The sequence below is a fragment of the Cetorhinus maximus genome, chromosome 4 (assembly GCF_964194155.1).
Source record: "Cetorhinus maximus chromosome 4, sCetMax3.hap1.1, whole genome shotgun sequence".
NCBI classification, from domain to species: Eukaryota; Metazoa; Chordata; class Chondrichthyes; order Lamniformes; family Cetorhinidae; genus Cetorhinus; species Cetorhinus maximus.
The window spans coordinates 97,996,823-99,150,255 of record NC_135882.1 but is presented as its reverse complement, the minus strand read 5'-3'; the positions used below and the strand labels follow the sequence as shown (position 1 = coordinate 99,150,255).

The following is a 1,153,433-nucleotide window of genomic DNA, read 5'->3' as shown; positions in this document are numbered from 1 at the left end:
TGATCTTACCATGTGGCGGTGGAAGGCCAGATCATCCATAAACATGTGGACCATTTAAGGAAGAGAGAGGCAAATCACCAAGGTTTTGTTCCACCAGTGATCATGATCAGGTCTGCGTTTCCTGTTGAGGATACTGAACCCAGGACTGACATGTCTGATGTTCCTGTAAGAGTTGAGGATACAGAACTGCAGGAGCCCACTGAAGCACCTGATGTTCAGGCAACTCCAGAAAAGGAGACTCCTGACAAAGAATCTGAAGTTGTGGAGTTGTGAAATTCCACACATACCAGGAAACCACCTGAAAGACTGAACTTGTAAATTCCTTACCCAGTGTAAATCTTAAGTTGTCTTAAAAAAACGTACTTGTAAATATATGTATGGCCGAGTTTAAGGAGGAGGAATGTAGTAATAATTATGGATTTTGTTTAGTGTGTAATGTACCTTTAAGAATAATACTTGTACGGAAGATCACATGATCAGTAGTAACCAATAGGAGAGTAGCGCAGGCAACCTCAGCAGTCAGTGTAGAGATAGAGTTGGAGTTGAAAGCTCACGTGTAGTGGCTGCTGAGTATATTGTAAATAAACTTAATGGTTCCACCCAAGAAATGTCTGCTGATCAACTCTATCAACAATAGTAGCAACTCGACCACCCTTACAACATATGTCTTGCAAAGAAGGATGGATGCAACTGCAGAGTTTGTTGTTTGGAAGAGTGGTGTTCAGGAAAAAACCGGAGAAGGCAGAGTGAGGGGGTTTGTGCTTGATTGTGCATAATACTCAACGTTCCTGCCCTGATCAGATCATTCATCCTCTTGCAGTAATTTATCCAGGAGCAAGGCACCACAGTCCTGCTTCTGAACTTGTCAGCCACTTCCATAATTACCTGTTTGTTCTGAGGCTGCCTTCTTTTTCCCAAATGGGTCAGTGAATACTGTGTTGCTATTTTCATCATATGAACAAGGTGCAGGAGTAGGCCACTCAGCCCCATGAGCCTGCTCCGCTATTCAATGCGATCATGGCTGCTCTGATTGTAACCTCAACTCCACATTCCTGCCTACCCCCCAACAACCTTTGACCCCCTTGCTTATCAAGAATCTATCTACCTCTGCCTTAAAAATATTCAAAGACTTGTGTTTCCACTGTTTTTTGAGGAAGAGAGTTCCAAAGAGTCACACAGTTCTCTGAGAAAAAAAAATCTCCTCATCTCTATCTTAAATCAGCGACTCCTTATTTTTAAACAGAGGCCCCTAGTACTAGTTTCTCCCACAAGAGGAAACATCCTCTCCACATCAATCCTGTCAAGACCCCTCAGGATCTTACTTGTTTCAATCAAGTCACCTCTTACTCTCCTATACTCCAGTGGATACAAGCACAGCCTGTCCAACCTTTCCTTGTAAGACAGCCAGCCCAATCCAGGTATTAGTGTAGTAAATCTTCTCTGAACTGCTTCCAACACATTTACATCCTTTCTTAAATAAGGAGACCAATACTGTACACAGTACTCCAGATGTGGCCTCACAGATGCCCTGTATAACTGAAGCATAATCTCCCTACTTTTGTATTCAATACTCTCGCAATAAATACATTCTATTAGCTTTCCTAATTACTTGCTGTACCTGCATACCAGTATTTAGGATTCATGCACTAGGACACCCAGATTCCTCTCCATCTCAGAGCTCTGTAATCTCTCACCATTTAGATAACATGCTTGTTTTTTACTTTTCCTAACAAAATAGGCAATTTCAAACTTTCCCACATTATACCCCATTTGCCCATTCATTTGACCTATCTATATCCCTTTGTAGCCTCCCTATGTCCTCTTCACATCTTACTATCCTACTTCTCTTTGTGTCATCAGCAAATTTAACAACCACACCTTTGGTCCCATTCATCATTCGACCATCCTGAATGGGTTGGTGGGGTTGCGGGGGATGCGGGTGGTGTGGAAAATTTGTTAGTTGTCTTCAATAGCTAGGAAAATTAAGAGACATGTATAACAAGTAGCTGACTGACTGCAACAAGTTTGTTGCCTAGTGAGGGCGTTATTTTATCAGCCATGTTGCAGCTGGTATTATTGTATATCATACGACCAACTCAACTTTATCATCTCAAGGTTTCTAGTTAATTCCAGCATAAATAATGAAAGGGTTTAAACTCACTGGAGACTGGTCAAATTATTCATGAAGAATAAGTTTGTGGTCATTACCTATGGAAAAGATCATGACATTTCCACAATAAAATGAGCTAATTAAGGGAAATGACCATTCCTTGTTTCTAAACGCCACTTCTATTCTTGTGAACTGTGTCACAGTTAAAAACATCCTGAGCAGTATTTGAAGTGATTGCATATGATTTCAGTGTAGATTATTTTCTGAGGAAGGAAGTCTCCTTGAGGATATAATCAAAGAGCTGACCTTTAGGACAGCTTAACATCCATAACAATGACAGTCGCTGCGCTGGGTCCTAAAATGAAGCACCATGGCAACGTTTGGTTCTGTTCCACCTAATTTCTTCACAGACAGTATAAACTATAACTCTGTGGGTTACTATGTCAGAAATCCTAGGTACTCAGGCTGTAAAACCTGTTGAAGGTGGTATTTGTTGTTGGATATTCAGTATGTATTGACTAAAATGTCACATGCACATTATTACATTAATCTTTGCTTGCACTACAGTGTGCAATGCTACATTTCTACCCATTTGGCTTTAAAAAATGTGTATCTGATTTTGTTAGTAATACCCAAGGAAGCCTTCATGACCACATTTATGATGTTGCTAAGCTCATTGACCAGATAAATTCTAAGCTCTCAGGAGTGGCAGAGGCACCAGAATTACGATTCTATTAAATACTTGGATGCAATTACATATTGACCTTGCAATAGACAAGATTTATTTGTTTGTTGCAATCTGTACAGTTAATTAGTTCCAAGATGGCAACCAATGTCAAGGACGGCACTCCAAAATAGCGATCACAAAAGTCAGATTCCCACCATCATTAGAAAGCAAAAATTATTTCCCTATGTCTCAAAATATTAAGTTACAGTTTGAGTGAAGTACAGTGGCTGTTTCTCAAGCAAATTGCAATGGAATGCTTCCACCTACAGGTCTGCACCTCCTGTGAATCAAACTATCACACTGGGATAAATGCTCATCTTCGCTTTCCTGTGTGGTAATCTGGCAGAGCAAATCACTCACCCGTTTTAGAACCTGCCCAATTTTCATCCTACTGAAATGAAAATCAGGTGGTTCTACAATTCGCAGCCAATGCACTGTGTCAGATTACTGCCCAAACATTGAAGGCTTCAGTTCACTCTATGGGTGGAATTTTCCTCGATTTGCACTAAGTGCAGTAGCAGTGATGGGGGGTTTTCACGCCGTAACGTCCCAAACCCGCCTCAATATTTATGCATTCCCGGGAAACATGCTGTTTCTATGGTGGGTAGGCTCTCATTCGCCCTCCCGCCATCACCCCGCTGTTGCATCACGCTGGCCGCCATCTTTAAAAGGCAGCCGCCAGCGCATCGGTCATCGCTACCAGCTGAGCACCGCTGCTCGGGAGACATAGTCAGCAAAGGAAAAAAGACCGCAGCCCCCTGCTTTAATCACAGGTCTCTCGAGTGACTGCTGGATGCCCTGGAAGCCCGCCGGGATGTCCTGTAACCCCGCCCTGGCTGCAGGATGGGTAGCAACATGACCAATCCAGCTTGGGAGGAGGTGGCAGGGGTGGTCAGCCCAACGCCCTTCAGAAGAAGACAGCCACCCAGTGCCGCAAGAGGATGAATGATCTCCTCCGTTCCACCAGGATAAGTCACACTTTTCATCACTCTCAACTCACACACACAAACCCAACACGCATCCACAGGGCCCTCACTCACTGCCGGTTCAAGGACATCACCATTCACTCTCTCAAACACAGCTTCATTGTCCTCAGCCCACCCATGGGACTGCTCACCACCCACACAGGCCAGGCGCATTTATCATCTGGCATTTACCAGCAGGCATCCTGCTTACACTTTCTCCATTTCTATCCATGCCTGACAAGCTGGCACACTACAGGAGAGAGAGATCACAGACCAGTGGCGGAATTCCCAAAATCAAGGTCCTCACGGACTTTGAAAACAAAGCCATCCAGCTGGCCGGTGAGGATCTGGACCGTTCCTGTGCTGATGGTGATGTCGTGCTGCTCTGCCAAGTGAGGATCCAGCAGTGCAACATCCATCAGACAAACATGCTGTGAGTGATGTGTCCTATTTCACAGGCTACTGCCTTGCACTAATTATCTCCCCTTGCTTTCACAGACACGTCTGCCAAACAGCCGACAGAGTCCATGACCCAGGGCCTCCAATCAAGCCCCGAAGAAACCTCTGAAGGGGAATCTGAAGGCACCCTCCTTGAAGTCCCGTCACAGTGCTCACCCACACCCTCCACCAGCGCAGGGACACACACCTTGGTGGGACTTAGCTTTACAGTAGCCTCGGGATCACAATCTGGTGAGCACATCGCACTGTCTGATCCACAGCAGGCGGAGGCAGGTACTTCCCAGGTCCCCGGCACTCAAAGGATTGCTGGAGGCAAGAATGTTGCTGAGCCCGAGTCAGATCATGAGTGTCTGGACTCGGTCATGTCACAGTTGCTGGAGCTGCAAAGGAAAACTAGGGAACAACAGGAAGGGATGTCAGCTGCACTCCTCAGATTGCAAGGCACGATGGAGGAGTCCATCCACCTTCAGGCTGAGGTGCTAGTGCCGGCAACACACTGACGCCAACACTGGTAGGAGGGCAGCCATGGAGTCCTTGGTCCAGGACGTCGATCCTGCATATCTGCGTGAGCTCAACTCCATCGCTGAAACCGTTGTTGGCCTACAACAGTGTATACGCGAAAGGGGTACGGGGCAGCTCGGTCTCACTCCAGCTACCCCTTCCCTTCAAGGAGTCAGCCAGGGGCTTGCGGGCAGGAGGATCAGTAGGTGCACACTCCAAGCCCATCTGAATCCCCTCTTCCTGTGACCTCAGCAGCTCCAGCTTCACAGACCAAGGACCCCAAAAGCAGTCCGGGGCCCTCCAAGTCTCGACCCTCCAGAGGACACACACTAAAGTCTTCACAGATAGGGTGTCGCAGTCAGCAGTCTGCCTCCACCTCCGCTGTGGATGTGTGGGCAGATCAAGACATAGCGGCTGGGTTAGGAAAGTTAAGGAGAATTAACTCTTTCGGAGTCCACGAAATAAACTAAATTAACAAAATCAGGGACAAAATAAAAAGTTTAGGAGAATTAGTTGCACAGCCTGTGCACAGGTGTTAATCATTTGTACATACTGTTCACTATTACTAATAAACTCTCAATAATGTCTCCCTGCCTATGGCTCCTTGTTCTGATGAACAGTGTTTATGTCACTCAGATGTGAAACCTTTCTGCACAAGATAAAGGCAGGTGTCTCAGTCTAGGGCCTCTTCCCTTTGCTCTGTGCGGCTTTCGGACCACAGTGATGGTCCGGCCTCACACTCCCTGGAAACATTACGGATGCCCGCACCTCGACAGTGCTTGTCATTACTGCCAGAATGTCGATATTCTCTCAATGTGCTCCCAGCATCTTTAAGGAGGGGCTGGCCCCCATCTCTTCAGCACCTGTGACCACTGATGCTGTGCCCCAGCTCCTGAAGGGCTCAGGTGCTGAAGGCAGACAAAGCATCAGAACTTCTAAAGTTTCTTGCCTGCATCTCTATGATATGACCCTGATCACGGAGAGCAAGCCAGCCACCTTCGTCCAGACAGGAGTCAGACATTTTCAGAGGCTATGTGAAGATTTATGGAGTATCCTCACTGCATGTCATCATCATTCTCCTGCAATCGAGCGACTATTAGGGCCTCCACCACTTCTCCTTGACAGGAGCATTCTTACAGGGGGTACCTGCGCTGCCATAAGCCAGACTGGAGTCAAACGTTCACAAATGTGATGTGAGGATCTATGGGGACATCTCACTGCATGTCGTCATCATCCTCCACAAATCTAACAGCTATGAGGGCCTCCTGAGTACGCCTGCCTCATCTAGCCATGAGAGGGCCTCCTCCCCCTCATCATCGCCTCCGATGAACTGCTCACCCTCATCCCCGTCAGTGTCCTCCTCATCGGAGGAGATGTGCAGCTCCTCCATCTCCTCCTCAGACAGCTCGTCTCCCCATTGAAGTGCAAGGTTGTAAAGGGCGCAGCAGACAACGATGATGTGTGAAACCCTCTGCTGACTATATTGCAGGGCTCCACCAGATGGGTCCAGGCACTGGAATCTCAGCTTCAGCTTCTCGATGGTCTGCTCCACCAAGTTGCGAGTTGCAGCATGAGCCTCATTATACCATCGCTCTGCTGCAGTCTGAGGCCACCGCATGGTTGTCATCAGCCATGGCCTCTGTCCCCAAGAAGCCATCCCTGCAGCCTCTGTGGGCCCTGGAAGACTGCAGGGATTTGTGAATGACTGAGGATATCGGCAACGTGTACACTCCCTGGAAACTGCGCACACACCTGCAGGATGTGTTTCTAGTGGTTGCATACCATCAGTGGAACCCCTTGCGGTTGATGTAGTCCACTGAGTGTAGCAATGGAGACCTGAGCGCCACATAAGTGCAGTCAATTGCATCTTGCACCTGTGGGAATCCCGAGGTCTGGGCGAATCCAATGGCCTTTGCATCCTGACTGTCCCGGTCCTGGGCAAAATGCACAAAGTTGTGTGCCATGGAGAAGATGGCATCCGTGACCTCATGGATGCATTTGTGGGTGACAGATTGTGATATCCCACAGAGGCCACCTGTGGAGCCCTGAAAGGAGCCACTGGGACCAAAATTGAGCGCCACGGTTACTTTCACAGCCACTGGCAGTGGATGCCCTCCAATGTCCCCGTGGCGCCAAATCCTGCAGTAAGTGGCAGATGTGAGCCGCCAGGTCCCTTGACATGCACAGTGATTGGCAACACTGGTTCTCAGTCATCTGTAGGAATGGCAGGCGGCATCTTTAGACCCTGGGTGGCGCCGACCAGCAATGGCTCACTGTCACTCATAAGCAGCGTGTGCGGGAGCCCCTGGTGGCCCTTCTCCATGAGGTTGCTGCTCCTGCCTTTGTGCTGACAGGCATCTCAGCCGCTCTCTCCTCCATCTTCTTCACTCTCTGTAGGCCACCAGGTGTACAGCTAGGTCACCAGTCTCCATGCTCCTGGTGTGGTCCTCCTGCACATGAAAGAGGGAGAGATGTGGTTAGCATAGGTGAACTTATCACCTTTCCTGGCCCAGTGTGATGGCTTCGCAGAGAGGGCTGGTCACCCCCTCTGATGGCCAGAGATGAGTGCGCTGCATGGCTGCCCTGTCAACCTGCGGCATGGGGGACACTGCTGCTAACCAGGTTGCTGAGATTTCAAGGGGCTGTGTGCGCCTCCAGCAGTGACTGCTACATGGCCAGCGTTGTTGAGGAGACTGTACAACGTGTGCAGTCCAACTGCTGTGTGGTCCAGTAAAGAGGTCGAGGACTCGCAGTCTGTGCCAGGGGTAGGGGGGGGTGGGTGCGAGGGGGAGGGCCTAGAGCACTTGGTGGCACTTTGATGCCTCTACATTGCTCGTGTGGGTGGGCAGGCTAGGAGCCTGACCCCAAGCAAATCACTGTGGCTACGCCTTTACTGCCTCAGCGGGCATGCAAAAGTCTGCTCTATATGTGTAAAATTATCAGGACAGTGGACCCCAGGGTGAACATTAAATCTTTTTACTAATGAGGCTCACATTGGAAACTATACAGGTTGCTATGGTAAAACTTGAATCTTCACAAAGGACAGTAAAACAGATGTATTCCAATCAAGTTCCCAACCTAATGGACCTGCTGGTTCTTACAAAAAATTGCAGCCATTTCGCCCCCAGCTTCACAGTGGGCTCTTGGAAAGAAAATATTAAACTTATCGGGTTCCAGTAGACTGTAGGTCCCTTCATCCATTGTGTCCATTTCCTTTAGTTGGTTTTCTTGGTTGGCAGGTGCCCCATAAAACCACAGGAAAATTCCACAGATGGCATTGTAACATCATTCTTGTGCCATTCACATAAAATTTAAGTGAGCCCGTCTGCTTCAACTACACGCTTCCCAGTGAATGTGCATCAAAGCCTGGCATAGCATGTCTCCACAACATTTTGTTCTGCCTAGTGTCCTAGAAACAGATAGACACAGAATGTTAGGCTGAGAAATATCATGTTCTTGAGAGAATTGTTTCCTGATGCTAATAGAAGCATTAACACATTTATTTTGTTTCCACTGGAATAGTGGGCAGAAAACTGAATAAATTGTTTAACTAAAAACTTCGTTGTCAGTAAATGAAGGCATGATGAAAACTGATTAGTGTCAAAAGTTCAGTTAAAACTGAAAAATATGAAATATTCTGAAATAATCTGACTAATTCCATGATTTGTGTAGCCTTCTACTTCTAAGGAAGGACTTGTGAGTCACCGGCAGAAGAAATAACTCTCAAAGATTTTGGTTAAAAATGAATTAATTTGCAATGCATAATGGCAAGCATAAGAAATTATTTATTACTAAATTCAATGATGCAAAAATATGGAATGATCTGATTGGAATTTGAAGGATATGCATGAACGATCAGGCAAAATACAGAAACCAGAAATCCTTAAATCAGATCACAAGCTATTCTTCACACAATCTGAAATTTATAACATTTATAAGGGGCAGAAGGTTTACCTCAGTGGGTGGACACCACATGGTCAGGCGAGCATCCCAACGTAAATGTGCAGTCGCGCTACTTTTCGGTCGGTGGGTGCATGCGGGAATCAGCAGCGCGCCCGCCGACAATTATAAGGCCTATTAAGGCCATTAAAAAGATAATTACCTTACATTTTTTGCTGCCTGTCCAACTTTACAGTTGGCGGGCAAGCAAAAAGGCCAAGCGGCCTTTGCACTTTTTAGGAAACCTCATCCACGGGTGGGATGAGGTTTCTAACAGCAAATATAAATTAAATAAAACATTTTAAATTTAATTTATAACATGTCCCTGCTCATGTGACAGAGTCACGTGACGGGACTTGTTTTATTACATTTGTAAAATCTTATATATGTTTTTTGAAAACTGTTCATCTCCCTGAGGCAACTCTGTGCCTCAGGGAGATTTTCAAGTGCACACTCGCGTGCATGCATGAAGTTCACAATCACCCTCCTCTCCCGCCCGCACAGGCAGCGCTGAGTGCTGCCGTTCGCGTTTCACACTGGGCAGGCCTTAATTGGTCCGCCAGCATGAAATCGCGATCCGGCCCTGATCGCGGGCGGCGGTTGGCTTCCCGACTGCCCCCACCCGCCCCCCCGCCAAGCCCACCCGACAAGGGCAAAATTCTGCCCAAGGTTTTCTTTAAGCTACAAGTGAACTATACGATTGTTTGAAACTTAATGCATTCCTTGCAATCAATGATACCTTAAAAATTTCCAATTTGCAACTGGAAAACAAATCTTCGGAAAGATTGATTTGGTATTTGAATTTATGAGACAATAGCAGTGGAAAAATAGGTTCCTGTTAGGGAAAGGTTATATCTATGTGTGTACGACTGAGAGTTAAACGAGTAAATTCAAGGCAATTAAATAAGGAGCTAATAGGATAGAGAGAATTAAAAAAAAACTATAAGGGAATAGAGTTACTGGAATAAATTCAGAAGGAAAATGAAGAGTCGCTAAAAAGCAAATTAAAAATAAATTTGAATAGAGAAAATGGCTCACATGCAATCTCAAATGATTTGTCAGTTCTACATGTGGGAGGTAGGTCACAGGAGAACAAGTACATATGTTAATATGTGAAAAAGGACCATGAATGAGAATTCAAATCATTTAATTTTATTAATGTTAACACCAGAGATATTATAGAAATATTTCAAACCTTGCTGGCATTTTTTCTGGATGTTAGAAGAATATATAATTAATCTGCTAAAAATGAGGAAAAAATGAAGAAAATTAAGAAAAAACAGGCTGAAAGTAGATGAGCTGAAGGTGTTTTGTATTCAATTTTAAAACTATTTAAAGGAATAGCAGAGAATGTTTGGCTGAGATCTTCAGCGGCTCATCAGAAACCATGGAAGGCAACAGTTGTGAATGTAATTTGGCAGTTGAAGGCCAACATGAAAGATGACCCTAGGAAACACAGGCTGGAATTTCAAAGCAGTGTCAGGAACCTGACACCAAGATGAATTCCAGGTCTCAACCCTATGCCTGAACTCTTACGACGCAATTTTTAAATGGGCAGCGAGATTGGTGCTTAATTAGATGTGGTGAGCCTCTCCAGGAGGTGGGAGCTGCCGGCCTGGCGCTAGCAGCAAAGGCAGGTGGCAACCATGTTGGGGGCTGCCGAAGACAGCAGACAGCTCATACAAAGGCCAGGAGGATAAAGATGGCACAAAGAGGACATGGACTCCAAGTCGAGGTACAATGCTCAATTTTGCACCAGTTGACCCCTCAAATTTCACAAAAAAGCACAGATGGAAATGAACTTTCTTTTGCATACTGGTGGCCCCAACAACTGTGCACTAGTGCACCAGACTGTTTGACTTTGTCTGGAAAAAAGACAGGCAGGCCCCTTTCCAAACTCCTTAAGGCGCTATTGATTGGGATTGAGCAGCTTACCCATTCCTTCTGCCCTGCAGGCCCTTTGAAAATTGCAAACTAAGCCAGAGGTGGCAGGATCCAATGCTGCCCTTTGGGAATGCAATTTTACAATTGCGCCTGCACCCATTCCTGCCTCCACTGGCAATTGAAAATCCAGCCCATCCACATGTCAGTTATTTGTGAAACTCTGCAAACCATCATGTAAGACTAATTGAAAAACACTTGAGGTGCCAAAGAGCTTGGGCCATTCCTCTACCACACCCTAATGCGGCAGAACTTCTCCTGCCTGTGAAATATGTTGCTGACCATGTTGTATTTCACGGCGTTAGCTCATCACCATTTTGATTGGAGGAGTAGAGACATAACTTTCATATGTTATAGGAGTAAATAGCTGGGGCAGGCGGAAGAACATTGTTGTTGCAAGGTTTAAAGGCCTGCAATGACTTAATGTAGAAGCATATTCCTGGAGACACAGTGGGTAAGTGGTATGCTTGCTTCTCCAGCTTTTGACAAGAATGTCATTACCAAAGAATTCCTTGTTCTTTCTGAAGTTGTCATGTCATCTAAATAAGGTACTGGAGGTTCACGAGGAAGGCCTCAGGCAAGTGGTGCCAGAACAAACAGGCATGCCACTTCTCTCAACTTCAGTACAGTAGTCCAGTGCCAGGAGAAGTCTAATGATCTGATAAGGGTAGCCAAGAGATGAGAAACATAATCTTTCGCATTTCACTTTGACGCTAGGAGAATCCCTCCACTAATCATCTCCACTACATTCTTCGTTGTTCATATTGCATCATGGTTCAATGACTTTCTAAGTCTCCCAATTGGAAATAACGTTTGGAACTCTTCTCATAAGTTGTTCTTGCATGCAAGTCCCTTGCAACTCCAACCTCTTATAGTACAGAATCGTACATAGAACTTGCTTTTTCTCAGCTATTACCTCAGCAGTCTGCTATCATCTTGGATTTATCCCTCATCTGGCTGCTTTCACTAAAGTTGTTCATGTTGTTCCAGAAGAAACTGGCTCACAATTCCCTTCTTTAGTGCGATGGGAACCTTTGCATTTACTTGAGGGGAGATCGGACTTTAGTTCCATGTTTCACCTGAAAGGCAATACATCCGGCAGTGTTACATTCCCTCAGTGCAATCCTGAAGCATCATCTTAGAATATGGACTCAAGTAGAGCTTGAACCCATTCTAACATTCTAACCCATAGGGCAGAATTTTACGCCACGCGGGTGGGCGCGTGCCCGACTCGAAAGGATGTGAAATAGCACGAGATGACGTCGAGTGAGCATCCCGATGTCATCCCATGTGCGGATAATCTTCAGGTCGGTGGGCCCACGAGGATGTCAGAGTCGTGCCCGCCAACAATGAAAAGGCAACTTAAGGCCATTAAAAAGGCAATTGATCCAGATTTTATGTTGCCCGCGCGATTTCTCGCTCGGCGCACGGGCAAAACGGGCAGGCAGACTGCCCACTTTTAACTAAACCTCATCCAAGGGTAGGATAAAAAGGGTCAGCAGCATTACCAGTGTGAGAAATGAGGAGTTTAGGAGATAGTTTGCTGCTGGTTGCTTATTTGAACTTGACAGCTTGATCTCTGTTCTGAGCTTCATTCTTAGCATTTCTAGGCTTCATTTCAGGACTCATTGGTGTCTCCAAGGCCCCTGGAGATTTTGACCATGTGGACCCTTACAGGTATCAGACAGCCTCTGTTACCCTGGTAATAGGGATTGTGCTGTCTGCTGGTGGCACCTGCTCTGAGGAGAAAGAGAGGGGCAGAAGGGAGAGGATCCACGTGTCCCTGTGCAGCTTCCAGGAGAGGGACCTGCGGGAGGAGAGGCGCAGGTACGAGGGGCGCAGGGCCAACAAGTAATCCAAGGTGTAAGGGGCCGCAGACGATGCCACTAGTTTAGAGCGACTCACATCCAGCATTAGATACTGGCATGCCCTGCAACTACAAAACAAGTGAAGCATATTCAGGCCGTTAAGACAAAAGCAATATTTATATCATTTTGACACTCACAACAAATGAACAGAATTATATCTGGTGTTAATGGCCACACCAGTAAACATATCGCCTGTGAACAGTCCCTCATGTGCTTATAGTGCGTTAAACTTACGTTTGTGAGTGCTGCATCTTGTTGCCCCCCCCACCCCCACCCACCACCCTCCCGCCCTCCCAAACCGGCACCGGCATTGGAGACAGTTTGATGACTCTGCTGTCCCGCTGACCTTGATGATGTTGGCAGTTGTCCTCTGGTCAGTGGAGCCTGTGCTGGCCCCACCTGGGAGGGTGCGGCCAGTGCCACGGCTGGCATCTACCCAGTCATTGCAGCCTCATCAGATGCCACAATCACTAGCAAATGGGCAGAGGAGCTGCCCTGAGAGGAGCCCTCAGAGACGACAAGCAGCTCATGCGCCAATATAGGGTCATGCTGGACCTCCCAATTCGCCATTGATGGACATGCACATAGCTGGGATACTAGGTGCCTTATCCATCTCCCATACTGGCACTGACCACCTGAGATCAGTGCCTGTGTGAGGGCTTGCAGGTCTGAGCACAACCCCAGGAAACCCTCATCCTGTTCCTCGAGCTGCCTCTCCATGAGAGTCGCCACCCTCTCAATGGAGGAGGCAGTGAGCTTGGCCATGAGGGCCAAAGCATTGCTTATGCTTCACGTGGACTCCTTCGCAACAGAGACCATGGCACACACAACCTCATGGATCTCCGCCAGATCCTCCGACACATCCCGCTGGACATCCAGCATCTGCCGCCTAATGGACGACTCCAGAGGCTTATCATCTGCCTTTGGTTCAGCGTGGCCCTGGTCTTCAGCAGTCCTCCAAATGCTGGTGCACTGGGCACTTTCTGCCTCCACCTGCTCCTCAAATAAGTGTGAAGTGCCTTCACCACTGAGCACCAACATTCTAGTCAATGATTTAATTCCCACCGAGGTGCTGGCATCTACGCTGGTGCCTGGTTCAGAGAGCGGGTGTGACGCAGGTGCATCTGAAGACCTGCGGTCCTCTGGTGTCAAGGGTTGTTCTTCGGGGTCCTTCGTTTGAGTGCGTGCTGGCAAATCGAAGGGAGAACAAGGACATGTCATTGGTTTAAGTCATCACACTGTCATTGTGCATGCCAGGCACCCTGGTGAGACAATGGAGATCTGCTTCATGGTGCCATTGTCTTTCAATGATCAATGTGGACTCCAGGTTTGAGGCTCCCATTAATAATGAGACTACACAAGAGTGTTTGCAAAATCCGACACTCTCACCTCTGTGCACTGCACTGTTACCTTCGTCAGAGACCCCTGCCTGTCCATGGCCAGCTGACTAAGGTGGGTGGCGGCTTTCCAGCTCCAAAGCATCCATTTCAAACCTGATCATGATTAGAAGGTTTGGGGAGCCTCTGCCTTTCCTTGACCTCTTGATGATGTTATGGCTCTTCTTCTCCTGAAGGGACAGAGGAGCTTTGATTAGTCCACTCTCTACCTGCAGCGCCATTGCAGTCTGGCCAACCCCACTTGAGGAACATCTTGCAGGGCACATCTGAGTCATGGCCCTTGACCCACAAGGCACTCAGGACAAGCAGCCAGGGCTCAACCCCTTGGCCAGCTCTGGCGTCATTGACAGTTGGCACTCACACTCTAATACCCCTGAGCTCCATGGGGGTACGGCCAGACGTTAACACTTCACCACACTGATCCATGTCAACACAGTACTCACCCTTGCCGAACACAGCAGGTTGTTTAACCTTTTGTGGCACTGCACCCATATGACCTCGGCTGCTACCTCCTCCTAGGCTTTTTATGTTTGGTGCGGTGGCCTCCTCCTGCCATCGCTGGGTGCGGTAGTGTCCCGCCTGACACCGACCTCCTCCACGTGGACCACGAGGCACTCTTCCAAGAAACGGGGGGTGCCGAGTGCCCACCGGACTTACTATCCCACCAGCTGCTGGTGAGGCCATTGTTCCAGTCTCTGGACCGACTCCAAAGATCCTCCCCTGGCAGCCTTCAGGGAGCTGCCTTTGTCGGTTTTAAAGCGCCCGCCAGGTCGCTATTGGACCTGGCACCCGACTGACCCCGCCCCCGCCTGGCCTTTCCCGACCATACAGAAGACGAGTTTCACGCTGGGTGGACATTAATTGGCCATCTGGCGTGAAATCGGGTTTGCAACGCGACCGCGGCCAGGAGCGGATTCCACATCTTCTTTCGCTCCCGCCGACTTGGCGCATATGCCAAGCGTGAAATTCAGGCTATAGGCAAGAATGCTATCAGTGAGCTGAAGCTGACATGAATTGGTCACTGGGGGATGGGTTTTGGTGGCGGGATGCAGGCAGATGAACTGATGCTTTTGTTGGAAATAATTGGAGTTGACTATGTCATGACAAAAATGTTCATGGGTGCTATTTTAATCAGAGGAGAATGCATTATTAATTATTTCACTATGAAGTCCCTGACAGCTGGCACAGAAGAATCCTTTGAGTACTGATCTTTAGGAAGCTGAGTCCCAAGCTCGTTTGCCTCCTTTACTGGAATTTGGTTTCCATTTGTAATCCTTTCTGACACTGCAGCCCTGTGGGGAGTCAAGACCCTGATTCAAAACCATTCAAGAGCTCTGTCACTGATGCTAGGGTGGAAGAATTAGCACAACAGACTGTATGTAAAATGTAGGCTGGAGTTAAAAAAAACCTTTTAATGCCTTGGAAACAAACTGAAAACAGCCACAAGAGAGTAAATGGTGCCATCTCACACTTATAAAAATGGTGATCACTGTGAAAATTGAAAATCCATGCTCAATAAAGTCCTCTGTCTGAATAAAAGCATTTCATATAAAAGTACATCTTGCTCAGGGTTTATAGTATTATCAGATTTCTTAGGTGGCATTAAATCTTTGATAATTATTGACATTGGGGTAAATTTTCATCTTCACCACTTGCATGGTAATCTACTGGAGTGGACTGCTTGCCTTTTGTAGAAATCTCTCCATTTGCATTCTACTGATTTCAAATGAGTGTAAATCTGGTGGCCTCTCCAAAGAACAGACAATCTGCTCCAGATTACTGCCCAGAAGGTGTAGATGAAACGTTGCTTTATTGTATGTTATTTTCAAAGTGATTTCCCTTAATATTATCTGATGTAGGACATTCCCCTGAGATTTTGTCACATTTTGGCATTTTTAAAACCACCCTTCCACAAAGAGGATTTGAAGAGAAATTACCCTTAAATGTTGTGTTTTTGAACCAGAGTTTGTACATACTCATTAAAAATAGGCACTGAGAAAACAGGTAATGGAAATACCAATGAGCTAAGCTTTGTTGTTGTTTTCCCATAGGCTAAATAACAAGCAATTTGTGAGCCTGTCTTGGCAATTGATAAAAAACTCACATCTTCTGTTGGAAATTCGGCTTCTGAGCTCTTGGCAGAGGTAGTCTGCCAGGCTTTCCCTTCCGCCCGTGAACAGAGGGAAATAAAAATAGAGGCAGAGACTCTGTCAGGTCTAACAAAGGCTTCAAAATCGGTCAAATTTTCAATAGAAATCTGTGAAGGCAGGTTTCAACAATGTTCAAAAGAAGAATGCAGGAGGGTGGCCAGGAGTCATTGTACTTAAGTTATGCAAGGTGACCTATTGTGGTGGGGAAGCATAACATGTCCATTATTACCTGAACACAAACTGTGCATACTAACAAAGTGGATCTGATCATAATTGTAGCTTGTATATTCACTCACTGCTAAATAAAACAGCATAATGATCTTGTACTAGATATTCCCTTGGGCCCTGCTCAAAGTGATTGAACAAATGCAAGTGTGAAGTCTATATTAACACTCTCATAGAATCCTAAAATCATAGAATGATTACAGCACAGGAGCATGCCATTTGACCCATCATTTCTGTGTTGGCTTGAGCAAATCACCTAGTGCCACTCCACTGCCTTTTCCCTACAATCCTGCAATATTTTTTTCACTTCAGATAATTACCCAATTCTCTTTTGAATGCCTCAATTGAATTTGCCTCGGCTATAATCTCAGGCAGAGCATTCCAGATCCTAACCACATGCTGCATAAAAAACGTTTTCCTCCTGTCATTGTTGCTTCTTTTTGCCAATCACCTCAAGTCAGCATCCTCTGGTTTTTGACCCTTCCACCAATGGGAACAGTTTCTCCCTTTGTAATCTGCCCGGACTCCTCATGATTTTGAAAACCTCTATCAAATCTCCTCTTAATCTTTGCTTCTCCAAGGAGAATGGCCCCAGCTTCTCAAATCTATCCACATAGTTCAAGTTCCACATCCTTGAACCATTCTCATGAATCTTTACCGCAACCTCTCTAATGCTTTCATATCCTTTCTAAAGTGTGATACCCAGAATTGGATACAATTTCATCATAACTTGCTTGCTTTTGTACTCTATGACCCTATTTATAAAGCCCAGGATCATGCATGCTTTATTGGGCTCTCCTGGGTTATGCTATCATATAGTCAGATACTGGGCAGTAAAGAGACACCCTAAAATATAAGATGTTCAGACCACTTATGTGAATTACTTTCACCATGGTGCCCAACAGGATTTTTAAGTCACAACCACAAAAATTTCATAAATAATATTTTTCTCTGGTGATTTGCTTTGAGTTTACTTCTTTTAACACGCACTTTGTATCATTTTTTTTCTCTGCTGTTTGTAGACCAGAATGGGTTGGGTAATAGACTTTAAGCAAACTGCCATTATTATATAAAAATAGCTGGAAAAACTCAGCAGGTCTGACAGCATCTGTGGAGAGGAATACAGTTAACGTTTTGAGTCCGTATGACTCTTCATCAGAACTGAACTGTTCTGATGAAGAGTCATACGGACTCGAAACGTTAACTGTATTCCTCTCTGCAGATGCTGTCAGACCTACTGAGTTTTTCCAGCTATTTTTATTTTTATTTTTGTTTCAGATTTCCAGCATCTGCAGTATTTTGCTTTTGCCATTATTACATCTTGGTTAACTGGCAGGAGGTACAATTGGATAGTGTGGAAATGTTAATAAACAGCCTTAGGAAGTGATCATACAAATTACTTCAGAAGCTTGGGTTGGATTCAAAGTTAATTTAAGTTTAAATTAGAGCTAAGAGAATCTCCCTGAGGATTTTATTTTACTAATTTGCTATAAATTCATTCATTAGATTCCTGGTAAACATTTCAATCTCATGGTGCAGACAGGTAATGGTAGGAGTAGTATCAAAGTCTGACATGAAGGGGTAGACTTTCCTTCTGTGTAGTTCTCAGGTGGCCAGATGGTGGAGCATTCCAACTAACTGTCCAATATTGCCCACTGTCAGCAGGCTACAGGCATCAACAAAAGCCCTGGAGCAGTCCACCAACTCTAAACCATCTCAATAACAGGTGGGCTGGCCAACCTTCATGCACAGAGAAATATAGGCTGGTGGGGACCTATTCTGAGAAGGGAGAACCTAGTGTGGAAATGAGCGAGGTTGTTTCTGTGGAGCTCAGAATAACTTCCTTTGGGCTCCTTTATGCTTCTCTTTATCTGGACTGCCAGTTGATACTGGACGAAACATGCACAGCGCAAGATCCACTGAGTTGAGTTCTCAAATAGCAGGGGGTCGTAGACTCATTTTAATTTCGCTAGGTGGCTGCCTGGGCTACTAATTGCTACTAGCTGTGCTTCTTCCTCAGCTGTCAGACCCCATTTACTACCTCCTTGGGCTTGCTACTTAAGGGACCAATACTTAAGACTTGGAAAAAAAAATTGGCTCTCTTTCTAACTCAACATGCATCCCTGGCCTGGACCACTGTAGCTGGGGCCCACTTGTACCTTTCCAGAGGTTGGTATGCCTTACCTGACTTTGCCTAACGGTTTACATCAAGTTCCTTTATGGGATCAGAAAGTAGAACTCCAACGTGTTTGATTTTACGAGGGCTGGATAGAGGTCCAAGTCAAGTAAGGCCAAGGGGGAATTCCCAAATCAGGTCAGGAACCGATGAATCTGCATCTCAGCCCACATTCCATTAGACTCTTGTCAATGGTTTGATGAAAATTTGGTCACCATGCATTAAGCCATAACAGCAGTACAAAAGAGTGCATAACTTTTACTTAACGTGACGGAAATTATGTTTTTCATTCTATATGCAACATGGCACAAAAAATAAATTTGCTTAATGGCTCCAAATATCTAACCTTGCTAAATTTAGGTTGACAATGAAACACAAAGCTGACTTCCATTTAACAGTAAGGCTCTCTTGTATGAAAGAGGTCAAGAACAGGCCTAAATTGCTAAAACTTTTCTTTGGTACAAAGACACAGGTGAATACTTTATTCCCCGAGATGGAAAATACAGTCATTAGATTTACTAGTTTCCTGCATATTTTTAAAAATAATAATTAATTGAGGTTAAATGGATTTAATGTGTTTGCCAATGTTTATGGTTCAAGGAAGAGACTACTCTTTCTCCTATTAATTGTGGGCCTGAATTTTACATTCCGAGGTCAGGCATGTGCCTGACCCGAACGCACATAAAATTGCGCGAAAAGATGTCGGACATGCATCCTGACATCACTGTGCACACATGCAATATTGAGGTCGGCGGATGCGCGCAGGAGTCAGAGCCACGCCCGCTGGCAGCTAAAGGGCCAATTAAGGCCATTAAAAAGCCTATTGACCGAGATTTTACATTGCCTGCCTGATTTTGCACTCGTCGCATGGGCAAAACTGGCAGGCGGGCAGCACGTTCTTATCAAATTGTCACCCAAGTGCAGGATAAAAGCTCCCTGGAGCACAAGCACTTTCATTTTATTGGTGATTTTGCTGCTGTCATGTTTCTGAGTTTTGGCCGATTTCATTTTGATTGCACTGGCTTTCTAAACTGGTTCACCTACAAATCTGTGCCAAAGTTCTAACAAAATAGATCAGTCTGTACAAACCATGGGGAACGCTGATGTTTAGAAAAGATATCGGCCTTGAAAATCCATGGCCGTTTGGCACATTGCCACTATAATTATATGGAGAAGTTGTGGGGGGTGGTGGTGGTGTTGAGCTGGGGGTAGGGGCTCTCTGAATGTCAGACTCCCCATGAGCCAGGCCTTCAATATGGCCCAGCATACAGATACTGCAGGTTTGTCATTGGAGGGATCCCGACTGACCCAGCTGTGGATGTGGAATATGACCAGATCCCTACATAATTAAAAACAGTTTTTTAAAAAAGGATTTCCCTACATAAGAGAACAACTACACTTCGTTTGCAGCCCCCAGCACCCCCTCTCTCACTTCACCCCAACCACAGCCACTAGCCCTAGCTGCGCCACCTCAGCCAGGCAGTCCAGAGCTGCTGCAATAGCAGGTAGACCAGATGCACCCTTGATGGTATGGGTGTCTACCCTGTTGGCACATTCTGCTCTCTGGAGTTCAGTAGGTTATGGGTTCAAGTCCCACTGCAGAGAGTTGAGCACAGCAAAGTCCTGAGAGAGTGCTGCATTGTCTATGGTGCTAGTGTTCAGGTAAGATTTCAATCTGAGACCACGTCTATCTTATCTTCTCAGGTGGATGTAAGAGATCCAACATTGCTGTTTATGGGAGCTTGCTGTGCGAAAATTGGCTGATCGGCATATTCTCCACGTTAAAGCAGTGACGACACTTCAAAAGCAGTGAGGCACTCTGGGACGCCCTGAAGTCATGAAAGATGCTGGGGAAATGTTATTCATTATTTTTTATTTCTTCACTGGTGTAAATAGATGAAGGGAACCCCCTCTCCAACTCTTTCCCCCCTCCCTCCCACAGTTTCCTCACTGCTGCCACTATGTTTAGTTGGATCAGTGGCAGATGCTGGGCATGACCTGTAGATTTACAGGGTATATTTCAGAAATACTATATACAAATATATTGGCCGGGATTTCCCGTGCCCGCCAGCGTTGGGTGTGTTCAGTGGGGTGAACGGACAATATGGCGTGATCAGTTTCACAACAACGTGAAATCAGTTCCCATTCGTCTGCTCAGCTCGCCGATGGTGGGCCACGTTTTCCACCATCGGACATCAGGAATCTCACTGTAATACATCAGCACATCGTTATTAGGCCTGGCCACCAAAATTGTCCCCACCCCCCACACCCCACTGGATCGTCTGCCCACATCGGCGGGAAAACACGGCAAACATGTTTCACAAAGAGTGAAACATGTGCGACGTGCACATGTTGGGCTGCACTTCGCTTGGGATTTCAAAGCTTGTTTGCCTACCTCGATTCGGTCAACACTCGCAGTCATCAGCGCCAGGCTTCACAGGCAGCACCACATCACTTTTAGGGGGCTCACGGGCAAGTCTCTGCCTACCAGATCAGCCATATGTGGGTGGCTTTTCAATGGCTGCAGGGCTAGGGCTTGCTTGGCGAAGGGAGAGAAGTGGCCTCAGGTAAGGGAAGAGGCTGCAGAATGAGGGCTGTACTGGGGAAGGAGGGTAACTCAGGGTGTGTGGGGTGGGGGATGGGGGGCACATGTTGATCTGTGCAAGTGGCCTCAAGTGGCCTGAGGGTTGAGGCCCAGATCGAGCCAGTCTGAGCAGCAGCTAACCTCAACAGGAACCCCACCAAAATTCGAAAAGGCTTACGAAAGTGACGCCAGCGCAAAGCAGAGGGCTGATTGGTAGGTTGTGGCTAATGTCAGGGAGATATATTAATTTTCATAATGTTATTGGAATTTATTGTAAAGTAGAGTAACAGTGGGGTCTGTGTCTATGGGCAGAATTTTTCATTTGACGTGCAGGTGGAAGGGCCCTGCACACCGTTGCATAAAATGACGCGCGGTGACATTGGGCGAGCATCCCGACGTCACCACGTGCCATCGCGGTATTTTACTGGGCGGGCGCGTGATGAAGTCTGACGCGCGCCTGCCATTAATTAATGGGCTACTTAAGGCCCTTTAGTCTTCAATTGGTGCCGATTTTTCAGTGCCCGTGCGATCTTCGGGTCGGCGCATGGGCGCAATGTGCAGGCGGGTAGGAGACATTTCTATTAACCAAATCCACGGGAGGGATAAGAGGGCTCAATGGGGTCGTGAAGCTGTTCTGTGAAATATTTATTTTTGAAAGTTTTTCAAACTTGCCTGTGCGATCTGCAACACTTCATAACGCATCCCAGCTGCTTTTTCTGGACTCTTAACCTTCAGGTCAGCACTCTGCAATGAGGAATCTTTTCCAGGCCTTTAGCTTTCAGGAAGCCTTCCCTTAGCCTGGTTTTGGGATCTGATCTGTCCACTGAAGGTAGCTCTTCTGAGAAGGAAGGGACAGCTAGAAGGATGAGGAGGCCAGGTGAGCATATTCAGCCTCCTGGGGAGCCATCTTTGAAAGGACATGCACAGTCACAAGGGACACAGGACCAAGAGGTTGTCCAAGGTGGAAGGAGCCACAGAAGGTGCCACTATCCTGCTGCCAGGGTATACAGGCGGCGAAGCAATTACCTCAATATGACTGAGGTGCAGTGCCGAAGGAGGCTCCGACTGTCAATGGAGACAGTCAACTATATCTGTCAGATGATTGGACCTGAGATCTCCGCTAACTGTGTAGGTGGACACCCCATGCCAGTGGCTCTGAAGATCACAGCTGCCCTCAACTTCTATGCCTCTAACTCCTTTCAGGGCTCGGTGGGTGATCTTTGGCGGTGTCTTCCAGTCAGCTGTCCACGCTTGTGTCAAGCAGGTTACAGACGCTCTGTTCAGGTGTGCATTGACCTTCATCCACTTCCGTTGGGACCAGGCCAGCCAGGCACAGCGAGCTAGAAGCTTCACGGCCATTGCTGGCTTCTCCTGCGTCCAGGGCGCGAATGACTGTACACATGTGGCCATCAAGGTGCCAGCAGGTGAGCCCGGTGCCTTTGTCAACAGGAAGGACTTCCACTCCATGAACGTGCAGATAGTGTGTGACCAATAATTTGGCAGGGGGGTGGGATACAGAGTGGAGGTATAGTGGGGGTGATGCACTGACAAGTATAGGAGAAAAATCAAGTCATTCTGGAAGACATAGTGTATATAGTCAAGTTAAGGTACAAGGGAGCATGGCAAGGCTGGATGGCATTTATTTTAATGTAAGGAGTCTTGCGAGTTGAGGGTGTTCGTTAACACATGGGGATATGATATCATTGCTATCATGGAGACAAGGTTGAGGGAGGGACGGGACTGGCAGCTCAATAACCCAGGGTGTAGAATGTTCAGGCGAGACGAGGAACAGTGGGGGATGGGGTGGGGGGGGTGTATAAAAGAGGAGATGGTGTTGCAATATTGATCAAGGAGTCAATTACTACAATAAGGTGAGATGATATCTTTGAAGGCTCCTAAAATGAGACCATATGGGTGGAGCATAGAAACAAAAGGGGGCAATCACATTGCTGGGACTGTACTATAGACCCCCAAACAGTCAGGGAAAGATAGAAGGGCAACTATATAGGCAAATCTCAGAGAAGTCAGAGAGACATGGAGCGAGATTTTCTGCACCCGCCCGCCGTCGTGATCTTCCGGTCCCATCTCAAGTGAATGGTCTTCAGCTGGGGTGCCACCTCGCCCGTGGTGGGTCCCTCACAGGATGGGGCCGGAAAATCCCGGAATTAGAGTTTTACAGCATGGAAAGAGGTCCTTCGGCCCATCATGTCCACACTGGTCATCAAGCTCCTATCTACTCTATTCCCATTTTCCAGCACTTGGCCCATATCTTTGTATGCTATGGCATTTCAAGTATTCATCTAAATACTTTTAAATGTTGTTAGGGTTCCCACCTCTACCAAGTTTCCGGCAGTGAGTTCCAGATACCCCCCACCCTCTTGGTGAAAAAATGTTTCCTCAAATCCCCTCTAAACCTCCTGCCCCTTACTTTAAATCTATGCCCCCCTGATTATTGACCCCTCCACTAAGGAGAAAAGTTTCTTCCTATCTACCCTATCTATGCCCCTCATAATTTTGTACACCTCAATCAGGTCCCCCCTCAGCCTTCTCTGCTCCAAGGAAAACAACCCCAGTTGTGGAGATGAGGCCAGATAGACATTTGAGGGTATATGTGTAAGAATGGGCGGTGATTTCCCTTGAGCTGTGAGTGAGTGTGTGATGGGCTTGAGCATGTGAGCTTAGAGATGGTTGCCATACCCTGGCTGCACGGGTGAGATCATTCATCTTCTATCTGCATTGGATGACCAACCTATTCTGTGCAGCATTTGCACTGATCACCACTACCATCACCTCCCAAGCCTGGTTGATCGCGCCGCTGCCCATCCTGCAGCCACAGTGGGGACTCAGGACATCGCAGAAGGTTTCCATGGGCATCCAAAAGGCGTTCCAGTGACGTGTCACTAAACCTGGGAGCTGCAGTCTTATTGCCTTTCGTGAATATCTTCCCTGCAGCAGTCGTGGACTGGAAACATTGTGATGTGTGCGCACTTCTGAACTTTAAATATGGCGCCCAGCGTGATGAAGTGGTGAGGCGATGGCGTGGTGGGCAAATGAGAGCCCACCTGTCTTGGAAATGGCGTGTTTCCCGAGAGTGCTTAACTAATGCGGCTGGTTTGGGAAGATATGGCATGAAAACCTGCCATTGTGGCCGACGGGTAAAAGATTGTTTTACCTGCCTGCTACCGCACTTAGTGCAAATCTGGGATGGTTCCGCCCACTGAGTCAGTGAAGGCTTTAGTCAGAATCAGTTCATAGCCAAGAAGCTCCAGAATTAACACCAAATTTGTTTCCATGTTGTAGGACCTCTCTGTTTTTCCACTGGAAGTTTAACTGAGGTTACCAAAGTCCTGGGGGACGCCATTAGACCTGGTGCCCAACTCGTTTCTACCTCCGCCGGCACTGTCAGGCCAACCGGAAGACACGTTTCACGCTGGACGGGCCTTAATTGGGCACCCAGCATTAAATCACATTGAAAATGCGATCTCGCCAGGGAGTGGATTCTACATCCGCCATCGGGCCTGCTGACTTTGTGCGCCAAGCGTGAAATTCAGGCCATGGAAATTACTGTGAGTGGATAAATAAATTTCATTTTCAAATGCAAATTGTGCTTTCTGAATGCAGTTAATGGATTTACTCTATGCTGAACATATGAAAAACACAGGGGGGAATTGTCCCAGATTTGAACTAAGTGCGGTAGCGGGCGGGGAATACGACGTTTCATCCGTCAGCCGCAATGGCGGGTTTTCACACCGTAACGTCCCAAACGTTAATTATGAATTCCCACAAAACACACCGTTTCGATGGTGGGCGGGCTCTCATTCACCCACCATGCCATCACCTCGCTGCGTCAGCACGGTGAGCTCCACATTTAAAGTGCAGCTGCGCACACACCTCTCAGTGCTCCCAGCCCAGGACTGCTGCAAGGACGACAGGATGGCCCCAAAGGGCAAAGACATTGCAGCCCTCCGGTTTAGTGATGCGTCCCTTGAGCATCTTTTGGACGCCGTAGAGAACCGCCGTGATGTACTCTACCTCTACTCTGGCCACAGGAGGGGCAGTGGCATCACCATTCCGGCTTGGGAGGTGGTGGCAGTAGTGGTCTGCACCAACACCCTGCAAAAGAGGACAGCCACCCAGTGCCACAAGAGAATGAATGATCTCCTCTGTTCCGCCAATGTAAGTAACTCTTCTCATCACTCTCAACTCACAACTCACAAACCCATCACACATCCACAGGGCCCTCACTCACTGCCAGTAAAAGGGACCTCACCATTCACTCTCTCACACTCACCTCCATTGTCCTCATCCCATTCATGGGACCACTCACCGGACACACATGCCAGGCTTACTTATCATCTGGCCTGGCAGGCATCCCGCTTATACTTTCTCCATTCCTATTCATGCAGGAAAGCTGGCTCACAACAATAGGGAGAGGTTGCTTATTGGTGGAGGAATGCCTGACATCAAGTTCCTCATGGGCTTCAAAAACAGAGCCATACAGCTGGCCAGCGATGATCTGGACCGTTCCTGAACTGACGGTAAGGTCGGCAGTCCTCCACCAAGTGAGGATCCAGCAGTAGAACTTTTCCCCTTGGTGGAGGGATCAATAACCACGGGGCATAGATTTAAGGTAAGGAAGGGCAAGAGGTTTAGAGGGGATGTGAGGAAGAATTTTTTTACCCAGAGGGTGGTGAGAATCTGGAACTCACTGCCTGAAAGGGTGGTAGAGGCAGAAACCCTCATAACATTTAAGAAGTATTTGGATGTGCACTTGCAATGCCATGACACACAAGCCTATGGGCCTAGTACTGGAAAATGGGATTAAACGAGTTAGGTATTTGTTTGACTGGCGCAGACTCGATGGGCCGAAGGACCTTTTTCTGTGCTGTAGATTTCTATGACTCTATGAGGGCAACATCCATCAGACAACCATACTGTGAGTGATGTGTCCTGTTTCACAGGCCACTGCCATACACTAATTATCTCCCATTACTTTCACAGGCACATCTGCCAAACAGCCAAGAGAGTCCATGGCCCAGGGCCTCCAATCAAGCCCCGAGGGAAGCTCAGAAGAGGAATCCACTGATACTCTCCCTGAAGACCTGTCACAGTGCTCACCACACTCTCTACCAGCACAGAGACACACACCTCGGTGGGACCTAGTTCTAAAGTAGCCTCAGGATCACAATCTGTTGAGCACGTCGCACTTTCTGATCCACAGCAGGTAGCGGCAGGAACTTTCCAGGTCCCCAGCACTCAGAGGACTGCTGGAAGCCAGAAATTTGCTGTGAAAAGTCAGATGAGAAGCCTCTGGACTCGGTCATGCCTTAGTTGCTGGAATTACAAAGGCAAGTTCGGGAACATCAGGAAGGGATGTCCGCTGCACTCCTCAGATCGCAAGGAGGAGTCCGTCCATCTTCAGGCTGAGTTGATAGCGCCGGCATGCCAACGCACCGAGGTCAACACTGGTTGGATGGTGGCCGCCAAGGAGACCTTGGTCCAGGACGTTGCTCCTGCACTGTTGCACTAGCTGAACTCCCTCGCCGACTCCATAGTTGGCCTCCAACAGTGTAGGCAAGAGGGGTGCGGAGCAGCCCAATCTCACTCCAGCTATCCTTTCTCCTCAAAGAGTCAGCCAGGGACCCTTGGGCATTCATAGGAAGGAGGATCAGGAGGTGTACCCCCCCCGGGGCCATTGTAAGGAACATATCATTTTATTTCTGTTGGACTGTTGTAAAGAACATATCTTTTTATTTTCTGTTGGACTGTGGATTATTATTACAATGGCTGCATGTTGAAAGACATGTCCTCTGGAACAGGATGAGAGATATATACAACGTTGCAGTCCTGGAACAGAAAGTGCCATGACAGACAGGACAGTGCCAGAAAGGAGTCCTGACCAAGGGAGCTGCCTGACAACAGCATTTCAATTGGCTCCTGACCGAGTGACCAAGGTTTTGTGTGAAGAGCAGGGCAGCAGAAAGCTCCTGGCCTGCAAAGAGAAAACATCTAAAACTTCTCTTCCTCATATCTCTATAACCTGCTCTCTCTCTTTGAGGAAACTCCTGTAAAAAGGAAAAAGGGAAAACCACTGTTGGAGACTTTGAAAGGCAAGTGCTCAACCAGTGAACTAAATATTGAAAGTGCTGGAAGTTCACCTTGTGTCATCAACAAGGACTGAAAGGAATTTGGAAGACATGGATCAAAATCAACCCATCAAATCCTGTACTCTAGATTGGTGCTATTGAACTGTTTTATCCCACCCTTAAAATCCGTGGTGTGTGTGTGTGTGTGTGTTTGTGTGCATGCGTGCGTGGGTGTGTATGTGTTAGAGTTTAAGTTATATCTTAGAAGTTAGCAGTTCATATTTATTTTCTTTGCCACCAGTTAAAAACAATCCATTCAATAAACAGTTATTTACTGATTAAGTTTACAAACCTGGTGCTTGTATTCTGTTAACCTAAATTAAACAGTTAGATAGAATTGGGGTAACCTGGTAGTTTGGTCATGGCTCGGGGAACAGTGGGGCTTGATATTAAAGGGCACTATCCCCAGTGAGTCGTGACACTATTCATCGCGGTGACTCCAGGAGTGTCTGACCCATCTGAATCCCCTCTTCCTGTCACTTCAGCAGCTCCAGCTCCTTTAAGGTGGGGATGGCCCCCATCTCTTCAACAACTGTTAGCAGTGACTCTGCGCTCCTGAAGGGGTCAAGTGCTGAAGGTGGACAAAGGATCAGATGCTTTTAAAGTTTCACAGCTGAGTCTCCATGATATGACCCTAATCACAGAGTGCACATGAGCTGTCCTCGGCCAGACAGGAGTCAGACATTCCTCACTGCATTTCATCCTCCTCCTCCTGCAATCGAGTGATTGTGAGAGCCTCCACTGCATCTCCATGACAGGAGCCTTATCACAGAGGGTATTGGATTGCCATAAGCCAGACTGGAGTCAATCGTTCACAGATGCAATGTGAGGATCTATAGTGTCTTCTCACTGCATGTTGTAAACTTCCTCCACAAATCTAGCAGCTATGAAGGCCTCCAGAGCACATCTGCCTCGTCTGGCCAGTATGAGGGCCTCATTGTCACCTTCGAGGACCTCCTCACCCTCATCACCAATGATGCCCTCCTCATCGGAGGAGACCTCCAGATCCTGCACTTCCTCCTTAGCCTGTTCCTCTCCCCATTGCAGCGCCAGGTTATAAAGCGTGCAGCAGGTGGCAATGATGCGTGACACCCTCTGTGGACTGTATTGCAGGGCTCCACCAGACTGGTCCAGGCACCAGAACCTCATAGTCAGCATCCAGATGGTTTGCTCCACCAGGTTGTGAGTTGCAGCATGAGCCTCATTATACTGTCGCTCTGCTGCAGTCTGAGGCCGCTACACTGGTATCATCAGCCACATCCTCTGTGGGTAGCCCTTGTCCCTGAGGAGCCATCCCTGCAGCTTCTGTGGACCCTGGAAGACACCAGGGATCTGAGACTGACTGAGAATGTAGGAATCATGGACATTCCCTTGAAACCGTGCGCAGACCTGCAGGAAGCGTTTCTGGTGGTCGTACACCAGCTGTACATTCAGCAAGTGGAAGCCCTCGCAGTTGACATAGTTGACCCCTTGTTGTGACGGAGATCTGAGTGCAACATGAGTGCAGTTGATCACACCCTGTACCTGTGGGATACCCGAGACCTGGACAAATCCATTCTCTCTTGAATCCTGGCTGTCCTGGCCCTGGGCGAAATGCACAATGTTGTGTGCCCTCACAAAGGTGGCATCCATGACTTCATGGATGCATTTGTGGGTGGAGGCTTGTGATATCCCACAGAGGTCACCTGTGGAGCGCTGAAAGGAGCCACGAGTGTAGAAATTGAGTAGCCACTAACAGTGGATGCCCTCCATGTCCCGTGGTGCCAAATCTTGCATTAGCTGGCAGATGTGACTGACCAGTTCCCTCGTCATGTGCAGTCTTCGATGACACTGGTCCTTGGTCATCTGCAGGAATGAAAGGCGGCGTTTATAGACTCTGGGTCTATCTAGGCACTGACCAGCAACGTCTCGCTGTGGCTCTTCAGCAGCGTGTGTGGGAGCCCCAGCCACCCTTCTTTCCTGAGGGTACTGCTCCTCGCTCTGTGCAGCCTGATGCCTCTGTCACTCTCTTTTCTGTCGTCTTCAATCTCTTTAAGCCACAAGGCATTCAGCAAGTTCAACAGGCTCCATGCCCCTGATATACTTGTCATGAAGAAATATTAATGTTTATAATGTTATTGGAAATTATTTTTCAAAATAGAGTTCTGGTGCGGTCTGTGTGTGTGTGTGTGTGTGTGTGTGTGTCTTAAGTGGATTAAAGCCAGCTCATCTGGGTGCTTTGATATATGGTAGTTTTGAGATGTTAATTAGATAAACATAAGGAGGGTAGCAGGTACAGTGTAAATTTGCATCTGTTAAAAGAAACCATTCAAGACTGCAGGTGAAATCTAGCTAGGAGATGTCAAGCAATGTGTTTATTCTTTTCCAGCTTACCTATCTTGTAGGTGGTACGCATTGCTGCTACTGTGCGTCAGTGATTGTTTGTGGATGTGGTCCAATTAAATGTGTTGCTTTGACCTGGACGATGTCAAGCTTCTTGAGTGTTGTGGGAGCTGCACTCATCCAGGCAAGTGGGGAGTATTCCATCATACTTGTGCCTTGTAGGCAGTGGACAGACTTTGGGGAGTCAGGAGGTGATTTGCTCGTTGCAGGATTCCTAGCCTCTGACCTGCTCTTGTAGCCACAGTATTTATATGGCTAGTCCAGTCAGTTTCTGGTCAATGGTAGCCCCCAGGATATTGATAGTGGGGGATTCAGTGATGGTAATGCCATTGAACGTCAAGGGGGCGATGGTTAGATTCTCTTTTGTTGGAGATGGTCATTGCCTGGCACTTGTGTAGCACAAATGTTACTTGCCACTTGTCAGCCCAAGCCTGGATATTGTCCAGGTCATGCTGAATTTGGACATGGATTGCTTTAATATCTGATGAGTCATGAATGGTGCTGAACATCATGCAATCATCAGCGAACATCCTTACTTCTGACCTTATGAAGGAAGGACAGTCACTGATGAAGCAGCTGAAGATGGTTGGGCTGAGGACATTAACCTGAGGAACTCCTGCAGTGATGTCCTGGAGCTGAGGTGAATGACCTCCTACACCCACAACCACCTTCCTTTGACTCCAACCAGTGGAGATTTTACCCCTGATTCCCATTGATTCCAGTTTTGCTAGGGCACCTTGATGCCACACTCAGTCAAATGTGTCCTTGATGTCAAGGGCAGTCACTCTCACCTCACCTCAGGAGTTCAGCTCTTTTGTCCATGTTTGAACCAAGGCTGTAATGTGGTCTGGGGCTGAATGGCCCTGGCAGAACCCAAACTAAGTGTCAGTGAGCAGGTTATTGTTAAGCAATTGCCACTTGGTAGCACTGTCAATGACCTCTTCCATTACTTTACCGATGATCGAGAGTAGACTGATGGGGCAGTAATTGGCCGGGTTGGATTTGTCCTTCTTTTTGTGTACAGGACATATCTGGGCAATTTTCCACATAGCCAGGCAGATACCAGTGTTGTAGCTTTGTTGACTCTTGTATAGTAAAAATAATGTTTTAAACCTTGGCATTTTGCAGCTTTGTTCTTTTAGCAAATAACTGAGATTTTGAATTTCGTCTATTTAAAAAAAGTTACTGGTCTCTACTGAGACCATATCAATATTTTGTGGGCAGGGAGCAATATTTGGTGCGCTGCACCCTCTTTAAATGTTGCCTGACTCCCCATTGCTCCATTATGCACTGCTTCTCCTTCTCCATCATGACATTGGTATATAAGGATTTGTCCACAGAGATTAACATACCTAATCCTGAGAGGTCCTCACTGCATGGAAAGGGTGGGAGATTCAAAGTCTGCTGGTGGTCCGTTTGACCTTGTCTGGAATCTGTAGACAGCCTGTTTAAAAAAAACACCACTCTTACCCATATCTTTTTTTTAATTCACTCATGGGATGTGGGACTTACTGGCCAGGCCAGCATTTATTACCCACTAGTTGTCCTAGTTCAGAGGGCATTTAAGAGTCACCCACATTGCTGTGGGTCTGGAGTTACATGTAGGCCAGACAAGTTAAGGTCAGCAGATTCCTTCCCTAAAGGACATTAGTGAACGAGATGGGTTTTTATAACAATCAACAATGGTTTCATGGTCATCATTAGACTTTTAGGGGAGAATTTTCTCCCCATCGGGGGGGCTGAGCGGGAGCAGGCGCGGGTGGGCGCACAGCCAATTGCCGCCCGCAATCGGCTGCGCACTACCATTTTACGTGGGCGGGCCAATTAAGGTCTGCCCAGCGTGACGAGCACCCAGAAGTGCTAAGCCATCCCTGTGCGAGCGGGGGGAGGAGGGAGAGTCAGGGCCTGCGCTCTCGCATGCGTGCGAAAGAGCACAGAAATCTCCCTGAGGCACAGAGCTGCCTCAGGGAGATTAGTTTGATTATCAAAAATTTAAATAAAGGGAAAATAAAAATTTTAAGACATGTCCCCTCATGTGACAGTGTCACATGAGCTGCAACATATAAATGAACTTTAATAAAAAATTTTATTCAATTTATAAACGCTTCATGAAACCTCATCCCGTCCGTGGATGAGGTTTCATGAAAAGTGCGAAGGCCGCCTGGGCTCCTCGCCTGCCCGCCAGCCTTAAGGTTGGATGGGCAGCTCCGTTAATTATTTTGATTAATTTTTAAATGGCCTTAATAGGCCTCTGACAGTTTGGCGGGCGTGCAGCCAACTCCACTGTGCGCCCGCTGAACTGAAAATCAGAATGACGCGCGATGACATCGGGACGCTGGCTGAATGTCACCGCGCGTCGGTGAGTGGTGCCCGACCCTGCATGCCGGCCTGAAGATCCTGGCCTTAATTTCAAATTTTTATTGAATTCAAATTCCACCACCTATCATGACAGGATTTGAATGTGTGTCCCCAGAGCATTACCCTGGGTCTCTGGAATACTAGTCCAGTGACAATACCATGATGCCCCCTCCCCATCTCTTCCAAAATTATTTTTATCAAAGTCCCTGAGAATCTCGGGGCTTTAATTATAACAAAACATCCTCTCAACTGGTCTACCTTCTACAATGCTGAAGGCCCATATTGTCTTTTAAGGGAACAGTTTTTTTTTTGGATAAGTATACTTTATTCATAAAATATCTGAAAGAACATTGCAAAACATTTCTAAATGGCCATCACAACAAGTGCAATCAGATTCAACTTTTACACATGGATCACGAGGTTCTTCATTTCAATATGGTCATTACAGACAGTCAGACAGTGCAATGGTATTGGAGTTATTGACATACATCATGTTGCACTCTGAGGTGCTTCAATTCAATTATAATACAATTAGTATTCAATGCATACATTTATTGTGAGTTGTACAGCCCAAGGGGTCTATACCTTTCCCAGCCCCTCGGTGCACTATGACAGAAAGGTCTTAGACAGCGACCTTTCCCCATTGTGCCTTTGCGGCGGCTGCCCCAAGCTTTAGTGCGTCCCTCAGCACGTAGTCCTGGACCTTGGAATGTGCCAGACTGCAACACTTGGTCGAGGGCAATTCTTTTCACTGGAAAACCAACAAGTTTCAGGCAGGCCAAAGAGCATCTTTCACCGAGTTGATGATCCTCCAGCTGCAGTTGATGTTTGTCTCGGTGTGTGTCCCTGGGAACAGCCCGTAGAGCACAGAGTCCTGTGTCACAGAACTGCTCGGGGTGAACCTCGACAAAAACCACTGCATCTCTCTCTGGACCTTCTTTGCAAAGGCATCTGTGACCAGTTCAAACTGGCCTCGGGAGCCAAAGTAAATCATGGCAAGAGTGAGTGATGTTCTTTGGGAACTGGGCTGACCGATCATTTGACCCCTTCACCATCACGTCAGATGGCCTGATGTTGCTGGGGATATGGTTCGGAGGGACCGGGGCATGCATTGGAAACTGGAAGGAGTGATTGGCTAAGGTGGAAAGGAAACTAGGCATGTGGGAGCGACGCTTCCTCTCCATTGTGGGTAAGAACCTGGTCATCAGGTGTGAGGCACTCTCGCTGTTGCTGTACCCATCCCTCACTCCTGGGTGATGGCAATCACCCGAGCCATCTTCCGCTTAACCTGGAAGTCAAAAATGGATCGTGTTCGCAGGGATGTGATGTACAAGCCTCTAGATAAAGGGGGAAAAAACGTGCCCAACATCGTCCTCATCATGATGGCCATCTTTGTGTGCAGCTGCATCAAGCTGTGCATAGACCCTCGGTATGCAAACACCAAGTGTCACTACGTGCTGAGGTTCTACCTGTCCCCGGTGTTATGAAGGATGGGTCTGGCCACGCTGCCGCGGAACGCTCCAAGTAGTTGGACTGTGCTGTACCACCTGTCCCTCGTGGAAAAATTTATGCAGAGAAACACTTTTGACCACAAGTCCATCAGGCAGTGGTCGACACTTAACATCCTAGAGGCCCTGCGGGAAAAGGAAATGGTGGATCCTGTCGGATGGTTCCCTGAGCAGACTGTCAAAGTCATTTGGCAGAATGCACCATCACCAGAGCTTTCCAACAAGCACCAAGATGTTGCCTGGCTGGTGGTGAGAAAGACCTCCCCGTCAGATCCTTCCTACACGCCAGGACTCTCAACCCCTCTGCACATTGCCCTCGAGGTGGCAGTGGTGGGGAAGAGACCGTTTAAGGGATCAGTTGGCTAGAAATATCATGGGTAATCAGAGAATGGTAGAATTCCAATGTCAAACTTGGGTTAAATTACAAAACTGAGGTCACTTGCGGATTATCCTGACTGCATTTTGAACAAAATATAGCTTCCAAAATATTGCTGCCTAGTTTATTACATTACTTAATTGGAGTTATGGATTTAATGTAAATTTATGGGTTACATGCAAGTGAGTGATTACAATGTAAATGAAAGAGGAAGTTGATGCATTGTACAATTTCACTGCATTGGCATTTGATTCTTAACCAGATCACTTTCAAGATGCTCATTCATTGACTAAGTGCAATGAAATCATTAGCATGGAAAATAGTGCTGCAATACTATATTCATTCTCACTTGACTAGTTTATTTTTAATTGGTGATACCTTGATCATGTAATTTGACGGATAAATAATGGACAAGACTTGAAGGGAAACAAATGAATTGAGCGACATGGTGAACAACTGTACAGTTTTATAATGCTCTATAAAGTTGCGTATATTTTAAGATCCATTCATGCTAATCAATGATAAGCTCCAAACCTTTTAAATTGCTATTGTGGTTCATTCAGCCTTCCTTGTGATTTTTTTTCCAAAAATATATTCCTTTAATACTTATTCATAAAATTTATAAAAGTACATTGCATGACAGTTCAAAGTTGATATTACATAAGGTGCAAACCAAATTAGTTTCTTCCACTACCCTATGCTACTCACTACATTTACAATTACAGTTAATATTTACAAGATTCATCACATGTTGAACGTACAGAAGAAAGGGCTTTACCCAGTTTCCAGCCCCTCGGTATACAATGGCTGAAAGGCCTTGGGGGGGTGGGTGGCCTTATCTCATTACACCTTTGTAAAAGCTACCCTTGCCCTAGAATGAAATAAACAATGTAACAGGTTTGAATCTGGTGTTGCTGACATGATGTGGGGAAATTTCCCAGTCCTTTGGAGGCGAATTTGGAGGTGGGTGGGCACTGGGCTGGTTTGCCAGCATAGACCAGTCAGCCTGATGTCAGTAGTGGGGAAAATTCTAGAGTCCACTATAAAAGATTTAATAGCTGAGCACTTGGAAAACAGTGGCAAAAGCAGACAGAGTCAGCATGGATTTACAAAAGGGGATTCATACTTGACAAATCTACTGGAATTTTTCGAGAATGTAACTAGTAGAGTTAATGAGGGGGAGCCAGTGGATGTGGTTTATTTGGACTTTCAGAAGGCTTTCGACAAAGCCCCACATAAGAGATTAGCGTGTAAAATTAAAGCGCATCGGATTGGGGGTAGCGTATTGAGATGGATAGAAAACTGGTTGGCAGACAGGAAACAAAGAGTATGAATAAACGGGTCTTTTTCCGAATGGTAGGCAGTGACTAGTGGGGTACCGCAGGGATCAGTGCTGGGACCCCAGCTATTCACAATATATATTAATGATTTAGATGAGGGAGCTAAATGTAATATCTCCAAATTTGCAGATGACACAAAGCTCGTTGGGAGGGTGAGCTGTGAGGAGGATGTAGAGATGCTTCATGTGATTTGGACAAGCTGAGTGAGTGGACAAATGCATGGCAGATGCTGTATAATGTGGATAAATGTGAGGTTATCCACTTTGGTAGCAAAAACAGGAATGGCTATAAATTGAGAGAGGAAAATGTGCAACGGGATCTGGGTGTCCTCGTACACCAGTCACTGAAGGTAAGCATGCAGGTGCAGCAGGCGGTAAAGAAGGCAATTGGTATGTTGGCCTTCATAGCGAGAGGATTTGAGTACAGGAGCAGGGATGTCTTGCTGCAATTATACAGGGTCTTGGTGACACCACACCTGGAATATTGTGTGCAGTTTTGTTCTCCTTATCTGAGGAAGGATGTTCTTGCTATAGAGGGAGAGCAGCGAAAGTTTACCAGTCTGATTCCTGGGATGGCGAGACTGACATACGAGGAGAGAGTGAGTCGGTTAGGATTATATTCGCTGAAGTTCAGAAGAATGAGGGGGGATCTCATAGAAACCTATAAAATTCTAACAGGACTAGACAGGGTAGATGCAAGAAGGATGTTCCCGATGGTGGGGGAGTCCAGAACCAGGGGTCACAGTCTGAGGATACGGGGTAGGCCATTTAGGACTGCAATGAGGAGAAATTTCTTCACTCAGAGAGTGGTGAGCCTGTGGAATTCATTACCACAGAAAATAGTTGAGGCCAAAACACTCTATGTTTTCAAGAAGAAGTTAGATATAGCTCTTGGGGCAAAAGGGATCAAAGGATATGGGGAGAAAGCAGGAGCAGGCTGTTGAGTTGGATGATCAGTCATGATAATTATGAATGGTGGAGCAGGCTCGAAGGGCCGAATGGCCTACTCCTGCTCCTATTTTCTATGTTTCTATGTTCCCACCTCCAGACATTTTTCCTAGGAGCTGTTCAAAATTCCATTGACTTTACCAGGACCGTAAAATTCCACCAGTGCAAAATTCCGCCAGCATAAAATTCTTGGGGCAAGATTTTGACCTCATTGGGCGGGTGCGGCGGGCTGGCCCAGGAGCAGCCGTGAAACCAACCGCTGCCCATGATCGGGGCCTGGACTGCGATTGACGGCCAGCCAGCGTGAACCGTGCACTGAAACACTCAATGCTGCCTGGGCGGGGGGGTGGGGGGTGGGTGGGGGGGCAGGGGGGAGGAGGGCGAGCGCGGAAGTCAGCGCATGCGCACGGGTACACTCAGTGAAAGCTCCCTGAAGGTACAGAGCTGCCTCAGGGAGCTGAAGATTTCTAACATTAACAATAACGATTTTAAAATTAAGGTAAACATGTCCCCTCAGTGTGACTTCGTCACATGAGCAGGGACATGTTAGAAATGAGATTTCAAAATTTCTATTTTATTTTTAATTAACATCGGAAACCTCATCCCGCCGGTGGATGAGGTTTTCTCAAAAATCCAAAGGTCATTTGGCCTTTTTGCTTGCCCAGCAACCCTAAGGTTGGACAGGCAGGGGAAAATTCACTTTAATTAATTTATTAAGGGGCTTAACAGCCCTCTTAATTGTCAGAGGATGCGCTGCTGACTCCTGCGTGCGCCCGCCGACCAAAATATCACACGCTATTTCACGCTCGTGTGTGCCGGGCGTGTGCCCGCAGGCTGAGTTGAAACTCTAGCCCTTAGAGAGATTGACAGGGTAGGTGCTGAGAGATTGGGCCGGCTTTTTCTGAAATCGTCAGGACCCCAAAATCAGGCTCAATTCTGGATCACAAACCTGGAAGCGGCCATGGTGGGACATCAGTTGTGATCTTCCCGGAGACAGCCTATTAAGAAGCTTCCTCCAGAAGCCACATAGAATTAAGGACAGTGGATAGGCTAGGGAGCCTACAGGCCCAATCAGGGCCCACAGCAATGTCCATCTGGCATGCCCACTGGGAAAGGTGGGTGCTGCCAATCTAAGTAGAAGAACATGAGAGCATCTCAAGATGGAGGTGCCCTCTGAAGAATTACAAAACTGTAAAAAGTAAGTGTGGTCACAGCTTTCAGCCGGCTGTGGCGCTCTGGAACCCGCAGCTCCACGATCGGGGTGGGTGTAGGGAGCATTTAATGTGTCCTTGCGGGACCCTGCCTAACACTTGGAGGCCACTTCCAGGCATTGGCTAGACTTTGGCTTTAGTAGGGGACCCATTTGCCACCAGGAAGATCCTGGCAGTGTCATAAATTTGCCGCTAAATGGGCACTTAATTATAATTAGCTGGCCATCACTGTGATGCGGGTTAATGGTGTCGGGGAGACCCTGCCTCCGACAAGATTGCTTGGAGGCAGATTTACATCTGGGAACCTGACACAAGAGTCTCTCATTTTGCTCCCAGTCCTGCCTCCAAACCCAACTCTGCAGGACCAAGAAAATTCAGCTGGAGTCTAGACCAGGGCATTTACAATTTCACTACTGACATTATAGTAAAAAATTCATCTTGTGGATGTTTAACAAAATTGACATAGATGGTGGCTGTGAAGGGAAAAGGAGTTCATGCTGAGCTAAAACAGAGCATTCCTTTAGGCTCGTATACACTCTATTAATTGAATTTATACAACTTCTAGTTAATTGCATTCAAACTTTTGCATGTAAAAGACAAAGTAATTGCCCATGTCTGAGAGAGGGCTTTGCAAGCAGTAGAAATGGTAATGTAACTTTCAGGCTTAATGTTAGGCTGCTAAATTAGGATTGTGGGAGCATTTAAAGAAACACAACCACTTACAGGTAATATGGGGTAAAATTGTGTTAGTCTTTTAAAGGGAGCTATAAATATTAATGAGGCATATAATTAGAACAGGTTAAAGGGCTGGCTAATTAAGACTGAGAAATTTCTTCACCCAGTGGTTGTGAATCTTAGGTGATCTCTACTTCAGAGGGCTGTGGATGCTCAGTTAATGAGTATATTGGAGACAGGGATTGATAGAGTTTTGGGCACTAATGGAGTAAAGGGTTATGGGCATACAGGACAGGAAAGGGAGTTGATTTAGAAGTTCAGTCTTGGCCTTATTGAAAATGGTGGAGCAGGCTTAATGAGCAATTTGGTTTACTGCTCCTCTTTCTTAGGTGAAAATCAGAGCTAAGCTGTTCACATGCCTTCATAAAAAGGTAGTGGAAATCTGGAACACTCTCCCTCCAAATTTCGGTTGAGGCAAGTCAACTGAAAATTTTAAATATAAAGTTAATGTGTTTTTGTTAGTTAAGGATATTAAATCACTCACCAAAGACTCCATTTCCTGCCTCCATATTGCCTGAATCAGAATCTTGTACGCCAAACTTTGTTATCCAAACAGTCTTATAAAAAGGTATAAATATGCCTCATTAATATTTATAGCTTCCTTTAAAAGACTAACACAATTTTACCCCATATTACCTGTAAGTGATTGTGTTTCTTTAAATGCTCCCACAATCCTAATTTAGCAGCCTAACATTAAGCCTGGAAAGTTACATTACCATTTCTGCAGCTTGCGAAGCCCTTTCTCAGACATGGGCAATTACCTGGAGGTCTGTCTTTTATATGCAAAAATTTGAATGCAATTAACTAGTAGTTGTTTAAATTCAATTAATAGAGTGTATACTAGGCTAAGGGAAGGCTTTGTTGTAGCTCAGCTCATGCTCCTTTTACCTTCACAGCTGCCATTTATGTCAATTTTGTTAAACGTCCACAAGATGAATTCCTTATTGCAATATCAACAGTGAAATTCTAAATGTGCCCTTATAGTAGTTGTCTCTTGATTTATGGAGTTTAATACAAAAAGAGATGCATCTCACTGTTGTTATAAATATTTATTCATGGTCCAGACTCCCAACTAATATATTTAATTGCATTTGAGGAATCACGTTAAAGCTATGAATGCTAACTACAGTAATCTGAATTGGGACCTGTCGGAAATCTGATCTGTCAATGTTTCCCATTAGTTTGACAAGGATTTTTTATAAATTGATAAACCTAGATGAAGGGCCAATTATAATCCCTGGGGCGGAATTTTATAGCCTCCTTGTGGCAGGGGTGGGTGGGGGGGTTCAAGGCCATAAAATGTGGCGAGCCACTCAGAAGTCCATTGACTTCGGCAGGACCATAAAATTCCGCCAGCTTAAAATCCCGTCATAAGACCATGGGCAGAATTTTTTGGCTGATGTGCGGGTGGCGGAGCCCACGCGTCAGCGCTTAAAATGTCGCACTCTGATGTCGGCACGCGGCATCGCGATATTTAGGTTGGCCGGCGCGCTCAGCAGCGGGACACGCGCCCGCGATTAACTAAAGGCCTCGTTAAGGCCCTTAACTTGCTGATCGACGAGGATTTTGAGGGGCCAATGTCAACTTCGGCTCGGTGCACGGGCCCAACGGGCAGGCGGGTAGGTGATTTTTTATCAAAACTCATGCACTGGCGGGATATGTGGACTCAGAGGAGTTGTTCATGTTTTTCATGAAGTATTTAATGCGGAAAGTGTTTTAAACTTGCTTGTGTGATTGTTACCAGTTCACATCGATTTCCAAGAGCTTTTTGTGTATTTTGAAGCTTCAGCTCAGCACTCTGCAGACAGTAATCTTTATCGGGCCTGCAGCTTTCCGGAGGCCTCCTTTTAGCCTGGGTATGGGTTTTGACATCTCCACTGGAGGCAGCTCCTCTGAGGAGGAAGGGAGGGATAGAATAAGGAGGATGCCAGGAGTGGCAAACAGCCTCCAGGGGAGCCACCTTTGGGAGGCCAGGTGCAGGCACAAGGGGCGCAGGGCCAAGATGTTGTCCAAGGTGGAAGGGGCCACAGAAAATGCCACTATCCTGCTGCCAGGGTATACAGGCAGCGAAGCAGCTACCTCAATATGACTGATGTGCAGTGCCGAAGGAGGCTCTGACTCTCAAGGGAGACAGTCAACTATATCTGTCAGATGATTGGCCCTGAGATCTCCCCTAACTGTGTGGGTGGGCACCCCATGCCAGCAGCTCTGAAGCCCACAGTTGCCCTCAACTTCTATGCCTCTGGCTCCTTCCAGGGCTCGGTGGGTGATCTTTGCGGTGTCTCCCAATCAGCTGTCCACACGTGTGTCAAGCAGGTTACAGACGCTCTGTTCAGACGGGCATTGACCTTCATCCACTTCCGCTGTGACCAGGCAATTCAGGCACAGTGAGCCAGAGGCTTCGCGACCATTGCTGGCTTCCCCCGTGTCCAGGGTGCTATAGACTGCACACATGTGGCCATCAAGGTGCCAGCAGGTGAGCCCGGTGCCTTCGTCAACAGGAAGGGCTTCCACTCCATGAACGTTCAGATAGTGTGTGATCACAGGATGCTGATTCTACAAGTCTGTGCCAGGTAGCCAGGCAGCTCCCACGACGCCTACATCCTCAGACGCACCCAGGTGCCGGGGCTCTTCAGTGCTTCAGCCCGGCTGGATGGGTGGCTGCTGGGTGACAAGGGCTATCCCCTCAGAAGGTGGCTTATGATGCCTCTCCACTGTCCAAGAACAGAAGCTGAGGAGCGCCAAGATAGGAGCCACACCTCCATAAGGGCTGTGGTGGAGAGAGCCATTGGTCTTCTCAAGATGCGCTTCCGTTGCCTGGACCGCTCAGGGGGCGCACTCCAGTACCCCCCAGATCGCGTCTCTCTGATAGTGGTAGCATGCTGTGCTCTGCACAATCCTGCGCTGGAAAGGGGGGATGCAGTTGACGATGAAGACCTTGACGCAGTGGATGAGGCTGATGTATCCAGCAGTAGATGAGGCATGATGTATCCAGCAGTGGCTCAGAGGATGAGGAAGCACAGGGCGATGATGAGGGGCAGCACACCGACCCGCTACTGCACCAAGGAGGCAGGGACACCCGGGACAATTTAATCCAGCGAACCTTCAGCTAGCTCCACACACATGGATCAGCAGGACCAGCATTGCCTGACGCTTTCACATGTGGCGCTTCGGTGCTACATCTTCCACCTCATCAGCTGCAACTAAGGGCTTAGTACAGAAACATTAATGTCCACTCAAACACTCATGATATGTCTGTGAAACATACAAATGCAGCACAAAGGAAACACGCTCAGCCATGGTCAGAAAACTGGATTTTATTCCGTCCAACATCAAAGAGAAATGTCTCTATTACAAACATAACTATTTGTTCCCTAATCTAAGGCCAACACAAAATTGCCAGTGACAAACCCGTGGAGTGCCTAACGTGCCTTATGCTTACGTTTGTGGGTGCTAGGTCTTGGTGCCGCCCCATCACTTGGAGTGGCTTGTGAGACAGCCTGCTGACTCTGCTGTCCTATTGGCCTCGATGACCTTGGCGGGCGTCCTCTGGCCCATGGAGCCTGTGCTGGACCCGCCTGGGAGGGAGTAGCCAATTCCAGAACTGGCACCTCCCCAGTTGTCGCAGCCTTAATGGATGCAACGGTCACTGGCAGAGGGGTGGAGGAGCTGCTGCCCTCATCCGGAGCACCCTGAGAGGAGCTCATAGCGACGACAGGCAGCTGCTGCGCCGACGTGAGGTCACATTGAACCCCCTGCTCACCACAGATGGATGGGCACCAAGCGGCGACACTTGGTGCCCACAACATTTTCCACATTGGGAATGACCACCTGTGGCCATTACCGCTGTGAGGGCTTGCAGGTCAGATCGTAACCCAATCAGAAGAGTCTCAATCCGATTGAAGCCCCTCTCCATGAGAGTCGCCAATCTCTCAGTGGAGGAAGCGTGAAGCTGTGCCCTGAGGTTCATGCCATCACTGACACTCTGCCTGGACTCCTCCACCGCAGAGACCAACTGAAGCACACCCTCATGCAACCCTGCCAGATGCTCCTGTGAATCCTGCTGCTTGTCCTGCAGCTGCTGCATGGCTGACATCTCCAGATACACATCATCACTGCCGGACTCAGCATGTGTCTGGTCCCCTGCAGTCCTCCGGCTGCTGGCGCCATCGGCATTCTCTGTCGTGCCATCTCCTCCAGCGATTGTGAAGTGCCCTCTCCACTGTGCCCAGGGACACTAGCTGACGTTATATTCCCCACCGAAGTGATGTGGTTGCGCTGGTGCCTGGCTAGCTGAAACGATGTGATGCAAGTTGCACTTCTTGGCCCTCAGGTGTGGAGGTGGGGGCTCCAGTGTTGTTGGCCGCGGCCATGCGGTGGTGATGCTGAAATTAACAACAAGGACAGTGCATCAGTTAGCATTCAGTCAGTAACACCTTTCATCCCTTTCCCCCCCCAGCCTCATAAGTCGCTCACCCTTCAAGACCCTAAGGGTACGAACATTGGTGGGGTGGAAAAGAGTCAAGAGGAAGCCCAAACATTAGACGCGCATACAGACAGGCTGGTCGGATGGCCCAAAGAATGCCACATGGAATGTTATGTGGCATTGGAGTGGGGAGAGTGCAGCGGTTCCTGACCAGGATGCATGCTGGCCTGGAGAGTTGGAGTGATGAGGAAACATTGCAGACACTTGTGACATTTGCCGTGGAGCACAGGAGATTGACAGGTCACATTATTGACCTTCATACCGTTATGAGGGGCATAGAACGGGCGGACAGAAGGCAACATTTCCCCTTGGCACAGGGATGACTAACGTGGTGGCTTTTATTTAAGTTGAGTGCCATGAGGTTGACGGGTGAGGTGCTGAGGACCTTTTGGACAGGGTGATGTTGGACACACTGCCTGATAGGGTGGTGGAGATACCAACCCTCCTAAGATGCAATAAGTCTTTGGATGTGCAGCAGCGATGCCATGGCATGTTAGGCCATGGGGATAGTGATCACATATGGGATAAGGCAACTTTGGAAGGTGCTGGAGACGCGCATCCTCAAGGGGCCGAGAGACCTTTGTATATGACCCACATGTCTGAGTGTCTCAGTCTGTGAATGAGCAATGTTATAGTATTAATGATTGCAGCAACCATCAGTACTTTGGATGGTGGGGAGACAGAGTGGATGGGACTGTGGACATCAAATACCTGGCCGCTGCACCCCAGCCTCACCGCCACCGGCTGCCCTGGCCGTCTGCCTCCTCCCCAGCTCCATGGCCTGCTCCTCGTAGGTGATGAGGCGCTGGAGGAGGGCGTGCCCACCTCCAGTCCTCTGGCACTTCCTGAGATTGTGTTGACTTTTTGCCTGCAGAACAGAGAAGAGGATTTATTGGGGCTGATCACTCATGTACTCTGCACGTGCACGCCGCACCCCAACCACAGTGGCCCATCTGAGGCCTCCAGCGGCTCCTGTCCCCACTACTGGTGACCAGTCCCCAGAAGATAGTACGGCTGGTCCCAACCCCTTCCCCCAACGGACACCTTGGACACATTCGGTGTCCATCACTTTGAATAACACACGGGTCTTAGCGCCCATAGCAAGGAGGCGCAACTAGGTGCGGCGCCGAGGCCAGCAGATGGCTATTGGCCACGACATCTTGAGGCTCCCCTTCCACCATCTCATCACCATCAATAAGACATGTGTTGGAGTTATGAGTATGTGTCTAGCTGCCTCCCCTGCAGGTTGCCCCCAGGCTACTCAAATGCAATAAACACCAACATATGCTGCGGGGAGAACCCATCTTCTCCTCAACCACTAAGGCTGATGTAAGCATGGTCACTATCTGTTTGCCCATCCAGCGTGCGTAAATTGCCCAATGCAGTAATGACAGTAAGACTTGGGAGGGGATGGGGGGCTCAAAGGCTAAGGCTACCTGCTGGGTCAAATGGCCAAGGCTGACATGGTACTCACCCTTCCAGAGCACAACAAATCATTGAATTGCTTGCGGCACTGTGTTCAGGTGCACTGCACATCGTCATGGCCGTTTACAGCTTCCCCCACCTCCTGCCACACCTGCCTGGTGACGTGGGGGGCCCTCCTCCTTCCATCCTCTGGATACAAAATATCCTGATGGTTGGACACCTCTTTGAGGAGGACAGAAAGGCAGGCACCTGAGAACCAAGGGGCACAGTGGCCCCCCGCTGGCCTATCCTGCAGCCTGCCCCCCTCCTCCTCCTCCTGCTCCTGCTCCTGCTCCTGTGCCCTGAGAGCAGCCTGTCTCTCTCTGTCAGTGGCCATGGTGCACTGCCTCAACGAGGCTGCCTGGCCACTCTTTATACAGACTGCTGGTTCCCCATTGGAACCGGAGGTCTGAACACGCCCGCCTCCGCAACAATTTTCCCGCTCTACATGGGAGTCACTAACCCGCTGGGCGGGCCTTAATTGGCCTGCCCGCACAAAATGGCGACGCGGCCGGTTACAGCGGCGGCAATCGGCTGCCCACCCGCTGTCGAGTTGATTGGGCCCGCCCGCCCATCAAGGGCAAAATTCTGCCCCATAAGACATAGAAACAGAAGTAGGCCATTTCGAACATGGAGTCTGCTCCGCCATTCAATGAGATCATGGCAGATCTGATAATCCTCAATTCCACTTTCCTGCCTTTTCCCCATAACCTTTGATTCCCTTACTGATTAAAAATCTGTCTATCTCAGCCTTGAATATACTTAACAGCCATCCTCCATGGTAAAGAATTCCACAGATTAACAACCCTCTGAGAGAAGAAATTCCTCCTCATCTCTGTTTTAAATGGACAACCCCTCACTCTGAGATTATGCCCTCTGGTCCTCGACTCATCCACAAGGGAAAACAACCTCGCAGCATCTACCTTGTCAAGTCCCCTAAGAATCTTATAGGCTGAATTATCTGGCTGGCAGGGGGCCAGAGCGGGAGAAGGTGCGGGCAGGCATCGACCCGATCGCCACTCATGATCGGGTCCGTGCCGCCATTTTACGTGGACAGGCCAATTAAGGTCTGCCCAGCATTCTTCACAACTCCCGTGCATAGCGTGTGTGGGCGGGCAGCACCAGGCACGCTCAGCCCGCAGGGTCCAATGGCGACCCAACGGCCTGTATAAAAGGAAGGCCTGGCAGCCTTAGAAAGGCTGCTCGCAATGGCTGGGAGAAGGGCTCTGCCGAGGGGCAATGGAGGTGATGCAAATCCAGAGGGTAGGCCACTGGGGCAGGCCAGGCCGGAGGGTAGGCCATCGGGGCAGGCCAGGCCGGAGGGTAGGCCATCGGGGCAGGCCAGGCCGGAGGGTAGGCCATTGGGGCAGGCCAGGCCGGAGGGTAGGCCATCGGGGCAGGCCAGTCCGGAGGGTAGGCCATCGGGGCAGGCCAGGCCGGAGGGTAGGCCATCGGGGCAGGCCAGGCCGGAGGGTAGGCCATCGGGGCAGGCCAGTCCGGAGGGTAGGCCATCGGGGCAGGCCAGTCCGGAGGGTAGGCCATCGGGGCAGGCCAGTCCGGAGGGTAGGGCGGGGGGCCAGTGTGCCCCTCGTTTTTCCAATGACTGCCTCGCTGCCCTCCTCGAGGAGGGCAGGAGGTGCTGGCTCCCCAGGACAGGAGGAGGCCCCCCCCTCCCACATGACGAAATGTGCCTGGGAGGAGGTGGCGGAGGTGGTGAACTCTGGCGACGTGGTGCGGCGCACCTGGATCCAGTGTCACAAGCGCTTCAACTACTTGTTGTGCTCTGGCAGAGTGAGTACCATATTGGCATTGGGCATTTAACCCAGCAGGTCGGCTTTCCCCACTGCTGCTCCCCCACCCCACCCCCCGCCCCACCACCAAGTCTGAGTGTAGTGACTGCATTGAATCATTGATGGCATTTGTCCTTTGCTGGGTGGGCCAGCAGATATTGCCCATGCTGAGGTCAGCCTGAGACGGTGGTGAAGAGATGGATTCTGTGCCCGCAGCATGTGTTACACTGAGACCCTTATGATGTTTTGGGGGCAACCTGGAGGAGCTGCACCTAGGCGCTGTGTTTGAACTGCAGGACATGTCCAATTCAGGGTGATGACATGCTGGGAGGGGAGTTTCAAGGTGGCGTGGCAATGAACCATCTGCTGCCCTCTGCGCTCCACATGATTGCACCTCCTTGTTATGGAAGGATATACCGTGTGGTGCCTAATGTGATGTAGGCAGCATGTGTCCAAGGGGGTGTGGGGGGTGGGGAGCAGGCCTAGCATCTTTGTGTGAGTGTTCGGCAGCAGCGGGGTGAGGAGGCACTGGAGCCCTGATATGTCCCGCTCTGGTGTGGGCCGTGCGCGAAGAGAATCCAGATACAATTTGCACAAATCAATGCTCTTCTCTCATTTTCAGGAGAAGAATGCTCATAATGCAGCAGAGCCTGTGAGGACTGGCAGTGGCCAGGCGCAGTTAGCCATTCCCAGCCGGTTTGAGCAGGAGGCCCTGGATCTGGAGAGGCGCCATGCGCCCAGGTCCACTGGTGTCCGTGAGGCTGGGGTGCCACGGGCAGGTCACGGCCAGGTATGTATGCATAGCATTGAGGTCAGCATTGTTCTCCCAACAGGCATAGCACTGCTGAATGTTAAGTGATTTAATTTTGCTACATGGCTTGACCATTGGTTATGGAATAATGAGCACATAATGATCCGGGGGACAGGGATGCACATTGACACTGTCTCCATGTTAACTGATTCACTGTCCTTCTTCTTCCTTTCAGCATCATCAGAGCAGGGCCGGGAGGCGGAGCAGCAGAGGCCCCCTCTCACACCTGAGGGGCCTGAAGTCTCACTGGCGTCAGACCATCTCTACCAGGCAGGCACCAGCACAGATACTAGCACCTCGTTGGGAATTCAAACATCGGATAGTGTCCCGGGGCATAGCGGTGAGGGCACTTCACAGTCACTGGAGGAGCTGGCAGAGACAGAGAGTGCCCATGGCGCCAGCAGTTGGAGGACTGCAGGGGCCCAGGCACATGCTCAGTTGGTGCCTGATGATGTGCCTCTGGAGTCGTCCGAGACGCAGCAGGTGCAGGAAATGCGGCCGGGTGTGCGGGAGCATCTGGAGGAGATACATGAGGCAATGCTTGGCTTGGTCTCTGTGGTGGAGGAGTCTATGCGGACGATCGCCGAAGCAATGAGCCACGTATCCAAGCGCCAAGCAACCTCTATGAAGAGTGTGGCGACTCTCATGGAGAAGCTCCTCCAGGAGACCCATCAGGGCTTCCTGGGGATGCGCTCTGACCAGCAAGCCCTCACATCGGCATTGATCTCAGCTGGTCAGTGCCAGTGTGGGAGATGGTCTGGGCACCAATTTTCCCAGCTTGGTGCCCATCCATCCACGTTGAGCAGGGAAGTCCGAAGTGACCTCGCATTGGCGCAGCAGCTGCCTGTCATCTCTGTGGGCTCCTCTCAGGGCGCTCCAGATGAGGGCGGCACCTCCTCTGCCCCTCTCCCAGTGACCGTAGCATCCGGTGAGGCTGCGACGACTGGGGAGATGCCAGCTGTGGAACTGGCAGTACCCTCCCAGGCGGGGCCAGCACAGGCTCCACGGGCCAGAGGACAACCGCCAAAGTCATAGAGGCCAACAGGACAGCAGAGTGAGCAGGCTGTCTCAGATGCCACTCTGAGCGATGGGGCAGCGCCAAGACGTAGCACCCAGAAACGTAAACATAAGGCACCTTGGGCACACAACAGGCTTTTCACTGGTGCTTTTGTGTTGGCTCAAGATGGAGGTCTTTATTATTTGCTTTGAATTGGAACACCCTTGTCATTTGTTTTGCTTAAGTTTCTTTGTCCGTGATATTAACTTCAGGCATGTCACCATGGCCGGGGGTGCCTCTTTTCTTCTGCAAGTGTATGGTTTCCAAAACTGTAATGAGTGCATTGTGGGACATTCAGCTTTATCAACAAGGCCCTTAGTTAATGTTCCTAACCTGGCAGATTTTGCATTTAGGTGTCAAGTATAGAGCCTACAGCCCAGGCTTGTGCTGGAGGTCCACATGTGGTGTGCTAGCTGAAGGTTCATTAGATTAAAGCCTCCCAGGTGTCCCTGCCTCCCTGGAGTATGCCCGGGTCAGCGTCTACCCCCTCAGTATTTCCCTGCTGGACTCATCGTGTGTAGCCGCAGCCACTGCATCGACATCTTCATCATCCACAGCGTCGCCCCTTTCCAGCGCAAGGTTGTGGAGAGCGCAGCATGCAACCACTATCAGCGACACACGATCTGGGGGGTACTGGATTGCACCTGCTGAGCAGTCCAGGCATTGGAATCGCATCTTGAGAAGACCGATGGCTCTCTGCACCACAGCCCTTGTGGAGGTGTGGCTCCTATTGTACCGCTGCTCAGCTTCTGTTCTTGGATGGCGGAGAGGCGTCATGAGCCACCTTCTGAGCGGGTAGCCCTTGTAGGATCAGCATCCTGTGATCACACACTATCTGAACGTTCATGGAGTGGAAGCCCTTCCTGTTGAAAAAGGCACCGGGCTCACCTGCTGGCGCTTTGATGGCCACATGTGTGCAGTCTATAGCACCCTGGACACGGGGGAAGCCAGCAATCGCCCCGAAGCCTCTGGCTCACTGTGTATGGCTTGCCTGGTCCTAACGGTTGGGATGAAGGTCAATGCACACCTGAACAGAGTGTCTGTAACCTGCTTGACACAAGTGTGGACAGCTGATTGGGAGACAATGCAAAGATCACCCACCGAGACCTGGAAAGATCCAGAGGCATAGAAGTTGAGGGCAACTGTGACCTTCAGAGTCACTGGCATGGGGTGTCCACCCACACAGTTAGCGGACATCTCAGGCCCAATCATCTGACAGATATAGTTGACTGTCTCCCTTGAGAGACAGAGACTCATTCGGCACTGCGCCTCAGGCATATTGAGGTAGCTGCTTCACCGCCTGTAAACCCTGGTCTTCTGCGGCCCTTTCTGCCTTGGACTACCTCTTGGCCCTGCACCCTTTGTGCCTGCGCCTGACCTCCCAAAGGTGGCTCCCCTGGAGGCTGAATGTGCACTCCTGGCCTCCTCCCCCTTCTAGCCCTCCCTTGCTTCTCAGAGGGGGTGTCTCCAGTGGGCAGTTCAGCTCCCATTCCCAGGCTAAGGGAAGGCTTCCTGAAACCTGCAGGCCCAAAAAGATTCCTCACTGCAGAGTGCTGACCTGAAGATTGTGAGTCCAGACCAAGCAACTGGTATGGGTTTTGAAGTATTGCAGCTCGCAAGTTTCAATAACTTTGAACAATCAATACCTGAGAGTGCACACTCGCCACCCCAGCGAGCCCTCCTATCCCACCCGTGGACGAGATTTATACAAATATTTCCTACCTGCCTGCCCGTTGTGCCCGTGCGCCGACCCGAAGATTGCACGGGCGCCGAAAAATCACGGTCGATTGGAGTGTCAAGGGCCTTAAGTGGCCCGTTAATTAATGCCGGGTGCGCATCGGATATCATTGCGTGCCCGCCCAACAAAATATCGTGATGGTGCGCAGTGACGTCGGGACGCTCGCCTGACATCACTGCGTGTCATTTTACACGTGTGTATGCGGGTCCCGCCCCCGCACGCCAACCGGAAAATTTTGCCTTATATGTTTCAATAAGGTCGCCTCTCATTCTTCTAAACTCCAATGAGTACAGGCCCAAACAACTCAACCTCTCCTCATGGGAAAGTCCCTCCATACCCAGGATCAACCGAATGAACCTTCTCTGGACTGCCTCCAATGCCAGTATATCTTTCCTGATATAAGGGGGCCAAAATTGTTCACAGTATTCTAGGTGTGGTCTAACTAGTGCCTTGTATAGTTTTAGCAAGACTTCCCTATTTTTACACTCCATTCCCTTTGAAATAAAGGCCAACATTCCATTAGCCTTACCTATTACCTATTGAATTTATATGTTAACTTTTTGGGATTAATGCACGATGACCCCCAAATCCCTCCGTACTGCAGTGTTCTTCAGCCTTTCTCCATTTAAATAATATTCAACTCCACTATTCATCCTGCCAAAGTGCAAAACCTCACATTTTCCCACATAATATTCCATCTGCCAAGTTTTTGTCCACTCAATTAACCTGTCTATGTCCCTCTGTAGACTCTTTGTGTCATCCTTACCGCTTGCCTTCCCACCTATTTTTGTGTCATCTGCAAAATTGGTGACAGTACATTCATTTCCCTCATCCAAGTCATTAATATATATTGTAAACAATTATTGCTCCAGCACTGATCCCTGTGGCATTCCACTAGTTACAGGTTGCCAGCCTGAAAATGCCCCCCTTATCTCAGCTCTCTGTCTTCTATTATTTAGCCAATCCTCTATCCATGCTAATATGCTACCCACAACATCATGAGCTCTTATCTCATTAAGTAGCTTTATGTGTGGTACCTTATCGAATGCCTTTTGGAAATTCAAATATAATCCATCTATTGGTTCCCCTTTATCTATCCTGCTTGTTACCTCCTCAAAGAATTCTAATAAATTTGTTAGGCATGATTTCCCCTTCATGAAGCCATTCTGACTCTGCTTGTTTATATTATGCATTTCTAAATGCTCTGCTATTACACCCTTTATAATAGACTCTAAAGGCAGAATTTTTCCCTTGGCATGCGGGCTCGGTGGGGGCAGGCGGGGGCAGTTGGGAAGCTGACCGCCACCTACGATCAGGCCCGGAAGGCAATTTCACGCTGGCAGGCCTAATTGGCCTTAATTAGGCCCGCCCAGTGTGAAACGTGAGCGGCAGAGCTGAACGCTGCCTGTGCAGGCAGCAGGGAGGAGTGTAAGGGAGAGAGCTGCCTCAGGGAGATGAAGGTATGTGAAAAAAAAATTTAAAAATGAAAATATAATGAAGCATGCCCCCTCGTGTGACTCTGCCACATGAGCAGGGACATGTTATGAATGAAAAATCATAGGTTTTTTAAAATTTGCTTTTGGAAACCTCATCCCACCTGTGGATGAGGTTTCCAAAAAAGTGCAAAGGCCACTTGGCCTTTTTGCCTGCTTGCCAACCGTAAAGTTGGATGGGCAGTGAAAAATTTATGTTAATTACCCTTTTAATGGCCTTAATAGGCCTGCCGACCGAAATATCGCACGAGTGCGCGATGACATTGGGATGCACGTCATTTTACGCTTTTCTTAAACGTTTGCCATTGTTCATTAGCTGTCTTTTCTGATAAACTCCTTTCCCAGTCCACTCCAGCCAACTCTGCCCTTATTCCTTTGTAATTACTCTTATTTAAGTTTAGCAGTTGTTTCCGAACTAAGTTTCTCACTCTCAAACTGAATGCTAAATTCCACATGTTATTGACATTTTTTCCTGGGGAATCTTTTACTATGAGATCATTTATTAAACCTGCCTCATTACACATTACCAGATCCAAAATAGTCTGACCCTGGTTGTATCTACAACATATTGTTCCAGGAAACTGTCCAGAATGCACTCTACGAATTTTTGCTCATGTCTACCTCTGCCAATTTGATTTTCCCAATCTACATGAAGATTAAAGTTACCCTTGATTAATATACTGCCTTTGATACACACCCTCATTACTTCCTAATTTATTCTCTGTCCTACAGCATAGCTACTGTTAGGGGGCCTATAGACCACTCCCACCAGTGTCTTCTCCCCCTTGTTATTTCTTACCTCCACCCACATGGATTTCACAATTTCCAATCCAAGATTATTTCTTGCTATCGTTCTTATTCCATCTCGTAATAACAAAGCTACCCCACCACCCTTCCCTTCCAGCCTGTCCTTTCAAAAAGTCACATATTCCGGAATATTTAGTTCCCAGCTTTGATCTCCTTGTAACCACATCTCTGTAATGGCTATAAGATCATGCCCATTAACCTCTATTCATGTTGTTAATTCATTTATATTGTTCTGAATACGTATGCAATTACGTAAAGAGTAATTAATTTTGCTTCTTTACTATATTTTCCCTCTTTGACCCTATTTGCTGTTGTTTTTTTATGTTTGTACACTCTGTCCCTTCCTGTCACACTCTGGGTATCATTACCTAAGTAGCTGCCCTGCCATGCTGCCATATCCTTTTGCTTTGTAAGCCTACTTATCCCCTCTCCAGACCCCTCCTCCCCTCTATTTAGTTTAAAGCCCTCTCTATAGCCCTAGTTATTCGGTTCAACAGGACACTTGTTCCAGTACAGTTCAAGTGAAGCCCATCCCACCAGAACAGTTCCCTTCTATCCCAATTCTGATGCCAGTGCCCCATGAACTGAAACCCATTTGTCTCACACCAATCTTTGAGCTGCACATTTAACTTCTTGACTTTATTTACCTGAGGCCAATTTGCCCATGGCTCAGGTAATAATGCCGATATTATTACCTTGGAAGTCCTGCTTTTTAGTTTAGCTCCTAACTGTTCAAATTCTTTCAGCAGAACCTCCTTGCTAGTCCTATCAATGTCATCGGTACCAACATGGATGATGACAATTGGATCCCTCCCCTCCCACTCCAAGTTCCTCTCCAGCCCTGAGGAGATATAGGGCAGCCAACACAGCCTTCGGGACTCACGCTTACAGCTGCAGAGAACAGTATCTATCCCCCTAATTATACTGTCCCCTACCACTACTACATTCCTATCTCCTCCCCCCACTTGACTAGCTCCCCATACCACGGTGCCGTGGTCAGTTTGCTCATCTTCCCTGCAGTTCCTGCTCTTGTCTACACAGTTGGCAAGAACCTCGTAACTGTTGGACAATTTCAGGGGTTGAGGTTCCTTGAACGCCACCCCCTGGCTCCCCATACCTGTCTCACCTGCAGTCACACCCTCCTGTCCCTGATCACAGAGCAAATTCGAATTATCTAACCTGTGTGACCACCTCCTGAAGCAAAGTGCCCAGGTAACTTTCCCCCTCCCTGATGTGGCACAATGTCTGCAGCTCCGACTCCAGCTCCTTAACTCAGATCCGAAGTTCCTCAAGCTGCAAACACTTACGACAGATATGTTTGCTCCGGATCACATTGGTGTCCAGCAGGACCCACATGCCGCAGCAGCAACACATCACCCATCCTGCAATCTCTATCTTATTTTATCTAATTTATTAATTTATTATTCTAGTATCCCTGCTCTTTACTCTTAAGAATCCCCACTCTTTACACTTTATTGGAATTAATGTTTTACAACAGTATCGACCTTATACTTAACAAGTTATTTTTAAGAAAGAAAAAACAAAGGCTAGAGGCCTAAACATAAACTATAGACCTTAATTTTAACCTAAAGACTAGGGGCAGCATTTTCCCCCTGTCGGGGGCGTTGTGCGGGAACGGGCGCAAGTGGGCAGTGGCCCCGGTTGGGGGCGCGCAGCCATTTTACATGGGCGGGCCAATTAAGGCCCGACTAGTGTGACATCTGCCCAGAGCGCTGTGCAGGTGGGGGGGTGGGGGCAGTTTTCCCTGAGCCGCGAGTGCACGAAAGAGCGCACAGATCTCCCTGAGGCAAAGTGCCGCCTCAGGGAGATCAGTGTTACTTTTAAAAATCTAATGAAAGACGGAAAAAAATTTAAGGAAATGTCCCCTCATGTGAATCTGTCACATGAGATGGGACATGTCCATTACTCATATTAAAAAATTTTCGTGAAATTTTAAATCTTACATGAAACCTCATCCCGCCCATGGCAAGGTTTCATGCATTATCCAAAGGTCGCCTGGCCTCCTCGCCTGCCCGCCAACCTTAAGGTTGGACGAGCAGGCCCATTAAGTTCATTAATTAGTTTTTTAATAGCCAAGTCAGCTGCGTGCCCACCGAACTGAAAATCTAAATGACGTGCGGTGACATCGGGACGCAAAACCGACGTCACCCTGCATCATTTTGCGCGTCGGCAAGCGGGCCCCACCTCCGCTTGCCGACTGGAAAATGCTGCCCTAGAAATAGTCACCAATCCAACTTACCAATCAGCTGCTCTCCACACTCTTTTTAAATGAAGTTTCCTCGCTCTTTATTTTAAATGAAGTCCACATGTTCACCTGCTCTCCGCCCTTGATTTCAATGAATTGAGAATAATGGGAGAAGGAAGAGTGTGTGAGATGGCATTCTTGAAGTTTACCAGAAATAAGAGGGAAAGGTTCAGAGAGGACATTACCACTCTACTATCAACAAAGAATGTAGAGACAATATAGAATCACAAAGTCACATAGTGCAGAAGGAGGCCACAGTATTCAGCCCTTCATACCTGTGCCGGTTCTCTGAAAGACATACCAATGAATTCCACTTGCCAGCTCTTTCCCCTTAGCCACGTAAATATTTTGCTTTTTTAGTTTATATCCAATCCCCTTTTTAAAGTTACTACTGAATCAGCTTCGATCACCCATTCAGGCAGTGCATTTCAGATCATAAGGACTCACTGAGTTAAAAAGAAATCTGTTCATCTCCTGGCATTTTCTGCCAATTATCTTAAATCTGTGTTCTCTGGCTATTGACCTTGTATCTGCTCCTTCAAAACCACTCAGGATTTGAGCACCTTTATTAAATCTCCCCTGAACCTCCTGGAGGCAATAAAAGACAAGAAAGGGTCCCAAGTAACTTCTTGGTTACACTTACAGTGTTGCATTTGCTTGCCTTTTGAGAAAGCCATGTATTCCTGTTTGATGGGTTGCTGATTCCATTGGGAAGTCTAATTATTCCAGTTGGGTAATTATTGTGAATGCTCTTGTGCTCCGGGGCTTTCTATGTTCCCATAGCGCTATTTGAAGCTGACAAATTAAGCCGCTGGATGGGTTTCTCTGAATTTCACAGTAATAGATGACAGCTATCACTATTCCCTAGTGAAATAGTCTTTCCACAGCTTCTATAAGGTTGGTGAAAAATTGTTTGGTTAATCGCATTGCAAAGCCTTAAATGGGGCTTCTGAGCAGCAGAACTGTAATAGTTGTCATTTGGATTAAAAATTACTGCAGTATTCTGGCCAAATATATAGCCATAGGCTTTCATACAGTATATTATCATCTGAAAGTTATATTTTTAATGTTGCATTTTAATGATTTTGTGTTTTCACTGATGGTCCATGTGTGGATCATCTATGGTTTAAAAAAAGCTAATAGTTGGAATAAATCTTTTTACTAATTAGTGAGAGTAATGTTGACTTTACTTTAGGATTAATACGCTTCTTAAATATTTAACTGCTATGTTCTACATTGCACCTGGTAGTGTATCATTTAACGTATCCACTAATGTAGATTCGATAACTGTTTTTAGACTATAATTTTTTTTCATAGCTGCTTGTTAATCAATTTAATGTATTTATTTTATTCTGAAAGCAATTTATTCCTACTTAGGACCCAAGTTATCTTATGATGTTTGAATCATAAAATGGTTACAGCACAGAAGGAGGCCATTCGGACTGTCAGTGGCGGATCTCTGCAAGAGGAAATCGGCAAGCTCCACTTCCCGGCCTGAACTTTCCCGTCGGCGATTTGGGGGCGGGGCCCGCTTGCCAACAGGAAAATGATGCGGGATGACGTTGGGAGGAACCCCCGATGTCATCCCAGTCCCTTTAAATTTTTAGGAAGGCGGGCGGACAGCGAAATCAGCTGTCCGCCCGCCGACCTGTCAATGGCCAATTGAGGCCATTGACAGGCTCATTAAGATAATTAAAGACCCCACCCATCCAACCTTAAGGCTGACGGGCAGGCCAGGAGCCCCAGCGGGGTCCAGGTTATTCATGAAACTTCATCCACTGGCAGGATGAGGTTTCATGTCCGTTTTTAAAAAGTGTAATAAAGTTTATGTCCTTTTTATTAACATGTCCCATCTTGTGTGACATTGTCACAGGAGGGGGACATGTTAATAATTTTTTAATTTTTCTGTTTTTAAAGTTTTATGGACTGTCAATAATCTCCCTGAGACAACACTTTGCCTCAGGGAGCAGTGCGCTCTTTCGTGCGCATTCGCGAAAGAGCACACTTTGACAGTTGGGGATTCCGTCCCTCCACCCCCGCACAGGAAGCGCTTCCCGTCGGGGATGCCGCTGGGCGGCCCCTAATTGGCCCGCCCTCAAAATGGCGGCGGGCCCCGTTTCGGTGGCGGGGGTCGACTGTCCACCTGCTGCCGAGCCGGTGGGGCCCGCATGCCCACCAAAGGCAAAATTCTGCCCCCCGTGTCTTTTCCACACGGCCCTGTACTTCTTTTCTCTTCAGATAATTATCCAGTTCTCTGTCGAAGGGCTGAATTGAATGTGCCTCCATCACACTCTCAGGCACATCCTAACCATTTGCTGTGTAAAAAGATTTTCCCCCAAATCACAGTTGGTTCTTTTGCCAATCGCCTAAAATCTGTGTCCTCTGTTTCTTGACCCTTCCACCAATGGAAACAGTTTCCCTCTATCTATTCTATCATGATTTTGAACATCTCTATCAAATCTCCTCTCAATATTCTCTTCAATAAGGAGAACAGCACTAACTTCTCCAACCTATCCACGTAACTAAAGCCGTTTTTCCCTAGAATCATTCTCATATATCTTTTCTGCACCTTCTCCAATGTCTTCACATTCTTCCTGGTGCCAGAGTTGGATGCAATACTCTTGTTCAGGCTGAAGCAATGGGTGGGATTTTCTGGCCCCACCCACCACAGGGATTGTCCCGCTGAAAGTCAATGGACTTTTGCCTGGCCCACTGCATCACCTACAACCAATGGGCAGAATTTTGCCCTTGGTGGGCGTGCGGGCCCCACCGGCTTGGCGGCGGGCCGACACCGAAACGGGGCCCGCCGCCATTTTGAGTGAACAAGGTAATTAAGGCCCGCCCAGCGGCCTGCCTGACAGGAAGTGCTATGCGCTTCCTGTGCAGGGTGGGAGGGATTCCCCATCTGTCAAAGTGCGTTCTTTCGCTCATGCGCTCGAAAGAGCGCACTGCTCCCTAAAACCAAGTGCTGTCTCAAGGAGATTAGTGACAGTGCACAAAACTTTAAAAATAGAAAAATTAAAAAATTATTAACATGTCCCCCTCATGTGACAATGTCACCTGAGATGGGACATGTTAATAAACATCACATAAAATGTATTAAAGTTTTTACAAACGGACATGAAACCTCATCCCGCCAGTGGATGAGGTTTCATGTATAATCAGAAGCCCGCTGGGGCACCCGGCCTGCCCGCCAGCCTTAAGGTTGGACAGGCAGGTCTTTAATTATCTTAATTATCCTGTCAATGGCCAATTAAGTCTGTCCGCCTGCCTTCCTAAAAATTTAAAGGGACCAGGATGACGTCGGGGGTTCCTCCCAACGTCATCCCACGTCAATTTGCCATCGGCGAGCGGGCCCCGCAACCAAATCGCCGATGGGAAAATTCTAGCCAATGTTTCAGAAATGTTCACTGTAACCTTCTTGCTTTTGTATTCTATGGGCAGGATTTTCCCTTTGGCAGGTGGGCAGGCATGGCGGACAGGCCCGGGTGTGGCCACCAGACTGCCACCCACGATTGGGCCCTGGCCACGATTTCACACTGGTTGGCCAATCAACAGCCAGCCAGTGTGAAACACACGCTGGTAACCTCAGTGCTGCCGGATGGGGGCAGGAGGAGTGCGAGCGCTAATGTCTGCGCATGCATGGGGGAGCGCGCACTGAGAGAGATGCCTCAGTGAGTTAAAAAATTTTATAATCAAAAATAAAGATTTTAAAAGTAAGGGAAGCATGTCCCCACATATGACTCAATCACATGAACAGGGACACATTAAAAATGATGTTTAAAATTTGTTATTTTAAAAAAAATTACTATTGAAAACCTCCTCTTGCCCATGGATGAGATTTCCAATAAAATCCAAAGGTCGCTCGGCCAATTCGCCCGCCTGCCAACTGTAAGGTTGGACAGGCAGTGAAAAATACTACTTAATTAATTGATTAATGGGCTTAATAGCCTTCTTAATTGTCCGTGGGCGCGCTGACAACTCTCACGCACACCTGCCAACAGAAATATCGTGCGAGTGCGCGATGACGTTTGGATGCTTGCTCAACGCCATCGCACACTATTTTACGCCCGATGGGTCAGGCATGCATCCACCCCCGGGTTGTAAAATTCTGTCCTATAGTTCTGCTTATAAAGTTCAAGATCCTGTGTGCCTTATTAACAGATTTCTTGGCCGTCCTGCCACCTTCAGTGATTTGTGCACACATACCCCAGGTCCCTCTGGCCCTGCAGATCCTTTGGAATTGCACTTTTTATTTTATGTTGCCTCTCTTTCTTCTTCTTCCCAAAATATACCCCTTCACACATATCCACATCTTTCACAATTCTGCTCATTCAATAGACTGTTTATGTTCTCTCCAGGACTATCTCTATTCACAATACGCGAAAGTTTGTGTCATCTACAAATTCTAAAACTGTACCCTAAGTCTAGGTCATTATGGGCAGAATTTTCCCTTTGGTGTGAGGGGGCAGGGCCCACACGTCTGCGCGTAAATGGACATGCGGTGACATTGGGCGAGCATCAGGACGCACGCCTGCCATTAATTAACGGGCCACTTTAGGCCCTTCAGACGCCAATTGAAGTCAATGCTGATGTGAGGGTTTACTGGTCAGAGCACATCCCCAGGAAGCCCTGATGGGTTTCCTGGAAGAGGCTCTCCACGAGAGTTGCCACTCACTCCATGGAGGACGCATGGCACTCAGACATGTGGCTCATTGCCTCGGCGATCATCTGCGTAGACTCCTCCACCATGGAGACCAAGCCAAGCATAGCCTCATGTATCTCCCCCAGATGCTCCCGCACACCCGGCCGCATTTCCTGCACCTGCTGCGTCTCGGACGACTCCAGAGGCACATCATCAGGCACCGACTGAGCATGTGCCTGGTCCCCTGCAGTCTTCCGACTGCTGGCGCCATGGGCATTCTCTGTCTCTGCCAACTCCTCCAGCGATTGTGAAGTGCCATCACCGCTGTTCCCCGGGAGACTAGCCGATGTTTGAATTCCCACCGAGGTGCTAGTATCTGCGCTGGTGCCTGCCTCGCAGAAACGGTGTGACGCTGGTGAGACTTCAGGCCCCTCAGGTGTGAGAGGGGGCCTCTGCTGCTCCGCCTCCCGGCCCTGCTCCACTGATGCTGAAAGGAAGTGCAAGGACAGTGGATCAGTTAACGTTGAGACAATGTCAAAGTGCATTCCTGTCCCCTGGATCATTATGCGCCCAACCTTCCATAACCAATGGTCAAGCCATGTTGCAAAATTAAATCAGTTAACATTCAGCAGTGCTATGGCTGTTGGGAGAACAATGCTGACCTCACTATTGGGTACAATTATCTGGCCATGGCACCATAGCCTCACCGACATCAGTGGACCTTGGTGCATGGCGCCTCTCCAAATCCAGAGCTTCCTGTTCGAACCGGCTAAGATTAGCGATCGGCGCCTGGCCACCGCCAGTCCGCGCACGCTCTGCCGCATTATGAGCATTCTTCACCTGAAAATGAGAGACGAGCATTGATTAGTGCAAATTGCACATGGATTCTCTTCACACACGGCCCACACCAACCAGAGTGGGACATATCTGGACTCCAGTGCCTCCACACCCCACTGCTGCTGAACACTCACACAAAGATGCTAGGTCTGCTCCACACACCCCCACCCCCTCCCCCTTGGACAGATGCTGCCTACATCACATTAGGGACCACATGGTATATCCTTCCGTAGCAAGGAGGCGCAAGCACATGGAGCGCAGAGTGCAGCAGATGGTTTGTTGCCACGCCACCTTGAAGTTCCACTCCCAACATGTCACCACCCTGACTTGGGCATGTCCTGGAGTTCAAACAAGCTCCTCCAGGTTGCCCCCAAACCAGTCATGCGGGACTCAGTGTAACAAATGCTGTGGGGGCAATACACATCTCTTCATCACCCTCTCAGGCTGACCTCAGCATGGGCAATACCTGCTGGCCCACCCAGCAAAGGACATATGCCGTCAATGATTCAATGCAGTCACGACACTCACACTTGGGGGTGAGGGGGGCGGTGCAGGCAGCAGGGGGATAAGCTGACCTGCTGGGTTACAAGACCAATGCCAGCATGGTACTCACCCTGACAGAGTGCAACAAGTCATTGAAGCGCTTGCGACACTGGGCCCAGGTGCGCCGCACCACGTCGCGGGAGCCCACCACCTCCTCCCAGGCCCATTTGGTCAAGTGGGGGGAGCCTCCTCCTCCTGCCCTGGGGAACCAGCACCTCCTGCCATGCTGCCACCTCCTCGAGGAGGGCAGCAAGGCAGTCATCCGAGAAATGAGGGGCACACTGGCCCCCCCGCCCTACCCTCCGGCCTGGCCTGTCACGCTGCCCTACCCTCCAGCCACGCCTGCTCCCATGGCATAACCTCCGGCCTAGCCTGCCCGCCAAACAGAAAATTCAGCCCAATGTTACGTTCTGATTTCCTGGAGATCTTGATTTTTAAATCAATAAATATTCATTTCTTTAAATGCTGCACTGGCTGACCCTTATTTTCACCACAGACATGACACAAGAATGATTCTGTCCACATTTGCAGCAAATTAACAATGGCTAAAAATTATTTGGTTAACAACATTGCATAGTCTTAAATGAGGCCACTGGACCTGTGGTGTTTGGAATATTATTGTGGATGTGAGATTATTCACTTTGGTAATAAGAATAAAATATTTCTCAAAGGCTTGAAACTTTAAACATTGATGCTCAGAGAGATTTGGGTGTATTTGTACAAGGAACACAAAGATATCATGCAGGTGCAGCAAGTCATTAAGAAGAGATATGATATATTGTCCATTATTGCAAGGGAATTGGAATGCATAAGGATGAGGAAATCTTGCTATAAGGATATAGAGCGTTAATGAAACCACATTTGACATACAATGTGCAGTTTTGATATCCATATCTAAGGAAGAATATACTTGCTTTGGGGGCAGCACAGCAAAGGTTCACCAGACTGCTTCCTGGGATGGGAGGGTATTCCTACAATGAGAGGCTGTGTAAATTGGGTCTATACTCTCTGGAGTTTAGAAGGATGACAGGAGATCTCTTTGAAACATTCTGAAGAGGTTTGACAGGATGAACGCAAAGAAGTTGTTTCCCTGCCTGCAAAATCTAAAAATTGATGGCATAGCCTCAGGATAAGCAGCCAATCATTTAAGACTGAGATGGGGAGGAATTTCTTCACTCAAAGGGTTGTGAATGTTTGGAATTGTCTACCCCAAGGGCTGTGGCGCTTCACCCTTGAATATACTCAAGACTGAGATTGATAGACATTTGGTCTCTGAGGGAATCAAGAGAGATGGGGAGTAGGGTGGTGTGCAGGGGGGGTGGTAGCGAAGTGGACTTGAAGTAAAAGATCAGCCATCTCCATACTGAATGGTGCAGCAGAGCTTGAGGGGCCGAGTGGTCTACTCCTTCTCCTATTTTTTATGTCCATATGTTCCTATGATAATAGCTCTCACAAAACTATTCATTAAAATGGATGTTTAATAGTATTCTATTAATATCTTATATTGTAAATAAATTGGAAGCATGAAATAACATTGCAAGAAGTGCTTGGTATTGTGAAGGGATGTTCCTTTCATGCTGAAAATACATGAGCGTCACAACAGCTTCGACACGTTATCTGAAATAGAAATGTATGGCCTTTACTCCGAGTGCTGAGAATGTGCACCTTGCTGCCGCATTAAGTTAAGCGAATAACATAGATGTATTTAAGGGGAGAAAGAAAGGCCTGCATTTGTATATCACCTTTCACAACTACCAGATGTCTACGTCCTTTACAGACAATGAAGTACTTTTATAAATGATGGGCCAGAAAGCCAGGTACAAAGCTGCCTCAGCTATTTGTGGGACCCATGATCAGATTTTATGGAGTGGCAGGCAAGAAATTGGTTGACTTTGGTGCTGCAATCCCTTTAAATGATGCCTGCCCACCCCAGGAGTTGCCATCCAGAGAACTGGTAGTTCAGCAGTCTCAGCAGCGCCACCAGGAGTGGTGACCGCTGCTGGGACTACACCTGGAAGAGGAGGATGCCATGGAAGGATGTTGCCCTGCCAATCAGGTTAGTGCTGTCTGGGGATGTCGGGCCAAGTCAGGGAAACACCAATGAGAGGGGGTAGTTGGCAAGGGTTGGGAGGGGAGTTTGCCATTGGTGCAATCATTGCCCCCTTGGGCCAAAAAGCGCCCGAACCTGCAGGGAGGCCGCCAGGATTCACCACGTGATCTTCCTACATGGCGGCGGGCCCACCCAGCATGGTACAATGTCAGCAGCCACGAGAAGAGGCCATTATTTAGCCAATTAAGTATCTCAATTGACCTCTGGGCAGGAGACTGTCCTCTCCTTCCTCACCCCTGGCAAAATAGCATAGCGGCAGGAAGACAACGGGTATTCCACCCTTAAGGCCATCCCTTGCTATGTTACTCCCCCACTGTCTCCACCCCATACCCAAAGAGGTGGTAAAATCCTGCCCATAGTCACTGCTGTAATGTAGGAAATGCAGCCGACAATTTGCATACAGCAACTCCACAAACAGGAATGAGATGACAACCAGTTTATCTGTTTCTTTGATGTTGATTGAGGAGTAAATATTGACCAGGACACTGAATCACAGAATCACAGAATCACAGTGCAGAGGAGGCCCTTCGGCCCATCGAGTCTGCACCGGCACGTGAGAAACACCTGACCTACTTACGTAATCCCATTTACCAGCACTTGGCCCATAGCCTTGAATGTTGTGACATGCCACTTTTTAAAGGATGTGAGGCAACCCGCCTCCACCACCCTCCCAGGCAGTGCATTTCAGACCGTCACCACCCTCTGGGTAAAAAAGATTTTCCTCATATTCCCCCTAAACCTCCTGCCCCTCACCTTGAACTTATGCCCCCTTGTGACTGACCCTTCAACTAAAGGGAACAGCTGCTCCCTATCCACCCTGTCCATGCCCCTCATAATCTTGCACACCTCGATCAGGTCGCCCCTCAGTCTTCTCTGCTCCAACAAAAACAACCAAAGTCTATCCTACCTCTCTTCATAGCTTAAATGTTTCATCCCAGGCAACATCCTGGTGAATCTCCTCTGCACCCCCTCCAGTGCAATCACATCCTTCCTATAATGTGGCGACCAGAACTGCACACAGTACTCCAGCTGTGGCCTCACCAAGGTTCTACACAACTCCAACATGACCTCCCTACTTTTGTAATCTATGCCTTGATTGATAAAGGCAAGTGTCCCATACGCCTTTTTCACCACCCCACTAACATGCCCCTCAACTGGGGATAACTCTCCTGCTCTTTTTCAGAATAGTGCCATGGGATCTTTTACATCCACCTACGAGTGTGGAGAGGGCCTCTGTCTAATATCTCATCCAAACCACAGCGCCTCTAACTGTGCAAAACCCCATCAGTTCTGCACTGGAGTGACAGCTTAGAATGTTATTGGAACCCAGAACCATCTGATTCAGAGGTGTGAGCGCTATCAACTGGGCCATGTCTGACATACAAGTGTAGCTGGCCCTTCAGCAAGAATGTATTCAACTTAACAGAAGCCAACTTTTAAAAGCCAAAAAACAGCACTGCAAAAAATGGCTATTTGTAGTGGATAATTTTCAGAAATAGGTCAAACTCTGCCTCCTAGCATTCCACCGGACCTTGAAAACTTCTCATTAAACACAATGAGGGACTTTGTCGATATGGTGAGGACATGGACCGTGCCTGCGGTGACAGTGAGGTCGGGGCAAACACCCTCGTGAGGATCCTGCACCACATCATCCCACTCTCACCACATCTGTGAGTGCTCTCTCCCCTGATTTTGACTCTGTTCCCATACATCAATCATCTCCACTTTGGTTCACAGTGAGTTCAGCCAAGCGACTGACACCCTCAGCCAGCCGGCCCCTCAGCTCCATCCAGATCCTCACCTCCAGCCAAGAGGACACCTCCTCCATTGAAGAGCTGGAAATAAGCAGCCTGGAAGACCCACCACAGCGCTTACCCACACCCTCCACCAGCGCAGAGACACACACCTCGGTGGGACCTAAATCTAGAGCAGGCTCAGGTTCACAATCTGGTGGTCATCGCATAGATACTTTTCCACAGCAGGAGGAGGGAGGTTCAGCTGAGCTCACCTGCACTGGGAGGACTGCTGAGGAAGAGACATCTAGGAGGTCCGAATCAGATGACGAGCCTCTGCATTTGGCCTTCCAGCTCATCCTGGAGAGTTAGCAGAAGGCGGGGGAAACATCATACAGAGCTGTTGGAAGCCCTCAACAGAGTGGCATGCGAGTTGGAGGAGAGTGTCCACTTGCTATCTGATGAAGTGGTGCCCACATGTGCACATATGGAAGTCTACCTGAGAAAGATGACCCTTGTCCAGCAGACCGGCAGTCCATCGCTGTATTCATGGGTGAGCAATGCGAGAGGGAAATGTGGCACCTCGATGTCCATCCAGGTGCTCCTTCTCCTCAAGGAGTCAGGCCAGGGCCCTCGGTCACCCAAAGAGAGGAGGAGCGGCAGCTGGACGCCCTTGGGTCATCCACTCAGGAATCTCAGAGGTTGTCCCCTCCCTCCGAGTCCCCTTTGCCTGTGACCCCCTCAACCTCGTCCTCTGTCACCGCAGGGGGAGCAGCTGGCCCACAGGAGGACAGCCAAAGCAAGCCGGAGCTCTCAAGGCCTCAGTTCACCAGAAGACACATGCCAAAGTCATCATAGGCAACAAGGCCAATTGCACAGGCTGTCTCCATCCCTGCTGCAGATGCCAGGGCAGCACCTAGAAGAAGTGGTAGGCTCTGAAAAGTTAAGAATCTCTGATCACAAGTGGTTGAATGGGTGAATATTTTTTGTCACGTTATAATCTGAAAATATATTCACTTTCATTGAATAATGTGCAATAGTGTCTTTCAGCTTCATCGATAGGCTTTGCGAGTCCTCCCCCTGCATTTCCTCCACTAACATTTCAGCTGCATGCAGCCGGACTGCGAGTAATTCTGGAGGGAGAAGTGTGTGTGGTGTGTGTGTGTGTGTGTGTGGGTGGGTGGGGGGGGGCGGGGGGGTGGGGGGGTGGAGGGTGGGGAGTGGGGTGTGGGGGTGCTTTTAGGAGACTCGTGCAAGCACTCTCCTACACACATGGAGCCTTCCTCCATCTCACTTATCTCAGTGTCCTGAGCATTTTCAACACTGCCTGTTCTCTGTCAGTTGTCCATCTGAGCCGACCTGCATCTCCGCCCACCCACTGATCACACTCCCATGCAGCACCTGTGCCCATCCAACACAAGGCTCCGCTCACTTTTGATTTTAGAAGCATGGTGATAGTTAAGAATGTTTTCAGCTCCTCCATCCTTTCCCCTCCCCAAGTCACCCATCACTGTTGACCCTCCCTGACACCACTTTCCACCTCCCCACTGTCATTTACCAGCCAGAGCACTTTTCGTTCTGGGGTGTCCAGGTGAACATGCACGTTTGTTACCTTCCCGAGAATCCCACCTCATGCACATTGACCTTCCTGACCTCCTCCTTTCCACCCCCAGGATCGTATCCACCTCCGAGGCCCCATCAACCACCTTGGCCGTCCCTTCTATCGATAACGTTGCACCCTCACACTACCATCTCCCTCTGCCTTCTCTCATTCTCACCATTCTCACCCACCATGTCTACCCTCATTTCTCTCCCAGGAGGCAGTCATTGACTCCACAAACCCCTCCCTTGAATATTCACCTGAACACGCCCCCCCCTTACTCCATCCTCCACCCTTACTTCTTCCTCCCCCCAAATCCTTCCCCCTCCTGAACTAAAACCCCCCTCTGAACTCCTCCCTCCCCCTGGATTTCTTCGGTCAGGTGGAGTGGGACAGAGGTGGATGGGGTTTCGAGCAGCCATGCAGTGCACTAAACTCTGGCCATCCAAGTGGTGGCCAGCACTTTCAGGGATGTGTTAAGTGGCCTTCATACTTAACCAAGAGAGGTTCTTAGCACACCCATGCTAACCTATGCATCTCTCTCTTTCATCCTGCAGGGAGAGTACCTCAGGATCATGAAGCCTGGTGAGCTAGCTGTATGCCTCGTAGCGTACAGAGAGCGAAGGCAACTGAGAAGAGAGCGACTGAGGTACCTGGCTGTGCAGAGGGAGGAGTAGCACCCTCAGGAAGAAGAGGCAGCTGGGGCTCCCGCACACGCTGCCAAAAAGTCACAACAAGCCGTCGCTGGTCGGTGCCAAGCTAGAACCAGGATCTTTAGAAGCCGCCTTTCATTCCTGCCAGTGGCTGTGAAAGTGACCGTGGCACTCAATTTCTATGCCAGTGGCTCCTTTCAGGGCTCCACAGGTGACCGCCACCCACAAATGCATCCATGAGGTCACGGGTGCCATCTTCGCGAAGGCACACAACTTTGTGCATTTTGCCTGGGACCAGGACAGACAGGATGCAAGAGCGATTGGATTCTCCCAGATCTCGGGATTCCCACAGGTGCAGGTTGCTATCGACTGCACTCATGTGGCACTCAGATCTCTGTCGCAACACGTGCTCAAATATATCAACTGCAAGGGATTCCATTCTCTGCATGTTCAGCTGGTATGCGACCACCACAAACGCATCCTGCAGGTCTGTGCACAGTTTCCAGGGAGTGTCCACGAATCCTACATTCTCAGTTGGTCACAGATCCCCAAAGTCTTCCAGGGTCCACAGAGGCTGCAGGGTTGGCTTCTCGGGGACAATAGCTAATCACAGAGGCCATAGCTGATGACACCCATGCAGCGGCCTCAGACTGCAGCAGAGTGACGGTATAACTAGGCTCACGCTGCAACCATCCCTGATGCTGAAAATGAGGTTCCGGCGCCTGGACCGGTCTGGTGGAGCCCTGCAATATGGTCCACAGAGGGTGTCACACATCGTCGTCACCTGCTGCGCACTTTACAACCTGGCACTGCAACGGGGAGAGGAGCTGGCTGAGGAGGAGATGTAGGAGCTGGAGGTCTCCTCAGGTGAGGAGGACATCGACAGGTCCTCGAAGGCAACGAAGACAGGGATGAGGCCCTCGCACTGGCAAGACGAGACAGGTGCACTCGGGAGGCCCTCATACTTGCTAGATTTGCGAAGGATGATGACAACCTACAGCGAAGTGACACCATTGATCCTCACGTTGCATCTATAAATGTTTGACTCCAGTCTGGCCTATGGCGGCACACATACCCTCTGTGATAATGCTCCTGTCATGAAGATGCAGTGGAGGCCCTAATCGTCACTCGATTGCAGGAAGATGATGATGACATGCAGTGAGGACACTCCATAGATCTTCACATAGCCTCTGAAAATGTCTGACTCCTGTCTGGCCGAGGGCAGTTCACTTGCGCTCTGTGATCAGGGTCATATCATAGAGACGCAGCCATGAAACTTTAAATGCACCTGATCCTCTGTCAGCCTTCAGCACCTGACCCCTTCAGGAGCACAGCATCACTGGTCACAGATGCTGAAGAGATGGGGGCCAGCCCCACTTTAAAGGTGCTGAGAGCACACAGAGAGAATGTGAGAACTCTGTGACACCTGCCCACAACATCCTGGCAGCAATAACAGCACATCACTAATGTGTCCAGGGAGTGTGAGGCCGGACCATCACTTTGGTCTGAAGGTCGCACAAAGCACAGGGAAGAGGCCCTGGACTGAGACACCTGCCTTTATCTTGTGCAGAAAGGTTTCACATCTGAGTGACACAAACACTGCTCATCAGAACAAGGAGCCATAGGCAGGGAGACATTCTTGGGGCTTTATCGGCAATAGTTAACATTATGTACAAGTGTTTAACTCCCATGCCCAGATTGTGCGACTACATTTTCTTAACATTCGTAATTCTGCCGCTACGCCTTGGGGCTCCCCCAACATCCACAGCAGAGGTGGAGGTGGAGGCAGCCTGCTGACTGCTACGCCCTGTCTGTGATGACCTTGGTGGAGGCCTCTGGAGGGCTGAGACCTGGAGGGCCCCGGCTTGCTTTTAGGGTCCTGCCGTGTAGCATTGGCACCCTCCTTGACAGGTGGACCTGGAGCTGCTGGGGTCACAGGAAGAGGGGATTTGGATGGGCTGGACACTTCCAGAGTCACCTGGATGATTGGCCCTGGGGAGGGGGGGTTGCACCTGCTGACCCTCCTCCCTGTGGGTGCCCAAGGGCCCCTGGCTGACTCCTTGAGGAGAAGGGGTAGCTGGAGTGAGATCGGCTGCCCCGCACCCCTCTCACATACACACCGTTGTAGGCCAACTATGGCGTCAACAATGGAGTTGAGCCTGCGCAGCAGTGCAGGAGCGACATCCTGGACCAAGGCCTCCATGGCAGTCATCATCCTACCAGTGCTGACTTCGGTGCATTGGCATGCTGGTGCTATCACCTCAGACTGAATGTGGAAAGACTCCTCCAACTTGCCTTGCAACCTGAGGAGTGCAGCAGACATCCCTTCCTGATGTTCCCGAGCTTGCCTTTGCAGCTCCAGCAACTGAGACATGACCGAGTTCAGAGACTTGTCATCTGACTCGGACTCAGCAATGTTCTGGCCTCCAGCAATCCTCCGAGTGCTGGACACCTGGGAAGTCCTTGCCTCTGCCTGCTGTGGATCAGAAAGTGCGATGTGCTCACCAGATTGTGTCCCGAGGATATCCTAAAGCTAGGTCCCATCGAGCTGTGTGTCTCTGCGCTGGTGGAGGGTGTGGGTAAGGGCTGTGATGGGACATCGAGGAGGGTGCCTTCAGATTCCTCTTCAGAGATTTCTTTGGGGCTTGATTGGAGGCCCTGGGTCGTGGACTCTGTCAGCTGTTTGGCAGATGTGCCTGTGAAAGCAAGGGAAGATAATTAGTGCATGACAGTGGCCTGTGAAACAGGACACATCACTCACAGCATGGCTGTCTGATGCATGTTGCACTGCTGGATCCTCACTTGGTAGAGCACCGCTGACCTCGCCGTCAGCACAGCAACAGTCCAGATACTCGCCGGCCAGCTAGATGGCTCTGTTTTCAATGTCTATGAGGACCTTGATTTCGGGCATTCCTCCATGGTCTTTGACTGCTCCGTCTTGTGTGCCAGCTTGTCCTGCATGAATAGAGATGGAGAGAGTGTAAACAGAACACCTGTCAAGCCAGATGATAAGTATGCCTGGCATGTGTGGGTGGTGAGTGGTCCCATGGACAGGATGAGGACAATGAAGGTGTGTGTGAGAGCGAATGGTGGTGCCTGTTGAACCGGCAGTGAGTGAGGGCCCTTTGGATGTGTGATGGGTTTGTGGGTGTGTGAATTGAGAGCGATAAGAAGAGTGACTTACACTGGCAGAATGGAAGAGATCATTCATCCTCTTGCGGAACTAGGTGGCTGTCCTCTTTTGCAGGGTGTTGGCGCTGACCACCGCTGCCACTGCTTCCCGAGCCGGATTGCTGCCCATCCTGCAGTCAGAGCAGGGTTAGAGGACATCATAGCGAGCCTCCACTGCACCCAAAAGGTGCTTGAGGGATGCATCATTGAACCTGGGGGCTGCAGTATTTTTGCCTTTCAGGGCCATGTCTTATTTGCAGCAATCACGCTCTGGAAGCACTGAGAGGTGCGCATGTGGCTGTACTTTAAAAGTGGGGCCGGGCGTGATGAAGCTGTGAGATGATGGCAATGCGGGCAAATGAGAGCCTGCACGCCATGGAAACAGCATGTTTCCTGGGAATGCATAATTAATACGGTGGGTTTGGGATGATACAGCATGAAAAGCTGCCATTGCGGCCAGCTGATAAAATGTCGTTTTACCCACCCGCTATTGAACTTAGTGCTAATCTTGGATGATGCCGCTCAAAAGCTTGGAGCGGTAACCCTCCATGCACCAAAAGAGTTATGCGGAATTTTGCACTACAGCAAGGCATTGACTGCAGAGCAAATCCTAAAAAATTACAAAGATGTTTTCACGAGTCTTGAATGCCTTCCTAGATGAGAGTGTGAGGCCGACTCAGCATCTTCCTAGGAGAGGTCCAGCTGCCCTCAAGTCCAACCTGAAAGACAAGATAGAGGAGCTTGAAAAGATGGGAGTAATCAAGGATGTAACAACTCCTGCAGACTGCAGTAGCAGCATGGCAACAGTGAAACAACCTGGAAAGCTGGGAGTGTGCATAGATCCAAAGGACCTCACTAACGGTTGAAGAAATCTCACTACCCCATGCCAACCATTGAAGAAATTTAGCCACAACTCGCCAAGGCATAAGTCTCTACCACCCTAGGTGCGAAGGATTGATAATGGCACGTGATGATGGATGAAAGGTACACATGGGTTACACATGCGGTTCGATATTTCTGTTGTTTCGAAAAAGTATCCATGCTGACAGCATGAGATAGTCAATGGTCTTCTTGTAGTGGAAGAGATCGTGGGTGATCTGCTAGTCCATGGATGTGGAGATACAATGGAAGAAATCATTGCAGATCATGATCAGAATCTAGTGAGATTGCTAGGGACAGCTCGCCAGATGTACTTGAAGTTGAGTAAGATAAAACTGCAACTGAAGATGACTGAAGCCAGATACGTAGGTCATGTATTGACAGTGAAAGGCGTTCACCCTGATCCTTATAAGGTGAGAGCTGTAGCAGAGATGCAGCAACCAGCAGATGTGAAACTAGCTCAATAATTTGTTGGATGTGTTCACCACCTAGCAAAGTTCTTGCCCAATTTGTCATCAGAATGTGAACCTCTACGTCCACTCACTGCAAAGGATGTCCAGTGATATTCAGGCACAGACCAAGCAACTTTCACTTGCATCAAACAATTAATGACAATGCCAGTGCTGAGGTACTACAATATTAACAGTAAGGTCACCTTGCAATTTGATGCCAGTGAGACAGGACTTGGAGTGTCCCTCATGCAGCAAGGACAACCAGTTGCACTTGTATCCAGAGTGTTAATGTAAACTGATCTGAGCCATGTACAGGTCGGGAAAGAGTGCCTGGCTATTGTCTTTGCTTGTGAGCATTTTAATCAGCACTTGTTTTGGGAGAGATGAAGTGACAGTAGAGCCTGATCATTAACCACTTCAAAGCATCTTTCTCAAACCACTTCTATTTGCTCTGAAGCATCTGCAAAGGATGCGTCTTCATTTGCAGAGATATCATTTGGAAGCGAAGTGCAAGCAGGGCAAATGGATATACATCTCCGACATGCTGTCAAGAGTTGCTTTCCCTTTGAAGGAAGTTGATGATGCTAATACAGTGTGTGAGATCTTCCAGATTCAATGAGAAGCAACAGCATGACATGCTCTGGAAGTCATCAACCCAGCAGGGATATTGGGCGGAATTTTTCGTGCCCAATGGCGGCAGGCATGATACGTGGCATGAGTGGATAATATGGTGCGATTGGTTTCATGATGGCAAGAAGGCAGGTCGCGATTGTCCACTCAGCTCGCCAACGGCGGGCTGTGTTTCCTACCATCGGTCATCGGGAACCTCATTGTAATACATCAGCATATCATTATCAGGCCATCCCGCCAGGCGCTTGCACCCCCACTGGATCATCCATCCACGGTGGCAGGAAAGCACTCCGACGTGTTTCCCAACAGCACAGAGGCGACGTGCACTTTGCGGCCTGCACTTTGGGTAAACTGGAGGTGAGTGCACAGCAATGTTCTGTAGGGCTTGCCAGGGTCGCCTGTTGCTTTGCAGGCTTCAGGCGCATCAGGGGATCGGGGTTAAGTGCCGCCCTGCCTGACTGGTTGGGAGGGGAGGATCGGGGGCAGGTGCAGCCCTGCCTCTGAGGCGACTTTTGAAGGTGAGGGGAAGCGCTGTGACGGGACTTCAGGGAGGGTGCCTCCAGATTCCTCTTCAGAGGTTTCTTCAGGGCTTGGTTGGAGGCCCTGGGTCATGGACTCTATTGGCTGTTTGGCAGATGTACCTGTGAAAGCAAGGAGAGATAATTAGTGCATGACAGTGGCCTGTGAAACAGGACACATCACTCACAGCATGGCTGTCTGAAGGATGTTGCACTGCTGGATTCTCACTTGGTAAAGCAGTGCTGATCTCACTGTCAGTACAGGACTGGTCCAGATCCTCACTGGCCAACTGGATGGCTCTGTTTTCAAAGCACATGAGGACCTTGATTTTGGGCATTCCGCCACCAGTCTGCGACCTCTCACTCTTGTTGTGTGCCAGCTTGTGCTGCATGGATAAAGATGGAGAAAGTGTAAGCAGGACACCTGCCAGACCAGATGATATGTATGCCTGGCATGTGTGGTTGTTGAGTGGCCCCATGGACAAGATGAGGACAATGACGGTGAGTGTGAGAGAGTGAATGGTGTTGTCCCTTGAACCGGCAGTGAGTGTGGATGTGTGATGGGTTTGTGAGTGTGTGAGTTGAGAGTGATGAGATGAGTGACTTACCCTGGCGGAATAAAGGAGATCATTCAACCTCTTGCGGCACTGAGTGGCTGTCCTCTTTTTCAGGGCATTGGCACTGACCACCGCTGCCACCACCTCCCAAGATGGGTTGCTGCTGTTGTTGCCATCCTACAGCCAGAGTGAAGGTGGGGGATAACCTGGCGGGCTTCCATGGCATCCAAAAGTCGCCCAAAAGGGGGCTGCAGTCTTCTTCAGTTTCAGGGCCATATCACCCGTGCAGCAGTGGCGAGCTGGAGCACTAAGATGTGTGCTTGCAGCTGGACTTTAAACATGGCGCCCGGCGTGATGCCGTGGCGAGGTGATGGCGGGTGGGAGACTGTTTCAATCGCTAAAAATCTATTGAAGCCAGAAGTAGGAACAGTAGTGAGTGACCAAATCAAGATGAAAAAACAGAAAGCCAAATGCCACTTTGATAAAGTTGCCAAATCCTTGCCAGAGCTGAGAGTTGGAGAGCCAGTCAGAGTGCAAACATTCAATGCTCTCAATAAAAGTCAGCCCATGTGTATTTAAGACCGAGATAGATAGGTTCTTGATTGGTAAGGGGATCAAAGGTTACGGGGAGAAGGCGGGAGAATGGGGTTGAGAAACTTATCAGCCATGATTGAATGGCGGAGCAGACTCGATGGGCCGAATGGCCTAATTTCTGCTCCTATGTCTTATGGTCTTATGGTCACTTGGCAACTTGGAACCTGTGCAGAGAAGTTGCCACCTCAATCGTACATGTTGAAAATGAATGGCCAGTTTGATCATCTTAACCGCATAAATATATATGCAATTGGAGAAGCTGCTCCTTCACAGCAGACAGCTGATGAGGAAGATGTGATTTCGCCAACCGCACAAGAAACTGAACAACTATTACTCCCAGAGGTCACCGTTTCCCAACAAATGCAATGATCGGCAGCAATAATTACCACAGCAGCAATAGTTACCACAGCAGCTACAATCACCACAGCAACAACATTCGCCAGAGAGGCAACATAACCCCAGTAAGGAGCAGACACCAGACAAACAACCAATAACAGCCCACACACATACCATTAGAAGACCTAATAACTTTAAAGATTATGTGTGCAATGCATGTGTAGGGACAGATGAAACTGAGACAGACTAGAATAAACAAATAGCTTTCTATACATATGTGACGATTTTCCTTGTAGACCATTTATGTGCCTGACTTGCAACTGAAAATGATAGTGTATGCAGGTGGTTTTTCTCTTTTTTTCTGTGAAAATAGGGATGCTTGGAGAAGTGGCTTTGTGCACTATGGCTTGCCTTTGGTTGCCATAGTCATTTGAGCTTTAATGTCATCCTTTGTGTCGAAAGGCTTGAGAGCAGAAACCATTTTACCCACCACTAGGAACAAGTACAGACCATTTGGGCTGAATATCCTGTTCTTATGTTGCAAATTAGAAGTACTCCTACAGACTGTGCCTAATAGTTGTGATGAAATATCTTGGGTATAGTATACAATGCTGTGTAATGTATATACCAATTGAACAGGCCTAAACCCGGATGCTAAAGCTCTTGCTCAGTTAAAGGCACAGGACAAAGCCTGGCCTGGCAGCAATTGCTCCCAACCTGCTACAGGTCTTGTTGCTTTACCAAGTATGATTATTTAAAATTCCACCCAATAATTCTGGGCTTAAATTCTGCAGGAGTTCCCACTGTAACTCAGGTGAAAGCCCAGTGGAATTCTAGTACGAGACTTGTGGAATTCACAGGAAGGTGGTGGAAACCCAGATGCACTTGTTTCTCTCTTTGCCTCATAAGGTGCAAAATTTTGTACATCCCTCATAAAGGAAAAGGCAACTAGAGTGGATCCAGGGGAGAGAATTTCCTACTGCAGGGTATGTCACTCCTCAATCTGGGAGGGGGCCCAGTTTCACAGTGGTGATCAGCATGCCAAGTAAGTGGACAAGTAATGGTTTCTAAAACAACATTTGTGGGGCCCATAGGTGGATTGTAGGCCAGAAAATGACCCTAAATAACTTCAATTTTAAGGAAGTGCTGCCGATAGTCTCCCTTGTTCAGGTGTTTAGCTGGGTGAGTGGGGGGAAATGGTGAGCAGAGATAAAAGCCGAAAGAGGGTCTCTGTAACTAAAATGTTACAGTCTTTCAGAACAGACATCTATATAACACATAGTAGTGAACAGCATTTTACTGAGGGAATAAACATCAGCAACTTCCTCTTATACAGAGGAAGCAGTTGAAAATCTCACAGAGCTTCACAAAGTGGGAGTGGGAGTAAAGAGAACAGGAAGAAAGGTGGCTTAAGGCAAAATGAAAAATAATGTCAGGTCCATCTGTCAGTTTAACCTCTGAGATGATACATTCCTTACAGTTTCTGTTATGCATCATATTTAAACTACTAAAACTGAGTCAGTCATTAGCAGACAAAGCCAACCTAAAACTTTTAGCTTGCCTTGATATTAACAAAACTGATGAGCCATGAATAGGGCACAGCTCTGTTTTGGTCTGAACTGCCATCTATTTTCATGCTTCACTGGAGAATTGCAGCAAGTTATAAATTGGATTAAAATCTTAACTTTATCGATCCTTTACTTTAATAAAAGAAATTGACAATCCAAGCAACAATTTATCACTGACTTTATAAAATGCACTTAAATTCTCATATATAATAATGTTGATAAGTTTCAGATATCTTTTCCATTTTCCTGAGCTACTACCCGTCTAATGACCTAGAACAAATTGCAACTTTAAAATATGTAATAATCCAAAATTTATCTTTTGCTAAAGCACACTTTTCCCTTGTTAATCTATGAATTTCCTTTTCGTTCTGTGACTACATAGGATTACATAAGATACATGGCACAGAAACAGGCCATTTGGCCTAACCAGTCCAACCAGTAAGTGGCGCGTAAGGAGACAGGCGACTACACCGGAGTGAGACGGAGACTGAGTGAGTAGCGAATTAGTTTCACATGGGAATTCAGTGCACAGGGGAAAGAGCTATAGTATATGTAAGAATTATTCTAAGTTAATTAAGTGAGTAACTAAATTAAGTTAACTAAATAACATAAGAAACAATGGCAGGACAGGTGTTATGTTGCGGCTGTGGAATGTGGGTTCTTTTGATGCCAAGGTGATCTATGACAAACACGTCTGCAGAAAGTGTAAGCAGCTAGAGGAATTCTGGATGAGGATTATTGATCTGGAAGCTGACCTACAGATACTGTGCAACATAAGGGAGAGGGAGAAATACCTGGACAATTCCAGAAGATGGTCACGCCTCTTAGAATAGGGTCATCTGTTTTGGTCAGCAGTGAAGGAAAGGAGGATGTGACCATCAGTGAAGCAGGTAATGGGACCAAGCAGGTAGTAGTGGAGGAGCCTCAGATTTTACAATTGTCAAACAGATTTGAGGTGCTCACAACCTGTGTGGATGAAAGCGAGGACTGCAATGTAGATGAGCAAGCTGGCCAAAGCACCATGGTACAGGAAACTGTTCAAGCAAGGGGAGCAAACATGAATGTAGTGGTAGCAGGGGACAGTATAGTGAGGGAGATTGACACTGTTCTCTGCAGTGAAGAACGAGAGTCCAGAAAGTTGTGTTGTGTGCCCATTGCTAGGGTTCAGGGCATCTGCTCAGGACCGGAGAGGAACCTGCAGTGGGAGGGGGAGGATCCAGTTGTCGTGGTCCATGTAGGTACCAACGACGTAGGCAAGACAAGGAAGGATGTTCTGCAGAGTCAGTATGAGAAGCTAGGTACCAAATAAAGCAATACAGCTATTCAGCCATCTCTAGCTCTCTCTCCAGCTTAACAGTCTCCTGCTCACTAGCTAAAAACCAGCTATCCACAGTAACTCTCATATACCTTTTCCCCCTTTCATCTCAGCCCCATTGTTCTCACACCCCTTTAAATGCAAACCCTTCCAAATATAAGATCTTTCATGTTTCCATCTTGTCTTTGCTTTTGGGCCAATAAAAATATAGTACCCCCACTACTACTTACCCATGGGCTCCTGAAAAACCCAAACATTTTCCTTGACTCCTCTGACTCCCCTTTCAAATTCAAACAACTTCTCAACTTATCTAAAAAATGCAAATGTTAGATCTAACCTATTTACTTGGGCCTCAACTTAACACCTCTTATCCTTTTCATGTTTCCCAAACCCCCAGACAACCTGACTCCTATCAAACTCTTGTCTAGCTTAATTAAATCTCACACACACACACACACACACACACAGACACACACACACACACACCCCCCGCCTGCCCCTCACCCCCCCAGCCTTCTTTGCATGATAGCACAATATTCCCCAAAATATTTAGAAAAACGTCCATTCTCACAGCATGAGTCAAAAAAGTTAGTATGCAGGTACAGCAAGTAATTAAGAAGGCTAATGAAATGCTATCCTTTATTATGAGAGGAATTGAACATAAAAGTAAGGATGTTATGCTTCAGTTATACAGGGCAATGGTGAGACCACAGCTCGAATACTGTGTGCAGTTTTGGTCTCCATATTTAAGGAAGGATGTAAATGCGTTGGAGGCAATACAGAGGAGGTTTGCTAGATTAATACCTGGAATGAGGGGGTGATCTCATGAGGAAAGGTTAGACAGACTGGGCTTGTTTCCACTGGAGCTTAGAAGAGTGAGGGGTGGCTTGATTGAAGTATACAAGACCCTGAATGGTATTGACAAGGTGGACGTCGAAAGGATGTTTCCTCTGGTGGATGAATCTAGAACTAGAGTGCATTCTTCTAAAATTAGGGGTTGCCCCTTTAGTACCTCGTGATCCATGTGTAAAAGTTGAATCTGATTGTACTTTTTGTGATGGCGATTTAGAAATGTTTTGTAATGTTCTTCCAGATATTTTATGAATAAAGTATATTTTTCAAAAAAAAAGGGGTTGCCCCTTTAGGACAGAAATTAGGAGAATTTTCTTCTCTCAGAGGGTTGTGCGACTTTGGAATTCTCTGCCAGAAGATGGTGGAAATGGCGTCATTGAGTATTTCTAAGACAGAGGTAGATAGATCCTTGTTAGGCAAGGGAATCAAAGGTTATCGGGGGTAGATGGGAATGTGGAATTCAAAACACAAACAGATCAGCCATGATCTTATTGAATGGTGGAGCAACCTCAAGGGGCTGAATAGCCTATTTTGTATGTCCATATGCCGGTGTTTATGCTCTACACAAGCATCCGTCCATCTCTCCTCATTGAAATCTACTATTGTAACCATCTATTTATTCCTCCCTTCTCTGCTTGCCTAGTTTCCCTTTAAATATATTTATATTATTCACTTCAGCCAATCTTTCTTCTGAAGTTTCTTCTGAATTCCATCTTGGATTTCTTGGTAACTATTTGAGGTTGATGGCCTCCAGTTATGCTCTTCCTCTATCAAAGACTGGAAGTGATTCTCCGATGCTCTGAAATCTGTCTATGGGCTATAAGAATTTTCACAGGTTTGGACTCAACAAAGTTTTGGCTTTGTGTGAATCAAATTTATTGAGTTAGAAAAAGACAAGTTTAAAAAGTTTTTACAACCTGGAATATTAAACTTGTGCAGCGATTTACAGAATAACACGGGTAATAAAATCCGTTTCTTCTGGACAATAGGGTGACACTTCTCTCAGTTCGGATTCGGTCTCTCGATCTGCTAGGCATCTTCTTGCTTTTCTTATTGAGCTGTTTTAACTGCAACTTATTCTTCTCTGCCTCTGCCATGGTTGCAAAGGCAGGTTCTCGTATTGTATTTGCAACATTAATTTAGACTGTGAGTTCTGCTCTTTCTCCTGCTGGGTTGCTTTAAATTGTTCAATATCTTCCTGCTGTTCTTCTATAACCCCACCTCGATAGACACACAAATGAGCACTGTAACTTAAATTTCTAACACTTTCTCTTTCAATTCTTCTTCATTCATCTCTTTCTGTCTGTATTCTATTACTACATGATAGGGCTTTCTTTCACCCTCTATTAGACATTCTGCCATTAAATTCTGTAGATTGTTTTTGTCAACCTTCTCACTACCTTAAGTAACCAAAACTCAAATACACTGTGCCTCTTATTACCTGTGGGTCCTACAATTTGAGGTCCTCACAGTCCTATCAGTTCCCCTCTCAAGACTTGTGTTGGCCAGTCACAAGAACTCAAGATCCGTGTCTTCTCTCAAAGATTCGTTCACAACATGTTAAGTCCTGCAACATGTCAACAATTATTTGTCAGAATTTCACAGGTTTGGACTCAAGAAACATTTGGCTTTATTATGAACACAATTTATTGAGTTAATAACAAGACAAGTTTAAAGAGTTTATACAAACTGGGTCATTAAATTCGGGTGGCAATTTACAGAATAACACAAGTAATACTAATTGGTTTTTCTGGATGATAGGGTGCACATTACTATTTGGTTGGCCAGCCGCTCTCAGAGGTGGGGCTTCCTCCCTGATGGTGGTGGTGACCGTTAAATGGCTGCTGAGTGAGTGCCCAAGCAAAGAAGGCTCCCCCCGAGCGGAGAAGAGCAAAGTTGATGTTTCGAGTCCTCATGACCCTTCAACAGAACTAAGTAGAAATAGGAAAGGGGTGAAATATAAGCTGGTTTAAGGGGGGGGGGGGGAAGAAGTGGGGGGGAGGGGGTTGTTGGGGGGTTGGGGGGGTTGTTGGCTGCCGGACCTGCTGAGTTTTTCCAGGTATTTCTGTTTTTGTTTTGGATTTCCAGCATCCGCAGTTTTTTGTTTTTATCTCAATGTTCTCCCTTACTTTGCTCTTTTTTATGCTCCCCTGCTATGTTTTGTTTATATGTAGACTGCTTATGTTTCTTGTAGGTTCCTCCCTATACCTTCTACTTTAAATCATTTGTCATCTCACTTGTTTACCCTTTCTGCTAAAACATGGGTGCCATCCCAATTCTAGTGGAGCCCATCCCATTAGTATAGCTCCAACCTGTCCCTGAACTGGTGACAGCTTTTAGCCATGGGTTAATTCTCTTGATCTGTCTGCTCCTATGCCACTTTGCATGTAGCTCAGGCAATAATCCAAAGACTATTACCCTTGAGGTCCCCTGCTTTTTAATTTAGGGCCTAACTCCTGATACTCTTTTGGTCGAACCTCCTCCCTCAATGTGTTTGTTCTGACATGGACTACAGCAACTGAATTTACTCCCAATCTTTCCAAGTTCCTCTCCAGCTGCTGTGAGGTATCCCTTACCCTGGCACTGGGTAGGCAACACACCCTTTAGGATTCTCGCTCTTGGCTGCAGAGGACAGTATCTACCCTCCTAATTATAGAATCTCCAATCTCTGCTATGGGCGGGATTTTCCGAATCCGTCCGCCGCCCGGATCATCCGTTCCTGCCGAAAGTCAATGGGCTTTTGGCTGGGCTGCCGAATCTCCCGCGGCAGACCCTGCCACAATGGGGATGGAAAGAGGCGGCCCATATTTCTGCCCTGCTTTCCCAAACCCCCTCTGGTCAGCTTTCTGAGCCATGGTGCCTTGATTTGCAATGTGGCTGTCCTCCCTGCAGTCTTTCTCCTTGTCCTGTCAGGTAGCGAGTACCTATTGGACAGGACCAGTACTGACAGGACCTCCTTCTCAGCCTCTCCTAAATCACCAGTACCCAGATTCCCATTAGTCACACTCAGAAACCTGTGTTTTGCCCTTGGGCATGTTTATATTCTGGATAAAACTGTCCAGACATTCTTGCCCCTCCCTTATGTGTCGGAGTCTCTCCAACTCACAGCCTGACTCAATGAATCAGAGTTGGAGAGATTTGAGATGGAGACATCTCCTGCAGATGTGTTTGCTTAGGACAGTCTCGCCATTCACAAACTCCCGCATTCAGCAGTCCAGACACACAAACTGCTCTGCCATATCTTAGGCTAGCCTTAAATTATTTATTTAATTAATTAAAGTCTTTATTCAATTATTATTTGTCATTATACAAAGAAGTTTAATGAGTTAAGCTATACATTTAATACTAATCCTAATTTAAACTACTGCCCTAGTTTAGAGGAAAAAAAGAAACCTTAAGCTAATCACCAGCCTACTTACATAATTAATGCCTTTGGACCTTCAGCTCTCAGGTCTCCTGCTCCCTCTCTCTTGACCCCCACCCCCCACACCCCCAACCCCTTGTGTTATAAGAGACCACAGCAACATCCCTTCCCTCTGCACCAAATTCCCTCAATCACCTAATTCCACAAGTCAAGTAAATACTCCGTCAAAGCAGGCACTCCATTCGAGCTGGACTTTATGCTCCTCTCTTTGTGTGTAAGCAAAAACCTCCTGTCTTTATACCAGCAGAAATTCCAGCAGACTGCAAGAGTTGTGCATATTTTATTAAGGGTAAAAACACATAAGATAGTCTTGTGATGTTAAGGGCAGTCTAGCATTTCATTTAACATGTAGCTTTGGTGATAAGGCAGTTCTGGATTGAGGATGCAACCAGAATGTTTTATGGTTGTTTAACTGATAGAAGATTATAGCCAGGAACTTCACTGGAACTTTACTGAAAGTGTGATGGAAATCTTGCTTATGTGTATAAATGGGATTTATGCAGTGCTTCCAGCAAAGTTACAGTGGCAGAATGGAAGCAGCAGCAAGTGAATTCCTGGCAATAACAGTACAAATAAAATCAGTCCAAGTTTCTTTGATAACACTCACGTGAAGCTCTTTGGGATGTTTTCCAATGTTAAAGGCACTATCTAAATGCAAGTTGTTGTTTTACTAACCAGTAAGGGATGGAGTTTCACAAGGGATGGAAAATATACCCAAAATACACTGGACACTGCACCAGTTTTCCTAAGCTGAAGTTACATACCTCAACCGTGTCCGGCCCATCTCCCGCGCACCGCCCTCGCACCTTACTCTCCCTCCCAGAACCATGATAGGGTCCCCCTTGTCCTCACTTATCACCTCACCAGCCTCCGCATTCAAAGGATCATCCTCCGCCATTTCTGCCTACTCCAGCATGATGCCACCACCAAACACATCTTCCCTTCACCCCCCCGGCGGCCTTCCGCAGGGATCGTTCCCTCCGGGACACCCCGGTCCACTCCTCCATCACCCCCTACACCTCAACCCCCTCCCACAGCACCTTTCCATGCAACCGCAGAAGGTGCAACACCTGCCCCTTTATTTCCCCTCTCCTCACCGTCCAAGGGCCCAAACGCTCCTTTCCATCGAAGCAGCATTTCACTTGCACTTCCCTCAATTTAGTCTACTGCATTCGTTGCTCCCAATGCGGTTTCCTCTACATTGGAGAGACCAAACGCAGACTGGGTGACCGCTTTGCAGAACACCTTCGGTCTATCCGCAAACATGTCCCAGACCTCTGTCGCTTGCCATTTCAACACTCCACCCTGCTCTCATGCCCACATGTCCGTCCTTGGCTTGCTGCATTGTTCCAGTGAAGCTCAACACAAACTGGAGGAACAGCGTCTCATCTTCCGACTAGGCACTTTACAGCCTTCCGGACTGACTATTGAGTTCAACAATTTTAGATCATGAACTCTCACCTCCATCCCCACCCCCTTTCCGATCCCCACCCCCTTTTTTTCCAATAATTTATATAGATTTTTCTTTTCTCACCTATTTCCATTATTTTTAAATGTATTTCCATCCATTGTTTTATCTCTATCTTTAAGTCTATTTCGATCCCTTCCCTTCACCCCACCCCACCCCCACTAGGGCTATCTGTACCTTGCTTGTTCTGCTTTCTACCCTTAATTATCACATTCCTTAGATAATATCACCACCTTCAACACCTCTTTGCCCTTTTGTCTATGACATATTTTGGCTATCTCCACCTATCACTGGCCCTCTATCCAGCTCCACCTGTCCCACCCCTCCCTTAAACCAGCTTATATTTCACCTCTTTTCTATTTTTACTTAGTTCTTTTGAAGAGTCATACGGACTCAAAACGTTAACTGTGTTCCTCTCCGCAGATGCTGCCAGACCTGCTGAGTTTTTCCAGGTATTTTTATTTTTGTTTTGGATTTTCAGCATCCGCAGTTTTTTGCTTTTACATACCTTGTGTACCAAGAACAGATTAGTGGACCAGATCAATTAACTAGATCATTTGACCAGGATTTCTAACTAATTTAAACCGAATTTATTTTGAATAACAATTGATTAATTTGACCATGGGTGCCTGTATACCTTAGTATCTGGACACCGGGTGATGACAACCCCAGAATGGGCATCATCAACAGAAATCAACCATTCTGGCCTCTGAATATGGCCACTATCTCTGCAACCACAGGAGATTACAGTTCAGTTAGCATTGTATCTTTACCTTTGAAGTGCCTCTGTCTGAAGTAGGCTGTGTCACATCTTTTAGGTGCGACATTCCATTCTCTCTGAACTAGTTGATCAAGTAATCCACATAGAAATTTTCCAATAAGCGGTTATCTTACAGCCTCAGCTAACTTTTGCTTGTATGTCCGTTTTTTAAAAAAAAACACGTCTTACTTAAAAGTTCAATACGTCTATTAATAATTCTGGGATAGGATCCGTGGTCATGACAGACTGCCTTTCTGTCACTGAAATGACATCTGCTGTGGATGCCTTTTTGGTTCCAACTGCAGTATCAGTTGGTTCCTTAAGCAGGCTGAGTGCCTTACCTTTATTGGAGTTGATTTACACTGATCTCTATCTATTTCTGCAATAACATATTCCAAAGATGCAAAGATGTAACAGTAAAATCACGTTGTGATCTGGATTGGATACTAATATGTTTTGCACATTATTTTGTCCAATCTCTCCAAAGGTTGACCGAGCAAAAACTTGATGAGATAAAACTTGAAATGAATACTCTCCATCAGCCAAACTTACAGAAGAACATTAATGGTTTAGATTCATTTAATTCCATTAATACTACTTGTCTTCACATAACAAAAAATAATGAAAAAGCTGCACTATTCCATTTCAGTAGGCCATCGCACTTGGCAAAGTTAATTTTCTCACCCACCCATCCCATCCTTCTTGCAGCCATTTGCTATATGACTATCCCTTGCTTTAGCAGTTCTCTTTAATTTAAAAATCTGAATCCAGCATTAGCATTTAATCATAGCCATATCTTTTTTCTCAGTAATTATCTCCAGCTCATTTCACATGGGTTCCAGCTCAAATTTTGGCCTAATATGCAATCTCTCTTAACCACTTCTGTCACCACTTCATGAGATCCATCCTCTCTACACATGCCCTTCCTTGCATGCTCTCAATCTTCCTTTTCAAAAGCACCAGCTCATTTCATTTTAGAGCCAACCAGGTCCTCAGTTCCACATCATCCAGCACTTTAACAAAAATAATTTGGTGATGAAAGTGGTCTTTGACAGTAGCATGAAACACACATGGAGTGAATTGGCAGCTTGTTTTGTGTTGTGCCTGATTTTCTTCACTGAGAAAGAATTGGGCATGGCTGCACTGATGATTCCCTTTGAGTACAATTCATGTTACTGGCGAAAACTATTTTCACCTCTTCCTTTTCTTCTGTTCATCTTGCAAGGACCACAAGCTTTAACACCTTTTAAATTCCAACTACCTAATTTCTCTTCCCCTTCTCCTTCTTCTGACCTAATTCCTCCTCCTATCTCAACCCTTCTTGAATTTTCACTATTTCCTCTTCTCTCCCTGACTCTGAAGCACTTATTCTCAGCATTGTTCTCAACTTCATTTCCTCACCCCGATGATTCCCAGCTCAATATAATGCTGGATTCTTCTTTCACTGCTGGTTGAGCTATGTGACATCACGATAACATTCATTCAAGGCCTTTGAGCTGGGGCCACTCCTTCATGCACCCTTTTCCTCACAGAATGGCATGAGCCTGCACAAGAAGCAACTGGCAGCACAAGGCACCCAAAAAAAAACATGCTAGCCCTCCGCGGTTGTACCTTAATTGTAGGAATACAAATGTTCTTTATGTTCCTCTGTTGTGCTTGTGCACTAGTCATGTGTATCACACACAAAGGATGTTCCTCACCTGACTTAAACCAGGACTTCATTTCTATTGTTAAAATCAATTGCAAGGCTCCAACAAATACCTAGCGCAAATCCAACCCTGCATTTTTACTGCTTACTTGTTAAGCACTGTTTTGGTGACAGCATTATGCAAAATCACCTGCAAGTTCCATCAGAAAAGCAAACATTCTTATTTATGTGGACTTTTTTTGATCATAGAACCTTTTCATGCCAGTTTCCCCAGGTATATTAGGCACTGTGCACAGGTTGTGCAGCCCGATGTTACAAGTATGATGTGGTCTGATTGCTATCGTCAGACTCTGACTATTGTGACTCAGTGAGGCTTTTGCCTATTCGGGGCAAGGGCCTTACACATTGGCAAAACACACCAGTACAAGTAGTCTGTGGTTGGACGTGGACAAGGGCTTGGTGAATAAGGCACTATTCTAATTTAAACATAACCCGATCTCATTGGGCACCAGGTGGGGTTAAAATCAGACCTGTTAAGTTTTCTATTCTGCGTGGCCGGTAGAACTGTTGAGGAATGAGTAAATGGGAGCTAGGGAATAAAGCAGAGACCCTTATAACCAGACCCCTGACCATTTTGTGCAGATTACAACCTTTTGTTTGGAATCTGAGACTGGCCTGAAGTTTTCTTACTTGAAATATGCAGAAGCTTCATTTAAATATTTAAATTAATATTAATGACAGTTTGTTGAACAATTGCAATTTCCCAATTCTTTCCGGGGAGGGGCTGTGCGCTCACTGCGAAAAGGCCAATGAAGGTCAGGTTAGTTCTGGGAAATTATTCAGGGTGGAGTGGTGGTAAACTTGGGCCAGGATTTTCCATGCGTCGGGCGGAATCAGCTCAGCACTGCGATTTGACCCGGGCGGGCCAATTAAGGCCCGCCCAACGTAGATCGCGAGTGGTAGCGCGCTACCTGTGCAGGCTGGGGGAGGAGGGAGAGTCGAGTCCAGCGCTCTTTCTCGCATGTGCGCGAAAGAGCGCTTCAATCTCCCTAAGGCATGGAGCTGCCTCCAGGAGATTGAAGCGCTTTTTAAAGACATTATTAAAAACATTAAACATTTAATGAAACATCTCCCCTCATGTGGCTGTGTCATATGAGATGGAACATGTTTTTACTTTCAAAATAAAGTTTTTATGTAACCAGTATTAGCTTTAGGAAATCTCCTCCCGCTCGTGGATGAGGTTTCCTAAAAAATGTAAAGGCCGCTTGGCCTTTTCACCTGCCCACCAACTGTTAGGTTGGACGCAGCATAAATTTGGAGTTAGCTAGTACGTTAATGGCCTTAATAGGCCTTTCATTTATCAGGGTGCGCCCGCCGAACGAAATATTGTACGTCACATTATGTTCTGTCGTGTCGGGCTCGACACTGCACGTTGAATGTAAAATTCTGCCCTTGATGTTTCACATGATCATTTCTGAAAATGGACTTTAACATTGGATTGCTGAGAGATGGATTTCTGAATGGTTGATTTTTGACTTTTTCTTGTCCATATTTTTGGTAGAAACAATTTTGATACAATTTGATGCATTTACGATTATAAATTAGAATTAGGGGACATTTTCTTCCTAATTCTGTTATTCCGGGGAAGAACAATGAGCTGAAGGAAGGGGGAGCAGACCAGCTTGCAACAAAATCTGTATAGATTCGGAAACATCTTACCTAGAAATATCCTAAGAGAATAACTTCCCCACTGCATGGGGAAGCAGTGACAGAATTATGTTATCAATTGAAATATGATGTGCAGACAAGCTCCACCGCAGGAAGGGCATTGCCAATAACTGGCAGGGTTACCAAAGCCGTGCACTTTTCTTCCTCCTGCTCATTCCACAAGGAAACATCAGTAACATTAATATATCTGCAGTGCGTAGGTCGCTGATGTATTGCTTACCAGCACAAACACCCGATCATCACTTTCACCTTAGAAAACCAGCAGCAGAATGAGGACGCTACAATTTTTGCACATTGCACAATTCCCCTAGGCCTCATTTGTGTGGCTACCTCTGCCCCTCCATTCAATGTTATGACCTTTGTGAGCCACTAGTGCTTGCCCTCCACCTGCATTGGTCAGTGACTGAGAACACCGGATCACTCAGAAGAATACCTATTTTCAGACACCACCATTTTAAAAGAAGGGTGAGTTGAAGGACAAGTCAGATTTCAAGTATGATGGCCAGGAAATCAAAGTTACCTTCTGGAGGCTCTGGATAGAATTAGAATCAAATGCTATCAAATTTAACTTCCTAAAAATTAGTGTATGATGCTAGCATTTTTCATCTTGCAGTATTGGTACCATGATCCAGATTTGGGCAAGCAGGTCCTCAGAAACGGGTGGCAAATGTTTGCACCCAGTGCCCACAGCCGTTTGCTCATGGGATGTTAAACCACATTTTTCACTTCAGCTCATTCTGAAAAGGAGCCTGTTTATGCACGCACCTGGAATGTATATATGATGCATTTTAACAGGCCATGTCACATTTTTTATATTTGCAGGGAAGTCCTTCATTATAAAAAGGCATTAAAGAGAAATCAGTTAAAATCCCAAATTCAGGCGGAAGAAATAAAATCGCGAATATCTGTTTGAAATGTTTCATTTAATTTATTTTTCTTTCATGTTTCTGATCAGACAATAGAAGAAATATCTGTGAAATGAAGGAAACAGCGAAGAAAGCTTTTTATCTTTCGAAACCCTTCACAATACTCCTTTATGAAAATAGCTTTAATTCTTGATTATAGTGCCTCTCCTTTCATCTTTTTTTCCAGGTATATAGGTGTTGAAGAAAGGTAATGTTCTTTAGGCACTAGATGTTGCACTGAGTCAAACTGGCCATTTTCAGAACCAGCCTAAGCACAAATTTTACTCTTCTGTGAGGGCTCTACATGAAATTATTATGGGCAGTTACAAAAGCACCCATTTTAATCATAGAGCATCCGCATAAAACATGAGATAAATGTTACCCAGGCCATGGTGACAGACGAGGAAACTCTGTCACTAGAAGGGTTCAAAATTGATAAGGAGGATGTGTTGAATAGACTGTTGGTACTTAAAGTTGACAAGGCACCGGGACCAGACAAGATGTATCCAAGGATATTGAAGGGAGAGTAGAAATTGCAGGGGCACTAGCCATAACCTTTCAATCTTCCCTAGACTCAGGGGAGGTGCCAGAAGACTGGAGAATTGAAAACATTACGCCCTTGTTCAAAAAAGGTTGTAAGGATAAGCCCAGCAATTACAGACCAGTCAGTTTAACTTCAGTGGTGGGCAAGATTCTAGAAACACTTATTCGGGATGGAATTAGTAGTCGCATAGAAAAATATAGGTTGATAAGGAAGAGCCAGCATGGATTTCTAAAGGGGAAATCATGTTTAACTAACTTGCTGGAGTTTTTTGAAGAGGTAACAGAAAAGGTCAATGAGGGTAATGCTGTTGATGTGGTGTACATGGACTTTGAAAAGGCATTTGTTACAGTGCCACACAATAGACTTGTGAGAAAAGTTGTTGCTCATGGTAAAAAAGGGACAGTAACAACATGGATACAAAATTGGCTGAAAAATGGGAAGCAGAGAGTAATGGTCAATGGATATTTTTTGGGCTGGAGGAAGGTTTGTAGTGGAGTTCCCCAGGGTTCGGTACTTACTTTTCCTGATATATATTAATGATCTAGATCTTGGTGTGCAGGGGACAATTTCAAAGTTTGTGGATGATATGAAGCTTGGGAGTGTTGCGAATTGCAAGGAGGACAGTGTAGAACTTCAAAAAGACATAGACAAGTTGGTGGAGTGGGCAGATAGGTGGCAGGTGAAGTTCAATGCAGAGAAGTGTGAGGTGATGTATTTTGGTAGGAAGAACGTGGACAGACAATATAAAATAAGAGGTGAAATTTTGAAGGGGGTGCAGGAGCAGAAAGACCTGGGTGTCTATGTGCATAGATCATTGAAGATGGCAGGACAGGTGGAGAGAGCAGTTAATAAAGCATATAGTATCCCGGACTTTATTAATAGGGGCTTAGAGTACAAGAGCAAGGAAGTTATGCTGAATTTATATAAGACACTCGTTAGACCTCAGCTGGAGTATTGTGTACTTTTCTGAGACCACATTATAGGAAGGATGTGAACACATTGGCGAGAGTGCCGAAGAGGTTTACAAGAATGGTTCCAGGGATAAGAAACTGCAGCTACAAAGATAGATTGGAGAGGTTGGGACTGTTCTGCTTGGAGAGAAGAAGGCTAAGAGGAGATTTGGTAAAGATGTTCAAAATCATGAGAGGGCTGGACAAAGTAGAAAAGGGGGAAGCTGTTCCTGCTCATAAAAGGATCAAGAACGAGAGGGCACAGATTTAAAGTAATTTGCAAAAGAAGCAAATGTGACGTGAGAAAAGACTTTTTCACATGAGTGTTTTGGGTCTGGACTGCACTACCTGGAAGTGTGGTGGAGGCAGGTTCAATCGAGGCATTCAAGAGGGCATTAGATGATTATTTGAATAGAAATAATTTGCAGGGGTATGGGGAAAAGCCAGGGCAATGGCACAAGGTCATAATGCTCATTTGGAGAGCCAGTGAAGACATGATGGGCCAAATGACCTCCTTCTGTGCCATTAAAATTCTGTGATTCTGTGATTACCCACCTCACCCAGGATGACCACAAAATTGGCTTGTGTAGGAGAGGGAAAACATCAGACTGGTGCAGCAAATGGAAATCTTTTGAGGAGCTTGAGCCAAGGCACAGTAATGATGCTGTGTAGAGAGAACTTAATTCTTCATCTGTAAATGTAAAACCTGACCTGGAAATGGTTGATGCTAACATTGGGAGGTGGGTGGGTTGGGGGGGTGAGGGTGGGGGGGGGGGGGGGGGGGGGGGGGGGGTGGTGGGGGCAGGGGGGATTATGACGGTGCAGCAGTGTAAAGTATGTGATAGCAAATTGACGACTCAGTTCACATTTTTCCCAGGCTGCTGATCACCCAGCACCGATGTTCACATTTACATCGGTACAAAATTCACAAAGTATTTGTGAGTGTGGGCTGAATGAGGGTAAACCCTCAACCGAGGTTACAGTGTCATGTTGCACAAGGAGTTAAAGAATGTTAGTGCTGTAATTTTCCCCAGTGTCATCCTGTCAGGCATCCCAGTTCATGTGAAGACTAGTGGGAGATCTGTGGAAATTCTGGTGAATCGTATAGACATTATTTATGCCACTTCTCCGTGATTTGATCACCAGCCAAAGTTACAATGGATAATCAAGAGAACTTCTGTGGAAACTCAATGCCTTCCTACCTGACTGAGAAGAATTTAAAAAATCAGAAAAACACTCACTCACCAGCTCTCAGTGCAGACCAATTTCATCCATGTCTGTGAATTTGCACGTGCTGGTCAGCTGCAACAGCCTTCACAGTATTTGACTACATTTTCCCCAGCTTGTTGCTGTGTCTGTCTGAATTTACAGATTTTGCAGTGAGGATTTTCAGCTGTGAAAATTGATTTGTAAGCGTTGCTTTCATCTAACTATAGCTCTTCTCCACCCTTATTCCTGGCAAAGCATCAGAAGTTTTGCACACTGGCACAGCAAAGTATCATGACACATTTCATCATTGTACCTTCAATGCCTTTAGGTCTGGTAAGGACTTCAAGCCTTTCTTTACTTTAATTTCCAGAACATAGAGTTATATTTGAGTATGAGTTAAATGGTCAGGAAGGAAGCAATTGCTGATTGTCACTGCACATTATTTTCTTTCCTACTGGCTGTGTTCTCAGCAAGGTCTAAAACAATGGGATATAATTTGCAATTAAAACAGCAGTGGGGCTAATGGCACTCACCCGTAATTATGTAGAAATGCTTTGACAGTTTCAGGCAAAGGCAGATGTGAGGGTAAATGTGCGAATCCAAACGTTGAGGCCCAAGCTGCACCACTCCACTATTAGTTTCATGAGAATGGCAGCTCACCGTCTGCCTCACCATTGAAATGCATTAAACAGCATGACATTGTTGTATTTGTACAATAGATACGAACTAAGTCACTGTAGAAATGTAAGTCTTGTCCATTTCAGTCAAAGTATACTTTTAATGATCTGATAAAAAATTTTTGCCAGTCAACCTTTGTGGTATTGAAAAATAACTATTACAAGTGGGGAGTCCCATTCCTTCATGTTTTAATTGTTGTTGGAGATATTAAAATTGTGGCCAGGATCTTTAGGTCGGCAAGCAGGGGGCGGGGCCCACTTGCCGATGCGTAAAATGATGCAGATGATGTCGGGCGGAACACCCGACGTCACCCCGCGGCATTTCAATTTTCAGGTCGGCGGGGGCGCAGCTGAATCAGCTGTGCACCCGCTGACCTGTCAACAGCCAATTGAGGCCATTTAAAAAGTAATTGAGATACTTAATGGACCTGCCTGTCCAACCTTAAGGTTGGCGGGCAGGCCGGAAGCCCTGGCGGGCTTCAGAAAAAGCATGAAACCTCATCCACGGGTGGGATGAGGTTTCATGGGGGTTTCTAAAATTTTAATAAATGTATGCTTTAAAGTGATGGACATGTCCCCACCCATGTGACAGCGTCACATGAGGGGACATGTCAGGGAAATTTTATTTTTGCCCCTTCACCATTTTAAAATTTGGCACCGATCTCCCTGAGGCAGCACTTAGCCTCAGGGAGATGAGTGCGCTCTTTCTCATTCATGCATGAAAAAGTACACTCCCAGCTCAGGAAATCCCCCCCCTTCACCCGCACAGGGAGCACAGAGCCTTAAATGGCCCACCCACGTAAAATGGCGGTGTGCCCCTGATCAGGGGCACCGATCGGAGGCGTGCCAGCCCACGCCCGCTCCTGCACACCCCCCCCCAACAGGGGGAAAATTCTTCCCTGTAGCGTTTAATATCTTCTTTACTTCTTTCTTCATTTCTTATTCTTACTTGATCTGTTTTTCCTTTTCACTCTTTATTCCTCTTTTTCTATCAGATTTATCATGTCACCATTGACCAGAAACTGAACTGGACTAGCCATATAAATACTGTGGCTTACAAGAGTAAGTCAGAGGAATCCTGCAATGAGTAACTCACCTCCTGACTCCCCAAAGCCTGTCCACCATCTACAAGGAACAAGTCAGGAGTGTGATGGAATACTCCCCACTTGCCTGGATGAGTGCAGCTCCCACTCAAGAAGCTTGACACCATCCAATTCAAAGCAGCCCGCTTGATTGGTCCCACATCCACAATCATTTACTCCCTCCACCACCGATGCACAGTAGCAGCAGTGTATACTACCTACAAGATGCACTTCAGAAATTCACCAAGGCTCCTTAGACAGCACCTTCCAAACCCACGACCACTACCATCTGAAAGGACAAGAGCAGCAGACATATGGGAACACCACCACCTGGAAGTTCCCCTCCAAGTCTTGACTTGGAAAATATTGCCGTTCTTTCACTGTCACTGGGTCAAAGTCCTGGAGCTCCCTTCCTAACAGCACTGTGGGTGTACCTACACCACATGGACTGCAGCGGTTCAAGAAGGCAGCTCACCACCACCTTCTCAAGGGCACCCAGGGATGGGCAATAAATGCTGGCCCAGCCAGCGAAGCCCACATCCCGTAATTGAATAATAAAAAAAATTGACATTGAGTTAATCCACTTTCAATTGCACTTCTTGTTTATTTCTCAATCCTTCAATCAGATTAAGGAAATGTCCAGTTGCTTGTCCTGTTAATTCACATCCTTTGTTTCTCTCATTGTGCTGTTATCAACAACTTGCCCCCAAAAAATTTAAAAACCTAAACATGCAAAGGGGAAGTCTAACTAACAGCAGACATCATTAGATTTACTCCTACAACAAATTCTGGCCCAATGTGTTTTGTTTTAATATGCTATCAGTGGATATGCTGCATGCTCATCATCATGGTAATTTCTGCTTATTTGTTTTTATTCGTTCATGAGATGTGGGCATCACTAGCTAGGCCATCATTATTGCCCATCCCTAATTTCCCTTGAGAAGGTGGTGGGGGCTGCCTTCTTGAACCATTGCAGTCCATGTGGTGTAGGTACATGCACAGTGCTGTTAGGGAGAGAGTTCCAGGATTTTGACCCAGTGACAGTAAAGAAATGGCGCTATAGTTCTAAGTCAGGATCGTGTGTGGTTTGGAGGTGAACTTGGGTGGTGACATTCCCATGCATCTGCTACCTTTGTCCTTCTAGGTGGTAGAGGTAATGGGTTTGGAAGGTGGTGACGAAGGAACCCTGGTGAGTCACTGTCCAATCATCAGCCAACATCCCCACTTCTGGCCTTATGATGGAGGGGAGGTCATTAATGAAGCAGCTGAAGATGGTTGGGCTAGGACACTACCCTGAGGAACTCTTGCAATGATGTCCTGGAACTGAGATGATTGACCTCCAACATATTTTCATCAAGAAACTTCATTAAGGCTGCAAGTTATGGACGTTTTCCATGACACTGTCTGATTTTCTCCAGTCACTGTACACCAGGGTTGAATCTGCTATCACAGCTTTTATTTTTAGCCAAAGTGGAAATGAAAATCAAGAAAGGTGCTAAGTAATGGCCAAGCCATTATTGCATATTTAGCACTATTAGCTAAACTCAAAATTACAAACCTCACTTTGCTTAAATGTATTGGGTAAGAATTTCAGTTCCACAGTGCTTCTGGCAATGCTACAGACTCCTACCTCAGAGGAATGCTGCCGTTTACTTCAAGCATGGCCTAGATGACATTCTCTGAGGTTATGAATACAAGGTTTGGAAGATGTTGATTTGGCGCTATCATGACTTTACACAGCCCAAACAGCTGATGTGATGCCAGGATTCAAAATTTGGACAATGAATGAACAGATAATGTCTGAGTTGTGTACTCATAAAAAAAAGAAGGCATGAAATTGCAAGATGGACTCTGTAGTGCCAGTATGTAAAGGGCCAGGCAATGTGATTGAAGGTAAGTTACATTTTTGGAACGTTCCCTATTAAAACATGTCTGAAGTATGCTGGAGTATTTTTGGAGGTGTTTTGATGATTTCTTACATTTGCCAGAGAATGTTGCCTAATCCTCACTCTGTGATGGCAGAAGAGCAGGTAACCTGTGTACACAAAGGCAGCAACATGTATGGGGGCAGCAGTGGAAATGCCTCTGGATCTGCAGCACAGAGAGTTGGAGCAGAGGGTGCAGAGAGGGAAAATTCTGCACCATGCCCTTTGCCAGGTTGGACCTGGAACCCTCCATGCTAACAGTGAAAGAAGGCTCTCTGACAGGCCAGGCTAGGTTTTCGACATCTTGGTGTGCAAATCTATTTAGCAGTCTCCTGTATGCCACTCATGGAGGTCCTTTTCTGGCTCCTCTACAGCACTACTCACCTGTTACCTTGTCCTTCAGCGAGATGGGAAAGATGAATAGCCACACCATCAGCACCTTTTCATCATGCCAGGTACAGGATGGTGTGCACAGAGTTGAGAAAAGGTATAAGGTATGAACATGTTGTCATCTTCAATGTTCTCAGTGATGCCAGATACCATGGGGCCATCACAGTAGGCCCCATGCTGCTGAGAACCATCTCGTCTGTGGGACTTAGGAGATGCAGGTCTCCTTGTCCCCCACCCGTTCTGCTCTGCTTCCTTCTACTGTGTGCCGCTTTGTCCTACAAAAGAGAGTTCAGAATATCAGTGGCTGTATAGCACTGTGTTTGGGTGATGTACCTTCCATAACTGGAAATTGGAAGGTATTCCAGGCTCTAAGAGGTGAGTGTGAGGCTAAAAACATTGGTAGATGTGTGAGGGTGCAAATTTTGTATCTGGATGAGTCTAGAGCGCCAGTAAGTGCTGATGGGTGAATGATGAGGCTGTGATATATTGAGCAGTGTGAGAGGCTGGTGGAATGGTGGGTAGGAGATGTCCCATGAAGATTCATTCACTGGTGTTGACCAACTACGTGAGGTTATTAAACCTTGTGGCACTGTTGCCAAGTCTTTGGATCCAGGCTCTTGAAGCTGCTATTCCTAGCCACCTGTTCACACTCCTTTCTGAGAATGATCTGAGGGTCACCTGGCCTCCTTGTGGGACCGTGGCATTTCTCCTCATGCCCACCAGCGCCACTAATGCCTGCAGTTGTGCAGCTATCACGATGGATCCCTCTGTGTTCAGTTTTCAAGAATTTACATTGCAGTAATCTTCATGTGCAGCTTCCCTTTAGGAGACAGCCTTCCTTTAAGAAGACTAGTCTGCCTGTACCGCATGACCATAAAACAAGGCTGTAGGTGCCTCCTGCTGTGTTCAGAGCTCACTGGCGGCATTCAAAAGCACCAGCTAATCCCTCAATTATTCAGATGAGTCAGTATATGAATTTTGCATGTTGCTCACCTAGATTTAATGGAATTGCAATGCCCGCACCCGAAAATTGGAGCTACCCAATTTGCAGAAAGCTGGTTCAAGCTTGTTGCACAGTGACTGCAGGAAACATGTTGAAGTTGTGGCAATTATGTAGTCAAAATGACCCCCAGTATGTGGATTACTCATGTAGCAGATCTTAAAATAACATCAACAATATATCAGGCATTAAAACTTCAAGCTTTTACACACTGTGGGATTAAGGGTGGATTTAAGGGGAATAAATCTGGCAGGAAACTAACTAAAATGACAGCAATTCTGAGAGAAGAATTATTTCTAGATGCAGAATTTCAGTAAATTTGAATTTAGGCCTAATTGGAAAGCTTTCTTGCCTTTTGAGGTAGGAAAATCATTCAGGTTTGCAAAACTGATTCTTCTAAAATGCGTAACAATAAATGTGCATGTTTCATACTCTGATTTGACAGAACTTAGATTCTCTGCCTGAAATCCCGCACCGTCAAAGAACAGCAACAAATTTTAGGTTCCGAGATTTACATGAATGAGTTGGTAGAGATGATCTTATTGAATTAGCTCTGTAGACAGCTTCCTTTAAGTGTTTGCATTAATCATGGCTTTGTGGCCATGCATACTAAATACCAGCTAAGAACCCACAGAGAAAGGTCCTGAACTGATCTAATTAAATCCATTTGGATCTATCCTGAAAATTGAATTTAAGAAAAAAATAATCAGCAGCCTCACCAGCGCCACTGGATGCATTGGCCACTGCTGAGGAGAGTGCAGTACTGGTCTTGTGCCCTTGCAACCAGGTAAGGAGGGTCTGGGGGCATTGGGGCCAGCCAGGTGGGTCTGGCAGGAACGGGGTGGGGGTGGGTAGTGTGGGGGTGCTGGTTGGTCAGAACATGTAGCATATTGCTTCGGGGGTGGCCTTTGCCACTGGGACACCCTACTGTGGGTCAAAGAGTGCCCGACTAGGTGGGCCTACCTACCAGGACCCACTGGGAAGCCACCAGGGCTCACCTCATCGTCTCCCCATGTGGCTGAGGGCCCACATGCCGCTGTTAGAATGCAAGCGAAGGCAGGAAGAGGCCCTTAATTGGTCATTTAAGTGGCTCTGTTGGCCTCTGGGATGGGAGGGCCGTCTGCTACCTTCCCTGCCACTGGCAAGATGGCATGGCGGTGGAAGGGCGACAGGCGCACCACCCCCCACCTCCCCTCACCACTTTATGGGCATTTCTCAGCCCAGCCCCAGCGGACTGGTAAAATTCAGCTCATGATGTCTACTTCATAAAATTGAAAGCAACATATGCACTGGAATTATTCTGAAGGCATTTTTAAAAGGTGTTCACATATCTTCATGGAAAGGGAAAGTCACATCCGTTCTCCGAACCCATTCTACTTGTCCCTGGCAGAGAGCTACAAATAACTGTCAATCATTTCAACACAGATTGAAGCTTTCAAACTAGGTAACTGCATTCTTTTGTACAAAACAATGCGTTGATTGGACCACAACCATTCTCCTGGTGCAAGGAGATTCAAAACTACAAATTTCTTTGAAGCAAATAAAACTTAATGGAATTAAATGTAAAAAAGTAGATTTTCAACTTCTCTCGATGTAAAGCTAATGTTGTGGATTGTCCGCATTGTCGGAGTAAAAATAATATTTGGACCATTTCTAGGATTATCAGCCAACTGCAATGCCAGTTTTACTTCTAGGTAGCAAGCTGAAAATTTACATGAAATTGTTCCTGGCGTAAGAAAACGCTCAATTCCAGGCACTGCCAGGCTACTGGAGGAGATTATCCCAGTGAGCAGAATTTAACACTTGCCATTCGTATGGCTGTCCCTGGCACTTCTCCGTAAAATTAGACATTGTGACGTTGGGTCCAATTCCCAATGTCATCACACCCGACTGCAATAATACAGAAGGCAAGCAGGACACAAAGCCGACAGCTCACCTGCCTTCCAATAAAGGCAATTTAAGATATAGTGGAGGTAATTAAATAGGCAGTTGTCTGTAATTTTCTGTTGCTAGTACAATTTTACACTGGTTGTAAAAGCTCCATGGGGGCTGGGGGGCACAAAGGGGGAACATAAGGGCTGATGAGAAGAGGACAGCGTGGAGTTAGAGGCTGCAGCTGAAATTGCATGAGAGGTGAGGGTATTGTTCTCAGTCACTTTGTACACACTTCTGACGGGGAGTCACTAAAGAGTTCATCTTGAAGGGAGTAATTTGGAAGAGGGGCTGCAGCCACAGAGGCACCCTTAGGACAGGCTGATCGGAAGGAGTCATAGGGAGTAGGGACCATGGGAATACTGCACTTCGGTGGAGGTTCCTCAAGCAAGTAGGAGAGAAGGAGGGAGAGGAGGGCAACTGGCCAGGGACAGCAGCAACCTGCTGGCTAGCCACTTGCATGGCATGGTGATGCAGAAAAGCCAGAAGGGCACAGAGAGCACTGTGGACAGCTCTGCCAAGGGGAAGAGTTTATGCTGAAGGAAGGGCATACAGGTAGCTCTCAAATTACCCCCAGATGTCTGAGCGCCGGTGTCTTGGGCATCTCTCCAGGGAGGCACTCACATCTACCTGTGACATGTTTGAAAGGGAAATAAGCTCCAATTGTGTGAGTGGCCATCCGATGCCAGCGGCACTGAAGGTCACGGGTGCACTGAATTTCTTTGCCTCGGGATCCTTTCAAGGATCAGTATGAGATCTCTGCAGTGTATCACAATCAGCGGCCCATCATTGTATCAGGCTTGTCACTGACACATTGTTCAGGAGAGTGGATAACTTCATGAAGTTCAGCACTGATGAGGACAGCCAGGCTGAGAAAACAAAAGACTTTGGGATTATCGTGGGATTCTCTGAAGTACAAGGGGCCATCAACTGCACTCGTGGCCAAAAAAGCATCCCCAGACCAGCTAGGAATGTTTATCAACCAAAAGGGATTTAATTCCCTGTATGCATACCCTGCAGGTCTGTGCGCGTTAACCTTGGAGTAATCATGATGTTTATATCCTCAGGCACTATCAGCTCTTTGCACCACCAGTGCAGCTAGACAGATGACTGTTTGGAGAAATGCCATCTGTTAAAGAGGTGGCTGATGGCACCAATCAAGAATCCCTATTCTGATGCAGAAAAATGATACAACGCAAGCCAGGCTTCCACCAGGACAACTACGGGGAGGACCATTGATCATATGAAAATGAGATTATGATGCCTGGACTGAAGGTTTGGCATGCCCTGCCAAATCTCAGTTCTCCCTGGTTATTTTCATTTGCTGTGCATGAGCTGCACAACCTGGCTCTGCAGTTGGGGAAAGAACTGTCAGATGAAGACATCTTTCATTGTCAAGCCTCCTCAGATGAAGAATCAAGTGGTGAGTCGGATGAGAAATATTAGGCTCCAGACCAGTATGCCGCACCACATGAGGGGCAGCAGAGAATTGGTGCCAGGGAGACATGGGAATTCGTGGTAATGAGGTGATTCACTTAAACATCTGGAGGCCTTTGTCCACCAGCAGTAGTGAAATGTCATCTTTCGTCAATCAGCTTCGATTGTCAAGACACTGACATCATTCCAAAGGCCCACATCATCACATCTCTATTTAAGGGAAGATCTGAGGTCCAACAGAAGAGGCCCTGGACTTGCTGCCCTTATCACTATCATGTAACCTTGAGATTCCTCACAAAGACGACGCAATTACAACAGGTGACAATCACTTAATAAAGAGGATCACGACCACATAACACTCAGTTTAACAGATTAAATGAGCGCTCGTGATGACCCTTCTGTGTCTACAGTGATTTCTTTGTTTGTCTACTGTGCCATGGTGCTCTCCTATCACTGCCAGCAGCACTGGAGGCAGCCTGCTAGCCTTTCTGCCCCATTGGCCTGGGTGACCTTGGCAGGCATTCTCTGGTCATCTGAGACAGTGAGGGCCCTGGCATTTTGAGAGAATCCTACCCAATGGCAGGAGTCTCTTCTGTTGCCATGGCACCCTGAAACTCTGTTCTCACTGGCAGAGGGGTGGAGGGAAGGTGTCACCATCAGGAGTGCTCTTGTAGGAAACCCCAGATTCAGACAGCTGTTGCTCATCTGCCGTCATAAGGTCCAATTGGTGCTCTCTACTTACCTGAGAGGAATGAGGAGCTGGTGGAGACCCCAGGTGCCTCGCACCCCTCTTGCATTTGCACCGCCTTATTAAGTTCAGTGTCAATGTAATGGCTTGCAAGCCTGCACGTATATCATCCCCTGATTATGCTGCTTGGTCTGGCTGTCCATGAGAGTTACCAGTCTCCCAAAAGCAGAAGCCATGCGAGCAGACCAGAGGGAGATAGCAATGCTCATGGCCTTGATGGACCCCTCTGCTGTCCTTGCCAGGACAAACATACCCTCTGGAACCTCCGTCAGATTTTCACACACTTCCTGTTGGCTATCCAACATTTGACACCTCAAAGATGACTCCAAAGGCTTATCAACTCACCTGCCTGGGAGCTCAGCATCTTCCTGGTCTGTCACACTCCTCTGAGTGTTAGAGGCCTGGACTGTCACAGCCCCTGACAATTGCTCCAGGGCTTGTGTGGTGCTCAAACCAGTTGGTGCAACTGCATCAGTTGACATGCACAAACCAAACGAGACACAAGTGTCTGAGCTGATGGAAGGTGCAGAGCACGGATGGGACCTGCACTATTTCAGGTCCCCTCCTCACCCTCAGAGGTGAAGTCCTGTTCCATGGACTTGTTGAAGAAAATGCAAGAACAAGTAATACTCAACACTGCAGGTAAACATTTTGCAAATGTCGCTGCATCTTGGACAAAGAAGTTCCACAAATGATGTTTGGCACAGAAATGTACATCTCCAGCCATTCACGCACAATCATTCCTTCCCCTATCCCAGATACTGTCCCTTGGCCCTCCCAGGGCTGATAAATGGTCCCTTGGATACTCACCACCCCTGGCAACTAATTCCAGCCTCTCCTCATCCAATTGATTTCCCCCCTTCTTGAGTGACCAGATCCAGGATGCCCTCCTCCACCTTTGTTAGGATGGCCAGGTTTGGTACTCCCCTATTGGTCCTCATCCTCTTGCGTGCAATGTGGGCCTTTGACTGTAATGTGGGCCTTTGACAGCACTGGGAACACACACCCATGTTATCCGTCATCCTCTCCCTTGCACATTGCAGCTTGAGACACACAGTTGAAGGGGTACAAATGTTATGGTGATGAGGAAAGCTGTAAGTGTGGAAGTGGAACCTGTGGTGGTTGAGCGTAGACTTAAGACAACTTAGCTACACTGGAAATAGATTTGGGCTGAAATTTCCATGGGGTAGCAATCACTGTCAGATTTTCAATCTTCTCCTAATTCTTACCTTAGTCTGGAGTTCCACATTTCTTGACTGGACTTCTGACCTGGGCCTGTTGAGAAACATGGGGAATAGCTGCTCTTGGAGTCCTTCAGTGTAGTGTAGGAGTGTCAGAGGAAGTGAAGCCATGCCCCCTTTTTATGGCACATGCTGCTGTATTCCAGTAGGTTTAAATGTCCCAGACACTTTGACAAGTTAGGAGAAAAGGTAACTGTTTAAGGTAAATGGTTGAGGCAGTAGAATGGGTCGGGGGGCGGGATTGGGTGGTCAGTAGGGTGGACGCTTGGGGAGAGTTTGGGTGGTTTGTGGGCAGGGGCCAGGGGTTTGGGTGGTCAGGGGGGATCAGGTGATCATGGGGTGGTTGGCTGGGCGTCAGAGGAGGATGAGGAGGTCAGTTAGTTGGGGAATGGGTGGGTGGGCTAGGTGGTTGGGCAATGTCAAGGTTTGAGGGGGTTGGGTGGTAAGGCGATAGTTGGAGGTGGATGAATCGGTGGTCGGGGATTGTAGGGGTGGAGGGAGTAGTCAGGGAGGTCAGGAGGATAGTCAGGGGATGGGGAGTCGGAAGGGTGGTTGGGTGGTGGGGCTGGGTGCTTGGGTCGGGTGGTCTGTGACGGAGGGGCTCAGGGTTCAGGTGGCTGGGAGGGGTCGGGTGGTCAGGGATGAGGGCGGGTGGTTGGGTGGATAGAAGGGGTGGTGGTTCGGTCATCGGAGGTGGAGCAGCTCATGTGGTTGGGGAGTGGGTGGGTGGTTTATTTGCTAGGGGGCGGTTGAGTTTCGGTGGTTGGGGGGGTCAGAGTGTCGGGGTGGCAGTCAGGGGATGAGGGTAGTTGGGGGTCAAGGAGGGTAGTTGGGTGATGGGGATAGTCGGGTGGTCAGGGAATGTTGCGGTAGTCCAGGACGTAGTTGTGGGGTGCGCGGGTAGTCAGGTGAAGAGGAGTGATCAATAGGTCAGAGCGTGTTGTGGGGTAATCGAGAGGGCAATTGGGAGTCATGAGGTTAGTCAGGGAGTGGGGGTTGTTGGGGGTCATACAGGGGTCAGGGGGTGGTTGGGGGTTAGTCCAGGGGCCAGGGTTGTAGTGAGGTAGTGGAGGGGTTGGCGGGGATCAGGAAAATAGTGGGGGTGGTGCATTGGGGGGTCGGGAGGGTTCTCAGGGAGTGGAGGGTGTTGGGGACGTAGTCGGGGATGGGGCATAGTCACGGGATCGGGGATAGTCAGAGGGCGGTGTGGTTAGTCACGTAGTCAGGGAGGGGTAGTCGGGGGATTGGAGGGGCGGGATGTGTCAGTAGTATAGTTACCAGGAGTCAGGACCAGTTTTCATCCTTCTTATTTCTGTATTGCTGAAAAAAGAGACTTGCCTAAACCTTTTGTCTTGCACTCACAAGGACGCTTTTCAAGAATATCAATGTAAGGGGGAAAATAACAATTTATACTGTATATAACGAGAGTGCTGACTGGTCAGCAAGTGGACTCTGATTGGTTGAGGCATTGCCATGGCGAATGCACCAGTGATGGTGACTGACAGTTCACTGCCAAGCATTGTTTGAAATTTAAACCAGGCAGTTTGACCCTGATTGTATAAGGCATTGCCCTGAGGAATGAATCAGCGAATGGCTGTCATTTATTTTGTTTAGCTAAAACAAGCACAATGTGTGTACATATTCTTTCTGTCTGCAAAGTACAGGGCCCCGTGTGTTAATATATGTATCTTCCAGTACATGCAAATGCGCCATACGCAAATGTGAACTTGACTGACAACCTTAAATTGGTTGTCAGCGTAATTCTTAGCACACTGAGGATTATTTAGCAAACGCTGTCCAATCATGGGATCACATCTAATGTTGGACACTGTGTTTTGAATTTTGAAAGCACGGGCTGGTTGGGTACAGTCTGTACCTTGCCCATTGCGAACAGTGGCTGGGACATGCTGTTTGATATGATCCGTCAACCTTTGGAACATACGGCCTACATACCTAGCATCACACTGGCACTGACATCCATATACCATATTACCATATTTATCATTTCTGTGATAGGCAGAACGTCTTTATGGCTTGACAGCAGCATCCTGTTAGTGGCAAATACCACTACTTGCCTTTATTAGCCGATGTATAGAATATAAGAGCAGGGAGGTTATTTTGGAACTGTATAAAAAGCTGGTTAGGCCACAGCTAGAGTATTGCCTGCAGTTTTGGAATCCGCATTATAGGAAGGATGTGATTGCACTGGAGTGAGTGCAGAGGAGATTTACAGGATGTTGCCTGGGCTCGAGAGTTTTAGTTATGAGGAGAGATTGGATAGACTGGAGTCATTTTCCCTGGAGCAGAGGAGGTTGAGGGGGGACATGACTGAGGTGTATAAAATTATGAGGAGCATAAATAGGGTAGACAGGAAGGAACTTTTCCCCTTAATAGAGGGATCAATAACCAGGGGGCATAGATTTAAGGTAAGAGGCAGGAGGTTTAGAGAGGATGTGAGGAAGAATTTTTTCACCCAGAGGATGGTGGGAATCTGGAACTCCTGCTTGAAAGGGCGATAGAGGCAGAAACCCTCATAACATTGAAGAAGTATTTGGATGTGCACTTGTGATGCCATGGCATACAAGGCTATGGGCCTAGAGCTGGAAAATGGGATTAGAATGGTTAGGTACTTGTTTGACTGGCACAGACTCGATGGGCTGAAGGGTTTTTTTCTGTGCTGTAGACCTCTATGAGTCTATGACGCTATGAATCATGTTGCTACTGCATAGCAGCAGAGTGAAACAGCTAAGTACACCCGCTGCTTAAATCTTTGAGATGCCTTGCCCTTCCAGGGTGATCTGAGGTAAACTGGGTACTTTTCAGGGCCAAAAGGGACAGCCTTAGGCCCATTCATGAGGTTGTGCGATATACAGCACGAAATGATCTGACCAGGGTAGCCATTATACTGCAGGATGTTTTTGATGCGCTTTATTTCAGCATCGAGCTTGCAAGGTGAGCAAACGGCTCAGGCCCAGCTATTTGCAAGGTTGCCGATTAGACCAGTCTTATAGCGTGTGGAACTGTAAGAATCCCAATGCGTATATTAACCAGTGAAGGTAGGCTTCCAGTAGACTGTGGTAGAGGATCCCCTGGCAGATTCCTCAACTAGTATGTCAAGCAAGGGACTTTCATTTGACTGCTCCATTTCAAAGGTGAATTTGAGTGCAGGATGGAGCCCATTAGGATACGTAAGGAAATTATTACATGCAGCTGTGGATTTAAATATAGCAAACGTATCATCCGCATACCAGAAATATGCAATGGGGAGGAAGATACGTTTCTCATGAAACCCAACAAAGATGTTTGCAAGAGCTGGGTCTAGAGGGTTCTCATGGCAACACCACCTATTTGGGCACACATGATGTCATTAAAACTGAACTCAATTGTGCAAGTTGCTGAGTTCATAAGTTCAATTAATACTGATTCACACAATTGCAGCGGGTCTAGATCGCCATGATATCTATGGCTTCCTTAAGTGGAACATTGGTGAATAGGCTAGCAATGTCAAATGAGCACATGGACACAGTGTTGCTATTGATATGCAAGTTCTGTATGGTCTTCGCAAATGTGAAGGAGTCCTTCACTGTGTATGTGGAAAATTTGGTCAAAACTGTTTGTAAGAATTTGCCCAGCCATTTGACCAATTCATGTTGTGCAGAACCGGTCATAGGTAAGACGGGGAGTAGAGGGACATCACTTTTATGTGTCTTGGGCAGCCCATACATACGCGAACGTAGCGAACTGTGAGGATGAACTCTGTCATATATATCACGTGGTAGCTCATCGCACTTACACAAATCCAGCAAGCATGTTTTAGTTTACTTTCAAGCAAGGCTGTCCGGTCATGTTGAGCGGCAAGTCCAATGGATATGAATTTGGACTTGTCATCAAGAATGACGTGCATTTTGTTGATAAAGCCACACTTGTTAGGGATGACTATTCCCTTTCCTTTGACAGGTTTACTGATGTGTATGTCCTAGTTAGTCTTAAGTTTTGACCAAGTTTACCACATGCACAGTGAAGGACTCTTTCATGTTTGTGAAGGCCATACAGAACTTGCATATCGATAGCAATGCTGTATCCATGTGCTCATTTAACATTGCTATCCTATTAACCAATGTTCCACTTAAGGAAGCCATAGATATTTGCACTGCAGCACTATATCATGGCAACCTAGACTCACCACCATTGCATGAATCAGTATTCATTGAACTTACGAACTCGGCAACTCACACAGTTGAGTTCAGTTTTAATGACATCATGTATGCCCAAATGTTTGGTGTTGCCATGGGGTCCCCGCTAAGCCCAGCTCTTGCAAACATCTTTGTTGGTTTCCATGAGAAACGTATCTACGATGAAATGGTGCCAAACTTCCTACTCCTCGCAAATTTCTGAAAAGTGAATGAAATGTTTGCTATATTTAAATCCGCACTGAAACATAGCAATTTCCATACATGTCTTATTAGCTCAATCCTGTGCTCAAATTCACCTTTGAAATGGAGCAGTCAAATGAACTCACCTCCCTTGACGTACTAGTTAAGAGATCTGCCAGGGCATTCTCTACCACGCTCTACCACAAGCCTACCTTCATTGGTCTATATATGCACTGGGATACTTACAGCTCCACACACTATAAGATTAGTCTTATCGGCAACCTTTTAAATATGGCCCAAGCCATTTGCTCACCATGCAAGCTTGATGTTGAAATAGGATGCATCAAAGGCATCCTGCAAGATAATGTCTATCCTGATCAGATCATTTTGCACTGTATAGTGCGCAAACTCATGAACGGGCCGAAGACTCTCATTTTTGGCCTTAAAAGCACCCAGTCTGCCTCAGATTTAACCCTGGGAGGGCAAGTTATGTCAAAAATTTCAGCAATCCGAGGTGAGGTGAGAGTGACTGCCCTTGACCCCATAGTAAAACATAACAGCTAGGTATCACTCCAACCAGTGGAGAGTTTCCCCCCTGATTCCCAGTTACTCCAGTTTTGCTAGGGCTCCTTGATGCCACACTCAGTTAAATGTGGCCTTGATGTCAAGGGCAGTCACTCTCACCTCAGATTGCTGAAATTTTTGACATAACTTGCCCTATGAAATGAAGCACATGCTATTTATTTACACAAACAACAGAGCACTAACATGATGCATGCTTCTCCAGCCAGATCCCGCTCAAGACTAACATTAACATGGTAGCATGCGCTACACAGCTACTGGGTCTTACAGTCATGTGGTCAATCTGCTCACACTCTCTTAAAGGTGTATTACGCCTCAGATTACCACATCCCTCCTGTTTTAATTGAAAGTACATTTTACAATATATAACTATTTACAGAAATGAACTATTTATAAATTTATTCTCTCGGGAGGCTTTTTCAAACATGTCAACCATCGTAGTTTGACGACTTCTCAGGAGTTATCTGTCCACTAAGCTCCCCAGTAGGAACCTGCAAGTTTGCCTCTTCAACTCTCTCAGGCCCAATGGATTCTACAGGTACTTCCAAAGCAAGAGGAGTTCCTTCTACCTGTGGTGTCGACTCCAACGGAAATGCTTGACAGGTCTGTTCTTGTTGATCTGTATCCTGTTTCCTGAAGTGACCTATGTGCCTCCTGATTATCCGACCTTCAATCGATATATGATAGGACAGGGGTCCTGCCACTGCACTGACTTCACCTGATAGCTATTTGGGCCCATTTCCAAAGTTCTTCACGAAAACAGCTTCCCCTACAGTGAAGTTTCTTTCACGACTATGGTAATTGTATTCATTTTTTCTGGGCCTCCTGGCTTCTCTCTACCCTCCCCCATAAATTTGGTCTTATGAGACTTAACCATGTCCTAAGACGTCGCTTCATTAATAGCTCTGCGGGGGCATATGTAGCGTGGTTCTGTAGCTGAGCAGGAAGCATGATAACTTCATTGCTATAGAGTCCCCCTCTAGTTTTTCATTCCGGCCTTGAAGATCTGGACTGCCCTCTCGGCCAACCCATTGGATGCAGGGTGGCATGGTGAGGTCTTGACATGTGTTATGCCGTTGAGAGTCGTAGATCTTTGGAACTCCTCACTAGTGAATGCCGATCCATTGTCAGACACTACTACCTCCGGTAAACCATGTATCACAAAACTCTGACGCAATCTGTCTATGGTGGCGGCAGGTGTAAGTGTTTGCACCTCATATACATCCATGCATTTGGAGCGGGAGTCGATAAGTAAGAGGAACATTGTGCCCAAAAAAGGTCCCATGTAGTCAACATGGAGACAGACTCATGGCCTTCCTGGCCATTCCCAAGGATGCAGTGGAGCCGAAGGAGGCAATTTCTGCACCTGTTGGCACTTCATGCAGCTCTTGACCATGTTTTCGATTTTAGTGTCCATCCCTGGCCACCATAAGTAGCTGCACGCCAGCATTTTCATTCTGGAAACGCCAGGGTGAGCACTATGCAATTCTATCAATTATGGTTGTCTTCCTATGGGAGGCACAAGGACTCTCGCTCCCCACAGTAAGATGCCATCCTGGCAGGTGAGCTTGTATCTACTGTTAAAATAGGGCTTCATTTCATCTGACTTGGGCTCATTAGACCATCCTTGCAAGACTTGTTCCCTGACGTGAGACAAAACTGGATCGCGGTCTGCCCATTCTCTGTTCTGTTTGGCATTCACTGGTGATGAATCCAGAAAGTTTAATAACAAGACAAATTCTTGAGGGATGGGGACGTTCACATTGCTGTCCCTCAGGGGTAATCGGCTCAGCGCGCCGGCATTGGCAATCTGGCTTCCCAGCCTATGGATAAAAGTGTATTCGTAAGCAGCTGGAATCAGCACCCACTTTTGGATGCGTGCTGAGGTGATTGGGGGTATTGTCTTATCTTCCCCAAACAAGCCTAATAATGGCTTGTGGTCAGATACTATGGTGAAGTGGCGACCATGGATGTATTGGTGGAATTTCTTATCGCCAAATACGATGGTTAAGCCTTCTTTATGTATTTGTAAGTGTCTTCATTCTGCCTCACTAAGTGTTCTTGAAACATAGCCAATGGGCCGTTCGGAGCCATCTGCCATCTGGTGGGAGATACTGCCCCTAATCCATAAGGGGATGCATCGCAGGTTAAAATCAGTTCTTTCTTTGGGTCAAAATATACTAACAGGGCAGATGAATGTAGTAACTGCTTTACTGCCGTAAAAGCCTGTCATTGTGGGGCTTGCAAAGTCCACCTTTGGTTTTTCTTGAGCAAATCGTATGATGGAGCCAGCACTGTCGACAAATTTGGGAGAAAACAACCATAGTAGTTAACCATTCCCAAAAAGGTCTTGGGCTCTCCGGCATTTTTCGGTGCTGGCGCCTCATGAATAGCTCTCAACTTGTCTTCTGCTGATCGGAGGGCCTGCAAGTCGACCCTATGACCCAGGTAAGTCACTTCTTTTGCTTGGAAGATACATTTTTCCCTTTTCAAGCGTACTCCGGCTTGTGAGAAACACTTCAACACTTCTTCCAAGTTAGCCAGGTGTTCTTCATCAGTTAGTCCTGTTACTAGGACATCATCAAGATAAACCACCACATGGATTAGACCTTGCAGTAAATTATCCATAGTCCATTGGAAAATGTCATAAGCCGATGAGGCTCCGAAGGGTAACCTGGTATACTGGCTTAACCACCTATGTGTGTTGATAGTCACAAAATCCCGAGAGACCTTTTCTAGCTAGACTTGCTGGTAAGTGTAGCTCATGTTAAATTTTATGTATGCGTTCCCCCAGCCAGTTTGGAGTTCAATTCATCAATTTTTGGTATAGGGTGCTTATCAAATCTGGCCACTTTATGAATGGTCAACTTGTAGTCCCCACATATTCGCACACACTGGTCAGGCTTTAGAACTGGAAATATGGGCACTGCCCATTCGGAAAATTGTACAGGTTGTAAGACTCCCACTTTTCCAGCCTGTCTAATTCAATATCCTCCTTTGCTCGTAACTCATAGGGGACTGGCCTTGCCTTCAAATATCTGGGGGTTGCTCTGGGATCCACGTGGATTTTAGTTTGCAGTCCCTGAATCTTTCCGAGCTCTTCCCTGAAAACAGGGGCATATTTCTATAATAATTCTTGCAGGTCTTTCATTCTGAGTTGAAAAATCTCAGTCCACACCAATTTTATTTCCTTAAGCCAGTTCCGACCAAGTACAGTTCAACCCTCCCCTGCTACCACTATCAGGGGTAAGTTAGCAGACTGGGTTCCATATTGTACTGGAACCTTGCATATGCCTTTCACTCGTATGTTTTTGCCAATATATGTCTTTAGTCTGGCATCTGAGTTTTCCACTTTAGTGAGTAGCCTCCTCCATTCAGATAATTAAATGTGTGTTCCCCTATGACTGTCGTGGATGCATCTGTATCCACCTCCATTCAAAGGGATTTTCTGTTGACTTCTATTGTCACATAGATTGTTTTACCCATTTTTAATTTGTGTAGGGAGTAAATATCTGACTCTGTTTCTTCTTGCTCTTCCATTATATAAATTTCACGACTTCTGTCTTTGTGTTTAAACTTTGGCCTCAATCTTTCTTTACAATATTGCAAAATGTGCCCATTGCAATGTCAGTAGAAGCACTCAGTTCTTTTAAATTGCTGGTCATTTGTAGGCTGTCTGGTTCCAATTCTGCTATTATGAATGTGGTTTTTATCCATTAAGCCATTGCTTTTTGCTGGTCTGTTAATGAGCTGTTTCCCGCCTTTCTGCGGAGCCCTGCACTTTCACGCCATTTCTAGCCGGTGCCTTTCTCCCGACGTGAAGAACGGCGCCATTTTGTGCTCCTTTGATTTCTTCTGAGTCCCTGACTGTGCTTTGCATTGTGAACGCCAACTCCAGTGCCTTGCTGAAATCCAAATTTGTCTCAGACAACAACCTTTTTTGAACGGCGTCTTTGTTAATCCCACACACTAATCAGTCTCTTAACATGTCATTAATCGATAGCCCAAACTCACAGTGCTCTGTCAGTTGTTTTAAGGCTGCTACATAGCAAGCGACTGTCTCTCCAGGGGTGCGACACCTCGAATTGAATTTAAAACGCTGTGTTGTTACCAAGGGTTTTGGTTGGGAATAGCCTTTCACTAGGTTCACCAACTCATTAAAGCTCTTGAAACCTGGGGTGTTGGGTGCGAATAGACCACAAATTAGGCCATACATTTTACTGCCACATGTCGATAAGAGGATTACCCACCTCTTTCCTCCCCCAATATGTCATTTGTTAAAAAAAAAAGAGAAGCATTCAATATAACGTGACCAGTCATCAGTGGTCTGATCAAACGATTCAATGCAGCCAAATTGTGGCATACTGGAGGGCAATAATTTCGAAGACTACAATGAGGGTTTACAATTTTAATGTACTTACAATCGGCCTGCAGGGCACGGCTAATTTAATACAGTTGAGTTTTCAAGGCTTTCCTTGGTGTCGTCGACTGGTTGAGCTTTGCCTCATCGCCAGTTGTTATGGTTTACCATGAGGTTGCTTTGCTTGCAAACAGGTTGCACGCTTATCTGTCAGCAGGCGAGTCGATTACAGTATACTGCAGATGCAAGACCAATATGAAATGAAGCACACACTATTTATTTACACAAACAACAGCACTAACATGATTTGTGCTTCTTCAGCCAGACCCTACCCTAGAGTAACATTAACATGGTAGCACGCGCTACACAGCTACTGGGTCTTACAGTCATATGCTCACAATCTCTTAAAGGTGTATTATATCTCAGATTACCACACTAGCACAAAGGAAGATGGCTGTGGTTGTTGGAGGTCAGTTATATCAGCTCCAGGACATCACTGCAGGAGTTCCTAAGGGTAGTGTCCTCGGTCCAAATGTCTTCAGCTGCTTCTTCAATGATCTTCCTTCCATTATAAGGTCAGAAGTGGGGATGTTCACTGATGACTGCACAATGTTTCAGCACCATTCACAACTCCTCAGATACTGAAACAGTCCATGTCCAAATGCAGCAAGACCTGGACAATATCCAGGCTTGGGCTGACAAGTGGCAAGTAACATTCACGCCACATAAGTGCCAGGCAATGACCATCTCCAACAAGATTGAATCCAACCATCACCCTTTGATATTCTAATGCATTACCATCACTGAATCCTCCACTATCAACATCCTGAAGGTTACCATTGACCAGAAACTGAACTGGACTAGCCATTAGATTACTGTGGCTACAAGAGCAGGTCAGAGGCTTGGAATCCTGTGACAAGTAACTCACCTCCTGACTCTGCAAAGCCTGTCCACCATCTACAAGGCACAAGTCAGGAGTATGATGGAATACTCTCCACTTGCCTGGATGAGTGCAGCTCCCACAACGCTCAAGAAGCTTGACATCATCCAGGACAAAGCAGCCCGCTTGATTAGCACTGCCTCCACAAACATTCACTCCCTCCACCACCAATGCACAGTGGCAGCAGTGTGTACCATCTACAAGATGCATTGCAGGAATTCACCAAGGTTCCTTAGACAGCACCTTCCAAACCCATGACCACTATCATCCAGAAGGACAAGGGCAGCAGATAGATGGGAACACCACCACCTGGAAGTTCCCCTCCAAGTCACTCACCATCCTGATTTGGAAATATATCGCCGCTCCTTCACTGCCGCTGGGTCAAAATCCTGGAACTCCCTCCCTAACAGCACTGTGGGTGTACCTATAACACATGGACTGTGGCAGTTTGAGAAGGCAGCTCACCGTTACGTTCTCGAGGGCAAAAATGGATGGACAATAAATGCTGGCCCAGCCAGTGAATCCCACATCCCATAAATGAATTTAAAAAAATGTAAAGCTAGCTGTTTCATGTTGCTCTGATGTGAATCTGCAATTGGCCAACGTTTGCTAAAAAAAATCCTCAGTGTGCTGAGAATTACATTGTCAACCAATTTAAGATTGTCAGTCAGACTTGCATTTGCATGTGGCGTATTTGCGTCTAATGGAAGCTACATATATTAATATGCAGAACCCTACTGTTTGCAGACAGAAGGAACAAGTACACACATTGCGCCTGTTTCAGTTAAACAAAATAAGTGTCAGACATTCGCTGACTTATTCCTCAGGGCCGTGCCTTGACCAATCAGGATTAAGGTGCCTGGTTTAACTTTCAAACAATTCTTGGCAGTTAAATGCCATTCATCATCTTTTGTGAATTCTCCAGGGCAACACCTCTACCAATCAGAGTCCACTTGCTATTCAATCAGCACTCTCTTCACATACAATATAAACTGTGTTTTCCCCTTATATTGATATTCTTGTAAAGTATCCTGATGAGTGCAAGATGAAAAACTTAGACACGTCTCTTTTTTCAGTGACACTGAAGTTCTGCACTACCCAACAACTACTTCTAACTCTCGCTGAGTAACTATTCTGCTCAGTGAGTAGGAACCATCCAAGTCTCTGAATATAATTCACGGGGCAATTGCCCATCAGAAATTGAAACTTCCTGGACAATTCCCATGCAGTCCGTTCATGGGGACTTCTGAGGGATTCCCCATCACATCTTCCAGGGTACCTCCGAATTATGGCCCACCAGGGAACGGAAAATATGGGCCTTGATGTCCTGCTGTGTTTAGTAGCTGTTTTTAATATACTTACACTATAACAAAAGCTGCTGATTAATTGTATGCCACAAAAAACTTAGTACAAGTTCCTTTGAAAGGTCATCTACTGAAAGGAGAGTCATGTTAGCTAACACTTCATTCTACCCCAAGAATTTTGTCAGGTTGGTCATTTGAAGACACAAAGAATATCTGCCTGGTAACATCTCAAACTGCATACTGGCAACTGGTAGCTGCCAGGATAGTGCTTAGCGGATTGATGAGACGCCCCATTATCCAGATAATGCTCGTAGTAAGTTGAATTTTATTTGGATGGTACAGGATGTGATGATGGCACCAGAAGTGTGTGCTGCTTCACATGAGTGACATGCCTCTGACCGACCGTGATCACACAGCGGCCGGACATTTAGTGCACTGGAGGCATGGGGCCTGTCCAACTGATGAGCGGGGGCAGGAGGCACCAGTCCGGCATCATCTGATTAAAGGCAGATGGTGGTGCCATCATTAAAGAGCTGCCGGTGCTGAATGCAGTGCTGCCTTGGTGCTAAGGATTGCTGCAGTAGCAGTGCTTTGGCTCAACTGAGGACAGGAGGCTGCTGCCAACATGCCAGAGGGAAGACACGGGATGGCCCCACGGTTTAGCAATGTCTCTCTGCATGTTCTCCTCTAGGCTGCAAAGGAATGTTGGGAGGTCCCTTTCCGAAGGGATGGGAAATGACCAAACAAACCGGTACGGAGATTACAGCACAGTTTAGCAGCCATGGGGTCACCCCCTGATCCTATATGCAGTGCTACGTCAGGTCAATTACCTCCTTTGTTCTGTCAGGGTGAGTCCACCATACTGCTCACCACTTTGGGGTTTGCATGTGAGATGGCCTGCCAGATAGGGAGCGAGTGACCACCGATGCGGTGGCAAGCAGTTGTGGCTGCATCTTGGCGACAGACAGCTGTCTGTCTTTGCTGACTCTCATCATGTCTCTTGAAAGTGGATGTATGTAAAAAGCATTTGTGAGCACCCATCCTGGGTCAAAGGGCTGCCACCTGCATGAAAGTTTTGTGCTAGTCTTCATGGGGAAACTAAGAGTGTTCCGCCTTTTGCTTGCAGGAGAAACAGGCCCACAGTAACATGGAATGGGCCAAGACTAGTGGAGGCATGCCAGATATTTGTACTCTGACACTGGCAGAGCATGGGGCCCTGAAACTGGTTGGGTCTCAGTGCAGCAGCACAATTGTAGATGGCAAGACAGGAGTGTCATCACTGGAGAGTGAATGAATGAGTGCAGAGGCACAAGGATGCAACTGGGTGACATGTGAGGCATAGTACGCATGTGTCCACCACAGGACAGATGGAGCTCCACATTAAGCATGGTTGGGATGAAAAGTGCGAAACTCCTAACCCCTGAATGTTTGCATTTCTCCTGCACATCTAAAGGATGTTCAGCTGCTAAGACCTGGGAGGAGGAGGAGGAATCCTCCATTGGTGTATATAACTTACGTGAGTCCCCGTGATTGGCTGTTAACACACACACAAAGTTTTATATGAAATCCTTTTCATTAAGTTTGGTTAAACCATTGTTGGGATGGTAGGAATGTACCAGAGAATGGGTCATTCATGGAGAATAGTTCATTAACAGAGAAACTCCCCAGATTTCACCATGTTCGTGATTTATTATTTGTTCACACATTTATCAAACTGAGAAATTTGGTGACAGTGGGCTGGATTTAATGTTGGCGATGGGGTTCTTGCATACTGTTTGGAGAGCTGGTGGGAACTCCATGTCACCCGATCAAAATTCAGGCACTTAACTGACCAGCTTTCACCGGGATTTAGGACGAATGGGGTGGAAATCCTGTCCACCAAGAGCTGCTGGCCAATCAGAGGTCCACAGGTCTCCACTGCCAGGAGCACCACTGGGAGTGGTGGCTGCTGGTGGTAATGTTCTAAGGGCTTCACGAGGGATCGTCATTGGATCCCCAGACACAGGTTAATGAGGGTGGGGTCAGGTTGTGAGATGGAGATCACAGGGCGGTTGGAGGCAAGGGCAGGGTTTGGATTAGAGCAGCCATCACCTTTCCCAATGTTGGGCACTGAGTGTCTGACAACGAGGGACTCCAGCCAATAGGCTGCTGGCAATAGGGTTTATTGAGTGGCCTTTGGGAGGCACAGAAGAGCCCTGAACCACTACTAAATTCCAGGGGGCATGTTAATGGCATACAGGAGAACTGAGATTCAACAGCTAGAAATGACCCAAGTCAGAGGGTCACACTAAGGAAAGACGTCAACTGCATAATAATTGCATCATGAACAAATAGTCCTGCTATCCTGGAGTTGAGCAGTAATGAAGATCCACAATTGATCTCAGTAAACCATGAGATGAAGATGTCACTGAGCGTTGAAGGTCGTACACCCATTGAAAAGCTGATGAAAAGAAGAAAGAGAGTTGGGATCAAAGATATCTAATTACTACTTCTACCTGGATGCATGGTAAACGTGTTTCATGTTGCCATGGGAAAGAGGGAAGAGGAAGCCATATTAGGAATCAGATTACAGGCTTTCCTATAGGCCAATGAATATCACAGGCAGACAGACAGAAGTTCTGAGTGGTCAGCAGGAAGAAAAGGCTGCTTGACTTTGTGAGCTACCACAGTCGGATGCAGGTGGAAGACGGTCTCTAGTCGAAGAGATGTATCCTGCAGCCATCTCAACATTTCAGGGTAACTGAAAATGCTGGAAAAGCACTGAAGTAGAAGATGAAATTCTGTTCCTCCAGTTTGCGTTGGGCTTCACTGGAACATTGTAGCAGTCCAAGGACAGAAATGTGAGCACGAGAGCAAGATGGTGAATTGAAAAGGCAATTTCAGAATGCCGGGGTCATGCTTTCGGACTGAGCAAAGGTGTTCCGCAAAGTGGCCACCCAGTCAGTGTTTGGTCTCCCCAGTGTAAAGGAGACCGCATTGTGAGCAGCGATTGCAGTAGACTAAATTGAAGGAAGTACAAGTAAATCACTGCTTCACCTGAAAGGAGTGGTTTGGGCCTTGGACGGTGATGAGGGAGGCAGTAAAGGGGCGGGTGTTATACCCCCTGCGATTGCATGGGAAGGTGCTGTGGAAAGGGAATGAGGTGTTGGGGGTGATAGAAGAGTGGACCCAGGAAGTCATGGAGGGAACAGCCCCTTCAGAACGCTGATAGAGGAGGTGAGGGGCAGATTTATTTGTTGGTGGCATCATGCTGGAGTTGGCGGAAATGGAGGAGGATGATCCTTTGAATAGGGAGGCTGGTGGGGTGGAAATTGAGGACAAGGGGCCTGAAGGGAGGGGAAGGGTTAAGGGCAGAAGTGCGGGAAAAGTGTCAGACACGGTTGAGGGCCGTCAACCATGGTGCAGTGGGAAGTCCTTGGCTGAGAAAAAATCCTCAACAAAGTGTAACAGTCCTCATTGCTTTTAAGTAGCATGCTCCATATCGTTAATTTGTATTTCACAAGCCAGGAAGAGGACTCCTTTGTTGCTGAAACTACAGCACTTAGCAGAGATTTGGGGTGGAAAAGAGAATGGATTCGGCCTCACAAGGTGCTGCCATGATTTACAGATGTCGACCACAGCAAACAACACATTATGTTACATTCACATAGAGCAAGTAGATAAGATATCTGAAAGTCCTCCTGAAATTATGGAGTCTTTAACCAAAATGTAAGGCATCCTAAAGGATAAGCAGATGCTACTGTTAACACACAAGTGCCTGGAGTAGTGCAAGCAGTACATGCTACATGCTATCACAATGTTATTTTGCTGTGTATGCAATGTATTCTGTGGTGTCCTATGGCATATAGTTTGTACACTGCAAATCAGTAGTGGTAAGAAGCTTTATGCTACTTGTAGGAGGTCTGGGATGGAGGTTAAAATTGGTCTTCACTGATAGCACAAACCAGATGATAGTGAATTGAAACTTCATTTTACAGTCCCTCCAATTTAAATCAAGTCAGGTGTAAAGCTGACTGCTGATTTGCTATCACAAATTTTGCTCTACAAAATCAAGGGGCATTTCACCCTCAGGAGATTTGAATGTGCTACTGATTTGAAGTCAATCGTCGCGCTTCAAGCAAATTCTCAACATCACTGCATTTATAGTTCCCATGTTTGCCTTCTTGGGACAAGAAGTGACAGAAATACTCTTTATTTTATTTGCAGACAGCTGTATTTGTAACAGTCATGCTTCTAAAAACTCCACTGGAGGTAGTTACAGCATCTCCTTAGATATACATGGAAACAAAGGCAGGCAAAAACAAATATTGTGCACTCTGACCAACCAAACTTGAAATAGAAAGCCGTGGAAATGCATAACAGGCTGATCAACCAGGTCGAGAGAAAGATAGGCTAATATATTGGATATGGGTCTTATTAGAACTCATGACAAAGGGTCTTGGCAGAAATTTGCATTTTTCTTCCTATTTCAGAAACCAAATGAACTGAATTTCTATCATTTTCTGTTCTTTATGTAAATCAGATAGTGTTGGAGTTAGAATTCAGCTTTTGTGAGAATATTCTTAATATAGGCTGGGATTTTCCATGCCCACCAGAATCGGGCGCGTTTGGTGGTGCGAGCGGACAATATGGCGCGATTGGTTTCACGACAGTGTGAAGCCAGTTTGCAATCGTCCGCTCAGCTCACTGATGATAAGCCACGTTTCCCGCCATCAGATGTTGGGAACCTCATTGTAATACATCTGCATATCATTATTAGGCCACCCTGCCGGAATCATGCCCCCACCCGCCGGATCATCTACCCACCTCTGTGGGAAAACACGCCAACGTGTTTCACAACAGCACATAAGCGATGTGCACCTGACGGGTTGCACGTCGCTCGGGACTTTAAGGTTTGTTTGCTATCTTGCTTCGGGCAGCACTCGCAGTCATCAGCGCCAGGCTTCACAGACAGCACCACGTCACTTTTAGGGAGGATCATGGGTAGGCCCCTACCTATCAGATCAGCCATAAATGGGTGGCTTTTCAATAGCTGCAGGGCTAGGGCTTGCTTGGCGAAGAGGGAGAAGTGGCCTCAGGCCAGGGAAGAGGCTGCAGGACAAGAGCTGCACTGGGGAAGGAGGGTATCCCAGGGTCTGTGTGGGGGCACATGTTAATCTGTGCAAGTGGCCTTAAGACGGTGAGGGCTGAGGAGGCAGTGTCCAGAGGAGCTGAGGCCAGATGGACATGTGAGGGTATGTGCGTGAGAGAGTGAGTGGTGATTTCCCTTGAGCTGGCAGTGAATGAGATGCCAGTGAATGTGTGATGGGTTTGGGTGTGAGTTTAGTTGATGATATGGTTGCCATACCCTGTATACATGGATGCGATCATTCATCCTTTATCTGCATTGGATGGCCAACCTCTTCTGTGCAACATTGGCACTGATCACCACTACTGCCACCTCCAAACCCTGGCTGGCCATGCTGTTGCCCATCCTGCAGCCAGAACAAGGGGAGAGGACATCACAGCAGGCCCCCACGGCATCCAAACGGTGTTCCAGTGACGCGACACTAAACCTGGGAGCTGCAGTCTTTTTGCCTTTCGTGGACATCTTTCCTGCAGTAGTCCTGGTCTAGAAGCACTGAGATGTGTGCACACACCTGGACATTAAACATGGCACCCAGTGAGGTGGTGAGGTGATGGCGTGACGGGCAGATGAGAGCCCACCCGCCATTGAAACGGTGTGTTTCCCGGGAATGTATAACTAATGCGGCGGGTTTGGGACAATACGGCAAGAAAACCCGCCATTGTGGCCGGCGGGTAAAACGTCGTTTTACTCACCCACTACTGCACTTAGTGCAAATCTGGGACGATTCCAACCATAATGTTGCACACAATACATATTGTTAAAAGGGAACATAAATATTGCAAGGTTGAATGTTTGGATGATTTGCTGCTAATAATTACTTTGAAGTGACACATGAAGAAAAATGTGTTTTGGAATGAGGAACTCTTATGAGTTCTTGAAAAAAAATGCAGTCTTTTATCCTCACTGGGAACCTTGATAAAGGTTTGATCTCCCGTGATCCTGTTTATGGGAAATGTGCCAAGCTGCAAAACCATAATTGAGTCTTAAGGGAACAAAAGCCCAGAAACTGTCAATGTTTTTTAAGGTAGGAAATTAGTCTTCCGCTTAGTTAGACATTAGGCAAAGACCCATATCTGTAAGTTAGAGACTAAAACTAATAAATCCCCTGGACCTGATAGCCTACAGCCGAGGATGGCTACAGAGATAGTGGATGCATTGGTTTTGATCTTCCAGCATTTCTTAGATTGTAGAACACTTCCTACAGGGTTGGAACGTCATAAGCTTGATCCCACTATTCAAGAAAGGAGGGAGAGAGAAAACCAAACTATAGACCAATTCGTGTGACATCAATAGTGGGCAAAATGCTAGCAGGGGACTTAGAAAGTCAAAGCATGATCAGGTAGAGTTAACACAGAAGTATGAAAGGGAAATCATTTTTGACAAATCTGTTGAGGATGTAACTAGTAGGGTAGATAAGCAGAACCAGTGGATGTAGTGTAATTGGATTTTCAAAAGTATTCAATAAAGTGCCACACAAGAGGTTCTTACATAAAGTAAGAGCTCATGGACTTGGGGTAATATCTGGATTAAGGACTGGTTAATAACAGAAAACAGAGAGTAGGAATAAATGGGCCATTTTTGGGTTCAAAGCTTGTAACTAGTGGGGTACTACAAGGATCCGTATTTAGGCTTCTCAGTGACTTCAATGAGGCAACCAAGTGTAATGCATATAGATTTTCTGATGAGACAAATTTATGGAGGAAAGAAAACTGTGAGGAAGATTTAAAGAAATGGAAAGGAATATTGACAAGTTAAGTGACTGGGCGAGAAGGTGAAAAATGGAGCGTAATGTGTGAAAATGTGAAATTATCAGAGAAGATCATGGAATCATTTACATCCATCTGAGGGGGCAGACGAAATGTTGGTTTAATGTTCCATCCAAATGGCACTGCTGACAGTGCAGCCCTCTCTCAAGTGGCACATCAGCCTAAATTGCTTTGTTCAAGCACTTGACTGGGGCTTAAACCCATAATATTCTTATGGGCAAGAGAACTACCAAGACATCAACAGCTAACACTCAAACCATGCATTCTGTTGCGTCTTGTGGCTCCCAGAAGTTTGACAAGGTCTCACAAGGCAGATTGGTCAGGAAAGTAAAAGCCCATGGGATTCAGGGTAATGTGACAAACTGGATAAAAGGTTGGCTTTGTAACAGGAAACAAAGGGTAATGGTCGATGGATGCCCTTGCGAATGGAAAGTTGTCTCAAGTGGTGTTCCACAGGGCTCGGTGTTGGGACCCTTGCTATTTGTGTTATATATTAACGATTTGGACGTGAACGTGGGGGGCACGATTGGGAAATTTGCAGATGACACAAAGATTGGCTGAGTAGTGGATAGTGCAGAGGATAGCCATAATCTACAAAATGATATAGATGGGTTGGTGGAGTGGGCGGTAAAGTGGCAGATGGATTTTAACTTAGAGAAGTGTGAGGTCTTACATTTAGGGAGGTCAAACAGTTACAGGGATTACACAATAAATGGGAATATACTAAGAGGGGTAGATGAAGTGAGAGATCTTGGCGTACAAGCACACAGGTCCCTGAAGGCAGCAGTTCAAGTAGACAAGGTTGTAAAGAAGGCATATGGAATGCTCTCCTTCATTGGCAGAGGTATAGAATATATAAGTAAGGATATAATGTTGGAATTGTATAAAACACTGATGAGGCCACAACTGGAGTATTGTGTGCAGTTCTGGTCACCACATTACAGGAAGGATGTAATAGCTCTGGAGAGAGTGCAGAGGAGGTTTACAAGAATGTTGCCAGAGTTAGAAAAGTGTAGCTATGAGGAGAGATTGGGTAGGTTGGGGTTATTTTCCTTAAAACAAAGAAGGCTGAGAGGTGACTTGATTGAGGTGTACAAAATTATGAGGGGAATAGAGAGAGTGGACAGGATAAAATTGTTTCCCTTGGTGGAGAATTCTAGAACCAGGGGACATAGACTCAAGATAAGTGGCAGAAGGTGTCGGGGGGACATGAGGAAGAACTTTTTTACGCAGAGAGTAGTGGGTGTCTGGAATTCACTGCCCAAGTTGGTGGTTGAGGCAGAAACTCTAAATTCTTTTAAAAAGTACCTGGATCTGCACCTTAAGTGCTGTTAGCTGCAGGGCTATGGGCCGGGTGCAGGTAGGTGGGATTAGAAAGGGCACCTGGTTGTCCTCGGGCTGGCATGGACAAGATGGGCCGAATGGCCTCCTTCTGTGCTGTAACTTTTCTATGGTTCTACGTTGGAAATAATCACACTTGTCGACTCAAATGCTGGAGCTTCATCACATGTATTTCTCAGATCACACCATGTGCTGCAGACTGATACATTGTTACTCAGTATCCTGATATAGCACAGTAGTGTGTGTTGTGGCATTCTGGATATATATGTATATATGCACATAACAACATGGTTTCTAACTCTTTTTGAATAATATAGAAATATAACACATGCAAACCTGAACTTTTCATCCTCGTGCATTCCATTTGGTTTTCTCTTGCAGGTATCTCTGCTTGACCTAGTGCTGCTCCTATACAGTGCCACACCAGTGATTGCTGGAAGCTTGCTGACTTTCAGTGGGGGAGACTGTTGCCTTGCAAGCCAACATTGAGCAGCTCTAAGTCTTTTGGGTCTGGCTTCACAATACACCAGCTCAACATGTCTGAGAGACATCAGCAAGGACACTACAGTCAGACTGGCAGTGTTGGATTCACAAATGCTGTCATCCTGAGAGAGGGCAGCAGGTTTGTGCACCATGGAGCCCTGGGCGTGCCTCAGCAATCTTAGTATTCTGTTGGAGAACAGATCGCTTGACTGCTGTGAGAGCTTGCATTCCACTGTAAATACCAGTATCTGTAACCATGATGGTAGCAGGCTGAGCCTCCATGACAACAAGCATGGACCTCATAAACTCAGTGTGATTACACTGCAGCACAGAGACATCGACTTGCTTCTGCCTGTGATATAATGTCAGCGAATATATTGTCACCACGATGGTGGGGGTTTCAGTGATGGTAATTTTTTAAAAATTCGTTCATGGGATGAGCGCTTCACTGGCTGGGCCAGCATTTATTGCCCATCCCTAGTTGCCCTTGAGAAGGTGGTGGTGAGCTGCCTTCTTGAGCCACTGCAGTCCATGTGGTGTAGGTACACCCACAGTGCTGTTAGGAAGTAAGTTCCAAGATTTTGGCCCAGTGACAGTGAAAGAACGGCGATATATTTCCAAGTCAGGATGGTGAGTGACTCGGAGGGGAACTTCCAGGTGGTGATGTTCCCATCTATATGGTACCCTTGTCCATCTAGGTGGTAGTGGTCGTGGGTTTGGAAGGTGCTGTCTAAGGAACCTTGGTGAATTCCTACAGCGCATCTTGTATATGGTGCACACTGCTGCTATTGTGCGTCAGTGGTGGAGGGAGTGAATGTTTGTGGATGTGGTGCCAATCAAGAGGACTGCTTTGTCCTGGATGGTGCCCAGCTTCTTGAGTTGTGGGAGCTGCACTCATCCAGGCAAGTGGGGAGTATTCCATCACACCCCTGACTTGTGCCTGGTAGATGGTGGACAGGCTTTGGGGAGTCAGGAGGTGAGTTTCTCATCGCAGGATTCCTAGCCTCTGACCTGCTCTTGTAGCCACAGTATTTATATAGCTAGTCCAGTTCAGCTTCTGGTCAATGGTAACGCCCAGGATGTTGATAGGGGGCATTCAGTGATGGTAATGCCATTGAACATCAAGGGGCGATGGTTGGATTTTCTCTTGTTGGAGATGGTCATTGCCTGATACTTGTGTGGCACGAATGTTACTTGCCACTTGTTAGCCCAAGACTAGATATTGTCCGGGTCTTGCTGCATTTGGACATGGACTGCTTCAGTATCTGAGGAGTCGTGAATGGTGCTGAGCATAGTGCAATCAGCGCATCAGCGAACATCCCCACTTCTGACCTTATGACGGAAGGAAGGTCATTGATGAAGCAGCTGAAGATGATTGGGCCTGAGGAATTCCTGCAATGATGTCCTGGAGCTGAGATGACTGACCTCCAACAGCCACAACCATCTTCCTTTGTGTTAGGTATGACTCCAACCAGCGGAGGGTTTTCCCCCTGATTCTCATCGACCCCAGTTTTGCTAGGGCTCCCTATGCCGCACTCGGTCAAATGCTGCCATTTATCAGCCAAAGCCTGCATGTTGTCCAGGTCTTGCTGCATATGGCCATGGACTGTTTCAATATCTGAGGAATTGTGAATGGTGCTGAACATTGTGCAATCATCAGAGAACATCCCTACTTCTGGCCTTTTGATGGAGGGAAGGTCATTGATGAAGCAGCTGAACATGGGAGGGCCTAGGACCCTATCCTGCAGTGATGTCCTGGAACAGAGATGATTGACCTCCAACAAACACAACCATCTCCTTTGAGCTAGGTATGATTGCAACTAGCAGAGAATTCTCCCCTGATTCCCATTGACTCTAGTTTTGATAGGGTTTTTGATGCCATACTTGATCAAATGCTAGTTCAATTTCAAGGTCTGTCACTCTCACCTTGAATCGAATTGGCTGAAGACTGGCATCAGTGATGCTGGGGACCTCCGGAGGAGGCTGAGATGGATCATCCACTCAGCACTTTTGGCTGAAGATTGTTGTGAATGCTTCGGCCTTATCTTTTGCACTGATGTTCTGGGCTCCTCCATCATTGAGGATGGGGATATTTGTGGAGCCACCTCCTCCAGTAAGTTGTTTAATTGTCCACCATCATTCAGGACTGGATGTGGCAGGACTGCAAAGCTTAGATCTGATCCGTTGGGATCGCTTATCTATGTCTACCACTTGCTGCTTTTGCTGTTTGGCACTCAGGTAGTCCTGTTTTATTGCTTCACCAGGTTGACACCTCATTTTTAGGTATGGCTGGTGCTGCTCCTGGCATGCCCTTCTGCACTATTCATTGAATTAGGGTTGATCCCCTGGCTTGATGGTAATGGTAGAATGGGGGATATGCCGGGCCATGAGGTTATAGATTGTGTTCAAGCACAATTCCGCTGCTGCTGATGGCCCACAACGCGTCATGGATGCCCAGTCTTGAGTTGCTAGATCTGTTCGAAATCTATCCCATTTAACACAGTGGTAAAGCCACACAACACAATGGAGGGTATCCTCAATGTGAAGGCGGAGCTTCGTCTCCACAATGACTCTGCAGTGGTAATGCCAATGAATGTCAAGGCAAGATGTTTAGATTCTCTCTTGCTGAAGATGGCCATGGCCTGGCAATTGTGTGGCATGATTGTAACTTATCACTTATCAACCTAAGGCTGATGGCTGTCCAGGTTTTGCTGCATGCGGATACAGATTGCTTCTGTAACTGTGTTGTGAATGGTATTGAACACCTACAAGCATTAGCAAGCATCCCCATTTCTGACCTTGTGATGGAGGGAAGGTGATTGATAATGCAGTTGAAGATGGCTGAGCCTACGACACTAACCTGAGGAACTTCTGCAGTGATGTCCTAAGACTGAAATCATAGGCATTCAACCATCACAATCATCTTTCTTTGTGCTAGGTATGAATCTAGCTAGTGGAGAGTTTTTCCCTGAAACTCACTGAACTCCATTTTCCTTGATGCTGCATTTGTTCAAATGCTGCCTTGATGGCACATTGAGCAGCATGAGAGGTTGATGATGTAATGTGCAGGCTATGTCATGTGAAGATAAATTCACTGACCTTGACCACTTCTGTGAAGTCATTGAACTTCTTGCAGGGACTTCTTTGAGAGGCAATGGCATAGTGGTATTGTCGCTGGACTAGTAATCTAGAGACCCAGGGTAATGCTCTGGGGACCTGGATTTGAATTCAGCCACAGCAGATGGTGGTATTTGAATTCAATAAAAATCTGGAATTAAAAGCCTAACAAAGATGATGAAACCATTGCCGATTGTTGTAAAAACCCATCTGGCTCATTAATGTCCTTTAGGGAAGGAAATCTGCTGTCCTTACTTGGTCTGGCCGACATGTGATTCCAGACTCAGTGCAATGTGGTTGACTCTTAAATGCCCTCTGAACAAGTTAGGGATGGGCAATAAATGCTGGCCTAGCCAACAATGGCCACATCCCATGAATGAATTTTTAAAAAAGTACTGCCAGGTCTTTGGGTCCAGACTCTGGGGATTGAGTCTGGCTACTTGTTCCTATTCCCTTCTCAGTGTGTGCATTGTGGGCTGGCTTGCTCCCTGTGGAAACAATGCTTCTCTCTTCTCCCCTTCTTTCCACTTCCTGGATGGATTTTTCCAGTGACATTTTAGAAAACCTGGGAGCCCCCCACTCTCTATCTCGCGTCTTTTGCTCGATTTTCTGTGCATTTGCTTCTGTCCATGTCTTTCACAGACAGTCTAGAGCTACTTCTGTATAATGAATGCAGATTCCCTTTAAGAGGGACTGGCTGCCTTTAAGAAGTATATATTGTGTTAGCCATGCACATTGCTCGACCCCCTAAAGCGCATGCAATCTGTCAACAGCTGTCATGGTTGTATGCCAAAATCATTTTGATGAGGAGGCAGCAAGAAGTATGTGCACTGTCTTTCTCAATGGGACTGGGCTTGAGGTGATCATGCACTGTGAACCACATGCCTGAAAACAGGCCTGGACAATTTTTTCCCCAAGAAGTATTACTGGTAATTATATAGAGCCTTGGTGAGACTATGCCTGGAGTACTGTATAGCTTTGGCCTCCTTACCTAAGGAAGGGCAGAGTTTTCTTGGACAGTGGGCACTGAAGGTTCACTAGAATGATTCCTAGGATGAGGGGATTCTCCTCTGAGGAGAAATTGAGTAGAGTAGGCCTATATTCCCTGGAGTTTAGAAGAATGAAAGATGATCTCATTTAAACATAAAATTTTCAGGTGCTTGCTAGGGCACATGCTGGAGATGCATCCCCTGGCTGGGGAGTCTAAACCCAGGGGCCACACTCTCAGAATAAGGGATCAGCCATTTAGGACTGAGATTAGGAGAAATTTCTTCACTCAGATGGCTGTGAATCCTTGGAATTCTCTATCCCAAACAGCTGTGATTGCTCAGTCATTGAGTACAAAATCGACAGAGGTCGATCGATGTTTAGATATTCTGGGTTCAAGTCCTGCTCTTGGACTTGAGTACAAAAATTAAGGCTAACACTACAGTACATTTTGAGGGAGCACTGCACTGTTGGAAGTATCATCTTTCAGATAAGACATTAAACTAAGACCCCATCTGTCTGTTTGAGTGGATGTAAAAGATCCCATGGCACTGGGCCTCCTCCTCCTGCCACTGGTAAAATACCATGGCAGATTGGCACTTCACCACCTGGGGAGGCTGTTTAAAATGTAGTGACCTCCCTACAGACTCAGTGAGGATTTGCTCCCCCTGATCAAGTACCCCATGGTGCAAGGAGAGCCCCCAGCGGCAGGAGCAGCCCTCGTTGGAAGGTGGCACGGCCCTCCCAACTGAAAACTCCCCACCCCGCCCCCTCACTGGGGCCTGCTTGAATGGTCCTGGCAATTCCCCACCCCATTTACTTGCACTCTGGTCCTCCTTTATCATGGCTGATCTAGGGGCTGCTGCCGTCCCAGCAGTGACCACCAATCCCGGTGACACCTGCTGGGGCTAGAGAGCTACCGGTCTCCTGACTGGCCAGCAGCTCTTGGAGGCAGAAACTGTAACTGCTGGCAATGAATTAACTGAGCAACGTAAAAGTGAGTCATGGCTTCCAGGGCCAGGGGAGGTGGGCTTGCCACCGACTTTCTGGCCAGTGGGTGGGGCAATTGCCTCCACATAAAATCCTGGTCAATATCGATGCAAGCTGCTGTGACTAAATAAAAATAGGGAAGCACTGGAAAGTTTTGATGCAAAATTCTTAAATGTTCATGCAATAATATATGTAGTGGAGGCAGGATTGTGGACTGAGACCAGAGTTTTTTTTTTTCCAAACACTGGTGTGTAAACAACACTCAAAATTTTAATATAAAAGCAAAATACTGTGGATACTGGAAATCTGAAACAAAAACAGAAAATGCTGGAAAAACTCAGCAGGTCTGACAGCATCTTTGGATAGAGGAACAGAGTTGACGTTTCGAGACTGTATGACCCTTCTTCAGAGCTAAAGAGAAGTAGAAATGTAATAAAATTCATACTGTTTAAGTGGGTAGAGCAGGTGAAGCTGGATAGAAGGTCAGTGATAGGTGGGGGCTAACGAGAGATTGACAAAGATGTCATGAACAAAAGGACAAAGGAAGTGTTAGTGGTAGTGGTAAGGTGTTGATAGTGGCAAAGGTAAGAAAGCAGAATGTGATAATAGCAGGACAAGGGTAAGCACACATGAAAAGAACAACATGAACAAGTAATAGATGGCCCTTGTGGGGGTGGGGCAGGGCGAGGGGGAGGTTGTGGGGAAAAAAGGATAGAAAATGGGGTAAAAGTGGGGTATAAAAAAGGGGATAAAACAATGAATAAATGAATAAAAATAATTTAAAATTTTTTTTTAAAAATAAAAATAAATGGATAAAAAATAAAAATGAATTTTGAAAAAGGGGGTAAAAAAGGGGTGAAAATAGAGGAGAGAGTTCATGGTCTGAGGTTGTTGAACTCAATATTCAGTCTGGAAGGCTGTAAAGTGCCTAATCGAAAGATGAGGTACTGTTCCTCCAGTTTGTGTTGGGCTTCACCGGAACATTGCAGCAGGCCAAGGACGGACATGTGGGCATGAGAGCAGGATGGGGTGTTAAAATGGCAAGCGACAGGGAGGTCTGGGCCATGCTTGTGGACAGACCGAAGGTGTTCCATAAAGTGGTCACCCAGTCTGTGTTTGGTCTCTCCAATCTAGAGGAGACCACATTGGGAGCAGAGAATGCAGTAGACCAAATTGAAGGAGGTGTAAGTGAAACACTGCTTCACTTGAAAGGAGTGTTTGGGCCCTTGGACAGTGAGAAGGGAGGAGGTAAAGGGGTAGGTGTTGCACCTTCTGTGAATGCATGGGAAGGTGCCGTGGGAAGGGGCTGAGGTCTTGGGGGTGATGGAGGTGTGGACCAGAGTGTCCTGGAGGGAATGGTCCCCATGAAATGCTGACAGGGGGGTGAGGAGAAGATGAGTTTGGTGGTGGCGTCATGCTGGAGTTGGCTGAAATGGCGGGGAATGATCTTTTGAATGTGGAGGCTGGTGGAGTGAAAAGTGGTTCTGGGAGGGAGAGGAAGGTGTGAGGGCAGAGGTGCGGGAGATGGGTTGGACATGGTTGAGGGCCCTGTCAACCACCGTGGGTGGGAAACATCAGTTAAGGAAGAAGGAAGACATGTCAGAAGCGCCGTTATGGAAAGTGACATCATCGGAACAGATGCAATGGAATCGAAGGAACTGAGAGAAAGGAATGGAGTCCTTACAGGAAGCGGGGTGTGAGGAGCTGTAGTCGAGGTAGCTGTGGGAGTCGGTGGGCTTGTAGTGAATACTGGTGGACAGTCTATCACCAGAAATTGAGACTGAGAGGTCAAGGAAGGGAAGGGAGGTGTTGGAGATGGACCATGTGAAGGTGAGAGAGGGGTGGAAATTAGAAGCAAAATTGATAAATTTTTCCAGGTCCAGAAGAGAGCATGAAGCGGCACCAAAACAGTCATTGATGTACCGAAAAAGAGTTGTGGGAGGGGGCCTGAGTAGGACTGGAACAAGGAATGTTCCACATACCCCATAAAGAGACAGGATAACTTGACATGCAAAATTTTAATCTGTGAGCCAGATTAGAAATTATTGATAATGTTCTGCTGGAGAATTCAACATGAAGGAGATGCTTGCTGCATTCTTTATACAGTCAGTTCCATTGCTGAATGAAAAGTTGTCACTGGGACAGAGTTATGATTGACTTGAGGAGGCACAAATTATTCTTACAGTCACTAAATCTATGTGGATTAATTGGTAAAATGCTCCTCACTATGGCAATAGATTTAAATTCATTGAAATTGGCACTTAGATTTCATGAGGAAAAATTGCTAGAAAAATTACGACTATATATGGAGTATGGTGAATTCTCAGCTGGCACATGAGTCAGGTCATTTTGGCACAAAAGAGGCTGGCAGTTTGTCAAAGTCAAACATTGGAGATAGCATCTACTGTTAGATCCATGGCTCCATGGATGAATCTGCCTATTTACTTGCAGCTAGAGCAAAGTGCATGCAAGTAAGTATCCAGGAAGAGGGCAAAAGGAGGAAAAGAATAATACATTTTAATATGATGATTCCTGCATCAGTGCAGTTCAAAAACTTTCCTGGTTTCAGTCCCGGCAGTGAGAAATATGCTCATTAAACCATGCATGCAACCAGTTTCTCCTATTCTCCTTGGGATCTTCTGGGATTTGATTAATTCCTAATTGTAACACAATTAAAGTTAGGCTAACCTGAAGTATTTCAGATCTGAACCACTTTGGGTATCAATATATATGTGAAGGCACAGGCACAAGGAATACAGGAAGATAGAGATTCCAAGACTTATGGGTGAGAAGGTGGGTGGAATCGGGACGTGATTCCTATGGTAGGGATGTAACCAGAACATAAATGTGTCAGAGTTCTGCCCAAATGAAAGTAAGTAGAATAAGCATACTTAGAGGGAGCATTCTGTCTGGGGTATGTTCTGGATTTACCAGGGAATCCCATCCTATTCACGCCTGATAGAAAAGGATAATAATAATAATAACTTTTATTATTCAGGACCAATACATGCTAGAGATAGCCGAGGTTCCATTGTGGACTGACTGAGGATCTCATCAAAGCAAAAGGTAACTAGAGGAAATAGCTGCTTTAAGCAAGTTATCCCTCAAACCCCTAAGGACAACTAAGAATATTTCTGATCAACTTTCTTCAGCCCAGGCCTTGAATGCCTCCGTGTTCTGCCTCTTCAATGTCTATTAAATATCTACAAGCGTGAGTGCCAGATTTGAATATTCAAACGATGCCATATCTGGAATTTTGGATGGGGTCAATGGGGGGCCGCAACCGTGGACAGAGGTCAACCATGCTACAATTCGGCCGCCACTGCTATTTCCATGGAATCTGACCCCAATATCCCACTGTGCAAATGCAGAACCAGTTTCCTGCAGTAATGATGGTTGCTTTAATGGTTGCCAACTTCTGAATTGCACTCTTGAGTAAAACTACTGATTTGTCTCCATAGAAGTGCTCACTGACAGCAGATTAGCATGTGCAAAGGTTTCAATGTTGGGATAAAAGCAAAACATTGTGGATGCTGAAAATCTGAAATAAAAACAGAAAATGCTGGAAAAACTGAGCAGGTCTGGCAGCTTCTGTAGGGAGAGAAACAGAGTTAACGTTTCGAGTCCGTATGAATCTTCTTCAGAAAACACTCAAGCGAGTGCCTAATCTGAGTCTTTACGCAGCTCATCCACATTTTGTAAACTTTTGGCATTTCCACAGCTGGGGAGCCATGGGCTGCACTGGTGTTATGTTGAGGACTGGGGCTTTGGTACCACACTGATTTAAGGGCCGACCCTTCCGAGTTACCAACTGTGTTGTTCTGAAGGAGAGTCATACAGACTCGAAATGTTAACTCTGTTTCTCTCTCCACAAATGCTACCAGACCTGCTGAATTTTTCCAGCATTTTCTGTTTTTATCTCATTGTTGGGTCTCTTCAAATGTGTCGTAGAATACATGTAAGGAATATTTCCCAGAACAGCATGAGACGTTGGTGGTATGATGGTTAGGAGATGCCATGTGAAGTTACATTCACTGAACTTGACCATCTGTGTGAGATCATTACACTTTTTCTGGCACTGGTGTCAGGGTCTCAGATCCAGACTCGAGGAACTGAGCACCCTGACCGTCTGCTCCCTCTCCATTCTGAAGATGATCCTTGAGGGCCTGATGGCCCCACCTATGGAACCATGGCTTCTCTTCTCCTGTCCACCTCTACCATTAATGCCACCAGTTCTGCGCTGTCACCTTGCAATCCCCCTCTCTGCCCTGATCTTTCATTTTCATGTTTTAAATTTCATTTATATTATTCAGTGCATCTTCCCTTTAAGAGGGACGGCCTGCCTTTAAGAATAGAGTGCTGGCTGCACCATTTGCTCTTAGCACAACACTGCTTGACCCCCTGCTGAGTGCAGGGAAGGTCAGCAATGGATAGTCAGCAGTGAGCAACCCACTCAGCCCACATTACAATCAGGTAAATATGGTGGAAGTACTAAGACTGTGATCTGCCCACTTGCAAGGGAATCAGTATGGCAGGTCCCAAATTGTGACCCCTACACAAAAAATGAAACAGGAGAATTTTTAGCCCTTTGACTCCTCAATTTGGAGCAACGTGTTTAGTTTTGGGTGCCTCACCTTAGGAAGGATGCATTAACTTTGGATGAGTCCAGTGGCAACAATTCACTAGTATGGTGAAGGTAAAGGGAATTAGCCATGGAGATGAGGAAGTTGATGAGTGAGCTTATTAGGTGTTTAAATTCATGAAGAGAATTGACGGGGTAAATAGGAAATGACTCACCCCTTTTCTGAATTGGGGAACTCGATCTTAGTGCTTGAGAAAAAAATGGTTATAAATGAATCGAGGAAAACAATGGGATTGTGAGAATGTGGAATACTGGATTACTTTGAATGTTATGAAAATGCATACACAAGAAAAATGGTTCCTGAGAAGGTCATAGTTGCAGAATCAATTGAAGTATTTAATAGGGAGATAAATAATTACTTGTGAAGTAATGGTGGGAGATGAAGTGTCATCATAGAATGTTACAGCACAGAAATAGACCACTTGACCCACCATGTTTGCGCTGGTGTGTTTGGCCAAATGCACTATCTTATCTATTCCCACTCTCCTGTACGCTCCCTATCCTTTTTCATATTCCATCTTGACAAGAAATTTAAAAAAAAGAATTGATGGGAGCATAATTCTAATCCGACTAGCCTGCAGAAACTGGACAAGTGGAAACCTAAAATAGCCGATTTCACTTACCTCCCAGGAGCCACAGGAAGCCTAAAAATTGCCATTTTAACCTCACAACTGAGCTGGCAGTGTCCATGTACCTGTTAGGCCCTGTTGTCATCATCGGGACTGGATTGAAGGTTTTACTAAGCACCCTGAGCGGGAAACAACAGTGAGCTTCCTGTCAGGCAAACCCAACAAGGAAGCAGCTCGGGGACACAAATGGCCCACAAATATGTTTTAAACTTTTTCACAGAATCACAGTGCAGAAGAGGCCCTTTGGCCCAACGAGTCTGCACCGACACCGTGAGAAACACCTGACCTACCTACCTAACCCCATTTATCAGCACTTGGCCCATAGCCTTCAATGTTATGATGTGCCAAGTGTTCATCCAGGTACTTTTTAAAGGATGTGAGGCAACCCGCCTCCACCACCCTCCCAGGCAGTGCATTCCAGACCGTCACCACACTCTGGGTAAAAAAGATTTTCCTCACATCCCCCCTAAACCTCCTGCCCCTCACCTTGAACTTATGCCCCCTTGTGACTGACTCTTCAACTAAGGGGAATAGCTGCTCCCTATCCACCCTGTCCATGCCCCTCATAATCTTGTACACCTCGATCAGGTCACCCCTCAGTCTTCTCTGATCCAACGAAAACAACCCAAGTCTATCCAACCTCTCTTCATAACTTAAATGTTTCATCCCAGGCAACATCCTGGTGAATCTCCTCTGCACCCCTTCCAGTGCAATCACATCCTTCCTATAATGTGGTGACCAGAACTGCACACAGTACTCCAGCTGTGGCATCACCAAGGTTCTATACAACTCCAACATGACCTCCCTACTTTTGTAATCTATGCCTCAATTGATAAAGAAAAGTGTCCCATATGCCTTTTTCACCACTCCACTAACATGCCCCTCTGCCTTCAGAGATCTATGGACACACACGCCAAGGTCCCTTTGTTCCTCAGAACTTCCTAATGCCATGCCATTCATTGAATACTTCCTCGTCAAATTATTCCTTCCAAAGTGTATCACCTCACACTTTTCAGGGTTAAATTCCATCTGCCACTTATCTGCCCATTCGACCATCCCGTCTATATCTTCTTGTAGCCCAAGACACTCAACCTCACTGTTAACCACCCGGCCAATCTTTGTGTCATCCGCAAACTTACTAATCCTACCCCCCACATAGTCATCTATGTCGTTTATATAAATGACAAATAATAGGGGACCGAGAACAGATCCCTGTGGTACGTCATTGGACATTGGCTTCCAGTCATTAAAGCATCCATCTGTCATCACTCTCTGCCTCCTACAACTAAGCCAATTTTGAATCCACCTTATCAAATTGCCCTGTATCCCATGTGCCTTTGCCTTCTTTATAAGTCTCCCATGTGGGACTGTGTCAAAGGCTTTGCTGAAATCCATATAAACTATATCAACTACACTACCCTCATCTACCTGGTTACCTCCTCAAAAAATTCAATCAATTTTTGGTTTCTTTCTTCACTAAGCAGACCAGAGCTTGGACCCCATGGGTGGTCCCACAGTTGATCCACCTACTTATTTGCTGTCAATAACCTGCAACTAGGCCACAGGTTGGCACTGACTTGTTACTTGAGCCGCTGTAAAGTTGGCTGGTGGGATTTAAACAAAACTTGTCTCTGAAAATCAGCTGGCTCTCATTCTGTTGTGGGCGGGTGGGCAGAAAATTAATTCAACATGTGGAGGAAGAGTTTCAACATGGAGAAGCAATTGGATTTAGGGTGGGATGTTGCAGTCAGCAAAAATGCAAGTGGAGCCAGACACTGGCTTCGACTTGCTGACCTCTGCTCATGCAAGTTTCAAGATAAAGCAGAAAAGGCACCATCCACCCGGATCTAATTCAAAAAACCTCCACAGTGTAAAAAGTAAGCTCTCAGCAGGAGCACTGTGAGCACTTTCCCACTGGTAGGTAAAAAAGCAGCTCCAAGTACTGAGTATTTATTGGAGTATTGGCTTGATTTTTAACATACCCGATTCGTTCTAACCTTGGTTTCACTGGTGAGTTTCAGGAAGATTGGGAAACCCATGCCTGCTGTGTTAAATGTATAAGTGTGTTGAAATATCACTCCAGTTGAGAGTTTGACATAGGTTAATAGGTAACTGGCCTCTCCCAAGACGGTTGTACAAACTGGCCTAACAGTCCCAATTAAAACAATATGAACATCACCTAATGGTGATGAACGGCCTAATGTTGACAGACTTGCAGTTGGACAGCAGGAAGGAGAGAGGTAGAGGGGTTCAGCTTGCAGGGGGCACTACCCATGACACAGGGTCTAAAGGCAGATGCTGAGTTTCCATGATCTGTTGGAACAGCAGTGCTTCAGGAGGCTCAGGTTGTCACGTCCAGTGTTGGGAGACATCTGCAGCCTCCTGGATGAAGACCTGATCCCTGCTCAAACTGGTAGTCACATTTTACCATTGGGTGCCAAAGCCACCACTGATCTCAAGATCTTTTGCCTCCAGGTTCTTCTAGGGCTCAGCAAGAGACATATCCAGAAACATTCAGTCAGTGGCCCACAATACATAAGACAGAAGACTGATGGGCTGTTTGTTTGGGTCAGCAATTATGTGAACTTTGCCTGTAATGATGTCAGCCAGAATGAGTAGGCGCTCATGTTTGTCACTTTGTCTGTAGCCCTTCAGTTGCAAGTCATAGTTGACTGCACACGTGGCAATTCATCCACCCAGTAATATTCAGCAACCACATGGATCCATCAATGTACAATTGATGTACAACCACAAAAGGATATTTCTGCATGTATGTGCAAGATTCCCAGGCAGCTGCCATGATGCTTTCACCCTGCAGCAGTCCAAGCTTCCTGAAGTCTTTGGACCAGGAATCAGACTTAAGGTGTTGCTGTTAGGAGAAAGCAATATTCACTTCAAACTTCACTGATGTCTGGCTTAGAAACCCGACCAGTGAGGTTCAGGAGTGCTACAATGAATGTCAAATGACCACCAGATGTGTAATTCAGCATGAATTCAGCACGCTGAAGATGCGTTTGATTTGGAAACACCCTTCAGTACTCACCAGCCAGGCTGCCCATAGTGATTGAGGTGTGCTGCGCTTTGCACAGATGGTGCAGCATGAGAAAGAAAATGTCACAATTGTCACTATTCTGAGTGATTGGTTCTGCCAGTCAATAATGTCAATGCATCCGCGCTTTAAGGAGAGTTTATAGTGTCTTTGTAGAATCTTTTTAGCTCTTCCCTGGAAAATTGCCCATTTGAGAGTCCTGGTCTCGCTGCAGTGCAGAAATGTGGTGATGACAACTGCTCTGTACGCTAAGACTTTTGATGAATTGCAGTGGTGTTTGTTGTCACTCATTGCTATAGGTTGTAGGAGGATGAACTGGTATAGCTGACCCTGTCTCGTATCTCCTTCTCAATGGTGGCCTTTAGAGACAGGTGACTATCGAGGTATGGGAAACGGTCAACATATTCCAGAGTCTCTTCTTCAAGAGGTGGAATATTTGGCAGACCAGGTGTGCTGATATGAGTTTTATTTTAGCAAAATTCAAGGACAGGTTGAGTTTGCCTTTATTTTGCAAGGGGATTGGAGTACAGGAATAAAGAAGGTTTGCTATAATTGTACAGGGCTTTGGTGAGACCACACTTGGAATACTGTGTGCAGTTTTAGTCTCCACATTAAAGGAAGAATATATTTACATTCAAGGCAAGACAGCAAAGGTTCATTCAATTGGTCACTGGGATGAAAGTGTCATCCTATGATGATAGGCTGAATGAATTGGGCTTATATTCTCTGGAGTTTAGAAGAATGATCTCTTTGAAACATATATAGGGGCTTGATAGGGTAAATGCTGGCTGGGGAATCTAAAACACAGTCTCAGGATAAGGGGACGATCCTTTAGGACTGACATAAGGGTAAATTTCTTCAGTCAAAGAGTTGTGAATCTTCGGAATTTTCTAACCTAGAGAGTTGTGGTTGCTCCATTATTGACTATATTTAAGGCTTGGATATACAGATTTTTTGGTTTCTCAGGGAATCAAGGGATATGGGTAGCGAGTGGGAAAGTGGAGTTGAAACCCAAGATCAGCCATGATTGTAATGAATGGCGAAGCAGGCTCAGTGGGCCGTAAGGTCTATTCCTGCTCCTATCTTTTGTGTCCTTGTGTTTCTTGTATGCAGAACTGAAACGATCAAGAGAGATGGGGAATCTGGTGGATGGGGGCAACGACACTGCAACCATCTGCAAACTGTAGATCATATATATCTATGGTGGTTAGTTTTGTTTCAGTACAAAGGCGACTGAGGTTAAATAGTTTTCCATCTAGATAGTATTTAATACGGACACAAGAGGGCAGTTGATCTTTGCTGAGGTCAATAGAAATGTAGGGTAGGTTATGAAATATGGGTGCTCTCACACAGCCTTGCTTAATCCTAATCCTGATTTTGAAGGCATCTGTTTCAGATCTCAGACAGTTGCAAACAATTCATCATGAAGCAATTGCAGGATTATGATGAAGTTTCTTGACCATCCAAATCATTGGAGCACAATCCACAAAGCCTTGTGATTTACTGAGTCAAATATCACAGGATACTGCAGCTGTGTCCAGCTGTGTCCTCTGACACAGACTCTCCATGCTGTCTCTGCCACTACCGTTAGCTTTTATTCACTGTGAAGTATGAAAATCCAACTATCTGCCTCACCAAAGTGCAAGAATCTGAGCTGGTGCAAGGTAAGCATAAGTCCTGTGATGGTGCACCCTCAGAAGAAATCAATTCTTCAGAGGATTCATCATCCACGAGGTCCACGGACTTCTGCTGCACAGGTGGAGATGCTGTCAAAGAGAAAATATGAATTAGTACTGACAAGGTAAGAATGTTGCAATTTATCATTATGAAGATGATCACATTTCGCTTTCTGTGGAAATAAAGTCAGCATAACTCAATATTGTTTGACACGTGAGTGCATTATATTTGCTTCAGACACCAGGTAGTTGTGAGATTCCCACCTCTGATAACCAGGGACAGTAAGATGCCATTGATCTCCAGCATTGCCTCCTGTGCAGTTGTGAGTTTTGAGACCTGTGGAGGCCCATCTCCATTTCTCTCTCTCCCTTGTTTTGCACTTTCCCTGCCTTGGGGTAAAGAACCGACCTATGTATGATTGTAATGGTAGGTGTTCACCTGATGGATCAAATGCATTTGATGAGGGTGAGGATGGATAGAGTGCATTTGGAGAGGCGTGAAATTGCATAAGAATGAGGGTGAGTGGCATTAGTGAGTGGCATTAGTGGATGGATAGATGGGGATATAAGGAAGTACAAAGTAAGAGAAGGATGAGTGCATCTGCAGTGTAAGTGGGTGTGAGGAGTGATGTGTTGGAGCATGCTTGACAAGGAGGTAGCCTGATGTGCATGGTAGGATTCCTCTTCCTCCTTCAGGTACCATGCCCTAAGAGGGCATTGGCAACAATGGACTTCCACTGGATTGGTCCATGCTTATGCTGGGTACTGCAGTGGTTTGCCATTGTTTTCTGCAATATGGCTGACCACTCTTCTCCTCTTTACCACCTGCCATCAGGCATATAGGAAGGACTTACAGGCTGATTATCAACCTGTTTGTCCACATTATCAATGCACCTTCCATGGTCATCCTTCCAACTTGAGAATTGAACCCTGGGATCTGGCCCGTAGGTAGGGACACTAACGCTGTGCTACAAGACCTCACCATAGAATTGCAGTAAGTAATTTCGGGTCTGGTTAGGTCGTAAAAGTGCTTCCTGCACTAAAGGCAGGAAAGTAAGCGTGGGCCCTGTTGAGCCATTTTCCGAATAATTCCCACTGCTCCATGTTTTTTTCCCAGGGGTGAGCAGGAACCTGGCACAATGGAGGCAGGCAGCCAATTTACATAGCTAAGTCCCAAATTAGGCATGATTTTGGGATGTCACCAGCATTTTGCCAGTGTCAGAGTGGCCCCCACCATGATTGGAGGTCACCAGCTAAATAGTTGTGGCCTCCCTGCAACAGTCCAAAGTGCAATTGGATCCAGGGATACCATTCAGTGAGGAAGGTGCTAATAAATGCTCACAACTGTGGCAGTACCTGTTACAATAGGGGAGTTTCTTCTCCTGTCTGATGGCCCTAATCCTTTTGACGCTTATATCCCCCATTTGTGGCCAGCGATTGATTGAATAGCCCTCGCGCCTCCCTACATAATTCATACTTCTGCAAGTGGAGTTGAAATTTAATAGAGGTCTGGACAGAGTATATAGACACACTGTTGCCTTGGTGGAAGGATTGAGAACCAAAAGATATACATTTAAAGTAACTGGCAAAAGAATCAAAGACAATTGAGAAAGAACTTTGTTTATGCAGTGAGTGGTTATGTTCAGGAATGCACTTCCTGAAAGATGGATTTCAATAGGGAATTGGATTAGCAGCTGAAGGGGAAAAAAAATTGCAGAGCGAGGCAGAAAGAGAGGAAAGTGGGATTAGTTAAATTGCTCTTGCAGAGGTTGGCACAGGCTCAATGGGCAAATTAGCTTCCTTCTGTGCTGTAGCCATTCTATGGTACTATGATTCAAGGTTGCATACACTCTGCTGGTATTCCATTAAATAAAGATAAAGAGGTTATTAATTAAAATATTTAGGATGAGTGAAGGATTTTATAGAGTAGATCAAGAGAAGTTAATTCTTCATGTTGGAGAGTTCAGAATGAGGCATAGTTTAGATGAACCTGTCACTGGTAAAGAAATGAAAGGACTTGCCTGACATCATAAAATTTGCCAAAGTCAGCATTGGAAGTCTGAGACAGATGCATCTCAGCACTTACACTAAGATACACTGCCTTATTATATGGGCCATTATTTCTTATTGAATGGAACCACACAGGGTAATTTACTAATCCAGTGCTCCCAGCCGGAAAGCCACACTCAAAGGGAATGCAGGTCAGAGTCAGAGAACTATAGCCATCTCTAAGACCTGCTTCTTTCGACTTCAACTCCACGTTGGAAGCACAAAATAATAAAATAAGCCTGGGGGTGAAATTGGGCTCTGTAGCACCTATTTTTTGGACCTTATGAAGCCTCTTAAACTATGAAAATGATGTGCAAATAGATTTCAAAGGGGAAGTGCACCTGATGGCATCTATGTAAAGGAGCTTGTGTGTATAAACTGAACCCTGGAAAGTATGCAGAGCAGGTAGATACTGATGTATATGCTGATTTGATGGCAGTGCTGCCATTTTGGAGTTCCACGCTCCAGCCTTTGCCATCTATTAACCTTGCACAAATAAACACACATTCACCTTCCCCCATCACACCACTCCTCCACCCAGCAGTACTATTTAAAGGGATCAAGAACTACTTACAAGTTTGTTGCTGAATTATTTCTTGAGGAATTAAAGCCCTGTGCACAAGCCAGTTGCTTTCAAACATGGGTGGCCTTGTAGCTTCCTGTTGGCATGCCTGGGAGAATTCGAGGGGCTGAATGGCCTACTCTTGCTCCTAATTCATATGCTCCCCTGTCTGTATGGAAGAGCAAACAGAGCCTGCACAGAGCAAGACAAGCTGCTGTAATAGGCTAGCACCTGTGTTATCCTTTCCCTCAGTCCTGCTTCCAGTACACCTGATCCTGGTGTCTCACCCTGTTCTGGTCCTCCCTCTGTGTTATCCTTTATCTTACAACAGGCCTGGATGTTCATCCTGCAGGCAGGTAGTAGGAGTCTGGAAAATTCCTGGCTCAGCTCACCCGCCTCAGGATGAAGTGCCCACAAGAATGGGATTTTCATTGTGGGAGGGCAGATGCAGGCTGGAGTCGGGCCAGCCGACCCAGGATAAAAGGCCGGAGTCACCCACAGGGGCTACCGGGTGTGGAGGCGGGCTGTTTAAAAGGTCCACCTCGGTGATGTAGGACCTTGTCTCATTTAAAATGACAATAGAAAGGCCCTCCTGCCCTCACCCCTCACACCCCTCATCACCCCCCCACCACACTCCCCGTGCCTATCCATGCCACATCATGTCCCCACCTGACCTTATGGTCCTTCATGACCCCTAGCCCAATCTATGCCTCTCCACCCACCTCCATGGCCCCTGTTTCGCCCATACCAAGCTGTAGCACTTCTGTGCCCATTGACCCACTATACGGAATATAAAACCCCAATGAACCCTACAGTGAAAATAGGTTTTAAAAAGCTTCAAAAAGAGAGTAATTCATCCATAACTTCCCATTAAAAAAAATCTACTTTTTACTACAGAGCAATAAAAGTGTCAATCACCCAGATCATTTAAAGTTTCAATAGCTGAAACTGCAAGCACTTGAAACCTCTTATCTTTGTGTTCATAAACATTGTGCAATTGACAGCAGAGATTATATAGCCAGAACTTACAATTAAGCAATGTTTTCTCTGGGGCTTAGGTGTTTCAACAGGCTAATAGATTTCTGGGCTCTCAGCCAAACCTCATTATGTATTAAGCAAAAGCAGAAAATGCTGGAAAAACTCAACAGGTCTAACAGTATCTGTGGAGAGAAAAACAAAGTTAACATTTCTAGTCCATATGACTCTTCCCCAGCTCTGGATCTTTTGATCCAAACCAGCCCGCACTCTTAAAAGGCACACATTAAAATCGTAAACCACAGGAATGGGGTCAGGAATCCCAGAATCAGATCACGGTCTCCTGAGTCATCCTGACTGGCTAAAAATCCAGTCCACAGTGAGAGTATCTGAGCTGTTAGATGCAACTGTAAAATTGAGTGATGGTGCTATATTTTCCCCTTGAAAACGGGAAACAGGAGTAGTATCTGTTTTTGTATCAAAAACTCTGATGGGAACCCGACTGAGATGCAGATTTTCCCAGGGGTGAGCCCTTAAGTGGGATGGAGTTGAGTTTCCTGTCCAATTAAAGTTAGTGGGGGCAGCCATCACTGAAGTTGCTGCTTGTCCTAAGGGGGAGTTTGTGCCAAACCTGTCACGGCACCACAGGACGCGACATGATACAGGCAAGCCAGAGGCCTGACAGCCATGAGGGAGAGGATGGAGGTCCCCTTCCCAGAGGGTGGCAGGAGGAGGTCACCTCGTCGTGCAGCAGGGGCACCTCTCTTCAGCACCATCTTTGTCTGCCTAAGGGTATTGCAGGTTACTATCTGACTGCTCCAGGCACTGGGCACAGTGCCATCTGAAGCTGTGATGCCTGATCTTTTTTGATTCTGATGAAGAGGGCATCTATCATCTGGGTGATGTACTGTTGTGCAGTTGCCTGTGAGATGCCTCAGACATCCACAGCTGGCAAGGGCACAGATGTCTGTGACCATCTGCCTCGAGAGCCGCAGTCTCCTTTGCCACTGGTCCACAATAACCTACAGATATCTTTGCTACTGCCTGTAGGTCCTGTGCACAGGGTCGAGTCTCCTTCTCCTTCGTAGCCTTCGTTCCTCTCATCTGACCTCCTAATGCCCGTGCTCTGCCCTTCTTTGTAGGCTGCTGCTCCTGATCTCCAATGGTCTTGATTTGTGAGGGTGCAGCCCCTATTTCCAGCTGCACCCTTCCTGGTGCTCAGATAGAGTCCATAAATCCATGTCCATTGCTCTAATGCCCAATGCAATGCCAGTTGATGTCAGGACATTGAAGACTCCCTGAATTTGCAAAGTTCTTAATTCTGGCTCCTCCCCGACCTGTAATAGAATGTTAACTACAAAGGAGTGAGCACTTTAAACTTTAAGAAACATTCTTACCCACCTTTTAAAACCCATGGCCCTATTTCTCTCGTTCCACCTCTGTTCCTGTCCGATCAGGGCCTGGAAAATTTGGGCCCTGGTGTCCTTTCATCTTCACTGACTTCTTGCTCTTTCTCCACTGCTTGGGCAGATTCCAGTCCTTGACTATCTGAAATGGAAAAAACACAAGGTTGCGCTGGGTTGTGGGGGAGAGGAGGAACTAGGAAGTGAAAGCAACATCTGCAGCTTGTAAGACAGAAGAGATTGTGGGATGAGGGAGAAATGGAATAAGAGAAGGAAAATTAGGTATGCGGCTATAGTTCATTTTTGATTACTTCAGTCAATGGCCACAGCCTCACCAATGACCTTTTCCTTAATGGCTGGCACTATCTCCTCCATGGGAGTTTAAACACACAGATGCATCTCTTGACTCCTGTTAATTCCTGGCGCCTCCTCCTGTGTGCCACTTTCTGCAAGGAAATGGAAAATGTGCCAGTGAGTGTCATGCAATATGTTTGTAAGCTTTAAGCAAGGCCTGCGTCATTGGGCGGGATTTTCTGGTCCCACCCACCGCCAGGATCATCCGGTCCCATTGAAAGCCAATGGATTTTTGGCTGGGCCATCAAATCTCCCGCAGTGGGAAAATCCCGGTCACTGCTAAGTGAGTGGGGCTCCGGTGAAGCAGATGAAGGTAAGCCATGACTCCTGGTTGACAGACACTGCTGGTAGGTGAATGGTAGGAGTGTAATGAATTGAACAGTGTGTGAGGCTAGTGGTGCCGTTGGTAGGATTTGACATTTGAGAATGCACTCACTGAACTTGGCAACTGATGTGAAATCATTAAAATTCTACCGTGTCCTTAGGCTACATTTTTGCCATTAACCTCCACCACTTTCTCTTGCCACTGCCTTCTAAGCATGAGTCTGGACAGGCTCCAACCCCCATGAGGATACACAACATCTCTCCTTCTTTCCATATCCTCCACAAAGACCTACAGGGAAAACCTGAAAACTTTGGTTCAGGCTCTCTCTTTCTCTCATAGCCAGCCATTGTTGATTCATTCAGAATGATCTCGGTGGCATCAGCAGCCGCAATACACCTCCCCTTTAAGAGGTACAGGCTAGCTTTAAGTGATAGTAGGTACTCACATTATAGGACTTGCGTGTGATGTGTGGGCACTGCTCGCTGGACACAAAATCATGGAACTGTGCAGGCAGCATGAAAGTGGCACCCTGGATGCAACAAAAGTGGGTTAATCACTCATCTTGATCCCTGCACTGGTTTTCCAGGGTTTTCCATTTGAACCAGCCTATTTTTATTGGTTAAGTGGAGAGGAGCTACACCTTCATCACATCACAACTTGTACTTATGTAATTTCTTTAGCATGGAAACCATCCCAAGGTCAGTGATGGGAGCGAAAAAAAAATCATAAAGAAAGAAAGGAACTGAAAATTGAGCCATGATGTGAGTTAGAAGAGGTGACTGAAAGATTGGTCAGAATGATAGTCTTTGCATGGCCTTTGTAGAGTGTAAGAGCAAAGCAAAGAGGTGGAAGGGTTTCAGTTAGAAAGTTCAGAGTGTAAGGCTGAGATCGTCAAAGAGAGCAGATATGCATAATCACAAATCTCTGCTCTTTTTTCCTCTGCTGAGGGTTTCCAAGCACAAAGGAAAGGACTACTGGGGCCCTCATGATAAAACTGTTCCTTCAGTATTGTGTACGCCTGCTTACACAAAGGTTTTTCTGAACCAAACAGAAACAGAAAATGGTAAAGATGTGAAAGGCAAATAGAGTTAACCGTTGGGTGGAACCTTCTAATGGAGTGCACTAGCTGAAACATTAATCTCTCTCACACTTTCAGGCACCGGTCAGCTGTCTATTTCCACCACTGATTTGAGACTTACAATGTTCATGATTTTCTTTTTATCTCTGCTGGTACTAAACTATAAAAGAAGAAAGTAAATCCACAACAATGCTTTGAGGTATGTCACCAACGTAGAACTATGAGGCCCATCTTCACACTAGTGGAGGGCAATTAAGGACTCAATTTTACACTCAGTGGCCAACACTTAGAACTGATTTCTGGATAGTAGCAGAAAATAATTTGGAATTTTAAGGGATTTTCAGGTGCTGCACTTGTTGGGGAGATGACTATAATTTTGTTCTGGATGTGTGAGGTAAAATGGGCTAAACCTCTATCCGTATCTATTTTTGACCCTGAAAGTATAAAATATTCACCATTTTTAATTTCTTGTTACACAAATCAAATCACTTCTTTCCACAGTTGCTATTCATTGCAGGTATCCAAGAAATGGATATTTTTTTATTATTTGGCAAATGGCTCATCGCAGATGGCAGGATAGCTGCTTTTATTCTACCTTAGATAATATTTTATTTAATCCTGTCAAGGTGACAGTAAAAGGAATTCTGCTAAAGAATTTGAAAAATAAAATGACATAATCACAGAAAACAGAAAACAAAAGGCTTGTTTTTACTCTGATTCCTGACTTAATACAAAACAAAGCTGTCAAAAGCGTTGCTCGAACATAATTCAAGAGATCCCATATGCTGTTCCATTATTAAAGATCCAGTCTTGAGAGCAACTGAGGCCATGTGATACACTAAATCACAGGCTTATTAATTTCAGGCAGAACAAACCTGCTGGAGGTGTGATCTCTTTGCACTTGAGCCTGTAGGGTAAGGTGACAGTGCATGCAGTTTGCATACTCTGCACCTCAGAGCTTTCACTCTCTGAATTAGTTACCACATATGGTGCACTCAATACTGAACAGCTACAGATGTCAAACCTGGAAGAAACAGACAGTTAATCACCCCACCTATAAAGTCCAGGCAAGAGGAAATACACAATGCAGTTGATTATTGGGTTTGACAATGACAAAGTAAAATGGACTGATACAAAAACAGAATTACCTGGAAAAACTCAGCAGATCTGGCAGCATCGGTGGAGAAGAAATCAGTTAACGTTTCGAGTCTTCATGACCCTTCGGCAGAACTGAGTATAGTTAGGAGAAAGGTGAAATATAAGCTGGTCTAATGTGGGGGGGCGGGGGGAGAGAGAAGTTGAGGGTGGGATGATTGTGGAGATAAGCAAGCAGTGATAGGAGCAGATAATCAAAAGATGTCACAGACAAAAGGATCAAAGAGGTGTTGAAGGTGGTGATATTATCTAAGAAAAGTGCTAATTAAGAATGGAAGGCAGGATATTCAAGGTACAGCTCTAGTGGGGGTGGGGTGGAAAGACTAACAAAGTTTTAGTTTTAGATTTAAAAATAATGGAAATAGGTGGGAAAAGAAGAATCTATATAAATTATTGAAAAAAAAGGGAGGGGGGAGAAACGGGGTGGGGATGGGGGGAGGGGGAGTTTAACATCTAAAGTTGTTGAATTCAATATTCAGCCCGGAAGGCTGTAAAGTGCCTAGTCGAAAGATGAGGTGCTGTTCCTCCAGTTTGCGTTGGGCTTCACTGGAACAATGCAGCAAGCCAAGGACAGACATGTGGGCAAGAGAACAGGGTGGAGTGTTAAAATGGCAAGCGACAGGGAGGTTTGGGTCTTTCTTGCGGACAGACCGCAGGTGTTCTGCAAAGCGGTCGCCCAGTTTGCGTTTGGTCTCTCCAATGTAGAGGAGACCGCATTGGGAGCAACGAATGCAGTAGACTAAGTTAGGGGAAATGCAAGTGAAATGCTGCTTCACTTGAAAGGAGTGTTTGGGCCCTTGGACGGTGAGGAGAGAGGAAGTGAAGGGGCAGGTGTTGCATCTTCTGCGTGGGCATGGGGAGGTGCCATAGGTGGGGATTGAGGAGTAGGGGGTGATGGAGGAGTGGACCAGGGTGTCCCGGAGGGAATGATCCCTACGGAATGCCGCCAGGGGGGGTGAAGGGAAGATGTGTTTGGTGGTGGCATCATGCTGGAGTTGGCGGAAATGGCGGAGGATGATCCTTTGAATGCGAAGGCTGGTGGGGTGATAAGTGAGGACAAGGGGGACCCTATCATGTTTCTGGGAAGGAGGAGAAGGCGTGAGGGCGGATGCGTGGGATATGGGCCGGACTGATGATCATTTACTGAGAAAATTACCCATTTCTCAAGTGGCTATTTCAAGTAATGAAAAAAAATATACAAGTTACTATGCACTGGAGAAGGTGTAACAATATTGTAGCTAGATTGTACAGCCTCTAAAAACAGGCATGGGGATCATGATGCGTGATTAACCTGCACCTCAATGCAGGCAGCATACCAACGTACTACTCCATACTCATTTCAATGATCTCTGCACCCAGCCAGCGCTAATTGTGCTGCCCAGCAGGGTACCAACATTGTGAGTGGCTAGCACCACTTAAAGCCACCCTGCACTGTATAAATCACCTTTTAAAGGGGATGGCAATTGAGTCTGGAGCAGGTGCTCTAGTCATAGTTGAATAGGATCTAACCTGAGAAACAATGAGGAATGAAACAACAGGGCAGAGTGTGGGCTGCAGTGTTTTCAGGGGTCATGGTGGAGGAAGTGGAAAGGAGGTGAGATGTCCTGTGTCCATGGGGACATGGGGATGTGAATGGAGGGAGGAGAAGGATGCCCTCCAGGGGCATAGTCAAAATGTACTGGGAGGGCAATGCCAGTTTAGCCCTTAGGACCTGGGCACAGCTAGTGCATGAAGTAGTTCAAATGATCTCACATTAGTGGTCAAGGTCAGTGAGGCAACTTCAAATGCCATAACCTTACAACTGCAGCAGCAGCCTCAGCCACTGCTCAATCCACCACCCTCAACACCCACCCCACCCCCCCCAAACAATCTCTATCTATAAATCTTCATATCTGACATTCATATCTTCACTTTGCTCTCACACTTAGCATTTCTGAAAGCCTCACACCCACATCTCACAGGTTGCACACACAGCCAGCTATTCAACCAGAACAGGCACATCAAGCAAATACATTGCACAACACTCACTGACACATTTTCCCCTAATCTTGCAGGATAATGCACTCCAAAAATTGAGGCAGCAGGAGCTAGCCAGAAGGGGACAGGAACACTTGCATGTCCTAACCCCCATGTAGGAGATGGTGCTGGTTATTATTGGGACAACCATGAAGCCATGACCAGTGACAGGTCTGAGGCCTTTGAAGATGTTGGTTTCCTGATACCCAATGCTCCTCCCACATCCCACTTCCCCCTCATCCCGCACGTTGTTCTGATTTATAAGTTGCAGATGACGTCAGCATGCACCTCTTGCTCTCTCGCCTCCCCACACCACACACCACACACCCTTGTGCCCTTTTCCTTTAGGTACCCAAGAGGTGTAACCTGACCAGGCAGTGGGTGGACAACAGAAAGACAGTGATGATTTCACATTTACAGTCACCAACTCAGATATTGAGACTGTGTGTATCTTTGAGGATAGATTAGAGGAAGGATCAGCGACTGGTGAGATGCTGGGCGCAAGTGTGCTGCAACCAAGGCAGCGGGCAAGAATGGCACAGGTACAGCTTGCCAGAGACCAAGGTTGCACACAGGTTCTGCTGCAGAGCACTCAGATGAGGGAGTTCATGGGGCTGCCTAGAGAAAAACACTAATGGATGTGCACAATGAAATACTTGGTACATTGGTAAGCCTGCCAGGAAGCCTGTGTTCAATGCCAAGGAGCATGGAGAGATCCAGCACCAACTTGGCACAGGGCTTTGTGCAGAGATTGGAGCCCATCCTTCCCAGAATAATGCAAAGCCTGATGACCAATGCCTCAGCTTCCATTGCAACATAAACAGCAGCCACCAGGGTCTGAATGCTGCAGTGGCAATTCAGACTAAAGTCATGCATGGTCAGCTTGTTGCCATGCAAACTCAGACTACTTCATTATGGTTGTGGCTTTATGTTCAAAGGGGCTTGCAGGGTCTCACAGCGTTTCAGCAATCTGTCCTCCAACAGTTTACTAGGATTGCTGACACACCAACCCAAGCAAGTGGCAGTGGCCCCATGAAGCTTTAACCTGCTGTTCTTTCTCAGGATGACAGCATTTGTCAGCTCACCCTTGCCACTCCACCAGAGTCCTTGCTGTTGCCTGTTAGCCAGCCAGACCAGACTTTTGCTTCCCATGCTAGAGATGCTCAGGCCTCTAAGGCCACCTACAGTCATTTCCTCCAAAAGTCAGCAGCCTTCTGCCAGAGCTCACTCCACCTGCTGATCTCTGGCAAGAGGGAATGAAATGAAGTTAGCTCTGACTGAATAGAGAGCATTAGTGATTTTTCTTAAGCAACAGTTGATGACAAACTTCAAAATGCTGTAAATGTCTTGAGTTCCAACTTGGAAGGAACCAGATGGATAAAAATTCATCACCACAATCACCTTCATAGCCATTGGCAATGTGGTCCTTGTCCTCCTCTGACCTTGCATTTGTGGCTGGAGCAGGTGGCAGATTTCAGTGAGGACATAATTACTGGAGCACAGACGTCTCACACAATGTTCCCTGCTGAGTTTCGGAAATGAGAATTGCACTGTGCACACCTGGGTGGATATGGTATCCTTTCGAGAGTCCAATACCCCCTCTACCTCCTCCGTCTTCCTGCAGCTTGTGCTACTCTGCATGACCTCTGTTCATTTGCCAAGTCATGCTGTATTTACAGGGGAATACCTGTTAGTGCACCTATTTCTGAGAACAAGTGGTTTATGCAGAGGCCATGAAGTCAGCAAAAAATCCTTCAGCACCTGGCACATCAATTCGTATAGTCTTTTACAACTTGAAGCAACTATACATAGCACTAATTGCATGCAAAATTATGACAAGAGCCAGAAGAAATCAACCAGCAACTAACCTGTAAATCTTTGATGATCCATTTATATAATGCTAGTGAAGGGCGGATAAATGTGTTTTTAAATGCTTGAGTTTAGGAGAGGGCATTGGCTGAAGAATTGTGCACCAAAATGCCACCACTGGCATCAAGTCATCATGATTTGTGACCATAACATGGTAGAATTTAGCATTCAGTTTGAGAGTGAGAAGCTTGGGTCTGAAACAACTGTGCTCAACTGAAATAAGGGTAATTATCAAAGGATGAGGGCAGAGTTGGCTGGAGTGGATTGGGAGAGAAGTTTAAGAAAAGATGGTTGATGAACAAATGCAGGCATTTAAGAAAATAGTTCATGACTCACAACAAAGATATATCCCAGTGAGGAAGAAGGATTCTTGGAAGGGGATAAACCAACCATGGTTAACCAAGGAAGTCAAGGAGCATGTCAAATTGAAAGAAAAAACATACAATGTGGCAGATTAGTGGTAAGCCAGAGGATTGGGAAAGCTTTAAAACCAACAAAAGATGGTTAAAAACCAACAAAAAAGAGGGAGAAAATAAACTTTGAGGAGAAACTTGCAAGTAATATAAAAACGGACAGTAAGAGCTTCTTTAAATATATAAAAGGAAGAGAGAGGCTAAAGTAAACATAGGCCCCTTAGAGAATGAGGCTGGGGAAATAATGATGGGCAACCAGGAAATGGCAGAGGAGTTGATTACATACTTCGTATCAGTCTTCACGGTATAAGACACTAATAGCATTCCAAAAAATACTAATTAATCAAGGGGCAAAAGGGGGGAGGAAATAAATACAATAAATATCACTAGAGAAAAACTATTAGGGAAATAATGGGGCTAAAGGCCGATAAGTCCCTGGACCTGATGGGTTGCATCCTAGGATGTTAAAGGCAGTAGCTACACAAATAGTGGATGCAATGGCAGTAATCTTCCAAGAATCCTTAGATTCTGGAAAAGCCTCAGAGGACTGGAAAACTGCCAATGTAACACCCTTATTCAAAAAGGGAGGGAGACAAAAAAACAGGTAACTATAGGCCAGTTAGCTTAACATCTGTCATGTGGAAAATACTGGAGTCTATTATAAAGGATGTAATAGCAGAGCATTTAGAAATGCATAATATAAACAAGCAGAGTCAGCATGACTTCATGAAGGGGAAATCATGCCTAACAAATTTATTAGAATTCTTTGAGGAGGTAACAGGCAGGATAGTTAAAGAGGAACCAGTAGATGTAATATATTTGGATTTCCAAAAGGCGTTCGATAAGGTACTGCACATAAGGTTACTTAAGATAAGAGCCCATGGTAGTATATTAGCTTGGATAGAGGATTGGCTAACTAATAGAAGACAGGGAGCTGGGATAAGGGGGGCATTTTCAGGATGGCAACCTGTAACCAGTGGAATGCCACAGGGACCAGTGCTGGAGCAATAATTGTTTACAATATATATTAATGACTTAAATGAGGGGAGTGAATGTACTATCACCAATTTTGTGGATGACACAAAAATCGGTGGGAAGGCAAGTGGTGAGGATGACACAAAGAGTCTATAGAGAGAAACAGGCAGGTTAAGTGAATGGGCAAAAACTTGGCAGATGCAATATAACATGGGAAAATGTGAGGTTATGCACTTTGGCAGGAAGAGTAGAAGAGCTGAATATTTTTTAAATAGAGAAAGCTGCAGGACATAGGGAATCGGGAGCCCTCATGCATGAATCCAGCCAGCATACAAGTTGAGCAGGTAATAGGTAAGGCAAATGGAATGTTGGCCTTTATTTCAAAGGGAATGGAGTATAAAAATAGGGAAGTCTTGCTAAAACTATACAAGGCACTAGTTAGACCACACCTAGAATACTGTGAACAGTTTTGGCCCCCTTACCTAAGGAAAGATAGACTGGCTTTGACGGCAGTCCAGAGAAGGTTCACTAGGTTGATCCTGGGGATGGAGGGATTTTCTTGTGAGGAGAGGTTGAGTAGGTTGGGCCTGTACTCATTGCAGCTTAGAAGAATGAGAGGTGACCTTATTGAAACATGTAAGATTCTTAGGGAGCTTGACAGGGTAGATGCTGAGAGGTTGTTTCCCCTTGTGGGAGAGCCTAGGACCAGAGGGCATAATCTCAGAGTAAAGGGTCACCCATTTTAGACAGAGATGAGGAGCGATTTCTTCTTTCAGAGGGTAGTGAATCTCTGGAATTCTTTACCACAGAGGGCTGTAGAGTCTGGGTTGTTAAGCATACTCAAGGCTGAGATAGACAGATTTTTAATCAGTAAGGGAATCAAGGGTTATGGGGAAAAGACAGGAAAGTGGAGTTGAAGATTATCAGATCAGCCATGATCTCGTTGAATGGCGGAGCAAACTTGATGGACCAAATGGCCTACTTCTGCTCCTAGGTCTTATGGTCTTATGATGTGCCTGCTCTGGATACTGCTGATGAATATTCACTGCAGTTACACTAACACCTTCACCAATATGAACTCAGCATGATTTGCCCCACGTCTGTATTTGTGTGTGTGCAGGAGACACCATTTTGGAACTCTAGTGGCACTCATAGCTTCCAAAAAACGAATGGTAATAAGCCTAATTTCTTGTCTATCATCATTTCAAGTCTCATGCCTCAGGGTGTGTTCAGCCAGTCTTGTATAAAAAGTACTTCCTTCCTCTACTTTTCGTGAGGCCCAAAGAAGAATAAGTTTGAGCAATCTCTACTCAGTTTCTAACTGAAGTGAGTTTACAGTTGTCCCTAATTTAATAGTTAATCGATTCAGTGGTCACAGGGACAACTAGTTGTAAAAATGTCGGTAGGTTGGAGTTGAGATATTAATTAGCCTGACTAATAGGAGCTACATTCAACCTGTAGGGGAGAATTTTCTCCTGTCAGACGGACTGTTCGGGAGCGGGAATGGGCAGGCACGGAGCGAATCGCTGCCTTCGTTTGGCTCCGCGCTGGCACTTTACTTGGGCAGGCCAATTAAGGTCCGCCCACTGTGAAGTGCGGCTCCCAAGGACAGCAGGAGTGGATGGGAGTGCAATGACCACCGGGTCCAATGGCAACCCGGCGGCCTGTTCAAATAGCGCACAGGCAGCCTTGCAAAGGCTGTTCAATATGGCCAACAGAACGGCTTCCGAGAGCGCTGCTGGTGAGCAGGCCTGACTGGAGGGTAGGTCAGCAGGGCAGTGTATCCTTCAGTTTTCTAATGGATGCCTAGCTGCCCTCCTGGAGGAGGTGGCAGCATGCCAGGAGGTCCTCGTTCTGAGGGACGGGAGGAGGAGGCCCTCCCACCTGACCAAACGTGCCTGGGAAGAGGTGGCAGACATAGTCAGCTCCTATGACATGGTGCGATGCATATGGGTTCAGTGCCGCAAGTGATTCAATGACCTCTTGCACTTGGGAAGGGTGAGTACCGTGCTGGCAGAGGTCACTTAACACAGCAGGTAGGCTTTCCCCCAGCCGCACACCCGCCAACTCTGAGTGTAGTTACAGCAGTGAATCATTCATGGCATGTTTCTCTCACTGGGTGGGCCAGCAGATATTGCCCATGCTTCGTTCACCCTGAGAGGGTAATGCTGAGATGTGTTCTGCACCCACAGCATGTTTTAGACTGACACCCACATTACTGTTTTGGAGGCTACCTCAAGGATCTGCCCCTAGGCGCAGTGCTGGAACTGTGAAATATGTCAAAGTCAGGCTGCTGACATACTGGGAGGGGAGCTTCCAGGTGGCGGGGCACCAATCCATCTGCTGCCCTTGGCGTTCCACATGCTTGTGCCTCCTTGCTTTGCAAGGCTAGACCGTATAGTGCCAAATGTGATGGAGGCAGCATGTGGGCAAGGTGGGGTCAGTCCTGGTTTCTTGATGTGAGTGTGCAGCAGATGCGGGGTGATGAAGCACTGGAGCCCTGCAATGTCCCACTCAGGTGAGGGTGGCAGGGATGCGTTGAGAATCCAGGTACAGGGTGGACTAATCAATGCTTCGCTGTCCTTTTCAGGAGAAGACAGCACACAACACCGCCAAGCGGATGCGGACGGGCGGAGGCCAAGCCCAGTTGGCGATTATAACCAGATACGAGCAGGAGGCGATGGAGCTGAAGAGGTGACATGTGCCCATGTCCATCGGTGGCGGTGAGGCTGGGGTGCCCATGGGGAGGTATGATTGCCGTGCACTGAGGTCACCATGTGCGTCCCAGCAGCCATCCCACTGTTGAATGTTCAGTGAGTGAAGCTTCCAACATGGGTTGACCATTGATTATGGAAGGATGAGTGCATACTGATCCGGGGGCCAGGCATGCACATTGACATTGTCTGCACTGTAACTAATCAAATGTCCTTGTTCTTCCTTTCAGCATCACCGGAGCAGGGCCGGGAGGAGGAAGCAGAGGGGCCACCACTAACACCTGAGGGCCCAGAACAAATGGAATCACCCGCGTCACACCATCTCTGCCAGGCAGGCACCAGCGCAGATACTAGCACCTCAGTGGGAATTAGATCATCAGCTAGTGTCCCGGGGCACAGCGGTGAGGGCACTTCACACTTGCTTGAGGTGCGGGCAGAGACAGAGAGTGCCCATGGCACCGGCAGTCGGAGGACTGTTGGGGACCAGCCACATGCTCAGCTGGTGGCTGATGATGTGCCTCTGGAGTCGTCCGTGAGGCAGCAGATGCTGGAAATGCAGCAGGGTATTGGGGAGGATCTGGCGGAGATACATGAGGCTATGCGTGGCATGGTGCCCGTGCTGGAGGAGTCCATGCAGAGCATCACAGATGTAATGAGCCTCATGGCCGAGCACCAAGCTTGCTCCATGGAGAGAGTGGCGACTCTCATGGAGAGGCTCCTCCAGGAGAACAATCAGGGCCGCTTGAGGTTGCGCTCGGACCTGCAAGCTCTCACAGTGGCATTGACCTCAGCTAGTCAGTGCCAGTGTGGGAGATGGACTGGGCACCATGTATCCCAGCTCGGTGCCCATCCATCAATGGTGAGCAGAGAGGTCCGAAGCGACCTCGCATCGGTGCATGAGCTGCCTGTCGTCTCTGTGGGCTCCTCTCAGGGCGCTCCAGATGAGGGCAGCAGGTCCTCCGCACCTCTGCCAGTGACCGTGGAGATCCGATGAGGCTCCGGCGACTGGGGAGATGCCAGCCATGGAACGAGCCGCTCCCTCTGAGGTGGCGCCATCAAAGGCTCCACAGGCCAGAGGACACCCGCCAAGGTCATCGAGGCCCACAGGACAGCAGAGTGAGCAGGCTGTCTTAGATGCCAGTAACAGCGAGGGGGGAGCACCTAGACATAGCGCCCGGAAACGTAAACTTAAGGCACCTTAGGCACACCACGGGCTTTTCGCTAGTGGTTTTATGTTGGCCCACTATGAGTTGATGACAAAAGTGCATAACACCTTTGCATTCAGTTTCTTTTCTGCTTTATTTTGTTAATTCATTACATTTTGATTTATGAGCATGGCTCAGGATGATTCCTTACTTCTGCAGGTGGACAGGAACCCATGATGTTATGAGTGAGTTGTTTGTCATTGAGATTTATTGACAAGGCACATAGTTAATGTTCCTAACCAGGCAGATGTTGCTCTCAGGTATCGAGTATGGAGCCTGCAGCCCTGGCTTGTCCTGGAGTTCCATCTGTGGTGTGCTAGCTGAAGGTTCATTAGATTAAAGCCTCACGGGTGACTCTGCCTCCCTGGAATATGCCTGGGTCAGCGTCTACCCCCTCAGCATTTCCCTGTGCGTGCTCATCCTCAGGATCACTACTGGACTCATTATGTGCCGGAGCAACTGCGTCTACATCTTCCTCGTCCACTGTGTCCCCCCTTTCCAGCGCCAGATTGTGGAGAGTGCAGCATGCAACCACTATCAGCGACACACGATCTGGGGGGTACAGGAGTGCGTCCCCTGAATGGTCCAAGCATCGGAAGCACATCTTGAGAAGACCGATTGTTCTCTCTACCACAGCCCTTGTGGAGGTGTGGCTCCTATTATACCGCTGCTCAGCCTCTATTCTTGGATGGTGGAGAGGCATCATGAGCTGCCTGCTGAGGGGATAGCCCTTGTCACCCAGCAGCCATCCATCCAGCCGGGCTGGGAAACTGAAGAGCCTCAGCACCTGGGAGTGTCTGAGGATGTAGGTGTCGTGGGAGCTGCCTGGGTACCTTGCACAGACTTGTAGAATCAGCATCCTGTGATCACACACTATCTGCACGTTCATGGAGTGGAAGCCCTTCCTGTTGACGAAGGCACTGGGCTCACCTGCTGGCACCTTGATGGCTACATGTGTGCAGTCTATTGCACCCTGGACACGGGAGAAGCCAGCAATCACTGCAAAGTCTCTGGCTCGCTCTGTCCGGCTGGCCTCATCCCAGCGGTAGTGGATGAAAGTCAATGCACGCCTGAACAGACAGTCTGTCACCTGCTTGACAGTGTGGACAGCTGATTGGGAGACCCCGCAAAGATCACCCACTAACCCCTGGAAAGAGCCAGAGGCATAGAAGCTGAGTGCAGCCGTGACCTTCAGTGTCACTGGCATGGGGTGCCCACCCACACAGTTGGCGCAGATTTCAGGGCCTATCATCTGACAAATGGAGGCCACTGTCTCCCTTGAGAGACAGAACCCCCTACGTCACTCAGATATATTGAGGTAGCTGCTTCGCTGCCTGTAAACCCTGACAGCAGGATAGTGGCGTCTTCTGTGACCCCTTCTGCCTTGGACTTCCTGTTGACCCTGTGCCCCTTGTGCCTGCGCCTCTCCTCCCAAAGGTGGCTCCCCTGGAGGCTGAATGTGGATCCTGGCCTCCTCCCCCTCTGGCTCTCCCTTCCTTCTCAGAGGAGGTCCCTCCATTGGAAAGCACAACTCCCATTACCAAGCTAAGGGAAGGCTTCCTGTAACCAGCAAGGCCCAAAAAATGATGATTATTCCAGAGTCCTGACCTGAAGCCTCTTACTCCTGTCCAAGCAGCTGGCATGAGCTTTGAAGTATTCCTGCTCACACAGGCAAGTAGCAGTAAATTTAAGCATTAAATATCTGACAAATAACACTCGCGACCCCGCTCACGCTTCATATCCCGCCCGTGGATGAGGTTTATAAAAATGTGTCCTACCCGCCTGCCCATTGCACCTGTGCGACGACCTGAAGATTGCACGGGCCCCGAAAAATTGACATCAATTACTGGCTCAAGGGACTTAAGTGATCTGTTAATTAATTGCGGGTGCGCATTGGAGATCTTCGCTTGCCCGCCCACCGAAATATTGCGATGGTGCGTGGTGACATCGGGACGTTCGCCTGATGTCACCGTGCATCATTTTACGCATCAGTGTGCGGGGCCCGCTCTCGCACGCCGATGAGAAAATTCTGCCGTAATATACTTGAGCTGGAAGAACCTTGTGGTGACATTGGGTGCAAAATTGTGAGAAACTTTTCCATGCCACTGGCCAAAGGTCTTTCACATTGATACGTACAAAAATTGTAATTTACCGTTGCACAGTAGTTATATTATTTAGTAATTCAGAAGCCTAGGCTATTGCAAAAGCAAAATACTGCAGATGATGGAAGTCTGAAATGAAAACAAAAACTGCTGGAAATACCCAGCATTGCTGGAGAGAAACAGAATTAACATTTCAGATCTGAGGGGTGGAAGTACCACTCTCTGCTTGTTGAGGTTACCCACAGCGTAATATCGCTGCGAGGCAGTCTTTTTCACAGTCGGTCGGTTTGTGACCGACTTTTCTAATGGGGGCAAGCAATATGCCTCCCCTGTAAAGTTCAGCCCAATAAGTCAACCGGAACATTTTGTTTGTGGTTCTTGGGAAGGAGGTACAAATAGGCTGAGCAGGGTTGGGGGCCTATGTACTTGGAGACATGGATGGAAGATCTCCAGAAGAGATGAGGCTAGTGACAGTCTGGGAAACATTAGCTTGTTCGGGGGTGTGGGTCGTGATTCAGGGGAAGTAGGAGGAGATGTTAGAATATTGGTAATCAGCTTCTGCAAGATGGTGTTGGTTTGCTGAACAACAACAGCATCACCTTTGTCAATAGGTTTAACGAAAATATTAAGGTTGGACAAGAGATAACAGAGTATGTTCAAAGAGACCGAATGAGTGGAAAAATTGAGATGGCCATTGCACTGGCAGTTTGCAATGAAAAGACCTAGAGAGGGTAAGAGGCCAGAGAGAGATGAAAGCAAAATACTGCAGATGCTGAAAAGCTGAAACAAAAACAGAAAATGCTGGAAAAACTCAGCAGGTCTGGCAGCATTTGTGAAGAGAGAAACAGAGTCATACGGACTCGAAACGTTAACTCTGTCTCTCTCCACAGATGTTGCCAGACCTGCTGAGTTTTTCCAGCATTTTCTGTTTTTGTGCCAGAGGTATTCATGTGAAATGAGAATTCAGAAGACAAGAGAGAAGGTTTTGCTGTGTGGAAGAAGGTAAATGCAATGGAAGAATAGCTTAGCGTCATCCTGAGTTCAAAACTCATTGAGGTACTGGTGTTGGGGTAAGGGGATAATGTTGATGCCTTTGGTGTACAGTGATCTTTCAGGATCAGAGAGGGGAAGGTCAGAGTGGGATAGTGAAAACATGGCAAAGGGTGAGATTGGAGGAAGGTTGGGTTCAGAGGAAGTTGAAGGGGAAGGAGGATTTGGAGGAACATTGGTTTCCAAGGGTTGTTGAAACTTGCGATTCTTAACACCCGAAAAGAAAAGGAAAAAAAGAATTGGATGTGGGGGAGGACAAACTGAAACTGCACACCACTGCTTTGAGACAGAGTGAATGGTTGCTGCTGAAGAGAGAGGTTGAGAGCGTGCAGATAACACCGCATGATGATCAACATGGATCTCCGGAAGCAGCAAGTGCAGATGTTCGCTATACACTGAATATAATGCAGATGTCTGTAATCATGGTGAATCCAAAACATGAAGAATGAATCTCAGCTGGAATCCACGTAGAATAAGTGAGAGGTGGAGGAGTTACTGAGGAAAGAAATGTGGCTGTGAAAGCAATTTTTGGTAGATACCTGATCAAACATGAGAAGTTACATAGAAAGCTATGAAGGTGAAATGGGTGAGTTTAAATTTTCATCACAACAAGTGACAGCGGGTTGAGTTAAAAATGTAAACATGGGGGAATGTAACTTCACTTTACTGCCGCGGGGTCTGCCCATGACAGTATTGTCAGGAAGCTGATTTAAATTAAATGCTGGCCAGATGGGAAACTGTAGTAATTATGGTTTTATTAAGTGTGTAATGTACCTTTAAGAATATTACTTGTTAGGAAAGATCACATGATCTGTAGTAATCAATAGGAGAGTAGTGCGGGCTACCTCAGCAGTCAGTGTAGAGATAGCGATTGTGTTGAAAGGACATGTGTAGTTGCTTCTGAGTATATTGTAAATAAACTTAATGTTTCCACTTAAGAAGGGTATGCAGTCCAACTCGATTACTAATAGTACAACACAGCTGGTGATGAGGATAAAACAGGATTAAACAGAATAAATCAAGTTAAGAAGAAATCGGCACTGTACCTTGCTCAGTGGCTGTAAGTAGCAGGTTCCGTTAGAATTGTAGAAGTTATCCTCTCTCAAAATGCTACAATTTGGGAGAATTGATCCTTTTGAACCAGCCTGAGATGATTGGTCTCAATACATAGAGCACCTCACGTTCTTTTCTCAAGTGAATGATATTATGGGGGAAGAGAAGAGGCGAGCAATCCTCATGTGTGCTTGTGGGAGCAAAGCATACTGTTCAATTCAAAGTTTGATGGCACTCTGTGCCCCAGATTCGAAGAATTTTGATGAATTGATGGACCTCATGAAACGTCACTTTCAACCCAAGCCCTCAGTCACGATGCAGAGGTTCAAGTTTAATTCACGAATTAGAGCCCCAGGTAAGACAATTGCATGCTACGTGGCAAATTTGAAACAGCTAATGGAACATTAGTTCGGTACAACTCTGAACGACATGCTCAGAGATTGTTTAATGTGTAGTGTGAAAGAGGACACTATTCAGAAAAGTTTAATGTCTGAAGTGAATCTGGGTTTCAAGAAAGCACTAGAGATAGCATTGGCCATGGAAAGCACAGTAAACGATTCACAAGCAATGCAGGGTGCGCAAAATGGCACCGCCCTCCACATTGGGTGGGAAACCTTAAGTGAAGGTGGCGCGTAAAAGTGCGACTCTGCGAAAAGCGGGAAACAGCCCCCGCTAGCTGAAGAATAAAGAAATGCAACTTAGCAGCAAAATCGAAGAATACTTTAAATAGAGGTGGAAACAATTAGTCTTTTAGCGATTGGCAGTTTAAACAAATCAAATGCTACTATTGTCAGAGAAATGGACATATATTGAGACAGTACAAGGAAAGATTCAAGCAGGCTTGTAAACAAAAGAAGAAGCCTGATGAAATCCACAACGTAGAAGAGCCTGAAACAACAAATTCATACATTTACTCGCTGTATAATCTGAAAGTTGGAAAGACAGAACCAATATTTGTCACAGTGAAAGTAAATGGCAAACCTGTAAGAATGGAAGTGGACACAAGAGCTTCCACTACAGTAACTGGGGAACATACCTTCAGATATTTGAAAAATGGTGAACATCAATTAAGCTTAGAACAAACAGCTGCGAAGCTAAAAACATATACGGGTGAAGACATTCAACTAAAAGGCATAAGCAGAGTGACTGTCCATTATGGAAACCAATTGGCAAAGCTACCAGTGTTGGTATTGAGAGGCAGAGGACCAAGCCTTCGAGGGCGAAATTGGCTAAAGAGAATCAACACTGATTGGCCAATGAGATTCCGAAAAGAAGCTGGAGGCATTCCTGTTTTGAAAGAGGAGTGTGTAAGGACTCAACAACCTGAAGAAATGCAGAGGGCTGTCTTAAGTCAAAACCTGGAAGAACAGCAGAAGGAACTCGAAGAGACCCCGCTGGATGATAGAGTTCGAGACGAGGTGAGCAACCTTTGAAGGGAAAAAGAAAACCTGTTGAAAGACCTTCACACGCTGCAAGGTTCCTTCAAGTCAAAGTCTGTATCTCTGGAAATGAATGAAGAGGAACAGAAAGAATTCAGCACTTCTCTGAATAAACTGAAGAATGAGTTGGTAGAGAAGACACAACAATGCTCCGTTTTCCAGCAAGCAACAAACAAATACAAAAAAGAGACGAAAGAGCTGAAGAATCAGCTAAATAAAGCCAAAGAGACTTTGAAAGCAAAAGTCACAGAATTTTCCAAGAAGCAGACAGATAATGAAATTTTGGGAGACTCAACCACTGAGCTCAGACAAGCTGAGATGGCATCTGAGAGAATCCTGGCCAATAGTGAAGTCAAAAAGAAGGCCGAGGTTAAAGTCTGTGCTAAAAAGAAGAAGGCACGTAGATAGAAGATACAGAAATACTAAAGGGCTTTAATACTGGCAGCATACGCATACACTTTTGTACACAGGCCCGGCAATCAAATCGCAAACGCTGATGCCTTAGTCGTTTGTCTTTACGAGAAAATGATGAGCACATCCCCGTTCCACAGGAACTTGTTTTACTGTTAAATTTCTTAGATTCCCCGCCAGTATGTACTCAGCAGATCAGCGAATGGACAAGTCAGGATCCAGTTCTATCTCAAGTACGAGAACAAGTGCTACATGGTTGCTCATAGGAGCCCATATCTGACGAAATGAAACTGTACTTCAACAGAAGACATGAAATAACCAGCCAGATGGCATCTTATTGTGGGGAGCATGCCTGATAGTTCCTCCAAAGGGAAGGGAGCCACTTTTAGTTGAATTACACAGTTCCCATCCAGGAATTTCCCAAATGAAGACCATAGCACGCAGCTGTTTATGGTGGCCAGACATGGATGGCAGAATAGAGAGTATGGTAAAGCACTGTGGGCAATGTCAGCAACTGCAAAAGTTGCCAGTGACAGCTCCATTACATCAGGTGGCCAGGTAGACCCTGGGCATGGTTACACATCGACTATGTTGGACTATGTTGGACCTTTCTTGGGAACAATATTTCTGCTCATTGTCGATGCTCATTCAAAATGGTTGGATATATATGAGGTGAAGCCACCAACGTCGGCACTACAATTGAGAAACTACGTCAGAGTTTTGTCATTCACGGACTACCAGAAGTAGTCATTTTCGATAATGGCACAGCATTTACGAGTGCTGAGTTTCAACGGTTTATCAGCCTCAGTGGTATCACTCATGTAAAAACTGCATCCTCAAATGGACTGGCTGAAAGGGCAGTTCAAACGTTCAACGTAGGCATGAAAAAGCTAACTGGCATCTCCTTAGCAACCAAGCTAGCACGCTTTCTTTTTCACTACAGGACTACCCCTCACACAACTACAGGTGTCACACCTGTGGAGTTATTGTTGAAATGCTGTCTCAGGGTGAGATTGAGCTTAATAATGCCGAATTTCGAGAGGAAGGTGAAAAGGGGTCAGGGAAGCCAGAAAACTAGACACGACTGGCAAAGTCGCAAGAGGAAATTTACCGTGGGAGAGCTGATATAGGTGAAGAACTTCGGGGAAGGACCAAAGTGGTTAACGGGTACAATAAGTGAGGTGACTGGACCTCTACCTTACCACGTGGAGGTGGAAAACTGGATTATCTGAAAACATGGGGACAATTTAAGGAAGAGAGAGACAAATCATCAAGAGATGGTTCCACCAGTGACCATGACCAGGACTGCGTTTCCTGCTGAGGATACTCAAACCAGGACTGACATGTCTGATGTTCAGGCAACTCTGGAATAGGAGGCTCCTGACAAAGAATCAGAAGTTGTGGAGCTGTGATTTTCCATGTGTACCAGGAAACCACCTGAAAGACTAAACTTGTAAATTCCTTATCCAGTGTAAATATTGTGTTGTCTTGAAGAATATGTACTTGTGAATATAATATGTATAGCCAAGTTAAAAGGGGAGGAATGTAGTAATTATGGCTTTATTAAGTATGTAATGTACCTTTAAGATTAATACTTATTAGGAAAGATCACATGATTTGTAGTAACCAATAGGAGAGTAGCACGGGCTACCTGAGCAGTCAGTGTAGTGATAGAGTTTGGGTTGGAAGTACACGTGTAGTTGCTGCTGAGTATGTTGTAAATAAAGTTAATTAAGGGTCTGCGGTTCAACTCTATTACTAATAGTACAACTTGGCAACCCTACAACAGAAACTTTGCATTAAAATGGATATAGGAACAAAGGGGGATTTTTTAGTGTCTTTTTAATTGCAGTTTAGCCATCAGGAGCTGGAATACTCCCCTCGCCCTTCATGCATATCTTATGCCACACCAGCAAACCACCCAGCCCTTAAAATCTGTGATTCCAAGCCTTCTTTCCCAAGATCTATCTTGATTTCCTCTCCTTCCTGATTGCCAGTCTGACTGGCTCCACCCACTCTTTCCTGATTTCTGGGGACTCTCCCCAACATCGCCTGGCTGCACTGTTCGACCACTGTCTTTCCTGCCTGGCAGCTGGTCAGCCTGTCAATGTGGCTGGCTGCTGAGCAGACAAGGAGTAAAAAATTGAAATTGAGGGTATGTCATTAAATTCTGCATGACATCCGCGACTCCAGGATTTCTGCCTCTTGCCCTCACTACCGAGCTCCCCCAAATCCTCTCTGCTTCCTTCCAAACCTGGGACCATAGTAAACAGCAAATATATAATACATAGCAACTCAAACTGCAGGCAGTCAATTGGGTGCACCTGAGAATGGAAAATTCTGCTAAACATTGCCTGTTCTTGCAATCCATTACAAGAAAATAAACCATTTTGACAAGTTCAAAAGAGCAGCATAAACCAGGAATTACCTTTGAGATTAATAGCACGTGATTGCTTAATGCATTCATTTGACATTTCCCTGTTCACTATTTTAATGGAGGGCATGAATTTACCTTGTAAGGTTTTATTGAAATCCCTGTAACAAGCTACATTTTCAAAATACCGGCAACCTTCACAGAATGAAGATTTTCACCTTGAAAAGGATAATTACTGTGGGCCCCAAAAAGCTGGAAAATGCAACAAAATTAAAGATCAACATTAAAGCTTTTGGGTTGGAGACTGTCTCCAGATCTCCCAAATAATAAATTTGACCTCCTAAGTGCTAACTCCAACCTTAGTGAATTGTATGTTCACCATACCCTAAAAACTGCTCTTATGTACCTGAAATGCTTCCCCCTGCAAAGAAGATTTCGGATTACTGCTTATATGTGCAACTTGAGTTATAACAAGCTGTCCAACTGTCCTTTTAGCCAAATTCCTCATTGTAATGTGTTACAATGCCTATTATAATAAAGGTAAAGGGCAGTTAATGGGCCACACACATTGTGTTATTTGAAAAAGCAAACTGGTCCATTCAGATTTGTGAAGATTATTAGCTAATGGTAAATAAGGTGATCAAGAATGCTATTTACCCACTGCCTACCAGAGAAGATTTGTTTTCTAATTTAACCAATGGAAAGATGTTCAGTAAGATAGCAAGGAACTCCTTACCATTCATACACACAAGGGGTTGTATAAGTACGAAAGATTACAACTTCGGGTGTCTACTGTTCACATAGTGTTCCAGAGCATTATGGATCAGGTTCTAAGTGGGATGAAAGGAGTGTGCTATTTCTTAGATGACATTTTAATCAGCTGTAAGACAGAGAAAGAACACTTTGTTAAATGGTTTAATTGATCTGTGTTTGATTGTTTTAGCCTGTTCACTGATCTACATTCACTGTGCTTAATTACTTAAGCCTGAGTGGAGCTAGAGAACTGAAGTAACTGACGTCAGACAGAAGGTTCCAGAACCTTGGCTGAGAACATGTATGTAGAAATCCTGTGATAGCTGAGATATTTTAAAGAACTGTAAATAAACCTGTTGTAGACTTAGAACTAGCATCATTTCTGCATTGCTCTGAGATAAATAAAATCTATAACATATACTGCAAACCAGCAAATACATTAGAAAGAAAATGGCAATAAGGACGGTTGAGGAAGTTTAACATTACCAGCTCAAGAACCATTTTTTTCATCACTGGGGATCCTCCCATGTTGTGGGAGTGATGGATTTTGGGATTCAAGACCTACTTGCTTACTAGAGGGATGGACAGTCCAGATATAGCAGTGATCTGCTATCTTGGAGCAGAAACCCAGCAAATACTCAAGCATCTCACAGAAGACACATCTACATTTGATGTGGTGGTAAGTGCTCTCAAAAAATACTTCAGGCCAAAGGAAACCATAATGATTGAGCAATATGCATTCCATTAGAGATGCCATTAAACAATTGTGGTAATTTACTTCTACAAGTAAATTTGGCACACTGACCAATGAACTAATTTGTGACCAATTAATTGAAAAGGCTTCAATTCCATGAATTAGGAAATGTCTCCTCCTGGAGGATGATGATTTAACCTTGGAAAAAGCCACAACCTTAGCAGTCCAAATTGAATATGCCACGTTGGGCTCAAGGAGGTTATACAGCAATGCGCCCTTAGACTCAGAGTTGTAGACATAAATTGCCCAACCAGCTCCAGTGGAAGGGTTACAGACAAGGAGACCTCAGCAATCTCATCAACACATGCCCCATCATGGTCAGATATCTTCAAAACTGTGAGCAAATTGTGGAAATGCTGATCAATTCACAACACCATGTCCTGCTTGAGGGAAAAAGTGCAACTCATCCTTTTGCAAAGATGTGCAGGTCATCGAAGAAGAAAACTTCATTGGTTTGACATGTAGAGGAGTCTCTTCCTGAGAGTGAGGTACAGCATGTGTATACCATCAAAGCACCAGGTCATTTTGAAAAGTGCTCAGTCGAGGTCATGGGTATCTCAGTGTCTTTTCTTATTGATGTTGGCGCGAAAGTATCTATGTTGAGTGACAAACTCTACCATTGTATTTTCACAATTCCACAAGTGCCAAATCTATTGAAGTTTTGAGAAGTTGGTTTGCAATTTATAGGTTGCCAGAGGTGATGGTGTCAGATATTGGTCCACAGTTTATGTCAGAAGAGTTTAAAATATCTCTGAGTAAGAATGGAGTCAAACACACCCTAATACCACCACATCACCCAGCATCAAATGGTACTGCAGAAAGTACTGTACAGATTGTGAAGAGGTCTTTGTAGAAGTATTTGTTTGGTGATGTGCTGGGCAGTAATTTCCATGTTTCTCTTTGACACAGGCTAGACAATTTTCTGTTCTCTTATAGAATATCTTCACAATCTATAACAGTTGATCACTGTAGAAACATGCTCTGGGAGGCTTCTTAGTCAAACAACACAAATTTTATTTATGAGAACTTCTGTAGCTGCTTGTATCTGGCCAGCCCCTCATACAACCATCTCCTAGGAAACTCCTCCCTCAGAATTTATTCTCCCACGCTAGCTAGACATTGGTTGAGCAAATCACCGTGACCCCTACTCCGTCGAACTGATCTTAAAGTGACAGTCGTCACAATCACCTTATGAGTTAGTGCTTATACATTCTCCTAGGACACGGTTTAGTTTTCTAAGCCTAGCATTAATAGAAAAGTAAGATAAATGCAAAACAAAGTGAAGATGTGTCATGATAAATGAGGCATGAGTTCAGTGCTGGTCAGAAGGTCTGTTGATAATGAATCTTTTAACCCTGTTTACACCACCTCTATACCCACCTGTTGTTTCTTTACTTGTCCCATTCTTATTGACTTTTGCCTTGCACCATCATCCCTTTTGTCATTTAAGCTTTCCTGTTATTTAGCCCAATGAGACCTTCCCCTTTGTTCTTTCCTCCCTCCCCACCCCCCACCTTTCCCTGCCTCTTTACTTGGTGAAACTTTTTACATCTCAATTTTTCCAGTTTTGATGGAAGGTTATTAAACATTAGTTATGTTTCTCCCTCCACAGATGCTACCTGACCTGCTGAATATTTCTAGCATTTACAATATTTTGATTCTGTATTGTCATTACCCAACAACCTGTGACCTCCTTCCATCTTCTCATCACCACTATCACCCTCATTATTACCCTCATTATCATTTCCTTTTATTCCACAGGCACCTGCAGAAAAAGACACTATTGGGTTCCTGTGGGAATGCAGCAATGAAAGGGGTCACATGGTGCCCTTCCTGCCCTGATCTTGTCATTGGCTTTTTGCAGCACTTTTCCACTCTCCTGTGAGTCACAAAGCTGGAAGCGAGTGCTGTTGCCGGCTCCCTCCAGGTGACTGGTTTGGCATGTCTCCTTTTTTCCTGTGGCAAACCTTGTCCAGGAGGATCTGTGTATCAGTAGATTTTTTAGAAAAGATTTCTGGTTGGTTGGGTGGTCCCTATCAATGTCTTATGAGGCCCTTTACTATTTGCCCTTTATACAAAGCATCTTCAATCCCCAGGGGCAAGATGATAAACAAGCAGGATAATAATTTGGATGTTGATATGCTAAAATATACAAGTATAATGCATCTAAGGATACTTAACTTATCACTTGGTTACCAGGTCCCAAATGGTTTGTTCGTTGTAATTCAGTCCCATCCCTTCAGCCCCTACTTTATTCGCTCTAATGGAGGCGTGTTTTTGGAGTGACATCGAAATCTGAAGGACTTGATGTTTAATGTTTTCTTGAAATGTGTGACACTTTGGTTAGTTTCATTTAATGACCCCTCTCAAGTATTTCAATATCTTTCTGCCCTTGGAAAAAGACTATTATTCATTCAGATGCAGTAGGAAGGGTGGTTTTGGCATCTCCCATGTTTTAAAACAACCTAATTTGTTTCTTTCCTCAGTTTTGGATTATTCCATTGTTTCTTTGCAGTTTAATCAACACACTTGGAGCAGTGAAAGCTGAATATATCATTTCTCAGCTTTTTGAAAACAAATTTAGCTGGATTTACATGAACAGTAACACCCATCATTTGTATTTCATTCTAAAGCTCTTTGCATGATGTTTGGATTCTTCACAATTACATCATATTTATATGTACATACAGTTTGAGATCTTGCACTTGACAATAGTATGGTACATTGATGTACACAAAATCAAAGTGAAGTACAATTACTAACATCTGTTACTATACAGCCACAAAAAGCAAAAGGAATTAAATCTCTATTGTATTATGTTGTGTACACTTTAGTGATTACGCAGGTAGGTAAAATTCTCCCCATTCTTTATGTTTTGAATTGTACGTAGTATTCTTTGTGACAACTGATTATAAAAGACATCTGTTTTATTCATGTCACTATGGCCTGCAATATGTGGGAGGAACATAAATCAATATTTCACTCATACTCTTATTTCTGAAAGCAACTCAGTCTGGAAATTAATGATCTGGTAAGGAAGTGCATTTTATCAAAGTGCTTTGAAATGGCATGTAAGGCTATACATTAGAAGGTATTGGTCTAGCTAACATTGCAAATAATGCTGTATTGTTATCTCTAGTGTCTCAAATGCACATCAAGCATTTTCTCTCATTTTGTAACCACGTTCAGGTCAAGTCAAATTTAGTGATGATTTAAATAAAAATAATGTATTGCGATAAGGAAAGAGTTGTTTCAGATACACCATAATTCTGCAGCCTGAAAAATGGAAGCAACAATTTCTGCCCCATTTTATGTACCTTATGACCTGATACTCCCATAGATGACAATGTAATATTATTTCCAATATTAAATGTGTCACTCAGTAATCACACAATAGCTGTCAAGGTTAATACAATCTAGAAACTTCATTCCCATAAATCGGTCAAACTGCTTTCTGGTATTTTTCAGCTGCTACTTTTACTCAGAAAGTAAAATTTCTAGTGTCCATTATCAGGGTTTAAATTAAATAAAATACTTTGAAGTTACATAAGACAAGATACGATTTAATTTGTCCAGTGGATTATCTTTTGTGTCTTTTAGTTTTTAGTTGAAGACCCTGTGACTCTGAGGTAAATTTAGATTTCTCAGGCTAAGCGTTTGAAGTGTATCTAATATACCAGGGGCAGAATTTTGAGGTTGCTGGGCCAGCCTGGCAGGCCTCTCGCTCGCGCCCGCCAACTGAAATATCGCACGAGTGCCTGATGACATCGGCACGCTCACTTGACATCATCGCACAATATTGTACGCCTGATCGGGTCAGGTGCTCGCCCGCCCGTGGGACATAAAATTCAGCCACAGGATTCATCAGTATCATTCAATCTGTTGCATCGATCAGATATTTTAATTTACTTCCTAGCACCTTCTGCCCAGTAGATTTTCTTTCACATCATTTTGATCTCTGATTACCTCCTTCTCAAATCAGCCATTTATATCTTCCACTGCCTGGCTTTTGTAACATCTTTTGCTCCTTCTGTCCAGCCCAGCCTTCCCCTTCACAGAACTTCAACTTCAACACTACCTCCTAGTGTTACCTAATCTAACACCATCCCACTGCTACACATCCAATGCCAGAACTCCAGTTCTGTCAAACCCAGTGCGTTCCACTCCCAGAACATCTAAACCCAGCAAAATTTCCATCACTGCTAGGTTGCATGAGCTCCACCCACCACTACTTCCCATTATTTCCTAGAAGCTTGGCTCAGTGGTAGCAATCTTGCCACTGTCTCAGAAGACTGTGGGTTCAGGTCATACTCCAGAGTCCTGAGTGAAGAATTCTGCTCTGGAAACCATGAAGTAGGCTCCACATTCTTGTGTATATTAACAGCAAGTATTTATTTTTTTTAAATTCATTTACAGGATGTAGGCATCAATGGTTAAGCCAGCATTTATTACCAATACCTAATTGCCCTTGAGAAAGTGGTGTTGAGCTGCCTTCTTGACCGCTGCAGTCCTGTGGTGTAGGTCCACCCACAGTGCTGTTAGGAAGGGAGTTCCAGAATTTTAACCCAGTGACAGTGAAGGAACGGTGATATATTAATAATGCATTACGGTATGTACATATATACAGTAGATGGTACAGGTATGAAGCAGACTCCATGCCAGGTCTTTACTCATCTCTGTCCATCTCTAGACTGACCCTGGCTTTGGGTCATGTGCCTTCTTACATCACTGTGCGGGCGTCACTGTGCGGGCGTCACTGTGCGGGCGTCACTGTGCGGGCGTCACTGTGCGGGCGTCACTGTGCGGGCGTCACTGTGCGGGCGTCACTGTGCGGGCGTCACTGTGCGGGTGTCACTGTGTGGACGTCATTGTACTCAGTCCCACATTAACCCTGTATGTACCAGACACTACTACTACACCTCCTCCCAAGTCTTTATCCCATGGATAATGAGTTACTTCTGTTTATTTCAAGTGTACCATTGTTATAAGTCTTGTGCATTTACCTTATTGTTAAAACCCTAATGCTATTCCAACATTATTGCTATACATTAACAATATTCTCATTACCCCATCCCCCCCACCCTGCCTCCTCCCACAAGCCCTTGAAGTTAGAGGTTCAGGCAGTCTGGAGGGCTTTCACATCTCGTTTGCCATTCTGTTTGGAAAGTGGTAGGCTCTGATAGTTTTGGTTCTTGTTGTTGGCTTGGAGATTTGACTGGCATCTGGGCATCTTTATCAATAGTCCTCCATTGCGCAGTGGAGGGAGCCTGTCCAGGGAGGTGGTGACTCCTTCTGTTGCATCTGACTGTGCCCTCTGGCATGCCAGCCTGGTAGGAGCGGGGTTGGCCCTCGTTCTGGCAGAGGACTATCCCTTGTTCTCTGAGGTCCGGGATCCAGACATTATCACCCTTCTACAGCTGTGACAAGTGTTTGGTGCAGTGCAGTCTGTTGTAAGGAGAAGCTTGCCCCTGTCTGTAGGACTGTTCTCTTGCTTGTATGGGTCTGGTAGTTCATGGCTACCAAGCCTGGCAGGAGTTTCTTGAGCAGGATCAGGCATTGTGCACAAAGTTTCCTACCCAGCAGGAGCTCAGAGGGACACAGACCACACTGTAAGGGGAGGGATAGGGAAGCAATACAGTGAGGAAGTCCTCATTTTTCTTCAGAAGTTCTTTCACCATACGGACTCCTCGTTCCACTTTGTTGTTTGAGTGTGGGTATCTTGGGGGACTGGTGCGGTGACGGAAGCTGGCTACAGCTGCAAAATGTGCAAAACATTTGTTAGAGAACTGAGGGCTGTTAACTGATATGAGCTCATCCGAGATGCCATGGCTTACAAATATCTCCTTGAGTGCTTTGATGACCATCTCCATGGTGGTTGTATGAAATTGATTTACCTTCACCCATCTGGAGAAGCAGTGTACAACAATGAGGAAGGACCTGCCAGTGTAGACAAACAGGTCCACAGCCAGCCTTTCCCGTGGCCTATTGGATAATTGTATGGGGATGAGTGGCTCCCTTGGTCTTGGTGGTGCAATGCACAAACTTGGCAATTTGTGATGTTTTCTTCTATTGCTTTGAAGATATCCAGCCACCATATGGCTGATTGGGTCCTTGGCCTGCAATTAGAGATTTCCAGATGACCCTGGTGTATCTTCTGAAGGACATCTGCCCACAGAGAGGCCGAATGACCAGCCGTTCATCATAGACCAGGAGGTCATCTATGACCGTGAAGTGGCTCTGCTGTGGTTGAAGCACCACTTGGTTCTGACGAGGCCATTCCTGTTGGCAGTAGGTGCGGATGCTGGCATGTTCTTCATCACAGAGCTGTTCTTGGCAGATCTCTTGGAGCCTGGTCATGCCTGCAGTAGGTGTTTGGTGGTTGTCTGAGAGTTGGCCTCCAGCCCAGCAATGAAGGCAGTATTGTGTTTCGTTGGTAGTCCCACAGTGGCCCTTGAAAGTGCACCTGCCAACGTCTGATTCTTTCTCTGGACATAGACAGTCTCTTAGGCAAATCTCATGAGGCATAGACGGAAACTCTGGATCTGAGGAGGCATCTTTGTGAGCACCTTTTTCGTTCAACAAGGAGACCAGTGGTTTATGGTCTGTCTCAATTCTGATTTTGTGGTCGATGATGTAATTAGAGAACTCCTCACAGACCATGTGACCGCTAGAGCTTCCTTCTCGATGATGGAACATCAGGATTCCGTGTCTGATCATCCTCTAGAAGCGTAGTAGATGGGTCACTGTGTGTTGTCGATTTGCTCCTGAAAGAGAATTGCCCTGATGCCTGTGGATGAAGCATCAGCTGCTATGGTGGTGGGCAGGGTCAGATCGTAGTGGGCCAGAATGTCAGTAGAAAGCAATGTCTCCTTGATACGAGCAAACGCCTGCTCTTTTTGAGTGTCCCAATCCCATGCTTGGTCTTTCTTGAGCAGCTGTCTCAACAGTCTGTGACTTTTGCCGAGTGAGGCAAAAACTTCGCCAGCTGGTTCACTATCCCTAGGAGATGCTCAGGGATGGAGGAGGGTGTGGGGAAGTCAGTGAGTGCCTTGGCTTTGTGTGGGTCTGCTGTGATACCTTTGCTGATGACATGGCCAGTAACTGGATAGAAGTTTTGTTAAACTCACATTATCGTTTGTCATCAGCCCTGCCTCTTGCTGTCACTCCCAGACTGCAGTGAGCCTTCGCCATGCTCTTCCACTGTGGCCCCATGAACCAGGACATCAGAAGAACTCCTTGAAGGGTCGTGAGGACTCGAAACGTCAACTCTTTTCTTCTCTGCCGATGCTGCCAGACCTGCTGAGTTTTTCCAGGTAATTCTGTTTTTGTTTTGGATTTCCAGCATCCGCAGTAGTTTTTTGTATTTATCACTACTCTCTGTTTCCTGCCACTCAGCCAATTTCTTATCCAAGTGCCTACTTTCCGTTTTATCCATGGCCTAGAATTTTGCTCACAAGTCTGTTGTGTGGCACTGTATCAAATGTCTTTTGAAAATCCATATGTACCACATAAATAGTATTCCCCTTATCAAACTCCTCAAAAAATTCCAGCAGGTTAGTTAAACACGATTTTCCAATAATGAATCCGTGCTGGCTTTCCTTAATTATTCTGCATTTGTCTAAGTGACTATTGATTTTATCCCATGCTATTGTTTCCAGAGGTTTCCCTACCACTGAGGTCAAACTGACTGGTCTGCAGTCGCCAACCTTATCCTTGCAGCCTTTTTTGAACAAGGGTGTAATATTCACAGTTCTCCAGTTCTCTGGCACCTCCCCTGTGTCTAAGGAAGACTGAAAGATTATTACAAGTGCCTCTGCAATTTCCACTCACTTCCCTCAGTACCCTTGGATGCATCTCACCCAGTCCTGGTACCTTACCTACTTTAACTAAAGATAGCCTTTCCAACACCTCCTTCCTCTCAGTTGTAAGTTCTTCTCATTTACCAGTAACCTCCTCTCTCACCTCGGCCTGGGTAGGATCCTATCCCTTTGTAAAGACAGATGCAAAATATTTGTTCAACACCTCTGCTATTTCTCCAGCCTCCACATGCAAGTCCCCTTCTTTGTCCCTAATTGGCCTTACTCTTTCTTTTACCATCATTTTATTATTTACATGCTCACTGAAGACCTTGGTATTCCCTTTTATGTTCGCTGCCAGCCTCTTTTCATGCTCTCTCCTTGCTTTTCTTATTAGTTTTTTCACTTCCTTTCTGTTCCTTCTATATTCAGCCTGATCCTCCATTGCATTTTCTACCTGACATCTGACACACGCACATTTCTTCTTTTTTATCTTTCTCTATCTCTCTCGTCATCCAGAGGTTGCTCTGGATTCACTTGCCCTACTTTTCCCCTTCAAGGGAATATACCTTGACATTGCCTGCAATACTTTTTCTTTCAAGGTGGCCCATTATTCAGCCACCATCTTTTCTGCCAACATTTGATAATCTGGACTGAGGGTTGGCTTCTGTCCCATGTTGCATTCTCTCCCCTTAGGATGGTCCTATATTGCTCACGTAACTCAGACAGTTGAACTAGCTGGATTGCCTTGTCTAGGGTAAGATAGCCTTTAGCTTGCAGATCTGCAGAATTTTTGCTGAAGTCTGGAGCATCGCTGTCCCATAAAAATATTTCACTCTGAGGACTTCAATTCCATGACTGGCCTGGGCTATGGGTGAATACCAATGGAGCTGGAAGCGTGGAATTGTGATCCATTTTGAAGATGTTTTAAAAGTGTGAGTACAGCTTTATGAGATTACAGGTTTCCAAAATGGCGTCGCTGTTCACTGCCGAACGATGGATCTTTCAGCGTTTGCTGGCTTTGGGTGGGTTTTCCAAAACGGCAGTGGCATGCTTCTGCCTGAAGAAGAAGGGTCTGCAATGGCTGCATGGGTCGGCTGGCTGCCAACTTAATTTAATCAGCGGTACAGCGTTGCGAGTCGGGGCAAGTAGAAAAGAACCGTAGGTTTGCTGTTAGGAAATCGGACGGTCGCGAGGTACCCAAAGTAGACAAAATTAATTATTATTTTTTTATTTTCTTTGCCTAACATGGGAGCCGCATGTTGAGACTTGGAGTCAGGGATCGGGATTAGCAACAGGTTTCTTTCAAACAACACTTCTGGCTGAATGACTTAAAAAGGGTTTCTCAGGACTGGCTCGCCTGGAATTTTAAAATACTTATCTCACCCTTGCAGGCTGAGCTCTGCTCACTGAAGCTGGACTTCCAAGGGAGATTCACTGGAGTCTTACGCTGGAGTTAAACTTCTACCTTTTTGCTTCCAGCCTCATTTCTCTCTGGAGCTTTTTCTTTCTGGTGAATTTTGTCCACATCTGTACATTCAGTTTGTTTGTTTCACTTCAGAATCTGTTGAAGATGTCTTTTTTTTTTAGTTTTTCTACATTCTTGTGAGGATAGGGGTTTTTGATTGGGCCGCTGCCACCACGAAGAACCCTGCTTCGGACACCATGAAGTTGGCTTCATGGTCTTGAGTATATCAACAGCAAGTCTTTATGAGCAACTCATAACTATATACATATATACAGTGGAGGGTACATGTATGGAGCTGACTCCATCCTAGGTCTTTATGCATCTCTGTCCATCTCTAGACTGACCCAGGCTCTGGGTCATGTGCCTTCTTACATCGCTGTGTGGGAGGTACTGTACTCAGTCCCGCATTAACCCTTTATGTACCAGACCCTACTACTACATTGAGCACATAATCAGGCTGACATTCCTGCACTCTAATGAGGGATTGCTGAACCCCAGAGGTGTTGTCTTTTGAATGAAATGTCAAATAGAGACCACTTCTCGCCTGTTAGATAGGTGTACAAGATTCCATGGTACTATACTGAAGAACAGCAAGCAAATTTTCCCAGCGTCTGAGCCAATATTTCTCCTTCAACCAAGATCACTTAAAAAAAAATTGTCATTATCTCATTGCGATTTGCTGTGTAAAAATTGGTTGCCACATTTCTCTATATTACAACAGCAACAGTGTTTCAAAAGTTATTAATTGTTTGTAACATTTAAATCTTCCAAAACTCTGCTGCCCATATCCTTACTCTCCCCAATTCACCCCTGTGCTTAGTGACCAACATTAGCTCCTAGTCAAGCAATGCTTTATTTTAAAATTCTCATCCTTATTTTCAAATCCATCCATGGCCTCACCTTTCCCTAACTCTGTATTCTCCTCCAGCTGCCTGTGGTATCTGTACTCATCAAATTCTGGCCTCTTGAGCATCCCTGATTTTATTTGATCTACCAATGGTGGCTATGTCTTCAGTGGTCAAGGCGCTAAATCTAAAATTCCCTCCTTGAACCTTTCCATTTATCTACCTCTCTTTTCTCTTTTAAGACATTCCTTAAAACCTACCTCTTTGGCTAAGTTTTTGCGCATCTGCCCTAACATTGCCTTATGTGGCTCAGTGTCACATTTTCCTTGATAATGCTCTTTTGAAGTACCATGGAGCATTTTATTCCATTAAAGGTGCTATAAAAATGCTTTGGGATATCCTGAGCTTGTGAAAGTTTCTGTATAAATGCAAATTCTTACTTTACACCTCCTGCCTACCAAGAACAATGTATTCCCACAACCTTTAGGCATACCCAGGAGTAATTTCATGCAGAGTTCATATTAAGCAGGCAGTGTGCAGCTATGTACTGCACTGACCAAAGGCCTAATTTATATTAATTTTCCAAGTAATTATTTAATTGTATATTAATGAGGCTTACACCTATTTCTGTTGGATGCTCTGGTTGCCCAAATCGTAGTCTGTCCCTCCTCAGATTGTGCAAAAACACAGCAATAAGTCAAAGTTTTTGTTATTCCTCCAAATTTAAGTGCAAAAGAGGTGGCGGTGGGTGTCACAAAAATAATCCCCTAGGTTTTAACAAAGGTAACAACTAGACATTGAATACACAGGTAGGGAACATAGCCTTAAGCAAGGCCATTCATTTAGTGTTTTCATCAAAAAATGATTAGAGTTTGACTGCTGTATGTCTCACAATACCTCACAATAAAGCCAGCATTTCATAGATTATATCATCTTAAATCATTAGCTCTGATTATATACTGTTCATTAAATGGCACAGCCCCCCTATTATGATGTAACAATACTATGAGAGACCTGCTGTTTTGTTTTTTTAACAATGAGGCCTTGACAGTGACCTGAATAGAGTACAAATTACAATGAATGTAGTTTATTTAGCTTTTTACATAGATTTGGGTATGAACTGTTTCATGACATCAGGCATATAGACCCTGAAGAGATACTGATAGAATGCATTAATCGTTTTAGTAAATCCCAAGTCATTTATCTTGCCTGCCATCCCCCACTGCCCCACCCTACTTTAGAAGAATCAGTACATCATTGTGGAAATGGCCCAGGGCAGGAGTAATGCTCACCTGAGCCCAACACCTGTGTAGTGTAGTCAGCCATTTATATCAGCAAAGAGATCAGCTTTGCCATACATCTAAACAGCTTCAACAGCCTGGAACTGCAGAATTGATACAGGAAGTCTTACACAAGACCTGTGATTTATATTGACTGAATTGGTCACAGCTAAATTCTGTTTTATTACTTGCTATTCCTGGTACTTTAAGGAGGTTGGTGTGAGGGCATGGGCAGGGGAAATTTGAAAATTAATCCATAATTCTGTCCAATTTTAGTTCCCTGTGGAAGTAACAATCGACCACTTAAGAAACAAATGTTTTGCATCAGACTAAATACTCATAACAAAATATCTGCTAAAATTCGCAGCATGATAAATTTCATCCATGGTGGTTCTCTTGATTGGCCAGCGTAACTTTAGGGGAAGCCTCCTTTATGCATGCAGCTTTGACCTTCCGCCAGTTTTTGACACCCATTCAGTTATTTGAATTCGCCAAAGTCGCCTTTCTAATTTGTGAAACCATTATCTTGGGACACTTTACTTCATTAAAGGCACTTAGATAAATGCAAGTTGTTGTTGGCCTTACAATATGGGACTCCAGGTTCCACAATCAGGTGCAGGGTCCTGCATGCTTTTTTTTTTTCAAGTTGGGGTGTTTGTTTGACACTGAATCACACAATTTGGGCAAAACCACACTGTTGCCTTGTGTACGCGCTGCCACAACTCAAGCTCATTAACTGCATCCATTGCCATATAGGTGTTGGTTGGCTTTAGTAAAGGGACAAATGATGCTGTGTGAGGTTGCCTTGCTCTAGGAAACTGTCAGTGCTGATAGCATATTCTTCCAGGCTACAATGATTAAAAAAAGGGACAAATGTTAGACTGCCAGCTTCCTGACATGTCTTCAAACAGTTTAGATTACGAGATATTACATGTAATAGTTGTGTGTTGTGCATAAGCCTGTGTGGGAGTGAATGATAAGGTGATAAAATGTAAGAGGAGAATAATATCAAGTCTGAGCTTGGGAGAGCCCTGCTGCCTCACCTTTCTCCTTTCCTTACAGCTTCCATATTCTGAGATGCTGGGATGTTCACAGTTTGTAATTTGTGACCTTTTCTCCTTTTAGGGTTTGATGGATTGGTTTCTCCTCCCATTGTACAATAACAGCAGAGCCTGAGTAAAAACCTACCCTCGTGAGTCTGCCTCTAATCTATCCAGTTTCCCCTGGGGCCTTCATCATGCGAGTGGGGTAGGTTTGGAGAGGTAATTCTTCCATTGGGGGAGGGGGAGGGGAGAGAATCTCATAGCTGGAGGATTTAAAACTGCAGCCATTTAAAGGGAAACAGGTGTCTCTACACAACAGCAGACAGCAAAGGCTAAAATTTCCAATTGTACAGGAATCCTGAAGGTGTCAGTATTTGAAAGGGCTTCCAGATTCTCAGATATATTTGTAGGAGGTTCTCTTGGTTAAAATAAGAACGAGAAGATTAAGTGTTGGGCACTGAGAGACGGAAGTATCACAAGAAATAGGGTTCAGAATGCATGGATGAAGGTGTCAGTAAGTGATAATATGGATTAAGAACGACAAAGATATGAGTGTGGTAAACATTTCAATGTGGTGCTGCACCTTGTCCTTCTGAGGTATGGATATCCAATAGCTGCAAGGATTGATCTGTAAGGTGTATTCAAATTAGACATGGATGAGAATAAACATGGAACATTTTGACAATTAACAGTTTAAGCATGGAATATCACAAAAAATATAAATGACATCTCAGTACTTAGCCTACTGATAGATTTTTTATATTCGTATGACTGGAGAAGCAGTTATAGTTCGATGTTGAGGTTAACAATCCATTCAACGGCTTCAAGTGAAGTATTGTGAATGGTTGTGATGCCACCAGGAATGGATTTCTTGGGGCAGATGTTCAGTTTATGGGCAATGGTCTGACTTGGATGGCCACAGTCACAATTTCAGCTTTTCCTCATGTTCTACTTGTGGCCACATCTTCCCTGGCCAGCCCTCAAGTGGCTAAGCATTGTCCAAATTTTCTATGGAAGGTTGAAACTTGGGACTTCACCACTTGGGTCAGTTACCAGGTTTCAGTTAACCAGGAGGTACGCCATCAAGAGGTGAGGCTGTTGTTAGTTTGTAGGACATGGAGCATGTTCCAGTAGGGGCTATGGCATTTCAGACCAGTGCATGGTTTGTTTTTGAGGTCCTGTGTCAAAGGGAGTTCTTTATTAGCTGTCAGCCAGTGGTCTTCTTTGAGGAGGATGTTTGCCCCGTGGACATCAGGAGGTTCAATATGTGCTAGCACAGGAAGCCACTTGAGCTGTGTTGCTTTCAACATCCCAGAAATGATCTTCATGAGTTCCTGGAGATGGATATCTGCCACGTTTGTGTGGCAGCTCCTGAGCCAGGTTGAGCAGCAGTACTTTGTTGTTGTGTAAAACAGGGCGAGTGAAGCAATGTGTAATGTTTTGGCTCTGCTGCCACAGGTGGCACCTGCCAATTTCCACAAGAGATTCACTCTCATCTTGACCTTGGCTCCAATGTTCTGGAGGTTTTGTCAGTAGATTAATGTATGGTCAAGAGTGATACCAACATATTTTTGCGTAGGGTCATGAGTGGGTGGTCAGTCTAGCCTGGAAAGCCAGGGCCAAGTTGGCAGAATATGCGGAGAGCCCTGACTTTGTTGGAGGGGGGTGCCACTGATATATCTGTTGTAGAGTACTGGCATGAGGACTGATCCTGGTGGGTGCTGTTTGTTGGTTATGTGTGGGCAACTGATTTGATCTCCAAGATGCACATGGAACTGTTGGTTGCTGATCATGGAGTTGATTAGTTGTAGGGATTTTACACAACAGATGATTTTGGAGAGTTTCAGCCGCATGTTGATGCATTACACTGTGTCATAGGCCCAGGATAAATCAACTAAGATGGTTGCTGTCTTCTGGCCTTTCTGGAAATCGGCCTCAATGTATGAGGTCAATGTCAGATCCTGCTGGGAGCAGTTGCAACCTGTGGGAAAACCTGCTTGTTGTCCATCCCTGTGATCCGATGTTCCTCAGGAATTCTGGCTAAATCCCATCAATTCCTGCTGCTTTGCCTGACCTGGTCACTGTCAGGCTGCTGTCTACTTCCTCTTGTGTGTAAGAGCTTGAGATGTTTGTCTGCTCTATAACAGTCTTGAGAGGCTGCACCAGGGCTGTTTCTACTGTCCGCTTATCTTCCCTGCTGACCGGTATACTTTTGAGTTTAGTAGGTGCTGTGAAGTGACAGCATCAGCATTGATTTTGAGCCACTGATGTGGTTGTTACCTATCTGCTCCCAGGTGGCTTTTTAATGTCATTCAATTTGAGTGCCTGAAGTCCATATTCTCTGCTGTTCCCTGCCTTCTTGTTTCCTTCATCAAGGGACTTGAGGAGTGCTGTTGCCACATCAGGGTCTTCATTTTCTCTGAATTCTTCCAGGAGTCGTTCACTTTGTAGGGTCCAGGAGGGACTGAAAGTTTTTCTGAAGTCATGGGGAACAAATTTGGTGGCTGCCAGTTTGAAAAGTCGAGTAAAGCAGTTGGAGTTTTTTGGGGAGGGTTGGGATCTGGTTAATGGTGGTTTCAAAGTGTTTGCTAGGCATCTCGGGTTACCCTTCCACAGATTATACCTGGTTTTGGCTTTGGGTTTATGGGTGGTAGTTTGAGACAGATTTGAATGAAGCTTGGCTGATGTTGAGACTGGGGAAAGATGGGCTGCACTTGTTGGGAGCACATCAGTAGATGGCCATTGCTGTCGTGGGTTGTGAAGCAAAGATTAGGTGGATAGTCCTTCTTCCACCTGGTGGAATGCAATATGCCAGGTTTCTTCACATCGTATACAAGTTTTAGGTAATGCCCAGATGCCCAACCTGACAGCTGTTCTCCTGAAGTGTTGTTATTGAGGTGCCCCCACATGTAGTCGCCAACATAGATGGTTGTGTGTGGTGCAGGCTGTATTATGATGTTGGGCCACAGGTCACTTGGTGGCTTGTTGACATTTGTGATGATCAGCTTGCCTACTTTGATGGAGATGGAAATTCTGAGAGATAGAGCTATTACATAGAGCCGTACTGTTGAATAATATTTTGGTGCTTTTTAGTGTTGTGTTATTATAATGATATAATACCTTGGGATTATTTACTGTACAAGATACAAAGCACTAACCACTCACAGGGGATTAGGTAAATATGTTGTCAGTTCATTTATTAAAACTAGGCACACAACAACAGTTATACATATGTATAAAGCTTGAAGGCATCAGAAGTGTGCGTGTCTGTACGTGTGTGTGTTCCACTCAAAGGCCAGAACTTTGCCCTCGTCGGGCATGTCAGCAGGGGCAAGCAGGAGCAGTTGGGAAGCCGATGCCACCTGAGGTCGGGGCTCGACCGCACTTTCACACTGGCAGGGCAATTAAGGCCTGCCCAGCGTGAAATGCGCACTGCAGCATGCAGCGCTGCATGTGTTGGGTGGCTGGGGGGAGGGCAAGCGTGCAAGTTCGTGCATGCATGCAGGTGCACATAGGAAAAGCTCCCTGAGGCACAGAGTTGCCTCAGGGAGATGAAGTTTTTTGAAAATTAAAAATAAAGCATTTTATGGTGTTAAATTTGTGAGTGATGAAGTTGTTGAAGAATATCAGATCACAAAGATTCCGGTATGATGACCTGCCTGCCTTTAAATATGACTCCCTGGGAGATGCCTAGCATATGACATGTTTGACACATTTCCCTTCTAGTGATGTCAAGCTGATATCCCTTAAAGGCATATTACAGCAATTAGTTGCAATTATTTCTTCACCTTTTCTTGTGCTTGTTCCAATGTCATGAAACTTTATAGTCATTGAACTAGGTTGCAAAACTTTGCCTGACTTGGTGTACTGTCATGTTTTGGAGTAGTACCAGTAACGTGTTCACTTCATCATACATCCATTCACCAGCCATCAAACAAGATTTCAAGTCACTTAGCCACTTGTCTACAGACTCCATTTGATGTCTCCATATTGATTTTTCCTTCCTTTCAGCTTTTTTTGTGATTTCCCCTTTACATTCCCCCCTTCCCCCATCCAGCCTTTATAAGGACCAACAACATTTTGAATTCAGTTTTGAGCCTTTAATGTGGCTTTATCTTCAATTAAGATCCAGGAAGTGGTCATTTTTATGTTAGATAGGAATTGCAATTTCTAAGGATTGAAAGCTTACTTGATTACCTCTCTCTCCCCTCCCCCTTTGTGTAGTCATGTCCCCTTGCACAAGCCAACTATGACAGATGGAATTTATTATGTATGTGTTCAGTTCGTAATGTGAGGCCAGTTCACCACTCTGTCAATGGTGGAGCGTCCAGTCTCAAAATATACTGGGTAGCCTAGGAAGCAGTTATGCCAGGATCACAATATCGGCCCTTGTATGCCAGAAGACCAATTCAAAAGTAATTTCAATACCTTACATGGTCTTAATCTGGTACATTCTTCATTTTAAAACTGAGCAGCTTACCAATATAAAATTGCTGTTTAAATTTTAATAATGTATTTTATTTGATGCAGCTTGCATTATGCTTACAATTTAGTATATAATGTAATACAGTTCTTCTAATTTTTGAAAGGTTTCTAAATGCTAAACTTTGGTTACAAATATATTCCAGCTGGCACACATCACAACATGAATATATTCATGAGAAGAAGGACCTAGAGGAGAAAGGGAAATCATATTTGACAGAAAATTCTTAGAACTGTGAGCTACACAAAGGAAGAACTGGAACTCAGGCTGCTTCAGACACCAGATTGTAAAAATTTGTTTGCATCATTGTCAATTTAAATGCAATTACTTTGAGTTTTTCTTTCCTATTTCTACAATGATTCTTTTACATCTTTGTTTTAGAAGTCTGCTTTTGAAGTAACCATCAACATTTCATAGGATTAGAAAGGAGCTGCCTTGGTGATTGCAATGTCCAACATTATGTTAGTGCAACCTGGAGGAACTGCAAGGGTTATTACATCCTGTTACATCATCACGTGTTACATAAGTAAGTTGCATGATTTGGTTTAGTATATGACCAGATGAAAGGTTCAAACTGTTGCTAAGTGAATGTAGAATGGAGAGTTTAACTGATACAAGCTTCACAACTTAAAGCCGCAATAGTCATTTTAAGCTAATAGAAAACAGTTTGCAAAACAGAGCACCCAGCAAACCTCCAAGAGAAGGAGGATGTTGTGCTGTCAGGAAGTGCATCTTTAGAAGCTATATACTCCGAATGAGCCAAACTTTGAATTATATCTATGAGGTTGAAAGGCATGTTTAAAAAAAAACTACATCATATTCGTCAAAGTGGATTGGTTTGCCACCCAGCCATAAAATATATCGGGTGGTTTTTTTTCTCCATAGCTCCGGGAGTTCAAAATGTAGCACAATGCTTCCATGGCCTGAATTTTCAGCTCGGCAGGCAGGCGCAATCAGCGGACCCAGGAGCGTTCGGGAAAGGGACCGCCAACCGCGATTGACCCCCAACCGTGATTTAATGGCCAGCCAGCGTGAAGCGCGCGACGATCAGCGCTGCCTGGGTTGGAGGTGGGTGGAGAGCATGTGCTGAAGTCAGCACAGGCACAGGGGAATGCGGAATGAAAGCTCCCTGAAGGTAGAGAGCTGCCTCAGGTTGCTGAAGAATTTAAATACAGAAAATAAAGATTTTAAAAACCGAACAAAATGCATACGCATCGGAAACAGTCACTTGAATATATATAACATGAAAATTCTGTCCAAACATTTTTAAAAATTATTTAATGACGGAAACCTCATCCCGCCGTTGGATGAGGTTTCCTGAAAAATGCAAAGGCCACTTGGCCGATTCACCTGCCCACCAGCTGTAAGGTTGGAGGGGCAGCGAAAAATCCCAGTTAATTGGTCCGTTAATGGGCTTAATAGCTGTTTTAATTGCTGGCAGGCGCGCTTCTGAGTTTAGCATGTGCCCACCAACCAAAAATTGCATGAGTGCATGATGAGAACAGGACATTTGCCCAACGTCATCGCACACTATTATACGCTCGAGCATGTTGGGCACGCGCTGGCATGCTGAGCGAAAAGCTCTGCCCCATGTCTTAGAAAATATGCAGACTAGTTTTATCAACACATCACACACTAACAGGGCAATATTAGATTGCATAACCCAATTTGGCTGGACACAGTTGCTGAGCAGGCTGACTGTATGATTTATCTTCTGAGGCTGCTGGTCAGAAATGATCAGTCCTTCTCCTTGGAGCTCTATGTTGCTTCTCAGAGCTCAATATTTAAGGTAATTGAAAACAAATCAAAGTGCAGATCACACTTGAGAGTCTGAATAACATTATACAAAAAGAACATATAAGAAAAGAAAATGTGAATTTAATGTAGGAGAGCTATTGACAGACTCTATTGGTGGTGCTCTGCGTCACATATATATTTTCATATTTGTTTAAATTCATGGGTTATACTCACCCAGGCACCTTTTGGCAGTTTGAAACAAGTATTTTTGTGGCGTATAAAAAAATGATTGTTTCCATATGTTCTGTAACTGGAAAGTAAATTTCATAAAAATGCTGTCTGCATGTAGGCTTGCTTGGAGTCACGATTTTGCATTATAGCTGCTGGATTGGTATAACTGAGGCTGACTTAAATATATCAAGAGGCTTATTTCTAGCTTCTAATGTGGGAAACTTGAATCATTTCATTAATTTGACATTGGATGGCTTAAGCTCTGCCAAAGGTAAATTAAGGTCATGTGCTAGATTGGAAAATTGCTCTCCTGTAGTTCAAGACCAAACTGAGAGGGGCTGTTACTTTATTATTGTCCAAACTATTTGAACACCAGCTGATTCAAATATAGAGCCTGAAGTCACCTCCTTTGCTATTATTTCCACCATTCTAATGCTGGCAGTCTTATGCATTAACTAGCAAAATAAGAATGTTAGCGACAAATATCAGGAACTGCTGCCTGCTTTGAGGCACCCTGTGTAAAACATTTTCAGCAAGACATTTGAACAGATTTTGTTATCCGTCTTTAATACATTGTATATCCTGATCTACGTGTAAAATTGCACAAATTACTATGGATCAAACAATTTTCTTTCCCTTTCCAGTTTTCAGTTCAGGTATCACAGTATGTCATGTCATATTCACTTCCATTTCAAATCTGTAAATTACATTTCATGGCTATTAAAAATAGATCCTGCTCAGAATATGAACCATTGATTTATTAAAAGCTATTTACTGCAAATGCTTTATGCAGCTGAACAAGGCTCCTTCGACAACACCTTCCAAACCTGTGACCTCTATCACCTAGAAGGGCAAGGCAGCAGATACATGGGAACACCACCACCTGCAAGTGACCTCCAAGCCACACACCATCCTAACTTGGAAATATATCACCATTCCTTCACTGTCGCTGGGCCAAAATCCTGGAACCTCTTTCCTAACAGCGCTGTGGGTGTACCTGCACCACAGGGACTGCAGCAGTTCAAGAAGGCGGCTCACCATCACCTTCTCAAGGGTAACTAGGGATGGCCAATAAATACTGGCCTAGCCAGTGACGCCCACAACCTGTGAAAGAATAACAAGCAGCCAGAGTTGTTTGGAGTTCCATTTTGTAACAAGTGAGTTACAAGTACAAATTTATTTTGGTTAATAAATCAAAAGAGTTTGGATGCAATATACCCACCCACCGCAAGCTCATTTTATCCTCTTTTTAGTGACATTGGGTACAGAATGCCCAATCAGGAGTTCCACGTATCCCCCGAGCCCACAATGAAGCCGCCAACTTTTACTGGGTGACCTTCACACATGGTATAGCAACTGCAACTGTCAGAACACCAGTGGCACAGGAATGAGGCCCATAAGAGGTCCTTATTTAGCTACTTGAGGGCCTGAATTGACCCCTGGGGGGGAAGGACGTCCTCAACCTCATTTTTTATTGTTGGCTGAGAGCCCAGAAATCCATTAGACTGTTGAAACACCTGAGCCCCAGAGAAAACATTTCTTGATTATCAGCTCTGTCTCTCTGATCTATGCTGTCAATTTCACAATATTTATTTACACAAGATGAAAAGGTTTCAAGTGCTTGCAGTTTTTGTTATTGATATTGTTGTTATTAATATTTTATTATTGTGACTTCAAAGAGTATTGGTGATTGGCACTTTTATTGTAGTAAAATGCTGTTTTTTTTAAAAAAAGATGGAAAGTGATCAATGGTTGTTTCTCTTAAAGCCTTTTATTACACATCCTACTGTCACTATATGGTTCATTGATTCTATACAGTGTATAGTGGGTGAATGGGCATGGCAGTGTTATAGCTTGGCATGTGGGGCATGAGGGCATAAGGATTGTTTGGGGGCATAGCTTGCAAGGGGCATAGAGGGCCATTGGGGATGGCTGGGAGGATATAATGTGATATGGATGGGGCATGGGGAGTGTGTCGGGGTGAGGGCTGAAGGGCCTTTCTGTTTTTATTATAACCGGGATGAACTCCCACAGCACCGAAGTGGGCCTTTTAAACATGCCACCTCCGCACGGGGCTGCCTCTGAACATTTTCTCGGGTCGGCTGGCCCGACTGCAGCCTGCGCCCACCCCTTCACAATGAAAATCCTGTCCTTGTGGGCACATTTCCCTGAGGGTGGGTGGGCCAAGCCGAGATTTTTCCTGATTCCCGCTACCTGTCCCAAGGATGAAAATCTAGCCTGATTACATTGAAATTGAAACATATAAAATTTATAGAAGATCTGGCAAGGGAAATGCTGACAGGCTGGAGAGTAGAGAGCTAGTGAGCCATAGTCTCGGGATAAGGAGTTGGGTATTTAGGGATGAGATGATGAGAAATTGCTTTCACTCAGTGGGTTTCAAATCTTTGGAATTCTGTTCCCCAGAGATGCTCAGTTGAGTATATTCAAGCCTGAGATCGATAGATTTTTGGGCACCAAGGGAATCAAGAAAAGGGTGGGAAAGGGAAGTTGATGTAGAAATTCAACCATGAACTTATTAAATGGTGGAACAAGCTTGAGGGACTGTGTGAACTACTCCAGCTCCTATTTTTAATCTTAACTGGCATACAGTTCTCTTGCAAGTAAGTAATGATTCATTACTTCAGCTGCTCAGTTGGTTTGGTATCATTAGCTTGATTATTCTAACTCGTACAACGATGATTTAGAGTAACAGCCAATTAATAATTTCACCTAGCTCACAAGAAATAAGGACAGTTACAGGGAAGGTTGAAAGACTATATTGATCTTTGGGAAGACACATTATTACAGTTGAAATTTATCATGTCTCTGACAGCATAAATCTATATTACCTTTATTTATATTACTGTCAAATATTTCTGGTTAGCATTGCATTAAGACTTCCATACAGTAAGGTACAGGTGTTTTTTTTAAATTGAGGGATTGATGAAAATAATGTACTAATGAAGCCTATCATGTTGTACTTTACTTGCAGTGGATTTATGTAATGTCATCAGAAACCAATATGCTCGGCATAAGGTGGTATATTGTGGTAATGTCAAATCATGCTGACATATGAGTGAATCTGAAAAATATTGAGGTAGGATCTATTAATCATTAATATTTTATTGATGCTGTGATTCAATAAATACACTGAAATGGCCAATTGTGTACCTATACCTCTAGTACCCAGAAGAAATGAGACTCTGACCAGGCTTCTTTTAACAAGTCACAAATACAGGTTAACACACAATTGTAATTGGGAAGTCTAACTATCTACCGCTTCCCAAAGAATTCCCCCAGCACACACGCAGACACACACATGCGCAGACACACAAACACAGATAAACAAAGGACAAACAGATAGTCTCTCTCTGCAGAGATGGGCTTTGGAGGATGGACATTATAAAATAAAAGATAAAGTCCACAGGGTATTGATGCTGTCAACTGGAGTCCTCTCATGTAAAGACAGGCTGCTGGTCCCAGTGCCTGGAAGCTCTCACCCACTCTCAGCTTTGCAGGTCCAAATGCAGACTGGTTACATTAAGATGAGGGCTCTCTGGCTACAGGTTAGTATCCACACACAATTTTAGGCAAGATAGAGAGAGGGAGCCAGTCAAGGTAGCCTTCTTTCCTCAGCTTATTCTCCAACAAGACTGCCTTCCAAACAATCAGGTTCACAGCTTAAGTTTTTGTTTCCTCTGCCATGTGATTGCCTTTTTGTCTCTGAGCTTTTCATTAATAAAAGAGCTTTGTAGACCAACAAAAACAAACAACTCCTTCTCAACTACCATATAGGTCAGGTGATTTCTTGGAAGAGGCCTGCTTGTTTACAGTTCCAAGGTGAATTTATGACCTTTTTAAAAAATCCCAGGTTAGCATCTAGATGTCCAGATCGTGCCAAATGCTTCCGTTTTGTAAAAGAAAACTTCAGTCTTGAGAGGTATGATTCCAACATTTTGCCCAGAATAATGCGACCTTACTGATAATGTGAATTACTCCTCACCCTTGCCGAATATTACTGTATATCAGAGAGCATCTAGTGGTCAACATTGGATACAAAAATGGATATCCTACAAATATTTCCAGAATGGAAAGTCAGAGCACAGTCATAATTGCATTCCCTAGTGGGTGAAGCTACGAATTAGAATGTATATTCATAAAATGCACCTGAAGGAGTCTTTTCTTTCTACTTTGTATTGACTTTGAGAGAAAAGTAAATGAGTGTAAAACGTATACAGGATTGGTAAAAAAAGTAAATAATCATTTGTCTCTTGGCCTTGTTAATCTGAGTCTTTCTCTCGTCCTATTGTGTTTGCAGAAATTCTCATATTGGAATGGTTTTGTTTATTAACGCTTTGGCAAACGATAACCCAGAGCAAATCATATCAGATTATTTGGGGAATGACTGACTCCAGCTCAAAACTGGCATAATCTGAATAAAGCAGTATAGCTATACCGACAGAATTTATTAGTGCAGAGGAGGATTCAGCCCTACAGAATGCATGTGATGTCCAACCCCAGCTTTGTCCTAATGCACCAGAGGCAGGAGTAATGGGTAGTCTATAGTGCAGAGGTGATAAGTACAAAACAAACTAGTTCATGCAGTATACTAACTGGAAAGAAGGAGGAAGGTTATGCAGAGCAGAGTGGCTGTGATAGAGGTTGACCACATTTGTAGGGATCAGGCCCAGCATCCAAACTGCACTATCAATGAAGGTCACCATTGTCCTCAAATTTCATCACACAAAAATCATTTCAAACTTCAACAGTGGTTATCACAGAAAACAGCAGCTTTGCAAAACATCACTCCATTTAGGTTTTGCTATGCATCCACCCACACACTCTTTAGCACAGCACAGCAGAGGCAGTTAAAATTTTATCCAGGTGGCTACTTCCTTTAAGTTTGGATGTACATATGCAGCCATTAATGTTTTTACAGTATAAGATGAAGGCAAAGCCTGCAGGATGGATGAGAAAACTGACCACGGCACCATGAGGCCATTCATGTGGGAAGAGTAAAAAGGAATGTGGTAATGGTAGGGGGATAGGTACTGTTCTTTCCAGCTGTAACCAGGAGTTCCGAAGGTTGTTTTACCTGCCTGGTGCCTGGGTGAAAGAGATCCCTTGTCTGGGAAAAATAAACTTGAAGCACGATGGAGAGGATGCAGTTGTTGGGTCCACATGTGAACTAAACACATAGATGGAACAAGGGATGGGGTTCTGCTGACAGACTTTGAGGTGATAGAACTCATATTGAAAAATAGAACCTCAAAGGTAACAATATCTGGATTATTACCTGTGCGTCCAATGGGTCAGTGTAATGTATGTGTGGGTGAAGAAAGTTAACATGTAGTCTTTTAGTGGTACAGAATTAGAGTATGGCTGAATAAAAATGTTGTCAAAGCTTTTCATCTTGCACTCATCAAAATAATTTGCAAGAATGTCCAATGTAAAAGGAATAATAATTTATACTGCATGAGTGCACTCCTCTTATGCAGTGTAAATTGTTGTTCCCTTTACATTTGGAATTCTTCTGAATTGTCTTGATGAGTACAATACAAAAAGCTTTGACAACATGTGTCTTTTTTCAGCAAGTGTTAGCATATTTTCCACTTTTGTGCGCTAGTTTGAATCTCATTTTTAGCCTACACCACTGGCTAGCAGCAAATCAAAAGGAGAGTCAAATGTATAAGTCACTCGCTCTCAGTACACAGCCCCTCCATCAGCAAGTCCTTGGCTGTGCCTCCTTGTGACGACACATGGAAAATGGGTCCCTCACAGCTCCAGGCTAAAACTTCAGAGTGATTTGGAGGAGGTTTGGCCCCCAGACTTGCAGTGTGCAGGCCCACTGGCATGTGGACATGTCCTGACACTCATGAACCAAATTCCCATCAATGGGTAAATAGCTCCACTGCTTTGTGGATAGCTCGAAAGAGTGGAAGGCTAAGGCGGACTGAACGCTAAATATGTTATCCTTCCGGCAACCAAGCTGGTGCCAAATGTAGTGTTTTGCATTCCTTTGGACTCAACCAGGGAGGTTGAGAGGGGGGACCTTGATGTTTGGGCAGCCCAAGGCCACCATAAATTTTGTTCAGGCTTGAGCCTGGGAGAGGACACTTCAGTTTTCTGCAGAGCTTTAATACAACATGGTTGTCAAATAGCAATTATGATTGATAACCCTAAATAGACTGGCTTAGAGAATGGGTGCTATGGGCTGCCTTTGATGATTGGAGGGTCTATCATGTCCCATTGGTCAGCCACTGCCCACCACCATGATTGACTGAACACTGACATAACTTTCCTACAAGAGACCAGGCTTGCCAAGAGCGAATCACTGAAAGAAAAATATCACATGTTCATCTAGTAGGAGAAGAGGAGCAACATGTAGACTTTGCTGCTCTTGATGATAGAACCCCTTACAAATAGTTCAGAACATGTTCTCTCCATCCCCCTCTCAACTCAAACAGGGCCAGTTAACCTGTTGAGTATCTATACCCCAATGCTGTGCTCCACTACAGAGGCAAAAGACCAGTTCTATGAGGACCTTGACCCTGCTATCATCAGAACTCCTAAGTCAGAACATCTTTACCTACTGGGGGATATCAACACAAGAGTGGGCATGGACCATGAGGCATGGGCCTCCTGCCTCAGACATCACGGTCTGGGAAAGATGAATTAGAACAGGCAAGGACCACTCGATCTTCGTTGCCAGCATGAACTTTGGGTAACTAATATCTTCTTTCAGAACAACCCATGCCACAAGGTGTCCTGGAGATGTCCAAGATTAGGGCATTAGCACCAGCTGGATCTGATCATCACCAGACATGACTCTCTCAACAGCATTTTCAACATACGCATCTACCTCAGGGCTGACTGTGATACAGACCATCTGTCTGTTGTCCTTGTCCTTCCAGGTGGTAGGGGGCATTTGGAAGGTGCTGCCGAAGGATTCTTTGTGAGTTACTGCAGTGCATCTTGTAGATCGTACACACTGCAGCCACTGTGCATCAATGGTGCAGGGACTGGACATTGGCGGTGGTGGATGTGGTGCTAATCAAGCAGGCTGCTTTGTCCTGGATGATGTCGCGCTTCTTGAGTGTTGATAGAGCTCCACTCATCCAGGAAAGCATAGCGTATTCCATCACACTCCTGAATTATGACTTGTAGATGGTGGACAGGCTTTGGGGAGTCAGGAGGTGAGTTACTCGCTGTAGGATTCCTAGCCTCTGACCTGCTCTTGTAGCCACAGTATTTATATGGCTAGCCCAGTTCAGTTTCTGTTCAATAGTAACCCCCAGGATGTTGATAGTGGGGTGATGGTAATGCCATTGAACATCAAGGGGCGGTGGTTGGATTCTCTCTTGTTGGAGATGGTCATTGCCTGATACTTGTGTGGCATGAATGTTACTTGCCACTTGTCAGCCCAAGCCAGGTCCCGCTGCATTTGGACATTGACTGCTTCAGTATCTGAGCAGCCGCGAATGGTGCTGAACATCGTGCAATCATCAGCAAACATCCCCACTTCTGACCTTATGATGGAAGGAAGGTCATTGATGAAGCAGCTGAAGATGGCTGGGCCGAGGACACTACCCTGAGGAACTCCTGCAGCAATGTCCTTGGATTGAGATGATTGACCTCCAACAACCACAACCATCTTCTTTTCTGCTAAGTATGACTCCAACCAGTGGAGGCTTTCCCCCTGATTCCCATTGACTCCAGTTTTGTTAGGGCTCCTTGATTCCACACTCGGCCAAATGTGGCGGACTTTATTATTCATGTAGATTGGGAAAATTAAAATAGCAAAAGTAGTTTGGGGGAGAGTTGATGAAGTGTACTCAAAACAGTTTTCTGGAACAAAATATCATGAAACCATCCAGGGAAGAGGCTATTTTGGCTTTGTAGCATTAGGAGACTGGAAACCCTGAAAATGGCATCTGATCTGATTCTGGTCATTTTTGGTGTTGTACCCATGGCAACCGTGCTTGAAAGGGTACTAGCACGAACGTAGTCAATGTGCACCAAAAACATGCAGTGTGGCCACAACGTGACATTTGTTGCTAACACTGAATTGGTGCCTGATCTGACATTGTGCGCCTCACAGATCCTGTGAATACCCTGTTTTTAAACACTCACAGCTGAACTTACATTTATACCCATCAGCCCCATCTTCACCACACTAGCACAATTTAAAGACATCAGCATGGCAATTTCAGGTGAGGCACTTCCGACTTCTTTTTGCTGCTGCAGAGTTAGTAGAAGTACAGTGCACTAGGTTGGGAGTGGAGTTCACAAAAATCTTCTTCTTAGGCAAACCCTCAGGACTGAGGATGATTTTCTTTCACTCTGGGGTTGTGGGTCCTAAGGTGACTAAAAAGTCCAATACTGGATTTGCACACTCTGCCACAGGTGGGGCAGGTAGTGTTTGATGAGGCGGGTGGCTGGGATGCTCGGATTTTGGTACACTCCTGCTGTTTGTGCTTAGTCTTCGCCTGGGCCTGTCAGAGATGTTTGAAATGGTCGGAACCTTTGTGGATGCTTCTTCTCCAGTTTGGACAGTCTCGAGCAAGAGATTCCCACAAATCAGTGGGGAGATTACATTTTTCAGGGAGACTCTGAGGATACCCCTGAAACGTTTCCTCTACCCTTCTGCTTGCTGTGACGAAGCTCAAAAGTACCTAGAGTCAAAAAGGAGTGGTGCTGGGCTTTTCAATGGGCTCAATGGTGTTTAAAGGCCTCTCAATAGAAAGCCTGCTATCACTGATGGGGACTATAGTTGCTGATCATCTTGGGTGGCAGTATGACAGAGAGATGGGGCAGAGGGAGCAGTGAGGGAAAGTTGTGTGCAGTTGAAGAGGAGTAGGCCTGTCAACTTGAAGTACCTTCTAACACCATCTCAGCCAGGAGCAATGTCTGGGATGAGTACCATTCACTGAACTGTACCACCTCCTCTAATCAGACCTGCAGTCACAGAGCTAGCAAGAACGGTGCTGCCAGTGACCATTAAGGTCACTATGGCCATTACTTTTTGCAGCTCAGGATATTATCAGTTTGGAGCCAGTGACATCAGCATCTCACATTTTGCTGTGCATTGCTGCATCAGTCTAGCAATGTTAATCCTTCAGTCAGGATCGACTGCAATATAATGGGTAGGTTCAGTTTAATCAGAGTTAAAATGGGATATAACATACTCGTTGCAAAGCAATAACATGCAACCGCGACAAGCAGCGAGTACCGATCCAGGTCGGGAAGGATGGCTGGCAAGCACAAACTGCTCTTTCTTTCTTCTTTTTTCCTTTTATTTTTGTTGTCTCATGTCAAATTACCCAAGAGTGTCAGCATGGATCTACTCTGAGGAGTTTCTCTCCAATACCTACTGCACTGAAGCCTCCCAAAGTCTCTTGCTTTATGTCCTTTCTCAGGGGTGGACCTGGATAGATTATTAACAAGATGTTTTCACCCTATAAATATTTATTTTATTCTGAACTACCCAATAAAACTCAAGTTCTTTGTCTAAATCAGAGTTGAAATGAAGCATTTAATATTATCTACCTGCTATTAATTTCTTGAGCATTCTCATGTACCTTCTATACTTGATCAATCAGGTCTTCCATCATCCTTTCCTTTTCTCATCTGATCAGTTGTATTGTCCCTAGAAACATACCATTTCCAGCCTTCAAACTAAATCGTAGAAGTTTCATTATGTGTATCTGTTCAACTCAGTTATTTATACCTAAGGTCGTTGTGTGGGCGTATACAATAGACAACACCTGTCTAAGTGGTCTAATTCCTTATCAGACAAATGAATCATAGTGTTGTCCACTGAAGTAACTTCTATTCTATTTCCATACACAAATTAACTTACAAATTTCAGCAAACATCTTAATTAGCAAGGTGAACTGGAAACACAGTTTTGTGGTAAGTTTATTTGTTTTAAGTATCTATGCAGTTGCTCTCCCACACTTACAGAGACCTCATCTGGCCAGCAGGCAAAAGAGGGCAGGGCATGATTCATACATGAGGGATTCCCAAATTTAGCATGGTCATCTGATCTGAGTTCAAGCATACCTCATTTTGACTGTTGCAATGGCCTTAGCCCGTAGCGTGAGAGTCACAAATTTATGAAGTAGACATAAACACTCTTGAAGTGCAGCTAAGGTCTGTATAACTGTGAAAATGTGAAGTTATTTAAATCACCAGCCCTTCACAAAGGGAAAAAAAAAACAGGCTGCAGGTCAGTGAGAGTTTAAAAAAAAAATCTGTCCTTGCAGTTTTAATAGCTGTTTTTTGAGATTTCCCTGAGTGCTCTTTATAAATGCTTGGCTGATTTCCAAAAGTTACAATCATCTCAGCTGGGGTTCCAAGTTCACAGTTTGATTGACAGCTTAAGGAGGTTCTTAAAGGATTAGCTGGCTTTGATTTGCGGTATAAATAGAATTTTGTTTGTTTTTATATGAGATGAAGCTTTTGAGATTTAAGAGGTTTGAATCGTCTTTCTTGGATGTGAGCTTTTTATATATAGTGAAGGCTGTACTGGATTTTTAAAACTTTATTTAATTGCATCTCAATAGGACTCTGAAGTTTTCCCCATCGTGGATACTGGGTGAATTGGTACGGAGGATATAAAGGACATGGGGATGGATAGGGGAGTGAAGGGGACTGTCTGGGGAAAATGTTGCCTCATGAGCTCACTTGCAATTAGAGAAAATTGTGATGCACTGCAACGGTTCAAAGGACAGCTCGCCATCACCGTCTCAAGGGCAATTAGGGATAGACAGCAAATACTCGCCTAGCCAGTGACACCCAAATCTCATGAATAGGACCGCTGCCCAAGGTGGGCATTTATTCAAAATAATCATTTCTATTAATTTTGTAAAAGATATTCTTGGCATGTGGGTGCCACAGGCAAAGATGCTTTTAGCACCTTTTGGTGAGAGCTAAAGCACCTAAAATGTCACTGTGCAACCAAGGCAAACTCCCAGAGTACTGAGGCCAACCTTTTAACCGGCCGGCTTCAGCATTCAGCCACTCCCATGGCTGCCTGCAGCCCACTTTTGGAGGGGCGATGGGCCCGACTCCATTCCACACGTGCCCTGCCGGAGCGAGGTGAATTCGGCAAGGTGGGAATTTTATACTCAGTAGTGAAAATCTGGGGTGTAGTCAAGGTTAAGCGTAAGGGCTTCCTGCTCTACATGTTCATGATTCTGCTCTGCCACCTGATCACACATAGACAGCAGATTAAAACTACAGTCATGCTGCTACCAGGAATATTGTGGAGAAAACTACTGTGTTCTTAAACAACTGTTCCACTACCTGGACCACTCGCTGGGAGACATACAATACTCATTGGAGTGAGCCTCCAAATTACTGGTGGTCTGCTGCACTCTACGCAAACTGGCTCTTATAAGAGTGCAGCTTTGTCACCAGACCTTTGGCGAGCATCTTAGGAGAAGGAAAAGGAGGAGGGAGAGGCATCTAGGAGGCCATCACTCTGGATGGATTATCTGTAAATGGCTAATCAGACTCCGGTTCCCCTGAAAACCTCTCAAATTACTATTACTGGACAATTCCCCATCTTTCCATCTTTGTTATTTCTGAGCCATAATCCTGAAAAAGACACCACAAAAAAATTCCAACATAACAACTTTATCCAACAACATTTCCAATAATACATAATAACTGAACTATGCATTCTTGTGCTTTCTCTTATTGCCTACCCCAATGGCTGCAGCATGACAAGTGGAAGCCTGCTGGCTTTCAGTTTGGGAGCCCACAGATGATCTTTCAAGAAGGCCTCATGCAGTTCTGCACCTCTCAGACTGCTCCATTTTAGCATGAGCGGCAGCAGCCTGGGGGGCTGGCTGAGAATCAGGGAACAGGCAGAGTGGAAGTGGTGAGAAGATGAAATGCTTTCCCCTTGAGAGAGATCAGCAGGTTCTTAGATTGCAGAGTCATTTGCCTGGGCATTGTCTCAGCAATCCTAGTAACCTGCTGCAAAACAGTTTGCTGGACTGCTGCAGGATTCTGTCCCTTTTGAGCACTAGTATCCACAGCTATGATGGCAGCAGTCTGAGTCAGCATGGGACCAAGCTGGATTTGCATGTCAACAAGCATGGATCTACAAGAGAGAGGGAAGTGTGACAGTGAGTGTTTTTCAATATCTTTGGTTGATGTGCTTGCCATAGTTAAACATCTGGCTGTATGTGGAAGCTGTGAGATGTGAGTGTGAGGCTTGATGCAGTGGCAAGTGTGTGAGGGTGAGGTGGATAATATGAATGATGAACGTGACTCCTGATTGCTGATTGGTGAGTGGTGGAGGTGTGGAGCAGGTTAGTGGTGTGGTTGGTAGGAGATGGCATTTGGAGATGCATTCACTGACCTTGACCACTTGTATGAGTTCACTGAACTTTTCAGGCACTGCAACCAGGTCCTTGGGGCTGTTACAATCCCTGCAGAGACTGATAACTTTCAAAGGAAAGGAATCCCCACAAATCCAATGGAGAGAAAACCAATGGACAAGACTTCATTTTAAAAAATGTTTACTGTAACAAACTAACAGAAATTAACTTAATTCAAACATTAATTCACAGACAAAGAATATTTCCAACATGGATAGGTTTTACTTTAAATCATCAATGCAACAAAGATATGCCCTGCGTTGTTGCAAGCACTCGCATTACTTCCTGCGCAAATGTGGCATCACATGCAATAATGCCAAAGCCTTGTCATAGATTTTGATGAGGATCAGCCTTGGAAGGATAATGCTGAGGAAGCTATTCCTACGAGTACATAAACACATGTATTTGGTATTGCTCTTCCATTACATGAATTATTAAGTATTGGTGTTTAATGGATTCATTGAAGTAACGTCTATTAATCATCTACAAATGTTAGCCCAGAGTATATGACTGATGTTGTCCATATCAGTTGTTCCACACAACCATCTAACTTTATTCAGCCTTGGAAGCCTCTTTTGTTATAAATTCTGCAATTCTCATTTTACAATTAATGAAAGTCCCTTCCTGCTAGGATCCATTGCAGTTCCACTCTCTGAACTCCTACTATGTGAAAACTCAAAAATACAAGAGCAATGTATATATATTTATTTATTTTTATTCCTTTACAGTATGTGGGCTTCGCTGGCTGGGCCAGCATTTCTTGCCCATCCCTAGTTGCCCTTGAGTAGGTGGTGGTGAGCTGCCATCTTGAACTGCTGCAGTCCATGTGGTGTAGGTACACCCACAATGCTGTCAGGAAGGGAGTTCTGGGACTTTGAACCAGTGACAATGAAGGAACGGCGATATATTTCCAAAGAGGATGGTGAGTGACTTGGGGGGGAACTTCCAGGTGGTGGTGCTCCCAGCTATCTGCTGTCCTTGTCCTTCCAGATGGTAGTGGTCATGGGTTTGGAAGGTGCTGTCGAAGGAGCCTTGGTGAATTCCTGCAGTGCATCTTGTAGATGGTACACACTGCTGCTACTGTGTGCCGGTGGTGGAGGGAGTGAATGTTTGTGAATGTGGTGCCAATCAAGTGGGCTGCTTTATCTTGGACAGTGTCAAGCTTCTTGAGTGTTGTGGGAGCTGCACTCATCCAGGTAAGTGGAGAGTATTCCATCACACGCCTGGTTTGTGCCTGGAAGATGGAGGACAGGCTTTGGGGAGTCAGGAGATGAGTTATTCGCCACAGGATTCTTAGCCTCTGACCTGCTCTTGTAGCCACAGTATTTATATGGCTAGTCCAGTTCAGTTTCTGGTCAATGGTAATCCCCAGGATCTTTGTAGTGGGGGATTCAGCAATGGTAATGCCATTGAATGTCAAGGGACGATGGTTAGATTCTCTCTTGATGGAGATGGTCATTGCCTGACACTTGTGTGGCATGAATGTTACTTGCCACTTGTCAGCACAAGCCTGGATATTATCCAGGCCTTGTCGCATTTGAACATGGACTGCTTCAGTGCTTGAGGAGCTGCAAATGGTGCTGAACATGTGCAATCATCAGCAAACATCCACACTTCTAGCCTTATGATGAGGGAAGGTCATTGATGAAGCAGCTGAAGATGGTTGGGCCGAGGACACTACTCTGAGGAACTCCTGCAGTGATGTCCTAGAGCTGAGATGACTGACCTCCAACAACCACGACTATCTTCCTTTATTCTAGGTATGACTCTAACCAGCGGAGAGTTTTACCCCTGATTCCCAGTTTTCCTAGGGCTCCTTAATGTCACACTGAGTCAAATGCGGCCTTGATATCAAGAGCAGTCACTCTCACCTCACCTCGGGAGTTCAGCTCTTTTGTCCAATTTTGAACCAAAGCTGTAATGAGGTCAGGAGCTGACTGGCCCTGGCGGAACCCGAACCGGGCGCCAGTGAGCAGGTTATTGCACTGTTGATGACCCCTTCCATTACTTTACTGATGATCAAGAGTAGACTGATGGGGCGGTAATTAGCCGGGTTTGATTTGTCCTGCTTTTTATATATGGGACATACCTGGACAATTTTCCACATAGCTGGGTAGATGCCAGTGTTGTAGCTGTACTGAAACAGCTTGGCTAGGGGCGCAGCAAGTTCTGGAGCACAAGTCTTCAGTATTATTGCCAGAATATTGTCAGGGCCCATAGCCTTTGCAGTTTCCAGTGCCTTCAGCCATTTCTTGATATCACGAGGAGTGAATCAAATTGGCTGAAGACTGGCATCTGTGATGCTGGGGACCTCCAGAGGAGGCCAAGATGGATCATCCACTCGGCACTTCTGGCTAAAGATTGTAGCAAATGCTTCAGCCTTATCTTTTGCACTGCTGTGCTTGGCTCCTCCATCATTGAGGATGGGGATATTTGTGGAGCCTCCTCCAGTGAGTTGTTTAATTGTCCACCACCATTCACGACTGGATGTGGCAGGACTGCAGAGCTTAGATCTGATCCGTTGGTTTTGGTATCACTTAGCTCTGTCTACCTCTTTCTGCTTATTATGTTTGGCACTCAAGTAGTCCTGTGTTATAGCTTCACCAGGTTGACTCTTCATTTTTAGGTATGCCTGGAGCTGCTCCTGGCATGCCCTCTTGCACTCGAAGCAGGGCTGATCCCCTGGCTTGATAGTAATGGTAGAGTGGGGGATATGCCGGGTCATGAGGTTACAGATTGTGTTCGAGTGCAATTCTGCTACTGCTAATGGCCCACAGCGCCTCATGGATGCCCAGTCTTGAGTTGCTAGATCTGTTTGAAATCTATCCCATTTAGCATGGTGTTAGTGCCACACAGCACGATAGAGGGTATCCTCAATGTGAAGGCGGGACTTTGTCTTCACAAAGACCATGTGGTGGTCACTCCTACCGATACTGTCATGGATGGATGCATCTGCGACAGGCAGGTTGGTGATGATGAGATGAGTATGTTTTTCCCTCTTGTTGGTTCCCTCACCACCTGCTGCAGACCCAGCCTAGCAGCTATGTCCTTTAGGATTCAGCCAGCTCAGTCAATAATGGTGCTACCAAGCCACTCTTGGTGATGGACATTGAAGTCCCCCACCCAGAATACATTCTACACCCTTGCCACCCTCTGTGCTTCCTCTAAGTGCTGTTGAATATGGAGGAGGACTGATTCATCAGCTGAGGGAGGGTGGTATGTGGTAATCTGCTGGAGGTTTCCTTGCCCATGATTGACCTGATGCCAAGAGACTTCATGGGGTCTGGAGTCGACATTGGGGACTCCCAGGGCAAATCCCTCCCAACTGTATACCATTGTGCCGCCACCTCTGTTGGGTGTGTCCTGTTGGAGGGACAGGACATATCCAGTGATGGTGATGGTGGTGTCTGGGTCATTTTCTGCAAGATATGATTCCATGAGGATGACTATACCAGGCTATTGCTTGACTAGTCTGTGAGACAGCTCTCCCAATTTTGGCACTAGCCCCCAGATGTTAGTAAGGGAGACTTTACAGGGTCGACAGGGCTGAATTTGCTGTTGTTGTTTCCGGTGCCTCAGTCGATGCTGGGTGGTCAGTCCGGTTTCATTCCTTATTTGAGGCTTTGTAGTGGCCTGATATAACTGAGTGACGTGCTAGGCCATTTCAGAGGCCATATAAGAGTCAACCACATTGCTGTGGATCTAGAGTTACATGTAGGCCAGACCAGGTAAGGATGACAGATTTCCTTCCCTAAAGGGCATTAGTAAACCTGATGGGTTTTTCCAACAATCGACAATGGTTTCCTGGTCATCATTAGACTTCGCATTCCAGATTTTTTCAAATTCCACCATCTGAACCCAGGATTCAAACACGGGTCCCCAGAGCATTACCCTGGGTCTCTGGATTACTAGTCCAACGGAAATACCACTACGCCATCGCCTCCCCCAAATAATATAAAGACAGAGGTACAGAACTTCTGGTCTCTAGACAGTCTGACCCTCCAAGTTGCGCTATGGGACCCACCGGACGTCCCGGCACATTGACTTCATGGGAATTGCCCCTGGTCCACAGGACCCACCCAAAAAGGCTCCAACTTCCTCCTTGACACTCTGACCCTCCCTTTGACTCCTTAACTTCTCCCCAACACTTCCACAGACCTCCTGACTATCCCCCGACATGACCTGACTAGCCCCACCACCTGACCCTTTTCAGAAAGAAGTGTTGTGGAAATATGGAATTCTTTTCCTCTAAAGGTTTTGGATGCTGGATAATGTTTGAAAATTTCAAGCCTGAGATTGACACATCATTGTTTGGTAAGGCTATCAAGGGATATTGATCAAATGTGGGTAAAAGAAGTTATGTATAGATCAGACATGTCTAATTAAATAGTGGAATAGCCTCGTCCTGAAAGAGATAACCATAACTTGGTTGGGGAAATTGGCTTTACAAATTGAAGACATTTTTGAAAGGCTTTGCTCACTCCATTAAAGAATGGATGGAAAAACTTGTCAACAGTGATACAGGCCGGAAATTTCCGTCCCTGTTGGCATCGGGCATCATGGCGAGTGTGAGTGGACAATATGGTGGGAAGGCCAAAAATCTCACGATGTCCTGAAGCCAGTTTGTGATCATCCGCTCCACCCGTCAATGGCGGGCCATGTTTCCCACCACCGGACATCGGGAATGTCATTTTAATACATCTGCGTATAATTATAATCCCTGCCTGCCAGAATCATCCCCCCCCTGGATCATCTAGGCACATGCTGACGTGTTTCACAACAGAATTGAAAAGACGTGCGCCTAGCGAGCTGAACTTCGAAGGGGACTCTGAGGTGAGTGCATACTAATGTTACGCAGTGCTTGCAAGTCGCCCATTTGACTTCAAAGTTGAGGCATCACGCATTCAGACGAGGGCACAGTCAAGTTGCTATTTCCCGGCTGGCTGACAGTCCGGTGAGTTGTGGAGGGGGCAAGGCAACTCTGTCTGATGGTAGTGCACAATCACAAGCAGGGGGTGGGGTGAGGGGCTGAGGGAGGGAAGCGGCCACACATTAGGGAAACCTTGTATAAAGTGACCATTCCACCGCAGCTGAAGACAGTTGAGGTGCAGCCACATTGACATGCTTGGAGTTAGGCCTCTAGCTTACATGCCCACTCAAGCAACGCAGAGGCATGAAAATGCTCCAGAGCTTTTCATCCCTCGGGCATAGACTGAAAACAAATGAGCGTTTTAGTGGACTGCAGAATAATTGGATGACTGGGCACATTATACAATCTTCATGTGAAAGCTGGCCATGGAGCAGTCACTGGTGGAGGTGCTCACAGCCCATTGCAATATCATCATCCCAGTTTGGACCAGTCTCCCCCATGGTTCAAGCTAACAGTGCAGCCTTCCAGTGCAGGTTAGGAGAATGCCTGCACCTGAGCTGAAAGCACAGTATGCAATCCAATGGGTGAAGCTGCCATTAATCGGTCAGGTTGGGTGGGGCAGAGGTTGTTAGGGTTTTGGGCAGCAATGCAGCACACTAATCTCTGGCCATCTACGTGGTGGCCAGCACTCTCACAAATGCATTAAGAGGCCTTCAGGCTTAACCTAGACAGGTTCTTAGTACACCCATGTTAACCCACATGTTTCACTCTTTCATCCTGCAGGAGGCATACATCAGGAGCATGGAGGCTGGTGACCTAGCTGTATGCCTCATGGCTTACAGGGAGCAGAGACGAAAGAGAAGAGAGCGACGAAGGCACCTGGCTGGACAGAGAGGGTGGAACAGCACCTTCAGAAAGAAGGGGCAGCTGGGGCTCCATCACACACTGCTGAAGAGCCACAGCGAGCAGTCACTGGTCGGTACCTAGCTAGACCCAGCATCTATCATCGGCACTTGTCAGTCATGCAGATGACCGAAAACCAGTGTCGCCAAAGACTACACATGTCCAGGGAACTGGTCGGTCACAGCTGCCAGCTGCTGCAGGATTAGGCATCATGGGAACATGGAGGGCATCCACTGCCAATGGCCATGAAAGTGACCGCGGCATACAATTTTTACACCAGGGTGCCATCGACTGCACTCAGACCTCTGCGGTAACAAGCTGTTGACTGCGTCAACCACAAGGGCTTCCACTTGCTGAATGTTCAGCTGGTGTGCAACCACCACAAATGCATCCTGCAGGTTCTGGCACGATTCCCAGGGAGTGTCCATGACTCCTACATTCTCCGTAGGTCTCAGATCCCTGACGTCTTCCACAGTCCACAGAGGCTGCAGGGTTGGCTCCCAGCTGCCCCTTCTTCCTGAAGGTGCTGCTCCTCCCTCTGTCCGGCAAGGTGCCTTTGTTGCTTACTTCTCCTTTGTCTCCGCTCCCTGTAAGCCATGAGGCATACAGCTAAGTCACCAGGCTCCATGCTCCTGATGTACTCCTCCTGCAGGATGAAAGAGTGAGACATGTGGGTTCGCATGGGTGTACTAATAACAGGGAACAGGGGCTACCTACGTACAGCGTGGCTGAAGGTACAATGAGGCTCATGCCGCAACTCACACTTTGATGGAGCAAACCATCAGGATGCTAAAAGTGAGGTTCCAGTGCCTGGAACGGTCTGGTGGAGCCCTGCAATACAGTCCACAGAGGGTGTCATGCATTGGCATCGCCTGCTGCGCCTTTTAAAACCTGGCGCTGCAATGGGGAGAGGAGCTGTCTGAGGAAGAGATGCAGGAGCTGCACATCTCCTTCGATGAGGAGGACATCAAAGGGGAAGAGGTGAGGAGGTCCTCAAATGGTGACAGCGATCGCACTGGCCAGACAAGGCAGGAGTGCTTGGTAGGCCCTTCTAGCTGCTAGATTCATGGAGAATGATGACGACATGCAGTGAGGAGAAGACACCATAGATCCTCACATTGTATCTGTGAACATTTGACTCCAGTCTGGCTGATAGCAGCGCACATATCCTCTGTGATAAGGCTCCTGTCATGGAGATGCAGTGGATGCCCATAGTCCCTACATTCCAGGAGGATGATGACAACGTGCAGTGGGGACACTCCATAGATCCTCACATAGCTTATGTGAATGTCTGACTCCTGTCTGTCTGATGGCAGATCGCTTGTGCTCTGTGAACAGGGTCATATCATGGAATTGCAGCGGGGAAACTTTAACTTCCTCTGATCCTATGGCATCCTTCATGAGCTGAACTCTTCAGGACCACACTGTCACCGGACACAGATGCTGAAGAGATGGGTGTGGCAGCCGCACCTCAAAGGCGTTGGGAGTACACAGGGAAAATGATGGAACTCTGTGCCGCCGGCCCAGGACATTCTGGCAGCATTGACAAGACCCATCGAAGTGCAGGCATGACTGATGTGACCAGTGACAATTAAAGCGCACCATCAGTGTGCTGGGAAGGTTACACAGAGCACAGGGAAGAGGCTCTGGACTGAGACACCTGCCTTTATGTTGTGCAGGAACCAAAGTTTCACATCTGAGTGACACGGACAGTGCTCATCATAACATTGAGCCATAGACAAGGAGACAATCTTGGGAGTTTATTTACAATAGTGAACATTATGTACTAGTGATTAACACCCATGTGCAACTACATCTTCTTAACCTTCCTAACCCTGCCACTATGTCTTGGTTGTCCCCCGACATCAACAGCAGAGGTGGAGGCAGCCTGCTGACTGCCATGCTCTGTCTGTAATCACCTTGGTGGGCATCCTCTGGAGGGCTGAGACCTGGAGGGCCCCAACCTGCTTTTGGAATCCTGCTGTGTGGCAGTGGCACCCTCCTCAGCCTGTGGAGCTGGATTTGCTGGGGTCACAGGAAGAGGGAATTCGGATGGGCCAGACACACCCGGAGTCACCAGTGTGGATGGCCCCAGGATATGAACCTGCTGATCCTCCTCCTTGTGGGTGCCCGACAGCCCCTGGCTGATTCCTTGAGGAAAAGTGGAAGCTGGAGTGAGATTGAGCTGCTCCGCACCCCCCTCGCATTGACACTATCGGAGGCCAACTATGGGGTCAGCAATGGAGTTCAGGCCAGGCAGTAGTGCAGGAGCGAAGTCCTGGACCAAGGTTTCCATGGCAGCTGCCATACTACCAGGATTGACCTTGGTGCATTGGCATGCCGGCGCTATCACCCCAGACTGAAGACTGATGGACTCCTCCATCATGCCTTGCAATCTGAGGAGTGCAGCGGACATCTCTTCCTGATGTTCCCGAGCTTACCTTTGCAGCTCCAGCAGCTGTAACATGACCAAGTCCAGAGGCTCCTCATCTGACTCAGACTCAGCAGATTTCTGGTCTCCAACAGTCCTCCGAATGCTGGACACCTGGGAAGTCCCTGCTGCCGCCTGCTGTGGATCAGACAGTGCAATATAATCACCAGGTTGTGACCCCGAGGCTACTCTAGAACTAGGTCCCACCGAAGTGTGTGTCTCTGCGCTGGTGGAGGGTGTGGGTGAGCGCTGTGATGGGACTTCAGTTAGGGTGTCATCAGATTCTTCTTCCGATGTTTCTTTGGGGCTTGAGTTGAGGACCTGGGTCATGGACTCCCTCAGCTGCTTCCCAGATGTGCTTGCGAAAGCAAGGAGAGATAATTAGGGCACATCAGAGGACTGCGGAACAGGGGATCTGACTCACAGCATGGTTGTCTGATGGATGTTGCACTGCTGGATCATCACTTGGTTGAGAGCTGTCGACCTCACGGTCAGCACAGGAACGGTCCAGATCATTGCTGGCCAGCTGGATGACTCTATTTTCAAGGTCTATGAGGACCTTGATTTCAGGCATTCCTCCACCAGCCTGCGACCTCTCCCTTTTGTTGTGTGCCAGCTTTTCCTGCATGATACAGATTGGGAGAGTGTAAAGAGAACGCCTACCAGGCCAGATAGCAAGGATGCCTATCATGTGTGTGGGTGGTGAGCGGTGCTATGGACAGGATGAGGACATGATCCGCACAGCAGATGAAGGTGTCTGTAAGAGTCTGAGTGGTGATGTCCCTTGAACAGGCAGTGAGTGAGATCCCTCTGGATGTATGATGGGTTTGCGTAAGTTGAGAGTAATGAGAAGAATGACTTACCCTGGCAGAGCAGAGGAGAATGATCTCTTGTGGCACTGGGTGGCTGTCCCTTTTGCAGGCCGTTGGCACTGACCAATGCTGCCACTTACCATGCTGGATTGATGAGCTTGCTTGTTGGTCTTCTCCCAGAGCGGGGGCACAGGACATTGCGGCGGGCCTCCACTGTGTCAAGTAGGCACTGGAGGGAGGTGTTGTTAAATCTGGGGGCAGCATGTTTCCTCCCTTTGATAGCCATCAGTTCCCAGCAACTTCCTATCCCTTGAAGAGTGCTAGCCCTGTACAGAGGCGAACTTTAAGAGTGCCGTTTTACTGAAGGCCTGAGGAGACGGCGGGGTGGGTGAATCAGAGACCACCCCACCAGCGATCTGGCATGTTTCCTGGGAATGCATTATTAATGAGGCAAGAATGGGATGATATGACATGAAAAGCCCCCAGTTGTGGCCGGTGAGTAAAACATCCTTTTTTCCACCCGCTACCGCACTTAATGCAAATCTGGGACGATTCCACCCACAGACTAAGTGGCTTGAATTAAGAAATGTTCAACATCATTATTATAGCTGCCTTGTGATTAACCAATTGTCAGTCATTTCCACTAGTGTATCATGATGCACAAATCACCATTAATAAAATCAAGTATCTTTGTCTTTTGATTGCTGATCATTATTTTTCTTTGAAAGAAGTGCCCCTTACTGAGCAACATTTAACTGAATTAATAACAAAATACCTAACATTTTCCATAGTCTAAGGGATAACTGACTTCATATTTATCCAAGTTATAGACTTTGGAAATTTGTGGATTTATATAACATTCATTTTTCAAGTGAAATATTGGCCCAGATCTTTTAATCTCCAGATAGCCGGAGACCAGCATACCCTCCAAGACGCACTACAGAACCCCTTGAACATTCCAAGGCAATGCATCCATGGGAATTGCTTGAAAGCTTGAACTTCCAATGGCCAATTTCCCTGCTCCCTGGAACCCTCCGAAAATGTCTCCATCTTGGAGTTGGAGCCGGAGAGTTCGGCAGTTCCAACTTACCTGAATAGTTACCCAGGAAATGTTGGACAGAGAAATCCTAGTCTAACTCCTGGTAGCTATGCAACTGACCCTGCCCCCTCACAATCCAACTTCCCCATTGTTCTCTTGACTCCCCCTGACCTCTCAACTTCTCCCCGACCCCCTAATTCCCCTCGACCTGACCTGACTGGGCACCACCATCTGACTCTCCCCCTGACCCAACCTAACCTAACCTCACTACCTGATTCCTCCTCGGTGCCCCGAGTCCACCCAATTCCCTGTCTCCCTCCTGAAGCCTTGACTGCCCCCAGACCCGACATGACTAGCCCCCACCACCCGACTTCCCCCTGATGCCTCAACTCCCTGCTGACCCAACCTGAGTAGGTCCCCTACCCGACTCCCCAACGATGCCCCGACTCCACCCAACCCGATCTGATCTGACGTCACCACCCGATTATCCCTGCAACCTCCTGACTTCCCCTCACCTAACCTGACCCGATCTCAACACCCTACCATCTGCCATCTGAGCCCCTTACCAACCATGCCACCATAACCATCCTACCCCCTTATCCACTTATTTTACCTACCCTACTCCCTTACTCCTTATCAAAATCCTGGAACTCCCGCCCTAACAAAACCGTGGGTGTGCCTACACCGCATGGACTGCAGCAGTTCAAGAAGACAGCTCATCACCACCTTCTCAAGGGCGACTAGGAATGTGCAATAAATGCTGGCCCGGCCAGTGAAGCCCATGTCATCCCGTGAATGAATAATAATAATTTTTAATAATCACCCACCCTACCCTCTTACTTACTCTCCCATCTTTTCTAAGAAGCTTTGGGCCATTTAAACTCTTTACTTACCAGAAGATGGCAGTTAGTGCCGTTAAAAAGGAGCAAGGCTTATCTCCCCTTGACAATCCAGCACTACAAAGCAGCAGTTCTAATTCAGGTATGCTCTGCATCCTGGAGAAACCGGGATCGGAAGTCCCAACCAGAAATGCAGCGCTCCGGTGTGGTGCAGAAAGGTAGGAGCAGAGTGTCAATCCAACGATGATTGCTCAGAAGATTCGGGCCATTTTATAATAATTTATACAATATTCATTCCGCTATGTTTGTAGGAATCATTTCACAAAATTGGACCTGTTCTGGATATTTAACTTTCCACTGAATAACTAAATATTGAAACGAAGGTACCTATTCGCCCCCTTCCCAACTACCACCACTTATAGTAGAAACAGGAGCAGGGATAACTTGTAAGACATGGTCAGCACTTTCTAAAAGTTGTTTATTAATTACATTACCTAGTTTTGCTAAATGCCCAAGTATTTTACTCGCCTTTACTGGAGTTAAGTGATACCTAAGAAACATAGAACCCTTACACATTCTCATTACCTGAGGTTATTTTGGTAAATTGAATTACAGCCTAATTTTCCAATTATTGTCAAAAAAGACCAGGGTGAGTAGTCAAGAGTGGTCAATGACGCTTCCATGCTCATGTAAAAATCAAACACCAAATTGGGGCCGAACTTTAATTGATAAAGACTGCAAACCCAGCACAAATAGGACTAATGATGGAATGATTCAACACAGAAGGAGGCTATTTGCTGCATTTTGCCTGCACTGGTTATTTGAAAGTCTCACTCCCCTGCTCTTTCAGTCTGCAAATATTCCCTCTTCCAATACTTATTCAATTCTCTTTGAAAGTTATTTATTTAGTCTGCTTCCACCATCCTTTCAAGCAGTGCATTGCTGATCATAACAACTCAAGTGTGTATATTTATTTTTCCTCATATCACTTCTGGTTCTTTTGCCAATTACCTTAAATCTGAGTCTTCTGATTATCAACCTTTTGCCACTGGACATAATTTCTTCTTATTTACTTTGCTCAAAATCATGAAGGGTTTTGATAGCTTTACTAAATCTCCCCTTAATCTTCCCTGCTCTTAAAGGAAAATAACTCACGTTTCTATATCCACATAAATCAAGTCTTTCATCCCTGGTACCATTCTAGTAAATCTCTACATCCTCTCCAAGGACTTAATATCCTGCTTAAAACGTAGTGCCCAGAATTGGCCACAATGCTCCAAATGGAGCACTAACAAGTGTTTCATAAAGATTTAACATAAAGCTAAGGATTCCTATCCCTTTTAAACAGCTTCAAAGATTCATATACATACACCCAAGGTCTCTCTGTTCCTGCACTCAATCTAAAATTATACCATTTTGTTTATATAGCCTCTCCGAATTCTTTCTACCAAAATGAATCACTTCATATACTTCTCTGCATAGAGTTTCATTTGCCGTGAGTCTGCTCATTTCACCCGTTTGCCTATGTTCTCATGTGGTCTGTTTTTATCCTACTCAGTATACACTATATCTGGAAGTTTTGTCTTTGAATTTACCCTGTACACCCAAGTATTAGTCATCATTGTATCTATTATATCCAAAAGAACAGTGGCCCCAACATGAATCTTTGGAGGGTGGGCACCTCTGTACTTCCCTTAAGCCTGAAAATCAACCAAACACCACTACTCTCTCACTGTCCTTCTAATCCCAAGGGAGTTAATTTTGCTTACAAACCTATTATGTGAACTTCGTCAAATGTCTTTGGAAGTTCATTTACACATTAACCGTACTATCCCTATCAACCCTCTATGACTTTAAGGACTCAAGCAAGTTAGTTAAGCATGATTTCTTTTTAACAAATACATGCTTTCTTTCATTCATTAATGCATATTTTTCCAAGTGCCTGTTAATTTTGTCCTGGATTAGTGTCCCTTAAAGTTTCCAGATCATCAGTAAGCTAATTGGCCTGTAGTTTTTGGATTTATCTCCCTCCGTGGGATGTAACATTTACAATCCTCTAGTCCTCTTGTGCCACTCCCATATTTTAGGAGGACTGGAAGATTGTGGCCCGGGCCTCTACCAGGTGGCTTTTCGACTTCAGTGGGAAGAAGTCTCGCCCTCAAGAGCTGCCAGGCAATTTAATTGTCTCGCAACTCTCGCAGTCCCAGCAGCAAGTAGTGCTCAGTAGTGGGCACTGCTGGGACTGTAAGAAGGTTAGGGGAAGAAGAGCAATGGATCCCAAACTAAGGTAAGTCCTGGACTTTTAGGACAGGAAGGGATCAAGCACCTGGGCTGGGGTGGGGGTGGGGGCGTTTGGGTTTTGGAGGCCAGATGGGAAGGCACAAAGGGGGAGTATAATCTTGGAGGAGAGGTGTGCCTAAAAGGTGCTTTCCCTTCCTTCCAACCTTTATCACCTCAGATGGTGAAAAAACAGATTCCCTATTCTTGCCTGCCTGACTACAGTAACTGCATTATGGCGTAGGCCACATAATATTCGGGTCAATTGGCTTGTTTACAAGCTCAATTGCTTATTAATGACTTTTTTCAAAATACCAGGTGGGCTTCCGATTTCAGCTTCCGTCTGCCTAATGTAACTGGGACTGGGTCAGGGGTGGATCAGATCGGAAGGTGGTGGGTTCGCCAACTCTCATATTTTACACGCCTTCCCCCCTGCCAAAAACATGCCCAGAGAGGGAGTGGGGGGGATCTAATATTCAAACCTATGAAAATCCTATTTAGGTAGGGCTCAGTGAAAAGTGGAACAGCATCACAGTCAACAGAGCACCACATTTCAGAAATATCAGATGTTTCAATGACCATATCACAGAATCACAGAATCACACAGTGCAGAACAGGCCCTTCGGCCCATCGACTCTGCACCGACACCTGAGAAACACCTGACCTACCTACCTAATCCCATTTACCAGCACTTGGCCCATAGCCTTGAATGTTATAACATGCCAAGTGCTCATCCAGGTACTTTTTAAAGGATGTGAGGCAACCCGCCTTCACCACCCTCCCAGGCCGTGCATTTCAGACCGTCACCACCCTCTGGGTAAAAAAGATTTTCCTCACACCCCCCTCTAAACCTCTTGCCCTTCACCTTGAACTTATGCCCCCTTGTGACTGACCCTTCAACTAAGGGGAACAGCTGCTCCCTATCCACCCTGTCCATGTCCCTCATAATCTTGTACACCTCGATCAGGTCACTCCTTAGTCTTCTCTGCTCCAAAGAAAACAACCCAAGTCTATCCAACCTCTCTTCATAACTTAAATGTTTCAGAACAGGCAACATCCTGGTGAATCACCTCTGCACCCCCTCCAGTGCAATCACATCCTTCCTATAATGTGGCGACCAAAACTGCACACAGTACTCCAGCTGTGGTCTCACCAAGGTTCTATACAACTCCAACATGACCTCCCTACCTTTGTAATCTATGCCTCGATTGATAAAGGCAAGTGTCCCATATGCCTTTTTCACAACCCCACTAACTTCAGAGATCTATGGACACACATCTATGGACACACACGCCAAGGTCCCTTTGTTCCTCAGAACTTCCTAGTGCCATGCCGTTCATTGAATACTTCCTTGTCAAATTACTCCTTCCAAAGTGTATCACCTCACACTTTTCAGGGTTAAATTCCATCTGCCACTTATCTGCCCATTCGACCATCCCGTCTATATCTTCCTGTAGTCCAAGACACTCAACCTCACTGTTAACCACCCGGCCAATCTTTGTGTCATCCGCAAACTTACTAATCCTACCCCCCACATAGTCATCTATGTCATTTATATAAATGACAAATAATAGGGTAATATAGATAATATATAAATAACATAGGTTGGAGAGTTCAGTATATGAAGCACAGATGTCGAAGAAAGTCTCCATTTCAGTCAGTCAACAGAACCCAGGGCTGCACATCCACATGCTTGTTGTTTCCACCCATGAGTTTCTAGCATATATCTTACTTGATGTTTTTTTTTCATTGTTCCCTTCTATTTGTAGAATTGAGTCATCAAGAGCTTTGCAGCATGCTACTGTTGTAAAGCCGTTACTCTAACGAAGCTTTTGGCAATTACGCACTAAGGGAATTAAAATATTGTAATAATCAATGGACAATTTAAATTTAGATTTTGTACAGCTCACACAAACAAACTACTTTATAATTGGTTACATGAAACCAATCGCAAAACTCGAGATATATTCCTGTCGGGCACTTGAAGAAATTAGATACAAGAGGGTAAGAAAATGTTTCAGCCTATCCATTATTAATTTTGCTTAAAGGCTTGGAATATGTTAAGCTGTTAAAGCCAAACAATTCATCGTGTTCACTATTTTATTTGAAGTATTTCTTCCCAACCATTAAGTGTTCCCATTACTACTTTGTGTGATATATTCTTCCCTATAAATTTTTATAATTTAAAATAAAAAACTTTGCAGCTCAAATGAAACATCAGGCACTGTCTTTTTATAGTAGCAATTTCTCCACAGTAGAATTAATATATTAATAATAAATAAAACTTTTTTATTCTGGTGCAATCTTCTGGAACTAAACTAGGAATTATTTTGGTGAAAGGGGTAGAAAGGGCATTAACTAGATATTGTGCTAATAAGATATGTGTTATGATCTTGGCCGAGAACTGTAACTTTAAAAAAAATCTGAAATCCCAGTTATTTAATGAAAGAATTAAGCCACAAGATTCCATAGTTTAAAACAAAAGAATTTTTACAATACAAGAGTCAAACAAAGCAAACACTAAATACTACCCTGGGTAACCATCTATACTTTAAAACCCATAATTAATATGTTAATCATGACTTAACAGACAAATTGTGGTTGATTATAAACACTAAATTATATGTTAAATGGTAGGTACAACGAAGACAGATCTTGCAAATTGGCTCGGCAGCCCACTCAGTATATCTGTCATCATTCTCAGTAAAAGTGTTTCACAACTCTTTCTTCCACACTAAGGATTTCATTGCCTCTTCTTTGAGAACTTGTCCTGATCTCCAGCCAACAGCAGGGCACAACTAGCCCAAGTTCCTCAGGCTTCTTCTGTTTCTGCTTTAGTTGTGTTGGCATCACAAACTAACATCCATATTCCGCTAACATTACAGGCACAGTCCTTACCAAAAATAGTACACATCTGCAGAACCTCCTCAGTTTTGCTTGTGACAGTCTGGATGACATAGATTCACCAATGTTATCTTCAAATAACAGAAACAGTTGCAGGAACTGTATATTTGTCTATTCTCAGCTTCTGGATCTAGCCTCTATCTTCTTCAGCCTGCCTCTACTGCACCACTGGGATCAACATCTGAGCTTTGATCGCTCTGTCATGAAGAGATTAATGCCTATAATGTTGTTGGAAATTATTTTTTTAAATAAAGTTCTAGTGGGGTCTGTGTTTACGTGTGTGTCTGTGTGTCTTCATTGGATTAAAGCTTTGATGTATAGAAAGAAGTAGGTTTGAAAAGGTAATTAGATAAACATGAGCAAGTTTAGAAACATAGTTCTCAAGGGGGCAATTTGCATTTTTAAATAAGGCATTCAAAAGAATGGGTGAAATATTGCACCAAGCGAGAAGGCGCCAAGCAATGCATTTATTTTTTTCAGCTTACTAATAAAATTGCTGGAACCAAAGGATGTTATTGTTAGAAGAGGTAAAATTAAAAACCTAGTAATACAATGGAAAATTTACATTCAAAGAGGAAGATTTGTATAGAGGAGAAAGGGGATTGTGTGTAAGGCAGAGGCATTTTAAGACCCATCAAGTGCGAGAAGCCACTAGCCTGTAAACCTCAAGTCTCTCTGCAAGGACCCAGGGCTGAAAGAAACTCATTTTGAATGTGACTGTCCAGGTGTCTCTTTAAATCAATGAGTTTTACTGTTGTCTTAATGGGGGTGTAATTGAAAGTCAGATTAATTTGGGGATTTTTGTAGTTATTATAGTAGTAATTTTGTAGACATATGTATGCGTTTACAATTTTCCTTGTATTAATAAATGTTTAATTTAGTTTTATGTAAAAAAAACCTCTTGAGACTCTGTGGTCTTATTACTACTGAATTCAAAGCCTGCATCTCCAAACATACAAATTTCAAAAATGGGTTATGACAGTTATTTCAAGATTCCCTCTGGGATTTGAGCAACTCAGCCTTTACCGTTGACAGTGTCATAATAGGCTCTGTGTCCTTTTATATGCTTTCAACCAGTTTCAGTCTCCCTAGAAGCTTTGGTTGCCAATCTTAGTTTCAGTTTTAGTTTCCTTAGGAACTTGTTATGACTGAGTGAGGAGCAGAGAACTGGCTCACCTTTATTCAGCCTCCACGGTTGGTCACAAAGGTGTTTTTAAAATTTATTTCCCCCCATAGATGCCTTTCCCAAATCCAAGTGCATTTATTTTTATTAGGGAGGCAATAGCATAGTGGTATTGTCACTGGACTGGTAATCCAAACACCCAGGGTAATGCCCAGGGGTACCTGGGTTTGAATCTCACCACAGAATTTGAATTTAATAATAATCTGGAATTAAAATTCCATTGTTACTGGCTTACTAATGTCCTTTAGGGAAGGAAATCTGCTGTCCTTACCTGGCCTGGCCTACATGTGACAGCAATGTGGTTGATTCTTAAATGCCCTCTGAACAAGGGCAATAGGGATGTTGGCCTAGCCAGTAATACCCACATCCCATTAATGAAGAAAAAAAACCAAACCAGGTCTTCTTGTGTCAAAGAAAGAGTATGTTTATGAGCTACTAAACTAGAGATGGGATGACACACACAGATCCCAGAAGTAAGAAAAGTTAAAGTTCAAATAAAAGTTAAAGGGATGTATGTCCTTGAGGCATAGATTGCTGGACATTGCGTCCATTAAAGTTAGCAGGTTTCCTTTAAAATCCTGAAGTTGAATTGAAGTTCAGGTAACCGCACTTTGCTGGAGACAACCTCAGAAAGAAAGAGAGAGAGGTTCCTTACTGTTTCCCTCAGCAATGTTGCCAAATAACTTCCTGGCTTATTTCTGGCTTGGCAAAACCAGTTCTTAAAACTCCTGTCTGTATATCCCTAGAATAATTTGATTAACATGTCTTGCAGTCATTATTGTAGAACAAGTAATCTCATTTTTGATCTTACATCTCAGAAACTTTTCACACATTTCAAGCTAGTAGAAGCCATCAGGAGATGGGGTTATTTCATTCTCCACAGGGAGTTTTGAGTGTCTGTGGGTGTATCTGGCTGGTTCACAGTTTCCAATATCTTGATAGAATTACCCTTGATTAAAGTCCAGTGCTTTGCATTTTTAGTGCTTCCCTTTCAAGAGTTCCTTTCGGAAGTGGACCTTGACACCCCCTGGTGCGAAATACCATGCAACATATCAGGGCAGGTCTGCAGTGCAATCCATATAGGAACTTTCCAGAAAAGTGGCTAACTTACAATACTAGACATCAGGGGGTGAATTTTTTCTCCATCATGGGGGTTGGGTGGAAGCAGAGGGGCACGCAGCCGATTGCCACCCACGACCGGCTGCACGCCACCATTTTACGTGGGCGGGCCAATTAAGCCCCACCCAGCGTGATGCGCACCCGGAAACACTGAGCACTCCCTGTGCGGGAGTCGGGGCCTGTGCTCTTTCACGCATACATGCGAAAGAGCGCAGAAATCTCCCTGAGGCAAAGAGCTGCCTCACGGAGATCAGTTAATTTGTAAAAATTTTAATAAAGACAAAAAAAACTTTTTAAAACATGTCCCCTCACAGTGTCACGTGAGCTGGGACATGTCAATTGATTTTATTTAAAAATTTTACTAAACTTTAAAAGCCTTCATAAAACCTCATCCCGCCCGTAGATGAGGTTTCATGAAAAATGCGAAGGCCGCCTGGGCTCTTCGCCTGCCCGCCAACCTTAAGGTTGGACGGGCAGCTCAGTTAATTATTTTAATTGATATTTAAATGGCCTTAATAGGCCTTTGACAGTTTGGCGGGTGCGCAGCCGACTCTGGTGTGCACCCGCTGAAATGAATATCTGAATGACGCGCAGTGACATTGGGACGCACGCCCAATGTCACCACGCGTCATTTTACATGTCAGCAAGCAGGGCCTGCCCGCGCTCGTCGACCCGAAGATTCTGCCCCAGGTGGCTGGTGTTAGCCATCTTTGGCCAATGCTTTTTCTTGTATTGTTTTTAAAAAGATACACAGGTCCTCTTTAAACTGTTCAGTATGTTGTTGGTTAGCTGGTGAAGTTATAGGTAGATCTTAGTCACAATTTCCTGCTGTCATGACAAACTGGAAGAGTCAATTTCCTTTCTCAATTTCCCTTTTCAATCAGGGCCTGTCTCAAAAATTACAAGCCTTGGATCCATGGGGCAGAATTTTACGAGTCGGCGAGCGGGGGCAGGGCCCACTGGCTGACGCATAAAATGATGTGCGGTGATGTCGGGGGGAACTCCCGACGTCACCACACCCCATTTAAATTTTCAGGAAGGCGGGAGCGCAGCAAAATCAGCTGCGGGCCCACCAACATGTCAATGGCCAATTGGGGCCGTTGACAGGGTCAATTAAGTCATTAAAGGACCTGCCCTTCCAACCTTAAGGTTGGTGGGCAGGCCAGGAGCCTCGGCGGGGAATAGAAAAAACATGAAACCTCATCCACCGGCGGGATGAGGATTCATGTAGGCTTTAAAAAATTTTAATAAAGATTTTGTAAAAATTATGGACACATGAGGGGACATGTAAGGGAAATTTTTTTTTTCTATTTTCACTATTTTTGAAAGTGGAGACAATCTCCCTGAGGCGGCACTTAGCTTCAGGGAGATGAGTGCGTTCTTTCGTGCGCATGCACGAAAGAGCGCACTCTCGATTTTGGGAATCCCCTCCACTCGCACAGAGAGCGCATAGCGCTTCCCTGCGGGCGTCACTCTGGGCGGGCCTTAATTGGCTCGCCCACGTAAAATGGCGCCACGCCTCCGAAAGGGGGTTGCTGATGAGAAGCACGCCCATGTACGCTCGCTGATCAACATCCCCCATCAACATGGAAGTGTTAAAGCAGGTTTAACACTCAAGCATTTGTTACATAGAAACATCGGAAGAAAGAAACATAGCAAAATAGGAGCAGGAGTAGGTCATTCGGCCCTTTGAGCCTGCTCTACCATTCAATATGTTCATGACTGATCTTCTATCTCAACGCCATACCCCTGCTCTCTCCCCATACCCCTTTATGTCTTTAGAGTCAAGAAATCTATCCACTTTCTCCTTAAATATATTCAGCGACTTGGCCTCCACAGCCATCTGTGGTAGAGAATTCCACAGGTTCACCATCCTCTGAGTGAAGAAGTTTCGCCTCATCTCAGTCCTAAATGGCTGACCCCATATCCTGAGACTGTGGCCCTTTGTTCTATACCCCCAGCCAGAGGAAACATCATCCTTGCATCCAGTCTGTCCAGCCCTGTCAGAATTTTATATGTTTCAGTAAGATCCTCTCTCATTCTTCTAAGCTCCAGCGAATACAGGCCTAGTCGGCCCAATCTCTCCTCATACGACAATCTTGCCATCCCAGGAATCGGCCTGATGAACCTTTGCTGCACTCCCTGTATGTCAAGTATATCCTTTCTTAGGTAAGGAGGCCAAAACTGCACACAATACTCCAGGCATGGCCTCACCAAGGCCCTGTACAGCTGCAGTAAGACATCCTTGCTCCTGTGCTCAAGACCTCTCGCAATGAAGGCCAACATACCATTTGCCTTCTTAACTGCTTGCTGCACCTGCATGCTTACTTTCAGTGACTGGTGTACAAGGACATCCAGGTCCCTTTGTACATCAACATTTCCCAATCTATCACCATTTGAGTAATACCCTGCCATTCTGTTTTTCCATGCAGCATACATGTGGGCTTCACACACCCACTTGCACAAAAGGTTTGGGGCTGCATTTTACGGGACCAGGACGTACGGCTTGACCCCCAGAAGGAAAGTTGACTTGAAGCTGACTCGTTCCATGCAAGCCCATCCCATAGCCATACTACGCTGTGGGCAGGCTAAATTAGCTCACAGTGAGACTTCTCCCCTTCTCTGAGGAGGAAGACCTGCCTTCGGCAACTGCCAACCAACCCGACTGGTCAGCTGCTCCAGCAGTCCCAGCAGTGCCAACAGCTCACTAGTGGGTGCTGCCAGGACTGCAACCACTCCCAAGAAGAAGGTCCAATGGAACCAGGAGTGAAGCAAGTCTGGGCTATTGGTGAGCAGGATTTGGCCAGCTTAGAGAGGGGAGGTGGGGGGATGGGTTTTGGAGAACAGGCAAGAAGGAAGGGGGTGTGAGCAAAGTTCTAGGTCATGGAATAAAAGGGAAAGTAGAGACTTGCATAAGAAATTGGTGGAGTGGCAGAAATCAGAGAGTAGTGATAAATGGTTGTTTTTCAGATTATAGTGGAGTTCCCCTGGGGTCAATGTTGGGACCCTTGCACTTCCTGATATAAATTAATGACTTAGACTGTGGTGTGCAGGGCATGATTTCAAAATTTGCAGATGATATGAAGATTGGAATGTTGTCGACTGTGATGGGGATAGTCTTGAACTTCAAAAGGACGTAGACATGTTGGTGGGTTGGGCAGACAAGTGGCAGATGAAGTTCAATGCAGAGAAGTGTGAGGTGATTCATTGTGGTAGGAAAAATATGGTGAGACAGTTTAAAGTAAAGGGAGAGCCTCTAAAGGAGGTGCAGGAACAGAGGGACCTCAGTGTATACGTACATAAGTCATTGAAGATGGCAGGGCATGTTGAGAGAGCAGTTAATAAAGCATATAGTATATTAGGCTTTATTAATAGGGGCATTGAGTGCAAGTGTATGGACGTCATTTTGAACTTGTAAAAGACACCAGTTAGACCTCATCTGGAGTACTGCGTCCAGTTCTGGGCACCATACTTGAAAAAGGATGTGAAGGCTTTGGAGAGAATACAGAGGAGATTCACAAGAATTATTCCAGTGATAAAGAGCTGTAGCTATGAGGATAGATTGGAGAGGTTGGGATGTTTTCTTTGGAGAAAAGAAGGCTGAGGGGAGACTTTATAGAGGTATTCAAGATCCTGAGGCGTATGGATAGAGAAACTATTACCACTCAAGAGTACATCAAGAATGAGAGGACACAATTAAAATAATTGGCAAAGGGAATAAATGTGATAAGAGGAGAATTTTTTTTTTCACCAGAGGGTGGTTGGAGTCTGGAACAAACTACCTGAAAGGGTGGTGGAGGCAGGTTCGATCAAGGTGCCAATGATTAAGCACTCCCTTTCTCCTGGTCAGTCCTAGTGAGTGACGAATAAGGTACAGTAGCACAGCACTTACTTCTTTTAGGTAATGACCTTGGAGAATTTCTGAATAAATGCTGATAATGTGCTGGTGAAATATTGACAAACTGTACTAGGAAGTGCCCCTATGTATTTCAAAAGTTGGGTTAACAAGAAAAATATGGTCAATAACAGTGCTTATATGGCTTGTCACGATGACAGAGAATGAAATTGAAAATGGCATATTAAGCATAATTTACATATGTAACACTATACTTTGACTGCATTTGTAACATAGTACCATAGATCACAGCATATATGATGACCCAGCGTATAAGACAACTCCATTTTTTGGTGCAAAAATCATGCTTTTTCATATATACGACGTACAAGTCAACCTCCTTTTCAGCTACGAAATGCTATACTAGCATTAATAGTTAGCCTCAATTTTTCACCCCAGAAATGCATGCATTACTTACCTTATAATGTAAGTCTGCGCATGCGATCAAGCAAGTGATACGGGCTGTGTTGTGAAGATGTGTGGGAGTTTAAGAAGGGTCCACACAGAGCAGACCGCACATGTTGGCCAGGATTTTACGGTCCTGGCGCAGTGTGTCACCCCCCTGACAGATGCAGTGAGCCACTTAAATCACCATTCAGTTTGGCATACCATAATGTCCAGGCAGGCAGGACAAATCCGGGCTGTTGAATGATGAACAGAAATAAGTCCTTGAGTTGCTCTCAAACTAAAAGTCGTAACATAGGAATGTAGGAGTAGGCTATTCAGTCCTTCGAGCCTGCCCTATCATTTGAGAAGATCATGGCTGATCTGATCAAGATCTTAACTCCACTTCCCTGTCGGTCACCATTAGCCTTGACTCCATAGTCTATCAAAAACCTATCTAACTCAGCCTTGAATAAATTCAATGACCTGGCCTCCAATGCTTTCTAGGGAAGAGAATTGCACAGACTAACGACCTTCTGAGAGAAAAAGTTTCTCCTCATCTCCATTTTAAAAGGTAGACCTCCTATCCTTAAATGGTGTCTCCTAATTCTAGTCTGTCCCACAAGAGGAAACATCCTTTCGGTAGTCACCCTATCAAGTTCCCTCAGGATCTTATATATTTCAATAAGATCATCTCTTATTCTTCTAAACTCCAATGGGTATAGGCACAATCTGTTCAACCTTTCTTCATAAGATAAGTCCTTCATCCCAGGAATGAGTCAAGTGAATCTTCAGTGAACTGCTTCTAATGCAATTATATCCTTTTTCAAATAAGGAGACCAAAACTGTACACAGTGCTCTAGATGTGGCCTCATCAAGGCACTTACATCTACAGTAAAACTTTCCTACTTTTATATTCAATTCCTCTCGCAATAAATGCCAACATTCCATTTGCCTTCCTAATCACTTGCTGCACCTGCAAACTGTGATTCATGTACCAGGACACCCAGATCCCTCTGTACCACTAAGTGCTGCAATCTCTCTGAATTTAAATTATATGCTGTTTTTCTATTCTTCCTGACAAAATGAACAAGTTCACATTTTCCTGCATTTTACTCCATCTGCCAATTTTTTGCCCACTCACTTAACCTGTCCACATCCCTTTGTAAATTCTTTAACTCATCTTAACAACTTATTTTCCTCCCTATCTATGATGCTACCATACATTTGGACCCTTGGTCCAAGTTATTAACATAGATTGTAAATAGTTGAGCTTCTGGCACTGATCCCTGTGACTCTCCACTAGTTACAGCTTGCCAACCCGAGAAAGACCCTTCTATCCCTACTCCCTGTTTCCTGTTAGCTAACCATGCTACTATATTACCTTCTACAACATGAGCAGTAATCTTGTGCAGTAATCCTTGATGTTGCACCTTTGTCAAATGCCTTCTGGAAATCCAAGTACAGCATATCTCCAGGTTTCCCTTTATCCATCTTGCTTGTTACTTCCTCAATAAACTCTAATAAATTTGTTAAACATGACTTTACTTTCACAAAACCATATTAACTCTGTTTGTTCCCATTATGATTTTCTAATTATCCTGCTATAACCTCTTTAATAAAGAATTCTAACAATTTCCCAAGACAGATGTTAAGTTAGCTGGCCTATAGCCTCCTGCTTTCTATCTCACTTCTTTCTTGAATGAAGGTGTTACATTTGCTATTTTCCGTTTGCTAACTCATTAAATAACTGCTGCAGCGAGGGAATTCAGTATTAGCGAAGAACTGGTGCAAGAATGGAAGAAGATCAAATCTACCCTGATGAAGATGCCCAAGACCAAATGCGCCATGAGAACAGGGACCAGCCACTGGCCTGATCTCAAGAAGCATGTATTGGAACGGGTCCTTGAAAATCATCAAAATCACAGAATCACAGAATCACAGTTGAGAAGAGGCCTTCAGCCCATCGAGTCTGCACCGACACGTGAGAAACACCTGACCTACCTACCTAATCCCATTTACCAGCACTTGGCCCATAGTCTTGAATGTTATGACGTGCCAAGTGCTTATCCAGGTACTTTTTAAATGTTTTCATCTTGATTAGAAATGCAAGACATTTATGCATCTTATGTAGGCTAAATCAAATCCTGAGTCCAGCAAAGATTTCAGACAAACAGCTAGTTGGTGTAAAAACAGAAAATTCTGGAAAAACTCAGCAGGCCTGGCAGTATCTGTGAAGAGAGAAACAGGGTTAACATTTCACAGCCGTATGACTCTTCTTCAGACCTGAAGAGAGGTAGAAATGTAATAGGTTTTATATTGTTGAAGAGAGGGTGTAGAGCGGGTGGAGTAAAATAGAAGATCAGTAGTAGGTGAGAGCTCAGGAGAAATTTGACAAAGATATCACAAAGATGGGCACAAGAGAAAGGGAGTGGTAATGATAGCGTTAAAAACCAAGGCAGGTGCTAATAGTGGCATTAAGGTCAGATTGCAGAATGTGTTAATAACAGAACAAGAGTCAGCACTCTCTGAGAGCAAAATATAAGAACAAGTTTATGACTGGCCCTGTGGGTGAAGGGGGTTGGGAAAAATATATTTCAAAATGGAGGACAGAGTTCATGGTCTGAAGCTGTTGAACTCAATGTTAAGTCCAGAAGGCTGTAAAGCGCCTAATCGTAAGATGAGGTACCGTTCCTCCAGTTTGCGTTGGGCTTCACTGGAACATTGCAGCAGGCTAAGGACAGACATGTGAGAATGAGAGCAAACTGGTTTGTTGAAATGGCAAGTGACAGGAAGGTCTGGCTCATGCTTGCAGACTGAGAGAAGGTGTTCTGCAAAGCGATCGCTCAATCTGTGTTTAGTCTCCCCATGAGGAGACCGCTATGGGAGCAGCGAATGCATAAGACTAAATTGAAAGAAGTTCAAGTGATTCACTGCTTCACCTGGAAGGAGTTTTTGGGACCTTGGTCAGTGAGGAGAGAGGAGGTAAAGGGCCAGGTGTTACACCTCCTGCGATTGCATGGGAAGGTGCCATGGGAAGGGGATGAGGTTTGGGGGTGAGGTTCCCTTCCCATGACACCTTTCCATGCAGTCACAGAAGGTGTAACACCTGCCCCTGGCAAAAATACCCATTAAGTCACATCAGCAATATGACTGAAATTCCCACAGATTTCAATGTGCCCAACAGCCAAACTGTGGGATGGAAAAGTTCAAAAATCATTCCAGTGAAAAATGACAGAGCATGAGAAGACGAGTTTCCCAATGGTACTAGCCTGTGTGGCTGACAGAACTAAATTAAAGCCTATGGTAATTTTCAAACGTAAAACCATACCGAACATCAAGTTCCCTGCAGGAGGTTTTGTGCATGTCCATGACATGGTTGGATGGATGAGGATGGAGTGAAGTTATGGGTTGATCATGTGTGAAATAGACAATAGAAATGTGTGACATACATAAAGAATGCAGCTTATTAGTGTCGGGCATGTTCAGACCCCATATAACCAATGAGATCAAGAGGCGTCTGCAAAGAAGTAACACCCACATTGCAGTTATATCAGGGGGTGTAACATCTGTAGTTCAACCTCTGGGAGCATGCTTCAACAAGCCATTCAAGGATCGAGTTCATGCTGAATGGAATAGATGGAATGTCAATGGAGGAAAAACTTCCACAAAGAGTGGAACACACAAATAGGTGTGTTGCCTTGCTTGATGTTTTATGTGGTTTCATTATCAAATCATGGGATGCTACTGGTGCACCACGTGTCATTGGATCATTCAAAAAATGCAGAGTATCCAATTCAATGGATGGAGAAGGAGATGATTTGTTGAGAAGGGGTGATTCTGAAAGCGAAAGAACCACATCTGATCCAGAGTGTTATCCTTACAATGATGCCATGGCCAAAGTGACTCAGAATGATTTTTATGAACTCTTTGTGTTAGATGCTGAAGACAATGAATTTAATGATTTTAAAATACTTTGATGGTGGTTAAAGGTATCTTCATAATTCATTCAATAAAACATGCCACAATAATTTAAACTGAAAGAATTACCAAGGTTATGTTTCGTTTTACATTTCAAAATGGCAATCATTTAGACCCACACATTTTATACTCCGGTGTATAAGTCAACCCCATTTTGGAAGGATTTTTGGATGCTTCAAAGGTCAACTTATATGCTGTGATCTACGATAGCTATCGATCATACCAATGGATTTCCTGTGCTGTTGCTCATGCATAATCTGGGTCTGAAGCACTGAGCAAGACTTTTGGCCTCTGATGGGGGAGAGCATGGAGGTGGGAGGGCATGAAAATTCACGCTCCTGACTGGCATGCTGATTTGCCTGCACCATCCTGCCTTGGGTCATTTCCTCAGAGGCGGGAGGAGGGAGGCACTGTTATCTGCCTGTAAGCAACGATAAGGTTAAAAAAACCTAAAAATTCATGTTTGGACAAGACACGGGAGCTATAAGATTCCATGAAAACAGCGGTGGGTAGCTGCTTAACAATGGTCGAAGGTTAACTTTCCAACCAGCCGCCAAGCCCCCTGAGGTATTGGGCAACAGGCCAGCTGCCTGGAGGCAACATTCACGTGGAAGGCCAAGGGGCCAGCATTCCAGGAAGGTCGAAGGGATATTATCAGAATGTCCACAAAATTCCCCAGTTTGAATTGAGTTGCAGCTGACACATCAACTGAATTCAACATTTTTAAACAGCATACAGAGCTATAGTTTCTTGAATCAGATGTGTCTGTACCAGAGAGGCAAGCCATAAAAATTCACCTAGCAATTGGGAATGAAGGTCTACATAAGTTGAATGTATCAGGAATAACAGCAGAAGAGCTAAAGGATCCCCAAAAGATATGGACTACGTTGGAAGACTGGTTCAGTATCAAGTTGAAGTGCCATATTCATCGACCAGTGTTCATGTCATTTTGACAACAACCTACAGAATTGATGGACCACTTCATCAGCAGATTCAGAGAAAAGGGTGTGTACTGTGATTTTCAAACACAGAGCTAACAGACAGAATTGTTGAGTTGGTGATCACATCAACTCCCATGGTAGCATTCCAGAAAGATCTGCTAGACAAGGCCAAAACATATATCAGTAAATAGCCATTCAAGGATGGATGTAAGCCTGAAGCAATCCTTACAGTTCAAAAAGCTTACAGGTCCCAAGTACAACCCCAATTGTTGACGCACTTACTAGAACACTCAAACCTAGCAAGACATGTAGAAAGTGTGGGCTTCTGTAACCACCAAGGAAATGACCAGGTTTCCATCAATTCTACAAAGCATGTGTCAGAAAGGGCCATTGGCAGCAGCAGTGCACTAGAGCAAAGACTGATGCAGCTACAAAGAGCCATGCACTGATCCAAACAAACTGTAAACAACAGGTGCCTTCAAGCAATAAGAATGACCATCCAGTATTCCATCAAAAACATGTAAATGAGGTGACTTACAGACCGAAAATGACAATGATGTGTCCGAAGTGTTTGCCAAGATTCAAATTATTTGTCCTAAGAAAATTGGTAGCTATTTATTATTGGCCAAGAATGACACAAGGACAAGTGAAATCATACTAACTCTGCAGATTCTGAAAGGCATGTATCCACAGGCATGGAAGGCTGTGGCGAAACCTACTACTGAGCAACTTTTGGCGTATGACAGTTCACTAATTCCATGTGCAGGATCTTTATTCCTGGAGTGCAAGTCCAATCAATACTCCTTGGTGCCACAGATGGACGCCAAAGGCCCGGTGATTGCAGGTGTACTGGCATGCCATGACCTCTCACTAGTGACAATCCATGGAATCAGTCAAACCTCATACGGTAGATCAGCCTCGGAAACTACTCCTATCGCCTCAGTTCGTGACCTAGTATCGAAACACCCAGAATGCTTCAACAAAATTGGCAGTTTCAAGGGAGCTGCAGAGTTACAAGAGAATACAAGTCCGTCAACTGACCTTGTACATTTTGCGCAATACAAATGCCAGCAGCTAAAAGAAGAAGCATTGAAAAATTCTACACTACAGAAGCTATGGAAAAGCATTTTCAAAGGATGGCCTGGTTCAATTCAGCATGTCCACGAACACTTGAGACCATTTTGGCCTTATCAGTATGAGCTCGGCATCTCCTAGGGAGTCATTTTAAATGGCAAGCTGGTCATCACACCAGAATCTTTGTGGCCTGATGTTCTTCGACAAGTTCATCATCACATGTGGGCATTGATCGGACAAGAAGACTCGCAAGAGAGACAGTGTATTAGTTGGATATGAACAATGACATTGAAGTCATCGTCAAGAAGTGTGAGGCATGTCAAAAGCATATGCCAAGTCAGCACAAAGTACCACTAATCCAAAGCACCACTGATCCCGCATGAAGTTCCTACCCATCCTTGGTCCAAAATCACACCAGACCTCTTTCATATCCATGGCACTGACTTCACTGTCATTGTCAACTACTTCTTCAAGTGCCCCATTATTCATCAATTGCACTAAACCTCAAGCACAACTCTTGTACATACTCTGAGTGCTATTTTCAGTTTAATTGTTGTGCATGGAGAGATCATTACAAATAACAGGCCACAAATTATTGGTAAGCTATTTCAGGATATGTGTGAGAAGTGGAACATTGATCACACTGCTTCTTCTCCTCCTTGCCTTAGATCTAACAGCCTAGCTGAACAAATGATTTGCATGGTAAAACCCCTAATTCACAAATATAGACAGAACTAGCAAGATCTACACATTGCAATGTTACGTCTGAGAGCAACACCTTTAAGTAGAACTATTCTATCACCGGCAGAGCTCATGTTTGACAGACCAGCGGGTACAAATTTACTGACTCTTCTATCCATTCTACTCTCTAAGAAACTAGACAGCAACTTTGAAAACTACAAGAGAAGATGCCCAAAGTGCACAATAAAAATGCAGGTACAGAATTGCCAAGTTTACAATTGGGAAAAGTTCACATCCAGAAGGTACATGGCAACCAGCCAAGGTGACATGGATTTGTTCGGAACCAAGGTCCTATGAAGTCATTATACACAAAGGCGCAACTGTGAGATGTAGCTGAGGGCAAATCAGGTCCATTCCAGCTCCTCAGCCACTGTACAGTCTTATTGCATCTAGGACAAGATCCCAAATGCAACCAGGAACAAATCCAAGAAAGACAATCCCACAGATCACTGTCAGCAATTAAAGACACCTCCTGACAGGGTTACCATTACAAGATCTGGGAGTACCAGCAGATTACCTCCAAACTTTAGAGACTCAGATTCATCAGTTCTATAAACTTATATAATGGTAACTAAATATGAACATGTATTGTAAATAGTTATACTTCTTTAGAAGAGGGAAAGTATTTCTTTAAAAAGAAAGGGGTATGTTGTGATATGCCTTTAAGTATGACATCACTACAAAGGAAGTATGTATGCGATCCATTCTTAGTTTAACTTTTGCCTTTGAACAGAACATACACATACACACACACAGCTCTGCTGCTGATGTCTTCAAGCTTTCTACCTTTCTCCTGTGCCTGTTCTAAATAAATGAGCCCACAGTGTGTTTACAGAATCCCTTATAAGCAACTGGTGTTTATATCAGTATAACAACATGACAGGTACATGCACCATTTCTGGCATTGAATACAGCATTGCAAGAATAATTAGCAATAAATGTTGTTGCTTTCTCGGCTGGCCGCTTTTCCAGTAGGAAGTTGATCGCCTTATATTTGATTGCTTTTGGAATACTGGCCTTTTCAAGTTTCAATCCCTTCTAAGCTCTTGACAATTCTCAATACAACAATTACCAGGATACAGACACTTGATATGATGCATTTCCCTTATTTCATGGTAACCTAGAGGCAGGCATGTTAAGCATCTGTCCCTATATCCACTAGAATTTCTGCCAGGGACAAAAAGGGACAAGTTCTCAGCACAACTGAATAATTCCTCCTTAAAGATAGTTCATTTACATGATTATTGTCTTTCACCCCAAGATATTTTATAGAAAGATATATTTTTTGGCCAACATAGGAATACATCTACTATATTGCAATCTATAGGGATTAATAATATAACAGTAGTAAATCAATTACTAGATACAGTAAAGTATGTAAAAGCCCTGTTATACATAATTTATTAATCATGTCATTAATATATGAATGAACATTTATACAATTTTTACATCAGTTTTAAAGAGGCAGTCCTGGATATTTTTTATAAATTAAAACATCTCCTCAGTAATATTACCCTGAAAGTTTTCTTTTAATAACAGAATAAGATAAAATAATAATGGTTCCTCACTGTAGTTGGACATTCTAGAGTATTGTCTAAATTATATTCTTAAATAATCTCGAAGTCTTTAGATGAATCAGATATTTTTATTAGATGTTTACAGGGCTCACAGTTGGAATTCTTATCAGGATTAAATTGCATTCTTTAAAGAAATCCTTAAGTAATATTTTTGTAACCTGCAGGGTCGTATACTGATAAATGTGAATTGATTGTACAATGTGAGGGCAAAAAAGTGCTATTTTTAAAAGCATGTGATATACAATTTAGAATTTGAATGAAAAGCTGCTTTTATTAGAACATTTTCATCATGTTGAGAGCAATTATTGAATAATATATTATTTCTTTCAATAATGGATAGTGAAATGATAATGAATCCATATTGCAAAATATATATTCCAAAAATATTTCCCTGAATAAAATCAAAGCCACTTTGGTCCTGACAATGCTAGTTCTATTCTCATCATATTTCCTCCTGCAGGCAATTAATTCCAGGTGTTAACCTTCACAATTAAACACAAAATCTGGTGCAAATACAAGTCACATTGATTGATTGAATCTTCATGTATGCCATTTAACCACAACAGATGAATGAAAATCAATTTTGCTGGTTAAAAGAATGTCCTAACCTTTCCATTATTAAACAACACATTTTACTTTTAAAAAATACAATGTTTGATTCAAATTTTTAATAAAAAGGCTGATTACTCACATCAATGCTCATCAACATTTGAAAGAAAAAGGTTAATGTTTCAGGCATAACATTCAGCAGAACTTATCTGATGAAAGGTTCATTCTGAAATTGCAACTGGTGATTGTTTTATTTATATGCAGCATTTGCAGCTGTTCTTTTTGTCCAAACATCTAATTATTGCGTTGCTGCTTCTGTTTTTGAAGGCAGTGCAAAATAATCAAGTATTTACCTTTAAACCTCTCTTTGACTGAACCTCCAGCTGATACTAGATGGAGAGTGCCCAGTGCAGGCTGCATTAAGTTGAGTTCTAAAATGGCTCTAGGATCCTCAGATTGCATAGGATTCCAATTTAAATACCTAATTTAGGTGGGCACTTGCTTCAGATGTCAAAATGGTGATGACCATGCCAATGACAGGAACATGTAATTAGTTCTACTGCAGAACTTTCTGTGAGCTACCTTTCTGCCAAAAATTTCCCCCTTTGTTTCTTGTCCATTAATCAACTTTCTACCCATGGAGCTATATTTCCTTTTAGACCATACCCTTGAATTTTTCTAACAAATGTCTGTAAAACATTTTATCGCATGCCTTCTGAAAATCAATACATGTTACTACTGCATCCCTTTCATCTATCTAATCAGTCAGCTCCTCAGAAGTCTATTCATCTTGTCTCAAATTACGTATTTTACAGAGTCGATTTTAACATGTCACAAACAGCATTAACAGGAGCAGTAACAGGTTCAACATGATGTTGTTAGGCTTACTGCCCTATTGTTACTAATAAGTGGCCCAGGACGTAAGACCCTGATAATATTCAAATCAGGAGCCTCTGGCTCTGTGTGCTGACTTGACTACTTCGGAATGCTGCATTACTGTATCATATTTCTCCACAGTTATTAATGTTTCTAACACATCAATTTTGTTTTCAATGCTGTGTGTATTTATATGTTGTTGTAGGGTGGCTGAATTGTGCTGTGAATGATAGAGTTGATCTGCAGACACTTCTTGGGTGGAAACATTAAGTTTATTTACAATATACTCAGCAGCAACTACTCCTGTGCTTTCAGCTCCAACTCTATCTCTACACTGACTCCAGAGGTAGCCTGTGCCGCTCTCCTATTGGTTACTACAGATCATGTGATCTTCCTTAACAAGTATTATTCTTAAAGGTACATTACACACTAAATAAAACCATAATTACTACACATACAAACCACTCATCATTCTTTCAGTGTTTTGAAGCCTTGACCATTTTTATTTTCTTTTTCTGGTTTTCTCATTTTGTGCTTGGATTTCTCTTTCTTCTCCTATAAACTGTTTTTATTTCATTGCATTTCAAAAGCTCTTTTATTTCCCTTTCTCCTTCGATGATGTTTTTTTCACCATGACTCTGAAATCCCCGAAACTTACTGTTGCTGCATAGTTGTACTTTCAGCAGAAGTGCAGGGGAAACCTTCTCTAAGCCGTAAACCAAGCTTCCGACATATTTCTGGTGTGATTTTATCAGTGCAGTGGGCGGGAAGTGTGAGGAAATTCAGGGTCTGCTTATTTTGGATAAAGCTTCTGCTTCTATTTCAACACCTTTACCATGTAGGGGGTGGTGGTGTGTGTCAGCTTCACCTCTGACTTCTGAGCGGTTCGAATCGTTCCCACTCCCTGGGTTCTAGACCTTGGACTTATTTGGGGGTTGTGACAAAGTGCAGTAGACAACTGGTTTTGGTGCAAGAAAAAACTGGGTTTATTGAAGTCACAAATGAACTTATAACATTAGGATTACACTGAGATTATACAGACTTACAAAGTACACTTAGTTAAGAATGGGGAACACACAGCATAATGAGGGAAAATCACGCTACTAATCCCCTTACCCTTGTCCCACCCCCAAAACCTAACTAAATTGAACTAGGAGAGGTCAGGGATCATACTCATCAACCAGGGTTCCTTGACAGTTCGAAATCCAGCCAGGTAAGCCGGTTGCAGTTTTGGGGTACGCTCTTTGTGTCCTCTGGGGCCTGCCATCCCCACGTGGTCCTGGTCTGTGGAATCTACGAAGGTTCTTCAGTTGGGTGGAGGGCGCGGTTGTGGGTGGTCGATCTTCGTGGAGGGCTGCGGTTGCGGCCTTGTTGTCTTCGGTTGAGCCTGCAACCCTGTGTCCCTCACCATGATGTTGCCTGTGGGCCTGCAAAACCTCCAAATCTTCATGCTTACACTCTGTTTCAATCGTTTCAAAACTGGCCACCCTCCTGCTAGCTGGTTTCTCTCTCTCTCCTTCATAACTGACTGGGCCAGTTATACTGTCTTTGAAATTCTTATCAGAATCCAAATCAAGGTTAGTCCTTCGTTTGATTTTGGTGGGCTTCAGTTTCGTGTAACATGAAGTCTTTCTCTGGTTTGATTGTTTTAAAGGGAAGAATGCATATTCTGTCTCCTCTCGTTGTCTGGTTTCAGGCAAAAAAAAACACACTGCACTCAACAAGCCCAGGCATGTCCAGTTACAGGCCTTCATGGGCCTAGCCTCCTTGTCTGCAGGGTTTTACACTTAACTCAGCAGTTTAAAAGTCCAAAAGTCTTATCCTTGTTGATGATATGAAAAATGTGGGAATTTTGAGAACCCTTCAACCAATAGTGCTGGTCTCAAATGTTGATTTTCCCCACCTACCCCTTGTATTAGTTTACATTCTCACCTTTGCTTTTTTTACCCTCACCAGAAGCAGGTTGTTACCACTTCAGTCAAAATGAAAACCACCACTCTGGTAAAGCCTTTGATTGTCCCAGAAATCCTCCAATGCTGCAAGAATGTCAACATTTCATTCCAACCTTGCATCCATGCTTTGATCTTCCTTATTTTCTTTCCCTTAATATTTTGTTTTAAAATTCACAGATAGAAGTTGGGTTCTGCCTCTCTTTTGGGCTCAATGCCAGAGTCCTGAGGCTCACTCAAAATTGGACATTAGCCTTCATTTTAAGAAAATACGCAAGCAGCCTGTGCCTGTCATTGTCTCCAGGGATAGCTCACCTGAAGTCAGAGCTGAAATTTGGGCCTTTCCAGCAGCGTCCCTCAAATAAAGGAGGGGGAGAAAATGAAAACGAGGGGGGAATCGCTCTTCAGGCTCCTTATGAAGGTAAGGATTTTAAAAACTTTTTGTTTGCAATTGTTTCACAGCATCAAAACTGTGGTGGAACAGGCCCAGGGACTGCTCTGCGCAGCCTCTGACCAAAGTTACACCTTGAACATGGCATGCCTCAAAATAGGCCAAGATATCAAATTGGTCTATTTCTTCCCCCATCTTCCAGAATATGGGTACAACAAAGGACAATTTCTAACCTCTGACCCTGATGTTTGTATGTGGTGCAAATCTGGCAGAAGACAATGGGCAATCCTTTCAGTTTACCCAATCATGTTGGTGGGAGACCTTCATTCAAATGGGCTTAATTTAAATCATGAATATTAAAGCCTAGCCGCCAGGACAAATTGTGCTACTAAAGTCAGCTCACTGTTTGGAAGGACAGGAAATCCAGTGGGTTTGGCAATTTTTAAAGCTAGCATGCTGTCCTTAAAGGGGAGGCAGGGTTTTCAGGGATCGTGTGTCAACAGCATATTACTGAGGTAATTTGTAGATTGAGGGCATCTTAACTTTCAGATACTGATATGGAGGTTCTAATGAAACAACTCAGAATCAAGGAGGGGGTTCTGATGAAAGGTCACAGACCTGAAATGTTGGGTGGAATTTAATACCCCCCTGACAGTGAGTTTGGAGGCAGGAGGAACATTTAATTGGGAGGGTGCAGGTTGGGGGCAGGTCCTCCTCCCAATTAAGTCTGGAGCAGCAAGACATATGGATGGCCTTCCCGCCCAAATGCTAATTGAGGCCCTTAAGTAAGCAATTAATGCCCACTTCATTCCTCATTCAAAGGCACTTAGTGCCTGATCAAGGGACCCAGTGGTGGAAAGAGTGTGCCCACTAACAACTACTCCCTGTCCATTCCTATGAGCCTCCTCCCCTCACCCCAGCAAGTGACCCCCTCCATATGAGCCCCATCCACCCCTCCTCACTCTCCTGTGGCCTGGGCACCTCATCGATCCTAAGCCTCTAGTCTGATGGCGTTGACAGGCAATGGAGAGCTGCCGACCTCTGATTGATTATCCAGCAGCTCTCAGTGGGTGGGATTACTGCCCCTGGTGTCCTAAATTCCTGGAAAGGCCTGACACTGTCCAATTAAGTGCCTGATGTGCACTTAACTCCAGTGGGCCTTCTCTAACGGAGTCGATGTGGGGTTTCCATCGGTTCTCTTGTCAGCCAACATTAAATTCCACCTGTTAACTCTCTTTCTCCACAGATGCTGCCAGACATGCTGAGTGTTTCCAGCACTTTCTGTTTTTATTTAGGACCAAGATTCCTTCAGATGGGTGGTGGGCACCCCATCAAATGAATGAACAACAGTGGAGAATTGGACTGGGCATGTCAATATTAGCAGCATAGTTGATAGAATCTGGCCATAGTGGAGGAAGAAATTTAATAACATTATTAGGATTACCAAGGTAAAACTTTTCTTCACATCTCTCCTATTCTCTACACTGCCCTGAATTAGCGGACTTTAGATCCAGCAGTAGCATTCCTCTCCCTCACTTCAAAAGCGTCTCTTTCTAGAGACAGAACTACAGCTCCTCTTGCATTCCCAAACTTGATTGCTGTACCTTGCCCTCATAATGATTTCTTGCTCCTTCCCCCATCTGATACTTCCAACTCTTCTTGCAGCAGAAACTGGCACATGGGAGATGTCAAGAACAGAAGGAGCTCCCATCAGATAAACTTTTATTCTAATTAACTTTATTAGCAAATGGAGGATTCAGAGCATTGAGGAATGATGAAGCTGGAGATCATGCACAGTAAGGTGTTCAGACATTCCTTTTCTCTGTGGCTTAGGTAGAAGCTCTTTTGCCTCTCAGTCAGAAGGCTCTAGGTTCAAATCCCACTCCAGGACTTGAGCACAAGTCCAAAGCTGAAACCCTTTCGAGGGAGAGCTGCTCTGTCAGAGGTGCTAACTCTCAGCCGAGATGTTAAGCTGAACTGTCGGCCCTTTCAGATGAATATAAAAGATCCCATGGCACTATGCTGAAGAAGAGTAGGTGCCCTAGCAAATATCTATCCATTGATCAACATCACAAAAACAGATTGTCTGGTCATTAACACATTGCTGTTTGTGAGAGTTTGCCATAAACAAATTGGCTGCTACATTTCCTACATTAAAACAGTGATTACACTTCAAAAGTACTTCATTGGATGTAAGTCCTTTAGAACATTTGGTGGTTCGGAAAAGCAATTATATCAATACAAGACTTTCTTTTCCTTTTTATCTTTCCACTTAACTCCACTAACTCTCTAGTTTATACACAGCATGTCAACCTGCAGCTGCTACTTCTCTGCTTATTTTTGCCATTACCTGTTAACCCTTGTTCCACAGTCCTTTCTCTAGGTCATTCAGATGACTTAAGCCCTGCAACCACAGATTGAAGGGGACAAAGAGTAGAAGAGATGGAGGTTTGGCACAATGTAATTGCGTTATGGCAGCCATCTGAAAGCAGACGTGCATGATGCATTGCTCAGGTTCGATAACATACCAATTATCAATGGAGTGGGAGATATTGTCATTTTTGAAAGCAGTCAGCTCATCTGAAGAAGCTTGCAGAACAACATGGATGTAGTCAATGAGACTCCAAACCTGGGTGAAACCTACAATCTCTGTGAACCTAAAGTCCTATCCAGCTGTTTCCAGTTGGCTGCAGGGGCCATGATTAGTGCATAAAGGGCTGGGCAGAGCCAGGGCTTGAAGAAGTTGAAGGATTCCATACTGGGCCTGGGGAAAGCATGCTTGTTCCTCCTGGTCCACAGGGATTTCACATAAAAGCAATTTTTCAAACTTATGTTACCCTCTTCTGGTCAGTTCTCGCATCCCTCTGTGGATTGATTGGAGGTGTTGACTTTGCATGGACATCTTAAAACCGTCCTCTGTGCTTTAAAATTTAAATGACACCTTTTATTACACCCTTCCTTACCTGCAGCAGGAACCTTGGCTGGCTTCAAAATTGGTGAGGATAAAATGTTGCTGCGTGGGAATGGCAGGTCTTCAGGCTAGTAAATGGACTACACTCGCACTGGAAGCAGGGGTTAAAATCAAGACCATTGTCCATGGATATTGGGCGCATTCAAGAAATAGTGGAGATGGAATTTAGGGTGGTACTTAAATATATCTGTCTCCACCCTGTTAGGTGACATGTTGAAGTTTCCTGTAGTCTGGTCTGGAAATGCCCTTATACAAAACCCGAAGTGGCAGATAAACATAGCACCTACTCCTTCATATTGCATAATTTGCAGGGTAGGTTTGAAGAGGTGTATCATAAGTTGGTTGAGTGTCCCCCCAAAATGGGGGGGGGTTGGGACAAAATTAAGGGCAGCACAAAACTGAGGGGTGGGCAAAATTATGGGGGCCCTCAAAACTGAGGAGGGATGGTGTCAAGGTTCTACCAAAAAATTACAATGACACTCCCCGCCAGCCATTGCTATTGAGAATTGTGCTCATGTTTATCGACAGAGGGCAGAATTTGCAGGCCGTTTTCAACAAATAACTTGCATCCATCCATTATTTATGTTTCAGAAGACTGAAAATGAAATTGAGTTCAAAGTCCTTTCTAAATGATGGTTTGCTGCTCCTGCCAAGGAAGAGGAGGCCACAACTTTCTTTGCAAAACTCTCTTCCAAAAGTAATATCAACATAAAATAATAATAGTTCACTTGTTAATCTCAGACTTGAAATTAGAAATGGACTCTCAGTAGTTACATCTTTATACAGTTAAATGATAAATACTGGCCCAGAAGCAGTAGAGATGCCGAGGCGGACCATGGGCAGAACTTTGCCACTGGCGAGCAGGGGATGGAGCCCACTCGCCGACATGTAAGATGACGCGGGATGACGTCGGGAGGAACCCCCGATGTCATCCTGCCACATTTAAATCAGCTGTGCGCCTACTGACCTGTCAATGGCCAATTGAGGCCATTGACAGGATCAATTATACAATTGCAGGGTAGGTTTGAAGAGATGTGGTGGGCAGGCCAGGAGCCCCGGCGGGCAATAGAAAAAACATGAAACCTCATCCACCGGCGGGATGAGGTTTCATGTAGAGATTTAAAAAGTTTAATAAGCTTATTATGTAAATTACGAACATGTCCCATCTCATGTGACATTGTCACATGAGGGGGACATGTTAAGGAATTTTTTTTTTCTATCTTTAATATTTTTAAAAGCGTAAGCAATCTCCCTGAGGCAGCACTTAGCCTCAGGGAGATGTGCGCTCTTTCGTGCGCATGCGCAAAAGAACGCACTCTCACTTTTGGGGAATCCCTCCCCATCCGCGCAGGAAGCGCATAGCGCTTCCCGCCGGATGTCACGCGTCCACCCATGTAAAATGTCGGCGGGGCCCACTTCTCCGGCGGGGATCGACTCCCCGCCCGCCGGAGATTGGGTTGGGCCCGCCCGCCCGACAGGCAGAAAATTCTGCCCCATGTGTGGGTAACACATCTCAGGTGCGGTATAACCTCCTTTAAGGAGCTCCTGCTGTGAGGCAGGAAGTGGATGGAAGTGCTACTGTTGCTGGGAGGAGACGTCAATCAAGAGTCAGGTGAGCACAACCTGTAATAATTGCCCAACCGGTTGCTGACACTGTAACAGATGGCACTTCATGAGCCTTCCATAGGAAAATATAGAGATCACTGCATGAGATCACATCATTCAGAAGGAGCATACTCGACAAAGTTAAGCCTGGGAAAGCTTCACGATAAACAGCCATGGAGATGGCAGCATCTTGGCACCACCAGCTGCTCAAGGCATTTTGTATTTGCTCAGATTACCATAATGCCTCAGGAGAAGACTAATACACAATACACACAGAACCTTTGACCTTCCACCAACCCTCTTTCCCCTTATCTCTCAGGATGCAGCCATGAAATTGAGCCATGCACAGGACCCTCACAGCTGCACTCTGTCATGGCAGAATGGTGTGACTCAGAAAGAGCAGTCCAGTTTGTGTTTGGGAGTGCAACATGCCATTTGAGAGCGGCAGGAACAGGTGCCAGGCTACCCTGCATTCATGCAGTCCCATTTTCCTACTCCCCTCCCCAAACATCAGGAATTGCTGAGCTAGAGGGCGTGGTTTGTGTATTTAAGAAAACTTATGTTTGATGTTGAAAGCACTGGATACTGCAAAGGCAATGGGCCCTGACAATATTCCGGCAATAGTACTGAAGAATTGTGCTCCAGAACTTGCCGCACCCCTAGCCAAAATGTTGCAGTACAGCTACAACACTGGCATCTACCTGGCTATGTGGAAAATTGCCCTGTCCACAAAAAGCAGGACAAATCCAACCTGGCCAATTACTGCCATATCAGTCTACTCTCGATCATCATTAAAGTAATGGAAGGGGTCATCAACAGTGCTATCAAGCGGCACTTGCTTAGCAATAACCTGCTCACTGACTCCCAGTTTGGGTTCCGCCAGGGCCACTCAGCTCCTGACCTTGTTACAGTTTTGATTCAAACATGGACAAAAGAACTGAACTCCCAAGGTGAGGTGAGAGCAACTGCCCTTGACATCAAGGTTATATTTGACTGAGTGTGGCATCAAGGAGCCCTAGCAAAACTGGGGTCAATGGGAATCAGGGGGAAAACTCTCCGCTGGTTGGAGTCACACCTAGTACAAAGGAAGATGGCTCTGGTTGTTGGAGGTCAGTCATCTCAGCTCCAGGACATCACTGCAGGAGTTCCTCAGGGTAGTGGCCAAGGTCCAACCATCTCCAGCTGCCTCATCAATGACCTTCCTTCCATCATAAGATCAGAAGTGGGGATGTTTGCTGATGATTGCACAATGTTCAGCACCATTCGCAACTCCTCATTTACTGGAGCAGTCCCTGTCCAAATGCAGAAAGACCTGGACAATATCCAGGCTTGGGCTGACAAAAGGCAAGTAACATTCGCACCACACAAGTGTCAGGCAATTACTATCTCCAACAAGAGAGAATCCAATCATCACCCCTTGATGTTCAATGGCATTACCATCACTGAATCCCCCACTATCAACATCCTGGGGGTTACTATTGATCAGAAACTGAACTGGACTAGCCATACAAATACTGTGGCTACAAGAGCAGGTCAGAGGCTAGGGATAGTGTGACAAGTAACTCACCCCCTGACTCCCCAAAGCCTGTCCACCATCTACAAGGTGCAAGTCAGAAGTGTGATGGAATGCTCTCCACTTGCCTGGGTGAGTGCAGCTCCCACAACACTCAAGAAGCTTGCCACTGTCCAGGACAAAGCAGCCCGCTTGATTGGGCCACATCTGCAAACGTTCACTCCTTCCACCACCGATGCACAGTAGCAGCAGTGTGTACTATCTAAAAGATGCACGCAGGAATTCACCAAGGCTCCTTAGACAGCACCTTCCAAACCCATGACCACTACCATCTAGAAGGACAAGAGCAGCAGATAGATGGGAACACCACCACCTGGAAGTTCCCCTCAAAGTCACTCACCATCCTGACTTGGAAATATATCGCTGTTCCTTCACTGTCGCTGGGCCAAAATCCCTTCCTAACAGCACTGTGGGTGTGCCTACATATGGACTGCAGCGGTTCAAGAAGGCAGCACACCACCACCTTCTCAAGGGCACCTAGGGATGGGCAATAAATGCTGGCCCAGCCAGCGAAGCCCACATCCCATGAATGAATGAAAAAGGAAATGTGAGACCAATAGAAGCTTTTTTCTTTTTATTTGTTACATCACTTTGTTTGTTTTTATTTGTCATGCCAGAATGTCTCAAAGAAAGCCAAGTGTGGTAGGAGTAGGTGGGGCAGCACCCTGCTTCAGTGACCAGGATCTCCACAACCCATTGTACCAAAATAGGTTGTGGAACCTACCCACAGTGACCTAGAGGAAATGGCAGAAGATAGTCGCCACTGTGAGTTAAGCAGGGGACCATGTCAGACCTTGGATTCAGTACAGGAAGAAGTTTCATAATCTGTTACATCTGCTGCATAATCGGCAAGGTAAACTTTTTTGTCAGAAGCCACAGATGTCCAAGCAATTGTTCATATCTTAATGCTACACATATGGTGGGAGACTAGATACATATCTGTCCTATAGCATGGAGGTTTGTATGTCTAAGCTACTCCTATAGGTGCACACAGTGGTAAAGCTAATGTCCACTGTGATGCACTGACATATTTAAGAGCTTTATCTCTGGTGGCAGTACATAATAAGCTATACATCACTCTGTATGTAGTATTTGCAGGGCAAGAGGGCCCACAATGGCAGGGAGATGGCCCAGACTGGAGGGCGGGTCCACGAGGCTACGGGTAATTAGAAACATTGAGGAATCAGCAATGGAGGTAACCAGAGTGCCAGCCCGGCTCATTGTCGGGGATGGAGAATCACCTGCAGCAGGTGCTAAAGGCGGCAAGAGAGGCACTTGGCACATGATGGTCATGGCAAAAGTGATGCTTATTGTAGAATGTGCTAAGTCTGGATTCTAACAAGGAAGAGCTATAGGGCATATCAGGGTGTTTCTTTAAAAAGTAGTTTATTTATACTATTTACAGCATGTACATAATGGGTCACAGGGAAGGCACATCTCCCCTCAGGGCTGCCTATCTGCTGCCTACAGAAACTAGAACATGACTGCCTGATGTCAGTGCTACATCGTCATGTACATCATAGATTAGCATAGCCATTCTGTTAACCCTTTATACTACACCTCCCCACTATTTTCAATAACAGTATGAAACCATACCTTTAACTATTTGCATTACATTTGTTTTTGAACTATTCGTATTACTACCTCCTCTTCTCCCCACCATAGGGTCTCACAGTTATAGGTTGAGTCTCTAAGGAGCCTTCACCATTCTCCCTGAGCATGTCCTGCTAACTGCTACACTGGGTTGGGGATCTGGGAGTGGGTTCTGGGGCGGGTCAACACCTCTCAAAGCACCTGGAGTATTTTGAGGGTCTTCAGTCTGCACCTCATAGTAGCCGAAACCTTGTGATCTGGTGGATGTAAGGGCAATGAGAGCTTGTCTGGTTTATTAAACAGTACTAGATGGCGTCTGGACCAAATGCAAGCATGGGTGCTCTGTCGTGCTGAGAATGATGCCTTCAGCTTTTTGGTGCCGAATCCAAACTCACTGGTCTGCTGTTAAAGGTGGCAGAGCTTTCGTTCTGTGTCTGGTATTGTACCATTGGTGTTGTTCTTCCCAAAGGTTCAGCTCCTTAGCTCTCACTGTGTTACGGTCAGCAGGGGTGATGTGAAGCTGAAAGTCCGCAGGCACAAGGGGAACCTGCGTTCTTAAATGGCGGCCCATGAGGAGTTTAGCCAGAGAATCCATTGGCTAGGGATGTAGCCCGGTAATGCATGAAAGGTGAAGCCTAATCTGAATTCTTGGACATCAGAACCTTACTGGTCCACACTGCTCGCTCAGCCTCCCCGTTGTCTTGTGGATAAAAAGGAGAGATCATAATATGGGAGATCCCATTATCAACCGTGAACTTTCGAAAATGGTTGTTGGCAAACCAGGATCCATTATCTGAAATAATTTTGTCTGTGAACCTGTGGGTGTAAAAGATGGCCTGTGGCACCCTGATGACGGACTCTGATGTGGTTGTATAAAGCCTGATTATCTCTAAACATCAAGGATAATAATCAATAACCATGAGGTACATCTTGCCATGGAAGTCAAAGAGGTCAAGCCCTAACTTCTGCCATGGGCGGTGTGGAAAGACCAATGTCACCAGGAGTTCTGTATGTGTCAGAGCGTGAATGTGGCAGTTGTGGTTGGATAGGACAACATCCTGGATGACATGTGTGATGCCCAGCCACCACATCAATTGCAGGACTCTCACTTTGCATTTAGTGGTGACGAGGTGACCTCCACGGAGGCTGTGAATAATATCTTGTCATATGGGGTGTGGAATGACTGAGCGATGGTCGTAAACCAGGAGGTTATCCACAATAGTGCAATGGGCTCGCGCTCATAGTATTTGCATTAAGATGGTCGGTGGGGCTGTATTTAGTCCACACTTGGTTGCAGATCTGCCGGACTTGAACGTATTCAGCGCGTTGAACATCCTGGAGCTTCATAGTGGATATGGGTAGTAGGCTCATGACAGTCGAGGAAAATGCTTTCACTTCTGACACCAATGTAGAATCGAGGGCATCAGCATGGTTGATCGTGGCTCTGGTTTGTGACTTCTATGGAGCATAGACAGTTGTACATTGGTACCACATCAACTGGAGGCAAAAATCATTGAATGCGGATAGGCATTTTAACAATCTTCCTGGAATTGGGAGTGTTATGAGGGGCTTGTGGTTTGTTTCCACTTGGAAGGGCAGCCCCATCAGGTAATCAAAAAAGCACTCTACCATCCATTTAACCACCTGTTCCTCTTTTTCAATAGTGGCATACCTTCTTTCGGTTTCTGTGAGGGTTCTAGAAGCAAAATAGACAGGTTTTCTATCATCACTCTGTCGTAGCTGGGTGAGACCAGCACCAAGACCAGTGGAGGAGGCATCAGCAGCGACAACATTAAGCAAAGTGGGGTCATAGTGTGCCAGGGCATCTGAGGAGACTAGTCGCTCTTTAATGGATTGAAAAGGCTTGATTTGTTCAGTGCTCCAGAACCAGTGTTGGCCTTTCTGCGGTAGGTCTCTTAAGGATTCGGCGAGTGTGGTCAAGTTAGGGATAAATGTTCCCACCTGGTTTACTACCTCAAGGGAACGTTGAATGTCAGTGGTGCACGTCGATTGGGGAAACTCAATAACGGCCTTTGTTTTCAATGGGTCGACCATAATGCCATGCCATTGGATGATGTGTCCTAAAAATTTTATGTTGGTCCTGGTGAACTTGCACTTGTTGTTCATCATGAGGCCTGCTTCCTGGAGAGCCTTGAGGACCTTTCTTACCCTATGGTCGTGTTCCACTCTTCTAGAGCCATCTATGAGGGTGTTGTTCTTGTGGCAGATAACAGCTTGTTTGCCTTCAAGAATTGTTGACATGGACATCGGAATATCTCAGGGGAAAACAAAATGCCGAAAGGGAGGCAGTTAGAGCAAGATTGACTGAAGGGCATGATAAAGGTTGTCAGCAGCCTAGAATCCTTGTCAAGGTTATTAGCCAAAACCTGCTGTTCACATCATTTAGTAAAAAGGATGCTATTGGTGAGCTTGCATGGCTTTATTAAGCTGCGTAAGATCCACACTAAACTAGAGATGGCCATTGGGTTTAGGAACAGTGACCAGGCCGGAACACCAGGAAACTAATTCTCCCGTGTAACATGAGGTCAAGCTCTTCCTTAACCTTCAGCAATAAGGGGTGTGGCACCTCCTAGGGTTGAACAGACAAACTAGCATGGTGACTGGGAGCAGAGAAATATGATATTCATTTTTCAGCTTCCCCAGCCCTTGAAAAAGTTGTGGAAATTCCTGGCGGAATGTGGCCCTGCTGTCCAACGGAAGAATCTCATTGACTTTCTGTAAGATGCCTACATGCACTCCTACTAAGTAAGGAAATGTTTTGGTTGTGAATTATATAAAGGGTCTCTGTGATCTGTTGGCCCTTGTGGCATAGTGTGGCTGTAATCTGACCTTAACGTGTGGGCTTGTTCCTTCCGGCCCTGGAGTTTTATATTGGAAGACTGATCAAGAGTTATGTGGAGCCATACAAGTTGATCAGCCAGTATAAATACTCCTGTGCCTGTGTTAACTTTGAAGTATGTTGGTAATACTCTGGCCTCTAAAGTGACAGACCAGAAGTCCTGGGAATGCTGACAACCTTCACCTAGATAGTGTGAGATAGGCATTATCATCTCATGGTGTCATTGTTTGCCCCATTTTTTGGAGACTCTAATTGAGCAGATGTACTGGAAATTTCTTGCCCTGCCACATCTGAAACACATAGCATCCCTTCTGGGTAATCATAACATTTGTGCTGTTGTTTCACATCACAGTGCAGACATTTCAAAATGCCAGCAGACCAGTTTCCCACCTTTCGTACCATTTTGGTGGGCTTCGGCATGGGCAGAGTTACTGAATTTGGGCCTGAAAGGCAAGTGGGCCTTATCGGCACCTGGTTATATAGTGAGGTGGTGGACCGAATTGGCTTGGTTGGGACAAGATAACCAAGACAATGCTGTGTGGAGGACTATTGTTGGTAAAGGCTAGTTATTGGGCCTGGAGTGGTCAGAGACAAATAATTGACCTCATTTGAGGCATGGGAGACATGATCACAGCATTGTTGTCCTGTGGCTGTGCCCCTTGGCTGAACTAAAAACGTGTCAAAGGCTTTCAAAACTGAGTTAAAATCCACAGTGAGGTAGTCAAGCCTCTGCGTGTGAATGATTTGATTCTGATGCATGCCTGGTCCCATGGAAAAAAGGAAAGAGTCAACCTGAATTGGTTGTGGGTGGGTGAAGAGTCCTGAGGCCACTCAGAACTGAAGAAAATGTTTGTGCCACGTCTTCCAGCGGTAATATTTATGTGGATCTTCAAGGCTTGGAAGTGGGCAGGGTAGGGGCAGTGCCTGTCCTTGCAGTGCTACCTTTGCTGCCTGCCTTTGGTGAGGGTCGTCTAGATGCCTAACGAGGTATCCTGCCAACTGGGAATCATGGTCATCTTGGGCCATGGTATTCATCGTATGGCATCAAAAATCAACTAAATTGGTGCTGCCACCACTGACACCATGTTGTAGAATGTCCTAAGTCTGGATTCTCACAAGGAAGCAGAGGGAGTGCAAAGGTTAGGTTTCATGACAAGGTCACCGTGATTATGGTTAAAGGCAGTGGTGTGTATCCGAGTGTGCTCTCACAATGTAAAGGGCTAAATCTCATTCCCTCCTTTTGTGTCTCACACAGGTCCAGCACTGTTCATTCACCCCCTTGAGCCACCTCATCCCTTCATCATCAGGAGAAAAAAGGGATGTCCGAGGAGGCAGCATCACATTAGACCAGGCCACACTCTGCCAACACAGATACAAGCACATCAGAGGGATGTAGCAGGAGAATATTGTAGAGATCCTCCAGAATGGTCAAGACACCTAAAGCACATCTTTAAGATACCAATAGCCTGCTCTATTGTGTTGTGGGTCAGCACATGGCTGTTGTTGTAGTACCTTTCAGTCTCCATATATGGCCACCTAAAGGGAGTCATCAGCCACCTCCTTAAGGAGGCCAACTACCCAGAAGCTAACCGTGGACCTGTGATGGTGTCTGAAAAAGCTGAGGCAGTTGGGAATACCTCAGGATAAAAGAGTCATGGCTACTTCCAGGGTACCGTGCACCGACATGCAGGAAAACCTTGATGTGGTCGCACACCACCTGCGCATTCAGGGAGTGGAAGGATTCCCTGTTTATGAAGGTGCCAGATTGATGGCTTGGTGTCCTTGTGGCGATGTGGGTGCAGTCGATCGCCGTTGTACTTGAGGGAAGCCTGCTAATTCAGCAACCCCCCTGTCCCTCTGTGTCTGGCGAGCTGGATTGTGGAAAGGCCAATGATGAAAATCACTTCTGCTGGCAGTCAGCCGGACTTTGAAGTCTGCTGCCACTTCCACGTATAAAACCTGCTTCCCTCCAGCCCTGCCCCCACCGCCTCCCCCCAGTAAATGATACATGATAGGGGGAGGGGTTTCCAGATTTGGGGCCCTGGCGCCATTTTCAATAAGGCGTCGAGTCATAGCAACTCTGCAAAAACCTGGGCCACTGTATTTTATTTCATTTGTAGCTACCTAGAATGATTGCTACATGAAGAAATTTGGCTTATCTTGGGGGAGGTAGCAAGAAGTCTAGAAGACAGATCTATGCAAATCCAAAAATAAGATATGATTCATCTCAATGCATTTTCCAACAGCCTTTAAATAACTAAAGGCATGAATCCTGAAAATGAACCAAATGCTCATGATGGAAAATAAATTTCTTGTTGTAATATGTGAAGTCAGCGGACCTGGATATTTTTCACTTTTGTACCTGAACCCAAATGCTATTTGAGAATGATTGATACAGACAAGATTTTTACCCCAAAAACAAACAAGATACAATGAACAGATTTTTTCCACACACTCTGGGGCCCTGACGTCAGGACCAAGTGTGGGTCCCGAGGCCGCACTTGCTGGCAGTGAGACAGGCAAAGCAATCATCCAGGAGGCGGCATCCTGATCGGCTGCCTCTATGTTTGCTATTCTGAAAGGACGCTGGGTGAGCCCAAGCCGAGAGCCGGCACCTTTGTCACCTCGTCAGTGCCAGATGAGAAGCGGGTGCTCCTGAGGCTGGGCAGAGACTTTTGGGGAACCGCAAAATGGAGGTGCTGTCGGAGGTGTAAAATTAAAGGAACAAATCAAGGGGGTGAGGTGGTTGGGGGGGAATCACAGAGGAATCCCTTCAGTTGGACCATTAGGGCTGTACGGGCTGTCTTTCATGCTCGCAGCCCTGCCAATGGGTAATGAAGCCTCTGGCTCCAATGACTCCCCAGACTACTCCAGATGGGCTGCCTCCCTTGAGCTGGTGTCCTTCGCATTTGGTGGGGAGAAGTGGGAGGAAGGGGGGTGGGGTGTGTTGCTCCACCTTCAGCAAAATGCCAGCGAGATCATAAAATTGCCCCTGGAAATTGTCTGAGCGTCTCTGTGGCGCAGGCAGCTGATCCAGGTCCCTTCCTGCCCTGGGAAAGTTCCCTAGCAACAAGAAAGCATCAGGAGCCATCCTGACATGACCCTCCACTATTTCCCTAGCAAACCCACCTTCAGGCCACCACCATGGGACAGGTAAAGTACAGCCCAATGTCTCTAATGTTAGGTACTTCCAAGAATGTCTTTATAATTATATTTTTAAAACTCTTTGATGGGATGTGGGCATCACTGCAAAGACCAGCATTTGTTGCCCATCCCTGAGTGCCTTAGGCTACTTCAATATAGGGACATATGAACAAAGAGCAGGAATAGACCATTCATCCCCTCGAGCCTGCTCCACCGTTTAATAAAATCATGGCTGATCTGATAGTAACCTCAAATGTGCACCCTGCCTACCCCCCAATAACCTATCACCACCTTGCTTACCAAGAACCTATCCACTTCTGCCTTAAAATCTCCATTTTAAATGAGCGACTCCTTATTTTTAAACAGTGACCCCTAGTTCTAGATTCTCCCACAAAAGGAAACATCGTCTCCATGTCCACCCTGTCAAGACCCATCAGGGTCTTATATGTTTCAATCAAGTCACCCCTTACTCTTCTAAACTCCAGTGGATACAAGCCTAGCCTATCCAACCTTTCCTCATAAGACAACCATCGCATTCCAGGTATTAGTCTGATAAACCTTCTCTGAACTGCTTCTAATGTATTTACATCCTTCCTTAAATAAGGTGACCAATAATGTACACAGTCCAGATGTGGTTTCACTAGTGCTCTGTATAACTGAAGCATAAATTCCTTACTTTTGTATTCAATTCCCCTCACAATAAATGATAATATTCTATTAGCTTTCCTAATTACTTGCTGTACCTGCATACTAGCCTTTTGCGATTCATGCACTAAGACACCCAGATCCCTCAGCATTTTAGAGCTCTGCAATCTCTCACTATTTAAATAATAAGCTTCTCTTTTATTCTTCCTGCTTAAAAGGACAATTTCACATTTTCCCACTTTTTTAAAATGTCTACATCTTTCTGTAACCTCCATTTGTCCTCTTCACAACTTATTTTCCTACCTATCTTTGTCATCAGCAAATTTGGCAACCAACCTATCCATCCCTTCATCCAAGTCATTTATATAAATTGTAAACAGTGGATGTTCCAGCACTGATCCCTGTGGCACATCACTTGTTACATCTTGCAAACCTGAAAAAGACCCATTTATGCCTACTCTCTGCTTCCTGTTAGCCAGCTAATCTCCTATACATGCCAATATGTTACCCCCTTTACACCATGAGCTTTTATTTTACACAATAACTTTTGATGCAGCACTTTATCAAATGCCTTCTGGAAATCTAAGTACAGTGCATCCACCGGTTCCCCTTTATCCATAGCACATGTTACTTCCTCAAAGAATTCCAATAAATTGGTTAAACATGATTTCCCTTTCACAAAACCAAGTTGACTCTGCCTGATTATCTTGAATTTATCCAAGTGCCCTTCTATCGCTTCTTTAATAATAGCTTCTAACAGATGTTAAGCCTGTACTTTCCCGCTTCCTGTCTCCCTCCCCTTTTGAATAATGGAGTTACATTTGGTATCTTCCAACCTGATGGGACCTTCCCCAAATCTAGTGAGTTTCAGAAAATTAAAACCAATGCATCAGCTATCTCTGTTAAGACCCTAGGATGAAGTCCATCAGGACCTGGGCATTTGTCAGCCCGAAGCTCTAACAATTTACTCAGTTCCGCATCTCTGGCGATTGTAATTTTCCTGAGTTCTTCCCTCCCTTTCATTTCCTGATTTATAGCTGCTTCTGGGCTGTTACTTGTATCCTCTATAGTGAAGACTGATGCAAAATACCTGTTCAATTTATCTGCCATTTCCTTGTTTTCCATTACCAATTCTCCAGACTCACTCTTCAGAAGGCAGTTACGAGTCAATCACGTTGCTGTGTGAGACTGGAGTCACATGTCAGCCAGACCAGATAAAGACAGTAGGTTTGCTTCCCTAAAGGGAGCCAGATGGGTTTTTATGGCAAATCAATGATAGTTTCATGGTTACCATTAGTGAGACTAGCTTTCAATTAATTGAATTTAAATTACACCAGCTACCATGTCCATAGAGCATTTGCCTGGGCCTATGGCATTAGTCCAATGACATTACCACTAGGTCACTGTCTCCCCCACACATCTAATATTTCACTCCTGGTGATCACAATGGGATTGAACTTCCCACCTTGGAAATTTGCCTGATATAGTAACGTTGAGAAATAACTCTGCTGAATGAATGAACACATTGAACCATTAGGGAGCATAAAGTAAATCCTACAAAAGCAAAATACTGTGGATGCTGGAAGTCTGAAATAAAACCAGAAAATCTGGCATTATCTGTGGTGAGAGATGAGGTCAAAGCTTCTGAGCTTTTCCAGCATTTTCTGTTTTTATTATAAAGTAAATTCTATTTTCTTATTTTTGTGCCCAGATTTGAAAAGTTTTCAGAGATGACGGCTGTGCAAAGACTTCACGAATACCCAGATAGTCTTTTACTCTGGAAATTCTCTGGGGACTTCAGCTAAAAATAATGACTGCTGTGCTACTCTACCTTATTGGATACTTCATTGGAGTGCCGAGGAGAAGGGGACTGGTTGGTCATTGGCATCTTGCTTAGATGGAAGAAGAATGTCTGGATAAAGAATGGGGAGGAGGACTTTGGGTCAATCAAAGCAGTACAAGCTGCTGCTAGAGGGAGGGACAGGAGGATGAATTGGACTCCTTTCCTTCTGGCAGGTGTGTGACTTTAAGGGGAACTTGCAGGTGGTAATATTCTCTGGCACCTGCTATCCTACTGCTTCTAGATAGTGAAGGTTGCAGGTTTAAGAGAAGGACACAAGTTTTGGTGGCCGAGGTATCGGCACTGTGGTTGCAGTGCCTTTTCATCAGCAACATGACTATCAAATGAAGCAAAGGCAATACAGAGGGGAAACTCTGCAAAGAGGAGGGAGGAGGAGGAGGAAGAGGACAATGACTCTCCACAGAAGACCCTATCCAGCAAGAGCTTATCGGGAGTACTTCTCCTATGTTCCCCTGACCAAGGAGCAATGCCTGAGGCAACTCACATTCATCCAGGAGGTAGTCACTAATCTGCACCACCTCCTACACCTGACCTGAAGCATCATACCAGGGCAAGGTCAAGCCTGCCTGTCGACTTCAAAGTCAGAGTAGCATTGAACTTTTATGCATCTGGACTTTTACAGGCAGAAGCAGGCGACATCTCAAACACATCCCAGGATGCTGTGCGTTGGAGGACCTGGGAGGTTACAGAGGCCATCTATTCCAGAATTCAAGAGTACATCATCTTCTCCCTCAGCAAGGGCAAGCAGGATGAGAGGGCTTTGCCAGTAAAGAAGAATTCCCAATGCTGCAGAGAGTCATCACCTGCAGGCCGCTCCATGACAACGGGAAGTGGTACAAGAACTGCAAGGGCTATAATTCTATAAAAATGCAGTTGGTCTGTAACCACTCTCTATATATAATGTTAACGAATGCCCACTATCCAGACAGCAGCCATGATAAATTCATCCTGTCTCAATCAAATCTACTCACCATCTTTGAGCCTCCATTGTGCACCAGAGGCTGGTTGCTTGGGGATAAAGGTTATTTCCTGTAGAGGTGGCTGATGGTCCTCCTCTGCCATCCAGTAGGCATATAATGAGAACCACAGAACCACAAAAAATGTTGTAGAACAGACAATCAACCTGCTGAAGCAATGGTTGCACTGCCTTGACTGTGCACAGTGAGCCTTTCAGTACACGCTGGAGCAGGTTTAGAGGTCCATGGTGATGTGATCTGCTGAATCCTCTATAACAGTGCCACTGAGATGGTACAGCTATTGTCTCTAGGAATCTGGAAGCCATCTCAGGAGGGTTTTTTATTCTTTCACAAAGTGTGGGCATTGCTGGCTGGGCCAGTATTTATTTCCCATCCCTAATTGCCCTTGAGAAGATGGTGGTCAGCCGCATTCTTGAACCGCTGCAGCCCATATGGTGTAGGTATACCAGTGCTGTTTAGGAAGGAGTTCCAGGATTTTGACCCAGCGGCAGTGAAGGACTGGCGATGCAGTTCCAAGTCAGGATGGTGAATGACTTGGAGAGGAACTTGCAGGTGATGGTGTTCCCATGTATTTGCTGCCCTTGTTCTTCTAGATGATAGAGGTTGTGGGTTTGGAAGGTGCTGTGGAAGGAACCTCGGTGAGTTTCTGCAATGCATATTTTAGATGACACACACTGCTGCCACTGGACATTGGTGGTGGAGGAATTGAATGTTTAAGATGATGAATGGGATGCCAATCAAGCGATCTGCCTTGTCCTGGATAGTGTCGAGCTGGAGCTTTTTGAGTGTTGTTGGGGCTGTATTCATCCAGTCAAGTGGAAACTATTCCATCACATTCCTGACTTGTGCCCTGCAGATGGTGGATAGGATTTGGGGAGTCAGGAGGTGAGTTACCCACCACAGAATTCCCGGCCTCTGACCTGCTCTTGTAGCCACTGTATTTATATGGCTAGCCCAGTTCAGTTTCTGGTCAATGGTAACCCCCAGGATGTTGATAATGGGGGATTCAGCAATGGTAATGCCATTGAACATCAAGGGGAGATGGTTAAATTCTCTCTTCTTGAAGATGGTCATTGCCTGGCACTTGTGTGGTGTAAATGTTACTTGCTGCTTATCAGCTCAAGCCTGAATGTTGTCCAGGTCTTCTTGCACATGGACATGGACTGTTTCAGTGTCTGAGGAGTCGTGAATGGTGCTGAACATTGTACAATCATCAGCGAACATCCCCATTTCTGACCTTATGATGCAATGAAGATCATTGATGAAGCAGCTGAAGATGTTTGGGTCTAGCAAATTACCCTGAGGAACTCTTGCAGCGATATCCTGGGACTGAAATGATTTACCTTCCACAACCACAACCATCTTCCTTTGTGTTAGGGATGACACCAACTAGTGGAGACTTTTCCCCCTGATTCCCATTGACCACAGTTTTACGAGGGCTTCTTGCAGCCACACTCAGTGAAATGCTGCCCCGATGTCAAGGATAGTTACTCTCACCTCATCCCTTGAGTTCAACTCTTTTGTCCATGTTTGGGCCAAGGCCCAAATGGTCAGGAGCTGAGTGGCCTAAACTGAGCATAGTGAGCAGGTTATTGCTGAGTAAATGTCAATTGATAGCACTGTCAGTTGAAGGAAGGGGACGCAGGGAAGAGGCATTTTGGACATCTTTGCTCTGAATCAGTCTCCAAGAGCAGCTTCAGGGTCTCCACTCTTAATAACAACTACTTCCATGGATCCACCATTTTCCCTAGTTACACCCATCTCAGACGCCCAATTGCAGTGACCCTTGTCCAAAATGCCTCTTCCCTGCGTCCCCTTCCTTCAACTGACAGTGCTATCAATTGACATTTACTCAGCAATAACCTGCTCACTATGCTCAGTTTAGGCCACTCAGCTCCTGACCATTTGGGCCTTGGCCCAAACATGGACAAAAGAGTTGAACTCAAGGGATGAGGTGAGAGTAACTATCCTTGACATCGGGGCAGCATTCAATAGTAAAGGCCACCCACAAAAATCTTCCCATTATCCCTTTATCTGACAACATCCAATTATACAGACAGGAATGAACTACCCACTCTTGTGCATTCACCCTGATGCCTGTCTTGCCAGGTGTCTGTCCTAGTGCTTCTACACAGTGCTAGCCCAGTGGCTGCATGGCTGGTGGAAGGCTGCTGACTTTCAGTGGGGGATACTGTAGATGGCCTTGCAGGGCAACGTTGAGTAGCCCTGATGGAACTGTACAACCTTGGCATGGGTGGCAGCATACTGAGCTGGTTCGCTGAGAAACAACATCAAGCCACTGGGAGCAAGGCAGGAGCAGGAGCGTGAATGCTGTCATCTTGAGGGAGGGCAGCAGGTTAATACATCACAGGGCCCCTGCAATTCTCAAAGGGTAGCACCTTACCAATCCTAATACTGTGTTGGAGGACTGATTGCTGGGCTGCTGTGAGAGCCCACATGCCTCTTTGAATACTATTATCAATACCTATGATGGCAGCAGTCTGAGCCTGCATGCCAGCAGCCACAGATTTCATGACTTCAGTTTGAGCTTCCACTGCAGCTCTCGCATATTGGATGCATGGCCTTTGCTTGTGTTGCAATGGAAGCTGGGACATCAGTCATCAGACGCTGCATCATGGTTGGACCTGCTAGTGCTGCCATGGAATTGGCCACCACTTCCACACTGGAAAGGATGGACTCAGCATTTTGTGTGATGCCCTGTGCCACATTGGAGCTTGACTCCTCCACGTTCCTTGACAGTGACAGATTACTGTCTACAGACCTGCCAGTGCTCCAAGCATCTCAATGTGCATGTTCATCAGCGTTCTCTTGTATTTCATCCTATTGAAATCCTCATCTGAATCCCCTGCAGCAGAATGCAGCTCCAACCTCACCCTTTGGTGAGCTGGCACACGGACTGTGTTATCCTCTTGCCTTGGCTGCAGCCCATTCACACCTGGTGACTCATCACGTGCAGATCCCTCTAAGGTGTGTGCAGTGCCAGTATCTGAGCCAACGGCTTTGAGTGTCATCATATCAAGCGAAGGTGCTTCCTCATCATTGGGATAAGTTTACTGTCTCTTTTCCTCTTGGGGTTGCAGCAGCTACCTAGATAGCAGTTCTTGAGTATCTGAAGGCATAGCCCAGGATTTTTTGGATGGCGGGGTTTCCCATCCCACCATCCGAAGGGTTGGTGGGGAACACCTCCCTGCTGACACTGCTTGTCCTGCAGCCATTTCATGCTCAAATGAGTGTTAATCCACCCCTCAATCTGGAGGAAGTCCAATCTGACTGGCCGGCAGCTCTTTAGTCCTTGCAGCACCAGAAGCTGCAGTGGACACGATTGGGATTGCAAGCAGTCCCCAGAGCCGGGAATGCAGGAAAAGGTCATTTTTACGGGTCTCAGAGTAGGAGGGTAGGGGAGACCTGGGGGTGGGGTGGGGGGGGGAGGATAGTGGGGGATTGGGGTGCCCGGGGAAAGGCCAGTGGGGAAGGAGGTGGTGAGAGGGACATCCAGCAACGACTGGACCTTAAGGGGGGGGCCGAAGGTTAAAAGGGGGTGCCCCCCTTCCCACCTGAGGTCTAAACCCGTTCATTTTCGATCTTCCCCCATACCCGGGAAATCCTCCCGCCTGCCTAAAAATTGAGGCTGGGCAGGAAGCAACCCTTAAATGGCCAATAATTGGGGCATCAAATGGGGGCAAGGGCAGGCAACTCGTCTGAGGCCTCGCCCGCCCCAGCATAAAAGTGCTCAGAGGTCGGAGTGGGCAGGAACCCAGTGGGAAGCCAATTCATGCTATTTCGCACTCACCTCCCACCAGCAAGAAAGTGTGAAATTCGGCCACAAAATCAGAAGGGGAGGTATGGGGTGAGGGAAAGGGATCAGTGAGGATGAATGCACAAGGTCCTTAGTCACACCATCTGAAGCTTGTTCATCATGCCAGGAGCAGGATGAGAGTGAGGAGTGAGTTGAAAAAGCAGAAAGCATCAGCCTGAATGGTGCTGCAGCCACTCCATTACATTTGTTGGGCTCAGTCAATGCAGGTATGCCTGCCCTAGCCAATTCTCTGCTGCTTCCTCCTGTTATTGGCCACCTTATCCTCCATGAGAGATGGCAAAATATCAGGATTTTGTTGCACTGTGTTTGCTTAATGTGCGTGCCACAGCTGAAAAATTGGAAGTATGTGGAGGCTGCGAGAGGTGGGTGTAAGGCTGGCAGCATTGGAAAGTGTATGAGGTGGAGAAAATTAATACTAAAATGGGTCTTGCGTCCTGGAAATTGCTGATGATTGAGTGATCGAGGTGCATTGAGCAGTGTGCGCAGTTGGTGGTGAGTGACTAGGAGATACGTGAAAATGTGTTCACTGACCTTGATCATGTGAGGTCATTAATCCTCATACTCCATTACTGACAGGTCCTCAGGGCCAGATCCTGGGAGTTGAACTCCTTTGCAAGTTCCCAGTCCCTTGAAGGGTCTGCCTTGAGGGCCTCCTGGCCCTCTGTGACATCATGGCTTCTCTGTCCACCTCCATGACTAAAGCCTCCAGTGCTACATTGGTAAACCTGGTAGCCTTCTCTCTCTCTCTGACCTTGTGCTTTATTTCCCTTGTGTAGAATTGCAGCAACAGCATTCAGCAGCAGCCTCATGGAATGAAAGGCAACTTCCCTTGAAGAGGGCCTGATGAGCTGGAGTCTAGCTACAATATGTAATAGCCTTGCATACTGTTCAGCCGCCTGTTGTGTTGGCAGCCAGCCAGAAGTGCAGGTTTGCTGGGCAGTTTGCTGAAAGCATTGTAATGAGGAGTCAGCACAAAGTTTGCATGTGATCTGACTCAACAGGGGTGGGGGTGGGCAAATTGCAAAGTACAACTCCCACACCCAAAAACAGGAGCAGTCAAATTTTTAGCCCATTATGTCCACCACGTTATCTCTTCCAACCAAATATATTACTTTGTCAGAGTTCCAATTAACTTGACAAGCATAAATCTGTTGCGTTAAAATTATTTCCTTTGTCTCATTAGCTGCGCTTGAGTTATTGCCTTTATAATAAACTGCACTGTTTACCACATTTATAGATGTCAAGCTTAGAGGCTTATAACTCTCATGATAATGCTTCTGATCTTTCTGGTAAAATAGAAATCATTTTATCAATTTTGTAATCTTTAGGACTACCTTGAACCAAATATTTTGTAAAAGAAACATTCTGCCATCTTTGCTTTTATCATATTTTCTGAACTACTCATGCAAACTGCTTGAAAACGAAATGAAAAAATGAGCAAGTATTAAAAATTACAATGGGATAATAAATTACATGTAAATGCAAAATAACTTCTTATAAGTAGCCTGGATATAAAGCTTTCCAACCTATCATTATTACTGTGAGATGTTAAACAATAGTTTAATTTCAGGTTTTGCTAGTTTTAAATATATATCATTTGAATAATATTTAGCTTTGGATATGATGTACGGAGGTAATGTCAAGTTTTTTTCCCAATCACTCTGCTCCAGAATAAAGACACACAAAATCAGGGATCACATAAATTTATTCATCACTCTTCAGTGATTACACATCTTCCTAAATCTTGATGAATAATAATTTTACTGACTTTCTAGCTGCAGGAGATTACTTGACAGAAAGTGTGTGACAAGAAATTTTCTATTCAGCTACAGATTTTTATGGATTTACTTTGATTCTTCTGTTACCATAGAAATTATTCATAGCCAGAGAAAATATTTTGTCAATCCACATAATCACACAATGTTTGTTCCAATGCACACAACAGAATCTCAAATAAATATGAAAGCTACAGACATTTTATTTGATTGGTTATACGAAAAAAGTTACCTTCAAGGCCAGGCCTTCATCAATTTATTACTTGTGAAATCAACTTTTAGTTTAAACTCAACACAGATGTATTCTGACTGCTCTGCACTTCCCTTTGGGATCCACATTAATACCATTCAGGATTTAGTTGATCACAGTTCAATGACAATTCTAAAATATTTATGCTTGCAAAAACGAATTTTAAGCAGATTAAAATTCAAACTTTTGTCAGGTTTCTTGACTAACCAGAACTGGCTTGCCAAACAATCAACACCCCTTTTCTAATGCAGTATTAATTGTTGCTCCCATTGAAATTTTGTATTCTTGTGTCTATCCTGATGAGTGCAAGACAAAAAGCCTCGACAGTATATCTCTTTTTTCAGCAATACTCAATTTCTGAAGCTGATTATTTGAATGGAAATAAATATTAGCTGGTTCTGATCAAGTTGACCTAAGTTCAGTGAGCATCTATCAAGGTAGAAAGGAATGACTATGTACATTTATATAGCAACTTATTCTCCTGGCTCTACAGTACTCCTGAGGACTGCTGCCAGCTGTGATCACTCCCTCCTCTTGTTCCTCCCCCTCCCAGTTTGCCATATTAGGGCCTTGTTTTACAGGAAGTATTGGGAGTTAAAACAAAAACAGAATTACCTGGAAAAACTTAGCAGGTCTGGCAGCATCGGCGGAGAAGAAAAGAGTTGACGTTTCGAGTCCTCATAACCCTTCTATTGAAGGGTCATGAGGACTCGAAACGTCAACTCTTTTCTTCTCCGGCGATGCTGCCAGACCTGCTGAGTTTTTCCAGGTAATTCTGTTTTTGTTTTGGATTTCCAGCATCCGCAGTAGTTTTTTGTTTTTATCTATAGTAATGGGAGTTACTTTGGCGAAAGGGTGAAAACAGATGTTAAATGGGTACTCCTACTAAGAGATCCTGTTTGAAAATCTGGATTTAATGCACAATTTTGATCCTAATTACTGATTACCATAATTTAAATCAGGTAGGAAGTGCTGAAACAGAGAAAATTGCAGGTTTAACACTCACTGAGCTGTATATGTGGGCTTCATGAACTCAATGAAAGTATGGAGTGTGCTGCATGTTTTAGAATGGCTCAGGGACTGAGAAAGACAGTGGTAGATTCTCAGACATGGTATTGGAGGTCCTAGTGGAGGAGGAATATTGTGTGCTACAAGGGAAGGAGTCCAGCTCAGCCTTCTGTCCCTCTCGCTCGCAGAAGCTGGTGCTACTCTGCCTGTTTTCATGCCCTCCTCCCAATTCTCCTTCCTGCAAACTAAGGAGAACCCCAGGCAAGATACTGATAGAACCATAGAACCATAGAACTATAGAAAGGTCACAGCACAGAAAGAGGCCATTCAGCCCATCATGTCTGCACTGGCCAAAACAAGCGAAAAGAAAGAAACTAGCCACTCATTTATAATTCCACTTTCCAGCACCTGGTCCATAGCCTCACAGGTCACAGCACTTCAGGTGCAGCTCCAGGTACCTTTTAAGTGAGTTAAGTGTTTCAGCCTCAACTAACAATTTAGGCAGTGAATTCCAAACGCCCACCACCTTCTGGGTGAAAACGTTTTTCCTTATGTCCCTTCTAATCCTTCTACCAATCACCCTAAATCTTTGCCCCCTGGTAATTGACCTCTCAGCTAGAGGAAACAGGTTTTTCCTGTCTACTTTATCTAGACCCCTCATAATTTTGTTCACCTCAATTAGGTGATCCCTCAGCTTCCTCTGTTCTAAGGAAACCAACCCTAGCATGTCCAATCTTTCCTCATAGCTGCAATTTTCAAGCCCTGGCAACATTCTTGTAAATCTCCTCTGTAGTCTCTCCAGAACAATCATGTCCTTCCTTTAAGACCAGAACTGTACACAAAATTCCAGCTGTGGCCTGACCAGCATTTTATTTTCAATACCTCGTCCAAAAAAGGAAAGCATTCCTTAGCCACCTGTCCTGCCACCTTCTGGGACCTGTGGACATGCACTCCAAGGTCTCCCACTTCTTCAACATCTCTCAATATCTTTCTGTTTATTGAATATGCTCTTGCTTTGCTTGCCCTCCCCTTTTTACCTCACACTTTTCCAGATTGAATTCCATTTGCCACTTTTCCGCCCGCTCAACCAAATCATTGCTATCATTCTGGACACAACAGCTATCCTCTTCACTATCAACTACACGGCCAATTTTTGTGTCATCTGTAAATTTCCCAATCATGCCTCCCACATTTAAGTCCAAATCATTAATATATACACCAAACAGCAAAGGCCCCAATTGTCGCTGAGCCAATTTTGAATTCAACGAAAATTGGTAGGGTGGTAAATAGTGAGGAGGGCAGCAGTAAACTGCAGGAGGATATCAATGGACTGGTCAGGTGGGCAGAGCAGTGACAAATGGAATTCAACTCGGAAAAGTGTGAGGTAATGCACTTGGGGATGGCTAACAAGGCAAGGGATTACATTATGAATGGTAGAACCCTAGAAAGTACTGAAGATCAGAGGGAACTTGGTGTGTATATCCACAGGTCCCTGAAAGTAGCAGGGCAAGTAGATAAGGTGGTTAAGAAGTCATATGGTATACTTGCCTTTATTAGCCGAGGCATAGAATACAAGAGCAGGGAGGTTATGCTGGAACTGTATAAAACGCTGGTTAGGCCACAGCTGGAGTACTGCATGTAGTTCTGGTCACCATATTATAGGAACGATGTGATTGCACTGGAGATGGTACAGAGGAGATTTACCAGGATGCTGCCTGGGCTGGAGGGTCTGAGCTATAAGGAAAGATTGGATAGGCTGGGGTTGTTTTCCTTGGAGCAGCGAAGGTTGAGAGGGGACCTGATAGGGGTATATAAGATTATGAGGGACATAGATAGGGTGGATAGGAAGGCACTTTTTCCATTAGTAGAGGGGCCAATAACCAGGGGGCATAGATTTAAGGTATGAGGTAGAAGGCTAAGAGGTGAGTTGAGGAGAAATCTTTTCACTCAGTGGGTGGTGGGAGTCTGTAACTCATTGCCTGAAAAGGTGGTTGAGTCAGAAATTCTCATAACATTTTAGAAGTATCTAGACATTCACTTGCATTGCCATAACTTCCAGGGCTATGGGCCAAGCTCTGGAAAATGGGATTAGTGTAGTCTGATCTTTGTTGAGCAGCATGGACACAATGGGCCGAATGACCCCTGTCTGTGCTGTAGGCGTTTATGAGTTTATGAGTCTATAACCCCTGTATCCCATGATCTCATCTTTTGACCTGTCTGCCGTGTGGGACCTTGTCAAGTGCCTTACTAAAATTCATGTAGACAACATCCACTGCACTGCCCTCATCAATGCTTCTTGTTACCTCTGCAAAATTTATATTAAGTTAGTAAGACACAATGATCCATGCTGACTATCCCTGATCAATCCATGTCTTTCTAAGTGACAGTTTATCCAGTCTCTCAGAATTGATTCCAATAATTTGCCCACCACTGAAGTCAGACTGACCAGTCTATAATTTTCTGCTCTATCCCTTGTACCCTTTTTAAATAATGGTACAATGTTCACATGCCTCCAATCCTCCAGTACCTCATCTAGTGATGATTGGGAAATGATCCTCAGAGCATCTGTTATTTCTTCCCTGGTTTCCTTTAACAACCGGGGATACAATCCATCCGGCCCTGGTGATTTATCCACCTTCAAGGATGTCAGTCCCTCCAGTACTTCCTCCCTCACTATGCTTATTGTATCTAATATTTCACATTCCTCCTCTTTAACTAGAATATCTGTATCATCCCTCTCCTTATTGAAGACAGGGACAAAATATTCATTGAGAACCCTTCCCACATCTTCTGCACCAACACACAAGTTACCTTGTACATCTCTGATAGACCCTACCCTTTCCTTAGTTATTCTTTTGCTCTTAATGTACTGGTAAAACATCTTTGGGTTTTCTTTGATCTTACCTGCCAATATTTTTTTGTGTTCTGTCTTTGTTTTCCTAATTTCCTTTTTTACTTTACCCCTGTACTTTCTATACTCCTCTGGGCTTTCTCCAGTAATAAGCCTTTTGTGACTATCATAAGCTTTCCTTTTCTGCTTCATCTTACCCTGTATGCTTCTGGATAATCAGGGGGCTCTAGATTTGGCAGTGCCACCTTTTTACTTTGTGTTGACATGCCTACACTCTGCCCTTGGAATCTCACTTTTGAATGCCTCCCACTGATTTTAAACCATTTTCCCTTCTAGTATCTGTATCCAGTCCAATTTCGCTAGTTCACGTCTCAGCTTTGTCTTCCCCCAATTTAGAAATTTTACTCCTGTTCTATCTTTGTCTTTTTCCATAATAATGATAAATCTAACTGTATTATAGTCACTATGTCCAAAATGGCCCCCCAGTACTACCTCATCCATTTGTCCAGCTTCATTTCCTAAGACTAAATCTGGAATTGCACCCCCTCTCATTGGGCTTGCTGTCCACTGGCTGAAAAAAGTTCTCTTGAAAGAAGTTCAAGAATTTTGTGCCTTCTGTGCCTTTCACACTGTTAAGCATCCCAATTAATCTTAGGGTAGTTGAGGTCCCCAACGATTACTGCCCTATTGTTTTTGCACTTAGGAATTTGCCTAAGTATTTGCTCTTCTATCTCCCTTCCACTATTTGGGATCTATAGTACACCCCTAGCAGTGTGTCTGCCCGTTGTTTATATCTGAGCTCAACCCATATGGCCACATTTGCTGCTTCATTGAGTAAATCATCCCTCCTCACAGCTGTAATTGATTCTTTAACCAATAATGCTACACCCGCCTCCTTTTTATCCCCCTCTCTATCCTACCTGAAATCTCTATATCCAGTGACGTTGAGCTGCCATTTTTGCTCCTCCTTAAGTCAAGTTTCCATTATGGCAATGATATCATGCTGCCATGTGTTTATCTCTGCCCTCAACTCATCGGCTTTGTTATACTCCTTGTATTTACATATATACCTTTTAACACTGCCAAATTCCTGTGCTGCACACATTTTAATGTGTGCTTCTCCTGTCTTTCAGAGTCACTCACTAATTCTCCATTTCCCGTTCCCTGCTCTGAATTTGCCCTCAAGTTCACAGCCTCCTGCCAAATCTGTTTTAACACCCGCCCCTGCCATCACAACAGCACTAGTAAATCTCCCTGCGAGGATATTTGCCCCGTCCAGCTTGTACAGGTCCCACCTTCCCCAGACCTTGTCCCAGTGCCTCAGAAACCTGATGCACTCCCTCCCACACCAGCTTTCCAGCCACATGTTCAATCACTCAATTCTCCTATTTCTATACGCATTTGCACATGGGACTGGGAGTGATCCTGAGGTTACTGCTTTAAAGGTCCTGCCTTGCAATCTCCTTCCCAGCTCCCTAAAATTTGCTTTTAGGACCTCATACCTTTCCTACCTAAGTCATTGGTACCAACGTGGACCGCGGCCTGTGGCTAATCATTCCTCCCTACCACCTACCCCACCCCCCAGCCCCCCTGTACCCCCTCCAGAAGAATATCCTGCAGGGAGGCTGTGGCATATTGGTATTGTCATTGACTGATATTCCAGAGACCCAAGATAATGCTTTGGGGACACAGGTTTCAATCCCACAGCAGATGGTGAAATTTAAATTCAATAAAAATCTGTAATTAGAAGTCTGGTGATGACCATGAAACCATTGCCAATTGTTGTAAAAACCCATCTGGTTCACTAATGTCCATATGACTCCAGGCCCACAGCAATGTGATTGACTCCTAAATGCACTCTGAACCGAGGCAACTAGGGATAGGCAACAAATATTGGCCTAGCCAGTGAGACCCACATCCGATGAATAAGAAAAAAAGCCTATCCTTGACCCTGGCACCAGGGAGGCATTGTACCATCCTAAAGTCATGTCTTTGGCCACAGAAATACCTGGCAGTTCCTCTTACTAAAAAATCCCCTATTATTACTGCCCTTCCCCTCTGCTTCTTCCCCTCCTGTACAGCAAAGCCACCTGTGGTGCTACAAACCTGGCTCTGACTGCACTCCTCTGAGGAACAAACACCCTCACCAGTATCTAAAATGGAAAACTGATTAGTGAGTGGGACCCCAAGTGACTCCTGCATTATGTGGCTAGTTTTCTTGGGCTGCCTGGTGGTCACCATTCCCTTTCTGCCTTCAGGCGCCTAAGCTGCAGTGTGAGCACCTCTCTGAACATGCTATCCACGTAGCTCTCAGCCTCGCAGATGTGCCACAGCGACTCCAGCCACCGCTTGACCTCTGAAACTCGGAGCTCAAAGTTCTGCAGCTGGTGGCTGTGGTCATCTAGGACACTGATAACGTCCACAACTTCCCACACATTACAAGGCACACATTCCACATGACCAAGCTGTCCTGCCATGGCTTCAATTTATTTTCCATATGTTAACTTTATTTTACTGTGGTTTACTTAGACTATTTTATTTTACCTGACCTTTACTTAACTTTACTTCTCTATTGCTTGTGTTTCTTACTGAAATCTAAATAGCTCCTTCTTTTAAAAAGAATGTGTTTTTCTAATTTTCAACCACTTGAAGAAAAAGAAAAGAGCCCTTCCCTCCCCTCCTCACTCAACTCCCTTCTCACCAAACTCACAACAATTCCACTCTGTACCAGGAGCACTCTTGATGACCAAGCATTCCCATTCCCCTGGTCACTCCTATGAGGCAGAATAGCACAGTACTTACTCTTTTAACATGCAACCCTCAGACAATTTCCAAAATAAGTTTTGATGTAGTTTTGGTGAAGCACTTACAAAGTGCCTCAGAAAGTCTCCCAATGTGTTTCAAAAGTCCTCTTCAAACCTTCAGGAGCAAGTGAACAGTAAAACAACATCCTGCATTTATATCACACCTTTAATGGAGCCAAACATCCCAGGACTCTTAACAAGAGATGCAAACAAAAACATCATTGACATTAAGCCACAAAAGAAGATATTAAGGGAGATAACCAAATGTTTGGTGAAGGTGGTATGTTTTAAGCAGCATCTTAAAGAAAAAAAAGAGGTTTACAGTGGGGATTCCAGAGCTTAGGGCTGGGGCAGTTAAAAGCATGGCTGCCAATGGTGGAGCAATTAAAATCAGAGATGTGGGAGGAAAGGAGCAGAGGCAGCGGAGTGGATGGTCTCAGTCTTAGTGACAAAGAAATCCATGAGTTCCTCACAATTATTAGTGGAGGTGGGCTTTGAGAAGATGCTTTGTGTTGAAGAGAACTGGGTGGTTATCTTTGCATTCTTGGATGATATTTGAATGGCAAATAATTTTAGGGGACAGAATAATGTGTTAAGAGATCCAGCCAATTCTGGTGATGGATGGTTAAAACAGTTGTCTGTAAATGCATTCAGAGTTGTTTCCCTTCGACTTAAGTGAGTGGAGCTGAGAGGAAAACAAGGGGAATAATTAGGTTGGGAAAGGGGAAAGGTTTTAATGGGTCAACAGCATCAAATGTGGTGAAAAGGATGTGAATAGCAGATAGGTAGCTGCGAAATCGTTGAATCATAAAATTTATGCACAGAGGAGGCTATTCATCCACTGTCTCTGTGCTAGGCAAAAAGAGCCTTTGGCCAGAATTTTCCACCCCCATTGGTGTGGGGTATCATGGTGCATGTGAGTGGACAATGTGGCGGGAAGGTCAAAAATCGGTTTCACGGCGTCGTGAAACCAGCTTGCGATCGTCTGCTCTACCCGTCAATGGCGGGCCGTGTTTCCCACTGCCATACATCTGATATATCATTTTAATACATCTGCATATCATTATAAGCCCTGCTTGTCGGAATCATGCCCCCACATTGGATCATCAGGACACAATCACACCGACGTGTTTCACAATCGTACATAAGCAACATGCACCTGGCAAGCTGCACTTCACTTGGGACTTTGAGATTTGTTTGCCTACCTTGCTTCAGGCAGCACTCACGGTCATCAGTGTCAGGCTTTGCAGGCAGCACCACATCACTTTTATGGGGGGCTCATGGGTAGGTCTCTACCTACCAGACCAGCCATAAGGCGGGGGTGGCTTTTCAACAGCTGCAGAGCAAGGGGGAGAAATGGCCTCAGGCAAGGGAAGAGGCTGCAGGGCGAGGGCTGTACTGGGGAAGGGGGGTATCCCAGGGTGTCTGTGGGGGCACATGTTGATCTGTGCAAGTGCCCTCCAGATGGTGAGGGCTGAGGAGGCAGTTTCCAGAGGAAAGGAAGCTAGATGGAGGTGTGAGGGGGTGTGTGAGAGAACGAATGGTGATGTCCCTTGAGCTGGTAGTGAGTGAAATGCTAGAAAATGTGTGATGGCCTTGTAAGTGTGTGAGCTTAGAGTGGTGAGATGGTTCAGAGGCCGCCCGCCAGCGAGACGGCGTGTTTCCTGTAGCTGCATAATTAATGAGGCAGGAAGCAGGCGATACGGTGTGAAAAGCACCATTGCGGCTGGCAGGTAAAACGTCCCTTCTCCTGCCCGCTAACACACTTTCAAGATTTTACTATGCAAGAGTCAAACAAAGCAAACACTAAATACTATTTTAGATAACTTCTATACTCCAACACCTAGGATCAACTTAAGTTAAACATGAATTATCAGACAAATTGTGGTTTATTATAAACTATAAATTAAACATTACATTAAATGGCAGATACAACTACAACAGAACTTACGAATCAGCTTGTCAGCCCACAAGGCATATAGGTCATCAATCTCGGCAGCAAAGTTCTTCAAAACTCTGTCTCTCTCATGAAGAATTTCAGCTCCTCTCCTTCTAGAAGCTAGGCTGAGCCCCAGCCGACAGCAGTGCACAACCAACCCTAGTTCCATGGTGAAGATCGTCACCAAAAATGGCATGTGTCTGCAGAACCTCTTCAACTTGGTCTGGATGGAGAAGATCCACTAATGTTATATTCAAGTTACAGAAACAGCTGCAGCAACTGTATCTTTGCTTATTCTCAGCTTCTGGACCTAGCCTCAATCTTCTTCAAACTGCCTGTACTGCCCCACTGGAATCAACATCAGTTACAACTACTAAGCTTTGGATGGCTCTGTGCCCCTTTATATAGCCTCACCCAGTTTCAGTCTGTCCAGAAATGTTGGTTTCCAAATCTTAGTTTCAGTTTTTGTTTCTTTAGAAACTTGGTGTATCAGTTCCCTTTCTCTGTTTCCTTTTTCAATTTCCCCTTTCAGTGTCTGTTTTCAGTTAGGGTCTGCCTCAAAAAAACACATGATTGTTAACCACGGACTCCATGACACTATTTTCTAGCTCCTGGTATGTAGCCTGGTGCGTTATGACACTTCAAGTGCTCTTCCAAGTATTTTTTAAAAGCAATGAAGATTTCTACCTCTATCACCCTTTCAGGCAGTGAGTTCTAGACCTCAACAACCCTCTGGTGGAAAAAGGCTCCCCTCAACTCCCAGAAATTACTTTAACTCCATACCCACTGGTTGTTGACCTCTCTGCTATGGGAAACTCTGTCCAGATCCTTCATAATGTTATACACCTTAATTAAATCTTCCCTCGACCTCCTCAGTTCCAAAGAAAGCAACACCAACCTATCCAATCTTTCCTCGTAACTAAAATTCTCCAGTCTTGGCAACATCCTTATAAATCACATATGTACCCTTTCCTAGTGCGATCATGTCTTTCCTATAATATGGTGGCTAGAACTGTATGTTGCATTCTAACTGTTTTATACAGTTTTAGCATAATTTCCCTGCTGTTACACTCTTATGGCCAGGATTTTCTGGTCTCATCCACCATGGGACTGGAAACTCCTGCCCAAAGTCAGCAGGCGGGTCGGTCAAATTTTTCTGTCCCACCCATGGCAACTCCCGCTGCGGGCGGGACTGGAAAATTCCAGCTTATGCCTCAGTTAAAACCTGAAAGCATTCCGTCCGCCTTCTTAAATATTGTATCTATTTATCCTTTACTTTCAGGGATCTGTGAATATGTGCACCAATGGCCCTCTGTTCCTTGGCAGGTCTAGTTGTTAAAGGCATTATATAAATGGAAGAATTTCTTTTTCTCAGCATTCCACTTCGTTCCCTTGCCTTGTTTGCCCTCTCCAAAAGCATTCCCCTAATTGAATTCCATTCACGTTTTTCTGCCCACCTGGCCAATCCATGTAGCCTTCTTCCTCAATATCAACCACACTGCCAATTTTTCTCTCATCTGCAAATTTCTTTATTATGTCTCCTACCTTTAAGTTTAAGTCATTGATATATACCACAAAAAGCAAGGGATCCAGTACAGAAGCCCACTGGAAACTGTCTTCTAGTCACAAAAACATTCAATAGCCATTACCCTTTGCTTCCTGCTACTTTATCAATTTTGGATCCGACTTGCCATTTTCCCTTGGATCCCATGGGCTTTACTTTTTTGACCCATCTGCCATGTGGGGCCTTGCTAAAATCTATCTCAATTACATCAAATGTGCTATTCTCATCAAACCTCGTTAAGCCCTCAAAAAATTCAATCCAGTTAGTCAGACATGATCATTCCTAACAAATGCAAGCTGACTGTTCTTGATCAATCCATGCCTTTCTAAATGATGACTAATTGTGTCACTCAGAATTTTTTTCCAATAATTTGCCCCCCACTAAGGTTAGGCAGACGGGCCTCGTTTTAGTCATTCTCAGGATACTTGCATTGCTTGCAAGGCCAGCATTCATTGCCCAATCTTCAATGACCCTTTGATAAGGAGGTGGTAGCCATCCTCTAGACAACTGAGTGGCTTACTAGGCCATTTTAGGGAGAGGTTAAGAGCAGAATTTTACCATCTGTCGTTGGCATGTATGCAGGTGAGGGGTGCCCATTATATTCCCCAGGTGACCATCCACCACCCTCCCACCTGTCCAAAGTGTCTGCAATTTTAGGTGGGGTAGGCAAGGCCTAGAATGGCCTGCCTGTCCTCGCTCCAATTGAGAACCTCAATTTTGAGGCTTGTGGGAAGAGTTCAGGGGCAGGCCAGAAGGCCAGCAGGTCACCTGCTCGGGCCTCAGGCAGGAAGGGCCGGAATCTCCCTTTCCACTTCGGGCATTCCACCCCAAGGTCTGCTCTCCCTGACCACACCCTGCATCCCCCCCCTCAACGGCCTCTGAATCAAGACTCCCAGCCCCCACAGGTCTCACCACCTCGCCCCACTATGAGACACCCCCGGCAACTACCTGGCCGTTGGCTCCAGGACTTTGAATCTGGGGACTGCTTGTAGTTCCAGTCCTAGCTACTGCACTACTAGCACTAATGGGACTACAGAGCTGTTGACCAATAAGATTGACCTCTTCGCTGTCTGAAATGGGACTTCCACCTGAGTGAAGGTCAGAAATCCTGTCTCCAGCCAATTAACACACCTTGGAGCATTTAAAGCTGCGGGGCTGCTGTGATTGGTGCAGATGCATTTCCTGCCGGCGGAAGTGGGGCGGGAAACCCTGCCATCCGAAAAGTCCTGCCCTAAGAATCAACCACATTGCAGTGGGTCTGAAGTCACAAGTAGGCCAGAATGGGTAAGGATGGCAGATTTCTTCCCTAAAGGACATTAGTGAGCAAGATGGGTTTTTAAAACAATCCAATCGTTACATGGCCACCATTACTAGAGCTAAAATTTTATTCCAGACTTACTTAATTAACTGAATTTAAATTCTCTAGCTGCTCCCTGGATCATTAGCTCAGACCTTTAACTACTTAATCTATTCCTTTCTCCCTTTTTAATCAACATTATAAGGTTAGCAGTCCTTCAGTCATCTGGCACTTCGCCTGGAGCCAGAGGATTGGTAAATGATGGTCAGCATCCCATCATTTCCTCTCTTGCTTCTTTTTACTTCCTGAGATATGTTTCATCAAGGCCTGGTGGCATATCCACTTTCAAAGGTGCTAAGCTCCTCAATATTTCCTCACTCACTGGCCGGGATTTCATATGGGCAATGGGGTCTTGCTCGCCAGTTAGAGAATCGGTTAGAGCCCCATCTAGCTTTTCTCCAAGAGGCACAATGCTATTAGATTCTAATCAGGAACTTATCTGGGCACCAAAGGGGCTCCCCTTCTATTAAGCCCCCAGTAGGATGGGCAGCCTGCCCTTGAGAGCCTCCTGCCAATCAGAGGCCAGCAGCTCTCCAGTACCAGTAGTGCCACCGGGAGTGGCAGCTACCGCCAGTACTACAGTGGGGCCTCAGGAGGGACCAGCCATGGATCACTAGACAGAGGTGAGTATGAGTGGGATGGGGGTTGTGGGGAAAGGGTCGCTGATGAAGGGGGAGGTAGGGGAGTTGGAAGCAAGGGCAGGGGATGGCTTCCTGTGGGGCACCCTTTCCCAATGCCAGGGCCCTCGATTGGGCACAGAGTGCCCAAGACCAATAGGATTTGCTGGGCTGACTCCCTAGATGGCAAGTCTCCTGCCTACTGCTGGTTAAATACTAGCGGCAATGGAATGAGGCCCTTAAGCGGTGCTTAAGCAGAGGTTGGCCAGATTATCCCTTGACAGGTGCACAGGGTGGGAAGGGTGGGGCAGGAGTAGGATGGGACACATGGAGTTGCAACTAGTTAGGTGGCAGTGATGAGTGCCCTGGTGGGTTTTTTGGAGGATGTCAAGACAGGCACTGAGGGAATCTGTATGATAATTTAGCAGGGAGTCAATCCTGGAATGGCGGCAGGAGAACAGGATGAATGCTGAATGATTGGGCCTTGTAAGGGTAAAGTAGCTAAGACTGGAGAAATGAAAAGAGGGATGATGGTAGGATGGGTAAAGAGAAAAGTGGGAAATGTAGAGATAAGAGGAACTAGAACTGATGGGCTTGAGTCTGGAGAGGCAGGTAAAACGTGTATGTGAATGGACGTGGGGTAACTAAGCTACCTGGTGCATGATTAGATGCTAGACCAAGATAGCTATGTTTTGAAATGCACAGGGAGTAGTGAGGAGACAACATGTGGGAAAAACTCGATTTAAAGTCAGAAATCTGATAAAATTGATATAGGGTCGGTGAAATCAGTGATGCGCTGATGTCCAGGTGCCAAGACAGGAGAGTGTGTCCAAAGCATGGGGATATGAATTTAGAAAAATGTAAATAGTTCCTGCAACTTATTAAAACAGATGTTGCTAGTGCCTAGACCTTCACATGAAGACAAGACAGCGACTAATCCCCTGGGAATCACTGCCGTTAAATCTAAAAGTCTTAATAACGAAGCACTGTTTCTCTCACTGTTAAACTGAGAATCAAGAATCATTTAAGTAAAATAGGCTTGATAGTTTCCTATTAATTTTAAATTAATTTTAAAGGCCAGAAACTCATGATTAAAAGCCGCATTGAGAAATCAGCATTTCAACCATGGGTGTCCCAGCTCCCGGTGAAATGAGATCCTCAGGGTGATTAAATAGTGAAGCAGCCAGGGACCATGAAGCACACTCTTCAGTGATAATCTGTAACACTACCTAACCTTCACAAGAATAAAGCTGAAATTGTCCAGAGCCGTGGGATAGGTTGATTTTGGAATTTTCTTTTAAAGTGAAACCAATAATCAAAAATAAAATAACGAGAGAGGGTGATAGCCCCTGGTGGGGAACTATTACAAAAAATCAAAATTTCGAAAGAAACCTTACTGAATCAAGTCTAAATATCATTTTCGGGGGTGAAGATGCACCCCAGCCCCAACAGTGCCCATCGTCCGCGGAAGACCTCAAGCGTACCAGTGGATATCGTGTGCTCCCTCTCCAGGGCCACCCAGCTGTGAAAATAGTCATGGCAGAGGGGAAGATGACCCCCTCAGCCACTCATTGCATGGACCTGTTGATGGCCACCTTGGCCAGGCCCAGGAACAGGCTTACGAGGAAGGCCTCCTCCCTCCTCGCCTCCATCCGCACCAGGTGACCAAAGATCAGGAGCGAGGGGCTGAGGTGCAACCAAAGGTTGAGGAGCAGCCCCTACAAATGACTAAAAAAGGGGCTGCAGCCTCGGGCACACTGCATAAGAATGGAACACGGACTCCCCTTGGCTGCAGAAAACACGTGCTGTCTGGGAGTCTGTGAACCACCTTAATCTCCTATTGCATGTCACTGCTGCATGCAGCACCCTCCATGCCAGGTCCCCGATGGAAAGAGGAGGACTCCCATGTAGACAGCCCTCCACTGGGACCCCCCACCCACTGGCAAATGGCAGGACAGAACTCCATGGCATGTCCTGACAGTGGGGGAAGGCAAGGAAATGGAGGGTGTACAGCAGCAAGTCATACAGGGAATCTCTCCATGCAGAATGGAAAGGAACAGAGGGAATTTCCACGAGTTGGCTCAAATTAAGGCCATAAGATGTCGGAGTAGAAGTAGGCCATTCGGCCCATCGAGTCTGCTTCGCCATTCAACGAGATCATGGCTGATCTGATAATCCTCAACTCCACTTTCCTGCCTTTTCCACATAACCCTTGATTCCCTTACTGATTAAAAATCTGTCTATCTCAGCCTTGAATATACTTAACGACCCAGCCTCTACAATCCTCTGCGGTAAAGAATTCCACAGATTGACTACCCTCTGAGAGAAGAAATTCCTCCTCAATTCTGTCTTAAATGGGCAACCCATTACTCTGAGATTATGCCCTCTGGTCCTAGACTCTCCCACAAGGGGAAACAACCTCTCAGCATCTACCCTGTCAAGCTCCCTAAGAATGTTATATGTTTCAATAAGGTCGCCTCTCATTCTTCTAAACTCCAGTGAGTACAGGCTCAACCTACTCAACCTCTCCTCATAAGAAAATCTCTCCATATCCGGGAACAACCTAGTGAACCTTCTCTAGACTGCCTCCAATACCAGTATATCTTTCCTTAGATAAGGGGACCAAAACTGTTCACTGTATTCTAGGTGTGGTCTAACTAGTGTATTGGATAGTTTTAGCAAGATTTCCCTATTTTTATGCTCCATTCCCTTTGAAATAAAGGCCAACATTCCATTTGCCTTCTCTATTATCTGCTGAACTTGTATACTAGCTTTTTGTGATTCATGCATGAAGACCCCCAAATCCCACTGTGCTGCACCTTTCTGCAGTCTTTCTCCATTTAAATACTATTCAGCTCCTCTATTCTTCCTTGTGGGGTTGTGGTTCCTGAGGGAGGTGTCTGGACTCAGGACCAATGTGAAATTCCATCAGAACAAGGGTCAGTTCTGATGGGAGTCTACCACACACTTGAGCCGCCTAGATACCATGAGTGCTGTCATGTCCAATTACCACCAATTTAAGGCTGTGGATGACTTTGGCCACCAGCTGGACATTAACAGATGCATGACTTATGAGTTCTTGCAGTTAGTGCCTAAAGTACCCAGTGAATATTGCCCCCTAATAAACTTGCAGGATTGGCATGTAATTGGCCAATTAACTTCTGTGTTGATAAGTAGCACATTTTTGTAAGCGGGATAAGGAGGTCACACTACACATTCCTTGGAAAATAAGTGGAACAGAGGAACCTGGGAATACAGACGCACAGATGATTAAAAGTAGTGACAACGGTTAATATGGTTATAAAAAAGCAAGCATAACTCTGGGGTTCATTCCTAGAGGGATTGACTTGAAAAGCAGAGAATTTATGTTAAACTTGTCTCGAACCTGGAGCACTATGCACAGTTCTGGTCTCTATATTACAAAAAGGATATAGAGACATTGGAGAAAGTGAAAACAGATTTACTGGAATTAGACTAGAACTAAGAGGTTATACTAAGGATTGAACAGACTGGGGCTCCTATCTCTAGAAAAGTGAAAACTGAGGGGTGACCTAATAGAGGCCTTTAAGATTAATACTCGCAGACAAGATAGAAACTAGAGGCTGTAAGTATAAGATCGTCACTAATAAATCTGATAGAAAATTCAGGGGAAACTGCTTTACCCAATGAGTGGTTAGAATATGAAACTCACTATAACAAGGAATAGTTGAGGTGATTAGTGTAGATACACTTAAGGGGAAGCTAGCTAAGCCCAAGAGGGAGAAAAGAAAAGAACCTAGCTGAAGATGCATGGGAAAAGGCTTGTGTGTAGAATAAACAGCAAAATGGACCTGTTGTGTAGAATAGCCTGTTTCTGTGGTGTAAATATGTACTTTGTATTTCCTGCAGTCTCACCTTTAAAGAAATGAATGCCTACATTGGTGAATCCCTTTTTCTTACACTCTAAGGGCGGGATTTCCCCCTCTGCACTCTAAGTGCAGTGTGGGTGACAAAAGCGGTGCTTTTCCCGTCAGCCGTAATGGCTGGGTTTCCACGCCAGATCTTCCAGGTCATTAGATATACGTCAGCAGGAAGGATGTTCGATCTCGTGGCAGAGCAGGCTGTGATTTGCCCGCCCTGCCACGACGTAATTGGCTCATCTTTCTGGGTGCCATATTTAAGCTGCACCCGTGCACAATCTTCACTGTCTGGAGCCCAGGACTGCTGGAAGAGAGAGAGAGATGGCCCCTAAAGTGAAGAAGAGTAGTGCACCCAAATTTAGTGACAGAGCACTGGGGTTACTTCTGGACTTGGTGGAGGAATGCTGGGATGTACTCTACCCCCGTGATGGGAGAAGGCGGTCCACAAACCTCACCACTCCAGCTTGGGAGCAGGTGGCCAGCGTGGTAAGGGCCAACTCAGCCCAGGAGAGATCAGCCATCTACTGCAGGGAGCGGATGAATGATCTCATCCTCTCCACTAGAGTAAGTCAACCTTCTCATAACTCACAACTCTCACTTTCACAAGCCCATCAGGCATTCGCAGTCTGACAGTCCACAGGGATCTCACACACTACCAGCACAAGGGACATCACCACTGACTCCCTCACACAACTTGACATTTCCATCTGGTCTCATGTCATGTTCAGCTCGCCTTCTCAGCCCTTACACATGTCCACTCAGCACCCACACAAGGCAGAAATCCTCATCATCTGCCTTGGCATCCTCCCAGCTCACAGTCTCTCCATCTGCCTTTATGCAGGACAAGCTCACCCACAACAAAGGGTGTGATCCCAGGTCGGTGGGAGGATACCAGAACTCACGGCCCTCACTCCGTATGAGGAGCATGCTGTTTTTTTAAATTCAGTCACGGGATGTGGGCTTCGCTGGCCGGGCCAGCATTTATTGCCCATCCCTAGTTGCCCTTGAGAAGGTGGTGGTGAGCTGCCTTCTTGAACCGCTTCAGTCCATGTGGTGTAGGTACACCCACAGTGCTGTTAAGGAGGGCGTTCCAGGATTTTGACCCAGTGACAGTTAAGGAACGGTGATATATTTCGAAGTCAGGATGGCGAATGACTTGCAGGGGAACTTCCAGGTGGTGGTGTTCCCAACCATCTGCTGCCCTTGTCCTTCTAGATGGTAGTTTTCGTGGGCTTGTGTTTGTTGGGCTGACTGGAGAGGACCAGAGACGTGCATGTGCCGATGGTGAGACTGGCGTTTCCCAACCAAGTGAGGACCCTGCAACAGCACATTGTTCAGCCAACGATACTGTGAGTGCATTGTAATGTTGTTAACTATATAGCCATTCACTAATTATCTCATCTCTTTGACAGGCATCAGCACGAAACGCAGAAGGGACAATGGGAGTCAATCCCTCAGCTTCAGCCCCCACACAACCTCAGATGAGGATCCTGAGGACATACCAGTTGAAGATCTGTCACAGCACTCACCTACACCGTACACCAGCGCAGAGAGACACACCTCGGTGGGACCTAGTTTTGGAACAGACTCAGGGTCACAATCTAGTGAGCAAAGCGCAGATTCTGGTCCACGGCAGGCGGAAGCAGGGAAATCCAAAGCCACCGGTGCTTGGAGAACTGCTGGAGGCAAGGATTCTGCTGAGTCCTGGTCAGATGACGAGCCCCTGGACTCATCCCTAACACAGATGTTAGGGCTGAAATGACAGACATGGGAATATCAGGCAGGGTTGTCAGATGAGTCAACAGATTGCAACAGCTGATGGAGGAGTCCATCTACCTTCAGCCTGAGGTCAACACACAGAGGTCAACACTGGTAGGATGGCAGCCGCAATGAAGACTTTGGTGCAGGACATAGAGCCTGCTGTACTCCAGGAGTTGCACTGCATCATTGTAGGCATTGGTAGCATTCATCAGTGGCTAAGCAAAAGGAGGACAGGGCACCTTGATCTCACTCCAGGTGCCCCTTCTCCTCAAGAAGTAAACCAGGGGCCCTTGGGCACCCGTAGTGATGAGGACCAGCAGCAACCCCAGGGCTATCCACCCAGATTACTCAGGAAATGTCCAGCTGATCCCAATCCTCCTTGCCTGTTACCCCATCATCTCCAGCTACACAGTCTGAGGAGTGTGCACCTGCCCCACAGCAAGACGCCAAAGCAGGCCGGGGCCCTCCATCGCTCAGCCCTCCGGAGGACACCCATCAAAGCTATCAAAGGCAACAGTGGGTGGCAGCCAGCAGGCTGGCTCCACATCAGCTGTGGGTGTTGGGGTTGCACCAAAACGTAGCCCTCAGGATGATCAAGAAGTACCAGGAGCACAGAGGTTGCACAGCTGTTCACAAGGCGTACATCATTTCCACTAATGTATTTAGATTTACACCCATTCCACTTCCTCTGCTGTGTATGCATCTCCCGTCTGATGAACTGTTTTGTGGTAATAAAGTGTCACACAATGTTTCCGCCCCCCACCCAATCTCCCCGCCTTTTACAGAAGTCTCGATGTTGCGTGCAACCATCTCATACCAGTGAGTGTCCACTCTCTGCTCTGTACCGACATCAGTGGTGCAGCGGGAAAAGTGTGGTTGCACAAGGCATCTCTGAGACATGCCTTGCAGGTTTCAGTAATGTTCAGTCTTGACTGTATAACTGGAGGCTCATGTAATCCCCCAACATGTATACATTGTGGAATGATCAATGTGTGGTATAGATGATGAAATGGAGATGCGCTTGGAGATGGGGCATTTTTCTGGTCTATCTATCAGCCCTAACTCAGAGCTCATTTACGCTCCTGCCTCCCTTCAGCATTCTCTAATCTCCGAGTGGAAATCAGCACAGCACCCCAGTAGTAGTACCCACCTTCCTACCTCTATGGTTTTGAGCTCTGGACCTCACTGACACATGTTTGTCCTGGTGTTTCCTCCTAGAGGCTGGGAAGTTAGCGACCTTGGAGTTGTGTGCATTCTACCTACAAGGCTATCATGCTTATGGGCCTTAAGTTCCAGTTAGAGTCCCCTGACTTAAACCTTCTCCAAGCTCGAGATGCTAATTCCAAATGGTTGTGTGGAACAGACAATGGCATCTTTATGCTTGTTTTCAGTGTTCATGTGTCAGGCAGAGGGGATGAAAATATATTGTCCTGAAATGGGCTAAGAGTGAGGATGCAATGCAGCTGATGTGTGCTCTTTATTATCAATGATTAGTAACATTGAGGTCCACATAGTGTTTCTGCATTTTCAGGATCAGAAAGGCCAGGGCTGGGCATTAGGGGAAATTGACAGATTCCAAACAGTGGCATGTTCATGACTGGCAGACTGCCATCAGAATATTGTGCTCGTAAAATGTTTGATGTCCATTGAAAGTTTAGGGTAGCTGCAGCCTCACATCCCTGAAAGTTTCGGATGATGATGTCTTGAGGATTTTTGTGACATTGAGGACTGGGTATTATAAAGAGTCATCAACACTTCTATTGCTTTATTGGCTGATTTTCCCAAATATCACCATCAAACTCACACATGTCCCCTAAGTGGACATTGATCTCCTTGAGGCGCCTTGTCTGAATACAGACATACTGCCACAACTGAACTGAGGAATACAGTGGTGCTCCTGCCTCTTGTCAGCTGCCATAGTGAGTGGATTGTTGGAGAAATGCTTGAAGAGGCTGCACCATCTGAGGTATGCTGACAAAAGGCCCTTCTGCAGTTATGAACACCTTTCAGAAAAGCCACATGCTCCCAAGGCTGCCTGACCTTCATAGGATGAGGACATGGTGAAGCTAGAGTGGAACTACTCATTCAAAGATTGAAGTGGATTGTTCAAATGAGAAGGATAGGAATGCAGGTAATAAGCTGGGCCCAGCATGGAGGGCACTGGTCAGAGAGGATTATTGTAGCTAGTCATCATCATCCTCCTGGAATCTGGTGGTGATTAGTGTGCACGCCTGCTGCTCCTGGCCAGCGCAATGGCCTCTTCCACTGCTCCCTCAACTTCTTCATCACCATCATTGTGCAGCTTCTTCATCTCATCATCTGGCAAGACATCCCCTCTTTGGAGCACCAGGTTGTATAGGGCGCTGCAAGCCAGAACGATGTGTGAGATTCTCTGAGGAGTGTACCGCAGAGCGCCGCTTGACCTGTCTGGACATCAGAATTGCCTCTTCAAGATGGCAATGGTCTGTTCTAATGATGATCATGTTGTGGCATGAACAGCATTATACCTTTCCTCAGAGGCAGTTTCTGGATGCCCGACAGAGGTCATCCACCATGTCTTTTCCATGTAGTCTTTGTCCCCGAGTAGCCAACCCTGGATGTGCTGAGGTCCCTCAACGATTTGCGAGATCTGCAATTGCCTCAAGATGTACGCATCATGGCAGCTTCCTGAGTATCTGGCACAGTCCTGCTTGATGACCAGCTGCACATTGAGAGAGTGCAACCCTTTCCTGCTGATGAATTGTAGTAGCTGCTGCAGGGAGCTCTTAAAGTCATATGAGTACAGTCGATGGCACCCTGTACCTGTTGGAATCTGGAAATAGCAGCAAAGCCCAGTTTTCTGGAATCCTGGCTGGCTTCATCTCGAGAAAACTGCATGTAGTTGTGGGCCTTGGTTAATAGGGCGCTGGTGACCTCCTGTATGCACTTGTGACTGGAAGCTTGAGAGATCCCATAGAGGCCCCCAGTCAAGCCCTGAAAGGAGTCACTCGTGTGGAAGTTCTGAGCGGCGGTGACTTTGATAGCCACTGGCAGTGGATGTCCTCACAGTTCCTGCGGCTTCAATCACCTCCTGGAGAATGTGGCAGATGTGAACCACCAGATCCCCAGACATGTGGCGGCGTCGATGGCACTGTCTCTCACTTATCTGGAGGTAAGGCAAGCATATTCTGTACCCCCTTCGTTCTTGCGAGGTGCCTATGCTCAGCAGCTCTGTGGGCCTCAACTTTTTGGAATGGAGGGACCCTGCTGTTCCTTGCGCATCAGGGTGAGGCGAGCCTGGTGCCGAAATGCCAATCTTCTCCGTCTTTGGTGTTCCCTGTGTGCCAGGATTACCATAACTTTAGGTCCACCAACCATCTTTCTCTCAACCTCCTCTCTGTAGAAACTTTGAACAAAAACATGGGTGAGCATTGGCCTTTGAAGGTCGTCTTCCTGTTGCCGACTAGGGATTGACTGGGGCGCCAATGGGCTACTTTCAGTGCAGGCACTAGATCCCCACTTAGTCCATTGGCAGTGTGATTACAACCTTCAGGATCATGTGAAGTGCAAATACCCCCATTCCCCAGCTGACCCTACTGCAATGAGAGGGCTTCGAACAGGCACTTGGATCTGCAAGAGTTCTGGCAGGTGCTGGAAGCCTCAGGCAGTGTACTCTGAGACTGCATCTTTTGGTTTACACAGCAGGTTGAACATCCAGTGAGGGAATGAGATTTTTTTTAAGGGGTCGGGTGGGGATTCCCAGCTCTGACCCTGCCAGCTGTAAGTTTCAGATGTTCTGCCGACAATAGGCACCTGAAATTTGTCCCGTTGCCTCCTTATCTTCAAATGTGGATCTCCCACAAATGGGACAAATGGGTTATTGCAAGAAAATGTGGATTCATGTGACTAATCATGATTAGCGTTGCATGAATGCGCTATAACAGTTAAGGTTCCTGATCCTCTCTATTGTCATTGAAATGCTCCCAACATGTCTCAGCTGTGCCTTCCTCTTTATTAGGGAATATAGATTTCAGTTGGGTGCCCCTTCAGTCAGTCCACAAGTGCATTGCTCAACTCCTCCCACAAGCCCACAGAGACAAGCCTTCAGAGTTTTTGATACTTTCTTTTTCAGCTGCAACATGGCTTCAGGTTGGGAAATGGTGGTGCCTAGGTTCTACTACCATACCAGCTTCAACCCTCGCCCTGTGGCTGTGGAAATCCATCCCTCCAATCACTCTCAGTCCTCCCCCTCTAATCCTTGATCCCATTGTCATAGTGGTGGATATCCCTGTCTTGCCCCTTGAACCCTTTGATGTTGATGTGCCGATGCCCCATGTAGGCCTGACCCCTTCCTATCTTGAGGCCTTTGCACAGTCACATATAGAAACCCCACCTCCATGAGACCATCGAGGGTCCACCCCTACATTATCTGTTCGCGATCTACAGGCTGCAGATGCCTCCCCTGACTGTGACTGTGCCATCTGCAGCCCAGTGCTCTGCCAGAAACCCACCCGACTGACGTTTGTGAGATGGTTACCATGCCATGCAGGGCACAGCTGACACAGGACTGATTGCCCCTCCCCCTCACTGTTCTGGCTCAAGGACAGTCTTTCCACAGTCAGCAATCTAATTTGTGGCACTTCTGCACTGGACTGTTTTTCCATTCTGACCCCGAGGACATTACCCACCCACCTCGCAAAATCATGTGCCAGTGTGCACCTTTCCACAGTCTTCCCCTTAGACATGTGTCTGTGTGCACCCTTCACAGTCTCCCCCCCACCCAAGACAAGCCTTTATCCTCTAGTCCCTCCCCTTGCCTCTGTTCTGTGTCACACCTCTTCCCCTCTCAAACGAGCATTTGCCCTCCAGCACCTTCTCTTGCATCTGTCCTGTGTCACACAACCCCTCAGACAAGCATTTTCCCTCCAGCCCCTTTAACCTCCCCCCACCCTGGCCTTACTACTGGCCTGGTGTGTAGAACCTCGACTCTGAACCCGTACCTCCGCCCCCCCGCCTCCACTGCCACCAAACTCCTTCTGCTGTTGCCTGCACAGCCTGGCATGAGTCGGAGCCACTGCGAGCACAGTGCATTGAAAGGTAAGCAAGCATTCCTCAAAGTTATGAGGGAAGTGCAGTTCACCAGGCGCACGTCAATATATCTGATTGTGAATGATACCGGTCCGTTTAAACGCTGGTGTTGCCTTTTGATCAGAAATGAGGGCGTGATTCTGGTGAGCTGCCTTCATAATGAGCATTCATGATATTTAAATGTATTCAAATACCATTCCCGACATGGTGCGCCAGGAGACGAGTGCCGCCATTAATGTCAGGAGCGGACAATCGCAACATCTTCTTATGCTGGTGTGAAACAGATTTTGGAGCTTCCTCCACATTTTCCGGTCCCATGAGCCATTATGCCCACTGTTGACGGGACCGGAAAATCCCGCTCCAAGAATCTTACTATTCTGAGTATGCCTCCTTCCACTTGTTCTTCAACTCTGATGAAGACAAAATACTGCAGGTGCTGGAAGTTTGAAATAAAATCAGAAGAGGCTGGAAAAACTCAGCTGATCTGGCAGCATCTGTGGAGAGAGAAACAGGATTATAGTTTTGAGTCCATATGACTCTTCTTCAGAGCTAAAGAGAAGTAGAAATGTGATGGGTTTTATACTGTTTCTTCAACTTCTCCTTCTTCTTCAACTCTCCCAGTTCATCCTGATATTCACCTTCTTCAACCTGGTACTTTTCGCCCTCTCCAATACAGTTAATCTGATATTACCTTTCACTCCGCTAGTTCAAGGTGTCTGTGGTAATTATGGTTTTATCTAATGTGTAATATACCTTTAAGAAGAATGCTGTTAAGGAAGATCACATGATCTTAGTACCCAATAGGAGAGTGGTGCAGGCTACCTCTGTAATTAGTAGCTAGTAATCAGCAGTTAGTAGTTGGTAGTGCAGAGATAGAGTTCGAAGAGAAAACACATGTTCAGTTGTTGCTGATTACCTTTGTAAATAACCTACAGGTTTCCACCTAAGGAGTGTCTGCTGATCAACTCTATCAATAGTACTAACTCAGCCACCACTCACAACAAACTGGCGATGTGGATAAGACAAGTTTAACAAAAGAAATTAAGTGAAATGAAATCGTCACTGTACCTCACATGGCAATTGTGAGTAGAAGTTCCGTTCAAATCAATGAAGTTGTTCCCTCAGAAGGCCGCAATTCAGAAGAATTGATCCTTTCGATCCAGCAACGGACGATTGGTCTCATTATATTGAACATCTCACGTCCTTTTTCCAAGCGAACGAGATTATGGGGTAAGAAAAGAGGCGGGCGATCCTCTTAAGTACATGTAGGAATAAAACCTATGGCTTGAGTCGAAGTTTGATGGCACCAAGAGCCCCAGATTCAAAAATTCTTGATGAATTGGTGGACCTTGTAAAGGGTCATTATCAACCAAAACCCTCAGTAGTGATGCAAAGGTTCAAGTTTAACTAGAAAATAGAGTCCCGGGGGAGACAATTACATACTATGTGGCACGTTTGAAGCAGTTAACGGAACATTGTGAGTTTAATACATCTCTAAATGGCATGCTCAGGTGTCATTTAGCGTGCGGTTTGAAGAGGACACGATTCAGAAGAGATTAACGTCCGAAGCAAATTTGGATTTCAAGAAAGCGCTAGAGATAGCGTTGGCCGTGAAAAGCACAGTAAGAGATTCAAAAGACATACAGGGCACGCAAAATGGCGCCGTCCCCCACATTGGGTGGGAAGCCCCAGCCAAAAAGGGCGCAAAAATGAAAGACTCTGCCAAGAGGCGGCAAACAGCCCCCACTGGCTGGAAAATAAGAAAAAATGACTTAGCAGCGAAAACAAGGAATAATTTCAGGAGAAGTGGAAACAAGCAGTCTTTTAATGATTGCCAGTTTAAAAAAATAGAATGTTTTTATTGTCATAGAAATGGACACGTAATGAGACAGTACAAGGAAGAGTCAAGCAGACTTTTAAACAAAATAAAAAATCCAGTGAGATCAATAATGTAGAAGAGCCTGAAGTAACACATTCAGATATTTACTCATTGTTTAATTTGAAGGTTAGAAAGACAGAACCAATATATGTAACAGTGAAAGTGAATGGTAGACCTGTTAGAATGGAAGTGGACACAGGAGCTTCCACTACAGTAATCGGGGAACATACCTTCAGGTATCTGAATAATGGTGAAGATCAACTAAATTTAGAAGAAACAACTGCCCAATTAAAAGCATACAAGGGTGAAGACACCCAAGTAAAAGGCATAAGCAGAGTAATTGTCCATTGTGGAAGCCAATCGGTAAAGCTACCAGTGTTGGTATTGAGAGGCAGAGGACCAAGCCTTCTAGGGTGAAACTAGCTAAGGGAAATCAACCTTGAGTGGCCACTGAGATTCCAAAAGGAAGCTGGAAGCATTCCTGTTTTGAAAGAGGAGTGTGTAAAGACTCAACAACCTGAAGAAATGCAGGCTGTCTTAAACCAAAACCTGGTAGAACAGCAGAAGGAACTCGAAGAGACCATGCTTAAGGACAAGGTTCAAGACGAGGTGAGCAACCTTCGAAAGGAAAAAGAAAACCTACTGAAGGACCTTCACAAACTATAAGATTCCCTCAGGTCTAAGTGTGTACCTCTGGAAAAATATGAAGAGAAACAGAAAAAATTCAGCACTTCTCTGAATAAACTGAAGAATGAGTTGGCAGAGAAGACACAACAATGTTCAATTTTCCAGAAGGCAGCAAACAAAAACAAAAAAGAGACAGAAGAGTTGAAGCCAAAGAGGCTTTGGAGGCAAAAGTCACAGAATTCTCTAAGAAGCAGGCAGATGATGAAATTTTGGGAGACAGCCACTGAGTTCACTCAAGTCGGACTTGCGTCTGAGAGTAGTCTGGCCAATATTGAAGGTGAAAAGAAAGGCGAGATTAAAGTCCGCACTAGAAAGAAGAAGGCATGTAGAAAGAGGACACAGAACCACAAGTAAGGCTCTAATCATGGCAGCATATGAATTTACTTTTGTACATAGGCCTGGTAATCAAATCACGAATGCCGATGCACTTAGTCATTTGCCTTTACAAGAAAATGATGAGGATGTTCCAGTTCCACAGGAACTTGTTTTATTGTTAAATTTCTTAGCTTCCTTGCCGGCATGCGCTCACCAGATCAGAGGCTGGACCAATCGGGACCTAGTCCTATCTCAAGTACTAGAACAAGTGCTTCATGGTTGGTCACAGAAGCCCGTATCTGACGAAATTAAACTGTACTTCAACAGAAGACATGAAATTACGAGCCAGGATGGCATCTTATTGTGGGGAGCATGAGTGACATTTCCTCCAGAGGGAAGAAAGCCACTGTTAATTGAACTACACAGCACACATCCAGGAATATCCCGAACGAAGGCCATTGCTCACAGCTACCTATGGTGGCATGGGATGGATGGTGAAATAATGAGTTTAGTGAAGAATTGTGTGCAATGTCAGCAACTGCAAAAGTTGTCTTCAACAACTCCATTACACCCATGGGAGTGGCCAGGAAGACCATGGGTACGATTACACATTGACTATGTGGGACCTTTCATGGGAACATTGTTTCTGCTCATTGTTGATGCCCACTCAAAATGGATGGACGTATATGAGGTGAAGCCACCAATGTCTTCTGGTACACTTGAGAAGCTACGTCAAAGTTTTGCCATAAACGGACAACCAGAAGTAGCCATTTCTGATAACAGCATGGCATTTACAAGTACTGAGCTTCAGCGGTTTATCAGCCTCAACAGTATCACTCACATAAAATCTTCACCGTACCACCCTTCCTCAAATGGACTGGCTGAGAGGGCGGTTCAAAAATTCAAGGCAGGCATGAGAAAGCTAACTGAAGTTTCCTTAACAACCAAGCTTTATTTTCCATTATAAGACCATCCCTCACACAACAACAGGTGTCACAGCTGCGAAGTTATTGATGAAACGCCGTCTCATGACGAGATTGAGCTTAATAATGCTGAATTTAGGGGGGATGGTGGAAAGGAGTCAGGGAAGTCAGAAAACTAGACAAGACTGGCATAATCCTGAGAGGAAATTTACTGTGGGAGAGACAGTGTACATGAAGAACTTTGGAGAAGGACCAAATTGGTTACCGAGTGAAATAAGTGACTGGACCTCTATCTTACCATGTGGAGGTGGAAGGCTAAGTCATATGGAGACATGTGGATCATCTAAGGAAGAAAGAAATAAATCACCAAGAATTGATTCCACCAGTGTTCACGAACGGGTCAGCGTTTCCTGTTGAGAGAACACAACCCAGTACAGACATGTCTGATGTTCCTGTAAAAGTTGAGGATCTGCAGGTACCCACCTAAAAAGGAGGTTCCTGACAAGGCATCTGAAGTTGTAGAGCTGAGATGCTCTACACGCATTAGAAAACACCCAGAAAGACAGAATTTGTAAATTACTTACCAGTGTAAATATTTTGCTGTTTCGAGAAAGTTGTACTTGTAAATACAAAATGTTTATCCGAGGAAAGGGGGAGGGATGTGATGATTATGGTTTTATCTAACGTGTAATATACCTTTAAGAAGAAAGCTGTTAAGGAAGACATGATCTCAGTACCCAATAGGAGAATAGCGCAGGCTACTTCTGTAGTTAGTAGTTAGTAGTCAGTAGTTAGTAGTTGGCAATGTAGATATAAAGTTTGAAGTGAAAGCTCATGTTAGGTTGCTGCTGAGTACTTTTGTAAACAGACTAAAAGTTTCCACCTAAGGAGTGCCTGCTGATCAACTCTAGCAATTGTACAAAATCAGCCACCACTCACAACAGTGTCACACTCCTCTGTCACCACCCCTTACCCACTTGCATTTGAAGCTAACTCTCTGCCTCCCCAATCCCTGTTAATGTTGATACCTTCCTTTCTTTCTCAACCAAACTCTCATCTCTTCCCTCATTTTTCAATATCCACTTCCTCTTTCCCTCACTTGGAGTCATTTCCCTTTGTTACCATTCATTTCTTTCATTTCCCCCCAACATTTCCTTCTCTTCATTTCCATTAATTTTGTCTTTCCTTTTGCCCTTTCTTTGACGCTAAATGCTGGCCCCCAACTTTCGCAGTCCGGTTCCTACTTTATGCCAACTGTTGATGCACCCATTCCTCTCTCCTTTCAACCTTTCTTCCAGCACTACTCACAGAAATTGTCATTATTTAATCCATAGGTAGGAACTCCTGTTCTCATTGAAGCTTCCAGTCTAGAATTCATTCCCAGCCATGAGTGTTGGCTGTAGCACTGAGAGGATAGCAGACAGGACTCGGGAAGGACTGGGATTTCTGGGAAAATGATCCAGCACGTATATTATTGCCAAGTGCTCAAAATGCTGACAGCATTACATTGTGATTAAGGGCTGGTAAGAACCAGTCTATGGGTGGCATTGCCCCAGATCTGCACTAAGTGCAGTAGCAGGCGTGAAAAAGTACATTTTACCCATTGGCAGTAGTGGATTTTCTCGCTGCATCATACCCTTCCCGCCTCATAAATTATACAGCCATGGGAAACACAACGGATCACTGGCTGCCGGCCTCTGATTTGCCCATCATGCCATTACCTCACCACTTCCTCCCGCAGAGCACCATATTTAAACTGCAGCCGCATGCACAGTTCTCAATGCTTGCAGCCCAGGACTGCTCCAGTGAAGACATGGCCCCAAAAACCAAGAAGAGTGCAACCCCCTGATTCAGTGACGCATCCCTGGGATGCCTTTTGGGCACTGTGGAGGCCCGCCACATTTTCCTCTTACCCCGCTCTGGCTGCAGGAGGCCCATCAGTCTCACCATTCTGGCTTGGGAGGGAGTGGCAGAGGTGGTCAGTGCCAATGCTGCACACAAAAGGTTGGCCATCCAGTGCAGAAAGAGGATGAATGATCTCATCCGTGTCGCCAGGGTGTGGCAACTATCTCATCACTCTAAACTCACATACTCACAAGGCTATCACACATTCACTGGCATCTCACTCACTGCCAGCTCAAGGGATGTCACCTCTCACTCTCCCACACACATCCTCACATCTCCATCTGGCTTCATCTACTTTGGAGATCACCTCCTCATCCCATCCATGGCTGCATTCAGCACACATGCACGTCTGGCATCCTTCTCATTTGGCCTGGCATGCTCCTTGCTCACACTCTCTCCATCTGTCTTTATGCAGGACAAGATCGCACACAATCAACGGTAGAGGTCCCAGACCAGGAGGGGACTGCCAGGCATCACGCCGTTCAAGAGTCGCGTTTTGGAGCTGGCTGGAGAGGATGTGGACTGCACCTGAGGTGACAGTGAGGTCAGCGGAAAGCATCCATGTGAGGATCCTGCACCACATGATCCCTCTGGCAATGCTACTCTGAGTAAACTGTTCTGTGTGTGACACAGCTGCCAAGCGCTAATAATCTCCACTTTCTCTCCTGGGCATATCTGATGCATCGCCCTCAGGCAACCTTGACCCTGATCCCAGCGATGAGAGCACCTTGAATGAGGTCCCCAAGGGCCTGTCACAGCACTCACCCACACCCTCCACCAGCGCAGCGACACACACCTCAGTGGGATCTAGACGTAGAGCAGCCTTGGGATCACAATCTGGTGAACACAACACACAATCTGTTCCACGGCAGCAGAGGCAGGGATATCCGAGGTCACCGACACTCGGAGGACTGCTGGAGGCAAGGAATCTGCTGAGTCCAAGTCGGATGAGAAGCCTCTGGACTTGGCTCTCAATCATTTGGTGGGGCTGCAAAGACAATTAAGGGAACATCAGGAAGGGATGTTTGGTGCACTCCTCAGATTGCAAGAGACGATGGAGGAGTCTGTCTGCCTTCAGTCTGAGGTGATAGCACTGGCATGCCAATACACCGAGATCAACACTGGCAGGATGGCAGCTACCTTGGAGGCCTTGGTCCAGGACATCAGTCCTGCACTGCTGTGCAGGCTCAACTCCATCGCTGACACCATAGTTGGCCTCCAACAGTGCCAATGTGAGATGGGTGCAGGACAGCTCAATCTCACTCCAGCTCCCCCTTCTCATCAAGGAGTCAGCCAGGGGCTATCAGGCACCCATAGGGAGGAGGATAAGCAACTTGGCACCCCAGGGCCATCCACCCAGGTGGCTCCAGGAACATTTGGCTGATTCAAATCCCCTCTTCCTGTGACCCCCACAGCTCCAGCTCCACAGGCCGAGGAGGGTGCACATGGCCCACAGCAGGATACCCAAAGCAGGCCGGGGACCTCCACATTTTGGCCCTCCAGAGGATCCCCACCAAGGTCATCACAGACAGGGCGTCACAGTCAGCAGGCTGCCTCCACCTCCACGATGGGTGTCGGGGGAGCACCAAGATGTAGCGGCAGGGTTAGGAAGGTTAAGAAGATTTAATTGCACAGCCTGGACATTGGTCTTAATTACTTACACATAATGTTCACTATTGTAAATAAATTTCCAGGAATGTCTCTCTGCCTATGGCTCCTTGTTATGATGAGCAGTGTTCGTGTCACTCAGATGTGAAACCTTGGTTCCCACATAAGATAAAGCAGGTGTCTCAGTCCAGGGCCTCCTCCCAGTGCAGTGTGCAACATTCAGAGCAAAGTGATTGTCTGGCTTCACATTCCCTGGACACATTAGTGATACCTGCACCTCGATGGTGCTTGTCATTGCTGCCAGAATGTCGTGGGCAGGTGTCACAGAGTTCCGTCATTCTCTCTGTGTGCTCTCAGCATCTTTGACGTGGGGCTGGCCCTCCATCTCTTCAGTATCTGTGTCCAGTGATGCTGTGCTCCTGAAGGGGACAGGTGCTGAAGGCTGACAAAGGATCAGGTGCATTTAAAGTTTCATGGCTGCATATCCATGATCACAGCATGCAAGCAAGCTGCCCTCAGCCATAAAGGAGTCAGACATTCACAGAGGCTATGTGAAGATCTATGGAGTGTCCTCACTGCATGTTGGCATCATCCTCCTTGTACCTTGCGACTATTAGGGCCTCCACTGCATCTTCATGACATGAGCCTGAGCACTGAGGGTATGTGCGCTGCCATCAGCCACACAGAAATCAAACTTTCACAGATGCAAGGTGAGGATGTCAGGACAGTCTTCACTGCATCTCAACATCATCCTCCAGTTATGAGGGCCTCCCAAGTGTGCCTCCTTGGCTGGCCAATGCTATGGCCTTATTGCGACATCCTCACCTTCGAGGACCTCATCACCCTCATCCCCTTCGACATTCTCCTCATTGGAGGAGACATGCAGCTCTTCCATCTCCTCCTCAGCCAGATCCTCTCCCTGTTGCAGCAGCAGGTTGTGGAGCACGCAGCAAGCTACGATAATGCGCAACACCCTCGGTTGACTGTATTGCAGTGCTCTACCAGACCTGTCAAGGCACCGGACCTTCATTTTAAAGACACCTATCATTTGCTCCACCAAAGTCTGGGTTGCGGCATGAGCCGCATTACACCATCACCCTGCTGCAGTCTGAGGCCACCGTACGGGCATCATTAGCCACACCCTCTGTAGGTAGCCCTTGTACCCAAGGAACCAACCCTGCAGCTTCTGTGGCCTTGGAAGATGTCAGGGAAGTGAAACCTGCCAAGGATGTAGGAGTCATGCACGCTGCCTGGGAATCATGCACAGACCTGAAGGATGCATTTATGGTGGTCGAACACCAACTGAACATTCAGTGAATGGAAGCCCTTGTGGTTGATGTGGTTGACTGCTTGTTGCCACAGCTAACTGAGCGCCATGTGAGAGCAATCGATGGCACCCTGCAGCTGTGGAAAACCAGAGTTCAGCGCAAATCCCAGCACTCTTGCATCCTGGCTTTCCTGATCCCAGTCGAAATATACAAAGTTCTGTGCCTTTGTGAAGAAACATAGAAACATAAAAAATAGGAGCAGGAGCAGGTCATTCAGCCCCTCAAGCCTGCTCCGCCATTCAATATGATCATGGCTGATCCTCAACCTCAACACCATACTCCCATTCCCTCCCCATACCCCTTGATGCTTTAGTGTCTAGGAATCTATCTATTTCTTTCTTAAATATATTCAGTAATTTGGCCTCCACAGCCTTCTGTGGTAGAGAATTCCATAGGTTCAACACCTTCTGAGTGAAGAAATTTCTCCTTATCTCAGTCCTAAATGGCCAACCCCGTATCCTGAGACTGTGACCCCTTGTTCTAGTGCCCCCAGCCAGGGGGAACATCGTCCCTGCATCCAGTCTGTCCAGCCCTGTCAGAATTTTATACGTTTCAATGAGATCCCATCCCATTCCTTTAAACTCCAGTGAATACAGGCCTAATCAGCCCAATCTCTCCTCAAACGACAATCTTGCCATCTCAGGATTCAGCCTGGTGAAGCGTCGCTGCACTCCCTCTATAGCAATTATATCCTTTCTTAGGTAAGGGGACTAAAACTGCACACAATACTTCAGATGTTGTTTCACCAAGGCTCTGTACAGCTGCAGTAAGACATCCTTGCTCCTGCGCTCAAATCCCTTTGTAAAGCCCAGTATACCATTTGCCTTCCTAACTGCTTGCTGCACCTGCATGCTTGCTTTCAATGACTGGTGTACGAGGACACCCAGGTCCCTCTTTACATCAATATTTCCCAATCTTTCACCATTTAAATAATATCTGCCATTCTGTTTTTCCTACCGAAGTGGATAACTTCACACTTATCCATGTTATACTACATCTGCCATGTATTTGCCAGCTCACTCAACTCGTCTAAATTGCCTTGAAGCCTCTTAACATCCTCCTTACCACTCACATTCCCACCTGGTTTTGTGACATCAGCAAACTTGGAAATATTACTTTGGTTCCCTCATCCAAATCATTGATATATATATTTTGAATAATTGGGGCCTGAGCACTGATCCCTACGGTAACCCACTAGTCACCGTCAGCCACTCCTAAAAAGACCCATTTATTCCTACTTTCTGTTTCCTGTCTGCTAACCAATTCTCAGTCCATGTCAATATATTACCCACAATCTCATGTGCTTTAATTTTGCACACTAACCTCTTATGTGGGACTTTATCAAAAGCTTTCTGAAAATCCAAATACACCGTGTCGACTGGTTCCTCCTTACCTATTCTGCTGGCTACATCCTCAAAAAACTCCAGCAGGTTTGTCAACTATGATTTCCCTTTCATAAATCCATGTTGACACTGATATTTTCTAAGGCCAGAATTTTGAGGTCGGCGGGTGGGCGTGGTTGGCAGGCCTGGGAGCAGCCAGGAAATGACCTGCTGCCGGCGATCGGCCCCCAACCACAATTTCACGCTGGCGCGTCAATTAAGGCCCACCCAGCGTGAAACACGGCTCCTCACTGGTTGGGAAGGGGCGAGCGAGGATGGGTCCAATGGCAGCCCGGAGGCCGGTTTAAAAACGTCCCAGGCAGCCCCTGGAAGACTGCCATGGAAGAGCATCTCCGCTGTGTTTTCAACATCCAAGTTGTGGAGTCGAGTGCTGGACACGGCAGGCGGGAGGGCAGGTCAAGTGGGCACTCGGCCCCCCCCACTTTTCAGATGAGTGCCTCATGGTCCTCCTGGAGGGGGTGACTGCCAGGAGGGACACACTTGTCCCCAGAGATGGGAAGAAGAGGCCACCGCACCTCACAAAAAGGGCATGGAAGGCGGTTGCAGTGCTGGCTAGCAGCCATGACGTGGTGTGGTGCACGTGGGTGCAGTGCCAGAAGAGGTTCAATGACTTGCTGCATTCAGGAAGGGTGAGTACCGTGTTGGCATGGGTCAGTGTGCAGAAGTGTTAAAGTGTGGCCGTCCCCTCATGGACCTCAGGGGCGCTAGAGCCTGAGTGCCAATTGTCAATGATGCCGGAGCTGGCCAAGAGGGTGAGCCCTGGTTGCTTGGACTGAGTGTCTTGTGGCTCTAGGGCCACGACTTGGATGTGTTCTGCGAGGTGCTCCTCAGCTGGGGTTGGCCAGGCTGCAATGACGCTGCAGGTAGAGAGTGGACTTATCAATGCTCCCCTGTTCTTTCAGGAGAAGACGTGCCATAACCAATCGGAGAGGTCACGGACAGATGGATGCCCGCCCAACATATTGCTGTTCACCAGGTTCGAGCAAGATGCCCTTGAGCTGGAGAGCCGGCACGCTCCACGTGCAACTAGGCGTGGAAAGGTGGGGGTGCCAGACGAAGGTAAGAGTGCAGTGCACAGAGGTGAGAGTTTCAGATTGTGCACCCATTCTAGTGTAGTCTCTTCATTGATGGAAGCCTCAAACCTGGAGTCCCCATCGATCATTGGAAGACAATGGCACCGTGATGCAGATCTCCATTGTCTCACAGGGTGCCTGGCATGCACAGTGACAGTGTGATGACTATGACTAATGACATGTCCTTGTTCTCCCTTTTAGATTTGCCAGCACGCAGTTGCTCTCTGGACCCTGAAAAGCCACCCAGGCACCAGAGGACCACTGGGCTTCATTTGCACCTGCATCACATCCGCCCTCTGAACCAGGCACCAGTACAGATACCAGCACCTCGTGGGCGTTAGATTGGTGGCTAGAATGTCGGTGCACATTGGTGAGGGCACTTCACACTCGCTTGAGGTGCAGGCGGAGGCAGAGTGTGCTTAGGATGCTGGCAGTTGGAGGACTGCTGGGGGCTGGGATGATGCTGGGTTGAAGGCAGATGATGAGCCTGTGGAGTCGTCCATTAGGCGGTAGATGCTAGATGTCCAGCGGGATGTGCGGGAGGATCTGGTGGAGATCCATGAAGGTCTGTGTGTCGTGGTCTCCATTGTGGAGGAGTCCATGCGGAGCATGAGCACTGCATTCACCCTCATGGCCAAGCGCAGTTCCTCCTCTATTGAGAGAGTGGTGACTCTCATGGGATGGCAGCTCCAGGAACAGAATCAGGGTCTCCTGGGGTTGTGCTCAGACTTGCAAGCCCTCACACAGGCACGGAGCTTAGGTGGTCAATGTCAGTATGGGAGATGGATGAGACACCCAGTATTCCAGCTAGGTCCCATCCATCAATGGTATGCAGGGAGGTCCAGAGTGACCTCGCATTGGCACATAAGCTATTTGTCATCTCTGTGGGTTCCTCTCAGGGTGCTCTGGATGATAGCAGCAGCTCCTCCCCCCTCCGCCAGCATCTGATGAGGCTGCGATGACTGGGGAGATTACAGCCATGGCACTGGCTGCACCCTCCCAGGCGGGGCCAGCAAAGGCTCCACTGGCCAATGGAGAACTGCCAAGGTCATCAAGGCCAATAAGACAGCAGAGTCAGCAGGCTGTCTCCAATGCCGGTGCCAGAGAGGTGGGGGAGGAGCACCAAGATGTAGCACTCAGAAACGCAAGCTAATGGCACCATGTGCACAAGAGGGACAGTTCACGGGCGATTTTCTGTTCATTTATGTTTGGTTTATATGTCTGCTGGTGTGCACATCAACATCAGTAATGTTAATGTCATTATGCATTCAATGTGACAATAACATTAAATTTGTTTTGGTTCTGATGGCCTGAGTATGCTTCACCTTTTTTCTTTCTGGCGCAGGATACACCAGTATGCAATGCCGGATGTGAGTGGCTCGATACTTTATTACACAGGCATTGAGTGGACCTTAGGTGCAAATAAAAGGGTCATTTCAGACATCTGGGATGGAGGTGGCAGTGGGTCCCTCCTTGCCGGTGCCAGATTGTGGAGAGCACAGCATGCAACCACTATCAGTGACACCCGCCCTGGGGGGTATTGTAGTGCACCCCCTGAATGGTCCAGGCATCGGAAGCGCATCTTGAGAAGACCTATGGTCCTCTCTACCACCGCCCTTGCGGAGGCATGATTCCTATTAAAACACTACTCTCCCTCTGTTCTTGGATGGTGGAGAGGCGTCAAGAGCCACCTCTTTAATGGATATCCCTTGTCATCCAGCAGCCATCCATCCAGTCGGGCTGGAGCACTGAAAATCCTCGGCACCTGGGGGTGTCTCAGGATGTAAGCATCATGGGAGCTTGACAGACTTGTAGAATCAGCATCCTGTGATCTCACACTATCTGCACATTCATGGAGTGGAAGCCCTTCCTGTTGACGAAGGCACCGGGCTCACCTGCTGGCGCCTTGATGGCCACATGTGTGCAGTCTATTGCACCCTGGACGCGGGGGAACCTAGCAATTGCTGCAATACCTTTGGCTCGGTCAGCCTGGCTGGCCTCGTCCGTACTGTAAGAATAAATGTCAGTACCTGCCTGAACAGAGCTTCTGTCACTAGCTTAATGCCACTGTCAACGAGTGATTGGAAGAACAAAGAACAAAGAGCAAAGAAAAGTACAGCACAGGAACAGGTCCTTCGGCCCTCCAAGCCTGCGCCGATCATATTGCCCGTCAACTAAAACATTTTGCACTTCAGGGGTCAGTATCCCTCTATTCCCATCCTATTCATGTATTTGTCAAGCTGCCTCTTAAACATCACTATCGTACCTGCTTCCACCACCTCCTCTGGCAGCAAATTCCAGACACTCACTACCCTCTGCGTAAAAAACTTTCCCCGCACATCTCTTCTATAGTTTTCTCCTCTCACCTTAAATCTATGTCCCCTAGTAATTGACTCTGCCACCCTGGGTAAAAGCTTCTGACTGTCTGCTCTGTCCATGCCACTCATAATTTTGTAAACTTCTATCAAGTCGCCCCTCAATCTCCGTCGCTCTAGTGAGAACAATCCGAGTTTCTCCAACCTCTCCTCATAGCTAATAACCTCCAGACTAGGCAGCATCCTGGTAAACCTCCTCTGCACCCTCTCTAATGCCTCCATATCCTTCTGGTAATGTGGTGACCAGAATTGCACACAATATTCCAAGTGTGGCCTAACCAAGGTTCTATACAGCTGCAGCATGACTTCCCAGCTTTTATACTCAATACTCCTGCCAATGAAGGAAAGCATGCCATATGCCTTCCTGACTACCTTATCCACCTGCGTTGCCACTTTCAGTGACCTGTGGACCTGTACACCCAGATCCCTCTGCCCGTCGATGCACTTAAGGGTTCTGCCATTTACTGTATAATTCCTGCCTGTATCAGACCTTCCAAAATGCATTACCTCACATTTGTCCAGGTTAAACTCCATCTGCCATTTCTCCGCCCAAGTCTCCAACCGATCTATATCCCGTTGTATCCTTTGACAATCCTCTTCACCATCTGCAACTTCTCCAACCTTAGTGCCATCTGCAAACTTACTAATTAGCCCAGTTACATTCTCCTCCAAATCATTTATGTATACTACAAACAGTAAAGGTCCTAGCACTGATCCCTGCGGAACACCACTAGTCACAGCTCTCCATTCAGAAAAGCACCCTTCCACTGCTACCCTCTGTCTTCTATGACCAAGCCAATTCTGTATCCATCTTGTCAGCTCACCTCCGATCCCATGCGACTTTACCTTCTGTACCAGTCTGCCATGAGGGACCTTGTCAAAGGCCTTACTGAAATCCATGTATATAACATCCACTGCCCTTCCATCGTCGATCATCTTTGTCACTTCCTCAAAAAACTCGATCAAGTTAGTGAGACACGACCCCCCCTTCACAAAACCATGCTGCCTCTCACTAATACGCCCATTTGCTTCCAAATGGTAGTAAATCCTGTCACGAAGAATCTTCTCCAATAATTTCCCTACCACTGACGTAAGGCTCACTGGCCTGTAATTTCCTGGATTATCCCTGCTACCCTTCTTAAACAATGGAACAACATTGGCCATTCTCCAGTCCTCTGGGACCTCACCCGTAGCCAATGAGGATACAAAGATTTCTGTCAAGGCCCCAGCAATCTCCTCCCTTGCCTCCCTCAGTACTCTGGGGTAGATCCCATCTGGCCCTGGGGACTTATCCACCTTAATATTCTTCAAGACGCCTAACACCTCCTCTTTTTTGATCTAAACATGATCCAAGCTATCTACACACTCTTCTCTAGACAAATCGACCGCTAAGTCCTTCTCTCTGGTGAATACTGATGAGAAGTATTCACTTAGTATCTCTCCCATTTCTTCTGGCTCCACATACAGATTCCCACCTCTGTCCCTGAGTGGGCCTACCCTTTCCCTGGCTACCCTCTTGCTTTTTACATATGTATAAAAGGCCTTGAGATTTTCCTTAATCCTGGTCGCCAGTGATTTTTCATGACCCCTTTTAGCCCTCCTGGCTCCTTGCTTAAGTTTCTTCCTACTTTCTTTGTATTCTCCATGGGCTTCATCTGTTCCCAGCCTTCTAGCCCTTATGAATGCTTCCCTTTTCTTTTTGACTAATCTCACAATATCCTTCGTTATCCAAGATTCCTGAAACTTGCCATGCTTATCCTTCATCCTAGCAGGAACATGCCAGTCCTGAATTCTTATCAACTGACATTTGAAAACCCCCACATGTCAGTTGTTGATTTGCCCTCAAACATTCGCCTCCAGTCTAGATTCCTCAGTTCCTGCCGGGACACCTGACCTCCTCCATCTTCTACTCCCCTCTTCATCCTGAGAGGATGTGCCTCCAGTGGAGACCACAATCCTCATTACCAGGGTAACGGAAGGCTGTCTGACACCTGGAATGGTCCACATGGTCTGAATCCTCCAGGGGCCTTGCACACACCAATAAGTCCTGAAACAAAACCTGAAAATGCTAAGAATGCAGCCCTGAACAGAGATGAAGCTGCCAAGTACCAATAAGAAGCCAGCAGCAAACTATCTCCAAACTCCTTACTACACACTGGCAATACTGCTGATCCTTTTCATCCGGCCCTTGGATGAGGTTTAGCAAATTATCGGCTGCCCGCCTGCCTGTTTTTCCCATGAGATGAGTGTGAAATTGCACAGGCAATGTAAAATCTAGCTTAATAGCCTTTTTAATGGCCTTATCTGGCCTCATAATTGATGGTGGGGCGGCACCGACACCCGCGCGTGCCTGCTGACCGAAATATAACGCGATGACGTCGGGATGCTCTTCCGACATCATCACGTGCCATTTTATACTCGAGCGGGTCAGGCGTGCGCCTGCCTGCTCAGTGAAAAATTCTGCCTCTAATTTTTTTATAAAAGCAAAATACTGCGGATCCTGGAAATCTGAAATAAAAACAGAAAATGCTGGAAAAACGCACCAGGTCTGAGAGCATCTGTGGAGAGAGAAACAGAGTTAAAGTTTCGAGTCCGTATGACCCTTCTTCACACCTAAGTTTTTTACTTTCCCGACCCCATTCCCACCTCAATGAGGAGATAAAAATCTGGCCTTATATCCCAAAAAGTAATGAGCAGATTTCAACAAAACTTGGTACACAGATAGGGTGTGTTCAAAGGAAGAAGTGATTAGTTTTTCATAAAGATGTGAATCTGCATCCAAATCCTGAAATTTTTTAAAGGATCTGTTAACAATGGGAGACAGGGTGAATTTACTTGTTTATAATGTTGTGGATTGTTCTATTTAGAATGTTGATTAATTGCTATGGAATGTTGTAGATTGTCTCAGCTGCTGTGATGCAATATGTCACAACTATCAAAATGTGAACAGAGTTTTCAGGGCAGGTTGTTGAATGTGGATTGGCATGAACCCTCCTCACTGACATGGATGCTCTTAATAGAAAGATTTCCTTTTTCAGCTTTATAGCTACAGAGCATCAACCAAGCAGTATAATTGTAATAATGCTGACTTAAAAAAGCATGATAGAAATATGCACTCTAATGGGTGCCCTGTTCACTTATTCCTCTTGTGTCTTTGTCCTAATCATTTCTGTAAGCACAAAGCTAAAGATGTTCTTGCACAAGGCCCTGGGGAACACCACTTCCAATCTACACAATGTCCGCAGCATTTTTCTTTTGTTTATACATTGCTATTTTGTTATAAAAGTCGATAAAGTTAGTTCAACACGACGTTTACAAACCCACTCTGACTGTCTCTGATAAATCCATACTATTCTAGAATATATATTTTAAAATTTCATTGCATGTGAAGGATTCCCAAGGGTCAGTATTGAAGATTCACACTTATCTGCAAAAGCCTTCAGTCATCATGTTTTGCAGTGCACTCCCATTTCCTAATATGTGTAGTGTTAATAGTGTAAACTTAGAAAATTATCCCGAGAAGTTTATCATAATTTTACCCTAGTTCTACCCTCCATTCCTCCAACCCATCCTTGACTTGCTACTTCAAATACAAGAAGAGTTTAATTGGTTGTTATTTTTTCATTAGAACATAAGAACATATGAAATAGGAGCACGAATAGTCTGAATGGCCCATTGAGCCTCCTCCACCATTCAACACGATCACACCTGATCTTGATCTTCAACTCCACTTTCCCACTCGCTTCTTACAAATCTCTATTTATGGGAAGAGACCATGCACTCCGTATCAGGCAAATGGAGGCTCCAATAATATGGATTTCTCAGTCATTTGGTTGAAAACTCTTAAGCATGGTGATAGGTTTCCACACATTGTTAGACATTCAGGTGATCAAAAATAACCATGCCAATATGTCACAAACTAGCCTGAATGATGTAATTCAGCCCAGTTGCATTATGGAATAAAAATGAGATACAAATTAGGAACATATATTTAGAACAACTAATGGACCACAACCAAGAATACCCAATTGTACGTTCAGATTTGTTTTTAAAATTGTGGCAAATATTCTTTAAAAATGAATGCAAGTACTATGTGACTGGGTGGTGCAGTTTAGTTTGTTTCACGCTAGAATGATAAAGATCCAGGAGGCATTAGAAAAGGGTTCTGCACCATTAAATATTCCTACTTTTAGTATTCCAATTAGTTCCTTTGTGACAAAATTGTACCATTTCAAGCACGACTTATTGAAGCAGTGCTGATTAATGCGTAGGTGGCTCACGGATTGAAATAAATATATATCTGCCAATTGCATAAGGGAGTAACAAGAAGAATATGGTTTTAGGTCAAAATGATCCTACATACTGTAAGTTAAAATTAATATTGGCTATTAGATAAATTCTTATATAAGAAAAGGTGATATAAAAAGCAATGCAAAAATAACATTCAGATTCTCTGGTATATCATGTTTGTGAACAAAGTGACTGTCATGCTGCCAGGTCAAGTGTAGGAGTAAATATTAAGTTCCTACCAGATGTAGAACAAATTGTTTAGAATTTGCCTTGAGTTGTTTTGTGATACCTAATTCCAGCTCCAGAATCATCCTACATAATACAACACTGCCATGTTATTGAATGGAATAACATTCAACATAGACCATCCTGGAGACATCAAGGACATCAAGGACTGGACTGGACACTTTTCAGAAGCATTTAACTACAAGGCTAATTCCCTAATTAGCCGGTGAGAAAGGATCTCACAGGGAGCAGTTATTGGGAATTTGAAGCCTGCGGTGCCAGATTTTCTAACATTAATGGATGGAAAATCAGAGACTTTGCAAGTTTTGATTTGTGATTGGTGTACCCTGAGAGTGGCACTCATCAATGGGAGAATCTGATGAGGAAATCAACGCTACAATCTACATATTTACTAAGGCAATTTTCAATATAATCATCACAGTTGTAACAAAAAGCATCTCAAATGAGACTCAATTATGAAAATTGTTTGAGCCTTTCTCTAGTGCCATCAGGTGGGCAGTGTTATTTTCCTTTAATTTTTCATTCTCAAGACTTGGGACATTGCTGGCCATCATTCATTGCCCGTCCCTAATTGCGTAAGAAAATGAGAAATAGGAGCAGGAATAGACCACATGGCCCCTGAAGTTTGTTCTGCATTCAATACATTTGTGGCTATTCATCAGCCTCAATTTCACTTTCCCGCCCACTCCCAATATCTCTTGATTCCCTGAGAGACTGAAAGCCTGTCTATCCCAGCCTTAAGCATATTCAACCATGAAGCATCCACAACCCTCTGGGGTAGAATCCAAAGATTCACAATACTTTGACTGAAGAAATTTCTCCTCATCTCAGTCTGAAATGATTGCTTCTGAGACTGTGCCCCTGTGTTCTAGATACACCAGCCAGTGGAAACAACCTCTCAGAGTTTACCCTGTCAAGTCCCTTGAGAATCTTCTAAGTTTCAATGAGGTAATTTCTCATCCTTCTAAACTCTAGAGATTTTTGGTCCAATTTACTCAGCCTCTTATCAAATGACAACCATCTCATCCCAGAAACCAATCTTGTCAACCTTCATTGTACCGCCTCCATTATGGAGACCAAAACTGCACACAGTACTCCATGTGATCCTGTACAATTGTAGCAGGTCTTCCTTATTATTGTACTCTAATCCCCTGCAATAAAGGTGAACATGTTATTTGCCTTCCTAAATGCTTGTGCACCCTGCATGCTAACTTTCTGTGTTCCTTATGAGCACACCCAAGTCCCTGTGAACATTAACATTCACAAGTTTCACACCTTTTAAAAAATATTCAACTTTTCTACTCTTCCTGAGAAAGTGAATAAATGCACACTTCCCCAAACTATACGCCATCTGCCACCTTCTTTCCTACTGACTTAACCTGTCTATATCTTTTTGAATCCCCCTTGTGCCTTCTTCACAGCTTACCATTCTCACCTAACTTTGTATCATCAGAAAAGTTGGATACATTACTCTGTTTATTCATCTAAGTGATTAATGTAGATTGTAAATAGCTGAAGCGCTGAAGCCCCAACCTTGTAACACTCCACTAGTCACAGCCTGCCAACTTGAAAATGGCTTATTTATCGCTAATTTTTTGCTTCCTTTCTGTTAACCAATCCTCTATCCATGTGAATATATTGTCCACAAACTCTATGAGTCCTGATCTTGTATATTAACCTTTTGTGTGAAATTTTATCAAATGCCTTTTGGAAATCCAGGTGTACTGCACCCATGATTCACAGCTAAAATTAGAAGAGAGAGCAAGTGACTCTGGAAGGCATAGAAATTATAGGCCAGTTAAGGCAAAAGGAAAACAAAAATAAAAATAAAAATACCTGGAAAAACTCAGGTCTGACAGCATCTGCGGAGAGGAATACAATTAACGTTTCAAGTCCGTATGACTCATCAATAGAACTAAGGAAAAATAGAAGAGAGGTGAAATATAAGCTGGTTTAAGGGGGGGTGGGACAGGTAGAGCTGGATAGAGGGTCAGTGATAGGTGGAGATTGCCAAAAGATGTCATAGACAAAAGGACAAAGAGGTGTTGACGGTGGTGATATTTGCTAAGAAATGTGTTAATAGGTGACATTAAGGGTAGAAAGCAGGACGAGCAAGGTACAGATAGCCCTAGTGGGAGTGAGGTGGGGGGAAGGGATCGAAATAGGCTAAAAGATAAGAGATAAAGCAATGGATGGAAATACATTTAAAAATGATGGAAATGGGTGGGAAAAGAAAAATCTATATAAATTATTGGAAAAAAGGAGGATCGGAAAGGGGGTGGGGATGGAGGAGAGAGTTCATGATCTAAAGTTGTTGAACTCAATATTCAGTCCGGAAGGCTGTAAAGGGCCTAGTCGGAAGATGAGGTGCTGTTCCTCCAGTTTGAACTGAGCTTCACTGGAACATTGCAGCAGGCCAAGGATGGACATGTGGGCATGAGAACAGGGTGGTGTGTTGAAATGGCAAGCGACAGAGAGGTCTGAGTCATGCTTACGGACAGACCGAAGGTGTTCCGCAAAGCGGTCACCCAGTCTGCGTTTGGTCACTCCAATGTAGAGGAAACCTCATTGGGAGCAGCGAATGCAGTAGACTAAATTGAGGGAAGTGCAAGTGGAATGCTGCTTCACTTGAAAGGAGCGTTTGGGCCCTTGGACGGTGAGGAGGGGGGAAGTAAAGGGGCAGGTGTTGCACCTTCTGTGGTGCAGTGGGAGGGGGTTGAGGTGTAGGGGGTGATGGAGGAGTGGACCAGGGGACCCTATCATGGTTCTGGGAGGGAGAAGAAGGTGTGAGGGCAGATGCGCGGGAGATGGGTCGGGCACGGTTGAGGGCCCTGTCAACCACCGTGGGTGGAAAACCTTGGTTAAGGAAGAAGGAGGACATGTCAGAGGAACTGTTTTTGAAAGTGGCATCATCAGAACAGATGCGACGGAGGCAAAGGAACTGAGAGAATAGAATGGAGGCCTTACAGGAAGCGGGGTGTGAGGAGCTGTAGTCGAGGTAGCTGTGGGAGTCGGTAGGCTTGTAATGAATATTGGTGGACAGTCTATCACCAGAAATTGAGACAGAGAGGTCAAGGAGGGGAAGGAAAGTGTCAGTGATGGACCACGTGAAATTGATGGAGGGGTGAAAATTGGAAGCAAAATTAATCAATTTTTCCAGGTCCAGACGAGAGCATGAAGCAGCAATGAAGCAGTCATCGATGTACCGGAGAAAGACTTGTGGGAGGGGGCCGGAGTGGGGCTGGAGCAAGGAATGTTCCACATACCCCATAAAGAGACAGGCATAACTGGGACCCATGCATGTACTCATAGCCACGCCTTTTATTTGGGGGAAGTGAGAGGAGTTTAAGGAGAAATTGTTCAGTGAGAGAACAAGTTCAGCCAGACGGAGGAGAGTAGTGGTGGATGGGGATTGTTCGGGCCTCTGTTCGAGGAAGAAGCGGAGAGCCCTCAGACCATCCCGGTGGGGGATGGAGGTGTAGAGGGGTTGGTGAAGAGGAGGCGGTTGGGGCCAGGGAACTGGAAATTGTTGATATGATGTAGGGTGTCAGAGGAATCACAGATGTAGGTGGGAAGGGACTGGACAAGGGGAGAGAGAATGGAACCAAGATAGCAAGAAATGAGTTCCGTGGGGCAGGAACAGGCTGACATGATTGGTCTGTCGGAACAGTCCTGTTTGTGGATTTTGGGCAGGAGGTAGAAGCGGGCCGTCCGAGGTTGGGAGACTATGAGGTTGGAAGCTGTGGAAGGAAAATCTCCAGAGGAGATGAGGTCAGTAACAGTCCTGGAAACAATGGCTTGATGTTCAGTGGTGGGGTCATGGTCCAGAGGGAGGTAGGAGGAAGTGTCTGCGAGTTGACGCTCAGCCTCTGCGAGGTAGAGGTCAGTGCGCCAGACAACAACAGCACCACCCTTGTCAGCAGGTTTGATGACAATGTCAGGGTTGGACCTGAGAGAACAGAGTGCAGCAAGTTCAGAGAGAGACAGGTCAGAGTGGGTGAGAGGAGCAAAGAAATTAAGACGACTGATGTCACGCCGACAGTTCTCAATGAAAAGATCAAGAGAAGGTAAGAATCCAGAGGGAGGCGTCCAGGTGGAGGGAGAATATTGGAGGTGGGTAAAAGGATCCATTGAACGGGGAGAGGGCTCCTGCCCAAAGAAGTGAACACGGAGACGAAGGCGGCGGAAGAAGAGTTCAGCATCGTGCCGAGCCCGAAATTCATTGAGATGAGGACGTAAGGGTATGAAACTGATTCATATGCTGAGCACTGAACGTTCAGCATCAGAGAGGGGAAGGGCAGGGGGTATAGTGAATACACGGCCGGGGCTGGGATTGGAAGACGGGATGGGGACATGTTTTGCTTTCTTATCTTCTTCTCAAACAACATTTTATTGTCTCAAAAGTAACCCACTAAATTGTGTCTGACCCATTTCTTTTAGAATTATCCCAGATTCATTAACTCGGCCAAAAATTGGATTTCTGCCAAACTTTGTCAAGGTCTTGGGTTTAGCTTCATATTTTGGGAACAGACTTACAAATACAAAAGCTTGCAGCATTTGAATTAGTGCCAATTGTTGTCAAACCTTTTAAAATGAAAATTCCCTTTTGAGAACTTTATCATGAACCAAACCTCAAATTTTAAACTTTGTAAGAAATGTAATTTACGCTATCAAAATTAAAGCTACCTCTTTCTTATATGTATTGATTTGTATCCAAGTTATAATTACCGTATGTTTATCGACACATACATTATCTTAGACAGCATCCTAGTGATTCAAAAATAATCTTCTAAACTACACTGCACTTTACACCTCAAGCCTTGTCCCAAATTTAAACTACAGTGCTGTTGGGATGCAGATTTCCTTTCATATTTAATTTATCTCTTCAAAAGAAGCCCCCTTTTATCCATTGGAACCACTTAGACCGTGTGTTTATGCCTTTTGGTTTTCATAGAATCCCTTTGAATTTCAGATAATTTCTTTTTCCTTCAGAACTTTAGAATACTAACTCGTATGAGTTAATGTAACTCGTATGTATCAATCCCAATCAGCTTGGGAGCTGGTGATGCTAGTCTGCAAGAGGGTGGTACAAAGGTTGGTTCATCTAACCCTGTTTAAAACTCTCATATTCTAAATGAAACTTCAAATAGCAGTGGGGGAAATAAAGGGATCTTGAAGGCTCCACCTATAGGGACAATCAAACTGACGAAAGCTCACATTTCCCCAGCTCCTGCCTGTTAGTGTTTATTAACTCCCTAGGGTTACCCTCTTTTCTCTCTTTCTCTCTCTCTCTCTCTCTTCAGCACAAGCAGCTCTTGTAACTTAGATCAATTCATTTTTTAAGTTACAGAAAATTCAGTAGCGGACCTTTCGGGTCCCAATCATCCTTCCACATTTTCAGGAAAATCTCGTCATCCCGCACGGGACATTATACACCCCCAATTCGTCTCTCCCTCCCCCAAGGCTTCCTTAACTGCCTCCTCAAAGTCCCTGTGCAGGATTGTCGCCTTCTCCTGACCTGGGACGTCCCCAGGTTTCGCCCAGTCACCACTTCTAAACTGTAGGGGTAATCTTCCCCAGATATCCCCTGGGCATTTTGCCTTCACCAGTATATGGGTATCAAGGGGGTGCATTGCATGGAAATCTTGCATTACCCGTAGTTTGGTCCAAAAATCTGGGTTGTTATGCCGAGTTTTAAGTCTCAGCAGTTCTTTAAGCAAAGCCTGCTTCTCCCCTGGGCTGAACGGTACGTGCTTAACTTTCTCCGTAACTCTCTCAATCTCCTCATCCTCCCCCTATTCCTCAGCCCCCTTTCTCCCTTCGGTTTTTAATTCGCCTTTCCTGACTTTACTTTTCCTAACAGTTACTGCCATAGGGGCCATGGGATTCAACAGGCACAGTGGGGCGGTTGGTTCATATGAGGGCAGTTTTGTCCCAACTCCATCATAGGTTTCTCCTTCGGAGCTCTCCTCCTCTCGATCAGTATTACTACAAGCTGCCGCCACTGATCTAATCTGTCCTGAATCTGACTCTAATCGACTGGAATTTAGTATTAACCTGTCTGCACAACTGTAGGTACAGTGTGATAATAACCATCATCCCTTTCTTTTCCTTATCCTTTTAGTTCTACCCACCACTGTTTTTGTTCTCCGGGGGTTCCCTGTTTGTTCCACCCCTCCTTCCGTATTTTAGTGATAAGTTCTGACTGCTGTTCCACTATGAACCTCGTAATGGAGTCTGCGGTTCCCCAGTCGAGTTCCATAGCACTATTCTGTTTCCCTGGCGGCATTCTGTTCCTATTTTCCGTCTATCTCTGCGCAGTACGTTCGCACGGTCCTAACAACTTAATTATCTGAGGTATGTGCGGTTTCACTGGGACCTGACCTCCCTGCGCAGCTTCGGCTAAGGTTATATTTCAAACCATAACCCGCCAGCATGGCTCCCCCCTCCTCTTACTGGGTCCTGGTTTCCCTGCACAGCTTTGGCTAAGGCTATATCTCAAACCGTAGCCTGCCAGCACGGCTCCGCCCTCCTCTTAACTGGGGTCTGGCCTGCGTGGCTTCGGCTAAGGTTATATTTCTAACCGTAACCCCCAGCACGGCTCTGCCTCCTATATCTGGCCCTCCCTGCATGGCTTTGGACCCGCTAGCCCACCTGCACGATTCCGCCTCTTACCCCTGGCACCTCCTATCTCCTGTCCTGAGGCCTCCTCCTGATTTTTTGATACTTGACCGGACCGTTCTCGGGTAGGCTTACTGCACTAACTACAGGGGTAAATAAATATACTCACCCACTTTGCAGAGCTGTCCTGAGGATCTGATCCAAGTATCCTGCCGACTATGCCAAATTGATGTGATGACTTTGATGAACGGACCACAGGGGTCTCAGGTACAGGTTACGATCGCTTATTCGAGCAATTGCAAGGAGAACACCATCTCAATACAGATTGAGACAGTACTCTGCTAAATTACAAATGTTCAACATATTTATACATTATTGGTCACGTACAAGAACAGTTTCCAGATTCCAATCTCGTCAACATATAGGTTTACTTTAAACAGACATCTCGTAACAGGTACATGCACCATATATCCCTATTTTTCATCCAGGCAGGGACCTTCCCTCCTATCTAAGCTGGGACCATCTGTTCTTACCCTATCTGTTGAAGAGCTCACTTAATCTTAGTCGTTTTTGCCAAATCTCTGACTGCAGTCCGGCTCCCAAGGCCTTTCTGTTGTTTGCAGGCCCTAAGGCTGTGCAAGGGTCATCTGGTAACCTTTAACTGCCAATGTGCTTGGTAGCCCTGGTTGCCCGGAGATTTTAAGTAATTCATTCCTTTTCAATAAATTCTCCCTTATCATAAATTCTTACTTACTTTCTTCCCCCTAACAAAGCCATATGGGTAGTACTGAAAAACAAAAAAAGGAGCAATTACATTGCTGGGAGTGTACTATAGGCCCCCAAACAGTCAGAGAGAAATAGAAGAGCAGTAAAAATAATAGGGTAGTAATAGTGGGGGATTTCAATTTCCCCAACATTAACTGGGTTAGTCATAGTGTGATAAGTTTAGAGGGAGCAGAATTCTTAAAATGCATCCAGGAGAGCTTTTTAACCAAGTACATAGAAGGTCCTACAAGAGAGGGGGGCAACCCTGGGCTTTATTTTAGGGAATGAAGCCGGGCAAGTGGTGGAGTTATCAGCGGGGGAGCATTTTGCAGATAGTGATCATAAATCCATTAGATTCAAAACAAAAACAGAATTACCTGGAAAAACTCAGCAGGTCTGGCAGCATCGGCGGAGAAGAAATCAGTTAACGTTTCGAGCCAAGGTTGTTATGGAAAAGGACAAGGGTGGGCCAGAAATTAGAGTTCTATATTGGGGGAAGGCTGATTTTAATAAGATCAGATATGATTTGGCCAGAGTACACTAGGAGCAGCTACTTTTAGATAAATCTGCGTCAGAGCAGAGGGACTCATTCATGAAGGAAACAGGGAGAATACAGGGCCAACATATTCCAGTAAAGATATAGGGTGGGACCAACAAATCTAGGGAACCCAAAGTGTCGAGGGATATACAGGATTGGATAAAGAGAAAAAGGGAGACTTATGGCAGATGCCAAGGGCTCAAAAAAGGAGTATAGAATGTGTAGGGGGGAACTTAAAAAGGAAATTAGGAGAACAAAAAGGGGGCATGAAGAAACATTGGCAGGTAAAATCAAGGAAAATCCAAAGTTATTTCATAAGTACATTAAGAGTAAGAGGATAACTAGGGAGAGAGTAGGGCCCATTAAGGACCATAGCAGTAATTTGTGTGTGGAGCCGGAAGACGTAGGTAGGGTTCTAAATGAATACTTTGTGTCGGTGCTCACAAGTGAGAGGGACGACGTGGGTATGGAAATCAGGCAGAAGGATTGTGATATAATTAAAGAAATTAGTATAGAAAGGGAGGAGGTTCTAAATGGCCTAGCAGGCTTAAAAGTAGATAAATTTCCAGGCCCAAATGATGTGTCACAGGCTGTTGAGTGAGGCAAGGGAGGAGATAGCAGGGATGCTGGCAATAATTTTCAATACCTCTCTGGCCACAGGAGAGGTGCCAGAGGACTGGAGGACAACCAATGTGGTACCATTATTCAAGAAGGGAGGAAGGGATAAACCAGGGAACTATAGTCCAGTCCGTCTAACTTCAGTGGTGGGGAAACTATTGGAAGCAATTTTGAGGAACAAAATTAATCTACACTTGGAGAGGCAGGGATTAATCAAGGACAGTCAGCATGGTTTTGTTAAGGGGAGGTCATGTCTGACCAATTTGATTTAAATTTTCGAGGAGGTGACCAGGTGTGTAGATGAGGGCAATGCATTTGACGTAGTCTACTTGGACTTCAGCAAGGCTTTTGATTAGGTCCTGCATGGGAGACTGATAACGAAGGTAAGAGCCCATGGTATCCAAGGCAATTTGGCAAATTGGATCCTGAATTGGCTGAGTGGCAGGAAGCAGAGGGTGATGGTCGAGTGATGTTTTTGTGACTGGATGCCTGTGCCCAGTGGGGTTCCACAGGGATCGGTGTTGGGTCCCTTGCTGTTTGTGGTATATATAAACAATTTAGACTTGAATATAGGAGGGCTGATCAGTAAGTTCGCGGATGACACAAAAATTGGTGGGGTGGTAAATAGTGAGAAGGATAGCCTTATATTACAGGAGGATATAGACGAGCTGGTCAGATGGGTTGATCAGTGGCAAATGGAATTTAATCCGGACAAGTGTGAGGTGATGCACTTGGGCAGGACAAACAAGGCACAGGAATACATGATGAATGGTAGGACCCTGGGAATTACCGAGGATCAGGAGGACCTTGGTGTACATGTCCACCGGTCCCTTAAGGTAGAGGGACAGGTAGATAAGGTGGTTAAGAAGGCATATGGGATACTTGCCTTTATTAGCCGAGGCATAGAATTTAAGAGCAGGGAGGTTATTCTGGAACTGTATAAAATGCTGGTTAGGCCACAGCTAGAATATTGCGTGCAGTTCTGGAATCCACATTATAGGAAGGATGTGATTGCACTAGAGAGAGTGCTGAGGAGATTTACCAGGATGTTGCCTGGGCTGGAGAGGTTTAGTTATGAGGAGATATTGGATAGGTGGGGTTATTTTCCCTGGAGCAGAGGAGATTGAGGGGGGACATATTTGAGGTGTATAAAAGTATGAGGGGCATAGATAGGGTAGACAGGAAGGAACTTTTCCCCTTGGTGGAGGGACCAATAACCAGGGGGCATAGATTTAAGGTAAGGGGCAGAAGGTTTAGAGGGGATATGAGGAAGAATTTTTTCACCCAGAGGGTGGTGGGAATCTGGAACTCACTGCCTGAAATGGTGGTAGAGGCAGAAATCCTCATAATGTTTAAGAAGTATTTGGATTTGCACTTGCGATGCCATGGCATACAAGGCTATGGGCCTAGTGCTGGAAAATGGGATTAGAATAGTTAGGTACTTGTTTGACCGGCACAGACTTGATGGGCCAAAGGGCCTTTTTCTGTGCTGTCGGCCTCTGTGACTCTATGACTCTTTGATTCCCCTTTATCTTCCCTACTCATTCCATCCTCAAAAAACTAGGATACATTTTTCAAACACAATTTCTCTTTCATGAAACCATGTTGATTTTGATCATACTATGGTTTTCTAAGCACATTGTTAAGACTTCTTTAGTAATAGATTCCAGCATTTTTCCAATGTCAGGCTAACTGACCTGTAGTGCCATGTTTTCTCTCTTCCTCCCTTCCTTCTTGAATAACGGTATTGCATTTGCTAACTTCCAATCTACTGGGGCTATTCTAGAATCAAGGGAATTTTGGAAAATCATAACCAACGTACCATTATCTCTGCAGCTATCTCTTTTAGAACCCCAGGGTGTAGGTTATCAAGCCCTGGGGATTTGTTGAATTCAATCCCTTAAGTTTCTTCAATGCTGATATTAATTAAGTACCGCAATTGTCCTTGAGGGTGGTGAACTGCCTTCTTGAATACCGCTGAGTGACTTGTGTCACAAATTATTATATTTTTCATAGTATTATTGGGGAATATTGTAAAGTAGGCTTATGTTTGTGAATTAAATTAGAGATGGGTAGACTGCAAGGTTGAAATTGTCAAAAGAGTTAGGTGTAACAGAGCATGTGAAATGCTAATGAGTGACCTAGGGTAAAGTCTCAGCAGATAGGGTGTAAATGAAATTTGCATTTCAAGATAGGTGGAGAGGTATTGCTTTTCAAAGAGACATGATAGGGTGTTTACAACTAACAAGATAAATAAGGCAGGTTATTGTGTTGATTTTTCCCAAAAGTGCTGGCCATAATGACAACATAAAAGATTTTTATATTATGGGAAAAGTAAATTCCAAAGACATGAGGAAATAATGGGATTTACAGGTTAAAGGGAAGAAATATATTTAAAGAAGGATGGAAGGCTGTGTGTGGTGTGGCCATGTAAGGTCTGAAAGATGTGAAACAGACTTGGGGAAAAGCCCTGAGCCACTTTGCAGAAGTCTGCTGTTCCAGTAACTAAAGTGGGAATTCCACTGTTGAGTGTGTGCTTATGGTAGCCTTGCTGGATTGTCTATATAAATTTAAAATCTATTTTGGACTGTTGCCTTAAAGGGGGTGTGTAGTTGGGAGTCTGGTTAACTAGGAAATTTGGGAATTGTTATAATATTAAGAAACCGTGCAATTGTAAACTTGTGTCTGTGTTTTATTCTTTTCTGATGTTGATACATATTTTAATTTAATTTTTAACATCTCTAAAGGTGTTAGTGAACTCATTACATCTGAATTCAGTGCACAAATCTTCTCGTAATAAATACAAATTGTAAAAGCGTTGTGATAGCGTGGTCAAGTTTCCCTTGTGGATTTGGTCAGCCTGGCAAATACCAACTGCCGTATCATAACACTTGCCAGGCCATCTCAGAGGGCAGTTAAGAGTCAACCACATTGCTGTGGTCTGGCTTATATATAGGCCAGACTGGGTAAAGATAGCAGCTTTTCTTCTCTAAAGGAAATTAGTGAGCCAGATGGGTTTTAGAACAATCTCGTAGTTGCATGGTCACCGTTAGTAATACAGTTCTAGCTTTTTATTTCAGATTTATTTAATTGACTGAATTTAAATTTCACAATTGCCTTGGCTGAATTTGAACTCATTCCACTTATTGTATGCCTTTTGTGTGCTCTAAATGAAAATTGGCAAATGTCTATAAAGATAAGTTTTTTTTGTTTGAAACCATAGTAAGCCTTTTTGTTTTAAAGCACTCACTCAGGCTTATTGTTCATTTTAACCTGTGAATTATAAGAGAACAAATTGATAACTCACTCAAAAGGGATTATAGTTTATTTGTACTCATTATGACAGATTTAAAATGGGCACAGATTTAAAATAATTACAGAAAATGATTACAGATTTAACAGGTTGAGAAAGAAGAAAACATTAAAACTAAACAGCTTCGTTACTGTACTCCCAGCAAATGCTTCAACAATATCTGGCACCTGAAAGCTCAAATATGTTTCCAGTAAATTTAATCATGCGGGGCAGAATTTTCTGGGTGACATGCAGGGGGGGGGAGGCGGGGCCCACATGTCAGCGCGTAAAATGACGCGCAGTGACATCGGGCGAGTGTCCCGACGTCACCGCGCACCATTGCGATATTTTGTTGGGTGGGCATGCGATGACGTGCAACGCGCGCCCGCCATTAATTAACGAGCTAGTTAAAGCCCTTAACTTGGCAATCGACGCCGATTTTCAGGCGCCTGTGCGATCTTCGGCATGGCGCACGGGTGCAACGGGCAGGCGGGTAAGTGGCTTTTTAACAAAACTCATCCACGGGAGGGATAAGAGGGCTCAGTGGGGTTGTCAATCTGGCCTGTGAAGTATTTATTGCAGAAAGTTTTTTAAACTTGCCTGTGTGATCTGTAGCAATTCAGACCGAATTCCAGCAGCTTTCTGTGTACTTTGAACATTCAGGTCAGCGCTCTTTAGTCAGGAATCTTTATCAGGCCTGCAGCTTTCTGGAGGCCTCCCTTTAACCTGGATATGGGTTCTGACATGTCCACTGGAGGCAGCTCCTCTGAGGAGGAAGAGAGGGCTAGAATAAGGAGGAGGCCAGGAGTGCACAATCAGTCTCCAGGGGAACCATCTTTGGAGTACAGGTGCAGACACAAGGGCTGCTGGGCCAAGAGGTTGTCCAAGGTGGAAGGGGCTGCGGAAGATGCCATTATCCTGTAGCCAGGGTATACAGGTGGAGAAGCAGCTACCTCAATATGACTGAGGTGCAGTGCCGAAGGAGGCTCTGACTGACAAGGGAGACAGTCAACTACATCTGTCAGATGATAGGGCCTGAGATCTCTCCTGTGTGGGTGGACACCCCATGCCAGCGAATCTGAAGGTCACAGTTGCCCTCAACTTCTATGCCTCTGGCTCCTTCCAGGGCTCGGTGGGTGATCTTTGCGGTGTCTCCCAATCAGCTGCCCACACTTGTGTCAAGCAGGTCACAGACGCTCTGTTCAGGCGTGCATTGACCTTCATCCACTTCCGTTGGGACCAGGCAAGTCAGGCACAGCAAGCCAGAGGCTTCGCAGCCATTGCTGGCTTCCCCCATGTCCAGGGTGCTATAGACTGCACACATGTGGCCATCAAGGTGGCAGCAGGTGAGCCCGGTGCCTTCGTCAACAGGAAGGGCTTCCACTCCATGAACATGCAGATAGTGTGTGATCACAGGATGCAGATTCTACAAGTCTGTGCAAGGTACCCAGGCAGCTCCCACGACGCCTACATCCTCAGACACTCCCGGGTGCCGAGGCTCTTCAGTGCTCCAGCCCGGCTGGATGGATGGCTGCTGGGTGACAAGGGCTATCCCCTCAGAAGGTGGCTCATGACGCCTCTCCGCCATCCAATATCAGAAGCTGAGCAGCGGTACAATAGGAGCCACGCCTCCACAAGGGCTGTGGTGGAGAGAGCCATCAGTCTTCTCAAGATGCGCTTCCGGTGCCTGGACCGCTCAGGCAGTACCCCCCAGGTCGTGTCTCGGTGATAGTGTTTGCATGCTGCGCTCTGCACAATCGTGCGCTGGGAAGGGGGGACGCAGTGGACGATGAAGATGTTGACGCAGTGGATGCGGCTGCACATGATGAATCCAGCACTGATTCTGAGGATGAGGAAGCACACGGGAATGATGAGGGGCTGAACGCTGTCCCGGGACTACACCAAGGAGACTCTAATCCAACAAACCTTCAGCTAGCTCCACACAAATGGATCAGGAGGACCAGCCTTGCCTGGCACTTCCATATGCGGCACTTAAGTGTTACATCTGCCACTTCATCAGCTGCAACTAAGGGCTTTGGACATAAACCTCAATGTCCACTCAAACACTCATGACATGTATGTAAAACATACAAAAGCAGCAAAAAGAAGCCACCCTCAGCCAAGGTAACATATCTGGATTTTATTTTGATCCATCATATGGTCCAACAAAATGAAAGCAAAACGTTTTTACAACAGCAAAAAATAATAATTCCCTAATCTCAGGCCAACACAAAAGCACCATTAAGAAACCTGCGGTGTGCCTAAGGTGCCTTATGTTTACGTTTGCGGGTGCTACGTCTTGGTGCCGCCCCATCGCTCGAAGTGGCTTGTGAGACAGCCTACTGACTCTGCTGTCCTGTTGGCCTCGATGACCTTGGCGGGCATCCTCTGGCCCGTGGAGCCTGTGCTGGCCCTGCCTGGGACGGAATGGCCAGTTCCAGAACTGGCATCTCCCCAGTCATCGCAGCCTCAACGGATGCAACAGCCAGTGGCAGAGGGGCAGAGGAGCTGCTGCCCTCATCTGGAGCATCCTGAGAGGAGCCTGAAGAGATGACAGGCAGCTGCTGCGCCGATGTGAGGTCGCTTCGGACCACCCTGCTCACCATAGATGGATGGACACCGTGCTGGGAAACTTGGTGCCCACACCATCTCCCACATTGGCAATGACCAGCTGTGGCCACTGGCGCTATGAGGGCTTGCAGGTCCGAACATATCCCCAGGAGAAGCTGCTTGTTCTTCTGGAAGCCCCTCTCCGGGAGAGTCACCAATCTCCCCATGGAGGAAGCATGATGCTCTGACATGAGGTTCATGGCATCACTCATGCTCTGCGTGGACTCCTCCACCACAGACACCAAGCCAAGCATAGTCTCATGTATCTCCCCCAGATGCTCCCACACACCCAGCCGCATTTCCTGCAGCTGCTGCGTCGCGGACGACTCCAGAGGCACAATATCAGGCACCGACTCAGCATGTGCCTGGTCTCCTGCAGTCCTCTGACAGCTGGTGCCATCGGCACTCCCTGTTTCTGCCATCTCCTCTAGCAATTGTGAAGTGCCCTCCCCACTGTGCCCCGGGGCACTAGCCGATGTTACAATTCCCACCGAGGTGCTAGTATCTGCGCTGGTGCCTGCCTGGCAGAAATGGTGTGATGCAGGTGACAGTTCTGGGCCCACAGGTGTGAGAGGGGGCATCTGGAATCAAGCCTGGTCACCAGCCTCTGATGATGCTGAAATTAACAACAAGGACAGTGGATCAGTTAGCGTGCACACAGTGACACACTTCATCCCTTTCCCCCAGGCTCATAATGTGCTCTACCTTCCAGAACCTAAGGAGACTAACAGTGGTGGGGTGGCAAATAGTCAGGAGGAGACCCAAACATTACAGGCGGATACAGATAGGCTGGTCAGATGGCCTAAGGAATGCCAAATTGAATGTTATGTGGATAAGTGTGAGGTGATGCACTTGGGCAGGACAAACAAGGTACGGGAATACACGAGGAATGGTAGGACCGTGGAAAGTAAGGACGATTCGAGGACTTTGTTGAGCATGTCGACAGGCCCGTTAAGGTAGTGGGACAGGTACATAAGGCGTTTAAGCAGGTAAAAGCCATACTTGCCTTTATTAGCCGAGGAATAGAATGTAGAAACAGGGAGGTCATGTTGCAAGTACAGAAAACGCTGCCTAGGTTACAGCTATAGTTTTGCGCTCAGTTGTGATCGGGGTTTTATGGGAGGGATGTGATTGGGGTGGAGAGAGTGCAGAGGTCATTGACCAGGATGCAAGCTGGCCTGGAGAGTTAGAGTTATAAGGACACATAGCATACGCTGGTGAAATTTGCCATGGAGCACAGGAGATTGAAGGGTGACATTATTGAACTTCATAACATTACGAGGGGCATAGATAGGGTGGACAGAAAGCAATTTCTCCTGTTGGCGGAGCGATGAGTAACCTGGTGGCATTTATTTAAGGTAAGGGGCATGAGATTGACAGGTGAGGTGATGAGGAACTTTTGCACACGGTAATGTGGAATGCACTGGCTGAAAGGGTGGTGGATGCAGGAACCCTCCTAACATGTAATAAGTATTTAGATGTGCAGTAGCAATGCCATGGCATACAAGGCCATGGGGATAGTGGTCAGAAATGGGATAAGGCGACTTTGGAAGGTGCTTGACGTGCGCATCTTCGAAGGGCCAAGGGACCTTTGTCTATGACCCACACGTCTGACTCTATCAGTCTGTGAATGAGCAATGTTGCTACATTAATGATTCCAGCAATCATCAGTGCTTTGAATAGTGGGAAGACAGAGCGGATGTCACTGTAGACCTCAAATACCTAGCTGCTCCACCCCAGCCTCATCGACACCTGTGGACCTGGGCGCATAGAGCCTCTCAAGCTCCAAGGCCTCCTGCTCAAAATGGCTCAGAATCAACAACTGGGACTGGCTGCCTCCAGTCCGCAAACGCTCAGAGGCATTGTGCGCATTTTTCTCCTGCAAAACAGAGAAGAACATTCATTGGGGCTAATCACACATGGACTCTGCACACGCACGCCATGCCTCAACCACAGTGGCCCATCTGAGGCCTCCAGTGCCTCCTCTCCACGCTACTGCTGATCAGTCACAAAAATATAGTACAACTGCTCCCAACCCCGCCCCCCGACGGCCACCTTGGACTCATTTTGCTTCCATCACTTTAAGAAACACACGGTCTTAGCTCCCATGGCAAGGAGGCGCAACTAGGTACAGCGTCGAGGGCAGCAGATGGCTCTTGGCCATGAGGCCTTAAGGTTCCCCTTCCACAATCTCATCACCGTGAATATGGCATGTGTTGGAGTTCTGAGTATGCGCCTAGCTGCATCTCCTGTAGGTTGCCCCCAGACGAGTCATGTATGACTAAGGCCAACACATGGTGCGGGGGAGAACCTATCTTCTCATGAACCACTGAGGCTGATGTAAGCATGGTCACTATCTGCTTGCCCACCCAGCGTACGACAAATGCCCAACATGATTCAATGTAGTCACAACAGTAAGACTTGGGGGGGGCCCTCAAAGGCTAACGCTACCTGCTGGGTTAAATGCCCAACACCAACATGGTACTCACCCTTCCAGAGCGCAACAAATCGTTGAAGCGCTTACGGCACTGGATCCAGGTGCGCCGCACCATGTCATGGGAGCTCACCACCTCCGTCACCTCCTCCCAGGCACGCTTCATCATGTCGGGGGGGGCCTCCTCCTCCCATCCTGGGGAACCAGCACCTCCCGCCATGCTGCCACCTCCTCTACAAGGGCAGCAAGGCAATCATCAGAGAAGCACATTGGCCCCCCGCTGGCCTACCCTGCAGCCTGCCCTCCTCCTCTGGCCTTCCCTCAACATTGATCTGCTGTACAGACTCCCTGCGGTACCACTTGCAGCTGGCAATAGCAAACCGCCTACAGGAGGCTGCCAGGCCTTTTTTTAAACAGACTGCCTGGTCGCCATTGGACACGGCAGCCTGTACACGTCCGCTGCCAGCTTCACACACCCACTCTCCACGGGAGTCGGAAATGCGCTGGGCAGGCCTTAATTGGCTCACCCGCGCAAAATGGCGACGCGGCCCCTATCGCGGGCAGCGATCAGGTCCACGGCCGCCCGCGTCCGCACCTACTCCGCCTGCCCACCTAACGGAAAATTTTGGCCCCAAAGTTGTGAGCTCCTGTTGATTGTAGATTCGGTTTCCGATCCATGTTGGAACACCTCCAGTAAAGGTCTCGGATGTTTTCAATCTTTTATAATCCTTTTCTGGGGATGGACCTGCTTTACTATATTGACACATAATACAGTCCTCTGGGGCTTCTCTTAAAAACACAATGCCCAAACATATTCTGGGCTTTTCGTTTAAAACATAGGGTTTGTAGCTGCCCAGAATGTTGTCCATCTTTCTTTAGCTTACTTTCAGTAATTTTCCATCACATGAAGACCCTTGCAGTCAACCTGCCAGATTAAGATAATTGTATAATTTGTTAAAACACTAGGCCCCATCATATCTAAGTTGTACAGTCTCCAATGTCTATTACTCAAAATCCAAACAGCAATGTCTCCCTTCACGTACACTGGGCTGAATAATACAGTTGCTAGCCAACTGTGGGTTCCACACCCGAATGTCTGCAGCATTCCGACTTCTGGGCCCGCCATCGGTGCACACCCAATGATGCACTAATTGCCACAAATTAGCGGCAAAGGTGGCTTACGGACAGTCGCCCCGCCCAAAGAGTGCTGGAGGGCAGGGCATCCAGTCTCAAAAGCTGCAGGTACCCGGAACAAGGCAATGTCCAGTATTTTAAAGGGCCCCGTGGCAGTTGACAGTGTCAAGTGACTCATCAGACGATCAATCGAGTGCATCTATTTTATCTGAGCCTGAATTTTTCAGGCGGCAGGTGAGCTTGGCGGGAGCGGCGGTGGCGGCCGTGGAGCCGATCGCCGCCTGTGATTGGCTCCGCACTGCCATTTTACGCGGTCGGACCAATTAAGGTCCGCCCAGCGTAATACGTGAGCCGTAGCACTCAGTGCTACCTTTGCGGGTGGGGGAAGGAGGGAGAGTCGGGGTCAGTGCTCTTTCATGCATGCACGGAGCAGCCTCAGGGAGATCAAATTGATATCGAAATAATTAAATAAATGGTTTAAAAATTTATTTAAACATGTCCCCTCATATGAGATGGGACATGTTTTGATATTTCGGGAAAAAAAATATTTATTTAATAAAAGCTTTAGGAAACCTCATCCTGCTCATGGGTGAGGTTTTCGAAAAAACATGAAGGCCACTTGGCCTTTTCGCCTGCCCCCAACCATAAGGTTGGACAGGAAGCATTAACAATTACTTCAATTATTTTCTTAATGGCCTTAATAGGTCGTATACATATCGACGGCGTGCAGCCGACTCCGGCGCGCGCCCGCCAAACGAAATATCGCGGGACTGCACGATGATGTCAGGACGCACGCCTGGCGTCATCGGGCGTCATTTTGCACGTTGGCGTGTCAGGCCCACGCCTGCACACCGACTGAAAAATCCTGCCCATAGTGAAGATTTGTACATCTTCCAGTCTGGCCATGTAAGTCAATTTAAATTTTAGCGAAAATGAAAGGAAAATACTGCGGATGCTGCAAATCCGAAAAAACCCCAGAAAATGCTGGGAAAACTCAGCAGGTCTGGCAGCATCTGTGGAGAGACAAATAGAGTTAACGTTTCGAGTCTGTGTGACTCTTCTTCAGAGCTGAAGAGAGGTAAAATGTGATAGTTTTATACTGTTGAAGAGAGGGAGTGAAGCAAGTAGGGCAAAATAGAAGGTCAGGGATAGGTGGAGCTCAGGAGAGATTTGACAAAGGTGTCATGGATACAAGACAAAGGGTGTGGTAATGATAGTGTTAAAGACTAAGGCAGGTGCTAATAGTTGCATAAATGTCAGATAGCAGAATGTGTTAATAACAGAACAAAGGTCTTGGCTCCTTGAAAGTAAAACATAAGAATGAGTTACAGGCTGGCCCTGTTGAAGGAGGGCATTGGGAAAAGAATTTTAAAATGTTGAGGGCAGAGTTCATGGCCTGAAGCTGTCGAACTCAATGAGAAGTGCAGAAGGCTGCAAAGTGCCTAATCACAAGATGAGGTACTGTTCCTCCTGTTCCCCCAAACAACTTTGCCCCAGAAAACAATTGATTTAGTGATTGCTTAAATCACCAGAGACTCACTTATGTTGCTGCTTTGATTTTGCTTCTGGCTGCCTGCCACCCACACACAACACTAAATACTAAGAAATGCAGCACAGGGAATGGAGTCTGAGAACTTGCATGTGTGGGCATGAGAGTGGCAGACGTAGTGTGACAGGGATATGGCATGCTCTATAATTCGAGTGCTATGCTGGATTGAGCCATGCCTTTGTCCATGGCTTTCTGCTGGACAACTTCCACAGTTCTGCAATTACATAGGTGAATTTATCTTGCAAACTAGGCTATGGTATGGTAGCAAAAGTTGAAAAACTTATTCTTAACTCAGAGTACTAAAAAGCCTTTAGTGATACCTGCAGAATAGCGGGACATTGCATTCCTTATGTGAAGAACATGTCACATTAGAATCATTTTAACTTCCAAAAATGGGTGGGTTTGGTGGGATGTTAAAATGTAAAGGAAATCTCAAATCTGAACCCGATCCAACTGGAGCCCCCCACTTCCGGTTTTAATGGAAGCAGAACAGGGGCGGGACAGAGGTGGGAGACAAAGCCAATTCAGGAGGTGAGTTGCTTATTTAAATTTTAGTGAGGCTGTATGCCTCAGATTTTTCCTCCAATTTATATTTAACATAGGCTCCAGAAATCTGGTCAACCAAAGAAATTCCAGCAGTTGAAGGAAGGTGAGCACTGCTGGATCCAGCAGCTAACTAACTTTCTAGCAATGTTTGTGGGCCAGAAGAAGCAAGGGTGGTTTTCTTTGCCCCTTATAAGCTAACCTGCTCCCACCCCCGCAACAACGCAATTGGGTTGCTCTCACCCAACAATTTGATCTGTCTTCCTAAGACATACTGTCACCCCGACACCCCCCGCCCCCACCCCCCAAGGCAATCTCCACCATCTTGACCTTTCCCATCTCCCTCCAATCACACTCTAGTCTGTCCGATTCCTCCCTTCCCACTCTGCAGTCCCCAAGTGTAGCCTACAGTCTTCCCTAACCCTTCTGATCTTCCCCTATTGCTTCCAACCCCACTCTATTTATCTCACCCTTGAAACTCCCAATCACCCTATAACCCTTCCCATCTACCCCACAATCCATTCCGATTAGCTCCAATAATTCCCAAGTCCCCCTGACCCTTCCCAACTCCCCTAACCCTTATGATCTGCTTTCTGTCACTTCCAATCCCTCCCTCCCTCCCCTCTGTCTCCAGTTGTGGCCTGGTGAGGAAGACCTACCCACCCAACAGCTAGCCAGCCTCTGGACAGGGGTTGTGAGGGAGCAGGGTGGGATGGGCAGCAAGGGCAGTGGGGGTGGCTCTCAGTGGGACCCACCCTTCCAGATGTCAGGTCCCTCGATCAGACATTGAGTGCCTTTGAACAAGGGACTCCCACCCATGAGCCCGCAAGGAAACACACCTGGGTTTGCTTGCCATGCTCTCTGTGTGGTGAGTCCCTTGCCCACCGCTGGGTTAAAACCAGCAGCAGCGGGATGAGGCCCTTAAGTGGTCATTAATTATTTGTCCTACCTTTCCCCTTCAGGGGAATATATCTTGATATTGCTTGCAATACTATCTCTTTGAAAGTAGCCCATTGTTCAGACACTGTCTTTTCTACCGACATTTGATTCCAACTCACCCAATTCAGAGACATTCTCATCCCATCAAAGTTGGCTTTCCCCCAATTAATTATCCCTGCTCTGGATTACTCCTTGTCCTTCTCCACGGCCAACCTAAACCTTATGATACAATGGTCACTGTCCTCTAAATGGTCCCCCACTGTTATGTGATCTACTTATGCTAACTCATTTCCCAGAACCAGGTCCAACAGTGCCTGCCCTCTCATTGGACTAAAAACATATTGCTGCAGAAAATTATCTTGAATACACTCCAGGAACTCTCACCCCTTTTTTCCCTTTGTACTATTCCTATCCCAGTCTATATTTGGATAATTGAAGTTCCCCATTATAATTATTCTTTAATTCTTGCACCTCCCTGTAATTTCTTAGTAAATTTGTTTCTCTAAATTCCTTCTGCTATTTGGTTATCTATATACTACACCGATCAATGTTATTGCATTTTTATTCCTTACCTCTAGCCAGAGGGATTCCGTCGTTGACCCCTCTGGAACATCCTCTCTCTCCAGAACTGTAATACCATCTTTAATCAATGCTGCCCCCACCCACCCCTTTTCTTCCTTTCCTTTCTTTCATAAACACATTGCACCCAGGAATATTTAACACCCAGTCCTGCCCTTCTTTGACCCAGGCCTCTGTTATAGCAATAATATCATAGTTCCATTTGTCAACCTGTGCCTGTAGTTCACCAATCTTATTAACCACATTCCGCGCATTCACATGCTTGCATTCACTTTAATTCTGATTTAGGCTTTTTAACTTTCCCTCTTGCTCTGACCCCATCTAATGACTTACTACAGCCCACTCTAGTTCTATCAAACTCTCCAAGTATTCTATTTACCTTGATACTACTCCCTGATAGCTCCTCCTTATAAGTTAATAATTTTCTACTCCCCACTGCCAGTTTTTCTCCTGACCTCTCTGAATTTCCCTTCAAGCTCCCATCCCCCTGCCAATCTAGTTTAAACCCTCCCCAACAGCACAAGCAAACCACCCCATGAGAACATTAGTCCCGGTCCTGTTAAGCTGTAATCAGTCCTTCTTGTACAGGTCCCACCTGACGCAGAACCAGTCCCAATGCTTCAGAAATTTAAAACCCCCTTCTTACTCCATTTCTCCAGCCACATATTGAACTGCTCAATCTTCCTATTTTTATGCTCACTAGCACATGGTACTGGGGGTAATCCTGAGATTACTGCTCTTGAGGTCCTGCTTTTTAATTCCCTTCCTAACTCTCTAAAATCTGCTTTCAGGAACCTCGTTCCTTTTCCTACCCATGTCATTGGTCCCAATGTGGACCACGACCTCTGGCTGCTCGCCCTCCCCCATAAAAATGTCCTGCAGCCGCTCTGTGACATCCATGACCCTGGCACCAGGGAGGTAACATACCATCCTGGAGTCAAGTCTACAGCCACAGGAATGCCTGTCTGCCCCCCTAGCTATGGAATCCCCTACTACTATAGCACTTTCACTCTTCCAGATGATCATCCTCTTAAATGATTTACTGTTTCTCATCCTTCTACCCAGGCTATATTAGGGCTAAGGATAAAATTATTATTGTACAGATTTTTTTCCCACATGACTGTGCTTGGTACTTGGCTTTCATTCAATCTCTATCTCCCTTTATCAAAGAAAGATAGCCATTTAAGGAGCCAATATAATCTTCCTTGAAGAGTTACTGAGAGAAGAATGTCTAAGGTGTTCATTTTTTCCATGTCAGACACCATGACTTATTAGTCCCTGCCAGATCTCATCTAGTTTATACCAATGTACCAATCTCAGCCAAGGATTTCCCACTGGACTAATTTGTTGGGATTAACTTTCCTCTAGTTTCTTTCGGAATACTTTGGCTGGAACATTAAATCAAAATTTCCTTTCTTAATTTGGATAAATGTTCCAAAATCACATTTCTCCACCTGTCTTTTATTGACTCTTTTGAAAACACATTCGATCCCAACTTTCAGAGGTTTTCTTCGTATGACATTTCCTTTTTTAAGAGGTGAAGTCATCATGAGATGTGTTGCTCATTTATTCTGCAAGGCCTAATAATGCTGACCATATATGCCCTTATACAAAATATATATAAATAGCTTCAGTGCAATTACTTAATATACTAAGCATAAATGAGAAAATAATGAAACTAATAGAAATTAAAACAGCAGTCATGGTCCTGCTTCTGAACTGTTAGGATACTTGAGTATGTACCGAGTCAGGTCAAAATCATTTCTGTCAATTTTTGTGAGCAAGTAAGAATGCACTTGTATTTATATAATACCATTTGCATCCTCAGGATGTCATGAAGCACTTGAAGGCAATTCAATATTTTTGCGAAGCAGGCATTTTTGTCCAGCCCAGTCCAACAACCCTCCGCGATCTCAGCATTCATCCATTATGAGCTCATGTGCATTGCCAATTCTCATCACCCGACCATTGGAGCTGTGCCTAGCTACCTCTGCCCTAAGCTTTGGAATTCCAGGCTGCATTTTCATCCAGGAGTTGAGAAAGTTCCTGGCTCAGCCTTCCCGCCTTGGTGGCGGTGGGGGGTGGGGGGGGAGCAGGGGGTAGATGGTATGGGTCCAGACTGCCGTTGGGCCAGCTGACCTGGGAGAAAGTTTGGAGGAAGCTGTTGGGGCTGCTGGGTGCCGGGGCAGGCTGTTCAAAGGGCCCGCCTCGGTGCTGCGGGAATTTGCCCCAGTTATAATGAGAAATGTAAGGTCCTCTAGCCCTCACCCCTCATACCCTCTCACCCCCCACACACTCCCCAGGAAGGGGTGGGGTATCACGGAATAGGGTTCAACCACTATTTTCACCCTCCATGAAGTTTACCCCACTCCAGTCCTCCATCCCAAAGCCTCTCCACCTCAGCACATCCCTCCCCTCCTTTAAAACACTCCTTGCTCTTTGACCAAGATTTTGGACACCTGTTCTAATATCCTCTTATGCGCCTCAGTATAATATAAAACTCATAAATAGTATGTAAATGATTAAGAATTTAATGAACTCAACTTGATAGCATATGATCAATCGACTTTAATACAAAATGCGAAGTACAGTCAATCTTTCATTTCTATTCTGTAAATTAATGAGACCTGCATTTCGCAATGTATTGTAATTATTTTTCAATGCTGAAATGATCAGAATTGCACAGTCCTTTTATTATTTTATACTTTATTATTATTTTTAATGTTTGTCTATAACAATGTCATGAATTATGATTACTTGTTCATTTGAATCATCATCATAATTCAGCACCTGTTGCCATGATGATTGTTCAATGAATCTATCAAATGCCATATTTTGTTTGATAGCAGTTCTGTGAAGCACCTTAGGATGTTTTATTGTGCTTAAAGGTGCTAAATAAATGTACACTGTTGTTCTCATTGCTGTATGGTTTGACCTATACCTGAACATTTAAAAATTACTTGGATGTTCACTTGAAGTGCCTTAGCCTACACTATGGACCAAGGGGTGAAAACTGAGATAGAGTGGGTGGCTGTTTGTCAGCCACAACAGACAGGATGGGCTCAATAGCCTCCTTCCATGCTTTGAATTTCTATCATTCTATGATACTCTAAATTGAGTTCTCTGAGCTATGGGCTCCTTTGCCTTTCAGCCTTACATTGGGATAGTTCTCTCTCATCTTTCAGTCTTCTAGGCTGCGCTGGCACTCTTCTTTGTGATTGAATTGTCATAAGTTTGAGTCTTGAATTAAGGGCGGAATCGTCCATGCCCGCTGGCGTCTGGCGTGCTTGGCGGCATGAGCAGACAATATGACGAGAGGGCCAAAAATCGTGAAACCAGTTTGTAATCGTCCACTCAGCCTGTCAATAGTGGGCCGAGTTCCCCACCATCGGACTTCGGGCACTTCATTGTAATACATCTACATATCATTATAAGATCCACCGGAATCACCCCTCCCACCCCCCACCCCCCCCACCCCCGCCGCCGGTGACCACCAGATTATGAACCCAAGCCTGCTCCAGATCTAGGTCCCACCAAGGTGTGTGTCTCTGCACTGATGCAAGGTGTGGGTAAGCACTGTGATGGGTCTTACATGCTGCTTGTTTCCAGCTCCTCAATGAAGAAGGTATCCTCTTGACTGGAAGTGAGGATGTGGATGGACCTGAGGGACTCGCTGGCTGAGGGCGTCAGTCACTTGGCAGAGCTCCCTGTGAACCAAAGTAGAGATAATTAGTGCATGGCAGCAGAGTCAGAAGCAGGAGAGAGAGCACTCACAGTTGCATTGAGAGAAGGATGATGTGGTGCAGGATCCTCACTGCTGACCTCACAGTCACCACAGTCCATGTCCTTGATGGCACGCTCCTCAACGTGAGTCAGTGGCCTAAGTTGGGCCACTCCACCCCTAGTCTGGGACCTCTCCCTGCTGATGTGAGCAGGCTTCTCCTGTATGAAAACAGATGGAGTGTGAGCAGAATATATGGCACTGCGTGGAATGTTTGTGTGGTGAGTGGAACCATGGACAGGATGAGGACATGAGCTCGAGAGGGTATGAGCCTGATGGAGATGTGAGGGTGTTTGTGAGAATTAGTGGTGTTGTCCCTTGAGGTGTGAGATCCCTGTGGATGTGTGATGGGTTTGTGAATGTGTGAGTTGAGAGCGATGAGAAGAGTGAGTTATCCTGGCGGAACAGAGGAGGCCATTCAGCATCTAGCGGCTCTGGATGGCTGTCCTCTTTTGGAGTGCACTGGCATTGACCACCACTGCCACCATCTTCCATGCTGGATTAGTGATGCAGCTGCTCATCCTGCAGCCAGTGGCAGGGTAGAGGACATCAAAATGGGCCTCCACAGCATTCAAAAGGTGCTCAAGGGACATGTCACTGAAGCAGGGGGCTGCAGTCTTTTTGCCTTTTGGGGCCATCTTGTCTTCTGTGCAGCAGTCCTGGGCTGGAAGCACTGAGAGGTGTACGCATGGCTGCACTTTAAATGTGGCGCGCAGAGTGATGAAACAGCTAACTGATGATATGGCAGACGAATGAGAGCCTGCCCACCATGGAAATAGTGTGTTTCCCAGGAATGCATAACTAATGCACCGGGTTTGTGACAATATGGCATGAAAAGCCACCATTGCAGCCGGCGGGCAAAACATCAATCTACCCGTCCGCTACCGCACTTAGTGTAAATCTGGGACAATTCTGCCCTAAGTCCTCAAGTCTTTATCCTTCAACGTTTTCTGAAGCAATAAGCTTTTTTCTAGTATCTGAACAGCAGCGTGATCAAAGAAATGTATTTTATCTTGCATTCCTATTTTAGAATTTGATCCTTGCTTTTAACCTAAAAGTATAAAAACTTTCCCGTCTTTGATATATTACTATATTAAGATTTAATCTCAAAAGGTATATCTCCTTGTTTTGACCACCCCTTATTAAGATTTTCTCATGAACTGTTTTTAAGCATGGATGCTCAAGAGATGTAAAATAGTGATAAACACAAGAAAGGTCTACCATTTGGCCTTAATTATTATTCTGGCTACTTAAACAGGTAATGCTTTAAACCACAAAAATAATTACAATACATTGCAAATGTATTGTCTTGAATTCTAAATATCTATTGTCTTGAATTCTAAATATCAACCTTATCCCATCTGATCAATTTTGGTGCTTCTTTTGCTATAATTTGTATAATTTTTATGAATGGCTGTTTTCCCAAGCGTTGTAAATATGCTATGGGGACTGAAGACTTTTACTTACAAAGATAGACTGAAGAAAGATTAATCATTTTAAGATTAAATGTAATGCACCAGTTGTGTAGAAAATTCTGAGTCCTTATATGGATGTCTTCAATATGTGCCATTATTTCTAATTCAAAATAGGTAACTGATTCCACAATTCAGGTAAACCAAATTTTAGAAGTAAAAGCATAACTGTGCATTTACACTAAATCAGTAGAATGTGTTTTGGAAAAGGCTAAATTTGCAGCAAAAAATCTGCAAACTAGTGTTCTGATGCAGCATTATTTTGATCATGTAACATTTTCACTTTGGTTTAATAGAAACAGTGATACCTATTTATATCCCTCATGCAAAGAATGTTTTTAATATGCCAAATCACATGCCCATAATACAAAGATCATTAAAAAAACTCAGTAAGACAATCCTTTAACAACCATGAGACAATGGCACGAGGAATAGCAAAATCGTTGCATGCAGAGTAAAGCTAGATTTAGATGATAAAAACTGACCCTTTGATGAATTACATTTTGCATAAAACGGTCTAGCAATTACTGCTGCAGCATTAACTGGTCAATTGATCATTGTTTAATGTTTTAGACAATTATTAAGCGTGCTGGTTAATTCCTCATTTTACTGTTTTCTGGAGCTGCTCTAAAACATATTCTTTAACACCCACACAGCAGCCATTCAATGATGCAGCAGAATCAATAATACAAACTGTCAGCTATGAACGTCAAAAATGAGCCATTTAAGCAGGTGAAGTAGTGTTGGGAAACCCATGGCAGTTGTTTACAGTGATTCTTTTCTGAAGAATGGAGCACAACCAGTGTCTTTGAGCAAACCCACATTTCACCCATACAATTATGATCTCCTCAGCCATACAGCAGCATAGATACACACCCCAGAAGATGCAACAAGTGGGGATGTGGAGGAAGCTCAGGGAGTCACACTGCACAGGTAATCAGGAGCAAGCTGTATAGACTTTTCAGAGCAACCATCAGCTGGCCACAGATCTAGAATACTTCCTGCTTTGGGATTCGGTGCTCAGCAGAGCTTGCTTTTAAGCTGCAACTTTTGCCTGACCAGCGCCTCAGTAAGCCACATTTGTGCCAATGTGAAAAATGCTGCAAGATCTGGGGAGGAATATGAAAGGGGTTTAACACTACCTGGATCTCTGCAGTCAAAAAAGAATAACTGCCCACACTGAATTCTTCTGAGAAGTGCATAGCGTTAATGAAGCACAGATCCTAGAACAAAAAAGTATCTTTCCTGATTGTTTACATGGTTGCTACAGTTGGCAGTTTTAGCATATGAGGGGCGTAAGTCCTAGTGTCAGCCAATTTAGCCTACCCACAATGGGTTATGGCTGCGGGGCAGGTTGCCTTGGAGCGAGTCAGCTTTCACCTGACTTGGCTTCCGGGGGTGTGGGAGGTGGTGGGGGGAGGGGGGTGGGGTGGTGGTGGCAGGCCATCCGCAACCCCCCACCCCCACCCCATAATATGCAGCCCCTGGAGTGGAACTTGCACCCAGAACCTTGTGACTCAGAAGCGAGAGTGTTACCAACTGAACCACGGCTGACTGCTATTTTAAGAGTTTGTGAAGTGCTTTTGGAGATGTTGTGAGTTTCTGGATTTGGCAGAGAGTGTTAATGCATCCTCACAGGGAAGGCAGAGGGTTTGGTGAGCAGGCCACAATAGGCTGCAATAGTGTGGATGCTGCAGTTGTGGCACTTCAAAGGCTGTAACACGACAGGATGATGGAGCAGAGGCTGTGGAGAGGGTAAGCTCAGTACACAGAGAGGAGAAAGTATCCTGAATGTCTTCGCACTGGGCGGGCTATCCTTCAGCACCTACTCAGGCTCTGGTTCCCTTACGTCAACAACCATTCACCACCATTGCTCCACTATACACCACTTCCCATTCCCCTGCAAAGTTCCATCGCAGTGCCCTTTTGGCCAGAATCCTACAAAAAAACCCACCAAGAAAGCAGTTGGTATAACATATTTATCAAAAGAAAATCTAATAAGACAAGCCAAATGAACTATTCACCCACGTACATCCCTACAGTGCCTCCCTTCCTGCCCTTGGTCTGCCCTAGTGCTCCTACACAGTGCAAACCTCAGTGACTGCAGCATGGCTGGTGGAAGACTGCTGACTTTCTGTCAGAGGACTGCAGGTGGTCATGCTTTTCACAACCTCGGGATATACCAACGCATCTTACAGCCAATGAAGTACTTTATGAAGTAGTCACTGCGTCACTGTTGTGATGCAGGAAATGTGGCAGCCAATTTCCACACAGCAAGTTCCCACAAACAGCAATGTGATAATGACCAGATATCTGGTTTAGGGGTAATGAGGGGTATATATTGGCCAAGACACCATAGAGAACACCATGCACTTCTTCAAAAACAGCCAAGGGATCTTTCAACTCCATTTTAGAGAACAGCAGGGTCCCTCTTCAACGTCTCATCCGAAAGACAGCTCCTCCAACAATGGAGAATTCCCTCAGCACCGCACTGGAATGTCAGCCTTCTGCCTAAGGGTCAGAGTGCTACAACTGAGCCACAACTGACACATGAATACCAAATGTAGCTGCAATAATAAGCTTTTTTCACAAAAAATATGTAGTAACTAAATAATTGCTGATATAAAATGAAAACAGAAATACTTGAAATACTCAACAGATCATGCAACAACTGTGGAGAGAGAAACGGCTCCCAGATTTTTGTCTCCGGGTCAGGTTCACCGAGTCAGGAGATTTCCCAGCTCCACGAATCTGACCTTTAAAAATGACCACCCACGGGTCAGATTTTCATTTGGGGGTGTGGTCACTGGGGCTCAAATAGGAGTTGGAGCAGGCGACCCTAGAACAAGTGGGGAGGCTGCCGGGCCAGCTGCAAGGCCTGCCTCTGTGCTCCGGTACTGAGTTTAAATAAATAAAAATTAACGATGAAACAAAAATGTCCCTCCAGCTCTCACCCCTCAACCCTCACCCCCCCATCCACCTTTATTGCCCCCATAGCTCCATAACAAATTAGTTCCAACCCATGCTAATCCATGCCTCCCACGTACCAGCCTTTGCCCTTACCCCCTCCATTCCAACTCACCTAGTATCCTTGGACAGTTACGAACATACATATTAGGAGCAGGAGTGGCCAACTTGACCCCTGAAGTTTGCTCCACCATTCAATAAGATCATGGCTGATCTGATTGTAACCTCAACTCCATATTCCTGCCCACCCCCGATAACCGTTCACCACCTTGTTTATCAAGAATCTATCTAGCTCTGCCTTAAAAATATTCAATGACTCTGCTTCCACTGCCATTTGAGGAAGAGTTGCAAAGACTCACAGCCCTCTTAGAGAAAAATTCTCCTAATCTCTGTCTTAAATGGGCAACCCTTAGTACTAGACACTACCACAAGAGGAAACATCCTTTCCACATCCACCCTGTCAAGTCCCCTCAGGATCTTAAATGCTTCAATCAAGTCACCTTTTATATTTCTAAACTTGAGCAGATAGAATCTTAGCCTGTCCAGCCTTTTCTTACAAGACAACTTGCCCATTCCAGGTTTTAGTCCAATAAACCTTCGCTGAGCTGCTTCCTTATACCCTTCCTTAAATAAGGAGGTCAATACTGTACTCAGTATTCCAGATGTGGTCCCATCAGTGTCCTGTATAACTGAAGCATAACCACTCTACATTTCTATTAATTCCAATAAACAATACCATTCTATCAGCTTTCCTAATTACTTGCTGTACCTGTGTACTAACCTTTTGTGATTCATGCACTCGGATACCCAGTGCATCCCTCTGCATCTCAGAGCTCTGTAACCTCTCCCAATTAAATAATATGCTTCCTTTTTATTCTTCCTGCCAAAATGTACAATTTCACATTTTCCCACATTATACTCTGTTTGCCAGGTCTTTGCCCACTCACTTAACCTATTTGTATTGCTTTGTAGCCTCTTTCTGTCCTTTTCACAACTTACTTTCATTACTATATTTGTGTCATCAGCAAATTTAGCTACCATACCTTCATCCAAGTCACTTATATAAATTGTGAAACTTTCAGGTCCCAGCACTGATCTCTGTGGCTTACCACTCGTTACATCTTGCCAACTAGAAAAGGGTCCCTCTATGCCTATTCTCTGTTTCCTGTTAGCCAGCCAATCTTTTATCCATGCCAATATGTTACCCCCTACACCATGAGCTTTAATTTTCCACACCTGATGTGGCACCTTATCAAATGCTTTTTGGAAATCAAAGTACAGTACATTAACTGGTTCCCCTTTATCCACAGCATATGTTACTTTTTCAAACAACTCCAATAAATTGGTTAAACAAGATTTCCCTCTTACAAAATTATGTTGAATCTGCCCAATTACCTTGCATTTATCTAAGTGCCCTGCTATAACACCTTTAACAAGGTTTTTAATTTTCCCTGAGACAGATGTTAAGCTTACTGGCCTGTAGTTTCCCCGCTTTCTGTCTTCCTCCCTTTTTGAATAAAGGAGTTCTATTCATTATTTTCCAATCTAATGGAATCTTCCCTAAATCTAGAAACTTTTGGAAAATTAAAGCCAATGCATCAATTATCTCCCTATCCACTTCTTTCAAGACCCAAGAATAAAGTCCATCAGGACTTGGGGAAGTTTCAACCCGCAGCTCCAACAATTTGCTCAGTACCACCTCCCTGGTGATTGTAATTTTCCTGAGGCTCTCCCTCCTTCCCATTTCCTGATTTACAGCCATTTCTGGGATGTTGCTTGTATCCTCTATAGTGAATGCCAGTGCAAAATACCTGTTCAATTCATCTGCCATCTTCTTATTTTCCCTTAATTCCCCAGACTCATTTTCCATAGGGCCAGACACTCACTGTGTGAACCCTTTTCTTTAATAAATATCTACAGAAACCCTTACTATCTACTTTTATATTTCCAGCTAGCTTTATCTCGTACTCTAATTTTTCATTCTTTATTAATCTCTTAATCATTCTTTGATTCTTTTCTATTCTGTCCAATCTCCTGACCTGCCACCCATCTTTACCCAATTATATGCTTTTTCTTTAAGTTTGATACTATCTGTAACTTTTTCGTTAACCACAGATGGTGGGTCCTCCCTTTGGAATTTTTCTTTCTTGTTGGGGTACATCTATTGAGTATTTGAAATATCATTTTAAATGCCTGCCACTGCATCTCTAGTGACCTATCCCTTAACCTAATTTGCCAATTCACTTTGTTTAGCTCTGCATTCATGCCCTTTTAATTGCCCTTATTTAAGTTTAAAATACTGGTCTTGGACCTACTCTTTTCTCCCTCAAACTGAATGCAAAATTCAATCATATTATGATTGCTGTTACCTAGGTGCACCTTCACTATGAGGTCATTAATTAATTCTATCTCATTGCACAATACCTGGTTTAGTATAGGTTGGCTCCGGAACATGCTGTTCCATGAAACATTCCATGAACTCTTCATCTCGGCTACCTTTGCCCATCTGATGTTTTCAGCTTGTATGTAGATTAAAATCCCCCATGATTATCGCCGTACCTTTCTGACAAGCTTCCATTATTTCTTCCATTATACTCTGTCCTACTGTGTGGTTACTGTTGGGGGGCCTGGACACCAATCACACAAGTGACTTCTTGCCTTTATCGTTTCTCATCTTTACCCAAACCGCCTATACATCCTGGTTTCTTGAACTTAGGTTATCCCTCTATATTGTGCTAATACCATCATCACTTAACAGAGCCACCCTACACCTTTCCTCAGCTTCCTGTCCTTCCTCAATGTCAACTGCCCTTCAATATGCCGATGCATAAAATGATGCACGATGATGTTGGGTGTGCGTCCTGACGTCATTGTGCGTTATCTCGATATTTCTTTAGGCGGGCACGTGCCAGAAGCGGCTGCGCACCCACCGAACTGTCAACGGCCTATTAAGGCCATTAAAAAGTAATTAAACTTGTTAAGAACGCTGCTCATCCAACCTTAAGGTTGGCGGGCAGATGAAGGACCCAGGCGGCCTTCACGTTTTTCAGGAAGCCTCATACATGGGCGGATGAGATTTCCTAAAGCTTTTATGAAGTAAATAAATAAATTATCCTAACTTCATAAACATGTCCTAGCTCATGTGACACAGTCACATGAGGGGTCATGTTTAAATACATTTTTACTTTATTTATTAAAAAGTTTTCTAATCCATTCAATCTCCCTGAGGCAGCTGCACACCTCAGGGAGATTGCTGAGCTCTTCCGCAAGCATGTGGGACAGAGTGCAGGCCCTGGCTCTCCCTCCTCCCCCCGCCCGCACAGGTGGTGCTGAGCACTATTGGCCACGTGTTACGCTGGGCGGGCCTTAATTGGCCCACCTGCGTAAAATGGCAGCGCGCAGGCGGCAATCAGCTATGCGCCTGCCCCTGCCCAGCCTGCCCGCCATCGGAGAAATTCTCCCCCATGTCTCTGTAATGGCTATCAGATCATACTTATTTATTTCTATTGGTGCTATCAGTTCACTTGTTTTGTTTTGAATGCTATGTGCTTTTAGATACAGAGCCTTTAATTTTATCCTTTATTATTTTTGCAACTTCTAACCTTAACTGCTGATTTGCTCTTAGAATTGTACTCTCTATCTCTTCCTGCCACAGTCTATCATTTCCCACATTAATACCTTTCTCTCTTACCTTGTGTTTACTCTTTGATTTACCACAACTTCCCTTTGATCCCTTGACCCCACTATTCAGTTTAAAATCCTCTCTGCTTCCCAGTTATGCTAGAACACCGGTTCCAGCATGGTTCAGGCGCAGACTGTTCCAATGGCACAGTGCCCCCCCACTCCCCCTCACTTTCCCCATTACTGGCGCAAGTGCCCCATGAACTGGAATCTACTTCTACCACAGCAGTCTTTGAGTCACACATTTATTTTTCTAATCTTATTTTCCCTATGTCAATTTTCACATGGTTCAGGTAATAATCTCTGGATTATTTGAGGTTTTGCTTCTTAATTTAGTGTCTAGCCCCTCATACTGGCTATTGTTATGAATTCAATTCATTGTATCCCTGGTTGCTAAATAGGCAGCCTGTGGAGATTGCAACATTTAAGGTACAGGATGTTCCAATGCTTGTTACGTTGGTTCCTGCCTAGTAACAAGGATGGGACCCTCTTGGAATGTTTTGATAGACCCCAGATCAGTTTAAGGGTCAGTAAACAACAGTTGGCAGTCGATCATTTTCACGAGAGTCAGTGCAGGGGAAGAAGCACCATGTGGCCAAAGTACTGCTGTTAGCTCTGAGGGGCTGAGAAAAGCACTCATGGGAAGCCCTGGTAATTGAAGAGGGTTCTGGGAAAGCCCTGGTAATTGAAGGGGGTCCAGGGGAAGCCCTGGTAATTGAAGAGGGTTCTGGGAAAGCCCTGGGAGTCATTTATGGAGGGATGCAGCCGGGAGACAGGTGTTTGGAGAAACTCAGGGACAGTGCCAACTCAGTGAAGCTAGCTGTCTAGCTAAGAGCTAAAATTATATCAGTAAGCAGAGGCTGAAGCACAGACTCAGGAATCCAGGGAGGAGGAATCTCGGAAGGTGAGATTGAAACCCTGTGAGGTAGGCCATTCTTAAAGTCATCGGAGTGGGAGCAACTTTTGGAGAGAATTCCAAGGAGAGATCTTCAAAGGTGAAGATTGGAAAACGTTGTGAGAAAGATGACATTTCAGTGAGATTGCTTGTCTCACAGTGGAACTAATGTCTGGGTGAATTGTTGAGAAATCTATGGAATCTGGTTTGGTTACATCTGTCATTTATTCTGTAATGTGGTGTACCTGACCACAATTCATCTATTAATTCAATTGTACCTCATACTTAACCCGAATGTTAGAGTATAAGATACATATTGTAAATTGTCTTATCTTTCTGAACTTGTATAGTAAAATTTGTTTTAGATTGTTCAAAGTTCATGGGGTCTTGTGACTTTATTCCAAAAGCAAGTGTCTTGAATCTCAACCTTCATTCACTTTAAACAAAACATTACTGGTCCCTAACTGGATCTCCGGATCTGCCATTGATCATAACACTGTAGAGAACCTCTTCCCTTGTCCTGCCTATGTCATTCATACCTACATGCTCCTAGACAGATTTGACAGCTTTGCTACTTCCTGCAGAGCGTTGACAGTTCCTGGACAGTTTGACATCTTTGACACTTTCCTGGATAGCTTTGATACTGTCTGGATGGCTTTGACAGCATTGACATTTCCTTAACAGCTTTGACAGCTTTGACAACTGGACAGCTCTTTAGCAGTTCCTCGACAATTGGACAATTCTTTGACAGCTGGATATCTCTTTAACAGTTCCTTCACAGCTGGATAATTCTTTGACAGCTGGACAGCTCTTTAACAGTTCTGTGCCAGCTGGACAGTTCCTTGACAGCTAGACATCTCTTTAATAGTTCTTTGACAGCTGGTCAGTTCTTTGACAGTTTGATTGAAACATAGAAAATAGGAGTAGGCCATTCGGCCCTTTGAGCCTGCTCCGCCATTCATTATGATCATGGCTGATCATCCAACTCAATAGCCTGCTCTCACTTTCTCCCCATATCCTTTGATCCCTTTCGCCCCAAGAGCTACATTTAACTCCTTCTTGAAAACATACAATGCTTTGGCCTCAACTACTTTCTGTGGTAATGAATTCCACAGGCTCACCACTCTCTGGGTAAAGAAATTTCTCGTCATCTCAGTCCTAAATGGTCTACCCCATATCTTTAGACTGTGACCCCTGGTTCTGGACTTCCCCACCATCGGGAACATCCTTCCTGCATCTACCCTGTCTAGTCCTGTTAGAATTTTATAAGTTTCTATGAGATCCTCCCTCATTCTTCTGAACTCCAGAGAATATAATCCTAACCGACTCAATCTCTCCTCATATGTCAGTCCCGCCATCCCAGGAATCAGTCTGGTAAACCTTTGCTGCACTCCTTCTATAGCACCAATGAGTTCTAAGGAGTTTGTGTGTAAAAAGTGCATAATCATGTTCACTTTTAAAAATCCTGAAGGATGCATTATCTCTCCCAAAGGGTGCCTTACCTCTCATAAAGGTGTCCCTGGACCCTACCCAAAGGGGTACCTTATCTCTCCAAAGGGCTGGCTATCCAAATAAATCCATCAAGTTCAGACCTGCTCTTACCCATTCTAATCTGCACACTCCGGGTTTCACACTCCTGGTTTCACACTCCTGACCTACCAAAATCCCACTTCAATGGGGGCAGCTGATGATTTAAATGGCTAGCTGCCTCTGCAAATTGTGTGTGCTTGGACACTGGCCTGACTCCAGTCCCACCCCAATGAAGGTGGGAGATGCTGGATTCGGGAGCAGGAATTAGAAATTTCAGCCTTTTCCAGGATTTTCACCACAACGGAGAGGCTGTCTATCGTGGTGAAAATCCGGGCCAGAATTAACGTTTCAGGTCAATGAATAGTTCTGATGAAAGGTCATTGGCCTGAAAGGTTAACTCTATTCTCTCTTCACAGATGATGCCAGATCTGCTGAGTATGTCCAATATTTTCTGTTTTTATTTCAGATCTCGAGCATCTGCAGTTTTCTGCTTTTTGATAAACAATTCCTTACCTGTTTAAATGTGAGTGGCTTGCCCTGTTTTCTTTTGTTCCTTTCTCAGTGAATACATACAATCGAGTGGCTACATCAAGGGGGTAGTTATGAGTCAAGCACATTGGTGTGGGACTGAAATCACATGCAGGCCAGACAAAGTAAGGATGGCAGATTTCCTTCCCTGAAGGACACCTGAGAACAATTGGGTTTCTATGGCAATCTAACAGCTTTCACCTTTTGTGGTTTTAGATTTTTATTTCCAGTCTTTTAAAAAAAATACTTAAATTCTTAAGCTGCCATGACAAAATTTGAATTATATTCTCTAGTGTCACTGACAGAATTTATATGTTTTCTTATTGTCTGTGATCAAAGTGTTTTGTTATTTAAGGTGTACATATTTTTCTTATCCCCAGAGTGATTTGTCCCAATTTAAATATCTTCAGCAGCAAGCTTTTTGTGAATTTAAAAATAAAGGAAGTTATTTATTATCACATACTTTCCTCGGAGGTTTAAAAACGTGGTGTCTCACTCACTTGACCGACACACACACTATCACTCACACAAAAATTAGATGCAGATGAAAAGAAAAGCAATACAACTACAATTTGGCATTATTTCAGTCTCTTTTCTAGCAGGCCTTTAGTTTCTAAGATGAGATGATGCTTTGGCTGGAGTGAAGTTCTTGAAAAGCAAGGGATTCTTAGTAAGCTGTGAGCTCCTTGTAGTTGAATTTCCAGGTGGTTGGTTCTCAGGGGAACTTTAAGTTGCAACAGGTTGGAGAGAGTCCTACTTCCACTTTCAATGTATTGCTGTTTATTACATTGGCTGCTTAGCTGACTGCAGCTGGTTTGATGACATTTTGCTGGTCTCTCTGACCCACAACAGCTTCTGCTGTTCTTTTAAAGCAGGCAACAAACATGACTGACTTACCCATGTGACTTGTTAGGAGTCCAAAATCCTTTTCCAAATAAGATAGTGTGTTAGGCTGATAAACATCCTGTGTTGTGGCTTTTCATGCCTTGAGAGCTTGAGACAGCCAAGGTCTTTGTATTTGCATGAGGAGCCATGACAATATAATGAAAGGTCAATGGGATCCATTTCACATTTATCTAACACCCATTGAGTTTCGATGCCTCATTTGGCCCTGGTGAAACATAGGTCAGAATTTTTACGTCGGCGTGTGGGGGTGGGCCTGGCATGCCGACACGTAAAATGGCATGCGGCGACATCGGGCGTGCTTCCCGACGTCACTGCGCATCATTCAGATCTTTCGTTCAGCGGGTGTGCGGCGGAGGAGGTTGCGCACCCACTGAACTGTCAAAGGCCTGTTCAGGCCATTGATAAACCAATTAAAGTAATTATCAATGCTGCCAGTCCAACCTTAAGGTTGGCAGACAGGTGAAGAGCCCCAACAGCATTCGCATTTTTCAGGAAACTTCATCCATGGGCAGGATGAGGTTTCCTGAAGCTTTTATTAAATGAATCAATACTTTTGTCACAATACATAAATATGTCCCGGCTCATGTGATACTGTCACATGAAGGGACATGTCTAAGTAATTTTCACCTTTCTTTATTTAAACCTTTCAATGTGAGCTTAATCTCCCTGAGGCATCTCAGTGCCTTAGGGAGATTTCTGCGCTCTCCCTTCTCCCCCCCGCCCACACAGGTAACGCTGAGCGCTACTAGCTGTGCATCACGTTGGGCGGGCCTTAATTGGCCTGACCACGTAAAATGGCGGCGTGCCCCCAATCGGGGGCGCCGATCGGGAACCCACCCACCCAAGCCCGCTCCTGCACATCCCCTCCAACGGGGGGATAATATTGCTCCATATTTAATCAGGTACTGGCCGCAGAATCTACCGTCTACAGTTCAAATGCCAAATATCACTTGGCATTCTGCAACCACCTTAAAAGCTTTTGTGTTCATTTTTTAAATTATAGCTTTAAAATTTGTAACATATTCATGCCTGTGCTGGGCATGACACCAGATTAGCAATCTGACATAACCATTACACTATCACGCCATCTACATAATAACATAAGAACATAACAGTATAAAAGTATAAGAAATAAGAGCAGAAATAGACCATTTGACCATTCAAATCTGCTCTGCCAGTCAACAAGATCATGGCTGATATTCTACCTCAACTCCACCTTCCCGCACTATTGATCCCTTAATTCCCTTAGTACCCAAATGCCGATCGACCTCTGTCCTGAATGGGCTGAATGACTAATATCCATGGATCTCCAAGGTAGAGAATTTCAAAGATGCATAATCCTTTGAGTGAAAAAATTCTCCTTATCTCAGCCTTAAATGGCTGACCCCTTATTCTGAAACTGTAAACCCATGTTCTACATTCCCCAGCTGGGGAAACATTTTCTCATCAATCTACCCTGTCAAACTCCTTAACCATTTTAATGAGATCACATCTCATTTTTCTAAACTCCAGGGAATGTAGGCCTATTCTACTCAATCTTTCCTCATAACACAATTCCCTCATCCTAGAAACCAGTCTAGTGAACCCTTATTGCAATATACCTTTCCTTAGATGCGGAGACCAACACACTTCTCTAGATGCAGCCTCACCAATGCCCTGTTAACTTGTAGTGAGACTTCTCTACTCTTACACTCCAATCCTTCAATCTACTGGTTGCCCTTCTCTTCTTTTCTCCTTTCCACGAAACCAAATCAAAGTAGCAAGCACACTGTAAACAGAAAGGTGCAGAAAATACATTTTTGAGAAGGAACACTTCTTTGGAAATCCAATCTATATAATGGGAAACATATGCTCATTGTTTGAGGGCTTACAAATGAGGACTACTTTAAATATTGCATCCAACGACACTTAGAAACCAATCTCTTTAGATATTACTGTTCCAGCAATGAGTGGAACTTTCATTTGCATGTGTTAAAATCGCATGAGGCCCTAATGACATCAGTTTGTGTGTAGCTTCAGAAACTTCTGAAAATCAGATGGCAAGACAAAATACTGGGCACTGAAGGCTCACCCGAGCTGCCATGCCAAACATCCACACCATATTGAGACAGTCACAATTGAGTTGGGCTGGTCATGTAGCCAGGATGCCTGACACTCATGTATCAAAGTCAATCATCTATGTACAATTTGAGTCAGGGATGCGCTCTCATTCGGTCAAAGGAAGCACTACAAGGAAGTTCTGAAGGTTTCACTTAGGAGTTTTGATATTGATTTTGAATCTGAGTGATCCTCACCCAGCTGCACCTGGCTTAACCAAATAAAAAAAGGTGTGGCCTCCTTTGGAAGCAAATACATCTCAAAGGCTGAGAGAAAGTGCAAGGAAATCCCGAGCCAGCAACTCATCCAAAACTTAATCGTCTACGGTATCATGCCCTAGTTGTAGCGGAACCTTCTGGGTGCAGATCAGCCTTAGCAGTCATCTACATTCCCACTGAAACCCTGGTAAACACCCCAGATGATGAATATGGTCATCTTTGCCTCGAAGGGTCTACGAAAAGAACTTTTCATGTGCTCATGAGGCACCTGCTTGCTTCCAGCTGATGCAGATAATATGGAGACAAACAAGGCAGTATGTTGGGACATGGAGTTAAAATTCCCTCTAGTGCTTCTAATATTCTAACTCCCTCAGAACGTGTCAACTTTGATTTTAGGCTCAGGTCTAAGATGGGCCTTGACCGATGACTTGTTGGTTCACAGGCAAGAGGGGAAACATTTTACACAAAGGGGAATATTTTAATTTTTATTGCAGGCTGAGAAATGAGTGATGGTAAATTAATAGCCCGTTTTCCACTTCACCCGAATTTCTTGCAAAACAGGCTGCTAATTCCTTATTATTCATTTTCTATCCTATGGTAAAAGTTAAAATGTGAAATGTTCCTATGCTAATATTTACACAAGACAATTTCAAGGTCAAGCGTTATTTTATTTCCATTTATCACAAATTATACTTCAGCATTTAAGAACTTGAAGAAATGTAATCCAGAGTGCTACAAGTGCTGGCTTCCATCAATTTATCTGTCATGTTCCAATTCCTCTGTACTTAATGCATATTTAATGATTCCCAACACATTGCACTCAGTTTACAGTATTGTTTGGTGTCCACATTTTTTGTTCAACAAAGTGAGAGGTTTCGATGCTGGGAAAAGTGCTCTCAATCCTTTGTGATCAACCAAGGCACAGAAATGATCTTGAACAATGCTGGGGTGAATTTCCAATTTCCCGCCTCTGCTACCATTGTATTATTTTGAAGTGGCTTTGATATTTTAGTTTCAATTTGAGTGAAATATATGTGGTGTTGCGTAGTGGAGTTGTACCCCATAGGAGCTGTAAAAAGTATTGATTGCTCAAAGATATTTCACTTAAGACACATGTGGGGTGAAATTTGGTTCGGTGACACAAAGCACACAAAATGCAATACCAGTAAAGCAGTTAGTAAGTGCACATGAAATGTCTACCAGAAGTATGCAGAGCAGTCAAATCATGATGTCAAATAGTGTGCAACAGAGCTGCCAGTTTGGAGCTTCAAGCTCTAGATTCACTTTGGTAAGCAAGTGTCAGGCATTCTGGCTACAAGACCAGTCCCAACTCAGTTGTGACTATCTCAATTTAGTGTGGATGCCCTCTTTTAACCATGCATAGCTAAACATGGCATTATATAATATGAAGGACTGCCTCCAGTACTATTTACAATTTAAAAAGGATCATCAGCTACTTGCAGGCTAGTTGCTGATTTATTTCTTCTGACTGTTGCTATAATTCTACATATTTTTGATCCTTTCCATTATTGCTTAAGTTGTAAAAGTCGACAGGTATGACAGGTGCTGAGGACTTCTGCTGACTTAAAGACTTCTGCAGAAACCAGTTGTTCCAAGACATATTGGTGTAATAATTCTTAGAATCAAGCATGACTGGGTGACTGAGCAGAGGTGACAGAGAGCAGGACAAGCTTCTAAAAGAAGGAGGAGGCAAAGAGGGAGAAGGGTTCTCACCAGGATTCCATATCCTCCGAGGATTTTCAGGGAGCAATTCTCCTCCCTGAACTGCAGCAAAGATGAATGTGTGAGATGTCCGCGCTTCACTAAGAGGATCATCATTGAAATCTGCCATCTGATGCTGCCACAACTCCAACCTCAGAACAGAGCAAGGACCATATTATTAGTAACTGTCACATTCACAGCCATAGTGAACTTGTATGCACCTGGCTGCTGCTGGAGATTTTTTGCAACATTTCGCAGTTCGCAGTGCTCTGTTGCACTACAGAGGTCACTGGAGCTCTGAATGCAAAGTGAGATAGCTTCGTTTCATTCTCTCTTGCCAGAAAGAAGCAAGTGGAATGAGCACAAGGATTTGTAAGGATTGCAGGCTTCCCCATGGTTCAGAGTGCCATTGACAGCATGCACAAAGTATTGTAGATTATTATTATTAATAATATTACTATATTAAGGGGAAAAGCGAGTGAAATATAGCTGAGCTAAAAGAAGAAATCTACAATAATCCTCAGTAAAAGGCAGTTAACTTTGTAGCAGCTGGAGTTCCTGAAGTCATCAGCTCGGTTGCAGTTTGAAACCAAAGCAGTGGGCTACTGGAAAGCAAGGGTGCTTTTGGGGATGAGTTTTACATGCCCTGGAAGGAGTGTTTCCCATGGCGGGGGCAGGTAAAATGGGGTGGGCGCCCTTCGCACCACCTTCCCACCCACCCCGAAGCTCACCCCCATAATTCAGGGGAAGGGCAGGTGCCGAAATCGGCAAAATAAGTGAAATCACTTATTTAAGTGAACAATTAAGGATCGATTAGGCTTGTTATCAAGCCTATTGACCCTGATTATATGCTGTCCACGCTATAATACGTTTGGCATAGGCAGTAGGGCGGGACCAGGAAGCCCAATTTTTTGCATGAAATGCTTAAAGGGTGGGAAGGGAGAGGCGGTTGCTCTCAGGAGCTGCCCTTTGAAAATCGCGGGACAGCTCCTGTTAGACTGAAACCTCCTCCTTTCCTACCCGCTCCCTCCCTTAAAGCCACCCAACTGCCCCTCTCCCGGATCTCTCAGTCCTTACAGTTACTGGAGTCACTAACCTGATTTGAGACTTGGTCAGTTGTTTTGTTCACCGTGTTTCACAGGAATATTTTACCAGATAGGTTACTGCATAGTTAAATTTATCACTTGTTCAGTCCCCACACCCTCCTGACCCAAGACTTAACTGCTCTGACCATCCATGGGAAAAAAGAGTAAAAACTGGGAAATAAGAGCAGAGGTCCGAACTGGCGTTCCATTTTAAGGTACACAGGACTAGTTTGGACCAGTGCTCTTCTTCGCCAGTTTTTACTGTTTTTTGCCGACAGCCGTGCCGACAGCTGCCAGTGATGCCTTCCTGGCTCTGCCAAAACTGATGCCCGGCATCTCCAGAAGGCTGGGGCAGAAGTCCCACTCCAACCCCATTAGTTTGCCCCACAATGTTTTATGGCTGCAGGCCAGCTTAGCGTAGAGTGTATCAGCTCAACGCTGAAGTGGCTTCCGGGTTGTGGGGGGGGATGCCATCTGCTCCCTGTATTATTCCACCCTAATCTTTTAAGCCACTGAGTAGGGGTCGCAGGGAGGCCCGAACTGGAGCTGTGGAATCCCAAAGTTATGAGGTTGGTAAAGAAATTGGAGGGTTGCTTAACCAAAAGCTAATGGAAGGACCCCATGAAACCTTGTACCTTGACAAATAGCTGGAACACTGAAGAGAAGCCAGGGTGAGTTCTGATGAGCGTTAATTTGCCTTTTGAGTTGGCCCCAGGAAACGTGAATGAAACTTAAAGTATTCGTAATATAAAGGAATTCCTGGGGTTGGGGGGGGTGGGGGGGGGGGGGGGGGGGGGGTGGGGGGTGATATAGAAAGTTGAACTGAGTTAAAATGTAAGTCTTTATAGGTTATAATGTAAAGCTAATAGTGTTACTTTATTTAATTCTTTTTGATTTACAATAAAGTTTGTTTCTGTTAAAAAGTACGAAATCATGTGGCATAGTTCTTTAAACGTTTACAGCCCCTAATGGGATCGTAACACCGCCTCTGAGAGATGTTACTGGAATCAGGCTGAAACTGGCACCAGCTACCCATCTGGCAGTGACGAGTAGCTAATTATCCAGCAATTAGGTGCCAACCTAGGGGAAAATTGGTGAAGAGGTTGAGATCTTCCTGATAGGGTAAAGGGCCCCTACTGAGACTGAAGCTCTGCAGGTGACTGGGAGCAGCCTCCTGATGGCAGACCTGATGGTTGGTGGGTGAGGGGAGGTGGGGGGCGCAGTGGGGACTCCTGTAATTCGCCCCTACCGGGCCTTGGGTTCCAGAGGGCCAAATCTGCAGCCACAGTGATGGCCTGGCAGCTGTGGCCATTGTTTATTTTAAGTTTTTATTGCAATCTTCGGAGGGCGTCTCAAGATAGTCCCCACCTACAGTGGTAGTGCCCACTTTTCCCAATTAGGCTACCAGTCACCAAGAGCCTCGGGCATTCTCATTGGCCTTGCAAAGCCCACCCATCATTTCTAATTGGATGGGGCTACCTGAATCATCCAATTAAAAGGCCATGCCCGGGAACATCATGTAGGCGGGTGGGAGTCACAGACCAGTGAGGTAGGGATTTGCATTTGTCTCCAATGGAAGGACATTTTCAAAGACGGTAGGATTTCACTCAATGAGAGCCATGTTGCCACAAGGTATCTGATAGAACAGACTCTTGGCTTCAATTCCAAACATCAAATCCACTTTTGAGACTGCTATGCAGACACACTGCAATACTCGACTGAATGGACCCAGGGTTTGTGCTGGTCAGCTGTAACCTGCACCACCTTGCCAAAGTGATAGAATAGCCCTTATCGCCAGCTATCAGACAAGAAGCTGAGGAGCTGGAACTTAAAAAGAAGCTGGAGAGGGAAGAGGAGGAATAGGAAGGGAGGCTGCAACCGTTCGACCCAGGCTGTTATGTGCAGAACTAATTCAAGTATGATACCAATAACCACAACCCCAATTTCTGATTCCACAACAGCTTCAGAATCCTTACCTTCCATGTGTCACTGACCATCACATCATTCTCTTGGGCACAATGCAAAAACAAAAACTAATACAAATTACAAATTCCAATCCAAATTTATAAATTAAATCATGCCAATTTGCATTCTAAATTAAACTAATCATCCTTGTGCACTCCTTAGTGCCTGCTTTCTCTGTGCCTTGCCTATCCAATGCCCTGATGAGGTGCTATCCCACTGGCTGCCACATGGTTGGCGGAAGGCTGATGACTTCCAGTGGAGGAGGCTACAAACGGCCTTGGAGAAATGATCCATGTTCTTATGCTCTTATGACCTCAGGTAGCTCTGGGCCTAAAAGGCCAGACTTCAGGCTGCAACATCTCAGCATGAGTTTGTTGGCTGGCTGGCAACACTAAGTGCATGAGTGGAGTGACAAGAGCAGAAGCAACTCATTCTGAGAGAGGGGACCAGGTTTGTCTTCTGTGGAGCCAATGCTACTCCCTTGGAGCATCTACCAGCTCATAGTAATCTGTTGGAGGACAGGTTGCTGCCCTGGTGTGACACATTGAGAACTCCTTTGAACACTGGTACCCAGAGCCATAGTGGTAGGAGTTTGAGCCTGCATAGCAGCACTCAGATGTTGGGTGGAATTTATTTGCACTGCAATGGAAACTGAAACATTAGGCATCTGGTGCTACATCATGGTTAGTTCCATCATGTGCTGATGGAGTTGCACACCAAACCCATGCAGGAAAGGATGGGCTCCAAGCTCTGTGCAACACCTCCATGCATCTAGACATGGAACACAGGCTTTGTGTCAGGCTTCCCAATACACCAAACATTTTGGTGTTCACACCTATCAATCTTTATCAGTAGCCAGGTCCACTGAAGTCCTCATCTCAGCCTTCTGCAGCAGAATACATTTGTGACTGCAGCATCTGCAAGCTGACACCTGCTTTACCCTTGCCCCTGCCCTGGCTGCATCGCTCTTGTGCCTGGTGTCTCAGCACATGCAGGTCCCACACCTATGTTATCCTCTAAGATATGCACAGTATCAATTTCTGAGCATGAGGCTGCGAGTATGAAACTGAGGCATGATGTATTTTCATCATCACTGTCTTCTACTGCTGCCTGGGCATATTGCACTCCTGGGGTATCTGTAATGAGGGTTGTCTTGTGGTGAGGAGAGAGGAAAAACTAAGAAGTTCATTCTTACAACAACAAGAACAATATATTGGGTCTTTAACTTAATAAAACATCCCAAAGCATGTCACAGGAATGCTGTAAAAAAAAATTGACATTGACCCAAATAAGGAGTTATTCAGGCAGATGGCTTGTTCAAAGAAGTAGTGCTTCTGGAGCATATTAAAGGAGGAAAGAGAGAAGAGAGGTGGAGAGGTGTAGGAAGGGAATTCTAGAGCTCCAGGTCTTGGCAGCTGAAGGCACGACCACCAATGGTGGAGCAATTAAAGGCAAGGATGCTCAAGATGCTAGAATTGGAGGAGCAAAGATATCAGGGAATTTTAAATTCAATGTGTTGCTTAACCAGAGGCAATGTAGGTCAGTGAGCACAGGGGTGAAAGATAAACTGAATTTTGTGCTAGTTAGGACATGTGTAACAAAGTTTTGAATGATCTTAAGTTTACAGAGGGTAAAACATGGAACGCCAGCCAGGGATACATTGGAACAATCAAGTCTAGAGATAACAAAGGCATCAGTGTGGTTCCAGATTATATGATATGCAGCTTGTGAGTCAGAAGAGTGCAGGAGATGAGGGGAAAGTGGGATTTGAGAAGAAGGATTTAAGTATTAGGATACCATCACCTTCACTAGGTTCCCTCCTACCTCTGTCCATGGTCTCAGCAATGGCCCTACCCATAGTGGCCAGTACCATCTCCTCCATAGGGGTTAGAACATATAGATGCATGTCTCTACTTCCAGTTAGTTTTTGCGATTTCCAGTTGTGCTCCACCTTCTCCTGCAAAAGAGAGGAATGTGCGTAAGTGTCATGCAATGTGTAGGTGAAGTAAATGTTAGGTATGTGTCCTGATTGATAGAAGTTGTTGGTTAGTGAGTGCTGAGCATGTGATAAGTTGAGCACTGATAAATTTGCTGGAATATGGCATTTGAAGATGCTTTTTCTGACTTTGGCAACTTCTGTGAGATCATTAAACTTCTTGCAGCACTGCATCCAGGCCCTTGGCATTGACCTCCACGATTGTCTGCTTGGAGGGCTTCTTTCTCCACTGAGGATACAGGATCTATTCCCTCCTTTACAATTCCTCCACCAAGGCATCCAGTGCAGCACGCAAAAACCTGTGTGCCTGGTTTTTCCCAGATCAGTCATTTTGCACTCTTTCCCAGGTCAGATTGATTATCGAACAATTCCTTTTAAGAGGTGCAGGTTAGCTTCAGATAGCGCAGGCTAGCTTTAAGTAATGCAAGTTACTAATGATATTGGGCCCCCTGTTGATGCATGCAACCAATGTACAGTTAGCACACAGAAATCATTATGAGTGAGCAGCACAAAATTAGCATGCTACCTGTGTTACATTGGTTGGATGTGAGTTATACATGCATTACAGAGTCATCCAATTTAACCTAATTTCTTACTGAAAGTGTGGAATTGACCAGTCTTCTAAAATTGTCCTCATCAGGCATTAAAAAGATATTTATACCATTACTTCCTTTTCTTCCTTCTTTGAAATTGGGATTGAATGTTCACTTTGTGTCTTAAACTATGATTGGAAAGATTACTTGAAGCAAGGTGAAATGTAGGGAGCCTAAAATTCATACTGTGCCTGAAGCAAAATAGTCCTTAGTCTGTACATAACCATCTCCAACCAAGAAATAATAGTTTCAGCATATTCTCCTCTGACACATGCCCCTCATAAATAAATCATGCTTCATACATTAAAGCACATTAGATAATTACAACAGGGAGAAAGGAATAAAACGAGATGCTGATAGAGTGGGAGGAGTCTCTTGTGGAGCATTAGCACAGACATTGGTCAGGTGACCGAGTGGCCTGTTTCTGTGCTGTAAATTCTATGTAAAAGGAACATTGCCATTACATGATCACACCAATGAACTAATGCTGAAATAGTTTAAACAATTGCACTTTCATGGGGTTGTACTGAAGTGGATATGCTGTTTCACATATTTCATAGATTGAAACATTATACACAAAATGTATGCAGTTGCTTGCAGTGAGATAATCAGACTATACTCAATGCAAATTAACTATTCTACACTTCACTGACAGCCAACTAGCCTTCATAATGACTTGATCTTTCTCTGACTTTGAGTATGTAACATTTTTACATTTCTTTTGTCTGCCTCCCTGACTTGATTTGAATGCCTTGCAACAGAAACTGCTGGCTGTCTTCAGCAGTCTATGGCTCATTTGCCCCATGTACTGTCTCAAAGTCACAATAATGTCCATACTTTCTCCAACGTATCATCATTGGCAGGAAAAAATGTAACAGACTACTTTTAAGCATTTTATACAATTTTATTTCAGTAAAGTTACTATACCCTGTCCTGTGTAATTTATACTACACATCCCATTTGACAACTCAGGCCGTTTTTCATTTCTTTTCTCATTAAAAGTAATGAAAATTTAGCAGGAAAATGTACAACCTGTTACATCAGGAATTTAAGCTGAATTCAAACTGCATAAAGCTAAGCTGCAAATTATCCAACCACACTGGAGAAATGTGTGTAGATCACAGCAGGATCGCGGTGACACATTTATCACTGCAAGAGATAAGGCTGGGAGTGTTGACATAGTTGTTGTTCTGAACTGTGCAGTTGGATAGATTAAGAAATAAAGTTATTGATTTTTACTCAACCTGACCTTAAAGGAAGATCATTACCATTTTGTGTATAGAGTATGAATGTAACGGTAATAATTGCTCTAATGAGTGTGGTGCACATTTAATTTATACACAAGTGAAATCAAAGAAGTAGAGGAGTGAGGAAAGCAGATGGCTCAGAACTGAAGGAGGAGGGGATTAGAGGAGTTGAGTGCCTTAGTAAGGGGGTGGGGAATTAGAGGGGGTGGGTGCCTTAGTGAATAGGGATATAAACTGTAATTATGAAATTAGCATGCCATTAAAAATCCAGTTGCAACTCATTTAACAAGGTGCAACTTTTTCAACGGTTTTTACAATGAGGCTAACAGTGCAAATATGGAAGTTTTCATCACCTCACTGATTGCTTAGGGATTGAACTCTGGGTGAACTTCAACAGCAGGCCACCTGAAGCAGTGTTGAATCACTAACATCGACTTCTGGATTTCCATGTTATTCATCAGATAGATAGAGCCCCAATGTTGCTGTCAATTTCAATGGCTTAGTGATGTGATTGCTGACAGTTTTGTTGCCATTGTCACCAAAAAATCAGAGCCATTATTATAAACGCACAAATGTGAGAGAATGGACCTTTTATATGCAATCTAATCAGGTTATTAGAATATGTGTGTCAAAACGTCCTGCACTCCAATTGGTCACTGTGCCTAAAAAATGCACCGGTGAAGCACGTTATACATATATGTACAGGGTCCAGCTTGAAGTCAATTTTAAATGTGAATCATTACCATGTGCTTTTTCCTCTGCACACTATAAAAGTTAGAGAAGAGAAACTGGTTGCGAGACAAGCAAAAGTTGCCTTTGTGGAGTTGTTCAAACTCCATGAGAGAGCAACTCCATTGCAACTGGGTCAGTTCCTCTCCACCAGCTTACATATTCACAGTGCTGCACCCAGATTGAGGTGTCAGAGTTTTGGATGAAGTGAGCCTTCCCAACAATATTTTTACATTCTAAAACTAGCCTGTGACAATAAAATAGTTCTTAGGAACCTATACAAAGTTCCTGAAATAGATAGGCAGCTTGCCATAGATTTTCTCCTTGACCACTTAAATTCTGGCATGCATAATAAATGCCTACATAAGATGATTCTAAAACATTTCTTCAAAAAGTCTATCCAATATGCTAAGCATGGGAGATTCCTGTTTGCTGAGTAGAAGTGGAGAATTCCAGTTTAGGTCAACGAGGTAGCAGTGTTCATTTTTAAACTGTAATATAGGCAAAGGTTCTAAATGTTGATCAGCAGCATAAAATGGTGATAGCTGGCAGTGTGGAAATCATATTCTCAGAGGAGCCTAAAATGGAATTAGAAGAATCCAATGACTCCCAATCTGCTTATCAATCAATTGATTTTTTTTAAATAGCCCTTGCCAATTCTCTTTATTATTGCAAGTTGTTATCAGTCACTTGGTTCACTTGCTGTCTGCTGCCCTATTCTTCGCTCCTTCACCTCCTATCAGCAAAGGAATCAAATGATTCTAGTTTACTGCCCCATGTGAGAAACACTATATGTGCATTGAAACAGAATCATGGTGCATGATGGGCAGTTCCGCAGAGTGCAAGAACCCATTAATGGTGTAATTGTCTGCAATTTTTCATGGCCCATCCATCCTTACGGTTGGCAGATGGGCCAATTGGCCAGACGGCCTTTACATTTTTCATGAAACCTCATCCAAGGGCGGGGTGAAATCTCCGTTAGGAAATAAAATAAAAATAAATATCTGGGGACGGCCTTTTTATGAGGTATGCTTTCAGGTACTTGATTGTGTTGCATGGACATTTTTCCAGCTTTTTTATGCTTTATTTTATTATTTGTAGGTCTACAGATCCCTGAGACAGCTGTCTGCCTTCAGGGAGCTCTCTCACAGCACTGACTCACACCCGCGGTGACGTCGCCAGCCCTCTTCCCGCCCCCACCCCAGCAGCGCTGAGCTTTTCAGCATTCGCTTCACACCAATTAATGGCCATCCAGTGCGAAATCATGGTTGGGGCTCGATTGCAGTCAGGGGCTCTTTCTTCCCCAACCATTCGCGGGCCCGCCGACTGCGCGCGCCCAACAAGGGGAAAATTCAGGCCATAGCTTCAATGGGGGCAGTGTGACTTGGCTTTGTGCTGAATTTGAAGTGCAAAAGTAGATGGCACGGACAATAAATTCAAACACTTTATGAACCACACAAAACAAATAATGGAGGCATGTATGACTTTCTCTCACAAACTTCCTCACTCCCTCATTCACACCCACACATAACTCCAAGATAATGCAGTCACCTCCACTATCTCATCTCATGCTACATGCAGCCACTTTAACACATCAACTGTATGCTAATTGTAAAATTGTAGGGAAAGCAGCGAGCACGTTCAGCCTTCACACCTTAAATCATAAAAGACAAGTTCCCTTTGTAGGTAAGATCTGAAGTCCTTGTCCTTCCACTCACATCACAGTGAATCTTATGAGTATCCTATTAAAAATATGTCACAGAGAACACTTTGGGCAGGTTTTTCCGGTCGGTGAGCGGGGAGCCTGCTCACCGACGCATAAAATGACGCGGGGATACGTCGGGCGTGCATCCAGAAGTCACCCCACGTCATTTAGATTGTCAGTTCAGTGGGCACGCAGCCGATTCAGTTGCGTGCCCGCCAAACTGTCAACGGCCTGTTAAGACCATTAAAAAACTAATTAACTACATTGATGGACCTGCCCGTCCAACCTTAAGTTTGGCAGGCAGGCTGGGGGCCCGGACGGGCTTCGGAAAAAACATGAAACCTCATCCATGGGTGGGATGAGGTTTCATGAGGGTAATTAAATTTTTAAGAAAGGTTTCAATAAAACTTATGGACATGTCACAACTCATGTGACAGTGTCACATGAGTGGGCATGGCAGGAGAAAATTTTAAATATGTTTATTAAAAGTTTTAAATCAGAGCTGATCTCCCTGAGGCAGCACTTTGCCTCAAGGAGACCTGTGTGCTCTTTAACGCGCATGTGCGAAAGAGCGCACTGCCAGCTGAGGGAAAACCCCTCCACCTGCACAGGGAGCGCATAGAACTTCCTGGTGGACGTCATGCTGGGCGGGCCTTAATTGGCCTGCCTACTTAAAATGGCTGCGCCCCCCTGACCAGGGGCGCCGATCGGAAGGCCGCCTGCCCACACCCGCTCCTGCACTTCCCCCCCGATGGGGGAAAATGTTGCCCTTTGTATCTGAGTCTCAATGAGTGCCAAGACAGCTCTGGAGAGTGAAAATTTGGTAGTTTCAAAGAAAGTAGCTGTTTCTTGGCTCCACACTGATTTGAAATCCAACTCAATAGCCTGCTCGCGCTTTCTCCCCATATCCTTTGATCCCTTTTGCCCCAAGAGCTGTATCTAACTCCTTCTTGAAAACATATAATGTTTTGGCCTCAACTACTTTCTGTGATAGCGAATTCCACTCTCACCACTCTCTGGGTAAAGAAATTTCTCCTAATCTCAGTCCTAAATGGTCTACCCAGTATCCTCAGACTGTGACCCCTGGTTCTGGACTCCCCCACCATCGGGAACATCCTTCCTGCATCTACCCTGTCTAGTCCAGTTAGAATTTTATAGGTTTCTATGAGATCCCCCCTCATTCTTCTGAACTCCAGTGAATATAATCCTAACCGACTCAACCTCTCCTCATGTGTCAGTCCCACCGTCCCAGGAATCAGTCTGGTAAACCTTCACTGCACTCCCTCTATAGCAAGAACGTCCTTCCTCAGATAAAGAGACCAAAACTGCACACAATGTTCCAAGTGTGGTCTCACCAAGGCCCTGTTGAATTGCAGTGAGACATTCCTGCCCTTGTACTCGAATCCTCTCACTATGAAGGCCAACATACCATTTGCCTTCTTTACCGGACAAAATTGTACATTCACTTTCCAAATGGATTAAGGGGTCACCCATTAAAAATTGGACTTATACATTTTAAATTATGCATCTTTAAAAGTTTAAAATCAGGAAAATCAATGGACTTACTATACTGTACCTATCCAATCCTCCCTCTCCCATTTTCATTGAGGTACTCACCTCTTTTAACTATACATTCACTGAGGCATGAATGCCATCTCATCCCCTTTCACTGAGATACTCACCTACTCTAATCCCCCTTCCACTGAGCCATTCACCCCCTATAATTTTCCTATCACTGAGGTACTCACCTCTTATAATTTCCTCAACTACTATTATCCCATTCACTGAGGCACCATCTACTCAAAGGCACTCGCCTCTTTTTTCTTTTTCCTTCAGGGGATGTGGGCATCATTGGCAAGGCCAGCATTTTTTGCCCATTCCTAATTGCCCTTGAGAAGATGGTGGGGAGCTGCCTTCTGGAATGTTGAAATCCATGTGGCATAGGTACACCCATGACTCTAGAGTTCTAAGATTTTGAACCAGCAACAGTAAAGGAACAGTGATTTAGTTCCTTTATCATAAGATGATACATGACTTGAAGGGGAGCTTGCAGGTGGTGATATTTCTATGCACCTGCTGTACTTATTCTTCTGCTGATAGAAATTGTGGGATTAGAAGTTGCTGTTAAGAATCCCTTGTTGAGCAAGTTTTTGGTGAGTAAATACCACTTGATAGCATAGTTGAAAATACCTTCCATCACTTTGCTAATGACTGAGAGTAGACGGATGGGTCAGATTGGATTTTCTCTTCTTTTTGTGAACAGGACATAGTTGAGCAAGTTTCCATATTGTCAGATAGATTCCCATGTTGTAACCATTCCAGAACAGCTTGGCTATGGAGTAGCTAGTTCTAGAGCACAAGTCTTCATTTCTACAGCCAGATATTGTTGGGGCCCATAGCCTTTGCTATATTCCAGTGGACTCAATGCCAGAGTTGAAATAGCCAAAGAAAAAAATATCCCTCATCAACCCTCCCTGTTACCTCATCAAAAAAAAACTCAATAAAGCTAGTAAAACACAAATTGTTTTTAACAAATCCTTGCTGGCTTTCTTTAATTAATCCACACTTGTCCAAGCTACTGTTCATTTTGTCCTGGATTATCATTTGTAAAAGTATTCCCAGCATCGAGTTTAAGCTGACTGGCCTGTAGTTACTGGGCTTATCCTTACACTCTTTTCACCCTTTTTTGAAGAAGTGCAATTCTCCAGTCCTCCACCACTGTCCCCTTACCCCACCCCACCCCACCCCCATTCACCACCCCTCCTCACCCCCCAAGTATCTAAGGAAGATTAAAAGATTATGGTCAGTGCCTCCTAATTTCCATTCTTACTTCCCTCAGTATCCTCGGATGAATCTTATCTGGTCCTAGTGACTTATGAACTTTAAATACAGCCACTCTTTTCAATGTCACATTTAAAAAAATCAATTTTTAGCCTATCCAGTATCTCAACTACCTTCTCTTTCATTATGACTTTGGCAGCATCTTCTTCCCTGGTAAAGACAGATGCACAGTACTCATTCACTACCTCAGCCACGCCCTCTGCCTCCATGTGTCGATCCCCTTTTTGGTCCCTAATTGGTCCCAATCCCCCTATTACCACCTTTTTACTATTTATATGTCTATCAACGGCTTTTGGATTCCCTTTTATGTTAGCTGGCAGTCTCTTCTCATACTCTCTCTTTGCCTCTCTTATTTCCGTATTCATCTCCGCTCTGTATTTTCTATACGCAGCCTGGTTCTCAATTGGGTCATCAACCTTACATCGTTCATGCTTGTTCCACCTACTTTCTACCTCTTTTGACATGCAGGGAGCTCTGGCTTTGTTTGTCTTCCCTTTCCTCCTTGTGGGAAGGTACCTCAACTGTACCCAAACTATCTCATCTTTAATGACAGATGGTTATTATTTTAATCCAGTTATTTGCCTGCCAATCTTTAATTCCAATTCAGTGCATTAGATCCACTCTCACACTATTGAAATTGACCCTCCTCTAATGACATATTTAACTGTGAATTGCACCTTGTCCTTTTCCTTAGCTAATTTAAATCTAATCCCTCAATACTCCCCTACTGAAATCTGCTGCACTTGACCCAGCTCATTCCCCAGATCCAGCAATACCTCCTTTCTCATTGTACCAGAAACATACTGAAAATTCTCCTGAACATACATCAAAAACTTTTCCCTCCGCCTATCCTTTATGTTATCAGTATCTCAATTTATATTGGGATAATTAACATCTCCCATTATCCATGCTTTATGGATTTTGCACCCCTCTGTAATTTCCTTTCAAAGTTGTTCCTCTATATCTTTCCACTAGTTTGTGGCCTATAGAATATAGCCATTATAGTAATGGCGCCTTCATTGTTTCTTAAAGAAGATCGCTGCACTTTTGCGCGCAGTTTTCTTCCAGGTCAGATGCTGGCACTGTTGCTTCATAACCAACCCAGCCGATTTTGCTTACCAGGTGCTGGCTGCACTTGGTTGGACAATTGAAAGTCTTACTCGGTTAGCCTTGGAATTTCCTTGTGGCTGTGGACTGACTTTGCTGCCGTAACTTCTCCAAGTGCGCTACGCGGGGCTTGCTACGATGAAAAGTGCAGGCAGGTTCTGGAAATGGGAAGCAGGGATAACCTGTCAATAGAACTGCTGAGCCCCGAGCACTAGGCAGGACGCTCGAAGCAGGACTGGACGAGTTTTGCTCCAATGGCTGTCACGGGAGCAGTAAATGTCCATAAGCAGCCTAGAATTTCCTAGTTCCATTGCCCTTTCGAGCACAATAGATCGAGGAATTTCAGGCGTGACTAACGATTCTTACATTACGTAAGAATTTCCTCGATTGTTTGCTCTGGTTTTCCAAAACGTTCGCCCAAAACCTGCACCCCTCATTAGTGCAGCTTCAATCCTCTATCTGAAATGACCGAACGCGAATTTCTTGAATTTGCACGGATTTAAAAGGATACAAATGTGCCCTCAAATTTTCACCGCACAAACCTCCTTTGGATTGATAAATGGAATGACAAGGTTGTTTCCACAGACTGTTTAGTTTCCTGAAAATGTTTTACAGCACATTCCCTTAATCATTCTGAGAAATAAATTCACCGGGAATATGTTCAAAATTAATTCTAGGGGTAAATGTGCGTATTCATGTCTAAGACATCAATGTATCCCATTTAGCGTGCATTTGGTTGGGATGTAAATATTGATTTTATACCTCACCAGGGCCACTGGGATCTTTCTTTTAATCCCTTTGAAGTTGAGTTAAAATATATTATCCTATAGAACAAGGGAGGTGACGGGGTATGGTGTTTTTCTTCATTCAGACTCAACGATTTGAGCAGGGATTCCGGACAACCCAAGGGTTTTTTTTTACAGAGGAAGTGGCCGTTGCTGGCAAAGCCAGCATTTGTTGCCCAACCTTATGCTGGTTCACATCCGAAAACAACAAATCTGCCCAGACCTTTACTTAGAACCTGTAAGAAATGAAACATTTGTCTCATCGGATTCATCTATCTCACAACTACAGCTCAGGGTGCATTTTCGACTGTTTTGAAACGCTAAACAAAAAGCTCATGATTGACAAATGGCTGTTGTTACTTTCCAATAATTTAAAATTCATGCACATTACTGCAGTGAAGTGAGCGATACTTTCACGTTGTACCCTCTTCGGGATCACCGCATTCATGTTCTTGGAATTGGGAAGCTTTTCAAAACCATCCCATCTGGTTTCACCATCGCCTAGTTACTGTGCAGGCTTAGCTATAATGCTTTCCCAGTATGAAGTCGTTACTCAGTGCAATCCGAGTTTCCAGGATTTGCCAGCCTACCTTCAGTTTGTCCTATGCTGGGGAAATTAACTTTGAAATGAACAGGCATCATAATAATTTATACAACATTTTTTTTATAGAGATGGCATTATTAAAGTCAGATAACTGGCCTCGTCAATAATGGTGCAATGTCATCTCAATAGAACAGTTAAAAAGCGCTTAAATGGGGTTAGGAAATTCGAACAGGTCTCAAATTGTTGAACAAACAACATTGATTAAAGGGGAACTCAACTTTAAGCATATCTAGTTTTTAATGTATTAATTTGGGGTGAATGTTACAATGGGATTTCAACCGCTCTGGCACGCGTTAGAGGAATAAATGGACAGTTAATTAAACATTTATTACATACAAGTGAAGCGCCCTCATTATCCAATTCAAAGAAAGGTTGAATTAATGTATTGTTAAGTAGGCATGCCTCAGAAATAGTTTTATGCCTTCCAATTATTTGTATACTGCAATACCTAATAATGATGCGGAATGTCAGCGTAACATTCCCATGTTGTTGATGAAGGCAACATTGAGATTTGAGAAAGCAACTTTTCTGAACTCTGCGTACAAAAGGGCCAATTATTGTTGCGTCTAAATAACAGTATAAATCGGTTCTATTCAAGTGCCTGTTGTAATAGAAAATGAAAGTATTTTTGTAACAAGATAAGGCGGGCATGGTTTAGTGAAATCTTAAAATGAGAGCTTTTCCCAAAGCGGGAACAAATATTTTACTCCAACGCAGCCACGAGTTAGTCACACGAAAATCCCATGGTGATTTTGCAAATCCGTGCGGATAGCTCCAACATTACTGCTGCCTAACACAGGAAGAGAGGGGCGCTGTTTAGGGTTGGCCGGATGCAGAAACTGCAACTTTCCACCTGATCATAGCACATTGGCAAGGTAGTGGTGGAAAGTGGCACTTTAAGGAGAGTGGCAGTGTTTTCAGCGAGCTATGTGTGCGATCTCCCCGGGCACATAACAACCTGGTACATTAATACCCGGCGTCAGTGTGTGCCCCTCAGACAGGTTGCCTCACATCAGAGTCAATCTGTTTTCCAGTATTTACAACGCTGCAACATTCATTATCCCCCCCCCCCCCCAAACTGGAGGAACATGTCAATGTCAGTTATCTTGTATGGTTTGCATTGCATTCTAATTACTTGGCATTTTATATTTTGCACGAAATTATCACACTTTTAGTTCCGATACACTGAATGTCACCTAACATATCATTCGGATTAAGTCTTTCAGAGTTGCTAGTTTTCTTTTTAATTTGGTGTTAAAAATCCCCGTTATAACCAGCCCGGAGCTACGCGGCCATACGGCGCGATTGCAATATCGCACAACAGCACTAGAACACGCTGCCACAATGATACAGCTTCAGTTCAGGTTTGAGCTGCTGTGTACTGAGTCCCAGCGCTGAGTGGCGGTGTCACATCACTCAGATTCTGCTCCCTGCAGCCTCAGCCAGCCATCTCATTCACAGAAGTCTTGCTGATTCACTGCTTCGTGCAGTCACACAAGGGAGGGGGGGGGGGGGACACGGAGGCAAACACGTACAAAAACGAAACAACCGCTACAAAGCAGCTCCAATCGCAGCCGTCAGGTGGTCCCCAGACTATGGAGAGAGACAAGTTGTAAGACTCTCCCATCTTGGCAAATTTAGCCATCTGCCGCTGCTCCGCAAGTAAAACTAATCCGGCTGAAGCAAGGTCTATCTCGCCGCTGGCTTGGCATTGGGAATTACGCTGAAGAAATGTAACAGAGCTTTTCATTCAGAGAACATTGTCCTGGGTTAAGCTGGAGCCCACGGCTGGACAGAGGAACCTAAGGTTCGCTGTTAGTATGATTTAACCACAGCTGCGAGAGGCTATCCGCCCGAGCTACTGTACCCTAAGTTACCACTGAGTGTTGGCGGACGGAGATGGACCTCGGGAGCTCTATTTGGGCCGTGGTGTAGACGTGGAAAGCTCTCTATCTGATCCAGGTACCGGCTGGAGGTCTCTGTGGGACCCGGTGCATCAGTCACTGGCGTCAGAGCAACACCTGTTACCAGCACATCAGGTAAGATGTTTCTCCTGACACCCACTGCTATAGTTTATCCGCCTTTTAAGTGCTTGTGCCCTGTGGTAAATCATGTGCGAGCGGCATTTCTCGTTGAAACTGAATCGTTCACCCTCAGCCTTTAAAACTCACTGCCACTTGAGAGAGTGACGGTGTGCGGTAGCGGGGGGACTCCAAGAAGAAAGACCATTTCGCTGTTGTACCAGCGATTTCAAGAGGATCTCGATACGCAATGCTTGTCTTGTGAATGTCAAACTTTTCACTGGGGAGAGGACAAATGTGTGCGCAACACATTCCGATTTAAATACACTTCGCCTTGAGATTTCCACTCTCGGGGTGTTAAACAGGAATGTTGAGGGTGACAGGGCGGCTGTAGTGGACAAGTCGTTAGTTTTCAGATGGCCCGCGGTTATAACCTGGTTGGAAAGCGGGCAGTGGATGGGAAACAGCCACTTTTCTCATGATGAGAGTTCACACGTGTGTGTGGAGTGAGTGCGTACATTGATGATGTTCACTGTGTATGTTTTGTTTTAAATACACGAGTAATGATTTATAGGTTCCGAAACACGGAGATGCTGCAGAAACCAGCGGACCTGGAGAAACATCCAGGCTGCAGCGCTGAGTTTACCCGACCGCCGGCCGCCGCAATGTTCCTGCTGGTTGGCCGTTTTCCCCATTATTTAGATTAGCCCCGAGTCCCAGTGGGAAACACGGTACAGAGCGGTGTGTACCTGTGACAGCGGCTCACTAACACACTTGCACCATGTAACAGGCATTCACCTTATTCCTCCGACTGGACACGTTGAATACTACACGCGGGCGCTAGGCGTGAAAAAGTAAAAGTGTTAAGAATAACAAAGTGCAAAGGGCATTGTACCAGGATCTTCGCGCATTTGCTTTCGATTGTAATAGATTGCGGACTCGCTGCTGTCCGAGTTGCTGCTTGTTTATTGGGATCTGTTAACAATAGGTCAAATAATAGATCATTCCGCTATGCAGCTCACACCAGAAACAGTTGTCGATAAAGGGGGTGGTAAAACATTGGCATCTTTCTCTTGCCTCTAGTTTTTTTTTTAACAAAGGGTTGGTGTTCTCCACCGTAGAGTTTAAAAAGGGAGATGGTCATAAGACAGAATGAGGTACTTCGACATTAATAAATGTGAAGATTTCTAGCATTGCATATGGCCAGCAGGAAGCTGGTAGATAGTTTGAAGGCTCGAAGAGACTTTCCATTATGAAGCTGCATCACCCTCGGAAACTTCACTGTACCTTTCAGTTTCCTCGCAGTATATACGCCAGACCTTCCGCTAACCTCGGCTAGGAGGCGACAAGGAGCCGCTTACACCGTGTCTCAGTGGCAAATGGGCTTTCAACTCACAATGTTACATTGGTTAAATTTAGAGCAAATTCAGGTAAATTCAGAAAATATGGCTATAAATTGTGCTGACATAGCAATTTGTCATATCCCCAGGATCACCTAAAATACTTTACATGCAATCAGCTACTTTTGAATTATATTCAGTCCTTGGAATCAGTTCAATCGGTCAGATGATGGCGGATCTACCCACCTTTGGCCTGGATCCCTTGCCTTAATTTCCTTACCTAACAACAGTCTATCAACCTCAGTCTTGTAAATTTCAATTACCTCACATCTACAATTTTTTGGAGGTGGGAATTCCATGTTTTCACTACGTGTTTCATGCTTTCACTCCTCAAGGGCATTTACTCTAATTTTTAAGATTATATCCCTTTGACCTAGATTGCCTCAGCAGTGGAAATAGTTTCTCTGTATCAACACTATCTGAGTCTCATTATCATTTTATGCATCTCTATTAGATCATTCTTCAGCCTTCTAAACTCAAGTGAAAGGCCAAATTTACCCAACTGCCCTCATAATTTAGCTTGTTAAGCTTCAGTATTATTCTAGTAAATTTGTGTTGTCCAAGGGCAATATACCAGCCATCAGGCTTACTGACCAAAACTGAGATTAGTACTTCAGATGGAGTCTTATTAAGTCTTCGGACAACTGAAGTCTCGCTTCTTCACTTTTGAATTCCAATCGATTTGAGATAAATGCCAATATTCCTTAGCTTTTTTGGTTATTTTTTGGACCTGTACTACCTTTTAGTGTTTTTTTACATTGATAACTTTTGCTTTTCCACAAATAGTAGTCACTCACCTTTTAAGGAAATATTCTGATTTGTCTTTCTTGTATCCAAATTGGAAGACCTCAGACTTCCGCACATTGAACTCCATTCGTCACAATTTTATCCAGTTACTTAAACTGTCTATGTCATTTTGTGACTTTCTGCTCTGACTTACACAAGTTATTGTGCTGTTAAAGTAGAACATCAATAGGATTGAAGAATAGGCAGATGCAATTCAATGTAGAAAAATGAGAAGCAATATATTTTGGAAGTAAAAACAAGGCTCCTAACTTGTTAATATCGGCAAACACATAGCTTAATCCTGCAAGGAGCCAACAAAATATAGTGGTACTATAGTCCACATATATATATAGTCCACTATATATAGTCCACTATAGTCCATGTATATATAGTCCACTCCTCCATCACCCCCTACTCCTCAACGCCCACCTATGGCACCTCCCCATGCCCATGCAGAAGATGCAACACCTGCCCCTTCACTTCCTCTCTCCTCACCGTCCAAGGGCCCAAACACTCCTTTCAAGTGAAGAAATTTCACTTGCATTTCCCCTAACTTGGTCTACTGCATTCGTTGCTCCCAATGCGGTCTCCTCTACATTGGAGAGACCAAACGCAAACTGGGCAACCGCTTTGCAGAACACTTGTGGTCTGTCCGCAAGAAAGACCCAAACCTCCCTGTTGCTTGCCATTTTAACACTCCACCCTGCTCTCTTGCCCACATGTCTGTCCTTGGCTTGCTGCATTGTTCCAGTGAAGCCCAACGCAAACTGGGGGAGCAGAACCTCATCTTCCGACTAGGCACTTAACAGCCTTCCGGGCTGAGTATTGAATTCAACAACTTTAGATCTTAAACCCCCTCCCCCATCCCCACCCCCATTTCCGTTTCTTCCCCCTCCCTTTTGTTTTTTCCAATAATTTATGTGGATTTTTCTTTTCCCACCTATTTCCATTATTTTTAAATCTATAACTATAATACCCTGTCAGTCTTTCCACCCCACCCCCACTAGAGCTGTACTTTGAGTGTCCTCCCATCCATTCTTAATTAACACATTCTCTTAGATAATATCACCACCTTTAACACCTCTCTGTTCCTTTGTCTGTAACATCTTTTGATTATCTGCTCCTATCACTGCTTGCTTGTCCCTACAACCACCACCACCCCCCCAACTTCTCTTCCCCCCCCCACCCCCCAACACCTTAAACCAGCTTATATTTCACCCCTCTCCTAACTTCACTCAGTTCTGCTGAAGGGTCATGATGACTCGAAACATCAACTCTTTTCTTCTCCGCCGATGCTGCCAGACCTGCTGAGTTTTTCCAGGTAATTCTGTTTTTGTTTTGGATTTCCAGCATCCGCAGTAGTTTTTTGTTTTTATAAAATAAATTACCTGTTAGTTTGAATTAGCGAGGCCTTTATTGAGTTTTTTCCGGTTTCAAATTCAGTTTTGAAGGATCTAAAATCTTTCAATTTGCTAACTGAACCCATATTGGCCAGTGTTTTCTTCATTTTCTTTGTAAATTTAAAGTTATTAGTTGAAATATTGGAGTTGGAAAATAATAAGTTGTTTGACTTGGCAAGAGCATTTGAAGGTGGGCAGTGATGTGGTGAAGCCTTCAGGAATATGTGCAAACTGAGCTGGCAAACCTAATGGCCCCAGAGTTTTTCCTCACCTGCCTGATAGGTAGTATTCACTCTTTGTGTTATGAAATCAGTCCTGATATTGCTTCACATAATGTTTTACCTATATCCTCATATCCTGCGGCCATGTTTTGCCTCAAAGCAGTTCTCAGGATTAACCTTTTGCATTCCACCTAGTAGATTATAAATCTCTGTAAGGCCCTTTGCACTGATTTTTCAATGTGGAAGGTCCTCATTTTTTAACCTAAATTATTCCCTAATCCTCTGACATTAAGAAACAGCCCTCTTCTGCACCACTTGAGATGTTTCATTTGTACCTCAGGATCAGATTAGAAACTAGTGTGTGCACAGCATCTTGACCAGAACACTGTTTAGCTTCAGTATGATTACTTCAGATTTATAAGCAGTAATTTCACAAAACTATAGTACCAGCTGTTGTCTATGTCTCCAATGATTTCTCATCTACTATATTAAAGATTAGAAACTGAAGGGCAATGATTTTTCCAATGGTCATTGACTGATGGACACCGAAAGGACAATTTTTGAACAGAAGGCTTTTCTCCCTACTTTCATGTTATCACCTCGGTTTTCAAGGGATTTTTTTATCAACGGAAAAACAAACAGCAAAACATCAGTTATTCCCCCATCCCTACAGTTCCCCTTTAGAATCGAGAAATCTCAAGAATGCCTGTGCTATTGTGTTGGAAATTGAAATTTATAGGCAATAATTTTAATAGGAAGTGAAATAGTAGAAAGTGTGCATGATTTTAAAGCTGTAAAACAATTTAGTATTAATAGCAATACTTGTAATGGGGACTCTTTCATCAAAGAGCTGTAAGAAATGCAGTTAGAATGTCAAGAGCATTTTATTTGAAAATCTGTAATTAAAATTTATGCACTATAAACATTTTTGATAAAATGTTGATAGTGATAGTAAAAATATTTGCTTTCAACATTAATGTGCATAAAGCAATGGGTGGCTTGTTATTTATTGCTTTTTACCTACTGTGATAAACTGCAGTTTAGTCACAAATTAACTATCGTTAAATTCATTTCATTTGCAGTTATCTCCAGGAAATAAATTACAAAGCACTAACTCAATGACAAACCAATCTGATACTACAGCTTAATGTAGTTTGTTTAACAGGTGAATAATAAGGCACAGTATAATAATGAATTATATGGAGAGCTCCCTTTCTCTTGATTGCCCTTTCTAACCTTTTTATGTATCTGCATATACATTGTTTGTTTACATTTTTTAGATATAAAATTTCAATGAGGGAACATTTCACTGTGTGCAACATTTTATGTTTAAAACAATTTCTAATGTTAATGAAAACTCCAACATGAATACTGAGCGGTGATAGAACAAAATCACCAAGAGGCCTTTAAAAAACCAGCAAAGTTGGGAGGTGTCTAGGTATGAGAGTTGCAAAGAGTAAAACAGATGATTGAAGGATTTAATATGAATGGTAGAGATGTGAAAGGTAGTAATATGTAGGTCAGAATCACAGCACTAAAGAGAATCAGTTCAGTTGGAGAGGTAGAGCAGGTTAAGAGGTAAGATGGGATGAAGCCATACAGGAATTTAAAATGAGATGTGAATGCAACATTGGAACGTGAGACAGTGAATGTTGGTGAAAATGCGAATAATAGACAAATGAGACTTAGTGCATGGCAGAATTCAGGAAAGAAAATTATTGGCAATTTGCACTTTGATTGCAGAATGGTCAAGAGGATAATGGGAAGGGCAAGAAAAGTTGGATTTGGAAACCAGGAACTTGTGGACAAGATTTTCAGCAGCAGTGCAACAAAACTGGTGATATTGTGGAGATTGAAATAAGCAATTTTGGTGATGAATAGGATGTGAGGCTTACAGCTCAATTAAGTGTTATGGACAGGGGAGGGAGGCAAATTGAACTCCTTTATTTTTCTCACTATTTGCCCATAAGCAGAAGTGTTTTAATTTTTTGAAATAGGCAGTGGCATATTTCCCCAAGCCATCTGTTTGTGAAGTCAATTTTAAAGTGACTTGTAGCAAACTCTCCTTAGGATTAAATCAGAAGTATTGTTTATTCATACATTCAAACCTGGGGGATGGGGATCATGGCCACATACAGGTACAAAAACACACAAGAAGGAAATAGGAAAGAAATGAGTTTTACAACTAGGAATAACTTAAAAAAAACCAAAGATATGGATATTAATTCATGTGAATGTCAAGAGTCCCAGAATTTCAGAGTTCAGTGAGGGTTTCTTCATGTAGGAGTTAAGGTTCAGGCAGGTTCAACTAGATGAAAGCAGCAGTTGCAGACGCAGCAAGATGAGGTTGGTATGCAAAGACTTGGCCTGCTGTGCAGGTGATGGCAGGAATCTTCCAGAGGAGGTTTGGACTTGAGGAAGGCTTGGTTAACAGCCTGGAGTCCTTTGGTATTGATAGCCTGGATGCGCCGTGGGAGTCAAGGAATTTAACATTAAAACTTTTCAAAGGTCAGAGGGATTTCGGTCATATAGTATTGCCCATTGATGAGATAGTTTCAAGTTAACAATCAGTTTCTATGTTTCTGGTCAAAATCCATTGTTCACCTTAGAAGATAGATGGTGGCTATTAATGCTTCAGCAGTTATAATGAGTTTCGATGGTTCTTTCTTTGTTATCCAGGGTGGGGGGCAAAAAGACGCCTGCTGCTCTCTTGTTTAATTGATTGTAATGGGTCCCCACAATGATAGGTATGAGATTTCACAAGGATGACGGTTGAGCTTCGAATTGTAATTATTGTTGAAAGTTTCCAGAACTGTAGCCAACTTGCAAATCATGTGACCTGCAGCAGCCATGTTTTTGGACCAGCAAAGTCCATTTTTAAATAAGCAGAAAGTAAGGTTTGGTTTAAACAGTTTATGATCTCTTTCATCTCTTATAGTCATGACATCATGGTTAAACAGAACATTCAGATTTTGCACCATTGGATTAAGATTAAGATGGCAATTGTGGAGGGAGTCATTGGGGAGTCAGTGGTTTTAGTGGGACCCAAATAAAATGGGATTCCTGTTATCAAAACTCAGGTTGAGGAAGTTGTTGCTCATCCATGAATCAATGGCAGACAATCAGTTTGACAATGTGGAGTTGACGGTGGTAATAGAGGGGTCGCATTGGGTATTATCAACATACATATTTAAACTAGCTGCATGCCTATAGACAATATTGTTGAGAGGCAACATATAAACAAGGGAAAAAGAAAGAAAGCAATGTAGCCCCTTGGGATTGTTCCGAGTGAATACATGGATATGGGCGGAGAAGCCACTGCTGAGATACACTGGCTATATTGGGGCAAGTTGGAAATTCGGTAAGCTGACATACTGAGAACAGACATTTGAGGAAGACTGCATGGTTTGCCATGTTAAACGTCAAGAGAGGTTAAATGGAAATGCTGAGTCATAGTCACAGCCACAGAGGGCGTGAATACTGACTTTATTCAGAGGAGGCTCTGTGCTGCAACTATGGTGAAAGCATCAAAGGCATTGAGGCAAAAACGATGGGGGAGGTTTTGATGGATCTGGATGGCAATGGTATATTCAAAGAATCAGAGGGGAAAGGGCTGTTAGAGTTGGGATGGTAATTTTAAAAAATAGAATTGGATGAGAATGGAGGTTTTGGAAAGGATGGTGATAACAGTACTTTTAAAGGAGAGAAAACCCATACAAAGGGAGCCATTTACAGTGTTTGCGGGCATTGCAGCAAGGCAAGTGTTCAGCACTTGGGAGAGGAGAAGGTCAAGAGGACAGGAGGTGGATTTCTGATTAGATGAGTCTGGTGAGGGCTGAAGTGGAGATGGAAGTGAAACTAGAGAGTGACAAAGAATTGTAATAGGAACGAGGAAGAGACTGGGGAGTCAGTGATGAGGATTAAGACAGCTTTCCAGATTGTCACGTTCATAGAAATAAGAAAGCCCCTAAGGTCTCTGCTCTTGGCATGGGAGTTAAGGACAGGAAAGGTAGGGAAAGAGACCCAATGAGGCATTTGATGATTTGAGAGGAGAACTTTAGGGTTTTCTTATCCTTGGAATAGTAGAATTTGATTGTAAAAGTGAAGGTGAGCTTTTGTTTAAATAGTAAAGCCAGAGCTGGCAATCAGTGAATGAGGAAATCATGTGCCAGGTTCACTAGTGGGGATTGGAGATTCAGAATGATTTGTCCATTTGAGGACATGAAAGATTGTACAAAAGGAATTGCTAACTAGGTCAACAGAGGAAGTGTTATTTTTGTTGGTAGAGGACTGTAGGAGTGGGAATGGGAAGTAAGCACGTGGGAATGGTTGTGTAGTTGACATGTAGAGATAAAGAACTTGCATGTATATTATATTTTCTCACATCCTTACAACAATCCATGCAGCTTCACGGAAAATAAATCACTCTTGATTTCTCGTCACTCTGGTCTTTTTTTTTGCAAGTGCAGCACAGTGAAGACTGACTAGAGTGCTGGAAGAACGCATAATTTCTTCAAGATATTTTATATCCCCACTTTAATATATAGACTGACCCTCAGTCTAGCATATCATCCAAAAGACAGCAACTTTTACAATGTAGCACCTCCTTACTGCCATAATGAAGTGCAAACCTGGATTATATGTTTATGTGTTTAAGTCACAAAAAAGGAATAAAACCAGATGGACCACCCGGCATCAACCTAGGCAGTGGAAATGACAACGGCAACTTTAGCCTGTCGACCCTGCAAGATCCTCCTTGCTACCATCTGGGGGCTAGTGCCAAAACTGGGAGAGCTGACTCACAGACTTGTCAAGCAACAGCCTGACATGTTCATCTTCGCGGAATCATATCTAACAGATAATGTCCCAGACATCATAATCACCATCCCTGGGTATGTCCTGTTCCAGCGGCAGGACAGACCCAGCAGAGGTGGTGGCACAGGGGTATACAGTTGGCAACGAGTTGCCCTCGGAGTCCTCAACATCGACTCTGGACCCTATGAAGTCTCATGGCATCAGGTCAAACATGGGCAAGGAAACCTCCTGCTGTTTGCCACATACCACCCTCCCTCAGCTGATGAATCAGTGCTCCTCCATGTTGAGCACCTATTGGAGGAAGCACTGAGGGTGGCAAGGGCACAGAATGTACTCTGGGTGGGGGACTTCAATGTCCATCACCAAAAGTGGCTCAGTAGCACCACTACTGACCGAGCTGGCCGAGTCCTAAAGGACATAGCTGCTAGACTGGGTCTGTGGCAGGTGGTGAGGGAACCAACAAGAGGGAAAAACATACTATACCTCATCCTCAACAACCTGCCTCCTGCAGATGCATCTGTCCATGGCAGTATCGGTAGGAGTGACCACCGCACAGTCATTCTAGAGATGAAGCCGCGCCTTCACTTTGAGGATACCCTCCATCGTGTTGTGTGGCGCTAACACTGTGCTAAATGGAATAGATTTCAAACAGACCTAGCAATGCAAGATTGGGCATCCACGAGGCGCTGTGGGCCATCAGCAGCAGCAGAATTGTACTCAAACACAATCTGTAACCTCATGGCTCAGCATATCCCCCACTCTACCATTACCATTAAGCCAGGGGATCAGCCCTGGTCCAATGAAGAGTGCAGGAGGGCATGCCAGGAGCAGCACCAGGCATACCTAAAACTGAGGTGTCAACCTGATGAAGCAACAACACAGGACTACTTACATGCCAAGCAGCATAAGCAACACGTGATAGATAGAGTTAAGCGATCCCACAACCAACGGATCAAATCTAAGCTCTGCAGTCCTGCCACATTCAATCGTGAATAGCGGTGGACAATTTAACAACTCACTGGAGGAGGAGGCTCCACAAATATCCCCATCCTCAGTGATGGAGGAACCCAGCACATCAGTGCAAAAGATAAGGCTGAAGCATTTGCTACCATCTTTAGCCAGAAGTGCCGAGTGGATGATCCATCTCAGCCTCCTCTAGAGGTCCCCAGCATCAGAGATGCCAGTCTTCAGCCAATTTGATTCACTCCATGTGATATCAAGAAATAGCTGAAGACACTGGATACTGCAAAGGCTATGGGCCCTGACTTTATTCCGGCAATAGTACTGAAGACTTGTGCTCCAGAAATTGCCACGCTTAGGCCAAGCTGTTCCAGTACAGCTACAACACTGGCATCTACCCAGGTATGTGGAAAATTGCCCAGGTATGTGCTGTACACAAAAAGCAGGACAAACCCAACCAACCAATTACCGCCCCATCAGTCTACTCTTGATCATCAGTAAAGTAATTGAATGGGTCATCAACAGTGCTATTAGGCGGCACTTGCTTATCAATAAGCTGTTCACTGACACCCAGTTTTGGTTCCGCCAGGGCCACTCAGCTCCTGACCTCATTACAGCCTTGGCTGAAGCATTGGCAAAAGAGCTGAGCTCCTGAGGTGAGGTGAGAGTGACTGCCCTTGATATCAAGGCTGCATTTGACAGAGTGTGGCATCAAAGAGCCCTAGCAAAACTGGAGTCAATGGGAATCAGGGGAAAACTCTCTGCTGGTTGGAGTCATACCTAGCACAAAGGACGATGGTTGTGGTTGTTGGAGGCCAGTAAACCTCAGCTCCAGGACATCACTGCAGGAGTTCCTCAGGCCCAACCATCTTCAGCTGCTTCATCAATGATCTTCCTTCCATCATAAGGTCACAAGTGGGGATGTTCGCTGATGATTGCACAATGTTCAACACCATTCGCGACTCCTCTAATACTGAAGCAGTCCATATCCAAATGCAGCAAGACCTGGACAATATCCAGGCTTGGGCTGACAAGTGGGAAGTAACATTCGTGCCACACAAGTGTCAGGCAATGACTATTTCCAACAAGAGAGAGTCCAAATATTGCCCCTTGATGTTCAATGGCATTACCATCACTGAATCCTCACTATCAACATCCTGGGGGTTACCATTGACCAGAAACTGAACTGAACTAGCCATATAAATATTGTGGCTACAAGAGCAGGTCAGAAGCTAGGAATCCTGTGATGAGTAACTCACCTCCTGACTCCCCAAAGCCTATACACCATCTACAAGGCACAAGTCAGGACTTGTCTGGTTGAGTGCAGCTCCCACAACACTTGAGAAGCTTGACACCGTGCAGGACAAAGCAGCCTACATGATTAGCACCACATCCGCAACATTCACTTCCTCCACCACCAACGCACAGCAGCAGCAGTGTGCACAATCTACAAGATGTGCTGCAGGAATTTACCAATGCTCCTCTGACAGCACCTTCCAAACCCACAGCCACTACCATCTAGAAGGACAAGGGCAGCAGATAGATGGGAAAACCACCACCTGCAAGTTCCCCTCCAAGTCACTCACCATCCTGACTTGGAAATATATCTCTGTTCCTTCACTGTCGCTGGGTCAAAATCCTGGAACTCCCTCCCTAACAGCACTGTGGGTGTACCTACACCACATGGACTAGAACAGTTCAAGAACACAGCTTACCACCACCTTCTCAAGGGTACTAGGGTTGGGCAATAAATGCTGGCCCAGCCAGTGATGCCCACATCCCATGAATCAATAAAAAATATCTAGAAACAAAAACAAAAATAGCTGGAAAAACTCAGCAGGTCTGACAGCATCTGCGGAGAGGAGTACAGTTAACGTTTCGAGTCCGAATGACTCTTCATCAGAACTAAAGAAATATAGAAATGTGATGAAATATAAGCTGGTTGAGGGGGGTGGGACAGGTAGAGCTGGATAGGGGGCCAGTGATGGGTGGGGGCAAAGAAGAGATTGCCAAAGATGTCATAGACAAAAGGACAAAGGGGTGTTGATGGTGGCGATATTAGCTAAGGAATGTGCTAATGGTGACATTAAGGGTAGAAAGCAGGACAAACAAGTGGCAGCTGGCCCTAGTGGGGGTGGGGTGGGGGAAGGGATCGAAATGGGCTGAAAGGTGGAGATAAAACTATAGATCGAAATAAATTTAAAAATAGGTGGGAAAAGAAAAATATATTTAAAAAAAATCTAGAATGGGGCTAAAACTCATAAGTGTCTTACTCAGAAGCAAGAGCATTAACATTGAATCAAACTGGTGTGTAGGGCTGAGATTGCATGAGCAATGAACAGTAGTGACTTCGTAGAAGAAGATGCAAGGGAATATCAATTGAAATCAGTAAAGATAAGATGTTTCTTGGTGTAAAGTCAGGTAGAATACAGAAGGTGGACCATCTCAGTTGGAAAGTCACTGTGGTTCATGGAAGGGTAATAGACAATGTGAGCATTAGGGGAAGGAGAGGTGCAAAAGAATGTGGCACTCAGGCAAAAAGACACCATAAGAATATGATGAAGCCAAAATGTGACCTGAAAATGAGAGCTATAGCACCATCATAAACAGTTCGAGCAGTGGATATGGTCAAATTTATAAATAATGAGTTTATAATTCCGTTAGACAGAGCACACAGAGGAAATTTTCCCCAGTGTAAGCATTTTCCTTTGAATGTATTTGTTGCAGAGAGATAACTTGAGGAGATCAAAAGCAATCTTCTGAGGTGAAAGATTGGACCAAATATCTGTTTAAACAGTTAGAAACGCATTTATGTTTGTCTAGCATACTCTTTTCTGCTAGAGCGATAGCATATTTATTTATCATAGTAGAAACATTTAAGGATAGTGATTACTGTCCATGATGGTTAGCACACTCATCACAAGTTCTTCTGGCATTTTAACTGCGAAGTTAACTGATTCAAAATAATTTCTACTTTCATTGTTTTTAATAAGAAAGCTGCAACAATAAAATACTGAAAGAATATGCTATAAGTACAGCCATTACTTGTATATTTTGACACTAGCAGGTGTCAAAGAAACACAACATGCCAAACAGGTGGCACTGTCATGGGAAAATGCTGAGAATAATGTTTTCCTGTCTTTGTAAACAGGGAACATGCAGTGATAAGATTGGCAGCAATATGACGTTATCTCAATACTACTTGTATCAGGAACTAACCTTTTTAAAATCTTCATTCAGATAATGTTTCCAATATTCAGGATGAAGTGACATTTGCAAAGGAAATTGGTCCAGGTTCTTCCAATAATGAGCCATGTTTGAAAAATTACTGATTAATAACAACGCTTAAAACCTTCTTAGAGCATAATACTGTTTTCTGGTATGTTGGTTGTGAACAACTCAGCAGAGCAGCACCACACACTCTTTTTATCCTAAACTTGAATTTCAACCTTTATGGCCTACTCACCAAAAGAACAACTAAGATTTATACAGTACCTTTTAATGTAGAAAAATGTCTATGCACTTCACAGAAGATTAATCAGGCAAAAATTGATTTTGAGCCAAATAAGGAGATAATTGGGTTACTCACTTCTATCATTGGAATATTGCCTGTCTCTGTCTCTATTCTCACTGCCATTGAAATCCTTAAGCATACATTGTCATGTCTAGATTTGGTTTCTTCAACATCCTTCTTGACAGTCCCTTGACATCTAGTGGCCATAAAGTCCAAATTATGTGATGCTCCATACTCTCCAAACTCTCCCACAGTAAGGCCTGTTTGTATATTACCCCCTGCTTCTGGTTCAGTAGCCCCATTGCATCCAATTGAAAAATCTTGCCATTTACAAATTGCTCAACACTACCTAGGCACCCTTTTTTATCCTTATGTCCTCATCTTCATCAGTTGCCCTACTTTTAGAATTCCCTTTCCAAATTTTTCTACCTCTAACTCCACCCAGCAGCCCCTCCCTCCCCCCCACCACCACCACAAACACCCAACTTAAATGGGTAAAAGTCAATAGAGTTGGCCAGAAAGGGACAGCAAACTTAACAAAGGTAACAGGATATTAATTACTAATTTGGCATTGGGGAAAAAATAGGAACAAAAAAGGTTAAAGCTGAAGGCACTATATGTGAAAGTATGGAGCAAATTCTGTATGTAACACAGAATTTATAGCACAGAAAGAAATGAAAGGGTTTGATCCCATAGCCATTACAGAGCATGATTGCAGAGTGACCAAGGTTGGGAACTAAATATTTCATAACACTTGATGTTTAGAAGGGTTCGGTAAATTGGAAAAGGAAGGGTGGGGGTAGCCTCCAGCGATCATCAACCACAGGGAAGAAGATCTTGTTCCAGAAGGCTTCAGCTGTCAACAACTATCTACCTTGATAACCTGAGCCTCATGATGCATATAATACAGTAATCGGTGAAGAAGATCAACGGTACTTAGAGGATTAATTAAGGACAGCCAGCACAGATTTGTAAAAGGCAGATCATCAGTCTACTCAGATTTTTGTTGAAAAGAAGGTTGTTCAAGGGAATGGACTGGATGTTGTCCATATGGATTTTAAGAACATGTTTGATTAGGTGCCACATAAAAGGCTGGTTAACAAAATTGAGGCACATGGAATATGAGGATCATTGTCAGCTTGGATAAAAGATTGGCTTAAGGGCAGAAAACAGCGAGTAAATTATTGTTTTGCAGACTGGGGGATGGTAAAAAGTTGTGTTCCCCAGGAGTCAGTGCGAGGGCCACTGTTTTTGATACATGTAAATGACTCAGATATTCAAATACAGAGTAAAATTTCAAAATATGCCAATGATGGCAAACATGGAAGTGTAGTAAACAATGAGGATGATACAATCGACTGCAACAGGGCATGGATAAACTATTAGAATTGGCAGACAAGTGGCAGATGGAATTTAATACAGAGAAATGCGAAGTGATGCATTTTGGCAGAATAGATAGGAATTGGCAGTACAGACTAAATTGACACAGTTGTAAAGGTGCGCAAGGGCAGAGGGACTTGAGATTGATGTGCATGGATCCTTGAAGATGGCAGGACATATTGAGAGAGTGATTAGCAAAGCACGTGGGATCTTGGGCTGCATAAATAAAAATATTGGCCCAGATTGTCGCTCTTGGGTTGGGTGTGCAGAGACGGGAGAATTCCCGGCCCTGAGAACTCGACCTTTAAAAATGGCCTCAGGTCAGATTTTTGTTCTGGTGGGGGTGGTGGTGAGATGGGCTGGATTGGACGTCGAGCCTGCCACCCCCAGAATGAGTTTGGAGGCTGCCAGGTGGGGAGGTGGGCTGGGCGAAAGGTCTGCCTCTGTGCTCTGACACTGTGTTGAATTAAATTTTAAAAAAAGAATAGAAGAAAATATATCCCTCCAGCCTTCACCTTTCACCCCCTCACACTCTCCGACACTCCACATACCCTATCCATGCCAACCTATGCCATCTCATGCCACCCCACCCACCACCATTACCTCTCATACCATTATGCCAGCCCATGCCCCTCTATACACATCCCGTGGCCCCTTATACACCCTTTGAATCCCAACATTCCCATGGCCCTTTATAAACCCTATGCCAACTGAGTGCCAACTCATGCCAATCCATGCCCCCCCACCCACCTCATGCAGCTCACCTAGTATCCTTGGCTAGTTCTTTAACATAGACAGCTATGACAGTTCCTTGATGGCTTGACAGCACTTTGATAGTTCTTTGAAAGCTTGACAGTTCCAATGAGTTAATGCAGTTTTTATGCACAATCATGTTTACTTTTACCTCTCCAAAAGGGTGCCTTACCTCTCCCAAAAGTGTCACGGGGCCATATTGAAAGGGGTACCTTACCTCTCCAAAGGGGTACCCTGGCTATCCAACAGAATCCGCCAAGTTCATACCTCCCCTTACCTGGTCAAATCTGCACACACTGAGTTTCACACTCCTGGGCTATCAAAATCCCACTTCAGGTAGAGGCCGCTTGTGATTTAAATGGCCAGCTGTCTCTGTGAACTACGCATGCGCAAACCCCGGCCTGACTCCACTCCTGCCCCAATGAAAATGGAACATGCCATGTTCGGAGGTGGGACTTAGAACTTCTGGCCATTTCCATGATTTACCCCATGATGGAGGTTCTCACCATTGTTGTGAAAAGTAGGCCACAAGTAGAATATTGGGCAGAATGGTCCCAGATTTGAACCTCTCTTGGTTAAGTCTGAAGGCCCCTTAACGCATCCGGAGAGTGCTGGCCACCACTTGGATGGCCAGAGATTAGTGCACTGCATGGCTGCCTGAAACCTCATCTTCCTCCACCCCACTCCACCTGACCGGTTGGCAGCAGCTTTGCCCATTGGACTGTATGCTGCGCTCTCAGCTCAGGTGCAGGCATTCTCCTAACCCATGCTGCAAGGCTGCACTGTTAGCTTTAACCATGGGGGAGACTGGTCCAAACCGGGATGATGACATTGCAAGGAGCTGTGAGCGCCTCCACCAGTGACTGCTCCATGACCAGCTTTAGCAAGGATATTATACAATGTGCCCAGTTGTCCAACTGTTCTGCAGTTCACTAAAATGCTCATTAGTTTGCAGTTTTGTCCGAGGGGTGAAAAGCTCTGGAGCACTTGGTGGCACTTTGATGCCTTTGCGTTGCTTGAGTGGGCATAGAAGCTACAGGCCTGGCTCCAATCATATCAATGCACCTGGGAGTCTCACTTCCTTGGAGCTAGATCTGTGTCCATTTCCTGTGGATCCTGTGGAGCAGTGTATGGATGAGGTAGTGCTACTGATGTTGCTCCTGTTTCTCCCGATTCTGTTGGTGTTGCCAGTGCTCCTGCTGCTGTTCCTCATCAGAGCTGCACCCATGCTGCACTGAAGGCTGACAACAGGGAAAGTGCTAATCAACATGTGTGAAGTGCAAAAGAGGTGAACTGGCTTCCAGGAAAAAGGAAATCTCCTGTACAGCAGTAAGTGCACCTGTCAGAAGAAGCCATGCTGGCACCAGCCTCTCATCTAGGCAGGGATGCAGCTATTCAGTTTGAAGGCTTCCCAGCCTTTCAGTTTCACTGATGAAACACTCCCTGTTGTCCTCTCAGTTGGTTGACCCTGGTGAGTTCACCGAGCTCTGGAAAACCATGCACTAGATGTTAAAGTCAGAATGCTGCATTAAATCCTCAGTTATTTGGGGATTTACATATTTTAATTACTTTGACCGTAGCTCCACAGGGGTTCCCCACTTGCCCAGAAACTCACTGGAAATGGGTGAGATCTTGCCAGGTTCTTGACACAATGCCAGTTTCCTGGGCTTAATCTTACCACCCCACCTGAACCTGCGCACTCCCCCCACCGCCCCCTGCCCCCCACCACTACCACTGTAGCTCTGCTACCATGTTTCTATATTGTGTGTTATTGTCGTAATCACTGTGTTGCCATGTAATCTCTGACTCAGTGTGCAATGCCAATAGATTTATAATTGCATAAGGCTTTGAATTTAGTATGTGTTTGTCACACTTTAGATGCCACATTTCAGATTCCTTTTTAAAGTGCTGAAAGTATAAAAGAAAGAAAGTCAGTCATTTCCTTTAAGCCTCTTAACCTGATGATTCCCCAAGGTCAGCAGCTAGGAATTTAGTAAAAACTATCAAGCTACAGGGGCTTTCCTCAAACAACAGGCCTTTTATTGACCTCTGGGATTAAGACCACTTCCTCAGAGGGAGAACTTTGGACCACACAAATGACAGGCAATGACCATCTCCCCCCAACCCGACATTTAATAGGATTACCATTGCTGAATCCACCACCATCAACATCCTTGGATTTACTATTGACTAGAAAGTGAACTGGACCAGTCATCTAAATACTGTGGCTACAAAAGCAGGTCAGAGGCTTTGAATTACATGGTGAACAACTGACCTCCCAAAGCTTGTCCACCACCTACAAGGCACAAGTCAGGAGTGTGATGGAATACTCTCCACATGTCTGGATGAGTGCAGCTCCAACAACACTCAAGGAGCTTGACACAATTCTTAACAAAGCAGTCTGTTTGCTTGACACCCCATTCACCACCTTAAACTTTCATTCCTTCCATCACTGCAACACAATGGCAGCAGTGTGTACCATATACAAGATGCAGTGCAGCAACTCACCATGGCTTCTGTGACAGCACTTTCCAAATCTGCAACCTTTACCATTTAGAAGCACAAGGGCACCAGACTCATGGGAACACCGCCACCTGCAAGTTCCTCTCCAAGCCATACACTATATTGACTTGGAAGCATATCACAATTCTTTCACTGTAGCTGGGTCAAAATGCTGGAACTTCCATCCCTAACAGTACTGTGGGTGTTCCTACACCACAAGGACTGAAGCAGTTTAAGGAGGCGGCTCACCACCACCTTCTGAAGGGCAACTATGGATGAGCAACCAATGCTGGCCTTTCCAGCGGCACACTCATCCCATGAAAGAATAAAAAAAAGCCAGGCCCTTTTAATAAAGAAAGTTCTGTCTTAATATTATAAGTGTGCTGCAGACTACCCTTCAGCAATTTTGGATATATGCAAGAATTGAGAGTCAATATTGTGGGGTCAATTGTCTACTAATAAAATAAATTCTGTATACCATGTTTGGTAATAGCAGGCTACCGTTTGATTGCTATTTTACAATCACTTCAGTGCATTTCAATATTTTTCAGAATTTTCAGTTATTTTGTGCATAGTTTATTCAAGCAATGTCATGCAGGCCTGACATTTCAATAATTGGCCCAAATATAAAGATACCATTGAAAGCAAAAACTAAATTGAGTGTCATCCTGGAGGTGTTTGGTTCAGCATAAATGTAGATCAGTGACAGTCAAATTAAGGCAAAATCTGAATCTAACTTAGTTGGATTTCTTGTCTATTTTGCAGCCAGACGCATGTGTAATGAGGCATGAGGAAAATACCCAGTACAGATCATGGCAACTCGTTCATCCATATGTAATGACGATACTCCTGAACTTCCTCACGTTATTACATTGATCCCTGCTCCAGAATGCACCTCAGCTCATTATAATAGCCCGCCCTCTGGTTTGAGATCTAAACACGAATTTCCTGCACTTAACCTGATTCAAAATGGGCCTCAAATTTTAGGCACAGCAGGAATCAAAATAATTTTTCTGGTATTTTGTTGTAATTGTAGAGCGAGTTTAAAAGCAAATCCTCAGTGTCACTTGCATTTTTTTTTCTGTTTCTTTGAATGTGTTCCTATAGCATCAGTAGAAGTCATGTTAAAAACTTCAAAGCTTCAACAGTTGTGGCTTATTAAACATGTTTCCCTAGCGTGGATGAGTGATAGCCAGATATATTTTCATGTTCGAAGAAAGAATATATGCTGTCAGTATGGTGCTTACTGTGGGCCCGATTAGTTGTATTGATTTCTAATTGCAAAGAACAAAGAAAAGTACAGCACAGGAGCAGGCCCTTCAGTCCTCCAAGCCTGCGCCGGTCATATTGCCTGTCAAACTAAAACATTTTGCACTTCTGGGGTCCGTATCCCTCTATTCCCATCCTACTCATGCATTTGTCAAGCTGCCTCTTAAACACCACTATCGTACCTGTTTCCACCACCTCCTCTGGCAGCGAATTCCAGACACTTGATCATTTTTCTATTTCGGTATGAAGTTGCAATATTTATGCGATATATTCACATGAATTTTGTTAGAAAAAATTGTGGCTTGTCCGTTGCAGTGTAAACAAAATTTTAATAGGGTGGTAAGTTTTCATTACTGCCAAACAACCTCTCTGACACTGAAAATTAACTCCTGCAAACGTGGAATCTTATTGTTTCAGATTTTAAGTACTGTTGTAAATTTTTAAAGAAGGAATCTTTTTGTAATTGTTTCTTTCTGCTTCATTTATCCCTCTCTTTTAATCCCATCTTTCTTTCCCTCTCTTTATTTTGCTTTCTATACCTGATTTGACATTGAATTAAATATTCTAATTGACACTGGGTTCTGCCAGGGCCACTCAGCTCCTGACCTCATTACAACCTTAATCCAAACAAGGACAAAAGAGCTGAACTCCAGGGGTGAGGCGAGAGTGGCTGCCCTTGACATCATTTAAGTGTGGCATCAAAGAGCCCGAGCAAGACTGCAATCAATGGGAATAGGGGGGAAAAAAACTCTCCACTGTTTGAGTCATCCCTAGCACAAAGGAAGATGGTTGTGGTTGTTGGAGGTCCAGCTCCAGGACATCACCGCAGTAGTCCCTCAGGGAAGGGTTCTAGGCCCAACCATCTTCAGCTGCTTCATCAATGACCTTCCCTCCATCATAAGGTCAGAAGTGGGGATGCTCACTGATGATTGCACAATGTTTGGTGCCATTGATGACTCCTCAGATAGTGAAGCAGTCCTGTCCAAATGCAGCAAGACCTGAGCAACATTCAGGCTTGGGCTGACAAGTGGCAAGTAACATTCGCACTACACAAGTGCCAGGCAATGACCTCCAACAAAAGAGAATTTAATCATTGCCCCTTGACGGTCAATGGCATTATCATTGCTCAATTCCCCCACCATCAACATCCTGGGGGGTTACCATTGACCAGAAATTGAACTGGACCAGCCATATAAATACTGTGGCTACAAGAGCAGGTCAGAGGCTGGGAATTCTGCAGAGAGTAATATACCTCCTGATCCTCCAAAGCCTGTCCACTAAGGCACAAGTCAGGAGGGTGATGGAATATTCTCCACTTGCCAGGAGTGCAGTTCCAACAACATTGAAGAAGCTCGACACCATCAGGACAAAGCAGTCCACTTGATTGGCACCCTATCCACAAACATTCACTCCCTCCACCACTGACGTATAGTAACAGCAGTATGTACCATCTATAAGATGAACTGCAGGAACTCACCAAGGCTCCTTCGACAGCACCTTCCAAATCCGTGACCTCTATCATCTAGAGGGCTAACAGATGCATGGGAGTACCACCACCTGGAAATTCCCCTCCAAGTCACGCAACACCCTGACTTGGAACTATATTACCATTCCTTCACTGTCGCTGGGTCAAAATGCTGTCCCTCTCTAACAGCACTGTGGGTGTACCTACACCACAGTGACTGTAGCAGTTCAAGAAGGCAGCTCACCACCACCTTATCAAGGGTAATTAGGGATGGGCAATAAATGCTGGCCTAGTCAGTGATGCCACATCCCATGAAAGAATAAGGAAAAACTTAGTGGTAAAACTCTGCAGTGCTCATTAGTGGGTTGTTCAGTCAGATTGGTGAAGGAGAGTCACAGTTGCTTGATCTGTTCAGACATCCCTGTTCCCCTGTAGAGGGTGCCACACCATTTTGACTCTGAATTACAATAAGTTCAAGTGCAAAATCTCAATCTGTGGGTAAGATCAGGTGTAATGAATATCTAGCACTGTTCAATCACCACTGAAGCAAAATCTGGGCCTGTATATCCATACAATTTACCCTGCTATATTATTCATGTTTGTAATTTCAAGTTTGCAGGTAATATTTTAATTGTGGTTTTATTATTATTCCTGGTTTCCTCCTGGTTTTGCCTATAGCACCCAATGGAAACTAGATTGTTTCATCGATATCAATCAACTCTGTGCAACATTCTAAGTAAATAAACAATTCCCTTATAATTGATCCAAATTTCTGGAATGCCAAAACATAATATTTTGACACATAACATTGCATATTTCCATCTCAGTTGCTTCCTTGTATGCATTCATACCCGTCATAGGCAGGTTAAAATCTATCCCTCTTTGGTAGTCCTTTATCAGAACACTAGCCCCTCAAGCGATGTCTCCTGTTTTCTTGGATGTCTGTAATATTTATAGTAGCTGATCTCAGGAAGATTAATTAAGAATTTCTGTTGCCAAATGGAAAAGTGCTTAAGTATTTATAAATGGCAATCAATTTCTACCAAAGAATTGTAATAATTTGGTATTACTATTTTGGAATTTTAATTCATGTTTTGGTGCAGATTTTTATTTTAATGCAATTGTTGAAAGCTTGATGAAGAAGCCTGAAAATGCAATCAGTTGCTCACAAAATCACAGATTCACTAACATATTTACCTACTCTCACAACCATTCATTGATCTATTCACACAATCACTTAACGTTCAGTCACCCAATCGGTCATAATCACTCCATCATTCATACTTCTTGCACAATTAATCCTTGAATCACTCATTCATTTACTCACATACTCATTCACATACAGGCAGTACTGCGTTCTTACTCACACAACCACCCACACATTTACTCACTTCCTCATACAATCGCTTTCACTCATGCAATCATTCACTCATTCATTAACTTCTCAAAAGTACCCTGACTCTCACATTCATTCAATCACTTGTGATTTACTCTCATGCACATGCATACAGCGGACCATTGCTCACTGCTGCAGAAAGGTACACAAGTCTTTAAAAGTGGGAAGACATGTTGATAAAGCAGTTAAAAACACATACAGAATCCTAACTTTAACAGAAAGGAGTACAGAGTACAGGAGGTAATGCTAAAAATATACCAATCATTGTTAAGGCACATTTAAAATGTTATGTCCACTTTGAGTACTTTCATTTAGGAAAATTGTGATAATATCAAGGATGAAAAGCTTTAATTATAAAGAGAAACTAATGAAACTGGGACTTATTTATTGGAACAAAGAAGGTTAGAAGGAAACTAATGGACGTGTTTAAGTTTATTTAGGTTTTAATAAGGTTAATCAGGAAAGACTATTTTCACTGGCTACCAAGTTGGGAACTAAAGAGTACAAATTTAAGATAATTACCAAGCAAATAGGGACTACAAGGTTTATTTTTTGCACACATTGTTGTTTAGGAGGTGAAGTGACCTACCAAAAACAAAGACAGACGCAGAACCCATAATAGCTGTTAGAATGGAAATGGATACACATTTGAAAAGTTTATAAAAAAACAGATATAGGAAAAGAGTAAGGGAGGATTATGTTGATATACCTTTCAAAGAACAGGAGCAGATGTGAGTGATCACAATCTGTCCAATAAACTTTTGTAATTCCATAAAATAACACTGGGGCTTTTATGAGGTTTGCAGATTTTGTGATCACATTTTATTTGCTTAAGGCACTTCAAGCTTGTGTTGTCTGGAGCAGTGTCAAATGATAAAATGGACGTTGTGCAGTGCCGAAGGACAAGTAGTACAATGGCAATACAGATTGTACTATTGACCCCATAGCTAACAGTATTCAATTTCTACTTCATCTACTCATAAACAAGTTTGGTAGAAAAGCTGATGTTCACTACCTGCTATTTAGTGCAAAATAATCCAGGGGAGGCACAATGCAATAGGTTTTCTTTCTTTTGTAGCTGACATTACTGAATCAATAATGAAACATTGGGCTGGATTTTCTGGTAGATAGCAGTGGTCCTGCTATCGGGGCCAGGAGTCGGAGGGGTGACCTTGCCTTGGCAGTCCGTGGGACCCAGAGCCGCATCTTGTTGGCTGCAGTCAATTTGGTGGCTGCTGCCAGGGCTGCCATCCCTATTAAGGATGGTGACCTGCACCCCCCACCCCAACCCCTCTAAAAAACTGCCAGCTGATCATAGGGCCAACAGTTTAGCAACCACAGCATCATCACTAGGAGTGGCGGCCACTGCTCGTGCTATGCCTGGAGAAAGAGGGCATATCAAATGCTGTGCAATCTTAAAGTCAGGTAAGTGGGGTCTGGGGGCATTGGTGCCAGTCAGGCAGGCCCCAGTGAGTCGAGCGATGGGCAGGTGTCACAAAGGGCATTTGGTGCTGTTACCGTGGGGACAGGCGTTGCTGCCAGGTGGCCATTCTGTGGGCCAAAGTTGCCTGAATAGGTGGGCACTCTTCCCCTCTGGAGCCTTCTAGGAGACAGCTAAGTTTTATCTGGTGGTCTCCCCACATGGTTGCAGCAAACGTTAGGTTGGACAGGCAGCGAAAATTTTAATTTAATTGATTACTTAATGGCCTTAAACGGTCTTTTAATTATCGGCAGGTGTGCTGCTGGCTCCAGCGTGTGCCCGCCGACTGATTTATTATGCAACGTTGGCACGCTCGGCCGACACCAACATGCATCGTTTCACGCTCAAGCAGGTCGGGTGCACGCCTGCCCGCTGAGTGAAAATTTCAGGCAAGGGAGCCTGGGTTGTTGTGGCAGCATGCACTTTTACATATATGCTTTGTAGGCCGGAGCTTTGGATAGTGATGGTAGAGGCTGTAACTTTGTTTCCATCACATGGTTGACCAGGAATCTCTCCCACTCTTACCACCTGCCATGGGCATGTGTTGAAAGGATTTGCAGATTGCTAATCAACGTGTTTGGCCATATTATAAATGCACCTTCTTCTGCTGACAAGTCCTGGGGTGGGGCTTGAACCCAGAGCCTCTGGCTCAGAAGTAAGGGTGATGCCCACCGTGCCACAAGACCTTAAAGGGAGAATGGTGTATTGCAAAATCTGAGCATTTTGTTACATTGCCTTCTTTGTTGGTAAGCTGTAAATAAAGTTAGTTCAATAATGGCTATCTACATGTTGAGCATGTATTAATCTTAGTGTAGCTCACAAGAAGAATAAAATTCATCACATTTCTACTTCTCTTTAGCTCTGAAGAAGGATCATATGGACTTGAGACGTTAACTCTGTTTCTCTCGCCACAGATGCTGCTAGGACCTGCTGAGTTTTTTCCAGCATTTTCTGTTTTTGTTTCAGATTTCCCGCATCTGCAGTATTTTGCTTTTATCTTTTGCTTTTATATAAGAATAAAATCAAAATTGACATACTGCAAAATGTTTGTGTCACATTTTATGACATTGGGGATTATTAATGTCTTATTTATCAAACCCTGGAAATGAAAAGAAAAGCTGCAAAAATTAATTTTCAGGGAATGATTGAGTTGCAGATTAATCAACAATTGAATGAAAACATAGCGTAAGATTTCATTAAAATGTTTGATCCTGACATGTTCTTTCTTGTTCTATCCCAAACTGATAAGTGCATTTGTTGCATTTTCTGTTGGTAACCAATCCTGCTTACCATTATAACCCATTGCCCTGGACTCCCTTTGGAATGTTGGAAAGGGTGGATGGATTTCACTGATTAATTTTTATAAATAAAATATAGGTATTTCAGAACAGTTTAAAACAAAGTTTTCTTTTTTATTTGTTCTCACAAGAAGGTGTCAACATCAATCATGTTTCTGTATTAAACATAGAAAGGTTTTTTTTATTTTATCCTTTGCACAAAAGTAAATAAAAATTGATTCAGTTAATGATAGCAGCTTTGTATTCAAAAACAGTGCATTGACACCATAGACAACTATTGCTTAGTCACAAAACTGGGAAAAAATGGGGTGGAATTTTTAGGCCCCTTTACAGCAGGGATGGGACCCGAAAATGTGGTGAGCCATTGATTGACTTCAGCAGGACTGGAAAATTCGCCAGCAGGAGGGGACATGAAATTCCACCTTCGGGCCCAATAGTACTTAAAGTGCATTGACCACTGATATATATTACCCTTGGGATTTTCAGAGATACCACACAGTGCTAAATAGCAGGCAGAACCTGGTGCAAAAAATATTTGCATTCTTTTCCAATTAACCATTTCACATACTGAATGTGAAACATACTTTTATATTAGTGATGCATGGAGTGAATGGCACTGTTTCAGTATCTTTAATTAAAACTGCCGCAAATGTGTCGTTGCTTGTTAAATTGGAACATGTCTACTGAACAAAGGGCTCTTTAAAAAGCAACAGTTAGTCAAAATACAATTTTATATTAGTTGAGTCTATTCTACTCATTTATTTAGATCTTCAGTGGAAAGGAATGAGGGGAAAAGGAATCAGGTTATAATCGCTCCGTGACGATTATGAACAAAATTCTTTTTCTTTTGACATATGAGCTATTAAGCATTTTATTGATTTCATGACTCTATATTTTGAAGCATAAAAGCAAAGAAATGCATAGTAAGCAGATGTTGTTGAACAGTCAGAAAATGTGTGTCTCTGCCCTGCTGATGATGGCAGAATCCTGATGATTCAGCAGCCATCTATCTAAAGGAAGAGTGGCTTTTTTGCAATGTGCTTTTGCAGCCTCACCTTGTATGTGCTTGGGTACATCTCGTTTAACATGCCACTGGAGCAGAATGGATGTGCCTGCCACTACAGCGAAACAAACCTCCTGCTGCACATGTTTAAGCCAAGACAATTTTTATCAAGGTTTTTTTGAACTCTGACTTTTGATTGAAATGAAAAGTAGTTTAAGTTTGTAATTTTTTTCTGGAACTTTCTTGCCTTCTCATCAAGGTAATATTTGCTTCTCCATTTTGATCTAGTCCCAGTGTCAAAAATTTCCAGAGCAGACCAAACATTTGTAGCTGACTATGTTATCTAGCTTGCTTAAACCAACACTGATATCTACCTTCATTCAGACCTTAAGAGTGCACTTCCACTTACAGTGCTCTGCTTTTTGTTGTAGCATGCCTCGATCCACAACATATAAATGCAGTTTTGAAATGTTGTCCTTACAAAATACCCACAGTAAAAGGCTTAAATCTGAGGTTTGCAGTTGCAAAATTCTTCTTGAAGCTTGATGCCAAACATGGCCAGGACATCTCGCAGACAAGTCCCAAGAGCTTACTACATTTCGTACCCCATTCAGACGATACTGTTCTCAATGACTTCCTTTTGGGCTGTCTGCTAGACAGGATCTCTTTCACGCTCACATGAACTACATTACATGCCAGGATGCACCTGTATCATTGTTGACATAGCCATTGTGGGAAGAACAAAGCAAGGACATGACCATAATCTGCACTTATTAATGTGCAACAGTTCAAAATGTGCCATCAAGGTGTAGCAGATCAAATGTCTTCGGTTTTATTTATTCCAGTGCTGGCATATGTCTCGATTGAAGTTAGAGGATATTAAAGCCTTGCCAACTCCTCAAGATAAGGATGATCTTTGAAAGTGTCTAGGTCTCTTTAATTTCCAGTCTCCATAAATTCCCAATTTCGTTCAAAAATCATCCCTACTAAGGGGATTGTTGAGAAAGGATGTGCTTTTCCTGTGGCAGGAAGACGACGAATACCTCTTTGAAGCCCTGAAACTGTCATTATCAGAAGAATCGACATTGCAATTTTATGATTTTAGGGAGACAACTACCCTGGAGGTAGATGCCTCACAGAAAGGCCTGGGAACGTGCATACTACAAAAAGGCAAACCGATTGCATTTGCTTCAAAATCTTTGTCTGTAACACAATCCAACTGTTCCACCATTGAGCAGGAATCTTTAGCTTTAGTGTTTGCAATCATGCATTTTCATACCTATCTATTTGGCAAAAGATTTATGGTAGAGACCAACCAAAAGCCACTGGAGATGATTTGGTGAAAACCATTGACAAGTGCACCACCAAGGTTGCAACGTCTCTTAATTAAGATTCAAGGTTACAACTGTGACATTAGTTACAAGCCAGGTAACGTGATGGTTACATTAGATACACTTAGCAGATTGCCTAACCCATTGAAAAGAAGATGTATCCTTGGGTATACAAGTCGACATCATTAATATTGAAATTGAAGATATTCTCCAAATTGATCTGGTACATTTTGCAAAATGCAACTGCCAACAGCTACAAGAAGAAATGGTGAAAGATTCCATTCTACAGAAATGGTGGAAAGCCATCAGTGAAGGGTGGCCTGATTCAACATAGAATGCCCATGAAAATGTGAGACCATTTTGGCTTTATCGGATGAGCCAAACATCTCTGGGGGAATCATTTTTAAAGGCAGACACATCATCATACCGGAATCTTTGCAACCTGATATTCTTCAACAACTTCATCCTTAGTCAGACTTGTCCAGCCTTTTTGCGTGGGAGGCCACATTTCCATCTTTTGCTCACTCAAGGGGCTGATGAGCAAATTTCGGAAAGATACACAAATTTCAAAAAGAAGTTGAGTATTAAGAAAAGAAACAGCTTGCTGAGCAAAAATAAAGCAATGTCAAAGCAATAAATTGACATTTATAAAAAAGAGTAATTAATAAGAATAACCATTAGACTGTAAGAGGGTGAGGGGGAGTGTTTCTGGCTCACTTCCAGTCTCACTCACCCTCACCCACTGTGTATGTGAGAGTACGTGTTGGTGTGTGGAATTGACGGTGACTGAGAATCCTGAGACTGGGGGTGGGATTTTACAGCTCCACCTGTCGCCAGGATCACCCGGTCCCGCTGAAAGTCAATGGAATTTTGGCTGGCCCACCGCATATCCTGCGATGGTGCTGCCACAGCAGTGCCGGAAAATTCCGGCCTGGGAGTGCGTCGGGCGCACATGTGTGTGCACTCGTTCATGCGCTCTGGCGCGCGCCCTCATGCTTGTTCACCCGCTCCGGCGCACACGCACTCGTTCACCTGCTCCAGTGTACGCGCACAATCGCTCACACGTACTCACTCTCGCTCCCAAGTGCGCAACCCATGGTACCTCCTTGGGACCCCCAGCCTCTCCCAGTCCCTGGGCGAGGCTGCCACTTCTTCTGCCCCACACCCGGCCTTGCCGCACTTTCTCCCCTCACCCCCACTGCCCCAGTCCGGCCACAACCTCGCCCCCAACCACCCCAGGCCCACTGCACCTTCTCTCCCCCTGGCCCCAGTAGCTCTCAGCACAGTTACTGCCTCACTGCTACTGGTGTTCACTGCTCCTTGAATCAGAGACTGTTTCTCTCCCTCATTTGCTGCTGATAGGCGCACTAGGAGCTGATTAGCAGCAAATGCGGGAAAGGAGCAGCCTGCAATTGGAGGAGCAGCTCCTTGCAAAATCTTGAATTTCGCTTACCTGTCTTAACGGTATTTTGAACAGTGCTTCCAGCCCAGGACCTGCTGCAAAGGAGATCTTCCCCCGAAAGGCAATACTACGATACTACGGCAGCACCTCCCTGCCACAATCCCCCCCCCCCCCACACCCCCCGCCAAACTGGTATAATAACGCGTCCCTCAAGCGCCTTTCGCACACAGTGGAGGCGTGCATCCACCCCCGCTCTGGCTGCAGGGTGGGCAGTAACATCACCGATCCAGAATGGGAAGCAGTGGTCAGTGCCAATGCCCTGCAAAAGCTGCCACCCAGTGCCACAAGAAGATGGATGATCTCCATTCCACCAGGGTAAGTCACTCTTCTCACAATTTCAAGTCACATACTCACAAACCCATCACACATCCACAAGGATCTCACTCACTGCCAGTTCAAGGGACATCACCATTCACCCTCTCACACTCACACACACCTTCATTGTCCTCATTCCATCCATGGGATCACTCATCAACTTCACAGGCCAGTCACACTTATCATCTGGCCTTGCAGGCATATCCTGCTCACATTCTCTGCATCTGTATTCATGCAGGACAAGCTGGCACATATCAAAGAGAGAGATCGCTGACTGGTGGAGGAATGCCTGAAATCAAGGTCCTCATGCACTTTGAAAATAGAGGCATCCAGCTGGCCGGCGATGACCGGGACCGGTCCTGTGCTGATGGTGAGGTCGGCGTTGCTGTACCAAGTGAAGGTCCAGCAGTGCAACATCCATCAGACAACCATGCTGTGAGTGATGTGTCCTCTTTCACAGGCCACTGCCGTGCACTAATTATCTCCCCTTGCTTTCACAGGCACATCTAGGGAACAGCTGACAGAATCCATGGCCCAGGGCCTCCAATCAAGCTCCGAAGTATCCTCCTAAGAGAAATCTGATGGCACCTTCACTGAAGCCCCATCACAGCCCTCACCTGCACCCTCCACCAGTGCAGAGACATACACCTCAGTGGGACCTAGCTTTGCAGTAGCCTTGCGGTCGCAATCTGATGAGCACATCACACTGTTGGATCCACAGCAGTCAGCAGCAAGGACTTCCCAGGTCCACGGTATTTGGAGGACTGCTGGAGACCAGAAATCTGCTGAGTCCGATTCAGATGACAAGCCTCTGGACTCGGTCATGTCACAGTTGCTGGAGCTGCAAAGGCAAGCTCAGGAACATCAGGAAGGGATGTCCGCTGCAGTTCTCAGATTACAAGGAACAATAGAGGAGTCCATCCTCCTTCAGGTTGAGGTGATAGTGCTGGCATGCCAACGCACTGAGGTCAACACTAGTAGGATGGTGGCCACCATGGAGACCTTGGTCCAGGACATTTGTCCTGCACTGCTGCAGGAGCTGCACGACATCGCTGACACCATAGTTGACCTCCAACAGTCTGTATGTGAGAGGGGCATGGGACAGCCTGATCTCACTCTAGCTACCCTACTCCTCAAAGAGTCAGCTAAGAGCCCACGGGCACCAATAGAGAGGAGGATCAGCAGGTGTTTCCCCCCAGGGCCATCCACCCAGATGACGCTGGGAGTGTCCGGCCCAACCAAACCCCCTCTTCCTGTGACTCCAGCTGCTCCAGCTCCACAGGTTGAGGAGGATGCCTCAGCCACACAGCAGGACCCCGAAAGCAGGCCAAGGCCCTTCAGGTATTCACCCTCCAGAGGACGCAATGCTAAGGTTATCAGAGACAGGGCCTTCACCTCCGCTGTGGATGTCAGAGGAGCACCAAGACGTAGTGGCAGGGTTAGGAAGGTTAAGAAGATGTAGTTGGACACTCTGGGTATGGGTGTTAATCACTTGTACATAATGTTTACTATTGTAAATAAACTCCCAAGAATGTCTCCCTGCCTATGGCTCCTTGATCTGATGAGCAGTGTTCATGTTACTCAGATGTGAAACCTTTCTGGACAAGACAAAGCAAGGTGTCTCAGTCCAGGGCCTCTTCCCTGTGCTTTGTGCAGCCTTCAGACCAAAGTGATGGTCCAGCCTCACATTCCCTGGACACATTAGTGGCTTCTGCACCTTGATGGTACTTGTCATTGCTGCCAGAATGTTGTGGGCAGGCATCACAGAGTTCCGTCATTCTCTCTGTGTGCTCTCAGCACCATTAAGGTGGGGCTGGCCCCCATCTCTGCAGCGCCTGTGACCAGTGACACTGTGCTCCTGAAGGGGTCAGGCGCTGAAGGCAGACAAAGGATCAGGTACATTTAAAGTTTCCTGACTGCACCTCATTATATGAGCCTGATCACAGAGCGCAAGCAAGTTTCCCTCACCCAGACAAGAGTCAGACATTCACAGAGGTCATGCGAATATCTATCACTGTATGTCGTCATCATCCTCCCGGAATTGAATGACTATTAGGGCCTCCACTGTGTCCCCATGACAGGAGCATTATACCAGAGGGTATGTGCACTGCCATCAGCCAGACAGGAGTATAATGTTCACAGATCCAATGTGAGGATCTATGGTGTCTCCTCACTACATGTCATCATCATCCTCCACAAATCTAGCAGCTGTGAGGGCCTCCTGAGTGAGCCTGCCTCGTCTCGTCAGTGCGAGGGCCTCATCGCCATCATCCTCACTTTCGAGGAATTCCTCACCCTCATCACTGTCGACATCCTCCACATCGGAGGAGACCTCCAGCTTCTGCACCTCCTCCTCAGCCAGCTCCTCTCCCCGTTGCAGCGCCAGGTTGTGAAGGGTGCAGCAGGCAATGACGATGTGTGATACCCTCTGTGGACTGTATTGCAGGGCTCCACCAGATCGGTCCAGGCACTGGAACCTCATTTTCAGCATCCTGATGGTCTGCTCCACCAAACTGCGGGTTGCAGTATGAGCTTCATTATACCTTCACTCTGCTGCAGTCTGAGGCCGCCGCACGGATGTCATCAGCCACAGCCTTTGTGGGTGGCCCTTGTCCCTGAGGTGACATCCCTGCAGCCTCTGTGGACCCTGGAAGATGTCAGGGACCTGAGAACTACTGAGAATGTAGGAGTCGTGGACACTCCCTGGGAACCGTGCGCTGACCTGCAGGATGCATTTGTGGTGGTCACACAGCAGCTGCACATTCAGTCAATGGAATCCCTTGCAGTTGAGATAGTTGACTGCTTGTTGCAATGGAGATCTGAGTGCCACATGAGTGTACCCGATCGCACCCTGTATCTGTGGGAAATTCAGATCTGAGCGAATGCAATTGCTCTTGCATCCTGGCTGCCTTTGTCCCAGGCGAAATGCACAAATTTGTGTGCCCTCGCAAAGATGGCATCCATGACCTCATGGAAGCAATTGTGGGTGGAGGCTTGTGATATCCCACAGAGGTCTCCTATGGAGCCCTGAAATGAGACACTGACTTAGAAATTGAGCACTGTGGGCACTTTCACGGCCACTGGCAGTGGATGCCCTCCATGACCCATGGCATCAAATCCTGCAGTAGCTGGCAGATGTGACCGACCAGTTCCCAAACTTGCGCAGTCTTCGGAGACACTGGTTCTTGGTCATCTGGCGTCATCTTTAGACCCTGAGTTTAGCTAGGCACTGACCAGAGGTTGCTCTCTCTAGACCTTCAGTGGTGTGCGCCCAGCCGCCCCTTCTTCCTGAGGGTTCTGCTCCTCCCTCTGTGCAGCCAGGTGCCTCCGTCGCCCTCTTTTGCTTCGTCTCTGCTCTCTGTAAGCCACAAGGCATACAGCTAGTTCACCAGGCTCCATGCTCCTGATATACTCCTCCTGCAGGATGATAGAGAGAGAGACGCATGGGTTTGCTTGGGTATTCTAAGAACCTGTCTTGTTTAAGTCTGAAGGCCCCTTAACATATCCCAGAGAGTGCTGGCCACCACTTGGATGGCCAGAGTTTAGTGCGCTGCATGGCTGCCTGAAACCCCACCCTCTGCCCCACTCCACCTGACCGATTGGCGGCAGCTTTGCCCAATGGACTGCATGCTGTGCTCTCAGCTCAGGCGTAGACATTCTCCTAACCCACACTGCAAAGCTGCACTGTTAGCTTGAACCATGAGGGAGACTGGTCCAAACCGGGATGATGACATTGCAAGGAGCTGTGAGCGCCTCCACCAGTGACTGCTCCATGGCCAGCTTTAGCAAGGAGATTGTACAACATGCCCAGTTGTCCAACTGCTTGGCACTCCACTAAAATGCTCATTAGTTTGCAGTCTGTGCCCGAGAGGTGAACATCTCTGGAGCACTTAGTGGCACTTGCATGCCTTTGCATTGCTTGAGTGGGCAGAGAAGTTAGAGGCCTGACTCCAAGCATATCAGTGTAGTTGTGTCTGAGCTGTCTCAGCTGTGGGGCATGGTCACTTTAGATAAGGTTTCCCTAATGCATGGTGGCTTCCCTCACCCCCAGTCCTTGTGCACTACCTTCAACTGCAGGGCAGCCCTTGACCCCCCACCCCCGCAATGTGCCTCAACCCTGAAGTCCAACAGGCAACCCAGGTGAGCGCTGCACAACGTTACTGTGCACTCACCTCCGAGGTCCCCTCGAAGTGCAGCCCGCCAAGTGCACACCTTTTATGTCCTGTTGTGAAACACGTCGGTGTGTGGGCCGATGATCCAGCATGGAGGGATGATTCCGGCGGGATGGTCTTATAATGATGTGCAGGTGTATTACAATGAGGTTCCCGATGTCTGACGGTGGGAAACGTAGCCCGAAACGGGCTGAGTGGACAATTTCAAACTGGTTTCAGGACATTGTGAAACTGATTTTTGGTCTTCTCGCTATATTGTCCGCTCACGCCGCTGGACACGCCCGATGCCAGTGGGTGTGGAAAATTCCACCCATAGGGTGGGAAGTCGTCCTGCTCCCAGGAAGTAGGAAATCCATTTAAACAGTTTAGCGAGGCTGACAGCCTCAGACTTAACCTCCTTTGAAGGTTTAGCCAGGGACAGCCGGCTTTCACAGTCCTCTGGAAACCTGGCAGCTCAAGGGAGTTGAGGATAATTTCAGGGGAAAAGTAAGTGCCTTTCCAGCACTGCTTGTGGGCCAGAAAGGGCAGGAGTGCTTCCCCACAGCCCTCTGACCTTCTGTTGGATCGGACCCCTCCATAAGGACTTCTCACCATGATCGGGTATTAGATCACCCAGGATTTAACCCCCACTCTCTTAGAATCGGGAGCCAGAACACCTGCGCCCTCCCCCATCCAATGCTCCCGTTACCAGCTGCAGACTCCTTACCTGGAGCTGTGGCCTGCTCCACAGTGCTCCTTGTCTAATTGGAAGCCTCGCCTATCAACCAGGCTGATTTCCAGGTAGGGATCCTGTTGTAAACAAAATGTGCATGATGCAAGTGGAGAAACCTGGACTTCCAGGTCCCCAACTGGATTCCTGCCCCTGGTTCACCAAACCCACCCCTGCCAATATCAGGACCATTGTAGCTGAATGGATTTTTCAAAATTTTCTACTCAGAATGAATAGCACATAGCATTTCTCTGTGTTATGTATAGGAGAGAGAGACAGACTGAACTCGCTAATTCTTGTAATCTTCTGTCCATAATCAGAGTGGTTCAATTTTATAAGGCTGAGATTTGTTTCCAAAACCATGTTTATATGTAATCAGTTGTTTTACTAGCAGAAAAAATTAGGATTTTTTGGAAAGCAAGGTTCGAGAAGGCTTTATAATTTAAGCCTTCCGGCTTGATAAAAAAAACTAGATGTTAATAACTAGGTTTCTGTGGTGATGCTTCATCTACATTCTGCAGTACTCTGTCTCTGTCTGCAAGCAAGTAGGATGTATAATTTAAAAGGCTTTCAGAAATGAAGGAGTTTCAGTTAGATAATGTCTGGCCATTGATACACGATGGGAAGCAATCAATAATCGGATCATATTAATGAAGTAGCTTCCACCTCCACTGGTCAAAACCATCGACATGCAACGGAGGTAGATAGGAGTTCTTAGCACTTCCTTGTCCTTCAGTAGCTCCACTTTTGTTACCTGGCAGTTCTGGAGGCAGGACACCTGTGGCTGCCTTGTCCTTGCTGTTTTGGGGTGAGTCCTGACAATGGCAGTTGCAACATTCCACCAGGCTGTGGTCATTGTGCTCCACTTTTAGAAGCTTCGAGAAGCTTGGATGTCTTGCAGCTCTAAAAGTCAGGTGATCTGTGGCAGCCGTTTTAAAAGTCCAACAATGTCCATTTTTTAAAGAAAGCACGATTCTTACTAATTTGTCATGTCCTTCTGTCTGCTTGACATGACATCTGCCTACTGCCCTATTTCATTTTGCTTATGTTTATGTAGGGATTTAATCTTTCAGAAAGGGAACTATGTTCTGTAAAGGGTGGTAATATCAGCAAAATAATAATTATTTTTACAAATAATAAGAGGAAGGTATTTTCTCATGGAGTACATTTGCTTTTAAGTAAGTATTAGATGATTTATTATACTTTTCTCTTCTCAGCCAAAATCACTGATTGTACCACAATCATCCCTGATCCTCTTCTCCAGGATCAATCACATACTAAACCAATCTCCCCACAAGCACCAAATGGGAGGATCCCATGAATTATTTTTTCTCCAGGATTGAAACCACTACTTACTTCCCCCTTTTCTCCTGTTTTCAGCCCACAGTCTTCCCTCAATTTTCCAACTGCTCTTAGCCCAGTACTTTTGCATCTTCTTACTCATCTCTGCTTGCTCTTGCAAAGCTCATCTCATTTGTAAGACCCAACTCCAGCCCTCAATCACCCCTCCACTAAATTGCTGGCCAGTCAACTTTCCTTCCTATCTCCCTGGTGATAACAAACAGTATCAATGAATTAAATTCTTCAGACACTGTTCCTTTATTTTTCAAAACCACTGTTATTATCTTTTCCTCTACCCTCCTCCCTCTTCAACCTCCCTTTTCTCTATAAAACCCTATGGGCATAAATTTCCCCCTATTGGGGGGGTTGTGCGGGGGCGGGCGTGACCCCAATCGGCGCCCCACATCGGGGCTGCACCGCCATTTTACGTGGGCGGGCCAATTAAGGAAGCATTGAGCACTCCCTGTGTGGGTGGGGGGGGGATTCCCTGAGCCAGGGCCTGCACTGTTTCGTGCATGTGCGCGAAAGAGCAGAAATCTCCCTGACGCAGCTCCGTGCCTCAGGGAGATTAATTTCGGAATGTAAGTTTTTAATAAAGTCAAAAAAAAATTATTTATACATGTCCCCTCATGTGACATGTTTATCAAATGTTTGAAAATTCTTTAATTAATTAATAAACCCTTCATGAAACTTCAACCTGCCCGTAGATGAGGTTTCATGAAAAATGCAAAGGCCGCCTGGGCTCATCGCCTGCCCGCCAACCTTAAGGTTGGACGGATAGATCAGGTCTTAATTGGCCTTTGACACTTCGGTGGGCGCGCAGCCGACTCGCGTGTCATTTTACACGTCGGCGAGCGAGCCCCATCCCCGTTCCCCGACCCGAAAATTCCTCCCTATGTTTTAAATCCTGCAACCCCTCATGGCCAAGACCTCTCACTTCTTCTAAACAATATTACCAACCTTTACAGCCCCTCAGCTCCTTTCTCACCTGACTACTTTAATGCTGTCTTCCATCCTCCACTTCTCATAAACTCCAACATAGTCAAAACTCCTATTGCACCAATTCTAGTTCATTCATCATCCTGCCTGTCATCCTAACTGGTTGTTCATCCTGAAAGTATTACATTCAAAATATTTATCTCTTTGATCTTGCCTGCCATATCTCTGGAATCTTCTCCACTACAACTTTTGCTAAATGTAAAGAAAATTAATCCAAACAAAAAGATAACCATATATTCCAAACAGGAATATTACCATGATACAAACATAAGCAGAAGGTTTGCAGAAGGAAAAATGTGAAAAATCTTCAACCCAGTCCCTTGAATTTCACATGAGAAACTGAGTGCGAAATCAATTTTTAAATATATTCTCGCAGTGGTTAAGGCTTCCCATTGCAGTGCAAAATGGGGAATTTACACTTACATTTATGACAAATATTTGACAAGAGTTGGAGAAGAAGAGACATGAAGTTTGATTTTGTTCTTCTGCATAATAAACTGAACAGTTTTAATTAGCTTCTTGTGAAGTTCCTGGAAAAATGAATTTTGACAATCAGGTAAATTTTATGAACTCATACTCTTGGTACAGGGCTTTGTTCAATAGAAAGGCAGATCAAACAGTTGGTTGTGGATGATTTTTGTTCCTCTTGATTTTTCTTGCGATTAAATTAATAACTGAAAATTGGAAAGACCATGACTTTTCTGCTTTGTCATCCTTTGAGGCTGCATGCCAGAATCGCTAACTCATAATTTGTTCTCCATTTGTCACTTGCAATATTTTAGAAATAAGTTAAATAATCAAAAACATTGGAACGTGTTCTGTGGAGTACAGCATCTTGGAATAGTACGTTCTGGATGGTGGTTTTGCCTTTGAAATATTCAAAACATTACAGAGGTAAATTTGCATGAAGATTGTCCTATTCATCTGCTGTAATCTAGAATCATTGAATGATGCAGCACAGAAGAAATCCATTCTGCCCCTTGCAGCCGTGTCAACTTTTTGTAGAGCTATCCAATTAGTCCCACTTCCCTGCTCTTTCCCTCATAGTCCTGGGGTTTTCCTTCTTCAAGTGTTTATGCAATTCCCTTTTGGAAGTTACAACTGAATCTGTTTACATCACCTTTTCAGGCAGTGCATTCCATATCACAACAACTCGCTGTGTAAATACATTTTTTCCTCGTCAATGCTAGTTCTTCAGCTGATCACCTTATATCTCTATCCCTTGGTCACCGACTCTTTTCTGCCACGGGAAACGATTTCTCATGTTATCAAAGCTCTTCATGATTTTTCCCCTTCTATCAAATCTCCCCATAACCTTCTCCACTTTAATAAGAAAAAAAGTGATTTTTAGGAGTTAACAAATGTTCTAGATCCAAAAACGTTCAGTACTCAAAAGGGTTAACCAGTCTCCAGTTTCTCCAAATAACTGAAACTTCTTACCCCTCATATTATTTTAGTAAATCTCATCTGCATCTTCTCTCGGCCTTCTAATTCATTCCTCATCCTGCCAGTCATACTAACCAACACTGGTTGTTCATCCTGAAAGTATTACATTCAAAATCTTTATCTCTTTGGTCTTGCCTGCCATATCTCTGGAATCTGCTCCAACTCTGTGTTCCCTCCCGAGAGTTCCATCTCTCTGACTTGGGTTATAGGCAAGCTGCTAGCAGAGATCACTAGGGATACACTGTACTACCCTTGTGACACAGACTGGGCTGTTTGAGAGTCTCAATATGTCTTCTGGAAAAGAAGGTCCTAAGGAGTGGTATCCCGAATTGGCTGTAATACTACAGATGAAGCCTAACCCAGTGTTTTATAAAGGTTTAAGATAACATCCTTGCTTTTGTACACTATGCTTCCATCACTAATGTCAAGGATCCCATATGCTTTTCTTAATAGCCTTATCAACTTGTCTTGCCACTTGCAAAGATTTGTCTATGTACATTTCCAGGTTGCTATATTCCTGCATCCTCTTTGAAATTGTTCCGTTTGGTATTAATTGCCTTTATCAAAAAGAGCAGTGGCCTTAATACTGATCCCTAGGGAACACAACTACACACTTCCCTTCTGCCTGAAGAACAACTGTTCATCATCACTCTCTCCTGTTTGTCTCTTGCTCAATTTTGTATCTACACATTCAGTATTCCTTCACTCCCATGGGCTTTAGTTTTGTTCACAAACCATGCAGCACTTTAACAAATGTCTTTTGAAAGTCCATATGTGCATCAATCGCACTATCCTCATCAGCCCTCTGCTTACTTTATCACAGAACTATCTAACTTCATTGAAAGTGTTGCAGTAACCCTGGAATAATGGCTTAAATAGCATTTTGTAAAACTTTGGCAGAAATTCACATGTACTCCAATCACATCAAAAGGGTGGTGAAGAGGTATCATTATTAGTAACTGTTTGGACCAAAATGTCTTGGAAACTCACCAATGGTAAATGATATGCCAGTGTTTTGTTCAGTTATTAAATATAAGTACACTGTAAGCACACTGCACAAAACTGGCATGAAGAGTTTATTAAAATAAAAGCTTAGTAAGGTATGATATTGCAGCTCTGCTTCAGCATTCTAAAAGCAGTAAAACCATCAGTACATAGAAATTACTGAGGGTGATATTACTGAATAACAACTGAATCTATTTCCTTTATTTTTTTTGATGGGATTTGAGTGTCACTGGCAAGGCCAGCATTTGTTGTCCATCCCTATTTGCCCTTGAACTGAGTGGCTTGTGAGTTAAGAGTCAGCCACATTACTGTGGGGTCTGGAGTCACATATACACCAGACCGGGTAAGGATGGCAGATTTCCCTCCCTAAAGGACATTAGTGAACCAGATGGGTTTTTACAACAATCGACAGTTTCATGGTCACCATTACTGAGAATAGTTTTATAATCCAGATCTATTAATTGAATTTTAAATTCCACCAGCTGCCATGGTGAGACTTGAACCCACGTCCCCAGAACATTAGCCTGGGTGTCTGGATTACTAGTCTAGTGACATTATCAATACACCATCATCTCCCCATATTTGCATGATGTATATTTTTTCCATTGATTATGTGTTATAAGCCAATTCAAATAAACCCATGCGCTAAAATAATGGATAGGGAATGTTACATTGATGTTTTAGGCTTTGTCCACTAACATTACCAAAAGTAATTACTTGGCTTAGGTCACGAAAATGCAATTGGGATTTGAGACATTTTTTTAGATACATGAAAATTGATCAGTAATGATTCCGGTATCAAGAACCATAAACAGTCTAAATTACTGAGTGGCGATGGCTCGTTGCAGCATCAACATCAACAAAATGATTATTGTAAATTTTCTCTGAAGTTTCATAAAGATTACTGAACAATTGGCCATTTGACCAATTGTGTTTGTGTTGATGCTATTTCTTCAACTAGAGATATCTACTGCATCCCTGGACTGGATTTAGTCATCATGGTGGGGGGAGGAGGCGACTCTGCTTCAGCGGTCTGCAAGACCCAGGGCTGCATATTGTCTGTGGGCCGTCATGGCTGTCATTACACGGATGGTCCTGTCCACAAGAGCTGCCAACCATTTGGAGAGCTTACAGCTCAATGGCCTCAGCAGTACCACCAAGAGTGGTCGTCACCTTTGGTACTGCATCTGGAAGAAGAGGATACGATACATAGACAGCACCCTCACAACCAGTCAGGCAGTCCCTGGTATAAAGGTGGGGTGGTGGGGAGAGTGTTGGTGAGGGCAGGTGGCATCATTGGTATGGGGCCCTAGCCCCCCATGTGTGCTCGGAGGTCACCAGGGTTCACCTGGCAGTCTTCTCATGTGATGGAGCATGTTATGGCACAGCCGATGGTAAATGCTGAGCTGCTCAGATCCCAAAGGGAAACGTGAAACAACCGCCACAACTGTTTTGTAATTTGTATAATTTGAGATGCCTTGAATTCAGTAGTAGTAAGGTCATTGACAAAACTAAATTAAACTTTTATTAACAGAAGAAATGATTTTAAGCACATACATAGATCTACGAATTATTACTATGATAACTTCTAAATCCCTTAAACAATCTAACTTCCAGTTACACCTCCAGTAAGGCAACAGTAAAACACATAGGGCAGAATTTTCCGTTTGATGCTCAGTGACATTGGGTGAGCGTCCCGATGTCACCACGTGCCATTGTGGTATTTCGCTGGGCGGGCGCGCAATGAAATCCGATGTGCACCCGCCATTAAATAATGGGCCACTTAAGGCCCTTTAGTCTTTAATCGATGCTGGGTCGCAACGGTCAAGTGGGTAGGAGACATTTGTATTAACCTCATCCATGGGCGGGATAAGGGCTCTGTGGGGTCATGAAGCTGTTCTGTGAAGTATTTATTGTTGAAAGTTTTTCAAACTTGCCTGTGTGATCTGCAGTACTTCAGAATGCACCCCAGCTGCTTTTTCTGGACTCTTAACCTTTAGGTCAGCACTCTGCAATGAGGAATCTTTTCCGGGCCTGCAGGCTTGTCTTATGAGGAGAGATTGAGCAGTTTAGGCCTATACTCGCTAGAGTTAGAAGGATGAGAGGAGATCTAATTGAGGTATATAAGATGCGGATAGACAAAGTAGACGTGGAGTGGATGTTTCCCCTTGTGGGGCATTCTAGAACGAGAGGCCATAGTTTTAGGCTAAGGGGTGGTAGATTTAAATCAGAGATGAGGAGGAATTACTTTTCTCAAAGGGTTGTGAATCTGTGGAATTCACTACCTCAGAGTGCAGTGGATGCTGGGGCGCTGAATAAATTTAAGGAGGAGATAGATAGATTTTTAATTAGTAAAGGGTTGAAAGGTTATGGGGGGAGGGCAGGAAATTGGAGTTGAGGGTGAAAGGAGATCAGCCATGATCCTATTGAATGGCGGGGCAGGCTCGAGGGGCTGAATTGCCTACTCCTGCTCCTAGTTCTTATGTTTTTATGTTCTTTATGTTATGTTTCTGGAAGCCTTCACTTAGCCTGGGAATGGGAGCTGACCTGTCCACTGGAGGCAGCTCCTCTGAAGAGGAAGGGAGGGCTAGAATGGGGAGGTGGCCAGGAGTGCACATTCAGCCTCCAGGGGAGCCACCTTTGGGAGGACAGGCGCAGGCACAAGGGGCACAGGGCCAAGAGGTAGTCCAAGGTGAAAGGGGCTGCAGAAGACACCACTATCCTGCTGCCAGGGTATACAGGTGGCAAAGCAGCTACCTCAATATGTCTGAGGTGCAGTGCCGAAGGAGGCTTTGTCTCTCCAGGGAGACAGTCAACTATATCTCTCAGATAAAAACAAAAAACTACTGCAGATGCTGGAAATCCAAAACAAAAACAGAATTACCTGGAAAAACTCAGCAGGTCTGGCAGCATCGGTGGAGAAGAAAAGAGTTGACGTTTCGACTGCTGAAGGGTCATGAGGACTCAAAACGTCAACTCTTTTCTTCTCCGCCGATGCTGCCAGACCTACTGAGTTTTTCCAGGTAATTCTGTTTTTGTTTTATATCTCTCAGATGATGGACCTGAGGTCTCCCCTAACTGTGTGGGTGGACACCCCATGCCAGTGGCACTGAAGGTCACAGCTGCCCTCAACTTCTATGCCTCTGGTTCCTTCCAGGGCTCGGTGGGTGATCTTTGCGGTGTGTCCCAACCAGCTGTCCACACTTGTGTCAAGCAGGTTACAGATGCTCTGTTCAGTTGTGCATTGACCTTCATCCACTTCCATTGGGACTAGGCAAGCCAGACAGAGTGAGCCAGAGGCTTCGCGGCCATTGCTGGCTTCCCCCGTGTCCAGGGTGCAATAGACTGCACACATGTGGCCATCAAGGCGCCAGCAGGTGAGCCCGGTGCCTTCGTCAACAGGAAGGGCTTCCACTCCATGAACGTGCAAATAGTGTGTGATCACAGGATGCTGATTCTACAAGTCTGTGCCAGGTATCCAGGCATCTCCCATGACACCTACATCCTCAGACACTCCCAGGTGCCAGGGTTCCTCAATGATGGCTGGCTGCTGGGTGACAAGGGCTATCCCATCAGAAGGTGGCTCATGACGTCTCTCCACCATCAAATATCAGAAGCTGAGCAGCGCTACAATAGGAGCCACACCTGCACAAGGGCTGTGATGGAGAGAGCCATCGGTCTTCTCAAGATGCGCTTCCGATGCCTGGACCGCTCAGGGGGCGCACTCCAGTACCCTCCAGATCATGTCTCAGTGATAGTGGTTGCATGCTGCACTTCCCACAATCTTGCGCTGGAAAGGGGGGATGCAGTGGACAATGAAGACGTTGATGCAGTGGATGTGGCTGCACACGACGTGTCCAGCAGTGAGTCCGAGGATGAGCACGCACAGGGAAATGCTAAGGGGGTAGACGCTGACCCGGGCATACTCCAGGGAGGCAGGGACACCTGGGATGCTTTAAGCCAACAAACCTTCAGCTAGCACACCACAGATGGATCACCAGGACAAGCCTGGCCTTCTGCCTCGATACTCGACACCAAAGTGCAAAATCTGCCACGTCAGCAGCACTAACTAAGGGCCTTGTACATAAAGCTGAATGTCCAACAAATCACTCATTACACTTTTCTTAAACATACACATACAGAAGAAACGAGACACCCTCAGCCATGGTCACTCATCTGCATTTAATGTGTGAAGCAAAAGAACTTATCACAAAGAGAAAACAATAGTGTTAACAATAAAAAATAAATCATAAGGACCTCATCTCGGGCTAACACAAAAGCACCAGTGAAAAACCCATGGTGTGCCTAAGGTGCCTTATGCTTTTGTTTACGAGTGCTACGTTTTGGTGCTGCCCCATCACTCAGAGTGGCTTGTGAGACAGCCTGCTCACTCCACTGTCCTGTTGGCCTCGATGACCTTGGCGGTCCTCCTCTGGCCTGTGGAGCCTGTGCTGGCCCCGCCTGGGAGGGAGCTGCTAGTTCCACAGCTGGCATCTCCCCAGTCATCACAGCCTCATCGGATGCAACGGTCACTGGCAGAGGAGCGGAGGAGCTGTTGCCCTCATCCGGAGCGCCCTGGGATGAGCCCTCAGAGACGACAGGCAGCTGCTGCGCTGATGTAAGGTCGCTTCGGACCTCCCTGCTTACCGTGGATGGATGGGCAACGAGCTGGGAAGCTTGATGCCCACAATATCTCTCACACTGGCAGTGACCAGCTGAGGTCATTGCCGATGTGAGGGCTTGCTGGTCAGAGCGCATCCCCAGGAAGCCCTGACGGGTCTCCTGGAGTAGGCTCTCCATGAGAGCTGCCACTCTCTATGGAGGATGCTTGGCACTCAGACATGTGGCTCATTGCTTCGGCGAGCGTCCGCGTTGACTCCTCCGCCACGAAGCCCATGCCAAGCATATCCTCATGTTTCTTCCCTAGATGCTCCTGCACACCTGGCCGCATTTCCTGCACCTGCTGCGTCGCAGGCGACTCCAGAGGCACATCATCAGGCACCGACTGAGCATGTGCCTGGGCCCCTGCAATCATAGAGTCATCGTGGCCTACTGCACAGAAAAAGGCCCTTTGGCCCATCGAGTCTGCGCTGTTCAAACAAGTTCCTAACAATTCTAATCCAATTTCCCAGCACTAGGCCCATAGCCTTGTATGCCATGGCATCGCAAGTGCACATCCAAATACTTCTTCAATGTTATGAGGGTTCTGCCTCTACCACCCTTTCAGGCAGTGAATTCCAGATTCCCACCACCCTCTGAGTGAAAAAATTCTTCCTCACACCCCCTCTAAACCTCCTGCCCCTTACCTTAAATCTATGCCCCCTGGTTATTGATCCCTCCACCAAGGGGAGAAGTTCCTTCCTGTGTACCCTATCTATGCCCCTCATAATTTTATACACCTCAATCATGTCCCCCCTCAATCTCCTCTGCTCCAGGGAAAATAACCCCAGTCTATCCAATCTCTCCCCATAACTAAAACTCTCCAGCCCAGGCAACATCCTGGTAAATCTCCTCTGCACTCTCTCTAGTGCAATCACATCCTTCCTATAATGCGCATTCCAGAACTGCACGCAATACTGTAGCTGTGGCCTAACCAGTGTTTTATACAGCTCCAGCATAACCTCTCTGCCCTTATATTCTATGCCTCGGCTAATAAAGGCAAGTATCCCATATGCCTTCTTAACCACCTTATCTACCTGTCCTGCTACCTTAAGGGACCGGTGGACATGTACGCCAAGGCCCCTCTAATCCTCGGTACTTCCCAGGGCCCTACCATTCTTCCTGTATTCCTGTGCCTTGTTTGTCTTGCCCAAGTGCATCACCTCACACTTATCTGGATTAAATTCCATTTGCCACTGATCAGCCCATCTGACCTGCTCGTCTATATCCTCCTGTAATCTAAGGCTATCCTCACTGTTTACCACCCCACCAATTTTTGTGTCATCCGCGAACTTTCTGATCAATCCTCCTATATTCAAGTCTAAATCATTTATATCTACCACAAACAGCAAGGGACCCAACACCGATCCCTGTGGAACCCCACTGAACACAGGCATCCAGTCATAAAAACACCCCTCGACCATCACCCTCTGCTTCCTGCCTCTCAGCAAATTCTGGATCCAATTTGCCAAATTGCCTTGGATCCCATGGGCTCTTACCTTTGTTATCAGTCTCCCATGTGGGACCTTATCAAAAGCCTTGCTGAAGTCCAAGTAGACTACGTCAAATGCATTGCCCTCATCTACACACCTGGTCACCTCTTTGAAAAATTCAATCAAATTGGTCAGACATGACCTCCCCTTAACAAAACCATGCTGACTGTCCTTGATTAGTCCCTGCCTCTCCAAGTGTAGATTAATTCTGTCCTTCAGAAATTGCTTCCAATAGTTTCCCCACCACTGAGGTTAGACTGACTGGCCTGTAGTTCCCTGGTTTATCCCTTCCTCCCTTCTTGAATAACGGTACCACATTGGCTATCCTCCAGTCCTCTGGCACCTCTCCTGTGGCTAGAGAGGTATTGAAAATTATTGCCAGCGCCCCTGCTATATCCTCGCTTGCCTCACTCAACAGCCTGGGATACATTTCATCCGGGCCTGGAGATTTATCTACTTTTAAGTCTGCCAGGCCTCTTAGAACCTCCTTTCTTTCTATACTAATTTATTTAATTATATCACAATCCTTCTGCCTGATTTCCATACCCACGTCGTCCCTCTCACTTGTGAACACCGACACAAAGTATTCATTTAGAACCCTACCTACATCTTCCGGCTCCACACACAAATTACCACTATGGTCCATAATGGGCCCTACTCTTTCCCTAGTTATCCTCTTACTTTTAATGTACTTGTAAAATAACGTTGGATTTTCCTTTATTTTACATGCCGATGTTTGTTCATGCCCCCTTTTTGCTCTCCTAATTTCCTTTTTAAATTCCCCCCTACACATTCTGTACTCCTCTAGGGCTTCCACTGTTCTGAGCCCTTGGTCTTTGCCATATGCCTCCCTTTTTCTCTTTATCCAATCCTGTATGTCCGTCGACATCCAGGGTTCCCTGGATTTGTTGTTCTCACCCTTTGTCTTTACTGAAATATGTTGGCCCTGTACTCTCCCTGTTTCCTTCTTGAATGAGCCCCACTGCTCTGACACAGATTTACCTATAAGCAGCTGCTCCCAGTGCATTCTGGCCAAATCATATCTGTTCTTTTTAAAATCGGCCTTTCCCCAATTTAGAACTCTAATTTCTGTCCCATCCTTGTCCTTTTCCATAACAACCTTGAATCTAATGGAGTTATGATCACTATCTGCAAAATGCTCCCCCACTGATACCTCTACCATTTGCCTGGCTTCATTCCCTAAAATTAAGTACAGGGCCGCCCCGTCTCTTGTTGGACCTTCTACGTACTGGCTTAAAAAGCTCTCCTGGATGCATTTTAAGAATTCCGCTCCTTCTAAACCTATCACACTATGACTAACCTAGTTAATGTTGGGGAAGTTGAAATCCACCACTTTTACTATCCTATTATTTTTACACTTCTCTGAAATTTGCCTACATATCTGCTCTTCTATTTCTCTCTGACTGTTTGGGGACCTATAGTACACTCCCAGCAATGCGATTGCTCCTTTTTTGTTTTTCAGTTCTACCCATATGACTTCATTTGAGGAGCCTTCTAGGATGTCATCCCTCCTTACTGCTGTAATTGATTCCTTGATCAATACTGCAATACCCCTTCCTCTTTTACCTCCTTCCCTGTCTCGCCTGAAGACCCTATATCCTGGAATATTGAGCTGCCAATCCTGCCCCTCTCTCAACCATGTCTCTGTGACACCAATGACATTATACTTCCATGTGTTAATTTGTGCCCTCAACTCATCTGCCTTATTCATCAGAATCCTTGCATTAAAATAAATACCATCCAACCTTGCCAAACTCCCTTGTGCCTTAACTGACCTATAATTCCTATGCCTTCCAGACTCACTTGCTCTCTCTTCTAATTTTGGCTGTGCATCTCCCTCTGCTGAACCTCCTCTCAGGATCCCATCCCTCTGCCAAGTTAGTTTAAACCCTCCCCAACAGCACTAGCAAACCTCCCCACAAGGATGTTGGTCCCATTCCGGTTCATGTGCAACCCGTCCGCCTTGTACAGGTCCCACCGCCCCCAGAAATGGTCCCAATGTCCCAGAAATCTAAAGCCCTCCCTCCTGCACCATCTCTCCAGCCACACATTCATCTGGACTAACCTCCTATTTCTATACTCACTAGCGCGCGGCACCGGAGGTAATCCAGAGATTACTACCTTTGAGGTCCTGTTTTTTAATCTGTTTCCAAGCTCCCTAAATTCTGCTTGCAGGGCCTCATCCCTCTTTCTACCTATGTCGTTGGTACCAATATGTACCAGCAATCCTCCAGGCTGCTGGCGCCATGGGCACTCTCTCTCTCTGCCAGCTCCTCCAGCGAGTATGAAGTGCTGTCACTGCTGTGCCCCAGGACGCTAGCCGTTGTTCTAATTCCCACCGAGCTGCTAATATCTGCGCTGGTGCCTGCCTCGCAGAAATGGTGTGATGCCTGGTGAGGCTTCAGGCCCCTTAGGTGTGAGAGGGGACACCTGCTGCTTCTCCTCCCGGCGCTGCTCTGCTGACGCTGAAAGGAAGAACAAGGACAGTGGATCAGTTAACGTGCAGACAATGACAAAGTTCATCCCTGTCCCCCCCGCTCATTATGCGCTCAACCTTCCATTACCAATGGCGCAGCAATGTTGCAACAATAACTAATTTAACAATCATCAGTGCTATGGCTGTTGGGAGGATAATGCTGACCTCACTCTTGGGCATAAATACCTGGCCGTGGCACCCCAGCCTCATCAACACCAGTAGACCTGGGTGCTTGGTGCCTCTCCAGCTCAAGGGCTTCCTGCTGGAAGCAGCTTAATACGGAGAGCTGTGCCTGGCCGCCTCCAGTCCTCACACGCTCGGCCATGTTCTGCGCATTCTTCTCCCGAAAAAGAGAGAAGACCATTGATCATGGCAAATTGCACATGGACTCTGCTCGCGCACGGCCCACCCCAACCAGAGTGGGACATATCAGGCCTCCAATGCCTCCTCACCCCGCTGCAGCCGATCACTCAGGCAAAGATGCTAGGTCTGCTCCCCACCCCCCACCGTCCCCTTGGACACATGCTGCCTACATCACATTAGGAACCACACGGTATTTCCTTCTATAGCAAGGAGACGCAAGTACTTGGAGCGTAGAGGGTAGCAGATGGTTCGTTGCCACACCATCTTGAAGCTCCCTTTCCAGCATGTCATCACCTGACTAGGACAGGTCCTGGAGCTCTGAGTCTGCGCCTAGGTGCAGCTCCCCCAGTTTGCCCCCAAACCAGTCATGTGGGACTCAGATCAATACATACTGTGGGGAAAAACTCATCTCCTCATGACCCACTCAGGCTGACCTCAGCATGGGCACTATCTGCTTGCTCACCCAGCAAAGGAAAAATGCCGTCAGTGATTCAATGCAGTTGAATACACTGAGACTTGGCGGTAGGGGGCCGTAGAGGATAAGGCTACCTGCTGGGTTAAATGCCCAATGACAACATGGTATTCACCCTGCCAGAGTAAATCACTGAAGCGCTTGTGACACTGGATCAAGGTGCGCCGTACCACATCGCGGGAGCTCACCACTTCCACCACCTCCACCCAGGCAAGTTTCGTCATGTGGGGGGGCCTCCTTCTCCCATCCTGGGGGACCAACACCTCCTGCCGTGCTGCCACCTCCTCAAGGAGGACAGCAAGGCAGTCATCAGAAAAATGAGGGGCGCACTGGCCCTCCGCTGGCCTACCCTCCAGCCTGGCCTGCTCACCTGAACCCCTCTGCTGCGGTCTAGCACTGGCCATTGTGAGCAGCCTACAAAAGGCTGCCAGGCCTTCTTTTAAATGGACTGCCAGATCGCCATTGGGCCCAGCGATCTGTGCACACCCGCTGCCGCCTGCACATTCCCGCTATCCATGGGAGTCGGGAGATATGCTTGGTGGGCCTAAATTGGCCCGCCCCCGTAAAATGGCGGCATGGACCTGATCGTGGACGGCGATCGTGTCTGCGCCTGCCTGCGCCCGCTCCGCCCCCTGTCAAACGTAAAATTCTGGCCATAGATTTAAACAGACTCAGGCTAAGCATACACCCTGGACAGTCAAATTCAAAATGAGTTTTTCTCAGCTTCGGTTCCTTGTAGACAGTAGCTTGAGGCTTAGGTGCTGGAGGCTTTTCACACTTATGTTAGATCTTAAAATGCCTTCTTTTCTATACACAACCTCATCTCCTTTATACAGATTTCTCCCTTTTCAATGTAAATCCCGTTGCCCCAATATGCCTTTTCAACTCTACTTTTCTAATAAAAATCTTTCATAGTACCAATTTTACCAATCATCTCTGGGCAAAATAAACACACTATTCCTTAACTTCTTCTGGCTAAGTGAAACATTTCACATCCTCTTTTGAATTCAAGCTACTCTGATTTATTTAAAAACACAAATGTTCCCTTTACACGTCACATTCTAAAACTTCAGCCATGTTTACCTACTTAACGTTTCAAACCCAGTTTCTCTTCTGACACATCAAAGCCTTCAGACCAGTTGCCTCCAATTCAATTAAATCCCACACACACTGACGCACACATATGTAGACACAGACCTCACTATTACTCTACCTTACAATAAATCCCAAATAACTGGAAATGATTATATCTTCCTGATAGAGCGTCCCCCTGCTACTGGTAAAATGCCAGTGGCAGTGGGAAGAGGCCCTTAATTGGCCACTTAAGTGCCTCAGTTTGCCTCTGGTTGGGAGGACCTTACCCATCGCTGGCAAGAGAGGACAATGGCGGGAGGACAATGGGTGTGTCATCCCTGCTTTCCCATGCTTTTCTATGGGCTACCTGCCTCCCAGCCTGTTCCCAGGTGGCTGGTATAATCCAGCCTGCATTTCCTTGCTCTTTTCCTTTATCTTTTTATATTGTTTTATATTGTTCTATATTGTTTATATTGTTTCTTTTCAAGTACTTATCCAGTTTCCCTTTAAAGTTATATCAACTGTCTAAGGTTATATTAACTTATATTACCTAAAGAAGGATATACTGGCTATAGAGGGAGTGCTGTGAAGGTTCAGCAGAATAATCCCGGGGATGGCGGGATTATCCTATGAGGAGAGGTTGAGGAGACTGGTCCTGTATTCTCTAGAGTTTAGAAGAACGGGAGGTGATCTCATAATTCTTACAGGGCTCAACAAGGTGGATGGAGAAAGGATGTTTCCCAGGCTGGGGGTGGGGGTCTAGAAGTAGGGGACATAGTCTCAGAATAAGAGGCAGAAAATTTAAGACTGGGATGAGGAGGAATTTCTTCAGTCAGAGAGTGGTGAATCTTTGGAATTCTCTACCCAGAAGGCTGTGGAGACTCGGTAATTAAGTATGTTCAAAGCAGAGGTCAGTAGATACCAATGACATCAAAGGATACGGGGATAATGCGGGAAGATGGCGTTGAGGTCGAAGTTCAGCTATCATCTAGATAAAAGGCAGATCAGGCTCTAGGGGCCGAATGGCCTACTCCTGCTCCTATGTTCCTATGTCTCACCACAGCGTATGGTAACACATTTCATATTTTAATAGCTTTCTGTGAATAAAAATCGTTTAACTCTCCTTTTCTATTTATTGTGGAAACCCTGAGCCTGTGACCCTACTGTTTAGTTTCTCTCACCCTGAAGGAGGTCAGCCTGCTACATCACCATCTCAGGTGAAAAAGCAGGAAGGGAGGAGAGGTACCTCCTTTAGGGAGTGCCCAGTTTCTTGCGGGGGCACCCCCAAGATGTTACTCCCCAACTTTGTGACTCCACCCCTGGCCCCCAAAACATGAACCCACCACAATCCCCTCCCTAGGGTCTCCAATCCCTCTCCGACCAAAAGTCTCGGACTCATGTAGATCCGATATTCGTGTTGTCTTCCTCCTCGGGACTACTTTTGTAGTTCTAGCAGTGCCAGAACTCAGTAGTGGCCACTGCTGGGACTAATCAGATTGCCCGACAGCTGTCTGGAGTGTGACTTTCTTTCCCTGAGATGCAGAGGCACCACAATTACCACGTTAAGGCCATGCCACTGTATTACCGCTGTGGGGCAGCCTTTTTTTGCAGAGCTGACTGACTTTTCTACCATGGGGAGGGGCTGGCGTGTATCAAGCAATACGTCTCTCCCTGAAATTCAGCCCAAGTTTTCTGCTAAGGTATGTCCTGGTCAGATATGTAGACACATCTCTGTTGATGAAGGGAAAAGACCTTCTCTAAAACGCCTCCTCTTAAGTCACATCAATGCCAGTCTCTACCTAGAGTCTCTACCTAGAACTATCTACCAGAGGAATCATACCAGAGCTCTGCCATTGTGCCTTGGCTGTAGAATCAAAAGAGAAATCTGCTACTTAGAACATAAAACAACAGCAAATCATTCTTTTAAAATATCAGAGCTTTTCTCCGGTGGACAGAAAGGATTACAGGCCTGCATCGTTAACATTGGGAAAAAGCAAGTGTAACAGAGAACTCTTGAAATCATAAAACGTAAATGCATGCTACTTTTATAATTACAGTCTTTTCCTGTGTGTGTGTGTGTGTGTGTGTGTGTGTATCTGTGTGAGTTTGAATGTGGGCGTATATTCAGGTGTTGAACAAGAAACATTTACCTTTCTTTTAAAACTTACAAAAGCCTGTTCCTGACAATTAACGCACTCAGGAGTTAAAATACCTTTTTTTAGCACACTGTCTTCAGTCAGAGGATAAGTGAAAAAGAAGGGGAGCTTTGCCTATAATCTCTTCCATGTCCATTACACAGTATTGTTTCTGCTGTGAATTTGACCAACTTGGATTGAGGTTCTGAATTCAACTATATGCTTAATAATTGAGCTCATAATTGTGAATTAATAGGTCTGTGCTGAACATGATAACAGCTGTCTGAATTAAAAAGCACATCTTTTTCTGAATGTTCTGCGGGGCTATCGATAGTATTGGAAATGGAGTTTGAATTTGGCAGTATATATGAATGCTTTTCCTTGTCACTTGTACTGCACTTAAAATAAGCTGCTGAAGTTTCAACTTTCATGATAATACAATTTAAATTCACAAGCGTATATTGCTTCCAGAGGTCATTTGAAAGATTTTGGGTCAAAATCCTGGAACTCCCTCCCTAACAGCACTGTGGGTGTACCTACACCACATGGACTGCAGCGGTTCAAGAATGCAGCTGCCACCACTTTCTCAAGGGCAATTAGGGATGGGGAATAAATGCTGGCCTAGCCGGCAACATCCGCCCCCCGTAAACGAACATACAAAATAAAATGCTTTCTGATGATTTAACTGTTTATGATTGAAACGAATTTGGCATTGCCTTTGAAAAGCAAATGTTCCTGACTCCTGACCTCATTACAACCTTGGTCCAAACATAGACAAAAGAGCTGAATTCAAGAGGTGGGGTGAGAGTGATTGCTTTTGACATTAAAGTAGCATTTGGCTGAGTATGATATCAAGGAAGCCTCGTAAAATTGAAGTCAACGGGAATCAGGGGAAAACTTTCCACTTTTGGAGTCATACCTAACACAAAGGAAGATGGTTGTGGTTGTTGGAAGCCAATCAGCTCAGTCCCATGACATTGAAGCAGGAGTTCCTCAGGGTAGTATCCTAGGCCCAACCATCTTCTGCTGCTTTATCAATGACCATCCCTCCCATATAAGGTCAGAAGTGAGCATGTTTCCTGACAATTATATATATACAGCAAGACCTGGGCAACATTCAGGCTTGGGCTTATAACTGACAAGTAACATTCATGCCACACAAGTGCCATCTCCAACAAGAGAGAATCTAAATATTTTCTCTTGACATTCAATGACATTACCATCGCTGAATCCCTCGCCATTAAATCCCTGGGGGGTGCCATTGACCAGAAACTGAAATGGACAAAATACTGTGGCTACAAGAGCAGGTCAGAGACTGGGAATTCTGCAGCGAGCTATTCACTTTCTGACTCCAAAGCTTGTCCAGCATCTACAGGTCACAACCTAGGAGTGCGATGAAATACTTTCCACTTGTTAGGACAAGTGTGGCTCCAACAACACTCAAGAAGCTCGACATCATCCAAGACAAATCGACCTGCTTGATTGGCACTTCATCCACCACCGACCCACAGTGGCAGCAGTATTTACCATATAAAAGATGCACAGCAGCAACTCAAGTCTCCTCTAACAGCACCTTCCAAACCCGTGACCTAGAAGGACAAGGGTAACACATGCATAGGAATACCTGTAAGTTCCCCTGAAAGCCATACACCATCCTGATTGGAACCATATTGCCATTCTTTCATTGTCACTAAATCAAAATCCTAGAACTCCCTTCCTTTCTAACAGGACTGTGGATGCACCTACACCTGATGGACTGCTGCAATTTAAGAAGGTGACTCACCACCACCTTCTCAAGGACAATTAGGATGTGCATTAATGCTCACAGAGGTTTAATGTGGGACTGAGTACAGCACCGCCCATACTGTGATGTAAGAGACCACATGACGTGCACCCAGGTTCAGTTGAGTGTTGGACAGAGCTGTGTGTACCAGCAAGCATGGAGACAGCTCCTAGCTTGTACCCTTTACTGTATATTTGTAAATAGTTCTCAGAGTCAATACAAGCTTATAGTTAACCTATGTATGACTACGAAGACTTCTTCAGGCCTACCGAACTGTAACCAACATCCTCCATTAACACCCAATCTGCATTTATGTTTAAAATCTACCCTGTTGCATTTTCCAACATATTTAAGTCATAACATCTAGGTTCTGGATTGATTTTCAAAGTCTTTTCCCAGTAACTGCTATTAATTCTGCCGAGAAAAAGAGTCTCCTCAGTTTCTGGAGACCACCTCATGGGCCGACAGTTTCAAAGGAACAAGCAGAATGGATTGCCACTCTAAAGAGTCTGATTTCAAGAGGCCATTTAAATTATGCTGTTCCTGACAAGCTGGTTTAGTGATCAAAAGTGTGGTTGTACATCAGGGCAGTATCAATTTGGACCAAGAAACTTAAAAAAGTGTGGAATCTTACCCATTTCAATCAAGGTTATATCTCAATGTGTAGGATTGATAACCCTGACAACTCTCCTATTTTACAAAATGACATGATGGCTAAATATTTGTTAACTTGTTTGGTGACAGCTGGTTGAAGGCCAGTGACTGAAGTAAGATAAATTACCCCACTTAAGAAAGGTCCCGTAAAACTTATGATTCCACAAAGCATAAAACAATTATTTATTCTGTCTTTGTGGATGAATAGGTCAGGGTTTTTGGGCTGCAGCTCAGTTTGATGAATAGCTTTTTTTTTGCATTAGGTTTGAGAAAATGAAATCCATGTTGGCTGTGGCCATGATAGTTGTGAGCTGAAAAATAATGAATTAAGTACCAGATATTTAACACCTGTCACCTGAGCTAATGTTTGAGATGTTCTCACAATCCTTTGGAACTGAAGACTGATAACTGAAAACAAAAAAGAAAACTGTGAAATAAATTGTATCGAGCATTCCTGATACAGGACCTCATGCACCAGGAATGCCTATCAAAACATGAAATGTGTTTTGCTCATTCATATGCTGAAAATGAACATTCATTACCATGAATGTAGGAAAATACTGGACATGCACACAGGTCAGTTAGTATCTGAAAGAGAAAGTGATTTATGTTCCGTTGTATCACTTAATCAGCTTAAAGGTTAGATTTGAAGCAGATATTAATTATCTGTGAACTGGGGTTCAGGGAGAAACCTTCTACAATTAAACAGGTGTTTACCATATGCTAAATTCACAATGAGGTGCTTAAAGATCCCACTGTTTTTTAATTGTCGAGGTTTAAAATAAGGACAAATAGAGCATATTTGAAGATTATAGTAGCATAATAGGTTCAGCAGCTCATTCAGTCAATGTTCATCCCAGACATTGTGGCCCAATACCCTGATATTTAGGAGGATGTGAGGATGGAGTACGGTTGTTGGGAGAACCTACAAGGAGAATCAGGGGGTCATGGGGGGGTAGGCCGCTTGCCAAATTTAATAGCAGGCTCTCATTACAATATTTATCTTCTGTTTCTTGCCTAACAGCTGGTCAAATGACAGACTAACTGGCTTCTGAATGGGAAAATCAAGGGCAGGAGGCTACAGCCTGCAATCCTTGGGAACAATCCCTGGCAATAGCAATCACAGACCAGACTTCAGTTGGAGGGGGTGGTTGGCAGGCTTTTTTTGGGGGCTGGAGTGGGGGAAGGCAGGGGGAAGCCATGATTGGCAGAAGGGAGGCCAAAGGTTTGCTTGAATGGCTGGTGAGCACAGTTGCTCCTCTTGACCCACAAGGAGTGCTGTTTCTAGAAGCAGCAGTTCCCACCTCCATTTCACTGCCATCTTTCCTGAGTCTAAGGTAATTTGATCAGCAATCAAGTTTAAATCAGGCTCCCAATTTCACTACTGGAGCCTGATTTAAATATGAAAATGACGCTCCTGCATCTTCAAGATGAACACTTACACAGCTCAAACCTGTCAACCATAACAACAGCAATATGGCAGCAGTTTGGGAATGCATTTAACATTAATTTAACATTTAAATCCACCCCTAGCCCCTTGTGACAAGTTTAATATTGAGGCCTTAGGCTGCAGCTCCCATTGTACAAACATTTTTATTTATTAGGCTCATAAGTGGGTCATAATTGTTCCTAAAATAGCAGCTAACATAAGAAAGTATAAGTAATTTATTTGTACATGCTCCATTATTTGAAATATCAAATTGTATATGTAAATACAAGTGAACTCATTCAAATAAAGGAGCCCTGCACTACAAGGCTTTGACAGGGATCATCAGTGCATTTATCACTTTTAGACTTGACTATTTCAATGCTCTCCTGGCCAGCATTCCACCCTGCACCCTCCATAAAACCCTGCTGCCCATATCCTAACTTTAACTAAGTTCTTTTCATCCATCACCCCTGTCCTTCCTGACCTATGTTGGCTCCAGTCTGGCAACACCTAGATTTCAAAATTCTCACCTTTGTTTTCAAACCCCTCCATGGCCTCACGCCTCCCTATTTCAGTAATCTCCTCTAGGCCTGCAACCCTCTAAGATATTAGCACTCCGCCAATTCTGGCCTCCTGCCCTTCCCTGATCTTAATTGTTCTACCATGATGGCTGTGCTTCTGAACTTTGGAATTCCCTCCCTATGCCTCTCCACCACCTCTCTCCTCCTTTAAGATGCTTCTTAAAACTAACTTCTTTAATCAGGCTTTTGGCCACCCCTCCTAATAGCTGCTCATGTGGCTCGGGGACAAATTTTGTTTGATAACTCTCCAATGAAGTAGGTTGGGATATTTTACTATGTCAAAGGCGCTTTAGATTTTGGTTTTTGCTGTCTCATTCACATATTTGCTGCAAAGATGTTTACCTTAACCCAAGAGGAGTAACATGAGGTAAGTGAGAACAAAAAAAAGCAAACCATAATAAGGATATATTGCCAATGCTCAGATTGTGTCTGTCGTTTATTGGGAAGATAAGATAAAAAGTTCTTAAAACAATCGTAACAGGAGCAATATGGTTGGTGATAAAAGATTGAGATCCAGAATTGAAGAAATGAAGGGACCATGAATATTTGTGGACCACAGGCTAATTTCGTCCTTAAGTACTTGGCAAAGATTTCCTCTGATGGTTATGAAATTGGAAGTTCAGTTAAATAAATCTGCAATTTTGCTGCACTCAGTGCCATGCCTTTGCCATGTAACGTGATGTCATGAGCAACTTTACTTAGAAAAAACCCTTTGATTTAATGCACTAGATTTTTGCTTTGTCGGGATGACTCAGGATCCTTTTAAAAATGGCAGCTGGGTCCCGGTTCCAGAATTTGCAACACCATTCCCAGGGTTTCCAATTTTCAGCAGTACCTTTTAAGGGTTGGTTCGGCTGCACTCCTGACCTGGCTGACTCCATTGCACGGATAGGCATGTCCTAGTCCTCCGCAATTTTCATGGAGTTGGGCTGGCTTTACAAAAGGTCGTGGTTCACAACAACTCAGAGGTGCTGTGAACCATACTCTGCATGACGGAACCTTTTGAAAGGTAAGTTTAAAATGTCCTGCTCATGCCTCCTCATGCCAAAGTATGCTCCCCCACCGATCCCCTATGACTCCTCATGCCCCCCATCCCAAAACAACCCCTATATCCCTGATGCCAAGGCATTGACAGCATAGATCAGAAAACCAGAGCTGTCAGTTAAGCAATGTTTTTCTGGGGCTCATGTGTTTCAAAAGACTAATGCATTTCTAGACTCTCAGTTGAGCCTCATTTAGTATTCTTAGCTGAGAGCCCAGAAATCCATTAGAGTACTAAAACACTTGAGCCCTAAGGAAGACATTACCTGATTGATAGCTCTGGTCTGTGATCTCTGCTGTCAATTTCACAATGTTTATTTACACATGGCTAAGAGATTTCAAGTGCTTGCAGTTTCTGCTGTTGGTACATTAAAGGGCCTGAGTGACTGAAACTTTTCTTGGCCTATAGTAAAAATGAATTTTTAAGAAAGTGAAAAGTTAATAATGAATGACTTTTCCTCAAAATATTTTTTACACAACTACTGTCATGCTCAGAAGACAGAAAGGAAAAATTATGTATCTATATCATCCTGGCTACTTTATAAACTTACTACTTTTTAAAACATGGACAAATGGCTGGACTGATAAAATGGCCACAGATGACCACATGATGGCAGTCCTGGAAGCTCCTGAGCAGTTTAAACATGGACAAAGGCTAACTGATCAAACTCCTGGAATGTAACACTTCTTTCATTGTATAAACATTCCAGCCAAGTCAACGCGAAGAACTAGTAGACAAAGTTTCTGCATGGCTGGACAAAGGCAGAACTATTGGGATCCTCATCTCCAATGTTGTGCTAATGGTTCCACAGTTACCTACTCAAAGTACAATAAAGTACAATGGGTTTTGACAAGGGTCCTTAAAGTTCACCAGTAGCTGAAGGGCTCAACCCAAAACCACCCTGTCACATGGCCGAGACTTGAGTTGTTTGAGTTGCTTTCAGCATACAGCTTTCAGATTCCATCTTCAGTTGCAGTTTAACTTAAGAAGAGAAGACCGGACTCAAGGCTAGCAGCCTGCCTCTCTGACCTCCATTTCTGTCAAAGTCTGATCTCTAGAAAGAACCCTACATTTTGCCTACAGAGTGAACAAATACCTTGGATACAAGAATACTTTGCTGCATCTTCAACGGACTTGACCTGCAGCCAAGTTCTTAGGACCAAGACCAGGAATCCTGCCAGACAAAGCCACCTAAAAGAACCTTCCTTGGACATTGATTCCGGACTCACGTGAAACCATAATTCTTATTTTTATTGTGGTCTTTGCCCCGAACCCCCTTCTTTCCCTTATCCCTCTTTTATTGTATGAATGCAAAAGGGGCAATGTTGCAAAACCCCTTCCCATGTTTTGTGTAAAATAAACTACCCCTCTTATTTCACCTTATCTTGAGTTTGCTGTGGAGTTATTAGGGGATTGGATCACTCCAAAACTGAAGGGTTGAGGAAAATACACCACGAGTTACAAAGTGGGAAATCAGAAATCAAAAACACCTTTCTGTTTGCGGATGGGTAGCGAGTGGGGAAATCAGGGCTGTTTAAATTAACCCCCCTCTGTCCGTGACACTACTGTCACAATAGTGTTCATTGCTTCTATACAGTGTATAGGGGTGAATGGGCATGTAAGTGTCATAGCTTGGCATGGGGGCATGAGGGGCCATAGGGTTGGGCAGGGGAAGGAATGAGGTGGCATGGATGGGAGTATGTGGGTGGGGGGCAAGGATGGGGGGGAGGGCTGGAGGGCCTTTCTGTTTTTGTTATAACTGGAACAAAGTCCAACAGCACTGAGGTGGGCCTTTTAAACATCCTGCCTCCACACCTGGCAGCCCCTGTGGCTGCCTCCAAACTTTTCCCTGAATCGGCTGGCCCGACTGCAGCCTGCACCTGTCCCCAACAATGAAAATCTCATCCTTACAGGCACTCTCTCCAGAGGGGGACAAGGCCAAGCTGGGAATTTTGTCAACTCCTGTTACCTGCCTCAAGGGTGGAAATCCAGCCCAACGTATTGGGTCAGCTCCACGACGTCTCCCTGCATCTGTGCACTATTCCCAGAGGTGGGCTCCCAGCAGCTATCTGCATGGTAGTGGTGGGTAGCCAATTAAAGCACTTATTAGCCCTTAATTTTGGGCACACGTGAAATGTTCTGAGTAACGCATAGTCTCCTGGCTGAGATGAGACAGGCAGCTTCACAATGGGAGGCCAGTGAGTTGTTAACTTTGAGGCTGTTGAAGAGCTCACCAGCGGCAAATGGTGTGGCTGCTTTTTGCCCATACTGTAGCCTTGACATTGAGCAATGAAATTGTGAAAATGGATGTCACCAATAGCCATAAGAATTTTACTTTTAATTCAATCCACTAACACTAATGGTGGCTGCAGCGCCTTCACTCTGCTCCATCTATCTGTTCCTGAGCAGCAATCCCACTGGTCTCACAGTTGGGGCTGTTTAACTCCATTAAGGGAGATGTCCTGCGCTCGAACCTCCAGAACCCATCCTCCCTCACTAATTGGATGATGAATGTGGCCGTAAAATGAGGCTGCAGGCATGCATTTGAAATGCATAGGGTTAGAACCCAGAACTGGTCCCAATGTCAGGTTTTCCACATCCACGGGAAGCTCATCCCCTCTTGTGGTAAAAATGCTACCTAGACATTTTGTCTGCAATCATGGGATCCTTCGGTGTTACAGGGCTTAGTTTACAATGCATGTATTTTGTTTTACAGAAACTAAATTGAATTCTATGGCAAACTTATACTCTTAACTTTTTTTTCTCCTGTTCGGCTTTAATTATGTTGCCCAGACATTCTCCTTCAATGGTTATTTAATATGATTCTTCTGTGTAAAGACCAGAACACACAAGTGTAATATCACATCTAGAATTCCTGTTTTCATTATGTTACTTAAAGTCCTGAAAAGATTAAGCTATTAAATTGTTTACATGCAAAGACAATTTAAATACCACAGCAGTAATTGCATCTCTAGATGTAGTCAGTATTTGATTCAAATGTGCCTCACAGAATTTTGGATGTTTTCAGTATTTAATTAGTAGTTGTCTATAACTGACTGATAAGGGAAACCTATAGCACATTAGTCAGGCTATTACTGGGCATAACTTTTCACTGTTGACTTTAAAGTAGAATGGCTTTCACTCATATCAGAATTTTTTCTCATACATTTCCTTAGCTCCAGCATAACATGCAGAAAATTCTAATGAAGTCGCCATCTGTATTCACTGGTTTAATGTAAATCTCTAAAACTTAAAAAGAGAAGAGACCTAGAAAGATAACGCTTATTTTGAAATTTGAAATTTTAATTCTGCCTGTTCTCCTAAAGAAAGTGACTCTTAATGAGGCCTCGGTGCCATTTCTTTTATTTGTTCATGGGATGTGGGTATCGCTGGCTGGGCCAGCATTTACTGTCCATTTCTAATTGTCCTTGAGAAGGTAGTGGTGAGCTGCCTTCTTGAACCGCTGCAGACTATGCATTGTAGGTACACCCACAAGTGTTAGGAAGGGAGTTCCAGAACTTTGACCCGGCGACAATGAAGGAACAGCAATATAGTTCCAAGTCAGGATGGTGTGGGGCTTGAAGGGCAATTTGAAGGTGGTGGTGGTCCCATGCCCCTGCTGCCTTTGTCCTTCTAGGTGTAGAGGTCGTGGATTTGGAAGGTGCTGTCGAAGGAGCCTTGGTGAGTTGCTGCAGTACACTTTGTGGATGGTACGCACTGCTGCCAGTGTTTGTCGGTGGTGGGGGGAGTGAATGTTGAAGGTGGTGGATGGGATGGCAATCAAGTGGGCTGCTTTGTCCTGGATGATGCTGAGCTTCTTGAGTGTTGTTAGAGCTGCACTCACCCAGGCAACTGGAGAGTGCTCTATTACACTCGTGACTTGTGCCTTGTAGATGGCCCTTAAGTTGTAACATGTGTTTCAGCATGCCTAGTACATACAGCCATTAGCTCCCACAAAACATGTATGAATAGCCTTGCTATTCCTACAGAGCCAATCTGGTGTCTCCTGAATTGCTCCAATTGTTCCTCCCTACTCAAAAATGTAGGCCAGTTTACCTTTCATCTGTAGATGCATATAAGCTCACTTAGGAATGGACTTGAATAAATAGCAAAAAACAAGATACTGTACTACTTGTGATAGTAAAAACCATCCCACTCTGTCGATCGTCTCCGGGATTTTTATTGAGTTTTGAATCACAAATTCACCTGCTACATGGGCTGGTTCATGGGGGCTTACACCCTACTCGAGGTATTTTAGTTAGCAATAACCCAACCCAATGCCACCACAAGCACTATTTGACAGAATCTGACGCTTCTCCTCCCACCTTAACTGATCACCACCACTACACCCTATGTCCCTACCAGTAAACTATCTTATTCTTTGAGGGATACATCATCATCTAAAAAATGCCAAAGGAGCAAACATATCAATGTGTGGTCCTGTGGGTAGTTCCTTAACCTAGCATACAACTGCTGAATGCAGAAGACAATGCTTGTTTTCATTGAATGGGATTTTTCACCACAGAGGATGAAAGGTCAGGGACAGACATGGATTATATGGGACTCATAGAAGGTGAGGGTGCTAGCTTCAGTAAAGGGAACAAAAAATATTAAATAACATACATGCTTGAAGGCAAACTTCTCATTGAATCCCTCCAATTTGTGCTCTCAGAAAAATCCATCTCAATGCAAACTGGTAATTCATGATTAGTAAACTAAAAATTAATTAAGTAACATACATTAGGTTTATGTTTTAATTCACTTCAGTGACTAAGAAATTACCAAGCTGACTGGTCATTTTGTGTGCAGAACCACTTATTTATTTATTCATATATTATTAAAATTATAAATTCATAGAACAATACAGCACATATTTGGCCCATCAGTTTGCACTGGCTCTTTCAATGAGCAATCCAGTTAGTATTGCTGAAAAAAGAGACATACTATGCTATTTAAACTTTTTGTCTTGCACTCTTTAGGGGAGGTGATGGCGTAGTTGCTGGACTCGTAACCCAGAGACCCAGGGTAATGCTCTGGGGGCCTGGGTTTGAATCCTGCCATGGTAGATGGTGGAATTTGAATTCAATAAAAAAACCTGGAATTAAAAGTCTAATGATGTCCTTGAAGCCATTGTTGTTTGTCATAAAAACCAAATGGCAATCTACCTTTCTTGGCAATGTCCTTTAGGGAAGGAAATCTGCCACCCTTACCTGGCCTGGCCTACATGTGACTCCAGACCCACAGCAATGTGGTTGACTCTTAACTGCCTCTGAACAAGGCATAAGGCCTCCACTTTCAGTCCTGAAAAGTGCCCAGTCTACCTCTACCCTGGAAGGGTAAGGTGTCTCAAAAATTTGAGCAACGGGTCAGGCTAGCAATTGCACACTGTTACTATGCAGTAGCAACACGAGTGGTATTCTCCAGGAACAGGGTGCTGCTGTCAAGCCAAAAAGATGCCCTGCCTATCACACAAACGAGCAATGTGGTGTATGAATTTCAGTGCCAGTGTGATGCTAGGTATATAGGCCGTATGTCCCAAAGACTGGCAGATCACATCAAACAGCATGTCCCTTCAGCTGTTCGCAATGGGCAAAGTACTGGCTGGAACCAACCAGCCCGTGTTTGCAAAACTCAAAATATAGGGTGAGATTTTCCACCCCACTTGCTGCTCGGGTCACCGGTCCCGCCAAAAGTCAATGGACTTTTGGCTGGGCCACCGAATCACCTGTGGCAGGTCCTGCCATGACAGGGCTGCAAAATCCTGGCCATAGAGTCCAACATTAGCTATGATTCTGCGATTGGACAACACCTGTTAAACAATCCTGATTGTGCTAAGGATTACACTGAAAACCAACTTAAGATTGTCAGTCGGGCCTGCAGCATGGCTCACTTACACATGCTGGAAGCCACAACTATTCACGCACAGGGTGCTGTCCTTTGCAGGCAGAAGGACCATGTGCATGTTTTACACCTTTTTCACCTGAACAAAAACTTAGGGAATAGTGATATCCTGATTCATTCCCCAGAGCAATGCCTTGACCAATCAGAGTTGACCAGAGTTGCCCAGTTTGAATTTGAACAAAGCTGGGCAGCTAAATGCCCCATGCTGCAGTCTCCATGGCAATACACCCACCAATCAGACTCCATTTGCCAACCAATCAACACTCTCTTCTCATGCAGTATAAATTGTTATTCCACCATTACAGTTTGGTAATTTCTTGTGAGCTACTTGAAGAGTGCAAGGTGAAAAGCTTAGATAGCATGTCTCTGATTCAGCAATACTGAAGTCCTCACTACTAAGATCCAGTTAGTCCCATTTCCCACTCTTTCCTCATATCTCTACAATTCTTTCTCCTTCAATAATTTAACAAATTACATTTTGAAAGCTAACATTGAATCTATATCCACCACCTGGCCCTGCCAATGTGGGCATTAACAGGTACAGACAGTGGTTGGTTGAGGGAGTCATTCCACTTGACTCTTCTGTAATTTTATCCATGCCATGGTGTCCCTGGAGAGGGAACGCGCAGTACCCAACAGTACACTTGAGGCTTTCCATGACTGATGGGCACCGAGGGACTGGAATGCATTATCAACCTTGGGTACAACACCTTTAAAATTTTGGATTGTTTTTGTTTGGTTTGTTTTTGTTAGTGGGTCACTAGTGCCCCTTTCAAATGGGACACTTAATTGGTAATGGGTTTACAAAAGAGGCATATCCACCAGTGCAGACAATGCATTTCAATTCCTAGCAACTGATTGTATAAAAAAGTTTTTCTTCATCTGTACCCTCTGCTTAATGACCCTTCAGCTATTGGAAATAACCTATCTTTATTTACTCTATCTAAACCTTCATCATTTTAAACACCTCAATCAAGTTTTTTCTTAGCTTTCTCTGTTCTAAGGAGAATGATGCTAGCTTCTCCAGTCTATTCACTTAATTGTAATCCCTCATCCTTGGAGCCATTCTAGTAAAACTCATCTGCATCCTCTGTAAAGCCTTCATGTCCTTCTTCAAGTCTGGAGCCCAGAATTGGACACAATACCACAGCTGGGGCCGAACTAGTGGTTTATATAGGTTTAGTACAACTTACTGGCTTTTGTACTCTATGCCTCCATTAATAAAGGCCATATGCTTTATTAACTGCACTGTTAATCAGTCTTGTCACCGTGGAAGATTTGTGCACAAACACCTGTTCCCTGTTCTTACACCTCCTTTAAAATTGTGCTAAAGGTGGTACTGCCAAATCTAGAGGCCCCTGGTTATCCAGAAGCATACAGGCCAAGATAAAACAGAAAAAGAAAGCTTATGAGAGTCACAAAAGACTTAATACAGTAGAAAGTCTAGAAGAGTATAGAAAGTACAGGGGTGAAGTAAAAATGGGAATTAGGAAAGCAAAGAGAGGATATGAAAAAAATTGGCAGGTAAAATCAACGAAAATCCTAAGATGTTCTACCAGTACATTAAAAGTAAGAAAATAACAAGGGAAAGGTAGGGCCTATCAGAGATGTACATGGTAACTTGTAGTTTGATGCAGGGTTCTCAATGAGTACATTGTTTTTGTCTTCACTAAGGAGAGGGACGATGCAGACATTCTAGTTAAAGAGGAGCATGAAATATTAGGAAGAGGAAGTACTAGAGGGACTGACATCCTTGAAGGTGGAATTAATCACCAGGGCCAGATGGATTGCGTCCTAGGCTGTTGAAGGAAGCCAGGGAGGAAATAGCGGATGCCCTGAGGATTGAATCCTTACTAGATGCAGGCAAGGTGCCAGATGATTAGAGGTCTGTGAACATTGTGTCATTATTTAAAAAGGGTGTGAGGGATAGGCCAGAAAATTATAGGTCAGTCAGTCTGACTTCGGTGGTTGGCAAATTATTGGAAACAATTCTGAGAGACAGGATAAACTGTCACTTAGAAAGGCACAGATTGATTAGAGATAGTCAGCATGGTTTTGTTAGGGGAAGATCATGCCTTACTAACTTAATAGAAATTTTGAGGAAGTAACAAGGAGGATTGATGAGGGTAGTGCAGTGCATGTTGTCTACATAGATTTCAGTAAGGCATTTGACAAGATCCCACATGGTAGACTGGCCAGGAAAGTGAGATCTCATGGGATACAGGGGAAGATGGCAGGTTGGATCCAAAATTGGCTCAGTGACAGGAAACAAAGGGTAATGGTTGATGGATGTTTTTGCGAATGAAAAATGGTTTCCAATGGTGTTCCACAGGGCTCAGTGTTGAGGCCCTTGCTGTTTGTTGTACATATTAATGATTTACACTTAAATGTGGGAGGCATGATTGGGAAATTTGCAGATGACACAAAAATTTGTCGTGTAGTTGAAAATAAAGAGGATAGCTGTCGACTCCAGAATTAAATCAACGTCAATCTGGAAAAGTGTGAGGTAATGCATTTGGGGAGGGCAAACAAAGCAAGGCAATATTCAATAAATGGGAAGTTATTGAGAGGGATTGAGGAAGTGAGAGACCTTGGAGTGCATGTCCACAGGTCCTTGAAAGTGGCAGGACAGGTGGTCAAGAAAGCATTTGGGATGCTTTCCTTTGTTGGGCGAGGTATTGAATACAAAACCAGGGATGTACTGATGGAGCTGTATAAAACACTGGCTAGGCCACAACTGGAATTTTGTGTACAGACCTGGTCACCACATTACAGGAGGGTTATAATTGCTCTGGAGAGTGTGCAGAGGAGATTTACAAGAATGTTGCCTTGGCTTGAAAATTGCAGCTATGAGGAGAGAGTGGATCGGCTACGGTTGTCTTCCTTAGAACAGAGAAGGCGAAGAGGTGACCTAATTGAGGTGTACAAAATTATGAGGGGCCTAGATAGGGTAGACAGGAAAGACTTGTTTCCCCGAGCTGAGGGGTCAATTACCAGGGGGCATAGAATTAAGGTGATTGGTAGAAGAATTCAAGGGGAGATGAGGAAAAACATTTTCACCCAGAGGGTGGTGGACATCTGGAATTTATTGCTTAAGTTGGTGGTTGAGGCTGAAACACTCAATTTATTTAAAAGGTACCTGGCATATGAAGTGCTGTAATGCAAGGCTACGGACCTGGAAAGTGGGATTAAAATGAGCGGCTAGTTTCTTTTTTCTCTTTTTGGATAGCGCAGACACAATGGGCTGAATGGCCTCTTTCTGCACTATAACTTTTCTATGGCTCTATGGTATTCTCTCTCCTTATTTTTCCCACCAAAATGTAGCACCTCACACTTACCTGCATTGAATTTCATCTCCCATGTGTCTGCCCATTCCACCATCCCATTTATGACCTCTTGAAGTCTATTACTATCTTCTTCACTCTTTACTGCACTTATAAGTTTCAAGTCACCTGAAAATTTCAAAATTGTGTACCCCTTAAGTCCAAGTCATTCATGTATATCAAAAGCAGCAGCAGCTCTAAGTACTGAACCCCGGGGAACACCATTGTATACCTCCCTTCAGCCCAAAAAACAGCCATTCACCACAAATCTATCCCTTGGGCAATTTTGTCTATGCTGCTACTGTCCCTTTTATCCCACTGGGTTCAATTTTGCTGTTGAGTGCATTATGTGGTACTTTACCAACAGCTTTTGAATGACCATATACATTAACTATGCTGCTTTTATCCAACAAACCCACATTAGTTCTCCTTTATTAGTCCATACCTGATCAAATGACTATTCATTTTCTCCTGGATTATTGTTCCCAAAAGCATCCCCCATTGAGATTAAACTGACTGGCTTGTAACTGCCAGGTTTATCTTGCTCCCCTTCTTTGAACAAGCATGTAACATTTGTAATTCTCCAGTCCACCCCTGCATCTAAGGAGAAATGGAAACTTAAGGCCAACCCTCTGCAATTACTTTTGGTAGAAATGATTGACAGTAAGTGTGAACTGTAATGAGCCTGATCTAACAGAAGAGTTCCTGTAATACAAATAATCGGGAACATGGCAACTTTATTATTAGTCACTTCTGTTGCCTGACAACAGCAATAATACTGACATCTAATAATGGAACTGACAACTTATCATTGCTCTACAGAAACAAAATTGCTACTTCAGCAGTGCCAGGCACTTAGGCACTTTGTGCATTCAATTTGCCCTATACTTGTATGTTTGTAGACAAGACTTGATCTGTTAATTCAAAGCAATGATTCTGAGTGGTTGAATGATGAGTCATGAAGCAGAAGGCATGGGTAGGACTGGAACTATTAGCAATAAAGTCAACATGGGGCACTTGCAGGGACCGAAGCCTTTTGTAGCATTGCGCATGGTGTATTGCAGTTGTGCATGTTACAAAACATCTTACTGTGACTGTTAGCTCAGGTCAAAACTGATGGTGAGGATCTAATGCAGGTCCAATAGTGTCATTTGGTGAGTGTATTGGATTCACAAGGGGCACACGTGATGTAGGTTAACTTCTTAAAGCTGGATGATGTTTTCATTTAAACATTTTTCCCCACTAAGTCACTGGAATTTGAAATAATTACTGCTCTGTTTTCTTTTACTGTTTGTCATTAAAAAATTGGAAGAATTGTCAACTTGTACAATGGCTTGAAATATTGCAATATTTACATCATGAGATAAAGATCTGTGTTCCTCTTCCAGCTGTACCATGAGTTAGGTTGGTGTAGAAAACTGTGCAGATGGGGGTAAAATGGCAGGTTGCAGCATTCCAAACCCCAAACATTGTTATTTCTCTGATTTCAGACATGGGAAGAACACCCACCTCAATGGAACAGGGAGCCTAATTTAGTTGGCAACGTTTAAATGGCAATCGGATAGGCTCACAGCTCTCTGAGGCGGGACTTCCTCCCAAGTGAGGTCACAAATCCATCTCCAGTCAAGTAACACTTGGAACATTAAATGGTTGCAGGGCAGCCTGTATTGGCAAGGATGCATTCGCAGCCAACTCTTCGAATGTTGGGAAAGGAAACTCTGCCATCATTCTAAAAATCCTGGCCCAGGAGTTTGAACATGTGCAGAATAACATGGAGATCTAAAGTTTACTGACAGCAACTCTACACTTCCTCATAGGGTGCTGTGCAGAGGTTTCCACAGACTGCTTTCTCTCTTGAGATCATAGATTGAGGTGAACTTCCACTCTAACACTGTTAGTCTCGCAGTAAAACCCTAGAAAATGTTACACATTGTTGAATGAGGTGTAATTGGATATCTGATGACATGTTAACATCCTAATTACTTAAGAACACCTTCACTGGCCCTGAAATGCTAATTTTATTTATGTGGAATGTCATATTTCCCTATGGTGATTAAAAATTCCATGGGCAGAATTTTGTGTTCCCCCACTGGCAGGTTTGTAGGTGGGTTTGACCATAAAATTCTTAGATGGCTTTCCCACTCGGCTCGTGCCCACCCGCCCTCACCTCTCCACAATGTTTCAGTGGAACAGGTGAGGCCGAGGCAATCCCACCTACCTCCCACCCTTGCCCCAGCTGAGGCCCTTATGTGGCCAAATAGTGATGACTTAAGGGCCATTTCGTGCCCAGCCTCAGTTTCCAGGCTGGTGGGAAGCATTTTGGGGCAGGCGGGAAGCCCAAAAAGTGACCCTGCTCAGGTCTCGGGTGGGAAGTGGGGCTGGGTGCCATTTCCAACAGCCTCCTTTTAACATCGGGTGCCCCCCCATACCCCCAAAAAATTCTGGTCACTGCGTGTGCTTCCTCCCCCCATGGCCTATTCATTAACACCTCACACTGCCCACCCTCCCCAGGCCTCATCACCCCTTCCCCGGCTTGGACCTCCACAACCTACCTGGTTCTGGACTCATGGGACTTGGACTCTGGGAATTACTTGCAGTTTGGCTGATAGCTCTCTGAGGCAGGTCTTCCTCCCGAGTGAGGGTGTTGAAGCCCCACCTCCAGTCAATTAATGCTCTTTGGAGCATGAAATGGCTATGAGGCAGTGACTATCGTGGCCATGTTTTCACCACTGACTCCTCGGACAGCGGGAAGAGAAACTCTGCCATCTGAAAGTTCCTGGCCCATACATTTTTAAAAATATTGTTTTTTTAAGAGAAGTCGCTTTCTTTTTGAGTAATAAAGTTATTTCTCTATCTGAAAATTTAAATTAAAGGTGAAATATTTTAATGCTTTTAACCCTAGTTTGCTAGGTGTGAATACTTCAATGTGATTGGTCGCTCACTTTATTGCTGACATCATTACTGATGCACGTCAAGACACCCCATGATCTGGTGCTAGATATAAAATGATGTTGGAAAAGGGGAAATTCCTGCCACAGAGTTCATTAGATCTTTATAGGAAACTGTCTTAGAGATCACTAGCAAGGGACCTTAATTTGCCGCTAACTGCAGGCTGACTAACTGTCGAGAGATTTAAGAGGTTCTAACTTATTAAGTGCAGAGGCAGTGAAAGGGGGAGTGGAGGAAAGAACAAATGAGAAGTTCTGTGATAGGGTGGAAGGCAGGAGAGATTGAATGACAAAAGGGATGAAGGTGCAAGGCAAAATGGGATAGTAAGGGGGCAAGAAGAAATGGTGGGTTTAGAGGAGCTGTAAATGGCAACAATAAAATGTCTAATTGAAAGATGATGTGCTGTTCATTGAGCTTCTGTGGAGTTTCATTGGAACAGTGTAGGAGGTTGAGGATTAAAAGATCAGAGTGTGAGTGGGCTGGAGATTTAAAATGACAAGCGACCAGAAGTTCAGAGTCAGGCTTGTGGACTGAACAGAGGTGTTCTGCAAAGCAATCGCCCAACCTGCCTTTGGTCTCCCCAGTGTGGAGGAGACTGCATTGTGAGCAGCGATTACATATACTGAATTGGAAGAAGTATAAGTCAATCGCTGTTGCACTTGAAAAGAGCATTTGGAGCACTCGGAGTTGGAAAGGATGGAAGTGATAGGCCAGGTGGAGCATCTCCTGCGTTTGCAAGGGAAAGTTCTGTGGAAAGAAGAACAAGTGGTGGGGATGATTGAAGAGTGGACCAGCATGTTATGGAGGGAACAGTAACTTCAGAATGCTGAAACGGGTGGGGGGTGGGGGAAGATGTGTTTGGTGGCAGCATCATGCTGGATGTGGCAGAAATGCTGGAGGATGATCTGATGAATGTGAAGGCTGCAAGGATAGAAAGTGAGGAGGACAAGGAAAGCCCTATCATGATTCTGGTAGGAAGGGGAAGGGTGAGATCAAAAGAGCAGGAAATGCGATGGGCATAGTCAAGGGCCCTGCCAATCATTGTGGAGGGTGAGGAGTGGAAGGCATTGGTTAAGCACTGGTATGGAAGAACAGATACGACAGAGATGGAGGAGCTAAAGGAATATAAAAGAGTCCTTACAGGAAGAAGGGTATGAGGAGGTGTAGTCAAATGTAATTGTGTAAATGGAACCAGTGGATTTATGACCGATATTAGTCGTTCGCCTATCCCTGGAATGGAGACAGAGAAGTCAAGGAGGGGAAGGGAAGAACCTAAGATGGAACATATGATGGCAAAGGGGGTGGTGCGGTGACAGTATAGTGGCATTGTTGCTAGGCTAGTAATCCAAAGACCCAGGGTAATGCCCTGGGGTCCTGGGTTCGAATCCCACCATGGCAGATGGTGGAGTTTGAATTCAATAAAAATCCAGAATTAAAAGTCTAATGATGACCATTAACATGGCAATGAGTCATTAGACAATGATTAGGCAGAATTCTACTCGATGACAATCAACCATTGTCAATTGTTGTTAAAACCCATCTCGTGCACTAATGCCCTTTAGGGAGGGAAATCTGTTGTCCTTATCTGGTCTGGCCTACATGTGACTCCAGACCCATTGCAATGTGGTTGACTCTTAAATCCCTCTGAAATGTCCTAGCAAGCTGCTCAGTTGTATCAAAAGTCAGAAAAAGGGAATGAAACCGGACGGACCACCCGGCATCAACCTAGGCACCTCAGCCCTGTCAACACTGCAAAGTCCTCCTTACTAACATCTGGGGGCTAGTGCCAAAATTGGGAGAGCTGCCCCACAGGCTAGTCAAACAACAGCCTTACATAGTCATCCTCATGAAGTCATATCTTACAGATAATGTCCCAGACACCACCATCACCATCCCTGGCTATGTCCTGTTCCACCAGCAGGACAGACCCAGCAAAGGTGGCGGCACAGTTGTATACAGTCGGGAGAGAGTTGCCCTGGGAGTCCTCAATATCGACTCGGGACCTCATGAAGTCTCTTGACATCAGGTCAATCATGGGCAAGGAAACCTCCAGCTGATTACCAAGTACCACCCTCACTCAGCTGATGAATCAATGCTCCTCCATGTTGAACATCACTTGGAGGAAGCACTGAAGGTGGCAAGGGCACAGAATGTACTCTGGGTGGGGGACTTCAATATCCATCACCAAGAGTGGTTCGGTAGCACCACTACTGACCGAGCTGGCTGAGGCCTAAATGATATAGCTGCTGGACTGGGTCTGCAGCAGGTGGTGAGAGAAAAACATACTTGACCTCATCCTCACCAACCTGCCTGCCGCAGATGCATCTGTCCATGACAGCATCGGTACGGGTAGCCACTGCACAGTCAATTTGGAGACAAAAACCTGCCTTCACTTTGAGGATACCCTCCATCTTGCTGTGTTGCACTACTACCATGCTAAATGGGATAGATTTTGAACAGATCTAGCAGCTCAAGACTGAGCATCCATGAGGCGCTCTGGGCCATCAGCAGCAACACAATCTGTAACCTCATGGCCTTTCATATCCCCCACTCTACCATCACCATCAAGCCAGGGGATCAACCCTGGCTCAATGACGAGTGTAGGAGGGCATGCCAGGAGCAGCACCAGGCATATCTAAAAATGAGGTGTCAACCTGGTGAAGCTATAACACAGGACTACTTGCGTGCCTAACAGCAGAAGCAGCAAGTGATAGACAGGGCTAAGTGATCCCACAACCAACGGATCAGATTTAAGCTCTGCAGTCCTGCCACATCCAGTCGGGAATGGTGGTGAATGATTAAACAACTCACAAGAGGAGGAGGCTCCACAAATATCCCCATCCTCAATGATGGAGGAGCCCAGCACATCAGTGCAAAAGGTAAGGCTGAAGCATTTGCTACAGTCTTCAGCCAGAAGTGCCAAGCGGATGATTTATCTCGGCCTCCTCCGGAGGTCCCCAGCATCACAGATGCCAGTCTTCAGGCAATTCGATTCACTCCACATGATATCAAAAAACGGCTGAAGGCAGTGGATACTGCAAAGGCTGTGGGCCCTGATAATATTCCGGCAATAGTACTGAAGACTTGTGCTCCAGAACTTGCTGTGCCCCTAGTCAAGCTGTTCCGGTACAGTTACAACACTGGCATCTACCCGGCTATGTAGAAAATTGCCCAGGCATGTCCTGTACGCAAAAAGCAGGACAAATCCAACCCAGCCAATTACCACCCCATCAGTCTACTCTCAATGATCAGTAAAGTAATGGAAGGGGTCATCAACAGTGCTATCAAGCGGCACTTGCTTAGCAGAAATCTGCTCACTGATATCAGGTTTGAGTTCCGCCAGGGCCACTCAGCTCCTGACCTCTTAACAGCCTTGGTTCAAACATGGACAAAAGAACTGAGCTCCCGAGGTGAGGTGAGGATGACTGCCCTTGACTTCAAGGCTGCATTTGACAGATTGTGGCATTAAGGAGCCCTAGCAAAACTAGAGTCAATGGGAATCTGTTGGTCGGAGTCATACTTGGTACAAAGGAAGATGGTTGCGGTTGTTGAAGGTCAGTCATCTCATCTGCAGGGCATCACTGCAGGAGTTCCTCATGGTAGTGTCCTAGGCCCAACCATCTTCAGCTGCTTCATCAATGACCTTCCTTCCATCATAAGGTCAGAAGGGGGGATGTTCGTTGATGATTGCACAATGTCCGTCACCATTCGCAACTCCTCAGATACTGAAACGGTCCATGTCCAAATGCAGCAAGATCTGGACAGTATCCAGGCTTAGGCTGACAAGTGGCAGTAACTTTCGTGCCACACAAGTGCCAGGCAATGACCATCGACAACAAGTGAGAAACCAACCATCGCCCCATGATGTTCAATGGCATTACCATTGCTGAATCCCCCATTATCAACATCCTCGGGGTTACCATTGACCGGAAACTGAACTGGACTAGCCATATAAATGCTGTGGCTACAAGAGCAGGGCAGAGGCTAGGAATCGTGCGACGAGTAACTCACCTCCTGACTCCCCAAAGCCTGTCCACCATCTACCAAGTGCAAGTCAGGAGTGTGATTGAATACTCCCCACTTGCCTGGATGAGTGCAGCTCCCACAACGCTCAATAAGTTTAACACCATCCATGACAGAGCCGCCCGCTTGATTGGCACCACATCCACCAACATTCACTCCCTCCACCACCGACGCACAGTAGCAGCAGTGTCTACCATCTACAAGATGCACTGCAGGAATTCACCAAGGCTCCTTAGACAGCACCTTCCAAACCCATGACCAGTACTATCTAGAAGGACAAGGGCAGCAGATAGATGGGAACACCACCACCTGGAAGTTCCCCTCCAAGTCTGACTTGGAAATGTATCACCGTTCCTTCACTGTCACTGGGTCAAAATCCTGAAACTCCCTTCCTAACAGTACTGTGGGTGGATCTACACCACACGAGGTGCAGCGGTTCAAGAAGGCAGCTCACCACCACCTTCTCAAGGGCAGCCAGGGATGGGCAATAAATGCTGGCCCAGCCAGCAAAAGCCACATCCCATGAATGAATAAAAAGAAAGGAAGGATAGAAATTGGAAGAAAAAGTGATGACATTAAAGAATTTACAGCACAGGTTTGGCCCAACTAGTCGATGCCAGTGTTTACACTCCATATGAGCCTCCTTCCACCCTTCTTCATCTAACTCTATCAGTTAAGTCTTCCATTCCTTTTTCCCGCATGTCCTTATCAAATGTGCTTTGAAGTAAATCGTGTTTTAGTTACTTTTACAACTTAGTTTTGCTACCGCATAATGACAAAATGCATTTGAATGTGGAAAGGATTCTTTGCAAGTTCAAAGTTGTGATTGTGTGCTGCATTAAAATTAAATATTATGGGGTGGAGGTTATGGCAGGAGGTCAAGAGAACACCTGCAGAAATTCTACCCTCATGTGTTAAAATTGTTAGGAAATGCTGCACTTACTCAGAATGACTGATTGGCACCTGGAAAAGTGTAGAGTACTAAAAATAATGCTTTACGTGGAGAAGCTGTCTCCTTCTAAGTTTTAGTTTTAACTATTTCATTTATTAGGATCAGTTCCACTTTGTGCATTATGTTGATTTTTTTTTCATCCTAATGTGTAACTAAATTGGAAATGTGGATGTCCAGCAACCATTTTCAGATAGCTAATAACTGGCAAATAAGAGATTCTAATGTACCTCCTTGTGTGAATGTTTTCTCGAAAGGAACTGAAGCGGGTGTCTTTCATTTCCATGGCGCTATTATGTACAAGGATTCTTGACAGCTGGATTATTCAGCGCTATGGGTGTACCAACACCACATGGTCTGCAGCAGTTCAATAAGGCAGCTCACCACCACCTTCTCAAGGGCGATTAGGGATGGGCAATAAATGCTGGTCTAGCCAGTGACGTCCACATCCCATGAAATAATCACAAAAATTCAACTTCCATCACTTCTCCCACTTCAGTGGTTGTTTAGCACCCTGAGAAATGTTATTATAGGTGCATTGTGACAAGTTCATTTTCAGTTGTTCCTGCTAGCAATCCTTTTGTTAAATTGTACATAGGAAGATCCCTCTCACCCATCATGATTTTTCCAGGAATAAATATTGAGCTCCTCTGCTTGATTTTCTGTTACTTTCAATGGAAATTATACCTGCAAAATGTAGAAGAAAATTGAAACTTAAAACAAAAGAAACCACAGGATATCTTTTCCTTTGTACATTAATTTATTATTAGGCAGGAGTATGTGTTTGTCCTTTGTAGTCGAAGATGACTATGGCATCAACTATAATTTATTGAGTTAGGTTTCATATGCAATGTGTCTGAAGATAACTAATCAGCCTAATTTGAGCACAATTAGATCTGTTGCATGTTGGACAAAATGTATTGGTGCAGATGAGGTGGTTGCAGCTCTGGACTTGAAAAGTTCATTTTTCCTGTTGGTCATTGAAACTCTGTTCATAGGAGATGGCACTTTTGCTTATGTAACTGCACCATATGAAGAGATCCTGTGCAAAGTTCTGCCATGTCTCAGGGCAATATTTAAATTCTTCAGTTAGAATGTCAGGGTGCCCTTGAAGCATATTTGCTGACCTCCATGTAAACGTTTCCTTCAAATAGTTTGCCATAGAAGAGTATTTTTAGGCAAGCAATCATCAGGCATTCTGGGAACATGTCCTGTCCATCTTATCTGAGCTCTCTTCAGCAGAGTGTGGATGATAGGCATGTCAGTCAGGGACAGAATCTCAGTATTTTGAACCTTGTCTTGCTATCTGATCTGGAATAGCCTCCACAAACGGATCATATGAAAGTGATATAGCTCATTTGTGTGCTTGGAATAAACTGTCCACATCTCACAAGCATACAGGAGAGTGAGGAGTATAACTGCTCTGTGTACCTTGACTTTTGTTGAGAGACTAATTCCTTTTTCCCCCTGAGACAGATATTTGTAGCTTTCCCAAAGCAATGTAGGCCTTACTTATTCTGGAGTTGACTTCATTGTCAATGTGAGCTGCTCTGGAGAGGGTGCTGCCAAGGCAGGTAAATTTGTTGGCTGCTTCAAGGCTTTGACCATTGACTGTAATAGTTGGCTTCACATACTGCTTTTGTGGGGCAGGTTGGTGCATGACTTCAGTCTTTTTGATGCTGATGGTGAGGTGGAAGCTATGACATACCAATGAGAATCGGTCCAGGCTGTGTTTCATTTCTTTTTCTGAACAGGATATAGTCTTCAGTGAAAAGAAAGTCACAAACTGCAGCTTCATTTGGTTTTTATTTCTAATCTCCTCAAATTGAAGACTTTCTTGTCTGTGTGATACCTAATGTGGACGCCTCTTGCGTTAACACACAATGCTTCACGCCCACCAGGGGCAAAATTCTGCCCAGTGTTTCTCATGCAACAGACATTTTGAGTCTCTTATGAGATGTTGAGTCTCTTATTCGCTTATTTTTCTCTGGGGGCATCTCTTTGGCTGAATATGAATGTTGAGTTTTGAGAAAATGTATCTATTAATTTGTTCCACACATGGCTTTGGTCACTCTGACATCCCATCTGTCCTTCCTTCTGACAATAACGTAATCAACTAAATGTCAGTGCTTAGAGCATGGATGCATCCAATTTTGTTTCAATTTGCCAGACAGAATACAATGTTAGTAATGTGGAGGTCATGCTCTGCGCACATCTTCAGCAATTCTGTTATTCTCTTTAACTCTCTCCCAGTTCTGATGGTCTGTGCCAACTCTGGTCGTGAAATCATTGAGGGTGGTGAGTTTTTGGCACTGCAGCAAGCAAAAATTCTATCTCTTCATAAAATTCATCTTTCACTTCTTCAGGACTTGTCGTTGTTGATGCACAAGCACTAACAATGGTGACATGATTTCTCCCTGTGAGGGTAAAACCTCTCTCTTGCCCAGGCAATCTGAGCCCAGTAGCAAGGCAAAATCAGGATGGCTGGAGACGATTGTCGATGCAATAGGTGATCTTGGTACCCTAAGTGCCTGACCACACTTAGCACTCCATAACACTTTACTTAGTCACCCTCATGGCTGTTGAATTTGTATTGAGCTCTTCTATCACTCTGCCAACAGAAGTATAAGCAGGAATTGAGCAGAAAGATACATCCTCAAGCAGTCTAGTCAGAGCCAATGAATGTTTGACAATAACCTTGTTCTGCCATTAGGTGGAGATGTTCAGTCCATTGGCAATGAAATCATAGCTTTTCTAACAATTTATAGTACTGGATGAGCAGAAATTTCTTACAACTAATGTTGGGAAGTCCAAAACCACTGCCTTCAGTCCCCACCACAAACTCCGTTCTGTGGCTGTTGACTCCATCCTTCTCCCTGGCGTCTGCCTAAGGTTGGACCAGACCACTCACACTTTGCCCCCACTCTGACCTCTCTGATCTTGGCCTCCTGCAGTATTCCAATGAAATTCTATGAAAGTTTGAGGAACAGCATCTTATTTTTAAATTAGGCATGCTCCAGCCTTGCGAACTCAACACTGAGTTCAACAATTTCAGACAGTAACCTGTGCTTCCATTTTGTTTCCATTTTTGTTACTCTTTTTGATTTAACCAACATAACAAACATATGGATTAGGAGCAGGAATAGGCCATTCAGCCCTTCAAGCCTGCTCTGCCATTCAATAAGACCATGGCTTATCTGATTGTGGCCTCAACTCCACATTCCACCTTCCCCCGATAACCTTTGACTCCCTTGTTAGTCAAGAATCTATGACCCTGCCTCCACCACCCTTTGGGGAATAGGGTTCAAAGATTCACAGTGGGAGACCCCTTATTTTTAAAATGTATCCCCTAGTTCTAGTCTCTCCCACAAAGGGAAGCATCCTTTCAGCATCAACCCTGCCTCAGGATCTTATATGTTCCAATGGGTAAAATTTTTCGCTTGGTGGGCGGGCGGGTGCGCACCCGACCTGACCATGCATAAAATGATGCGCAATGATGCCGGGCGTGCATCCTGACATCATCACGCACTCACGCGATATTTCGGTCAGCGGGAGTGCGCCAGAGTCAGCAGCACGCTCGCCAACAATTAAAAGGCCTTTTAAGATCTTTGAAAAGTTAACTGAAAGAAATTTTTCACTGCCCATCCAACCTTACGGTTGACAGGCAGGTGATAAGGCCATGCGGCCTTTGCACTTTTTTGGAAACCTCATCCACGGGCGGGATGAGGTTTCCAAAGGCATAAAAAAATCAAATAAAAACTTTGTTTTTTCATTAATAACATGTCCCTGCTCATGTGACAGAGACACATGAGGGGACATGTTTCATAACATTTATAAAATCTTTATTTTTGAAATCAGTTCATCTCCCTGAGGCAGCTCTCTGCCTCAGGGAGGTTATGGGAAGAATTTTCCCTCGTCGGGGGGGGAAGTGCAGGAGTGGACGCATGCATGTGCGCTTCCGATCGGCATCCCTGGTCGGGGGTGCGCCGCCAATTAAGGCCCACCCAGCGTGACGCCTGCCAGGAAGCGCTATGTGCGCGAAAGAGCGCACTCATCTCCCTGAGGCTAAGTGCTGCCTCAGGGAGATCAGCGCCAAATTTAAAAATGTTACATGTAGAGAAATGAAATTTATCTGATATGTCCCTGATATGACACTGTCACATGAGTTGGGACATGCCCATCACTTTTAAGTAAACTTTTATTACATTTTTAAAAACCTACGTGAAACCTCATCCCGCCCATGGATGAGGTTTCATGCTTTCTCTGAAGCCCGCCAGGGCTCCCGGCCTGTCCGCCAACCTTAAGGTTGGAGGGGCAGGTCCATTAACCAGTCTAATTACTTTTTAAGTGGCCTCAATAGGCCGTTGACAGGTCAACGGGCGCACAGCCAATTCGGCAGCGCCCCCACACACCTGAAAATGGAAATGATGCGGGTAGCATCAGGAGTTCTGCCCGACATCATCCCTCGTCATTTCACGCATCAGTGAGCGGGCCCAGCCCCCCGCTTGCTGACCTCAATATCCTGCCTTATGTTGCACGCACTCACGCACATGTGTTAAGTTCACGCTCGGCCCGCTCGCCCTCCTCCCGCCGCCCTCACAGGCAGCACTGAGCGCTGCTGCTCGCGTTTCACACTGGGTGGGCCTTACTTGACCCACCAGCGTGAAATTGCCTTCCGGGCCCCATCGTGGGTGACGGTTGGTTTCCTGACTGCACCCACCAAGCCCGAACACCAAGGGCAAAATTCTGCCCAATAAGATCATCTCTCAATCTTTTAAACTCTGGTGGATACAGGCCCAGCCTGTTCAACCTTTCCTCATAAGATAATCACCACACCCCAGGTGTCAGTTGAGTAAACCTTGTCTAAACTGTTTCTAATATCCTTTCTTTAATGAGGAGACCAAAACTGTACACAGTACTCTAGATGTGGTCTCACCAATGCCCTATACAACTGCAGCAAAACATCCCCATTTTTATATTTCATCCCCTTGGCAATAAATGACAATATTCCATTTGCCTCCCTAATCACTTGCTGGACCTGCATACTAACTTTTCCTGGTTTGTGTACCTGGACATCCAGATCCCTCTGTACTGCAGGGTTCTGTACTGCACTCTCTCTTCATTTGAATAATATGCTGTTTCTCTATTCTTCCTGCTTAAGAAACTGGACAAGTTTACATTTTCCCACATTATACTCCTTATGCCAATTTTTTGCCCACTCACTTAACCTATTTATGTCCCTTTGCAGACTTCTTACATTTTCTTCACAACTTACTTTCCCACCTATCTTTGTGTCATCAACAAATTTAGCAACCATACATTTTGTCCCTTCATCTAAGTCATTGATATAAATTTTAAATAGTTGATGAGTGGCACTCCACTCATTGCATCTTGTCGAACCGTATAAGACCCATTTATCCCTACTCTCTGGTATTGTTAGCTGACCAATCCTCTATCCATGCCAATATGTTACCCCTTAAACCATGAGGTCTTACTTTGTGCAGTAACCTTTGATATGGCACCTGGTCGAATGCCTTCTGGAAATCTAAGTACAGCACATCCATCAGCTCCCCTTTATCCTGTTGCTTGTTACTTCCTCAGAGAACTCCAATAAATTTATTCTCATGTTTTATCTTGTTTTCTGTTTTCAGACAGCAGTTGTTCTTGATTCTGTTCTTCACACCTCCTCTAAACTAAATCTTTTTTTTTGTTTACTTGTCCCTTTGGCCTTGCATCACCAACTCTTTTGTCATTTAATCATTCCTGTGTTTCACTCTGTCACAGCCCCTTCCTTTAGTTCTCCCCCCACCACCCACCATTTCACTTGCTTAAAACCTATTAAATTTCTAACTTTTCCCGGTTCCGAAGCAAGGTCATCAATCTGAAACTTTAACCCTGTTTCTCTTTCCACAGGTGTTACCAGACCTGCTGAGCATTTCTAGTATTTACTGTTTTTAATTCACAAACCTGGCATTGTATTTGACCCTGAGATGCGCTTCTCACCACATATAAGCACCATCACTAAACCTACCATTTTCTACCTCAGTAACATCACCTGATTTCCCCATCCTCAATGCCCCCTCCCCACCTATGTTGTTGAAACCTTCATATAGGCCTTTGTTACCTCTAGATTTTACTATTTCCTTGCTCTCTTGGCCAGCCTTATGTCTTTCACCCTCCATACACTTGAGCTCATTCTGTAGCTGCCTGTATCCTAATGTGCACCAAGCCCTATTCACCTATCACCCCTGTGTTCATTAACATACATTGGCTTCCAGTTGAGTATTATCTTGATTTTAAAATTATCATTAATTTCAAATCTCTCCATGGCTTCACCCCTCCCTAACTCTGTAATCAGCTGCAGCCCTACATCCCTCCAATACATCTGTGCTCCTACATTTCTAGACTCTTGCATATCTCTGATTTTCATTGCTCTATCATTGGTGGCCATGCATTCAGCTGTTGTGGCCCTGAGCTCTGGAGTTTTCTTTCTAAAGCTCTCTGTCTCTACCCTTCTTTCCTCCTTTAAGACCCTCCGTTGATTTCTTTGAAACTTTTGGTCATCAGCGCTAATTTCCTTTTATGTGACTCAGTTTCAAATTTTGGTTGATAATATACCTGTGAAGCACCACATTGGACATTTTGCTATGCTACATATTTGTTTGTTTGTTCCCTAACTTCACGCACACTCTTCCCCCTTTGGGCAATAGCGGAGAAGTGTTGGAAGGATTAGTAGGTTGACTATCAAGCTACGTTGAACCACATCATGAACGCTCATTCCATGGTCAACAAGTCCTGAAGCGGGACTTGGACCCAGAACTTTTGGCTCAGAGATGGGGAGTGGAGGTCGGGGGAGATGAGGGGAGGAGTGGTGCTACCTACTAACTAATGAGAGCACCTCTGTATGTCGAATGTGCTATATAAATGTAAGCTCTTGTTGTAGCAGAGGCAAGGGATTTTGGAGTGAGGGCGTAGGCCATATCCCTTTTTCTTGCACAATCCAATCTCTTCTGCCCACATATTTCCCAACAAAACAATTTTTAGAGCAAAGAGGCCTAAAATACTTAATGCGTGATAAAATTGATAGATAATTACAAAGTTATCACCCAGAGAGACCCTATCATCCTCCCACTGTAGAATCCACTTACTTCTCAAATGATTCTCATCCATGAATAAGAGATGAATAGTAGTTTGATGACTCTGTGCATCCACCAGGGTCATGTTGAAAGATATCAATAGGAAGTTGAAAGTAGCTCATGGTGCACCACCATGCAAAGAAGAGTTACCATGGTGCAGATGGAAGAAGGTGCCCAGCCATAACGGACAGTGAGATTAAATCTGAAGATATGCCTGCTGAGCACCAGTTGTAACCAGTAACAGTTCTATTCCAGGCTTTGGTCAATGATGCATTTATCTTAGCTCCTGATCCACCCACTGCATAAACAGTTCTGTCCACATGTGCATGCCATAGTTACCCAAAATGCCTTCCCCACCACTGTGCTTGTCTTACATCAACTGCTATATATACTGTAGGGGTTCCCCTTTTCCCTCAGAGACCTTCCCTACGCAAAGTTTGTGACACCAGATTCATGTCTGCATGGCTTGAACAGAATGACCAGCGAGACAAGTTTCTTCTAGTAATTGACAATTGCCTTATTGACTCACCCACAACCTCACAATACAAAATCTCAAAATTTAAAACAACCCATTCCCAGTACCCGACACAAAGTTCCCACAACTTGGTTTAAACTCACAAAAACACAGGCAAAACATCACATCTTGTCCTGAGACCTTAAGGAAAAAACCCTCAGACCAATATCACCAAGATATGGCTGAAACAAATTACAGGTTACCAGCAAAAAAAACGTTAGGTTTTCACCCCAAACCTTCACAAAACCCTCAGACCAATATCACTACATTATGGCTGAAACTGAAAATCATCAACACAGCTAGTCTGCTTGGTATTGACTGTAGGCCTGAGTCAAGGTGACCAAACTGGACCCTTCTTCTGACTGCAACCCAAAACCTTCAGGCCAATGTCACCACAATATGGCTGAAAACGCTTACAATCCCCAACGTGGCTGCTCTGTCCAGTGTTGAATATCACAGAAGCACAGTGCAGAAGAGGCCCTTCGGCCCATCGAGTCTGCACCGACACGTGAGAAACACCTGACCTACCTACCTAAACCCATTTACCAGCACTTGGCCCATAGCCTTGAATGTTATGACGTGCCAAGTGTTCATCCATGCACTTTTTAAAGGATGTGAGGCAACTCGCCTCCACCACCCTCCCAGGCAGTGCATTCCAGACCATCACCACCCTCTGGGTAAAAAGGTTTTTCCTCACATCCCCCCTAAACCTCCTGCCCCTCACCTTGAACTTATGCCCCCTTGTGACTGACCCTTCAACTAAGGGGACCAGCTGCTCCCTGTCCACCCTGTCCATGCTCCTCATAATCTTGTACACCTCGATCAGGCCGCCCCTCAGTCTTCTCTGTTCCAACGAAAACAACCCAAGTCCATCCAACTTCTCTTCATAACTTAAATGTTTCACCCCAGGCAACATCCTGGTGAATCTCCTCTGCACCCCCTCCAGTGCAGCACATCCTTCCTATAATGTGGCGACCAGAACTGCACACAGTACTCCAGCTGTGGCCTCACCAAGGTTCTATACAACTCCAACATGACCTCCCTACTTTTGTAATCTATGCCTCAAGTGTCCCATATGCCTTTTTCACCACCCCACTAACATGCCCCTTTGCCTTCAGAGATCTATGGACACACACACCAAGGTCCCTTTATTCCTCAGAACTTCCTAGTGCTATGCCGTTCATTGAATACTTCCTTGTCAAATTACTCCTTCCAAAGTGTATCACCTCACACTTTTCAGGGTTAAAATCCATCTGCCACTTATCTGCCCATTTGACCATCCCGTCTATACCTTCCTGTAGCCCAAGACACTCAGCCTCACTGTTAACCACCCGGCCAATCTTTGTGTCATCTGGAAACTTACTAATCTTACCCCCCACATAGTCACTTATGTTGTTTATATAAATGACAAATAATAGGAGACCGAGCACAGATCCCTGTGGTACGCCACTGGACACTGGCTTCCAGTCACTAAAGCATCCTTCTGTCATCACCCTCTGCCTCCTACAACTAAGCCAATTTTTAATCCACCTTAACAAATTACCCTGTATCCCATGTGTCTTTGCGTTCTTTAAAAGTCTCCCATGTGGGACCTTGTCAAAGGCTTTGCTGAAATCTATGTAAACTACATCAACTGCACTACCCTCATCTACACACCTGGTCACCTCCTCAAAAAATTCAATCAAATTTGTTAGGCGTGACCTCCCTCTGACAAAGCCATGCTGACTATCCCTGATCAAACCTTGCCTCTCCAAGTGGAGATAGATACTCTCCTTCAGAAATTTCTCCAATAGTTTCCCTACCACTGATGTGAGACTCACTGGCCTGTAGTTCCCTCGCTTATCTCTACAACCCTTCTTGAATAGTGGAACCACATTAGCTGGCACCTCCCCGTGGCGAGAGAGGAATTAAAAATTCAGGTCAGAGCCCCTGCGATCTCCTCCCTTGCCTCCCTCAGCAGTCTGGGACACAAATCATCCGGACCTGGAGATTTGTCTACTTTTAAGCCTGCCAACACCTCCAATACCTTGTCACTCCCTATATCAATTTGCTTAAGAACCTCGCAGTCTCTCACCCCGAGTTCGATACCTTCATCCTCATTCTCTTTGGTGAAGACAGACGTGAAGTATTCATTCAACACTCTAGCAACGTCCTCTGCTTCCACCCAAAGATTGCCCCCTTGTCCCTAATGGGCCCGACTCTTTCCCTGGTTATCCTCTTCCCATTGATATACTTACAGAATATTTTGGGATTTTCCCTACTTTTACCAGCCAGAGCTTTCTTAAAACCCATTCTTTGCTCTCCTAATTGCTTTCTTAAGCTCCACCATGCCCTGTCTGTACTCCACTAATGCCTCTGCTGATTGGCTTCCCTTGTACCTGCTAAAAAGCCTCTCTTTTCCTTCTCATTGTAACCTGAATATCTCTGGTCATCCATGGTTCTCTGGGCTTGTTACTCCTTCCTATCACCCTAGAGGGAACATGTTGAGCCTGTACCCTCCCTATTTCCTTTCTGAACACCCCCCACTGTTCCACTGTAGATTTCCCCAAAAGTAACTGGTCCCAGTCTACCTTAGCCAGATCCTGCCTTATTTTACTAAAATCCACTCTCCTCCAATCCAAAACATTTTTTTGTAACTTGTCGATTTCTTTGTCCATAACAAACTTAAACTGTACCATGTTGTGGTCGCTATCGTTGAAATGCTCGCCCACCACCACCTCAGCCACCTGTCCGGCTTCATTCCCCAGAATTAGGTCCAGCAATGCGCCGTCCCGTGTTGGACCCTCTACATATTGACCTAAAAAGTTCTCCTGTACACATTTCAAGAAATCCACTTCATCCAAGCCCTTAACACTATGTCTATCCCAATTAATGTTGAAAAAGTTGAAATCACCTAATATAATTACCCTATTATTGTTCTTACACACCTCCACAAATTGTGCACATATTTGCTGCTCAATTTCCCGCTGACTATCTGGGGGTCTATAGTAAACACCTAATAATGTGGTTGCCCCTTTTTTATTCCTAAGCTCTACCCACAAAGCTTCATTCGATGCCCCCTCGAAGATATCATCTCTCCTTCCTGCAGTAACTGACTCCTTAACTAATAATGCAACGCCTCCTCCTCTTTTACCCCCTCCCCTGTCTCGCCTGAAGATTCTATATCCCTGAATGTGAGCTGCCAATCCTGCCTTTCCATCAACCACATCTCAGTGATGGCTACTATATCACAATTCCACATGTCAATCCTCACCCTTAACTTATCCGTTTTACCTGTAATACTCTTAGCATTAAAAAAGAGGCCATCCAGCCTTACCTTACTCCCTTGAAGCTTATTGCAGCTGTACTCCCTCTGACTTGATTGTTTTACTGTATTATGATGTGTCCCTATTCTGCTAACATTCTGTGTTGCCTCCCCCTGCCGAATTAGTTTAAACTCCTCCCAACAGCACTAGCAAACCCGCCCTCAAGGATGTTAGTCCCGCTCTGGTTCAGATATAGACCGTCCACAGTGTCCCCAGCTGCCGTTCCATCTCTGAAACCCGAGCTTCCAGGAGCTGCAGCTGGACACACTTCCAGCACACATGCTGGTCCTGGGCACTAGAAATGTCCTAAGCTTCCCACATGGAGCACGAGGAGCACACCATGGCTTTGAGTGCTCCTGCCATGACTTATCCCTTTAAATTAAACCTTTTAAGTAAATTACTCTAGGGCCCTTCTTTCCTGATCCTCGTTACTGTAGAGTATACAAACTGTAAACCACAAAAAGACCTTAAACGATAAGCGATTAAAGTAGTAAATACCTTACCCAATACTTACCAGTGATTCCTTTCCCTTGTAGCCGCTACTGCTGCAGCACGCTCTGAAGATTTAAGAAGTTGGTTAGCAAGGAAAAAATGTAAAGAGTCCTGTGCACCGAATTCCCGCTTTGCACCAAATTCCGAATACCCACTCAGGATGTGCTCACTCTCCTGTCCTTGTACAAGCACACTGTCAAGGTGACCAGCCCTAACCCTCTTTCCACCTGCCGCCCAGACACTCAGATCTGCTCTTCGTTTATCATAATTTAACTCAGACATGTCAAAACATATTTTCTGTTGTTCCAATGTCCAGCTAATTGATTCCACGCAAAGTCCAGATAAATGTCATCAGTTCCTGCCAGTTGAAACAATATGGGGCTTTCCATGGAAGATGTAACCAGACGAATATTATGGGCAGGATTTTCCCCCTGTCGGGAGCGAAGTTGAAGGGCGGGCACACACAGGCGCGCTTCCGATCAGCGCACCAAATCAGGGGCATGGCGCCATTTTACATGGGTGGGCCAATTAAGGCCCGCCCAGCGTGACATCCGCACAGAAGCGCTATGCGCTCTTTTTGCAGGCGGGGGGTGGGGGGTGGGGGGGCGGAATCCCAAAATAGAGAGTGCGCTCTTTTGCGCATGCACACAATAAAGTGCACTCACCTTCCTGAGGCTAGGTGCAGCCTCAGGGAGATCGGCTCTAAATGTCAAAAAGCTAAATATAGAAAAATAAAATTTCCCTAACATGACCCCTCATGTGACATTGTCACATGAGTTGGGACATATTCATAATTTTTACAAAAACTTTATTAAAATTTTTAAAAACCTGCATGAAACCTCATCCTGCCTGTGGATGAGATTTCATGCCTTTTCTAATTCGCGCTGGGGCTCCTGGCCTGCCCACCAACCTTAAGGACTGGCAGGTTCTTTAATTACTTAATTGACTCTGTCAATGGCCTCAATTGGCCATTAACAGGTTGGCGGGCACGCAGCTGATTTTGCTGCGCCCCTCCCTACCTGAAAATTTAAATGGGGCGTGGTGACGTCGGGAGTTCCACCCAACATCATCGTGTGTCATTTTACGCGTCGGCGAGCGGGCCCCGTCCCCACTCGTCGATGCGTAAAATCTTCCCTATCAGTTCTCATTGTACGATCAATTCTCCTGCTGTTTAAGGAGGCATAGTAACAGCACAGTAACAGCACCTGTCTCCAAAGTTAATGAGGGTTTGAATGACCCTATTCCAGTACTATTGTCTGTGGTGCAGACCTTTGTTGCACAATCTTTGACTGTATCATATTGGTGATCTGTGCTTTGTGCCATTGTATTGGGTAACCAGACTTCTTAGTTGCATTGGTCAGTGGATTCCGCCCATTAAGGGGCACAACGGACATGATCTTCACCACACGGCAACTGCAAGAGAAATGCAGGGAACAGAACTAACCCTTCAACATAGCCTTCTTTGACCTCACAAAAGCCTTCGACACTGTCAACTGTGAAGGATTATGGAGCATCTTCTTCCATTTTGGCTGCCCCCAAAAGTTTGTCACCATCCTCCGCTTGCTCCACGATGACATGCAAGCCGTGATCCTGACCAATGGATCTACCACAGACCCAATCCATGTTCGGTCCGGAGTCAAGCAAGGCCATGTCATCTCACCGAACTCTTCTTGATCTTCCTTGCTGCAATACTCCATCTCGGTCTCAGCAGGTTCCCCGCTGGAGTGGAGCTAAACTACAGAACAAGCAGGGACCTGTTTAACCCCTGCCGCCTGCTGGCCAGATCCAATGTAGTCCCATCCTCTGTCATTAAACTATAGTATGCAGACAATGCTTGCGTCTGTGCACACTCGGAGGCCGAGTTCTAAGCCATCATCATCACCTTCACCAAGGCATACAAGAGCATGGGCCTTACACTAAACATCCATAAGACAAAGGTCCTCTACCAATCCGCCCCCTCCACACCTCACTGTCCCCCGGTTATCAAAACCCACAATGAGGCACTTGGATAATGTGGACTACTTTCCAAACCTTAGAAGCCTATTGTCAACAGGGGCAGATGTCAATGACAAGGTTCAACACTGCCTTCAGTGTGCCAGCATGGCCTTTCACTGCCTGAGGAAGAGAGCGCTTGAAGACCAGGACCTGAAACCCAGGACCAAGCTCATGGTCCACAGAGTAGTGATACCCACCCTCCTATATGGCTCAGAAACGTGGACTATGTACAGCAGGAACCTCAAAACACTAGAGAGATACCACCAGTGCTGCCTCCGCAGGATCCTGCAAATTCATTGGCAGGATAGGCACACCAATATCAACATTCTAGCAGAGGCCAACATCCCCAGCACCAAGGCATTGACCACACTTGGTCAGCTCCGGTGGTCAGGCCACATCGTCTGCATGCCTGACACGAGACTGCTGAAACAAGCGCTCTACTCGGAGCTTCGACACCGCAAGCGAGCCCCAGGAGGGCAGCGGAAACACTTCAAGGACACCCTCAAAGCCTCCTTGAAAAAGTGCAACATCCCCACCAACATCTGGGAATCCTTGGCCCCATACTGCCCAAAGTAGAGGGAAAGCATCCGGGAAGGGGCTGAACACCTCAAGTCTCATCGCCAAGGGCTAGCTGAAGCCAAGCGTCAACAGCAAAAGGAGCGCCTTGGAACCTGGGCAACCCACCCACTTGTTCCCCCTACCACCATCTGCCCCACCTGTGACAGAGATTGTAGTTGCGCATTGGACTCTTCAGTCACCTGAGAACTCATTTTTAGTTTGGAAGCAAGTTATCCTCGACCCCGCGGGACTGCCTGAGAAGAAGACTAGTCAATGTCAGGTAATGGCATTTCCCTGGTACCATTGTTCCCTGATAGCAGTCAGCCAATTCCCAAACCCTTTTGATGAGTCACTGTGTTTTCATTAAATATCCAAATTAACCCCTTGCTGCCCAGCCCTATACTGATGACTGCAGTTTGGTTTTTTGTAATTTATAGCTCCAATCATGAGGTCAAAACATGTCTGTGGGTTTGAAATTATACTCCATAAATTTCCCAGTTGGAGGGGATTCCAATCCTACAATACAAATTGCCCTGTTTCAATCAGGGGTCAATTCTCTGAATTAATTTGAAATTAAGTGCAATCAATTCCCCTATGAGAGAAATATGTATGTGATCTTCATGTTTCTTATTCCTGTGCTCCACATTGCTGGTGGAACACAATTTAGATCTGGTAAAACAATAATCTAAAGCTTCTTCTAAGCAGTTCCCCAATGGAGGGATTAAGTGTGATGACTGGTTGTCTGCTTTGGATTGAAGTGGTCCTGTACCTACTAGTGCTAGGTTAACACATTTTGATGCACCACCTCCTGTTGCTGTTGGTGCCTGATTTCTGGCAGATAGTATGTCATTTTGATAATTACTGGATGAAATGGATGTAGCATTGCCCTGAGAAACAGCTGCCTCAATCTAGGCACTTCCTGATGTAGTCCTGTTGTGGACATTCCCTAAGTACACCCAGTGATCTGCAAAGGGTCTGGGCAGCAATGAAATCTTTGGAGCTCAACCTCATATGTCTGATCACCTGATCCCAAAACATACAGGAGCTAGACAATAGAGGCTCTTGCATTTTGGTGCTTACTCTCTAATTCTCCAGCCAAAATATTCAGGAGAGTAACTCTACTCAAGGCTATTTTAAGGGGAACTCCGCAGCAGAGGACCCTAAAGCTGCCATGTCTTCCTTTATATAGGGTGAACAGCACAGAGACAGGCCATTCAGCCCAACTGGTCCATGCAGTGTTTATGCTGTCTTCCAGAAATCTTCATCTAGTCCCGTCAGCACAACCTTCCAATCCTTTTCTCCTCATGTATTGATATAGCTTCCCCATGATGGAATGCAGTTCTGTTAAACAATCATGCACCACTGCTTACATGGAAGAAATAAAACTTACACAATCATTGCTAGGTCTTGCAAAGTGATTTGCTCACTCTCAAAAGTCTACAGGGAATGTTGATGCTAAGACAACCGAATCAGATATCTTTTGTACGCAGTGCCATGAAACCTCAATCTGAGGGTTATGTAGCTGAGAACTGATCTGAGCTTGCATTGTGGCCAGCAAGCATCCTGTTCCTCCTCTGCCATGACTGATTTGGTCCCACTTAATCAGGAGATTTATGTCCAGTAGCCCCTTCTGAATCTCATTATCCAAATCCACTAGAGTAGATGTACCATTGTTGGAAACAGTTGAAGTCTGAAAGGTCATTGGTTCTTTGTGTAAATATTATTGGCTTCAGGGTCTTACTGGATGCTCACTGAAACAGAAGAGGGACATGTGTTACAAGCTGGATAATAGTGTGTAATGGGATTTAAACAGTAAATTATTGAGTTATTGTAGGTCAATTTATGACTCAGGCAAATATTAGGGGTTGGATTTTGACTACCAAGGTGGTAGCTCAAGTTGGAAAATTTCCATACTTGCCGGACCCACCTCAGTAAAAAGTGCCCCAAATCACAAGATTTTTGCTCTGGGAGTTAGGAGGAGGGGAAGGTGGTGGTGGTGGGTGTAGGATGAGGTAGGGAATAGTGACCATGGAAACAGATGCTAGGAGGACACAGGGGCAGGCACATGCAAGGCAGTCTGTTTAGAAGGCCCACTTCAGTTCTCTGGCACTTGGTTCCAGTTGTTAGGAAGATTTTCAGCACTTGAGCCCTCATCCATCACATCCCCTCACTTCCCCACCCATGCCCCAAGGCTCCTCACACTCTCATTCCAATTCAATGCCAACTCATGCTCTCCACTCGCCCCCATGGCCCCTCTTGGCCCCCCCATTCCAACTCTGTGCTGACTCACCCACAGGCAGACCTTAAGAGCTATGTAGAGATGAAAAATATAAACTTCTAAAAATCCCATAAAGCTTTCACTATACAGACTTGATTGTTAAAAACTCCCATTCATGAACACATCATAGCTTTTAAATCTCCTTAAGTGGTTAATCCCTTATTAAAAACAAACAAACTCCTGTTCATACCCCTAATCCTTTAATACCCTTTTTAAGCTGTCAATCAAACTGTGAACCCAGAAACCCCTGGTGAGGTAGTTGTAGCTTTGGAAACTCAGCCAAGCATTTATAATTAATAACCCTTAGGGAAATACCAAAAAAAAAATCTATTGAAACTGCGTGAAGAGATGCTACACCAGCTGGTCTATCAATCAAAGCAGCTCAGCAGAGATTTTCTTAACAATCACTGACAGCTGCAGCCAATTTTTTTCTACAGTTTAAAGAGCAGGGGATTTAAAAAACTTCAGATCATGACAGTTAAACAGACCTTATCCACCCTTCGTGAATGTTGACACCTGCTCCATAAATTCCTGACTCCCACAATGCAGGTTAAACCCATTGTAAAAGCCAAAATGGGGTCTGTCTGAACTCAGCATTACGTTCAAATGGCTCTGTTGAGTTTGGGTTTCCTTCCTATGTGAATCATGTGAGGGACACGTGGTCTCCTGAGGTCTGCCCATGGGTGAGTTAGCATAGAGTTGGCATGGGGAGCCATGGGGGCAGGCGGGGGGCATGAGTTGGCATTGAATTGGAATGGGAGTGTGAGGAGCCTTGGGATGTGGGTGGGGAAGTGAGGGGGTGTGACAGGTAAGGGCTCAAGGGCTGAAAATCTTCCTAAGCAACTGGAACCAAGTGCCAGAGAACTGAAGTGGGCCTTCTAAACAGCCTGCTTTGGCATGCGCTCGCTCCTGTGTCCTCCTAGCATCTGTTTCCATGGTCATTGTACCCTACCTCATCCTACACCCACCGCCACCACCCTCCCCTACCCCTAACTCCCAGAGCAAAAATCTTGTGATTTGGGGCACTTTTTACTGATGTGGGTCTGGCAAGTGTGGAAATTTTCCAACTTGAGCTACCACCTTGGTAGCCAAAATCCAGCTCCTAATGTTTGTCTGAGTCATAAATTAACCTACAATAACTCAATAAGTTACTGTTTAAATCCCATTACACACTATTAGCCAATTTGTCACACATGTCCCTCTTTTCCATTTCCAGCAAAAATGGGATCAATTGGGAATGGGGATGGAACTTCCACATTCAGGTCCCACCTTCCATTTTCAAAGGTTCTCCCGGCTCTGAGGGCAGAATTTTACGCCAGCGGGATTTTACAGCCCCACCCAAGAGAATGGAGTTTAGAATGGCTCACCACATTTTATGGCCCCATTCCCACCACGACAGGGCCGTAAAATTCAGGCCTGAAAACCCTCCCCTGGTTATGTGGTGTGCAGGACGATCACACCGACTTATCTTGTTGATTGAGCTTTGTTATGTTAAAATTGGCAAGCTGCTGGTTGCTGTTCAATGCTGGAATGTTTGCACGTGTGGGTATCATTTGAAGACAGGTGCAGGCTCAGCTGTGCAACCAGTAGTCGAATAGCCTGCGAACAATCACTGTGAACTCAATATGGATGCAATGAATCTTCTTTTAACTGTTGACTTCACAAATAAATATTTGTAATTCACAATTTCAGAGAAATTGGCTAAAAAAGAGCCAGAGGTGAGATGAAAAGTTTTTTTCGCCCGATTTGATACCTTTCGAATTTTCAAAATGCTGACTGAGGTGAAAGTAGGTTCATGTGACTGTAAGCCAAAACTGAAGTACAATTCATTTTTTAGAGTGTGTAACTGGGATCCTCATCCCAGTGGGACAGAAATGCAATCAATTAAATTTTATGACTTCACTCATGGAATATAAATGTTTTGCAAATAATTCTTGAGTAATCTTGATGTCATTCAGTCCTAGACGTCAATCAATTCAGTACTCTCCCTCCACATTAGAAAGAAAGCATCTGAACTCTACATATGTCACACTGATTTCAGATTTTGAAATGTGTGCTGCAATGAATGTTATTTTATCAAGTAAACAATTGTGAATTTTAATTAAAATTTGCTGTGAAAAATTGTGGCTTTATATAACTGGCTTGTGCATGTGCAATGCATTATTAACACATTGCAAGTTAAATTTATTCCATTATTATTTAAATCTCAAAGAACCTAACATGTGCTCTTTAATTTATGCTGACTAAACTTTTATCCATGTATCATTTTCTATACTATTCTTGCCTGTGCACTGCAGGATGGTAGTTTGGATGTTATTATAAATACATCCTAGTATTTTGCGCCCCATTAAACATTTTGAAAACAGAAATATTAAATGTAAAATATAAATTGCAAGTTTTTGGAAAGGAGTAAGGACTTTAAGCAATAAAAAAAAACTATAGATAGAAGATATTCCAGAGCTTTATAAAGTGTGGGGCACTAGATTATAGCATTATTGTAATTGGAAGCTTTAAACCTGTTGATACAATGGTCTGAATTACATTCCCCATGTGTGCACTGACACCTATACTGAATTATGATGCCTTGAGGCAGTGTTTTATCTAAATTATTTGATTATGGAAAGCTTTGTTTCACACCACTGAACACATTTTAATGATCTAATCTGAAACCACTTCCAAATCATCAAAGAGTAATTTGCCTGACATGCTGCAATACAAATGCTAAGACCATTTTCTCCCTGGCTCAAAAGTGAAGGATTTGTTCAACAATTAAAAAAAAATGAAATCTGCTTCTCAATACATCAGCTATGCATTTTTTAAAATTTCTACCTGTAGCTTAGTTGATAAATGCACTTCATACTGTGGTACTGAGTCACGTGGGCCAGGGAAGACTTGTATTTGAATCCCTGATCTGGAGAAAATGCTAACATTGGCCTGGCTGGAGGTGAAACAGCAGTTGTGGCTCCTTGACCTGATTGCTATGCAGTTACCCCTGCTTAAAAGTAAATGGGGGTAATTTTTGTCTTGCTATTACTCAATTTGCACTTAAAACAAAGGACAGCAGCAGGATGAAAATCATGCAGAGAAAAAAATTCGGATATGCCATTGGTTGTTTACCTGTTCCCATTTTTGAATAAACCTTTATTCAGGCACCTAGAACTCTCATCTGAAACAGACTGGTGCCTATAATGAATATTTACAAATCAGAGTCAAAGGATGTTTTCAGGACCCCCAAGTTAGTTTCCCAAGCCTCCTGGGATAACCCGGGGTTTGTCAGAATCAGGAAATCCTACCAAAGCGTTGCCTCCAGCAGGCTGGGTAATTTTAATTCTTCACCACAGTTCACCTCCCCCTCTCTCATGATGTCACCAGCTGCTGCTGGAGAATTCTCAGTTTTGTTGATGTCATCTTCAGGGAGCCGCAACCCTGGAATTGTGAGTGTCAGTATTGAGGGAGACCTGGCATCTGGACAGTGTTGGCAATCAGAGAGGCTGACTTTTGGAGAGTCTCTGCAATAAAGAAGAGATCTATGAAATAGGGTAAAGGCAAAATACTGCGGATGCTGGAAATCTGAAAAAAAAAACAAAAAATGCTGGAAAAACTCAGCAGGTCTGACAGTATCTGTGGATGGTCTCTCATATGGAATGGGGTCTCTGTCATGAAGGATTCTAACATGGCAAATTCTCTGACATGAGAAAAGAGCCTCTGACATGTGAGGGGAGTCTCTGCAGCAAGAGTAGGGTGTATTCCTTAGTTCCCCTCTTCCCTGGCTCACTGATCTACATTGGCTTCTGGTCTGGCAGTGCCTTAATTTTAAAATTCTCAGCCTTATTTACAAATCCCTCCGTGGCCTCACCCCTCCCTATCTCTGTAATCTCCTCAAGCCCCACAACCCTCTGAGACCTCTGTGCTCCGCCAATTCTGCCCTCTTGCGCATCCCCAATTTTAATCACACCATAATTTGTGGCCGTGCTTTCATCTGCCTAGGCCCTAATCTCTGGAATTTTTTCCATAGATCTTTCCACCTCTCTAACTTGCTTTCGTCTCTTAAGAAGCTCCTTAAAACTGACACTTTGACCAAACTTTAGGTCAATTTTTAAAAATATTCCCTTATGTGGTCATGAGTCAGATTTCATTTGATAATGCTCTAGTGAAGCACGTTGGGCCATTTTACTACATTGAAAACACTATGGCCAGAATTTTCACGTTGGCGCACGGGGGCGGGCCCCGTACGCCGACGCGTAAAGTGACGTGCGATGATGTCAGGTGTGTGTCCCGATGTCACCGCTTGTCATTCAGATCTCTCACGCCCGCCGAACTGTCAAAGGCCTGTTAAGGGCATTAAAAACCCAATTAATGTAATTATCCACATTGCCTGTCCAACCTTAAGGTTGGTGGGCAGGCGAAGAGCCCTAGTGGCCTTTGTGTTTTTCAGGAAACCTCATCCACGGGCGGGATGAGGTTTCCTGAAGGTTTTAATAAATAAATAAATAATTTACTCTCATTTCATAAACATATCCTAGCTCATGTGACACTGTCACATGAGGGGACATGTCTAAATAATTTTTACCTTTCTTAATTTGAATATTTCAAGATGAACTTAAGCTCCCTGAGGCAGCTCCATGTGCAGGCTCCAAGTCTCCCTCTTCCCCCCCTATCTGCACAGGTTGCGCTGAGCGCTACCGGCCGTACGGCACACTGGGCGGACCTTAATTAGCCCGCTCATGTAAAATGGTGGAATGGAGCCAATTGCGGGCAGCGATTGGCTCCGCGCCCACCAGCGCCTGCTCCCGACCGGGACGGTCCCGACAGGCAGAAAATTCTCCCCTATATATATGCAAGCTGTTGTTGTTACTCATGGGTAGCCTCCTGGCTCTTGGAACTTGTTGCACAACAGTTGTTGGCAGAAAACCACAAACAAAAATAATTATGAGGACCCAACCTTTGTCAGGTAAAGGAAGCAACATCTGTAGAAATCATGTAATTGGGAAGGTGTCATGTGATTATGCTTCATATGGTCAGATGCCATATGGTCTGAATGCACTGACTATACTTCTAGGGCTGTCTCCAATCAGAGTTGGTAACTCTATCCCCAATGGTACTCCCATCTTGTTTGCATTGCTACAGGCAGTTCTTTACCCAATTCACGAGCATGTACAAGTCTGACATGTGAGGATTTACAGGATATATTTACAGAGGATTTTCAAGGAATTCTCATCCATTCTCAGCTAAAATGCTGGGAAATTTTGGGAGTTATTTTGCGGTGTGTAGCGGTACTCTCACTGGACTGGTAACCCAGAGACCCAGGGTAGGGGGACCTGGGTTCAAATCCCACCATGGCAGATGGTCGAATTTGAATTCAATAAAAATCTAGAATTAAAAGTCTTAATGATGACCATGAAATCATTGTTGATTTTCGTAAAAACCCATCTTATTCACTAATGTCCTTTAGGGAAGGAAATCTTCCGTCCTTACCTAGCCTGGCCTACATGTGACTCTAGACCCACAGCAATGTGGTTGACTCTTAAATGCCCTCTAAACAAGGACAATTAGGGATGGGCAATAAATGCTGGCCTAGCCAGCGATGCCTACATCCCATGAACGAATAATTTAAAAAAAAATGTTGGGGTTGTTGGCTGCTTAAGCTAATTCAAAGTGCGTGCCATGATCATATTACACATTGAACTCACGAAGGGCTTCCAACAATGCACTTACTTTGCTTGTAGGGGTTTTATCCAATATATCCACTCTGGCAAGAGGAGTAGAGGAAGGAGAGCAGGAAAAATGAATAAAGCAGCAGCTGCAGGGAAAGCAAATAGAAGGGAAGCATGCTGGCAGGAATACTTACCCTCCAACAGATCTTGCGGACCCAGGATTATGTACCTGATATGCAATATTTCAGGAGGTTCTGCTTCTCCCAGAGAAGCTAGGACAGAGTTATCTAGCCTCCTGCAACCAAACCTGCAGCCAACAGCTAGCACAGCATTGTCTGCAGCAGTCAGTCATTGTCTGCAGCAGTCAGTCAATGCTGCAGCCTCCAGCTCTTTCTGTAATGCCACAGGGATATCAGGAACATCTGTCTGCAGCACATACTTGTATTAAGCAGCTGACTGATGCCGTGTTCATTAAAGCAAACACTTTCATCACTTCAGAAGGGTAAGTGAAAGCAGCAAGATAGGAATCTGTAGCTGGCACAGCACATGAAACTAGCATTGAATGAGGACTTTCAGCATGATGAGGGAGGCGATACTGATGATATAGGGAAATTTAAATAAGCATTAGTATTTCACCAGTTGTCTGCAGACAGAACTCTTCGACAAAACCTAATTGAAGAACATTGAACAACCCCTGTGCCCTGCATTAACAATCTTACCTGACATCTGTGCAATCATTCCACCCTCGGATACACTGCATTTGTTCAAAGACCAATATTGATACACATTTCAACTAACACTGCAGGGTCTGCAGCTGTTACAGGAGCACCCTCTGCATGCACAGATTTCAAAAAGTTTTATACTTTGGCTTACACTAATTATCACTTTAGTGTGAGCCTCACTGTTTTCCCCTTACTGAGTGTAACCCAATGGCGTCAGCATGGGAGACGGATGACAAAATGTGGCTCAGTTAAGGGTCGAGAAAATAGGAGAGGGACAAGGGTTAGTATGCAGTGGCAAGGGTAAACAGTCTCACATGAGTGGCAGTGCAATTCATCACTTGGCCATCATGCATGTGTGAGTGAGAAAATAGAGAAAAGGAAGGGCAGATGCCCAAACACCCTGCTCTTTATGGTTTCCAGCTTTGGCATCTACAATGCTATGTGCGCTCTTTCTGCCAAATATGTTAATAGCTGCTTCCTCCATTGGTGTCAGGAGTGGGGGAGGACCTTCTCTGTTGAGGGTCCTTTTCAGTGGGGTGAGCAGAAAACATATTTATATTCTAGGAGCTATATACTAGTGTTTATTTTTTGGTAATAATCCAAGCACTGTGGACTGTTACACATTGAAGGCATTATGATTGATTCCTGGATTATTGACATGCAGAATGATATTTCTGTGGACAGATACTATCTGAATGTTCATTGTGTGCAAACCTCATTGTTCACGTGTGCCACAGGGTTTATGAGAGAAGGTCAGATGCCCTCATGAGTACCACGTACAATACTCTATTCTTGAGGGAATTCTGTGACTTGGTGAAAGCACTGAGCTCATACAATATATTGTTCAAGTCATGAAATTATTTCCTATTGCAAATGTAGTATTTGTCATTTGCGTGATACAGGTGTGTATACAGAATGTCCCAGGTGACAAATGTCCCTCATGTTGGATTGGGTATATCTGAAGGTTCGCGCTGTGGGAACCTTCTTTTCTGTGAGATTAGCCATCTTAGTTCCAGATGCCGTCTGCAAATTATCCTAGATTGTACAGCGCATTGTTATGGAAATCTTGTCAAGCAAAACTGCAGCAGTTCAAGAAGGCAGCTCACCACCACCTTCTTACGGGCAACTAGAGATGGGCAATAAACGCTGGCCCAGCCAGCAAAGCCCACATCCCATGAATAAATAAAAAAAGCAGAGGCAACAAAAGGCAAAGGCAGATGTAATAGTTTCTATAAATGCAAGTTACGAGGCAGACAAACGCTTGCTTTCATTGTCTCATTTGTCTTCCTTACCTGAATCATGCAAGGCTACTGGAACCTCCAAATGAATTTCCATCTTTAACACTTTCTATGTTACTATCTGAATGACAACATGAAAAAGGAATTATGGAAAGAAGTATTAGCAAAAGAATAAAAAAGGGTGAGTTATTGAGTAAAGCCAACTATTGCATGCAGAAAACTGGGTCAAGGTTGAACAATTTTTTTGAACTCATTTAAGTGATATGAGCATCACTGGCTGGGTCAACATTTATTGCCCATCCCATGGTGCCCTTGAGAAGGTGTTGGTGAGCTGCCTCCTTGAACCACTGCAGTCCGTGTGGTGCAGGCACACCCACAATGCTGTTAGGGAGGGAGTTCCAGGATTTTGACCCAGTGACAGTGAAGGAACGGAGATGTATTTCCAAGTCAGTATGGTGAGTGGGTTGGAGGGGAACTTTCAGCTGGTACTGTTCCCATCTATCTGCCATCCTTGTCCTTCTAGATGGTAGTGGTCATGGGTTTGGAAGGTGCTGCCTAAGGAAATTATGAAAAGTACAAGCACTGGGCAACATTGACCTATCTTTATGCAGTCTACTTAACCAGATTAGGTTTTAGAGTTTTAGATGAAGCCATTTAAAGTGGGTGGAGCTTCATTCAAACTCATAAAATTCACTCCCATACAGAATGTAATTGAAAAGTTTTCTTCAATGAGCTTGTGCTTTGTAGCATTGCAGCCTCATTTTCTCCTCCAAACAAAAGTTTGGAAAACCTATGTACGCGAGGTCAGAGGCCCAATTTTTAAACTTTGCTTGTAAGGCCGGAATTTTCCAGCCCCATTGGCGTCAGGTGTCATGGTTGGCAAGGATGTGGGACAATATGGCGAGAAGGCCAAAAATCGGTTTCACGCAATCGTGAAACCGGTTTACGATCGTCCGCTCCACCTGTCAATGGTGGGCTATGTTTCTTGCCGCCGCACATCAGGAACCTAATTTCAATAATTAGCATCTGCTCACTGGAATCAAAGCCCCCATGCTGGATCATCTGGGCAATCATGTCAATGTTTTTTATAACTGTACATAAGCGACGTGAACCTGGTGAGCTGCAATTTGCTCTGGACTTCGAGGTTTGTTTGCCTACCTTGCTTTGGGCAGCACTCGCGGATATCAGTTCCAGGTGTCACAGGCAGCACCACATCTTTTTTAGGGGTTGCTCACAGCAGGTGTCTACCTACCAGACCAGCTGAAAGGCGGTGTTGGATTTCCAATGGTTGCAGGGCTTGGGGGAGAGAAATGGCCTCAGGCAAGGGAAGAGGCTGAAGGACGGGGGCTATACTGGAGAAGTGGCCCAGGGTGTGTGTGTGTGGGGTGGGGGGGGGCACATGTTGATCTGTGCGTGGCCTTAAAATGGTGAGGCTGAGGAGGCAGTCTCCAGAGGAGATAAGGCCAGATGGAGGTGTGAGGGAGAGTGAGTGGTGATGCCCCTTGAGCTGGCAGTGAGATGTCAGTGAATGTCTGATGGCCTTGTGAGTGTGTGAGTTTAGAGTGATGAGATGGTTGCATTACTCTGGCCGCACAGATGAGATCATTCCTCCATTTTCTGCACTGGATGGCTGGCCTCTTGTGTGCAGCATTGACACTGACCACCTCTGCCTCTCAAGCCGGAGTGGTTAGACTGATGAGCTTCCTGTGGCCAAAGCAGGGGTAGAGGACATCACGGCGGGCCGCCACAGCATCCAGTAGGTGTCCTAAGGATGTGTCATTGAATTGGGAGGCTGCACTCTTCCTGACCTTTGGGACCATGTCTTTATCAGGCCAGCCTTGGGCTGGAAACATTGAACAGTGTGCACGCAACTGTGGTTAAAATATGGCGTTTTGCATGAGGAAGCAGCGAGGTACCAGTGTGGTGGGCAACTTGGGGCCGCCTGCCAGCAAGACGCCATGTTTGCTGTGGCTGCATAATTAATGAGGCGGGAATGGGATGATACAGCGTGAAACACCCCCATTGCGGCTGGCGGGTAAAATGACTTCTTTCCCTGCCTGCTACTGCTCTTTGTGCAAACCTGGGACAATTCCACCCTAAGGTTCCACACTTCCTGGGTTTTCATGCAGAACAATAAGAAATTGTGCTTTTGTGTGAGCTGAATTTTTTTAAATCATTACATGTGGATATTAGTGAACCAGATGGGTTTTTACAGCAATTAACAATGGCTTCATAGTCATCATTAGACTTTTAATTCCAGATTTTTAGTGAATTTACATTCCACCATCTTATGTGGCAGGATTTGAACCCTGGTCCCTAGAGAATTCCCTTGGGTTTCTGGATTGCTAGTCCAGCAATAATACCACTTCCCCATCACCTCCCCTTTTAAAGGTCTGTAATAGAAAGAGTTCATTTTGTAACCTTCCACCTTGCCCAGAATCAGTCAAATTCATCGAATTCAATAATGCCCCAGCAAGACACAAGTGTAGAGTTCATGCGGGATTTCAATTACCATAATATAGATTGGGAAAATAATAAATAACAAAGGGCAAACAGGGGAAGGAATTCCTGAAATGTGTACTAGGGAACCTTTCCCATCAGTATGTTTTCAGCCCAACAAGGAGGAAGCAGTGTTAGATCCAATTCTGGGGAATTAAGTAGGGTGAGTGGAATATGTTTCAGTGGGACAGTATTTGGAAACAATGGTCATAAAATTACAGTCCAATATGGATATCTTCTTGTGTAGACAGAGGGCATGGCTCAGGTTCAAAATGAGTACTTTGCATCTGCTTCACTAGAGATTCCTCACTAAAGACTCTTTTAAAGAGTTTATAAAGCTGTCAATGTCACAGTAATTAAAGGAGGAGGCAGTAGAAAAATTGGTTAGTATAAAATTAGACAAAGAGGAGGTAGTAAAATGATTGGTGCCCAGGTTAGAAAACTGAGGGAAGTAAGGATGGAAATGATGGAGGCTCTGGCCACAATCTTCCAATTTTCCTTAGAAATGGGAGTGTTGAACTGGAGGTTTGTAAATGTTGCACCCTTGTGCAAAACAGCGGGGAATGATAAACCCAGCAACTATTAGCCAGTGAGCCTCACATTGGTGGTAAGACAACTTTTTGAGATACTAATCCAGGACAAAATTAATTAGCGCTTGACAAATATGGGTTAATAAATGAAGGCCAGCATGCATTTTTGAAAGGCAAAATCATGTTTGGCTAACTTTTTATTGAGTTATTTGATAAAGTGATAGAGGGAATTGATGTATTTATGGAATTTCAAAAAATGCTTGATGAAACATCACATAATAGACCTTTCAGCAAAATTAAAGCCCCTGGGAGTAGAGGGATAGTGCCTGCACGCTTATAAAATTGGCTCAGGGACTGAGCAGGACAGTAGTGGTCAATGTTGTTTTCAGAGAAAAGTGTACACTGGTGTTATCCAGTGGTCGATGTTAGGACCACTGCTCTTTTTGCTTTATATTAATGACCTGGATTTGGGTATTCGGGACAAAATTTCAAAGTTTGTAGACGATACAAAACTCAGAAATGTATTAAGGAGTGAGGAGCATAGTAGCAGATTTCAGGGGGACATAGATTTACTAATGAAATGGGCAGAGAAATAACACATAAAATTAAGGCAGAGAAGTGTGTTGATTAATTTTGACAGGAAGAATGAGGAGAGAGAACATTAGCTCACAGTGATTGGAGGTATAACCTTTCATACTGCATTTAGGGGTCACATGATTGCACTGACAAATGAGCCCTAAGTGTGGGTAATCTTAGGGGTGGAGCTTTCTAGTTGTGGGCCTGGTTCAAACATGTAGCTTCCATAAAAGAAAAAAACTGCAGATGCTGGAAATCTAAAACAAAAACAAAAATACCTGGAAAAACTCAGCAGGTCTGACAGCGTCTGTGGAGAGGAACACTGTTAACGTTTCGAGTCCGTATGACTCTTCAACAGAACTAAGGAAAAATAGAAAAGAGGTGAAATATAAGCTGGTTTAAGGGGGGTGGGACAAGTAGAGCTGGATAGAGGGCCAGTGATAGGTGGAGATAACCAAAAGATGTTATAGACAAAAGGACAAAGAGGTGTTGAAGCTGGTGATATTATCTAAGGAATGTGATAATAAAGGTACAGATAGCCCTAGTGGAGGTGGGGTGGGGGGTACGGATCGAAATAGGCTAAAAGGCAAAGATAAAACAATGGATGGAAATACATTTAAAAATAATGGAAATAGGTGGGAAAAGAAAAATCTATATAAATTACTGGAAAAAAGGGGGATCGGAAAGAGGGTGGGGATGGAGGAGAGAGTTCATGATCTAAAATTGTTGAACTCAATATTCAGTCCGGAAAGCTGTGAAGTGCCTAGTCGGAAGATGAGGTGCTGTTCCTCCAGTTTGCGTTGAGCTTCACTGGAACAATGCAGCAAGCCAAGGACAGACATGTGGGCATGAGAGCAGGGTGGTGTGTTGAAATGGCAAGCGACGGGGAGGTCTGGGTCATGCTTACGGACAGACCGAAGGTATTCCGCAAAGTGGTCACGAGCTCCGTAAATAAAGTTATCTGTTTCAAGGAAGAAACCTGCCTGGTACATCAAGTTTATTACATTTAGAGACGAGGGTAAAACAGCTCCAATACTGCACCCCACCTTGTGAATGTTGATACATCAATCCTAAAGGAAAGTAAGAAAAGTATACTCACCGGTCCTGCCACTCTTCGGCAGAGTTGAACATTATGACTCTTCCATGAAGACTGGAGCCAGTACACAGAGCACCTAGATTTTTATTTCATGGTGAATTAAATAACAGCAGAGGGGAAGTAGAAAGCAATTCTTTTAAGTATCTGTGGGAGCAAAACCTCATCTGTAGTCTGATGACCCCGAACGCGCCCAATTCTAAATCTTTTAATGAGCTGGTAGACCTCGTGAAGACACAGTTTCTGCCAAAGCCACCAGCAATTATGCAGAGATTTAAGTTCAACTCCAGAGTAAGGGCCCTGGGTGAGTCCATTGCTAATTATATCGCGAAGTCGAAACAATTGACTAAGCACTGCGACTTTGGAGATACTCTCAATGACATGTTTCGAGATCGTTTGGTTTGTGGCATACATGATGATGCCATTCAGTGCAGTTTACTTGCAGAAGTTAATATTGATCTGAAGCGCGCCATGGAAATAGCGTTAGCAATGGAGAGTGCTGAGAGGGACTCGCAGGCTTTGCAGAGTGTGCAACATGGTGCCGTTCTTCAGTTGGGGGAACCTACCGCCAGGCATGGCTCGAAAACCAGAGAGACAACCACAAAGCGGGAAACAGTCTCTGCTGCTCGAAAAATGAAAAGGCACACTGGAACCATCCCACCAGTGATTCAGAAATCCCCACGCCTGTTACCGATGTGGAGATAACCATGTACCAGAAACCTGCAGATTTAAGGAGGCAGAATTCAATTACTGCCACAAAAAAAGGCATATAATAAAGCAATGCAAGGCGAAATTGAGATAGCCAGTGAGGCAGACCAAGATGATCAAAGTGCACAATATATGCTGATTCTGATATCTATTCCCTACACACTGTCAAAGCAGTAAAAACTGAGCCAATCACCATCACCCTTTAAGTGAATATGGAGCCTCTAGTCATGGAGGTAGACACAGGAGTATCAACCAAAGTGGTGGGAAAATGCATTTAAATACATAAGCGAAGGTACCTAGTCACTGAATCTGGAGCAAACTTCAATTGAAGTCGTACACTGGAGAGTCAATACAGGTAAAAGGCATCGCTGCAGTACCTCCTGTCCTTTAGGCAACAGGCAGCCCAGCATCCAGTGATCATTGTAACAGGTGAAGAACCTAGACCATAAGACCATAAGATGTAGGTGCAGAAGTAAGCCATTTGGCCCATCGAGCCTGCTCCACCATTCAATGAGATCATGGCTGACCTGATAATCCTCAACTCCACTTTTCTGCCTTTTCCACATAACCCTTGATTCCCTTACTGTTTAAAAATCTGTCTATCTCAGCCTTGAATATACTTAATGACCCAGCCTCTACAGCCCTCTGCAGTAAAGAATTCCACAGATTGACTACCCTCTGAGAGAAGAAATTCCTCCTCATCTCTGTTTTAAATGGGCGACTGGATGCCCTGAGATTATGCCCTCTGGTCCTAGACTCTCCCACAAGGTGAAACAACCTCTTAGCATCTACCCTGTCAAGCCCCTAAGAATCTTTTTTATTTCAATATGGTCGTCTCTCATTCTTCTAAATTCCAATGAGTACAGGCCCAACCTTCTCAGCCTCTCCTCGTAAGAAAACCCCTTCATACCCGGTGAAACTTCTCTGGGCTGCCTCCAATGCCAGTATATCTTTCCTTAGATAAGGGAACCAAAACTGTTCGCAGTATTCTAGGTGTGGTCTAACTAGTGCCTTGTATAGTTTTAGCAAGACTTCCCTATTTTTATACTCCATTCCCTTTGAAATAAAGGCCAACATTCCATTTGCCTCCCCTATTACCTGCTGAACTTGTATGTTAGCTTTTTGGGATTCATGCATGAGGACTCCCAAATCCCTCTGTGCTGCAGCTTTCTGCAGTCTTTCTCCATTCAAATAATATTCAGCTCCTTTATTCTTCCTGCCAAAGTGCATAACCTCACATTTTCCCACATTAGGTTCCATCTGCCAAGTTTTTGTCCACTCACTTAACCTGCCTATATCCCTCTGTAGACTCCTTGTGTCTTCCTCACCATTTGCCTTCCCACTTATTTTTGTGTCATCCGCAAACTTGGCGATAGTACATTCACTTCCCTCATCTAAGTCATTAATATATATAGTAAATAATTGAGGCCCCAGCACTGATCGCTGTGGCACTCCACTAGTTACAGTCTGCCATCCTGAAAATGCCCCCCTTATCCCAACTCTCTGTCTTCTATTTGTTAGCCAATCCTCTGTCTATGCTAATAAACTACCCTCAACACCATGGACTCTTATCTTATTAAGTAGCCTTATGTGCGGTACCTTATTGAACGCCTTTTGGAAATCCAAATATATTACGCCTACTGGTTCCCCTTTATCTATTCTGCTTGTTACCTCCTCAACGAATTCTAATAAATTTGTCAGGCATGTTTTCATGAAGCCAAATCAAGACTCTGCTTGATTAGATTATATATTTCTAAATGCTCTGCTATTACGTCCTTTATAATACACTGCAAAATTTCCCAATGGCAGATGTTAATCTGACTGGCCTATAATTACCTGTTTTTGGCTCTCTCCCTTTTTGAATAAGGGTGTTAAATTGGCCGTTATCCAATCCTCTGGGGCTTTTCTAGAATCTAAGGATTGTTGGAAGATTACTACCAGTGCATCCACTATCTCTGTAGCTACTTCCTTTAATATCCTAGGATGCAACCCATCAGATCCAGGGGACCTATCGGCCTTTAGCCTCATTAGCTTCCCTAGTACTTTTTCTCTAGTGAAAGTTATTGTATTTATTTCCTCCCCCTTTTTATCCCTTGATTATTTAGTATTTTTGGTACGCTATTAGTATCTTCTACCATGAAGACTGAAGCAAAGTATTTACTCAACTCCTCTGCCATTTCCTGGTTCCCCATTATTATTTCCCTAGCTTCATTCTCTAAGGGGCCTATGTTCACTTTGGCCCCTCTCTTTTTTATGTGTTTAAAGAAGCTCTTACTGTCGATTTTTATATCGTATACTAGTTTACCCTCAAAGTTTATTTTCTCCCTCTTTATTATTTTTTGGTCATCTTTTATTGGTTTTTAAAACTTTCCCAATCCTCTGGCTTACCACTAACCTCTGCCACATTGTATGTTTTTTTCTTTCAGTTTAATACTGTCCTTAAGTCCCTTGGTTAATCATGGTTAGTTTATCCCCTTCCTTGAATCCTTTTTCCTCACTGGGACATACCTTTGTTGAAAGCCATGAACTGTTTTCTTAAATGTCTGCCATTGTTCATCATCCTTCTTTTCTGCTAAACTCATTTCCCAGTCCACTCCAGCCAACCCTGCCCACATTCCATTGTAACTACCCTTATTCATGTTTAGCACAGTTGTTCCCGACCCATGTTTCTCACTCTCAAACTGAATGCTAAATTCTACCATATTATGGCCACTGTTTCCTAGGGGACTCTTTACTCTGAGATCATTTATTAAACCTGCCTCATTACACATTACCAGATCCAAAATAGCTTGATCCCTGGTTGGATTCACAACATATTGTTCTAAGAAACTGTCCTGAATATGCTCTATGAATTCTTGCTCATGTCTACCTCTGCCAATTTGATTTTCCCAATCTACATGGAGATTAAAATCACTGATGATTAACATGCTGTCTTTTTTACCTGTCCTCATTATCTCCTGATTTATTCCTTGTCCTACAATATTGCCACCGTTAGGGGACCTAAAGACTGTTTCCACCAGTGTCTTCTTCCCCTTGTTATTTCTTAACCTCTGCCAATATGGATTCTACATCTTCCGATCCAAGATCCTTTCTTGCTTATGTACTTATTCCATCTCATACTAACAAAGCTACCCCACCACCTTTTCCTTTCTGCCTGCTCTTTTGAAAAGTCACACACCCCTGAATATTTGTTCCCAGGTTTGATCTCCTTGTATCCATGTCTCCGTAATGGCTATAAGATCATACCCCTTAACATCTATTTGTGCCATTAATTCATTTTTTTTTGTTCTGAATACTATGTGCATTTAAGTAAAAAACAATTAATTTTTGCCCTTTTACCATTTCCCCCCCACCTTTGACCCTATTTGCTGCTTTTTTTGTGTTTGTACACCCTGTTCCTTCATGTCACACTCTGGGTATCATTACCTGATTAGCTGCCCTGCAAGGCTGCCATATCCTTTTGCTTTGTAAGCCTATGTATCCCCTTTCCAGAACCCTCCCTCCCCCTCTATTATGTTCAAAGTCCTCTCTACGGTTATTCGGCTCGCCAGGACACAGGTCCCAGCACGGTTCAAGTGAAGCCCGTCCCACCGGAACAGCTCCCTTCTACCCCAGTACTGGTGCCAGTGCCCCATAAACTGAAACCCATTCCTCCCACACCAATCTCTGATCCACACATTTACCTCTTGACTTAATTTGCTCGATACCAATTTGCCCGTGGCTCAGGTAGCAATCCCGGGATTATTACCTTGGAGGTTCTGCTTTTTAATTTAGCTCCAAACTGTTCAAATTTTTTCAGCAGAGCCTTCTTTCTAGTCCTATCAATGTCGTTGATACCAACATGGGTGGCGACAACTGGATCCTTCCCCTCCCACTCCAAGTTCCTCTCCAGCCATTTGGTTTTGTAATAAACTTGATGTACTGGACTGGTTTCTTACTTTAAGCAGATAACTTTATTTATAGAGCTCATGTAGAAGCTACATGCTTGAACCAGGTCTGTGACTAGAAAGCTCTGCCCCTAAGATTACCCACACTTAGGGCTCATTCGTCAGTACGATCACGTAACCCCTAAAGGCAGTAAGAAACGTTATACCTACTATCACTACATTCCTCCCCCTTTAGTTTTTTTATATTTCCTATTTGCAAGAGTATCTTAATCCACAACATATACATGTATACACAGGTCATGCAATTATAGTTTAAGTCGCTGAGGTGGTTTTCTAATTTGGTTAGAGCAACATAGCTCTATGACTTGAGATTCGCCTACTGGATCGACATGATCAGGAGCTGCAGCATCAGGGACTTCTTTAGAAAATGGCAGTTCAGAATTTGTTAATTCAACAGAGGCATCAGATATGTCTATTCCAGGTCAATCTGTCACCTCAGGAATTAAAGGTTCGACACCAGTTACAGGCAGAATAGCTGGTTGTTGGAATGTCTCTCTACTTGTTAGATGATCCACATGTTTTTGAACAATCCGGTCTTCCATTTCCACTTGGCACGACAGAGGTCCAGTTTCAGAGACAATCATATCAGGAACCCAACTAGGCCCATTTCCAAAATTTGGCATGAAAACTTTATCACTCACATTAAATTTTCGAGCTTTGCTATGAATATCATGTTTCACTTTCTGACTACTCTGGCTCTACTCTACCTTCCCCTTTAAGTTTGAAAATACCAGACTTAACCTTGTCCGAAGGCAGCGTTTCATCAGCAACTCAGTGTTGAACCTGTAGTTGCATGAGGAGTAGTATGATAATTGAGAAGAAAACATGAAATTTGAGTTTCTAACATTATATTGAATAACTTCTTCATTCCCGATTTGACAGTTTGCACTGCTCTTTCTACTGACACATTGGATGAGGGATGATATGGGGCTGTTTTAATATGTTTAATTCCATTTAAACTCAAGATTCTCTGGAATTCCATAGTAGTGAAAGCAGTACCATTGTCTGAAACAATGACTTCTGGTAGGCCATGTATACTGAAACATTGGTGCACATGATGTTGGTGATCTAACTTCATGTACATCCATCCACTTAGAATGTGCATCGATGATCAGTAAAAACATGATGCCTAAAAATAGATCTACATAGTCTACATGCATTCTAACCCAGGGTCGACCAGGCCATTCCCATGGATGCAGTGGAGCTGAAATTGACAACTTCTGTTGTTGCTAACACTGGAGATAGTGTTTCACCATTTTTTTTATATCACTGTCTATACCTGTCACCAGCCACAGCTTCACACAAACATCTTCATCTTTGAAGTGCCTGGATGCGTAATGTGAAGCTCTGTCAAGAATGGTTCTCTTCCTTGTGAAGGGACGATGACTCTTGATCCCCACAACAAAATTTCATCTTGACATCTTAACTCCCTTTTATCTCTTCAGTGACTGGTGCATTCGACCATTCTTGCAGTACCTGGTCTTGGATCCCAGTTTGTCTAATTCCTTTTTTGCTTCACATAGACTGGCAAAGAGTCCAAGAAATTCAACACAAGTACAACATCAAGTTTATTACAAAACTAAATGGCACAATTTTAAAGAGATGTAGGAATAAATACTTATGGTGCACATGCACAATCTTGAAGGTCGCAGGACAAGTTGAGAAGGCAGTAGGGTACAAAAGGAAGTTATGCAATACGAACACATGAATTAGGAGCAGGAGTAGGCGACTTGGCCCCTTGGGCAACATTTCCGCCCCGTTGGGGCGGGGGGGGAGTTGTGTGGGAGCAGGCGCGAGTGGGCGGGTTCCCGATGCTGTCATTTTACATGGGTGGGCCAATTAAGGTATGACATCCGTCCAGATGCACTGTGCGCTCCCTTTGCGGGCGGGGGTGGATTCCCTGAGCCGGGAGTGCATTCTTTCGCGCATGCGTGCGAAAGAGCGCACAAGTCTCCCTGAGGCAAAGTGCTGCCTCAGGGAGATCAGTGTTACTTTAAATACCTAATTAAAGACAGAAAAATATTTGAGGACATATCCCCTCATGTGAAACTCACATGAGATGGGACATGCCCATTACTTTTTTAAAAACATTTTCGGGAAATTTTAAATCTTACATGAAACCTCATCCCGCCCGTGGTGAGGTTTCATGCATTACCCGAAGGCCGCCTGGCCTCCTCACCTGCCCGCCAACCTTAAGATTGGATGGGCAGGCCCATTAAGTTCATTAATTAGTTTTTTAATGGCCTTAACAGACCATTGACAATTCGGCGGGCATGCTGCCGACATCACCCCGCGTCATTTTATGCCCCCGCTCACCGACCAGAAAATGCTGCCCCTTGAGTCTGCTCCGCCATTCATTAAGATCATGGCTGATCTGATTGTAACCTCAATTCCCGCCAACATCCAATAACCTTTCACCTCACTGTTGATCAAGAATCTATCTAGCTCTGCCTTAAAAATATTCAAAAACTCTGCTTCCACTGCCTTTTGAGGAAGAGAATGCCAAAGACTCATGATCCTCTGAAGAGAAAAAATTTCTCCTCATCTCTGTCTTAAATGAGTGACCCCTTATTTTTAAACTATTATCTCTTGTCCTAGATTCTCCCACAAGGAGAAACATCCTCTCAGCATCCACCCTGTCAAGACCACTCAGGATCTTAAAGGTTTCAATCAAGTCACCTCTTACTCTTCTAAACTCCAGTGGATACAAGCCTAACCTGTCCAACCTTCCCTCATAAAGCAACAAATCCATGCCTGGTATTAGTGTAGTAAACCTTCACTGAACTGCTTCTAATGCATTCACATCCTTCCTTAAATAAGGAGATCAATACTGTACCTAATGCTAACCTTTAAAAACAGTGTTTAGGCATTAACTAGAGTATTATGTTCATTTCTGAATATTGCATTTTAGGGAAGTTTTCAAGAATTTGGAGAGAGTGCAAAGGAGATTTACTAGAATGTGATCAGATGCATTGAGAAGCTAGGAAAATCTAGAATTGTTCTCCTTAGAGCAGGGAAGATCAAGAATTTTAAACTGTTCGCAGTGGGAGATTGGTTCATAATCAGAGGTTTAAAATGATTGCAAAAAGAATCAGCAGCGAAATAAGGGAAAAAAAAGAGTTGCTGTGATCTGGAGTGCACAGCCTAAAAGAGTTGTGGAATCAGATTTAATAATAACTTGCAAAAAAATAATACAATAAAGGGGAAATATTGTAGGGCTATGGAGAAAGAGCAGGGCCATAGTACTAACAGGATAACTCTTTCAGAGAGTCAGTAGGCATGATGGGCTGAATGGTCTCTTCTGTGGTTCTATGATTTTATCTACGATTCCATATGACCCTGACATACCGGGATGCACATTTCCAAACACTATGCTCTATCTGTTTTGATAGCTCTCACCCTGCATGTTATTAGGCCACATGGCCTTTCTTGTCCTTGACATTTTGTATATGCTTTCTCATGACACTTCTTGTTTGTACAATATATAGCTTTTACTGGTTGAATAGAAATGTTTTTGAACTGATGTTGTCCTTATTGCGTTCGACTTACAAATGCAACTTTAATCAACCTTCATTGATTATTGATTAATGTGGTGCACCACAACACCAAACATCAGCACAAATTAGATCAGCCACCAATTGCTTTACTCTACTGATTTGTGTATTATTAGCTATTTCTCTGCTCACTCTGCTGATTGTCCAATTGTATTGCACTACCTCATTTATTCTGGAAGGCCCTTTAGCTTTGTTTTATTGTTTGACCTGATGATTAATTTACACACTAAGTAGTTGTTGTCATGTGCTCTGCAAGAAAAATAGCTTTCTCCCTGAGCTCCTTAAGTGTTATAAGCTGTTCTTTTTAAGCAACAAACTTTTAGGTTCAACGGTGTACCAAACATTCATTTTCTGTAGCTGGGTTAACTGTAAAATGCAGTTTGGTGCTATGTGTTGTAGAATATTTGGGTCTCTGCTGATGAGCACTGCTATGGATTGTACATCTTCAGCTACCCACCTTTGCTGAACTTCTACCCTAAAAGACAGTTTGACAGTTCTCTTGACAGCTTGATAGTTCCAATGAGCTTGACAGTTCCAATTCATGTCTACTTTAAACAATCCAAAATGGTACTTGACTCTCCAAAGGTCACTTGACCTCTCCCAAAAGGCACCTTATCTCTCCTAAAGGTGCCTCTGGACCTTTCCAAAAGGGTACCCTACTTCTCCAAAGAACTCCAGCAGCTTTAGACCTTCTACTGAAAAGCCTAAAACCCACAAGTCATGTTTTGGACATCTGACCAATGAAAATTGAATCTATTTGAAGGCAGCTGCACCTTAAAATATGCAGCTGCCTCCGTGAGCTACAACTGCCTCCCTTTCACTCGCTGGTGAAAATGGTGGGTGTCGGGTTCAGGTGCGGGACTTCCTGAATCGGCTCCTGTGCCATTCTCCGTGCCAGAGACCCTCTCTGTCTTTACAAAAATTCAGGCCTATGTGTTAGTCCAATCATATTGCCAGCCAAGCCATGCAGTGCATTCTTTGAAGAAGAACATCGACAATCACTGTCACTATTGTTCAGTGATTTTCATGTGCAGAAAAGTGGCACTTGTCTAATTAAGAAGAAAAGAAATATGGGATGTTGAGCAAGAGGAGAAAAAAGAGAGATGGAAAGATATAGGCTTAGTGATCAAAACCATTTCAAAAGAAAATAAATTAATTAAGTTTTTGAAAAGATGGAAAGAGGTGGCAAAGAGCAGGGAGTTTCTGAGGGCAAATCCAGCACCTGAATGAGCAGCCACCAATGGTGGATTAGAGGGAGCATGGGATAATAAGCAGCCTGACATTAGAGGTGTGAACAAAGCCAAAGAAGCTCATTGAGGTGAGGCAAGGCCAGGGAGGAATTTGAAAGCGAGGAGAGAATTTTGATGTTGATCCTACTTAAACTAAGAGATCCAAATGCTTTGGCCATGAAACTGAAAAAGGAATTGATCTGAACCACGATCCTGCTGTACTTCCACCGCTTGCACATCCACATGTAAGCATAGTGACTCCTTAATTCTACCTCCTAAAGCTCACTTTTGAATTGCTGCAATGCTTGTGTGGCTGTGGTGGTGCTTGTGAAAATTGGTGAAAATGATGGGAGACGGTGATGTAGTGGTAATGTCACTGGGCTAGTAATCTAGAGACCCATGCTGGAGATATGGGTTCAAATCACACTATAGCAGTTGGTGGAATTGAAATTCACTTAATAAAACTGGAATATACATTTAGTCTCAGTAATGGTGACCAGAAAACTGTCATCAATTGCTTGCCTTCTAGGGAAGGAAATCTGCTGTCCTTACCTGCTCTGGCCTACACGTGACTCCAGACCCACAGCAATGTGGTTGTGTCTTAACTGCCCCCTGAAATGACCTACAAAGCCACTCGGTTCAAGGACAATTCGGGATGGGTAACAAATGCTGGCTTTGCCAGTGATGCCCATATCCCTAAATTAAGAATGATACTGTAAGGTTCTGGCTTGCTCAGAGCTACTGGCAGTATGTTCTTCTAGAGTTAAAATAATGACCCCAAGAAACACCTTCAGAAATACTTTCATCTTTATCTTTAGTAATATTTTGTGGTTGGTTCTGTGCCTGTGTGCATGCGTGAAAAATCATGACTAGAATATGATTGTGTTGGCTCTGAGTTTGGAGGAGATATGTGACTTTATCCTCTCCTACTACTCTAATACTTTTATTGCCAATGTTGTTGAGCTTAGCTTCTTTAAAGGGAGTCATCGGCTTCTAATTCATGAACTATGCTCCAATTTGGATCTGTTGACTCTATGGCTATTTTTGTTTGATCTTGGAGCACTGCAAGGTAATGGTAGTGATTATCCCACATAGGGATCACATGGCATGGATTAGGAGCCACATATAGGTCAGATTGGGTAGGGGTGATAGCTTCCCTGAAACACATGAGTGAACTCATTGGGCAGAATTTTACCGTCCCGCTCGCCAGCGCATAAAATGACGTGGGATGACATCAAATGGAACCCCCGACGTCACCCCGCCTCATTTAAATTTTCAGGAAGGTGGGGGCGCAGCAAAATCAGCTGCAGGCCTGCTGACCTGTCAATGGCTACTTGAGGCCATTGACAGGATCAATTAAGCAATTAAAGGACCTGCCTGTCCAACCTTAAGTTTGGCAGGTCGGCCAGAAGCCCCAGCGGCAACTAGAAAAAACATGAAACCTCATCCCCAGAGGGATGAGGTTTCATGTAGGGTTTTAAAAATTGTAATAAAGTTGTTATGGAAATTATGAACATGTCCCAACTCATTTGACACTGTCACATGAGGGGACGTGTAAGGGATTTTTCTTTTCTCTACTTTTAATATTTTTAAAAGTCGAGGCGATCTCCCTGAGGCTGCACTTAGCCTCAGGGAGATGAGTGCGCTCTTCCGTGCGATTTTAGGGATTTCCCCCCTCCAACTTGCACAGGGAGCGCATAGCTGGGTGGGCCTTAATTGGCCATGTAAAATCGGCTCCACGCCTTCCTGTGATTGGGTCAGGCCTACCTGCCCGACAAACGGAAAATTCAGCCCATTGAGTTTTCGTGATAATTCAGCAACAGTGGCTACAGCAAAGTAATCTGAGGGTGTAGTAAATTTGGGGAGCCCTTAAAATGAGACATGTGCATAGCTTTCAGCCTATTCTGTGTATCAATGAATGACCATGCACCCTGAAGCCAAGCTGCGTTGAAGGATTTGCCATATGAAGCTTTGAGTCAGCTTGGGCTCAGCTGGTAGCACTCTTGTCTCTGAGGTAGAGGGTTATGGAATCAAGTTCCATCCCAGAGATTTGTCAGGAAAGTATAAAAATTTTAATAATGATATTGAAATTTATTGTAAGGTAGGAATTGTGTGTGGGTGTGTGTGTGTGTGTCTGTGAGTTAATTGAATTAAAGACAGCTGGTCTGAAGGCTTTGATGTATCAGAAGAGAAAGTAGGTTTGAAATGTTCAATAGGTAAACATGGCTGAAGTTTTAGAATGCAAGGTGTAAAGGGAAAATTTGCATTTTTAGATAAATCAGAGTAATTTGAATTTCAAATTGTTGCACTTAGCCAGAAGAAGCCTAACAGTGTGTTTATTTTTCCCAAAGCTTACTGATAAAATTGGTACTATGAAAGGTTTTTATTATTAGAAAAGTAGAGTCAAAGAGACATATTGGGACAATGGGATTTATATTAAAAGAGAATCCTGTATATAGAAGATGAGGCTATGTGTAAGAGGAAGGAATTCTAAGATTTAACAAGTGTGAAATGCCTCCACCCTCTAAACCTGGGGCAACATTCTCCCCCCATCGGGGGGGATATGCAGGAGCGGGCGCAGGTGGGTTCCTGATCGGCGCCCCCAGTTGGGGGCACGCCACCATTTTATGTGGATGGGCCAATTAAGACCCGCCCAGCGTGATGTCCGTTCAGAAGCGCTATGCGCTCCCCGTGCGGGTGGGTGGGGGGAGGGATTCCCTGAGCTGGGAGTGTGCTCTTTCGCGTGCAATCGCTGGAAATTAAAAAAATTTGTGGAAGTGTGGGAAAAAAAATCTCTGACATGTCCCCTCATGCCCGACGTCACCCTGTGTCATTTTACGCGTTGGCGATCAGGCCCCACCCCACCTGCTCGCTGGCTGGAAGATGCAGCCCCTGAAGTTGCTGGCTACAGAAACTGGAGTGAAGAAAAGTCACTTTGAATTCGACTGTTCAGGGTTTTGTGTTACTTTGCCTGGGTCTTTTAAAATCTATGTGTTTTATTGTTGCTTTAATGGCAGTGTAACCGGGAGTTACATTAACTAGGGGAGCTAGGAGTTATCACAGTGGTAATTTGTAAACCCATGCATGTGTTTAAAATCATTTTTTTTATTAATAAAGGTTTAATTTAATTTGGAAGAAACCTATAAGGTTCAGTGTTCTTATTACTACTGAATTCAAGGCATGCAATGCAAAATAAATACAAATTGTAAAATAGTTGTGGCAGTTATTTCAAGTTTTCCTCTGGGATTTGAGCAGCTCAACAGTTACCATCCGTTGTGTCATAACAAAACTGGGGGCTCTTTGTGGGATATATTTGAAATTCTTGGATTGGTTTGGAGTTGGTGAATCTTAAGGTTATAAGTACGAGAAGCACTTTGAATTCAAGAGTTGGTGTGAGGTTTATTTAAAAGTGGTGAGACTGCAATATGGCTTTGGCAGTTGCTAAGACTTGTCTGGGAGTTGAAGTTATAACTTTGGTTGGCTTACAAAAGGCAAATAAAGCTAAGTTAATGGAATTGGCAGATAAGTTACAATTAAGGTTACCTGCAGGGGTGAGGCAATCAGACATAATGGAAGATATAGCACAGCATTTGAAATTGGAAGGAATACCTGAGAAACCAAGTTCTCCAAGGGCTGGTTCATTGGAATGGGCTCAAATTCAGTTGCAAAGGAAAAAAAAAACTTGAGCTAGAGGCAGCAGAAAAAGAAAAGGAAAGAGAAAGGGCATTTCAAAGGGAACAGGCAGATAGGCAGGAAAGAGAAAAAGAGAGAAACAGAGAATTCCATCTTAAAATGCTGGCAGTTAAAAAAAAGACGCCAGCAGGTGAGGAAAGACTTATTTCCAGACCAGAATCCAGTGGGGAGATGTTTAAATTTGCACAAACTCTTCCAAAGTTTGATGAAAGGGATATTAAAGCATTCTTTATTTCATTTGAGAAGATAGCTAAACGGTTGAAATGGCCACAGGAAAATGGGACATTGTTGTTACAATCTAGGTTGGTGGGGAAAGCAGATAAGGTTTATGCTTCATTGTTGAAAGAAACGTCAGTGAACTATGATGTGGTAAAAAGGCTATTTTGAGTGCATATGAGTTGGTTCTTGAGGCACACAGATAGAATTTCAGGAACATGAGAAAATAGCCTGGGCAAACTTATATTAAATTTGAAAGAGTAAAAAAAAGTAATTTTGATCAGTGAATATGGGCATTAAAGATAGATATGACATATGCAGCTCTAAGAGAGGTAATTCTTTTGGGAGAATTTAAAGATTCAATTCCTTTGGTAGTGAGAACTCATGGGGGAACAGATGGTTCAAACGGTAAGATAAGCAGCAGAGATAGCTGGAGATTATGAGTTAGTTCATAGAGCTAAACCTTTTTTTGTCACCCTTTTAAATCAGAGAGGGATAGAGAGTGGGAAGATGAAGGGAAGGTGGGTAGTCAGGGAAGAGAAGGAACAGGTGGAAATTCAAAGGAAGTTCTTTTTCAGAATAAAAAGGAAGGTGCTGAGGGTAGAAGTAACATTTGAAAATTGAGCTGTTTTCACTGTTGGACACACAACGTCAGTGTGTTGGAAATTGCAGGGAAAATCTGTTGGGATTATTGGGGTGCAGAAAAGTTCTAGAAGTAAAAGTACTGTGGGTTCTGAGGTTCAGACATAGGAAAAAAAACTGTGGTTTGTGTACAGGTAAAAGAGGAGGAATCAGTCGGTAAAGAAGTGGGAATGTGTTCACAATTTACCCAAGAGAATTCTGAGCAGCATGTTACAGAAGTCTATAAAGATTTTGTATGTGAAAAGGAAGCTTTTCCATGTATACAGGGTGGAGTAGGTAAGGATGATAAGGTTTTAAGAGACACAGGGGCTAGTCAATCCTAAATGTTGTGGGATAGTGATATTTGTTGTTCAGAGGGAGTATTGAGGAACAGGTGATAATAAATTGAGTTCATAGAGATGCTAAACCTATTGCGTTGTGGAAGGTAAGTTTAAGGATTAAGTGGAAAACAAGCAAAGTGATTGTTGGAGTTGTGGGAAAATTGCTCATTGCAGGGGTTCTATTTATTTTGGTTAATGATATAGCTGGGTCCCAGATGTGGGTGATGCCTATGGTAGTTGAGCAGCCTGTAGATGTGTTTTCAATAGAAGTGTTGCAGAGAGAGCATCTTGGGTTTCTTCCAGATTATGTAATAACAAGGTCACAGGTTCATAGGTTGAACAAGAAGAACAGGAAGTTCAAAGGCAGGGAGAAGGTGTGGAAGTCCAATTGGCTGTCATTCTGTTTGACAACATTGTTCAGGAGGAAAGAACAGAGGACAATGCAGCTGAGGTGTTTAACTCAAGGCAGTTAGTGGAGTCACAGAAAAAGGATTCGCAAATGAAACAGTTATATCAGACAGCTTACTCAGAAACAGAGGCAGAATATATTCCAGAATGCCATTACCTTAAGGATAATGTTTTAATGAGAAAATGGCGGCCTTACCATGCTTCAGCAAATGAAAGCTGTAGGGTGGTGCATCATGTTGTAATACCATTTGGATATTGAAATTAGAGTCTGAGGATAGCTCATGAAATTCCAATGGGGGGCATTTAGGAATTAGAAAGACATAGGCATAAGTACAAAAACATTTTTATTGGCCTGGGTTGCATAAGGATGTAGTCAAATTCTGTAGAACAGTGTCACACATGTCAGGTAATAGGGAAACCACAAGCAGTGGTTAAGCCAGCACCTTTAATTCTAATTCCAGCATTTGAAGAACCTTTTACTAGGGCCATGATTGATTCCATAGGACCCCTCCCTAAGACTAAAAGTGAAAGTCAGTACTTACTGACAATAATGGATGTGTCTACAAGGTTTCTTGAAGTGACACCTTTGAGAAATATTACAGCAAAGAAAATTGTGGAAGAGTTAACTAATATTTTTACAAGATATGGTTTACCTCAAGAAATACAATCAGATCAAGGTTTAAATTTCATGCCATAGCTGCTTAAGGAAATAACCGGAGTTTGCCCATTGTGCTGGTACCGAAACTGGATGGAACACAAAGGCTGTGTGTGTGTGGACTATTGAAAGGTGAATGCAATGACAAAAACGGATTCATATCCTATACCACAGTTGGAAGCTTGCTTTGAGAAAGTGGGAAAATCAAAATTTATCACAAAGATTGACTTGCTGAGAGGATATTGGCAAGTACCATTATCGGAGAGAGCAAAGGAGATATTGACTTTTGTGATGCCAGATGAACTATATCAGTTTAAAGTCATGCTGTTTGGTATGGAAATGCACCTGCAACATTTCAAAGGCTGACAAACAAAGTAATTGCAGGCCTGAGCAATTGTGCTGTTTATATTGTGACTTGATAGTTTTCAGTCAGACGTGGGATGAGCATTTACAGCATTTGGAAGAATTGTTTTGTCAATTACAAGAAGCAAATTTGGTGGTGAACTTGGCTAAAAGTGACTTTGCCAAATCTAGGCCATACCATTGGGCATGATAAGGTGGCTCTGAGAGATGTGAAAGTCAAGGCCACCATGGATTTCCCTGTGCCCACAACAAAATAGGAAGTTTTGAGGTTACTGGGCATGAATGGGTTTTACAGGAAATTTGTACCAAATTTTAGCAGTCTGGTTGCTCCATTGACTGAACTATTTAAAAAAATGAAGACATTTCAATGGACACAGGAGTGTCAGAAGGTACTTGACAGTTTGAAGACTCTATTAACCACAATACCAATTTTGGCAGTACCTGATTATGCCAAACAATTTAAGTTGGCCTTTGATGCAAGCGATATAGGCATTGGGGCCATACTGTTACAAGGTGAAAATGGAATTGAAAAACCGATAGGGTATTTTTCACGGAAGTTGAATGTTCAACAGAGAAGATATCCAATGATTGAAAAGAAAACTTTGCGTCTGGTGTTAGCATTGCAGCATTTTGAAATTTATGTCATAAATGATTCGTCAGAAACAACTGTTTATACAGACCACAATCCTTTAAAGTTTCTGGACAAATTTCGAGACAAGTGCAAGGCTATTCAGATGGAGTTTATTACTGCAACCTTTTAATCTACAGATTATACATGTGACTAGTTGGGAAAATCTGATTAAAGATGCATTGCCAAGGGCAGAATTTTGCCCTTGATGGGCGGGCAGGCGCGACCGACACGGCGGCAGACGGGCAGCCGATCGCCGCTTCCGAAATGGGCCCCGCTGCCATTTTAAGTGGGCGGGCTGCCCGACGGGAAGCGCTGTGCGGGGCGGGGGGGGATTCCCCAACTGCCAGAGTGCGTTCTTTCGGGCATGCGCGCAAAAGAGCGCACATCTCCCTAAGGCAAAGTGCTGAAACTCTGTGAAACTCTAAAAATAGAAAAATTTAAAAATCATTAACATGTCCCCCTCATGTGAAAATGTCACATGAGATGGGACATGTTAGCGAAGAACACAAACACTTTATTAAAAGTTTTTAAAGCCGATATCAAACCTCATCCTGCCACTGGATGAGGTTTGTAAAAAAATCACTTACCCGTCTGCCCGTTGGGCCCGTGCGCCGACCCGAAGTTCGCACGGACCCCTCAAAATCCTGGTCGATTGGAGAGTTAATGGCCTTAACAAGGCCTTTAATTAATGGCGGGCGCGCGTCCTGCTGCATAGCGCGCCCGCCAACCGAAACATTGCGATGCCGCGCGCAGACGTCGGGACGCTCGCGCGACGTCAGCGCGCGACATTTTAAGCACTGGAGTGCGGACTACGCCACCCGCACACCAGCCAGAAGATTCATCCCTAAGAGTTTAAAGCTCAATGGGGAAAATTGGACATGTAAAACCTGGACGCTGGACTGGAATGATTTCTGTGATACCAAGGATTTGTATGTATATATATATTGTTATGTTAATGCATGCATCTGGTAATGTCATAGTGTAATAAGTAGAGGAGGTAATGTAAGATGGGTTAAGAAAATGAAGCCGTCTTTTAAAATTATGACAGTTAGGGCAGAATTTTTCCGTCGGCGTGTGGGGTCGGGCCCGACACGCCGACGCATAAAATGACGCGCGATGAGGTTGGACGCGGGTCCCAATGTCACCGCGCGCGGAGGGTGGGCGCACTTTGAGTTCCGAGGCGCACCCGCCATTAATTAACGGGCCAGTTAAGGCCCTTGAGGCAGCAATTTACGATGAATTTTCGCAGCCTGTGCGATTTTCAGTGCGTCGCATGGGCGCAATGGGCAGATGGATAGGCCACATTTTTAAAAAACCTCATTCACGGGTGGGATAAGAGGGGCGAGTGGGCTCGCTAATGCGAGTTGTTAGTACTTTAGTTTTTAAACTTACTGCTACTTACTTGTGTGAACAGGACAACTTCAATTCTCTTCAGAGCTGCTTTGACATGAAGGACAGGCTTCAGTTGAGGACTCTGGAGGCATCATAACACTCGGGGCCTTGCAGGTATCAGACAGCCTTCCCTTACCCTGGGAATGGGGATTGTACTCTCTGCTGCACCTCCTCCGCTGAGGAGGAGTGGGCCAGAAGGGGAAGGAGGCCAGGAGTCCATATTCAGCCTCCAGGGGAGCCACCTGTGGGAGGACTGGCACAGGCTCAAGGGGCGCAGGACCAATAGGAAGTGCAAGGTGGAAGGGGCTGCAAAAGACGCCACCATCTTGCCGCCAGGGTATACAGGCTACATCAATATATCTGAGGTGCAATGCTGAAGGATGCTCCGCCTCTCAAGGGAGACAGTGAGCTCCATCTGTCAGATGATAGATCTGAGATCAGCTCCAACTGTGTGGCGCCGAAGGTCATGGTTGCCCTCAACTTCTATGTCTCTGACTCTTTCCAGGGGTCAGAGGGTGGCCTTTGTGGTGTCTCCCAATCAGCTGTCCACACTTGTGTCAAGCTGGCGACAGGCGCTCTGTTCAGGTGTGCATTGACTTTCATTCACTACCGCTTATACAAGGCCAGCAAGGACACCCAGGACACTTTAATCCAACGAACCTTCAGCTAGCTCCACACACATCGATCAGCAGGAGCAGCATTGCCTGGCGCTTTCACATGTGGCGCTTCGGTGCTACATCTTCCACCTCATCAGCTGCAACTAAGGGCTTAGTACAGAAACATTAATGTCCACTCAAACACTCATGAGATGTCTGTGAATTATACAAATGCAGCACAAAGGAAACACCCTCAGCCATGGTCAGAAAAGTGGACTTTATTCCCACCAAAATAGGACATAAATATCGCCCAGACGTACATAATTATATTTTCCCTAATCTAAGGCCAACACAAAATCACCAGTGACAAACCCGTGGAGTGCCTAACGTGCCTTATGCTTACGTTTGCGGGTGCTAGGTCTTGGTGCCGCCCCATCGCTTGGAGTGGCTTGTGAGACAGCCTGATGACTCTGCTGTCTATTGGCCTCGATGACCTTGGCGGCCGTCCTCTGGCCCGTGGAGCCTGTGATTGCCCCGCCTGGGAGGGAGTGGCCAGTTCCAGAGCTGGCACCTCCCCAGTTGTCGCAGCCTCAACGGATGCAACGGTCACTGGCAGGAAGGGCTGCTGCCCTCATCCGGAGCGCCCTGAGAGGAGCCCGCAGAGACGACAGGCAGCTGCTGCGCCGACGTGAGGTCACATTGGACCTCCCTGCTCACCGCAGATCGATGGGCACCGAGTGACGACACTTGGTGCCCCGAACATCTCCCACATTGGGAATGACCACCTGCGGCCATTACCGCTGTGAGGGCTTGCAGGTCAGAGCGTAACCCAATCAGAAGAGTCTCAATCCGATTGAAGCCCCTCTCCATGAGAGTCGCCAATCTCTCAATGGAGGAAGCCTGAAGCTCTGTCCTGAGGTTCATGCCATCACTGACACTCTGCCTGGACTCCTCCACCACAGAGACCAACTGAAGCACACCCTCATGCAACCCTGCCAGATGCTCCCGCGCTCCCAAGCTCCGCTTGTCCTGCAGCTGCTGCATGGCTGACATCTTCAGATGCACATCATCACTGCCCAACTCAGCATGTGCCTGGCCCCCTGCAGCCCTCCAGCTGCTGGCACCATTGGCACTCTCTTTCCGTGCCATCTCCTCCAGCGATTGTGAAGTGCCCTCTCCACTGTGCCCCATGACGTTATATTCCCCACCGAAGTGTTTGTCGTTGCGCTGGTGCCTGGCTCGCTGAAAGGATGTGACACAAGTTGAGAGTCTTGGCCCTCAGGTGTGGAGGTGGGGCTTTGCATGTGTTGGTGGCGGCCATGCTGTGGTGATGCTGAAATTAACAACAAGGAAAGTGCATCAGTTAGCGTTCAGTCAGTAACACCTTTCATCCCTTTCCCCCCCAGCCTCATAATGCGTTCAAAAACAGAATTACCTGGAAAAACTCAGCAGGTCTGGCAGCATCGGCGGAGAAGAAATCAGTTAACGTTTCGAGCCTTCATGGCCCTCTGCCGAAGGGCCATGAAGGCTCGAAACGTTAACTGATTTCTTCTCCGCCGATGCTGCCAGACCTGCTGAGTTTTTCCAGGTAATTCTGTTTTTGTTTTGGATTTCCAGCATCCGCAGTAGCTTTTAGCTTTTTGTTTTTATCATAATGCGCTCAACCTTCAAGAACCTAAGGAGACGAACATTGGTGGGGTGGTAAATAGTCAAGAGGAGGCCCAAACATTACACGCACATACAGACAGGCTGGTCAGATGGCCTAAGGAATGCCACATGGAATGTTATGTGGATAAGTGCGGTTAAGCACTTGGGCAAGACAAGCAAGGTACGGGAATACATGAGTAATGGTAGGACTGTGAGAAGTCACAATGATTACAGGGACCTTGCTGGTCAGACCCATTAAGGTAGCAGAACAGGAACATAAGGCGTTTAATAAGGTTGACGCCAGACTTGCCTTTATTAGCCGAGGAATAGAATGTAGGAAAAGGGAGGTCATGTTGCAAGTGCAGAAAACGCTGTCGAAGCCACATCTATACTTCTGCGTTCAGTTGTGACCTGCGCTTCATGGGAGGGATGGCATTGGAGTGGGGAGTGTGCAGAGGTTCCTGACCTGGATGCATGCTGGCCTGGAGAGTTGCAGTGATGAGGAAACATTGCAAACATTTGCGACATTTGCCATGGAGCACAGGAGATTGACAGGTCACATTATTGACCTTCATACCGTTATGAGCGGCATAGACCGGGCGGACAGAAGGCAACATTTTCCCTTGGCGGAGGGATGACTAACATGGTGGCATTTATTTAAGTTGAGTGCCATGAGGTTGACAGGTGAGGTGCTGAGGACCTTTTGGACAGAGTAATGTGGGGCGCACTGGCTGAAAGGGTGGTGGAGGTACAAACCCTCCTAAGATGCAATAAGTCTTTGGCTGTGCAGCAGCGATGCCATGGCATGTTAGGCCATGGGGATAGTGGTCACAAATGGGATAAGACGACTTTGGAAGGTGCTGGAGACGAGCATCCTCAAGGGGCCGAGGGACCTTTGTGTATGACCCACACGTCTGACTGTATCAGTCTGTGAATGAGCAGTGTTGCAGCATTAATGATTGCAGCAACCATCAGTGCTTTGGATGGTGGGGAGACAGAGTGGATGGGACTGTGGCCCTCAAATACCTGGCCGCTGCACCCCAGCCTCACCGACACCTGCCGCCCTGGCCACCTGCCTCTTCCCCAGCTCCATGGCCTGTTCCTCATACGTGGTGAGGTGCTGCAACACGGCGTGCCCACCACCAGTCCACTGACTCTCCCGGATATTGCTCTCAGCTTTTGCCTACAGGACAGAGAAGAGGATTTATTGGGGCTGATCGCTCATGTACTCTGCACACGCACGCCGCACCCCAACCACAGTGGCCCATCTGAGGCCTCCAGCGGCTCCTGTCCCCACTACTGGTGACCAGTCCCCAGAAGATAGTACGGCTGGTCCCAACCCCCTCCCCCAATGGACACCTTGGACACATTCGGCGTCCATCACTTTGAATAACACACGGGTCTTAGCGCCCATGACAAGGAGGCGCAACTAGGTGCGGTGCCGAGGCCAGCAGATGGCTCTTGGCCACGACATCTTGAGGCTCCCCTTCCACCATCTCATCACCATCAATAAGACATGTGTTGGAGTTCTGAGTATGTGTCTAGCTGCCTCTCCTGCAGGTTGCCCCCAGACTACTCAAACGCAATAAACACCAACATATGCTGCAGGGAGAACCCATCTTCTCCTCAACCACTAAGGCTGATGTAAGCATGGTCACTATCTGTTTGCCCACCCAGCGTGCGCCAATTGCCCAATGCAGTAACGACGCTAAGAGTTGGGGGAGGGGGACCTCAAACGCTAAGGCTACCTGCTGGGTCAAATGGCCAAGGCCGACATGGTACTCACCCTTCCAGAGCGCAGCAAATCATTGAAGCACTTTTGGCACTGCGTTCCTGTGCGCCGCACATCATCATGGGAGCTAACAGCCTCCACCACCTCCTGCCACACCTGCCTGGTGAAATGGGGGGCCCTCCTCCTCCCATCCTCCGGAAACAAGACATCCTGATGGTTGGACACCCCTTCAAGGAGGACAGCAAGGCAGACACCTGAGAAGCGAGGGACACAGTGGCCCCCCGCTGGCCTATCCTGCAGCCTGCCCCCCTCCTCCTCCTCTGCCCTCACCTCTTGTGCTGCCCTATGAGTGGCCATGGTGAACAGCCTAAAGGAGGCTGCCTGGCTGCTCTTTATACAGACTGTCAGTTCCCCATTGGAACCAGCGGTCTGAACACGCCCGCCGCCGATTTAATTGTCCTGATAAACACGGGAGTTGGAACCCTGCTGGGCGGGCCTTAATTGGCCTGCCGCGCAAAATGGCGGCGCGGCCCGTTTCGGCAGCGGTGATCGGCTGCCCGCCCGCTGCCGAGTCGATTGGGCCCGCCCACCCGCCCGTCAAACGCAAAATTCATCCCTATGTGTTTTACTGCTGCCTTAACAGAGGAGTAACTGGGAGTTACATTAACTAGGGGAGCTAGGAGTTATCACTGTAGTAATTTGTAATATATGTGCTTAAAATTTTTTTTTTATTAATAAAGGTTTAATTTAGTTTGTAAGAAACCTATACGATTCAATGGTCTTATTACTATTGAATTCAAGGCACGCAACTCGAAATAAAATAGTTCTGGCCATTGTTTCAGCTTTCCCTCTGGGATTTGAACAGCTCAGTATTTCCCATCCACTATGCCATAACAGATTTCAGCAGAAAAATCTTCACTGATGCTCCAGTGCAGTACTGATGGAGTGCTGCACTGTCAGAGCTGCAGCCTTTTCCATGAGATGTTAAACTAAGAGTCCCTCTGCCCTCTTAGGTAGTTTTGGAAGGTCCCATGGCACTATTTCAAAGATTTATCCCTGGTGTCTTGGCAAATATTTATTTCTCAATCAACAGCACAAAAACAACAGATTATCAGGCTATTATCATATTGCTATTTGTGGGAGCTTGCTGAGTGCAGATTGGGTGCTACCTTTCCTACATTACAATAGTGACTACACTTCAAAATATTTAATTGGCTGTGATATGCTTTGGGACATATGAATAATGCTCTACATAAATGCAAGATTTTTTTTTTGTTAAGATAATATGACAGTGGTTTCAGATGTTAGTTCCATTTATACCATGCTGTATGACCATGTGTAGCAAACATTCAAAGGGTTGTAGGGTTATATGGATGCTTCACGTGGAACAGCAGTAAGAGGAACTGGTTATGAGTGTATCTAATGGGTTAATGGAATGGATATGCTAGTGAGCGATGATCTATCACTGACATCAGTTAGTCATGTGCTAGACTCTCAAGAGAAAGCGTGGAACACACTATAGTCAGGAACAATATACCTACTCTGTAACCTGTTTAGATGTGGTGTTAATGAACTAGTTTGAAGCAAGCACCAGGGTACAACTACAGTCTGTCTAATGGAAGATAGTTCGTACATGCCAGTAACCAAACACTACGCCAAGAATCCACAGATCCTGGGGACTATCAAAACAATGAGGAAACACCTGATAGCATGTGCTGGGCCAGCTACATGGGAAGAAGTTTGGCATATTACTGTGGCCATTTTCTTCAGGTCTACCATTTCCATGGACATTTGGAACTTGGTCTTTTGGATGTTGTTAAAAGGGTTCACAGGTTTCTTGCACCACTGTTAAAATGAACCTTCACCAGCAAAGAGGTTACCTTCCTTATCTCACTGTCCGCAGCATGGATTCCAGGGCATTGCCTGCAAATCTCACAGTGTGTTGGTGAGGAAGCCTCCATTCTCCAGGAATTTTCCAGTTCTAATTTTAACATAACTTAGGAAACTGAAGGAATTGGGTGCACTAGTTTCACGGGGGTCTTCCACCTGATCCTGTGGGTTTCCCACCTGGCAAATTAAGTTGAAATTACTGCGGTTGTGTCTACCGGGATCCTGATGTTATTTTCAGAAGCTGAGATGATTTAGTGCTGCAACCAAACTAAAATGTTGAATCACAATTCCACTTCATGTTTTCTTGGTGACTTCTTTTAGTGTTCATCAAGCTGTGGAATATCAGAGCTGAATAACAGAATACTTCTCTCATTTTGGGTTCTCTCATCTAAAATGTCTTAATTCTCACTTCACCAGTGTGAGTAATTTTTCTTCAAATGTTAGCGATCCTTGTGGCAATTGGGCTGCGTTGTGCTGTATACCAGAGTATGATGATGTGATTGATGCTGTTGCAGATCACTTCACATAAAAATTCTCATTCCATCAGCCTGGGCTGGATTTTTATGCAGGTCCTGGACGTGAAAGGCAGTGAACCAACCCACCAGATTAGAATTAGAAGGTGATATATATTTCTGATATGTCTATTCTAATTAAGAGGTTTAAAGTACCATTTTACCCCTTGCCCCATTCATTGGACACTGTTGGGCAGATTTCAATATATCACACCAGTCCACCTCTTTTCTACTTTGTACGTGATTCAAAATTTTTATCACTTTATATTACAGGCTTTTTGTTTCGAGATTTTCCAATGTGTTTCATAAAATTACATTTTTTACCTGCAAACGTCTTATGTTAAGATGTTGCCTGGTTTGTATCATTAAATTATATTAAATAATCACTTTGCCCCTGCTTCTGCTCAATGCTGCTGAAATCATCATCCATGCATTTTCTACATCTGGGATTAACTATTCCAATGCTCTCCTGGCTGACCTCTCACATTGCACCATCTGTTCTGAGCTCATCCAAAAAAACTGCCTATGCTAACTTGCACCAAGTCCTGCTCACCCATACCCCTGTGCTCATTGACCTACGTTAGCTCCCGGCTGACAATGCCTCGATTTTAAAATTCTCATCCTCTGCATGACCACGTTCCTCTCTAGCCCTGTAACATCCTTCAGCCCTACTACCCTCTGGGAGATCTGCATTCCTCCAGTTCTGGTCTTGCGCATCCCCAATTTTCAAACACTCCACCACTGGGAGCTGTGTTTCAGCTACCTAGGCCCTAAAACTCTGATATTCTGCCCATACACCTCTAGGCTTCACTCCCTCACTTTCCTCCTTTAAGATGCTTCTTAAAATCTACCTCCTTAACTAACCTTTAGGTCACCTGCCCTAATATCAGCTGATATGGCTCATTGTAAAATTTTGTTCTGGACATATTAAAGCTGCTACATAAATGCCAGTTATATAACATTTTTTTCCATATATTTTGTTACATCTGTACATTTCCTTTGGATTGCATTCTTGAGCTACAATGTAGAACAACTTCATGTAAAGCTGATTGCATTTCCATCTGCCTTCAACAACAGTATTAATATTTGTCAGTGTTATAGAATTACTGATTCTCAGCTGATTCCCTGTGGAAATCCACATCGGAATTCAAGAACAAGTGCAGTCTTCTATTGAAGTGGGATTTGAAGGTGTGGGATCATTGGATCAGGGTTAGCAGAGTTAATGCAGTGTGGGTTAGAACCTCGAGCCCTTGAGATGACCTCTGAAATCCGGTTTTGAATTCAGCCTGGTGGGGTGAATGTCACTTCTCCCTCTGTCAGCTGTGAAGGTTCAATGTAAATGATTTGAATGGTCTCAACCCAAATCCTAATGGACGTAGGCTCACAGCACTGAAAATCAATCCCTACATTTTCACTAACTGGCTGTAGCCAATTGGTCCCAAGGATGGTGAATGTAGGAAATAAAAAATGTAACACCAATGTGTTGGAGCGGTTTTCTGAGGATTGAGCGAAGGCATCTTTTAGAGCAGAGAGAGCTGGATTTGGGAGAGCTAAGTGTTTATATTGGGTACTCAAAATGGACAAACGTGATTCACAGAAAACAATCACCCAAAAAATATAAATAGTCTGAGTTTGACAGTTGGCACTGGACATTCAATTTTCTATCTGGCAGATACAACTTGCAGGGACAAAATAATGTTGAAAAGTGTGGGAGAGAAAGCGAAGAAAACACAGATAGAGAAGGCAAGTGTTGGCAGTCTGTTTGAATAGAGCATGACATAATTTGACAGAGCTTGACAGCAGCAGACATTTGAGTGGCAACAACTGTTAAAAGCATGATATTAATGAATGTCTCATAGACATTTGTGGTGCTCAATTCAGGTTGTCTAGTTTGAAACATGAACCAACATAGAATGAAAAATATTCATTAAAAGCCTCTGAAGTGTTTGCACATCCATTTTCTCAAAGCTCATATTCTATCAGTGTATGTCGTACAATTGTAGCCTTTATACATTAAGAAGGAGAAATGAACTGACAGGAAGCCACATTATCATTTAATGTGTTCAAATGTTAAAACAATATTCACTTTTAAGTACATTGTAAAAAATGGGCTCTTTCAACCTACATTCTCATTTTCTCTTGTTTTGAGTGAACCATCTCTATTAATTGATCCAGCAGATAAGCTTACTCTGCACTTTGTTATGCTTGAGACATGTACTTTGGAGTTGATCCTATGAATAAAATTCATCCTCACTCCTCATAGGAAGGATAGATTGAAAGCAATAGCTGCAACTCGAAAGACAAATACGTTTGCACATAGGGCGACTATTAAATATTAACCACAAAGAGTGATTGCTGAAAGGAATGTTTAATTGATTTTTTTCCTTCCGCTCCTATTGTATTTCTTTTTTTTCACGGCTTTCCATTGCCTTTTTACAACAAACGTTTTTAGGTTGAGGGGGGTGAGACAGACAATCCTGAATTCTTTGAGTAGCCATTTGGAATAACATCTTTCAAGATGTGTTGAAATGACAGAAGTTGATTTGCCTTTTTATTTTTCACTTTTGTACAATGTGTGGTAGGAAGAAGGAGCTGTCCCTCAGAAAGCCGAGATAAGATCAAGGGTTAGCGTTGCCAAGGATTAGGTGCAATCTGAAACTGGGCACAAATTGTGCAAGAAATTTTGTTGTTTTCCTGAAGTAAAATTATGGTTCAGGTTTCTGTCTCAACTAATTTGCATAATCATCAATGTAAAATATTTATTGACCAGCGCAATTGGGCCACATGCTAGAACATAATTTTTTTTCTCTCGGCATTCAAAATATCCAATTTTTTTAAATGTGGTAAGGTGGTGCAGTTTTATCAATACAGCTGAAAAATGGGTTTAATCACGAAAAAATGTAAGCATCTTAACTAAGTGTCTAGTCCTCAACTTCAGAATCACAAACTCACAGAATTATTACAGCACAGGGGGAGGCCATTTGGCTCATTGTGTCTGCACTGGCTCTCTGAATGGTTAATTCATTTAGTGTCATTCTCCTGCCTTCTCCCCAATACCCAGTGCATTGTTCTTTTTCAAAGATCAGTCTAGCTCCCATGAGTAATATGAATAATAACCTATGAGTAATTTGATTTTAATTCATATAAAATGACTTGAGAAAACTATACTGAATCATTTACTGGTTTCATCAATGTGCACTGGTAAGTTTCTTAGTGGAATAAATATTTTTTAATAGGTAAATATTTTAATAATATGCCTCCTGGTGCTTGTGGAATAAATATTTTTTAATGGGTAAAAATTTTTATAACATGCCTCCTGGTGCCTCTGCACCAAAGGAAAGCTTCAATTTGAATCACAATTTAAATTTAAATTTGAAGTTGCCATCTTTGTAAACTACCACCCCATCTTCAGCATGCTTTCCTCTCCAAAGTCCTTGAACATGTTATTGCCTCCCAAATGTTTCCCATGTTTCCCAGAAGTCCGGGAGGGAATTTCATGGAGCCCACAAGAGCAGGAAACGTGGCATGTGGGCTGATTTAATTAGACAGGATGTGAAATTTCAATTTCAGATGGCAGGTTGAGATGCAGAGATAGGCCAGGATTTTTCCTATGGTGGGCAGGCTGGGCGGGAGCGGATAGGGGTGGGCGCAGAGTCGATCGCCGCTTGCGATCGGCTGCATCCCGCCATTTTACATGGGCAGGCCAATTAAGGCCCGCCCAGCGTAATACGCGAGCGGTACCTGTGCGGCTGGGGGTAGGAGGGAGAGCCGGGGCCAGTGCTCTTTCACGCATTGCGCGAAAGAGTGCTTCAATCTCCCTGAGGCACGGAGCTGCCTCAGGGAGATTGAATAGATATTAAGATAATTAAAGGATCGACTTAAAAATTTATTCAAACATGTCCCCTCATGTGACTGTGTTACATGAGTAGGGACATGCTTTTATGTTTATGAAAATTAATTAATTAATTTAATAAAACCTTCAGGATGCCTCATCCCGCCCGTGGATGAGGTTTCCTGAAAAACGCAAAGGCTGCTTGGGCTTGTCGCCTGCCCGCCAACCTTAAGTCTGGATGGGCAGTGTTCTTAAGTGCTGTAATTAATTTCTTAATGGCCTTAATAGGCTATTGACATTTTTGCGGCACAACCTGCCGAACAAAATATCGCGATGGCGCGTGATTACGTTGGGACACATGGTCGATGTCATCGTGGGTGATTTCATGCGTCGGCATGTCGGGCCCGTCCCCGTACGCCGACCGGAAGATTCTGCCCATAGAGTCAGCGGCGTATTTGTGGCATGTCAAGCATTATGCCGGCCTGCGGCAGGCTGCTACTTGAATCACATTTCGATGCCATGAATACTCGCTAACATGAAACAGTGTTTAATGAAGTTCTGCTTTGAAGATAAAGTCAGCAGCGCACGAGAATCTTATAGTGCCCAGTTCACAATCGTTTAAAAGGTGGATGCTCCAGGTGGCTTTGTGCAATTGTGTGTATGGTCAGTGCTTTCTCTTGGTTTAACTCTGTCACAAGGGAGGGGACTCTGCATGGAAGCTCAGACGAGCAAAGTGAGTCAGTGGTGAGGAGGTTTGTGGAGTGAGGTCGAGGTCATGAAGGAGTGGAAAAGGGATCCAAGGAAGGGCAGAGGGCATGGAGGAGTAGAAGAGGTATCCAGGGCACAACAGAGGATGGAGTTGGGGCCATGCAGGAGTGCAGGAGTGAAGTGGGAAGGGCTTCCCATCCTAGGTGTGGTGATGGGGTGGAGGGTGGGAATGGTTTGGTGGGGACAGTCAGTCAAGGTAAGAAAATGAGGGGCCTAAAGGGCAGTGGCAGTACTGTCTAAATGTGTGTCCATGTCAGGATGTTGGTTGGCAGAGTCCTTACAGGGCTGTGAGTTCACCTACAACATTTCAATTATTGCTGCTGAGAGTGCTCTCGGACAATGTCTTTTACAATGCATAAAAGGGAGTGCCAGCTGAGCCTGCAAGTTCAGTCATGTCCCACAGAGTGGTAGAGTGGTACGTATAGCATTGGACACTAATATGAACATTCAGTAAAGCGGAAACAAAAAAAAACACATCATTGTTTCTTCCATAATAAAGAAAATGTCCCTAACTCCCCTGTTACCTTGAATACATGCTGACTGTTATGGTCTTGGTAGAGACAAGTAACTTTTTTTTTTAAGTGGATTAAGTTCAATTTTCTATATTATTTGCAAAAATAATGAAGCCACAAGATAAAACAGAAGCATTTTTGCTATACAACAGTTAACAAAGCAAACACTAAATACTATCTAGCCTACACTCTAACATCCGGAATTAACATGAGCTAACCATCAATTGACAGGCAAATTGTGATTGAATATAAACTATAAATTATACATTAAATGGTAGATATAACTCCTACAATCTTACAAATTGGCTCAGCAGTCCACTCAGATTTTACTGATCACAGTGAGTCACAAAATCCTTCAAACTCTGTCTTCCTCACATGGACTTTCATCTCCCCTCCTTCTTGGAGCTGGTCTGATCCCCAGCCATCAGCAGCACACAACCAACCTGAGTTCCACAGGCATGGGCTTCACCATAAGTGGCACATGTCTAAAGAACATGCTCAACTCAGTCTGGATGGTGTAGATCCATCAATGTTACCTTCAAGTAACAGACACAGCTGCAGTAGCTTATTCTCTTTGCTTATCCTAAGCTTCTGAATCTAGTCCCTTCTTCTTGAGTTTTCTTCATCTTGCCCATTCTGTTCCAGAGGATTCAACAACTGCTACTGCCTAGCTTTGACTGATCTGTGTCCTTTTATATCTTCCAATAAGTTTCTGTTTTGATTTCCCAACTTCAGCTTGTTCCTGATTTCCAAAAAAGACTGGGAAGTTTAGTTTCATTCGTGTGTTGACCTTTTCCACTTCCCTTTTAGTTTAATTTTCAATTCAGCTTCTGATTTGAGGTAGGGTCTGCCTCAATAGCATACAAATTAAATTGTAAAATATAGATGCCCTCATACAACCATGAAGTGTGCCAGTTCATTTAGCTGCCTGACAAAGCTGGTCTCAACAAACAACGATGATGCACTCAAGAATAAAGTGAAACCAATATAATATGAAATATTTACAGGTGAAATTTGATTTTGAAAAACACAAGTACCACGTTTGTACTATCAGGTCAAATGTTAATGGCAATGTATTTCTGGGCAGGAAAGCTTTGGCTATGATGCAAAACCTCCCTGTTTGACCAACAGGTTCTTTTCTAGCTCACCTGCACTTGCTGCATTGTCAGCTGAAGGCGGGTTTCACCAGTGAAAGGCTTCCCCTGCCAAATGACCATAAGCGTTTCGCAGACCTGCCACTGGAACTTAGAATTTTGATTATAATCACATGAGAACCGGCGAAAAGTGAGAAAGCGGAAGTAGCGGACAATGCCAACAGCTCCGACATTGGGAATGGCAAAATCCCAACCTCCATGTTTGAATCCCTCCTGTCAGGTTTCTGTCCCTGCCACTGTACTAAAACAGCTCTTATCAAAATCACAAATGACATTCTTTGTGAGAGTGACAAGGGTAAACTATCCCTTCTCTTCCTTCTCAAACTGTCTTCGGCCTTTGGTACAGTTATCAAACCATCCTCCAAAGCCTCTCCACTGTTGTCCAGCTGGGTGGGACAGCTTTCACCTGGTTCCATTCTTATCTGTCTAATCGTAGCCAGAGTATCACTTGCAATAGTTTCTCTTCCTGCTCCAGCGCTGTTACTTCTGGTATTCCTAAGAACCTATTCTTGGCTCCCTCCTATTTCTCATTTACATGCTGCCCCTCGGTGACATCATCCAAAAGTAAAATGTTAGTTTTCACATGTATGCTGACGACACCCAGTTCTACATCACCACCACCCCTCTCGACTCCGTAGCAACTGGCTGAGACAAACGACCAGATTTTTGTAACCTTGGTGTCATATTTGACCCCTAGATGAGCTTCTGACCAATGTACCTGTGCCAAAACTAAGACTACATTTTTCCACCTCTGCAACATTGCTTGACTTTGCCCCTGTCTCAGCTCATCTGCTGCTGGAACCTTCATTCACCCCTTTATTTCCTCTGGACTTGACTATCCCAATGCAGTCCTGGTTGGTCTCTCACATTCTAACTTCCTTAAACTTGAGGTCATCCGAAACTCTGCTGCCTATGTCCTAACTCACACCAAGCCCTGTTCACTGATCAGCCATGTGCTCACTAACCCATATTGGCTCCAATTGAAGCAACATCTTGATTTTAAAATTCCCATCCTTGTTTTCAAATCTTTTCATAGCCTCTCCCCTCCCTAACTCTATAATCTCCCCCAGCCCCACAACCCTCCGAGAAATCATCTATTTCTGGCCTCTTGAGCACCCCTGATTATAATTGTTCCACCATTGGTGATCATGCTTTTAGTTGCCTAGGCCCTATGCTCTGGAATTCCCTTTCCACGCCTCTCTGCTTCTCTACCCTGCTTTCCTCTTATAAAGCATTCCTCAAACTTACCTCTTTGACCAAGCTTTTGATCATATGATCTAATATGTCCTTATGTGGCTTGAAGTCATACTTTCATAATACTCCTGTGAAGCACCTTGAGACATTTCAGTATGTTAAAGGCACTATAAAGTTGCTGTTGTTGAGTAACCTCCTTGAATGGCTGCAACAAGCTCATTCAGAAAGAAAGGTTCGTATTTTTATAGCGCTTTTCGCAGCCTCAAAGTGCATTACAGCCAATGCAGTACTTTTGAAGTGTAGTTATTGTTGTAATGGAGGAAATCGTCTGGGAGCATGCCCAGTTTTGTGGGTAAGCCCAGCATCCAGCACGTTTCTCAGTCAGTGTTAAGGGTCATGGGAACTTGACTTGCTTGATGTGATTTGCATTTAAAATACCACAATCTTTTGGCTTGTTTGGCCAATTTCAACCGGATTACGCTGATAAAACCAATGCAAACAAATGGAAACTCGAGGCTTGAGAGTTCACTGTGCTGCAGCTGTAGGGATGAGCTGCAGCTGCCTCTCTGAAGTGATGCTTTCAATCATTTATTGGTGCTAGGCATGTAACGTGCGCAACAGTTTCTAGAAATATTTCAGAGACTGTTTGACTCATTTCTTTAGCTCGATATTATACCAACAATGTATAAGTTTAGCTACACTGGCATTAACTCAAAATTTCATGCAAAGGCATTATTTTTCACAATTCTCCTTCACTTTATTGTGTTTGAATCTGTTTAATTTGCATATCAAATGCCATGTGTTCCAAAAAAAAATGAAAGCCTCCTTTCTGCACCTTCAACCATCATTGACAATGTTCCTTTAACAAAAACACCTACAATAGTTGCGTTAGTAACCAGCCTTGTTCAGTGTTGGGATTTTGCCTGAGATGTGGGCAGGTGGTAATTCTGTGGAGGGGGTAGTGACATTTTAGAGTCTGTTTCACACCCAAAAAAAAAATCCTGTGCAAAATCTGCATCTGAAAATGCTATTGATGCAACATCATATGTATCAAGCTGTAATGTTGATTAGAAATCAAACATTTCATTAGTCTCCAGGTAATGTGTAGTGGGAATTTTGTTCCCCCTAACCTTTTAGATGATCAGGATTTTAATTAAATGATTATTTTACTGCTCATTGTGTTAAAGACAGCAGTAATCATATATGATCTGCTATGATTTTCATCTCAAGTGGAATTGTGAAGCAAGACTTTGTCAAGCAGGTTCAATGCATATTACATTATTCAGACTGGGTTAACTAGAAAATCATGCAGACTCAGTATGTCGAATGATATTTTGATAGCCCGCAGAAGGAGACTTTAAAATTTTTTAGGGCTATTTTAATAATTCCGTTTGCCATTCAAAGTCTTTTTCACCAGAACTGTGATTATTTTGAATGTTTTTGTATTATATACTGTGATTGAATGTTGAGATTTTCTATCTATATTTATCAACTATTCATCTATATGATCTGCCTCCGCAACAACTTAAAAATGCTCCCATCTATTTTAAACAAAAAATGGAAATTTCTTCCTCTTATCAGCCCTTGACTTTCTTTTGAGACTAGCCTCGAGCCCCACATATAGAAGCAGCTAAATTTTATTTTAATAAAAGGTTATTTTAGGATTTTCAAAAAACTTAATGACTTATTCTCATTATATTGTTCACATTACTTCTAAATGACATGAGGGAGAATACAATTTGTAACATTGGGCAGAATTTTCAGGGTGACATGTGGGGGCAGGCCCCGCACGTCAGTGCGTAAAATGACGCACAATGACGTCGGATGAGCATCCCGACGTCACCGTGCGCCATCACGATATTTCGCTGGGCGAGCGCGCAATGAAGTTTGACGCGCGCCCACCAATAATTAACAATCTAGTTAAGGTCCTTAAATCGACAATCGATGGCCATTTTCAGGCGCCTGTGCAATCTTCGGGTTGGCGCACGGGCGCAACAGGCAGGCAGTTAAGAGACTTTTTAATAAAACTCATCCACGGGAGGGATAAGAGGGCTCAGTGGGGTTGTCAATCTGGTCTATGAAGTATTTATTGCAGAAAGTTTTTTAAACTTGCCTGTGTGATCTGTAACAGTTCAGAACGAATTCCAGCAGCTTTCTGTGTACCTTGAACCTTCAGGTCAGCGCTCTGCAGACAGTAATCTTTATTGGGCCTGCATTTTTCAGGAAGCCTCCCTTTAGCCTGGGTATGAGTTCTGACATGCCCACTGGAGGCAGCTCCTCTGAGAAGGAAGAGAAGGCTAGAATAAGGAGGAGGCCAGGAGTGCACAATCAGCCTCCAGGGGAGCCACCTTTGGGAGTACAGGCGCAGGCACAAGAGGCGCAGGGCCAAGAGGTAGTCCAAGGTAGAAGGGGCCACAGAAGACGCCACTATCCTGTTGCCAGGGTATACAGGCGGCGAAGCAGCTACCTCAATATGACTGAGGTGCAGTGCCGAAGGAGGCTCCGACTCTCAAGGGAGACAGTCAATTACATCTGTCAGATGATTGACCTGAGATCTCCCCTAACTGTGTGAGTGGACATCCCATTCCAGCGGCTCTGAAGGTCACAGTTGCCGTCACCTCTATGCCTCTGGCTCCTTCCAGGGCTCGGTGGGTGATCTTTGCGGTGTCTCCCAATCAGCTGTCCACATTTGTGTCAAGCAGGTTACAGACGCTCTGTTCAGGCATGAATTGACCTTCATCCACTTCTGCTGCGACCAGGCAAGTCAGATACAGTGAGCCAGAGGCTTCACGGCCATTGCTGGCTTCCCCCGCGTCCAGGGTACTATAGACTGCACACATGTGGCCATCAAGGCACCAGCAGGTGAGCCTGGTGCCTTTGTCAACAGGAAGGGCTTCCACTCCAAGAACGTGCAGATAGTGTGTGATCACAGGATGCTGATTCTACAAGTCTGTGCAAGGTACCCAGGCAGCTCCCACGATGTCTACATCCTCAGACACTCCCAGCTGCCGAGGCTCTTCAGTACTCCAGCCCGGCTGGATGGATGGCTGTTGGGTGACAAGGGCTATCCCCTCAGAAGGTGGCTCATGACGCCTCTCCGCCATCCAAGAACAGAAGCTGAGCAGTGGTACAATAGGAGCCACACCTCCACAAGGGCTGTGATGGAGAGAGTCATCGGTCTTCTCAAGATGTGCTTCCAATGCCTGGACCATTCAGGGGGTGCATCCCAGCACCCCTCAGATCGCGTCTCGGTGATAGTGGTAGCATGCTGTGCTCTCCACAATCTGGCGCTGGGAAGGGGGGATGCAATGGATTATGAAGACGTTGACGCAGTGGATGCGGCTGCACACGATGACTCCAGCAGTGTTTCTAAAGATGAGGAAGCACACGGGAATGATGAGGGGCTAAACGCTGACCCGGGACTACACCAAGGAGACAGGGACACCCGGGAGACTTTAATTCAACGAACCTTCAGCTAGCTTCACACAAATGGATCAGCAGGACCGGCCTTGCCTGACACTTCCATACTCGGCACTTAAGTGCTAAATCTGCCAGGTCATCAGCTGCAACTAAGGGCTTTGGACATAAACTTCAATGTCCACTCAAACACTCATGACATTTATCTAAAACATACAAATGCAGAACAAAGGAGCCACCCTCAGCCATGGAAACCCACCTTGTTTTAATTTTCACCATCATAAGGTCACACAAAGTCAAAACAAAACATTTGTCAAGCATAAACAACTAATAATTGCCTAATCATTGCTACGGGCCAACACAAAAGCACCAGTGAGAAACCCGTGGTGTGCCTAAGATGCCTTATGCTTACGGTTACGGGTGCTATGTCTTGGTGCTGCCCCATCGCTCGGAGTGGTTTCTGAGACAGCCTGCTGACTCTGCTGTCCTGTTGGCCTCGATGACCTTGGCGGCCTTCCTCTGGCCCGTGGAGCTTGTGCTGGCCCTGCCTGGGAGGGAGCTGCCAGGTCCACAGCTGGCATCTCCCCCGTCGTCGCAGCCTCACCCAATGAAGCGATCACTGGGAGAGGGGCGGAGCAGCTGGTGCCCTCCTCCGGAGCGCCCTGAGAGGAGCCCGCAGATACACAGGCAGCTGCTCCGCCGACATGAGGTCGCCTCGGACCTCCCTGCTACCGTGGATGGATGGGCAATCGGCTGGGAAGCTTGAAGCCCACACCATCTCCCACATTGGCAATGACCAGCTGTGGCCACTGACACTGTGAGGGCTTGCAGGTCCGAACATATCCCCAGGAGAAGCTGCTTGTTCTCCTGGAAGCCCCTCTCCGGGAGAGTCGCCACTCTCTCCATGGAGGAAGCATGATGCTCTGACATGAGGCTCATTGCATCAGTGATGCTCCGCGTGGACCCCTCCACCACAGATGCCAAGTGAAGCATAGTCTCATGTAACTCTCCCAGATGCTCCCGCACACCCGGCCGCATGTCCTGCAGCTGCTGCATTGTGGACGACTCCAGAGGCACATCATCAGGCACCGGCTGAGGATGTGCCTGGTTCCCTGGAGTCCTCCGACTGCTGGTGCCATCGGCACTCTCTGTTTCTGCCATCTCCTCTAGCGATTGTGAAGTGCCCTCCCCACTGTGCCCCGGGGCACTAGCCGATGTTACAATTCCCACCGAGGTGCTAGTACCTGCGCTGGTGCCTGCCTGGCAGAAATGGTGTGACGCAGGTGACAGTTAAGGGCCCTCAGGTGTGAGAGGGGGCATCTAGAATTCTTCCTGGTGGACAGGCTCTGATGATGCTGTAATTAACAACAAGGACAGTGAATCAGTTAGCGTGCACACAGTGACACACTTCATCCCTTTCCCCCAGGCTCATTATGCACTCAACCTTCCAGAACCTATGGAGACGAATATTGGTGGGGTGGCAAATAGTCAGGAGGAGACCCTTGCATTACAGGTGAATACAGACGGGCTGGTCAGATGGCCTCAGGAATGCCAAGTGGAATGTTCTGTGGATAAGTGTGAGGTGCTGCACTTGGGCAGGAGAAACAAGGTACGGGAATACACGAGGAATGGTAGGACCGTGGAAAGTAAGGAGGATCAGAGGGGCCTTGCTGGGCATGTCAAAAGGTCTGTTAAGATAGTGGGACAGGTACATAAGGTGTTTAAGAAGGTAAATGCCATACTTGCCTTTATTAGCCGAGGAATAGAGTATAGGAACAGGGAGGTAATGTTCCAAGTGCAGAAAACGCTGCCTAGGCCACAGCTACAGTTCTGCGTGCAGTTGTGAAATGCGCTTCATGGGAGGGATGTGATTGGAGTGGAGAGAGTGCAGAGGTTGTTGACCAGGATGCATGCTGGGCTGGAGAGTTTGACTTATGAGGAGACATAGCATAGACTGGGGTTATTTCCCCTGGAGCAGAGGAGATTGAGGGGTGACATTATTGAGGTTTATAACATTATGAGGCACAGAGATAGGGTCGACAGAAAGGAACTTTTCCCCTTGGCGGAGGGATGTGTAACCTGGTGGCATAGATTTAAGGTAAGGGGCATGACGTTGACAGGTGAGGTGATGGCAACTTTTGCACACAGTAATGTGGGACGCACTGGCTGAATGCGTGGTGCATGCAGAAACCCTCCTAACATGTAATAAGTATTTGGATGTGATGCCATGACGGTCGGAAATGGGATAAGGCGACTTTAGAAGGTGCTTGACATGCGCATCTACGAAGGGCCAAGGGACCTATTTCTATGACCCATACCTCTGACTCTATCACTCAGTGACCGAGCAATGTTGCAACAATAACAAATCAAACAATCATCAGTGCTATGGATGTTGCGAGGACATTGTGGATCTCGCTGTTGGCCTCAAATACCTAGCCGTTCCACCCCAGCCTCACCGACACCAGTTGACCTGGACGGATGGCGCCTCTCAAGCTCCAGGGCCTCCTGCTCGAAGCGGCTTAAAATCATGCGCTGGGCCTGTCCGCCTCCAGTCCTCGAACGCTCAGACGCGTTGTGAGCATTCTTCTCCTGAAAAACAGAGACCATTCATTGCGGCAATTTGCACATGGACTCTGAACGTGCATGCTGCACCCCAACCACAATGGCCTATATCAGGCCTCCAGTGCCTCTTCTCCCCACTACTGCTGATCATTCACAAAAAGATAGTACGCCTGCTCTCAATGCCCTCCAACGGCCACCTTGGACACATTCTGCGTACAGCATTTTAGGAAACACACGGTCTTTGCTCCCATAGCAAGGAGGCACAATTAGGTGTAGTGTCGAGGGTAGCAGATGGCTCTTGGCCATAAGACCTTGAGCTCCCCATCCACAATCTCATCATCGTGAATATGACATTTGTTGGAGTTCTGAGTATGCGCCTAGCTGCATCTCCTGCAGGTTGCCTGCAGACTAGTCATGTGCGACTAAGAGCAACACATGGCACAGGGAGAACCCAACTCCTCTTGAACCACTCAGGCTGATCTAAGCATGGGCACTATCTGCCTGCCCACCCAGTGTACGAGAAGCACCCAACATGATTCAATGCAGTCACGACAGTAAGACTTGGTTGGGGCAGGGGGGCCTCAAAGGCTAACGCTACCTGCTGGGTTAAATGCCCAATGCCAACATGGTACTCACCCCGCCAGAGTGCAACAAATCGTTGAAGTGCTTATGGTACTGGATCCAGGTGTGCCACACCACATTGTAGGAGCTCACCATCTCCGTCACCTCCTCTCAGGCACGCTTCGTCATGTGGGGGGGCCTCCTCCTCCCATCCTGGGGGACCAACACCTCCCGCCATGCTGCCACCTCCTCGAGGGGGGCAGCAAGGCAATCATCAGAAAAATGAGGGGCACATTGGCCCCCACTGGCCTACCCTGCAACCTGCCCTGCTCCTGTGGCAGACCCTGCAGCCTGCCCTACTCCACTCCCCTTCCCTCCAGAGTACCCTGCTCAGCCGACACCCTGTGGTGCGACCTCAACGTGGCCATTGTGAGCAACCTACAGGAGGCTGCCAGGCCTTCCTTTAAACAGACTGCTGGGTCGCCACTGGTCCCAGCGGTCTGTGCATGCCCGCCGCAGCCTGCACACTCCCGCTATCCATGGGAGCCGGAAATGCGCTGGGTGGGCCTTAGTGGGAGGGAGGTATCCCAGGGTGTGTGGGGACACATGTTGATCTATGCAAGTGGCCTCAAGAGGATGGGAGCTGAGGAGGCAGTCTCCAGAGGAGATGAGGCCTGATGGAGATGTGAGGGTGTGTGTGAGAGAGTGAGTGGTGATGTCCTTTGAGCTGGCAGTGAGTGGGATGCCAGTGAACATGTGATGGCCATGTGAGTGTGGTTATATGAACTGCTGCTGAACTTGAATGTCTCTTTTATGTCTTCATGACTAGAGCTGCACATTGTATTTAAGATGTAATCTTTGGAGCACCGTTTTAGTATCATCCTTCCAACTTACACTCTGTCCCCAAGCATATTCTCTCTCCTTTCAGGTACCATGCCCTAAGAGGGCATTGTTGACCATGGACTTCCATGTTAATCTTGCTCTAGAGGCGTGGATCATCTTTGTTGGTGGTGCATTCATCCAATTTGCAAGGTGTTTTAAAAAGGTCATCCTTTGTCTACCTCAATCTCTTTCATCATCAATCTTTCCCATCAGCATCAGGCGTCTAAATCTGAAGTTCTTATTATGTGCCTCAGAAATTCCAACTGACCCTTCCTGACTTTGGTCAGCAGAGCTCTTTTGGTCTCAGATTTTGCTAGCACCCCTTCAGTGTGACTTGTCAAAGATACCTTCATTATTTGCCTCAAAAAGCACAACTCTGCAGTCTCGATTCTTCTCTGCACTGCTTTGTTGATCATCCAACCCTTGCTTCAACATGTCAAAATTGGTGTGATGTAGCATATGGATTCTCAGCTTTGTTTTCATGGATTATTTTGTGATGATCATAATCTTTTTCATTTTCTGAAATGCACCTTTGGACATTCCAATCCTTCATCTTATTTCTTGGTTGTACTTTCCAACCGATGTTAGCATGCTTCCTAAGTAACAAAGTTTGTCTACCTGTGTGACCTTTTCTTTCTTCACTATGATCTTGCATTCTGGTATGATTTTATTTTTGGACACTACGAGACATTTTGTTTGCTCACAATTTCTGCTCAGCCCTTTCTTCTCACTTACACTCATTATATAAAATATTTTGTAGCTTCTCTTCAAAGTTGGCATTTTACTGCAGTATAATAACCTATGAAGAAATGCCATAGTTGCACTATGTTTATTTGCCTTTTTAAGATTATTTATTGTTCATGATACAGAATTTAAATGCTGTGGCCTTATCATTTCTTATAAATGGATTCACATGTACTTTCTTCAATCTTCTGCTATCTTTTTCTGATTTCTTTGCAAACTGGAAGATCTTGACCCATGTTTCTTTTACTTTCTGCTTCTCCTACTTCAATGCTCTGAGATATACTATAAATACATGCAGCATATCTGTTGCTGATGCTTTGTCTGATTTTAGAATTTCTGGTATCTTAGCAACCATATTTGCATTGGTTTTGTTAAATGCTTAGTTGAAGATCTTATGAATTCAAATTAGTTCAGCAATTCTCTGTTGCAACTGCAGTAGAGCAAAGATTATTCACATGCATTGGCCTTCTGCTACTAGATTGATTGTCACAGCTTTCAGAGGCCCAGCATCATCTTCAGTGCTTTGTTTGGTATGAATATATGTGAATAATATCTTTCATACTTATCTTCTTGTTCACAATAATTATATCCGCAATGACTTTCCCTTTCTGGGAAAATATACTACTTGACTTTCAGAATTGGGCTAATCATCTTCTCAAATACCAAACCATCGCCTTATATTACATTTAGAATTAGTAAATATTGACTTAAATTCCTATGCACCATGAGTCAGCGTTTATTAAACAGTCAGTGTGTGACCAGCAAGTGGCAGTTATCGGAAGCTCTTCTTGGTCAAATTCAGTTAAACAAAGACTTTTAGCACTGTGGTACAAAAATTGACAACCATATGAAAATGAATTAGTATAGCAAAGGAACAAAACCAAATTAAGCCCATAAGAAAATAGGTAAGAGTGTAATTGTCCCAGATTTGCACTAAGTACGGTGGCGGGCAGGACAAAGGTCGTTTTACCCGCCAGCCGCAATGATGGGTTTTCGTGCTGTATCGTCCCATTCCCATCGCATCCTGCCTCATTAATAATGCATTCCCGGGAAACACATCAGATCGCTGGCAGGGCGGCCTCTGATTCACCCACTCCACCGTCACCTCAGGTCTTCAGTAATCCGGGGCCATATTTGAAGGGTGCCCCTACACAGAGCCAGCTCTCTCTAAGGGATAGAAAGCAATTACAAAGCATTGGCTGCCAAAGGGAGGAAACATGCTGCCCCCAAATTTGGCGATCCATCCAGTGTCGAAAGGGATGAATGATATCCTTTGTTCCACCAGGGTAAATCACTCTTCTCATCACTCTCAACTCCCACACTCACAAACCCATCACACATCCACAGGGATCTCACTCACTGCCAGTTCAAGGGACATTGCCATTCACTTTCTCACACACATTTTCATCTGCCCTGTAGATCATGTCCTCATCTCATCCATGGCACCAAACACCACCCGCACATGCCAGGCATCCTTCTCATCTGGACTGGCAGGCATCCTGCTTATGGTCTCTCCATTTGCCTTCATAGAGGACAAGCTGGCACATAACAAAGGGAAGAAGTTGCAGACCGTTGGAGAAATGCCTGACATCAAGGTCCTCACTGGCTTTGGAAATAGTCATCCAGCTTGCCAGTGATGAATTGAACTGGTCCTGTGCTGATGGTGAGGTCGGCAGTGCTCTACCAAGTGAGGGTCCAGCAGTGCAACATCCATCAGACAACCAAGCTGTGAGTCAGTTCCCCAGTTCCGCAGTCCCCTGCCATGCACTAATTATCTCTCCTTGCTTTCGCACGCACATCTGGAAAGCAACAGGGGGGGTCCATGCGCCAGGTCCTCAACTCAAGCCCTGAAGACACTTGGAAGAAGGATCTGATGTCCCACTCATAAAAGTCTCGTCACAGCGCTCACCCACACACTCCACCAGCGCAGAGACACACACCTCGGTGGGACAAGCTGGAGTAGCCTCGGGATCACAATCTGGTGAGCACATCGCACTGCCTGATCCACAGAAGGTGGCGGCAGGGACTTCCCAGGTCTCCAGCACCCGGAGAACTGTTGGAGACCAGAAATCTGCTGAGTCCAAGTCAGATGAGGAGTCTCTGGACTGTCTCTGGACTTGCTCATACCTCAGTTGTTGGAGCCTCAAAGGCAAGTTCGGGAAAATCAGGAAGGGATTTCCGCTGCTCTCCTCAGATTGTAAGGCATGATGGAGATGGCCATTCACCTTCAGTCCGAGATGATAGCACTGGTATGCCAATGCACCGAGGTCAACACTGGTAAGATGGTGGCTCCATGGAGACCTTGTTCCAGGATATCGCTCCCGCACTGCTGCAGGAGCTGCATTCCATCTTTGACATCATGGTTGGCCTCCAACAGAGTCAACGCGAGTGGGGTCTAGGCAGCTCGATCTCAGTCCAGCTTCCCCTTCTTCTCAAGAAGTCAGCCGGGGGCTCTCAGGCACCCATAGGGAGGAGGATCAGTAGGTGCATACCCCAGGGCCACCCACCCAGCTGACTGCAGGAGTGTCTCGCCCACCTGATTCCCCTCTTCCTGTGACCCCAGCAGCTCCAGCTCCACAGATGGAGGAGGGTGCCACTGCCACACAGCAGGACACCCAAAGCAGGCCGGGGCCCCCCAGGCCTCAGCCCTCCAGAGAACGTCCGCCAAGGTCATCACAGGCAGGGAGTAACAGTCAACACCTCTGTTGTGAACCCACCTCCGCTGTGATGTCGGGGGAGCACCAAGACGTAGTGGCAGGGTTAGGAAAGTTAAGAAGACGTTGTTGCACAGCTTGGGAACGGGTGTTAATCACTTGTACTTAATGTCCACTATTGTAAATAAACTCCCAAGAATGTTCCCTTGCCTATGGCTCCTTGTTCTGATGAGCAGTGTTCATGTCACTCAAATGTGAACCCTTTGTTCCTGCACAAGATAAAGGCAGATGTCTCAAGTCCAGGGCCTCTTCCCTGTGCAGCGTGTAATCTTCAGACCAAAGTGATGGTCCGGTCTCACACTCACTGGACACATTACTGATGCCTGCACCTGGATGGTGCTTGTCATTGCTGCCAGAATGTCGTGGGCAGGTGTCACAGAGTTCCGTCATTCTCTCTGTGTACTCTCAGCACCTTAGAGGTGGGGCTGGCCCCCCATCTCTTCAGCATCTGTGACCGGTGACACTGTGTTCCTGAAGGGCTCAGGTGCTGAAGGCTGACAAAGGATCTGATGCATTTAAAGTTTCACGGTGGCATCTCCATGATGTGACCCTGATCACAGAGCACAAGCGAGCTGCCCTCAGCCAGACAGGAGTCAGACATTCACAGAGGCTATGTGTAGATCTATGGAGTGTCCCCACTGCATGTTATCATCATCCTTCTGCACTCAATTAACTATTAGGGCCTCCACTTCATCTCCATGACATGAGCCTGAGCACTGAGGATATGAGCGTTGCCATCAGCCACACAGGAGTCAAATGTTCGCAGATGTGGGGTGAGGATGTCAGGACTGTCTTCACTACATCTTGTCATCATCCTCCCGTCTGCCTTATCTGGCCAGCGCGATGGACTATTTGCCAGCATCCTCGCCTTCAAGGCCCTCATCATCATCATCCCCTTCAATGTTCTCCTCATTGCAGGATATGTGCAGCTCCTCCATTTCATCCTCTGCCAGGTCCAGCCCCTGTTGCAGTGCCAGGCTGTGAAGCACGGAGCAAGCAACGATGATGCGTTGCACCCACTAGGGATCGTATTGCAGCACTCCACCGGACCTGTCGAGGCTCCGAAACCTCATTTTCAAAATGCCTACAGCTTGGTCACCAAGGTCCGGGTCACGGAATGAGCCTCGTTAAACTATCTGCAGCTCTGCTGCAGTCTGAGGCTGCAGTATGGGGTTCATCAGCCACATCCTCTGTGGGTATCCCTTGTCTCCGTCGAGCCAACCCTGCAGCCTCACTGGACCCTGGAAGATGTCAAGGATCTGAGACCTGCTAAGGATGTAGGAGTTGTGGACGCTCCTTAGGAATCGTTCGCAGACCTGTAGGGTGTGTTTGTGGTGGTCACACATCAGTTGAACATTCAGCCCTTGCAGCTAATGGAGGTGACTGCTTGTTGCCTTGGAGATTTAAGCACCACATGAGTGCAGTCGATGGCACCCTGCACCTTTGGAAAACCAGAGATCTGCGCGAATCCCAGTGCTCTTGTTTCCCGGCTTTCCTGATGTCGGGCAAAATGCACAAAGTTCTGTGCCTTCGCGAAGATGGCACCCGTAACCTCCTGAATACACTTATAGGAACATAGTAATAGGAGAAGGCCATTCAGCCCATCGAGCCTGCTCTGCCATTCAATACGATCATGGCTGATCGAACACTTCAATACCTTTTACCCACACTATCCCCATAACCCTTTACTTTATTGTTAATCAGAAATCTATCAGTCTCCACCTGAAACATACTCAGTGACTGAGCTTCCACAGCCCTCTGGGGTAAAGAATTCCAAAGATTCACAACCCTCTGAGTAAAGAAATTTCTCCTCATCTTGGTCCTAAGTGGCTTCCCACTTATTTTGAAAATGTGTCCCCTGGCTCTAGACTCCCCAACCAGGGGAAACATCTTACCTGCATCTACCCTGTTTATTCCTTTTAGTATTTTGTAGGTTTCAATGAGATCACCTCTCATTCTTCGAAACTCTGGAGAACACAGGCCCAGTTTCCCCAGTCTCTCTTCATAAGACAGTCCCGCCATCCCCGGAACAAGCTTGGTGAACCTTCGTTTCACTCCCTCTATGGCAATAATATGCTTTCTGCGGTAAGGGGACCAAAACTGCACACAGTACTCCAGGTGCAGTCTAACAAAACTCCTATACAATTGGAGCAAGACTTCACTACTGCTGCATTCAAATCCTCTTGTGATAAAAACTAACATTCTGTTAGCCTTCCTAATTGCCTGCTGGACCGGCATGTTAGCTGTCAGTGACTTATGGGCAAGTTCCCAGGTCCCTTTGTACATCTACACTTTCTAATCTCTTAGCATTTAGGAAATACTCTGCACATCTGTTCCTTCTACCAAAGTGGTTAACCTCACATTTTTCCACATTATATTCTATCTGCCAAGTTCTTGCCCACTCACTAAGTCTGTCTAAATCCTCCTGAAGCTGCTTTACATCTTCCTCATAACACACATTCCCGCCTAGCTTTGTATCATCTGCGAACTTGGAAATATTACATTTGGCTTCCACATCCAAATCTTTGATATATATTATGAACAGCTGGGGCCCAAGTACTGATCCTTGTGGTTCTCCACTAGTCACAGCCTGACAACAGGAGAATGACCCGTTTATTCCTACTCTCTGTTTTCTGCCTGTTAACCAATCCTTAATCCATGGCAGTATATTGCCTCCTATCTGATGTGCTTTTATTTTGCTATTAAACCTCCTGTGGGAGACTTTATCAAAAGCCTTCTGAAAATCCAAGTTTACTATGTCCATCGACTTTCCTTTATCAGTTTTGTTAGTAACATCCTCAAAAACTCCAACAAGTTCATCAAACATGATTACAATTGTCGAAATATCCATTTATCACATCCTTTATAATAGATTCTAGCATTTTCACTACTACTGATGTAAGGCTAACAGGTCTGTAGTTCCTTGTTTCCTCTCTCCCTCCCTTCTTAAATAGTAGGGTGATATGTTCTACCTTCCAATCTTCAGGAACCATTCCAGGATCTATAGAATTTTGGAAAATGATCACCAATGCATCCATTATATAGCAACCTCTGTCAACACTCTGGAATGCAGAATATCAGGTTCCAGGGACTTATCAACTTTCAGTCCCATTAATTTCTCCAATACTGCCTACTTATACTAATTTCCTTCAACACCTCATTCTCCCTAGTCCCTTAGATCTCTAAATCTTGGAGATTTCAGTGAAAACAGACACAAAGTAATCAACAAAGTAATCACCTGTGGAGCCCTGGAAGTAGCCACTGGCATAAAAATTGAGCGCTGTGGTCACTTCCATGGCTACTGGCAGTGGACGCCCTCCATGTTCTCGTCACGCCAAATCCTGCAGCAGGTGGCATATGTGACTGACTAGTTCCCTAGACATGTGCATTCTTCGGTGACACTGGTTCTCAGTCATTTGCAGGAATGACAGGCACCATCTATAGACCCTGGTCTACTGAAGCACCTACAAGAGACGACTCTCTGTGGATCCTCAGCTGGGTACACAGCAGGCCCTGCCGTCCCTTCATCTTGAGGGAGGTGCTCCCCCTTTGCCAAACCAGGTGCCTCCGGCAGTCTCTTCTTCTTTGGTCTCTGTAAGCCATGAGGCATACCGCTAAATCACTAGGCTCTATGATCCTGATGTTCTCCTCCTGCTGGATCAAGAATGAGATGCGTGGGTTAGCATAGGCACACTAAGAACCTCTCTTGGTTAATTCTGAAGGTCCCTTCACGCTTGCAGGAGAGTGCTGGACAGCCAGTGTGTAGTGCGCTTCATGGCTGTCCAAAACCCCACCCACTCTACTTGACCAGTTGGCAGCAGCTTCGGCATTGGACTGCATGCTGTGCTCTCAGCTCAGGCGCAGGCATTCTCTAAACCCAAGCTGTAAGACTGCACTGTTAGCTTGGGTCAAAACGGATTCTGGTCTGAACCTCAATAAAGACATTGCAAGGGGCTGTGAGCACCTCCACCAGTGACTACGCCATAGCCACCTCTCGCAAGGGGATTCTACAACTTGCCCGGTCAGCCAATTGCTCTGCTGCCCCCTAAAATGCACATAAATTTTCAGTCTCCGCCCGAGGGGTGAAAAGTTCTGGAGCGCTTGGTGGCACTTTCATGCTTTTGTGCTGCTTGAATGGGCAAAAAAGCTTCAGAGGTCCAACTCCAAGCATGTCAATGGAGCTGCAGCTGAATGGTCTCAGCTGAGGAGGAATGCTCACTTTTGACAAGTTTTTCCAAGTGCATGGCCACTTCCCTTAACCCCACTTCCCCCACCTACAACAACCCTCCCAGAGTGCTTGAGTATTTCCTTCAGTCTATCTGTGCTGTCTTGACCCCACCCTCTCGGCTTGTGCTTGAGTATTCCCATCAGTCGGGGTGCTGCCTTGCCTCCCAAACCCCTCGCCTGGCCTGACCCACACTGGAGCCCTTGCCCTTGCACTGGTGAGCAGGGCTTATAATTAGATGCAAATGTATTAAAGTGATGTTCCTGACATGCGGCGGCAGGAAATGTAGCCTGCCATTGACGGGTGGAGCAGACGATCGCAAACTGGTTTCACGAGAGTAAAACTAATTTTTGGCCTTCTCGCCATATTTCCACCCACACCCCCCACCCAACCTGTCATGATGTCCAATGCCAATGGGGCCAGAAAATTCTGGCCAAGAAAATGTCAAATTACATGGACTTAGTAATTCAATGTAACTTAGTAATATTTTATTCTAACAATGATAAAATAAATTATGTAACTACAAAATAATAGATGAAATAAGAATATTTAAATATAACACTATAAAATGGCCATGGTAGCCTAGTTATGGTATTGGTCTAGCAACCCAGAGGTTAAATCATATTACAGCAAGTTGTGGAATTCTGGTGATTTGGGAGCTAGCTATGAATTAATTTATGCAAATTACCATGACCCTGCTGAATTGTTCTAAAAACCCAACTGGTCCACCAGTGTCTTTCAGAGAAAAAGGCATAATCACGTGTTCAGGTCTGGTTTGCATGTAACTGTAGTCCCAACAATTTGGTTGTCTCTTACTGCCTTCAGGGTGCCTAAGGATGGACAGTAAAATCTGTCTTACCATTGTCCACATCCCAAGAACAAATTTAAAAAAACAAGGCCCTTGAACCTGTTATTTTCTTTGCTTCTCTCAGTCTAACTTTCTTCCTACGTTTTACAGGTTTTTATGACACAATCTTGGTACCTACTTGTTCCCTGATTTATCTAATCGTCTCTCCCACTCTTGGTGGTGCCTGAACTGTGGCCTTGGTCCCTGACCTAGATTCCACAGTTTAAAAAAAAAAGAAAAACTGCTTCAACAGATTGCAAATTTTCACCACAAAATCTGCTTGTAGTTAAGGTATTCATAATCGAAGAGACTGTTGTAACCAAAATCAACCATAAAATAATTTATGCTGTGGTTATATCTGTCAGGGAAATTGCTAGAATCCATTATTAAGGAGCATATAGCAGGATACTTAGGAAATCATGATGTGATCAGGCAGAGTCAACATGGCTTTGTGAAAGAGAAACCATGTTTAACCAATTTATTAGAGTTTTTTAAGGAAGTAGCAAGCAAGGTGGAGAAAGGAGAACCTGTATATGTGGGGTACTTTGATTTCAAAAAGGCATTTAATAAGATGCCACAACAGAAGTTACAATACAAGAGCACATGGTAAAAGGGGTGACATATTATATTAGCATGGGTAAAGGATTGGTCAGCTAACGGAAAGCAGAGAATAGGAATAAATGCGTCTTTTTCCAGTTGGCAAACTGTAAGCAGTGGAGTACCACAGGGATCAGTGCTGGGATCTCAACTATTTATATTTTATATCAATAACTTGGACAAAGGGATCAAAAGTATGGTAGCTAAATTTGCCCATGGCACCAAAATAGGTAGGTAAGTAAGTTGCCAAGAGGAGGTAGAGAGTCTTTAAATATATATAGGTTGATTTAGTGAGTGAGCAAAAATTTGGCAGATGGAATATACGCCGGGGTCTTCCGGTCCCGCCACAAGTCAATGGACTTCTGGCTGGGGCGCCGCCTCTCCCACGGCAAGTCCCGCCCGCGAGGGACCAGAAAATCCCAGCCAATAAAGTGGGTAAATGTAAACTCCTTTTTGGCAGGAAGAATAGAAAAGTAATATACAATTTAAATGGAGAGAGATTGCAGAAGCCAGTGGTACTGCGTGTCCCGGTCCATGAATCACAGTAAGTTAGTACGCAGATATAGAAGTGAGTAGGAAGGCATAATGGAATGTTGGTGTTTATTGCGAGGGGAATGGAGTATAAAAGTAGGGAAGTTTTATTGAAGTTGTACAGATCCTTGATAAGACCACATCTGGAGTACTCTGTACAGTTTTGGTCTTCTTATTTGAAAAAAAAGGTATAATTGCGTTAGAAGCAGTTCAGAGAAGTTTCATTTGATTCATTCTGGGGTTGAAGGGCTTATCTTATGAAGAAATGTTGAACAGATTGTGCCTATGCCCATTGGAGTTAGAAGAATGAGAGGTATTCTTATTGAAACATAAGGTATTGGTGTATACTAAGAATTTTTCCTCTTGTGGGGAGAGTAGAATTAGGGAATTGGTTTAAGAATAAAAGGATGAGGAGATTGTTTTTCTCTCAGAGGGTCATTAACACATGGGATTCTCAGAAAACAATGGAGGCTGGGTTATTGAACATATTCAAGGTTGTGTTGAATAGGATAGACAAGGGAGTCAAGCGTTATGGGGGCAGACAGGGAAGTGGAGTTGAGATCACAATCAGATCAGTCACTGCCTTCTTGGATGGCAGAGCAGGCTCCACGGCTTACTCCTGCTCCTAAGTACTATGTTTCTCTGATTCCTTTGATAAACTATGCTACTCGTCTCATGTCAGTCATTGCAAAGTGCAGTTGAAGGGTGGCATCACCCAATTTATGCTGCAGACTAATGGTTTCTTTCAGGCACCATTCTCCACAGAGGCTGGTAGTTTTTGAATATTTTTGAGAGTGTGTCCATTTTCAAACAGTTTTTTTTAATCCCACTTTAGTGTATAATTTGATAACTGATCTGATACTGTTGTAATATACCTTTAGGGGATTGCAGCATGTTAACGTCATGTTACAACAGATGTTACAATGATGTTGTATTCTATGCAGTGTCAAATCCAAACAGTGTGAGATAGCCTCCCTCATGGAGATCTGGATCCTGGCGTCAGATTGAGGCCTGATACTATAGTAATAGATCTTTCCTGGCACTGAAAAGCAGGAATGTGTTCACAGCTGTGTTAACTGCATCTTAAATGTCACTGAATTCAATCTGATGCAAACTTTTACGTAAATATATCACTTCATCCTCACCATTGTCATGTGTGCTGTGCTTGAAGGGGGGTCCTTGGTTCGCAGTCTTCTCCATGACTCTCTGTCCCATGCCAGTCTTTTCATTTTCCAATAATGTACTTCAATTTTCAAGCTATCCAACATTGATATTCGCTTCCTTCCTTTTTCTCTTTGAAATCTTCCCTCCGTAACGTCTCTTATTAGTCCATTTCCTCTTAAGATGTGCCCTACCCAGTCCCTCTGCCTCTTCCTAATTATGTTCAGCAAATTTCTTTGTCTGTTCACTCTCCTTAACATTTAATCATACGGGGGGAGAATTTTTTCCCTGGTTGGGTGGGGGCGGTTGGGAGAGGGCACGGGCGGGTGTGTAGCCGATTGCCGCCCGTAATGGGCTGCGCGCCGCTATTTTACATGGGTGGGCCAATTTAAGCCCACCCAGTGTGACACTCACCCGGAAGCGCTGTGCGCTCCCTGTGCAGGCAGGGGGACTAGGCTGAGTCAGGGCCTGCGCGCGAAAGAGTGCAGAAATCTCCCTGAGGCACAGAGCTGCCTCAGGGAGTTTAGTTTGATACTTGAAAATTTTAATAAAAGAAAAAAAAAAATTTTAAGACATGTCCCCTCATGTGAATTTTATTTAAAATATTTATTTAATTTATAAGCCCTTCATGAAACCTTATCCTGCCCGTGGGTGAGGTTTCATGAAAAATGCGAAGGCCGCCTGGGCTCTTCACCTGCCCGCCAACCTTAAGGCTGGACAGGCAGCTCAGTTAATTAGCTTAATTGGTGTTTAAATGGCCTTAACAGGCCTTTGATAGTCCAGCGGGCGCGCAGCCAACTCCGGTGCGTGCCCGCTGAGCTCAAGACCTGAATGATGCGCAGTGATGTTGGGACGCACGCCCGACATCACTGCGCATCATTTTACCCGTCAGTGAGCGGGCCCTGCCCCCGCTCGCCGACCCGAAAATTCTGGCCTATGTTTTTTTTTCTGTCCAGCAGATCGTTTCCATTCACCTCCAAATCCACACTTCAAAGCTTTTCAGCAAGTTGCCCTCCTCTTTCCGTAAGATCTCACATCCATATAAAATAACATTCCAAATCAAGCTCTCAAAGTCACTTCTTGAGTTGTTTCAGCTTTCTGTTTAGTGACTGTCTCTTCTCACTAAACACAGTCTTTTCCAATGTTCTTATTTCTTTGTTGCACCTTCGATCTGCAAGTGTTGTTCTTCCGAACTACCTGAATTCTTGCACCTGTTCTAGTTCTTTTTCTCCCGCGAATGAATATTTCTTGAGGTATGCATCTCTTTGGTTTTGTGTGTCTTTGTCTGTCCTAGTGCTGCTACACAGTGCCCAGCGGCTACAGCGTGGGTGATAGAAGGCTGCTGATTTTCAGTGGCGGCCAGGAAACTGCAGATGGCCTTGCAGGATGACCTCAAGCAGATCTGGATTGTGGGAACCTGGCTTTGGACTGCACCACCTCAGCCTAAACAAAAGTGTTTGCTTATTGGCATGCAGCACACATGCAGCTGGCTAAAATCTTCACTAAATATAAACAAGTAGATTCTGGATGCAAATAATAGCACTTTCAAAATGGAGCTTTTACATAGTTCAGTAATATATCATTCAGTTTCCAAAATATGAATTTCGTGCACTATTTCTCTATGATTAGCATCTTCTCCTTTATTACTTGACTTGTGTAACTGTATGGGGAGGCCACAAAACAGCAGCAGCCCATGTGATAATTGTGTTGGCGTCTTCTGCGTTTTTTTTCATGGTTTACTTAAAAACCCTCAGTTCTGTTTTTATGACTCTCACTATTTTCTCAGAACACATAAAACAATTATAATAATTTGATTTACTTATACAACCAAATTCACTGATAATTAGAAATCGTCCAACAATTCAACAATGATACACTCAAGTTCTGTAAATCTCAGTGAACACATTTTGTTCACAGGTCCTATTTAAAAAAAAAACGTAAATTAGATCAAATAAGAAATCTTAGCATTTTTTTCTTTAATGGTACATAACGGTCTGAATATTTCAGATGGTGGGGTTTCCCTTCCCACTATCCAATGAGTTGGCGGGGAACACACCCCTGCTGACACTGACTGCCCCGCAGCCATTTCACCCTCAAATGAGCATTAATTGGCTGCAGATGGGACTTCTGCCTCTCACTTGGGAGGAAGTCCCACCTTAGAAAGCTGCTGGCCAATCTGATTGGCCGGCAGGTCTCTAGTCCCTGCAGCAACAAGGTCTGTGGTGGACAGAAGGGGAAATTCAGGAAGACGTTTGAGCCTAAGTCCTCGGACTGGACTGCAAGGTAAGTTTACAGGGTCCCAAGGTGGGGAGAGTAGGGAGGGGCTGTGGGTGTGTAAAGTGGGCAATTGGGATGTTGGGGGAGAGTTGGGTGGAGAGGGGAAGGAGGTCCACTGGCCACGGGACCTTAAGGGTGGTGGGTGTGCAGGCGGCGCTTGAAGCCACAAAATGTTACCGGCCCAGTTATAACTGTGCATTGGGGCTGTTGAATCCTAGTTCATCTGTGGTGAGCACATGCAGCTGCCCTGCAGGCTGCAGGCTGGTTGATCCACGGTTAGCGCGCGTGCGGCTGCTCTGCAGGCTGGAGGCCGGTTGATGCCTGGTTAGCACGCAGCTGCCTAGGCAGGTTGGGGGCCGGCTGATCCTGGATAGCAGGCTGTTGACCTCAGCTCATTGAAAGCCAGCAGATTCTGGCTCACGGGCGCTCGTCCTCTATCGAGTTGAAAGGCTGTTGGCACTGATTGCTGGCTCATCAGCTGCTAGTGGTTGGAGGCAGTAATCCCAGGCTGTCTCCCAGGTTGAGCGTTATGAGCCATGATATTACTGTGAGTGGCTCCACCATGGTGAAATTTGGGCTTTGCCACGTCATTGCTGTGTGTGATTGTGAAAATCCAGTGATGACACCGGCTGAGCTAGGTTTCAAGCTTATTGGGGAAGCCGCTGTCTCAGTGTATGAATTCCTAATCTGAAGTAGGTCTTAAGTGCGCAGGAATTATGTGCAGAATTGTAACTAAACTATTGATCAAGAAGCTGAAAGAGACAGGAGCTGGCTTCAAACTTTTATTGTAAAAACAGAAATTAAACAATGCAAGACTCAACTGAAAGAAACACGTTTCTACAACACCAAACACAACTAAAATAAACGCTTTGTCTGCAAAATGAGAATATATTAAATGCCCCTGGAATGCATCTTCTTGTTCAGATTCTGATTTGACTCTCTCCCGGATCATCTCAGTGTCCCAGTGCTAACGTCAAGGGACTTTACAATTTTGTCCACTGGCCGTGGACTGAGTCCCACGGCTGATCCAAGATCTCAAACCCACCCCGCAATTTGACCTATAAGTGAAATAAGGGTAGAGAATTATTACACATGTAACAAAACTAGGGCCTGAATTTTTCAGGCGGTGGGCGGGCTCGGTGGGAGCGGGCAGGGGCGGTCGTGGAGCCAATCATCGCCCGTGATCAGCTCCGCACCACTATTTTACGCCTAATAAGTGAGCCATAGCTACCTGTGCGGGCAGGGGGAGGAGAGAGAATCGGGGCCAACACTCTTTCGTGCAGAACAGAGCTGCCTCAGGACGATTGAATCGATGTTGCAATAATTAAATAAATGGTTGAAAAATTTATGTAAACATGTCCCCTCATGTGAGTGTGTCACATGAGATGGGACGTGTTTATAGTTGTGGAAATTTTTTTATTTAATTAATAAAAGCTTTAGGATCGTGGATGGGGTTTGCTAAAAAACGCAAATGCCGCTTGGCCTTTTCGCCTGCCCGCCAACCTTAAGGTTGGACAGGTAACGTTTACAATTACCTTAATTTGTTCCTTAATGGCCTTAATAGCCAATTTACATATCGGCGGGTGCGCAGCTGATTCCAGTGTGCGCTCACCGAACAAAACATTGCAACTCAGCGCGATGACATTGGAACACATGCCCGGCGTCATCGCGCATCATTTTACGCGTTGGCGTGTTGGGCCTGCCCTCGCACGCCGACTGAAAAATCCTGTTGTAGATAAAAATCACATATTCCATTAAAGTTAACATTGCAGTCGCTGCTGTCGTATTATACATAGAAACTAGGAGCAGGAGTAGACCATTCAGCCCTTCGAACCTGCTCTGCCATTCAATATGATCATGGTTAATCATTTATCTCAACGCCACATTCCCGCTTTCTCTCCATACCCCTTGATGCCCCTAATATCCCAAAAATTATCAATTTCTTTCTTGAATATGCTCAGTGACCCGGCATTCACAGCCTTCCGTGGTAGAGAATTCCACAGGTTGACCACCCTCTGAGTGAAGAAATTTTTCCTCATCTCAGTCCTAAATGGCCTGCCCTATATCCTGAAACTGTGGCTCCTGGTTCTAGACACCCCAACCGGGGGAAACATCCTCTCTGCATCTAGTCTGTCTAGCCCTGTTAGAATTTTATATGTTTCAATCAGATACCCTCTCATTCTTCTAAACTCTAGTGAATACAGGCCTAGTCGAATCAATCTCTCCTCATACGACAGTCCTGCCATCCCCAGTATCAGTCTAGTGAACCTTCACTGCACTCCTTCTATGGCAATTATATCCTTTTTAAGGTAGGGAGACTAAAACTGCATGTAATACTCCAGGTGTGGCCTCACCAAGGCCTTGTATAACTGCAGTGAGACATCCCTACTTCTGAACTCAAATCCTCTTGCAATGAAGGCCAACATACCATTTGCTTTCCTAATTGCTTGCTTCACCTGCCTGTTTACTTTCATTGACTGGTGTATAAGGACACCCAGATCCCTTTGTATATCCACATGTCCCAATATATCACCACTTAAATAATGCTCTACCTTTCTGATTTTCACATTGAAGCGTATAACTTCACATTTATCCATGTTATACTGTATCTGCCATGTGTTTGCCCACACACACACACAAAACTTGTCTAAATTGCCCTGAAGCCTCCTTGCATCTTCCTCACAACTCACAACCCTACCCAGTTTTGTGTCATCAGCAAACTTGGAAATATTGCATTTGGTTTCCTCATCCAAGTCATTTATATATATCATGAACAGCTGGGGCTCAAGCACTGATCCCTGCGGTACACCACTAGTCACTGACTGCCACCTGGAAAAAGACCCATTTATTCCCACTCTCTGTCAACCAATTCTCAATCCATGCCAGTATATTACCCAATTCCATGTGCTTTAATTTTGCCCACTGGCTTCTTATGTGGGGCCTTATCAAAAGCCTTCTTGAAATCCAAATACATCACATCCATTCTGGTTCTCCCTTATCTATTCTACTAGTTACATCCTTAAAAAACCCCAGTAGATCAGTTAAACATGATTTCTCTTTCATAAACCCATGCTGACTTTGTCTAATCCCGTTAATGCTTTTGAAGTGCTCTGTTATCATGTCTTTTATAATAGACTCCAGCATTTTCCCCACTACTGATGTTAGGCTAACTGGTCTGTAATTCTCTGTTTTTTCTCTCCCTCCTTTTTTAAATAGCGGGGTTAAATTTGCCACCCTCCAATCTGTAGGAACTGCTCCAGAGTCTATATAATTTTGGAAGATGACTACCAATGTATCCAATATTTCCAGGGCCACTTCCTTTAGTACTCTGGGATGTAGATTATCAGGCCCTGGGGATTTTTCAGCCTTTAACCCTATTAATTTCTCGAGCACCATTTTTTAATTAATACTGATTTTCTTCAATTCTCCACTAGACCCTTGGTTCCCTAACATTTCTGGGAAATTATTTGTGTCCTCTTTTGTGAAGACAGAACCAAAATATGTGTTCAATTCAATATGTTCAATTCTTCTGCTATTTCTTTGCTCTCCATTATAATTTCCCCCGTTTCTGACTGTAACTCTGAGATGTTTGTCTTTGATAATCTTTTTCTCTTCACATATTTATAGAAGCTTTTACAGTGCGTTTTTATGTTCCCTGCATGTTTACTCTCATACTCCATTTTCCCCTTCTTGATCAATCTTTTTGTCCACTTTTGCTGAATTCTAAACTGCTCCCAATCTTCAGACTTGCTGCTTTTTCTGGCAATTTTATATGTCTCCTCTTTGGATCTAATATTATCCCTAATTTCTTTTGTAATCCATGGTTGAGCCACCCTTCCGATTTTATTTTTGCACCAGACAGGAATGAATAATTGTTGTAATTCATGCATACGTTCCTTAAATATTAGCCATTGCCTATCCACCGTCAACTCTTTTAGTAAGGCTCCCCAATCCATCATTGCCAAGTCGGGCCTCATACCCTCGTAGTTCCCATTATTTAGATTCAGGACCCTAGTTTCGGATTCAACTTCTTCACTCTCCATCTTAATGGACAATTCTATCATTTTATGGTCACTCTTCCCCGCACAACAATGTTATTAATTAATCTTTTCTCATTGCACAATACCCAGTCTAGGATAGCCTGCTCTCTAGTTGGTTCCTCAACATATTGGTCTAAAAAACCATTATGCACACACTCCAGGAAATCCTTCTCCATAGTATTATTGCTAGTTTGGTATGTCCAATCTATATGTAGATTAAAGTCACACGCAGTTAGACTCCAGATGATGAGAATCATTTAGGACTAATTACCTTGTCATCAATTGGGTTGTGGAGGTCCACAGCTGTGTCTCCAGGAAGCATTTGGGAGTGACTTGACCTTGCGAGCGCTGTACCCCTGGGTGCTGCCTTTGGAACTGCAATGCTGGAAAATCATTCGTGCCATTCTCCCACCCGATGCTGCATTGAGAGAAGGGGAATGCATATACAGATAGACAAGCCACCTGATTCTGCTAGCACATTTCCTAGCTTTATGTTTTGCACCCTGAATACCTCCAAGCTGTGGCATAGATCTGTCCCCTCCACCCTCCTCCTCCTCTTCTTCCTCCTCCCCCATCATCTGCTGCAGGGCTGCCTTCCTTTTCCTCAGCCATGCCACTTTCTGCCACAACTTTGCAATCTTCTCTTACATGTTTTCACAGCACAAGGGAGTCATGAGCAGTAGTAGAGGTGCCAAACAGCCATGCGGGACATTATGAATCTGGCCGTGCAGGGTGAGCCCCGCAGCTAGATTACAGGTGTTCTAAGAATGGAAAAATATAAATCAATTCCAGTAACAAAAAAGACTTTCTAACAGCATACTTAGGCAGCACTGGCTCAAAATTCCAAACTCTTTCAATAATTCCTCTCTATATTTCTCTGCAAGTTTATGTAAAGTAAATAAAAATGGGTTTCCTAACTGCTCAGCAATACATATTTTCAGAACTTTAGGGATTATTGATTGCTGAAGTCTCTCCCCCTCTCTCTCCCAGAGCAGACACCATGTCGATGGCTTCTCACAGGTTGCAGGTTCAAACTGCCTGCCCCTGCTGAGCGCCATTGACAATGGCCAATCAGATTTCAGCTTTGCTGAGGTCTGGCCAATTGGCATGAAGCACAGGCAGGACTTCTATTTTTCAGATTGGGGGCGGGGTCTGGAACAGGTGCCAAAATCTCTGTGAGCCAATGAGGTTCATCTGATTAGAACCAACTTCCTGTTCCCTCATGTGAGGAGAAGGCCTCGGTGCTCAGCGCCATATTGCTTCAGGGAGAACAATTATCAAATTAAATAAAATCAAATGCTGAACTTCTTGTTCGGCCCTGGCTTCTCTCTCTATCTCCCCCGCTTGCCGGCTCTTCCCCGCTTGGCACCACCACTCGCTCGCTTCTCCTGGGATCTCCATATGCCTCCCCCGCTAGCCCCGGCTCTCTCCCGCTTGCCAGCTCTGCCACTTTTCAGGCTGGCTGTCCCCCACTTCTTACTGTTTCACACAGCTTCTCCCAGCTCTCCCCTGCTTCTCCCATCTCTCCCCGGCTTCTCGCGGCACTGCCCCGGCTTCTCCTGGCTCTCCCCGGCTTCTCCCAGCTCTCCCCTGCTTCTCCCAGCTCTCCACCTCTTCTCCCAGCTCTTTCCCAGTTTCTCCCGGCTTCACCAGTCTCTATCCCCACCCTCCACTTCTCCAGGCTCTTCCTGCACACCCCCCCAACGTCTCTCCCACTTCTCCCCGCAGCTCTCTTTGCACTCCTATCGATCACAACCCCGAGTGAGCGAGTGTTTGAGGCTGAGTGAATGTGAGTGAGATTGAGTGAGTGAGGCTGAGCAAGTGTGAGTGAGGGTGAGTGAGTGTGAGTGAGGGAGACTGAGTGGCGAGTGAGTGAGGCTGACTGAGTGAGTGTGATTGAGGGTTGAGTGTGATTGAGTGCAAGTGAGTGGTGAGTGCAAGTGAGGTTTGAGTGAGTGAATGAGGGCAAGTGTAAGAGTGAGGGTAAGTGAAGGTAGTGAGTGGGGGTGAGTGTGAGTGAGTGTGTGAGGGAGAGAGAGTGGGTGAGGGTGCCCAGGTGCAGCAGGGCCCTCAAGGCAACTTCTCTCTGAGTGCCACCTCCATCTCCTCCTCTTCCTCTCCACCACTTTCTCCTCTTCTACTCTGCCACCTCCACCTCCTCCTCGGCCACTCCACCACCTTCATCTCCACCTCCTCCTTCTTCACTGCCCAATGCACCACCCCTTCTTCCTCTCCTCCACCTCCTCTTCCTCTTCCCTATCGACCTTGTCCCGACGCTCCAGCTTTCAGTAACATTAGGCAGCAGTGTTGATCATTGGCTGGCTGCTTCCCCAATGCCAAGTTGCCCATGTCACCCATCCCATTCCCATAAACATGAGGCTGCCCATAACTCACATTTGATTCAGATGGAGGTACAGGAACACATTGGATCCCCAGTGTGGCTCTATTGTGGCATGCAGCATGCTCGACTTCAGCCAGTCCTCAGTTCAAGCTCCTTGTAAATCACAACTGGGCGTAGCCTAAAGTCAGCCAACAAAATTGGTGGTGAAATGCCTTCTGGTTGGTTTCTCGTTGGTTCCTGGTTGCTCTGGGTGACCCCAGGTACATACAGGTCATTCTTGTTAGGATGTGACCCAGTTGAAGCTGTTTTTTCCTTCTGGCAATGCAAACAAAATTCTTTTCAGTTGCTTTCCTTCAATCTGATTCAACCAAATGAGGAACTCGTGTCACTTGGAACACTCCCAGGATACACAGCAGAAACATAGGGCAGAATTTTACCCAGAGAGGCAGGAAACAGGACTCAGAACTGTTTTCAGGCCCTGAACCCACCTCTAGTAGGAAACTTGATTGAAGCCAAGAGGTGGGTGAGTTCTTAGTTGGTATGGTGACAGGTTCCAATATAGGCAGCAGACAGGTTCTTGAAGCTAGAGGGCCAATCCAACTTCAGAGGAGCACCTGGCCGTAATACGAGGTCAATAGCTGATAGGCCCCTCAGCAAAAAGGTGCCTCGTTAGACACTTTAAATAAAAAGAAAAGCATAGCCAGGCCAGCACTCTTGGAGGGAGGGGTTTGGGTGGGATTGCCCTTCTACATGGTGACTTTTGAGTGTACTTCCATCCATACAGGCAAGAAGAGCCCATAATCATGTCAGGACCATTGCTGTCCCAGCCTGCTGCTGGGCGCCAGTCTCCAGGCAGGTGACCTGCTCCCTGTCACATCAGGAGACTTTAGACCTAGAAAATCCCAAACAGCCTCCATTACCAAACTTTAACAAGGTTCCTAATGAGCCTAATTGCATGTCCACCTCCCGGGGGCTGGTGGCCTTCCTAGGCTCGGAACCTATGCTGGCTAAAATGGCCGATGATGGAAATGTAGTTGTGAAGCCAGCACGCTGGTCGGCCTTGTGATTTTCAGGCCCTGTCTGCTTCAGTTCCCAACATTGGTGGGACCTGAAAATCCAGCTCATAGAAAAGTATAAAGATTTATGGCACAAAAGGAGGCCATTTGATCCATTGTGTCCATCCAGTCCAATCCCATTATTCAACTGCTGTTCTGTAGCCCTCAGCACCTCAAATGTACATCTAAGTGTTTATGAATGCAATGAGGGTTTCTGCCTCAACCACCATTTCAGTCATTGACTTCCAGACCCTTGTCACCTTCTGGAGAAAAAAATATTCCGCAACTCCCCTCTCATCCTTTCATCAGTTACTTCAAATCTGAGCCCTCAGGTAGTTGATCTTCCTGGTAAAGGAAATAGGTCTTTTCAATCCACCCTGTCTGGGCCCCTCATAATTTTATACACCTCATTTAAATCTTCCCTCAGTCTCTTCTGTCCCAAAGAAAACAACCCCAGCCTATCCAATCTTTCCTTATTGCTATAATTCTCCATCCCTGACAACATCCTTATAAATCTCCTTTGTACCCTTTCAAGTACGATCACATCCTTATTCCAGCTGTGGTCTAACTAGTGTTTTATACAGCTCTAGAATAACCTCCCTGCTCTTATATTCTAGGCCTCGATCAATTAAGGAAGGTATCCTATATGCCTTCTTGAACACCTGACCTACCTGTCCTGCTACCTTCAGAGATCAGTAGGCATATCTGCCGTTCCACACACTTTTCAGGATCCTACCATTTATTATATATTCCTTTGCCTTGTTTGTCCTCCCCATATACATTACCTTACACTTCTCTGAATTGAATTCAATTTGCCAATTTTCTGCCCACCTGACCAGTCCATCGATAACTTCTTCCAGTCTGCAGCTTTCTTCCTCACTAAGGGCACCATGGACAATTTTTGTATCATCTATAAATTTCTTAATCATGCTTCCTATGTTTAAGTCAAAATCGTTGCTAAATCCTTGATGTGATGGTGTGGTGGTAATGTCACTTGACTTGTCAATTAGAAGCCCAGGCTAATGCTCAGGGGGACATAGGTTCAAATATCACCATGGCAGTTGGTAGACTTTAAATTCAATTAATAAATGTGGAATTAAAAACAAGTCACAGGAACAGTGACTATGAAGCTATCATAGATTGTCAAAACCCACCTGGTTCACTAATGTCCTCTAGTGAAGGAAATCTGAACTCCAGACTCACAACAATGTGACTCTTAAATGGCCTAGCCTAGCAAGTTCAAAGGGAACTGGAAATAGGCAAAAAATGTTGGCTTTGCCAGTGATGCCCACATCCCATGAAAGAAAAAATAAATATCATGAACAGCAGGGGACCCAGTATTGAGCTCTGTGAAATCCCAGTGAAAACAGCCTTCCAGTCATAAAATCACCCATTATTTCCTGCCATGGAGTCAATTTTGGATCCAACTTGCAACTCTCCCTTGGGTCCCATGAGCTTTTAATTTTATGACCAGTCTGCCATGTGGGACCTTGTCAAAAGGTTTCCTAGAAGCCATTTTACTTCAAATGCAATACCCTCACCAATCCTCCTTGATACCTCTTCAAAAAGAACTCCTGCAATACAAAAACACCACAGAATCACACAATGCAGAAGAGGCCCTTTGGCCCATAGAGTCTGCACGGACATGTGAGAAACACCTGACCTACCTACCTAATCCCATTTACCAGCACTTGGCCCATAGTCTTGAATGTTATGACGTGCCGAGTGCTCATCCAGGTACAAAGGATGACAAAATGCTTCTGCGTGCAGTGAACATCACTTATCCAGCTAGATTTGAATCTTGCCAATTACATTATTCTTCTGTCACATACCCAACAACATAGGCAGAACAAAATTAATGGATGAGTTGTAACAGCAGAAAATACAGCTCTCAATAAATATAAGGCTAATGTTATGGCTGTAAACAATATAAACATTTGCAAATAATCTTGGACATTTGATTTTCAGAGACCTTCAAAGATTTAGAACTCCTGAAAAATAAAACTGGACAGGAGTTGCTAACAAGAGGGTGAAAATGAGGTAAGCTTGGATCTGACCATAGAAAAGTTAAAACCTGTAATGCGAGTCTGTCATTTGAACCAAACACCCAAGGGAAATGAAGATGGGGTCAACCAAAGACAATTGGTGGTAAACTGAGGATGCTGGAGTAAAATGATCAGGCTACTCATGTGGTCAGTTGGAAATGGTTTCCCAAAACCAAGTTCAATGGTGAAAACTAATGGAAGATGCATGCTCCACAAGGAGTATATAGGGATGAATGATGAGGCTCGTAATGATGATTAATCTGTTCAAACCGAGACTTTCCTTTGAGGTATTTTTTCATTACACAGTTCACCTCTGCTCTGAAACTGTGAGCTGATTACCATTACCCAGAATTTGATGCTTTCCAATCTTCTCTCTGATATAAAGAATAACGGGACATCTAATTTGGCATGCATATTATTTGCAACGCATTTAAACAACTTAACTTGAATATAAATATATGTTTTGATTATTTCACACAAAGTATTAATTATGCAGTTAAAGCCAAACTCAACAGGAAACTTAAAATGTGATAGAAATATTGTTGTAATACTTTGTAGTAAAATATAATAGCAGAGAAGTGAAAAAGGCAAACCATAAGCTGTAGTTTGAGGTTGTGAGCTTGAACTGAACATAGATTTTTAAAAATCTTAAATTTTGTGCCTAATGTTCTTTTAATTGGGATGGCATGGTATTTTCTTAATGTCACGAGTCACATTGACCTTGGCAAAGCTGCAAGCATTTTCATCTACCTGCATCTCACCTAACTGCAGTCCATTGATGCATCTTGCTGAGATGGCATCAGAAGAAGCCCTCCACCCAGTCAATGTGGATTGAAAGACTATGGAACACAATACATTCCTTTGGCTATCAGAAGGCGGAAGGTAGATTAAATGACAAATGGATGATGGTGCAAGGCAAAAGGAGATGGAATTTAATCTCTCCTGGCTTCCACCCTATCACAGACCTCCCCTTTTGTTCTTCCTCCTTCCTCTCTTTGCTTGCCTCTGCAATTATTTAATACCCAGTTACATCTCTAATATTTTCCAGTTCTGATGTATGGTTGTTACACATTGTTATCTCTCTCTCCACAGATGCCGCTAAAACCGTTGAATATTTCCAGCATTTTCTGTTTTTATTTCTTATTTCCAATATCTGGAGTATTTTGCTTTTTGTGAGGAAACTTCCTTGGTGGGAGCACTTTGTTCAAAATGATGGACATGCTTGTCATAATTTTCAGTCCATTATTAAAAATATGCACATGGTGCTGAAGCTGCAGCGGTGGCCCTGTCGACAGGCTGGAAAGCGGGGACAACCCTGCTACCGCCACCTTTGGTAGCCCCAATGGAACTCAATGTCAATTAAGAGGTTATCTGCTTATCTTTGAGTCTTCCGTGCCTTTAAGGGCAGAGGTCCCAACTCCAAGAGATGCTGGCCAATCAGAAGGCCAGCAGCTCTTCAGTCCCACCACTGGGAGCAGTGGTCACTGCTGTGACTGCAGAAGGCCAAGGAACAACCAGCATGGAGAAGGCCCAGAAGTGGAGGCTCACCAGGGCCATTCAGTTGGGGATCATTATGGAGGGCCGGGGGTGGAGGAGTGGGAGGGGGTGCTCTTTCAGCAGGGGTGGCTCTTGCAACTGGGAGAGCTCTTTGTAGGCCTCAAGTTGCCTGATCAGGAGACCAGGCCCTGAGCCAGCAGGGAGGCTGCCATATTGGGTAGCCTCCCCATGTGGCTTGCCGTCCATTGTCACTGGCAGGATGAGGCCCTTGAGTTGCCCTTCCCTAACTAAAAACAAAAAGCTAAAAGCTACTGCGGATGCTGGAAATCCAAAACAAAAACAGAATTACCTGGAAAAACTCAGCAGGTCTGGCACCTAACTAGTGCAATTTGTGGAACCTTGTAATTTTGACCTGGTGGCATGTCCAGTTTTGTGGACGGAGCCTGATCTGCTTGAATTGATTCAACAGCAACATAAAAGATCACAGAAAACAGAAATGTAACATCAATTCTCTTTCATTTAAAATTCCCTGATCTTTTGCACTGGTTCAGTTGATCTTGCCAGATTGCATTGATATTACCAACATAAATGAACGAAAACTCTCCCCTTGTTGTGCCCTTGAATAAAAGGGATCCAATGATTCCAGCTGAAGACACGTAAGCATTTTGTACATTTAGTCATGACAAGTCATTTCGTGCAGATTGACTTAAATTGAAAAGGAGAAAGTTTTCTGTTTCATACATATTAATAAAAATCAGTTGAATTTGAAATGTTTGCTTTTTGATCAGAATGGCAATTCTAAGCTTTTTCAGCAGATCAGTAATTTTTAAAAAGAAACAAAGAATGTGTTCTGTCATTGAGGTAAATCATTTTTTGTCTTTTGTAAAACATCTTCTTTCAAACACACAATACCTTGTCTGCATTGTGAATACCACAGTCAGCTTTCATACTTTTTAATGACTATCACTGACACTAATAATCTCATAGCGACTACTGTCGAGAGCGACACACTTGGCTTTGGTAGTGGCAGTGGAGGCGGGGGCAGCCTGGGGTTGTTATTTCAGTTCTTTTCACCCACTTCCACAGGAGGTGAGGGGGTACTCTGCCCTCTGGCTGGTACACAGTGGCATGATGTACGATGGCTCAAGAACCAAGGGAGAGGGCACAGATATTCTCAGGTGTGGGACTGGGGTTCCTAATGGAGGACATCCAGAGGAGGAGGGATGTCCTGTGCCAGAAGGGAAGGAGTCCATTCACTGTCCTGTTGCTCTCTCCTGCAGCAGCTGGTGCTGCTCTACTTGGCCATTCCAAGTGGAGACCCTGACAAGATGCCCATGATCAAGACCCTACAGCCTGGTATGCCTAATGAGGTGGAGTAGCTTAGCACTTTCCCTTTTGAGGTGAGGTTCTCAGAGAATTTCTGGAATGAATGTTGCTCAACTGTTGGAGAAGTCTTGACAAAGTGTTCCAGAAAGCCTCCCCATGTGTTTCAAAGGTCCACTTAGCAATGGCCATGAAATGTTGAGCATATCCTTTAAATAGTGAGTATGCCTATAAACAGCGCTTGAAGCCGACAAATGCCAAGTTTACATGTAAACTGCAGAATACTGTTAGGAGAAGATGTCAATTGAAGAGCCAGCCAGCAAAGTGTCATGTAGTTTCTTTAATGAGTGTTAGTAGGCATTTTAAATGGTAATCAGCTGTTTAATAAGACTCAGAGTAGCTGTTGCCTGCACTGACTTCGATTCCTTTACCAATGTGGCATCTTGTGCTAAATGTGGGCTAAACCAGCATTTTGGTTTAACATCCCACTTTTGCCACCTCTTTATCTTTTGAGGTTTTTAACCTCTTAGACTTGGCTATTCCAATACATTCCCGCCCAGCCTCCTGTGTTCTACCCTTCATAAACTTGAGGTCACCCAAAACTTAGTTGCCCATGTCCTAACTAGTACCATGTTCCATTCATCCATTGCCCCTGTCCTCGCTGACCAGCATAGGTTTCCAGTTAAGCAAAGCCTTCATTTTAAAATTCTCATCCTTGTCTTGCTATTGCCCCTCTCTGTAATCTCCTCTAGTCAAGCAACCCTCTGAGATATCTGTGCTTCTTTAATCCTGGCCTCTTGAGCAACCCTGATGTCAGTCCTCCACCATTGGTGACCATGCCTTCAAATACCCAGGCCCTAAGTTCTACAACTATTTGCTATTAACTCAACAACTGGCTTTTTGAAAACAATGGCTTGGGTCTTCCCAGGAGCAACAATCATTGTCAGAATGCTGCTCTGCTCAAACTTTCCCCTACCTTAACACTGCTCTATATTTCTTCCCGGGTCTTCTGAGCCCAGCTCACCCAAAAATGCAGAGTGCAGCGTTCCTCAGAGAGCTCCATCAGATCACAGTAGAGTCAGGGGAAGAAGGACATGCTACCTTTTTACAGCACTGGCTGCTATATAGTAAGTTTAAAGGTTGAGTGCAAATGTTAGTGGAAAGGTGAATGGGTGAATGTTAGTGAATGAGCAAATGGATGAATGAGTGAATGGGTAAGGGTGGTACGGTAGGCTAGGTGGGTGAGGTAAGTGAGGAGGGTGGGTAAGATAAGTGGGTAGTGTGGGTAAGGTGGTAGGTAGGTGGTGGTGGTAGGTAGGAAAGATGGCAGATGGGTAAGGTGTTGGATGAGTGAGGTGACAGTTGGGTGGGGTGGTAGATGGGTTTGGTGGTAGGTGGGTAGGGTGGCAGGTAGGTGAGATGTCAGGTGGGTATGGTGGCAGGTTAGTGAGATGGTAAGTACGTGCAGTGGTAAGAGGGTAGGGTGGCAGGTGGGTGAGGTGGTAGGCGGGTAGGATGGTGAATAGGGGGTGAGGTGATAAGTGGGTAGGGTGGCAGGCGGATAGGGTGCCAGATGGGTGAGGTGTCATGTGGGTAAGGTGATAGATGGGTTAAGTGGTAGGTGGATAGGATGGCAGGTGATTGAGATGGTACGGTGGCAGGTGAGTGAGATGGGTGATTGGGTAAGTACGTCGGGGGTAGTTAGGTTGGGTCAGGATGTGTAGTCATGTCGGGGGATAGTCAGGTCGGGTTGGGGGAGGTAGTCGGGTGGTGAGGGGTTAGCATGGTCGGGCGGAGTAGTAGGATTGGGTCGTCTAGGTGGGGTAGTCCGGGGGGCTGGTTGAGTGGGGTGGGGTCAGGTTGGGTCAGGGGTTTGAGATATAGTCAAGTCTGGTCGGTAGGGGTGGTTGGGAGGTAGCTGGGGGGTCAAGGGGTAGTTGGGGGTCAGGGGTAGTCCGGCTGTCAGTGTGAGTGATTGAAATATCAGTTGTGGAGTTACCCAGATGTTACACTAGGTTTTAATGTCTAACATATCCTGGGTAACTATCCAGGTAATACTGCGGAACTGTCCCATGCCTCCGACTCTAACTCAGAGTTGGAGATATTTGTGGGGGATCTTGGGAAGTAGGGGAATTGCCCATTGGAAGTAAGAACTTTGCAGGCAATCCTGACTGAAGTCAGTGTGCCGGGAGTTCTGCAAAGTCCTGACTCACATCTTTGGTCATACATCCGGTCTCCAACGTACTGGAGAATGGAAGATCTGGGCCATTATTATTTGTATTGATAGTTATTATGTAAAATTAAGGCCAGGATTTTACATTCAGCGTGCGGGGGCTGGCCCGACACGCCAGAACGTAAAATGACGTGCGATGACTTCGGGCGTGCGTCCCAATGTCATCGCGTTGTCCCACAGCCGACTCCAGAGCGTGCCCACCGATAATTGAAAGGCCTATTAAGGCCATTAACGAAGTAATTAATTTCAAGTTTACACTGCTGTTCCAAACTTAAGGTTGGTGGGCTGGCGAAAAGGCCAAGAGTCTTAACGTTTTTTTAGGAAACCTCATCCACGAGCAGGATGAGGTTTCCTAAAGCTTTTACAAATTAAATAAAAACTTCTTCTGCAAAATAAAAAAATGTCCCTGAGGGGCCTTGTTTCATTAAATTTTTATTGCATTTATTTCTTTTTTTCAAAAGCACCTCAATCTCCCTGAGGCAGCTCCAGGCCTCAGGGAGATTGAAGTGATCTTTCGCGCTTATGCGCGAAAGAGCGCTGGACCTGACTCTCACTTCTCCCCCGCCCGCACAGGTAGCGCTCAATGCTACCGCTCATGTATTACGCTGGGCGGGCCTTAATTGGCCCGGCCGTGTAAAATGGCGGTGTGGAGCCGATCGCGGGCGGCGGTTGGCTCCACAACAGCCCCCGCCTGCTCTCGCCTGACACGGGAAAAATTCAGGCCGAAGAGTTAAAGAGGAAGTTGAATGGTTTAATTCAGTCTCTGCTAATATTCACAAACCACACAAGCTGAGCTCTTATAATTTATGGTGTTACCAACTCAGTAACAGCTTCAAAACTCCTCCACAGCAATCGTTCCACAGAGCTGGAGGAAAACAATTGCAAACTATAGACTGAGAATGATCTATTAAATTCAACAAAACTCTATCCTGCAGTCCATTCTGTATAAATGAGGATGTCAGCTATTCTATTCCTTTTGAATGCATTGCTACAGTACATGTCAATAAATCTTAATTGTTTTCTTATGGCTAAATTTAGTCGGCTAATCTTTATTATTCATTTTCAGGCTGAGAATCAAGGTTAGTGTTGTTGACAGTGTCCATTATCTTACAAGCCTGAAATATGTACACTTGAGGAATTTAGCATCCATTAGGGAAGTATGCCTATATGATTAATGTCTTTGCCTAAGCCAACCTGTAACTCTGACAGCTTGGGCTCCTATTCATTGCCTGAAGTGAGAGTTATTTTAGGCTGGAGCCATAGCATAGACACATATGGTTTGATTCAGTATGCTACTACCAGGTGAGCGAAAAATTGGTTCTTGCACCTTAATGTGCCCTGAGTGCTGAAGAAGTTCCAAAAATCTGAAAGAGATTGATATTTATCTGCACAACTCGTACATAATGAAGAAGTTGTTTTCAATTTCATAGAAGTGTCATCTCTATTCTAACAAGCCAAGAATTGATGATTCAAAAACAGTAGATTGGAAGTAGAAAAGCATTACTCAGTCTGCAAAGCATCAGTTGTTTAAATTGAATTCTGTTAAATAGATATTGGATATACTTTTTCACAAAATAAGCTCAGTTTTGGGATACTACCCCAAAACTCCTCTTTCACTTTCTATATATTGCCCATGGGGCCTGTGGGGCTGCCATGACTCCGTATATTGCCCAGCCCAGGATTCAACATTCCTTTTGGTCTGAAAGGACTTATTTTTGCAGTGACTTAATTAACAAATTAAACCATCTAAAAAATGAAATGAAAGCGTGAAGTCATGTGAGTTCTTGCTCTGAGGAAGATGCCATTGGTTCGAATGTCAGCTGCTACAAGAGGCAATCATAAAATATAATAACACAAAATATTGGAAACAATCAACAGGTTGGCAGTATCTGTGACAGAACAGCCAACTTAACATTTCAGGTTTAGGCCTATTGCAAATAAAATTATTTTTCTTTCCAGAACATTGGGATTGACAAATACCTCCCAATGTTATTCATTCAGGGAAGCATTATTGTGACAGTGATCAATCAAAACCATTGTCATCATCAGTGATCCAGGTGTCAGTGAGATGAACAAATGGGTCATGCAGACTGTCCTCACAGAACTTCAATGAAGACAGGGAGTGATATCCAAGAGGAATGTTACATTTATCTTATAGAAATGCCACTGACAGCCCTGACATAGATAGCAGCACTACCAGCTAAACAAGGTGACATCTATTGTCCATGGAAGTACTAGGACCTACATTAAGTAATGGCCATGGATGGCACTGTTAGAGGCAACAATACTCCCAGCTAGAAATATAATCATTGTGCCAGAGCAAGACAACCTCATCTCCATCTTTTCTGTCAACCCAATCCATCTGTACAGGTCAGTAATACAATTTTCACTCTCTGGCCTTTATGTACTTTCCTTTGGTGAATGAGAAGCAAATTTGCAAACTCTAATTTTAAAGACGGCTGCCAATGTACAGATTTTCTGCTCATCAACTCATGGCTGTGTATAGAAACTTATTTTGCACAAATTGGCTGCCATGTTAATTACTTATAACAGTGGCTACACTTTAAAACTGCTTAGTTACAGGATAGTGGTCTAAGTCCAACCATCTTCAGCTGCTTTATCAATGAGCTTCTCTCCATCATAAGGTCAAAAGTTTGTTTGTTGATGATTGCACAGTGTTCAATTCTCAGATACTGAAGCAGTCCATGCCACATGCTGCAAGACCTATACAAAGTTCATGCTTGGACTGATAAGTGACAAGTAAAATTCACACCTTCCAAGTGCCAGGATCATCTCCAACCATAGAGAATCTAACCATCTCCCCTTGACATTTAATGCTTTAGCAGTATCTCCCACCATCAACATACCAGGCATTACCATAGATCAGAAACTTAACTGGACCTGCTATACAAATACTGTGGCTACAAGAGCAGATCAGAGGCTTTGAATTCTGTGGTGAGTAGCTCATCTCCTGACTCCCCAAAGCCTGCTCACCATCTACAAGGCACAAGCCAAGAGTGGAAACCTCCCCTGTTGCCTGAATGAATGCATCCCCAACAACATTCAAGAAGCTCAACATCATTCAGGTCAAAGCAGTCTGAGTGGCATCCCTTCCAACATCTTAAACACTCAGTACATGACAGCAGTGTGTACTGTATACACAATGTACTGGAGCAACTTGCCAAGGCTCTTTCAACCTGCACCTTCCAAACCCAGGAGCCCTACCACCTAGAAAGACAAGGGCAGCAGGCAAAAGGGGACACCACAACCTGCAAGTTCCCCTCCAATTCACATACCATGTGGACTTGGAACTATATTGCCTTTCCTTCACAGTTGTTGAGTCAAAATCCTGGAACTCCCTCCCTAACAGCACTGTGGATGTACCTACACCAAATGGGCTGCAGCGGTGCAAGAGGTGGCTCACCACCACCTTCTCAAGGGCAATTAGGGATGGGCAATAAATGGTGGACTTGCCAGCAACATTCAATTCTGGGGGAAATAAAAAATAATAGGTTGTTATCTGTTTTGGAAAGTCGTGTGTCGTGCAAGGCACTATTTAAATGCAAGTCTTTTTTTGTTTCATAACCTTGTTCAGACAGATGTTCCAAAATATAAGTATGCTATAAAATTCCAACCACTGGACTTCATAATGGTTTATGGGGAGTAAATGTGCTCCATAGTTTGGTATTGACACATCGGGAGAGGAAGTGATTAGTACCTAACAAGCTTCTGGTGCCTGGCGCACCTACAGACACTTGCGGATTTCCAATTAGAGTTGGCTGCTTTGCTGGCAGTGGCCTTCAGGCGTGTCACTGAGAGAGGGAGGAGAATGTTAACTTTTAAAGAGCTCAGCTGGGAAAAAAATTCCTGCTCTGTCTGGTCCCATGTCAAGGTATAATTTTTCAAGATTTCCCTGTCTATTGTTGGCAACTTGCTAGACCCCAGCAAACACTGTGAGATCTGAGTGAAGTGAGCCCAGCGCCTGCTCTGCTTGGTACTGCCCAATTTCTTGAAGGTGTCCTTAAATTGACATTATACATCGCATTAACACTTGCATGGGACCTAACATTTGTTTCAGACAACCACTTGTCATGTCTAAATGTTTTCCATGGCCAATGTAACAGCAGAGATATTTCAGGTATTCTCAGGATGTGGGCATAGCCCTGCAAAATTAGTTCTTTTTGTCCCCATTTTCCAACTGGATGATGGTTGCAATGAGAACCAATTTATCCTCCAGAGAGACTAGCCAGATGCCAGGCTCAGTCATTTGTTCTCAGTTATCTGATCACAGTTGGCACTACAATTAGTCTGGTGTCTTCAGAGTAAAGAGATGAAGTAGCAAGCCCACAGTTTAATTTCTGATCATTATCCAGAAAAATAACTGTACGTATAGAGGAGAATGTAGTCATTTTAACTTCAGCTATAATATTCCACATTCCTCTTCAGGGCTTCAGCAAACAGAAGGCAGACACACTGAGCATACATGCATGGTGAAACAATATTCAAACTCGATTTAAATATTCCTGTAATCATGATGCAGAATGCTAGTTTCTAATCTGAATAAAATTAATTGTCAGCATCTTGGTACTAAGGATGGCATGTACCTTGGCTGCTGTTGGCTATACTAAGTGTAAAAATAAAACCTTTCCCTCACAATTCCACAGGATTCCACAGGCTCAACAGAAACAATGCAGAAAGGGTGGTTCCCCTGGCTTGGGGTTCTAGAACCAGAGGACGTAGTCTCAGTATAAGGGGTAGGCCACTTAGGATTGATATGAGGAGGAATTTCTTCACTCAGAAAATGGTGAACCTTTGAAATTCTCTACCCATGAGGGCTGTGGAGGCTCAGTCATCAGATATATTCAAGACAGAGATCAATAGATTTCTAGATATTATAGATATCAAGGGATATGGGGATAGTGCAGGAAAATGGCATTGAGGTAGAAGATCTAGTTGAATGGTGGAGCAGGTTTGAGGGGCCGAATTGCCTACTCCTGTTCCTATTTCTTATGTTCCTCTTCCTTGGAACAATTGAGATCGTATTCCTTAAATTCTGGAAGTATAACTGTTATAGATTTGATTTTCCAGGCAACTTTTCTTGGTGGAAACATTGAACTTTATTTACAAGGCAGCAGCAGCTACATGTGTGCATCAAACTCTATAATTAAAAAAGGAACTGTCACCTCGAGGTTCCCTGTGCTACAAACTGATTGGTTTTTACAGATCATGTGATCTTACAACACAGGATTATTCTTAAGGCTACAGTCCTATGTTTATCAAAACTATAATTACTACAATAACCTTGTTCTAGCGCAGACATGTTGATTAAAGACAGCATGGACATTCTTCACATAACAAAATAAAAAAGGAGGGAGGTGGGTTAGTGAGGTGTAAAAATCTACTTTCTTGTAGGCATTGACTTTAAAGTATTGCAGGAGCAGAATTGAATTTTAGTGTAAAGCAGTTAACAATGTTTATTTTATACTAATCAAAGCTTAAAGTTAAAAAAAATTGTTTGAAATGAACTTCTCCTGAGGCAAATATTGTCATTAGTGAGCAGTCAATAAAAAGTTCAACAGTGCATTGGAATCTGCTTAAATGATTCATTTATACAATGATATAAGAAAACAGATTGACTGTGGAAGAAGTTACTTGGCTATTTCACAGTTGAGATGAACATTTTCCAACTCTGGAAGGATCATAAAAACATCAAAAAAATTCATTATTTTGCACCAATAATGTAACTAATTATGAGAGAAAAAACAAGTCAGAAGTGTATAGTAACAGTCAGCAGGTCAGGCAGCATCTATACAGAGCTCACCAGCTGGAATTTCAATTGGGTCAGGACTCTGATGCTGGGATCATTTCCAAGTCCCAACCCTGCTTTTTGTCAGTCCCTGCCGACCAATGCAATTTTCAAAGATGCAGCCAATTTGTGGCCTCATGATGCTTTCACCGAACAATTAAGGATGGCAGATGCAGTGAGGAGACAGGAGTTAGATGTGGCAGTCTAGCTTAAAGGGAATCTGGCATCCATTAATATTGAATTGTATTCTGTGGAATGGCGGGGAGCAGAGAGTAGTGGAGCAGCAGCATGTCAGGCACCCATGAATGGGCGGCCCTATGATTTAATGATGCCTTCATTAGGAGGTGCTTTTAGAGGTGGTGTCAGCTCGGTGGAGCATCCTGTTTCCAGAGAGTGGCAAAAGGAGGCAAGCCAGCCAGAAGAAGCAGGCATATATGGAAGTGTCTAGGAGGCAAGCAGCCAGTGTTGTCGGCAGGAAGTGGGTATAATGCAGGAAGCACTTCAATGACCTTCTGAGGACTGACAAGGTGAGTGCAATGCTACACCCAGATGACAGGCCTTCAGTTCTGGAATCACCAGCAGGCACATCAGCTGAGCAACAGCTCAAGAACAGTGACCATGTACATACCCAGATACCCAGATACATCGGAGCCACACACAAAGTGGGTCTTTCTGGGGCAGTATGAGATGTGTTCCCAAATGTGTGAGGTCCCTGAGGTAATGCTGAGTCTTGGGAAGAGACTGGAGTATGCTTATTCATGAGATGTGCTCTGCTCTATTTCAGACACAATAGCTCCTCCACTGAAAAAGTGGCCAACCTCATGTAGAGCTTTACCTGGCATCACACTGAGTGGACGCAGAAACATTGCACTGACATGCACAGAATGTACGCCACATTCTTTAGCATTGACTTGCCAATGGCACTAATGGTGCAAAGAGGTATGAAGGGGCCGACAGTTATGCCCCAGCTGGTGGCCCTCTGATGTGCATGCATGCCATGAAAAGGCTGAGGCAGTTAGCAATGATGTTGAAGTGGCCATCCCTTACAGGGTACTTTCATCAATAGCCACCCCCTTGGCCCTTCTGACTGAGGTTTGACACCTCAGACGGACCTCTAGAAGGCCTTGCAGCACATGTTATGAAGAGCCTTACAAGCCATCACAATGCGAGGCACCCTCGAGAGAGTGTATTGGAGAGCCCCCTCCCCCTGCAACCGGTCAAGGCACCAGAACTGCATCTTCAGGAGTCCAATGGCCTGCTCCATGGCAGCCTTTTAGTATGGGTGTCAGCAGCCAATTCTTCAACTGACAGCCTTGTTCCTCAGCAACCATCCATTTAATCTCTCCAGTGGCATGAGCAGATGCAGTATCTGTGATTGTCTCAGGATGAAGGCATCAGGCTAACTGTACCTACCTACAGAAAATGCTTGGGGTGGTCGAACACCAGCTGGATATCAAGGGAGTGGAATTTCCTTCATGCCCTGCACCTGAGGAAATCTTGCCATGGAGGCAAATTCCACAGCCCTCTGTGCTGAGTGGCTCCATCAGTCTAGAACTGAGTGTGCTCAAATGCCCTCAGGGAACGTGCCCCCTGCCAGATGCTACGATGGGCAGCTGCTTGTGTTGTGCCACACAGGTCTGCTTCCACCCTTTGAAATAACCAAGAGGCAAAGAGGTTTAGCACCACTGTCCACTTCATGGGCTACTGACAGGGCATGCCCATGTAACTGGCAAGTCTGAGGTCTACCTCCAAGGGGGCACAAAAATCAGAAACCAATTGCCTTGATAGGTGGAGCCTCCAGCTGCACTGCTGCTCCAACATGTCCAGGAAGCTGAGTCTTTGGTGGTATACCATTTGGTAAGCTTCTTGACTTTATGTGCTCCCTGACCGTTGGGCATCACCTCCTTCAGGACCAAGTGGCTGCATTTGTTGATGGAACGCTGCCTCTCATTGCAGCCATCAACTCTAAGCTGAAGTCCAACCAGCTGCACTGTAAGAGCTGCCTGGACCCCCTGCTGCACCTGACTGACCCCTGTAGGTGCACCCCCTCCCCAGTTGCCACAGTGCCTACATGTTAAACTCTCTGCAAGCTCCACTCATGCAATAGCCACTGTATACTGATGCATGAAGCACTCTCTTCTCCATCTCCCTTTTATTCATCATTAGGAATTGCTCCTGTTGTAAGGACTTAGATGTAGTTCGGTAGGTCTTATTAAGGTATTCGTGGTCTTAGGCAGTTCAACAGTACATATTTATTTACTACTAGCAAATATATACATAGGTACAGTAAAGGTTCAAGCTAGGAGCTGTCTCCATGCTTGCTTCTACACACATCTCTGTCCAATGCTACACTGACCATAGGTGCAGGTCATGTGTTCTCTCACATCACAGTGTGGGTGGTACTGCACTCAGTCTCACGTTAACCCTTTATGTACCAGACTCGTATACTATACCTCCATCCAAGTCTTTATCCAACCCATTCACAAGTTGTCCCAGTCTACCACATGTATTACATTATTATTACTACCCCATCTCCCCCCCCTCCCTCAAGTCTCTGAGTTCATAGGTTTAGGTGGTCTTCAGCCTTATAACCCTTCCATATCTTGTTCTCACTACAGCCAGGGGAGTGGTAGGCTCTGTTGCTGCAGATAAACTTTGTTGAATTGGAGGTTGTTCTGTCATCTGGGTGTCTTTACATCCTGTTTTTCTGTTCTTTGGCATTGAATCACTCTTTCCCAATTCCCCAATTGTAGTCATAGATGGAGGTTGGTTTATTCTGGTCTTTATGGGGCAGATGTACTCTGGGCTCATCTCTACAGTTTTTTTTTCTCTTCTTTCTTCATGCAGCTCAATGGTAGGCATGTAATGGAAGATGGCTCTTCCTGCTGTGAGGGTGTGATTTGGTAGTAAGCTCATCTTTGCATTTGACTCTGTGGTGTGCTGTTGTTAATGGGCGGCTGCTATTCAGTTCCAGCATCGTTTGTGGCACTCTCATACTGGCTGGGAATTGCAGCATCTACTCTGTGGTCTCAGGTTTATCTCTCCATCTGGCGTCGCAGCCGGAGGTTGAGGCTCGTCTTGTTGCTAGTTCCTCTCTTGACTGTCATCTACTTGAGGTGTCATGGTAACCATCTGAGTGGTTGGCTGGTCTGACCAATGAGGGGCTACTGACAACAAAAGTGGACAAACCTGGTCTGCAAAGAGAGAAGATAATTCAGAGCTGAATTCCCGAGCGAATCTTTCTTGCTGGAGCTCTCGGGAACTTGTAGTTCTGTATAATTTAAGACAGTGGCTGTCTTGACATCTTCTGCCGTTTTGAGGAGACTGAGGGAGACACATGCACCTCTGCCCAAGGTAGAAAAAGACTGGTTAAGGCTGACAGACATCAGCTTGAAGATTTGTTAACTGCCATACCCTAATGGTTCCAGATTCATGCCTATGACTGGAAGTCAGATTCCTCCGGGCCTGTAATGTGGTGTGTCTGTTGCTCATAGCCATAGGTCTCTCAGCCGCAGTTCTTTGTCTGATAGGAACATAACACTGACTCCCGTGTCCGATTTAAAGTTTGTGAGATGGCCATTAACCATGATGTCCGCATTCCAGAATGAAAATCCAGGATCTTTGACCTCACCTAAGAAGCATGGTTGTGTGTCCTCCTTGGCGTGTTGTCTAGACCTTGTGAATCCTCCTGTGATCTTCTGTGCGTAATGGTATTTTGACTTTGGTATTTTGGTTCTCGAAATGTCTTATTTGGTTTGATTGAAAGCATTGGGCTGAAGTTGCGGGACATTGACCATGCCTGTTGGGGCGTGTTGCTTCACAGCAGTGGCATGGTCACTCTACTGGTCAGTTAGGGTATTGCTTCCCTTGGTTTGGAGTGTCCTTGTTTCTGTGCTCTTTCACTAACTGGACAATGGGGTTTACTTTGTACCACAGCTTTCTTTCTCCCCTTAATATGGATCTGTGCTGCAAATGGATTTCAGGTTGCCTGACAATCTGGAAGGCTTTCTCAGGGGTTAGATCTTCCTTCTCTTGAAGCATGTCTGAGAGTATGTCATCCACCACTCCTACAACTATTCGATCCCTGATTAGCTCAGATTTCAGGTCCATGTAATCACAGCCTTCAGCCATTCTGTACAGCTCATTAATGAAGGAGTCAACAGGTTCTCCTGGCTGCTGGACACGTTTATTAAATTTAGTCCTTTCAAAGATTTTGTTAATTCTGAGATTACAATTGGCGTTGAATGATTTTAAAACTTGATCAAATTTTGCAGATGATTCATTGGTTCCTTGTCTATTTCAGGCTTTCGTTCAGCTTTCAGGCCAACTGAATAAAGCAGAGTGTTAATTTGTTCAGCTTCGGTCTATTTGTCCAGATCTGAAGCAATCATGTATTTAAGGATCTCTTTCTTCAGCATTCCCAATTTTGTGATTACCTGGGGCTTGGATAGACCCAAATCGATCTGGAAGAGTGGGTTTCTGATCCATGGGTAAATTTTTTAAATTGCAGGTTCAGCTTTAAGAAGCTCCTGAAAATTCAAGATAGCGCCGCAGTACTCTTCTTCATAAAGGGTTTCCCTCACTTGCCAGTTTTGGTGGGCTGTTTCGTGATCTGAGCATTTAAATATTTTCAACACTGGCTGCCTGGACTGATTGCTTAGCGTCTTACCCGCTTTAGCACAATGTTCTCGGGTTTTGGAAGCTTTGAATCTCGGCTTTTGCTGGGTTTTCAAGCTGCCTGCTCAGTCGCAATTAATTTTTAATTTATTATTATTTCCTTTGTTTGAAGTGAGCTCAGTCACTACGTATCAGGCGCCATTTCAGTATAGTACTTAACTTTTTTTTAGACTTGTATTTTTAGCTCACCCTTGCTAGGTCGGCTAACTCTGAACACTCTGGGTATTGAAGCTGGACTTTCACAGGATTCAATGGAGTCTGCTGCTGCAGTGAGGAATTTAATTTCTGCCTTTGTCTTCCAAGCTTTTCTTTAGAGCTTTTCTCTGATGATTTCCTTCTGCGCCTTCACTGCTTGGGTTTTTCTTCAGGTCAGAACGCTTCTTTCATTTTTCCTTCAGTTCTCCAGGATTTTAATTTTCTTCTGCAGTCTCTGTGAGGTTTTGAGTTGTTCCATTCACTGCCACCATGTTGTAAGGTGCTGGGTGTAGTTTGGTAGGCCTTATTAAGATATTCGTAGTCTTAGGTAGTTCAAAAGTAAGTATTTATTAGCTACTAGAGACTAAATACATAGGTGCAGTAAACGTCCAAGCTCAGAGTTGTCTCCATGCTTGTTTCTGCACACAGCTCTGTCCAACACTGCACTGACCCCTGGGTGTGGGTCATGTTCTCTTAAATAACTGTGTGGGTGATACTGTACTCAGTCCCACTTTAACCCTTTATGTGCCAGACTCTTATACTATGACTCCATCCAAGTCTTTATCCAACCCATTCACAAGTTACCCCAGTTTACCACATGTATTACATCTTTACTACTCCCCCATCCCTCACATCTCTGAGTTCATAGGTTCAGGCGGTCTGGAGGCCTTCTAACCCTTCCAACCTTACACTGACCTACAGTAGCTCTGTCCAACGCTGCATTGACCCCTAGGCGTGGATCATGTGTTCTCTTAAATAACTGTGTGGGTGGTACAGTAGTCAATCCAACATTAACCCTTTATATACCTGACCATCATACTACATCTCCCACCTTTATGACTGGCTCCATGCTATGCTGCAGCCTCTTCATCATGGATTTACTTGTGACTCTGCATGTTGCTCATGCCTTGTCTCCAAAATCTCATCTTCCCTTCAATGAGCTCCCAATTGGCTTGTTTGCAACCTCAATTGCACTTCCTGGCCAGTTTCCGCTATCCACTATACGGTGCCGCCACTAAAATCACTGGGAGATGAGATCGCGTCAGGTGTCAGCAGGTCACTCAGTTATGCAAATTTTCTGGCAACCATGTCTCCTGGCCTGTCTCCGCTGTGCTACAAAATTTCAGCCCAACATTTCAGCTCAATTACCTTGCATCAAAACTGTTCTGATGAATGATCAATGAGCTGAAATGTTAATTCCTGCTCTCTCCAAATATACTGACAGATCTGCTGACTGTTTCCAGCATTTTCATTTCAGGTTTCCAGCATCCTCAGTATTTTACTTCTGTCAAAAGTCTGCAAGACTGTTTTTGATGTTTTAATAGATAATGGTCTCACCAAGATAATTCTACCTTGAATATGCACTGACAGTGCAAAGAAGGAAACAGGGATTGTGTAATTGCACTTCTGAAAACTGACAGGAATAATTCAATACTATTATAAGCAAAAAAGTACAATTTTCCACAGAGAATGCAAATGCTTTTCAAAAGCTGTCAGTTGTCTGTTAAGCTTATGGTGAATGTTTAATCCTCTCTGACAGCTATGTCTAAGGAGGATATAGCACTGTTACCATGACAATTAGGTTGTATTGGCAGCTAAGAATGTAGCTGTTTTAGAACTTGATTAAAAACTATTTCAGTACTTGTAAGTATTTTCTGTAACACCAGTCAAATATACAATACTCAGCTGGGATTTGTTCAGGTGATGCTGTCTTGGCTTATTATGTTTTAATTGCACAGGCATAGTAAATCCTCTTATTGGTAGCATTTGGAGCAAATATGTCTAATTGGCATTTTAATAATCATTAAAATGGCATGAATTGGGTCTGCCATTAACATAGCCAGCTTGGTCCAACTGAATTGCATCCTCCTCTGAGTCATTTCAACTGATATTGCAGCTGTCCTATCTCATTGTTGCTTCTTAGGGTTAGTATTGGTAAAAACCTCCTGTCTGCTAATCAAGTTTGCTGTGTGCCCAGTGATTTTTGTTCATATTTAATTAGGGTGTTTCATTGCCCTGTTGTTTTCTTGTAGTTGCCAATTTCTTCCTTGTATAGTCATTTTAAGTAGGAGTGACAAATTGCTTTCATTTCAAAATACTTTACATTAAAGCAATGAGTTAGAACTCCCGTTCTAGAGTTGCAATGGCAGGGATATAAAACAACAATGAGTTTATAAAGCTAGATTCTCCATTATTTAAATCTGAAGATGAGTCAAGAATATAACAAAAACGGAAAATGCTGACAACACTTAGCAGGCCAGTGGCAAATCCCAGGAGCAAACAAATTCAATGAGTTTGCACCTGAAAGCTCAGCCCATCTGTTTCTCTCTTCACAGAACCTGGTAAGTATTTACAGCTTTTTTTTTTGTTTCAGATTTCCATCATCTGCATTTTTCTTATGCTTTTTGTTTAATGAGATTATGCTATTTTAAGTTCCAAAATTCTGATTGACTAATACTTAAACCACTCTTTTTTTTTTGTCCATTAGACAATGGCAGTTGCATTGCGACCAATGTAAAATTCTGTACTTTAATGAATAATAGTTATGCAGATGGTCACAAGGGAGCTGAAAGAATTCCTAAGTGAATCCATCAAATGTCATTGGCACTCTTTGATATTACAGAGCAACAGTGCTTATGCACCATGGAGGGAAAAGTCTCCATGAAATTGTTTTCTCAGTATGACCTAACCATGGCCTGCATAAATACTCAAATGGAATTTCTCATAGGATAGCCATAATGAGGTAATGTAACTTTCACCAACTTAAAGGTAACAAGGGAATACAGAGGCTTTGATATAGTAAATGTGAAATCTGTTTAAAAGGACAACAGGATACTTTTCTGAAAGCTGTGGTGTTTACTATGACTCCAAATGATTTTATTTACTGGTCAAATCTAAAACTTTCCTACCCTGTGGGGCAAGTTCGGCTGGAGCAGTTAATGTTTAAAAGGTTGAGTGTGAACTGATAGTTCAGAGGCAGAAAGAATGGTTTGAAGAAGTTGCTGTTTATCTTTATCATAACATTAACAAATTAGGTATGTACCTAACGCTGAACTGCCAATCCATCCAAAAAATACTGATTGCTAGAACACCAGGAAATTGGATAGATGCATTCCTTTAAATCAGTAGGAAAATCAGAAAATTAGGCAGAATTAAATGGATATAAATGCCCGAATCAATATGAAAATCAAGCAACATATTCAAAAAAGCAATCAGCTGTAACAGTGAGTAGCAAAGCATGCACCAGGAATTTCCTCTGTGGTGTTCCTGCTCCATTGTCACCACTTTGTTGGATGAGCTGTGTAAATGAGATTTCAACCATACCTCTTTCAAAATGTGGGAGCAGCTCCAAGGAAATTTCCAGCCATTATGGTTGAGCAAAACCCTCCATGCAACAGATTGTAGGTAAAATATCTGTGTGAGGAAAAACAGTTACAAAGAGTCCTGCGTGGATTACACTTGGAGCTGAGGAGGAATTAAGTAATCTGAAACTCATGTATCATATTCCACAAAATCCAGCCTCATCCCTTGCTATCTGGATCACCTCAAAAAAAACCAAAAGTGGGACCACAAATTGCAAACATTCCACTTGTCCTATAAAGGAGAGTGCCATTATATTTTCTATAACCAAGTCAAACTTCACAGAGGTTCGTTAAATCATTCTGATCCCCAAATAACAATTTGCATTTATATGGTAAATTTAATTGCACAAGGCACTGTACCTTGTGCAATGTACCAACTACCTCCTACTCCTAATTCCTATGTTTGTAGGTATGTTCTTAAGTGTGACCATCTGTAGCATGTTGTTATAAAATAAATGTGTGTAGCCTAGTTTTGAAACGTAAAGAATTTAAAAAAATCTACCATTGGAGTTTTCTCTCTTCTCTCTTTGAACTGATCATATTTAATATAGTGAAGTAATACAAAGGCATATGGCATTCCCTCTTTGAATGTAAACTGTGACTTTCCTGACAATCTGAATTCTGGATTAATTTGTATCAGAACCAATTTTGTACTCATTTGAATAATGGGGTAATTTTTGAGTAAATGCCAATGGCTAGCAATCTTACACACTATCAGCACACCTAGGAAATGTTCTGTTTCACCTTATTAAAAAAAGGTTTATACAGACCACATACATTTACAGTTTAATCAATAATCACCTCAAAATCCTTCTTCAGTTTCTTGTCAGCAAATGGATAAATATAAAGGGCAATGTTGCAAGAGGGTGATTGACAGCAGAGATGAAAGAAAGAACACCGATCAGTAAAACATTTGTTCTTTGACAGCATCCAAGGTTGCAAGAAGGTTCCCCAGGCGTACGGGGGGTTTTCAAGTGTTGGACATCTTAGGATTTAAAGGTTATTGACACAAGAAAGGAAATTGAACTTGTTGAAGGCAGCTTTAGATAGAAAAGAGGTAAAGGAACCTATTTGAGTTCAGAGGAGATAGGAGCACCTAAAATCTACAGGGCGGTAAATCTTAGTGTCAGAGCCAAGATGTGCCCAACCTAGATCTCTGCACTAACTGCATCAAAATTTATAACATCAAGCTGGTGTGTTCATTTGACTGCCCTTTGTGGATGTTTCTGCCACTATTGGTGCATCAGGGTTATCTGACATTATGGCAATTCTAGATTGATGTGGGATCCAATTCGGGGTGCACAACCATGGGGGATTCCAGGGATCCTCTCAGAAACTAAATTTTGTTGCCCTATAGTGGCATCCTTATGAAGTGGAATGTTTTGAAAATTAAAGTAAAAAAATCCCAGCCTGATCATCAGGGTCCAGGCCACAATCCCCCACTGTTCGTTTGGTATGCCTTGTCTCTGCAAGTCTATCCGTGCTGACTGTACACTGAGTTCCATTGAAAATATGCAGCCCAAGAAATCCTGATTAAGTGTGTCCCCATGACAGCTCTTGCTTCCTGGCCTCCCTTTATAAGGATGGTCTCACAAAAGAAATCATCCAATTTGTCACACTCCCCTGCTCTGGTTCAGCAGCCCTGCAAATCTTTGAGTTTCATAACAGGTGGACCATCTGCTCAGCCAGATTTTTGACATACAAATGAGGATGAAAATTTACTCAAAGATTTGAAAGGACAGCAATCTGTGCAAAGGTGGGAGGAGCCAGTATTAATTTTGCAAACCTGTATGACTCTTCTTCAGAGCTGCTCTGAAAAAGAGTAGATAGCCTACACCCTAAGATTCTAAAAGAGATAACTGCAGAGATAGTGGATGTGCTGGCTATGATTTTCAAAATTCCTTAGATTCAGGAATGGTCCCATCAGATTGGAAGTTAGCAAATGTCACACCACTTTTCAAGAAAGGAGAGAGTAAACGGTGAATTACAGGCCTGTTAGTCTAACATCAGTTGTTGGGAAAATGCTGGAATCTATTATTAAGGAAGTCTTAACGATGCACTTAGAAAAGCATAGTATGGTTAGAATAAATAAGTTTTACTAAAGGGAAATCCTGTTTGACAAATTTATCAGAATTCTTTGAGAATTTAACTAATAGGGTAGTTGGAGGGGGACCAGTAGATGTAGTATACATGGATTTCCAAGAGGCTTTAATAAGGTGCACACAAAAGGTTAAGCAAGATAAGGGCTCATGGAGTTAGGGGTGATATTTTAGCAGGGATAGAGGATCAGTTAATGGATAGAAAGCAGAGAGTGGGCTTAAACGGGGATTTTTCAAGTTGGCAGATAGTGAATAGTGGAGTGTCGCAATGATCAGTTTTGGGGCCTCAGCTATTTACCATCTATATTAATGACTTAGATGAAGAGGCAGAGAATAATGTATCTAAATTTGCTGATGATGCAAAACTAGGTGGGAAGGTAGTCTGTGGGGAGGACACAGTGAGGCTGCAAACTGAGTGGGCAACAAGATGGCAGATGGGGTATAATGTAGGGAAATATTGAGGTTATTCACTTTGATTGTAGCAATAGAAAAGCAGAACATTATTTAAAATGTGTGCAATTTGTAAGTGTTAATGTCCAAAGAGATTTGTGTGTGCTAGTCCAAGGAATGCAGAAAATTAGCATGCAGATGCAGCAAGCAATTAGGAAGGCAAATGGCATGTTGGCCTTTATTGCAAGGGGATTAGAGAACAGAAATAAAGAAGTCTTCCTGCAGCTGTACAGGTGAGACCACATCTGGAATACTGTGTGCAGTTTTGGTCTCCACATTTAAGAAAGGATATATTGGAGGCAGTACAGCAAACGTTCACTAAATTGGTCCCTGGGATGAAGGTTTGTCCTATGATGAGAGACTAAGTGAATTGTGCTCATGTTCTCTGGAGTTTGGAAGAATGAGAGGTGATCTCACTGAAACCTACAAAACCCTGAAGAGGCTTGATAGGGTAGATGCTGAGAGACTGGATGTAAAACATGGGGGCATAGTCTCAGGATAAGGAACTGATCATTTAGGACTGAGATGAGGAGAAATTACTTCACTCAAAGGGTTGTGAATCTTTGGAATTCTCTACGCCAGAGGGTTGTGGATGCTTCATCACTGAATATATTTCAGGCTGGGATAGACAGATTTTGATCTCTCAGGGAATTAAGGGATATGGAGAATGGACAGAAAAACGGAGCTGAAGCCCAAGATCGGCCATGATCATATTGGATAGCGGAGCAGGCGCAATGGGCCATATGATCTACTCCTGCTACTATTTCTTGTGCTCTAGTATGATTCAGAAGTCAACACCTATGGCATGGAGAGCACCTGTGGAATGTCATGTGCCTCTTGGATGCTCTGTCCTTCAAGGCAGCTCTTTCCCTCTCAACTTGCTATATTGTAATACGCACAGCATTGGCTACTATATTCAATCTTGCTGCATAAAATGCCTGAGTACCATTTAATTCTTTCGCTATGTGGTACTACTTCAATTTTTTCCCTTTTTTAAGCTCACAACTATGGGGAGAGCTTTCCCCCCGTTGGGGGGGTTGTGCGGGGGCAAGCAGGGGCAGGTGCAGACTGATCGGCGCCCCCAATCGAGTCCACACCGCCATTTTACATGGGGGGCCAATTTCGGCCCGCCCAGCGTGACGTGCGCCTGGAAGCGCTGAGCGCTCCCTGAGCGGGCAGCGGGTGGGGGGGATTCCCTGAGTCAGGGCCTGCGCTTTTTCACGCATGCGCGAAATAGTGTAGAAATGCCCCTGAGGCACAGAGCTGCCTCAGAGAGATTAGTTTAAATTCCCAAAATTTTAATAAAGAAAATAAAAAATTTTAAGACATGTCCCCTCATGTGACAGTGCCACATGAGCTGGGACATGCCAATGAAGTTTTATAAAAAATTTTATTCAACTTATAAACATTTCATGAAACCTTATCCCGCCCGTGGATGAGGTTCCATGAAAATGCGAAGGCCGCCTGGGCTCTTCACCTGCCCGCCAACCTTAAGGTTGGACGGGCAGCTCAGTTTATTAGTTTATTGATATTTAAAATGGCCTCAATAGACCCTTGACAGTTCAATGGGCCGCGCCCCCAAACTGAAAATCTAACTGACGCACAGTGACGTTGGGATGCCCACCCGATGTCACCACATGTCATGTTACACCTCGGCCCTGCTCGCCGAGCTGAAGATTCAGGCCTATAACTTTGATCTGGGCCAGGATTTTACGGTCCCTTCCGCCTTTCAAGATATTATGGCCCCGCCGAACTGAATGAAGATTTAAATGGCTCTCTGCATCCACTGAGGAAGATACGCCGCAATGGGGCCGCGAAATCCTGGCTCAGGAATAAAACATATAGGCGTGAATTTTTCAGTTGGTGTGCGGGGGCGGGCCTGACACACTGGCGCATAAAATGATGCGCGATGATGTTGGGCATGCGTCCCGATGTCATCGCGCTGTCTCGCAATGTTTCGTTCGGCGGGCGCCTGAGTTGGCTGCGTGACTGCCGATAACTGATAGGCCTATTAAGGCCATTAACAAATGAATTAGTGTCATTGTTTATGCTGCCTGTCCAACCTTAAGGTTGGCGGGCAGGCGAAAAGGCCAAGCGGCCTTCACGTTTTTAGGAAACCTCATCCCTTTCCTAAAGTTTTTATAAATCAAGTTAAAAAGTTTTCTGAAATATAAAAACATGTCCCATCTCATGTGACACTGCTACATGAGCGGATATGTTTAATGAAATTTTTTTTCCGTTTATTTATTTATTTCAATAGTGCTTCGATCTCCCTGAGGCAGCTCTATGCCTCAGGGAGATTAAAGTGCTCTTTTGCACGCATGCGCTAAAGAGCGCTGGCCCCGATTCTCCCTCCTCCCCCTGCTCGCACAGTGCTACCGCTCACATCTTATGCTGAGCGGACCTTAATTGGCCCGCCTGCGTAAATTGATGGCGTGGAGCTGATCGCGGGCAGCGGTCAGCTCCATGACCGCCCTCGCCCGCTCCTGCCGAGCCCACCCACTGACTGAAAAATTCAGGCCATAGGAATACTCTGGCACTTTTGTCATGGGCTGTGCAGTATTGGCTATGAGAGCACAAGTACGGACATGTCATTGTTACAAATATGAAGTTTATCAAATTGTGTTTGGGACTGTCTCTTTAATTTAGGATAAAGTGGAGGATTGAAGGGGGTCTTGTGACCTGTTTTGAGTTCTGCTCAACAACAAGCTTGGGTGGCTGGTTTGTTAAATGTTAAAGGTGGGCCCAGCTTCTTTGATTGGGAAAAAGGTGCAAAATGTTCACACCTAGACAATGGCAAGGGCTTCTGTGATGACTGTGTGTAGACTGTTAGTCTTCAAGTCTCACAGGGAGATGTTAGGAATGTCAGCTTTTATAAATGGCTTTACTTTAAATTGTCTATTTAATTCCAAGACAGAATGGAGTTAGGGGTTTAGAGGATAGTTAATCAGCATTTCTACCTCGATACTAGACCCATGTGATTCACATTGCCATGGAGATGCAAGAATCTGAGAGAGAGAAAGCAGAGAGATAGGTAGGGGTCTCCAGTTGCATTATCTCTTAGGCTGCAGCATGGCAGGATAATGGAGCACAGGTAGCAAAGAGGGAAAGCTGTGCACAGAGGGAGGAAGAGAACGAGGGCTCCCAATAGGCCATACCCAGCTAAAGTTTTCAGAGAGCATATCTCCTAACTTTCTCCTAGTCAGTCTCTATTGTTCACCACGCTGTATGCTGATGGGAGCTCATACTGAAGAGAGCAAATTTGAGAGGATTTAAATGGGTCTGGAAGATTCACTTAAACTTGGATGGAGGGAGGAATCTCCAGGGTAACCTCCATCCCAATTAAATGGCTGGTAGTTGGCAGTTTAGCCAAGTCAGCTTGGGGACGAGAAGCTACCTAGCTGGAAAAGAAAAAAGGGAGCAAGCCATCGGGAGCTGAGAATAGCTTTGGACTGGTTCCTGGAGAATGAAGTGTCCACATAAAGGACAGAAGGGGATTTTTGGTCTTTTTAAAAGCTAAAGGGGGATGGGGGGGTCTTTTCTGTAGTATAGGGTATAAGTTGCCTAATAAATATTTAGATAATGTTGCTTTTAGTTTGTTTATTCCAGTAAAAATATTAAAATTTGAAATTTTGTGTGATCTTTTCAGTCGGTCACTGGAATCCAAATGTCTTTAAAGTTATCGGTCTCTATGGGCTTGTAACACTGTTCGTGTGTTCGGAGCATGCAATGTGCACAGATTATGATGTCAAACTAGATCTAACACTGGTTTGGCACATGTACTTCCATTTTGGACATTGCAAGTCCTGTTAAAGACCTCTCTCCATCATTCCCAGCAGGTGTTCAGCTGCACGAGGGACCCTATCCAACTATTGCTCTTTAAAGACATCTACATAGGATTTCCAGGTGAGGTGCTTTTGATTTTTTTCTGCCACTACAGAGTGAGAGGAACTAGTGTGTTGAGTGTAGTTGGAGGAGTTGACAGAAGTATTTGGATTCACAAGGGTATGATGCTGGCCATTACTCGAAGAATTGGAAGACCTATCAGGAGAAAGCCAGCTTTCACTGATGGGATCCAAAGTTGCAGAATCTCTTAGGCTGCAGCATGACAGAGTGAAGGCGCACAGGTCACCAGAAAGGGAAAGCTATGCACAGAGGGATGAGGAGGAGGAGGAGGAGGAGGAGGAGGAGAGCTCTCAATAAACCATACCCAATGGGTTTTCAGAGGCCACATCTCTTAACTCTACCTCAGCCAGGAGCAGTGTCTGAAGCACTTCGGTTTCACCAAGGAGATGGTGACTGAACTGTGCCACCTCTTACGCACGAACCTGCAGCTGCTCAGTAGAGCAAAAACGGTGCTGCCAGTGGTTGTGAAGATAAGTATGGGCCTGAATTTCTATACCAACAGATCATTCTTAGCAGGAACACATGACATTTTCGACATTTCAAGTTTGCCATGCATTGCTGTACAGAAGGAAAGAGGGCTTATATTATATTCTCATCTACCGGAGAGAAGCAAGGGGAAGAAACACGTGGCATGATTTCCAATGGTGCATGTTGCCAGGTGAATTTGCAGGCCCCACATATTAACAGGGAGATGTATCACAACTGCTACCACCCCATGAACGTGCAGTTGGTGTAGTGGGAGCAATTCGTTTCGGCTGGCGCCAGGGCTCGGCAAGGCATATTCTCAGTGATGGTTAATTTAAATGGCCACTGCCATTCCGATTGGAGGGCTGGCACTTGGCAGTTTAGCAGCCTGAGTAGCACCACCAATAGCAATGGCCATTGCTGAGGCTGCAGCTGCGAGGAGAGGGTGCTTAATGGCTGAGGCACCCTCAAAGAGGAGTGTGTTGTTTAGGGGGATGTCAAGGTCAGGCAGACAGGCCTCGGTGATTAGAGTTGGGGGTGGTTGTAATAGGTCTGTCAGGGATTGCAAAATGAGATCACTAGAAAGGAAGTGTGTCATGCAATTCAGCTTTAGTTTCGCTTTTTACTTTTTAGCAGAGCGTACACAGACATCTCTGCTCTTGTTGTGTCTTCAAGCTTAATACCCATGTACATCTGTTTTCATGTGCCTCGTCTTAATAAATGAATCCACAACATGTTTGCCCAATCCCTTATGAGCGATTTTAAAAAATATCATTATAAAAACACAATGGGGGGCTGCCCTCACAGTGCACAGGCAGCACCATTGCTGCAGGGGTGGCCATTGCTGCCGGGGGCCAAGTTATTCTGTGGGTGATGGAGCATCCAAAAAGAGGCCCAGCCCTTCCATAGAGCCTGACGGGCAGCCATCATGTTTCATTGGACTGTCTCCCCATGTGGTGACACTCCCCAACTGGGCAAAATGCCCACAGAGGCAGAAGAGGCTAATTAAATGGCTCAGTTGGGCTCCCAGCGGGTGGTACGTCCTTCAGCTTCCAGCAGCTGGAAGACATCAAACACCCCCACCCCACCCCCCCCCCACCCCCGCGACACCTTCCCACCTCCTAGCCCATTGCCAAATGTCTGGCAAAAATTCTGGCCATGTCCTCGCTCCTTCTTTTGGCCTCCAGCACTGGTTTTGAGAACCTAGGACCCTTCCCTCTCCTCTGCTGCTGAATTATCAGTCCTCTTCCTTGCAGCAAAGTTTCCCTGACTCTGTTCTAGCAGCTGCTGTACAGGTTGGCTGTCCATCGTGCTAGCCATGCATGCACCCAGCTCTCTGCTGAGTTATCAGCCAGTCAGCAGCACATTTTGTACTGGGCTGCATCCTACAATCATGTTGATGTGCAGGCAGCAGCAAGACTGCATCAATAGGACCGTTCATTGGGTAATCACAATCCCCACAATCACTAGCAGTCTAAACAAGCAAAACTTTACCTTTCTCCCAACAGGCTAGCCTTTTTATTCTGATTTTGAATAGGTAGGAACCCCTTAAGAAGCATTAACCTCGGTGAAGAGTTTGTTGTGATGCTGATACTGCATCATGTTTTACTAATGTCTAGTTTTTGTTGAAATTAACAGAGGACAATTTGGCTTCAACTTTGCCGACAAGCCTGTAATGTGACACTTTATTAAATGTTCTTTGAAAGTCCATGTACACCATGTCAACGGCATTACCCTCATGAACATTCTTTGTTACCTCATTCAAAAACTCAACGAAATGAGTTAAAGGTGATTGCCTTTAACAAATCTGAGAGGCCTCCTGCATTTATGGTCTACATTTCATGCTGCAGATTAATTTCTTCACTAACAGTAGGAAAATATCTGGTTTGAAAAAGTATCAGTAATGGGAACATAGTTGGAAAAAAGTCCTAAACTAAAAATTACAGAGGATTTTGTGCTTTTGTGACAGATATCGACAACTGTAATTCAGAGACTGGAAGGGCCGGGAGGTCTCACTTGAGGCCAATCAATTTTAAACCTTATCTCCTTTAATCCCTATCAAAAACTGATTTTAAATGGACTCTCCCTAATAAAAACTTTTGTTACGGTGTTAATATTTACAATTTTGCAAGTGTACAGCGCTAATCCGCTTTGTGACATACTAACACAAGGCTGCTGGTTTCTTAGATTTCTCTAAGTAGTTTTAGTCCTGTTAACATTTAAATCGGCTGTTTCCGGTGCAGATGAATACTTGAGCAAACCATCAGAGGAGAATGCTGTTTGAAAAGTAAATGCTGTTCAGATCCTGAAGGTTTCCATTTAGTCTAGAAAGAAAAGGTAGTTGAAAAAGTGACAAGACAGGGATTTTCACAGTTGTGATACTAGAGCATGAATAAGTGTATTAACTTTCCACTATTAAAATATGAAATATTACAGTTAGAAGATAATAGAAAAAACAATTTAAAATCAATGATCTGAAATTCTGCATTGAAAAATTTAACATATGGTTCCAGTGCATAACATTTACAGTTCACCAGGACAATGTATTTTTTTATGCTGGGGAAATGCTGCAAGTCATAAACTTAATTTGTTTAGATGCTCAATGGAAGCTGAATGAGATACAAGGAAAGCAGGTATTCACTCCTAACAGCTAAGGTCACCAACTCTAGTTGGACCTATTCCAGGAAGTTTCATCACATGACCTTCAACTGACCTGCCACCACATTCCAGACATTGGTCCCCTGACATGTTCATCCTCACAGTGCACTGTAAGGTTTCCTGAGTTTGGGGGCCACAGATACCTAAATAGGCAGTTGACTAGTCATAAGTAATTTTAAGATGGTTTATTAAGCTTATTAAGAAACAACAGTTTAGATATGATAAATTAACTAATTAGACAGAAAAAGTATATGACCCATAACAGCTGGTGATAACTGCATTCTGCTTTTTAGTCTAAGCGTTAGGAACTCTTCCCTCGATCTTCCTCCTCCTCCTCCTCTGGTCCATCTTCCATCTGAAGGAGGCAGCTGCCCAACAAGCACTGCCACCTCAGCAGCCCCTCACCAGTGCGACACCAATATATATACCACTTTTTGGGGGGCTGGTAGCTTAGCCAGTGTCAATCATCTATGTAACTATTTTGACCAATGGGCACAGGACAGGTATTCAAGGTGTCAAGGTGGTTACTACTCCACCTCATGTGTCACTCTGCCCAAGGTCAGCTTTTTAGTTTAAATCATGCTGAGGGTGTTATCTTGACTCTTTCTAAATACTTAAATTGATGAGGGGATGCAGAAGACACCAGCACACTAGCTTAGCAATGTCAACATGGCAGACCGAACAAAGACTGTTTAGAGGTCAAAGTGTTTAGAAACCCTCCTTCCAGAGAGAGAATCAATGCTGCTTAGCTAATCCCATAAATACAGAAAATACCCACTTATTAGAGATCCCCATTTCTTACAGAACCACCTTCACATGCCATTTGGAACGCAAACAGACTCTTCATTAGATGGATAATTCTTAACTGTCAGTCTGACAGCCATTTACTTTTCAGCTCCAATATTTTTATGACTAATAAAATAATTCCTCAATGGTTTTGCTTCCCAGGTTGCTTACAGCAGTAAAATAAAATCAAAATACTGTGGATGCTGGAAATTTGAAATAAAAACAGAACATGCCGGAAAACCTCAGCAGATATGTCCTGTACACAGTAAGCAGGACAAATCCAACCGGCAAATTACCACCCCATCAGTCTACTCTCCATCATCAGTAAAGTAATGGAAGGGGTCATCAACAGTGCTATCAAGAGGCACTTGCTTAACAATAATCTGCTCACTGATGCCCAGTTTGGGCTCCGCCAGGGCCACTCAGCTCCTGACCTCATTACAGCCTTGGTTCAAACATGGACAAAAGAGCTGAACTCCCGAGGTGAGGTGAGGTGAGAGTGACGGCCCTTGACATTAAGGCTGCATTTAACAGAGTGTGGCATCAAACTGGAGTCATTGGGAATCGGGGGAAAACTCTCCACTGGTTGGAGTCATACTTAGCACAAAGGAAGATGGTTGTGGTTGTTGGAGGTCAGTCCTCTCAGCCCCAGGACATCACTGCAGGAGTTCCTTAGGGTAGTGTCCTAGGCCAACCATCTTCAGCTGCTTCATCAATGACCTTCCTTCCATCATAAGGTCAGAAGTGGGGATGTTTGCTGATGATTGCACGATGTTCAGCACCATTCCCGGCTGCTCAGATACTGAAGCAGTCCATGTCCAAATGCAGCGGGATCTGGACAATATCCAGGCTTGGACTGACAAGTGGCAAGTAACATTCATGTCACACACGTATCGGGCAATGACCATCTCCAACAAGAGAGAATCCAACCATCGCCCCTTGATGTTCAATGGCATTACCATCACTGAATCCCCCCTATCAACATCCTGGGGGTTACCATTGAACAGAAGCTGAACTGGATTAGCCATATAAATACTGTGGCTACAAGAGCAGGTCAGAGGCTAGGAATCGTGTGACAAGTAACCCACCTCCTGACTCCCCAAGGCCTGTACATCATCTATAAGGCACAAATCAGGAATGTGATTGAATACTCCCCACTTGCTTGGATGAGTGCAGCTCCCACAACACTTAATAAGCTTGACACCGTCCAGGGCAAAGAAGCCCGCTTGATTGGCCCCACATCCACAAACATTCACTTCTTCCACCACCGACGCACAGTAGCAGCAGTGTGTACCATCTACAAGAAGCAGGAATTCACCAAGGCTCCTTAGACAGCACTTTCCAAACCCACGACCAGTACCATCTAGAAGGACGAGGGCAGCAGATAGACTGGAATACCACCACCTGGAAGTTCCCCTCCAAATCACTCACCTTCCTAACTTGGAAATATATCGCCATTCCTTCACTGTCACTGGGTCAAAATCCTGGAACTCCCCTCCTAACAGCACTGTGGCTGTACCTACACCACACAGACTGCAGCATTCAAGAAGGCAGCTCACCACCACCTTCTCAAGGGCAATTAGGGATGGGCAATAAATGTTGTCCCAGCCAGTGAAGCCCACATCCCATGAATGAATTAAAAAAAAATGATCTGGCAGCATCTGTGGAGAGAGAAACAGAGTTAACATTTCAAGTCCGTATGACTCTGAAGAAGTCATATGGACTCGAAACGTTAACTCTGTTTCTCTCTCCACAGATGCTGCCAGACCTGCTGAGGTTTTCCAGCATTTTCTGTTTTTATTGCTTACAGCAGTGTGTGGGAGATTAATCTTGAATTTCTTAAAGCTCCAGGCCAATCCTGGAGGTTGGCAACCCTACATATAGCCCAAGTCCACATGCTGGGCTTCTTGGAACCTGTGCATGTCATATTCAGAGTCACTTCAACAGCACACTTAATAAGACGAGACTTCACTCTATGTACATTTAAACAAGGCAGTTTGAATCAAATAAATGCTTCTTTCTTAGTACACCCTAACTTATTATCACCCATACTGTGTTACAGAAACTGTACAAAAGCTCTGGATTATAATCACCCATTTTCCCTGAAAGGTCATGGTTAAGGGGCAGACTTGAGCAGGGTGCTACCAGAAGCTTTAATAGGACAACCTGTTACCACTCTCTCTGAAGTGGAAAGAAAAGGAGAGTTTTAAATCATATTCCAATTATACCTGTTTTTTTCAGTGAGGCATTATTCCAAAAGAAAGGCCACCTCCCTATCTAGGGGTCATTTTCTCTGTCACTTGATTTTCAAATGACAGGCTTCTTAGTGTTCAGCAGTTCCACTGAGATGGATGTTGTCAAGAAAAGGAGAAATAACCAGTTTGTGGCCAGTAGCACTCAGCGGCCTTCACAAATTTCTGTTTTTCCTTTCTTGGCTTTGGGAGGGAGCTGCTGGGAGTCAAATTTTATAATGTCATTGCATTAGGATACTTAACTACATCGTGAGGCAAGTCATTAGCTTCTGACTTTATAGCCTTTTCCCTTTATTTTCTCACTCTCTGCTAATTGATGTAACTGGATCCCTTTGCAGTTACTTTGAGAAAGGCATCAGTAGATTTGATTGCTTTCAATTGTTAGTGTTTTAAAAGTTCAATTCTTAATTTCTGAAATTTTATCAGCTATTGTACAGAATTCACCTGTTTGTATGTAAAAACCAATGTTGTTACCTCAGTATTACAGAAATCACTCAATAGATTTTAATCACAAATGTTTTGTGATACAAATAGGAAGTACCTTTCAAATAGGTAGTGGGTGGCTCAAATAAGAACAGTATTAGTTTTTATTACAGGCTACATAGATTGCATAATCCTTTCCAGGTCCTTAATTTTTTATATTCTTATATCTTCAGCTTGTATATGATCTGCAATGTTGCTGGTCACAACCCTCAATTTGACAGGTAGAGTGGACAAGTTTTGTAGCAATAATGTTGGTTCTAAGGGGTTCTAAGCCTCAAGATCAGATGGATTACGTGTAGGTGGGGCTGAAATTTTGATTTTTAGAGTGGAGGCACAACCCAGCTCCAAGATGCCCACTTCCAGATTTAACAGAGGCGTGTTCAGATGCTGGTGAGAAACCTACCTGGCAAAGTTGAGGATTTAATAATTGGATGTGAGTGGTTACTTATTAGAGCAAGTAACATCTGGAGGAGATGCTAATGAGGTTTTTTAAAATTGCATGTAACCTGGCTTCAAACATAACTTGAGCAGCGTGGGTTTCCAGAGAAAAGGAGTTGAGTTTGAGCAGCAGTTTCATGGGTATTTAAATTTTGCATTGTCCCATCTAAAAAAAAGCTCACATGTTTCAGCTGCTATCTCAGTTACCTCTTGTAAATGTTTGGTAGAGAACATTTGTGTGGATACAGCTTTTTTCAACCTTTTGAGGATGTTGAATTGACAAGATTAGGATGGGAGGCGCCTTGAACATGTTTGACAGCCCATCAGAAGAGAAGGACCATCACCACCCGCTGCATCAACAATGTGCTGTGGTGGGATCAGCAGGTACACAGGCAGAAGGTATTTAGCAGGGAGATGCACAGGAGAAAAGCTGAGGTCGCCAGAAGCATATATGTTCCTATTGCATCCCCAATGGCTTCAGCAGAGTTAGAGACAAGCTGCACAGGTCCCTGCTGTAAATGCTGGGATGCCTGCAGCTGATGGCCTTTGAGTTTTGGAGCCCTGCATCTGGACAGGAAAAGGTTTGCCATCAGGAGACAAAGCATGTGGGAATGGCATCAATGGGTGAGCAGCGGGAATGATTTGACTGGATTCCCAGCTTCCCAACCACTTTTTTGGTATCATTCCTCTCCTGTGTGGAATTTTCCCAAATGCCATTCAAGTTGCTGGACATAGTTTTCAGATTGTCTTTGCACTTTTTAATTTCCACTATAGATAGGCAGAGTTGATAAGAAGGATGATGTGCTGGGGCAGCTTGAAAAGACAGAGTGAGGGAGTAGAATGATGCACACAGCAGGATGTGAGTGAATGTGTCACTTTACTCATCTTTCCTGACCTGCTTAGATCATTAAACTGCTTTTTGCACTGCATCCTGGAATGTGGTATTAAGACCCTACTGCTAACCTCCTTGGCAGCCTCCAACCTTGGGCTCTAGCGCAAGCTTCCCCCATAGCAGGGGAATAGTATCTCCCTCTTGCCCCCACAGCCCCCAGCTGTACATCCAGGGAGGCATCATTGAAATGGGTTACAGCCTCTCTTCCCAACTCCAACTCAACATATATCTTTGCATTATCCCTTTAAATGCTGGAGTTGAGATCATGTTACACAGTCCACATCAGCTGTCGCTGTTTGGGTAGGAATCCTGGAGGTAAAATATTATTTTAAAGGCACTGATGTGCTGAACTGAGCTCTGGATTTCCCACTCAGTGTCAGACGCCCCCATCCCTGGTCCTAGTGTGTCTCCCAGATAAGATCAGGGCTAATGTCTCTGCTTAGTTAATTCACTTCAGGAAAATTTCCTAAATGATCATCTCCCACTAGCTTCTCACAAATCTATGAGCCATAAACTGTTTCCTGTATTTAGCAACAGAAAGCCAGGACCATTTGACTTACATTAAAAAACCTGAAAGATGATTTTGTGGTGCACAGAAACAGGAATTTTTTGCAGTTAACACACCGCTGTTATAAAAATTAAGCCAGAAAATGATTTTAACTATAATATCAGTCATATGAATTTTAAATAACCCCTGAGGAAACCAAAATGTTTTAAATGATTAAAGTTAAATTATCAGAATTTTTTTGACGTAATTAAACAAAATAAGCTTTGATTAAAGTTAATAGCTTGATACAAATACATTTTATGATATCTTTAATTCTCTCAATGTGCAAATGAAATACAATTTTCCGGTGTGTTTTTCGTTCTCATGCCAATATTGTTGCAATTTAATAGTAAATCATATTTTCCTGCATAACTAGGTTCACACCTTAAAAGGAGGTTTGAAATTATTTAACATGATGAGATGCAATATATAATTATCCTCTCATAAAGCTGTGACATTATAAAATGGAAAAGATCATTTGTCCCAACAAGCCTATTGTTCTTGACGGACCTCAGCTCCATCTTGGCACCATCATATTTGCCTAATGCTAACACTTTCTAGAAATACACATTTGCTTTTAAGTCAAATGTTTTCCGAGGTAGCTTATTCCACAAGTCTTTATGCAACTAAAGTTACACCTCAATCACTTTCTGATTCTAACTTCCTAATTTTAACTTGTGTTTCCTGATAGTTGAATCCTTCACCAGAGTGAACAATTTTGTGACATTGCTAACTGGGGAAAGCTTTAAACTTTGGGGGCAATTTTAACTCAGCCTGCCTGTTGTAAGATTGAGTGAAACATTGATTTTACACTGTGTCTGATTATTACTTTCCATTGACTTCAGTGGAGAGTAAAATTGGATAGGGTGTAAAACCAGCACTGTATCTGATCCCATCAGTATCCCACCAGGTGAATTAGGTCAAAAGTGATGTTGCCTTTAGAGTTAGATCACATGTGTACCGTGCAAAGGGATTCTGGTTCTTGTTTCTGGGTGAACATCAGGGGGTTATAGATTACGATTAGTTACAAATAGGATTATGGGGCATTTGTTGTAATCATCGGTCCCTCAAAACGAGCATGACGTCTGCAAGGTTTCATGATTTGTGTGTCCTCAGGTGACTCAGCAGGTCAATTCTGTAGCCACAGGTCTTTGGGCAGAGAGAATGATAGTTGCTCTGAGAGAGGGGGATTCTCGAGCCAGGGTCCTGCTCTCTATCCTTACGCTTTCATCACTGCTTCGCAGCAAACTTTATGTGATCAGTTTCCAACTGTGTTGTGACTTGTTGAATGAGGCGCTGCCATGTGGCATGATTAGTGGCAAATTGCTCCTACATACTGATGTCAATTTGTCCCCTCTACGATGCATATTAGGTATTCAGAGTGTTCTTAAAACATTTTCTCTATGCTCCTGGTGATCAGGTGCCATCCTTAAGTTGTGAAAAGTGGATCTGCTTCGAAAGGCCATTATTTGGCATGTGCATATATTGTCTAGACCAGCAGAGCTGATTTCACATGATCACGATGCTGGAGGAATCGGATTTGGTGAGGATGCTGGAGCTTGTTCACCTGTCTTTCCACTCGACCTTGAGTATCCTGTGGAAACACTGCGTAGCAACTCTCCAGTGTTCGGAGGTGCCACTGGTAGGTGACCCAAGTCTCACTGACATATTTTAATTACTGATGAAATTAAATCTCCATCCTCCTCTGGCTTTCCCTCTGCAAATCACTCCCCTATGTTTGTTTTCCCTTTTCTCCTGCTTACTTTGTTCATGGATTTTCTGGTATAACAGCTGGTATGCAAACCACAAGCAAAGATACTACAGGGGACCCAACGTTTGTAAGGAAGATGCAATAGCATTTGTAGATGTATTGTTATCAGATATCACATGGTCAAAAGCCATGTGGTTAGAATATCAAAGTGATCAAATATCCAGGAATGCTTCCAACCAGAGCTGTAAACCCTAGGCACAACCATGTTAGTCTTTCATGTATATTAAAACATTAAAGAGTAATTACTTTAGGACAAGTTGGTCAGACTTTTTTGTCTAGCCGTTGCCACCATTGACTGGAGCACATCTGTAGAGGAGCAGAATTTAACCAGCCATTAAGATGCTCCCTGTACCTAAGGCAACTTTCTGACCTTAGAGTCATTGAAGTATAGAAAGTGAAGTTTAGTTATAGATCTCCTGAGGTCTGCTGCTTCATGTGGACTTGAGCACACAATCTAGTCTGACACTTCAGTGCAGTACTGAGGCAGTGCTGCACTGTTGGAGGTACTGTCTTTCAGGTGAAACATTAGATCAAGTCCCCAGCTGCCTTGTCAGATAGACATAAAAAATTCTGTGCCATTATTTTGAAGCAGAGTGGGAAAGTTCTCCCTGGTGTGCTGGCCAACATTTCACATGCACATCAAAGCCTTAGAGAGGCAGCAGAAGAGATTTACTAGAAGAGCTTCCTATATAATAATTGTGACTACACTTCTAAAGTACTTGATTGTGTGTAAACACTTTGGAACATCCTGGGGTTGTAAAAGGCATTATAAAAATGCAAGTCCTTTATACACTGGTGCTAGTAAAGAACGACATCGGTTATGTGGTGAGACTTTAGTAGTTGAGATTCTTCTCCTTAGAACAAAGAAGGTTAAGGGGTTTTTAATAGATGTGTTCAAAATCATAATAGTTTTGACATATAAGGAAGGAGAAACTGTTTCCTGTGGCAGGAGGGTTGATAACAAAAGGATGCAAATGTAAGGCAATTGACTAAAGAACCAGAGGGGGAGATGAGGAGTTTGTTTTTATATGGCAAGTTGTTGTAACTGGGAACACGAGTGGTAGAAGCAGATTCAATGTTCAATAATACGTCTCAAAAAAGAATTGGTTGAATACTCAACAAGAAAAAAAACAGAGGTACAGGGAAAGAACAGGGAGCGAGACCACTTGGAGAACTCTTTTAAAGAGCTGGCACTGGCACAACGGGTTGAATGGCCTCCTTTTGTGCCCTTTGAATCTATGTAGGCCTGATCCTTCTGAATGCAGCCAGTGCCAGCTGCCACATGGCAAACCAGTCTTGCAGTGGTGGTTGTGCCCTTAGTTGCATATGCAAAGAGCCTAATGCTTGTTTCAGCCATGAATGCTGGGCGCTGATATTTTTTGTTTTTACCAATATGTCGGGCAACGCACTTTCAGCTTATAATGAGCACGTGCTTTCTGCCTACCATTTGGAGGTGAAGGGGGCTGTTTCACACCCAAAACCAAACACTGTGCTGGGGAATTTCTCGGCCTATGATTTCATCTGCCAATCTGAATATATCCTTTGAGCAATAGGAAGCAAACGTTTGCTAATGTGAGTTATCTAAAACATGGGAGCCAAAAAAATACGGATCAAAAGTGAATTAAATAACCCATATAACCTGGGCTAATCATGTCACTCAGAGATATCATTTGCATAGGGACATGGACAGGTATCCATGATGTGTCATTGAAGTTTTGCTCCAAACTGTCAGCGACAGAGTTATTTTGTTCAAAGGGGTGAAATTAAATTGATCTGAATGTTTCGTAAGTGCCCGGACCTGGCTCATGTAGACTGATTATAGCAAATGGTGTTTCAGCTGTTTGAGTGCAGGTTCATAATTCAGAACAATGTAAATTATAATATGGAAAGAAAGATTCTGAATCTAATTATATAGGATTCATAATCCTGATGACTCATAGACACAATACTGAGAGGTAGCCAGAAAGATCTAAAAAAATCAACATTCAGACGGCCGCATCTGAATTTAACATTTAGATGGCCTTTTATGCTGCTGGGTTACCATGGTAAAATGAATTAGCAAAAGCTGTACTTCGAGGCGTCTCTTTTAAAACTATACTTTTGGTCAATTCCCTAAGATATTAAGCCAATAACCAGGTGACACACCAAGTAAAAAATAAAAATAAACAAATTGAAAACCAGGGACATCCCTGTGAATGTGTAATGAACTTTGGCAGTTGAACAAAAAGGCTCCTGCTGATACAATAAGTAGTCTACACAGCCACTGTTATTTCCACAGAGAGGTGAGATGGTAAACAGCACAAAAACAATACCATTACTTTAACTATCACATGGATTGTAACTCTTCGGTGGAAAGCTGTATTTGGGTATTGGAGGGAGGGAGCAGAGCTTCTGAACTTCCTGCCTGAGAGTTTCCAAAGGTGGTCATGCTGATTTTAATGAGCGAACCTCAAGGATATTCTGTCTGTCCAATGTTTGGCTGAAGCAAGCATTGGTGGCTGGTTGATGTGTGGCCCAGAGGCCACCTGCTGGCAATGAGGTAAGTTATTGAGTGGAAGGAAAATAAGTTTTTTACTTAACTTTTTGAGCTCTCTGCTGGATGTCCAGCAGCTATAGTGATTGTCCCTGCCTGTAGGTCATTTATATTGCCTAAGGTTCCAATCTGAGTATTTGAACCCATATTAGCATACATTAATGATCCATCTGCTGGACCCAGGCTGTCACCAATTTACCAGGCAGCAAAATTATCACAAAGCAGGAAAGAGCTGCTCAATTTTAACACAAATTTCCATCTGATGGAGGGAGTAAAAATCCCTCTTTTGCACCACTTTAAAATGAAATCAATGAAAGAAATCAGATGTTTTTAAGTTGATGGGGAAATAGATCACAAATACACTTAATGGGCTTTGAAGCCACAAACCAAGGGTAGATATTTCAGTGCCATTAACTGTATAACCCAATTAACACTAAAAATAACATTGAAAATGAGGCATTCAATACTGTTTATTACATTTACACCGATATATACAAAGTATACAGTGCTAAATGATTAAGATCAGGGTGTTTATTTTCCCTAATCAGTAGGGCATACTGAAATTGGGAATAGTGAGCTCCCAACTGCTCCAGGGCAGATAAGTAACCTGGGTGAGTTTAACTGCCCAGCCACCCAGTTCCAGCCAGGCCAGTAGGTTTAAAATAGCCCAGTGTCTCAAATACTTGATTGTAAATTGTTCCTTCAAAACTGTTTGAAATTACTCTGCTTTATAAAACTCCTTACAGTTAGGACTAGTTTATCTGAATTAGCTGGAAATAGGTATGTCAAAAGGTTACTGCACAAGGTAAGAGTTCATGGTGCTGGACATTAATGTATTAGCATGGATTGGCTAACTAACAGGAAACTGAAAATCAGGATAAATGATATTTTTTTCTTATAAAGTATACCTTTCTTGTCATGTGCATGATATTCCGTTGCTATAAACATGTGAGAAAGTGTCCCCTCTGAGTACATTGGGAGGTGGATTTTACTTGGGTCTTCTCTCACTCTGTTGTTGCGGCAGTGATGGAAACTCTAAATATGTGTGTAAACGGGATTCCCCTAAATTTATGGCAGCAGACCCTGAAGAAATCTCCCTCATGCCCCCAGTCATTGTATTTTTGCTGGTAACAATACCAAGAACCTCCTGTTGGATCTGAAAAAAATGCAATTTAATGAGAATGGGCCATCTACATTACCAGGTTATTTTGATATTAAGTTACAGGTTAAACAAGTTCTTGATTGTGTTTAATCACTACCACGTATATGTGTAAAAAGTAGATCAGCACACATGAATTGCTTTGAAAACACAGGTGTATTAAGTTGTTTTTTTTAAATAAACAAGATTGCTAATTATTTGTAGCTGTACAAGCTTAGTGTTTTGGATGAAAATCTGCCTCAAAGCTCTGCTTCAGCAACTCAGTAATACTGTCTGGCACTAACACTATGCTAAATGGGATAGATTTCAACCAGACCTAGCAACTCAAAACTGGCCACCCATGAGGCGCTGTGGACCATCAGCACAATTGTATACAACCACAGCCTGTAACCTCATGACCCGGCATATCCTTCACTCTACCATTACCATCAAGCTGGGGGATCAACCCTGGTTCAATGAAGAGTGCAGGAGGGCATGCCAGGAGCAGCACCAGGCATACCTAAAAATGAGGTGTCAACCTGGTGAAGCTACAACACTGGATTACTTGCGTGCCAAACAGCGGAAGCAGCATGTGATAGACAGAGCTAAGCAATCCCACAACCAATAGATCAGATCTAAGCTCTGCAGTCCTGCCACATCCAGTTGAGAATGGTGGTGGACAATTAAACAATTCACTGGAGGAGGTCACTCCACAAATATCCCCATCCTCAATGATGGGAGAGCCCAGCCCATGAGTGCAAAAGATAAGGCTGAAGCATTTGCAACCATCTTTAACCAGAAGTGCGAAGTGACTGATCCATCACAGCATCCTCCAGAGGTCCCCAGTATCCCAGATGTCAGTCTTCATCCAATTCAATTCACTCCACGCGATATCAAGAAACAGCTGAAGGCTCTGGATGCTGCAAAGGCTATGGGCCCTGACAATATTCTGGCAATAATACTGAAGACTTGTGCTCCAGAACTTGCCGCAACCCTGGCGTTCCAGTACAGCTACAACAGTGGCATCTACCTGACAATGTGAATAATTGCCCAGGTATGTCCTGTCAATGCAAAACAGGACAAATCCAACCCAGCCAATTATTGCCCCAGCCGTCTACTCTCCATCGTCAGCAAGTGATGGAAAGCATTGTCAACAGTGCTAACAAGCAGCACTTACACAACGGTAACCTACTCACTGACACTCAGTTGGGTTCCACCAGGGCTACTCAGCTCCTAACCTCAATACAACCTTGATTCAAACATGGGAAAAAGAGCTGAACTCAAGAGGTGAGGTGAGAATGACCGCCCTTATAACATCAAAGCAGCATTTGACCGAGTGTGGCATCAAGCCGCCCTAGAAAAACTGGAGTCAATGGGAATAAGGGGAAAACCTCTTCACTGGTTGGGAGTCATATCTAGCACAAAGTAAGGTGGTTGTGGTTGTTGGAGGTCAATCATCTCAGACACAGGACCTTCATTGTAGGAGTTCCTCAGGGTAGTGTGTTTCATCAATGACCTTCCCTCCATCCTAAGGTCAGAAATGGGGATGCTTGCTGATGATTGCACAATGTTCAGCATCATTCGCAACTTCTCAGATACTGAAACAGTCCGTGCCTATATGCAGCAAGACCTGGACAACATTTAGGCTTGGGCTGATGAGCAGGAGCTACACTCGCACCACACAAGTGCCAGGCAATGGTCACTTCCAACAAGAGGAAGTCCAACCATCTCCACTTGACACTCAATGGCATTACCATTGCTGAATCCCCCACTATCAACACCTTGGGGTTACCATTGACCAGAAACTGAACTGGACCAACCATATAAAAACTGTGACTACAAGAGCAGATCAAGGGCTAGGAATTCTGTGGCGAGTAACTCACCTTCTGACTCTCCCTGGCCTATCCACCATCTACAAGGCACAAGTCAGGAGTCTAGTGGAATACTCTCCACTTGCCTGGGTGAGTGGAACTCCAACAACACATGAGGAGCTTGACACAATCCAAGACAAAGCAGCCCGCTTGACTGACACCCCATCCACCAGCTTCGACGTTCACTCCTTCTACCACCGACGCACAGTAGCAACAGTGTGTGCCAACTATAAGATGCACTGCAGAAACACACCAAGCCTCCTTTGACAGCACATTCCACACTTATACCACCAAGAAGGACGAGGGCAACAAATGCTTGGGAACACCATCACCTGCAAGTTCCCCTCCAAGTCACACATCATCTTGAATTGGAACTATGTTACCGTTCTTCACTGTCGCTGGGTCAAAATGGAACTCCCTCACTAACAGCGCTGTGGATGTACCTACACCACATAAATTGCAGTGATTTAAGAAGGCAGCTCACCACCACCTTCTCAAGGGCAATTAGAGATGGGCAATAAATGCTTGCCTAGCTAGTATTCCCATGAATGAATATATTAAAAAAAAATTTCCAAGTAGGACATGAATGTCAAGAGTGAAAGGAAATTCTTAGGCATTAGTAAATAAGAAAAACAATTGTAACTCTTCCTAATAATGCTGCTACAGCTGCTTGTACAAGAAAAAATAGCGCATATGAATGTTTGTGTGAAGAAATTCCACAAGCCCTGCTTGTCTGCAGAATATGTGCAGCCCATCCATGGTCTCTACCACCTCCTGATAATCTCCAGAAGATGAGTTCTGCATAAATATTCCATGGCCAGCAGGACACTTATCCATCCTCACATGTCCAATATTCAATGCAAATCATTCCCTCCAAACGCAACAATCTCTTTCTTCCCACTTTAGGTGCACAAGAACCCATCGGATCACAACAGCTTTTGAGCATTTCATTCTCTATGTTTCCTTATAACATCTAAAATCATACTCCACTAATTTGTTATCCATCTTCTTTTTGATTTCCTCAGCATCAACTGGAAGTTCACACTACTTGCTCAGTACTCATAGAAAAGTACCTTCTCATCTCTCATTTCACTTGAAGCTTGGTAAGACCTATCTTCAGTATTCCAATTGGAAAACTACAGGGGAGACTTTTCTGGATTTAGTACACAAGTTGCATCTCAAAAAAGTGTGCAGCTAGGCCTTTTTTCCTTGTTCTGAACCTGAATAACATTGGAGCTGAAGTGGGTAGTGAGGCTCCCCACCAGGATCAAGCATTTGAAAATAGGCCCTTTTCAATGAAGATGCAGCAGAGGTAGGATGTGGGCATTAAGGTGACCGCTATAGACACATTTTAGGAAGAAAATAAGATATTACGGTGGAACCAAAATACAGGACACAATAAATAATTGTGACTGAGTGGAATGATAACTGTGATAAGAATAATGAAGCATGTTGAGGATGTAATTCACAATTAAATTATTGTAGGTTTCAGTTCCAAAGTTCTAAATAATTCCCCTTCATGAAGATTAATAAGGTGAATATAGGATGAGGAAAGCCATTTTGTTCATCCAGCTTGATTTTTCACCGCATTTAAAAAGAAAAAAGTTATAGACGAGGAAGGCCATTAATGAATGAATGAGCTATGACTCATTAGGTGATTATCGTGCTCACTGAGTGGTTGTGGTGATGTCCCTAATTATGTGGTTGACTGGACCTGTGACATGATGAGAACAGAAAAATCAGAAGTAATGAAAAAGGCTAATAGAATAGTAGCGTTTACCTCTAGGGAATTGGAAGACGAAAATGAGGAAGTGTGTTTTCTTTCACAAAACCTTAGTCAAACCTCATCTGGAGAACTGTGTTCAGTTTTGGATATCAAACATCAGGAAAGATATATTGGCTTTGAAGGGAAAAAGTGCAGATACATCAGAATGGTATCATAGTTTAAAAGGTGAAAGTAAGAGAATAGGATGCAAAAGCTTTCCTCGTATTTCCTTGAGTGTAAAGGTTAAGGTGATCTAATTGAGGTATTTAAAATGATTAAGGGATTCAAAAGAGTAATTGCAAAGAAATTATATGTTCTGGTGTGGTACCTAGAACAAGACAATATAATCTGAAAATTAGAGCTCAGCCACTTTTTATTCATTTATGGGATGTGGGTGTCGCTGGCTAGATCATCATTTGTTGCCCCTCCCTAATTGCCATTGAGAAGGTGGTGGTGAGCTGCCTTCTTGAACTGCTGCAGGCCCTGTGTTGTAGGTACACCCACTATGCTGGTAGGGAGGGAGTTCCAGGGTTTTGGCCCAGCGACAGTGAAGGAAAGATGATATATTTCCAAATCAGGATGGTGAGTGGCTTGGTGGGAAACGTCAAGGTGATGGTGTTCCCATGTGTCTGCTGTCCTTGTCCTTTTACATGGTAGCAGTCATGGGTTTGGAAGGTGCTGTCTAAGGAGCCTTGGTGAGTTTCTGCAGTGTACCTTTGTATATGGTACACACTGCTGCTACTGTGTGTCAGTGATGAAGGGAGTGGATGTTTGTAGAAGGAGTGCCAATCAAGCAGGCTGCTTTGTCCTGGATGTTGTCAAGCTTATTGTGTGTAGTTGGATCTGCACTCATCCAGGCAAGTGGAGAGTATTCCATCACACTCCTGATTTGTGCCTTGTAGATGGTGGACAGGCTTTGGGGAGACAGGATGTGAGTTACTCACTGCAGGATTCCTAGCCTCTGACCTGCTCTTGTAGCCACTGTATTTATGTGGCTAGTCCAGTTCAGTTTATAGTCAATAGTAACCGCCAGAGTGTTGATAGTGGGTGATTCAGCAATGGTAATGCATTGAATGCCAAGGGGCGATGGCTATATTCTCTCTTGTTGGAGATGGTTATTACCTGGCACTTGTATGACAAGAATGCTAATTGCCACTTGCCAGCCCAAGCCTGGATATTGTCCAGGTCTTGCTGCATTTGGGTCTGGACCACTTCAGTATCTGAGGAGTCGTGGATGGTGCTGAACATTGTGCAATCATCAGCGAACATCCCACTTCTGACCTTATGATGGAAAGAAGGTCATTGATGAAGCAGCTGAAGATGTTTGAGCTGATGACACCACCCTGAGGAACTCCTGCAGTGATGTCCTGGAACTGAGATGACTGACCTCCAACAACCACAACCATCTTCCTTTGTGCTAGGTATGATTCCAACCCATGGAGAATTTTCTCCTGATTCCCGTTGACTCCAGTTTTGCTAGGGCTCCATGATGCCACACTCGGTCAAATGCTGCCGTGGGCAGTCACTCTCACCTCACCTTGGGAGTTCAACTCTTTTGTCCATGTTTGAATCAAGGCTGTATTGAGGTCAGAAGCTGAGTGACCCTGGCAGAACCCAAAATGAGCGTCAGTGAGCAGGTTATTGCTAAGCAAGTGCCACCTGATAGCACTGTTGATGACTATCACTTTACTGATGATCAGGAGTAGACTAATGGGGTGGTAATTGGCTGGGTTGGATTTGTCCTGCTTTTTGTGTACAGGGCATACCTGGACAATTTTCTAAATTACTGGGTAGATGCCAGTGTTGTAGCTGTACTGGAACAGCTTGGCTAGTGGGTGCAGCAATTTCTGGAGCACAAGTCTTCAGTACTATTGCTGGTATATTGTCAGGGCCATAGCCTTTTCAGTATCCAGTGCCTTCGGCTATTTCTTGATATCATGTGGAGTGAATTGAATTGGCTGAAGACTGGCATCTGTGATGCTGGGAACCTCCAGAGAAGGCCGAGATGGATCATCCACTCGGCACTTCTGGTTGAAGACTGTTGGGAATGCCCAACGCTTAACTTTTGCACTCATGCACTGGGCTCCTCCATCATTGAGGATGGGGATATTTGTGGACCCTCCTCTTCCAGTGGGTTATTAAATTGTTCACCACCATTCACAACTGGATGTGGCAGGATTGCAGAGCTTAGATCTGATCTATTGGCTGTGGAATCGCTTAGCTCTGTCTATCACTTGATGCTTATGCTGTTTGGCATGCAAGTAGTTCTGTGTTATAGCTTCACCAGGTTGACACCTCATTTTTAGGTATTCCTGATGCTGCTCCTGGCATGCCCTCCTGCACTCTTCATTGAACCAAGGTTGATCCCCTGGCTTGATGGTAATGGTGGAGTGGGGGTTATGCCTGGCCATGAGGTTACAGATTGTGGTTCAGTACAATTCTGCTGCTGCTGATGGCCCACAGCCCCTCATGGATGTCCAATCTTGAGTTGTTAGATCTTTTTGAAATCTATCCCATTTAGCACGGTGGTAGTGCCACACAACAATTGAAGTGTATTCTCAATGTGTAGGCGGGACTGTGTCTCCACAAGGACTTTGCAGTGGTCACTCCTACTGATACTGTCATGGACAGATGCACCTGCGGCAGGCAGGTTGGTGAGGATGAGGTCAAATATGTTTTTCCCTCTTATTGCTTCCCTCACCACCTGTCGCAGACCTAGTCTAGCAGCTTATATTTGTACAGCACATTTCATGTGATAAACCGCCTCATGGTATTTCACAGGGACATCATAAAACAAAATATGACATTGAGTCACATAAAAAGGCATTAGAACACATGGCCAAAATTTTGGTCAAAGAGGTATATTTTAAGGAACATCTTAAAGGAGGAAGGTGAGGTTAGGAGATGGAAAGGCTTAATGAGAGGATTCCAGAAGCTAAATCACAGCTACCAAAGTTGAAACAATTAAGATTGGGCCAGAATTGGAGGTGTGTTGTGGGGCTGGACGAGATAGAGAGGGTGAGGTCATGTAGAGAATTGAAAATAAGGACAACAATTTTAAAATCAAGACTTTGCTTAACTGGGAGCCATGTAGATCATCAAGCACGGGGTGAATAGGATTTGGTGAGAGTAAGGAAACCAGCAGAAGAATTTTGGATGACCTTTAGTTTACAGAGGGTAGAATGTGGGAGGCTGGCCAGGAGTGTGATGGAATAGCCAAGTCTGGAGTAACAAAAGCATGGATGAGGGTTGCAGCAGCTGATGAGCAAAGGTAGGGGTGAGTTGTGCAATGTTATGGCAGTGGAAAAAAGGTGGTCTTAGTGATGGAATGGATATATAGTTGGAAATTCATCTAGGGGTCAGTTATGACACTAAGGTTGCCAACAGTCCGCTTCAGTCTTAGATAGTTGCCAGAGAGAAGGATAGAGTCAGTGGCTATAGTGAATGGAGCTTGTTGCAGGGACCGAACACAATGGTTTCAATCTTCTCTATTTCATTGAAGAAAGTTTCTCTTCATCCTTAGATTCAGGAATGGTCCCATTAGATTGGAAGTTGGCAAACATTACACTGATTTTCAAGGAAGGAGGGAGAGATAAGACAGTGAACCACAGGCCAGTTGGCCTAACATCAGTTGTTGGGAGAATGTTGGAATCTATTATTAAGGAAGTCTTAACAATGCACTTAGAAAAGCATAGTATGATGAGAACAAGTCAACATGGCTTTACTAAAGGAAAATCCTGTTTGACAAATTTATTAGAGCTTTTTGAGGATATAACTAATAGGATAGATAAAGGGGAACCAGCAGATGTAGTATACTTGGATTTCCAAAAGGCACTCAATAAGGTGCCACACAAAAGATTAATAGGCATGATAAGGGCTCATGAAGTTGGGATTAAAACATTAGCATGGATAGAGGATTGGTTAACAGACAGGAAGGAGAGAGAGGGCATAAACAGAACATTTTCAAACTGGCAGGCAGTGAATAGTGAAGTGCCACAAGGATCAGTGCTGGGGCCTCAGCTATTTGCAATCTATATTAATGACTTGGATGAGGAGACAGAGGATGAAGAGACAGAGAGTGATGTAACTAAGTTTGATACAATGCTAGGTGGAAAGGTAAGCTGTGGAGAGGACATGCAAAGGCTGCAAAGAGATATAGACACGTTGAATATGCAACAAGATGGCAGCGGGAGTATAAGGTAGAGACATGTGAAGTTTTTCCCTTCAGTCCTAAGAATAGAAGAGCAGAATATTTTTTAAAAGGTGAGAAACTTGTAGGTGTTGGTGTCCAAAGAGACTTGGGTGTGTTTGTACAAGGAATGCAGAAAGTTAGCATGCAAGTACAACAAACAATTAGGAAGGCAAAGGGCATGTTGGCCTTTATTGCAAGGGATTAGAGTATAGGAATAAAGATGCTTTGACAGTTGTACAAGGTTTTGGTGAGACCACATCTGGAGTACTTTGTGTAGTTTTGGTCTCCACATTTAAGAAAGGGTATACTTACATTGGAGGTGGTACGGTGTAGGTTCACTAAATTGATCCCTGGGATGAAACGATTGCCCTGTGATGAGAGGCTGAGTAAATTGGGCATGTGTTCTCTGGAGTTTAGAAGGAAGAGAGGTGATTTCATTGAAACATATGAGATTCTGAAGGGGGTTCGATAGGGTGGATGCTGAGAGATTGTTTCCACTCGTCAGGGAATCTAAAACATTGGGACACAGTCTCAGGATGAGTGGCCAATTGTTTAGGATGGAGATGAAGAGAAATTTCTTCACTCAGATGGTTGCGAACCTTTAAAATTCTCTACCCCAGAGGCTTGTGGATGCTCCATCATTGAATACATTTAAGGCTAGGATAGACTTATTTTGATCTCTCAGGGAATCAAGGAATATGGGGAGTGGGCAAGAAAGTGGAGTTGAAATAATTAACCATGATTGTATTGAATGGCAGCGCAGGCTTGACAGGCCATGTTGTCTGCTCCTGCTCCTATTTCTTGTGTTCTTGTGATCTTATCCAGTAACAGATGCCAGATAAGCAGCCTGATAATTTAGAGCCAGTGGAGTCATCGAGAGAAACATAGAAGCAGGAGTAGGCCATTCGGCCCTTCGAGCCTGCTCCACCATTCATTATGATCATGGCTGATCATCCAACTCAATAGGCTGCTCCTGCTTTCTCACCTTATCCTTTGATCCCTTTCGCCCCAAGAGCTACATCTAACTCCTTCTTGAAAACATACAATGTTTTGGCCTCGACTACTTTCTGTGGCAGCGAATTCCATAGGCTCACCATGCTCTGGGTGAAGAAATTTTCCCTCATCTCAGTCCTAAAAGGTCTACCCCATATCCTCAGACTGTGACCCCTGGTTCTGGACTCCCCCACCAGCAGGTACATCCTTCCTGTATCTACCCTGTCTAGTCCTGTTAGAATTTTATAGGTTTCTATGAGATCCCCCCTTATTCTTCTGAACTCCAGCGAATATAATCCTAATCGACTCAATCTCTCATCATATGTCAGTCCCACCATCCCAGGAATCAGTCTGTTAAACCTTCACTACACTCCCTCTATAGCAAGAACATCCTTCCTTAGATAAGGAGAACAAAACTGCACACAATATTCCAAGTGTGGTCTCACCAAGGCCCTGTATGATTGCAGCAAGACATCCCTGCTCCTGTACTCGAATCCTCTGGCTATGAAGGCCAACATACCATTTGCCTTCTTTGCTGCCTGCTGCACCTGCATGATTATCTTCAGTGACTGGTGTATGAGGGCACCCAGGTCTCATTGCACATTCCCCTCTCTCAATTTATAGCCATTCAGATAATAACTTGCCTTCCTGTTTTTGCTACCAAAGTGGATAACCTCACATTTATCCATATTATACTGCATGTGCCCACTCACTCAGCTTGTCTAAGTCACACTGAAGCATCTCTGCATCTTCCTCACAGCTCACCCTCCCACCCAGCTTTGTGTCACCTGCAAATTTGGAGATATTACATTTAGTTCCTTCATCTAAATCATTAATATATATTGTGAATAGCTGGGGTCCCAGCACTGATCCCTGCGGTACCCCATTAGTCACTGCCTGCCATTCGGAAAAAGACCCGTTTATTCCTACTTTCTGTTTCCTGTCTGCCAACCAGTTTTCTATCCATCTCAATACACTACCCCCAATCCCATGTGCTTTAATTTTACATGCTAATCTCTTATGTGGGACTTTGTCGAAAGCCTTCTAACAGTCCAAATAAACCAAATCCACTGGCTCCCCCTCATTAACTCTACTAGTTACATTCTCAAAAAATTCCAATAGGTTTGTCAAGCGTGATTTTCCTTTCATAAATCCATGCTGAGTCTGTCTGATTCTGCCACTGTCTTCCAAGTACTCAGCTATTAAATCTTTTATAATGGACTCTAGAATTTTCCCACTACCGACGTCAGGCTGACTGGTCTATAATTCCCTGCTTTCTCTCTACCTCCCTTTTTAAATAGTGGGGTTACATTAGCTACCCTCCAATCTGTAGGAACTGTTCCAGAGTCTACAGAATCTCAGAAGGTGACCACCAACGCATCCACTATTTCTAGGGCTACTTCCTTAAGTACTCTGGGATGTAGATTATCAGGCCCTGGGCATTTATCGGCCTTCATTCCCATCATTTTCTCCAACATCATTTCCCTGCTAATACTGATTTATTTCAGTTCCTCCCCCTCACTAAACCCTGTGTTCTCCAACATTTCTGGTATGTTATTTGTGTCCTCTTTTGTGAAGACAGAGCCAAGATATGTATTTAGTTGGTCAACCATTTCTTTGTTCCCCATTATAAATTCCCCTGTTTCATACTGTAAGGGACCTACATTTGTCTTCACCAATCTTTTTCTCTTCACATACCTATAGAAACTTTACAGTCAGTTTTTATGTTCCCTGCAAGCTTACTCTTGTACTCTATTTTCCCCTTCTTAATCGATTCCTTGGTCCTCCTTGGCTGAATTCTAAAGTGCTCCCAATCCTCAGGTCTGTTGTTTACTTCTGGCCAATTTGTATGCCTCTTCCTTGGATCTAATACTATCTCTAATTCCCCTTGTCAGCCATGGTAGTATGATAGAGCAGGTGTTGTTATTATTATGCATATAGAATCAGTGTTGTGTTTTCAAATGATGTAGCCAAAGGGCAGAATGTAAGTGAGAAATAAGAGGGGACCAGGGATAGATTGTTAGGGGACACCATAGGTAGCATTATGGGAACTGGAAAAGAAGCCATGAGAGATGATTCTCTAGCTTTGATTGGGCAGGTCAGCCTGGAACCAGGCTAATGCAGTCCCACCCAGCTGGATAACAGTTGAGATGCGTTGGAGGAGGATAGTGTGATGATCCATGTCAAAGGCAACAGGCAGGTTGAGAAGGACAAGGAGGGATGTTTCACCTTTGACACTGTCCCATAGGGTGTCATTTGTGACTTTGATAAGAGCTGTTTCAGTACTATGGCAGGGGCGAAAACCTAATCAGAGAAATTCAAAAATGGAGTTCCAGAAAAGATGGGCATGGATTAGGAAGGTGACAACATGTTCAAGAAATTTGGAGAGGAAAAGGAGGTTGGTGTTGGGGCATTTGTTTGTAAGTATGGAGGGGTCAAAGGTTTTTTTTTGAGGAGGAGAGTAATGATGGCAGATTTGAAATAGAGGCGGACAGAACCTGAGGAATTACTAATAATATCAGGTAACATAAATTTCAGGAGAGGACGCTGGGTGGTTAGTAGTTTAGTGGAAATAGGGTTGAGCAAGCAGGAGATGGGCCTTATGGGCGGAATGAGCAAAGGGAGGACATGATGGCAGATAGGAGAGAAACTGGAGAAGGGATAGATTGTTAGGGGACACCATAGGTAGCATTATGGGAACTGGAAAAGAAGCCATGAGAAATAATTCTGGAAACTGGAGAAGGATGCAAGTTCAGGACTAGGGCAGGGGCGGGAGTAGGGTACCTTAGAGGAAGTTTAGACAGGTGAGCTAGGGGAAGGGAAAAATAGCAGAGACAGATGATCAGATGGTCTCAATCTTGATGACAAAGAAATCCATAAGCTCCTCGTACTTGTTGGAGGCGAGGGAAAGGAGTGGAAGGTTTAAGAAGATGAATTGCAGTGAAGAAAGGAGCCAAGGGGTCTCTTTGCCTTCCAGAATGATCCTGGAATAGTTGGCAACTTTTGTAGAAAGAGTGGGACCTAATCGTACTTTGTGGTTCAGCCAGATCTGGCAATGAATGACTAAACCAGTTTTCCACCATATCTGTTCAAGTCTGCATCCCAGGGACTTAGGGGAGCAGAGATGAGGGCCATACCGGAGGGTAACAGCCAAGATGGGAGAGAAATAGAGTTATGGCTTTAATGGCAACATAGGCATCAAAGGCAGTGATGTGGGTGTGATTGAGCAGATTCATTGCTGCGAAATGCTGTAGCCAATGGCGGCCCCTATGCAGCTAAGATTTTGAAAGTGCTGTTGTAAGTGAATTGGGAAGAGATTCTAGGAGGGGGATCTGTGAATTACAGGCGCGAGCAGCTGAATGACCTATACTCCTATGTTTCTATGTTGAAAAACATGTTTGAGAAGAGGCTATTCATCTAATTTAAACCTGTTCTTTCTTCAGACTACATATGATCAGCTCCATCACAGACTTCATCTAACCCATTCCATCTCCTGGGGAATTGTATGTGCTCAACATTGAGGAAAATGGGTGGGAGAATGGGGGAATTGGAAAGCAAATTTATGTAAAATTTGAGTAATAAATTGAAATAAATTATTCAGTACTTACAGCAAACTTTACCAAACTTAACCAACTCAATGCCAAATAACGGTTGAAAGTTGAAAGAGAGTTAATATGCTGGAGGGATGATTTTGAATGGATAAATTGTTTTCTCATATACCTCATTTTCCATAACTTAGTAAAAATAATGATGAGAAAGAAATAAAAGTTAGATTCTAAACTAATTTTAAGGCCCATTAATTGAAAAACTGAAATTGTTGAATCAAAATTGCATAGCATTTTATAATAACAGAGCAAATATGTAATAATACAGTAAAAAATAGTCCTAAAGTTGGATGAAAACACAAAAAGAGAAGGTTTTATTTTGAACAATAAAATCATGTAATACTGAACTTTCCTTTCATTAATTGTCCCTTGTCCTACAGTCGTGATTTAACCTGAAATAATTCTCAGGATCAACCTATGCATGCCACTCACTGAGGGTGAAATTTAACTTTGACAATAGAGCAACACAGGCAATAATGAACTGGAAGCTCATTTTACACACCACTTAAGTTGCTTTTCTATTAAAAAGACAATAGGGTGGGGTGTAAAGTGAGCCGCCAACATGTTTCCATCATTTTATCTTTCATACCTTTTTATGGTATTATCATTTTATTATCATTTTACTCCTGTCGGGGTTAAAATGTTCAATAACTTTTTTCATAACTCTTCCATTTCTGAAGTTGTATCAAAATAACAGTAAAATCTAGGTAATCCTTAAATTTGTCCCTAATTATCATAGTCATAGAGGTATACAGCACAGAAATAGGCTCTTCGGTGTTGTTTATTTATGTAAGACAAAGGGGTTTGTGATTATCCAGGTTTCTTTTGTTGCCTTTTTGAAAATAGACTTATTGTTATGGCGCAGCCAATGGTAAATGCTGAGCTGGTCAAATCCCAGAGGGAAACTTGAAACAACTGCCACAACTTGTTTTGCAATTTGTATAAATTTTGAGATGTGTGCCTTGAATTCAGTAGTAATAAGACCACCAAGCTTTATAGGTTTCTTACAAACTAAATCAAATCTTTATTAATAGAAGAAATGATTTTAAATACAAACATAGATCTACAAATTACTATGATAGCTTCTAAATCCCCTAACTAATCTAATTCCCAGTTACACTTTTGTTAAAGCAACAGTAAGACTCATAGATTTTAAAAGACCCAGGTAAAGAAACATAATACCCTAAACAATCCAATTCAAAGTGAGTTTTCTTAACTTCAATTCATTGTAGACAGCAGCTTGAGGCTTAGATGCTGAAGGGTTTCACATTTGGTAGATCTTAGAATGCCTGCTCTTGCATACAGCCTTCTCTCCTTTATCCATATTTTCCCTTTTGAATACAAATTCCCATTGTTTCACTTTGGACTTTACCTCTCTGATAACAAAAATCTCTTATAGTACCAATTTTAGCAGTAATCTTTGGGAAAAATAAAGACACTGTTTCTGATCTTCACCTGGTTAGGTGGCACATTTCACTCCTCCTTTGAAAACAATCTAGTCTGCTTTATTTAAAAATGCAAATATTTCCTTTACACCACTGTCAACCTACTTAACATTTCAAACCTATCTTATCTTCTAATACATCAAAGCCTTCAGACCAGCTGCCTTTAATTCAATTAAATCACAAACACACGGACATAGACACAGACCCCACTATTACTCTACTTAACAGTAAGTTCCAATAACATTATACCAATTATTATATCTTCCTGACGTCCCCTCCTTATTAAAAAATGAACCGTCATAAATTAAAAAGATGGCTTCATTTTCTGAACTCATCTGACATTATCTCCTATACTTATTGCACTATTACATTACCAGATGCATGTATTAACATAACAATATATACACAAACCTTGGTATCAACAGAGAGCATTCTACTCCTGTGTCCAGGGGCAGAATTTTGCCCCCATCGGGTGGGCCCGGGAGAGGCTTGGAAACCAACCGCCGCCTGCGCTCGGGCTCCAACCACGATTTCACACTGGTTAGCCAACTAACGGCCAGCCAGCGTGAAACGTGCACTGCAGCGCTCAGCGCTGTTGGGGTGGGGGTGGGAAGTTCATGCATACGCGCAGGTCCGCACAGTAAAAGCTCCCTGAGGCACAGAGCTGCCTCAAGGAGCTGAAATTTTTATCAATAAAAATCCCTGATGATCTTTACTACAAACCTTCCTTCAGTCAAAAAATATCTATTAACCACTACACTGTTTCCTGTCACTCAGCCAATTTTGTATCCCTGTCTCTACTATCTTACTTATGTCATGAGTTATAACTTTTCCCACATGTCTGTTGTGCACCACTTTAATAGATGGCTCTTAGAAATCCATGTGCACCGCATCCACGACATTACCCTCATCAACACTCTTTGTTACCTCATAATAAAACTTCAGCAAGTTGGTTAAACACGATTTTTCCTTAACAAATCCATGCTAGATTTCTTTAATTAATCCGCATTTGCCCAAGTAACTATTCATTTTGTCTTAAATTATAGCTTCTAGAAGCTTCCTCACCACTGAGGCTAAATTGACTGGCCTGTAGTTGCTGGGGTTATTTTTACACCCTTTTTTGAACAAGGGTGTAACATTTGCAGTCCTCTGGCATCTCTCCTGAGTCTAAGGGAGACTGAAAAATTATGGCCAGTGCCTCCATAATTTCCATTCTCCCTTGCCTTAGTATCCTTGGATGCATCTCTTCCGGTCCTGGTTCTTAATTGACTTAAAGTACAGATAGGCTATCCAATACTTCCTCCTTATCAGTTTTAAACCTTTCAAGTGCCTGAATTATCTCCTCTTTCACTGCTGCCTGGGTAGCATCTTCTTCCTTGGTTAAGACAGATGTAGAGCATTCATTTAATACCTCAGCTATGCCCCCTGGCTCCATACGTAAATCTCCTTTGTGGTCCCTAACCGGCCCTTCTCCTTTTAGCACCCTTTTACTATTTGTTTGCCTATAGGAGACTTTTCAATTCCCTTGTATGTTAGCTGCCAGCCTTTCTTCATACTTTCTCTTTGCTTCTCTTATTTGCTTTCTTAATTCCCTTCTGAACTTTCTATATTCAGTTTGGTTCTTGATTGTATTATCCACTTAACATTTAACATGCACAGACTTCTTCTTCTTCATGTTAATCTCTATTTCTTTCTATTTCTCCATCAGCCAGGGAGCTCTGGATTTGTTTGCTCACCTTTCCCTTCATGGGAATATACTTTGGCTCTGACTCCAATTTACCTGGCTAAGTTCCACTTACAATATTGAAGTTTGCTTTCCCTCGGTTAATTATGCTTACTCGAAATGTTCCTTGTCCTTTTCCATAGCCAACCTAAACCTGATGATACAATGGTCATTACTCCCTTAAGTATTCCCCAAACAACATTGGATCCACTTGGCCTACCTTATTCTCGAGAACTAGGTCTAGCAGTGCCTCCTTTCTTATTGGATTGGAAATATACTACTGTAGAAAATTTTCCTGAACACACACTAGGAACTCTTGCCCTTCTCTGCTCTTTACACTACTGATATCCCAGTCTATATTTGGGTAACTAAAGATCCACGTTTTAACTACTCTATAATTCTTGCACCTCTCTGTAATTTCCTTGCTAATTTGTCCCTCTACATCTTTCTCGCTAGTTGATCGCTTATAGATTACACCAAGCAATGTTTTTGCATGTTTTTGGTTACTTAGCTCTAGCCAAATAGATTCTGTCCCTGACCCCTCTGGGTTTCATTGAATGACGGACAGGCTTGAGTGGCGTAATGGCCTACTCCTGCTGAGCTTGGGTTCTGCCAGGGCCACTCAATTCCAGACCTCATTAGAGCCTTGGTTCAACCATTGACAAAATAGTTGAATGCCAGAGGTGAGGTGAGAGTGATAGCCTTTAGAATTGGGCTGATAACTGGCAGGTGACATTTGCAGCATACATGTATAATGCAATGACCATCTCCAACATCAGAGAACAACATCTCCCCTTGACATTCGTTGGCATTACCATCACTGAATCCCCCACCATCAAGACCCTAGGGGGGTCACTGTTAACTAGAAATTTAACTGGACCAGCCTAGAAGTGCAGGTCAGATTTGGGGTATTTTTCTGTCAGCAGCTTATTTTCTGACTCCCCAACACCTGGCTGCCATCTACATGGCACAATTCAGGGTGTGATGGAATACTCTCCACTTCCCTGGATGAGTGCAGTTCCAACAACACTCGAGAAGCTTTACACCATCCAGGATAAAGTAGTTGCTTGATCAACATCCCAGCCACTACATAAACATTCACTCCCTTCATCACTGATGCACAATGGTTACAGTGTGTACCATCTATAATACGCACCGCAGCTACTCAAAACATCTTTGACAGCATTTTCCAAACCCATGCCCTCTACCACCTAGAAGAACAAGGGCAACAGATGCATGGGAACACTGCTGCCTGAAAATTCCCCTCCAAGCCACACACCATCCTGATTTGGAAACATACCATTGGTTTTGAAAGGTGGCTCATCATCACCTTTCCAAGTGCAATTAAGGATGGGCAACAAATGGAAGTGGCATTCGCATCCATGAGTGATTACAAGACACTTGAGACCTGTGTCAGGGGACTAAGACCTCACACTCTATATTTTTATAAAATATATATAGAAAATATAAAATTACAGATATATATATCCTCAAGACTAATTTCTAAAATTTAAAAAACTGAACAAAGACTATTTTTAAAATGGCTGAAGCTATATCTGTCTGTGATCCTCAAACAGTAAGAACTAATGTGACAATTTTTCAGGATCATGAAAATCCTGAAGAGACCTTAATGATGCCCTGTGGGCTGCAGAGGCCAAGTTCAAAGGGAACTATACAAAGGTCACCTACATTTCAAAAGCTAGGCCTGGCCAACCATAGCCAATTCGTCTAATAGGACAAAACACCCTACGACCTCTCTTTAAGACTTAGTGGTTAGAACATTAACAATCCCAGGGACACAGACAAAGGGATACACAGCCTTTGCCAAAGCCAGAGTGGAGAGATGAGAGTCACGTGACATGAACCCCTAGCTGGTGGAACAAGTAAAAGTGCCTTGTGGAGCTGCAAAGCTGAGTCTACCATCCTTCTATCTACCAAGCAGCAGCACAGTAAAGAGGCTCTGCCCAGGTTTGAATGCCTGGCCCCATCTACACTCTTTCTACTCGAACTTCTGTATCATCGCCTAGAAGACTGATTCATCTCTGCTTGAAGCGATGCTTATCTCATCGTGGAAGCCAACTCTACGGGATAAATGAATTACCCAGTACCAATTCAGCCTGCCGGCTACTGTGTAGGAATACACCATTCGACTGTGATTCTGGACTCCAGACACACATGAAACAATAACTTTTTTCTCGGTGGTCTTTGCCCTGTAAATCTTCTTTCTCTCTTCCTCTTTTATTGTATGAGTGCCTTTGGGCTACATGGCGACCCCCTCCTTGTGTTTTGAAAGTGTGTAAATAAACCAGCTCTTTTAGTTCATCCTATCACAAGTTTGCTCGTCAAAACTGAGGGGTAGGAAACACTCTACTGCTTATAAAGGGGGGGCAGCAAATAAAAGCCCCTTTCTGTTTATGGACGGGTGGTGAGAGGAGAAATCAGGGCTGTTTAAATTATCATTCCCCCACCCTGCCCCCCATGCTCCTGTCCATAACACCTGCCAATGCTGGCTTTCTTCATTTTAATAAAAAATAAATTGTGAATTAAAAAGCGGTAGGTTGGAGATAGACAACATTAATAGACTATTTGTTCATGCTAAGTGATGATCTAATCTGTTTGGTTTAAAAATGAACCAAGAGTGAAAATTAGTGAGGAAAAAAGCTGATTATTTTTATTAAGGCTACGCGAAAGACATTAATAAGGAAGTTATACACAGCTGCTTAGTCAACTCAAAATGTAAGTACTTTTTCCTGGACCTGAATAAGATATAATGTAGTATAAGATTTCAAAATATTACCCCAGGCAAAGGGCAAGGCTCATAATTCAGTCTCTGCCTTTTTAATCCTGTCAGGAAATGTATAATGCAGTTTACATAACACTTTTATCATGTATAATATCTTGTTATACAGCAGAAGGTTGTTTATTTCTCTTACATCTATAAATTCCTTTCATGTGCAATGTATTTTGTTTTGCTACTTTACATAATATTTGTGTCTTTGCTTTGTGTATTTTCCTGATTTGTGCACCATCTTTCAGCTCTCCTTCCGAATGGTGGAGACAGTGTTGACATTAACTGTCACATTTTGTCATGCCTTATGCTCACTTTCTACACTTTGTACACTTGTCATTGGTGCTCCACTCGCACCTGTAGCAGAAGCACAGCAATGACAAAGTTAGATATACTCTGGTAAGACTCCCATAGCACTGTCTCAGATTTTCAGCTCTTTTCTTCCCTTCCATTGTCTTTCTTTGCATTACTGGAAAAAAGAGCAATAATGTGAATCAATACTTTTCAGTTCCTACGTTTGGTCGTGCCCAGGCTCCTACATAAGAGCAGAATGGTGAGTATTCAAAGGCAATATCTTAGGTGTGAGCCTTGATTTAAAGAGCATTTTAACTGCATTAAATCTGTCGCACATTCATGGTACCTGGAGTAACATTACTAGACACTTCCCCACAAAAAATCTGGATCTCCTGTGGCATTGCTTATGGGAAATTAGACCAAGCCTAGTCCTAAAGCAAAACAGTTAGAAAGAAGAGGATAATTGGATTATGATCCTGGAAACTGTGGAAGGAAGAAGGTAAAGTAGGTGAACTGGATGGGGGTAAAAGGATGAATGTACGAGGCGGGGGGGTGGTTTAGAGAGTAGATTGAAGATCTGACACCAAGGACCGGATTTTTGCAGAGTCATGGAGACTCCGTGGAGCGTTCAAATGGCAGCTGGCACCTGTAAGTTTCTAGTAGAAACCATTTTCGCTGGTAGGGGAAAGGGGGAAGGACATGCTTCACACTTGTGCAGTTCCTGAGTCTGCTGGGATACTTACAAGTGCTGCAGAGCTCAAATAGATGTGATGTTCATTGCTGGAAGTGACTGCGTGTCTCGTGACCTTATTGACAGGCCATAAAAGCTTCTGAAGGTTTCTAGGAAGGCGTCTTTACCTTGTGCAGAGTGCAGAGAATTTGAAGTCTGACCATGGAAGGTTTTCCATCACAGGTAGAGGATTGTGGCTGACCCCCAAGGGAGTTGGGAGGTGGGGCTTGTGGAATTGAAGGGTATATCCATGTGGCCCATCAGGATAACCCCTTGCCTCAGCAGCCAGGTGGGAGACAGGATGGTTGGGGAAGTGTGTGCAGTGAATGAAAGAAGTGGAAAAATGGGTGTGGCACCATCCCACAAACAGGCCATGGAGGCAGTGTACTGGCTGCAATGTGTGACCAGAGCCAATGAACACAGCTAGGAATTGGCAGAGCCAACATAGAATGCAGCAGGAAGAAGGAGGAGGAGAATGAGATGTTACTCTGAGATAAGGGTATCTGATCTCAGAAGGTTCTAACTCGACATGACAGAGACCCAGTGCAGGTGAAGGCTACAAGTCTCAAGGGAAATGGTTGTGTCATCGTAGAGAAATATCTGGCACCATACTCAACAGATCCCCATGTCCTATCAGTTGTACTGAAGGTCGCCATGGCCCTCACTTTCTATGCAGCTGGATCCTTTCAGGGGTCTGCTGCAGACCTCTGCAGCATTTTGGAATCAGCCACCCATCAGTGCATCTCCACAATCACAGATGCATTCTTTGCCCAGGTGGGGGATCAGATCAACTTTCCAACAGATGTGGCAGGGGGCCAGGGGCTTCGCCAACATAGTTAGCTTCTCACAAATTCAAGGAGTGGTCGGCCGTGCACATATGGCTATAAGATCACATGATCAGCAGCCAGAAACTTTTGTGAACAAGAAATCTTTCCACTCAATCAACATCCAGGTGGTGTGTGACCGCACCAAGGTCTTCCTGCACACCTCCCGGGCAGCTGCCAAGGCGCTTTCATCCTGAGGCTTTCACGGCCCCCTCAGCTGTCCAGCCCACACCGGAGATCTATAGTTGGCTTTTAGCCAACAAAGGGTACCCCTTAAGGATGTGGCTGCTGACTTCCTTGAGGCAGCCAGAGATAGGGCCCCAGTGTCGATACAACAACAGCTATATGCAGCAAGGAACATCATTCAGCAGGCTTCTGAAGATATGCTTTGGATGCCTTGACCGACTTGGAGAAGCACCCCAGTACTCACCTGCAAGAGTCTCTAGAATAATGGTCATTTACTGCATGCTCCGCAATATAGCACCATGGAGAGGCCTTCACATTGAGGGGAACAGAAGCCAATGAGAAAACTATCTCATTGGAGGAGAAGGAGGACTAGGAGGAGAACGAGGAGGAGGAGCAGCCTATTGAACCTGATGGAGATGACACAGAGAAAGGGGAGCAACAATAGGGACATCTTGAGCAGGCCTGGATAACCATGGCCGGCCCCATAAGGGATGCCATTATTACCAGAGTCCTCTTAATACGGAGAAAATTCACCTAACCAGCCATTAGAATGTCACAGCAAATCCATCAAGTTGCTGCTGAGCTGCAGCCACAGAATTGCCTCTTTTGAGCCTCACATTTTCAAGGAAATGCCCATCCCCAACAAGGAAGAACACCAACAGGATATATTGACATTCAGTGTCAGCAGCAAAGCAGAATGCGGCGCCATCATCACCCTTTGGTTCAACATTGTCCATAGATTAACCTTTGAGATGTCCTTTAACAGCTGGGCCTGCAAATTTCTGCTGGAGGCTGGTAAATAACTGGAGAAAACTTCACCTTGTGCCTAGCTACAGCATGCCCACTATGTCAACTCGCATTGCCTGCAAATATGAATGCATGTACTGACTGAACTCCATCTGTTGGACGTGGTGCAGGTGTAAGTCACGTGTGTGACTTCAGTTACTTTTCACATTATCCACCCACCACCGACTCACAGTGATATCAGTGTGACATCTAGACCCTTGACGCTCTCACAATCAGGGGGAGATGGACTTCTGGCTGCAGTCTCCATTGTTACTGGTAAGAACCTGCTGCTTTCTTTTTGCCTAGTAATTGAAGCTACTTGTTTACAATGACAGGCCAATCTTTCCATTAAAGAGAGTATGTGTATTTACAAAGGGCATGAATCTAACTCCTGTTATGGACAGGGGAGAGAGGCAAATCTGAACTCCTTTATTTTTTTCACTATTTGTCCATAAGCAGAAGTGTTTTAATTTTTGAAATAGGTTTTGGCGTGTTTCCACGAACCGCCTGTTTGTGAAGTCAATTTTAAAGTGACACGCAGCAAGCTCTAAAGAGAGTTAAATCAGAAGTATAGTTTATTCATACATTCGCAGTCAAGGGATGGTCGCAATTTCATACATACACGCACATGCACACAATAAGAAGATAAGAGGAATTTTTACAACTGTGAATAACTTAAAAGAAAAAAGAACCACAGGTATGGTTATCAGTTCACATGAATGTCAGAGTCCAGAAAGTCAGAGTCCAGTGGGAGTTCCTTCATTGAGAATTTACAGTTCAGGTGGGTTCAGCTAGATGAAGCAGGAGTTGCAGAATTCCTTCAAAGTTGATGGTGACGCAGCAAGATGAGGTTGGTACACTGAAACTTGGTCTGTTCAACAGGTGATGGCAGGAATCTTCCAGAGAAACAGGCTTCAAGGAGGTTTGGACTTGATGCAGGCTGTTGGTCAGCCTGGAGTCCTTCTATGTTGTTTGCAGGCTGAAGGTTAAATAGCAGACTGAGTTGCAAGTCTAGAAATGTAATATTGAAACTTTCCAAAGGCCAGAAGCTTAAGTCATGTGATACTGCCCATCAATGAGCCAGTTATAGGCTAATGAGCAGTTTCTATGCCTCTGGTCAAATTCCATTGTTCACCTTAATAGATAGCTGGTGGCTATTAGTGCCTCTGCAGGTATAACAAGTTTTGATGAATTTTGTTTTAGGACCAGGCTGGGGAAACACGTTGTCTGCTGGTCCTTGGTTTAGTTGATTGTAGTGTGTCCTCACAAGGAGAGGTGTGAGATTCCACAAGGATGAGTGTTAAGCTTTAGTCCTGTAACTGCTGTCAGAAATTTCCCGAATCTGTAGCTGACTTGTGAATCATGTGACCTGTAGCAGCAATTTTTTGGTTCAGCAAAGTCCATTTCTTAAATAAGCAAAAAAATTATTTTTTAAAATAAATGTAAACAATCTATGATCCCTTTCATGTCTTAGGGACATGACACTCCTAACACAGTGATATTAAATAACACCATGGTGAACCCAACAGTGATCAAGTTGCCACAGCATCCTGCTCTCGTGAACACTCCTATGCAGTACTCCTCTGTAGCCTTGGAGGAGATGGAAGAAGGCTGCTCAGCTCTCCTGTTATATGGCATTGAGGAGTGTGGTGGCTGGTCTCATTGTGCAATAACCTGTTGGCGGACCCACTTGAGACTGTAGGCTCTGCATTTCTGCAGGGGCAGCCATTATCACTGGGGCATCTACCCCAGATGAGGGCTCCGTTGGAGGGGCTGGGGAAGCAGTAGAAGATGAGGGTGCCAAGTTGTTCTTGGAACCCTCGTGCTCCTCACACACCTCCACAGCCCTGGGTTGTCTTTCACATGGGTTAGCTGAGGCTGGTTGCTGGGGTGCAACCACTGTCGTGCCACCAATGTCCTGTTGTGGATAAGCAGCTCCTCATGTACGCCATCAGGATTAGGGCTCATATTATGAACAGCCTCCTCTAGGCTACTGAGTGAGCCTTGTACCCTTTGCAGACAGTGAGAGTGCTCTTGCATGCACTCAAACTGATGCTGCATGTGTCTCTCCATGAGCTTGGTCATTCTGTCATAGTTGGAGCGCATGCAGTTGAGCCCCCAGGACAAGGTAGAGCTTATCACTGCTATGGATGCCTTCACTTGCAGTGCATGAGCTCACATTGCCTCGGAACTCCGCCAAATGTACACACACTGACTGCTGATGCTCTAAGTACTGTGCCCCGTGAGGTGACTCCTGAGCTCCTACCTCAATACCTACTGGAGCATCATTTTCACTGCCCTCCGACATCTGAGGGGACTGTGCTTGGATGTCTCTGACTCTCGTATCTCCTTCTGCACTCTGGTGCGATGTCCTTCACCACATGTCACTTGCTCTATACGTACTATGTCCCTCAAGTGCTAATACCTCTGTTGGTGGAGTATGGGCTGGTCAGATGTGACAATGCTTCCTTGGACATCTCTTCCTTTCCCCTTCCTGGTGCCGAAGGGATCAGCCAGGCTGGGGGCGGGGGAGGGGGTGGCAGCGAGCTGGGGGTGATAGGAGAGCCGTGATTGAGTGCCACTGGGAACTGTGTGAGACACAAAAGGATGTAAATAGAGTAAGCCTTTGATATTTTGAGAGCATAAACGGACCCAAAACGTTGCCTTCAACCACTTTTACAGAACCTTTATCATGTAGCCTTCGTGCTACCCCTCATAACAATGTCCCCATCTGCTTAGTTCACTAACAGCATAACGCCCTCCATCAACACCATGTTTGAAAGTGCCTCTACAACGCTTTTTGCACTTACTATAGATTATTTTCCATCACCACTAATCAGTTCCACTGGCACCCTGGCTATTTCCATCACGGTCTCCTCAAAGGTGTAAATCACTCATAGCCTCGCAGACCCACCCCTTGTCCAGGCCATCTCTTTAGTGTTGTGAGCACTCTTGTCCTACAGATACAACATACAGAGCACCGTGAGCCCATTCTATCATGCTGTCAGGGACAAAGCTCTTCAACGTAACCATGGATCTCAGTGGGCATTCACATGTCAACACATACTTATACCTTATTTTTTTATTCATTGATGGGATGTGGGCATGGCTGGCCAGGCCAGCATTTATTGTCCATCCCTAATTGCCCTTGAGAAGGTGGTGGTGCCTTGAACCACTGCAGTCCATGTGGTGTAGGTACACCCACAGTGCTGTTAGGGAGAGAGTTCCAGGATTTTGACCCAGCGACAGTGAAGGAATGGCGGTATATTTCCATGTCAGGATGGTGAGTGACTTGTGGGGGAGCTTCCAGGTGGTGGAGTTCCCATCTATCTGCTGCCTTTGTCCTTCCAGGTGGTGGTAGTCATGGGTTTGGAAGGTGCTGCCTTAGGAGTGCCTTGGACATATCCATGGTATAGGAGAGGTATGTACCAAGCCTGCCCCAACAGATGCAGCATGCAGATGTCATCCATCACAGGGACCTCAGTGCTTCAGCCAATCAATTCACATTGCTGGAGTGCAGCAGGTCAGTAGGTGTGAACCCCGCACTTGCCCCAGATCACACAATCTGAGGGCCTTTCTACCGAGGCGGGTTTTTTATTTATTCGTTCGTGGGATGTTGGCGTCGCTGGCTAAGCCAGCATTTATTGCCCATCCCTACCCTTTTTCAGAGGGCATTTAGGAGTCAACCATAGCATGTGGATCTGGAGTCACATGTAGACCAGACCAGGTAAGGACACCAGGGCATTAGTGAACCAAATGGGTTTTTATGACAATTGGCAATGGTTTCATGGTCATCATTAAACTTTTAATTCCAGGTTTTTATTGAACTCAAATTTCACCATCTGTCATGGTGGGATTCAAACCCGGGTCCCCAGAGCATTACCCATGGGTAATGGAATACAAGTCCAGTGACAATACCACTGTGCCACTGCAGTGAGTCAGGAAATTTCCCGACTCAAGCTACTCCCCTCAGTCACGAAAATCAGAACAGAACAGAACTAGTAGGTAAGAAAATACACCAAGATAATTTGTGCTGTTGGAGAGATGGGGGTTGGACAGTCTCCAGGGTGGTGATGAATAGCCCTTGAATAGGCAATAGACCTGATTACTAGGTGAGCAACAGCAGTGCAAATAATTATGATGAAGAACAGAGATTATCAAAGGGAACCTTATAGGATGTCAGGCAATACTACTAGTAGCCTGTGAATTTTCTAGAATGAGGACTTGTACATAACTCGTAGTTGGAGAATAATGGAGCATGGGGTGGGCGTGGGCGGCAAAGCATTTAGTTAAACATTTCAGCTGTGTTCATCAAACAAGGACTTCAGCTGTATATAACATTTTCCTGCTAGGTACGGAACTTGGAAGTTTGTCCAAGATAAGCATGAAGATATTTGGTCCTTTGAAAAAAGAACCCAAGTAAGCTCATAAATTCCCCAGGCATTGGGGCATTGCAGATTATTTTCCATCTCACAAGAAAACTTCAAGGACAGTCAGCAACTGTATCACAACTAGCCAAGACAGAGCCTGGAGGCAAGGTTGGGTAGTAAAGGTTCATTGGAAAATTGATGAAAATTGAAGCAGTTTTTGAATCAAGATAGATCCATTCACATTTAAAATTATTTGGCAAGTCCAATTTTTACTGACTCTCTTTTAAAAACAGAATAGCATCGTTATTGTCTGTCCTTATTCCAGTTTTATTCCTCCAATTTTTTCAGCTCGCACTGGTCCTATTCTGTTCAAAGAAAAGCAGCAGTAGTTTAGATCTACATAAATCAAGCCACTCACATAACAATGGTGCATAAGCAGCACACTTAATAACATTAAAATTTGTATCACAGTGCCACTTACATACAGGCATAATGGATAATTTGAAAATGGAAAAATCGAAAGGTTTTTGGCAGTCACCCACCTACCCTTTTTTATTTATACCAGATAGACAATTTCAATGCAAATGTAAAAATCAGAAATGCAATGCAAAAGAAAGAAGTTACAGAAAATGAAACGTAAAAATGGAGAATTAGTAACAATTGAAAGAGAATTGCAATTCTTTTGGGCATATACACCTTTAAGAATACCTACACATAACACCAATGACTTTATTATTCTATACACCATACTGGGAATTTTCTTCGGAGATCTCCCAATCAGCCATTGGAATTTTGGTGGTAAATTGGCAGAAACCCTGGATAGATGCATTAATGTGTTTCCTTTGAAGAGGGCTGGTACTAAACATTTTTTTCAAAAAGTCACAACCCATTTCCTTGATCTGAACTCAACACCACCCACCCCCCAACACCCCCACAGTCCAACCCCAGTGAGACCCATTTACACCTTTCTGGAGGCCCATTTTACTCATCTGACTCAGCACATTGGCCTCCAGTCTTGGCCTGTTCCTATGTAGACCAAACATTACAGAACATTTCTCAGTCTTCCCGTCAAGAACTATTAGGTAAGATTTTTCTCTTTGATTTGCTTCCTTTTGTGTGGAATTGGGAAGTGTACCCTGATCCTTAAATTTGCTGCTTTTGTGTTAAAACCTCTTCCATAATGAGGACCAACAGTAAAGCCTGGCTTTGGTGATTTATGTGTCACTTTGTTAGATTAGCTGCTGTTTGGTGTGCTACATGGATGAAGGTTCACTCACTGCCTATTTTAGGTACTTGCTAGCTCTGAGAAATAGAACTGTGGATTGGAAAATGTTACATTCTCATAAGTGTGGTGTATCACTATTAGAATAACTTTGTATTCATTGTATTCAGGAAGTATTCAGGAATTCTTCATATTCAGGAAGTTGCCTAACTGTTCTCTCTGATCTGGGAAGTGTTTTTATGATTGACAGTTGACTGAAATGGTAGATCAATGCACACAAAATTAGAAATATATGGCCTGTCCTGCTATAAATCTGCCCAAACTGTGATAGATGTACTACAAATTAGGTCAGAGTCGAGGTATTAAGGGTCCTGACCTTGTGCCAGAATTTCAAATTAACTTGCTGGGGGCCTAGTCCTGTCACCGACCAAACAAAGGCCAGTGATACAGCAGGGAGTAGTGCTGTTGCGAAACCTTCCAAATAAAAACAAAGTGCTGGAAAAACTCAGCAGATCTGGCAGCATCTGTGTAGAGATAATAACTAAACATTTTGAATTCAATATGACTCTTTTATTTGGAATTCTCAACACTGAAACCTCTCAGCACTGGCAGTTCCTATATTCCTGACCTGTCTGAGGCCAAGTGGAGCATTAGCAGACAATATGCCAGTGAGTTGTAGACCCCATCTGTGGGTCCAAGCCAGGATTTATGGTACAAATTTTCGGGCCAAACCTTAGTTCTTCCTGGAAGTGGGCTAGTAGTCTCCCCCAGACCAACTTGCATCCTCTGCATTTTATGGCCTTGGGGAAAGCAGGGACCTGATATGTGCCTCTAGTGAGAGAGCTGTGCTTAAACCATGCATATCAGGTGACTTCCTATTGACCCCACAAACTCCAGTGTGGTCAGAACTGGTGGTCACCATTGGGTGTGTCATGTCACTTATGGCAGGATACCCACATAAGTTGAAGCACTTTAATTTTTTCTCTTTCCTTTACTAACTGAACCTAACAAACACCAGGAACTGGATTTTCACAGCGACGGATTAGACTCTGCCCCTTATCCAAAATGACGTTGAGACCCAGGATCTGGAATCCCCATCCCTATTTCCAACAGGTCACACTTTCACTGACTGGCAAGGGGCAGTGGGGAGGTGAGGAAGCTGGGGGACAGGGGCAAGATGTAATTCACACATGGGGAAATCTTGAACCCAGCAGGGTTATTTGAATTTGGTGCTGAGTTCAAATGGATTCCATTTTCACTGGAGCAAGTTCCATTTCCCCACAGAGTGAGAGTTAAAATTTTTAAGACTCGTTGTGAATGTGCATTGAAGGTGGATAAGGTCTGTGGAGCTGTCAATATGTTACTTAAACCCTCTGCTCTTTAAATTAAAAGAAAACAGCCTGCTGTGTATCTAAGTTGAAAAAAAAATGCTGTTTGAAATTTCAATAGCTAATTGTTGACATAAGCCTGAGGGCCATCATTATGGTACTGTTACTGCTTGCCTGCTTCCACAAACTATCATTTTCACAGTGGAAGGTCAGAATCTGATTGACAGCTCCGAAAGGTTGTTAAGGGATTAGCTGTCTTTGATATGGGCTATGAATATAAATGTTTGTATTTATAAGGGCTTAAGTACTTGAAGGATTTAAAATGTATTGGATGAGTTTTATTTCATCAACAAGAGCATTTTTAAATATAGTGAAGTCTGTAATAGATACTTAGAACTTTATTTCATCTCAGCATGGCTTTTGAGGTCTGCCCATGGATACTTGGTGAGTTGGCATGGAGGGTGTAAGGGCAAAGGGTGCTGTGTGGTGGGCATAGTTTGGCATGAGTCAGCACTAAGTTGGCATAGGAACTATATGGGGCTATGGAGATGAACGGGGGGATCATGGGCTGGCATGAGTTGGCACTAGGTTAGCGTAGGGGCTAACAAGGGAAGGTAGAGGGGGATAAGTTGGCATGTAGGACATGAGGGCCATAGGGGGCGGGTGGGGGCATGTGTTCATATGGATGAGGCATGGGGGAATGTGTGAGAGGTGAAGGGTGAGGACTAGAGGGCCTAACTCCTTTTATTACAATTGGGATGAAGTCCCAGAGCACTGAGGTATCGAGGTGGACCTTTTAAACAGTCTGCCTCAGCACTCAGCAGCTCCTGTGGCTGCCTCCGAACTGTTTCCAGTGGTGGCAGTCCCAACTCCAACACACACTTGCACACACCCCGCTTCCCTCACCTCACCCCCCAGAACAAAAATCTGTTTATTCAAGGCAGATTCTGCCAAGGCGTATGCACGACACCAAGTCGGGAATTTTACGCTGTACTACACCTGTTTTGGCTAGCACTTGCATGCTGCCAGTTTTTAAAGATTCAGGCAAATCAGTGAGTGCAGATCCAGTACATTCAGAGTTACTATCGAGATTAAAACCAAAGCAGTATGGTTTCCCTATCAGAACTCAGAAAGTTCTCACTTTTCTGACTTGGAACAATATCACCACTCCTTCACTGTTGCTGGGTCAAAGCCGTGGATGACCCTCCTTAACTGCATTGTGGGTGTACCTACATGGACTGCAGCAGTTCAACGAGGAAGCTCAGCACCACTTTCTCAAGGGCAATCAGGGATGGACAATTAATGCTAATCTCTCTCACCTCATGAATAAATAAAAAGCACCCTGATGAAGCAAGGAGAAACAAATCAATTTGGTGAGTTTAATAGTGTGTTTGTCTTTGTTACTAGAATAGTAAGTTAATTGAACCATGGAAGATATTTATAGATAACATCAGCTGTGTTTTAACATTGCTTTACCCATATTACCATTCACTATGACAAATGAAAAATGAAGATCGCATTGGAATCTAGTCTCCATTGTAAATAATTAATTTGAACTATTCAGGCTAATGATGCGAGACTCTGTGGTGCCTACAGATCTTTGTACTGCAGTGTGTAATTTGGAGAGCAATAATCGAAGTAGCATAACAGGGATGCATGAGCCTGACGGACATTCTCCAATTATTGTTGGGCTCAATGGTTTATGATAGTTTTTAGTTTCCCAATATTTTGGGGGCTAATTTTATTCAATGGCTGGAAAACCAAAATATGCACAATAGATCAGGACATTAAAGCAAACTAGGCAAATGGCTGGTCACAGAAGTAAAGCAGCCTTCCACAAACATATTTTGACTTGCAGCCTAGCCCCAAATATAATGTGAAACAGCTCCATAGTACATTGTTGAGGAACATGCATCTCTTTTAGCATTTTCTATCTTAGTTATTCAGATATTTTTTCCAGCTGGTTGCTACACTTATTGGTTTCAACTTTAGGTCAGTGACATCACGTTGTCTGGTTCTTGTGGGTCATTTTTTACTCAGATGATCAACCCCTCCATTGGCAGAGATTTATGCATTTGTTTATTGTTGGCGAAATTATTGATCAACATGTGATCTTTTCACTGTGCTGATTTACCTGATGTAACCTTATGTGTTTGAAGCTGACGCTTTACAGAAAAGGTTAGAGATTATATCCTGAAGAAAAAAAAATGCTACCCTGAAGTACAGAACAAGCTGCTTTGACGTTAGAGAGAGGTAGTTGCTGATCACTGTTTCTTGGAGCAGATAGCAAATATTGCATTTGACAGGATGTTCCAGTTTTGTACACTATAATTTGGTACTTGATGCAGTTGAGTTAATTTGAAATGTGAATGTATATAAAATTATTTGGACTTCATCAAAACACAAACATGAAGAAAACATGGATTTTCAATTTAAATCCATTTTAAACTAAACTGCAAGTGATTCTTGCCCTACTGATGGTGAGGTTAGTATATTAGACTTGAGTTGACACTTTTGCCTGTAACCTTTCTACAACAAAATTGTACTTTTATAGCCTGATCCACATCCTAATTATTTCCAAACACATGCACAAAGAACATCATTTTATTACAGTTTTCCATTTTGCCTGCTAATTTGCCTCAATTTGTTTTTCACAAAAGATACAGTGTTTGCCTCATATAACAGCTTTTAAAAAGAGGTCCCATTGAGAATCTGCCTTGTTCATTATTTGGTAAATTTCTGATTGCATTTTATGAGGCTTCTCCATTGGTCTATCGAGCTGTTAGAATAATGCAGCCATTGCTCATTAAAAGTAAGAAGGTTTTTGCCAATTTGTCATGCTTATACAGATTTGCTAGCAAATATCCATTCTATCAAGTTAAATAATAATGTAATCCAGTTTTTCTGGTTTGCATAGATATGGGTCAACTAAAACTAACTGAGATATGTTATGACATCAAATTTAAGTATTTCAAAGTGGCAGGAAGGTTGTTTGAGGACAAGAGCTGTTCTTCAATAGTATTGACCCCAATATTTGCAGCAGTGACTTTATGGTGATTGCAGAAGCCCTTCCAAGTTTAACAGCAGGACCCCGTTTGAAAGATTTTCATTCCTTCTCCCTGCCAAACAGCTGGCAAGGTTGAGAGACTGATTGCTGCTGGGCGGGAAGACCTGTGGTAGAGACCACAGCTGAGGAATGTGGAGGGGGAAAGAGATCATACAGTATCAAATTACAAGGGGACTGAAGCTTGGATCGCAAGAGAAGTCAGCTGACTGAGCAGAGGGAAGCAGATTAGGGAAGTTCAGTTTATGGGGCAATGGGAAAGCACATCTACATCTCCTGGCCCACAAGCAGTGCTGGAAAAGCACATACCTGCTGGTTCTGGCAGCTCTCGCTTCTCTTTAGCTGCCAGGTTTCCCAAACCCTGGGAAATCCAGGCACTTCTATTATATTTACATGGCTACAAAAATCAGAGTCACACAGCCTCACTAAATATTATAATTCCTTAGCAGCCTCTCGAGAGCAGCTTACTCACCCCAACCTTCTATCCTCGCGACCCTAGGTTAAACCTGAAGTGGGCATGCTCGCCGCAAAGTGGTAACTGGTTTCCTATTTTTAAGAACTTTCCTCAGATTGATACACCATGGTCCTTTTCCAACATACGGGGCAGAATTTTAATTGCTAAGGTGAGGCAAGCTCGGATATGGGCAAAAGGTTAAAGCCCCAAAAAGTGGCATCAGTTCGGGAACCTGACATGCTTTCACCCACTTCTGGGTTCAATCCGGATGGGCGAGTGGGGAACCCCTGTACAGTTGTCAAGCAAGTCATCACAATATGCAAACAGGCAATGAACTCAGGATTTAACCCAGCATTCTGCCTCATAGCTAGGGATGGGCTTCTTGAGCTGCCTGCAAATTGACAGGCAAGAGACAGCAAGCAGTGCTTCATTGGTGAAACTGACAGACTGCAAAGCCCTCAGACAGTGAAACTGAATAGCAGCAGCCATACCAAGATGAAAGGACAGTGCACAGACCACTCAGACCATTCTGAGAATGCGCTCTTACTGCCTGACAGATGAGATCCTATTTCTTGAAAGTCATTTCACCTGTCCTGAACTTCACTCACTTAATCTGCACTTCCCTCCTGTCAGCCCTCACTACTGCATGGGTGCAGCTTATGTAGCTTCCCTTAGAACTCCAGAGGACCAAGAGGACCAGCACCAACAGCAACAGGAGCAATACCAGCAACATTACCAGTTGCCTTCTCCTCTGCCACATGCCAACCCACCAAGACATAAGGGACAGATACAGAGATCATGAAGGGTATAAATTAGATCACCAGATCACTAACTTCAAGCACATCAGATAAAGGGACGACAATGAGAAAGAGGACAGGAAATACAGGACTGAAGGTGTTGTATCTGAATGCACACAGTAAACGAAATAAGGTAAATGAGCTTGTGGCGCAGATTGAAGTTGGCAGGTATGATGTGGTGGGCATCATGGAGACATGGCTGCAAGGAGATCAGGACTGGGAGCTAAATTTCCAAGGATATACATCCTATCGAAAAGATAGGCAGGTTGGCAGAGGGGTTGGGGTTGCTTTGTTAGTAAGAAATGAAATTAAATCGAAAGCAAGAAATGATGTAGGGTCAGATGATGTAGAATCTGTGTGGGTAGAGTTGAGGAACCGCAAAGGTGAAAAAACCATAATGGGAGTTACGTACAGGCCTCCGAACAGTAGTCAGGATGTGGGGCACAAGATACACCAGGAGATAGAAAAGGTGTGTAAGAAAGGCAAGGTTACAGTAATCATGGGAGATTTCAATATGCAGGTAGAATGGGAAAATCAGGTTGGTAGTGGATCCCAAGAAAAGGAATTTGTGGAATATCTATGAGATGGCTTTTTGGAGCAGCTTGTGGTGGAGCCCACTAGGGAACAGGCAATTCTAGATTTAGTGATGTGTAATGAGGCAGATTTGATAAGGGAGCTTAAGGTGAAGGAACCCTTAGGAGGAAGTGACCATAATAGGATAGAATTTACTCTGCAATTTGAGAGGAAAAAGCTGGAATTAGATGTAACGGTATTACAGTTGAATAAAGGCAACTACAGAGGCATGAGGGAGGAGCTGGCCAGAATTGACTGGGAGATGAGCCTAGCAGGAAAGACAGTGGAACAGCAATGGCAGGAGTTTCTGGGAGTAATTTGGGAGACACAGCAAAATTCATCCCTAGGAAGAAGAAGCATACTAAAGGGAGGACGAGGCAACCATGGCTGACAAGGGAAGTCAGGGACAGCATAAAAGCTAAAGAGAAAGCATACAATGCAGCGAAGAGCAATGGGAAACCAGAGGATTGGGAAGCCTACAAATACCAACAGAGGACAACTAAAAAAGAAATAAGGAGGGTGAAGATTAAATATGAGGGTAAACTAGCTAGTAATATAAAAGAAGATTGCAAGAGTTTTTTTAGATATATAAAGGGTAAGAGAGAGGCAAAAGTGGACATTGGGCCGCTGGAAAACGACGCTTGAGAAGTAGTAATGGGAACAAAGAAATGGCGGAGGAACTGAATAGGTACTTTGCGTCAGTCTTCACGGTGGAAGACACGAGTGACATCCCCAAAGTTCAAGAGAGTTGGGGGGCAGAGGTGAGTATGGTGGCCATTACCAAGGAGAAGGTGCTAGGAAAACTGAAAGGTCTGAAGGTGGATAAATCACCTGGACCAGATGGATTACACCCCAGAGTTCTGAAGGAGATAGCTGAAGAGATAGTGGAGGCGTTAGTGGTGATCTTTCAGGAATCACTGGAGTCAGGGAGGGTCCCAGAGGACTGGAAAATCGCTAATGTAACCCCCCTGTTTAAGAAGGGAGTGAGGCAAAAGACGAGAAATTACAGGCCGATTAGCCTGACCTCGGTCGTTGGTAAGATTTTAGAGTCCATTATTAAGGATGAGATTTCAGAATACTTGGAAGTGCATGGTAAAATCGGGCAAAGTCAGCAAGGTTTCATCAAGGGGAGGTCATGCCTGACAAATCTGTTAGAATTCTTTGAGGAGGTAATGAGTAGGTTAGACAAAGGAGAGCCAATGGATGTTATCTACTTGGACTTCCAGAAGGCCTTTGACAAGGTGCCGCACAGGAGGCTGCTCAGTAAGATAAGAGCCCATGGTGTTAGAGGCAAGGTACTAGCATGGATAGAAGATTGGCTGTCTGGCAGGAGGCAGAGAGTGGGGATAAGGGGGTCCTTCTCAGGATGGCGGCTGGTGACTAGTGGTGTTCCGCAGGGGTCAGTGTTGGGACCACAACTTTTCACTTTATACATTAATGATCTCGATAAAGGAACTGAGGGCATCCTGGCTAAGTTTGCAGATGATACAAAGATAGGTGGAGGGACAGGTAGTATTGAGGAGGCGGGGAGGCTGCAGAAGGATTTGGACAGGTTAGGAGAATGGGCAAAGAAGTGGCAGATGGAATACAACATGGGGAAGTGTGAGGTCATGCACTTTGGTTGGAAGAATTGAGGCATAGACTATTTTCTAAATGGGGAGAGAATTCAGAAGTCTGGAGTGTAAAGGGACTTGGGAGTCCTAGTCCAGGATTCTCTTAAGGTTAACTTGCAGGTTGAGTCGGTAGTTAGGAAGGCAAATGCAATGTTGGCATTTATTTCGAGAGGACTAGAATATAAAAGCAGGGATGTGCTGCTGAGGCTTTATAAGGCTGTGGTCAGACCACATTTAGAATATTGTGAGCAATTTTGGGCCCCGTATCTCAGGAAGGATGTGCTGGCCCTGGAGAGGGTCCAGAGGAGGTTCACGAGAATGATCCCAGGAATGAAAGGCTTAACATATGAGGAACGTTTGAGGACTCTGGGTCTATACTCGATGAAGTTTAGAAGGATGAGGGGGGATCTGATTGAAACTTACAGAATACTGAAAGGCCTGGATAGAGTGGACGTGGGGAAGATGTTTACATTAGTAGAAGAGACTAGGACCCGAGGGCACAGCCTGAGAGTGAAGGAAAGACCTTAGAGAAACTTCTTTAGCCAGAGAGTGGTGAATCTATGGAAGTCATTGCCACAGAAGGCTGTGGAGGCCAGGTCATTGAGTGTATTTAAGATGGAGATAGATAGGTTCTTGATTGGTAAGGGGATCAAAGGTTATGGGGAGAAGGCGGGAGAATGGGGTTGAGAAACTTATCAGCCATGATTGAATGGCGGAGCAGACTCGATGGGCCGAATGACCTAATTTCTGCTCCTATGTCTTATGGTCTTATGGTCTTATGGAAGGAATATTAGAACCTCTACTATCACTAAGCATAACTCCAGACTAAAGTATGAATGTAAAAGCCCATGTTGCCATAGCAATTCAGGCTCGCTAAATAAACTGTAATACATCACCACAACATACCCCTGGGCTGGAGTTTAGTATTTTCTCATTATGTTAGGAGCAGATCTTCTAATTTTTTGGCAGCTAGTCAATGGCTAAAATTTGCTATTGACAGACAGCATTATGTCAGAAGTAATTGTCTTACAGGAATTAAACAGGAGTAGGGAACAGCTGCCAGTACTGTCAAATGGTGCCTGCAGCATACAATCTGTACCTGCTACTGTGGGCAGAATTGTCCCATATTTGCACTAAATGCGATAGCGGACAGGTAAAATGACATTTTACCTGCTGGCCACAATGCCGGCTTTTCATGGTGTATCGCCGCAAACCTGCCGCATTAATTATGCATTCCCAGGAAACACGCCGTTTCCATGGTGGGCGGGCTGTCATTCGCCCACCACGCCATCACCTCACCACTTCAGCACCCCGGGTGCCATATTTAATGTCCAGCCACGTGCACACCTCTCAGTGCTTCCAGCCCACGACTGCTGCAAAGAAGACATGGCCCTGAAAGGCAAGAAGACTGCAGCTCCCAGGTTCAATGTTGCGTCTCTCAAGTGCCTTTTGACCACAGTGGAGGCTCGCTGTGATGTCTTCTATCCCCACTCTGGCTGCAGGATAGGCAGCAATCTCACTAATCTGGCTTGGGGGGCGATGGCAGCGGTGATCAGCGCCAACGCCCTTCAAAAGAGGACAACCAACCAGAGCTGCAAGAGGATGAATGACCTCCTCCGTTCTGCCAGGGTAAGTCACTCTTCTCATCACTCTCAATTCACACACTCAAACCCATCACACATCCACAGGGCCCTCACTCACTGCTGGTTCAAGGGACATCACCATTCACTCACCGTCATTGTCTTCATCCCGTCCATGGGACCACTCATCACCCACACAGGTCAGGCATACTTATCTTCTTGCCTGGCAGGCATTCTGATACACTCTCCCCATCTCTCTCCATACAGGACAAACTGGCTCACAACAGGAGGGAAAGGTTGCAGACAGGTGGAGGGATGCTGGAGATCAAAGTTCGGACAGAATTTGAAAACAGAGCCATCCAGCTGGTCGGTGATGACCAGGACCGGTCCTGTGCTGACGGTGAGGTCAGCGCTGCTCTACCAAGTGAGGATCCAGCAGTGCAACAGCCATCAGACAACCATGCCGTGAACGATGTGTCCTCGTTCACAGGCTACTGCCATGCACTAATTATCTCCCCTTGCTTTAGCAGGCACATCTGCCAAACAGCTGAAGGAGTCCATGACCTAGGGTCTCCAATCAAGTTCTGAAGGAACTGCTAAAGGGGAATCTGAAGGCACCATCCCTGAGGTCCCATCACAGCGCTCACCCACACCTTCCACCAGTGCAGAGACACACACCTCGTTGGGACCTAGCTTCAGAGTAGCCTCGGGATCACAATCTGGCGAGCACATAGCACTTTCTGATCCACAGCAGATGAAGGCAGGGACTTCCCAGGTACCCAGCACTCGGAGGACTGCTGGAGGCCGGAACGTTGCTGAGTCCGAGTCAGATGATAGGCCTTTGGACTCAGTAATGTCACAGTTGCTGGAGCTGCAAAGGCAAGCTCGGGAACATCAGGAAGGGATGCCCGCTGCATTCCTCAGATTGCAAGGCACAATGGAGGAGTCCATCCGCCTTCAGGCTGAGGTGATATCGCTGGCAACGCACCAAGGTCAACACTAGTAGGATGGCGGCCGCCATGGAGACCTTGGTCCAGGACGTTGCTCCTGCACTGCTGCACGGGCTGAACTCCATTGATGATGCCACAGTTGGCCTCCAGCAGTGTGTATGCGAGAGGGGTGCTGAGCAGCTCGATCTTATTTCAGATACCCCTTCTCCTTGAGAAGTCAGCCAGGGATCCTTGGGCACCCATAGGGTGGGAGATCAGCAGGTGTGTCCCCGGGACCATCCATCCAGGTGACTCCGGGAGTGTCTGGACCATCTGAATCCCCTCTTCATATGACCTCAGAAGCTCCAGCTTCACAGGCCTAGGAGGATGCCACTGCTACACAGCAGGACCCTGAAAGCAGGCCAGGGCCCTCCAGGTCTCGGTCCTCCAGAGGACAGGTCTCGGCCCATCAAGGTCATCACAGACAAGGCGTAGCACTTCAGACAAAGCTGCCTCCACCGCCGCTTTGGATAAACAGGGAGCACCAAGATAGGATTAGGGAAAGTTAAGATATAATTGCACAGCCTGGGTACTGGTGTTAATCTATTCACACCGCTCACTATTGTCAATAAACTCCCAAGAATGTCTCCCTGCCTATGGTTCCTTTTTTATGATGAGCAGTGTTTGTGTCACTCAGGTGTGAAAACTTTCTGCACAAGATAAAGGCAGGTGTCTCAGTCCAGGGGCTCTTCCCTGTGCTTTGTGCAGCCTTCAGACCAAAGTGATGGTCTGGCCTCACACTCCCTGGACACATTACTGATGCCTGCACTTCGACAGTGCTTGTCATTGCTGCCTGAATGTTGTCGGCAAGCATCACGGAGTTCTCTCATACTCTCTGTGTGCTCTCAGTACCTTTGAGGTGGGGCTGGCCCCTATCTCTTCAGCATTTGTTACCAGTACGCTGTGCTCCTGAAGGGGTCAGGTGCTGAAGGTGGACAAAGGATCAAAAAGCTTCATGGCTGCGTCTCTATATGATCCTGATCACAGAGCGCAAGCGAGCTGCCCTCGGCCAGACAGGAGTCAGACATTCTCAGAGGCTACGTGAAGATCTATGGAGTGTCCTCGCTACATGTCGTCATCATTGAGCGACTATTCAGCCCTCCGCTGTGTGTCTCCATGACAGGGGTATTATCACAGAAGGTATGTGCATTGCCATAAGTCAGACTGGGGTCAAATGTTCATCGATCAATGTGTGGGTCTGTGCTGTCTCCTCACTGCATGTCGTCATCGTCCTCCACAAATCTAGCAGCTCTGAGGGTCTCCCAAGCGCGCCTGCCTCGTCTGGTCAGTGCAAGGGCTTCATCCCTGTCATCATTGCATTCAAGGACCTCCTCACCCTCACCCCCATCGGCATCCTCCTCATTGGAGGAGACCTCCAGTTCCTCCATCTCCTCAGCCAGCTCCTCTCCCTGTTGCAGTGCCAGGTTGTAAAGGGTGCAGCAGGAGATGACGATGCATGGCTGTTGTGTTGCAGACTGGCAGCAAGGGAGTGCAGTTGATGGTGAGCGAGGTGCTAGGCAGGTGAATTGCCTTCTGTTGGAATATTCTCATATATCTCGTTCTTTGTAGGATCAGCATACAATGAGCTAAACCAGCTTTCAATTCTCCTGAACAGGGGTGCTTTGTGAAGTGGGCCCAGTTGAAGGGAGGTCACTCATCCCTGTGTTAAGGGTCTGGAATATGTTGTTTGATCACTGTTTATCGTAGTAAAATGATTGAAGAGCTTAAATGGACCATAATCATGCTAACAGAATCATTGGGAGAGATTGAGGACATCAATATATCTTTTTGGCTCCATGTTGTATATCTGAAGTCTGCACTATGTGAATTTTGATGTTAGTATGCATGGAATATAGAGAACAAAAGATAGAATTGGCTTAAGTGTTTTGAGTAAACCACTGTTTCTTGGAGTCAGGATGGAATTGTGAGGCTTGGTAGCTGAGATCTTATAATGATTCATAAACTCAATAATAAAGAATCATATTATCAAATGGAATTGTATGTGTTCACTGAGTGCTTAGTTGAATTGAGTAACATGAGCTCATTAAAGGCAAATACCTGATTCTACATTTATTACAATTGATGTCTGTGTTTGGAGTAACAAAACAAGATAGAACTGGGAAGCAGTCCAACATCATCTGATTGACAATCGGTGATAGGGTTCTTGAGGGAAAGAGTACCTTAAACAGCAGCCTCTCGCCCGGCCATGACTGGCTTCAGATTAAACAATCCGAGTTTGTCAGTTTCACTGAAGAAGGTTTGCCTGCTTTTCACTCACCTCGGTGTCCCTGGTGAATTGCTGACAGGCTGGGAAATAAGTTCTCTGGCTGGAAAATACTGAGATGAGGGTTAAACAGTTCTCAACTGGATTTTTTTTATTACCTTAATAAATTACCCGACAGATCCAAGAGAGTTCCCCACTTGCCTTCAGTCCTAACCCCAGAAGAGAATGGAATGATGTTGGGATCCTGACCTGATTTTAAATTCAATACTTTAATACTTAACCTCCACCACCCCCACCACCAACCCCACCTACCTCCATCACCCCCGCCCCCACCTCCACCTCCACCACCACCAACCTCACCTCCACCCCCACATGCACCCAGACCTGCTTCTCCTTGCTAGTGAATATCTTCCTGATTGTAAGGGATTGGAGTCACGTGAATTCCAGAATGGCTAGGGACATAGGAACAGAAGTAACTGTTTAACCCCTCGAGTCTGTTCTGATGTTCCATTAGATCATGGTTATGTGGATCTCAGCTCTATTTATCTGCCTTGGTTCCAGATCGTTTAATACCCTTGCCCAACAATAATCTATCAATATCAATTTTCAGTTGACCTAGCGACCCAGTTTATGACAATATGGCAGCTGTCATGATCATTTGATTCTGATCTTAGGCCAAACCAGACATGGTTTCATTTCATAACTTCCCATGGGGGAAGGGGAAGTAAAAGGTAATTAGATTCTTGAGCAACACCCCAGCAACTACCCTACTGTGTGCATCAATGTGATAAGTCTTATTGAGCGGTTTTGGCCAATGTCATGGACTGAATGAAAATCTCAGTTGGCAATCTGAAGATGAAATTCAAGTCTATCAATCTCAGGTCGCCAGTGCAAGTTCATAGTATATTCTGTGAAGTTCATGTGGTCATTTTATTCAGTTTTGTTCTGCTGGCTTTGTGACAGCAGCTGTCACAGCTGGTATGTACCAAGTTAATATGTGGTGATGGCCACACTGAGGTATTAACAGTTCTCATTTAATCACTGCATATTTATTAGATAATGATTGTCAGTTCAATACTGAAAAATGGTACCATAGTCTGAATATTACTGAAACATCACTATTGAAGGCTATTTATTAGGCTGTCCCATTGGAAATTAAATCATCCTATTTTATCAGGCCCAATCCATTAGTCCCTATTAATTGGTGTATTAGAAGTGGCCTGTGAATCTCTACATGTACATTGCAATATGATTTAAACAGCTCAAAGTAACTGGAAAAACAAAATGCCTTTCTTCCAAGTTTAGCCCCAGCCTGGAGAGCTGCCAATGCATGCAATGAAATAAATCTCTTTTTCAGTTTTAACTGTGAGCATAATACTTCTTTGCGGTTGTCACCATACAATTTATAATTGAGTAGCCTCGATCATTAAAACAAAAAGGTACATAAGCTCTCCCAATGGCTTAGTGGATGCAGGTACTGCCAAGTTAAGAGCAAAATAGATCAGAAAACCCTAGCTTTGATCCCCTGCCTGTGTATGTTTAGTTGATCTCAGATGGTGCAGCAACAAGGATGCTATAACAGACCTCAATACCGAGGGGCTAGGAAACAGAAGGATCCGACTTTTGAAAGCTGTCCAGTGACCCTCACGGGAGAGTGCATGTGTGTAAACATCAGACATGAGCAGAATTAGGCTCTACCACGATATCCTCCAAAGGCAAATAGCCTACTGAAACTTACTGTCTAGGTCTGACATGAGGAATGGCTTCTCAGCAAAGTGCCAGAGAGGTGTAGGCATCTTTGGAGCTCTACCCCAACAAAAGTTGTTTCTGCAAGAGTGGAGGGAAGAAATGGTGGAAAAAATTGTAAATATAATAGAAATATAGCACAGTAGGGCCAAACCTGAAATCCTGTACTTTTAATGGGAACTGTGTGCCTCCCAGGAATCTTGGGCTGTGCGTCTGCGATTTTCTGCAATGTGTCTCCTGCGCACTCAGTTGCCTACTATGTGTATAGGAATTCTCTAATACTTTAATGTTCGATGAGCTCACTTGTGCTGTCAATTACCTTGAACGGGACTCCCAGCCTGATGTCAAAACTCCCAATGTTTTCCTAGTCCATGTAAACACACCCTATCATTAATAGTTGCCTACACAATCCATAAAATGAAGCTACTGCATCACTGTCTATTATAATGTTTCATTATAAATTACCTCTTTCCATCAAACTAATGATTTACTGTGAGTAGACCATTTCTGAAGCCTGGAGCAGATGACTTGTCATGTTCAAGGTCTTCCTATATTGTGATCAGTTTCAAATTCAAATTAAGGAAAGTTCACCTTTCTTTTAAAATAGGACATGTAATTGGTTTTGCAACCAATACCTTCGGGTTGACACTGTGTTCTTGTTACATTTGACTTTGCCATGTGAAATTCAGCTTGTAACTTTCAGATTTTTCTTTAAGAGATCAGTAATATGATTTTCCCTGCCTTCTCGGTTGCTTCAATAATTAACAAAATGTCCCTAAGAGGAATCATTACGCATATTATTTGGCTGTGAATGTTTTCCTGTCCATGGTACAATTTCGGTGCACTATTTTACTTCAAACACCCTACCTTAAGTTGTTTTCACCTTCCTTAAAAAACAATTGACACATACTGATGGAAAGACTATTTAGGTCCTTATGAATATTGATTGTCATGATGTGATTCAAAGCTGCGCCTCTGAGGAACTAAACTATATGGTAAGAGCACCGTGTGGAGAAATGTGCTGGTAAGTTAAGTAGTTAAATGTTCCAGTATCAAAATCTAGCTATTTGTAGCTTTCAGTCATGGATACTAGACCCCACAAGTTCACAGGCCAATTCTGCTGACATTCGCCGCCGGGAATATTTTTAAAAAGGGACAGAAACCTGACAAAATATGGTCCTGTGATTTCTAGGGTTTCCTCAGGAATGTGTAGGTGGCCCAGCATCTGCAGCAGATGCAGAGCTATTGCGGAGATGTAAATGAGATAGGAGTGGGAGTGATCCTCGCCCAGTGGGTATCAAGTCAAACATGCCAGCATGGTCGGCCTTAGGCACCTGCCAAGCAGAGGGTCAAGCAAGGGTTGCAAGGCAGGTCTAGGACAGGCAGGTGAGTGCTCTATTTTTGTAACATTCCCATTCAGAATTTTTTCAGACATTGGTTGGAATTCAGCATCCAAAAGACTTCAATTTCAGAAGGCTCAACATTTTATAGATGCAAAGCCCAGATGTTTGGAGAAGTGCCTTTGTGCATTATGACTTGCAATAGCTCGCCATAGTCTTTGACCTCTGATGTCATCCTTTGTGTATAAAGGCTTGAGGGCAGAAGTTATTTCATCCACCACTTGGAACATAATGCCAGGCATGTGCAGCTGAAATTGAGTGGATTTTGATAGCTGGAAGAGTGCCAGTCAAACAGAAAAGAATAATTAAAACTTCATTCTGCAACTCTGTACAGGATATTGACTGTTGGGTGAGTCAGCATGGCTTTGAATATTCCAGTACTGGCCGTTATGGAGATGAAGGGAGATTTGAGAATGGATTGGAAATTCTTCCAGTCTCAGCAGCAAAACTATGAAATCGCCACTGAGTTAAACAAGAAACCTGAACAAATAAGATAGCAACTCTACTGTCAGTGCTGGGGGAAGAGTGTTACAGGCTGTATTGCACCTAGATCTAAATAAGGACCAGAAACGCCAGTCTTTTGAAATTCTGGAGGCCTTGAAGACCCTCTTTAAGTCTTCTGTTAATGTTACTTATGAACGCTACATATTCAACACCAGAGCTCAGGAAGAGGGGGAGAATATTGACCAGCATGTGACTGCATTTAGACTTCTAGCTGAATCTTAATTTGGTGCAACTGAAGGATGATACGCGCAGAGATAGGATTGTCTTAGGAACAAGAGATCCCACCGTAAGAGCACTTCTGCTGAGAGAAGTGAAACTTGCCCTCAAGAAAGCAATTGACATGTGCAGAAACTCTGAAGTGATCAATAATCAGCTGGAGTGTATTGATGGGGGACCTGATGAGGTTTTGCACCATGTTGAGAGGCAGTTCAGGCCTTCCAAGCACAAGACAATGGAGGAAAGGGAGAACTAGTTACAGAAGGGGCATCAGAAAGATCAAGGCCAGAGCACCAGATGTAAATTTTGCAGAGGACACCACTCAAAAGAAAAGGAAGCATGTGCTTGAACTGTAAGAAGCTGGAACACTTTGCACACAGGTGTTTTACTGGAAAGAAGAAAAGCAAACCTATAAAGATAGTTAGTGGAGAAGTGTAGGGTGATGATCCTGATGAATCCTCCACACCCTAAAACAGGCTGACACTCTCAAGTCTCAAGGAAAAAATGTTTTGTGACTATTGGAATGATGACTGCAGAAGGACAGCATCAAGTTAATATGAATGTCAGATAGACACTGGTGTTTTGTGCAACATCATAATCTTCACAGACCTGTGTGAAATTGCTCAATGATGGTGACCCGATAATGAAGCTGTTGAAGGTAAATGCTCATGCCAAGAGCACAAACTAAGCTGAGAGCCGAATTCACTGGGCTTCACCATAGAGAGGAGAACACAACTGAGAATGGTTGACATCCAGTTGCCTCATAATTATTATGGCTCCTGTTAGTCGTCTGCACATGCTGACCTTGAACTCCACCCACCCAAAAGATCCTCCTCCCACTTCAAGGCATCTCGCTGACTGACTAAGTGGTCAGTCAGATTTGAAAAATGGTGCGTGTCACCTTCCAAACTTGGTCCACCACCTTGTACCCTCTTCCTGTCACCCACAACTTCCCCCATCATCCTTAACCCACCCAATATCACCATTCTTCTCCCCTCTGTCATCCTTGAACTTCCCCCACATTGCCCAGGATCCTATTATGATCCACTTTCACATGCCTTCCCTCTCTGCTAAGCCAACACCTGTTGCCCATGCCCACCCTGATTCTGCCCCTCCTGTTATCAGAGCCACCTTTCTAGTCCCCCTCTGTGAACAGCTCCCCTCTGACCATCACGAGACCTACACCTAACAAGCTGTCACCCTGGATCTGCCATCCTACCGCATCCCACTTCTCCCCAACACCCACCCACTGCCCCCCCAACTGTGACTGTACCCTACTATCACTATTACCCTGAGTTCATCCCGCAGGACCCCACCGTCGACACCACCGACCTCGCCTTCAAAGACACTCCACTTCCCCAAAACACTCTCTTTCTCCCACCACCTCTTTTCCCACTTGCCCACCTCCTATGTCCAGCCTTGGTGCAGCTTTTGCTACCGGCACTCGCATAACTTCACTCATGTCAAGGTCCCCAAGAAGACAAAAGCAGTGTCAATGGACCTCAAAGTTATGGAAGAAGTGAAGCTCACCAGGCGCAAAACTAAACATTCTAAATTCTCACTGGTAGGGAACTTAATTTGGAGGGCAAGCTTAATACCGGCAAGATGGACTTTTAATGAGAATGCACAAGGTGCTAATGCATGCAAATGGGGTTCCAGACATTGTTCATCGGGAAGCTTGACCCACCTTTATCTTGCCTTGGATGTTGTGGGGGAACAAAATTCAAACATCAATAATCCCACTGCCAGAAAACAGATTTTTTGCCTCCTGCCAAATGCCATGACTCCGGCTGTTGGCTGGGCAGGAAGATTCGGCCCGTAATGTATGTAGATTTCCAAAAGGCATTTTAATAAGGTGCCAAAGAAAAGTTTGCCACACAAGATAAGAGCTTATGGCATTAGGGGTTGATATATTAGCATGAATAGAGGGCTGGCTAACTAACAGGAAACAGAGAGCCGGGATAAATGAGTAATTTTCAGGATGGCATAATGTAACTAATGGAGAGCTGGGGCCTCAACTATTTACAATCTATATTAATGACTTGGATAAAGGGACCCACTGTGTTGTAGACAATTTTGCTGACCATACAAAGATAGTTGGAAAGCAAGTTGAGGAGGAGACAAAGAGCTTCAAAGGGATGTAGGTAAGTTAAGTGAGTGGGGAACATTTGGCAGATGGAGTGTAATGTGGGAAAGTGTGAGGTTGCCCACTTTAACAGGAAGAACAGAAAAGCAGAATATTATTTAAAGGGAAAGAGACTACAGAATTGTTGCAGCACAGAGGGATCTAGGTGTCCTTGTTATGAATCACAAAAAGTCAGCATGCAAGTACAGCAAGTAATTAGAAAGGCAAATAGAATGTTGGCCTTTATTGCAAAAGGGTTGGAGTGTAAGAGTAGAAAAGTCTTGCTACAAGTGTACAGGGCATTGGTGAGACCACACCTAAAGTTTGGTGTACAGTTTTGGTTAACTTTCTTAAGGAGGGACATATTTGCATTGGAAGCGGTTTGGAGATGGTTCTCTCAGCTTATTCCTGGGGTGAGGGGTTTGTGTGATAAAGAGAGACTGAAAAGGTTGGGCTTGTACACATTGAAGTTTAGAAGAATGAGAGATGATCTAATTGAAACATGTAAGATTCTCAGGGGACTTGACAGGGTAGATGTTGAGGGGATATTTTCCCACGGGAGGAGGGTGGAGGGGTGGAATCTAAAACTAGGGAGCACAGTTTCAAAATGAGATGGAGATGAGCAGGAATTTCTTCTCTGAGAGTCATTAGTGTTTGGAATTCTCTTCTCCAGAGAGGAGTGGAAGCCATGTCATTGAACATAAGCAACAAAAACAGAAAATGCTGGAAAAACTCAGCAGGTCTAACAGCATCTGTGGAGAGAAAAAAAACATTTTGAGTCCTTATGACTCTTCTCCAAAGCTAAAGAGATGTAAAATGAAATAAAATTTATACTGTTTAAGGGAGGGTGGAGCAGGTGAAGCTGGATAGAAGACCAGTGATAGGTGGAGGCAAAGGAGAGATTGCCAGAGATGTCATGGATAAAAGGACAAAGGGGTGTTAATGATAGTGATACTGGCTAAAGGAGGTGCTGATGGTGGCATTAAGATCAGAAAGCAAAATGTGATAATGGCAGGACAAGGGTAACACTCTGGAAAGAACAACATGAACAAGTGACAGATGGTCCTTGTGGGGGTCGGGTGAGGGGAGGGGACGGTGGTGGGAGAAAAGATTGAAAATAGGATAAAAGGTGGGGATAAAACAATAAATAAAAATGAAAATAAAAATAATAAAAATAAAAATAAGTGGATAAAAACTAAAAATTAAAAAATGAAAGAGTAAAAATTAAGAAATGAGAATGAATGTTGACAAAAGGGGATACAAAGGGGATGAGGATGGAGGAGAGAGTTCAGGATCTGAAGTTGTTGAACTCAATGTTAAGTCCGGAAGGCTGTAAAGTGCCCAATCGGAAGATGTGGTGCTGTTCCTCCAGTTTGCGTTGGGCTTCACTGGAACATTGCAGCAGGTCAAGGACGGACATGTGGGCATGAGAGCAGGATGGGGTGTTGAAATGGCAAGCGACAGGGAGGTCTGGGTCATGCTTGTGGACAGACCGAAGGTGTTCCGCAAAGTGGTCGCCCAGTCTGCATTTGGTCTCTCCAATGTAGAGGAGGCCGCATTGGGAGCAGTGAATGCAGTAGACCAAATTGAAGGAGGTGCAAATGAAGCGCTGCTTCACCTGGAAGGAGTGTTTGGGCCCTTGGATGGTGAGGAGGAAGGAGGTAAAGGGACAGGTGTTGCATCTTCTGTGATTGCCTGGGAAGGTGCCATGGGAGGGATATAATGTGTTGGGAGTGATGGAGGAGTGGAGCAAGGTGTCCCGGAGGGAACGGTGCCTACGGAATGCCGACGGGGCGGCGGGTTGGAGGGGGGGGGGTGGGTGAAGGGAAGATGTGTTTCAATCCTACTCGGGCCCCCTCCAACAACTCTTCTTTCAGTACATCATTGACTGTTTTGGTGCCGCTTCATGTTGTCATCTGGACCTGGAAAAACTTATCAATTTTGCTTCCACTTTCCACCCCTCCATCACCTTCACATGGTCCATCTCCGACACTTCCCTTCCTTTCCTTGACCTCTCTGTCTCAATTTCTGGTGATAGACTGTCCACCAATATTTACTATAAGCCCACCAACTCCCACAGCTACTTCGACTACAGTTCCATACACCCTGCTTCCTGTAAGGACTCCATCCCATTCTCTCAGTTCCTTCGCCTCCATCGCATCTGTTCTCATGATGCCACTTTCCAAAACGGCGCTTCTGATATGTCTTCTTCCTTAACCAAGGTTTCCCACCCACGGTCGTTGACAGGGCCCTCAACCGTGTCCGACCCATCTCCCACGATTCCGCCCTCACACCTTCCTCTCCCTCCCAGAACCATGATAGGATCCCTCTTGTCCTCACTTATCACCCCACCAGCCTCCGCATTCAAAGGATCATCCTCCGCCGTTTCCGTCAACTCCAACTGGGGGTGGGGAGCAGTGTGTGGTGGCACACAGGAAAGTGGAATTATGGCCACAAGCAGATCAGCCATGATCTTATTGAATGGCGGAGCAGGCTCTAGAATCCAAATTGCCTACTCATGCTCCTATTTCTTATGATCTTATGCTCTCATAGATTTATAAAATTAACCTCGTACAACTGTTTGAGACATGAGTATTTTCAATACTTTTCATGTACATTTTCAATTGACGTTTTATAAAATGTTGTGCTATACAAGATAAAGTGCCTTTAACTACATTTCTCATCAAATAGTTTGGACTTGTAGCTTGATTACACAGTGACACAGTGACAAATGCACTCAGGTTTTGGGCTGGATTTAAACTGCACATACAGTGCTGAGTGGCTACCCACAGATGGTGTCCAGCATTACTTTAATGTTATCGCATTTCTACCTTTCTGAAATGTAATTGTATTAGTTCAGCTTGAAATGTAACATCTGTATTATTTGGGGCTACTGGGGCTGGTACAAGTAGAAATTATATTTTTCACAAGAATGTATGACATATACTGTGAACCATTTTGTCATTCGTGATATCGTTTAGATTTTAAGCAAAATCAACAATTAAGTCAGTTATCATTTTGCCAACCTTAACAATTTCATGACATTTGGTATCAGAGGGGGAGAAAAAGGCTTTCAAAAATTGATGTTTCCTTTTCAATGACCTGCTGCGTATTTCCAGTATCTTTTATTTTCATTTCAGATTCTGGTGTTTAAGGTTTTTGATATATTTCAATGTAAATGCCAACTGACATTTATCTTCAAATTAGACCAAACTCTACAATGAAATCTAGTACATCTAACAGAAGTATGCAGTGCATCACACATTTCAAAGTGTCACATCTGCAGCATGCCCTCACATTTGCAGCATCTCAGGGGATCACTCATAGGAAAGCAGCTAATGGTGCTTTATTACATTAAATATGACTAAACAGGCCGAAAAAAACTACAGATGGCAAACTAACATGCAGAAAACAAATATGCAAATAAGCAACTAGCAACCAGAAGAGGTACCACTGAAATTTTTCAAAATAGATTTTTTTTAAGTGTTGTCACCAATTTAGTTTTTCAATATTCCAAGAATATTGCAAAAATATTTTAAACATAATAAACACATAAATAAACATAAATACAAACTCACAAAAAGAGTTACTCTTTTAAGAATATAGGAAAATTGGCCATGAGTTTATCTATTTTACCATAGAATAACATTGTGATACATTGGGACTGCCTTTTGCTCTGACGCTAGGACTACAGTTCTACTTCATTTCAACACCTTGCTTTGCAGGATGGATTGTCCTGTTACATGTTGAAAAACAAGTTGGTGAAGGAGAGTACTGGAGCCAATCTTTTCTCAATCTTACATTTATTGACAGAATTAAACCTTACAAGCATATACCTCCTAACTCAACCCCACCACAAATTCAAGAAGTGTCTTTTTACATTTGCTCAAGTGAAACCCAGTTAATGCCCACCACCTGCATACAATTAAACTCAATTGATATGCAATTAACATTTCAGGTCAATATTTCCCAGTATTTGAGTTTATTGGACCTTTGTCTGCGGTCTTGTTTACTTTGCACACTTGACTTTCCATCATGTTCACCCAATTTGCAAGATCGGTGCTAGATCTCAGCCAACCGATGCATCCATCCAATTTTCTGCTGTCTTCACTGGTGGTTCCAGGAGGCAGACATTAATTTTGCATGGACCATGTAAATAAAGCAAAAATAATGCAATGCAATGCATTTTTCCACATTTGCCAGTTATTTGGGCTATTTCTTCTTTCATGCTTGTAAAGACCCAGCATCCAGGATTGTTAGCCAGAGCCACCTGTAGCTTTTATAGAATGAGGTCATTTCAAGCTGCCATTGAGGAAATCACGAACGTTAGCCCATCAGCTATGCGCAATTGCATCAAGTCAGTGGTGAATGCATTATTTGCATGATTTGTAAATAATTTCATGTCTTTCCTTATGTAAAACTGATGGCAGCACAAGAGCACCCTGCAATTTTACAGTATGGCAAGCATTCAGAAGGTTCTTGAAGTCATAGGACCATGTATCTGTGATTTATGTGCTCCCTTGCACTACATGAACAAGAAAAGATTCCACTATCCCAATGCCCAGTTAAATGAAGAGATTATCACTGCATTATGCAAATATCTGTAAACTATGATGGTCACAGTGGTAAGCTTGTCTCCTGGCTGGGGAGCTGGAGGTAGCTCCATCGCGGCCTTTCCTGGAGCATCCTCACCCCACCCCCCAAAAACCCGGTTTAGTGCCAATGAGGCACTTACATTTTTGGCGACGAGGTCCTCGGTGTCTTCAGTGAAAATTTCTCACCGCCAAGAGCTGCCAACATTCAGAGTCCAGAAGCTCTTTAGTAGTGCCAGCTCCATTGGGAGCAGTACACTCAGGCAGAAGGTTGTTGCTGGAGCCTTGGAGGAAATGTAGATGAGGCAGGATAGCCAGGGTCAGTCAGGATGAAGGGGTGTGTTGGAGGGGAGTTAGTTTAAAGGGCAGACTGGGTCTTCACATGTGGGTGGCACACTCTGCCGATGGGTCTCTGTTGGGCATGGGCTGCCCACTTAGGAGGGACATACATTCCAGGGTTTACCTGGCGGGTTGCCCACATGGCATGGCACGCACCTGCCATTTTTAAAACACCAATGGCCCCTAAGTGACCACATAAAGGCCTCAATTGGCCTCTGGGTGGGAAAGCCACCCTTGACTGTTTCCACCCTGGTCTTAATTGGGGCGAGTTGGGGGGACAATGGAGTCTCCACCTTGCACCTTCCAGCCAGATTAGCTAGCCCCCCTCACCTCCCAGCCCACCTCTGGGGGAGAAATTTAAATTCCACCTAGTGTCTCTATTTTACAACAATACACTGTGCTACCCGTCTTTGACAATGCTACCTCGTGGGCACTAATGATGAATGGTTAAGTACTTTATTACAATTGGAAGCAGTGGTTACAAGTAGCAGTCATGCTTATCACAGTGCAATCTTGGACATTTTTGGTAGCTTCTCTTACTTTCCCTTACAGCACAAGGCCTTTCTGCACTGCTAGGTGCGCATGGTGTGCTAGAATTTATATTCACTGCCCTGGCCACCTCCTTCCATTCCCTCAGCTGCCCTCTTTGGGATCTTACAACACCCTGCACTGCCATATTTCTCCCCAAAGTACTTCCACTGCTCCATTTGAAAACCTGGAGCTGTTAACCAAACTGCAGACATGCCAGATACAGTTCACCATCTGAACCTTTTATTCATCGGCAAAGAAAAAAGGATTATGATGATGGCTTTTAAATCCGGAAGCAGCACACTATATCCCAGCCAAAACCAGAGGTAAGGCTCAATATCTGGACTTAGCCCAAAACATTATAACGAGAATGACACTGGAAATAGTAAGGGAAAAATTGGGCTCTGTAGTGCCTGCTTTTTAAACACTTCCTAATGCTGGGCTCTGAGATTCGGGTCATAATTTGACAGAAAGTACACTGGCTGTCATATTAATAAAGGGGATTGCATATCAGGCAGATTATGACATCATTCAATGTGCGGTGCTGATTTGGTGCCATGATTTTTGGACTTCATGCTGTAGCCTGTGCCCTGCCTTGACCTCACACACTTGTTAAACAGAATGAAGGTTCCCCCCCAACCAGCACTATTAATTGGATTATTTATTTGCACTTCTAGTGCAATTGTATACATTTTTGATGCTTTCCTATACTTGGCTAAGCACTTTAAAAGCTTTCATTTAAAAGCTTGTGCTCAAACATGGGTGAACTGATAGAGTTTAATCTGAGAATTGAACATAACTAATGAAGTGAGAGGGAGCAAGTTTCTAGAAGAGGGAGCGCGGGAGAAGGGCTTTCAGCAGGATGTCATGTTTGGCAAGGGTCTTTAGGGAGTATTTAAATTAACTCAACTTTAGTTAGGACAAAAGCTTGAGATATCTTGGCTTCACCTAAGGTTTTGCAACTGAAATGCGTCAACTGCTAAAACGGGAAATACACTTCCAATTCAAAGCAGGGAAAGGACAGCATTGCCTGTAGCTACAGAGGTGACTTTAGCTCTTAATTTTTATGTGGTTGGCTGCTGCTGGAGATATGAGCAACATCTCAAGGGAGGTCATTGTGGCTCTTTATACACAGAGAAACAGTTTAACCTCATTTCCTCTTGCCGCGTTCAAGCAGATGGTCTGAGCACAAGGGTGTGCATGGGTTGCCATTGACTGCATGTGCAGTGCCCTGTGTGTACCTATAATGTGAATTCGACCATTTCATAAACTGAAAGGGATTCTATTTCCTCAGTGTCAGCTGGCGTGGGACCATGCAGGTGAATATTCATTATCCTAACAATAGTCATGATTCCTTCTTTCTGCTGCATTCTTCCGTGTCACCTGTATTTGACAAGTGATGGCAAGATAAAGGCTGGCTACTGGGCGACAAGAATTATCCATGACATGGTTCATGACTCTGGTCTGGAACCATTGCACAGCCAGCCTACAACAAGAGCCATGCTGCCATAAAGAACATTATAGAAAGCACCATTGGCATCCTTACACAACATTTCTGCTGCCTGGACTTCTCTACAGAAGCCCTGCAGTACTAAGCTGAGCAGGTATCAAGACTTGTGGTTGTACTGCACAACTTGGCCATTATGAGAGAGCAGGCTTTGTCAGCACTTAGCAGGTAAGAAGCTGGGATCAGGAGTACAAGGAAAAGGAGGAGGAGGAGGCAGTATTTTTTTATTTGTTCATGGGATATGGGCTTCGTTGGCTGGGCCAGCATTTATTTCCCAAACCTGGTTGCCCTTGAGAAGCTGATGGTGAGCTGCCTTCTTGAATTGCTGCAGTCCATGTGGTGTAGGCACACCCACAGTGCTGTTAGGGAGTTCCAAGATTTTGACCCAGGGACTGAAGGAACGGCAATATATTTCCAAGTCAGGATGGTGAGTGACTTGGAGGGGAACTTTCAGGTGTGGTGTTCCCATCTATCTGCTGCCCTTGTCCTCCTAGATGGTAGTGGCCATGAGTTTGGAAGGTGCTGTCTAAGGAGCTTTAGTGAATTCCTGTAGTGAATTTTGTAGATGGTACACACTGCTGCTACTGTGCATCGGTGATGGAGGGAGGGAATGTTTATGGATGTGGTGCCAATCAAGCGGGCTGCTTTGTCCTGGATGGTGTCAAGCTTCTTTAGTGTTGTGGAAGCTCCATTCATCCAAGCAAATGGAGAGTATTCAATCGCATTCCTGGCTTGCGCCTTGTAGATGGTGGACAGGCTTTGGGGAGTCAGGAGGTGAGTTACTCATTGCAGGATTCCTAGCCTCTGACCTGCCCTTGTAGCCACAGTATTTATATGGCTAGTCCAGTTCAGTTTCTGATCAATAGTAACCCCAGGATGTTGATAGTGGGGGATTCAGTGATTGTAATGCCATTGAACATCGAGAGGCGATGGTTGGCTTCTCTCTTGTTGGAGATGGTCATTGCCGGACACTTGTGTGGCGCGAATGTTACTTGTCACTTGTCAGCCCAAGCCTGGATATTGTCCAGGCCTTGTTGCATTTGGACATTGACCGCTTCAGTATCTGAGGAGCTGCGAATGGTGCTGAACATTGTGCTATCATCAGCAAACATCCCCATTTCTGACCTTATGATGAAAGTAAGGTCATTGATGTGCAATAGGAAGGGATCCCTGACTTGAATACACTCAATGCTAAATGTTCGCCAGTAGTCCCATGCTTCTTACCTTTCCTCTATCACTCACTATTACATTGTCCTCTTTCTAGCAACACAAAAATAAAAGCCACTAGGAAATACATGCTCTAATTTAATTTTACAAATCCAATTTTGACATATGCAAAAAAAAACCCAAATTACTTTTGTGCATTCCCTTAGTGTCTGCTCCATGTGTCTTTGCCTTGTGATCCAGGCAAATGTAAGTGTTGAGGCCTTCTCTGTCTGTCTCGCTACAGATGTGATCACAGGCCACTCTATGGAGGCTCTGAAGAAGAGTCATGCGGATTTGAAATGTTAACTCTGTTTCTCTTTCCACAGATGCTGCCAGACCTGCTGGGTTTTTCCAGTATTTTCTGCTTTGATTACACCCTGTGGAGGGGTTCCCCACCACAATAATGGCTCAGCCGCTAAGGCTATTTTTAAAATTTAAAACTTGTAAAAATTGCAGAGAGGGTGCCTCAATATGCAGATACCCTCTCACTCTTACCTGAACTGCAGCCTGCTGCTTCTTCTATGCGGGAGGGCCTTCTATTGGCCTTCATATTTAAGAGCCTGCTCGCTGCCTTAATTGGATGGTTAGTTGCCCTCTGGCCATTAATTGGCCAGTTCAGGGAAACTCACTGCCGGATAGGTTGGAGGCAGTTTTGAAATTTTTAAGATTTTTACATCCCACCCAACCCTAACCCATCCATTTTAGTGGGTTAAATGTGGACTTGCTACCTCATGGAGTGGTTGAGACAAACGGCATAGATACATTTATGGGGAAGATAGATACTTACACAAGGGAGAAAGGACTAGAAGATGATTATGGAGTGAAATAAAGTAAAATGAAACAAGTTAGAGTAGGAGGACTATCTGTTTGAGCATAATCACTGGCGTGGGCCAAACTGGCTTCTTTCTGTGCTGTGAATGTAAATTTAATGTAGCTACACACTAGCTGATTAAAACAGCGTGCATCCAGCCTATTGTAAATGGAAGAAATGAAAAGATGTTTATTATCTGTAATTACACTTTTTTACAATATTTCACATCTTATCACAACTGATATATTTCCAAAAATACAGTAGCTGATTTATGCTTGCCGAGATTATATATCTATATATTTATATAAAATATGTATACTATATATGTATATATATGCACAAATGAATTCCAAAGTGATTTAAAAAATTTGAAATGGATAGTTTGGGCACCCAATGTCATTTGTGCTGTCCCTACAACAATATTACATAAGCACAAATGAACATTTTCTATTTGATCGGGACAACCGATCAATTTAAATTTTAAGCCCTTCACTGGTACCAGTTAAAGGCAAAATACTGCGGATGTTGGAAATCTGAAACAAAAACAAGAAATGCTGGAAAAACTCAGCAGATCTGACAGCATCTATGGAGAGAAAGACAGGGTTAACGTTTTGAGTCTGTATGACTCTTCTTCAGAGCTAAAGGGAAGTAGAAATGTGGTGAAATATATACTGTTTGAGGGGGGCGGAACAGGTGAAGCTGGATGGAAGGCCAGCGAGAGGTGGAGGCAAAGGAGAGATTGCAAAAGATGTCATAAACAAAAGGTCAAAGGGGTGTTATTGGTGGTGATATTGGCTAAAGGAGGTGCTAATGGTGACATTAAGAGTAGAAAGCAGAATGTGATAATGGCCGGACCAGGGTAAGCACTCTGGAAAGAACAACATGAGCAAGTGACCGATGGCCCTTGTGGGGATGGGGTAGGGGGAGGAGGACGGTGGTGGGGGAAAAAAAATCGAAAATAGGCTAAAAGCTGCAGATAAAACAATGGATAAAAATGGAAATAAATTTTAAAAAATAATAATTAAAATAAGCAGAAAAAAAATAAATAAAAATAAAAAAATAAAAATGAATATTGAAAAAAGGGGATCAAAAAGGGTGTGGGGATGGAGGAGAGAGTTCATGGTCTGAAGTTGTTGAACTCAATATTCAGTCCAGAAGGCTGTAAAGTGTCTAATCGGATGATGAGGTGCTGTTCCTCCAGTTTGCTTTGAACTTCACTGGAACATTGCAGCAGGCCGAGGACGGACATGAGAGCAGAATGATGTGTTGAAATGGCAAGCGACAGGGAGGTCTGGGTCATGCTTGTTACTAAACCCCCAGACAATAACAGCAACTGGTACTAGTTGTTTGTTTTTATTTCAAAGATGTGGTCAGAGCAACAATTGTTAAAGTTTCAATAAAAGAAATTAAAACAGTTGATATCTGTCAAAATTTGTGCTTTTTTGCCTTTAATTGAGTGCTTTATTATCAGATATAAGAACAAAAGTCCAGCTAATTTATGTATCAGAGACCGGAGGTGTTTTGAAAAATAGCATTTGAATTGCCAAAGTTAAAATACTTAGCTAGTCTTGTTTAGACTAGAGAATATCCTCCAGTTAGAGGGGAGTGCAGTGTGAAAGATTCATTTTAGCTTCTGAGCATTATTGCTATATTAGAAATGAAACCACAATTGCCTGTGGCAATGGAACAAACCCAGGAAAAATCTATTCTATAAAGTTTTATAAGGGTGAACTGAGCCCACTTTGAGCATCATATCTAGCATCATTCTCTGTACAATCCTTTGTGCCTGAAAAGCACATTTTTCATTTTCATGTATTATTTATGAAGAAAGCAGGGTTGGTTTTTTTCTTCTGATCAATTGCAAGAAGCCCAGCATATATATACACAAGCAAGGAATATTAACATACAATAAACAGAAGAGATTTTGGTTTATTTCTATTTCAGATAAAGTTGGGCACTTCATTGCTTTTAAGCGTAGCATTCTAGGATTATCTACGTGGTACCTTTCTGCAGCCCTTTTTCGTGATCACAGTCACGCTTTGCACTATCATCCACTAGAGAGTGTCTTTGTAGCCCTGCCTGTGCCAATGGCAGACTCATATGTCGTATTCAGATTTGGCACTCTTTCAAGTCAGAGTGCATCAAGCATAGAAGAAGGACCAGAGTTGCAGACTTTAATATGGTTGGTACTTCTGTCTTAAGTAAAATTATTATAAATGTTACCTCAAACTCTAATCGGCCTATCAGAATTTAAGGAAGGTAAGGACCAATAAACATTTTTTTTCTTGGCTTTCTTCCCTAATTGGCCTAACTTTATATTTGGATGTTTTCCCAGGAGATCATATAGCTTTCATGTCGTGTAGGAATTGTATATATTGTAATGCTAAAGGCAGGCTGGACAGGCCAAAGGGTTTTCTTTCCTGTCGGTCACTGTTTGTATGTTTGTGAAACAGAAACTGATGGAAACATAGTAGGCCAGTCAGTATCTGTACAGACAGGTTAACATTTCAGGCTGGGCCTCTGTTCAGAACTGAAAAATTAACGAGTATTTTACTGAAAAAGGGAAGAAACGAACAAACAAAGAAATGTCAGCTAATTTAATGGATCATTTCAATCAGAACATGGAAAGAAATGTTAAAGAAAGTAAAGACATTACAGGTATAAATTATTTAAATAATAAAGGCAGTCACAGGCATGCCTGAGAAAAAATGCAATTGGAAACACGCTTCAATGCACTCACAATATTTAAATATTTAAATGAGCTGACATTGCGAATTCCAATGGGGGTCAGTGTCGTATTTCATTTGTGAGCAAATGTCCTCTACTCCTGCAGCACAAGCAGCTATTTCACCCCATAAATTTTAGCTCATTCTGCCGTGCTTAGGCAGCCTCTTCCAGTTTAACTTTTGCAAACCTCATCACTTTGTTGCTGGATTCACGTTGTTTATTTAAATTAGAAACAGTAGGCACACCAAGAGCAAACTATGGGCCACTTAACCCACCACTTTTCCACCCCACTCATCACCCCCCTCCCCACCTCCACCACTCCCTCAATCACTCCTCTGACATGCACCAACTACTTATTACCATTTAGTCAACTTTTCTTTTAGCAATTCCTAGGCTTTACTTTAAGTTTGATCACTTTAAGCTTAAATATAATTTGCACCAGGGAATTTATGAAATGGTTTTCTAAGCCAGGCTACATTATCCTGTAGAGCTTATTTTTGAACTATGTCCCCTAGTTTTCGTCTCCCCCACAAGAGGAAACATTCTCCTACAATCCATCCTATCAAGTCCCCTCAGGATCTGGTATGTTTCAAAAGATCACCCTCATTCTTCTAATGTCAGTGGGTAGAGGCCTAACCTGTTCAACCTTTCTTCATAAGGCAACCCCTTCATCCCAGGAATGAGTTCAGTGAATCTTCTCCGAACTGCTTCTAAAGTAATTCTATAATTTTAAAATGAGGAGACCAAAATTGCACACAGTGGTCTCAAAAATAATCTGTACAGCGGTAGTAAAACTTCCCTATTTTTATATTCCATTCCTCTTGGAATAAATGCTAACATTCCATTTTCCTTCCTAATCATGTACTGTACCTGCAGACTAACTTAATGTGATTCATGTATCAGGACACTTAAATCCCTCTGTACTGCCGAGTTCTGCAATTTTTCTCCATTTAAACAGTAGGCTGCTTTTCAATTCTTCTTGCCAAAGTAAACAAGGTCACATTTATCCACGTTATACTTCATCTGTCAAGTTTTGTCCCTCACTTAACCTGTCTATATCCCTTTGCAGACTCTCTACCTTCTCTTGACAATTTACTTTCCCACGTATCTTGGTGTCATTGGCAAATTTAGCTACCATACATTCGGTCCCTTCATCCAAATCATTGATATGGATTGTAAATAGTTTGAGGGTCCAGCACTGATCCCTGTGACAGTCCATGAGTTACAGCTAGCCAATCTGAAAAAGACCCATTCATCCCTACTCCCTGCTTCATGTTAGCCAAACAACCCTTTATCCATGCTAATACGTTACCTCCTACGCCATGTATCTTGTGTAGTAACCTTTGATATGTTACCTTATCAAATGCCTTTTGGAAATCCAAATACACCACATCTACAGGTTCCCCTTTATACACCTTGAATGTTACTATGTCAAAAACTCTAACAGATTAGTTAAACACAATTTCCCTTTCACAAAGCCATGTTGGCTCTACCTGATCAAATCGCAGTTATCTAAGTATCCTGCTGTAACTTGCATAATAATGAATTCTAGCACTTTCCCTATGACAGATGTTAGGCTAATTGGCCTATAATTTCCTGCTTTCTGCCTTCCCCTTTCTTGAATAAAGGGGTTACATGAGCTATTTTCCAATCCGTTAGAACCTTTCCAGAAGCTAAGGAATTTTGGAAGATTATAACCAATGCGCTTGCTTTCTGTGCCGCCACTTCTTTAAAGACTCTAGCATGCTGACCATCTGGTCCTGAGAACCTATCAGCCTTTAGGTCTAATAGATTTCCTAGCACCCTTTCTCTGGTGATGGTGATTGTATGAAATGCATCCCTCCCTATCATCCCTCGATTTTCAAGTATCTTTGGGAAGTTTTCTAAGTCCTCAGACACAAAATACTCGTTCAACTCCTCCGCCATTTCCTTGTTTTCTGTTATCAATTCCCCGGACTTTCTCTCTAGAGGATCAACACTAGCTTTGGTTACTTTTTTTCTATTCAAATACTTGTAGAAACTTTTACTATCTGTTTTTAAATTACCAGCTAGCTTTCTCTCGTACTGTACTTTCTTTATTCTTTATTATATTTTTAGTCTTTCTTTGCTGGTTCTTAAAATCTGTCCAATCCCCTGACCTACCACTAATTTTGCAGATTTGTACGGTGTTTCTTTCGATTTAATACTATCCTTGACTTACTTATTTAGCCATGGATGATGCATCCTTCTCAAAGAGCCTCTCTTTCTCACTGGGATAAATTTTTTCTGAACATCATTAAATATCTTCTTAAAAGTCTGCCAGTGTAACTCCACTGTGCTACCTTTTAACCTAGTTCCCCAGTTCACCTTAGCCAACTCTGCTTTCATACTCTCATAGTTACCTTTATTTTGGTTTCAAATACTAGTCTTGAGCCTGGGTAGCATACAGTTGGGAAAATTCCAAGCTCGACTCGCCCACCTCAGGAGAAAGTGCCCAGAAAGGTGGGATCTTCATAGCTGGGGTTGGGTGTGGAATGGAGTTGGGTCAGCCTGGGAAAGAGGTCCATATGGTGGACTATGGTGCCAGGTGCTGAGATGAGCTGTTTAAAAAGCCAACCTCAGTGCTGTGGGACTTTATCCTATTTAAAATAAAATTAGAAGGCCCTCCAGCCATCACCCCCCACACACTCCCCATGGCCCATCCATGCCACCCATGTCCTGCAACTACCCCTTACTGCTCCTCATGGCCCCGTGCCAAGGTAAGGCCCCCTAAACAACCCCAATGCCCCCTGATACCTCCCATGCCAAGCAATGGCACTTCCACACCCATCCACTCACTATACACTGTATAGAACCAATGAACCCTATAGTGACAATAGGATGTGTAACAAAAACTTTTTGAAAAGTTATTTATGCATAACTCGCTTGCTTAAAAAAAATGTCATTTTTAGTACAGCACAATAGAAGTGTCAGTCGTCCAGAACCTTTAAAGTTTTAATAGCTGAAACTGCAGGCACGTGAAATCTCTTTATCTTGTGTAAATAAACATTGTGAAATTGACAGCATAGATCAGAGATCCAGAGCTGTCAATCAAGCCATGTTTTCTCTGGGGCTCAGGCATTTCAGCAGACCAGTGGAATTCTGGGTTCTCAGCCATGGGTTTCTGGGCTCTGAAGGAAGCCTCATTATGTATTCTTGGCTGAGAACCCAGACATCATTAGAGTACTAAAACACCTGAGCCCCAGAGAAAACATTGTTTGATTCACAACTCTGGCGTTCTGATCTCTGCTGTCAATTTTAAAATGCTTTACACAAGATTAAGAGTTTTCAAGTGCCTACAGTTTCAGCTATTGAAATTTTAAAGCATATGGATGATTGACACTTTTTTTACCCTGTAATAAATTTTTTTTATGAAAGTGGAAATTATCAAGAGTGACTTTTTTTGAAAAAACTTTTTTTCAATACATCCTACTGTTATAATAGGGTTCATTGCTTCTGTACAGGGTAAAGTCAGTAAATGGGCATGGAAGTGCCAAGGCTTGGCATGGTGTGCATGAGGGACCATAGGAGTTCTTTGGGGGTGCCTTACTTTGGCATGAGGTGCATGAGGGGCCATTGAGATTTTTTGGGGGGCTGTACCTCAGCATGAGGGCATGATGGGCCATAGGGGGTGAGATTGGGGCATACCTTGGTATGGGAGGCATGAGGAGGATCCTTTGAACTTGAATTTTAAAAGGTCCCCTCATGCAGACTATAATTCTTGACACCTCTGATGTGCCATGAACCACAAGTCCTTTAAAATCTGGCCCACCTCCATGAAAATTACGGAGGACTGGGAATTGCCGATCCTGCAATGGAGCCGGCCAGGTCAATGGGCTTTTACCTGAACCAGCCCGCACATTTTAAAACTACTCCTGAAAATCAGGCAACCTGGTAATGGGATTGGGAATCCCGCCCATCATTTTTAAAGGGCTCCTGAGTCATCCCAGCTCGGTGAAAATCCAGGCCTATGTTCCAAATCAGGATGGTGTGTGACTTAGAGGGAAACTTGCAGGTGGTGGTAATCGCCCATGCGTCTGCTGCCTGGTCAAGTTTGTGGTTTTGGAAGGCCCTGCTGAAGGAGCCTTGGTGAGTTGCTGGAGCACATCCAAAAGGTGGTACACCTGGCTGGCACTGTGCTCGAGAAGCCGGGGAGTGAATATTTATGGTGGTTGTGTCAATCAAGTGAGCTGCTTTGTCTTTGATGGTGTTGAGCTTCTTGAGCTGTTGGAGCTGCACTCCTCAAAGCAAGTGGAGATTATTCCACCACACCCCTGAATTATGTTTTATAGATGGTTCTCAAGCTTAGGGGAAAAAAGGTTTGTTCAAAAAGGTAAGTTTTAAGTGTCATAAAAGTTGAACAAGGTACAGAGATGGAGAGCTCTAAGGAGGGAATTCCAAAGCTTAGTGCCTGAGCAGTTGAAGGTATGGCCGCCAATTTCTTACTGAATATTTCTTATTGAATATTTCAGTTGAGTCAGTATTTATTGCATTAGATAACATGCTATCCTATAAAGTGAATAATTCTGTGTATGAAGTATTTACAGCCAAAGGTAATTTTGTAAACAGATTGATGTTTTCATTAAAAAAGCAGACAACTATGTTGAGCATCCTTTAATAGTGCAGTGCATTTTCAGGGTATTGTGATGGATGTGTGGTGCTGAAAGACAAACAGTCAAAATAATAGAATGACTGAAGTAAATTTATCCAGACTATGGGCGGAATCATTCCAGATTTCTACTAATTGTGGTAGCGGGCGTGAAAAAAAAATGTTTTACCCGCCAGCCGCAATGGTGGGTTCTGGCGCTCTATCATCCCCTTCCCACCTCATAAATTATGCAGTCGTGGGAAACATGCCGGATTGCTGGCACCCGGCCCCCGATTTGCCCGCCACACAGTTACCTTGCTGCTTCCTCGCTCTGGGCGCCATATTTAAACTGCAGCCACGCTCACACTTCTCAATGCTTGTAGCCCAGGACTGCTCGGGGAAGACATGATCCAAAAGCCAAGAAGAGTGCAACCTCCCGATTCAGTGGTGCATCCCTGGGATCCCTGCTGGATGCTGTGTCTTCGGCGACGCTGGTTCTCAGTTATCTGCAGGAATGTTTAGCATCACCTATAGACCTTGGGTCTATAGACGATGCCTATGATCAACGGCTCGCTAAGGATCTTCAGCTGCGTGTGCTGGAGGCCCTGCCGCCCCTTCATCTTGAGGGTAGTGTTCCTCCCATTAGCGAGCCAGACGCCTACGTCTCACTCTTCTCCTTCCTCCCTGCTCCTTGTAAGCCATGATCCATACTGCTAGATCACCAGGTCCTAAAGACCTCTCTTGGTTAGGTCTCAATGTCCTTTCATGCATGCCGGTGGGTGCTGTCCACCCCATGGATGGCCAGTGTGTAGTGTGCTCATTGGATGACTGAAACCCCTCCCACCTCCACCCTACTCCACTTGACCGATTGGTGGCAGCTGTGCTCTCAGCTAAGGCGCAGGCATTCTCCTAACCTGCACCCCAAGGCTGCACTGTTAGCTTGAACCATGAGAGATACTGTTCCATACCTTAATAAAGACTTTGCAAGGGGCTCTGAACGCCTACACCAGAGACTGCGCCATGGCTACCACTCGCATGGGGATGAGACAAACTTGTTCAGTCATCCAATTATTCTGCTGCCCCCTAAAACGCATATTAATTTGCAGTCTGTGCCCGGGGGGGGTGAAAAGTTCTGGAGCATTTGGTGGCACATTCATGCTTTTGTGTTGCTTGAGTGGACAGTAAAGCTTCAGAGGCCCGACTCCAAGCATGTCAATGAAGCTTCAGCTGATCGGTCTCAGCTGTGGAAGAATGCTCACCATTGACAAGCTTCTCAAAGTGCGTAGCTGCTTCTCTCACTGCCGTGGCATGTGGGCAGTAAATTTGACATGGGAGGATGATTCCGATGTGCAGCCACAATGATGAGATGCAAATGCATTCAAATGAATTTTCCAACGTTGGACAGCGGGGGACCTGCCCCTCCATTGACGGGCGGAGCAGACCATCGCAAGCTGGCTTCACAATGGCGTAAAACTGATTTTTGGCCTTCTCGCCATATTGTCTGCTGATGCCCACCATGGTGTCCACTGCCAATGGGAGTGGAAAATTCTGCCCTATGTTCACATATTTAGTGGGTGAAATCATTCACCCTGTGATAATTTCAAATTGTTTACTTTGAATACTATTTCAGTCAAATTCTTATACCTGTTATCGTTGCAATACATTGTTCAGCTTAAAAGGAAATATCTTTAATGGGGAAACAAACAGGGCTAGGAGCCGATTTTCATCTCTTCCTGTAAAATGAGACAATAACAGGAGAGAAATCTAAGAAGGAAAATGCTAACTAATGGAGGTCCACTTTTGCATGGATCTCCATTTAGGCAGCCATTTCTGTTGGGAGGTTAAGGATTTCTCTGGGCATGCATCCTTCTGTTTATACTCTCTTTGGTTTACTCCTGCTACTCCACCTCCTCCTCACCCCAGAGAGTGAGAGAGCGTCAGTCCTAGAAATACCTCTGTGAATAAATACATCCAATAGCAAAAGCTTCTTTACAGTCCAGAGCCTATAAAAGTGAATAAAATAATTTTCACATCTTGCAACATCAGTAAGCTAGTGCAGGAAAGTTTATCAAAAAGCTCTTCACAGCTTTAAGAGTAGCCAGTGATTCCTTAAATTGAGGTTCCCCACATGCGTCAGATGGGAGCTCTGGTTACCATGAATCTCCATACAGGAAAACTTTGAACAGGTTAATGACTGAGGGCTGCAACAAAATAAAAGAGTTAACAACTGTATTAAATTAGAATGGACAAGTGGGCAAAACATGAGTGTATTAGCAAAAAAAGATAGACCAAACTAAATGCATCTGTATTTCTATTCATTTCATTGACTAGCTTCAAATGATTTTATAAATCTCGAGGTAACTCATGATAAAGTAAACTAGCCAGGATTAGACTTCATTCAATGATGACAGCTTATTGTTGCAAACAGACAAAAACACGCCTGAAGCCATTATACATGTTGATGTAAGTCACAATGTAAGGGTATCAAGATGTGAAATACATTGTTAACTTACAGTAATGTGAAACTGGTACCACTTTCTTGCTTTAAAGTGGATGAGAATGTAAGATGCTAGGGTGACATAGGTATAGATGGAGAAGTTACTGGAATTGTTTATTAACACATTAACAGCGACTGGGGTGTGTGGCTTTCTTTCATTGTGGAGCCTGGTAAATGAAAGTCTTGTGAGAAGCTGGCAGTTAGCAGCTAAGTGTGCACACAGAGATAATGAGCAGCACCAAGAATAACACAGGGAAAGGATTCTTGGTGTCACTTGACTTTCCGGAACTATTGCTTAGGGCTTAATAATCACTTCGACAGATAAATGAGGAGCATTACAGCTGCAAACTCAAGAGCATTCTGTAGCTTCTGAATTTTAATTAGTCTCTGTGCATTTTCCTCACAATACTACATATCTTAGCAATGAACTACCTTCACATTATATGTACCATATCAAAAAAATCAAGAAATTTATTCAGCGCAGGCTTCTTAGCACATGTCTGATCATAATGAAACCAAAGCTTCTTGCAAACAGTTACAATAACAGTTACAGTTACAGCAGAGAACAGTGATGTGCTTAAAGAAGCCAATACCTTTTGATTGCACTTTTCAATTCTACCTTTAATTAATATATAAGATAAAAAATACAGGCCATATATGTCCCAAAATATTCTTTGATGCAGCTCCCAAAGTTTCTCCCAGTTCCTTTCTTCGTTGCATGTTTGTGCAAAGCTGACATCTCCACTAGTGAAAACAAAAAATGCTAGAAATACTCAGCAGGTCAGGTGGCATCGACCTGAAATATTAATTCAGTTTCTGTCCACAGATGGGCCAGGAATTTTCGGATGGCTGAGTTTCCCTTCCCGCCCATCTGAAGAGTCAGTGGTGAACACATCCCCACCGATACAACTGGCTGGGGCGAGACTTCCGCCTCTCACTCGGGAGGAAGACCCGTCTTGGAGAGCTACCGGGCAATCTGATTGGCCAGAAGCTCTAGTCCCGGCAATGCCAGAGGCTGCAGTGGCTAGCACTGGAACTGCAAGCGGTCCCAGAGTCCCAGTCCCAGGTGTCTAGGACCAGATAGGTTTTGTGAATCTCAAGGGGGAGAAGGGGAGGTGAGATCCAGGGGCTTGGGCAGATGGGGGTAGGGGTGTTAGTGCAGAGGTGAGTGGGGGAGGAAGCATCCACTATAGCCAGACCTTTCTTAGGGTGGGGGGGAGGGGGGGTGAGGGGGAAATGGTAGTGGGTGCACCTGATTTTACAAGGAGTCTGTTGTTGGAGCGCACCTCTACCCCATTCCCACCTGAGGCTTGAGCAGGGTGACTTATTGGGCTTCCCCCTGTCCCTGAACTCCTCCTGCCTGCCAGAAAATTGAGGTTGGGTGGGAAAGAGCTCTAGAGTTGTTATTAATTGGCCACTTAAGGGCCTCAACTGGGTCAAGAGCAAGGGATTCGAGGGGAGGGGGTTGCAGGCCTAGGCCTCACCCCTCCCACTGTAAAGTTGTGGAGAGGGTAAGGCATGCTAGAGCTCAGTGGGAAAGCCATCTAAAGAATTTTACAGCCAACTTCGCCTACAAAACCATCAGCAGGGGAACGTAAAATTCTGTCCATGCTGTCTGACCTGCTGAGAATTGCTGGTTTTTATTTCAGATTTTGAGCATCTGCAGTGTTTTGCTTTTGCTTCAGCATCTGCTCTTTAAGTTTACCTGACCTGGAGGTTTGAGAAAAGATTACTTTCTGTTTGCTTAGTTTCTAACCAATCAGGATGCAGTTTTACCAGACCCAGCAAGTTTAAGAAGCAGTCTGGAGTATTGTGTACAATTCTGGGCACCACACTTTAGGAAAGATGTGAACACATTGGAGAGAGTGCAGGAAAGGTTTTCAAAAATGGTTCCAGGGATGAGAAACTTCAGTTATAAAGATACATTGGAGAGATTTGAACTGTTCTCCTTGGAGAGGAGAAGGTTAAGAGATTTGATAGAGGTGTTCAAAATCATGAGGGGGCAGAACAGAGTATATAGGGTGAAACTGTTCCCACTCGTAAAAGGATCGAGAATGAGAGGGCACAGTTTTAAAGCAATTTGCAAAAGAAGCAAATGTGGTGTGAGAAAAAACTTTTTCACCCAATGAGTGGTTCGGGTCTGGACTGCACTGCCTAGAAGTATGGCGGAGGCAGGTTCAATCGAAGCATTCAAGAGAGCATTGGATGATTATTTAAATAGAAACAATGTGTGGGATTATGGGGAAAGGTAGGAGAATGGCACTGAGTCATATTGTTTATTCGGAGAGCCGATGCTGACACAATGGGCCGAATGGCCTCCTTCTGCACTGTAGCAATTCTGCGATTGTGTTTGTCCCTCTCCCTGTGCTGTGTTAGTATTTATCAAGATTCCCGCCATCATCTAGAATGCAGGATTCAATGGTGAAATGATTATCGATCAGCAAGTCCCTAATTTTTCCAGCAAATAATGTCTTCACATGTAAAATCCTTTCCAAAAAGCTTTGCTATTTACCATAGTCAGTGGAAGTATCACAAGTTGAAGGTCAGCAGTGGGGATGAAGGAATCTATTCATGACTGTCAGTTGAGCCTAGTGTGAGTTGAACTTGAAAGAGTAGAAACATTCGACTTGATTTTTTTTTTCTTTCTATTCATACTAGCAATTGAGCTGTAGCATGAATCTACACACTGGAACTTAAAACAGCTGAATCGAACTATTTGATGGAGGTGCTAGGCCTTGTATTGTATGAAGAGGGACTCTAGCCTGACTAGTTTATTTACACTATGTACAATATATACAAGGTAGGTTACTGAGCAGGCACATCTCCTCTGAGTTACGCATAACTGCTATACAGAGTCTCTAGCACATGACTGCTGATGTCACAGATACATCATAGTCTACATCTTTCATTAGCATATCTATTCTATTAACCCAGTAGACTACACTAACAAAAAAGGTTTCAATTTAGGTGTTATCCTTGGGTCAGTGGTAGCACTCTCATCTCTGAGCAGAAGGTCATGAGTTCCAGCTGCAGTTCAGAAATTTGAGCACATAATCCAGGCTGATGTGGTAGTGCAGTACTGAGAGTGTGCATCACTGTCATATGTGTCAGCTTTTGGATTAGATGTTAAACCAAGGCTCTGCCTCACTCCTCAGGTGAATATAAAAGATCTCATGGCACTATTTCAAAAAGGAGTGCAGTTCTCCCCAGCCTCCTGACCAATATTTATCCCTCAATAAACATCACTAAAACAGATTATCTGGTCATTATCATATGCTACATGTGGCACACTGCTTTGTACAAATTGGCTGTCACATTTTGTTTACACTAGAGCAGTGACTACACTTCAAAGGTACTTAATTGACTGCAAAATACTTTGGGTATGTCCACCCTTGTGGGGCATTCCAGTACGAGAAGCCATAGTTTTAAGCTAAGGGGCGGTAGATTTAAATCAGAGATGAGGAGGAATTACTTTTCTCAAAGGGTCGTGAATCTGTGGAATTCACTACCTCAGAGTGCAGTGGATGTCGGGACGCTGAATAAATTTAAGGAGGAGATAGATTTTTAATTAGTAACGGGTTGAAAGGTTATGGGAAGAGGGCGGGAAATTGGAGTTGAGGCCGAAATGAGATCAGCCATGATCGTATTGAATGGCGGGGCAGGCTCGAGGAGCTGAATTGCCTACTCCTACTCCTAGTTCTTATGTTCTTATGTTCTAAGATCATGCAAGGTGCTACTATAAATATAAGTCTTTGGGCCAAATCTTCTGGCCTCTAGATCGTCAAAGACCAGACGTATGACCGAAGATGTGCATCGGGACCCTGTGGAAGTCCTGAACTTTGTGGGAATTACCTGGAAAATTTTAACTTCTGATGGGCAATCCTCCTGTTTCCTGGGACTCTCCTTAAATGTATCCGACTCTGGAGACGTGGGACAGTTCTGCTGTACTCACCTGGATAGTTAACCATGAAATGTTGGACAGATTAAAACCTAGTCTAATATCTGGGTAACTATACAACTGACTCCCCGACTACCTTCCTGACCACTCAAATACCACCCCCGCAACCCTCTGGCTCCCTGACTACTCCCCCGACCCGACCCATCTACCGCCCCACCCCCACTCCTGGCAATCGAATCATCGCCTGACCCACCCCAACTACAACCACCCCCCGAGGACCGAACTATCCCCCCCAAGGAGCCAACCACCCACTTAACTGCCTTGCCTATCTAATCCACCTACCCACATATCCACCTACTCACTTACCCATTTACTATTTCACCCACCTACCACTTACTTACCCACTTATCCATCTTACCTGCTGACCCACTATCTACCTACCCACCTTACTGACGTAGCCACATACCCACTTACCAACCTACCCACCTCATTCACTCAATCACCCATTCATCCATCCCTTCACTAATATTTAAACTGGAGCATTAAACTTACCATATGGCAGCTCATGCTGGATGTGCCCTGTCTTTCCCCAACTCTACTCCAGCCTGTTGGAGTTCTCTGAATGACACTGCACTGCACAGCTCTGGGAAAGCCGGGCTTGCGAGATCCCAGAAGAAATGCGGAGCTGCATCAGGTCAGGGGAATTTTCGAGCACAGTGGTAATCCAGCAGCCATTGCCACTGCTTGGAAGATTCAGGTCTTAATTTCCTTTCTCTCTATTCTTTCCACTGACACAGGAGGTCGACACAATTAGAGAAAAAGGGGAGGCAGACGGTGGAGAATGGAGGGAGTTGTCTTTGCATGGTCTCATTTTTTGTCTGTGGTGTCTTGTGTTTTTTTTTGTATGGGATTTGCATTGTTACACAATAAAATGAGATCCGTTCATTGCTTTTGAGTCATGTACTTGGCCCAAGTTGCCAGAGGTTGGTAAACTTAGGTTTGACAGTAGTTTCCTAAGGTCACCTGTTACAAGATCTACACTAACCTGAAAGTTGAGCAGGGACCAGGAACTCCAAGTCTCGACAGACCTTGGGAGTTACATGTGTGTGCAGACCGGGATCAAGTGCCACATGTGCATTTTGGAGTTCTTCAGGCCGAAGATGCAGACCCAATGTGTCTGTGTAAAAAAACCTAGTCTCCTCCTCAAAAAGGGGTCAGCAGAAAATTGATAATTCCGTGCTGCGGACCGTTGAATCATGGAACCTTATGGCTTTAGCAAGTGTCTTGAATGTCAAACTTTGTCTACCTTAAACAAAAGGTTACTGTTCCCTAACCAGATCGTAGCAAACATTTAATGTTCAGCACCAGTCATGACTCCTCAGATACTGAAGCAGTCCATGTCCAAATGCAGCAAGCCCTGGACAATATCCAGGCTTGGGCTGACAAGTGGCAAGTAACATTCATGTCACACAAGTGCCAGGCAATGACCATCTCCAACAAGAGAGAATCCAACCATCACTCCTTGATGTTCAATGACATTACCATCACTGAATCCCCCACTATCAACATCCTGGGGATTACCATTGAGCAGAAACTGATCAGGACTAGCCATATAAATACTGTGGCTACAAGAGCAGGCCAGAGGCTAGGAATTGTGCAACGAGTAGCCCACCTCCTGACTCCCCAAAGCCTGTCCACCATCTACAAGGCACAAGTCAAGAGTGTGATGGAATACTCAAGAAGCTTAACACCATCCTGGACAAAGCAGCCCGTTTGACTGGCACCACATCCACAAACATTCACTCCCTCCACCAGCGATGCACAGTAGCAGCAGCGTGTACCATCTACAAGATGCATTGCAGGAATTCACCAAGGCTCCTTCGACAGCACTTTCCAAACCCACGACCACTACCATCTAGAAGGTCAAGGGCAGCAGATAGATGGGAACGCTACCACCTGGAAGTTCCCCTCCAAGTCACTCACCATCCTGACTTGGAAATATATCGCTGTTCCATCATTGTTGCTGCGTCAAAATCCTGGAACTCCCTTCCTAACAGCACTGTGGGTGTACCTACACCACATGGACTGCACCGGTTCAAGAAGGCAGCTCACCACCACCTTCTCGAGGGCAATTAGGGATGGGCAATAAATGCTGGCCCAACCAGCAAGGCCCATATCCCATGAATGAATTTTTAAAAAACTGGGGTCTGGTCCACAATCATAACACACCTATTGACTAAATGATAAGTGTAGTTCAGCTGTAGAGAAGGTTACTGATCTTTAATTTAATTGAAGCATTACAGCTCAGAAGGATAATTAAGTTTTACAATCTTCTAATAAAATGCCATGTCTTGTTTAACTAACTTACTGGAGTTTTTTTGACGAGGTAACAGAGGTGGTTGATGAGGGCAATACTATTGATGTAGTGTACTTCCAAAAGAAGATACAGTACCATCCAGCAGTCTTGTGAGCAAAGTTATAGCTCAAAGAATAAAAGGGACATTAGCAACACCATTATGGAATTGACTGGACAACAGGAAACAGAGTTAATTGATGTTTTTTGTGCTCGAGGAAGGTTTGTAGTGGAGTCCCTCAGGGGTCAGTGTTGGAACCCTTGCCTTTCCCGATATATATTAATGACCTAGACCTTGGTGTACAGGGCACAATTTCAAAATTTGCAGATGATACAAAACTTGGAAGCATTGTGAACTGTGAGGAGGATAGTGTAGAACATCAAATGGACATAGACAAGTTGGTGGAATGGGCAGACAGGTGTCAGATGAAGTTCAATGCAAAGAAATTTTGGTAGGAAGAACATGGAGAGACATAATAAAATAAAGGGCACAACTCTAAAGAGGGTGCTGGAGCAGAGAGACCTCGGTGTATATGTATGTAAATCACTGAAGGTGGCAGGACATGTTGAGAGAGCAGTTAATAAAGTATGCAGTATCCTGGGCTTTATTAAGAGGGGCATAGAGTGCAAGAGCAAGGAGGTTGTGTTGAATTTGTGTAAGTCACTTGTTCAGTCTCAACTAAAGTATTACACCTACTTCTGGGTGTCACGCTTTAGGAAGGATGTGAAGGCATTAAAAAGGGTGCAGAAAAGATTCATGACAATGGTTCCAGAGATGAGGAACTTCAGTTATGGAGTTAGAATGGAGAAGTTAGGACTGTTATCCACAGAGAAAAGAAGGTTGAGAGGAGATATAATAGAGGTATACAAAATCATGAGGGGTCTGGATAAGGGGAAAAGTGTGGCGGAGGCAGGGTCAATGGAGGCATTCAAAAGTGAATTAGATTGTTATCTGGCAAAGAAGAATGTGCATGGATACGGGGAGAAGGTGGGGAATGGTACAAGGTGAGTTGCTCATTCAGAGAGCTGGTGACGACACAGTGGGGTGGGGGTTGGGCAGGGGGGGGGCGCGGTTGGGCGCACAGCCGATCGCTGCCCGCGATCGGCTGCGCGCCGCCATTTTGCGGGGACAGGCAAATTAAGGCCCGCCCAGCATGACGTGCACCTGGAAGCGCTGAGCGTTCCCTGTGAGGGCGGGGGTTGTAGGCTGAGTCGGGGTCTGCGCGAAAGAGCGCAGAAATCTCCCTGAGGCACAGAGCTGCCTCAGGAAGATCAGTTTGAGTTTCAAAAATTTCAATAAAGAAAAAAGAATTAAAACATGACCCCTCATGTGAAAGTGTCACATGAACTGGGACATGTCTATGAATTTTAATGAAAATCTTTATTTCATTTATAAATCATTCATGAAACCTCATCCCGGCCGTGGATGGGGTTTCATGAAAAATGCGAAGGCTGCCTGGGCTCTTTGCCTGCCCACCAACCTTAAGGTTGGACAGGCAGCTATGTTAAGTGATTTAATTAGTTTTTAAATGTCCTTAATAGGCCTTTGACAGGTCAGTGGGCGTACAGCCGACTCTGGTGCACGCCCACCGAACTGAAAATCGGAATGACACGCAGTGATGTCAGGACACCCGCCCGACATCACCGCGCGTCATTTTACACATCGGTAAGCGGCCCCTGCCCCTGCTCGCCAAGCCGAAGATTCTGGCCAATGGGTCAAATTGCCTCCTTCTGCACCGTAACATTTCTGTGATTCTGCAATTGCTTTGAATAGATATGAATAGTTTCTTTCTACCCATTGGGATATACATCCTGGTGCAAGAAGATTTATTGATGTACATGCTTTGTGATAAAGGTAGCATACGATGCTTTCTCCGCTGGTTCAACAAAACATCCAGAATAAAATAACAAAGTAATGTTAATGCCTTTGATAACGAATACTGCACAGCACAATTATAAATGATTAATCATTGGAAATGTCTTGAATAGTTCAGCTATTTGTTTGAAATGCAACAATGATGGGAATGTATTAATTAAAGGCTACTCATCATCGCACAACATTAATTAAAGGCTACTCATCATCGCACAACTAAACTGCAGATAAAACTAGGCTGTAATAACAAATCATTATTTGAATTCCAAGTTTTTGAAAGACAATTGAATTTCTTATTTATTAGAATGTCTCTAAACCATCCAAAAAAGACAAAACAGATTTTAGCACAACAATTTCCATATTAGTTAGTTCACTTGGTTGCTTTAGTCACTGCAATTTCCCTTTATTTTCTTCCCTCTCTAATGTTCATACTTAGCTCCCGCTTGAACTTAGCAAGAGGCTGAGGAGGCTGGATGACTCAATGGATAAGTCTGCTAATATCGCTACAGATTCTGGAAGTGGCATTCCTTGTCGGTTGTGTCAGAAAATATAACTCGTGAGGGAAAGGTGTTCTTGTTAATTCTTCTTCATTCCCTCAAAACATTATTTATACATTTATTCATTATAATAAATGAAATGGTGCAACTGTATAAATGTGGGGTTTTTTTGTGCAGTAGTCCTTTCATGACTTACTTGAGAGTTAACAAATGATAATTAGGCTAACAGATTCAAGCAGCAACCTGAGAAATCAGTGTGCGGCCAATTATACTGGTTCAACTTGTACAGCATCAATTTATGATGTTAGGTGTTCTCTTGTTAGACTATAATAGGCAGCCTGGCCTGTAGACAAAAAAATCTAGTTAAGCAGCAGACTCTCTTTTATATATTTTTTCTTTCATTTGTTTCTCTTTTACTCCAGAAGTCTTTCTTTATACCCTTTTTGTTAAACCCATTTGAGAAAATAATAGTTAACAATAAATGATCAGCCCCTTTTGAAGAGGGAATTTTACGCAATTGCAATAAAAGCAAAAAGTTTAAAGGAAATGTATCAAATTAAAATAACATTCCTGGGGGTGACGATGTACTCCAGCCTCCCTGGAGCCTATCGGTCACTGAAGAGAACTCTTTTATTTGGTGTGAGAAATTGATCAGTTTATGTCTATGGCCACAAGGTCTTGACCGGCTGGAGGATGTTTTCAACCAATCAAAGCTGACTTATTTAGATTTGGTTACCACCTCAAATTGGTCATCAACCCTAATTAGGTAAGCAGGATATAGATTGTGAGTGCCACTTACAGGAGTGAGCAGTAACACTGAGCCCATGAGAACATCCAGCACAAAACCACGAAAGGTGTGACAGTGGCCACAATATTTATGGGACCTGGGCGCTGTGTTTAGGGAAAACTGGAAATGCAGAGAAAACAGAGGTCCTGCTGAAATTAATGGTCAGATCTCACTGTTATTTCCTAACTTCAAATTGACACGCTGGTCGGCTGCTGGGTGGGGAAGTAAGCAGTCATTCCAGGCAATTGGGAGGGTGAATAGGGAGGAATTCATGGGGTTGATGATGGAAGATGGGGCAGTGGACTAGCAGTCAAGAAGGAGGAAGGCCTGGGATGAAGGATTGATGGGGGTATGGCGTTTTGGTACCAGTAATTGAGGAAGGGGGAAGCTGGAAGAAAATGTGGGGTTTGATGGTGGTGTGATCAGGATGGAGGGGGGAATTGGGAGAGATAAGAGGGTTGATTGATGGAATGGCTGGACTGGTAATTGAGAGGAAGGGGGTACTGGAAGAGATTGCAAAGTTGATGAGGTGAAGAGGGATATCAGTAATTAGGAGAGATTGGGGGCTGGGAGAGATCAGGTTTGGTGGTGTAGGTGGGAGCTGGGTGTCAATAAACAGGAGAGAGAGTTGACCAGGAGAGATTGCAGTGGTGGTGGGAGAGGGGGACCAGTAATTGGAAGGGAGGCAGGAGTGGGAGAGAGCACAGGGTTGGTGGGTCAGAGTTAAAACTGCAAATTGGGGGATGGGGAGCGTGGGGGCAGGGCAGGGTTGATGGGTTTGGAGCAGGATACCAGTAGCCAGGAATGAGAAGGCACCAAGAGAGAGCACGCAGTTGGTAAGATGAGGTCAAACCTGTAATTGTGAGGAAAGGGTGGCTGGGTGAGATTACAGGAGTTGGGCTATAGATCAGCAGCTGGCAGGTAGAGGGGATTGGGGGAGATTGTGAGTTTGGGACAGGGGTGCAGAGAGTGAGGCTGGATGATCACAGCAGAAGTTTTGCTTGAGGGGCCAGGGGAACACTTCTGCTCCTCCTGGTCCATTTTAGAACCATAGAACCACAGAACACTACAGCACAGAAAACAGGCCATTCGGCCCTTCTAGTCTGTCCCGAAATATTATTCCGCTAGTCCCATTTTAAAGAGTATTTAACTGCTGGATTCAGCTGCCTGGTTTCCTGTGTAGAGTTAATGTTTATGTTAATGATGTTAATGATGATATAAGCATGAAATCAGATGACCAAGAGGCTCCAAAGGAGCAAGACACAAAACAGTCTGTGTCTAGAGAACCATGTATTTACCATGAGGTCTTTGTAAATAGTTCTAAATAAATAGCTTCAAGAAAAACGAGACACTGACTATCTTCAAGTCATTCATAGAGTAAGTGATACCTCCTCAAAACATCCTGAGTCCTGAGAAACCCATACAGCAGGCCTTAAATTTAAACTGTTGCCAAAATATCAGAAAATGAGCATCATTTACATATCTGTATTATAATTACTGACTTTCCTCTACAGCTTGTCGAGCCGGGGGGTGGGGGGAAGGGTAGAATTATAATGCCTTTTAATGTCTCTAGAACAATTTCCACCTCAAAACCTTCAAGAGCAACATAGGAAATATGTATGCTGGACAAACAGCTGCTTCTGATTCCTGGACTATGACATCTATGAATGGAGGATAACAATTAAGATAACTTAATTAATGATTGCTTACATCAAATTAGTATTGATTTTTTTGGTGAACAGACTTGGCATATTTTTCATTTTTTGAATTGAAACCCAATGGCGCTTCAAGTAATTCTATAATATTGGACTGGGCGATGATTAATTCTTTAAAAATTTAACGTAGATGCTATTGACTGTGAACACTGACAGGGTTTCAGCAAGAAAAGCTGAGTCCTTCACAACCATAAGCATGTAATTTGAATAAACAGGAAAGTGAACAGCAAATAGAGGAGCTTGATATGATTTCATGGACAACTGCCAAGTCAGTGATAAGTTATTTTCCTAGTCTTGAACCTCAGCAGGTGTTTGACGTTCAGTTTTGCTTCTTTATGGTCATTTCCAAATCTTCTACATTTTTATTCCAAATGATCTTATAGGAATTCATTTCCGAAATGCTCTATATTTAGCAAAGCTGAATAGCCAAAGCTCTGCTGGGAATAAGTAGACAGAAAACAAAGATCTTAAAGAATATATTAGTTTCTGATGTAATGTTATCAAATAAGAAATGTCCACATAAGTCCAAAGGATATGATGAAAAATTGGTTTTACCATTCACCACCAGGTCTGGTTGGACCACATAAAGCATTATTGGGTCCTGCTCTCATCTGTCCAAACTGTTCACTAGTCCAGGGTCACCCAGGAATGCAAAGATAATAGCTGGCTTCTCTTTCCTATTGCAAACCGTCTTCTTAAGCTTCTCTATACTGTCTCCTCCACCCTCATCTCCAACAATAAGCATGAGGAGCTCATGAACTACTTTGTTACCAATATTGAGACCATCTGTTAAGCTGCCTCTGCCACTTCCCTCCCTTCCCCTAACCCACTGGCAGAACATGCCTATAAGTTCCCTATTGCTCTTCGTATCTTTTTCCAATTTCTCAACTATCTCCCCTCGTGTCCCGAAATAGCAAGACCCTTGCTGTACCAGTTTGACATTTGTCCATTCCTGTGGCTTTTGTGAGTGGATCACTGATTCAGAAGCTACTTTCACAAGGACCCTTTCCCATCAAGGTTCCATGCCCATCAAGGAGGGTTCGAAGTGGTACAAACAAAAGTTCTGATATCAGCATTATTTTTTATTCTGGGGAAATTGTAGGCACTGACCTTCATGTACGACTCTCTAAGCCTGGCTCAGGCTGAACAAAATCCCTGGTTGAGGCCATCTTGCTATTTCAGGATTTCATTTCTCAGCATTGATATCTCTCATAAGACCATTGAAATGCACGAAAAATCATTAAAACAGTCAATTAAAAATATGTACGATGACTTGTTATAAATGTGCAAACCTTGTGGAAAACCTGAATTAAAAAATAAATTTTAAAAATTAAATAAAAGAGAATTTAAAAAAGAATCTATCCTCATCCCTGAATCTTTCACTTCTAAGGAAAAAGGCTCCCAGTGCATGTTGCTGCCATCTTGAGAACATATGCCAGCACTCCATAAGGCACACTGCTCTAAATTTATAATATTCAGCAGCAGAAATTTGATAGAAATTCACTCATATACTATGATGGACAGATATAGGTATGGAAATGGAAGAATATTGAGTTTGAAAGATTTTCAATAAACTGAAATTGCGACTGCTTTTGACATTATCAGAATTTGTAAGATGGTGGGAGATTTCAACTCTATCTGAAGCCAGAAACCTCAGTTATATTCAACCGTTCACCGTCATTTTTCATACTGGCAATAATAGATTCTGTCAATTAGTCAGAACCAGTTGATGCCACTAGCATGGGAATTACAGTACTCAATGATTCATTTTTCCTTTTTTATTTCAACAATGGTGATAACAGTTTGACACACTTTGCACAGTTTGAGATTACACTCAATGTTTGTAATAAGCATATTAACCCATTGCCATATTTCAGGATTTGAAAGAAAGAGTTTCCTTTCATACTGGGTTTCTAAAAGGGAAGAGTATTCACACAAATATGAAAAATAGATGGCCATATGAGGAGAAACTTCTTTAGCCAGAGAGTGGTGAATCTATGGAATTCATTGCCACAGAAGGCTGTGGAGGCCAGGTCATTGAGTGTATTTAAGATGGAGATAGATAGGTTCTTGATTGGTATGGGGATCAAATGTTACGGGGAGAAGGTGGGAGAATGGGGTTGAGAAACTTATCAGCCATGATCGAATGGCGGAGCAGACTCGATGGGCCGAATGGCCTAATTTCTGCTCCTATGTCTTATGGTCTTATGGTTGGTTAATACATTCAATGTATATCCTGAGACTTGACAATAGACAACTCATTAGCTTATCTAGGTAATCACAAAGCACTTCTTGCCTATTTTATTGGTAACCTCTATGATCTATTTAAGCTGAGGGATTGAAAAAAGAGACAAATATACCAAAACAAGTTTTAAAAACAGGGTATTTCATAACAGTCAGGTAGAAAATGATTGAGAAAGCAGGAGACTACAAGGAATTTTAATCCTGGGTTGCTGGGCAGAATGTAGAGGATTTTGCTTAGATAAGCAGGATGATCCACTGAGGTGGGGTAGTGTAGCATGTTCATATATTTTTATGATATCATGCAAAGTTAAGTCATAACGTTTGAACTTAGTAATCTGCTAATAACTAATGCTTACTTTAGAATAAAGTAGCATAATGATCCAAACAAGTATCACATCACCTTATCTGAACTCAGTTCCCTGATAGAGAAATTAAATGTATATGCAAAAGATGTAGATACACAGGTTAGGTCATGTATACCTCTGTGTCCTACTATCATTCAAGTAGGCAGTGTGAATCAATAACAGTAAAAGGCTTTTAATGCTTAAGGAATGCTGCCTACACCATTGAACTCAAGAGGTTATCAACAACAGAGACAAATCTTTGTTCATAGAAGATTCCATTGTGTGCTATTTTAAATATTTTCACAAAACTATTAGCTGGTTTATTTTAAATGGATTAAGTTATTTATTAAAATAATGGAGGTGTTCTTTTTGCCTCTCGGTGAAGGGTTACTTATAATAATTTTCTGGAGTCATAGTGATTCAACAGCACTACTAACTGTGTTAGTCTTTACTTAACACATACCTTTTTACTATAAACTGTGAGCCATTTTCATGAAAGGTATGTATTATTGGTTTCCAATTAGCAAATCTGCAAGTTATTGAGAGTACTTTTTGATTTATTCTATGCTAGGCACTAAGAAAACTACAGTCATTTTATTTAGTCATTATGAATTACTCATGTTTTACCATGCTAATGATATGAATATTGAGGCCTAATATTTCATTTAAACACCAGGTTCAAATATTAGTTTGGTGATTAATGAACTTCAAAGCTTCATCCAGCAAGAAGTGTAGCATGGTTGAACTTGAGTCCACCACAAGTGTTGCAATTGATTGTCTAAGCTCTTTTGGCCATTTTAATTTTAAAGGTTTCTTGCTGTTCATGACAACATTGGATGAGGAATGAGCAGTGTTCTATGGTGCAAGGAATAGAAAATACATAATTCCAGCTCTTCCTGGACCACAAGGAAAACTAAAATAAAATTTCAAAACTTACATTGCTTCGGCCCCTTCTGACCTATAATCCCAGCATGGCCAGGGTGCTGCCATTGCTCAGGCTACAGAATCAAGTAACTGATTGGCACCTGATGATGTGCGTGGGAGCCATTTTATATATTTAAAGAAGATCCCACCAGGGTGGTTTAGGTGATCTGCTCAAAACATTGGAAGATGGTGGAAAAGCTGTGGGATGAGAGGGTGTACATAATGATGGTCATTTTAACTGCCTCTCCCCCTGTCTGCATCAGGCAGAAGAAGTTAAAATTGGGGCCTATGTATCATAGACTGATTTTTATTTCTACAAAATATTTCTGTATTACAGTGTGTTTAACTTCATAAAACATAATAAAGTATCCAGATTAACAGCTGGTAATTAAAATACAATGTCCATGAATTAGAAATCTAGAATTCTCACAACTGTGCAGAAACAGTTAATGAATGTTATTATTCTTGAGGAGTCGGCTTATTCCAAAAATAAGTGCGAGTGAGATCTGAGGCAGAATTTTCCCTTTGGCGTGCAGGGGTGGAACCCGCACACCAACGTATAAAATGACGCGCGGTGACATCGGGCGAGTATCTCGACGTCACCGCGCGCCATGGCGATATTTCAGTAAGCGAACGCGTGATGATCTCTGATGCATGGCCGGCATTAATTAACGGGCTACTTAAGGCACCAATTGATGGCGATTTTGCGGGTCGTTGCACGGGCACAACGGGCAGGCGGATAGGAGACATTTGCATAAGTCTCATCCATGGGCGGGATAACAGGGCTCAGTGGGGTCGTGAGTGTCCTCTGTCAAATATTTAATTTTGAAAGTTACTGATACTTGCCTGTGTGAGCTGCAACACTTCAAAATGCATACCAGCTGCTTGGTCTGGACTCACAACCTTCAGGTCAGCACTCTGCAGTGAAGAATCGTTTTGGGACTAGCAGGTTTCAGGAAGCCTTCCCTTAGCCTGGGAATGGGAGCTGAACTCTCCACTGGAGGCACCTCCTCTGAGAAGCAAGGGAGGGCTAGAAGGAGGAGGAGGCCAGGAGTGCACATTCAGCCTCCAGGGGATCCACCTTTGGGAGGAGCGGCACAGGTACAAGCAGTGCAGGGCCAAGAGGTAGTCCAAGGTGGAAGGGGCCGTAGAAGATGCCACTATCCTGCTGCCAGGGTTTACAGGGGGCAAAGCAGCTACCTCAATATGCCTGAGGTGCAGTGCCAAAGGAGGCGCCGTCTCTCAAGGGAGACAGTCAACTATATCTGTCAGATGATAGGGCCTGAGATCTACGCTAACTGTGTGGGTGGACACCCCATGCCAGTGGCTCTAAAGGTCACAGCTGCTCTCAACTTCTATGCCTCTGGCTCCTTCCACGGGTCGGTTGGTGACCTAGGCGGTGTCTCCCAATCAGCTGTCCACACTTGTGTCAAGCGTGTCACAGATGCTCTGTTCAGGTATGCATTCACCTTCATCCACTACTATTGGGACCAGGCAAGCCAGACAGAGCTAGCCAGAGGCTTCGCAGCCATTGCTGGCTTCCCCCATGTCCAGAGTGCTATAGACTGTACACATGTGGCCATCAAGGCACCAGCAGGTGAGCCCGGTGCCTTCGTCAACAGGAAGGGCTTCCACTCCATGAACGTGCAGATAGTGTGTGATCACAGGATGCTGATTCTACAAGTCTGGGCAAGGTACCCAGGCAGCTCCCACAATGCCTACATCCTCAGACACTCCCGGGTGCCGGGGCTCTTCAGTGCTCTGGCTCGGCTGGATGGATGGCTGCTGGGTGACAAGGGCTATCCCCTCAGAAGGTGGCTCATGACGCCTCTCTGCCATCCAAGAACAGAAGCTGAGCAGTGGTACAATAGGAGCCACACCTCCACAAGGGCTGTGGTGGAGAGAACCATTGGTCTTCTCAAGATGTGCTTCTGATGCCTGGACTGTTCAGGGGGTGCACTCCAGTACCCCCCAGATCGTGTGTCGCTGATAGTAATTGCATGCTGTGCTCTCCACAATTTTGCACTGCAAAGGGGGGACGCTGTGGACAACGAAGATGTAGACGCAGTGGCTGTGGCTGCACATGATGAGTCCAGCAGTGAGTCTGAGGATGAGCATGCACAGGGAAATGCTGAGCGGGTAGATATTGACCCGGGACTACTCCAGGGAGGCAGGGGCATCCGGGAGGCTTTAATCCAATGAACCTTCAGCTAGCACACCACATATGGACCTCCAGGACAAGCCTGGGCTGCAGGCTCCATACTCGATTCCTGAGTGCTAAATCTGCCTGGATAGGAACATTAACTAAGGGCCTTGTCAGTAAAGCTGAATGTCCAACAAAGCACTCATAACATTTTTGGTAACCATCCACCTGCAGTAGCAAAGAGGCACCCTCATCCATGGTGACATGTCTGAATTTAATGTTATAACAAAAGGAGCTTAATGAAACAAAATGACATAAGTGTTATAAATCACACCAACTCATAAAGACCTCATTGCAGGCTAACACAAAAACATCAGTGATAAATCCATGGTGTGCCTAAGGTGCCTTATGTTTATGTTTTCGGGTGCTGTGTCTTGGTGCTACCCCCTCGCTGGGAGTAGCATCTGAGACAGCCTGCTCACTCTGCTGTCCTGTTGGCCTCAATGACTTTGGCGGCCGTCCTCTGGCCCATGGAGCCTGTGCTGGCCCTGCCTGGGAGGGAGCTGCCTGTTCCACAGCTGGCATCTCCCCGGTTGTCACAGCCTCATTGGATGCAACGGTCACTGGCAGAGGGGCGGAGGAGCTGCTGCCTTCATCTGGAGCACCCTGAGAGGAGCCCGCAGAGATGACAGGCAGCTGCTGTGCTGATGTGAGGTCGGTTCTGACCTTCCTGCTCGCTGTGGATGGATGGGCACCGAGCTGGGAAACTTTGCCCAGAGCATCTCACACACTGGCACTGACCAGCTGAGATCAATGTTGATGTGGGGGTTTGCTGGTCAGAGCGCATCCCCAGGAAGCCCTGATTAGTCTCCTGGAGAAGCTGCTCCATGAGAGTCGCCACTCTCTCCATGGAGGAAACATGGCGATCGGACATGAGGCTCAATGCATCGGCGATGGTCCACATAGACTCCTGCGCCACGGACACTAAGCCAAGCACAGCCTCATGTATCTCCACCAGATGCTCCCGCACACCCTACCGCATTTCCTGCATTTGCTGCATCGCGGATGACTCCAGAGGCACATCATCAGGCACCGACTGAGCATGTGCCTGGTCCCCTGCAGTCCTCCGACTGCTAGCGCCATGGGCCCCCTGTCTCCACCACCTCCTCCAGCGACTGTGAAGTCCCCTCACCGCTGTGCCCCGGGACACTAGCCGATGATCTAATTCCCACCGAGGTGCTAGTATCTGCGCTGGTGCCTGCCTGTTAGAGATGGTGTGACTCTGGTGAGTCCAAGACTTCAGGGCCCTCAGGTGTGAGAGGGGGCCCCTGTGCCTCCTCCTCCCGGCCCTGCTCCACTGATGTTGAAAGGAAGAACAAGGACATTTGATTAGTTAACGTGGAGACAATGTCAATGTGCATCCCTGTTCCCCAGATCATTATGCGCTCATCCTTCCATAAGCAATGGTCAAGCCATGTTGCAAACTTCAGTCACTGAACATTCAGCACTGCCATGGCTGTTGGGACAACAATGGTGACCTCAGTGCTGGGCACACATACCTGCCCGTGGCACCCCAGCCTCATCGACACCAGTGGACCTGGGCACATGGCGCCTCTCCAGATCTAGGGCCTTCTGCTCGAACTGGGTAAGCTAAGCATCGCCACCTGGGCCGGCCCTCCGCCAGTCTTCACCCGCTTGGCGGCATTATGGCCAGAATTTTTCCATTGGCAAGTTGGGGGCGGGGCCCGCTCGCCGACGCAGGATGACGTTGGGCAGAACCCCCAAAGTCATCCCGCGCCATTTAAATATTCAGGAAACTCTTTCGAGTTATCAACAGTCACAGATTGCAACTCTTTCGAGTACAATCACAGTTCTTGGTTTCCGGGAGTGGGACATGAACCCACAACCCTCTGATTCAAAGGCGAGGGTGCTATGAACTAAGCCACAGCTGACACCTCTTAAATATTCAGGAAGGTGGGTGGACAGCTAAATCAGCTGTCCAGCCGCCGTCCTGTCAATGGCCAATTGAGGCCATTGACAGGATAATTAAGCCAATTAAAGGCCCTGCCCGTCCAACCTTAAGGCTGGAAGGCAGGCCAGGAGCCCCAGCGGGCTTCTGAAAAAACATGAAAGCTCATCCACTGGTGGGATGAGGTTTCATGTCTGTTTTTAAAAAGTTTAAAGAAGTTAAAGTCATATTTATTAACATGACCCATCTTGTGTGACATTGTCACATGAGGGGGACATGTTAATAATTTTTTTACTATTCTATTTTTAAACTTTGAAGCACTGTCAGTGATCTCCCTGAGACAGCACTTAGTCTCAGGGAGCAGTGCGCTCTTTAGCGCACATGCGTGAAAGAGCGCACTTTGACAGTTGGGGAATCCCTCCCCCCCTGTCTTAATTGGCCCACCCACTCAAAATGGTGACAGGGCCCGCTTCAGTGGCGGCGATCGGCTGCCTGCCCGCCGTTGAGCCGGTGGGGCCTGCCCGCCCATCAGGGGAAAAGTTCTGCCCATGTGCATTCTTCTCCTGAAAAGGAGAGAAGAGCATTGATTAGTGCTACTTGTACCTGGATTCTCTTTGTGGACGGCCCACCCCAACCAGAGTGGGACATTGCAGGGCTCCAGTGCCCCCTCACCCCACTGCTGCCGAACTCTTACACAAAAATTGCCAGGCCTTCACCCCCGCACCCCACCCTTAGCCAAATGCTGGCTACGTCACATTTGGCATCACATGGTCTACCTTCCACAGCAAGGAGGCGCAAGCACGTGGAGTGCAGAGTGCAGCAGATGGATCGGTGCCAACGCCACCTTGAAGCTCTCCTCCCAGCATGTCATCATCCTGACTTTGACATGTCCTGGAGTTCCAGCACTGTGCCTAGGTGCAGCTCCTCCAGGTTGCCCCCAAAACAGTAATGTGGGTCTCAGTTTACCACTTGCTGCGGGTGCAGAACCCATCTCTTCACCACCCTCTCAGGGTGACCTCGGCATGGGCAATATCTGCTGGCCCACCCAAGGGGGAAAGCCTTCCTGCTGGGCTAAGTGCCAAGATGGCACTCACCCTTCCCGAGTGCAAGAGGTTGTTGAAGCGCTTGCGGCACTGGATTCACATGCACTGCACCACGTCGCGGGAGCTCACCATCTCCACCACCTCCTCCCAGGCACGTTTGGTCATGTGGGGGGGCCTCCTCCTCCCGTCCTGGTGTACGAGGACCTCCCGCCACGCTGCCACCTCCTCGAGGAGTCATCAGAAAAATGAGAGGCACAGTGCCCCCCCCTGCCCTACCCTCTTGCCTGGCCTGCTCACCAGCAGCGCTTTGGGGAGCCCTTCCAGTAGCCATGTTTGACAGCCTTGAAAGGCTGCAGCAACTTTTTTAAACAGGCCACTGGGTCGCCATTAGACCCGGCGGTCGTTGCAGACCCGCTGCTGTCCGCCCACTCCCACTGCCCTCGGGAATTGAGAAATATGTTGAGTGGGCTTTAATTGGCCGGCCTGTGTAAGATGGTGGTGCGGGCCCGAACGCGGACGGCAATCGGGTCTGCGTCTGCCCGTGCCCGCTCCTGCTCCGCCTGCCCGACAGCAGAAAATTCTGCCCTTGGAGATATATGGAAATTGAGGAAAAGCAATAACCTGACAGATCAACAGGTGTCAGGCATGGAACAAAAAGCAAAGTTTATCATCCGAAAAATTACTCATATGAAAAGGAGATACAGGTGGCAGACACTTGTAGTGAAACTTTCTCTCAAAAATTGTTTAATGGAACTCATACATTAATGGACATCCTGATAGTTTTGTTCTGCAAAATTAATTTAAGAAGAAAAGGCATGTTTAAGCAATCAAGATGATAAGACAGTTTTCTCAGTGTTGGAAGTGCTAGAGTGTGAAGACTCGTAGGATGGATGACACGCTTTATTCTATGTCAAGATATTTTTCTTCTTGTGCAGTACCAGCAGACCCACTATAAATTATGTGAAACCAAACCAGTTTCCACAATAGAATGATAAACAGCTTTACAATATCTATGGCCAGAATTTTCTGTTCAGCGTGTAAAATTATACACGGTGACACGGGCTTGCGCCCCAGCGTCACCACATATCATTCCGATCTTTCATTTGGCGGGTGCGCACCGCAGTCGGCTGCATGCCCGCTGAAATGTTAAAGGCTTGTTAAGGCCATTAATAAGCTAATTAATGTAATTGTCAGGGCTGCCCGTCCAACCATAAGGTTGGCGGGCAGGCAAAGTGCCCAGGCGGCCTTCGCATTTTTCATGAAACCTCATCCATGGGCGGGATGAGGTTTCATGAACGGTTTATTAATTAAGTAAAACATTTGATTAAAATTCATATACATGTCCCAGCTCATGTGACACTGTCACATGAGGGGACATGTCTGAATAGTTTTTAAAACATTTTTCCACCTTTAAAACTGAACTTAATCTCCCTGAGTCAGCTCCGTGCCTCAGGGAGATTTCTGCGCTCTTTTGTGCGCATGTGCGAAAGAGCGCAGGCCCCTACTCTCCCTCCTCCTCCCACCCGCATAGGTAGCACTCTACCGGGCACGCGTCACACTAGGCGGGCCTTAATTGGGCCCAACCGGCCCACCCGATGGGGAGAAAATTCTACCCTATAAATGAGAGGAAGTGAAGAGAGCTCTCCCATTATGTTTGTGGGACTGATCTGATGGGCTGTTTTGAAAGGATGTTTAACAGTGTGGTGTACATTCCCAGTTGAAAGTGGTTGTGTTATGTTTGGCTTCAGTGAGAATAACTCAGGTAGTTGTGCAGTATGTTTGCTTGAGTTGTATCTAGAAGGTGATGGTGGTCATTGGGCAGTGGACAGATTGTGCTACTTTTCTGTCTAGATTTTCCTGTGGTAAAATCTGATTAATTTTTAAACTTGAGATTGCAAAGATAAGGGAGAAACACCGATACCTGAGGGTGTGAGTCACTTCAATGGCTGCTCACTTGTTCCTAAATTGAAAAATGGGTGTTCAGCAACTGACTATTGTTGGGGAAACTTAGCCTCCCTTTTGACGTTAAAATCCCACCTGGTGCTGTTTTCAGGTGGGTGAGTAACTGGGTGAACAGTATACTGACCTGCTTCAAGCGTGATCCTGTAAAGTAAGCAAATTGCGGTCCTATACCATTGGATTGGAATTTTGAGGTACAAAAAGGCAGATCATGCACTTTATAAGCTTTGTTCATTTGCCAGTGTGGGCAGCCTAGCCAAAAGCCCTTAGTGACAGCTGGCAACTGTTCCACAAAAGGCTTGGATGTTTTCTCTTATTTCAGGAGCAGTTAGCACAGTACTTCTGGATCCATAAATAAAATTACTTTAGTCTGCTGCCAGCACATTTTTTGCCCTCTCTGGAATTGGCTCATCTCTCTGCCAGGTCCAAACTACTGCCTGGCTCAACTTAGGAGCCAGCCAATTTTCTGACCTTCCACAACTGGAGGATGCAACGACTTATCTGTTTGACACTCGCTGCTCAGTGGCTCCATTCAACTGAGGCCCAACTGAGAAATCATTCCAACTTTGGGTGAGCAATGCTGCAGCTGCATGCCCATTTTGGGCGAATCTAAAAAATACATCTCCCTGTACCAACTGTTTCTGCTCTTTGCCTGTCAGCTTTGTAGCCTGGAATACAATGCTGTAACCATTCGATGAAGAAACTCTAATTTAACCAACACGCGAATAGCCTGTGCCCAGTTTGAAGCTAACATTCCATCTGCGGTCGATGTTTGCAAACCAAATTTCCCAGCATGGTGTCACATACTAAAGAGTATTCCTCTCGCTCCACAAGCCTTTAAAAATGGACAAATCCCAAAAATAAGTTAAATGCATTTCAAAGAGATCGCTGAAGAAAGAATTTGATTCGATTCATCAGCAACCTTTCATTTTAACCTCATGAGGCAGGTGGGTTGGGGGTTGGGGAAGGTGCAGCCTGCATGTGGGGGCCTGTCATCTGTGCTTGAGGGTGGGAATGAAAGATAGAAAAAAAACACTCGCGTGTCAGACACCTGATATGACCCTACTGAAGTCTGGATTTAACCGATATGCATTTTGAGGTGTACAGGGAACCCCTATGGACCAGGTGGTTCAGCAGTTATCATATGCAAAGTGGCAACTGATCAAAGAGTTAACCTTGAGGTCTAGCTTTAACTGTCAGCACATAGGTGTCCCAGGCTGTGAGAAAATCACCAATGTCAACAAGGCAAAGGCACAGTGGGGCTTAACTGGCAGGGCTGTGAACTTACAGGCTGGAAAACCTTTAAATACCGAACTATGACAGCTGTCTCCTCGCCTAAACAGAGGCTTTTGTTCACAGAATTTGTACTGAAGTGTGCTTACACTGCTTTGCAGGTAATTTCTAACACTTTGGAGCTAGCTTAGACTTTTTTTGACTTTGATCTGCACTTCCTTGCTGTCAGCCTTCAATGCAGCATGGGAGCAGCTAATGTAACTCTATCTTAGATCTCTGAAGAGCAGCCAGAGGAAAAGCACCATCAATACCAACAGCATCAGGAGCAGCAAGTGGAACAGCAGAAGCAGCAGCACCAGCTGTCTTCTCCAAAGTCACATGCTGCTCAGCAGGACGCGTGGGATGAATTCAGAACTCCAGCTTGAAGGAAGTGATATCCCCAACACAGGGTGCACAGGCAGAGGATCAGCTTTCTAGACATGATGAACAATTGTCCCTCAGGACTCTTGTTATAGAATTGATTATCAAACAACTTTTCTTAGTGGAAACATTTAACATATTTACAAGGCAGCAGCAGCAGCTACTCTCATCAAACTCCATTTCTAAAGAACTCTACTGTAGAGGTTCCTGCTGCTGTTAACACATTGATTTACACAGATCATGTGATCTTGCAACACAGGATTATTCTTAAAACTACAGTCCTACATTTCCCAAAACCTTAATTAATGCAAGGAGTCAGAGGAGGGGGAATCAAGGGGAAGAACAAAAGACAGAAAGGGGAATAAGAAAAATGATAGGCACAGAAATCAAAGGCAAGAATCAAACAGGGCCTCAGTGAAAAATAGTGGGAACGGGACAAGTAATGTTAAAAAGACAAACCTTAAGGCCTGCCTTAACGCGAGGAGCATTCGCAATAAAGTGGATGAATTAATTGCGCAATAGATGTAAACAGGTATGATAGAGTCGGGATTACGGAGACATGGCTGCAGGGTGACCAGAGATGGGAACTGAACATCCAGGGGCATTCAGTATTTAGGAAGGACAGGCAAAAAGGAAATGGCGGCGGAGTTGCATTGCTGGTTAAAGAGGAAATTAATGCAATAGTGAGGAAAGATTAGCTCCGACTATGTGGAATCTGTATGGGTAGAGCTGAGGAACACAAAGGGGCAAAAAATGTTAGTGGGGGTTGTATCTAGACCCCCAAACTGTAATGGTGATGTTGGGAATGGCATTAAACAGGTAATTAGAGATGCATGTAATAAAGGAACATCTGTAATTCTGGGTGACTGTAATCTGCATATAGATTGGGCAAATCTAATAAGTAACAATACCATAGAGGAGGAATTCCTGGAGTGTATATGGGATGGTTTTCTGGACCAATATGTTGAGGAACCAACTAGAGAACAGGCCATCCTAGACTGGGTATTGTGTAATGAGAAAGGAATAATTGGCAATCCAGTTGTACGAGGCACCTTGGGGATGAGCGACCATAATATGGTAGAATTCTTTATCAGGATGGACAGTGATGTAGTTGATTATGACACCAGGGTCCTGAATCTTAATAAAGGAAACTACGATGGTATGAGACGTGAGTTGGCTATGATGGATTGGGAAACATTACTTAAAGGGATGATGGTGGATAGGAAATGGCAAACATTCAAAGAGCGCATGGGTGAACTGCAACAATTGTTTATTCCTGTCTGGCGCAAAAGTAAAATAGGAAAGGTGGCCAAACCATGGCTTACAAGGGAAATTAGAGATAGTATTAGATCCAAGGAAGTGGCATACAAATTGGCCAGAAAAAACAACAGACCTGATGGTTGGGAGCACTTTAGAATTCAGCAAAGGAGGACCAAGGGATTGATTAAGAAGGGGAAAATAGAGTACGAGAGTAAGCTTGCGGGGAACATAAAAACTGACTGTAAATTTTCTATAGGTATGTGAAGAGAAAATGATTGGTGAAGACAAACGTAGGTCCCTTACAGTCTGAAGCAGGGGAATTTATAATGGCAAACAAAGAAATGGCTGACCAACTAAATGCATACTTTGGTTCCGACTTCACAAAGGAGGACATAAATAACATACCAGAAATGTTGGGGAACACAGGGTTTAGTGAGAGGGGCGAACTGAAAGAAATCAGTATTAGTAGGGAAATGGTGTTAGAGAAATTGATGGGATTAAAGGCCAATAAATCCCCAGGGCCTGATAATCTAAGTCCCAGAGTACTTAAAAAAGTGGCCCTAGAAATAGTGGATGCATTGGTAGTCATCTTCCGAGATTCTATAGACTCTGGAACAGTTCCTAAAAATTAGAGGGTAGCTAATGTAACCCCAATATTTAAAAAGGGAGGTAGGGAGAAAACAGGGAATTATAGACCAGTCAGCCTGACGTCAGTGGTGGGGAAAATTATAGAGTCCATTACAAAAGATTTAATAACTGAGTACTTGGAAAACAGTGGCAGAACTGGACAGAGTCAGCATGGATTTACAAAAGGGAAATCATGCTTGATAAATCTACTGGAATTTTTCAAGAATGTAACTAGTTGAGTTGATGAGGGGGAGCCAGTGGATTTGGTTTATTTGGACTTTCAGAAGGCTTTCGACAAAGTCCCACATAAGAGATTAGTGTGTAAAATTAAAGCACATGGGATTGGGGGTAGTGTATTGAGATGGATAGAAAACTGGTTGGCAGACAGGAAACAAAGAGTAGGAATAAACAGGTCTTTTTCCGAATGGCAGGCAGTGACTAGTAGGGTACCGCAGGGATCAGTGCTGGGACCCCAGCTATTCACAATATATATCAATGATTTAGATGAGGGAACTAAATGTAATATCTCCAAATTTGCAGATGACACAAAGCTGGGTGGGAGGGTGAGCTGTGAGGAGGGTGCAGCAATGCTTCAGTGTGATTTGGACAAGCTGAATGAGTGGGCAAATGCATGGCAGATGCAGTATAATGTGGATAAATGTGAGGTTATCCACTTTGGTAGCAAAAACAGGAAGGCAGATTATTATCTGAACGGCTATAAATTGAGAGAGGGGAATGTGCAACAAGACCTGGGTGTCCTCGTACACCAGTCATTGAAGGTAAGCATGCAGGTGCAGCAGGCGATAAAGAAGGCAAATGGTATGTTGGCCTTCATAGCGAGAGGATTCGAGTACAGGAGCAGGGATGTCTTGCTGCAATTATACAGGGCCTTGGTGAGACCACACTTGGAATATTGTGTGCAGTTTTGTTCTCCTTATCTGAGGAAAGATGTTCTTGCTATAGAGGGAGTGCAGCGAAGGTTTACCAGACTGATTCCTGGGATGGCGAGACTGACAGATGAGAAGAGATTGAGTCGGTTAGGATTATATTCGCTGGAGTTCAGAAGAATGAGGGGGGATTGCATAGAAACCTATCAAATTCTAACAGGACTAGACAGGGTAGATGCAGGAAGGATGTTCCCGATGGTGGGGGAGTCCAGAACCAGGGGTCACAGTCTGAGGATACAGGGTAGACCATTTAGGACTGAGATGAGGAGAAATTTCTTCACCAAGAGAGTAGTGAGCCTATGGAATTCGCTACCACAGAAAGTAGTTGAGGCCAAAATATTATATGTTCTCAAGAAGTTAGATATGGCTCTTGGGGCGAAAGGGATCAAAGGATATGGGGAGAAAGTGGGAGCAGGCTATTGAATTGGATGATCAGCCATAACCACAATGAATGGCAGAGCAGGCCCGAAGGTCCTGCTCCTATTTTCTATGTTTCTATGTTTACTACATTCCTCCCCCTTTAACTTTTCTATACATTTTATATTTACAAGGATATTTATCTCATGACGTTACAATATTTACACAGGTTATGAAATTACAAGTTCAGTCTTTCAGATGGTTTCCTAATCCGTGTGGAACATCGTAGCTCCATGACATCAGGTTCTTTTGTAAGAAACACATTCTCTGAAACCGCATTAACATCAGGTACCTCACTTGGCACATTCAGTTCAGTGTCTTCCCCTCTGACAGAGACATCAGGAATGTCTATCCTTGGTTGTGCAACTTCAACAGGAACTACTGGTTCAGTAAAGGCTACAGGTAGAACAACATTTTGTTGGGGTATCTCCCTTCTTCTTAAATGATCTACATGCTTTCGGGTGATCCAGCTCTCCACTTACACATGGTTTGACAATGGTCCAGTCACAGAACTCACTTTACCAGGTAACTACTTCGGTCCTCCACCTAAATTCCTTACATATACTGCTTCTCCAACAGTAAGTTGACACTCACGGCTATGCAAATCATGAGTTGCTTTTTGGTTCCCTTTACTTTTCTGCACCTTCCCCTCCAAATTGGGAAGTATTAGGCTTAGTCTTGTACGAAGACAGCACCTCAACAGTAATTCTGCAGGTGGTGCTCCTGCTGTAGTGTGTGTGTGGGGGGGTGGGGGGGGGGGTGGGGGTTGTTCTGTAGTGAAATAGAAAATGAGCAAGTTTGGTCTCCAATGAATCATCGGTTAACTTTTTCATTCCCGCCTTAAAAGTCTGTACTGTCCTTTCCGCCAGTCTGTTTGATGCCAGATGATATGGTTCAGTCTTCGTGTGGTTGACACCGTTGAAGCTGATGAATCATTAGAACTCAGCACTTGTAAATGCAGTACCATTATCTAAGACGGTTACTTCTGGCAATCCGTGGGTTGCAAAGCTCTGGCGGAATCTTTCTTTAGTAGCGCTGGACATTGGTGACTTTACCTCATAAACGTCTAACCACTTGGAATGAGCACCTATAACCAGTAGAAACATGATTCCAAAGAAAGGACCTACATAATCAATGTGCAATCACGCCCAGAGTTTACCAGGCCACTCCCATGGGTGTAATGGGGCTGCCACCAGCAACCTTTGTAGCTCTTGACACTGCACGGGGTGTTTTACCACCTTTTCAATATCGGCGTCCATCCCCGACCACCAAAGATAACTCCGCGCTATCGTCTTCATTTGGGAGATCCCTGGATGGACACTGTGTAGCTCTACTAAAAGTGATTCCCTTCCTTGTGCAGGAACTACTACCCGTGCACCGTATAATGGAATATCACCTTGACTGCTCATCTCATGTCTTTGGTTGAAAAATGGCTTCAATTCATCAGAGACTGGTTCCTGGGACCAACCATGCAACACTTGGTCTCTCACTCGAGACAGGACAGGATCACGATTCATCCAGTTTATTATCTGCCTTACACAGACTGGTCTAGAAAATTCATCACTAATATAAGCTCCTGTGGGATTGGGACTTTTTAAAAATTCATTCATGGGATGTGGGCATCACTGGCTAGGCCAGCAGTTTTTGCCCATCCCAAATTGCCCTTGTTCAGAGGTCATTTTACGAGTCAAGCTTCTGGAGTCACATGTAGGCCACGCTGTCCATAAGGACAGTAGGTTTCCTTTCCTAAAGGGCATTAATGAACCAGATGCGTTTTTACAACAATTGACAATGGTTTCTTGGTCATTATCAGACTTTTCATCCCAGATTTTTATTGAATTCAAATTTCACCATCTGTCATGGCAGGATTCAAAACCAGGTCCCCAAAGCATTACCCTGGTTATCTGGATTACTAGCCCAGCGACTAGTATCACTATGCCATTGCCTCCCCATGTTCACCATTCTCTTGCAAAGCAAAGTGACTTAGGGCATCAACATTTGCTATGTGAATCCCTGGTCTATGTACAAAGGTGTATTCATATACCACCAAAATTAGGGCCCATCTTTCTATTCTTGCAGACACTATGGGAGGTATAGCCTTTTCCTCACTAAACAGACCCAAAAGTGGTTTGTGGTCTGATAATATCGTGAAATGTCACCCGTGCACGTATAGGTGGAATTTTTTTACACTAAAAATAATCGACAGACCTTCCTTTTCAATCTGAGAATATCCTTTGTCAGTTGTGGCAAATGTCCTGGATACATAGCCTATCGGCCTCTCTGTGTCGTCATCCATTTTGTGAGATAGCACCGATCCCACTCCACAGGGGAACGCATCGCAGGTTAGCACCGATTCCTTCGTCTGGTCATAATGCACTAACAAATTTGAAGAGTGTAAGAGCTGTTTTACTTTCATGAAGGTTTCTTTTTGGGGTGCCTCCCAAAACCAACACTTTTTTTCTTAGCAGTGAATGTCGAGGGGCTAGAACTGTGGATAAATTTGGTAGAAATCGCCCATAATAATTTACCATCCCTAAAAATGATTTAGGTTCGGAGGTGTTCTTGAGTGCAGGTGCCTCTCTTATTGCTTTAACCTTCTCTTCATCCGGGTGTAACCATTGGGCATCCTCCCGGTTGCCCAAATACATGGGCCAGAATTTTCCCGTTGGCGTGCGGGGGCGGGCCCAGCACACCCGCATGTAAAATGATGTGCTGTGATGTCGGGCAAGCGCGTGCCATCGCGATATTTCGTTGGGCGGGTGTGCGTTGATCTCCGATGCGCGCCCACCATTAATTAACAGGCCTCTTAAGGCCCTTGAGGCGCCAAACTACAGCGATTTTTCGGCGCCCGTGCAATCTTCAGGTTGGCACACAGGCGCAATGGGCAGGTGGGTAGGATACATTTGTATAAACCTCATCCATGGGCGGGATAAGAGGGCTCAGTGGGATCGCGAGTGTGCTCTGTCAGATATTGAATTTTTCAAAGTTACTGATACTTGCCTATGTGATCTGCAATACTTCAAAACGCATCCCAGCTGCTTGGTCTGGACTCACAACCTTCAGGTCAGCACTCTACAGTGAGGAATCTTTTTTGGGCCTGCAGGTTTCAGGAAGCCTTCCCTTAGCCTGGGAATGGGAGCTGAACTCTTCACTGGAGGCACCTCCTCCTCTGAGGAAGGGAGGGCTAGAAGGGGGAGGAGGCCAGGAGTGCACATTCAGCCTCCAAGGGAGCCACCTTTGGAAGGTGTCTAAGGTGCAGTGCCGAAAGAGGCTCCGTCTCTCAAGGGAGACAGTCAACTATATCTGTCAGATGATTGGGCCTGAGATCACTGCTAACTGTGTGGGTGGACACCCCATGCCAGTGACTCTAAAGGTCAGAGCTGCCCTCAACTTCTATGCTTCTGGCTCCTTCCAGGGGTCGGTGGGTGATCCTTGCGGTGTCTGCCAATCAACTGTACATACTTGTGTCAAGCAGACACTCTGTTCAGGTATGCATTGACCTTCATCCACCACTACTGGGACCAGGCAAGCCAGACACAGTGAGCCAGAGGCTTCGTGGCGATTGCTGGCTTCCCCTGCATCCTGGGTGCAATAGACTGCACACATGTGGCCATCAAGGCACCAGCAAGTAAGCCCGATGCCTTCATCAACAGGAAGGGCTTCCAGTCCATGAACGTGCAGATAGTGTGTGATCACAGGATGCTGATTCTACATGCCTGTGCCAGGTACCCAGGCAGGTCCCACGATGCCTACATCCCCAGACACTCCCAGGTGCCGGGGCTCTTCAATGCTGCAGCCCAGCTGGATGGATGGCTGCTGGGTGACAAGGGCTAACTCCTCAGAAGGTGGCTCATGACACCTCTCCGCCATCCAAGAACAGAAGTTGAGCAGTGGTATAATGGGAGCCACGGCTCCACAAGGGCTGTGGTGGAGAGAGCCATTGGGCTTCTCAAGATGCCCTTCCGTTGCCCAGACTGCTCAGGGGGCGCACTCCAGTACCCCCCAGATCGTGTGTCAGTGATAGTGGTTGCATGCTGCACTCTCCACAATCTTGCGCTGGAAAGGGGAGATGCTGTGGACAATGAAGACATCGACGCAGTGTCTGCAGCTGCACACAATGAGTCCAGCAGTGCGTCCGAGGATGAGCATGCACAGGGAAATGGTGAGGGGGGTAGACGCTCACCCGGGCATACTCCAGGGAGGCAGGGACACCTGAGAGGCTTTAATCCAATGAACCTTCAGCTAGCACACCACATGTGGACCTCCAGGACAAGCCTGGGCTGCAGGCTCCATACTCGATACCTAAGTGCAAAATCTGCCTGGATAGGAACATTAACTAAGCGCCTTGTTAATAAAGCTGAATGTCCCACAAATCACTCATAACATTATTGGTAACCATCCACCTGCAGAAGAGGCACCCTCAACCATGGTGACATGTCTGAATTTAATATTACAACTAAAGGAATTTAATGAAACAAAATGACAAAGGCGTTAAAAATCATACTAACCCATAAAGACCTCATTTCGGGCCAACACAAAAGCACCAGTGATAAACCCGTGGTGTGCCTAAGGTGCCTTATGTTTACGGTTTTGGGTGCTATGTCTTGGTGCTGACTCCCCACTGGGAGTGACATCTGAGACAGCCTGCTGACTCTGCTGTCCTGTTGGCCTCGATGACCTTGGCGGGTGTCCTCTGGCTTGTGGAGCCTGTGCTGGCTCCGCCTGGGAGGGAGCTGCCAGTTCCATAGCTGGCATCACCCTGGACATCGCAGCCTCACCGGATGCAACGGTCACTGGCAGAGGGGCGGAGGAGCTGCCACCCTCATCCATAACGCCCTGAAATGAGCCCACAGAGACAACAGGCAGCTGCTGCGCCAACGTGAAATAGCTTCGGACCTCCCTGCTTTCCATGGATGGATGGGCACCAAGCTGGGAAACTTGATGCCCAGACCATCTCCCACACTGGCACTGACCAGCTGAGGTCAATGCCGATGTGAGGGCTTGCTGTCCGAGCGCATCGCCAAGGAGCCCTGATTGGTCCCCTGGAGGAGCCTCTTCAGGAGAGTCACCACTCTGTCCATGGAGGGGGCATGGCACTTAGCCTTGAGTCTCATTACTTCAATGAGAGTTGAGCATAGCCTCATGTATCTCTGCCAGATGCTCCCACACACCCGGCTGCATTTCCTGCATTCGCTGCATCGTGGACGACTCCAGAGGCACATCATCAGGCACTGACTAAGCATGTGCCTGGTCCCCTGCAGTCCTCCGACTGCTGGCGCCATGTGCACTCTATGTCTCTGCCAGCTCCTCCAGCGAATGTGAAGTGCCCTTACCACTGTGCCCTGGGACACTAGCCGATGTTCTAATTCCCACCGAGGTGATAGTATCTGCGCTGGTGCCTGCATGGCAGAGATGGTATGACACTGGAGAGTCCGTGACTTCAGGGCCCTCAGGTGTGAGGGGTGGCTCCTGTGCCTCCTCCTCCCGGCCCTGCTCCACTGATGCTGAAAGGAAGAACAAGGACATCAGATCAGTTAATGTGGAGACAATGTCAATGTGCATCCCTGTCGCGTGGATCATTATGCGCTCATCCTTCCATAAGCAATGGTCAAGCCATGTTGCAAAGTTCAATCACTGAACATTCTGCATTGCCATGGCTGTTGGGAGAACAATGGTGACCTCAGTGCTGGACACACATACCTGCCTGTGGCACCCCAGCCTCACCGACACCGGTGAACCTCGGCACATGGCCTCTTTCCAGATCTAGGGCCTCCTGCTTGAAGCGGCTCAGAATTGCCAACTGGGCCGGCCCTCCGCCAATCCTCACCCGCTCGGCGGCATTATGTGCATTCTTCTCCCGAAAAGGAGAGAAGATCATTGATTAGTGCTACTTGTACCTGGACTCTCTTCGCGGACGGCCCACCCCAACCAGAGTGGGACATTGTAGGGCTCCAGTGTCTCCTCACCCCGCTCCTGCCGATCATTCACACAAAGATGCTAGGCCTGTCCCTCTAACCCCCCACCCCCTTGGCCAAATGCTGCCTACATCACATTAGGCACCACACGGCCTAACCTTTCATAGCAAGAAGGCGCAAGCATGTGGAGCACAGAGGACAGAAGACCAATCGGTGCCAACGCCACCTTGAAACTCTCCTCCCAGCATGTCATCACCCTGACTTTGACATGTCCTGGAGTTCCAGCACTGTGCCTAGGTGCAGCTCCTCCAGGTTGCCCCCAAAACAATAATGTGGGTCTCAGTGTATCACATGCTGCGGGTGCAGAACCCGTCTCTTCACTACCCTCTCAGGGTGACGGCATGGGCAATATCTACTGGCTCACCCAGCGAAGGACACATGTCGTCAATGATTCAATGCAGTCACTACGCTCAGACTTGGGGTGGGGGAGTGTGGTGGAGTGAGGCGCCAGGGGAAATGCCTACCTGCTGAGTTAAGTGACCAATGCCAACATGGTACTCACCCTTCCAGCGCAACAGATCATTGAAGCGCTTGTGACGCTGGACCTAGGTGCGCCGCACCACGTCATGGGAGCTCACCATCTCCGCCACCTCCTCCCAGGCACATTTGGTCATGTGGAGGGGCCTCCTCCACCCGTCTTGGGGTACGAGTTCCTCCCGCTCTGCTGCCACTTCCTCGAGGAGTCATCAGAAAAACGAGGGGCACAGTGTCCCCCTGCCCTACCCTCCTGCTGGGCCTGCTCACCAGCAGCACTCTTGGGAGCTCTTCCACTGGCCATGATTCACAGCTTTGAAAGGCTGCAGCAGCTTTTTTAAACAGGCGGCCAGGTCGCCATTGGACCCAGCGGTCAGTGCAGGCCCACTGCCGCCCGCCCACTCCCGCTGTCCTCAGGAGCTGCGATTCATGCTGGCCGGGCCTTAATTGGCCCGCCTGCGTAAAATGGCGGCGCGGGCCCGATCACAGGTGGCGATCGGGTCCGTGCCCACCCATGCCCACTCCCAAACGCCCGCCAGACAGGCAGAAAATTCTGCACATGACTTCTTTTGCTTGAAATGTGCATTTTTCCTTCTTCAGGTGCACTCCTGTTTCTAAAAATCATTTCAGGACTTCCTCTAGGTTATCCAAGTGTTCCTTTTCTGTGAAACCAATTAACAGTACATCGTCCAGTTAGACCACAACCTGAGGTAGTCCCTGTAGTAAACTCTCCATTGTCCTCTGAAAAAATGGCACAGGCTGAGGAAACACCAAAGGATAGGCATGTATATTGGTATAACCCTTTGTGAGTATTTATGGTTATGAGTTAACGGGAGGTGTCATCCAGCTCCAACTGCTGATATGCATGACTCGTGTCAAGCTTTGTATACATTGTTCCTGCTGCTAGTTCAGCATATAGGTCTTCAATCTTGGAATGGGCGACTTGTCCAGTTTGGCTGCTTTGTTGACCGTTAGTTTATAGTCCCCACAGATGTGAACAGTCTGGTTTGGTTTAAGGACAGGGACTATGGATGCTGCCCACTCTGAGAACTGAACCACTTTTATGACACCCAGCCTCTCTAGCCAGCTCAGCTCAGCATCAACCTTCTCTCTCAGAGCATATGGCACCGGTCTTGCTTTCAAGAAGCGAGCGCTTGCTTCTGGGTCCACGTAAATCTTGGCTTGTAGTCCTTGGATTTTTCCCAGTTCGTCCTTGAAGACGGTGCAATTTTTTTTAGCAGCTCTGGTATTCCACCTGCTCGTAACTGGAAGACTTCGGACCAGTTTAATTTAATCTCCTTCAACCAATCATGCCCTTGGTTTGGCCCTTCACCTTCTACCACCATTACTGGTAGCTGTGCCGATTGGTGTCTATAATGAACAGTCGCTCTGGTGATACCTTTTACCTGGATTTCTTCACCTGTGTACGTTTTCAACATGGCAGAGGTTTGTCTCAAGTTTAATTGTTGATCACCTTTATTTAAATATCTAAAAGTATGTTCTCCTATTACAATGGTAGGAGCACCCATGTCTACTTCCATTTTTAAGGGTTTATCATTCACTTGCACAGTAACACATATTGGCTCTGTCTTCCCAACTTTCATGTTGAATAATGAATAAATGTCAGAATCGGTTGTTTCTGGCTCATCTACACTATAGACTTCATTGGACTTCATTTGTTGTTTGGAGGCCTGTTTAAATCTTGCTTTGCACTGTCTCATTATGTGTCCACTTCTGTGACAAAAATAACATTTTTAAGATTGCCAATCGCGATAAGACTGTTTCCACATCGATGAAAGTTATTTTTCGATTTAGTTGCTGAGCTGTTTCCTCTCATTTTTCACTTCGCGGCGAAGTCCTGGCTTTTTGTGCCACTTTCGGCTGACTGTTCCTACCCAACTGGAAGAACGGCGCTATTTTGTGCCCCTTGAATTTGTTGTGAATCCCTCACAGCGCTTTCCATCGTCAGGACTATTTCTAACGCCCTCTTTAAATCAAGATTCACTTCAGCCAGCAATCTTCTCTGAATAGTGTCTTCCTGTATGCCACATACTAAATGATCCCTGAGCATGTCATTCAGGGTTTCACCAAAATCACAATATTCCATTAGTTGTTTTAATTTCATCACATAGGTAGCAATTGTCTCTCCCGGGGCTTCATTCAGTGAATTGAACCTGAACCTCTGTGACTGAGGGCTTGGGTTGAAAATGTCCCTTAATAAGGTCTACTAATTCACTGAAAGTCTTCACATCTGGGGCACTGGGGACTGTCAAGCTTCAAATTAAATTGTAGGTTTTGCTCCCACAAATACTCAGGAGAATTGCTCTCCTCTTTTGCTGCCCCTGATTTTGTTTGCTTGAAATAAGAACGCAAGGCGTTCCATATATTGAGACCAATCATCTATGGCTGTCTCAAAGGGATTGATTCTGCCAAACTGTGGCATTTCGGATGAGTATATCTTCTTTTATTTTTAAAGAACTTAGATACTCACAATCATTGGGTGAGTTACAGCACCAAATCTGGTTTGTCCTTGTCACCAGTTTGTTATAGAGTTGATCTTCAGACAACTTTTCTTAGTGGAAACATTTAACTTTATTTACAAGACAGCAGCAACAATGACACATGTGCATCAAACACCATAACTAAAGAAGAACTCTCTTGTAGAGGCTCCCTACCCCGAGAATTAAGGGAGGAGGGAGATGGGGTGGTAGTAACGATGATACATGTGGTAAACTGGGATAACTTGTGAATGGGTTGGATAAAGACTTGGATGGAGGCGTAGTATAAGGGTTATCCTGGGACTGAGTACAGTACCACCCACACTGTGATGTAAGAGAACACATGACCCGTACCTAGGGGTCAGTGTAGCATTGGACAGAGACGTGTGTAGAAACAAGCATGGAGACCACTCCTAAGCTGGACCTTTACTGTACCTATATGTATATAGTTGCTAGTTGTTAATAAATGCTTAATTTTGAACTACTTAAGACTATGAATACCTTAATAAGACCTTCCAAACTCCGCACAACATCCTACAACACTTTCCTACCCAGATGAGGTAATGGCACCTCTTTTGGCATTGAATCTATAGGCCGAATTTTATGTGCCCCTGGCGGGCGTGTTTTCCACAGAGAGGGGCTTTAAAATAGGGCGGGTGTCCATCCCACCACCTTCCTGCCCACCCCCAAACTCTCCCTCGTAATATGGGGGAGCGGGCGTGCACCTAAATCACAGCCTGCCTGCCATATTTAAATGAATAATCAAGGATTTATTGGGCTTGTATTCAAGCCAATTGACCCTGATAATACTCTGCCCATGCCATAAAACGTTTGGCGTGGGCAGCAGGGCGGGAGCGAGACGCCCGATTTTTAAAAATCAAATGCTTAAAGGGTGGGAAGGAGGGGGTGTGGCTCTCTGAGGGTTGCCCTTTACCAATTGTGCTGCAGCCCCCCCTTAGGTCTGTCCCCCCCCTTTCCTTCCTACCCGCTCCCTCCCTTAAACCCAGCCCTCTCTCTAAGCCACCCAAACCCTCCTGGCCCAAGACCCCAGACTTACCAGCTCCGGGAATCCATGGGCCATGATCTTCCTCTTTTCCTGTAGTCCCAGCAGCTGCCACTGATGCTGTCCTGCTGGGATTAGCTGGCAGTCCCAGAGGGTGGAACTCCCCAATGAGGGGCCGAAATCCCATTCGACCCTCGTTAGTCTGTCCCGCCGTGCTTTATGGCTGTGGGGTAGCTTGGCATGGAGCATGTCGGCTCCACACTGATGTGGTTTCTGGGTGGTGGGCCAGGGGGTAGTGTGTGCCATCTGCATCATCCATTTTATTCAACCCCATGTGTGTGGCGCCAAGTTCCTGCTGCTGATCTCTTGAGCCACTTTCAGAGGCTGCTGGGAAGAGTCCAGTAACAGCCCACAGCATAACCTCCAGGGATGCCTCCAAAAACAGTGGGGCTGCCCATCCTCATTGAGGCTCTATCATTACATCTGCTCTAGCCTCAGCTCTCACAGTTCTACAACAGATCCATTCTGACTTCAGGAGGGGTCCCTTTAAATAGTGAGCCTTTAACTGTCAGGTGTGGGTTGTCATCACTTCCGCCCACTGCGTTTGGTCCGGAAACCTATGTGCGTTGTTAATGCCACGGCTAAGTTAAAAAGCCAATGCAAAGCTCACTCCACTAACTTTCACATTGTCACTGCTCAGCCAGCTTCTGCTGCAAGTGGGCTTAAATGTTCAAATTCTGCCCATGGTCCAACATTTTTTTCATTAACTGCCAAACCCTTAATGGCTCCATACCATCTACAAGGCTTGTCAGATATAAAAAGAAACATTCCTCACTAACCTTGGATGGAAACTAGGCACCGTCTAGGACAAATCAGTCTGCTTGATTAGCACTTCAGAAGCACCATTAAACGCAATATGCACCCCCGCCACTGTTGCAATCATTGACTGTTGTATGTATGATTATCTGATCATTATCACCTTGCCATGTGCAAATTTTCTGCCACATTTCCCTTTATTACAAGAGTTACTCGGCTTCAAGAGTATTTAATTGGCTTTAACACCCCTTGGGACATCCTGAGGTCGTGTTAAGTGACAACGTAAATGCAAGCCTTTCAAGCCTTTCCATCTACAGTGTGCAATGCAGCAACTCACCAAATGTACTTCGACGACACATCCCAGCCTTGCAACCTCTACCACCGAGAGTGAGAAGAGCAACAATGTCATGTGAACACCATCACCTCCAAGTTCCCCTCCACCCATTTGCCATCCTGACGAGCACATTTTTCACTGTTCCTTTATCACTGAAAATCCTTGATTTCCTTTTTAACCCCAGTTTGGGAGCACCATCTCCCAAAAGGACTGAGGTGATTTGAAGAGCCAACCCACCGCTACCTTTCTCAGGACAGCTAGTGATTAGCAATAAATATAATTCTGCCAGTCTCACCCAGGTCCCCTGAGCAAATTTAGAAGAGCTGCAACTTCTCAAACCTTTACCATCACAGCTGTCAGAGTTTTAAACTTCATCATTGGAGCATATGCTTCTTGTACAGAGTTTGAATAGAAACGCTGCTTACAAAGTTGACTAGCATGAAGCTAAGTATTGCTGTCAGGGAACTTTCTATAGCTGGGGCAGCTAAACTGTGAAGCATAAAACAGGAACCAGGGGAAAGAGCAAAAATTCAATGAAAACTTACTGAAGTGTAACGCGAATTTGAACCAAACAATTTGGGAAGTGTCATGTATCTATAACCTGGAAAAGAATTTGGCAATTGCTGTGGAATTGCTCATTCCCACAAATTTCTGGCTGAACATTGAAATAACTGGAACAGAAACATTATAGGATACGGAGTGATTAGTTAGCGTTGCAGTAATAGAACAGGACAGTGTAACATAACTACTTGAAATACTTGCAACTTGAAACTATGCTGTGAGAATATTAGTATAATGTTTAACACATTTGTATCCAATTTTTGGTCCATATTTTAAGTGGCATTAATCTGTGGCTATACACCCCCATTGAAATAGTGAAATAAGAATTGCTTATGAAAGAATTGGGCACTCATTTGTTGCTATTCACAGTATAAGCTGAAGAATTTAGAAATCAGGGGAGTGCAGTTTCTTGTTTGATTTCAAAAGGGAGAAAGCCAGTTTTTCTCCATTAGTGAACACAATTGAATTCTCAGGAGGTGCTTGTTTCAAAACATCTAAATCCAGGGCCTGTGGAAACTTAAAGCTAAAGGAATATAAGGACTGCTACATGGAAGTGGTAAGTGTAGTACAAAGGGTTAACAGAATGGCTATGCTAATGTATGACGTAGATAATGATGTATCACTGACAATAGTCAGTCATGTATTGGATGCCCTCTCCCTCTCTCAAGAGAGAGAGAGAGTTTGGAACACAAAGGGTGGAATCGTCCCAGAGTTGCACTAAGTGCGGTAGCGGCCGAGATAAACGACATTTTACCCATTGGCTGCGATTGCGGATCTTCGTGCCATAGTGTCCCATTCCCGCCTCATAGACTCTGCAGTCACGGGAAACACACCATCTCACAGGTGGGCTGCCCTGATTTTCCCGCCACGCTGTTACCTCACCACTTCCTCACTCCAGGTACCACATCTAAACTGTAACCCTGTGCATAGTTCTCAATTCTTGCAGCCCAGGACTGCTCCGGTGAAGACATAGCCCCCAAAAGCCAAGAAACGTGCAGCCTCCCTGATTAAGTGACGCATCTCTGGAACGCCTTTTGGATGCCATGGAGGCCTGCTGCAATGTCCCCTACCCCCACTCTGGCTGCAGGAGGCCCATCAGCCTTGCCACTCCAGCTTGGGAGGCAGTTTCAGCAGCGGTGGTCACTGCCAATGCTGCACACAAGAGGATCAGCATTCAGTGCCGATAAAGGATAAATGATCTCATCCATGCGGCAAGGTAAGTCATCTCATAATCTCAACTCACCCACTCACAAGCCCATCACATATTCACTGGCATCTCACTCACTTCCTCCTCAAAGGATGTTACCACTCACTCTCCCACACATACCCTCACATCTCCATCTGGCCTCATCTCCTCTGGAGACTGCCTCCTCATCCTGTCCATGGCTCCACTCAGCACATGCACATCTGGCATCCTTCTCATTTGGCCTGACATGCACCTTGCTCACACACTCTCCATCTGTCTTTATGCAGGACAAGATGGTGCACAATCAAAGGGAGAGGCCCTAGATGAGGGGTGGAGTGCCGGACATCAAAGTCCTCACTCCATTCAAGAGTCGCGTCTTTGAGCTGGCCGGAGAGGACGTGGACCGTTTCTGCGGTGACGGTGAGGTTGGCGGTAAGTTTACATGAGAGGACCCTGCATCAGCTCATCTCTCTATCAATGCTACTCTGAGTCCACTGTTCTGTGTGTACCGCAGCGGCCATGCACTAACAATCTCCACTTTGTTTCCCAGACACATCTGCCATGTCGCCCTCAGGCAACCTTGACCCCAACTCCAATATGGAGAGCACCTCAGATGTGGACCCTGAGGGCAACAGCATTGAAGACCCATCACGGCACTCACCCGCACCCTACACCAGGGTAGCAACACACACCTCAGTGAGATCTAGATGTAGAGCAGCCTTGGGATCACAATCTGGTGAGCACAGCACACAATCTGTTCCACAGCAGAGGGAGGCAGGAACATCCAAGGTCACTGGCACTCGGAGGACTGCTGGAGGCAAGGAATCTGCTGAGTCCAAGTCAGATGATGAGCCCCTGGACTTGTTCCTCAATCAGTTGTTGGAGATGCAAAGACATTCACAGGAACATCAGGAAGGGATGTCTGGTGCACTCCTCAGATTGCAAGGGAGAATGGAGAAATCCATCCGTTTGAAGTGTTTGCGCTGTCATGCTGATGCACCGAGGTCAACTCTGGCAGGATGGCAGCTGCAATGGAGACCTTGGTCGAGGACATCGGTCCTGCGCTGCGGTGCAGGCTGAACTCCATCGCTGATGCCATAGTTGGCCTCAAACAGTGTCAATATGAGATGAATGCGGGGCAGCTTGATCTTTCACTCCAGCTTCCCCATCTCCTCAAGGAGTCAGCCAGGAGCCATCAGGCACCCACAGGGAGGAGGACCAGCAGCTCAACACCCTTGGGTCATGCACCCAGGTGACTCCGGGAATGTCTGGCTCATCCAAATCACCTCTTCCTGTGATCCCATCATCTCCAGCTCCACAGGCCGAGGAAGGTGCACTTGGCCTAAAACAGGCTGGGGCCCTCCAGGTCTTGGCCCTCTAGGTGACGCCTGCCAAGGTCATCACAGACAGGGCGTAGCAGTCACAGGCTGCATCCACCTCCACTGTGGATGTTGGGGGTGGGGGGTGCACCAAGATGTAGCGACAGAATTAGGAAGGTAAAGAACATGCAGGTTACACAGCCTGGGCACGGGTGTTAATCAATTGTACATAATGTTCACTATTGTCAATAAATTCCCAAGAATGTCTCTCTGCCTGTGGCTCCTTGTCATGATGAACAGTGTTCCTGTCATTCAGATGTGAAACCTTGGTTGCTACACAAGATAAAGGCAGGTGTCTCAGTCCAGGGCCTCTTCCCTGTGCAGTGTGTAACCTTCAGAGCAAAGTGAAAATTGTACTTTCACTTTGTAAAGTACAATGCTCACTTTAGTGATGCCTGCACCTCGATGGTGCTTGTCATTGCTGCCAGAATGTTGTGGGCAGGCGTCACAGAGTTCCGTCATTCTCTCTGTGTGCTCTCAGCACCTTTAAGGTGGGGCTGGCCCCTCCCCCATCTCCTCAGTGTCTGTGTCCAGTGATGCTGTGCTCCTGAATGGGGACAGGCGCTGAAGGCTGACAAAGAATCAGGTGCATTTAAAGTTTCATGGCTGCATATCCATGATATGACCCTGATCACAGAGTGCAAGTGAGCTGCCCTCGGCCCGACAGGAGTCAGACATTCACAGAGGCTATGTGAAGATCTATGGAGTGTCCTCACTGCATGCCACCATCATCCTCCCCCTTGTACCTTGCGACTATTAGAGCCTCTGCTAAGTCTGCATGACATGAGCCTGAGCACAGAGGGTATGTGCGCTGCCATCAGCCACACAGGAGTCAAACATTCACAGATGCAAGGTGAGGATGTCAGGACTGTCCTCACTGCATCTCATCATCATCCTCCAGGAATCTTGCGGCTATGAGGGACTCCCGAGCTCACCTGCTTTGTCTGGCCAGTGCGATGGCCTCATAGCCGGCATCCTCGTCTTCGAGTACCTCATCAACTTTATCCCCTTTGACATCCTCCTCATCGGAGGAGAGTTACAGTTCTCCTCAGCCAGGTCCTTGCACAGTTGCAGCGCAAGCGACAACGATGTGCAACATCCTCTACGAACTGTATTGCAATGCTCCACCGGACCTGTCGAGGCACCGGGACCTCATTTTCAAATGCCAATCGTTTGCTCTACCAAAGTCCGGATTGCAGCATGAACCTCGTTATACCGTCGCTCTGCTGCAGTCTGAGGCTGTCGCACGGGCATCAGCAGCCACGTCCTCTGTGGGTGGCCCTTGTCCCTGAGGAGCCAACCCTGCAGCCTCTGTAGACCCTGGAAGATGTTAGGGATCTGAGACCTGCTAAGGATGAAGGGGTCATGGATGCTGCCTGGGAATTGTGCACAGACCTGTAGGATGCTTTTGTCGTGGCTGCAGACCAGCTGAACATTCAGCGATTGGAAGCCCTTGTTATTCACAAGCTGGACTGTGTGTTGCCACGGAGATCTAAGCACCATGTGAGTGCAGTTGATAGCACCCTGCACCTGTGGAAAACCAGAGATTGCCACAAATCCCCGCGCTCTTGATTCCTGGCTTGCCTGACCCTGGTCAAAATGTACAAAGTGCTGTGCCTTCACGATGATGATGTCCGTGACCTCCTGGATGCACTTGGGTGTGAAGGCTTGCAAGATCCCTCACAGGTCACCTGTGGAACCCTGGAAGGAGCCAATGGTGTAAAAATTAAGCACCCTGGTCACTTTCACGGCCACTGGCAGTGGATGCCATCCATGTCCCCATGGCGCCAAATGCTGCAGCAGTTGGCATATGTGACCTACCAGTTCTCTAGACATGCGCGGCCTTCAGCGACACTGGTTCTTGGTCATCTGCAGGAATGACAAGCATCCCTGTGTCTACCTGCGAGGTACCTATGAGCGATGGCTCCCTGTGAATCTTCAGTTGTGTGTACAGGGGGCCCTGTCGTATCTTCACCTTGAGGGTGGTGCTCATCCCTTTGGCGAGCCAGGTGCCTCTATTGTACTCTTCTCCCTCATCTCTGCTCCCTATAAGCCATGAGGCATACCACTTGATCACTGGACTCCATAATCCTAATGTTTTCCCCTGCAGGATCAAAGAGAGAGATGCGTGGGTTAGCACATGTCTCCTAAGGACCTCTCTTGGTTACGTTTCCAGCTCCGGCTGTCTCAAGGTGCCTTCATGCATGCTGGAGAGTGCTGGCCACTAGTTGGATGACCAGTGTACAGTGCGCTCATTGGCCGTCCAAAACCCCACCAGCTCTGCCCCACTCTACTTGACAGTACTTGGCAGCTTTGGCCACTTGACTGCGTGCTTTGCTCTGAGCTTAGGTGCAGGCATTCTCCTAACCCGCACTGCAAGGCTGTGCTGTTAGCTTGAACCAGTAGGGATACTGGCCCAAATCTGAATAAAGACATTGCAAGGGGCTCTGAGTACCTCCACCGCCTTCACTCTCCACCAAATCCCACACCCCCCCCCCCCACTGCGCATGTGATTGTGTACTTCCATCAGTCTGTGCTGCCTTGGCACATCCCACTCCCGGTCTGACCCATCACACTGGAGCACTTGCCCCGGCAATGCACTGAAAGCCAGCTGGGAAAAAGCGACTTGCCTGTGTCCCCTCCGAATATGTGGCCTCTCTTCCTTGATGTCCTACTGATGATCCTCACGAATGCTGTACAAGGCTGTGTGCACTCATTTCTGAGTTCCCCTCGAAATTCAGCTTTGCCAGGTGCAGACCTTTTAGAGACAGTTGTAAATCACGCCATTCTGAAGTCACACTGATGTGGGAGGTAAATCTGACGTGGCGGGGGATGATTCCAGCAGCAGGCACAATGGTGAGATGCAAATGCATTAAGATTAAGTTCCTGACATTGGATGGCAGGAATCGTGCAGCCCCCGTACCGCCCCCCCCCCCCCCCCCCCCCCCCCCGCCCCACACATCGATGGGAAGACCTGACAATCGCAAACTGGTTTCACGATGGTGTAAAGCCAACTTTTTCCCTTCTCACCATATTGCCTGCTCATGCCGCCAAACACGCCCACCGCCAATAGGAGCGGAAAATTCCGGCCACCATGTTCAGGAGCAACATGTCTACTCTGTAAACTGTTTAGATATAGTACTAGTAAACGAGTGTTAAGCAAGTGCCAGAGTATGACTAGAGTCTGTCTAAAGGAAGATAGGTCTCGTATACCAATAGCCAAGAACCGTGCCTGGAGTCCACAGATTCTAGGGATCATCCAAAACATGGTGGCAGCAGTGGAGGCAGGCATCAATGCAAAAAATACGTTGGTGTCATCGACGGAGCCACAGTCAGAGTGTAAATAAAAACTTCATAGCAGCTCATACAACTCGACAGAAAGAAGAGGCAAACTGGAACATGGTGACGATGCCAACACCACTCAAGCAGACCTTGCGCTTCCCACAGTCATTTGAAAAGTTTGAGGGTCTGCAGAGAGAGACCACAAGTGGAAAGTTTTGAAGGAACAGTTCCTCCGATATCAGGCGGCATAAAGGTTGTACAATAAAGTGCAGCAGCTCCAGGTCAGTTCTTTATGGGTCCAGAAGCAGATGACATTCTCCTGAGGCAGGGGGAGAAGGAATCCATTTCATAATTTGATCCTGTCCTCAAAGCCTTTGACATATATTTTATTTCACCATGGCACCTCATAATCAAGCAAATGGTTCGGTATGGGAAACAGGCCAAATTCAGAGTAAGAAACCAGGCTATAATTCAGTGCAACTCCAAGGCTTTACACGACTCCATTGACTGAGTAGGTCCACAGGCAGTGGCCCTACGCATAAGAAAACCTTCCAAAACAGGTGTAAAGATGGGAAACTCCATGGTGGCAGCCATTTTGAGATACTTACACTGTGGTGGGAATAACCCCATAGACTGCCCAGCAGGGGTGTGGAACACTTCCAGTACAACAAAGCTGAACATTTCAAGCATTTCTGTAAATTCCACAACTTTAATTGAGATAGAAGACAAGAAAATATTTATGAAACACAGTTCATCCAATAAATTGGAAATCAAGTCAGAGACAAAACTAGTGTTTCCGGGGCAAGTTACTGGTCTTATCAAGGTCAGTTGCAGTGCAAGTTAAGGGCTTTAATACCAACTTTAAAATAGATACTGAGTTAGCATTAATATACTAGCAGGCGAGCTTGACTGGCTTCAGCCAATACCCCTTCATCCATCAGATATCAAATTACAAGGCCCAGGTGGCACAGACCTTCCCATTAAAGGCAGGATTATTGCTCCTCTTTGTTACAAGGAGCAACAGATCATTGACTCTCTATGTTGTCCACAATCAACACACATCCTTATTGAGTGGAGATGTTGGCATACTCCTAGGAATTCTGGAAAAACCAGATGATGCCCAGCATTTGAACAACTCGGTGTCTGTCCTGGAACAAGCTTCAAACTTTTATTTAGAACCAAAGGAGTTTCAGCCTACAGCAGCTGAGGAAGTTTATTCAATCAGCAGCAAGTTCCTTTCTTCACAGAAGCACCTTCCATTAGACCCTTTGTGGAGAATGAAGTTATGACCTTTCAGTTCTTCATGAAGTTAGACCAGAGGTGGCAGATACAGAACACACAACAGCAGATGGTGACCAGCTACATGAAGACCTGCTGGACCTGAGTTGGCTCTTTCCTGAAGACAGTAATGAGGAAGAGGCTGTTGCAACACTGAGTAATCTGTTAGAGGATGAGATCCTAGAGGTTGGTCTGCCATTTCAATCAGTAGACACACCGTATGTGCCTTAGCAATTGTTCCCATTGCCCATAGTAGAGCAGCTTCACACAGAGAGAAGTGTGGCTCTTTTACCACTGCCTACAGAAAGTAGACATTTCTTCCAAAATACCAATGGGAATTTCTCTCTTCTTCTTTTCCTGAAAGGCTTACTGGAACTTTGTCATTTTTATTTTTCTTCATTGCCCAGAAGCTTGTCGCAAATGCTTCAGCTTTATCTTCACTGATGCGCTGGGCTCCCCCATCATTGAGGATGGGGATATTTGTGGAGCCTCCACCTCCAGTGAGTTGTTTAATTGTTCATCACCATTCACGACTGGATGTGGCAGGACTGCAGAGCTTAGTTCTGATCCGTTGGTTGTGGAATCACTTAGCTTGTAATGGTAGAGTGGGGGATATGCCGGGCCAATGAGGTTACATGTTGTGTTTGAGTACAATTCTACTGCTGCTGATGGCCCATAGAGCCGCATGAATGCTCAGCCTTGAGTTGCTAAATCTTATTGACATCTATCCCATTTATTTAGCATGGTGATGGCAGCCATTTTGAGTTACTTACATTGTGATGGGAAGAACCCAGATAGACTGCCAGCAGGGGGCGTGGAACACTTCCAGTGCAACAAAACTACGCATTTCAAGCATTTCTGTAAATTCAATAACTTTAATTGAGATAGAAGACAAGAAAATACTTATGAAACACAGTCCATCCAAGAAATTGGAAATCAAGACAGAGGCAAAATTACAAAGTTTCCAGGGCCGGAGTGTATCCTCAATGGGAAGAAGGGACTTCGTCTCCACAAGGAAATGAAGTAAATGTATCACTGACATCAGTCAGTCATGTGTCAGACCCTTGAGAGAGAGTTTTGAACACACCATGCTCAGGAGCAACATGTCTACTCTGTAACAAAAACAAAAACAAAAATACCTGGAAAAACTCAGCAGGTCTGGCAGCATCGGTGGAGAAGAACAAAGTTGATGTTTCGAGTCCTCATGACCCTTCAACAGAACTAAGTAAAAATAGAAGAGAGGTGAAATATAAGCTGGTTTGGGGGGGGGGGGGGGGGGGGGGGGGGTGGGGGGTTGGGACAAGAAGAGCTAGATAGAGGGCCAGTGATAGGTGGAGATCACCAAAAGATGTCACAGACAAAAGGACAAAGAGGTGTTGAAGGTGGTGATATTATCTAAAGGAATGTGCTAATTAAGAGTATAAAGCAGGACAAGCAAGGTACAGATAGCTCTAGTGGGGGTGGGGTGGGGTGAAGGAATCTAAAAAGGCTAAAAGGTAGAGATAAAACAATGGATGGAAATACATTTAAAAATAATGGAAATAGGTGGGAAAAGAAAAATATATATAAATTTTTGGAAAAAACAAAAAGGAGGGGGAAAAAAAACGGAAAGGGGGTGGGGATGGAGGAGAGAGTTCATGATCTAAAATTGTTGAACTCAATATTCAGTCCGGAAGGCTGTAAAGTGCCTAGTCGGAAGATGAGGTTCTGTTCCTCCAGTTTGCGTTGAGCTTCACTAGAACAATGCAGCAAGCCAAGGACGGACATGTGGGCATGAGAGCAGGGTGGAGTGTTAAAATGGCAAGCGACAGGGAGGTCTGGGTAATGCTTGCGGACAGACCGAAGGTGTTCTGCAAAGCAGTCACCCAGTCTGCGTTTGGTCTCTCCAATGTAGAGGAAACCGCATTGGGAGCAATGAATGCAGTAGACTAAGTTGAGGGAAGTACAAGTGAAATGCTGCTTCACTTGAAAAGAGTGTTTAGGCCCTTGGATGGTGAGGAGAGGGGAAGTGAAGGGGCAGGTGTTGCATCTTCTGCGGTTGCATGGGAAGATGCCCTGGGAGGGGGTTGAGGAGTAGGGGGTGATGGAGGAGTGGACCAGGGTGTCCCGGAGGGAACGATTCCTACTGAATACCGCCGGGGGGTGTGAAAGGAAGATGTGTTTAGTAGTGGCATCATGCTGGAGTTGGCGGAAATGGCGGAGGATGATCCTTTGAATGCGGAGGCTGGTGGGGTGATAAGTGAGGACAAGGGGGACCCTATCATGTTTCTGTGAGGGAGGAGAAGGTGTGAGCGCGGATGCATGGGAGTTGGGCCAGACATGGTTGAGGGCCCTGTCAACCACCGTGGGTGGAAAACCTCGGTTAAGGAAGAAGGAGGACATGTCAGAGGAACTGTTTTTGAAAGTGGCATCATCAGAACAGATGCGACGGAGGCGAAGGAACTAAGAGAATAGGATGTAGTCCTTACAGGAAGCGGGGTGTGAGGAGCTGTAGTCGAGGTAGCTGTGGGAGTCGATAGGCTTGTAATGGATATTGGTGGACAGTCTATCACCAGAAATTGAGACAGAGAAGTCAAGGAAGGGAAGGGAAGTGTCAGAGATGGACCATGTGAAAATAATGGAGGGGTGGATATTGGAAGCAAAATTAATACATTTTTCCAGGTCCCGACGAGAGCATGAAGCAGCATCGATGTAATCATCAATGTACCGGAGAAAGAGTTGTGGGAGGGGGCCGGAGTAGGACTGGAACAAGGAATGTTCCACATACCCCATTAAGAGACAGGCATAGCTGGGGCCCATGCGGGTACCCATAGCCACACCTTTTATTTGGAGGAAGTGAGAGGAGTTAAAGGAGAAATTGTTCAGTGTGAGAACAAGTTCAGCCAGACGGAGGAGAATAGTGGTGGATGGGGATTGTTCGGGCCTCTGTTCGAGGAAGAAGCAGAGAGCCACCAGACCATCCCAGTGGGGGATGGAGGTGTAGATGGACGTCCATGGTGAAGAAGAGGCGGTTGGGCCCAGGGAACTGGAAATTGTTGTTGCGATGTAGGGTGTCAGAGGAATCACGGATGTAGGTGGGAAGGGACTGGACAAGGGGAGAGAGAAGGGAGTCAAGATAGCGAGAAATGAGTTCCATGGGGCAGGACCAGGCTGACACGATCGGTCTGCCGGGACAGTCCTGTTTGTGGATTTTGGGTAGGAGGTAGAAGCGGGCCGTCCGAGGTTGGGCGACTATCAGGTTGGAAGCTGTGGAAGAAAGATCTCCAGAGGAGATGAGGTCAGTGACAGTCCTGGAAACAATGGCATGATGTTCAGTGGTGGGGTCATGGTCCAGGGAGAAGTAGGAGGAAGTGTCTGCGAGTTGACGCTCAGCCTCTGCGAGGTAGAGGTCAGTGCGCCAGACAACAACAGCACCACCCTTGTCAGCGCGTTTGTTGACAATGTCAGGGTTGGACCTGAGAGAATGGAATGCAGCAAGTTCAGAGAGAGACAGGGTAGAATGGGTGAGAGGAGCAGAGAATTTGAGATGACTAATGTCACGCCGACAGTTCTCAATGAAAAGATCAAGAGAAGGTAAGAATCTAGAGGGAGGGGTCCAGGTGGAAGGAGTATATTGGAGGTGGGTAAAAGGATCCGTTGAACGGGGAGTGGACTCCTGCCCAAAGAAGTGAGCACGGAGACGAAGGCGGCGGAAGAAGAGTTCAGCATCGTGCCGAGCCCGAAATTCATTGAGATGAGGGCGTAAGGGTATGAAACTAAGTCCTTTGCTGAGGACTGAACGTTCAGCGTCGGAGAGGGGAAGGGCAGGGGTTATGGTGAATACACGGCCGGGGCTGGGATTGGAAGACGGGATGAGGACAGAGGGACAGGCAGGGGTGGAGGGTCCTAGATGGGTGTTGGTGTCGATGAGTTGTTGGAGCTTGCGTTCCTTTGCACTTGAGAGAAAGAGAAAAAGTTTCTTGTTGAGGCGTCGGATGAGACGAAGAATAAAATGAAACTGGGAGCACGCGCAGCTTTGAAAAAGGGTGCGGCGGTGCTGCTGGAGGGAGAGGTCGAGTGTGTTCATATGGCGGTGCATGGCACTGAGTGTGGATCTCAGAATGTGACGAGAACAGCAGTCTGAGGAGCGTTGTATGTCCCGGAGATACCTGTAATCCTGGGTGGGTTTGAAACATGAGGGATGGAATTTCAATTGAAATCCACGTGGGGTAAGTTGGAGATGGAGACAGTCACTGAGAAAGGAAATATGGCTGTGAAAGCAGGTTTTAGCAAACACCTTGTCAAACACCAGGAGAGAAATGGAAAGCAATGAAGGTGAACAAGGCAAAAGAGAGATTCGAAAATCCTGATGGAGAGAAAAGCAAAACTTCTTCAAGGTAGGCATTCCTTAAAAAGAAGTGGCAGTCAATTAAACCCCTTTCCTTTAACCCCTTTTCTATTTTTACTTAGTTCTGTTGAAGGGTCATGAGGACTCGAAACCTCAACTGTGCTCCTCTTCACCGATGCTGCCAGACCTGCTGAGTTTTTCCAGGTATTTTTGTTTTTGTTTTTGTTTTGGATTTCTAGCATCCACAGTTCTTTGCTTTTATCTCTATGTCTGCTCTGTAACCTGTTTAGATGTAGTACTAATGAACAAGTGTTAAGCAAATGCCAGCATATGACTACAGTCTGTATAAGGGAAAATAGGTCACGCATACCAATAACCAAGAACCATGCCCAGAGTTGACAGATCAGAGGGATCATACAAAATAATAAGTGCCTACACAAGAATGCACGGAGCCACTGCTACTCCCCCGGGGCAGCGCCTCAGCAACATGACAGAGTCTGAGCCAGCATGGCACAAAATTGGGCTTGCATGGTAACAAACAAATGGTAAGTTGGCCTTTATCGCAAGCTGATATGAGTATAGGAAGAAAGAAATCTTGCTGCAATTGTGCAGGGCTTTGGTGAGACCACACCTGGAATACTGTGTGTAGCTTTAGTCTCCATATTTAAAGAAGGATATACTTGCATTGGAGGCGGTATAGCAAAGGGTCACTAAATTTGTCCCTAGGATGAGAGGGTTGTCTAATGATGAAAGACTGAGTAAATTGGGCATCTCTGGAGGATAAATGAATGAGAGGAGATCTAATTGAAACATATCAGGTTCGCAATTTGTCTTGATGGTGTGCAGTACTTGATATTTAATTCCATTCACTGCAAAGGAACTGAATATCAGGTGCTGTGTGCAATGGATCGTTGAACCCACACCTCACATTTTGCTCTACCATCCACGATGAGTTTCCATTCCAAAAATTCTGATAGGGCTTTATAGTAGATGCTGAGAGATTGTTACTCCACTGACTAGAGAATCAGAATTTAGTATCATGGTATCAGAATAAAGGATAAATGGGTCTCTTTTGGATTGGCAAGTTGGAGTGCCTCAGTGATCAGCGCTGGGCAGTCAACTATTTCAATGACTTGGATGAAGTGACCGAATATATGGTAGCTAAATTTACCAATGACGCCAAGATAGGGAGGAAATGAAGTTGTCAAGATGAGGTAGAGGCTACAAAGGGATATAGACAGGTTAAGTGAGTGGGGAAAAAAATAAGCAAATAGAGTATAACATGGGTAAATGTGAACTTGTTCACTTTGGCAGGAAGAATTGAAAAGCAGTATACTATTTAAATGGAGAACGATTGCAGAACTTGGTAGTACAGAGGGATCTGGGTGTCCTGGTACATGAATCATATGAAGTTAGAATGCAGGTACAGCAAGTGATTAGGGAGGTAAGCGGAATGTTGGTGGTTATTGCAAGGGGAATGGAATATAAAGTAGAGAAATTTCACTGCAGTTGTACAGGGCCTTGGTGAGACCACATCTGGAGTACTGTGTGCAGTTTTATTCTCCTTATTTAAAGAAAGATATAATTGCTTTAGAAGCAGTTCAGAGAAGGTTTACTGGACTCATTTCTGGAGTGTCTAATGAAGAAAGATTGAACATTGGAGTTTAGCAGGACGTGGGGTGATATTGTTGAAACGTATAAGATCCTGAGGGGACTTGACAGGGTGCATACCCGAAGGATGTTTCCTTTTGTGGGGGAGACTAAAACCCGGGAACACCATTTAAAAATAAGAGGTCTCCCTTTTAAGACAGAAATGAGGTGAAATTTTTTCTCCCAAAGGGTCGTTGGTATGTGGAATTCTCTTCCCCAGTAAGTAGTGGAGGCTGGGTCTTTAAATTTATTCAAGGCTGAGTTAGACAAATTTTTAATAGATAAGTGAGTCAAGGGTTATTGGGGGCAGACAGGAAAGTGGGGCTGACAACATAACCAGATCAGCTATGATTTTACTGAAAGGTGGAGTAGGCTAGAAGGGCCAAATTGCCTACTCCTGCTTCTATGTTCCCAAGGGATTGGTCATTTACATTTGAGATGAGGAGACATTTCTTCATGCAGAGAGTTGTGAGTATTTGGAATTCTCTATCCCAGAGGGCTGTGGATGTTAAGTCATTGAGTATTTTCAAGGCTAAGATTGATGGATTTTTAGACTCCAAGAGAAGCAAAGGATATAGAGATCAGATGGAAAAATAGAGTTAAGGTTGAAGATTTGCCATAATGTTTTTGAATGGGAAAGGATGCTAGAGGGGCAGTATGGACTATTGCAGTTCTTATTTCTTATGTTCTTATGTTCCTAATTTCATGAAGGTTCACCTAGTGTATAACATAAAAATGAAAACTTGAGATGCACTACCACCACTGAGGCCACAGCCCCCTACCCCTGCCTCTGACCCCACCCCCCTCCAGGGGATGGACAACAAATGCTGGCCTTGCCAGCGACATCCACATCCCATGAAACAGTAAAAAAAATGTCCTTCAACTACGAACATACAAACATACGAATTAGGAGCAGGAGAAGGCCACTCGGCCTCTCGAGCCTGCTCTGCCATTCAATAAGATCATGGCTGATCTGATTGTAATCTCAGCCCCACATTCCTGCCTACTCCTTTCATCCCCTTGTCATTCAAGAATCTATCTAGCTCTGCCTTAAAAATATTCAAAGACTCTGCTTCCACTCCTTTTGAAGAAGAGAGTTCAAAAGACTCACAAACTCCTGAGAGAAAAAAAATCTCCTCATCTCTGTCTTAAATGAGCGACCCCTTATTTTTAAACAGTTACCCCTAGTTCTAGATTCTCCCACAAGAGGAAAAATCATCTCCATGTCTACCCTGTCAAGACCCCTCAGGATCTTAAAAGGTTTCAATCAAGTCACCTCTTACTCTTCTAAATTCCAGTGGAAACAAGCCTAACCTGTCCAGCCTTTCCTCATAAGACAACCCGCCCATTCCTGGTATTAGACTAGTAAACCTTCTCTGAACTGCTTCTAACGCATTTACATCTTCCCTTAAATAAGGAGATCAATACTGTACACAGTACTCCAGATGTGGTCTCACCAATGCCCTGTACAATTGAAGCATAGTCTCCCTACTTTTGTAATCAATTCCCCTCACAATAAACGATAACATTCTATTAGCTTTCCCAATTACTTGTTGCACTTGCCTTTTGTGATTCATGCACTTGATCTCTCTGAATCTCAAAGCTCTACAATCTCTCACCGTTTAGATAATAAGCTTCTTTTTTATTCTTCCTGCCAAAATGAAAAATTTCACATTTGCCTGCATTGTACTCCATTTGCCAGATCTTTGTGCACTCACTGAATCTATCTATGTCACTTTGTAGCCTCCTTATGTCTTTTTCACAATTTACTTTCCTATCTATCTATGTGTCTTCAGCAAAGTTAGCAACCATACCTTCGGCCCCTTCATGCAAGTCATTTATATAAATTGTAAAAAGTTGAGGCCCAGCAACTGGTCCTTGGGGCACAGCACACATTGCATCCTGCCAACCAGTAAAATACCCATTTATGCTTACTCTCTGTTTCCTGTTAGCTAGCCAATCTTCTATCCATGCCAATATATTACCCACTATACCATGAGCTTTTATTTTCCTCAATAACCTTTAATGTGGCACTTTATCAAATGCCTTCTGGAAATCTAAATACAGTGGATCCAAGGTTCCCTTTTATCCACAGCACATGTGACTCCTTCAAAGAACTCCAATAAATTGGTTAAACATGACTTCCCTTTTACAAAACCATGTTGACTCTGCCTGATTGCCTTGAATTTTTCTAAGTGTTCTGCCATAGCTTCTTTAATAATAACTTCTAACACTTTCCCTATGACAGATGTTAGGCTAACTGGCCTGTTGTTTCCTGCTTTCTGTCTCCCTCCCATTTTAAATAAAGGAGTTACATTTGCTATTTTTCAATCTAATGGAATGTTTCTCAAATTTAGGGAATTTTGGAAAATTAAAACCAATGCATCAACTATCTCACTAGCCACTTCTTTCAAGACCTTAGGGTGAAGTGTATCCGGACCTGGGGATTTGTCAGCCTGCAGCCCCAACAATTTGCTCAATACCACTTCCCTGGTGATTGCAATTTTCCCGAGTTCCTCCCTTCCTTCCAGTTCCTGATCTATAGCTATTTCCAGGATGTTACTTGCGTCCTCTAAGGTGAAAACCGAAGCAAAATACCTGTTTAATTCACCGCCCATCTTCCTACTTTCCATTATCAATTCCCCAGACACACTCTCTATGGGACTATCACTTTGTTAACTCTTCTTATTTAAATATCAAAAGAAACTCTTACTATCGGTCATTATATTACCAAATAGCTTTCTCTCATACTCTTAATTTTTCCCTCCTTATTAATCTTTTTGTCATTCTTTGCTGTTCTTTATATTATTTCCAATCTTTGGACCTGCCGCCTGTCTTTGTGTAATTAGATGCTTTGTCTTTAAGTTTGATACTGTCTTTAACTTTTTTTAGTTAACCACAGATGGTGGACCCTGCCCTTGGAATTTTTTTTTCTCGTTGGAATGTATATTTTCTGGTTGTTCTTTAAATGTCCCTTTAAATGTCTGCCACTGAACTTCTATTGACCTATCCCTTAACCTCATTTTCCAGTTCACTTTAGCTAGCTCTGCTTTCATGCCCTCATAATTTCCCATATTTAAGTTTAAAATGCTAGTCTTGGACGCACTCGTTTCTCCCTCAAATTGAATGTAAAATTCAATCATATTATGATCGCTGCTACCTAGGGGTGCCTTCACTAGGAGGTTATATCAATTAATCCAATCTCATTGCTCAATACCAGGTCTAGTATAGCTTGCTCTCTGGTTGGCTCCAGAATGTGCTGTTCTAAGAAACTATCCCGAAAACACTCTATGAACTCCTCATCTACGCTGCCTTTGCCCTTCTGATTTTTCCAGTCTATATGTAGATTAAAATCCCCCATGGTTATTGCTGTACCTTTCGAACAAGCTCCTATTACCTCTCTTTTTATACTCTGTTCTACTGTGTAGTTACAATTAGGGGGCCTGTACACCACTCCCACAAGTGACTTGCCTTTATCATTTCTCTTTGCAACCCAAACCGTTTCTACATCCTGGTTTCCTGAACTTAGGTCATCCCGCTCTAATGTGCTAACGCAATCATTAATTAACAGACCCACCCCCGACCTAATCCTAACTTCCTGTCCTTCCTAAATGTCACGTACCCTTCAATATTCAGGTCCCAATCTATGTCATCCAGCAGCCATGTCTCTGTAATGGCTATCAGATCAAACTTATTTATTTCTATTTGCACTATCAGTTCATCTGTTTTGTTTTGAATGCTACATGTGTTTAGATACAGAGCCTTTTGTTTTGTTCTTTTATTACTTTTGTAGCGTCTAGCCTTATCTGCTGATTTACTCTTAAATTTGTGCTCTTTATCCCGTCACGGTCTGTTTATCATTTCCCATATGAATACCTTTTTCTCTTGCCTTGCCTCTACGCTTTGGTTTACCACACCTTCCCAAATTTTATCCCTTGCCCCCACTATTCAGTTTAAAACCCTCTCTACTTTCCTAATTATGTGGCTTGTTAGGGCACTAGCCCAAGTACGGTTCAGGTGTAGACAGTCCCAACGATACAGATCCCACATTCCCCAATACTGGTGCTAGTGCCCCACAAACTGAAACCCACTTAGAACCATAGAAAAGTTACAGCACAGAAGGAGGCCATTCAGCCCATCTTGTCCATGTCAGACCGAGGACACCCAGGTGCCCTTTCTAATCCCACCTTCCCGCACCCGCCCATAACCCTGCAGATTACAGCACTTAAGGTGCAGATCCAGATACTTTTTAAAAGAGTTTAGAGTTTCTGCCTCTACCACCAACTTGGGCAGCGAATTCCTGACACCCACTATCCTTTGCGTAAAAAAGCTCTTCCTCATGTCCCCCCTACACCTTCTGCTACTTATCTTGAATCTATGTCCCCTGGTTCTAGAATTCTCCACCAAGGGAAACAATTTTATCCTGTCCACTCTATCTATTCCCCTCGTAATTTTGTATACCTCAATCAAGTCACCTCTCAGCCTTCTTTGTTCTAAGGAAAATAACCCCAACCTATCCAATCTCTCCTCGTAGATACACTTTTCTAACCCTGGCAACATTCTTGTAAACCTCCTCTGCACTCTCTCCAGAGCTATTACGTCCTTCCTGTAATGTGGTGACCAGAACTGCACACAATACTCCAGTTGTGGCCTCACCAGTGTTTTATACAATTCCAACATTATATCCTTACTTTTATATTCTATTCCTCTGCCAATGAAGGAGAGCATTCCATATGCCTTCTTTACAACCTTGTCTACTTGAACTGCTGCCTTCAGGGACCTGTGTGCTTGTACGCCAAGATCTCTCACTTCATCTACCCCTCTTAGTATATTCCCATTTATTGTGTAATCCCTGTAACTGTTTGACCTCCCTAAATGTATGACCTCGCACTTCTCTATGTTAAAATCCATCTGCTACTTTACCACCCACTCCACCAACCCATCTATATTGTTTTGGAGATTACAGCTATCCTCTACACTATCCACTACTCAGTCAATCTTTGTGTCATCTGCAAATTTCCCAATTGTGCACCCCACGTTCACGTCCAAATCATTAATATATAACACAAACAGAAAGGGTCCCAACACTGAACCCTGTGGAACACCACTTGAGACAACTTTCCATTCGCAAGGGCATCCATCGACCTTTACCCTTTGTTTCCTGTTACAAAGCCAACCTTTTATCCAGTTTGCCACATTACCCTGAATCCCATGGGCTTTTACTTTCTTGACCAATCTGCCCTGTGGGACCTTATCAAATGCCTTGCTAAAATCCATGTACACAACATCCACTGCACTACCTTCATCAACCCTTCTTGTCACTTCCTCAAAGAATTCAATCAAATTTGTGAGGCAAGACCTTCCTTTAACAAATTGATGCTGACCATCCCTGAATAGTCCATGCCTTTCCACATGACAGTTAATCCTATCTCTCAGGATTGATTCTACTAATTTGCTCACCACCGATGTAAGACTAACTGGCCTGTAATTGTTTGGCATTTCCTTTGATCCTTTTTTAAACAATGGAACTACGTTTGCATTTCTCCAGTCCTCCGGTACCTCTCCTGTATCAAGTGAAGATTGAAAAATCATCCTCAGAACACCTACTATCTCCTCCCTGACTTCCTTCAGCAGCCTCGAAAACTGGTGACTTATCAACTTTCAAGAATTTCAACCCTTCGAGTACTTCCTCTCTCTTTGTGACTATCCCGTCCAATGTCTCGCAATGTTCCTCCTGGACTACTATACCTGCATCCTCCCTTTCCTTTGTAAACACAGAGACAAAATATTAATTTAAAACCCTTCCCACAGCCTCTGCATCTGCACACAAGTTTCCATCTTCATCTCTGATAGGTCCCACTTTTTCCTTAACTAACCTTTTTGCATTAATATATTGGTAAAACATCTTTGAGTTATCTTTAACTTTACTTGCTAATCTTTTTTCATGCCCTCTCTTTGATTTCCTTATTTCCTTTTTTACTTTGTCCCTGCACTTTCTCTATTCGTCTAGGCTATCTACAGTGCTTAGTTCTTTGTGCCTATTGTACGCTTTCTTTTTCTGTTTGATCTTCCCCTGTATTCCTCTAGACAACCAGGGGGGTCTAGATTTGGCAGAACCACTCTTATTTTTGTAGGGGACATGTAGGGGACTTCTCCCACACCAGTCTTTGAACCACGCATTCATTTCTCTAATCTTATTTGTCCTCTGTCAATTTGCACATGACTCAGGTAATAATCCAGAAATTATTACCTTTGAGGTGCTGCTTCTTAATTTGGTGCCTAGCTCTCATACTGACTATGCAGAGTCTCCTTCCTCATCCTGCCTATGTCATTGGCATGATCACTGAATGGTCGCCCTTCCACTGCAAGTTCCTCCCCAGCCCTGAGCAGGTGTCCCCAACCCTGGCAAAGGACACACAACACAGCCTTCTGAATTCTTGCTCTCGCAGAGAACAGTGTCAATCCCCATCATGAAGTTGTCCCCTACTACCACTACATTCTTTTTTGTTCCCCCCCACATGGATGGCTTTCTGTACCATGGTGCCATGGTCAGTTTTCTCATCCACCCTACAACCTCTGATCTCATCCAGTCAAGCTGAGAGAACCTCAAACCTATTGGACAATTGCAGACGCTCACATTCCTGCCCTCTGGGTCCCCATTCCTGCCTCACTCGCAGTCATACCCTCTTGTCCCTGACCACTGACCAAATCAGAAGACCCTATCCTGAGTGTTGTGACTGCCTCTTGGTATAAAGCATTCAGGTAACTTTCCCTTCCCTGATGTGTTGCAGAGTCTGCAGCTCAACCTCCAGCTCAATGACTCTGAGCCAAAGTTCCTGAAGCCGTATACACTTACTGCAGACATGTTTGCCCTGGATCACAATGTTTTCCAGGAACGCCCACATGCTGCCCACCTGTCCCACCATCCTTAAAGTGCTTTCAATAATTACTTAATTATAATAGTCACTTATTGATGTTGCTTTCTTATATATTTTATTAACTTTACCACTAATTTATGTACTATTTTAAACCTTAAGGATAGAACAGAACTTAGCCACTGACCAGATACTCAACAAACAGCTGGGTCCTTTCCCTGCAGTAGGGCAAGAACCAATTTCTATGAGATGAAACTGATAGAAAAAGGAAACGAACCCACTCCCCTCCCTTCCCCACCCCTTCCCTCTCCACCTTCCCCCTCCCCTTCCTCTCCCCCTTCCCCTCCACCTCCCCTACCCCTGCTTTAAAGTGTCAAACAGGTCAATTGAGGCTGCCAGGATATAGCAACCCACATTGTAAGGCTATGGAGGCGTCTGCATTTATTCTGGGAAATTGTACAATTTAAAATGCTAGATTTAAAAATGCCTTACCTTCTTTCTCTCACCTATCCTAGAGAATGACAACACAGCAGTGCTTTCCTTCTAGATCACCTAACTAATAATTGTCTTCTGACTGAATAAGTTAGCATCAAATAAATGCATCGTCTGCTGTATGATTCTAACCTTCATGAATAGGAAAATGAACGTCAGTGCATATTATAAACTATAAAACAAGTACAAAATGAACACAAGCCAACCTACTCTTCCCTAACACCCTGGGTGGCCTCATGTGACTGTCATCTAAACTTGTATTTCTCCTCGGTGCAGTCTGAGGGTCAGTAACACATGAAGTCATTGGTTGCTGATTCTCTGCGGAAGGGTCATAGGACTGAAGTGGCCCTCCTCTCATGGCAACTTGTTCCTGATCAGAAGTTACAACTTCCTGCATCATTGGAGCTTGTTCCTGGCCATGTTGATGTGATCTTCTGCTGTCTACTGATATAGTGCTCCGAGGTAGAAGTGCAAATACTGTCATGTGCAGAACAGCAGTACCAAGCAGGTGGACTCCAGGTACCGCTACTTCACTGGGCCCTGGATTTGTGTCACCCATGATCAGTGGGATGGTGGACCTAATGGCAGTTACCAAATTCTGAACGCCCTGATACCGCAGCGTGCATAGTCGCTACCATGGCATTGAAGCTGATATGCAGAGGTGCTTTCTGTTCTTTCTCCTAATGATAACACAGAAGTAGTCCATACTTCAGTGGAGTTGGAGGCACCAACAGTGCCAGGCTCCTTCTTAGGTGTGATTATAAACTAACATCTCTTCAATCTATGGTGTTTCGGCATGTGTCAGCTCTGCATTACCCAGTGAGCCTTCATCTTTATTCTCATATTGTCTGTGGAGTTTTCAAATTCGGCAGCAGATCATTCAAGATTTTAATTTATTTTTAATTTTAATAATCCAGATATGCTGTACAGTCTATTAAATTTAAGTATACACTAATGAAGACAGTAAAGCATTGATATGTCAATAAAGATTTAATAATTTAGATCAAAACCTAACTGCTTATGTCAATTGTTGTGAGGCTTTTACTCTTCCCTCATGCAGCAATTGCAACAGTTTAAGTGATCAGTCTCAAAGTATTTTATGCTTGGAATGCAAATCATGATTGACTGGGCATTAATGTGACACAAAACTCAATTCATTTGTAACTATCAGCAAACACAGATTTTCATCTCATTTCCTTAGGCTGAATTTGAACTTGGGCCTTCACAGGTGAAGGGCAGTGAACAAAATAAATGCTTTGTTATATTTACAAAATATATGCATTTGATAGTTTTGCCAGTAGCTATTGGCTAGATTATATACAATGTTTTGCCAGTAGCTATTGGCTAGATTATATACAATGAAGAAGCAGAATTATTTGTCAGAAATAATTAGGCATTCTCTCTTACCCAGTTAACTTTTATTAGAATTTCTGTATTAATATCATCCATTAGGAGCTGCAGTTGTGCCTTTTGTTCAGAATGAAGTAGCACTTCAAAATGATGCAAGACACAATGGAATGCCGACTGAAAATAAAATCTTCTGACATCCATGTGGTCTCTTCCCAAGGGCAGGTTTTTTTTAGACTTTTCAAAAGACAAGATGAAAAGTGAGTCCAGAAATGTGAAAGGACTGTTACTTTGGAGGGCAGTACACTGTTCGAATAACATTTTATTTTTAACCAATGTTTCCTCAGCACTCAGTGTTCAGAACTGAATGTGGACAATTGCTAGGTTCAAGTATTGCTCTGAAAATGGGTACAAATAATAGCTGTAGCTGTGCCCGTATGGCCATTGTTGGGTTAGAAGGTAAAATCACTAATACAGTGGTGGATATCTGATTTTATTAAGTTCCTACTTTATCACAGAATCACAGAATTGTTAGGGTGCAGAAGGAGGCTATGCGGTTCATTGTGTCTGCACTGGCTTCCTAAATGAGCATTATGACTTAGTGCCATTCTCTTGCCTTTTCCCCATGCCCTGGCACATTGCTTCTATTCAAATAATTATCCAATGCCCTCTTGAATGCCTCGATTGAAACTGCCTCTACCAGACTTCCAGGCAGTGCATTCCAGGCTTGAACCATTCGCTGTGTGAAAAAGTTATTTCTCGCATCACATTTGCTTCTTTTGCAAATCACTTTAAATCTGTGCCCTCTCATTCTCAACCCTTTTATGAGTGGGAACAGTTTCTCCCTATCTACTCTATCCAGCTCCCTCATGATTTTGAACACCTCTATCAAATCTCCTCTTGGCCTTCCCCTTTCCAAGGAGAACAGCCCCAACCTCTCCAATCTATCTTCATAACTGAAGTTTCTCATCTGTGGAACCATTCTTGTAAACCGCGTCTGCGCTCTCTCCAATACGTTCACATCCGTCCTATAGCGTGGCACCCAGAATTGTATACAGTACTCCAGCCGAGATCTAACTAGTGTCTTATATAAGTTCAGCATAACTTCCTTGCTCTTGAACTCTATGCCCCTATTAATACAGCACAGGATACTGTATGCTTTATTAACTGCTCTCCCCACCTGTCCTGCCAACTTCGTGATCTATGCATATATACACACTGAGGTCCCTCTGCTTCTGCACACCCTTAAGAATTGCACCCTTTATTTTATATTGTCTCTCAATGTGCTTCTTACCAAAATGCATCACCTCACACTTCTCGCATTGAACATCGTCTGCCACCTATTTGCCCACTCCACCAACTTGTTTAAGTCCTTTTGAAGTTTTACACTGCCTTCCTCACAGTTTATAATGCTTCCAAGTTTTGTATCATCCGCAAACTTTGAAATTCTCCCCTGCATACCAGGATCTATATCATTAATATATATAACGAAAAACAAGGGTCCCAATACCGACCCCTGGAGAACTCCATTACAAACCTTCTCCAGCTTGAAAAATATCCATTAGCCATTACTCTCTGTTTCCTATTACTCAGCCAATTTTGTATCCATGTTGCTACTGTCCCTTTAATTCCATGAGCTATAACTTTTCTCACAACTCTGTTGTGTGGCACTGTATCGAATGCCTTTTGAAATCCATGTACACCACCTCAACAGCATTGCCCTCATCAACCCTCTGTTACCTCTTCAAAAAACTCCAAGTTAGTTAAACACAATTTCCTCTTTTGAAATCCATGCTAGATCTCCCTAATCAACCCATATTTTTTCCACGTGACTACGAATTCTATCCTGAATAATTGTTTCTAGAAGCTTCCCCACCACTGAAGTTAAACTGACTGTAATTGCTGGGCTTATCTTGACAAACATTTTTGAACAAGGATGTAATGTTTGCAATTCTCCAGTCCTCTGGCACCTCCCCTGAGTCTAAGGAAGACTGAAAGATTATAGCCAATGTCCCTGTAATTTCCACTGTCACTTCCTTCAATGTCCTTGGATGCATCTCACCCAGTCCAGTGCCTTATCAACTTTAAGTACCAACAATTTGTCCAACACTTCCTCCTTATCAATTTTGAATCCTTCTAGTGACAGAATTTCCTCCTCTGTCACCATGGCCTCGGTAGTATCTGCTTCCTTGGTAAAGACGGATGCAAAGTATTCATTTAACACCTCAGCCATGCCCCCTGCCTCCCCTTTTAATCCCCTTTTTGGTCCCTAATCGGTCCTACTCCTCCTTTTACCATCCTTTTACAATTTATGTGCCTTTAGAAGACTTTGGGATCCCCTTTATGTTGGCTGACAGTCTTTTCTCATAATCCCTCTTCACTTCTCTAATATGCTTTTTCACTTCCCCTCTGAACCTTCTGTATTCCACTTGGTTCTCAATTGTATTTTCTACTTGACACCTGTCATAAGCACACTTTTTCTTCTTTATTTTAATTCCTCTCATTTTTCATCCATGGAGCTCTGGATTTGTTTGCCCTACCTTACCCTTTTGAGAGAGTATACCTTGACTGCGCCCAACACATTTCTCCTTTGAACATAGCCCATTGTTCAGCTACAGTTTTTTCTGCCAACCTTTGATTCCAGTTTATCCAGCCAGCTCTGTTCTTGCCGCAGAGAAGTTGGCTCTCCCCCAGTTAATTATTCTTACTCTGGATCGCAAATTGTCCTTTTCTACTGTCACCCTAAACCTTATGATACAATGAACACTGTCTCCTAAATGTTCCCCCACTGACACTTGATCTATTTGGCCCACCTCATTTCCAAGAACCAGATCCAACAGTGCATCCTTTCTTTTTGGACTGGGCACATACTGCTGTAGAAAATCCTCCTGAGCACAATCCAGGAAGGCTTGCCCCTCTCTGCCTTTTACACTACCACTGCCCCAGTCTACATTCAGGTAATTAAAGTCCTACATTATAACTGCCCTATAATGTTTGCACCTCTCTGTTATTTTCCTGCAGATTTGTTCCTCTACGTCCTTTCCACTAGTTGGCGGCCTATAGACCACACCGAGCAATTTCATTGTACTTTTTTTGTTCCTTAGCTCTAGTCAGATTGATTCTACCCTTGAACTCTCAGGGACATCCTCTTTCCCCAGCATTGCAATGCTCTCCTTAACCAATACCGCCACCCCTCCTCCTTTTCTTCCTTTCCTATCTTTTATGAACACCTTATACCCAGGAATATTCAACACCCAGTCCAGCTCTTCCTTGAGCCAGGTCTCTGTTATTGCCACAACATCATATTTACACATGGCAATCTGTGCCTGTAACTCCCCAATCTTATTTACTATACTCCATGCATTCACATTCATGCACAGTAACCCTGATTTAGACTTCATTACTTTCTCCCTAACTCCGACTTCACCAATTAACTTACTATTCTCTATTTTAGTGCCATCTGTCTCTCCCAGTATTTTGTCCACCCTGGTGTTCCGCTCTAATATTCTCTCGTGGTTCCCACACACCTGCTGAGTTAGTTTAAAGCCCTTCGAACAGCATGAGAAAAACACCCTGCAAGGAACTCAGTCCCAGCTCTGTTCAGGTGCAACCCATCTGGCTTGACCATGTGCCACCGCGAGAGTCAGATCCAGTGGCCGGGATTTTCCGTGCACGCCGGCGGCGGGTGTGTTTGGTGGCGTGAACAGACAATAATGCGTGACCCGTGTGCGCCCGTCCACTCAGCCTGCCAATGGCAGGTCACTTTTCCCACCATTGGACGTCAGAAACCTCATTGTAATACATCAGCATATCATTATAAGGCCATTCCACCGGACTCATCCCCTCCCACTGGATCATCCACCCACGTCAGTGGGAAAACACACTGGCACGTTTCACAACAGCACATAAGCGACGTGCATTTGACGAGCTGCACTTCGCTCAGGACTTTGAAGCTTGTTTGCCCACCTTGCTTCGGGCAGCACTCGCAGTCATCAGCACCAGGCTTCACAGACAGCACCACATCACTTTTAGGGGGGCTCACAGGTAGGTCTCTACCTACCAGATCATTTGTGGGTGGCTTTTCAACGGCTGCAGGGCTAGGGCTTGCATGAGGAAGGGGGAGAAGTGGCCTCAGGCAAGGGAAGAGGCTGCAGGGTGAGGGCTGTACTGGGGAAGGAGGGTATCTGAGAGTGTGTGTGGGGGTACATGTTGATCTGTGCAAGTGGCCTCAATATGGTGAGAGCTGAGGAGGCAGTCTCCAGAGGAGATGAGGCCAGATGGACATGTGAGGGTGTGTTTGTGAGAATGGGTGGTGATGTCCCTTGAGCTGGCAATGATTGAGATGCCAGTGAATGTGTGATGGGCTTGAGTGTGTGAGTTTAGAGTGATATGAGATGGTTGCAATACCCTGACTGCACAGATGAGATCATTCATCCTCTATCTGCATTGGATGGCCAATCTCTTCTGTGCAGCATTGGCACTGATCACCACTGCCACTACCTGCCAAGCTGGATTGGTGATGCCGCTGCTCGTCCTGCGGCCAGAGTGGGGGTAGAGGACATCATGGCGGGCCTCCACGGCATCCAAATGGCATTCCAATGATGCATCATTAAACCTGAGGGCTGCAGTCTTTTTACCTTTTGTGGACATCTTCCCTGCATTAGTCGTAGGCTGGAAGCACTGAGATGTGTGCGCGCAGGTGGACTTTAAATATGGCGCCCAGCGTGATGAAGTGGCGAGGTGACGGCATGGCGGGCGAATGACAGCCTGCCTGCCCTGGAAAGGGCGTGTTTGCTGGCAATGCTTAAATAATGCGGCAGGTTTGGGACGATATGGTGTGAAAACCCAACATCACGGCTAGTTTTACCTGCCCGCTACCTCATTTAGTGCAAATCTGGGACAAGTCTGCCCAGTGTCCCAGGAATCTAAAGGCCTCCCTTCTGCACCTTGCTAAAGGCCTCCCTTCTCCACCTTGCTAATTTTCCACCTAGCTCCCTAATTCTGAATGCAGGTCCACATCCCCCTTCCTACCTAAGTCATTTGTACCAACATGGACCATGACCTCTGGCTGTTCATCCTCCCCAAGAAGAATGCCCTGCAACCGCTCAGTGCCATCATTGACCCTGGCATCAGGGAGGCTATGACTTTTTATCACTGCACATAGAACGTTTAGCTAACCCATAGCTGATAGTTTTGACTACAGGAATCTGTTACTGAAAGGTTGATGACCAGTTGATAACATCGTCATCAACAAATTAACCTCAAAGTGGTGTTAAGTTTCAAAAGATATATATTGAGAAGGGACCTTCTCAGTGAATGTGCATGAAGTAGTGTCGACACTGGACGCATTGGAGTACACTTTGACTTTATAGGATAGTGCAAAAAATGAATTGGCAGCCCGTTTTACAGCTTACCTCATTTTTATTTCCTTTAAAGTCCAAATTTTTGCCCTGCCAGTTGTAACAATGATTAGCCCTAAAAATGCACAACTGTCCTGGCAGACTCCTGCTGCACTGTAGGGTGAATCAGCAAAATGGCTATACACTCAAGCACAGTTTCCAGAATGGCTTCCAGCTGGAGCGTCCCTGCTGCTTAAAGACCATTGATGTCAGGGAGGTGCAGGAGGGAGTCTTTAATTTCAGAACTCCAGAACCTGGCCCTCAGTCAGTACCCAGTGTAGCATTGGCATAGCTATGCCCAGTCTCACTACGCTGCCAAAACCAGCCATTATGTGGCCTTTTCACTGACCTGTGAACTTTGGTAGGTGGGATTCTGTGACAGGTACACTCCCAGTATAATTGCCAGAAGAGTGCCCTTATGGAATTTCTAACTCAAAGTCTATGAATGACAAGTCACAATAGGAGAATAGAAAGTTAAATTGATGAAAATTAACCTGATGGGGAAATGTAGTTAAATATAATAGCTGAAATGTCTGATTTAATTTTATTTAAAATTAATATTTATTGTTAGCCACTTCAGCCACTTTATTTCCTATTTGCTTTTCAAACAAATTTAAGTCATGATTTGCTGCTTTGTACCAATTAGACTTCAGAATGTGAGTTGATCGATTCATGTTTAAATAAATTTTTAAACCATCTATTTAATTATTTCAATATCGATTCTGCAGCTCTGCGCCTCAGGGAGATTGAAGAGCTATTTCGCGCGTATGCGCAAAAGAGCGCTGGCCCCTGTCTGTCCCTCCTCCCCCCCCGCCCACACAGGTAGCGCTGAGCACTACAGCTTGCGTGTTACACTGGATGGGCCTTAATTAGCCCGCCTGCGTAAAATGGCGGCGCAGAGCCGATCGGTCCGAAAGGACCCTTTTCGGGGTCATACGGGACTTGAAATGTGAACTCAGTTTCCCTCTCCACAGATGCTGTTAGACCTGCTGAGTTTTTCCATCATTTTCTGTTTTTGTTTCAGATTTCTAGCATCCGCAGTATTTTGCTTTTATCTAAGTTACTATTGGATCTGCTTCGGGTGCCACAATCCAGATGGTAACAACTTGGTGCATTAAAATAATTCCCTTCAGTTCCCCCTTGCCCCCGCCGTCCGAGAATTGTTGTCAATTATCTTAATCTTAGCCCTTTGGTTATCAACCTTCCCACCAGCAAAAACAAATCCTCTCTGTCAAGTCTCCTCATAAACGTAAACTCCTCTAATAAATCTTCCCTTCAAGGATAACAATCCCCCTCACTCCTGGCACCATTCTGATAAATCTTTTTTCTACTGAAAACTCTGAGCTAGTCAGTCCATGTCTGTGGAGAGAAGTTAATAGTTACAACTCTGCTTGCTTTCTGACCTGTCCTGCTAACTAGCTTGCTGAGAATTTCCTGCCTTTGTTAATTTTATGACAGGTTTCCAGCATCTGGAACATTCTGAATTGTATTTTTGTCCACTGCTTTTGTCACTCTTCACATTGAAAGAAGTGGGGCTATTGATTTTGTTTTCAAGAACCTGACAGCTTCAATGCCCTGAACCCCAATCATTTTATATTCCAAATGGCCTTCTCCAGAAGGGAACAATCTTGCTCTTTCTATATATTTTTGGATTTTAATTTTTGTTGAAGCCATATTGTATTTGGCCCCTGCTCCAAAATCCATCCCCAGCGACCAATTTTATCCCTCTAGCTGGTAACTGTCTGAGATTAGGCCAATCTGTTTGCAACCTGAGGGCTAGATTTTCCTGTTCAGAGAGCCAGGTTGACAAAGAAACTGGTGGCCAAGCAGTGTGGTTGGAATTCCCACCTCTGTTTCTAGCATTGGTCATTTAAACAGCACAGGAAAGGGCATGGGTGGCAAGTCAGACCTGGGCCTATCAAGCCTTCAATTAAGCTTGTTGAAGCTGTAATAAAAGGCCCCAAGTTAGATGCCATGCAACTTTCTAGCAGGCAACCAGGAATTGGGAACCCTCAACAATCATGCCCAATGAGTGAAGGTGTGAACACTAATGGAGGCAAGTCACTAGGCAATGAAGATCCTTGGAACTATATTTGAATTGTTTGAACTGTTTGAAAGGTCCCACTGCACAGACTGAAAAGTTGCAGGAACTCCTCAAGGGAGGATAGAGAGGCAAAGCTCAGGTATTTGCCATCTCAAGCATTGCTTAAGCATTGGTATATTAGACCAAGGTGCTTGTGTATCACCTGGGTGACAGGAAGGGTGCCTGCACCCAGAAATGGAACTAACACCATCACAAGTAGAGGCCATCGAGGCATTACAGCGGCTGCATGCACAGTTAGGAAGGATCCTGGGCATCAGGAGCACAGAGCTGCAAAGCCAGGGCCACAGGAGGAGGAGAGACTAGGCAGGCCGCAGGATCTACCTGAACAGGCAAAGCTACCTGGACATGTCTGAAAGGCCATGTTGACGGAAGCTAACTCTGCAGGAAGATGATCACAGGCACCTGTGCCCTGGTCAATGAGGAGCTCATACCTTGTTTCATTCATTGCCATGCCCAGCCAGTGGCAATCAAGGTAACCGTGGCCTTGAATTTCTTTACCATTGGATAATTTCAGGGCTCAGCCGTGGATCTCTGCAGCATTTCAAAATCAGCTGCACATTGCTCCATCACGATGGTCGCAGATGCTCTCTTTGCCAAGGCAGGAGACTACATTAAATTCCCCACCAATAGGACATCCCAGGCTCAGAGGGCACTTGGATTTTCCATGATTGCCTGTCTTCCACAAGTACAGGGGTACAGGGCATCATTGACTGCACCCATGTCAAGGCATCCAATGACAGGCTGGAGAGGTTCATCAACAGGAAAACCTACCACTCCATGAGTGTACAGCTGGCATGTGTACACAAGAAAAATGTTCTATTTTTCACAGTCTCCTGGGAGCTGCCATGACTCATATATTCTCCGCCAGTCAAGCCTTCTGCTGATTTTACATCCCATCACCCCAGGTCTGCAGATGAATACCGCGGATGAATGCTGGGGGAGAAGGGCTACCCTCTAATGACTTCTCACTCCTGTGCATGTGCCTGAACTGAGCCCCAAAGGCAATGATATCCATCCGCTGACAAGAACTATCTCCAAGCAGTCCATTGGCCTGCTCAAGACGCATTTTTGTTGCCTGGACTGCTAGGGGGTACCTTGCAATACTCGCCTGCCAGGGTTTCTCACATGATCATGGTCTGCTGCATGCTTCATAATATGGCCCAGCAAAAGTGAGTGACCCTTGAAGAGATGGAGACAGAGGAATGTAGGTTGTCCTTGGAGGAAAAGGATGTGCTGTATGTGGGAGAGGATTGGGCGAGAATGAGGAAGGGAGGCCTTTTGAGTGAGGTGGTCCAAGTGACCATGGAGGCGGCCAGGCCCAGGGTGTCACAATGAGCTGTATCCAGGGAGCCATTATTGCAAGGAACAATCTGATCCAGCAAACAAATTCTGGTCTCTTGATCATTCCAGATTTTAACCTCTCTATGCTCTAAACTCTGGAATATCCTCCCTACATATATCCATCTGTCTACCTCACTCTCCTTAAAACCTACCTCTTTGACCATGTGATGAAAGGGGTCATCAACAGTGGGCGGAATCATCCCAGATTTGTCCTAAGTGTGGTATCAGGCTAGTAAAACCAGGTTTTATCCGCCGGTCACAATGGTGGCTTTTCATGCTGTATCATCCCAAACCCGCCACATTAATTATGCATTCCCAGGAAACATGCCGTTTCCATGGTGGGCAGGCTCTCATTCGCCCGCCACACCATCACCTCGCCATTTCAGCACTTCAATACGGGTGCCATATTTAAAGTCCAGCCACGTGCACACCTCTCAGTGCTTCCAGCCCACAACTGCTGCAAAGAAGACATGGCCCTGAAAGGCAAAAAGACTGCGGCCATCAGGTTCAATGACACATCTCTCAAGCACCTTTTGGATGCAGTAGAGTCTCGCCATGATGTCCTCTATCCCCACTCTGGCTGCAGGATGGTCAGCAACCTCACTAATCCAGCTTGGGAGATGGTGGCAGTGGTGATCAGCACCAACGACCTTTAAAAGAGGACAGCCACCCAGTGCCACAAGAGGATGAATGATCTCCATTCCACCAATGTAAGTCACTCTTTTCATCACTCTCAACTCACACACTCACAAACCTATCACACATCAACAGGGCCCTCACTCACTGCCAGTTCAAGGGACATCACCATTCACTCTCTCACGCTCATCTTCATCGTCCTCATCTGTCCATGGGACCACCCATCACCCACACATGCCTGGCATACTTATCATTTGGCCCGGCAGGTATTCTGCTTACACTCTCTCCATCTCTATTCACGTAGGACAAGCTGGCACACAACAAGAGGGAGAGGTCACAGACTGGTGGAGGAATGGCCCTCACGGGCTTTGAAAACAGAGCCATCCAGCTGGCCGTCGATGACCGGGACCGGTCCTGTGCTGATGGTGAGGTTGCCGGTGCTCTACCAAGTGAGAATCCAACAGTGCAACATCCATCAGACAACCATGCTGTGAGTGATGTGTCTCTTTTACAGGCTACGGCCATGCACTAATTATCCCTCCTTGCTTCCGTTGGCACATCTGAGGAACCATCTACAGAGTCTACGTCCCAGGGCCTCCAATCAAGCCCCAAAGAAATCTCTGAAGAGAAATCTGCAGGCACCCTCCTTGAAGTCCGATCACAGCGCTCACCCACACCCTCCACCAGCGCAGACACACACCTCGGTGGGAACTAGCTTTAGAGTAGCCATGGGATCACAATCTGGTGAGCACATTGCACTTTCTGATCCGCAGCAGGCGGCAACAGGGACTTCCCAGGTGTCTGACGCTCAGAGGTCTGGTGGAGGCCAGAAATTTGCTGATCTTGAGTCAGATGATGAGCCTTTGAACTTGATCATACCTCAGTTGCTGAAGCTGCAAAGGCAAGCTCAGGAACATCAGGAAGGGATGTCGTCTGCACTCCTCAGATTGCAAGGCACAATGGTGGAGTCTGTCCACCTACAGGCCACCTATAGCGCCGGCATGCCAATGCACCAAGGTCAACACTGGTAGGACGGTGGCCGCCATGGAGACCTTGGTCCAGGATGTCGCTCCTACACTGCTGCACAGCCTGAACTCCATCGCTGATGCCATAGTTGGCCTCCAAAAGTGTGTATGCGAGAGGGGTGTCGGGCAGCTTGCTCTCACTCCAGCTACCCTTTTTCCTCAAGGAGTCAGCCAGGGGCCCTTGGGCACCCTTAGGGAAGAGGATCAACAGGTGTATCCCTCTGGCCTTCTATCCAGGTGACACCAGGAGTGTCCAACTCATCAGAATTCCCTCTTCCTATGACCTCAGTAGCCATCTTCACACAATAGGACCCCGAAAGCAGGCCAGGGCCCTCCAGGCCTTGGCTCTCCAGAGGATGCTTGCCAAGGTCATCACTGCCAGGGCATAGCAGTCAGCAGGCTGCATCCACCTCCACTGTCAATGGCCGGGGAGCACCATACGTAGTGGCAGGGTTAAGCAAGTTAAGAAGATGTAGTTGAACTAACTGGGCACAGGTATTAATCACTTGTACATACTGTTCACTATGGTCAATAAACTCCCAAGAGTGTCTCCCTGCCTATGGCTTTTCGTTCTGATGAGCAGTGTTCTTGTCACTCAGATGTGAAATCTTTCTGCACAAGATAAAGGCAGGTGTCTCAGTTCAGAGCCTCTTCCCTGTTCTTTGTGCAGCCTTCAGACCAAAGTGATGGTCCAGCCTCACACTCCCTGGACACATTACTGATGCCTGTACTTCGATGGTGCTTGTCTTTGCTGCCAGAATGTTGTGGGCAGGCATCACTGTGTCCCGTCATTCTCCCTGTGTGCTCTCAGCACCTTTAAGGTGGGGCTGGCCCCCATCTCTTCAGCACCTGTGACCAGTGACGCTGTGCTCCTGAAGGGATCAGGTGCTGAAGGCGGACAAAGGATCAGATGCTTCTAAAGTTCCGTGGCTGTGTCTCTATGATATGATCCTGATCACAGAGTGCAAGTGAGCTGCCCTCGGCCAGACTGGAGTCAGACATTCTCAGAGGCTACTTAAAGATCTATGGAGTGTCCTCACTGTAGGTCATCATCGTCCTCCTGCAATCAAGTGAATTTTAGGGCCTCCACTGCGTCTCCATGACAGGAGCATTATCACAGCGGGTATATGCGCTGCCATAAGCCAGACTGGAGTCAAACGTTCACAGATGCAATGTGAGGATCTATGGTGTCTCCCCACTGCATGTTGTCATCATCCTCCACAAATATAGCAGCTATGACGGCCTCCCGGGCGAGCCTGCTTGTCTGGCCAGGGCGAAGCCCCCCATCATCTTCGCCTTGGAGGACCTCCTCACCTTCATCCCTGTCAATGTCCTCCTCATCGGAGGAGACCTCCAGCTCCTCCATCTCCTCCTCAGCCAGCTCCTCTCCCTGTTGCAGCACCAGGCTGTAAAGTGCTCAGCAGATGACAGTGATGCATGACACCCTCTGTGGACTATATTGCAGGGCTCCACCAGACTGGTCCAGGCACTGGAACCTCATTTTCAGCATCCCAATGGTCTGCTCCACCAAGTTGTGAGCTGCAGCATGAGTCCCATTATACTATTGCTCTTCTGCAGTCTGAGGCCACCACACGGGTGTCATCAGCCACGGCCTCTGCAGAAAACCCTTGTCCCTGAGGAGCCAACCCTAAAGTCTCTTTGGATCCTGGAAGACGTCAGGGATCTGAGACCTAATGAGAATGTAGGAGTCATGGACACTCCCTGGAGAACATGTGCAGACCTGCAGGATGCATTTGTGAAGGTCACACACCATCTGCACATTCAGCGAATGGAGGTCCTTGTGGTTGACATAGTTGACCTCTTGTTGCGATGGAGATCTGAGTGCCATGAGAGTGCAGTTGATCGCACCCTGCACCTGTGGGAAACCCAAGGTGTGGGCAAATCCAATCAGTCTTGCATCCTGGCTGCCCTGGTCCCGGGCGAAATGCACATAGTTGTGTTCCCTCGCAAAGATGGCATCCGTGACCTCATGGATGCATTTGTGGGTGAAGCCTTGTGATATTGCATAGAGGTCACCACAGGAGCCCTGAAAGGTGCCACTGGTGTAGAAATTGAGCATCACGGTCACTTTCACAGCTGCTGGTAGTGGATGCCCTCTATGTCCCCATAGCGCCAAATCATTTAGAAGCTGGCAGATATGACTGACCAGTTTCCTAGACATGCACAGTCTTAATTGACACTGGCCCTTGGTCATCTGCAGGAATGAAAGGCGGCATCTATAGGCCCTGGGTCTAGCTAGGCACCGACCAGCGATGGCTCACTGCGGCTCTTCGGTAGCGTGTGCAGGAGCCTCAGCCGCCCCTCCTTCCAGAGAGTGCTGCTCCTCCCTCTGCGCAGCCAGGTGCCTCAGTCATTCTCTTCCCAGTCGTCCTCGCTCTCTGTACGCCAGGAGGCATACAGCTAGTTCACCAGGCTCTATGATCCTGATGTACCCTTCCTGCAGGATGAAAGAGAGAGACGTGTGGGTTAGCATGGGTGTACTAAAAACCTCCCTTGGTTAAGTCTGAAGACCCCTTAATGCGTCACGGAGAGTGCCGGCTACCACTTGGATGGCCAGAGTTTAATGCGCTGCATGGCTGCCCGAAACCCCACCCACCCCCACCCCACTCCACCTGACCAATTGACGGCTGCCTTGCCCATCGTCTTGCAAGCTGTGCTCTCAGCTCAGGTGCAGTCATTCTCTTAACCCATGCTCCAAAGCTGCGCTGTTAGCTTGAACCATGGGGGAGACTCGTCCACATACAGCAAGATCGGAGCAACATTCAAGCTTGTGCTGTTAAGTGGCAAGTAACATTCATGCCACACAACTGCCAGGCAATTGCCATCTCCAACAAGAGAGAATCTAACCATCTCCATTTGACATTCAACAGCATTACCATCGCTAAATCCCCCACAAACAACAACCTGGGCATTACCATTGGCCAGAAAATTAAGGGCCAGTCATAAATACTGTGGCTACAAGAGCAGGTCAGAGGCTGGTAATTCTGTGAAGCGTAACTCACCTCTGACTCCCCAACACCTGACTATCATTTACAAGACACAAGTCAGGAGTGTGATGGAATACTCTCCAACAACACTCGAGAAGATCAATACCCTCCAGGACCACCCACTTGATCAGCACCCCATCCATCAACTTAAATATTCATTTCAACCATCTCTGATGCACAGTGGCAGCAGTGTGTACCATATACAAGATACACTGCAGCAACTTGCCAAGCCTCCTTTGAAAGAACCTTCCAAACCCATGACCTGTACACCTAAAAAGACAAGTGCAGCAGATTCATGGGAATATCACCAACTCCAAATCCCTCTCCAAGCCATACAGTAAAAAGGGATGGGCAACAAGTGCTGGCACAGCTACTGATGCTCACAGCCCATGAAAGAATAAAATACTTGTTCCTGTGAAGCACCTTGGGAGATTTTATGTAGCACCTCTAACTTAATAAACTTAAGTTGTTGTTAATAGTTGTTTGGTAGCACAGAGCTTGAGTACTGCTGAAAACAAGACATGTCTAAATTTCTCATCCTGCACTCATCAGGACACTCACAAGAATACCAATATAAGGGGGAAAATAATTTATACTGTATGTGAAGAGAGTACTGATTAGTTGGCAAGTGGCATTGCCTTGGAGTATGCACCACCAATTTTGTCACTTTTGGTCCTGAAAAGTGCCCAGTCTATCTCAGATTGCCTTGGAAGAGCAAGGTACCTCAAAAATTTGAACAACAGATGAAGCTAGCTGTTTCACACTGCTACTATGCAGTAGCAACACGAGTGGTATCCACCACTAACAGGATTTCGCCGTCAAGCCAAAAAGACATTCTGCTTATCACACAAATGAATAATATGGGTTATGAATTTCAGTGCCAATGTGATGCTAGGTACGTCGGCCATATATCCCAAAGATTGGTGGATTGTACCAAACAGCATGTCCCAGCCGCTGTTTGCAATGGGCAGGGTACAAACCGTATCCAACCAGCCCGTGCTTGCAAAACTCAAAAACACAGTGCCCAACATTAGATGTGATTCCACAATTGGTCAACATTTGATAAATCATTCTCAATATACTAAGACAACCAATTTAATATTGTCAGTCGGGCTCGCAATGTGGTGCATTTGCTTGCACTGGAAGCTACATATATTAATACACAGGGCCCTGTTCTTTGCAGGCAGAAAGAACATATACACACACTGTGCCTGTTTCAGCTGAACAAAATAAATAACAGCCATTCGCTGACTCATTCCTCAGGGCAATGCCTTGACCAATCAAGGTCAAGCTGCCTGGTTTAAATTAAGCAATGCTTTTCAGTTAACTGTCAATCACCATCAATGGTGCATTCTCCATAGCAATGCCACTTGCCAACCAATCAGCACTCTCTTCACATACAGTATAAATTGTTGTTTTCCCCCTTATGTTGATATTCTTGCGAGTGTCCTGATGAGTACAAGATGTAAAGCTTAACATGACTCTTTTTTTCAGCTATACTTGAGTTGTTGTTGTTGATCCAGCAGTGGGTCCTGTAACATCTTTTATGAATGTTAGTGGAATTATACCTGCTGTATTTATGTTACAGGGCAAACACCATGGCACCAATGGCAACTGCAAAAGATGCATATGAGGTCAATATAAGAAAGAAAACTACCATTCCTGGACTTTCTCCAACAGCTGGGGAGGAGCACATGGCTAGTGCTATGTGCATTAGATTACTACCCTATATGCAAGGTTGCAATCATTGTTGCAGAATATACAAACATCACACCATGAGAAACATACTGCCCAAAAATATCATCCAACTCCCTTCTGCTTCCTACTCCTACCCTACGCTCTTCTTGGATATCAACGTCTGCTGCATGCTATGGGCCAAAATTTTCCACAAAGTGACATTTCTTACTCAGAGTATGCAGCAAAGTAAAGAACAGCACAGGTAGGAACCAAAGCAGTAGTGAAGGATGAATCAAAGAAAGCTGGCTTCATGAACAATGCCAAACAGAAAGAGAGCGAGAGAGAAGGAAAAGTTGGGAGAAAGGTGCCAGTATGAATCAGGAGTACAGGGGAACATTGCTCATGTGAACAAGACCTGGAGATTGCCAGAATGGAATCAGGGGGGGGGGGCGGAGGGGCTGCGGGGGCACAATGGTGAATAGACTGCTGAGGAAAAATAGTTCCAGTATGAACCAGAGTGGACGAAGACAAAGGCAAGGCAGGACAAGTAGACAAATGCCAGATTGAACTAGGAGGTGGTGGGGTGGTGTGAATAGTGACACCGTGAACTGGAGGGAAGGGCCATGAGTACCAGTGTGACCTGGGAGGAAGAAGGGTAGCTCCATGAACTTGAAATGGAAATGAAATTATACATTTAACATTGAGTGACTTTACTTTTAAATAATTTAATCAGATTTAGCAACAATTAGCACAAATATATATACATAAGAAGTGAAGAAAAATGCCTGCATTTTTGCCACAATCTTTTTCAGTTTCCCTCAGTGGCAATACCTGTACAATTCACTAATCAACAAAGGCCAGAAAAAAACACAGGAGGAGCATCTGCATTTGCTACCAGTGATGCTGCTGCTTTCCCAGAAGCTTTGTATTATTTATAACTCAAGGTTGCTACTGAAGTCAAGCCTGTTGTTGGCAGCAGCACTGTAACAGAAAGAGGCCATGAATTTAAAAACATCTGGATCTAGTTAGAAAATGGCATTGAAAATCCAAGTGAAATTAAATCAACATGAGTATTATCTGTTAATATTTATGAATGAATCTGTAAAAAAAAAATCCAGCACATCATTGGAAAATTTCCTGAAATTTAAATAATAGCTTTTTTAGGGGAAAACATATCAATTATGTTTGTGCTTAGAGTGTTGAAGAATGTTAGAGTTAATGAATCCTGAGGAGAAAAGTGTCCTTGTCACCTCCTTGGCTGTGCAACAGTAGCAGAACATAATTGCCTGGCATGAACAGGATGTACAATGCAGCCTAGGGATGTATTCAAATAAATTAAGTTTAGAAAATTGGAGCAGAGCCTGAAAATTTTGGTTTATGAATTAAATATTGTGAGGTAACTATGCAAGTGAGGAAGAATCATCCTACGGTATTTCAAACTAAACCATCGACAGATTTGAATTTATTTCTTCCATTAAGCTGTTAATAAACTTGACATAAGCCGTGCTTGATTGCAAGGCGTAGCAGGTACATTCCTTGACTGATGGAAACTTGGACAATTTCCTCATTCAATTAACAGGATGTGCTTAGAGTGCACTCAACTTACATTATAGCCTAGAAGACAAAAATATCTATCAACCATAGGCCTCCCAGGACCACCAGGAAATTATGTATTATGTTGGATGGAAATCATTTTTAAACCAGGATACAAATCCACAACCATCAAGAAGCTTGTGGAAGTGAATTGTTATATGTTGTTACCTGTATAGCTCTTTCTCCCCAGATGCTGCCTAAACTTATGCGTGTCTCCAGTATTTTCTGTTTTTATATGATGTAGTAATAGTTTAAGGTAAATGTGTAAAGATTGCCTGCAGTTAGTATTTCTAGCGAAATCGTAAATGCACTTATTTTTTAATATGTTTCAATTAATCAGAGGTATTGACCAGAGAAAATCTTCCTGTATCTGTTGCGGGTAACAACTATTGACAAATAATTGTTCCAGAACACGACAACACTGGCAACTGCCCAGCAATGTGGAGAATTGCCCAGGTATGTCCTGTCAACAAAAAGTAGGACAAATCCAACCCTGCCATTTACTGCCCCATCAGTCTACTCTCGACCATCAGTAAAGTTATGGAAGGAGTCAGCAACAGTGCTATCAGTAATAGCCTGTTCCCTAACGCTCGCTTTGGATTCCGCCAGGGGGACTGAGCTCCTGACCTCATTGTAGCCTTGGTCCAAACATGGACATAGAGTTGAACTCAAGAGGTGAAGTGAGAGTGACTGCCCTTGACATCAAGGCAGCATTTGACCGAGTGTGGCTTCAAAGAGCTCTAGCAAAACTGGAGTCAATGGGAATTGAGGGGAGAAAGCTCTTCGCTGTTTGGAGTCATACCTAGTACAAAGGAAAATGGTTGTGGTTGTTGGAGGTAAGTCATCTCAGTTTCAGGACATCACTGCAGGAGTTCCCCAGGGTAGTGTCCTAGGCCCAACCATCTTCAGCTGCTTCATCAATGACCTTCCTTCCATCATAAGGTCAGAAGTGGGGATGTTCGCTGATGACTGCACAATGATCAGCACCATTTGCAACTCCTCAGATACTGAAGCAGTCCGTGTCCATATGCAGCAAGACCTGGACAATATTCAGGCTTGGGCTGATAAGTGGCAAGTAACATTCGTGCCATACAAGTGCAAGGCAATGACCATCTCCAAAAACAGAGAATCTAAAACTTTCTTCTTTACATTTTACGGCATTGGCATCGCTGAACCCTCTCTATCAACATCCTGGGGGTTACCCATTGAAGAGAAACTGAACTGGACCATTCATATAAATACTGTGACTACAAGATGAGGTCAAAGGCTGGAAATTTTGCTCCAAGTAACTTAGGTCCTGACTCCCCAAAGCCTGTCCACCATCTACAAGGCACAAGTCAGGAGTGTGATGGAATACTCTCCACTTGCCTGGATGAGTGCAACTCTAACAACACTCATGAAGTTTGCTAACATCCAGGACAAGGCAGCCCACTTGATTGGCATCTCATCCACCACCTTCAACACCCACTCCCTGCATCACTGATGCACAGTGGCAGCAGTGTGAACCATCTGCTAAATACACTGCAGCAACTCTCCAAGGCTCCCTCGACAGCATGTTCCAAACCTGCAACCTGTATCACCTAGAAGGACAAGTGCAGCAGATAGATGGGAACACCACCACCTGGAAGTTTCCCTCCAAGTCATTTACCATCCGGACATAGATATATAGCACAGTTCCTTCACTGACACTGGGTCAAAATCCTACAACTCCCTTCCGAACAGTGCTGTGGGTGTACCTACACCACATGTAATGCAACAGTTCAAGATAGCAGCTCACCACCACCTTTTCACTGAATCACAGAATCACACAGTACAGAAGAGGCCCTTCGGCCCATCGAGTCTGCACCGACACGTGAGAAACACCTCATGCCTGACCCTTCAACTAAGGGGAACAGCTGCTCCCTATCCACCCTGTCCATGCCCCTCAGTCTTGTACACCTCGATTAGGTCGCCCATCATTCTTCTCTGCTCCAACGAAAACAACCCAAGTCTATCCAACCTCTCTTCATAACTTAAATGTTTCAACCCAGGCAACATCCTGGTGAATCTCCTCTGCACCCCCTCCAGTGCAATCACATCCTTCCTATAATGTGGCAACCAGAACTGCACACAGTACTCCAGCTGTGGCCTCGCCAACGTTCTATACAACTCCAACATGACCTCCCTACCTTTGTAATCTATGCCTTGATTGATAAAGGCAAGCATTCCATATGCCTTTTTCACCACCCCACTAACATGCCCCTCCGCCTTCAGAGATCTATGGACACACATGCCAAGGTCCCTTTGTTCTTCAGAACTTCCTAGTGTCATGCCGTTCATTGAATACTTCCTTGTCAAATTACTCCTTCCAAAGTGTATCACCTCACACTTTTCGGGGTTAAATTCCATCTGCCACTTATCTGCCCATTTGACCATCTTCCAGTATATCTTCCTGTAGCCCAAGACACTCAACCTCACTGTTAACCACCCGGCCAATCTTTGTGTCCTCCGCAAACTTACTAATTCTACCCCCCACATAGTCATATATGTCGTTTATATAAATGATGAATAATAGGGGACCCAGCACAGATCCCTGTGGTACGCCACTGGACACTGGCTTCCAGTCACTAAAGCAGCCTTCTGTCATCACCCTCTGTCTCCTACAGCTAAGCCAATTTTGAATCCACCTTATCAAATTACCCTGTATGACATGTGCATTTGCCTTCTTTATAAGGAGGCATGTGGACCTTGTCAAAGGCTTTGCTGAAATCCATATAAACTACATCAACTACACTACCCTCATCTACACAACTGGTCACCTCCTCAAAAAATTCAATCAAATTTGTTAGGCATGACCTTCCTCTGACAAAGCCATGCTGACTATCCCTGTTCAAACCTTGCCTCTCCAAGTGGAGATAGAATCTCTTCTTCAAAATTTTCTCCAATAGTTTCCCTACTGACATGAAACTCACTGGCTTGTAGCTCCCTGGCTTATCTCTACAACCCTCCTTAAATAGCAGAACCACATTATTGTTCTGCAGTCCTCTGGCACCTCCCCCGTGGCCAGAGAGGAATTAAAAATTTGGGTCAGAGTCCCTGCAATCTCCTCCCTTGTCTCCCTCAGCAGTCTGGGACACAAATCATCTGGACCTGGAGATTTGTCCACTTTTAAGCCTGAAAACACCTCCAATACCATGTCACTCCCTATATCAATTTGCTCAAGAACCTCGCAATCTCTCTCCCACAGTTCCACACCTTCATCCTCATTCTCTTGGGTGAAGATGAATGTGAAGTATTCATTCAACACTCTACCGATGTCCTCTGGCTCCACCCATAGATTGCCCCCTTGGTTCCTAATGGGCCCTACTCTTTCCCTGGTTATCCTCTTCCCATTGATATACTTATAGAATATCCTGGGATTTTCCCTACTTTTACCAGCCAGAGCTTTCTCATATCCCCTCTTTGCTCTCCTAATTGCTTTCTTAAGCTCCACCCTGCACTTTCTGTACTCCACTAATGCCTCCGCAGATTTGCTCCCCTTGTACCTTCTCAGGGGCAACTAGGGATGAGTAATAACTTTTGGCCTAGCCATCAATGCCCACACCCCATGAACGAATAAATAAAACAAATTAACAGGAACCCTGCACTAAACCATCAAGAAACAGGGAGATTAAAAAAATTGAGAACTGTATTGCAGAATTAAAATTGGAAATGAGAATAGGGCAGAAAATATAACCTGAAATGGTGAGTTTAATTGTAGTAGATGAGTAGATGTGTGATAGGTTTTGTTTCCTTCCTCCTTGTTATGACCCAGCAGATGGTAAAGCTGAGCTATTTAAAAATCCCAGAGGGGAGCTTTAAACAACTGTCATAACCTATATTTTTAAGTTTTATGTTTGAGGTGCAACTCTAAATTCAGGAATCAGGCCACCAGTTCTTGACAGGTTTTATATTAAACTAAAGGAAACATTTTATTAATTTACACAAGTTAAGTATGTACACATGGCTACAAATTACAACCGTCATAACTTTTAACAAATTTCCAAACTAATCTCTGTTAAGGCAACAGCACCTATAGACTTAACCAGGCACCTTACAAATTCAAAATGAGGTTCCTCTCACTTTGGTTCCTGTGGAGACAGTTGGAGGCTTACAGCTGTTTTGATCTTACATTGCCTGTGCTCTGCACACACAAAACTGCTATCGGTTATATACAGCACATCGCACTGAATGTAATTTCTCATTGTATCACCAGCCTCTTTGAACTGCACCTCTTCTAACAATAAAACTGCTTTTATAGTACCAATTGTATTAGTTATATAAACATATTGCTCGGTCTCTGCTAGCTAGGTGCCAGATTTCACCCCACTTCTTGAATGCTCTATTCAAAAAATGCAAATTCACCCTACCTCCCTTATATCTCAAAACTAGTACACATCAAAGTACCTAGACTAGCTGTCTTTTATCCAGTTAAGACACACCCACAGACTAAATCTTTATTTTAAAAGAAAAATATTTTCCAGTAATATTATATACATTAATAGCTTCATCATAACCCTTACAGTTGTTCTTGGACCCTGGAATTACAAGAACAAAAGGCATGCAGCAAACAGGGTTCAGCTCAACCTTAGATTCATTCATTTATTGTACAATCTCCTTTATACTTTGACTGAAAATTTACAATCACCCACGTGGCTGGTTGTTACCAGTGTTGATTGTAGGCCTGGATCTGGTGATGACCAGTCCCAGACCTTCTTATCCTGACTGCTGTAACCATGCTTTGACCTTGTCCCTTTTTTATAGTGTTCAAGTCACACTATCACACACCTGGGCCTCAGGTGTAGATTCCATTAAAGTTCCGCTGGATTGTCCAGCTCTTCAAACCCCTTTACCCTTTTCAGTGTCCTGAGCTATGCAGAATTGCAAGGGCATAGGCAATTCTCCTGCTGTTTACACAACAGAAGGATAATATGATTTCCCTCTCACAGTGAAGGGCACTTAGCTCATAGCTTATTCAGGTGTAAATTTAAATGCTCCTTTCATTCTTAAACCAGCTCGCAATTTGTAATTACAGTTAGCCTGTGTCATTGCCCAGTTTCTAAATCAATCATGAGCCAGTTAGCTCATTCCCTCTATCTGTTGATGTTAACTGTTTCATATCCTTTAGTTCAGGGGTTAACTGTTTCATGTCCTTCGTGTGCAGTTACACTCATCATTAAAGGTTGGTGGCATTAAGTAAATCTCGCTATAAAAATGGTGAGTGCAATCCTTGACTTTGTACCTAGAGATATAAAGCAAAGCGATAATGATTAACTTCACAAGACTCTTTGGCAAAGCTGCAGTTGAAGTATGTTGTTAGGTTTTGGACTTTCTAATATAGGGAGGACATAAAAACAATGGAGAAAGGTCCAACATAGCTTCTTACAAGGCATAGTGAACAAGCAGGTGAATAGAATTGGATTGAAAGTTCATGTCATGAAAACATTGGCATGGACTTGATGGGTTAAATGTCCGTGCTGTGACATTCTATCATGTTATGGAATTGAAATGTACCAAATCATACTAATCCAGATGTCGTCTTTGGGCTTTCTCATTCTCCTTTGGTGGAACCCATTTCTTTAGACCATCTCAGATTAAGGACAAATTTTCAGATAAAATTATTTTTATGAATAAAACTATTTTTAAAAAAAAAACAAGAAATTATTAGCAAAAATTGAAAGCACATGGTATTGAAATTATCTGGGAGTAAGAGAGCATTCTATGATTGCAAGGATGTTTCCCAGGGATCTAAAATGAGTCCTCAGCTTTTCACCACAGCCAGAAGTGACTTGAATGAAGAAATTAAGAGATGTTTATCGAAGTTTTTCAGATGACACTAAGTTAGGAGCAAAGTAAATTGTGCAGTTGGGACTCGGACGTTACAAAAGGACAGAGGCCGACTAAATGAGAGAGCAAAGCAATGGCAAATGGACTTCAATGTGGGGAAATGGCATCCAGTTTGGATCAAAAAAAGACAAATTGGAATAATATTCAATAGTGGGAGACTCAGAGCTGTAGAGGAACCAAAGGGTTTAGGTGTTCATGTACACCAAAAGTTAATTTGCAGGTACGAAAAGTATTCAAAATAAAAGGTAATCAGTGGTATGTTGGCCTTTATCTCAAAGCATTACAAAAATGAGGAAGTAATGCTTCAACTATACAGACCCCATCTGGAGAATTATATTCTGGTTTGGGCACTAAACCCCTGGAAGTGTTTGCCTTGGTGAGTATAGAGTATGAAGTATATTGGCCATGGAAGTGGGTATAGCACAATGTCTCAAGAATAATACCATGGTTTAAAGGGTTAACTTAGAGGACAGGTTGAATAAGCTTGCTTTCTATTTCTTTGTGTCTAGAAGTTTATAGAATGATCTAATCATGGTCTTTAAGTGATTGAGTGGTTTGATAGGGTTGATACCAGAGGAAATACTTTCTCTGTAGTGTAATTCAGGACAAGGAGGAATAACCTGATTAGAGCTAAGCCATTTAGAAATGAAATCAGGAAGTACTTTTTAACACATAGGATAATGGAAATTTGGCACTCTTCCCCACTTGAATGCTGAGACAATTGACATTTTCAAGACAATCCTGTTATGATCAGATTAGGGACCAGGAAAAGTAACTTTTTGTGTAAAGTAGACAAAGTTTGAAATCCCGGTTACCCACTAAGAAAATAAAGCCACAAGATTTCACAGATTTAAACAAACAAAATAATCTTTACTAAACCGCGTCAGAAAAGTAAAACAATCTACAATATCTATCTTATACTCTAACATTCAAAATTAACAGGAGATAAATATAAATCAACAGGCAAACTGTGGTCGAATACACCAAACTGCATATTAAATGGCAGATGTGACTAAGACAGATCCCACGGATTTCTCATCAACATCCCCAGATGTCAGTGACCACTGTGAGTCACAAAATCTTGGTGCACTCTGTACACTCTGAGGTATTTCAATTCTTAACTTTAAAAGACCTAGCCTCTGAATTCCCTCAAAAGCCACTCTGACTTTGACTGCCTCAATGATTGCTCAATTGGTACAGTTTAATCTCTTCTTCTGAGATTGCATTCTAAGGGATTCATGAAGCTGCACTCCTGCCTCTAATTACTGGCACAATTCCAACTCTTTCACAGACCACTAGCTTCACAAAGCTGGCACTGCCCCTGGGTTGCTCCAGACTCCAGTATCTCAGCTGTACTGAGCTATAAATGGCTCCCTGGGCCTCCTCTGAGCTCTAACCCTCTCCAGCCATGGAACCAGTAACTTTCTGCCACCCACTCAGCTCCCCAGGATTTCTCCTGAGCCCTAACTGTACCAAACAGCTCCCAGGGCTTTTTTGAGCTGCAAACCACGCAAAGTCCTAACTGCAACCCTGAGGTGCACCAAATGGCTCCCAAGGATTTTCTGAGCTCTAACTGTCTGTAGCCAGCTAACAGCAGCACCTTTTCAGTATTGAGCCTCTTTCCCTGCTGCTGAACACACAGATCAATTGAAATCAGAGAGCCTTCTTAAGCTCCGTATATCTCCATGACAACGTAGTCTTTCAGGGTTCAATGAATGCTTTTAAACTAAGTTAGCTCCAACTCATAAAACAAAACAGCTCTCTGGACTGCACTTCTTTGCAAGCAGTGTAGATGTCACATCTCCAGTTCTCCAGCTAAGTTCGCCCACCTGCTGTTTTGTGGCTTCATCGCTTCTCTTGTGGCCCTATTAAACAAACATGGGTAAAGTGCCATTTTCCTTTAGGTATTCTGGCAATCTCTGAAGCCCAAAATTTTCAGTTACCTTACCTTCACAACAATAATCTTCCTAGAACTAAGCATTTCCCTCTAAAATATTAATGTGAACCATGAACTAAATATTCATAACAATCTCCAGATTTTTGTTAGCGAAAGACATCAAGGAGATCTATCAAAGGTGAGTAAATTAAGATGAGGCACAGATCAGCTTTTATCTAACTGAATGCCAGATGAAGCTCAAGAAATGGGATAGCCTACTCAGGTTCCCATGGATGCTGTACACTCTTTTCAAGGTCTGCCTCTGAAATATGCAAATCAGGGACCTATCACATAAAAGCAGGCAGACAGCATCTGTGAAGAGAAATAGAGTTAACATTTCAGGTCGAGGTGACCTTTCATCAGAACCCTTTCATCAATCACATTACTCGATTGCAATTTTCAGAGATGTGTGGGTGGAGTGTGCACTGTGTGTCCTGGCATCAAGCAACTTAATGGTCACTTCAAAAGCTGCTCCAAACATTTTTCCAAGATTTTTTTTGTTGAACCAGAAGGAGCTGAAGTACTTTTTCAACTCTGCCACCAAACCCCAGCACCACCACCACCACCATCACTCCCTTTCCTAACCTACCTGTGGGTCAACATATTGTCTGGGTCTCCCAACTGCAGCTGCAGGGTGAGACTGCTTGAGGCGGTCAACTCACTGGCAGTCTAGAAATGAGGCCCTGGCTTTTGAAATGGTTCAGCCCTCCCACTATTAGGAATGAACATGTGAATAGTATGTTCCACCAATCATGGAGTCAAAGAATCATTACAACACAGTAGGAGACCATTCATCCCACTGAGTCCATGCTGGTCCTCTGTAGAGCAATTCAGTCAGTCCCATTCCCTTTTTCTATTCCCATAGCCCTGCAAGTTTATTTTCCTCCGGTGCTCATCTAATTTTCGTTTGAAGTCATTCATTGGCCCAAATCTTTTGACCAAGGTCAAACCCTGATCGGGCAAAAAAATGCCAACTTAATTTCCACTGATTATTCTGGGCAATCTTCCAATGGAGGATCTTTCCAAGCTGACTCAGTGCAGGATGCTTCGGAGACATCAGCAAAGAGAACCCATGCAAAAGACACGCCCCTTTTTACGGCGCTAGCTGCCAAGCTCTGGTGAGTAAAGAGTTTAAATGTCTCAAAGCTTCTTTGAAAAGCTACGGGGAGAAGGCTAGTGTGTAAGTGGGTAGGCAGCATGAGGTAAGGGGGTAGGGTGAGTAAGTTGGGTAAGGGAGTAGGGTGGGTAAGTGGGTAGGATGAGTAAGGTAAGTGGGTAAGCGGATAGGGTGGCAGCTGAGTAGGTTGCAAGGTTGGGTCAGGTCAGGAGGGAGTCGGAGGGTTGGGGGGAGAGGTCAGTGAGTGATTGAGGGGTCAGTTGTGCAGTTACCCAGGTGTTAGACTATGTTTTATCTAATTTTTCCTGGGTAACTATTCAGGTGAGTAATTTGGAACTGACCAAAGTATCCAACGTTTAACTTAGAGTTGAAGACTTTTTCAGAGGGTCCCAGGGAGCAGGGGACTTGACCAACGGAAGTTCAAACTTCCTGGGCAATTCCCATAGTGTCAGTGTATTGGGACTTCCGAGGCTTCTGCAGCATATCTTGGGGGAAACGTACGGTCTCCAATTATCGAGAGGCCAGAAGATCTGGGCTATTTTCTCCAGCGCTCTTGTAGGGAGCGAGTTCCAGGTCATTACCACGTGCTGCATAAAAAGGCTTTTCTTCACATTCCCCTCCACCTTTTTACACAAAACCTTAAATCTGCATCTCTGAGTCCTTGTACCATCAGCTAATGGAAACAGGTTTTCTTTCTCTACCTTGCCTAAACTTATCATAACGTTCCCCTCTACCAGATCTCCCGGCAACCTCCCCTGTTCGAAGGCGAACAACCACAACTTCTTCAGCCTAACTTTGTAACTAAAATCCCTCATCCCTGGAATTCTGGTAAAATCTTTCTTGCATTCTCTCAGGGAACAGGCTCTCTAGGGAGACAATGGATGTGGTTAGTATTGATTTATTTAAATGCAAATTAAATAGATATCTTTTGGAAAATAACATTTTGGGATACAGCATCTGAGTAATTTGAGGCATGACCTGCGCTAAGCATAACTTGGGAGGAACAGGTGACTGTGGATCTATGGTTTCTAAAACTGTCCACCGCTGGGATTTTCCTCAAGTCATGTCTGGGTCATTTATAGATTGATTACTATGATTAGTCAACAATTCCACCATCGCTATATCATGCAACCGTCAGGGTGGTAGGTGGTGATCTCTATGCACTTTGGGCAGAATCATCCCAGATTTGTACAAAGTGGACTAGTGGGCGGGAAAAAGGACATTTTACCCGCCGGCCACAATGGCAGGTTTTCATGCCATATCGTTCCATTCCCGGCACGCCCCATCTCATTAGTAATGCATTCTCAGGAAACACACTGGGTCACTGGTGGGGCGGCCTCTGATTCGCCCAACCCGCCATCACCTCAGGCCTTCAGTAATCCAGGAGCCATATTTAAAGGGGGGCCCTGCACAGAGCTAGATCTCTCTAAGACATCGGAAGCTGCTGCAAAGTCAGTGCTGCCAAAGAGAGAAAACATGCTGCCTCCAATTTAGCACCGCCTCACTTGGCATCTATTGGATGCGGTGGAGGCCTGCCGTGAAGTCCTCTAACCCTGCTCGGGGTGGAGACCAGTAAAAAAGGTCACCAATCCAGCATGGGAGGCAGTGGCAGCGGTGGTCAGCTCCAACGCCCTGCAAAGGAGCACATCCACCGAGTGCCAAAAGGGGATGAATGATCTCCTCCGTTCTGCCAGGGTGAGTCACTCTTCTCATCACTCTCAACTCACACGCTTACAAACCCATCACACATCCACAGGGCCCTCACTCACTGCCAGCACAAGGGACATTACCATTCACTCTCTCACACTCAACTTCAACTGCCCTGCGGATCGTGTGCTCAGCCCGTACAGGGCACCACTCACCTCCCACATATGCCAGGCATCTTCTCACCTGGCCTGGCAAATGCCCTGCTTACACTCTATCTATATTCATGCAGGACAAGCTGGCACACAACAAAAGAGAGAGGTCACAGACTGGGGGAGCAATGCCTGACATTAAGGTTCTCGAAGACTTTGAAAACAAAGCCATCCAGCTGGCCGGCGACAATTTGGAGAGTTTCTGTGCTGACGGTGAAGTCAGCAGTACTCAACCAAGTGAGGATCCAGCAGTGCAACATCCATCAGACAACCATGCTGTGCTTCAGTTCCCCTGTTCCACAGTCCCCTGCCATGCACTAATTATCTCTCCCTGTTTTCGCAGGCACATCTGGGAGGCAGCCAAGGGGGTCCATGAGCCAGGTCCTCAAATCAAGCCCTGAAGACAGCTCAGAAGAAGAACCTGATGACACCCTAATTGAAGATCTGTCACAGCACTCACCCACACCCTGCACCAGCGCAGAGACACACACCTCGGTGGGATCTAGCTCTAAAGTAACCTCAGGGGCACAATCTGGTGAGCACATTGTGCTGTCTGATCCACAGCAGGTGGCAGCAGGGACTCCCCAGGTTTCTGGCACACGGAGGACTGTTGGAGGTCCGGGTCAAATGAGGAGCCTTTGGACTCGGTCATACATCAATTGCTGGAGCTGCAAAGGCAAGCTCGGGAACATCAGGAAGGGATGTCCGCTGCACTCATCAGATTGCAAGGCACGATGGAGGAGTCCGTCAGCCTTCAGTCTGAGGTGATAGCACTGGCATGTCAATGCACTGAGGCCAACACTGGTAGGATGGCAATTGCCATGGAGACCTTGGTCCAGGACGTCGGTCCTGCGCTGCTGCATGAGCTGAACTCCATCAATAATGCCATAGCTAGCCTCCATAAGTGTCAATGCGAGAGGGGTGCGGAGCAGCTTGATCTCAATCCAGCTTCCCCTTCTCCTCAAGGAGTAGCCAGGGCCCATAAGGAAGAGGATCAGCAGGTGCACACCCTGGGGCCATCCACCCAGTTAACTCCAGGAGTGTCCGACCCATCCAAATTCCTTCTTCATGTGACCTCAGCAGCCCCAGCACCACAGGCCGAGGGTGCCACTGCCATACAGCAGGACCCCAGAAGCAGCCAGGGCCCTCCAGGTTACGGCCATCCAGAAGGATGCCTTTTAAGGTCATCACAGACAGGGCGTAGCAGTCAGCAGACTGCCTCCACCTCCGCTGTGGATGTCCGGGGAGCACCAAGATGCATCGGCAGAGTTAGGAAGGTTAAGAAGATGTAGTTACACAGACTGGGCATGGGTTTTAATCACTTGTACTTAATGTTCACTATCTAAATGAACTCCCAAGCATGTCTCCTTGCCTATGGCTCCTTGTTTTGATGAACAGTGTTCGTGTCACTCGGATGTGAAACCTTGGTTCCTGCAAAAGAGAAGGCAGGTGTCTCAGTCCAGGACCTCTTCCCTGTGCAGTGTGTAATCTTCAGGCCAAAATAATGATCTGGCTTCACATTCACTGGCCGTATCAGTCTTGTCTGCACTTCAATGGAGCTTATCATTGCTGTCAGAATGTCCTGGGCCAGCAGCACAGAGTTCCGTCATTCTCTCTGTGTGCTTTCAGCACCCTTGAGGTGGGGCTGGCCCCCGCACCTCCTCAGCATCTGTAACTGGTGATGCTGTGCTCCTGAAGAGGTCAGGAGCTGAAGGCTGACAAAGGATTATGCTCACGGCTTCATCTCCATGATTTCACCCTGATCACAGAGCACGAGCGACAGGCAGGAGTCAGACGTTCACAGAGGCAATGTGAAGATCTATGGAGTGTCCTCACTGCATCTTGTCATCATCATCCTGGACTCTAGCGACTATTAGAGCCTCTGCTGAGTCTGCATGACATCAGCCTGAGCACTGAGGGTATGTGCGCTGCCATCAGCCACACAGGAGTCAAACATTCACAGATGCAAGGTGAGGATGTCAGGACTGTCCTCACTGCATCTCATCATCATCCTCCATGAATCTTGCGGCAATGAAGGCCTCCCAATCGCACTTGCCTCGTTTGGCCAGTGCGATGGCCTCGTCGCTGGCATCCTCGCCTTCAAGGACCTCCTCACCCTAATCCCCTTCAATGTCCTCCTCACCGGAGCTGCTCTTCCATCTCCTTTGAACCAGGACATCTCCCCTTTTCAGCACTTGGTTGTGGATCATGCAGAAAGCAATGATGATGCCCGACACCCTTTGGGGACTGTACAGCAGTGCTCCACCAGACCTGTCGAGGAACCGGAACCTCATTTTAAAGATGCCTATAGTTAGCTCCACCAAAGCCTGGGCCGCGGCATGGGCCTTGTTGTACCTTCACTCTGCTGCAGTCTGAGGCCGCCGCTCAGGCGTCATCAGCCACATCCTCTGTGGCTTCACCAACCCTGCAGCCTCTGAGGATCCTGGAAGATGTCAGGGACTTGAGATCTGCTAAAGATGTAGGAGTTGTGGACACTCCCTGGGAATCATGGGCTGACCTGTAGGATGCATTTGTGGTATTTGAAAATGAGCTGAAAATTCAGCAAGTGGAAGCCCTTGTCACGGAGACTTTTGCGCCGTGTGATGGCACCCTACACCTATGGAAAGCCTGAGATTTGTACAAATCCCAGTGCTCTTGCTTCCTGGCTTTCCTGATCTCGGTCGAAATGCACAAAGTTCTGTGTCTTTGCGAAGATGGCATCCATGACCTCCTGGATGCACTGGTGTGTGGAAGCTTGTGAGATCCCACACAGGTCACCTGTGGAGCCATGGAAGGAGCCACTGGCGTAAAAATCGAGTGACGCGTTCACTTTCACAGCCACTGGCAATAGATGCCCTCCATGTCCTTGTGTCACCAAACCCTGCAGCAGGTGGCATATGTGACAGACCAGTTCCCTAGACATGTGCAGTCTTTGACGACACTGGTTCTCAGTCATCTGCAGGAATGACAGGCATCATCTAAAGACCCTGGGTATGGTGAGGCACCTACGAGCAATGGCTCCCTGTGGATCAACTGCATGCGCAGCCGGCCCTGCTGCCCCTTCATCTTGAGGGAGGTGCTTCTCCCTTTGCCGGGCCAGTTGCCTCTGCTATTCTCTTCTTCTTCTCTGGTCTCTGCAAGCTGTGAGACATACTGCTAAATTACCAGGCCCTGTGATCCTGATGTTCTCCTCCTGCAGAAGCAAAGAGAGAGAGACGTAGGTTAGCATAGGTGTACTAACTCTTGGTTAAGTCTGAAGGCCCCTTCACACATGCAGGAAAGTCTGGCCACCACTTGAATGGCCAGTGTGTAGTGTGCTCATTGGCTGTCTGAAATCCCACCCACATCTGCCCCATTCCACTTGACCGATTGGCAGCAGCTTCGGCCATTGGTCTGCATGCTGTGCTCTCAGCTCAGGCGCAGGTATTCTCCTAACCCGCACTGCAAGTCTGCACTGTTAGTTTGAACCACAGTTGATACTGGTCTATACTTTAATAATGACATTGCAAGAGGCTGTGAGCGCCCCCATCAGTGACTGCACCATGGCCACCTTTCACAAGGGGATTTTACAACTTGCCCAGTCGGCCAAGTGCTCTGCTAAAGGCACGTTAATTTGCAGTCTGCACCCGTGTGGTGAAAAATTCTGGAGCATTTGGTAGAACTTTCATGCTTTTGCTTTGTTTCAGTGGGCAGAAATGTTTCAGAGACCGGACTCCAAGCGTATCAATGGAGCTGCTGCTGAATGGTCTCAGCTGCAGAAGAATGTTCACTTTTGACAAACTTTTCCAAGTGTGCGGCCGCTTCCCACACCCCACCTCCCCTCACCACCCCAGCATAAGCCCGAGTATTTCCTGCAGTCTGTCTGTGCTGCCTTGCGCTCCCCCCTCAACATGTGCTTGAGCATTTCATTCAGTCTGAGCTGCCTTGCCCCTGCAACCCCCTCCCCCTGGTCTGACCCACACTTGAGCCCTTGCCCTGGCATTGCACTGAAAGCCAGCCAGGAAAAAGTGACTTGCCTGTGCCCCTCGCGAATCGGCCCGCCTCTTCCTTAATATCCTATGGGTGATGCTTGTGACCACTGTGCAAGTTGTGTGCACTCACCTCCAAGGTCCCCTCGAATTTCAGCTTGCCAGGTGCACGGATTTTAAAGGCAGCCGTGAAGCACGCCATTCTGAAGTCACGCTGAAGTCAGTAGGCTGTAAAGTTGACATGGTGGGGGATGATTCCGGCGAGTAGTGCTTATAGTTAGGTACAAATGTATTAAAATGACGTTCCAGATATGCAGCATCAGGAAACACGGCCCTCCATTGACCAGTGGAGTGGATGATTGCATGGTTTTACAACGGCGTAAAATGGATTTTTGGCCTACTTGCCATATTGTCTCCCCCACTCTGACCGCTGTGACTCCTGAAACTAATGGGATCGGAGAATTCCAGCCCTTGTTTTTTTTTGTCTAACATTTTCACACATTGTGTGCCAATTTTTTGACTCCGTTTTCAATTGCAACCAAATGTTCGACAGCTTTCAAGATTTTCTGTTTTTGTTTTAAACCATATTTGTTACCTATTTTGTTTAAAATCGCTTAATTTCAAAATTTATCTTCGCAATCAAAAGATCTTACTAGGTCATTTGAATACCATGCTTTTAAATGCATGTAGTGAAACAGTTTATGGTTTTAAAGTTGTTTGTGAATGAGAGGGCAGAACGTCTTCAACTTAATCTTCCAGCTCCATTTCTAACTTATAATTCCCAGTGTGAGTACATCATCGCGTTGCATGTCCAAAAGGTCAAATAACATTACTTGTGATTTCTTACTCTCACTGCAAGGTTTCAATACCAGGTAAAAAGAGCAATTTTTCATTGTTTACTATCATATAAAAATTCTTCAGTCATTTAGTTTCCCTACAGTATGATCTCAGTTGGTCAGGAAAATTACAGTATCTGTAATACTTCGCACATATTATAGTTGCACATATCTGAGTAATATTTCTGGATAGAAACATAGACTAGAAGAAAAGCTAATAGCACTATAAGGAAATATTGGAGAGGCATAATGAATTTTTCCATTTTATTCCAAAGACCCAGGTCGTCCTTCAGAGCACATTTTATTACTGAAGTCATTTTACAGTCATTTTCATTCATTAATTTTTGGCCCTTTGTAGATGGGCACTTAGAAGAGCTCAAAACAATTGGGAAGAGTCAGCATGGTACTTGTGAAAGGAAAATCATGTTTAACCAATTTATTGCAGTTTTTTGAAGGAGTAACATGCACAGTGGATAAAGGGGAGCCTGTAGATGTACTGTACTTGGATTTCAAGAAGGTATTTGATAAGGTGCCACGTCAAAGGTTATTATGAAAAATAAAAGCGCATGGTATAGTGGATAACATATTAGCATGGATAGAAGATTGGCTGGCTGGCAGAAAGTAGACAGTGTACATAAATGGGTCTTTTTCTGACTGGCAGGATGTAATGAGTGGCATTCCACAGGAGTCTGTACTGGGGCCTCAACTTTTTACAATTTACATCAATGACTCAGATGAGGGGAGTGAAGACATGGTGGCTAGATTTGCAGATGACACAAAGATAGGCAGGAAAGTATGTTGTGAAGAGGACATGAGGAGGTTGCAGATGGATATAAATAGGTTGAATGAGTGGATAGAGATCTGGCAAATGGAGTTTAATGTGGAAAAATGTGAAGCTGTTCACTTTGTCAGGAAGAACAAAAGAGCATAGTATTACTTAAATGGAGAACGGCTGCATAATTCTGAGGTGCAGAGGGATCTAGGTGTTCTTGTACATGAGTCACAAAAAGTTTGTATGCAGGTACAGCAAGTAATTAGGAAGGCTAATGGAATACGATCCTTTATTACGAGAGAGATTGAACATAAAAGTAAGGATGTTATGCTTCAGTTATGCAGGGGATTGGTGAGACCGCACCTCGAATACTGGCAGACAGTTGAGGCATTAACTTCCCACAGTTTCTCGTGATTGGGATGGGGAAGGAGGGGAGGCTTCTGACCCACCCAGTGATGGCCGCAATTCCAGATTATAACCTCCATTGCCCGCGTTTGCAACTATGGAGCTTCTTCCCGGTGACAGGCCCAGGTTAAGGGAAAAGGCTCCAGAGCAGGAGATTCAGAAACTGTGGGGAGGCTGCTCCCTGACTGCTGTGGCTATTGCTGGGTGGATCAGAAGCCTCCTCTACCTCCCCACCCTGATCCCTGGCTCCGTTCCTCCCATTGGAGAAGTTGAAGATTTTTTAATTATTGTCTTTAATAGCTATTTGATAAGTATCGTAGTGTGGCCTTGTCACCTATTTGTAATAGAGTTGATCTGCAGACAACTTTCTAAATGGAAACATTAAGCTTATTTACAATACAGCCAGCAGCAACTACACGTATACATTCATCTCCATGGGCAGAATTTTTCCCTCGTTGGATGGGCATGCGCCCGATCTGAATGAGTGTAAAATAGTGCGCTATGATGTCGGGTGAGAGTTCCAAAGTCATCTCACACTCTCGCGATATTTCGCTTGGTGGGTGGGCGCGAGAGGTGGCAGCGTGCCCGCAACAATTAAGAGGCCTATTAAGTTTGGTTGTCGGCAGGCGAAAAGGCCAAGAGGCCTTTGGATTTTTGAGGAAACCTCATCCATAGGCGGGATGAGGTTTCCGATGTTAATTAAAAATAAAATTAAAATGTTTAAATCTCATTTATAACATGTCCCTGCTCATGTGACAGAGTCACATGAGGGGACATGTTTACCTTATTCTTTAAATCATTATTTGTAATGTTGTAAATCTTCAGCTCCCTGAGGCAGCTTTCAGGGAGCTTTCAGTGCATACACCCGTGCGCATGCGCAAACTTCCGTGCTCGCCCTCCTCCCGCCTGAGTGTTACAGTGCATGATTCATGCTAGCTGGCCATTAATTGGCCAGACAGTGTGAAAATGTGGTTGGCACCCGATCGCAGGTGACAGTCGGTTTCGCAGCCGCTCCACCTGCCCGACGAGGTAAAAGTCCTGCCAATCTCTATCTCTACACTGACTTTGGAGGTAGCCTGTGCTGCTAACACATTAGTTTACACAGATCATGTGATTTTACACCACAGGACTATTCTTAAAGTTACAGTCCGACATTTAACAAAATCATAATTACTACAATAAGCATCTCTACTCCTGGCCCCAGCCTACTCCATCGCTCACAATGATGTTACGAAGTAAAACATTGCAACTGCATGAGCATGGTGTTGGCAGCAAATGCAACCTTCCAAAAGCTATTGCATGCCAAATTTTGGGCATATGAGCATATGGCCATTTTGAACTAATTTCATATAGGATACCTAAAGCCAGCAGAGATGAGATTCGCCTAATCAGACTGGGCTGCATATGAAACTGTGATGAGAAAAGCAATAGGGTAACTTTCTAACTCCACGCCGCTGGTGGGAGCATCACCTGTCAGGAGTTCTTATTAGAAATTCTGGTACATGCATGTGCCAATTTTCAATTTGCCTTTGCCCATTGCATTACTGCAGTCCTGGACTGGTTAGTATTTTGAGTGTCATCAATGTTGATATAAAAGTATTAGTAGAGTATTGCCATTAATTATATCTTGATGTCCAATAGAAATTGTCAAACAGCGAAACCATTTTAATCAAGTGTGGTAAGCTTTGCATCCACACAATATAGGTAAATACTTCATATGTATATTTACTGAACAAATATTTGCCACCATTCAGTAATAAAAGAAGTAAAGCTCTCACAATGATGAAAATACACACACTCTACTTTTCATCTTAGCATTTTATAAACCAAATTACACAAAAATTAAAGTACATATATATATGCTGCATGAATATTGAGGTAATATAGCCAATGATGGTGTATATTATTATTGTTTTTATTAGTCAAAAATTAAATTACCCACAACTGGATTGCCAATTAGTCATGTGGCTAGTGGCTAAATAAATCTTCAGGTCATAATTCAGGCCCAAACCTCAGATAGGCCTCACTTCCCCCCTTTCTTTGGCCGCAGTCTTCTGGATGTTGCAGCCAGTATTCACTTAGGCTGGGATCAAGTAAACTTTAAGCCAGGAAGTTTCCTACTTCACCTACGTCACATCCCATCAACCAGCACCCACTACTTTAACCCCCCTTCCCCTCCTCCCCATTGCCATTAACATTTAGAAAGCATAAAGTTGGCATGGGTGTTTTTCAAATTTGCATTTCACTTAAACATATTTCATATTCCATTGGTTTTACTTTATTAATGTGTGCATGATTGTTATTTGTTGAGACTAGCTTAGTCAGAGAACTAAATGTATTGGTATGCCTCATGGTTGGCACACATTGATGGTTATGGGGGAATTAGGGACATTTCCTTATTGTGGAAGAAACAATGTGGTTGTTGTTTTGTTCACTCTTTATTGAATATTCACGTTAGTGACCGGTGTTGTATTCGCCACTCTGTGAGACATAGGTACAACTTGCAGGCTTAGCAGGCCTGCCCTTCCATGCATTGTAGATCAGCGGGGATAATTGAAATGTTGCAGATGAACTCAAAACTCCGTCAGGATTCTGCCAGCCAATGCCCTGAGATGGACACACAAAGTACTGACACTGCCCTTTAGGTCCCTCATTTTCTTACCTTGACTGACTGTTCCCACTACACTCTCTCTCCCATCACTCCCAGGACACCAGGCACTTCCTTCTTCCACTCCTCCATGCCCCCGATCCAACTCCACAACCCCCTCACCATTGACTCATCCTTGCTAGTCCTGAGTCACCATGCAAGCTGCCATTCTCCTGCTCCTCTTCCTTGTGCTGTAGAGTTAAGGAAAATTGTTGACCTTACACACAACTGCCCAAAGGTGCATTCCACCTTAAAAGATTATGAACCGGGTGTCATGAGATTCTTGTGCACTGCTGACTTTATCCCCAGGTTAAGACTTTATTAAAAACTGTTTTCCGCTAATGAGTATTCACGGCGTGCAAATATATTACAAGTGGCAACCCACCGCAGGCCAGCATAATGCTGGACATGCCGTAAACAGCTGCTGACTTTATCTCTGTGTCTCAACCTGCTGCTGGGAAATCAAAATTTCGCATCCCTCCTAATTAAGTCACCTTGCATGACATGTTTCCCACTCTTTTGGGATCCCCCTCCCCAGTTTGTGTTTTTGTCCCTCTCTTGCTCTCTCTCTCTTCCCCCCTCTCTCTCTCTCAGGACTCCTGGAATTTCCAGATTTTTCTTCACCCTGATGCAATTATCCTTACCATCAGCAATGAAACAGTGTTTCGAAAATACAATGGGGAGACTAGTAGGGTTCAGAGAACAAGGTTTGGTTGCACGCCAACAAAAGCAGTAGTTGTGCGCATCTGTAAACTGCACATACAAAGGACCATTTCTCCCAAGTCACCAGCAGTAATGCTCAGGAGGTTGATCACCAGGAGGGTTGGGAACACCATTGGCTGCTGGTGTTGTGGAGTGTGCCTGGAAGCAGGACAAAAATAATTGTATTTCTTGCTAGTAATTAACTGGCAGGGCAGATGCTATATCATCACCTGTCTACAAGCCATACTGCATATCTGAGGCAATATTAAATTTAAGGGTTTATGGATTCACCACCTGCTTTTAGAGAAGGCAGTGGCAGAAACCATTTTCAGTTGCTTAAGCTCTAAGCTCTGGAATTCCCTCCCTAAACCTTTCCACATCCCTATCTCCTTCTCTATGACAATCCTTTTGTTTTTGATCACCTATCATCCAGCTTCACTTGCCAGTAACCACCCTTCACATCTAGGGTAGTAAAGGTCTTTACCATGGCAAGTTGCAGCAAAATTCCTTCCATGAGTGGCATGGGGTAGTGAGATCTCTTCAGTGCTTTATTTAGATCCTTTGGGTCTAAGCATGCTCGCAGCTTTCCAGGTTTTTTAACTGCTACCATGTTGCTAATCCAGCCTGTGGGAGTTGTCACCTTCTTTATTGCTCTCCTCTTTTCCTGCACTTCTATCTTGTCTTTTAGGCTTGACTTGGGGGCAGCTGGAACTCTTCTTGGCAGATGCTGAATGGTCTTACACACTCATCTACTTCGAGATGATATTCTCCTGGTAGACATCCCAACCCTGTAAACATTTTTGTATTCCTCTAGGATCTGTTCAGCCGTCAACTGTTTTGTGTGCTGCAACAAGTTGTAAACCTCTATTGGCACGTTTAGGGTTACCAGCCCAAGCTTTAGATTGTTCCAGCTAAGCTGAGTGGCTGTTGCCTACCATCTATGTTCTGGAACTCCAGATCTTCATTCTTGCCATTGCATTGGGCTCTCAGACTAACTTGTAAGTATTGTGCCATCATATAGCCTCAACCTTACTTTTGAGGGTTCCATTTTTGGATTGCCATGTTGAGCCACTTCACACAGATCTGTGAAGGTCATGATGTTGCATGATGCACAAGTGTCTATCTGGCACTTCTTTTTCCCTTGATACTCTCCTTCTGCAGTCATCATTGTAATAGTCACATGTCATTTATCACCTATAGGCTTGATGGAACCAGCCTGTTGTATCGTGTATAGTGCTTCACCAGACTCTTCTGCTGCTACTTCTCCAGTGGCCATCGGTAGAGGCTTGTTTTGCTTCTTTCTAGCCAAACACTTGTGTGCAAAATGATTCAGCTTCTTGTAGTTAAAGCACTGCTTTTCCCATGCTGGGCAATCCTACTTTTCCTTTGTATGATGTCATCCGCAGTATTTTCATCCCGCCCTTTGTCCGCGATTGCCCTGCTCTTTTGGCCTGGAATATCTCTCAGCTTAACGTATCTCCCCTGCCATACATGTACTCTAACCAAGGTTTTACAACCTCTCCATTTCGACACACATCTATCACTTCCTTGAGCATAAGTTCCTTCTCTTACAGTAAGCTTGCTCTCACTGAGGGGTCTCATGTGCCTAAAAATATTCTATCTTTAATCAGATCATCTTTCAGTTATCCAAATTCACACGATTCTGCAAGCTGTGTTACTGCAGTCATATACTGATCAGTGGGCTCATTTTCACCTTGAGTTCTTATATTGAATACATAGCCAAGTTCCTAGGCAATGTTCAGTCAGCATTCAAAGCATGTGTTCAGGCCTTTCAAAGTCTCTGTCATCTGTTTCCTTTGTTTGTCAGGTAGATTTAGGGTGGAAAACAATTTGTAGAAGTCCTTCCCCAGTAGTGTTAGAAGTATGGGTACACTTATCGGTTTTTCTTGTTAATTAAATCTGTTGCAAGCTCGTAGTTTTGCCATTGTAAGTGGAAAATCTGCCACATATTGCTTTTCATTTCTACCGGAGCAGAGAGGGGGAAGTGTACATGTTAACTCACCCAGTATTTTACTTGCAGCCTTCAGTTTATGTTTGCTTTTCTTGTTCCTTTTCAGCAGCTTTTAGCAGATTTGAACATTTTTGTGTGCCTTTCTGAGCTGTGGCTTCTCTGCAGAATTTCCAGGGTTTGAAAACTCTATTTTATCTCCACTTCAATTACCATGTTTCATGTTCAAAGATTGCAGTGCTTTCTCAGTGTAAATCTTTATTGAACTAATGTAAAATGGCAGCTTACAGAGAGAGTCCCTCATGGTAGAGGTCACATGACTACAGCAAGGCCAGATAGGACATGTAGTAATGTAATATTTCAAAACCCAAACACTCGTAAAATTGTAAAACCTCAACTCAAATCACCCCTTATCCTATATGTTCCAGGGAACACAAGCCTAGTTTATGTAATCCCGCATCATAATCCAAACCTTGGAGCTCATGTTACATCCTAGTGAACCTGTGTTTCACTTTTCCAAGGCCAATACACAAAGTGCACAGCCCAGATCTGTACACAGGACTTCCTAGGTGGCCTAATTGGGATTTTGTATAGTTGTAGCAAAACTTCCCCCCCCCTTTATATTCTAGCGCTCTAGTTATAAAGACTAACATCCCCTTACTGATTTCTCTTTGCATCAGATGATATATTCACAATCTGTGTAATGGATCCTGAAGTCTCTTTGGGTCTCGACTGTTCCTACATTTCAATTAATGTGCTTAAATGAAATCTCTCTCATTAATTAAGTAAAAAAATAAAGGTGCTGGAATGTTAGAAAGATATCCAGGCTGCCCGTGTGAATAAGAAATGGATATTGTTAAAGGTGATGCATTGGCAAACAGAAATTTGGGGATTTCTCTGGATTTGTGAGCATTACTGGAGGAAATAACCTCTTTCATCACTGCTACATGTGCAAGTAAGAGCTACAGGAAGAATCACACATTTGAAGAGGGATTTATGTAACAGCCCAACAAGGAAGTTGGAAGGTCTGATGATACTTTCCAAAATGGGAGCAGAGAGAGAATAGCAAGCCAATTATTATCTGCTCCTTAATAAAACAAAATATCAATAACCTGAGTCTATCACAGCTGGTGCCGCCAACAAGTTATTTATTTATTTATTTGTTCACAGGATGTGGGCATCGCTGGCTAGGCCAACATTTATTGCCATTCCCTAAGTTCCCTTGAGAAGTAAGAGAAGGCTGTGCATGGGGTCCAGGGAGAAGCTGCTCCTGGCAAGGAGAGAGCTGTCATCCCTCCAAATGAAGACAGTCAGTGCTCGGTGCTAGTCTGATGCAACTCCCCTGAGGAACTCACTAGTTCCAGTTCACCCTCCAGCTGTGCTTGTGGAATTCTTTCTGTGAAGAGAGAGCACCAACAATGTTGCTAACTGCATTCTCTGCAGTCTTCAGCTGCAGTTCAAAATGCTGTGAGCATTAGGAAGGATATTCTTCAGCCCAGCTTCCCTTCCAGTCTCTGACCTGCCTACATCAACCTCTAATATTGGCAGCTGCAAGATAACATAGTAAAGAGAGAAGGCAAACAGCAGAAAAAGATATTGCACTTTGAAGTTCAGGAGAATATAAATTTTGTCTATTGGTCTGATTTAATCAGTAAATGTAATTAGTAAAAAAGAGCTGAGACAGCATGATATTGTAATAGTTAATCTGTTAGGTCAGAGGCAATTACGCCTCACTGCCTCACGAGAACACTTTGAGAGTGTTGTGTCGAAGTGCCAGTCCAGAACAATGCCTTTGCCATGAATGAAGAATGTTGTGCTATGCTGAAAGACACAACCATTTCCAGGAATTCATATTTATATGACAGGAATCTTCTCAATTAGCTGCCACTGGTGCGATTTAGTTTTAGGGTAATTTACAGAACCATTCTCACTTGTAATAATTTTGCAATATTTTCCATAAGTATGTGTAACTTATGCCCCCTACAAATGGGGAAACATATTGGAAATCCAGAAACCCCAATCATACCTTTTAGTCCCCTCTACTTTATATCTCTCCAACGCACTCCAGAAAACAGTATCAAGTAAAGAAAGATTTGAATTTGTATTGTGCCTTTCATGACATCCCAGTGTTTTACAGCTGATAAAGTACCTACAATGTAGGAAATGTGGCAGCAAATTTTGCACACAGCAAGCTTCCACAAACAGCAATATGATAATGACCAGATAATCTATTTTTTAGTGATATTGATCGAGACACCTATCTTCAAGATAGTGCCACAGCATCTTCTACATCTACCTGAGAGAACAGAAAGGGCCACGGATTAACATCTCATCCAGTACTGCACCAGACTGTCGGCCTTAATTTTGGAGTGGGACTTGAACCCAGAACCTTCTTACTTAGAGAGAAGAGTGTTACCCAATGAGCCATGGCTGATGCTGAATTAACTAACTCGGTTTATTTATGAAATGAAATGAGTAAAATAGATATAAACAAGCACAAGATGATGTACAATGAAACCATAAAATTACAAGATCTTTTAAAACTACCATCTGCAAAACATACAGGGTCAAAATATAAGATAAGAGCTTCCAATTAAGAGCTGATGACACTAACTTCCCTGCTGCTTTTGGCAATTAAGAGGCCAAAAGAAACTGACCCAAAAAGGAAGACTGAACTGTACCAAGAATTTCTTCGTCCTGTAAAATAGAATAGGTAGGCAGTGCATCCTTGTCTTCATGATAAGTACTGCCAATGATGCCACATCTAATAAAGTTGGTTCTGCACTGCAATCTGTGTGAAGACCTTTTGCAGTCATAAAGAGGTTTATTACAACCCTGGGGGGAAAAAAACCTTACGCTGATTATTTATTTTGAATAAGATTAGCTGTAAAGCAAGTGGACAACTGAAAATCTGAAACGACAACAACCAGAAGAAAAAAGCATGTACACCTTGGAAATTAAGGCCTGAAATTTCCACTCGAGCACTGGTTTCTTAGGCGAAATTCAGGCAAAATCTGCATAACCTCAGAAACAATTGCAGGATTTTAAACATAACTGGCATTTGCAACTCAAGTGTCTGCAATCCTTAGCATTAGCTTTAAAACATTATGCTGGAAATAAGCCCCACCTACAAAATTGGCGAAGGCTCCCACGGGGTGAATTAATCGGTGTAGGAATTTTTCACTAGTTGTGCTCATTTTCAGGCTTATTGGAAGGTTTTCAAAACTAATTTTAATTTACCAGGAAACTGATTAAAGTACCCCAATATAACTAGAAAATAGTTTTATATATTTTTATCATGAATTTTAATAACTTAAAGCTGGTTTACTCAGTGAAGATGGATTGACATTACGAGTAAAAATGCTTTTTTGTGATAAACTTATTTTCAGCTGTTTAGATTAAAGTTCACCATGTTACCACTTTTAACTATATGAGGGAAGATTTTTAAAATGTTACCCGATTGCAGTGGTTCTTGGCAAATTGTGCATTCAACAATAGGCAAATGAGTTTGAGCAGAAACTCAAGGAAGAGAAACTCTCCTCAAAATGGGCTCAGTTTTGGGCACAATTTGCATGCGGCAATTGAACCTAAAGTGGAACCTTTATCCCTAAATATATAAGGGAAAGGATCAAAGGGTTTTGGTGGTAACGTACTGATCACTTGAAGTGGTGATCCAGGTTAATCAGGCCATAAAAATTGCAAACAAGGCACTGTGATTCATTGTTAGCGAGATAGAATTGAAAAGCAGAAAAGCAATGTTAAACTTGCACAGAACATCGGTAAGTCAACACTTGAAACTGGATTTTTTGCGGGAGTGGGGTGTGCGGTGGTGGTGGTGGTGATGGGAGTGGACTGCTCTTATCTCCAAAAGGAAAGTCAGCCGGCAGCCAATGCATCAGAAAGAAGCCTGCCCTACAGCCATAAAGCACTGTTGGCTGGCTAAGCTAGGTCAGTGGGGCTTCCGCCACTCAGTGGGAGAAATTCCCACACTAGAGAGCTGTCGGTCAATATGATGGTGGACAGCTCTCGCTGTCCTGGCAACACCAGAGTTCAGTAGGGGGTGCTGCCAGGACTGCGAGGATGAGCAAAGAGAAGAGGAATGGCTGCCGGAAACAGGCAAGTCCTGGGCTTTTAGGGCGGGGCGGGGGGGTGGATCTGTCAGCCCAGGGAGCCAAAGAGGAGAGTGGTTTTAGAGGACAGATTATACAGAATGAAGTGTGGGGTGGAAGGTAGGGGGGAGGGGCGTAGTGGGGAGGGTCAGTGACATCTTGGGAGGTGCCCCCAATGCGCACAGGGAACCCCCCCACCGAATGATGTGTTCCCCCTACGCCCCCTTCCACCCTGCCCCTTTTCAACCTGGCTTCAAATAACGTACTACTCACTCCCGCACGCTTGAACATGCAACCATATTTTGGCATGGGCAGTGTAATATCCTGGTTAATTGGCTTGGTAACAAGCTCAATTGACCTTTAATTCTTTATTTATCAATGGCGGGCAGGCTGCCGATTTTGCTGCCTGCATAGTTAGCATATTATGGGGCACAACTCATGGTAGGCTAGAAAGTGGTGCGCTGGGCACCCATCGCATTTTATGTACTTTCCCCCGAAATTAGACCCGGGGGGATTGTAATATCCGTGAGTACAGTGAACTGTTTTCAATATTATCAAAAGGGATTATAGAAGCATTGGGAAGGTGCAAAAAAAAATTACAGAATGTTATCATAAGTGAGAGGTTATACCTATCAGGAAAGATTGAATAAGCTGGGGCTCTTTACTCTAGAGAAGAGAAGATCAAGAGGTGACCAGGTGGGGGTCTTAGTATCATGAAAGGCTTTGATAGGGAATATATAGAGAAGATGTTTGCACTTGTGGTGAGATGAGAGTATAAATATAAGGCTCCCACTCATAACCTTAATAGGAATTCAGGAGAAAGTCATTTACCCAGAGAGTGATTAAAACGTGAAACTTTCTACCTCATGGAGCAGCTGAACTGAATGACATAGATGCACTTAAGGGGAAGCTAGACAAAAAATAAACTTGCTTTTATATTGCACTTTTCTGACCTCAAAGCATTTTACATTCAATGAAGTGCTTTTGAAGCGTAGTCACTTTTATAATGTAGGAAACCCAGCAGCCAACTTGTTCACAGCAAAGTTCCACGGACAGCAATGATTGATGATGACCAGAATATCTGTTTTGTGATGTTGGTTGAGGGGTGAACATTGGCCAGGAGACCGGGGATAACGCCCAGGGTCTTCTTCGAAATAGTGCCATGGAGTCTTTGACATCCATCCAAGCTGGCAAATGTGGCCTTGGTTTAACATCTCATCTGGAAGACAGCTCCAGCGTCCATCTCGGTAATGTACTGGAATGTCAATTTGATTTTTGCGCTCATGCCCTGGAGTAGGACATGCACCTGGGACCTTATAATTCGGAGGTGAGAGTGCTACCAGCTGAACCACAGCTGACTTTAGAGAGAAAGGAATAGATAGATATACTGATTAGGTGAGATGAAAGGGGATGGGTGGAAGCTCATCTGGAGTGTAAACACCAGCGTAGACCAGTTGAACAAAATGGACTGTTTTTGTGCTGTACTTTGTAAAATGTTATCATTGTACAGTCAGTCAGTCAGTATCCAGATGAGAAAGGTAGGCTACAGATGAACCCCTACTTTCTTATGCTGATGGCCCTGTGAATTTCCAGCATTTTCTGTTTTCATTTAACATTTATTGCAAATTACACATGACAGATTCACAATTAGAATTGTCTTCAGTCAATTTAGTTACCAAAGCTGGTGGAGTCTGTCCAAAACAGAAGTTTGTAGGTGCTGCACTCAACTCTTGACCTGTTGTTTTCAAAAGAAAATCACAGTAATGTGCACATAGATTGTCAAAGGAAATGGAATCTCAAAGACAGCCTGTCCTTCTTACAGAGAAATTGCACTGAGTTACAAGAGGCTGCTGAATGCTATTACTGCACTTATTAACAAGGAAAATGGAGCACTGGGCAGAGAGAGGGCACCAGGGTCATGGATGTGGTGTTGGAGGCCTTAATGGTGGAAGTGGACAAGTGAAGAGACGCCATTTTTCCATGTGGATTCATGAGACCCTGAAGGACCACTCTCAGAAGCAATTGGGAGCAGATACCGAGGGAGGCCAATTCCTGGGTTCTGGACCCAAGGACCTGGCAGCTGTGCCACAGTTTAATGTCCTCACATAAATAGTCAAGGTCAGTGATTACACCTTCAAAAAACATCTCATAACTACTTCACCACCAACCTCTCATGCTAATTAATATGCCACAATCTCATTACTCACCATCATCAGTCCCTGGCATTCAGAGCTCATGCCTAATACCCAAATACTCCACCTCACACTCACACCCAGCTCCCGCTGCATCCATACACCACAACTATTTGGCTGTGTCAGGCACATCCAAACATATTGCAATACAATCACTAACATTCTTCCCTCTTGCAAGACATGGTCACATAAAAGGAGAAGAGCAGGAGATAAGGATCCCTTGAAACGTTTGGAGGAGATAGTTCTCTGTAATGTGGGGCCAGCAGTGATGGCATTTGTGGCATTAGATGTCACTGACAGCATTGAGGTTAACGAAATGTTCCTGCCTCATGCCCCTTCTCAACTCCCAACGCACCCTATTCCTGCTTCCTGGCATGGCGGGCAAGTTGCAGATGCTGTGACCATGGAATCGTGCTTTTCACCCCACTTCCCTCACACCAAGATTCTCCCTCTAAGTTCCTGCATTCAGACACCTGCCTAACCAGAGCAACATAAGGGGGAAGAGAGAGAGTAACAGCGCAGCTATGATGAAGAGGCCCTGTCACTTGATCTGACACTTAAGCCACCAGCTCAGATACTGGTACTGCATATATCTCAAAGGCTAGGATAGAGTTGGTATCAACATGTGGTGAGTCACTGGGCACGATTGGGCTGCAGACATGCACTGGGGGTAAGGATGATTTGTGTGACAGTTCATCGGAGGATGAGGTCCCAAATAAGTTCTGCTTCAGTTGTCTCATGTGGGGACCCCAATGGGTAGAAAACAGTCAGATGCTGATGGGCATCACACTGGATGCAATGACTGTCCTGCCAGACCGCCTCCTGTCACTGTCAAGGTGTCTGGCTCCAACATGGCAGAGGGCAACATGCAGAGCTTCCTTTCTCTGCATCCTCTGCTTCATTTGTCTGTTGTCTTGCAGGCCGAGGCACGACAATTGCAGCCCCCATACCTGGTAGAGCCATAGAGTTATACAGCACAGAAACAGGCCCTTCAGCCCATTGTGTCCGTGCCGGCCATCAAGCACCTATCTATTCTAATCCTATTTTCCAGCACTTGGCCCGCAGCCTTGTATGTTATCGCATTTTGAGTGTTCATCTAAATACTTCTTAAATGTTGTGAGGGTGCCTCTACCACCCCCTCAGGCAGTGTGTTCCAGATTCCAACCACCCGCTGGCTGAAAAAATTTTTCTTCAAATCCCCTCTAAAACTCCTGCCCCTTACCTTAAATCTATGCCCCCTGGTTATTGACACCTTCGCTAAGGGGAAAGGTTTCTTCCTATCCACCCTAACTATGCCCCTCATAATTTTGTATATTTCTATCAGGTCTCCCCTCAGCCTTCTCTGCTCTAAGAAAAACAACCCTAGCCTATCCAATCTCTCTTCATAGCTGAAACACTCCAGCCCAGGCAACATCCTGGTGAATCTCCTCTGCACCCTCTCCAGTGCAATCACATCCTTCCTACAATGTGGCGAACAGAACTGCACACAGTGCTCCAGCTGTGGCCTAACTAGCATTTTATACAACTCCAACATAACCTACCTGCCCTTATTTTCTATGCCTCAGCTAATAAAGGCAAGTATCCCATATGCCTTCTTAACCACTTTATCTACCTGTGCTACTGCCTTCAAGGATCTATGGACATGTACACCAAGGTCCCGCTGATCGTCTGTACTTCCTAGGGTCCTGCCATCCATTGTGTATTCCCTTGCTGTGTTAGTCCTCCAAAAATGCATCACCTCACACTTCTCAGGATTAAATTCTATTTGCCACTGCTCTGCCCATCTTACCAGCCCATCTATATCATCCTGTAATCTAAGGCTTTCCTCCTCACTATTTACAGCACCACCAATTTTCGTGTCATCTGCAAATTTACTGATTATACCTCCTATATTCACGTCTAAATCATTAATGTATACTACAAACAGCAAGGGTCCCAACACCGATCCCTATGGTACACCACTCATCACAGGCTTCTAATCGCAAAAACAGCCTTTGACCATCACTCTCTGCCTCCTGCCACTAAGCCAATTTTGGATCCAACTTGCCAAATTTCCCTGGATCCCATGGGCCCTTACCTTCTTGACCATTCTCCCATGCGGGACCTTGTCAAAAGCCTTAATGAAGTCCATGTAGGCTACATCAACTGCACTACCCTCTACTACAAAACTAGTCACCTCCTTGAAAAATTTGATAAAATTTGTTAGACACGATCTCCCCCTGACAAAGCCATGCTGACTATCCCTGATTAATCCCTGCCTCTCCAAGTGGAGATTAACCCTGTCCCTCAGAATTTTTTCCAATTGTTTTCCTACCACTGATGTTAGACTCACTGGCCTGTAATTACCTGGTTTATCCCTACCTTTCTCGAATAATGGTATCACATTAACTGCCCTGCAGTCCTCTGGCACCTCGCCTGTGGCCAGAGAGGATTTGAAAATTTGTGTCAGAGCCGCTGCAATCTCCTCCTTTGCCTCACATAGCAGCATGGGATACATCTCATCTGGGCCCGCTAAAACCGCTAATATCTCCTCTCTTTCAATGCTAATTTGTTGAAGTATATCACAGTCCCCCTTCCTGATTTCTACAACTACATCGTCCTTCTCCATAGTGAATAGAGATGATAAGTGATCATTTAAAACTTCACCTATGTCCTCCGGCTCCATGCACAGATTTCCACTTTGGTCCCTAATGGGCCCTACTCTTTCCCTGGTTATCTTCTTGCCCTTACTGTATTTATAAAATACCTTGTGATTTTCCTTTATCTTGCCCGCCAGTGTTTCTTCACGCCCCCACTTTGCTCTCCTAATTACTTTTTTAAGTACTACCCTAAACGATCTATATTCCTCGAGGGCTTCCGCCATTTTCAGCTCTCTGTATCTGCCATAAGCCTTCTTTTCTTTCCAATCCTCTATATCCCTTGACATCCAGGATTCCCTGGACTTGTTGGTCCTACCCTTCGCCTTTACGGGAACATGTTGGCCCTGAACTCTCACTATTTCACTATTTGTTGTAGCTTTTGTTTGGATATGTCACCAAGTCTTCTGTCCTTGCATGAGGAAGCAGCAAATCTCACTCCAAATTCAGGAAATTACCCACAAAAACACTCCAGAGACTTTGCAATTGCAAAGTTGGGTGCGTGGCCCTTTAAATAATGCTAGTGCTGTGTCCGTCTTGCAGGTGAACTTTTCATTTTTGGCGAAGGACAGGCATACCTGAGTGGCCTAAAGCTGGAAGGCCTGAGTAGCAGCTTCTGGCCCATGCAGATGATGGTTGCCTGAGCACCAGAAATGGCTGGACATGCAGTACACCCCACGAGACGGGCATTCAGCTTACATACCACTGTCTCCAGCAGAGCTACAGATCTAAGCATTGTGCCCAACTTGTCAAGAATCCAGTTAGATCTGATCCATCTGCTCTGAATATACTGAGCTGAAACCAAAGCATATGTTCAGGGAAGCTCTCAAAAGCTTATTTACCATGACTTTTTTTTCACTGATGCACACAAAGCAACAACTTAAACCAATAATCAGAATCTCATCGAATCACTGTGCTGCTGTACACTATAATGTACTTTAAGGGAATAGCTTGTTGCAGATTCAGAGCTCACTAAATATTGCATTATTTAAATGTGAGAAGTACATCCTCAGTGCATTTAACATTTGTTCAACTGTAAAGCCATTTAACCAATGGAAAAAATTAAGTGTAACTTAAAACTTTACCTTAATGTTTTTTTCTCGGTCCAAATTCATCCTCCTTCTGCTGCTTGTATATGAAGATGAAGCACGTGTATTATAAAATGAGCTTCAATAACTCTTGCTGCAATCTCAGTGCGAGCTTTGACTTCGCACTGACTTTTAGTTATAAACATAGACAAGGGAAGATAGGATTCAAAATGCAGCATAAAAAACATCTGTGGTTGACATACATGCGGATAGTAAGGTGCTGAAATACTGAGTCCTTGATCAGCCACTGTAAATATAGCGTCACAGCAGTTTTCCCAACACAACCAGTCAGACACTGAAACTATCAGAAATCCCAGGATTAACTTTTTATAACATTGCTGGGTAGGACACATACCCTGACAATTATAGGATCACAATCTGATGTTCGATTGACTTTAATGGGAAGGTTTCACAGAATATCGCACAAACATGATGGATGTGCTCTCCAAAATGGGGTTTGGGGACGAAATCCACAATTGGATACAACATTAGTAGTGCAGTTTCAATCTATGGGTGGGAATTGAAAAGCAGGAGTTAGGCAGGGCTGTCCTCTCTCCCCTGTCTTGTTCATGTGTTGTGTCAAATATTTTGCAGAGTCCATGAGGAAGGATGTGGGCATAAGATGTTTGACAATCTCAGGTAGTGGAGACACTCAGGTCAATGTCTCCCTGTACATGGACAATGTCACCATCTTCTACTTGTACCTCCTGTCAGTACAAAACTGATGGGCATCTGCGACCAAATTGCCTTGGATCCCATGGGCTCTTACCTTCGTTATCAGTCTCCCATGCGGGACCTTATCAAATGCCTTGACTGATCAGTGTGAAGTGCATTAATTAGGTCCAGTTACAGGTCGACAATTTCCACCAAATAATTACCCTTTCAATGTTTTTGATAGCAGTGTAGAATTTAGCTGGCTGTGTTTTTGTGTTATCTAATCACAATCACCCTGTATAGCATTCAGTGTTCAACAAAGAAGCAGCTGTCACTGCTTTACCTCCCCTCCACATACACCATCCACTTCCTTTTCCTTCCCTTTCTAAATTCTCTCCCCTCCTGTTTTCCTTCTATCCTTCATCCCTTCAGCCTCTCCCTGTATCTGCTCCTCTATCCCTTTCCCTTCCTTTTCTCTGCTTCACCTGCCCTTCCCTTCCTGATCAGATCTTTGACAATTAGCCTGTCTTTTCTCCTGTCTTCCCTCCTTTCCCATTTCCTATCCTTTTTTCTTTTTCTACTCCTTCCTTCCCTGTTTCCTTTCCTTTCTTATGGTCCCTTCTGGTTATGGGTGGCAGGTAGCATAGCAGATTTACATTGGTAGGTTGCATTTCAAGTGTGGGTGTTGGAATTTGCATTAAAACCATAGAAAAAGGAGAAAATATATGACTTTAAAATGAGGGCTTAATTTTATCCTATGTTTCCTGTTCCAATTAACACCTGCCCCTTAAACCTGCTTTACCGGATAACTACACTTCACTTCTTTTATGTGTACTGACATGAGAGATTGATTGGTAGATATTAAAACATATATGGACTTATTTAGATGTATCAGAATTCCCCATTCATCATAAATACCTTATGCCCAAATTCAAAAGAAAAGTTCCAACAAACCATAGTTCATTTCCTACACCAGCGATCTTTATGACCTTTCTAAATGATCTGATAAATTCAGTGCCAATCTGTGTAGATTTTTGATAAACTGGAAGGAGCCACCATGAACTGAAAACGCTTTAAATGTCTTTAATGTAAGATTTTCTATCAAAAAGAGAAAATTCACATCTTCAGAATTAATTAATTGAAATCCAGGACCAATGATCAGCAGTGCCCAATTGTTGCCAAGTGCAACTACCAATTCTCAGTGAACTGTGATAAATAAATAAACTTGGCAGTAGAAATTATTTCTAATCAACAGTTTAATAAATGTTTTAACAACATCTGCCTTTAGAAACTACCCTCAGAGTTGTGTGCTTCCAATAATTTTGTACTTACACTTTATGCAATAAATAGACTACAAATTAAAATATCTTGATATAATTTTATGGTGGCACTTAATGTTTACATTGTCTTCTCAACTCCATCTTCTGCATGATAAGCAAGCAGGATCTGAGATGTTTTCAACGCATAGAACATATCAGGCAGTAACATTTTCAAAGACTTTATAAATCATACTAAAACAAGGCAAGATGTAGTACACTGATCAATTCCATTGCTTCTTTAGACTGTCTCCTATACTCAAGAAAGGGCAATATGATGACTTATAGCAGACAAAGTCTGTTGGATTTTCACACCAGTGTTTTTGATGTAATTTAAATATTATAATCGCCATGTTAAGCTAAAATTAGCACAATCTGAGAAATCAATGATTCTAAATCTTATTTTAACATATTTGTGCAATAATAGTTTTGTTATCTTTTTCACGACGGTCATAACAATTATCATTTCCATGTTTACAAATAATGTACAGTTTTAACAATCTTAAAAACAGTTTCTACAAATAATTTTGATGTTACAGATGACATTTTGCTGACACTAAATGGAAGAGTTCTAAATGTCCTTGTTAAATGGAGGACATTAGTCTATTTTATGTTTCTAAAGCAATTTAATCTAGTATTTTTCTCTTGAAAGTTAATGATTGTCGTCATCTACATATTGTTGGCACCATTTCTAAACCAGCTACAGAGATTGATTGGTTGGTTGCTGAAGAGTTTGTGAAATAGACAATGAACTCACATGTGCAGTATTTAGAGAGCATACAAGAGTTTTGATAAATAACATCAAATATAAATACATACTCAGGGATTAGCCCAGTTTTCAGAAATATTTAATCTCTCTATTTCACTTCAAATAACCATTTTTTATATTAATTATTTCAAAATCTGCATTTTTTTGGTGAGACTGCTAAGGATTTTGTTCTCCTAATTCCATAAAGAGTGTAATAATGACAAGAAGTGGAAAGTAACAGCTTACTGTGATTTGTTAGGCTCTTGTATCTCCTGACAAATACAATGCTCTCCAACCTTGATCGGTGCAGGGTGAGTGCATTTCATTTGCAGATATTGTATTACAATTGAGTTGTAAAGCCTCAATGACTTTTCAATAGTCAATAAAACATTTACATATAATAGAAAGTCTTAAAAACAGTCAAGGTGATATTTGTTCATTAACAAAGTAAAATGGTATTGGAAATGTTCTTACCTCGGACTGAGGAGTAATATTCCTCACTCAAAGATATATGAAGAGTGGTACACTGCACATAAAAGATAATAATACTCTATATATGCACTCCTGGCAGAATTCTTTTTCTCTAGCTCTAATCTAACTTTTTGAATTGCTTTTTTTCTAGCTCTATTTGCTAGATTGATTGCCAGATTATTGAAGTAAAGCTGATGGTACTGAAACGCTGCAGTATTCAGATTTTTATTGAATACAAATTTCACTATCTGCTGTGGTGGGATTCAAACCCAGGTCCCCAGAGCATTACCCTGGGTCCCTGGAATACTAGTCCAGTGACAATGCCACTATGCCACTGCCTTCCTAGCTGCAGTATTCAGGGTGCAGTTCCCACAATGCAGCTTAATTCCAGTTCCATTGCATCAATATTTGGTACAGCTTGATTTAATTTACTGTTAACTAATCTCAATTGAATGTTGTTTTCTTCCACTGGAGAAGAATGCATTGTTTTATGTTAGCCCTGTTTAAACAATTAGTTAAAAGCAGATGTCACCGTGCCAAAAACACATGGATTAAAGTCAATTTCAATTAATAGCGGTTTCTGATGACTAATGAAATGCATACTCTGATTTTATGATCCCACATTCTCAGTGGGGACTCACAATACAGAGAGCATCAGTTGGATAAGGTTACAGCAATGTTCAATGACAGGGACCCCACCTATAAAACATCACTCAGTGAGGAGGAGGTCCAAGGTTGAATTCCCAGTTTTTGCTGATACTCTGATTTTATGATCCCACATTCTCAGTGGGGACTCACAATACAGAGAGCATCAGTTGGATAAGGTTACAGCAATGTTCAATGACAGGGACCCCACCTATAAAACATCACTCAGTGAGGAGGATGTCCAAGGTTGAATTCCCAGTTTTTGCTGATTATCCCATCACAACCAAAATGGCATTATGAACTAGCCAATTGGCTCTTCAGTCCTTCACTTAGGGAAAGTCAGTTAGGCTTCCTGCTAATAATTATCCATTATCCCTGTTCTAAGATAACTTGTGTAGACATTCAATGACAACAGATTTGGATTCTTGTGTGATGATATCAATGATAAATAGCCTGTGAGCACTAAATATTGAGCCTCATACCACCCAAAATTAAAACCCTACAGCACAGGGGAATGGTAGGATCCACAATACCTTAGGTGAAAGGTGACATATGAGCTCTAGACTAGTAGAACTGATACTCACCTGAAGAGAAAATGAACAATAGGGCAAAAACTAGCCTGTTTTGCAATCAGAAAACTTCTAGAGCTATGGCGAGCTCCCAAGGTGAGCCCATCATAAATATTTACATTTTAAAAAGTTCCCTGGCTCTGTCTACTCAGGCTACCAGTGGAGCATATCCTGATAGACCATAAATGTTTGGGTCTGTGATCACAACTTGTCTCTCATTCCTGACCTCTCATGTTTACTTATTAACATCTCCTGTTGTCCTCCTGATCCTGATTTAGCTTTTGGCATAAGCCTGATTTCAATGCCACTCCTAGCATTATCATATCCCTGTTTTCATGGTCTTGTGGTTTGCAAATTGGTTGCTGTATTTCCTGCATTACAACAATGACTACATTGTATTGACTGTAAAACACTTTGGGATGTTCTGGGGTCATAATAGATGGTACAGAAATTGAACTTCTTCCTTTATTTCTTTCTCTTTCTTTCCTCTTGTCTTCCTTTTCCCTTCTATTTTTCGTTTTCTTTTTCAATCCCTCCCAGGCACTGACTCAGTCACTCTGGGTGAGTTAGATAGTCAGGCAGATGTGTCAGCATGAGCAGAGATACCAGCACAAATGTATAGTAGCATGTACAGGAGGAAGGGACCACCCAAGGAGAGAGCTCATTGAAGGGCAAAGTGCCCTTCCAGTTTACTGAATAGGACAGAGATGTGGCATTCAGGGGCCCAACCATGCAAAGAAAGCAATTAGAATAGCATAGTGTATTGGGTAGCCTACCAAAGAGTTTCAGTGCCACAGCTGAGAGTATGGAGGCATCTGCCTCCAGCCTAAGTGGTGTCAACATGCACAGCACCAATATTCTGCAGTCTACCAACAAGCAAGGGGATGCTGCAGGCAGGCCATCATGGTAGGAAGCTACATTCCAGTTTTGATGGATGTTAATGTCATTTATCATGCATGACTTGTGATCAAGTATATGGAAATTGAAATGTTCATGATTTTTTAATCTAACTACAGTTAAGCAGGTTCAACTTGTTTAAATCCAAAATCAGTTTTTCATACTGTCTGAACAACTGGCAGCGCACAAACATCCACTTACTAAATCCTAAAGGAGCAAAACCCTGGAACTTCAAAAAATAGCAGAACTCGCACTACGCATATAGGCTTCCTACTAATGACTAGAGATATTATTAAAGACTACACTTGGCAGCAGTGCATTACATTTTACTTGATTGATATTCAATGTTATTCAGGTTCAGGCATTCTGGCTGTAAAATTTGGATGCAAAGTGTTGTGTTATTATAATGATATAATACCTTGGGCTTATTTACTGTCCAAGACATAAGGCATCAATCACTTGTAAGGGATTGGGTAAACATGTTGTGTGCTCATTTATTAAAACTAGGCACATGAGAACAGTTATACATAGGTATAAAGCTTGACAGCATCAGAGTTGTGTGTATATGCTCTGCTCAAAGCAAGAATAAAACTAAGACTGGATTACATGCCACATTTTCCTCCCAGTGATATCATGCTGATATGTCTTAAAAGCTTTCTTTTTAAAGATACATTCCAAAAGAGTATAACTATTTACAAAGTGTTCATGTTTGGTTACCATTACATACGTACATAGAACTGATGAATCAATGAATTCCTAAAGTGGAAAGGTAACCTGCTGGTACGACAATATCTTGTAATGGTAACCTTGTCTGGAGGTTTCTTTAATTGCTTACAGTGATCTGTGAGATTGTCATTCTTGGATGTTGTCCCTGGCTGCATTTGGGATCTTATCCCAGATGCAATAGGACTGTACAGTGGTTGAGGAGTTGGAATAGATCTGATTTGTCCTAGGTTACACCTCACCGTTGCGCCTTTGTGTGTATTGACTTAATTGGACCTTGGTTCTGAACAAATCCTTGTCACCTCGGCTGGTTGCCCCATACCTTCTGTGGGATCCTGGATGTGAACTTATTGTCCCAACTGTAAACTTAGCAATTCTGTACCTCCATTTTTATTGTGCACGTTGGTCATCTTCTCCTGTAGTATTAAAAGTTGCTCTCTAGTTTCTGAGAGAGTAGAATGAGTAAGAGTAGGTAAATTGGTATGCACTGGTTTGCCAAACATGAGCTCTGCTGATGATGGAATAGTTGCACTTAAAGGTGTTGCTTTCAGGTATAACATTGCAATGTGTGTTCTTGCTTAGTCTGACTACATTTGAGAATTAGGGATTTCACCATGAGAATCATTCATTCAGCTAGGCTGTTAGATCTAGGGTAATGAGGAGAATGAGTAGTGTGATCGATATTTCACTTCTCACACATATCCTGAAATGGCTTACCAATAAATTGCTGACCATTATCCATAATGATCTCTCCAAGCACACTAAATAAACTAAAAGTAGCACTTAGAGTGTACGTGACATTTGTGCTTGACATATTGTGCAATTACCGAATAATGGGGTATTTGGTAAAGTAGTCTATGATGACAATGAGGTCAGTGCCATGGACATGAAAGAGGTTGAATGTGATTTTGGAGCAAGGATGGGTAGGAACTTCATGTGGGATCAGTGGTGTTTGTGCTGATTTAGGATATTGGGATATGTTCTTGACATGCCTCACACGTTTTGACAATGACTTCAATGTCAGCCAATAGACTGTCTCTCTTGCGAGTCTTCTTGTCCAATCTATGCCCATGTGTGAGTGATGAAGTTGCTAATGAATATGAGGTCGCAAAGATTCCGATACGATGACCTGCCTGCCTTTAAATATGACTCCTGTGGGGTGACTAGCTCATCCTGATAAGGCAAAATGGTCTCACCTGTTTGTGGACATGCTGAACTGAATCAGGCCATCCTTCGATGATGGTCTTTCACGGTTTCTGCAGTGGGGAATCTTTTGCTGTTTTTTCTTGTACCTGCTGGCATTAGCATTGTGCAAAATGTAGCAAATCAATTTGGAGAACATCCTAAAGTTTGATGTCAGTAAAGTCAACTTATAGATCTAAAGATATATCTTCTGTTTTCGCTAGGTTAGGCATTCTGCTAACTGTGTCTTTTTTTTTTTATTCATTCATGGGATGTGGACTTCGTTGGCTGGGCCAGCATTTATTGTCCATCGCTAGTTGCCCTTGAGAAGGTGGTGGTGAGCTGCCTTTTTGAACTGCAGCAGTCCATGTGGTGTAGGTACACCCACAATGCTGTTAGGAAGGGAGTTCCAGTATTTTGACCCAGCGACAGTGAAGGAACGGCGATATATTTCCAAGTCAGGATGGTGTATGACTTGGAGGGGAACTTTCAGGTGGTGGTGTTTCCATTTGTCTGCTGCCTTTGTCCTTCTAGATGTAGTGGTCATGGGTTTGGAAGGTGCTGTCTAAGGAACCTTGGTGAATTCCTGCAGTGCATCTTGTAGATGGTACACACTACTGCTACTATGCGTCAATGGTGGAGGGAATGATTGTTTGTGGATGTGATGCCAATCAAGTGGGCTGCTTTGTCCTGGATGGTGTCAAGCTCCCTGAGTGTTGCATGAGCTGCACTCATCCATTACATTAAGTTACCTGGTTTAAACCTAATCTCACAGTCATAACCTTGAATCTTTATGAAAAGATATTGTAATCCTGGTGTTCCCCTGGTCAATGGTTTTTGCCAAATCATTTCCAGTGGCTTGTGGTCAGTCTCTACCACATTTACCAAATAGACAGGTATGGAAATGCATGATTGCAAACACTAAAGTAAATGTTTCCTGCGCGATGTTGGAGTAGTTGGATTGTGTTACAGACAGAGATTTTGAAGCAAATGCAATCAGTTTGCCTCTTTGTAGTATGCATGCTCTCAGACCTTTCTGTGATACATCTGTCTCCAGGTTTGTTGGCCCCCTAGGATTGTAAAATTGCAATGTCGATGCTTCTGATAATGACTGTTTCAGGGCTTCGATGAGGTATTGGTGTTCTTCATGCCACAGGAAAGGCACATCCTTTCTCAATGGTTCCCGTAGTGAAGAAGATTTTTAAGCAAAATTAGGAATGTAAGGAGACAAGAATTTAAAGAGACTTTGACATCTTTGGAGATCGTTGTTATCTTGAGGAGTTGGCACGGCTTTAATATCGTCTAGTTTACTTGGATTGGGACATACGGCAGCATGGGAATAAATAGAACTGAAGAAATTAATCTGCTGCACGTTGATGTCACATTTCAGACTGTTGAACACCAATTGTTCATAATGTGCTGTTGCATCAATAAGTGCAGATTATGGTCATGTTTTTGCTTTGTTCTTTCCACAACAGCTATATCACCTGCGATACAGATGCATCCTGGTACAATGCATGTAATGCGGTCCATGTAAACTTGATAAAAGATCCTAGCTAACAGATAGCCTGAAAGGAAGCCATTGAAAAAGTGACACCCAAATTGGGTATGAAATGTAGTAAGCTCGTGGGACTTCGCCACGAGATGCATTGACCAATAACCATGCTTGGCATCAAGCCTCAAGAAGTATTTTCACCTGCAAATCTTGAATTAAACTCTTCTAATGTGGGTATTTTGAGAGGACAATGTTTCAAAGTTGCATTTAAACATCATGGATTAAAGCTTACTCTTAATGATCCATCCTTCTTTATGGCACATGTGATTGAGCTGCACCATACTGTGTGCGCTCTTGTACTCTTCTAATCATGCTGTCTTTCTTCATTTTGTTTATTTCAACCTTCAATTTGTCTTGTATGTGGATGCTGCACTTATGTGGTAGATCAAATGACAGACTTGCACTCCCCTGCAAATGTAAAGAAGCAGCTCCCTTGAAACTGTCAATTTTGTCCAAACATTCTGGATATTTTGATGTTAGATCATGAACTGAGGTGATAGTAGTTTCTGAGGTTGATCTGCCATGTAATATCTGACTGATTCCATGGATTGTTAATAGTGTAAGCTCATAACATGAGGTAGACCTACAATCACTGGGCCTTTAGTCTCCATGATGTAGTTGTGACACCCAGGAGGATAGATTGTACTTGCACTCCAGGGCTATGGATCCTGCACATGGAATTAGTGAACCATTGTACGCTGGATGTTTTACAGTAGTTAGTTACACCATGGCCTGGTTTGTGGATACATGTCTTTTCAAATTCACAGGTAGTATGTTGGCACTTGCCCCTTGTCAATCTTGGGCAATAACAAATAGTTACCAACTTTCTTAGGACACAGGATTTGAATTTTGGCAAAAACTTCAGACGGTGTGATGGCATCTATATTTTACACAAGATTGATGGTGTGAAACATGTGTTTGCTGCCCTTCATCATCGTCACTTTCTAGTTTGTTAATCACCTCATGTCTATGTTTCTGGATACTGGATGGCCATTATTATTGTCTCAAGGTACCCATTATGTCCAATCTGTTTGCACAGCTCTTTGTAGCCACATTAGCCTTTGCTCTAGTGCAATGCCACTGCCAGTGACCCTTTCTGCCACATGCCTTGCAGAATTTGTGAAAGTCTGGGCATTCCCTTGGTGCATAAGGAGTCCACATCTTCCACATGTCTTGCTGGGTTTTGGTGTTTTCGTCAATATGTCAACAATTGGGTTGTACTTAGGACCTGTAAGCTTTATTGATCTGCAAGGGTCACTTCACACTTACATCCATCCTTGAGTCGCTCTTCAACACTATACATTTTAGGCTTGTTTAGTAGATCTTTCTGGAATGCTTTCAAGGGAGTATATGCGATCACCAACTCAACAATTCTGTCTACAAGCTCTGTGTTTGAAAATCGTACGTACCCTTTTCTCCGCACTTGCTGATGAAGTGGTCTATGGATTCTGTAGGCTGTTGTCGCAATGTAATGAACTCTAGTCGATGAAAATGGAAGTTTAACCTGATTCTGAACTGGTCTTCCAATATAGTCCATATCTTTTGGGATCCTTTAGCTCTTCTTCTGCTAATCCTGACATGTTCAGTCTGTGTAGACCTTCATTCCCAATTGCTAAGTGATTTTTCATGGCTTGCTTCTCTGGTTTGGATACACCTGAATCAAGAAGCCATTGCTCTGTACGTTGTTTAAACATTTTGAATTTGGATAGCATGTCGGCTGCATCCCAATTCAAACTGGAAAGTTTTGTGCACATTCTGACAATATCCTTTTGATCAGCCTTTTGCTATAGCACCTAGGATGAGTGCCACTGTAGCTGTTTTCATGTGCTTTTCTGAAGCTCCACCCACAAAGATAAGTTGTGACGGGAACGCAACATGGAGTAACGGCATCTTTACTAGTTATTCAATTTATTGTTCAGCAACTCCCAAAGCCGCCGGTTAAAACTGCAAACTTCTCTGGCACGATTTTTCTGATTTTTTTTTTGTTTGAATCTCCCTTACTCATTATCGACCTGCCCCATACCCTTGCCACTCGCCTTTCCCGGCTGAACTAACCTGGTGCTGGTCCACTCGACGTACTGTCCCACTTATCGAACTGACAGGCTATGCACTACAATCTCACCATGAGGGATATATCTGCTAACCAGATCTTTATTTGAGCATTAGCTCGGTGCTGTGTCTCCAAAGGTTTTCTATGCAATAAACACACTGTGTTTTCAGCACTCTCTGACACTGCGGCTTTGTTGCAGTCTAACCAAAATGTCAAGGGTCATCGGTCATGTCTTGCCATGTAGCGTGATCTAAGTCTGTTCGCCATACCATAACTGTACTTAACCTTGCTGCCTCCTGTCTTACCCCTGCTGATCACCATGTCATGTTATTATAATAATATAATACCTTGGACTTATTTATGGTACAAGGCACAGGGCACCAATCGCTCATAAGGGATTAAGTAAACACATTGTGGGATCATTTATTAAGTCTAGGCACATGAGAACAGTTATACATAGGTGTAAAGGTTGGAGACATCAGAACTATGGGCAGAATTTTCCCAGATTTGCACTAAGTGCGGTAGCAGGCGGGTAAAATGACATATTATCCACCAAATGCGATGACGGGTTTTCTCGCCGTATCATCCCAAACCCGCCTCATTATTTATGCATTGCCAGGAAACACACTGTTTCTATGGTGGGCAGGCTCTCATTCGCCCTTCCGTCATCACCCTGCCGTTACATCACGCTGGCTGCCATGTTTAAAAGGCAGCCGCCAGCACACCACTCACTGCTACCAGCTCACCACCACTGCCTGGGAGGCATAGCCAGCAAAGGGAAAAAGACCACAGCCCCCTGCTTCAATAACAGGACCCTCGAGTGACTGCTAGATGCCATGGAGGACCACCGGGATATCCTGTGCCCCCGCCCTGGCCGCAGGATGGGCAGCAACATGACGAATCCGGGTTGGGAGGCAGTGGCAGCGTTGATCAGCACCAGCGCCCTTTAGAAGAGGAAAGCCACCCAGTGCTGCAAGAGGATGAATGATCTCCTCCATTCTGCCAGGGTAAGTCACTCTTTTCATAACTGTCAACTCAGACACTCACAATCCCATCACACATCCACAGGGCCCTCACTCACTGCCAGTACAAGGGACATCACCATTCACTCTCTCACACACACCAACATTGTCCTCAGCCTGCCCATGGGACCACTCACCACCCACACAGGCCAGGCGCATTTATCACTTAGTCCGGCAGGCGTCCTGTTTACACTTTCTCCATCTCTATCCATGCAGGACAAGCTGGCACACAACAGGAGGGAGAGGTCACAGATCAGTGGCGAAATGCCCAAAATCAAGTTCCTCACGGCCTTTGAAAACAGAGCCACCCAGCTGGCCGGCCACGATGTGGACCGGTCCTGTGCTGACAGTGAGGTCAGCGCTGCTCTACCAAGTGAGGATCCAACAATGCAACATGCATCAGATAACCATGCCCTGAGTGATGTGTCTCTTTCACAGGCCGGGCACTAATTATCTCTCCTTGCTTTTGCAGGCACATCTGGGAAACAGCCAACGGAGTCTATGGCCCAGGGCCTCCAATCAAGCCCCGAAGAAACCTCCGAAGGGTAATCTGAAGGCACCCTCCTCGAAGTTCCGTCACAGCGCTCACCCACACCCTCCACTAGTGCAGAGACACACACCTCAGTGGGACCTAGCTCTATAATAGACAAGGGATCACATGGTGGTGAGCACAGTGCACAGTCTGATCCACAGCAGGCAGAGGCAGGGACTTGCCAGGTCCCCGGCACTCAGAGGCCTGCTGGAGGCCAGAACGTTGCTGAGTCCGAATCAGATGACAAGCCTCTGGACTCAGTCATGTTACAGATGCTGGAGCTACAAAGGAGGAACTGCTCGGGGACATCAGGAAGGGATGTCTGCTGCACTCCTCAGATTGCAAGGCACGATGGAGGAATCTGTCCGTCTTCAGGCTGAGGTGATTGCACCAGCATTGCAACGCACTGAGGTCAGCACTGGCAGGATGACGGCTGCCATGGAGACCTTGGTCCAGGACGTGGCTCCTGCACTGCTGCACGGGCTTAACTCCATCGCTGATGCCATAGTTGGCCTCCAACAGTGTGTACGCAAGAGGGGTGCTGGGCAGCTCGATCTCACTCCAGCTTCCCCTTCCGCTCACGGATTCAGCCAGGGGCCCTTGGGCATCCATAGGGAGGAGGATCAGCAGGTGCACACACCGGGGCCATCCACCCAGGTGACTGTGGGAGTGTCTGGCCCATCTGACTCTCCCCTTCCTGTGACCTCCAGATCCAGCTTCACAGGCCAAGGAGAGTGCCACTGCCACACAGCAGGACCCCGAAAGCAGGCCAGGGCCCATTAAGTCACGGCCCTCCAGAAGACGCCCGCCAAAGTCATCACAGACAGGGCGTCACAGTCAGCAGGCTTCCTCTACCTCTACTGTGGATGTCCAGGGAGCACCAAGATGTAGCGGCAGGGTTAGGAAAGTTAAGGAAAAGTAGTTGCACAGCCCGCTGCTGTCGGGCGTGCTCAGCACCGTGAGCGGACAATATGGCAAGAAGGCCAAAAATCAGTTTAGCAACATTGCGAAACCAGTTTGTGATCGTCCGCTAAGTCTGTCAATGGCGGGTCACATTTCCCACCATCGGACATCGGGAACCTCATTGTAATACATCTGCATATCATTTTAAGGCTAGCCTGCCAGACTGATCCTCCCATGCTGGATCGTCACTTTAATCTGGTGTTCTCTTTATTGTTTCGTGCAATCACGCCAACGTGTTTCACAACTGTACATAAGCGACGTGCACCTGGCAAGCTGCACTTCACTCGGGACTTTGAGGTTTGTTTGCTACCTTGCTTCAGGCAGCAGTCACAGTAATCTGCACCAGGCTTCGCAGATAGCACCACATCACTTTTAGTGGGGCTCACGGGCAGGTCTCCACCTACCAGACCAGCCATAAGGCGGGGGTGGTATTTTATTGCTGCAGGGCTGGGACTTGCTTGGGGGAGGGGAGAAGTGGCCTCAGGCAAAGGAAGAGGCTGCATGGCTAGGGCTGCATTGGGGAAGGAGTGTATCCCAGGGTTTGTGTGGGGGTCCAAGTTGATCTGTGCAAGTGGACTCAAGATGGTGAGGACTGAGGAGGTAGCCTCTAGTGCAGGTGAGGCCAGATGGACATGTAAAGGTATGTGTGTGAGAATGGGTGGTGATGTCCCTTGAGCTGGCAGTGAATGAGATGCCAGTGAATGTGTGATGGACTTGAGCATGTGAGTTTAGAGCAATGAGATGGTTGCCATACCCTGGCTGCACAGATGAGATCATTCATCCTCTATCTGCATTGGATGGCCAACCTCTTCTGTGCAGCACTGGCACTGATCACCACTGCCATTGCATACCAAGTCGGAGTGGTAATGCAAATCTGGAACAATTGCGCCTTTAAGCTCATCACCATCCAAGACAAGACACCCCATCCACCATCTTAAAAATTCACTCCCTCGACCACCGGTGCACAGTGGCAGTAGTTTGTACCAGCTACAGATACACTGCAGCAACTCGTCAAGCCTCCTTTAATGACACCTTCCAAACCAGTGACCTCTACCACCCAGAATAACAAGGAGAGCAGACGTATGGGAACACCACCATATTAAATGACCCCCTTTCAAGAAATACACCATCCTGACTTGGAACTATATCACCATACCTTCACTGTTGCTGGGTCAAAATTCTGGAACTCCCTTCCTACCAGCACAGTAGGTGTACCTACACCAGATGGACTGTAGCAGTTCTAGAATACGGCTCACCACCACTATCTCAAGAGCAATTAGGCAGCTCTGGGCCTGGAAGGCCCAACTTTAAACTGCACTATCTCGCCATGGATGGCAGCAGCCTGGGCAGGCTGGCTGACAGGCAACAACAAAAACACTGGTAGAGTGGCAGTGGGGGGAGACAGCAGGTTTGTGCTCCAAGGGGCCTGCCCCTTAGTAATCCTAGTAACCTGCTTAAGAACAGATTGCAATGCTGCTGTGACACCTGAAAGCCACTTTGAACATTGGCCACAGCCACGATGGCAGCAGTAAGCTGGGCTGGTATGAGAGCAGACTGAGACCAGTGTCGTGAGGTCATTGAATTTTTTGTTGTACTGCATCCAGGTCCTTGGGGCTCACTTTGGGAATTGATCACCATGGCTCTCTGGTCCCACAGCTTTCTGAGACTTTATCTTGATTGTGTCCTGCAACACCCAACACCACATCTTCCCCCCACCCCACCCAGAAGGAAAAAAACAGTTCGGACCATTACCCTTGTTTCCCAGCTTTACAGCTGTTTCATTTTAAGATATACAAGACTAGTTAGGACCAATATTCTTATTTCCCAATTTTCACTGTTTTTTCCTTCTGGCTGCCCCAACCCCCATCCCGCCAAGTCTTCCACCCCCATGGAGAGTCTACATCTCTCCTCTTCCACCAAGGCCTCCAATGCAGTATCAAAAATCTTTGAGCCCGCTTTCTCCCATGTTGGGTTTTATTGAGTGATTCCCAGTTCGGAATTAGTTGCAGAATGACTTTCAGCACCTGACCCTGCCACAATGGCACCTTCCCTTGGTGCGCAGCTTTACTGCAGGCTAGCTTCAACTGAAGCTAGTCTCCCATGATTTGTTGAGACATCCAGCCACTCAACAGTGCAGTTAATGCTGGCTGCAGGCTGCAATCATTTTAATTGGCACAAAGTTGGCATGCTGCCTGCATCTGAAGCAATGGGTGCAGGTTAATCCTGCATCGGATCCCAGTGCCCATTTCAGGGGCAATCCCATTTGTTCTCCTTGTTCCTGATTGCAGCTGAGGCCTAATTTGAGACTATTCCTGTTTTAGTCAGTTTATTTTTTTCTTAACAATTATTATAGTGGAAATACTGTGCTTTGCACATAATAACGTTGAGTTTGCCAAGGTATTTTCTGCATTTCTAATTAAATGAAATACAATTGGAAAGTGGAAATGTGTGTAATTGGAACGAAACAGCTGTCATTTTTCCTCATGTGCTTTCTGGAAGGCTGGTGTTTTACAACCTCCTGTGAGCCAAAAGGTTGATCTTACAAGAAAGGTTTATCATCTTTGCCAACAGATGGCTACTCGAAGATTGCTACAATGATGGAGTTATGCATCACTTTAATCTTGGTGTTCTCTGCATTGTTTCATGCATAGTAAAATAGGTAATCAGGAAACTATGATCAGACACACATAGTTACATAAATAAAAACAGAAAATGCTGGAAAAACTCAGCAGGTCTGACAGGATCTGTGGAGAGAGAAACAGAGTTAATGTCTCGAGACCGTGTGACTCTTCTTCAGAGCTAAAGATAGGTAGAAATGTGATGAAATTTATACATTTTGTACACTTTCAGCACCTTTTTTAGCCCTTACCATTACCATTAACACTCCCTTTGTCTCGTGTCCATGATATCTTTGTCAATCTCTCCTTAGCCTCCAACTATCGCTGACCTTCTATCCAGTTTCACCTGCTCTCTGCAAGTGGGCCAATATCCAGAGATTATAAACTGAATATCATAAATAAACTGAATATGAGTCTCCTTTTGTGCTATATGTTTCAATGATTCTATGAATTGCTACGTGATATTCTAGAAATTTTAAAGGATTATTCTATTGTTTGATCATCACCTTCATGGAAAATTGTTTTGTAAAACATTTTTCATTTATTTAGAAAGCCATCACTTAGGCCCAGATTTTCATCCCTGATTTGGGAATGCAGAATGCAAACTTTAGTGATTTCCCAGCTCAGTAAACCCAACCTTTAAAAATAGCCCATTGCAGATGGAATTTTTGATTATGGGGCAGAGTGGTGGAGTGGGGGTCGGGGGGAGGGGGGTGGTGGTTGTGGCAGGCTGAAACAGGAGTCGAAGCAAGCGATCTCAGAACAAATCTGCAGGCTGCTGGGCACGGAGATGGTCTGGGTGCAAGGCCTGTATCTGTACCTTGGCACTATGTTTAAATAAATGAATAATAATAATCAAACAAAAAGCACCCCCCAGACCTTACCCCACCACACGCCCACTCCCCCAACACACTCTCTATGCCTAAGACATTCTAACCTATGCCAGTCTATTCCCCACCCATGACCCTGTGGTCCCCACAACCCTATGCCAAATTTGTTACCCTCTACCCGCCCCCCATGACCTCTTACATCCCTATGCCAACTTAATACCCCTCTGCCCAATCCCTTTGCCCTTAGCCCCTCCATGCCAACTGACCTAATATCTTTGGACAGTTCCTTGACAGGGCTGACACTTCCTGAATATCACTGACAGATTTGACAGCTGGTTTGCTCTTTAAAATGTTGTTGACAGCTGGACATTTCCTTGACAGCTGGACATTTCCTTGACAGCTGGACATTTCCTTGACAACGGGACAGCTCCTGGACAACTGGACAGTTCCTGGACAGCTGAACATCACCTGGAAAGCTGGACCCTGCTATTACAGATTGATGGTTCCAATGAATCTGTGCATAAAAAGTGCATAATCATGTTTACTTTTAACAATCCCAAAGGGTGCCTTACCTTTCCCAAAGGGTGCCTTACCTCTCCCAAAGGTGTCCCAGAACCCTCAGCCAAAGGGGCACCTTCCATTTCCAAAGGGATACCCTGACTATCCATAAGAATCCATTAAGTTCAGACCTCCTCTTACCTGTGCTGTTCTGCACATTCTGGATTCCACACACCTGTTCTTCCAAAATCCCACTTCAATAGGGGCAGCTGATGATTTAAATGGCCAGTTGCCTCCACGAGTCATGCATGCGCGAATCCCGGCCTGACTCCAGTCCCACCCCTGCGAAGATGGGGAATGTCAGGTTCAGGGCCAGGACTTAGAAATTTCAGCCATTTCGGAGATTTTCGCCATGACAGAGGGGCTTTCCATTGTGGCGAAACTCCAGGGCTTTGTGTGTAAACCACATCGACATGCATCAATATTTTACTTACTCATAACAAGGATGAAATTCAATGGAGGTAATGCTTCCCAATTGTTGTGCCAAATGAGGCTATGGAGCCTCCAAGGGTGACCCCACCAAAGTTCATAGTCCCCTGTTCTGCCAAAGGACAGCAATTGGCCACTCACTTTCCTGCCCTTCTGATGCTAGATACTTTTGACTTTTGTGTTTTACTTTTCACTCATTGGTAACTGTTTACAGCCTCAAATGTAGCAGAAATGTATTGGGCCAAAGAGAAAGATTTTAAAATAGATTGCATTCAGCAATTTAGAATAAAATGTATCCCTTTTTCATCAAGGCTCCATTCCACAATATGGCTTTGACCCCTACGTGGAGTCATCTATTGTTATTCAATGGGTTGCGCATTCCCTAGACTCATCAGCAATCCTATGGCAGGTCCTTCCAAGGGCAGGTGTATGTGTCTTTTGTTGTTGGAAGTTCCTGTCCCCAGAACACTTCCCTTACTCTGCTACCTTTTAACAGGACAGATGGCGGCTCTGCCCCTTACAACCCCATTGGAAACTCTGGTATGTCCTGGCCCTCGCCTAATTTTCAGCCCTTCTAAAAGTTAACGTGGGAAAAGTTGGGCATTTTCAATTCCAATGTTATTGTGACAAAATGAAGTGTACATTTCTTTTGTATTTTCTGGCTCCAAACAAAGAAAAAAAAAGTGTGTTCAACAGAGAAAAAAAAATTTGTGTAACACTAAGTACACATAAAATCCTTAGCTTGAAGCGTGTCCCAGCATAGCAGGTTTCAGAGCCAGAACCGACGCTAATATTGGTCATACATTGAAGGAGCTTTTTGTACCATTCAGAGTCTTACATTTTCTCCCAAGACTTTTAATACAACATGTCCTGATGACATTATCAAAGAAATCCCCAAGAAGCATAATTTCTTACTACCATCCAGTCCTATACCATACAGTCTGACCTATTGTAAAACTAGGTCTATGATTTGTCGAAGTATTTCTATGCTTGTAAAAATAGGTGTATAAGTTACAAAAACAGGTCTCTATGACTTGTAAAAACAGATCTGTTTGTGATTTGTCTAATTGTTTTTTTTCAGTATTCCAAACTAAATTTCATTTCAATGGGTAGCATCTTCCGGTTGGCGAGTGGGGGTGGGGCCTGCTCGCTGACTCGTAAAATGATGTGGGGGTACATCGGGCGTGCATCCCGATGTCACCCTGCATCATTTAGATTTGCAGTTCGGTGGGCGCGCAGCCGATTCTGATGCGCGCCCGCCAAACTGTCAACGACCTATTAAGGCCCGTAAAAAGCTATTTAAGATAATTAATGGACCTGCCCGTCCAACCTTAAGATTGGCGGGCAGGCCGGGAGCCCGGACAGGCTTCGGAAGTAACATGAAATCTCATCCATGGGCGGGATGAGGTTTCATGAGGGTATTAAAATTTTTATGAAATGTTTCAATAAAAGTTATGGACATGTCCTAACTCATGTGACAGTGTCACATGAGGGGACATGGCAGGGACTTTTTTTATCACCTTTCTTTGAAGTTTTCAATCAGAGTCGATCTCCCTGACACTTTGCCTCAGGAGATCTGTGCGCTCTTTCGTGCGCATGCGTGAAAGAGCGCACTCCCGGCTGAAGGAAACCCCTCCGCCCGCACAGGGAGCGCACAGCGCTTCCTGGCGGATGTCACGCTGGGCAGGCCTTAATTGGCCCGCCCACGTAAAATGGTGGTGCTCCCCCGATTGGGGGCACCAATCTGAAGGCCGCCCGCCCACACCTGGAATGCACGGCAGATTTAGTGGAGGCATTCAAGAGGGAATTGGACTGTTATTTGAAAAAGAAGAATTCATAGGGCTGCAGGAAGAAGGCAGGGGAATGGCAATGGGCAAATTGCTCCTATGGACAGCCAGTGCAGATATGATGGACCAAATGGATCCCTTCTGTGCTGTAACAGTCCTGTGATTGTGTAAAATGACAATTCCTAATTCTTGTCAGTATTGTGTAAAGTGTACAGTACACTTCAGTCTTTTGCTGCTAGGATAATCAGTGGTTTGTTTTGCTGTCATGTTAGTCTGGGAATGGTTGATTTGAATCTGACCTTTGTGTTCACTTTGGAGTTTTGGAGCCATGCCAATTTGAGGTAGAAATGTCACTTCTGGGTATTTTATTATTATTATTTTTGGTATTTAGTTTATTTTTGAAATGTTGGTAATATTTGCACAAACTTGCCAGTGACAGCAAATGTGTTATTAATGATAGTCCTGCCAGGTTTAGTGCCAAGACCCATTATTCATTATTGTTTTAGGTCATTGTGAGATGGTTATTAGTAGTAGACTAAAATGTGATCTGATCAGTGCTTTGTAAAATATCAGTATCTCTTCTTGGTAAGGAGAAACTATTTCCACTCATGAAAAGATCAAGAATGAGAGGGCACAGATTTAAAATAAATGGCAAAAGAAGTAAAAGCGATATGAGTAAAAACTTTTTCATGTAGCGAGTTATTAAGGTCTGGAATGCATTGCCTGAGAATGTGGTGGAGGCAGGTTCAATCAAAGCATTCAAAAGAGAATTAGACTGTTCTCGGAAAAGGAAGAATGTGCAGGGTTACGGGGAGAAGGTGGGACAATGACAGTAGGTAAATTGCTCATTCAGAGAGCCAGTGCAGACACAATGGGCTGAATGGCCTCCTTCTGCGCTGTAACAATTCTGTGATTCTGTGTTCTGTGGATATTTCTCTATAACCTGATATTGCAGCTGCATTTCAAACTTTCTATTAAATCCAGTTTTTTGTAGCTTATTATATGTAATGGGATATTCTTTGTGCTTTTGAGGTCTTATGAAAGTTTTCATCCATTAAGTTACCATCATCTACCAGCTTATTATGTCCTCAGGGAAGTCCAACAGGTTTTCTATGCCTTTCATATGGCCATATTGACTTGTGATTATTGTTTTCATTCTTGCTAAGCATGCTATTGTTGCTTCCTTTTAAAAGACCACAAAGTCTTTCCAACCACTTATAACATTCTAGAAGGTGAAGATTTCTGTTTCTAATTTTTAAAACAAGTGGAGCTTTGGATACTTTCCAGTCTTGAGGTTATACTTCTGTGAGCTGCTAAATAAATTTATCCACAGTTGCCATTCCTTTTAACTTAATTTTCTTAAGTATTTTTAAGTGTGCTTCATTTTGTTCCATTTCCTTTGAAGGAACCTTCAGGCTTTTTAGCTTTCAATGCCCATTATAATTCAAACCTCTCTTGAATTCAGATGAATCTCTTATCAGGTACAAAGACACTAAACAGCAGTATGAAAACGTTTTTTTCAGTGAAAACTGTTGCCCTAAAGAAATAATTTGCATTGTCTGTAATTTTACAACCCGCTTTATCTTTAACGATGCCACTTGTTTTCGTCTTAATGTTACAATCTAGGCCCCAACTTTGATTGTCCCTCTTATATACGTTACAAAGAAACATAGAAAAAATAGGAGCAGGAGTAGTCCTTCAAACCTGCTCCCCCATTCAATATGATTATGACTGATCCTCTATCTCAACACCGTAATCCCGCTCTCTCCCCATACCCCTTGACGTCTTTAGAGTCCAGAAATCTATCTATTTCCTTCTTAAATATATTCAGTGACTTGGCCTCCACAGCCTTCTGTGGTAGAGAAATACATAGGCTCACCATCTTCTGAGTGAAGAAGTTTTTCCTCATCTCTGTCCTAAATGGTCTACCCAGTATTTGGACACTGTGACCCCTTGTTCTAGACCCCCCAGCCAGAGGAAATGTCATCCCTGCATCCAGTCTGTCCATCCCTGTCAGAATTTTATGTTTCAATGAGATCTCCTCTCATTCTTCTAAACTCCAGTGAATACAGGCCTAGCGAGCCCTATCTCTCTTCATATGACAATCCTGCCATCCCAAGAATCAGTCTGCTGAACCTTTGCTATGCTCCCTCTATGGCAAGTATATCCTTTCTTAGGTAAGGAGACCAAAACTGCACACAATACTCCAGGTGTGGTCTCACCAAGACCCTGTACAGCTTCAGTAAGATATCCTTGCTCCTGTACGCAAGTCTTCTCACAATGAAGGCCAACATACCATTTACCTTCTTAACTGCTTGCTGCACCTGCATGCTTGCTTTCAGTGGTTGGTGTACAAGGACACCCATGTCCCTTTGCACATCAACATTTTTCACTCTATCACTATTTAAATTTTGTTTTTCCTACCAAAGTGGATAACTTCACACTTATCCATGTTATACTGCATCCTTTTATAGTCAATCTTTTTATTCATGTAACTTTTAAAATAATTTTATCTTGTTTTATAATCTTCCTTCTTTCTTATAGTTTGAAATCTTTCAATATATTTTGAGTTTTATTTTATGCTACATTTAACTTCCCAATGTTATCATTCAGGTCTGCAATATCTGTAGGAATATGTAATGAATATGGACTGTGAAATTCAACCCCATGAGAGTGGTATTTGATCTCCAAAATGAACATGTGGCATGCTCATGCTCATTTCTGGTGGTGACCACTGTTCATGCCATTTCATGACACATGAGCAAGGATTGTCCATTGGAAGTATGCAGAGTAGGCAGACCGTGACATCAATCAACTTGTAACTCAGATTTGGGACTAGTGCTGCCATTTTTCAGTTTGATGCTCCAGCCTACACCATGGCTGAAATAAGCACATCTGGATGCACATTCAGCAGCAGGAAGGAATCCCTACCTGCACTGTTTCAAGAGATAACTATTTTCAAGTTAGTTGCTAATTGATGTTTTGCTGGCTTTTGTTGCCAATGTGGAAGTGTTTGGTGTTTTCTGTAGCAGTTTAAATTGTTGAAGTCTGCAGGGAGTAGTGTGGCATACGCTGAAGGACTTTACCCTGACTAAAGGATTTTGCATAAATCACTTGCTCCAAAGAACGGGTGCAGAAGTTTGGGGGGAAGGGATAAAAATGGGCTAAAAGGTGGAGATGAAACAATGGATGGGAATACATTTAAAAATAGGTGGGAAAAGAAAAATATATTTGTAAGAAAATTATTGGAAAAAGGGGGATCAGAAAGGGGGTGGGGATGGAGGAGGGAGTTCATGATCTGAAATTGTTGAACTCAACATTAAGTCCGGAAGACTGTAAAGTGCCTAGTCGGAAGATGAGGTGCTGTTCCTCCAGTTTGCGTTGAGCTTCACTGGAACATTGCAGCAGGCCAAGGACAGACATGTGGGCATGAGAGCAGGGTGGAATGTTGAAATGGCAAGTGACAGGGAGGTCTGGGTCATGCTTGCGGACAGACCGAAGGTGTTCCGCAAAGTGATCACCCAGTCTGCGTTTGGTCTCTCCAATGTAGAGGAGACCGCATTGGGAGCAACGAATGCAGTAGACTAAATTGAGGGAAGTGCAAGAGAAGCGCTGCTTCACTTGAAAGGAGTGTTTGGGCCCTTGGATGGTGAGGAGGGGGGAAGTAAAAGGGCAGGTGTCGCACCTCCTGCGGTTGCATGGGAAAGTGCCGTGGGAGGGGGTTGAGGTGTAGGGGATGATGGAGGAGTGGACAAGGGTGTCTCAGAGGGAACGATCCCTGCGGAAAGCCGCCAGGGGGGTGAAGGGAAGATGTGTTTAGTAGTGGCATCATACTGGAGTTGGCGGAAATGGCGGAGGATGATCATTTGAATGCGGAGGCTGGTGGGGTGATAAGTGAGGACAAGGGGGACCCTATCATGGTTCTGGGAGGGAGAAGAAGGTGTGAGGGCGGATGTGCGGGAGATGGGCCGGACACGGTTGAGGGCCCTGTCAACCACCGTGGGTGGAAAACCTCGGTTAAGGAAGAAGGAAGACATGTCAGAAGAACTGTTTTGGAAAGTGGCATCATCAGAACAGATGCAATGGAGGTGAAGGAACTGAGAGAATGGGATGGAGTCCTTACAGGAAGCGGGGTGTGAGGAGCTGTAGTCGAGGTAGCTGTGGGAGTCGGTAGGCTTGTAATGAATATTGGTGGACAGCCTGTCACCAAAAATTGAGACAGGGACGTGAAGGAAGGGAAGGGAAGTGTCAGTGATGGACCATGTGAAAATGATGGAGGGGTGGAAATTGGAAGCAAAATTAATAAATTTTTCCAAATCCAGACGAGAGCATGAAACGGCACCGAAGCTGTCATCGATGTACCGGAGAAAGAGTTGTGGGAGGGGGCCTGAGTAGGACTGGAACAAGGAATGTTCCACATATCCCATAAAGAGACAGGCATAACTGGGGCCCATGCGGGTACCCATGGCCACACCTTTTATTTGGAGGAAGTGAGAGGAGTTTAAGGAGAAATTGTTCAGTGAGAGAACAAGTTCAGCCAGACGGAGGAGAGTAGTGGTGGATGGGGAATGTTTGTGCTTCTGTTCGAGGAAGAAGCGGAGAGCCCTCAGACCATCTCGGTGGGGGATGGATGTCTAGAGGGATTGGACGTCCATGGTGAAGAGGAGGCGGTTGGGGCCAGGGACCTGGAAATTGTTGATATGATGTAGGGCGTGAGAGTAATCGCGGATGTAGGTGGGAAGAGACTGGACAAGCGGAGAGAGAATGGAGTCAAGATAGCAAGAAATGAGTTCCGTGGGGCAGGAACAGGCTTGAAACGATCGGTCTGCTGGGACAGTCCTGTTTGTGGATTTTGGGTAGGAGGTAGAAGCGGGCCGTCCAAGGTTGGGCGACTATCAGGTTGGAAGCTGTGGAAGTAAGATCTCCAGAGGAGATGAGGTCAGTGACAGTCCTGGAAACAATGGCTTGATGTTCAGTGGTGGGGTCATGGTCCAGGGGGAGGTAGGAGGAAGTGTCTGAGTTGACGGTCAGCCTCTGCGAGGTAGAGGTCAGTGCGCCAGACAACAACAGCACCACCCTTGTCAGCAGGTTTGATGACAAAATCAGGGTTGGATCCGAAAGGACGGTGTGCGGCAAGTTCAGAGAGAGACAGGTTAGAGTGGGTGAGAGGAGCAGAGAAATTGAGACGACTGATGCCCCCTATCGAGCTCTACCTGTCCCACCCCCCTTCTACCAGCTTATATTTCATCTCATTTCTATATTTTTTAGTTCTGAAGAAGGGTCATATGGACTCGAAACGTCAACTGTATCCCTTTTCGCATTTACTGTCAGATCTGCTGAGTTTTACCTGGTATTTTTGTTTTTGATCTAGATTTCCAGCATCCGCAGTTTTTTGCTTTTATCTTAGTGATTAATTGACTGCCACCTCTCTTCAAGGAACGCCTACCTTGAAGAAGTATTGCTCTTCTTTCCGACAGGATTTCCGCCTGTCTCTGTTGCCCTGTTCACCTGCATTGCTTTCCATTTCTCTCCTGGTGTTTGACAAGGTGTTCACTAAAACTCGCTTTCACAGCCATATTTCCTTTCTCAGTGACTGTCTCCGTCTCCAACTTACCCCACGTGGATTCCAACTGAAGTTCCATCCCTCATGTTTCGTACTGACCCAGGATTACAGGTATCTCCGGGACATACAACATTCCTCGGACTGCTGTTCTTGTCACATCCTGAGGTCCACACTCAGTGCCATGCGCCGCCATAAGAACACACTCGACCTCTCCCTCCAGCAGCACTGATGCACCTTATTTCTAAGCTGTCCTTGCCCCCAGTTTCATTTTATTCTTTGTCTAATCTGGCACCTCAACAAGAAACTTTGTCTCTTTCTTGCAGATGTGAAGGAACACAGGCTCCAACAACTCATCGACCCCAACACCCATCCAGGACCCCCCACCCCTGCCCATACCTCTGTACCCATCCCATCTTCCAATCCCAGCCCCAGCCGCGTATTCACTATACCCTCTGACCTTCCCCTCTCTGATGCTGAACGTTCGGTGCTCAGCAAAGGACTCAGTTTCATACCCTTACACCCTCACCTCAATGAATTTCAGGCTCGGCACGATGCTGAACTCTTCTTCCAACGCCTTTGTCTCCGTGCTCACTTCTTTGGGCAGGAGTCCTCTCCCCATTCAATGGATCCTTTTACCTGCCTCCAATATTCTCCCTCCACCTGGAACCCTCCCTCTGGATTTTTACCTGCTCTTGATCTTTTCATTGAGAACTGTCGGCGTGACATCAGTCGTCTCAATTTCTCTGCTCCTCTCACCCACTCTAACCTGTCTCTTTCTGAACTTGCCACACTCGGTTCTCTCAGGTCCAACCCTGACTTTGTCATCAAACCTTCTGACAAGGGTGGTGCTGTTGTTGTCTGGCGAACTGACCTCTACCTCGCAGAGGCTGAGCGTCAACTCACAGACACTTCCTCCTACCTCCCCTGGACCATGACCCCACCACTGAACATCAAGCCGTTGTTTCCAGGACTGTCACTGACTTCATCTCCTCTGGAGATCTTCCCTCCACAGCTTCCAACTTCATTGTCTCCCAACCTTGGACGGCCCGCTTCTACCTCCTACCCAAAATCCACAAACAGGACTGTCCCGGCAGACCGATCATGTCAGCCTGTTCCTGCCCCACGGAACTCATTTCTTGCTATCTTGACTCCATTCTCTCTCCCCTTGTCCAGTCTCTTCCCACCTACATACGCAATTCCTCTCACGCCCTACATCATATCAACAATTTCCAGTTCCCTGGCCCCAAGCACCTCCTCTTCACCAGGGACGTCCAATCCCTCTACACCTCCATCCCCCACCGAGATGGTCTGAGGGCTCTCAGCTTCTTCCTCGAACAGAGCCCCAAACAATCCCCATCCACCACTATTCTCCTCCGTCTGGCTGAACTTGTTCTCTCACTGAACAATTTCTCCTTAAACTCCTCTCACTTCCTCCAAATAAAAGGTGTGGCTATGGGTACCCGCATGGGCCCCAGTTATGCCTGTCTCTTTATGGGGTATGTGGAACATTCCTTGTTCCAATCCTACTCAGGCCCCCTCCCACAACTCTTTCTCCGGTACACCGATGACTGCTTCGGTGCCACTTCATGCTCTCGTCTGGATCTGGAAAAATTTATTAATTTTGCTTCCAATTTCCACCCCTCCATCATTTTCATGTGGTCCATCACTGACACTTCCCTTCCCTTCCTTGCCCTCTCTGGCTCAGTTTCTGGTAATAGACTGTCTACCAATATTCATTACAAGCCTACCGACTCCCATACCTACCTCGACTACAGCTCCTCACACCCCGCTTCCTGTAAGGACTCCATCCCATTCTCTCAGTTCCTTTGCCTCCGTCACATCTGTTCTGATGATGCTACCTTCAAAAACAGTTCCTCTGACATGTCTACCTTCTTCCTTAACCGAGGTTTTCCACCCACGGTGGTTGACAGGGCCCTCAACCGTGTCCGGCCCATCTCCCGCGCATCCGCCCTCACACCTTCTTCTCCCTCCCAGAACCATGTTAGGGTCCCCCTTGTCCTCACTTATCACCCCACCAGCCTCCGTATTCAAAGGATCATCCTCCGCCAACTCCAACATGATGCCACCACAAAACACATCTTCCCTTCACTCCCCCAGTGGCTTTCTGCAGGCATCGTTCCCTCCGCGATACCTTGGTCCACCCTCCATCACCCCCTACACCTCAACCCCCTCCCACGGCACCTTCCTATGCAACCACAGAAGGTGCAACACCTGCCCCTTTACTTCCCCCCTCCTCACCGTCCAAGGGCCCAAACAATCATTTCAAGTGAAGCAGCGCTTCACTTGCACTTCCCTCAATTTAGTCTACTGCATTCGCTGTTCCCAATGCGGTCTCCTCTACATTGGAGAGACAAAACGCAGACTGGGTGACCACTTTGTGGAACACTTTCGGTCTGTCCGCATGCATGACCCAGACCTCCTTGTCGCTTGCCATTTCAACACACCACCCTGCTCACATGCCCACATGTCTGTCCTTGGCCTGTTGCAATGTTCCAGTGAAGCTCAACGCAAACTGGAGGACATCATCTCATCTTCTGACTAGGCACTTTACAGTCTTCTGGACTTAATATTGAATTCAACAATTTCAGATCACAAACTCTCTCCTCCATCCCCACCCACTTTCCGATCCCCCTTTTTCCAATAATTTATATTTTTTTTACAAATATATTTTTCTTTTCTCACCTATTTTTAAATTTATTTCAATTTAGTGTTTCATCTCCACATTTTAGCCCATTTTGATCCCATCCCCCCACCCCACCCCCACTAGGGCCATCTGCCACTAGCTTGTCCTGGTTGCTACCCTTAATGTCCCCATTAGCATATCCTTTAGATAATCTCACCACCGTCAACACCCCTTTGTCCTTTTGTCTATGACATGTTTGGCAGTCTCTTCTTGGCCTCCAACTATTTCTGGCCCCCTATCGAGCTCTACCTGTCCCACCCCCCTCATACCAGCTTATATTTCATCTCATTTCTATATTTTTTTAGTTCTGATGCAGGGTCATACGGACTCGAAACATCAACTGTATCCCTCTCCGTAGATGCTGTCAGACCTGCTGTGTTTTTCCAGATATTTTTCTTTTTGTTCTAGATTTCCAGCATCCGCAGTATTTTGCTTTTATCTTAGGTGAGATATCAATGTTTACAAGGCTGCCAGGAAAACTCCTTTGCCCTTCTTTGACTAGTACCGTGCGTTATTTTACATACAACTAAGAGAAGAAACTGGACACAGTTCAACATCTTACCCATGTCACATTCACATCGGCAAAATTTGCATTCTAAATGTAGACATATGAATTGATAATAGGAAGAAATGAGACAGGAAGTGCATGTAGACACAAGATATTCAATACATTATAGATTATTATCTATTATTCCTCTTTATACTTCAGGAAATTATGCTAACATTAATTTATTACATTAATCCCAGTAAAACAAAGAAAATACATCCTCTGTAACAAGGATGTTGCTCAGCTGTAGTTATTAGTGTATTATGTAAATGCATTATTACAAATAATCTGGTATACATCACTTTTGGATATTAAATATGAATTTAATCCTTAAGTAAGGAAAACCAACCAGGTCATGAGAATTACTGTCATAGTTACATGTTGTAAGCAGGGAATCTCAATGCATATCCATAGACCCCTGAGGGTAGCAGGGCAGGTAAATAAGGTGGTTATGAAGGTATATGGGATAATTGCCTTTATTAGCTGGGGCATAGGATACAAGAACATGGCGGTTATGTTGGAACTGTAAAAAACGCTAGTTAGGACACAACCGGTGCACTGCCTTCAGTTCTGGTCACCACATTATGGGAAGGATGTGATTGCACTGGAGAGGGATAGAGGAGATTTACCAGGATGCTGCCTGGGCTGGAGGGTCTGAGCTATGAGGAAAGATTGGATAGGCTGGGGTTGTTTTCCTTGGAGCAGTGAAGGTTGAAAGGAGACCTGAAAGAGGTGTATAAGATTATGAGGAGCATAGATAGGGTAGATAGGAAGACACTTTTTACATTAGTAGAGGGTTCAATAACCAGGGAGCATAGATTTAAGGTAAGAGGTAGAAAGCTAAGAGGGGAGTTGAGAAACTTTTCACCCAGAGGGTGGTGGGAGCCTGGAACTCACTGCCTGAAAGGGTGGTTGAGTCAGAACTTCTTATAACATTCCAGGGCTATGGACCAAGCACTGGAAAATGGGATTAGTGTAATCAGATCTTTGTTGACCAGCGCAAACACGATGGGCCGATTGACCTCCTTCTTTGCTGTAAACGTCTATGAGCCTATGAATACTCAGTAGTTAAATATAACTAATATAAATTGTTATATTAATATTTTGATTTTTTGAATACAGTATGGACATTTCTAAATGTAGGTAGAGTTTGATATGTTCCAAGAACATTTTCTTCAGTAATGTTTAGCATGAGTATACCATTACAGTGAAATCTGATTCTAGAAATACAGCAAAAAAATGTAAAGCTCATGAAATATAAAAAGCCTACAAATTTTCACAGAACAAATATACATTCCTGTCTTTTTGTGCTAATATTATTGTACATATTTTTAAAATACTGCATTTTACTAGCTTGACATTACTGGCTTTACTGCACCTCACTCCAGTTCTTACCAATGAATTGACCCATTCATAATTACATATACTGTAAGCGTACAGTATATATTTATAATCAGAACAATGTGGAGATGAAAACATAGAGTTTTAACCATTAAAGCCTTAAATATGTTTTACAGCTTTCGTTCTGATCTTGACCAATGGCAAACTATTAAATTGTGTTGATTTTAAAACAGAGTGTGTTGTAATTGCAGTGTTTCAATAGCAGGAAAGTGATTGCAATCCTAACAATTCAATAAAGCATGAAAATGTAAACTAATGAGTAAAAAATATATTCAATGATAGACTAACATTTTAGGTCCAATTATTTTATATTTTGAAGTATTCTTTTGTCAAAGAAGTGAATATTTGAATAAGTTAATGGCAACAACTTCAATGATGTCAACAAGCCTAAACACACATCACTTACAAAACCAATAATATATTTATTTTATTCATTGGATGTGGGCATTTCTGCTAGGCCAGCATTTATTGCACATCCCTAATTGCCCTTGTTCAGAGGGCATTTTTAAGAGTCAACCCCATTGCTGTGGGTCTGGAGTCACATGTAGGCCAGATCAGGTAAGGACAGCAGATTTCCTTCCCTAAAGGACATTCGTGAATCAACTGGGTTTCTACAACAGTCAACAATGGTTTCATGGTCAACATTAGACTTTTAATTCTAGATTTCTTTTATTGAATTCAAATTCCACCATCTGCCATAGTGGGATTCAAACCTGGGCATTACCCTGGGTCCCTGGATTACTAGTCCAGTGACAATACCGCTGCTTCACCACCTCCTCATATATGGTGCTATTTAAATTATCACTTCATCCACATCAACCAGTACTTAATTTAGGTCTCTATTAGAAGTTTAAATGGTTAGCCAAATCTAAAATCTGTGGTGCAATATACTGTTGCTATTTTCTCTGATTGTCTTACTAATGTTTTACATATAAATACGTAACATATGTCACCAGATTTTAATTTACATTGAATTATCATCCAATCTATTGTCTTGAATGTGTGTAACTGCTGCACATCATTGAACAGTTAATGTTGCCTTCTGTTTCTAAAATGAAAATGAAAGGTTCGCTTACAAGAATTTATTATGATAATTAGAATAAATTATAAACATATCTCTTTGGAGCAGATGCGGTTAACATTAATGTCAAGGTTGCCATTGCATTTGAGAACACTGAATGCTACAAAGTCGAAGGAAGACATCTCCTAACATGCTAAGCATCAGGAACAAACAGCTGCTTATTGTTGTAAACAAATCCTCGCAAAAATCTCTACAAAATTAGACACTGATTGGATTGAGAACATTTGCTCCACACAGACCATTTTAGTTCAGTGCGTTGTCTCCTATCATCACTACTGGCATTAAATCTCATTGCAGTAACCAATGGCTTTTCAATTAATTTAGTTGGTGCTAAACACAATGTCTGGAAAATATAATACCTTCCAATGCTGGAGCTTTAATATACTACAATCCAGGTGTTGTGCAGTTCAGTGACAGTGAGGGAGTGCCCCTATGTAATTATAACATTTCAAAACCAGTCTGAAAATCTTGCTGGTGCAGTTTCAATTTAATTATTGATAACCAGAGTTACATTTCTAAAAGCTAAGACAATGAAGAATGTGCCAAAAGAATGGCAGCATCTTGTTGTGCATTGGAATGTGTAAGTAATGATGATTAGTGAATAGTGAATCCCAGAATGGATTTGTGATACATATCTCTTAGCTGAACAATGTCAACTGAGGCAGAGTCTCAGCCAGATCCTCAAAATATGATCACTAAAGGCTATTAGCGCTATGACAATTAACTCCTTCAAATAATAACTACATTAATATCTGATTATAAATGGGTTTTTATATTACATCAATAGATAACGACATAGATGATCAAATAATGCATTTCTTTCCTATGCTTCTGGGAATAGTGGAATACCATCTGTAAAAAGCTCCTGCTGGGCTGGAATAGTCCATCTATTTGGGTAGAAATGCTCTCAAATTTTGTTTGATTACTTGTTATGAATTAGGAAATATTTGAACAACACTTCCTCCTGGAAGACTAAATAAACGTGTTGAATTCCATGACAATCCAAATTTTCACAGGACTGGGATTAAGGTGTTAATAACTTTCTCATTCTATGACTTTTAAATTTGGTCTTCTCAATAGTAAAATTACTCAGTGCCTGATATTCTCCAGTTATACACTTGTCCACATGAGGCATGATTTAAACTTTCATTACCTGTAATGCCAGTGACACGTATATATAGTAATTTCTTGAAGGATTTAGAGATTTGAATAAGACATAGTTAATCTTTTAAGAACATAAGAAAATAAGTTGGTTTGTTTTGTTCATAGTCCAGTTTACTTCAGGGCACTGTTCCCCCAGCATCTCCATCAAATCCCTTGCTGAAATGAATGGCTTTTCAATGAGTTACCTTTGTGCTACCCACAGTTCCGCAAAATATAAGCCCAGGTTTTGCATTTGTAATAACTGTAGAACTGTCAGATTTTGGCATCATTACAACTGTGAAGCTGACAATTCTTCTGGTGCCCCATATAAAGGAATTGAATGTAGAAATAAAGAAGTTGTAGTCAGTGATCCCCTGCTTCTCTAGAGAGTGGGCTGTTGAAGTCCACATAGATGACAATCTTCTCGAAATCACTAAACTATTGAGAGTTTTCACTTTTATTCTGTAATATAGCTGTATAGTGCTGCATCACTGTGATGTTAGCCATGGATCAGTTAGTAACACGCTACCTCTGAGTCAGAACGTTGTGGCTTCAAGCCCCTCTCTGAGAATCGAGCACTGAACTCTAAGCTTATTCTCCGGTGCTTCACTGAGGGAGTGCTGCTCTGTCAGAGGTGCCATCTTTTGGATGAGATGTTAACCCAAGTACCCGTCTTCCCTTTCAGGTGGACATAAAATATTTCATGACACTATTTTAAAGAAGAGCAGGAGAGTTATCCCCAGTGACCTGGCCAATGTGTATCCCTCAATGAACATCACAAAAATAGAGTATCTGGCCATTGTTGTTTGTGTGAGTTTGTCGTGCACAAATTGTCTGCCAAGTTTTCCACGTTGCAACAGTGACAACGCTTCAAAAATAGAGTATTTTAATGGCTGTAAAGTGCTTTGGATGTCTTGTGGTCATGAAAGGCACTATATAATGCAAGTCTTTCTTTCCTTTTTGTTAAAACCTCCTGAAATAGTTACTTTTTGAATGGGGTGTAACTGGGCTTTTTAACAGTGTACTAAGTCATAACCACTGCTGAAGAACCTCCCTTGTGTTGGTGAACTAATTTTATATTTGTGTAATGCCAAGTTTTTCCATAGTTATTAATATAACAAAATGATTATCTTTTAAAGTTTGATTATTATATTTCAGCATCTAATGAGTATATCCCAATCTTTATTCCACTCTCTGTAAAATGGCTAAAAGGTGAAGGATAATTAGTGCATTTTACTACATGTTTACTGCCTATGAAAATTCTTCAGTATGACTGGCTGTTTAGTTGTTGGATGCCTAGAGATCCCATTGACTTGGTACTAGATTCAAATTGATACAGGGAAAGGTGAAAACTACCCTCCAAAAATCATTAGATCTTTTGGACAATTTTCTTTGAGTTTAGCCGTGATCGCTGTTGTTTTGCTGCTGATTGCAAAATCTGAGCCATTGTATATTCCAATGTTGGATCATGTACACATTTCGTCCATCAAGTTACGATTGTTAGATGTATTGATCAGCCATGCTGCAATAGGAAAAGGAAGTTCTAATACTTAAGACACTTGCTCGTGTTCTTCTAGATCAAAGCATGACCTAATTTAAATTCAGTTCTTTTTCTGCTAATTGGAAATAAATTTCAATCTTCATTTTTATTTTGTAAAGCTGAATGTCAATGCATTGAGGGATAGAATATGCAAGCAACTTTACATAATTTGCAGCATTCATCCATAATGCAAGCCTTCTCGTTCACTATCGTTTAATTAAATGCGCTCTGATTAGGCTGATGCCTTTCTCTCTCTGTGTTTTACAGGCAGCATTTTTCTTCGTGCTGTAGCACATGGATTTCAGGACTGGGGCTGAGGAGGTAGGTGCAGTTCTGGCTATCACCTTGCATGTTGGAATAAGACGAATCATGAAAACTGCTTTGCATGCTCTTTGAGAATAGATGTTAGCATGGCAAAATTTATCTTGCAAATATATCTTGCAATATATTCCAAATGCTGCTTTCAGTGAATGCATTGGGAATGCAACAATGCTGCAAATTGGTTCAATGCCTTAAGCTTTTGGATGCTTAATAAAAGTTCCATTAATTCAACAGGTGAAAAAATGTGAACTATTTCTCTGTAATGACTTCACACCAAGGACAATGCAAATGATGAAGAAAACTATTTGAACTGTTGTAAATAAAACAGTTTTTCTAGACTTTGAGCGGATTCCAGGAAAAACTGCTTAAATGGCCCAAAAATCACAAAGAAGGTCACGGAAGGTTTGCAATTTGTGTTATAATTACAGTACTCTTTTAGGGATGCTTTACTGAGAGTAGTGCACACAAATGCTCTTTTTCAAAAGAATGTAATGGCATGTTCAAGTCACTTGAAGGGGCAAATAGGGCCTTAGTTTAATGTCTCATCCAAAAAAAACACTTCCCATAGTATAGCAGTACCTCAGTACTGCACTGGAGTGTCAGCATAGATTTTGTGCTCAAGTCCCTGTAGTAGGCTTGAACCCACAACTTTCTGACACAGGGGTAAGAATCCTATCAACTTAAGTCATCTTACAGGATCGAAGGTGTAAGTAGTGAAAGCAAATAAGGGCAGGATGAACATTAGCAATGGTAGAGCTTCATTCTTGAAGGCAAGGAATATGAAATGTAGCTGCAATTTGTTGTCTTGGAGACTTGTGACAGACAATGTGGTGTTAGTCTGCAAGAGAAAGATTGCCAGTCTGAAATAGATTTAGAACACTAAATTAGTATTGTTCTTCTAATATCCTGACGAACATTCCTTCCTTAATCGACACCACTATAAACAGATTGACAGATTATTCATCCCATGTATAGTTTTTTGAACCTTGCTGTGCACAAATGCTGTTGCATTTTCCTACATAATAGTGTGCATCAAAAATAATGAATTTGTTGTAACGTTTGTAGTGACATTCTGAGAATATGAGAAATTGATAGACAATGCAAGTTTGTTTTTTCTTTGTAAAGCAGCAATGTAGGTTAATGTTAAGATGACAGGAGGAAACTACTTAATCAGAATCCATTTTAGATGAAATGGGACAGTGTGAATCAACTCCCACAAAATTAAGATACCGATGGGTTGAATTTAAGTTTTGACATGAAATCAGAACAATCCCTATGGAAATTCCAGGCACCAAATTGCTTAAAGGGAGTAACTGATGCCAGTGAACTAGAAAAAGTATCTACAGCAGGCTCAAATTTTGACACTTTTGTTTTATCTGGACTTGAATATTCAAATGCCCTCCTTGCTAACCTCCCATGCTGCATCTAATCTAAAACTCCTCAATCCACATCATATCCAGCACCTTCTCACTCATCTATCACTCCTGTTCTTGTAGGCTTTGGTCATGTAGGGATTTGGACTCTATAATAAATCCCAAAGTAAGAAAATTCTTGTTGAGGAATGACCATATTGGGAAAAGGGACAATCACTAATTTAGAATGCAAACAAACAGGGTTTATTGGACAATAAAGAATGATACTTAACATTTCACTAGTCGAGGCATGGTACGATACACAAGCTCAATGCATGTCAGCCTGTTCTCCCGTGGATCCCGAGATCTGTTCTTGGTTCATTGAACCTAGTCTCTTAACTCAAGATGTCCTTTGAGATTTTAGCTTACAAATTCCTTTGCAGCTTTAAGACTTCAACTCAAGTGGATCTTTTCCAACTCTCAGCTTCCAGCCCACCTTACCTGCTGAAGCTACACACTTCACAGCTGCCTGTTGAATGTTCTCTCTCTCTCATTCTCCCTCTCTCTCTGGTGGAAATAGCTTTCTAACAAAGACTATGGCTTTCCCAAAATGATTAAGACTGTATTTTAGTACTAATTTTCTCAAGCTAGACGTTAACTGACTAAATGATTCTTTAGCAGTTAAGTGGTTATATGTTTTCTATTCGCGCTCTTAAGGTAATTACTTGAATGTTGACAATCCTGCCAATATTGGATCCACTGATCTCTAATACTTGATTCTTTACAACAATCCTCAGCCCTGTGACAGTTACTTTTGCCACTAATTAAGCCTAATACTAGGGTCAGCACCTAGAAGTGGTGGGCCTAGAAAAATTAAGAAATTCTGATCACAAGTGGTTACACGGGTGAACAAATTTTGTCACTTTATAATCTGAAAATATATTCACTTTCACTGAATAATGTCTAAGGTTGTCTTTCAGTTTCATTGACAGGCTTCGTAAGTCTCCCACTGCATTGCCCACCCCACCAGCACTTCAGCTGCACGTAGCCAGACCACAAGTGATTCTGGAAGGGGAAGTGCGTGGGTGGCAAGGCCTTTCGGAGTCTCATGCAAGCACTCTCCCACACATGGGGGGAGGTGGTGGCATAGGGGCATTGCCACTGGACTGGTAATCCCAAGACCCAACATAATGCTCTGGAACTTGCATTCGAACCCCACAATGGCAGATGGTCAAGTTTGAATTCAATAAAAATCTGGAATTAAAAGTCCAATGATGACTGTGAAACCATTGTTGATTGTCATAAAGGAAACCCATCTGGTTCACTAATGTCCTTTAGGGAAGAAAATCTGCTGTCCTTACCTGGTCTGGCCTGTGGTTGACTCTTAAAATGCTCTCTGAACTAGGGATGGGTAATAAATGCTGGCCTAGTCAGTGATGTCCACATCCCATGAATTAATAAATAAAATTCTAAAAAATGTACAGCCTTCATCCATCACCCTTATCTTAATGTCCCAAATATTTTCAATGCTGCCTGGTGGGGTGCTTTTTCAGTTGTCCATCTGAGCTGACCTGCATCTCTTCTCGCTCATTCATTGCACTCCAATGCAGCACTTGTACCTGTCCAACACGAGGCTCTGCTCACTTTTGAATTTGACAACCATGAAGTATACTGTTAACTCCCCTGACCTTTCCCCTCCCCCAGTCTCCCATGTCCTTTCCCCATCACTGTTGGCCCCCCGACATCCCCTTTCATCGCCCCACTGTCACCTACCAACCCGAACCCTTGACATTCCAGGATGTCCAGGTGCATGTTTCCTACCTTCCTGAGAATCCCACCCCCAATCACGCCCTCCTTCCCAACTTGAGGGTCTGTGTCTGCCTCCAAGCCACCACCAACCACCCCTGCTGTCCCTTCTAACGTTACTGATGCATCCTTACCCTCCCACCTTCCCAGTTCTCTTTGCCTCCTCTCATTCTCACCATTCCCTCCTACCATACCCACCCTCAATTCACTCCCCAGGAGGCAGTCAATGACTCAACAGACCCCTCCCTTGCACGTTCACCAGGACAACAGCCCCTTACTCCCTGCTCCACTCTTACTCCCTCCTCCGCCCACACTCCCTGCTTCCCCCCGGACACCTTCTGCTCCCTGGACACCTTCCCCGCTCCGAACTCCCTCCCTTAAACCTTCCCCCCCTTAAACTTAGATCCCCACTTGCTGCATATTGCCCCTTTACATCCACTTCCTCCAAACTCCCTCCTCCCTCTTCCCAACCTCACATCCCCCCGACACCTTTGTCCCCCACTCTGGATTTTCATCTTCGAGGCGGGAATCGGGAATCGACTGCATGATCCCATATCTGTCCTGGTAGTTCCTGCCCGCCGTATTTTCATTCCATGGAGGTGGGGGCACACTAGAGGTGGGCCCATGACTTCACAAAGCAGACGCAAGGTGACAGTGGAGGTGAGCAAATGCTGAGGAGTGCAGGTTAGAAGGCTGCCTCTGCCCACTAGGAGTTCTGCCCAGTTTTCAACATGGTTGTTAGGTCGCCTAACCCTCGCCCTCATTCCTCCTCCCCTCCCATGCCCCATCCTTGCTCCCATACATCTTCCATACCCCCCATGTACCTTCCAAGCCCCCATGCATTCTCCATACCCACTCTTCCAGTGTTCACTAGGTACAGAACCACTGAGACCTATAATAAAATGATAAGTCTTTGAAATATTTATGAAATTGTCAAAATAATCAAACACACATTCAAAGTCCCTTGAAAAAAATTGCTCCTCTTACAAGCTCATGAAACTGTTAATCAAACAGCCATTCATACACCCATTGAAAAAAGCATTAGTCCTCTTAACACCACTTAAACCTGTTCAAATAAACAAACAGGTATTGGAAAAATAATTCAAGGAAAGATAAAGTAATTACAGACTCATAAAACTGTCAATCAAACCAAGATTAAAGTCCCCTTCATAGCCTTTTTCTTCTTTTTATTCATTCATGGGATGTGGGCATTGCTGGCTAGGCCAGAATTTATTGTCCATCCCTAATTTCCCTATTCAGAGGGCATTTAAGAGTCAACCACATTGCTGTGGGTTTGGAGCCACACTTGGGCCAGATTAGGTAAGGCAGCAGATTTCTTTCCCTAAAGGACATTAGTGTATATACAAACCCCTGCAGAATTGAATCCATTAGTGGGTTTGGAATTCAGCCAAGCATTTCTAATGGGATTTCATTGCACAGCTGCCGAGTGGCTTGGGCTCCTGGAAGATATCGACGGGATGGTCAAATGGTCAGATAAGTGGCAGATGGAATTTAACCCTGAAAAGTGTGAGGTGATACACTTTGGAAGGAGTAATTTGACAAGGAAGTATTTAATGAACGGCATGACACTAGGAAGTTCTGAGGAACAAAGGGACCTTGGAGTGTGTGTCCATAGATCTCTGAAGGCGGAGGGGCATGTTAGTGGGGTGGTGAAAAAGGCATATAGGACACTTGCCTTTATCAATCAAGGCATAGATTACAAAAGTAGGGAGGTCATGTTGGAGTTGTATAGAACCTTGGTGAGGCCACACTGAAGTAGTGTGTGCATTTCTGGTTGCCACATTATAGGAAGGATGTGATTGCACTGGAGGGGGTGCAGAGGAGATTCACCAAGATGTTGCCTGGGATGAAACATTTAAGTTATGAAGAGAGGTTGGATAGACTTGGGTTGTTTTTGTTGGAGCAGAGAAGACTGAGGGGAGACCTGATCGAGGTGTACAAGATTATGAGGGGCATGGACCGGGTGGATAGGGAGCAGCTGTTCCCCTTAGATGAAGGGTCAGTCACAAGGGGGCATAAGTTCAAGGTGAGGGGCAGGAGGTTTAGGGGGGATGTGAGGAAAAGTTTTTTTACCCAGAGGGTGGTGACAGTCTGGAATGCACTGCCTGGGAGGGTGGTGGAGATGGGTTGCCTCACATCCTTTAAAAAGTACCTGGATGAGCACTTGGCATGTCACAACATTCAAGGCTATGGGCCAAGTGCTGGTAAATGGGATTAGGTAGGTAGGTCAGGTGTTTCTCATTTGTCAGTGCAGACTCAATGGGCCGAATGGCCTCTTCTGCACTGTGTGATTCTGTGATTCTAGAGCCTTTTTGAAATGCTAGTGGAATACTGGTCTTCATATTTGGGGGATTAGAGGCAGTAGAAGTCATATTTCAGCTATACAGAGCCCTGCTTAGATCACACCTGGAATCCTGTGAGCAATTCTGCTTGCCGCACCTTAGGAAGATTATATTGTTCTTGGAGGGAGAGCAGCATAGATTTATCAGAATGATACCTGAACTCCAAAGATAACATTACGAGGAGAGAATGTCTGAACTAGGGTTGTGTTCCACTGAAGTTAGAAGATTAAGGGATAATTTTGACAAAGTTTTCAAGATATTAAAGGGAACAGATAGGGTGGATACAGAAAAAACATTCTGCTGATTGGGGAAGTCTAGAACGATGGGCCTTTCAAGAGTGAAATTACGAAACATTTCTATACACAAAGCTGAAAGACGTTCAGAACTCTCTGCTGCAGAAGGCAATTGATGCACAATCACTTGTTAGATTGATAGATTTTTATTAACCAAAAGCACTACCAGACATGGGGCGAAGACAGGTATATTGTTTTCGGTCACAGATCAATCATGATCTTTTTGAAATGTGGCAAAACAGGCTCAAGAAGCTAATTTGCCTACTCCTGTTCCAATACTCCTATCATTAACATTTCTAGCTTGTCAAATCATACACTTATTTCTGTTCATCTTGGGGAGGATTTTTCGCTCGTTGGGTGGGCTCGGCAGGGCCAGGCAGGGGCCAGACCGCGATGTCATGCTGGTGGGCCAATTAAGACTCTGTCACATGAGCAGGGACTTGTTATTAATTAAATTTTAAAATTTTGATTTCATTTTTATTTGCTGTTGGAAACCTCATCCCGTCTATAGATGAGGCTTTCTAAAAAATGCAAAGGCCACTTGGCCTTTTCGCCTGCCTGCCAACCGTAAGGTTGGATGGGCAGCGAAAAATTTCTCTCAATTAACTTTATCATGGCCTTAATAGGCCTTTTAATTGTCGGCAGGCACGCTGCTGATTCCGGCGTGCGCCCGCTGACGGGAATATCGCGTGAGTGTGCGATGACGTCGGGACGCTCGCCCGACATCATCATGTGTTATTTTACGCTCGGTCGGGTCGGGTGCACGCCTGCCCACCAAGCTAAAAATTCTCCCCCATTTGTGCAGTTGTTTGTGTGCAATAGCTTTGGTGGACAATTGCAGAGATGTGCTTGGCTCTGGTGCTACAGTTATGATGAAGTGGCTGAGCTATAATTGGCTTGGCATGTCATGGCAAGGTATTGTTAATGCAGGCAAAATTGTGGACAGATTCCCAACAGATATTCTGCAATCAGTGCTTGACAAGGAGGAATGTGGATCAGTCTCCACGGACCAGATTTTTGTCTTTGTTGTGGGAATCAGGAGTTGGGAGATTTCTTGATGTTGTATGCCACCTCCTACCCGTTAGTGCCCAAGGCAGAGATGAAGGCAGGGCGATGCTGAAGTGGCCAGGCTAAAAAGCCCACTTCTGTTTGCCAAGATATTGGCCTAGTTCTGAGATCAGTGTGAGGCCCCCTTAACCCTCACCCCCTACCCACTTACCCTCTCACCCACCCTCAACCTCCATATCCCTTCACCCTTTCACCCCACCATCAGCCCCGCACCCCCATATTTCCCTCACCCCATAGCCTCCTCACCAACCCCCCATATCCTACATGCCTTTCCTCAACCCCCTTAGCCCCCACAATCCATTCATCCATTATGAACAGACAACACAAACCTTATAATAACATTTGGAAGTCTTGGAAAAGCTCATAAATCTGTCAAAATAAAGATGCTCACATTCCCCTTGACAGCTATGTCAACAAACCATGCTGAGCAGAATCCATCAGTGAATTGGGTTGTTCCCAAGCATTCATAATGACATGCCACTGAACAACTGTATAAATAACTGTATGAACAACCGTATAAACAAACCTACAGCACAGAATCCATTAGAACCTTTAAACACAGCCAGAAGCGCAGCCATCTGTCAAAGCATTTAAACAGCCAAAAATATGGCTGAGCTGAAATTCAAGGGAAAAAAATACGCAAAGGGGAAATTTCACACAACCAGGTCTGGATTTCAATAGTATACAATGCAGAATAGAACTTTATCCAGAGGATAACGTACTCTGATGCATCTGAAGACTTTTCCACTTTCGCAGTGCTGTCCCTTTTCTTTAAAGCTTGCCAGTTGTCAGAACTAACAACCTTGCAACCACATTATTAATGGTTTCTCTTTTTAAAACAAAGCACTACGATCAATCACTATAGTAAGAACAGACATAACTAATGCAACAACATTTGATTATGATGTGATGTAGGCAACACCTATTGTACTTATCTTTCATACAGGTCCAACCACCAAACTATGATTTATCCAGGGTTCACAGTACCTCAGTGCTGGTGTGATTCATGTTGCCTCCAAAGTCCACAATTCCCCATCAAAATTGCAGAAGTTCAGAAATGCCCACTTCTGCAATGATACCGACAACATGGGGAAAGTTTTGTACAGGCTCCTGATCTTCCCCCTTATCCTGCACTGATGAAAATCACCAATGCTGGGAATGGGGGTGGGAATCATGGATTTCAGTCCCACCCGCCACTTTTAAAGCCTATCTAACACACTTCTGCCCTGCATCAGGACGAGAACATTTAAGCCCAAGATCTACCAGATAAACTGTTTTTTCCAAGATTTTAAAATCCCTGCTCTATTCATAATGCTATGTATTGTAGCCAGACCTGTGCCATATATTTGGATTCACCCCTGTCAGTGAATTCAAAATTTATATTCTGTTCAGCATCTGTAATATAAGATTGCAAAATGTTATTGATGTTATACTGAACCTGCATTTAATACATTCTGATGATATTTTTCTATCTGTTATTAATTCCTTTATTTTAAACATTTCATTTTTGTTGCTATTACCTGTCTGTCCCTGCAGTGCAATCTCTCAATGATACCCTTTCTTAATGCTTTGCTTCACCTTTTTGGAGGAAGGGGCCAAATCGTCATATATTTTCTACGATTTAGATAAAATTGTTGCCAGTGCTGAAAATCTGAAATAAAAATGAAAAAACAGAAAATGGGGTTTTGACAAAGACTCTCTCTCGATTTTGCCTATGAATTTGCCTTATATTAATATATTCCTAATTGTTTCCTTTTTGATATTCTATCATTTATCTTGATGACTATTATTTTGAGAATTCTTTGTTTTAGGGTTGGGGGTGAGGTGGTGTCTCTTTTCAATTCTGTGCATACAAACAATCACTTATTTCTGAGATCTTTCCATTTTCACCCTGCAGTTCACAGTGGTGTGTGATGATTTTAGGGGAAGATTACTGGCATGACTAGGCTCGGGCAAAGACTAGACAAGTGAATGGGAGTGGATAATTTTTTTCATTAATATTGGCGGTATTACCAAAAAATGTCAGCTGGAGCTCATAAGAATGAGGTGGACTTAATGTGCTGCCGGTTTAACAATTACAAAGATTAATATTGCAAAATAATAGAACCATAGAACACTACAGCGCAGAAAATAGGCCATTCGGCCCTTCTAGTCTGTGCCAAAATATTATTCCGCTAGTCCCATTGACCTGCACCTAATCCATAACCCTCCAGACCTCTCCCATCCATGTATCTATCTAATTTATTCTTAAAACTTAAGAGTGAGCCCGCATTTACCACATCAGATGGTAGCTCATTCCACACTCTCACCACTCTCTGAATTAAGAAGTTCCCCCTAATGTTCCCCCTAAACCTTTCCCCTTTCACCCCAAAGCCATGAACATTGCTTTTGGAAAAAAAGCTTTAAAGTAAGATTTTGGTATATATGTTTAGTTGAGGAATACATTTAAGTCCTTGTGTTGTAATGTTGTTTGTTGTGTATCATAACCTGCTTAAAGCTGTACATTTAGCTCAGAAGTTGTGCATAAAAGAAAAGGTCTGCCCTATGCATCACAACCCAATGTTTAGAAACTTCCTGACTACACAGTATGTTGAAGTAACTGAACTCAGGGAAGCCTGGTATCTATTGGTCTGATTGGTGAATGCCAGATCATTATTAAGCACAGCCAAAATCTTACATTCTGAGTGGTAAAAAAATTGTTGGCGCAAAATAGTTTGGATTACATGCAGTCTGGGAAACACATTTATTCACAATGGTTTATTTTTGTTAAAATTACTTCCACATTTTAAACTCCAATGGGCGTGGTGGATGCACATATTCATGTTACTCACCTTCCACATTAGTTTGGCTCAGTTAGCAGCACTCTTACCTTGGAAAGTTAGGGGTTCCAGACCCACTATGAGCTTTAATTGCTGCAATTGTACAGGGCCTTGGTGAGACCACACCTGGAATATTGTGTGCAGTTTTGGTCTCCTTATCTGAGGAAGGATATACTTGCTATAGAGGGAGTGCAGCGAAGGTTTACCCGACTGATTCCTGGGATGGCGGGACTAACATATCAGGAGAGATTGAGTCGATTAGGATTATATTCGCTGGAGTTCAGAAGAATAAGGGAGTTCTCATAGAAATCTATAAAATTCTAACAGGACTAGACAGGGTAGATGCAGGAAGGATGTTCCCGATGGTGGGGGAGTCCAGAACCAGGGGTCACAGTTTGAGGATATGGAATAGACCATTTAGGACTGAGATGAGGAGAAATTTCTTCACCCTGGGAGTGGTGAGCCTGTGGAATTCGTTACCACAGAAAATAGTTGAGACCAAAACATTGTATGTTTTCAAGAAGGAGTTAGATATAGCTCTTGGGGTGAAAGGGATCAAAGGGTATGGGGAGAAAGCAGGAGCAGGCTATTGAGTTGGAGGATTAGCCATGATCATAATGAATGGCGGAGCAGGCTCGAAGGGCCGAATGGCCTACTCCTGCTCCTAGTTTCTATGTTTCTATGTTTAACATGTAATCAAGGCTGAAACATCAGTGTAGCACCAATGAGAGCATTATTGGTGAGGCCATATTTTGATTAAGATGGGGGAGGCGCTGCTGTAGTGGTATTGTCACTGGGCTAGTAATCCAGAAACCCAGGGTAATGCTCCGGGTCGTGGGTTCGAATCCCGCCATAACAGGTGGTGGAATTTGAATTCAATAAAAATCTGGAATTAAAAGTCTAATGATGACGATGAAACCATTGTCAGTTGTTGTAAAAACCCATCTGGTTCACTAACGTCTTTTAGGGAAGGAAATCTGCTGTCCTTACATGGTCTGGCCTACATGTGACTCCAGACCCACAGCAATGTGGCTGCCTCTTAGATGCCCTCTGAACAAGGGCAATTAAGGATGGGAAACAAATGCTGGCCTAGCCAGCGACGCCCACATCCCATGAATGAATAAAGAAAAAATGGCCCTGATTTGGCAGTCAGTGGTGAAGTGATACATTCGCTGTTGAATTTTAAGAAAGCTGCCCATAAGGATCTAACAATATTCGTGGAGTAGATGTCATCTTCTTTGAAATTAATTTGAATCAAGGGAATCTCTGGGCATCTAGCAGCTATGATACCATCAAGCAGGGTAAGAAGCCAATAAGATTTAAGAATTCACACAGACAACAAACACAAAAGTTAAAAGCACTAATTATGCTTCACTTGTGAATATAATTTTACAGAGATAAAAATAAATATTGGGGCATACACGTGGGATTAATGTAGAATCGGCAATGCCATAAATTAAAAAATAATTTTAAAAATTTAGCACAATAGAGAAAATTGACATTCCGTAATATAAGATTAGTTTTATTCAGGGCTAGAGATGTTGTTCCGGAGTAATTATGTACTTAATACTCTGTTAAAACCACTTATCCCTCACTCAACAAATTGCAACTTTTTCAAAAGTTATTTTAGTGAGACTATTGGAAAAAAGAGGGGGTTCTCATCAGTTCATTGATTTCTAGAATCACTGGCGTCAACTTCTGGATTTCCAAGCTCAACTGCTCATATGTGGATTCCAGAAGTTGCTGTAAGTTTCAGAGGTGTAATGATAGCAAATGCCAACAGTTTCGCTATCATTGCTACTGCCATATGCGGGTCATTAAGCTACGGTTTGCCAGCCTGCTCAAATGGAGGGAAGAGAATGTATGGTAGTAGGCTGATGACCAGCATTCCTCCCTCCACCAACACCAACAAAAGCAGATTCTATGGTCATTAATTCTTTAGCTGTTTATGGGACATCTTTGTGCACAGAATGGCTGCTATTTTCACTCACATGCAACAGTGACTGCACATCAGAAGTGATCCATTGATTTTAAGGTACTTTTCGATGCCCTGAGGATCTTAAGATAACATGTAAATAAAAATGATTTATTTCTTTGTCTATTGCTCTAGATATTTTCATCTACCTGCCTTCATTTTATAGCTCAATGACTGAACTTTAATTTCACTCTCACCACTTTCCCATATTGCCAGTTTTTTCCAACAGTTTGTGGCTTGTATCTAAGTTCCTTGATATAAGTTCCTTACATATGAGTTCCTTGATGTTTCATTTCCATCTTGCCAACTGCATCTGCACTTGATCACTTTCCCAGCAAGCTATGTTTTTTAATTCTTTCACAGGATGTGAGCGTTGCTGACTAGGCCAGCTTATATTGCCCATTCCTAATTGTCCTTGAGAAGGTGGTGGTGAGCCGCCTTCTTGAACCACTGCAGTCCATGTGGTGTAGGTACATCCATAGTGCTGTTAGGGAGGGAGTTCCAGAATTTTGACCCAGTGACAGTGAAGGAACGGAGATATATTTCCAAGTCAGGATGGTGAGTGGCTTGGAGGGGAACTTGCAGGTCATGGTGTTCCCATTCCTTTCCATTTCGCCAGCTTCCTTTGTAGTTTATTTCTCTAGCTTGTTGATTTAACTTCTTGCTCATGCTTCTACAGCTCATCACTTTCTTTGCTAAACCCCTTCAATATCTTGCTCTCTTGACCACATTCTTTTCATTCCATTGGTTTCTGTTTCATTTCATTTTCTATTTGTCCTTAATATTCCTGTCCTCTCCTTTTCCAACTTTTATCATTGTTTGTCAAACTCATCAATGGTTATCACAAGAAAAATATCTGAAGCTTAATTTTGTGGAACTTACATTTATTGCCCAACAGTCAGCCTGAATTAGACCTGCACCTGGCTCCTCCAGCACAATGATATTTTTTTTCATGAAACATGGATAAAAATTCCCTGGAAGGAATGGAATTTTGAATCTAGAAGTGAAAAATCATCATGGGTCCCAAGTAAAATAAAGAAATTAATGTGTTATAGGAATATAGGGCGGAATTTTCCGTGCCCGCTGGCGTCGGGCGTGATTGGTGGCGTGAGCAGACAATATGGCGCAATCGGTTTTACAATGCCGAGAAACCAGTTTGCGATTGTCCACTCAGCCTGCCGATGGTGGGCTGCGTTTCCCACCATCGGACATCAGAAGCCTTATTGTAATACATCAGCATATCATTATCAGGCCAGCCCGCCGGAATCATCTCCCCCAGCTGGATCGTCCTTCCACATCAGCGGGAAAGCACATGACGTGTTTCACAACAGCACATAAAAGGCATGCACTTGGCGGCCTGCACTTTGAGGGGAACTCGGAGGTGAGTGCACAGCAACGTTGTGCAGCGCTCGCCAGGGTCGCCTGTTGGACTTCAAGTTTCAGGGGCATTGGGGGGTTGGGGCTAAGGTTAGCCCTGGCGTTTAGGTGAAGGGGGTGGGTGGTGGGGGCAAGGGCAGCCCTGCCGTTGAGGCGACTGGTTGCGATTGTGGGGAGCGGGGTGGGGGGCAAGGGCAGCCCTGTCACTGAATATGGCACATAAGCATTCTGGGTGGGAGGGGTCGGGTGGGCAAGGGAAGTGGCCAAGCATTAGGGAAACTTGTGTAAAGTGGCCATTCCTCTGCAGCTGAGACAGTTCAGACGCAGCCACATTGATATGATTGGAGTCGGGCTCCTAGCTTATCTGCCCACTCAAGCAATGCAGAGACATCAAAGTCCCACCAAGTGCTCCAGAGCATTTCCCCCCCCCCCCCCCCCCCCCCCCACTCCCAACCCCCTCACCCATCAATCCCCCAGGCACACACGGCAAATTCATGAGCATTTTAGTGGACTGCAAAGCAGTTGGATGACTGCACATGTTGTATAATCTCCTCGCTAAAGCTGGCCATGGAGCAGTCACTGCTGGAGGCGCTCACAGCCCCTTGCAATGTCAGCACCCCAGTTTGGACCAGTCTCCCCCATGGTTCAAGCTAACAGGGCAGCCGTGCAACGTGCTAATCAAAGTAGTGTCCAGCACTCTCTGGGATGTGTTAAGGAGCTGCCACACTTAACCAGGAGAGGTTCTTAGTACACCCATGCTAACCACATGTCTCTCTCTTTCACCAGCAGGAGGAGTACATCAGGACCATGGAGCCTGGTGAACTAGCTGTATGCCTGATGGCTTACAGAGTGCAAAGACGACGGAGGAGAGAGCGACTGAGGCTCCTGGCTGTGCAGAGCCAGGAACAGCAACCTCAGGAGGAAGGGGTGGCTGGGGCTCCTGCACACGCCGCCCAACAGACACAGCGAGCCATCGCAGGCTGGCACCTAGCGACACCCAGGGTCTATAGATGCTGCCTTTCATTCCTGCAGATGACCAAGAACCAGTGTCACTGAACATTGCGCATGTCTAGGGAACTGGGTAGTCACATCTGCCAGCTACTGCAGGGTTTGGCACCACAGGGACATGGAGGGCATCCACTGCCAGAGGCCGTGAAAGTGACCGCGGCACTCAATTTCTACACCAGTGGCTCCTTTCAGGCACAGGTGACCTCTGTGGGATATCACAAGCCTCCATCCACAAATGCATCCATGAGGTCATGGATGCCATCTTTGCGAGGGCACACAACTTTGTGCATTTCGCCAGGATGCAAGAGCAATTAGATTCGCCCAGATCTTGGGTTTCTCACAGATTCAGGGTGTGATTGACTGCACTCGCGTGGTGCTCAGATCTCCGTCACAACACATGGTGGACTACATCAACTGTAAGGGGTTCCACTTGCTGAATGTGCAGCTGGCGTGCGACATCCAGAAATGCGTCCTACAGATCTGCGCAGGATTTCCAGGGAGTGTGCACGACGCCTACATCCTGAATCGGTCACAGATCCTTGGGGTCTTCCAGGGTCCACTGAAGATTCAGGGATGGCTCCTCAGGGACAGGGGCTACCCACAGAGGGTGTGGCTGATGACACCCGTGCAGCGGCCTCAGACTGCTGCAGAGCGACGGTATAATGAGGCTCATGCTGCAACTCGCAACTTGGTGGAGCAAACCATCGGGATGCTGAAGATAAGGGTCTGGTGCCTGGATCAGTCTGGTGGAGCCCTGCAATATAGTCCGCAGAGGGTGTCACGCATCGTCATCGTCTGCTGCGCCATTTACAAGCTGGCGCTCCAACAGAAGACAAGCTGGCTGTGGAGGAGATGGAAGAGCTGCACATCTCCTCCGATGAGGAGGACGTCGACAGGGATGAGGGTGAGGAGGTCCTCAGAGGCGATGATGAAGAGGATGAGTCCCTCGCATGGCAGATGAGGCAGGCGTGCTCAGGAGACCTTCATAGCTGCTAGATTTGTGGAGGATTATGATGACCTGCAGTGAGGTGACCCCATAGATCCTCACATTGCATCTATGATTGTTTGACTCCAGTCTGGCTTATGGTAGCATGTATACGCTCTGTGAGAATGGTCCTGTCATGGAGACGCAGTGAACGCCCTAATAGTCGCTCAATTGCAGAGGATGATGATGATGTTCAGTGAAGACACTCCATAGACCTTCACAAAGCTTCTGAGAATGTCTGGCCAAGGGCAGCTCACCGGCGCTCTGTGATCCGGGTCATATCATGGAGATGCAGCCATGAAACTTTAGAAGCATCTGATCCTTTGTCTGCCTTCAGCACCTGAGCCCTTCAGGAGTGCAGCATCACTGGTCACAAATGTTGAAGAGATAGGGGCCAGCCCCACCTTAAAGGTGCTGAGAGCACACAGAGAGATTGAGAGAACTCTGTGACGCCTGCCCACTACATTCTAGCAGCAATGACAAGCACCGTCGAGGTGCAGGCATCAGTAATGTGTCCAGGGAGTGTGAGGCTGGACCATCACTTTGGTCTGAAGGCTGCACAGAGCACAGGGAAGAGGCCCTGGGTTGAGACACCTGTTTTATCTTGTGCAGAAAGGTTTCACATCTGAGTGACAAGAACACTACTCAGCAGAACAAGGAGCCATAGGCAGGGAGACGTTCTTGGGAGTTTATTGACAATAGTGACAGTATTTACAAGTGATCACCCATCCCAGGTTGTGCAACTAATTCTCCTTAACTTTCCTAACCCTGCCACTATGTCTTGGTGCTCTCCGGCCATCCACAGCGGAGGTGGAGGCAGCCTGCTGACTGTGATGCCCTGTCTGTGATGACCTCGGTGGTCATCCTCTGGAGGGTCGAGACTTGGAGGGCCCCAGCCTGCTTTTGGGGTCCTGCTGTGTGGCTGTGGGACCCTCCTTGGCCTGTGGAGCTGGAGCTGCTGAGGTTACAGGAAGAGCAGAGTTGGATGGGCTGGACACTTCCGGAGTCACCTGAATGGATGGGCCCGGAATATGCAAATGCTGATCCTCCTCCCTGTGACGCCCAGAGGCCCCAGGCTGGGGCAAGATCGAGCTGCCCGGCACCCCTGTCATGTAGACACTGCTGGAGGGCAGTATGGCATCAGTGATGGAGTTGAGCCTGCACAGCAGTGTAGGAGCGAAATTCTGGACCAAGATCTCCATGGCGGCTGCCATCCTACCTTGGTGTGTTGGCATGCCGGTGCTATCACTTCAGAGTGAAGCCGTCAGACTCCTCCATCGTGCCTTGTAATCTGAGGAGTGTAGCGGACATCCCTTCCTGATGTTCCCGAGTTTACCTTTGCAGCTCCAGCAACTGAGACATGACCGAGTCCAGAGGCTCGTCATCTGATTCGGACTCAGCAAATTTCCAGCCTCCAGCAGTCTTCCGAGTGCCAGAAACCTGGGAAGTCCCTGTCGCCACCTGCTGTGGATCAGACAGTGCGATGTGCTCACCAGATTGTGATCCCAGGTTTGTTCTAAAGCTAGGTCCCACCAAGGTCTCTGCGCTGGTGAAGGGTGTGGGTGAGCTCTGTGACAGGACTTCAAAGAGGGTGCCTCCAGATTCCTCTTCAAAGGTTTCTTTGGGCTTGATTGGAAGCTCTGGGTTGTGGACTTCGTCGGCTGTTTGGCAGATGCGCCTGCGAAAGCAAGGGGAGATAATTAGTGCATGGCAGTGGCCTGTGAAACAAGACACATCACTCACAGCATGGTTGTCTGATGGATGTTGCACTGCTGGGTCCTCACTTGGTGGAGCAGCAACAACCTCACTGTCAGCACAGGACTGGTCCAGATCGTAGCCGGCCAGCTGGATTGCTCTGTTTTCAAAGCCCTTGAGGACCTTGATTTCAGGCATTCTGCCACCAGTCAGTGACCTCTCTCTTGTTGTGTGCCAGCTTGTTCTGCATGGATAGAGATGGAGAGAGTGTAAGCAGGACGTCTGCCAAGCCAGATGATAAATGTGCCTGGTCTGTGTGGGTGGTGAGTGGTCCCATGGATGGGATGAGCTCAATGACGGTGAGTGTGAGAGAGTGAATGGTGATGTCCCTTTAATTGGCAGTGAGTGAGGGCGCTGTGGATATGTGATGGGTTTGTGATTATGTGAATTGAGAATGATGAGAAAAGTGACTTACCCTGGCAGAACGGATGAGGTAATTCACCCTCTTGCGGCACTGGGTGGCTGTCCTCTTTTGAAGTACATTGGCGCTGACTGCCACCGCTTCCTAAGCCGGGTTAGTGATGTTGCTGCCCATCCTGTGGCCAGAGCGGGGGTGCAGGGCATCCCGGCAGGCCTCCACGGTATCCAAAAGGTGCTTGAGGGACGGGTCACTGAACCTGGGGGCTGCAGTCTTCAGTTTCAGGGCAATGTCTTCCATGCAGCAGTGGTGGGCTGGAAGCACTGAGATGTGTGCTTGCGGCTGGACTTTAAATGTGGCACCTGGCGTGATGTGGTGGCGGAGTAATGGCGGACGGGCAAATGAGAGCCCGCTCGCCATCAAAATGGCGTGTTTCCTGGTAGTGCATAAATAATATGGTGGCTTTGGGATGATACGGCATCGCGGCCGGTGGGTAAAACGTCATTTTACCCGCCCGCTACCACACTTCGTGCAAATCTGGGATGATTCTGCCCATAAACATAGGAACATAGTGGGCCATTCAGCCAATTAATTATGTTCCACCGTTCAATTAGATTATGGTTGATCTGTATCTTAACTCCATTTATCCATTTTGGTTTTGAACTCCTTAATACCCTTGCCTCGGAAAGATATATCAATTTCGGTTTTAAATTTAACAATTGTTTTAGGGTCAGAATTTCACTACTGAGGCAGTAGCTTGAGTCGACAAGCTAACCTTGGTTTAACAGGACAAAAACAAAAATTGCTGGAAAAACTCAGCAGGTCTGACAGCATCTGTGGAGAAGAGTGTCTTCCTCTCCGCAGATGCTGTTAGACCCGCTGAGTTTTTCCATCAATTTTTGTAATTGTTTCAGATTTCCAGCATCCGCAGTATTTTGCTTTTATCTTGGTTTAACGGGCCCTGTTAAATCCAATTTCCACTCTGGGATGGTGTTCAGCTTCTTGAGTGTTGATGGAGCTACACTCACCCAGGCAAGTGGGGGAGTATTCCATCACATTCCTGGCTCATATCTTGTATATGGTGGATAGGCTTTGGGGAGTCAGGAGGTGAGTTATTCGCTGCAGAACTCCCAGCCTCTGACCTGCTCTTGTAGCCACAGTATTTATATGGCTAGTCCAGTTCGGTTTCTGGTCAATGGTAACCCCCCCAAGATGTTGATGATGATGGATTCAATGATGATATTGCCATTGAATGTCAAGGAGAGATGGTTAGATTCTCTCATGTTGGAGATGGTCATTGCTTGGACCTTGTGTGGTGCGAACCACTTACCACATATCAACCCAAGCCTGAATGGTATCCAGGTTTTGCTGCTTATCGACATGGACTGCTTCAGGATCTGAAGAGTTTCAAAGGTACTGAGCATTGTGTAATCATCAGCGAGCAATCCCACCTCTGACCTTCTGAAGGAGGAAAGGTCATTGATGAAGCGGCTATAGATGTTTGGGTCCAGGAAACTACGCTGAAGAATTCCTACAGTGATGTCGTGAGGCTGAGATGATTGACCTCCAGCAACTACAACCATCTTCCTTTGTACTAATTATGCCTCCAATCAGTGGAGCATTTACCCCCCCACCGCCCCCTCCCCCTTCCGATTCCCCTTGACTTCACTTTTATTAGGAGTTCTTGATCCTTGGTCAAATGAGGCCTTGATTTCAAGGGCTGTCACTTTCACCTTGTATCTTGGGTTCAGATCTTTTGTCCATGTTTGGACCAAGGCTGTAATGAGTTCAGGGGCCAAGTGGCACTGGCAAAACCTAAACTGAAGATTGATGAACAGGTTATTTTTGTGTAAATGCTGCTGAACAGGCCTGTTGATGACACACTCTATCATTTTGCTGATTTTTTTTGAGAAGGCCTTGTTTGTTAAGGCCTGGTTGATGAGCTTCTAAAGAAAAATTGAGCAGGTTTCTAATGGATAAATTTAAAGAATCAGATAGAAATTACCCACCCATTGAAGTGGAATTAATTCAAAAATTGAACAGCTTTGGGAGAGTATCATTTCAATGCAATTGTTGTGATGGGGCGGTAATTGACCGGGTTGGATTTGTCCTGCACTTTGTGGGCAGGACATAACTGGGCAATTTTCCACCTTGTTGGGTAGATGCCAGTGTTGTAGGTGCACTGGAACAGCTTGGCTGGAGACACGCTAAGATCTGGAGCACAGGTCTTCAGTTATTTGGTGTGGATTATGAAATCCATTTTCATGCAGAAGTTCATTTTTAGCAAAACATATTTAATAATTGTTTCCATATTCAATGATACCTTGGTGGTCATAGAAGTGTCACCAGGGCTCGTGGAAATGGTCAATCCAAAAATGTAAGTTGCCATGCGTCTAGTCAAGCAATGCCACGTTTTAACAGAATGTATCATATTCAGTAACATTCCTTCAAAATAATAATTCTTCAACAGCCTGAATTTAAACAGGAAGAAAGCCAAACTGCAATAGAATATTATAATGCATCATCTCTGATTGTGCTTGATACGGAATGTTAGCACATTTACTGTTCTATAAAAAGCAAATAAAAAATAGAATCACTTTTTCCAGAAATGATTACATTTTAGTAAGCTGCCTGGGGATTGTCTCAGTTTTTAGCATTGTTGGAAGATTTTTTCTTCCTCTGTTCTCCTTTGCAAAAAATCCTTATTAATACTCCCTAGAAGGAATATTGCCTTTGCCTGCATTTTCTATTATTAATGCAAAGCTAAACATCAGCATAAAGCATTTAATGCCACTTTATGCATGGGGCATGTTTTCCAATTTTTTTTAATGCGAATAATGTCAATTCCAATGTTGAACTGCTGGAAAAAGGGAAATAAACTTTTTTTTTTCTTTTCTCAGCTACTCCCTGATATCTGCACCAAGACAGAAGTGAAATTGGTAACAACTTTATTTCAGAAGTCTGCTTATTTTTTATTAAAGCTTTACTAGTGACTTTTTAAGGAATAATTGAGCAGGTGGACAATTTATTCTAATGGACAAATTTATATGATCAGATAGAAATTATTCCACCCATTGAAATGGAGTTAATTTAAAAACTGTGAACAGCTTTGGCAGAGTATCCATTCAATGTGATATTTTCCCCATACAATTATTACTTTAACTAGTTCTGTGTTGCCAATGGATAGAGAATACTGGAGGCTAATCACCACCCCACCAACTACCATTTGAACTTTAAACACTCTATTTCAGTGGGCTCATTGGCACTTAATCAATGGAGTAGCGCTGATTAAAGGATGCTTTAAACAGAATTAACTTTTTAAAAGCTCCAGTGTGCCACTCAGATATTTAATTTTCCTTCATGCAAAATAAAAGTAATGTCCCAAGCTTTGGACATTAAATGAATCATTGGAAGTGCAGAAGAGGCCAGACATAATCAGATACTTAATTAAATATAGCCTGAATTACACAAGGCTGTACTCCCAGTGCTGTTCCCATTGCAGAGTCTTGTCGGCTATGAATGCAGGTCACAGAATCAGCCCTATAGTTTTAAGTAACCTTTTTCTGATGCCTATGCTGACCAGCGATACTGTGCAGGGGTAGATTTTCACAAGATGTATGCTTTAAAATTCAATATGAATTATAGAAATGTATGCTATAGTCTTTAAAAGATTAATTGTAATTTTCCCTTTGGTTCTGATTTCAATATTCAAAAGATTGATTTCACATATTAAAGTAAATACTTTTATTTTTATATCACGGATCTAAAAAATAGCCCTTCAAAATCCAGAAATGTCCTTAACACTGAATCGTGATTTACAATTCATTTTCCTGCTTAATTTCCTACAGCCCATGGCTGCCATTTGACTGGTTAGTGGCAGCTATACATCTTCAGGGTTGCAAATGAACATTATTGTCCTGATTGGTCAGGTTTCTGTCGCTATGGCTAATGGAGTCTTACTGGATGAACTCACATGATAAATGTAATATTTGACATTTACTTTATGTGCCCCTAAAGTTGAGGGATGTTAGTCCTTGAGAATGGAACATATTTCAGTTCAAGCTCTAAAGTCAGTGTCAAGCACTACCAGGTGACATATATGGCACAGTTAAATGCCAATTAAAGTTCCTTCAAGTCTGTCCCGACAATGTCCTTGAGCCCCAACTACAGAAGAATATTCTTACAACACCCGTTTCTCACTTTTTCACACCGACCATCCTTAATCCTGACTGAGTGAATTTACCAATCAATACTAAATTAGAAACAGTATTGTGCTGTAGTCCCTTGTCCACTAGGAGCTAGATTAAGACTTCCCAACATCATTTTACACAGGACCCGTACACCAGACAAAGAAAACTTGCATTTTTGAGTCTGAATTGAACTTAAGCCCAGGTTGCAGAGGTAAAAGGCCAATGTCTAACCCACTGCACAGCTGTCCAATATTACCAAAATCAAAGGTAAGATTAACACTCTAGTTTCTAAAAATAGAAAACAACATCCATAGATTTTGTGCAAAAGACATCGACATGAAACGGTAATTCTGGGCTGGAATTTCCAGCCCCGCCCACCGTCAGGATCATCCAGTTGCACCAAAAATCAATGGACTTTTGGCTGGAATGGCCAGCTGAACTCATATCGCTCCCTTTACACTACTGCCCAACATCAAAATTACCCCTTGCAAATCAAAACTAAGTGCAATCTTCAAATGAATCATAGTTAGAGGGAAGTGGATAGTGAGGCCGAGAATTGCAGATGTAATTCAATCCCCATTTTAAACTCTGTCCTTTTCCCCATATAATAATTTGATTTTATATTATTATTTAACACGAAATAGAAATATGTGCATGTTGAGAAATAGAAAAGTAGAGTTGGTTGGAGAATAGGTGTTTCTTTATAATATAGGCTGGGGAGCTGGAAAATGAAAGCCATCATTTGCAAGAGGATTTAATTACAGGGTTGCATAGGTAATTTCCATTATAAATGCAGTCTAAGAATTTATAATGGCAAAACCTTGACAGATGGTTTATGCGTTAGTGGTTAGAGGAAAATATTGCATTATAAAACATGAATTTAATACTATAAAGGATTATGTCATCAATGGCCACTGCAATATGTGATCGGAAATTTAATTTGGTTGCAGGAACATAAGAATTAATTAGTCATTGCTTTATTCCCTTTTTAAACAATTGATTGAAAGTTAATATTCATTGTCACAACACAAACCATTAAAATAGGTTATTCATTAGGGAAGGCAGATTCTCCCAGATTATGCTGTTTAACAATGTTTAGTCAGCAAGCATTGTTTATTTCTATTTGCCTCAGCTATTGTGTCTCAGGAGTGATTCTCATGTCTATTTTAAATCGATTGGATCCATCAATCCATTAAAACAAAACAAGAAGAAGACTGGAAGACTTGGGTATTTCCTGTTCATTTAACTTTTCTAAAGCAAAATATCAATCCATATCCTGAAACTCATACTTCACTGCCTTAGTTGAATAAGAAACTGAACTGCTAATTTTCCACATTTGTGGAACTTGACAATGGAGAGTTTTTTTATTATTGTGTTTCCTTTTGGTATGGAAATGATTGGTTTGTGGTGGTTTTTGTTTTGTTCTAACCAACATCTTCCTTCAGGTTGTCAAAGCTTTCTTGTGTCTCCTCCCCACCATCTTGCAGTGGGAGATATTTTTTTCTGCTCGGAATCACAAATATTGAGTCAAATCATTGGTTGTCCAAATCCCATTAATTAGTTTGGCCAGCAAATTGCGACTGATGACAAGATAGAATGTACAACAAGTACAGACAGATTAGGCACTGCTGTGGCCATGCAGATAACAGACTTAGAAAGCACACAATTCAACAAAGCAGCAATTTTACCATTGCCTGTTGTGCACCTAGAATTGGATATGAATGAACTGAAAAGTGATCACTACCTTTACAAGAACCAAGAGGATTTTCAACCTCGTCCCAAAATAAGCCTGCTAACTGTATGGGGAGGAGCAAACCATTTTTGGGTTTGGGCCTGATTTGAATGTAGCTAATGAGTTGCGGGCATCAAGCAGGCGCTGTGCTGCAGCTCACTGGCGGGAGGGCACAATATCTTTCATCTCCTATGCCTAGCTGTGTGTCAGGTAAGGCCAAGGGGTGAGTGGGAACCAAATTCAAGGGGAATGTTGGCAGTGGGCAGCATTACTGTTGTGGAACCAGTGTTGCCCCAAAATATTCCAGGGCTTTTTGTGGAGTAGTTATCAGTGGTTCCTTTAAGAACATGCTGTTCATTTGTTTACAACTGCGCCTCAAAGTCATATCAGGCGGGCTTTGGGTGGCAATGGAGCAACAGAGGTGATAACACTACTTCCCACCCCTGATTTCCAATGACCAGCTGCTCATTTTACAGGTGAGAAGCAGGCAGCTGGCAATTGAAAATCAGCCCTCCTTTCTTGGTCTTTATTCTTTGTTCTGTCAGATCTGATCCAAATGTTCAGCCATATAAGTTACAATATTGCTTCCATGATTAATACTCTATGCTATCTACATATACAATTATAGAATACAAGGGTTTGATTTTACAAGGGACATGCTGCTCACACCCACCCCCTTCCTCCCAACCCCGGAAGGAAAGTTGGTTCCAAACTGACTGGCTTTAAAAAAGGCTATCCTGCAGCAATAACACAACCTGATTGGCTGGCAGCTCCAGCAGTTCCAGCAGTGCCAGAGCTCAGTAGTGGGTGCTGCTGGGCCTGCAAGGAAGACCACAGAGGTCAAAGTTGGAGCCTGGATCTGCATAGGTCCCGGGCTTTAAGGGTGGGGAGGGATTAGGCATCCTAGGGAGGGGAGCAAGGCGGGGGGAGGGCAGGTTTTGGAGGGCAGGCTTGGAGGCACAAAATGGGAGGGGTAACATTTTGTGGGGTGCCCCTGTTGTACACCGGGCACCACCTAAATGATGTTGCCCTTTCCTTCCTGCTTTTTCACCAACTTGGTAAAACAAATAACTCTTTCCTGGGGCCATGCCAAGCGTACTTTGGCAGTGGAGGCAGATTGACAGCCTTCAGTGGGCAACAGTTGGCCACTTAAAGCCCTCAATAGGTCTCAGGGTGGGAGCAGGCTAGTGGGTGACTTACCCACCCCCCGCTTTATGAGGACCAGTTTGGGAGTGGGCAGGAATGTGGCGGTCTAGCAACCCGACATTTTTTATGTGCCCCCCTCCCCACAACCCCCTGCTGAAAGCATCTGGTGGGATGTGGGAGGCTCAAAACCCAGTCCCAAATCGAGAAATTGCTGTCAACACAAAAATGTTTTCGTATGGAAAAGATAAAAATAAGAATATTTTATGATGGACCAAAATACAGTCTAGCACAGGGCATTGCACTCCTTTCACTGATAGGAATCAGATGTGCAACCAAGCAGGTTAGTGTTTGTCCTGATTCTATGGAGACTAGATGTTTCAGTGGGTTTCAGCTGACAGTAAATTCATTCCAAGCGGGTTAATACTCTGATGGAATTGAGTTAGTGGAAGAGGACAAGCAGGGAAGGACTTTCAGAAATGTCAAATGGCACCAAAAGCATGGGCCTGGATTTTCACCCAGTTGGGATGACTCGGGAGCCCTTTAAAAATGGTGGGCAAGAACGGATTCCAGGATTCTCAACACTTTCCCGGCTGTCTGATTTTCAGGAGCACCATTAGAGGGTGTGAGCTGGTTCCTGCATCCGGCACTCCCGACCTGGCCGGCTCCAATGTGGAGAAAGGCAAGTCGTTCTCCTCTGCAATTTTAATGGAGTTGGGCCAGGTTTTTAAAGAGTCGTGGATCCTGGTGTGCTTGAGGGAACTTTTAAAAAGGTAAGTTCAAAAGGTCCTCCTCGTGCTTCTCACCCGCCCTCTATGATCCTTCATGCTCCGTACGCTAAGCTCATCTCTTACACTCACACCTCATGGCCCCTCATGCCCCCTATGCCAAACTCTGCCCTTTTACCCACCCCATATGGCTTCTCATGACCTCATACTAAGCTATGGCACTTCCATATCCATTGATCCACTTTACACAGTCTGGAACCAATGAACCCTGTAGTGACAGAAGTATGTGTTTAAAAAAAAACTTTAAAAAAGTAATTCATTCACAATGTTCTCCTGTGTTGAAATAAAAAGCTATTTGACTACAAGCTAATGGAAGTGTCAATCAACCAGATCCTTTAAAGTATTAATAAAACCACAAACCCTTGAAACCACTTAACTCGGGCAAACAAGCATTGTGAAATTGGCACAGTGACCAGAGAGCCTGAGCTGTCAATTAAGCAATGTTTTCTCTGGGTGCTGGTGTTTTAGTACCCTAATGGATGTCTGGACTCTCAGCCAAGCCTCATGATTACCTTGTACTCAAATTACTTTTTTTTTTAAACGTAACAAAGTTATAAATGAATTATTTTATTTAAAAATGCTCTTCTTTTACATATCCTATTGTCGCTAAAGGATTCAGTGTATAGTGGGTCAATGACATCACAGCACCAGAGCTTGGCATGGCAGCCATGAAGAGCCATGGGTGGGTGGAAAGGCAGGGCTTAGCATTGGAGGCATGAGGGGCCATGGGGGTGGGTGGGGGCATGAGGTGGCATGGATGGGGCATGGGGAGTGTTTGGAGGGTGAGGGGGTGTGAGGGGTGAGGCCTGGAGAGCCTTTGGGTTTTTATTTTACCCAGGACAAAGTCCCACAGAACTGAGGCGGCCCTTCAAACAGCTGCCTCCGTGCCCAGCAGCCCCTGTGACTGCCTGTAAACTTCTTCCCGGATTGGCTGGCCCAACTTCAGGCCCACACCCAGTCCCCGGTATTGAAGAACCCGCCCTTGCAGGCACTTTCCCCTGAGGCGGGCAGGCCGAGCTCAGAATTATGCTAACTCCTGCTATCCACCTCAAGGGTGAGAATCGAGGCCATAGTGTCAGGACTTAGAATGATAAAACGATACAGGCAGAAACAGGTCATTGGTCTATCAGCTCTTTGTAGTTTTTTTTTGTGCAACTGAACCATCTCTTCTTATCCCACTCTCCTGCTAACTCTCTGGGCTGAATTTACCAGGTGGCAAAGGCACCTCAGCCATTTCTCGAAGCCCAAACATAATGAATTGCCTATCAGGCAGGTAACTGTCTGCCATCAGAGTTCCCAGCCTTTGGGGGTAAAGATCCCACCTCCAAGAACTGCCGGCCAATCAGAGGGCCAGTAGCTTTTCAGTCCCAGCAACACAAAGGGAGCAGTGGCCACTGCTGGTACTGTAGTAGGCCGGAGACCAGGAGAAGCACTGGAAGTCCAAAGAAAAGGTAAATGGGGTGGGTTCGCCAGGGCCAGTTAGGCATGGCCCAGCAAGGGGGAAGGGATGGTCGGTGGGGAGGAAGGGCAAGTGGTCAGTGGGGGAGGGAGGAGGGGTGGCTTTCAGTGGGGTTGACCCTTGCCACTGGCAGGTTCCTCCATGGAGCACAGGAAGTTCCCCCCCACCCCCGCCCCCGCCCCCGGACTGTCTGCCACCTCCCCCTTTCTTTGCTGGGAGAATACCAGCACCGGCGGGCTGAGGCCCTCAAGTGGCCCTTAATTGGCCATTTAAGGGCCTCAGTCGGCCTAAGGACAGGAAGGCTGACCTCAAAGTTCCCCACAGCGACTTACATGGGGGAGTTGGGAAGGCGATGGGATCTCTATTACACGCTTTCCAATTAAATGCCCTCCACAGTCCACCACCCCCAGCCTCCCAGCCCACTCCCGGGAGATATTAAATTCTGCCTTCTCTGTCAATTCCCTCCATAACTAGCTGAATATCTTTTAAAATAATTGATTCCCTTATAAAAGATTTCGCTTTAACGGCATGGAAAATGATTGTCAGAGCCTCCAGCATTTCTTCCCGAGCTTCTTCACTCGGAGTCCTTAGATACAACCCGGTAGTTCCCAATGATTTGTCTACCTTAGGTTTTCTTTAATAAGTTATTTAATATGCTTTTTGTCTCCACTAATTGTTCTACTTCTGGTGATACAATCTCAATATCTGTGAAAGCTGAAGCAAGAAATGTATTTACTATCTCTGTTATTCCCTTATTCTCCAATAAAGGCTTGCTTTTTCATCTCTAATAGGGCCTATCCTTACTTTGACTACCCTTTTATTACTGATTTGGCAAAAAATACATCATTCTTATTTACTTCTTTGATTTTACTAATTTTCCATTATATTCTCTCATATTCCTTCTAATTTCCCTTTATTACTTTCCTCAATATTCTTCACAATTGCCTTGGCCTTCTTTATTTTCTGGTATGCCAATGTAAAACATCTCATTTTTTTACTTTCAAATTTGAGTTAGTGTTGTGGAACTCAGTGCCAGCACAATCTGTTTTTTTCTCACTGGACACATCTCGATTTGTACTCTTTCCATATCCCGTTTACACGTATCTATGGTTCTATTTATCAGTTTCCTCTTACATTTAATCTGGACAAAATTCCTTTTGTATTTCATTATAATTTCCTTTTTTCAAGTCACAGAATCACAGAATCACACAGTGCAGAAGAGGCCCTTCGGCCCATCGAGTCTGCACCGATGCGTGAGAAACACCTGGCCTACCTGCCTAATCCCATTTACCAGCACTTGGCCCATAGCCTTGAATGTTATGATGTGCCAAGTGCTCATCCAGGTACTTTTTAAAGGATGCAAGGCAAATCGCCTCCACCACCCTCCCAGGCAGCGCATTCCAGACCATCACCACCCTCTGGGTAAAAAAGTTTTTCCCCACATCCCCCCTAAACCTCCTGCCCCTCACCTTGACTTGTGTCCCCTCATGACTGACCCTTCAATTAAGGGGAACAGCTGCTCCCCATCCACCCTGTCCATGCCCCTCTTAATCTTGTGCACCTCGGTCAGGTCGCCCCTCATTCTTCTCTGCTCCAACGAAAACAACCCAAGTCTATCCAACCTCTCTTCATAACTTAAATGTTTCATCCCAGGCAACATCCTGGTGAATCTCCTCTGCACCCCCTCCAGTGCAATCACATCCTTCCTATAAGGTGGTGACCAGAACTGTACACAGTACTTCAGCTGTGGCCTCACCAAAGTTCTATACAACTCCAACGTGAACTCCCTACTTTTGTAATCTATGCCTCAATTGATAAAGACAAGTGTCCCTTAAGCCTTTTTCACCATCCCACTAACATGCCCCTCTGCCTTCAGAGATCTATGGACACAGCCGCCAAGGTCCCTTTGTTCTTCAGAACTTCCTAGTGTCATGCCGTTCATTGAATACTTCCTTGTTAAATTACTCCTTACAAAGTGTATCATCTCACACTTTTCAGGGTTAAATTCCATCTGCCACTTATCTGCCCTTTTGACCATCCCATCTATATCTTCATGTAGCCCAAGACACTCAACCGTACTGTTAACCACCCAGCCAATCTTTGTGTCTTCCGCAAACTTACTAATCCTACCCCCCACATAGTCATCTATGTCATTTATATAAATGACGAATAATAGGGGACCCAGCACAGATCCCTGTGGTATGCCACTGGACACTGGCTTCCAGTCACTAAAGCAGCCTTCTGTCATCACTCTCTGTCTCCTACAACTAAGCCAATTTTGAATGCACCTTATCAAATTACCCTGTATCCCATGTGCATTTGCCTTCAGTATTAGTCTCCCATGTGGGACCTTGTCAAAGGCTTTGCTGAAATCCATATAGACTACATCAACCACACTACCCTCATCTACACACCTGGTCACCTCCTCAAAAAATTCAATCAAATTTGTTAGGCATGACCTCCCTCTGACAAAGCCATGGGGACTAACCCTGATCAAACCTTACCTCTCCAAGTGGAGATAGATTCTCAAGTGCCTTTGACCTGCTGTTATGCCACCCAACACATGTACAACCCAGGTACAATGACCTGGCAATGAGTGTAGAACACCGTCTCTAGAGCAAGTGTACTCCTCGAGCTTAACAAACTAAAATGTCATCATCAATCAGCAGAGATCATCAGCTTTCAATTGTTTTTCCAGATAGGACGATCCTACCCTTCGGAGCACTGACTGATAGAGCTATCTGAACCTGAATTCCAGTTTACCCAACAGGATTACCCCCTCCAAGTTCTAATAGCAAGGCGCTGTGGACGTGCCTGACTAAAATTTTACGCTGACGAGTCTGCCACAGGGGGTTGACGCAGTTCCAAACCTCCATTGTCAGGCATGTTAGCTCAAAGCTATGTGATCCTAAACAAACCTTGCTTATCTCCCCTCCCCAGGAGGAGCATCATTGGTTGGTAATTATAGGCAATGAACAAGCATTGGTCTGAGCTAGCACTGGGCAAACAGCAAGTATCAGGAGCTAACTATAAATGGTAATGAGTAATGCAATTCATCACAAAATGTGAAAGACTATTGCCATCATCCCTCTGACATTATCGAATGACGGTTTCACCAATTGGTAGTATAGATCTTAAGCAGCAGCTGCTTGACTTTCTTCAATCCAATCGTGGTAGGCACTGAGCCCTGGAGATATGAGCACATGTTTTCATAACTAGCCTCCAAGAAATGCCTGCCAGCAGCTGTCATCCCAAGTTTCAAAGTTTACTAATCAGATGTACAACAAACATCTGCCTTCAGTGTGATGGGAAGGGCCCTGTACTAATTTGCAAGTGGCAGTCATCTCTGAAAAGATGGGTATTTGAGCCATTTTCTTTACATCAGAAGCTCCATTTTCTACTTGAACCCAGCTCCAACAGAAAAAACCCTGCTTCTCTGTTGCCGATACATTTGACCATATTAAAATCTGTGCTTAATGTTTTATGGGGAGAGGTATAATATTTTTCATTCGTAGCACACATAACATGTTTTTGAAGCTGTTATAATCTATATTATTTTATATACCCTATGCATTAAACAATCATGTCAGGATGAAAAATTCTGTCTGTAGTATTTTGAAACATGAAGTCAGATAGAAAGGTGGTTGATATCTCTTACAACTAAAATAATGTCAACTTTGCTTAAATCAGTCTCATCTTCTTTTTCAAGACAAAGACAGGAATTTGTTTGCTCCAAGATGGAACTCAAGAGCCTTTTGAAGTGCGATTGCACTTAGCAAAGGACATTTTAACAATTCAGGAGCAAGATGTTATCTGTGTGTCTAGTGAAGCCTTCTATTCTAGCGTAAGTAACCTTTCCTTTCAAAAATGTTAATACTTGAAGCCCGTTACCTTTGTTGTTTAAAATGAATGCTATTCATTTTCAAGGCCTACCAATGCTTGAAATGCATTGTGTTTTTGTGTTAGTATATTCACATTACCAGATTTATTGTGAAATACTTGTCATTTTTTTTATGATCCAGTGCCCAGTATATCACATGGTAAACAATCTGCTACATTGTGTGCTGTCTCAATCTGCAGGAGAGAAAATGTAAGATATGCTTTTAGGATTCATACGATGCTTTGTGCATCTGTGAAAACTTAAAGAATAAAACACAGCATGTGTGAAAATGACAGCCAGCCTCCATGAGCACAAGGCAACAAACACACAGCTTATTCAAATGACATTGATAAATGTCAATGTAAGCTTTACATTTGTAAAATGTATTTGCTTGTTGAAAGAGGTTTTTGGTTCATTAAAGATTAACCATAGATTGGCTTTCTGCCATCTGCCAGTCTTCAGCTCTGTATGGAATTCTTCCCCAATGCTTCACTATGTCTTAAATAGGTTTATTTTTCTGGATATCAAAGCTCCTATTGAAGTGCATTAAAAGCTGGACAAGATTTGAAAGACAGAATCTAGACATAGCACTAAGGAAAGAATTAGGCATCAATCCATTCCATCATTTATATTTGGGAGATTTTAAAATTGGGCTGTGTTGCGCCTGTTTTTATGCATGACGTAGTCACTTGGAACTTAAATTGGGGTCTGTGATGCAGGCGCACGCTTTCAATAGGAAGTGAGAAGGATGCTATTTTGATACAGGGGTATTTGCACACATACCGATCACCAGCAGCATGCAAGCAGGCAGATCATGACACCAATCAGAATTAAATACCGATTTGACACCCGTGCTTCCATTTCCTAACTGCATAATCCAGCCAATATGTTGAATACCATATTAAACAGAATAAAAACCCTCCTGCCAGAGCTATTTAAAAGGATCAGGAACTACTTGCAGGTTCGTTGTTGGATTCTTTTCTCTGACTGTTGGTGCACTTGTACACAGTTTTAAAGCTTTCCTATACTTGGCTGAAATTTGAATAGTCTACAGGAAGTGAGCTGGCTTGTATTGAAGTACTTCTTTTTCATTTAAAAGCCTGTGCTGAAACAAATTACTTCCAGAAATGGGTTGCTTTGTAGGCCTTCCACCCATACAAACATAACCGGGAGGATGAAGAGGCTCCATGCAGAGCAGGACAATCTGCTAAAAGGGGGAGCAGGAGGAAGAAGAGAAAGCCTCTCAGCAACAAACCATGTCCACCAAGGATGTTAGGGAGCAATTTGCTTAACTCAGCTTCAGCAAGGACAAATGTTTGAGACGTCTTTATTTCATAAACAAGGTCATGACTGAAATCTGCCAACTGCTGCAGCTACAACTGCAATCTCAAAGCAGGGCAAGGAAAGTATTGCCTGTAATAAAAACAGAAAGTTCTGGAAAACTCAGCAGGTCTGGTGGGATCTGTGGAAAGAGAAACAGAGTTAACGTTTTGAATCCAATATGATTTATTCAGACTGAAGAGAGGCAGAAATGTGATGGGTTTCATGCTGTTGAAAAAGTGGGGAGGGTCAGGTGGAGCAAAAGGAAAGGTCAGGGATGGGTTAGAGGGCAGGGGACATTAAATTATAAAGATGTCATGGAATGAAAGGCAAGAGAGTGGGAATAGTAGTAGTAAAGGAACAAAGTATTGGGCCAGAGTAGGTGTTAATAGCAGGATAAAGGTCAGTGCTGTCTGAAAGCAAAATAGCAGAATGTGTTAATAGCAGAATAATGGTCAGTGCTGCCTGGAAGCAAAACATGGAAACAAGATGCAGGCTGGCACTAGGGGAAAAAATATAGAATGGAGGACAGAGTCTAAAATTGAACTCAAAATTGAGCCCAGAAGGCTGTAAAGTGCCTAATTGGAAGACTAGGTTGTCACGGCAACCACAGTTCATAACTTTTATGCATTTGAATCCATCGAAGCTGCTGTTGGATATATATGCAACATTTTGCAGTTTGCAATGCACTGCTGCATAAGGGAAGCCACTGAGGCACTGTACGCCCAGAGAATCAGTACACTTCAATCCTTCACGCCAGAAAAAAACAGGTGGAGTGAGCTTGAGGCTTTGCATGGATTGCAAGATTCCCCACGGTGCAGGATGCCATTGATTGCATGCACATTGCCTTGTGTGCATTTTATCTAAGTTTGTCTATTTTCATTAACCAAATGGGTTTCCATTCCTTCAATGTGCAGCTCAATTGTGATTACAGGCAGTTCACCACAAATGCTCATTAACCTGGCAACAATTTCTTCACCTGTGACAGTTCTCTCATCCATTTGTATTTGACCCACCACAGTAAGTAAAATCTTGGCTTCTGGGCAGCAAAGGTTAGCTACTATGACATGGTTCATGACTCAAGTCGAAAACTCATGTACAAATGCACAATTTTACAATGAGAAGCATGTTACCACAAGGAACATTATAGAGCACACCATCAGTCTTTTCAAGCAATGCTTCTGCTGCCTAGACCATCCTGGAGTATCCTGCAGTATACAGGTGATGGGTATCGAGATTTGTGGTAGTATGTTGCATGCTGTACAACTTGCCCATTATGACTGGGCAGCTCTTGCCAACATCTATCAGGCGAGAAACTGAGGAGGAAGAAGAGAAAATGGTGGAAGAGGAAGCAGAATGGAGGCTACAATGTAAGCAGCCTCCTCTGGCCTGGGTTCCAAAGTGCTTTAATAATCCATGAGTGATACCGGTAACCTCAGCAACTCCTCCACATAGCCCCACAGTCATTACCTTTCCTTACCACTCATCCTCTTTCTGACAAAACAAAAATTAAAACCACCAGAAAATATACATTCCAGACCAATTATATAAATTAAATCATGACATAATGCATACAAAATTAAACTAATTTCTCAATTGTGCATTTCCTTAGTGCCTGTTTTCTGTGTGTCTATCCTTGTGCCCCCAGGACTTGATTCCACAGTGGCTGCAGCATGGGTGGAGGAAGGCTGCTGACTTCCAATTGAGACTGCAAATGGCCTTGAAGGGGTCCCCCAGCAGCTCTGGGGCAAGAAGGCCTGACTTCAGACTGTGTCATCTCGGCCTGGGCTGGTTGGTTGACAGGCAACTGCAATGGCACTGGTGGTATGGGAAAAATAAGTAGAAGAATACTGGGAGTGGGCAGCCATATCATATTCCATGAGGCCACTGCCACTTTCCCAGGGTGTGCATCAGCAGTCCTACTGATCTGTTGGAGAATAGATTAATAGTCTGCTGCGTTGCCCCTTAAGGCCCTTTGAACAATGTTATGCAGAGCCATGATGGCAGCTATCTAAGCTTATATAGAATGTGATGGAGAATACAGCGCAGGCAGGCCATTTGATCCAACCAGTCCATGCCAGCATTTTGCTCCACTCCAGCCTCCTCCTTCTGACATTCTCACTCTTCTCTGACTAAAGATGTTTCTTCTGACTTATCTATTTGATTTCTTGGTAACTATCTTACCTTGGCGTGTCTAGCTTGCTCTTTCGCACAAGTGGAAATGATTCCTCCAGGCCCGGTAGCTGTGCCATTTTTTCCTACTGCCATTATGTCATCTGTAATAGACAGCTATACCACCTCCCTCTTTTTCCTTCTATCTCATCTAAATATGTTATACCCTACAATGTTTAATTCCCAGTTCAGATTTTTCTCTAACCGTGTCTCAACAAACCCTATTGTATCTGATTCCTCGCAATATATTATTGCCAGCAGTTCCACTGTATTATGGACATTAGCCCAGATCATCTGGTCAGGGTCAGAGAGGGTGTGTCCAACACTGAGCGTAATTTTATCAGCCCAGTTGCCATTAAGAGTCTTTGCACCTTCTGATGTCCGCCCCAGCGGAGATGCAGGTGTGAACAGTGTCAGGAGGCCAATTGTCCAGTGTAATTCCAGCGCAGCCACACTACCTTTCCTGTCATGAACTGAAGACACACCCTTTAAGGTCTGTCTTCAGTGCATTGACTTACATTGTTTTAAATGGAGCTGTCAACCAAAACACTGCTCAACCTACCCTCACTGACAGTTTTTATCCCCCTCCCTCATCCCTGACAGCGTTCTTCCACCTCACACCCCAGCAGTGTTCGCCTCCCTCCCTCACCCTTCAATGGTGTTCAATCCTCTCTCACCACCGCCAGTGTTCACTGTCATGTTTTTATATGATGTAAAGGCACCAATCACTTGTAAGGTATTGGGTAAACAGGTTGTGGGTTCATTTGTTGATAGTAGGCACATGAGAACGGTTATACATGGATAGAAAGCTTGATAAAATCAGAGCTGTGCTGTATCTGCTGTTTTCTGCTTTACACATTTTGCGTTACACAAAATGCAGCAGATCAATTGATGGACTTGCATTCTCCTGCAAGTGTAATGTTGCAGCTCCCTTGAAACTGCCAATTTTGTCATAACATTCTGGATATTTTAATATTGGGTTGTGAACTGAGGTGACAGGAGTCATTTCTAATGTTGATCTACCTTGTGATCTTTGACCAATTTCATGGATTATCAGTAGTGCGAGGTCACAACATGCCAGTAAACCTACAGTCACTGAATCTTTACTTTCCACAATGTAGAACATCTGTGATACCCAGGAGGATTGATTGTATTTTCTCTCCAGAACTATGGATCCTGAACATGGAATAAGTGAACCAGTGTACACTGAAAGTTGTGCACTAGTAGGTTTCGCCATGGCCTTCTATGTATGTGGATGCATGACTTTTAGAATTCACAGAGGTAGGATGTTGGCACTTGCCCTTGTGTCAATCTTTGCCAATAACAAGTAGTTGCCAAATGTCTTACAACAGATAATTTGAATCTTGGCTAACACTTCAGACCATGAGATGGCATTTGTTTCCCACGAGATTGACAGTGTGAAGCATGTGTTCACTGCTCTTTTTCTCATTGTGCACAACATCATAATTTTCTGTTTTTTAAAATTCATTCACGGGGTGTGGGCTTCACTGGCTGGGCCAGCATTTATTGCCCATCGTAGTTGCCCTTAAGAAGGTGGTGGTGAGCTGCCTTCTTGAAGCCCTGCAGTCCATGTGGTGTGGATACACCCACAGTGCTGTTAGGAAGGGAGATCCAGGATTTTGACCCAGTGACAATGAAGGAACGGCGATATATTTCCGAATCAGGATGGTGAGTGGCTTGGAAGGGAACTTCCAGGTAGTGGTGTTCCCATCTATCTACTGCCCTTGTCCTTCTAGATAGTAGTGGCCATAAGTTTGGAAGGTGCTGTCTAAGGATGTTTGGTGAATTCCTGCAGTGCATCTTGAAAATGGCACACACTGCTGCTACTGTGCGTCGGTGGTGAAGAGAGTGAATGTTTGTGGATGTTGTGCCAATCAAGCGGGCTGCTTTGTCCTGGACGGTGTCAGGCGACTGTTGTGGGAGCTGCACTCATCCAGGCAAGTGGGCAGTATTCCATAACACTCCTGACTTGTGCCTTGTATATGGTGGATAGGTTTTGGGGAGTCAGGAGGTGAGTTGCTCGTCACACGATTCCTAGCCCCTGACCTGCTCTTGTAGCCGCAGTATTTATATGGCTAGTCCAGTTCAGTTTCTGGTCAATGGTAACCCCCAGGATGTTGATAGTGGGGTATTCAGTGATGGTAATGCCATTGAGAGTCAAGGGATGATGGCTAGATTCTTTCTTGTTGGAGATGGCCATTGCCTAGCACTTGTGTGATATGAATGTTACTTGACACTTGTCAGCTCAAGCCTGGATATTGTCCAGGTGTTGCTGCATTTACACATGGGCTGCTTCAGCATCTGAAGAGTTGTGAATGGTGCTGAATATTGTGCAATCATCGGCGAACATTCCCACTTCTGACCTTATGATGGAAGGAAGGTCATTGATGAAGCAGCTGAAGACGGTTGGGCCGAGGACACTACCCTGAGGAACTCCTGCAGTGGTGTCTTGGAGCTGAGATGACTGACCTCCAACAGCCACAACCATCTTCCTTGTGCTAGGTATCTGTCAATCGCCTCATGCTTGAAGGTACCCATTGTGCATGGTCTGTTTGGATTACTGTACGGCTCTTTGTAGCTGAATCAGCCTTTGCTTTAGTGCACTGTTGCTGTCAATGGCCTTTTCTGCCACATGGCTTGCAGAATTGATGGAAAGCTGGGCATTTCCTTGGTGCGTGCAGAAGGCTACACCTTCCACTTGGCTTGCTAGGTTCGGGTGTGCTAGTGAGTGAGTCAATAATCGAGCTTGTGCTTAGGACCTGTAAGCTTCTTCAGCCTGCAAGGATCACTTTGTACTGATGTCCATCTTTGCGTAGCTCTTCAATGCTATATGTTTTGGTTTCTCATGCAGATCTTTCTGGAAAGCTTCTGTGGGAGAGGATATGATCATCAACTCAACAATTATGTCTGATAGCCCTGTGTTTGAAAAATCATAGTATATACCCTTTTCTCTGCATCTGCTGATGAAGTGGTCTATGGATTCTGTGGGCTGTTGTGGAAATGACAAGAACTCTAATCGATGAAAACGGAAGTTTAACCTGATTCTGAACCAGTCTTCCAATGTAGTCCATAACTTTTGGGGAACTTTTAGCTCTTCTTCTGCTAATCCTGACATGTTCAGCCTCGTAGACCTTCATTCCCAGTTGCTCGGCGGATTTTTATGACTTGCTTGCCTGGTTCAGACACACCTGAATCAAGGAACCATAGCTCTGTACACTGTTTAAACATTTTGCATTTGCATAGTAGGTCAGCTGCATCCCAATTCAGACTGGGAAATTTTGACAATATCCTTGACCTTCCTCCTTGTTTTATTCAATTTATTATTCAGCAACTTCCAAAGCCATCCATTATAACCACAACCTTCCCTGGCCCAATTTTTATGATGGCTTTGCTTTTTTTGTTTGACTCTCCCTCATTTGTTCTCGATCTGGCCTACACCCCAGTCACTTACCTTTCCCGTCTAAGTTAACCCGGCGCTGGTTCTCTTGACACGCCATTCCACTCACCACAAGGGATCCGTCTGCCTACCAGCCCTTTATTTGAGCACTAACTCACTGCGTCTTGCAGGCCTTTCTAAATAGTCACCATGCTGCAAATTCAACACTGACCAATGCTGCAAACTTGTTGTGGTCTGACCAGAACGCTGAGGGTCGTCTCATGCCACATAGCATGATCTAAGGCTTGTTCACTATCTCATGCCTGTACTTAATCTTGCTGCCATGCTGTTTTACCACCACTAAACACCATGTCATGTTTTAACAATAATATAAAGGCACCAATCACTCATAAGGGATTTGGTAAACAGGTTGTGGGTTCATTTATTGAGACTAGGCACATGAGAACAGATATACATGGATAAAAAGCTTGAAGACATCAGAGATATGGTGTGAGTGCTGTGTTCTGCTCACAGGCCAAAGTGAAACTGAGACTGGATCACATGAACTACTTCCCTTTTTGTGTTGGCATGCTGCTATCCCTTAAAGACATATTACAACATTCATACCCTTTCCTTCACTCCCGACAGTGTTCACCCCACCGACCCCCTCACTCCCAACAGTATTCACTCCTCCCTCACCCTTGTCAATGTTCACCACCACCACCCCCCACACCTGATAATGTTCAAACCCCTCCCTCACCCCTTAACAATGTTCATCCCCCTCCCTTACCCCACAAAAACATTCAACTCCAACCTCCCCACCTCCCAACAATGCTGTCTCCTCCAACATCAGCTGACAGGAGCCTGGGATTCCAGGAGGTGAGCCAGGGGAGGGCGTGGAAGGGGGTGAGTGCTGTCCTGGGGTGAGAGAGGGACATTGCCTGGAGGGATGGCTGAACATTGCTTGGAATGTGGGGTGAACATTGCTGAAGTTGGGGGATTGAACATTGCTCGGGGTGGGGTAAACCTTTTTTGTGGAGGGGGGTTAACATTGCTGGGATGAGGGGTGAACTTTGCTGCGGCGCCATTGTGCTTTGACACCCCAACTCATTTACTTAGAGTTTTGTTCGCTTCATATCTACAATGAAAAGCTCCGAGTAAATCCTTATAAAAAACAGGGTAAGTATAGGGCAAACAGTGCAAGTCTCCATGATGCTGGCCATCTGATGCCACTGCTGTTGGAATCATGTGTCAGTCCAGGCAGGGTAAAACTGGCAATCAGAATTTTAAACTGCCCGCTTACGTACCATGGATATGTGTACATCGGGATCAGCAACGTCAGTTGAGTCTAAGGTCTCTCCTCATATCAGAATAATTTGGCCATTGTGTGCATTTTTATACAGACAGTTTAATGTTTCTTCATGGCCCCCTGACACTATAAGATAGGGAAGTCTAAGGCTATGAGACACTGACCTATAAAGCAATAAGAAACTGATCTCTGAAAGGCATTTACTCATCAATCCACTCAATCCATGGCAGTGACGTGCTTGTGCCCTGACCCTGACTTATTGCTTTCGATGACTTTCCGCCTCCAGTTTCCCTGCTTTTAACTATTGTCCACTCGCACTGTTTCCCCTCAGCTTCACTCTCTCTGCTCTCACTACAACACTCGGGCTTTTGATAGAAACTGCCTGTTCTGCAACAGAAGCTGTGCCATCAGTCACTAGGCATGGCATCATGCTGGGCTCCATTGGTGTGATGATGGAGGTGACATCCATTCCATGTTGCAAATGATGGCCTGTGAGGTTGGTACAAAATCCTCTGCTAAATTGGTTCCGCACCCCTCCATGCTCCTTATCATTGTGTGCAGGCTTCCTGGCGGGCTTTTCAGTGCACCAAGCATTTGCTTGTGTACCTCCTGTGTCTTATGGTCTTATGTGTGGATCCTCCCTCCATCCTAGCTTCTAAAATGCACTCAGTGTCAGTGCCTGAGCTGGCAACTTTGAATAAGATTGACTGACAATGTCTCTTCATCATCACTGTCTTATTCCTCTTCACCCACTGACTGGATAGGCTCCAGCTCTTGGGTATCTGAAATGAAAAAGGAGCAAGGGCTGGGTTGTGATGAGGGGAGAAGCAATTAGAAGGTGTATGCTTATGAAATCCATTGCTTGTGAGTCAGAAGAGATTGTGGGATCAGGGAGGAGTACATGAGAGAAGGAGGATTAGATAAGCAAATGTCCTCATAATCAACCCCTTCAACCCAGCCAGTGGCCATAGCTTCAGAGATGCCCCTTTCCCATGAAGGCCAACACAGTCTCCTCCATGGAAGTTAAAACTACAGGTGTGCGGTCCTCCAGGCTGCCTTTTGTTATGTGGCACCTTTTCCTGCAAGAAAGAGTAAATGTGTCAGCTAGTGTCCTGCAATATATTTAGGTGATCTGGGTGTCATGATGAAAAGCTGCCAGTGTGCGTGAACAATTATGTGCATTAGGGTGAGGGAAAGAATATGAATTTTAGGGTTGATTACTGATTGATAGATATTGTTGGTCAATGAGTATTTAGAGATGTAGTGAACCATGCAGTGGATGGGGGGACAGTTTATATGCCTGACGCCAGACTCCCAAAGCAATTGCTATAGTTAGCAGGAGACTCCCAGGAGGACAGCATAAATACTTGAGGGATGTCCTCAAAGCATCGCTGAAGAGATCAAACATCCCCACTGACTCATGGGAGTTTCTGGCTTGTGACCGACTAAAATGAGAAAGGTTTATTCGGGAATGCACCGAACACATCAAGAGACTTTATTGGGATCACACAGACGTGAAGTCAAGGTATCGGAGAATGCACACAAACTTCAAAACGCCTCATGTGCCCGACCCTTCATGCACCACCTGCCCTGTATGTTGCAGTGTCTGCAGCCATCTCAGAACTTACCAGTCATCTCAGAACCCATCGAAATGGAGCGGAAGCAAGTCACTCTTCATCCTGAGGAACTGCCTAAGAAGGAAGGAGTGGATGAGGTGCAGCGGATAGGTTATGCTATTTGAAGATGAGCTCACTCAGCTTGACAACTTATGTTAGATCATTAAACTCCTCCCTGCACTTCATCCATGTTCTTGGAGCTACATTCTTGGCATTGACTGCCACCTCTGTTTGTTCTTTCAATATATATATGGAGTGCCTCCTGCTCCCTGCAGAAATAAGATGTCTCTCCTTCTTTCCACCTCTTCCACCAAGACTCCGAGGCATTACTTAAAACTCTTGGTGCTCACAGTCTCACACGTTCAACTATTGCTCAAAGTATCAAAGCTTAGATTCAATTTTCAAAAAAACCCAGATATTTCTTGCAGCCATGATGCTCCTCCTCTTTATGAGTGCAGGCTGCCCCTGCCCCACTGATACAAGCAGTGCTGGTAGCATGATTGCACACAGCGATCGTTTAAAATAAGGGACAGCATGAATTTAACATGCTGCTGGCAGCAGAGTAAATGTGACAGCGATTACATGTGTACTGCAATGCCCACATCTGTTTTCAGGGGTTAACCAATTTAACCCCTCTCATTATGTTGTGTGCCAGGGCCATGTGCTCAATAGGTGGTGATCACAAAATTGCCGATGCTCTGCCCAAGACATTCCTTTCCAGAACGCCTGCAAGTTTGCAATCTCTATCTTTAGCATGCAAAGCCCTGTCAGAGCTGCATCCTCTGCATATTCACCGGCAGTGAGTTTGCTACCCATGTAATGGTATCTGAGTAGCTAAGAGACTCTTGTAGTTTTTCTTCTGCACACTTTTTAAAAATCTTTCTCCTTTGTACCAATGAACTTGTTCACATGGCTATGCCAGGTAGGTATCTGATTGGATCTCCAATTCACGGCACTGAGTAATCTACACCTACTTTTAAGGGTCACTGGTTAGACTGCTGGGGAACCTGAGATGTGATCATAGGTTGTGCACTGCAAAATCCAAATTCTTTTAGACAATTTCACAAATGGGTCTGGAAATAGATGCAGGTGCTCACTTCAACTTTTCAGGTGTCTAACATGGCCATCTGATGTTCGCAGCAGCCTGCATGCCAGTGAAATTCAGGTGTGGATCTTCCCCCTGTTAAATTTGTCATTTATGCACCCATTTTATACCGAGTGAATGGGCACAATGATATTCAATTTAGAACTCAATGGACAAGATTTTCCCAGCCCGTTGGAGGCCAGTTCAGGGGTGAGCAGGGTGGAAAAGTCCCAGAAATTGATGCTGGGTCAAATCCTAAAGTGATTGTATCCTCTTCAAGTTTTCCCTGTGGTGGCATTGAAGATGAGTGAGGAACCCTTTGGATTTGTTGGGTAAATGATTAAGAAGTTGTGGTTGTTAGGAAGCCAACACGGAGGTGCATTAGCTGTTAATCCTGGATTTCCCAGCTGTGGAATTTGTTTCCCGACCTGTCAGCAACCTCACAGGGTCACCAAGACCGGTGCACAACAGCAACAGCTTCTCGAGTAAAACTGACAGACTGGGAAGGGTTTGATCAGTTACCCTGAAGGGCTGCAGCCATGGCCATTGTGGGACTGCTGTTCGCAGCATTTCTTCTCTCAGAAAGTACTTTTACTGCTTGACAGGGGATTACCAATTTATTGGAAGACATCTCACCTTCAGCTGCCAGCCTTTAATATGGCATGGGAGTAGATTATGCAGCTCCACCTTCCACCTCTACTGAAGGTCAATAGCAGAGACCACACCACTGCCAACTGAGATGAAACCCCCAAAATAGGGTCAGCTCCCCTAGAGCCATATCTGAACACCAGTGTCTCAAGAGGCTCAGGCTGTCATAGCAGCTTGCTGCTGACATCGAAAACTTCCTGCAACAAGGCCTCCTTCCCAGCGGAGCAGGTGGGCAGGCATTGGAAGTGACTGATAAGGTGCACATCCCCCCAGGCCTCTGCCTCTTGCCAAGTTGTGTGCTCTCTTCTGCTGCAAGGAGAGGGAGCAGAGAATTGTGAGTGCTGGTTTTGGTGGAGAGGGGGAAGGACACTTTTTGTGGATGGTAACTGTGAGACATGGGTGCGACAGGGCAACAGGCTGAGGCTGAGGGGAAGTGTTGGTTTTGGCTGCTCTGTGAGGTGCCTAGAGAAAAGGGCATTGAGTGGAGTTGCCATGGTGAGTTGACTTGAGGAGTGCTGTGCAGGAGAATATTGGAAAAGCCAGTGTTGCATCTGGCACCTGAAAGCATTATGCTATTCACCTTTTCCACCCCCCCTGAGGGCCTAAAGCCTCTTGGTGCATTGTCTCCAGTTGGAGGGATCAGACTCCAACTGCTGACGTGCTCTGCCACTTGCATCCATCTCCTTGGTTGGAGAGGTTGCCTTCTTCCTTCCATCCTTGGGAGAGCTCACCAATGCACTCCTTCAGATTCCTCAGCTAAACGTCCAGGTAAGAGTGGGAGATCCGGTGCCTTGGGGGGTGCGGGGGTAAGGGAGTGATGCGGGGGAAGCAGGGTGATGGGTGGGCAGCCTTCCCAGGTCTCCTCTCTTTCCTGTGGTTGCTGCAGCCTGAAAAAAAAAACAGGTATTGGTGAGCTTTTCTGACCTATGCCATGGTCCCTTTAATTAGAAATCCCTCCTTTAACAGAATAGACACATCATCTGCCTGACCTCTCAAATTGATTGGAGTCTCAGAGCAAAAATGACATTTCATTTTCTCTGGTAACAAGCAACTGCCGGATCTGCCATTTAGTGAGCTGGGTTCCAAACCTGCAAATGGTGCTGCCATTCTGGCAGGGACTAAGGTGAGAGGATCCTGCCCAATGTTTCTGTCACCATCATGAAGAATCTTAGTACCACTTGCCAGTCCAAACAGAAATCCATTCAATAATCTTATAAATGTCCCTTGGTTGAGATGAATATTGTTGCAGGTTGGTTGTGATTGGCTAAGGAATGGCTGCAGACACAGATCTGTCTGAACAATAACTGTTTATTGTATGAACATTTACAGATATACAAGACTACAGGCATTACTCAGTCTAAGTCATGAGCTTTCTCCTTCTAGGCTCTTAGTCATGTGACTCTCTCTCTTATCACGTGGGTGGTACTGTTTCTCCAGTCCCACACATTAATCCTTTCAGCCCTGAAACCCTAAAACTTCATACTCCCCCAATCCTTTGTCCAAATATATTATACATTTATTTTTACATACTACCCCTTCTCCCCCCAAGTCTCTGACTTCATAGGTTTAATAGTTCTGGAGGTTTCACGACTCTCCCTGATCATGTTCTTGTCAGACACGGCAATTAGTAGTCTCCCTTTGGACTTCTTTGGTTTGGCTTGATTGGTCTTCCGTAAGAGTTGCAGTATCTGGTGCATTGTCAATTTAACTCTCAACAGCTAGACCTCCCAAATGCTTAATGGAAAGTTCTCTGACCTGGATCTAGACTTGATCCACTTTTTCCTCTCCGTGCTGTTATACCTGTCTCGATCCATTGTTTCTCTCTCTGGATTGGATTTTGTTGGTTTATCTCTTTCTTTACATTTGACATGTTTCCTATCCTTGTCTGTTTAGTCCACCCTAGTTCCTTTTGATGGTTTAGTTTTCCTTTCTTTACTTCTGGAATTATGACTCCTTGCAGCCTCTGGTTCAAAAGTCTTGGGTAATTCCAGGAGCACTGCTGTTGCAGTAAGGTCAGTGCCTTCTAATGTAGAAGGGAGGGACATTGCCTGGTTCAGTTCTGCCTCTGGAGTCACAGAGGTTTGCAGCACAGAAAAAGGCTCTTCGGCCCATCGAGTCTGTGCCGGTCAAACAAATACCTAACTATTCTAATCCAATTTTCCAGAACTAGACCCATAGCCTTGAATGCCATGGCATTGCAAGTGCATATCCAAATACTTCTTAAATGTTATGAGGGTTTCTACCTCTACCACCCTTTCAGGCAGTGAGTTACAGATTCGCACCACCCTCTGGGTGAAAAAATTCTTCCTCACAGCCCCTCTAAATCTCGTGCCCCTTACCTTAAATCTATGCCTCCTGGTTATTGATCCCTCCACCAAGGGGAAAAGTTCCTTCCTGTTTACCCTATCTATGCCCCTCATAATTATATACATGTCAACCATGTCCCCCCTCAATCTCCTCTGCTCCAGGGAAAATAACCCCAGTCTATCCAATCTCTCCCCATAACTAAAACTCTCCAGCCCAGGCAACATCCTGGTAAATGTCCTCTGCACTCACTCCAGTGCAATCACATCCTTTCGAAAATGCGGATTCCAGAACTGCAAGCAACACTCTAGCTGTGGCCTAACCAGCGTTTTATACAGTTCCAGCATAACCTCCCTGCTCTTATATTCTATGCCTCGGCTATTAAAAGCAAGTACCCATATGCCTTCTTAACCACCTTATCTACCTGTCCCGCTACCTTAGGGAACCGGTGGACATGCACATCAAGGTCCCTCTGATTCTCGGTACTTCCCAGGGTCCTACCATTCATCGTGTATTCCCATACCTTGTTTGTCCTGCCCAAGTGCATCACCTCACACTTATCCGGATTAAATTCCATTTGCCACTGATCAGCCCATCTGACCAGCCCGTCTATATCCTCCTGTAATCTAAGGCTATCCTCCTCACTATTTACCACCCCACCAATTTTTGTGTCATCAGCCAACTTACTGATCAACCCTCCTTCATTCAAGTCTAAATCGTTTATATATATGCCACAAACAGCAAGGGATCCAACACCGATCCCTGTGGAACCCCACTGGACACAGGCATCCAGTCACAAAAACACCTCTCGACCATCACCTTCTGCTTCCTGCCACTCAGGCAATTCTGGATCCAATTTGCCAAATTGCCTTGGATCCCAAGGGCTCTTACCTTCATTATCAGTCTCCCATGCGGGACCTTATCAAAAGCCTTCCTGAAGTCCAAGTAGACTATGTCAAATGCATTGACCTAATCTACACACCTAGTCACCTCTTCGAAAAATTCAATCAAATTGGTCAAACATGACCTCCCCTTAACAAAACCATGCTGACTGTCCTTGATTAATCCCTGCCTCTCCAAGTGTGGATTAATGCTGTCCTTCAGAATTGCTCCCAATAGTTTCCCCACCACTGAGGTTAGACTGACTGGCCTGTAGTTCACCGGTTTATCCCTTCCTCCCTTCTTGAATAACAGTATCACATAGGCTGTCCTCCAGTCCTCTGGCACCTCTCCTGTGGCCAGAGAGGTATTGAAAATTATTGCTAGCTCCCCTGTTATCTCCTCCCTTGCCTCACTCAACAGCCTGGGATGCATTTGATCTGGGCCTGGAGATTTATCTACTTTAAGCCTGCCAGGCCTCTTAGAACCTCCTCCCTTTCTGTGCTAACTTATTTAATTATATCACAGTCCTTCTGCCTGACTTCCATACCCACATCATCCCTCACTGACACAAAGTATTCATTTAGAACCCTGGGAAGAGTGTCCTCTGCAGTCACTGTTGCTGAATGAAAAAAAACAAGGAGTGACATCACAGGAAAACTGTAAGTTCATTGGTTGGTAAGTAACTGCTAGTTTGAACTACCCATTCAAAATTGATTTCTGATTAAAGGTGGGGCCCAGGATCGGAGGCCTAACACTTCAGCTTCAATTCAGCAGAGAGAGTGAGTTCCAGTTGATTTTAAAAAGTGTATTTTGAATCTCTATTCTAACTTGCTTTCAGATTAAAGATAAATAGGAGAAATATTTTACAGATTGGTAAATTAAAGACCAGTAGGAAATTTAAAAACAAATTGAAAAACTGATTAAATAAAATAGAGATGCAGGGCCAGGTGATGTGTTGTAGCTGCATGGTGTGGGAGCTGGTGGACCCCATTGTGGTTCCTAGTGACCACGTCTGTAGCAAATGTTGGTTGCTCGATGAACTCCGGCTCAGAGTTGATGAGCTGGAGTCTGAGCTTCGGACACTGCGACACATCAGGGAGGGGGAGAGTTACCTGGATGCTGTATTTCAGGAGACAGTCACACCCCTTAGATTAACTACCTTAAATTCGGCCAGTGGTCAGGGACAGGAGGGTGTGACTATGAGTGAGACAAGTAGCATGTTCCAGGGAGTAGCACTCCAGGAGCCTCAGCCCTTATCCTTATCCAACAGGTTCAAGATTCTTGCTCCCTGTGTGGATGAGAGCGGGGGCTGTAGGGAGATTGAGCAAACTGACCATAGCACTGTGGTACAGGGAGCCATTCAAGTGGGGGGAGAAAAGAGAAATATAGTAGTAATCGGGGATAGTATAGTTAAGGGAATAGACACTGTTCTCTGTAGCCAGGATCAAGAGTCCTGAAGGCTGTGTTGCCTACCTGGTGCCAGGGTTAAGGATATCTCATCTGGGCTGCAGAGGAACTCGGAGTGGGAGGGGAAAGATCCAATTGTCGTGGTCCACGTATGTACCAACGATATAGGTAGAATGAGGAAAGAGGTTCTGCTGTGGGTATATGAGCAGCTAGGGGCTAAATTAAAAAGCAGAACCTAAAAGGTGGTAATCTCTGGATTACTATCTGAGCCACGAGCTAATTGGCACAGGGTCAATAATATTAAAGAGGTAAATGCGTGGCTCAAAGATTGGTGTGGGAGAAATGGGTTCGAATTCATGGGACATTGGCAGCAGTACTGGGGAAAGAGGGAGCTATTCCGTTCGGATGGGCTTCACTTGAATCATGCTGGGACCAGTGTCCTGGTAAAGCGTGTAACTAGGGTTGTAGATAGGGCTTTAAACTAAATAGTGGGGGGGAGGGTTCAGTTGCATGGAAATATAAAAAATCACAGTTTAAGGAGAGGGTAAGAATGCAGGTTAATGACGAGGCTGATTGTTACCAAAAAGTGAAAGGAAGGGACAGAGTGTGTGAACGCCATATTGCACCAAAGAATCATATAAGAGTAGGGAAAATTGACAATAGAGCAAACTTAAAGGTTTTGTACCTGAATGCGCGTAGCATTTGGAATCAAACTAATGAGTTCACAGCGCAGATAGAGATAAATAGGTATGATTTGGTGGTGATTACTGAGACGTGGTTACAGAGAGAACAGGTTCGGGAGTTGAATATCCAAGGGTACTCTGTTTCGGAAGGATAGGCAGGGAGGGATAAGGAGGCGGTGTGGCTTTGTTAGGAAAGGAAGAGATCAGTGCTATAGTGAGGAATGATATAGGCACTGGAGAGCATGACGTAGCATCAGTCTGGGTATAAATAAGAAATAGCAAGAGAAAGAAGTCCCTGGTGGGAGTAATCTATAGGTCCCCAAACAGGAGTTCAGCAGTAGGGCACAGTATAAACCAGGAAAACTGGGAGCATGTAAGAAAGACACGGCAATAATCATGGGTGATTTTAATATGCATATAAACTGGACTAATGAAATTGGCAAGGGTAGCCTCGAGGGAGAGTTCATAGAGTGTATTAGAGATTGTTTCTTGGAGCAATATGTTGTGGAACCAACCAGGGAGCAGGCTATTCTGGATTTGGTTTTGTGTAATGAGATGGGATTAATTGATCCCATAGTAAAGGATCCTCTAGGAAAGAGTGATCATAGCATGCTAGAATTTCAAGTTCAGTTTGAGAGCGAGAAGCTTGAGTCCCACACTAGTGTTCTGGAGTTAAACAAAGGTAACTACATAGGCATGAGGGCAGATTTGTCCCTAGTGGACTGGACAGGAAGACAACAAGGTAGGACAGTTGATCAATAGTGGCAGATATTTAAGGAGATATTCAATTCCCCCCAAGTAAGGAAGAAAGAAGGTAAGAGGGGATTAAAGCATCCATGGCTAAGCGAGTAAGTTAAGGATAACACAAAGGCAAAAACTAAGCATACCAAATTGCAAAGGTCAGTGGCAGGCTGGAAGATTGGGAAAATTTTAAAGATCGACAAAGGATTACTAAAAAAATAATAAAAAAAGCAAAGGTAAATTATGAAAGAAAACTAGTGCAAAATGTAAAAACTGATAGCAAAAGCTTCTACAAGTTTATAAAAGGAAAGAAAGTAGCTAAAGTGAATGTTGGTCCCTTGGAGGATGAGACTGAGGAGTTAATAATGGGGAATACAGAAATGGCAGAAGCACTTTATCAATATTTTGCCTCAGTTTTCATGGTGGGGGACACCCCAATAGTAACAGGTAATGCAGAGGGTATAGAGAAGGAGAAACTTAGAATAATCGCCATCACTAGACAAAAAGTACTGAGCAAACTATTGGGATTAAAGGGTGACATGTCCCCAGGACTTGATGGCCTACATCCCAGGATCTTAAAGGAAGTGGCTGCAGAGATAGTGGATGCATTGGCTATAATATTCCAAAATTCCATTGATTCTGGAAAGGTTCCAGTGGATTGGAAAAATGCTAATATAACGCCCTTATTTAAAAAGGGGGAGGCAGAAAGTAGGAAACTATAGACCAGTTAGTTTAACGTCTGTCATTGAGAAATTGTTGGAATTCATTATTAAGGAAGTAGTAATGGGGCATTTGGAAAATCAAAATGCAATCCATCATGGTTTTATTAAGAGTAAATCATGTCTGACTAATTTGCTAGAGTACTTTGAAGATGTGACAAGCAAATTGGATAATGGGGATCCTGTAGATGTAGTATACCTGGACTTCCAGAAGGTCTTTGATAAGGTGCCGCACAAAAAATTAATACACAAGATAAGACCACATGGAGTTAGGGGTAATATATTAATTTGGATAGAGGATTGGCTAACCAACAGAAAACAGAGAGTCGGGATAAATGGGTCTTTTTCTGGATGACAAGCTGTAACAAGTGGGGTGCCACAGGGTTTGGTCCTTGGGCCCCAACTATCTACAATCTATATTAATGACTTGGATTCAGGGATAGAAGGTACTATAGCTAAATTTGCAGATGACACCAAAATAGGTGGGAAAGTAAGTTGCAATGAAGAAATAAGAAATTTACAAATGGATATGGACAGGTTACGTGAATGGGCAAAAATTTGGCAGAGTTTAACGTGGATAAGTGTGAGGTTATCCATTTTGGTTGGAAGAATAAAAAGATGACTTATTATTTAAATGGAGAGAAACTTCAGAATGCTTCAGTGCAGAGGGATCTGGGTGTCCTTGTGCATGAATCGCTGAAAGCTAGTATGCAGGTACAACAGGTATTAAGGAAGGCAAATGGAATTTTGGCATTTATTGTTAAAGGAATAGAGTATAAAAATAGGGAAGTGTTGTTGCAACTGTACAAGGCATTGGTGAGGCCGCATCTGGAGTACTGTGCACAGTTTTGGTCCCCTTACTTGAGGAAGGATGTAGTTGCACTGGAAGTGGTTCAGAGGAGCCTCACTAGATTGATTCCAGGGATGCAGGGCTTGTCTTATGAGGAGAGATTGAGCAGTTTTGGCCTATACTCGCTAGAGTTTAGAAGGATGAGAGGAGATCTAATTGAGGTATATAAGATGCTAAAGGGGATAGACAAAGTAGATGTGGAGCGGATGTTTCCACTTGTGGGGCATTCTAGAACGAGAGGCCAGAGTTTTAGTCTAAGGGGTGGTAGATTTAAATCCGAGATGAGGAGAAATTACTTTTCTCAAAGGGTTGTGAATCTGTGGAATTCACTACCTCAGATTGCAGTAGATGCTGGGACGCTGAATGAATTTTAAGCAGGAGATAGACAGATTTTTAATTAGTAATGGGTTTAAAGGTTATGGGAAGAGGGCGGGAAATTGGAGTTGAGGCCGAAATAAGATCAGCCATGATTGTATTAAATGGCTGGGCAGGCTCAAGGGGGCTGAATTGCCTACTCCTGCTCCTAGTTCTTATGTTCTTATGTATGTCTTCTGGCTCCCCACACAAATTACCACTCTGGTCCTTAATGGGCCCACTCTTTCCCTCGTTATCATCTTACTCTTAATGCACTTGTAAAATAACTTTTGGATTTTCCTTTATTTTGCCTGCCAATGTTTTATATGCCCCCTTTTTACTCTCCTAATTTCTTTTTTAAGTTCCCCCCTACACATTCTATACTCCTCTAGGGCTTCTGCTGTTTTGAGCCCTCTGTATCTGCCATAAGCCTCCCTTTTTCTCTTTATCCAACCCTGTATATCCCTCAACATCCGGGGTTCCCTGGATTTGTTGGTCCCACCCTTTATCTTTACTGGGATATGTTGGCCCTGTACTCTCCCTATTTCCTTCTTGAATGAGTCCCACTGCTCTGACGCAGATTTACCTAAAATTCGTTGCTCCCAATCCACTCTGGTCAAATCATATCTGATCTTATTAAAATTGGCCTTCCCCCAATTTAGAACTCTGGCCCATCCTTGTCCTTCTCCATAACAACCTTGAATCTAATGGAGTTATGATCGCTATCTGCAAAATGTTCCCCCACTGATACCTCTACCACTTGCCTAGCTTCATTCCCTAAAATTAAGTCCAGGACCGTCTCCTCTCTTCTAGGCTCTTCTACGTACTGGCTTAAAAAGCTCTCCTGGATGCATTTTAAGAATTCCGCTCCCTCTGAACCTATCACATTATGACTAACTCAGTTAATGTTGGGGAAGTTGAAACCCCCCTCAATTACTACCTTATTATTTTTACACTTCTCTGAAATTTGTCTACATATCTGCTCTTCTATTTCTTTCTGACTGTTTAGGAGCCTATAGTACACTCCCAGCAATGTGATTGCTCTTTTTTTGTTATTAAGTTCTACCCAAATGGCTTCATTTGAGGAGCCTTCTAAGATGTCATCCCTCCTTACTGTTGTAATTGATTCCTTGATCAATATTGCGCTAGCCCTTCCTCTTTTACCTCCTTCCCTGCCTAGCCGGAAGACCCTATATCTTGGAATATTGAGCTGCCAATCCTGCCCCTCTCTCAACCATGTCTCTGTGACAGCAATTACATCATACTTGCATGTGTTAATTTGTGCCCTCAACTCATCTGCCTTATTCGTCTAACTCCGTGTATTAAAATAAATACCATTCAACCTTGCCAAACTCCCTTGTGCCTTAATTGGCCTATAACTTCTTTGCCTTCCAGACTCACTTGTTCTCTCTTCTAATTTTGGCTGTGCATCTCCCCCTGCTGAACCTCCTCTCAGGATCCCATCCCCCTGTCAAGTTAGTTTAAACTCTCCAACCACCCCCCACCCCCCACCTCCTCCAACAGCACTAGCAAACCTCCCCGCAAGGATGTTGGTCCCCTTCCAGTTCAGGTGCAACCCGTCCGCCTTGTATAGGTCCCACTGCCCCCAGAAATGGTCCCAATGCCCCAGAAATCTAAAGCCCTCCCTCTTGCACCATCTCTCCAGCCACACATTCATTGGACTAACCTTCTATTTCTATATTCACTAGCGTGTGGCACCGGAAGTAATCCAGAGATTACTACCTTTGAGGTCCCTACACCTTCTGTCACTTAACTTGAATCTATGTCCCCTGGTTCTAGAATTCTCCATCAAGGGAAACAATTTTATCCTGTCCACTCTATCTATTCCCCTCATAATCTTGTATACCTCAATCAAGTCACCGCTCAGCCTTCTTTGTTCTAAGGAAATTAACCCCAACCTATCCAATCTCGCCTTGTAGCTACATTCCCTCATTCCCTCTCTGTCTGCACTTCCGTAAGCTGTGGGGTGACCATGTCTAAAAACGTGCTATCCACGAAACTCTCAGCCTCGCGGTGTACCTCAGTGCCTCCAGCTGCAGCTCAAGCTCCGAAACTCGGAGCTCAAGTAGCTGTAGCTGGTGCCACGTCCTGCTCACGTGGTTGGTCAGAGCGCAAGGAGCATCTAGGACTTCCCACATGTTGCAGGTGGTACATAACATGGGACTGAACTGCCCTGCCATGCCTCTGGTTGAAAAAACACCTTACTTTAAGTTAAATACAGTAAAAAAAATTAAATTATTTATGTACTTTAAATAAAAACTAGAACCCTTACCTTTCCTTAGCTTAATCTATTTTAAACTGCAGAAAAAATGGAGAAAAAATTGGAGAAATCACTTATCCACATCTCACCAATCAGCTCTCACCTTTGTGCTGATGTCACTTTTTGTAGCTTCCCCGCACTCACGCTGGTTCTGATCTCTCCGCCGCTCCCTCGCACTGTCTTATGATGTCATTCTAGTTCTGGACTTGATTGACTGCTTGAATCCTTGACTGGATGGGTAGATGTGGATGTGGATGGATAGATGTGGATGTGCTTATAAAGGGGCCACTGCAATTGGATGAATGTGATATTGTACTTGAGTTTCATCTTTCCCCTTCTCTGTCCACTCACGAAGTGATGAAGGATCATTGTCGCACTCTGGTACTCGTTGGTCCAACTGGTTCATCACCTATTTGGTGAGAACAAGTTTATTTGCTGTCTCCTGAACAGCTTCCTGTAAAAGGGCCGTACTATCATCCTCTGTGAAGACTGTCAAAAAAGTCAGCACTGAAGTCCCAGTCTAGATTGTCAGTGCATTTTGGGCAATTTGGTATCATAGGTGACTGTCTGTTGATTGACATCCTCTGCTGTTTCGATGAGGTTGAAGTCGACACAGGGTTTTTGGCTCAGAGGAGAAAATTCTTGATTGTGAGTAACATGAAATGTTTCCAGTATCTGTTTGTTCTTGTATTAGAGCGTTGCTCGCATCATGCCTATGACTGGTAGTTTTATCCCTCCAGGACCATATAACTGGGTTTTAACTGTCCTCAGTGATTGGTTTACCAGCCACTTTTCTTTTGTCGGACAAGATGGTTAAACTTGCCCCTGTATCCAATTTGAAATTAGTGATGTGTCCATTGACACAAAAGTCTGCATTCCAGAATGGGTATCTTGGATCTTTGATCTTACCTAGGAAACATTGTTGTTCCTTTTCTTGTTGAGATTCCTCAATTTTGTTAATGGCTTTGTGTGCAAAGATCCTCTCATTATCCTTTGTGTATCTAGAAGTTTTAGCTCTGCACATCTTTCCAAAGTGTCCAAACCTTTTACAAAGAAGGCATTCTGCAGTGCTTGCAGGGCACTGTTCCTGCCTGTGGGGGGTTTTGGTGCCACAGCGCTGGCATGGTTTAGTGGCGTATTGAACTTTTATTCCATAAGGGGTCTTTTACCCTGGAGTTTTGTACCATCATTGGGGGGTTTCTGAACCATGGTTTGTCTTTTCCTCTTAGTATGGCTCTATTTTGTTTATGGAGTTCTGATTGCCTTCTCCAAAATTAAGTCTTTTTTGGATTGCAGCAGGACAGATCGGGTGCTGTTGGTAATCCCGATTGCAATGCGGTCTTGTATCAGCTCAGTTTTAAGATCGCCATATTTGCAACCTTCAGCCAATTGACACAGGTCATCGATAAATGTTCACTGGTTCACCCGGTTTCTGGACCCTTTTGTTAAACTTGGCTCTTCCTAATATCTTGTTACTCCATAAATTAAAATAATTATCAAGGGCTTTTAAGACTTCTTCAACTTTGTCTGATGTTTTATTAATGCCTTGTATTGATTTCACATCTTCAGCAATTGTTCCAATAGAGTAAAATAGTGTATTAACTTGTTCAGCCTCTGACGTATTGTTCAATCCGGATGTAATTCTGAATCTTAAAAATCTCTTCCTCCATTGTGCCCAATTCTGTGTCTGATCTGGTCCTTCCAGAGGCCCGCATCAGTCTGGCAAGGTGAATTTGGAATCTATAGCTGTTCTCAACTCTTAGGGGGCATGCATTGATTTTTAAAACTTTTGTTGCAGTAACGGAGCTTTCCTACACTGATCAGGCTTTCACTAATACCTTCTGTGGTCAGTGACCTTTTTTGATAGTCGTTCCTAAGCTTTACAGAATTTTGAAATGACTCGCTGGAAGTCCTGTTCACTGCTTTCCTCCCATTGGGGAATCATGTCCATGCAGCCAAATTTTTTGTTTTTAACTGCTAATACTTGATACCCTCGCGCTCGCAATGTGTAATGGCGCCGACCTCAGACCTAGGCTGCGGGGTATGGAAACCCACCCTCGCTAAAATGGAATTTTCTCCAGTGCTGCCTGCTTACTGCACCATTAATTTTAAAATTTTGAGCATTTTTTCAAGGTTTGCTTATCCTTCCTTGATCGTCGCTAGGTTCTTTGACTCTGCTGCTGGATCTGGATTTTACACAGACCACCACGTGTTGTGGTGTAGCTCTTGGAAAGATGGACAGTTTTTTTTTCTCTGCCTCTCAGCTTCCAGGTGTTCCATGGAGCTCTTTTGGAGATTTTCAACTGTCTTACTGAAGTTTTGAGGCCTTTTTTACAGATCAGACTTTTTAAAGTTGATTTTTGGGGATTTTGGGGTCCTTCACTGCTGCCACCATGTTGTATGTTGGTTGTAATTGGCTAAGGAACAGTTGCAGAGACATAGAGCTGTCTGAATAATAGTTTATTGTATGAACATAACTATTTACAGATATACAACAATACAGGTATTACTCAGGCTAAGCCATGAGCTTTCTTCTTCTCGGCTCCTAGTCATGTGACTCTCATCCATTATCATGTGGGCAGCATTGTTTTTCCAGTGCCACATATTAACCTCATTCAGCCCTGAACACTCTAATACTACAAATATAATTAACAAAACTAATAGACTCACTGATTAAGCACGCAAGAAAAAAGAAAACAACAATAGAGATGGATCACCAATTGACCCATGGAGGTATTGTCCACTCAACCAGGCATAAAATATAATTGAACAGCTGGTACATAGACAAAAATGAGATAGTTATTGAAAATGAGCTGTGAATTGGAACTGAATACCCTTCTTGTAACACAAAGCCATTTCAAGATTAAGTGATTTTGTAATACTCTAGATTCCATTCCACCAGAACAATAGACCAAGAACCCTTTTGGCAAAATTGTTTGAGATTTCTGGTTTGAGTTTATTTATTGCCACTGGCCCTTCCAAAGGGTGGTCCTCCCTTTGCCAGCAGAACCAAGCTGGAGAGGTGCCATAAAACCTATACCAAGTTCACTTAAATTATAGCACCCTTACCAATGGCATACTGCTTTCAGATGCAACATTGCATCACTGGAATGATGACATTATACCTGGTTTCTTATGCTTGCTAAATATTTGTTCATAGAGCAATAACATCTTTAAAATTATTGGAAACATACTGGAAGTGATTTTCTGATTTGTGCAAACAAATCTGTTTTCTAATTTGTGTCTCTATACTTGATGGCTTCATCATTTATGAATGTTTGGAACAGATACTATTTTGAATGTAGTGGATAGATTTTGGTTAGTTTTCTTCTGGTGTTAACTATTTGCAGCCTTGTAGTTTCTCCATTGTGATATTTTCTATTTCCCACACCACACCAGTCATTAGGTATGTGCAAAAGCTGCTCTACCCAAATGGTGTCTGTCAACTTGGACCTCATTTTCCACCATTTGGAAACTATGTAGTGCTAACAAATGGATGCTATTCAGATTGTTTTCTCCCCCTGTATCTTTTGCACATGCCTTCACATGAAGTTCTTTAATCTTTCCAAAGGTGAACTGGAACACTTTACTGAGAAATTGTTAAGTTGCTTTACTGTTAAGTAAATATACATACATAGCGAAAGTCAAATCTTACCTCAATTCAACTATGTGCACACACTGCTCAAGAAGAAATAAAAAACAAAATCTTCCTCTTCGTGGTCCCACTTAACTTGTCAGTTTCATATTTCCTGACTGACTCTGGCTTGAGATGAGTTTCTTTTCACTGGGCCAGGATTCCTCTTTGGGTCTAACTGACCGGCTGACAATGTGCCTCTTTGTCCAAGTTTTCTGCGCACCCAGCCAGTGGGAGGGCTGTTAGTTTGACTCCCTCCATGATTAGTGAGGCTCCCCATGCCAACAGCTGAGACTGTCCCTGTAGGCGGGTGAGACACCCTACAATCAACAAGAGAGGCTGGTAGTTGAGACTCCTATTGCTGATGGGAGAGATTCTCACTGCTGGAGTGTGAGATCCCCTATTACCAGCATGGACTCGTAAAATACCTCTACAAATTCTTGTGAACCCTCCACTTAAGGAAGACACTGGTTATGCCTGTTAAAATTTGACATTTTAAATGATGTGAGAATTGTTTAATATTTGAGTGTTTGTATTTACAATGTATTACATAATCTAAAATTCAAACTATTATGTTCCTTCTATAGGAAAGAACAGTTACAATTAGAAGACAAACAATTGGCGGATTTGGGCTAAGTATAAAGGTATCTTTTTTCAATTGTTGTTAATTATTTGAAAAAGATTTTTATTTAATGTCTTGTCTATTCACTGAAATCCTGGCAAAATTTAGGCCAGAAATTTACCTATGCTGGGCGGGCTGGGCAGGAGCGGGCGGGCACGGGTGTGGAGCCAATCGCCGCCCGCAATCAGCTACATGCCACCATTTTATGTGGGCGGGCCATTTAAGGCCCGCCCAGTGAGACACATGGCCGGTAGCACTCAGTAATCCTGTGCGGGCGGTGGGGGGGCGGGTGGAGGGAGAGTCGGGGCCTGTGCTCTTTCGCGCATGCGTGTGAGAGGGCGCAACAATCTCCCTGAGGCACAGAGCTGCCTCAGGGAGATTAAGTTGAGAGTGAAACTTTTCAATAAAGGAAGAAAAAAATATTTAAACATGTCCCATCATGTGACAGTGTCACATGAGCTGGGACATGTTTGTGAATTGTGCAAAAATTAATTAATAATTTTATAAAACCTTCAGGCAACTTCATCTCGCCCGTGGATGAGGTTTCCTGAAAAACACAAAGGCCACTTGGGTTCTTCGCTTGCCCATCAACCTTAGCATTGCTAACAACGTTCACTGGTTTTTTTAATGGCCTTAATAGGCCATTGACAGCTCAGCGGGCACGCAGCTGCCTCCATCACGTGCCCACTGAATGTGCATTGGCGTGTCAGGTCCGCCCCGCACGCCAATGGCAATATTCTGGCCTTAGTGTTGTCAAGAAACTTGAAAACTATTGATCCAGTTGGAATTTATTTCCTTTGCATAATCTCTCAGCTAAGGCCCCATCTTTTTCTTTCTGCTCCTCAATCAAGTAATAATCACGGGTGTAGCAATAAATACTCCACACGGCCTCCTCATACAGCTTGCTCAACCTGAAAGCCAGAAGCTAAAAGTGGTCTGGGAAGCGTCTCCTGCCCAATAAGTTTCACAACCCTTCCCCCAGAAGAAATAAAAACAGGAAATGCTGGAAAAACTCAGCAGGTCTGGCAGTATTTGTGGAGAGAGAAACAGAGTTAACGTTTCAAGTCCATATGACTTCTTCAGAAGACCCAGCTGAAACTTTCAACAATTCTTTTCAAGGGCAAGGTTGACTGTGAATATCAGTTGTGAATGTGTTTGTGGCAGTAAATGTTTGTCTAAGTGCATATCCAATAACCTGGCAGAGTGCATTGCCCACCCGTTTTAGAACCCATCTGATTTTCATCCCATTGACTTCAATGGACTGATGGATTCCATAACTGGTGGGCAATCAGATTTCCACCCATTTGGTGGAGATGAGAACTTACCTAAAGATCTTCCAGTTGGGATTTCACTGCATTATGCCTGTAATTGACAGGCAAAACAATGAGTCTTTTGCTTGAAGCATTTGTGAGGAGAAAATTGAGCCAATGTTAACTGGCTGAAATTAGCATTAACAGGTGGTAATGCCCACAGAACGGGTCAGTAGACTTAATACCTTTTAACACTGATGGTCTGGCTATTGTCAATTTAAAAGGGTTCCCCTTGAATGGCTGGAACTCGTGCCAGCTTCATGCGATAGGCCTCCAAATGATGGCCATAGTTAGGACCCCGATTGTAATTTTAAGAGACATGTATGTGCTGCCATTGAGAAATCCAAGCAGTGGTCCTTAAAGGGACTGCTGCTGGCTATTCCATGAATGGCCCCAAGAAGTTTTCAACTTATATTTTTGTGGAGCTGGCATGTTCCTCTTGGTTCTACAAGGATACTGCGAGTTGCTGCTAATCTGGAATTGTTTCCTATTCTTTGACTGCTCCCTCCCCACATCCTGATTAAGTGTACGTGATAACCAAAATTGTTCAGGCCAAGTGAGCTGCTTCTGGACATCCATTTAGCACTCATAGCTCACCGAATCCACTTCAAGTAGGCCCAAACATCAACATGGTTCCAGCTTCTTTGCTCCCTGGAATGGACTGGTGGCTGGGGTGCTCCATTAGTCAGCTACCCATCAGTTAAAATCTACCTGAAATGTTTTTGGTGCACAATTTTTAAAATCCATAACACTTGTACCTGTCGCTATACATTTAAAAAATGTAATCTTTGTTTTCACATGATATCTTTCGTAATTCCAAGCAAAATAGGTATATTGGCGCAAGTTCAGGACTTAAGAGAGTTTTAAGACCTTAAGGGAGCTGTAGCTACTTCTGATGTTTAATGTAGCTTGAAACAGATATAGGGAACAGCATATGACTCAGTCAGCCTTCATCTTCTGTTAAAATCAGACAGAACCATCTGTCATTCATCATCTTTATTTCGCTGTATCCAGTGGCTATTTCTGGGTCACAAAAATGACTTTAAAAATAATGATCTTGCGCGCCATTTGCAGTCTGTAGCTTTCACAGTTTGGCATTCTATCAGTAAAAGACCCGGGGGAACATTGAACAACGATGAGGCAAGTGCACCTATGGCAAGCAACACTAGGGCATTGAAGATACATTTCTATAGGAAAAGTGTGGGGGAGGCATAAACACAGTATAACCAATCAATAAATATCATTGTGGACATGGGAAATTTGTCTAGAATAATAGCACAAGACAGGCAAAAGCGAAATTGATAGCAATTTTAGAAATTATTGGAAAAGAAAATTGTGCGGAGCAGAAGAGAATATCATTTGTGTTGCACAATTATCCAAGCTGAATTTAAACCCACTGATTTTAAGATAATTGAGCATCCATATATTTTTCCAGTTGTCAGTGTTGATTTTAAAAAGTCAGAGCCTGTATAATATGGGAAAATACATACAAACAAACAAATTAGGAGCAGGAGTAGGCTACTTGGGCCTGCTCTGCCATTCATAAAGATCATGGCTGATCTAAACCTAACCTCAACTCCACATTCCTGCCGACCCCCAATAACCTTATGCCCCCTTGTTAATCAAGAATCTATCTAGCTCTGTCTTAAAAATATTCAAAGACTCTGTTTCCACCGTCTTTTGAGGAAGAGAGTTCCAAAGACTCTCAACCCTCTGAGAGAAAAACATTCTCCTCACCACTGTCTTAAATGAGTGACCCCTTATTTTTAAACAGTGATCCCTAGTTCTAGATTCTCCCACAAGAGGAAACATCCTCTCCATATCCACTCTGTCAAGACCCCTCAGGATCTTAAAGGTTTCAATTAAGTTGCCTCTTACTCTTCTAAATTCCAGTGGATACAAGCCTAACCTGTCCAGCCTTTCCTCATAAGACAACCCGCCTGTTCCTGGTATTAGCCTAGTAAACTTTCTCTGAACTGCTTCTAACGCATTCACATCTTTCTTTAAATAAGGAGAACAGTATTGTATGCACTATTCCAGCTGCGGTCTTACTGATCCCTTGTACGACTGAAGCATAACCTCCCTACTTTTGTAATCAATACCCCTCACAATAAATGATAACATTCTACTAGCTTTCCTAATTACTTGTTGTACCTTTACCATACTAACCTTTTGCGATTCATGCACTAGGACACCCAGATCCCTCTGAATCTCAGAGCTCTCCAATCTCTTACCATTAAGATAATAAATTTATTTTTTATTCTTCCTGCCAAAATGAACAATTTCACATTTGCCCACATTATACTCCATTTGCCAGATATTTGCCCACTCACTTAACCATCTATGTCACTCTGTAGTCTCATTACGTCCTCTTCACAATTTACTTTCCTACCTATCTTTGTGTCATCAGCAAATTTAGCAACCATTGCCTTGGTCCCTTCATCCAAGTCATTTATATATACTGTAAGAAGTCGAGTCCCCGGCACTGGTCCCTGTGGCACACCACTCATCTCATCCTGACAACCAGAAAAATACCCATTTATGCCAACTCTCTGCTTCCTGTTAGCCAGCCAATCTTCTATCCATGCCAATATGTTACCCCCTACACCATGAGCTTTTATTTTCTGCAATATCCTTTGGTGTGGCACTTTATCAAATGTCTTCCAGAAACCTAAGTGCAGTGCATCCACTGGTTCCCCTTTATCCACAGCACATGTGACTCCTTTAAAGAACTCCGATAAATTGGTTAAACATGATTTCCCTTTTATAAAGCCATGTGGAATTTGCCTGGTTGCCTTGAATTTTTCTAAGTGCCCTGCTATAACATCTTCAATAATAGCTTCGAATATCTTCCCTATGACAGATGTTAGGCTAACTGGTCTGCAGTTTCCTGCTTTCTGTCTCCCACTCTTTTTGAATAAAGGAGTTATATTTTCTATTTTCCAATCTAATGGAACCTTCCCCAAATCTAGGGAATTTTGGAAAATTAAAACCAGCGCATAAACTATCTCACTAGCCATTTCTTTCAAGACCTTAGGGCGAAGTCCATCCGGACCTGAGGATTTGTCAGCCCGCAGCCCCAACAATTTGCTCAATACCACTTCCCTGGTGATTGTACTTTTCCTGAGTTCCTCCCTCCCTTCCATTTCCTGACTTACAGCTATTTCTGGGATGTTACTTGTGTCCTCTAGTAAAGACCGAAGCAAAATACCTGTTCAATTCAAGCGCCATCTCCCTACTTTCCATTATCAATTCCCCAGATGCACTTTCTATAGGACCATCGTTCACTTTGTTAACTCTTTTCTTATTTAAATATCTATAGAAACTCTTACAATCCATCTTTATATTACTAGCTAGCTTTCTGTCATACTCTAATTTTCCCCTCATTAATCTTTTTGTCAGTCTTTGCTGTTCTTTATATTCTTTCCAGTGTTCTGACCTGCCAACTGTCTTTGCACAATTATATGCTTTTTCTTTAAGTTTGATACTGTCTTTAACCTTTTTTAGTTAACCACGGACGGTGGGCCCATGCCCTGGAATTTTTCTTTCTCATTGGAATGTATATACCCTGTGTATTCTGAAATGTCCCTTTAAATGTCTGCTACTGAACTTCTATTGACCTATTCCTTAACCGCATTTGCCAATTCACTTTACCTAGCTCCGCTTTTAGGCCCTCATAATTACCCTCATTTAAGTTTAAAATACTAATCTCGGACGCACTTGTTTCTCCCTCAAAACGAATGTAAAATTCAATCATATTATGATCACTGCTACCTAGGGGTGCCTTCGCTAGGAGAGATGTTGCTTCTTTAAGAGTTCAGAAAATACATTAAAATCTTAAACACGAGCCATCAATTATTAAATTTTAATAGGATAGCTTTACTTACTGTCAAATGAGCAGTACACTGTAACTGGTATTTGCAAACAATTGAATCAGTAATTGTCTGTATGAACAGAGAGCAAATTTGAAAAATTCAAACCCACCCTGAAGAAATAAGAAGAAAACTGAAAACAACCCCCAAAATGGTGGAAATGCCAGATCATGCTGCCAGGACCAATCACAAACTTTAGGGGTAGAATTTTCTGCCTGGCAGGTGGTGCGGGAGCGCGGGTGGGTGGGAACCAATTAAGGCCCGCCCAGCGTGAATCGCAGCTCCTGAGGAGATGGCAGCATGGCAGGAGGTGTTGGTACCCCAGGACGGGAGGAGGAGCCCCCCCCCCCATGACCAAACGTGCCTGGGAGGAGGTGGCGGAGATGGTGAGCTCCCGCAACGTGGTGCAGTGCACCTGGACCCAGTGTCGCAAGCACTTCAACGACCTGTTGCGCTCAGGAAGGGTGAGTACCATGTTGACATTGGTCACTTAACCCAGCAGGTAGGCATTTCCCCTGGCGCCTCACTCCACCACACTCCCCCGCCCCAAGTCTGAGAGTAGTGACTGCATTGAATCATTGATGGCATGTGTCCTTCGCTGGGTGAGCCAGTAGATATTGCCCATGCCGTCACCCTGAGAGGGTGGTGAAGAGATGGGTTCTGCACCCGCAGCATGTGGTACACTGAGACCCACATTACTGTTTTGGGGGCAACCTGGAGGAGCTGTACCTAGGCACAGTGCTGGAACTCCAGGACATGTCAAAGTCAGCGTGATGACATTCTGGGAGGGGAGCTTCAAAGTGGCGTTGGCACCGATCGATCTGCTGCCCTCTGCGCTCCACATGCTTGCGCCTCCTTGCTGTGGAAAGTTAGACCATGTGGTGCCAAATATGATGTAGGCAGCATTTAGCAAGGGAGGTGGTGACAGGCCTAATATGTGTGTGAGTGTTCGGCAGCACTGGGGTGCGGCACTGGAGCCCTGCAATATCCCACTCTGGTTGGGATGGGCCGTCCACAAAGAGAATCCAGGTACAAGTAGCACTAATCAATGCTCTTCTCTCCTTTTCAGGAGAAGAATGCACCTAATGCCACCGAGTGGGTGAGGACTGGCAGAGGGCCAGCCCAGTTGACCAGCCTCCACTGCTTCAAACAGGAGGCCCCAGATCTGGAGAGGCGCCATGTGCCCAGGTCCACTAGTGTCGATGAGGCTGGGGTGCCACGGGCAGGTATGTTTGCCCAGCAGTGAGGTCACCATTGTTCTCCCAACAGCCATGGCAATGCTGAATGTTCAGTGATTGAATTTTGCTACATGGCTTAACCATTGCTTATGGAAGGATGAACGCATAATGATCCGGGGCACAGGGGCGCAGATTTACATTGTCTCCACGTTAACATCCAATATCCTTGTTCTTTTTTTCAGCATCAGTGGAGCAGGGCTGGGAGAAGGAGCAGCAGGAGCCCCCTCTCACACCTGAGGACCCTGAAGTCACGGACTCACCAGCGTCACAACATCTCTGACAGGCAGGCACCAGTGCAGATACTAGCACCTCGGTGGGAATTAGAACATTCGCTAGTGTCCCGGGGCACAGCGGTGAGGGCACTTCACAGTCACTGGAGGAGCTGGCAGCGACAGAGTGCCCATGGCGCCAGCAGTCGCAGGACTGCAAGGGACCAGGAACATGCTCAGTTGGTGCCTGATGATGTGCCTCTGGAGTTGTCCATGACGCAGCAAACGCAGGAAATGCGGCCGGGTGTGCGGGAGCATCTGGTGGAGATACATGAGGCTATGCTTGGCTTGGTGTCCGTGGTGGAGGAGTCTATGTAAGCTATCGCCGATGCAGTGAGCCTCATGGTCAAGTGCCATGCGTCCTCCGTGGAGAGAGTGGCGACTCTTGTGGAGAGGCTCCTCCAGGAGACCAATCAGCGCTTCCTGGGGATGCACTCAGACCAGATAGCCCTCACATCGGCATTGACCCAGCTGTTCAGTGCCAGTGTGGAGCTGGTCTGGGCACCACGTTTCCCAACTCGGTGCCCATCCATCCAAGGTGAGCAGGGAGGTCAGAAGCGACCTCAGCAGCTGCCTGTTGTCTCTGTGGGTTCCTTTCAGGGCGCTCCGGTTGAGAGTGGCAGCTACTCCACTCCTTTGCCAGTGACCGTTGCATCTGATGAGGCTGCAGCGACTTGGGAGATGCCGCTGTGGAACTGGCTTCTCCCTCCCAGACGGGGCAAGCACTGGCTCCACGGGCGAGAGGACACCCGCCAGGGTCATTGAGGCCAACAGGAGCAAAGTCAGCAGGTTGTCCCAGCGAGGGGGCAGCACCAAGATGTGGCACCCGAAAATGGAAACATAAGGCACCTTGGGCACACTACGGGTTTATCAGTGGTGCTTTTGTGTTGGCCCGCAATGGGGTCTTTGAGTTGGTGGGATTTTAAACACCTTTGTCATTTTGTTTTCTTAAGTTCCTTTGGTTGTAATAATAAATTCAAACATGGCGGATGGTTACCAATAATGTTATGAGTGATTTGTGGGACATTCAGCTTTATTAACAAGGCCCATAGTTAACGTTCCTATCCAGGCAGATTTTGCACTTGGGTCTCGAGTATGGAGCCTGCAGCTCAGGATTGTCCTGGAGGTCCACATGTGGTGTGCTAGCTGAAGGTTCATTGGATTAAAGCCTCCCGGGTGTCCCTGCCTCCCTGGAGTATGCCCGGGTCAGCGTCTACCCCCTCAGCATTCTCCTGTGCGTGCTCATCCTCAGACTCACTGCTGGTCTCATGGTGTGCAGCTGCAGCAACTGTGTCTACATCTTCGTCATCCACTGCGTCCCCCCTTTCCATCGCAAGATTGTGGAGAGCACAGTATCACTATCAGTGACACACGATCTGGGGGGTACTGGAGTGCACCCCCTGAGCGGTCCAGGCATCGGAAGCGCACCTTGAGAAGACCGATGGTTCTCTCCACCACAGCCCTTGTGGAGACCTGGCTCCTATTGTACCACTTTCTGTTTCTGTTCTTGGATGGTGGAGAGGCATCATAAGCCTCTCTGAGGGGATAGCCCTCGTCACCCAGCAGCCATCCATCCAGCCAGGCTGGAGCACTGAAGAGCCCCAGCACCTGGGAGTGTCTGAGGATGTAGGTGTCGTGGGAGCTGCCTGGGTACCTTGCACAGACTTGCAGAATCTGCATCCTGTGATCACACACTATCTGCACGTTCATGGAGTGGAAGCCCTTCCTGTTGACGAAGGCACCGGGCTCACCTGCTGTCACCTTGATGGCCACATGTGTACAGTCAATAGCACCTTGGACACGGGGGAAGCCAGCAATGGCTGCGAAGCCTCTGGCTTGCCCTGTCTTGCTTGCTTGGTCCCAACGGTAGTGGATGAAGGTCAATGCATGGTTGAATAGAGCGTCTGTAACCTGCTTGACACAAGTGTGGACGGCTGATTGGGAGATACCGCAAAGATCACCCACTGACCCCTGGAAGGAGCCAGAGGCATAGAAGTTGAGGGCAGCTGTGACGTTTAGAGCCACTGGCATGGGGTATACACCCACAGAGTTAGGGGAGAGGTCAGGCCCAATCATCTGACAGATATAGTTGACTGTCCCCCTTGAGAGACGGAGCCTCCTTTGGCACTGCACCTCAGACATATTGAGGTAGCTGCTTCGCCGCCTGTATACCCTGGCAGCAGGATAGTGGCATCTTCTGCGGCCCTTTCTGCCTTGGACTACCTCTTGGCCCTTCACCCCTTGTGCCTGCGCCTGTCCTCCCAAAGATGGCTCCCCTGGAGGCTGAATGTGCACTCCTGGCCTTCTTACCCTTCTCACCCTCCCTCCTCAGAGGAGGTGCCTTCAGTGGAGAATTCAGCTCCCATTCCCAGACTAAGGGAAGGCTTCCTGAAACGTGCAGGCCCAATAAGATTTCTCACTGCAGAGTGCTGACCTGAAGGTTGAGTCCAATCCAAGCAGCTGGTATGCGCTTTGAAGTGTTGCAGCTCACACAGGCTAGTATCAGTAACTTTCCAAATTAAATATTTGACAGAGCACACACGTGACCCCAGTGAGCCCTGTTATCCCGCCCGTGGATGAGGTTTGTAAAAATGTGTCCTACCCGCCTGCCCGTTGTGACCGTGCGCCAACCCGAAGATCGCACGGGCACCGAAAAATCGCCATCAATTGGCGCCGCAAGGGCCTTAAGTGGCCCGTTAGTTAATGGCGGGCGCACATCGGAGATCATCGGGCACCTGCCCAATGAAATATCACGATGGCGCGCAGTGATGTCGGGACACTCGCCTGACGTCACCACGGGTTATTTTACGTGTCGGCATGCGGATCCCGCCCCCGCACACCAAAGGGAAAATTCTGGCCTTGATTTTAGTTGCATTGTCATGTTGTGCTCCAGCTTATCTCTGTTTTGAATACCTTATACAGAGATAAGGCATAACATGCTCCCTATTGCTCCTGAATGTATAGCTTATAATGGAATAGTATGGAGAATAGTGGCACTGCCAGAACTGATGGTGGAAAATCCTAACAGTTAGCATGCTTTATTCAGGAAATACAGTAAAAAAACCTGCTTCATGTCTGACAGTATTGAAAGTATATATGTTACCAAACAAACATTAGAGGCAAATTGCTTTTTGAACTACTTACATGACATCCTGTTGCCTTAATATTCGCAGAACATGTTGAGAGCCAACATTATCTCTCTTGTGTTTCAATCTGTTATTTAGTTAATTAGATTATCTGCATGTATAACTTATATTGTAACTGTAATTGAGCCAATAATAGCACTAGATGCTCTCTTTGCAAGAATCAAAGAGGATATAGTTACTTGATTTGCTCCATATGGAAATGCAGTAAGAAATCAGAAGCAGCTACTCCCCTGCTCTAATTAGTCCATTAACCCTGTCTGGGGATTAATTTTTTCCTTCTCTGATGCTTGTTATTATTTGAAATACATTTTAATCTAAGCAAGAACTTAATGTAGTTTTGGTTCTGTTTATGTGTTAACATCAGCTATCAATGTACATGCCAAATACCAATGTACTGCAACATTCATGCAACATTGAATCAGGGACAGTCATTCACCAAAACTAATGTAAGCAAAATTACAGTACTGAAGAAAATAATGGCACTAAGGAGTGACAAATCCTCAGGACCAAGTGCTTTCCATCATCAGGTTTAAAGAAAATAGCTGAGAACATTATAGATGCCCTAACTATAATCTTCCAAAGTTCTCTCTATTCAGGAATTGCTCCTTTAGATTGGAAAATTGTGTATGTCACTCTGCTATTTAAGAAAAGTGACATGAGTTAGTTGGCCTAACGTCTATTGCAAGGAAATTTCTAGAGACTATAATTAAGGATAATGTGACCAAGTGCTTGGAAATTTTCAACTGATCAGAGAGAATCTGAAGAATCTGATTCAATTTTTTGAAGAGATGACTAAATTAGTGAACAGGGAAATGTCTATGTTTATTATTTATATGGACTTCCAGAAGGCATTTGATAAAGTGACTCTTAAGAGACTGTTAACTAAAGTTGAAGTTCCTAGAATTATAGGCAAATTATTTACCTGTTTAGGAAATTGAGTAGCAGCAGATGCAGAGTAGGGTAATGGACATGTACTATAAGTGACACATGTGGTGTCTCACAAGGATCTGTGTCAGGGCCTAAATATTCACTATTTATTAACAACTTACATGATGGGATAAAAAAATCAGATGCTCAAGTTTGCTGATGACACAAAGATAGGTGGCATTTCAAGCAGTGTAGAAGGAAGCATAATGTTATATAAAATAATAGATTAAGTGAATGGGAAAAACTGTGGCAAATGAAATGCAAGGCAAGCAAATGTATGATCTTGTACTTGGACCCAAAATCGAGAGAAGAGGATACTTTCTAAATAGTGGAAAGCTAGAAACAGTAGATGTTCAAATATACCTGGGGGTCCAGGTACCTAGATCATTAAAATGTCATGAACAGGAAGAGAAAATAACCAAAAAGACATTGGAATGTTAACCTTTATATCAAGAAAGGAGAATACAAGAGAATAAAAATCATGCTTCAGCTATACAAAGTCCTGGTTGGATCACACCTGGAGTACTGTGAATAGTTCCGGACATCACACCTTAGAAAGGATATATTGGCTGGGAGGGGGTGCATGGTAACTAGAAAGTTACCTGGATTCCAAGGGTTAAATTACATAGATAAATTACACAAACTTGAATTTCGAAGGTTAAAGGGTGGTTAAACGGAATAAAAGAATCATAAAATGGTTACAGCACAGAAGGACACTGTTCAGCCCATTGTGTCCATGCCGGCTCTTTGCAACAGCAACTCAGCTAGTCCCACTCCAGCCCTGTCCCCTGTAACCCAACAATCTTTTTTTCTCCTACCTCTCCCTGGACCATGACCCCACCACTGAACATCAAGCCATTATTTCCAGGACTGTTACTGACCTCATCTCCTCTGGAGATCTTCCTCCCACAGCTTCCAACCTGATAGTTGCCCAACCTTGGACGGCCCGCTTCTACCTCCTACCCAAAATCCACAAACAGGACTGTCCCAGCCGACCGATCGTGTCAGCCTGTTCCTGCCCCACGGAACTCATTTCTCGTTATCTTGACTCCCTTCTCTCTCCCCTTGTCCAGTCCCTTCCCACCTACATCTGTGATTCCTCTTGACACCTTACATCATATCAACAATTTCCAGTTCCCTGGCCCCAACCGCCTCCTCTTCACCATGGACGTCAAATCCCTCTACACCTCCATCCCCCACCAGGATGGTCTGAGGGCCCTTAGCTTCTTCCTCGAACAGAGGCCCGAACAATCCCCATCCACCACTACTCTCCTCCGTCTGGCTGAACTTGTTCTCACACTGAACAATTTCTCCTTTAACTCCTCTCACTTCCTCCAAATAAAAGGTGTGACTATGGGTACCCACATGGGCCCTAGCTATGCCTGTCTCTTTATGGAGTATGTGGAACATTCCTTGTTCCAGTCCTACTCCGCCCCCCTCCCACAACTCTTTCTCTGGTACATCGATGATTACTTCGGTGCTGCTTCATGCTCTCGTCGGGACCTGGAAAAATTTATTAATTTTACTTCCAATCTCCACCCCTCCATCATTTTCGCATGGTCCATCTCTGACACTTCCCTTCCCTTGCTTGACCTCTCTGTCTCAATTTCTGGTGATAGACTGTCCACCAATATCCATTACAAGCTTACCGACTCCCACAGCTACCTCGACTACAGCTCCTCACACCCCGCTTCCTGTAAGGACTCCATCCCATTCTCTCAGTTCCTTCGCTTCTGTCGCATCTGTTCTGATGATGCTACCTTCAAAAACAGTTCCTCTGACATGTCCTCCTTCTTCCTTAACCGAGGTTTTCCACCCATGGTCATTGACAGGGCCTTCGACCGTGTCCGGCCCATCTCCCGCGCATCTGCCTTCACGCCTTCTCCTCCCTCCCAGATACATGATAGGGTCCCCCTTGTCCTCACTTATCACCCCACCAGCCTCCGCATTCAAAGGATCATCCTCCGCTATTTCCGCCAACTCCAGCATGATGCCACCACCAAACACATCTTCCCTTCACCCCCCCTGGCGGCATTCCGTAGGGATCGTTCCCTCCGGGACACCCTGGTCTACTCCTCCATCACCCCCTACTCCTCAACCCCCACCTACGGCACCTCCCCATGCAAACACAAAAGATGCAACACCTGCCCCTTCACTTCCTCTCTCCTCACCGTCCAAGGGACCAAACGCTCCTTTCAAGTGAAGCAGCCTTTCGCTTGCATTTCCCCCAACTTAGTCTACTGCATTCATTGCTCCCAATGTGGTCTCCTCTACATTGGAGAGACCAAACGCAAACTGGGCGACCACTTTGCAGAACACCTGCGGTCTGTCCACAAGAAAGACCCAAACCTCCCTGTCGCTTGCCATTTTAACACTCCACCCTGCTCTCTTGCCCACATGTCTGTCCTTGGCTTGCTGCATTGTTCATGTGAAGCCCAACGCAAACTGGAGGAACAGCACCTCATCTTCCGACTAGGCACTTTACAGCCTTCCGGACTGAATGTTGAATTCAACAACTTTAGATCTTGAACTCCCTCCTCCATCCCCACCCCCTTTCTGTTTCTTCCCCCTTCCTTTTGTTTTTTCCAATAATTTATATAGATTTTTCTTTCCCACCTATTTCCATTATTTTTAAATCTACACCTTTTATGCCCTGTTAGTCTTTCCACCCCACCCCCACTAGAGCTGTACCTTGTTTGTCCTGCCATCCATTCTTAATTAGCACATTCGTTTAGATAATATCACCACCTTCAACACCTCTTTGTTCTTTTGTCTGTGACATCTTTTGATTATCTGCTCCTATCACTGCTTGCTTGTCCCTACAACCACCCCCCCCCCGCCAACTTCTCTCCCCCCACCGCCCCCCCCACCTTAAACCAGCTTATATTTCACCCCTGTCCTAATATTACTTAGTTCTGTTGAAGGGTCATGAGGACTCGAAACTTCGACTCTTTTCTTCTCCGCCGATGCTGCCAGACCTGCTGAGTTTTTCCAGGTAATTCTGTTTTTGTTTTGGATTTCCAGCATTCGCAGTTTTTTGTTGTTAATCTTTTTTTCTCTTCTGATAATTCTCCAATTCCCTTTTGAAAGCCAGAATTGAATCTGCCTCCACTACACTCTCAAGTAAGGCATCCCTGATCTTAACCACCTCATGTCACCTTTGGTTCTTCTGCCAAGCATCTTAAATTGGTGCCCTTTGATTCTCGATTCATCCACCAATGGGAACAGTTTCTTACTATTTACGCTGTCCAGACCTCTCTTGATTTTAAATACCTCTATCAAATCTCATTCTCTTTTGTAAGGAGAGCAGCCCCAGATTCTCCAATCTATCCTTGTAACTGAAGTCCCACATCCGTGAACAATTCTTGCAAATCATTTCTTCACCATCTCTAATACCTTCATACCCTTCCTAAAGTGCAGTGCCCAGAGTTGGCCACAATATTCCAACTAAGGCTGAACCACTGTTTTATAAAGTTTCATTATAACCTCCTTGCTTTTGTAATTTATGCTTTTATTTATCAAGCCCAGGATTCTATGGCCAGAATTTTCTGCTCAGCGTGCGGAGCCGCGCATCATTCTGTACTTACGTTTGGCGCGCGTGCACCGGAGTCGGCTGCGCGCCCACCGAACTGTCAAAGGCCTGTTAAGGCCATTAATAATCTAATTAAAGTAGTTGTCAGGGCTGCCCGTCCAACCAGGCGGCCTTTGCATTTCTCATGGAACCTCATCCATGGACGGGATGAGGTTTCATGAAGGGTTTATAACTTAATTAAAAATTTTTATTAGAATTTATAAACATGTCCCAGCTCATGTGACACTGTCACATGAGGGGACATGCCTGAATAATTTTTTAAATTCTTTTATTCAATTTTTCATGATGAAATTAATCTCCCTGAAGCAGCTCCATGCTTCAGGAAGATTTCTGTGCCCTTTTGTGCGCATGTGCGAAAGAGCGCAGGCCCTGACTCTCCTTTCTCCCCAGCCTGCACAGGTAGCGCTGAGCTCTTCCGGGTGCGCGTCATGCTGGGTGGGCCTTAATTGGCCCGCCCACGTAAAATGGCGGCGCGCAGCCAATCGCGGGTGGCGATCGGCTCTGTGCCCGCCCACTCCCAACTGGCCCACCTGATGGGGAGAAAATTCTCACCTCCCTATCTTATTAAGCACATTCTCAACCTGCCCTGCCACCATTTTGCACATATATTCCAAGGCCCTCTGCTCCTGCACCCACTTTAGAACGGTATCCTTTATTTTATATTGCCCCTCTCTATCCTTCTCCCAAAAACAGATTCCTCGCTGTTCCTAAAAATATGAACGATTGTAGCAGCATTATTGAAGATTTACTAAGGAATCATTTGCTATTGATTATTGTGAAATCATGGAGTCAGTATGCAATAGAAAGAATTAATGGGTTCTAAATGTTAATTTAAATAATCTACCTTAACATGACAACGTGAAGCAAAAATATTTGGATACTCATTTTGTCAGAAGAACACAAGCTAAATTATCTCTTAGACAAAATATATCTCATCCCTGCAAGCAGAATGATTCTAGCTTTACTTGAATAATTTCATTTGTACTTACTTACCAGAATGTCTACATATGGATCCTTTTTTTTCCCTCAATTTTTCAACCATTTCCCTCCTTCCTCTCTGATCCTTTTGTGAAGACTTTGATTTCTTGCTGAGGTGGGGATGTCCAGGTGGCCAGGACTGTTGGATAGTGAGAAGTGGAAAACCTCTCCAGTTTTCTTCTCCCCAACTGAGAGGTGCTGAGATCAATTGTAGAACTGATACTGTCATCTCAGATGAGATCAGAAAATATAGCACAAACCAGACATATAGCCTGGAACCTTCCTAGCCTTTATGACTTAGCTGGATAAATCTGCTAAGCAAGCTGCCATTTTTGTTCCTCTGATAATATGTCAATTGAAGTAGACATTCAGGATAACTCCTTTGTAACAATGGCCTGGATTTTACAGTTAGCTGCAAAGTGACTATTTGGCATGGACCTCGAAGAAAGCTGTCCACAAAGACCAAGTGATCTCTGTGGCATGGATTTCCCCTTTGCCAATGTTATTTTGAATCTGGTGCCAAGCCTCAGGTATCTCAGACAACCAGCAACAAAAATTCTCACTGACAGCAAGCAGGAAGTTAAAAAGCACTTCACTTTTCATTCCATACAGAGCTGAGAAAAGATTGGGACATATACATGTGATTAAGATAGAAGCTGAAATATTATAAATAAGTTCTTTAAAATAGTTATTACTATTTTCAAAAAATCTATGGAACTTTTTTTTAATCACAATAGAGAGATTTGGCATTCAAAAATTATGACATCTTTTTCAGGGGCAAAGAGGGTGTTCAGCATAAATAATTTAGTATACTATTAAAAACCCAGGCTTGAATTTTGATGTTGGCGTGCGGAGGCAGGCCCGACATGCCAACTCGTAAAATGACGCATGGTGACGTCGGGCGTGCGTCATTCAGGTATTACATCCGGCAGGCGCGCGCCAGAGGCAGCTGCGTACCCGCCAAATTGTCAAAGGCCTATTCAGGTCATTAGAAAACCAATTAAAGTACTTATCAACGCTGCCCGTCCAACCTTAATGTTGCTGGGCAGGTGAAGAGCCTTCGCATTTTTCAGAAAACCTCATCCACGGCAGGATGAGGTTTCCTGAAAGTTTTATTAAATAAATAAATATTTTTTGCACAATTCAGAAACATGTCCCAGCTCATGTGACACTGTCACATGAGGAGACGTGCAAATAATTTTTATCTTTCTTTAAAAAAAATCTCAATATGCACTTAATCTCCCTGAGGTAGCTCTGTACCTCGGAGATTTCTGCACTCTTTTGCACACATGTGGCTCCGACTTCCCCTCTTTCCCCCTCCCCCCCGCCAGCACAGGTAGCACTGAACTCTACCGGTCACGCTGGGTGGGCCTTAATTGCCATGCCCACCTAAAATGGCGGCGCGGAGCCAATCGCAGGCGGTGATCGGCCCCGCGCCCACTCCTGACTGGCCCGCCTGACATTCAGAAAATTCTCCTCCCAGCTACAGCTCTGCTATCAAGTCTAACTTGTCCAGGGGCTTTTTATAGTGACAATAATAAAGTAAAAAGTGGAAGTTCATATCAAATCAAGTGATTTCTAAGATTTCAATTTGCAGGGACTTCAACCGCACAACCTGTGGAGGAGCAGGGAATCACTGACAGCAGTTCTGGATTTCCATGTTTAACTGCACTTGTGTTTTACAGTTGTAATGACCAGTGAACGCTAAAAAGTCTCATTATCATTACAGCCACGAAATCCGGGCTAATAAGTGGCTTGAGTTCCATGCTAACTGCACTTTTCTGAACTGGATTTTTTGTCATTAAAAAGGAAAATATTATGATGACAGCTTTGGTTTTGTTAAGTCATTGTGGCTCATTGTGCCTCATAAACAAACCAAGAATGTGAAATGAATAATATTTATATCAGCAGTTAATTCCTTAAAATTCAGAGACTATTAATGTTAACCTTTAAGCCTTTCCCAAAATAAATCTCTAATTTGAACTCAAAACACTTGATACAAATGTCATACTTAGATAGCTTGCTCCAGTCTGTTTTAACTAAGCTTTTTCATGCCTTTTGACAATCAAGGCCTGTGAGGTTAATAATATTAAGTAGATGTTGTTAATTACTGAGAAAAAAGTCTGGCAAGGTGTTGGAGAATTCTGTACAAACAGTGGTGCTCTGTAATTATTAAATGTGATAATTTTATTGACTGCATTTCAAAGGTCCAGAAATTCCTCAGAGTTTCTCCTGTTAGGCCCCAAAATTTCACTGAATGTGGGGTAAAACCGCCCCCCCACCACCAGTCGGGGGTGAAGTGCAGCAGCAGGTGCAGGCGGGCGACATTCTGATCAGTGCCCCCGGTCGGGGGGAGTCGCCATTTTACGTGTGCGGGCCAATTAAGGCCTGCCCAGCGTGACGCCCGCCAAGAAGCGCTATGCACTCCCTGTGCAGGCGGGGGGGATTCCCTCAGCCGGGAGTGCGCTCTGTTGCGCATGCACACAAAAGAATGCACAGATCTCCCTGAGGCAAAGTGCTGCCTCAGGGACATCGGCTCCGATTGAAAACTTCAAATAAAGGCAATAAAAAAAAATTCCCTGCCATGTCCCCTCATTTGACACTGTCACATGAGTTGGGACATGTCCATAACTTTTATTGAAACATTTCATAAAAATTTAAATACCCTCATGAAACCTCATCCCGCCCGTGGATGAGGTTTCACGTTTTTTCCGAAGCCCGTCCGGGCTGCCGCCTGCCCGCCAATCTTAAGGTTGGACGGGCAGGACCATTAATCATCTTAATTCATTTTTTAATGGCCCTAATACGCCGCCTGCCAAACTGCAAATCTAAATGGTGCGGGGTGACGTTGGGACCCATGCCTGATGTACTCCCGCGTCATTTTATGCATTGGCGAGTGGGCCCTGCTCTCGCTCGCCGACCAGAAGATGCTGCCCCTTGGTACACTTAAATGCTGGGCCTCATTAGCTCTGAACTAATGACAAGTGACATCCAGCCTCTGAAAAATTAGGCAGTTCCACAGAAACGCAGATGTAGGTAGAAGGATTCTGAAAGTATCTCATGGTAGGATGGGAGTGGTCGAAGGTAAAGAATGCCTACGTTTGGTTTGTTGTGTCATTAATCATGCCACTCCATATTTTCCTGGGACTTCTGATTTGCTCTGTTGTTATTTTTACCAAAAACAATTAGAAGATAATTAACAGAACTCTGTTCTCATTAAAATCAATGGGAATTGCGCTTTTCCAGCATCTGAGTCAGTGTTCACTCTGTTGTCACTTGCACTTGACTAAGTGGCTCAGCAATTATGTGATTATTTGATCCAAGATCGAATTTAAACATTCAATTGTTAAAAATTATTAATGATGCAAATATTAAATAACTAGACACTTTGAGTATCCACTTCTTGCACCTGGGATTTAAAATTTTAATATTACTATACCATGACCAGAATTTTGCAATAGCAATGATGGTGAAACTATCAACATTTACAATCATTGTTCCTCTGATGCTGACAGCCACACACGAGCTATTAAATGCAGAAATCTAGAAGTTGCTGTTAATGATGCTGTGCTTCTCCATTGGGTGTGCTGTCGAAGTACCATGACATCTCATCTCGTTCACTTCCCACTTCCATTTAATGCCATTGGTTTTATTTAAACTGTCAATAGTAATTCTAACCAATCACCCATATAAATGCACCTGCACTACCACTCATTATTGAAAAAGGCCACTGATATTTCATATTTGTAATATTTTCCTCCACTTCTGTTTCTTCAGGGTGGAGCTGAACACAATATTCCAGTCATTATATCAAAAATCTCAAAGGAACAGAGAGGTATGGCATTATTTTTTGCATTAAATCTCCAATGTTTTATTTAGATTTCTAACTGAAGTAATTTGACACTAGATGTTTTTTCTCCTGTCTTATTTACAAAGCTGACCTATCGGGCTTGCTGTTTATTGGAGATGCTATCCTTCAGGTGTGTACACTGTAATGTTTTCTTATTTAAGTAATTACTGCTGACCACAGATAATTGCAGTGAATTTAGGTTTGTCAGCAATATCTTTTCTTCCTTTCCTACTTTCCCTGCACCATTAGATAAATGGAATAAATGTTAGGAACTGCAAACATGAAGAAGTGGTGAGTACACAATGAATTTTTGATTTTTGTCCCTTTCTTTTACTGTAAAAAAAACCCCTTAGAATCTAGCTCATTCGAAATGAATGTACATTTTGATAGCTGTGTTAAACTGTCACTCTTTCATAAACTAAGTAGTCAGATTTAAAACCTCTACATGCCAGGAGCATTGTTTATACCATGAGGCAAAAATATCAATGTGATCACAACATGCAACCAACTTCCATTTACCAAAGTAAAAAGAGTACCAAGTATAAGGGGAAATGTTTCATTTCATTTTAATGGATGAAATAGGACAGGAAAATTTCTGAAATGCATTTTCAGTATGCACCACAAGTGTTGAAATGGAAAATCACCCTCATATTTTCTTTAGAATAACTATTGTGTTTGTCTCAGATACACACCTCAGGTATTATGTCGAATAAACTATAGAAAATATCATGCATCCCAACTCTGACTGGAAGATGTACATTTTAATTTTTAGGGCCACATGACCCCACATAATAGATGAAGAAGAGGATCTCAGTGACACTGAAATTTGGTGAATATTAGATAGAAATTCCAATCAAAGCAAAAATGTACAGAACAGTCTTGGGCATAGTGAAGGGAAGGTGAGGTTGTTGAAGATCTATTTTGCTAGGTCCCAACACAACATATAGGTCAGAATCACCAGTGTCTGCTGGTGCCGGGTGTGTTCGGTGTCGTGAGCGGACAATATGGTGAAAAGGCCAAAAATCAGGTAAACAACGCTGTGAAACTTGTTTGCGATCGTCCGCTCAGCTCATCGATGGCAGGCTATGATTCCCGTCGTCGGACATCAGGAACCCCATTGTAATACATCAGCATCTCATTATAAGGCCAGCCCGCCGGATTCATCTGCAACCCCCCCACCGCCACCCCAACCTCCACCCATTGGATTGTCCGCCCACATCGGCAGGAAAACACACCGTGCAGAATACATCTTGACAACTTGAGGTGCAAAAGCTGGGACATACTTACAGGGTCTTGCTCACATCATGGACATCCGAGGTGCAGAAGATGCTGGAGCCCGACACCAACGGGATCCCGGAGGAACGACCATGGTAGGTTGTGTGGATTCCCATGGACATGGCTCTGCTGCAAAGCAGCTCTTGAAAGTTGGAAACTCACCATTGATTCTCACAATGGATGATGGTCGAGGCGGTGGGAAAGAAAGGTCTAGGATCGACTGGGAGAGGAAGAGGTTGGGAGAGGGGTTGAAGGTGTGAAGGTGTCGGGGAGGTGAGGTTGGGAGAGGGGGAATGAAGGTGTCAGGAGGGGGTAAGGTCGGGAGGGGCGAATGGGCGAATGAAGGTTTTGGGGTGAGGTTGGAAAGGGGAGGAATGGAGATGTCGGAGGGGCGAGGTTGGGAGAGGGGGAATGAAGGTGTCAGGAAGGTGAGGCTAGGAGGGGGGAGGGAGCACAGAGGAGGAGGGGATAACGGGGGAGAAGATGGCAACTGGGGAGGTAGGTGTAAAGGGGGCGGAAGATGCATGGGAAGAAGTTTGGAGCGGGTAAGGAGTCCAGGGGGGAGGAAGGAGTGCGGAGAGGGGAGGGAGTAAGGGTGGAGGAAGAAGTCAGGAAGGGGGAAGAAGTGAGGCTGGGGGAAGAAATGAGGCTGGAGGAAGGTGTCGGGAGGGGGGAAGGACCAAGTGTGGCGGAAGAAGTAAAGGTGTTTGAGAGAGTCAGGGAGGGGAGGGACTAAGACGGGGGAAGTCCAGGGGTTGGGAGGACTAAGTGGGGGAGGCACAGTGGGAAGGATTTCCAGGGAGGGAAGGGGTCTGGAGGAGGGAGCGGGTCCAAGACGGAGAAGCGGTCCAGAGGTAAGGAGTTCTGGGGGGCAAGGGGTCCGGAGGGGGAAAGGGATTCCGGGGGGGTAGAGGGGTCCAGAGCGGGGAAGGGGTTCCAATGGGGGAAGGGGTCTGGAGGGGGGGATGCCCAGGTGAATGTGCAAGGTAAGGGTCTGATGGGTCCATGACTGTTTCCTGCAGAGTGAAGTGAAGGTGGACATGATATGGGGGAATGATGAGAATGACCGAGGGCAGAATGAGGCGGCAGGGTGGGAGGGTGAGAGTTCAACGCTAGCTGTAGAAGGGATAGCAAGGGTGGTTGGTGGGGACTTGGAGGCAGACATGGACCCTGGGAGTAGGAAGGAGGAGGTTGGGGAGGTGAACATGGATGGGAGTGGGGTTTTCGGGAAGGAAGGGAACGTGCACATTCAGCTGGACATCCCCGAAGGTAAAGGGTTGTGGCAGGTGGATCACGGAGCGGAGGCGGAAAGTGATGCCGGGGGTCAACCTTGATAGGGGAAAGGTAACAGGTGACTGGGGAGGGGAAAGATGACTCCAAAGCGAATCCAGACTAGGCTGTCCAAATCAAAAGTGAAACGACAGTTGTGTTGGGTGAGATCAGGTGCTGCATGGCAGTGTGATCAATGGGTGGGCGGAGATGTAGGTCAGCTCAGATGGACAACTGAAAGCAAACGCCAGCAGGCAGCATTCAAAATACTCAGGACATTGAGGCGAGTGTGATACGAGAAGGATCTGCATGCGTGGGAGAGTGCTTGCACAAGGCTCCGAAAGGCCCTGCCGCACACATACTTCTCTCTCCAGAATCACGCATTGGCCAGCTGCTCCCTCTGCGGTGACAGAGGACGGGGTTGAGGGGTCACAGGCAAAGGGGGCTCGGAGGGAGTGGACAGTCTCTGAGATCCCTGTGTGGGTGACCCGGGGTGTCCAGCTGCAGCTCCTCCCTTTGGGTGCCAGGGGGCCTTGGCCTAACTCCTTGAGGGGAAGGAGCACCTGGAGGGACATCGAGGTGCCCCGTTTCCCTCTCGCATTGCCACTGCAGGAACTCACTCATGGCTCCTGCAATGGAGTGCAGGACTACATACATCTCCGCATTCTGCTGGACTAGGGTCTCCATGGCATCCGCCATTCTCCCCCTGGAGACCTCCATACACATACATGTGGGCACCACTTTATCAGAGAGCAGGTGGACGTACTCCTCTGACTCTCGTGTCACTCTGCAGGATGAGTTGGAAGGCCAAATCCAGAGGATCGTCATCTGACTCGGACCTCACAGATGCCTGATCCCCAGCAATCCTCTGAGTGCCAGGGAGCTTGCATGAACCTGCCTCCCGCTTCTGTGGACATATGTCCGTGCGATGACCACCAGATTGTGAACCTGAGGCTCCTTGAGATCTGGCTCCCACCGAGGTGTGTGTCTCTGCGCTGGTGGAGGGTGTAAGTAAGCACTGTGATGGGTCTTTCAGGCTGCTTATTTCCAGCCCTTCAATGGAGGAGGTGTCCTCTTGACTTGTGGTGAGGACATGGATGGAGCTGAGGGACTGGCTGGCTGAGGATGTTGGTCGTTTGGCAGAGCTCCCTGTGAACCAAAGTAGAGATAAGTAGCGCATGACAGCAGAGTCAAAAGCAGGAGAGAGAGCGCTCACATTTGCATTGAGTGAGGGATGATGTGGTGCAGGATCCTCACGAGGGTGTTCACCGCTGATCTCACTGTCAGTGATGGCATGGTCTACGCCCTCACCAGCCAGCGTGATGGCACATTCCTCAAAGTGAGTCAGGGGCCTAATGTGGGACACTCCACCCCCGGCCTGAGACCTCTCCCTGCTGATGTGAGCCAGCTTCTCCTGCATGAAAACAGATGGAGAGAGCGTGAGCAGGACACATGGCACAGCATAGAATATTTGTGTGGTGAGCGGAACCATAACAGGATGAGGATGCGAGCACCAGAGGGTATGAGCCTGATGGAGATGTGAGGGTGTCCGTAAGAGTTGTTGGTGTTGTCCTTGGCGTGAGATTCCTGTGGATGTGTGATGGGTTTGTGAGTGCGTGAGTTGAAAGTGATGAGAAGAGTGAATCATCCTGGCGGAACAGATGAAACCATTCATCCTGTAGTGGCACTGGGTGGCTGTCCTCTTTTGTAGGGCATTGGCAATGAACACCGCTGCCATCACCTCCCATGCTGGATTGGTGATGCTGTTGCCCCTCCTGCGGCCAGAGCAGGGGTAGGGGACATCATAGCGAGCCTCCATGGCATCCAAAAGGTGCTTGAGGGACTCGTCACAAAACCTGGGAGCTGCGGTCTTTTTGCCTTTCAGGGCCATGTCTTCTTTGCAGCAGTCATGGGCTGGAAGCAGTGAGAGGTGTACCTGCAGCTGGACTTTAAATATGGTGCCTGGTAATGAAGCACTGAGGTGAGGGCGTGTCAGGCGAATGTGAGCCCGTCTGCCATAGAAATGGTGTGTTTCCCAGGAATGCATAATTAATACAGTGGGTTTGGGATGATAGGCATGAAAAGCTGCCATTGCGGCCGGCTGGTAAAACGTCCTTTTACCTGCCCGCTACCGCACTTAGTACAAACTATGGTGTAACAATTTGTTGTCGGTGCTACTGGTCAAGTTCTCTTGTATGTTGCGATTTGGCAGGTTCATGTGAATTGTATGCAGGTCAGACGTAAAAAACGCATTTTTTTAATGGAATCTCACAGTGCAAATAACCAGCCCATTAAATAGTAGCTGTTAAGTTCAAACACATTCAAGTCCAATCCAGAAAGTGAGCATTTGGTTGTACGAACTAAAATTGCTTAATTTCATATCCCCTCTGCATTCCTTTTCTGGAGGTGGAAGAAGAGTGTGAGTGAATGATGTGAAGCAAGTGCTTCTACATCAGAAGCAGACTCACCATTGCCAAAATAGCCATGTTCATAGACTTAGGAATACCTACCTGGAAATTTCTGAATAGAATTGCCTTCACAAGTTGAGATTCACAGATGAGCTAGTAATATGCGATCTTCTGCAATTTGCTATGCAGACAAGCACAAGCCCCACAACAGGTTCCATCACATCCACTGCTGTAGTGACTGGCTGGTTTCCTGTTTTCTCACACATAAATGGGGAAAGGATTGAGTGAATGTGGCATCACCTCTGCTTCATCTATACCGATTCCAGCCACACTTGCTCTGGGGACTCTCCCAACAAATCCACTGACTTACATGGAAGCAGACACTTGAGAAATCCTATGCAATGGCTCTCTCTGTCCAGTAGCCCCTCCAACCCCGCACTCCACCCATGACATGTTGATACAAGACATGGTAACATGCTCTATATTTGTGAATTTCATTTCTATCAACGCGCAGTGGTGCTACAAGTGCCTGCTGTATTCTTTACAGGGCATTCTCAGTGTGGAGCAACAGTAATGTCATCGGGCTGTTCAAGCAGCCAATCACATTAAAAGATTAGCACAGACATTCAAGGCAGGATCATCCCCTCAGCATCAGGAACTGCGAGTCATGCCATTTCCTGACTTTGCAATCCTGACCCTGCCACATTCTCCAACTCCCACATTATTTTTATCTTCTTGAAATGTGGGCAGGCAAGGTTCAGGTCTGTCTCGATAGACAGGCCTGAGGCAGCATTGGAGGCTGGCAGGTTCCAAGGCCAGCTGGTTAGAAGGCCTGCCTTGGTTTATTCGGACATTATCACAGTCTTGTACATGGTTGTTATGTCCCCTAGCTGTCACCTTTCCTCCTTCTATTACCCCCATTCTATTAATCCCATTGCATCTTCCATGCCCCTCAAGCATCCTCCATACCCACTCTTCCAGTATCCACTATGTACAGAACCAATAAGCCATTGGCAAGTCTGGCAAACCTTTGAAATGTTCCTGAAACTGACACAATGAGCAAAGAGGCTTTGAAAAAACTACTCATCTTAGAACATCATCAAAGTGTCAATCATCTATAGACATTCATAGTATCAATGAAGAAAGCTTTCACCCTCTTAACACCTCTTAATCTTGTCCAACTAAACAAAGAGGTATTGAAAACCCACATCAAAGGAAGAATAACCTAGCCAATATCATAAAACTGTCAATCAAATGAAGCTAGCTCTCCACTTCAAGCTCTGCAATCAGATCCCTGCTGAGCTGAGCCCATTAGCCATTCATGGAGCTCAGCCAAGCATTCACAATGAGGATACCTGGAAAAATAGATGAATAGCGATTTGTTCAAAGTGCTTCTCTTGATACAGTTACCTTTGATCCCTTCATCCAAATAATTTATATAAACTGTAATTACTTGAGATCCAGCACTGATCCCTGTGGCACACCACTCGTCACATCCTGCCAACCAAAAAATGATCCATTAATGCCTACTCTCTATTTCCTGCTAGATAGCCAATCGTCTATCCATGACAATATGTTAGCCTGTACACCATGCGTTTTTATTTTCTGCATTAACCTGTGATGAGGCACCTTATCAAATGCCTTCTGAAAATCTAAGTACAATACATTCACAACCGTGAGTCATCCACAGATGATTGACACTTTGATGATGTTCTAAGATGAATAGATTTTTCAAAGCCTCTTTGCTCATTGTGTTAATTTCAGGAGCATTTCAAAGATTTGCCAGACTTGCCAATGACTTTATCCACAGCACCTGTTACTTCTTCGAAGAACTCCAATAAAATGATTAAACATGATTTTACTTTTACAAAATCACATTGACTCTGCCTGATTACCTTGAAATGATCTAAGTGCCCTGTTATAATGTCTTTAATGATAGCTTCTAACCTTTTCCCTATGACAGATGTTAAGCTAGCTGGCCTATAGCTTCCTGCTTTTTGTCTCTTTCCATTTTTGTACAAAAGAGTTATAGCTATTTTTCAAACGAATGAAACCTTCCGCAAATCTAGTGAATTTTGGAAAATTAAAATCCATTCATCAACTATCTCGCTAGCCACTGCTTTTAAGGCCCTAGGATGAAATCCATCAGGACCCAAGGACTTGAAAACCCAGAGCTTCAACAATTTGCTCAGTACCTCTTCCCTGGTGATAGTAATTTTCTTGAGTTCCTCCCTCCATTCCAATTCCTGATTTACAGCCATTTCTGGGATATTACTTGTATCCTTGATAGTGAAGACCGATGCAAAGTATCTGTTCAATTCATCTGCCATCTCCTTATTTTCTATTATTAACTCCCCAGACTCACTTTCTGTCGGACCAGTGCTCACTTGGTTAACTCTTTTCTTTTTTAAGTATCTATAGAAACTCTTACTATCTGACTTTATATTCCTAGCTCGCTTTCTCCCGTACTTTAATTTTCCCTCTTTATTAATCTTTTACTCCTTCTTTGCTGTTTTTTTATATCATGTCCAATCTTCTGACCTGCCACCCATCTTTGCACAATTATATGCTTTTTCTTTAAGTCTGATAATATCTTTAACTTTTTTAGTTAACCTTGGGGGTGTTGCAGTGGTTAGCACTGCTGCCTCACAGCTCCAGGTTCGATTCTGACCTCAGGTGTCTGTCTGTGTGGAGTATGCACATCTGCCTGGATTTCTGCCTGGTGCTCTGCTTCCGCTCACTGTCCAAAGATATGCTGGTTGGGTGGATTGACTATCGTTAAATTGCCCCTTTGTCTGTGTGTGTGCCCTGCGATGGACTGGCATCCTGTCCTGGGTGTACCCCCCCCAACCCCACCGTACCCATTGCCTACCAGGATAGGCTCCGACTCCCCACGACCCTGAATTGGATAAAGTGGTTCTGGAAAAGTGAGTAAGTTAACCACAGATGGTTGGTCTTCCCCTTGGAATTGTGTTTTCTTGTTGGAACGTATCTATTCTGTGTATTCTGAAATATCCCCTTAAATGTCTGCCATTACATCTCTCTTGACCTATCCCTCAATCCAACTTGCCAGTTCATTTTGGTGAAAGCTCTGCTTTCATGCCCTCATAATTGTCCTTATTAAGTTCAAAATACTAGTCTTAGACCCAGTCTTCTCTCCCTCAAACTGAATGTAAATTACAATCGTATTATGATCACAGTTACCAAGGGTGCCTTCACAATCAGGTCATTAATTAACCCTATCTCATTGCACAATGCCAGGACGAGTATAGCCTGCTCCCTGGTTGGCTGCAGAAAGTGCTGATTTAAGAAATTATCCTGAAAACTTTCTATGAATTCACCATCTACGCTACCTTTGCCCATCTGATTATTCTAGTGTAAAAGTAGATTAAAATCCCCCATGATAATCACCATACCTTTCTGACAAGCTCCTGCTATTTCTTCTTTGACACCCCATCCTACCAAATGGGTACTGTTAGGGGGCCTGTACACCACTTCCACAAGTGATTCTTGCCTTTATCATTCCTCATCTCTACCCAAGCCACTTCTATATCTTGGTTTCCTGAACTTAGGTCATCCCTTGCTATTGTGCTAATGTTGTCTTTAATTAACAAAACCACCCTCCACCTTTTCTTAACATCGTATCATTTCTAAAGCTCACATACACTTCAATATTCTGGTCCCAATCTATCCTGTCCTACAGCCATGTCCCTGTAATGGCTATTAGATCGTACTTATTAATCTGTTGAATGGCTTCCTGTACCAAGGTGTCATGTTCAGTTTGCTCAGCCACCTTGCAATCCTCACTCTCATCCAAACAAGCTGAGAGAACCTCAAACCATTCGGACAATTGCGGAGGCTGACAGTCCTGCACTCCTGCCCTCTGGGACCCCTTACCTGCCTCGCTTACAGTCGTACGCCCCTGCCCCTGACCACTGACCAAATCAGAAGATCCTATGCAAACTGGTGTGACTGCCTCCTGGTACAAAGCATCCAGGTAACTTCCCTCCCCCCTGATGTGCCAGTGTCTGCAGCTCGGCCTCCAGCTCAATGGTGCTGAGCTGGAGCTTCTCGAGCTGCAAACATCTACTGCAGACTTACTGTAGAGTTTTATCTGAGAATTAAATGTTTTTGGAATTGGCTATCTCCCAGCTTGTTTCCGATGGGAACTTGTTCAAAGTCCACTCAAAAATCAAAAATGGTGGAAGTTCAGCAACAACTGTACACACATTTATGGTCCCCTATTATTCAATTTTTAGGTAAAATTGGCATGGTAGAAACACAAAAATCACCCTGTAAGTGATATTGGCTATTCACTGACGTTAAAGTTTGTGACAAATGTAGCCAACCGGTTAAGACTAATATCACGCACAGGCTTGTAATAAGTGAGGTAGAGCGGATTATTTGTTTTGTACAATTTAAGTTTTTGGTTTTGATCATTATTAATTGTTACTGCCATAGTAATCTGTGAAACAGTTTTGACCCTAACCTTCCTGATCCTCAAGCTCCCCAATTATTTGTTAAGAATTTTATGTGTCCAGGTACGGTATTGACTTGTGTGAGGTCTTCCGATGCCTGAAGCCCGTTAAGAAATAGTGTCCAGCCATTTGTTACTAAAATTCCTCCAACAGCACATTTCAAAAATATAAGGAGAGATTTAGAAATGTGATTTTTTTTTTCAAGAGGGACTTCTATGACAAGGACACATGAAATTAATTGTTCTTGAGTAATATGTGTTCACACAATGTTCTTTAGTAATATGTGTTGACATAAGCATAAACAAACATTACAGCCCACAGATAATTGAGGTTGATACCAAGCGAGCACTCAAAAAATTCAGGTACACTAATTCTGTATAAATAACCTTGAGGTATAATTAACATATTTTTTCCAGTTAGGAGACAAGGGCATAGCATTATGGTGTGCATGCACAGCAAATTACAGATGGTAACATCAAATAAGCAGTGTTGGGATTCAAATGGAACCCGATCCTCTAATAAAGAGATATACTGTATTTGGAGTCAGTTGGGAAAAATAAGACATACAGTAATGTATCATTGTACACCTGCCTATCTTTATATTAATAGTAATGCATCTCATTGTAACACTACTGGGTTGAAGTCATGCTGTGTGATATTACTAACAAATGTGCTAATGTGTTCTGATGAAATTCCTATAATTGCTTTATTATAAATTGGCTAACAATTTCAGTAAAATACTGGAGAGAGGAATTTGGTATGAACATGTTATCACATACATTAATGACAGCCCAGGGCGGACTTTTCCATGCCCGATGGCGTCAGGCATGTTTGGTGGCATGAGCAGACAATATGGTAAGAAGGCCAAAAATTGGTTTGCGATTGTCTGCTCAGCCTGTCGATGGCAGGCTGCGTTTCCCACTGTCAGATGTCCGGAATCTCATTATAATACACCTGCATATCATTATAATGCCAGCCCGCCAGAATCATCCCCGCGCACTGGATCGTCTGCCCACGTCGGCGAGAAAACAGGTGGTGCAGAACACGTCTTGACAAGTGTGACATGCAGAAGTCAGGACTTACCGCCAAGGCCTTGCTCACATCGCGGACATCCGAGGAGCAGAAGATGCTGGAGCCGACACCAATGGGAACCTGGTGGAATGTCCATGGCATGCCGGGTGGATTCTCACAGACATGGCTCCACCATGAAGCAGCTCATGGAAGTTGGAAGGTCACCGTTGAGAGTCTGCTCACAATGGGTGATGGTCGAGGGGGTGGAGAGAAAGTTCCAGCTGTATTTGGGTGAGGAAAATGTACCGGGGCTGTGGGAAAGGAAGGTTTAGGATCGACAGGGAGAGGAAGAGGTGTCGGGTGGTTGAGGTTAGGAGAGAGGAACAAAGCTGTCGGGGGCAGGTTGTGGGGGAGGGACTAGAGGGGGAGGAGGGGATAATGGGGTAGAAGACGCCAACTGGGGAGGTAGGTGTAAGGGGGGTGTAAGGTAGAAGGGCAGAAGTTCGGAGGGAGTAAGGAGTGCGGAGAAGGGAGGGAGTCCAGGGGCAGGGAGGAATCCAGGAGGAGGAAGGTGTACAAAGAGTTGGTGGGGGTGGGGGGATACAGGGGGAGGAAGGAGTCCAGGGGGAGGAAGAAATGCAGAGATGGGAGGAAGTAAGGGTGGAGGAAGGAATAAGTCTGGGGGCAAGGAGTTCTGGGGGGGGAAGGGGGTCCAAGAGGGGAAGGGGTTCTGGGGGGGAAGGAGTCAATGCATGTCCAGATGAAGGTGAAAGGGAGGGCTCTGATGAGTCCATGACTCTCAGTTTAATGAGGGTGGGTGTGGTGAGGGGAGAGAATGGTGAGAATGACTGAGACCAGAGAGAGGCGGTAGGGTGGAAGGGTGATGGTTCGATGGTATCAGTAGAAGCAATGGCAAGGGTGGTTTCTGGGGTCTTGGAGGCAGACACAGACACTGGGGATGGGAAAGAGGAGGTTGTGGAGGTTATTGTGGATGGGGGTGGAATTTTTGGGAAGGGAATGTGCACATTCGCCTGGATATCCCCGAAAGAAAAGGGTTGTGACTGGTAGGTCAGAGAGGGGAGGCGGAAGGCAATGCCAGGGGTGTCAACAGTGATGAAGGAAAGTAAATGGGTGACTGGGGGGAAGGGAAAGAGTGGGGAAGCAAAAGAAAACCTGTATTACCAACACACTGGCTAAATCGAAAGTGAAATGACAGTCGTGGTGGGTGAGATCAGGTGTTGCATGGGAGTGTGATCAGTGTGTGGGCGGAAATGTAGGTCAGTTCAGATGGTCAACTGAAAGTGAACTCCAGCAGGCAGCATTGAAAATGCTCAGGACACTGAGATGAGTGTGATAGGGGAAAGATCCGTGTGCTTGGGAGAGTGCTTATACGAGGCTCCGAAAGGCTCTGCCACACATGCACGTGCGCACACACACACACACACACACACACACACACTTTTCCCTCCAGAATCATTCGTGGTCCATGCAACCAACTGTGATCTGAATTTCTTAACTATTGAACGCCTTGGACTTCTAGTTGCTGCCCTGACATCTGCAACAGGGGCGGAGACAGCCCATGCAATGGTTGGCCTTGTTGCCTCTGGTGATTTCAGCGTGTGTCCTCTGGAGAGCTGAGGCCTTGGGGGCTCTGGCTTGCTTTGGCTTTCCACCTGTGGGCCAGCTGCTCCCCCTGCAGTGATAGAGGAAGAGGTTGAGAGGCTCATAGGCAAAGGGGACTTGGAAAGAGAGATTCCTGAGTGGATGACCCAGGGGTGTCCAGTTACTGCTCCTCCTCCCTGGGGCCCCAGCCTGATTCCTTGAGGGGAAGGAGCACCTAGAGGGATGTCGAGGTGCCTCGTTTCCCTCTCCTGTTGCCACTGCAGGAACCTATCCATGTCTCCCGCGATAGGGTGCAGATCTGCACATATCTCTGCGTTCAGCTAGACCAGGGTCTCCCTGGCGTCCGCCATGCTCCCCATGGAGACCGCTATACATGCACATATGGGCACCGCTTCATCAGAGAGCAGGCGGATGCACTCCTCCGACTCATGTGCCACTCTGCTTAGGGTTTCCAACAGCTCTGTTTGATATTCCCCTGCCTTCTGTTGATTCCCCAGGATGAATTGAAAGGCCTAATCCAGAGGTTCATCATCTGACTCGGACCTCACAGACTCCTCTTCCTCAGCAGCCCTCCAAGTGCCAGGGAGCTCGGCCGAACCTGCCTCTTCCTGCTGCGGACACGTGTTCGTGTGGTGACCACCAGATTGTGAACCTCAGCCTGCTCTAGATCTAGGTCCCATTGAGGTGCATGTCTCTGCACTGGTGGAGGGTGTGGGTATGCGCTGTGATGGGCCTTCCAGGCTGCTTATTTCCAGCCCTTCAATGGAGAAGTCCTCTTGGCTGGAAGTGAGGATATGGATGGAGCTGCAGGACTGGCTGGCTGAGGGTGTTGGTAACTTCACAGAGCTCCCTGTTGAACAAACGTAGAGATAATTAGTGCATGGCAGCAGAGTCAAAAATAGGAGAGAAAGCACTCATTTGTGTTGAGAGAGGGATGATGTGGTGCAGGATCCTTTTGAGGATGTTCGCCACCAACCTCATCAACACAGCCGGCATGGTTCACACCCTCACCAGTCAGCATGATGGCACACTCCTCAAAGTGAGTGAGGGGCCTAATGTGGGCCACTCCACCCCCTGGTCTGAGAGCTCTCCCTGCTGATGTGAGCAGGCTTCTCCTGTATGAAAACAGATGGAAAGAGTGTGAGCAGGACACGTGGTACTGCGTGGAATATTTGTGTGGTGCATGGAGACATTGACCAGATAAGGACATGAGTTCTAGTCAATATGAGCCTGAGGAAGATGTAAAGGTGTGTGTTAGAATTAGTGGTTTTGGCCCTTGAGGTGTGAGATCCCTGTGGATGTGTGATGGGTTTGTGAGTCTGTGAGTTGAGAGTGATGAGAAGAGTGAGTTGACCTGGCAGAACGGATGAGATCATTCATCCTCTTTGTGGCACTGGGTGGCTGGCCTCTTTTGCAGGCCATTGGCACTGACCATCGCTGCTACTGCCAGCCAAGCTGGATTGGTGATGTTCTGCCCATCCTGCAGCCAGAGCGGGGTTAGAGGACATCACGGCAGGCCTCCAGCGTTCAAAAGGTGCTTGAGGAACATGTCATTAAACTGAGGGGCTGCAGTCTTCTTGCCTTTCAGGGCCATGTCATCTTTGCAGCAGTCGTGGTCTGGAAGCACTGAGAGGCTGAACATTAAATATGGCGCCCAGCGTGATGAAGTGGTGAGCTGATGGCATGGTAGGCGAATGAGAGCCCACCCTTCATGGAAACAGTGTGTTTCCTGGGAATGTATAATTAGTGCAGCTGGTTTGGGATGATACGGCGTGAGAAGCTGTCATTGCTGCTGGCGGGTGGAATGTCATTTTTTTTCCCACCCGCTACCACACTGACAGCAAATCTGGGACAATTCCACCCCCAGTGTTGCACGGGGGTGTTGGAAGTGGTCGTGAGACAGTTGGGATCAACAGCAAACTGCCAGAGTTCACCATCATTTACCCTCTGAAACTGACCACAGCTTCAAAGAGTCAGTCTTGAGCAGATTTCCCTGGAAATTCAGCAGTTGTGGCCCTTCACTAAGGGTGAGAGTCTCGGACAGGCTGAGTCCCAAGAGCTGGCAATCACTGAAATCAGTGAGAATTTAAGCTTTCCCACTCCCATATCACTGTTGGAAACCCCAGAAAAAAGTTACTCACTGTTCACTCAGAAGTAGCAGGCTTTTTAACAGTGATTTTTATTTTTGAATCCTTGTTGAGGGCTGATTTCCCTTCCTGCACCTGCCTGGAATTGAGGTGAGTAAAATTAGGCCTGACGGGCTGGAATTTCAAACTTACCCTTCCATTCCCAACCCACACCATATTTTCCTAGTCAGGAAATGTGTTGAATCGCGACCCCACATGCACACCAAGCGATAACCATAGTAAAGGCCAAGGGGAAATTTGAATTTCATCCCCATGCTATTTTCAACCCCACCAGATAAGCCAGTTTGTGAACCTTGGGGGAATCCTGTTAAGGGGTAAGGAACCTTTTGACAGGTAAGTTTAAAAGCCTTGCCACTGTCTCCTTATATACCCCATGCCCCCTCTATTCTCCCTCAAGCCCCCATGCCCCCTTAAATTCCTCATGCCCTCTCCATACTGCCTCATATCCCCCATGCCTCCTCATATCCCTTCCATTACTCCCATGCCCCTTCCATGCCCCTCGTGCATCCTCCATACCCACTCTTCTGGTATACGCAACGTCATCTTTTATTGCAAGTAGAGATCCACAGACTCACAACTCTCTGAGAGAAAAAATTTCACCTCACCCCTAGTCTTAAATGGGTGACTCCTTATTTTTAAACAGTGACCCCTAGTTCTAGATTCTCCAAGAGAAAACATCCTCTCAACACCCCTCAAGACCCCTCAGGACTTTATATGTTTCAATCAAGCTGCCTCTTATTCTTCTAAACTTCAGCAGATCCAACCTAGCCTATCTAATCTTTCAATCTGGAAATGTGTGAGGTAAAGTATTTGGGCAGGACAAACAAATCAAGGGAATACTCACTAAACAGGAAGTTATTGAGAGGGTTGAGGAATTGAGAGGCCTTGGAGTGCATGTCCACAGGTCCTTGAAGGTGGCAGGACAGGTGGACAAGGTGATCAAGAAAGCACATGGAATGCTTTCCTTTATTGGGTGAGGTATTGAATACAAAATGAGGGATGTGATGATGGAACTCTATAAAACGCTGGTTAGGCCAAGCTGGAATTTTGCGTACAGTTCTGGTCACCACATTAAAGGAAGGACATAATTGATCTGGAGAGATTACAGAGGAGATTTACAAGAATGTTGCCAGGGCTTGAAAATTGCAGCTATGAGGAAAGATTAGATAGGCTAGGGTTGTTTTCCTTAGAACAGAGGAGGCTAAGGGGTGACCTAATTGTGGTGTACAAAATCATGAGGGGCCTAGACAGGAAAGATCTGTTTCTCTTAGCTGAAGGGTCAATTACCAGGGGGCATAAATTTAAGGTGATTGTTAGAAGGATTAGAGGGGACATGAGGAAAAATGTTTTCACCCAGAGGGTGGTGGGCACTTGGAATTCACAGCTTAAGTTGGTGGTTGAGGCTGAAATGCTCAACTCATTTAAAAGGTACTTGGATCTGCATCTGAAGTGCTGTAACCTGCAAGGCTACGGACCAGGTGCTGGAAAGTGGGATTAAAATGGTCAGCTAGTTTCTTTTTTCTCTTTTCAGCGGGGCCGACACAGTGGGCTGAATGGCCCCTTTCTGCACCGTAACTTTTCTATAGTTCTATGGTTCTTTCCTCATAAGACAACCACCCCATTCCAGGTATTAGCCTAGTAAACCTTCTCTGAACTGCTCCAATGCATTTACATTCTTCCTTACATCCGGATACCAATACTGTATAGTGCTCCAGATGTGGTGGAGGCTTGTATAATTGAAACATAATCTCCTGACTTTTGTATTCAATCCCCTTCACAATAAATGATAATATTCTGTTAGTTTTCTTAATTACTTGCTGTATCTGCATACTAACCTTTGGTGATTCATACATTAGGACACCCAAATCCCTCTATATCTCAGAACTCGGCAATCTGTCACCATTTAGATAATTTGCTTTTTTATTCTTCCTGCCAAAATGGACAATTTCAAATTTCCCCACATTATACTCCCATTTGCCAGATATTTGCCCACTCACTTTATCTATCTATATCCCTTTGTAACCTCCTTCTGTCAGCTTCACAACTTACTTTTCTACATATCTTTGTGTCATCAGCAAATTTGGCAGCCATACCTTTGGTCCCTTCACCCAAGTCATTTATATAAATTGTAAAAAGTTGAGGCCCAACACTGATCCCTGTAGCACGCCACTCATTACAGCTTGCCAACCAGAAAATAACCCATTTATGCCTACTCTGAATTTCCTGCTCCTGTTAGATAGTCAATCTTCTATCCATGCCAATATGTTAGCCCCTACACCATGAGCTTTTATTTTCCACAATAACCTTTGCTGTGACATCTTATCAAATGTCTTCTGTAAATCTAAGTACAGTACATCCTCCAGTTCCCCTTTATCCACAGCACACGTTACTTCAAAAAGCTCCAATAAATTGATTAAACATGTTTTCCCTTTTACAAAACCATGTTGACTTGGCCTGATTACCTTGATTTTTTTCAAGTGCCCTAATAATAGCTTCTAACATTTCCCTAAGACAAATGTTAAGCTAACTGGCTTGTAGTTTCCTGCTATCTGCTTCTCTCCCTTTTTGAGTAAAGGAATTACATTTGCTATTTTCCAATCTAATGGAATCTTCCCCAAATCTAGGGAATTTTGGAAAATTAAAACCAACACATCAACTATCTCAGTAGTCACTTCTTTTAAGGCCCTAGGATGAAGTACATCAGCGCCCCAGGACTTGTCAGCCTGCTGCTCCAGCAGTTTGCTCAGTACCCCTTCCCTGGTGATTGTAATTTTTTTCAGTTCGTCCCTTCTTTCCATTTCCTGCTTTACAGCTATTTCTGGGATGTTACCTGTATCCTCTATAGTGAAGAACTGTAGTAAAATACCTGTTCCATTCATCTGCCATCTCCTTATTTTCCCTTATTAATTCCCCAAGACTCACTTGTATTCTCACTTTGTTAATTCTTTTCTTTTTTAAATATCTATAGAAGCTCTTACTATCTGTTTCTATTTTTCTAGCTAGCTTTCTTTTGTAATCTGATTTTTTTCCCTCCTTATCAATCTTTTAGTCATTTCTTGCAGTTTTTAAAAAATATTCTGTCCTAAGTTCTAACCTTCCACCCATCCTTGCACAATTGTATGCTTTCACTTTAAGCTTGATACCATCTTTAACTTTTTCGTTAACCACGGCTGGTGGGTCCTCCCCTTGGAATTTTGCTTTCTATTGGAATTAATCCATTCTGTGTATTCTGAAATATCTCATTAAATATCTGCCATTGCATCTCTGTTGACCTATCACTTTGGGAAGAATTTTACACTGGCAGGATTTTATGGTCCCGCCAAGGTCAATGGACTTTTGAACAGTGAGCTGCATTTTATGCCCCTGCCTCCACCTTAACGGGCTATAACGTTCTGTCCTTAACCTAATTTTCCAGTTCACTTTAGCGAGCTCTGCTTCATGACCTCATAATTACCCTTATTAAAGTTTAAACAACTAGTCTTGGGCCCACTCTTCTCTCCCTCAAGCTGAATGTAAAATCATATTATGATCCCTAGGATGCTACCTAGGAGCACCTTCACTATGAGGTCATCAATTAATCCTATCTCATTGCACAAAACCAGGTCTAGTATAGCCTGCTCATTCTGGTTACAGAATGTGTCGTTCTAAAAGACTATCCCCAAAACATTCTATGAACTCCTCATCTAGGCTGCCTTTGCCCATCTGTTTTTTGCAGTCTAAAAGTAGATTAAAATTCCCCATGATAATTGCCATATCTTTCTGACAAGCTCCCACTCCCCATCTAGGCTATGTTTGCCCATCTGTTTTTTCTAGTCTATATGTAGGTTAAAACCCTCCATGATTACCTTTCTGACAAGCTCCCATTATATTTTCCTTTATACTCTGTCCTATCTTGTAGTTACTGTTAGAGGGCCTGTGTACCACTCCCACAAATGATTTCTTGTCTTTATCATTTCTCATTTCTAAGAAAGCCAAAGGGCTTCTACATCCTGATTTCATGAACTTAGGTCATCCCTCTCTCTTGTGCTAATATCATCATTAATTAATAGAACCACCCTTTCACCTTTTCCTAGCTTCCTGTCCTTCCTAAATGTCATGTACCTTCAATATTCGGGTCCCAACCTACGTCATCCTGCAACCATGTCTCTATAATGGCTATGTAATTTTTGGGGTTCGGGGCCACAAATACCCAAATAGGCAGTCATTAGTAATTTTAAGATGGTTGCAGTAATTATGGTTTTATTTCGTATGTAATGTACCTTTAAGAATAATACATGATCTGTAGTAACCAACAGGAGAGTAGCTGGGGGTACCTCAGCAGTCAGTGTAGGGATAGAGTTGGAGTTGAAAGCATATATATATATAGTTGCTGCTGAGTATACTGTAAATAAGCTTAAAGTTTCCACCCAAGAAGTGTCTGCAGATCAACTCTATCATTAATTATACAACACGGCCATCCTACAATGGTTTATTAAGCTTATGAAAAAACAATTTAGATATGATACATTAACTAATTAGCCAGAAACAAACAACCTGTTACAGTTGGGAGCAGTTTACTGTTCCCAGAGGGCGGGCAAATGGTTGGGACAGAGTGTGTTGATGTTGTCATCCTCCTCCTCCTCGTCCATTCTGAGGAAGGCAGCTACCAACGAGTGATGCAACCTCACCAGCACCTCTGCAGTACTTGACAAGGACATCCCCTATACACTCTTTTTGGGGGCTGGTAGCCTAGTTAGTGTCAATCACCTATTCAAGCTATTCTGACCAATGGACACAGGACAGGCACTCAAATGTCAGGGTGGTTACCACCCACCTTGTGTGTCACCCGGCTCGAGGTCAGCTTTTTAGTTTACATCATATTGAGAGCCATATTCTGAACCTTTCTAAACACTTGAATAGATAAGGGACACACAAGACGCCATCATCACAGCTTGGGAATGGCATGAACTAAGACTATTAATAGTTCCCCCCTTTGAGAAGGAAATATCCTTATTGACTTCTCACAACTAATTTTTAGCTAACATAGTTATTTTTAAAATACAAGCTGATTACATATCTTGATTACATATTGCAGATAACTAAAGCTACTAGAATTATCTGATTACTTGGCTTGGCCCTCCCCACCTGCAGATCTTTCATTTCCTCCCTTTGAGAGGGAAATATCCTTAGGGCAGGATTTTCCAGGCCTACCTGCTAAAGGGATCGTCCGGTCCCACTGAGAGTCAATGGACTTTTGGCTGGCCCGCTGCAGCAGGTCCCTCCAATGGCAAGGCTGGAAAGTCCCGGCCTTATTCTTTTGCAGGAGTGTGGCTAATTTCTGGGCTTTTAACATGTAAATACATATAATTAAAACAATAAACTATGCTTGGATTTAAAAGATTCTCCAGCTCTCCCTTCACCTGTATCCATCTTGTGGCAAATTCTTACTAAGTATTTTTTCTCCCAAGCCTTCATCCATCCCAGTCCAAAATTCCTTTTGCATTTACTTTAATTTGATTCTATGATGTTCGTGGTCAGAGGGAGTAAAATTAATTGTCTGAAAGGCTGTTTCTCTATGGAGTATGTCAGTGCCTCGATCATTTAAAAATGTTTTCTTCCTCTTCAGACCATATTAACCATGTCATGTCATGTTGTTTGTCAAGTAGCTGAGCAAGTTTGGAACCCGTTCTTCAGTGCAGTTGCACCATGTGTACTCTTGCATGTCAGTTACTTCACAAGTTACAAATCATTTCTGCACACTCACTCAGTGTCCCAATTTCTCCTTCAATCCCCTTTTGGAAATTTCACGTTCGTAAGTCAGCTTCGCACATTTCCCTATCTGTTGAATGTGGCCTCTAGTGATTCTCTTTTTACCAAATTTTCTATTCAGGCAGTATGCTTGGCGGTAACCTCTCTGCCCTCTCCCACAAACCCTTGTTTTGCATTTGTGGAAGATTTATCAGGGCTATAGGGATTGTGCTGTGTATTTTACCAATCAACTTCATCTGGGATTTCACTGTCTTTAAAAGGATACACCATTCGATAGTTCTTCGTGACTTTCTGGTAATCTTTTCAAAAGATCAAAGAGGGTCTCCTGTCTCAAGATCTTTGCTTATCTCCCCCTGTATGGTCCCAATATCTCAGGTGATGGTCAGATTATCAAATTCAGTTCACTTAAAAAGTTCATAGGCAAAGACACAAATATCGCCCAGAGAAAGCTGTCACCATATTCATCTCATCCACACCTTCCTTTTGCTAGAATGTCACCAGTACCAAATTTATATATCCCATTGAACTACACCCAAGGTGAGTTATTCCAATTCCAACTTGGTGTTGTGTCCTTTTTCCCCAACTCTATCTCTAATTCTAAGTGGGGCATCTCATTAATTACCATTGTAGCTCTTTCAGGAGTTCTGGAGAAACTTTTCAATATCTTTAAAACAGAAATTAAACACTCCCACTCGATTCCAGGCATTAATTTTTCAATTTTGCTTGTTTGTTCTTTCCTTTAAACATGTTATTTTCCCAAAAGTAACCCACTAGTTCAGGCTTGTCCAAGGGCTGGCCCGTGAGGCAAGTGTGGCAGGACCCCAATACAGGGCTGGGGAGGAGGGGGTGGGGTGGGAGTGAGGGCTCTTCACGGGCTGACAGACAGGCATTAGATCTGGGATGCACTACAGTGTTACATTGAATACATGGACAGGCATTGACTTTTTGTGGCAGGCAAAAACAAGGGCAGATGTCTCACTGAATCAGTGCTCAATCAGACTGTGAAGGTAAGGTGATAAATTAGGCTTCTCATCTGCAGCTTGTTCACAATGATGCAGATGTGTGTTGTCTGGAGTAACAGTGAGATAAATTTCCATTTCTCTCAGCCTGCTTCCTTTTCTTCCCAAAATACGCATTGGTGTTCAATTTATTTCTTCCAAAAACATTTTATTTATTAATTATTTTTGATTCTGAGAAACCACCTAAACCATCTTTTCATTAGCTTTTTTGTTTTGGAAAAGTTAGTATTTGTTTATCCCCTTAAACATCAGGTAAATTTCCCTTTGAATGCTTGAAATAGCAACTCATGTCAAGTTATTTATCAATTCCATTTCAGAAGCAAGATTGGGGGTTTTAAATGGTGGCTTTGCATCAGGGACAAAAGTATTTGCCATCCGTTTAGAGGTGATTGTACTGTGGATCCCGCTTCTGCCACCAATTGTGAGATTTCCGGGTGCGGGGCCACAGATACCTAAATAGGCAGTCAACTAATCGTAAGCGATTTTAAGATGGTTTATTAAGAAATGAAAGTTTAGACATGATACATTAACTAATTAGACAGAAAAAAGCATATGACCCATTATAGTTGAGAGCAGTTTACTGATCCCAGAGGGTGGCCAAACGGTTGGCACTGAGTGTGTTAATCCCATCTTCCTCCTCCTCCTTATCCATTCCAAAGAAGGCAACTACCAATGAGTACTGCAACCTCACCAGAATCTCCTCAGTACCTCACAATGACTTCCTGATATATACCCTTTTTGAGGGGCTGGTAGCTTACCTGGTGTCAATCACCTATTCAAACTATTCTGACCAATGGACAAGGACAAGTACTCAAATGTTAGGGTGGTTACCATCCCCGCCTTGTGCGTCATCCTGCTTGAAGCCAGATTTTTCATTTATATCATGTTGAGGGTCATATTCTGGTCCTTTCTAAACATTTACATAGGTAAGGGGGCACACAAGATGCCATCCTAACAGCATAGGAATGTCAGTATGGCAGCCTGAACTAATACTGTATAGAGGTCAAAGTGTTTAGAAATCCTTTTTCCAGAGACAAAATCAATGCTGTTTAGAAAATCCCATAAAGGTTCTATATTATGCAGAAAATACCTGTTTTTTTCAAAGCTACAATTTCTTATAGCTATCAGATCATACTTATTTATTTCTATTTGTGCTATCAGTTCATCTGTTTTGTTACGAATGCTATGTGCATACAGATATGGAGCCTATAGTTTTGTCCTTTTATTATTTTTGTAACCTCTAGCCTTATCTGCTGATTTACTCTTAGATTTGTACTTTCTATCCCTTCCTGTCATGTGCTGTTTATCATTTCCCAAGTTAGTACTTTTCTCTCTTGCCTTGTCTCTACTCTTTGATTTACCACATCTTCCCAAATTTTATCTCTTGTTCCCACTATTTAGTTTAAACCCTCTCTATTTCCCTAGTTATGTGGCTTGCTAGAATACCAGCCCCAGCATGGTTCAGATGCAGACCATCCCAATGGTACAGCCCCCACTTTCCCCAGTATGGTGCCAGTCCACCACGAACTGGAACCCACTTCTCCCACACCAGTCTTTGAGCCATGCATTCATTTCTCTAATCCTATTTGCTCTATGCCAATTTGCATGTGGCTCAGGTAATAATCCAGAGGTTATTCCCTTTGAGGTTCTGCTTCTTAATTTGGTGCCTCACTGCCCATACTGACAATGCAGAGCCTCCTTCCACATCCTGCCTATGTTGTTGGGACCTACATGGATCATGGCCACTGGATCCTCCATCTCCCACTGCAAGTTCTTCTCCAACTCTGAGTAGATGTCTCGAACCCTGGCAAAGGGCAGTCAATACAGCCTTCTGAACTCTCACTCTTTGCTGCAGAGAACAATGTCAATCCTCCTCATTATACCCATCCCCTACTACCACTACACTCCTTTTAGCTCCCCCCCACACTTGAATGGCTTCCTGTACCACAGTACCATAATCAGTTAGCTCATCCACCCTGCAGCCCCAACTCTCAGCCAAAGAATCTAAAAGAACCTCAAACCTGTTGGATAATTTAGAGGCTGAGGCTCCCCCACTCCTGACCTCTGGGTCCCCTTACCTGCCTCAGTTGCAGTCACGCCCTTCTGTCCCTGACCACTTTCCAAATCAGAAGACCCGATTCTAAGGGGTGTGATTGCCTTCTGCTACAAAGCATCCAGGTAACTTTCCCCCTCCCTGATGTGCCACAGTGTCTGTGGCTCAACCTCTTGCTCAATGACTCTGAGACGAAGCCCCTTGAGCCACAAACACTTACTGCAAGCACATCTGCTCTGGACCACAATGACAAGAAGGAGCTCCCACATGCTGCAGCCAAGACACATCACCAGTCCTGCCATCCTTAATGTGTTTTAATTATATACTTAATTATTTTCCTTTTATGTATTTTATTAACCTTACCACAGGTTCCTGCACTAATTTAAAATTTAGGAATAGACTAGGCCTTAACCACTTACCAGATACTCACCAAAAAGTTAGCTTTTTCCCACAGTAGAGTAAGAACCAATTCCTACTGGGTGAAAAAGTTAGAAATTGCAAAGGAGCACCTCTTTCCCCTCCTCACCGAACTCCCTCAACTCACCAAACTCCCAACACTCCATTGAGGTTGCATTTCAGCGGCTCCCTATTATTCAGCCCTATTCAGTCGGTTGGTCACAAATAAGGATGTAGTTTCTTTTTAACAAGAATGTGTATTTTCCGAATCAGAATGTATTTAACTATTTAAGCTGTAAACAATAAGGAGCCAATCAAACAAGGTTTTATTGAGTCAAAGAAAGAGAAAATTTATTAACCACTAAACTCGAGGGAAAAATAATAAAAACACAATGTCACATGCACATAGGTATCATAAATAAGTTAGGGTCTAATGATAAAGAACTTAAAAATATATATGTTTAAGTTGATTGTCCTTGAGGTGTAGATTTTTAAACATTGCGGCCAATTTAGGTTAGCTGCCTTCATGGATACGGTCAGATACAAAAGATGTCACAATTATTACGAGATCTCGGTTCACTGCTAGACTTCTAGTAAAGTTGGCTTCGGAACTGGATGATACATTTGTTCCAAAAGAGAGAGAGAGAGAGCTTTCAGGGTACCCCTTCTGCTGAAGTCTTTCTCGCAATCTCTCCATAGTGGCTGCAGCCTGGCCTGTTACATTTCACCCATTGTGTATTCCCAAGTGGTTTTGGTGGGGGTCTCTATGTGGCAGCCATTGTTTCAATATCCAGTACTTCGCATTTTAATGCCTCTTCCTTAGACTATGACCAGTTTCGATGGGTCTTGGGTTATAGGATATGTCTCCCTCTTCGCACTCCCATGAGGGTGTCTTGTTTGTTTTTCACCTTCACCTTGGAAAGTGGCCTTGTATTTTTAAATGGTTTGTTCTGTCTCATTTCAATTCACAAAATTTCCAGTCAGTTGAAAGTTTGAAAATAAAATTCTAAAAATTAAAGAGGCATAGCCTAGTAACAATTGTGGAATTGAGTATTTCATTACCATCAGTTTCCGACTCTTCTTGGCCTTCAGTCTGCTGCATGTATGCCTGAACAGGCAGCAGTTCTTGGGTACTTGAAAGCATGACAGGACAAAGATAGGGCTGCAGGGTGGGAAGTGGGGGAAAGCAACAGGTACATGCTTACACCATCTGCACCTTGTATATCACAAGATTAAGTAGGAACATATTGTCACACTGCAATAGTCGTGGGCGATATTAATCTTCATACAAATTGCACAAATCAAATTGGCAAAGGTAGCCTTGAGGATGAGTTCATATAATGCATTCAGGGCAGGTTCTTGGAACAAAATATTCTGGAACCAGCCATGGAATAGGCTATTTTACACTTGATAATGTGCGATGAGACAGGATTAATAATGATCTCATAGTAAAGGATCCTTTAAGGAAGTATGATCATAACGTGATAGAATTTCACACTTAGTTTAAGGGTGAGAAAGATGGGTCTGAAACTAGTGGCTTGAACTTAAATAAAGGCAACTACAAAGATATGAAGACAGAGTTGGCAACAATGGACTGGGAAAATAGGTTAAGAGGTAAATTGGTAGATAAGCAGTGGCAGACATTTATGGGGATACTTCATGCAACATACTACAACAGGAAAAGTGGCTTAAACTTGGCTAACGAAAGAAATTAAGGATAATATTAGATCCAAAGAAGAGTCATATAAAGTTGCTAGAAAAAGTATCAAGCCTGAGGGTTGGGAGCAGTTTAGAATTGAGAAAAGGAGGACTAATAGATTGATTAAGAGGGGGAAAATAGGGTATGTGAGTAAACTTGCAAAGAACATAAAAGCAGACTGTAAAGATTTAAAGGTAAGTAAAAAGAAAAAGATTAGTGAGGTCAAATGTAGGCCCCTTACAGTCTGAAACAGGAGAATTTATAATAGAGAGCAAGGAAATAGCAGTGCAATTAAACAACTTCTTTAGTTCTGTCTTCACAGAGGAAGACACAAATAATTTCCCAAAAATGCTAGGGAACCAAGTGTCTAGTGAGTAGGAGAAATTGAACGAAGTTAGCATTACTAAAATAATAGCGCTGGAGAAATTAAAGTGACTGAAATCCAATATATCTCCAGGGCCTGATAACCTACACCCCAGGGTACTAAAGGAGGTGGCCATGGAAATAATGGATGTATTGGTTGTCATCTTCCAAAATTCTATAGATTCTGGAACAGCCCCAGCAGATTGGAGGGTGGCAAATGTAATCCCACTATTTAAAAAAGGTGAGAGGGAGATAACAGTGGATTACAGACCAGTTAGCCTAACATCGGTAAGAAGGGAAATACTAGAGTATTATAAAGGATGTGATAACAGGACACTTAGAAAATATTAACGGGATTAGACAAAGTAAACATGAATTTATGGAAGGGTAGTCATGTTTGACAAACCTACTGGAGTTTTTTGAGGACATAACTAGCAGAATAGATAAGGGAGGGCCAATGGATGTGGTACATTTGGATTTTCAAAAAACTTTTGATGAAGTCCCACATAAGAGGTTAGTGTGCAAAATTAAAGCACATGGGATTGGGGTAATATGTTGGCATGGATTGAGAATTGGTTAACAGACAGGAAACAGAGTAGGAATAAATGGATTTTTTTGGAGTGGCAGGCGGTGACTAGTGGGGTGCCACAGGGATCAGTACTTGGGCCCCAGCTATTCACAATATATATCAATGATTTGGATGAGGGAACCAAATGTAATATTTCCAAGTTTGCTGATGACATAAAACTAGGTGGGAATGTGAGTGGTGAGGAGGATGTTAAAAGGCTTCAAGGTGATTAAAACAAATCGAGTGAGTGGGAAAATACATGGCAGATGCAGGATAACATGGATAAGTGTGAAGTTATCTACTTCAGCAGGAGAAACAGAATAGCAGAGTATTATTTAAATGGTGGTAGATTGGGAAATGTTGATGTATAAAGGGACCTGGATGTCCTTGTACACCAGTCAATGAAATGAAGCATGTAGGTGCAGCAAGCATTTAGGAAGACAAATGGTATGTTGGCCTTCATTACAAGAGGATTTCAGTACAGGAGCAAGGATGTCTTACTGCAGGTGTACAGGGCCTTGGTGAAACCACACCTGGAGTATTGTGTACAGTTTTTGTCTCCTTACCTAAGAAATCATATGTTTGCCATAGAGGGAGTGCAGCACAGGTTCACCAGACTGATTCCTGGGATGGCAGGATTGTTGTATGAGAGATTGGGTCGATTAGGCCTGTATTCATTGGAATTTAGAAGAATGAGAAGGGATCTTATTGAAACGTATACAATTCTGACAGGGCGAGAGAGACTGGATGAAGGCATGATGTTTCCTCTGGCTGGGGCAGCTAGAAAAAGGGGTCACATTCTCAAGATATGTGGTAGGCCATTTAGGACTGAGATTAGGAGAAATTTCTTCACTCAGAGGTTGGTGAACCCTTGGAATTCTCTAGCACAGAAGGCCATAGAGGCCAAGTCATTGAATATGTTTAAGAAGGAAATAGATTACTAGACTCAAAGTGTCAAGGGCATGGGGAGAGACGGGGAATATGGAGTTGAGGTAGAGGATCAGCTGTGATCATTTGGACGATCCACAAAGTCACAGACCATGTTGCAGAATTGCAACCCATCAATTGGAAGTTTATGTGGGTCCTTTCTAAAGGGGAAATTCAAATTTCCGGTCTCGCTGCCTCTGTTTTGTTGATTCCTACATCCATAAACAACGTTTTTGGAACACGAGTATGAGGAAGAATTTCTTCTGTCAGAGGGTTGTTAGTCTTTGGAATTATCTTCACCAGACAACCTTGGAGGCTGGGTCATTGAATATGTTCAAGGCTGAGTTAAACCGATTTTTAATTTACAAGGGAGTCAAAGGTTATGGGGGCAGGTGGGAAAGTGCAGATAAGGTCACAATCAGATCAGCTATGATCTTACTGAATGGCAGAGTAGGCTCGAGGGGCCAAGTGGCCTACTCCTGCACCTACTTCTTATGTTCTTATCTTCTCTGGTCCAACCCCCACTGCTGGCCATGACCTCAGCAGCAACTGCTCCAATTATGATGATCGCAGTCTTCTCCATGAGATTGAGGACATGCAGCCAGGTCTGTCTCCTGTTGGTTAGCTGCTGCTGCCTTCAGTTGTGTGCAATCTTTTCCTGAAAGAGATGGAGGTGTGCCAGTGAGTTTGGTGCAATGTACTCAGATGATGTGACTGTCATGGTTAAAAAGCTAACTGTGTGTGCAATGTAATAGATGTGGGTGTGAGGCTTGCAATAGTGTTATTTGTGTCAGGGTGAGGTTAAGCTGTGAATGTGAGATAGCGATCATGGTTGATAATATTGATAGGTTACCAAAGATGATGTGGTGAATGGAGCAGTGTCTGAGGTTAGTGGTTCAGTTGTAAGGATACAACAGCTGTAAGGATATAACGTGAAGATGCTTCACTGACCTTGACCACTTGTGTGAGGTCATTAAGCTTCTTGCAGCTCTGCATTCAGATTCTCAGGATGACAATGTTCACAGTTATCTCAATGGGTATGTGCTCCCATTCCCTTCTAAACACTTGTTTAGAGGGCCTTCTGGCCACCTGTGGATAACTGGACCTCTTTCATCCTGTCCACCTCCTGCAGCACGGCCTCGAATGCTGCATCAGAAAATCTGGGAGCCTGCTCTCTGCCATGCTGCACCATCTTCACTTTTCTGTAGATCAGGCACTTGTCTGCATTGGCTTCCAGCATGTGTTGCAGCTGGTATGCACCTCCCTTTTAAGAGATTCAGGCTGGATTTAAATAATACAGGCTGGCTTGAAATGGTGTTAGCCGCATGCAAAATTGGGTCTGCTGCTGAGGTGTGCAGTCACTCAACAGCAAGTTCAACACTGGGCTTCATGTTACCACCATTTAAGTTAGCAGGCAGCATGAAGTGTGCCTACATCACTTTGAACAGACATTGGCTAATCTTGCATCACAATGTCGGTGCACGTTTTTGGTGGTTAATGAATTTTTAATCCTTGATCTTTCTCCATTTCTGTTTAGCATGTGCTTTTGAAAGTGAAAGTGTAATGCACTGATTAATACTGTAGTCTTTGTCTCTAATCCCACCAGCATGTAAACCACCTGCAAATGTAAGTGATGAGAAGCAGAAATTATTCATTTTAGTTTGACATTAGTTTCTGATGTCTGTCATTCTTAACAATGATCACTGGTGTTTATATATTGATGTGTTTCAGTGTGTATCACTTCTGATGATCAAAAAGGTCACTCCTAATATTTACATAGCGTTGACAGCTCTGCACATATTTGTATTTTGCAAACCATTCTATTCTCTCTACCCCTCTCCCTGTTTTCTCCTTGCAGTAAATAGAAGTAGAAGGGTTGCTCATTCATATATTCGCTGTGCTGGGGAAAACTCACCTGACTTTTTAATAGAAAAGTAAAATACTTTGGATGCTGGAGATCTGAAATAAAAACAGAAAGTGCTGAAAAACTCAGCCGGTCTGGCAGCACCTGCCACATACGCTACTAGACTTGCTGAGTTTCTCCAGCATTTTCTGTTTTCATACATAACTTATTAACATTGGTACTTATTATTTTCATTTGTTTTCACTGACAGCTTCTATGATTTGAATGTTTATGCTGATAGTATTGCAACTACTTTAAATAGAATCATTCCGTTCTGGCTACTAGTTAAGCTAATTGCATTTTCTTACCTTTACCTATGCCTTGTAATGAACCACAGGTTCAAGTTCTGCGTAATGCGGGGGAAGAAGTAACTCTCACAGTTTCATTTTTAAAGAGAGCACCTGCCTTCCTGAAGCTCCCTCTGTATGAAGACTGCACATGTAAGCTCCCTTCATCTTTTTATACGATGAATTATGCTGGCTAACACTGCTATTATTATTCACATATTGTTTCTCTATCATTTCATTTGCACAGGTCCTATAACTGTTTAGTTATTCAGTTTGTGCGGAGGGTCAACTTGAGTTAATCAGTATATGGTTTAAAAAAAAAGACTGCATGAATCTTTTGCTTGAACACTGGGCTTAGGTCAAAATTTATTTGATTTAATAAGTAATGGTTGATTGAGCCAATAATACATTTCTCATATTTGAGGTGAACGAAACCAAAATTGAATTAAACAGACTTCTACAGAATAAAAATGTACATGGCCCATGAAAAGCAGACCAGATTTTAAATCAATTGAGTTTGTCCTGATGAGAGTCAGATAAATTCAACCATCATTCTCTCAAAGGCAAATGAAGGGGAAGTGAATAACAGTACTTTCTGCCATTACAAAACAAGGCTCAGAATTTCCAATCTCCACATGGTCGTACCTCGGACGTGCCCCCCAAAATGTGCTGGGGGACTCCTTGGAAGTCCCCATGCAGTGACTACATGGAATTGTTTGGGCTTCCAGTGGGAGTTCTCCTGCACCTGGAGCCCTCTGAAACTCTGAGTTAGAGTCGGAGACTTCAGATGGTTCCAACTTAATTACCAGAATAGTAACCCAAGAAAAGCTGGAAGGATTAAAACCAATTCTAACCCTTGTTTAACTGTACTACTGACCCCTCGACTCTCAACTGGACACTCCCACCCTGCCAAATACCCCTCTGACCCATCCCCTGACTCAGCACCACCTCCCAACCACCCGAAACCCCCGCCGAGTAGCCCCCAGCCCAACTAAGCCCCTGACACCCCCACCTACTTCCCTGAGCCCCTAACTTCTCACTGACCCAATTATTCCTCCAACCCCCCCCCGCCCCCCCACAACTATGGTTTGGCTTCCCGTGACAATCTTGCACTATGAAGGAAGGACTCCCAGAACACGTACACTCTACATTTCTGAGGAAGCCCGGTTCGGATGTCTGGGCGAGAAATGCAGAGCTCCATTGCAAGTTGTGTAAATAAGAGCGAAATGGCAATCTAACGATGATTGCCACTCCTCAGAAGAGTTGGGCCCAACTATTTCTAAATCCTTCATTATCAGAGAAATGGGCCTTGATATTTAGTGGGGCATGGTGTCAAAGTGGGGTGGGGGGTGGAGGGGTGCGGGATCTGCGATCTGGAAATCCTGAAATGTGGGTTTCACTGAATAGTGTGGCATTTTAACTCCAGCGCGGAATTTGTGGAATTTTCCCCAGACTCTCCACCCAACAGCCAGACTGATTGGCAAGCTTGGTTGCCCCTTGGATACAGAAGGCTGTGTCTGAAGGCCTCAGCCCAGGAGCAGATAGGTTTAATGGTTGTGTGGGGGGGTGGAATCATGGGGAAGTGGCTAGAGCATGGTTCAGGGTGTTGGTAATTGCAATGGGGAAAGATGGCAGATAAGGGGGAGAAATCAGAAGGGGTTGGGGGGACTTCATAGAGTGAGGTATGTAGGTGTGTTTGCAGGGTTTGCTTGTTGGGCCTGGAGGGAACCTCCCCTGCTTCTTACAACCCACAAACAGTGCTATATTGACACTTAGCTGCTGGATTCATATGCCTCCTTAAAAGCTTTCAATGACTGATCAGCTTATAAAGAGTGGACTTGACACCCGCCCTCTCGATCTGCTTCTGTTAAAACCTGAAATGGGCCGATTCAAGGCGTGTTTGAAGTGTTTAACTTTCTTACTTCCCACTTGACCTAAATCCATTTAGCGTTGGGAGTTAAAATGACTCTAATGAGCACTGGGTTCAATTTACAAATTAGTAAATGCTTCTGCATGGGCAATATGGCTACAAAGGAAGGGGCTCACATCCCCCATAACAAATCAGGAACATCAATGTAATGTCATATGGGGCTCAGCAGCTGCTGGCTGCCCATTGTACTTTGAGCATTTTCCTAGTGTGCAGACAGGGCTTTGGACACTGGAAACTTGCCAGTGTGGGAGGCAGGAGGTGAGTTTGTGGGGGTAAATCAAGGGATAGGGAACATAGGAAGAATGAGCTTATTTGCCCTGGGGGCACAGATCCTGGGATGCCAGTGGTAGATAAAAGGTGAACAGTCTTGCGGGGGCAATGGTGGGAATTGGTAATGTCACTAGGCTAGTAATCAAGAGGCCCAGGCTAATGCTCTGGGGACACGGGTTCAAATCCCCCTATGACAGTTGGTGGAATTTGACTTCAATTAAATCTGGAATATAAAAGCTAGTATCAGTAATGATGACCATGAAACTATCGTCAATTATTGTAAAAACCCATCTGGTTCACTAATGTCCTTTAGAGGAGATCTGCCATCCGATACTATCATGGACAGGCGCATCTGCGACAGGTGGATTCGTGAGTGCAAGGTCAAGCAAGTTTTTTCTCTCTAGTTCCCCACCCAGAGTACATCCTGTTCCCCTGCTACCACCAGTTCTTCTTCCAAGTGCTGTTCAACATGGAGGAGCACTGATTCATCAGTTGAGGGAGAGAGATATGTGGTAATCAGCAGGAGGTTTCTTTGTCCATGTTTGTACTGATGCCATGAGACTTCATGGGGTTCTGAATCAATGTGAGGACTCCCAGGACAACTCCTTCCTGGTTGTATACCCCACTGTGTCGCCACCTCTGGTGGGTCTGTCCTGTTGGTGAGACAGGACTTACCCAGGGACAGTGATGGTGGTGTCTGGAACATTGGGCAGAATTTTACATCCCGCAGGCTGGTGCATGCCCGCCCTGATTGGGCATGAAATTGTGCGAGAGGACGTGGGGCAAGCATCCTGAGTCATCACGCACTCGCGATATTTCGCTCGGTGGGCATGCGCAGATGTCAGAAGCCCACCCGCCAACTAAAAGAGCAATTAAGACCATTACCAGTGCAATTTTATCCACTCTTTCGTGGCCCGTCCAACCTTACAGTTGGCAGACGGGCGAGTCAGCCAGGCAGCCTTTGCATTTTTCACCAAACCTCATCCAAGGGTGGGATGAAATTTCCGGTATGGAATAAAATAAAAATAAATACCTGTGGACAGCATTCTCATCAGCTATATTTTCAGGTGCTTGATTGTGATGCATGGACAATTTTTTGTAGCTTCTTAAACCTTTATTTAATGATTTTCAGGTCTGCAGCTCCCTGAGACAGCTGTCTGCCTTCAGGGAGATTTCTTGCAGCCCTCAGTTGCGCCCGCGGTGATGTCACCGCCTGCCCTCTTCCTTCCTAAGGCATGCTGTCCAAAACTGAACATAGCATTCCAAGACCCCTATAATTCTGCTGGTTTCTTGATGTGTGCTGATATTAAGTTGCTGTTTTTAGTAGGCAAGCAGGATACTGGCAGGTAGACTTTGGAGTTCTGCATCAAATATTCTGTAGCTTGAGTGAGGGAGCAGGGCTGGGTTCCCGGTCAGACAAAACCTGCCAGCAGCTGCAACATGGACAAGGAAGTCCCAGGCAGGGGAGTTTAACATTTTTTTTAGATTCCCTTGAGGACCAAGAAGAACAGGAATGCTCTTTTGGAAGCCACAAGGAAACCTCGGACCTCTCTTGCCTCAGGCTTCTATTTCCCATCCTCAATTATGATTGTTCCTCCCCCCACCCCCCATCCCAATCCTCTCCGTATACCTGATTGTGAGTGACTGTTCCCATTGGTCCCCAATGGCAGCGACCACCTACCAACTGCATTCCAACACACTAGCCGGATAGTGGATCTGACCGAATTTGGGCAGAATTCCAATGAAATGTCGTGAAATGAGGGCCAGCTTTTAAAATCATCCAGGTTTGATGTCACCGTCAACTTCAGGGTTCACACGCTGCTCCATTAAAGTTGAAACTTTTATTTCTGGAACTCAGGGAGAACACAAATCACAGTTAAGCACAATGTTCACCGCAACCAATATGTGCTGTTCCTGATTTTTCTGGTGACTTCATCATTAATGTTTGATTCACTGTAAATGTGCTGAACTTTATGCTTTTCTTGAGGTTTTGAAAATGCTCAAGATCTAGGCCCTTGAGACATAAATCTCTTACAGAAGATTGTATTACCATTGTTTGATAAGAGACATTGTTAATTGTGCAGCTGCAAAAGATTATTCCTTTTCTGCATTGGTTAAGCAGCATACTTTTCCATAACCATGAATCAGGCTATAAAAGTTCTGTACTCTTCACAACCTCCTATGAGTTATCGCTTTTCACAGCTGGAATAACAGCTGTGGCTGTTTCATTACTTGAGAGCACAAACTGAGCTTTGTTACAGATGAGCTGATACTGGTGTGTTTCTGGTGCTGAGGCTAACAAAGCTCTATTGAATTAACTCGCCAACTGAAAACAATTTGCTGCTGAGATAATGGTAAGATCAGCACACTAAAACTGCAAAATAACATATCTAATTCTTACAGAAATATCCAAAATGTTTGCTAATTCAACAAGTTATCTTTTGATCATGACTAAAGCATTTCTGTCTAGATTCTATACATTTCCCACTTTACGCTTGGTTTGCTTTTCTAAATTTGTGTTCTCATCATTGAACTGTCCGATACAATAAACCTTTGAAGAAAGTGGATTTGCCAGCCTCAGGGAGAAGAGTTGTTCCCAAATGATTCTCTTCCTGCCACCAGTTAATGTTTTTGTTGTCTTTTTGACATTCTCTCGCAGGTCAAGAAGTTCAGGTGCTTTCAGTGTATTCCCGGGAAGGCATCAGAAGACAGACTTGCATTTAGCCCTTTTCATTGTCACTGAACATCTTAAAGTGCTCCTTCAGTACTGAGCTGAGCCTTGATTTTTGTGTTAAAGCCCTGGAGTGGGACTTGAACCCAGATCATTATGATTCAGAGGGAAGAGTGCTACTCACTGAGAAACTGTTTGATGCTGTAACTAATTACTCACTAAGCTTCCCTACCTGGAACCATCTCAATATTTTTTGGCAACTTGCATTAAATTCATTCATATTATTTCAGGTGTTGTGTTCTTAAAGCAGGCCATTTGAACATTATTAGTAATTTGTAAAAACCACAGTAATCCACATGGTAGCATCATTAGCACTCTCAGGGACTGTAGTAACTGTGGGTATAGCCTCTCCTGCTGTCTGCCAGGGGTCACATGATGTTCTGGGAAGCTCCGACCAATGGGCCTGAAGCGTGGGCGATATGACTCTCCTGACGAGAGTCCTAATCGAGCATGTAGCACCTGAAAAGCTCTCTGTAATAAAGTTTATCTGTTTCTTGTTGAAACCTGTCCGCTCCGTCAAGTCATTACATTTGGTGACGAGGGTAAAATAGCTCTGACGCTGCACCCCGCCTTGTTACGATGAGCATTTTAAATCTTAAGAAAAAGAAAAGACTACTCACCAGTCATACCATTATTCAGCAGAATCGATCCACATGATGCGACTAGGGAAGACTGGAGCCAGTATGTAGAGCACCTCAGATTTTATTTCATAGCGAATGAAATTACCACAGAGGAAAAGCAGAAGGCCATCCTTTTGAGTGTATGTGGCAGTAAGACATACAATCTCATTCACAACCTGATGGCCACCAGCGTGCCCAATTCTAAGTCCTATAATAAGTTGATGAACCTCGTGAAAATGCACTTCCATCTGAAACCATCCGTATTAATGTGACGATTTAACTTTAATTCCAGAGTTAGGGCCCCTGGAGAGTCCATCGCAACCTATGTAGCAAACCTAAAGCAGTTGAAGAACGCTGTGTCCCCAAAGTCGCCGATTAGTTTGTGGAGTTAAGGGCGACGCCATACAGCGCTGTTTAGTCACCAGGGTTGACATCAACTTTAAGCGTGCCCTAGAAATCTCTCTCGCCATGGAAAGTGCTGTGAGAGATTCACAGGCTTTGCAACACATACAACATAGTGTTGTTCTTCATGTGGGGTGGGCAACTACTGCCAAGCGTGATGTGAAATCCAGACCTGGAGCATCAAAGTGAGATGCAATGTCCACTGTTAGAAACATGAAAAGGCCTAGTAGAAACATCTCAGCAGCGACTCCAAAAGTGAGTTGTTATAGATATCAAGGTGACCACGGACCGGACACCTGTAAATTCAAGGAGGCAGAATGCCATGAATGCCATAAGAAAGGTCACGTAGTAAGGCAATGCAGGGCAAAGTCGAAATAGCCCTTAAAGCAACAAACCAACATGATTGAATTAAAAAATACAGCAGAACCTGAACCTGCCGACACCAATATTTACTCCTTGTATAATGTAACCGCTGTAAAAACTGAACTTACCACTGTTTCAATCCAAGTTAATGAGAAGCCACTAATAATGGAGGTGGATCTGGGTCCCTCAACAACAGTGGTTAGAGAGCACACTTTCAAATACCTTAATGAATGTAGGAAGCCAGTAAACTTGGAGCAGACAACTGCTAAATGAAAGACACACACTGGAGAATCTATTTAGGTAAAGGGCATCACCAGTACTAGTGTCCTACAGGCAACAGACAGCCCAGCTGCCTGTGATAATAGTGAAAGGGGAAGGACCCAGTCTTTTAGGGTGAGACTGGTTATGGAAGATCAAGCTCAATTGGTCCAAGTTATTTCACCTGAAAACAGGAAGCATTCCTGTACTGCTAAGGAAATATAACATGGTATTTCGGGATGAATTAAGGAAGTTAAAAGGTGTGCAGGCCAAGATATATGTGGATCCTCAGTTGACACCATGTTTTTTTAAGGCTAGACCTGATCCTTGGGTGTTGAAGGAAAAGGTGGATGCAGAACTGTGCCAGTTAGAAAAGCTGGCTATCGTCTAACCTGTCCAATTCTCGGAATGGGCAGCGCCCATAATTCCAGTGATTAAGCCTGACCAAACCATATGCATTTGTGAAGACTATAAATTGACTGTAAATAAGGCAGCAAAACTAGACAAGTACCCATTTCAAGGATAGACAACTTTTATGCAAAGCTGGCTGGAGGCAAATCCTATACAAAATTGGATATAAGCCACACCTACCAATGGATAGCACGTCAAAAGATTAGTTGACTAATATTACACACAAGGGTCTTTATCAGTACACTTGCCTATCCTTTGGAGTATCATTTGCACGCACTATTTTTCCAGAGAACAATGGAGAGTCTTTTACAAGGACTTCCCCAAGTGGTAGTATACCTAGATGATGTTCTGACCACAGGGTCAACTGAGACCGAACACTTAGCCAACCTGGAGGATGTGCTAAGAAGGTCCATGGAAGCTGGTGTATGGTTAAAGAAGGAAAAATGCACATTTCAAGTGCCATAAATTACTTCAGCACACAGACCTGCTGAGTTTTTCCAGCACTTTTTGTTTTTGTTTTTGTTTTTGTTTCAGATTTCCGGCATCTGCAGTATTTTACCTTTATGTCAGAAATTAATTACTGAGTCACAGGGTAGACACCGTGGGTTTGCATCCGGTAGAAGAGAATGTTCGGGCAATAAAAGATGCACCCTCACCATCCAATGTAACCAAACTCAAGCCCTTCCTGGGTATAATAAAATACTATAGCTGCTTCTTGCCTAACTTATCAACTGTGTTAGCACCATTACACTTGTCGTTAAAAAAGAATCACCGTTGGTCAAGGAATTAACAACAAGAAGAAGCCTTTGTGAAAGTAAAGAAATTGTTGCATTTGTCATATTTATTGGTACACTATGACCCATTGAAAGAATTGGTATTAATATGTGCTGCCCCTCCTTATGGTGTAAGAGCAGTCTTAACACATAGAATGGAAAATGGATCAGAAAGGCCCATTGGCTGTGTCTCAAGAACCCTCTCCACAAACAAGAAAGGTTATTCCCAGCTAGATAAGGAATGTTTATCAGTGATATTCAGAGTGAAGAAATTCCACCAGTACCTACATGGATGACATTTCACCATTGTATTGGACCATAAACCATAAGTGGGTTTATTCAGTGAGGATAAGACCATTCCACCAATAGCCTCAGCAAGAAGAAAATATTGGACTCTGATATTATCTGCGTATGAGTATACTTTTATGTACCGTCCTGACTTGCATATTGCAAATGCGGACGCACTCAGTTGTCTCCCATTACCAGATAGCATTGTACATGCTCCAGTGCCACAAGAGATTGTATTATTACTGAATTTCCTGGATTCTTCACCAGTGTGTGCAAAGCAAATTAGAAATTGGATGAACAGAGACCCATTTTTCAAAAGTCAGAGACTTTGTTTTGCAAGGATGGTCAAATTCACCTGTATCTGAAGATTTGAGACCATTCCATGCCAGAAATACAGAGTTAAGCTGTCAAGATGGAATTCTGTTGTGAGGATCAAGGGTTGTTGCCCCATCACAAGGTAGAGAACCACTCTTGACAGAGCTTCACAGTGCACATCCAGGCATATCAAAGATGAAAGTGCTTGCACAAAGCTATGTCTGGTGGCCAGGCATTGACAGTGACATTGAAAGCATAGTCAAGCACTGTCTCCATTGTCATCAAAAACAGAAGTTGCCTCTTTAAGCTCCCCTACATCCGTGGGAGTGGCCTGATTGACCCTGGGTTAGACTACATATTCATTATGTAGGACCATTCTTAGGTACCATGTTTTTGTTGATCGTAGATGCGCATTCTAAATGGATGGATATATATGAAGTCAAATCGTCAACATAGAGTGCAACTATCGAGAAGCTGCAACACTGCTTTAGCATACATGGCCTACCAGAAATCATCATTTTTGATAATGGTACAGCCTTTACCAGCACAGAGTTCCAGAAATTCATGAAACTGAATGGACTCAGACATATTAAAACAGCCCCTTACAAACCCTCATTGAATGGCGTAGCCGAGAGAGCTGTACAAACTTTCAAGTCTGGTATGAAAATGTTATCAGAAGGTACTCTAGAATCTCGAATTTCTCACTTTCTTCTCAGTTATAATACAATGCCACATTCGACTACGGGTTCAAACCATCTGAATTATTGATGAAACGCCACCTATGTATACAATTGAGCCTGGTGTTTCCAAACTTAGAGGGGCAGGTAGATTGGAATCAGAGTAATCAAAAATTGAATCACGATATGCACAGCAAAGCTTGCCCATTCAGTGTAGGTGACACGGTAGTTGTGCAAAATTTCGGAAGTGAACCTTGTTGGGTTCCTGGAACCATTGTCTCCGAGACTTGTCCATTATCTTTTCAAGTGCAAATGCAAGGTAGAATCATTTGTAAGCACGTAGATCATATTCATGTTAGAGAGACATTCCAACAACCAACTATTTTACTTGTGATTAACATCAAAACATCAATTCCTGAGATGACAGATCAACCTGGAATAGACATGCCCGATGTCTCTGTAGAGTTGCCAAATCCAGAACTGCAACTTTCTAATGATGTTTCTCATGCTGCAGTGCCAGATCCTGTTGAGGAACCTCAAGTGGTAGAGCTACGCTGCTCTAGCCATATAAGGAGAGTACCTCAGAGACTTGATCTTTAATTACCTGAAGTTGTATATATGTATTTGTTGTTGGATATTCAATGTTTCCCTGTAAATAGAAATTGTAGAAAAAAACTAAAGAGGGAGGAAATGTAGCAACTGTGGCTATAGCCTCTCCTGCTATCTATCAGGGGTCATGTGATGTTTTGGGAGGCTTTGACCAATGAGCCCTAAGCATGGGCAATCCGGGGGCGGGGCTTCCTGATGAGAGCCCTGGTTGAGCATTTAGCACCTGAAAAATTCTCTGCAATAAAGTTTATCTGTTTCTTCTTGAAACCTGCCCTCTCTGCCATGTCATTGCTGAGACATGTTATACAAATATCGACCTTTTTGTTAAAATAGGGAACAGATAAAATGTGTAAGGGGTGAAGCTCCTGATTATTTTTTTACATGGTAAACTCATTAATTAACTACATTTTCCTCTGTTCACCAAAAATAAGAGTAAAAATGGATATAAACGAGTATTCCAGATGAGTGTGAGGGAGGATTGTTTTATGCAATCATTATTTGAAATGGCTATGAAGATAATTGAATACTCCTTGGAAATGTCGCCTGTGGAAAATAACCAGCCAGGTGTTCTGCCTGATTAACTTAAAATGTCAATGAGTATGCGTATAAACTTTTCTTCATCAGGAGTTTAAATAAATGGTGCATAGTACATGATGGGGAGGATTGTACATGACCATGGGAGCTATTGAATAGATGTACCAAATTTTCTTTTCTTATCCTGTGCTTTTCTGTTGTGCTTTCTGAGTGAATGCTGTAGTTTTGAATACTTCTATAACATTGCTGAGCATAAGTGAAACCAGAAGTAAACAGCTTCAGTATATCAATCTATTTTATATTTGCTTACAGGTGTCCCCAGTGACCAAAGCAGTGGTACATCTTCTCCACTTTGCGACAGTGGATTGCATCTTAACTACCATCCAAACAATACAGTAAGATTCAATTCTACCTTTAAACCTCAGGTTTTTAACCTTTAAACTAGTTTATATGCAGTAGTTTAAAGAGTGAAGAATATTTTTTCTTCTTTTGCTATTTTAACAAAGGTGGTGGACATGTGCACAATGTATTGTTTCCCCCTTTGTAAGCATGTTTATTATTTCACAAAAGTAGTTCAGTCCCAAACTTACTTCCAATATTCTTAACAACACAATAGGCAATTATATGCACTCATTACAAATATGTCAGAACCTTGGAGCAGTACCTGGGATTTCTGTAGAATTATTTGATATGGGATTGATAGAATCCCAGAAGAAATTGTGTAAACATGTAAAATAACCTTTTACGCCACTTAACCTGGGGTACCATCAATCAACTACCAAAGTTATAGTTGCAGATCAGGAGAAATCGGTGGAAATTCAGGTCTGTGTTTGTTGTTGTGCCCTGAAATAATACTGACCCTGAATTCCTGCAGCACTCCTCCAAATCACCTTTGGTGGGAAACCAGCAGGACCTCTTGAAAAATTATGTAAATGGCTGACAGTGCTTTGATTGGGGAGTTACATTAACTTACATGTACATAAAAATGTATTGTTAAAAAGTGACAATATGTTGAGCTAACAGTCAGAGAAACCAGACAATAAGAGATGACATTAAGCTGAATTTGAATCACTCAGTAGTGCCATGTGTGAATTGTAACGTAGACTTTCCGACTGACTTCTCAACTGCTCCTAGCGTCTTTATCTGCAACTTATTTAAGTGCCTCAATTTTCCAATATGCACTGGTGATGGGAAAATACCTCATCATGGGCAAGGATTTGGAAAATCTGCTTTTTATTCTTTTTTATTGAATCCTCAAGAGCTTTGTCACAGATGTATCTAATGAAACCATTGGACTGTACGTTGAATGTGAAGTTCATCAATGCATTCAGATTCCTTAGCTTGGATGTGCTTATGCTCGGCACAATACTGGTTTAAAGATTGAGGTAATTAATTTGTCCTTGATCTTTGAAGTTTAGTTGGTCCCGAGAATGGGAGTCCTGAATACTAATCGGGGTCATTATTCTTCAGTGGAATACAGTGCTAGGAATTGGCATTGCACAGACAAAAATTGCATATATCGCAGAGACTAGATTTCTGCTGAAATATCATTGCACAGATAAGGTATGCAATTTGCAAATCAGGAGAGTGTCGTTAATGGGTAACCCTTTCAAACCCTACAAAATAGTTCTATCTACCCTCATATTAGCTGTAACCTACAGATTTTTATCTGTAATGGATGATGTGCCCTGTTTGCACATCTGTAAATGCTGATGTCCCCATTCACACAGTTGCTCCATTTTCCTGGAAATTGCATACGTTCACAGCTGCTTAGGCCCACAGGGTGCTATTTATATCAATTCAGTGTATGTGCAGCTTGTTAAGCAGAATTCTTGCAGGTGTACCTGAGCTTTCAGAAAATACATAGTATAGAGTTATGTGTTCTTCTAAGTGCAAAGAATGGGGAAAAAATCCTATTTAAGCAACTGTCTGTGTGCTAAGAGGAAATACATCTCCTTGGTGCTTACATAAGAGCTAACAAACAGGCTTTCGATATATTTGCCACAATGCTGCTGAAGTGTATTGAGGATTTTTGTATTGATTTTGAGAAGTCTTTTAGTATGTTACAGTATAATACACTTTAAACCCAACAAACCTGGCCCATCCGTCAAAGTATTTGGCAAAGTATTAAAAGGGCATATCTAAGTATGAGGAAATTACTGATTTTCTACCCCAGGATTATCAAACCTCAGTGTGATTGATTTGATTTTCATGCCATAACACTGCTTCAGTATAAACTTAAATAAAATAAATGTCAGATTCTGATTATAATAACTTATATTTGATTGCAAAAGCTTTACAAAAAATTTGATTAAGAATGATTTAGAGTTAGAAAGTGCAATATCCATAATATTTTTCAGGATTCATTATCATGTTCTTCATGGCCCACATCCTCAGGCCTAAAGTGGGAGAAGCGATGGTGCGATCTTCGGTTAATCCCCCTTCTTCATTCTCGTTTGTCACACTATATTCCAGGAACTGATATTTCCAGGTAATGGTTCAAATTATTATTTATTTACAGCGAGTTAGTGTCCCCATTTGGAATTTGGAACTGAGGAGTTGCAACTATATTTAAAGTTTAATCTTTTTTATTCATTCATGGGATGTTGGCATCATAGACGAGGCCAGCATTTATTGCCCATCCCTAGTTGCCCTTGAGAAGGTGGTGGTGAGCTGCCTACTTGAACCGCTGCAGTCGATGTGGTGGAGGTACACCCACAGTGCTGTTAGGGAGGAAGTCCTAGAATTTTGACCCAGCTGTAGTGAAGGCATGGTGACATATTTCCAAGTCAGGATGGTGAGTGGCTTGGAGGAGAACTTGCAGGTGGTGGTTTGCCATGTGTCTGCTGCCCTTGTGCTTCTAAATGGTAGTGGTCGTGGGTTTGAAAGATGCGATCTAAGGAGGTTTAGTGAGTTCCTGTACTGTATCTTATAGATGGCACACACCGTTGCCACTGTGCGTCATGGTGGAAGGGGTGGGCGTTTGTAGATGGGGTACCAATCAAGTGGGCTACTTTGTCCTAGATGGTGTCAAGCTTCTTAAATGTTGTTGGAGCTGTACTCATCCAGGCAAGTGGAAAGTATTCCACCACACTCCTGACTCGTACCTTGTGGTTGGTGGACAGGCTTTGGGGAGTCAGGAGGTGAGTTACTCACCACAGGATTCCTAGCCACTGACCTGCTCTTGTAGCCATAGTATTTATATGGCTAGTGCAGTTCATTTTCTGGTCAATGGCAACCCCCAGGATGTTGATAGTAGGGATTCAGTGATGGTGATGTCATTGAATGTCAAGGGGCGATGGTTAGATTCTCTCTTGTTGGGGATGGTCATTTCCTGGCATTTGTGTGGCGCAAATGTTACTTGCCATTTAACAGCCCAAGTCTGGATATTGTCCAGGTCTTGCTGCATTTGGACATGGACTGCTTCAGGATCTGAGGAACCGGGAATGGTGCTGAACATTGTGCACTCATCAGCAGTCTGACCCTATGATGGAAGGAAGGTCTTTGATGAAACAGCTGAAGATGGTTGGGCCTACGACTCTACCCTGAGGAACTCCTGCAGTGATGTCCTGGAAATTAGCTGATTGACCTTCAACAACCAGAGCCATCTTCCTTTGTGCTAGGTATGGCTCCAACCAGTGGAAAGTTTTCCCCCCAAGCCCCATTGACTCCAGTTTTGCTAGGTCTCCTTTATGCCACACTCGATAAAATTGAGATCAAGGGCAGTCAATCTCTGCAGTTCAACTCTTTTGTCCATGTCTGAACCAAGGCTATAGTGAGGTCAGGAGCTGAGTGGCCCTGGCAGAATCCGAACTGGGTGTCAGTGAGCAGGTTATTGCTAAGCAAGTGCCACTTGATAACATTGTTGATGACCCCATCCATCACTTTACTGATGACTGAGAGTAGACTGATGGGGCGGTAATTGGCCAGGTTGGATTTGTCCTGCTTTTTGTGTACAGGGCATACTTGGGCAATTTTCCACATAGCTGGGTAGATGCCAGTGTTGTAGCTGTACTGGAACAGCTTGGCTAGGGGTGCAGCAAGTTCCGGAGCACAAGTCCTCAGTACTATTGCTGGAATATTTTCCAAGCCCATTGCCTAAGCAGTATCCAGTGCCTTCAGCCATTTCTTGATATCACATGGAGTGAATCGAATTGGCTGAAGACCAACATCGATGATGCTCTGGACCTCCGGAGGAGGCCGAGATGGATCATCCAATCGGCACTTCTGGCTGAAGATTGTTGCAAATGCTTCAGCCATATGTTTTGCACTGATGTGTGGGGCTCCTCCATCATTGAGGTTGGGGATATTTGTGGCGCCGACTCCTCCAGTGAGTTGTTTAATTGTCCACCATCATTCAAGACTGGATGTGGCTGGACTGCAAAACTTAGATCTGATCCATTGGTTTGGGTATTCCTTAGCTCTATCTATCGTTTGCTGCTTATGCTGTTTGGCATGCACGTAGTCCTGTGTTGTAGTTTCACCAGGTCGACACCTCATTTTTAGGTATGCCTGGTGCTGCTCCTGGCAGTTCCTCCTGCACTCTTCATTGAACCTTGGCTTGGTGGTAATGGTAGAGTGGGGGATATGCCGGGCCATGAGGTTACAGATTGTGTTCGAGTACAATTCTGCTGCTGCTGATGGCCCATAGCGCCTAATGGATGCCCAGTGTTGAGTTGCTAGATTTGTTCGAAATCTGTCTGTTAGCAGGGCGGTAGTGTCAGAAAACATGATGGACGGTGTCCTCAATGCGAAGTCAGGACTTTGTCTCCACAACGACTGTGTGGTGGTCACTCCTACCAATGCTGTCATGGACAGATGCATCTGCAGCAGACATTTGTTGTTGAGGATGAGGTCAAGTATGTTTTTCCTTCTTGTTGGTTCCCTCACCACCTGCCACAGACCCAGTCTAGCAGCAATGTCCTTTTGGACTCAGCCAACTCAGTCTATAGCGGCGCTACCAAGCCACTCTTGGCGATGGACATTGAAGTCCCCCACCCAGAATGCATTTTGTGCCCTTGCCACCCTCAGTGCTTCCTCCAAGTGGTGTTCAACATGGAGGAGCACTGATTCATCAGCTGAGGGGGAACGGTACATAGTAATCAGAAGAGGCTTCCTTGCCTATGTTTAACCTGAAACCATGAGACTTCATGGGGTCTAGAGTCGATATTGAGGACTCCCAGGGCAATTCCCTCTGGACTGTATCCCATTGTGCTGCCACTCTGTTGGGTCTGTCCTGCCGGTGGGATAGGATATACCCAGAGATGGTGATTATGATGTCTGGGACATGATCTGTAAGGTATGATTCAGTGAGTATGACTATGTCAGGCTGTTGCTTGATTAGTCTGTGAGACAGCTCTCCCAATTTTGGCACTAGCTGCCAGATGTTAGTAAGGAGGATTTTGCAGAGTTAACAGGGCTGAGTTTGCCATTGTTGTTTCCTGTGCCTAGGTCGATGCCGGGTGGTCTGTCTGATTTCATTCCTTTTAGACTTTTTAGCGGTTTGATGCAACTAAGTGGCTTGCTCCACCATTTGAGAGGGTATCAACCACATTGCTGTGGGTCTGGAGTCACATGTAGGCCAGACCAGCTAAGGATGGCAGATTCCCTTCCCTAAAGGGCATTAGTGAGCCAGATGGGGTTTTACAACAATTGACAATGGTTTCATGGTCATCATTAGACTTTTAATTCCAGATTTTTATTGAATTCAAATTTCAACCATCTGCCATGGCGGGATTTGAACCCGGGTCCCCAGAGCATTACCCTGGGTCTCTGGATTACTAGCCCAGTGACAATATCCTAAATAAAAAAGGGACGATTGAACAAATATTCTCTTCCAAGATTGCACAATGGCTAGAATTTTTCTCCTGATGCCGTGACCACAACTAATTTTTCTGGATCTGTGGTCCTTAGTTGTGTACTGTGGGCCATATCTCTGCGTGCATGAAGAAATCTCACTGCTGGCCAGACGGATGTAATAGTCCCACTGCAGCATGAAAAGAGGCAGTGAGGGACTTTAATGGGACAGAAAAACCCTGGAAGTGAACAAATTTACATGCATTTGTGGACCTAGGCATTAGCAGAGCCTAAAGTGCAGGAGTGAGCCTGCACTCTAGGCCCACTCACTCCATTGCTTTTGATCTATTACTGCACTTCTTCAACCTACTGCGACTTTTCTGCAGGTGGTCTTGGAAACAGCAGGAAAAGGGGTATATGGACGGGAAGTCTGGAAACTTGAGCCCCACCTCCCCATCATGAATGGAACTTAGCTGCAGATCCAGTGGAGATGAGAAGCCCGGGCCAGGGTGTGGAGTCAGTTGTCGTCCTCAGTGTTCCATTATCACACCATTTCTGTTACAGTCCCTTTGATTTTGGGTGGGATCACAGAAGAATGTCCAGCCCACTGTGTCAGCAGGCTGAGCAAACAGCAGTATATCTGTGATGAATTCTGTCAAAATTACCTTTCACACCATTGATAGTTAGTTTCAGACTAACATCGAAAAAGTACTGACGTTTTTCAATGTCCTACGTTGGAGTTAAATCAGACCTAATAGAAGGGGTTGGGGTTGAGAGGGTTAGAGTGGTGGACAGGAGTCCTGTCCTGTGGGAACTTCACCCCAAAGAGAAAGTTTGGGGCCAGTGACTCTAAACCTTTGGTTGCAGTTTAATATTGGATAACGTTTCTATTCATATATTTTCTGGCATATTTTTAGGCAAAATGCATTTCAAGTAATTGCTGTGGATGGAGTGTGCAGTGGTGTTATTCAATGTCTCACTGCTGAAGACTGTATAGATTGGCTACAAGCACTGGCAATTAATATATCCAACCTTACCAAGCACAATGTAAGTATGGATGTCTGCACTTAAGAAAAAATCAAAGTTTTAGCCTTCCACCTCAGCAAGCCAGTGGTTTACTATATGTCACTTATGTTGTTTGTCAGTTAAGACATAAAAGGTTAATCATTGAAAAAAAAACTGTCCACATTTAGCAATGACAAAAGGATGATGAAAGAACCATTGGCACATATGTTTCTAAGATATTCATGAGTTTTGACAAGCTTTAGTTATAATTACTGCAAGTGAGAGTAATGCACTAAAGAGCATTTGCATGGTTATTTCACATTTAAATTATAATGTTCAATTAATATAATAGCGTATTTAATTACATCCTCAAAATCACCTTGTTTAATATTTGATTGTGATGCTGATCTGATTCTAATATTGTTCCCAACAATAGCTGCGGAATTAAAGAACGGGAGAGCACAAATTTAATGCAGGCACCTTACAACCATGAACTGAGTTGTTTCCCCACAATATTACTTCAGAAGAATGAACCTTTCACCCCTCACCACCCCCCCCACACCCTCCATTGCCTCCCCCCCCCCCCCCCCCCCCCCCCCACCATCCCTTTCCCTCACCTCTACATCCACATAGAATGGGTGGAATGTATTTGCCCTGGTGTGGATCAAGCAGATGGATCCGGGGACCTGAATTCCTATGATCCCCATGCACCCATTCTAACTTCTAAAGGTATCATTTATTTTTTTTTTGTATTCATGGGATGTGGGCTTCACTGGCTAGGCCAGCATTTATTGCCGATCCCTAATTGCCCTTAAGAAGGTAGTGGTGAGCTAACTTCTTGAACCACTGCAGACCATGTGTTGTAGGTACACCCACAGTGCTGTTAGAGAGGGAGTTTGAGGATTTTGACCCAGCGACAGTGAAGGAACGGTGATATGTTTCCAAGTCAGGATGGTGAGTGGCTTGCAGGGGAACTTCCAGGTGGTGGTGTTATATGTTGATGAGCTAAAACGATAAACAAGAAATATTATCTTCCCACCACTTTGGGTTGGTATTGCCATCTCACATCCTCCCTGCTGGCGGAATAATTTGGGTCGTTGATCCCAAAGTTGGAGATCTGGCATGTGGTACCTCTCGCGCAATTCAATGCACCCGCTCCTCTCACTCTCCATTCCCCTGGTCAGCTTTAAATTCCACTCAATGCAACTCTTTGATTTTACACAAGCTGTCTGTATTACCTGTAGAGATCACTGCGTGATGTCTCAATTCTGTTTGATAATGCTAACTCTTAAAGATCATCAAGAATATCAATTTGAACAATCTTAATCCAGTTCACGTCTAATCCACAATATTTAACTGCCTAAATAGAGCTTTAATTGAAACATATTTGACAACATTGGTCTGAGATGTCACAGGGACTGATATTGCACACGCTAATGCAATAGAAAATGTTCTTTAAGATTGCCATTTAGTCGATTGCATTCTAAATGCCTCCATGCCATATCTGATTTGTGGATTGGGAATACTTAATATTTCCACTGAGCAGAAGTTTAAAAAAAAATCAATTTCCAGAACTGTAAACCTGTAGCGAGGAGATTGAAAACAAATGTTTTATTACAAAATTGATATTATACAAATTATTCTACCAGGTACTCCTTGAAGCATCAGTTATACAACACATTTTTCATCAGCTTATTGTATTTACAGATGGCAACAATGCAGAATCTGTAGTACATTTGTAGTTTGAGCAAATCTGAGAGCGATTAATTTATTAAAAAAGTGTGAGACTACCTTTCATGATGTTCCCACCTAATTTATCCATTTGGACCAGCATTAATGTCACTCAAAATGTCCCAGAGCTTAAATTGAGCATTAAAATGAAATACAGCATAAAATTTCCTGTCTGGAATGTATATCTGGATGTTCCATGTTTAGTAGAGCACTTAAGAAGCCATATTATTCTTTTTCTAACTTTTAAGTCTTTTGGTACTGTTTTATTGCAGTCTTTTTGCCTTTCATACTGAAAAACCTATTTTTGAAGTTATTTTTAGGATCTTTTTTGCAACAGGAGAGTAAAGAATGTAAACATAGGGCAGAATGTTACATTCAGCGTGCGGGCGGAACGCCGGAACGTAAAGTGACACGTGATGACGTCGGGCATGCGTCCCAATGTCACCGCACACCGTCGCGATATTTTGCTAGGCGGGCGCACTTTGAGGACGTAGGCACGCCCGCCATTAATTAACGGGCCAGTTCAGGCCCTTGAGGCACCAATTGTCTGTGATTTTATGTAGCCTGTGCGATTTTCAGAACATCGCACGGGCACAACGGGCAGGCGGGTAGGCCACATTTTCAAAAACTCATCTACAGGCGGGAGAAGGGGGTGAGTGGGCTTACTAATGTGAGTTGTGTACTTTAGCTTATAACTTGCTGCTGCTTGCTTGTGTGAACAGGACAACTTCATTTCACTCCAGAGCTGCTTTGACAGAAATAACAGGCTTCAGTTCAGGACGCTGGAGGAATCATAACACTTGGGGCCTTCCAGGTATCAGACAGCCTTCCCTTATCCTGCGAATGGGGATTGTAATCTCCACTGGAGGCACCTCCTCTGAGGAGGAAGAAAGGGCCAGAAGAGGGAGGAGGCCAGATATCCCTATTCAGCCTCCAGGGGAGCGACCTGTGGGAGGACAGGCGCAGGCACAAGGGGCACAGGGCCAACAGGAAGTTCAAGGTGGAAGGGGCTGCAGAAGACGCCATTATCCTGCTGCCAGAGTTCACAGGCAGCGATGTAGTTACCTCAATATGTTTAAGATGCAGTGCCGAAGGAGGATCCACCTCTCAAGGGAGACCGTGACCTCCATCTGTCAGAGGACCGGCCCTGAGATCAGCTCCAACAGTGTGGGTGGATACCCTATGCCAGCGGTGCTGGTCACAGTTACCCTCAACTTCTATGCCTCTGGCTCTTTCCAGGGGTCGGTGGGTGATCTTTGTGGAGTCTGCCAATCAGCGGTCCACTGTTGTGTCAAGCTGGTGACAGACGCTCTGTTCAGGCGTGCATTGACTTTCGTTCATTACCACATGGACGAGGCCAACCAGGCAGAGCGAGCTGGAGACTTTGCTGTGATTGCTGGGTTCCCCTGCATACAGAGTGCAATCGACTGCACACGTGGCAATCAAGGCGCCAGCGGGTGAGCCCGGAGCCTTCGTCAACAGGAAGGGCTTCCACTCCATGAATGTGCAGATAGTGTGTGATCACAGGATGCTGATTCTACAAGTCTGTGCAAGGTACCCAGGCAGCTTCCATGACACTTACATCCTGAGACACTCCCAGGTGCCGAGGCTCTTCAGTGCTCCAGCCCGGCTGGATGGATGGCTGCTGGACGACAAGGGCTAACTCCTCAAAAGGTGGCTGATGACGCCTCTCTGCCACCCAAGAATAGAGGCCAAGCAGCAGTACAATAGGAGCCATGCCTCCACAAGGGCTGTGATAGAGAGAACCATTGGTCTTCTCAAGATGCGCTTCCGATGCCTGGACCATTCGGGGCGCACTGCAATACCGCCCTGATCGTGTGTCACTGATAGTGGTTGCATGCTGCACTCTCCACAATCTGGCACTGGAAAGGGGGGACGCATTGGAGGAGGAAGATGTTGACGCAGCTGCTCTTGCAGCAGACGATGAGTCCAGTAGTGAGTCCGAGGATGAGGACGGTCAGGAGAACGCTGAGGGGACAGACGCTGACCCGGGCAACCTCCAGGGAGGCAGGGACACCTGGGAGGCTTTGATCCAACGCTCCTTCAGCTAGCCTACCAAAGATGAACAACCACCTCATGCCAGAGCTGCAGGCTCCATACTCGATACCTGACAGGAACATTTGCTTGGTGAACAACATGCACTGTGTGCCATTTCAATAAAATTCAATGACAAACAAGTCACTCATAACATCATGGGTTACCCTGCGCCTGCAGAACTAATGAAGCACCCAGAGGTTTGTTGAACACAAACACATTTAATGGTGTGGTGCCTGGCGTACATAATACAAATTAAATGGAAAGGTGTTCTCCATCACACCTACTAATAATTAACGTAAAAGTGGGGGGATGATCTATCACCAGTGATAAGCCTATGTTGTGCTTAAGGTGCTTTAACTTTTTGCTCATGGGTGCTACGTCTAGGTTCTCCCCCCTCGCTGGCACCGGCATTGGAGATAGCCTGCTGACTCTGCTGTCCTGTTGGCCTTGATGACCTTGGTGGGCGTCCTCTGGCCAGTGGAGCCTGTGCTGGCCCCGCCTGGGAGGGAGAGGCCAGTGCCAAGGTTGGCAACTCCCCAGTCGCCGCAGCCTCATTGGATACCACAGTCACTGGCAGAGGGGCGGAGGAGCTGCTGCCGTCACCCAGAGTGCCCTGAGAGGAGCCCACAGGGACAACAAGCAGCTCGCGTGCCAACGAGGTCGCTTTGGACCTCCCTGCTCACCACTGATGGATGGGCACCTAGCTGGTATACTGGGTGCCCAATCCATCTCCCATACTGACAGTGACCAGCTGAGGTCATTGCCTGTGTGAGGGCTTGCAGGTCTGAGCATATCCACAGGCACCCCTGATTCAGCTTCCGGAGAAGCCCCTCCATGAGAGTCACCACTCTCTCCAGGAGGAGGCATTGCGCTCGGCCCTGAGGGTCATTGCATTGCTCATGCTCCACATGGACTCCTCCAGAACGGAGACCATGGCATGCATTCCCTCATGTATCTCCACCAGATCCTCCTGCACCACCTGCTGGACTTCCAGCATCTGCTGCCTCAGAGACGACTCCAGAGGCACATCATCAGCCACCGACTGAGCATGTTCCTGGTTCCCAGCAGCCCTCTGACTGCCGGTGCCCTGGGCACTCTCTGCCTCTGCCTGAACCTCGAGCAAGTATGAAATGCCCTCACCGCTGTGCACCAAGATACTATCTGCTGATCTAATGCCCACCAAGGTGCTGGTATCTGCGCTGGTGCCTGCCTGGCTGAGAGGGTGTGACGTCGGTGTGTTTCTGTGGTTGGTGCCCTCTGGGGTGAGCAGCGGGCCTTCAGGCTCCTGACCTCAATGGACTCCTGGAAGAATAAGGACATGTGATTAGTTGATGTCACTACACTGTTACTATGCATGCCTGGCACCCGGATAAGGGTGTCCTCGTCTTTCCATTATCAATGGGGATTCCATGTTCGAGGCTCATATCAATATAGCGACAACAGTGGAATGGTTGCTATTACAGACATTCTGATCCCAGTGCACTGCAATCTTACCTTCCTGTGGCACACCAACCTCACCGCGGCCGGTTGACCTAGGTGCATGGCACCTCTCCAGCTCCAAGGCCTCCTGCTCATATCTACTCAGGATTAGAATGTGGGGCTGTCCTCCGCCAGTCTGCAACCTTTCTGCATTGTTACGGGATGTCTTCTCCTGAAAGGACAGAGGAGCATTGATTAGTCCACCCTGTACCTGCAGCACCATTGCGGCCTGGCCAACCCCACCTGAGGAATATCTCACAGGGCTCAGCCGATTCGTGACCCTGGAGCCGCAAGACATTCATTCCAAGCAGCCAGGGCTCACCCGCTTGCCCAGATGCTGCTTCATTGACATTTGCCACTCACACTCTAAGAACTCTGAGGTCTGGGTGGATGGGTGCCGCTCCTAACTGCTGTGCTAAGTGATCCATGCCAACACGGCACTCATCCTTCCCGATTGCAGGAGATCATTGAACCACTTACGGCACTGCACCCATGTGCGCCTCACCACATCATGGGAGCTGACCCTGGATGCCACCTCCTCCCGGGCATATTTGGTGAAGTGGGGGGGCCTCCTCCTCCCATCCCAGGGGACAAGTATATTTCTGCTGCTGCCACCTCCTCCAGGAGGGCAGCGAGACACTCGTCAGAAAAACGCGGAGCCGACTGCCCCGGCCACCTGCCCTCCTGCCTGCCGTGTTCAGAACTGAGGTGCTCCATTCCGAGGGTCCTCTGATTCACTCGCTGCCTTCGCATGGCTGCCGGGCCGCTTTTGAATTGGCGACCCAGCGGACATTGAGCTCCTGCCCCCGCCTACCCCTTCTCGCTGATGCCACTGTCGTGTATTATGCTGGGCAGGCCTTAATTGGCCCACCCATGTAAAATGGCGTTGCAGAGCCGATTGCGGGCAGCAGTCGGGTTCCCGTCCGCTCCTGCCAAGCCCGCCCAACAAATGCAAAATCTTGGCCATAAAGAAATAAATGCCTGCAAAATTACAGAAAAGCTGATTGTAATTGAGACTTCAGCATAGGAGTTTGTAAAAAAAGGGGGGGAACATATAAAGTTCCATGGGTGCTGTGGGAGCAACAAAACGCCTAACTATAATCTGCAAAGCCCCTTGACGATTGCTGAGTCAAGTTAAAATAAATGATGGGAGTTAGTTTTAAAGTAGCCCAAGTACATATTCCACAATTATACAGGCATTGGATGAAAGGAGGCATGCTAGGGAGATCAGTAGGCATCAGAGTCAAACTACTTTTAGACATCAGATTCCAACAGTCACACCTAACACGCTTTCTGGAAGTTTCAGATCATCATTCAGCCAGTTGTACATCACTTCAACTGGTCCCATACATATAGCAATGCCATCTCACCAATGCCTTTTGCTGTTCTGACTCTGTCACCTTCCATATTATCATAGGAATCATCTTCAGTATCATCAAATTGATGCATTGTTCAGCATGGCCTGTACTTCAAACCTGCTTACCTACTGGAAAGAACCAAGTGCCCACATTAGCATTTCCTAAAGAAGAATGAATTTTTGATGGCAACCAAGCAGCCATACCAGCATCACATTTCTCTTCCTCTTCTGGCATGGTCATACTCTCCTCTTCACCTGAGCACTCAGTGCTACCTCCTCACTCTCACATCGGGATATGTGCAACTATGCTCAGGTTTGCAAATGAGAAATATGAGTGCTGTGAGGTGCAGTCTTTTTTGGGCCACTGGCAATGCTGACAGGCTTCTTTCCGAGGCCTACAATGACACAAATTGAATAAAAATTAGAAAGCTGGGTCCAGGACACATATTCAATTAGTGTACTTTGTAAGATACTGTGCTTGATGTTTGGTTGCTTGTGTATAGCTTGTGTAAGAATAGGTGAGAAGGCAAACAAAACATAAGATCTGCATTTTTTTATTCTTTCAAGGGATGTGGGTGGTGCTCACAAAGCCAGCATTTTGTAGACAGGACATACCTGAGCAATTTTCAACAGTGTTGGGTAAATCTCAGGGCTGCAGCTGTACTGGAACAGCTTGGTAAGTGGCGCAGGGAATTTGGAAGATATCAATCAAAATCAACCCATCAAATCCTGTACTCCAGATTGGTGTTTTATCCCACCCTTAAAGTGTGTGTATGTGCGCGTGTCTTGTTAATAAAGTTATTTACTTGTTAAGTTTACAAACCTGGTGCTTGTATTCTGCTAATCTAAATTAAACTGGTGGTCTGGTCAAACTTTTCACATTTGTCATGACTTGGGGAACAGTGGGGCTTGATATTACAGTGCATTATTCCCAGTGAATCGTGACAGTTGCTTAGCTGTTTTCCACCATTCACTGCTGGTGTGAAAGAACTACAGAGCTTTGATCTGCTCCGTTGTTTCTGGGATTGCTTAGTTCAGTCTATCTAGCTTTGGAATTGGGAGAAGCCTGTTTATTCCCATAAAGTAATTTGACTTCTGTCAAGAGAGTCAATTGTTAATAAGTTCTGAACCATCTTTCAATTTGGGTCTGTTGTATCTCTTGTATCATTTGCTTTTCTTGTTATCTAAGTGGCAGCAGTCTTAAAATATTGTAAACTGATGGGAGTTACAGTAATAGACACACGTGACCATTTACAACTCATCTTGTGTGTTAGTAAGTGATCTTGCATCAAGCAGGTAGGTTATATTGCAATAGTTTTGTGCATCAAGCACTTTGAAGATGTTCCAATGTTTTCAGTTATAAATTAGAATTTGAACATGTCCCTACCTTAGATCTAGGCATTAATAATATGCATTGATGAATAAATTTTAAATGGTGTTACAATGTTACAAACCAGAACAATAATGTAAATGTTATATTTGTACAAGCTTCAATTCATAAGTTTCTCTTTTTTTCACTGTGCTACTTTGCTATCTTGTTCACAAACTAATAACTCTAATTCAATATTTTCCCTCAGATTAAAAAGATAAACAGGAATTTTCCTGTAAACCAACAGGTAAGTTGGAACTTCTAATAAAATCACATTGCCATATTTTTCCGCCAGATTCACTACATTTTGAATGTGTTTTTATCTTTGGAACAAAATGTCCTTGAAATAAAGGCTAATGAATGATCCCTTAGGTACATTAATTACTAATGAAATTATTATCATTATTATTAATGAGGTTGTTCAGGAGTTCATCAACTTGGACTCTGCCATCAAGTAAACCTTTGGGTGCTGAATATTTTCTGCTGCTTTAAGTACAATACATTTATATCCTTTGGTGAGTATAAATCCACATGGAACAAAAATTGGGTAGAATTTGTTCTTTTGGTTCAGATTCAGTGAATCCTACATTCAAGTTCTCTCAATCAAAAGTTCAAATTTAACAAGGGAGTGTACAATTCTATTTAAAGAGAACTGGTCAATTTTGAGTGAAACAGCTAAGAAATTACAGATAAGATCTAATGGAGATTAAATGTGACCAAATATATAGATACATAGTATTTGTAAATGTGTATACAGAGAGTGTTTCATTAACAAAGGCAAAAAAGGTAAAAGGTAGTAATGTGGGATTATTGGCTGAGAGGATGCTGCCAACAAGTCTTATTGAATGTGTAAGTACAAGGGTGCATCTTGAGGCTGTTTGACTATAGAGCGAACTAAGTTATTCAAACCTTGTATAGATAATTGAGGATGGAGCATCAGCCAATCTTGAGCAGCTTACCTTCTAAAGAACATTGATGTTTTAGTGAAGGTTTAAGGAAGAGATACAAGGAGGACTCCAGTGCACGCTCACTGTTACAAAGACTTTCACAGGGATGAATTTCCTTCAGACGAAAAAGAAGATAAGGGACAAACATGCGAATTAGGAGCAGGAGTAGGCCACTCAGCTCCTTGAGCCTGCTCCACCATGTAATAAGACCATTGCTGATCTGATTGTAACCTCTGTCCTACTCTGATAACATTTCACCCCCTAGTTTATCAAGAATCTATCTAGCTCTGCTTTAAAAATATTCAAAGATTCTGCTTCCACCACCTTTTGAGGAAGAGAGTTCCAAACAATCATCGCCATTGGAGAGAAAATATTTCTCTTCATCTCATTCTTAAATGGGCGACCCCATATTTTTAAAGAGTGGCCTCTAGTTCTAGATTCTCCCAGAAGAGGGAACATCCTCTCCACATACACCTTGTCAAGGCCCCTCAGGAACTTATATGTTTCAATCAAGTCACCTCTTGCTCTTCTAAACTCCAGCGCATACAAACCTAGCCTGTCCACTCTTCCTTCGTAAGACAAACCCGTCCATTTCTGGTATTAGTTTAATAAACCTTCTCTGAAATGCTTCTATCACATTTACATCTTTCCTTAAATAAGGTGACCAGTACTGTGCACAGTACTCCAGCTGTGGTCTCACCAGTGTTTTGTACAACTGAAGCATAACCTCCCTAGTTTTATATTCAATTCCCCTCACAATAAACGATAACATTCTATTAGCTTTCCTAATTACTTGCTGTGTCTACAAGGCACAAGTCAGGAGTGTGATGGAATACTCTCCTGTTGCCTGGATGAGTACAGCTCCAACAATACTCAAGAAGCTTGACATCATCCAGGACAAAGCAGCCCACCTGATTGGCACCACATCCACAAACATTCATTCCCTCCACCACTGAAAAACAGTAGCAGCAGTGTGTACCATCTACAAGATGCACTGCAGGAACTCATCAAGCCTTCCCAGACAGCACCTTCCAAAACCACAACCTCTACCGTCTAGAAGGACAAGGGCAGCAGGTACATGGGAACACCACCAACTGCAAGTTCCTCTCCAAGCCATTCACCATCCTGACTTAGAAATATATCGCCGTTCCTTCACTGTCACTTGGGCAAAATCCTGGAACACCCCTCTCTAATGGCATTGTCGGTATGACGACACCACATGGGCTGCAGTGGTTCAAGTAGGCAGCTCACCACCACCTTCTGAAGGGCAATTAGGGATGGACAATAAATGCTGGCCCAGCTAGCGATGCCCACATCCCATGAATGAATTTTAAAAAAAACCTGCACACTAGCCTTTTTTGATTCATGACGATACCCAGATCCCTCTGCATCTCAGAGCTCTACAATCTCTTGCCATTTAGATAATATGCTTCCTTTTTATTCCTCCTGCCAAAATGGACAATTTCACATTTCCCCACATTATACTCCACTTGCCAGATCATTGCCCACTCACTTGACCTATCTCTATCCCTTTGTAGCCTCCTTGTGTCCTCTTCACAGCTTACTTTCCTACCGAGCGTTGTGTCATCAGCAAATTTAGCAACCGTACCTTCGGTCCCTTCGCCCAAGTCATTTATATAAATTGTAAAAAGTTGAGGCCCCAGTGCTAATCCCTGCAGCAAACCACTCGTGACATCCTGCCAACCAAAAAAAGACCCATTTATGCCTATTCTCTGTTTCCTGTTTGCTAGCAAATCTTCTATTCAAGCCGATGCGTTACCACCTGCAACAGGAGCTTTTATATTCTGCAATAACCTTTGATGAGGCACCTTATCAAATGCCTTCTGGTAATCTAAGTACAGTATATCCACTGGTTTCCCTTTACCCACAGCACACGTGGCTCCTTTAAAGAACTCCAATAAACTGGTTAAACATGATTTCCCTTTCACAAAACCATGTTGACTCTGCCTGATTGCATTGAATTTTTTCAAGTGCTCTGCCATAGCATCTTTAATAATATCTTCTAACATTTTTTCTATGACAGATGCTAAGTTAACTGGCCTGTAGTTTCCTGCTTTAAATCTCCCTCCCTTTTTGAATAAAGAAGTTACATTTGCTATTTTCCAATCTAATGGAACCTTCCGGGAATCTAGGAAATTTTGGAAAATTAAAACCAACGCATCAACTATCTCACTAGCCACTTCTTTTAAGACCTTAGAATGAAATCCATCAGGACCTGGAGATTTGTCAGCCTGCAGCTCCAACAATTTGCTAAGTACCACTTCCCTGGTGACTGTAATTTTCCTGAGTTCTTTCCAATCCCTGAGTTGCAGCTATTTCTGGGATATTACTTGTATCCTCTATAGTGAAGACCAATGTAAAATACCTGTTCAATTCATCTGTCATATCCTCATTTTCCATTATTAATTCCTCAGACTCATTTTCTATAGGGTCAATGCTCATTTTGTTAATTCTTTTCTTATCTAAATATCTATTGAAACTCGGACTATCCATCTTTATATTTACAGCTAGCTTTCTCTTGTACTCAAATTTTTCCCTCCTTATTAATGTTTTTATCATACTTTACTGTCCTTTATATTATGTCCAATCTTCCGACCTCCCATCTGCCTTTGCACAATTATATGCTTTGACTTTAGGTTTGATACTGTCTTTAACTTTTTTAGTTAACCTCCCCTTGGAGTTTTTCTTTCTTGTTGGAATGTATCTATTCTGTGTGTTTTGAAATACCCCTTTAAACATCTACCACTGCATCTGTATTGAACTATCCCTTAACCTCATTTGCCAGATCACTTTAGCTAGCTGTTTTCATGCCCTCATGATATACAAAAAAGCCTGCTGGGACATAAAGATAGAGGGCATAGCCTAAAAAAAAACAAAGTTGCAACAGAGGCAAGAGATTAGAATTATTTTCTCCCTCCAGGTAGTGAGTCTGATGGACAGAAACCCAGTAAAGGTAACAAACGGTTTGTTGGTGAACTCCTTCACACCAAAACTGGATCTGACCAGAAATGTGATCAAAGGTTAAAGATCAAACTGCAGAGTTCTTTTAGAAGAGATAATAAAAGACGTTGTGGAATGCAATCGTTAATGCTACAACCAAGAAAAAGTCATTTGTGGAAAACTACTGCCCAAAATTGAATAGAGGAGAAATTTGAATGCTTAAGTACTTTGGAGCTTTACTTCATTCATTGCAGGGATCAATGTGAAATTATGCAGACTTTTCCCTCAGTTAACGAAATAAGTGGGTTGAAGTTCATGAAAGACTAAAATGTATACGGTCATTGAAAGGACTATGATTAATAGGGAGCAACTCATCTTTCCTGTTATTTTCCATTATTAAGGTATTTTGACTCCCAATTGCTCAATGCAACCAATTGATCTATTTGTTATAGTATTTTATTCATTTAATTATAATATTGATATACTGTCAGCATTTGTGCAAAAGCCATCAGTTTTATCTGGTGTAAATGGCCTGTGATTTTACAGAATGACACATTTAGAATAGTGTTTTATGTTCTTCTTGGGAGAACACTATTACAATTCTAAATCAAAGTATGATTTTAAACAAAGGTATTGATCAAATCCTCTAGGTATACCTATTATGTAAGATTTACCTCCCAGAACCTTTATTAAGATGAGTTGTAAGCAGTTTCAGTACTTAGCTGTGGAAGTTTAAGGAGAAGAACATACTTGGAGGAATACGTTTTTAGTAAAGTACTCCCCTGATATGTTTTAAAAATACAGTTATGAAAATATTTTTTGTCTTTGAAAAAAACAACAGATTATTCTGCTCTGATGGAGGTGTATATTTCAAGGAGAAACAGCATCCTCGAGTAAATTTACGATATGTCCGAGCAGATCTGGATCTATAAAATCCTGGAAAGATATGCTACAAAAGAAGTAGCATCCAGGATCAAGGATCACTCTTATAGTTTTAAAATTGTGTATTTTTTGGAGCGGATGATAAGGGACTTTAAAAAAAAATTATCCTTTCCTGGTGTCGCTGGTAAGGACAACATTTGTTGCCCACCTCTAATTGCCTTTAAATTGAGTGAGTTGCTAGGCCATATCAGGGGTCAGTTATGGGTCAACCACATTGCTATGGACCTGCAGTCACATGTAGGCCAGACCAGGTAAGGATGGCAGATTTCCTTCCCTAAAGGGTATTAGTGAACTAGATGGGTTTTTACAACAATCAATGATAGTTTCATGGTCACCATTAGCTTTCAATTCTAGATTTTATGAATTGAACACAAATTCCGCCAGCTGCTGAGGTGGGCTTTGAATCCTTGTGCCTGGAGCATTACCCTGGGCCACTGGATTACTTGTCCAGTGACATTACCACTTGGCCACTTTCTCCCCAGAGTGCTTTCCATGTACCAGCTTCACATTCTCAAAACTGACTCCTTTATCCCAACAACAGAATTGTACTACAGCCAGAAAAAAGGTGGATCTATAATTCTGGCATTGAGATAAGGGTGTTATGATCCCAGCTGATATTACAACCAGATATGTCAGATCCCAGGGCGGATCCTGGCTTGATAGATCCTAGCCTTTATTTTTTGTTTAGATACATGGAGAGTAGCTACTGAACAGAGTCACAGGAGTCAGCTGATGAACTTTTAACAAAAGGATAAAACATTTTTTAAGCAAGAAAAGATTAACTATACTGTCCTTCACCCACAACTATACCTTTATAGATATATACAGATTTGTAAAGATAACACAAGCTGCCAAAAGCTAACTTATGCTCTAATGTTCCCAGTAAGTACACAGTCCATGTAAACCAATAGGCAACTTGTGGTCAGGCACAACACATTCTGTGACAGATGCCATCTCAAACAGATTCTACAGATCTGTTCTCAACTCCCTCCAGACGCTTGTCACACTGTGAGCCAACTGGTCTCACTGAACTCCATTTTTCACAGCAGGGTTTCCAATCTCCACTCTCGAAGAACTTGGTCTGGAATCTTCTCATAAATGATGCTTTATCGCAGATCCCTTCCACAAGGGTCCACCTCCAGTTTTGAACTCTCCTTCTGATGTTTCTCTCCCCAGGATTGCCACATGCATTCAAGCTTCCTCCCACGCACTCTCTCTCACTGACTCAGCCATGTCACCACTGCTTCACACACTCAAAGTAAAGAGTTACAGACCTTCAGCTGTCTCCTTGGACCTTCTGGCTTCTTGACACCTGTATTGCTTTAAATCTGCATCTTGCAGCTTTCTCCCTTTAAGCTTGGAGCCTTCCTCTATGCTCCTTATTTTCACTTCCACAGACCAGAACTTTTTCCAGATTTCTGTCCTTGTCCTTTGACTAGACTGTTCTCTTGGGACCTTTCCTGTTCCACTCCCCTGGATTTGGGGACTTTCTTCTTTAGTTTCTGGAACCCGTTTCTGAGGTTTCCTCACCTGCCCAGCGAATGAGAGCCTGCCCGTCATCAAAACAGCATGTTTCCTGGGAGTGCATAAATAATGTGGCAGGTTTGGGACGATACGGCATAAAAACCTGCCATCGCGGCAGCGGGTAAAATGTCATTTTACTGCCCAATACAGCACTTAGTACAAATCTGGGACGATTCTGTCCTCAGTTTTATTGATACAAATATGGAAAGTCAACATGTTTCCTGTGATCAATACTAAATAATCACAAATGAATGTTGAGTACCTTTAATACGATCTCCACTTAATTTGTCCTTATATTTTTGCATCTACCAATCTCCCATATACCCATTACCTGCAGTGTTTTATGTCTAGAGCTATCCTCCTCCATATGATTTATCAATAGTATTACAGACAGGGTCGGGACAGAACTGAAATCCTTGTACCTTTACTGTCTGTAATCAGTGTGGCTTGTGGAGAGGAAGATGTGTGTGTTTTCTAGACCCTAGTGGTCAATTTGAATAGCCAACAGCAAGCTTTCATGGGTTTAAATAAAGGGGATTATTTATTCTAGCATTCATCCCAACAGTCTAAATGCTATGTTAATCACTCAGCACTCTCTCTCTCTCTCTCACACACACACACATACACCCACTCCTGAGAAAATGTACAGTTAAAGAGAATAGGGCACTTTTACAAGTTGTAAACAAAAGAATAGTTCACATGTCTGATTCATTGTAGGAACATGGGAATATAGGAACAGGAGTAAGCTATTTGGCCTGTCATGTTTCCTCCATTATTCAAACAGATATGGCTGATCGTCTAGATCTATGCCATTTTCCCCACTATCCCCTTATCCCTTGATGTTATTAATATCCAGAAATCTATTGATTTCTGTCTTGAAAATGCTCAATGATTACGCTTCCACAGCCCTCTGAGGTAGCCGATTCCAAAGATTCACTACCCTCTGAATGAAGAAATTGCTCCTCATCTCAGTCTTAAATGGCCTGCCCCTTATTCTGAGAATATTCATAGGAGAACAATCATTGTGGCCACAGTAAAGAAACAAGTCTTTTCCACTCGTGAACTGTGGTTGAGTTCAAAAATCTGGAGCCAGATATCAAGATTATTGTAGGATTCACTTGAAGAGATGAATGTTCAACAGGTTATCAGGTTAGGCACTTACAGTTTACATATCAGGAGGTCCAATTTCTTTACAAGTGGGCTTGAATTTAGGTATCAGGCTGGGAGGCTTTTTTAAAAAAAGATGTAGCTGTCTCCAAGATTAAAAGGGCTTCGGTGTAACTGCCTTGGTCTACAGCTGATAGTCTTCAGTGCTGTCTTTTACAGACTGGTTGTTTCTCTCTCGTTCACGGGATAATAAAGGATTTTGGTTTCAGAAGCCAGTTTTGGTCACCTGCTATTGTCCACCTAGAAAGGTTTAAAGTTGAAAGACATTGTTGTACAATGGTAAAAGACGATTTTTCTTCACACACACTGTGATTAACTGGTCTTTTTTGTTTTGCTTTTATTGAACTGAAAACTTGGCGATGTGGGGCTGCTTTTACGTACCCCCACCAAGTGTGTTTTCGGCGGGGGTGGGGGCACATAAAATAGAGTGGATGCCCAAGCTCACCCCATAACATGGGAGATGGGTTAGCACTGAAATCGACCGCCCACCCGCCATATGTAAATAAATAACTCCGGGCCTTAACATGGTTGGCATGGGCAGTCTGGCAGGAAGGAAGGGGTTAGTATCTTCAGCAGGTGCCCTTTGAGCATCTGGTTACAGCCTCCCTAAGATAGTATGCCCCCTTTCTTCCTACCCGCTTGCACTCCAAAACCCCAAACCCCACACCTCCTCCCCGACTCCCTAAGCTGGCCATCCCTTCCAGCCCAATATGCTGAATTTACCTCGCTCCAGGATCCATTGGGCCGCCTTCTTGGGACTAGTTGCAATCCCAGCAGCACCCACTACTGAGCTCTTGGCTCTGTCAGGAATGCTGGAGCTGTTGGCCAATTGAATTAGCCTGTAGCTCCCGAGGGTGGGACGGAAGCCCCACTCTCCACCAATTTAGCCCGCTTGTAGTGTGTTATGGCTGCGGGTGGGCTGGCATGGAGTAAGTTGACTTCTAGTCGTTGTTCCTCCTGGAGATGGAGGCGAGATGTTTGCAACCTTCCGCCCAGTAAAATGCTGTCCGTGGATTCTGGAAGTCCATTGATTCTGAAGTTGGAGTAAATACTGAACAATGGCAGGTGTGAATTGCACAGAGAGATGCTGTCTGGGCATGACCATTCAAGATGGAGTTGCCTCGCCCAGGAACTTTCCGGAAACTGAGATAGTCTGTATTGAAGTTGTAAAGGTGGCAGCCATCTTAGTCACCTTGTTAGTGTCCATTTAAGGAAAAGGATAATTCCAGAAGTTTCCATACAAACATAGTGGGTGGTATTGTCCCAAACCCATCAAATTAATTATGCATTCCCAGGAAACAAGCCGTTTCCATGGTCTGGCCTGTGTGTGATTCCAGACCCACAGCAATGTGGTTGACTCTTAAATGCCCTCTAACTGAGGGCAGCTAGAGATGGGTATGAGTGCTGCCCGAGTCAGCGACAACCACACCCCATGAATGAATAAAAAAAACTCATCAAGCCTCCTTAGACAGCAGCTTCCAAACCCATGACCACTACCATCTAGAAGGACTAGGGGCAGCAGATCCATGGGAACACTACCCCTGCAAGCCACTCACCATCCTGACTTGGAAATGGTGCGCGGGCTCTCATTCGCCCGCCTCGCCATCATCTCGCTGCTTCATCACACTGGACACCATGTTTAAAGTCCAGCTGCACGCACACACCTCAGTGCTTCTAGGGCAGGACTACTGCAGGGAAGATGTCCACGAAAGGCAAAAAGACTGCAGCCCCTAGGTTTAATGATGCATTACTGGAACACTTTTTGGCCGCTGTGGAAGCCCGCCACGATGTCCTGTACCCCTGCTCTGGTTGCAGGATGGGCAGCGGTGTGACCAACCAGGCTTTGGAGGAATTGGCAGTGGTGGTCAGCGCCAACACTCTTCAAAAGAGCCGCAAGAGGATGAATGATCTCCTCTGTTCCGCCAGGGTAAGTCACTCTTCTCATCACTCTCAACTCACACACTCACAGACCCATCACACATCCACAGGGCCCTCACTCTCTGCCAGTACAAGGGACATCACCATTCACTCCCTCACACACACCTTCATTGTCCTCATCCCATCCATGGGACCACTCACCACCCAGACATGCCAGGGATGCTTATCATCTGGCCTGGCAGGGGTCCCACTTACACTCTCTCCATCTGTATTCATGCAGGACAAGCTGGCACACAACAAGAGGGAGAGGTCACAGACCGGTGGAGGAATGCCTGAAATCAAGGTCCTCATGGACTTTGAAAACAGAGCCATCCAACTGGCCGGCGAGGATCTGGACCATTCCTGACGGTGAGGTCGGCGGTGCTCTACCAAGTGAGGATCCAGCAGCGCAACATCCATCAGACAGCCATGCTGTGAATGATGTGTCCTGTTTCACACACCACTGCCGTGCACTAATTGTCTCTCCTTGTTTTCGCAGGCACATCTGGGAAACAGCCGACTGAGTCCATGGCCCAGGGCTTCCAATCAATCCCCGAAGAAACCTCTGAAGAGGAATCTGGAGGCACCCTCCTTGATGACAGTCACAACGCTCACCCACACCCTCCACCAGCACAGAGACGCACACCTCAGTTAGACCTTTCTTTACAGTAGCCTCAGGATCACAATCTGGTGAGCACATCGCACTGTTTGATCCACAGCAGGTGGCGGCAAGGACTTCCCAGGTGTTGAGCACCCGGAGGATTGCTAAAGGCCAGAAATTTTCTGAGTCTGAGTCAGACAACGAGCCTCTGGACTCGGTCATGTCATAGTGGCTGGAGCTGCAAAGGTAAGCTCGGGAACATCAGGAAGGGATGTGCATTGCACTCCTCAGATTGCAAGGCACGATGGAGGAGTCTGTCCACTTTCACTCTGAGGTGATAGCACCAGCATGCCAATGCACTGAGATCAACATTAGTAGGATGATGGTCGCCATGGAGACCTTGGTCCAGGACATTGCTCCTGCACTGCTGCGCAGGCTCAACTCCATCGCTGATGCGAAAGTTGGCCTCCAACAGTGTGTATGTGAGAGGGGTGCCAGGCAGCCCATTCTCGCTCCAGCTACCCTTATCCTTAAGAAGTCAGCCAGGGGCCCTTGGGCACACATAGGGAGGAGGATCATCAGCTTTACCACGTGGGGCCATCCATCAGGTGACTCCAGGAGTGTCCGGCCCATCCGAGTTCGGTGTTCATGTGACCTCAGCAGCTCCAGCTCCACAGGCCGAGGAGGATGCCACACAGCATGACCCTGAAAGCAGGCTGGGGCCCTCCAGAGGACGCCCACCGAGCTCATCACAGACAGGGCGTAGCAGTCAGCAGGCTGCCTCCACCTCTGCTGTGGATGGCCAGGGAGCACCAAGATGTAGTGGCAGGGTTAAGAAAGTTAAGAAGGTATAACTCTTTTGAGCCAAAACAAATAACCTAAATTAACAAATCAAAGGGCAAATTAAAAGGCAGCCCCTTAAAGGGAAACTGCAAAAACAAAAGACAATGTTTAAAAGAAACTTACCAACATTAAATCAAAATGTGATTAAGAGAGTCGATAACACACTCCAGACCCCACGGTGCCCACTGAGCATGGAAGGCCTCGGTGGACAATGCATGCTCCCTCTCCAGGGACACCCGGCCACAAACATAGCTGCAGAAGAGGGGCAGACAGTGGGGTCGGATGACCCCCTCGATTGCCCGCTGCCTGGACCTGTTAATGGCCAACTTGGCCAGGCTCAGGTTCATGAGGAGGTCCTCCTCCCTCCCGGCTCCCCTCCGCACTGGGTGCCTGTAGATCAGGAGCGTGAGACTGAAGTGCAAACAGCCTGGGAATGGGCGTTAATCACTTGCAAATACTGTTCATATTGTCAATAAACTCCCAAGAATGTCTCCCTGCCAATGGGAGTGAGTAATGTTCTTGTCACTCAGATGAGATAAAGGCAGGTGTCTCAGTCCAGGGCCTCTTCCCTGGGCTTTGTGCAGCCTTCAGGCCAAATGGTCCGGCCTCACACTCCCTGGACACATTACTGATGCCTGCACCTCGATGGTGCTTGTCATTGCTGCCTGAATGTTGTGGACAGGAGTCACAGAGTTCCGTCATTCTCTCTGTGTGCTCTCAGCACTTTTAAGCTGGAGCTGGCCCACATCTCTTCACCATCTCTGACCAGTCTCACTGTGCTCCTGAAGGGCTCAGGTGCTGAAGGCTGACAAAGGAACAGATGCTTTTAAAGTTTCATGGCTGCGTCGCTATAATATGACCCAAATCACAGAGCACAAACGAGCTGCCCTCGGGCAGACAGGAGTCGGACATCCTCAGAGGCTATGTGAAGATCTATGGAATGTCCTCACTGCATGTCATCATCATCTTCCTGCAATTGAGCAAACATTGGGGCCTCCTGCATCTCCATGACAGAAACATTCTCACAGAAGGTATTCGCGCTGCCATAAGCCAGACTGGAGTCAAACATTCACAGATGCATTGTGAAGATCTATGGTGTCTCCTCACTGCATGCCATCTTCATCCTCCGCAAATCTAGCAGCTATGAGGGCCTCTCGAACACGCCTGCATCATCTAGCCAGTGCGAGGGCCTCATCCCCATCATCATCAACTGTGAGGACCTCCTGAGCCTCATCCCCATCAACGTCCTCCTCATCTGAGGAGACCTCCGGCTTCTGCATCTCCTCCTCATCAGCCCCTCACCCCGTTGCAGCGCCAGGTTATAAAGGGTGCAGCAGACGACGATGATGCATGACACCCTCTGCGGACTGTATTGCAGGGCTCCACTAGACCAGTCCAGGCACTGGAATCTTATTTTCAGCATCCCAGTGCTCTGCTCTGCCAAGTTGCGGCATGCGTCTGAGGCCGCTGCATGGATGTCATCAGCCATGTCAAGGTAGCCCTTGTCCCTGAGGAGACATCTCTGCAGCTTCTGTGGACCCTGAAAGACTTCAGGGATCCTTGACCAACTGAGAATGTAGGTATCGTGCACAATCCCTGGGAACCGTGCGCAGACCTGAAGGATGCGTTTGTGGTGGTTGCACACCAGCTGCACATTCAGCAAGTGGAAGCCTTGTAGTTGATGTAGTTGACTGTTGGTTGTGGCGGAGGTCAGAGCTACATGAGTGCAGTCAATGGCACCCTGCATCTGTGGGAAAGCTGAGATCTGGGCAAATCCAATCACTGTTGCATCCTGTCTGTCCTGGTCCTGGGCAAAATGCATAAAGTTGTGTGCCCTTGTGAAGATGGCATCCTTGACCTCATGGATGCATTTCTCGATGGAGGCTTATGATATCCCATAGAGGTTAGCTGTGGAGCCCTGAAAGGAGCCACTGGTGTAGAAATTGAGTGCCAATGTCAATTTCATGGCCACTGGCAGTGGATACCCTCCATGACCTCTTGGCACCAAGTCCTGAAGTCGCTGGCAGATGTGACCGACTAGTTCCCTAGACAAGTGCAGTCTTCGGCGACAGTGGTTCTCGGTCATCTGCAGGAATGAAAGGTGGCATCTATAGACCCTGGGTCTAGCTAGGCGCTGTTCAGCAATGACTCTCTGTGGCTCTTTGGCGGTGTGTGCGGGAGCCCCAGCTGCCCCTTCTTCCAGAGGGTGCTGCTCCTCCCTTTGTGCAGCCAGGCATCTCTGTCAGTCTCTTCTCCATCATCATCACTCTGTGCAAGCCACGAGGCATACAGGCAGTTCACCAGGCTGCATGATCCTAATGTACTCCTCCTGCAGAGTGAAAGAGAGTGGGTTAGTATGGGTGTTCTAAGAACCTGTCTTGGTTAAGTCTGAAGGGCCCTTAATGTATCCCAGAGAGTGCTGACCACCACTTGGATGGCCAGAGTTTAGTGCGCTGCATGGCTGCCCGAAACCCCATGTAACTCCGCCCCACTCCACCTGACCGATTGGCAGCAGCTTTGCCCATTGGACTGCATGCTGTGTTCTCAGCTCAGGCGCAGGCATTCTCCTAACCCACACTGCAAGGCTGCACTGTTAACTTGAACCATGGGGGAGACTGATCCAAACCAGGATGATGACATTGCAAGGGACTGTGAGTGCCTCCGCCAGTGACTGCTCCCTGGCCAGCTTTAGCAAGGAGATTGTACAGTGTGTGCAGTCATCCAGCTGCTCTGCAGCCCACTAAAACACTCATTAGTTTGCAACTCTGGAGCACTTTGTGGCACTTTGAAGACTTTGCATTGCTTGAGTGGGCAGAGAGGCCACACTCAATCATATCAATGTGGCTGTGCCTGAACTGCCTCAGCTGCAGATCACTTTATACAAGGTTTCCCTAATGCATGGCCGCTTCCCTCTCCCACTCCCCAACCCGCAAACGCTTGTGCGCTATCTTCAACCGCAGGGCAGCCCTTGCCACGCCTCCTCCCCCCCACCCCCCCTACACGCCTCAACCTTGAGGTCCAACAGGCGACCTGAGCAAGCGCGCCGCAACATTACTGTGTGCTCACCTCTGAGTTGCCCTCAAATTGCAGCCTGTCAAGTGCATGCCTGTGAAACACGCTAGCTTGCAATCACACCATTGTGCACAGGTGCTCTGGTGGAGTCGGGGGGACGATTCCAGCGGGCTGGCCTTATAATGATATACTGATGTATTACAATGAGTTTCCCAACGTCTGAGGGCGGGAAACAGGGCCCACCATCGGCAGGCAGAACAGACGATTGCAAACTGGTTTCACGATGTTGTGAAACCAGTTTTTGGCCTTCTCGTCATATTGTCCACTCACGCCTGACTGCTTGAAGTTATGAATAGGACATGTCTTCATTGGGCACGACAATAATGCAACAAACAGCGATCCCCAGAAAGATTCCTGTAGAACTTTCTTCGTCACCATCCTCAAAACATCTATGGTCACCCTCCATCAAGCTATAATTTTAATGCAGATGACTATTCCTTTAGCCAGAAAAATCAAATTTTTCTTTGAAAATCACAGTTAAAGAGCTTTGTCAAATGTGTTTGTAAATTCTCGTAAATTGTATTCATTGGAAAACTCTTCTAATTTAAATATCTCAACAAAGAAATATTGGGGCCTGCTTTCCACGCCAGACCACCCCCTTTCATCTGTCTGAAGGGCAGTCCCTCAATATGATATGAACCTGCCTATATTTCCAGGTTCAGACATCAGAATAGCTCCAAAACACAACAAGCACCAGCACGACACTTCTCAGGAGCTTGCACCAGAATCAGGGATAGAAATTACTGTGGGCCACAGGGCCATCTGGCTGCTGTCCAAAAAGACAAACTGAATGCACCTGACAGTTCCAACCCTTCCCTTTGTTGTAAGCTCTTCATATTCAGCTACTCGCATAATTGGTGAACTGCCGACATAGAGCACATTTTGCACTGGCAGTTCATCAAGTTAATTTTAAATTGGGCACAAACACAAAATTGGCACAGGCCCTAGACCATTTCCTTTGAACAGATATAGCACATGCACTGCCCACTGCCCTCCTAATACCGACTTCACATACAAATTGCTTTCATTTTCTTGCCAGAACCTGTATCTTCAAAAATGTATTTCCTTTCCCTTAAAAGCTGCAGTAGTCTTTCTCATAAGCAGTATTCAAATTTCTTCACCGATTTTAATGTTGGATTTACTTGTCTAGGATTGCCTGCTTCATGTCTTGTTCATGTGACCTTTCCTATGTCCTTGCTCATTTACAAGTATAGGTTAGATGTTAGCTAAAATTAAAGCCCATGGAAATGAAGGTAAATTATTGACCTAGTTAAGGATTTGGCTAGGGTGTAGAACACAAAGTGTAAGGATAATGGGTATATACTTAAATTGGAAGGAAGCGAATAGTGCTGTCCCACAAGAATCTGTGCTGAGGCCAAAGCTAATATTTATTAATGACTTAGATAACAAAACAGAGAGTTATATATTCAAGTTTGCAAATTACACAAAAATAGGTGGCATATTAAGTAATGTGAATGGGAGCATAATATTATGAAGAGCCATTGACAGATTCAGTGAGTGGGCAAAACAATGGCAGATAGATTTCAATGCAGCTAAGTGTGAAGTCATCCATTTTGGAACAAAGAAAGATAAATCTGTTTAATTTTGAGAAGCTAGGAACAGCAGAGAACCAAAAAGATTTAGAGCTCCATGTATCTAGATCATTAAAACATAGGTACAAATAGAAGTCAAAAAGACTGATGGAATGTTAGCTGTTCTACCCAGCGGGATAGAATATAAAGGGGGGAGGATGTTTTGCTACAGTTATACAAAGCCCTAGTCAGAACACTTCTGAAGGATTGTGTTTGTTTCTGTGCACCACATCTATGAAAAGATGGGCTGGATTTTATGGGCTGCTGCGGTCCTCAGCACTCACACCCCACCACCTCCATCCCATCAACCCCTGACTAAAAAGTCAGGCGGGAGTCCGCCCACAATCCTGATGGCAGCCCCTGAGGGGAGCAGGATTAATTGCTTTAAGGCAACACTTCCGCCCATTTCTCAATAGGAAGTCCCATATTAGAGTGCTGCTTCCGGTAGCAGTGGCTACTCCGGGGCAACACGCAGTCACCAATGCTGAGGAGCTCAGGGTCTGGGGTCTTGCAGTGATCTGCCAATCTGTCCCAGGAGTGTGGGGCACTGCTTTCAAGAGGCCAGGGGGGAGGCCTAAAGGGTGAGGGGTGGGGGAATGACCTTTGAGGAGGGATGCCTCCGATGGGCCCAGGAGCCCCAAAGGAGGTTTCCTCCCCTCCTTTGCCTGACACCAACCCACACCGCTAAATTTGCTGGGCTTCCTGCATGGTGTAAAATACCAATGGCAGTGGGATCAGACCCAAAGCGGGCCAGCCTCCCCTGCTCCCCCGTAAAATTTCAGACATGTCCAGTGGCAGGAAGGCAGCAAGAAGGCCACCTGCTGGATTTTACATTCCTGCCGTTGGTGGGCAATGTGAAATCCAGCCTGATATTTTGGCCTTGGAAGGATCAGTGTAGGCTCCAAGAGTTAAATTATGTGGAGAGAGGGCATAACCTAGGCTTGTATTCTCTGGTATGTAGAAGGTGAAGGGTGATTCAATTGATGTATTTTGCGATTTTGAAAGGAATTGATAGATGGTGTGGGAGTCTGGGACAAGAGGACATGCACTTAAATTAGAGCTAGACCATTTAAGATAGAAGTTAGGAAATATGTATTCACACAACAGGTGGAAGAAGTGTAGAACTCACTGCCGAAAAAAGTAGTAGATTCTAGCTCAATTAATAATCTTAAATTTGATTTGATATATCTTGCTCACCTTGGATATTAAAGGAAGTGGAACCATGACAGGAAGATTGAATTAGGAGTCAGATCAGCCCTGATCTTATTGAATGGTGCAACAAACACAAGAGAATGATGAACCACTTCCTGTTCCTAATTCTTTTACATTTGGAGTAGGGGAGTGTTATTAAACTGCAAATTGAAGGCATTCAAGGCTTTCAGGTTATGATGGGTGAAATAGTTTTAATGCAGAGGTAAGTTTTGCAATGGTGGACTAAAGCATCAGTTTAGCCAATGATTGGGTGAAATCTAGAATGATGTTGTCTTGTGGAATTGCTGACTAGCTAGAAGTGTCACTTACCCAAGCCTTATTCTACGTAAATGACATTAAAATTATGACTTAAGTTGTATTTTTAATACCCTTTCAGAGCAGGCCAGTTCAGGTCATTCAGATCTATGTGGAGCAATTAAATACCGACATCAAGGGGTTGCATTTTTGCACTTTTCCTTTACTGCATTTGGATTAATTAATTTGATAATTATTCATAATTGGTGGATTGGACACATATAAGTCCAACGTTTAGGGAAGTGTCATTCTTCTGTGGGAGGAAAAATTTCTGAGTTGCCATTGGCACAACGCAATTCATCACAGGTTAGACACCAGTCTTGTTGATATTGTAATATCTTGGTGGGACAAAAGAGACTGTATGCCACATGTAAGTTAAGTACCCTGTTGAAACTGGTTTAATCCAGTTTGATTTATATATACATACACAAATGGCCACAAGCGGGTGCTATTACACTCCTCCCTCATCAATGAAAAAGATACACAATGTTTGAGTTCCATATAACTTACATAAAGTTCTTGTTTTTTTGTTTATTTACAAATGTAACAACCACTGTTTTCCTATTCCTCAGAGGACACCTCCTTTCTTGACCCAAACTTTCAGAATTTGGGGAAGAACCTGAGTCTGAGGAGAGGTTTTCCCTAATAGACTGATTTTGACCTTTAGCTTCAGTTGAAATTTCCACTTCATCAGACATTTCTGGCAGACTCTGATTCAGTCTGAGCTAGTTTCATGTATAACTTGTTTTGGAGCAACTATTGGCATTCTACTCATATTCCAACTATCCAATTCATCAGACTCATTTGATTCTTCCAATTTCCTCCTTCTTCATGAACCTCTGAAGGTAAAACATGATCTATATCTATACCTAACTTTCCACCACCAAACATCTTGACCAAATATGTGCAAGGGCCACATATTTTCACAACTGATAGCCACTTCAGCCACCTATGATGATGTTCTTTCACCTTAACCTTCTGGTTCAATTTCAGACTTCTTTCTATCACTCTACCCTTATCATAACCCTCTTTCTGCCTGGATTGTTTGTCTTCTACAGACTGTGCTAAATGTGGCTTCAGCAATGGAAACCTTGTTCTAGGCTGTCTTCTAAGAAGTAATTCAGCTGGCATTCTGCCAATACTAGTGTGAGGTGTGTTACGGTAAATAGACAAAAAAATCACCAGTTTGTGATTCAATGAAAACCGACGTTTCTTCCAATTTGTATCCAGCATTTTCTTAACAAGAGCACACTTAACGGTTCTCACTGGCATTTTGCTGCTCCATTTGAAGCAGAATGATGCCCTGTGTATTCTCATGAAATTTGCAAATTCTTCTGAACAAAACTGAGGTCTGTTGTCAGACACAATTTTCTCTGGGAACCCATAAACAGCAAACAAACTACACAACATATCTGGAGTTTTTGTAGTTGTTTGATTTATCGAGAACATCCCAATCCAATTCAAATGGCTATCTATCATAATGAATAGCTGTTGTCATTCAAATTCTGCAAAATCTATGCACACACTCTAGCTGGCCATTTCCATGGTTGCAAAGGTACCGATAGCGGCTTCTTTTTTACTGTTTGCCATGCTGTACACTGCTTCACTGTGTCTTCTATTTAACCTTGGCTGCCAAAACTTCTCACTAGACTCTTGGTCAAATACAATCCTAAATGTTTATCATGAAGATCACATTGCAACTGTGATCTGTACCTTTCAGGAATTACATCTTTGGTTCCCCACATAACACGACTTTTATCAACTGACAACTCATTCTTACACATAAAAATGGCCTGATTTCTAAATCCAGTATCTAAATCGGCCACCCATTTGCAATATAGTCTTATGCCCTTGTCAGTACAGGGCCCCTACGAGTTGTTCTACCAATATCATTTGCTGTGACTGGCAACTCATCTACACGTAAAAAGAAAAAGACATCTTCCCTGTTTGGTTCTACCTTGATGGGGGATGGTAATCTAGACATCGCATTGGCATTACAGTGATCTTCTGATCACTTGTACTTAATGTCGTACCTGTAAGCAGACAAAGTCAAAGCCCATCTCTGCATTCGGGCTGCAGCAATGTATTTGAATTGGCACCTCCAGTGTCTTTCTGCGCTATTTTGCCAGACCTCCCCACCCCACCCCCCCACCTCGACCACCCCATCGCCAATGCACCTGGAAATCCACGGCATGTGATTCAGAGCACTGCATTGGTTAATATTATATCTTTTCACAGCTCCAAAGCATCCTTGCTACCAAAGTGGAGACTGGAGTGAAAGTTGTTTTAAGAACTGTCTAAAGGATTGATTTTTTTTTGGAAAATAGAAACTCAAAATGTGAATTAAGCACAAATTATGGTTTTACAAAACCTTTGTATAACCTTGAGGCCAAAAAAGTGATTTAGTTTGAAGGACAAGATAATTATACACCTAAAAGGCTTTAGAAAAATGATAAAGCAGAAGAAAACATGTTGAAATGGAATGCTTTTCAAGTGAATGTTCCACACATCATTTTAACAGCAACCTTGAGTTATTAAAATGTAACACTAGTCAATATTGTTGGTTTCTTTTTGTCAGATAATCTACATGGGCTGGGTAGAAGACCGGGAACCAGACTCATTGCAAGATAAACTATATACACCAAAGTACTTAGCCGTGAGAGGCTCTTGCCTATACAAATTTACAGCACCTCCGGTATGTGATACTGTTCAGTTTTGGCTTATTCAGCATTTTTAATTTACTGTGCAACTGAAAATCTGCAGTGAATATATTTTATTGATTATGATGAGATATCACACTGATGCATGCCAGGTAACGTGAATTGTAAATTATGGCTTCCATTTTTATGTTTTATCCTCTCCAGTCTTGAAGAAGGAACAACTTATTTACCTTTTGGCAAGTCCGGACTATATTTAATTCTTATGCAGATGTTAATTGAAGCAAGTCTTTTATTTATTTTAAATAAAGAACAATAGGAACAATTCAAAATGCACAGCAGAAATTTCAATTCAAAGCAAATTTTACTCTTAGATAAATGTATTTAATAATTTAAGATGAAATTGTGCTAATAATTTTTAGCCGATTATTATTGGCCCTATTCATGCTGCTATAGTCACAACTATTGAAAAACTAAGTTCAATTATATTGTTATTTGTAGACCCATCCATTGAACTCCTTTGCTTTACTAACACAGGTACTTCATAGCCGTTGTTCATAAAAGCTTGCTGTCATGCTTCAATGCTTATTTGGCCCTTAGTGTATAACATCTTGGACAGAATTTCACCCTTGTCAGGTGGGCTTAGAGGGGGCGAGCGGGGAGGAGAGGGAGGGGTCGGGAAGCCGATTGCCAAGCATGATCGGAGCCGGAACGCAATTTCACCCTGGTGGGCCAATTAAGGCCCACCCAGCGTGAAATGCGAGCGGCAGCACTCGGTGCTGTCTGTGCGGGCGGGGGGAGCAGGGCGAGTGGGGCGAGCGTGACCTTCACGCATGCATGCGAGTGTGCACTTCATAATCTCCTTGAGGCACTGAGCTGCCTCCAGGGAGATGAGGAGTTATAGAAGAAAATCAAAGAAAATAAAAATGTAATGAAACATGTCCCCTCATGTGACTCTGTCACATGAGCAGGGACGTGTTATTAATTAAGTTTTAAAATTTTTATTTTATTTTTATTTGCTTTAGGAAACCTCATCCTGCCCGTGGATGAAGTTTCCTAAAAAGTGCAAAGGTCGCTTGGCCTTTTCGCCCGCCTGCCAACCGTAAGGTTGTGTTTTTTATAATCTTTAGAATGATCGACCTAAACGGAGTTAGTGTATTTGGTGACCACATTAGTGCCTTCGGGGATGGCGTGTTTGGCCAGCTCCCTGGCAGCAGGAGGCGGATGGCGCTTTGGACCTCCCTGGCCGAGATGGTGTGGCGCTTGTTGTAGTGAATGAGATGCAAAGCCTCGGAGGCGATGCACGTGAAAATGTCGGTGGGCAGCAAAACAAATTCAACTTAATTGATAATCTAATGGCCTTACCGGGCCTTTTAATTGTCAGCGGGTGCGCTGCTGACTCAGGCCCGTGCCCACCGAATGAAATATCGCGTGACTGCGCGTTGACGTTGGGATGCTCACCCAACGTCAACACATCATTTTACATTCGAGCGGGCTGGGCTCGTGCCCGCCCGCTGAGCTAAAAAATTTACCCCTTGTTTAATTTTTCCCAAATGCTAAAGCATTCATTGTTATGTAGCCAACATTCATTGTTATATACCCAATCCATAATTTTTTTTACAAACATACATATGAATTAGGAGCAGGAGTTGACCTTCAGCCCCGTGAGCCTACTGCATCATTTAATAAGATCATGGCTGATTTGATTATGGCTTCAACCCTATGTTTCATCTACGCCCGATAACCTTTGAATCCCTTGTTAGTCAGGAATCTATCTACCTCAGCCTAAAAAATATTAATTGATCCTGCCTCCATTGCTCTCTGGGGAAGAGAGTTCCAAAGATTCATGACCCTCTAAGAGAAAACATTTCTTCTCATCTCCATATTAAATGAGAGACCCCTTATTTTTAAACTGTGTCCCCTAGTTCTAATCTCTCCTACAAGGAGAAACATCCTTTCAGCATCCACCCTGTCAAGTCCCCTCAGTTTCAATAAGATCACTTATCAATCTTCTAAACTCTAATGGATACAGGCCCAGGTCCCTTTCCTCGAAAGATAACCCACCTCCGCCCTTACTTCCCGCAACCGCCCCTAACCCCGCCACCACCCTGCCATCCCAGGTATTAGTCGAGTGAATCTTCCCTGAACTGCTTCTAATGTATTTATATCCTTTTTTATATAAGGAGACCAAAACTGTACTCAGTACTCCACGTGTGGTCTCACCAATGCCCTGTACAACTGGAACAAAACATCCCTACTTTTACATTCCATTTCCCCTTAAAATAAACAACAATATTCCATTTTCCTACCTAATCACTTGCTGTACATGCATACTAACTTTTCTTGATTTATTTACCAGGACACCCAGATCCCTCTGTACCTCAGAGTTCTGCAATCTCTCTCCATTTAAATAATATGTTGTTTTTCTATTCTTCCTGCCAAAGTGGACACGTTCATATTTTCCTACATTCATCTGCCAAGTTTTTGCCCACTCACTTGACCAATCTATATCCATTTGCAGACTCCTTGTGTCCTCTTCACAACTTACTTTCCAACTATTTTTCTGTTATCAGCAAATTTAGCAACCATACATTTGGTCCCTTCATCCAAGTCATTGATATGAACTGTAAATAGTTGAGGCCCAAGCATTGATCCCTGTGACACTCCATTCATCCCATCTTGCCAAGCTGAAAAAGACCCATTTATCCCTACTCTCCATTTCCTGCTAGCTAATCAACCCTTTATCCGTGCTAATATGTTACCCTCTACACCATGAACTCTTATTTTGCATAGTAACCTTTGATGTAGCACCTTGTCAATTGCTTTCTGGAAATCTAAGTACAGCACATTCAGATTTCCCTTTTATCCACATTGCTTGTTACTTCCTCAAAGAACTCTAATTAGTCAAACATTATTTCCCATTCACAAAACTATGTTGACTCTGCTTGATTGCATTGAGATTTTCTAAGTGCCTTACTATAACCTCCTTAATGATAGATTCTAGATATTTCCCTCTGACAGATGTTAAGTTAACAAGCCTGTAGTTTCCCACTTTCTGTCTCCTCCCTTTCTTGAATAGAGGGCCCACATTCACTATTTTCCAATCTGATGGAACCTTTCCAGAGTCTAGGGAAGTTTGAAAAGTCAAGGCCAATGCATCTACAATCTCAGCAGCCACTTCTTTTAAGACCCTAGGATGAAGTCAGGATCTGGGGACTTTTCAGCTTTTAGTTCTAATAATTTTCTTAGTACCCTTTCCTTGCTGACTGTAATGTTTAAAGTTCCTCCCTCCCTTTTAGCTCCTGATTCACAATTATTTCTGGGATGTTATTTGTATCCTCTATAATGAAGGCAGATGCTAAATATTTGTTCAGTTCATCCACCATTTCCTTACTTTCCATTATTAACTCCCCATTCTCACTGTCTAGAGGATCAACACTCTTTTTACTTACTATTTTCCTTTTTAAGTACCTGTAGAAACTCTTACTATATGCTTTTATGTGTCTACCTAGCTTTCTCTCGTACACTAATTTCTCCCTCTTTATTAATCTTTCAGCCATTCTTTGCTGTTTTTTATATTACGTCCAATCATCTGACCTGCCACTCATCTTTGTGAAATTATATGCTTTTTCTTTCAATTTTATATTATCATTTACTTCTTTGGTTCACCATGGATAGTGTGTCCTTCACTTACAGTCTTTCTTTCTCAATGGAATGTATCTTTTCTGAGTATTCTGAAATATTTCCTTAAATGTCTGCTTTCTTTACTGACCTATCCCTTAACCTAATTTTAGCTAGCTCTGCCTTCATGCCTCATAATTCAATGAAGAATGAAGGAGAGCCTGCCAGGAGCAGCACCAGGCATACCTAAAAATGAGTCATCAATCTGGTGAAGCTACAACAGAGGACCACTTGTGTGACAAACAGCATAAGCAGCAAGTGATAGACAGAGCTAAGTGATTCCACAACCTACGGAGCAGATCTAAGCTCTGCAGTTCTGCCACATCCAGTCATGAATGGTGGTGGACAATTAAACAACTCACTGGAGGAGGAGGCTCCACAAGTATCCCCATCTTCAATGATGGAGGACCCCAGGACATCAGTGCAAAAGATAAGGCTGAAACATTCACAACAGTCTTCAAGCAGAAGTGCTGAGTGGATGATCCATCTCGGCTTCCTCCGGAGGTCCCCAGCATCACAAATGCCAGTCTTCAGCCAATTCGATTCACTCCACGTGATATCAAGAAATGGCTGAAGTCACGGGATACTGAAAAGGCTTTGGGCCCTGATAATATTCCAGCAATAGCACTGAAGACATGTGCTCCAGAACTTGCGGCGCCCCTAGTCAAGCTGTTCCAGAATAGCTACAACACTGACATCTACCAAGCAATGTGCCCAGGTATATCCTGTCCACAAAAAGCAGGGCAAATCCAACCTGGCCTCGTCAGTCTACTCTCAATCATCAGTAAAGTAATGGAAGGGGTCATCAACAGTGCTATAAAGCGGCACTTACTTAGCAATAACCTATTCACTGATGCCCAGTTTGGGTTCCACCAGGCCACTCAGCTCCTGACTTCATTACAGCCTTGGTTCAAACATGGACAAAAGAGCTGAACTGCAGAGGTGAGGTGAAGGTGACTGCCCTTGACATCAAGGCAGCACTTGACCAAGTGTGGCATCAAGGAGCCCTAGCAAAACTGGAATCAATGAGAATCAGGGGGAAAACTCTCTGCTGGTTGGAGTCATACCCTAGGACAAAGGAAGGTGGCTGTGGGTGTTGGAGGTCAACACTGTTCCAGGACATCAACTGCAGGAGTTCCTCAGGGTAGTGTCCAAGGCCCAACTATCTTCAGCTACTTCATCAATGACCTTCCATCCATCATAAGGTCAGAAGTGGGGATGTTGGCTGATGATTGCACAATGTTCAGCACCATTTGCTACTCATCTGATACTGAAGCCGTCCATATTCAAATGCAGCAAGTCCTGGACAATACCCAGGCTTGGGCTGACAAGTGGCAAGTAATATTCATGCCACACAAGTGCCAGGCAATGACCATCTCCAGCAAGAGAGAATCTATCCAATCTTGACGTTCAATGGCATTATGATCACTGAAAACCCCACTATAAACATTCTGGGGGCTTACCATTGTCCAGAAACTGAACTGGACTAGACATATAGGTACTTTGGCTATAAGAGGTCAAAGGCTAGGAATCCTGTGGTGAGTAACTGACCTCCTGACTCCCCAAAGTCCACCATTTACAAGGCACAAGTCAGGAGTGTGAAGAAATACTCTCCACCTGCCTGGATGAGTGCAGCTCCAACAACACACAAGAAGCTTGACACCATTCAGGACAAAGCATCCTGCTTAATTGACACCCCATCCACAAACATTCATTCCCTCCACCACCAACGCACAGTAGCAGCAGTGTGTACCATCTACAAGATGCATTGCAGAAACTCACCAAGGCTCCTTAGACAGTACCTTCCATTGCCATGAGCACTACCATCTAGAAGGACAAGGGCAGCAGATACATGGGACACCAGCACCTGGAAGTTCCCCTGCAAACCACACACCATCCTGACTTGGAAATATATCACCGTTCCTTCACTGCTGCTGGGTCAAAATCCTGGAACTGCATCCCTAACAGCACTGTGGGTGTACCTACACCACAGGGACTGCAGTAGTTCAAGAAGGCAGCCCACTACCAAGTGCTGAAGGGAAATTAGGGATGGGCAATAAATGCTGGCCTAGCCAGTGACACCCACATCCTATAAATGAATTTTTAAAAATTGCCTTTACCTAAGTTTAAAACAATAGTCTTAGGTCCACTCCTCCCTCCCCCAAACTGAATGTGAAATTCCATCATATTTTGATCACTGCAGCCTAGGGTTTCCTTCACTATGAGGTCAGTAATTAATCCTGTCTTATTTCAAATTGCCAGATCTAGCATAGCCTTCTCACTGGTTGGTGCTAAAATGTACTGCTCTCAGAAACTGTCCCAAAAACACACTATGAACTCATCCTCCAGGCTACCTTTGCCAATTTGATTTATCCAATCTGTATTTAGATTAAAATTACTCATGATTATCACCATCCCTTTCTCACAAACTCCCATTATTTCTTACTATGTACCCCATCGTACAGTGTGGTTACTGTTTGTATTCTTACCTTTATTATTTCTCATCTTTACTCAAACTGACTCTAAAGCTTGATCTCCAGCACTTAGGTCATCTCTCTTTATTGTACCAAATGTCATCCTTAATTAACAGAGCTACCCCCTCCACCTTTTCCTAGCTTCCTGTCCTTCCTAAATATAATGTACCCTTGAATATTCAAGTCCCAGTCTTTGTCATCCTGCAGCCATGTCTCTGTAATGGCTATCAGATTGTCCATATTTATTTCTATTTGTGCTGTCAATGAATTTGTTTTGTTACGAATGCTACATGCATTCAGATGCAGAGCCTTTAGTTCTGTCTTTTCACTTTTTTTGTAACCTCCATCCTTATCTGCTGGTACACCCTTAGGTTTGTACACTCTGTCCCTTTCTCCCATGCTCTGAATATCATTTCCCTTTCCCTTTTGCCTTGTCTTCTCTACTTATTTTATCACACCTCCGCAAACTTGATCCCTTGCCCCCACTATTTACTTTAAAGCCCTCTCTATTGCACTCATCATACGACTGGCCAGAACACTCATCCCAGCATCATTCTGGTGAAGACCATCCCAATGATACAGTTCCCATTTTCCCCAGTACTGGTGCCAGTGCCCCATGAACCTCAACTCATTTCTCCTACACCAATTTTTGAGCCATGCATTTAAAACTCTAATCCGATTTACCCTACGCCAATTTGCTTGTGGCTGAGTTAGCAATCCAGAGATTATTATCTTTGAGGTTCTGCTTTTTAATTTACCCCTAGTAGCTCATATTCCTTCAGCAGAACCTCTTTCCTATGTCTACCTATGTTGTTAGTACGTATGTGGACCACAACAACTGGATCCTCCCTCTCCCACTGTTGGATCCTCCCTCTCCCACTGTAAGTTCCTCTCCAGTCCAGAACAGATGTCCTGAATCCTGGCACTGGGCATGTAACACAGCCATCTGGGCTCCTGCTCTCGCCCGCAGAGAACTGTAAGTATCCCCCTGATTATACTGTCCCCAACTACTACTACATTTCTATTAACTCCCCCTGCTTGAATGGCTTCCTGTACTATGGTCAGTTTGCCCATCCACCCTGCAGCCATCACTTTCATCCATGAAGGCTGCAAGAACATCAAACCTATTGGACAATTGTAAAGGCTGAGGCTCCTCCATTTCTACCTTCTGTCTCTCCATACCAGCCTCACTCGCAGTGATACTCTGCTACCCCTGACCACATCAGAAGACTCTAACCTAAGCGGTGTGACTGCCTCCTGGTACAAAGTAGCCAGGTAACATTCCCCCTCCCCGATGCATTGCAGTATCCGCAGCTTGGCTCCCAGTTCAATGACTCTGAGCTGAAGCTCCTCAAGCTGCAGACACTTAACTGCAGTCATGTTTGCCCTGGATCATCTCGGTTCCCAGGAAATCCCAAATCCTGCAGTTGTAACACATCACCTGCCCTGCCATCTTTATAATGTGTTAATTTATGATATTTTAATGATAACCTTTACTACTGTTAGTAAACCTTACTTAATAAAACCTTATAATTAGTAGTAAATTACAATGGTTTTGAAGATAAATTAGCAAAATATTCACCAAATATTCATGTATCTGTTTTCCTGTGATGTTACGCATTGATTTCTCTCATAGCTCTTCTAGATGGTGGTTACTGCCTCTGGGTCCTCTTTCCATATCGTCCCCCCCTTAACTATAGATCTCTGTCCATAGATCTCTGAAGGCAGAGGGGCATGTTAGTGGGGTGGTGAAAAAGGCATATGGGACACTTGCCTTTATCAATCGAGCATAGATTACAAAAGTAGGGAGGTCATGTTGGAGTTGTATAGAACCTTGGTGAGGCCACAGCTGGAGTACTGTGTGCAGTTCTGGTCGCCACATTATAGGAAGGATGTGATTGCACTGGAGGGGGTGCAGAGGAGATTCACCAGGATGTTGCCTGGGATGAAACATTTAAGTTATGAAGAGAGGTTGGGTAGACTTGGGTTGTTTTTGTTGGAGCAAAGAAGACTGAGGGGTGACCTGACCGAGGTGCACAAGATTATGAGGGGCATGGACAAGGTGATTAGGGAGCAGCTGTTTCCCTTAGTTGAAGGGTCAGTCACGAGGGGACACAAGTTCAAGATGAGGGGCAGGAGGTTTAGAGGGGATTTGAGGAAAAACTTTTTTACCCAGAGGGTGGTGACGGTCTGGAATGCACTGCCTGGGAGGGTGGTGGAGCAGGTTGCCTCACATCCTTTAAAAAGTACCTGGATGAGCACTTGGCACGTCATAACATTCAAGGCTTTGGGCCAAGTGCTGGTAAGTGGGATTATGTAGGTAGGTCAGGTGTTTCTCACGTGTTGATGCAGACTCGATGGGCTGAAGGGCCTCTTCTGCACTGTGAGATTCTGTGATTCTGTAATTTTGTGAACTCTTCTAGGTGGTGGTTACTGCCTCTGGGTCCTCTTTCCTCACCCCCGCCCCCACTCATCTAGATGGTGTTTACTGCCTCTGGGTCCTCTTTTCCCCTGCTGTGGTGGGTACTGCCTATGGATCCTCCTTTTGCCTGCTCTTTTTAAAAAATAGAGGGCCGTACTTTGGTTATAGAGGCGGGGATAGCAAGAATCAGGAAATTTCCAGACTCACTGGACCCACCTTGGTAAAAAGTACCCTGTCTCACAAGATGTTAGGGTGGGGGCGGGTCAGATATGGGATGGAGTCGGGCCTGCCAATCCCGGAAGTAGAGCATTGGTCTCCATAGGACTGAGCACATGTGAAAGCAGGCTGGTTAGAAGGCCTGTCTTTGTTCTCTGTGACATTGCCCAGTTGTTTTTGAAGGTTTTGGGCCCTCTAGCCCTCAATCCTCGCACCCCCTCACCCCCACCCACCCCATGTCCTGTCACAATTTCCATGAAAACTCAATGCCATTTCATGTCCCCTGCTCACCCCTATGGACCCTCATAACCTCAATGCCAACTCATGTCCTCACCCACCCTCATGACTCTTCATACCCTCTATGGCAACTCCATAGATATTCACCCTGTATCCATCATGGGCAAACCTCACCAGCCATGTGGAGATGACATAAAATAAACTCCTTGAAACTCTAACACAGCTCTCACTATACAAACTTGATAGTGAAAAAGATCATTCATGAAAGCACCAAACCTTTAAAATCTCCTCAAGTGGTTAATCTCTTATAAAAACAAACTTCTGTTCTTACCCCTAATTCTTTAATAGCCTCTTTAAGCTGTCAGTCAAACTGTGAACTCCATGCCCAATGCTGAGATAATTGTAGCTTTTTGAAACTCAGCCAAACATTCATAATTATAGCGCATAGGGAAATGTTAACAAAGAACTCTATTGAAACTGGTCGAACTGATGGTACAACAACTGGCCTGTTAATCAAAGCAATCCAGCAAATGTCTTTCTTTCACAATCATTGGCAGCTGCAGCCAGTTTTTGTTTTACAGTTCAAAGAGAGGAGGATTTTTAAAATTTCAGGTCAGTTAAACAGACCTTATCCACCCTTTAAGAGCATTTACATCTATTCCATAAATTTGTGACTCCCTCGCTGTGGATTAAGGCCTTTGCAACAGCCAAAATTGGGTCTGTTTGAACTCAGCACCCCTTCCATTCCTCAGAAAAATTTGAAATGAGTGCAGGAATTCCACCTCTGGGTCTCTCATGCCATTTTTCAAAGTCCACAGAGTCTTCCTGCCTCCATGAATACCTGGCCCATAAAATCATAGAGTTATTTGCGGCACAGAAAGAGGCCATTCAGCCCATCAAGTACATCCAGATCTCCGCAGGTCAATCCAGTTGTTACCACTCCCCCACTCAGTCCCTATAGTCCTGCAGGCTTATTTCCTTCAAGTGCACATCCAATTTCCTTTTGAAATCATTGATCGTTTCTGCTTCCACCACTTTCTTGGCTGCACACTTCAAGTCATTCCCACTCAAACAGTCCCCCTGCATCTCTTGCCCGAAACCTTAAATCCCTGTCCCTGAGTCCATGTGCCACCAGATAATGAGAACAGTTTTTCCTTGGCTACCTTATCCAAACCCGTTATTTTTAACCATATTGAAAACATGATTTAGTTTGTGCACAGGTTTCATTCTGTTCAATTTCCTCGCACAGTCTGTAATTAAAAGATGGGTCATCGAGATATGTAGTCATCGATTTATCGCTTAGTGAAGACTACCTGTAATCAACACATTATTAATTAGAAATAATATTCTCCGAATGAGCTATAGCTAGTAGTAATTATTACATAACACCAATGGGTAAAATATGAATCTGGCATGATACTTGTGTCAGTTTTTGACTGATAGGTCGATATATATTTATATTTCCATAGCTAGGCTCTAGGCATTACTGGCTAATTAAACTTGATAGATTGAATGCTCTCATTCGAGTTAGCATGCTTACTTAATTATTCCTATAAGTAGTAATCCAGAAGGATCCTCACCTAATCCTCTTGTTGGAGAACTGTCACTGCAAGACTGCAAGCAGATCAAGGAGAAGGCTGTCTTTTCTGAGCAAGTAGGGATGCTTACATTCCAAGAATGCTTTTTGTTAAATGGATTCAGTTGTTTATAATTACCATTATTTCTTGTTTAAGCTGTTACTCCCTGCTGCATTGAGGATAGCCTCTTCTTCGTTAGAAATGAAATAGAATCTCATATATTCACATTTCTCATGCTTTTACTCCTTAATACCGTTGTACTGATCATTAAGTATCTTCAGAAATAACACCATATACACAAACGTTGCCATACTAAATGAAAAACAGTATTGATCTACTCCATCATGAAGAACGCAAAATAAAATTAGAATAATTTGATTGATGAACAAGAAATTATCTAGATTTGATCAAATGTTCATAATCGAAAATGTATATTGGGTAACTGTGCCATGATATGGCTTCCAATTCTATGGTTTATTGGTTGCGCTTTGGAAAAACTAAAATAGTCCTCAATCAGTACCTTTCCCTCCCACAAAACGTTCCTTTTGAGCTAACTATTTCTAAATATACTTTTATTTGTTTTTATCTTTGGTGAACTTAAAGTTATGGTAAGGGACACCAATGCTGTGAAAGGAAGTACTTCAGTTGTTGTACCTCCTGCCAGTATCAAAAATCCTATGTCAAATAATATACAAGCTTTATGTAGACCAGACCTTTTTTCTCCTGAATAATGTGCCATTCCACTTGTGGAGCAAGTGGTCACTTCCTCCCTGACCTGTCCTCAAGGGGGTGAGGGTTGCCTAGAGATTCCACAAAAGGTTGAAACCTGGACTTCACCATTCAGGTCAGTTACCAGGTTTGTGTTTAGTGATGGTAGCAAATTGCAAAATCTGAACATTTTGTTATACTGCCCTCTTTGTTGGGGAAGTGTAAATAAAGTTAGTTCAATAATAGCTGCCTGCTGTATGTCCACATCTTGGTCTTACTTAGTGCACTCCACAACAAAAAGATGGTGACAAGGTTGGGATGGAATTTTCTTCTATTGTTTGTTTGAGAAATTAAGGAATGAAGAATACATTTTTGGAACTCCAAAAGTTGATTTTGAGGAAGCTTGAGAAATTTGAAAGATTGCTGTGTATGCACATCATGTCCAGGTGCACATTGAGTCAGCATGGTATGTAGTTTAAAATAAAATCGTACTGAAGACATATTTGGGGAAAATGGAGGAATTCAACCTTAACAAAGAGGACTCGGGTAATTATGAACAAAGGTTTCACATCTAGTTGAGAGTGAATAAAATAGGAGATGAGAATAAAGTAAATGTTCTCCTTACCATACTGGGGCCAGATGCTTTTGATGTAGTTTTTAACTAATGTTGACCAACAGACCTCAGTTCGATGGAATATTCTGAAATTAATGAGATCCTAGATTCTTAATATGGCATGACTAAAAATGAGATTGGCTGAGAATTGTGTTCCATCAAAGGAAGCATTTGCCAAGTGAGACCATTGCAGATTACATTCTCAATACTGCATTCTCAAGGGCAATTGTTGTAAAGAGACTAGGTGCATTCACATATCTCGTGAAGATTGTAAAGAGACTGTCAGTTTCAGGTAAATCATTTGCTTGAAAGAAGAAATCTGACCAAGGGAGAGCATGATAAACCTCCTATAGCCCAAATTTCTCTTATCGTCCAAAGTGAAGGTCGGAAAAAAAATGAAAGTCACTAAGAAACTGAAAGTTTGCTGGTATTACAAAATCCACCAGCACAACAAAGTGAGTCATGGTTTTTAATACGACAATCAACCAATGTCACACATCAACCATTAAGTCGAGTAGGTGGTCAAAGTTCTGGGTGACAAAGTCAGAGATGTTGAGAGAGTAGAGTCAAGCAAGTGGAAATAGACAGAGGTACCCAGACAAAAGAAAAAGAAGCCAGTTAGGTTAATTGAAATTATGTAGGAAGGAAGAAGAAATAAGTTGTTCTTTGCAGCACTTCTTATCAAATTATATTATTGTTAAACACATACTAGTGTTAAGAAAATAAAGCTTTTTTTACACGTAAATTACTCTATAAGTGTTGGTCAATATGTTTTAGTTGTGATTACAGTAACGACAAATTTCCAACTCAACCTGTCAAACTTTCAGGTATTGTTGATGTTGGTTTAGTCATATTGTTTTCTGGGAAATCATGTACATGTATCATTTTACACTTTAATGTATAAATTGTTTTTTTAAGTGCAAAGGGAGTGTTGTATATTGTATGATCTGAGCATTTTATTATATTGCCATCTCCGCTGCCCTCTCTGTAAGGGCGGTGTAAATAAAGTTAGTTCAATAATGGCTGCCTGCTGTGAATCCACATGTTAGTCTTAGTGCAATGCACAACAGTGATGTTTGCAGCCAACCTGGAAGTGGGGCTACCCAACAGCTGAGTACTATCGAGAGGTGGGGCTGTCATCAGTTTGTTAGCTATGGAAGGTGTTCCAGTAGGGACTACAGGATTTTAGATGAGTGCTTTGGGTTTTTTAATGTCCTGTGTCAGCTGTCAGCTGGTGGTGTTCTTTGAGGAGGATGTTTTCCCTGTAGACATCAGGAGGTCCACAGGAAGCCATTTGAGCTGTCTTGGTCTCAATGTCCCAGAAATAGTCCTCATGGTTTCCCTGAGGTGTGTATCTACTACATTTGTGTGGCAGCTCCTGAGCCAGTTTGAGCATCAGTACTCTGCTGTTGGGTAGACCAGAGTGAGTGAAGCAGTGTGTAGCATGTTGGCTTTGCTGCCCCAGATGGTACCCACTAGTTTCTAAAGGAGATTCACTGTCATTGATCTTGGCTCCAAGGTTCAAGAGTTATTGCTGGGCGGCCAATGTACAGTCAAGAATGATGCCAAGATATTTTGGCAATGAGTAATGGGTGAGTGGTCAGCTGCAGAACTGGACATGAAGTCATTCCCAAGCCTTCAAGTTGTTCAGGTGGAAGGCTGAAATGATAGTATTGGCAACATTTGGTTAAAGTCCTCACTTTCTGAAGTAGGTTTCCAGTGAACATAAATCTACAATGACTGTTTTCTCAATGTCCTGAAGTTACTGAAGAAACAATGCTAGAAATACATAGCAGGTTGGTCAGCATCTGTAAAGGGAAAAACAGATTATGACATTTCGGATATGTACCCTTCATCTTAACCTTCATCTGAAGAAGGGTTTATGGCCGAAACATCATAACCTGTTTCTTTTTTTTTTACAGATGCTGATCAGCCCACTGTATGTTTCAAGCATTTTCTATTTTAATTTCAACCTCAGAAAAGAAGAATACCAGCTATGATATAAGTATGATTTTTTCCATGTCTTTGAGTTACCCTTGAGTGAGCCTGACAAGTTGATGGTAATTGCAGATGAATTATGGACAATTTTGCATTTTATATGCATTCACTGGAAACTGCATTAAGATCATTCAAACTGATTTCATGATGAACCTTTAAATATGCCTTAGGAGACTTGCATCTGAATAGTCTGGTTCTTATTTGAAACCCAGTTATAGGTGAAAGTTCAGTTCTCGCTACTGCATGATCTTGGGTTGAGACTGAGTTTAATTGTTCTTCAATACAGATTAAGCGTGCAACTGCTTTGGATTCTACTCCTATTTATAATGCTGGGGTGATGGAGAGACAGGGGAAGAAATCCTATAGTACCAAAACAAAGACAAAACAACTGCACATTGTTCACAAGTTTTGGGGGATATTCTCCTTTGTACCATTGAAAGTATGGTACTTTTCTCCTTTAACTTTAAATAGAGGGGATGGCATCGAATGCCAGTTTTGTTTTCTGGCTCCCCAGTGACAGGGCAGACTATTATAGTCCAGTCAGTAGCAAACTGCTTCAGTGCCTTATATGATCAGGCTGACCAGTCAACCTGCTCACAGCCAGAACCCTTGACAGCTTAACCCTCCAGTACCGCATCTATGCTTGCTGTGGTGGTTCAATGCTACCTTAAGATCAAAAACCTTCTTTAGACAGATCTTCATCTCACTGAAGGCAGCTACACTGTTCAAAGTAATTTACTGTGCTGTCATTAAAGATGGAAAGCTACCAATGGCTCCATGGGGGTGGGAGTTGGGGGCGGGGGGGAGGTGGTGTGGGATGCAGTCAGCAGGGGACTTAGCTTTACTTTGGGAACCTTTATTGGTAGAAATGAACAATGATTGGCAGGTGCTTTCCAAATATGCAAAAACTGCATAACAACTGAATGAAAATAATCAGCATTTTACTAATATTCAGTACTTAAGTATGAAGCCTATTAAAAGCTAACCAGGCAAGTTAGAAATGTGATTCCTTTAAAAGAAAGAAGAATGATTTATTGCCAGTAAGTTGTGTGTGACCAATTCTTTATCTTGTCAAGAAAAAATACTGTACAGAAAAATGTTGACTTTTCACAGAAGAGGGAAGTCAAACGATGAAATAATTTGATCAGGCTGCTGGTGTTCCTAGCAGAGAACAGCAGAGACAGGCTTTCCACACACAGTCTTGGCCAGAATGAGGAAAGGATGTTGGGGGAAATAAAGTGGGAAATATTTTATAAATAAGAGGGATGGAAGATTTTATTTGTGATTACAAAACCAGACTCAGTATGGTTTATAAACCAATTGATTTTTAGTCCCGTCTAAAGGTTACTTTTTTTTTAAAAAGCTAAATTAACATTATTTCTCATGATTATCACAAACATGAATTTTGTTCCAGTTATGTTGTCTACATCCTGCGTTAATGCTAAATGACCCAAATGATTAAATAGGTCATTTCTTTCCTCAGGTGACTACATTGGATTGGACAAAAGCAGTGAGGAGTTACACAGTCTATGAAATTATGTGCAAAATTCTTAAGGTACGAGCAAGCAGGTTTTGTTAGCATTTGCTGGACTGCACTGATGTGGTCTTTTAACAACCAGCAAACACTGACCTAACCCATCTGTAATTCCATGAAATTTCAAGCCATTGAGCTGTCTTAGTCTTAGAAGCTTCCCACATCTAGTGACACATGAGGCAGACAAAGCTCATGCTTGTTTCTGTCAAGTGTGGCCGACCAGGAGACTCTCCCGCTCTTAACTCCTGCCATAATCATATTGGAAGGATTCACAGGTTGATAATCAACCTATATGGCAATGTTATGAACGCACTTTCTGTGGCCATCAGGTCCTGGAATGGGTCTCAGACTGAGAGCTTCTGGCGTGGAGGCAGGGAGGCTACCCATTGCACTACAAGACCTCCTATTTAGCTATCACTAGTGCTTCAAATGTCACATTATTCGTTGCATTTAATGGGCTGAAAAAGGTCTGTGAGTTCTGAAATGTATTCATTACTGTATATTGCTTTGAATTTATTTTTACAATATTCTAGTCGATTTTGTTATATTTAAACCAGTATAGCTACTAACATTGGGTATTGTAAAAATGAAGCAGCTTCAAAGTGTTAGGTAAATTTTATAAGGCCAAGCCCTGAGCGCAGACCCTTGCTAAGTGAAATTGTGGATTAGAAAATTGATCTCAGTGGTCAGCACATCAAATTTAAGAGTGTCTCATTTTTTCGGGCCAATGATTTAAGTGAGCTAGTGCCTCTGTTAAGGTAGCAGATTAAAGAATTTCATGCTAATGTGTTGATTGTTTGTGCATTTATATTCATAAAGCCTCATTTTATGTTCTTTTTGCTAAAATTTTGTTTTGTAAAAGGTGAAGCATGAGCAGCAATTGAAAGGCAATCATTTTTATGCTGCATTGGAACGCTCTGAAAGAACGTGCTCTATAGCTTTAAAACAGTTTTGTAACCTGAACTGGCTGAATATATTAATCATCTATTAATGGAATTCCTTTGTGCAGTGTACTTTTATTTCATTCCATATTTAGAAATTGGTCCAAACGCAAACTTGGGTTACCATGTTGTTATAAAGGAATGAAAACATGTAACTCATAACTCTAAGGGCTGAATTTTATGCTGACCCGAATGTGTGTGGATCACTGATTCCCAGCCCATGCCTTTTAAAGATGCCTGATAATGCACCTTGTGGCCAATTAACGGCCGCCTGTCGGGAAGCCAACCAGATGCTGAGGAGAATGGTGGGCAGCGCGCCCAATCGGGCAGGAAAGGCATGGTGTCCAGGGAGAAAGGGGGCAGATCATGATCTGAAAGTCGGACAGGGCCAATCATTTAAAGGACCCCTGGCACAGGAATGTGGCGGCTGCAGCAGAAGTTTCTTCAACACTGTTAGGTCCATTGAACTATTGCAGCACCAGCAGGTAAGATCTTGTTTTTAATTTTTTTTTAATACTTTCACAGGATGCGGGCATAGTTGGCTGGGCCAGCATTTATTGCCCATTCCTAATTGCTCTTGAGAGGGTGGTGGTGAGCTGCCTTCTTGAACCGCTGCAGTCCTTGTGGTGTAGGTACACTCACGGTGCTATGTACAGTTTGGTCTCCTTACTCACTTACACAGTGCCAAAAAAAGGCTCAATGAGCTCTTGAGGTCTGCCAGGGTGAGTGTATAACCCTCTCAGAGATGGACCATTATGGAAGGGTGTGATGTGGCTTGATTATGTGATTGCTTAGCGTCTTGCCCAAGGGTAGAAGGTGACATGACACAGACATGCCACTCTGCATGGCAAGGGGGGGTTTGGGCAAGAGAGGAGCCGCTGAAGTGCAACAACTGTTAGTTGACGAGGAGCATTGAGAAATGTTTACAGCTAACAAAGTACACACCAAACATTTGAAGGTATGATTGTAGCACAGCTTATTCATTCCAATGTCCTATTATATTTGCAGGAGAAGAGAGCACATAATGCCCGCGAGAGGGCCAGGACTGAGGTGGACCTGCAAGCCTGGCCATTCTCACACCTTTTGAGGAGGAGGTCCAGATGGAGTTAAGCCATTGGGCGAGACGAGGTTGGAGGATGGCCCCGAGGTGGTGAGATTTCAAGGGCGCATATCTCTCTCCAGCTGCTGAAGTGGGTAGGGTGGCAGAGGGTTGGAAACTGGGAAATCTGGCAGCAAAGTAGCATTTGGAGGCTTGTAGAATTCAGGGAAGAAGTTGTGTCTCAATGTTGAAGAGCCTAAAGTTCAAACCCTGGTTACCATCTCCCAGTTGTCCCAGTGTGTGTTTTGAGAAGGCGTCTCTCCAAACTCACCTCAAATAATGATGATGCCCCTCATTCTCCTTGTATTGTTTCCCCACAGGACAAATATTGGCAACTGCAGCCACTAGTTCTGAGGGACCATTGATAACCTCTGAGGAGAAGCAGGACACCTCAGAGGGCACAGCATCACATCCTTACTCCACATCCAGCACCAGTGCAGCTACACGCCCTCAGTGTGTATGTATGACTTGGATGTAAGGGATACACACTCTCTGGTGAGAACACATCATAGTCACAAGACCAGCTTTCAGAGACTCGGAAGAGTGCTTGAGGCGACCTAGAGGCTGAGCCCCAGGCTGATGATGAAATCATCTGTCAGGCAGCAGATGCAGTGCCAGGTACTTGAAGATGTGGAAGCGATCCAGAGGGGTTGTGCATCCTGAAATGGACATTGGATGTGCCCATCAAGGCCATAAGCACTCTTCAGAACTCACGGCTTCCTCCATTGAGAGACTGGTAAATGTAATGGAGGGCCAACTGATGAGTATGTCTGCTGATCTGCACTCCATTGCCTTGTCTCTAAGCTTCAGTGCCCAGGGTCAGGACGAGAGGGGGACGAGGAGCCTGGAGTCACAAGGATGGCAGCAGTTGAGCAGCTGCTGATGCCATCAGGAGGCACCTCCCCGGATGCTCCTGATGGGGACAGCCTCTTCTCCATTGCCTCTGCCGTTGACATAGATCTCTTCAAGTGCCGTGGTTTCTGCCATTGTGCAGGAGTCTCCCCGCACGCCGGGGTCCTCACAGCCTCAGGTGACCAGTCATCACAGACAAGGATGCATAATTGTCAGCAACCAGTCTCCAGCAGAGCTGGCAGCGAAGGGGGAGCACCACGCTGTAGGACCTGTAAGAGAATTAAAAAGACATATTCGTCAAACATGGGTTTGCATGGGTTGTAAATAAACGATTGTTCTTTTTACATGATGCTCTGGCTGCATTTGTGCATTATTTGTGTGTGATGTGATGGTTTTGAATTAGTTGGACTAGATGCTGTTAAGGGAGTTTGTGTTCATGTGGGTCCCTCTGCTCAGCATTATTAGGTGATTCTACATTGCCCTAAGACGAGGTCCTGGTGTTCATGAGAGGGAACTAACAGGAGAACATACGTGACAAGGGTCATAGAAGCATAGAAACTAGGAGCAGGAGTAGACCATTCGGCCCTTCGAGCCTGCTTTGCCATTCATATGATCATAGCTGATCATCCAACTCAATAGCCTGCTCCCGCTTTCTCCCCATACCCTTTTGATCCCTTTCGCCCCAAGAGCTATATCTAACTCCTTCTTGAAAACATACAATGTTTTGGTCTCAACTACTTTTCTGTGGTAACGAATTCCACAGGCTCACCACTCTCTGGATAAAGAAATTTCTCCTCATCTCAGTCCTAAATGGTCTACCCCATATCCTCAGACTGTGACCCCTGGTTCTGGACTCCCTCACCATCGGGAACATCCTTCCTGCATCTACCCTGTCTAGTCCTGTTAGAATTTTATAGGTTTCTATGAGATCCCCCCTCATTCTTCTGAACTCCAGCGAATATAATCCTAATCGACTCAATCTCTCCTCATATGTCAGTCCCGCCATCCCAGGAATCAGTCGGGTAAACCTTTGCTGCACTCCCTCTATAGCAAGTACATCCTTCCTCAAATAAGGAGACCAAAACTGCACACAATATTCCAGGTGTGGTCTCACCAAGGCCCTGTACAATTGCAGCAAGACATCCCTGTTCCTGTACTCGAATCCTCTGGCTATGAAGGCCAACATACCATTTGCCTTCTTTGCTGCCTGCTGCACCTGCATGCTTACCTTCAGCGACTGGTGTACAAGGACACCCAGGTCTCGTTGCACATTCCGCTCTCTCAATTTATAGCCGTTCAGATAATAATCTGCCTTCCCGTTTTTGCTACCAAAATGGATAACCTCACATTTATCCACATTATACTGCATCTACCATGCATTTGCCCACTCACTCAGCTTGTCCAAATCACACTGAAGCATCTCTGCATCCTCCTCACAGCTCACCCTCCTACCAAGGGTCAAGGAGCTGTTGTTGAACTGGAGATACGTTGCTATTGGAATCTTCTCAGCACAAGAGAATCTTGTGTCTCCTGGGCATTCAGACCTTCCTGCGGACTGGCTTGGACAGCTGGCTGGCATGGTTCCCCCTCCTCATCATCAGACTCAATGTCAGAGGATGGGGCTGTCTCCATCAAACCGTCCTCTGCCAGGGCTTCCCCACTCTGAAGGGCCAGGTGTAACACACAGCAACAATGATCATAAGTGAGTGTCTAGCAGGAGCATATTGCAGAGTGCCACCTTATGTATCCAAACATCTGGAGCGCATTTTGAACAGACCAATAGAATGGGCGATTCCCATAGGGGACGATAGTGTACAGCACAAATGCTGCAGTGATCAATTTTCTTTCCAGCACTTCCTGTTTGCCCCCCTCCCTGAGGAAATACCCTAATGCAGTTTAAATTACAATGCAAAAGAAAATTAACAGCACCAGCCCTGTTCTGCTGGAGTCAGCCATAGCCCCGCTTACAGCCTTTATATACATCTTTGCAACACTTCCTGATTAAAAAATGTAACTCCCACCGACTGCTTTAATAGCTTGTTAATGGGTTTTTTAAAAATGGTGAGCAGGCTGCTGATTTTGGCACCCGCCCAACTTCCATATTATGGGAGAGCGGCTTGTTGGTGTTGGGATCACAACCTGATGTCATCACGCAGGATTTATCACATGCCTGGAACAGCTAGCAAGTCTCGATTTTCAAATGTAAACTCCAGCCCTCAGAGTCTTTGAGAGACAAAGTTAAGTTTCAGGCACATGGTCATCAGGAAACTACAACCCAAAAGGGTCCTTTGTATATATATATATATATATATATATATATGTTTATATTAAGAAGAAAACAAAAATAAGTATTTGGGAAAAAATAGCTAGCATCAGAGCTTGCCACTGTTCCATCTGGATACTCGTAAATTTCTGCGAATCAGCTCAGCAGCCTGCTGTTGCTCATTTAGTGAACATTATTAATGACCATTATCATGGAGGTAGCTTTGAGATACAGAGCTCTTGGAGTTTAGTGGCTACTATATCACATGGAAATGTTGTTTTCAACTATATGGATAGTTACATCAGTGATGAATGAGTTTCTAAATTAAGACAGAGAGGATTTGTGTCCTGCATATTAAGCATTCACTGAAAGTTGTTGCAAGTAATGGCAATAAAAGAAAACTACTCCATTGATAACCCATGCATGGTTCAATATAAGGGAAAATCTGGTCAGCACAATCAGAGAAAACATTTGGATACCGATGATTCAAATTACCATCCAAAACTAAAACAGAAATTGCTGGAAAAACTCAGCAGGTCTGACAGCACCTGTGGAGAGAGAAACATATTTAATGTTTTGTGTCTGTATGACTGAGGAACCCAGCACATCAGTGCAAAATATAAGGCTGAAGAATTTTCTACAATCTTCAGCCAAAAGTGCCAAGTGGATGATCCATCTCAGCCTCCTCCGGAAGGCCCCAGCATAACAGATGCCAGTCTTCAGCCAATTCGATTCACTCCAAATGATGTCAAGAAATGGGTGAAGGCATTGGATACTGAAAAGGCTATGGGCCGTTGACAATATTCCGGCAATATTATTGAAGACTTGTGCTCCAGAACTTGCTGCGCCCCTAGCCAAGCTATTCCAGTACAGCTATCACACTGGCATCTACCTGGCTATGTGGAAAATTTCCCAGGTATGTCCTGTACACAAAAAGCAGGACAAATCCAACCTGACCAGTTACCGCCCCACCAGCCTACTCTCGATCACCAGTAAAGTAATGGAAGGGGTCATCAACAGTGCTACCAAGCGGCACATGCTTAACAATAACCTGCTCACTGATTGTCAGTTTGGGTTCCGCCAGGGCCACTCAGCTCCTGACCTCATTACAGCCTTGGTTCAAACATGGACAAAAAAGCTGAACTCCTGAGGTGAGGTGAGAGTGACTGCCCTTGACATCAAGACAGCGTTTGACCAAGTGTGGCATCAAAGAGCCCTAGCAAAACTGGAGCCAATGGGAATCGGGGGGAAAAACTCTTCGCTAGTTGGAGTCATACCTAGCACAAAGGAAGGCAGTTGTGGTTATTGGAGGTCAGTCATCTCAGCTCCAGGACATCACTGCAGGAGTTCCTCAGGGCAGTGTCCAAGGCCCAACTATCTTCAGCTGCTTCATCAATGACCTTCCTTCCATCATAAGGTCAGAGGTGGGGATGTTTGCTGATGATTGTTCAATGTTCAGCACCATTTGTGACTCCTCAGATACTGAAGCAATCCATGTCCAAATGCAACAAGACCTGGGCTGACAAGTGGCAAGTAACATTCACGCCACACAAATGTCAGGCAATGACCATCTCCAACAAGAGAGAATCCAACCATCAACCCTTCATCTTCAATGGCATTACCATCACTGAATCTCCCTATCAACATCCTGGGGGTTACCATTGACCAGAGACTGAACTGGACTAACCATATAAATACTGTGGCTACAAGAGTAGGTCAGAGGCTAGGAATCCTGCAGTGAGTAACTCACCTCCTGACTCCCCAAAGCCTGTCCACAATCTATAAGGCACAAGTCAGGAGTGTGATGGAATACTCCCCACTTGCCTAGATGAGTGCAGCTCTCACAACACTCAAGAAGCTTGACACTATCCAGGACAAAACAGCCCGCTTGATTGGCACCACGTCCACAAACATTCACTCCCTCCGCCACCAACGCATAGTAGCAGCAGTGTGCACCATCTACAAGATGCACGGCAGGAATTCAACAAGGATCCTTCCAAACCCACAACCACTACCATCTAGAAGGACAAGGGCAGCAGATAGATGGGAACACCACCACCTGCAAGTTCCTCTCCAAGCCACTCACCATCCTGACTTGGAAGTATATCGCCGTTCCTTCACTGTCACTGGTTCAAAATCCTGGAACTCCCTCCCTAACAGCACTGTGGGTGTACCGACACCACATGGACTGCAGTAGTTCAAGAAGGCAGCTCACCACCACCTTCTCAAGGGCAACTAGGAATGGGCAATAAATGCTGGCACAGCCAGCGAAGCCCACATCCCGTGAATTTAAAAAATTCTTCTCCAAATTAGCAAATTTTTAAAATATTTGGAGCTTGACTTCAACTGACAAAAAGATTCGCCCAGCATCTCCCCCTCCGTACCAGTGCAAATGCTGTAGCAATTTTGACCCAGGATTAACCATTAGTTCTACTTTCTGGCCAGAATTTTTGATTCAGCAGGCCCGACACGCCGACGGGTAAAATGACCCGCAGTGACGGGCGTGCATCTCAACGTCACTGCGCACCATTGCGATATTTTGGTGGGCGGGCACGCTACGATCACTGATGCACACCTGCCATTAATTAACATGCCAGTTAAGGCCCTTGAGCCATTAATAGACGGTGATCTTACGGAGCCCATGTGACCTTCAGATCATTGCATGGGCACAACGGGCAGGCGGGTAGGCCACATTTTTAAAACCTCATCCACGGGCAGGATAAGAAGGGTCGCAAGTGGTCTTTGACAGCCATTTCATGTTTAAACTTACTCCTACTTGCCTGTTTGAACAGGACAACTTCAAATCTCTTCACAGCTGCTTGGACAGGAGTAACAGGCTTCAGGTCAGGACTCTGGAGTAAACATCATTCTTGGGGCCTTGCTGGTTTCAGGAAGCCTTTCCTTACCCTTGGAATGGGAGTTATTCTCTCCACTGGAGGCATCACTTCTGAGGAGGAAGGGAGGGCCAGAAGGGGGAGGAGGCCAGGAGTCCATATTCAGCCTCCAGGGAAGCCACCTTTGGGAGGACAGTTGCAGGCACAAGGGGAGAAAGGCCAACAGGAAATGCAAGGCAGAATGGGCCGCAGAAGATGCCACTATCCTGCTGCCAGGGTTTACAGGCGGCGAAGCAGCTACCTCAATATGTCTGAGGTGCAGTGCCAAAGGAGGCTCCGTCTCTCAAGGGAGACAGTGATCTCCATCTGTCAGATGATAGGCCAACCGTGTGGGTGAGCAACCCATGTCAGTAGCGTTGAAGGTCACGGCTGCCCTCAACTTATATACCTCTGGGGTCAGTCGGTGATCTTTGTGGAGTCTTCCAGTCAGTTGTCCACACGTGTCAAGCAGGTGACAGGTGCTCTGTTTGGGCGTGCATTGATTTTCATTCCCTACCGCTGGAATGAGGCCAGCCGGACAGAGCGAGCCAGAGGCTTTGCAGTGATTGCTGGGTTCCCCCGCGTCCAGGGTGCAATGGACTGCACACATGTGGCCACCAAGGCACCAGGGGGTGAGTCGGGTGCCTTTGTCAACAGGAAGAGATTCCACTCCATGAACGGGCAGATATTGTGTGATCAGAGGAGGAAGATTCTGCAAGTCTTTGCAAGGCACCCTGGGAGCTCCCATGATGCTTACATCCTCAGACACTCCCAGGTGCCGAGGTTCTTCAGTGCTCCAGCCGGCTGAATGGTTGACAAGGGCTATCCCCTCAGAAAGTGGCTCATGCCGCCCCCTTCGCCATCCAAGAACAGAAGCTGAGCAACGGTACAATAGGAGCCACGGCACCACAAGGGCTGTGGTAGAGAGAACCATCGGTCTTCTCAAGATGCGCTTCCAATGCCTGGACCATTCAGGGACCGCACTCCAATACCCCACAGATCGTGTATCACTGATAGTGGTTGCATGCTGCACTCTCCACAATCTGGCACTGGAAAGGGGGGATGCAGTGGAGGAAGAAGAAGATGTAGACACAGTTGCTCTGGCTGCAGATGATGAGTCCAGCAGTGAGTCCGAGGATGAGCACGCACAGGAGAACACTGAGGGGGTAGATGCCGACCTGGGCAACCTCCAGGGAGACAGAGACACCCGGGAGGCTTTAATCTAACGAACCTTCAGCTAGCACACCACAGATAGACCTCCAACACACGGCAGAGTTGCAGGCTCCATACTCGATACCCGAGAGCAACATCTGCCTGGTTAGGAACATTAACTATGTGCCTTGTCAATAAAGCTCAATGACAAACAAGTCACTCATAACATCATGGCTTCCCGTACACCTACAGAACTGAGGAATCACCCTTGAGCCTTGTTCACAAATAAAGCATTTAATGAATGTAAAAAATAAAACAGAAAAGAAACTTAATTCAAAGGTGTTGAGCTGCACACCAAATTATAATCAGCTAATACCAGGACAACATAAAACCACCAGCCCACGGTGTGCCTAAGGTGCCTTAAGTTTACGTTTTCGGGTGCTACGTCAAGGTGCTCCCCTCTCGCTGTCACTGGCATCTGAGACAGCCTGCTCACTCTGCTGTCATGTTGGCCTTGATGACCTTGGCGGGCGTCCTCTGGTGCATGGAACCTGTGATGGCCCCGCCTGGGAGGGTGCGGCCAGTTCCACAGCTGGCATCTCCCCAGTCACCGCAGCCTCACTAGCAGGGCTGGAGCGGAGGATCTGCTGCCCTCATCCGCAGCGCCATGACTGGCAGCTCATGCGCCGACATGAAGTCACTTCGGACTTCCCTGCTCACCATTGATGGATGGGCACCTAGTTGGGATACTGGGTGCCCAATCCATCTCCCACACTGACATTGACCAGCTGTGGTCATTGCCTACTGTGAGGGTTTGCAGGTCCAAATGCATCCCCAGGAAGCTCTGATTGTTCTCCTGGAGCAGCCCCTCCATGAGAGTCACCATTCTCTCAATGGAGGAGGCAGTACGCTCGGCCATGAGGGTCAATGCATTGTTGATGCTCTGCATGGGCTCCTCCATCACAGGTTCCATACCATGCATTGACTCATGTATCTCTGCCAGATCCTCCCGCACACCCTGCTGGACTTCCAGCACCGGCTGACACAGGGACAACTCCAGAGGCCCATCAGCAACCGACTGAGCATGTGCCTGGTCCCCTGCAGTCCTCCGACTGCCGGCGCCATAGGCACTCTCTGTCTCCGCCTGCATCTTAAGCGAGTATGAAGTGCCCTCACCATTGTGCCCCAGGAAGTTGAAGTCGAGACAATGTCAATGTGCATGCTTGATCCCTGGATCAGGATGCGCTCCTCCTCCCATAATCAATGGGAAACCCATGTTGGATACTGAATTCAATAAACAGTCAACAGTGGAATGGTTGCAAGGACAAACATGGTGACCTCAGTGCATGGCACTCTTACCTCCCCCTGACACTCCAGTCTCACCACTATCAGTGGACCTGGACCAGCGCCTCTCCAGCTCCAGAGCCTGCTGCTCGTATCTGGTTATAATCGCCAACTGTGCCTGGCCTCCGCCAGTCTGCATCTGCTCTGAGTTATTTTGTGCAGTCTTCTCCTGAAAAGGAGAGAGGAGCATTGATTAGTCCACCCTGTACCTGGATTCCCATCGCATCCCTGCCACTCCAACCTGAGTGGGACATTGCAGGGCTCCAGTGAATCGTGACCCTGGAGCAGCCGCACACTCAGACCCAGAAGCCAGGGCTGACCCCCTTGCCCAGATGCTGCCTCCGTCACATTTGCCACCCATACTGTATGACCTTCCAAAGAAAGGAAGCACTACCACGTAGAGCACCAAGGGCAACAGATGGATGGGTGCCCCGACACCTTGAAGTCCCCCTCCCAGTCAGTCGGCAGCCTGACTGACACGTTTCGGAGTTCCAGCACTGCGCCTAGGTACAGATCCATGAGGTTGTCCCCAAAACATGACTGTGGGTGTCAGTCTACCACATGCAGTGGATACAGAAGCCAGCTCAGCGCCACCCTCTCAGGGTGAACTAGACATGGGCAATAAATGCTGACTCACCGAAGACCACATGCCATGAATGATTCAATGCAGTAACTACATTCAGAGTTGTAGGAGGGTGGGCGGCAGTGCCAGGGGGTAAGCCTACCTGCTGTGTTAAGTGACCCATGCCAACACAGCACTCACCCTTCCCGATCGCAAGTGGTTGTTGAAGCACTTGCGGCACTGAACCCAGGTGCGTTGCACCACATTGTGTGCGCTGACCCTTTCTGCCACCTCCTCCCAGGTACGTTTCATCATGTAGGGGGGGCACCTCTTCCCATCCCTCAGCACGAGGATTTCACAGCGTGCTGTCACTTCCTTGAGGAGGACAGCAAGGCACCCTTCTGAGAAGTGGGGGCCCAATGCCCTGCCGACCTGCCCTCCTGTCTAGCCTGCTCTCCAGCAGCGCTCTCGGGAGCCCTTCTGCTGGCCATGGTTGCCAGCCTTTGGAAGGCTGCTTGCGTGCTCTTTAACAGGCTGCTGGGTCGCCATTGGACCCGGCAGTCACAGAATCACAGTGCAGAAGAGGCCCTGCAGCCCATCGGGTCTGCACCGACACGTGAGAAACTCCTGACCTACCTACCTAATCCCATTTACCAGCACTTGGCCCATAGCCTTGAATGTTATGATGTACCAAGTGCTCATCCAGGTACATTTTAAAGGATGTGAGGCAACCCGCCTCCACCACCCTCCCAGGCAGCGCATTCCAGACCGTCACCACCCTCTGGGTAAAAAGGTTTTTCCTCACATCCCCCCTAAACCTCCTGCCCCTCACCTTGAACTTATGTCCCCTCTTGACTGACCCTTCAACTAAGGGGAACAGCTGCTCCCTATCCACCCTGTCCATGCCCCTCATAATCTTGTACACCTCGATCAGGTCGCCCCTCAGTCTTCTCTGCTCCAACGAAAACAACCCAAGTCTATCCGACCTCTCTTCATAACTTAAATGTTTCATCCCAGGCAACATCCCGGTAAATCTTCTCTGCACCCCCTCCAGTGCAGTCCCATCGCCGCCCGCTCACTCCCGCTGTCCTCGGCCTGCCTGGGTAAAGTGGGAGCGTGGAGCCAATTGCAGGTGGCTATAGGCTCCATACCCGCCCGCATCCTCTCCCAAACAGCCTGCCCGACTGGCAGAAAACTCTGCCCTCTGTTTTTTGCAAAAGCTTCAGAACTTCCAAAGAAGCCTACGAAGCTTAACAAAGTGAATTTTCCAAATTGTACAGATACCTGAGATCAGTAGCTGTGTAAATCGCATAAGAAGAAATTTGTATTGAAATCTGCAAATGTATTGTACACACTAGCAAGTGGTGCATTCTAATCCTCATGGACAGCGCAAACTTACACAACATTACTTAGAAATGGGAAAGATGGGAAAAACCGCTCCCCCCAACCTGACCATATTGCTGTTTATCCTCCACATGAGCAGTAGACTTAATGCCATATAGCCGCCCTGTATCTTTATGTCTTTATCCTTGCTTCTTTCAAGATCTATCTAACCTATTCTTAAATTTTCAACTGCCTGAGAAATGGGGAACCAGTGATTGAAAATCAGGTGAGGGAACCAAGGCCCACCTGAAGCTATTTTCAGGTAGGCCTGTAAATGCATGCCCACCTATTTTGATTGTCAGCTTAAATATACAAATTGATTATTGCACAAGCTTTAGGAGCCCTTTTGAAATTTTCATGTACAAATAGTGGATTGTGTTCAGTGAGTAGCCTAACCAGCAGTTCTTAAAGGCCCAGATTTTTGGGGGGATGATTTGTGTGGGCAAGGAGGAGTGGAAGTGCCAGCTGGCCAACTCAATGGGCAGAATTTTATAAAAACAAAAAACTATTGCAGATGCTGGAAATCCAAAACAAAAACAGAATTACCTGGAAAAACTCAGCAGGTCTGGCAGCATCGGCAGAGAAGAAAAGAGTTGACGTTTCGGGTCCTCATGACCCTTCAACAGAACTCTTCTGTTGAAGGGTCATGTGGACCCGAAACGTCGACTCTTTTCTTCTCCACCGATGCTGCCAGACCTGCTAAGTTTTTCCAGGTAATTCTGTTTGGGCAGAATTTTATGGCTGACGCGCGGGTGGTAGAGCCCGCACGTCATCGCTTAATATGTCGCGCACTGACGTCGCGTGAGCGTCCCGACGTCAGCGCACGGCATTGCGATGTTTAGCTGGGCGGGCACTATGAAGCACGACGCGTGCCCGCCATTAATTAAAGGCCTTTTTGAAGCCGATTTTGAGGAACCTGTGCGATCTTCACCTCGGTGCACGGGCCCAACGGGCAGGCAGGTAACTGATTTTTTAACAAACCTCATCCACGGGCGGGATATGTGGGCTCAGAGGGGTTGTTAATGTTTTTCTGAAGTATTTAATGCAGAAAGTGTTTTAAATTTGCCTGTGTGATTGTTAGCAGTTGAGATCGATTTCTATGTACTTTGCAGACTGTTGAGCTGAAGCTTCAGACAGTAATCTTGATCGGGCCTGCAGCTTTCCGGAGGCCTCCGTTTAGCCTGGGTATGGGTTCTGACATCTCAACTGGAGGCAGCTCCTCTGAGGAGGAAGAGAGGGATAGAATAAGGAGGAGGCCGGGAGTGGACAATCAGCCTCCAGGGAAGCCACCTTTGGGAGGCCAGGCACAGGCACAAGGGGCGCAGGGCCAAGAGGTTGTCCAAGGTGGAGGGGGTCGCAGAAGACGCCACTATTCTGCTGCCAGGGTATACAGGCGGTGAAGCAGCTACCTCAATATGTCTGAGGTGCAGTGCCGAAGGAGGCTCCGTCTGTCAAGGGAGACAGTCAACTATATCTGTCAGTTGATTGGCCCTGAGATCTCCCCTAACTGTGTGGGTGGACACCCCATGCCAGCAGCTCTGAAGGTCACAGTTGCCCTCCACTTCTATGCATCTGGCTCCTTCCAGGGCTCAGTGGGTGACCTTTGCGGTGTCTCCCAATCAGCTGTCCACACTTGTGTCAAGCAGGTTACAGCCGCTCTGTTGAGACGGGCATCGACCTTCATCCACTTCCGCTGCGACCAGGCAATTCAGGCACAGCGAGCCAGAGGCTTCGCAGCCATTGCTGGCTTCCCCCGTGTCCAGGGTGCTATAGACTGCACACATGTGGCCATCAAGCTGCCAGCAGGTGAGCCCGGTGCCTTTGTCAACAGGAAGGGCTTCCACTCCATGAACATGCAGATAGTGTGTGATCACAGGATGCAGATTCTGCAAGTTTGTGCAAGGTACCCAGGCAGCTCCCACAATGCCTACATCCTCAGACACTCCCAGGTGCCGGGGCTCTTCAGTGCTCCAGCTCGGCTGGATGGGTGGCTGGTGGTGACAAGGGCTATCCCCCTCAGAAAGTGGCTCATGACACCTCTCCGCCGTCCAAGAACAGAAGCTGAGCGGCGCTACAATAGGAGCCATGGGCTGTGGTGGAGAGAGCCATCGGTCTTCCCAAGGTGTGCTTCCGTTGCCTGGACCGTTCACGGGCTGCACTCCGGTACCCCCCAGTTTGCGTCTCTGTGATAGTGGTAGCATGCTGCGCTCTGCACAATCTTGCACTGGAAAGGGGGGATGCGGTTGACGATGAAGACCTTGACGCAGTGGATGAGGCTGCACATGATGAATCCAGCAGTGCCTCAGAGGATGAGGAAGCACAGGGCGATGATGAGGGGCAGCACACCGACCCGCTACTACACCAAGGAGGCAGGGACACCCGGGACAATTTAATCCAACGAACCTTCAGCTAGCTCCACACACATGGATCAGCAGGACCAGCATTGCCTGGCGCTTTCACATGTGGCGCTTAGGTGCTACATCTTCCACCTCATCAGCTGCAACTAAGGGCTTAGTACAGAAATATCAATGTCCACTCAAACACTCATGAGATGTCTGTGAAACATACAAATGCAGCACAAAGGAAACACCCTCAGCCATGGTCAGAAAAGTGGACTTTATTCCCACCAAAATAAAGCACAAAAGTCCCTCTGATGCACATAATGATATATTCCCAAATCTAGGGCCAACACAAAATCACCAATGACAAACCCGTGGAGTGCCTAATGTGCCTTATGCTTACGTTTGCGGGTGCTAGGTCTTGGTGCCGCCCCATCGCTCGGAGTGGCTTGTGAGACAGCCTGCTGACTCTGCTGTCCTGTTGGCCTCGATGACCTTGGCGGCCGTCCTCTGGCCCGTGGAGCCTGTGATGGCCCCGCCTGGGAGGGAGTGGCCAGTTCCAGAACTAGCACCTCCCCAGTTGTCGCAGCCTCAATGGATGCAACGGTCACTGGCAGAGGGGTGGAGGAGCTGCTGCCCTCATCCGGAGCACCCTGAGAGGAGCTCATAGCGACGACAGGCAGCTGCTGCGCCGACGTGAGGTCACATTGAACCTCCCTGCTCACCGCAGTTGGATGGGCACCGAGTGGCGACATTTGGTGCCCACAACATCTCCCACATTGCGAATGACCACCTGTGGCCATTAGCGCTGTGAGGGCTTGCAGGTCAGAGCGTAACCCAATCAGAAGATCCTCAACCTGCTGGAAGCCCCTCTCCATGAGAGTCGTCAATCTCTCAACAGAGGAAGCCTGAAGCTCTGTCCTGAGGTTCATGCCATCACTGACACTCTGCCTGGACTCCTCCACCACAGAGACCAACTGAAGCACACCCTCATGCAACCCTGCCAGATGCTCCCACGCACCCAAGCTCCACTTGTCCTGCAGCTGCTGCATGGCTGACATCTCCAGAGGCATCATCATCACTGCCGGACTCAGCATGTGCCTGGTCCCCTGCAGTCCTCCGGCTGCTGGCACCATCGGCACTCTCTGTCCGTGCCATCTCCTCCATCGATTGTGAAGTGCCCTCTCCACTGTGCCCCATGACACTAGCTGACGTCATGATCCCCACCAAAGTGTTTGCCGCTGCGCTGGTGCCTGGATCACTGAAATTATGTGACACAAGTTGCAAGTCTTGGCCCTCAGGTGTGGAGGGGGGGGCTCCGGACGTGTTGGCCGCGGCCATGAGGTGGTGATGCTGAAATTAACAACAAGGACAGTGCATCAGTTAGCGTCCAGTCAGTAACACCTTTCATCCCTTTCCCCCCCAGCCTCATAAGTCGCTCACCTTTCAGGAACCTAAGGAGACGAACATTGGTGGGGTGGTAAATAGTCAAGAGGAGGCCCAAACATTACATGCACATACAGACAGGCTGGTCAGATGGCCTAAGGAATGCCACATGGAATGTTATGTGGATAAGTGTTCAGTTAAGCACTTGGGCAAGACAAGCAAGGTACGGGAAAGATGAGTAATGGTAGGACCTTGGGAAGTCACGGACGATTACAGGGACCTTGCTGGGCAGACCCGTTAAGGTAGCAGAACAGGAACATAAGGCGTTTAACAAGGTCGAAGTCAGACTTGCCTTTATTAGCCGAGGAATAGAATGTAGGAAAAGGAAGGTCATGTTGCAAGTGCAGAAAATGCTGTTAAGGCCACAGCTACACTTCTGCATTCAGCTGTGACCTGCGCTTCATGGGAGGGATGGCATTGGAGTGGGGAGAGTGCAGAGGTTCCTGACCTGGATGCATGCTGGCCTGGAGAGTTGGAGTTATGAGGAAACATTGCAAACACTTGTGACATTTGCCGTGGAGCACAGGAGATTGACAGGTCCCATTATTGACCTTCAAACCGTTACGAGGGGCATAGAACAGGTGGGCAGAAGGCAACATTTCCCCTTGGCGGAGGGATGACTAACGTGGTGGCATTTATTTAAGTTGAGTGCCATGAGGTTGACGGGTGAGGTGCTGAGGACCTTTTGGACAGAGTAATGTGGGACGCACTGGCTGAAAGGGTGGTGGAGGTACAAACCCTCCTAAGATGCAAAACGTCTTTGGATATGCAGCAGTGATGCCATGGCATGTTAGGCCATGGAAATAGTGATCACAAATGGGATAAGGCGACTTTGGAAGGTGCTAGAGACGCACATCCTCAAGGGGCCGAGGGATCTTTGTGTATGACCCACACGTCTGACTGTATCAGTCTGTGAATGAGCAGTGTTGCTGCATTAATGATTGTAGCAACCATCAGTTCTTTGGATTGGGGGGGAGACAGAGGGATGGGACTGTGGCCCTCAAACACCTGGCTGCTGCACCCCAGCCTCGCCGACACCTGCGGACCTGGCTGCCTGCCTCCTCCCCAGCTCCATGGCCTTCTCCTCATACGTGTTAAGGCGCGGCAACACGGCATGCCCACAACTAGTCCACTGACGCTCCTGGATATTGCTCTCAGTTTTTGCCTGCAGGACAGAGAAGAGCATTTATTGGGGCTGATTGCTCATGTACTCCGCACGCACATGCCGCACCCCAACAACAGTGGCCCATCTGAGGCCTCCAGCGGCTCCTGTCCACACTACTGGTGACCAGTCCCCAGAAGATAGTATGGCTGGTCCCAACCCCTTCCCCCAACAGACACCTTGGACACATTCAGCGTCCATCACTTTCAATAACACACGGGTCTTAGTGCCCATGGCAAGTAGGCTCAACTAGGTGCAGCGCCAAGGCCAGCAGATGGCCCTTGGCACGACACCTTGAGGCTCCCCTTCCACCATTTCATCACCATCAATAAGACATGTGTTGGAGTTCTGAGTATGTGTCTAGCTGCCTCCCCTGCAGGTTGCCCCCAGACTACTCAAATGCAACAAACACCAACATATGCTGCGGGGAGAATCCGTCTTCTGCTCAACCACTAAGACTGATGAAAGCATGGTCACTATCTGTTTGCCCACCTGGCGTGCGTAAATTGCCCAATGCAGTAACGACACTAAGACGTTTTGGGGGGGGGGTGGGGGGGCGGGGAGTTGGGCTCAAAGGCTAAGGCTACCTGCTGGGTCAAATGGCCAAGGCTGACATGGTAATAACCCTTCCAGAGCGCAGCAAATCATTGAAGTGCTTGCGGCACTGCGTTCCGGTGCACCACACAGCATCATGAGAGCTAACAGGTCCGCCACCTCCTGCCACACCTGCCTGGTGATGTGAGGGGCCCTCCTCTTCCCATCCTCCGGAAACAAGACTTCCCGATGGTTGGACACCTCTTCAAGGAGGACATCAAGACAGGCATCTGAGAAGCGAGGGACACAGTGGCCCCCCGCTGGCCTATCCTGCAGCCTGCCCCCTCCTCCTCTGCCTTCACCTCTTGTGCTGCCCTATGAGTGACCACGGTGAACAGCCTAAAGGAGGCTGCCTGGCCACTCTCTATACAGACTGTCGGTTCCCCATTGGAACCAGCGGTGTGAACACGCCCGCCACCGATTTGATTTTCCCGATGAACACGGGAGTCGGAACCCCGCTGGGCAGGCCTTAATTGGCCCGCGTGCGCAAAATGGCGGCGCAGCCCGTTTCGGCGGCGGGGATTGGCTGCCTGCCCGCCACCGAGTCTGTCGGGCCCGCCCGCCCGTCAAACGCAAAATTCTGCCCAATGTTTGAGTCAGTTGAGTTCTCAACTCCCACAACCTCTGACCTGCAGTTGTGCACTCACTTGATGCCTGAAGGGCTGTTGATGACATTTAAATAAATCCAAAAATTATGTTTGGGTAGTGCAGCTACTCCATTGAATTCACACCTGTTGGGCATCAGTCACATTTTCTACATCTGGTCTCTACTTCTGTCACTAATTCTACAGCATTCCACAGCCTCAAAACCCTCTGTTAAAAATGTTTCTTCTACCCTCTGTCCTAAACCTTTTACAGTTAATCTTATAATTATACCCCATTGTTCCAGATCCTTTAATTATCTACACCATTCTATCTCTTCAAAATTTTAAACACCTTTCTATCAAATCACCATGTAATCTCTTCTCTTCTAATAAAAACAGCCCTAATTGTTCAAGTCATTTTTTGTTTTTGTATTTCCATGTACCAGTTGTTTGGGTTTTGAAATGTAACCAGTCTGATTGTCACATCTGGCTTTCCATTGTCATGTGACTATGCCATGAGGCTGCCCCTGGATGCAGACATCTTACAAGGAGTTCAGTAAAGCCTCTGACAGAGACAGACAATGAAGAAGACTGCTGTCCTTATACCTGAAACATGGGGTAAAATTTTTAGCTTGGTGGGCGGGCGCAGGCCCACCTGACTGAGCGTAAAATGCCGCGCGATGACGTTGGGCTTGTGTCCCGACCTCATTGTGCACTCTCGCGATATTTCAGTCGGTGGGCACGCGCCGGAGTCGGCAGTGCATCTGCCAACAATTAAAAGGCCTACTAAGGCCATTTAAAAAGTAATTGAAGTAGATTTTTCACTGCCTGTCCAACCTTACAGTTGGCGGGCAGGCGAAAAGGCCACGAGCTGGATGAGGTTTCCAAAAGCAAATAAAAATTAAATAAAAACTTTTAATTATTCATAAATAACATGTGTCTGCTGATGTGACAGAGTCACATGAGGGGACATGTTTCATAATATTTATCAAATCTTTAATTTTTTTTCAAATCAGTTCACCTCCCACACAGGCAGCACTCAGCACTGCCGCTTGCATTTCACGCTGGGCGGGCCTTAATTGCCCCACACCAGCATGAAATTGCCTTCTGGGCCTGATCGTGTGCGGCAGGCAGCTTCCCGTCTGCCCACGCCTGCCCCCGCCAATCCTGCACGCCAAGGACAAAATTCACCCATGGTGTCAGAAAGTGAAGAAAATATAACTTTTTGAATCCTAAAATGATCCAGAGAAGACACTGAGAACCCTGGAATACAGAAATGTTCAAATCTGCAGAAAACTATTAAAAATAGGGCAAAGGAAAAACACAAAGCTGCAGAAAAAAGACAGACAAAGGCTGCAAATAAATTACTGCGTGAGTAAAATGGCTACAGTAAATTTTCCACTCCCAACTCCAATCGAATTGAAAAGTGATGCATGGCAAAACTGACAGTTTTCCCACTTACAATGGCAAAACTATGAGATTGGAACAGACTTAATTAATAAACCTGAACTGATAAGAGTAGTCAAACTTTTAACACTGCTAGGGAAGGACTGCTCTAAATTTACCAGATGAGCAAAGAAAAAAGACGAGAGATATTTGAAAGCCTTGAAAGTACATTTTGAACGCTGGATTAATGTTACATGTGAACGTTATGTATTCAACACTAGAGTTCAGAGTGAAAACTAAACCATTGAATGGTAAACAAGGGTAGTAACGTAACTGGAAAATCATGTGAATTCAGACAGCAAAAATATGATCTGATCAAAGATAGATTGGCTGAAGCGTGAGAGACTCCTCAGTGAGAGCAAGTCTACTAAAAGATGAAAAACTGACACTAAAGACGTGTCAAAATGCAGAAGTTGTGAAACCTAAGCTAGAGTATATGTATGGCAGAGCAGCCCAGGAGATACATTATGCTGAAAGACAATCCAAGCCAAAAGAGGAGAGCAATTGCAGACATAGGGCAGGGTGCAAATACTGCAGAGGACAGCATGCACAGGGAAAGAAGGATTGTCCAGCGTGGGGAAAGCAGTGTTTTAATTGCAAGAAGCAGAATCATTGCACAAGTGTTTGGCTAGACAGGAGCAAAACAAGCCTCGCAGATGGCCAAGGGAGAGATATCAGCAAAAATGTCTGATGAAGAACTACATACCATACAACAGGTTGGTTCTGTCAAATCTACAGGCAACAAATGGTTTGTGACTGTCACCATGATGACCGCAGAGGGAGAGTATCAGGCAAACAAAAAATGCCAAATAGACACTGGTGCATCATGCAACATAATGGCCTTCACAGATCTGTGTGAAGTGGCTCAACATGGCGATCCAAAAATGGAGACCTCGAAAGTAAGGTTGAGGCTATATGATAGCACAATACTCATACCAAGAGACAACTTATCTGAGAGACCTATGCAATGGCAACAAGGAAGATCTGGAGTTCCAGATTATAGATGGGATGCAACGTCCACTCATTTCAGCTGAAGCAAGTCTAAAACTTGGACTGATAACTCTAAACGCGCCAACAGAGAAAAGGAAGCAACAGATTCCAGAGTGAGAGAGACAATATGTAAGTAAACCACAAGAAGGTTGCCAACCACATCAGTGCAATGAAATGCATAAGCAGAAGATAAATGAAGCTGTTCTACAGGAAAATTTACATATCAGAGCTGAACTGGAAGATTTGTAGGGCAAGATTCCAGCTGAGTATATACCATTGAAAATGCATGATAAACTGAAGTCTTCAATGAACCAAGCTGTGCAAGATCAGAACAAAAAAAATTCAGAGACAACACTAAGGTACCAGGAGGAAAGAATGACCCACAATTCCACAGTTGGTGAGTCAAAGTGAGAGTTGAAAAAACTCAACCAGATGTACAGCCAGGCAAAACGGCAGGCAGAAAAGGTACACAAAGAAGTTGCAACCTTGAAAGAACCCTTGAAGAATCAATATATAGCCATGGAAAAACATGAGGAGCCAGTCAGGGCACAAACCCTCGATGCTCTCAACAGGAGTCAGCCCATGTGTAAGCTTGGGAGTGAAGCTGTTCCTTCACAGCAGTTGGGAGCAGCAATCTCACCAGCTGCATAGAGTACAAAGCTATCATCAATACCGAGGTCCATGTGCCCCCAACAATCCCAATGAAACAACAACAGTCACCAAGGCAACAAGGGCCATTGGAAAGTCCCTCTCCGGACAAAGAACTTCACCCAGACAAACAGCAAATACCAATGTGCATGCTGACCATTAAGACACCTGCACGATTTAAAGACTGTGTGTGCAATGCATGTGCAGTGACTGACTCATAGAACAAACAGCGGTTAATGCCTGAGAACAGTGGGTGTTTAGTGGGTAACTTGGGTAACTCACAGGCACACAAGATCGTGCATACAAAGGTGTCTTTTGTTTGCTAGGAAAATGGGAATATTTATATCTTTCATTCAATATGGAAAGGGGTATGTTTGGGTTTTGAAATGTAACCAGTCTGATTGTCACATCTGGCTTTCCATAGTCTTATGACTATGCCATGAGGCTGCCTCTGGAGGCAGACATCTTACAGGAGTTCAGTAAAGTCCCTCATAGAGACTGACACTGAAGAAGACTGCTGTCCTTATAAACGAAACAATAGTTATCCTAGTGAATTTGTGCTGCACCCGTTTTGTTGTCTCAATATATTTCCTGTCACTTGGAGACCAAAACTGCAAACAATACTCCAACTGTGGCCTAAATAAGATTTTACAGAGATCCACCACAAAGTCTCAAATTTTACCTTTTGTAATTAAATTTTACCTGATACCTTTTGTTTTAAAATGAGATAGCCAAAAGCAACCCATTGAAACAGTAACTTTAAAATATTAACCTTTCCATTAAAAAGGTAGCTTTCCATGATACAATGCTGAGCTAAAAAAAAGCTTCAGCTAATATTTGACATGTGGGAAAAGGGAGAGGCACGCATCAGCCCAGATCTTCCATTTGCCGGGCTGAGGAGTTGGGGGTGGGGGTGCCGGGGGATGGCGGGATGTCGTACACTGGAGAAGACGCACGGGGGGGTGGACCCCTGGAAGCCCCCATGAAAGGACTGCTTGGGAATTGCCCAGGAAGTTTAAACTTCTGATGGGCAGTTACACTGTGCCTGGAACCATCCGAAACTTAAATTAAATCACAGTCTTTGGATGGTTCTTACTCTCTTCGCAAAATAGTTGCTTAGGAAAAGTTAGAAGGATTAAAACTACTTCTAACTCCTGAGTAACTATGGCACTGGCACCCACCCACTGCCGGACTACCCCCAACCCCCGACTACCTTCCTGACTCCCCCACCGTCTATCCTCCCCAACTCCCTACCACCTTCCATCCCCCCGGCTACCATCCTACCCCCCCCAACCCTGACTAACCCCTGAACCCCCAACTACCTCCCACTCCCCAACTACTCTCCCACCCCCTGACCACCCCCAATCCTCCCGACAGTCCCCTGGCCATTTGACCCCACCCCCGACCACACCTTTGAATTTCCCCTCAACCCGACCATCCTCCTGACCACCTCCCCACACCCAACTACCCCCTGACCTCCTATCAACCCCCCCCCCATCACACTCCCAAGCTCCTGACCACCCACCCCCCTCCCCCACCACCCAACATCCACCCCCCGGGCCCATCCTACTCTCCGATCAAAGTGGCTGGTACCTTTAAACTTACCTGGTTTACAGCAGCTAGTGCTGTAAAAAAGGGCTGTGGCTTCACTTCCCCCTCACCCCTGCCCTGCACAGAAAGGACTCCAGGAGCAGCCATGCTGTACATTTCTCACCAGGTCCAGACGAGAAACGTGCAACTCCAGACTTGGGTAAGTAAAGATGAGCGGAGTTGTAACCTGACAGTGATTACCGCTCCATGGAAGTTCTGGGTCATCATTCTTTCACCACAATGATGCTATGCACAATCAACATGGCAGTGTTTTTTTTCAGACCAAATGATCATTATTTGGAAGTGAACTTAGAAGAAAGACTTGTCAACACATTTTGTTAAGAATTCACTTCCTGCGATATTACATTTGCAACTGAAACAAATAAACAACTTGCTTGCATCAAGTGTTGCATTTGCAGTTTATATCCTTAATGTGTGTGTTAGGTGGAAATATTAATTGATGTATGCCAGATTATATAACTTCAGGTTTTCATCAGGACAGTGACCTGTGGGACCGGCGGAAGCACTGTTTTAGTGTTCAGACAGAAAATGGAGAGGACCTTATCTTCAGTGTGGAATTAGAATATGAACTTATTCTCTGGGAAAAGGCCTTTCAGACGGCAACCTTCTTAGAGGTGGAACGGATGCAGGTACTACCAAAGCTAAGCTATCAGAGATAAATATACGTAAGCTTCGGGCTCTGTTTAGTTTGTACTCATTGCACATTCCTCAGTATCAATTTGGTGCTGTTCATTCCCATAATTTCACCGACATTCAAAATAATAATTTCAACAATTCCCACTTACTGAGAGCAGACCAGCACTCTTTTGAACAGATAATTGTAGCTGTGTTGCCAACATTGATGATTTCAATCATAATTTATTGATTTTGCATTATCTCTTTATTGCGAACAATTCAAGGTGATAAAAACGAGAGAAAAATTATCTCACCTATTCCCTTTTGTCCTGGTGAATCACAACATTAAAAACTCTAATTAATAAATCATTAACAAGTATAAGAGTTGCCAATGTTACTGTGGTGAAGTTACCAGATGATGATGTCACAACTTGTTACTGTTGGTTTATATGTGCTAGGCAACATGGAGCGGGGACAGGTTAATAACCTTTAGGAACAAAAGAAGGGCTTTTGCTCCAATAATAGTGTCTTTTCATTTTTAAATCATGTTTTACTTTAAGAAGTTTGCTTCGATTAATAAATTGAATTGCTTTTAGTGATATAAAATAAACATTGAATCACTGAAACTTTGTATAAATCCAGCCAGCTGCAAGAGGTGCAACATCATCATATCCAGCTGACAAACTGCTTTCAGACTCTCCACAGATACCAATGGCTGCTCAGCAAGTGGAAATCACTCACTTGTATTCTTTTCTGTTTTGATGCAATGCTAAAAATGGCAACAAAAGGAACACAAGACTGGAACAAAGAGGGATCTTTACTTTTGTGTGACAGTGTAAAATGGGTGATATTTTCCTCAATTTTTATTTCCCATGCCCCTGGCATGATGCCAAATTTTATGATGCGCCTCCCCCCCCTGCATATGCCAACCAGCCCCTGGTGAGCAGTAAAATCCAGCCCATAAACAGGTTTACAGCACAGAAGGAGGCTATTCAGAATCAGGGTGGAGGGTGGAAGAATGGGGAAATGGGGCAGGGGAAGAGAATCAACAGCTAAATTGAAATTCCAGCTAAGCTTAACCAAATAATAGTTGAAAACAAAGGAGCAACTTGAATGGAACTAATAATTAGAGGAAAAATAAGCTTAACATAAGGCTTTTATTTTAAAATAAATGTATTTATTCAAATCTGTCATTTTCCCTGAAATTAAATGGCCAAGATAATAATAAAAAATCAACTCTTTTCCCTTCGGTGTCTTGAAGAGACACAATGAGAACTCGATGTAAAATAAAAGTTTATTCCCACATTCCTGCCATACACTCCCCATCCTTGCCCTGCCCTGGTGGGAACAATACAAGTGGAAGCTTTAGAAGACAGGCAGAGGGGTGTTGGTATATTCCCATCGTAATTCTATTCCCCACATCAAGACCTGTTGGCGGATTGGCTTGGGGATGGAGGGTGCCAATGGGCATAGGAGCCCATAAAGGAGGCACTCCCCTCCCCCTCTTACCTTGACCAGCCCCAGTCTGATCAGTGACAGCTGTGGGCTGGACACTTGGCCTGGGCAGTGGAAGCAGAGACCTTTAATATTGTTAAGGCAGAGCTAGATAGATTCTTGATAAGCAAGGGGGTGAAAGGTTATCAGGGTTAGGCGGGAATGAAAGGTTATCAGGGTTAGGTGGGAATGTGGAGTTGAGGTTACAATCAGATCAGCCATGATCTTATTGAATGGCAGAACAAGCTCGAGGGGCAGAGTGGCCTACTCCTGCTCCTAATTCATATGTTTGTATGTTCGTATGGGTTAAATCACAACAGTGGAGGAAGGAGACCCATAAGCAGCCATTAATTGGCCATTGAAGTGCTTCAGCTGGCCCATGGGCAGGCAGACCTACTGATGCCTCCCCTGTCACTGATAAAATTGCAGCAGATGGTGGAGCTGGGTGTGTATATGACGGGAATGATGCCCATGCCATGATGCGAAATTTTATGGTGCGTCCTCCCCCCCACCCCTGCACATGCTAACCTGCCCCTGGGGAGCAGTAAAATCCAGCCCTTAAAAACATTACAGCACAGAAGGAGGCTATTCGGCCCATTGTGTCTGTGCCAACTCTCTGCAAGAGCAACTCACCTAGAGCCACTCCCACCCCTTTTTCCTGGAGCTCGGTAATTTTTTCCCTTCAGAGAATTATACAATTAATTTTTGAAGGCTTTGTTTGAATCTATGTTCACCACACTCTCAGGTAGTGTATTCTAGATCCTAACCACTCACTGCACAAAAATGTGATTTCACCATTACTTCTTTTGCCAACCACCTGAAATTGGTATAATCTGGTTCTCTTTCCTTCTGCTAACATGAACAGTTTGTCCTTATCTACTCTATCCAGACAGTTCCTGATTTTGAACATCTCTATCAAATCTCATATTGCGCTTCACTTCGCCAAGGAGAACAGCCCCAGCTTCTCTGATCTATCCACGTATCGGAAGTCTCTCATCCCTGGAAATATTCTCATGATTTTTTTCTGTACCCTTGCTAATGTTTGCACATTCCTTCCTAAAGTGTTGTGCCTAGAACCGGGCACAATATTCCAGTTGAGACCCAACAAGTGTTTTATACAGGTATCATAAATTTCTTGCATTTATATTCTTTGCTGCTATTTTTAAACCTCAGGACCCTATATGCTTTATTAACCACTTTCTCAACTTGCCCTGCCACCTCCAATGGTTTATGCACATTTACAGCCAGGTCCCTCTGCTCCTGCATCGCCTTCAGAATTGTACCATTCATTTTATATTGCCTCTCCTTATTCCTGCCAAAATGAATCAATTCACATCTTGATGCATTAAATTTCACCTGTGATGCTCATTTCACCAGTCTGTCTATGTCCTCTTGACGTTTATCACTACCCCCTTACAGTTCACAATAATTCCAAGTTTTGTGTTATTCACAAGTTTTGAAATGTTGCCCTGCACACCCAAGTGTAGGTTATTAATATAGATCTAGGAAAGCAATGATCCTAACACTGACCATTGGGGAACCACATTATGGCCAGAAACTTACCTGTGTTGGGCAGGCTGGGCAGGAGTGGGTGAGAGCCAATCGCCGCCCACGATCAGCTCCATGCTGCCATTTAATGTGGGCGGGCCAATTAAGGCCCACGCAGCATGACGTACAGCCAGTAGCACTCAGATTTACCTGTGCAGGTGGCAGGAGGAGAGCTAGTCTAAGCCTGCACTCTTTCGCGCTTGCGCGCGAAAGAGAGCAGGAACCTCCCTGAGGTACGAAGCTGCCTCAGGGAGATTAAGTTGCTTAAAAAATTTAGTTATACATAAAGTACAAAATTATTTAAACATGTCCCCTCATTGACAGTGCCACATGAGCTGGGACATGTTTTTATATTTAGGAAATTTTTATCATTTAATTAAAAGCTTTAGGAAACCTCATCCCGCTCGTGGATGAGGTTTCCTAAAAAATGCAAAGGTTGCTTGGGCTCTTCACCTGCCCGCCAACCTTAAGGTTGGATGGGCAGCATTGCAAACAACTTGAATTGGTTTTTTGATGCCTCTGAACGAAAGATCTAAATGACGCGCGATGACGTAGGGATGCACGTCCGATGTCATCTCATATCATTTTGCGCATCGGCGTGTCAGGCCCACCCCCGCACGCTGACAGAAATATTCAGGCCTATATTTCTTCCTCTAGTCTGAAAAACAACCATTAACCACTACTCTCTGCTTCCTGTTGCTCAGCCAATTTTGTAGTCATGTTGCACTGTCCCTTTTATTCCATGGGGTCTAATTTTGCTGACAACTCTGCTCGCGCTTTATCAAATGCCTTTTGGATGTACATGTACACCACTGCAAATGCAGTACCCTCACCAACCTTCTCTGTTACCTCATCAAAAAACTCAATCAAGTCTGTTAAGCATGATTTGCCTTCAACAAATCAGTGTTGGCTTTCCATACTTAACCCACATTTGCCCAAGTGACTATTAATTTTGTCCTGAATCATCTTTTCTAAAAGCTTCCCTATCAGCAAGATTAAACATTCTGGCTTAGTTACTTAGCTTATCCTGACATTTTTTGAACAAGGCTATAACATTTGCAGTTCTCCAGCCCTCTGATACGACTCCTGCACCTAAGAAGGATTCTAAGAATATGGCCTATGCCTCTGCAATTTTCACCTTCACTTCCCTCAGTATCCTTGGATGCTTCTTATCTAGCCCTGGTGATTTATCAGCTTCAAATACACCCAGCCTATCAAATACCTGCTCTTTATCAATTTTTAGTACATCCAATGTCTCAACCATTTCTTCTTTCACTATAATTGGGTAGAATCTTCTTTCTTGGCACAAAACAAATACGAAATACTAATTTAGAACTTTGGCCACACCCCTGCCTCTGTGTGAAACCCCATTTTAGGCCCCATTCTGACTTTCACCACTGTTTTACTATTTATATGCTTTTGGATTCCCTTTTATGTTAGCCACCAGTCTCTTCTCATATGCTTCCTTTGCTTCTCTTAATTTTTTTTCACTTACTCTTTGCACCTTCTATATTCAGGCTGATTCTCAATTGTATTATCTGCCTGACATCTATCATATGCCCCCCTTTTACTTCATTTCATTTATATCTCTTTCTTCATCCAGGGAGCTCTGGATTTGTTTGCCGTACATTTCCCCTCTTGAGAATGTATCTCAACTGCACCTATACTATCTCTATACCTCTTTAAAAGCAGCCCATTGTTCCATAGTTGTGCCTTCAATTCCTTGATTTTATTCTACCTTGGCCAAATCCATGCTCATCCCATTGAAGTTAGCCAACCCAAATTAACTATTTTTCGCTCTGGATTGCTCCTTGTTCTTCTCAATAGCTAACCTAAACCTTATGATACAATGACCACTGTCCCCCACATGTGCCTCTACTGATATTTGATACATACTGATGTAGAAAATCCTCCTGAACACACTGTCAAAATTTTTGCCTCTCTCTGCCATTTACACTATTACTATCCCATTCTATATATGGATAATTAAAGCCCCCCCATTATAATTACTCTATAATTCTTTCACCTTTCTGTAATTTCCTTGCAAGTTTGTTCATCTATATCTTTCCCATTAGTTGATGACCTATATATACTCAGAAGTGTAATGGTTGTTTCTTAGCATTAACTAAGTAGATCCTGTCCTTAACTCCTCTAGGATATTCTTTGTCTTCAGCGCTGTAATGTTCTCCTCCTTCTTTCTTTATTTCCCTATTTTCCCTGAACATCTCGTATCCATAAATATTTAGCACCCATGCTTGTTCTTTTTTGGGCCAGGTTTCATTTATCAACACAACATCATATCTCCACGCAGCTATCTGCACCTGTAGCTCACCAACCTTATTTACCACACACCCCACATTTACATACGTGCATAGTAAACCTAATTTAGACCTTATTACATTCCATCTTAATCTGACAACACCTAATACCTTACTATTTCCTACTCTAATGCTATTTGTTCCTCCAAATTCCCTTTGCACCTCTCTAATATTATGTCCAAATTCCCACACCCCTACCAAGTTAGTTTAAACTTCCTTCAAAAGAAAAGATGAACTATATTACAATACTCCTCCACCCACAACTATACCTTTACAGATATATATAGATTTGTAAGGATAAACAAGTCACAAAAGCTATCTTATACTTTAATGTTCACAGTAAGCACACAGTCCATGTGAACCAATAGCCACCCTGTTGTCAGACATACCACACTCCGAAACCAAGTGACAGATGCCGCCTCAACCAGATGCCATGGATCTCTCCTCAACTCTCTCCGGACGCTTGTCACATCGTAAACCAACCGGTCTCGCCACACTCTGTCTTTCACATGAGGGTTTCCAAACTCCACTCTCCAAGATCTCACCTTGGAATCTTCTCCCAAACTGACGCTTTCTCTCAGACACCTTCCACAAGAATTCACCTCCAGGGTTCCGAACTCTCCTTCTGATGTTCCGCTTCCCTGGGTTACCACATACATTCAAGCTGTCTTCCACATGCTCTCTCTCACCAACTCAGCCACCAACAGTACCACTGCTTCACAAGCCAATAACAAAGAGTTACAGACCTTCACTTGTCTTTTTGGAACTTCTTGCCTCTTGCAAGCTGTTTTCACTTTAAATCTGCTTTCTGCAGCTTTTATCTCTTTAAACCTGAAACTTGGAGCCTTACTCTCTGCCCCACACTCTTAACTTCATAAGCAGGACCTTTCCTGGGTTTCTGTCCTTCCTTTTGACTAGAAGGTGGTCTTGGGACTTTCCCCTGTTCCACTCCCCTGGATTTTTGGGTCTTTTCCCTTAGCTTGGGACTGGCTATCTGTCCTTCTTGCTTCAGTCTCTCTCAGGCAGCTACTTTCAACCAACTTTAGCTTGGAGCTAGCTATCTTCCTCTTCTAGGCTACTCCTCTTGCACTTACTTCAAAACCAGCTGAACTCCAACAGCTTCCAAAACAAACTACTGTTTCTAGCTTTTCTGTGTGTGTCTGTGGGAGGGACCTGCCTCTCTGGATCCCTGTTGCTAGGCAACAGCCCAATTCTTCTACTTTTGTTCGTTTACCTTAGCTGCTAATGTTTTTACCTCATTAAAAACCTCATTAGAAATGCAGGCACCTTTTTAAAGTGAAACTAAAACTCAATTTGACCTTTCTTAACACACAGATACAGAAATACAAATCAAACTTAAATTTTAAAGCTGAAACTCATTCCTAACACCCACAAATGCAAATATAACTTACTTAAACTGTCTCTATTTCCTGACAATTAGCACATTGTACTGGGAGTAATTGGAGATCGCAACCTTTGAGTTCCTGTTTGCTAGCTTCACTCCTAGCTCCCTAAATGCAGCCTGCAGGACCTCATCCCTTTTTTTGACCCATGTCATTGACATCAATATGGACCACAACCAATGGCTATTCACCCTCACCCCTCCAAGTACTCTGCAGCCGCTCAGTGATATCATTGAAACTGGCACCAGGGAGTTAACTTACCGCCTGGATTCATTTCTGCAGCCGCCTGCATGTCCCACCAATAATCAAATCCTCCAATCCTTTTCAAACCTTCCTCCAGTTCCCTTGTGCAGTTCAGCCACCCGTGGTCCATGATGCCATGGACTAGCCTCTGGCTATATTACCCAAAGAACCATCACTCTCACCAGTATTCAGAATGGAATACTGGTTGGGGATTGAAATTTAGTCAGCGGACTCCTGCACTACTGATCTGGTCGTCCTCGCTGATAAACATCCATTAAATGAAACATGCACCAGAACTTCCAAGTTTGACAGGGGTATATAACAACTGCCTGACTATCTACACTTTTATTCTGTTTTCTTTTCCACATGTAAAATGAATAGACAATCCCACATTGTTCATGTTACGCCCCCAATGAATTTCAGTGCTCTGCCCATTGTTTCCTGAAAATAAAAATGATAATATCATGTCAGTGTCAGAGATTGTAACTACCTCAGCCCTAATCAACTCAAATACAAGTCCACTATCACTTTATTTTAAGACACTCATTGGTCTCCTTTTGCTCTTTTAGCGTCGCACAATTGAATACATTTTTGGATATAGGATTCATCTAATTTCAACAAAAATTTACATTTATCTGGCATGTTTAAAGTTGTCCCAAAGTGCTTCACAGAAATATAAGCATACAGAAAATGGACACCACGCCAAATCTTAAAAGGAGTGGTCAAACACTTGGTCAAAGAGATGTTTTTAATGAGGTTCTTCAGTGGGAGTGGAGGGACAATGAGGTAATTCAGAATGAGTGGCTGGATGGCTGAAGACATAAAGGTGAAGTAAAAGGAAAGGCAGATAAACAAGAGAGCAGAATTGGAGGAATGCAGAATTTTTGATAAAAAGGGCTGAAGAAGGTTACAGAGATAGGGAGTTATGAAGTGAAAAGGGGCTTAATCAGAAGGATGTGAAGTTTAACTGAAGGCTTTAGGGCCTGAGATTTATTACAGGGCAGAAAGGGCAGAGATGGTGGTGTGCGATTGGGTATGGACAGCAGAGTTTTGGATCAGCTGGCATTTCTGGAAAGTGGAGGATGGAAGGCCAACCAGGATCACATTGGAATAGTCAGGAGGTGCCAAAGACATAGATGAGGATTTCAGGAGCTCATGGGCTGCAATAAGAGTGGAGGACGGGCATGTTACAGAAGTGAAAATAGAAAGTTTTAGTCATCGATAATATACAGAGCTGAGGCTGTAATCAGTTTGGTTTATCCTACAACAGTAGATCGGGAAAAATGAAATTGCTGGAAGGGTTACAGAGTCTGGGGTAGGGGCCAAAACTTTAGTATTCCCAATGTTCAAGGTAAGCGCATTTGAATTTGGATGAAAATTTGGGAAATGCTAGTGGGTAGCTCGTTTTATACTCCACAGATTTTCTGTTCTATTGAAGTCAATGGAAATAAAAATTGAGTGAAGTGCACAACAGGCTGCTGATTCATTATCACCTCTTTTGCAATTTTGTCCCCATTGCATTTGGTTCCCTCTTAGTCCAATTGAGAAATAAAATGCATGCAAATAAATCCTTGGCAGTCAATGCTGATGCTCATCTTTCTAAAAGCATAAGAAAGCAATGAGCAAGAGAAGGTTATACATGGCCTATACAGTCTCTTTTTCACAAAATACATACAATCTAATGTAATATGAATTCAACCCAACCCAATCCATTTTCAACACAAAAACAGAATTACCTGGAAAAACTCAGCAGGTCTGGCAGCATCGGCGGAGAAGAAATCAGTTAACGTTTCGAGCCTTCATGGCCCTTCGGCAGAACTGAAGCATAGTTAGAAGAAGGGAGAAATATAAATTGGTTTAAGGTGGGGGGGGGGTTGGGGGTGGGGGGAGAGAGACACATTGAGGGTGTGGTGATTATGGAGATGAGCAGATAATCAAAAGATGTCACAGACAAAAGGGTCAAAGAGGTGTCGAAGGTGGTGACATTTGTCTGAGAAAAGTGCTAATTAAGAATGGAAGACAGGATATTCAAAGTACAGCTCTAGTGGGGGTGGGGTGGAAAGACTAACAAGGTTTTAGTTTAGATTTAAAAATAATGGAAATAGGTGGGGAAAGAAGAATCTATATAAATTATTGAAAAAAAAGGAGGGTGGGGGGGGAGAAACGGGGTGGGGATGGGGGGAGGGGGAGTTTAAGATCTAAAGTTGTTGAATTCAATATTCAGCCCAGAAGGCTGTAAAGTGCCTGGTCGGAAGATGAGGTGCTGTTCCTCCAGTTTGCGTTGGGCTTCACTGGAACAATGCAGTAAGCCAAGGACAGACATGTGGTCAAGAGAACAGGGTGGAGTGTTAAAATGGCAAGCGACAGGGAGGTTTGGGTCTTTCTTGCGGACAGACCGCAGGTGTTCCGCAAAACGGTCACCCAGTTTGCGTTTGGTCTCTCCAATGTAGAGGAGACCGCATTGGGAGCAACGAATGCAGTAGACTAAGTTAGGGAAAATGCAAGTGAAATGCTGCTTCACTTGAAAGGAGTGTTTGGGCCCTTGGACGGTGAGGAGAGAGGAAGTGAAGGGGCAGGTGTTGCATCTTCTGCGTGGGCATGGGGAGGTGCCATAAGTGGGGGTTGAGGAGTAGGGGGTGATGGAGGAGTGGAAAAAACTCTGCAACATCTTTCCTCAAGCACAAATTTAATAAGGCCAACATTCCATCACGCCTTTTTGCCTTCAATATCATTTATTTTTAACCTGACTATTGTTAGTCTCACCCTTAAACTGTCAAACCAAAGTAGTGGTTCTCATTCTCCTTTTCACTTCTTAATTTCCATACAGCCTTTCCCTGTTGAGATGGTCAAGATCAGAAACTTAAGGTGGTAAAGCTTATTTATTATAGTGAAGCAAGTGGCCTAGAATTTGATGCATTTATCCCTGAACTGGGAGTCTTCAAACTGACAATCAGTAAAATTGTTTTAGCATGACTGTGAAATGGTGCTGCTGGTATAATTGATGAATATTTGCAATACAACATACTGTTGTTAGCATTATCCTCCAAAGAGGAAAGCTCACCTGTTTAATTTGGCTATAACTTTTGACTTAAGTGTGCAATAGCAAACTAATGCCTCAAAATACTGGTCAGATTGCAAAGATCAAATGTTTAAGACTCTAAATAAAAGCACTGCAATTTTCATTTAATTTCCGTAACGATTTTTTTTGCAGTTATTTTTGCTATTACTGTATCAAGTATATCAAGAAAGAGCTGAAGCAACTGGATACAGCAAAGGCTATGGGCTCTGACGACATCCCGGCAATAGTACTGAAGACTTGCACTCCAGAACTAGTTGCACACTTAGCCAAGCTGCGCCAGTACAGCTACAACACTGGCATCTACCCAACAATGTGAAAAATTGCTCAAGTATGCCTTGTCCAAAAAAAGCAGGACAAATCCAATCTGGCCAAATATTGTCCCAACAGCCTCCTCTCAATCATCAGCAAAGTATAGACAGTGTCATCGACACCATGCGGCACTTACACAGCAACAACATGCTCACTGACACTCAGTTTGGGCTCCTGACCTCATTACAGCCTTGGTCCAAACATGGACAAAAGAGCTAAACTCAAGAGGTGAGGTGAGAGCGACTGCCCTTGACATCAAAGCAATATTTGACCGAGTGTGGTGTTAAGGAGACCTGGTAAAATTGAAAACAATAGGAATTAGGGGGAAAACATTGGTTGGAGTTAGACCTAACACAAAGGAAGATGGTTGTGGATGTTGGAGTTCAATCATCTCAGTCCTAGGACATTACCGCAGGAGTTCCTCAGGGTAGTATCTTAGGCCCAACCATTTTCAGCTGCTTCATCAATGACCTTCCCTCCATCATAAGGTCAGATGTGGAGATGTTCGCTGATGATTGCACAATGTTCACCATTCATGACTCTCAGATATTGAAGTAGTCTGTGTCCATTAGCAGCAAGACCTGGATAACATTCAAGCTTGGGATGATAAGTGGCATTGACATTCACACCACACAAGTGCCAGGCAATGACCACCTCCAACAAGAGAGAATCCAACCATCTCCCCTTGACATTCATCGCTGAATTTCCCCATTATCAATATCCTAGGGATTTACCATAACCAGAACTGGACCATCCATATATACTATGGCTATTGCCATTCCTTCACTGTCGCAGGATCAAGTTCCTGGAATTTCTTCCCTCATAATAACCTGTACCAGATGGATTGCAACGGTTCAAGAAGGCAGCTCACCGCCACCTTCTCAAGGGTAATTAGGGATGGGCAATAAATGCTGGCCTTGCCAGTGGCACTCATATCACATGAAAAAATAAATAAGTCTGTTGAAGTCAATTCATTTTAAAAAAGTTTTTCTTTTAATTGCTTAGTTCTTGGAGAGTGACATTGATAAGACAGCTTTTATTGTCTATATTTTTTTACTTTGAGAGTCAAATATACAGGGCCAGATTTTCTCTTTTGAGGCAGGGAGCAGAAGGTGGGAGATTTTCTGACATTGTGACCCTGCCTCCGTGCACCTGTATGCCCCATAACTCCTATATCCCCCACCCCAGACCCCTTCTATACCCTCATTCCCCATATCCCCCTCACCCACCATGCCCACTCACCCTGTACCCACTATGTACATAACTCATTAGCCTTTAAATAACATTGAGAAGTATTTGAGATGATCATAAAACTGTCAAAATAAACAAATGGTCATTCAAAAACCATTCATAAAGTATCCTCTTAGGAACTCATAATATTGGCATTATAAGTAAACTCACAGTCCCCTTGACTGCTCTGTCAACAACCCCCTGCTGAGCTGAGTCTATTAGTAGGTTTGAAGTTCAGCCAAGAATTCATACTGAAATTCCATTGCACAACTGTGCCAACAAAATCCACAGACTTGAACATTTTAAAGCATTTGAAACTATTCAAAGAGATCAGCCATCTATTTAAGCTTTGAAGGAGGAGAACAGATGCCTGAGCTGTAATTGAATGAAAAGAATAAATTGCAGGGGACAAATGACATAGTCAAATCTGAATATCAATATTGTTCAATGCGGAAGATCAGTTTATTCAGTAGGATAATGTACTCCAATGTGTCTGAAAACTTTTTCACTTTCACAATGCTGGTCAATTTAATGGCCACTTACCTTTTAAGAACAAAATCCTATCATCAATCATTGCATTAAAAACATATTAAACTTGTTGTTCAGCATCTCCTTATGACATGTGAAGTTGGCAACACCTTTTGAACTTAACTGTCAAAAGATTCCCGAATCCAGAAGAGGACTCCCCCATGGATTACGACACCTCTGAGCTGGTGTGAATCACGTCACCTTCAGAAGCTGATCAGACTCTATAAAAATCGCGGTGGGTGGGGTGGTGGTGGGTGAGGAAGGGGGGGTGGGGAACAGGTTGCGGGGTAGCCTCCAATATTTGGGCAGCCGGATGCATGCTTGCGACATGCACCCATATCCCCCACTCTTCAAATTGCCGACGACAGGAATGGAGCAGGAATCCCTAAATCAGGTCCAGCCCGCCATTTTTAAAGCCTGTCCAATGTAAGCTGGCCCCATATCGAAACAGAAAAATTCGACCCACAGTGTTGAACTGGATTTATAGGCTACATCAGGCAGCAAAGGTAGGTTCCTTTTCAAAATGATGCTAATGATCCAGCCCTTATAGTCGTTTTGTTCTAGTACCAGTGCACAATTACTATATATTTTAAATATACAATTAGCTATGGTGTGATTTGAACACCTGACAAGTAAGCTATACGTCTGCTTCCATAACAACTAGAAAAGGAAAGATTTGCAGGGCTGTGGGACCCATTGAGTTGTTCTTCGAAGGAACTGGCTCAGGTACGATGGGCTAAATGGCCTCCTCCTTTTCTGTAAGATTCTATGAGTTTTTACTTTAATATGTTTCTGATCAATTGTAAATCATCCCAGAGCAGGTTACCAAATGAGACTCCTTTAAATTTAGACTGAGGAGACAATGGCCGGGATTTCCCGGCCCCGTTGCGGATGGGACCCGCCGTGGGTGAGGCGGCACCCCATCCGGAAGTCCGTTGACTTGTGATGGGACCGGAAGATCGCAGCAGCAGGTGGGTTCGGAAAACCCCGCCCAATGTTTCTAATGGTTCAAATGTTGTTAGTGATTCCCAAGTATGAATAACAGCCACAATATCTGATTCAGTTCTTCTTGTTATAAACTTAGCAAGCACTCCATTTTGTTTCAAATTTATTTGTTTCATTGGTGAATGGGTCATTCTCATTCAAATTTAGTGAGCTTGATTTTACCTGCGTTTACAAAAATAAAAATTGTTCACGATAGCCAATCAGCACATATAAAGATAAAAGATGATTTGCTGTTTTGGGTTAAAAACAGAAAATGCTGGAAAAACTATGACTCTTCACACAGATTCAAAATGTTTGCCCATAACTTCCGAGCTGCCCAGCGTCGGATTTGGGAAGTATCCCAAAGATGAGCTGGGGAATCCCTCTGGGATGTCCCCAGGTGAAGGTTTGCAGGGCGATTGCCCAGGAGTGCTGACTTCCTCCGGATAATTGTGCTGCATTGGAACCATCTGAAAACACAGTTTAAATGGCAACCATCAGCTGGTTCCGTCAGGGTTATACCAATAGTTACTCAGAAAAAGTAAGAAGAATTAAAACCTCTTTTAACTTCTGAGTAATTATTATAAAGACCCAGGCCGACCCCATAGGTCCCGACTCCCACCCATGGGACTCTTCTCACACCCAACCCCCTCCAACCTCCAACACGCCCCACCCCTGACCTCCAACACCCCCCACCAACCCAACCTCCGACGCACCCCATGACCTCCAATCCCCCACCCACCCAGCCAATCTTCAATCCCCCAACTCCCCCGACCTCCGATACCCCCTATTGACCTCTGACACACCCCCATCCCTAACTGCGACACACCCCCCACACCCACCCCCATTGGACCTTGGAACCCCCCCAAGAACCTCGGACCCTGCCCCGCCCCATGGACTTCTGACTCACTGTCACCCACGCCCCCCGAACCTTTGATTGACCACTGCCCCTGACCTCAGACTACTCCCCCCTCCCCCTCCCCACGGACCTCCGACCTCTCCACCACTCCACGACCTTGGATCCCCTCCCCCACCACGAAGCTCCCTGGACCTCCGACCCCACCGGACTTCCAACACCCACCCACCATCCCCAGACCTTGGATCCGCCCCTGTGACTGCCCCTATATACGACCCCCCACCTGCCCCCCAAACCTCTGACCAACCCCTCCATGCTCCCGGTCCTCCACACAGTCCCACCACCCAATCCTACCCACTTACCTTAGATGCTTACCTTCCCCCTGGCCTGTCAATTTCCCTGGCCTTTTAAACTTAATCGCTTAATGGCAGTAAGTGCTGTGAAAAGGGGGGCATGGCCTCCTTGAATACGCTGGAGCTAGACTTCGCTGTGGCATGGTCTTTCAATGCAGGCTCCAAGCAGCTCCGGCGAATGTAAGTGTCAGCGTAATTTTCAAGAGCAGGTAAGCAGGTATTTATTTCTTCTCATTCCTGCGGGCCAGCACTTTCCAGCACCAGTCAGAAGTTATAGTTCGTTAACTCTGTTTCTCTCTCCACAGATGCTGCCAGACCTGCTGAGTTTTTCCAGCACTTTCTGTTCTTATTTCAGCTTTCCAGCATCTGCAGTATTTTACTTTTGTTTTGGTGTTTTGGATGTTGCCCCTTTTTCAGTATTTCCTCAGTTTGGGTTTCCAGCATTTGCTTTTCTTCTTTAATACCTTTGTAATTCTTTACTTGTTCTAAGTTTATGTATTGCCGTCACTGAGATTTGGTTATGTAAATAAATTAGAGGCACAGGATGTGAAATTCCCTTGCATAGCGCCACTGGAGGGGAACAAAGGGATATGTGACCTGTTTACTCAAAGGCTGTAACTAGCATGAGAACAGCAGTGGCATTGCCTCTAGATCTGTAGCGTGATAGGAGCAGAGGCTGTGGAGAGGACAGGTTCTGTGCCATCCCCTCTGCAAACTTGGGTACAGACTTCTCCATGCCCCTTGACAGAAGTCTGGCTGGCAGGTCAGTCAATGCACCCAGCATCTCAATGTACATGCCCATCATCGCTGTCATTAATGTGCCTTATTGAAGTCCTCATCTGAGTTCTCTGCAACAGAATACATCTGCAATTTCACCCTGGAGTGAGCTGGCAAAGTAAATATTCTCTAGCTGTCTCTTGGCTGCAGCCTACTTATTCCCGCATGGCTCACCACATACTGTTCCTAACCCTATACTAGCCTTCAAGGTACCAGTGCCAGTAGCTGGACTAGTGGTTGCGAGTGTCAAATCAAGTGACAGGGCCCCTTTATGCAAGCTGTGCTGTTGCTCTCTCCCTCAACCTTGGGCTGTTGTGGCTGGGCAGGCAGCAGCTCTTGAATGTCTGAAAGCTGGAGCCTGCCTTTAAGGAGAGCAGGTTGACTGTGTCATGTGGTTTCCGAACAATGCTATGGGCTTCTCTGCTGAGAACAGAGGCAAACTGCAGTGTTAAGAATAAGACATCAGTGTAGGAGTTGCTCAGCAAGATACTACATGGACCAAATCTGCATGCTACTCGATCTGAATGAATGCGGACAGGTAACAAATTGTGACCCCTCACCTGAAAATTTGGGTAATCCAATTCCTAGCCCATAATGTCCTGGCAACAAGTTATCTTAATAGCATTTCTGAATTGTCAGAAACACTTTTGTTTCAGTTTATATGAGAACAATAGCTATAAACTGAAATAACAAGAAACTCATTAATTGTCTCAATTAAACTCTGTTTAATTATGCACATATTTTGTCTAGTCTCTCACCCAGTCTCACTGAGATATGAGACAGGTTTGCCAAGATTGATGTTGACCACCTTGCAATACCCTTAACCATATCACACTTGCTTCTGCTCCATTGGTGTGGGGGATGATAAGATATTGAGAGGTTGGCTAACCCTTAACTTGGATTTTCAGAAGTTAAATACAAAGTATCTAGAATATTAAAAACTGCTTTCATAAGCAGCAAATACATGTAAAGATGGTGGGCATATGGTGGTTTTTATAATACACACAAAAAAATTTCTGGTTCATAATCCTATGATGAAATAGTATTTCAGATTTGCCTATGCCATTTAATATTTCTTGTAGTGTAATGAAACATCTAACCTTCCTTATTCTAGACTGGAGCATTTCAGTTAAACCTTTAATAGTTTAAAAAAAAATAAACTCCTATGATTTTCAGATGTTTGGACATTTGTAATGCACTGCAGCATTGCAATCTGCAAAAATCTACAATGTAGATTTTACTTAAGTGAAGTGCTTAGAATGTAATTCACAGAAGGCTGATTGGATTCTCCTGGTTTAAGCATTCCATAGCATTTACATACAGTTTCCTTTTCTCAATATGTGTGAAATATTCAGGACAGAATTTTACGCTCCTTGGGTGAGGGTTGGCAGGCTGGCAAATGGCATAAAATTGAGCAGCCCCAATGCAATTTTAGGCAGGTCAGTTGAGTTGTCAGGCAACCCGCCTGCCCTTGGGCCAATTGAGGTCCCTGGACTAGCCAATTAAAGGTTATTTTATTTAAGGGCCTTTTCCCACCCCGCCACAACATTTGCTTCCATGGGCAGAGGCCTGAACCAAGTTTGAAGCCTTCCAGGTCCACTCCTCGGGCAATTGACAGGAAAATGGATGAGAAGGGTTCCTTCTTTACAGGCTCTTCCTCATCCCATTGGAGGATCGCCCCCCGCCCCCCCCCAGTCTTCCCCACCTCCACAGCCCCCTTCCCCCCCACCAAGGTTTCCCCTATGGCCTATGCACCACATCTCCCACCCCACAAACCCACCTTCAGGGGACCTCTTAGCCGACCCCACAGAGAACCCCACCAACTTACTTCAATATCTGGCTCCAGTGACAATCTCCGTTGGGGCCTGCTGCAGTGCCAGTAGTAGTTAACACTCTAGGTGGTGCTGCTGGGACTAGAGAGCTGCCAGGCATTTGATTGGCCAGCAGCTCTCAGAGGTGGGAATTCCTCCCAAGATAGTGGGCTGGAGGGGGAAGTTTCACCCTGAGCCAAGTAACACCCCTCCAATCATTAAATGGCTGCTGAGCGACCCGCCATAGGGGCTTTCCACCGACTTATTCACCAGGGTCGAGGGTGTAGGGAGGTGCGGAAAGCCTGGTTAAATTCTGACCTCAATTAAATTTTAAATGGGAAGAATGAGTATCTGAAGTTTATTAGCTTGTATTAAAATGCAAAATAGTAACAAATGCGTTTACTTTATGTAATGAGTTATGATCTGGCATGCCCTGCTTCAAATTTATTCAATTTAAATAAATAAGTAAATGGAAGTAGACTCAATTGTGACTTTCAAAAAGGAATTGGTTAAATACTTAAAGGAGAAAATTTTGCAAAGCTGTGGGGAAAATGTAGTGGAGAGGGACTAATTCGATAGCACTTTCAAAGAGCACACACGCTACTAGAAAGTTGATATTTAATCCTCAATGCTTCAATCAAATATAACAATTATGATATAATTTTTTATATATATATAAAACAAACTAGAGAGGCTGAGGACCAGTACAAACATTCCTAGCCTGATTGTACAAATGAAGATGGGCTGTGATGCAATTATCTATCTTTAGAAGTAGGAATCTTTAACAGAATGAATTAACAGGGAAATTATACTTTGGGCTGGATCTTTATGTCTATGCCCATGTCAGAACAGAGGCGAGTGAGCCTTAATTAGGGATTCTGGGATCCCTACCCCCTGTCACCGGCATGTTAAGGATACGGGTAGCGAGACCACATGGTGCTCCCCTGACCTTGCCAGCTCCATTGCTGGGGTGGACATTTCATACAGCACCCCCCACCCCTTCAATTTTGATGGGGTCAGGCCAGTTTCTGAAGGTGATGTGTTTCACGGCAGCTCAGGAGCGTTGTGAGCCATGGGAGAGCCCTCGTTCTTAGTCTGGAGTGAGGAACTTTTTGACAGATAGTTCAAAAGGTAGTGCCAACTTCACATGTCAAAATATAATGGTGTATGATAAGTTAAAAATGCTTTTAATGCAGAGGTTAATGGTAGGACTTTGTCCTTAAAAGGCAAATGACCATTAACTTGATTGTCATTGTGAAAATGGAAGTATTGAGATACATTCCAAGTACATTATCCACTGAATAAAGTACTTTTCTACATTGAACAATTGTGATGTTCAGATTTGATTGTGCCAGTAATCCCCTGTGATTTAATCTTTTCATTGGTTGATATTTGACATTTGTTCCCCTGCTTTTAAGCTTGAACAGACGACTTAAAAGTTTTAATGTATTCAGCTCTGGAGGTTTTGTTTCTACAGCAGTGCAATTGAATCTCATTATGAATGCTCAACTGAGCTCCAAACCCCACTAATGGATTTCGCTTGGCAGGAGTTATTGACACAGCTGTCAAGGGTACTGTGAGTTTATTTATTTTGACATATTATAATCACTTAATGAAATAATGTCTTTTGATGTGGTATTAAAATGGCTATTTGTTTATCTAGACAGTTTTATGATCACATAAATAATTTTTTGAAGTGTCTTTGAATGACACACGGAGCAGGGTGGGGGAGTGTTGATGGCTTATGGAGAGTGGGTGGGTGGGTGACATGGAGGTGAGAGAATAAAGGGGGCAAGAGTTAGGGAGCCTCGAAATCATCTACCGAACTGGGCCGATGTCCCAGGTGACTTAGGTGGACCTTTTATCCTGGCCTTCTCGACATCAGCCTGCCTCTGTTTCTGACTCGGTCCGCTTCCAGAAACTTTGGCCTCAACTCCAGCTTTCTTCTGCCACCCTTAAATGAAAATAGCATGGGTAGGCACTGTCATGGGTAGGCACTGCCATGGAGAGGCACTGCCATGGGGAGGCACTGTCATGTGGGAGGCACTGCCATGGGTAGGCACAGCCATGCAGGAGGCACTGCCATGGGGAGGCACTGCCATGCAGGAGGCACTGCCATGTGGTAGGCACTGCCATGTGGTAGGTACTGCCATACGGGAGGCACTGCCATGTGGGAGACACTGCCATGTGGTAGGCACTGCCATGTGGTAGGTACTGCCATACGGGAGACACTGCCATGTGGGAGGCACTGCCATGCGGTAGGCACTGCCATACGGGAGACACTGCCATGCGGGAGGCACTGCCATGCAGGAGGCACTGCCATACGGGAGGTACTGTCATGTGGTAGGTACTGTCATGTGGGAGGCACTGCCATGTGTAGGCACTGCCATGTGGGAGGCACTGCCATGGGTAGGCAGTGCCATGGGGAGGCACTGCCATGTGGGAGGCACTGCCATGGGTAGGCACTGCCATGTGGGAGGCACTGCCATGGGTAGGCAGTGCCATGGGGAGGCACTGCCATGTGGGAGGCACTGCCATGGGTAGGCACTGCCATGTGGGAGGCACTGCCATGGGTAGGCAGTGCCATGGGGAGGCACTGCCATGCGGGAGGCACTGTCATGTGGGAGGCACTGCCATGTGTAGGCACTGCCATGTGGGAGGCACTGCCATGGGTAGGCACTGCCATGGGTAGGCACTGCCATGTGGGAGGCACTGCCATGCGGTAGGCACTGCCATGTGGGAGGCACTGCCATGGGTAGGCACTGCCATGTGGGAGGCACTGCCATGGGTAGGCACTGCCATGTGGGAGGCACTGCTATGTGGGAGGCATTGCCATGCGGGGAGGCAGGATTGCGGCATCGGAAAATTGCCCGATGAATATCCGGGCTTATGTTTGAGCTAGTATGTGATTATAAACAATAACCACTAACTATCCCTTGAGGGTACCTTATAAAATGTTGCTAAGATATTTCAAGTTAATGTACAAGATTTATAATGGCTGAAAAAACCTCCAATTAATGTCCAGACCTGTAGAACCTGTGTTTTTTAAAGAATTTTTTTCTCTGTATAGCTTTCGCATCCACTTCAGGCCAGTCTTATTCTATCTTTATATCAGGAGGCATTGGGGAGGTGATCTTGTGTTAGTTAGGGGAATGGAAATTATGTTACTTTAAATTGCAAGATTGGTACAAGGAGATACGGGTAAAAACTCATAAAAGGTAAATTTAGGATTCATGTCAGGAAATTATTCTTCACACAAAGGGTAATCAATATATATAATAGACTTCCAGATAGAGTATTGGAAGTGAATGCCCTGGAGCCATTTAAGAAACAGTTGGATGCTGCAGTGGATAGACTTCAGGATCTTACTGAAGGGATGAATTTAGATGTAACATAGGACGTCCATTTTATCTTGTGATCATTCAAATATTACGTGGTAAGATGACCTTACCTATTTATGAAACTGCCTGTGTCCTACAGGAGAGTTGATCACCATGAGATTTTTCTATGATGTGCTTCAGTACAACCTCTCTGTGACTAGAAACTGTACTGTACCTGCAACATTTTGTTTCCTATTGTTTCAGTGTAAGACCTACGCATGTGTGCTGGAAAGCCACCTCATGGGACTAACAATAGACTTCAATATGGGATTTGTATGCTTTGATGCTGCATCAAAGGTAAGATAATAAGTTGAAGTTTGCCTTTTCATTAACATTAATTTAGTTGGAAATTGGCACAATGTTCTTTCTGCTCGATATTATAGCACAAGAGTATCTATCAATTGATTTGTAAAGCTTTAGCACAAAGTTACCAAATAAGTTGAAGCGAGGCATACTTTAATTAAATTTCTTCACAGAAAATCCTGTATGTCAGATACTTTCCACCACATGGATAACTAAATTTGAATTAATGCCCTGTAGTGACAAACCATAATAAGTCTGTATTTTAAGTGTGTTCCTTGTTCAACTTTTTTATGGTGGCTAGTCATTTTCTTTATATTTAATTAAGGTTTGTAAAGTCATTTGAAATTCACTGCCATGTCAGATAATATGATAAATTAATCAACCTTAATAGTGAAAGTGTCTTAACATTTTCGAATTATTGACAATTCAAATCCATTCATATCATTTCGTTTTCTAATCTGAACATAAGCCAATCAATTCTTTTTCATAAAGCATGTTGAAATACTTATATTGTTTGCAAATCTTTTCAACTTACTCACTCAGTGTAAAGAGCTTCATCCATTGTGCTAATTAAAGTCATATATCACTGCTGCTAGACAGACAACTCACAGGAAAGGTTTTCCTCTTTCCTACACCTAAGCACAAAGCTTTCCCAAGCACAAAGAAGAGAGAAATGGGCCAGAGATCCATCGCACGGATCTCTGCTCCCCTTTTTTGAGACTGTCACAGGCAATGTAAGTGGGGCTGCCTCTGTTGGGGTCACAGGTCTAATGTTCTGATTTAATTAAGATAGGAGTGGGTCTTCAAGGCCCCCTGCCTAAACACTCTCCCTACACTTGTTGGGCTCCTCAGAATGATGAATCCTAGAGGCTCAACAGGGATCCTGGGAATAGGCTGACAATATTTCAGGAAAGCTGTTACTGACCAGTGCAATCAAAAGAGTTCAAAAGGCCTCCAGCAGAAGCCAGAGGCCCAAGTGGACAATGCAGCAACCCCTTCACTTTTCACCAAAGGACTCAATTAAATGCGATATGGGTCAGTGACATAGTAAGAGAGGGATATGTGGCTGTGAATGATAATGTTTCCTTGTGCTTAACTACTGTCTCATTCATTCTTTTTTTACATACTGTTTGGACATGGATGGATTAGAACTGTCACACTTCCAATGTGCCTCTGTAAGGGTGCTTTAGCCTTCGCTTAATTTGGCTAAAATTGGAGGTTGTTAAAATGGTTTCAACAATGAATAACTATTGAGGGAACGGGTAAAGTGGTGGCATCATCCTCCAAACATTCTGAACCTCTTTTTGCTGGAACTTTCTTCTCCTGGGTGACAATGAATCTTCCTCTTCTTGCCCTTAATCCTGTCAATGGGACCTCTAACACAGCTTCAAAATATGCTGGAGCTTTGTTCATTGCAACTACTCTGATATTGCACCTCCATCTGCCACTGGAATTGCAATTTGAGCCCTAGCTCCAGCTCAATCTGTGTGTATCTCTGTCGATCTTTCTGCCTCTGCCTCTTTCTGACAGACACTGGAAGATCCAGGGCAGTGAGCCAGCAGCTTGCAAACAACAGCAGGACTTAGTCTCTGTGGCTGCTTTTATCTGTTATTGTCATTTCTCTGGAGTCCCAGAGCTGGAGGAACTACACAGAAATGTTGTCATTTATATTTAAGTGTTCTGTTCAGTTTTGAATGTAGCTCAGCAGTGATTCACTCAAGTGACCATTCCTCTGTGTGAAACTTTGAAGTGAGAATCAGTTGCCTTGTACGTTACATTCAAGCTCAATTCTATCTTTTTATGTAGCGCACCGCTTGTACTGCGGGTCACTGGATAACAGTTGAAATCACAAGTCCTGGGTGATCTTTATTTGCCTCTCATAATTGGGAAAGTTAAGAATTAATGAGGGAGTACAACCCCAACAAAGATTAACTAATTTAGATGGGCTAGTTCAAGGCAAAGTTGACCCGACAACCCACAAACAACAAATTCACAAGCCTGCCTGAGGTGTGTAAGAAGAATCATATCCCATGGTTCTGTGCCGAGTATATTGTTAGGAAAAGAGAAAGAACTTGCATTCTTTCACTTTCACATCCTTGGAGAATCCCACATAGCTTCAAAGCCAATAAATTACTTTTGGAGCCTGCATTCATTGTTGTTATGTATCAGCCAATTTTCAAACAGCAAAGTCCCACCAGCAAAACATGACCGTTTGTTTGATTTTGAATTGGTGGTGCAGTCAAGGCAATAAGAGAACCTTTTGCCCTTCAAATAGCATCATGGAATATTTCACATCCTTCTGAACAGGCAGGTACAGCCTCAGTTGAACATCTCCTATGAAAGACATCTCCCAACTACAGCACTGCCTCAGCACTACAAAGTTTCAATCTAGGCTGTGTAGTCAAGTGGCAGGACTGGGGCTTGCTCACACAATTTATTGAGTCAGAAGTAAGAGTGCTAACACTGACCTAAACTGACATTCTAAAGGTTGCAAGTTCTCTGCACGTCAAGTCACACACCATCCTGACTTAGAACTATATTGCCACTAGAAATCCCTCTAACTGCACTGTGGGTGCACCTACACCACTCTGATTGCAGTGGTTCAAGAAGGTAGCTCACCTTCACCTTTTCTGGGGAAATTAGGATTGGGCAATAAATACTGGCTGTTCCAATGATGCTCACACCCCATGAATGAATAAAAAGAAGGTTGCACAAACTGGATTTAACAGTGAGAACAATGGCTCATCTTTGTGCTTGCTGACCTGCACTGACTCCTGGCCTGATAGTGCCTCAAATTTAAAATTCTCACCATTGTTTTCAGTCCTTCCATGGCCTTGCCCCTCCCTAACTTGTATATTCTCCTCCAGCCCTGCAACCCTCCAGGATATCTCTGCTCCATTATGGCCTCAATCACTCTACCATTGGTGACCGAGCCTTCATTTGCTGAGGTTCTAAGCTCTGGAATTCCCTCCCCATTAGTCTCTGCCTGTCTCTCTTTCCTAGCTCCTTTGAGGCACCATTTAAAATCCAAGTCTTTGATCAAGCTTTTGATCATCTGCAGTAACATCTCACTGTGGCTCAGTGTCAAATTTTGCTTGATAATGCTCCTCAGGACTTTTTGCTATGTTCAAGGTGCTAAATAAATACAAGTTGCTACTGGTAAATAGCTGGCATTTTAAATCATTAAACACATTTATAATTACTTGAGAAATATGCAAATAAATAGCTATTTAGTACTGTGCAAACAAGTACTTGAGTGCATTTGTCTTTTGCTAGTAATAAATTTATTGCTAAAAAAGATTATGGGAATTAGAAGAAAAGCCTAGAAGCATTTTGCCATGAATTTGTTAAAATCGCACTCCAAAATACCTTAAAGTATTTTTCCTATGCAATCAATCATCTCAGTTCCAGGACATCACTTCAGCTGCTTCATCAATGATCTTCCTTCTATCATAAGGTCGGAAGTGAGAATGTTCACTGATGATTGCACGATGTCCAGCATCATTCGCGACTCCTTGGATACTGAAGCAATCCACGTGCAAATGCAGCAAGACCTGGACAATATCCAGGCTTGGGGTGAAAATGGCAAGTAATATTTGCCCCACACAGGTGCCAGGCAATGACCATCTCCAACAAGAGAGAATTTAACCATTGCCCCTTAACATCCAATAGCATTGCCATCACTGAATCCCCCACTATCAATATCCTGGGGGTTACCATTGACCGGAAACTGAACTGGACTAGCCACATTATCACTGTGGCTACAAGAGCAGGTCAGAGGCTAGGAATCCTGTGGTGAGTAACTCACCTTTTGACTCCCTAAAGCCTGTCCACCATCTACAAGGCACAAGCCAGGAGTGTGATGGAATATTCCCCATTTGGCTAGATGAGGGCAGCTCCAACGACACTCAAGAAGCTTGACACCATCCAGTACAAAGCAGCCCACTTGATTGGCACCTCTTCCACAAACATTCACTCCTACAACCACTGACAAACAGTCGCAGCAGTGTGTACTACCAACAAGATGCATTGCAGGAAATCACCAAGGTTCCTTAGACAGTACCTTCCAAACCCACAACCGCTGCCATCTGGAAGGACAAGGGCAGCAGACTCATGGGAACACCATCACCTGGAAGCTCCCCTCTAAGCTACTTACCATCCTGACTTGGAACTATATCATTCCTTCACTGTTGTTGGGTCAAAATCCTGGAACTCCCTTCTTAAAAGCATTGTGGGTGTACCTACACCACAGGGACTGCAGCGGTTCAAGAAGGTAGCTCACCACCACCTTCTCAAGGGCAATTAGGAATGGGCAATAAATGTTGGCCTAGACAGCGATGCGCACATCCCATTAATGAATTAAGAAAAACCCTTTGCCACTAAGTTGCTGACATTTTATAATAAGTGGCTGTCCAAGGTTGAAACGCTCCTGTACCATGGCTTTGTGTAAAACTGAGAAAGCTAAATCAATGAAATACAATGAATGGATGTGGAGGTAGAGACAGAACTCAATAAATGAAAGATTTAAGTTTCCAATTATTAGCATTATTTAGAAAATTTACAAAGCCGTGCGATAGCTGCCTCATTTGTTGAGTTTAAGGTGATTAATCCACCACTTAGCTTATAGAGGGGACACTCCTTGGTAATGTGCAGCATTGTAAGTGTCTTTTCACAAGTGCATAAGGAGTTTGTACTGAAGCCCCAGCAGTGGAGGTTGGCTGCACAGGGCCCTTGGCTTGTCCTGGACCTATCTAGCAAGGACCATTCTCGCCATAGTATTTCAAAGCCTGCCATTTGCAAGATGGGGTTTGTCACAAGGAACTTGCTAGTGACTTCCCTTTGGAACAAGGAATGGGAAACAGGGATGTCTGCTGGTAGGTCTTGCTCAGGAAAGCTGCTCCATATGGGGTGCCACGATGGAAGGTGGGCAGTGGCTGAGTTGAACAAGTCATCACAGTGTGGTAATTGAGCTGCAGCATGGATAGTTTCAATCAGCTTGTAGACTTTTGGCAGTCGGTGGTGGATGTGTCAGGGAGTGATGTTTGCAAGAACTGGCAGCTGGGGAAATGGTAATGAGTGGAGAGTTCAGGTTGTGCATTGTTGCATTTAATTGAGTGTTAACAAGATGTCTGTATGATGACTTTTGCCAGACAGGTGCACAATACTCTGCTGCGGAGTACGATAGGGCAAGTGCTGAGGTACAGAATGTTGTGGCAGCGGTGCCCCATGTAGATCCAACAAGTTTGGTTAGCAGGTTGTTTCTGGTTTTGACCTTTGCTGCTGCTTCATTCAGAGGTTCCCAGAAGGACAGAGTCCTATCTAGAGTCACTCCCAAGTATGTTGGGCTTGGATCATGCTTTAGTCTCTGGCATCCATATAGGTACGCTATTCTTTTTTGGCACTGATATTGTGGAGGTGGAGTACACCAGATAACATTTTAGAGGCATTCAACGTGAGATGCCATGTGCTGCGGTAGCTTGTCAACTTTGTAATGTCTTCATTCAGGACCTGGTCCAGAGTGCAAAAGGTTGGAGCTTGGGTGGCACAACACATGTCATTTTCCAACATTGAATAGAGATCAGTAAGCTCAACTGGTTTACTCAGAGTTTGAGTAAGGAATGAGTGAATAAAGAGTGATGAAGTTAGTCACAGTGATTTCTCATGACAGTCCTGCCAGTTAAACTAAGTTAATTGTAACATATTGCATGTTTGATTGAAGATTAGCTCTTCTGCTAAGTAAATAATACAGTCAGAAAATTGAAAAATGCTACAAAATAAAATGCCAGCATTGTATCACCCAGCAGCCTCTTTGCCATTGACTTTTTCTTCACATGTTTTTGCAGGTTGTTCTCTGGAGATATAAATTTTCACAGCTGAAAGGCTCTTCAGATGATGGGAAAAGCAAGATTAAGTTTTTATTCCAGAACATCGACACTAAACAAATTGAAGCAAAGGTAATGCGGTGTGAAACTGGTGTCAGACCAGACAAACCTGTGTTGATGGTGTTTTTAAAAAAAAAAGTGGTGCATTTATGTTTTTTGTGGCACTGGAATATTTTCATCAAATTGAAAATAAGGCAGACTAACTGTCCACTTCACTCACCAGATTGAAAAAATGAAGTGAATGAGTGAACTTTCCCAAGAGAACATTCACCTGAAAAGAACATGTGTTATTCAATTAGATACTTTGGCATTCTCCAGAGAAGTGATTACAATGCCTGTGTTTTCAACTGGAGAATGGGCAATTGATGTCCCCAGAGAGCATGTCACATGGCTGCCCATATGCACTGTTAATCTAAAATCTATTCAGATTGGCTTCTGGAAATCAGACCACTGACATGTGACACAAATTGAAGAGATTATGTGCAGTAGTACTGTCGAGTTTCTATGGAGATAGTATATTTTAAAAAATAATAACTCTATAGAAACAGATTTTGCCTTATGTGTATTGGGAAAGCAGCTTTTTTACAATAAGACTTTGACCAACAAAAGTGCTGTGCATGTACAATTCCATTAAGAACTATCTGAGATAGATGTTCACCCTAGGGGCTGAATTTGACCTCCTCTCCAGAAATGAGCTGAGAGATGGAGGGAAACACGACACCTTCCTCCCACCATGAGATATTCCCAGAAGCAGGAATGATAGTAGCTCGGCCTCCCACAGCCCAGAGGTGGGCGGCCAATTATTTCAATTAATTGGCCAATTGACAGCCATTTTACAATGACACCATGATTTTACCAGCACTGACACAGCCCCGCACTGCATGGGGAGACTGGCAGGTAAACCCTGACAGCCTCCCAGTGGGTTACTGGGGATGCGGGTGCTTCCCATCTGGCCCAAGGAGGAGTCCTCCGGCAGCGAAAGCTACCCCTGCTGGCTCCAATGCTGCCACTGGAGAGTTCACCTTTCTGATCGCTGGGCCTGCCTGACTGGCCACAGTGCATGAAAAAAAATTCAGACCCATCCATTGAGGGCCTTTCAACATGCAGACACCTTCCTCTTCTCCCTCAGCAGTGTTCACCTCTTTGGCCTTCTGGTTTGTCCTAAATTGGATACCAGTCCTGGTGATAGCTTGTTAATTGGCCCCCACTGTTAAAATTGCCCCTGTATTCCCATTGGTGGACTTGCTGGCCTGAAGTAAAGTTCTGGCCTGCATTCAGATCCAGGGCGGGCCCCAAGAGTAACTATATTGTTATGAATGCAAGGTCTTATAAGCGGGTTATATTTTAAACAGTCTCTATTTCAAGGTAAAATGGGGTAATGAAGAGGTTCATGTGACCTGCTCCTAGTTCTGCCCGATAACAAACCTGGTGGCCTGGTTACCATTGGGATCAAATGCTCAGGACAAGTGCAATAGAAATCCACATGCCAGGTTTAACATCTAAGTACAAGTATGGCCATCGTTCTTGCTATTGCAAACTTCCTGACTCAGACCCAAACGGAGGGAGAGGGTGAGATAGATTCCCAGAAAGAGAGTGAGAGAGAAGTTGTTGCTATCAGCTGAGGGAAAAATATTGATTGCCTGTTAGCTACTATTGTGATATTGCTTTAAGAAAGAATATGCTAATGAGTATGTAGCCAGGATGTATGCCATGTGACCAGCAGACATTGTTCAAAGGAGCGTTCAGTTTAGCTAGCAGCATGTGATTTGAAAGAATTGCAGCTGTACTTTTCTGTTAACAATAGCTGTTGGATCTTTCTATTAAATTAGTCTGCTAAGTAATCTTATACTATATCCTCAAATATACCGAACATATTTTTAGTTTACCAGTCCTCTGTGAGATTGGTAAGTTTATATTGAGCAAACATAGAAATACAACGTGGTGAGCAGCAATGGCTCCTCTTAGACAAAATGGTGAAGGTTTGAAGATAATAGGAAAAACAACAGACAAGATTTCCTGCTGTACAATAGAGCAGTGAATATCTGATTTTTGGGGTAGCCAGATCAGTGGTGAATTGGGCAGTCCATTTTGAGTTGGGCAATTTCTAGTCAGACAGTACAAGTTGCATGGCTATCATGATGTCCTGGGGTGCCATCCCCATGCAAAAACCAGAATGCATGCGAAACAGAAAATAATCCAAGCTCCAGCCAAAAAAAGAGGGGTGAGAACAAGAAAAACATGCAGCTGCTGCATTGCTGAATATCCCCATGGAGTAGAGAAGCTACAAATCCGCTACACACTGACAGCATTCGTAAAAGACAGGATACATTAGGAAGATGACCACCAAATTCCCCACAATGAATTGGAAAGCCACAGATGTTCTATCCAAATTTAGGCTTTTTAAACAAAGGATGGAGCCATGCTTTTTAGATTTATCCATCACAGAATTGGACAAACAAGCAGTGAAAATAAAGACAGCCATTGGAAACAAGTGGTTGCACAGATACAGAGGGATCTGGGTGTCCTGGTACATGAATCAGGAAATGTTACTATGCAGGTATAACAAGTGATTAAGAAGTTGTTGTTTATTGCAAGGGGAATATATAAGTAGGGATGTATTGCCACAGTTGTATAGGGTAGTGCATCTAGAGTACTGTGTACAATTTTAGAATCATTATTTAAGAAAGGATATAATTGCATTAGCAGCAGTTTAGACTAATTCCTGGTGGAGGGAGTTATCTTACGAGGAAGATCTTATGTTGGACAGGCTGGACCTGTATCCATTGAAGTTTAGAAGAATGAGAGGGGATCTTATTGAAACACCTAAGATTCTGAGGGGACTTGACTGGGTAGATACTGAGAGAATGTTTCCCCTTGTGGGAGAGACTAGAATTAGGGGACACAGTTTAAAAATAAGGGGTCTCCCATTTAAGACAGAGATGAGGAGAATTTTTTTCTCAAAGAATCATGAGTCTGTGGGACTCTGTTCCCCAGAGAGCAGTGGAGGCAGGATCATTGAATATTTTTAAGGCTGAGATGGATAGATTCTTGATTGACAAGTGAGTCAAAGGGTATTGAAGGGGAGGAGGGAAAGTGGAGTTGAGGCCATAACCAGATCGGCTATGATCTTATTGAATGGCAGAACAGGCTCAAAGGGCTGAATGGCATACTACTGTTCCTAATTCATAGTTCATATACATGAGATTGACAGCAAGAGAGACCGGGGTGCAGATGCAGAGTGGAAGTTTCTTTAACTGGAAAATGAACATGCTTTCCACATTGTGGATGTGACACAATGCTAGATGAAGTCAAATGATTAGAAACTTTTGTTACCATAAACATGTGCCCAAAGAAAAGCGGCAAACACATGCTCACAGCCAAAGTCAACACAGGAGTGAATGCAGATGTCTTACTAGTCAGAACCCTGAAGGATATGTATCTGGAATGTTGGAAGTCAATGATACAACCTATGTCAGACAAACTGACTGCGTACAATGGGTCACCCATTCATTGCATAGGTACACTGGTAGTGAAATGCAGCTATGGCAAGCCTGCATGGAAACCATAGGTATTTTACCTGGTGGACATGAGCAGACCAGCAGTAGCAGTTTCCAGTGTGTCTGGAACTCAACATTGTGACCTTACACAAGATCATCAAGATATCAACCACAGCAGAAGAGACCAAGAATAATCACATTGAGTTAGTCTATAACCTAAGATCAATGTCTCCAGACAGATTCAGCACCATAGGGAACTTCAGAGGTTATGCTGCACTACACCTCAAAGAAGATGTAATTCCATCGATTGACCCTCCTAGAAAGTGCAGTGTGCACATACAGGAGAATCTAAAGAGTGAGTTCTCAGAATAAGAGGTAGGCCGTTTATGACCAAGGTGAGGAGGAATGTCTTCAGTCAGAAGGTGGTAAATCTTTGGAATTCCCTACCCCAGACGTACTTTGGAGGCTCAGTCATTGAGTATGTTCAAAGCAGAGGTTGATAGATTTCTGGATACCAGTAACATGAAGAGTTATGGGAATAGTGCAGAAAGATGGTGTTGAGGTAGCAGATCAGCCATGGTCTAATTGAATGGTAGAGCAAGCTCGAGAGGCCAAATTGCCTGCTCCTGCTCCTATGTTCCTATGTTCCTATACATGGAACTTAACAGCATTATCTATCATTTGCATCAGCACACTGACTGGTGCAGTTCCAATGCATGTGTACCGAAGAAAGATGGCACAATCCAGGTATGCTTAGACCCAAGACATCTAAATCTCATTCTAAAGAGGTGACCACACAAGGTTCCAACATTCAAGGAAGTTAACCGCAAATACACAGGAGCAAAGTTTTTCTCCAAGTTGGAGGCCAAACATAGATTTTGGCCGGTTCACTTGGCAGAGGGATCTCATGAAATTATTACTTTCAGGACACCATTCGGCAGGTACAGCTTCCAGAAATTAGCCTTTGGTTTATCAATCAGTCAGGATCTGTTCCAGCAGTACATGGAGAGAACTTACAGAAAATATTCCTGGATGCATATGCATCGCCAATAATATTGCAGTGATGGGCAAAACCAAAGAAGAGCATGAGCAAAATCTACACTCACTGATAGCAGCAACTCGTCATGAAGGCCTTGGCCCCAACAGCAAGAAATGCCAGGTGAATGTGGGTCCGATTAATTTTATCGGTTCTATCTATCCACGTTCAAGGATCCGTCCTGAACCAGGCAACTTGAAGATGTACAAGACATGCCTACTCCCCAAGACAAAGAGGACTTGCAGAGATGCCTCGGATTTTTCAACTTCTTAGCAACATACATATTCAACTTTGCCAATAGAGCATCATCACGTAGAGAGCTGCTAAGGAAGGATGTTCTTTATATATGGCAGAAAACCATCAACACATGTTCGCGTTGCTTTAACATAAGGCATTGTCAGGAGAGACATGTGTTCTACAATACTACCACCCAAGAAAGGAGACAATCTTAGAGGTTATGCATCTCAAAAAGGGTTCGGAGCATGCTTTATGCAAGACGGCAAACCAATTGCATTTGGTTCCAACAGTCTATCACTAACACAATCTAATTATTCAAACATAGCGTGTGAGACACTCGCTCTGATATTCAGTGTCACAAAGTTCCACATGAGCAATTCAGTGTGGAAACTGATCACAAACCATTAGAAATGATCTGGCACATGCCACTGACAAGTGTGCCACCCAGGCTACAAAGACTTCTGATAAAAATACAGGGCTATGACTTTGATGCCCACTATAAACCTGGTAGCAAAATAGTTACTTCAGACACACTGAGCAGGTTATCCAATCCAAAAATAAACCACGGATGTCTCACTAGACCTACAGGTAGATGGTGTAGACATCCAAGTTGAAGATGTGCTCAAGGTTGATCTGATGAATTTTGGTAAACTTAAATGTAACCAATTGCAAAAGGAAGCAGCAAATGATCCACGACTGAATGCATTATGGAGGGTCCTTGTACAAGGCTGGCCCGATACAATACACAAAGTGCCAGATACCCTGAGATATTTTTGGCCACAGAGAGATGAATTAGGGGCAGGATTTTCCCCCCGTTGTGGGGGGGTTGTGCGGGAGTGGGCGCAAGCGGGCGGGCTCCCGATCGGCGCCCCCAGTCGGGGGCACGCCGCAATTTTACGTAGGCGAGCCAATTAAGGCCCGCCCAGCGTGACGTCCACCCAGAAGTGCTGTACACTCCCTATGCGGGCAGGGGGGTGGGGGGGAATTCCCTGAGCAGGTCTGTGCGCTCGTTTGCACAAGCACACGGAAGAACACACGGATCCCCTTGAGGCAAAGTGTTGCCTCAGGGAAATCAGCTCAAATGTGAAAACCAGTTTAAAGAATAGAAAAAATTTTACTGACATGTCCCCTCGAGTTGGGACTTGTCCATAACTTTTATTTTAAAATATTCTGAAAATTTTAAATCCCTCATGAAACCTCATCCCGCCCATGGATGAGGTTTCATGTTTTTTCTGAAGCCCGCCTGGGCTCCAGGCCTGCCCGCCAACATTAAGGTTGGACAGGCAGGTCCATTGATTAGTTCAATTACTTTATTAATGGCCTTAAGTGGCCATTGACAGGTCAGCGGGCACGCAGCCAACTCGGCTCCTCGCCCGCCGACCTGAAAATGTAAATGACATGGGGTGATGTCAGGACACCCGCCCAACGTCACCCTGTGTAATTTTATGCGTCAGCGAGAGGCCCCCCCCACCACCCCCCTGCTCGCTGACCGGAAGATGCAGCCCCTAGGTATTTCCAGAGATAGGATTTTCAAAGGAAAACGTATTTGAACCCAAAGCTCTTCACCAGGACATATTGTCACAGTTACACTAGGGGCATATGGGCATAGAGCAAACAAGACGCCTGGCAAGGTATACTATGTACTGACCAGGGAGCAACAATAATATCAGGAAGGCAGTGTGGATGTGCGAAGCATGCCAGAGACACAGGCCACATCAACACAAAGAACCTTTACACCCTCATGAAGTTTCATTGTACCCTTGGTCTAAAATCGCAACAGATTTATTCACTATTCATGGCGATGACTTTCTCCTAGCCACCGATTACTTATCCAAGTTTCCGATTATCAGACAATTGAAGGATATCTCAAGTGCGTCCAAGGCAGACATAATGAATTCAATGAACAAAAACAAAAATACCTGGAAAAACCCAGCAGGTCTGACAGCATCTGCGGAAAGAGACACAGTCAACGTTTCGAGTCCATATGACCCTTCATCAGAACTAAGACATATAGAAATGAGATGAAATATAAGCTGGTAGAAGGGGATGGGACAGGAGAGCTCGATAGGGGGCCAGTGATAGGTGGAGGCTAAGAGGAGACTGCCAAAGGTGTCATAGACAAAAGGACAAAGGGGTGTTGACGGTGGTTATATTATCTAAGGGATATGCATGGTTCCCAGTGCAGGGGAATTGTTCAGGGGAAGTTTGCACTTCTGGGTAATTGTCATGCAAACCTTACCTGTGAACCTCCGAAGGGGCTTCCCCAGTGGGATACCCCCGCCCCAACCCTGACACTGGGGAGGTCTGAAGTTAAGGCCCCATACCATCACAAGATCTAAGCGGATTCTTAAACCATCTCTATGTTATACAGACACTTAACCTCTCAAGTTCTTAAATCCTTAAACTCTTGAACAGAGATTTATTTTTTGTGTAAATAGTTTTCAAAACTACCCTAACATTTATGTATTTTCACTCTTAATATATGTAATGTTATCTTGGGTAAAAAGGGAATGTTGTTATATCGCTTTATGAGAGAATATGCTAATGAGTAATTAGCCAGAATGTAAACCATGTGACCAGCAGATATTGTTCAGATGAACCAGTTTAACTAGCAGCATGTGGTGTGAAGGAATTGCAGCTGTACTTTCCTGTTAACCATGGCTGTTCAATCTTTAAAACAAATCTGTCTGCTGAACAATCTTGTACTACATCTTCAAATAAACCCAGCTTATGTTTAGTTTGTCAGTCCTGTGCGAGATTGGTAAATTTGTATCAAGCAAACATAGAAATGCAACACTTAGATTAGACAGAATGTGGGTGGAAGGACATTCTATGGCCGAAGAGACATAACCCATGGATTGTAAGATTCAACCTGGTGTGGAGGGAAAAAAATCACCTGAGTGAGCCTTACTATTGGAAGCCTGTTTGGGATTTCTCAGGAGCCTGGGGGAAAGGACCTTCAATGGTCGCTAGATGTAAAAACTGCAATTCTGCGGAGAATGTGCTGTAAGGTAGAAGTGTGGAGTAGGATTTTTGAGAGTGTTAAAACGCTAATAAGGAATGCCTTTTCTGTAATTTAAAGCATTAGTTGCCTACTGAGTAATGTTTAGTTGAAGTTGGTTTTAGTTTTGCAGTTGCAATAAAAGTCTTATAACTTAAAGTCTTGTTGTGCGATTCCTTTAAGTTGGTCACTGGAAATTCAAATGTCTTTTTAAAAGTTATTGGTCTCTACAGAAATTGTAACAATATTCTAACGAGGGAAGAGGCAGGCTGAACTCCAAAGTTAGAGTGACCTGAGTTGCACTTGCTGACATGCCTACTGTTATGCAATTCCTGAACTCTGGCACTGCTTGGATATTTTAGTTTCATTGGTATGGAAAAATCATAAATATTCAAAAACTGGGAAGCAATCCATATTGGAAAATGTTGGTGAAACTGCTCTGATTTTTTTTACAATGTGAAATATAGCACCAATCTATGTACCATCAGTCACTTTCAAGGCCAAACATTTCTTTGTAACATTTCATGGACATTGCGATGCTGAAAAATTTCCCAGTGTTGCAGTATAGTACTGAAATGTTAGGAATAGTTTTATTTCTGTAATATCAACTTTTTTCATTGAAATACATCCTCTAAAATGCATAAATGAAAGCAAAATTGTTTTGAAAGTTTACTTCTGTCCTACTTGCCTTTGCAATTCCCAAGTTTTCCTTCTCCCTTTTATTAAACATCATTTTAATTTTAATATTCTAAATACTAATCTGTAGGACTGATTCTGTTTCCCCAACACTCCCATTGAAGATGACACTTCCAGAAAGCACATCAGTTAATCACCTCCACAGAGAATTACAGTTTTATCTGGTTTCATGATAGGAGAGTTGCAGTTTTATCTGGTTTCATGATAGGAGCAATTAAATAAACCTATGTCAACTTTTACCAACTAGAATAAGGGCCCAACTATCCCATTGGTACCCTGAGACACTGTGCAAAATTAACATTATGGACTGTGTTAGCTAAGGTAGTGCAGTTAATGCTGTGTACATGGACTTTCAAAAGATGTTTGTAATGTGTCACAAAATGAAAGGACTTCAAGCCATAGAAGAGATACTAAGAAAGGCTTGATCAAAGAAGTGGACTTTATGGAGTGTCTTAAAGAAGACAAGTGAAATGAAGAGGCAAAGCATTTTAGTAAAGGAAGTCCACAATGTGGATCTTAGGTGACTGAAGGCACAGTTGCCAGTGATGAGGCATGAATCAGGGGAACAGGGAATTCAAGGGTGGAGGGTGGTAGATGTACCGAGACAGAGGCAGAAACAGGTAATGTTACAGAGGTGGAATTGAACAGTGCTGGCGATGGAGAGGCTACGGGGTCAGCTCTGGGACATAAAATGCCTATACCTTATCCTATACCAAATCCCACTTACTCATCTTCACTGTTTTTGCTGACCTGCTTTGGCTCCTGATCCCTCACTGCCTTAAATTTCAAATACCATCCTTGTATTTAAATCCTGTCCTGACCTCACCCCTCCCTATCTCTACAATCTGCTCCATCCAAGATCTCTGCATTTCAAAATCTATCCTTTTGTGCATCTCAAAATCTATTCAACCCATCCATTGGTCATGCCTACAACTTTCTAAACTCTATGTCCTGGAATTCCCTCCCTAACTCTCTCTGTCTTTAACTCATTTACCTCCTTACAACCCCCTCTATTCAAGCTTTTAGTCACATTTCCTAATGTCTTCTTTGAATAGCTTTGTGTTTAATTAGGATTCTATAAAAGTACCTTGGAATGTTTTTGCACATTAAAGGTGCAATGTAAATGCAAACTGCTATTGTTGTATTGTTAGTTTTCTATCAGTCTGCAATCACTGGGAAGGTTTGTGCTGGACATGGTTTAATGTACTTTTACTGTGATCTTTGAACTGGAAGAAGGAAATGGCAAACATACTTGCATTTAATAAGGAGCAGAACAGCTGTTGCAACTGGCCCTGCAAGGATTTTTTTTTTTAAATGACCTCTCTATGCCACTCCTGGCCCCAACTCTTCTTCCCATTGGGTTAGCCTGTGAGAAAGCTGCAACCACTATCTTATTCAGTCAGATGGTTGCAATAGCAATCTGGCCCCAATAATGTCATCCAGTTTCAATTTGTATGTTTAATGAAGGAACCCATTGGTTTGTTGAGTCCTTCTCAACTGTTCAGTTAGAGCAAGTTAAAATTGTAATATGTGGGATCGTGAGAGGCGTTGGCGATTGAGTCCCGTGAGTAATTTTAACTACCTGCCAATCTGGTGTCTGGCGACAGGCAGGGTTAGAATTAGCCCTTTTATTTTTTGCTTTAATCATAAACCACAATGCTATGTTTGAATATATACATATTTTCTCCCTCCTTTTTGATTGCAGGAGCTGGAATTTTCCAACCTTTTTGCAGTACTGCACTGTATACACTCCTTCTTTGCTGCCAAGGTTGCTTGCATGGATCCTCTCTATGTTGGAAGTCAGTCTATTGTTGGGAAGGCCAAGTACAGTAACTGACAGGCTCCTTTCTGTCCATTTTGAAAGAATCGTTGCTGCTCTGCTGAAGATAAATATTTAACATGTCACAGCCATGAGGGATTCTGATACCAGGCTTCCAGTTCAGGAGAAAAGTTGTCAGTTTTCATTCTTCTCCTGTGCCATATAATGCACAACAGTCGCTGAATGAGTTGAACTGAAATCTAAAGAGTTTCCAAATATGGTAGCTTTGCTCATTTTAGTACAGTGCTGAAGTTTCCTCATGGACTGCAACCGAATATCGTCGTGAGATGCTCCCTGAACGAGGGGTGTCGCTGATGAACTTAATGTACATAAGATTTCTTATTGGAGGTATCTCTGTGAAAGCACCTCTACAATTCAATATACTTCTGCTTTCCAAAGATGGGAATTTTTATGGATTTACAAGACATTTAAGTGTTATGGACATGCGCTTTATCCAAGATATTAGAGATAAGGAATATGATGATTAGAAATTAAGGATTCAAATGGGCAAAGCAAATCATTTTTATGTGAAATAATTTTTGTAGTGGAAATGCCCTTATTTTTACAATACACTCTGAGTATTTACTGTTTCCATGTTAAGCCTCTGAACTACAAAAATATGAACTCATGAGCAAGATAATACAAATGAATTCATTGTCATAGATAAAAATAACAATAATAATTTATTCTTCTGTGAATCATTTACACAAGCTGCTAAGATTGAGCTAACATGTCTCTATTATGACCATCATTAGCTAAAGTATAGCGTAATTTTAATTCCTTAAGAAATATATATGTAAATTCCATACTTATCTGTACATTTTGAAGTACGACCGTTCTGATAAAAACTCCTGGTGGAATTTTAATAATGTATAAGGTAGTTTTTTTTCAAATTCATGACAATAATCATAGTAATTACTGAACATCCATCATGCCTTCAAACGTCCTCCAAGCAATTGTTTGAAATCATTCCATGTAAAATTTACATAAACTGATACACTTTTGTTAAAAGTAAATATCCAAAAGGTATGCCACAGCCCTCCAGAATTTACTTTAATTCTCCCTAGTATTCTAGCTATTCCTCAAGGTACCAATTACATGGGAATCCTCCCATTAGCTTGTGGCTAAGCAATTGTCCAATTTTCTTTAAACACTTCATGACTGTGGATTCTTCAGCTCCTTGTTCTGGCTTTGGACATATCAGTTGTTTTCCCCCACTGTCTGCCCCCATAGAATCTGTATAGCTCTTTCTAAGTTAACTATTTAAGCTGACTGCTTTCTGCCAAAAGGTACCATGAGGACCACTGTAAATTTCTTCCACTAGCTGCAAGCTAAAGCAAATCTTCCAGCTACATTTCTCTCAAAATCCAAACTGAAATTGAACCCCACCCACCATCCATGTGCTTAATGATGAAGCTAGTATTTTCTTTATTTGAAGTGCTGGCCGAAGTGACTAACATCTCCTGTGGTTCTCTCACTCCAATTAAATGCAATCTACCCCACAGCAAAGCTGCAACTGCATGCCTGTTCCCCAAACTTAACTGCCTGAATCTGCCAGCAAACACACACAGATAAATTAAACAAAAGAACCGTCTAATGAAGGTTCAACCCTGAATCATTATCTCTATGCCGACCTAGTATGTTTTGGGCTGAATCAGAGGGAAATGCAAGGAAATTATTTTAACTTCAACACAATTCTTTGATTTGGGTGGTGGGGGGTGCGGTGGGGGAGTCAGGTGGGGGCTAGTCATGTCAGTTCACGGGGAGTCAGGGTTTCGAGGGTAGTTGAAGGGTCATGGGGTTGGTCGGGTAGTTGAGGGGGGAGTCCGTGGTTAGGGCGTCAGTTGTATAGTTACCCAGGAGTTAGTCTAGGATTTTCCTGTCTAACATTTCCTGGGTAACTATCCAGGTAAGTAATTCAGAACTGTCTGAAGTCTCTGAATCTAACTCAGAATTTGAGATCTTTTCAGAGGGCCCTGGGGAACAGCGGAAGTACCCATCAGCAGCTCAAACTTCCCAGGCAGTTCCCATGGAGTCAGTGAATTGGGACTTAATGTACATAATGGACATAGCACATCTTCCAGTGTATGTCCAGCCTCTGAAAATCCAGAGATCTGGGCCATTATACTTACCTCTAAAGATCTCTCTATAACCTTATTACACTATTGCAGATCGGCGACACACGTGAGAGAAACATTTTATTTTCATTTCTTAAGATCACTGGAGGAATCGGTTGCTATTTATGAATCTGCAGAACTGTATTTGGCCCAAATAGCTTCCTTCAGACAGCAGCTGGATTCTCTTATATTTCCATATCAGTTTTTTATGTGCCACACAGCAACTCAAGTGTTTCCACACTTGAGAATGGATTAAACTGAGCCTCTCATCATGTCTTTCCACCTTCATCTAATTACTGTGGTGTTATATATCCACTTACTCTGAAAGTATTTGCTGTTGTTTTTTTGAAATCTCAGCAACATTTGCACCATTTTCCTGGGCAGTTCATGTTGAATCTACTTTATCTATTATGCCTTCCCTGCCAATGGGCTAATCTTATGAACCGCAAGAGATGTATGAGATCATTGTACTTGACATTTTATATCCAAAGGGATTAAACTATCATATCTATTAGGTTTACTGGCCCATCGTTTTCATAACTTCACAGGGATGTTAATCTGAAATGCCCTCTTTTATTCTTTTAGAAAATATGGTGTGACTTTCATTCCCATTTTTCTTTGCTTATTCACATTTGGCTATTTAACAGAAAAACACGCCTTTGTCAACAGTTATTTTTGTTCTTTTATTGAATTCACAGTGCTCAGATAGCATTGAACAAACCTAATATAACAGTTATAATGTAAAGTTTATTGCAGTTAATGAGCACATGAGCTCTTCAATCAATAAGCTGAGTGAAGCATTAACTCTAATGTCTTTCAGAACACAAACTGACCTTGGTGCTGCACTGATTTTTGATCAGAAGAGTAAGGAACCTTTTAAGCTATTTTCAGATGAATGCGTCTAAATTAATTTACAATGGAATAGGATTATGATATGTTGCCAGATATTTAAATCTCAGTATTTTTTCAATATTGTCATATGTCAGGTCCTGGTGCCAGGCTCAGGATATCTGTACAAAGCCAGATTGAGGAGATGTGGACTATTGTAAACTGATCCTATGATGTATATAGAGAATATACACTTGTACGTTTCTAGAGTGCAATGTAAGCACTCAAAAAAATGATTTTATACTAAAGTAGATCAGCTTGGCCCATGCTTGCTGAGATACTCTGCTTTGTAGTTTTTGAAAAAAGAGCTATGGGTTTGAATCACCAAAAAATACAAGTAGTCCCTTCAGAAAATGAACTGATCTCCTTAATGCAAATAGGGGTTAAGGCCAAGAGCACTTGTTGGGGTAAATAGAATTAGAAAATGGCAATTGGACGACAGTTGGGAGAGAAGGTAGAGGGGAGGGGAGAAAAGGAGAGGGAGGGAGAGATTGGGAGAGGCGAGAAGGAGAAACAAGAAGGGAAAGGGTGAGGCCAGGGAAGGGCTCTGGAATTGGGGGAGTAGGAAAATGGAGGGGAGGTGAAACCCAGCAAAGAGAGGGGAGGTAGAAAAGAGAGATGAAAAGAGGAGGTGAAAGGGAATGGGGAAAAATGATATGGTAGACAGAGAAAAAGGGAAGTAGGAGGTGATGAGGGATGAGGATGGGGAAGTGGAGGATATGGGAAGATGATATGGGATAGAGGGAATGGAGATGTGGGCAGAGGAAGTTGGGGGGAGGTGGTGGACAGAGGCATATACGATATGGAGACCTTGGATGAGATTTTAATTCATAGGGAGGGAGGTTGTGGGGGTAACCTTCTCCTTCGCGGGGATCCTGACAAGCTACTTGTGGGGGAGGTGTGAGTGGGAAGGGAAGCTGGGGGTAGAAAGGGAAGGGAATCCTCTTCAGGGAACTGTGGGCCATTTTCTCACCAGCTTGGTTGAGGGAGTAGACATTTCTATTATCACTTTCTCTGCAACAGCTGGGGCAGGGGATATTTGTAGCTTCATTTCACATTGTCAATGGAAGACATAGGGGATGGATAGGAGATGCAGACCACTTTCTCCTCAATGCAATGGGAGCACTGAGTAATGTTCTTCTCTTGGTGTGTAAGAAGGACACTTTCTCATTATTTGGCATTGAAGCGGCCTATGGGAACTTCTGACCTCAATGGAAGTCATTGTATTTTCCCTTTGATTCTAAGAATAAGAGGTTATCCAAACTGGGGTGGGTTTCATTCATGATTTTTGGATTTGCTGTCAACAATAAGTTTAAATAAAATCTGAAACAGGGTGGCTGTTTTGTTCAGGCCACTACACATATGTGTACTTCAAAATATTTTCACTTCTTCGGTGGGGGCCAAAAAAGCAGCAAGAGCTCAGAGGAGCTGAGTGGGGCTATAAAAGTGGTGAGTGTGCAAAGAAGCTGAGTGAGGCTATAAAAGCGGTGAGTGTCCAGAGGAGCTGAGTGGAGCCATAAAAGAGGTGAGTATTCAGAGGAGCTGAGTAGGGCTATAAAAGGGGTGAGTGTGCAGAGGAGCTGAGTGGGGCTATAAAAGCAGTGAGAGTTCAGAGAAGCTAAGTGCAGTTATAAAAGTGGTGAGTGTTCAGAGGAGCTGAGTAGGGCAATAAAAGTGGTGAGTGTTCGGAGGAGCTAAGTGCAGCTGTAAAAGTGGTGAGTGTTCAGAGGAGCTGAGTAGGGCTATAAAAGTAGTGAGAGTTCAGAGCAGCTGACTGGAGCTATCTCTATTACACAGTCTGCAGGTTCCGAGCTGCAGTCAGAAACAAAGATCAAGGTGTGACATCATAAAGAAATCATCAGTTGATTGGCTGGTGAGTTATGTTGCTTAGGAACTAAATCTATACAATTGGCAGATTAAAAACGCTAAGAATATTAAGCATTAACAATAAGTAACAAGTGATTAGCTAGTCCAGTTATCTTTTATTTTTGAGTAAGTTGTATTCCTCCTAGTAAGGCTTGTTAAGTATTAGTAGAATTTATCAGTATTAGTAAGGTTTATTAAAAGTAATAGTGTTTATTAACAGGATTAAGGTTTATTAGTATTGGTAAGGTATATTAGTAGTAGCAAGGCTAACTAAATATAGAGAAATGGCAGGGCTGCTCCAACATCTAGAATGCACATCCTGTGCTATGTGGGAACTCTAGGACACTTCCTGGGTTCTGGATAACCATTTGTGCAAGAAGTGTCGTCAGTTGCAGCAGCTTGAGCTCCGGGTTTTGGAACTTGAGCAGCAGCTGGCATCACTGTGGCACAATTGTGTGGTTGAGAACTTCGTGGATAGCATATTCATCAATGTGATCACCCTGCTGCTTAAGATTATGCAGGGATAGTGAGAAAAGGTGACCACCAGGCAGTCAAAAAAATAGTCAGGCACTGCAGGCATCCCCTGAGTGCATCTCGCTCTCCAACTAGTATTCAGTTCTGAATACTGATGAGTGATGGTTCATCTGGGGAGTGCAGCCAGAACCAAGTCCATGGCACTGTGAATGACATCTATATGGGGTTGGGTGGTCATAAGGAAGACTGGAAAAGCAATACTTAGGGGAATACATAGGTGTTTTTGTGGCCACAGACATGAATCCAGGATGGTGTGTTCCCTCTCTGTTGGCAGGGTCAAGGATGTCACTAAGTGGCTGCAGAGCACCTTAAGGAGGGAGGGTGAAGCACCAGCAGTCGTGGTCCATATTGGTACGAACAACACAGCAAAAAGAGGAATGTGGTCCTGCAGTCAAACCTAGGTAGGAAATTAACAAGCAGAACCTCAAATGTAGTAACCTTTGGATTATTCTCAATACCACATACAAGTGAGTATAGAAATAGAATACAGAATAAAGGGTAGATCTCTAAAGAGGATTCAGGAGCATAAGGGCCTGAGTGTATATGTGCATAAGTCATTGAAGTTGGCAGGACAGGTTGAGAGTGTGGCTAATAAAGCATGCAGTATCCTAAGCTTCATTATTAGGGATATAGAGTACAAGAGAAAGGAGGTTATGTTTTGCCTCAATTGGAGTATTGCATCTAGTCTAGGGCATGCACTTTAGGAAGAATGTGAAGGCATTGGAGAGAGTTGCAGAAAAGATTCAAAAGAATTGTTCCAGAGGTGAGGAATGTCAGTTATGAAGATAGATTGGAGAAGTTTGGTCTGTTTTCCTTTGAGAAAAGAAGGCTGAGAGGATATTTGATAGAGGTATTCAAAATCATAATGAGTCTGGACAGAGTAGATAGGGGGAAACTGTTCCCACATGTGAAAGGGTCAAGAACGAGAGGGCACAGATTTAAAATAATTGGCAAAAGAAGCAAAATAGACATGTGATAAAACCTTTGCATGCAGTGAGTGGTTAAGATCTGGAATGCTCTGCCTGAGAGTGTTGGGGAGACAGATTCAATCGAAGCATTCAAAAGGGAATTAGGTTGTTATCTGAAAAGGAAGAATGTGCAGTGTTACGGGGAGAAGGTGGGAGAATGGAACTAGGTGAATTGTTCATTTGGAGAGCCGGTGCAGGCACAATGGGCCGACCGGACTCCTTCTGTCCTGCAACGATTCTGTGATTCTGTGTATCTATTTCACCAGCACTGTAGTGAATTGCCAAGTTCATTTACTTCTCATGTTTTGCTTGCCTATTGTTCTTCCCCCATTAGCTATCAATGCCGAGGAAGACAATTTTCTTTTTTCTTGGGTTCTCCTCCATAATGTTTATCACCATTTGTGTACTTGGCTTGTTTTATGTCTTGGGTAAATGAGTTAATTAGCCAACAAAACTCTAATGCATACCCCTTCCTATGTCCTCATCAATTGCTGCTTGCAATCAATAATGGGGAGAGACTGATGTAAGAATAAACAGTGATGGTTTATTGAGACATAGGGCAAAGCACCAGATCATAGGGGCTCACTCAGAAACCTCCAGAACTAGACTTACAGTTCCCAGTTGCCCGCACTGTACAGTGATTCATCAGTGCTGTCACATGATCAGTACACTTACATACCCTTAAAGGAATAGGGTACCTCACTTTACCACAGTTTGTAAACAGCAATTTGTATATTATAGTGCCTTAACATAATAAAATGTCCCAAGGCATATCACAGGAGCAAGATTTGATACCAAGTCAGATAAAGTGCCACAAGGGCGGTTGACCAAAACATTTTATTGAAGATGTAGATTTTAAGAAATATCTTAAAGGAGGAAAGTGAGATAGAGAGGCAGAGAGATGGAGGGAAAGAATTCCAGAGCTTCAATCCCATACAACTGAAGTCATGGCCACAAATAGTGAGCAATTAAAATCAGGGGATGCTCAAAAGGCCAGAATTAACGGAGATATCTCAGAGGCTTATGGGGCTGGAGGAGATTGCAGAGATAAGGAGTTTTGAGGCCATGAAGGAATTTGAAAGCAAGGATGAGAATTTTAAATCAAGCCATTGCTCAACCTATCGGTCAGTGAATGCAGGAGCTCCAGGAAAGATGGGTATGGATTTCAGTGGTGACAACACATTCAAGGACTTTTGAGAAGAAAGGGATTTGCTGGTACTTTGCAAGGACTGTGTGTCAGGAGTTGTTTTTTTGAGGCAAGGGATGATAACGGCATATTTGAAGGAGAAAGGGACTGTACCTGTGGATGGAGAACCGTTAACAAATAACATCAACATTAACTAACATGGCAGCCAGGAATAGAAGTTGGCTGTCCATAGTTTAGTGGAAATAGAATTGAGAGAGCAGGGAATGGTTTCAGTTCACACTAATTCACTCAAAAATAAATACACAAAACAATTTACATTGTTCTTTGTTGCCAGGGTTGTCAGACAATCTTTCTTTTTCTTCTTCTTTAAGTAAATATTGCACTGTTTTTTCTTTGTGTGTTTTTGATTTTTGTTTCAGAAGCTCCTAGAATGATCCACCATTTGTAAGTCAAGAGTCTTCAGGGTGAGCCTATCATTTAACATGATGTTATATGACATTATGCTGACAATGCACCTACTGGTGCAATGCCGTCTGACTATTGTGACCTTCCACCATTTTTAATATAAGAATGAACTTATATAAGCATAGTGTCTTTCACAACCTCACATTGTCTCAAATTGCTTTACAGCCAATGAAGTAGTAGCTGTTGTAGGAAATGCAACAGCCAATTTGCACACAGCAAGCTCCCACAAACAGCAATGAGATGACCAGATAATCTGCTCTAGTGATGTTGGTTGATGAATAAATATTGGCCAGAACACTGGTGAGAATTTCTCTGCACTTCTTCAGTATAGTACCATGGGATCTTTTAGCTCCACCTGAAAAGGCAGACAGAGCTTTGGTTTAACATCATATCTGAAAAACAGCACATCCCACAGGGCAGTGCATCCTCAGTACTGCACTGCAAGGTCAAGTTATAACAGATAATAAGCAAAGTAAGCAACATTTATTCATTTATATTGGCTGAAACAGGAATCACACCACATCTGCAGTTACGAAAGCCTCGATTTTAACTGGGGTGAATGTAGGCTGGTGACATAAGGTTTCATCATTTTAAATTCCAGGCTTTACTCCCAACAACCCAGTGCTCATGACTCAGCACAGTGTGTGTGGGAGCGGACAGGCACAGCAGCAAGCCAAAATTGGAACACACTGGAATGGTCCCCGGTAAAGGTAAGTCATGATGGGGAAGGGATGCTGGAAGCAGGGATGGAGGAAAGCCTGGCATTGGAGAGGTCACTGTTGTTTGATGTTGTATGTGCCTGCATGCCATTGTAATGTAAAGGTGCTTGGCAGAGTAAGGGTTAACATGGGAATGGAGAATAGCGCCGCCTATGGTATGATGTTCAGATCACATGGTAATAGACTAAGAAAACAGTCCAGAAAGAACACTCTGGAACCAGTCTGCATGGAGGCAACAGTACCATGCATGACAGTAACCTGGGATTCGTAAATAGTTAAAGGTTAACAATAAGCAGTTCATGTTTAAATATACAAGTCTCAAGATCTCATCATTGAGACATCTAAGGAACGCATCATACAACAGTCACTAGGTTTCCTGGCCCAGTGACTCCAACCAATGGAGATTTTTCCCCCTGATTCCCATTGAATCCAGTTTTACTAGGGCTCCTTCATGCCACACTCGGTTAAATGCTGCATCGATGTCAAGGGCAGTCACTCTCACCTCACCTCTGGAATTCAGCTCTTTTGTCCATGCTTGAACCAAGACTGTAACGACGTCTAGAGCTGAGTGGCTTTGGTGGAACCCAACTGAGCATCAGTGGGCAGGTTATTGCTAAGCAAGTGCCAATTGATAGCACTATTGATGACTCCTTCTATCAATTTACTGATGATGGAGAGTAGATGGGGCGATAATTGGCCAGGCTGGATTTGTCCTTTTTGTGCACAGGACATACCTGGGCAATTTTCTATATTGCTGTGTGAATGCCAATGTTGTAGCTGATAATGTTCATTTGAACTAAAAGGAGATTTTTTTGTGCCAGATTTTCATGTGCAAAGTTATTTGAAGGGTGTTACATTGAAAATTTGAGAAATTAAGTCATACACGGTCACCCTCATCAAATAGCCACTAAACGTTGATGAACCTGACAAGAAAGCAAAAACATTGCTGTTCCTGATTTTGTAGCCTGCTTTCTCTCAGGCACTGACATTGCTTGCATCTATAGGCCCAAACTACCCTGACTACCTCACTTTACATGCTTGAAATTTCCATTTGTCATACATTAATGAAGAATGAATAATACTTTAAAGAACAAAGAATTGGTGAATAAATACTCCGATTCCTTTTACACTATTTTGGGCTCAGCTCGTTGTTATTGTTCCTTCATATTGACAATCATAGATTGTGAAAGATGACTTAAAAACACTGAAGATATACATGGGAAACCATTGCTATCTGGCACATTTTACTGAATATTGTATTCTTCTGGAGTGTAACTTTAGCCAAGAGTGATGCCCCTGCAGGATAGTAGTGTTATGAATTCCCAGTTGAAGAGTTATGGTCCCTAATATTTATTCAAAATTTTGAGGAGAGCAAAGGATGGCGATTTCTGGATGGGAGATCCCAAAGTATGGGTTTGCCAGATGTCCTGCTGAAATTAACCACAGGTCATCTTTTAAATTATTTCAAAAGCAAAATACCGCAGATTCTGGAAATCTGAAATAAACATAAAATATGTTGGAAATACTCAGCAGGTCAGGTAGCATCTTTGGAGAGAAACAGCATTAACATTTCAGGCTGGTGACCTGATCTGATGAAAGGTCGTCGACCTGAAATGTTAACTCTGTTTCTCTGCATAGGTGCTGTCTGACTTTCTGAATATTTCCAGCATAGTTTGTTAGTATTTTAAATTGTTTCTGCAACTTTCCCATCCACCAGCCAGCCAGACTATTAGGCTGCCTCTGTGCTAGGCAAGAAAGCAGCCAGGGAGCTAGTACCAGGTAAGTAGGTGTGCATGGTGGCTTGGGGAGTCAGAGATCACGTGGTTGGGGGGAGTCGGAGAGAGTGTAGTTGGGCAGAGTTGGAGATTGGGGGTGGAGAATTCCAGGTCATAAGGGAAGTGAGAGATTGGGGGTGGGGACATTGGCGATCAGGAGGGAATTCGGTGATTGCATGGTGGAGGAGTCATCGATCATGGATTATGTAAAGAGATAAGCCTGTCGAGCCTAGAGGAAACATTCCTCCTTTTGGCCCATGTACAATGCCATAAATTCATTCATGTCATGCATCTGGTACTTCTTGCTTCTTTTTACCTGCTGGGCTTCCCTAACCTCAAGAAACAAGGATTAGAAAGGTCTCTTAAAAGCTTTGACTGAATGAATCGTCTCTAAAGAGAGGATTGGTCACCCATTCCCAACGATGTCTTAAAAAACAAAAAAGCCAGAAAGGGGAGTCAGCAACTGAGACAGAAAATAATAGACAGGCCAGTGATTCAGGCAAGAATCCCTGTCAGACACTGTGACACCAACCTCCCTACCTCCCCTGCGTACCCCCCCACAACCTGGTCAGGCCTCGTAATCGCCCTTGTCAGAACCCCGACCCTCTCCCAATCCAGTCAGTCTCCTGTAAAACCAGAAGCAGGTGAGTTGGTGTCCAGTTTGGTTGAGACTTGATAAAGAAAGATTTGCATTTATATAGCACCTTTCATAAGCTCAGCATATCCCAAAGTGCTTTACAGCAAATTAAATGCTGTTGAAGTCTAGTCACTGTTGGAGTGCAAGGGAATCAATTTTCACACAGCAGGTTCCCACAACAGCAATATGGCAAAGACCAAATAATCTGTTTTTGTAAAGTTGACTGGGGCATAAATATTGGCCAGGCCACTGAGAATAACTCTCCTGCTCTTCTTAGAATGCAACACTTTGGACCATGTTCTTACACCCGTTTTGTTTACAGCCAAGGTTCTGATACAAAAGAATCCATGAACCCTATGCACCTCTGCCGTTATTGCAGGTTAATTGTTATACAGGTACTGATAGTACCTTGTAAAAATCAACCTCAATTTTAACCTAATCCATTTCATGATAATTTGCACCCAGCTTGATTTCCAATTCCAATTAAGTCAGTAAAGTGTAAAATCAGGCAGGGTGTAAATTGGGTGCCCTTTTCCTGCAGTCTGTGTTAAATTCAAATTGGGGCTCAAGTTGCTGTGCAGATTTGCTTCTCAGATACATAGCATGGTTGAGCTTTTCTACGAAAAGGGTTTTGTTGAATGTCTACTATACAAAGCTAACAATTTATAAAAGTATGAACTGAGATTAGGGAACTTGCTTATTTTAAAAGCTGAACATTAAATAGTCATTTGTATGTGTGTTGTCAGGTAGTCAACTTACTGAGGAAACATGCACTTTTACACACATGTTGCAGCCTGGAGCTATGGATAGTCAAGACTCCCACATTCTATCCATCACATGGCTGACTAAAAATTCTCCCACTTTTACCACCTACAACTGGCATGCACTGGAAGGATTTGTAGGGTTGATACTCAACTGTTTAGCCATGTTGCAAACTCACCTTCCTTGGTCATCAAGGCCTGGGGTGGGACTCAAACCCAGAGCTCTTGGCCCAGAAGCAGCGATGCTACCCACTGTGCCACAGGACCTCCTGTTTAAATAGTCTTTTGGAACAGTATTTAATGATTTTGCTATCATTAAATATTTTTACATAAAAAGTGTAACTCACGGTAGACTTCAAAAATCTACTTTCAGATAAAATCTTATATCTTGCTCCTCATTACATGTTGCTTCACTCTGAATAAACTAATGCGGTTTATAGAAAAGCAATTGCACTGTGAAGTAATTCATTGTGTGAAAAGCTATGATATTTTTTCTGAGAACTGTAATAATGCCTTATGTAAATACAAAGCTTTTTGCTTTCTTTTGTGACATTGCATCAAACAACAGTATTTTGGAGATGAAAGCAGGATGATTGTACTTGCAGATTTGATATCCATTGCACCTTTTGACTTTTCCCTCCTAGTGCACAGAATCACCTCAAATCCACAAGGACATATATCCAGGCATAACCAGGCTGAGACAGCAGAAACATCCTTTCATGTTCAACATCTAAGATAACATAATTGGTAGGTGAGGTAGATTAAATCTGCCTCTGTCTACTTCACCAACTACTTATCAAAACTACTGACAACATTAAGCGCACCGTTTGGGAGATATTGCTTCAATTTACTCTCCTTTGGTATTGTATTAACACCAGAGATTTTTCAGAGGACGATGACGAGTATTCTAGATGAATTAGAAGGGGGTCATCTGTCACATGGATGACATCCTGATCCATGGATCCACTATACTAGAGCATGATGCCAGAGCGAGAGTGGTGTTGCAATGCTTGTAAGAAGCAGAATGAACCCTTAATGTTAAATGTGACTCCTCACAACCAACCATTCAATTTCTGGGACACAGAAAAGTTCTTAATTAATCTGGCACATGTAAATGAGCCACTGCAACAATTGTTTAGGTAAAACCAGGCATGGTGTTGCAAAGTAAATGAAGAAATTTCATTCAAAAGGGTAAAAGAGATGCTCATTTCACCAGATATATTGGTTTACTGTGATCCAGATGTGCCAAGAATACATCAAGAAGCCATGAATACATCATCAACTGGACCGGGAGCAGTAATCTTTAAAATTCAGAGACATGGTAAATGCAGACGAGTGCACTACACATCTCAATTATTGACTGAAACAGAACAATGATACACTGTAATTGAAAAAGAAGCATTAGCAGCTACATGGACTTACAAGACGTTTGCCAACTATGTCTTAGGCCTAAAGTTTACCATTGAGACAGACCACAAACCATTGGTTATGTTATTAAATGCTAAAGAATTGGCAAAGATGCTGCCAAGAATGCAGAGATTTCATTTGCGATTGATGCTATAACCGAGTATGTCCAAGGTTGACAATATGAACTTGACACTATTAAGCTACCATTCCACACTGCTCCAAAATGGTCTGGCTCCGTGCAAACTTTTCATGGGAAGACAACTATGGACTCAACTTCATGCTCTTCCGCACATGCTTATGCCATGCCAAGATAGCAAATACAGAGAGAGTAAGGGAGAAGGAGGATGAGCGTCATGCAACTCAAACCAGAAATGATAATCACCTCCATTGAGTACATAACTCAGCAGAACTCCAGGCAGGGAGTCAGTGTAGATTTGTAACCAAAATTATGAAGGCCAGGTTTTGGAAAAAAACACTACATCTGTGATCTTATCTTGAGGAAACTGAAAATGGAATTGAGAGAAGAAACAGAAGTCTTGTATCTACAAGAAGAAGACATTCATAGAATGGACCAGTTACCCAGAAGATCAGGAAAACAGGCTGAACAGCGAGCTGGTATTCCCTGAAGATTCACATACTGCTCTATTGAGTTTGAGAGAGAACAATGAAGAACTTGAATTCTATACATCCCCCAAGAGAACTGAGAAGAAGATGGGGGAGATTTGTGAAACCACCACAATGGTTATCTATGTGAACCAGGGACGTAGGCAGAGACTTTGGGTGGAGATGTAGGAGAATGTAAATAATGTATTGATAAAATCAGAGACCTGGGGAGAGATGTAGTGTAAAGGGTTAACTTCAGACGTGTGAAGTGTTAGACAGTCTACATCATCAGTGATGTAAGATCACATGACAACAAAGCCTACTGAGGGATGGTTCTCAGTGACAGAACCCACCTTGCCCTGTGTATAGTTAGAACATAAGAACATAAGAACTAGAAGCAAGGGTAGGAAATTCAGCCCCTTGAGCCTGCCCCGCCATTCAGTACTATCATGGCTGATCTCATTTCAGCCTCAACTCCAATTTCCCATCCTCTCCCCATAACCTTTCAATCTGTTACTAATTAAAAATCTGTCTATCTCATGCTTAAATTTATTCAGCGTCCCGGCATCCACTGCACTCTGAGGTAGTGAATTCCACAGATTCACGACCCTATGAGAAAAGTACTTCCTCCTCATCTCTGATTTAAATCTACCACCCCTTAGCCTAAAACTATGGCCTCTTGTTCTAGAATGCCCCAGAAGGGGAAACATCCGCTCCATGTCTACTTTGTCTATCCCCTTTAGCATCTTATATACCTCAATTAGATCTCCTCTCATCCTTTTAAACTCTAGCGAGTATCGGCCTAAACTGTTCAATCTCTCCTCATAAGACAAACCCCGCATCTCTGGAATCAATCTAGTGAACCTCCTCTGAACTGCCTCCAATGCAACTACATCATACCTCAAGTAAGGAGACCAAAACAGTGCACAGTACTCCAGGTGCGGTCTCACCAATGCCTTGTACAGTTGCAACAACACTTCCCTATTTTTATACTCTATTCCTTTAGCAATAAATGCCAAAATTCCCTTTGCCTTCCTTATTACCTGTTGTACCTGTACACTAGATTTCAGCGATTCATGCACGAAGACATCCAGATCCCTCTGGCACTGAAGCATTCTGAAGTTTCTCTCCATTTAAATAATAAGTCACCCTTTTATTCTTCTGACCAAAATGGATAACCTCACACTTATCCACGTTAAACTCCATCTGCCAAATTTTGGCCCATTCACCTAACCTGTCCATATCCATTTGTAAATTTCTTATTCCTTCATTACAACTTACTTTCCCACCTATTCAGGTGTCATCTGCAAATTTAGCTATAGTACCTTCTATCCCTGAATCCAAGTCATTAATATAGATTGTAAAGAGTTGGGGCCCGAACCTGTGGCACCCCACTAGTTACAGCTTGCCATCCAGAAAAAGGCCCATTTATCCCGACTCTCTGCTTTCTGTTGGTTAGCCAATCCTCTATCCAAGCTAATATTACCCCTAACTCCGTGTGATCTTACCTTGTGTATTAATCTTTTGTGCGGCACCTTATCAAAGGCTTTCTGGAAGTCCAGATATACTACATCTACAGGATCCCCATTATCTACTTTGCTTGTCACATTTTCAAAGAACTCTAGCAAATTAGTCAAACACGATTTACTCTTCATAAAACCATGCTGACTTTGATGGTTTGCATTTTGACTTTCCAAATGCCCCATTACTACTCGCTTAATAATGGATTCCAACAATTTCCCAATGACAGACGTTAAACTAACTGGTCTATGGTTTCCTACTTTCTGCCTCCCCCCCTTTTTGAATAAATGCGTTATATTAACATTTTTCTAATCCACTAGAACCTTGCCAGAATCCACGGAATTTTGGAATATTATAGCCAATGCATCCACTATCTCTGCTGCCACTTCATTTAAGACCCTGGGATGTAGGCCATCAGGCCCTGGGAACTTGTCACCCTTTAATCCCAATAGTTTGCTCAGTACTTTTTCTCTAGTGATAGTGATTGTTCTAAGTTCCTCCTTTTCTATACCCTCTGCTCTAACTGTTACTTTTGGGGTGGTACTAGTGGTCCTACACTGTGAATACTGAGGCAAAATATTGATAAAGTGCTTCTGCTATTTCTGTATTCCCCATTATTAACTCCTCAGTCTCATCCTCCAAGGGACCAACATTCACTTTAGCTACTCTCTTTCCTTTTATAAACTTGTAGAAGCTTTTGCTATCAGTTTTTACATTTTGCACTAGTTTTCTTTCATAATTTACCTTTGCTCTTTTTATTATATTTTTAGTAACCCTTTATTGGTCATTAAAAGTTTCCCAATCTTCCAGCCTGCAAGTTGACTTTTGCAATTTGGTATGCCTTAGTTTTTGCTTTTATGTTATTTTTAACTTCCTTGCTTAGCCATGGATGCTTTTTCCCCCTCTTACCATCTTTCTTCCTCTTTGGAATGTATTTTACTTGGGAGGAATTGAATATCTCCTTAAATATCTGCCACTATTCATCAACTGTCCTACCTTGTAGCCTTCTTGCCCAGTCCACCAGGGCCAAATCTGCCCTCCTGCTTATGTAGTTACCTTTGTTTAACTCCAGAACACTAGTGTGGGACTCAAGTTTCTCGCTCTCAAACTGAACTTGAAATTATAGCATGCTATGATCACTCTTCCTTAGAGGATCCTTTACTCTGAGATCATTAATTAATCAGTAATTAATTAAGAAGAATGTTTAATACAAGATAATGTTTACCAACAGCCTTGCTCCATCAATCCTGACCAAGACCAACCTAAGCTAACACCAACAACAATGATAACAGATAGACCAGTGGCCCTCAAGGTTATTGCAGCACTCAATTTCTATGCCAACGGTGGCTTCCAGGGAGTGATGGGTGAAATTTGTGGCATCTCACAGGTTACCACACATAGAAGGAGGATGAGTATCATGCAAATCACACATAGGTGCATAAAAGAGCATAACCAATGCCCTATTTAGTTGTGCCAATGATTTTATCCACTTCACCACCGACGAAGACAGCCAGACGACAAGCTCAGCTGCATTCGGTGTCAGCGCTGGGATTCCTTGAGAGCAAGGGGTCAATGACTGAACTCATGTAGCCATAAAAGCTCCCTAGGAACAGCCAGCTGCATTTGTAAATCATAAAGAGCTTCACTCCTTGAATATACAACTGGTGCAACCACAGGAGAAGAATTATGCGGGCCTGTGCTTGTTTCCCAGTGAGCTGGCACAATACCTATATACTGCACAACTCATGGCTCTCAGAGCTTTTTGAAGCTCCAGCCCAGGTTGATCGATGGATCCTCTGTGATAAGGTCTTCCCCTGTCAACATGACTGATGACACCAATGAGACATCCCCATAGTGAGGCAGTGGACTGCTCCAATTAAGCTCAGGCATCTACCAAAGTCATCATCGAACATACCATTGGGCTTCTTAAAATGCTTCCACTGCCTTGACCAATCTGGAGGGACTCTTGAATTGATACTCCAGAAGGTGTCATGAATAGCAGTGGTCTGCTGTGCATTGCACAAGCTGGCACTGCAACACAGACAGATGTTGCAAGGGGAAGACCACGAGGAACATCAGCCCCCCTCGGAAGAGGAGGATCTATTGTATCATGAGGAGGAGCCCATAAATCCAAATGAGCCTTTCATGGGCGTCAGGGCCATGGAGTGCAAGGGATGCCAGGGACAAATATTCTCCACAATGTTCACAAAACAATAACTCATCTTCTTAACCATCGCTTATCGTCAGATCTCCACCAACTTCCTGGAATTTAGACTTAGCCCTGCCATCCTCCCTTGCCAAGTTAACTCTAAACCTGCATCCTGTACTACCTAGAATAGAATGAAGAGTGGAGCTTTGTTACACACACTCACTAGCGTGTGATAGTACCTTGAAAATCTTAGGGGAATATGGATATACATGTACAGCCTGCCTTGCCCAATTATTCTGATCCGGCATCACCTTTGAAGTGCTTTAATTGCAACTGCGCCTGTCTCTTTTATAGCCACTGAGGGAAAAATGGGCCAATATCCTTGAGAGTCAGAGAAGGGGGGCCAGCTGTGGCTGCATTTTAAGCGACATCCACAGAATTATCATTACAGAAATGACAATTCACATGAACATTCCATAAAGAATGCGCGAAAACGCAAAACATCTCATTCAGGAATAATGCCTGTGTCCCTATCTCCTCTCAAGCCATCAAATTTGAGAAACATGAGGCATGCCATGATCATTTAATATGATACAATGACAGGCCCCAACACTTCCCCAATAATTATGAATGGTTGTATAAATTACATTGTGTTGTGCATATTTTCACAAGTGATAAACACATGGCTAAGTCACCTGTGCCACATTTGTGCTCATGCTTTTAACTTTTCTTTTTGCTCCACTATGCCTAGGGCAACCCTGACATCAGCAGCTGAGATGGAGGCAGTCTACTCAGTGTGATGCCTTGTTGCCTCGGATGACTGTGGCAGCCATCCTCTGGAGGCATAGGGGCTTGAGGGTTCCAGTCTACTGGAGATCTCCTGCACTGGTGCAGCAGTGTCACCCTCAGCCTCGCCTACTGGAGCTATTGGGGTCAATGGTGGCGGGAGTGATGAGACACCGTTAGCTCTGGGAATGTCCTAAGAGGAAGGCCCTAGGCAGCTGACACATGTTCTTTCTCCATCTGGGTACCCAATGGCATCTCCCTGTCTCTCTGAAGGGAAGGGGCTCCAGGAGGTAAGTCCAAGGGACTCATCCCCCTCTCACCTTGCCACTGCAGCACTAAGCCCATAGCTAGAGTGATGGAATGTAGGCCAGAGCACATACAGATCGAATAGCTTGTCCTGGCTCTCCATGGCAGTCACCATCCTCTCAATGGATGAAGTCATGTGCTCAAAAGCCCAAGACATAGCAGAAGTCACAGCTAACATGGACTCCTCCATACCCCATTCAAAGCTGCGCATAATCCCTGGCATCTCTGTCATATTTTCCACTAGCCTCTGCTGCATGTCAGGCAGGCTTCTTGTGGCTGCGACCAGAGGCCTATCATCAGTGGGGCTTAGCAGCGCCTGACCCCCAGCAGTCCTCCAATTGTCTGGGAAAGAGCTGTCACATCCTCCCTCAGCTGCTGGGACGTGCCTGCTGTGCGCTCACCAGACTGTGCTCCGAATCAACATCTGAACCCTCCACGGACCATGTGGGTGTAACTGTGCTGGCAGAGGTTGATGATGAGGTAGACGTCAGTGCATCCTCTGGGGCATTGGCTGCTTCATCCCCAGACGTGGATTCTTCCGACTCCTTTTTTGACTGTGGCCTGGTGCTTGGATGGTGATGACCTGTAGTGGAAAACAGAATCATATTAAGAATCATCACAGTTTGAGTACTTCACATTTCATTGCAACCATCCTGATTGCCCATTGGCCACCAGTAGGATGGTTGCTTCTTCCTCCTTAACCCTGGCCAGTCTCACCTTACTGTCTGCAACTCCCTCCTCCCCAGTGATCTCCATCGCCTCTTCTTCAGTGGCTGTCAAGAGTCTCAGGCCAGGAACTCCCCTTCCTGTGTGTCTCCTCTCCTTGATGTTGTGGGTCTGCTTGTCCTCCACAACAAAGTGCTGATTAGTGACATGTCAAGTAATACCTAACCCCCTTGCCCATCGCAAATATTGGCTTGTCAGAGTCACATTGTGTCCGATTGCACACAAATGGCATACTTCCACACACTTTGGCCTCAATTGCCAGGTGTCACTAAGGATGATCATGCATTCACTCTTCTGGCATAGCTGCCTACTTGCAGGTTTCACCAATGAAAAGCTTCCCCTGCTGCTGAATCACATGTGTTTCAGATGCCATCAGCACTTAGAATTTTCATTGTAATCGCATGGGATATGGCAGAAAGAGAGTGGAAGTGGCACACAATTCTGGTCACGTTGGCAAGCTGTTGACAAAATCCCTTATTAAGTGGAAATGAGGTCTTGCATTCAACATTAAGTCAGCAGTGCATGAGGAACTCATGCCTCCTGTTTCCCAAGAGCTTAAAGGTGGCATACACCAGGTGAGGTTATTCATTCTTTGGATCTGAGGTGAGATTTTGTCTTTGTTTAGCTCAGCGGCACAGGGGAGGGGAGCAGGGGAAGCTGGATGGTCTGGTAGCAGCAAGGATGGGGTGGGCGGGAGGGAGAGGGTTATTGTTCTTGGCTCCTCAAATGCGTAATGATTGCACTGGAAAGATTGCAATGGTGGTCGGGCCCTCAAATTGCAGTGCAGAAAGGCACTGGCACATGTGGGGGCAAGGGGAGAGGAGGTGTCCGAATGGAGCCAGGTTCCAGCCTATAGGGTCGGATCGAACATTGCAGAGATCTGGTCCTGTGTGCCTAAGGGAGGCAGCTGTATCACACATGGCAGGTCAACAGTCAGGAAAGGGATATCAAGCTTGAAGCAGGGCAGGTCCACCAGGAGGGGGGCCATCATGATCCCTAAGGGAGGGTCAAGGGTTACAAAGGGCCAGTCAAGAATGATGGAGGGAGGCTCCAAGCTGATGGCAGGAAGGTCAAGGGTGAGGAGTGGAGTGTCGAGGCTAAGAGATGGAAGCTCGAGGGTCACTGGCTCTGGATCAAAAATAATGGTTGAAGGCTGCAGGATGATTGGGGGTAAGGAGCAGGGTGATGTTTGGAGGTTCAATGGTGATGTGAGGAAGCTTGAGGGTGACAGAGGGAGGGTAGAGGTGGATGGGCTGCAGCTGCAGGCTCACAGTGTGCATGGCCATCGACATGGCTGCTAAAAAAGTTTGAGTTCATAGGAGATCAGCTTGTTGTGGGAGGAGGCTACTATGGGATGGAAGGAGTTCTAAGTGTGGCATATGGGGGTGTCATTCTTTCCTATTGGTCCGCTGCAGTTGATCTCGGGATGAAGGCCATGGAAGCAGAGTGGCTCACATCTTTGCATGTGTTCTCCACACAATCAACTTTGAGGATTTGCAATGGATCTCATGCATCCAATCTTTTCGCGACCCTGGGCAGGGGATTCATCAGAGGAGAGCCATGGTTGCATAACAACACAGGCCAGAAGACCATCAGCCAGCACCAGCCAACAGGGAGGGTGGTCAGGAGGAACTCACCCAGAGCCGTCTTCATTGGCAAAGACCATTGATGCATTAGTGTGTTGTCACGGCTAGGTGAGGAGTGGTGGAATGGCTGCCCTCTCTTTCCACCTCTCAGTTGACGGCAACAGGTGTTTTTATAGAATTTTCTTACCAGTTCAGTGGGTGTTTAACTGTTTAATTGCTGCAACTGTAAAAGACACACACATACAGGTTTTCCTGTGTGTTTTAAAAGAAAATGGAAGCAAAGTTTATTGTCCTTAATTCATGACAGAAATAATAAAAATGCTCCAACTTTCACCCACACATGCATTCAAGAGGCACACACACACACACACACACACACCCCTACAAAGAGGGAGGCTAACTTAAATTGTTTAAGAGTCCCAAAAGAAAGTCAATCATATACGAATCCTGTTGATTGATAGCTTGAATGGTTTCAGGCTGGGTTTGGTGTTCTTTCCGGATTCTGTGTCATGATGATTTAAAATGTTGACGGGCGATCTCTGTTTGGTTTATGTTGAAGACGCTACCTATGGAGTTTAACTGGTTAAAATACCAGCAGGGCACAAGCTTGCAAAAATGGTTGGAGAGAGAGTGAAAGGGCCCATGAGTCTTCAACTTACTGTTACCTACTCATGGTCAACTAGGAGAGGAATTGCCATGTGAGGACATGGAGGAGTTGCTTTCCTCCTCAGATGATAATGAGGAAGAGGACAGAGATTTTGCTGCACCTCTCTTAGATGCCAGGGCCACGGAGAGACATGCCAGGGCTGACAGAGACAACCTCAAAATTGTTTTGCCCAGGAATGAGGCACTTATATGACCATCACCTCACCCTTTTCCTGCTCTGAATGCTGGCTCTGCCAGCCTTTATCTGCAGCTACCTCACCACCTATATCCTCTACCTGCTAGAAGGCCAAGAGTTATGGACCTTTATTACACATGATGAATGGAGATGACTGCCATGAGGATACAGGCTTTGTACTGGCACATCAATTACTGAAGCTATTATGAGCAAACTTTCCGCTCCTCGAACACAGTGGCAGGGCCATGAGTGCGTGAGCAGCGCATCACTTCACTAGTAAGTAACCTTGGCAATCTCTTGGCATGTCATTTATGGGAAGGTCAGCAGATGCTGCATGTTCAACCATGCTGCATTGCTTTGAGAATACACACTCATTATCATCCAATAAAGGCTGACCTCAGACACATTGCCTACATAAGTGAGATGTCCCTCAATACCTTTCATTCAGCCAATCATGAAACATGACAGTACAATATGCCCCCTGAATTTGGACGTTCCAAGAAATGCGTATGATACACACAATAATCAAGTGAAACAAATATAACCTGAACTTTATACATGTGCAAAAATGTACAATGTCCCTACACCTGTACCACCATTGTGTCCTCAAAATATTTTAACTTTTCACTTCCGCCCACTATACGACCCCAACATCAACAATTGGTGAGGAGGCAGGCTGCTGAAACCAATGTCCATTGCATGCAATGCCCATGGTGGACATTGTCTAGCTGTTTGAGGCCTTCAGGGTCCTACCTACTGGAGGCTGTGGGGGTCACTCACCCTGTGAGTATTCTGAGAGGATGGTTCTTGGGCGGCTTGCTGGTGCTGCTCCCCCGTCTCGATGCACAATGGCACCTCCCTTCCTCCATGAAGAGAAGGAGAACCTGGAAGGAGGTCCAAGTGCCTCATTTCCCTCTCACCTAGCCACTAGTGCATAGAGCCTATAGCTAGAGCAATGGAATACAGGTCTGTGTGCATATGGGCCGTATGATAGACCTGGCTCTCCATGGCAGTCACCAAGCTCTCCATTGAGGAAGCCATGCACTCACATGCTAGAGCCAAAGCAGAACTTGACACTCGAATGGACTCCTCCGTCGACCACACAAGGTTCCATATAATCTCTGGCACCTCTGCCTGTTTTTGCATCTCCAGCCAGCTTATTGTAGTCAAAACGAGGGACTCAGTGTGGGTCTGTTCCCAAATAAATTTCCCACTGTCAGGGATCTTGGCTGATACAACCTCCCTCAGCATGTGCCATGAAGTGATCACCAGCATGTGCCCCAGATTCAATACACAAACCCTTTGAGACCTGCGTGAGTGTAATTGAGCTGGTGGAGGGTGAGGGAGAGGCAGATGACGGTGCATCCTTTGGTTGTTCTTGCTCTTCATCATCCGAAGTGGAGTCATCGCTTTCCTCAATGGGCTTTGATCTTCGCACCCTATGGTGACGACTTGCAATGGAGAACAAAAAGAAAGACACAAAGGAGAAGCTCGGTCTATCAGGAAACCACAGCTCTATGCGTGTCTCCTGTGTGCCCATGTCTCAACACTAGGTTGGCTGGTTGGCTAATCCAGCCTGCCATCTGCATTGGAATAGCTGCCCTGCTCTCCTGCATTCTCCATGGCTTCATCCTCACATGGCATTAGAACATTCAACTTGGTCACTCCTCCTCCTACCTTGGCCCTCTCCTTGGCAATGACAAAGTGGAGACTTAGTGTCATGTTAAGAGATACCTAACTCCCTTGTCCCAGTGCACCACCATGGCCACTTCCTGGCCACACATTCTAACTGGTGCTCCATCACCTGACCATAGTCTGGCCCCTTTTGCCATGTGGTGCTGATGATGACCATGCATTTTCCAGCATGGCCTCCCTCCCCACTTGCAAAGTCCCATTGCTTGATACACTCATGCGAGGCCTTTTAATGCAGCAACACAATTGCTACTTAACCTGGCAAATTGGAATAGGTCATTCACTGGCACTGGACCCATGTTCATGCCTGGACCTCATGGCTGCTCACCTCCTCCATGGCCTCTGTCCAGGCTGCCAAGGTCAACCAAGAGTGTCTTCCATTTCCCTGGGCAATGGCACCTCCCGCCATTCCTGGACAGCCTGCAGGAAAACATGCAGGGAGGCATCACTAAGTTGTGGAGCTGCTCTTTATCTGTATCCTATCATGGCTGAATGAGGACAGCGTATGAGGGTCCAAGGAGGTTTGACAGAGGAAAGGGGGGTGTGATGGGAATCCAAGAAGACAAATTGACAGAGGAGCAATGGGGGACAGTGGGATGCTGGGTGGGTGGTGGTGGAGAGTGGAGAGCGGTGGGGGCCCAGGAAAATGATTTGGCAGAGAAGGAGGGGAGTGATGGGGCTTACTTCCTGACAGCTGCCGAGGTGGGGTGGGGGCTGTGAATCGCAAAATAAATGTTTAATGGCCATGCAGGTAGTGGATTTGGCTGCAAACTTGTTACCAGCTCTCCCTGCTTGCAGAGAATGGATGCTTGCAGAGGCGAGATTTGACCTGGAATTGAGTCAGCTGATGGCAGGGCCTCACACTTACTACCCACCCCTGCTGCATAATTGCACAAGGGGCGCATGCCAGTCACGTGCACTTATGATTTGCATTATAATTGCGTGCGTTGCAACTCCCGACACAAGCAGAAGTGGTATCCAGTTCCAGTCCTTGCCTGTAAAATGTAACCTAGTCAAATATTAACAATTTCTATTTTTAAGCACTATCAATTGCTTTCATGTTTTCAGTTTGGGGAGCTACTGGGAGTAGCAGTTCTGAGGAGAAATTTGGGGTTTTTTGGGGTTCCTTGGATGCATTCCAGTTTTTAAATGTGTTAATAAATACTGGTCTGAGTTTACACAACTGCTAGTAAGAGTAAATTATTATTTGGGGCATGCCTGGGCTCTTGCTGCATTCCAGCTTTTATAATAGGAATTGTGAGTTCATGGGCAGAATTTTACGCTGATTGGATGCGCGCCCGACCCGAGCAGATGCGAAATGTCATCGGGCGAGCGTCCCGACATCATCCCGCGCTCACATATTTCGGTTGGCGGGCGCATGCAAAAGTCGGAAGCGCGCCCCCCTGACAATTAAGAAGCCAATTAAGGTTATTAAAAGTGCAATTGTCTCTGGTTTTTCATGGTCTATCCAACCTTACGGTTGGTGGACGGGCGAATCGGCCAGGCAGACTTAGCATTTTTCATGAAACCTCCTCCAAGGGCAGGATGAGGTTTCCGTTATTAAATGAAAGAAAAATAAAGATCTATGGACAACATTTTTTTCATGCATATGTTCAGATGACTGATTGCGATGCTTGGACATTTTTTCCTGATTTTAAAAACTTTATTTAATGCTTTTCAGGCCTCCAGCTCCCTGAGGCAGCTCTCTACCTTCAGAGATCTTTCTGTCAGCGCTCCCCCCACACCTGCACTGATGTCAGCGCCTGCCCTCCTCCCGGCCCACTCGGCAATGCTGAGCTTCTCAGTGAGCACTTCATGCTGGCTGGCCCTTAATTGGCCAGCCAGTGCGAAATTGCGGGCAGGGGCCGGTCACGGTCAGTGGTCCGTTCCTTGGCCAATCCTTGACCCGTCGATCGCGCCCACCAGCTGACCTAAAAAGTCTGCCCCATATGTTTATAAACTAGATAATGGCTGGAGGTGGGTTGGTGGAGGGGTTGGCTGGGTGAATGGGTAGGCAATGTGATGAGTTTTAATTGTTTAGCAAGTTCACTCATTAATACATTATGAGGCCTTCCCGATACAGCTCAACATTCACCGCTAATTCCATCAGAAGATCTGAGCCAATGTATGTGGGAACAGAGGCAGATCTTTTAACCTGCCACCCTCCAGAGTCAGCCTGCCTCCACTCCCAGGATGGGTCTGCCAGTGAAGGTGGCAGGCCCATCTCCAGGCTAATTAAGGTCTTGAACCTGGGAAAATCCCACTCCTTCCTGGCAGGCTGATGATGGAGGCGGGATTGCAAGGTGGGATCATACCTACCTCTCGATTCCTCCCTCCATCAGGGAAATTCGGCCTGAGGTTTCAAAATGTGATTGGCTTATAGCTGCTGGTGCCCTCTGTTGTAGTATGGGTTCTTTTAATGTCTCAATGATGAGATCTTGAGATTTGTATATTTAAACATGAAAAATTTATTGTTAACCTTTAACTATTTACAGATCCCAAGTTACTGTCATGCATGGTGCTGTTACCTCCATGCAGAGTGGTTCCAGATTCTTTCCAGATTGTTCTCTCAGACTATTACCATGTGACTCAATACATCAAAACACGGACAGTACTATTCTCCAGTCCCATATTAACCCTTGATCTGCCAAGCACCTTTACAATGGCATAGAGGCACACCATGCAACATCATACATCATCCCCTTTCTTTGCTAAGGAAAACTTTCCTCTCTTCCAACAGGGTATTACAATGCAATCTTTACTCGCTACCCCCATTCCCCATCTCAAGTCTCTGACATTATAAATTCAGACAGGCTTGAGGCTTGCCAGTTTTTCCACATCTTGGTCTATCACGTTTGGAGGATTGGTAGTAGTAATCTGTTTCTGGCTGTGAAGATGGATGTTATTTTTTAAAAATATCTTTGGGAATATTGTGTGTGTTTCTGTGCCTGTGTGTGTGTCTGTGTGTGTCCATGGTTAATTAAACTGGGGGAAGGTTAGTCAAGACAGCTTTTGTCTGTGGCAACTGAGAGATGAAAGGTAAAGGTGCTAGATGCACGCATTTTATAATGAGAGGCTCTGGAGTGGATTTACAAGTAAATAGGTTGGGTTTTAAATTTGCATTAGGTGATAGGTAAGTACTTGACATTTTAGCTGCTAAGTTTCAAAGGGAGTAGAAGGGACTTTTATAACATACAAAGGTCTTGTAGGTAAACAAGGGAAGGTTATTAAATTTTATTTGACCTGAAAGCGGAGGCAACAGGAAGACATGAAAGATTTTTATATTTTGGAGAAGCTGAGTCCAAAGAGGTTCTTAGGATAATGGACAAAAACAAAAATACCTGGAAAAACTCAGGAGGTCTGACAGCATCTGTGGAGAGGGATACAGTTAACATTTCGAGTCCGAATGACTCTTCATCCCGTTCTGATGAAGAGTCACTCAGACTCAAAACGTTAACTGTATCCCTCTCCACAGATGCTGTCAGACCTGCTGAATTTTTCCAGGTATTTTTGTTTATGTTCTAGATTTCCAGCATCCGCAGTATTTTGCTTTTATCTTAGGATAATGGAGTCTAGGTTGAAAAGGAATAAAAAGATATTTAAGGAAGATGTTTAGCTGAGCTGAGGAGGCTGTGTGGGGTAGAAGTCCTGAGACCAGCTCTGTGCTGAGAAAAGTTGTGAATTTGAAGCAGCCATCCAGTTTCAAGCCAGAAAAGTCTTTGTTTTCAGAGAGCAGTCTATTTCTGAACTTCCTTTGGATTTCCACAGCAGAGTGGGAGAGCGTGAGAAGTCATGCGCTATACTTTATTAAAGTAGCAGCAGTTTTTGCCTCTGGTAATATTACTGCACTTCAATGGTTAAAAATATAAAGGGAGTTGTTGTCAAGCAGTTTACTTGTGTGACAAAAACAAAAATACCTGGAAAAACTCAGCAGGTCTGACAGCATCTGCGGAGAGGAACACAGTTAACGTTTCGAGTCCGTATGACCCTTCATCAGAACTAAGACATATAGAAATGAGATGAACTGGTAGAGGGGGTGGCCGGGTTGGGGGTGGGGGGGGTGGGGGGGGGTGGTGGGACAGGTAGAGCTTGATAGGGGGCCAGTGATAGGTGGAAGCCAAGAAGAGACTGCCAAAGATGTCATAGACAAAAGGACAAAGGGGTGTTGACGGTAGTGATATCATTTAAAGGATGTGCTAATGGGGACATTAAGGGTAGAAAGCAGGATGAGCAAGTGGGAGATGGCCCTAGTGGGGGTGGGTTGGGGGTAAGGGATTGAAACGGGCTAAAAGGTGGAGATGAAACAATAGATCAAAATAAATTTAAAAATATGAGGGAAAAGAAAAATATTTTTGTTAAAAAATTATAAATTATTGGAAAAAGGGGGATCAGAAAGGGGGTGGGGATGGAGGAAAGAGTTCATGATCTGAAATTGTTGAACTCAATATTAAGTCTGGAAGGCTGTAAAGTGCCTAGTCGGAAGATGAGATGCCGTTCCTCCAGTTTGCATTGAGCTTCACTGGAGTTGAGTTTACTTGTGTTTTCTGACCAAGTATGTTTTTTGGGGGGAATGTTTTGTAAGGCTGTTTTAACTGTGTAATTTTACTCTTGTGTACTTAAGTTTTTTTTCTTCTTGTTAATAAATATTTTAACTTTAAAATCCTAAAAGCATTACTGCGATTATATGCTTCTAGGATCAGTAGTTCACCCCTTGTTTTCAAATTTCAAAACAAAGAAAAAGCTATGATAAGTAAGAAAAGTTTTCCTCTGGGATTTGGCTTGCTCAGTGAATAACATCGGCCATGGTCATAACAGTGGTACTTGGTTATCTCCATTTGATTCACTTTTTGCACTCCCTCAAGTTGCGTTTCTCTTTATTAACAACCTGTCTGCTTTTATCAGACACTGTAAGTTTGTCCTGTTCCTTCCAAGGGGAATGTGCATTCTGTTCATTCCTAGAGTGGACCCACATTTTTATTTACCCATGGTGTCCACCATGTTCTTGCTAGACATATACTTTTTGCAAATAGAACCTTCAACTTGTTACACACTCTCAGCCAAACATTTGTTTGGTGTTTTATTTTCAAATTGTTTTGCAAGCGTGTGGATCTTTTCATTTAGCTCAATGGTTCTCAGTAAGTCTGAGACATCCAGTGCTATTTCCTCTTCTAGTTACTTGCATTTCAGTGTCGGATTTACATTTTCCGATCTTATTCCTGTCTTTTGTTTCTCTGTCTGCAACAGAACTTTGACCTTGTACATCATGTTGGCCAGGTCTATCTCCGGCGAAGTCTTAACTTGTTTCAGTACTGTAATTGTACAACTCATGGCTTCGTTATCTGCTTGCAGCTTGAAAAGTCCTACAGCCTTTACTTTTAATGCTTCCTCTTTTCCATTCAACTGCTTCTTCAGCTCTTCCGTCTGTTTCTTGGAGCTTATGGTTTCCTCCTGGAGTATTGAATATTGCTGTGTCTTCCCTGCCAACGGTTCTTCAGTTGATTCAAAGTGACATTGCATTCATTTTGCTTCTCTTCATAATTTTCCAGAAGAATGAACTTTGTCTTGAAGGATTCTTGTAATATGTGAAGGCTTTTCAACAGGTTTTCCTTTTCTTTGCCAAGCTCACTGGTTTCATCTTGAGCTTTCCTGTAATTCAATAGAGTCTCTTTGAGTTCCTTCTGCTATTCTTCCATTCTGCTGTTTAAGACAGGTTTCATTTCTTCATGGGTTGCTGAATTGTTATGCATTCCTTCTGCATTTGATCTTGAAGGACAATCAGCTGTTCTTCCAACTGTTTATTTTCTCATTGACCTCTTGCCAACTCACTCTAGGTTTCAGTGTATCATTTCATTGCTACTGATAGCTTCAATACAACTTTTTCTGAAGTAATATTCAATGTCCTTTTTAGCTCCTCGTGTTTTTCCATAGCTACATATTGATTCTTCAAGGAGTCCTTCAGGGTTGCAACTTCTTTGCGTGCCTTTTCTGCCTGCTGTTTTGCCTGGCTGTACATCTGGCTGTGTTTTCCCAACTCCTGCTTTGATTTGCCAATAGTGGAATTGAGGGTCATTAACTCCTCCAGATACCTTTGTGTCATCTCTGAAATTTGTTTATTCAGATCTCAAACAACTTGGTTCATTGAAGACTTCAGTTTATAATGAGTTTTCAAAGCTATATACTCAGCTTGAATCTTGCACTTCAAGGCTTCCAGTTCAGCTTTAATATGAACATTTTCCTGTAGAACAGCTTCATTTATTTTTTGCATGTTTTGCTTCTTTTGAGCTACCTCAGATAGCTTTCCTTCATTCATAGCCATCTGCTCACTCTGCATTGCTATCTGGCTGCCTCGGCTCTGGGGTCTTTTGGTTCCTTCTCATAGTTATAGAGTCATAGAGTTTTACAGCACAGAAAGAGGCCCTTCAGCCCATCGTGTCCACGCCGGTCATCAAGCCCCTATCTACTCTAATCCCATATTCCAGCACTTATAGGCCCCTCTCTGGGGTTGTCTGTAGCCCTCGCTCTGGGGTCTTTATTTTCCCTTGCTCTGGAGTCTTTAGCTTCCCTCCCTCTTGGGTCTTTTGGTACCCTCTCCCTGGGATCTTTTGTCGCCCTCAGCACTTTATTGTGAGTTGCCCTGTTTCTGGGGTCTCTTGTAATTTTATGTCCATGGCCTTTTTTTTTTGCTTGAAATGTCATTGCCCCTTTAAGGCTATCAGTGCAGTAACCATTTTTATCCACTCAGGCCATAGTTGCTAAGATACAGATGGCTTCACTCTGTGCTTTTTTTGAGACTTGCTGCTCGTGAGATTTTTGGCTCAACTTTGAAAGAAAAGCTTTGCAGATGTTGCATTTTTCAACAAATGTATCAATGCAGGTACAGAGTGTTCCAACCTTTGGTACAGTCTTGTATTGCACTGGCCTGGAAGCCTGAATCTGCTCTATTTATTTTAAAATTAGGTTGTTTGAAGCTATTTATTTTTAGTTTAGAGTGCTTTTAAAACTGAGATTTCAGCATTTTGCTCTATGCAAGAAGACGGGGACCTAACTGAAAAGCTTCCCTCTCTCTTAAACTTTGTAGATTTTTTCCTTTTTTCTAACTGTGCTCTGCAGGTTTCTCTATTTAACTCTGCCAGCCTTTTTTTTGTTTTTTTTAAACCTTTGTTTTTAACTTGCAGTACTCTTTCAACTGCCTTCTGGATATTGAGCTATTGGGACCGTCACCTATTCTAAAATGTAAGCACAGGTAATTTTTTGTATTTTTGCTCGCCACCTTGTGAACTGTGTCACTTAGGTTCTTGCAATTTTCTGTAATGGACTTCCACTCACTCTGGTGGATTCCTCACTTCCAAGGCTGCAGTGAAGCTTCCTCAACATTCCTTCATGCTTTCTCCTTAGGTTCATGTCTCTCTAGTTAGGCTTCAGTTGCTTTTAGTTTTTCATACCTTGGAATGCTGTTCTGGGTTCATGCATTTAGCTGTCACCTTTCATATCACCGCAGATCACCATGTCAGATTATTGTACTATCTCTGATGTGGTATCTTGTAGAAGTGACCATTGCTGCCAACTGTGTTGTACTATCCTGATAGCGCTTGATATCCCACTGCTGCCAAACATTTTGGATTATGATGCGTGGTTGTGTCTCAATGATGAGATCTTGAGATTTGTATATTTAAACATGAACCATTTTATTGCTAACCATTAACTATTTATAGACCCCAGGTTACTGTCATGGCTGGTTCCAGAATGTCCTTTCTAGATTGTTCTCTCAGACTATTAGCATGTGAGTTTATACATCATACCATGGGTGGTGCTGTTCTACCGTACCACATTAACACTTGCTCTGCTGAGCACCTTTACATTACAATGGCACGTAGGAACATCATACAACATCATATCATACTTTCCAATACTGATTCTGTGAGAATACACAGAGGCAGGGATAGGGGGACTAATGTGCATAGAGCTGGCGAATGCTTGAGCCACCGCAGACACATTTCAGGACAGTTGTCAGGCAAGCTGCCTACCTCACATTACTAGAAAACTACTGGTTCCAGCTAGGGGTTGACCCCCTCCCACAGGGGATGAGACAGCTACATTCAGCCCTGTGATTTTTGGAGTGCTGCTCCTGCTGGAAGAGGCTGTGAAAATCATCCTCAATATTTACAATGTGGTGTTAATGGTGATATCATTGGGATGATTAATTATTCTATTACTGTGTCACTGTTACTGAGGTCTAATCTCATGTGTTTAGTGGCTATTTTATGTTTTTATGGAACATTTATATTAATTTAAGAGTGGTGCGGTTGACCTAAAGAAAATTATAGAGGATTAATTACTTAATGTGTGCCTAGTCTACTGTCAAAATCTGATTTTATATACTCATTTAGCTAATTAATTATCTGATGCCAGGCCCATTTTTAGGGCAGACATATTTAATTTATTCAAAAGTAAAATACTGCAGATTCTGGGAATCTGAAATAAAACAGGAAATGTTGAAAATACTCAGCAGGCAGCATCTATGGACAGAGAAAAAACATTAACAGGCTGAACATTTAGGCCTTGATAGGAGTGAGCACGGAGGCGGGAGGGCATGTCAATTCAAGCCGCCAACTGGTCCTTGATTTGATCCTTCCATATGTCCAAACCGCTCACGTAGCATCAATTTAGGATCCATGGCTTTTCTAAGGTTTTAGGTGGTTTACCTGAAGTGTTAAAGTTTCCTTCCAGTGTTTGCAGCTTTCTGCACTGTTCAGCCTCTCACCGATACCTGCTGCAGTCATTGCCTGCCCCTGGGGGATCTCTTAGCTAGACTTGACATTTATTTCTTGAAGGATGCAAAGCAATTAAAAACTGCTTTGTTTTAAGTTATTTCAATAATCTCTTCACTCCCTTTCCCTGGAACATCGAGTATTTGCAGCCCCTTTCCTATTCTTTTCTTTTGTGCTGCCTCGCAGTCGCCATGTGTAATGGCGCTGACCTTGGACCCGGACTGCAGGGTTTACTGAAACCTGCCCTTGCTAGGGATCTTGTTTTCCCAGTTCTTCCTGCCCAGTGCACCGTTAAAATTGATTTCTTAAACCCTTTTTAAGGCTTGCTCACTAATTTCACAATCTTTGCTTGGCTTTCGGACTCGAAGCCTGTGATCGCTGGTTTGGGGTTCCCTTCACAGACCACTATGTGCCGTGGTGTAGCCCTGAATGACTTTGAAAGTTGATTTTTTGACTATTCCTGTCTCCATTTCATATGTGGAGCAGCTTTGGAGTTCTTCAACTGTCTTACAGAGTTCTGCACTTTTGGTGCCTCTTTAATAGGTTTGACATTTAATCTTCTTTAAAGTTGAATTTCAGCATCCCACAGGTTTGTGCACGGTTCCCAAGAAGTGTCCACGACTCCTACATTCTCAGTAGGTCTCAGATCCCTGACATCTTCCAGGGTCCACAGAGGCTGTAGGATTGGCTCCTTGGGGGCAAGGGCTACCCACAGAGGGCGTGGCTGATGACGGCCATGCAGCAGCCTCAGACTGCAGCAGAGAGAAGGTATAACAAGGCTCATGCTGCAACTTACAACTTGGTGGAACAAACCATCGGGATGTTGAAAATGAGGTTTCATGGCCTAGTGGTAAAGCCCTGCAATGCAGTCCACAAAGGATGTCATGCATTGTCATCATCTACTGCACCCTTCACAACCTGGCGCTGCAACAAGGAGAGGAGCTGGCTGAGGAGGAGATGCAGGAGCAGAGGTCTCCTCCAATGAGGAGGGCATCGATGGGGATGAAGGTGAAGAGGTCCTCAAAGGCGAGGATAAAGCGATGAGGCTATCACACTAGCTAGACAAGGCAGACGCGCTCAGGAGGTCGTCATAGCTGCTAGATTCATGGAGGATGATGACGACATGCAGTGAGGAGACACCTTAGATCCTATTGCATCTGACCGTTTTGACTCCTGTCTGGCTGATGGCAGTGCACATACTCTTTGCAAAAGGCCCTTGTCATGGGTGCACAGCGGATGCCCATAGTCCCTACATTCCAGGAGGATGATGACAACATGCAGTGGGGACACTCCATAGATGCTCACATAGCTTATGTGAATGTCTGACTCCTCTCTGTCTGATGACAGATCGCTTGTGCTCTGTGAACAGGGTCATATCATGGAGATGCAGCGGGGAAACTTTAACTTCTCCTGACCCTATGGCATCCTTTGTGAATGGAACCCTTCAGGACCACACTGTCACCGGACACAGGTGCTGAAGAGATTGAGGGACCAGCTGCACCTCAAAGGCGCTGGGAGCATGCGGAGAGAATGATGGAACTCTGTGACACCTGGCCAGGACATTCTGACAGCAATGATAAGTCCCACTGAGGGGCTTGATTGATGTGTCCAGTGACAATGAAGGTGTACCATGAGTGCATTGGGCAGGTTGCACAAAGCACAGGGAATAGGCGCTGGACTGAGACACCTGCCTTTATCTTGTATATGAACCAAGGTTTCAAATCTGAGTGACATGAACACTGCTCGCATACTAAGCAGCATTTTGAACAGAGATGAGTGAAGGTTATACAGTGAGTCCTCACTTAAAGTTGTGGATGTGTTCCTGGAAATCACGATTTTAAGTGAGACAACTTCAAGTGAATCATAGGTTCCCATAGGAATCGATTTTAAAAATGGAGTTATCTTCCTTCGAAATATTGTACCGTACATGTGCAGCACTGTGCATTCATAGCTGAGATAACTTGCAAGTTAAAATAAATCACTGAATATAGCAGAAATACTATATACATTCAAATTAGGTAACACCAAATCACCCAAACAAGACCTGTGTAGCACAGCTTCTCTGTCTCACCCACAGCACTTTTGAAACTCAGCTCAATTTTTTACTTGCTTTCCATTCCCACTCTCTCTCTCTCTCCTTTGCCACTCTCTCTTTCTCTTTTTCTCCTTTTTCACTTTCTCTCTCACTCTTTCTCCCCCTCCCTCTCCCTCTCTCTCTCTCCTTTGCCACATTGTCTCTTTTTCCCTCTCTGGAGCCCGGTCTCCTTTCTGACAGTCTGCAGGGACCAAGCTCTGGTTTGTGCCAGTGGGAACCACAGATTGAGGGGAGTGATGGTGGATGGGGGGGGTGGGGGGAGGGGGGAGGCCATGGATTGAGCTGGGATGGAGTGCCGTTAATTGGCCAGCCAGCATGAAATCGCGGTCGGGGACGATCGCGGTCGGCAGTCCGTTCCCCGACCGATCCTGGGCCCGTCAATCGCACCCGCCCGCCTACCTAAAAATTCTGCCCCATGTTATTTTGATCAAATAGGTTAGTTGATTTTAGTGTTTTTTCTGAAGCTGTTATCCTCTCCAAATTAAGTCAATGCACAGACCGACTGTTATTTGCACTGGATTGACCAGATTATTTACAATGATTAAGTTCGCACACTGGCTTGCTTCCAACATCTTTTCTTAAAGTTGCAGTATTAGCATCAGCTCTCGCTTCTCAATAAACATGGAGCAAAACCTAAGAAGCCCTTGGTGTCAAATCAGAAATAATTTCTAAAGAAATATAAAAATTTCTTCAGAAGTCTCCAGAGATGTGATCCAGTTAGGTTATGGGACTCTTCTTATCTGTAAGGATCAAACAAGTCTACTTCATCCTGATATCCTTTGCATTTATGAGTGATATTCGCAAATACAGTGTCCAAAAATGTCATTTTAAGATCAGTCGTTTTGAGTCATTGAGAGTGATTTAAAGTAAATGAAAGACCAACTAATTTATTGTTTTCCTTAATTTTGACACTTGAGCACCATGATGAAATTTCCCTTTCAAAACAAAACGTTGACAATTATTCATATCTGAATTTCTGTCATAGTGGATTAGGAACTGTTAAAATTGACATCTGATATTAAAGAAGTAGGAGCCAAAATTCTCCAGGACCTGATCTCAGGGGTATTGATGGGATTGCTTCCATCAGTGTCCTCCAGTGACAACCCCACCACAGTTCTCAGTGTCATAGGGAGGGCACCTCATTTTCATGCCACAGGTGGGCACAAGTGCAACTTTGGGAACATCAGTGGTAATTATTTGTCCAATGTCCCCTCAAAATTCAGCCACTACCTACCTATGGCAAAGAGTGGGTTTCCCAATTCCCTCTACCCCACCCCCAATGCCCTAACCTCAGCCATTGCCCCTTCAGCATCCCCTACCCAACCCCTCCCCACCCCGAGCAATGGGGGTCTGATCTCTTAATTTTTTTAATGACGTGTCTGACCTGCAACACATGTGCCCTTGTGTAAGTTGGAACATTTTACACAGTGCATTGGCCTTCACTGGTGTGCTAGATCCCTGTCCAGCCTGAAGGCAGGAACTCCCAGAGTAGGAAATCACAACTGCTGGCTCTACCCTGCTTTTTTCATTTGCCTTTTAAGAGGTGGAGGGTGGTTCTACCCCTTAAAGAGCAAGAAAGAAACCCTGGGGAATAACAGGGAGAGAAATGGGACTCCTTGAGCAATGTTATAGCTATAAAATTTAAAAGCTCTAATACTCAGTTAAATATGCAGGACACTGGAAAATGCAGATGACAAAAACCTAATACTTAATTCCTTGCAGGTGCAAAGCGAGGGGATCAGTTAGCTTAGATGTTTAGAGCATGGTGCAGAGTGATGCCAACAGTGTGGGTTCAATCCTTATAATGGCTGTGTCATTTTATGGAATGCTGCCTCCTTGCCTTACCCCATGTTCGATGTTGAGTGACACCCTTCAAAGCTTAATAAGCACTTGTTTCTCTCTAACAGAGATATACTTAGAGACTCTTTTGTGGACCAAGGCTAATTACCTTACCTTACACATGAAGAGAGAAAACCAGAAAAAGACCAAAAGTATTTTGGGTTTTGTAAAAAAAAAGAAATCAAGTTCACAAATGAAGGGATACATTGTAAGGCAAAATTGTTCGACCATCATGCATGATAGAAAGGACATTCAAGTCAAAATGAAAATCAAGTGGAGGGTTTTAATAGAATGAATGGTAAAAGATTGAGGAGTGTAGGGGTGGAGTTTTTATGACATGTTCAGGTGCTAAGGAGACTCTAAGATGGCCAAATTGGAGTCTTTAGCACAAAGGTTATATTAGCCCATATTTAATGCAAGATGTCATCTTGGTAAAGGAGTTGAAGCATGTGCTAGGAACAGCCCCCACAAAGGCTTAAGGGACTAATTGACACTTTAATTACCGCTAGCGCTCATTAAAGAGGTTGCATGACATTTTGGTGGCTAGCACTCAACAAACTCAGTGTCCTAACAGCAACCAGCTGCTCGAGAGTAAGTCGTTGCTGAGGATTTCAAGCACAATTTAAAGTTATATCACTTTTCACTGAACAGTGCTGGAGCTTTGAAATACATTAGGAGATTTCCTCAGACATTTTGTCAAGACTTCATCAACACGCAGATAACATTTATTCTGGAAATTCTCTGATGATTTCACAAAAACAAGTAAGTGCTGTGATACCCGACCTTATTGAAGATCTTATAGAATTGATCAGGAGAAAGGGAGTGTTTGGTCGTCAGTATCTTGCAAGGGCTCTCCTTGGTCTTGGCAAGGATTTGGAGGAAGACATGAGTGAAATCAGGATGGAGGGAGATGAGGGCTAGGAGGGTGAGGAGGACTCACTCTTCCTATGTTGATGCAGACATCCACATTCCGATGGATCTCCTCCATCAGAACCTCCAGTGCCACATTTGTGCGCCCTCTCACTTAGCCTTTGAAACATTATGAAAGTTGCCACTGCATTGTTATCCAGCAGCCTTTTTTTTATATTTGACTTGGGATGTGAGCAGCATTGGCAGGGCCAGCAATTGATGTCCATCCTAATTACCCTTAAGGAGGTGGTGGTGATTCGCCTTCTTAAATTGCTGCACTCCATGTGGTATAGGTATACACACACCGCTGTTTGGATGAAAGTTCCAGGATTTTGACCCAGAAGGAACAGTGACACAGCTCCAAGTCAGGATGGTGTGTGACTTGGAGGGGTACTTGCAGGTGCTGGTGTTTCCATGCATCTGCTACCCTTGTCCTTCGAGATGGTACATGTCGCGGGTTTAAAAGGTGCTGTTGAAGGAAGCTTGGTTAGTTGCTCCTCAATTTCAGTAGAAGTGGGTGCATGGAACTCACACAAGCTGACACATAAAAATCAGATCTAATCAGCATTTGAGTCCTAAACCTGTAGGTATCAGTTTTAACACCTTCAAGCAAATTCAAATTATGATAACCAGCAGTTAGGACCAAATTGTGTATTCAATCCACCTTTGCAAACAGACATGTCTTATTCATATAGAACTTATTTTATCCTTTTGCCAAAATAACTGCTTATTTCTTCTGCTTTTGGAGTCAGGAATGAGGAATTATTTATTTAAAATTGCCATTAAGAGATTGAAGAGAAAGGTCAAAAGTAACTGGGAGAATTTTATCCCTGTCAAGCCCACTTATTAGGCACCTAGTAAGAGGTTGGGGGACCAATTCCCAAATGCGATTTTGCTTGCTTCATCTCTCTGCCCCCTAGGTGAGCCCAGAATACCTGCACAGAGTCCTTAAATACACCAATCAGTGGCCACTTGGAAAATAGAGCAGGATCTGAGCCAAGTGGTACCTGAATTGGCTAATTTTGAGAACGTACTGACCGATCGGCTGCAAGCATTGTTTTATCTCTACCTTTTAGCCTATTTCGATCCCTTCCCCCCACACCTCCCCCACTAGGGCTATCTGTACCTTGCTCGTCCTGCTTTCTACCCTTAATGTCACCTATTATCGCATTCCTTAGATAATATCACCACCTTCAACATCTCTTTGTCCTTCTGCCTATGACATCTTTTGGTTATCTCCACCTATCACTGGCCCTCTATCCAGCTCTACTTGTCCCACCCTCCCTTAAACCAGCTTATATTTCACCTCTTTTCTATTTTTCCTTAGTTCTGTTGAAGAGTCATTCGGACTCGAAATGTTAACTGTGTTCCTCTCCACAGATGCTGCCAGACCTGCTGAGTTTTTCCAGGTATTTTTGTTTTTGTTTTGGCTGCAAGCAGCAACTGGATACCATGCTGCATCATTCACTGTGCTGAGAAACCTTGAGCTGACAGATGTCAGGCCTGATTCATGCTTACTTATCATTTTTATCCCTCTTCTATTTGAGTTTCTCATGATTGGCTTTAACAAACTAAAGGCATTTTTCATCTTACTTATATTTGTGAACTCATGTTAGGATGGCAGTGTTAGTCAGGGTAGGATTACAAATGGTAAGTAGTGAATCACTGCTTTTTTCAGGTATTACGTCTCTGTTTACACATATTTAAGTTTTCCTGAAAATTATCTTCCAGAGGAAAATATGACTGATAGAGTTAAATTATTTTATATAGTTCAACGTTATAACTTTCAAAATTGGAAGTCTGCCAGAGTGGGCATTTTATTTCATGGACATCAAAAATCTCTCACTGATATTTCAAACCTGTGAAACTGAAACTCCGATTGAAGATTTGTGGAAAAGCAATATTTCAAAGAGAACACAAGATGAAACAGTAGGCAGTGAGAGTGCAGACGTTCAGGTCACATCATCCATGTGGAAGGGATGTAAAAAACTGTGAATCTATAAATGGGGCACACGTCACACTTTATATACGTAGGAGGAAATATTTATGTAACATACAGTAGCTGACTTTACAAATACACTAAATGCTACATATTTCAAAGCAATTCCAATCAAAGTTTGAGTAGCCCAGCAAGAAAATTTATTGCTGGTCAATCACGTCAGACCAGGCTCTAATCATACACCTTGCTATAAGTGCATCATAACAAAATTTTATCTCTCTCATTTCTATTCAAGTGAACCATGTGCAGTAAACTAATGATGTAGGATGAATAAGCATTACAGAAATCATAAATATTACTGACATTGAAAACCTATTCTATCCAGGTTATTGACTTCATTGTTGAGCAGGTCATAGGGTGGGTAGCCAACCATTAACACAATGTTGTCCCTATACTTTGAACGTTATACATTTACAGAATATTCTAATTGGGCTCCATTTGGTCTTCACTTCCACATGGCAATTTGCAAGATTGAATGCTACCCTGTCTAGAAGATACACTGCTTTGTTCCAGATGTGTAACACGGTGTGAACATATGTTCTCAGGCTTGCTTCCAAAACTTCATGCCTGGCACTGTCACATTAATTTAATGCCAAGAGTGACTGGAGAGAAGCTGCATTTATTCTTTCAGAAGGGGTGGACACAGCTAATTTATTGCAGCAAATTCTGTGCAGCAAAAGAAATTTGTTTTTCTATTTTGTAAGATTGCTCTCACTGAAGGGAATTCCATCCCTTGAGATTAAATAGCCATTCCCTGACCGAATCTACATCTTTGATTTTTGTTTTCCATTTTCCAGTTTGCACCTGCAGAGTTTCTCTTTCTTTGAGCAGAAGCTAATGCCACCCTACTGCCCGGCACCAATTTGGAGCGGCAGGGGTGGGGGTGGGGGCGGGGGGTGGGGGGTGGTGGGGGGGTGGGGAGGTGGGGGGTGTCAGTTAATTTGGCAGGTGGGTGCAGGGTGAGGACTCCATTACATTCCTGCCTCCACCCGATTAAGTCTGAGGTGGAAGGTACATGGAAAGCCTTCCCATTTGGATGCTGATTGATGCCCTTACGTGGGTAATTCATGCCCACTGAAGTGCCTTACCCCACCGTTGCTGGTATTCAAAGGGGAAGCATGAAAAGCAAACCTGGTCAGGTCTGCTTGCAAGCTGCAGAGGGGGCTCCCTTGTTCAAAGGCACTCAGTGCCTGATAGACTCGGCATCTGGAAGTGGGGGAGGCACTAAGAGGCACCCCCGCCCTTTCTTCCAACCCACTTCTCCCCCTAGTCGGTGACCGCCTCCCCGCAGCCCCCACCCCGCCCTCACTCACCTGTAGGTGGCGCCCCTCAGGAATTCTAGGCCACTGGCGGGTACATTGCACCGTTCCTAATGGCACTGTCTGTAATGGAGAGCTGCTCTCCTCTGATTGGCCATCAGCTCTCGGGCAGCAGCATTTCCACATTTGGGGTCCTAAATCCTGGGAAAGGCCCACTAATGACCAGGCAAGTAAGAGGCACTTACTACGGTGGGTATTCCCTAATGGAAATGATGTAGTGCTCTCGTTGGCTCTCCAGCGGGTGGGCGAGACTCCTGTCACCTGGATTAAATTCCGCTCTTTATTTCTATTGCACTACAAATCTATGGTACCCCCCCTCGATTCCAGTGTACTGAACTATACTCCTCCCTCTGTCCCTATGATTCTCCTTGTCCGTGTGTATGTGCCTGTGCTTTTGTGTGCGAGTTTGAAACTAGAAGTATTTGAGTGTTGGCATGATTTCCCATCCTTCCTCAAAGGTTTCACGCCCACCTCTTTCTTTGATGCCAGCCCTGAATCCATCCTCCTCTTTCAATAGGAAGGATCTAAATTTTGTTGTATACTCTCCAAAGCCAGCCTGTCTCTCCTATACAGTAGTAAGTAATCAAACTATTTTAGCGTCTGGGTGAGTGCACTGACCAAATCACTGCTTATGAATAATATAGAACATTTGCTGGGAGAAAGGATGAAGCCAACACAATTGGAAATTAAGAATCAAGAAAACCTGTAATTTATGTCAGGCGTTTTTAAACTCCTTGGGTTGGATTTTCAACCTAAAGGTGGGTATTGGGAGTTCGGGAAATGTCCCGGTTTGGCCAGCCCACCTCAGAAGAAAGTTCCAGCAAAGAGGGGATTTTGGTTCCGCTAGTGGATGATGTTGGTGCTAGTCCCAGAACGAGTTCAGAGGTAGCCACAGGGACTGCCATGTGCTGAGGTGGGCTGGTTAAAAGGCATGCCTCGATGCGTTGGGACTTCATCCCAGATGTAATAATGACAGGAAAACAAAGAACAGCCCTCTAGCCCTCACCCCTCACAACCCCTCACTCTCCCATCCACTGCCCATGTCCCATTCATGCCAATTCATGCCACCTCATTCCCCCACCCAAACCCCATGGCCCCCCATACCCTCCATGCCAAGCTATGTCACTCTACTCACCTCCATGGCCCTTCATACCCTCCATGCCTGGCTATGGCACTGCCATGTCTATTCACCCACTTTTCACTTTGTACAGAATCAATAAACCTTATAATAACAGTAGGATGTGTGAAAAAGCTTTAAAAAAAGTCATTCATTCATAAATTTCTACTTTCTTAAAAGAAATCTCCTTTTACTACAGCCCTATAAAAGTGTCAATCATCCAGGCCCTTTAAAGTATTGACAGGTGAAAGTGCAAGCACTTGAAACATTATTATCTCGTGTAAATAAACATTGTGCTCCTTAAAAGAGGATAACGAGCAAATAGATTCCTCCACATGGTGGGAGGATCTGTGGAATTGGGGCTCAAGTGTACAAAAAAACCCGTGGATTCGGATTATCTCCCATGCCCCGGTTGGGATTCAGCTGATATTAGTTATATATTTAACATACTTGATTCATCATACCCAAAGGTGGCAAAAGAGGTGGCGCTGGGAGAATTTTAACAGGTGGAGAAGAGGTTTAGCAAGGCAGAGGCCTGAATTGAAGGGCCAGATGATACAGATGGTCTGACCTAGTACCTTTACAATCCAAAGCTGGATACCTGGGCAGTATCAGTGGGTGGCGGTACATAAAGGAACGGACAGTACCACTATAGTTGGCTACCTTGGGCTAGGCCAAGGATCAAAAGGGGAGACTGTTCGGGGGAATACAGTAAGAATTTATTGAAAGGTAATTACTTAGAATCTCCAGGCAGACAGTACCATGAAGTACAATAAGAGTTAAGGGTTACCAGATGAACTTTGCACACCCTTAGAGCCTGCAATCACCAGAAAGGCCCTGGGAACTAGACTGGAGACGGAGGATGAAAACAAATAGATTAAGTGTGCTCTTCAATAGATAAGGAAAGGACAGATGGTCCCAGCTCAGATATGGGGAGAAGGCTGTGGCTGGGTGAAGGGTGATGTATGTACCTAGAACAGAGATAGCTGTTTAATGTAAACCTATATGCTGACAAAGTTGGAATTTGAACAATGTTCTTGTACTTGATCAGTGATGTATAAATAAGCTGTATGCTTGTAGTTTGGTAGAGTGCTACTTCAAGCTGCTTCGAGGTAGTTCTCTACTTGCAGTTGCTCAAATAAATGATTGTATCCTGTACCTGAGCCTCCTGGGGGTCATTCGTCAAAGCTACCACAATATAGGTATGACTCTATTGGAGGTTGCTAATTCTGAATTGACTTCTGCTTTGTTGTATGCATTGTTCTTATCTTCCTGTGAAACACTGTGATACATCTGCATCCTGATAATATAGGAATTTAAATATATATTTTCACTTAAGTCAAAAGGAAATTTTACAAAAAATAATTCTCAAACCAAATTGTTGAACAATGACACATTACTTGGGAAACCATACAAAACACTTTAATTTTGTTATGACATGGCAGATGATGGACCAAATCCACAAGGGAAACTTGGGGCAAAATTTTCCCTCTGTTGGGGGGGATGTGCGGCAGCGGGCACAGGCTGGTGGGTTCCTGATCAGGGCGCACCACCATTTTACGTGGGCGGGCCAATTAAGGCCCGCCCAGCGTGACGTCTGCTTGGAAGCATGCGCTTCCTGTGCAGGGATGGGGGGGGGATTTCCCTGAGCCGGGATTGCGCTCTTCCCCGCATGCGCGCGAAAGAGCGCACAGATCTCCCTGAGGCAATATGCCACCTCAGGGAGATCGCTGGAAGTTTAAAATATTTTTGGAAGTTTAAAAAAAAATTCCTGACATGTCCCCTCATATGCCACTGTCACATGAGCTGGGACATGTCAATTTCTTTTATTTCAACGTTTTGTAAACATTTAAAATCCCTCATGAAACCTCATCCTGCCCATGGATGAGGTTTCATGTTTTTTCTGAAGCCCGCCTGGGCTCCCGGCCTGCCCGCCAGCCTTAAGGTTGGACAGACAGGTCCATTGATTACCTCAATTACTTTATTAATGGCCTTAAGTGGCCATTGACAGGTCGGCAGGCACGCAGCCAACTCGGCTCCGCGCGCACCAGCCTGAAAATTTAAATAACGCGGACGCTGGCCCAACATCACCCTGCGTCATTTTACGTGTCGGCGAGCAGGCCCCGCCCCCGCTCGCGATCGGAAGATGCAGCCCTTGGTCATGCTATCACAGCAGCTTTGCGATTTGTATTTATTACGAGAAGATGTGTGCAGTGAATTCAGAAGTGTTGTGGTCACTTTGACAAACAGACCACAGGAGTCTCAGGTACAGGTCACGATCCTTTATTCGAGCAATTGCAAGGGGAGAACCATCTCAATGCAGCTTGAGATAGCACTCTGCTAAATTACAAGTATTCAGTATATTTATACATTATTGATCACGTACAAGAACAGTTTCTAGATTCCGATCTCGTCAACATGTAGGTTTACATTAAACTGGCATCTCAGGTAACAAGTACATGCACCATATATCCCTATTTGTTTTCACCCAGGCAGAGACCTTCTCTCCTACCTAAACTAGGACCATCTGTTCTTCCCCTATCTGTTGAAGAGCACACTTAATCTTAGTTGTTATTGCCAATGCTTTGACTCCAGTCTGGCTCCCAAGGCCTTTCTGTTGTTTGCAGGCCCTAAGGCTGTGCAAGGTTTATCTGATAACCTTTAACTGCCAATGTGCTTGGTAGCATTGGCTGCTTAGAGTAATTCATTCCCTTTCAATAAGTTCTTACTGTACACCTATATTCCCCCTAACAGAAGTAATGAGTCCACTAAGACCTTTAGAGATTTTAAAAACTAAATTAAAATATTTATTAACAAAATAAAAGATTTCAAGCACATACATAAGATTATAATTACTTAATACCATAAGGACTTCTAAAATTCCTAATTAACCTGACTCCCAGTTACACCCCCTTTAAGGCAACATTCCAAAATAGATTTTAGATTTTTTTTTTAAAAAACAGCAAGTTAACACAGTACCCACTTGACAGTGGAATTCCAAATGACTTTCTCTAACTTTAGTTAAAGGATGCAACAGACTTATGCACAAATGGCTGGAGGCTTTTTCAAGGCTGTTTCACACACTCCTGTTAGATCTTACATGGTCCCCCAACATAGCCTTCCATTCTCCTTTATATATTTTTCTCTCTCTTTAATATGTAAATTCCATTGTTCCATATATCTTTGGAACTGTACCTTTCACGTAATATAGCAGCTTTCATGTTGCCAATATTGTCAGTAACCTTTGGGAAAAATAAACACATTGCTTAGCCTTGGTAAACATACCAACATCTCTTTGAAATCCAAACACCCCATCTCTTTTCTAAAAATGCAAATTCCCTTCACACCTTACATGCTAAGACATTGTCTATGTTTACTCATTAGCATTTCAAGCACATTTCTACACCTAGCTTATTTTGATAATTTCAAGCTTGCAGTCTACCTGACTCCACATGTAATTAAATCACACAGACAGAACCATCTATACTTACACCCACAAACCTACTTTACAACAAACCAGAAAAAATTATGAAAATTATCATACTTTCATAACAATATTAGAACTGTCTGATTTATTTTTCCCATCTGTAATTCAATATTATTCCATATTGGTATATTTCCCTGGTAGGAGCTGTATGAAAGTAATTCACCTGCCAAGCACTCAGTAGCATTAACACAAAACTCTAACTCAAAAGTCTGTTGATTTGTCATGTGTATAGCAGAGGAAGACACACTCTCAAGTTATTGCTCTACATTGTTCCATTCAGCATTTTTACTTTTAAAACTGTTGTATGTTTAAATTCGATCATTGTGTTAAATAATAAATACAACCCTGTCTATGAGTTTAGGCTGCCAGTATAAACAAAATGAATGCCATACCTTGAAATGCTGTTTTATCAACCATATTTAGTTCTGGTGATTTCAGAGTATATATATATATATATATATATATTTTGTATTTTGTTTGCTGGCCATGTGGAATATTACCAAACTGCCACCAGAGTCATTCTTACAGAAAATGTGAAATCGTCAATTTTGGCAGGAAGAATGAAAGAGAGGCACATTATCTAAATGGTGAGAGATTGCAGAGCCCAGAGATGCAGAGGGATCAGGGTGTCTTAATGCATGAATTGCAAAAGGCTAGTGTGCAGGTACAGCAAGTAATTAGGAAACCTAATAGAACGTTATCATTTATTGCAGAGGGAATTGAATACAAAATAAGGGAGGTTATGCTTCAGTTACAGAGAGCACTAGTGAGACCACATCTGGAGTACTGTGTACAATATTGGTCACCTTATTTAAAGAAGGATATAAATGCATTGGAAGCAGTTCAGAAAAGGTTTACCAGGCTAATACCTGGAATGGGTGGGTTGTTTTATGAGGAAAAGTTGGACAGACCAACCCGCTGGAGTTTAGAAGAGTAAGAGGTGACTTGATTGAAACATATAAAATTCTGAGGGGACTCGACAGGGTGGATGTGGAGAGGATGTTTCCTCTTGTGGGAGAATCTAGAACTAGGGGTCACTGATTAAAAATAAGGGGTCGCCCATTTAAAACAGAGATGAGGTGAATTTTTTTCTCTCAAGTGGGTCGTGAGTCTTTGGAATTCTCTTCCTGAAAAGGTGGTGGAAGCAGAGTTTTTGAATATTTTTAAGGCAGAGCTAGATAGATTCTCAGTAAGCAAGGTGGTGATAGGTTAGTGGGGGTAGGCGGCATGCAGGTTTGAAGTTACTATCAGATCAGCCATGATCTTATTAAATGATGGAGCAGACCCGAGGGGCCGAATGGCCTACTGCTCCTTGTTCGTATGCTCATATACAGTATATTGCAACAATGTCATACTACATATTCAAATTCACCACACTCACTGTTAACATATGTTCTAAATTTATCTTAATGAATTTAGTAAACATTTAGTAACACCATTTCTATGCACATAAATAATGCCTGATTTTAAGCAATGTTCACCAGAAAGCCAACATAATGCTGTAAGCTCTTTCATTCACCTTCACTTGGATGATTAACATGTTGATAGGAGTGTTTAAAAACAAAGCTGGTTATATGTTTTGTTCCAGAGAGCAGCTCTGAATTTGAAACTTGGTCAACACATCTTATTGGCATTTCATGGAGAGATGCATCTTGTCTGGAAAGCTAATATTGACTTATCATTTGCAGCAATTAATTCAAATATAGGTTTATATACATCATCAATATTCCATCATTCAAAATAGAAATGTTCATGATTTTCTTATGCCTGTGTACATACGGGGATAAATTGAACAGTCCCCAAAAATGGCCAAGATCAGCAAAGAGTGCAAGTTTGCGAATGCTAGCACCATGTAAAGCAAACCTGTAGCTCTTAAAGGAGAGGTCTATCCTGGATGGAGCAGGTGCTAGAAATGTTTGTGGGAGGAAGCCTGCAGGAAGGACAGTGAATTATGGTGCAACGAGAAAGACAACATGCTTCAAGGTTCTCTGATGCTGCACTGTATACCTTGTTGAGGGAGGTGGATCTGTCCACAGGAGGCTAAAAGGCCCTCCATTCAAACTTTGTGAAGGCAGTGGGACTGGATTGCCTTGACCATCAATGCGAGGTGTCTAGCCCTGAGGACCTGGATGCAGTACCACAAAATTCTTAGTGATCTCACACAAATGGTCGCCATTCAATGTATCTTCAAATGCCATAGCTAACCAACTGTACCACCAGCCTTGCACACTACTCACCCCATCACTCAACTACTGTCATGAAAATATAATAATTTTCATAATGTTATTGAGATTTATTGTAAAGTTGGTTAATAGTGGGGATTGGATTAGTTTCTCTGTGGTGGATTAATTGAATTTGGGGCCGGTCTGGAGCTTTTGAGTTATCAAAAGCAAAGCTAAGTTTGATAATAAACATGGCTGAAGCTTTAGAATGTGAAGTGTGAGGAACATTTACATTTTTAGATAAATTAGGTTGGTTTGAATTTCTAAGAGATGGTAAGATGTTACACCTAGCCATAAGAAGCTAAGCCAAACTATATTTAATTTTGCCAAAGGTTACTGAAAAATGAGTACTATGAAAAATTTATATTATGAGAGAAGTAAAGTTTCAAAGATATATTGGAACAATGGAATTTACATGAAAAGGGGAGAAATATGCATTAAGGAGATGAGGTTATGTGTAAGGGAGAAGGCATTCTAAGATCCAACAAGTGTGAAAAGCCCCGAGCCTCTATGCATCAAGTTGCTGTCTACGGGAACCGAAGCTAAGAAAACTCTCCGTGAGTATCACTGTCCAGGGTATTATGTCCTTTGCCTGGGTCTGTTGAAACTTATTTGCTTTACTGTTGCCTTAACGGAGGTGTAACTGGGAGTCAAATTAATTAGGGAATTTAGGATTTATTGTAGTAGTAATTTGTAGACCTATGTATATGCTTAAAATCTTTTCTTCTATTAATAAATGTCTAATTTAGTTTTGTAAAAAACATCTAAGACTCGGTGGACTTATTACTTCTGAATTCAAAAACGTGTCTAGAAATGAAATACAAATTGCGAAACAGTTGTGGCAGATGTTTCAAGTTTTATTCTGGGATTTGAGCAGCTCAGCATTTACCATCCACTCTGCCATAACACCTACCAACAAACTCTATCAAGTACGACTCATACCGAAAATTCATTTTTTCTCCTCACCCTCACAAAGATAACATTGCTGCAAGCCTCACAGGCATATCTCACAGCTTGTGCACACTGCCAGATATCCAGTCATGACAAAAACATCACTCAACAAGAGTTAGCAGGAGCAGGATCCTCTTTCTCATATCTTATTTCCCCTCATCCCATAATTTCTTCTGATTTAAAAGCTGAAAATGGTGTAAGTAAGCATCACATTTCTCCCTATTACCTGCACCCCACCTGACTGCAATCCAACCCTTCTGCTTTTCTCCTTTCAAATGGACGGACCACTCAGCATTGACCTAGGCACTGGAAATGACAATGGCAAACATAGCCCTGTCAAACCTGCAAAGTTCTCCTTTCTAACATCTGGGGGCTTATGCCAAAATTGAGAGAGCTGTCTCACAGACTAGTCAAGCAACAGCCTGACATAGTCATCCTCACGGAATCATACCCTATAGATAATGTCCCAGATGCCACCATCACCATACCTCGGTGTGTCCTGTACCAACAGCAGGACAGACCCAGCAGATGTGGTGGTACACATTCAGGAGGGAGTTTCCCTGGGAGTCCTCAACATCGACTCCGGACCTCATGAAGTCTCATGGCATCAGGTCAAACAAAGACAAGGAAACCTCCTGCTGATTACCACGTACCGCCCTCTCTCAGCTGAAGAATCAGTGCTCCTCCATGTTGAACACCACTTGGAGGAAATGCTGAGGATGGCAAGGGTGCAGAATGTAGTTTGGGTGGGGGACTTCAATGCCCATCATCAAGAGTATCTCGGTAGCACCACTGCAGATCGAGCTGGCTGAGTCCTAAAAAAACTAGCTGCTAGACTGGGTCTGCGGCAGGTGGTGAGGGAACCAACAAGACAGAAAGACATACCTGACCTCATCCTCACAATCTGCCTGCCGCAGATGCATTCACCCATGACAATATTGGTAGGATTGACCACCACACAGTCCTTGGGAGATGAAGTCCCATCTTCACATTGAGGATATTCTCCATCCTGTTTTGTGGCACTACCACTGTACTAAATGGGATAGATTTCCAACAAATCTAGCAACTCAAGACTGGGCATCCATGAGGTGCTGTGGGCCATCAGTAGCAGAATTGTATACAACCACAATCTGTAACATCATGGTAAGGCATATCCCCCACTCTACCATTACTATCAAGCCAGTGGATCAACCCTGGTTCAATGAAGAGTGCAGGAGGGCATGTCAGGAGTAGCACCAGGCATACCTAAAAATGAGGTATCAACCTGGTGAAGCTACAACGCAGGATTACTTGCGTACCAAATAGCGGAAACAGCAAGTGATAGACAAGCTAAGCGATCCCACAACCAATGGATCAGACCTAAGCGTTGCAGTCCTACCACATCCAGTCCTGAATGTTGGTGGGCAATTAAACAACTCACTGGAGAAGGAGGCTCCACAAATATCACCATCCTCAATGATGGGGGAGCCCTGCACAACAGTGCAAAAGATAAGTCTGAAGCATTTGCAGCAATCTTCAGCCCAGAAGTGCTGAATGGATGATCCATCTCAGCTTCATCTTCCGCAGAGGTCCCCATCATCACAGATGTCAATCCTCAGCCAATTCGATTCACTCCATCTGATATTAAGAAATGGCTGAGGGCACAGGGTACTGAAAAGGCTATGAGCCCTAACAATATTTTGGCAACAGTACTGAAGACTTGTGGTCCAGAACTTGCCACACCCCTATCCAAGCTGTTCCAGTACAGCTAGAACACTGGCATCTACCTGGCTATGTGGAAAATTGCCCAGGTATGCCCTGTGCACAGTCTACTCATGATCATCAAAGTAATGGAAGGGGTCATCAACAGTGCTATCAAGTGGCATTTGCTTAGCAATAACCTGCTCACAGGTGCCTAGTTTGGGTCCTCCAGGGCCACTCAGCTCCTGGCCTAATTACAGCCTTGGTTCAAGAATGGACCAAAGAGCTGAACTCTAGAGGTGAGGTGAGAGTGAATGCCCTTGACATCAAGGCAGTATTTGACCGAGTATGGCATCAGGTAGCCCTAGCAAAGCTGGAGTCAGTGGGAATCAGTGGGAAAACTCTCTTCTGGTTGGAGTCATACCTAGCACAAAGGAAGGCAGTTGTGGTTGTTGGAGGTCAATCATCTCAGTTCCAGGACATCACTGCAGGAGTTCCTTAGGGTAGTGTCCTGGGCCCAACCATCTTCAACTACTTCATCAATGACCTTTTTTCCATCATATAGCCAGAAGCGGGGATGTTTTCTAACGATTGCACAATGTTCAACACCGTTCATGACTCTTCAGATAATGAAACAGTCCATGTCCAAATGCAGCAAGACCTGGACAATATCCAAGTTTGGGCTGACAAGTGGCAAGTAATAATTGTGCCATGCAAGTGCCAGGCAATGACCATCTTCACCAAAACAGAATATAACCATCGCCCCTTGATATTCAATGGCATCACCATCACTGAATCCCCCATTATCAACATCCTGGGGGTTACCATTGACCAGAAACTGAACTGGACTAGCCATATAAATACTGTGGCTACAAGAACAGGTCAGAGGCTAGGAATTCTGTGGCAAGTAACTCACCTCATGACTCCCCAAAGCCTGTCCACAACCTGCAAGGCACAAGTCAGGAGTGTGATGGAATACTCTCCACTTACCTGGATGAGTGCAGCTCCAACAAGAAGCTCGACACCATCCAGGAGAAAGCAGCTGGCTTGATTGGCACCCCGCCCACAAATCTTCACACCCACAACCACCAACAAACAGTGGCAGCAGTGTGAACCATCTACAAGATACACTATAGCAACTCACCAAGACTTCTCAGGCAGCACCTTCCAAACCCACAATCACTACCATCTGGAAGGACAATGGCATCAGATGGATGGGAACACCACCACCTGGGATTTCCCCTCGAAGTCACCCACCATCCTGACTTGGAAATATATCTCTGTTCCTTCACCGCCGCTGGGTCAAAATCCTGGAACTCCCTCCCTAACAGCACTGTGGGTGTACCTACACCACATGGACTGCAGCAGTTCAAGAAGGCAGCTCACCACCTTCTCAAGGCCAATTAGAGATGGGCAATAAATGCTGGCCTAGCCAGCGATGCTCACATCCCATGAATGAATATAAATAAAAAGATACTCAAGAACTGCTACCTGGTTCGATAGTGGTGAAGGACCAAGAGATGGAAGAGCAGAATGACAGTGATAAAAAAGAAACATCATTGCTCGCTCTCACACTCACCAGCTCAGATATAGATGCTACTCATAGCTTGGAGGTGGGATCTGTGCATGGTGAGACATTAGCATAAGGGAAAAAAACAGTGTGCATGCTAACACACCAGGGGCAAGTATGCACATGAGTGCTGTTGCAGAGGACTCAGATGAGCAATTTGAGAAGAAGGCCGATGGGTAAACATAATGACATGCTTGGATCATTGTCAGGCCTGCCTGAAAGCTTGTAGTCACTGTCAACGAGCAAGGAGTCCTGCACCAACTTGGTAGAGGGCTTTGTAAGAGCTTGTAGCCCATCCTTTCCAACATGGAGACATGGCCAATTCTATTTGAACACCTGCCACATGGAATCAACTAACATCCCATAGCTGCTCTGTCAGCTTCCTTGCAGCACAGGCAGATGCTATGCAACATCTGGCTGCTGCAGTGCAAACGCAGACTGCTGTCCTGCAAGATTATCTTGCTGTTATGGACACCTAGATTGCTCTCATTCAAGCCGTACTGCCACAACCCAAGCTCAGACTACTGCCATCATGACTGCGGATACCAAGTTCAAAGGGGATGGAAGGATTTCACACAATCTTTCCTCCAGCCGATTACTAGGATTACTGATTGCTGAGGTGCTGCCCAAGGGGAATTGCATTCGCTCCGGGGAGCATGAACATGCTTGCTCTCCCAGCATTGTGCTCCCACCACCAGCACTCCACCAGTCCTTTACTGTTGCCTGTCAGCCAGCCAGCTCAGACTGCTGTCACCCATGCTGAGGTGGTGCAGTCCCAAGCCAGGCCTTCTAAGGCCAGAGCTGCTTGAGGTTATCCTCTAAGGCCATGTACAATCTCCTCCATTAAGAGTCAGCAACCTTCCACTAGCTTTGCTGCACAACAGGGTAGGAGCGCTAGGAGAGGCAGAAACACATGGAAGTCAGATACTAAGGGAATGCACAAGGGTGATTAGTTGACATTTATAAGCAATTTGGCACAATGTAATTTATAATGTACAATGTGATTTACAAATTTGGTTTGGAATGTTTATTTTGTTATGGCTTTTACTTTTGCATTACAGTCAAATGGACACTGTCATGGTCAGTGACAGAGGAAAGGTAAGCTCTGGGATTGTTGGTCAATGGGGAATTGGGGTTGCGGTTATTGGTATTGCAGTTGGATGAGTTGATCATGGACAGGCCAGCCAGAAAAGGGCTGTGTTGGTTGTTTTCTCTTGCTCTTCCTCTTTTTCCCCTCTTCCTACTCGTCTTCCTCCTCCTCCTTCTCATCCTCCTCCTGATTTTCAGCTGTTCACTGTATAGCCAATAGCTAGACATGAGCACATGTGATGGTAAGGTTGTACATCATGCAGCAGCCCACCACAGATCTCTGTTGAGTACTGCAGCACTCCACCAGCGTGGCCTAGGCAGCAGAAGTGTTGTTTCAGCGTGGCAATGGTCTGTTCTATCACATTTCATGTGGTGACATGACTTTCATTTTACACACGCTTCTTACGTTTGAATGGGTTGCACACTAGAATCTTGATCCATGTTATTAAAGGATTGCCCTTGACATCCAGTGACCACCCTCTGGTTTGTAATTTTTGGTTCAAATGCAGATGGCACAATGGACTGTCACGAAATGAAGGCATCAGGAGTGTTACGAGGATACTGGTCACTTACCTGCATGATGTGCAGCATATGGTCGCACAACAACTGGACCTTAAAGGGATAAAATCCCTTTTGGATGGGGAGCAGCTCAGAGCTGGCACGTGTAAAGCGATGTGTGTGCAGTCAATGGCTCCTTGCACCATGTGGAAGCTCCAATCCTCAAAAAGGCATGTGCACACTGTGCCTGTTTTTATTTTATCTAGTAAGAGAGAATGAAATGTATTCATCTCTCTTGGAATATAGAGCTTTACTTACCTTCCTTATGAAACAGTGGGCAGCAAATATCTCCAGCTCCAGCTGGAAAGAACCGACGCATAAAGGTTCATGTCCCCAGTCACCTGCACAGTCACTGGCAATGCTGCCTTCTCCCAGCTCTGAAGTTGAAGTTCTTGCTGCAGCAGGTGTCACATTTCAATGAGGATATCCTACTGAGGCACAGATTTCTGACACCCTTGTTGTTACTAATTAGTTCAGACAGGAGAATTACTCTCTGAACGCCTGGGCAGATATAGCCTCCTGCTGAAATCCTTTTACCCTTTCCTCCTCTTCCATCTGTCAGCAGCTGTGTCACCTCTGTTTATTCTCCTTGTCATGTTGTAATCCAAAGGCAATGCAAACTCCTTCACTTATACCTGGGAGAAAGTGGTTTGCACAGAATCCTTGAAGTCAGCATCAAGCTCTTCAGCATGTGCCATGTGCAAATTGGAGTCCTCCAGAAACCACCAAAAACTTACACAATTGCTGCAAGTTCCAGCAGAAATCAGCCAGCAACTAAGTAGCGCTGTTGGGGTGTCCTTCCTGCTGTTGAGCGCATGTTCAGCTGTGAGTGTTTGAGTGACGAGTTAGCTGGAGCATTGAGCTCTAAAATAACAACACTGGTGTAGAATCAGGATTACATTCTGACTGATCCGCCTACTCTTCATACTTCTGGTGGACTCTCCCTACATGCATGCTAACAGCCATACCAAGATGGCGTCCTGTATGGCTCATGCCTGGAGAACTGAATTTAATGGCTGGTTCACCGGCTGGAAAACCGGTGACAACCCAACTGGTGCCATTTCCGGGAGTCCCAATTGAATTAAGTGCCTAACAGGCAGTTAACTGCCTGCTGGTGGAGTTCCCAGGCCTTTCAAGGCGGAGAGCTCACCTCTATGTCCAATCTTCCCTTCAAGCTTCAAACTCTTGACAATGCATCTGCAATCAGAGTTTCTCATCCAGCCACATGTATAATTTGTAGATTAAATGGTTGCAGTAATAAACTCCATCTGAATAGCCTTGCATTTGTCTCGAAATTTGTCCAGAAACTTTAAAGGATTGTGGCCTGTATAAACAGTTGTTTCTGATGAATTGTTTGCAACATAAATTTCAAAATGCTGCAGTGCTAACACCAAACCCAAAGTTTCCTTTTCGATTGTTGAATATCTTCTCTGTTGTACATTCAACTTCAGTGAAAAATACCTACCAGTGCCATCTTCTTGTAACAATACGGCCCCAATAACTATATCGCTTGCCTCAATAGCCAACTTAAAGTGCTCGGCATAATTGGATACTGCCAAAATTGGTGTCGTAGTTAATACAGTTTTCAAACTGTCAAATGCCGTTTGACACTCCTGTGTCCATTGAAACTTTTTGTTCTTTATTAATAGTTCAATCAATGGAGCAACCACGTTGCTAAAATTTGGGACAAATTTCCGATGAAACCCACTCATGCCCAGAAATCTCAAAACTTCTCATTTTGTTGTAGGAACAGGGAAATCCACGATAGCCTTGACTTTCTCGGAGACATTTTGCCGTGTCCAAACATATGGCCTAAATATGTAACCTGTGCTTTTGCAAATTCACTTTTAGCCAAGTTCATCACCAAATTAGCTTCTTGTAATCAACAAAACACTTCTTCTAGGTGTTGTAAATGCTCCTCCCACGTCTGACTGAAAACTATCAAGTCATCAATATAAATAGCACAATTGCTCAGACCTAAAATTACTTGGTTTGTCAGTCTTTGAAATGTTGCAGGTGCATTTTTCATAGCAAATAACATGACTTTAAACTGATATAGTCCATCTGACATCACAAAAGCTGATATCTCCTTTGCTCTCTCTGATAACAGTACTTGCCGATATCCTTTTAACAAGTCAATCTTTGTGATAAATTTTGATTGTCCCACTTTCTCGATGCAATTTTCCAACCATGGTATAGGATACGTATCTGCTTTTGTCACCGCATTCACCTTTCGATAGCTCACACACAGTCTTTGTGTTCCATTCGGTTTCGGTACTAGCACCATAGGTGAACTCCAGTTACTGCAACTAGACTCAATGATGGTATTTTGAAGAATGAATTCAATTTCTTTCTGTACTTGTGATAACTTTGCCGGCTTTAATCTAAAAGGATGTTGCCTATCAGAGATGAAACTTCTACATATACATCATGTATAGCTAAATTTGTCCTCCCCAGCTTATTCCCACAAATAGCTTTGTATGACTGCGATAGCTTCCCCAAATCACTTTGATACTTATCTGGAAGGTAACTCAATATTACATTCATACTTTCAAGTACCCCTTCATTATCCAATTTGATTAGAGGAAAATCAATTTCAGAATTCTACATTTCTACCTCTTTCTCATTATCTACCACCACTAATACCTCCTTTTAGCCCTCTTCCCTGTCAAAGTACTTTTAAAGCACATTTACATGACACACTATCTGCTTCTTCCTTCTATCTGGAGTATTTATTAAATAATTTACTTCACTTAGCTTCTTTTCAATCCTGTAAGGCCTACTAAACCTTGCCTTTAATGAGTCACTCAGTACTGGTAACAGAACTAGCACTTTTCTCCCAGCAACAAAATTACGATCTATCTGCCCTCACTTTCATCACTTGCTATGATATCGATAAATGTTCCCTAGCCAACACACATGCTCTCTCCAATCATTCTTTGAAGTTTGATACATAATCCAGGAGAATAGTTTCTGAATTTTGACCCAGCAATTTCTCATGAATAAATTTCAGTGATCCCCTTACCTCATGACCATAAACTAGTTCAAAACGACTAAAACCAGTTGATAAATTAGGAGCGTCCCTAATAGTAAATAACAAGAGTGGAATTTCCCCATTCCAATCTTGTGGATAATCCTGACTATGTGCCCTCATCATATTTTTAGAGTTTGATGCCATCTTTCCAAAGCCCCTTGGGACTCAGGATGGTAAACTGTTGACTTAAATTGTTTTATCTCCAAACTGTTCATTACTTCCTTAAACAGCTGTGACATGAAATTTGAACCCTGATCTGATTGCATTTCTTTAGGTAATCCATCTCTTGTAAAAACATTAGTCAATTCTTCCACAATTTTCTTGTTGTAATATTTCTCAAAGATATTGCTTCATGAAACTTTGTAGACACATCCGTTATTGTCAGTAAGTACTGGTTTCCACTTTTAGTCTTAGGGAGGGGTGCTACACAATCAACCATGATCTTAATAGAAGGTTTTTCAAATGCTGGAATTGGAATTAAAGGTGCTGGCTTAATCACTGTTGGTGGTTTCCCTATCACCAGGCATGTATGACATGTTCTATACAATTTGACTATGCCCCTATGCAATCCAGGCCAATAAAAATGTTTTTGTATTTTCACCTGTGTCTTTCCAATTACTAAATGTCCCCCATTAGAATTTCATGGGCAATTCTCAGAATCTCATTTATATATCCGAAGGGTATTACAATCTGATGCACCTTCCTCTAGCTTTTATTCGCTGAAACATGATAAGGCCTCCATTTTCTCATTAAAAATTTGCTCTTAAGGTAATAACATTCTGGAATATATTCTGTCTCTGTTTCTGAGTAAGCTGTCTGATAGAGTTGCTTCATTTGTGAATCATTTTTCTATAACTCCACTAACTGTCTTGAGTTAAACACCTCAGCTGCATTGTCTTCCAGCCTTTCTTCCTGAACAACCTTATCAAACACAGTGCCAGCTAATTGGAATTCCACACCTTCTTTCTTCCTTTGAACTTCCTGTTCTTGTTTTTCATCTTATGAGCCTGTGATCTGGTTATCACATAATCTGGAAAGAATCCAGAATGCTCTCTCTGCAACAGTTCTGTTGTAAAAAAATACTTCTACAGGCTGCTCAACTACCATAGGCATCACCCACACCTGGGACCCAGCTATAGCATTACCCAAACTAAATTGGACCCGTCCAATTGGCAATTTTTCCACCGCTACAACAATCGCTTCACCTGTTTTCCACTTACTCATTAAATGTACGTCTCATAATGGAGTAGGTTTAGCATCTTCATGAACCCTACTTATTACTATCTGTTCCTGCAATGCTCCCTCTGAACAACAAATATCACTATCCCACAACATTAAGGATGACTAGCCCCTGTGTCTCTTAAAATGTTAACATCTTTACCTGCTCCACCCTATACATGTGGAAAGACTTCCCCTTCACATACAAAACCTTAAAAAAATTCTGCAACCTGCTCCTCAGAATTCTGTTGGGCATATTATGAAAACGTTCCCATTTCTTTACCTATCACTGATTCTTCCTGTTTTACCTGTACACAAACCCTTGCTTTTTCCTGTGCTTGAACCACAGGAGCCACAGAATTTTTACTTCCAGAACGTTTCTGTACCCCAATAATCCCAAAAGATTTTCCCTGCAATTTCCAACACACTGCCTTTGTGTGTCCAACTTTATTACAATGAAAACACCTCAATTTTAGAGTGACACTTCTACCCTCAGCACCTTCCTTTTTATTCTGGGAAAAAAACTTCTTGGGAATTTCCACCTGCTCCTTCTCTTCCCTAACTACCCACCTTCCTTTCACATTCCCACTTTCTATCCTTCTCTGATTTAAAAGGGGGATGAAAAGAAGGTTTAACTCTATGAACTAACTCATAATCATCAGATATCACTGCTGCTTGTCTTACAGTTTCAACCCTCGGTTCCTCCACATGGGTTCTCACTACCAAAGGAATTGAATCTTTAAATTACTCAAAAAAATTACTTCTCCAAGCACTGCATATGTCATCTCTATCTTTAATGCCCGTATCCACCAGTTTTACTCTTTCAAACACAATATAAGTTTGCCCAGGCTGTTTTCTCATATTCCTAAATTTCTGCCTGTACACCTTAGGAACCAACTCATACACACTCAAAATGGCCATTTTTTTATCACATCATGGTTCACCGACATTTCTTCTGACAATGAAGCATAAACCTCATGTGCTCTACCCACCAACCTGGATTGTAACAACAATGTCCAGTTTTCCTGTGCCCAATTCAATTGTTTAGCTATCTTCTCAAATGAAATAAAGAATGCTTCAACATCTCTTTCCTCAAACTTTGGAAGAGCTTGTACAAATTTAAATATCTCCCCATTGGGTTCTGATCTGGAAATAAGTCCTTCTGCACCGCCTGGTGTTTCTTTTTTAACTGCCAGCAGTTTAAGCTGGAATTCTCTCTCTCTCTCTTTTTTTCTCTTTCCTCCTTTTCTAACCTTGCCATTTTTAATTCCCTTTCCTGTTTTCTTTCTCTCTCCTACCTTTCTGCCTTTTGCCCTTTGGAATGCCCTTTCTCTTTCCTTTTCTTTTCCTTTCTCTGCCCTTTCTTTTTCTGCTGCCTATGGTTCCAATTTTTTCATTTGCGACTGAATTTGAGCCCATTCCAATGAACCACCCCTTGGAGAACTTGGTCTCTCAGGTATTCCTTCCAATTTCAAATGCTGTGCTATACCTTCAATTAAGTCTGATTTCCTCACCCCTGCAGCTAACCCTAATTGTAACTTATCCGCCAATTCCATTAACTTAGCTTTATTTGCCCTTTGTAAACCAACCAAAGTTATAACTTCAATGCCCCGACAAGTCTTAGCAACTGCCAAAGCAAAATTGCAGTCTCACCACTTTAAAAAAATACCTCACATCAACTCCTGAATTCAATGTGCTTCTCGTACTCGTAACCTGACAGTTACTGAGAAATAAAGTGGCAGACAAAAACAAATTGACTACTTAAATTGATTCATCACCCATGATAGTGGATGTTAACATCAGAAAATTGATTGGGAAATAATTTATAACCGAAAATTTCTAAGCAAAACATGATAATAAGAAGTAAAGTTTGTAGACAAACAGCGTGCACAGACCATACATCTTGGAACTAATGATCTTAAAAATGATGCATTTCCCTTTTCCTACACTGCCTGAAGTTTACAGGCCATTTATTGGTCTCAACTTGACTTCAGTATATTTCCAAGCTGCTATATTTATCCAGATTTTGACATAGACTGGAATAGGATTGGAAAAGCATCACACACATATTCCAAACCTCAGTTTGCCTATGAGAAATGGGAGATACATTCCAATTGTAATCCATCTCAAAAAACTTATTTGGAAGAATTTTCCACTCCGGGGACTAAGTGTGGCGACGGGTGGGAAAGGCAGCTGTGTGGCCTCTTGCTGTGCCGGATGGTCCGATTTTTAGCTCATTACTTATGCATAAACGTGCAGTATGCTGTATGCCATGACGGGGCGGGCTAGGATTTGCCCACCCTGCCATTACCTCACTGGCTCTTACTTCCGAGTGCCATATTTAAATGGCACCTGCACACACATTCACTGTCTGCAGCCCAGGACTCGTTATGGCGCGTGATGGCCACTAGAAGAGATAAATGCTGTTTGCCCAAGTTTAGTGACAAGGCACTGGCACTTTAACTAGTTGAGGACCAGCGAAAAATCCTTAACCCCTGTGATGGGAGACGAAGGTTCACCAACATCACCAACAAGGCTTGGGAGGAGGTTGCCAGGGAAGTCAGCACCAATGCCCTGCAGAAGAGGACCACTACTGAGTGCAGGAAGAGGATTAATGATCTCATCCACTCTGCCAGATTAAGTCAAACTTCCCCTCAATCTCAACTCACATTCTCATAGGCCATCAGGGGTTCGCAGGGTTACAGTCCGCAGGGACCTCAGACTCTACCAGAACAAGGGACATCACCACTGAATTTTTCATGCAGCCTTTTATACCTTCATCTCTTGTCACTCCTGCACAACTCACATCTTCAGCCCTTACAGTGGTCCATTCAGCACACACACACAGAAATCAGGCATGCTTATCATCTGCTTTGGCATCCGTCCTGCTCACAGTCTGTCCATCTGCCTTCATGCAGAAAAAGATAACCCACAGCAACAGGGAGAGATCCCAGACTGGAGGAGGGATGCCAGAGCTCATGCATCAGAGCAGGCAGCAGAACTGGTTGGTGAGGAGTGGGACCGTGCCTGCACTGAAGATGACCTCGAAGTCCACACAACAAGCCAGTGAGGCACCATCCATTAGTCTTTGACTACCCACTGAAACTGTGAGTGGTCTGTAATGTAGGTGACCATCCAGACAATCACTAATTATCTCTTCTCTCTATTCTAGGCACCAGCAAGGAAAGGAGGAGGAACACCCCCAGCCAGCCCTTCAGCCTCAGCCCTAGATGAGGATACTGAGGACTCTGTAGGGCCATCATAGTGTTCACCTGCATCCTACACTAGAGACATACACCTCGGTGGGACCCAATTTTAGGGCAGTCTTGGGCCAAGTGAAGGGGCACCATACTAATTTGTGTTTAACCAAGTGGAGATCGCTGCACATTGGAGACATGTGAGGAATACTCAAATGCCAATTGGAGGATTTGGGCACTATAATAAAAGCAAAATACTGCAGATACTGGAAATCTGAAATAAAAACAGAATATGCTGGATAAACTCAGCAGGCCTGGCAGCATCTGTGGAGAGAGAAATAGAGTTAACATTTCAAGTCCGTATGATTCTGATGGATTTGGGCACAATAACTCATAGTGCACATTCTTGTGAGATTCTATTCCACCCTGGGGCAATGTTTTGATTGTGTTCCAATGACTGTTTGTTCCTGTCATACAAAAATGCAACCGTCAGAAGGATCCAGCTGTGAAGGCACAATGGCCAAACAGCACATAATTAATTGTAAGTTTTAGATAATACTACTAAGTTTTAGGGTTCATTGTTGGTCTGATGTAACATCTATGGATTTTATTTTTTAACCACTTTTTAAATAGCTCAGTTTGAATTTCTGTTAGTGAGTCAATGGGCAGTCAAGGCAGTTGGGGACCAGGAAGGCAGTTGCTTGTGAGAAACTACACAATGGATTTATGGCTTTAAGTTGCCTGGGGATCTGGGTTCAGCAGTTGTATGTTGTTTTAATTGTATTATGGACAATTAAGAGTATTTTTATTAGCTTTGAAGAAATAGCTGAAAGGTATCTTGAACTTAGGATGGCACCTTATCTTTAAACAAAATCCATGCATTGATTTAATTGATTAACCATATATTTAGGGAAGAACCTCAGCTTTAGAGGGAAACTTTTATCATTATGGCGGGAAGTGTTATTAACATTTGTTCTTAATGGTTTTAGTATTTGTGCAAATGGGTTAGAGTATGTTGATGTGAGGTACACTATTGACAAGAGGATGTTACATTGTTGTAACTGCTCTGTATTTAAAGAAAAGTGTCATTTGCTCACAATGGAATGTAAACTCTGGGGGCCTAGGGATAAGAGATGGACATTTGTCTTTGGTCTACATGAATCTAGTTACAGAGTTGGGGTGACACCAGATGACCCCCACCCTAAGCCAATGGAAGAGGTGAATTTGAACTATTTCCAAATTGGGGATTCCAGAATAATGAGAAGTAGGGATAAAAGTTCGAAAATCATAATCTTTGTTAGCACACTGTTACCATGGCTTCTGTGGTATGATTCTGCTGTGACACAGTTCAACATCACTTCAGAGGTAGAAGAAGAGAAAGACATTGCCTGTGCTGGCAACACTCAAGGAATCCTCGGGACTTGAGAGGGATGAGAGACTTCCAAGTTGTCTTCACTGATTTTTGTTAAGTATATCTGCAGGTTGGAGTCATGCCTAGCACAAAGGAAGATGGTCGTGGTTGTTGGAGGTCAGTCATCTCACCTCCAGGACATCACCTCAGAAGTTCCTCAGGGCAGTGTCCTTGGACCAACCATCTCCAACTGCTTCATCAATGACCTTCCTTCCATCATAAAGTCAGAAGTGGGGATGTTCGCTGATGTTTGCACAATGTTCAGCACCATTTGTGACTCCTCAGATACTGAAGCAGTCCATGTCCAAATTCAGCAAGACCTGGAAAATATCCAGGCTTGGGCTGACAAGTGGCAACTAACATTTGCGCCACACAAGTGTCAGGCAATGACCATCTTCAACAAGAGAGAATCTACCCATCGCCCCTTAACATTCAATGGAGTTACCACCACTGAAACCCTCACTATCAACATCCTGGGGGTTACCATTGACCAGAAACTGAACTGGACTAGCCATGGCTACAAGAGCAGGTCAGAGCCTGTCCACCATCTACAATGCACAAGTCAAGAATGTTATGGAATACTCCCTACTTGCCTGGATGAGTGCAGCTCCCACAAGAAGCTTGACACTGTCTTGGACAAAGCAGCCCATTTGATTGGCACCACATCCACAAACATTCACTCCTTCCAACACCGATGCACAGTAGCAGCAGTGTTTACCATCTACAAGGTGCACTGCAGGAATTTACCAAGGCTCCTTTGACATCATCTTCCAAATCCACGGCCACTACCATCTAGAAGGACAAGGGCAGCAGATGGATGGGAACACCACCAACTGGAAGTTCCCCTCCAAGCCACTCATCGTTCTGACTTGGAAATATATCGCAGTTATTTCACTGTTGCTGGGTCAAGATCCTGGAACTCCCTTCCTTACAGCACTGTGGGTGTACCTACACCACATGGACTGCAGTGGTTCAAGAAGGCAGCTCACCACCACCTCCACAAGGACAATTAACATATGAGGAACGTTTGAGGACTCTGGGTCTATACTCGATGGAGTTTAGAAGGATGAGGAGGGATCTGATTGAAACTTACAGAATACTGAAAGACCTGGATAGAGTGGACGTGGGGAAGATGTTTCCATTAGTAGGAGAGACTAGGACCCGAGAGCACAGCCTCAGAGTAAAGGGAATACCTTTTAAAACAGAGATGTGGAGAAACTTCTTTAGCCAGAGAGTGGTGAATCTATGGAATTCATTGCCACAGAAGGCTGTGGAGGCCAGGTCATTGAGTGTATTTAAGACTGAGATAGATAGGTTCTTGATTGGTAAGGGGATCAATGGTTACGGGGAGAAGGCGGGAGAATGGGGTTGAGAAACTTATCAGCCATGATTGAATGGCGGAGCAGACTCGATTGTCCGAATGGCCTAATTTCTGCTCCTATGTCTTATGGTCTAACTAGGGGTGGGCAATAAATGCTGGCCCAGCCAGTGAAGCCCACATCCCTTGAAAGAATAAAAAAAAAATTAAACCTATTTTCACACCGGCAAGAAATTGGCTTTTGGCTGCACTGAAAATTTTCCTGTCCCACCCACCATGATGCCTGCCACTGGCGGGACCAGGCCCGCTCAATGTAACAATATCATCTCTGTGGACTTAAAACAAACATTTACATTGATTGAATTGCTATTCTCACTTTCCCACTATTGGTTATGTGCCTTTGACAAATGGATGTACGCCAACTCTTCAAACTAAAGGGTACCTCCTGGCCTGTTACCCAAGAAATTACATTGAATGGCACTCCAAGAAATCTTGTTCAGTTCATTTCTATCAGTGAACAAAAATATGACAGTGCAATATTTTTCATGAGGGTCAATGGAGCAATTACTGTGATACATCAAAGTCATGCCATAATTCACACAGCCACAAAATGCTTCAAAAGCTGCAGCGTATGCCAAACATATCTCAAATATAATATCACCGCCCTCAGTACATTGTGAAAAATGAAAGGCTTTCCTATTTTGGACATCAAGCAAGGAATTGCTCGGTCACTTGTTTATTTTCTGCTATACGTTGAGTGAGATGCACAAGTTCATTTCTGAACCTTTCTCTGTGGTGTATGGGCATTCCGATTTCAGTTCAGCTATCTGAGAAACAGGAGATGAAGCATTGCTGAAAAAAGTCAGAGGCTGGCTGCAGTGCAGCATGAGATACCTGGCTATCTTCCAAACTGCGAGGAGACCTGAGGAGAAGAGGGAGAGAAAGAAAGTGTTCAAATAATTGGGTGAATTCTACATAGACTTGATTTTATTTTCAACATGTATTAAATGCAACATTATTTCATCTCACAGAATTCCCAGTTGATTTTTTAATCTTCCTCCAAGTTAAGCATGTAATATTTTATTAGATTGTTTGTATCACTTCACAAACTGATGGATGTGATTGTAGAGAATTTGTTGCATTGAATTCAATTGGAAACAGATAAATGCTTTTAGACAACAGCCACTCAATGCACAGTAAAACACTTACAGCCAAGGAGTTAGGATTAACAGTAGCATTATTCACATAACACCTCTTTCAAGCAAATTTAGGATAGTTGGGCTAAAAGCCAAGTTTTAATTGTTAAGGTAGTTTTGGCTTGATAAAATAAATGAGCCCAAAACTACTGCTGACAGAAGCATTATTTAAGTGGAAACTCAGTGATTTAACTTCTGACGGGAATAATGTCTGTAAAGAGGCTGAACAATACAGGGATTGCATTCGGCTCCGAATCAGCACTGTTGGGAGTGTGGTACAATGCTCATATACTGTACTTTTCCTCACACAAGCTAATTGATTGCAAGGTGAAAACTGTGATTATCTTGCCCTGATGATACATGTTAAAGAGAAATGCTACAGTGATAAAGCTGGAAGATTCACTTAAGATAAATTGATTCAACATTTTTCTAAGTTCCAAGGTTGCTGACCTTAATTGCATTCAATGCTTCAGTGTCAGGGGACTTAATACTGGGCCACTTGGCTTCTGGCCTCATTGCAGCCTTGGCTCAAACATGGACAAAAGAGCTGAACTCAAGAGATAAAGTGAGAGTGACTGCCCCTGATATCAAGGCAGCAACCGAGTGTGGCAATAAGGAGCCCTGGCAAAATATGAAGTCAATGGAAATTAGGGGGTAAACTCTCCACCGGTTGGAGTCATACCCAACACGAAAGAAGATGGTTGTGGTTGTTGGACGTCAATCAGGACATGGCTGCAGAGTTCCTTAGGCCAGGATTTTATGGCCCCGCCGCGGCACGTCTCTCCCGGCACATGCAGCGAGCCATTTAAATCTCCATTCAGTTTGGCAGGACTGTAATCTCCCGCCGGGCAGGAGGGGCCGTAAAATCTTGGCCTTAGAGTAGCGTCTGAGGCCCAGCCATCTTCAGCTGCTTCATCAATGGCCTTCCCTCTATTGTATAGTCAGACATGGGGATGTTCACTGATGATTGCACAAAGTTCAGCGCTATTTGTGGCTCCTTAGATACTGGAGCAGTCCATTTCCATGTGCAGCATCGGGACATCTCCCCAATTCATTCCTGCCATTGGGGAGGTTTTCTGGAGAGGGCTGAGAAATAGGTTAGCTGCCCATTCCATGGGGCAGAGCAACCAATTATGCTTGTTAAGGCTGCAGTTGGGGGGTGATTTTGTGGCCTCACCAGAAGCTCAATGGAAGCATCCATTATTGGCAGGCCAGAAACTCCATTGATGGGGAGGGAATATGAAAGGTTGCAATCATAGCTGATCTCGATCCATTCCCTCATCAGTACGAACCTACCACCCTATATTTTGTTTATCTTTGCAGTGTTGTGTGGACCGTGAGGGCACCTCAATGTTGAGGTGTTCTCATGGCCTCCTATCTGCCTCAGCAGCACCCACCTCTCCTTTTGGGGCTGCCGAAGACTCCAGAGCTGCCAACTCTCTGATTGAAGCTGCAGAATTAAGCATCCTTAACAGGATGACAAGTAAGGAGATGGATGTTTTGTATTGCACTAAGACTAACAATACTCAACTGCAGGCAGCCATTGGCTGAAATTTTCGGTGCCCGCTGGCACCGGGCGTGTTCGCTGGCATGAGTGGACAATATGGCACGATTGGTTCCATGACCTTGTGAAACCAATTTGTGATCATCTGCTCCGCCTGCTGTTGGCAGGCCGCGTTCCCCACCATCGGACATCGGCAACCTCATTGTAATATATCAGCATATTATTATAAGGCCAGCCCTCCGGACTCATCCCCCCCACTGGATTGTCCGCCCACATCAGCTTGTTGAGAGAGCAATATAACAAAATGATCAGTTTTTCCAATATACTACACTCCCTTCACATTTAAGAAAGCAAGTTATACATTTAAATGTAAATAGTACATGTGCATAATTTCCCAAATACAATATGACTAAGCCAACATCAATAACACCTGAAATTTAATGGATTTGGTTGTTTATTTATTTCTGCTGTAATCGCAACCAAAACATTTAGTTCTCTTTGATCAAAGGGCACTCTGCTCACTTAACACTTCCTCAATGTCAGACATACTTACTGATTCTGACTGTAATTAACTTGGTCCAGTTTAACCGTATCCTCTTAAGCCAATTCCTTTCCATCAGGGAGACTTTGTTCCCTCCTCCTACTACGAGTGGCAAATATAATCATATTCCATCCAAATACTAACTTCACCTAGCACTGGAATACTGTTAAATAAAAGCAAAATACTGTGGATGCTGGAAATCAGAAACGAAAACAGAAAATGCTGGAAAAACTCAGCAGGTTAAGCATCATCTGTGGAGAGAAAGGCAGAGTTAATGTTTCGAGTCCGTATGACCCTCCTTCAGCTCTGAGTTTTTCCAGCATTTTCTGTTTTTGTGTTGTTTGGAATACTGTTATTGGAATAACTAGTTAGTTTCACACCAGTTTTTCATAAAGGAATGTGACTCGGAGCCTTCTTGTACTCTCTCTCTAAGATAACAGACACTGCTGCAGGTGGATGAATGTTGAAAGTAAGTTGTGAATCTCTGACTTTTATTTCTGCTGTGAGTGCTGGACTTTTATCTTCTGTCCTATTACTCTCATTTTCCATGTGCTGTTTTTCTTCTCTGACTGAGTACAACTCTTAATCTTCCATTGAGGAAGTGCTAAGTGAGCACAAAGTGGCCTTTGAGCAAGGAGAGCTAAATAACTAAATAACTCGATAAATTCTGTTTCCACACCTATAATATGTGCATTTGGGGATTTGCATACTCCTGAACGAGCTTAAGATCTACCACAAGCTTGACCTGGTGCATGGTTGCAACCTGGAGTTTTACCACAACTGGAGCACTACTTTTCCTCTACTCCTACATACCTTCTGGATATGACTGACTTTCCCACAGGCATAACACTTTGACTGGAAATGGGGTTATTTAAATGGTTGGTGGCTACTATGGCAACAGTAGCATCTAAATTTCTGACTCTGAGGCTGGGACTTGGTTGCTGTGACCTGAATCTCATTGAAATCCAGTGGACCTCCTCTCTCAGCTCAGGGAAACAACTCCCTTGCAATTTGCAAATGTCTCTTTCTGTCATTTCCATGGCTGTGGTGTCTTTGCAGACCCCCCCACCTCCCAGGGGATTATGCTGCCCCCATTCAGTCCCAGTGTTGGGATCCTAAGGTCTGCAGTAAAAGGATGACTCCAAGGAGACAAAATCTACCATAAGCGGGCATTGCTCATGATACTGATGTGCCAACTACAGAATGACACAAATACAAGTGCAATGATGCTACAACGACAGCCAAAATTGTTATCAAAGACTCATAGTAAAATTACATCCTTAGTGTTCCAGAATAGTTGCTGTCTGCTGCATGCTACTTAACTTAGCCCAAGAAGAGGCTGTACATGCAATTCAATAATCATGATGCCATGCCAGAGTAAGGGATTAAAAATGCTAGTGAGGAATTAGCAACAGTTTCAGCAGTGCAGAAATGAAGAATAGCACACCAGGAACTAACTGCAGATGCATTACATGAAGAGCCACTGCTCCAACATTGTTTAAAGGGAAAGATGTTAAGGAGAGGTACTCAAGCTACTTTGCCCATAATCAGCTCCTGTCAGCCATCATCCTATGTGGAGCTGCAGCTATATTGCAGCTAATGACAGGTAAATCACAACTAGCAGAATTTCTAGACTGTGGCACCATGCATTTTCTGTGCTGTTCAAAACAAAGCTTCTAAGTGTATCAGCAGTCTACTTCTGGAACCTCAGCCTTTTGAGTGATTATAGGCTTCCATTAAGTCTGACATAATGACCTATAGTAATGCAACTTGGCAATCTTGGTTTGTTAATTTAAAGTTGGGGGACTCTCGTCCAGGTAGTCCTTCATATATAATTAATAATTTTCCAAATGAATTGATATTCATTGCTCCAAATTAGCTTGAATTTGTGAAGAAATAGCAGGTCTTATGATTTGAAAATGCATAAAATTTAAATTCAGTAAAAATCTATTGCAAAATATACTGAAGGATGGAAATACCACCAAGTCCCTTGCTTCTTTGGCACAATGTGGATCACCCACCGGCAATCTGAATACCTATACTGTCAGCATTCAATGGTGGCCATGATTAAATAATGTTGATACAATTTCTGGATTCCTTGAAGAGTTGCCCAGTCATTGAACAATGTCCCAGTAAACTAGAGAGCAGTACAGAATGAAAATGACACTGAGCTTCATTTGTGCATCAATCATCATTCAGTTTTTCATGCCAAGGGGACATTCTGATTCAAAAACCTGCTTCCATAGAGGCATGTCAAAATAAATTAATCTTTTGCCTTTTGCATGGAAGAATTGTTTCTACTTTCAATATGCATAAAAATTACATTTGTTTTAAGTTGAGATGTTTTGAATGAGTTTGTTTGTTGGAGCACAGAGTGAACTACTCTCTTGTGTCATTAAAGCTTATGGTGTATTTTGTTTCTTATCTAGAACCATTCAAGAAGAACAGTGTTTGAAACTGTTTATAATATAAAAACAGAAAATGCTGGAAACACTCAGCAGGTCAGGTAGCATATTTGGAGAGAACCAGAGTTAACGTTTCAGGATATTACATCAGAACTGAATTTAAAATTGTTACATGATTTGTTAGAATTGTATATATTTGCTTCTTATAGTGACCACATTGACAATCAAAGAAATTTCATAGAAAGGTTACAATGCAGAAGGAGGCCATCTGGCCTGTGACATCTGTGCTGGCGCCCTGCAAGGGCAACACACCTAGTCCCATTCTCCCACCTATTCCGCACAGTCCTGGAATTTTTTTTCGCCAGATAATTATCCAATTCTCATTTGAAAGCCACAGTTGAATCTGCCTCCACCACACTTTCAGGCAGAGAATTCCAGATCCTAACCAATCACTGCGTAAAAAAGACATTCCTCATGTCGCTGTTGTTTCTTTTGCCAATCATCTTAAATCGGTGTCCTCTGGTTCTTGACCCTTCCACCAATGGAAACAGTTTCTCCCCATCTACTGTGTCCAGACCCCTCATGATTTTGAACAGCTCCATCAGATCTCCTCTCAACTTTCTCTTCTCCAAAGAAACAGCCCCAACTTCTCCAATCTGTCTAAGTAGCTGAAGTTCCTCATCCCTGGAACCATTCTTGTAAATCTTTTCTGCAACCTCTCTAAAGCCTTCAAATCCTTCCTAAAGTGTGAGACTCAGAACTGGACACAATACTCCAGTAGAGGTCGAACCATTGTTTTATAGAGGATGATCATGACTTCCCTGCTTTCGTACCTTATGCCCCTATTTATAAACCCCTGGATCCTGTAAGTTTTCTCAACCTGCCCTGCTACTTTCAAGGATTTGTGCACATATGTCCCTCTGCTTTTGCACCTTCTTTAGAATTGCCCCCTTTATTCTATGTTGCCTCCCTTCATGCTTCCTACCAAAATGAATCACTTTACACTCCTCTGGGTTAAATTTCATCTGTCACTTGTCTGCCCATTCCAAGCCTGTCTATGCCCTTTTGATGTTTAACACTATTCTCCTTACTGTTCACTATACTTACAAGTTTTGTGTCACCCACAAACATTGAAATTGCTCCTTGTACACACAAGTCTAGGTCATTAATGTATAATTAAGAAAAGCAGGGGTCCTAACACTGAACCCTGGGGAACCCCACTAAGAACATTTCTCCAGTCTGAAAAATAACCATTCACCATTACCCTCTTTTTCCTGTAACTCAGCCAAGTGGCACTTCAACAAATGCCTTTTGGAAGTTCATGCACGCCATGCCAACTGCAATTTTCTCATCCACACTGTCCTCCCTCATCAAAAAACTCAAGCAACATGATTTGCCCTTAACAAACCTGTGTTGGCTTTTCTGAATTAATCCACAATTGCCCATTTTCTCCAGTGCTCTGATACCATCCTTATATCTAAGGAAGATTGGGAAATTATGGCCAGTTTCTCCACAATTTTCACTCTTGCTTCCTTGACTGCAACTCATCAGATCCTGGCTACTTATCAATTTTAAGCTCAGCTAGCCAATCTAATTTTTAGCCCATCAAATGTCTCAACTATCTATGTATTGGGCTGATTACAGGCCAAATTCACATTATAACTTATCCATGGCAATCTTACTGCCTTTAAAGATTTTCATACGAACATACAAATTTACAAAATAGGAGTAGAAGTAGGCCACCTGGCCCCTCGAGCCTGCTCTGCCATTCAATAAGATCATGGCTGATCAGTTTGCATTTTGAATTCCACATTCCCAGCTACCCAAGATAACCTTTGATTCCCTTGCCTAACAAGAATCTATCTATCTCTACCTTAACAATATTCAATGACCCCACCTCTACCACCTTCGGAGGCAGAGAGTTCCAAAGTCGCACAACTCTCTGCGAGAAAAAATTAACCCTCAACTCTGTCCTAAAAGGGCAACCCCTAACTTTAAAACAGTGCTCCTAGTCCTGGACTCACCCACAAGAGGAAACATCCTTTTCATGACAGCCTTGTCAATGCCATTCAGGATCTTAAATACTTCAATCAGGTTATCCCTCCCTCACTCTTCTAAACTCCAGTGGAAACAAGCCCAGTCTGTGTAACCTTTCCTCATAAGACAACCCATTAAATCCAGGTATCAATCTAGTCAGCCTCCTCTGAACCGCTTCCAATGCATTTACATCCTTACTTAAATAAGGAAACCAAAACTGCACGCAGTATTCGAGCTGTGGTCTCACCAATGCCCTGTATAACTGAAGCATAACGTCCTTATTTTTATGTTCAATTCCTCCCATAATAAAGGATAGCATTTCATTAGCCTTCTTAATTAGTTGCTCTACCTGCATTTGAAGATCTTGTGACTTATGCATCAGGACATTTTAGATCCCTCTGCAACTCAGAATTCTGCAGCCATTCTCCATTTAAGTAATAATCTGATTTTTTATTCTTCCTGCCAAAGTGAACAACTTCACATTTTGCCACATTATACTCCATCTGCCAGATTTCTGCCCACTCACTCAACCTATCTATATCTGCCTGCAATCTCCTTATGCCCTCTTCACAACATACTTTCCCACCTATCTTTGTGTCATCTGCAAATTTAGCTACCATATCTTCACTCCCCTCATCTAAGTCATTGATTAAATTGTAAAAAGTTGAGGCCCCAGCTCAAGACCCCTGTGGGATTCCACTTGTCACATCCTGTCAATCAGAAAAAGACCCATTTATGCATACTCTCTGTTTTCTGCCAGCCAGCCAATCTCTAACATGTTATCCCCTATACCATGAGCTTTTATTTTCCTCAATAACCTTTGATGTGGCACCTTATCAAATGCCTTCTGGAAATTCAAGTACAGTATGTCTACAGGCTCCCCTTTATCCACGGTACATGTTACTCCTTCAAAGAACTCCAATAAAATGTTTAAGCATGATTTCCCTTTCACAAAACCATGCTAACTCTTCCTGATTACTTTGAGTTTCGCAAAGTGCCCAGCTATGAGCTCCTTAATGATCGATTCTAACATCTTCCCCACAACAAACATTAAGCTAACTGGCCCATAGCTTCCTGTTTTGTGCCTCCCTCCCTTCTTGAATAGAGGGGTTATATTTTCTACTTTCCAGTCTGATGGAACTTTCCAGAAACTAGCGAATTTTGGAAAATTAACACTAACGCATGTACTACCTCATTAACCACCTCTTTTAAGATCCTAGGATGAAATTCATCAGAACCCGAAGACTTGTCAGCCCACAGCTCCATCAGTTTGCTCAGTATCGCTTCCCTAGTGATTGTAATTTCACCAAGTTCCTCTCTCCCTTCCACCTTCTGATTTACAGCTATTACTGGAATGTTTTTTGTATCCTCTATAGTGAAGACAGAAGCAAAATATTAGTTCATTTCATTCACCATTTCCTTATTATCTACTATTAACTCTCCACTGTCACTCTCTAGAGAACCAACACTCACTTTACTCATTCTTTTCCTTTTAACTACTTGTAGAAACTCTTGCTATCTGTTTTCACATTTCTAGCCAGCTTCCTCTCATGCTCGAATTTCTTTCTCCCGACTAACCTCTTAGTCACTCTCTGCCATTCCTTATATTTTGACCAATCATCTGACCTACCACTCATCCTACGCTTATATACGGTTTTTCCTTAAGTTTCTTGCTTTCCTTAACTTCTTTAGTTAACCACAGATAATGGGTCCTCCCCTTAAAATTTTTCTTTATAGCAGGGATATGTTTATTCTGAGTATTCTGAAATATCCCCTTAAACGTCTGCCACTACTTCTCTATTGATTTATTTCCCAGCCTAGTATTCTAATTCACTTTAGCTGGCTCAGCTTTCATGCCCACATAGTAGCCCTTATTAAAGTTTAAAATATTAGTCTTAGACCCACTCTTCTCCCTTTCAAACTGGATGTAAAATTCAATCATATTGTGGTTGCTGCTGCCTAGGTGTGCCTTTACTCTGAGGTCATTAATTAATCCTGCCACATTATACAATACTATGTCTAATATAACCTGCTCTCTGTTTGGTTCCAGAACATGCTGCTCTAAAAAGCTATCTTGAAAACATTCTATGAACCCCTCAATCAGGCTACTAGCCAGACTGCCAGTCTGATTTTTCCAATTTATATGTAGATTAGAATCACCCATGATTATTGCTATCTCTTTATCACTGCACCCAATATTCTTTCTTGTATACTTTGACCTACATTGTGGTTACTGTTAGGGGGCCTTAGTGACTTCTTTCCCTACCATTTCTCATCTCCACCCAAACCGATTCTACATCCTGATCTCCTGAACCAAGGCCATCCCTAACTATTGTGTCAATGCTATCCTTGATCAACAGTGCTACCCCTCCACCTTTACCTGGCTTCCTATTCTTCTTGAATATTATATACCGCTCAATATACGGACCCAATCCTTGCCATCCTGCAGCCACATCTCTGTAATGGCTATGAGATCATATTTATTTGCTTCAATGTATGCTATGAATTCATTTACTTTGTTATGAATACTAGACACATTCAGATACAGAGCCTTTAGTTTTGTCTTTTGTTATCTTTGTAACATCTAGTCTTGACTATTGTTGCATTCTAGGTTTTATCCCTCTGTCCCTTCCTGCTAATCTATGACCCTCATTTACCATATTATTATTATGGCCTCCTACTTTGAATCTACCCTTTGATTTGCCACATCTACCCAAGCTCAACCCTCATCCCCCTTGGTTAGCTTAAAGCTCTCTCTATTTCCCTAGTTATGCAATTCGCAAGAACACACGACCCAGTATGGTTCAGATGTAAACTGTCCAAACGGTATAGACCCCACTTTCCCCAGTAATGGTGCCAGTGCCCCATGAGTCAGACCCCACTTCTTCCACACCAGTCTTTGAGCCGCATTTGTCTCTATGATCTTATTTTCCCTATGTCAATTTGCATGTAGCTCAGGTAATAATCCAGAGGTTATTACCTTTGAGGTTCTGCTTCTTAATTTGGTACCTAGCTTCTCACACTGACTATGCAGAACCTCTTTCCTTGTCCTGCCTATGTTGGGCCATGATGACTGGATTCTCCCCCTCCCACTGCAGGCAACACAGCCTTCTGCACTTTTGCTCGTTGTTGCAGAAAACAGTGTCAGAGGTTAGGATGTTGACGCTGCTGGTGATTATTGGCTGCCTGCCTGTTCAATCTTATTGGAGCAGGCCATTGAAGAGCTTGCCTCTGGGAACGGTGGGACAGGCACCCAGTTAGGCCAATAGGTGGGGCTCATAGCAATGTCCTGTCAGCAGCCCCACTGGGAGAGAAGTACCATGGGGAGATATGTGAAATTATTCAAATTATTTGTAGCCACAGCTGCAAGGCCTTCATTGCGGAGAGGATTTCCTCCATAGGATGGTCTGCGACTGCAGCTATGGCATGATGGCAGAAGCGGCTTTGGGTGGGGTAGGAACCACAGGGTAGTTGGTTGGGGCAGGGGTTGCAGGGTTGGGGCGGGGGGGTCAGTTAAATGAAGGAGGCCTCACTGGCTCCCTGGCCTACAGCCAGGAGATCTTCTCTGCGGATCTATCAGGCTTCACCTACATCGTGGGGTCAGTAAGATCCCAGTGGCATCCCCATTCTGGCCCTGCGAAGACTGTCCCCCAAGTCTCCCACTCTGACCTGTAGGTCCACCTTAGGGAGCTGAGGGGCTGCAGGAGGCAGAGGGCACCCCCTTCAACCAAGCAGGCATAGTTGGAAGTGGCTGAGGAAGTGAGCAGTAGTGGTGCAGCCTATTCTGACAGGCTAAGCCACATGCGGCACTGGTGCTCACACATGACTAGATAGCTGGCCCTCTGCATGTAGACCCCTTCTTGGGGGCCTCACCCTCCTCCACCTACATCTTGGTGGCCATCCCCCCTGCCCTGGAGAGGGGCATGTAGCTGTGGAGAAGGCAGCTGCTATTGGTGCTGCTTCAGCTGCAGCTGGAACATGTTGCAGTGGAAAGCCCCTACCTTAGACCCTCAGCAGAGGGGATGGTATAGCTGCAGAAACTGATCCTGTTCCAATCCGAAGTCTGGCAGCCGGGAAACGCAGCTGAGGGTTAGTGGAGTGCTTGTGCAGGTGGAGTGCCTGCAGGCAGTTGGGATTCATCTGCCAAGCAGAGATAACACTCTCTGACAGGAAGCATGCTTTGCAATGCAGCATTGCAGCCTGGCCATTTCTGCAGCTCTTTAATGCAACTGATCAAAACTTTCACAGTTTGTCAATTTCACTGATTCAGTCCCTCACACTGTGCTCCCACCTTCTCCTAATTGCTGAGTTGAAAACACAGGGTGAGGCTGCTCCCCTGTTGGGAAAGAAGAATTCCACTGAGAAAATCCCTCTTAATTTCCCCCTTAATTGCCTTTTCCTTCCTCAGCCACAGGAGTTCCTGACATCTTCCTGGGAAAAAACAGCAGGAAGCAGGAACATGCTGGCAAACCAATTCAACACATTTTTCTCTAATTTTCGAGACCCCTCCTCCAAACTCAACTGCAAGAACCTTGAGCAATCTGTCACAGAACAATCAGAGATTTTACAGGCCTTGAGGGATCCCATTATTTTTACTTTGCTTTTCGTGTTACAATGTTGGGTTTTCATGAAGTTATTTTTTTCTGTCAATGAATACATCGCAGCTCCCATAAGTGAACCTTATCATTAGACACTGCATTTATATTAACAATCTGCATTACATTTAATTGTATGACCAAAGGGCCAGCAATTGCTCTAGTTAATATAGTTTGTTCTCACATTATATGTACTCCTATCAGGCAGTGGTGCTCAAAGTCTCAAGGAGCACTTGCGAGGTAGTCACAAATGCATGATCCATGATTATATTGAATGGACAATTATGGACTATGTCACAATCATCCCTCAAATGCATTCCCTGCAAATGAGAATCCTGACCGTAAGGAATTGATTGCATAACCAATCAATCATTTAAAACTGGGTAGGTATTGAACCCAGAACAAGCTTTACAGGCTAAGCCACTTAATATACTCATTTGCAGCTAAATAGAATATTGGAGTAGATTTTTGATGTTACTGCATGGGTAGGAAGAAGAATGCAAAACCTGATGGGATATTAGTACATCCCTAACAGAGCCCATTGTATTTACCTTTTATGAATTTTGCTGGAAGGAAAATGATTTGGGTTCTGTTATCAGCCTGTAATTATTAGATTTCATTATCAGATTTCCCTTTCTGTGCTCACTTGAGACATTGCTCAGCCTGGCGATGAGGAGAAAATCTATTGTTGCAGACAAGAGGGGATTTTATTTTAAAAAGCACAAATTTCTCCGCTCATCGCCCATTTGTAAACAGACAGGTGTTTTTGATTTGCTTCCCCCTTTACAAATAATGACATATTTCCCAACCCCTCGGTTTTGGTGTGATCCAATTTCCTACTAATAACCCCACAGCAAACTAGAGATAAGATGAACTCAAAGGGTAAGATTATTTGCACACACTCAAAACACAGGAGGAGGGTCACAATATTGCCTCCTTTGCATTCATACTGTAAAAAAGAGCTGGAGAAAGGAAAGATTTACAGTGCAGAGACCACAGAGAAAAGAAATATTGTTTCACATGAGTTCCAGAGTCCAGAATCAAAGTCCAGTGATGTATTCCTTCATGAAGGTCAGTTAGCTGAAAACAGATGCTGGTTAATTCATATTTTCCATTGATGTTGACTTCACACAGAGATAGGCATGCAGAGATGAATCAGTCTTATTGTGATGGTGCAGAATTCCCATTAGAAGCAGTGTAGATGTAGAGCGCAGGTGTCCAACCTGGTCTGTGATGTTGCAAGTGAGATGGTAAAATGGCAAACTGACTTTGTAGTAGAGCAAGGCGATATTACTGGTTCCATCAACTAGAGGTCCATGTCATATGACTCCCACCTCTTCACACTGTCTTAGACAAAGGGTGCATATCCCTCATCTGGGTCCCCAAGATTGTTAAATGTCTCAGTCATTAAGAATTGACAGGAAGGTTGTGGGGCCTTTTGTCTTAGCAGACAAGCAGACTCTGGTTGGCCAGCCTGGGTTATGAAATGTAAGTGACCTTTGTCTAGCTCTCTTTGAATTTATCTGTGCAGCCCATGGGGGGTGGATGGTCATTAGTGGCTCTTCAGGAAAAACGAGATGCAAGCATCTTCAATACTGCCAGGTAGCTCCTTTTGTTCGGGTGTCACAGACAGACATACATTCAGTCATTTTAGGTCTTTACCCAGTTTGAGATTTTTAGAGAGAGCAATGAGCACACCTCTGTATATTTTATAAGAAAAATATACAGGGTGAGGTCTTAGTCCTGCACACTATCCTAAAGGTTCACATGTTTAATGAATACTAACAGTGCAAAGAGGCAAAAGTTCATAATGGTCAATTAGCTTACATCAACTAAATTGTGTTTCTATTCATCAATACAATGTGGCAATGTAATAGCACAGAATGTCTAACCAGGTACAATTATCTGAATTAAAAAAATTATCAAGAATCTAAACTCTAACAAACTTGAAATAGTCAGTTACCAAAATTAAACATATTGAACATAAGATAAATATCTTTAATTAAAGAAACAGCTTGATTTATAAAGTGGCTAGCATGTGCTCAGCATTGCTCTAAATGATTCCCAATCAATAAAACATTTCTTACACATATCCATTGATTGAAACATATAAGATCCTGAGGGATCTTGACAGGGTGGCTGTAGAGAGGATGTTTCCTATTGTGGAAGAATCTAGAACTAGGGGTTACTGTATAAAAATAAGGTGTCGCCCATTTAAAACAGATGAGGAAGATGTGGGGAAGATGTTTCCATTAGTAGGAGAGACTAGGACCCGAGGGCACAGCCTCAGAGTAAAGGGAAGACCTTTTAGAACAGAGACGAGGAGAAATTTCTTTAGCCAGAGAGTGGTGAATCTATGGAATTCATTGCCACAGAAGGCTGTGGAGGCCAGGTCATTGAGTGTATTTAAGACCGAGATAGATAGGTTCTTGATTGGTAAGGGGATCAAAGGTTACGGGGAGAAGGCGGGAGAATGGGGTTGAGAAACTTATCAGCCATGATTGAATGGCGGAGCAGACTCGATGGGCTGAATTGCCTAATTTCTGCTCCTATGTCTTATGGACTTATGAGATGAAATTTTTTCTCTCAGAGGGCCGTGAACTTTTGGAACTCTCTTCCTGAAAAGGTGATGGATGCAGAGTTTTTGAATACTTTTAAGGCAAAGTTAGATAAATTCTTGGTAAGCAAGAGGGTGTTAGGTTATCAGAGGTAGGTGGGATGCAGATTACAGGTTACTATCAGATCAGCCACGATCTTATTAAATGGTGGAGCATGCTTGAGGGGCTGAATGGCCTACTCTTACTCCTTGCTCGAATATTCGTATGTTGTATATAGGGAAACACAACAGTCAGTTGCCACACAGCATAATTCAACCAACATTAATGGGATAAAGAACTATGTTAATGTGCTTCACTGATGGCGTTTGAAGGATAAATACCACCCAGTATGCTCACCTTCCCTTTGATGTTGAGTGTCCAAGGGAGCCTTTACATCCACTTCACATACATGGTATCTGTGACAGTGCAGCACCACCTCAATACAGTGCAGAAGCATAAGCATAGATTAGGCCCTCATGGTCTGACTCAGAAATGTGAACTCTATCATTGCAATTATAAATGGAACAAAGAAATGAAAGATTTGTGACCTATGCCTAAATTAATTTAGAGGAATAGGATAGGAAAAGTAGTGGCATTATACAGATGTCTTAAATACAGTGATTTCCAGAATGTCAAGGGTGCTAGATTGGACTATTTCTTCTGGCCTTGACAAAATTGGTAATGGTTTTTAGAGAACTCTGAGAGAGGACTTCACTGTTCTTATTGGGAGCACTAACTCTGATGTGCAGATCAGTGACCCTGGTGAGATAGAGCCCAGTAAAAGTAGCAGCACAGTCGGAATGGGAACAGATTATGGATCTGGCTCTCAGTTCTTCTGGACCTTTCTGTTAACCTCCTACAACATTTTTTATGTGTTGCAGAAAACACACAGGGGCAGGCTATGAAATGTTGTAGCTTTCAACAGATCCATCTCAGGATGTGGCTGCCAGGGTGTCAGGGCCTTCTCATTCTTAAGAAATCGCTATAGGCATGCAACTGCCAGTCACCTTTATGAAGCCTAATATCATGGGGCTTGGCTTGATGTCATGATAAATTCAGAGAAAGCAAAAATGAAGACAGATTACTATGTTGTTCTGGAGAAAGATATTTTTAGTAATGTTTTACAACTAGTTAGTGAAGGAGAGAATTGGGTGTGAAGATAGAGTCACAGAAGTTGCTGACAAAGTAGCTGCACTCCTGATTGTCTCTCTCTGATAACCATTATGGCCTTTTCCCCATGCATTTCAGGGTCTTTTTCCAGATATAAGGTTAGTGCTCCAATGTTGGGTGTCAGCCACCTGTCCTTGAACTGTCTTGGTTACTTTGGACTGTTTTCTTCTGCAATGAACTTTAAAACAAAGTAAGACATTCCAATACAGGCAATAATAATCAAGTGTCAGCATGCAGTACACAGTGGTTTTGATGATATGTGTATGTAACTGTCATTGGGAGGTTGAATTCTTGTAAAATTGTGACATAATGAAGTACTGGGGCGTAAAAGCATGTTATTGCCATATGATCATTCAGGATAAGTTTGAAAATACTTAAAAACAATATTGTCCTCCTCCAGGTACCATGCCCTAAGAGGGTATTGGTAACCATGGACTTCCATTGAATTGGTTGTGATTATGCTTGGCAAAGTACTGCAGTAGTTTTCCATTACCTTCTGTAGTATGGCTGGCCAGGAAATTCTCTTGCTCTTACCACCTGCCATTGGAAGGATTTATAGGCGCTGATAATCAACCTGTTCGGCCATGTTATGAATGCATCTTCTGTGGCCATCAAGTCCCAGAGTGGGACTTGAACCAGGACCTACCTGTTCCAGTGGCAGGGATGCTACCACTATGCCACAAGACCTCCCCTTTAAGCAATATAAGGAAGTAATATTGTAAGTACAACATACATATTTTGTGCATCATCATAACTGGTAGGTTTTCTTTTCTTTCCCAATCTGATAAGGTTATCCAACATCATCCTATACTACTTTCATGTGTGCTTTGTTGTGGAGGTGATACTAGACTTTCACTTTCAGCTGTTTTTCTGTGGACCTCTATTGCACATTGTTGAAGAAGGACCCTACCCTCCGTATCACTCCATATAAAGTCTTTATGGCCCCATTGGAGAACTGGGACCTTCTGTTGGCTCCAGTTCTTTTTTCTCGCCACACATTTTTTCATTTCAGAAACATCTCTCATCACAAGGCCGACCATTTTAGGCTTCTGCACAACTTTAAAACTTGCAGCTGCACATGATTTTTTTGCCTCTAACAGGGATGCTTAAAATGTTCATTGGTCAAATTTAAGTTAGGTTGACTCTGGAAATTCAGATGGGCTCAGCACTATGTAGGTCTGGCGAAAGCTGTGAATTCCTTAAATTTTGGGCAAGTTTACACTCAATCAGTATTTTTAGTACCATAATCTGATGTGGATTAATTCAAGTAGAGCACCGGATTAGACAATCTGCCAGATTTATATAAACCATATACTCACTTTCAAAAAGCAGTTCCATTTGATGCATCAAAGAAATGTTCTCTTCTCATTAATATGTAAACTTATAAAACTTGATAAATAATGAGGATACCTATAAAAATCATAACTTTATTATACATTACTTTTTCAAATTATTTATCTAAATGCCAATTCCAAACAAATCATTAATTTAAAAAGCACAAAAGCTGACATGACTGCATTTGAGGACTAGCGTGGTACGCTCAAGAGTGATGGGCACAGGATATGGCTGTTGTGATTTACTATATACTGAGTTTCTGATCTGAGTCATGCTGTCAGTAAAAATCACAAAGAAATCGCAATACGCTGCTTTTCAAAGTGGGGAGACGAACGATGTGGGTTATCTCAAGGATTCATGCATACATATTTTTTAGCAGCCAATTCTAGAATAGAAGAGTGCAGGTAATTGAAATCTTAGGGCAGAATTGTCCAAGATTTGACTAAGTGCAGTATCGGGTGGGAAAAAGAATGTTTTACCCACCGGCCGCAATGACAGCTTTTTTTGTCATATCGTCCCATTCCCGCCTCATTAATTATGCAGCCACTGAAAACACACCATCTCCCTGGCAGGTGGCCTCCGATTTGCCAGCCACATTGTTACCTCGCCACTTCCACATGTAAACTGCAGCTGTATGCACACTTCTCAATGCTAACAGCCCAGGGGGGCTCTGGTGAAGACATGGCCCCAAAAGCCATGAAAAGTGCAGCCCCCTGATTCAGCGACACATCCCTGCGATGCCTTCTGAACACTAGATGTTCTCTAGCCCCGCTCTGGCCGTAGGAGGCCCATCAGTCTCACCACTCCGGCTTAGAAGGCGGTGGCAGAGGTGGTCAGTGCCAACACTGCACACAAGAGGTCGGCCATCCAGTGCAGAAAATCTCATCCAGGGTAAGGTAACCATCTCATCACTAAACTCTCCCACTCACAAAGGCATCACATATTCACTGGCATCTCGCTTTCTGCCAGTTCAGGGGTCATCACCACTCACTCTCACACAAATCCTCACATCTCCATCTGGCCTCATCACCTCTCCTCAGCACTCACCAGCTTGAGGCCACTTGCACAGATCAACATGTGCCCCTCCCACACACCCTGGGATAACCCCCTTCCCCAGTACAGCCGTCACCCTGCAGTCTCTTTCACACTTGAAGCCACTTCTCCCTGTTCCCCACTTCCCCAAGCAAGCCCTAGTCCTGCAGCCATTCCCACCTTATGGCCAGTCTGGTAGGTAGAGACATGCCTGTGAGCCCCTTAAAAGTGATGCTGGTTGAGATGCCTGGTGCTAATGACCGCAAGTGCTGCCTGAAGAAAGGTAGGCAAACAAACCTTGAAATTCCGAGCGAAGTATAGCTCGCCAGGCGCACTTTGCTTATGTACAGTTGTGAAACACATTGGCATGAAATCAGTCCAACGTGCCCAGACGATCCAGCATGGGGGGATGATTCCGGCGAGCAGGTCTTATAATGATATACAGATGTATTAAAATGATGTTCCCGATGTCCGGTGGTGGGAAATGCGGCCTGCCATTGATGGGCAGAGCGGGCGATCGCAAATTGGTTTCATGACGTTGTGAAACTGATTTTTAGCCTTCTCTTCATATTGTCCACTCACACCCGGCGTGACACATGATGCCAACGGGGATGGAAAATTCCGGCCTTAGTCACCTCCTCAGTCATGGAATAGCAAATGATATTGGGTATCTTAATGAGAGGGAAAAGAATTTGAGAACATACCAAACTAGTCAGAGAATTCAGTCAGCTATGAAGCCCACTCCATGCACAGAACATGTACAATTTATTATATTATGTACTCAGACTCACTCATTTCATTCCCAGAGTAAAAGTTCAGCATAATTTATCTATGATCCCAAACGTTCTCAAGCTACATCCCAGATTATTCATTCATTCCTGTATCTTTAATATTTAACCTTGATGGCTACTTTCAATAGATGAGTTTCCCAATCCTCTCCCGCTTCCTTAATAAATGTTTATTAAGGAAGCGGGAGAGGGTTGGGAGTCTCAGCTATTGAAAGTAGCCATCAAGGTTAAATATTAAAGATCCAGGAATGAATCATCATATCTTATACTGCAATTGGTTATTTAATTAAAATGTGAAGTACAGTGTTTTAATTTCAAGGAAGGAAATTGTGTACGGAGTTAAGCACTGATTTTCACTTCTTGACAAAACTCAACTTGGATTGATGGGGGGAGTCTCCTCTCTACACTGACAGAATTTTCCCAGCCCTGAGGTTGTGGCAGGTTTGGAGGGGAGGGAGAGGTGAGGAGGTTGTGGTCATGGTGGGGGAAACTGGAGGTGGGAAGGTGGGAGGGATATCGGGCACTGGGGTAGCTCTTTGACACTTCCCAGCTATCGGGGAAGATTCCTAGAGGCAAGTCAGCTTGTGGATTAGCAACACAATCTGCATATTTAAGGCTCTAATTAGGAGTTATTTAGAGCACTCAGTGGTATTTTGTCAACAGAAGAGCAGCCCCCCACTCCATATAGAGGCTGGTAGTGTAATGGAGACAGTCTCTCTGTGGCAGTCTTGGGGGGTAGGGGGCATTGGATCCAAAGGCTCCATTCCTCAAAGAGGAGGCCTCCTGTAGTAAAGGGTGCACCTACAAGTCAAAACAGTGCCACTGTGGGGGGGTGCCTGGTGGGGCTGGAGTTGGGGGGTGGGGGGGTGGGGGGGTGGGGGGGTGGTCCCCTCTGATTGGAGGGACTGTCTGCTTTACATTGATCAATTTTCACCCCTCTCTTGGTGAGCATGCAGAGGCTCTAGAATTGCCAGCCTGTGATTGGGAAAGCAGCATCAGGAGCCTGACTGAGATCCTTAACTGGACAGCGAGATTATAGGCAAAACAAAAACAGAATTACCTGGAAAAACTCAGCAGGTCTGGCAGCATCGGTGGAGAAGAAAAAAGTTGACATTTCGAGTCCTCATGACCCTTCGGCAGAACTGAAGTATAGTTAGGAGAGAGGTGAAATATAAGCTGGTCTAAGGTGGGGAGTGGGGGGAGAGAGAAGTTGAGGGTGGGGTGGTTGTGGGGACAAGCAAGCAGTGATAGGAGCAGATAATCAAAAGATGTTACAGACAAAAGGATCAAAGAGGTGTTGAAGGTAGTGATATTATCTAAGAAAAGTGCTAATTAAGAATGGATGGCAGGATACTCAAGGTACAGCTCTAGTGGGAGTGGGGTGGAAAGACTAACAAAGTATTAGTTGTAGATTTAAAAATAATGGAAATAGGTGGGAAAAGAAGAATCTATATAAATTATTGAAAAAAAAAAGGGGGAGGGGGAAGAAACGGGGTGGGGATGGGGGGAGGGGGAGTTTAAGATCTAAAGTTGTTGAATTCAATATTCAGCCCGGAAGGCTATAAAGTGCCTAGTCGGAAGATGAGGTGCTGTTCCTCCAGTTTGTGTTGGGCTTCACTGGAACAATGCAGCAAGCCAAGGACAGACATGTGGGCAAGAGAACAGGGTGGAGTCTTAAAATGGCAAGCGACAGGGAGGTTTGGATCTTTCTTGCGGACAGACCGCAGGTGTTCTGCAAAGCGGTCGCCCAGTTTGCATTTGGTCTCTCCAATGTAGAGGAGACCGCATTGGGAGCAACGAATGCAGTAGACTAAGTTAGGGGAAATGCAAATGAAATGCTGCTTCACTTGAAAGGAGTGTTTGGGCCCTTGGACGGTGAGGAGAGAGGAAGTGAAGGGGCAGGTGTTGCATCTTCTGCATGGGCATGGGGAGGTGCCATAGGTGGGGGTTGAGGAGTAGAGGGTGATGGAAGAGTGGACCAGGGTGTCCCGGAGGGTATGATCCCTACGGAATGCCGCCGGGGGGGTGAAGGGAAGATGAGTTTGGTGGTGGCATCATGCTGGAGTTGGCGGAAATGGCGGAGGATGATCCTTTGAATGCGGAGGCTGGTGGGGTGATAAGTGAGGACAAGGGGGACCCTATCATGTTTCTGGGAGGGAGGAGAAGGCGTGGGGGCGGATGCGCGGGATATGGGCCGGACACGGTTGAGGGCCCTGTCAACGACTGTGGGTGGAAAACCTCGGTTAAGGAAGAAGGAGGACATGTCAGAGGAGCTGTTTTTGAAGGTAGCATCATCAGAACAGATGCGACGGAGGCGAAGGAACTGAGAGAATGGGATGGAGTCCTTACAGGAAGCGGGGTGTGAGGAGCTGTAGTCGAGGTAGCTGTGGGAGTCGGTAGGCTTGTAATGGATATTGGTGGACAGTCTATCATCAGAAATTGAGACAGAGGTCAAGGAAGGGAAGAGAAGTGTCAGAGATGGACCATGTGAAAATGATGGAGGGGTGGAGATTGGAAGCAAAATTAATAAATTTTCCCAGGTCCCGACGAGAGCTTGAAGCAGCACCGAAGTAATCATCGATGTACCAGAGAAAGAGTTGTGGGAGGGGGCCGGAGTAGGACTGGAACAAGGAATGTTCCACATACCCCATAAAGAGACAGGCATAGCTGGGGCCCATGCGGGTACCCATAGCCACACCTTTTATTTGGAGGAAGTGAGAGGAGTTAAAGGAGAAATTGTTCAGTGTGAGAACAAGTTCAGCCAGACGGAGGAGAGTAGTGGTGGATGGGGATTGTTCGAGCCTCTGTTCAAGGAAGAAGCTAAGGGCTCTCAGACCATCCTGGTGGGGGATGGAGGTGTAGAGGGATTGGACATCCATGGTGAAGAGGAAGCGGTTGGGGCCAGGGAACTGGAAATTGTTGACGTGACGTAAGGTGTCAGATGAATCACGGATGTAGGTGGGAAGGGACTGGACAAGGGGAGAGAGAAGGGAGTGAAGATAACGAGAAATGAGTTCCATGGGGCAGGAGCAGGCTGACACGATCGGTCTGCCAGGACAGTTCTGTTTGTGGATTTTGGGTAGGAGGTAGAAGCGGGCCGTCCGAGGTTGGGCGACTATCAGGTTGGAAGCTGTGGGAGGAAGATCTCCAGAGGAGATGAGGTCAGTGACAGTCCTGGAAACAATGGCTTGATGTTCTGTGGTGGGGTCATGGTCCAGGGAGAGGTAGGAGGAAGTGTCTGCGAGTTGACGCTCAGCCTCCGCGAGGTAGAGATTATAGGCAACCAATTAGGAGGCCGCCTCTAAGAAAGTAGGCCTCTGGTCTGAATCCCAGCAAGTGGGGCTTGGGACCTCCATTTGGTTCTGACAGTGGAAACTCAAAGCTCATGGGAAAATCTTGTCCTATGTCTCACATAATCTGAATTTGAGGAATCTAAGGATAAAGAGGGAAATCTGGAAATATTCAGCGGGTTAGGCAGCAGCTGTGAAGAAACCGATGTCAGTCAGTCAGTCGGTGTTTCAGATCCTAGTCTGTTCTGATTTTGTTTTCAGAGTTCCAGCATCTGATATATTTTGCCTTTTGGGCATCTTTATCCCTATTCTTAGTACAATATCTTGCTCATGATTGACACAAAATGGCATTGTCTTACAGAGAAGACAGTTTGGGGAGTAGAATATTTCACAGTAAACACAAAGTGGCTGCCCCTGAGCTCTTCAGCATAAAGCTTTTCTTTCCAGCTGGCTGTACTGCACTGACATAAAATACTTAAACCTAATGGCTGAAAAAAATAAGTGTTCTATTCATGTGTATTTATACCCTTCACGTTGTTGAGTTCAGAAGTCATGAGGTTAAAATTTGCGTAAATGGGATGGGTGCCCATCCCACCAACTTCCCGCCCAACCCCGAGCTCACCCTATACTACAAGGGGCAGGTGGGCACCGAAAACGGCAGCCCGCCTGCAATATTTAATGAACAATTAAGGGTCAATTAGGCTTGTTATCAAATCCAACCCAGCCAATTACCGCCCCATCAGTCTACTCTCGGTCACCAGTAAAGTGATGGAAGGGGTCATCAACGGTGCTATCAAGCGGCACTTGCTAAGTGATAACTTGCTCTCAGATGCTCAGTTTGGGTCCAGCAAGGTAACTCAGCTCCCAACCTCATTACTGCCTTGGTTTAAACATGGAAGAAAGAGCTGAACTCCAAAGGTGAGGTAATAGTGACTGATCTTGACATCAAGGCAGCATTTGACCGAGTGTGGAGCACTAGCAAAACTGGAGTCAATGGGAATCAAGGGGAAAACTCCCCACTGGTTGGAGTCATACCTACAAAGGAACATGGTTGTAGTTGTTGGAGGTTAATCATCTAAGTTCCAGGGCATCACTGCAGGAGTTCCTCAGAGTAGTGTCCTAGACCCAACCATCTTCAGCTTCTTCATCAATGACCTTCCATCATAAGGTCAGAAATGAGGATATTTGCTGATAATTGCACAATGATCAGTACCATTCTCAACTCCTCAGATACTGAAGCAATCTATGTCCAAATGCAACAAGACCTGGACAGTATCCAGGCTTGGGCTGACAAGTGGCAAGTAACATTTATGCTACACAAGTGCCAGGCAATGACCATCTCCAATAAGAGAGAATTTAACCATCATCCTTTGACAGTCAATGGCATTACCATCACTGAATCCCCCACTATCAACATCCTGGGGGTTACCATTGACCAGAAACTGAACTGGACTAGCCATATAAATACTGTGGCTACAAGAGCAGGTCAGAGGCTAGGAATCCAGCAGAGAGTAACTCACTTCATGACTCCCCAATGCCTGTCCACCATCTACAGGGCACAAGTCAGGAGTGTGATCGAATACTCTCCATTTGCCTGGAGGAGTACAAGAAGCTTGATACCATCCAGGACAAAGCAGCCTTCTTGATTGGCACCCCATCCACAAACACCCATTCCCTCCACCACCGACAAACAGTGGCAGCAGTGCGTACCATCTACAAGATGCACTGCGCAAACTCACCAAGCCTCCTTAGACAACACGTTCCAAACCCATTACCATTACCATCTAGAAGGATAAGGGCAGCAGATAGATGGGAATATCACCTGGAAGTTCCCCTCCAAGTCACTCACCATCCTGACTTGGAAATATATCACCGTTCCTTCACTGTCACTGGGTCAAAATCCTGGAACCCCCTTCCTAACAGCACTGTGGGTGTGCCTACAACATATGGACTGATGCGATTCAAGATATCAGCTCACCACCACCTTCTCAAGGGCAATTAGGGATGGGGAATAAATGCTGGCCTAGCCAGCAACGCCCACATCCCATGAATGCATTAAAAAAAAAGACCCTGATATTACGCTGCCCATGTCATTAGACATTTGGTGTGGGCAGAAGGGCCGGAGCGGGAAGCCCAATTTTTCACATCAAGCTGATAAAGAGTGGGAAGGAAGAGGGGTCGCTGTTCGAGGACTGCCCTTTGCCGATCCCATGTCGGCCCCTCTTACGTTGACATCCCTCTTCCTCCCTGTCTGCTCCCGCCCTTAAACCACCCCCACCAAACACCACCACCCAACATTCCCTCTCTCTAATGTACCCAATCTTCCCGGCCCAAGACCCCGGACTTACCGGCGCTGGGGATCCAAGGCTTTGGGGTCTTCTGTTCACCAGCAGACCCGGTAGCAACCATTGATGCCTTCCTGGTGCTGCCGGGATTATTAGAGCTGCCGGCCAATTGGATTGGCCAGCAGCTGCAGAGGGTGGGACTTCGCCCTCATGAGGGGCGGAAGCCCCACTAGGCCCTCATTAATCACCGTCATTAATCAGCTATGGAACATGTTGGCTCCACACCAATGTGGTTTCTGGGGAGGTGTGTTGTCCATCCCCCCACCCCTGTAGTATTCAGCCCATTGAGTCATTTATGGAGTAGAAGGAGGCTATTTGGCTCATCAAATCCAGGCCGCCTCACCATGGAGCAATTCAGTCAGTTCCATTCCCCCATTCTATCCCCATAGCCCTGCAAGTTTATTTCCTTCAAATGACCATCCAATTTTATTTTGAAATCATTCATTGTCTCTGCCTCTTGTGCACCATTCTTGTGGGCAGGGAGTTCTTATGGTCATTATACCATCATTTAAGGGAACAGTTTTTCCTTATCCAGCTCTATCAGTATCTTGCAGAGCTCTATTAAATCTCCCCTCAATTACTTTAGCTCTTCGAAGAACAACCCCAGCCTCTCCAACCTAACCCTGTATCTAAAATCCCCCTTCCCTGGACCCATTCTGGTAAATCTCCTCTGTACCCCCTCAAGGGCCCTGACATCCTTCTAAAAGTGTGGTGACACTTTCTGGCTGCAATACTCCAGTTGTTGTCTAACCAGATCTTTTTAAAGGTTCAGCATAGCTTCCCTGCTTTTCTATTGAATGCCTCTGTTTATGAAATACAAGATCCTATATGCTTTGCAAATCACCCTCAATATATCCTGCCACTTTCAAAGATCCATGCACATGCACTTTCATGTCCCTCTATCCCTGTACCCTCTTTAGAACTATGCCATTAAGTCTATATTGCCTCTCCCTATCCCTTCTGCCAAAATGCGTCACCTCACACTTCTTTATTAAATTCCATCTGCCTCGTGTCTGCCATTCTCCAAGCCTATCTATGTCCTGCTGTAGTTTTTTCTATTATTCTCACTGTTTGCTACTTCTCTAACAAATGGGCCAATCCACATTAAACATTATTTACATGATGTTTGTCATCTTGGAGATATTAATAGTTAATTATTCTACTGGCAAATTGTAATTTTTGTTGCATCTAAAACTATACCGACTTCCTTATTGTTGAGAGTTTTATAATCTTCAATTGAGTAGGAGCTAGGCTGAATCATATCTTGAAGTTAAGCTCAAGTGTCAAATTGATATGAGAAAACTTATGGGTAACACTCATTAGCAGTCTGGAATTTAATTCTGTCAGCTCACAATAGAATATGGCGTATGAGAAATCTGGTTGTTAAAATGTTTAATGTTTATCATTGAGATAAATTGCAATTAGCTAAATATATCAAGTTGTCACAATCTCAAAATGATCACCTTAAAGAGGTTATAATGACGAGTTTGTGATGACCCTGTACAATAAGTAACATTAGCAGATTGTAAGAATTGATATTTTTAAAAATTTTATAGAATTAGCAAGACATAGAAGAAATACTGGAATTGCAATCACCCAGCGCAAGGTTGGTTTTTATCTTTCTCCCTCTCTCTCCAAAAATAAACTCTTAGCAGCCTGGGACATAGATAAACAGAGATAATAGCCAAGGAGATTGTTGCTCTCAGGGGTCTCTTAGTACAGGCATTGGAGTCTTGTACCCTCTTATTGAGGCAAATGTCTGGTAGAAGATTGTGAATGGCACCAAGCAAGATAGATGCAAGATAGCCTTAAGGCCAATTGATGGACAGGGGGAGGTTTTATCTTGGGCACCCATCCCTTGATGATCAGAGAAACAGAATTGAACAAGTGATTGATATGAGGTAAGCCACCAGCCCTTAGAGATAAGATATAAACAGGTGCTCTTGAGGCAAGTGTTCAGCCTTTCTCTGATTGACGAAGAGTGGGGGAGAGCTTCCTAAAACTTCAGTTAGCTCAAGAAGATTGAGAGCAGAAAGGGACTGGCATCACCAGCTCAGTACTCACTCTGCACCATCCATTCATTCATCCTTTAGGACCAGTAAACTGTTCTCACCTATCGTGGGTCATGTGTTTCTTTTATTTAGCTTTTGCACCATATTTAGATTTACTTAGTTAACTACTTGAAAATCACTTATGATCTTGACTCCCTTTTTGAGTTATCTGTGACTCCGGTACCAAAATCTTATAAGATCAAATGGCCAATATTATGTTTGTTTCTTCTTTAATTGGTTTCTGAATTCATATTTTGTATCAGTACAAGCAAACAAATGAGTGCTGAGTGCAAATCAGGTTATCAGTTTTTGCTAACATTAGTTCACAGACGTGAGGCTAGCTCCTGATTTTCCAGTCAGCTAGAAACAAAAATGGGTAGAATATAATAACTGGCACACATTAATAGTCTGAGATGAAGGTATTTATGAGATGTCTTGTCCCATTATGCAATAGCTTCTTTTTAAAAGGTTAAGTGATGATGCCTAGCATGTAAGTTATATTAGAAATGTTTATGCCAGTGATTTCGTAGCTGGTAAGCTGTATCATGAGAGGAAAATACCATGATGGCAAGTGAATCTGCATAAGGATAGAAGTGAAATCAGGAGAGTTAGAGCTTTGCAAGAAATGGACCAGCCTCCTAAACAATGATGAAAACCAAAACTTTAACATGAGCACAAAATAAATATTTAAGTGGGTTTCTACTTCTACTAAGTTAACCACTAAAAATCTATTGTTATTTAGTAACAGGCACATGTCCACGTACAATATAATTGCTGGTTTCTTATTCCTAGAATTTCCGGTCCGGCTTGCTGTGGCACTGGAAATTCCAGCTCAAAGTCAATGGACCTTTGGCTGGTCTGTCAAATTTTCCGTTCCACCGGCAACAATCTCACAGCGAATGGGGCTGGGAAATTCCAGCCTTAGGGTTTACAGAGAAGAATGTCAAGAAAACAGTCTACATATGCAGATAAAGAAACGTGCAGGTTATGAGTATTCTTTATAACAGATGACTGCCCTCTAATCTGCGTGTCTATTCCAGCTACTACAAACCCCATGGGCCAGAATTTTACAAGGCCTTTTGGACCAGTTTGGAGGTGACGAGCGGTTGGGGGTAGTGTAAAATTGAAACATCGGCAGATGACATAGAGAGCGTACTTTACACATCGACATAGCAGGGTTGTAGTTAGATTAATTAACTGGTCAATTGACAGCAGTTTTACAGTGCTTTTCAAATTATACTGTCACCTGGGAACAACTTGGTTTCATAACTTTGCCCAGTAAAAGGAGGCAGCAAGCATGTTGGAGCGCAGTGCTGGCATCCTCCAGCAGCCACCGTGGTGTGTCAGGGAGGGTGGAGCAGCACTGACAGCAACAAACAAAGTCAGGAGGAGGGGTTTGAGTTGATAGCACTGCAAGGGCGTGTCACCAAGGTAGTATCAGGGCAGGGGGCACTTGCTCAAAAGAACTGGCAGGGGAAAGGTGGGGTTTTTTTGTATAAAAGGCCTTGCATACTGAGAGAGGCCTCATTCACCCAGCCTTCAGGGCCCCTGTTCAGCAGGAGGAGCAGCTGAGAGGGTGGGAGAACCAGGCACGGGCAGCGGGAGGTCAGCAACCTTAGGGCCAACAGGAGCGCCAGCCTCTGGGTGAGCATGCCGGTAGCAGTAATTATAGTTTTGATAAACATAGGGCTGTAGATTTAAAATAACCCTGTGTTGTAAGATCATATGATCTGTGTTAACCAATCAGTTAGCAGCACGGGGAACCTCAAGGAGAAAGTTCTTATTTAGTTATAGAGTTTGATGCACACATGTAGTTGCTGCTGTTGCCTTGTAAATAAAATTAAATGTGTTCACCAAGAAAAGTTGCATGGAAAATTAACTCTTTAACAAACTGGCAATGAGGATAAATCAGATCTGGTGCTGTACCTCACCCAGAGATTGTGAGTATCTAAGTTCATTAAAAAGCAAGGAAGATATGTTCATCTGAGATGCCAGAGTTTGGCAGAGTTGATCCCTTTGAACCAGCCATATATGATTGGTCTCAAGAGATGGAAAGTCTTGCGTTCTACTTTCAGGCCAACAAAATCACAGGGGCAGGAAAAGAGGGGAGTGATTCTCCTGAGTATTTGAGGGAACAACAGTTTAATTCGAAGCTTAATAGCCTGCAGTGCCCCTGATTGGAGACCTTCAGTGAATTAGTTGACCTCTTTAAGGGGCATTTCTGACACAAGGCCTCAGTCACAATGCAGAGGTCCAGGTTCAATTCATGGAATAGAGCCCCAGGAGAGACCATTGCTACCTACGTGGCAAAATTAAAACAACTCATGGAATATTGTGATTTTGGTGAAACCCTAAATGACATGCTCAGGGATCGTTTGGTATGTGGCGTACAGGAGGATGCTATTCAGCAAAGATTGCTGGCTGAAATGGATCTTGATTTTAAGAAAGCGTTAGAAATAGCACTTGTGATGGGAAGTACTATAAGGGATTCACAAGCAATTCAAATTCCGGATGAAGAGAAGGTTAAAGTAACCAGAGAGGCACCTGCACCCAAGAACATCTTTGAACTTAAATCATTTTTAGGGATGGTAAATTATTATGGTCAATTTCTACCAAATTTATCAACAGTTCCAGCCCCTTTACATTCATTGTTAAAGAAAACCCAGTGTTGCTTTTGGGAGGCACACCAAAAAGAAGCCTTCATGAAAGTAAAACAGCTCTTACACTCTTCAAATTTGTTAGTGCATTATGACCCGATAAAGTAATTCATGCTAACCTGCGATGCATCCCCCTATGGATTGGGAGCAGTGCTATCTCACAAGGTGGACGACGGTATAGAGAGGCTGATAGGCTATGTATCTAGGACACTTACTGCAGCTGGAAAAGGATATTCTCAGATCAAAAAGGAAGGTCTGTCAATTATTTTTGGTGTAAAAAAATTCCACCAATACATGCATGGACGACATTTCACGATAGTATCAGAGCACAAACCACTTTTGGGTCTGTTTAGCGAGAAAAAGGCTAAACCTCCCATAGCTTCTGCACGAATACAAAGAAGGGCCCTAATTTTGGTGGCATATGTGACATCTTTGTACATAGGCCGGGAATTCATATAACAAATGTTGATGCCCTAAGTTGCCTTCCTTTGCAAGAGAACAGTAACCATGTCCCAATTCCCCAACAGCTCGTATTACTGATGAATTTCCTGAATTCCTCACCAGCCTGTGCCAGGCAGGTAAGAAACAGAACGAATCATGATCCAGTCCCGTCTCGAGAGACTAAGTGTTATATGCTTGATCCCAGTCTCTGATGAATTGAAGCCATTTTTCAATCGAAGACACAAGATGAGCAGTCAAGATGGTATTGTTAGGAAAATATAATAATTTTCATGTTATTGGAATTTATTGTAAAGATAGGAATAGTATGTGTGTGTGTGAGACTTAATTCAATTAGAGACAGCTGGTCTGAAGGCTTTGATGTAAGGAGAGAAGCTGGGTTTGAAATGCTAAATAGGCAAACATGGGTGAAGTTTTAGAATGTGAGGTGTAAAGGGGACATTTGCATTTTTAAATAAATCAGAGTAGCTTGAATTCAAAACAGAGGGTGAAATGTTTCACTTAGCTAGGAGAAGTTAAGAAATAGTGGGGACAATGTTTCCTATGTCGGGCGGGCTTGGCGTGGGTGGTCGGGAAGCTGACTACCGTCCGCGATTGGGGCCGGACCCCGATTTTGTGCTGGCAGGCCAATTAAGGCCCGCCCAGCATGAAACACGAGCAGCAGCACTCAGCGCTGCCTGTGTGGGTGGGGAGAGAAGAGCAAGCATGAACTGTGAATGGGAGCATGCTTGAAAATCTCCCTGAGGCACAGAGCTGCCGTAGGAAGGTGAACATTTTTCAGATAAAAATGATTTTTGAAATGTTATAAAACATGTCCCCTCAAGTGACTCTGTTAAATATGTGTTAAAAGTTTTAACTTTTATTTTTAATGACTTGGGTCCAAACCTCATCCTCATCCCGCCCATGGATGAGGTTTTGCCAAAAATGCAAAGGCCGCTTGGCCTTTTCACCTGCCCGCCAACCATAAAGTTAAATGGGCAGCAAAAAAATTTAGCTCAATTACGCAGTTAATGGCCTTAATAGGCCTTTTAGTTGTCAGAGGGGGCACTGCCGATTCCCGCATGCACCTGCTGACCAAAATATCGCGCAAGTGCAAGATGACATCGGGACGCTCGCCCGACGTCATCACACGTCATTTTACAAGTGGGTCAGGCAGGAGCCCGCCAGCTCAGCGAAAAATTCAGGCCAGTGTGTTTATTTTTCACAAAGATTATTGGTAAAATTGGTACTATGATAGATTTTTATTATTAGAGAGGTAAAGTCCAAAGACATAGTGAAGCAATGGGAATTTGCATTCAAAGGGGAAAATATGCATAAAGGAGAGAAGGCATTTTTTAAGATCTGACACAAGTGTGAAAATCCTCAAGTTGCTTTCTACAAGGAACCAAAGCTGGGGAGAAATTCACTTTGAATTTGACTGTCCAGGGAGTGTGCTTTGCCTGGGTCTATGTAAATCTATGTGTTTTACTGTTGCCTTAATGGAGTTGTAACTGGGAGTTAGATTAATTAGGGGATTTAGAAGTTATTATAGCAGTAATTTGTAGACAGATGTATGGGCTTACAATCTTTTCTTTTATTAATAAGTGTTTAATTTAGTTTTCTAAAAAACCTCTACGCCTTAGTGGTCTTCTTTTTACTGAATTCAAAGCCCACATCTCAAAATAAATGTAAATTGCAAATAGCAGTGTCAGCTGCTTCAAGTTTCCCTCTGGGATTTGAGCAGCTTGGCATTTACCATCCGCCTGCCATGACAGTATTCCATTATGGGGTGCACGAGTAGTGGTTCCTTCACAAGGAAGGGAAACACTCTCAGTAGAGCTTCAGAGTGCCCATCTAGTAATCTCACGAATGAATACGATAACGTGAAGTTATCTTTGGCGGACGGGGGTGGACAGCAATATTGAAAAGATGATAATACGCTGTGTGCAATGCCAACATCTATAAAAGTTGCCAGTGGCTGTCCCATTACACCCATGGGAACGGCCTGGTAGAACTGGCTGAAATTGCACATAGATCACGTTGGTCTTTTCCTTGGAACCATGGGCAGAATTTTCTGCCTGACAGGCCCAACCCAATCTCTGGCGGGTGGGGAGCCAATCCCCGCCAGAGAAACGGGGGCTCTGCCGCCATTTTACGTGGGCGGGCCAATTAAGGCCCACCCAGTGTGACGTCCGCTGGGCAGCGCTATGCGCTTCCTGTGCAGGTGGGTGGTGGGGGGGATTCCCCAAAAGCAAGAGTGCGCTCTTTCGCACATGTGCACGAAAGAGCGCACATCTCCCTGAGGCTAAGTGCTGCCTCAGGAAGATCGCTGACACTTTTAAAAACGTTAAAAATAGAAAAAAAAAATCCTTAACATGTCCCCCTCACGTGACAATGTCACATGAGATGGGACATGTTCATAAATTACACTAAAACTTTATTAAACTTTTTAAACCCTACATGAAACCACATCCCGCAGGTGGATGAGGTTTCATGTTTTTCCTAATTCCCGCCGGGGCTCCTGGCCTGCCCCCCAACTTTAAGCTTGGACGGGCAGGTCCTTTAATTGTTTCAATGATCCTGTCAATGGCCCCAATTGGCCATTGATAGGTCGGCGGGCCCGCAGCTGATTTTGCTGCGCCCCCGCCTTCCTGAAAATTTAAATGGGGCGGGTTGACGTCAGGGGTTCCCATGTTATTTTGTGTGTCAGTGAGTGGGCCCTACTCCCTGCTCGCCGACGGCAAAATTCAGCCCCATGTTTCTACTGATTATAGATGCTCCATTCCAAGTGGTTAGATGTTTATGTGGTAAAGCTGCCAACGTCAGGCGCTACTATAGAAAAACTATGCCAAAGCTTTGCCATCCATGGATTTCCAGAGGTAATCGTCTCAGGTAATGGTACTGCTTTTACGAGCACTGAATTTCAGTGACTGTCAGCCTCAATGGTATCAACCACATGAAGACTGCATTGTACCATCTGTCATCTAATGGACTGGTGGAAAGAGCAGTACAAACTTTTAAGGCAGGAAAGTTAGCAGGTGAATCGTTGAAAACGAGACTTGCTCGTTTCCTATTTCACTGCAGATCAACCCCCAACACTACGACAGGAGCAACACCTGCAGAATTACTGATGAGGCGTCTTTGAACAAGACTGAGCCTAATACTTCCAGATTTGGAGGGGAAGGTGGAGTAAAGTCAAGGGAACCAAAAAGCAATTCATAATTTGTATAGTTTTGAGCAACAATTTACTGCTGGTGAAGCAGTATATGTATGGAATTTCGGTGGAGGACCGAAGTGTTCACCTGGCAAAGTAAGCTCTGTGATCGGACCATTTTTGTACCATGTGTAAGTGAAGGGCCGGATCACCTGTAAGTTTGTGGATCATTTACGAAAAAGGGAGATACCCCAACAAAATGATGTTCCACCTGTAGCCATCGCTGAACCAATGGTTCCTATTGAAGTTGTACAACCAAGGATAGGCATGCCTGATGTTTCTGTTGAAATGGAAGACACCGAACTGCCTGTTCCTAAAGAGGTACCTGATGTTAATGCAGTTCCAGGGAATGTGTTTCCTGAAAAAAAATCGGAAGTCGTGAAGCTATGATGTTCCACACGGATCAGGAGACCACCTGAATGACTGGACTTGTAATTTCGTAACCTGTGTAAACATTGTAATGCGATGAGATAAATACCCTTGTAAATACAAAATGTACAGAAAAGTTAAAAGGGAAGGAATGTAGTAATTATAGTTTTGATAAACATAGGACTGTAGCTTTAAGAATAATCCTGTGTTGTAAGGTCATGTGATCTGTGTTAACCAATCGGTTAGCAGCACGGGGAACCGCTAGGGAAGGGTTTTTCATTAGTTATAGACCAGAATTTTGAGATTGGTGGGCCTGGGCGAGGCCAGGAAATGGCCCACCACCTGTGATCAGACCCTGACTGCGTTTCACGCTGGTGGGCCAATTAAGCCCCGCCCAGCATGAAACGCAGGTCCTCACTGGTCGGGAAGGGGCGGGCGGGGGTGGGGACGGGTGCCTTTCAGCCGCTGGGTCCTATGCTGGTTTAAAAATGGCACCGCCCCCCCCCCACACCTTTCGGCTGGTCTGGTAGGTAGAGACTTGCCTGTGACAACCCCCTGCTACGGAAGAACGTCTCCTCTGCATCTTCAATATTCAAGTTATGGAGTCGAGTGCGGCTGGACATGGCAGGCGGGAAGGCAGGTCGGGTGGAAACGCGGCGCCCCGCTTTTCAGATGAGTGCTTTGGGGTCCTCCTGGAGGAGGTGGCTGGCAGGAGGGACACTGTTGTCCCCAGAGATAGGAGGAAAAGGCCACCACACCTCACAAAAAGGGCATGGAAGGCGGTTGCAGTGCTGGTTAGCAGCCATGACGTGGTGCGCCGCACATGGATGCAGTGCCGGAAGAGGTTCAATGACCTGCTATGCTCAGGAAGGGTGAGTACCGTGTTGGGGCAGTGTGCAGAAGTGTTAAGGTGTGGTCGTCCCCCCGTGGGCCTCAGGGGTGCTAGAGTGTGAGTGCCAACTGTCAATACTGCCGGAGCTGGCCGAGGGGGTGAGCCCTGGCTGCCTGGATTGAGTGCCTTGTGGCTCAGATGTGCTCTGGGATGTGTTCCTCAGCTGGGGTTGGCCAGGCTGCGAAGGCGCTGCAGGTGCAGAGTGGACTAATCTATGCTCCTCTGTTCTTTCAGGAGAAGACAATCCATAACCAGGCAGAGAGGGCACATACAGGTCAAAGGCAGCCCAACCTTCTTCTACTCAGTAGGTTCGAGCAAGGTACCCTAGAGCTCGAGAGCTGGCCCCTCCATGTGCAATGGGGCATGGAGAGGTGGGGGCACCAGACGAAGGTAAGAGCGCAGTGCACAGAGGTGAGAGTTTCAGATTGTGCGACCATTCTAATGTAGTCGCTTCATTGATGGGAGCCTCAGACCTGGAGACCCCTTTGATCATTGGAAGACGATGGCACCGTAATGCAGATCTCCATTGTCTCACCAGGGTGCCTGGCATGCACAGTGACAGAGTTATGACTTTAACTAATGACATTTCCTAGTTCTCCCTTAGACTTGCCTGCACACATGCATTCTCTGGACCCCGAAGGGCCACCCCTGATACCGGAGGACCACTGGGCTTCATTTGCACCTGCGTCACACCCGCTATCTCGCACAGAGTACGCCAGCATGTAATGCCGGGCGTGAGTGGCTGGATACTTTGTTGCACAGGCACTGAGTGGACTTTGGGTGTGAATGAAAGGGTAATTTCAGACATCCGGGATGGAATCAGCAGCCATGGCATGAAGTGGAAGCAAATCTTTGGCAGCCTAGCTTTAGGAGAGTTGCATCAAGGCTTCCCTGCCTTCCTGCAAGTTACAGAGGTCTGCCTCCACACCCTCAGCGTTCTCCTCACCATGCTCCTTTTCTGACTCATCACTGGACTCATCCTCTGTGGCCTGTGCAGCTGTATCAAGATCCTCTTCCCCCAGTGGGTCCCCCTTTGCCAGTGCCAGATTATAGAGAGCGCAGCATGCAACCACTATCATTGACACCCGCTCTGCGGGGGTATTGTAGTGCATCCCCTGAATGGTCCAGGCATCGGGAACACATCTTGAGAAGACCTATGGTCCTCTCTATCACCACCCTTGTAGAGGCATGATTCGTATTGAAACGCTTCTCTGCTTCTGTTCTTGGGTGGTGGAGTGGTATCATAAGCCACCTCTTCAACGGATAGCCCTTGTTACCCAGCAGCCATCCATCCGGCCAGGCTGGAGCACTGAAGAGCCTCGGCACCTGGGAATGTCTCAGGATGTACCCATCATGGGAGCTGCCAGGGTACCTGGCACAGACTTGTAGAATCTGCATCCTGTGATCACACACTATCTGCACGTTCATGGAATGGAAGCCCTTCCTGTTGACGAAGGCACTGGGCTCACCTGCTGGCACCTTGATGGCCACATGTGTGCAGTCGATGGCACCCTGGATGTGGGGGAACCAAGCATTTTCTGCAAAGCCTCTGGCTCGCCCTGCCTGGTTGGCCTCATCTGTATGGTAAAGAATAAAGTTCAGCACCTGCCTGAACAGAGCTTCTGTCACCAGTTTGACACAATTGCGGACAGCTGGTTGGGAGACTCCACACAGATCCCCCACTGACCCCTGGAAAAAGCTGGAGGCATAGAATTTGAGGGCCACTGTGACCTTCAGAGCCACTGGCATGGGGTGTCCACCCACACAGTCGGAGCTGATCTCAGGCCCAATCATCTGACAAATGGAGGTCACGGTCTCGCTTGAGAGGCGGAGCCTCCTTCAGCATTGCATCTCAGGCATATTGAGGTAGCTCCATCGCCACCTGTATACCCTGGCAGCAGGATAGTGGCATCTTCTGCGGCCCCTTCCGCCTTGGACTTCCTGCTGGCCCTGTGCCCCTGTGTTTGAGCCTCTCCTCCCACAGGTCCTGCCCCTGGAAGCTGCATTGGGACACCTCCTCTCCCTTCTACACCTCTTTTTCTCCTCAGAGGAGGTGCCACGAGCGGAGAGCACAATCCCCATTACCAAGGTAAAGGAAGGCTGTCTCATACATGGAAGGGTCCACATGGTCTGAATCCTCTGGGGGCCTTGCAGATAACAATAAGGCCCGAAAAGAAGCCTGGAAATGCTAACAATGAAGCCCTGAACAGAGATGAAGTTGCCAAGTACCAGTAAGTAACCAACAGCAAACTATCTCCAAAACTCCTCACTACTCACACTGGCAATGCTGCTGATCCTTTTTATCCCACCCTTGGGTGAGATTTTTGATATTGTCAGCTGCTCGCCTACCCGTTTTGCCTGTGCGGTGAGCGCAAAATCGCACGGGCAACGTAAAATGCAGATTAATTGGCTTTATAATGGCCTTAACTGGCCTCGCAATTAATGGTGGGCGCAGCTCCGACTCCCGCTTGTGTCTGCCATGTGAAGTATCGCGCGAGTACATGATGACTTCGGTATCGCTCACCAAACATCATCGCACCCTATTTTATGCTCGAGAGTGTCAAGCGTGTGCCCGCACACTGAGTGAAAAATTCTGGCCATCGAGTTTGATGTACATGTGTGTAGTTGCTGCTGCTGTCTTGTAAATAAAGTTAAATGTGTTCACCAAGAAAAGTTGCCTGGAAAATCAACTCTATAACACCGGAGAGGGGCACAGAGGGGCACGCAAAGTGCAAAGAGGACATGAGATCATGTGAGGGTCTGTCGACCAAGGCTCAACTCCCTGCAGATGTCCGAGTGGCAGTTTTGCTGAAAACTGCACCTCTCCAGGGAGGCCATGCTGAAAATCGATGTTTTACCCACCTGCTGCAATGGCACGTTTTCGCAACATATGGCAAACAAGGAAAGCACGCTAGATCATGAGTGGGCAGCCCCTGACTTGCCCACTCTGCCATGAGCTCACTGCTTCCTCAATCCGGGTGCCATATTTAAATGGCGCCTGTGCACAGCTTTTTAAGTGTCTGTAGCCCAGGACTGCTCCACGGAAGACATGGCTTGCAAGGGGAAGAGACATGCTGCTCCGAAATTCAGTGATGCCTCACTGAAATGCCTGCTGGATGCAGTCGAGGCCCACTGCAATGTCCTCTACCCCCGTGATGGCCGGAGGAGGTTCACCAACCTCATCACTCCAGATTGGCAGGCGGTAGCAGCGGTGGTCAATACCAATGCAGCATAGAATTGTCAGGTAACCAGTGCAGAAAGCGGATAAATGATGTCATTCGTGCCGCCAGGGTAAGGCAACCATTTCATCACTCTCAACTCACGCACTCACTAGCCCACCACACATTCACTGGCATCTCACACACTACCAGCTCAAGACATATCACCACTCACACTCTCACACACACCCTCACATCTCCATCTGGGCTCATCTCCTCTGAAGCTTGCATCGTCATCCCATATATGGCTCCACTTACCACCCACACATGCCAGGCATCCTTATCATCTGCCCTGGCATGCGTCCTGCCAACAGGCTCCACCTATCTTTATGCAGGACAAGCTCATACGCAATCAGATGGAGAGGCCCCAGACCAGGGGTGGAATACTGGAACTCTAGGTCCTCACTGGCTTTGAGAACAGAGCCAGCAACCTGCCTGGAGAGAACGTGGACTGTGCCTGTGGTGATGGTGAGGTTGGCGGCGCACACCGATGTGATGATCTTGAACTCACAACCATACTGTGAGTGCACTGCCCTGTTTTAGAATTGCCTGCCATGCACTAATTATCTCTACTTTCTTTCATGAATACCTCTGCCAAGCGCCGAGGCCCTCAACCAGCCAAGCCCTTAGCTCAAGCCCCGATGACACCTCAGATGAGGAACCTGAGGACAGCACCATTGAACACCCGTCACAGCACACATCCACACCCTCCAGCAACGCAGAGACACATCCTCGGTGGCACCTAGTTCCAGAGCAGCATCAGGGTGACAATCTGGGGAGAACAGCACACAATCAGGTCCACAGCAGGTGCAGGCAGAGACATCCGAAGTCACCAAAACTCAGAGAACTGTTGGAGGCCAAGGATCTGCCGAGTCCGAGTCAGGTGATGAACCTCCAGACTCAGTCCTAAATCAGTTGGTGGAGCTGCAGCAACCATCATGGAAACATTAGGAAGGGATGTTAGCTACATTCCTCAGATTGCAAAGGATGATGGAGAAGTCCGTCCGCCTTAGTCCACCTGAGAGGAAAGCACCAGCAAGCCAACGCACCGAGGTATAGACTGGTAGGATGGTGGCCACCATGGAAACCTTGGTCTAGTACATTGGTCCTGCGCTGCTGCCGGAGCAGCACTCTATATCCCTGTAGCCATTGGTGGCATCCATCAGTGGCTATGCAAGAGTGGGTGGGGAACCTGGATCTCAATCCAGTTTCCCCTTGTCCTCAAGAAGCCAGTCAGGGGCCCTCGGGCACCCGCAGGGAGGATGACCAGCAGCTGGAGAATCCAGGGCCATCCACTCAGGTGACTCTGGGACTGTCCGTCCGATCCCAATCCACTCTTCCTGTGAACCCTCACCAGGGGCTCCACAGGCTGAGGAGGGTGGACCTGCCTCATTGCAGGACACCAAAAGCAGGCCAGGGCCCTCCAGGTCTTGGCCCTCCAGAAGACGCCTGCCAAAGTCAACACAGACAACAGGGTGTAGCAGTTAGCAGTCAGCAGGCTGCCTCCACCTCTGCTGCGGATGTCGGGAATGCACCCAGATATAGCAGTAAGATTAGGAAAGTTAAAAAATTTAGGAGCACAACGGTGGCATGGGTGTTCACAACATGTACATAATGTACACAAATGTAAATAGAATCGCACCCATTTCACATCTCCTCTTGTGTATGCTTGCTTTTTATGATGAGCTGTGTTGTCATCAATCAGGTACAATGTCATGGTCCCTCCCCCACTTAGCATAGATGTCGTTATCGTGGGCCTTTCATCAAAGTAATACGCTTCCATCTCACCGCAGTGTGTGCCCCTTTTTTAGAACATTCTCGAAATCAGGGATGCTTTACCTTAATGTTAAGTGCGCTTGTTAAAGGAATTTCGTTCATATGCTTTGCAGGACCATGTCATGTTTATTCTTGGCTGTGTGAGATTGAGGCAGAGGTATTCTCCTACCTCATCTGCATTCTTGAAAGGTGAAGGTGTAGTGTTCAAGGAGAGATGTGTTCATGCGCGGAGAAAGGTCATAAATCGTGCAACTCCATGTGCTCTCTGTCATCCGGCAGGGTTCTCATGCTATGAGCCCACATTCAGAGCTCATGTGTGCTTCTGTCTGCCAACCCCATTTCCTACTTTCTGAGTGTACGTCTGGTAAGTTCACTAATAAGGTGCCGAATCTCTGCCACTCTCAGCCACATTATTGCCCTGGCAATCAAACCTACAACCTTGAGCATTTCTTAACCTGTAATTGTCTGATTTGTGGCCACCAGGCTCACGTCACAGAGTTGGGATGCAGCGCTGTGAATCCCATCACCTAAGCACTCGACGAGACAAGTGATGCTAATTGCAAATGGTGATTTTTGCCAGTCAATAGAGCATGCTCTGGAAGCACACATCGTAGTTTTAGACAATGTTGAGGGAAGCAATGGAATTGGAGCAAGGATGTACTGAAGCTGAAGTGTTTCTTTATTTGCAACGGCTCGTCACCTTGAGGGCTTCAGGGTTTCCGAGAATTTTAGCGTTCGCAAGAGGCAGGGCTGGCCATGAGGGCACAATGTGTGTCTTAAAGAGGAGGCATTTTAATGCCTGGCACGCAAGTGGTTGAACGTCATCATCCTCAGATGGTCCACATGCATAGTAAGCTGAGGTTAAAAACAGGCCAGGTCCCCTAACTGAGAGTGCCAGATGTAAATGTGATAGAGAAGAAGGTGGCACAGAGGATTAATCACAAGGATTGAAGCATCTCTGGTTAGGTGCACACCTGTGGAATGTCCTTGGCTATCTTGGCCCAAGTGTCACCGATCAGTTTCACCATCAAGGTTACACAGAATGCATTGTTCTGTTGCTGGAGATGGATTTCTTTCAGACCATAAGACCATAAGACATAGAAGCAGGCAATTAAGACCATCGAGTCTGCTCCGCCATTCAATGAGATCATGGCTGACCTGATAATCCTCAAGTCCACTTTCCTGCTTTTCCCCCATAGCCCTTGATTCCCTTACTGATTAAAAATCTGTCTATCTCAGCCTTGAATATACTTAACGACGCAGCCTCTACAATCCTCTGCGGTAAAGAATTCCACAGATTCACTGCCCTCTGAGAGAAGAAATTCCTCCTCATCTCTGTTTTAAATGGGTGTCCTCTTACTCTGAGATTATGCCCTCTGGTCCTCGACTCTCCCACATGGGGAATCAACCTCTCAGCATCTACCCTGTCAAGCCCTCTAAGAATCTTATATGTTTCAATAAGGTCGCCTCTCATTCTTCTAAACCCCAATGAGTACTGGCCCAACCTACTCATCCTCTCCTCATAAGAAAGTCCCTCCATTCCTGGGATCAACCTGGTGAACCTTCTCTGGACTGCCTCCAATCCCAGTACATCTTTTCTTAGAAAAGGGGACCAAAAGTGCTCATAGTATTCTAGTTGTGATCTGACTAATGCCTTGTATAGTTTTAGCAAGACTTCCTATTTTTATATAAAAACAAAAAGCTAAAAGCTACTGCGGATGCTGGAAATCCAAAACAAAACAAAAACAGAATTACCTGGAAAAACTCAGCAAGTCTGGCAGCATCGGCGGAGAAGAAATCAGTTAACGTTTCGAGCCTTCATGGCCCTTCGGCAGAACTGCAGCATAGTTTCAACAAGGGAGAAATATAAATTGGTTTAAGGTGGGTGGCGGGGGGGGGGGGAAGAGACACATTGAGGGTGTGGTGTGAGCAGATAATCCAAAGATGTCACAGACAAAAGGGTCAAAGAGGTGTTGAAGGTGGTGGTCTTTGTCTGAGAAAAGTGCTAATTAATTAATTAGCACTTTTCTCAGACAAAGACCACCACCTTCAACACCTCTTTGACCCTTTTGTCTGTGACATCTTTGGATTATCTGCTCACACCACACCCTCAATGTGTCTCTTCCCCCCCCCCCCCCACCCACCTTAAACCAATTTATATTTCTCCCTTGTTGAAACTATGCTGCAGTTCTGCCGAAGGGCCATGAAGGCTCGAAACGTTAACTGATTTCTTCTCCGCCGATGCTGCCAGACTTGCTGAGTTTTTCCAGGTAATTCTGTTTTTGTTTTGTTTTCCTATTTTTATACTCCATTCCTTTTGAAATAAAGGTCAACATTCCATTTGCCTTCCCTATTACCTGCTGAACTCGTATGGTGGCTTTTTGTGATTCATGCACGAGGACCCCCAAATCCCTCTGTGCTGCAGCTTTCTTCAGCCTCTCTCCATTTAAGTAATATTCTGCTCCTCTGTTCTTCCTGCCAAAGTGCATAACCTCACATTTTCCCACATTGTAGTCAATCTGCCATGAGCTTTGTCATATTGAAGACATACAGCTATGAGCCCACTGTGGATAGCGGAACAGCTCCTGGCTCTTGTAGGCTGCCGCTGTGACTGGGATGCTGGAGAGATGCTTGAAGAGGCAGTACCTTCTGACATCAGCCGGAATTCCCCCCTCCAATTAGAACCTCATCTCAGCAAGGACACATGCTCCCATGGCTTCATCATCCTTGGAAGGATCAGGACAATGTGAACCTGATGTGTCACTCCTCACTCTCACATTGAAGTGCATGATTGAAATAAGAGAAATAATGCTGGTGTTCATGTTGACCCATGATGAAGAGCACATGTCCAAGAGGGTACTCACTGCAATTCGTCATCATCCTCCTCTTGGAATCTGGTGGCTATGAGGGCCTCACGCGCATGCCTGCCTTATCTGGCCAGTGCTATGGCCTCTTCCTCTGCAGCCTCGGCTTCCTCGAACTCAATGCCCTCACCCCTTTCGATACCTTCCTCATCAGAAGAGACATACAGCTCCTCCGTGTCAGCACCCAGCAAGTTCGTCCCCCTCCTTTGCAGCACCAGTTTGTGCAGCACACAGCAAGCCATGCTGATCCGTACGATCCTCGGGGAAGTGTACCGGAGTGCTCCGCCAGATCTGTCAAGGCATCAGAATTGCATCTTTAAGACCCCTATGGTGTGCTCCACCAATGTCGAGGCAGCGGCGTGAGCTCCGTTGAACCTTCTCTTTGCAGGATTTTGTGGCCGCCACATAGGCATCATCAGCCACGTCCTTTAGGAGTACCCTTTGGCATCAAGGAGTCAGCCTTGGATCCTGTATGGTCCTTGAAGATGCCCGGGATCTACGGTCTACTCAAGATATAGTTGCCGTGGACATTTCCTGGGTATCTGGTGGAAATCTGCATGATCAGTTTCTTATGATCACAAACCAGCTGTACATTGAGCGAGTTCCTGTTGATTTATTGGAGTGCCTGTTGCCAGGGAACTTTTATAGCCACATGAGTGCAGTTGATGAAACCCTGAACCTGTGGAAATCCAGAAATAGCAGCAAAGCCCAGTGCTCTGGCACCCTGGCTAGCCTGATCTCTGTCGAAATTGAAATAATTGTGGGTCTTGTCAAAAAGGGCGTCTGTCATCTTACGTATGCATTTGTGTGTGGACATTTGAGAGATCCCACAGAGATCCCCAGCGGGGCCCTGGAAAGAGTCACTGGCGTAGAAGTTTATTGCGGCCGTTACTTTCAAATCCACTGGCAATGGATGTCCTCCCAGTTCCTGTGGCACCAATTCCTGGCAAATGTGACAAATGTGTCACCAGATTGCTGAACACGTGGAGCCATCAATGACACTGTGTCTTGCTCATCTACAGATAAGACATATGAGTTCTAAAGGCCTTGTGAGCTGCTGATGCACAATGTTTCTGTGAACATCACCCTCTGCGTCTGGAGGAGGCCCTGCTGCCCCTTGATCCTGAGGATTTAGCTCCTCCCTTTGGCTAGCCTGGTACCTCCATCGCAATCTTCTCCTTCTTCACTCCTGCCTGTATGCGAATATGCAGGCAGCAATAAATCCAGGCTCCATCTTCTTGATGGCCTCCTCTCTGCAGCATCAATGAGAAACAGACATGAGTTAGCATCAGCCTCCAAAGGTCCTCTTTCTGCCAATGACACATCAGTAAATGTGGGTTCAAGGGCTTTGTTCCAGTGTTGGCAACTATTCGCGCCTGAAATTCTGGCCAGTGCATTTCAAGGTGCTCCAACCATCCCACCACCACCCCCTTCCCCACCCCCCACACCTTTTACATAACTGACTGCTACGAGATTGCTTTGGCCAGGTGCTTGGATGTGCTGCTTTCAGCCCAGGTGGTGGGATGTTCATTCGCTGCACTCTCATACTACAGTCTTTGGAATAAACATGAGGAAAAATGTTTAGTCAGGAAATGAGATTATGTGAGTGGGGCCTGAGGCTTCTCTTCTGCAAACCTGCCAGTGCCTCGATTTGAACACACATCTGAAGCTTGTCTAGTCATCCAGTTGCTCTGGAACTCATTATCACTCTGGTGCATTTCCATGCTGCAAACAAGGGGTTAATACAAGGAGATTGATTAGTGCCACTTCGCGGGATTAGTCTTGCATGAATGCGCATCATTGTTTCACTTTCCTGATTCCCTGCATTGTCATTGGAAGGCTCCTAACATGTTTCAGCTATGCATCTCTCCTCATTTGAGAATGCACAGTTCACATGGGTGCTCGTTTAATCACCCCTCACCCCCACAACCCACCCAGTGTATGCACCTGCCCTCCAGTCGGCCCTCAGAGCCCTCACCAGCACAGTATCTTCTCATTTTAATTTTGTGCTGCGCCATCGCTGCAGCTTGGAAGATGGTGGTGCTGAGCTGTGTGTATGGAAACCCTTCCCATCACCCTGGAGGAGCTTAATGTTCAGGTTTCCCTCCCTCCAAGACCTTTCAATCCCCCTGTATTCCTTGATCCCATCGTGAATGTGGTGGATATTGGTTTGTTAGCCCCTGAACATTTTGAAGTGTTCGCTACGCTCTATATGGACCTCACCCCGCTCCATCTTGAGGCCACTTGCAGAGTTAACCATATACCAACCCCACATACTCCCACAATGCCTTTTCCCCATCTGGAGGCTACAGATACCCTCCCTGACTGAGTGTGCCATCTGCAGCTGAGTATGATGCCAGAAACCCCAGGGACCGAAGTACGAAATGCTGGGCACAACCGAGACTGGACTGACATGCCCTCCCCTCCCTGGACTGGGACAAAGGCAGTCTTTGCAAGCTCAACATTGAAGCACTTCTTCACTCAGCGAGCCTCCCATTCTGGTCCCAAGTGGCTTATGTCACTCTGTAACACAATGTCTCCCCTTCCTGGCGCTGAGGATGATAACCCCTGCACCCTCCCCCTAGTCATGTGTCTGAGGGCAACCTTCCCCACTCTTATTCCCCAGTGGAGCCTTTGCCCTGCAGCCCATTAAAAGCCCCCCCCCACCTTTCGGCTGGCCTGGTAGGTAGAGACTTGCCTGTGACAACCCCCTGAAAGCAATGTGATGCTGCCTTGACTTAACTCTGCAAGTGGCCTCAAGATGGAGCGGGGTGAGGTCCATATAGGGCGTAGGCGCATCCACTTCAAAATGTTCATGGCACTGATTGCCGCAAGTGCTGCACAATGCAAGGTTGGCGAACAAACCTCGAAGTGATGAGTGAAGTGCAGGTCGCCAGGTGCACACCTCTTCCATCCTGTTGTGAAACACATCATTCTAATTGCATGCCGACGTGTCCTAATAATCCATTGTGGGGGGGTGATTCTGGTGAGCAGCCCTTACAATGAGATGCAAATTTATTGCAATGACTTTCCCGACATGCTGTGGCAGGAAAGGCGGCCTGCCATTGAAGGCTGCAGTGCACAATTGTGAACTGGTCTCACGACAACGTGAAAATAATTTCTGGCCTTCTTGCGATATTTTCTGCTCACGCCCGCTGCAGTTGGAGGTGGAAAATCCCGGCCTATGACTTGGTTTTAGCAATAAAAATAATGGTAGGACTCTCAGTGCTCACGTTACTAAAGAGCAGGCGCTGCATGTCAACTCTGAGATGTAATACAACCAAAAGTGATTCCAAGTCCAGCTGCTGTGCACCGATGGACAGTGAATGATGCTGGTCAACGTCCAGGATGGCAGTGGTGATGATGCCTTCATTCTGTAACAGTCCATTAATGTCACCTGGATTTGAGCCACCATGACAAACTAAAGGGCGGCTATTGGACGATAAGGGCTATCTGCTGACCTACCACATGCCTCGTGATTCCGGTGCGCAACCAATGCACACATGAGCAGCATATATAATGAAAGCCATGTTGCCACAAGAACTTTTGTACGGTAGACCATTGGCTCTGGTGGAGCCCTGCAGTACTCAGCAGAGCCAGTGAGAAGATCTGTCAGGATCTGCTGCATGTTGCAAAAACCTCACCATCATGAAGGTACTGCCTTTGCCACCAGCTAGACGGCGACTGGCTCAGGAGCAGAAGATGGAGAAAAAAAAGGAATATAAAGCAACTTAGACAGCCTCTTCCTGATCAGGTTGCCCATGAATCAGTCATCCGAGTGCATTACCAATAACCCAACCAACAGTCCCACATCTTCCCATCCCTCTGTCATTGACCATCAGTGTCTGCTTGGTCACAACACAAAAATAAAAGCCAACACTAAATAAATGTTCCAGACGACAGTTATATATATCAAAGAGTGCCACATTGCATACAACCATAAACTTATTAATCTTGTGCATTTCCTTAGTGCCTGCTTTCCATGTGCCTTTACCTATCTTAGTGTTCTAACATAGTACCAACCCAATAGTTGCAGCATGGCTGGTGGAAGCCTGCTGACTTTCAGTGGAGAAGGACAGACTGCATATGCCTTTAGAGGTCAACCTCGAACAACTCTGGCCCGAGAAGGCCTTTTTCTGGGCTGCACCATTTCAATAGAGGCAGCAGCAGCCTGATCAGGCTGGCTGATGGACAGTAACAATGGTTTTGCCAGGGTGGCAGTGGTGAAAGGAAGTGTACTGTCATTTTAAACATGGACAGCAGATTTGTATTCCATGGAACCACTGCCACTCCCACAGGACAGTGCCTCAGCAATCCTAATAATTTGTTGGAGGGCAGATTGCTGGGCTGCTGTGTTATCCTGCAAGTGCCATTGAACAGTGATGCAAAACCATACTGGCAGTGGCCTGAGACTGCATGGCAGCAAGCTGCATGGCTTCAGCATGAACTTTCACTGCAGCAGCCAGTTGTTAGATGGCTCTACTTGTGCTACAATAGAAGCTCAGATATTGGCTATAACGTGCTGCAACATTGTTGGGTCCCCATGAGTGCTGATGGAGTTGCCCATCATTTCTAAACTGGTAAGATGGGCTTGGAGATTTGTTCAAAGTATTAGAAATTACAGATATGCTTAGAATAAACATATGTTTATTAGTCAGCTTAAAATAGGTAAAGGAAAGATTAGTGCTGCATGTTTCATTTTATTGGAAACTACTTAAAGTGCAGAATTTTCTGCTCATTGGGCAGGCATGCGCTCGACACGAACGAGCGTAAAATGACGCACGATGATGTCATTGCGCACTCGCGCGATATTTCGGTCGGTGGACGCACATGGGAGACAGAAGCACGCCCACCGACAATTGACAGGCTTATTAAGGCCATTAAAAATCTAACTGAATTAAATTTTTTGCTGCCTGTCCAATTTTACATTAGGTGGACAAGCGAAAAGGCCTTTGGATTTTTTGCGAAACCTCATCCACGGGCGGGATGAGGTTTCGATCCATCATTAAAAAGAATGTTCAAACTAATTTTGAACATGTCCCTGCTCGTGTGACAGAGTCACATGAGGGGACATGTTTTTAACATTTTAAAATTCTTTATTCTTTATTTTTCAAAACCTTCATCTCCCTGAGGCAGCTCTGTGTGGACCTGCACGCATGCGCATAGTTCCCCGCTCGCCCTCCTCCCCGCATCCCCCTCCCCCCACAGGCAGCGCTGAGCGCTGCAGCACGCGTTTCACGCTGGGCAGGCCAATCGCAGTCAGGCCCGATTGGAGGCGGCAGTCAGCTTCCCGACTGCTCCCAGTCACCCCCACCGAGCCCCCCCGACGAGGGCAAAATCCTAGCCAAAGTTTCATTTTCCTGGAAATAAAGGGTGGAATCTTACATTCTGGAGTCCAAGTCCGGTGGTGGGCGAGGAAGTTGGAGTGATACCCACTGGGCAGCAGGACAGCTGGACAAATGCGATCTTTTGTTGTTCAGCTCATTAATTATGCATCTGTGAGGAACATGGTGAACCTTGTGGTGGGGCAGACAGGAAGTCACCCGCCCCACCATTACCTCATGAAGTCGAAGGTCCTGGTGCCACATTTAAATGGTACCCGGACAGACATTCACTCTTTGCAGGCTGGAAGCTGCGCATTACTCCTCTGGAGTCAATGCAGCTGCAGCTTGTCCTGGAGAAGATGACAGATGTGAACAACCACATTCTGGGATATGCAAAGGCACCTCCAGCATTGCCTTTTGCTCATTTCTAGATAAGAGCACCTCATGCGATACACCCATTGTTGGGCCAATGCGTCCCCATTGCAGTGGACCATGTTCGCCAGAATCTTGACCTGCCAGAGGTCCCGCTGCCTCTTGCTGATCAGGCTCTTGCTCCTCCTGGCCCTGTGCCAACCTGCAATGGGTCGTCCTTCTCCCCACCTGGATGAGAGCCAGGACCAAGGGAGCATTGCCTGCAGCCTGCATCTTCGACGCTTCAATGGATCTGTGAATGAATTGAACTGATACAATTAGTATGCATATTCTTTAGATGTTCCCTCCAACTCAAAGCCAGCAGGCCATTGCTAAGCCCTTCACCTGGCCTTCGTCTAGACATGGCATCCTCACCCCAACCATTCCAGGGGAAGGACATCTGAAGGACTAGAGATAGTTGTTCCTCCTGTTCATGTATGAATGCACATGGAGACATAGTTCTTTGACCAGGGTGATGAGGGCCACATGCAAGAAGCCTCCCTCAGACACTACTGCACTTCCCTCTACTACTCTCGAGACTTTAAAGACAGACCATTGCCTTAGCAGCATAGAAAGACTAAACCACAGGACTGTCAGCCACGACCATTCCCCTGGAAGGATGGAGGTTTGGATCATGAGTTAGCTGCTGTTCCTCAGCCGTGCCCCTTGGAGGCATCCACCTCCCTCCTTCCCTTCATCCCTGCCTCTGACTGCAGCCAATGGCAGCTCTGCACCTTGCAGGGATCTTGAGGTTAAGAGACCCATGAGGTGGGAACAATAAACCTGCTGTCGTGTGGGCGTCAGCATAGAGAGGAGAACACAACTTAGAATGATTGACATCCAGTTGCCTCATAACTATTAGAGTGCCTCTTTCGTTGGCCACTTGTGCTGATCTTGAACTCCACCCACCAGAAAAGACCCTCCTCCCATTTCGAGGGATCTCACTGACTGACTAAGTGGTCAAAGTCAGGTTTGAAAAGTGATGTGCGTCACCTTCCAAACTTGGTCCACCTCTATCTACCCTCCTCCTGTCATCCACCAACTTCCCCCTTCACAATTGACCCTGCCAATATCACCATTCCTCTCCCCTCTGTCACTTTTGAACCTCCCCCCATTACCTTGAACGCTATTATGATCCACCTCCACATGTCTTCTCTCTCCTCAGAGCCCGTTACTGTCCCCATGCCCAGCCTGACCCTACCCCCTCCCGGTTTCAGAGGCACCTGTCTAGTCTGATAGGCATGCCAACGCACCCAGCATTTCAATGTGCATACATATTAACATTCTTCTGAAGCCTGCCCCTTTCAAATGCTGATCTGAAACTTCTACAGCTGAACTGGTGTGCAACTTCACCTTCTGGCAAGCTGGCACCTTCACAGCCCTCGCCACCTTGCCTGACTACAGGCAACTCATGCCTAGTGTTTCATTGTGAAGATCCCACATCTATGCTATCCTGTAAATTATGCATAATGTCAGCATCTGAGTTGTTGGCTCCAAGTGTGAGATTGAGTGACGGTGTTTCATCATCATCAGTTGGCCAGGTTCTTGGGTATCTGAAAGGAGAAAGGCACAAGGATCGTGTTGCATGAACGAGGTTTTGGAAAAGCAAGGGGCACATGCTGACACCGTATGCGGCTTGTAAACCAGAAGAGATTGTAGGATGATGGAGAAGTGGGAGGTGAGAAGGAGAATCGTTATGAATGTGCCATCATCTTCCATGGTTCCAGCTACAATGCTGGCCATGGCTTCACATGGCCACTCCAGTGATGGCACCATCTGTTTTACAGGGGTAAGGAAAAGCAAACTTGCCTGTTCCCTGCCAGTTATCTCCTGCTGTCTCCAATCATGCACCACTTTGGCCATAATTCTAAAATGATATTCCTGGATATGACTCGACATGTAGCAGGTCAGGAACCCATTGAAATTGCTCTTTAACTGAACCATAACATTAGTATCCTGCTCCTGGGCTTTCATGAGCAATTAAAGAAAGCAGGCGTGATGATGATATGTATCTGTGAATGAAGTGCTCCCCTTTTAAAGGGGCCCCAGCAATTGACTAAATGTCTGCAGGAAAAAATGCTTGTGCTATGTGCAGGAAGTGCAGACATGGAAGGATGACTTGGGAAGGCCTCTTGCTACTCAGACTCTACCCTGAAGCATATCCTGGAGGCCGTTTGGGCAAGAAGGGAAGTGTTATTTCCAGAAGCTGAAAGGAGAAGGCCAGTAACTGATAAAGCAGGCATGGTTGGAGGTCACAGAGGCTACAAACAGCAGGATTGTGATGCTTCATACCTGGAAGCAATGTCAAAAAAAGGTTTGATGACCTTACTAAGTCAGGCAACGTGAGTGGCATACCAATATCAGGCACCAATCAACACTCATTGAATTCCTCTGCATTCTCTTGCACGGCACTCCTCTGACAAATACACAGATAAAGTTCCACTCATGCCTTTATTTCAAGTTACATCCACAAATCTCTATTTGAGCATCTAACACTGATGCATACCCTCACCTATTTGTTATTTCGCACCAATACCTCACAATTGCCTGCAAAAATATGGTCATTCTGTCCTCTTCACACACTGCATTTCTCACATGTATAACTTTCTACTTTCTCTATTTGCAGAAGAGAGAGTTCACAACTCTAAGGAGAGGCTAAGAGACAGGGATGGCCCTGTAGCTATCACCACCTTGACAACTGCAGAGGACACTACATTGGCAGTCATTGGGAGGTACAGATACCGGATGTAAGCAATGGAGAAATGGAAAGGTACCATATCGCTGCCAATTAGCTCATTCTTGAGGGTATGATAGTGTAGTGGTTCTGTTACTCAACTTGTAATCCACAGGCTTGGAATAATGAACCAGAGGCATGAGTTCAAATCCCAGCACAGCAGCTGAGGAATTTAAAGTCAGTTTATTAAATAAATCTGGAATAAAAACTTCATAATAAATCTGGAATAAAAATTAGTAATGATGGCCATGTTAAACTGGATTGCCGTTAAAAAAAAAATCTGGTTCGCTTAATATCCTATAGGGTAGGAAAACTCATCCCTAGCCAGTCTGGCCTGTATGTGATTCCAGGCCGCAGCAATGTGGCTGGCTCGTAACAGCCCTCTGAAATGACCTAGCAAATAACTCAGTTGAATTCAAGACAGTAACTCACCACTACCTCCTCAAGGGCAATTAGGGATGGACAATAAATATTGGCCAGTGATGTCCATCTGTGAATGAGAAGAAAAACAAATTTTTGCCTCTCTTCTGTAATTGTTGCATAACAAATTGAAATGTCAAGATCTGCACAATGTTGACGCTAGGCTTTTTCTACACATGTTTTAATTAATTTATTTCATCTCCCACAGGTTCTTTTAGGGTGGGAGAGCACAAAGAGGCTGAGGAATCTTCAACGGAGAGTATGCACTCTGAGGAGCACCGTCACAGGGCTTAAGTGCACTCTCCAGTAGTGGAGGTACAAACACCCAGTGGGGCCAGGAATAGAGATGGGAAGGAGAGCATGTGATGAAGCGCACGTCACATATGAATAGGAGCAGGAACTGGAGACAGGGACAGCAGTGGAGCTGAAATGAGGTCGGGTTTCCCAATCCTGATATTTTACGCCCACCCCCGCCCCCACCCCCCCTCCACTGACTCCGGTCTTTTGGGGAATGGGTTAATAAAGACCTGATTTTTAATAAACCAACTAAATCTCATCTCTCATGTCATTTACACAACTTAAGCTCTTTGTATCTTATAAGACTTGTTTAGAAATTATTTAAAGAGAAACGATTTTGTAGGTTATTGATGTTGTAATGACCTCTGCTACCAATTACTTTAAATTCATATTTATGCCTTGAATTCTGTCTTTACTTCATATTATAAAGAATTAATCCATCATGTATTTCTTATTCTTTATTTCACCTTTCACAATCTGCCCTGGCCATTGACAACATTATAAAAATATATCAATAATGTGCATCAGGGACACTAATTGATTACAGACCTTAAATACATTCTGAGGTATGTACTGCCTGCAGTGTAGAGGAACAGAAATTAGTACATTTCCATTTAGAAGCAATTCATCTTATGTGACTGTTCTATAATTTATGCATTTCCTAAATAATAATAATTTGCAAAGTTAGTCCATCATTTCAGTCTGAAATGTGGATAGCATGTTAGGAAAGGTGATCAAACCGCAGATGAAGGGACTTGAGGAAGGAAGGGAATGGGTGACCACCAGGCAGTCCAAGAGAAACAGGCAGTTAGTTCAGGAGTCCCCTGGGGTCCCGCTCGCAAATTGGTATTCTATTTTGGAGGCTGATGAGGGCGCTGCTTTCTCCAGGGAGTGCAGACAAAGCCAAGCTTCTGGCACCACAAGCAGCCTGTCTGTACAGGAGGGGAGGAAGAGCAATATTAATAGGGGATTCTATAGTCAGGGGAACAGATAGACGCTACTGTGGCTGTCAACGTGACTCCAGGATGGTATTTTGCCTCCTTGGTGCCAGGGTCTGGGAAGTCACTGAACGGCTGCAGGGCATCCTGAAGGTGGAGGGTGATAACGCAAAGGTCATGGTAAATGTTGGTACCAATGACATAGGTAGAAAGAGGGATGAGGCCTTGTATCAAGAATTCAGAGAGTTAGGCAGTAGACTAAAAAGCAAGACATCTCGGGTTGTAATCTCTGGATTACTTCCAGTGCCACGTGCTAGTGAGCTCAGAAATAGGAGAATAGTGCAGATGAATACGTGGCTTAAGAGTTGGTGAAGGAGGAAGGGTTTTGGATTCCTGGATCACTGGGACCATTTCTGGGGAAGGTGGGACTTGTACAAATGGGGCGGTCTACATCTGAACCAGAGCGGGACTAACATCCTTGCAGGCGGGTTTGCTAGTGCTGTTGGGAGGGGTTTAAACTAATTGAGCAGGCAGAGGGGACACAGAATGTTAGCAGAATAGGGACACATCATAATACAGTAAAACAATCAAGTCAGAGGGAGTACAGCTGCAATAAGCTTCAAGGGAGTAAGGCAAGGCTGGATGGCCTCCACTTTAATGCCAGGAGTATTACAGGTAAAACGGATGAGTTAAGGGTGAGAATTGACATGTGGAATTGTGATATAGTAGCCATCACTGAGACGTGGTTGTGGGAAGAGCAGGATTGGCAGCTCAACATTCTGGGATATAGAATCTTCAGGCAAGACAGGGGAGGGGGTAAAAGAGGAGGAGGCATTGCATTATTAGTTAAGGAGCCAGTTACTGCAGTAAGGAGAGATGATATCTTGGAGGGGGCATCGAATGAAGCTTTGTGGGACAGCTTAGGAATAAAAAAAAGGGGCAACCACGTTATTAGGTGTTTATCATAGACCCCCAGATAGTCAGTGGGAAATTGAGGAGCAAATATGTGCACAATTTGTGGAGGTGTGGAAAAACAATAACAATAGGGTAATTATATTAGGTGATTTCAACTTTCCCAACATTAATTGGGATAGACATAGTGTTAACGGCTTAGATGGAGTAGATTTCTTCAAATGTGTACAGGAGAATTTTTTAGGTCAACATGTAGAGGGTCCAACAAGGGATGGTGCATTGCTGGACCTGATTATGGGGAATGAAGCCAGACAGGTGGCTAAGGTAGTGGTGGGCAAGCGTTTTAGCGATAGCGACCACAACATGGTGCAGTTTAAGTTTGTTATGGACAAAGAAATCGACAGGTTGCAAAACAATGTTTTGAATTGGGGGAGAGTGGATTTTAGTAAAATAAGGCAGGTTCTGATTAAGGTAGATTGGGAACAGTTACTTGTGGAGAAACCTACAGAGGAATAGTGGGGAGTGTTCAAAAAGGAAATGGGGAGGGTACTGGCTCAACATATTCCCTCTAGTGTGATAGGAAGGAGTAACAAGCTCAGAGAACCATGGATGACCAGAGATATTCAGGTTATGATGAGAAGGAAAAGAGAGGCATTTAGCAGTTACAAGGGAAGCAAATCAGCGGAGGCATTAGTGGAGTACAGACTGTGCAGAGTGGAGCTTAAGAAAGCAATTAGGAGAGCAAAGAGGGGATATGAGAAAGCTCTGGCTGGTAAAAGTAGGGAAAATCCCAAGATATTCTATAAGTATATCAATGGGAAGAGGATAACCAGGGAAAGAGTAGGGCCCATTAGGGACCAAGGGGGCAATCTATGGATGGAGCCAGAGGACATCGCTAGAGTGTTGAATGAATACTTCACATCCATCTTCACCCAAGAGAATGAGGATGAAGGTATCGAACTCGGGGAGAGAGACTGCGAGGTTCTTAAACACATTGATATAGGGAGTGACAAGGTATTGGAGGTGTTGGCAGGCTTAAAAGTGGACAAATCTCCAGGTCCGGATAATTTGTGTCCCAGACTGCTGAGGGAGACAAGGGAGGAGATTGCAGGGGCTCTGACCCAAATTTTTAATTCCTCTCTGGCCATGGGGGAGGTGCCAGAGGACTGGAGAACAGCTAATGTGGTTCCACTATTTAAGAAGGGTTGTGGAGATAAGCCAGGGAACTACAGACCAGTGATTCTCACGCCAGTGGTAGGGAAACTATTGGAGAAAGTTCTGATGGAGAGAATCTATCTCTACTTGGAGAGGCAAGGTTTGATCAGGGATAGTCAGCATGGCTTTGTCAGAGGGAGGTCATGCCTAACAAATTTGATTGAATTTTTTGAGGAGGTGAACAGGTGTGTAGATGAGGGTAGTGCAGTTGATGTAGTTTATATGGATTTCAGCAAAGCTTTGACAAGGTCCCACATGGGAGACTTATAAAGAAGGCAAAGGCACATGGGATACAGAGTAATTTGATAAGGTGGATTCAAAATTGGCTTAGTTGTAGGAGGCAGAGGGTGATGACAGAAGGATGTTTTAGTGACTGGAAGCCAGTGTCCAGTGGTGTACCACAGGGATCTGTGCTTGGTGTCCTATTATTTGTCATCTATATAAACGACATAAATGACTATGTGGGGGGTAGGATTAGTAAGTTTGCGGAGGACACAAAGATTGGCCGGGTGGTTAACAGTGAGGTTGAGTGTCTTGGGCTACAGGAAGATATAGATGGGATGGGCAAATGGCCAGATAAGTGGCAGATGGAGTTTAACCCTGAAAAGTGTGAGGTGATACACTTTGGAAGGAGTAATTTGACAAGAAAGTACTCAATGAACTGCAGGGCACTAGGAAGTTCTGAGGAACAAAGGGACCTTGGCGTGTGTGTCCATAGATCTCTGAAGGCAGAGGGGCATGTTAGTGGGGTGGTGAAAAATGCATATGGGACACTTGCCTTTATCAATCAAGGCATAGATTACAAAAGTAAGGAGGTCATATTGGAGCTGTATAGAACCTTAGTGAGGCCACAGCTGGAGTACTGTGTGCAGTTCTGGTCACCACAGTATAGGAAGGATGTGATTGCACTGGAGGGGGTGCAGAGGAGATTCACCTGGATATTGCCTGGGATGAAACATTTAAGTTATGAAGAGAGGTTGGATAGACTTGGGTTGTTTTTGTTGGAGCAGAGAAGACTGAGGGGCGACCTGATCGAGGTGTACAAGATTATGAGGGGCATGGACAGGGTGGATAGGGACCAGCTGTTCCCCATAGTTGAAGGGTCAGTCACAAGGGGGCATAAGTTCAAGCTGAGGGGCAGGAAGTTTAGGGGGGATGTGAGGAAAAACATTTTTACCCAGAGGGTGGTGATGGTCTGGAATGCTCTGCCTGGGAGGGTTGCCTCACATCCTTTAAAACGTACCTGGATGAACACTTGGCACAATATTAACATTCAAGGTTATGGGCCAAGTGCTGGTAAATGGGGTTATGTAGGTAGGTCAGGTGTTTCTCACGTGTCGGTGCAGAGTCGATGGGCTGAAGGGCCTCTTCTGCACTGTAATTCTGTGATTCTGTGTCACTGAATAAAAACTTGCCATATTACCACTCTGCCATAACAAGTCTTTGCAAAGATGCTCATTGGAAACCATTCTTTATTATTTCAGCAGGTTAGGACAATAATAAAATCATGCCAATAAAAGTCATTCAAAAAGATTTTGAATGAATTGTGCTATAACATACCTGAGGGAAAATTCTGATATGCTGTTGTGCTGCCAGGCCGTGAGGAATGACTTTTGTCTATCATAAGGTCAGGTGTGGACCACACCTTAAATGGCAAGGTTGGTTAACATAAATGAGAGGCATTCATGCTGTGTAAATCCAGCCTGGAAAGTTTCAGATGGGGTGGAGCAGTGGTAGGATTGGGAACAAGAGGGCATAGATTTTGGATAATTGGCAAGAGAAGCAATGACAACATGAGAAAAAACCTTTTCACGTAGTGAATGGTTAGGATCTGGAATGCGCTGCCTGAGAGAGCGGTGAAGGCAGGTTCAATTGAGGCATTCAAGAGGGAATTAGATTATTATCTGAAAAGGAATAACGTGCAGGGCTACGAGAAAGCAGGGGGAATGGCACTAGGTGTCTTGCTCCTTCAGATGGGCTGAATGGCCCCCTTCTATCCTGTAACCATTCTGTGATTTCTCTGATTTATGTGATTCCCAAAACTGCCATATTTGATAGGTGTTGTGTTGGGGGAATGGAGCTGGTTGAGGTGGAAAGTTGGTGTAACAGTGAGATACAAAATTTGCTGCTGGAAGCATAGAAGAAGAAATGATAATTGGAAAACTTAGTAAAAATGAATGAATTTTGTTCATGTGTGCGATGGCAGCTGGGTACATTTTCAGTGTGATCCTCTACCTTTTATGTACTGCGACTGTCAATTGTGCTATGTCCTGCTGCTAAGTGCTCTTCTGATGGAAGGACTAACATTGGTTCGATAGCCAACTTCTGAGTGAAAAGGATCTAACTCTGGGGTTAATCTTGCTGTAGTCCTTGTGAGCTCTGTATTTTCAAAGGCAGCACCTATTATCACTTGCATAGGATTCTATCATGGAACAGAACTGCCACTCATAAGAATTAAAACCAATGTTTGTTGTGCTTTTCTGCTGGAAAACTTCTCTTAATCATTGTGAGCATAGAGCAATAGGCGAGTACTGAATTTTGCAATCCTTCCATCATGGGTACCATTCCCTGCGAGTAGACAGGGAATATGACTATCGAGCAACATTGAAAGCATCCTTAGGAAATATTGTCACTGGGCTGAATTACCACCTCTGTTGGAATTGGGGTAGAAAATGGAGTAAATTGCATTTGGAACAAAAAATGGCAAACTAATATAGCACAGGAAAATTCCTTCCAAAAAAATTACCATTCCCCTTTGAGAGCCACTCAGTACCTGCTCTGCCACGTTTAGATAGATCACCTGTCTGTGGCTATTCTTTCAAGCTCTTCCTAATCTCCTAAATAATTAACACCATTATCTGTGGCATTATGAGCATCAGTAAGTTTTCTCTGAGGTAAATATTTCTTGGGGGAAGCCTTTTTATCTGTTGCAACTGTAGTAAATGGGAACAAAATTGTAAATGGTGTAAAACAGGCTGTTCATTTGTAATTGTTAATTTTACATAATTTCACATAGTCAAAAGTACCCAAAACATCTTTTTGAAAGGTGGAAATGTCACCTTCTACAAAAAGAAGCCAGAGAAAGAATAGGAAATTATTAACATAAATGACTCGGGTTCACACAAATCTCAATGTAACAGTGCCCAGATATCCTCCTGGACTTCCCAAATATGATCAAAAACAGGCAACAATTCTGTTCAAATCAATCATCATAATTTATCACAAAATAAATTGATTTACAGCATCAACAGCCTTAGAAAAGTACAAGAAGATTACATTGACTGACAGTACTTATCTAAACACAATTTCACTTCATGGAAGCTAATCAATACTATCATGCCTGAAGTTAGACTTCCAATGAGCTAGCTTTCCCCAGCACCAACCTCTCCAGTATTTCAAAGTCCACTGAGAAATAGAAATAGGATAATATTATGCATCTCCATGTTGGTCAAGATTAGTTCACTCACATTGCAAAGCAATAAGAGCAAATTAATGTGCATTTGATGAGAAAGCAATGTAAACAGAAAGATGATTGTCTACTCCTCAGCACAATGCACTATGTACTTCAATAGTTGCATTTGTTTAGAAGCACTAACAATTATTTTTCATGCTTATTGTTAGCCCAAAGGTTTATTTCTCACAGATACTTTGAGAAGCTCATTACTTGTCGTTCTGGTAGCAACAAGGTCATCAAGAGCAGTAATCAGATGACTTTTGGGGAATGTAGACAAAAAGGCACAAGGAGAACAAGGGAAAGGAAAATTAAAAAACTTGAGACAATGCAAGGGAGAGTATCAGTGAGATTCTGTAAATCATTCTTATCAATATTATAAGCAGCACCAGTAGCCAGATAGTCAAGTTACATATTCACTAAGGCATTAAAGGGACGATACCCTTTAATGATAGGAAAGGGAAAAATGACTACAAATTAATGCTATGGCAAATTAAAAATAATTCAAGTTATTCTGTAATGCTGGATGATGACTACTGTCTATAACACTCATTCTTTTCATTCATGTGAAATCTTTCAAGATTATTGGGAATTAATAAAATTACACATTCTTAGTGCACATCATGGTCTTTGTTTAAAATACCTATAAAAGAATTAATTTGGATCACATGAGGCTATTAGCTTATGGCATATTGATAACCAGATTTGATCATTGAGGACAGTTTTCAAACATCACCATCTCAAAAAGAAAATGAGCAACCCTTCAAAAGGTTTTGATTAGTCTTAAAGATCAAACCAAACATGAAAGGTTTGTATGCTTGCAACCTATTATTGTTTGTTCTTCTACTTAATCATTCATCTTTTTCAATTAATATTAATGCAGACAATTAACTTCGCTCTCGTAAACTTAAACCTTCCCAGTTTGAGCATGAGTTAGAGGTGCAAATGCAGAAAATACAAATGTAATATTAGCATGAAAACATCACTTTATTTACATTGTATTAATGATGAGCTTTAGAAAGGTCATGAACTTTACAAGGTGCAAATCAACTTTACAAAAATACAACCATTGAAATTAAATTCTGAAACTTCAGATTGCAATCATTCCTAATTTCAAGTAAGCGTTGGTGGAATACAGATGTTAATCTGTGATGCTGACACAATCAAAGCATAAGCAGAAGCCGAAGGGTAGTGCCATCAAATATCTCACCAATAAGCAAGAAACTACCAATATTTCAAATCATTGGTCATGTTAGTTTTGTCTTGAGTTCAGTTTCAATTTTAAACCTTTATGCCATGACATATTTAGAGACTTCTTGCACGCCTATGTGGCTGCTAATGCTTCTTTTTCAATTGTTGCATACCACTTCTCTGTGTTTGGGAGTGATCTTGAGGCATAATAAACTGGTCTTCTTTGTCCATCTTTTTGAACCTGAAACAACACCAGGCCCCACCTGTAGATGATGCATCCTCTGCTACAATTGTTGGTAACCCTGGATCATAGTGTGCTAGAATTTCTGGTGAAATTAGGAGATTTTTGATCTTGTCAAAAGCATTCTGCGGTCCACATTCCAGCACCACTGTTGACCCGGTCTCAACAGCTGCCATAACAGCTGGTTGATTTCTGCCAAGTTTGGTAGGAAACTCCAGATTGATTGAATCTTGATTGACCATCTGAAAGAATCTTTCTACTTCTGTGATGTTTTTAGGCTGTGGGAACTCTTTAATCACCTTGGTTTTCTGAAGGTCGGTAGTAATCCCCAAGGCTTGCACAATGCAGCCTCAGAATTTTATCATAGGCCTTGCAAATTCACATTTGTCATTTAATGCCAAACCTGCCTCTTGTAGAACTTTGAGGACTGCTCTCACTCAACGGTCATGTTCTTCACACGGTGAGCCATAAACAAGAATGTCAACCGTATGGCATATTAACCCTTCCATTTTTCCTGGCTCTCAGACATTGTTCTTTGGAATATCTCAGGTTCAGAAGCAATTCTGAATGGTAACCTGTTAAAACGATAACAACCAAATGGGGTAATAAAAATAGTGAGCAAGCTCTGTCCAGAGGCATCTGTCAAATGCCACTATTAGCTTCTAATTTTGTGAAGAGGGTGCTTTTTGCTAATTTAGTGAGACTTTCATTCACTGATAGCATCAGGCGGATCCATGTTCTACCGGCTTCTTTAATTGAGTCAAGTCCATGCAGATTCTAATTGAACCATTAGGCTTTAGTACTGTGACCATTCCACAAAACCACTTTGTCGGTCTGGTTACTGGAGAGATGACCCCTTGTTGTAACATCTTTTCATCTCAGTCATGACTTTGTCTGAGTGGGCGAGGCACCTTCTTTGCTGTGAAGAGATATATAGGCTTAGCATCTCCTCTTAGGGTTACATGATATTCTGTCTTCAGCTTTCCTAAGCCTGAAATTAGGGATTGCCATTCCTTACTGAATACATTATTGGACTGCTCGTCAGCAATTTCATCAACCTTGTAAATCAGCCTCAAGTGCAAACATGCTTTTCCGCTCAATAATGATGACTCCTGGTTTATACAACATTAGGGGGGGTGGGAACGGGTTCAATAATTTCTTTAACCTTGTATCTGAATGTTGCCAAGTGTTGGCCTACCACTTTCAGTGTAGTCCCCAATGGATCTTGCAACTGTATAGAGGATGACTGTAACGTGATATTTTTAAGCCTCTTTACTTCATCAGATAATACTGAAAACCTGCACTATTATCTAACTTGAATTCTGTAGGGTAGCCATTAACTGTTAATTTAAGTCTCCAGTAATTATTTTCTGTTTCGTTCGTCTCCTGGAAGGTTTTATTTTTCTGCAGCTCTTCCACTTCTTGAATTTGATTTGGCCTTGTTACTTTCTCTTCCTTGCTGTGAGCTACTTATATTGTAGATCGGCAGACATTTTTAAAGTTCCTAACTTTCCACAGTTGTGACACTCTGCTCCCCCTGCTGGACATTCTTCCCACTTGTGCAGGGTTTCTCCCACACCGAGGGCATCTGAAGATGGTAGTTGGTGTGCTTTTTCCCAATTTCGTGAGCTTTTTACTTACTGCACTTTCTCTTTTTTGTCTGAAATATTGAATTGCTTCACTCATTTTTTTTCCCCCTAGTGATATCACTTTTGCCATGAACAACCGTTCTGTTTAGATTCCAAAGCTTGGTCTGTCGTGCTATTTGTAATGCCTTTAGTAGAGGTAAATCTTCTCTCATTTGTACAAGATCTGATAGGGCTTCATCTAAGACTCCAACTACTCTATGATCATGTATAATTCATCTCTGAAGAACCCATAGTCGCAATTCTCCATGAGCTGACAGGTCATTTATGAATGAATCCATGCATTCATCTAATTATTAAATTTCGCACGCTCAATGATCAAATTTTTGTGAACACTAAAGTGCACATCAAATACCTGGAGGGTTTCATCATGTAACCTTATAGACTCCCTGTCATCTGCAACATTCCATACTGCATAGAGTAAAGTACTGACCTGATCCTTTTGTTCCTTCTTATGCAAACCTGAAGCTGTTCTGTATCTGGAGAATTTCTTCGTCCCGTTGTCCCAGTGTTGAGTCTGTTCTGAGCCTTCAGTGTTCCGGAAAGGTTTTGGCAGTGGCAATGTAACTCCATGCTTGTTCTAAGCTCTGGATCTGTTCTCGCTTCAGTAGTTTGCCTTGTAGATTTTGATCTGTACTCACTGCTGCCTGGATTCTGGATCTGTGTGTCAGCTTGCATCTGCTCACCCACAGTGCTCTATCCTCAGTTGAGTCTTCAATTATTTTTTTTCTTGTCCTTTTTTCAAGGATTTGTACATCATCACTTTGTGTTTTTCTGGGTGTTTATACTCTGTCTGCTGCCATCATGTTTCATCTGGAGTTCGGGGTCTAGATGGGGTTTCTTTAGGGTTTGCCTGCTCCCCTAAGAATGTTACTTCAGTCTGTAATTCACACAAAAACGTTCTTGTTTATTTGCAGATCTATGTAGATCTCAGTGCTCTAAACAAGGTTGTATTTCTGCTTCCTTCCAGAGCTCAGTTACTTAACCATGTGACATTGCATTATAGTTACATCAATATCAGGTGCTCTTGATGTTAAACCTTTACTCTAAAATGCCTATATCTGTTAGTTTAGAATTTTTTTTGAAAATGAAAAAAATCTTAGAAAGCACCAAGAAAAGGGTCCTATGAAATGATACTGTTACGATCCCAGCCGAGGTTACCCCTGGAGAAGCCTAATCCTAAAGTGGAACCCAGCTTGATAGATCCCAACTTTATTTGTTTGTTTAGATACATGGAAAGTTGCTACTGAACAGAGTTACAGAAGTCAGCTGATGAACTTTTAACAAATGAATAAAACATTTATTAAACAACAAAATATGAACTATATTATAATACTGCTTTACCCACATCTATACTTTTACAGATATATACAGATTTGTAAAGATAACACAAGTTACAAAAGCTATCCTATACTTTAATGGTCACAGTAAATATATAGTCCATCTATGGCACCCTGTGGCCAGACACACCACACTCTGAAACCAAGTGACAGATGCCACCTCAACCAGATGCTAAGGATCTCTCATCAACTACCACCAGATGGTTGTCACACTGTGAGACAACCAGCCTCACTGAACTCCATCTTTCACATGAGGATTTCCAATCTCCACTCTCCAAGAACTCGCTTTGGAATCTTCTCCCAAACTGACACTTTCTAAAAGATGCCTTCTGAAAGGGTTCACCTCAAGGGTTTCGAACTCTCCTTCCGATGATCCTCTTCCCTGGGTCATCACATGCATTCACACTGTCTTCCACACACACTCTCTCATCAACTCAGCCATAAACAGTACACCATTGCTTCACATACCCATAGCAAAGAGTTACAGACCTTCAGTCGCCTCTTCGGACCTTCTTACATCTTGCAAGCTGTTCTTGCTTTAAATCTGCTTTCTGCAGCTTTTGTCTCTTTATCTCTGAAGCTTGGAGTTATTCTCTCTGCCCCTCACCCTTAACTTCATTAACAAGACTTTTTTCCAGGTTCCTGTCCTTCCTTTGGCTGGAAGGTCTGCTTGGGGCTTACCCCTGTTCCACTCCCCTGGATTTTGGGGTCTTTTCTTTAACTTGGGGCTGGCTATCTGTCCCTCTTGCTCCAGTATCTATTTGACAGATACTTTCAACCAACTTTATCTTGGAACTGGCTATCTGCCCCTTCTAGGCTGCTTCTCTGTCAGCTATCTTCAAAACCAGCTGAACTCCAACAACATCCAAAACAAACTACTGTTTCCAGCTTTTCTGTGTGCGTCTGTGGGAAGGATTTGCCTCTCTGGACCCCTGTTGCTAGGCAACAGCACTGTTTTTTTCTACTCTTGTTTGCTTAACTTAGCTTACAGTTGTAAAACTCTCATTAGAAATGCAAGCACCTTTCAAAAATGAAACTAAAACTCAATTTGACCTTTCTTAACACACAAGTACAGAAATAAAAATCAAACTTAAACTTTAAAGCTAAAACTTATTCCTAACACCTACAAATACCAATATAACTTACTTAGACTATCTCTATTTCCTAACAATAGCATCACTATTGAGGTCTTTGACAAAAGTTTCCTGACAGTTCTGCCCTTTAAAATAATATTTCTCTTTTTAATACATCTGAGCAGAATGGTCAAAATGTGGCTGAATTTTTCAGGCAAGTGCTTTTAGTGTAGAAAAGTCTGTCAAGTTGCATTATAGAGGCACAATTGTTATGATCCCATACTCACCAGTAACTTTAAAAAACTTTAAAAACTTCCAGTTGTTAGCTGAAAAGATGACTTGACAAGATTCCATGCTTTAGGATTTTTACTCTAACAAACAGATTCAGAGTGCTATTGACTAAACACTGCTTTTGTGGGCAATTTATACTTTAAATTAAAAACTTGCCCTTTTTACTTTTAATACAACCGAAAAAAATCACTTCACGTTTATACTTTACACTGTCCCTAAGTGCTCATCTGATTTTCCTGGACAGAGCCCAAAGTGATTATTAGCTCTGGAGGGCTTACTTCCATTGCCTTCCATTCCCTGTCTGGTAACTCCAGAACTGTGTTTCACAGTGAGAGTTTATTTCCTGTCAATCCTCCATTTAGCACAAGCTAGGCAAACCTTCCAGCTTCGTTTCAAAGCCTCCTAAATTTGGTGTTTTCAATATGAGCTCAAGCTCCCACTCAGACGCGGCCAAAGTAAGTCATGGGGGCTCTTGGCCTTTACCTGCTCTTGCTCTCGGATCCTGACAGTCTAATTGTGCCCATGAGCTTTCAGAGATATCTTAGAAATGCTTCTCCTCTTGAAGATAATCTCCATGGCAATATGTATCATATGGGCCTTGTATCCAGGTAGAAATGCTGATTAGCTATCATTGAGACCCCAATTCTCTTTTTGTTTTGGAAGCAAATGGACAGTTTAAAGGACAAATTGACATTCTCAACACCTTCTTGGGACTTTTGAGACTAGCAGTCTAACCATTGTAAACACAAATACAGCTAACATTGCCTCCAAGTGTGCTCACCTTACACCTTCTTTCCAGAAAAACAACCTGGGCCTTCCTTTAGTTTTTAACAGCCCTCTCATGCAGGCCTGTCATCAGGCAGACTGCAGCACAGGTCACCTGACCCTCTTCAATTTACCCTAAATTAAAGGCACAGCCCTAAAGCATAACAATCTTATAAATCTCATAATTGCAACACAATGAGAAAGAAATGTCAATGCTCAGCCCAGTTCTTGGCCCGCAGAACGCTGAGCACATGTGGCTGAAAATTCCATGAGGTAGAGGGCTCTGAAGAGTGGAATTTGCTTCCTTTCCTTCCTTCTGTGTGACTGCTCTACCTCTTCATTGAGATTTTTAGACTCAATGCATAATGCAGCTTGATGGACAAGTTGTCACTATTATGAACGATTGTTAACAAGCTCATCCCAGTCATTGATGTAATTGCTTCCATGCTTTAAGGGGAACTTCAGGTGGTCTTTGTCCTTCTCTGGAATTTTCTTTTTTAAATTCATCCATGAGATGTTGGCACTGCTGACTAGGCCAGCATTTATTCCCCATTCCGAATTACCCTTGAGAAGGTGGTGGTGAGCTGCCTTCTTGAACCGCTGCAATCAGTGTGGTGCAGGTGCACCCACAGTGCTGTTAGGGAAGGAGTTCCAGGATTTTGACCCAGTGACAGTGAAGGAATAATGATATATTTCCAAATCAGGATGATCTGTGGCTTGGAGGGGAACTTCCAGTTGGTGGTGTTCCCATGTGTCTGCTGCCCTTGTCTTTCTAGATGGTAGTGGTCATGGGTTTGGAAGGTGCTGTCTAAAGATGGCTTGTGAGTTCCTGCAGTGTATCTTGTAGATGGTACTCACAGCTAACACTGTTCATCATTGGTGGAGGGAGTGAATGTTTGTGGAAAAGGTGCCAATCAAGCGGACTGCTTTGTCCTGGATGGAGTCAAGCTTCTTGAGTGTTGGAGCTATACTCATCCAGGCAAGTGGAGAGTATCCCATCAGACTCCTGACTTGTGCCTTGTAGATGGTAGAAGGGCTTTGGGGAGTCAGGAGATGAGTTGCACGCCGTAGGATTCCTAGCCTTTCACCAGCTCTTAAAGCCATAGTAAACATAGAAACATAGAAAATACGAGCAGGAGTAGGCCATTCAGCCCCTTGAGCCTGTTCCACCTTTAAATATGATCAAGACTGATCCTCTATCACAATGCCATATTCCTGCTCTCTCCCCATACCCCATGACGGCTTTAGTGTCTAGAAGTCTACCTATTTCCTTCTTAAATATATTCAGTGATTTGCCCTCCAAGCCTTCTGTAGTAGAGAATTACATAGGTTCACCACCCTGTGAAGAAGTTTCCCCTCATCTCAGTCCTAAATGACCTACCCCTTATGTTAAGATTGTGACCCCTTGTTCTAGACAGCCCAGCCAGAGGAAACATCATCCCTGCATCCAATTTGTCCATATTTATATGGCTGGTCCAATTCAGTTCCTGGTCAATGGTAACTCCCAGGATATTGATGGTGGGGGATTCAGTGATGGTAATGCCATTGAATGTCAAGGTGCGTTGGTTAGATTCTCTCTTGGTCATTGCCTTGCACTTGTGTGACGCGAATGTTGCTTTCCAATTGTCAGCACGAGCCTGGATATTGTCTAGGTCTTGCTACATTTAGACATGGACTGCTTCAGTATCTGAGGCATCATGAATGTTGCTGAACATGGTGCCATCATCAGTGAACATCCCTACTTCTGACCCTATGACAGAAGGAAGGTCATTGATGAAGCAGCTGAAGATGGTTGGGTCTAGGACACTACCCTGAGGAACTCCTGCAGTGATGTCCTGGAACTGAGGTGATTGACCGCCAACAACCACAACCGTCTTCCTTTGTGCTATGTATGAGTACAACCAGCGGAGAGTTTTCCCCCTGATTCCCATTGACTCCAGTTTTGCTAGGGCTCCTTGATGCCACACTCTGTCAAATGCTGCCTTGATGTCAAGCACAGTCACTTTCAGCTCACCTCTGGAGTTCAGCTCTTTGTCTATGTTTGAACCAAGGATCCAATGAGGTCAAGAGCTGAATGGCCCTGGAGGAACACAAACAGAAAGTTAGTGAGTAGGCTATTGCTAAGCAAGTGCTGCTTGATAGCACTGTTGATGACCCCTTCCACCGCTTTACTGATGATCAAGAGTAGGCTGGGTTGGATTTGTCCTTTTGTAGCTTTTTGAGTACAGCACATACCTGGACAATTTTCCACATAGCCGGGTACATGCCAGTTTTGTAGCTGTGCTGGAACAGCTTGGCTAGGGGCGTGGCAAGTTCTGGAGACAAGTCTTCAGTAATATTGCTGAAACATTGTCAAGGTCCTTAGCCTTTGCAGCTGAGCTGTGGGTAAAGTGTCATGAACCTTTATTTAACACAATTGGGGAGTTCTGGTAGTGCATCCAAGATCCTATTCTGATGGTAAAACCAACTCTGTGGATACAAGGGATGCTGTCGCCACATCGCTCAGAGTTACTTTAATTCTCCTAAGTAGTTCAGCTATTCATTAAGGTAGAAATTTTGTGGGGATCATCCCATAAACTTTTGACTAAGCTATTCCCCAATTTTCTTTAGAGACCTCACAACTGTGGATTCTTCAGCTCCTTGTCATGGCTTTGAACATAAGAACATAAGAATTAAGAGCGGGAGTAGGCAATTCAGCCCCTCGAGCCTGCCCCACCATTCATTACGATCATGGCTGATCTCATTTTGGTCTCAAATCCAATTTCCCGCCCTCTCCCCATAACCTTTCAATCCATTACTAATGAAAAATCTGTCTATCTCATGCTTAAATTTATTCAGCGTCCCGGCATCCACTGCACTCTGAGGTAGTGAATTCCACAGATTCACGACCCTTTGAGAAAAGTAATTCCTCCTCATCTCTGATTTAAATCTACCACCCCTTAGCCTAAAACTATGGCATCTCGTTCTAGAATACCCCACAAGGGGAAACATCCACTCCACATCTACTTTGTCTATCCTCTTTAGCACCTTATATACCTCAATTAGATCTCCTCTCATCCTTCTAAACTCTAGCGAGTATGGGCCTAAACTGCTCAATCTCTCCTCATAAAACAAGCCCTGCATCTCTGGAATCAATCTAGTGAACCTCCTCTGAACTGCCTTCAGTGCAACTACATCCTTCCTCAAGTAAGGGGACCAAAACTGTCTGGACATCCATCGATTGCTCTTTCCTAGTCTGCTCCCACAGCTTCTATACAGCTCTAACCAAGCTAACAATTCAAGCTGACTGCTTTTTGCGACAAGACTCTGTGCGGGCCACTGTAGATTTCTTCCACTAGCTGCAAGCAAGAGCAAATCTTCCAGCTGCTTTTTCCACACAAAATCCAAACTGAACTGTCTGCTTCTGTCAGCAGACACACACAGAAATATTAAACAAAACAACATTCTGACCAAAGTGCTACCCTGGATCACTATCTCTATGGCAACCTGGCATGCTTTGGGGTGATTCAAACAGAAATTTAAATGAATGTTACCTTCAACACAACTTTTTGATTCAGTAACCCATAGGAATAATGTATATTTCAAATGGATGTAATTGTCCTCTCTCCAGATTCCCTGGCTCAATTACAAGCTTAGAGATGGGTCATTCATTGTTCAGTTCTTTTTTCACTATCGACTCTGACCTTGCAAGATAAATGCAGGTTAATGAAACCTAGGCTTGTTTGAGTTGCTTTACATCAGAGCTAAGTTTACCAGTTTCTCAGCCAGGCGCCCCCTTTTATCTACAGTTTGATTCCTAAAATGAAAAATTATATTCTAAAACATATAAACCATGAACTAAATTCTTGTAACAGATGCTATATAAATATAAGGCTTTCCTTCTTTTTCATGCTTTCCCCAAAGAAGCAAAACGGGCAAGTGAGAAAAATGGGAAAACAGCAACACGTAATCAGTTAAAGGTCTGTTAAAGCTTATTAAGAATGAAGTGAAGCAGAATTCTGTAGATGTGTCATTTGAAAAGTGAGCAGAAGAAATTCCATCATCCAGTGCTCTCAGTGAAGACCAGCACTCAAGAGGTGATGAGATAGAATGAGATGAGATAGGGTGAGATGAGGTAATGCTGATGCATTATCCCTCCTCGTACTCCTTAACCTCTGCAGCCTTCAACACTGTTGACTATACCACTCTTTGTTGTCCAACTTGGTGAGACTACCCTTGCTTGGTTGCACTCTAATCTATCTGATCATAGCAGAACATTTCAGGCAATACCTTCTCTTCTCACACAATACCATCACCTTAAAAGTCACCCAAGAGTCTGCCCTTCATTATCTCCTCTTCCTCATCTACCTCCACTTCAGACCAAACCAGATTGTTTTCAACCTTGGTATTCTAATCAATCCTGAAATATGCTTCTTTCCTTCTATTCTTTCCATGATAAAAACCACCTACCTCCATCAGCGATTGTAACATCACCTGCCTCTGCCCCAGCCTTAGCCTATCTGGCACTGAAACCCTTAACCATGTCATTGTTACCTGCAGCTTCTAATCTTCTCTGCTAGGAACTCCTTGGGTAGAATTTAACACCCCTGGAGGTGAGCTTAGAGGCACGGGAGCTCTGACACTGACATTTCTGTCTTCAGCCAACTACACTGTTCCAATAAAGCTCATTGTAAGCTTGAGGAACAGCACCTCATCTTTTTATTAGGCACTTAACAGCCTTTCAGAGTCAATCTTGAGTTCAACAATTTCAAAATCTGTGTTCCATTGTGCTTCTTTTCCTTTGCTTATTTTTTTTTTCAGACTGCTCTAGGTAAATCTTTTATTTCTTTGTTCTCTTTCTTGCCCCGTCACCATTTTGTTAGCCTTGGAAGACTAACTCTTCTGTCACTCACCCTCTCCTGAATTTTACCCTATCCTAGACCTTCCTTTTGTCCTTGCCCCACCCACTCATTGCTCAAAACCTGTCACATCTGTTATGGACAAGGATGAGAGAGAACTGAAACCCAAATTCCCTTTTTACTCAAAAAGAAGGTCTGTGTTTTTCTTATCCCTGAGTGTTGTCAAGATTTTATGGGTTTAAATGAGGGGGATTATTTATTTACTCATTTACCCTGAAAGTCTAACGCTACATCACTCACATGACACACATACACGCACACTTGAGAAGAAATACAATTACAAGGGATAGTGCACTTTTACCAATTGCAAACAAAGGAACAGTTCATAGTTCAAGTGTTTGGAGTGGCTCATCTTAGAAAAGAAGTCTATGTGGCAGGCCCATTGATGAAGGCACTTTCACTCCTGCCGTGTTAGTCTATATAGATTCGAAAAGCTAGAGTTGTATCTCAGAGCTGATGGAAGATTTCCTCGAAGAGATAGATTTTTCAGCAGGCCTTGACATTGATTACTTGTGGTTTTCTCACCAGGAGATCAAGTTTCTGTCATAGTGGGCTTAAAAAGGAACAGGTTGGGGAGGCTTTTAAAATGTATTTGTCTCTACCTTTTAAATGCATGGATATTGCTGCCTTTTTTCTGCGCCTGCTCTTTCTTCAGCTGGCATTGTGTATAGACTGACCAGTTTCTCCCTGGCTCTAGGGATAATAAGACTCATTATCTGTAACCAGTTTGATCACATGGTCAATACTGCTATTGTCCACCCAGAATGCTTTGGAAGCCCAGAGGATGGATGGGTTTTTTTTCTCATCTACTAGTGATAAATTGCTTTCTCTACAGCTTCGTTTCTTGAATTTTGACTTTGAGAGCAGGATCTTCCGGTCGGTGAGCGGGGGCGGGGGCAGGGCCCAGAACTCCCGATGTCACCCTGCGTCATTTCCATTTTCAGGTCGGCGGAGGCGCAGTCGAGCCAGCTGTGCGCCCGCCGACCTGTCAACGGCCTATTGAGGCCATTGAAAAACTAATTAAAGTCATTAATGGACCTGCCCGTCCAACCTTAAGGTTGGCGGGCAGGCTGGGAGCCCTGGTGGGCTTTGGAAAAAGCATGAAACCTCATCCACGAGCGAGATGAGGTTTCATGAGGGTTCTTAAATTTTTATTAAAGTTTCAATAAAAGTTATGGACATGTCCTAACTCATGTGACAGCGTCACCAAATTGGACAACAAAGAGTGGTATTATCAACAGTGTTGAAGGCTGCAGAGGTTAAGAAGTACGAGGAGGGATAATGCATCAGCATTACCTCATCTCACTCTTTCTCATCACCTCTGAGTGCTGGTCTTCACTGAGAGCACTGGATGATGGAATTTCTTTTGCTCACTGAGAAAATCTCCCCCCGCCCACACAGGAGGTGCATAGCACTTCCGAGCGGACGTCACGCTGGGCGGACCTTAATCGGGGGCATCAATTGGAGGCATGCCCGCCTGCGCCAGCTCCCACACTTCTCCCCCAATGGGGAAAAAGATTTTCCACATGAGTTGGAAGTCCATTGATTTCGAGGTTTTGGATGAGTTCACAAACAATAAAATATGTGAATTGCACATTTGGTTTTCATCTTGGTCTGTCCATTCAAAGGGGGCCCCCGCCCGTGATAATTCAATGAGAAACAATGAGGACTTGAGGCAGTCTGCCTGGAAAGTTCAAAAGTTACCTGATCCTTCGGTAGCCACCTTAGCCACCTTTTAATGTCCATTTTTTAATAGAAAGTTCCATGAAAACACAGTCCATGTTTAAAGTTATGGATAGGACATGCCTTTACTGAGTATGACACATCTTTAACTTTTCCCAGTTCTGATGAAAGGTCACAGAACTGAAACGTTTAACTCTGTTTCTCTGCACAGATGCTGACATAACCTGCTGGGTGTTTTCAGAATTTACTGTTTTTATTACTAGGAAAACTAATGGTACTCTCAAGAGTGAAATGTCTTCTAGACCCGATGACCTGCTTCCTAAGATCTTAAAAGAAGTGCCTGCAGAGATAGTGGATGCATTGGTTGCAATCTTCTGAAATTCCCTAGTTTCTGGAAGGTCCCAGGAGATTGGAAAACCAAAGATGCAACACCCTATTCCAGAAAGGAGAGAGACAGACATCAGGGAGCTATAGGTCAATTGCCTAACACCTGTCATCGGGCAACTGGTAGAATCCATTATTAAGGACATAGTAACAAGACATTCACAAAATCATAATGCAATCAAGCAAAGTCAATAAGGTTTTGTGAAAGGGAAATTTTGTTTAACAAACTTATTAGAGTTTTTTGTGGATGTAACAAGCAAGATCAATAAAGGGGAACTAGTTGTTGTAGTGTATTTGGATTTTCAAAAGGAATTCTTTAAGGTGTAACGTAAAATGTTACCTCACAAGATAGGAGCGTGGGGGTGATATATCACTATAAATAGAGGATTAGCTAACAACAGGAAATAGAGAGTTAGAATAAATGGGTCATTTTCAGGTACCCAAACTGCAACTAGTGGGGCACCACAGGGATCAGTGTCAGCGCTGGGGCCTCAACTATTTACAATCTATATTAATGACTTGGTTGAAGGGACCAAGTGTACTATAGCAAAATTTGCTGATGATACAAAAATAGCAAGTTGTGAGGAGGGCATAAGGGTCTGGAAAGGGAGATAGATAGGCTAAGAGAGTTGGCAAACATTTGGAAGATAGGCTATAATGTGGGAAGATGTGAAGTTAGCCACATAGGTGGGAAGAATAGAAAAGCAGGATATTATTTAAATGGAGTGAGGCTGCAGAATGTCATGGTGCAGAGGGATTACAGTGTCCTAATACCAAAGTACGAAACCTTAGCAGACAGATACTGTAAGTAATTAGGAAAGCAATTGGAATGTTCTCCTTTGTTGCAAGAAGGATGGACTATAAAAGTCAGGAAGTCTTGTTACAGCTGTGCAGGGCATTGGTGAGACCACATCTGCAGTATTGCACACAGTTTTGGCCTCCTGATTTAAGGACGGATATACTTACATTGGAGACAGTTCAGAGAAGGTTCACTGGGCTTGTTTGAATGGGATGAGGGGGCTGTCTTAGGGAGTTGAGAAGAATAAGAGGTGACTTTATTGAAACTTTTAAGATTCTGAGGATGATTAACATAGCAGATGCTGAGGCGATGTTTTTTCTCATTGGGATTCTGGAACTGGGTGACACAGTTTCAGAATAAGGGATCTTCCATTTAAGATGGAGATGAGGGGGAATTTCATCTCTCAGGTGGTCATAAATCTTTGAAATTCTCTACCCAAGAGAGTAGTGGAGGTTGGTTGATTGAATATATTCGAGGCTGAATTGGAAAGATTTTCAATCTACAAGGAGTCAATGATTATGTGCTAGGAAGATCAGCTATTATCTTACTGAATGGTGGAACAGCCTCGAGGGGCCATAAAGCAGCAGAGGATGTTGTTCCAAGGGTGATGCTACATTGCTGTGGTAATGTAGGAAGCTTTCTTTACATTTATCCCATCCTTGAACTGAATTAGAAATGCTTGAATCCGAGAGGAGATATATTCCATTCCACGCTATTGGCATCCCTCATTTTAACGAACAGAATTGATTTGTTGTCAGCATGGCTTAGTTCACGGCATTCTTACTTCTAGGTTAGAAGTTTGTGGGTTCAAGCCTTTAACTAAGATTGTAAGCTCAAAATCTGAGGTGATGTTCCTGTACAGTATGGACAAAGTGCTGGATGTTTGAAGGTGCTATCTTTTTGATGAAATATTTGATTAAGAAATGATTCCCTAACTCCAATAATACAAATTAACTGTTGAAGATCACATGACACCATGACAAAGAACTATGGGGAGTTCTCCCAGTCTCCTGATCAACAATTCTTCAATGAATGCCATAAATCAGATTTACTGATCATTCATCTCATTTATTGTTTGAGAGAATTTTTATGTGTGCAAAGTAGATGTCAAGTTAACCTATAGACTAGTTAGTTACAAATGAAGCACTTTGAGATGAGGTAAACTATCACATGAATAAAAGAATAAAAGACAGGCATTTCTGTGGCTGTAGACATGACTCCAGGATGGTATGTTGCCTCCCTGGTGTCAGGGTCAAGGATGTCACTGAATGGCTGCAGGGCATTCTAAAGGGGGAGGGCAAACAATCAGAGATCGTGGTACATATTGGTACCAACGACATAGGTAGAAAGAGGGATGAGGTCCTGCAAGCAGAATTTATGGAGCTAGGAAGCAGATTAAAAAACAGGATCTCAAAGGTAGTAATCCCTGGATTACTTCTGGTGCCACGCGCTAATGAGTATAGAATAGGAGGTTAGTCCAGATGAACGCATGGCTGGAGAGATGGTGCAGGAGGGAGGGCTTTAGATTTCTGGGGCATTGGGACCATTTCTGGGGGAGGTGGGACCTGTGCAAGGCAGACAGGTTGCACCTGAACCGGAATGGGACCAACATCCTTACGGAGAGGTATGCTAGTGCCTTTGGAGAGGGTTTAAATTAACTTGGCAGGGGGGTGGGATGCTGAGAGGAGGTTCAGCAGGGGGAGATGCACAGCCAAAATTAGAAGAGAGAGCAAGTGAGTCTGGAAGGCATAGGAATTATAGGCCAGTTAAGGCACAAGGGAGTTTGGCAAGGTTGGATGGTATTTATTTTAATGCAAGGAGTCTGACAAATAAGGCAGATGAGTTGAGGGCACAAATTAACAGATGGAAGTATGATATCATTGCTGTCACAGAGACATGGTTGAGAGAGGGGCAGGATTGGCAGCTCAATATTCCAGGATATAGGGTCTTCAGGCTAGACAGGGAAGGAGGTAAAAGGAGAGGGGGTACCGCAATATTGATTGAGGAATCAATTACAGCAGTAAGGAGGGATGACATCTTAGAAGGCTCCTCAAATGAAGCCATATGGGTAGAACTGAAAAACAAAAAAGAGAAATCACATTGCTGGGAGTGTATTATAGGCCCCCAAACAACCAGAGAGAAAAAGAAGAGCAGATATGTAAGCAAATTTCAGAGAAGTGCAAAAATGATAGGGTAGTAATAATGATGGATTTCAACTTCCCCAATATTAACTGGGTTAGTCATAGTGTGATAGGTTTAGAGGGAGCAGAATTCTTAAAATGCATCCAGGAGAGCTCTTTAAGCCAGTATGTAGAAGATCTGACAAGAGAGGGGGCAGTCCTGGACTTAATTTTAGGGAATGAAGCCAGGCAAGTGGTAGAGGTATCAGTGTGGGAACATTTTGCAGATAGTGATCATAACTCCGTTAGGTTCAAGGTTGTTATGGAAAAGGACAAGGATGGGCCAGAAATCAGAGTTCTAAATTGGAGGAAGGCTGATTTTAATAAGATCAGATATGATTTGGCCAGAGTGGACTGATAGCAGCTACTTTTAGATAAATCTGTGTCAGAGCAGTGGGACTCATTCAAGAAGGAAATGGGGAGAGTACAGGGCCAACATATTCCAGTAAAGATAAAGGGTGAGACCAACAAATCCAGGGAACCCTGGATGCCAAGGGATATACAGGATTGGATAAAGAGAAAAAAGGGACACTTATGGGAGATACCGAGGGCTCAAAACAGCAGAAGCCCTAGTGGAGTATAGAATGTGTAGGGGGTAACTTAAAAATGAACTTAGGAAAGCAAAAAGGGGACATGAAAAAACATTGGCAGGTAAAATAAAGAAAAACCCAAAGTTATTTTACAAGTACATCAAGAATAAGAGGATAACTAAGGAAAGACTAGGGCCCATTCAGGACCATAGTGGTAATTTGTGTGTGGAGCCGGAAGATGTAGGTAGGGTTCTCAATGAATATTTTGTGTCGGTGTTCGTAAGTGAAAGGGATGACGTGGGTATGAAAATCAGGCAGAAGGACTGTGGTATAATTAAAGAAATTAGCATAGAAAAGGGGGAGGTTCTAACTGGTCTGGCAGGCTTAAAAGTAGATAAATCTCCAGGCCCGGATGAAATGTATCCCAGGCTGTTGAGTGAGGGAAGGGAAGAGATAACAGGGGCGCTGGCAATAATTTTCAATATCTCTCTGGCCTCAGGAGAGGTGCCAGAGGACTGGAGGACAGCCAATGTGGTACTGTTATTCAAGAAGGGAGGAAAGGATAAAGCAGGGAACTACAGGCCAGTCAGTCTAACCTCAGTGGTGGGGAAACTATTGGATACAATTCTGAGGGACAGAATTAATCTATACTTGGAGAGGCAGGGATTAATCAAGGACAATCAGCATGGTTTTGTTAAGGGAGGTCATGTCTGACCAATTTGATTGAATTTTTCGAAGAGGTGATCAGGTGTGTAGATGAGGGCAATGCATTTGACGTTGTCTACTTGGACTTCAGGAAGGCTTTTGACAAGATCCTGCGTGGGAGACTGATAGCGAAGGTAAGAGCCCATGGGATGCAAGGCAATTTGGCAAATTGGACCCAGAATTGCCTGAGTGGCAGGTAGCAGAGGGTGATGGTCGAGGGGTGTTTTTGTGACTGGATGCCTGTGTCCAGTGGGGTTCCACAGGGACTGGTGTTGGGTCCCTTGCTGTTTGTGGTATATATAAATGATTTAGACTTGAATGTAGGAGGGTTGATCAATAAATTCGCAGATGACATGAAAATTGGTGGGATGGTAAATAGTGAGGAGGATAGCCTTAGATTACAGGAGGATATAGACGAGCTGATCATCTGGGCTGATCAGTGGCAAATGGAATTTAATCCAGATATGTGTGAGGTGATGCACTTGGGCAGGACAAACAAGTCACGGGAATACACGATGAATGGTAGGACCCTGGGAAGTACCGAGGATCAAAGAGACCTTGGTGTGCATGTCCACCAGTCCCTTCAGGTAGCGGGATAGGTAGATAAGGTGGTTAAGAAGGCATATGGGATACTTGCCTTTATTAGCTGAGGCATAAAATATAAGAGCAGGGAGGTTATGTTGGAACCGTATAAAACGCTGGTTAGGCCACAGCTAGACTATTACGTGCAGTTCTGGAATCCACATTATAGGAAGGATGTGATTGCACCAGAGAGAGTGTAGAGAAGATTTACCAGGATGTTGCCTGGGCTGGAGAGTTTTAGTTATGAGGAGAGATTGGATAGACTGGGGTTATTTTTCCTGGAGCAGAGGAGATTGAGGGGGGACCTGATTAATGTGTATAAAATTATGAGGGGCATAGATTGGGTAGACAGGAAGGAACTTTTCCCCTTGTTGGAGGGATCAATAATCAGGGGGCGTAGATTTAAGGTAAGGGGCAGGAGGTTTAGAGGGGATGTGAGGAATTTTTTCACCCGGAGGGTGGTGGGGCCCTGGAACTCACTGCCTGAAAGGGTTTTGGAAGCAGAAGCCCTCATAACATTTAAGAAGTATTTGGACGTGCACTTGCAATGTCATGGCAAACAAGGCTATGGGCCTAGTGCTGGAAAATGGGATTAGAATAGTTAGGTACTTGTTTGACTGATGCAGACTCTATAAGACGAAGGGCTTTCTTCTGTGCTGTAGACCTCTGTGATTCTGTGACTCTGTGATAAGTCATGACTCATAGGCCCTTACTACAGTCTGTTACCAATTATTCACTCAAAATAAACAATGCAGGCCTGAGTATTGACGTACTTGGAGGACAACTGCAGCGAAATTAAGTTTCCATCAAATTTTCTCAGATCATTCTGCACATAGCGCTAGATTTTCTTAGTTAGGCTCAGGTCATCCATCAATGGTTTCCTCTACATGCTAAAAGTGGGAAGGGCTGATTATTTGCCATTTGGAAAGTTGGGTCAACAAGCAGCTCCTATCAGGTTGCACTTGGTCCCTATGAGGAAATAGTGGCAGTACAGGAGAAGCCACGAGAACGTTGCCTCAATGTATGCAACTACTGCTGAGATCAGTGCAAGAAAAAGCGCTTTTTGTCTTTGTGGCTAAAGACAGTTGCCTCTCCTGTGGATAGAGGCTCAAGCTGTATGGGAAACAATAGCCCAGCAAGTGATTGCTGTGTGTAAAATCAGATGGACCTGAGAATAAATGCAGAAAATTGCTGCAGCTTCGAAAACATGCTAAGCCAAGATTTCTCTCTGAGGCAGACCTATTGGGCGAAACTTTCCATGCCCGCTGGCGGCAGCCATGATAGGTGGTGTGAGAGAACAATATAGCACGATCGGTTTCACGATGGCGGGAAGGCAGGTCGCGATTGTCTGCTCAGCCCGCCGACAGCGGGCCGCGTTTCCCACTATCGGCCATTGGGAACCTCATTGTCATACATCAGCATATCACTATCAGGCCATCCTGCCAGGCTCTTGCAGCCCCCACTGGATTGTCTGTCCACATCAGTGGGCAAGCACACCGATGTGTTTCACAACAGCATAGAAGTGACGTGCACTTGGCAACCTGTACTTTGGGTGAACTGGAGGTGAGTGCACAGCCTCGTTCTGCAGAGCTCGCCAGGGTCACCTGTTGCTTTGCAGGCTTCAGGGGCGCCGGGGAGCTGGGGTTAATTGTCGTTCTGCCTCGGAGTCAACTTATGAGGGTGAGGGGCAGTGGGGGGCAAGTGCAACCTTGCCGTTGAGGTAACTTGTGAGGGCAGGCGGGCAAGTGCAGCATTGCTGTTGAGGCAACTGGTGGCAAGGGGTTGGTTGGTGGTTAAGGGCAGCCCTGCCGTTGAATATAGTGCATAAGCATTCGGGGTAGCGGGGTAGGGTGGGCGAGGGAAGTGGCCACACATTCTGGAAACCTGTATAAAGTGACCATTCCTCTGAGACAGTTCAGGCGCAGCCACATTGATATGATTGGAGTTGGGCTCCGAGCTTATCTGCCCACTCAAGCAATGTAGAGGCATCAAAGTGCCACCAAGTTCTCCAGAGCTTTCCCCCCCTCCCACGCCCACTCCCCCCACTCCCCCGGCACAGACTGCAAATTCAGGAGCACTTTAGTGAACTGCAGGGCAGTTGGACTGCACACGTTGTATAATCTCCTCCCTAAAGTTGGCCATGGAGCAGTCACTGCTGGAGACACTCACAGCCCCTTGCAACGTGAGCATCCTAGTTTGGACCAGTCTCCCCCATTCTTCAAGCTAACAGGGCAGCCTTGCAGCACACTAATCTCTGGCCATCCAAGTGGTCTACTGGTTCTCCTTTATTGATTCTGCTTGTTACCTCCTCAAAGAGTTCTAATACATTTGTTAGGCATGATTTCCCCTTCATGAAGCCATGCTGACTCTGCATGATTAGATTATGTATTTCTAAATGCTCTGCTGTTACATCCTTTATAATAGACTCTAACATTTTCCCAATGACAGATGTTAAGCCAACTGGCCTATAGTTACCTGTTTTTTGTCTCCCTCCCTTTTTGAACAAGGGTGTTACATTGGCCATTCTCCAATCATCTGGGACTTTTCTAAGGATTCTCGGAAGATTACTCCCAGTGCATCTACTATCTCTGTAGCTACTTCCTTTAATACCCTAGGACACAACCCATTAGGTCTAGGGGACTTAGCAGCCTTTAGCCCCATTAGTTTCCCTAGTACTTTTTATCTAGTGATAGTTATTGTATTTATTTCCTTCCCACTTCTTGTCCCTTGATTATTTAGTATATTTGGCATGCTATTAGTGTCTTCTACCATGAAGACTGAAGCAAAGTATTTATTCAACTCCTCTGCCATTTCCTGGTTCACCATCATTATTTCCCCAGCCTCATTCTCTGAGGAGCTTATGTTCACTTTGGCCTCTCGCTTCCTTTTTTATATGTGTAAAGAAGCTCTAACTGTCCGTTTTCACATTATTTGCTAGTTTACCCTCAAAGTTTATTTTCTTTCTCTTTATTTTATTTTGGTCATCTTTTGTTGGCTTTTAAAGCTTTCCCAATCCTCTGGCTTACCACTAACATTTGCCATATCGTATATTTTTTCTTTCTATTTGACACTGTCCTAGAGATGGAGAAAGTGTAAGCAGGATGCCTGCCGGGTCAGATGATAAGTACGTCTGGTCTGTGTGGGTGGTGAGTGGTCCCATGGACTGGATGAGGACAATGACGGTGAGTGTGAGAGAGTGAATGGTGATTTCCCTTGAACTGGCAGTGAGTGAGGGCCCTGTGGATGTGTGCTGGGTTTGTGAGTGTGCATTGAGAGTGATAAAAAGAGTGACTTACCCTGGCGGAATGGGGGACATCATTAATCGTCTTGAGGCACTGGGTGGCTATCCTCTTCTGAAGGGTGTTGGTGCTGACCACCACCGCCACCGCCTCCCAAGCCAGTTTGGTCACATTGCTGCCCACCCTGTGGCCAGATTGGGGGTACAGGACATCCCGGCAGGCTCCAACGGCATTCAGCAGTCGCTCGAGGGACCCGTCATTAAACCAGGGAATGCAGTCTTCTTGCCTTTGAGGGCCATGTCTCCCGGGTAGCAGTGGTGAGCTGGAAGCAATGAGCACTGTGCTTGCGGCTGGCCTTTAAACATGGCGCCCAGCATGATGCAACGGTGGGGTGATGGCGGGTGGGCGATCGAGGTTTCCTGGGAGTGCATAAATAATGAGGCGGGCCTGGGACGATACGGTGTGAAAACCTGCCATCACCGTCGGTGGGCAGCACACCGTTTTACGCCCCTGCTACCGCACTTAGTGCAAATTTGGCAAAATTCTGCTCATTGTTACAATCTGGTTAGGGGCCAGTAACTTTTTATTTAAAGTTTGAAACCCCAGATACTTACGAGGGGCCATGAGATTCCATGGTTTTTAAACAAACAAAATAAATGTTACAATACAAAGTCAGCAAAGGAAAACAGTTTTCAATACCTATCTTATACTCTAATGTTCCGAATTAACATGAGATACATGTGAATTAACAGGAAAACTGACTGTGGTCGAACACATTACGCTGCACCATAGATGGCAGATTACACCACGGATTTCTCAGCAAGCCACCTAGATGTCTGTGCCCACTGTGAGTTACACAATCTCATTAAAACTCTGTCTTCCTCATGAGGATTTCTTGTCTTCACTTCCAAAGATCTAGCCTCTGAATTCCCTTCAAATGTCACTCCAACTTTGACTGCCTCAACTACTGCTCACCCCCTGATGGTTTAATATCTTCTCCTGAGACTCCATTCCACTGGCTTCCTGAGGCTGCACTCCAGCACTGACTCACAAGCACAAATCCAGCTCTTCAGCCACATTGAGCAGAACCCCACTGCTCCAAATTATTACCTTTACCCAAATGGACACCAACCTTCCACTGCCTTTTCAGCTCTCGAGGACTTCTCCCAAACCCTCGCTATGTAGAGCCTGCCAATAGCAGCACTTTTGCTGCCTGGTGCCTCTTCTTCAGCTCCTCTTCCAGTAGTTTCTCTCCCTAGTGGTTCCCACTGGTGGTCTTCTTCCTGGGTTCATTCCTTTGTGGCCTCTCTACCCCTGTCTCTATGGGTTCTCCCTCTCTGGCTCCTTTCCCTGGACTCTCCCCTGAGTTCTCTCTCTCTGCACCAGGACTCCTCTTGTTATGGCACCCAAAACTGGGTCCATTGATCATTGGTTTCACACAACGCAGGCGCACTACCCTATCCCTACAACTGTTAAAAGAACGCCAAAAACCGAGCATACGCGGTCTGTCATCCACTGTGGTCCGCACATGTGCCAGAAACCTTGGGCCTATCTGAAATAGAATCCTCTGCCTCCACCCAGAACAAGGTAAGTTCATATTTTTTAAACACTATATACCCTTTACACATACGCAGCATGATATACTTTTAAATTCTGGGCACTATTGTAATGTTGAAAATGCTGTACCCAGTTTTCACAATGCAAAGTTCTACAAACAGCAATGTGAGAATGATCAAATAATCAGTTTCAGTTGAGGAATAAATATTAGTCAGACAATACAACTGCAGTAATCAACTTTGCTGGGCCGGACAGTGAGTCTGGATGGCTGAAAACCATCCCTGCCACCAGGTCCTGCTCTCTCAAACAGCCAACGTTCAAGGAAGGACCAAGAAAATGCATCAAAGATACCCTGAAGCTCCCCGTGAAACATGGCAGCATTGTCATTGATGACTGGGAGTTTGCTACCAATCGTTCAGGAAGGTGACAACTTGAAAATCAAACTAAAATAACGTTTTTTTAAAATTCATTCACAGGATGTGGGCTTCGCTGGCTGGGCCAGCATTTATTGCCCATCCCTAGTTGCCCTTGAGAAGCTGCCTTCTTGAACCACTGCAGTCCATGTGGTGTACATACACCCACAGTGCTGTTAGGAAGGGAGTTTCAGGATTTTGACCCAGCGACAGTGAAGGAACAGCGATATATTTCCAAGTCAGGATGGTGAGTGACTTGGAGGGGAACTTCCAGGTGGTGGTGTTCCCATCTATCTGCTGCCCTTGTCCTTCTAGGTGGTAGTGGTCGTGGGTTTGGAAGGTGCTGTCTAAGGAGCCTTGGTGAATTCCTGCAGTGCATCTTGTAGATGGTACACACTGCTGCCACTGTGCGTCTGTGGTGGAGGGAGTGAATGGTTGTGGATGTGGTGCCAAGCAAGCAAACTGCTTTGTCCTGGACGGTGTCCAGCTCCTTCAGTGTTGCAGGAGCTGCGCTCATCTAGGCAAGTGGGGAGTATTCCAGCACATTCCTGACTTGTGCCTTGTAGATGGTGAACAGGCTTTGGGGAGTCAGGAGGCAAGTTACTTGCCGCACGATTCCTAGCCTCTGATCTGCTCTTGTAGCCACAGTGTTTATATGGCTTGTCCAGTTCAGTTTCTGGTCAATGATAACTCCCAGGATGTTGATAGTGGGGGGTTCAGTGATGGTAATGCCAATGAATATCAAAGGGCAATGGTTGGATTTTCTCTTGTTGGAGATGGTCATTGCCTGACACTTCAGTGATGCAAATGTTACTTGCCACTTGTCAGCCCAAGCCTGGATATTGTCCAGGTCTTCCTGCATTTGACATGGACTGCTTCAGTATCTGAGGAGCCGCGAATGGTGCTGAACATTGTGCAATCATCAGCGAACATCCCCACTTCTGACCTTATGATGGAAGGAAAGACATTGATGAAGCAGCTGAAGATGGTTGGGCCTAGGACACTACCCTGAGGAACTCCTGCAGTGATGTCCTGGAGCTGCGATGACTGACCTCCAACAACCACAACCATCTTCCTTTGTGCTAGGTATGACTCCAACCAGTGGAGAACTTTCCCCCTGATTCCCATTGACTCCAGTTTTGCTAGGGCTCCTTGATGCCACACTCGGTCAAATGCTACTTTGATGTCAAGGGCAGTCACTCTCACCGTACCTCAGGAGTTCAGCTCTTTTCTCCATGTTTGAACCAAGGCTGTAACGAGGTCAGGAGCTGAGTGGCCCTGGCGGAACCCAAACTGGGCATCAGTGAGCAGATTATTGCTGAGCAAGTGCCGCTTGATAGCACTGTTGATGACCCCTTCCATTAATTTGATGATCGAGAGTAGACTGATGGGGCGGTAATTGGCTGGGCTGGGTTTTTCCTGCTTTTTGTGCACAGGACTTACCTGGGCAATTTTTCACATAGCCGGATAGATGCCAGTGTTGTAGCTGTGCTGAAACAGCTTGGATAGGGGCACAGCAAGCTCTGGAACACAGGTTTTCAGCACTGTTGCCAGAATATTGTCAGGGCCCATAGCCTTTGCAGTATCCAGTGCCTTCAGCCGTTTCTTGATATCACATGGTGTGAATCAAATTGTTTAAAGACTGGCATCTGTGATGCTCGGGACCTCCGGAGGAGGCCAAGATGTATCATCCGCTCGGCACTTCTGGCTGAAGATTGTTGCGAATGCTCCAGCCTTATCTTTTGCACTGCTGTGCTGGGCTCCTCCATCATTGAGGATGGGGATATTTGTGGAGCCACCTCCTCCAGTGAGTTGTTTAATTGTCCACCACCATTCACAACTGGATGTGGCAGGACTGCAGAGGTTAGATCCGACCCGTTGGTTGTGGGATCGCTTAGCTCTGTCTACCTCTTGCTGCTTATGCTGTTTGGCACGCAAGTAGTCCTGTGTTATAGTTTCACCAAGTTGACACCTCATTTTTAGGTATGCCTGGTGCTGCTCCTGGCATGCCCTCCTGCACTCTTCATTGAACCGGGATTGATCCCCTGGCTTGGTGATAATGGTAGAGTGGGGGATATGCTGGGCCATGAGGTTACAGATTGCATTCAAGAACAATTCTGCTGCTGCTGATGGCCCACAGCGCCTCATGGATGCCCAATCTTGAGTTGCTAGATCTGTTTGAAATCTATCCCATTTAGCACGGTGGTGTTACCACACAACACGATGGAGGGTATACTCAATGTGAAGGCGGGACTTCGTCTCCACAATGACTGTGCGGTGGTCACTCCTGCCGATACTGTCATGGACGGATGCATCTGCGGCAGGCAGGTTGGTGAGGATGAGGTCAAGCATGTTTTTCCCTCTAGTTGGTTCCCTCACCACTTGCTGCAGACCCAGTCTAGCAGCTATGTCATTTAGGACTTGGCCAACTCAGCCAGTAGCAGTGCTACCGAGCCACCCTTGGTGATGGACATTTAAGTCCCCCGCCCAGAGAACATTCTGCACCTTTTCCACCCTCCAAGTGGTGTTCAACATGGAGGAACACTGGTTCATCAGTTGAGAGAGGGCAGTATGTGGTAATCAGCTGGAGGTTTTCTTGCCCATGTTTGACCTGATGCCATGAGACTTCATGGGGTCCGGAGTCGATGTTGAGGACTCCCAGGGCAACTCCCTCTTGACAACGAGAGGGAAAGAAGGGTTCGATTAACAGAGAGAGAAAAGGAGACAAAAGAAATGAAAAAACAGTTTATATTTTAATTCTCCAACATCAGTTAATACCTGAAGGAATGAGACTCCACATTTGTGATAACTAATTTCCAGTGGCAGTGAGGTTGATTGATCATAACTAAGTTATCATGTCATTAAAAGATAACTTTTGGATGTCAGTATTTAACCACACAACTGCCCCTCACCTGATTTTGCTGTACCATTTACAGATAATTAATGGTGAGTGCCATTCGCCTCACCATTATCTTGACAGCAAAGTGTGGCCCATTATCTCACGGATCTTCTGATGAAGTTGCAGCACAGGTATGAAAGGACCCTTGGGGAAATTCAATCCCATGGTCTTTAATATACCCAATGGCTGCAAAATTGAGCAGAAATCTTCCCTGCTTCCCTTTCAATTGGTTGGATCATCCGTGGAGTGGCAATCACCATTGGATTGTCACTCCACCCCTTTTTTCTCACCCAATACTGGAGCTGCACATTTTTCACCCAGAATTTTCACCCAGGCCAGCTGAGAAATGGGCAGGGCAGCAGCTCCTGGAATCTTTTCTATGCAGGGCAGGATTGCCAGGGAAGTGTAGCCACACCACCTTTTTACAACACTGCTGTAAACCGTTAAGTTTAGATGTCCCAGCCACTTTGACAAGCTGGGAGAGAAGGTAAGCGTGTAAGGTAAGTGGGTCGGATGCGTCAGGGGGTGGCGGGAGGTGTAGTCAGGGGGTCCAATAGGGAGGTATCAGTAGTTAAGTTTCCCAAGAGTTAGAAGTGATTTTAATCCTTCTAACCTTTCCCAGGTAATTATCCTGCTAAAAGAATTGGAACCATCCAAAGTGCCCAATTTAAATCAGAGTTTTGGAAGGTTCCAGGCACAGGGTAATTGCCCAACGGAAGTTTAAGCTTCACGGGCAATTTCCGTACAGCCCTAGCGTGCATGGGAACTTCCAAGGGGCCCCCCCAGTGCATCTTCTGGGGTACCTCTGGGATATAACCTTTCACGGAGCGGATGATCTGGGCCAATATCAAAATGAAGCTCCTTCCTGTTTCATCCAACACTCTATCCCTGATATTTATCAGTTATGGATAAATCACATTGGACTCAAAACATGTACTCTGTTTCTCTCTCTGCAGCTGCTGTTGAGTTTTTCCAGCACTATTTTATCCCTTTTCCCTGTAGAGTCACCTCGCCAAGTAACAAATGACCCAACTGATAGCAACTCACCATGTGAGAAATTGCAAGGATGAAATTGCAACTTTTCACTGCATGGTGATTAATCTCTCCACACTAACGCACACCATGCAGCCAGCATTATACAGCTTCATTTTTCTAAGTCACAGTTATGATTGACTCTTAATATATTTGCTATTTAGCATAAAATATGTAGTTTGGCTTCTCTGTGTATTGGTTTTAACATTACCCAGTGTCAGAGCCATGATCCTGCAGCACCAACAGCTGCATGAAAGAGCAATATGTTCGTTCCAGTAGCTCAAGCATTTAATACACAAAATAAATATGCTAATTGCATGGAATCCCAAGCCGTATTTATTTTCTTTCAATTCTGTTGCACTGTAACATTCTCAGCTCTGATGCTAGCACTACATTTGAGCATTAACATTTCTGGACATTGGACAGTACTGACACTACCCTTCAGGCCCCTCATTTTCTTACCTTAACTGACTGCTCCCACCCCATCTCATCACACCCAGAATGGCAGGCCTTTCTCACTTCACTCCTCCATTCTCCCACCCCCACGCCACTCCCCCACCCCCACTCACCACTGACTTACCCTTGCCGGTCCTGAGCCTCCATGCAGGCTGCCATTCTCTTGCTTCCCTCCCTGTGCTGCAGAGTGCAACAAGGAAAACTAATGACTTTAGACACAACTGCACAAAGCCAACTGATGCAAACAAATGTGGACCAGATGCCGTGAGATTTTTGTGCATCACTGACTTTATTGTCAAGTTAGGATTTTATTAAAAAACGTTTTAAGCCAAAGAGCATTCATGGCATGTAAATATGTTACAAATATGAACTTGCCACATGGCAGCATGAGTCCCAACACATTGCAAACGCGCCACTGACTTTATCTCTGCATCTCAAACCGCCGTTGAGAAATAAAAATTTTGCATCCCACCTAATTCAGTCACATGCACACCACGGGCAGAATTTTACGACAGCGGGATTTTACGTTCCCGCTGTCATCAATGGGGTTTATAATGGCTCACTGCATTTTACGGCCCCGTCCCCACCAAAACGGGGCCGTAAAATCCTGCCTCACATTCCCTGCTCTTGCGGGCTCTATAAAATCCTCCGTCTTTTTCTCTCTCTCTGCTGACGATTTGACAATAATTTGCATCCTGTAATTTATACTTGCTTCTCGCCAGTAATCATGTCTGCAGAAAGAAGTGAAATTGTTTCACTTTGGAAATGTGGTGTCAGTAGATGTTCTTCTTCGCAATGGAAGCTGTGACAACAGGCATCACCACCACTTGTGAATTTATGACTTTATCTCATTAACTAACCATAATTCTGGCTGGTTGTCCAGAACCATATAATATCATGTTTCACAGTGCAATGGAGAATAGAAGGGTGTCAGGATGACAAAAAGCTAGTTTTGTCCAATTTTCCACCTCCATAAAGATGCCAACTGTTTCTGCAGGTTTTGTGCACACGCCCTACAGAGAAGGAGACAAAAAAGGCCTTTCATTTTCTTTATGGCAATGGCAGCTTTAGTGGGGGAAATGTTCACCTTCACCACTTGGGCAGTAATGGCAGCAGGGAGCTTTTTCCACTGTGAATAGCAGAATCTATCTTGCAAGAAGCTGTAATATTCTCAAATAACATCAAAACTAGTGGCTGAGATTTGGGAAAGCTATGAAACCTGGGGGGCATCAACAACTTAGATGGGATGTGAAGTGCCGTTTACTGTCGCCAGTTGTACAAATTTACTGGAATGCCTTGGGAAACTGAGAATTGTGTTAAAAATAAATCTTTTCTGAAAGATACACTGCTTTGAGATGTTTTGAGAACTGAGGATAACTTTGTTTTCTAAGCAACTGATAAAAGCAAAAAATGATATCTGTCTGATAGGGAACCATGGTACAAATCTGTTCCTGCAGTGAGGAAATAGCACAACAGAACACCCCCAATTGTAGTTAGGCTTCAAGAAAATGACACGAGCTGACGTTTTAAAAATTCTTTCATGGGATCTGAGCACTGCTAGCAAGGCCAGCATTTGTTGCCCATCCCTAATTGCCCTTGAGCAAGTAATGATAAACTGCCTTCTTGAACTGCTGCAGACATCTGGTGTAGATATATCCAGAGTGCTGTTAGGAAGAGAATTCCTGGATTTTGACCCAGTGTCAGTGAAGGAACGGTGATATAGCTATAAGTCTTAATAGTGTGTGACTTGGAGGGGAACTCGCTGGTGGTGGTGTTCCCATGCGTCTGCTGCCCTTGTCCTTCTAGGCAGTAGACGTCGTGTGTTTAGAAGGTCCTGTCAAAGAAGACTTGGTGAGTGCTGCAGTGCATCTTGCAGATGGTGCAGTTATAGGATGAGTTACTCGCCACAGAATTCTCAGCTTCTAACTTGACCTTGTAGCATCAGTTTATGTGGCTAGTCCAGTTAAGCTCCTGGTCAATAGTAACTCCCAGGAATTTGATGGTGCACGATTTAGCAATGGTAATGCTGATGCATGTTATTGCAGGTGGTTAGGTTCTCTTTTGTTGGAGATGGCCATTGCCTGGCACTTCTGTGGTGTGAATGTTACACTCCACTTATCAGCCCAAGTCTGAATGTTGTCCAGGTCTTGTTACATATGGACATTGACTGCTTATGTAACTGAGAGCTGTGAATGGCACTGAACACTGTACAATCACAGTGAACATGCCCACTTCTGACCTTATTTTTTTTTGTTACAATGCCAGTGGCTCTATATTTGATATTAAGAATATATGAATTATAATACACTGCTCTCATAATACAAAGAACAAGACATCAGAGTCAACATAGATTTTATGCTGTCATCACTGACTTTTCAACAAACATGAACTAAAATTGAAAACCCATTACATCAATACAAGCAGTATCAAATCCCAACTGGACCAAATGTGGGTAAAGCAATATATCATGGATGATACAAATACAGGTCACTCTGAACTAGTGAAACTGACTGCTTAATAAGTGCTAAATAAATAGAACTGAAATGGGGCCAATTTCGGTTGGTACTTATGATGAACAGGATGTTATTGATGAATCAGCTGAAGATGGTTGAACTTGCTATATGAGCCTGACAAACTCCTGCAGCAATATCCTGGGACTGAGATGATTGCCTCCAACAGTTTCCACCTGATTCCCATTGACTTCAATTTTGCTGAGACTCCTCGATGCCATGCTCAGTCAAATACTACCTTAATGTTAAGGGCAGTCACTTTCACCTCACTTCTTGAGATCAGCTATTTTGGACCAAGGCTGTAATGAGGTCAGGTGCTGGATGGTCCTGGTGAAGCAGTAGTGAGCAGGTTATTGCTGTATATTTGCTGCTTGATAGCACTGTTAATGACACCTTCCACCACTTTGCTGATGATCAAGAGTAAACTGATGGGCTGGGAATCGGCCAGGTTAGATTTCTCCTGCTTTTTTTGGGCAGGGCATACCTAGGCAATTTTCCACATTGTTGGGTAGATGCTAGTGTTGTAGCTGTACTGGAACAACTTGGCTAGGGGCGCAGCAAGCTCTGGAGCACAAGTCTTCAGTACTATTGCCGGAATACTGTCAGGGCCCATAGCCTTTGCAGCATCCAATGCCTTCATGGTGGATTTTGGTAGGACAGTGAGATTCTACTAGTATTAAATTCTGTTCACTTTTGAAAGAAAGGTACAAGTTTTGCTAAAGGAACCTTGTTTCTGCAGTTTGGAGGAGTGAGTTAGCCGGTCATCTCACCCATGAGAATTTATAATCAACAAGAACTGATCAAGCATTCATGGTTATATATATATGGTTTATCTCTTGTAACATTGTTGATTTACTGCTCGCATTGTAGTGTGTTTTTAAAATAACTAACTTTAGATTGTGTGGGTTTGAATCATTCTTGAAGATACAATAAAATCTTATAGGCAAAACTTGTATATCCTGTGTAATTCCTTATAAATCTTAAGCACGAATCATAAACCTGTGGACTCTATGAGTGATGTTTTACAATCTGCTCTTTATCCCACTGAAATCCCTTCTGCCCATTTACCACCCAAGGAATAAAGGTGAAAATTATCCCCAGTGTGTGTTGCCAGCAGTTTGTTTTGATTTCAGACCTCCATGCCTCGCCTACCATCTTAGCTATTGCACATTTGTTTATTCTAATATCCCTTTATTTCTTCACTGCAATCCCCTTTGGAGGTCATTCAATCCATTTACTTTGGTGATTGGGGCATTCATTTTCTCTTTCCTTTCATCTTTTCTCAAAAGCAGGGCCAAAATCTTCTGGTTGGCATGCAGGGGCGGGCCCCGCATGCTGACGCATAAAATGACAGTGTGCATCCCGACGTCACTGTGCATCAGTCCGCTCTTTAGTTCTGTGGGCACACACCTGTCAAAGGCCTATTAAGGCCATTAATAAACTAATTTAAGTACTTTTCAGGCCTGCCCATCCAGCCTTAAGGTTGGAGGGCAGGCGAAGAGCCCTGGCAGCCTTTGCATTTTTCATGAAACCTCATCCACGGGCAGGATGAGGTTTCATGAAGGATTTATTAATGAAATAAAAAGCTTTATCAAAATTCATAAACATTTCCCAGCTCATGAGGGGACATGTCTGAATATTTTTATTTTCTCTTTTTTTCAATGTTTCATAATGAAATTAATCTCCTTGAGGCAGCTCCATGCCTCAGGGAGATTTCTGTGCACTTTTGCATGCATGCGTGAAAGAGAGCAGGCACCGATTCTCCCCCCTCCCCCCACCCACACAGGTAGCGCTGAGCGCTACTGACGGTGCGTCACGCTGGGCGGGCTTTAATTGGCCTACCCATGCAAAATGGCGGCGCGCAGCCGATCATGGGCGGCAACCGGCTCCATGTCCACCCCTGACCTGCCCGCCCGAAGGCAAGAAAATTTCTCCCCCAAGTGTTTCTTTCTTTTCTCTTTTGCCTCATCTATCCTACAACAGATTTTGTCTATTTTCAGTTGTGAAAAAGGGTACACATCCAAAATGTTAAATTGTCATTTTTTTTCCTTTCTATAGATGCTGATAAACCTGCCTTGTATTTGCAGCACTTTCTGTTTTATTTCAGAATTCCAGTCAGTACAGTATGCCCCTTTATCACAACACAGAATATATTTCTATGTATGCATGTATTTCCACTGTAATAAGGGTGTTCTGCATTAGTCCAGCACACTTTCCTCTTCTGTTTTTGTAGTCATCCTCCAAGGAGAAGCCCGAGCTCCTAGTTAAATGGAAGAAGCTCCCATCTCACAGCACTCAGCAGTATTCATCCCACATGTCACAATTACCAGCAACAGCACACCACCTTGAAGGATTTTCATAGTTACTGTGAGGACATGAGACAGGTCGCTAGGTAGATCACAGAGCATAAGTGAATGGGACCATGTGGTGTTGGCAAGGTAGGAGCAGGAGCTGTTTACCAGAGGGTTAGCTCATAGTCTTTTGCATTCAGATCTCACAGATCTGAATATGAAAGAATTCTATTCTCTGACAATGATCATTATCTGCAGTCACCTGGGAATGCCAGAAGCAGCCTGCAAGCTCTGCATAATGTGCGGCAATGCTGTCATAAAATATGGTTTAGCTAAACTACTATTCGTCATAAAGTGCATAGCAACACCAGGCCAACTGCGGCTGAGCTGACAGTGACACAGGTCCTACGCAGAGTGAAAGTTTATGAATGGATGTGGATGTGGATTTTGGTCTCTCAAGTACAGTAGACTCCATCGTCTGGCTTTAATATACTTGGCAGAGACGGGCGAGGTGGCTTGTCAATTTTGATATTTTAATCATCCAATTGGATATTGAAGCGGGCTTTTCAGATTATCTTTGGTTCCACAGGTTTATTGTGTTTCCTGGAACTCGCCAGTATAAGTGGCAACTGAGGGGGCTGAAGCCATGATAATGGTTCAGAATTTAATGCCAAAGGTGGGAATAGGGACATCAGGCTAATCTTGCCATTTCTTTCCTGCGTCCGCCTCGGGAAGGCCAGGGGGTGGGATCTTCTAGGGGTCTAGGCCCTAAATGGCTTGGGGCAGGAGTGGAGGCAGTTCAAGGCCAGCTGGCAGGTTAAAATGCTTGCCTCCATTCCCAAAAGGTCTTGACCCGATGCTTCCAAGGCAATTAGTGGCTCGTCTATATACCGTTAAACCTTCTGACCACTTTAAATCACCCATCACACCCTCACCCTCAACCTCTCACCCCTTTAACCCCTCACCCTCAACCCCTCTGCTCCTTCACCCTCAACCGCTCACCCTCATCCCCTCGCTCCCTCACTCCTCATCCCATTCACCCTTAGCTGTCTCATCCTCGCCCGTCACCCACTTAATGAACAGAACCCGCAAGACCTAATTAAACTGTTGAATAGTCGTTAAGGCTCCTTGAGCAAACAGACTCTTCAAACAAGCTGTATAAACAATACCAAACACTTGTAAAACTATTAGGCAGTTGGATTACAGCCAAGAGCCCATAAAACTACCTGAGTAAACAAACAGACTTCAGAACTATCTCAACTTTTGTCTAGACTGAATATATACAAGCAATGGGAAAAGATGAAACATTTTTACACTTGGTTATCATACTCGGATACACATTCAATGGTGTGAAATGTGCTTTACCGTTTTATCCATTAGATAAACTATTTTTACTTATCCGAAGACTTTTCTACATTTACAGTTTTGACATGTTTCTTGATAGCTTGCCAGTTGGCAGAAGTAACAATCTGGAAAACGCACTGTTTCAGAGATAGTTACATCTTCCAATCATAGCAGTGTCATGCCTCACCTTACTGAACACAGATACAATTCACGCTACAGGTTTTAATGATAAACTGGAAAGAAGGCAGAGCCATTTGTCTTACCTTTTAGGCTCTTTCCAACTCCAAATCATGATTCACACCTCCATTTAATAGGTGTAAAATCCAACAGCTGCTAATGTCCACTGCCTCCATGAAAACTTATTTGGGATGGGCTCTCAATAAGCCCACAACACTGTTAGTTTCATCCTCCAAAGAAGCAGGCAGTTTTGGTACTCAGTCCCTCCCTGCCCTCATGAGAACGGTAAAGGGCCGGAATGGAGGTGATATCGCTGGCTGCCCCACTCGGTGGCCATTTGTACTGCTCCAATGTCCATTTGGTCCCAATCAAAAATCTGACCCAATATGCTAATAAGTACTCAGTTCTCAAAGCTGCTTTCTTATTGCTTCTGTGAAAGGGTTTTCATAGTGCTTGTGCTGAGAGATTCCCTTAAACACTTTGGAGGTGTCATTCCACTTTGGAGGTTGGAAGGTCTAATCTGTACTTTAGAACTCTGATCTATGAGATCAACATGGGGACCACTCACACTGTGGGCTGGACTTAATGCTCCGCTGCTGCTGGGTTTGAAAACAGGGGGGCACATTAAATCCAGTGGGTGTCTAGCCCACCGCCTACCCGCCCACCCCTGCCCCCACCAAAATTATACCCATGGCATGGGAGCCGTAGGGCAATTAATGCCTATTTAAGGACCTAATCCCACTGCCACTGGCATTTAGCAGGTGATGGGATAGGCCTACAACAAATGGCCAGCCCAGCAGGTTTCCCTGCACGAGCTGGTGTTGAGCAGAGCGTATCCCTCTTTAACTGGTCCCATGAGCCCATTGGAGGGCACTCCAAGGTGTAAACCCCCAAGGTTGCCCAAGGCCTCTCAAAACCCCACCCCCCCTTGTCAACACCCCTCACCAACCCCCAAACACTTACCAAGTTCAGATCCATCACCCGAGTGCAGTACTGGCAGTGGCCACTGCTCCCAGTCGCGTTACCAGTACATCGAGGCGGGACTTCCTGTTACTGTGGGACAAAAATCCAACCTCCATCCAATTAATGGCCAATTGGCCATTAAATGACTGTGGGGCAGCCAACTTCCCCTGGGCAGGCTCGCCCTGACATTTAAAGCCAGTGGCGTGATCTACAGTTCCCCACATAATTCAGCCCTGTGTTACTTTGGACCTCAGGTGAGGACAAAAATACCACCAGCAACAGCAGCAGGAGATGTAGCAGCAGGAGGAGATGGATCAAAAGGACCTGTGTCAGACGTAACTTTCTACCCTGGACAGGTTACTCTACCGTTCAAACACAAGAATTATGATTAATAAGTGGACAACACTCAAAGATCAAATTAAACACTAATGTCTTTACCAGGTTTGGTCAGAATAACAGATAGCAATGTAATACATCTGTTAGCAATACCATACACCTGTTAGTCACAAATATAGAATCACAGAATGGATACTGTACAGCAGGAGGTCATTTGGTCTATCATATCTGTGCTGGCTCTCCAAAGGACCAATTCTCCTACTAGCACTCACCCATCTTCTCCCCATAGCCCTGTACATTCTTCCTTTCCAGATAACAATCCAATTCCATCTTGACTGTCTCAATTGAATCTGCCACCGCCACAACTCAGGCAGCACATTCCAGATCCTAACTATTTGCTGCATAAAAAAAATTCTCCTCGTGTCACCATTGCTTCTTTTGCCAGCTCCATTATTTCTATGCCCCCTTGTTCTTGATCCCTCCCCCAACGGGAACACTTTTCCCTAGCTACTGTGTCCAAACCCCTCATGATTTTGAATACCTGTATCAAATCGCCTCTCAGCCTTGGCTTCTCCAGGAAAAACAGCCCCAACTTCTCCAATGTAACAATGTAATGGAAGTCCCTCAAACCTGGAACGATTCTCATGAACCTTTTCTGCACTCTCTCCAATGCCTTCACATCCTTCCTGAAGCATAGCACCAGTCCAGTTGAGGCCAAACTAGTGTTTTATACAGGTTTAACATAACTTCCTTGTTTTTTTGCTTTATGAGCCTATTGATAAAGTCTAGGATGCTGTATGCTTTATTAACCACTCTCTCAACCTGACTTGCCTACCACCATCAATGATTTATGCAGCTATATACCCAGTCTCTCTGTCCTGCAGCCTCTTTAGAATCATAATCTTTATTTTATATTGCCTCTCCATGTTATTCTTACCAAAATTAATAATTTCCCACTTTTAATATGTTACAAGAAGTTATACATCAAATCTCCAAGTGAGTTTTCACCTCATGTTGATTGTAGCCTTCAGCAACTGACCAAATTGCCCAGCTGCAGCATCAAATCATTCCTTATCATGATCTTTATATCCTTCTTTCCAAGATGGGAAGGATGTTCTATCAACAGGATCATACTGTCCTATCAAAATCTACCTTAAGCAACAATTGCCCAAAGGGGTATCTAATTCTTTGTTTAGGCCACAATGTGAGAGACTGCCCAGACATTATACATCTTCTTTAAACTTATTTTCTTGGTCACACATTCCAGGACCACCAAGATAATTAAACAATCAGATTAAACCCAGATTACTGAGTCCGTGCAAGTTGTTGCTCAGTGAATTAAATAGAGTTTATTGGATACTAGGAAGCACAAAAAATCACATAGCTGAATTTATTTGCATTATAAAAGAAGATAAATCCTGACATCATCAATTAATGTCAGTTTATGATTTCTTGCAGCTCCCAAGTAAATTTTACACCACTTAAATTAGCTAAATCTCTGCAGTTGGTTTTTTATAATCCCCCTGTATCATACATTTTGCCTCCATCCAGTTTCATTTTTGATCAGACTTATGGAATGATAAAGTTTCATCAAGTTTCTAATTTTGTATCTAAGTGAAACATCGTTTTGAGGTAAGGCTGTTTGGTGCTTTCAGCCCTTTTTTTATGGCCACAGGCTGAAAGTTTTGTTTTTCCCACATAGACCGGTGGCTTTTTTTTTTAAATCTGTGGGAAACCTAGTATGACAACTTAGCAAAAAGCTCTTTGTCTATTATCTGAACTATCAATATCCCTGGGTTTAGTATCATTTTCAAATCTCAACAACAAATTTCACTTAAAGTGCCATTAAGGTAGTTAAAAAATATTATAGCTTCTTACACCCCACCAGCAGCAGGGAAGGAAAGGAGAGGCTTTTAGCAGGTACAAGAGAAACAAATCAGTGCAGGCATTAGTGGAGTACAGAAAGTGCAGGGTGGAGCTTAAGAAAGCAATTAGGAGAGTAAAGAAGGGATATGAGAAAGCTCTGGCTGGTATAAGTAGGGAAAATCCCAAGATATTCTATAAGTATATCAATGGGAAGAGGATAACCAGGGAAAGAGTAGGGGCCATAAGGGACCAAGGGGGCAATCTATGGATGGAGCCAGAGGACATCGGTAGAGTGTCGAACGAATACTTCACATCCATCTTCACCCAAGAGAATGAGGATGAAAGTATGGAACTTGGAGAGAGACTGCGAGGTTCTTGAGCAAATTGATATAAGGAGTGACAAGGTATTGGAGGTGTTGGCAGGCTTAAAAGTAGACAAATCTCCAGGTCCAGATGATTTGTGTCCCAGACTGCTGAGGGAGGCAAGGGAGGAGATTGCAGGGGCTCTGACCCGAATTTTCTATTCCTCTCTGGCCACAGGGAAGGTGCCAAAGGATTGGAGAACAGCTAATGTGGTTCCACTATTTAAGAAGGGTTGTAGAGATAGTCTGTAGGGAACTACAGACTAGTGAGTCTCACGTCTGTGGTAGGGAAACTATTGGAGAAAATTCTGAAGGAGATAATCTATCTCCACTTGGAGAGGCAAGGTTTGATCAGGGATAGTCAGCATGGCTTTGTCAGAGGGAGGTCATGCCTAACAAATTTGATTGAATTCTTTGAGGAGGTGACCAGGTGTGTAGATGAGGGTAGTGCAGCTGATGTAGTTTATATAGATTTCAGCAAAACCTTTGACAAGGTCCCACATGAGAGACTTATAAAGAAGGCAAATGCACATGGGATACAGGGTAATTTGATAAGGTGGATTCAAAATTGGCTTAGTTGTAGGAGACAGAGGGTGATGACAGAAGGATGCTTTAGTGACTAGAAGCTAGTGTCCAGTGGCGTACCACAGGGATCTGTGCCTGGTCCCCTATTATTCATCATTTATATAAACGACATAGATGACTATGTGGGGGTTAGGATTAGTAAGTTTGCATATGACACAAAGATTGGCCGGGTGGTTAACAGTGAGGTTGAGTGTCTTGGGCTACAGGAAGATATAGACGGATGGTCAAATGGGCAGATCAGTGGCAGATGGAATTTAACCCTGAAAAATGTGAGGTGATACACTTTGGAAGGAGTAATTTGACAAGGAAGTATTCAATGAATGGCATGACACTAAGAAGTTCTGAGGAACAAAGGGACCTTGACATGTGTATCCATAGATATCTGAAGGCTGAGGGGTATGTTAGTGGGGTGGTGAAAAAGGCATATGGGATACTTGCCTTTATAAATCGATGCATTTTTTTTCAAAAGTAGGGAGGTCATGTTCGAGTTGTGTAGAACCTTGACGAGGCCACAGCTGGAGTACTGTGTGCAGTTCTGGTCGCCATATTATGGGAAGGATGTGATTGCACTGGAGGAGGCACAGAGGAGATTCACTAGGATGTTGCCTGGGATGAAACATTTAAGTTCTGAAGAGAGGTTGAATAGACTTTGATTTTTTTCGTTGGACAGAGAAGACTGAGGGGGTGACCTGATCGAGGTGTACAAGATTATAAGGGTCATGGACAGGGTGGACAGGGAGCAGCTGTCCCCCTTAGTTGAAGGGTCAGTCACAAGGGGACACAAGTTCAAGATGAGGGGCAGGAGGTTTAGGGGGGATGTGAGGAAAAACCTTTTTACCCAGAGGGTAGTGATGGCCTGGAATGCGCTGCCTGGGAGTGTGATGGAGCCGGGTTGCCTCACAGCCTTTAAAAAGTACCTGGTTGAACACATGGCACATCATAACATTCAAGGTTATGGGCCAAGTGCTGGTAAATGGGATTAGGTAGGTAGGCCAGGTGTTTCTCACGTGTCGGTGCAGACTCGATGGGCCGAAGGGCCTCTTCTGCACTGTGTGATTCTGTGATTCTGTGAAACTAGGACCAGCAGGACCTGCAACGCCAACAGCCTGCTGCTCAGAGTCCTGCAGCTCCTGAGGACTAAGGGGCTCAGCAGAGAGACAGGAAACCATATCCAGCACACAGGTTCTATATGTTGAGGATAAGTTTCCCGAACATGTCAGAACGCCAGTAGCTGAGGAGGCTCAGGGTGTCACGACAAATAGTGAAAGCACTTTTCAGCCTTCTGGAACAAGACCTTCTGCCAACAGCACCAGTGGCTGTCAAAATCCCTACTGTCTTCAATTCTTTAGCCTCTGGATCCTTCCAGAGCCGTCAGGGGCATCTGCATGATCTCGCAAAATTGGCCCGCATGCAAATACAAGATAATGACTAATTGCTCCTTTACCAGCATTGGCAGTTGAGTGTCTTTAACCTGTGATAACGTCAGTTAGAGTGAGCGGGTTCTTGGGTTTGTGGTCCTGGTTGACTTCCTGTAGTGCAGGGCATCATTGACTGTGCACATCTGGCAAATTAAACACGCCAAAGTCACCCAGGAGTATTCATTAACCTGCGAGCAAGGGCTTCCACTCCATCATTGTACATCTGGTGTGCAACCACAAAAAAGATCATTATGTGGGCATGCCCAAGATTCCTGGGCTGCTGCCATAATGCTTTTGTCCTGCTCCAGTCCACCCAGGCTCCCCAGATTGGTCATAGTGTGCAGCACCCTGCACATCATTGTGAAGAAGCAAGGTGTAGAGCAAAGAACCTTTTCAGATTATTCTGAGGATGAAGAAAAGGGTGATGAGGAGCAAGATAAGGAGAAGGTGGAGCATGAGGAAGGAGAAGGTGATGAGGGCAGCACCCGCGATTATACACTGATGCCCAGGGTTCTCTCATTCAATATAAGGTTCACTTAGATTCCACTTGTACACCACCTAATAACTATATGCAAAAGTCACTTTTGCTCACGCACCATCACCCACTCCTGCCTCGCAGTGCCAATGACACAAAGTCCTGCAAACAACAAAGAACAAGGCACAAATCAGGGGTGTGATGGACTACTCCCCACTTGCCTGGACAAGTGCAACTCCCAAAGCACACAAGAAGCTTGACACTGTCCAGAACAAAGCAGACCGCTTGATTGGCACCACATCCACAAACATTCACTCTCTTCACCACCGTTGCACAGTAGCAGCAGTGTGTACCATCTACAAGATGCACTGCAGGAATTCACCAAGGCTCCTTCGACAGCATTTTCCAAACCCACAACCACTACCATTAGATGGACAAGGGCAGCAGATACATGGGAATATCATCACCTGGAAGTTCCCCTCCAAGCCACTCACAATCCTGACTTGGAAAGATATCGCTGTTCCTTCACCGTCGCTGGCTCAAAATCCTGGAACTCCCTTCCTAACAGCACTGTTGGTGTACCTACACCACATGGATTGCAGCAGTTCAAGAAGGCAGCTCACCACCACCTTCTCAAAGGCAACTAGGGATGGACAATAAATACTGGCCCAGCCAGCGAAGCCCACATCCCAGGAATGAATGAAAAAAAAAGCCGCCCCTTCACAGCCACTATTGGTCAATGTCAATTCAGGTCTTCCTCTCATCATCCTACAACTGAAAACACCATTCAGCAGCTAGCAAGCGAGAAAGAATGGGAAAGAAGTGAAAGTGGTCCAAAACAATCGTACTTACGTGATTAATATATAAAACATAGGGCTGAATTTTGCCCTTGACTGGTGGGCGGGCAGCTGATTGCCGCCGCCGAAACAGACCGCGCCGCCATTTTGAGTGGGTGGGCCAATTAAGGCCCGCCCAGCGTGACGTCCGCCGGGAAGCACTATGCGCTTCCTGTGTGGGTGGGGTGGGTTTCCCCAAATGTGAGAGTGCACTCTTTCGCGCATGCGCACAAAAGAGCGCACATTTCCCTGAGGCTAAGTACTGCCTCAGGGAGATCGCTGAAAGATTTTCAAACTTTAAAAATAGAAAAATAAAAAAATCATTAACATGTCCCCCTCATATGACAATGTCACACGAGATGGGACATGTTAATAAATTGCACAAAAACTTTAATAAACTTTTTTAAAACAGGCATGAAACTTCATCCCGCCAGTGGATGAGGTTTCATGTTTTTTCAGAAGCCCGCTGGGGCTCCTGGCCTGCCCGCCAGCCTTAAGGTTGGACGGCCAGTGTCTTTAATTGGCTTCATTATCCTGTCAATGGCCTCAATTGGCCATTGACAGGTTGCTGGGCGGACAGCTGATTGCGCTGTGCCCCCGCCTTCCTGAATAATTAAATGGGACGGGATGATGTCGGGGATTCCCACCGACGTCATCCTGTGTCATTTTCGCGTCGGTGAGCGGGCCCTGCCCCCAGCTCGCTGACGGAAAAATTCAGCCCATAAAATTAATACCCTAACAATGTTGAGCTCTTCACATACCCTTGTACCAACTACAAATGTTTACCCTTCCTTTTCCTAGCATTTCTACATGGTGCATCTCCTGTGATTTCAGCAGAGGTAGAGATAGGCTGCTCAAATCTCTAGTCTGAATGCTGAAATGCTTTCGGTCAACCAACTTTACATTTTGGCGCCTGTAAACGGCCTCCCAAAGACTGCACGATCGGCCCCCTGTATAGGGGTACATGGAGCCATCAGGTCCCAAGGCAGCAAATGGGACACAGTATGAAAGGTGTTTGTGTGTGTATGTTTATGGGAGTTGGGGGGGGCGAATAGCTGAGAAGCAGAAATGCTTTGAGCTGAGTTCTCACTTCATTCTCCTATTTCACCATTATATCTCTCACAACCCAGCTGCACTTCCCTGCTAGCATTGAACTAAGGTTGTGCTGCAAGGTTGTGGGGAGGTGAATGGATAAGATTGGGGTATCATTCAGCCTATTTAAGTTGGCAGTCATAGTGTGTAAGCTGTTGGAGAAAGTCTGTACGCACTTGTGTGATTGACACATTTGATGCTTCATGCAGGTGGGCTATTCTTGCCTTGAATGAAGACATATGCTACTCTTGCTTCAGACAGGCTCCTCCAATCCCCAGAACATTGCACATTCTCTGCTACAAATGTATCCGGCTCATCATTGACCCCCAGGTTAAGTATATGTGTCCAGTTGAGCAGAGCTTGGAACATCCTGCACCCTTTGATGCAAATTCACCATTGATTCCATCATCTGTTCTTATTCACTTAAACGATAGGCAGTCAACACTTAATTCTCTGTCTTACTGTTCCCAACAAGGTGTGAGTAGCTGAGCTGGTGCATTGTCTGCATAAGCCCTGTGAAAGTGCAACTCAGAATGTATGACCTCCCCTGAGGACTCATCATCATCATCCTCAACCTAGGCCTGCAGAATGTGTGAAAGTCCAATGGGAGATTAATTACATGAATGAGAACTGTCAAAGTAGGTTGTTTGTAGTTATCATTCTGAACATGATCTTATTTTGCTTGCTGTTGACATCAAATCACCATGATTGAGTGTTGTATGCCATGTATATGACATATGATATTTAATTGTGTCACAAGGTAGCTGGAAGGCCTTCATCTACCCATCCCCAATGGTCAAGCATGCCAAAGCTTCACTGATGTTCATTGTGTCATGTCCCAGCATATGCACTTTCAGTCAATACTTTAATATTTTAAAACTGGACATAAAAGATTACAAAAGATGGCTGCCTGAAGGCCACATAACTCATTTTTTGTGATAAAAGCAAAATACTGCGGATGCTGGAAATCTGAAAGAAAAACAAAAATTGCTGGAAAAACTCAGCAGGTCTGACAGCATCTGTGGAGAGGAAGACAGAGTTAACAAACTCTCTCCTCCATCCTCACCCCCTTTTTGACCCCATTTTTTCTAATAATTATTATATATTTTTTATTTATATATTTTTCTTTTCCCACCTATTTCTATTATTATTTTAAAAATTTATTGCCATCCATTGTTTTATCTCCACCTTTTAGCCCATTTCGATCCCTTCCCCCCCACCCCATCCCCACTATGGCCATCTGTCACTTGCTCATCCTGCTTTCTACCCTTAATGTCACCGTTGGCACATCCTTTAGTTAATATCACTACTGTCAACACCCCTTTTCCCTTTTGTTTATAACATCTTTGGCAATCTCTCCATTGCCTCCACCTATCACTGGCCCTCTATCCAGCTCCACCTGTCCCACCCCCCTTAAACAGCTTATACTTCACCACATTTTTATTCCTCTTTAGTTCTGATGACGAGTCATACGGACTCGAAACGTTAACTCTGTCTTCCCCTCCACAGATGCTGTCAGACCTGCTGAGTTTTTCCAGCAATTTTTGTTTTTAACTTCTTTTGTGGATTGAAACCATTCCCCTGAATCAAGAGGAAACAAAAGGAATATTCCAGGTTTATGCAAATCAATGCCCCTCAGTGAAACCAATTCAAAAGGGTACTATCCTCAGAGTGAATGGGTCATTCTAATACAAAGGCACTGACTGTCTCAAAGCCTCGAGGTGTTAAACAACAACGCAGGATATTGCACACCACCCTTTATGTGGACAGGACTTTGAACGTGTAAAAAGCCACAAGGTTAAGGAACCATGTTGTTGTCTGGTATTAAAATCAGCCAGAAGCTGTTTGCAGCAGTTCCACCAAAGCCATCAAACAAGCTGAAGTAATTCAAGTAGCCAAGGTAACGAACAGCAGTGCCTTGGAAGCTGGAGATCCTGACTTTCTACCCTTAATGTCACCATTAGCACATTTCTTAGCTACTGTTAACATCCCTTTGTTCTTTTGTCTATGACATCTTTGGTAATCTCTCCTTTGCCTCCACCTATCACTGGCTCTCTACCCAGCTCTACCTGTCCCACCCCCCTTAAACAGCTTATATTTCACCTCATTTCTTATTCCCTCAGTTCTGATGAAGGGTCATACGGACTCGAAACGTTAACTGTATTCCTCTCCGCAGATGCTGTCAGACCTGCTGAGTTTTTCCAGGTATTTTTGTTTTTGTGTGAGAGAGAAGGACTCTCCTGGCCTGTTCCAACTTTGAGCTCACCTGAAAACCAACCTCATCGAAATTCAATAACAGGAAACTTCACAGTCTGCTGAGAATCTTTTGTTTTACAAGGGCTTCACTTCAACTTTAAAACATCAATTTCCTTCAAGAAATCAGGCCTGTCTCCAGGGAAACCACAGATTTTAAACCAGAGACTGAGTTAACCGTTATTTCTATAAGTGTACTACCTTTACCTATAACCAATCTTTGTATGTGTGAGTGAGCATGTGGGAATGAGTGTGTGAGATGTCGCATTTTAAACTCGGGATAAGTGAGTGAGAATCAATAACCTTCTTTATTTTTAAACTCAGAAAAGCTTACTGCAGAAATTATTTAATTTTGGATCACACTCTGAAGACAAGAAAAGACTGCTTTGTTTTACCGCCCAAGAACAATGTCACCCCATTGTGTGTAGGCACCCAGATGGCCACATGGGTGCAATCAATACTGGTTTGGGAAATCCTGTGCAATGTGTTCTTTCATTCAGATGCCAGTTTTCCCTGGGGATAGAAATGAAGCATTTGCCTTGCATGTACCCCATCAGTGATCTGCCTGATGTATTTCTGAATTGTGGATTGAGTGATGTTGCTAATGTCTCCTGAGTAGCTTGGAAGGAGTCATAGAAGCTCGTTGAGGTAGTAATGTTCTTTGGAACTAGCAAGGCTGCCATTGCTCTTAAAATCTGACCATCAAAATCCAGTGGATATGAGAGTCACTGACACCTTGACAAAACATAGCCTGAGCAGGCAATTTTCCTCAAATATTTTTGCAGGTTTGAATGTTAGGGTAATAACACATATAAACAGCCTGCCACCAATTTTAACTCTTTTTGGCTGCCTCTAAAAAATTAAAATAGAAAGGGACACTCAACTTAATACCTGGTTTAAGAATATTATGTCAATAAAAAGACCAGGGGCCTGCTTACCAATGCATAAAATAATGCGGGGTGACATTGGGTGGAACCCCTGATGTCATCCCGCCCCATTTAAATTTTCAGGGAGGCGGGGGCGCAGCAAAAGCAGCTGCGGGCCCGCTGACCTGTCAATGGCCAATTGAGGCCATTGACAGGATCATTGAAACAATTGAAGGACCTGC

General features: G+C 44.6%; 1 protein-coding gene across 2 annotated transcripts; it reads left to right on the top strand.

Annotated features, from left to right (window-relative positions):
• Positions 1-350,034: 350,034 nt before the first annotated feature.
• On the top strand, positions 350,035-987,621 carry sntg1 (syntrophin, gamma 1). Of its 2 annotated transcripts, none has more exons than XM_078539715.1 (19): positions 350,035-350,533; positions 760,986-761,039; positions 781,099-781,137; positions 791,220-791,354; positions 817,379-817,435; positions 836,523-836,580; positions 836,682-836,725; positions 836,845-836,886; positions 865,820-865,922; positions 876,263-876,345; positions 878,311-878,441; positions 882,664-882,793; positions 890,954-890,992; positions 910,396-910,512; positions 925,884-925,955; positions 949,700-949,852; positions 970,356-970,448; positions 976,298-976,408; positions 986,509-987,621. In XM_078539715.1, the coding sequence occupies exons 2-19, from the start codon at positions 761,013-761,015 to the stop codon at positions 986,638-986,640; spliced, it is 1,566 nt and encodes a 521-aa protein (XP_078395841.1). In that variant the 5' UTR covers positions 350,035-350,533; positions 760,986-761,012; the 3' UTR covers positions 986,641-987,621. The 2 variants fall into 2 exon arrangements, with proteins under 2 accessions (XP_078395841.1, XP_078395842.1); XM_078539716.1 differs by lacking the exon at positions 350,035-350,533 and adding an exon at positions 686,644-686,717.
• The last annotated feature ends 165,812 nt before the right edge of the window (positions 987,622-1,153,433 follow it).

Bases quoted from the DNA above. Each gene is read 5' to 3' on its own strand.
- sntg1 (XM_078539715.1), top strand. From the start codon at position 761,013: ATGGATTTCAGGACTGGGGCTGAGGAG. The intron at 865,923-876,262 runs GTAAGCTCCCTT...ATTTGCTTACAG, and splicing joins TCTGTATGAAGACTGCACAT to GTGTCCCCAGTGACCAAAGC. The intron at 876,346-878,310 runs GTAAGATTCAAT...AATATTTTTCAG, and splicing joins ACTACCATCCAAACAATACA to GATTCATTATCATGTTCTTC.